Below are 1,153,433 nucleotides of genomic sequence, written 5' to 3'. Positions count from 1 at the left end.
AGCAAACTGAGCACTTGTCACTACTTCTTTCAAGTCATTATCAGTATATGGCCAATTTGCAGAACTCCAGGCAATAGTTCACCCTTCTTGTCACATAAGTTTTGGATCAAGCATCTGGCACCTGGTTGAGGAATGCCTTGATTTTAAAATCCTCACCCTCATTTTCACTTTCCTCCATGACCTTCTCTCTTTATCTCCTCCCAGCTTTAAAGGCCTCCAAAATATCTTTGCTCTCCCAATTCTGGTTTATTGACCATTTTTAAATTTAATTAATCCACATTAGGCCGCTGTGCCTTTAGTGGCTGAGGCCTGAAGCTCTGAATTCCCTCCTTAAATTTCTGTGTCTCTCTATCTCTCTTTCTTTAAAACAGCATTAAAATTTAACTCTTTAACCAAGCATTTAGTTACATGTGATATATATCCCCATGTGCTTCAATGTTCATTTTTTTTGATAATGTACCTGTGAAGCACTGAGGAATATCTTGCTGCCGCAACAGCTCCATGTAAAAGCAAGTTGTTGAATTATACTTGACGTTTTTGTTGTTGAGGCTGATCTCTGGTTCAAATATAGCACCAAAGCTGTAAATAATCTGAATTAGTTTCATGTAGTAGCCAGAGAATCAGAGGCAATATCCATTGAGTATTCTGAAGACCTCGATGATAATGGTATCCACATACTTAATTCTCATAGAGTAATAGAGTCATACAGCACAGGAACAGGTCCTTCATTCCACCAAATCCATACTGACTATTAAGCACCCATCTAACCACATTTACAATTACCTTCTATGCCTTGCCGATTCAAGTGCTCATCTAGATGCTTCTTAAATGTTTTGAGAGTACCTGCTTCCACCACCCTCTAAGGTAGTGTGTTCCAGATTCCAATCACCTTCACCTTCAGAACCTCCCCTCTAAACTTCTTACCCTTTATCATACATCTATGCCCTCTACTTTTAGACATCTCTGCCATGGGGAGAAGTTTCCTACTATATACACTATCTATGCCTCTCATAATTGTGTATGTCTCTATCTGGTTCCCAACTCAGCCTCCTCTGTTCCAAGGGAAAAAAACTCAGCCTATCCAGTCTCTTGTCATAACTGTAACTCTGCACCCCAGGCACATCCGATGAATTCCCCCTGCACCATTGTCATGTTTTTTTTATAGTATGGTAACCATAACTGTACACAATATTTGAGCTGTGTCTAACCAGTGTTTTATAATGTTGTACCTCACGGGCACATCAACACATCACAGGCACATCGCTCCCCACCATTGGTAGTATCTACAGGAGGCGCTGCCTCAAGAAGGCAACATCCATCATCAAAGATCCCCACCATCCAGGCCGTGCCATCTTCTCACAGCTACCATCGGGCATGAGGTACGGAAGCCTGAAGTCCCACACCACCAGTTCCAAGAACAGCCACTCCCCTTCAACCATTCGGATCTTGAATCAACTGACAAAATGCTAATCACTACAACTTGGCAACACTATGACCACTTTGACCATTTTGCACTAAAATGAACTTTGATTTTTTTTTGTTCTAATTGTGTTCTTTCTTGTAAAAAAATTGTGTATAATTTATGTTTTTTGTGTGAATGCTGCTTACATAATGCCATGTGCCTGTGATGCTGCTGCAAGTAAGTTTTTCATTTCACCCATGCATACTGTACATGTACTTGTGCATATGACAATAAACTCAATTTTGACTTTGACTTTGACCTCCTTGCTCTATATTCTATGGCCCAGCTAATGAAGTGGATGGCCTGTACGCCTTCTTCACCACCTATTCTACCTTCTTCTTATATGATTTCTCTCTTATTCCTCAGTCTGGTTTGACTTGTGAACTGCAGATAGTATAAACATACACTTCTTACTTTATCCTACCTTCTCATCACAATCGTTTTTCATTTCAGTGCCACAAATGCTGGAGCCTGGTTAGTCAGTGGAGAAGGCAATGAAGGTGAAATGATTGTCGCACATCTTGCACTCACAACAGCCAGCTCAGACATTAACATTAGGACAGAGGATAAGTCTACATACACAACTGTGGAGAAGTGCACATGCCAGCTTGCTGGACTGTGAGGTCACGCAGTAGTTGTGCTGCAGAGGATTTAGATGAGGGCTGGGCTACAGAAGGCTGGCTGATGAATGTGTACAATGAAATACGATGCATTGGGAAATCTGCTAGAAAGCTTTGAGGAATCTGACATTAACTTAGAATAAAACTTTGCACAGAGCTTAGCAATGCTCCTTTCGTTACTAACCTGATCACTTTCATTAGCACAACTATAGAACACAGCATGATACAGCATTTGACATGTGATGCCACAACTGCTATTGCAACATAGACAGCTTCCATCAAAATTCTGAATGCTGCTGTCGTCCTGGGTCTGGTTACTGCTGTTTAAAGGGGCTTCCATCAATCTGTTCTTCCAACAGATCTGCAGGATTGCTGAGGTGTCACTTTGAGAGACTGGCAAAGGCTCTATGGATCATAAAAATAATCAAATTCTGTTTACACACCACGGTTGCCTGTCAGCCACCCAGCCCAAAATACTGCAAGCCAGGCTGCTTGTAAAGTCTGAATCCACACCTTCTCAGTTTTGAGCTGCTCAAGATCACCCTCCTTGGATATCTGCAGTTTCTTCCACTAAAAGCAAAAAACTTTTTACCAACCATGATTTGCCATTCAGGAAGCACCTTGTAGGAGCATCAAGAAAGTTAGGCGCACAGAAGCCAGGCACTTAGGGATAGTTTATTTTTGTATGCATCATGACAAAATTGAATTTATAAATTTGGATTGGAACTTTAATTTGGTTTATATTTTTATGTTGTTAGTAAGAGTACAATGTGATGGTAAGAATGTGGTTAATGGAAATGTATGTTTGGGGATCTTGGTCTATCTTATCTCAATCCTAGACAGTAAGCTAGTGAGTAGTTTTTAACCTTCCCTTCTCAGTTTCTTTTACTTCTTCCTTGTATTCACAACCCTCATCTTCTTCTTGGAATGTAGCATTTGGAAAAAACATTGGTGGGGTGGCATCAAATCACTATTGCCCGCATTTTGATGACACAATCTGCCTCCCCCCTTCTCTGTTGCAAATATAGAACACTACAGCACACTACAGGCCCGAAATTTTATCCTGCTTAAAGATCTCTCTAACCCTTCCCTCCCACGTAGCTCCCCATTTCTCTCTCATTAATGTGTCTATCTAAGAGTCTCTTAAATGTCCGTAATGTATCTGCCCCCATAACCTCTGCAGGCAGTGCATTCCATGCACCCACCACTCTCTGTGTAAAAAACTTACCCCTGAATCCCCCTTATACCTTCCTGAAATCACCTTAAAATTCTGTCCCCTCGTGTTAGCCATTGTCGCCGTGGGAAAAAGTCTCTGACTGTCCACTTGATCTATGCCTCTTATCATCTTGTACACCTCTATCAAGTCACCTCTCATCCTCCTTCTTTCCAAAGAGAAAAGCCCTAGCTCACTCAACCTATCCTCATAAGGCATGCTCTCCAATCCAGGCAACATCCTGGTAAATCTCATCTGCACCCTCTCCAAAGCTCCCACATCCTTCCTATAATGAGGCAACCAGAACTGAACACAATACTCCAAGTGTGGTCTAACCAGAGTTCTATAAAGCTGCAACATCACCTCGTGGCTCTTGAGCTCAATACTGCGACTAATGAAGGCCAGCTCTCCATACGCCTTCTTAACAATCCTATTGACCTGCTCGGCAACCTTGAGGTGTATGGATAAACTCCCTTTCAAACTGTATACCTTCATCTTAGTTTCATATGTAAGATATGAATTAGGAGCATGTACAGGCCATTTGGACTATTCAATAAGATCCTGTTGAACTTATTGTAACCTCACCTCCACATTCCTGTCTTCTCACAGTAACTTTTCTTTATTTACCAAGTATCCATCTATCTCTACCTTTAAAATATTCAGAGATTCTTCGTCCACCAACCTTTGAGGAAAAGAGTTTCAAATAGTTACTATCCTTGGAGAGCCTTTGTCTTGAGTGGATAATGCCTTGCTTTTAAACAATTACCCTTTTTTTCTAGATTCTCTCACAAGAAGAAGCATCCTCTCCTTATCCACTCTGACAAGACCCTGCAGGATCTTATAACTTTCAATCAGTACCATCCCACTCTTCTAAACTCCAGCAGATACAAGCCTAGCCTGTACAACCTTTCCTCATAAAACAACCCACTTGTTCTGAGTATAAATCTAGCAAAACTTCTCTGAGCTGCTTTAAATACATTAACATCTTCCTTTAAATAAGGTCAATACTTTGCTCAATAATCCGGATGTGGTCTCACCAAAACTGATGCATAACTTCCCTTTATTTGTATTCAATTCTTATAGAAATAAACAATGACATTCTGTGAGCTTTCATATATATAACTGCATCCTGCTCTCTTGCAAATCATGCATGAGGACTACCTGATCTCTGTGCATCTTTGAACTCTGCAATCTCTTACCATTTTGATAACATGCTTTTTTTTCAACTTTTCCTGTCAAAATGGATAATTTTACTTTCTCCACTATTATAGCCCAATTACCAGATTGTTGCCTGCTCACAACCTATCCTTTGCCCATTGTGGCTTGCTTATGTCCATTTCACAACTAATTTTCCTACCTATCTTTATATCATCTACAAACTTAGCTACAATATCTTTGGCACCTTCATCCAAAGCATTTATGTAAATAGTAGAAGCTGAGGCCGCAGCACTATCCCCGTAGTACACCATGTGTTTTATCACGCATACCAGAAGAGATGTTTTTATGTCTACCATTTTCAGTTTGCCAGCCAACCATCTATCCAAGCCAGTACGATACTTCCTACACTGTGAATTTTATTTTGTGCAAAACTAGTGAGTATAGATTGACCTGAATTTTGTGCAGATAATAGGGTGGAACTTAGTACCAGTGAGTTGATGGATCCATATAGAACTGCCAATTTGTTTCTGTGCATCTGACCTCTCACTCAGCCTCAGACTCACCATTAAGTCTAGGGGTATCCTCAAGTTGCTGAGTCTCCTTTGTGATAGCATTTCTAAATACTGGAAGGATACCTGCCTCCACCACCACCTCAGGCAGTATGCATGTTCCTGATTTCAACCACTGTCTGGGTGAAAACATTCTTTCTCAAGTACCCTCTAAATATCTTGCCTTTATCTTAAACCTACTTCCTTTGTTGACCCCTCCATTAAGGAAAAATTATTAAATGTTTCTCACTACTGGGTCCCCCCCCCCCCACCTCGCCCCACCCCACCCCACCCAGCCTTCTCTGCTTCAAGGAAAACAAACACAGCATATCTATTCTCTCCTTATAGTTTAAATTGTCCCTTCTGGTTAATGTTGCAAGCATATCCTTTCTATACTGAGAAGACCAGAATGCACACAGTGTTCAAGTTGTGGCCGAATCAATCTTTCATATAGTTGTACCACGACCCCTTTGCTTTTTCCTTCTATGTCCCTTAATTGAATAAATGTTAGCATTCATTTCAAGAGGACTAGAACATAAAAGCAAGGATGTACTGCTGAGGCTTTATAGGGAATTGGTCAGGCTGCACTTGGAATATTGTGAGCAATTTTGGGCCCCATATCTAAGGAAGGATGTACCGGCCCTGGAGAGGGTCCAGAGGAGGTTCACAAGGATGATCCCAGGAATGAAAGGCGTTTGATATCCCTGAGCTTGTACTCAATGGAGTTCAGAAGGAGGATGAGGGGTGATCTCATTGAAACCTACTAGATACTGAAAGGTCTGGATAGAGTTGACGTAGAGAAGATTTTTCCATTAGTAGGAGAGTCTAGGATCCAAGGGCACAGCCTCAGAATAAAGGGATGCTCCTTTAAAACTGAGATGAGGAGGAATTTCTTCAGCTAGAGGGTGGTGAATCTGTGGAACTCATTGCCACAGAGGGCTGTGGAGGCCAAGTCATTGGGTACATTTAAGGCACAGATTGATAGGTTCTTGATTAGTAAGGGGGTTAAGGGTTACAGGGAGAAAGCGGGAGAATGGGGTTAAAAAAAATAAGACATGATTGAATGGCAGAGCAGACTCGATGGGACAAATGATCTAATTCTGCTCCCATATCTTATGGTCTTATGACCTTAATTAAAGTGGCTTAATGTGATTTTAAATAATTTTTTAATGTTAATTTTTAAAATTATTTAAATTCTTTAAACAATTTCAAAATGTCTCTGATGATCAGGGACATTTGTAAACAGTAAAATGCACATTGTTTAAAGGGTAATTGCCTTCAGAATGGTCCACGGCTTACATTCTGCCATTGCGACCTAGTAGACACTGTCTTTTGGAATGACCAAGGCAGTGATGTTGGCACACCTTAGGAGCTACATGGCTGCAAAAGGTTAGTGTAAGCACCACTTATGGGGGATGCTAAACACCATAGTTTTAGCCAAGCTAAACACCACTGTAAGGGGGAACTCTTTTATAATGGGGAAGGTTTGAAATCAACTTTGAAGTGATTCACGTGTGCAGTTTAACATGGAAATCCTGAAGTTTCCATGTACCTTGCTTTTCACAGAGTGATCTGTAACAGTCCTTGCAAATAGACTCAGCAACAAAATCATTGTTAATCATTAATATCTAATGTACATCTTTTATTTTGTACTTTCTGGTCTGGATACTACAGACCTTAGTGCCAATTTCTCAATATGAGTGACTGAAAACCTGTGGATATAGAATCATGCAACACAGAAGCAAGCCCTTCAGCCCACCATGTCTGCACTGAACGTCAACTAGCCATTTACACTAATCCCACATTAATCCATATTCCCATCAATACCCTCTAGATTCTGCCATTCACCACGATTCTACCACAAGGGGCAATTTACAGCAGCCAAGTAACCTACTAACCTGCACATCTTTGGAACATGGGAGGAAACTGGAACACCTAGAGGAAATCCAGGGAGAATATGAAAACTCCATACAGATAACACCTAAGGTCAGGATTGAACCCAGGCCACTGGAGCTATGAGGCAGCAGCTCTACCAGCTGCGCTATTATACTGCTTGTCTAGTTGACAGATTTCATAGATGGATCGGATGATAGATTAGAGCTTCTTCACTCAAAAGCCTGCAAAATCTTTGACAACAGCTGTGGTGACATAAGAAGCTAGTTGTTCCTTTGCCACTGTTATCAAAATGTAGACTTATAGCAGTGTTCAATGGATTGTGATGTCTGTATATTACTACAGTGTAGATTACTTCTGTCTACTGACAGCACAAAGATTCTTGGAAAATCCATGTTCATAATAGTCTTCAAATTGAGAGCTTCTTTTTAGCCTATTTCTTGGGGTCAAGAATGACTTGCTTCAATTCAATTTCTGTGGGTTTTGAGGTGAATGAAGAGCCTTATGTGAGATCCACAGATAGGCAGGTGGACTCTCATTGTAGTGACTCTCAGTGCCTTTCTGGATGCTCCATTTAAGTGGTGAGGGGTTAGGCTGAGATGTTACAGTTTTCCAAAGAGACTTTAAGAATGTCCTTAAAATATTTTTTCTGTCCTCATTGGACGTCTCTTCCTGTGAAGGTGATGTATCTTATCATTGGAGCTGGTTCAGTGGAAATGTTAGCCTGGGAGAGATTATTGACATTGGTTCACCTATCCTGCTAATGCAGAGAGAACATTGGTGGTATCCTTCCAGTGCTTTGAGGTACCTACTGTCCCTTATCTATGTCTTCAAAGCATTCAGGAAAGCAAGATCACTGCTTCTCAATAGATCATGATCTTGCTGGGTTTGAGACCTGGAACTTCAAACAGCCTTTTGAAGTTGGTTGAGGTAAATTGGTAAATTGGTTTATTATTGTCACATGTACCAAGGTACAGTGAAAAACTTAATTTTGCATGCCATCCAAACAGACCATTTCATTACAACAATGCATTGAGGAAGTACAAGGGAAAGCAATAACAAAATGCAGAATAAAGTGTTACAGTTACAGAGAACGTGCAGTGCAGGTTGACAATAAGGTGCAAGGCCATAACGAGGTAGATTGTGAGGTCAAGAGTCCATTTTATCGAACTAGGGGACCGTTTATTAGTCTTATAACAGCGGGATAGAAGCTATCTTTGAGCCTGGCTGTACGTGCTTTCAGGCTTTTGTATCTTTTGTCCGATGGGAGGGGGAAGGGGGGAAGAGAGAATGTCCAGGGTGGGTGGGGTCTTTGATTATGTTGGCTGATTTACCAAGCCAGTGAGAAATGTAGACAGAGTCTGTGGAGGGGAGGCTGGTTTCTGTGATGTGCTATGAGGTTGTGCACACTCGGAGGTTGAGCTCCAAGTCAATGTTGATTCCCTCAGTGAAGTGAATGAGAAGATAAGCCCTATCCTATACCAACATGCCCCTGCTGCACCATGCCAATCTCAGAAATGATGCTCCATGAATAGGCCCTGGATCCATAACTCAGGAAGCACCCTTCAGAGAAGGCAGCCATGAGTGACAAAATTTTCTTCAATAAATCAACTTTGACTTGAGAGTTTAACTTTTGGCTGTGCATGGACACACATTCTATGTGTTGCCTCTCATTGTTTGAGATTGGAGTGACCTTGGTTCTGGAGTGCAAGTGACATAAGTTAAATAGTTTCTCATTTGTCCTGTTGATAAGCTTCACTCCTGTTGGAGATGAGGTGAGAAACCACAATGAGGGAGACTCATAAAAGGGATGGTTAAATGACACAGTTTTGTTTGACCACATTTTGCACTGTGATTAGGTCTATAGTGGATCCATTGGTTAGGATAATGACTTGCATATCTTGAATAGCAGATGGAGAATGGTAATGAATTTTGAAGAAGGATTCTCCATTATCGCTCTAGGCTGGCAGTGTCAAAGGTTGAGAAAAACCATAATGTAATACAATGGACAGTGCTGGTCTCCATGATTATTTTTGGATTTGTTGAAGATAATGAAGATCATGTCCATTCCAGCTCTTTATTGGTAGAATTCTGGGAGGAGTTCTTCAGCCACTTGAACAAGGAGTTTGAGGAGAATCTATTGATGATTTTCCATGTGGCATACATCATGAAGATTCCTCAATAATCATAACTGAATGTCTCCTTTCTTGAAGATGGTCACGATTGCCTATCTCAGAGAACTCCTGGCAGGTTCTCTTTTTCCCAGATGGCAAAGATGAGGTTATGAATTTGTGCCAGAATTACTTCTTACCATGTTGTAGGACTTCAGCATGGAACTCAAGAAAAAGGGAGGGAACATATGCTTGGAGATGCAGGATAAGGTCCTAAATTAGTATTTTGCATTGCTATTTACCATGGAGAAGGATGTGGAGGATAGGGAAAGTAGTGTGGAGTGTGCTAATATGCTAGGGCATTTTGAGATAAAGAAAGAGGTAGTGTTTGGTCTCTTGAAGAATGTTAAGGTGGATATGTCCCCAGGACCAGATGCGATATACCCCAAGTTATTAAGAGAGGTGATAGATGAGATTGCTAGGGCCTTGACCATGATCTTTGTGTCCTTTCTAGCTATAGGCAAGGTCTCAGATGACTGGCAAAGAGCTAATGTTCCTCTGTTGTTCAAGAAGGGAAATAGGGTTAATTCTGGAAACTATAGACTGGTGAGTTTCACATCAGTGGTCCGGAAGCTATTGAAGAGGATCCTTAGGGATAGGATTTATGAGCATTTGGAAAACCATGGCCTAATTAGGAGCAGTCAGCCTGGCTATGTGCAGGGCAGGTTATGTCTTACTAACATGATTGAGTTTTTCATGGAGGTGACTAACGTGATTAATGAAGGTAGAGCTGTGGATGCTGTCTACATGGATTTTAGTAAGGCGTTTGACACAGTCCCTCATGGTAGTCTCATCCCAAAGATTAAGATGCACGGGATTCACAGTGACTTGGCTGTTTGGATTCAGTATTGGCTTGCCCTTGGAAGAGAAAGGGTAGTGGTTGATGGGACTTATTCTGGCTGGAGCTCCGTGACTAGCGGTGTTCTGCAGCGATTTGTATTGGGACCTCTGCTGTTTGTGATATATATAAATGACCTGGATGAAAACGTGGATGGGTGGGTTAGTAAGTTCACAGATAATACAAAGATTGATGGTGTTATGCATAGTGTAGAAGATTGCCAAAAGATACAGTGGGATATGGATCAATTGCAAATATGGGTGAGGAAGTGGCAGATGGAGTTTTATCCAGGCAAGTGTGAGATGCTGCACTTTGGGAAATCAAATGTAAAGGGACAGTACAGAGTTAATGGCAGGACCCATAACAGCATAGATATACTGAGGGATCTTGGGGTCCAAGTCCACAGCTGCCTGAAAGTGGCTGCACAAGTTGATAGGATGGCAAAGAAGGCGTATGGCATGCTTGTTCTTATGAGTCAAGGCATTGAGTTCAAATGTCAGGAAGTTGTGTTGCAGCTTTATAAAACTCTGGTTAGGCTGCATGTGGAGTATTGCATTCAATTCTGGTTGTTGCATTATAGGAAGGATGTAGAGAGGGTGCAGAAGAGGTTTACCAGGATGCTGCCTGGATTAGAGGGCATGTGCTATAAGAAGAGGTTGGACAAACTTGAGTTGTTTTCTCTGGAACGCCAGAGGCTGAGGGGAAACCTGATAGAGCTTTATAAGATGATGAGAGGCATAGATAGACAACCAGTATCTTTTTCCCAAGGTTAAAATGTCTAACACTAGAGGGCATGCATTTAAGGTGAGAGGGGGAAAGTTCAAAGGAGATGTAGGGGGCAAGTTTTTCACAAAGAGAGTGGTGGGTGCCTGGAATGCGCTCTCCGTGTTGGTAGTGGAAGCAAATATGTTAGAGGCATTTAAGAGGCTCTTAGATAGGCACATGAATGTGCAGAGAATGGAGGGATCTGGACATTGTGTAGGCAGAAGGGATTAGTTTAGTTATGCATTTAAATACTAGTTTAATTAGTTTGGCACATCATGGGTCAAAGGGCCTGTTCCTGTGCTGTACTGTTCTGTGTTAATCTACTACAGGAGTCTTGTTTAGCAATTTTTGGAGGGTCTTTTCAGCCTTATGTCAGACTGGGATAGCACCAAGATTGTGCTGTGGGATAGAGTCAAGGATACTCATGTCAAAGACTGAGTCTCTGTTGGGGACTTTTTTGAAGTGTTCCCTTTGCTGACTGCCTCTTGATCTTTGATAAGCTATCCCCAGTTCATGGCTCTCAGCAGTTTGGGCCCTTGGGTGATTGGGCCGTTTGTAGCCTTGACAGTGCTGAAGAATCCATGCATATTGTGGTTATTGGTTAGATGTTTCTCTCCATTCACCATCTCTCCTTTTAGATCATAAGCTTTTTGTGGGACTTTGGCCTATAGGTGCCTGTAGATCTCTTTTTTTTCCCTCATGGTGTGAAATGTTTCCAGTCAAAGAATGCTTTTCATTTCTAGCAAGTTAACATAATCTTCTGGTCAATCCCATCAAAACTGCCCTGGTGTGTTCTGATATAGATGCCAACAATTTCTTCACAGGTGCTGATTATGGCTAACTTCAGGACAATGCAGACATTGTGGACACTGCAGGTTGGTTTAAAATCAGCAGGTTGTCTGTGAGGATCTGTCTGAGAAGAGCTTTCTTTGTAAGGTCTATGACTTTCTTGCAACAGCTTTTCTGTTGTTGCCATTTAGGAGTCAGGCTGATGAAGATGCCTGTATTGAGGGTATTGCATGAGGTCTTGTACTTGTCTTCATGATGAAACAAGGTGTTGGTTATTATAAGACTGCATTGCAAGCATTTGGTAAGGAAGACAATTCTAATGGAGTTAGTTTTCTGTATTCTTTCTTGGCGCTTACACTTTTCTAGAGACTTATGTCACTTCTTATTCACAGTGAAGTTTGCCTTCTGCATGGGCTCAGGCCAGGGATAGATCAAGGTCAGAGTAGAATCATATCGGTCTATTCCATCAGTCTTCTTGCAGCTACCATCAGGCAAAAGGTACAGAAGCCTGAAGTCCCACACCACCAGGTTCAAGAACAGCTACTTCCCTTCAACCATTCAGTTCTTGGACCAACCGGCACAAACCTTAACTACTACCTCAGTATAGCAACACTATGACTACTTCGACTACTTTGCACTAAAATGAACTTTTTTTTGTTCTATTCATGTTCTGTCTTGTAAAATTTGTGTACAGTTTATGTTTATTTATGTTTTTCTTGTGAATGCTGCTTTACAATGCTATGTGCCTGTGATGCTACTGCAAGTAAGTCTTTCATTGCACCTGTACATATGTATATGTACTTGTGCATATGACAATAAACTGGACTTTGATTTTGACTTCGAATTCTCTTGGTCTCACTCATTGCTTCCAGGGAATGCAGTGGTGAATGCAGTTTGCTGCTTCCACGTTGGACAGTCATGAGACATTCACTTATCCCATACGGATAATCACTGACATGGCAAACTAGCCATCCTTGATGGGAAAACCAATCCCATGAAAACAGTGTTTCTCTTCTGGTTTGCCCTTCCATGAGAAGGTGCACCGGTAACTGTCAGAATGCCAAAGTTTCTAGTCTACAGTAGTGGAGTGATGTTCAGGATTATCTGTGAGGGTCCTAAAGTTCCAGACTCCAAACTTCATTTTGAGGAGTGGAAGATGCCTGTGCATGATTTCTTATAATGTGAGGTCGTCATTGCATCCCAATTACCACACAGGCTTGACAGAGTAAACTCTTATTCTGTGGAAGGGTCAACATGTTTGGAGTCCAGGCTCTGCTTCACGCACAAAAACCCATACCCAACCGATCTCTGATAAGTCCAAGCCCTGGTCTTCCAACACACTCCCATCTTCTTCAGGACCTCTGATCTCCTGAGGTGCTGAATCAGTGATCCCTTGAGGCCCTGAATGGAGGCCTCAATCTTTACCCCATTACAGCCTGACCTCTCCCAACCCAATCCCAGGCCTTGATCTTGGTCACTGATCACCACTTCCCTGGCCACTTATCTGATCATTGACCCAATTTGACAACCCCCTACCCTGCAACACTTACCTGATTCCTGAAGCAACCAGATCTTAGTCCACAATTGGACTAATATCTGCCCACCCCTCAATGCCTGTGCCACAAAATGACCATTAGAACATCAGTTCAATCCAGACCTAGTCCAAGTGAAGGGTCTTGACCCAAAATGTTGACTGTCCATTTCCCTCCAAAGTTGCTGCTGGACCCATTGTATGGCTGTTGTATCAGGCAAAGAGCCACTACTTCAGTTTTTGTTCTGGAAAACAGCACACTGTTATGGATGAGGACTCGCTCATCTTAGTGTTCCACCTCTTCCTTGCCTAGGTGCTTTACAGGTCAACTTCCCTGTTTGTAATATTTCCAGCACGAATTGGGGTAGGAACCCAGGCAGAGCAACAGACCTGAGAGAAATGTCCTTGGGGCCTTCTGGCAACCATTCTCCAATGAGTGGAATAAATAGTGGGGGAGAATGATCCCAACAAGCTTAGGAGAGGCAGTCCTTCTATATTAAACAGTTTGACATATTTGAATAATCTCTGAAGTCCAGCTGGATTGACTACCTATTTGGTGGGAGTGGACATAGGACAAGAGATAGTTGTGGCTTGCGATTTGCCTGATCTGTTTATCACACTCAGTGAGATAGGAGCTGTTGGACAGTATCTAGAGGGAAACCGAAGAGCTTGGGCAGGAATAGGTGGAGGATGAAAGCCCTGAGCAGGAACAAGAGAGAAAAGGTTTTAATCATGATTGGGTGAAGAGGATCATCTCCTGTTTTATAATCCTGCCCTCTGGGTTACTTCAGCTGTCCCCTTACTGGTTTTTATTGTGAAGGGTTATCAACCTAGAAATTAACTCTGAATTTCTCTTCAAAGTTGCTGCCTGGCCAGCTGAGTGTTTTGAATGATATCTATTTTTATTTTATCCTAAAATTGCATATCAGACTCTGATATTATGATTGGGTCGCTGTATATTTTTAAAGTTGGATTCCACTCTCTTCTTGCAGGCTCTTGCACATCCACTTAAAAGAGCAGGTTCAAATTATGGCATGGCAGGGGTGGCAGAGTGATGAGAGGAGTAAGTGATCTGCTTTATATTTGCTGCCCTCATGCCTTATTTTCCACAACTTTTAAGCTAGTTCAAACATGGGAAATGGGCGACAGTAAGCAAAAGCAAAGTTTGTAGTAAATTGAGGGCTGGGGTAACAAAATGAGAAATGAAATAGAGTCATAGAGTTATACAGCACAGGAACAGACCCATCAGCTCAACTCATCCATGCCGACCAAGATGCTTATCTAGGCTAGTCCCATTTGCATGCATTTGGCCCATATCCCTCTTAGCTTTTCTATCCATGTACCTGTCCAAATGCCTTTTAAATGCATTTATTGTACTTACCTCAGCCACTTCCTCTGTCAGCTCATTCCATATAAGCATCACCCTCTGTGTGAAGAAGTTGCCTCGGGGGTCCCTTTTAAATCTTACCTCTCAAACCTATGCCCTCTAGGTTTTGATTCCCTTTCCCTGGGATAAACATTGTGTACGTTCACCCTATCTATGTCTCTCATGGTTTTATACACCTCTATAAGGTCATCCCTCAGTTTCCCATGCTCCAAGGAATAAAGTCCTAACCTGCCCAACCTCTCCCTATAACTTAGGCCCTTGAGTCCTGGCAACATTCTTGTAAATCTTCTTTGTGGCACCATATGAAATAGGTGGTAATGGATAAGTATTTCAGACCCATAGCACTGTTGAACACTTTTATTAGGTGTGACACAACAGTCACTATCCTATTGTTCCAACACATGCATTGAAAGATGCTGTTCCTTTGAATTCTGCCCATATTCCCATCATTTGCAATGATTGATGCCATTTTGCCTTAAAATTCTATTCCTTGACCCTGAAATTGGCATTGCTTTGAATATCCTAATTGTTTGAAGAATTCTTTGTTTTTTGCAAGTTATGACTCATTATGTAGTCTGTATCTTTGAAGAGTGAAAGTAGGTGCCGAATTTGGCTGCCAGGTCAATAAAAATAATTATCTTATAATTTTATATTTAAATCAGATAACATGTTTGAATATTTATGCAGAACAATTTAGAAAGGTTAGCAGGCTTTGGAAAATGCTGACTGACTAAAACATTGATCATAATAATTATTGTGGAGAAAAACTGATTTAAAAAATTGATTTTGAAATTAGTCCTTTACAACTTAAATTGACAGAGGAATAACTGAAAAATAACAATATGGGCTGAGGATACTTTGAGAATAGGATTGATTGCTGATTCAAGCTGGTAATGAGCAGTGGCCTGTGGTGAGTCATTTCAGAGTCTTATGTCCCAGTTTTTTTTCCATTGCATCCTGATTCTTGGTGGGATAATGTTCCACTGATGTATCTTTATGTTATTATTTTTTATGTATAAATGTGACATCAACATCTGGGAAAGCAAATGATGATCCTTGTGTCCTTCTGATATTTGTACATTGTAACTAAGGGAACTGGAGGCAATCACAACCAGAGATCATGCCTGATTTTTCCATTCTGATCCAGTTAGCTGGACATAAGAAGTGGGAACTGAAATGAGCACCTTCCAATATATCCTGCTTATTACAGCATAAGTTAAAGTGTGCATCTACAAGGACACTGGTGGAGGTGGATCCGCATACATCACACATGTGTAATAGAATTCGAGAGATTTGGGCAGAGCCACAAAATGGCATTATCACAGCTGGTACCCACAATGCCTCTCACATGATGGAGGTTATTTGGTGATCAATTGAACTGAATATTGAGGTGTTGCATTGAGAGCAATAAATGTGAGTTCTTCTGGTTTGTATCTCCCCTGAGGTCTAACTTCATTTCCTAATTTCTTTTTTCAAAAGAAAAATAATAAAAGTGAAGTAAGCTCTCTGTTTATCATAAAATCTGTTGTTACAGAAGAGGAAGGCCACTCAGTTCAACCATCCAGAGATACCCTGTAGTTCCAGAACAAATGTTTCATAAAGACATCCATACTTTTCACCTCTAATACCTCTGTCTATTCTAGGGGATGCCATTCTCTGATATCAGTCCTCTGGTTACTGATACATTTTTCAGTATATGGATTTTATTCTACTCTGTACAAGCCTCCTCCCATCCCACTTTATCTAACCCCATCAATATATCATTCAATTATGTTTCCTCTCACGTACTTATCTAGCTTCCCCTTAAGTGTATGTATCCTCCATTCACACAACTTAATTTTACAGTGTTATTCAAGATTTAACTTTTTGATACCATTTAGTAATTTACGTACAGTACATCTCACAGATAATTGTTTTTTCAGATTGAGAAGAACTGGCTTTCTCCTACCATTTCTCATAGCTTGATCCCTGACATCAGAGATCAGCCAGTACTGCCTCAAGCCCAGATCTGTGGAACTTAACAGAGATGCATAATTTAGCGGTTGAACCTTCAAGACAATTTCCATGCATTGTTAATTGCTAACATATTACACTTGAAAGAGAGACTGGTGAGCCCAAAACCAAGCAAGGTTCTGGAGCATTGCATAAGGAATTTGCAATCAATTAAGATATTGAAGGTGACCCTTTCATAGAGGAAACGGTAAATAAGTCCCTGAGAAATGCTTATGCTTGTGCTCCACCTTCTCATCTACCTTGGACTGGCTGGAAGATAGGAGCTTCAGTTGGATTTGCACAAGACTTACAGCCTCCTCCGTGTTGCTCAGTAGGAGTGCAGAGCTGCAGTCCAGTACCAGAGGCCATTGTATAACTAAAGTATAATCTCTCACAATGACAACATGTCTGTATCTTTGCCACTGCACACCACCATCCCTCCCCACACCAAATCAATTACTTCCTGTTATGGTGATAGGAAGCAAGCTGGACCAGATTGCTTGGGAATTGTTTAGTTGAAACAATTTTCAGACAGCAGCTACCAAAGAGTGCTATTTGTAGGCAAGTGCTGGAGCTCTTCATTTGCCTCATCAACCCTCTCACCATCCCCTTGTCAGGGGGAATGAATCCATGTTGCAGAGGAAAGTTATGTAGCACCATATAGATGTCCTGCAATTGTGCTGAATTGCTGGAGGCCACTAGATCATAACGAGCAGTTCAATTATTATTTTGAAGACTTCAGTGGTGTCATCAGTGAAGGTTATGGTGGAACCATGAATCAGTTTAGGTGTGGGTTCAGGTGATGATTCAGAGTCATAGTCTTAGACAGAAAAACAGCATGGAAACATGTCCTTCAGCTTCAAGGTCCACGCCGACATTCATCAACCCATTTTACAATAATCTTACATTTATCCCATTTTATTCTCCTCATATTCTTATCGATTCACCTCAGATTCTACCACTCACCTTCACTCGGGGTAATTTTTAGTGGCTGATTAATCCACCAACACGCATGCCTTTTGGATGTGGATGGAAGCCAGAGTATCCAGAGAAAACCCACGCAACACAAGGAGAACATGCAAACTCTACACAGACAACCCAAGGTCAGGATTGAACCCGGATTTCTGGCTCTGTGAGGCAGTTGCTCTACTAGCTGCGCCACTGTGCTAAACTGCATATGGAGGGAACAATCTTCTCCCAAAGCAGGCTGCTTCTCAGCTGATGAGCAGGGTACAGTGAAGGGAATGCAGCATTGTTGTAACTTGAAATGTCATGGCAGCTGCCAGGAAAGTGGGCATAGACCTTCATGATGTCTGGATGCTGGTCACATGCTACTTTCTCAATAATTAAATGTAAATATAAGTTTTATCATAGAAAAAGCTCCTCATGAAAGACATTTTCAGGCTGATGTGTTTGCATTGGAAGACACTGGATTTAGTGAGCCCCAGAATGAGCATAGTGTCCTTGGCAGCAGCTTCTGGTTGTCCAATTGAGAAAATAATGAATAAGTTTGGTTATGAACAGAATTGAGCAATGCATTAGCCACATTTGGCTAATTAAGAATCCAAATGTGGGTGATTATATTTCTGGTAAGTAAAAACTGAATAATAATGTGTACCTTAATCTTCTTGTTCATTTGCTGCTTAAGAAATAAGAGAAAGTGAAGCAAGGCAAAAGCAAGCTACCATGGATCCTAAAAATCTGAAATAAAATGAGAAAATGATGGCAATGCTCAGCAAACTTGTTGACTGTATTTGTATAGCTTTCTGTTGCTGGAACTGACTAATTTCTTTAGCTTTCCCTCCAGTTTCCACCCATCCCTCATCTTCACATGGAGAACCAAGGGTCCAATGAGATTGTGTATATGAAGGATTAGTAACAGATTAGTAACGAGGCAGTACTAGAGATGTTGATGACACTGAAAGCTGACAAGTCCCAAAGATGATCTGCATCCCAGAGTTTTGAAAGAGATAGCTATAGGGATCATGGATGCATTGGTTATAATTGTTCAAAATTCCACAGATTCTGGAATCCTTCCTGAGGATTGGAGAGAACCAAATATGTCCACAATATTTAAGCAAGGACAAAAAAAATGTAACTACCATTCTGCTAGCTGAACATCAGTGGGAGAGAAAATACTAAAGTCTATATTGATGGATGTAATAACCAAACATCTAGTAAAGAAGCATAGGATTGAGCAGAGTCAAAGGCATGAAAGTGAAGTCACATTTAAATATTTAGATTTTCAGAAGGCTTTCGTTAAGGTCCCACATGGGAGGCTGATCAAAAAAGTCAGACTATGTGGAAATGGGAGTAATGTACTGGCATGAATTGAGTGGTTATAAAACAGAAAGCAAAGAATAGGAATAAACTGGCTTTTTTCAGGTTGGAAGCTGTTTCAAGGGAGATACTGCAGGGATCAGTGCTCAGGCCTAGCAATTCACAACCTATATCGACAATTTGGCCAAGGAGATCAAATGTCCATATTTCCAAGTTTGCTAATGGTTGGACATACAAGGAGAGAATGAGTAGAGTAGGCCTGCATTCTCTAGAGTTTGAGAGGTGATCTCATTGACACTTGCTGGATACAGGAAGGACATTTCCCTGTCTGAGAATCTGGGAATCAAGGGTCACATTCTCAGAATAAGTGGTAGACCATTTAGGGTTGAGAAAGAAAGAGGTTCCTTCACTCAGACAGTAGAGAGTCTTTGGAATTCGCCATCCCACTTGGCTGTGGAGGCTTGGTCATTGAGTTCATTCAAAACATAAACCAATAGATTTCTCGATATTAAAAGCATCCAAGGATATGGGGAAAGTGCAGATAAATGGCACTGAGTTACAAGATCAGTCATATCAAGATCCCGATGAACGATGGAGCAGGCTCAAAGGGGCAGATGACCCACTTCTGCTCCTAATTCTTATGGTCCATTTTCAATGCTTCCTTTACCTTTCCCCACTCCCTTTTCTCTCCTTTTTAAACATGGGAGAGAAACCAATCATCTGCCACCTCACTTGTGACCTTCATCAGGGTCCCAACAATCTCCTCCTTTGCTGTCCAGAGTAGCCTGGGATACATCTCAGTGGACCAGGGGAATTTATCCACTATTATGCTTGCTGAGACATCAAAGATAATTAGTACTGATTGAACCCTGTTAAAGGGTTCATCATCTCCATCTACTGCTAGAAGTCATTTTAAAGGTTTGGAAAAATTAGTGGAAGTCATATCAAGCAGGCCAGAGAGAAGACACCACCATTTTCAGACACAACTTTGAACACCTTAGTCGATCAAGTTGAAAAGAACAGAAGTATCCTCTCTATCCAAATTCTAAAAGCCATCTAGGTCCGTTATGAAATACAAGTGAGAGGATGTTGCTGATGGAGTCAACACAGGAGTGAAGGACCTAGAATATGATAGTATAAAATAAATCACAACCTCACGTGCATCTGAGATGACTGAAGATATCAATAGATCCAGTTTCTCAACATTTACATCATTCACTGCTCCATGCTGTACAGCCCTTTCACTCACCACAGTATCAATCTCTACTCCGCCACACTTGCACACTGGCACTAACAATCACACCCTTGGTTATTTAACTATGAGAAGCATGTCATTCAGAGCATTGCAACACTCTCTTTTCTCATTCTTCTTGTCAAAGAAAGTACAAATTGCTACCAGTAGTAGCAGTAAATTGGCAACAGTCAATACCATGTCTATTGTCTTAGTGGCCTAGGAAGAGTGATTGAGAGCCATAACTAGAGTTGTTGCTACGGAGCTTGTGGGTAGTGGCCATAGGCAGATTACTAAATATATAGACCATCAAACCTATAGCATGCTGCTCTTACTTGCAATTAAATACAAAATATTGGAAATGTTCTGCAGGTTAAGTAGCATCTGCAGAGAGGAAAACAGAGTTAAAGGTTCAGACCAATAGCATTCCAATTCTGACTTGCCCCCTCCACTCCCAGTCATCGTGCCCTTGTACTTCGTTTACCTTACAGCCCCCAGCTTGGACACTGCCACTCCATATGCCATAATGGATAATTTAGATGTGGAGACTGCACAATGTGGGTCGGTAGGCAGCAGTGGCCTGAAGCCAAGACAAGGGGTGAGGGTAGTTTAAATGTCAGTTCATTGGAAAGTGATCATCACAGATTCATTGGAGTGAGAAGAGGATACCAATGAGGCAGAGCTGGATGCCTGCAGTGTCTCTTGCTTTTGACCTAAGGGGTGTAAGATTAATTCCTTCCCTTTGAGAGCTTCTGATTCTACTTTTATGTAGCACAATGCTATGCTGTTTGGGAGGTGTAGCTGATATCTGCTGACACTGCTTAAAATGAGCCGGTTGCAAATAAATTTTTTTTCAGTTCATTTTTGTGATCTGGGCACTGCCAACAAGGTCAGCATTTATTGCCCATTCCTACCAGCAGTTGAGAAGGTGGTGATGAGCTGCTTTCTGTGAACTGCTGCCATCCTCCTGGTGGAGTACTCCCACAGTGCTGTTCAGCAAGGAGTCTCAAGATTTAAACCCAGTGATCATGACAGAGTGGCAATATATTTCCAAGTCAGAACAGTGCAATACTTGGAGGGAATTTGCAGATGGTGGTGTTCCCTTGTGCCTGCTGCCCTTGTCCATTTGGTGGTAGATGTCATTGGTCTGTGAGTGCTGTGGAAATAGCCTGGGTAAGTAACTGCAAAGCATTTTGTGCATTGTAAAGGGCACTGTAACCTGAACTGCTACAAATGGTGCAAACTGGGTACAGCCATGTGACTGCATCTCCCCCGAACCATCTTTCTCTCCCTCAGTCTCCTCTTCCAATTTGGTCTTGTCTTTGTGCGCTCTTCCTCCTGGTCATGCTGGAGGTCTAGTCTCCATTGCATTCCAGCACCAGACACAAATGCCTTACCTTCTATAAAATACTCACTCAGAACAGCACTCTCTAACCTTACGACATAATAAATTGCAAGCAAACTTACAAGCCTTTGAGTGCCCCTTTAAATAGTGCAAGTGCAATTTCTTCCTGTTACTAAATGGCATTTTCCTATACGAGATCAGCATAATGCATTAGCTGGATCATTGTAGCCCAGTCTGGAAGGGCCGGTGTCAATTCAGGATCGCATGAGGATTGATGTCACCTTCTCTGGATGCTTTTGATGTTGAGGGAAAATTCTGAGATCCCTCTGGCAATTGCAACTACCTTCACTTTCATTAGAAGGTGACTTTCATGTCTTGTCTGCTTTCAGATGCATGCAACAAATAAGTAAAGAATAGAGGTTATACAAAGACCACCATGTAGTGCTCCACCTTTCCAAAACAAAACGCAAAAATGCCAGAAACACTCAGCAGGCCAGGCAGAATTGGTGGCAAGAAAAACAGAGAAATGCTTCATGTCCAGACCCTTCTGCCCACTGAGTAGTTCTGGCATTTTTTGTCTTTACTACAATATGATGAAGTCTTGTGTAATCCCTTAATGATAATCTTGCAAATCGCTTCTCTGTCCCACCTAGTTCTGTAGAGTTCTCATGCAGCCATAGAGTTCTGTGGAGTACTCATGCAGCCAGACTTCCTCTCCTGTTCAGTTAGGTGGACTCCAGATGGCCATATTTGTTGAGCATGACACCTTGGGACCTGGAAGACCTACTAACTGATGAATGCAGCATCTTTTCTTTCTTTTTCAATCTTTTTATTAGTTTTCAAATTAATACAGATTAATATATCAATGTTTATACATGTAATACAAAGAGATCAGGAGAACAATCATGACATGGACAATCATAAAGAACAATAAAGTATAAAAAAAATCTGTAGATCCAACGACCTGTTAGTGAATGAATATAATATAAAAGAGAAAGATTTATTATAAGATATAAAAGAAAGAAAAAAATCCCCAAAACAATAAGAAAAATTATAAACAATATATCAAACCAAACTAAGCTAAAGAAAAAAAATAAAAAAAACAGAAAAAAAAAACTGGACTAAAATTTCTCAAAAGAAACAGAGTAATGTCATCAACTCCGTTCCTCTAAATTAAAAGGTTGTTATAAGGAGATCTATATTATGTGAAAATATTGAATAAATGGACTCCAAACTTCCTCAAATTTAAGCGAAGGATCAACAGTACCACTCCTAATTTTTTCCAAGTTTAAACATGATATAGTTTGAGAGAACCATTGAAAAGTAGTAGGGGGTATTGGATCCTTCCATTTAAGCAAAGTGGATTGTTTGGCCATTAATGTAACAAAGGCAATCATATGGTTAGTGGAGGCAGATAGATGGCCAGATTCTATCCTTGGTAAACCAAAAATTGCAGTGATAGGATGAGGTTGTAAATCAATCTTCAATACATTTGAAATACTGTTAAAAATATCTTTCCAATATTTTTCCAAAAGAGGACAGGACCAAAACATATGTGTCAAAGAAACCACATTCGATTTACGTCTGTCACGTATAGGATTTATATGTTGATAAAAACGAGCTAGCTTATCTTTTGACATATGGGTCCTGTGAACTACCTTAAACTGTGTCAAAGAATGTCTGGCACACATTGAAGATGTATTAACTAAATGAAGAATTTTCTTCCAAGTCTCTGTAGGTAAAGATGTCTGGAGTTCACTTTCCCATTCATTCTTAATTTTGTCCAGTGGTTCTGAAAGAATTTTCATAATTAAATCATAAATTATTACTATCAAGCCCTTCTGACAAGGATTAAAACCAAAAATTTTTTCCGTAATTTCAGTTTTGTAAGGTGTGGGAAAAGAGGGTATAGTAGCTTTTAAAAAATTTCTAATTTGCAAATATCGAAAAAAATGTGATCTAGACAAATTGTATTTGTTAGACAATTGTTCAAAAGATGAAAAACAGTTATCAATGAATAAATCACGAAAACATAGTATTCCCTTCCTTTTCCATATGGATAAAGCTGAGTCAACTCTGGATGGATGAAAGAAAAAATTAGACTGAATGGGACTTGATAGATTAAATTTATTCAATCCAAAGAATTTACAAAATTGAAACCATATTTGTATTGTATGTTTAACAATTGGGTTAATCATATGTTTACTTAATTTGGTAAATGCAAAAGGGAGTGGAGCTCCTAAAATAGAAACTAATGAAAATTCAAGTACTGATTGGGACTCAAGGTGTACCCATTTAGGGCGTTGAATTACATCTGAATCTTGTATCCAAAAAATTAAATATCTAATATTGATTGCCCAATAATATAATCTAAAGTTAGGCAAGGCCATACCACCATCCTTTTTTAGTTTTTGTAAATATTTCTTACTTAGCCTTGGGTTTTTATTCTGCCAAATACATGAAAGAATTTTAGAATCAATATTGTCAAAAAAAGATTTCGGAACAAAAGTTGGAATCGCTTGAAATAAATATAAAAATTTTGGTAAGATATTCATCTTAACTGCATTAATTCAGCCTACCAATGATAGAGACATTGGGGACCATTTAGTAAATAATTGTTTAACATGGTCAATTAAAGGCAGTAGATTAGCTTTAAATAAGTCTTTATGTCTCTTAGTAATTTTAACACCTAAATACATAAAATAGTCAGTTATCAATCTAAAAGGTAATTGGCTATAAATTGGGATTTGCATATTTAATAGTAAAAGTTCACTCTTATTAAAATTTAATCTATACTCAGAAAAAACACTAAACTGATCTAATAGTGATAGTACTGCGGGGATAGATTCTTCCGGATTAGAAATATAAAGTAACAGGTCATCTGTGTAAAGAGATATCTTATGAATCTTCTGTCCATGAATAATACCACATATACTTGAAGAATCCCAAAGTGCAATAGCTAAAGGTTCTAAAGCAATATCAAATAATAAAGGGCTTAACAGGCAGCCTTGTCTAGTACCTCAAAAAAGCCTAAACAAAGGAGATCTTTGATTATTAGTAAGTATTGAAGCCATAGGTGTATAATAAATCATTTTAATTGCAGATATAAATTTAGGACTAAAATTGAATTTTTGAAGTGTACTGAATAGATATTCCCATTCAACTCTGTCAAACGCCTTTTCAGCATCTAGTGAAACAACACATTCTGGAATTTGGGATGGAGGGGTATATATAATATTCATTAATCTCCTAATGTTAAAATGTAGATAATGATTCTGAATAAATCCTGTTTGGTCTTCAGAGATAATTTGTGGAAGAACCTTTTCCAATCTAAAGGCCAATATTTTGGAAAATATTTTGGAATCTACAATTAATAAAGAAATAGGTCTATAAGATGCACAATCAGTGGGATCTTTATCCTTTTTAAGAATTAAAGAAATAGTTGCTTCATAGAAAGATTGTGGTAGTTTACCCACTGATAGGGCATCTTTAACAATTTTGGCTAACCAGGGAACAAGAATATCAGAAAAGGATTTAAAAAATTCAGCTGTCTATCCATCAGGGCCGGGTGCTTTACCTAAATTCATTGAAAATATTACTTTCTTTATTTCTTCCTCCGAAATGGTAGCATCTAATGTAGAGCGTTCATTTAAAGATAATTGGGGAATCTTCAAATCTCTTAAAAATTCATGTATTAAAGTAGGATCTTCAGGGGATTCTGATTGGTATAAAGAAGAATAAAATTCTTGAAAGGATTTGTTAATTTGGACTTGATCTATCGTGTAGGTGCCATCTGGTTTATGAATTTTATTAATCTGACGTTTAGATATAGTAGCTTCCAATTGGTTGGCCAATAATTTACCAGATTTGTCACCATGTATATAAAATTGACTTTTGTTTTTAAGTAGTAGATTTTCAATTGAAGATGTTAATAATAAACTATGTTGTAGTTGGAGTTCTGTTCTCTTTTTAAAAAGATCCAGATTAGGAGTAACAGAATATATTTTGTCGATTTCTTTAATCTTGTCAGCTAATGTACGTATTTCATTACTAGTTCGTTTTCTCAATCCAGCGGAATATGAAATAATATGACCATGGATGTATGCTTTAAACATATCCCATATTATCCCACTGGAGATTTCTTCAGTAAAATTACTTAAAAAGAAAAATGAAATCTGTTCTTTAATAAATTGGACGAAATCTAAGTCTTGTAATAGCAAAGGGTTAAATCGCCATTGTCTGACATCAAAGGATAGATCTGGTAATCTAATTGATAATCTCAATGGTGCATGATCAGAAGTGGAAATTGCATCGTATTTGCAGTCCATAGTAAGTGGAGCTAGTCTAGCATCAATAAACAAAATAATCAATCCTCGAGTAATTATGGTAGACATGAGAAAAGAATGAAAATTCTTTATCAAATGGGTGTAGAAATCTCCAAACATCTAAGATTCCGGATTCAACTAAAAAGGAATTAATAAAGACAATGGATTTGTTTGGAAGTGTAGGATTTTACACAGATCTATCCATCGAAAGGTTTAGACAGCAGTTGAAATCTCCACCCATAATCACAGTGTATTCATTTAAATTAGGAAATAATGCAAACAAATGTTTAAAAAATTCAGGGTGATCGACATTGGGTGCATAAACATTAACCATAGCAACTTTTTTATTATGAAGTAGACCAGTAGTTAATAAAAATCTACCATTTGGATCTGATATTGTCTCATGATGGACAAACGAAATTGAGGAGTCTATAAAAATAGAAACTCCTTTCGCCTTTGCTTGTGAATTTGAATGGAACTGTTGACCCCTCCAAAATCTAAAAAAAACATTGATTATCTTTCTTCCTGATGTGAGTCTCCTGAACAAAAATGACCTGAGCACTTAATCTATGAAAAACGTTAAAGATCTTCTTGTGCTTATCCGGATTGTTTAAGCCGTTAACATTCCATGAAATAAAATTAATAGTCTTATCCATTTTAACAGATTAAAAAACATACGGTATGTAAAGGGTTAATCTTGGTATATGTGAGTCTTACAAGCAGGAAAAAGTAAAAAAAACAGTTCAAAGAGGAGGCGGATATGATGACAATTTAGAAAAATTTGTAGTTTAGCCCAGAAGAAAACAAAACTAAAAACAACCCCACCTCCCTCCCCCAACAGCCCGAAAACTGGCCAATAGACAGCCAGAAAGCTACCCTCTAATTGAACTAACCCCAGTTCTATTGGTGGCAGTAGTCCAAATTGAAAAATATATAAACCACCCATGTTTGGTCTAGAGGTGAACAACATAATCCAAACAAAGATATCGAACTAACAACATAGTTGTGGGATTGAAACAGAACCAAAGGGCATTAACAGTCGACATTTAAAAAATACCGTTTAATAATTATTTCAAAAAGAAAGCAAACGATCAGTCATTTTGTTAAATTCTTAATTATTATTAAAACAAAACATTAAAAATATTAAAAGAAGAAAAAAAAGGTTTAAATCTAAAAATTAATTGGATAATAAAGCAAGTAGGTAGTAAATCAAAGGAAAACACTGTGTCTCTTCTGTATTTCTTAGCTTCTAAAATTAAAAGCTAGTTCAAAAGAAATTCCTCGGCCTCTTGGACGGATTTAAACCATTTGCAAGATTTATCAGGTAGTGTAATTCTCAACCTTGCTGGGAATAATAATACAGGATGATAATTGCTTTGATAGAGACGAGCCATAATTGATTTGTAGGTCAGCCTTTCTTTCATAACTTCTGGGGTGTAATCTTCAACTATTCGAAACTTCCATTGTTTAAATATCCACGAGCGGTACGAATCAAGACTTCCTTGACGTTGACATAATGAAATCTCAATATTACTGGCCGAGGTTTTTGATCTGGAACAGGTTTGGATCTTAATGCTCTGTGAGCTCTATCCAGAATGGGCTGAACAGGGAACATTTTGGAACCAAACTCATCGACCAGAAGTTTAGAAAAGAATTACGTAGGGTTACCAGTCTCGGTGTTCTCTGGAAAATTGATGATTCTTAAATATTTCCTCCAGCTGCGTCCTCCAGGTCGATGATCCTCTGTTGTTGCTTTTCCAGGTTTTGCTTGGTCGTAATTAAGGCTTTTTCAAGTGAATGGAGCTTGGCATCTCTCTCTTTACCAGCTTGGTCAAGTTCAGCAATTAGTTGCATTTGTTTGGCATTTTCCTGAATAAGAGTATTTTGTTTGTCTTCAAAGTCCTTTAAAATGGACTTCAATTAGACAAAGCTCCGGTCAAACTTTCTATCCAGATTAGAAATAGCTTCCAAAGTAGGTTGGTCTCCATTACCTTTACCATTAACTGACGCTTTAGATCTGGTGTTCATTTTAACAGTTAAAAATCAAAATTAAACTTGTGCCAGTATTGTAAAAATCTTATTAAAGAGTGGTAAATAGTAGATTGAAAAGTGTTTGGACCAAAGCCAAGTTATGACTTAGTCCATTGAGCGCCACCAACAGACTCCCAGACCTGCAAACATTTTGATTTCATCTTAAGTAGAGCAAAGGCATCATGTAGTATGGGGAATTTGTTTACTATAACTTTAGTAAAAGGAATTTTCAATTATGTAATTCCTTGAACATCCCGAAGCTAATGAAGTACTGTTGTAGATAATTTGTTCTCATCAAGCTCCCATTAATAGCAATATGAAGATTACAGATGTTTTGTTTTAATTGACGTTGGTTGGGGGATAAGTAACTTCTAGGACAACAGGGGCATCTCTTCTTCTCTTGTTTGAAATTGGTATTGGTTTATTATTGTCACTTGTACCGAGGTACAGTGAAAAGCATGGAGAGCTTTATAATCACCAGAAGGGTAGAGAGAATCTTGGTTTTAAGTGTTACTCAAAGGACAACACCTCTGGTATTGCAGCACTCCCTTACCACTGTACTGGGAGTGACATCTTAGATTTTGAAACCACACCCTTCTAAATAGCAGGCAGAAGTCCTCCCATGATTGATACTTAGCTTTTCTGGGGATCAACTAACGTTTGTTTTAAATATCTTCAGAAAATAATACCTCCTGTCTTTTGTTGCCCATGGTTTATGATAGGAGTAAAAGAAACATTGCTTTGAAATTAGTTTGCACATATTTTTGGTACACTGAAAGATTGTTGCATTTGGCAGTAATAGTAAATCAGGCCCTCTGTAAAAAGTCCCCAAACTGCTAAAGTACAGTGCAGAACAGCATTAGGGTGTTTTTTTTAAACCAGAAACAAGCACTAAAATGGTGCTTGCATGATTTCCGACACAATTTAGTACATTTCCCAACCTCTTGCAGTACAGCAATCAAAGAAAGACATCAGCCCATAAAGGCACATTCCCCACAGCAGCAAGACACTTTATGACTACATTGGAGGAGACTGAGAGTGCAGGGGAGAAGGAGAGAGCTGCTACATTCATACAAAGGAGCATTCAAATCCTGGACAGTGAGATATATGCCAGCAGTGAGGTAATTGTGCCGGGGAACAGGAAAACTACCAGGCCTGCCAATGAAGAACCTGGCAGAAAGTGTCCACAGAGATCTGTTCCAGGAGAGAGAAACACCACACAATGGAGCAATGCTGAAAGGAACTTCATATCATCACAATATACAGGTGGAAATGGGCATAGTGCAGCAAGTAATGTCATTAGATCTACGTCTGAGGCTGGGAAAAGCTCAGGTGCACCAATGTGGATTGACCATGAATGGATTTCTGTAGTTCCATTTCACGATTGACATGATTTCATCTGAAAATCATCATAAGTAAGACTTGTTTCAGGTATAACCTTTGCAAGGTTAGTGCCTTAAAAATAGGCATCTATGGACTGAAATGGACAGTTGACGTTTTGGGTCGAGACCCTTCATCTGGACTGGATGACAGGATTTAGGATTCAGATGTGCGTGGTGAACCAATGGAATTCTCCATAGAGAAGAAGTCACTGAATATTTTTAAGAAGAGTTGGATAAATTTCTAGGCACAAAGGCATCACACAGTATGGCAAGAGAGTGGGAATATGGTAATGAGATAAATGACTGGCCATTAAATGGCAGAGCAGGCCGAAAAGGCCAAATGGTTTACTCCTGCTCCCACGGCTGAGGCTTCACTGTAGTATATATTTGAACAGCAGGGGGCAGATGTGAGTAATGTACCACACTGCTGAGTAAGTTCCCAGTATCTTGCCATTGCTTCGACTCAGCAATTACATTTTTCCTCTATATCTTTCACTGGTATGCCTACAACATAGATCAAAACCAGGAGCCAGACTTATAAATGACATGCCCACATTTCTAAAGCTGCAAAAGCAGGTTGGTCCTTATGAAGTCAGTATGCTGAATTTCTCTTTATCTGGAGTGGGTTTTACAAATTGAATGACAACTAGTACGTTTGCACCTTATAAATAATGAATTCAGTTTTACTGCTGTTTGTGGGACAATTGGCTGGTTGTATTTTAAAGCCTAGGTATATGTGCAAAATATGCTTTTGGCTGTCATTCAATTCAATTGCCATAAACCTTCCACTAAGTAAAGACTGAAAGAGTCCTAGACACTTGAGAAAACAGAATAGGAATGAACAAAATGAAAGTTACTAAAGTGTCTTGACAGTGTCTTTGAATATTGTTTTTGGTGAAAGGAAGCGTCTTCTGACACAGCTTCCTTTACATTAAGGCATGATGTAACAGTAAAGAGTGACACAGCCAAGGTATCAGATTGTTAACCATGCTGGTAATTGGTTTAGTTGAAATTGGCAGGACCAGTACAATTCCAAATATATATTTCAAGTTCATTGTGCCTTTGAATCACTACGTTCCTTCACTTAATTTTGTCTGACTTTTGAAAATACATAAATGAGCTGCATTTCAAGGCAACAAAATAGACAATGAACCTTTGAATAAATAATGGTAACATTTACAATATCCTGATTACAAATTTTAAAAATTGTGCCAGTGATGGTCAGATAATCCTGTGTATATCTCAGCAATGAAGTCTTGACTTCTCTCTTTAAATAAAGATAAATCAACATACTTCAGGATATGAATCAACATGACATCAATTCAAAAAAGGCAGTAGGGATAGTCCAAGGAATTACTGACCAGTGAGCCTTACGTCTGTGGTGGGCAAGCTGTTGGAAGGGATTCTTAGAGATAGGATCTATGAGCATTTAGAGAATCATGGACTGGTTAGGGACAGCCAGCATGGCTTTGTGAAGGGAAGATCATGTCTCACAAGCCTGATAGGGTTCTTTGAGGAGTTGACCAGGAAGATTGATGAGGGTAGTGCAGCAGATGTGGTCTACATGGATTTTAGTAAGGCATTTGACAAGGTTCCACATGGTAGGCTTCTTCAGAAGGTTAGAGAGCATGGGATCCAGGGTGGCTTGGCCGTGTGGATTCAAAATTGGCTTGCCTGTAGAAAGCAAAGGGTTGTGGTGGAGGGAGTGCATTCAGATTGGAGGGCTGTGACTAGTCGTGTCCCACAAGGATCGGTTCTGGGACTTCTTACTTCTCGTGATATTTATTAATGACTTGGATGAGGGGGTAGAAGGGTGGGTTAGCAAGTTTGCAGACGACACAAAGGTCGGTGGTGTTGTGGATAGTCTGGAGGGCTGTCGAAGCTTACAGAGGGATATTGATATGATGCAGAGCTGGGCTGAGAAGTGGCAGACGGAGTTCAATCTGGAGAAGTGTGAGGTGGTACACTTTGGAAGGACAAACTCCAAGGTGGAGTACAAGGTTAATGGCAGGATTCTGGGTAGTGTGGAGGAGCAAAGGGATCTGGGGGTTCATATCCACAGATCCCTGAAAGTTGCCTCACAGGTGGATAGGGTAGTTAAGAAAGCTTATGGGATGTCAGCTTTCATAAGTCGTGGGATCGACTTTAAGAGCCGCGAGGTAACGATGCAGCTCTACAAAACTCTGGTTAGACCACACTTGGAGTACTGTGTCCAGTTCTGGTTGCCTCATTATAGGAAGGATGTGGAAGCGTTGGAAAGGGTGCAGAGGAATTTACCAGGATGCTGCCTGGTTTGGAGAGTATGGATTATGAAGAAAGACTAAGGGAGCTAGGGCTTTACTCTTTGGAGAGAAAGAGGATGAGAGGAGACATGATAGAGGTATACAAAATATTAAGAGGAATAGATAGCGTAGACAGCCAACGCGTCTTTCCCAGGGCACCAATGCTCAATACAAGAGGGCATGGCTTTAAAGTAATGGGTGGGAGGTTCAAGGGAGATATCAGAGGGAGGTTTTTCACCCAGAGAGTGGTTTGTGCATGGAATGCGCTGCCTGGGGTAGTGGTGGAGGCAGGTACGTTGGTCGTTCAAGAGATTGTTAGATAAGCATATGGAGGAATTTAAAATAGGGGGATATGTGGGAGGAAGGGGTTAGATAGTATTAGGCGTGGTTTAAAGGTTGGCACAACATGGTGGAACGAAGGGCTTGTATTGTGCTGTATTGTTCTATGGTTCTATGGTACATTACTAATATTACCGACTCTCATAAATGACCTTCCACAAATGGCCGTGGTTCTGCCAGCCTATGGAATTCCATTCTGTAGTTTATCATTTTATGTATTGTGTTTCCATTTTAAAGAGATTTAACAATTTATTGAAAAGTAATTACAATTCATATAAACATTTTAGATTCTTTTCAAATCATATAATCTTAAGTAATCTTAAGTAGTTATTGTAATTGTGAGCAGTTTTCTCACAACTGATTTAAATATACCTGAACAACAAAACAGGATTGTAAAAATATAAAATTATGTGCCTGAAAGATATTCAGTAGAACAATGTGGTTAATAAGTGCAACAACTAGTTGTATATTTTATGTTTGGCAAGGGCAAAGAGAGAAATACTCAGAACAGAGATTTTTGCTTCATTGTTAGCCACTGGTGAAGATCCCAAAGACTGGAAGGTGGCTAATGTTGTTCCATTGTTTAAGAAGGGTAGTAAGGACAAGCCAGGGAACTACAGGCAGTCAGTCTGACATCAGTAGTGAGGAAGTTATTGGAGGGAATTCTGAGGGACAGGACCTACCAGCATTTGGATAAACAGAATCTGATTAGGAGGAGTCAGCATGGCTTTGTGCGTGGAACGTCATGCTTGATGAACCTTTTAGAATTTTTTGAAGAGGTAATCAAAGAGGTAGATGAAGGTAGGGCAGTGGATGTTGTCTATTTGGACTTTAGCAAGGCCTTCGACAAGGTCCCGCATGGTAGGTTGGTCTGGAAGCTTAGGTCCCATGGAGTCCAGGGAGAGCTGATTAGATGGATTCAAAATTGGCTCGCAGATAGGAAGCAGAGGGTGGTGGTTGAAGGTTATTTCTTGGAATGGACACCAGTTACTAGTGGTGTGCCGCAGGGGTCAGTGTTAGGACCTTTGTTATTCATTATTTCTATAAATGATTTGGATGTGAATGCACAAGGCTTGATCAGTAAGTTTGCGGATGACACAAAATTAGGAGGTGTTGTTGATAGTGAAGAAGGTTATCATAGATTACAGGGGATCTTGATCAGTTCGGGAAGTGGGCTGAGGAGTGGCAAATGGATTTCAATACAGATAAATGTGAGGTGATGCATTTTGAAAAGTCAAACCAACATAGGACTTATGGTAGGGCACTACGGAGTGTAATGGAACAGAGGGACCTAGGAGTACAAGTACATAGCAGCATCACAGGTAGACAGGGTGGTGAAAAAGGCCTTTAGCACACTGGCCTTCATCAGTCGGGCCATTGAGGATTGGAGCTGGGACAGTATAGGAGTTGGGACATTAAGTTATAGTTAATATAAGTTGTTGGTGAGGCTGCACTTGGAGTACTGTGTACAGTTTTGGTCACCCTGTTAAAGGAAAGACGTGGTTAAACTGGAAAGAGTGCAGAAAAGATTTACAAGGATGTTGCCAAGACTAGAAGGCCTAATTTATAGGGAGAGGTTGGCCAGGCTAGGTCTTTATTCCTTGGAATGTAGGAGAATGAGGGGCAAGCATATAGAAATATTTAAAATTATAAGAGGCATAGATAAGGTAGATGGTAACTGTCTTTTCCCAGGGTAGGAGAATCCAAAACTAGGGGGCATGGACTTAAGAGTGGGAGGGGAAAGATTTGGAAGGGACTTCAGGGGCAGCATTTTCACACAGCGGGTGGTAAGTATATGGAACGAGCTGCCAGAGGAAGTGGTTGAGGCAGGTACAATAGTATCATTTAAGAAGCACTTGGATAGGTACATGGGGGGTGGGGCTTAGAGGGATATGGGCTGAACGCAGGAAATTAGGACTAGCTGGGTGGGCACCGTGGTTGGAACGGACTTGTTGAGCCTGAGAGTCTATAGCTGTGCTGTATTGCTCTATGACTCTATAACCATAGTTACTATATGCAGTGCAGAGGATGGGGGTTCTTGCATTACGATGATCTGTTCTGCATGTTATCTCTGCCCAAGACAGTGAATTTATACTCCTTGTAAAAGAACTCATATTGGTAAGTTTTTAAGATGTTAAATGCTTATGAAAAAGATCACCAAAGCCACTTCATTCAATACTCCACATCAAAAATTTTGCCTAAGGCAATAGGTCAGGAGAAAATATATTGGAATGTCAAATCACTTTGTTTTTTATGAGTCAAAACCTGTGAATGAACTTTACAGGATAGCAACTTGTAAAATCATATTTCAAACTTCACATATTGCTCCCCATTGGTGAAAATGGAATTTTTAATGTAGCATTTGAGGATCAGAATTTACTTGTGCCTCAGAGCTGTAATGTTTAAAAACTGTTTCTAAGGCTAGTCGACACAACTGAACTTATGCTGAATCCACACACAATAAATCAGAAAGGAGGTTATATTCTCTGCGATTTAATACAGTTAAGGTTATTAATTAAAGAATACATTTTGAATCCTTACATTTCAAATTTTATGCTGGAATGTGCGATGAAACAGTTATGTAGTCACAGACCTTTTACCCCAGGGAGTTGGGTTTGAATCCAGCACAGGTGGTGCAGCATAGCTTTCCTCTGTTTCTGTCAGGATCTTATCTGAAAAGGCAGTCGGTCTGTCTCAATGCTTTTCCTAATGGACAAGATTTCACAGTCCAAAAAAACTGTTACTAACTTGCTCAAAGGTGTGAGAAATTGAAGATCTCACATCAGTAACATTCTGCTTCTCAGATTTGGCACAGGTTAATCATCTAACCATGCTCTACCTGATTTATGAGACACAAGAGATTGTAGATGCTGGAATCTGGAGCAACACACAATCTACTGGAGGAACTCAGCAGATCGAGCAGTATCTGTGGGGGGAAAGAAATTGCCGATATTTTGGGTCAAAACACTACATCAGGTCCTGATTTAAGCCAGATGTTGTGCACCTGAAATTGCACAACTTTTTAGGGGTAAATGAAATGTAAACCCAGTGTTTGGAGTTTTACATGCCATGGTTACTTTCTTTTGAAATATACAGTGTTATAGAAATGGCTACTGGTAGATGATGGATCACCCTTTAAAGCAATAAATATATGTAAGAACAGGACAATAAAGGCCAGCTTCAGCCAGAAATGCTGAATAGATGAGGCATCTGAACTTCATCCTGAGATGCCCTCTATCAAAGAAGACAGTCTTCATGATGACCATTACAGATGATGCATGCACTTCTCATGAACAAAAAGAAAAATGCTTCTTTCTGCTGCATCTTGGACACTGGAAAAGCCAGCAACCCCTTGAAGTGGATTGACCTATCTCGCTAATGTTTGCCTTGACTTCAAATTGGATGATATCCCTAATTCACTTGAAAATTGTGTTGGACATCTGATAAATACTTATTCATACTTTAGCCTGACTAATATTATAAAATCCTATGTAGCTGCCTGAAATGAAAAAGTCACAGTAAGGTGCAGTAAGAAGCAGGTCCTTTGACCCAACTCGTCCATGCCAACTGTGTTGCCCAGCAAGCTAGTCCCATCTACCCGCATTTGGCCCACAGCCCTCTAAATCTCTCCTATCCATGTAGTTATCTAGATGGCTTTTAAATGTTGCTAATGTGCCCATCTCAACCATTATTTCTGGAAGCTCATTTCAAATACCCACCACCCTTTGTGTGAAGAAGCTGCCACTGATGTCCCCTTTAAATTTCTCACCTTTGATCTAAAACCTATGCCTTCTTGTTTTTAGCATTTCCTCCCTGGGAAAAAGACTATGTGCTTTCACCCTTTCTATGCCCTTCGTGATCTAATATACTTCTATCAGGTTACAACTCAATCTCCTATGTTCCAGGGAATAAAGTCCTAGTTTACGCAATCTCTCCTTGAAACTCAGGTGCTCTAGTCCTGGCAACATCCTGGTAAATCTTTTCTGCACTTTTTCAAGTTTAATAATGTCTTTCCTATAACAGGGTGACCAAAACTGTACACAATACTCCAAGTCAAGCTTCACCAACGTCCTATATAACCGCAACATAACTTCCCAATTCCTATACTCAATGCACTGAATGATGAAGGCCAGAGTGCCAAACGTCTTCTTCACTACTCTGATGCCACTTTCAGCGAAGTATCACTGGCACTCTTAGGTCCCTCTGTTCCATAACATTACCCAGGGTCTTACCATTCACTGTATAAGTCCTACCTGGTTTGATCTCCCAAAATGTAATACTTCACATTTATCTGGATTGAAAGCCATTTGCCAATCCTCAGCCCACATACCTAGTTGATCACAATCCCCCTGTAATTTTTCATAACCTTCTACACAGTCTTCAGCACCAGCTATTTTAGTATCATCTGCAAACTTACTAACCATGCCTTGTACATTTACATCCAAATTGTTTATATAAATTACAAACAACAAAGGTCCCAGCACTGACCCCTGTAGCGCACCACTAGACACAGGCCTCCAGTCCGAGAAACAACCCTCGACCATCATCCTCTGCTTCCTACCACTGAGCCAATTATGAATATAATCAGCTATCTCCCCCTGGATCCTATGGAATCTAATCTTCAGACTAGCCTGCCGTAAACGGACATGTCGAAGGCCTTGCTTAAGTCCATATAGAGAGATAACTTGAGAATGTACCATGTCAGGCTCTGGGGATTTATCCACCTTAATGCCTCTGGTATTCTTCAGACATAGTTCTATTCAGAAAAATGCTCACAAGTTCAAAACCACAGGAAGCCCCTTGCAGTGCCCCATTGGAGAAGGGTACGTATATTCTCATCCATTTCTCACTCTTCATGGTCCGAGAATCAGCTAAATCACCTATTGCTAAATCCTTACAAATGCTATCTACTTCCATCCCCTCTGCATCACCGCGCTCTCCCTTGAAGAAAGTATCAAAAATGCTGCAGGGAAATGAAATTGAGGAGGTGTGGCTTACAAAAATTGGCTAGGACCTTAATTCAGAAACTCATGAATGGGAGTTGCAATTCTGAATATCCTTAAAGAAGTATATAGATTTGCTTCACTTTCGACAAAGAAAGGTATTTATCATTATCCTCATTTTTATCAACTAAAGGTTGACATGGAAGATGTTCCATTCATTCCTTTTTGTCTTTCTCATCATCCTTCTCCTCAGCCTCAGCTCCTGTTCTTGTTGCAGATCTACAGGAAAGAATGGGTGACCATTATAAGAGACACAAGTTTATTTCACACAAATGCACAGAGCTTGTGAATACTTCTAGTCATTATTTGGTGCCATTTCGAGGCCACCTATCATCCCATTTCCCACAGTTAGAACAGAATACCTTCCTGCCAGCTCTTTGTTCTGCTTTTCAAAAGGATACCTCTACTGTATGTATATCCCCTGCACAAAATTGAGTCAATTAAGTGAAGAACTGAAGTAAGGGCTGATATTGTATATTACCCTGCTAAAGTGGTTGAAATGGTTTTAAAATGCATGCAAGGGGAAATGTCTACACCTAATAAGATTCAAGCGACCGAGGAGTACACGGATGCCTAGGATCTCCGAGGAAGCAAATTGAAAAGTAATTTGGTATTCCCTATTTAAGTTTTTGCAACAGTGATCAGCAATTGTGGGAGTGAGGGAGTTGACAATAATTGTTATTACCATAATATCTAAGAGGTAGTTTTATTCTTGGTTTCCTTCCAGGAATGCAGCAATCTGCTCTGCAGTTTTTAGTTTCCTCAAGAAACTGAAATTGTTCTTGAAAGTCTGTAAACTCTCAATAGTTGTGAATTCTGCTTTAACTCAAGTGCCTTCGCCCCTTTTTATCTGATTCCTATGATAGATCTTCTGCGAAAATTGACAACAACAACTTGTATTTATATAGCCTTCATTAATGGAGCAAAGCTTTCAATGTACTTCCCTGAAGTATTGTTATAAACATTTTAGACTAAGCCATTTATTAGGTCAAGCGACCAAAATCGTGACAAATAGAGAAATGTTATGGAACATTTTAAAGGAGAAGGGAGACAACAGAGAAAAGCAGGGGGAATTCCAGAGCAGTAAAGAAGGGAATGCAGATAATGCAAGAATTGGAGGACACATTCTCAAGAGTTTGGTAAGTCTGGAGGATATGTTAGAGGTATAAAAGGATGAGGCTATGGTGAGATTTGAAAACAAGGATTAGTTTCTAAATTAAGGTATGGTTTGATCCATGCCCAGTGTAGGTCATCATTGGAATGAATTTGTGGGAGATGGTGTGAGTTAAGATAGTGACATAGGAATCTTCCTGTGCTGGTAGCTGAGAGAATAGTGAATAGCCCATACATCTCACTAGGCTGTAGTATCCAGCCTATTGTTACAGTCATGAGCCAGTCTGATATTTTTAAAGGCAGTTTCAACCACATTATGTGTATTTTAAACAGGAACCACTTTTTAATTTCACTGAAGTAATCATCTGCATTCATAGTGCAGATTGATATACTACAGCTCCTGACACAAAGCCACAACTTGGGCACAGCTTAGAGATGGTTGTTGATTAAGGATATCAAGGAATGTGGAGCAATGATGGGTAAGGGGAGCTGAGATATAGACCTGGTGGAATTGAATGGTGGGAAAGACTTGAGGGATTTAATTGCCTCCTGCATTCTACATAATTCACCTTGTGGAGCTCCCAAGACCAAACAATTTGAATTGATTTTTAACAGTTTGGACTCTCGCATTGTATGAATGGCAGAGAATCAGGAAAACGTGACAATCAGGCTTTCCCGATTTAAGTGTTAGAGATTCCATTTCATTAACTGCAAATGTCAACTACTGAAAACACTTAACTATATTTTAAAATTAAAACAACCTCAGCTGTTGTTAAAAAAATACTGATCTTTTTTCAAGAATGTTGTTCAAATTTTTTCCTGCTTGCCTTTTATCTCTTCTGAGTGTAGATTGTGTCTCTGTCTAAGTTATTCCCTCCTACTCTGAGTTTGTGTGTCATCAGATCACCTGAGAATGAGAAGGCATATGTTATGGAATTGTGATAGTGGTTACGGGTTATCTATCTTGAAGAGAGTGAATTTGGCCAGGAAGACAAATTGGTTTTCTGGCCTTAAATAGCTGTGCTAAGACTGCACTGTGTCAGTAAGCCCATGCCTGTTCCTGCTATTGCTACAGATACAAGGTTTTTAATCATGCTTCTTGGGTAAAGAGGTATTTATGTTTTCAGTGCACAGTGCATCTTTTTAGGCTGACTCTGCATCAGCTAGAGACTTTTACTATTCGAATAGCATGCAACTGCAGACAAGTCCTTCATTAATTGATATCTGGACTTCAATTCTTAAAGGGTACAACCACTGAATCACACACTTACTGTAAGTCAATCTGAAGCATACTGGAGAAGTGGCTATGGGGTATGCCTGTGAGCCAGGCACGGAGCAAGCCTCCAATATGTCCACACTGACTGCACCACCTTGGTGGAGCAGGTGGAGAGCTGGGTTGATATATTCTGAACCACTCTCAGCTCTCTCTCTCTCTCTCTCTCTCACACACACACACACACACACACACACACACACACACACACACACACACACACACACACACACACATACCATACTATTCATCTACACCAGCTACATCTATCGCTCTTCAGACCTTCAGCACTGTCTTGTCACTCACAAACCTCACACATAGAGAAACTCACACAAAAATATTCCCTTTCCCTGCAAAATAACGTTGTAAGAAACCATTGTGTCTTCTATCCCAAAGACTCTTTGGTGCTGTTCCCTGCTTCTGATGTGGACAGAAGCAGTCTGTAACAACAGGGAGGAGGAGGACTATAGCCTTGTGTCTGACATCTCCAGACATCAACTTAGATATTGATATTGTAGGATTATAGAAGCTAAATTTAGAAACACACACGTTCCAAATAGGCACTCAATAGACTGCTAATAAATCAGAGGATTAAGGAAGCTGATCTTTCAGCTGCCTGGAGAGTGAGGTCACACTCTAATTCTGCTTCTGAGAACAACCATAGGGATGCACATGTGGGAAGATTGTTACAGATACAGGTTGAAGTGCTTTGCACATTCCCTTGGCTGACTAACAGCCTGCAAGAAGTGACAAGGAGAGGGAGAGTTCTCCTCTACCCTTTCACCTTCAGTGGCTTCAGGGGTACATTCTGGCCATTTTAGATGTGGTAGATCCTTCAGTGCCAGTAAGTGGTGACACACTAATGGTGAAGCAACTGATGGAACACCTTCCATTGAGGCACAGGCAAAGTGGCTGTAGAATCTCGTTCATGGATTTACCAAGGGCAAATCATGCTTGACTAATCTACTGGAGTTTTTTGAGGATGTAACCAGGAAAATAGACGAGGGAGATTCAGTGGACGTTGTATACCTCGACTTTCAGAAGGCATTTGATAAAGTGCCGCACAGGAGATTGGTGGGTAAAATTAGGGCTCATGGAATTGGGGGGCGGGTATTAACATGGATAGAAAACTGGTTGGCGGATAGGAAACAAAGGGTAGGGGTGAATGGATGTTTCTCAGAATGGCAGGCCGTGACTAGTGGGGTGCCACAGGGCTCGGTGCTGGGACCGCAGCTGTTTACGATCTATGTTGATGATTTAGATGAAGGCATTGTGAATAACATTAGCAAGTTTGCTGATGATACAAAGTTGGGTGGCAGTGCGACATGTGTAGGGGAAGTTAGGAGAATTCAAGGTGATTTGGATAGGTTGGGTGAGTGGGCAGATACTTGGCAGATGAAGTTTAATGTGGATAAGTGTGAGGTTATCCACTTTGGGAGCAGGAACAGGAAGGCGGATTATTATCTGAATGGTGTGGAGTTAGGTAAGGGGGAAATACAAAGGGATCTAGGAGTCCTTGTTCATCAGTCACTGAAAGTGAATGAGCAAGTGCAGCAGGCAGTGATGAAGGCTAATGGAATGTTGGCCTGTATTACAAGGGGAATTGAGTACAAAAGCAAAGAGATTCTTTTGCATTTGTACAGGGCCCTGGTGAGACCACTCCTGGAGTATTGTGTACAGTTTTGGTCTCCAGGGTTAAGGAAGGATATCCTGGCTATAGAGGGCGTGCAGCGTAGGTTTACGAGGTTAATTCCGGGGATGTCGGGACTGTCTTATGCTGAGAGGTTGGAGAGACTGGGATTGTACACGCTGGAATTGAGAAGATTGAGAGGGGATCTGATTGAAACATACAGGATTATTAAGGGATTGGACAAGATAGAGACAGGAAATATGTTCCAGATGTTGGGGAGGTCCAGGACCGGGGGGTATGATTTAAGAATAAGGGCTAGGCCATTTAGGACAGAGGTGAGGAAAAACTTCTTCTCCCAGAGGGTTGTGAATTTGTGGAATGCACTACCTCAGAGGGCAGTGGAGTCCAATTCTCTGGGCACTTTCAAGAAGGAGCTAGATAGGTTTCTTATAGATAGGGGAATCAAGGGATATGGGGAAAAGGCAGGAACAGGATATTGATTGTTGAGGATCAGCCATGATCTCAAAATGGCGGTGCAGACTCGAAGGGCCGAATGGTCTACTTCTGCTCCTATTGTCTATTGTCTATCGTCTATTTGATGCTACAAGGTTGTTGCTTTGAGGAGAACTACAAACCAGGCACTGACAGGTGCTATTGGACAGCTCAGGAGGTTGATTTGGAACAGATCCTGAATGAATTACAACAGCAATGCCAGACTGCAACTACAGTGGTGCCCAAGTCTGAGGTAGTGCTAGGAGTTCAATGGAGCTAGAAAGTGCTGTCCTCTCTCAGGATAAAAACATCTTTGTTCCTATCACTGTCTCTCCATCTACCACTATCAATAATTCCAAACTGCTGTTATACAAATCAAGATGGTACACATGATAACTGCCCCATTCAAGACCAGAAATGCTCCTAATCTACCATCATGGCCATGTGTTGTTGCAACTAGTCAAAGAGAGTCATGTTCAATGAGTCAAAGGGAGAGGAGGACTGCGTAAAAGTAGTAAGCCCCACAAATCAAATTGGAAAGTTGCCACTAACAATAACCATGGGTGAGTAGTCCCTATGATTGCTTAGGGATCAAGTTCCCTTCCATGTGAATAAGCAAATCTTTATGTTTATTGCTATTTTTGCTTTCATGGATTCCAGGCTATCCACCCTTATGAATGTGCTAGAGGGGTGACAAAGAGAATCAAGGAACAATGAGACACTAAATGGCAATATGGTAGAATATGCAGAAATCCTTCCCTTCTGATCAACATATGCTCCTGTGATTGGACAAGTCATGGAAGTGTCCTCATTGTGTAATGTGTATAATTACAGTGCACTCCTGATAATTCCCCCTTCAACTGCTACACGCTTCTTTGGCAGGAGTAAAGTTTTCGTTTCATGTTTAAAGTTGCTCAAGGTGTAGAACTTTCTACAGGACCTAGACGTTCAATTGAAAAGTCAAATTTTCATTCTCTTGTCATGGAGGAATAGAGCGGAATCATAATGTGTTTAGTGATATTCTGTGCTTGAGGGATGGCACACTGAATGTGCATAAATGGTTAATGTAATGGAAGGGTAGATAGACAGACTAGTCAGTCAGATCGCCTCTATGTGACAGGGAGCAGTTGGTTATGTAATGCTTCCATGCTTACCTATCAAGGGAGGTCAGTTGAATACTTTTGCATCTGTGAAAGTTCAAGCATAGTAATTGCAAGCCTTGCAGATTAGGTTCCCACTAGGAATTGCTGGTTCATTGTGACACAGAGCTCTTGTCACATTATGGAGAACACACATTCTTCATACACAAGTCTGCCCTGCAAATGTTCCCAAGTTTTGTTTCAGCAAGCATTGCAAAATCACCATGATGTATACTTCAAGTGGGAAGTTCAATGGTTCTTAAGAATGGCCTAGATTCTAGGAAAGAAGCATCTTCAGGAATTCTGCTATGATGTGATTGCAGTCACGTCCTCAGGAATAACCTGGTATAGAAGACACCCATGGGAGTCATTTGGCTTCAGCCTCCATGAGCTTCATTCTTTGGTCTGTTGAGGGATGATGTTATGACCATCTGTTTTGGACACAAATGGCTGAGTGACTCATGTGCCATGATTGGTGACTTTTACTAAGTGCAGGATTAACAGACAGTCTTGTTTTCTACTGTGTGCTTTGAGAATTCCATGAGTGGGTTTCCTCTGGGTGCTGCGGTTTTCTCCCACATCCTGAAAATGGGTTGTTAGGTTAATTGGCCACTGTAAATTGCCCCTAGTCATAGGTGATAGGTTGAATCTGGGGACGGTTGATGAGAATGTGGGGAGAATAAAAATAGGATTGGATTCGTGTATATGGGTAGTTAATGGTTGGCGTGGTTTCAGTGGGCCAAAGGGCCTGTTTCTGTGCTCTGTTTCTCTGTGTCTCTCCATGACTCCATCATAATGCATCCATGGCAAAAGGTGGTAACTGGAGGACTCACTCAAAGTTGTAATTACTCAAAAGTTGCAATAACTCCTTGTCTCAAGTCAGCTTCCAAAGTCAGGACAGCACAATGCAGAAATAGTGAAACATGGTTTAGCAATCTACAAAATAGTTCAGCCGCTGTGAAAACCTGGCTCCCTGAGAATGCCCAAAGTGTTTCTAAAATGAAATAATGGACCCAATTTCAGCTCCAAACACTCCAAATGTGTGGTTGTATGTGTACCAGGATTCAGACATACAGAAAGGCTCAGTAAGACTTCATGGGCTTCACAAATCTCACAAAACTATCCATGTTTGCATGACACATCAACAAAAATAGCAAAACCTACCTGCACAAACATTGTGCTACATGAGTGACTTTTGTCTTACTGGGAAATATCACAGCTGTATGGATTACGGTGCTATATAATTCATATCAAAACATGCCACCAGACAGCAGTTAAACAATGTTCTTTTAAAACTGATTAAATAGTCATTAGGGATTCTGTTGCTGTCATTTTTTGTGCCATTAAGACACTAATGGAATTGTGTACTACATTATTTATAATGCTGTACCATACAGTAAAATGCCTGTTTACATCCCTTTAAATCAGCCTATTTTTTGTCTCTTTTAGTTACCTTTTTTTCTCAATGCTGAGTAGCTTTTACTTCCTTAGTTAGAAAGAAAGACTTAGAATATGAGGCAAAGCTGGAAAGTTTGCACATCCTAGCGACCCAGAATCTTCTCCTTGAATGTTATGGTGCTGCTGGCAAGGAGTTCCATAATATGGACATCATGATAATAAAAATGTAGTGATGATGTAGTCAGGAAGATATGTGCCTTGAGTAGGTACTTGGTTTACTGATTAAAGGTTAAAAGCCTTATATCGTTGAAATAATCTTGGTTAGTTGATGCATCACGGCTTGGTACGGCAACTGCTCTTCCTGCGACCACAAGAAACTCCAGAGTGTTATGGACACAGAGCACATCATGAAAACCAGCCTCCCCTCTATGGACTCTGCCTACACTTCTCGCTGCCATAGTAAAGCAGCCAACATAATCAAAGACCCCACCTACCCCGGACATTCTCTCTTCTCCCCCCTCCCATCAGGCAGAAGATACAAAAGCCTGAAAACATGTATCACCAGGCTCAAGGACAGCTTCTATTCCACCGGTATAAGACTATTGAACTGTCCCCTAGTATGATAAGATGGACTCTCTACCTCACAATCTACCTCGTCATGGCTTTGCACCTTATTGTCCGCCTGCACTGCACTTTCTCTGTAACTGTAACACTTTATTCTACGTTCTGTTATTGCTTTTACCTTGTACTACCTCAATGCACTGATGTGATGAAATGATCTGCATGGACAATGTGCAAAACTAAGTTTTTCTCTGTACCTTGGTACATGTGACAATAATAAACTGTTACTATCCATTCCATATGAGTTACCTGCAGCAGCCATAATGTGCTGATGATGGAAGGATGAATGTCAAGTCCAGTGGCACCGAGCATCCAACTTGTTTTATCTTGGATAGTGCTGGGATTCCTGAATGTTTCTGCGACCCAGCCCAAGAATTGTGAATTCAATTATTTTTGATGTGCTTCGTAGAAGCTTTGAGAGGCTGAGTACCACCTGAAGCCAACATAGCTGGTCCACTCAAGTGACCTTCAATGTGTTGATGATGGAAACCTCATTGGTAGTCAGATGATGGGGATTTCAGTGATGGTGGAGGATATAATGGAGGATAATGGAGGATAATGGAGGATGACCAGTAACTCAGCATGTGATAATGATGATGGGGCGCTGAATAAGAGAATGAGATCTGTGCTGGTGGCATATCTAACAGTGGTCAGAATCTCAGAGATGGAGGGGGCATGACAAAAGAGGACCTTAATGATGGTGGGATGTTGGTGTGATAATGGAATATTTCACGATGGTGGGGTTCTCAATGCTTTTGTGGTGATGGTGGGCCAAGTGGGGTAGTGATTGATGATGGGAGAATTGCAGGTGGATGGGGGATCTTAGGGGTTACAGGTAGGTTTCTGGTTTACTTATTTACTTGTCAGGCAGTTTTTTCTAACAAAATTTTCTATTCTTCTCTTAAAATTGTTGATTTTTCTGCTCTGATTGCTTGTGTGAGCCTTGAGAGTATGATCTTCCAGCCGGGAGCTTGAAAGGAATGGGTTACAGTCAAGCAGTTAGCGAGTACTAGGCTTTGGAGTTATAACTGAAAGCCTAAATTTTATTCCAAAAATGTTTAAATCTCCCCTATGTACTGTATCATTGACCAATTAGCTAGGAAGCTGGTGAGCTAACAGACATGTAAACCCTCCTCAAACACTGTAATAACACCAAAGGTCAGGAATTTTCAAGCATACATCTTCCTCATTTGTTCCTTCTTCACACATGCTGAAAAATTGTAGGTGAAACAAGCCAGTCTTTACTATATCTAGTTGTCTCTGCTATTCTTCAAGAATTTAATTTTGTCTCATCTAAGTACTGTTCATTGGGAATATAATCTGCAAACGTTATTAATGTTCTTGAACTGACCTGCACAGCCCTAATCCCACCTCAACAATGGAACATGACAGACCACCTCTTGCACTACCATGGACTTGTCTCTGATTTTTGTTTTGCACTGATGTCTTGTTTACATAGTCTTTTTTTTCTCTTCACTGTAGCGGTTAGCGTAACGCTTTACGGCGCCAGTGACCTGGGTTCAATTCCGGCCGCTGTATGTTCTCCCTGTGTCTGTGTGGGTTTCCTCTGGGTGCTCCGATTTCCTCCCACATTCCAAACGCATATGGGTTAGGAAGTTTTGGGCATGCTATGTTGGCGCTGGAAGCGTGGCGACACTTGCTGGCTGCCCCCAGAACACTCTACACAAAAAGATGCATTTCACTATGTGTTTCAATGTACATGTGACTAATAAAGATATCTTATCATCTTATCTTGTATAATTAATGTACAGTTTATATTCCATGTGTTGTCTGAACCTGTGGGAATCAGGGACCAGTGAGTTTAAAGGGAACGCATAACTGGAGCCCCGATGTTTTGCAAAGGAGTTTGCTCACTTATACCTAATGGGACGTGTAACCACAGACAATGACCATCAGGAGATTTGGAACAGAGGGCAATAGAAATTTCATTCCACAGAGAATTGTGAGGAAGAGGAAATTATTACCACAGTCAGTCATTGAAGAGGAAACTGTCAAAATTCAGGATTAGCAGTTGAGAGGGGAAGAAAGGTTGAAGGGCTGGAGGAAAGGGTGGATTCATACGTTTAGAACTAATATCTCATAGACAAGGTAGTCATTGACTGGTGGAGCCAAATCCTTTTTTTCTTATGACTTTATGGCAGAAACAAATTAAACCTGTGCACATTTTCGTGGTCTACTTTGGCAATTCTAGAAATGTTGATGAATTCACATATTAAAGATCTGTTTGGCTGGATTTAAAGCATCAAAACAATGAGGCAGCGAGGCCTTAGCTGGTCTTCCCTTTTTCAGGCACAGTGGTATTTTTGCCATAATTTCCCTGCGTGAGATCAACTCATTGAGTTAAAAACCAGAGAAGCAGCTGGAACCTCCTGCTCCTTATCGTAAGCCACAGATCCACTGAAGTTTCCAAAATTAGTTGGTCAGCAGTGACTTTTATTTCATGTTTTTTCAAATTTTCTCACAACATAAAAAGAGGCCATTTGGCTCAATGAATTTATGCTGGCTATCAGAGCAATCTCATTGCCCTACCTAACTATGCCATAACCCATTCTCTTATTAACTGCATCGTGCCCCACTGCCCCCCACCCCCCCACAACTGACCTGTGACCCACCTACACTAGGGATAATTTAAGTAGACATTTAACCCACCAATGCATTTTTGGGATGTGGGAGGAAACTGAAGGACATAGAGGAAATCATGTAATCCCTAGACAGTCAATACTCAAGGTCAGGATTGAACCCACATCACTGGAGTTGTGCAGCGGCACTAACTACTGCACCACTTTATCACCTAACTTAAATTGTCTAAATAATGTTAACATGAGATTAATCTATATCTTTTCTATATTTTATGTATAAATTTTGATTTAATCCTGTATTCAGGATGAGGTAAGTTCAACAACAATGAGGTATTCTGGGATGTTTCAGGATGCTGATTTTTGTTGTTTTCAAGCCATACTGATTCAAATTAAAAAGCAGCAGCTACTTTTGTTTACTTCTCCAATTCTGTTGCTTTTCTCTTGAAACATTGGGTTATAATATGATGGTTCCAGGAAATTCTTTGTGAAATTTTGAAATGAAAATAATGCAGTGTGTCATGAAAAGGGCTATTTTTATCAAAGCACACTGTTTTAGAACACAGTTCCCATGCACAAGCAATAATATGTAGTGTTGTACTTAATATTCTTCATAGTAATAGATGGAAGAAGTATTTTTACTTGAACATCCGTTCTCTAACCACTTTCTTATCAGTATTGATCGAAGATTTACAGTACGTGTGCTCTTACAGGACTGAATCGGTAGATAGTGTCTTCATAAAAAAAGAGGAAGTCCGGGCAACAGAGAAAACCCCAAGTGATCTTTCAACGGTGAGAGCATTTAGAGATATAGAAGGTTATGAGGTATACAGGAATATAGCAGGGCAAGATTAAAATTCTGAGTCCAAGATTTTAATGAGAAGCTGCCTGGATAACCTTTTGTGGAGAACACAAATTTAAAAGAAACTGTGGAAGCCAAATCACTATCTGTATATCTATATGATTTAATTAGCTATCAATTTAAAATCTTTTCTGTTGAAAATCTTTTCACAGTGATGAAAAAAAATCCTCTGTTTACTTACAGTGTTCCTGTCAACTCCTAACAACAGTTCCTACCATTGTTAAAATGTTCAGTTCATGGAGATCACTAGTTGACATTAGATTATTCATTGTTTTCACTTATAAATTTCTGAGTGAGCTGCCAACGTTCCAACCCTTTTATTCAACTTCTATTCTTCTCCCAATTTTACTCTTTAAAATTTTCCACTGGCATTGTCTTGGTATTTTTGTTCATCCTTTGGAGAAAGCAGAACAGAGCATCGATGCATTGATCACTTTCTGAGTTTGAGCTGAAGACTTTTGTGAAATGATGAAAGTTACGGAACTTTTTTTCCTGTTGAATTTAATCAATTTTTTCATTTGTAAAACATCTCGCCAAGGAAATAAATAAATTATTAGTTCCTAGATGTCTACTCATATTTGCCTACTCTATCAACACAAATTTATTCATTGGTTTAAAAATATACCTGATCCACTATTGGAGATTCTATCTCGCTTTTTACTGCATTTCCTTTGGCTTAAAAGGATCCGGAGACCACGGGTCATCTGAAACTTTCAAAACTGTGACTGATGCATTTTGTTAGGTCAGAGTACTAATATTTATGCCATGATGATAGACAAATGAAGTAAAAATACATGAAAATCAAAAAATTGCAGATGTTGGAAATCTGAAATAAAACCATAAAGTGCTGAAAACTCTCATCAGGTCAGGCAGCATCCTTGGAGAGAAACAGAATTAACATTTCAGATAGAAGACTCTTCATCAGAACTATTAAAATACATGTCAGCCATGATCTAAGTAAATCACAGAACAGCTTGAGGGGATAAATAGTCTTCTCATATGTTCAGTACAAATTCTGAATCCCTGTGATAGTTTGAACAAACTAAGCATATTGTAATTAAAAAGCATTTTGTCAATATTCTGAAACTCAAGTTGGAGTCACCTACCCTTTAAAAAAACAAACTGCAGTATGATAAAGGGGCCTTAATTGCTGTTCAAACTTGCCTTTCCTCAGTTTTTTTGGACCCAGTTCAGTTGCCTGCTGTGGCGCTCCTTGAATTTGTGAGAAACATTTTTGTTGAGAATTGCCTATACTTTTCTAAGTACGCCTGCCTCCAGTCAGCTCATTTAGGATTGACAATTAACAGCTGATATCAGGTTTGCCTGAAACTGGAAGTTGTGGCTACTTATGATTTTATTATTTGTTTGCAGTATAACTGAACAGTTTAGATGTATACATCTAATCAAATTATCAACTAATCTGTTTACAAGTTTAAAGTAAAAATCTTAGATATTGTCAATAGAGCAAACTAGTGCAATGAATAATTGAGATGTTATGCATGAATCATGTTTCAATCCTCAATGTGTTTCACAAATGATTATTATTAATATTATGCACCACTATGAATAATTTAAATGTGCCTGCATGATTTCCAGTTTACAGTAATGGTATGACTTCCTGAGAATTTAAAATCATAATTTAAAATTCTATAAGGATAAATGGACAACTTAGCAATGTTCTTGCTGCATGCTCACACATTGTTATGTTGTTATAACCATCTGTTACAGATTTGAATCTGCCATAGATTTCTCATGTATTCAGTTGCACGCACAGGCCAATCCCAGGTGAAGTTTGCACTCCTTTTATTCTTACGTTAACTTATCCTTCCCAAGAGATGTAATAGTGCACGCCTCTTGTTGTGTTAATGGATAACTTAAACTTACACATGTCCTCTGGGGCCTTCTCCAATTTTTTAAGAAGCAGACAGCTGAACACACTGTGAAGATGAAACCGAATGCAAACCAAGAAGGGTATCTTGCAATATATACAAGATTAACAGAAATAGTTCAAGATACCTTTCAACTACAGTGCTCCTTGTGACCATGGCAAGCTACAGAAGCAAGTTACATTTCTACTTCCTTTCAGTTCAGTCTCTAACAGGGAAGTTTGACCTGTCTTAAATCCTTCCTCCCCACAGGTGCCGTCTGACCTGCTGTGTTCTTCCAGAAGATTGTTTGTTGCTCCAATTTCCAGCATCCACAGTCTCTTTTGTCTTTGTCTTAAACTTAAGTTCTGGTGGCTTTTGTCAGATCTATGATTCCAGTTTTTCTGTCATGTTATTCATTCTGATCCTAGATAACAGATTATTGACAGTCTATTTTGGCCATTAGTTTTGTCAACTTCAAACAAATAATAGAATCCTATATGACAGAGAGACACCATTCAGTCCACCATGTCCATGGTGGCGAGTGAGTCATAGAGTTGTACAGCACAGAAATAGGTGCTTCAGCCCAACTCGTCCATGCCGACCAAGATGCCTGTCTAAGCCAGTTCCATTTGCCCACATTCGTTTCACATCTCTCTAAACCTTTCCTATCAATGTACTTGTCCAATGTCTTTAAAATGTTGTCATTGTACCTGCCTCAAACACTTCCTCTGGCAACTAGTTCCACCATCTGCATGAATAAGTTGCTCCTCAGTTCCCTATTAAATCTTACCCCTCTCACCTTAAACCTATGTGCTTTGCTCTTAATTACTACCCTGGGATAAAGACTGTGACAATTCAAAATTGAACCCATAGAGGAAATGGATTTCAATCTTTTGGTGCATTACATTGGTAAATAAATTGGTAAATTGGTTTATTACTATTACGTGTACAGAGGTACAGTGAAAAACTTTGTTTTGCATACAGATTTGTTTTGTTTTGATGACAGATCATGCCATCACATCAGTGCATTGAGGTAGTACAAGGAAAAACAATAACAGAATGCAGAATAAAGTGTTACAGTTACAGATAACATGCAGTGCAGGCAGACAATAAGGTGCAAGGCCATGACGAGGTAGATTGTGAGGTCAAGAGTCTATCTTATCATACTAGGGGATTGTTCAATAGTCTTATAACAATGGGATAGAAGCTGTTCTCGAGCCTAGTGGTACGTGCTTTCAGGCTTTTGTATCTTCTGCCCGATGGGAGAGGGGAGAAAAGAGAATGTCTGGGTGGGTAGGGTCTTTCATTATGTTGGCTGCTTTTCTGAGGCAGCGAGAAGTGTAGACAGGGTCCATGGAGGGGAGGCTGGTTTCCATGATGTGCTGAGCTGTGTCCACAACTTTCTGCAGTTTCTTGTAGTCTCGGGTAATGCAGTTGTCATACCAAACCATGATGCATCCAGATGGGATGCTTTCTATGGTGCCTCAATAAAAATTGGGGAGGGTCAAAGGGGACATGCCAAATTTCTTTAGCCTCCTGAGGAAGTAGAGGCGCTGTTGTGTTTTCTTGGCCATGGCATCTAAATAGTTGGACCAGGACAGGCTGTTGGTGATGTTCACTCCCAGGAACTTGAAGCTCTCAACCCTCTCATCCTCAGTGCTGTTGATGTAAACAGGAGTGTGTGTACTGCCTCCCTTCCTGAAGTCAATGATCAGCACTTTTGTTTTGCTGACATTGAAGGAAAGATTGTTGTCATGGCACTGTGCCACTAGACTCTCTATCTCCTCCCTGTGCCGTGACTCATCATTATTTGAGATTTGGCCCACTATGATGATATCATTTGCAAACTTGTAGATGGAATTAGAACAGAATCTGGCCTTGCAGTCGTGAGTACACAGGGAGTAGAGAAGGGGGCTGAGGGCACCAGTGTTGAGGATAGTCGTGGTGGAGGTGTTGCTGCCTATCCTGACTGATTGTGGTCTGTTGGTCAGGAAGTCAAGGATCCAGTTGCAAAGGGAGGTGTTGAGTCCCGGGTCTCGGAGTTTGGAGATGAGTTACTTGGAATTATAGTATTGGAGGAGGACCTGCAGTCAATAAGCAATAGTCTAACATTGGTGTCTTTACTGTCCAGATGCACCAAAGATGAGTGTAGGGGCAGGGAGATGGTGTCTGTGTAGACCTGTTTTGGTGGTAGGCAAATTGCAGTGGGTCTAGGTTTTCTAGGAGGCTGGAGTTAATGTGTGCCATGACCAACCTCTCAAAGCACTTCATGATGGTTGATGTCAAAGCCACCAGGTGGTAATCATTAAGGCACAATACCTTGTTTTTCTTAGGTACCAGGATGATAGTGGTCTTCTTAAGCTTCTTAAACATGTTCTGCACAGAATGCCAATGTCCAACTGCAAAAATTTGTGTAATTGGGCAAAAGTTTGTTAGAATTAGCACTGTGGTATTTTATACCAAAATCATGCATGAAGATGGAATCTCAGTGAATCAAAATGAAATCTTGCACAATTCAGCCTAGCCCCAGGGACTTTGCTGCACATACCTGTATACCTGGGAAGGGTATCTGCATGCTGCTCTTCCTCTGGCATTGGCTGCTGTCTTCCATTTGCCATGTCGTGCAGCAAACAGAACACCATGATGAAGTCTCCACACCTGCTGCGCTCCCTGGACTGATTCAGTACTGGAATCTTATTTTTAAAAGGCCATTGGCATTTTGCACAATGATCCCTGGTGTAGTCCCCCACACTGAAGTGGCAGGCAGCAGTTATGGTCGTTGAATTAGTTTGAGGAGCCAGGAAAGTGGAGAGTGGGCTCTTGTCTTTGAAGATCCATCCCTTCATTTAGCACTAACCACAGGAAGTATCTGGCTTTTCGTTTACCTGAAGATGAAAGTATCACGTCTGTGTCATTGGGAATATCTTCTGATAATCCACAAGCAGGGGAATTTACAGTAGGGAATAAGAAATGCAAAAGGGATTTAAACAACTGCTCCGCAGGAGACACAAAAACCCACCGGGAATACCAGAGAGCTAAGGGTTAAGTAGGAAAGAGGAATGGTAGGAAATAATTATCAGGAAAAGGTTGTATTTGAGAAGCTGTTGAGATGAAAAGTAAGTTCCAAAGACATTCCAGGGTTTTGGAAGAGCTGGCTATAGAAATAGTGTATGCATTGATTATCATTTAAAAGAGATGCTGTACACTCAAATTATCATCTTCCAAAATTCTATAGATTCTGGAATTGTTCCTGGGGATTGGAGAGTAGCAAAAGTGACCTCAATGTCTAAAAAAGGAAGGAGAGAGAAAACAAGGGAACAAACTATTCAGCCTAGCCTCAGTGGTTGGGTACATACTGGAATCTATAACGAAGGAGGTAATAACAGATCAACTGAAGAAGTAAAATAGGATTGAGCAGAGTCAGAGGCATTTATGAAAGGAAAATCATTTTTGATTTATCTAATGGGGTTCTTTGAGGATGTGATTAATAGAAAAGGTAAGGAGGAATCTGAGGATGTGATGTATTTTGATTACCTGAAGTCTTTCAACAAGGTCCCATATGGGAAGTTAGCCAATACAGTTAGAGAGAACAGAGTTGGATATAATATGTTATTAGACAGAAAGCAAAGAGAAGGAATGAACAGGTTTTTTCCAGGTTGGCAGGCTGTGACCAGTAGGGTACTGCAGGGATTGGCAGTTATTTACGATCCGTATCAGCAATTTGGCTGAAAGAACCAAATGTCACATTTACTAGTTTTCTGATGATACAAAGCAAACTGGGATTGCGAGGAGGAAGGAGGAATTAAACAGACTTCAAATAGCTATAGACAAGCTAAGTGAGAGAACATGGCAGATGCAACATAATGTGGAAAAATGTGATGTAATTCACTTTAGTGCCCAAATTGAGAAACAGTCTATTTTTTAAACAGTGACAGATTGGGAAAAGATTATGTTTAAAGGGAACTAGGTAAGTTAAGCACCAGATCTGTGAGAATTTCCTGAGGTAGACCCTCTGTAGGAATCACTGCTGGAGGCCGTCTCACCACTTAGAGCCTGATCTGCTTCTTGGGTGGAAAAGGTCAACATGCTCAGTTCTCAACAGTGAAGAGGTTAGGTCCAGGCAGGGGGGCATGATGGGCGGTGATGTTGTATAGCAGACTGGCCTTATAACAACAATGGGTCAGCTTTCATTTTCTAAAGCACACATTGGTCACTTCAAATTATACAGGGCCTTGGTGAGGTTCATTTGGATGGATTTATAAGCATAGAATGTACCAAGGGGTGTGGGGAGAGAGCAGGAATATGATATTGAGATAGATTATCACTCATGATTGTATTGAAGAACAGAGCAGGATGGAAGGGGTAAATGGCCTTCTCTTCTATTTTTATGCTTCTAGAGCTCCCAGACTGCTGCCTTTCTCAGAGAAACAGCAACATTCACTCTTAAAACTGCAAGGGTTGATTATAAATTGAACTAAAGCAAAGAAGGCAGTGTTAGTCTGCAAATTGTAGAACAAGCTGGGAGTAGAAGTGCAAGTGCACAGGAGGCTTGAAAACTGCAACACTGTTTTGGAAGAAAAAGGAAATAAAATGCTTGCTGAAACACCAGCAGTCTTTATAGTCAGCCTGGGGATGTATAACGAGAGTTTTGAATTGTTCACATCCCAGATGGAGAGGCTAGGTTTTTTTTATGGTCAATAATAAGGTGAAAGACAATGCTGAGAATGTACAGGTATTGAACACGTCACTGTGGGAATGGAAGAAAGCAACATTACTTCCCGAGATTGGCTCTGAAGTGCATCATGCACATACCAGCTCAGTCGCTTCATAGAAAGCTACAAATGCCTCATTTCCATAGCTTGATCAGAGGTTCAAAGAATATTTCAACCTACAGTTGTTTGAGGTTGCAGAGAGCTATGAATATGGGACATGCAGTGAAAAGCTGGGAAAAAGCATGAGCAATTATATTGTAGCATTCAAAGACCTACAGGATCTGGAGAGTTTTTAGATAATGCTCTCAGAGACAGGTTTGTGTGCGGACTTTGAGATTAAAGGATCCAGTTAAAGCTATTAAGCAAAACAACCTTACAATCACTTTGATATGTAAGATTACAACTTCCTTGGGTTTATTCTATCCTATGCCAGATATAAATATAAAGTTGGTCTATAGTCAAGGCATAATGCCCAAAGTTTTAGTGCAAAATCAAAACCAGCATCATTTGACCACAAGTGGCATGAGTCACTGTTATAGATGTACTTGTAGTCATTCCCAATGGAGCTGTTCTTTTCAAGAGTCTAAGTGCTGCTGTAGGCCTTCTCACCACTCGGAACTTGTTCTGCCTTGGTGGATGCTTCTCGTCAACAAAAGGGACACATAGCAGTAAAACGAAACTGAAGGCAATGGATGGGTGTGTAGCCTTGAATGCGAACATCTTTCCCAAAAGAAAGGACAGAGACAGAATCTACACAATATTAAAACTACTGCATGCACATAGAAGTTATGTTGTGCAGCATCTATACAATAGGCAAATGTAGTATAAGATAATGGGATTGTGAGATCACACACCTGATTGATGGAATCAGTGTAGATGTAGATTGACACAGCAATAGCCTATTCCAGAGTGAGGAATATGCTGGGCCCTGAGGTTACAGATTGTGATGGCATACATTTCTGATGCTGCTGATGGTCCATTTTTTGAGCTGCTTTTAGTTTAGCCAGTTTAGTCTGATGGTAGTGCCCAACCACATCCTTCTAGTTACAAGTGTCTGCAATATGAAGATGGTACGATGCCTTCAGAAGTATTGTGTGGTAGTCACTCCTCTTAATGCATCAAGGACAGTTGCATCAACCACAGTTAAATTGGTGAGGACAAGGTCAAGTGTGTTTATCCCACATTCGTTCTCTCACTATCTTAGAACATAGAACATAGAACAATTACAGCACAATTCAGGCCCTTCAGCCCACAAAGCTGTGCCGAACATGATTTCATGCAGCCTCCTCTCTTAAGTGCAACTTTGGCTCAGTATCTCCTCTTCCTATTATGGAGAGGACCCTTTCCTCCAGCTGACACCCACCCTGGAGGCCTCCCTTCTTCGTCTAATGAAAAGTTGAATCAGCAGTCAATGACAATTTCAGCATCCTAAATTTATAGGTATAATCTGCATCTGTGGGTGGGAACAGGATTGCTTGCTGGAGTCTGACTGTCTCAGTTAGCGTAAGTATTTAATTACCCTGAAGACACATGAGACTGCCAATGCTGGAATTTGGAACAACAAACAATCTGCCTGGAGGAACTCAGCAGGTTGAGCAGCATCTGTGGGGGAAGAATTGTTGACGTTTCGGGCCCGAAACCCTGTGTCAGGACCAAGAGTGGAGAGGGGGAGAGGTGAGACAGGAGTCCGAGGTGATTGGTGGACTGAGGTAAGGGAGGGTAACGGGGGTGGAGTTGGGAGACAGTGACAGGTGAATGATAGATGGAGGTAGACAGAGAGAGAGAGAGAGAGAGAGAAATTGAGAGGCAGATAGAGCAAGGTAGGGGGAGGGAGTGTGAGGTTTGGAGACAACCACTGGAGGGAGATAAGCAAGAACACAAAATAAGGGAGGTGATAATGGGAACCATTAGGGGAGAGGTGAATGGCAGATGGAACCAGAACCAGATGGGGGAAGCAGTGGGGGAGGGGGAGGGGGACCCTGTGGGTGAACTGTGTGTCTAGTGGGTGGATGGAACCAGGAAGGGAGGGGACAAAGATGGGCGAAGAGGGGACTGGTAGGAGGGGTGGGGTTTGAGGGAAAGGGGACAAAAATGGGAGGACTGGAGGAAGATTGGAGGGAGAGAGAGAATGGGGTGAAAAAGAGGGGAAAAGGGGAAACAGCCCACCAGAGGAGAGGGCTACCTAAAGTTGGAAAACTCCATGTTCATGCCATTGGGTTGTAGACTATGAGGAGGCTGCATGAAATCATGTTCAGCACAGCTTTGTGGGCTGAAGGGCCTGAATTGTGCTGTAATTGTTCTATGTTCTAAGATAGTGAGAGAACGAATGTGGGATAAACACACTTGACCTTGTCCTCACCAATTTAACTGTGGTTGATGCAACTGTCCTTGATGCATTAAGAGGAGTGACTACTGCACAAGTGGAATATGAGGTGTTGATCCTCCAGTTGGTGTTGGGCCTCACCCTGGCAGTGGAGAAGGCCAAGGATGGATAGGTCAGTGTGGGTTTGGGAAGGGGAATTGATATGGCATGCAACTGGAAGCTCAGGATGGCCATTGCGGACCGAGCGTTGGTGCTCTGCAAAACGGCCGCCCAGTCTGTGCTTGGTCTCGCTGAGGTAGAGGCGATCACATTGGAGCACTGAATGCAGTAGATGAGGTTGGAGGAGGTGCATGTGAATCTTTGCCTCAGCAGGAAGGGCTGTTTAGATCCTTGGATAGTGGTGAGGGAAGAGATGTAAGGACAAGTGTTACACCTCCTGTGGCTGCAGGAAAATGTGCCAGGGGATAGGGAGGGGTGAGTGAGAAGGGATAAGCAGATCAAGGAATCATGGAAGGAGTGGTCCCTGAGGAAGGTGGAAAGGGGTGAGGAGGGGAAGATGTGGCTGGTGGTGGAATCTCATTGCAGCTGGCGGAAATGATGAAGGATGAAATGCTGGATACGGAGGCTCATGGGGGAAAGGTGAGGACTATCTCTGTTCTGTCTGGAGAGAGGTGAGGTGAAAGCAGAAGTACGAGAAACAGAGGAGATTCGAGATCGAGCTCCATCAACCACAGCAGAATGGAGTTCACACTTCCTGAAAAAGGAGGACATTTCAGATGTCCTGGAATGGAAAGCCTTATCCTGAGAGCAAATGTGGCAGAGACTGAGAAACTGGGCGAAAGGAATGGCATCCTTACAAGAGACAGGGTGGGAAGAGGTGTAGTCTAAGTAGCTGTGGGAATTGGTGGGTTTATTGTAAATATCAGTGGATACCTTGTCTCCTAGATGAGGGAGACAAGTGTCAGAAGTGGTCCACATGAGTTTGAGAGCAGGGTGGAAGTTGGCGGTGAAGGTGACAAAATTGATTGCTCCAGATGCCAGCATCTGCAGTCTCTTGTGTCTCTTTCAAAAAGTGTAGCCCTGCTGTGACTGCTACATGGCAAATTTTTGGTGGGTAAAACAGGACCCGTGCTGGTTGCTCATAAGGAAGCATTTGGTGCCATCAAACAATACACCACTGCACATTTGGCGGGAGACAATACTATGATCTTTACAGAGGGACCTGATTATTTGCAGGCGCAGCATGCAACATTGTTTCAACACTGAAAGAACGGAGCAAACCAATTTCTGAGCTATCTTGTTGTATTCCTAATTCATTGAGTCTAGAATTACCAATATCCATGGAGAAATCAGCAATCTATTCCCCATCTTTCACAACCGTAGGGGAAGTATATTCAGTACTTACTATGATAATCTCAATGCTATGAGATAGGAAATTCATCACATTTTGCAGATTAGATCTTTGTCTCCATGTTATTTCAATACTATGCTTTCAAATCACTTTAATATTTTTACAACTCATTGCACACATTCAGTACAGTAGAGCAAACTGGGTTTAAAATTCACAGTTAGATTTTATTTCATTGTTAATCTATTGATGACTTGCTGTAAATTGGTCCCAAAATTGATGGCTTGTCAGTGGAGAATGATGGGTTGTATAAAAGCAGAAAAGATCTGCACTTTTTCATTAAAAAGCAACCCTTAATAGAACTTTTTAATGTTCTGATGACAATAGCGGGCAAAAGGTTATGGACTTTTGCTGTTAATACAATTTCAGGGATTTATTCTTGTCAAGCAACAGAAATTCATGTGAATAAGATCAATTTAGCAAGGAATCAGTTTTGTCTCAGGTTGATTAAATATGCATAAACACTCAAAGATTTTCATTGTTTCAGTATTTTGACACTAATAGCCTGAATATCCGAGTACCTTAAGGTTAAAGAAGCTTTTGTTTTAGGAATCTGAATTGTTTAGAACTGCACAAGCCTTATCCTAAATCTCTGTACAAAATATTTATATTCACCCCATTTTAGATCACTTGTCTGGAAAAAGCACTGCAGTTCCACTCTGCGCCTCTCTAGCTTCTAGTCATAACCTTCTAACGTTGCATCATCTAATAGTTCAGTAGATTTTGCCAGTAGCGTTTTCTGGAAACCTATTCTGTTTATTAATCACTCTTTACATGAAGTGCAATGACTGTTAATCAACTCTAAATCTATGTTCTTTAAGTCTGAATCTTAGCCAGATCTCTCACGGCTTTCTGGATTTAGTTTTCCCCTACTCTTTATTGTCTTACATACTTCATTTTGATTTCTCTAAAAGTTATCTCCTAAGTTTGAGAAACTTTCCTTGTAGTTAAATTGACTCAATACAGTTTGACCAGTTCACTCTTTAAAAATACTGAAATTGAATTATGGCCTAATAGTTTGGACATACTGTGAATCAATAGATACAACTAATATGATGGTATTAATAATTTTAATGACCAAATGCAATTATTCACAAATAAATAACAAGCAAAAATACAAAGATAGATGTTACCCTCGATCCTTTAGAGAATAAGCAATCATGTGCTAAACCTGCCTTATTGGAGTTTTTTTGCTCCAAGACATATTGGGAGCAGAGTGATCTGACATAGCATGGGAAACCTGGAAGTTATTTAGTGTGCACATACCAATGGCTTTTTCATGCCCCTATGCATTGTTCTGCTTCCAGATTTTGCATCTTTTGTCTGGCAGTGAGCATGATGTGATCTCATCTCCAGTATTTAAAGGATCAGTACAAAGATGGAATGTGGAGGAGTCTGAAGCAAATGTGTCAATGAATTCAGAAAGCTAATAAGCTATGGATCAAGTCAGCAATGCTTCACGATCTATAGCTAAGGGTGAGGAGCTAGTGAGAGAGAGATACCCCTTCCAAATAATAAGAGGGATAAAGAAACCTGTTATCATGATGAATGAAGGGCTTGGGGGATAGCCCAGGAGCTCAGCAGAAGGAGAACTTTGCCATGTTTCTGAATCCAATAATGAAAGGAAATTTGTAAGTGACAGCAAACCTGTTATAAATGAACTTCTAGCTTGCCTTCAACCATGCACTTTCTGGATGCCAACATAACTCTGTCTTAAATAGCGTGATGGATACCATAGCTTTTGCTTGATTGTGGTTGTTTACTGGACAGCTTTGTGCCTGGGGCATTGGTGGGAGGGACAAAGTGTGGCTGTTGGCATGTGGATCTGACATCCTGTGAATCTTGTCTCAGTAAAAGCGTCCTGAGTAACAGTGTGACCAGTTGGAGCTGTATTCTCCTCAGTACCATCTTACTCATTCTCTCTAGCAAATTTTGTAGATACTCTTGTGCAGAATGCAGCACATGACTATCTTAGACACAGTCTGGTGCACACAAAAGGATGTCTGCAGATCTGTTGAAGCACCTGTAGAAGTTTGGAAGATTGCATTTTCACAACAAAGAAACACACCATGTTAGCTCCTTGACATTCCTGTACACACTCCTATAAGTAACTTGCTGTGATTCTACACCATCTGTATTTTTAATTTTTTATAAATCTACCTGACAAATCCAGGGGTATTCACATGTTCAGCCCTACACCTGTGGGATGCCGCACCTGAATGCATGCTGATTGGCAATATCATAGACATAATTCACAAGCTCTCACTTAATTGCTTTATGTGCTTGTGAATTGCCAGTTAGGAGACTCCTGGAAATGTGTCTGGTTGAGGCCTGGAAAAATCTGAATGTCAAAGAGCTGAGGACAGAAGCTACTTTGAGATCCACTCATAACACAGCCGCCAGGTACAGAGAGAATGGGTTTTCTTCCAGGGAGCTGTAATTATCTGATATGGCAATCAGCCTCACTGCAGAAGCTGTGCTGAGCTCTAAGTTGTTAGGGAATCTCGCCTTCTATAAATATGTTGCAGGTAGTATCTCGTGTCAACTTCCCTTCTGCTGTTCATCTTTCTGATATTTTGCTGCTAATGTCAGCTATAGGTCTCTCAAGACATGGCACCGCTGATTATGTTCTAGTTATGTTCAGATTAGACTCTTCCAAAGTCTTATCTGAGGTTGTCAAGCAACCCAATATGATCAGAAAATCTCTGAATCTGGAATCTCTTTGAGAAAGTACTGTGCCACTGAAGTTCCACTCTGAGTCTAAAATCCCTCAGAGGTTCTCCCTGGCCTAGCCCAGAGCTTGTATCTTGCTCTAGTTTCTCACCTATCTTCCCTCTTGCTCACAATTAGCATGAGTTGCTCATTAGATTCACCAGAGAAACAAAGGACTGCAGATGCTGGAATCTAGATGAGAAATATTATGATGCTGGATGATCTCAGCAGGCCAGGCAGCATCTGTGGAGAAAAGCAGGTGGTCAACGTTTCGGGTCAGGACTCTTCCTCAGGACTGAAGATGGGAAAAGGGGAAGCTCAATATATAGGAGGGAGAAGCAGAGCAGTGATTGGTGGACAAAAGAGGGGAGGCGAGATGGGCACAAGGTGGTGATAGGTAGATGTGGGTAAGAGATAGTGATGGGCAGGTGCGGGGGAGGAGGGGAGAGCAGATCCACTGGGGGATGAATCAAAGGTAAGGAGGAAAAAAGGGGGTTAGAAAAAAGAGAAATAGGCTAAGAAAGGGAAGAAAAGAAGAGTCATGGTTGGGGGTGGTGTGGGGAGAGGTGTGGGGATTACTTAAAGTGGGAGAATTCAATGTTCATGCTGTTAGGATGCAAGGTTCCAAGAAAGAAAATGAGGTGCTGTTCCTCCAGTTTGCACTTGGACTTCTCCTGGCAATGGAGAAGGCTGAGGACTGCCATATCTGTGCTGGAGTGGGAGGGGTAGCTGAAGTGACTGGCAATGGGGAGATGCAGGTCACAGTTACGGATGGAGCACAGGTGTTCTGCGAAACGGTCACCTAGCTTGTGTTTGGTCTCACAAATGTAGAGGAGGCAAAACCAAACACAGACTAGGTGACCGTTTTGCAGAACACCTGTGCATAATCGCTATCTGCATCCCCCCATTGCCAGTCACTTCAACTCCCCCTCCCATTACATCACAGATATGTCAGTCTTTGGCCTCCTACACTGCCAGGAGAATTCCAAGCTCAAACTGGAGGATCAGCACCTCATTTTCCATCCTGGAACCTTGCAGCCTAACGGCATGAACATTGAATTCTCCCACTTTAAGTAATCCCCACATCCACCCCAACCATGTCTCTTCTTTTCTTCCCTTTCCTAACTTATCTCTCTTTTTTATAACCCCCATATTTCCTCCTTACCTTTGACCCATCCCGCAGTGGATCTGCTCTCCCCTGCTTCCCCCCGTCTGCCTATCACTATCTCTTACCTGCATCTACCTATCACCACCTTGTACCCACCCCACCTCCCCTCTTTTATCCACCTATCACTGTTCTGCTTTTCCCTCTTGTATATTGGGCTTCCCCTTTTCCTATCTTCAGTCCTGAAGAAGGGTCCTGACCCAAAACATTGAAGCCTGCTTTTCTCTATGAATGTTGCCTGGCCTGCTGAGTTCCTCCAGCATCACAGTGTTTTTCATTAGATTTACCACCTGGTGCGTTAAATTCAAAATTTTTGACCAGCTAGGTGCCTTTTCTGGCTTCAAGGTAGCTGATATTGTTAATAGTTTTCTCTCTTCAGGTACTAGTCTTCTCTCCTTCAAACCTGCCTAGTTTTCAAAAAACTAACCCTTGACCCCCATTAAATGCCACCCAGTTCCAGCCTCACTTTCCTCTTAAAAGCCTTTGAATGTGCTATAACCAAATTCCATTCATTTTTCCAGGACTCCATTTTTGACTCTTGCCAATCAACCTCCTGTCCCTGCTGCAGCATTGAATACTGAAACCTCCATTATAAAACAGGCAGTAATGACATCCTGTGTGACTGTGATATGATCTCACCCTTCTTGACCTGTCTGTGAGTTTTCACAATCCTTCTCCACTTCTTTCACCATCATCCACCTGAATTGGACAGCACCCAGGTGGCTTCATTCCACTTAGCAGTAACATAAGTTGCTTCTTTTCTTACTCCTGTATATTACCTGTGATGATCCCATAGAATTTATACCCCCCACCTCATCCTATTTCTTAATTAGATTATCCCTTGATGGTATTATTCAGAAGTGCTGCATCAGTTTCAGTATGAGTTTCTGCACATATGCTGATGACAGCTTGTTCTAACTCACTTAACCACTCCAGCTCACTCTAATCTCTGACTACCTCACTCTAATCTCTCTTAACCTTTCTACTGTCTATAATTTATCAGACTGTTCAATATTCAATACAGGGTGACCATACATTTCCTTCAACTAAACATTGGGAAGATAAAACTATTGGCTTCAGTCTCTGCCACAAACTATATTTCCTACTCATTCCTCTCTCTTGCAATTGTCTGAAACTGAATCAATATATCCACAGCCTTATCATGGTTGACAATGACATTAGCTTCCTACGTATATCAGCACTATCACCAAAGTTATGCTTTTTCACTTCTGTAACATTGCCAGACTCTACTCCTGACTCACTTCATCTGTTGAGACTCTTATCCATGCCTTGTTACCTCTAGTTTTGTCCATTTCATTTTACACCCTCCGTAAGGTTAGTCATCCAAAGCTGGTACCATCCTGACTAGTTACCAAATTTTGTACTTGTTGACCCACATTGGCTCCCAGCAGGTAACACTCTTTTTAAAATTTTCATTGTTTTCAAATCCCTCTATGGGCTCACCAACCCCTAGCTCTGTAATCTCCGATAGCTGACTGAGATATTGATGTTCCTCCAGTTCCGTCTCTTATACGTCCACAACTTTTAATCATTTTTTTCTATTGGCTGCTGCACCTTCAACTATTGAAGTTCTAAGCTTTTGAAATTTTCTTGTAAACGTTTCCATCCTTCCACTTTTCTATCTATAAAACTTATCACTTTGACCAGATTGGCCTCTTTATGTAACACTGCCAAACTTTGTTTGAAATACACCTATGCTCATGGTACATTTATTTTATTAAAAATGCTGTATAAATACAAATTGTTGCATTTCTAGGAGTAGGGTCTGTATATTTTTTGGTGTTTCTATTCACAAAGGTACTCCATATGGCACTCCCAGTTCTTAGAGGTATGCACTAAATATACCACAATGTAAGACAGCAGCTATAATTGCTGAATACTGCACTATTTTAAAACAGTTTAAAACAGCCCCTTAATTGCAGATGTGTTTTTTCTTACTTACATTGATGGGTTTTTAGGAACCCTGAAGCTGGGAAAACTATGGATACAATATTAAACTTAAAACTGTATTGAAGTATTATTTCAATTGAGTAATTATCATTTCTTATAATCTGGGGGCATGGACTAATCTCTGATTGGAAACTTCAAATTTTATTATCGTTTCCAAGGAACTTAAATTCATCAATTAAACAAATCTGGCTACTTTTAGTAATGGTGGCCATGAAGCTGCTGGATTGACTGAAAATTTTAGTTGCTAGTTCCCTTCAGAGAATGAAATCTGCCATCCTTACTGGTCTGGCTGTTTTTGGATCCACAGTGATTCGCTTGTCTCTTACCTGACCTTTGAAATAAACTAACAAGCTAACTTCAAGGAAATGAGAGATGGACAATAAATAGTGGACGTCACCAATGCCTGCTTCAAGTAAATGAATAAACACACCAACATTTCCCAATAGTGCTCAGTTAGCTTAACTCCTGTGTTAAACACAGAAATCAGTGGGTTTGAGCCACCTTACAATGAAGCCAATTTGTTTGATCTGACCTGCACCCAAACTTGTGCATTCTTTGAAATTTAAGTTCTTTGTTTCTCTCACTACAGCCACTGCCTGACTTGCAGAACATCTCAGTATTCTGTGCTTATTTCAATGTAACTTCAGTCTATTGAATTCATATATGGTATGTTTTTTGTCTTTCTCAATGACTCTTCAGTAATTTAACAACAGGCACAAATTAAAGCATGTCGCAATAGGATTTAGTATCAGAATACGGCAGTATTAAAGAAGGTTCTTCCAAAGAATATGTGTGCATTTGTTAATTTTATGTGATTTGTCCCCTGCAGCTTGAGGACATTGAATCATTGGGAGAAGCCCATTATGAAAGGTTAATGAGACATCTCAATGAACAGTTTTATCAGGAAGAAAGAAATTATGGAACCATCACTACAGACAGTAAGATGCTCACCGAACACCCACTGTTGGTCAGATACAGGAAGGAAGCAGTAAGAACTTACCGCTTTAATTTTTTTCTTAATATGCTTTGTTTTCTGTTCACCTCGGGGTGGTCTCTGCCGTTATATTCTTCTGAGCCTTTCCATGTAGGGTACTATCACCAACTGAGAATGTGGCTAAGGAACCAGACTTCTTTATGGAATTAAAGCCACCATGGGCTCTCACAGAGCAACTCAAGACCTAGAGTGACCCTTTGTTTAATTATCCCTAAAAGGAAATAGCAACCTGTCCAACACTCTCACAATGGGAATGCTAAAATTAGGATTTCAACTATATGGGAGAGCCACAGATGTTAAAACAAATCATTTCTTAACATGTTCTATACATCAGGTTTCAGATGTGGTGCACAAGTTGGAGCTTTCTAATAATGTGACAATCTACTTGATCTTTTCTATATGTTCTTATACAATCTTTACAAAAGTTGGAGTGTCTGCTTCAACACAGTGTGTACCATACATCCTCCTCTGAAAAATTAACTAAAGCTGATAACAAAGTCCAGAAAAAAAAGTTAACGATTCGATAATCGACAATGAATAACCAGAACCACTGCTCAGGCTGATTTGCAGACCCCCAGGTCTCTGCCTTTCAGTATTTTCTCAGGAATTTCTTGATCTGCAAATGCAAGTGTAAGTGGGATGAATATTGGTACTGAGTTTATCTGCAACATCAAGCCATCTCACCCATCCATGCTGATCAATATTTTCCAGGAAAAGTTGAAGAACCTTGTGCTTCATTAATGTTGCCTCCCCCTCATAAAAAAATGAAGCTGGTCTTTTGTTTTGTGGTGCTGATTGGTTAGGATATCTGTTTTTCCCTCTTTCCCCAATGAGGATGGGCAGATGTCTCCTTTAAATACTGGAGGCAAGATGTCAGCAAGAATGGGTAGCTGTGGTTTGGAAAGTCAGGAAATTCTGTTGATGAGCATTTGTCTGGAACTCTTAAAGGGAGGGTGGTCCCTTGGTTCTGATGGATAGAAGCCACTTTGTTGTAATGGTTTGCCCAGAAAAGATGGGCAGGTTGACATGAATTTCAGATACAACCACAGAACAAAGAAGCACATGAAAGTTCCTCTTTCCATCACATGCTCCAGTGAATTAGCAGGGCTGAAGAAAGGGTGAGACAGGTTGAGTGCAGAAATGTTGTTCTCTGATCCTATTTCTCAGTATAAGGTGAGCTTTGTTGATCTCATCAGGCATGGCAGGGTAAAACATACTTCTCTTAACTTTCTACAAGTTGTAACAGGAAGAACATTTTAGAATGTACTCAAACCAAGTTCTGGAAATATGGACAGATTAGTGTACATGGGTGCTTGATGGTCAATGTGGACTTGGTGGGCTGTTAGTGCTGTTTGATTTTATGACTCTTTCCATGACTCTATTTAATCCCCTAGAGCTGACAGGGTGAAATTCTACAATGAGTGAAGTGCTTTCCCAACCTGCCACAAATGCAGCTACTTCCAGGTTTAGATTGTGGGGCAGACAAACAAAGTACTCTCAAGAGGTAGCTTGAACATGTGAACATGCTAATATGGTTGCAGTCTTCAGATTTTAACACTTTTACATATGATGGTTTAGATCTGGGCTTCCCTGATGTCAAAAAACCTGGCCAGTGGAAGGGACCAGTAGAGAATCAGACAGATAAATTCTATACCACCATTGCTTGTGAGCCAGGAGCAGGAAGAGGAGCTGGAGTGCTTCCTCTGACCTCGTAAGTTATTGTGCTACAATCAGCCAACAATCCCAACACATCATCTTGTTGATATTGTTCCACCCTCATATTGACATCACTGATCTTCCCACTTCATGCAACATGAACACTTCTCTGACTTGCCATCTAAACCTTCCCTTATCTCAGTCCTGTAGTCATACAGCATGGAAATCCTTTTGTCTACTGAGTCTGTGCCAACTATCCTTTTACATGAATCCCATTTTATTTTCCCCACATTCCTATCAACTCCTCTCATATTCTACCATTCATCTACATATTAGATGCAATGTAAAATGGCTAATTAATCTACCAACCCACATGTCTTTGGGGTATGAGACGAAACTGTAGTATGTGGATGAAGCTCATGCTGTCATGGAGAGAATATGCAAACTCCAAACTGACAGCAGAGGTGGTCAGGAGTGAACCTGGATCATTTGAGTTGTGAGACAGCAGCACTATCTGCTACAGCACAGTGCTGCCGCTGCAGAAAAACTAGTTATTTTCAGATCACACTGCAGTCTGATCTCTCATTTGATCCAAAGCCTCACCTCACAACTTGCTCTCCAGAACACATCGTTGACAGAAGCCTCCCTCTTGACTGCTTGTGATCTGAGGACACCTCTAGCAAACCTGTGATCAAAACCTTCTCCGAACTACAATGCAAAATCCTTCCATATACCAAAGCTGCACCACAATGTCCAAGCTGATCTCTGGTTAACACTTTCCTCAACTTATCCCCACACTGATCTTAGGCTGACCTTGATCTGAAGAGCCCCGTTCCCCCCCTTGACTCTGGGATGACTTGCGGTCTGGAGCCTGTTAATGGTCTCAGCTCCAAACAACGATCTTGGTGTCAACCTGGATTCAGAGCCCACCCTCTGACTTCCAGGTTGAATCTTGGTGCAAATCACTCAGGTTTTCTCCCCGGACTAACAGTGTACAGTAACCCTGGTTATCCCCACTTCCATTTCCCCAAATCCCCCCTTCTTCAGTCTTGCATCCAATTAAATGCTCTCCCAACCCACACCCCTACATAGTCCTGGTCTTGGGTCAAACTATGAATTGAAGTCCCCACCCCCATCAGACCTTATCTCTAAACCAAAACTGAGGCCATTCTTGATTTGCTTCCTAGCTGCAAAACCAAGAGTGTTGCTCCCTAACTCTCAAACTGAAGTTTCACTGATGTCCAACTGCAATCTAGGTCCCACCCTGTCTCAATCTCACCCGTGGTTCTAAGGCAATCCAAGGTCCAAAGCACTTTTTTATATTCCCACCTCTAACTTTGCCTCCAATCTGCTTCCTCCAATCTACCCTGACTGACAATTCAAATTTCTCCGTCCCAAACTCTAGGTTGACCTATCCATCACTCTATCCCCAACTTGTGTCTCCACTATGTCCTCTAATCTGTGATTTGGAAGTGCTTTATCCCCTAACCTAAGACTCAAAAGCCTCCTGATCTCTACATGGCTTGCATTTCTAAGGGGCTCTACCTCCCACCATCTCTGTTGCAATCTGAAGCTAACCTGATTCCTTCCTCCCTGTGCCATGATTGCAATTTTCAATAATCTCTTGAGCTTTGGGCCACTCTGAAGCCACTCCCAAACTCTAAGCTGGTCCACTTTTCAAAGATCCCATTAAACGTCTTCCCACCCCACAATCTGCATGCTTGAGGTGTCTTCCATTCTTTTCCCTCCCTTGAATCTCACCTCCTCAAATCTATTCCCTGGCTGTAGTTTTTTTCTGAAAGTCAACCTACCTGACATCTGGCTAACTTCTCAAACTATTGTCTACTGGATGGGAAACTGAGGAACAAAAGGTTCTATTATTACATACAATGGACCATTCTGGTTACTTGCATTTGTATGTGTCACAGCCACCATGACCCCATCTCTCAGGTCCTTCTCTACCTCTCTTTAAATATTGGAGAATTATGTCTCAATGTTTCAGAATAATAAAGGAAGCAGGACTCACTAGATTAAGTGACAAGTACTGTAGCTCAATAATTAACAATATAATGGTGAGGAAACCTCTTGCAAATTTGATCTTGAAATTTACTTTAAGCTATTTTTATTTAGTTGGAGACTAAATGAAACTCTCGAAACTTGTTAATTCCATGTAATGATTTACTTAATAGTAAATCCGACTCACAGTAATACAACTTGTGTTTGAAACGAATACTACATATTGTTTATGCGATTCTGCAGAGTATCACAGTGTAATTTCACACAATATGATACTTGTACAGTAAAGTTCTGCATCTAGCAGAAAACCAAAGAGATCGATAGTTTCTAAGTCTGGGAGACACCATAAGATGTTCCACTTTGATTATAGTTGTTGGTTTTTTTATCCCAAGTGTGTGGCCTCTCCACAAAGCCGCTAACTGCTCCTCCACCAATCACATCGCTGAGCTAAATGATAGTTACAAGCCTACAACCATAAAATTAGTGAAATTAAAGAAGTAAAACTTGCTTTTTATGTAACTATTATTATTTCCTGATCATCCTAGCTTTAGAATTTCCAGTAATTTACTCTTCTGCCTTCCAAATGCCTACAATCAATGTGCATCTTCCCATTAAGTGTTGTAAGCTACTTTGCAAAATCTTCAGAGAGGGTTGAAATCTATTCATTATACAAGCTGCCAATCATCAACAGGACTGGAGTTGGCAAGCTACCCTTCTAAATCATAATGAGGGCCCTATCTTTTTTCTTGTGCCCAACTTTTTCATGTTGCCTTCTAGTTCTACTCACATGACAAGGTGGATTCCACCAGTGCACTGCTGATTCTTGGATCAGAAAGGATCATTAATTTCTACGCTCTTTGTCCTGCCTCAACCAATCACTAGCACACGTGAACTTTAGTGTTTGTCTTATATAGACTTCTGGGATTCCATGCAGATAGCATGCATAGAGACTCCTTCATCCATCATTTTAGATATTTATGCACATTTGTTGGATATGACTTACTCTTCACACATTAATCTGATTTGGTCATACTTGCTCAAGAGTTCTTTGACTCAGTCTGTGATAAGTTTCAACAGTATCCCCAGAACAGATGTTAAACTGAAAGGTCTGTAGTTTTTTTTGGGTATTGTTTTAAGAACCTCTTCCAACCTGAATCATCCATTGTTTTTGGTGAGTTGAGGAATTTACAATGATTGGAAGTGATCGACAGACAAATCATATTGCATTATTAATGGTGCCATGTGACCCCCATTGTTGTTTTAATTGGGCCCCAGCCTGACTCTGGTGAGAGTACTAGCCGCTTGTATCATTGTTATACCTGAAATTATAAGTAGATAGTCTTCCAAAGGCACCATAGCATTTCATCCCTAGAAATTTCCTTTCCCCTTCTGCCTTTTTTTAGGCATAAATGGGTCAACAGTGAAAGTTTGTCCTGTGAGCTTACAGTGATAAATCTGCAGTATGCCAAGTGTGGACCTTCTATGTCTTTGCTCTGTTGATTCTTCCCTGTAATCAATAGCTTTGGAAAGCTTTGAAAAGAGTAAATAGCACCTTTATTTGTATCAGAACTTACATCAAGAAAGGGAGGTAAAGAACTAAGAGATGCAATCTGAACAATGCTTTATCCTATAATGAAGTATAAGTACATCACTTGGCTGTTATGAATAGATTGTTTTCTTCACACTTGACTTATTGATCTTAGCCCTGAAATTCTTGGGGCTTCCCCAAAGCAGCAGAGTCTGTATCAGACTAGAGCCAAGAACACAGGACTAATCAAGGACAAGATCATTCAGTAAACTAGGATGTGAGAAATATACCTGTTAAGGTGCATGTCTCCTATCTGACTCTCTGACCAGCAGTGGTCCACCACGGGAGAATGTGTGAAGCCTAGACGACTGGAAAGGAACACAACAAGGACTAATGTCCATCCCACAAAATATAAAATCCTTGTTAAAGTTGTATTATATCCAGCACATGATTGGTTTAACCTTAAACTTAAGGGAAAGTGTAAACTCAGTAATAGTGTGTTGAAAGTCTGTTTAACACCTCTTACAATATTTATCTCCCATTGCTTCTGACAGGGATGTTCAATGGTTTGCTGATTCTCTAATGCATTTTACACTATTGCATAAAGTTAGTATCTATCCTCGTGAATTGAATGTCACCTTTTGACTTCAGTTTCCTTCTCATTAGCTCCTTCAGACATTGGTGCAGATGCTACCTGAATAGTTATAATGCATATAAAATATTTGATATACTTTATTCCATTCTTGTATTCTGAGCCACCATTTAGTGTGTCAGCCTATCGAGGAAATGTATCCAAATATATTGAGATTTTTGATACTAGTGTCACAGTTTAGCATATTTCCAACAACACACAACCAAGAGCACAAGAGTTGACTGGTTCTACAGGATTGCTAATGCAACTAATTAAATTTATCAATTCCTTGGTTATTTGACAAGTTCTTTTCAACACTGTTATTTTGCTGTCTTGATAATTGCTTTTTTGTCCACAGTATGTGGCTGAAAAGATGTAATACTGTGACACTGACATAAAAAAAAACAAATCTATTTCTTCCTATGCTTGCAACAGTGCTATACAACTGACAGCCTATCCACTGTGTTGACCAATTACCCTGCAGCTAGGACACTACACTATGGCAGTTCATCAAAGGAAGAACTCAAGTAACCCTATATAAGAAAACAGAACTGAACTTCTCTTGTTCTGTTGGAGCAATAGTTTACTCCAGAAAGACATACTGTATCTAAACTCACCCAAATATATTCTAATGTATCTATTCACCCTTAATACATGGATGTATTGATAAAACAAAACTCCATCTTGGCTCAAGCTTAAAGTGTCTTTAATCAATCACAGGCCAAATCAGTAGCCAAGGTTTTCAGATTAGATGTATGCTTAACTGCTGTGGAGAATATGACAATCCTGTTTTATTCATTCTCAGGAAAGGTGTCACTAACATACTGAACTTTATTACCCATACCTAGTTTATCTTGAAAAGGTGGTGGTTAACTGAGGTTTTGTACCTTTGCAGTCTGTGTAGTCAAGGTATTCACACAGCACTGTTAAAATTACAGAGCTTTGATCCAGTGATAAATAAGAAAAGGGAGAGAAATCCAAGACAGATTGTGGGCAATTTATCTTGGAATCTGGAGCTGTTGGTGTTCTTCTGGACATTGATATTGTGGGTTTGGGAACTACAGTCAATGAAGCCTCCTCAAATATTAAAAATATTGGAAATGACATGACTATATCGTCTGTGTATACCCCATCACCACACATGGTGATGCTGCATGTAATGGATGTTGGTGCATTCCTGACGTTCATGAATGGAAGGGGAAAGGTGGATTTAAAATGTAAATAACTGACTGTGGAATTGCTCGCTGATAATTGATTGTATTGGTCCAGATGGGATTTTTTAAAAAAGACTGGAAAGAGAATGACACAAGACACAACCTAGCCACATTGCCTGACTGGAAACTGGCAGTTTTCTACTGAATCAGATTCAGCTGGCATTATATCCCCTTTTGTTCTGCTCCACATACACAGGGGGTGGAGCACTGAGGAGAGTGACTGCTACCTAAGAGTTTACATGACTTAAGTGAAAGTCACAGAGAACCTGGATCTTCCAAGGGGAAAAGGAATAATTTGAAAGGAGTTTAATCAAATATTTTAATTGGAATATTAAGATGATTAAGAATATTAAGAATACAACACTTACAACCACAAACTGGTAATTGTGTAATTAAATGATTTACAGTTTCTAAATCAATATTGAGTCAATCAAATTCATCAAATCCAAGTCCTCTTTTATTTTTACAATGTCTTGTGTTATCTGTTTTCAAAAATGCTCTACTTAGGCATGCTCACCCTGAATTGATCAGGCTGGTTCACATGCAGTGCAACATTTCAAACCTTTATCATGCAAGATGCAACTGATCAATAATGTGTAATTATTATCTCGACATCGATGAAGATAATTCAATCCTTCAATTATTCACTGCAATCTGAAGTCCATCGGTGGTACTTGAATTGTGTTTAATCTTTTTGTTTGACATATTCCTTACTTCTTGGTCATCATTAAGTCAGATGGATAAATCCTAGATCAAGGAATGTGGAAAAGCATGCTAAGAGTGGTATCAAAATGAACCTGAAAATGAGGTGACAACCCACTGAAAATACAGCACAGTACCAGATGCAGCCAAAACAGTGGAAGCAATAAACTGCAGTCAGTGTTAAGCAATCCACAGCCAACATATTACACCAAAGCTGTGAAACTCTCCGTATCTGGCCATAATGCGCAAGGACATTCGCATAAGCATCTTCATCCTCCATGATGATGGAGCCCAACACCTATGTGAAGGCCAAGGTTGAGACATTCACAACTATTTTCAGAGAGAAGTTCCAAGTAAGTGATCCTTACCGTTGTCCAATGGAGCCACAGTCACAAACTCCAATCAATTTAGATCACTTGAACTAATGCCAAGGAATGACCAAGTTTGCTGCACAGAGCAAAGTCCAGGGGCTCTGGCGCTACCACTGCAGTAGAATTGAAGACTAGTGCTCCAGAACTAGCCATGCCGCTAACTAGATTCTTCTAGTGCAGCTGCAACACTGAAATCAATTAGATTCAAGTGAAAAATTGAATACAAACAATAAAGGTGCCAGCATTGATCCTTCATGGTACGTCACTGGTCACAGCTTCCAATCACAATAATAATCCTCATCCATCACTCTCTGCCTGTTGTTTCCAAGACACTTGGATCCAATTCACCAACTTGTCTTGGATCACACGGACTCTCAATTTTTAGACCAGCCTTCCATATGGGACCTTGTCAGAGGTCTTACTGAAATCCATGTAGATTACATCAACCACACTATCCTTATCAACACATTTTGTTACCTCTTCAATAATTCTGTTAAATTTGCCAGACAGGATCTATTCCAACTAATAAACATGATGATGCTGGAGGAACTCAGCAGGCCAGGCAGAAAAGCAGGTGGTCAACGTTTCAGGTCAGGATCCTTCCTCAGGACTGAAGATAGGAAAAGGGGAAGCCCAATATATAGGAGGGAAAAGCAGAGGAGTGATAGGTGGACCAAAGAGGGGAGGTGGGGTGGGTACAAGGTGGTGATAGGTAGATGCAGGTAAGATATAGCAATTGGCAGGTGCAGGGGAGGAGGGGAGAGTAGATCCACTGGGGGATGGGTCAAAGGTCAGGAGGAAAAAAGGGGGTTAGAAAAAAGAGAGATAGGCTAGGAAAGGGAAGAAAAGAAGAGTAATGGTTGGGGTGGGTTTGGGGAGGGGTGTGGCGATTACTTAAAGTGGGAGAATTTAATGTTCATCCCATTAGGCTGCAAGGTTCCAAGACGGAAAATGAGGTGCTGTTCCTCCAGTTTGTGCTTGGATTTCTCCTGGCAGTGGAGGAGGCCAAGGACTGACATATCAGTGATGGAGAGGGAGGAGGAGTTGAAGTGACTGGCAATGGAGGAGATGCAGATCCCTTTTCCTACCTTCAGTCCTAAAGAAGGGTCCTGACCTGAAATATTGACTGCCTGCTTTTCTCCACGGATGCTGCCTGGCCTGCCAAGTTCTTGCAGCATCATAATGTTTTTCATCTAGATTCCAGCATCTGCAGTCCTTTGTTTCTCTCCCAGCTAAACTATGCTGAGTATCTTTGATTAATCCCTGGCTTTCCAAGTACAGATTAATCCTGTGCCATAGAAATTCCCTAACTTCCCTACCAATATGTACCACTGTAATTGCCTGCCATATCCCTGCTACCCTTCTTGAATAAAGGGACCACATTGGCTGTCCTCCAGTCATCTGGCACCTCAATTGGGGCAGCAAAATTTTAAAAATCTCTGTCAGGACCCCAGAAGTCTCCTCCTTTGTCTCCAATAGTAGGCTGGGATACATCTCATCAGGCCCTAGGGATTGATCCACCTTCAAACCTGATAAGACATTTAATGCTTCCTCCTTATTGTTCTTGTTCTAGAACGTCACCATCGCCTTCCTGAATTCCTCCTCTTCATTGCCCTTGTCTTTAGTGAATACAGATGAGAAATATTCATTTAAGACCTCTGGCTGCATCCTCTGGCTCTGAACACAAATTGCCCTTTGGTCCCAAATAGACCTTATTCTTTCCCTGGTTACTCTCTTGCTCTTAACATATTTACAAAGTGCACTGGGATTTTTGTTAATCTGTCCTCCCATGATATCTTATGCCCCCTCTTTGCTCTCCTAATTTCTTTTGTAGGTACCCCCCTACTCTTTCTATACTCGTGACAGGCCTCCCCCAGTTCTCTATATCTGCCATATACTTTGTTTTGTTTTTCTTTTATCTATCCTTCGATATATCTCAACAACCTTACCTTGCACCCTTACAGAAATATGTTGGCCCTGGACTCTAAGTTTTTGACTTTTAAATGACACCCACTTGGTGGATGTAGACTTACCTGTAGGTCCTACCTTATGACATTGTAATCGGCCTTCCCCCAATTCAGGATCTTAATTTTTGGTCCATCATTATCCCTTTCCATAACTACCTTAAAATTTAGAGTTATGGTAACTATCTCCAAAATACTTTCCAACTGACACTTCAACCACTTGCCCAGCTACATTCATGAAGATTCCATCCAGTACTGTACCTTCTCTAGTAGGACAACAGAGGGACTGTCTCAAAAAGCTCTCCTGGACATCTTTCACACCAAGGCCTTCACAGTTAATATTGGGTAAATTGGAATACCCTACTACCTATTACTCTGTGGTTTGCCTACATACTAGCTCCATTATCTCCTGCTTACTGTTAGCAAGCCTGTAGTATACTCCGAGCAAAGTGCTCTTCCCCCTTTATAAGATATCATGGGAGGACAGATTAACAAAAATCCCAGTGCACTTTGTAAATATGTTAAGAGCAAGAGAGTAACCAGGGAAAGAATAAGGTCTATTTGGGACCAAAGGGCAATTTGTGTTCAGAGCCAGAGGATGCAGCCAGAGGTCTTAAATGAATATTTCTCATCCGTACCCATATGCCCTCATCTGAACAGCCTGCTATAAGGCTACTTCTCTTTTGCATCTCTCCAACCCCTGGTCATGCTTGAAGATCCTATACCCTTGAATGTTTAGATTCCAGCCCTGCCCTTCTTTCAATCTTCTATTTGTGGCGTTCCTACTTTCATGAAGTGCTTCACTGATAATTGCATCTCAATGGCATTGATTCAAATATCTATGGTGAATTCAGATAAAATTAAAACCATCAGTTTTAAGATTACTTTTCCTTGATGTATCCTTAATCCTAATACCCTAGGGTAGAAAATAAATTGCACTGGAAAATGCATTCTGGAACTGTGTCAGTTTGACCAGGTACTGAATGCACCTCAGCACTGGTATTGGTATTGGTTTATTGTTGTCACTCGTACCGAGGTACAGTGAAAAGCTTGTCTTTTCGTCCCGATCGTACAGGTCAATTCATTACACAGTGCAGTTACATTGAGTTAGTACAAAGTGCATTGATGTAGTACAGGTAAAAATAGTAACAGTACAGAGTAAAGTGTCACAGCTACAGAGAAAGTGCAAAGCAATAAGGTGCAAGGTCACAACAAGGTAGATCGTGAGGTCATAGTCCTTCTCATTTTATAAGGGAACCATTCAATAGTCCTATCACAGTGGGGTAGAAGCTGTCCTTAAGCCTGGTGGTACGTGCCCTCAGGCTCCTGTATCTTCTATCCGATGGAAGAGGAGAGAAGAGAGAATGTCCCGGGTGGGTGGGGTCTTTGATTATGCTGGCTGCTACACCAAGACAATGAGAGGTACAGACAGAGTCCAAGGAGGGGAGGCTGGTGTCCGTGATGCACTGGACTGTGTCCACAACTCTCTGCAGCTTCTTGTGGTCCTGGGCAGAGCAGTTGCCGTACCAAGCCGTGATACATCCAGATAAGATGCTTTCTATGATGCATCAGTATAAGTTGGTGAGAGTCAAAGGGGACAAACCAAATTTCTTTGGCCTCCTGAGGAAGTAGAGGCGCTGGTGAGCTTTCTTGGCTGTGGCATCTACGTGATGTGACCAGGACAAGCTGTTGGTTATGTTCACGCCCAGGAACTTGAAGCTCTCAACCCTCTCGACCTCAGCACCATTGATGTAGACAGGTGCATGTACACCGCCCCCTTTCCTGAAGTCAATGACCAGCTCTTTTGTTTTGTTGACATTGAGGGAAAGGTTGTTGTCATGACACCATTCCACTAAGTTCTCTATCTCCTTCCTTACTCCGACTCATCGCTGTTTGAGATACGGCCTACAACGATGGTATCATCTGCAAACTTGTAGATGGAGTTAGAGCAGAATCTGGCCACACAGTCATGAGTGTATAGGGAGTAGAGTAGACGGCTGAGGACCCAGCCTTGTGGGGCACCAGTGCTGAGAATAATCTTGCCGGAGGTATTGCTGCCTATCCTCACTGATTGCGGTCTGTTTGTTAGAAAGTCAAGGATCCAGTTACAGAGGGAGATGTTGAGTCCTAGGTCTCGGAGTTTGGTGACAAGTTTGCTTGGAATTATTGTATTGAAGGCAGAGCTGTAGTCAATAAACACTAGTCTAACTTAGGTGTCTTTACTGTCCAATTGCTCGAGCTGAGTGTAGGGCCAGGGAGATAGCATCCGCTGTGGACCTGTTTCGCCGATAGGCGAATTGCAATGGGTCCAGGTTGTCTGGGAGGCTGGAGTTGATGCGTGCCATGACCAACCTCTCAAAGCACTTTATGATGGTGGATGTCAGAGCCACTGGTCAGTAGTCATTAAGGCATGTTACCTTGCTTTTCTTCGGTACCGGGATGATAGTGGTCTTCTTAAAACAGGCGGGAACCTGAGATTGAAGCAGGGAGAGGTTAAATATGTCCACAAATACTTCTGCCAGCTGATCAGCACGAGATCTGAGCACATGGCCAGGAACACCATCTGGGCCAGGTACTTTCCTCGTGTTCACTCTCCGGAAGACTGATCTTACGTCCTCCACTGTGATCACAGGTTCAGCTGCGTTGGAGGCTGTCAGGGTGGATGGTGACAATCCACTTCCCTTCTGTTCAAAATGTACGTAGAATGCGTTAAGTTCATCAGGAAGGGATGCGCTGTTGTTAACTATGCAGCCCAACTTCGTCTTGTAGCCTGTTATGGCATGTAAGCCCTGCCATAACAGGCGGCTGGTCAGGGACTCTGAGTCGGTATTGCCTTTTGGCATCCCTGATAGCTTTCCGAAGGTCATACCTCGATTTCTTGTACAGATCAGGATCACCAGATTTGTGTGCAGCAGTCCTCTCCTTCAGTAGGGAGTGGATCTCCCGGTTCATCCATGGTTTCCTATTTGGGAACACCCATATTGTCTTCTTTGGTACACAATCCTCAACACACTTGCTGTTAAAGTCTGTGATGGTGGTGACATACTCATCAAGGCTGGCAGCTGAGTCTTTGAACATGGACCAGTCCACTGTCTCAAAGCAGTCACGTAGGAGCTCATCTGCTTCCTCAGACCAGCACTGCACGACTCTCCGTACCAGATCCTCCCGTTTCAGTTTCTGTTTGTATGCAGGGAGAAGGAGCACAGCCTGGTGGTCTGATTTCCCATAGTGAGGACGAGGGGTGGCTCGGAAGGCATCTTTGATGGTTGTATAGCAGTGGTCAAGGGTGTTGGCACCCCTGGTGGAGCAGGAGATGTGCTGATAGTATTTTGGTAACACACTCTTGAGGTTGGCCTGATTGAAGTCACCTGCGATGATGAAGAGGGCCTCAGAGTATCCTGTTTCAAGGTTGTTGACCATGGAGTATAGCTCATTGAGTGCAGGCTTCATGTCCGTCTGTGGTGGGATGTAGACTGCCATCAGGATAGCTGAAGTGAACTCCCTTGGCAGATAGAATGGTTGACACTTTACCGTTAGATATTCCAGGCTGGGTGAGCAGGAGCTCACCAGGACCGTCACGTCCAAGCACCACAAGTTATTGATTAAGAAGCAGACCCCTACGCCTTTAACTTTGCCTGAGGACTCTGTACGGTCCATTCGATGAATTGAGAAACTGTCAGGTTGAATAGCAGAGTCAGGTGAGGCAGGTGTGAGCCACATTTTAGTAAGACATAGTACTCAACAGTCCCTCAGTTCTCTTTGGTAGGTCAGTCTTGCCCTTAGTTGATCAACTTTGTTTTCAATGAACTGGACGTTAGCTAGTAGTATGCTGGGGAGGGGGGGTCTTGTAACTACGCTGTTTCAGCCTCGTCTGCAGCCCACCCTCTTGCCACATTTCCGAGATACACGACGGCGACTCTTTGTTCTTGAAGTGGAGCCACCAGGTAAGTTATTGTTTAGGGTCAGACCTGTATGACCTGAAGTGGATTCCCCTGGACTGGATGGTAAGTATCTTCTCCTTGCTAGACTTTGAAGTCTAGAAAGAAGTCTAGCATAATGATTCAGCGTCAAAGCCAGCACCAACTGCATTACTTAGTACATTGGCACATCCTTATATCATAAAAGTTTGAGAGTTGTTCTCATCAGCTGTATCTCCACTTTTAAACTGGGGCTTCTTATTGTTTCCACAGCTTTGCAACAGTTGTGGAAACTATGGCTGAGCAGGAATAGATGGAAGGATATACATGGAGGCGCCCTGATTTTTGGATCTCACAGTGGAAAGGAGAAGTGACATTCTTCATTCACAGGGCCCCAAGGAATTCCAGAAAGTTACCATTAGCAGACTTTTGTTACTGATATCAACTCCAGGATCTGGATACAAGATTAGAATAATGACTGCACGTGCATGGCTAAAATAAGTGAATATATCATTAAGTCTCATCTTTCAACAACTGCACCATCAGATTCAACCTAATATTTCATCTCCAGAGTTTAAACAATGGATGTTACCATATCCTTGGCTTCATCTCCAGTCTCACTTCGAATCTCACCCAAACTGTAGCCTCCAACTCCGCTCGAACCTTTCCTTCTCCCTCTCAAGATTTCCATCTCAGATCTACAATCTTTCCATCCCTGTTTCTTAATCTAGTCCCCATTGATTCTCCCTGTCATTTACTTACCTGTCTGCCACAGTGGGGTATGGCAGCACACTAACTGCTACCAGACAATTTACATCATCCAGAATTAGAAATAAATCTTAAGGTCCAATACCAAGCCACCTCTGACAGTATCATTCAGGAGAAGGAATCTTACCTGTTTCTCCTTCTTTATTCCAGCCCATTCTTTCATGTTAAATAAAAGATCCATTCTACTTTCTACCTTATAACTTTCGGGTAAGATACACTGTATATTTTTATAAGACTTTTTATTTCATTTGATGAAGTGTTGGCTGTTTTGTCCAATATTCACACACTAATCTGAAATTCAGCTACTTGATGGGATTTGTTGTAAATTTCAATACAAGCTTTAACATGGTCTTTAAAATATCATAAAGCACTCTGGCAATAATCTTCGTCTTAAATTAATGTGACATATTCCACAATTATATCCTGAGGTTGACATGATAGGTATCTGAAATTATTGCTGCATTTACGACAAATAGAGATTGATTGGAATGGAGAAGGAGGATAATTGCCACATTGAGACATGATAGATTACAAAGCACATACTACAGAACATAATACACAAGGACCATTATTGCAGAAGTATATGATGATGTTCAGCAGAAGAAAGTTTTATATATAAAATAGACCATTTCAGATTAATTTTTGAAATCTGACCATTTTGTATAAATCTTGGTTTGGAACAAAATAAAGAAAAACAACTACAGATGCTGGAACTTCAATACAAAAGCTGAAAATATTAAAGACACTCAGCAGGCCAGGTAGCCACCATGGAGAGATTAGCATTACATAACACCTTTTGCCAGATATGTCATTCAACTTTAAAGAAAAATAAAATGTAAATGATTATTGGGCACTTAAGTGAATTTTACAATGTGCTCTGGTGACCAGTGGCTGAAGAACCTACACCAGCTCCTAAAAGCTCTTGACTACCAAACTCCCACCATGTTCCCTAGCATGTAACCTCATCCCAACCTTAACAGCCTTCCGCCTTTAATGGGGAAGGGGTTTGCTCTGTGAGCCAGCATTGTCTTGAAGGCCGGAATGGCTTCCTTCAATGTTGTATGGAAAAATGAAATAAAAATATGGAAGATATGGTTCTCTCCACATACTGTATGCTGAACATTTCTTGCAATTTTGCAATTGAATTGTCGTCGTCTACACTCTGCACTAAGTAACTTTGTTTTCTAAAAGGTATTTGAGATCATCAAAGTGACAGGCAGTATCTTTAGCAGTAACAAAGGAAGGGAAAGTCAGGTTGGAACAGAAAAATTGCGATAAAGACAATAGGAGATCTTGAAAATGAGGGATATTCAGTAATCTGTGTTTAATTAATATTTTTCCAGATTCCAAATTTTTTCTAACCATAGGAACCTGATGAGTGATTTCACTGAGATTGATGGGATAGAGTTGATATTACGCCTAATGTCAAGTCAAATCCAAGGAAAATGTGTCTATTTCCATTGTGGCTTTAGGGGACATTCAGGATCAGATTGTTAAAATCTGCGAATTTACAATCTTAAGGCCTTCAAATTCCAAAAGTAACCTCTGACAAAACCTTGTGCATGCCAATCAGTACAATTATGGTATCAGTACAAAACTAGTATTTGGGTCGCTGGATGGCATGTACCACTGATTAGGTCTTAAACAAAGAAAGACAATGTTCTCTGCATAGTAGCAGGCATGATGGAAATGAGGCAAGTCTGGGGCTAGGTCTAGAGCTACCTGTGGGGGAGGGTGTGTGTGGGGGATGTGGGTGGGTTGGGTCAGATAAAATAAAGGCCCAAGGGTGGTGAATATTCTCATATTATCATAGAGTCATGCAGCACAGGAACAGGCCCTAAGGCCCACCATGTCCATACTAACCATCAAGTCTTATCCATGAGAATGCCATTTATCAGTACCTGGTCCATGGTCTATTATGCCATGGTGAATATTCTGATAGGTGCTGCTGATCATTGAGAGATCAGGAAAGGGTTAGTAGTCAGTATAGGGCCAGAATTGGTTGCAGGGGACCAGAGATGTGGGAGGAATTGTTCATAGTCAGAGGGTGCATTCAATATTCAAGGTGCTATTGTTAATCCAGGGGAAGTGGAGAGTCAATAACCTTAGGTATATTGTTAGCCAGGAGAAGGAATAGTCTGTGGTTGCTGATTGAATCAGCAGGTTGGTGGGTGGAGGTTGGGTTGGGCAAGGATTGTGAATTTGTTGGGATGGTGAGGATTGTTACTAAGGTGGAAGCGAGGTTGGCTTGAGGGAAAGCCAGGTAAATAAATTACTTGGAGAAAATCTGAAGTGAGTTCGCAGATAATGAAGCAGGCCTTGTAGTGGATGGGATGGTCCACTTCTCCATGGGTTATTTGTGGCAGGACACATGCATGTGAAAATGAAAGTTATAGAAATAAGATCCCAAACTGATATTCTTTATTGGATTAAGAACAGAAAATTCTGGAAACACTCAGCAGATCAGGAAGCATCCATTGAAAGAGGAACAGAATTAAAGTTTCAGGTCGAAGAACCTTCACCAAAACTAACCTTCTTTGACCTGAAATGTTAGCTACCTTTCTAATTCCACAGATGATGCCTGACCTGCTGAATGATACCAGCTTTTTCTGCTTTTCTTTAAGATTTCCGGCATTTACTGTTGTTTGATTTTCACACATTATTGGAAGTTACTGTATGGCTCTTCCTTCCATAGTGCAACAGAGTACTTTGCAGTCCATGCAGTGAGTCCTCAGTTTTCTATTAGCCTTTATTTGTCTTTGAAACCAACTTGCCCAGTAGTATAAAAAATTTAATTTTATTATTTTTTGCTGATTGGTTACAATCTAATAGATTCTTCCGATAATAGTAATACATTTACTGAAATCTGTGTAGGCATCAACATGAAGTATTATTAGATGTGGAAGGAATATCCCTTTCTTTCTGTTCCTTACACATAATGCCATGGACTAGAGTTAGTTTTAAGCATTTCAATTTTTGGGACTTCTGTTAATGAAACATCCTCTTTTTTTATAAACGTTTATTAACTAAAAGCTCTACAAAAAGGACAACCAAGCGGTTAGGGGCGACGCTATTACAGCGCTAGCGATCGGGGTTCGATTCCCGCCACTGTCTGTAAGGAGTTTGTATGTTCTCCCTTGTCTGCGTGGGTTTCCTCCGGGTGCTCTGGTTTCCTCCCACATTCCAAAGACGTATGGGTAGGTTAATTTGGGTTTAAGAAAAACGGGCGGCGTGGACTCATTGGACCGGAAGGGCCTGTTACCACGCTGTAAATAAAATAAAATGTCAGTACACTACATCTAAAACAGAAAAGAAGAAACAACTAAGCAACTACATAGCTACAGTAAAATAATGCGAGCTAATGCCGCAAAACACACACGCAACACTAGACCCGCTAACGCAACACACAACACTTCAAATAAGAATTGTATTCGTACCGTCCACGACGCACGTGATCCCCTGAGGGGCCCACCGAGCGTGGAACTCAACCAGGGTGCCCACGGAGGGCGTGCTCCCTCTCCTAGGACAACCGAGTGCGCACGTAAGCATGGAAGACGGGCAGGCAGGTGGACTGGCCAGAACCCTCGGCCACCCGTCGCCATGTCCTGTGAATGGCTAGCTTGGCCAGGCGCAGCAGAAGACCCACCAGGAGATCCTCCGCGCGACCCGCCCCACGCCGCACCAGGTGACCATAGATCAACAGCGTCGGGCTGAAGTGCAGCCAGAACTTGAGCAGCAGCCCCTTCAGATACGCAAAGAGGGGTGCAACCTCTCGCACTCCACATACACGTGGTACACCGTCTCCTCCCGGCCGCAAAAGTGACAGGCGGCTGAAACATTCTCCTCCCATTGCAAGCAAACTTGCACTCAGGAAGAATATCAATATTGTGAAAAGGTCCTCAATCTCTGTTGCATCGCCAAATTTGGAACTCCAGTATAACGTAGTCTTGTTGTGGTATCACATATAATTAATATAAAACTTACTTAATGTTGGAGATTACTTTGGGCACATTTCACACATAAAGCTCCATGAGATGGAAGTCAGAACAGATTGTCACTGCTGGAGGTGGCTAGCATGCAGAGAAACCTCTACACATGCTGTGCATCCATCAAGTAATCACATTTCAAATGCTGTATTCAATTGAATTTATAGTAGAAATGGAAAATTCCAATTAGTTAATAGACAAGAAGGAGTTCCTTTTCAGTGTTGGAAAACTAAACAAGTAACAATGTTGTCAATGAGAAAGGAATTGGAATGTGATAATTAATTTAACATGCAGAACAATAAGTAGAGTACATTGGTATAAAAATCACAAGCAGCCATTTACACAGCACCCTTCAAATAATATCTCGGAGCACTTTACAAAAGACTGGAGGACATTTAACAGAAAAGTGAGGGGGAGGTACCAAAAGTACAGTAACAATGGAAAATTTGAGGATACAGTTCTGTTGTTGGTAAATGGGGATCACTGAGGGTGAATAGATCCTGTGATATTGTAGATTGTATCCGTTAAATACAATTCAGAGCAAGAAATTGAGCTTCATTTGGGCATTTTAATTTTTATTGGAAAATAGAGGATTGACAAGGTATGTCTGGGATTGAAAATACTTATTCAGTTAACACAGTACCAGAATTAACCCTTCTCATTCTTGTCCATGTCCCAGTGGATCAAATCCCATCCTGGAAACTTGATCATCAAAATCTATGTTGCTACTCTCAATGCTGGGTGTTGGGGTTGTGGATTCAACTGTTTTAAGTAGTTTTTTTAACATGTATAGTGTTTAATACGCCTCAAGTGGCTGCATAAGGAATGGCCGCTTCCTAGCTTATTGGTTCATCCATCAGGTGAATACGTGTTTTCTCACTTTTGTTTTCTCACTATGGTTTTGCCATAGGTATCTAATAGGATTTTTGATTGGACTGTTGTTAGCTAAGGAGTACCTCTTGCCTCAGGTATAAAAGGTGTTGTTTTTTGTTAATCACTTCCTTGCTCTCTTCCTCGCTGGCCCTAGCTCATTTTTAGTTCCTTTTGTCTTGGCTCATCTCCCAGTAGTATAGCTAGTGCCATGTCATCTGTGACAGTTTCTTTGTTTTAAACTTTTCCAATAAAACTTTGTGAAGCACCAAGTTGTTTCCAACTCATTCTTGGACTCCTGAAAGAATCTGTGGATTCGAAAATAACCGGATCCGACAGGGTGTTGCAGATCCCTTCATCTAGATAAGGCTCTTTATGTGGATGTAAAAACTCCCATTTCAAAACTGGAGAGTTATTCCTGGTGCCCTGGCCAATAATTATTACTCAATCAACACCAAGATAAAACTTATTAATTGGTCATTATCACATCTGTCTTTGTAGGATCTTATTGTTTGCAAATTACCTGCTATATTTCCTACATTATGACAGTGAGTATAATTCAAAAGTACTTCATTATGTGTGAAGTGCTTTGTGATGTCCTTAGGTCACAAAAGGCACCATATAAGTGGCATATTTCTCTTAATAGAAGATTAAGAATGGTTAAGAACCTGAGACCTTAAAAATATGAAAATCATGGATATTATTGGTTTTGAGATGTAATAATCTATTCAATTTAAACAATGATTACAAGGACAGAACATTTTTAGATCATGGAAGATTGGCCGTAAATTATTTAACTAGGCATTTGGGAGAATTATTTCAGATTATATTGGATTATAATAAAATGATTAAAAAGCCTCTGAAAGATCCTTAGTCATGTTCTTCTAAGCTTCAGATCAGAAAAGGGTGACTCTAGTTGCAGTTACATAAAATGGGGTGGAAATGCCAAGGCAAAAAAAGAGACCAGAGGAGGATGCACTGAGCCCAACTCTGTTATTTCCCTTTTTTTTACTATTTTCTGTTGACACAGCCTTAGCTCCTTTCTCCACTGATTATGATTATTTTTATTGCTCCTAAGCTTCTCCTGCCCAAATTCCAACTACAAACATTTATTGAGCGAGACCATCATTTGCCAACTATTTTATATATACTTACAGCTGCATTGTGCATACTTCCATCAACTTGTGCTGTCCTTGAAGATCTCCCAATGGTTTAGAAGGCAAAAGAAACTGCAGATGCTAGAATCTAGAACAAAAACAGAACACTGGAAGAACTCAGCAGGTCAAGCATCATATGTGGGGGCAAAAGGAGTAAGTCAATGTAGTGGAGAAGGCTGAGGACAGACAGGTCAATGTGGGAATGGGAAGGAGAGTTAAAATGACATACAGCCGGAAGCTCAAGATATCTGTTGCAGACAGAGTGCTCTCCTTCCCACTCCTACACGGACCTATCTGTCCTTGACCATCTCAGTTGCTATGGAGAGGCTAACTGCAAATAGGAAGAATAACATTTCATATTCCGCTTGGGTAGCATACAACCCAATGGTGCGAACATTGAATTTTCCAGTTTCAGGTAACCCACACCCTTGGTACTCCTCTGACACACACTTCCCTGTCCACCTAGTTTCCTTCTGTCTTTGTTCATCTCGCTCACCCCCTCCTGCCACCTGGTTCCATCTGCCCATCGTCTCTCTATCTTGCTCCACCTATCACCCACTATCCTTTCACCTACCATCACCTACCCGTGCTGGTGCAGGGTCTCGAGTTTGACAAGTCCTGTGTGGTGAATACATTGTCATGACATAAATTTTGGTGGTCATGTTGGTGGAGAGACACAGCAACTGTGGAGAGCAGGATACCCTCCCAGATCATCTCAGATGTTGACAGGGTCTCACTTGTTGAGCATAGATATGAAGGGGAGGTTTACTATGAGCTTTCCAATGTTCCACTGTTTCTGTCCACAGGTGCTGTACTATTGCTTTACTAATGACTTTCAATTTGGACTTCCTGGTATGGGTCTTATAAATGTAAATTGTGCCACTCACAGAGATCAGGTGGAAGAATATCTCCAAAACTCAAATACATAAAGTTTTTTACCTTTCAGGTACAATGATAATACATGACGGGTTAAGAGCATCTCATCAACTGTGACCATGCCAATTTTTGGCTAGGCTTGATGGCTAGGTAGCTGCCTGGACCCTCCCATGGTACAGGTAGTTCTGCTACAAAACATATTTCCATAACCAATCGATGAATTAGGGGAACACCATATTACACAGGCCGACTTGGCTATAAAACTGATTTTGATTGTGAAGTAGAGAAACCACTTTAGAGTTACTTTGGAAATTGACAAGCAGAAAAAAAAAGCTGTCTTGGAAAAAAATCAGTCTTGGGGAAACAACTGTTTCCATGTAACCTCTCTGTAGTAATCAGACACCATTGTTTCTTAAAAACACAGGCTGCTGATTTTACCGCGGGAGGCCATTGAAAATTGACAAGCAATCGTTTCTCTTGATACTTCTGCAACAATACTCTATTATACGATGTAACATGCAGCCTTGAGTACTTTTAGCTTGCAGTAACAAAATATACTTATAGCTATTAAAAACACCTTTATTTTTCAAAATCCTGTAAGGAAAAAAACTTTGTTATTGTGCGTTTGAAACTCTCTAGCCCCTAACCTCCCTTTTCCCATTGACACAATTGTTTCTATAATACAAGGATTCTTACGGACGCAATTATCACATTACAGCAGAACTACCTGTATTTTGCATAAGTCTGAGAGAGAGCTCATTTGTGTTTTAATTGTGTCAAATACCTTAGCTCCAAAGTGTCCAGTAGTTCTAATGCCTGGAGTATTCGTCTCTTGTTTCCTCCATCGATGGTTGTTCTCAGCCACCTGGTAAATTTCACACTTCTCTGTAGTACATTGATTTCCCTTTCCTGCTCTCATTAGTGTGTCATGGTAGGGGTTTTGATGCATCTCTCAAAGAGATGGTTGGAATCCAATCAACATGGATCTTTGTTTCAGCTGTCCTGAGGTGGCCTCATTATGTTTCCAGGACCATTGGCCAACTATCTTCAATAGCCCCGTGATTATGTCATATTGTTGTCCTAATATTGAACAAATATATCCATATATATGTACTTGTTGAGGAACTAATCGTTTTATAAAAACCATGATCAGTTTCCACATTACTTATGTTGTAGCTGCTCTGCATCACAGTTACTGTTTTAATAGAAAACGATGTCTTAATAGAGTGTTTTTTGTGTACACAGTTGTGTCTTGTGATTTCAAAACTGATCACTACTTGTAAGTAACAGTACAGTTGAAAGTATGGTTTTTGCTTGCATCAATTATTCATACAACAGCTATATACCCTCTGACTATGTCTCCCTAGTCCCTAACACACACAATTTATGTAAAACAAATAGCAGAGCAGCATGATTCAGTGATTAAATTCTATACATTTGAGTTAATACTGCATTTGGCTCTCACCTGAAGTTAATGTGGCATTTGTACATTTACAACATGACTGCCTTTAGCCTCAGTTTTATTTTGACACCCGTTGATGAGAGAAAAAGGAAGCAGCTCATTAAAATTCATCTTCTATGAAGTTTAATTAGGTCATACAGTAATATGCAGATTGTCACAAAGAAGGGGTAACAAAAAGATATAAAAAGTAGATGCTGGAACAGATATTTAAGATTAAGTAGGCTGCAGCCTTTTTATTGAGCTTTGAAGCTCTGTTGCAACCATCCTTTGATTAAACCTGATAGCTTTTTATTGCACCCTGCTATTAGAAATCTGTTTAGTTAATTAACCTGTGACATCTGACAGTTAATCTTATGACTTTATTGATTTCAGGTGTAAATAATAAGTAAGAATATGTACCTTTACCCCTCTGCTAACAAAGCCAACACTAACCCTAATGATCCCACCTCCTTAATCAGCCGCTCAGAATGCAATCTCTGGGTCATCACAGCTCCTCAAGACTTCTTAATATTTTCTACACTGACACTTGTTCAGTTTGTGTCCAAGCACTGCCTCCCTTTATTTGCATTTCCAAATCTAAATTCTTTCTCAATGTGATGGAATTGTAGACCCAACTTGTTTTGAAGGTTGCATTATAGGGACCTCCTAATTAATGCAACAGTGTACATTCTGTAAAAATCTGTGGAGAGGCACCAGGTGCTTCCAGATCATTTTGACATGCATCCTGCCTGTAGGGAGCAGAATAGATCTCCACTCTAGGTAATGGGATACAGGGTTTCCTTATTTGCCTCCTATCATGTCACTAGTTGCAGCATTCACAACCTCAAGAGACACCAAAATGTTTTATAGCCAATGAAATAGATTTGATTACTGTTGCAATGTTGGAAGCATGGTAGCTAATTTGTGCACCATAGGTTCCATGATCACCAGTTAACTTGATTTAGTGATGCTGTTGGAGAATATGCCCTTGGTCTTGTTCAGAATAATAGAATGGGAGCTTTCATTACCAAAATTTGCAGAAAGGGTCTTAGTTTAATGTTTAATCTGAAAGATGGCAACTACAACTATGGATTACTATCTCACCCGCACACCCACCCATGTCGCCATTGACCAATGAATCGTCACTTGGATTCTCCTTAGCTGCTTTCTTTCAGTGGCTGAAGATCTCCCAGTATCACAGTATGGATTTTGTCCATCTAAAGACACAGTAGAAATGATTTTCATCTTGTGAGCATCAGCGACTATACACAGCCTTCTTCAACTTTGCCAAAATATTTAATTCCATCATTCTGGAGCTACGGTGGAGGAATGTCCTCAAATTTGGCTGCCCACAGAAATTTTTAACCTTTTTATGTTTACTGTACAATATCATGCAAGCCATGATCCAAATAATGGGTGCACAACAGAGCCAATCTCAGTGAAGACCAGAGTCAAACGAGGCTGAGTCATTGCTCCAACATTTCCTTCAATCTTTCTTGTTGGCATGCTGCTCTTTGGCTCCAACAAAGTTCTTGCAGGAGTGGAGCTAATTTTCAGAACTAATAGGAAGTTGTTCAACCTATGTCAACTGCACCTCAGAACCAAGGTTATCTGAACCTCAGTATTCAAGCTTCAGTATGGGAGTGACATTTGTGTTCGCTCATGCTTAGAGGCTGAGCTCCAAGCCACTGTCAACTTGTTCACTCAGCCCCTGCAGGAGTCTTGCCCCCAGCTGCACAATGCTGCTGTCCAATTATAATAGTTCATGGCGAGACCCCGGAAAACGTCTGTCTTTAATGCATCAGCACAGCCTTTGGTCAATTAAGGAAATGGGTATTTGAAGGTCAAAGCCTCAGCCCTGGTACAAAACTCATTGTCTACCGTGCAGAAATGATCTCTGCCCTCCCATATTCTTCTGAGATCTCGACTACCTACAGTAGATCTCAAGGCTCTGGAAAGACACCACCACTGACATTGTCTCTGCAAAATCCTCCAAACTCACTTCAAGGATAAGCAAACCAACATCTGTGGCCTCTCTTGGTCCAACATCCCCAGCAGTGATGCACTGGTTACACTCAGTTGCCTCCTCTAGGCAGGCTACATAGTTTACATGCCTGATACCAGAACTCCCAAGATAGACTCTCTAGTCTGAGCCTCTGTCATGGGAAGAGATTACCAGGTGGACAGAGTAAAGATTCAAGGATGTGTACAAAGGCACCTTAAAAAGATGCAGCCTTCCTACTGAGTCCTGGGAGCCTCTGATACAAGTCCACTTAAAGTGGAGAAGGAGCATTGGGAATGGTATTGAGGACCTTGAGGCCATGCATTGGGACCACACAAGGGCCTTGCATCAACAACAGAAGAAACACACCACCTCACAAACTACTGCACAATCTACCCCATCAGGCACTTCCTGCCCTATCTATGGAAGTATTAGTGGTCCCCACATTGGCCTCATCAGACACCTCAGAGTCCACAAAACTGCAGTGGAAGCAAGGCATCCTTAATTACAAGGGATGCCTTAAGAGGAAGATTAGCACAGCATTACATCAGAGTGTCAGACTAGTCTATGTGTTCAGATTTCAGGTGTGGGATTTGGAACCCACAATTTTTTCATTCTTGGAGAAGAGGTTGGTATACACTAAACCACAGATGACAAAGTGTACCTGAATGCACATTTATTACATCACTGGGCAGCAAGGTAGAGCTGCTGCCTCATAGCTCTCATGATCCAGGTTTGATCCTAGCATCTGGTGCTGCCTATGTGGAACTTGCACCTTCTCTCTGTGACTGCATAGGTTTTCTCTTGGAGCTCTGGTTTCTTCCCACATCCCAAAGACCTGCAGGTTGGTAAGTTAGTTGGTTCCTGTAAATTGCCCCAAGTGTGTAGGTGAGTGGTAGAATCTGGGGGATGTTGATGGGAATGTGGGGAGCACAATAGATTGTGAGGCGGTATGCTTCTTCTATCATTGATACAAGGCTCCTGTGTATTCCCACTGCATGGACTCAAGGTTCTCAATACTGTCCCCAGTGCTCCTTCCCCACTTTAAGTGGACTTCACTAGACACTCACAGGACTCAGTAGGAATGTCACATCTTTTCAAGGAGGCTTTGTACATATTCTTGAATCTTCCCATGGCAGGGGCTCGTTATATAGTGCCTATTTCAGGAGTCTGGTGTCAGACATGTGAACTATGTGTTCTTCTCAGAAGAGGCAAGTGAGTGTAAGTGGTCCAAGGCAGGATTAGTGTAAATAGGTGCTTGGTAGTCTGCATAGACTCATTGGGCCTATGAGCCTGTTTCCATTCTGTATCTCTCTATGCCTTCCATTGTATATGATTGAACAAGAAGTCTAATGGAAGTTCCAATGGCTTTTAATAAATCCCTTCCCTGAAAATAATAGAGACATGACTGTAATACTATGCTTTGTATTAGTGATCTTGAGTGACTTTATATTTTGAATGATGCACCCGTATCTGTGTACTTTGCCCTGTATCTTCCTGCCTTGGACAATGGTCTGGTAGGGGTGGAGATTTACCTCCTCTCCTGAGATTGTGAGTAGTCTCAGGGATTGTTATCAAATGTCATCATTTTCTGCACGGTCAGCAGTCAGCAGATGAAACACAGTGCTACAGCTGTAACACAGTAATTTATTTGAGTCAAAGGCTTCTTTTCTACTTAGTTAAAGCAATGAAATTGATCAGCTAACTTATTACCAGGAATAATTTATGGAAGCAACAAAGAATTACAGCGTTGGACTTACTGTGTGTTGCAAAATGGTTACCTTAAAGACATTAGTTCACACAGACAAATATTATTACCAGTTAGTAAATAAAGTATGACCTTTCTCATGGATCTTTATTTGCTTCAAACTTGCTTTTCACCAAGATATTATTCAACATGGATGAACTGTGACCTGAGTTGACTTCATTTCTGAGGGCACCTTTGACTCTTGCAGTATCCTTCATAGTGAAGTTGTGGTATCTATTTTAACTAGTTAGCATAATGGTGTTTCAAAGAATATACAAGGTGCATGGTTTGAACAGAGTGATACAATATTGCTCAGGGCAGAGTCTGAGAATCAGCTGCATTTTCACTTTCTGGTTTGCATTTCACACATGTTGTTTTTGCATTTTGTACACTCATAGTATCACATATTTGCAACAAGGACAAGTAATGCTGGAAAGCAAGCTCATATATCACAAATCAGAAAAAATTGTAAAGTGAATGACAATCTCTAGATTTGTTCAGAAAGGAACCATTAATCAATCCATTAATGGGATGACAGTGACTGTGGGTGACTTGTACTGATTCAGTGGGCTTTTTCTCACGTCACACAGTGATATCACATGTATTTGCAAATACTACCTTTAACATTTCCCCTTTAACAGAAAGGAAGGAATGAAACTAGCAACAACATTAATAAGTTTAATTAATTAACTGAGTTTTGAATTATGTGTGATCCTGAAGGCACATCAGGTGTTGTTGATATGGCATCCATCTCTGGAGTGGTTGACGATGCCTCTTCTTGGTTCCCTTCAATCACATTCTGTGTCAAAACATCTTCATATTTGGAATGGTACTTTTGGTGGTGAGTTCTTCCATATTTTTGTCAGTGCTAGGCCTCTAGACAAAGCCACAGACTACTGCTTTCACGTCAACAAAGCCCAAATACTTAGAGTTAAGTTTTTCCACTATTCTGCATCATAGCTAGTAGGGTATAACTACTCTGTGCCATGATTTGACGCAGTCTTGATTTGTGTGAACTTGTACTGTCAAACTTCTGTCAGTCCAGCTCAAATGTACTCATGTATTTGCTTTAATGCTGAATCTTCTCTGTCACTTCCACTGTCTCCATTGCTACAACAGTAAGATCCTTTGTTACCTTAGGTTGTGTATTGCATTCACAATGTCTCTATCAATGATTGATCATTCAATTTTGATAATTCATCTGCTGAAACATTCTATTTGGTTACTCAATATTCAATATCATTGTCATATTGGAACAGAAGGATGGCCCACCACTGTATTCTTGAGGTGCCATTGTGGGAATGGGAGACTTGGGTCCAAGACTGACCAACAACGGTTTGTGATTAGTGATCAGCGTAAATGGTGTGCCTAACAAGGAATGGTAGAACTTTTTTGATCCCAAATATGATTTCCTTTGCCTCCTTTTGTTTTTAATGTAATCCCTTTTTCTTACTCCTTGTTAGCCTATGCACTTTGGACAGGTAATGTGCCTTTCCTGGATGTTGTCCAAAGTATGGCCAATAACTGCACAAACCTTTGACTAGAGAGATCACAATCAAGCTTTAGTATGTGAATCTTGTAATGGTGTACTAGGAAATTCTAAAGACATCCCTTCTGGAGATAATATATCTTGTCTTGTTTCTTTCCCCACTGTCTGGTACTTCCTTCTTCAGCAATTAATGCATCAGTGTCAGTACCATTGAGAGGACTGGCAGAAACCTGGCATAATATTGAACCATGTCTAGGAATGATCGAAGGTCAGACAGCATCTATGGAAAGACAAAAGGAGTTAATGTTTCAGATCGATGACCTTCCATCAGAACTGATAACTGATCATTAACTTTCACTTTAATTTTAGTATTGCTGCATTTTTCATTGTTGCCACAAGAGAAATGAATTGTCTCTCTTCATGCTGTTCATCAGTTTCTATATCATACAACCTTCTCCTTTGTGGTGTTTTGTTATCAGTGTTGCCTTTACATCAAAAACATATGTACCTGTCATTATTCTGGTTTTCAAGGCTATGTGTAGCCTTACACACCAGAGCTATGTGCCCTTTCTTTTTGCCATTGATGCATTTCAGTGCTCTTAATTGGCATACCTCTAATGGATGATGTCCGCAATATCAGTAGCAGTTTTTCCTGCCAATCTGGTCTTCCACACAAAATTCACTCAGTTTTTGTTTAATCAGAGCTCCCACCTCTGCTAATGCCATTTACACATTTATAGCATTAACACTAACATTATGTACAGCTGAAACTCTTTAGAGTTTTCAGAAGCAACCTCCATCAATGTGGTAATTATACATGCATGCTCAAACATTAAATCTTGGGTATTTAAGAACTTAAATTGAATATATTTATCAGTTAAGTTGCACATGAACATGTCCTGCAATGCTTTATTCAGGAAGATGATAAAATTATGGTGTTGAGAAGATTCTTCAATCACGGCAGTGTAATCACTAATGGTCTGACCTTTGGTTTCTGGTTCTGCGTTTCTAGCTCTGAAGATTCAGGAATCTTCCTATCACATGAAACATCTTTTGTTTTATCTTATGCAAGTCCTCTGTCAAAGTGGCATTTGTATCCAGCCTATTGCTATCAGTAATGTTTCTTTCTTATGCGCTTGTCTGGCTTTATTTTGAGTAGGTGCTTTTCCATCCGTGCTCTTAACTTCAACAATATTGCGTGCCCTGAAGGAAGTCTCCCTCTATATAAGAACTGAATAGCTCACATACTTGTCATAACCTAGGCAGCTAACCCATGATGAACTTTAAGTTCTTGGAAGTAGATTTATATTAGGTTATATAGGAGTTATAAGAAAATGAAATGGAAATTAGGATGAAAGCACTTAAATATTTGTAAGATCATCAATGCCTTAAATCAGAGTTCTTTGTAGGAACAATCTAATTGATTCCATTCCTTGCTTTTTATGTGTTGTTCCACTGTCTTTGACTCTGTCGTGTAGCTCTCCAGTTCTTTTCTGAAAGTTATGGCTGAATGTCCTTCCACCACGCTTCTAGACGGTGATACCAAATTATGCCCACTCATTCTATTAGAAAATGTTTTTTGCTTATCAGGCACCCCAGGCTTCTTGCCAACACTTTAGATATTGCACAAACTATCCATGCTTACTGCTGACCACGGTACAAAAGTCCCTTTTGAGGAGCAGCTGGTGTCAACATTCTGACAAAGACAAAAGTAGAGTAGAACATAGAACAGTACAGCACAGGAACAGGCCCTTTGACCCACGATGTCTGTGCTGACCATGATGACAAATGAAACCAATCCCATCTGCCTGCATATGATCCATATCCCTCCATTCCCTTCATGTCCGTATGCCTATATAAGAGCCTCTCAAACATTACTATCATACCTGCTTCCACCACCACCCACAACAGTGTGCGCCTACCACTCTCTCTGTAAAAAACTTGCCCCACACATCTCTCTTAAACTTTCCCCAGTCTCATCTTAAAAAGGTATGTCCTTTTAGTATTTGACATTTCTACTTGGGAAAGAGACTCAGACTGTCTACCCTACCTATGCTTCTCATAATTTTATAAACCTCAGTAAGGTCTCCCCTCAGCCTCTGACGCTCTGGAGAAAACAATTCAAATCTGTCCAACCTCTCCTTATATCTAATACTCTCTAATCCAGGCAGCATCCTGGTAAACCTTTTCTGAACCCTTTTCAAAACCTCCACATCCTTCCTGTAATGGGGCAACTAAAACTGAACACAATACTCCAAATGCAGACCAATCAAAGTTTTATATAGCTGCAACATGACTTCCGTACTTTTATACTCTGTGCCCCAACTGATGAAGGTAAGGATGCTGTGTGCTTTCTTTACCACCCATCTACTTGTGTTGCCACATTCAGGGAGGTATGTACTTGGACCTCAAGATCCCTTTGTACATCAATGTTCTAGTAGGCTCTACCATTAACTGTGTGCATTCTCCTTACATTTGACCTCCCAAAGTGCAACACCTCACACTTGCCCAGATTAAATCCTCAATGGTGAGGCCCAGCATGACCCTGTGAAAGTAAATGTTGCCATTTGATAATGAAGCAGCTGGGCAGGCAGGGGCAGGCAGGGTTGGGGGGAAGGCAATGAGGTGGGTCAGAACAAACCTGCCTGTTAAACTACTAAGGAAATCTGAAAGCCTATGAAGCCTTATCCTCAGCTTAGGCAGTTGTCAAACCTATCAAAAACAGAGAATGTAATTGAATGTCCCTGACACACAATAACAATTCAAAACACTCAAAAACAATAGTTAAAATAGTTTGAAAATTAAACACTTAAAAGCATAGGAATATTTAATAAAAATTACATTTGGCGAGATTGATTTTAAAAATGGAACAGACCTGAAACTCACCTTTGGGCTTTTCTAATGGACCTCTTGAAGAGACCAATGTTAGAGCACAATTGTAAAAGCCTTGCTGAGGAGCAGCCAGAAAGTTTGTGACATCTGTGTTCACCTGCACATATGTGAGAATCCCTAGTTTGGTGGCACTGACACAGTGAAATGCTAACAGTGGCATGTGGAACCTCCATCTCCCTGCAAAGTTCAGACCTTAATCATCTGATTCTTGACCTTCGCGCCTATAGGAACAGTTTCTCTTTTCTTCACTCAACTTAAGCTCTTCTTATGTTCAGCAACTCTCCCAAGTCACCTCTCAACCTTCCCTATGATAAGGAGAACAATCTCAGCTTCATCAGCCTAATTGTTTTTGGGCAAGATGGATTGAAAGCCAGATTAATTGAATTTTAATATGTCGCATCATTAAATACAACTATTCCAGTATTTGCATATCTCTGATAACAAGCATATTTATTTCTTTTATGTTTGAGGTTCAGGAAACAAACCACACATCAGTAGACACTGGCAGAAAATTAACCATAGCCTTGTGTGTAAATCTTGACTTTATACTTCTTCCATCAGCTTTGAAGATTTTGCTTAGACTTGCTTTTCTTGGAACACTTCAATTGACACTTAAGCTGTTGCTGTTCAGTAACTCCATTCCTTGCATCCTTACAGAAATAGTCTTCTGTCTGTACAGAAGGAAATAAAAAAAAACCTTTGCAAACAGATTGTGCCTCTAAATGAGGTACCTCTGGATACTTCAGAACTGCTGTATGTTTATGAGCAAAGAAGCCTCTTTGAAAACTATCTTTTATCGTCCAGGTCACAGATTTTAAAGTTTCCCTGTCGAAATAATGGAGAGGTATGCCTCCAGAAATTGATATATGCTTGGCTTTCTGTTTACACCCTAATCCAAAAAATGCTATTTAAATCAATGATTATCATACTAATGACAGTACTAAAATGCATTATCAGGTCTAATGAACTCGGTAATATGGTAGCAAATAGGCCTATGTTGGAAAGAATTAAACAAGCTGTTTTAGTGTGTCCTTCCTGATATTCTGCTGGTTTATGCCTAATTAGTGTTTTTTCTGTCTATTCCCTAGACAGTGTTGCAGAGGAAGGCATATCAATGGCTGAAGACAATTCTAAAGGAATGCCATGAGCAGGTAAACATTATTGCTGTGAAATTTTGTTTTGGGTAGTGTTAGATTCGACTGTTTTAATTAGTTTTTTAACATGTATAGTGTTTAATACACCTCAAGTGGCTGCACATGGAATGGCCGCTTACTAGCTTATTGGTTCGTCCTTCAAGTGAATATGTGTTTTTTTTCATTGGTTGGTTTGGCCACAAGTATCTAATAGGTTTCCTGATTAGACTATTGTTAGCTAAAAGAGTATCTCTTATCTCGGGTATAAAAGGTGTCGCTTTTTGTTAGTCTCTCTCTTGCTCTTCCTGTCCCCTGGCCTGAGCTTTCTTTTGTTCCTTTGTCTCGGCTCATCAAAGCTAGTGCCATGTGCTCTGTGAATGTTCCTTTGTTTTAAACTTTCCAATAAAACTTTGTGAAGCACCAAGTTGCTTTCAACTCATTCCTGGACTCCTGAAAGAACCTGTGGATTCGAAAATAACCAGAACCGACAGTAGCAATATTTTTGTAAAAGCTGAAAATGCTGAAAATACACAGTCAATCTAACTCTATAAAAAGGCAAAATGATAGGTTGTGGTCATGTACACCTTTGATCAGATCATGAAATACAGTTTTTTCTATGTAGAAAGCTGTAACTCAGTTCATTCTGTAGTTGTACTTCTGCTATTTGTGCATGCAGATGTATGTTACACCAATATGTAATGGGCTGGATCATGCTTGATCCAGCTATCTACACCAGCTCACCCTCATGCTTTTCTGTGGCCACACTTAATACTTGCACTTTGCCAATCAATGCCAAGGTCCAGCTGCTGCATCATCCTGCAAAGGTACAAGCCATGAACAGCAATTAGGTCTCAGCAGCGAATCCAAAGACCCATCCTTTCCCCTCAAGTGTCCTTGTGGACTTTTGACACTTCACTGCTTTGTAGGAATTTTTGCTGGTTTTTAGGTGAATGCCTTTTAATTGTTACTGAAATACAAGAAGTTGATTAAAACATAAAGGTAAATGTAAAACAAAATAAACCACTTACCTTCAGTTACCTTATTAATCAAGGTCAGTGACACCATTCAAATGAATGCGACAATGGTACTTGGCTGACTGGCAGAAGGCAAAGAATGGTAGTGAAGGGGGCCTTTTCTGGTTGGCTGCTGGTGATTAGTGGTGTTCTTCAGGGGTCAGTGTTGGGTCTGCTACTTTTCACGTTATATGTTAATGATCTGGATGACAGAATTGATGGCTTTGTGGCCAGGTTTGTGGATGATACAAAGATAGGTGGAGGGGCAGGTAGTGTTGAGGAAGCAGGGAGTCTGCAAAAGGACTTGGAGAGGTTGGGAGAATGGGCAAAGAAGTGGCAGATGGACAGTATAGGCAAGTGTACGGTCATGCACTTTGGTAGTAGGAATAATGGCATAGACTAATTCGTAAACAGGGAGAGAATTCAGAAATCGGAGGTGCAAAGGGACTTGGAAGTCCTGCTGCAGGATTTCCTAAAGGTTAACTTGCAGGTTGAGTCAGTAGTAAGGAAGGCAAATGCAATGTTTGTATTCATTTCGAGAGGACTAGAATATAAAAGCAAGGATGTAATGCTGAGGCTTTATAAGGTATTGATCAAAACACATTTAGAGTATTGTGAGCAGTTTTGGGCCTCATATCCAAGGAAGGATGTGTTGGTGTTAGAGAGGGTCCAGAGGGGGTTTGCGAGCATGATTCTGGAGGTGAAACGGTTAATGTATGGGGAGTGTTTGATGACTCTGGGCCTGTACTTGCTGGAGTTTAGAAGGATGAGGGGGAATCTCATTGAAACCTGCCGAATATTGAAAGGCCGGGATAGAGAGGACATGGAGAGGATATTTCCAGTAGTGGGAGAACCAAGGACCAGAGGGCACAGCTTCAGAATAAAAGGACATCCCTTTAGACAGAGATGAGGAGGAATTTCTTTAGCCAGAGGGTAGTGAATCTGTGGAATTCTTTGCCACAGACGGCTGTGGAGGCCAAGTCATTGGGTGTATTTATATTTGATAGGTTCTTGATTAGTAAGGGTGTCAAAGGTTATTGGGAAAAGGCAGGAGAATGGGGTTGATGGGGAAAAATAAATCAGCCATGATTGAATGGCGGAGCAGACTCGATGGGCTGAATGGCCTAATTCTGCTCCTAAAGCTTATGGTCATATGGTCTACTTACACTAACCATTCTTGATGTAAATCTGAGGGGTTGGTTGCTCAATGCATCCAATCCCTCTGTGCTGTTTGTTACTGCTCCACGCCTGGACTCAGTGTTGATTGGGTGGTTGAGTGTGCTGGTGTTGGACTTTCAGCTCATCCTGGGGTTTCCACATTGCAATACTCAGGCAGAAGTCAGAAGCAAGACAGCCTGCAAACAGGAATTGCTGGCTGCAGATAAGCAGGATCTGGCCCAAGATGTCAAATCAGTGTGTCATTTATTTACTGGATGTGAGCCACTCTTGTCGATGTAAGTCATTCCTGTATGCTTTTGTGTCACTCCTGCAGTAGATGACATAAGTATGTAATTATAAAGGAGCTGCAAGTAACTAGAACTGAAAGAACAGGAGTAGTCCATTCAGCCCCTTGAGCCCGTTCCATCACTTACCTGGATCATTGATGATCTGTATCTGAGATTCTTTTACCCATCATAACTCTATAACTTTAGTTAACCTTGGAAGCTTCAAATCTCCAAGGACCAACAGCCTTTTAGGGGAGAGAGCTCTGGATTTCTAGCATGTGTGAAATGTGCTTCCTAATTTCCCTCATAAACGACTTTGGCTGTTATGATTGAGATGATACCCCCTCACTCTTAATTTCCTTTGTAGAGGAAATAGATTTTCTGTAATAATACAGAACGGTAATAATACGGTAGCGTAGCGGTTAGCGCGACGTTATTACAGCGCCAGCGATCGGAGTTCGATTCCCGTCGCTGTCTGTAAGGAGTTTGTATTTTCTCCTGTGTCTGCATGGGTTTCCTCCGGGTGCTTCGTTTTCCTCCCACATTGCAAAGATGTACGGGTAGGTTAATTTGGATTTAAGATGGGCAGCTCAGACTCGTTGGGCCAGAAGGGCCTGTTACCACGCTGTAAATAAAACTTCAAATAAATAAACAAACAAACAAACAAACAAATAAATAAATGGAAAATAAATAAATGGATAAATAGATCTAACCATTTTAACATTTTAAACACATTAATGAGATTACCCCTCAATTTTAAATGCTCATGAGAGCACAAGCCATGTTTATGCAAAGTTGTCATCATTCTAGTGAAAGTGCATAGCATTTCTGCAAGATCAATATATTCCTCTGAATGTATCCTTCGGACTGGACCTGCCACTTTCAGATCTGTGCAATTCTAAATGAATTTAGCACATATGTTAATGACCAGCTCCAGAAATTTGATGAGCACTTGCCTTCATATTCAGTGCTCATTTGCATCAAGTGTGCATCAAATGTCATCATTCCCCGTGCAACACTCCCTGTAGAGCACTACGGGAAAACTAGATCAAGTTGTTCAGGAAATGATTATCATTGAGCACTCTTTGGATAACTAGAGCTTCACACCTAGCACTGGACTGAGAGCTCACTAATGTGCCCCATACTTGTCTTCCATCCTTTGAAATCCTTCACTCCACAGTACTGACCTTTCCCACTCATTCTCTGATCTCCTATCCTATGATCTCCCAAGGCCCCTGACGGTAACCTGCCTAGAAAGGTGCTGTTTGACAATAGCAATCTTAGCTGACCACCAACCCCAACATCACCTCCTCATCATGATCCACCCATCCTACATGCTTTTACTTGATGGCCGAATCCAGGGTCTGCCCCACCTACCCATCCTGTCATTTATCATTTCATCGAGCTAGTCCCAGGCCCAGGCACAGCCTATGACTGCAAGCCTTCTCTCTCTCCACACTGATCTCTCAGACCCAATCTTGGTCCTGCACGGCATCAAATAGGTTCAGCTACAGCCTTGGTGCCCAACTGGTTTACAACAGCAGGTCGTTACTGGAGTGGTCAAAGATGTGCTGCAGCTACGACCATCTTGCACCATCATTGGGGTGCACTAGTATTTCTAGGTATCTAGCTATAACATTAACCCTTCTTGATACTTTCTTGAAATATTCAATCATTGGCCAAATACAAGCTTTCTTTAATAGCTCCATGCTCACTGTCCTTGATTAACAATACTTTCTAAATGATGATTCATAAGGTCCCCAGCATATTTTCCAATAACTGCCCATCACCAATGTCAGCCTTCCCTCCTTTTAAAATAATGGTATAATGTTGGCAGCCTTCCAATCCTACAGCATTTTTCTAGCAGTCAGACAGGATTGGAAGATAATAGTTGGATCCTCTGCAATGTGCTCTTTGCCTGAATGTTGGCCTGGACATTTACAGTATCTGTGCTCAAAATATGGAACATCTTAATATTTTCTTTCTTTCTATGTTTATCTCAACTATGGTATTGGTATTTGTTTTAATATTGTCACTTGTACCGAGGTACAGTGAAAAACTTGTCTTGCATACTGTTCATACAAGTCAATTCATTACACAGTACGTTGAGGTAATACAGGGTAAAACAATAACAGAATACAGAGTAAAGTGTCACAACCACAGGGAAGTGCATTGCAGGTAGACAATAAGATGCAAGGTTATAACAAGATAGATCGTGAGGTCAAGAGTCCATCTCATCGTATAAGGGAACCATTCAATAGGATTATCACAGTGGGATAAAAGCTGTCCTTGAGCCTGGTGGTAAGTGCCCTCAGGCTTGTGTATCTTCCGCCTGATAGGAGAAGGGAGAAGAGAGACTGACCTGGGTGGGTGGGGTCTTTGATTATGCTAGGTGCTTCACCAAGGCAGCAAGAGGTATGGACAGAGTCCATGGAGGGGAGGCTGGTTTCCATGATGTGCTGGGCTGTGTCCATAACTCTCTGCAGATTCTTGCAGTCCTGGGCAGAGCAGTTGCCATACCAAGCCATGATGCATTCAGATAGGATGCTTTCTATGGTTCATTGATAAAAGTTGGTGAGTGTCAAAGGGGACATGCCAAATTTCATTAGCCTCCTGAGGAAGCAGAGGCGCTGATGAGCTTTCTTGGCCATGGCGTCTGTGTGGTTGGACCAGGACAGGCTATTGGTGATGTTAGAACATAGAACATAGAACACTACAGCACAGTACAGGCCTTTCGGTCCACAATGTTGTGCCGACATTTTATCCTGCTCTAAGATCTACCTAACCCTTCCCTCCCACATAGCCCCCTATTTTTCTATCATTCATGTGTCTATCTAAGAGTCTCTTAAATGTCTCTAATGTACCTGCCCCCACAACCTCTGCCGACAGTGCATTCCATGCACCCACCACTCTCTGTAAAAAACTTATCCTTGACATCCTCCTTATACCTTCCTCCTATCATATGTCTCCTCATGTTAGCCATTGTCACCCTGGGAGAAAGTCTTTGACTCTCCACTATGCCTCTTATCATCTTGTACACCTCTATCAAGTCACCTCTCATCCTCCTTCTCTCCAAAGAGAAAAGCCCTAGCTCACTCAACCTATCCTCATAAGACATGCTCTCCAATCCAGGCAAAATCCTGGTAAATCTCCTCTGCACCCTCTCTAAAGCTTTCATATCCTTTTTATAATGAGGCGACCAGAACTGAACACAATACTCCAAGTGTGATCTGACCAGAGCTCTAGAGAGCTGCAACATCACCTTGCGGTTCTTGAACTCAATACCCTGACTAATGAAGGTGTCACGAACCAGCAACAAAAGAAACACACTGAGCATGATTCAGTGTTAAAAACTATTTTATTAATTACTACTTATGATAATACGTAAAATAAAAGTAAAAATGTTAGTATGTTAGAATTCAAAAATGTTAAACTTTGAACGTTAACCCCAAAACTAAACTCTTCGTGTGTGTGTGTGGCAAAGTCCAAAACTCCCAGTTCCGGAATGGTTCTTAAAGTTCAGTTCCGCAAGCCATAAGGTGAAACATGAGCAAGGGCTTCTTCAACAACCACCGTTGTCTGAAGATAAGACGTAGACGTAGAGAAACATAGAGAGAGTAAATACGAAATCCAAATGTTCCACGATGGAACCCCAGCGACACTTCAGTGTTTACTCGGTAGTGACTTCCTCACCCCGAAAAGCATCCGAATCGTGGTCGTCCACACACAAATACCTGTTTCCTTCTACAGATCAGCAACAAAGTGAACTCCACCGGATTACTTCCAACTTCCATGCATGGATTTCCGTGGCAGACACAGTTATAGTCTCTCATCCATCGATAGACAAAACTAGCAGGCTGGTGTCTCTCTCCCTTCTCTCTCTCTCTCTCCTTCTTCTTCTTCTTCTAACTTCTTCAACAACGTCATTACGTCCTTTATCTTCTATTGACGTAAGCACGCCCCACACACACATACACACACACTCTCTATCTTAAAGGGACTTTCACTGAGTCCGTAACAAAGGCCAACACTCCATACACCTTCTTAACAACCCTATCGACCTGCGTGGCAACCTTGAGGGATCTATGGATGTGGACCCCAATATCCCTCTGTTCCTCCACACCTTTAAGAGTCCTGCCATTAACCTTCAGGAGATCGAAGTGTATCACTTCACACTTATCCAAGTTGAACTCCATCTGCCACTTCTCAGCCCAGCTCTGCATTCTATAAATATCCTGTTGTAATCTACAGCAACCTTCTACACTATCCACAACACCACCAACCTTTGTATCATCAGCAAACTTACTAACCCACCCTTCCACATTTTCATCCAAGTCACTTATGAAAATCACAAAGAGCAAGGGTCCCAGAACAGATCCCTGCAGAACACCAGAGATCACCGACCTCCAGGCAGAATACGCTCCATCTACCACCATCCTCTGCCTTCTATGGGCGAGTCAATTCTGAATCCACACAGCCAAGTTTTCCTGGATCCCATGCTTCCTGACTTTCTGAATGAGCCTTCCATATCCACCACATCCACTGCTCTACCTTTATCAATGTGCTTTGTCACATCCTCAAAGAATTCAATCAGGCTCATGAGGCACTCCTAGGAAAAGTAGGAGTTTTAAAAGTAGGAGTTCCTAATGAAGCACTCCTTGGAACTTGAAGCTCTCAACCCTCTCGACCTCAGCACCATTGATGTAGACAGGTGCATGTACACCACCCCCTTTCCTGAAGTCAATGACCAGCTATTTTGTTTTGTTGACATTGAAGGGAAGGTTGCTGTCCTGATACCATACCAGTAGGCTCTCTATCTCCTTCCTGTACTTCAACTCGTTTTTTGAGATACGGCCTACTATGGTGGTATCATCTGCAAACTTGTAGATGGAGTTAGAACAGAATCTGGCCATGCAGTCTTGGGTATATAGGGAGTAGAGAAGAGGGCTGAGGACGTAGCCTTGTGGGGCAGCAGTGTTGAAAATAATCTTGCTGGAGGTGTTGCTGCCTATCCTCACTGATTGCGGTCTGTTGTTCAGAAAGTCAAGGATCCAGTTGCAGACGGCGATGTTGAGTCCCAGGTCTTGGAGTTTGGTGATGAGTTTGCTTGGAATTATAGTATTGAAGGCGGAGCTGTAATCAATAAACAATAGTCTAACGTAGGTGTCTTTACTGTTCAGATGCTCCAGAGATGAGTGTAGGGCCAGGGAGGTGGTGTCCATTGTAGACCTGTTTCAGCAGTAGGCGAATTATAGTGGGTCGAGGTCTTCCAGGAGGCTGGAGTTAATGTGTGCCATGACCAGCGTCTCAAAGCACTTCATGACGGTGGATGTCAGAGTCACCGGTCAGTAGTCATTAAGGCATGTTACCTTGTTTTTCTTAGGATGATAGTGATCTTCTTAAAACAGGTGGAAACCTCAGACTGAAGCAGGGAGATGTTAAATATATCTGCAAATACTCCCGCCAACTGATCAGCACAATATCTGAAGACATGGCCAGGGACACCATCCGGGCTGGATGTTTTCCTTGGGTTCACTCTCCGGAAGACTGATCTTATGTCCTCGATGGTGACCACGGGTTTAATTGCATTGGAGGCTGTCGGGGTGGGTGGTGACAAACCACTCCCCTTCTGTTCAAAACATACATAGAATGCGTTAAGCTCATCAGGAAGCGATGCGCTGTTGTTGACTGTGCACCCAACTTCGTTTTTTAGCCTGTTATAGCACGTAAGCTCTGCCACAGCTGATGGCTGGTCTGGCACTCTATTTTGAACCAATATTTTCTCTTGGCATTCCTGATAGCTTTACGGAGGTCGTATCTCGATTTCTTGTGAAGGTCACGGTCACCTGATTGGAATGCAGTCCTCGACTTTAGTAAGGAGTGGATCTCCCAGTCCATCCATGATTTCCAGTTTGGGAACACCCGTATTGTCCTCTTTGGTACACAGTCCTTAATACAATTGCTGATAAGGTCTGTGATGGTGGTGACATACTTATTGAGGTTGACAGCTGAGTCTTTGAACATGGACCAGTCCACTGACTCAAAGCAGTTGTGCAGAAGATCATCTGTTTCCTCAGACCAGCACTGCACAACTTTCTGTACTGGGTCCTCCCGTTTCAGTTTCTGTTTCTAACATTTCACACTGCTATGCTTGCATCATGAAGACATAATTTAATAAAACCATATCTATGTTGCATTCCTCCACAGATGGGTTATCTTTTCAGTCTGTAATAGAACCTACTCTTTCCAGAGTTATCCTTTTGCTCTCCAACCATAGATAAAACATCCTTGGATTTTGCTTGATTTACTTTCCAATATTTTTATGTCTTGTTCATGACTTAATTCCTTGTTAGTTTCTCCTGTAAACTTTATATATCCTTCTTAGTTTACTGCAGTGACGGTATCTGAATTTTTGCCTTTTTCATATCAACAGCTACTCCTCTTCAAGGTCATCTTTCCCTCACTGACTTATTAGATGGTTAGAAATTCTCTCATAAGATGTCATATTTTTAGAAGCTGCAAAATAGCATTACTTGAATCCAAAATGCTAATTGCAGCAGTTCCACACATGCACTATGGTTTATGGGGAATCTTATTGTGGTTCTCTGCAATTACATAAAGAGGCCACAACATATATTTCTAATGGTCATGGGTGTGCCCTGCATGGTTGTGGCCCTGTAGCAAGATTATAGTGCAAATATACACTCATGAAATGGAAGGGCTTCAAATGCAGGAGCAAGCCATCATCAAAAGATGAAGGTCTCTTCTAGTGTAAGTTAAAACTCATCCCTACAATAGCTGCTATTGGTGACTAGCCTTGACTTATATAAAATGGTACTGATGTCTTCCATCTAACAAGTGTCTTTCTCCTTTGTTAAGAGGTGTGGGGCAACCAATACAATCATTGCCCTGGGCAACCAGGTCTAAGAGCATGTGTCCAATCAACCATCAGAGACATATTGAGTCTACACCCCATTTGAGATGACTGTACAGTTTAAAATAGCAATTCCAGAAAGGAATTCCATGGCAGGAGATCCTACTGTTAAATTCATGCCTTAAAATTGACTTTTGAAGTAACACAGGGTTTCTGCATGATACTGCACTGCATGGGGAAAGTTTGGCCTCACGTGAATCTGGTAGGATTCCACGCTGTGCAATTTCAGGGTGCTTTTAAAGCATTAAGTTTTATTATCCAATGTTATTATTTAAACATTGGTGCTAATGGATTGCTAATCTCTTGTAACGGGCCACAGGGATTAGGTGAATTTCACACCAATAGGCAGTACTACTCTTATCTGTAATAGGCTATCTTTTTTCTATTCTCAAAGTTGCATTGTTTGTCATTCCTTAGTGGTTAGTGACATTGCCCTCCTATATTTAACACAATGATGAATGTAAGACACAAAATATCATTTATGATTAATAATTGATCAGGTGTCCTATTTTAAATTGCATTTAGTAAGGATTTGCATTATAAGTGACCTAATTAATTCTAAATCAAATCAACCTCTTGTCTGTCAGATTTTTTTTTAACTCCAGGTTCGTGGAGATGATTAGTACTTTATTGTGTGGAATTAATCGTTAAGTAAAAATTCTGAAGTCAAAAAACTAACCCTCCGTGGTGAAGTATTTTTAGACACAGGTGCCTTGGGCAATGATAGTAATAGATTCAAGCTTTGGAACCTGATGATCTGCATTCTTTAGTTCATGATCTACTCTTGACTGCAGGACAAAGTAGTTAATCACTGACAACTATCTACCATCCTGCACATTGTTTGTCCCCCTGAAGAAAATATTTCTTCTTCTTCTGTTTGGCAGCCATACTTGTACTCCAAAGTTTGTTGGAAAGCAGTGGTGTACAATTTCTTTGTGCAGAGGGGCAGATCTACAATCTAGCATTTCCAAGGGGCACGTTTGAGAAATGCACTTTATTTGAACTGCTCATAACCAGATAGTGATTCTGCTCACTTATCTCTGTAATGTTCCACTAATTGCCACTCCACCACGTCATTTCCGCCTCCCCACTGGTTCAGTCAGGACCCTCTCACTGCTTCATTCACTGCTGCTCCACTCACCACATCTACAGTGCTCCTCTCTACCCTAGTATCCATCTGTCTATCCTAACGGATATTTCTACACCAGTACTGTGTACCCCAGTATAAGACAGATACAGATCTGTCCATCATTAGTGCTGTATATCACTGTTATACAGTGACAGCCCTTTGTCCACCAGTACTATATCCCAGTGTTATACATCGACAGACCTGTTCCTACCAGTACTGTACCGTACTGTTAGACAGAACAAATATGTTCCCATCCGCAATAACAATCCAATGTTATATATAGGTATGGTCCTGTTCCCACCAGTACTGTACCCCACTGTTAGACGCTGCATACATGTCCACCCAGTGCCAGACCCCAGTGTTATACAGTGATAGACCTGTCCCCACTGGTACTGTACCCCAGTGTTATACAGTGACAGACCCATTCCCACTGGTACTGTACCCCAGTGTTATAAAGTGATAGACCTGCTCCCACCAGTATTATACCCCACTGTTAGACACAGCAGACATGTCCACATCAGTAGTCTACCCCAGTGTTATACAGTGACAGACCTGTCCCCACCAGTACTGTACGCAGTGTTATACAGTGACTGAACTGTTTCCACCAATACTGTCCCCTAATGTTATACCATGACAGACCTGACCCCAACAGTACTGTACCTCAGTGTTAGGCACAGCAGACCTGTCCCCACCAGTATGGTACCTCACTGTTAGACACAGCAGACATGTCTACACCAGTACTGTACTCCAAAGCTATACAATGACAGACCCATCCCCACTAGTACTGTCCTCAAGTGTTATACAGTGACAGACCTCTCCCCACTAGTACTGTACCCGTGTTATACAGTGACAGACCTGTCCCTAGCAGTACTGTACCCCAGTATTAAACAGTGACTGACCTGTCCACACCAGTACTGTACCCCACTGTTAGACACAATAGACATGTCCACACCAGTACTGTACCCCAGTGTTAAACTGTGACAGACTCATCTCCACCAGTACTGAACCCCGGTGTTACAGTGACAGACCTGTCCGCACCAGTACTGTACCCCAGTGTTGTCGAGTCCCACCTCAGGTCCTCAACTACAAACCTCACATCTCTCCTGGTCCTGATTTCTTCCAATAGTGTCATCATCGGCCATTCCTTTCAAGGAACTGGAGTGGTCCTTAGGATTCTCTAAGGCTATGGCAGGATTAAGGTGGGCTACGATGACGGTGTGTACAGGTGGGATATGCCTGTCATTTGGAACGCTATTTTATTTACCATACTTGTCTGTTGTGTCTAACAGTGAGGTACCATACTGGTGGGGACAGGTCTGCTGTGCCTAACACTGAGGTACAGTACTGTTGGGGTCAGGTCTGTCATAGAATAACATTAGGGGACAGTATTGGTGGAAACAGATCAGTCACTGTATAACACTTGTAAATCATACGATTCAGAAACAGCTTCTTCCCCTTCGCCATGAGATTTCTGAATGGTCCATGAACCCATGAACACTACCTTGTTATTCCGTTTTTCTGCACTATTTATTTATTTTGTAATTTATAGTAACTTTTATGTCTTTGCACTATACTGGTGCTGCAAAACAACAAAATTCATGTCAAATAAGTCAGTGATGATAAACCTCATTCTGATTCTGATTCTGATTCACATGGCATAAACTGCACAAATTCTGATCCCATCAAATAATTTCCTATTGGGAAGTAGTATATTTAAAAAATAAAGACTTGTTTATATATAAGAGTTTTCAAGGCTTGGGCAATTCCACAACATTTCTCAGTTAATGAAGTACTTGTTGGTGCAATCACTGTTGTACAGTGGGAAGTGTTGCAGCCAGTCTGAGGAAAGCAAATTTTCACAGACAACAATATGACCATGGCTGTGTTTGTATCTGTGTTTTGTAGTATGGATTAAGGGATAAATCTTGTCCAGGATACCAGGGATTACCTGATTTTAGGCTGTACAAGTAAACAAACATGTGTGCAGTGGGTAGAATTAGAAACATGTACAGCAAGTAAACAGGAAAGAGTGTAATGAGTTTAAAGGAATTAGTTTGTCACTCATGTTTGATTTTATTTGAAGATGAGATTGGAAGCTGCATTGAGATCCTACTAAGAAGCCATATTTTAATTATTATGGAAGGTCCTCAGCTGTTCAATAACTATATTAAAAGTATACACTGTATTTTTAGTGAATTGTTTTCTTCATTGGGACTGGGAACTTAAGCAAAGGAATAGGTTAGAAAGTCTCCAAAGCTCATTTTGTCATTCAAAATCAGATTACTAATCTGTACCATAACTCTACCTGTCTATGTTAAATTAAGTTTTGAGAGTTGTTCTTTCCCTATCATTGCCGCTCATCTTGCATTCACAGCCTAATTAGATGCATAGTCTACAAGATACTCAGTTTGCCCATTGTGCCTGTGCTTGACCTGTGTGCTTGGCTTGCACCAATGCAATCCAAAATCAATCCCATAATGGAACAGGATGCCAGGGTGGAAAGTTGTCTGTGGACAGGTGAGGAGCGGAAAAGTATCCAAACTCCCTATCTGATAGATGACATGCATCCTCTCTTCATGTGGATTATTGCTCTGTTTTCTCTCAGGGAGGTCTCCCCAAAGACAGTTTTTATGGCAGAAGATGCAGAATCATTGCTAGGAACAGATGCAGAATGGAGGAGAACATTAAAAAAAGATGTCAAAGTATAGCTTTACAATACAAGCTGAAAGCCCATGTATGCATGCTATAAAATTTTATGTTAACCTGGTCATTTCTAAGCCTCACACCAACCTTGTTTACATTGTGTGTGCTTATATTCCAACATGATACCATATCAAACTGTAACTTGCAATTGAAAGTCTTGGCGCTCTGATATATTCAAAGGATTTTAGAGGGCAAATCATTCTAATGCATCCTTGGCTGATGGCACATGAAGGGCCATGATGGTCACTGTATGAGGTCCTTCAACTTTTTGAACCACTTTTCTGCTTTCAGGACTGTTTGACACAATACCAGGCAACAGACTAGAACAAGAGGTGACCTGAGAACTTAAATGCCTTTGATTCTTCTTCAGATGACATTTGTGTGCATCCTTGTACAGAGTACACAGAGATTAGAAGAAGATGAAAGCAAATTAGAGGTAGAGACATCTTTAAATTCTCTATCCCAGAGATGTATGGCTGCTCATCTTTAAGTACATTCCAGGCTGAGAGAGATAGCTTTTTGTCAAATCTTCCAGCATTTTGTGTGTCGCTTAAGATTTCCAGCATCTGCAGTCTTTCCTGTGTCTCCATTTTGTCAAATCTTGCTTCTTTACTGATTTGCACACTGCTTTGGTCCATACTACAAAAAAGCACAACTAAAAGTATCTGACCTACCAATATCTTGTGTAAAGTCCATCTGTAGGTGAACATAACATATTTTTGATGTACAGTTTGTATACAGTGTTTTGACATCCTTTCATTTTCTTTCACTATGTGTCTATAAAGGTCCTTGGTCCTAAAAGGCAATGGAATCCCCTGTGTTACTCCCAGCACAGCTACACACACCAGGTCGTACAAAGATGGATGCATCACAGCATAAAGGTAGTGCTGCAGTAAAAAGATCAAGAACTGAAAGGCCAGAGCTCTATCTCAATGATTCCGTGAATTTTGGCAATGTAGAATTGTAGTAAAGAAAAGACCATGATAACTAGGAGCAGAAGTAGGCCATATGGCTCCTCAAGGCTGCTCTGCCATTAAATAAAATCATGGCTGATTTGTTCATTGGACTCTGCTCAAATTTCTCATCTCCACAACCCTTTGATTCACTGTGGTCCAAAAGACTCAGCAGTCATACATCTCATGGATAGAGAATTTAAAGATTTTCAATAACGTGAGAGAAGGAATCACTCCTCCTTTCACTCTCACTTGGATAAGCCTTTATCCTGAAGTTCTAAATTCATTCACATGGGAAACTGTCCTCTCAACATCCATCCTGTTAAGCCCCCTCAGAATCTTATATTTCAGTGAGATCACATCTTATTTTGTTAAACTTCAGAGAGTATCGGCTCAACACTCTATTGTTCTCATAATATATATTCGCTTCATCCCAGGAATAAGCTGATTGAAATTGTCCTGAACTGCCTGAAAGACAGTAATATCTCCTTAAACAAGCACACCAGAACTGCACAATATGTTGCAGGTATGTTTTCACCAATGCAGCAAGTATTCCATTCCTCCTGCAATGAAGGATAATATTCCATCTGCCATCCTAATTACTTGCCATGCCTGCATATTACTCTCTAGCTTTCTTGGACAGGGACAGCCAAATGTCTCTGAATACCAGCATTCATTGGCCTCACGTCAATTAAATAACATACTGCTTTTTTGACAGTCTTCTGCCTCAGTGCCAGCATTTATTCTGAAACATAGCTATACCCACAGAAGTCGCATTTTCCATCACTGGTATCTCCTAAAATGGCAACAACATCTTTGGTTCTGCCGTTAGCTGTAACTAGTTTGGTGGTGATCTGGAACACTCCTCATTAGGTCCCGTGGGGCAACATGAACTTCCACAAGATAGGGGACATGTCCTCTTCCATCAGGTTAATCATAGCAGTCCCCATTCAAATGTATAGGAGAGATTAATTGCTGGGAAAAAGTCAGTAGAATTATATTTTATGACTATAGTTCTGAAGATCTGTGCTCCAGAACTAGCTGCACCTCTAGCCAAGTAGTTCCATTCCAGTTGCAACACTGCCACTGCAGAAAATTGCTGAGGTATGTCCTGTTTATAAAAAGCAGGGCAAATCCAATCTGGCTAATTGATGTAATCTAATCTCAATCATCATCAAAGTGATGGTAGGTTGCACCAATGACACCATCAAGTTTATTCACCAGGGACTCACTGTGCCCTGTTTGGGTTTCGCCAGGACCACTCAGTTCCAAATCTCATCATGGCCTGGTCCAAACATGAACTAAAGAACAGAATTCCGGAAGTGAGCTGACTGCCCTTGGCATCAAGGCAACATTTTATTGAGTGTGGCATCAAGGTGTCATGTTTAAAACTGAAGTGAATGAGCATCAGAGGGAAAACACTCCAATGGGTGATGTCATACCTTGCACAAAGGAAGATTGTTGTAGTTGTTGGAGGTCAATCATCCCGGCCCCAGGACATCACTTGTAGTTCCTCATAACAGTGTCCCAAGCCCAACCATCATTAGCTTAGAACATGGAACACAGAACATAGAAAAGTACAGCACAGTACGGGCCCTATATAGGTAATATAAACCTTATCCCCATTCAATCCATCCCCCTGTCTACTTCACCTCCCATAACCCTCCATTATTCTATTGTCTATGTGCCTATCTAATAGTCTCTTAAATGACCCTATCATATTGGCCCCTACCACCACCCCCGGCAGTGCATTCTAGGAACCCACCACTCTCTGTGTAAAAAACCTACCTCTGACATGTCCTCCGAACATTCCTCCACACATCTTAAACAGGTGACCTCTAGTACTGGCCATTGCCACCCTGGAGAAAAAAGATGCTGGCTGTCCACTCTGTCTATGCCTCTCATAATCTTGTTTTCCTCTATCAAGTCTCCTTTCATCCTCCATCGCTTCAAAGAGAAAAGCCCTAACTCGCTCAACCTCTCCTCATAAGACATGCTTTCCAAACCAGGTAGCATCCTTGTAAATCTCCTCTGCACTCTCTCCAAAGCTTCCACATTCTTCCTATAACCAGAACTGAACACAATATTCCAAGTGTGGTCTTATAGAGCTGCAACATTACCTCTTGGCTCTTGAACTCAATCCCCCTGCTAATGAAGGCCAGCACACCATATGCCTGCTTAACCACCCCATCCACTTGTGCGGCATAATTGAGGGATCTATGTACTTGGACCCCAAGATCTCTCTGTTCCTCCACACTGCTAAGAATCCTGCCATTAGCCATGTACTCTGTCTTCAAGTTTTTTCTTCCGAAGTGTATCACTTCACACTTCTCCAGATTGAACTACATCTGCCACTTCTCCACCCAGCTCTGCATCCTGTCTAAATCCTGTTGCAACCTATGACAACCTTCTTCACTATTTACTACACCACCAACCTTCATGTCACCTGCAGACTTACCAACCCATCCTTCCACTTCCTCATCCAAATCATTTATAAAAATCACAAAGAGCAGGGGTCCCAGAACAGATCCCTGTGGAACGCCACTGGTCACCGACCTCTACGACCCACTCCCCTTCTGCAATCACCCTCTGCCTTCTGTGGGCAAGCCAATTTTGAATCACAAAGCCAATTTTCCATGGATCCCATACCTCATGACTTTCTGAATGAGCCGACCATGGGGAACCTTGTCAAATGGCTTGTTAAAATCCATATATACCACAGCCACTGCACTATCTCCATCAATTTGTCTTGTCACTTCTTCAAAAAACTCTATTAGGCTCGTGAGGCACGACCTGCCTTTCACAAAGCCATATTGACTATCCCTAATAAGACTATGCTTCTCCAAATGCTCATAAATTCTGTCCCTAAGAATCCTCTCCAATAGTTTGCCCACCACTGTAAGACTCACTGGTCTATAATTCCCAGGATTATCCCTATCACCTTTCTTAAACAATGGGACAATGTTTGCCATCCTCCAGTCCTCTAGTACCACTCCTGTGGCCAGGGAGGACTCAAAGATCATTGTTAACGTTCCAGCAATCTCTTCCTCGTTTCCCATAGTAACCTGGGATATGTCCTGTCCGACCCGGGGACTTATCTATCCTAATGCTTTTTCATAGCTTCAACGCTACTTCTTTCTTGACCTCAACATGCTTCAAGACATTTGCCTGTTCTACACTAACCTCACATTCGTCTAGGTCCCTCTCTCTGGTGAATACTGAAGCAAAATATTCATTTAGGACCTCCCCTACCTCCTTCCCTCCAGACACACTACCCTCACCCTAGTCATCCTCTTTTTCCTCACATTTGTGTAGAACACCTTAGGGTTTTCCTTAACCCTACTTGCCAAGGCCTTCTCATGTCCACTTCTAGCTCTCCTAAGTCCCTTCTTAAGCTCCTTCCTGGCTACCTTATAACTCAAGAGACCTATGTGATTTTTGTTTCCTTCTCCCTCTTGACTAAACCTTCCACCTCTCCTATTAACCATGGTTCCTTCAGCCTACCATCCTTGGGACAAACCTATCTAGAACACCATATAGGTGGTCCCTAAACAACCTCCACACTTCTGCGATGCATTTACCAGAGAAGATCTGTTCCTAGTTTACGCTCTCAAGTTCTTGCCTAGTACCATTGTAATTTGCCCTCCCCCAATTAAATGCTCTCCCATAATGTCTGCTCCTATCTTTGTCCATGTCTACGCTAAAGGTCAGTGAGCTGTGGTTGCTATCTCCGAAATGCTCGCACATCGAGAGGTCTGTCACCTGACCAGGTTCATTGCCTGATACCAGATCCAGAATGGCCTCTCCTCTAGTTGGCCTGTCCACATACTGTGTCAGGAATCCTTCCTGGACACACCTAACAAATTCTACCCAATCTAAACCTTTTGCACTGAGGAGGTGCCAATCAATATTAGGCAAGTTGAAGTCACCCATGACAACAACCCTGTTACTTTTGCACCTTTCCAAAATCTGCCTATTTATCTGCTCCTCAGTGTCCCAATGGCTATTTGAGGGCTGATAGAATACTCCCAATAGAGTTTCTGTTTCTATTCCTGTTTCTGACTTTCACCCACACTGACTCAATAGACAATGCTTCTATGATGTTCTCCCTTTCTACATCTGTTATATTATCCCTGATTAACAATGCCACCCCCCTCACCCCTTCTACCCTCTTCCCTATCCCTTTTGAAACATCTAAACCCTGGAACCTCAAGCAGCCACTCCTGTCCTTGCAACATTCTAATCCCATGTACTGATCCACACTCTAAGTTCATCACCTTATTCTTAACACTTCTTGCATTAAGATAAACACATTTCAACCCATCTAACTAATTGCATTTATGCCCCCTCCCCTGCCTATCCTTCCTCACCTCTGTACAAATCACATCTACTTCTACACCAACTAATCCATTTTCTAATCTAACACTCCGGTTCCTATCCCTTTGCCAATCCAGTTTAAACCCTCCCCAACAGCTCTTGCAAACCTGCCCGCAAGGACTTTGGTCCCTCTCCTGTTCAAGTGTAACCTGTCCCTTTTGTACAGGTCATACCTACCCCAGAAGAGATCCCAATGATGCACAAATCTCTGCCCCTGCCCCCTGCACCAACTCTTCAGAGAATCATTTGTCTGCCATATAATCCTATTCTTTCCTTCCTTGGCATGTGGCACAGGTAGCTTCTTCATGAAGTCAGAAGATGTTAGCTGATGAGTGCAAAATCTTCACTTCTATTTGTGATTCCTTAACAAATGAAGCATTCTATTACAAGTTTTAAGTGTGAGTGTTAAGGAGTCTGAAGCACTGATATATTTGACAGCCTTTTAGCCTGGGGTGGAGTCTCACCATCTGCCATGGCTCTATGGGTGCAGCTGGCTGCCTGTGCTGATGCTGGACTCATCTGCAGCAAAGGGATGGAAGGCGGGCTCTCAGTGGAGCATTGCACCAGAGTCCAATCAGGTATAAGCTGTATGGGCTAGGAGCAGGTGGCCAGTGATTCTGAAGTCTTGGAAAATCTGGTGTACCTCATTAGCCACCATTTTTCCCACTCACTTTAGTCTCTTGTGTCTTCACAACTTACTTTCTCTTTTCAACATCAGCAAACTTTGATGCAAAATGGTTGACCTCTTTATCAGATTAATTAATATAAACTGTAAGCTGAGGCTCTCAACATTGATCTCTGTAATGCCCCACCAGTTACAACTTGACAAGCTGAAGATAACACCTTTGTCCCTACACTCTGTTTTCTGTCAGTTATCCAATCCTCAATCCACAGCATTGTATTACCCTCCTTACTTTACGATATAATCCTTGACATGACATTTTGTCAAATGAGAAAGAGGAGCCTCTCCGCCTGCCTGGTCAGGTTTTGAGATGAGAGAGTCCCCCTACTCTCTACTGCTCCAGTAACTTCTGGCAACCTCTACCTGAAAGGCAACAAGAAATCGTGTGTGTGTGTGTGTGTGCGCGTGTGTGTGTGTGTGTGTGTGTGTGTGTGTGTGTGTGTGTGTGTGTGTGTGTGTGTGTGTGTGTTGATGGGAGTACAATTGAAGATGAGGAAAAACAAAGGTGTCACTTTGACATATCTTGTAAAATCACAATATTTCTTTCAATATTGTTCTGTTGTTCTGGGGACCATATATCTGGGAAATACTTTATCCGTTGCCTCTTGCCAACTTATTCTGCATGTTACCCATAGACCTCCTGGCCCAATGCTTAAGATTTCTCTCCAGGAGTAAATGGCATCCATTAAGATCTCTGGATCTAAGAGAACACTACCTGTCCTCTGTCACCTCTCTCTCTCCATTCTCCCTCCATATCACCGTTGACTGATTCTATAAAGACTGAACCCTGTATGTTAGATATATAGGAAGGTGCTGGCTGCTGTGTAAAGCTGAAATTGTCATGCTGGTCACAGCTGTTGTTTCCCCCATTTGGAAGCATGGGCTTATAAAGACGCAGCTATGCTCTTGTGCTGAAATCCAATGAAATCTGCAATCTTAATAATGCAGCCTGAAACTGCTTATGCTATGATGTTTCTTAATGCTCCTACTGTGGATCTCTAGTGAATATCTAGGGCACAGAATTATACAGGTGGGAGTAGGAAATAAAAAAGGAACATGGTGGGGTTAATTGATGGAATTGAAATGTGGATGTTATTGTCTTTGTATTCAAAATGACAAATCAGAATACCAAATAGTAATAAATAGGACAGAGGAGTAATGAGATAATAAATCTCAATGTCTAAGTATTCAAATTACCTAATGTGTAGGTGTAAAAAATAAATGTGAAGGGTAACATAATATTGGGCTCCGTCTCGTGGTGGTTATGCAAAGGGATGGAAGTTACGCTTCATTTGTTTAGCCATGGTCTGATCCCATCTGTAGTGTTTCATTTAATTCTGGCCACTGAACTTCAGGAACATGGCTTTGGTGAACATTCACCAAGATGGTACCTGGGCTAAAAAGTTTAAGCGTTAAACACACTTGAGTGTAGATGATTGAAAGATGATCAAATAAAAGGTTTTGATAGAATTAATGTAGAGAAACTGTTTCTTCTGGTGGTAGAATGCGGAACAGGAAGTACAATCCAGATATGATACCTTGATCATTTGGGAGTCAAATCCAAAAGTTTTTTTTTCCAAATAAGGTGCAGTGGAATGTGGAATTCCTTCCTTATAAAGAACCAACACTACTGGAATTAATCTTCAAGAATGAGATTAACAGATTAATATTATTAGGTAATGGCATTAAGGGATTAGTAGATGAAATACAGATCAAACTTGATTTGCTGAGATAGTGATACAGGTTTAAGGGACAGAATGGTGTATTCCCGTACCCATCTTCATAACAAATAGCAACCTTTATAATCCAGGAAATTCCTTATGGTACATATTGGGGGAAACCACTGGAACAGTCCATCAAGCAGAATTGTTGCTTAGGCTTCATAATTGCTCAGTAGTAGCCCTCATTGAAGTGTTGATCTGATTGCAGTGCACCTTGGTTGTTAAACTGGATTTCTGAGAAAAAGATATTATGGGCCAGGAAGTGTGCAGCAATTGTATCTGGCCCCAAGCAGCCAGTCTCTCATAAACTGCATATAGCAAAGAGTGGAAGATTAGCACAAGATAAAAAAACGACAGCAGGCAGAGACCTGCATGATTGGCTTCTGGTCACGAACATCAGGTGTACATTAATAGCAGTGTGTGTCATTCATAAACACAATGGGCATTCGTAGAAGCTACCTGAAAACGTCAGGAGCATAGTCATTGATGGCCTGGACTTCTGGGAACCTGCAAATTGAATAACACACAAATGCTGGAGGAACTCAGCGGGTCAGGTAGCATCTATGGAAAGAAGTGGATAGTTGACATTTCGAGTCAAGACCCTGCATCAGGATTGGAAAGAAAGGGGTAAGACAGCCAGTATAAAAAGGTGGGGGGAAGGGGTGGAACAAGAGCTGGCGGGTGATCGGTGGATCCAGATGAGGGGGGTGATAGGCAGGTGAGGGAGGGGGAGAGTGGGAATGATGTAAGAAGCTGGGAGGTGATAGTTGGAAGTGACAAAGGGCTGAAGAAGATGAAATCTGATAGGAGAGGACAGTGGACCTCGGAATAAAGGGGAAGAGGTGAGGAGGGGAACTGGAGGGAGGAACGTGTGGGTGATGGGCAGATGGAGAGGGCATGGGAGGGGAAAGAGAAGGGGTGGAAGGCTTGTAGGATAAGTGAAAACAAGGTGGGGGACAGAGGAAGGTAGTTACCAGAAGTTAGAGAAATCGATGTTGACAACGTCAGGTTAGACAACCAAGGCGGAATATGAGGTGCTGTACCTCTAATCTATGTCTAGCCTCAACTCGGCAGTAGAGGAGGCCATGGACAGACATGTCGATGTGGGAATGGGAAGTGGAATGAAAATGGGTGGCCACCGGGAGATTCTGGCTGTTACAGCGGATGGAGAGAGGGTACTTGACAAAGTGATCCCCCAATCTGTGTCGGGTCTCACCGGTGTAGAGGAGGCTGCACCAGATGTAATAAATGATATTGGTGGATTCACATGTGAAGTGCTGCCTCACCTGGAAGGACTATTTAGGGCCCTGAATGGTGGTGAGGGAGGAGGTGTAGGGGCAGGTGTAACACTTAGCATGGTTGCAGGGACAAAGTGCCTGGAGGGGGATCGGTGGGGAGGGACAAACAGACAAGGGAGTTACGGAGAGAATGATCCCTGCGGAAAGCCGAGGGGAGGGGAGGGGAGGGGAAGATATGCCTGGTGGTGGGATTCCGTTGGAAATGGCAGAAGTTGTGGAGAGTGATATGTTGGATGCGGAGGCTCATGGGGTGGTAGGTGAGGACAAGGGGCACTCTATCCCTGTTATTTCTAGGGGGGATGGTGTGAGGGCAGATATCCAGGAAATAGAAGAGATGCGGGTGAGGGCTGCATCGATAGCAGTGGGAGGGGTCCCCATTTTCTGAAAAATTTGTTTATTTCTTGTATCGGCAAACTGAATAATATTGTTCACTTTTAAGTATTCCATAAGAAATCATTACTGCAGAAAACATGTTATGAATCTCTTACTTAACGCAACCATGAACTGTAAATGAATGTGTCCTTGTTGTAACTGAACCCTGGGGTGACAACCTGGCACCTCTCTCTTGAGCAACACATCAACAGGTTCTCTCACTCCCACCCCAGCCAGGTGACCACACAATAGAAAAACAATAAACGAGCAACAGCGATAAAGGTGCATATATTTTCAAAAAAGAGGGTATGTGAGAATGGAAGAATGGCAGAAAAAAGAAAAAAATAAATATGGATGAAAGTGGTCTTTAGACTGCTACTTTCTGTCTCCTTTCTGAAATATTTTTGAAGAGAAAATAAAAATTCCACAGGAAGACTATAATCCATATGCATTAACTAATAAGTTAAACATATGTGTCTATTACATTCCTTAATAACTGTTGAATGAGGTAGGTACTTAAGTAAGGATTAACTCAATTAATATTCCACAGGATTAGTAGTCATGCACTTCAACTGATCCAGCAAAGGATTAATTAACACCTCATTCCTGTTTGTGAATTCTACCTGCTGGATATATCATTTATTAACTTCTTTTGGAGGGGAGGATGGGTTTTACCTACCTTCTATCCATATTTTTCAGCAAGAAGGTGATATCAGGATGAAATTTAAAGGTAAATCTGCACCGGAGTCCAGATTTATTACCCAGGTAATGTTTAGTTCCCAAATCCATCGCCTTCCCCAAGTGCCTCAACTTACTTAAAACCACGGAAAATCTAATCAGATGCTTAGTGGTCACCATGTTCAATGTGATTATATAGGAAGACTTAACCCTGGGTTTAAAATGCTGGAAAGTTTGACTATCTAGAACATCTCAAAGCACTTGGAGTCCCTCTGTGATGTTCTCGGCATTTTAATGACTTCCAGCTATGCAAAATTTCCAATGCGGGCAATTTCACTCTGGCCAGCAGAAATGTAGAGTTCAGCTGCTGGATGAACAGAATGAAAATGTAGCACTCACAATTAGCCTCAATATTCCACAATTTAAGGGTTCAGGACAACATAATTTTAATGCCTTATAAAGAGCAAAAAAGGGAACATGAAATATCCTTGGCAGATAAGGTAAAGGAGAATCCCAAAAGATTTTATAAGTAAATTAGGAGCAAGAGGGTAACTAGGGAGAGAATTGTTCTCCTGAAGGATCAGTGTGGTTGTTTATGTGAGGATCCACGGGAGATGGGTGATGTATGAAAATTAATACCTCTCATCTGTATTTACCATGGGAAACGTCATGGAAAAGAACAATGAAATCCTGAAACATATTGATGTTACAAAAGAGGGGATGATAGTGGAGCATAAAAGTCAATAAGTCCCAGAGCCTGACCAGGTGTATCCTAGGATATTGTGGGAAGCAAGAGAAGAAATTGCTGGGGCCCTGGCAGAGATTTTTGTATCTTCCTTACCCACAGGAAGACTGGAGGGTGGCTAATGTTGTGATTTTATTTAAGAAGAGCTGCAAGGAAAAGACAAGGAACTACAGGCCAGTGAGACTAACATCAGTAGTGGGCAAGTTACTGGAGGAAATTCTGAGAGACAGGAACTATCTGCATTTGGGCAGGCAAGGACTGATTACGGGTAGTCAGCATGGCTTTGTGCATGGAAATTTAATTGAGTTCTTTGAAGAGGTGACGAAGAGGATTGATGTGGACAGGGTAGTAGATGTTGTCTAGATGGACTTTAGCAAGGCCTTTGACAAGGTCCCACATGGTAAACTGGTCCATAGGTAAGATCACATGGGATCCAGGGTGAGCTAGCCAATTGGATACAAAACTGGGCTTGCTGGAAGAAGTCAGAGGGTGATTGTGGAAGGTTGTTTTTCAGATATGGGGCCTTTGACCAGTGGTGTGCTGCAGGGATTGGTTCTGTGTCCCCTGTTGTTTATCATCTATGTTAACTATTCGGATGAAAATGTAGGTGGCATAATTGGTAAGTTTGTGGATGACACCGAAATTGGTGGTCTAATGGATAGTGAAGGAGGTTGTTTACTGTTACAATAGGATCCAGATCAACTGGGAATGTGAGCTAAAGAATGGCAGATGGAACTTAACTTAGACAAGTGTGAAGTGATGCACTTTGGAAAGTTAAATCAGGGCAGAACTTACACAGTAAATGACAGGGCTCTGGGGAGTGTTGTAAAACAGAGAGACTTGGGGGGGTAGAAGTATATAGTTCCCTGAAAGTGGTGACACAGGTCGACGAGGTGGTGAAGAAGGTGTATGGCGTGCTGGCACTCATTGGACGGGACACCGAGTGAAAGAGTTGGGATGTTAGACATTGGTGAGACCGCATGTGGAACTATTGTGTGCAGTTCTGGTCGCCATACGATAGGAAGAATATGATTAAGCAAGAGAGGGTGCAGAAAAGATTCACAAGGATGTTGCTGGGACTGGAGGGTTTAAGTTATAAGAAGAGGCTAGATAGGCAGGGACTATTTTCTCCAGAAGATATCAATGTAGGTCTGCCATAATTTAAGCCAATTCACCACTGATCATCTCATGCATGGCTTTACCATTGTATTCAACCACAATGTACTGGAAAAAATTTCAAAGCCTTGTAATTTGTGGTTTGCAGTCTCTAAGATTTCATTTGGAATTTGGACTGCTACAAGATCCATTAGAGTTCCAGAGGCTTCTTTATTTACACATATGAAAGGAAACCTAGGTAATAAACAGCCATGGAAACGAAATAAACTGTTGCTTGCTTGCCTCTGCTCTGCACTGACTGCAGTTTAATTGGAGTTTTCTTTCACTGCAGCTGAAACAAAGGAAAGGAAGACACTTAACTCTGCCTTTACCACCTCTGACTGAATGTCAGAAGCTCACTAGAAGTTCTGAACTGACCCAGGTATGTCAGAAAAATGCATTACTATACGTTGCTTAAATCCTTTCGGTAATTTTATTTGTATAAATTATTGGATATATTCCCAATCCCACTGCATAAACCATATACTTCAGAGGCTGGCTAAAGAACATCCCTTGAGCCTCTCGTAGGACTACAGAAATCATAGAAAACGTATGATTCATAAGCAGCCCATTCTGCCCATTGTGACCATGCCAACTAAAAAGAGCTATCTAGCCAAATCTAACCTTCCAGCTCTGGGTTTACGGCTCTTCAACTGCACAGCCAAGTTCCTTTTACATGCTGAAACATAATCAGTAGCTCAACTCTGCTGCAGGTATTGTTTGTCATTGGCTCCAAAGATCATCACACTGATTATTAATTTTTGGGCTCATTTTAAACTGGCTCAGAGAACATGGTTGTCTTTAACAATGCCAGGTGAGTTAACAGACAGAGGATCTAACAAAGTTTGGGTGGGGAGATGAGATCTGTTTTCACAGGATTGCATTGCCTGAAAGGGTGATGAAAGCAGATTCAATATGACTAAACAAGGGATTGGAAAGGAAATATTTACAATGCTACATGGATAGTAGCAAGGAATAAAACTAATTGTACAACTCTTTCAGTATTACAATTGGCCGACTCAGGATGGTGAGATAGTCCTTGAGCCAGCCCCACCGTAGTATTGGGGCAGATCCTCTAACTTCTCTGCCCCATCTCCATATCTTCTAATTACCTGCTATTCATAACTCTAGTAACCTCAGCTTTGAATATACTTGGCTATTGAACTTCTATAGTTCTCTGTGGAAGAAGATTCCAAAGATTTGCAGTCTCCTGAGCAAAAGAATTTCTCCTTATACCTATGCAGAAAATATTTATTTTGTGACAATGTTTCCCAATAGAAACAGCCTCACAATCAGTGCCTATCTTTTCAATCTCTCTCAGAATTTTGTAGGTCTCATTTTTCTGAACTTTAATGTGTATTAAGTAAACCTTACTCAATATCTCCACATGGAACAACCTCCTCATCCCAGGGATCAATTTACTGAAGCTATGCTACACCATTTTGGATGTCTTAACCTTACACAGCTAAGTAGGTATTCAGAAGCAGGATGGAACCACAGCTGTCATTTTAAAAAGGGATTATCTGCCACTACTTCTAGTGGCTATTAGTATGTTTCTACAAATGTTTGATGCTTTTTGAAATTCTTAAAAGTTACTACAAATCCATAGACAATGATGCAGTAATTAATTGTATTGTCAAGACCACTCTTCGAATCATCTGTTCCCATAAAGGTTTTATTAAGTTATTCTCCATAGAGTTCAGCATCACTGAGAATATGAGCAGAGGGAACAAAGAGCAGGGAGGTTTTCATGAAGAAGGAAGGGGAGGTGATGGAAGGGATATTAAGGGAAAAATTTGCCGTCATGAGTTTCTGTAAAGAACAATGACTGTGCTTTAAAAGTAAGGCTCACTGAAATCTGACACCTGCTCCAACCATAAATGCAATCTCATATCAAGTCAGGGTTGTATTATTGGTGTCTGTCAACACGACCTTGGCTAAAATAAATTATACTTCAAGTTTTTCCAGCCTGGAAATAGTTTCAATGTGGCACAGTTTTCCATCCACTGTCCGTCGACTGTTGTTCTAGGGAGATCACAGAAGTTCAATATGCACCTCTGAGTTGCACCTCTGCTAACAGTCGTTGAGAATCGTTACAGCGCAGGAGAAAGTCAATTGGCCAATTGAATCCATGCTGGCTCTCTGTTGAGCAATCCAAACAGTGCCAATTCACCTGCTACATCCCCATAATCTTTCCTTTATTTTCATCAAGAGTCTATCCAGTTTCCTTTTAGAATTGATCATCTCTGCTCTGCCACCTTGTTGACAGGTCATGACCACTCACTGTGTGGAAAAGTGCCTTCTTACACCCCCCTGTAACTCTTGCCCAAAACCTTAAACCTGTGTCCCTTAGTCCTGGTATCATTTGCAAATGGGAGGAACTCTTCTTTGTCTGCCTGAACAAAACCTGTCACTATTTTCTACACCTCTATCAAATCTGCCCCCAACCTCCTTTGCTGTAAGAACAGCAACCCCTAGTTTCTCCAACCTAACCTAAATTTTTTCTTTCCTGGAATCATTCCTTTGAATTACCTCTGCACCCATTCAAGCACCTGCACATTGTTCATAACATATAAAAATAAATTGGTTGATGACTTTGATACTCTGCAAGTTGTGGTGCAGATGGATCCATTATGGCAGCATTCTGGCCTTGCATGTTAATAGAGTGAGCTTCCTTTTGTATATAGAGATTAGCCTCTGCCTGTGCTGCAATGGAAGCTGAAAGATCAACCACCAGACCCTGCATGATCATTGGACCCACAAGCAAGGTAATGGGGTTGATGATCCCTCTCCAGCTGTCGAGAACAAACTCTAAGATACAAGTAAAGCCCTATTAATCTTTGCTGCCAGATTCCTCTGTGCTCTCTGACATCGTTTGCAGTTTTTTTGGCAGGGCTGCCAATCTACTAAGTATATCATTGTGTATATTTTTTTCTGTAGGCTGCCCATCAAAGTTCTTTCCTTAGTTCTCTGCAACAGAACTCACAGAGTCCTCAGCCTTCAGAATCTCACCCTTTTGCTGCCCTTCTTTATGTCCTGTGGTACATATGCCTGGTGGTGTCTCTACTTTCTTCAAAGTTTAAGGAGATTTGGCATGTCATTGAAGACTCTAACAAACTGCTGCCGATGTACAGTGGAAAGCATTCTCACTGGCTCATCATGGCCTGGTACGGAAACTCCAATGCACAGGAATGCACAAGGCTACAGAGAGCGATGGACTCAGCCAGTTCCATCACAGGTACAGCTCTCCCCACCATCGAGGACATCTACAAGATGCGATGTCTCAGGAAGGCGACATCCATCATCAAGGACCTTCACCATCTGGGCCATGCCCTCTTCTCATTGCCTGTATCAGGCAGGAGATACAGAGGCCTGAAGACCCACACCTCAAGCTTCAACAGCAGCTTCTTCTCTACTGTCATCAGGTTCTTGAGTTGGCCTGAAAAACCTTAATTCTACCTCAGACTATGTTTCCCTCAACTTGCACTAATGTTGTTATGCTATTTTTTGTTTATTTTGTCATGTAAATTATGTATAATTTGTTAATTTAAGTTTATGTAATTTATGTTTGTCATGTTAGTAATGTACTGTGCTGCTGCTGCAAAAATCTCATGGCATTTATACCCTGGGTATGTATGCCTATGACAATAAACTTGAACTTGATCTTAGAAACATAGAAACATAGAAAACCTACAGCACAATTCATGCCCTTCGGCCCACAAAGCTCTGCTGAACATGTCCCTACCTTAGAAATTACTAGGCTTACCCATAGCCCTCTATTTTTCTCAGCTCCATGTACCTATCCAAAAGTCTCTTAAAAGACCCTACCATATCCGCCTCCAACACTGTTGCCAGCAGCCCATTCCACGCACTCACCACTCTCTAGGTAAAAAACTTACCCCTGACATCTCCTCTGTACCTACTCCCCAGCACCTTAAACCTATGTCCTCTTGTGGAAACCATTTCAGGCCTGGGAAAAAGTCTCTGACTATCCACATGATCAATGCCTCTCATCATCTTATACACCTCTGTCAGGTCCCCTGTCATCCTCCATCGCTCCAAGGAGGAAAGGCCGAGTTCTCTCAACCTGGTTTCATTAGGCATGCTCCCCAATCCTGGCAGCATCTTTGTAAATCTCCTCTGCACCCTTTCTATGGCTTCCACATCCTTCCTGTAATGAGGCAACCAGACTTGAGCACAGTACTCCAAGTGGGGTCTGACCAGGGTCCTATTTGGCTGCAACATTACCTCTCGGCTCCTATATTCAATTCCACGATTGATGAAGGACAATACACCATATGCCTTCTTAACCACAGAGTCAACCTGTGCAGCTGCTTTGAGCATCCTATGGACTCAGACCCCAAGATCCCTCTGATCCTCCACACTGCCAAGAGTCCTACCATTAATACTGTACTCTGCCATCATATTTGACCTACCAAAATGAACCACTTCACACTTATCTGGGTTGAACTCCATCTGCCACTTCTCAACCCAGTTTTGCATCCTATCTATGTCCCGCCGTAACCTCTGACAGCTCTCCATACTATACACAATACCTCCAACCTTTGTGTCATCTGCAAACTTACCAACCCATCCCTCCATTTCCTCATCCAGGTCGTTTATAAAAATCACAAAGAGTAAGGGTCCCAGTACAGATCCCTGAGGTACACCCCTGGTCACTGACCTCCATGCAGAATACGACCCGTCAACAACCACTCTTTGCCTTCTGTAGGCCAGCCAGTTCTGGATCCACAAAGCAATGTCCCCTTGGATCCCATGCCTCCTTACTTTCTCAATAAGCCTTGCATGGGGTACCTTATCAAATGTCTTGCTGAAATCCATATACACTACATCTAGTGTTCTCCCTTCATTGATGGGTTTAGTCACATCCTCAAAAAATTCAATCAGGCTCGTAAGGCAGGACCTGCCCTTGACAAAGCCATGCTGACTATTCCTAATCATATTATACCTCTCCAAATGTTCATAAATCCTGCCTCTCAGGATCTTCTCTATCAACTTACCAACCACTGAAGTAAGACTCACTGGTCTATAATTTCCTGGGCTATCTCTACTCCCTTTCTTGAATAAGGGAACAACATCCGCAACCCTCCAATCCTCCGGAACCTCTCCTGTCTCCATTGATGATGCAGAGATCATTGTCAGAGGATCTGCGATCTCCTCCCTTGCCTCTCACAGCAGCCTGGGGTACATCTCATCCGGTCCCGGTCACTTATCCAACTTGATGCTTTCCAGAAGTTCCAGCACCTCCTCTTTCTTAATATCTACATACTCAAGCTTTTCAGCCCGCTGCAAGTCCTCACTACAATCACCCAGATCTTTTTCCGTAGTGAATACTGATGTAGAGTATTCATTAAGTACCTCTGCTATTTCTTCCAGATCCATACACACTTTCCCATTGTTGCACTTGATAGGTCCTATTCTTTTGCATCTTATCCTCTTGTTCTTCACATACTTGTAGAATGCCTTGGGGTTTTTCCTTAATCCTGCCCACCAAGGCCTTCTCATGTCCCCTTCTGGCTCTCCTAATTTCCTTCTTAAGCTCCTTCCTGTTAGCCTTATACTCTTCCAGATCTCTAACATTACCTAGCTCTCTGAACCTTTGGTAAGCTTTTCTTTTCCTTTTGACTAGATTTATTACAGCCTTTGTACACCACAATTCCTGTATCCTATCGTAACTTCCCTGTCTCATTGGAACATGACTATGCAGAACTCCACACAGATATCCCCTGAACATTTGTCACATTTGTTCCATACTTTTCCCTGAGAACATCTGTTCTCAATTTAAGCTTCCAATTTCCTGCCTGAGAGCCTCATAATTCCCTTTACTCAAACTAAGTGCCTTTCTAGTCTGTCTTTTCCTATCTCTCTCCAATGCTGTTGTAAAGGAGATAGAATTATGATCACTATCTCCAAAATGCTCTCCCACTGAGAGATCTGACACCTGACCAGGTTCATTTCCCAATACCAAATCAAACGTAGCCTCTCCTCTTGTAGGCCTATCTACATATTGTGTCAAGAATCCATAGAACCATAGAACGATAGAACCATACAGCACAAAACAGGCCCTTCGGCCCACCACGTTGTGCCGTCCATCAAACCACCCTCACACTATCTAACCCTTTCCTCCCACATATCCCTCCATCTCACATTCCTCCATATGCCTATTCAACAAACTCTTGAACCTGTCCAATGTATCTGCCTCCACCACCACCCCAGGCAGTGCATTCCATGCACCAACCACTCTCTGGGTGAAAAACCTCCCCGTGACATCTCCCCTGAACCTCCCACCCATAACCTTCCTGAACACACTTAACAAACTCCACCGGTGTAAACCCCTTGCTGTATGGAGATGTCAATCGATAATTTGGGAAATTAAAATCTCCCATCACAACAACTCTTTTATTATCACACCTTTCTCGGATCTGCTTCCCTTTCTGCTCCTCGATATCCCTGTTACTATTGGGCGGCCTATAAAAAACACCCAGTAAAGTTTATTGACCCCTTCCTGTTCCTAACCTCCACCCGCAGAGACTCCGTAGACAATCCCTCCATGACGTCCACCTTTTCTGCAGCCGCGACACTATCTCTGATCAACAGTGCCACTCCCCTACCTCTTCTGCCTCCCTCCCTGTCCTTTCTGAAATATCTAAAACCCGGCACTTGAAGCAACCATTCCAGTCCCTGAGCCATCCAAGTCTCTGTAATGGCCACCACATCGTAGCTCCAAGTATTTATCCAAACTCTAAGCTCATCTGCCTTGTTCACAATATTCCTTGCATTAAAATAGACACATCTCAAACTGTCGGTCTGAGCATGTCCCTTCTCTATCACCTGCCAATCCTCCTTCTTGCACTGTCTGCAAGCTTTCTCTATTTGAGAGCCAAACACCTCATCCCCAGTCTCTCCAGTTCAGATCCCACACCCCAACTATTCTAGTTTAAACTCTCCCCAGTAGCCTTAGCAAACCTCCCCGCCAGGATATTGGTCCCCCTGGGGTTCAAGTGCAACCCGTCCTTTTTGTACAGGTCATACCTGCCCCAAAAGAGGCCCCAATGATCCAGAAATCTGAATCCCTGCCCTTTACTCCATTCCCTCAGCCACGCATTTAACCTCCACCCCATTCTATTCCTATACCCACTGTCGCGTGGCACAGGCAGTAATCCTGAAATTACTACCTGTGTGCTCCTGCTTCTCAACTTCCTTCCTAACTCCCTATAGTCTTTTTTCAGGACCTCATCCCTTTTCCTACCTGTCATTGGTACCAATATGTACTACGACCTCTGGCTGTTCTCCCTCCCTCTGCAGGATATCTTGGACGTGATCTGAAACATCCTGGACCCTGGCATCTGGGAGGCAAACTACCATTGAGTTTCCTTCCTGTGTCCACAGATTGACCTGTCCGCTCCCCTTAACTGTAGTGTCCCCTATCACTACTGCCCTTCCTCTCTCTTTCCCTACCCTTCTGAGCCACAGGGCCGGACCCTGTGCCAGAGGCACTGCCACTGTTGCTTCCCCCAGGTAGGCTGTCTTCCCCAACAGTACTCAAGCAGGACTACCTATTGTCAAGGGGTACAGCCACAGGGGTACTCTCTAGTACCTGTCTCTTCCCCTTCCCCCACTTGCCTGCCTCCCTTAGCCCCAGTGTGACCACCTGCCTATAACTCCTTTCTATCACCTCCTCACTCTCCCTGACCAGACGAGGGTCATCGAGCTGCCTCTCCAGTTCCCTAACACGGTCCCTTAGGTGTTGCAGCTCGACCCACCGGGTGCCGATGTAGCCGTCCTGGAGGCTGGGAGACTCCAGGAACTCCAAACCGTACTCATGCTCCTATCTTTCCTCAATTAGTACCTATCTTGGCTAATTACAAGCAGATCTTACCTCTATGATAATATCTAAATTACTGATAGTGTTAGTATCTGAACAGGTGAATACAAATAATGTGCTGACTATGCCTTGGTCTTCACATTACTTGCTATTCTATGACCAACTGATCAGGTTACACATCTTAGTTCTGAGGAGAAAATTGTAAGGGTGGAGTTCTGGTGAGGGCCATTTGGAGATGGGAGTGGTGGGAAGTATTGATGGATTGGAAAGTAATAAGTGCAGGTTGTAAATCAGATGAGTAGGTGGGGAAGTCGGATGTGAGAAAGTGGAGCCTAGAGTTCCATTGTTTCAGCCATGTCACTGACTACAGATTCAGGAATGGCCTTTATAATGCTGCCAAGCACTATTTCCACAAGATGACCATATTTATACATCCTTGCCTGTTGCCCCAATGGTTAGCTGCTGCTACCAATAATTATGCTCCACCTTACCCTGCATTATAGCAGTGTTATGAAATGTGTCTGGTTAAATGGGTCATGGTTGAATGGCCAAGCTTTGAGATGTGAGTGTGAGGCTTACAGCAGAGCAAAATGTGCAAGGCTGAAGTGGCCGTGAAAACTAGCTGTCAGTCCTGAATGATAGAGATTGTCGGCAGGTGAGTTGTTGGGCATGGTGCATTAAGTGGTACCTTATATTTGTGGTGCAGTTGATAGGATATGGCATGTGAATATGCATTAACTAGACCTACAACAAGATCCTTTAGGCTTGACTTTGGTACTGACTGGAACAGCTATCTGATCCCATTGTCTTTGCAGAGTTTGACTAGAATGTCTCTTGGTCCTTTGTGGACAGATTGATCATCTCCTTTATCCCCTGCACCCAACATTTAAAAGGCATTTTGTCAGGTACATGGACAGGAAATGTTGAGAGGAATATGGGCCAAACACGGGCAAATGTGACTAGCTCAGTTACTGTAGGTAACTTGGTTGGCATGGATGAGGTGGGCTGAAGGGTCTGTTTACATGCTGTATAGCTCTATGACTCCATGAGCTGTGCCCAACCCTGAACTAGCACCGCATCTACACTAATCTTTCGCAGCCTTGTAACCCTCAATGACTATGAGGCCTCAGTTCTGTGATTAGGATGGCCCTGTGAGTGGACTGGGCTGCAAGTGGTGACCAGGCTTCTAATCTCATACCCATAACATAGAAATGACCCCGGAGAACACAAATGAATGCCTTCCTCTGTTCAGAGGCAACCATTCACCACCAATTTCAGTTTCCCATCTCTTGAACAATTTTGAACCCATGTTCTCACGCTCTCTTTTACTTCATGGCTACTATTTTGCTGACATGCATACTTGGGGAAATTTAAAAATAGTTCAAATTGATTTAAATGATTTTAATAAATAAAATATATTGGAAAGAATTAAAATACTTCATTTCATGGTAGCGTAGCGGTTAGTGCAACGCTATTACAGCGCCAGCAATCAAGGTTCAATTCCCGTCACTGTCTGTAAGGAGTTTGTACGTTCTCCCGTGTCTGCGTGGGTTTCCTCTGGCTGCTCCGGTTTCCTCCCACATTCTAAAGACGTACGGGTAGGTTAATTTGGGGGTTTAAAATGGGCAGCGCTGACTCGTTGGGCCGGAAGGGCCTGTTACCACGCTGTAAATAAAATTTTTAAAAAAATTAAATTTATTTGGAAACATATGAAACTACTGTTAATTAAATAAAAGCATAAAGTGCAATGAAAAAAACCAAAATATTTAGTTAATCTTACCTTTTGGATGAAAGTCTGATCCATTCAGATGACTGGGGTAATGATATATTCATCATCTCTGCAGCTGGCATTAAACTGAGGCACCAGATATTAAGTGCATGTGGCCTCAGGGCTCAGTGAGTTACTGAATCACTCTGGACACGATAGTAAAACTCCAATAATCCAGCACCTCTGGGACTTTGGTGGTGCCTGACTAGCAGATTTTGTAATAGTCTTTTACTAAGCATTTTAATTCACTTTTTTTTGCTGTTACACAATGTTATAATATATTTTCCAATGGACTAAGTAAGGTCATGCAGGGCACGGGCCCCAGTGAGTTTAAAAGGAGTGTGGGTATGTGAATTTAAAACGGGCATGGGAAACCGGGCCGGGGTGAGTTTAAAGGGAATGGGATCCAAACGGATTTAACAGGAGCTTGGGAACGGGAGCCTGGTGAGACATTGAAAGGTGTTGACGTTCAGAGCGAATTTCTTGTCCCTGCACACAAATCACTGTAAATTAACATGGGTTCAATAAGCAGTTGGAAAAGCAAATTGTATGATTGCCTTAAATGCAAGAGGTTTTGAGTAAGGAGTAAAAACATATTGCTCCAAATATATAGATTGTTTGTGCAACTACATCTGGAGTATTATGTAGAGGTCTGACCTCCATACCAGAGAAAAGATACACTTGTAGCGGAAAGTATGCAGCAAATATTCACTGATTAAGGGATTAGTTGATTTGATTAGAGGAAAGGAGATTAAGTGATCTGATTAGAAGAGATTAAGAAGACTAGACCTATCCTCTAGAGTTTAGAAGAATGAGAGGTGATGTCATTGAAATGTATAAAATTATCAGGAGCCTTGACAGGGTAGATGCAGAGCTGAAGTTTCTCTGGCTGGGGTTTTTAGAATCAAGGCTCACAGTCTCAAAGTAAGGTGTCGGCCATTCAGGGCAGGGATGAGGAGAAATCTCTTCACCCAGAGGATGGTGAGTCTTTGGGATTCTCCAATCAAAATGACTGTGGAGGCTCAATCACTTTGTCAAAACAGAGATCAATAGACTTTTAAATATTAAGGGAAGCAAGGGATTTGGGATTAGTGCAGGAAAGTGTCACTGAATTTAAAGGTCAACCATGATCTTTATGGTGGAGCAGGCATGATGGCTTGATTCGACCACCACCAGTGTAATGTTCAAACCCATATCTTATGGTTTACAGACATGTGGCCAGCACATCACCTGGCCTTATTGTAAGGAACACACTGACCTAATTTCCCCTCTGCAGAAGCCAGTGGCACACTATCAACAGGAAACTGACAGGGATGCAGCAGTGAAGGAAAATCAAAAAACTGCAGATACTGAAAATCTGAAATGAAACCAGAAATTGCTGGAAACACTTGCAGGTCCGGCAGCATTTGTGGAAAGAAAAATAGAGGTAGTGTTTCAGGTTTGGAATGGTAGTGGAGGAAGTAGGGAAGGGTGGGTTGGCTGGAGTCCATCAGTTCAGCAGCCTAGAGGAGGAAGTGGTGGTGATTATTGGTGCAGCTATCACAGAGTCCGTGGCCAAAGGCAGAACAGAGATCGTTGAAGATAGGTTCTTATCCAATCAGTTCTTTCACATTCCACTTCACACTCATACCACAATTCCTTATCATTTGCAATGTGCTCTTCAGGTACCTCTTACTTGCCTCCTTTCTGCACCGTAGGCTTACCCTTGAACCTTCTTTAAGATATCCAACAATTTTCACCTGCCTCTGCCCAGTTCCTGAGTACCAAGAAAGTGAAGAAGCTCCCATTTACTCTATCTTTCCCTTACAATCACCAGCACAAATTTTCCCCGGGCCTATTGTAGGCCCATCCCCTAACAATCTACCGGGGCTACAGAGGTGCCACCTCAGAGGAGTGGCAGAGACTCTATGGAACGTTGATCAATTGACCTCACTCAGGACTGCATTGTCCTGATTCGTAAGGATGGGTATCAGGCCACTCTTCCAGGAGAACTGACATTACAGATTGCCCAGCCCATTCACATCTCTCTTGTTAGCTGAAGCACACATGCCATGCTATTCATGAGTAGCACAAGTCTTGCAAAAAATGCACTCTCACAATTTGTAATCAGAATTTGAAACAACTTGGCACTCTTAGTGCTGAAGAAAGGTGTATTGCATTTTTAATGCTCTTACAATTTGTCTCCTGGGTAGCTAAGCCTATTGTTCAGCACATTAATTGGGGAACAAATGCAATTAGTGTTTTTGTCAAGCCAACAGTTGTGAAAAAGCTACTATCACAATGAACTTTTGAGTAGAGAAAGTACATTGATATCATTTACACCTTATAGCATAAACAGAATGATTTCATACTAATAAAAAACAGGATAATTACTTCCATCTGAAGTATGATAGATACAGAGTTCCATTTTATTTCATTTGATATCATTTCAGTATTATATGCTAATTTTCAATGTGATAAAGAATAAGCTGGTTGTTCAAGATGAATATGTTAAAATGGCTGGCTCAAACAGTTGTAGCGGAGAAGAGTGCTCAGGATTCAGGCAAAGTCAGTGTGTTTAATTTGCAGATTAATGAGATGAAGGAAGGTCAGACTAATTTTGCCTCATTGAAGTATTTGTAGCTGTGAAAGATCTCAACAAGGTGTAAACATTTGCCATCGTGACTTTTTGTTCAAGGTGCTCTATTCTATCGTTGAACTTGATTGACATCTCATTGTTAAGAATCCCCCTGATCTGTGATGTAAACTGCAGGCTATTTTTGCCCTGTCTACAGTCCGCATTATCTTATGGCAAACATCTGTTTTCTGTGTCATGGTGCTGAGACTGAAATCCACAGGGAGAAAAATTGCCTGTAACAATTATCATGGAGTCAATGAAAAGATTTGGGAAGAGACCTTAAAAAATGTTCATAAATTGTCATTTTCAGAACAATTTATAATAGTATGTAATTGCATTACTAATTCTGCTACATTCTTTTTGCATCCCTCTAATTATAAATTTTGTAAATAGTTTCCACCACCACAACGTCTACATATAGAAGAAACATCTCAAACATTTCTCAGAGGTATAAGAACAATATAAATGCTGAGCTGAAGCAGGAGGCATTAAGAAAATGGACAAAAGGTTGGGACAAATCTTGCTGGCTGTAGTGGATGCTTTTCAGGGGAACTATTGAAGTAAGTTCTGGAATCACACTGTGAGTCCAGCCTTGTTGATGGATTTGGAGGGTTTGGCAGGGAACTGCCAGTTCACCTTGATGCTGGACTCCCTATGGAATCCAATAGCAGAGCACAATCTTGGAAAATTGCAACTCAGATCCTACCCCAGGCAGACCTGTCACTGCATCTAAAACCCCATTGGTTTCAGAGGGAATTCCAGACTTTCAGGTTAGGCTACTCTGTTCAATAATTTCTGTGGGCTTTATTGTGAAATATGTTTTTAATTTTTAATTAACTTCTTTTTGAAAAAACTTAGGTAATTTTAAAATTATTTCATTCAATTTTATTAGTTTTTAAATGACTCTGAATGTCAGACGCACTTAAAAGCTGTTTAAATTCATGACAGCTTTGACAGGAAATAAAGTTTTGCCACATGGTGAAAAGGAACAACCTTCCAGTAGCCTGGCTCCAGTCACGAGAAAGGTGCAATTTTTGTCATGGTACCAACCCAACTAAAACTATTGTGATATCATTATGTTTCATATTATATTAAATATATCATTTTAATCAGATATTGGCTCACCAAAAATCACCTTAACTAGGTTTTGAAGTTAATATGCAGAATACTGTGAAGGATGTAATTCCTGATACCTCGATACCTCCATTTATCTCTCACTCAGATGTTCAAAGCTAAAATGAGACAATATATCATCAATATATTTTCATGATATAAATCTTCCATACGTAGCAGTTGGTTGACTTAACATTTCCTCATAATAAAGAAGAGCTTTAGGGGGAATGCATTGCTACTAATCATTGCCTCATGATCACATCATGTTCTTGAATAGATGAATGGTTTGCAGAACTCATTGTGTGGAAGTGCAGTGAGGAGATATATAGTTTCTTCAGAAATCCCCTGTCATTGAATGGGTACTATTAATATATCCAGAAGAATATTGAGACAGAGCTTACTTGGCAACTGAAGGCAGAACAAGCTAATTTGATCAAAAATGGTGCAACCTCATTGTCTATGCCTGCAATAGCCATGTAAGCTGCATTTCAATATCCCTGCATCAACTGTAAATATCCCTGCATCAACTGTAATCAAATGTAATGACTGGGGATGTCTTACCTGCCTTGAGTCAATATCAGGCAGCATCCCTAACCAGAAGTATATCATGTTCACATCCTTACAATAATACCTGAGATCTGAGGTCAATAGATCCACAGCTCAGACTTCCACTTCATGGTGGTTTCATCCATCAGTACTCCTCACATAATAATGCTGGGACGTTCGAATCAAAGTGATGTCATTGCATGTGTAATGAGATGCTTTTGCTGCAACAGACTTGATGAGTATTTGTTTCCTCTTCTTCTTGGAGTGCCTGATATGGAACTCTGTGTCTCCCAGTGGTGCTTGTGGGTGGCAGATAACAGGAACGTCAGCGCACTGGGGGATCCATTTCCCAAAGTGTTCCACCTGATTGATTTGAAAGCTGTGTTCATTTTAGAGATTGGACATTGATCATTTGTTGGCCATTATATTTACAGGTAGCATTAGCTCAGATAATTACTTTAAAGAAATCTCATGATCCACTCTATTAGTGCTGAAACCTAAGCCATGAATTAATCATGACTATATGAGCTATGAGTTAAGCTGCTAGAATTTGGGGCATGAGTTCATTAATAATTAAACAGAAAGGATTCGCACAAATGTGACTTAGTAGTGGAGATCAACAAACTATCTCTGACAGGCGTAAATGTTTAAAGAATTAGCTAAAATATAGGAAAAATTAAGAAATCAATCCAGACATCCTGACTGACTGTAAATATAGAATAAACAAATCCCAATCAAATTGCCATACAACTGGTCCTAAGACAGTCGGCCTCGTAGGTCAATCCCATTCTTTCGAAAGAGACAAAAAATGGTAGACTCAAGAACATTCACAAGGCTTGCAGGCTGGACTACAAGGCTGAATCAAAGGAGGTGGTGTTATCCATCACAGAACTGCAAACGTCTTACTCCCAAATGCAGGACCCATGTTAAATCAATGCATCACAATGTCAATAAAGTTTGCTTGTAGTCTTCCATCTGCTGCCAAGAAGCAACATTACTGTGGAGGACTAAGAATCCTTGCTTAATACTGGTGGATGAAGATGCCACTTTGCCCATTCCACAAAGCTATCCAATACTATCTTGATGTCCAGTGGACCACAAAATCCATGCACAAGAACTGAGAGACAACTGGGTTAACATCTACTGCCAAGATGAGTCATGACTTGGGCAAGATTCACAAATACCACCTTGCTATTGAAGCTTTCCATGATGGTGTGTAGAGGTGGAATGTATGCAGCTCTCACACAGCCATTAAGATTGCAGTACCTGTATACTTCACATTGGTACATAAATTACTTTAAGGATTCTCCTGCATATGAAGTCTTTGAAGGAAGACAGCTGCATTTGACAATAATTGAGGTATGGTTGCAAAAAGATAAAGGGTTAGGCCCCAGCAACAAGCTGACAGATATGGATGGTCTAACTGAGCAATAAGGGGATGATAAGTCAAGACTTAGAGCCAAATGAAAAATCATGTCTTTCTATGGGCAGGAAGAGCAGAGCTGATGAGACTGCTGATAGCCATAAAATATTGTCATTTGGGCTGACCTGTGACAAAGATAAAGAAAGAAAATGAGTCAGAAGAACTTAGAGTAATCTGTTATACCAAGAGCACTCTCTATCTTGCTGGGCAGGAAAGATCTGGCAGCTCAAACTTGGTAACCATGAGGCACTCTGGACCATCAGCAGCAGTAAACACGTACGCCACCACAATCTGTAACTTCATGGCCTGTTATATCTCTCATTCTGCTATTACAATCAAGCATGGGTATGAACACAAGAGTTAGGGTTCAAGAAACTGGGAGCAATACCAAGCTTTACAAAAAAATGAAGTACCAACCTGGAGAAGTTGCACCAGAGGACTACCCACTACCTACCAGCCTCTGTTCCACCCTTCTTGTATTGCTACGTACTAACAAGCTTTCCTCCTTTCTCCCAATCAAGGTACAGGGTATTGATCTGCAACATCGACTTACACTTTTTGCCTCCACAGATATTGATTGACCCACTGAGTTCTTCCAGGGTTCTGTTTTCAATTCGGGATTCCAGCATATGCAGTCTCTTTTGTCTGCATTCACAACCATATTCAGCCTGAAATGCCCAATGGATGATCCACCTCTGCTCCCTCCAGAAATCTCCAACATCTTCATCCAATTCAGTTTGTTCCATGTCATGTCAGGAAATGGCTAGGAGCACTGGATACAGGAAAGGGAATGGGATCAGACAGTGCTGCAGCTCCAGAATCAGCTATCCCAGTACAGATACAACACTGGCTTCTCCTGACAATATCCTGGTTACATAAAGCAAGATAAATCCAATCCCACTAATTACTGCCCAATCAGTCAACTTTCAATCATCAGCAAATTGATGGAAGGGATTGTTGACAGTCATTGGACTCATACCTCCCTCAAAGGAATACAACTGAGGTTGTCGGAAGTCAATCATCCCAGTCCCAGGGCATTACTGCAGGAGTTATACTTGGCAATGTCATAGGCACAAACTTATTCAACTGCTTTGTCAGTGACCTTCCTTCCATGACAGGATCAGGACTGGGAATGTTTGCTGATGATTGCATAATGTTTAATTTCAATCACATATCCTCAGAAAATGAAATAGTCTAGACATGTTTGTATTTGCACCACAATAATGCTAGACAATAACCATCTCAAACAAGAGAGAGCTTAACCACCTGCCCTTGATATTCAATTGAACTACCATCATTGAGAACCCCCGACCATCAACACACTGGGAGTTGCAATCGACCAGAAACTCCACTGGACCAGCAGGTAATTGTAAGTACAAGAGCAGCTCAGAGACTGGGTATCCTGAGTGACTCACTTCCTGATACCCTAAAACATTTTACCATGTACAAGGCAAAAGTCAGGATGACACTGAATATTTTCCACTTGTCTTAATGAACACAGCTCCAACAACTCAAGAAGCTCAACACCATCCATGTCAAAGCAGTCAGACTGACTGGCACTTCATCCACTCCCCTAAACATTCTCTTCCTTCACCACGAGTACGTAATTGTGTACCACCTATAAAATGCACTGCAGTTGCTTGTCTCGGATACTCTGTAAACCCACAGCATCTACCACCAAGGAGGACAGAGGCAGCAACACTACCTTCAACAGGTTCTTTCCAAGCTGCACAACATCCTGGCTTGAACATATATTACCATTCCTTCATTGTTACTGGGTTCAACCTTCTCAGCACCAGTCAGAACCATCTTCTCAAGGATAGTTAGGGACAGCATTTATTCCCCCAAAAATGAATTTTAAAAATGAAGGGAATAGAGGTGTGGAAGTTTTTATTTGTTTATCCCTTATGCTTTGCAATTTGCTTTCATAACTGAAGTTTTACTGATTGCCTGTGCACCATTAATAAAGCCAAAATGTACCTGAAGGCATTGCAGATCAATCATTTTAAATCTTAATGTGAGGACTAACTAGTAATACCAAATTGCTACAAAACAGATGATTACCCAAGCTAATTAGTTAATATAATTGACAAATTTACTTAACGATCTTTCCTGGTGACAGTTTTTCCCTGTGAGGCAATGTTCCTTCCTTGATGAGTGGTGCCAATGACCAAAGGTGTTGTTAATAATTCTTTTAGAGGCATCCTCCCATCTAAGGCATTGATAGGACGAAGCACCTTTTAGGGTAAGACTTCTTGTTCCACCTTCTAAGAATTCTGTTGGTACTGGGAGCATAATAATGCAAATTCTACAATGGAAATCTCCTTGCCAGTCATGTGCAGTGTTGTGTAATCCTGAGTCATTTATCTTCTCACAGTAATGCAATATTTCTTTGGCTTAATAGCTGAACAGAAAATTGGCATTGCATGGTGTAATTTTGCCGCGGGGCCTAGTCCAATGGTAATATAGTATGTAGCCAATTACTTTCAGATTAATACATGTGCCATGATGTCTGAAGTGAGCTGCCCATGAGAATCTCCAGGCAGTTACTGTGCACCCAGAGAGGGCATCCTTGTGCACTGGCACTTCTTGTACTTAATACTAATCATTCACCTTGGACTCATCCTCTTCCTTTTCCAGCCCCCCCCCCCCCCCACTCTGCATCCTCTAGTCCACCAGGCAAGGACTCTCTCCTGTCGGCAATGATCTTCAGGATGCACATTTACAATGAAGTATGAAGACCTCTTTGGTATCTACTGTAGTGTGTCCCTGGACTGGTACCGATAGCAGAATCTCACTATGAGTTTGCTGAAGAAGTTCTGCACCAGGGTCTAGATGATACCTTTGTTTTCATTGTAGTGATGCTCAGTTGGAGTTGATGGAACACAGGCAGAAGTCAGAAGCCAGGGAAGGAGAGGATAGCTCTTACCCCCAAAATCTAGCCATTGATGTAGTGGTGGCCTCAAAAAACATCTGGAAAAGTCGTTTCCCTCAAAAGGAATCATGTGTGTTTCCTTAATACTTTCTAAACCTTTTTCATTCTCAAACATGATATGAATGCTGAAGGAGTAGAAGCCCTTGTGATTCAAAGAGAGCTCTTGGTTTGGAAGGAGAGCCAAAGTGCTATGTAGGTGTCGTCTTTCAGTGCCTGAATGTGGGGAGGTTCTCAGTTCCAGCAAATCTGTGCACTCACTCAGACTTGCCTTCTTCGTTAAGGAAAAAAAGGAATTCACTTTCTTTTGTATTCAAGAATCAAACAATAACATCCCTAAAGCTATAACAACCTGTGAGGTGTTGCATGGGTTGATGGATTGATCCTGAAGCTAGGAAGTTGAGTTTGAAAGTGACTTTGGCCTCAGAGAGCAAAGCAGCCAGGCACTTATCTTAAAGTCTTCTTCAAGAATGTCACATTTGTCTGTGATGATTGCCTTGGGAAACAAATGTCTGTGGAGGTCTTGATTCTTGAATAGGCATGGGTGCCTATATCTCTGTGGACTTTACTGGGCAGGGTTGGTAAATGCAAGCACTTCTGTGCCTCTTCTCTGTCCCTGATCTTGCCCGTGGCTCCAGCTTTGTATACCCCTGAGTCTCTTAAAGGATCACAGTGGAAGCAAACATTGCAAGGTTCCTGTGTGGTCAGTAAGAGCAGTTTTCTGACTGAGCGGACAGCCTCTAGAAAACTCGATATCAAATCACAAGTTTGAACTTTCATTGTGACTAGCTCTTTAAACAGTATTGCTGGAGTGCTTTAGACCAATGTCATCTCATTTCTGCCGGCAGTGTCCTTAAACAATCCTTCCACAAGGACTGGCATTATTAGGTGTGCATCCGGCACAGAAAATGTATCATTGGTGCAAATACAACCTATGGTGCCCCGTCCAATTTCCAGAGTGGCATGATGTGACCTGAAAGTGGTTGCATCATGTTTCACTCTGGGTAAAATCAATTCTCATCTCTCAGCAACAGAAAAAGAAACATTGCTGCACAAATGAACTTCTGGGCAAGGATATTTTTCCACTTTATTAAGAATCAGTTCATCTCAAAGCCTATTGGTTGAGATGTAGCATCGGAGTAATCTATTCTTTGTCCTTCTGGCAAGCAGTGTTGGCTAGAAATTTGTCCTCTGTTATCTGACCTAAACTCACAATATAATGAAGCCTGCATGTTGAACTATAATTTCATTAAATCCACAGGGATTTTCTCCCAAATATTATTACTCTGTCAAGTGCCCTATTCTACATGCCACTTCATTTATCTATGGGTGGCTTCCTGGCACTCCTGTTATAAGATGCCTCACTCTCACCTACTGGAACATCAGGGTCCTTACCACAGAATCTAGAAGCTCAGTACTTGCCGAGCAGCCAACAGAGCTGGAGCGTGGTATTTGTTAAATAACAAACACTCACTGCACAGCAATAGAAAATCAAGACATCATGTGTGGGAAATGCAGAGAAAAATGCCGCTCTAATGGGGCTGGAACAAACAACATGGGTTTCCTGTGGAGCCCCATTTAGGCACATTCATACAAGGTCTAAGGAATTTTGAGGCCACCATGTTCAAGATGGAAAAAATCAGTCATAGGAACACAAGTCATTCATCGCCTCAGCCAAGTTCCCATTCATTTAGATCTTGGCTGATCTGTTCTCCAGCTCCATTCCCTCCCTTCCTCCCTATCACTTAATGCCTTCTTCAATAAAATTCTACCACTCTCAATCTTGCAAATTTCATTTGAACCACAGCTCTCATTTTTTTAGGAAGAGAATTATAAACTTCTACTACCCTTTGTAAGAACAGATGCCTCCTGATTTTACTCCTGTGTAGATGAGTTCTGATTAATCTCAATTTTTCTGAGTACCCTCACTGGAGGAAATAGTTTCTCTTTATTCATATGAATAGAGCATCTCTCAGCTTTCTAAAATCAAGGGAATAAAAGCCAAGTTGATGCAGCCTGTCTTCAGAATTTCACCAGTTAATCTCTAGTATTATTCTGGTGAATCAGCACGAGCCTTCCGAAGCTGCAGTGCCAAAAGTGAACACACTGTGAGGTCTGCCAAGGCACTAGAACTGAAACAACTTCAGCGTGTCCGTGAACTTTTTGCAGTACATATGAATTATAGTCAGTGTTGTAATACAAGAAACATAATGACCAGCTATTGTACAGCAGCTCCCACAATGAGTGTGGTAATGATAAGTTAATCTCTTTTAGTAACATTGACTGAGGAATCGATATTGGCCTGGACACCAACTCTGCCTGCTTGATTAAATTTTGTGGATGTGTGGTCACTTTTAAGGATTTCTGTATATGGACACATAAATCAGTTTTATTTTTTGCAGCTGGTAGTCTCTCACCAAACCTAAAGACTGTGGTTTCACCTTCATGGATCCAAAATGGATGACCTTGCACTTTCCCATATTGATCTCCATCTGTCATAGATTTGCAGTCACTTAATCTTTCTGTGTTCCTTTCTAACATCCTGCTCCCATCTGCATTACTTACTGTGCTGTCTAACTTAGTGTCATCTGCAAGCTGGGATATACAGCTCGATATTTCTTCATCCAATTCATTAATAAATATGATGAAAAGCTGAGTTCCCTGGAGAATCCCACCAGTCAGCATCTTGTCTCTTCACTCTTAATCTTTGCCTCCTATCATTCAACCAATTATCAAGCTATGTAATGTTACCTCCCATTTCAATCTTGACAATTATCTCCTGTCCGTAATACATTCTTGGGATGCGTGCATCATTGGAATTTATTGTTCATCCAAAGTTGCCTTGAGAAAACAGTGGTGCAGTTTCTTCTCGAACAAATGAATAGCTTACTATGTGATTTTGGGGTGCAATTAAGAGTCAACCATGTCATTATGGGTCAGGAGTCACACAGATCCCACTTGGAGTACTGTGCTTAGTTCTGGTTGCCTCACTACAGGAAGGATGTGGAAGCCATAGAAAGGGTACAGAGGAGATTTACAAGAATGCTGCCTGGAATGCGGAGCGTGCCTTACGAAAGCAGGTTGAGAGAACTCAGCCTTTTCTCCTTGGAGCGAAGAAAGATGAGGGGGGACCTGATAGAGGTGTATAAGATGATGAGAGGTATTGATCGGGTGGATAGACAGAGGCTTTTCCCCAGGGCTGAAATGGTGGCCACAAGAGGACATAGGTTTAAGGTGCTGGGGAGTAGGTATAGAGGAGATGCCAGGGGTAAATTTTTTACTCAGAGAGTGGTGAGTGTGTGGAATGGGCTGCCGGCAACGGTGGTGGAGGCGAATACGATAGGGTCTTTTAAGAGACTGTTGGATAGGTACATGGAGCTGAGAAAAATAGAGGGCTATGGGTAAGCCTAGTAATTTCTAGGGTAGGGACATGTTCGGCATGGCTTTGTGGGCCGAAGGGCCTGAATTGTGCTGTAGGTTTTTCTATGTTTCTATAGGATAGACAATGACAGAGCTCCTTCTCTAAAGGACATTAACAAGTTGTATATCCCTAAGAATCAAACAGCTTCTACTGGTGGCAGAATTTTATTTCCAAATTAAACCAAATTCAAGTTCACAAACAGGTGTTCTAATCTCTCTCCACCCCTCCAACTGACTTGCAAATCCCCACTCTCCTGCCCAGGTCTTTGATCACTATATCCCATCTCCCCATTCTTATCACATCTTGGCCTGCTCTATGGTGTGCAGTCACTTGGGCCTTGCATAAGTTCAGCCGTGGTGAGCAAACCTACAGTGGCCTGATGGTATTGTTATTTGGTATCGGCATTGGTTTATTATTGTCGCTTGTACCAAGGTACAGTGAAAAACTTGTCCTGCATACTGATCGTACAGGTCAATTCATTACACAGTGCAGTTACATTGAGTTAGTACAGAGTGCATTGATGTAGTACAGGTAAAAACAATAACAGTACAGAGTCAAGTGTCACAGCTACAGGGAAAGTGCAGTGCAATAAGAAGCAAGGTCACAACAAGGTAGATCGTGAGGTCATAGTTCATCTCATCGTATAAGGGAACCGTTCAATAGTCTTATCACAGTGGGGTAGAAGCTGTCCTTAAGCCTGGTGGTACGTGCCCTCAGGCTCCTGTATCTTCTACCTGATGGAAGAGGAGAGAAGAGAGAATGACCCGGGTGGGTGGGGTCTTTGATTATGCTGGCTGCTTCACCAGGGCAGCGAGAGGTAAAGGCAGAGTCCAAGGAGGGGAGTCTGGTTTCCGTGATGTCCTGGGCTGTGTCCACAACTCTCTGCAGTTTCTTGCAGTCCTGGGCAGAGCAGTTGCCGTACCAAGCCATGATGCATCCAGATAGGATGCTTTCTATGGTGCATTAATAAAAGTTGCTGAGAGTCAAAAGGGGACATACTGAATTTCTTTAGCCTCCTGAGGAAGTAGAGGCTCTGGTGAGCTTTCTTGGCCATGGCATCTAAGTGATTTGACCAGGACAGGCTGTTGATGATGTTTACTCCCAGGAACTTGAAGCTCTCAATCCTCTCGACCTCAGCACCATTGTTGTAGACAGGTGCACATACACAGCTCCCTTTCCTGAAGTCAATGACCAGCTCTTTTGTTTTGTTGACATTGAGGGAAAGGTTGTTGTCATGACACCATGCCACTAAGCTCCCTGTCTCCTTCCAGTACCCCAACTCATCGTTGTTTGAGATATGGCCTACAACGATGGTATCATCTGCAAACTTGTAGATGGAGTTAGAGCAGAATCTGGCCACACAGTCATGAGTGTATAGGGAGTAGAGTAGAGGGCTGAGGATGCAGCCTTGTGGGGCACCAATCTTGAGAATAATCGTGCTGGAGGTCTTGCTGCCTATCCTTACTGATTGTGGTCTGTTGGTTAGAAAGTCAAGGATCCAGTTACAGAGGGAGGTGTTGAGTCCTAGGTCTTGGAGTTTGATGACGAGTTTGCTTGGGATTATTGTATTGAAGGCAGAGCTGTAGTCAATAAACAATAGTCTAACGTTGGTGTCTTTACTGTCCAGATGCTCCAGAGCTGAGTGTAGGGCCAGGGAGATGGCATGCACTGTAGACCTGTTTCGGTGATAGGCGAATTGCAGTGGGGTTCAGTTCTCGACTCTTTCGAAAACAATGGGGAAATTAAAGATGTATTTATAAAAGAATTCCCAAGATCTCAAGAAATTCTGATTTGGTTTTGAAGAGAGTGCATGTGACACTTTTACTTAAGAGAGAGACAGGAGAAACCTAGCAATTTGACCTCAGTGGAAGTAGTTATTAGAATCAGCACAGAAACAGGCACTTTGGCCCAACGAGTTCACGATGACCATTAATTTATACTAATTCTATCCTGATCACGTTTTATTCTACCAACCACCTGCGTATAGAGGCAATTTTTGACATGATTTACACTCCCATTCTCTAGGTTACTGGACCCAGTGCCTAGATCAGTAAAAGATTGCCATAACAATTATGCTATCATTACCTCAGAATATTTAACCAGATTATTCACCCATCAAAATGACTCTCTGATCAGTTCACATTTGTCTAAGTCTTCAGCCACTCTGTCCCTGATGATTCTAATAACTTCCCTACTATTGAAATCAAACTCTTAAATAATAGTGCCTGCTCTATTCCAATCCAAATCAGAATTTCTTGAGAGCTATGGAACTTCTTTATAAATACATCTTTAATTTCCCCATTGTTTTCAAAGGAGTCTAGGACTGAAACTATCAGGCCAATGCAGGTTTGCTTAATGGCATACCCTGGCTGAATTCATGCAAGGCCCAAGTGGTCGCACACTATAGAACAGGCCATGCACTTTTTGCACACTCAAAGATCTTTCCTTCATGTTCTCCTTTTTAGAGTGTGTGAAGGAAAGCATTGTGTAAAATCAGGTATCTGAATCCAGGTCCAGGATGTGATGGGGTAGGACATGGGCACTGGGGAGGTGAGTTATAGTGATCAGAGATCTGGGCAGGAGAGTGGGGAGTTTGGGGTCAGTTAGAGGGGTGGAGGCATCTCAAGAATCAAATGGGTCATCAAGCCAGGGGAAGACTGGTCATGATCACCTGCTGGGAAGTGGGCGGTAGGTCTGATCTGGACATTTTGATTGGAGGAGGGAGGGATTGGGTCAGGTTTGCAATTGGGCCTGGGGGTTGGTGAGTTTTGGTCTACTGATAGTTTGTCTCAAGGTTTGCAATTGGGTCATGACTAAAGATAGCCAAAGAAAACCTCTGGAGTCCAGTGAATTGGAACCCACCTCAGGTAGATTCTCTTTAAGTTAAGTGCTTTCTTTTATTACAGCTTTCTTGATCCATTTGCAACCCTGAACACCATGCCACCCCTCTGATCATATGTCCAAGTTGGCTAGTCTCCCTTTAACTAATGACAAAGCAGATGTATTGTGAAGGCCTGCTTCCACATGAACGGCCCACACCATTTATGGGCCACGCATGTGTAGATGCAAATCATGGAACTGGCATGCAGACACATCTGTGCATTGGCTGACGTGCATAGGAAATTCTCAGATTTTCTGTGTCCCACAATGTCTCTGATTTTCTTGTTCATTTTTATTGACATTATATCACATAGTGCCCATAACTGTTTCACTAAGCAATAACATTTCTAAACTGTTTTCACCTGAAATATTTCTAAAAGCATTTATTGGTAGCTTCAAAATCCTATGCAATCTTTTTCTCTCTATTTGTGCCTTCTTTGAATCCCTTTGATATTTTTTGGAACTTGTTCAGTGCCTCCGTTCCACAAAGTGCCCAGCAGTTGACAAAGATTCACATAAAACAGTGAACATGTTTCCTCTGCCACTGCCAAGATCTGGTTTTGTCACTGGGAGGAAGGGGCTAAGAAATCTGACCCAATACAACTTAAAACCTACTTCTTTTCATCATTATTTTGGGATTATTATGACCATGCACAATGCTCAAAATAATGCTCATTAATCTATGAGATTTAAGTCACCATGCACATTCAGATAAATGCTTGAGTAATGTTGACACGTCCACAACTCGTGTAGTCCAGTGAAAATACCTGAATATCAAGCTAACAGTTTGATCTATAAACATTGCTGACAACCTTAACTGAGCATTTGTAGTTTGTCCGAACCTCACATGTAAATGTTGCATGTGTGTTTAATGATTTGTTGTGATACACAAAGTTACTGGTGTGCTGTAGTACCCAGTTAGCAGTTATCAGGACTATGTGTGGATTTTTGCTCATCCTGATTAGTATTTCCCTTGTGCATCCTTCCAAGGGCATGATTGTATTCTTGTTCTTTATAGCTCCATTCATTTTGGTTTGCTTAATAGGTATTAAAAAATTCTTTTACAGCTACTCGGATAAAAATTAATATAACTTGGCTTTACACTGATAATGCTAGCGGAGAGAATTTAAATGACAAAAAAGATAATCGTTTTTCATTAATGAGAATAAAAAAAGCTGAAATTGAAATATGTTCCTGGCGTACAGCCAGTTTTCTGTGGTGCATTTGAGCAGCGGGATTTTAATCGAAAAATCATCCTTTTTGTCCTTTTCTTTCAGGGAAGTTCCTCTGCCAGCAAGTCAGGGGTCTGCAGTGCCAAAGACTGTATGTACAATAGCAGCACATGCTCAAATGAACAGTGAATTATAGAGATTAGTGTTACTATATTGTATGACAGCTTTTAAAATAGGAACAAACTTGACTGACATTTAAAGCTGTCTTCTGTGGGATCTTTTTTTAGTTTGACTTATACTGCTACTGACAGCAGGAGTTCGTATTTAGAGAAAGGTCTATATTAATTCTGTGTTTAGTTTCATTTGAAATCCCATTCTCACTGCTGCCACATCATGTTATTTTAGCTAGAGAATGGATTGAATGCCACCTTGTGGCTTCTATTCCCTTGGCTCAGACACTAGGGAGGGTCAGAGGTGGAATATTAATGCTGGCTTCCAGTGGAATAACCCATTTATTTTCATGCTATTGTCTATTAATCCAGAATAAGAAAAGGCTATCATATGCATACTCCATTCACAGAATGATTAAATATTCACTCACCAATGATTCTCTCCCAGCATTTCCAAGGAGAACCCAAGAAGTCAAACGACTTTGAACCATTTTAAGCATTTTTTTGGCAAAACTCATTTTCTTAATCTTTATTGGTAAATAAGTAAGCCCAGAACATCCAGTGTGCACTATTTATAATAAAGTGGGATTTGCTCATCTCTTTTCAAATATTATGATCATATTTTCCATAAACCACCAAACACTTTCTTGAAAGACTATAAGAAGTCAGTTGTCATTACTCTCTCGAAAGTGTCTTTACTCTCTCTGGGAAAGTAAACACTACAGGCATCCAACTCCCAATATCTCTAGCGTCCCCTCCAAGATCTGCACTGATCTAGCATGTCAAAGGTTGGAGGATACTCTGAATCTACATCCATTAATCCTTAGAAAATCAGATGGATTAAAGTGCACAAATTTTGTCTGATGATATCTGAAGTGCTCAGGATATCTTATGATGATATAAGCATTAGGCTGAATCATCCTTGATTCCTCCACTCCTCGTGCTCTCTATCTGTGCTCATCACATGGTCACACTTGTTGTTTCCTCCTGTGGATCCAGTTAAATTCTAGGGCTACCACAGCTACCTCGTGGACAGAGCAGGTTGCAAGAAGGTACTCGACCTTGAGTGGTAGAGCCTAAGGCCAAGTAGTGACCAGTCCTCTGGACCACACTGATGACCTTTTGACAAATCACTGTTCAACTGTTTTTAAATCTTTTGATAATCAGAGACATTTCAAATAGTTGAAATACATTTGAGTTCTTAACAAAGTAAGAAAAGAAAGAACAAAGTTATGAAATAATAAAGATTGAGAGATTTTTGGCTAATAAAGGATTGAAAGGACATGAGGTTTGTGCAGGATAGAAATGAGGTAAAAGATTAAAATAATCTTATTGAATGGCAGAGCACACAAGAGGGGTCAAATGACCTATTCCTGCTTTTATTTCTATTTATGCATTCTTAAATACACTGGAAATATGTTCGAGTCATAGAAATTAATGAAAAGCATTGATTAAACAAGGTAAAGAGAAACAAACTCCTCCGTGTACCCTCTCAGTCCAGGTCAGTAACTCCATTCAAGCGTATGGGGCCACACCACATAGAGTACAACAGCAATCTAAGCTTTTCCCCAGCACTTAGTGCTGAGTCCAGCAATAGAGTGGGAAGAAAGACATGCTGAAAGTTGATCTCCAGCTCATTCCTGAATTTTGTGTCACTCTGTGCAGGGACCAAAGTTGTGAATGAACTGACCCACATGTCATAGTCGGTTAATGGTTCTCTACTGAACCTCTGGCTAGTGAGCAGCATGATTTGGCCTATTATCTGAATGAAGTTGTTGTTTGTTCATGCCTGTAAAGGAACCCATCTGGCTTTCCAGTATTTTTCGTGGCCAGGTGATCCAGAGTGTTGATAGGCCCAACATATTGAATACTGCTGACCCAGCACAGCTGCATTCCAGATGGACAGTTTGATTCTCAAACAGATTTTCACAAAGTTTTAACACCTGTATCAGGTGTTTTCCAGATTTCCAGTTCAGAATGCTCGTTTCTGTACCGCCAATCAAACCAACTGTTTTGCTGTTGTATTTTGCTTACAAAAGAGACACAATGACAAAAAGTTTCCAGGCCTAAGATTTGGGCCTATTCAGTTGATAATTGAAATAATTTTTATTCAAAAAATAACTCACAGTAATAAAAATGCACATGTAGTCCAAGCTTGCTTGGAATGGCAATTTCTCTCCCGCTATTCCGGCACTGTGAGTGTTGTATAAACATCAGTCTCTCAGTTGTTCAACAAAGCAGGGTTATCACTGTGTTGACATTACTATTTGAATAATCTCTTTTGACTAATTCTTATTTCATTTACTTATTTTAATTCTAGCTTGCAAATAAAATATCCATGTGAACTCTGTCACTTCTTTCTTTAATCATTACACCTTTCCATAGTATGACTAGGAATTTGGACCAACATCTGTTAATAGTTTACAGTTAGTTTTGCATTCCAGTGAATTTTGTGAACTCTATCATCATTTACTTTTTGGAAGATAAATGTTCCTATTAGTATATCTTTAAAAGATTTAGAGAAATGCCCTATTCTTTATTTCATAATAGAGGGCAAGAGAACATTGTCAGTAGCATCAAATATCATCTACCAAAATTACAAAACTGCAGCTAATGGTCTAGAAATAAGTTGGAGCTACCACCCTACACTAGAGTAGATAGATTCAGAGAACGTACAATATTATTTTCAATTATATCCTCTTGCAAAGAACTTCAATGCTCTATTTTTAATGACCTTATTAACCTGTGTTACCAGACTTGTGCATTTGTACCTCCAGATTCTTTTGTTTTTTCATGCTACTTGGTTACCTTCTGTGAAATATATGACTTCTTTATTCTTCTTATCAAAATGCTTCACTTCAGACATTAAATTCATGCATGCTTGACAAGCTCATAATACAATAAAACTTTTTAAAATTTATAACAGATTGGGTCAAGATTAGATAGAAGTCAAATTATGAAAGAGTGTACTGGATCAAATGTAGAGAAAAGTGCCTGGATGAGCACTTGGTTACTGCCCAAGAATTGAGAAGCAGAAGTAACCTAAGTAGCTCCATTCTGGATCTGCATGGACACACTGGGCCAAATGAAATCTTTCTGATGTATATTTCTTGCTTGCAGGAAGAGTTTTCCACATGGGGAGTACATAACTAGGAATCATACATATAAGGTAGTTCTTAGTAGGGTTCAATAAGGATTAGGAAAACCATCTGTTCTTAGAGAGTGGTGAAAATACAGAATTTACCACAACATGGACTGGCTCAGGCAAAATATACTAAGGGGAAATTAGAGAAGTAGATGAAGGAGAAGCAAAAGTAAGGAAAGGTTCATGCAGAAAAAGGTTTACATAGAGCATAGATGCTGACCTACAGCTGCTGTTTCTATTCTGTAAGTTTTATGTAATCTTAAATAACTGTAGGAATTTAACTTTGCCCTTTGGTGCTAAATGGAGACGATAGCATTGGCTGTGTTTAGTGGAATTGAATGTCAAGAGGGAAATACAATACTACAATGCACATTTGGTACTAAGGACAAACTTATATCCCTGAAAGTCCAAAGTAGAGGCCATAATATGATGCCCACCATAACTCCAATAGGGAATTAGAACATAGAACATAGAACAATTACAGCACAATTCAGGCCCTTCAGCCCACAAAGCTATGCCGAACATGCCCCTACCCTAGAAATTACTAGGCTTACCCATAGCCCTCTATTTTACTCAGCTCCATGTACCTATCTAACAGTCTCTTGAAAGACCCTATCGTATCAGCCTCCACCACTGTTTCCGGCAGCCCATTCCATGCACTCACCACTCTCTGAGTAAAAAAATTACCCCTGACATCTCCTCTATATCTACTCCCCAGCACCTTAAACCTATGTCCTCTTGTGGCCACCAATTCAGCCTTGGGGAAAAGCCTCTGACTATCTACCCTATCAATACCTCTCATCATCTTATACACCTCAATAAGGTCCCCCCTCATCCTCCGTCTCTCCAAGGAGAAAAGGCTGAGTTCCCTCAACCTGCTTTCATAAGGCATGCTCCGCATTCCAGGCAGCATCCTTGTAAATCTCCTCTGCACCCTCTCTATGGCTTCCACATCTTTCCTGTAGTGAGGTGACCAGAAGTGAGCACAATACTCCAAGTGGGGTCTGACCAGGGACCTATATAGCTGCAACAATACCTTACAGCTCCTAAATTCAATTCCCCGATTGATGAAGGACAATACACCATATGCCTTCTTAACCACAGGGTCAACCTGCACAGCCGCTTTGAGCGTCCTATGGACTCAGACCCCAAGATCCCTCTGATCCTCCACACTGCCAAGAGTCCTACCATTAATACTATATTCCGCCAACCTACTTGACCTACCAAAATGAACCACTTCACACTTATCTGGGTTGAACTCCATCTGCCACTTCTCAGCCCAACTCTGCATCCTATCTATGTCCCTCTGTAACCTCTGACAGCCCTCCAAACTATCCACAACACCCCCAACCTTTGTGTCATCCGCAAACTTACTAACCCACCCCTCCACTTCCTCATCCAGGTCGTTTATAAAAATCACAAAGAGTAAGGGTCCCAGTACAGATCCCTGAGGTACACCACTGGTCACCGACCTCCACTCAGAATATGACCCTTCAATAACCACTCTTTGCCTTCTGTGGGCCAGCCAGTTCTGGATCCACACTGCAACGTCCCCTTGGATCCCATGTCTCCTCACCTTCTCCATAAGCCTCGCATGGGGTACTTTATCAAATGCCTTGCTGAAATCCATATACACTACATCTACTGCTCTCCCTTCATCGATGTGCTTAGTCACATCCTCAAAAAATTCAATCAGGCTCATAAGGCAGGACCTGCCCTTGACAAAGCCATGCTGACTATTCCTAATCATATTATACCTCTCCAAATGTTCATAAATCCTGCCTCTCAGGATCTTCTCCATCAGCTTACCAACCACTGAGGTAAGACTCACCAATCTATAATTTCCTGGGCTATCCCTACTCCCCTTCTTAAATAAGGGAACAACATCCACAACCCTCCAATCTTCCGGAACTTCTCCCGTCTCCATGGACGACACAAAGAGCATCGTCAGAGTGTCCGCAATCTCCTCCCTCGCCTCCCACAGCAACCTGGGGTACATCTCATCTGGATGTACGATAATTAAGGAGAAACTTATTTTAATTGTAGAATCATAGAAATAATGATTAATCATAGAATGATTAAAATGTGGAAATTGCTCCCACTTGAAGTAATTGAGGTGAATAACAGATGCATTTAAGGGAAAGGTAGATAACACACGGGGAAAGGAATAGAAGGATATGTTAACTGGGTGAGATGAAGAGAGCAGTGAAGAGGTTGGTCTGAAGTTCATACATAAACATGGAGCCATTGGCCTGAAAGGCACCTTTCCATGCAATTTTCTATGTGATTATATCAGAACTTCTTAGGCTTCACTTTTCTCTAAGAAATAACCCAGACTTGTTCAGGAGATTGGTTAGCAGTAGACATCTCTTTAATGACTGCTGTAGACCTGAATAAGATAGATAAGGTATTTATATATTAGTCACGTGTACTTCAAAACACACAGTGAAATGTGGCTTTTTGCGTTACTGAGAACGTGCTGGGGGCAGCCCACAAGTGCTATCACTCTTCCGGAGTCAACATAGCATGCCCACAGCTCCTAACCTGTATGTCTTTGGAATGTGTGGAGGAAACCGGAGCACCCGGAGGAAACCCACGCAGACATGGGGAGAACATACAAACTCCTTACAGATAGCGGCAGAATTGAACCCAGGTCGTTGGCGCTGTAATAGTGTTATGCTAACCACTACGCTACTGTGCTGCCTGCTTTGCTGCCAGGTTCATTCAGGTTGTGCAGTTTTACACAGTGGGTCTCCAATAAGCATTAGTCCCCCTACTTGCACGCACAAAGGTGCAAGTGTCTGTTTCAGGCCCTTGACTCCACTTTCTCTGCCTTCACCAGTAAGGGACGGTGGTGATTTTTTTTCACATCTGAGGGTGTGCACTGTGAGCATCATGTCATGTTACCCATTCCTTCTGCATTACCCTATTTCATGTAGCATGGGCAGGATGGAGTACCATGGTTATTAAGGGTCAAGTTAGCATCTTTCCACTCAGCAGAGCCCTGATGAAAGGTCATTGACCTGAAACATTAAATCTAATTATCTCACCACAGATACTGCCTAAACTTCTGAATGTTTCCAGCACTTTTCATATCATTTCAAAGTGCTGGAAATACTTCCAGCCTCAAAACCCCTTTCTGATCTCTGACCCCTCCCACCAATCTCAGGCCTCTAAGTCCCACAATCCTCCAGATCTGCCCCTGGCCTAAACATACCACGTCCTTCATGCACCCCATCATTGCAGGGCATGAGACAGTGCTGGCATGCAAGGGTTGCTGAGAAGTGTACAACATGTTGAACCTTGTGCACTCTTGAATTTTCCAGGGTGAACTCTCCAGCATTCTCTGGACTTCTGTGAATTGCCTGCTTAAAGTGTCTTTAAACCACCAATCAATATCAAGACAAAGTTCTTTTTTCATGCCTTAGATCATAATCAGTATTTTTATTGAAAACAATTTCAAGCTATTTTATGTTGACATTCCAACACCAGTGAAAATCTTTTTACTGCTACTGGTACTTTTCTACTTTAGCTTTCATTACTTTATATTTCTGACAGTTAGATTCAATTTTCTGTATGCCAGATCAGGGGCTATTTTCCAGAATGGTTACAAGAAGGGTTCCTGGATCAGCATGTTAATAGGTCACCAAGCAGCAATGCTTCATTGAGTTCTTGGGTCTGAATTCAAGCAAGTAACTGATAGAAGGGAACATGTAGGAAATGGCAACTACAGCAGTCAAGTTCTGTTTAAAAAGAAACAATGAAGTGTCCTGGTCTGTAAAGGTCCAAAAGAAAGAAAAAACAGCAAGTATAGCAATAAGTAAACATAGAAATCTTTAAATAAGTGATAAAGAAAATATGAAATGTATTGTTCAATAGATATAATGTTTTGAAGTGAAAACAATGTGCTTGAAATATTTTGGGGACTAAATTTGAATGCTCCAAAAAAAACAATGTGGGATTAACACATTGCTTTTACTTCTGATGCAGGCAGGCAGCATGGCAACTTTGTGCTATTGTCTATTTAGTGCTTGGTAATTGTAATTGGTTTATTGTCACATGTATTGAGGTACAGTGAAAAACTTTGTTTTGCATGCCCTCCATACAGGTCATTTCACAACATCAGTACATTGAGGTAGTACAAGGGAAAAGCAATAACAGAATGCAGAATATAGTGTTACAGTTACAGAGAACATGCAGCTCAGGCAGACAATAAGGTGCAAGGGCCATGATGAGGTGGATTGTGAGGTCAAGAGTCCATCTTATTGCACAAGAGGTCTGTTCAAGAGCCTTATAACAGTGGGATAGAAGCTGTCCTTGAGCCTGGTGGTACATGCTTCCAAGCTTTCGCACCTTCTGCCTGATTTTTTTTTGGGGGGGGGGGGCAAAGAAGAGAGAATGACCAGGGTGGGAGGGGTCTCTGACCATGTTGGCTGCTTTGCCAAGGCAGTGAGAAGTGTAGACACAGTCCAGGGATTTGCTTTGCAGTATGAAGCCAATGGGTACTCTGCACACACCAGCAGGAGCTGGTGACACCAGCACCATTTAAAGCTGACCTGAATGCCTTCAGCTGGTCTGCAGCTCTTGGAGCAGGTAGCAGAACTCACTGTGGGAATCATTATGGCATGGAAATCATAATAGTGGAACCACAAGGGAAACATTAGGCTCCAAGTAGAAAGAAGATAGACAGGACGAAGCTCAGACAGCAGTGGGACCAGCTAACCATGGCAGCCAGTGTCAGGAGACAAGTCCTGATAATCCAGATGCAATGCCGCAAGAACTTTGTGGGCTCATGCATGTGCTCAAGGTTAGTGAATGCTTCTTCAAATGCAGAATCCAATCACACATTACATTCCTAGGTTTATCTCAGTCATCTTTTCCAGCATGGATAAGGTGCACAACTCCATAGAAGCACATGGATTTGACTACACTGCATCATCAGGTGACCAGTGCCAGCTTCCATTACAGCACAAGCAGAAACCACATGATGTGTGAAGGTTGCCAGTGGAGCTCTGAGACTTGTCAGATAAGGCCAGCTGATGCCAGTCTTCAAAAGGGTCTGCAGGCTACCACAGTAGTCCTGATCTGTAGCAACAAAAAAAACCTGGAGGAACTCAGGCAGGTTGAGCAGTATCTGAGAGGAAAGGAGTTGTTGATGCTTTGGGTCAAAACCCTGCATCAGAATGTTCGTTGCCTCAGATTACAGCATCTGCAGTCTCTTGAGTGTCCAGCAGTCTGTCTTCCATCAGACTGCTAAATTACCAAGGCACCACTGTGGAGAGTTGTGGTGACTGTGGAGCACGAATCCACAATCATCTCTCAAAAAGACTGCAGTTGCCTTCCCATCACTGCCATTCCACCTATCAGCCTGCACAGCCTCCTTGCCCTGATGTTGCAATCTGAAAGCTGGAGCTGCTCAAGGCCAAGCTCTAAGGCTGTCTATGTTCTCATCTACCGAAAACTGTCAGCCCTCCACCAGCTATGCTGCAGCTACTGGGGTCACCGTGTGGGGTCACAGGCCATGCCTGTGACATGGTTTGAATTTTGTTGGCAATATTTAATGTGTTGGCTTTTAATTTTCCATTGAAACCAAGTAGAGGCTAATGATGATCAGAAACCAAGGGAAAGAAGGTATGAAATTGTGGATGACTGGGGAAATGGGGTTATGTTGACTGATAGATGAATTTTCATAGTCAGCCAGAAGTGGACTATCTAGATTACCTACCCCCCTCTTCTTTCAAGCCCTCATTGCATTGCCCAGCTGGTGACTATATGGTTTCTGCAGAACACAAACCAGTGTGACTCGAGACCACTCAGCTGAGTACAGGAGGGCTCCTCAAAGTGATTGAGGCAGCAGAAATATTGTTTCAGTTCTGCTCTCACTTATGTGACAGTACATGTACATGCAACAGTGTGCACTTGTGTGGGTTGCACACTGGAGCATCATCAAATAGCCCTTGGATTGTCATGGTGGCTCAGCTGCAGATTATACAGCAGACTGCTACAAATGAATTCATCCTGTCTTCTGCCAGGATTCTGGGCATTGACCTGTATGATTTGCTGCCTGTAGCCACATTGCAGCTGGGGCTGACTGAGTACAATAAGATCCTTAACATTGGAGATATTGGCCTGGGAGAGGACACTGACACTTATCCTTACAATGGGTAGTGCAGAGAATGTTGGCAGTAACTATCCAGGGCTTTAGTAAGCAGACCACTTCATTTGTATGCCTCCATGATACTCGCAAAACTGAGCTCCATCACAGTAAGTGGTCAGAGGAAGCAATTCTATGGCATTCTTAAAGCCTCCTTGAAAAAGTTAACATTCCACCAAGTTATGGGAATCCCTGTCTTATGATTACTCAGAATAGAGAAGGAGCATTCAAAATGATGTTGAGAACATTGATGTCCTTTGTTGGGAGCACACTGAAGTCCAACATAGATGCATGTGCCATTCCCTGAACTACCCACCTGCCTGCCATGTTAAGCACCTTCTTTCCCTCCTGCAGCCAAGTCTGTGGTTCCCAGACTGACCACATCACTTCCTCAGCGGCCACAGAAATAGAAGCAAATTATCCTGGACCCCAAGGGACTACCTAAGAAGAAAAGAAGTCCAACTGGACATTGAGGGAATGGAATCCTTTTCATCTGCAATACACTGCAGATGTGATATGTGGCACCTGCAACATGTGCATGCAGTCAAAGGCAACAATGCCATCCATAATTTCAACTGATAGTGGTCAATCTGTCCAATGTTACAAAAGTCTCCAGCTCCAGTCTGCAAGCCCAATGCATAAAACTTCATGAAAATGCAAAAAACTACAGATGCTGGAAATCTGAAATAAAAGCAGAAAATGCTAGAAACAGTCAGCAGGTCAGGCAGCATCTGTGGGAAGAGAAACAGTTAACATTTCACATCCAAGACCCTTCATCATAGAAGTTCCTTATCAGTGACACCTTGGCAGCCACTAGTTTTGCTCTGCTTCTGAGATTCCACTCATGGCAGCAGGAAGTGGCAGACTTCATTGGGGGATGTTCCTTCTGAAGCATAGTCAGATGAAAAAAATGTTTCCTAAACACACTTGAGGGGTATGGCCATCTGCTGAGCGTTCTTCTGGTCCCCTTCCTCCTCATTCTTCCAGCTGTCTGCTGTATACAGTGTTTCCCCTGTTCATTCTCATTCTTGGTCCAAAGGAATTGTCTCCTTGTGTATCCATGTCCAGGATCCCTGGCTTGTGCAGGAGCCTTGAAACAGTCATTAGCAAACCCCACACCAGCTATGACATTTACAAGGTTACCAAACACTTGACAATTGTAGGTTCAAGTGGAAGTCAATCAGCAACTAAAATGGAAGTTGTTGATAATTCCTTTAAAAAGCACAGATGCAGGAGTTCTTCCTGCTGCCAAGCATGTTTTTAACTGTGGCTGCTTAAGAGAAAGCATTGGTTGGAGACTGGAGCTCAAAAATAGCAGTGCTGACATCAAATCAACCTTGTACAGGCACAGTGCCATGATCTGCCATAATCTATGCACTCTCCACAGGCACTAGCTTCTTGTGCATTCACAGCCTCCCCATTACAGCATCCAATGCATTTCACCCCACAAAAGTCTGGGAGTGCTCCAAATAAGGTTTTGGAACTGAAATATTACTCAGTGCCCAAAAATGTGTGCTACAAATTCTAATTTTGTGACTATAGTTCCATGGATAAATAGAAGTATTAAAACTAAACTGAAACCAAAATGGGAATTGAAACTAGGCTAGGCAATACCAAAGTAATTCATGTGGGAAAATGTAGTAAAATGAGGGAATATCAGAGCTAAAATGGCAATGGGAAGAAAGGCAAGCAGGCAAGATAAATGGAAATCAAGAGATTATACAAGCAAAACAAAAAAAGAGTATCAGGCCATTCAGGACTTGGAGGGAATCTGACATGGTGGATGGCAGCATGGATGTAATATTAACCAAAATATTTTGCATTAGCTTTTCGATATGGCTCAGATCCACAAAGTTCTGGTCTTAGAACCATAGAACACTACAGCACAGAAAACAGGCCAGTCAGCCCTTCTAGTCTGTGCCAAAACATTCTGCTGGTCCCATTTACCTGCACCCTGTCCACAACCCTCCAGACCTCTCCCATCCATTTATCTATCCAATTTATTCTTAAAACTCAAGAGTGAGCCTGCATTTACTACATCAGATGGCAGCTCATTCCATACTCCCACCACTGAGTGAAGAAGTTCCCCCTAATGTTCCACCTAAACCTTTCCCTTTTCACCCTAAAGCCATGTCCTCTCATACTTCTCTCCTAATCTAGGTGGAATGAGCCTACTTGCATTAACTCTGTCTATACCCCCCAATTTTGTAAACCTATATTCTACTACACCTATATTCTAGAATATATTCTACATTCTTCTACACTCCAAGGAATAAAGTCCTAACCTGTTCAATCTTTCCCTGTAACAACTCCTGAAGACCCAGCAACATTCTAGTAAATCTCCACTGCACTTTCAATCTTACAAATATCCTTCCTATAGTTAGTGACCAGAACTGCACACTATACTCCAAATTTGGCCTCACCAATGTCTCATACAACCTCACCATAACATCCCAACTCCTATACTTAATACTTTGATTTATGAATGCCAGGATGCCAAAAGCCACCTTTACAACCCTGTCTACCTGTGACACCACTTTCAGGGAATTATGTATCTGAGCTCCCAGATCCCTTTGTTCCTCTGCACTCTGCAGTGCCCTACCATTTACTGTGTATGTCTTACCTTGATTTGTCCTTCCAAAATGCAACACCTCACACTTGTTTGCATTAAATTCCATCTGCCATTATCTGGCCCATTCTTCCAGGTCGTTCAGATCCCTCTGCAAGCTTTGAAAGCCTTCCTCGCTGTCCACTATGCCTCCAATCTTAGTATGATCAGCAAACTTGCTGATCCAATTTACCACATCATCTAGATCATTGATATAGATGACAAACAACAATGGCCCCAGCACAGATCCCTGAGGCACACCACTAGTCACAGGCCTCCAGTCTGAGAAACAATCATCCACTTCCACTGTCTTCTCCCACATAGAGAATTTCAAATCCAGTTTACAACCTTTCCATGGATACCTAGTGTCTGAACCTTCTGAACTAACCTCCCATGTGGGACCTTGTCAAAAGCCTTACTAAAGTCCATGTAGACAACATCCACAGCCTTTCCTTCATCTACTTTCTTGGTAACTGCCTCGAAAAAAACTCTACAGGATTCGTTAAACATGATATACCACGAACAAAGCTATACTGGCTATCTTAATCAGCCCTTGGCTGTCCAAATACTTGTATATCTGATCTCTCAGAACACTTTACAATAATTTACCCATTAGGTGATGTCAGGCTCACTGGCCTGTAATTACCCAATTTACTTTTAGATCTTTTTAAACAACTGAATGACACGAGCTACCCTCCAGTCCTCCAGCACTGCACCTGTGGCTAAGGACATTTTAAATATATCTGCCAGGGCCCCTGCAATTTCTACACTTGTCTCTCTCAATGTCCGAGGAAATATCTTATCAGGCCTGGGGGATTTATCTACCTTTATTTGCTGTAAGGCAGCAAGTACCTCCTCTTTAATCTCTATATGTTCCATGACACTATTGCTGGTTTCCCTTCCTTCCATATCCACTGTGCCAGTTTCCTGAGTAAATACCAATGCAAAGAAATTGTTTAAGATCTCCTGAGGCTTCACACATAGACGACCACTCTGACCTTCAAGGGGACCAATTTTGTCCCTTCCTATCCTTTTACTCTTAATATACTTATAGAAACCCTTCAGGTTTACCTTCACATTATCTGCCAAAGCAACCTCATGTCTTCTTGTTGCCTTCCTGATTTCTTTCAGTATTTTCTTACTTTTTCTATACTCTTCAAGTTCCTCATTTGTTCCTAGTTGCCTATACCTGCTATACACCTTTTTCTTAACCAGATCACCAATATCCCTTGAAATTCTGCACTCAAAATTTCACCTTTGAAGCCCTCCCACTTACTGAGCACATCCTTGCCAGAAAACAACTTATCCCAATCCACTCTTCCTAGATCCTCTCACTTCCACAAAATTGGCTTTTCACCAATTTAGAAAATCAACCCAAGGACCAGACCTATCCTTATCCATAATTAACTTGAAACTAATGACATTATGGTCACTGGACCCAAAATGCTCACCTACACATACTTGTCACCTGACCTGTCTAGTTCCCTAATAGGAGATCAAGTATTGCATTCTCTCTCATTGGTACCTCTATATATTGATTTAGAAAATTTTCCTGAACACATTTGACAAATTCCAAGCCATCCAGCCCTTTCACAGCGTGGGAGTCCAAGTCAATGTGGAAAGTTAAAATTCCCTATTACAACTTTGTTTCGTACATCATTCTGCTATCTCACTACAGATTTGTTCCTCCAATTCTGTCTATTGGGCGGTCTATAATACAACCCTATTAGTGTGGCCACACCTTTCCTGTTCCTCAGCTCCACCCATATGGAGTCTGTAGACAAACCCTCCAGGCTGTCCAGACTATGCACAGCTGTGATATTTTCCCTGACTAGTAATGCCACTCCTCCCCCATCACATCTGAAACAACAGAACCCCAGAACATTAAGCTGCCAGTCCTGCCCTTCCTGCATCCAAGTCTCACTAATAACAATAATGTCATAATCCCACATGCCAATCCACACCCCAAACTCGTCTGCCTTACCTACAATACTCCTTGCATTGAAATAGATGCATCTGAGAACATTTCTATCACATACAAACCTTTGATTTCTGTCTATACCAGCAGGCCTCACGTGACCTTTTTCCTCCTCCACCTCACTATCTGCTCTAACACTCTGGTTCCCCTCCCCCTGAAAATCTAGTTTAAACCCCCAGAGCAGCATTAGCAAACCTACCCGCAAGAATGTTAGTCCCCCTCCAGTTCAGGTGCAAACCATCCCGTCTGAACAGGTCCCACCTTCCCTGGAAGGAAGCCCAATTGTCTAGAAGCATGAAGCCCTCCCTCCTGCACCATTTCCTTAGCCACATGTTTAGCTGCATGATCCTCCTATTTCTAGCCTCACTAGCTTGTGGCACAGGTAGCAATCCTGAGACTGCAACCTTGGAGGTCCTGTCCTTCAACTTTGCACTTAATTCTCTAAACTCTTTGCAGGACCTCCTCCTCTTTCCTATCCACATCATTGGTCCCTATGTGGACCATGACATCTGGCTGCTCACCCTCCCTCCTGAGAACATCAAGAGCTCAATCCAAGATGTTACAGACCCTGGCACCAGGGAGGCAACAGACCATCCAGGATTCTCCATCTCTCCCCCTAACAATCAAATCCCCTATCACTACTGCTCTCTTCTTTTCCCGCCTTCCTTTCTGAGCTGAGGGTCCCATCTCAGTGGGAGAGACACAACCACTGCAACTTGTCCCTGGTAGGTCATCCCCACCGGTATACTTATTGTTGCTGGGAACAGCCACAGGGGTGCTCTGCTCAGTCTATACCCCATCCTTTTCCTAACAGTCACCCAGCTACCTACCTCCAGACTTTTAGGGGTGATCATCTCCCTAAAACTGCTATCTGTTTCACAAATGATCCAGAGTTCATCCAGCTCCAGTTCCCTAACTCTGTTTCTTTACAGGTGTAGTCATCAGGGAAGTGTGCTGGCCCTGACTTCCCACATACTGCATATGGAGCACACAACTGCCCTAACTGCTGCCATCGCTACCTACTCCTAAATTAGTTAAATTAAAGCAAGCCACTCACACACTGGCCACTCCTCTTCAGTTACCCCTCCTTATATTTGTCCCTGCCAATTACCTCAAGTACACACTCCCTCTAATCAAGCACTCAACACTGTTTAACCCTTCAGTTGCCCTCCACTTATTCAGCTTTTAAAATACACTCACTGTAACTGAAAGGGAACTGCTGCTCCAACGGCTGCTGGGCTGCTTCTGTAAAAAAAAGCCCGCAAAACACACAAGCTTTTTAAATACACTTTGCTTCCAAAGTGCAAACCTAGAATGAGAGTGTGTGTGTACCCAAAAAATTGTACAACAGTTGTAGAGCTGAGAGCAAAGAAGCACTAAAGAACATTTAGTCCATTGAGCCTGCTCTGCCATTCAATGAGATCTTACTTAATCTGTGATCTATTTCTTATCTCTCGCTTTTCCCTACGTTACTTAATAACTTTGGAAAAGCTGTATCAATCACTTTGAAACAGTTACTATTTGCATAAGCACTTTCAAACTACTTTTGTCCCACAAATGGCAATTCATGCCAAATCAATTGTTAAGGTTACTTTTGTTTTATGTTGTTGTTGTGGTAATGTTCAGCAACAGAAAAAACAGTAGATTCGAGATAGAGTTTATTTAAAGAGCATTCTGATCAATCATTCTCTGACTACCTGCCATGAAAAGGGCCCACTAGATTGCCTTCCTCCTCAACGTCCTCAACCTCATCTTTCTTTGTCCTCCCTTTTACACTTTCATCTTCCATCTTTTCCCTCCCTCCCTTTGCCTATAATCCCCCTGCTCTTCCTTCTTTTTTTCCACCTCCTGCTCTAAGTCTTCTGTCTCCTGCATGGTAGATAGTGGTAAGGCGTGAACCCATTTGATTTCAAGATCATGCAGCACACAACAGACCACGATGAATCGTGAGTAGAATCATAAGTCATGAACACCTGCCTAAGTCTTCATACTTCTGACATGCCAGAGCAGATTTCCAAATTTGTCTATGTCCATCAGACATTGTATTGGGGTCAATTCAGCATCTTTTGCTAGCATACATTTGTCCAGGCAGGTGGAGAGTATTCCTTCATACTTCTGCTTTGTATTGAAAATGATTGGGAAATTTTGGGAGATAATGAGGTGAATCAGCCATAATGACTGAAGCTGAATGCCCTAGCCAGAATCCATACTGAGCATAGGTGGACAATTAATTGCAAGCATCACGTGAACACCATTGATAATCCCCCCTATTGCTTTACTGATAATTAAATCTATGGGATGGAACAGTACCAGTTTGGGATAAATTTCCCTGATTTCTGAGGAGAAAGCATACTTAGGCTTTTTCCCACGTTGTCTTGAAACTACAAGGAAACATCACAGTCAAAGATATGGTTAGTTTTTTAGGCATGTTTTCAGGACCACATATGGGTGTAGTTGACCAATAACCTTTGCAGTGCCCAGTATATTCAGCCACTTCTTTCAACTATATAGAGTAAATGTAAATTGATGAAGGTTGGCATCTTTGAGACCTCAAGAGGATACAAAGATGCCTGCTGTTTCTTATTTATTTTTAAGATTGAATTAAACGAATAGCTTATAATTAACTTGCCTAAAGTCAGCATATGATCACTGTGAACCCATTCTTTCAAAAGATAGTGTGATTGAGTGGAGCATGTATTTCACAGGAGTTCTAGAAATGTGCTTTTTTTTTGTTTTGAAGCCTTCAAAATTATTAGTCACGGATTTCATCTGGATTTCTAAACATATCATCTAGATAAAGACATCCGAATCCCAGAAGTGCAATTCTATTCATACACAGTTGGACTGTACATCAGCAAGTTGAGAATAATTGTAGTGATTTTCAGTGCTCCTGAATTGGGACCTGTTAGGATTATGATTGGATAATCGGTCACTGACTCCCATGATGTCTTGATCTTCTATCTTTCAGTCCAGATGAAGGGTCTCGACCCGGAATGTCAACTGTCTATTTCCCTCCACAGATGCTGTGTTCCTCCTGACCTGCTGAGTTCCTCCAGTTTCTTGTTTGGTGCTCCAGATTCCAGCATCTGCTGTCTCTTGTGTCTCCCATGATCTGTTCTTCATTTTACCATGGTAACTCTGGGTGACTGATCTTGAGGCAATTTTTTTTGCACATACCAACAGAGAACATTTTTATACAATGATAATTAAGTCCATGTTCTGATACCACCTCAAGAAAGATAGATTATGGAAGGCAAATTTTGATTAAAAAAAAGAAAAAGGGATGATAAATTACATACTTTTTAAAGAACGATCGTTCCTAAATCTCAATTGTAACTGCACATTTTTTTATTAGTGTCAGCATACAGTTGGATAAAATGTATTTAAAGTAAAGGGAACAAAAGCTGGAAATAGCAAGTCAGCCAACATCTGTAGAAAAAGGGAGAGTTAATGATTCAGGTCAATGAGTTTTCACAAAAATATCAACTTGAAACATTGGCTCTATTTCTTTTTCTGCAGATGTAATTTAATCTGCCAAGTAATTCCAGCATTTTCAATTTTTACTGCAAAACGCCTGCAATGGTTTGCCCTTAAAAAAATTTCCAGCAGGTCTGCATTTCGAAACTTCGACATCCTCCTATCAGAGGCAACCTTTTCCCTGCCCTCCCTGCAGCTTAACAAGCTTTTATCTCTTTCCCAGTTCTGGCGAAAGGTCTTTGACCTGAAACGTTGAACTCTGCTTCTCTCCCCACAGATCCAATGTGACCTGATGAGTATTTCCAGCATTTTGTATTTTTATTTGATTTTCCGCATCTGCATTTTTTTATTTTGATATTATTCTTCACTGGCTTCAATGGTCAACAAAATTGGATAAGGTATAAATCTAGAGTAGTACTTCCTTCATCTGTTTTGTGATGGCAGTTTACTTAAAATGCGCCTCCATATAAGATCATATGGTCAGTCCTTGGGATGCAGCTCCAATATTGTCTTTGGTGAATAGCAAACATGTTTCTCCAAAAGTAGGGCAGTAATAATTAGCAGAATATTAATATTTATTAGTATATCAAATAATCATAACCTGGTCGATAAAGAATACTGCCAAACTAAACTGGGTGGCATGGTAGCGTGGAGGTTAGCATAACGCTATTACAGCGCCAGTGATTGGGATTCAATTCTCGGCACTGTCTGCAGAGTTTGTATGTTCTCCCCGTGATTGCGTGGGTTTCCTCCGGGTGCTCAGGTTTCCTCCCACATTCCAAAGATGCATGGGTTAGTAGGTTAGCATGGGTGTAATTGGGTGACACAGGCTCATTGGGCCAGAAGGGCCTGTTACCATACTGTATAAATAAAGTTTTATAAAGTTTTTTAAAAGTAAAATAAAAACAAATAATATAGACGTGGTAAATTTGAAATTAAAAAATTGCAGATCAATAAACTTTCCAAGTACTGACAGAAGGTTGCAAATGGAAGTTTTCTCTTTCAACTAATGCTGCCCAACCTGTTAAGTATTTCCAGTAGTTTCTGTTTTGTGCAAAATGGAAAGCTGCATCTAAAATGCTGTGGAACATTTAAATTACTTAATAGTCAGCATTTCCTACGCTGTAGTGCTCTGGGTCCATAGTGTTAAGATACTGAAGCTGTTTTCTTTTGTTTCTTACAGTGTCTGGAACATGGTGGCAACAGAAGGACATGGATGATTGGGTCTGGGTGGTCGCTGTTCCTCCTGTGAGTCATTCAGAGATGCTAAGAGTTTCAAACTATGCATGTACTATGCACCTGATGCTAACTAAGCTGTCTCAGTTTAATTGAATACTTTATGTACAATCATTTTATGAGCTGTTGTTACGCAACGGCAGCCCAAGTAAATGACTGAGGGAAGTAAACATTGTGGAATAGACATAACATCATGACCATTCCTGCTGATATACAGCATGACATTTATGCCTCCCGCAGGGAAGCCAAAGGAGTAAGTCTATGACAAATGGTTGTTTTTGCAACCCTCTTTTCTTCCGCTGAGAAAGATCCACTTAAAGTACGTTTAACGTCTGTTGTTTTTGGCTTAGAATTAATTTTGAAGTGACAATGTAGACAATCACACCAATAGATTTCCGTAGTCGATTCTGCTTACCTTTTCTGTTTGTATGTAAAATCTATTAGATGGGGAATGACTTGAGGAGTTTCTTCTTGCTTATTTCAAATTAAAGGAACTGGTAATATTCACATTCACCCACCTTTGGATCCTAGTGTGCATTGAAACACAGAGTTTATTTGACCATTAATGTGATTTCTCTCTCAGCAACCTTCAAGCACAAACATTTATCACAGTATATTCCCATGTGCAAAATATTTACACAGGTTCTCACCTGTTTATTTCAAATGAATAGCAGCTGTGTTAAAGTAATACCCCAAGGAGTGCCCGGCGAGTCCACTGAGGATTTGTAAGCAAAATTTGCCATTTGGAATTTTTACCCTGAATGTCAGCTCCTAGGCTTGTTTCATACATTGGAGTCCCTGTAGCAAAGTTGCACAATCTGTGTTCTGGTTGCTGACATTGAGCATTAAAGAGTCCTGTAGCACAAAGCAAACCAGGAGGCATTCTCAGGTTCAGGAACAAGAGTAGGGCATGTAGACCCTGAAGCCTGTTCTGACATTTAGTGAGATTGTAGTTAAAGTGTGACCAAAATCAATATACTCACCTCTGCCTCAACACTAATATTTTGATTTAACAAAAATGAGTCTCAGATTTAAATTTTCAAGGTCCTTGTCACTCAATCCTTAATTATGGAGTCTAATAATTTCATGGTAACAGATGTTAAGCTAACTGGACTGCAACTCCCTAGTTTCCCTCTCTTGCTTTTCCTAAATACTGGGGTGGCATGTGTAATTTTCCAGTATCAAGGAGTGTTTGTAAATTGAGAAACATGAGAAGGTTATAATTAGGTCAACTGCAGTGTGTGTTTTTGAAGCTTTTGTGTGCCATGGGCATTATGGTCTAGGCCAGAAATTAATACCCAGAAATTGTCTTCATAAAGGTGTAAGTTGGCTACCTCCTTGAACTATTTTAGTCCAAGCATTGAAGGTGCTCTGATTGTGTTATTAAGCAAGGAGTCCCAGAATCTTGACCCAACTAAATTAATGATATATTCTGAGTCAAGATAATGGGCGGCACGGTAGCGTAGTGGTTAGCGCTATGCTATTACAGTGCCAGCGATCGGGTTTCGATTCCAGTCGCTGTCTGCAAGGAGTTTGTACATTCTCCCGTGTCTGCGTGGGTTTCCTCTGGGTGCTCCGGTTTCCTCCCACATTCCAAAGACATATGGGTAGGTTAATTTGAGTTTAAAATGGGCAGCGCAGACTCGTTGGGCCGGAAGGGCCTGTTACCATGCTGTAAATAAAATTAAAAAAAGATTTGAAATGGAAACTGCAGGTGGTGACGTTCACTTGCACCTGCTGCCTTTTCCCTTTTGGTTAGAGTAAATAGCAGGTGTAAGTAGTATTAGAGTGATACAGCATGGAAACAGACCCTTCAGCCCAACTGGTCCATGCTGACCAAGATTCCCATTTAAGCTAGTCCCCTTTGCCTACGTTTGGCCCATATCCTTCCAAACTTTTCCTATCCATGTACCTGTCCAACCTGTTCTTCTAAGACTCTCAGGTGGTGGAAAGTCTGAGCCATTTTATAAATTAATCTGACTGAAGTACCTTTTAAATATTCACAAGATCACAAGACAAGGGAGCAGAAGCAGGCCATTCGGCCCATCGAGTCTGCTCCAAGGAAAAGGGAAAAAGAAATGGGGTGGGAAAAAAAGAAAAAAGAAAAAAAAAACTATTCTAATCCCATTTTCCAGCCTTATCCCCATATCCCTTGATACCCTGACTATTTAGATATCTGTCTATCTCCTCCTTGAACACCCCCACTGATCTGGCCTCCACTGCTGTGCGTGGCAAGGAGTTCCACAATTTCACCACCCTCTGGTTAAAGAAACTGTACCCTCTAATTCTAAGATTGTGCCCTCTGGTCCTGGACTCGCCCACCAAGGGAAACAGCCTAGCCACATCTACTCTATCCTTACCTGTCAACATTTTAAATGTCGCTACGAGGTCCCCTCTCATCCTTCTGTACTCCAGTGAGTACAGTCCAAGAGCCGACAAACGCTCATCATACTTAAGCCCTTTCATTCTCGGAATCATTCTCGTAAATCTCCTCTGAACCCTCTCCAACGTCAGCACATCCTTCCTAAGATGTGGGGCCCAAAACTGCGCACAGTATTCCAAATGAGGCCTCACTAGTGCCCCGTAGAGCCTCATCAACACTTCCTTACTTTTATACACTATACCTCTCGAGATGAATGCCAACATAGCATTCGCTTTCTTAACCACCGATCCAACCTGGTGGTTAACTTTTACGGTATCTTGTACGAGTACCCCCAAGTCCCTTTGTACTACCGTACTATCAATCTTCTCTCCTTCTAGATAATAATCTACCCGCTTATTTCTGCTTCCAAAGTGTACAACTGAACATTTCTCAACATTGAATCTCATCTGCCATTTCCTTGCCCATTCTCCTAAACTGTCTAGGTCCCTCTGCATCCTTTCTATTTCCTCTATGCTCCCTACTCCTCCACTTATCTTGGTGTCATCCGCAAACTTAGCCACACAACCATTTATTCCATCATCCAAATCATTGATGTACAAGGTAAAAAGGAGCGGCCCCAAAACCGACCCCTGCGGCACACCACTAGTAACCGGTAACCAACCAGAACGAGATCCTTTTATTTCCACCCTTTGCTTCCTGCCAACCAGCCAATGTTCCACCCATTTTGCTACCCTACCCATAATTCCATGACCTCTCATCTTATTAATCAGTCTTTTGTGAGGCACCTTATCGAAGGCCTTTTGAAAGTCTAAATACACAACGTCTACCGCCTCTCCCTTATCCACCCTACCTGTGATTTCTTCAAAAAACTCCAATAGGTTGGTCAGACAGGACCTCCCCTTCACAAAACCATGTTGACTAGGTCCAATCTTGCCTTGCGCCTCTAGGTAGTCGGTAACCTCCTCCTTGAGGATAGATTCCAATAATTTTCCCACCACTGACGTCAGACTAATAGGTCTGTAATTGCCTTTGTGCTGCCTCCCACCTTTCTTATACAACGGAACTACATTCGCTACCCTCCAGTCCTCCGGAACCATGCCAGAATCTATCGATTCCTGAAAAATAATCACCAATGCCTCCGCTATCTCTACAGCCACCTCCTTCAGAACCCGGGGATGCACCTCATCCGGTCCGGGAGACTTATCAGTCTTAAGCCCCTTTAGTTTTCCTAGCACCTTCTCCCTATTAATCTCAACTGAACTCAGTTCCAATTCGTGAGACTCCTGACTAACGGGCACATTGCTTATGTCCTCCACGGTGAAGACCGATGCAAAATATTCATTCAATTCCCTTGCCATCTCACTATTGTCCATTATAATACCTCCTGCACCGTTATCAATTGGTCCTATGTCAACCCGTGTCTCTCTTTTATTCCTTATGTATTTAAAAAAACTCTTAGAATCCTTCCGAATGTTGTCCGCCAGCTTCCTTTCGTAACTCATCTTTGCTTTCCTAATGACCTTCTTAGTTTCTCTCTGCAGATTTTTTTAAACTTTCCAATCTTCTGTTTTCCCACTAATTTTTGCTACTTTGTATGCCGCCCCTTTTGCTTTTATTTTATCCTTCACCTCCCTCGTTATCCACATCTGAGCCTTTTTTCCATTCAAAACCTTTTTTCTTGGAATATATCTGTCCTGCATTGTCCTTATTTCCTGTAGAAATTTCTTCCATTTCTCCTCTGCCGTCCCTCCAGCTAACTTACTCCTCCAATCAATTTGGGCCAACTCTTCTCTCATACCTTTGTAATTTCCCTTATTCCACTGAAATATCGATACACCAGTTATCAGCTTCTCCTTCTCAAACTTGAAACTAAACTCAATCATATTGTGATCACTTGTTCCCAGTGGTTCCTTTACCTTTAGTTCCCTAATCACCTCGGGTTCACTACACAGCACCCAATCCAAAACAGCCGATCCCCTGGTGGGCTCCTCAATAAGTTGCTCCAGAAAAACATCCCGTAGACATTCCACAAACTCACTCTCCTGAGTACTACCGCCTTGCTGGATTTCCCAGTCCACCTTCATGTTAAAATCCCCCATAATTATCTTCACATTGTCACTCTGGCACGCTTTTTCTATCTCAATCTGCAACTTATGGTCCACTTCCTGACTGCTGTTAGGGGGCCTATATATGACTGCTACTATTGTCCTTTTACCCTTGCTATTTCTTAGCTCCACCCATAAGGATTCCACCTCCTCTGACCCAATATCCTTCCTTTCTATTGATTTTATATCGCTACTAACCATCATGGCCACACCTTCCCCTCTGCCTACCCGCCTATCCTTCCTATACACTGTATACCCCTTGACATTCAGTTCCCAATCACATCCATCATGAAGCCATGACTCAGTGATTGCAACGATGTCATATTTATTAACCTGTAGTTGTGCCACTAGGTCATCTACTTTATTGTTAATGTACCTGCCTCAACAACTTCCTCTGGCAGCTCATTCCATATACTGACCAGTCTCTGGGTGTAAAAGTTGCCCCTGGGGTTCCTATTAAATCTTTTGCCTCTCTCACCTTAAACCTTTGCCCTCTAGTTCTTGATTCCCCAATCCTGGGAAAAAGACTATGCACATTGATCCTATCTATGCCCTTCATGATTTTATACACATCTATAATATCACCCCTTATTCTTATTCTCCTACGATCCAATGAAAAGAGCCCTAACCTGCTCAATCTCCCTCCATTGCTCAGTGAGCCCCAGCAACATCCTTGTAAATCTCCTCTGCACTCTTTCCAGCTTAATGGTATCTTTCCTATAGCAGGGTGACTAAAACTGAACACAATATTCTAAATGTGGCCTCACCAAGATCTTGTACAACTGCAGCAATAACATCCCAACTTCTAGACTCAATGACGTGACTGAAGGCCAGCAAGTCTTCTTCACCACCCTGTCTACCTGCAGCGCCACTTTCAGGGAACCATGTACTTGTACTCCTAGATCCCTCTGTTCTACAGCACTCCCCAGGGCCCTACCTCACTGTGAAAGTCCTATCCTCATTTGTTTTCCCAAAATGCAACACCTTGCCCTTATCTGAATTAAATTGCCAAATAAGACTCAATTAGTAGCCTCGTTGCATTTTGTAGATGATATGTTCTGCAGCCATCGTGATCAGGTGGATGGAGTGAACGTTTAAGATGTTAGGTGATGCGCTAATTGAGGCTATTGGTCCTGGATGACATTAAGCTTCTTGGAAGTTGTTGGAGCTGCATTCATCCAGGTATGTTAAGTCAAATCCATCATGTTCTCTTTGGAATGGACCATGGGTTGGTTCTTGGGAGATAATTATAACTGGTCACATATCAGCCCGTCTGGTTGTTGTCAGGGTTTTATTACATGCAGGCATGGAAAAGTTGAACCTGGAATTGAATGTATCAAACTATCAACAAACATCTCCACTTCTGACCTCATGGTGGTTGGAAAACCATTACTGAAGCACCTAAAAGTGACTGCTTTAAGGAATGCTTTGTTGTGAGAAAAGGTTCTTTAAGGTCTTAAAGACAGAGGGCTTCAGACACAAGTCCTTGTATTTTAAAAAGGGAAAACTTATTTACAAAGAGAAAAGTGGGGACGGAATGGATGGGAACAGATGTACACTCACACACACATGGGTGATCGTGAGACGTGGGGGAAAATTACAACAGGGGTGAGATGCGCACACACACAATGAACTGGTTACAAATGATCAAGGAGTAAACAATACAATGTCTGAACACCTTGAATCTGGACAAACATTGGCTCTAACGCTCCCTGGGATCTTTAACAATCTACCCTGAAGTAGTGCACAGCTTTCACACTACATGCCTTCAGTGATGCACTATGGTTGAAATGATCTTTGAGCTTCTGGGGCCTTCAACAATCAGAACCATCTTCATTTGTGCTAATTATAATTCCAGCCAATGAAGAGTTTTCCCCTGACTTTCACTGTCTTCAATAAGATTTGTAAAGCCACATTCAGTTAAATTCTGCAGAATACCAAGGCTAGTCCTTCAGGAATGAGCTAACAGTTGTGTCACTAAGCCAGTCTTGGTGAACATTGATATCTCCTACCTAGAACACATGCAGTGTCCTTCCTCCCACATTGGTTCCACTAAGTTATACTCAACACGGATGAGCATTGGTTGAACAGCTGAGGAACAATGCTTGGTTTTAATCAGCAGAAGGTTGCTTTCTCATGTGCAATCTGAATCCACAGGACTTCATAGTGTCTGGACTCAGTATTGGCAACACATGGCTGTATACCAGTTTGCTGCCTTCTCTATTGGATTTGTTCTGTTGATGGGACAGGAGAAGTCCATAGATGGCGATGGAGATCTCTAGGATACTAGATGATATACATGTTTACTAATATACCTAAAGAATATAGGCCTCCCAATAGCCACTGGGAGATAGAGGAACAGATACATAGGCAGATTATGGAAAGATCTAAAAGCAACAGGCTTGTAATGGAGACTTTAACTTCCCCAAAATTGACTGGGGCTTCCTTAGTACGAGAGGCTTAGATGGGGTAGAATTCATTAGGTGCATCTCAGGGTTTTTTTTTGAAACAGTATGTAAACAGTCCAACTAGAGGAGCAGCCATACTAGACTTTGTATTAGGAAATGAACCTGGCCAGGTGGCTGGGGTTTCAGTGGGAGAGCACTTTGGGAACAGTGATCATAACTCCCTAAGTTTTAAGATAGTTATGAATAAAGATAAGTCTGGCTCTCAGAGGGAAGTGCTAAATTGGAGGAAGGCAAGTACAACATGATGAGGCAGGAGTTCGCTAGAGTAGATTGGAAGCAGCTGGTATTCAGCAAGTCCACATCTGGCATATGGGAGTCATTTAAAGACCAAAGAATTCAGCATCGGCACGTTCCAATAAGAAGGAAAGATAATGATGGCAAGGTTCAGGATCCTTGGATGACAAGAGGTGTAATAAATTTAGTCAAAAAGAGGAAGGAAGCATATGTAAGGTTTAGGAAGCTGAAATCAGACAGGGCCCTTAAGGAATATAAGGAAAGCAGGAAAGAACTCAAGTGGGGAATTAGAAGGGCCAAATGGGGCCATGAGGTGTTCTTGGCAAATAGGATTAAGGAAAATCCAAAGGCATTTTATATTTACATCAAAAACAAGGTAAAGCTAGGGAGAGAGTAGGACCACTCAAGGATAAAGGAAGGAATTTATGTCCAGATCCAGAGGATGTGGATGGGGTAGTAAATGAGTACTACACATCAGTATTCACCGAGGAAAAGGACATGAAGGATAGTGAGATCAGTTTGGAATATGCTGATAATCTAGGGCATGTTGAGATGATTAAGAAGAATGTGGTGCTGGGTCTACTGAAGAACATTAAAGTAGATAAGTCCCTAGGGCTTGATGGGATTTATCCCAGGTTATTGAGGAGATTACTGGAGCCTTGACAGAGATCTTTGTGTCCTCTCTAGCCACAGGTGAGGTCCCCGAGGACTGGAAGGCAATAGGGATAATCCAGGAAATTATAGCCAGAAACTATTGGAGAAGATCCTTAGGGATAGGATTTGGAAGAGCATGGGTTTATTAGGGATAGCCAGTATGGCTCTGTGTGGGCAGGCCATGCCTTACAAATTTGACTGAGTTTTTGAGGAAGTGATAAAGATGATTGATGAAGATAGGGCAGTGGATGTTGTATACATGGACTTTAGTGAGGCATTTAGCAAGGTTCCTCATGGTAAGTTGATCCAGAAGATTAAGATGCATGGGATCCATGGTGACTTGGTAGATTGGATTCAAAATTGGTGTGACCTTTGAAGACACAGGGTAGTGGTGAAGAGGTATTGTTCTAACTGGAGGTCTGTGACCAGTATTGTTCCACAGGGATTAATGCTGGGATCTCTCTCTCTCTCTCTCCCTCTCTCTCAAAAATGTAGATAGGCTGATTAGTAAATTTGCGGATGACACAAAAATTGGTGGAGTTGTGGACAGTGAAGAGGGTTGCCAAAGGATGCAGCAGAATATAGATCAGCTGTAGATATGGGCAGAGAAATAGCAGATGGAGTTTAAATGTAAGGGGAAGGTATACAGTAAATGACGGGGCCTTTGGAGCATTGATGTACAGAGGGATCCTGGGGTACAAGTCCATAGATCCCTGAAAGTGGCAACACAAGTAGATAGGGTGGTAAGGAAGGCATATAGCATGCTTCCCTTCATTGGTTGCGGCATTGAGTATAAGAGTCAGAAACTGATGTTGCAGTTGTATAAAGAATTGGTTAGGCCAGATTTGGAATATTATGTGCAGTTCTGGTCATCCTTTTACAGGAAGAATGTGGAGGCTTTGGAGAGGGTGCAGAAGAGGTTCCCCCAGATGCTACCTGTATTAGAGATTATTAGCTATCAGGAGAGCTTGGACAGACTTGGATTGTTTTCTCTGGAGCACTCAAGGCTGAGGGGAGACCTGATAGAGGTTTATAAAATTATGAGAGGCATAGATAGGGTAGATAGTCAGAGTCTTTTTCTCAGGGTAGAAATGTCAAATACTAGAGGCCATAGCTGTAAGGTGAGAGGGGGAATGTTTAAAGAAGATATGTGGGGCAAGTTTTTTACACAGCGAGAGGTGGGTGCCTGGAATGGGCTTCCAGGGGAAGTGCTGGAAGCAGACGCAGTAGTGGTGTTTAAGAGGCACTTTGACAGGTACATGAATATGCTGGGAATGGAGGCATACAGAACATATGCAGGCAGATGGGATTAGTTTCAGTTGGCATCATGGTTGGCACAGACATGGTAGGCCGAAGGTCCTGTTCCTGTGCTGTACTGTTCTATGTTCTAACATTTGTGAACCTAATGGGGTTTAACAACAATTCAGTATTTTCATGGTTACATTTGCTGACACTCCCATTTCTGAATTGCTTAATTGATTAACTTTAGAATCATATTGCATTTCAAACTCATGCCTCATGTGTCCAGATCGATGAATTACTGATTCAATAATACCATCATTTAAATATACTGCAATCAGTAAGGATAGGCAGCAACACCTCCGCCATGATTATCCTCAACACTGGTACCCCACAAGACTGCGTACTCAGCCCCCTGCTCTAGTCCCCATACACTCATGACCATGTGGCCAGATTCTGCTTTAACTCCATCTTGCAGATGATACCACAGTAGTGGGCCATATCTCAAATGACAATGAGTACAGGAAGGAGATGTAGAGCTTAGTAACATGGTGTCATGACAACATCCTTTTCCTCAATGTCAGCAAAACAAAATTCCTCAATGTCAGCAAAACAAAAGAGCTGGTCATTGACTTCAGGAAGGGGGGTGTTGCATACACTCCTGTTTATTTCAGTGGTGCTGAAGTTAAGAGGGTTGAAAGCTACAAGTTCTAAGGAATGAACATCACTACTGTCCTGATCCAACCACATAGATGCCGCGGCCAAGAAAGCTCACCAGCACCTCTACTTCCTCAGGAGGCTGAAGAAATTTTTCATGTTCCCTTTGACCCTCACCAATTTTTTTGATGCACCACAGAAAGCATCCTATCTGGATGCATCACGGCTTGGTATGGCAACTGCTCTGCTCAGGACTGCAAGAAACTGCAGAGAGTTGTGGACACTGTTCAGCACATCACAGAAACCAGCCTCCCCTCCCTGGACTCTGTCTACATTTTTCACTGTCTTGGTAAAGCAGCCAACATAATCAAAGACTCTACTCACCCCGGACATTCTCCCTTCTCCCTCCGACTATTGGACAGAAGAAACAAAAGCCTGAAATCACACACCACCAGGCTCAAGGACAGCTTCTATCCTACTGTTGTAAGTATTGAATGGAGCTCTTGTACAATAAGGTGGACTCTTGATCTCATAACCTACTTCATTATAGCCTTACACCTTATTGTCTGCCTGCACTGCACTTTCTCTGTAACTTAAAACTTTATGCTGTATTCTGTTATTTTTTTCCCTTGTACTATCTCAATGCACTGATGTGATGAAATGATTTATATGGACGGCATGCAGAACAAAGTTTTTCACTGCACCTCAGTACACGACAATAATAAACCAATTTACCAATTTTACAAACCGACCCTTAAAGTCGTCACCAACTACCTTTAAAAACCTGAGCTGCAAACAATGTGGTTTGTCACTGGGTGCTATTATTTTCTTTATTACTTTTATTTTGCATACAGCATTTTGGTGAGTTCCATCCCTGATTCAAAAGAGAAAAATTTGCATTTATATTGCACTGTTGTGGCCTCACAGGATATCCCAAAACAATTTACAGCCAAGGAAAGATTGTGTTCATTGTTGTAATGTCAGAATTGTGACAGTCAATTTACACAAAGCTCCTGTATACAGCCAAGTGATAATTACAAGGTGGGCAGGCCACAAAATTCACTCTGTGGCAGTAGCCATAGCCATTCCAATGTACAGGTGCTTATTAGTGGCATGAGTTACACCATTGACAATAATGGTGATAGTAGTGCCTTCACAGCTATATTCCACCAGAAATAACCTCCCCTCATTATGAAGACAGAACATATCGGAAATACCTGAAACATTAGCTCTGTTTCTCTTAGTGCAAATGCGCCTGACCTGCCGAGTATTTGTTCCAGATTTCCAGCACCTGCAGGTTTTTCATGTTCATTTACTTCTGACCAATGGAAATTAGGTTGAGTGTTGTGGATGTGGTGCATTGAACAGTGACTGACATGGCTGGTGCTGTTGGCAGGATATGACATTTGCCGACATTGATCATTTGTATGGGGTCAATGAAATTTTAGCAGCACTGCATCTAGATCTCTGTGCCATGACTGCTGATATTGACTGCCACAGCTACCTGCATCCACTAGCTTTATAATATGTATCCCCGGGTCTCCTGCTCTCTGCAGTGCAGGAGCTCCCTCCTACTTTGCTTTCTCTCTACCAGCACAGCAATGCAGAGTTCAAAAACCATGGAGCCATGCTCTCCTGTGTCACGCTATTCTTCAGTGTATCCCAGGTTAAATGGAATTCCCAAGTACCTGCTAGCATCAGATGTGTGAGCAGTCCAGCTCCCCACTAAGAGGCCTTAAGCGGTGCAGGCTAACTTCAACTGGTCATTCATAACAATGAACCCCTGCTGTTCTTTGGCAAGTGGCTGCACGGGCAATCATAATAATTAACAGGGAGCATGAAACTTGCAAGCAGTATCCAGAAACATCTGCACGCTGCATCTATTTTCAGGGCTATCCAATATAGCTCTAAGATGTTAAAAATACATTTTGGCCTGAGACCTATTTATTCACAACTTACCAATGTCAGCTCTTAACTTTACTGTATGTTTCCATGTTTGAGATGAGTCTGATTGATCACCCCATACACCAGCAGATATCTGATTCTGTCCCCATGAAGACAGTGAGAAAACAAGTGGGCACATTGCACCCAATGAAGTAATCGTGTTCAAAATTGGAAACTCAGCAATAATCCATGGAACACTGCAGGTTGAAAACAAGATTAGTGGATAAGGTCCATCAAGAATTAGGGGTTAGATTTTAATATATTCCTCTGTGACAAACAAAGTTTTTTAGGCATGCGTGTTTGGAATTTGAGAGGACCATAAAATGAAAACAGGGCGATTATGGTCATATCAGTAAGAGAAGATTCAGGAAAAACATTGCTGCCAAGTGGAGAAAGAGAGAGAGAGAGATTAACTATTAACTATAAGATAAATAAGATAAAGGTAAGTTCTTGATTTTAGCTGTCGTCCAGGGGATTGTGGGTGTAGGGTAGGCAGACCATCTTTAAATTCGACCAAAACTATTGCAGTCATTGAGGGTCAGCAGCAGCAGAAACTGGACTAGGAGCTGGAGTCAGTGGGGTCTGGAGGCAGCAGGGGCTGAGTTAGGGTTAGACTTAGGCTCAGTTGGAGCTGGATGAAGAGACAGAAGGAGCTGGGGGCCCAAGGCAGAGGGAACTGGGGACTGGAGGTGAAGGGAGGTGGGGACGGAGATACTTGCTTCACTGTTTCTTTTGCCCAAGTTTCAGCACTAGAGGCCAATTTTTGCCAAGTTTCCTGGGTGAGATTTACTGGTTTTATAACCTTGTTGCCTGCCTTCTGATTCCCCTTGGTGGCCTGCTAGGTTATAGAGTAATACAGCACAGAAACAGGCCCTTTAGCCCATCTGGTCCATGCCAACCAAGATTCCCATTTAAGCTAGTCCCATTTGCCCGTGTTTGGCCCATATCCCTCTAAATCTCTCCTATCCATGTACTTGTCCAACCTGTTCTTCTGAAACTCTCAGAGTCTGAGCCATTTGATAAAATATCCACTGAGGTGGCAAATGAATCCCTCAAATTTTGAGGATTCCTATGAGTACCAGGATTTAAATTTAAATTTGACCTGCTGCAAGGCAGCAGGTCTCCACTCCTCTGCCTCCTATTATTCGTTATCCTAGTCTACTTAAATACAAGACCGCAATGAGATTTCTCTAAGCGTTGTTCGGTCACTCAAATAATGTGTTTACCAAATATTCTTTTCTTGGGTTTGATCTGCTCATGATCTCCACTCAGAAGTAGATTGGTTCTTTGCTGTTTTACTGGGACTTCCACTGGGTACCTCACCAGCGGAACCCCACAGAACATCAGCCCCAGGATTTGTGCCACCAGAAAGGTTTTAATTGCCCTTGACCCTCTGCTGTGGACTTCAATTTATCCCTTTTCTTTGAAGAAATTCTTTTGGTGATTGTCCTGCAATTTCAGCAAGTCTATAAGTAGCTAACTGTGATGTAGAATTACTTTGTAGAAGCACTTAATCATTATTGGACTGTTTAAAGTGCTGAAAGCTGCGGATAGGCATGAGGTAAGGAAATATGGCAACTCACACTGCCATCAGAGGATTGCAGATACTGATTTGCATTTGTAAGATACTGGCTTTTATAAGAAAGGCTTTTATTAGCAATCAGTTGATAACCCGAATAGAATTTTATCAAAAGAAATTAATTCCGTGTTGATTAACTCCCTTCAGAAGAAGCTGTAGAATGTTGTGTTATGAAAGAGACTGAAGGTTATAAGAGTAAGGGGAGAGGTGATCCGATCATTACAGACACACTCTCCAACTCTATTGGGGTAGGATGATTATCTGCAAGAAACAATACTTCCACTTTGTCTTTTTTGATCCTCTTAAAGACTAATTGTTTGAGCCCATAGCTTTCATGAATACACGTAATCACATTTGTTTACATATATGTGTGCAAGCATGCACATCATAGAAATATTTGTTTGTGTGGAGGATAAACTCCAACAGAAGCTGTTTGGATCAAGTGGGCAGCTTAATTTTGAAACTTAATATGTCTTGTGCTTCTGTGCACAGATGGTAGAAATTCAGTTTTGCTATGATATCCACAGAGGGTTTGGTGCACACCACATTTTCCTGCCCCATGCAAGATCATGCTTATTGCCATGAGTCAGACATGAATTAATGCTTGTGATGTTCTTTGGCTATGCCTATTTGGTGGGCCTGTGTGGTATCACTCAAAGACAGCGTGAAACTAATCTATGTCTCTTTCACCCTGAGAAGTTTGCGATTTGGATATAGTAATACAGGTAGCGTCAGTGGGTCCTGTTCATGGGAGTTCACCGCAAACTTGAGAGCAGGATGTTGTAGGAAACACTAATATTGAACTTTAAGCAAAGGTGAGTATCAGGAGCACAGGAAACAAAGCCCTCATGAGCGAAGAGAGTAGTAACGCACAAAACACTGGAGGAAATCAGCAGGTCAGGCAGCATCTATGGAGGGAAATGCTCAGTCAACATTTCGAGTTGAGGCACTTCATCTGGACTGAAAGATATAGGGGAGATAGCCAGTATAAAATGGTGGAGAGAAGGGGTGGAGCAAGAGCTGGCAGACAATAGGTGGATCCAGGTGAAGGGGGGGGGGGGTTGATAGTCAGAGGAGGGGGGTGGAAGAGTGGGAATGGTGTCAGAAGCTGGGAGGTGATAGCTGGAAGTGACAAAGGGCTGAAGGTGATGGAATCTGATGGGAGAGGAAGGTGAGTGCAGGAAACAATACCTAGTAAAGGACCTCAGGAAAAATAGCTGGTAAATAAAAGCAGCACTAGAAAAGAGCCCCTGTGAGTTCAAAAGAAGGATGTGAGACAACTCCAGTGAGAAGGAGGAACATGAGAAACACAGCCACAATGGATAAAAGGAGTGTGGGAGCAGCATGTCCAGGAGTTTAAAAGGAACATGAGAGGCAGAGCTCTGGTGAAGTTAGAGAAGCATTTGTTTTAAATAAAGTGCTGGAAATTTTATAAAATAATTGTTCTGGGTCAGTAAAACAGTAAGTGATTTAGCAGTAGTAGTAATTCTTTATTTATTAATTGAGTTGTTTTGATAAATAGAGGCATGGCAGGATACCTGAGGCTCATGGAATGTAATATCCTGTGCCATGTGGGAAGTACAAATCATATTCTGTGTCCTAGACAATTACAGGTGCAGGAAGAATCAGAGTCAGAATTATTACCAATGACTTATATTACATGAAATTTATTGTTTTGCGGCAGCAGTAGTGCAAAGACATGAAGTTACTATAAATTACAAAAATAAATAAATAGTGCAAAAAAAAAGGAATAAGGAGCTAATGTTCATGGGTTCATGGACCGTTCAGAAATCTGATGGTGGATGGGAAGAGACTGTTTCTGAAATGTTGAGTGTGGGTTTTCAGGCTCCTGTACCTCCTCCCCAATGGTAGTAATGAGAATAGGGCACGTCCCGGCTGTGAAGGTCCTTAGTGATGGATGTCACCTTCTTGAGGCACCACCTCTTAATGTCCCCGATGGTGGGGAGGGTTGTGACTGTAATGGAGCTGACTGAATCTACAATCCTCTGCAGCCTCTTGTGATCCTGCGCACTGGGGGCTCCATACCTGGCTGTGATGCAACCAATCAGAATACTCTCCATTGTTCATCTACAGAAATCTATGGAAGTGTTGTTAGCTGGAGGAGCTCAAGCTCTGAGAGTGAATAACAGCTGCCGTCACTGTGGTCCATCTGTAAAACTGAGTGTTTCGTTGATAACACTTTTCAGGAGATGGTCACCATGGAGCTCAAGTTTGTTCAGGAGCAGTAGGAATAGATGACTGTGAGAATGACAAGAAATAACTTGTGGGTAGTTCAGGAGACTCCTTGGTGGTCAAAACTAATTGAACATTGGGAGGCATTTAAGATGGAGATGTTTCAGCTACGCTCAAGGGCCCTTGTGAAACCACATCTAGAATATTGTGCACAGGTCTGGTCTCCCAAAGTAAAGAAGGATATGCATGCATTTGGAGGAATGCAGCTAAGGTTCATCAAATTGACTCCTGGGAAGGCAGTGCTGGACAGGTTTGTTTAATGGGCAAAGATAAAGCAGACTTGGTTGAAACTGTCCAGAGTTTAGTAGAATGAAAGGCTAATGAGAGAGCACGTGAAATATTGTGTATAGATTTGATCTCCCAACCTAAGGAAGGATATGCTTGCAAATGAGCAAATATAGCTTCACTGGATTGATCCCTGGAATGGAGGTGCTGGGCAGGTTTGTCCTTAAAGGGGAAGATTAAGCAGACTGGACTGATACTGTCTGGAACTTAGAAGAATGCAAGACAAGACTCTGTAGAGAATCTGCAATGTCGTGTACAGGTCTGGTCTCCCTACCAGAAGAAAGATAATGGTTATGCAGAAATGTTTACCCGATTGATATATGGAAAAGATTGAGCAGACTAGACCTATCCTGCAGAGTTTTTGAAAAATGTGAAAATTGAAACTTAGAAAATCCGTAAGGGGTTTGACAGGGTAGATGTGAAGCTGAAGTTTCCCCTGGGTGAGGTATCTGGAACCAGGGGTAGCAGTCTCAGAATAAGGGGTCTACTATTCACAACGGAGATAAGAAGTAATTTTTCATCTAGTGGGTGGTGAATTTGTGGATTACTGTATGCAAGCAGGCTTGGCACTCAGCTGCTGAGTGCATTCAAGACAGAAAGCAATAGATGTTGGATAATAAGGCAAGTAAAAGATATGGGGTTAATGCAGTGAAGTGGTGCTTGAGGTAAAAGATTAGCCATGAACTTACTGATTGGAAGAGCAGGAACAAGGGAGCAGTGAATGATATACTCCTGTTTCTATTTCTTTTGTCCTTATGATGATTGGCAAAACTACCAAAAGTTACCTGAGGAAAATTGTTTTTATACAGTGAATAGCTAGGGTCTGGAATGCACAAGCAGGGGTAATGGAGGAGGGAGATTCAATCATGGTAAACACTAGGGATATGGCAAAAAATCCAAAATGAAAGGATTTGCAGGGCCTTGGGGTAGTGGGACTAACTGGATTGCTCTTACATAGAGACAGTATAGAGGTGATGGACTGAAGAACCTCCTTCTGCGCGATAACCATTCTGTGATTCTTTGATTCTGGAAATAGAGAAAGAAAGGCCCAATTTCTGTTTCTCAAAACACAGGTGCAGTCATTGAGTATGAAGAATGGTTCTAATTTATGCCATACTCATAATGTTGTCCACGTCACCAGTTAGAAGGAGGAAGCCATTCAGCCTCTGGAATCATACTGTGAGATTAAAACTGATCTATACCTGAACTTTGTCCTCTTGCTTTGCTTCTAAGATCTCTGTCGAGCAAAGTTCATCAGTTACAAAATTAAAGCTGTGAATTGAGCTCTCATCTGCCACACTTTGTGTGAAGGTGACTTTCCTAATTTGTTTTATAAATAACTTTGCTCTAATAAGTCTTTCCCTTATCCAAGATTCCCACCAGTAGAAAAGATTTCTCTCCATCAACCCTTTCACTGAACCCAAATTATCTCTTAGAAATTAAATGAATATGTAGTATTCTTGTAATCTCCTCTTATAATTTTAACCCTTGCAGATTGTAAGTAACATTCTGGTGAATTTGTGCTGCATTCCCCCGAGGCCAATATATTGTTTCTCAATATTACAGATATGATCCAAATAGAGCTTTGGATTGCTAAAGCAAAACACCTTCCCTCTATGTTCTAGCTCTCTCAGTCCACTAGCCTTTTTGATTGCCAAGAATTTGCCATCAGCAGTGATCCACTTGATAACCCCCACACTAACTCAGTTCATATCTGGTGCAGTTACCCCAACAGAACTCCATAGAAGGAAATAAACTGTCGACGTTTTGGGCCGAGACCCTTCATCAGGACCGGAAAGGAAGGGGGCAGAAGCCAGAATAAGAGGTGGGGGGAAGGGGAGGAGCACACGCAGGCAAGTGATAGGTGAGTTTAGGCTTTAATGAGATCTCCCCCTCATCTTTCTGAACTCCATCGAGTACAAGCCCAGAGCAATCAAACGCTCCTCATACATTAAGCCTTTCAGTCCTGGGATCATTCTTGTGAACCTCCTCTGAACCCTCTCCAGGGCTAGCACATCTTTCCTTAAATATGGGGCTCAAAATATTCCAAATATGAAATATGCTGTACCTCCCACTGTACCTCCTGTCCATGGCCAAATAGGGCTTCTACACTCGTTTATTTTTTTCCCCCTCCAACTCTGGTCCTAACTTTGGTCCCAGGTGATGCATCTTTCTGTGAGTGCTCTGTAACATATATAAGAATAGTGCATTGTCATTTCAGAATTACCTGAGGTCTTTTTGGTGATAGTCATTTTTTCCTGGGGAAAGGAGAGAGCAGAAAGTTTTGTTCATTACATTCCTTGATGATCAAAGAATTAAATATAGACTTAATTTTAAGAGTATTGTTCAATATGCAACCTCAATGATTCATTTTCTTACCTTCAGAAAATTGATCAGTGTGTGAGTAGAACAATCAAAAGGGTTGCAATGGGCATCAGAAGGAATCTGTAAAAACTTAATTGAATATTTTCAGGAATGCCTGAATAATATAGATTTTTGGTTCAGTATCTTGATGTAGGACTTTTCTCTCCTATTGTTTGACCTCAAATGTTATTCTTTTTCATACAATATGATATACCTTCTCTATCTTTGATCCTAGCTGAAATTAGGCAGTGACACTGTCCGAAGCCTTCCTCCAATATTTTCTGCTGAGGACCTAGAGGAAGTACAGAAGAAGAAAGAGGATCTTGAGTATCAGATGAATACTGTGGTAAGGATACCTCATCCTTTAATCAAAAGAATGGATTTTTCTCTCATTCTACATCACTTTGAATGGTCTGAATAAAAGTCATGGCAGAGCCATTCTGCATGCTCCCATTTCCTTGCTATCTCTTGACTTAACTCACAGGAAGTGGAGTCAGATATACGTTAACCACCACACCATCCACCTCTCCCCAACACCCCATGTTGTACTGAGTGAACATCACCAATAGCCTGTCCTGGTCCAACCACGTAGACGCCATGACTAACAAAGTGCACCAGCGCCTCTACTTCCTCGGGAGGCTGAAGAAATTTGGCATGTCCCCTTTAACCCTCATCAATTATTATTGATGCACCACAGAAAGCATCCTATCCAGCTGCATCACGGCTTGGTATGGCAACTGCTCTGCCTGAGACCGCAAGAAACTGCAGAGAGTCGTGGGCACAGCTCAGCACATCACGGAAACCAACTCTCCTCCATGGACTCTGTCTACACTTCTCAATGCCACATGGTGAAGCAGCCAATAAAATCCAAGACCCCCACCCACCCCGGACATTCTCTCTTCTCCCCCCTCCCATTGGACAGAAGATACAAAAGTCTGAAAGCATGAACTACCAGGCTCAAGGACAGCTTCTATTCCACTGTTATAAGACTATTGAACGGACCTCTTGTATGATAAGATGGGCTCTTGACCTCACAATCTATCTCATCATGGCCCTTGCACCTTATTGTCTGGCTGCACTGAACTTTCTCTGTAACTGGAACACTTTGCTATTGTTTTTCCCTTGTATTACCTCAATGAATTGATGTGATGAAATGACCTGTAGAGATGGCATACAAAACAAAGTTTTTCACTGTACCTCAGTACATGTGACAATATAACCCAATTTACTAATTTAGATAGAAGGATGGTAGTTGGCAGTAGTCCCCTGAGATGTCAATATAGTGTAGAAGTGATGTGAAATGAAGTAAGTAATAGTAAGGAGAACATGATAGTGCAGCTGAAGGAGGTGGATTGAAGCACCCATCAGTAATTATAGAATGCTGGTAACCGATGGAGGGATGGGTTGCAAGCACAGGGGTCTGCAGGTAATATCTACACTGTCTATTTAGAGAGTGATGTCAGATGGAAGACATGAATCTTACCTGAGCAGACCTGGTGAAGACATTAGATAGTTTCCAACATAGCAGCCAAATCAATGGCATGGTCATTCAGGGGATGACCTCCCTGGAACCTATGCCTATCTGCTCCCTGGCAGTTTGACTGGTCACCTTCCTGTAGGAAAAGGATGACCTTCATCATGTCCAAGAACCAGGAGTGTGTCATTATTCATTGAATCATCCTTTAAATAAGGAGATCAATACTGTACAAAGTATTTCAGGTATAGTCTCATCAGTGCCTTATGTAACTGAAGCATAACCTCCCTACTTTTGTATTTAATTCTCCTTGCAATAAAAAATAACATTCAGTAGCTTTACAACTTACTTCCATACCAGCCTTTTGCAAGTCATGCATTAGGACTCCCAGATCCCTCTACATCTTTTACATGTACATTTACATCTCTAGAGCTTTTTAACATCTCACCATTTAGGTAATAAATGTTTTTATTTTCCCTGCCAAAATGGACAATTTATGTCCTCTTCACAACTCACTTTCCTCCCTATCTTTGTGTCATCGCTCCATACGGTGACTATTAATTAGTAACACTGATAGAACTGGCTTCCCCACCATTTAATAATGAGGACCCTTGACCTATTTAATTTCTTATTTGTGCCCATTTGGTCCATTTTTCAGTGGCAAGATGAACAGAGACAATAACTGTCCCAAGGTCTCAGTTTAATATCTCATTACAAAAATGCCTCTGTGAGCCACCCTCTCTGTCCTATACTGGAGAGTCAACCTGGAGGTATGCTGAAGATGTTGGAAGGAGCAGATTTATGGCAGGGTGAAAGAGTCTATCACTGACCCAGATGGCACTTTGCAACATGGAATAAATTAGCCTTAGTTCTGATGTTAAACAGAGAATACTGGGCCGGATCATGCTGACTATTGCCAACCGTTCTGAATGCAACTGCCACTGTTCAGCCATTAAAACCACAGTAAGCTCCATTGTTCTGTTCATGTACTGTCAAATTACTGGCAGATTCAGAAGACCTGATTTGTTGGTTCATTTTGCTGCTGGACTCCACATGAGATACGGTCCACAAATCCTTGCCAATTCAGAGCTGATGCAGGATCCAAGTCCCCATTGATTTCATTGGAATTGTTGGCCAAAGATTTAGGAGGCAATGTTACACCTTTTCTTCCTGAGTTGTAGTGTGCCTTTGGGGACTACTGATGTTAGATTGACGAGCTTAGTGTTAGCAGATTTATACCTCTCCTTTTTCGGAATGGCGTTTTAACACGTGTGCTAAGATTATTTTGCAGCTTACTTTTATATATATAGATGTTTCCTAACTAGGGTAGGAATTCATCCAATCCCTGTTTGTTTCAAACCTTCACGAAATTTGTCTTTGACTGGAAAAGCAAATTTTGAAATATAACGATGATTCATGTGAAAAAAATAGAACCAACCAGTTTATCAGCCGAAATCTGCAGAAAAGATGTTTCCATACCATAGAACCATAGAACCATACAGCACAAAACAGGCCCTTCAGCCCCCCATGTTGTGCCGTCCATCAAACCACCCTCACACTACCTAACCCCTTCCTCCCGCATATCCCTCCATCTCACATTCCTCCATATGCCTATCCAACAAACTCTTGTACCTGTCCAATGTATCTGCCTCCACCACCACCCCAGGCAGTGCATTCCATGCACCAACCACTCTCTGGGTGAAAAACCTCCCCCTGACATCTCCCCTGAACCTCCCACCCATAACCTTAAAGCCATGACCTCTCGTCTTGAGCATTGGTGCCCTGGGAAGGAGGTGCTGACTGTCTACTCTATCTATTCCTCTCAATATTTTATATACCTCTATCATGTCTCCTCTCATCCTCCTCCTTTCCAGTGAATAAAGTCCTAGCACCTTAAGCCTCTCCTCATATTCAATACTCTCCAATCCAGGCAGCATCCTGGTAAATCTCCTCTGCACCCTCTCCAACACCTCCACATCCTTCCTATAATGAGGCGACCAGAACTGAACACAGTACTCTAAGTGTGGCCTAACTAGAGTTTTGTAAAGCTGCATCATCACCTCGCGGCTCTTAAACTGAATCCCGCGACTTATGAAAGCCAACATCCCATTGGCCTTCTTAACTGCTCTTTCCACCTGTGAGGCAACTTTCAATGAACTGTGAATATGAACCCCCAGATCCCTCTGCTCCTCCATACTGCCAAGTACCTTGCCATTTACCCAGTACTCTGCCCTGGAGTTTGTCCTTCCAAAGTGTACCACCTCACACTTCTCTGGATTGAACTCCATCTGCCACTTGTCAGCCCAGCTCTGCATCCTATCAATATCCCTCTGTAAGCTCCGACAGCCCTCCACACTATCCACAACACCACCGATCTTAGTGTCATCCATAAACTTACTAACCCAGCCCTCCACCCCCTCATCTAAGTCATCTATAAATATCACAAAAAGTAGAGGTCCCAGAACCAATCCCTGCGGGACACCACTAGTCACTGCCTTCCAATCCGAGGGCACTCCTTCCACCACAACCCTCTGCTTTCTACATGCAAGCCAATTCCTAATCCACACAGCCAAGCTTCCCTGGATCCTTTGGCCTCTGACCTTCTGAAGAAGCCTACCATGAGGAACCTTATCAAACGCCTTACTAAAATCCATGTAAACCACATCCACCGCACTGCCCTCATCAATCTTGCTGGTCACCTCCTCAAAGAACTCTATCAGGCTTGTGAGGCAAGATCTTCCCTTAACAAAGCCATGCTGGCTGTCCCTAATCAGTCCATGATTCTCAAGGTGTTCATAAATCCTATCCCTTAGAATCCTTTCTAACAGCTTACCCACCACAGACGTGAGACTTACTGGTCTATAATCCCCTGGCCTATCCCTATTACCTTTTTTTGAACAAGGGGACAACATTCACAACCCTCCAATCCTCTGGCACCATCCCCGTGGACAACGAGGACTCAAAGATCCTTACCAGCGGTTCAACAATTTCCTCCTTAGCCTCTCGAAGCAGCCTGGGGAAAATCCCGTCAGGCCCCGGAGATTTATCTGTCTTAATATTATTTAACAACTTCAACACATCCTCTCTCTTGATATCTACAACCTCGAGAACATTACCCCGACCAGCACTCCCTTCCACGTCATCAAGACCCCTCTCCCTGGTGAATACTGAAGAGAAGTACTCATTGAGAACTTCTCCCACTTCTGCCACCTCCAGGCAAATTCTCCCACCTTTGTCCTTAATTGGACCTACCTTTACCCTAGCCATCCTCCTACCCTTCACATACTTGAAAAGGGCCTTGGGATTTTCCTTAACCCTACTAGCCAATGCCTTTTCATGTCCCCTTCTAGCTCTCCTCAGCTCTTTCTTAAGTTCCTTCCTCGCTACCCTATATTCCTCACGGGCCCCGTCTGAACCTTGCTGCTTATACCTCATGTACGCTACCTTCTTCTCCCTAACAAGTCATTCCACCTCTCTCGTCACCCACGGTTCCTTCACCCTGCCATTCCTTCTCTGCCTCACCGGGACATATTTATCCCTAACATCCTGCATAAGATCCCTGAACATCGACCACATCTCCATGGTACATTTCCCTTCAAAAAGGACATCCCAATTTACACTCCCAAGTTCTCTCCTTATAGCCTCATAGTTCGCCCTTCCCCAATTAAAAATCCTTTTGTCCTCTCTGCACCTGTCCCTGTCCATGACAATTTTAAAGGTTATGGAGCAATGGTCACTGTCCCCCAAATGCTCACCCACCAATAGATCCTTCACCTGTCCCGGTTCATTTCCTAAAACTAGATCTACCATGGCATTCCCTCTAGTCGGCCTGTCAACATACTGCGTCAGGAATCCCTCCTGGACACATTTAACAAATTCCGTCCCACCTAAACCTTTGGCACTAAGCAGGTTCCAGTCTATATTTGGGAAGTTGAAGTCTCCCATTATAACAACCCTGTTATTTTTGCTTCTCTCCAAACACTGCCTGCCAATCTGCTCCTCTATATCTCTACTGCTACCGGGGGGCCTATAGAATACTCCTAGTAGAGTAACTGCTCCTTTCTTGTTCCTTAATTCCACACATACGGACTCTAGAGATGATCCTTCTACAACATCCATCTTTTCCACAGCCGTAACAGTGTCCCTGACCAGTATCGCCACCCCTCCTCCTCTTCTCCCCCCTTCCCTATCCCTCTTAAAACACCGAAAACCAGGAATATTTAATATCCACTCCTCTCCTGACGTCAGCCACGTCTCAGTAATAGCCACGATATCATAGTCCCCCGTACTTATCCAAGCCTTCAGTTCATCCCCCTTATTCCTGACACTTCTTGCATTTAAGTAAACACACTTCAGTCCATCTACCTTACTACTTTTATAGCCTGTATTCTGCTTCTCCTTCCCCAAAGCCTCTCTACCTGTTTGATCTAACTTTTCCCCATTCCCTTCTTCCTCTGACCTACTCCTCCGGTTCCCTTCCCCCTCACAAACTAGTTTAAACCCTCCCGAACCACCCTAGCAAATCTCACTGCAAGGATATTGGCCCCCTTCTGGTTCGGGTGTAACCCGTCCTCTCTGTACAGGTCCCACCTTCCCGAGAAGAGATCCCAATGATCCAGAAATCTAAAATCTAAAACCCTCCCTCCTGCACCAGCTTCTCAGCCACATCATTTGCTGTGTTCATTAACATATTTAACATTAAAACTAATCACTACTAAAAAGATAAATCATGCAATTAAAAAAATTAATTGCGAGTTAATCATGGTTTTAATCACACTGTTAAACAATAATAGAATACCAATATTTTTGAGTGGTCCAAAGGAAAATGCTTTGCTTTCAATTTTAAGTGGTCAAATGGAAAATGTTTTGTCTTAATGGACACTATGAATATAATTTAAAATTGCCATTGTGTTCAAACCCCCTTGTTACCTCCTCCAGTGCTATAACCCTTTGGCCTCTGCATTCCTCCAACTCTGTCCTCTTACACACCCCTGCTTTTCATCGTTCCCTGACTGACAACTGACCATGTGGTCCATAATCACTTAATTTGGCCACACTCATTCCATGACAAGAATATTTTTGGATGAGATGCACAAGGGCATTGGAGTGCGGAGGGAAGAAGATAGGTTTTGAGAGGGGGAGAAGACAGACTGAGCGGGGTGATGAGTGGAGGATAGGAAAGAAAAGGGTGAAAGTATGAGGGTGGAGAGATGGGTGAAATGAAAAGAGGAGGAAGATGAAGAGGGTAGAGAGAGGGAGGAAAAGGATGGGAGAGAAAGGCTGTGCAAGAATGGGAGAGAGAGTGAGGGTAGAAGAGAGGCAGGGGTTTAAATTGGGCAGGAGGAGTGTGCAAGAAGATAGGAAAGGGGATGGAAGAGAGAAGGAAGGGGTTAGGAGAGGGAGAGTAGTGGGTAAAGAAGAAAAAGAGGTAGACAGAATGGAAGAGAGTTGAAGGGAGGGGGGTGGATGAGTGGGACAGACAGGTGGTAGAGAAAGGGAGGGCAGGGGTTTTGAGAGGGAAAAAAGGAAGGGAACGGGAATGGAAGAGAGAGCAGGATGGAGTGTGTTGGGGAGAGAGAGGGAGGGAGCTGGTAGAAGAGGGAGCAGGTTAGAAAGTGGTGGAGCAAAAGGGAGGGAGTGCGATGGAAGCAATTTAAGTGAGAGAGTGAAAAGAAGTAGAAGAGAGAGAGAGAAATAAAAGAGAGGAGATGAAAGGGATTAAAGGAAGGAGGGACAGAGTAGGTAGGGCAGAGACGCATCCACTAATTCCAATACTGGGGCTCACTCACTTACTCTCTCCACCTTCTGCTCCAACCCCTCCTGCACTCTTCTTCCCAGCTCCAGAACCTACCCTCTACCATGTCCTACTCCACCTACTGTCCACCCATTTCCCCCATTTATCCACTATGTCCACAATACTCCTGGCAAAGGTGTGAAGGGGTAATGTGGTGTCCTAACACTGAAATATGTAAAAGACTAGAAAAAGATGAAAATCTTAATATTCTATTGAAAGAATTCAGCAATTTATAACATTAAATTGCAAAGTGCAAAGTTTAAAGAATTCTTCCTCAGCTCAGAGAATGATAAAAGTAATATTTTTATATACTTAAGAGCAATGCAGTTGTAGGCTGATTAGCAGCAACATCCCCTTTGAAGATTTGGGACTTCATGTGATGGTGATTCATTCATTTAATTTACTTTTGCTGTGTGGCGCAGCTGGTGGAACTGCTGCCTTGCCGCTCCAGTGACTGGTGTTCAATCCTGATCTCCGGCGCTGTGTGTATGCATATTCTCCTGTGACTGCTTGGTTTCCTGTAAGTGTTCCAGTTTCCTCCCATATCCCCAGAAATATGTGGATTGGTAGGTTAACTGGCCACAGTAAATTGCCCCTGGTGTGTAGATGAATGGTAGAATCTGGGAACATGGGGAAAATAAAATGGATTAGGGTAAAACTAGTGTTAAAAAAAACAGGTACTTGATAGCACAGACTCAATGGGCCAAAAGGCCTGTATTTTTCAATGACTCCATGACTCTTTAATAATGACATCTTAATCTGTTTTTGTTGACATTGACTTTGGTTAAATATTTTGACAACACAGTGTGCTCCCCTGCTGTTCTATGAAATAATGCCAATGGATCTTTTCTGCCCCTGTGAGAGGGTAGATGGTTTAATACCTTGGTCAAAAGCCATCTCCTTGGAAAGTGCAATATTTGTTTCACACTGGAGTATCTGCCTAGACTGTATGTATAGACTTAAGATTTACTGGCAAGAGTGTTAACACTGACATTGTGATTTCAGGTGGAGCTGAAAATCTGACTAAAGTTTATTGATAACCCTAAAGGAATATATTTTCTTCTTTAGAGCATAAAACCTTGAGTAACTGATCCACATCCTTAGACGGTACTTAAAGATTTGTGGAAAAGAATCTGTTTGCTTATGTCATGTTGACGGACACTAAGAACACTGGTGAACTGAGTCAAACCCAAGGAGCTCAGATTCAGGTCCCAGATGGAATGTGCTCACAGATGTTCAAAATTCCAGTGGTGTGTTCAGGATCTGACAGGAAATGTGATTCAACAGTCTCTTTCCAGATTATAGAGAAAGTAAATCTGAAAGGAGTAAAATGCTTCTGTTGTGATCTGAATAACTGAAGTCACAAGATAAAGGAATCGAAAAATTTCTGTACTGAAGCAATCAAGGGCCCTTTTCTAAAATTGAGGCCAAGGCACGTTGAGGTAGAGTGAAGGAACATTCACTCTGATCCAACTCTGCTACAGCAGGCCTGGGATGATTGATACTAAAATTGGAGCCCTCTTTTTAGTGTACTACCTAACAGATTATCCTTAAAGCCTGCAAGCAGCAATGTACATTTTTGAACCAGAATATAAAGCTGAAGGGAGAGGAGAAGATACCCCAAATTCAGGGAATATATGCTGCTGCCAGACACAGTTTACTTACCCATAACAGCAGCTATAATACATTAGCCTTTCCTCATTTGTTTGAAGGCCACTGTAACACCAGCAACAATCTGCACTCCACCGGTGAAGTGCTTGTTGTTCACCGTAACTCATCATCTCGATGAGAGGGAAGGTGATTTGGGTGTAAACGGTCTTACCCAATTGAAGAAACACCTTTGGCTTCATCATTCAAGTACAGACAATGTGCGCACAAGCTTCCAGGGCATTATTCATAGCTAAACGAGCTCAGAATTCCACATTGACACATCAAAGGCCTGGAAGAAAGATGAAAAAATAATGACTTTTATTAAAATAAAATATGAGCCACAATTGTTAAATGATCTCTGTTTAAATGCCTGCTGTATGTCAATAATGTTATGATTCATTCAGTTTTTAGTAGTAATGAGCTTGTCTCATCATAGCTAGGATTAAATTTGTATCAAATAATTAATGGAAGGTTACCTTTATAACAAGCAACTGCTCTGTATATGGGTCACAAGTAGTCCTCTGGCAATTAATTCCCATAGTCAGAACAAGTGGGGTTCTTTTCTTTATAAACTAGCTAGAACTTACAAGCCTGAACATTCTCATTAGATCTAGCCCATCAGATGAGAGTAGTTACCATTGGAACAATGTGAAGGGTTTAATTGCTGTAATCAACTTTTACTTCTACTTCAGCCATTATGTTCATAATTTTCTCTTCAAGCTAAGCTATCCACAATGCAGGCAGCAGTTCACGGCAGTTGTCCTGCCTACTCAACAGTTAGCTGAGCTGGATTTCATTGGCCTTTTACATCATGGTCTGAATGGCAAGGAGACCTCAGATGGTGCAGTAAGGAGGACCATGAAATCCCTGAGACCGTGTGACAGCTGGTAAAGCTGGCTTAGTTGGCTGTAAAACGTGTTGCTGATTTTAGAAGTTTTGAATTGTCTCTGACATTTAGAGCCACTTAAAAACTATTAGAGTTGAAATTTTTTTTTGAAAACATTACAGGTTTTTAATAAACAAAAATTAAGTTAACTAAAATGACTAAAATACAAAAACTAATTAAAGATAGTGAGGTAAAGCAAAATAACTTTCACAAGTTGGCACACACCTGACCTGGTTGGCTGGTTGAGGATTGCATTGAGTGGGCATGGGTCCTGCAGACTTTTGGTCTCTGCAGATGAGTTGGGGGTCAGGGGAAGGGAATAGAGAGAAGAAGGTGGGCAGAGAAAGTGAAGGGGGAGAGAGGCAGAGGCAGGGAGGGAGTTATAGAGAGGGTTGGGTGATGGGGGGGAGAGAGAGGAAGGTGAAGATCTGGGGAAGAGAGACTTGGTGGAGAGGCAGAGTGTGGGATGGAGAGGGCAAAGAAAAGTGAAGAAGGTGAGAAAAGAGCGAGGAGGGTGAAAGTAAATGGAATGGAGAGGGGAAGAGAAAATAAGGGACGGGAGATGAGATGGGATGGGAAGGGGAAATTCCACCTTTCTCTCCATGTTCAAAGACTCAGCTGCCAGCCTTGATGAGTATGCCACCACCATCACAGACTTTATCAGCAAGCGTGTGGAGGACTGTGTACCAAAGAGGACAATACAGGTGTTCCCAAACAAGAAACCATGAATGAACCGGGAGATCCACTCCCTACTAAAGGAGAGGACTGCTGCACACAAATCTGGTGATCCTGATCTGTACAAGGAATCGAGGTATGACCTTCGGAAAGCTATCAGGGATGCCAAGAGGCAATACCGACTCAAAATAGAGTCCCTGACCAGCCGCCTGTTATGGCAGGGCTTACATGCCATAACAGGCTACAAGACGAAGTCGGGCTGCATAGTTAACAACAGCGCATCCCTTCCTGATGAACTTAACGCATCTGCGTGCATTTTGAACAGAAGGGAAGTGGATTGTCACCATCCACCCTGACAGCCTCTAACGCAGCTGCACCTGTGATCACAGTGGAGGACGTAAGATCAGTCTTCCAGAGAGTGAACACAAGGAAAGCACCTAGCCCAGATGGTGTCCCCAGCCATGTGCTCAGATCTTGTGCTGATCAGCTGGCAGAAGTATTTGTGGACATATTTAACCTCTCCCTGCTTCAATCTCAAGTTCCCACCTGTTTTAAAAGACCACTATCATCCCGGTGCCGAAGAAAAGCAAGGTAACATGCCTCAATGACTACTGACCAGTGGCTCTGACATCCACCATCATGAAGTGCTTTGAGAGGTTGGTCATGGCACGCATCAACTCCAGCCTCCCAGACAACCTGGACCCATTGCAATTCGCCTATCATCAGAACAGGTCTACAGCAGATGCCAGCTCCCTGGCCCTACACTCAGCTCTGGAGCATCTGGACAGTAAAGACACCTACATTAGACTATTGTTTATTGACTACAGCTCTGCCTTCAATACAACAATCCCAAGCGAGCTTGTCACCAAACTCCAAGACCTAGGACTCAACACCTCCTTCTGTAACTGGATCCTTGACTTTCTAACAAACAGACCGCAGTCAGTGAGGATAGGCAGCGATACCTCCTGCACAATTATTCTCAACACTGGTGCCCCACAAGGCTGCGTCCTCAGCCCTCTACTCTACTCCCTCTACACTCATGACTGTGTGGCGAGATTCCACTCTAACTCCATCTACAAGTTTGCAGGTGATACCACTGTTGTAGGCCTTATCTCAAACAGCGATGAGTCTGAGTACAGGAAGGAGATAGAGAGCTTAGTGGAATGGTGTCATGACAACAACCTTTCCCTCAATGTCAACAAAACAAAAGAGCTGGTCATTGACTTCAGGAGAGGGGGCAGTGTATATGCACCTGTCTACATCAATGGTGCTGAGGTCGAGAGGGTTGAGAGCTTCAAGTTCCTGGGAGTGAACATCGCCAACAGCCTGTCCTGGTCAAGTCACATAGATGCCACTGCCAAGGAAGCTCACCAGCACCTCTACTTCCTCAGGAGGCTAAAGAAATTTGGTTTGTTCCCTTTGACTCTCACCAACTTTTATTGATGCACCATAGAAAGCATCCTATCTGGATGTATCACGGCTTGGTACGGCAACTGCTCTGCCCAGGACCGCAAGAAACTGCAGAGAGTTGTGGACACAGCTCAGTGCATCATGGACACCAGCCTGCCCTCCTTGGACTCTGTCTTTACCTCTCATTGTCTTGGTGAAGCAGCCAGCATAATCAAAGACCCCACCCACCTGGGTCATTCTCTCTTCTCTCCTCTTCCATCGGGTAGAAGATACAGGAGCCTGAGGGACATACCACCAGACTTAAGGACAGCTTCTACCCCACTGTGATAAGACTATTGAACGGTTCCCTTATACAATGAAATGGACTATGACCTCACGATCTACCTTGTTGTGACCTTGCAACTTATTGCACTGCACCTTCTCTGTAGCTGTGACACTTTACTCTGTACTGTAATTGTTTTTACCCGTACTACATCAATGCACTCTGTACTAACCCAATGTAACTGCACTGTGTAATGAATTGACCTGTACGATCGGTATGCAAGACAAGTTTTTCACTGTACCTTAGTACAAGTGACAATAATAAACTAAGACCAATACCAACCCTCCCTCCCTCAATGTCCCACCCCCACCTATTCTCTCCCTCTCATTCCCTCTCTTCCTTTCTCCCAATACCTACCCCACTCTAATTTTTATTCCTCTGTCTTCCCCTACCTCTCTCTTTGCCTTCTCTTCACCTGTCTCTTCCTCCTTTTTCTCCATCCTCAAACTGTCTCCCACCCCATCACTTCTCTCCCTTTGCCTCTTTCCCTCCCTCTTTGTCATCCAACTCTCATCCTCTCTTCCTATTCCTCTCCCTCCTTACCTATTCATCTATTTCCTGCTCTGTCTCCTTTTCCCACATCTTTTCATTTCTCTCTATACTAATACTCTTGCTCTCTCTCCATATCTCTGAGGCCCCAACTTCCTCTGAACCATCATTTCCTCCCACCCAGCACACCATCTCCTCTCTCTCTCAATTTGCCTACTGCCAAAACAAGTCCATGGTGGACACCATCTCTCTGGCCTTACACTCATCTGTGGATAACAAAGACACCTATGTCGGACTCCCATTTATTGACCAAAGCTCCACCTTTGGTACCATAATTCTAAACAAACGGCACTGTAGTGTAGCGGTTAGCGCGACGCTATTACAGCGCCAGCGATCGGTGTTCGATTCCTGTCGCTGTCTGTAAGGAGTTTGTACGTTCTCCCATGCCTGCATGGGTTTCCTCTGGGTGCTCCGGTTTCCTCCCACATTGCAAAGATGTACAGGTAGGTTAATTGGGTTTAAAATGGGCGGCGCGAACTCGTTGGGCCGGAAGGGCCTGTTACCATGCTGTAAGTAAAATTAAAAATTTTTTTTTAAAAAATTAAAAAACTCTTCTCCAAACTCCTTGAACGAGGTCTCAGCATTTCCTTCTGCAACTGGATCCTTGACTTCCTGACCAACAGGCCGCAATCAGTAAGGATAGGCAGCAACACCGCCACCACGATTATCCTCAACGTTGGTCCTCCGTAATGCTGTGTTCTCAGCCCCCTACTTTCCTCCCTATACACTCATGACTGTGTGGCCAGATTCTGCTCTAACTCCACCTACAAGTTTGCAAGTGTCAACATCATAGTGGTCTGGATCGCAAACAACAATAAGATGGAGCACAACAATAAGAGAACCTGGTGGCATGGTGTCAAGACAACAACCTTTCCCTCAATGTCGGCAAAACAAATGAGCTGGTCACTGATTTCATGAAACAGGGTGGAGTACACATCCCTGTCTTTATCAATGGTGCTGAGGTGGAGATGGTTGAGAACTTCAAGTTCCCAGGTGTGAATAGCACCAACAATTTGTCCTGGTCCAGCCAAGTAGACACTATGGCTAAGAAAGCACACTAGCGCCTCTACTTCCTCAGAAGGCTAAGGAAATTCAGCATGTCCCTGATGCTACTCATTAATTTTTACAGATGCACTATAGAAAGCATCCTATCCAGCTGCACCATGGCTTGGTATGGCAACTGCTCTGCCCAAGACTGCAAGAAATTGCAGGGAGTTGTGAACACAGCCCAGTCTATCACAAAAACCAGTCTCCCTTCCACAGAGTCTGTCTACACTTCCCACTGCCTCAGGAAAGCAGCCAACATAATCAAGGACCCCTCTCCACCCCTGTCATTCTCTCTTCTCCCCCCTTCCATCAGGCAGAAGATACAAAAGCTTGAAAGCCACGAGGCTCAAGGACAGCTTTATAAGACTCTTAAATGGACCTCTTGTATGATAAAGGTGAACTCTTGATCTCACAGTCCGCTTCGTCATGGCCCTTTCACCTTATCTGCCTTTCTGCACTGCACTTTCTCTGTAACTGTAACACTATATTCTGCATTCTGTTATTGTTTTACCTTTTGTACTACCTCGATGTATTTATGTGTGGGATGATCCGTCTGGATGGCATGCAAAACAAGCTTTTCACTGGATCTCAGTACATGTAACAATAATAAACCAATTACTAATTACTATCTTCCTCCCTCCCTGCCCTTCTCATATCTCCCTTTTCTTTCCCTCCTTTCTCTCTTCTTCCCTTTCTCCATCCACATACCCTTGTCTCTTCCTCCTCTCTCCACTTTGCTCTCTTTCCCTCCCTCCCTCTTTTCCCCTTTCCCTCTGCTCTCCCTATACCTCCTCTTTGCTCCCTTTCTTGCTCCCTCACCACCTCTCTTCCTCTCTCCCAATTCACCCCATCACACTCTCTTTCTTTCCCTCTCAAACACAAGTCTGCTTCTTGTCACTCCATTCTCCTTGCAATATCCAAAATTATTCTTGTTGTGGAAACTTACCACAAGTGTAACCAGGCTAATTGACAACAAGCCACATGTTCAGTCACTGGTGGTGGGATAAAGGGGTGCATGACAGGAAAGAAAGGGAGGAATATAGATCTCTGAGGGTTACAGGACTGGTGGAATTTACAGAGATGGGGCAAGCCTCTAGAATTTGAGTACATTGAGATTAATAAATTCTATCCATAGAGACCATTAAGGCAAGGTTTTCCATTGGATCATTCAAAGATATGGGTTATTCTATTATTGCTTAATGGTGCAATTAAAATATTGACTAAGTTGCAATTTTTAAAACTGCATGATTAATCTTTTTGATTTTGTATTACTGTTGTACTTTTAAGTTGCTGTTCATATAAGGGTTGCAAGATTATGTACAATTTGGGCTTAAGGAAGGATAGGGCAGGAATGAGCACCTTATTGAAAAGTTAGGTTGGATGAGCTGGTACCCCTGTTAGAAACCATCTGCATATAAAACATTTGGCTGCAAAATAATGTTAGCAAAAATGTCAAACTTGCATTCAAAAAAGGGAATGCTGTATAATTCTGGTAAATCTAAACCAGCCAATCTTATGTCGTTGGTGGGAAAATCGTAAGGATCATTGTCAAGAACAAGATTGATTCTTATTTGTGGAAGGTTGGTCCATTCTTTACATTGACAATTTGTTATGTAATTGTGGGTTCTCATTCTAACTGCTTGCAATGGTGGGAATACTGTATAATTAATCACTCAGAAACATGGAGAGCTGCTAGCATTGCATGTGTCATAGATATGTTACATATTTACATACACTATGTAAACTGGTTTCTAGCCCTCAGCTTGAAATTTTACTTATGAATTGTGCCTGACTGATCCGATTGTTCCTTGAGAAAGTAACAGAAGGGTGTTATTAGAATAGTGGAGAAGATGTACCAAATTTATATGGAAACAAAAACAAAATGCTATGGATATTCCTCATGGCAGGCAGTATCTGTATAGTGAAAAAAAGTTAACAATTCAAGGTGATTTTATCAGAAATGGTTAAAGCTGGAGATGTAACAGGTTTTAAGAAAGTATCGAGGAATGGGAAGGATAGGGTGAAAAGCCAAGAGAAATCAAATGACAAATAAGAAGAAAGATACAGTGTAAAAGGGAATGGCAGCAAACCAAAGGAGAAAGCAAGAGATGGATCTAACAGATGTATACTTTCAAATAACAGTCATTACCATCAACTGCTACCAGGAAAAAATGGGAGCATTGGTAATGATCTGAAATCACGCTCCCACTTGTCCACAAGCTGTAGAGTCATAGAGTCATACAACATGGAAACAGGTCCTTGACCCAACTGGTCCATGCCAACCAAGATGCCCATCCAAGCTACTCCCATTTGCCAGCGTTTGGCCCATAACCTTCTAAACTCTTCCTAGCCATGTACCTGTCCAAATGTCTTTTAAAAGTTGTTATTGTACCTGCCTCAATCACTTCCTCTGGCAGCTCAATCCAAATTCATACTATCCTTTGTGTAAAGAAGTTGCTCCCTAAAGTTCCAGTTAAACATTTCCCCTCTCACCTTAAACCTATGCTCTCTAGTTCTTGATTTCCCCAACCCTGGAAAAAAGACTGTGTCCATTCACCCTGTCTATGCCCCTCATGATTTTATGTACCTCCAAAAGCCTTCTTCACCATCCTGCCTATCTGTGACTCCACTTTCAGGGAACCATGTACTTGAACCTTGTTCCTCTACAACACTCCCCAAGGCTCTACTATTCATTTGTGAGAGTCCTACTGTGATTTGATTTTCCAAAATGCAACACCTCACACTTATCTGAATTAAATTCCATTTGCCATTCCTCGACCCACTTACCCAGCTGATCAAGATCCCCCTGTAATTTTTGATAACCTTCACTGTCCACTATTTTAGTGTCATCTGCAAACTTACTTGTACATTCTTATCCAAATCATTGATATAGATAACAAACAGAATTGCAATATAGAATGCCATTTCTTGATCTTCCCTCAGTTGATCTTCATTACAACCACATAGGAGGCTAATTTTTGTGGAGACATAAGGTGATAAAGGACAGAAGTGCTTTACAAAGGAATGCATAAATTCTGCTTTTTCCCCAGTCTAGAGGAGGCAGAAAATAAAATATACTTACCGTGAAAGATACCTAACTTATTTTTTCACTTGAAGGGATTATTTCTGACTCAAGGCAGAAGCAATAGGTGTGACTTTCAGTAATAGATGTTGTGGTCTGGGAAGGTTGAGCAGAAAGTTAGGGAAGGTGGAAGGTTTGGGGAAGCCAGTCTGATCTGGGACTGCTCCAATTAGTGAGCCATCTAGTGTTCAGCTAACAATGTGCAAGGCTCAAACATCATTCTATATGGTTTGTTTATATCAATTTGTACTTGTTATCACTTTCCCTCAGGGACAGAAAACCTCTTCAGAATACTTTCCATGATATCACAAAGGCTGATGTGGCTTAATTCTGAGCACACTTGCCATCCTAAGAAAAACAAGGTAACATGTCTTAATGACTGCCACCCAGTGGCTCTGACATCCACCATCATGAAGTGCTTCGAGAGCCTGGTCATGGCACGCATTAATTTCAGCCTCCCATACAACCTTGACCACTGCACTTTGCCTACCATCGAAATTGGTCTACGGTGGCTGCCATCTCCCTGCCCTACCCTCATCTCTGGAGCATCTAGATAGTAAAGACACATACGTTAGACTATTGTTTTTTGACTACAGCTCCACCTTCAATCCTATAAATCCAAGCAAACTCATCTCCAAAATCCTAGACCTGGGACTCAACACCTCCCTTTGCAAGTGAATCCTTGATTTCCTGACCAACAGACCACAATTAGTGAGAATAGGCAGCAATACCTCCAGCATCATTGCTCTCAACACTAGTGCCCCACAAGGCTGCATCTTCTTCCTATACACTCATGAATGCGTGGCCAGATTCTGCTCCAACTCTAGTCCATCTAACAAGATGATCAGTCAGAGTACAGGAAGGAGATAGCCTTGTGACATGGTTTCATGACAACAACCTTTCCCTCAATGTCAGCAAAACAAAAGAGCTGGTCATTGACTTCAGGAAAGGGGGTGGTGCACATGGTACTGGTTACATTGACAGTGCTGAGGTTGAGAGGGTTGAGAGCGTCAAGTTCCTAGGAGTGAACATCAGCAATAGCCCAACCTGGTTCAACCACGTAGACGCCATGGGCAAGAAAGCTCACCTTCATTTTAAAATATAACTTTAAAAAACATTAAAACTTTATTTATAGAGCACTGTAACAGGCCCTTCCTGCCCAACAAGACCGCTCTACCCAATTACACCCATTACACTTCAACTTCCTCAGGAGACTAAAGAATTTTGGCATAACCCTTTGACTCTTAACAATTTTTTTTGATACACCACAGAAAGCATCCTATCTGGATGCATCATGTCTTGGTATGGCAGCTGGTCTGCCCAAGACCACAAGAAACTGCAGAGAGTTGTGGACACAGCTCAGCACATCATGGAAACCAGCCTCCCCTGCATGGACTCCATGGTCTACATTTCTTACTGCCTCGGTAAAGCAGCCAACTTACCTAGGACATTCTCTCTTCTTCCCCCTACCATCAGGCAGGAGATACAAAAGCCTGAAATCACGTACCACCAGGCTCAAGGACAGCTTCTATCCCGCTGTTATAAGACTATTGAGTGGTTTCCTAATACGATAAGATGGACTCTTGACCTCACAATCTACCTCATTCTGACCTTGCACCTTACTGTCTGCCTGCACTGCACTTTCTCTATAGCTGTAATACTTTATTCTGCATTCTGTTATTGTTTTATCTTGTACTACCTCAATGAACTGTTGTAATGTATTATCTGTCTAAACCAGTGGTTTTCAACCTTTTTCATGCTGCAGCCCCCCAGAACATATCCTTGTTAGATGGTGGACCCCCAAAGCCCACAAAATCAAACAATCAATAATTCATGCATACAACACTAAAATTACTGCACATAGGCCCTATTGAAATAGTGACTATTTCAATCACCGATAATTACCAGCGGTGTCTTTCAGGGTTCAGTTCAATGTGAAGGTTGTGCCTGTTTTGCACTGCAGAACTTGTCCAAACGTGGTGGTATGTGCGACAAACATACGCATATGTCATCCTCAATATTCAGTCTTGATCTGTATTTGGTTTTCATGGCAGTGACTGCGGAAAATGCTATTTCGCACAAGTAAGTGGTTGCAAATGGTAACAGGACATTGATGGCTTTGCTGGGCAGCAGTGGATACTCCCGGGAACATGCTATCCAGAACGACAACAGCGACATTCGGTTGAACTGCAAGCGCAAAGTCCTGTCAGATGACAGTTCAGCCAATTCTTCTTGTTCACGTCCAGCTAAATCAGTGAGCATGCATTCAAACGGATTACGAATCCAATCAAACATGCTCGTGTCATCGTCGCTGAAATACTCATGGAAATAATGTGACAGCTGTTGAATATGGTTCAAAACGGTGCTCGCAATGGCCTCTGTCTTAGTCTCGTTCACTGTCAGAAAGTCATCCAGCAACGGAAACATATCATAGACGCCTTGCTCGCATCTTCCCTTCCAGATACGGAGTTTTTTCTGGAAGGCATTGATTTTGTCATGCGTTTTTTAAGACATTTGAGCCAGGTCCTTGCAATGATAGATTTAAGCTGTTCAAAATGTTGAAAATATCTGCAAGATAAGCTAATCTGGCAACCCACATCTCATCTGTCAAGAACTGTGCCAATGATCCGTTATGCTCATTTAGAAAAATGAGCAGTTCATCTCGCAATTCATATACACGCTGCACAACACGGCCTCGACACAGCCATCTGACTTCTGTATGTAGCAACAAATGTTTATGCTCGGTTTCCGTTTCACTGCATATGTTTTCAAACAAATGATGATTGAGCGGCCTGGCTTTGATAAAGTTAACGATTTTAATGCACGTAGAGAACACATCCGCAAGATTTTCATCCATATTCTTTGCAGCCAAAGCCTCACAGTGAATCATACAGTGGGTTGCTGCTACATGTGGAGCTACTTCTTTCACTCATGCGACAAGACCCGACTTCCATCCCGTCATTGCGGCAGCACCATCCCTGCATACTCCAATACACTGTGTCCACGCCAATGCCGATTGTACAAAAAAGTGTCAAGCACACGGAAAAGTTCTTCACCGGATGTACGCCTTGGGAGCGCCTTGCAAAACAAAAAGTCTTCCAAAGCCTCTCCTTCCCAGCAATATCAAACATAAGCCAACAACTGCGCAGCACTGGCAACATCAGTACTTTCATCGAGCTGAATCACAAATCTGACTTGCTGAAGATGTGCTATCAGCTGGCTCTGTATATCCTCTGCCATATCACCAATTCTTCTGCTTACTGTGTTATCAGATAGTGGAATGGCTTTCAGTTTTTGACTGGATTCTTTTCCCAGTACAACTTCTCATATATCCACTGCTTCAGGCAGTATAAGCTCTTCTCCAATTGTGTGAGGCTTTCTGGAACGTGCTATTCATAATGCTACCAAATATGATGTGCGAAGAGCCTTCTCACTTACAGTGGCGCAGGCTGTCATTTGCCTTTCTGCTTGAGGTACAGCTCCTTTTGCCACTCAAATATTCCTTCGGCTTACTGGCAATATCTGGATGCGCTGTTGTTAAATGGCACTTCAATTTCGCTGGTTTCATTGCATCGTTGGGCAGTGTTTGCAAACACACAACACAGAGAGGTTGGTCCGCATTTGTCCCCACTGCGATGAAGCCATATGAAATGTATTCTGGATCGTACTTGTGTTGTTTTCTCTTTCGGTCACCCTTATCCCCTTCGTCATCAGAATCTTCCAGTTTCTGGTCAGTTTTTCTCTTCAGAAATTTCTCCATGCTCAGCAATACACGCTGAACAGTTTAATTACTATTACTGATAAACAAAATTATCAAACTAATCTAAAATTTACACACTTGCAGCACTTTTCGTTTAAACAGTGACTTCACTGTGGCATAAATGCACGGTAAGTAAAGCAATATTATTAAGGCACACCAACGACGTCATTCAGTCTCGCTAACACTACAGTGCACAACAGAATAGTACTGAGTAGTGAACACTACTGACTACTCTAACTACACAAATCGAATATTAAGCGGCAGCTTACCAGAAGGAAACACCGTCTAAGTCTCTAAGGTTGTCGCTTATAACAGATAGAATAGAAATGGCTGATTTTCTGAATAGTGGAAAACTGGAGCAAGCAAGTAAGCTATGTCTTTGTAATAGGTCGCTTTTCCATCTTTCTCTTGGCTTGCTCGCGGACCCCCTGGCAACCTGCCACAGACCCCGGGGCCCGTGGACCACAGGTTGAAAACCTCTGGTCTAAACGGTATGCAAGACAAGTTTTTCTCTGTACCTTGGTACATGTGACAATAATAAACCAATTTACTAATGTAATTTACCAATTTACCAGGTAGTAGGTTCAATTTCCCACTCCATGGAACCTGGTATAAAATGTAGACACTCTCCAGTGCAATGCTGAGGGAGTTCTGCATCACTGATGATAGTGTTGTTTGGATGACACGTTAAACCAAATCTCATCTGATGTCTGAAAATGATGTCTGAAGATCCCAAAGTACTCTCTGAGGAAGAAGAGTTTTACTTTCTCTGTTGCCCAGTCACTGCAATAAAAAAAAACATCTCCTTTCTAGTTCCTTTTGCCAGGGTGGTATAGTGGTGCATCTGGTAGAGCTGCTGTCTCACAGCTCCAGCGACTTGGGATCAATCCTGATCTCCAGTGCTGTCTGTGTGGCATTTCCACTTTCTCCCAGTGAGTGCATGGGATTGCCCCAGGTGTCCCAGTTTCCTCCCACATCCCAAGGACGTGTGGGTTGGTAGGTTAATTGGCCACTGTAAATTGCCCCTAGTGTGGTAGAATTGAGGGGAGTTATTGGGAATGCAGTGAGAATAAGTTACAGGGAAAAAAACTTACAGAGGAATGGGATTACCCGATGAGCTGGCGTAGACTTGATGAGCTGAAATGACCTCCTTCTATGTCATAAGGACATATCCAGATATAGTTACCTTCACTTCTAATACTGGAAAAACATTTTCCCTATTTACCATTTTCAAAACAGAAGTATTTTTTTTAAATGTAGCATACCTTTATTGTTTTTCTATTCTACGTGCAATGATCTGTCTCCATTACATGACTGAAATTGGGAAATCAACATGTAAGTGAATGCAGGGAAGAACTGATTCATTGATAACACTGTGTCAGGTCCAACAACGCACTAATCTACTGACTTAATGACTTGCTCAGACAACACTTGTTAAATTCAGGGAATGTTTCTATTCTGTAGCAGTCATAAAATGGCGTAGGTAAAAATGCTTAGTTTAATTTGACCAGAAAACCTAGGTTATAGAATCTTTACAAAAATAAGAATAATTACACGATTGTTTTGTACAGAAGGAGCGTGCAAAATTGGAACTAAACTGGAAGATAGATTATCACCTACCTGGTTACAGGGAGCTGTCAGCCTCCAGACAAGATGCAGGTGGGTTCTTCACTTCCTACCTATCATGTGGTATTAGTTGCTCAATGAATAGCCAATTTCCCTGCGGAAGCCTGTATTCTTCTCTCAAAAAACTCCCCAAAATTAATTAGACAATGTCACGCTTGATTTTATCTTATTTGAAAATAATTTATTACCCTTTCTGCTGGATCTATTAGTGCACAGATCAGTGTAATTATTCATTTGCAAAGAAGCTCAAGGGTAATTAGACGAAAGAAGCTTAACACCCAATTGTGTTAGCATCCTCATTCAGAAGCATTTTACATAAAAGAATAATTGTTGACTGATTTGGATACAAGGGCCATTTTGCCCGCGGAAAAATAATTGTTTTTTATGCAAAAGTATTGCTATGTTCCACAATGGTTCAGCTTAGCCCATGTATTTCAATTTGTGAATTTTTAAAATTCATTTGTTCCCTGGTTTAGTGTTTACTCTTTGGAAGAATTGAAGTTACGAATAATGTCTAAGTCCTTTGGTATTTCCCTTCAACATTTTACACTGTACTTGTATTGCAATTTTGTTTTCTTCATTCCCCACAGGAGACCCACTTCCTACAAAGCTCTCTTGTCTCAAAAAATGTGACAGTGCCATATTTCTGCATTTTACGAGATTTTCCAGCAGAGAGCATTGAGGAAAAATCACTTTTAAATATTGCCACTGGGAATTCCCTCAGTGGAGGTTGGGTTTGGAATCACTTCCACTCAGCCACTGAAAAATTATCAGAATCCTTGGTTATGCAGATAGCTGGAGGTTTATCTGATGTTACATTGGCCAATTCAGAAACCAACCCCCCCCCCCCCCCCCCCCAAAGGGTGGTACAAGTTATAAAAGACAGTGGCTCAGAGTTTGCTGCAGCAGGGCACCTAGTGGTGTGTCCTGCTTGTGCATGTTTGATTTTCACAGTTTCATGTCCAGAAAGGTGCTAATACTCTTGCTAATAACGGTGTAATGAGAGCAACAGGGCATCTGGGACTTTGGTGATTGACATGGCCAGCAACCTCTTTGCCAAGGGGATTAATGGACAGAGAAACAAACAAGTACTGAGGAGTGTGCAGTTGAATTCAATATCAATTAGTTACTAAAAAAGAAATAAGTAAAACTATAAAGGGAAATGAAAAGTAGCAAATAATAAATTTACATTGATATTTTTAGTCACCAGCAGTTCATTGCAAAAAAGAATGCTCAATTTCTTAGCACAAGAACTTGATTGGTAGTCATTACAATAAATACATTGTTAAAAAGGCTACCCTGTTAAGTACTGAACAATTTTCTGTGGCAGGTTTAATAGATTACTAATGTGCAACTTTGTGGAAATTAAGAAGAGTTATGAGGTTTTTGAAGCAACTCCGCTGACAACTTTGACAATTTGCAATTCAGGGTGACATCCTCTTTTCTCTGTTGCTGAGTGAGCTGTACACTAAATAAAAGCACACGGTATTCACATGATTTTATTTTTCAAGCAAAGTCAGGCCGATGGGTGTTTTCATAAGTTTGGACAAAAAGTGGGAGGCCGTTGTCAACAAAGACGGAAGAAAGGAGCTGCTCTCAGAAAATACAGACAATGCGATTGTTAGAACTTTGGAAAAACACCTCTCAGCACTGTGTTGGAAAATGCTTGGCTCTGGTTTGGGTGTACCACGGTCCTTATGTACCTTGGGCGTACCACAGATTAAGTTGCTGAGGTTTGAAGCAGCCTGATTCAGCTTAAAGCAGTGAAAAGAAAAGATGGTTTGCAGATAATGGTGATGGAACAGAATGCATTGGATGATATTTGGCTGAAGAGATAGCCTCTGTGCTGGCGACAAAGAAATCTATTAGCACTTTACACAATTAGAGGTAAACATGAGAGAAGAGTTTAAGAAAATGGTTTGTTATAGAGAGAAGAAACTGGTAGTTACATTTGCCCTTTATAATGATTCCTGAGCCATGATTATTTTGGTAGAATAGAGCAAGGCCCAGTAAACTCTGAAACAGTTCAAACATGTATAGTAAAACTTGGCTAAGCAATGTGCTAAGAACAAGGGAATAGGAGTAGATAAGCATTTGTTCCTGCTCTCCTGTTTTGTTAATTCATGGATGATCTGTACTTCCCATTCAGCTGCTTTCATCCCATGTCATTGATACCCTTGTCTAACAAAGTACATCAATCTGACTTCTGAAACTGGTTCAGCCATTTGAAAGGGAGAGCCCAGGTTTTGTCCTTTAAAAAGTGCTTCCTCATTTCTCTCTAAAGTGACTGAGTTCTAATTTATATCCCCTCATCACTGAACACGTCCATCAGGGGATACAGATTTTCTATTTTTACCAATTTTTAACATCTCAAATATATTGTTACTCAATCTTCTACACTGAAACTAAGTTCACAAAACCAATCTTCATAATTTGATCCTCTAACATTCTAAAAGTCCAAGTATCATCTAGGCATACAATTAAGAAAACTTAAGAAAATTAAGTTTGTGGCTATAATAAGGAGAATTAAGCAGGATAGGGTACAGTTTGGATAGCTACATGAAAAGTGGAAGTGATACAATTGGTCAGATCATTCCTTGAAGAGGGTTATGGCAAATCCAGAGACAAAAGCTAAGTAATTAGGAGTTTGGAAGTGCTTTTGTAAGTGACAAGAAAGATTTGGAATATTGGAGTCAAATATGTGGGGCTTAAAGAAGGTAGGGAGAAGTGTAAAATGAGGGGAATGATTAGAACTGAGGAAAGCTGTAGACTGATGACAACATTGCAGATGATGTGAGTGGGAGAGATTGTGTGGAGAGTGACTTTTAGAGGTCAGAATGGAGATAAGTCACAGGAGGGAGGATGAGGAAGGTTGAAATCACTAATCAATTGAGATAATTCCACTCTGCATTATTTTCTATGTAATGAGTTAATTCTTCTATAAAAATAGAATTTCAGACATAGTGATTAAGTGTTTGTCTGTGCTCTCCCCACCATTAAAACAGCGCCCACCCCTCCCCACTGCCCCCATCTTGGTAAACATCACAAGTGGTCCAAAGAAACACACACAGGAAAACAAGGAATATTGAAAATCCCTCTGCAGCAGGTAACCAGCATGAGTATGACACATTTCCAAGCTTGACTAAAGAACAATTACCAGGAGCTAGACTAGATGGGTGAGTGGGGGTGGGTGGGTTATGAAGCTTTGAAAGCAACAGAGGAGCTTCGCTGGGAACTGATAAAAACTCATCATCACCTATGCTAGCTAGGGGATTGAGCTGTCATCCTTCACTAGACTTCAACACTCCAGTTCTATGGGTGTGAACCTCAAGCAAGTACCTCAGCTGTTCCATTATGAGGCTAATCCTAATTACTGCGTTTAACAGAAATTAACACTCTCATATTAACAATCAAAGTGACTATTTAAAAGCTGTCACACATCATCAGTCACTGGAATCACATCTGAAACCAGTAATGCAACTATAATGCATGCACAACTTTTCCTGCATAATGCAGCTCTATACTGCAGTCATATTAAAGCACCAAAGCCAAGCTTTAAACCAAAGTTGAGTTTATTGTCATATGCACAAGTATATGTATGCACTGGTGGAATAAAAAATTTACTTGCAGCAGCATCACAGGCACATAGCATCATGTAAGCAGCATTCACAAGAAAAACATAAATTGAACATAAATTAAACACAACTTTTATAAGAAAGAACACAATTAGAACAAAAAACATCATACCAGGTCCATTTTAGTGCAAAGTGATCAAAGTGGCCATAGTGTGGCTGAACTGTAGTGATTCGTGTTGTGATGGTTGGTTCAAGAACCAAATGGTTGAAGGGAAGTAACTGTTCTTGAACCTGGTGATGTGGGACTTAAGGCTTCTTTACCTCCTGCCCGATAGTAGATCAGAGTAATTATATTAAAGAAAGACAGGCTTGGTTTCACTTTTTGCTGTTCTTCCCTTCAGTATACGTAAATTATAATTCTTTTTCTTCATAAAGGAAGGGTAGATCACTCTAATGTGATTACAATCACTATATACCATTATAGAGGCCTTTCATGTGAGACTGCTGCAAGAAGCTAACATGGAGATTGTAGGTTAGAAATTTAGCCATGCATTTAACACACACCATCCTTGGTTGACTCAGACAGTATACAATATTTGTGAATTAATCTTGTTATCATCATTAAAGCATGTGTGCCATTAGTTGCTGACCCACTTGCTTTGGGAGATCAAATATTGTGTCGGCAGTTAAAGGCAGTCAGCAGTTCTGAAAGGGGTGATGTACTCTAAACTGCATATTCTAGATGAATAATATATGATGTGAGGGCACTTTAAGATCAATAAAAGTGAAACCTCGTGTTGTAACCATATGGTTAGCAATACCTTCCAGAGGATGAGTGCACAAAAATAAAAATGCCATCTTACGTCAAGCAGCATGTGAGAAACTGCAAAGTAATAGGTGTTGTTTTTACATGATATTTGAATAAATTGATGATGTTGTTATGAAACCAGAGAAATAGCTAGAGAGAAAGAATTGGCTGCTAGACCTGCAGATTCTGCCTAGTATTTTCCACTACTGCATTGGAGTCCTGGGGAAGCCAGAACACAGGAAGATGGAGATTCTCTTCTCTCCCAAGGGGCAGACAACACCAGGTAGCAGTTTAATCATCAGTGGAAAGAGGTGACAGAGGAGGTAAATGGCCAGATCTTATCTCCAAGGATATGGTTGTATCCTACAAATACCTTTGTTTCATTCTCTGTTCACATCTGTATGACCTCAATGCCATAGTACAGCTCCAATTTCTGTGTGCAGAGGATGGAGACTTTATGTAACCCACAGTTTATGATCAGACAGCTTTACCAACCTTTCAGTGACACTGAAATCTCTCATGTTTCCATGAGAGCTCAGATGGCTGCCACATTGATGATGGGAACGGGAGTCACTGTTGAAGGAGCTTCAAACCGGGAGCATAGATCTTGCTCTTGAGAGGAGTCATATTGCTGAGGTGCAGGCTCAGGAGAGGGTAATGTGTTCATGAGAGGGGCACCTGCTGCTCAGTCTCAGGATTGTTGAATGCTTTCTCCCTGTTTGAACCATCACCTGTACCCTTGTTAGTGCCATGCAGACAGCTGACTCTGCTTCCCTTGCTGATATACTGCAGGTAACAGGCTCTCAAGGTCCAGAAAAGCTTGTCTCGTCCACATCAGACAGTGAAGTTTTTTCAATGGAAACTCAGCTGTTAAACTGTAGCTTATTTTCAATGCTGTACGTAGACGGATTTGAGTTGTTTGATAAATTAGTTTTTCTTCTGCACTTGGTAATTATATTTGTAATGGTGATGGCAAGTCCCATAAGACAGGATTAAAGGAATGCAATGGATGGTGGAATTAAGGATTGTGTGATTATTGGATTATTGATATTGAGCATGGGTTTAGGTAAAGTGCTCTTTAATAGGACTACTCCCTTAAGAGCCCTGATAGCCATGCACACTCGTCAACACCACCTCTCTCACTCTTCCCTTCCCCTCACCCTTGCCCGTTCTGTTCCTGCTCCTCTTGCTACTGCAGTTGTTGTTGTGATTCTTGTTAAGGTTACAGTAAATGCAGATCCCACGTGATGACAGAGTAATTCAGCTTGGAACTGACAACCATAAATCTGGCAATCCATTCAGTGTTATGCTACAAAATTCTCTCAAACAGTTCAGGAAACAGAGAGTGATTCATTTGTTTTGTTCGCTTTGGTTTATTGTGACAGAAAAGCTTTGGCTTTGGTCAGGTCTTCCGCTTTCCCCAGGCTCCTAACAGTAGTAGTAAGGGGATATTGGCAGGTGCCTAGTAGCCAGACTGTTAGATAAGAGCCTGGGGCAGGATGTAAGAATCATTGTTGCAGCCAAGAAACCATGTGTAGAACTGTATAATGTGCTGCCTCTGGCCCCAAATCAACTGTACATTTAGGAAGTACAATCCCTTGTGATTGATAAAGATGCCTGGCTGTTGATGGAGAACAGACTAGGTCATATTAGCATACTCTATGACACCTTGCCTCCTGGGGAAGCCTGCAATCCAGGAAAAGATTAATGCTCCCTTGTACTGCTTCATTAGCCCATGGAGATCGAGACCTCAGAGCTCCTTTTCAGTGTCCTCTGACATATAGATGTTGAGTGATAAGTATGATGTTTCAAATATCACAAATGAAGCCTGACACACAGAAGTTAAAAGCTGCTAGCTCTACCCGTGTCCTTTTACAAGGCTATGTTGGGGCTACAGTAAGTGCCATAGCTTATGGACAGTCTCTGTGTGTTGTCTGTACCTATGTGCCTGTCATGCTGCTGTAAGCAAGGTTTTCGTTGTACCTATACCTCACCATTGTTGTGTACATGACAATAAACTCAACTTGACTTGATCTGACTCTTTGGTGAAAGACTGGTGCCTCATCCATCAATGGAGTAAGGAGAATTACTTTCTATGCATCAGCTCCTGAACAAATCCTTTCTCCTCCCTCCTGACATGTGCAACTGTTGTCTGTCTTCTTCCTTGCTGCTTCTGCCCAATCTTCAGCTCAAAGGCAGTTCTACAATAAGACTGCAACCAAAAATGATGCAACACCAACACAGTCATCCTCCCAACAATCAAATTTAACTTCCCAGAGTTAGAAAACACATTAAGAGCATAGGAATTAGCCAGCAGCCTGAAACTTCAAAGCTCCAGCTACTTCTGAATCCCTTTGAATGGTTGTGTTGGTAAATGTTCCTTCCTGTCAGTTAATACCATGAGATACTGAGCAAGCTCAGCATATGGAGAATTAGGAATGTAGTGTGTTCATGTCCTGAAATTGTTCTATTTTGCCTTATCTCATATGGTTGGGAGTGGTCTGTTGGCAGTAAATGCAAGTGTGCTTTCCGCATGTAATATTCGTTTAGGTGAGCATGCACTGCTCAAAAAATAATCAAATAACTGTCAAAATTTTATGCACATGATTGTCGTTTTCAAGTATTCAAACTTATTTTAATGCATATGGGTAGGCTCATAGATACACTATTTCTGATGGAACTTGGAAAGAATGCAGTGCTGTGAAAAGCAGAATGGGGTAGGGGATAAAACCTGACCTCAGTCACTCAAATGTGCAGTCTGGTACTTGTTGTGTATTACACTTGGATTCCAATGATACACATTTACTCACATTGATGAGTCAATAGAATCAAGTTTTGAAAACTGATTGCAACATGCAGCCTTTATACATTTAACACAAACAAATGAGAACAACTTTCTAAGACAGACTTTTTGAACATCTCTCTGATGATCATCTTTCTCATGTTATGAGTATTTGGTATGTGAGCCTGATTATACATTTGATGTTCACTGTGTTAATTCCAAAATTGCTGTTTCATTATGTATCTCCATGGTTCACACTGCATAGGGTCCAAGATCACAGAATCTAGGTTCTTTTCATTGTATTTCCTTTTCTTAAAAATGTTTGAAATATTTGCCATAAGTTTGGAAACACTATTATTGACTCCAGCATGAAGACAGGGTAGTTAATACAAAGGAACACTGTGACAAATACACTAGCACAAACTTACAGATTGGGTGTGTAAATGGCAAATGACTTTCAATGTCGATAGTTTGAGCTCATGCATTTTGTAGGAGGAATAAGGGGGACACATAATTGGTATTGGTATTGGTATTGGTTTATTATTATCACTTGTACCGAGGTACAGTGAAAAGCTTGTCTTACAAACCCATTGTACGGGTCAATTCATTACACAGTGCAGTTACATTGAGTTAGTACAGAGTCCATTGAGGTAGTGCAGGTAAAAACAATAACAGTACAGAGTAAAGTGTCACAGCTACAGAGAAAGTGCAGTGCAGTAAGGTGCGAGGTCACAACAAGGTAGATCGTGAGGTCATAGTCCGTTTCATTGGATAAGGGAACTGTTCAATAGTCTTATCGCAGTGGGGTAGAGGCTGTCCTTAAGTCTGGTGGTACATGCCTTCAGGCTCCTGTAACTTCTACCCAATGGAATAGGAGAGAAGAGAGAATGTTCTGGGTGGGTGGAGTCTTTGATTATGCTGGCTGCTACACCAAGACAATGAGAGGTAAAGACAGAGTTCAAGGAGGGGAGGCTGGTGTCTGTAATGCGCTGGGCTGTGTCCACAACTCTCTGCAGTTTCTTGTGGTCCTGGGCAGAGCAGTTGCCGTACCAAGCTGTGATGCTTTCTATGGTTCATCCGTAAAAGTTGGTGAGAGTCAAAGGGGACAAACCAAATTTCTTTAGCCTCTTGAGGAAGTAGAGGTGCTGGTGAGCTTTCTTGGCCATGGCATCGATGTGATTTGACCAGGACAGGCTGTTGGTGATGTTCACTCCCAGGAACTTGAAGCTCTCAACCCTCTCGACCTCAGCACCATTGATGTAGACAGGTGCATGTACACCGCCCCCTTTCCTGAAGTCAATGACCAGCTCTTTTGTTTTGTTGACATTGAGGGAAAGGTTGTTGTCATGACACCATTCCACTAAGCTCTCTATCTCCTTCCTGTACTCTGACTCATTGCTGTTTGAGATACGGCCTACAACGGTGGTGTCATCTGCAAACTTGTAGATGGAGTTAGAGCAGAATCTGGCCACACAGTCATGAGTGTATAGGGAGTAGAGTAGCGGGCTGAGGATGTAGCCTTGTGGGGCACCAGTGTTGAGAATAATCGTGCCGGAGGTGTTGCTGCCTATCCTCACTGATTGCGGTCTGTTTGTTAGGAAGTCAAAGATCCAGTTACAGAGGGAGGTGTTGAGTCCTAGGTCTCAGAGTTTGGTGACAAGCCTACTTGGGATTATGGTATTGAAGGCAGAGCTATAGTCAATATATAGTCAAGCTATAGTCAATTCTTGAAAAATGCAAGTTGATTAATGTACATTGTCATTGTCTTCCTCCAGATTAACTGGACCTAACAACCTGGAGTCACTCACAAATCAGGAATTTCCTATTGACCCTTGACTCATTTCTGCTTTGTAGCCTTCCCCTGATTCAGCATACTCAGACCTTGGTCATGACTCTACTATAAAATAACTTATTAAAAGCCTTTTAAAAATACAAATATACCAGATCTACTGAATACCCTTTACCTACCCTTAAAACTCCCTCTTTAAATATTTAAATAAAGTTGGTCATGTATGATATTCCCTTTCAAAATCTGATTGCACTTTTAGTATTTTCCCTTTCTGTCCTTTTTTTATATATCTTTGCATAAGGATTTATCTTTTCTACTGCCAACATTATACTAACTGATCTATGGCACTTTGGATTTATAACACTATCTGACCACCAGTTCTTTCCCACAATTGATTTTTTCTACTTAACTTTATAATATATCTTCTGTTAACTTTTCTTTAACTTTTATTAGTGTGTACAATTACAGTTCATTGGAACATGAGCAGATAGGGGAAGACCTTTTAGGCCCTAGAGCTTATTTTGTCACTCAATGGGATTGTGGCTGAATTGTGACATAACACCAAATTTCCCCATATTTAAACATCTGTCTATCTTAGATTTAACATTATCAATTGAGCTAATATCAATTATTGTTTGCAAAATAAAAGGTCAATAAACAATTGTGTTATCTCCCCCTTTAAGTCTTAAACATCCCTGATCTCTAACTGAATCAGTGTTTCCAATGCAGACTGCATCAATTCATTCCATTGCCACTTTCTACAATAAAACTGTGCAGTAACTTGTTGGAAAGTCCTATATGTTATGTATTTCATGGTGCTGAATCGTTTGGTAACATTTATTTGATTGTACAACTTAATCCTTGGAAGTTAGAGCCAATGTTATCACAAAATTTCCAAGTTGTCTAAATCAGTATTTGCAATGGAGGTGGCATCACTTCATTCCATTGCAAACATTGATTTAGCCAATTTGGAAGTTTTGTGATAACATTGGCTCTAACTTCCAAGGGTTAAGTTGTGGCATCAAATAAATGTTACCAAACGATTCAGCACCATGGAATACATAAGATATAGGACTTTCCAACAAGTTGGTGAGTAATGAGGCAAAGTAATTATTCACCATTTATTTCTGTCATTTTGCTACTGTTATTAAGTCTTTACAGGCTGATAGATTCTTTTAGTGGAAACTCTCCACATGAGCCTCCTCCAACCTTTTCATCTAACATCATCAGTACATCATTCCATTGCTTTGTACTTTATGTGCTTATTTTAGCTCTAAATCCCTTACTGCTTCCAACCTCAATCACTCCTTGCAAGTTCCACATAGTAATCATACTCTAAGTTAAAAGATTTCTCCTGAATTTCACCAGAGATTTCTGTAATTCTATATAAACGACTGAGCTTCTGCTCTACTCCACAAGTACAAAACATTACCTATAGCAACTCTAACCAAACCTTTAAATTTGGAAATATAGGTCGCCATTAAGTCTCTTTTCTGGAGAGTCTCAATTCCAGCCATGTTGTGGAGTTCTACATGATCTGGACATGACCTTGATTATTGCACATCCACTCACCCCCAACCCACACCACCCCCAACCCACACCACCACCACCACCCCACCCACCTCCACGATGCCTTGAAAATCCTGCTCTTAGAAAGACCACATGTCCACAGAATAATGTATCATTCTATTGTATCATTCATGAAGCTCATAGTGTTGTGACGACTCACTGCACCAGCATCGAACCGGCTCCCGACATCGTGAACATTGTCGGAGGCCCCGATCCAAGATGGCGCGGGGCCCTCCTCCTTCTCCATCGTCGGGCTAGGAAAGCCCACGCGCGGGAAGGTCAGGTGACCCATGCGTGATGTCAGCGCGGGAACTGTTGCGCGGGAAGTTTTCGGGTACTAAAGGTGCACTGTGTCCCTGTCTTTCATTTGACTTCTGACTTCAAACCATCGACTCTGTGCCTTCATTTCGTAGTGTGTAGCTAGCTGCTACATTGGTGACCCCGACGGGCCCAAACGTTTTTGGACCCATGATGTCTGCACAACAAGAGGTACAGGCAGTAGCCCTTAAACTGCACACCTTCTGGACCCTCAGGCCTCTTGTCTGGTTCGACCAGGACAAGGCCCAGTTCCAGATTCGCCAGATCACCAGGGACGACACCAAGTACTACTACATGGTGAGCACCCTCGACCAAGACACCGCAGCCCAGGTCGAAGACTTCATCCAGGTGCCCCCGGAGAAGGAGAAGTACGATAAGTTCAAGACCCTCCTTCTTGAGACTTTCGGCCTTTCCCGACACGAACGGGCCTCCCACCTCCTCCACCTCAATGGGTTGGGTGACAGACCCCCCTCTGAGCTCATGAATGAGATGTTGGCCCTGGCAGATGACCACAAACCCTGCCTGATGTTTGAGCAGGTCTTTCTGGAGCAGTTACCCGACGACATCCACCTGCTCCTGGCGGATGCCGATTTCAGCGACCCCCAGAAGGTGGCTGCCTGGGTGGATGTCCTTTGGCAGGCAAAAAAGGAGAGCGGGGTGTCCGTTGAGTGCATTGCCATGCCACGTACCCAGCGGCCCAGCAGGCCAGACCTGACAATCGAATGCACCCCACCCGCCACCAGGTCTGAGAAACCGACTGACCAATGGTGTTTCTACCACCAGCGGTGGGGCGCAGACGCCTGCAGGTGCCAGCCACCATGCAGGTTTCCGGGAAACGCCAGAGCCAGCGCTGCTGATGGCTACGGCGGCTGGCCACCCGGATAGCCCCTTGCATGTGTGGGACAGGCGTTCCGGCCGTCGTTTCCTGGTGGATACCGGAGTCGGTCAGTGTCATGCCTCTCAACAGCCATGAGACTCACAACTGTGCACTAGGACCCGCCCTCAGAGCCGCCAATGGCAGCACCATCCGGACCTTTGGCACCCGTTTGGTGCACCTCCAGTTCGGCACCTGCAACTTTACTTGGAAATTCACCCTGGCCGCTGTTGCGCAACCACTCCTCGGGGCAGACTTCCTTCGTGCCAACAGTCTGCTGGTTGACCTGTGGGGTAAGTGTTTGGTACATGCCAGGACCTTCCAAACGCCCCACACCTCGACTCCATCACCATGTCAACCAATGAGTTCGCCAGGGTCCTGGCAGAGTTCCCATCTGTACTAACGCCCCAGTTCTCCACTACCTTGCCCAAGCACGGCATCCAGCATCACATCCCCACCCAGGGCCCTCCCCTCCACACCCGCGCCCGACGGCTACCCCCAGACAAGCTCTGCCTTGTGAAAGAGGAATTCAAAAAGATGGAGGAGTTGGGGATCATCTGCAGGTCGGACAGCCCATGGGCCTCTCTGCTACATATGGTCCCCAAGGCAGCCAGAGGCTGCCGACCCTGCGGCGATTACCGACGCCTGAATGACATAACTACCTCGGACCGGTACCCCGTGCCGCATATTCAGGACTTCACTGCCAACCTGCACGGGTGGTCCATTTTTTCCAAGGTCGACCTCGTCCGTGGTTATCACCAGATCCCAGTGCATCCGGATGACATTGCAAAGACGGCGCTGATCACACCTTTCGGCCTCTTTGAATTCGTCTGGACGCCCTTTGGCCTCAAGAACGCTGCTCAGTCCTTCCGACGACTGATGGACTCGGTCAGGCACAACCTTGACTTCTTCTTCATATACCTCAACGACATCTTGATCGCCAGCAGCAGCCACCAGAAACATTTCACGCACCTCCGCCAACTCTTTTCTTGCCTGAGGGATTTCGGCCTGACCATCAACCCAGCCAAATGCCAGTTCGGGCTTGAGACAATCAATTTCCTGGGCCATCGGATCAACAAACACAGCGCCTGCAAAGGTCAACACCATCCGCCATTTCGCCAGACCCACCTCCATCAAGGGCCTGCAGGAATTCCTTGGCATGGTAAACTTTTATCACTGGTTCATACCATCCGTGGCCCGCATCATGCACCCGTTGTTTGCTCTCCTGTCGGGCGTGAGCAAGGGCATTGTTTGATCGGAGGAGGCTCACACCGCATTCGTCAAAACCAAGCAGGCCTTGGCGGACGTGGTCATGTTGGTGCATCCTCGTACGGATATCCCGACTGCCCTCACGGTCGACGCCTCCAACACAGCGGTTGGAGGCGTTCTAGAGCAGCTTATCGAAGGGAGTTGGCAACCGCTGGCGTTCTTCAGCAGACACCTTCGACCCTCAGAGCTCAAATATAGCGCCTTCGACCACGAGCTGTTGGCATTGTACCTGGCCATCAGACACTTCCGATACTTCTTGGAGGGCAGGCCGTTTACAGCTTTCACCGACCACAAGCCGTTGACCTTTGCTTTCAACAAGGTCTCAGATCCCTGGTCAGCACGGCAGCAGTGGCACTTGTCGTACATCTCAAAGTACACCACTGACATCTGCCATCTGTCTGGGAAAGAGAACATGGTCGCGGATGCACTGTCATGGCCCACCATCCAAGTTTTGTCCCGGGGGTGGATTTTGGCACCTTGGCGGAGGCACAGTGAACGGACATGGAGGTGCCCAGCTATCGCACCGCAGTCTCGGGCCTGCAACTGCAAGACCCACTGGTAGGCACCGGTGAGCGCACCCTGCTCTGTGATATCTCCACAGGTAGACCCCCCCCCCCCCATCGTCCCAGCTGCCTGGCGTCGACGGGTGCTTGATTCCATCCACGGCCTCGCACACCCATCCATCCGGACTACTGTCCAGATGATATCCAACAAGTTCGTCTGGCATGGCCTGCGTAAACAGGTTTCTGAATGGGCTCGGTCCTGCACTCACTGCCAAACCTCGAAAGTACAGCAGCACATCAAGGCCCCCCTGCAGGACTTTCATCCTATCCGCCGGAGGTTCGACCATATCCATGTCGACCTGGTCAGCCCCCTCCCAGTCTCCCGAGGAGCGCGGTACCTCCTCACGATTGTCGACCGTTTTACCCGTTGGCCTGAAGCCATTCCCCTCACAGACACCTCCACCCAGTTCTGCGCACTGGCCCTTTTGTTAACTTGGGTGGCCCGTTTCGGTGTCCTGGCACAAATCACCTCAGACAGGGGAGCTCAATTCATCTCCGGCCTGTGGTCTGCCGTCGCTGACTTGTGGGGTTCCCGGGTCCACCTCACCACCACCTATCATCCACAATCCTATGGGCTGGTGGAGAGGTTCCATCGACACCTGAAGTCGGCACTTGTGGCCTGCCTTAAGGAGCCCAACTGGGTGGACGAACACCCCTGGGTCCTGCTGGGGATACGTACAGCGCCAAAAGAGGACCTGCATGCCTCGTCCGCGGAGATGGTCTACGGAACACCCTTAGTCGTCCCGGGCAAGTTCCTACCAGCCCCTTGGGGGCCAGAGGAAGAACCTGCTGCAACGCTTGACCGGCTGTGCGAGCGGCTTGGCAACCTTGCCCCGATACCCACCTTGCGACACGGACAGGCCCCGACACATATGCCGACTTCCCTTTGAGACTGTAAGTTTGTCTTTGTCAGGAGGGGCGTGAACTGAACACCGCTGCAGCGGCCGTACGAAAGGCCATTCCAGGTCGTCAAGAACAATGGGTCTACGTTCGTGCTGGATATTGGGGGGCGCGAGGAGGTTTTTACAATTGACTGGCTGAAGCCGGCTCATTTAGACTTGGACCAACCCGTGGTAGTCCAGCGAGCGTGACGCAGGGGCAGGCCACCCAAGTCATAGTTTATTTAATTCTGGTTTTCGCGACGGTATCGCTGGTTCTGGGGCGGTGGGGGGGGGGGTGGTGGTTATGTGGTGACTCATCGCACTGGCATCGAACCGGCTCCTGACATCGCAAACGGCGTCGGAGGCCCCGATCCAAGATGGCATGGGGCCCTCCTTCTTCTCCATCGTCGGGCTAGGAAAGCCCGTGCACAAGAAGGTCAGGTGACCTGCACGTGACGTCAGCGCAGGAACTGTAGCGCAGAAGCTTCCGGGTATTAAAGGCGCACTGCGCCCCTGCCTTTCATTTGACTTCTGACTTCAAACCATCGACTCTGTGTCTTAATTTCATAGTGTGTAGCTAGCTGCTATGGTGTAAACAATACACATGGTAATAATAAATACCAACAATAAATACAACAATGAACACAAAAAAAATAATAGTGCAAACATTGTGGTGCAATCCAAAGTTAGTGCAGAAGAAATGCTGAAGTGACAATCGTGGAATAACCGAGAGAGGTAGAATTAAGAATCTGAGAACGTGGCAGCACCACCGGGAAGGGGATGTGAAAGAGGTGATTGCTTCAGAAGTCTGTTAGCAGTGAGGAAGAAGCTACATAATATAACTTCATGGTTGCTCTTCAATCACTTAATTTCCTTTTTAGCTTTTCCAAAGTCTCTTTATATTCTCTCTCATCATCCTCTCCTTTATTGCTTATGTACCTAGTATGAGCCTTTTCTGAAACCTTATTTCACCTTCATATTTTTGTTTAATCCATTTTTAATGGAGTATGTTTCTCCTGAATTCTCTTGATCATCTTTCTAAATATTTTCCAGTACTATTCCCTCTCTTAGTTTGACAATATTTTATTCCATTTTACCTTTCCTGGTTTCTTTTCTCATTACATTAGATTAGTTTTTCCAGGTTGGTCTTTTTCTTTCTTCATCATTCTCAATTACACAGTACAATGAGATTTGAAGTAATATGCTGTTATTTAGTTTGAATGAAGTGTGTGTGTCTCGGATATATTTCTTTGATTTAAATTTTGCCTGATTTGGACAGAGCTATTGACATGGTTAAGAGCATCAAAACTCATTTCTTTCAATGTATTCCTTGTGGAAAATGAGCACATAATGAATGTTCAACCCATTTGAACTGTAGTTCCGACATTGTCTGTTACTCAGTTTCTCATCATGCTTGGTTGAGTTTCCAGTTCTAATTAAGCCACAAACTGAATCCAGCTCGGAAGCAAGCCAGCCATTCCATGGGGAAGGTGTGGGCTAAAGGAAAACAAGGAAAGAGAGTAAAGTTAGGCAACCAAACTCTCCATCTTGATGGCACCTTCCATTTAGCACATGACTGAAAAGAGCTGCACAAGGAACAAGTGCTTACTGGGAACTGACCTTCACACTGTTGGTTACATGTAGAATATGTGAAAGATACTGGGCCAGAAATTCTTTCCCATTGCATAATGTTTTTGTTTTTATGTGACGAAAGTTATTTTTATACACAGGGTGAGAACATAGAACAGTACAGCACAGGAACAGGCCCTTCAGCCCACAATGCTGTGCTGAACTAACTAACAGGCAGCACATCTCCTTTGAACTTCACCCCTCTTACCTTAAATGCATGCCCTCTGGTATTAGATATTTCAACTCTGGGGAAAAAGATACCAGCTATCTCTACCTATGCCTCTCATAATTTTATAAACCTCTATCAGGTCTCCCCTCAACCTTTGCTGCTCCAGAGTAAACAACCCAAGTTTGTCCAACTTCTCTTTATTGCACATGCCCTCTAATCCAGGCAGCATCCTGGTAAACCTCTCCTGCACCCTCTCCAAAGCCTCCACATCCTTTCTATAATGGGGCGACCAGAATTAAATGCAATACTCTAGATGCGACCTAACTAGAGTCTTATAAAGCTGCAACATAACTTCCTGACTCTTGAACTCAGTGCCTCGACTAATAAAGGCAAGCATGCCATACGCCTTCTTTACCACCTTATCAATCTGTGTGGCCATTTTCAGGGAGCTATGAACTTGGACCCCAAGATCCCTCTGCTCATCAACGCTGTTAAGGGTCTTGCCATTAACAGTGTACTGCCTCTTTACATTTGATCTCCCAAGGTGCAACACTTCACATTTGTCCACGCTAAAGTCTATCTGCCATTTCTCCGCCCATACCTGCAACTGATCTATATCCCACTGCGTCCTTTGCCAGTCTTCTACGCTAGCCACCACACCACCAATCTTCATATCATCTGCAAACGTACTAACCCACCCATCCACGTTTTCATCCAGGTCATTTATATATATCACAAACAGCAAAGATCCTAATACGTATCCCTGCGGAACACCGGTAGTCACAGACCTCCAGCTAGAATAAGTTCCATCGTCCACTATCCTCTCTCTTCTATGGGCAAGCCAATTCTGAATCCAAACGGCCAAGTCACTATGGATCCCATGCATCTTAATCTTCTGGATGAGCCTCCCATGAGGGACCTTGTCAAATGTCTTATTAAAATCATGTAGACAACATCCACAGCTCTACCTTCATCAATCACCTTTGTCACCTCCTCTATATTTGTGATTGAGTTCTTAGTGCCCTACCATTTACTCTATAGGGGTAGGACATATGCAGTAAATAATAGGGCACTAAGGAATGTTGATGAACAGAGGGACCTTAGAGTTCAAGTCCATAGTTCCCTGAAAGTGGCAGCGCAGGTTGATGGGATGGTGAAAAAGGTGTATGACGTGCTTGCCTACATAGGTCGGGGCATAGAATATAAAAGTTGGGACATTATGTTGCAACTTTAGAAGATGCTGGTTAGACCGCATGGAGTATTGTGTGTGGTTCTGGTCAGCGTACTATAGGAAGGATGTGGTTATGCTAGAGAGAGTACAGAGAAGATTCACCATTATGTTGCCTGGATTGGAGGACTTTAGTTATGGGGAGAGATTGAATAGGCTGGGCTTGTTTTCCCTAGAACAAAGGAGGCTGAGGGGTGACTTGATAGAAGTATATAGAATTATAAGAGGCATAGATAGTGTAGAAGGTTGGATATTTTTCCAGTGGTAGGGGTATCAAAAGTAAGACTATCTAGGTTTAAAGTAAGCGGAAATAGTTTTAAAGGGAATGCGTGGGGAAAGTTTTTCACGCAGATAGTGGTTGATATCTCGAGCTTGCTGTCAGAGGAGATGGCGAAATCATATATAATCACTACATTTAAGAGACATTTATACAGGCACTTTAATAGGCAAAGCATAGAAGGATATTAACCCTATGTGGGCAAATGGGGTTCTTGTAAATGGGCAAAAAGGTCAGTATGGACATGGTGGGCTGAAGAGCCTGTTTCTGTGCTGTACAACTCTATGAATCTATGAGCTATCACCCCATATTTGCTGATGTACAGTGCATCCCTGTTAAACAACACCACAGTTTTAAAATTCTCACCCCTGTTTTCAAATCCCTGCATGGTCTCTTCCTTTCTATGTAATCTAATCTCCTCCAGCTGTGTATCTCTCCTTTCTGTGTAATCTCTTCTAGCCTCATAACCCACTGAGATATTTGTGCTCTTCCAATTCTGCCTTCTTAATCATATCCAAATATTTTTGCTGCTCCAGTGATGCACATGTTTTCGCCTGCCAAGGTCCTCGCCTCTGGAATTCCTTCCATAAACCTTCTATCCCATCTTATCTCTCTTTCCACCTTAAAGACCTACCTTTTCTTCTGAGCTTTTAGTCAGCTGCCCTTCTATTGGTGGAGATCAAGTTTTTTTTATAATGTTCCCGTGAAGAAGTCTGAATGGGTGATCCACCCCATCCTCCTGTTTCAATTGTCATAGGTGCTATTTTTCAACCAATTTGATTCACTTCAAATGATAAGGACCCTGTATATATCAAAAGTTATAGATTCCGAACTCCAGAAATGGGACAGCTCTAGCCTTGTTGCTTCATTACAACTACAGCACTGATATCTACCAACAGAACAGGAGAAATCAATTCCATCACTTACCTCTCAGTCTTAACAAAGAGTTGAAAACCCTATAGACAAGTCTACCTAAAACCGTTTACGCACCAATAATCTGCTTACACATGTTCAGATTGAGCTTTGCCAGGAACATTACAACTTTAGTCTGAATTTGACAAGGACCTGCATTGCTAAAGTAAGATTAAGATATCTTTATTAGTCACATGTACATTGAAACACACAGTAAAATGCATCTTTTGCGTAGAGTGTTCTGGGGGCAGCCCGCAAGTGTCGCCATGTTTCCAGTGCCAACATAGCATGCCCACAACTTCCTAACCTGTACGTCTTTGGAATGTGGGATGAAATCAGAGCACCTGGAGGAAATCCACACAGTCACGGGGAGAACATAGAAACTCCTTACAGACAGTGGCCGGAACTGAACCCGGGTCACTGGTGCTGTAATAGCGTTACACTAACCGTTACACTACCATGCCTGCCCTGCATAAAGTGGGAGTAATTGTATTTGGCATCAAAGCAGCACTTGACCAAATGTGATGCCTAAGGAACCCAAGTAACTTTGAAGTCAATAGGAACTGAAGGAAAAACATTCCACTGGATGGACTCGTTCCCAGCACAAAGAAAAATAGTTGCGGTTCTTGAAGACTAATTATCTCAGCTCCAAGATATTACGGCAGGAGTTGCTCAGTTGTTTTTGGTCCAACCATTCTCAGCAATTTCTTCAATGATTGTAGACCCATGATCTCTGTCAACTGGAAGAACAAGGCCAGAAGGCACAAGCAAACACTGCACCCTCCACGTTCTCTTCTATCACAACCCATCCCGTCTCAAAATCAGGTCAAAATCCTGGAACTCAATACTCACCAGTACTGTGGGAACACCTTCATCCAATAGACTGCAGCGGTTCATGAAGGGTCTTTCACTAGCTTCTTAAGTGCAATTAGAAATGAACAATAAAGGCAGACCTTGCCAGTGACATCCACTTGCTGCGCATGAATATATTTTCATTCCTAAAACTGGCATTATGTCAGAATAAAATCTTCCAGGAGTCAGCAGTAGTAATATCTTCTTGTCACTCAGGACACTGAGGGTGGCAATTGCTGAAAATATTTCCGGACTGGAATATTACTCTCTCCCATACCTTGTCACTATCTTGAAAAATATTTATAGCCTTGGATCACGCATGGCTGATTTCATGACAACATCAACAAGCAGTGGAAAAGAATAAAGGCTACTCCAACCAGCAGTTAAGACCTGCTGAATATTTATATAATTAGGATTTTACTGAATTTAGAAGCTAATATGGAAAAACTGATTTAGAAAGCTGTTAGGAACTTTGCTGTAAAATTGCTTTTACTCTTCTTCTAAATGACGTACATTTGATAAATGAGTAATTAACTCTCGCAGGGTAGAAAAGTCCCAGTTTCAATGCTTGGTCGATGCTAAGTGAGTTGATCTTAGCTGGTGCAGCATTAATGCCATTAGGATAGACCAGAGCATAATTGGATTAGAAAAAAAAGAATTATTCTGAATTTTAGAGAGTCAAGGAGATGTACCAAGATTAATTGTTAAAGAGCAGGAACAGGGTATGGAGAAGATGAAGGAAAGTTCAGCAGCAGGACAGATCAGTAAAGGAAAACGCAAGACAAAGTTTACAATATATGTGTTTAAATGCTCAGAGGAATTTCTTGACTACTCTGTTCTCAGCCCAGTGAAGGAGGATTTAGTTTTAGGGAAACTTTAATCTTAGAAAATTTCAATGAGTTGGAAGGGAAGAGGCCCGGATGGACTGAAATAAAAGACTGGCAGATGAAAGGCCTTTAAAGAGAAAATTATTCAGGCTCAAACTGGACACATTCATGCAGGGGGAAGAGGAAGGATCTTCCACTTGACTATAGATGGAGAAGTTAAAATTAGCCACAGAAAGGGCAATGAGTGGTCCATAATTCAATTGAAAACCAAGCTGAACACAATACTGAAAAACGACAGTAGAGAGTATATGAAAATGAGTTAAGAGGCAGTGTAAATGTGAGAAGAATAATCAAAGGATGGCTGGAGTTGACTAGGAACCAAATAAACAGATTTGTGGGGGGAGCTCCTGAGTTTAGAGCCTTCACAGCCAAAGGTACAGCCAGCAGTAGTGTGGACATTGAGAAGCAAGGGTGATTTAGAGACCAGAGTTAGAGAATATAAATCTTTCTGAAGGATATAGATTGAGAGAAAGTTATAGGGTTAAGAGACCAATGCTTTGTAAACAAGAAGGAAACAAGTAAAATATGAACATAATTTGCAGAGCTGACAAAAAAGACTATTAATCATAATTCTTTTGAACTATAATCTTTCAAAAGGAGGTAGAGAAATTCTCCCCTGTGAAGAATCATCTGCCAGATTTTGCTTTTCTTATTCAGCAGTTGAGAATACTTCACCATCTGTCTTCACTAAGATTTGGACTGATTGAAGGAGACCAGAGCCTTCTAATGCAATCCACCATGTGGCAACTGGATTGGATCGGACAAAGTGAGAATTACCTGCAACATCTCAAAAGCTGCTGACAGCTCAGAAGCCGTCACATGCAGACACCTGGTGTGGCAGCAGTCAGTTTTCATGCCAGAAATGTGTGGTGAGTAGCAGATGTGTTATGGACACATGTTAGTTCAACTCTTCTTCACTGTATGGACCATCTGGCACTAGACAATGTTTCATTTAAAAACTTGGAGGAAGGACAGCTAAACAGCTCGACAACATGGTTTCAGCCCACTAGACTGCATGATTAGATTTCTTGCTTGATACCAGTAGTTTTTCAATGGAAGATACAGTTTTGCGCTGTACTGCTTGATTGAAAACTGTGAAATTGCACATTTTATATTTTTCAATAAACATTTTCTGTGCCTGCTAAAATAAGAAATATGGAAGATTTTTGGGGAGCTGTATTGAGGACTACAAGAAACTCACAAGGTGTATCAATCCCCACTGCTCTCTTTACTTCCTGGTCCCCACTTTAAGAATGTCATTGCTTGCCTCTACTGATAAGGGAAGGGCGCAACACTCACTCTCATGCACACTTACAGTCACAGATATTACTCTCACCTACAAGTACATCTCATGGGCACTGTCCTACTTAGTTTCACAGACATTCATTAAATTACTTTCACTTGTACTCAGTCAGTTCAGTTCCCCTGCTTTGTTGGAAGATATTAGTGCTGTAGATATAGTTGTACTTGAACAACAAGACTAGAAATGCGCCAAACAAATCTCCACTGCTGCAGTGAGAAACAATCTCATTTCAGGTTACAATTAATAAATGAATATAATCACAATGATATGAAGTAGTCCTTTTTCCAATGACCACTAGCCAACCTCTAAACACCCAGAAATACAGATCAATTGTATGCCTTGGACATAAGCTACTGAAATGAAAAGGATCTACTATTAGCAATGAATTATCAATGGTGCAGCTTTCTTCTGAACATACTGGTTCCTGGGGTAGTCTGCACCAGATATTCTGTCCTCTGTAGTCCAGAATACTGGGTAAAATATTCCGAGAAAATCAATATAATGTTCAACATAGTGAAAGGGGAATAGTTAAAATGGAGGATCATATGTACACTGAACCAGACAAAGAGGTATCAGGATAGATGACTAAAAGTTTGATCAAAGAGGTAGGTTTAAAGAAGGATCTTAAAAGAGAAGGGATGGGTAGACGATAGAGAGAGACCAAGGAGTTCAGGAAAGGAATTTCGGAGCACAGGGAAAAAGTATTGTTCCACCACAATAACTCAAGAAAATGGAGCAGGGCTAGGCCATCTGATCCCTTAAGCCTACCCCACCATTCAACATGATCTTGGCTGATCCCCCTCAGGCCTCAACTCCTTTTCTGTACCAGTTCCACATCACCCTCAATTCCCCAATCTTTCAAACAGTTATTACCTCCTCCTTAAATACCTCCTGTCATCCAGCCTTCATAACACTCTAGAGCAGAGAATTCCAGAGATTCACCACCCTCTGTAAAAAGAAATTCCTGTGCACATCAATTTTAAATGACTCCCCAATATCTTGTAATCACATCCCCTTGTTCGAGACTCTCCCACTAGTAGAAACATCTCAACATCTACCCTGTTATACACTCTTAGGTCCTTATATGTTTTAATAGGATCACCCCTCATTCTTCTAAACTCCAAAGAATACAGGTCTAACTTTCTTAACTGTTCATGATTTGATACCCCTGTCATCCAATGAATTAGCCCACTGAATCTCTTTTGGACTGCTTCCAAAGCCAGTCTATCCTTCCTGAAATAAGGGGATCAAAACTGTACACAATACTCCAGGTGCAGCCTCACCAACATGCTGTAGTTATAATAATACTTCTCTATTTTTAAACTCTATTCTCCTTGCAATAAAGGCCAATCTGCCATCTGCCATCTTAATTACTTACTACACTTGCAGATTAACTTCTTGTGATTCATGCACGAGTACACCTAGATCCCTCTTCAGTCCACTCATTTGCATTTTCTCTCCACTTAGATTCCTCCCACTGCCGTGCATGGCCTCACATTTTCCAATATTATGTTTCACTTACCAGGTTTTCGGCCACTCACTCAACCTGTAGTTATCCCATTGCAGCATCCAAATATGCGTGTTGCAACATGCCTTACCACCTATTTTCATGTCATCAGGTAACTTGAATACCTTATACTCTGCCCCCTTCTCTAGGTCATTAATAAAGATAGTATAGACAGGGGTCAGGTACTTAAAATTAGGCATGCATGAGAGACTAGAATTGGAAGAGTGTAGAGATGATAAAAAAATTTAGGTCAGAGAGATAAGGAGGGGAAAGATTACAGGGGGCTTTGAATACCGGAATGAGTATTAGTTCTTACCGTTAATGAATTAATAAAATTAGCCTCTGAAAAAGTGCTAAAATCCTTAATCTAAAAGTTACAGACATGCCTATGAGCTCTGGCAGCAGCAGATGAGCTGACATGTGTTCGTTGTCAGGTGATATAATGAAGGAGGAAGTAGACAGTCTTAGCAAGGGAGTAGATTTGTGTCAGGATCCAACACACCATTATGATTATGAACAGTCTGGCTTAGCTATAGGCAGCTGCCAGGGATGGAAATGATGGCATGGGAACAGATTTTTTGTGGTGATCGCCAATGGCAGTACCTAGTGTTTTCCCAATACTTAGTTAGAGTACATTTCTGCTCATCTAGAAGATGTCAGAAAATATTGCTGAGAAGTAGCACATTGATGAAAAATAGAAAAAGGGTCAAGAATAGACTTCTGGGCTCTGCAAAGTTAATGTGCGAGAGCAGCAGGAGGAGAAGTCACGATTCTCTGGCCGCAGTTAATAGGTGAATGGAACCAAAATGCTGGACTGTGGAGGAGGATGGTGTGGTCAACTGTGTCAAAAGCGAGACAAGAAGGACACTTTATTGGTCTAAGTCACAAAACAAAATGTCATTTGTGACTTTGACAAGGGCCATCTTAGGTGAATCAAGAAATTATGTTGGAGGATTCAAATAACTTGATGAAAAGATTGCAGAGATACGTGTTTGCAAGGTGATCTGCTGTTCAAGAACTTTGTGGGAAGAGCAGGGAGATTGGAATTGGTGGGTGGCAGGGTAGGGGAGGGGAGCATGAGAAGACAGAGGGATTAGGGTTGCTTTTTGAGGTGGGTGGCAATAAATGGATGACAAAGGATATTGAAGATTAGATCAGGAACAAAAAAAAATCAACGTCTATGCAGCTACAGGTAACTGGAATCAAAGAACAGTACGGTATGGTGGGTGGCACGGTAGCATAGTGGTTAGCGTGACACTATTACAGCACCAGCGATCGGGGTTTGATTCCCGTCGCTGTCTGTAAGGAGTTTATATGTTCTCCCGTGTCTGTGTGGGTTTCCTCCAGGTGCTCCAGTTTCCCCCACATTGCAAAGACGTACGGGTAGGTTAATTGGGTTTAAAATGGGTGGTGTGAACTCATTGGGCTGGAAGGGCCTGTTACTATGCTGTAAATAAAATTTAAAAGAAAAGTCTCTAGGAATGTTGAGCGTAAAGGAGAGAAATTAGGAGGTCAAAACAGGGTCATGAAATATCATTGGCAAGTAAGATTAAGGAGAATCCCAAGACATTCTATAAGTATATCAAAAGCAAGAGGGTAACCAAAGAACGAGTGGGTCTGCTTAGAGACCAAAGGGTTAATCTATGTGTAGAATCAGACAACATGGGCGAGGTCCTTATCGAATACTTCCCATCTGTGTTCGCAAAGGAGAAGAATGTCAAAGATAGTGAGTTCAGGGAGGGGTATAAAGATAAACTGGAGCCATTCAGCATTAAGGAGGAGGAGATATTAGATGTCATGGGACACATAAGGATGGATAAATCCCCAAGGCCACATGAGCTTACTCCCAGTATGCTATGGGAAGCAAGGGAGGAGATAGCTGGGACCCTGACAGAGATTTTCACATCTTTATTAGGCGCAGGTGAGGTTCCAAAAGACTGACGGATAGCAAATGTTCCTTTATTTAAGAGGAGCAGGAGGGATAAGCCAGGTAACTACAGGCTGGTGAGCCTTACATCAGTGATAGGGAAATTAGTGGAGAAAATCCTGAGGGATAGGGTTTATGTAAATTTGGAAAAGCAGTAGTGCTGATCAGGGATAATCAGCATAGCTTAGTGCAGGGGAAATCTTGTCTCTCTAATTTGATTGTTTTCGGAGAAGTTAACTAAGAAGACCGATGAAGGCAGGGTGTCAATATGGACTTCAGTAAGGCATTTGGCAAGGTCCCACTGGTGCAGACGATTAAGGCACATCAGATCCAAGGCAAGCTGGCTCATTGGATCCAAAATTGGTTTGGTGATAGAAGGCAGTGGGCAGTGGTGGAAGGATGCCTTTCTGATTGGAAGTCTATGACTAATGGTGTACCGCAAGGATCAATACTGGGACCCTTTTTGTTTGTAGACGCACAGAAGTTGGTGTTGTGAATAGTGAAGAAGGCTACAGCAGGATATGGATCAGGTGGAAAATTGGGTGGAGGGCACTAAGGAATGTTAATGAATGGAGAGAACTAGGGGTCCAAGTCCATGTTCCTTGAAAGTGGCAACACAAGTAGATTGGGTAGTGAAGAAGGCAAATAGCATGCTTGCCTTCATAGGTCAGGGTGTAGAATATAAAAGTTAGGACATTATGTTGCAACTTTAGAAACACTGGTTAGACTATACTTAAGAGTATTGTGTGCAGTTCTAGTCACCACAATATAGGAAGGACGGAGTGAGTGCAGAAAAGATTCGCCAGGATGTTGCCTGGATGGGAGGACTTTAGTTATGGGGAGAGATTGGATCAGCTGGGCTTGCTTTCCCTGGAGTGAAGGAGGCTGAGGAGTGAACTGATTGAGGTATATAAAATTATAAAGAGGCACAGAGAGTCAGTATCTTTTTCCCATGTTCGGGGCATCAAAAACAAGAGGTCACAGGTTTAAGGTGAGAGAAAGGGATTTTAAAAGGACTTTGATGGGAAAGTTTTTACAGAGACAGTGGTTGATATCTGGAACTTGCTGCCAGGGGATGTAGTAAAGTCATATACAATCATTATGTTTAAGAGATAGGGACAAGTAGACAAGGCATAGAATGATATAGACATAACATGGGCAAATGGGATTAGTGTAGCAAGGTGGACATGGACATGGTGGGCCAAAGGATGGAGCAGGCAGAGGAGGGTGCTTTCCAAAGATAGTGTGTATCAGGTGGGTGAAGCTGGTACTCACAGTGCCCATGCTCAGTTGTCACAGCTGCTTTTTACATGCTAGTGGGAAAGGCCGTGCACTGTAACTTTGTTGTGAGTGTCCTCTCTACATTTAGGAAGTTTCTTCTGTGCTTTAGAGCTTGAACAGGAGTGGTGCCTCGGGTTGGATCACAGATAAAGACCAATAAAGCACAGGGCTGCAGCAACACAGGAAAGGGGTGAACCAGAGAGGTAGCAGCAGAGCTGTGCAGATGGTGGGAGGTCATCAACCCAGAAACCACAGACAAAGGATGAGCTTCTTAGAATCCTGGACTCAGAGAGATTTAAGATCCATCATATCAATGACAGCCAAAAATGGAGCAATTTAGCTTACTGCCCCTTCCTGGCTCTTGGACCATATCCCTGTTGGTTACAGCTCTTCAGATGCTTATCCAGATACTTTTTAAATGTGATGAGAAATTCTTCTGCCTTAGCCAGTTTCTCAAGCAGTGAGTTCCAGATCATCCACTACTCTGGCAGGAAAGAATTCACCTCAGTTCCCGTCTGATCTTACCAATTAACTTACATTTCCCAGGGTAGGGAAGTCTAAAATTAGAGGGCATAGGTTTAAGGTGAGAGTGGAAAGATTTAAAGGGGACCCGAGGGGCAACTTTTTCACACAGAGGGTGGTGAGTATATGGTACAAACTGCCATGGCAAATGGTAGACACGGGTACAATTACAACAGCTAAAAGACACTTGGACAGGTACATGGATAGAAAAGGTTTCAAGAGATATGAGCCAAACGCAGACAAATGGGACTAGTTCAGGTAGGCACCTTGGTCAGTATGCACGTGTTGGGCCAAAGGGCTAACTCTATGATTCTCTGATAATTTTGTCCCAAGTGATCTATTACTCTTTCAGGGGAAATAGGCTCTTCTGTTCATCCCGCATCAGCCTCTAGGAATTTTGCACACCCTCAATTAAATTTCCTCTCTGCCTCCTTTATTCCAAAGAAAACAGCCCCAATCTGGATAGTCTCCCCCGCTACTTATAGCTCTCCAGCCCTGGTATCCTCCTCATGACCTTCCTCTGCATCCATCTTTTGTCCTATCACATCCTTCTGGTATGGGCACCGCTTAACTGCACCCTCCTGGCTTCTGCTGAAGGTTTCTTCCTCCCACACTAAGGATTAGTGTGCCTTCTGGCTCCACAGCCCCCAGCACTACATCCAGAGAGGCACTTACAGGTATTGAATGTGCCACTCCTCAATTTCCTCGCTTCCTTCCAAGCTTCAACATCTCCAAATTACATTCCTCATTTGTCCCTTTAAATACCAGAGTTAGGATCACGGCTCTGCTGTCATTGATTGGGTTGTAAAATGGTGGGATTAATGAGCCGCTGACAGACTTGGCCCCAACAAGCCTTTGGATTTTCCATTCAATATGAGACCCTTCTCCTCCCATTGTGGTTCCCAGATAAGTTCAGGGCCATACCTTTTCATGCTATTCAAAGTTGGAGAAGGTATCCAGTTCTATTGCCTTGTTTTGTTAATGACCCTGCTCTGTACAAAGCAGCTAATTTTAGGAACGAGCATCCTAAAACAAGTGTAAGCCCCCTTACTTATGCCAGAGTGCCTCAGGAATGGGCCCAACCAAGATCAGATTGATCGTCTTTCAGGCACTTTCGAGATCGGGTGAATTTGTTCTCCAAAATAGTGTTCATTTACACTCATAATGAAGTCTTATTTCTATGCTTGGCGATGTGGAAAATAGTTCCACTATTCTCAGATTGCCATAAAAATGTAGCGAGATTACCTGTTTATTAATACTGGAGAATCGAAATTCTTCAATTTCGCTCAACTTAATTACATTGTGCAATAGAAATATAATAGTTCTAAATGATATCTGAAATCTATGTACAATTTTGTCAAGATCATTAATCTAAGAACCTCTTACAATTGATAGCTGAAATAAAAACAGAAAATGCTGGAAATACTCAGCTCCAGGGTCCTGGGTTTGACCCTGACCTCGGGTGCAGTCAGCGTGGAGTTTACACGCTCTCCCTATGACTGTGTGGGTTTCTCCTGGGTGCTTCAATTTCCTCCCACATCCCACGTATGTGCAGGTAGAACATAGAACATAGAACATAGTACAACACAGGAACAGGCATTTCTGTCCACGATGTTTGTGCCAAGCATGATGCCAAATTATATGAATCCATTCTGCCTGCACATGATCCATAATCCCTCCATTCCCTGGATATTTATGTGACCATCTAAAAGCCTTTTGAACACCACTATCATATCTGCTTCCACTACCACCCTGGCAGTGCATTCCAGGCACCCACCACTCTGAGTAAAAAAACTTGCCCCACTCATCTCCTTTAAACTTTCCACCTCTCACCTTAAAGCTAAGCCCTCTAGTATTTGACATTTCTACCCCGGTAATAAGCTCGTGATTGTCTACCCTATCTACTTCTCTCATAATTTTATAAACCTCTATCAGGTCTCCCCTCAGCCTCCACTGCTCCAGAGAAAGCAATCCAAGTTTATCCAACCTACCATTCCAAGGTAGGTTAATTGGTCACTGTAAATTGCCCCTAATGTAAGTAAGTGGCAAAGAAATCAGAGTGATATGAGAGGAAATAAGGATAGTAGAAAGAGTACAGATGGGATGCTTCTACTGGGAGCTGGCATGGACTCACTGGACTATGTGGCCTCATTCTGTGTTGAAGTAAGTAGGTAAATAAGTAAAAAAGTCAGGCAGCATCTGTGGAGAAAGCAGCAGAGTTAATCTTTCAGGTCAATAACCTTCATCAGCTTGTGGTTGCACTCTTCTGACCTTCTAACAGAGGATGCTTAGCTCATGGTGATTCTCCTGATCATGAAGGTTCACCATACAGCACGGTTCATTGGTGAAAAGTAAACCACTGGAAGAACTCTATAGTCATGTGTTATGGACTCAGTGAAAGTCCCTTTAAGATAGAGAGAGCGTGTGTGTATGTGTGTGTGGGGCGTGCTTACGTCAATAGAAGATAAAGGACGTAAGGACGTTGTTGAAGACGTTAGAAGAAGAAGAAGAAGAAGAAGAAGGAGAAGAGAGAGAGAAGGGAGAGAGACACCAGCCTGCTAGTTTTCTCTATCGATGGATGAGAAACAATATCTGTGTCTGCCACTGAAATCCATGTATGGAAGTTGGAAGTAATCCGGTGGAGTTCACTTTGTTGCTGACCTGTAGAAGGAAACAGGTATTTGTGTGTGGACGACCACGATTCGGATGCTTTTCGGGGTGAGGAAGTCACTACCGAGTAAACACTAGAGTGTCGTTTGGGTTCCATCGTGGAACATTTGGATTTCGTATTTACTCTCTCTCTGTTTTTCTACATCTACGTCTTATCTTCTGACAACGGTGGTTGTTGAAGAAGCCCTTGCTCATGTTTCACCTTATGGCTTGCGGAACTGAACTTTAAGAACCATTCCTGAACTGGGAGTTTTGGACTTTGCCACACACACACACGACGAGTTTAGTTTTAGGGTTAACGTTCAAGGTTTAACATTTTTGAATTCTAAAATACTAACATTTTTACTTTTAATTTACGTATTATCATAAGTAGTGATTAATAAAATAGTTGTTAACACTGAATCATGCTCAGTGTGTTTCTTTTGTTGCTGGTTCGTGACAAAATTGGCTCGTCCGGGATCCAATCCAAAGATTAACGAGTGTCGTCTGGGATCGTTCCCCAGATTGACGAGATTTGTTCAGGATTCAATCCAAAGATTTTTGAGGGAGGTCTGATAAATTCTTTTTAATTGGCTTGTGTGTGTGGAAACCAGCAGCAATGGATATTAAGGCATTTTTGGAGTCACCAACCCAAAAGGGATTGGAGGTGGCGAAAAAGGATGATTTGATAAAGATTGCTACAAAGCTAAACCTTACAGAAGTAAAGCAGTCTATGAGAAAAGCAGTTATTCATAGAATGATAGTTGACTATTATTTGGAGAAGGAAGTGTTTGAGTTGAGTGAGGTAGTTGAGTTTCCTGAGAGTAAACCAATGATTTCTGATGTGACTTTTCAACCAGTGGAGTTGGAGGATCTGGAGGATCCTCTTTTGCTCCAACTCGACCTTCAGTCGTGTTTGTTCTAACTCCATCTTTGCTATCTGCACCTGTCTAACAGGTCTCTCTGACTCACCCCCAGAAAACTCCTGGGGGTGAGTCAGAGAGACCTGTTAGACAGGTGCAGATAGCAAAGATGGAGTTAGAACAAACACGACTGAAGGTCGAGTTGGAGCAAAAGAGATTAGAGGCTGAACGAGAGCAAACCCAGTTGAAGATAGAGGCCGAACGAGAACAAAAAAAATTAGAAGCTGAACGAGAACAAAAGAGATTAGAGGCCGAACAAAAGAAATTAGAGGCTGAACGAGAGATAACTCGGATGAAGATAGAGGTTGATCTAGCAATGAAGCAGATGGAATTGAAGAGGATGGAGCTGGATAGCGAGGAGAAAAAGAGGCAGCATGAGTTACAAATGAAGCGAAAGAGTTTGGAATCTGATCCTGATGATGGTTTTTCAGCCAGCAGGGAGGTTCGATTAGTCCCTCCTTTTGAGGAAGATCAGGTTGATCAGTATTTCCAACATTTTGAAAAGGTTGCTGTGAGTTCAAACTGGCCAAAGAAAGGATGGGCTCTTATGGTACAGAGTGTGATTAAAGGTAAAGCTCAAAAAGCTTATTCTGCTTTGTCTGCTGAGGATGCAGCTGATTATAACAAGGTAAAACAAGTTGTGTTGAAGGCCTATGAATTGGTACCTGAAGCTTATAGACAAAAATTTAGAGACTTGAGGAAATCTGCAGATCAGACTTATATGGAATTTGCCAATGGAAAGAGAATATGTTTTGAACGATGGTACATGGCTAAAAATGTAGATGGGGATTTTGATAAATTGAAAGAATTGATACCAGTGGAAGACTTTAAAAGATGTGTTCCAGCTGAATTAACAACATATTTAAATGAAAAGGCAGTGGAAACTTTACAAGAAACTGCTAGGTTGGCAAATGATTATGCTTTAACCCATAAATCCAAATGGGGACCACCTAAAACCTTTCAAAAGAGTTACAAGGACAATCCAGGTAAACCGGAGATTAAATTGGGAGGTAATCAAAAAGGGAAGGATGAAAAGAAGCCAGGGCTGGAGAAACCTGTTGAGCGTACTTGTTACTACTGTAAGAAACCTGGCCATGTGATATCTAATTGTGCCCTTTTGAAGAAAAGGAAGGAAGCTGTGCCTAATGCTTGCTTTCAGGCAATTAAAAATCAAAAAGGTTTAGGAGATTCTGTTAAAGGTCAGTCCTTGCAAGAGGTAAAAGCAGAAAAGTTGGAGGAGGTGAGAAAGGAATTCCGTTCTTATGTGTCAGAGGGTTTTGTTTCACTGAATGATGGGTCACCCCAGGTGCCAGTGAAAATTCTTAGAGATACTGGGGCTTGTCAATCTCTCTTGCTGGACAGTGTTTTAAATTTTGGTGAAGAAAGTGACACTGGTGAGGTAAATCTAGTGTGAGGCGTTACAGATGACACCATATCTGTCCTTTTACACAGGGTGATTTTAAAGTCAAAGTTCGTAGAAGGACCAGTCGAGATAGGGATAAGACCTAGGTTGCCAGTGGAAGGAGTTTCTTTGTTATTGGGAAATGACCTTGCAGATGGAGAAATTGTTCCTGTGGTACGGTTAACGACCAAACCAAGGATTGATGAGTCTGAGAATGATCCAGATGTTTACCCATCATGTGCAGTGACTCGAGCTAGAGCTAGAGAATTAGCCAAGACAGACAGTCCGGTGCAGTCTGAAGTGGTTCCTTGTGACAGTCCTAAACAGGAAGAAAATTATGATGCCTTATCTGAGACTTTTCTGTCTTCACTGGAGGATCAACATCCTTATAGTGAGCCTGAATTTAAAGATTTGTCTTTGTCGAGGAAGGATTTTATGGTGGAACAGACAAAGGACCCTGAGTTGACAGAATTGAAAGAAAAAGCACTCTCATGTGAGGAGATTGAGAAAGTGCAAAGTGGATATTATGTCAAAAATGGAGTGTTAATGAGGAAATGGAGACCTCTTCATGTTCCTGTTAATGAGGAATGGGAAGTTATTCATCAGGTTGTTGTTCCAAAAGTTTTAAACCTGGCCCATAGTATGCCTTTGGGTGGTCATTTTGGGGTGAATAAAACTGTAGGGAAGATCTTGAAACAATTCTATTGGCCTGGTTTGAGAAAAGATGTGGTGATGTTTTGTCGAACCTGTCACACATGTCAGATGGTAGGTAAACCAAATCAAAAACCCCCTGTGGCTCCTTTGAAACCAATTCCCGCTTTTGGTGAACCCTTTTCGAAGGTGATTGTGGACTGTGTTGGTCCATTACCAAAGTCTAAGACTGGAAATCAGTATTTGTTAACCATCATGTGTGCCACTTCTAGATTTCCAGAGGCAATAGCCCTTAGAAATATTAAGGCCAAGACAGTGTCAAAGGCTCTTTTAAAATTTTTTACCTTGTTTGGTTTGCCAAAAGAAATCCAATCTGATCAAGGTAGTAATTTTATGTCAAATTTTTTTCAACAACTAGTCTATGAGCTGGGAGCAAAGCAGATTATATCATCTGCATATCACCCAGAATCTCAAGGAGCTCTGGAGAGATTTCATTCTACTCTCAAAAATATGCTGAAGACTTATTGCTTTGAAAACACAAAGGATTGGGACGAAGGCGTTCATTTACTTTTGTTTGCCATTAGAGATTCAATCCAAGAGTCAATAGGATTTAGTCCGTTTGAGCTTGTATTTGGACATAGGGTGAGAGGACCTTTGGAGTTGTTAAGAGAGCAATGGGTTAATGAAGAAGTGCACTTGAGTCTGTTGGACCATGTCCAAAAATTTAAAACTCGGTTGGAGAGAGTCTGCCAGCTAGCGAGAGAGAATTTGAAAACCAGCCAGATAAGAATGAAGACATATTTTGATAGATGTGCTCGGCCTAGGACATTTGCAGTGGGGCAAAAGGTGTTGGTATTTTTCCCTAGCCAAAATAATCCCTTGCAATCTCGTTTTTCTGGACCCTATGTTATTGAATCTCGAGTGACTGATTTAACATATATAATCAAAACACCAGATAGACGCAAGAAAACACAACTCTGTCATGTAAACATGCTAAAACCTTATTATGAGAGGGATTCAGTTGTGGCCTTGGTGGATGATGTAAAGGTTGTCTCTAGAATGCCTGATGTTGATGTTGAGGAAGGCCAATTTAGACCAAATATTGTTCCATCGAAACTAAAAAACCAAAATATCCTGGAGAATCTTGAAATGAAGTTGGACCATTTACAAGTTTCACAAAAACAACAGATGAGAGAATTAATTTTAAAATTTAAAAATCTGTTCCCAGATGTTCCAAACAGAACATCGATAATTACCCATGATGTTGATGTTGGGGATGCAAAACCAATCAAACAACACCCATATCGAATGAATGTGGAAAAAAGTAAACTTGTTGATCAGAAACTAAAGTACATGTTGGAAAATGATATTATTAGACGTTCTACTTCAAATTGGAATTCGCCCTGTGTTATTGTACCTAAACCTGATGGAACTGTTAGATTTTGCACAGATTACAGGAAAGTGAATGCTGTAACAAAGTCAGATGCTTACCCTATTCCTTGGGTGGATGATTGCATAGATAGAGTGGGAAAGGCAAAATTTCTTACAAAGATTGACCTATTAAAAGGGTACTGGGGTGTTCCATTAACAGATAGAGGAAGGGAGATTTCAGCCTTTGTAACCCCTTCTGGATTGTATGAATACAATGTTTTACCATTTGGAATGAAAAATGCTCCGGCAACATTTCAAAGAATGATTAATTCAGTGATTCATGGGTTAAAACATACAGATGCCTACATTGACGACTTAGTGACTGGGAATGATACTTGGGAAGATCACATCTCTGCGTTAGAAAGGTTGTTTGAAAGACTTTCTAAGGCTAACCTTACAGTTAACTTGGCTAAAAGTGAATTTGGCCATGCCACTGTGACTTATCTTGGTTATGTTGTAGGTCAAGGCAAGCAAGCTCCTGTTCAGGCAAAAGTTCAAGCAATATCTGAGTTCCCTATTCCCACAGGTACGAGGACTGTTAGAAGATTTTTGGGAATGGTTGGACATTATCGAAAATTTTGTAAAAATTTTGCTGATATTGCTCTTCCCCTAACTAATCTTCTGAAGAAGGGAGTAAAGTTTGTTTGGACAGATTCTTGTCAAGAAGCATTTGAGAAGCTGAAAGCCATTTTATGCTACCATCCTGTGCTCAAAACACCTGACTTTGAAAAGCCATTTTCATTAGCAGTAGATGCCAGTGATGAAGCTGCAGGAGCTGTGTTGTTGCAGAAGGGTGACCTTGATGATATTGACCATCCTGTAGCTTACTTTTCAAAGAAATTTAATGAGCATCAAAAGAATTATTCCACCATAGAGAAAGAATTACTGTCGCTTGTTTTAGCCTTGCAACATGTCAGTGTATATGTTTGCACCGCTCAGAAACCATTGACTGTATATACAGATCATAACCCATTGGTGTTTCTGAGCCGAGTCAAAAACAAGAACAGAAGGCTGTTAAAGTGGAGTTTAATTTTGCAAGAGTTTGATCTCATGATAACTCACATTAAAGGCAAAGATAATGTGATTGCTGATTGTCTTTCCCGATGTTAAATGGGAAACATGTATCTGTACTAATCTGATAGTCTGTAGTTGTGTAGCATGATAATTATTAACATTACTAACTGTATGCACGGTTAAACTTTTCTTGGGAAAAATTTTTTTTTAGGTGGGAGGTGTTACGGACTCAGTGAAAGTCCCTTTAAGATAGAGAGTGTGTGTGTATGTGTGTGTGGGGCGTGCTTACGTCAATAGAAGATAAAGGACGTAAGGACATTGTTGAAGACATTAGAAGAAGAAGAAGGAGAGAGAGAGAGAGAAGGGAGAGAGACACCAGCCTGCTAGTTTTCTCTATCGATGGATGAGAAACAATAACTGTGTCTGCCACTGAAATCCATGTATGGAAGTTGGAAGTAATCCAGTGGAGTTCACTTTGTTGCTGACCTGTAGAAGGAAACAGGTATATGTGTGTGGACGACCATGATTCGGATGCTTTTCGGGGTGAGGAAGTCACTACCGAGTAAACACTAGAGTGTCGTTTGGGTTCCATCGTGGAACATTTGGATTTCATATTTACTCTCTCTCTGTTTTTCTACATCTACGTCTTATCTTCTGACAACGGTGGTTGTTGAAGAAGCCCTTGCTCATGTTTCACCTTATGGCTTGCGGAACTGAACTTTAAGAACCATTCCTGAACTGGGAGTTTTGGACTTTGCCACACACACACACGACGAGTTTAGTTTTGGGGTTAACGTTCAAGGTTTAACATTTTTGAATTCTAACATACTAACATTTTTACTTTTATTTTATGTATTATCATAAGTAGTGATTAATAAAATAGTTGTTAACACTGAATCATGCTCAGTGTGTTTCTTTTGTTGCTGGTTCGTGACACATGTAGCATCTGTGGAGGCAAAAGGGATGGTAAGTGTTTCAGGTCAGGACTCTGCATCAGAACGGGGGGAGGGGGCTGGGGAGGAAAGATGGCCAGTAGAGTAGTGGAAGGGAGGGGTGGGACAGAAGCTGGTAGGTGATAGATGGAACCAGATGAGGAGCGAGACAGAATGGATAAGGTGGACAAAGGGTGAGAGAATGTAAATTGATAAATTGGTTTATTGTTGTCGCGTGTACCGAGGTACAGTGAACTTATCTTGCAGATCAATTCATTCCACAGTGCATTGTAGTATTGGTGGGAGTGGGAAAGGAACGCAGTGGGTGTGGGTTACCTAAAATTGTAAAATTCAATGTTCATACTGTCGATTCGTGAGCTACTCAAGTGGAACATGAGGTGCTGTTCTAGTTTGCATTTGGCCTCACCATGGCAGTGGAGAAGGCTGAGGACAGGCAGGTCACTGTGGAAATGGGAAGGACAGTTGAAATGACATGCAACTGGAAGGTCAAGATGGCTGTTGTCGACAGAGCATAGATGCTCTTCAAATTGGTCGCTGATGTAGAGCAGGCCACATCAGGAGCACCGAATGCAGAAGACAGGGTTGGAGGACGTGCATGTAAACTCGTGCCTCACCTGGGAGGACTGTTTAGGGCCCTGAATGGTGGTGAGGGAGGAGGTGTTATACCTCCTATGGTTGCAAGGTAAGTGCCTGGGGACGGGAAGGAGTTGGTGGAAAGGGATGAGTGAACCAGGGAGTCATGGAGAGAGTGATCCATGCGGAAAGTGGAAAGGAAGAGGAGGGGAAGATGTGACTGGTGGTGTGACCCTGTTGGACCTGGCGGAAATAATCAAGAATGATGTGCTGGAGGTGAAGGCTGGTAGGGCAAAGGGCGAGGACCAAGGCAACTCGGAAGATGTTGGGAGGGGGGGCAAGAGCAGTCATGTGGGAAATGGAGGAAATGCAAGAGAGGGGAAGGCATGTTTAAGGAAGAAGGAGGACACTTCAGGTGCCTTAGAGCGGAAAACCTCATTTTGAGAGGGGATGCAGTGAAGACAGAGAAACTGTGTAAAGGGATGGCCTCCTTCCAGGAGGCAGGGTGGGAGGAAGTGTAGTCAAAGTAGCTATGGGAGTCAATGAGTTTGCAGTAGATATCAATAATTGTTTGTCTACTGAGATGGAGACGGCCAGGTCAAGAAAAGGAAATGTGGAGATAGTCCAGGTGAATTTTAGGGGAGGCCAGAGGTTGGTGGCAAAGGTGATAAAATTGATGAGTTCTGTGTGACTGCAGGAGGCAGCACCAATGCAGTCGTTGATGCAGTGGAGAAAGCATTGGGTGATGGTGTCAGTGTAGGTTTGGAACAAGGTCTGATCCACATATCCAACAAAACGACAGGTGTGGCTAAGGCCCATGCAGGTGCCCATGGCTACACCTTTGGTCTGTAAAAAGTGGGAGGAATCAAAAGAGAATTTGTTGAGGGTAAGAACAAGTTCTGCATGGAGGGTTGAGAGTGTTAGTGGAGGGGAAATGGGTGATGGAGCTGTAGAGAAACTGGATGTCCATGGTAAAGAGGAGGTGGTTTAAACCAGGAATTGGAAGTTATCAAAATGGTGGAGGGCATGAGAGGTGTCCCGGATGTAGGTGGGAAAGGACTGGACAAGGGGCGACAGGATGGAGTCAAGGTATGAAGACATAAGTTCAGTGGGGCAAGAGCAGGCAGAAACAATGGTCTACTAGGGCTGTCCCATTTATGGATCTTAGGTAAAGTAAGGGGCATGTACAGACTGGGGCACTATCAGGTTGGAGGCTGTGATGAGATTGTGACAGTGCAGGAAATAGTGGTCTGGTGTTTGTTTGTGAGGTCGTGGTCCAGGGGTAGGTATGAAGAGGTGTCCGAGAGCTGCCTCTGCAAGGTAGAGCTCAGTGTGCCAGACCATGAAGGCACTCCCCCTTGTCTGCAGGTTTGATGACAAGGTCAGGATTTGTCTGAAGTGAGCAGAATGCTGCACTTTCAGTGAGATGTGATTGCAGTGGCTGAGAGGAGTGGAAAAGTCAAAGGTAGCAATTTCAAATGCAAAGGTCAAAAGAGGGTAAAAGGCCAGAAGGAACATGGTTTATCATTTTGTGGCTAATGCCTACCAGGCTTGATCATATACCACTGGCTTTTAACCACTAATCTGGGCAGATATTTGGGGCTCCTAAGCTTGGCAGAGGTCTCAGTGTCCACTGCAGTTGCTTCAGGACACCTGCGTTAGACTCCCCCATGGTGGCAAATAGAAGGATAACTACACAGTTCTTTCCTTTCAATTTAATTTATTTAAACGCTTTTATTATTTTCAATTGTGTTCCAGTGTCTTAAGGGTTTTTTTAATAAATGTTTTAATCATTTTAAAATTTGCAGAAATATTTTTAAGTTTTGCTTGATTTTGAATATCTCACAACATCAGAAATCGAAGCAGAAATGCCTGTTCCACCATTCAGTCAGATCATGACTGATCTTTTCTAACACTATCACTTTCCTGCATTAACCCCATATCCCTTGATTCCCTTAATATCTACAGATCTATCAATGTCTTGAATATACTCAGTGACTGAACCTTCAAATTTCTCTTAGGGAGAGAATTCCAAAGGTTCACGACCCTCTGAATAAAAAAAATTCTTCTCATCTCTGTCCTGAATGGACATCCCCTTAACTGGAGACTGTGACCCTTTGGTTCTAGGCAGTCTATCTAGGGGAATTATCAAGTCCACATCTACCTTGCCAATCTTTGTAAGAACTCTGTACATTTCAATGAGATCATTTCTCAAGGCCGTTCACAAACACTCAATTTCAATGATGGCTTTGAGAGTCAATAACCTGGGAACAAGACTACTGTCAAAGCAATTCTGGGCAGATCCTGCTCTGCCAGTGGGTGTAGCCTCCAACTGGGAGCTGGATGTACCTGGAGACCTACTTCAAGTTAGTGTGGGCTGCATGGCCAGGTGACTGGTGAGCTCTGAAGTGCAGATGGATTATGTGTTTAGCTTTACCATTCCAAAGATTGTTGGTTCAAGTCCCAGTTAAGAGACTGAGCACAAGATCTGGCCTGGTACCCCAATGCAGTAAAGAGGATTGCTGAACCACTGTAGTTACCTTCTTCCAGATGATGTGATAACCTATGGTTCTTTCTGCCATCTGAGGAGGGTCAAGAAAATCTGGCAGCATAAAAAGCAACGATGGAGTTCTGCAGTGTATTCAGTCAATATTTACTTCTCAACTAATGCCGCCAATATCAGTTTATCCAATCTTAATCACATTTCTGTACATGGGAACATGCTCTTTTATTCATTACAGCAGTGACCACACTTCATATTTCACTGAGGGTTAGGCACTTTGGAACTTAAGTGGTCTTGAAAATTACTACATAAATGCTTTTCCAAATGTTTTGCTGCCTGATCTGCTGAGTATTCCGACATTTTCTGTTTTTCTTTGTTATCTTTTATTTTTGCTGCAGTTCATGTCAGAAAAACTTTAAGTGGGTTTCCCTTGTCACTTGGGGTTTTTCATTTAGGGTAAAAGTACCATTAACTACAAGAGAACTACTGACTGGTGACGTAATTTGATGGCTTTTAATTGAGGTTAACGCACCAGCAGCAAGTGCTGCATGAGCACCTCATCCAGTCTGGAAGGCATTTGGCAGCATACCCCTGGTGCATTTCTAGAACATGAAATGGGCCCAGCCGTTTTTTTGTCTCTTCTCCCCCTCCCCCACCCACCTACCATCCCCATCTCACCTGGACCCTGGACTCGCCTATCACCTGACTGCCTGTGTGTACTCCTCCCCCTCCCCCCACCTTCTTATTCTGGCTTCTACCCTCTTTCCTTTCCAGTCCTCATGAAGGGTCTCGGTCCGAAACATCGACTGTTTATTTCCCTCCATGGATGCTGCCTGACCTACTAAGTTCCTCCAGCACTTTTTGTGTATTTCTCCAGATACATCCAGCATCTGCAGAATTTTTTGTGTCTCCTTCCTTGGGAGATATACTCTTTTGGCCATGTCATCTATGTAGTTGGACCAGGACAGACTATTGGTGGTTATCCTCGGAACGTGAAGCTCTCAATTCTCTTGACCTCAGCACCATTGATATAAACAGGAGTGTGTGCACTGTCCCACTTCTTGAAGTCAACGACCTGCTCTTTTGTTTTGCTGACTTTGAGGGAAAGGTTGATGTCATGACACCATGTCACTAAGCTCTCTATCTCCTTCTTGTACTCCAACTCAACATTAATTGAGATTCGGCCCACTACAGTGATGTCATCTGCAAACTTGTAGATGGAGTTAGGGCAGAATCTGGCCACGAAGTTGTGAGTGTATAGGACGTAAAGTAGGGGACTGTGGACGCAGCCTTGTGGGGCACCAATGTTGAGGATAATCATGGCAGAAGTGTTGCTGCCTATCCTCACTGATTGTAGTCTATTGGTCAGAAAGTCAAGGATTCAGTTGCAAAGGGAGGTGCTGAGTCCCAGATTTAGGAGTTTGGAGATGAGTTTGCTTGAAATTATGGTATTGATGTTGGAGTTGTAGTCAATAAATAGTAGTCTGACGTAGGTGTCTTTATTATCCAGATGCTCCAGAGATAAGTGCAGGGCCAGGGAGATGGCGTCCGCCATAGACCTGTTTCAGCGGTAGGTGAATTACAGTGGGACGAGGTTGTCTGGGAGGCTGGGGATGATGTGTGCCACAACCAGCCTCTCAAAGCACTTCATGATGGTGGACGTCAGAGGCACTAGGCAGTAGTCATTAAAGCATTTTTTGTGTCTCCTTCCTTGGGAGATATACTCTTTTGGCCATGTCATCTATGTAGTTGGACCAGGACAGACTATTGGTGGTTATCCTCGGAAAGAACTTATCCTTCTTTCATACCAGATTGATAGATTGATAGTGGTCTTCTTAAAGCAGGTAGGAACCTCAGATTGAAGCAGGGAGAGGATAAAAATATCTGCAAATAGCCCCACCAGCTGATCTGTGCAGAATCTAAGGACACGGCCAGGGACTCCATCAGGGCCAGATGGAGTTCACTCCATCTCCACGTGCACTCCACGGGTTCACTCTCCAGAAGACTTATCTGACGTCTGCAATTGTGACTGTGGGTTCAGGTGCATTATAATAGGGCAGAGTGTTAAAGCACTATGAAATATTTTTACTAATTTCCTTTCCCAACTCCTGATGAAGTATAGCTCCCTAGGACCTCCAATATCATTCTTCACATGAATGAGCACATCCAAACATCTCCAAGGGGCAGTTGGATAGGGATTAGTACTGTCAGTACTGGAACATTTTCTTCTTCCAATCAATTAATACACCTGGGATGACTGCAGAACTAACTTGAAGCCAATTACCATCCTCTTACCTCTACCCATTCTAAATGTTGCTAAATTTAGTAAGAATAAGAAATTGGACGTGTGGCCTTCTGACCTGTGCAGTCACTTTGCACACCCTTTGATCAAACAGAGCGATTTGATGAGTTTTACACTGGTGTAAATATTATCGGGTCAATGAAATCTTTCCATTCTGCATATTTGCACAGAGTTGCCATCACCAGGGGTCAGCTGTGGCTCAGCAGTACCTCTGAACTAAGGTTCAACCTCACTCTAGGGACTCAAGCATAGTGGCCTGGAACTTGCAGCAAGAATAACAATAAGGCTAACAGTACAACGTCTGCTATAGCTGACCTGCTGAGTGTTTCCAGTGTCTCAGGTTTTACTTTAGCATCTTGTAGAATATTCATTTGCACAGTTAGAAGTTGTTGCCAGTGATTCCCACTCTTCAGGGTGCATTATTTTGGCAACTTTCTCTGTCATAAACTGCAGAAATTAATGAACTGATGAGAGTTTCAGATATTCATAAATTATTCCCACTGTAAATAAAAACCCTGAAAATGTTATTTTTTTGTTAGATGTACTTTTAATTACTGCTAAACAACCTCGCTGGCCATAAAATATATGGATTAACATTCGCACTGACAATTTCAAACCTCCATGAATTTTAAAATAATAAAACATTTTTGTGTTTTTAAAGGTTTATGATATTTCAGTTTCTACCTAGCTCTCATATGTATATTCTAAATTTCATTTAATGCTCAATAAAATGTTTAAAAATTTATTTAAAAATTGATGCTCTTTATTTTCTGGTTTGCCATGAGAATTCTTCAATGTAAGACAAATAAAACTGCAGATGCTGGAATCTGAAAAGAAAGCAGAAATGCTGGAAGAACCCAACCAGTCAAGCAGCATCTATGGAAAAAGAAACCAGTTAAAGTTTAGGGTCAGGGTCCCTATCTCAGAACTGGGAGAAGTGTGGAAGGCTACAGTTTTCAAAACACAGCTGGGGGGAGGAGTGAGGTGGAGGACAAAAGGGAATTAATTAAGATAGATCAAGTGAAAAGAGCATGAGTACTGACCATTATGGAGGCATACAGAGAAACAAGGTGAGGAAAGGATGTAAGTGTGATGATGGAAAACAAGAGAGCAGTTTACCGGAAGTTGCAATATTCATTTCAGGAGATTTATTTTTCATCCAGGCACTTTGTAATCACTGGACCTCACTATGGCAGTGGAGGAGGCTGCAGACACTCAGATCAGAATAGGAGTAGGATTGAGAATTGAAGTGGTTTGCAACAAGTAGCTCACAATCACCTCTGTAGACTGAATGCTCCACAAAACGATCACCCAATCTGAGTTGGTTTATCCATTGTGATCACCAAATACAGTAGACTAGATAGGAAGAAGTGCAAATGAACCTGGAGTGATAGTTTGGCCCCTGGATGGTGGGAAGAGAAGAGGTGAATGGACAAGTGTTGCGTCTGTACTGGTTGCATGGTAAAGTGCCATGGGATGGGGAATAGTAGGTGGGGACAGAAAGCAGACCAGGGACTCATGTAATAAGTAGTCTCTGCGAAATGCAGAAAGGGGAGGAGAGGGGAAGATGTGACTGGTGGTGGGATCAATGAGGCTGGTTGCGTAGGCTGCATCATGGTACTACCCTTGATGGACACTAGTCTTTCCATGGAGCTGAGGCCTCGCAGTAGCTGGGAGAGGTGTATTGGATGGGACAGAGATGTGGGCAGTTTTCTTTGAGATTGACAAATAGACTTCATTGTCTTCCCACTGACCATAAAATCGTGGTCAATGTTGCTGCTAACAATTGAAAGCTAAGTGTGATCTTTGTAAAACTATAGAGGATGCCAAGAGGGAATGCCAGAGCAAGCCAGAGGCTCAATTCAATCAGGCAGATGCCAGGTGACTGTGGCAGGGCCTGAAAACCATCTCGGGCTATAAGCTGAAATCAGGGGCGATCTCTGGTAACGGCACATCTCTACCAGATGAGCTCAATGCCTTCTACACCAGGTTTAATCAGGCAAACAAAGTTCCACCAAGGCGCCTTCTCCATCCCCCACTGGATCTTTCCTTACACCTCAGTGACAGAAGTCAGGTCTGTTTTCACAGAGGGAAACTCTCGGAAAGCGTACAGACCAGAATGGAGTCCCTGGACAGGTTCTGAGATCATTCGCCAATCAACTGGTCACTGTCTTTTCTGACATCTTCAACCTCTCACTTCAACAATCTACTGTCCCCATCTGCTTCAAGGAAACCTCCATCATTCCAGTGAAGTGTCCTGTCTCAATGACTACTGAGCAATAGCTCTTACATTGGCCATAATGAGGTGCTTTAAAAGATTGGTAACGGACCACATTGGCACCAGCCTCCCAGACAATCTAGGCCTCCTGCAATTTACATACAAGAAAAATAGGTCTACAGAAGATGCCATCTCCCTTGCATTACATTCAGCTCTGGATCACCTCGACAATAAGAATACCTACGTCAGGATGTGATTGATTGATTACAGCTCAGCTTTCAACACCGTAATACCTAACAAGCTCATCGCTAAACTCTTGGACCTTGGACTTGGGGCCCACATCTGCAACTGGCTTCTAGACTTTCTGACCAGCAGACCTCAGTCAGTTAGAATTGGTCATAACATTTCATCTGCCCTGACCTCAACACTGGTGCTCCCCAGGGTTCTGTGCTTAGTCCCCTGCTCTACTCCCTGTATACCCATGACTGTGTGGCCAGATACAGTGCCAACTTGATCTTTAAGTTCACCGATGACACCACTGGTATAGGCTGGATCAACAGCACTGCTGAGATGGAGTACAGGAAAGGGATTGTGAACATTATGTGTCATGGTGTCAGAACAATAACCTGGTCCTTAATGTCATCAAGATGAAAGAGTTGGTTGTTGACCTAAGGAAGTGGTGGGGTGGGGGGGGGGTTGCGAATGTTGAAAACAACCCTGTCCTCATCAATGGTTGACAGCTTCAAGTTCCTAGGCATCCATATCAACAGCAACCTACTGAATCCCTCCATAATGATGTGATGATCAAGAAAGCATATCAATGGATGCACTTTCTTAGGCATCTGTAGAAAGTAGTCTGACAGGTTGCATCTCAGCCTGGTGTGGCAACTGCTCCTGCAGAGAGCGGTAAACACTGCCCAGTCCATCACAGGCTCGTTACTTCCTTCCATCCAGTCCATCTGCACTATGTGTTTCTTCAGGAAGGCTAACAATATTGTCAAGGCTGCCTGTCACTCTGGCCGTTCCCTTTTCTCTCTTCTACCTTCTGGCAGAAGATACAGGAGCTTGAAAGCCCAGATGACCAGACTCAAGAACAGCTTCTTCCCCACTGTTATCAGACCTCTGAACCAGTCACCTTTTTCACATCCCCTTCCTGGTGGTGCTGCCACATTCTGAGACTCCTGATTGTATGTACCTTTTTCAAGTTAGTCTGTTATTGTCGCTTCAGCATTTCTTTTTGTACTGCTTCGGTTTGCTCTGCAATCTTTGCACCATTTTGTTTTGCACACTTCACTGTTTTAATTGCATTTATTATTGCATGTACACTGTTTACTCTGTGACCTTCATGTGAGCAAGGAATTTCATTGCACCCTGGTGTATATGACAATAAACTGATCTGATTTGATCTGATCTGATCTGAGTTTTGTTTTAAGAGAGTGGTGAATCTTTAATAACACTATCTTTTGGATCAGGTGATAAGGCAAGACCCCAGCTACAATCTGAGGTGAGTGTAACAGATTCCATGTTTTTATTTGAATTAATGTGGCCAATGATTTTCCCCAACACAATGCTCTTCCAGATCATTTCTTAATTGCTTTTTGTGGGACTTATGTGCAAATTAGCTGTGACACTTCCTTCATTGCAAAACAGATTCATTGGCTGTAACACATTTTGATATCCTATGCGCCATGCAGTGACAAATGTAAGTCCTTATTTCACAGGTAAAGGAAAATTTAAAAAAAACACAGATGCTGCAAATCTGTAACATAAACAGAAAATGCTGGGAAACTTCAGCAGATCAGGCAGCATCTGAAGGAAGTGAAATGTTTCAGATCTGTGAGCCTTTGTCATAACTCATTTATGACCTGCTGAATTTTTCCAGCATCTTTTGTGTTTGTTTCTTTATTTCACCAGTGCATTTTCCATACATCTAGGGGTCAGTGATTGCAGCATGTATTTAAGCCAAAACCCTTGGAAGAGGTGAGTATGGTGAGATTTACAGTGATGTGTTGTATTTTGACAATGTACCATATTGGTATGCATGAGGTGCAATGAGCAGTAACGTAGTATGAAGGCTTCCCATGGACAAGCAGTAAATATGGAACAGTTGAAAGACTTTCCATCATGTGCTATCCATCTTGTCAGTTGGCGTTACTTTGCTAAATCCCTAGTCACCCCGAGAAGGCGGTGATGGGCCTTCACCTTGAACCACAGTGGTCTGTCACAGCTATGTCACTCAGCTATGTCACTAGAGCATTTTTGGAGGCAGTTAAATGTAAACCACATTACCCTGAGACTGGGAATTACACAGTCTAAGCCAGAGAAGGACAGCAGGCTTCTTTCCCCAAAGGACAGGAAAAAATCTAGCTGGGTTTTCAGACTATTGCACAGCACCATGGTCATCTTACTGATGCCAGCAGTTTTATTTCCAGATATTTTGTTTTAAAAGTTACTTAAATGGTCAAACTGCATTGGGTGAGGGGGCAGAGATGTGGAGGGAAGTAAGATTTGAATTCTCACCCTCTGGAATAAATAGTTCAGGCTACTGGATTTCCAGTCCAATAAAATAGTTACCTCACTGACCATACCCTACTATACTAGAATAATAGCTGCTATCTTAGTGCTACATGACATGACGCTCCTCCCACTGGTTCCCCTCCCCTACTGTTCCCATCTGCCCTCCCCACCTCCCTGCCTTTATTTCATGCTCCGCCTTCCTCTCCTATGAGATTCCATCATCTTCAGCCCTTTCTCACTTCCACCTATCAACTTCCAGTTTCTGACACCATTCCCACTCTCCCCCCTTCCCTAGGTGCCTATCACCCCCTTCACCTGGATCCACCTATATCTTACCAGCTCTTGGTAAATTGGTTTATTTATTTATTGGTCATATGTACTGAGGTAGAGTGAAAAACTTTGTTTTGCATGCTATTGATACAGTGCGTTGAGGTAGTACAAGGGAAAAGCAGTAACAGAATGTAGAATAAAGTGTTACAGTTACAGAGAAAGTGCAGTGCAGGCAGACAATAAGGTGCAAGCCCCTGACAAGGTAGATTGTGAGGTCAAGAGTCCATCTTATTGGACAAGAGGACTCTTCAATTGTCTTATAAAAGCAAGATAGCAGCAGTCCTTGAGCCTGTTGGTATGTACTTTCAGGCTTTTATATCTTTACCCAATGAAAGAGGGGAGAAGAGAGAATGTCCGGAGTGGGAGGGGCCTTTGATTATTTTGGCTACTTTACTGAGGCAATGAGAAGTACAAGGAGGGGAGACTGGTTTTCGTGATCTGCTGAGATCCTATCCCACTCCTTCCCTCCACCTCTTTATACTACATACCGCCACTCTATCTTTCAGTCCACCCGAAACTTCGACTGGCCATTTCCCTTCATAGATGCTCCAGCACCTTGTGTGTTGCTTCAGATTCCAGCATCTGCAGTCTCTTGTGTCTATGTAACATCTTCATTTACCAAGAGAATCAGTTTTGCCCATTCAAATAGGATTTACACGGTACTTCTTCCTTGCTATCCTGTCATGTAGTGTTAATCTTTTATGTATGTTTTATAAAGCTGAAGAATTTATTGGCCTCTGCACTCCTATTTTCCCTCTCTCCCTAACACCAAAAGGACATATCTTTTAACGTAGAACAGCAGTCCTTTAAGAACTGCGGCCCTACTTCCTTAGATCTATCAGTTGAACCCTCCTCCTGCAAGGGTCAAGCTGCCTAATGAACATGTTATTTAGTTTGTCAGATTCTAGTAAATCAAATGGGACCAGTGGTTGCACAAAGAGATGGGCGTCTCTCTGAATTACCTCTAACTCTAGTTATTTTAATGGGATAGTCCATCAGTGAGTAGCTCTCACAGACTATATGAAATGCAAATGACCCTCTTTGTTTCCCTTTATCTTTGCAGATAGCCTATTGATGAAGACAACAGCTGGAGTGGGGCCTAAGGAATCTGAGCTGCCACTGAGCCCAGTAAAGAGGTAAGATTCATACTTCTACCTACACCAGTTTTTAACCCCTCATGCAGATTTGGAGTCCATTAGCAAAATATCTCTTGTACAAAGTTGCCATTATTATTGAATAAACTTTCCAATTCAGTTTAGCAGCTATTTGACCCCAGGGGACATCACAATCAAGCTTTAATCCTCACATGCCAACTATAGGTATGGAGTTCCAACAGCATTCACTGAAATTCTGACCAGGCATAGCATTCTTGGCCACCAGTGACTCATGCTATCCTGTCAAACCGGTATGTTCAAATCCTTCTATTGCCTCAGCCTTTCCTGCCTCTCTAATCTCCTTCAGGACTACTGTGTCACACTGTCTGCACTCCTCCAGTTATGATGCCTTCCAGTTTTAATTTCTCTGCTATTAGCAGTCAAGCATTCAGCTGCCTAGGCCAAAATGTCTGAAACTCCCCCTCTAAACCTCTCTGGCTCTTTACTCCTCTCTCTCTCTTCCTCCAACCAAGCTTTTAACTGTCTGCCCTAACATCTTCTTACATGACAAAGTCAACTTTTTTTCCCTATAGAGCATTTTGGGATACTTTAATTTTTTAATGGGAAGTTCTGTTGGTTTCTTGAGCTTGTTAAATAAGATTGACATGTATTGTGTTAATTTGGAAGACAGCAGCTCCAATTTGAAGTTTCTGTCCATGATCTAAGTATGTTTGAACACCCACTATCCCTCATCCCCTCTATAAGTAGGAATAATTTTCACTGATTGAGTGCCTGATTATGATTGCTTCTGTTTCAGTGTTATACTTTAACTCATTGGCCAAGTTTTTTTGTTGAGTGCAGTACTGCAAATTATTGGCCAAATATCTATGTTTGCTTGCCTTACGGTAACTCGTTGGTGAACTCTCCCTCATCTGTATTTTGCACATGACACAAAGGTCTGTGGTGTTGTGGATAGTATGGAGGGCTGTCGAAGCTTACAGAAGGATATTGATAGGATGCAGAGCTGGGCTGACAAGTGGCAGATGGAGTTCAATCCGGAGAAGTGTGAGGTGGTACACTTCGGAAGGAGAAACTCCAGGGCGGAGTACAAGGTTAATGGCAAGATTCTGGGTAGTGTGGAAGAACAGAGGGATCTGGGGCTTCATATCCACAGATCACTGAAAGTTGCCTCACTGGTGGATAGGGTAGTTCAGAAAGCTTATGGGATGTTAGCATTCATAAGTCGTGGGATCGAGTTTAAGAGCCGCGAGGTAATGATGCAGCTCTACAAAACTCTGGTTAGATCACACTTGGAGTACTGTGTCCAGTTCTGTTCGCCTCATTATAGGAAGGATGTGGAAGCATTGGAAAGGGTGCAGAGGAGATTTACCAGGATGCTGCCTGGTTTGGAGAGTATGGATTATGAGGAGAGACTAAGGGAGCTAGGGCTTTACTCTTTGGAGAGAAGGAGGATGAGGGGAGAAATGATAGAGGTATACAAAATATTAAGAGGAATAGATAGACAGCCAGCACCTCTTTCCCAGGGCACCAATGCTCAATACAAGAGGGCATGGCTTTAAAGTAATGGGTGGGAAGTTCAAGGGAGATATCAGAAGGAGGCTTTTTTACCCAGAGAGTGGTTGGGGCATGGAATGCGCTGCCTGGGGTGGTGGTGGAGGCAGATATGTTGGTCGAGTTCAAGAGATTGTTAGATAAGCATATGGAGGAATTTAAAATAGGGGGATATGTGGGAGGAAGGGGTTAGATAGTCTTAGGTGTGGTTTAAAGGTCGGCACAACATTGTGGGCCGAAGGGCCTGTATTGTGCTGTACTGTTCTATGGTTCTATGTATTTTGGTGTGCTCTCTGGTTTACTATACCTTTTTCACATGCAGCAGTTCACTGGTCAATTCCTTTTCTGAGTGCCTTACAGAAACTCACTGGAGAATCTCCTTGTCGAAGTTCCTTTCAGTAATGCAGTAGTTGGCAAGCTCCCTCTGTTACAATGCACTACAATAACTCACTGGCACATGCTCTCTGCTTGAATGCAATATGGTAACTCATTGGCCAACTCTCCTCTTTGAATGGTATTCAGCATTTAACTGCTCAGCTTTCCCAATATAGCATCAATATGTTATGAATATTGCAAACTAATTTGGTAAAATGACAAGCTTGACATTATCCACTTGAAAAATGGGTGAATCTCTTTATTTTATTTATAATTCATATATTTACAGGGTCTCTTTGTTCTAACTTAAGACGTTGAAACTACCAAACTGAAATATTAAGTCAGATGCCTCATAGCCTGCAGAGTATTTCCAGCATTTTCATTTTTTATTTAAACCCAAGCTCCTTAGCTAAGCATTTGTCATCTTCCCTCACACCTCCCTGCCTAATTTTGTTTGATATACCCGATGAAACACCTTGAGATGTTTTGCTACTTTAACCAATATAAAAATATAAATTCTTGTTGTATGAAGCAGTGATGCTGCCACACTGAGTTTTCTGCCAAATTTCAAGAATAGTTTAGAAGGATAACTCAAGGTTTAAAATGTATGCTCTTTGGAATCAGAATCAGATTTATTATTACTGACATATGGCATGAAATTTGTTGTTGATAGAGTCAGCATATTATGCAAATTGAACCTGTTGTGAAAATGTAAATTGAATTAATTTGAAAATAGTTCTTCTAGAGTATCTAAAAAATCATAAATCTAATCTTTCTTCATTGTGAAGATTTTATTCACTGAGCTAAATAGTTCAATATACTTCAAAAATGTTAATCAATTATAGTTTGCAGTTAAATAAAGATATTTTAGTGCAATTGTGCCAAAGGCTTCAATGAGCTCTAGCCAAACAGTCATTGTGTTTTGATAACTTTCAAAAGACTTTCCTCTCTGACTGAGATGCTCATTATATATCTAAGCAGCATGGTTTTGCATCATTTTATGTAGTAAAGAGCTCTACCTATGTTGTGTTGACTATACTAATGCTTGTTTGGTTTGATTTGCTCATTGCTCTCCTCTCTTGTGTTTCACAGCACTGATTCTAGAAGTGTTGTTGAACCTGCAGTTTTTCTCTTTCATTTGGCAATGTGGCACAAGCACTCTATGAGTCAGACAGCAGGGAAAGTTCTCTCAGTAATACGTATTTAGTCTGCACTTCCAGGGTCTTCCACAATTGCACAGGAGTTATTCATTTTACCCCTTGCAAACAATCGGCAATCCTGGAAACTCTCTTGGCAGAGGTAGGGAATTTTGCCTCAATGGAAACAAAAGGGATGTTGATCCACTGTGGCAACAAGTTAAAATGACTCCCATCAGCCTGAATGAAGACTTCCTCTGGAGATACATTATAAAGCTGGCCTTCACAAAAGGAAGGAAATCTTGTCCCAATACCCAGTTTACATAATGTCTATGTAAAGGCATTAAGGCAGGATATTTCCAAAGAGATAATTTAATTCCATGACAACACACTTAAACTATGCACTTGTTGAGACTTCGAGCTGACAGGCTGAGAGTTCTGGACTGTTTGTGAAAATGTTACCTGTTTTATGGGGAGAGATTTTGTTGACTAGGCCTGAAAAGCAGGTGCATGGTTTGACTCTGCTCTCCAATAGGATCACATTATAAATGTCCATTGATACAGAGAGAACAGTATGTTCATGCTGAAAGACACTGTTCCCCATTTTTCTCTAATGTATCAATGAGGAGCACGTAACTTATTAATGTATATTTATATTTAATGAACAACAAATAATAATCCAGTCCAGCTACTGATCCTTGGAGGCTTCCTCATTGCAGGTTGTGGGTGTTGAATCCTCTCGCACTGTTTGCTCCTTGATTTGAACTGCAAAAAGGTTTTTTTTTATGTCAGACTTGCTGAGATTTGGTTTTCACTTCCTGACGTCTCCAACTCAGATACAACTTCATGATTGAGTGGAACACCATCTAGACTCGGTCCATCTCTGGCAGAGATGATCCTTAGATTCTGTCCCCATTTCCAACCATATACATCCCTTGGTTCCACAGAGCCCCCTCCAGTCCTCCCTCCCATTGTGTGAGCTCCATTTTTTGGGTGGCCTAAGAACATAAACACATAAGATTTGCTTGAAACTGTGTTCTTTCTGATCAGTGTTGTTGTGACGTTTTCGACTCAACTGCTTCTATTCAACTATCGGAGGTAAGTCTGGTTGAAGAAGACAGTCTCTTCTTCATCAGGAGGTCTGCAGGTGTGTGCCTGTGGCAGTTTATGGAGTTGTTCAGTACTTCAGCAAGATATTGGTCAAAGGATGTTTTGTGTTGAGTTCTGAATGTCGCTAGAACACCTGGTTCTCAGGAGTTTTCCTGAATATTCCGGCTAGAAGCTAGATGGTATGAAGGAACAAAAGTATGTTTGATACTGTTCTGTTTCATAAAGTTTGGGAACAGAGTAAATATGAACTTGGGGCCATTGTCAGAAACAAATAAACCAGGGCATTCACATAGAGACCTCGACTCATCTGTGGTACATTCAGTAGTGGTACATGAACCTGTGTGTTCCACTTCAATCCACCCGAATGATTATTGATCAGTACCAGTACAAAGGTCTACGTGTTCTTTGTGGCTAGGTCCCGTAGGCAGTGACCATGCCAGCAAAGAAGTCTCTGGGGTCTTGTTTCTACAACTTTGGCAAATACTGCACTTTTTTACCAATGATTCCAGGTTACTGTCCACAAAAGGCCAGGGAATAAAGCTTCTTCCTATTGTTTTTTTGAGACTTCAAGATGATTTAGACAGATTGAGCAAGTGGGCCAATACGTGGCAGATACAATATAACATGGATAAATGTGGTATTATAGTTCAGTTTATTGTCATATGCACAAGTACATGTATGCACAGATGCAATGAAAAACTGACGCAGCAGCACCACAGGCACATAGCATCACTTAAGCAGCATTCACAAGAAAAACATAAATTATACACAATTTTTACAAAAAAGAATATATTTAGAACAAAAAAGTCCACTTTAATCTATTTTAATGCAAAGTGATTATAGTGCAAGGTGTTATCCACTTTGCCAGAATAAACAGAAAGATAGAGTGTCATTTAAACAGTGACAGATTGTGAATAATTCCATGCTGTATTACTCTATGACTTTAGACAGCTGAATGCAGACAGGATGTTACGCCAGGCTGAGTTGTCTACAAACAGGAGTCCACTCAGAGGATAAAGGAAAAGAGATTTAGGACTGAGATGAAGAAAAGTTTCCTCACTCAGAGGATGATGAACATGAGGATTTCTCTACCACAGCAGTTGGTGGGGGTCATCACTGAAAATATTTAAGAAGAAGATAGATTTCTGAACACAAAAGGCCTCAAGGGGTGTGGCAACAGCACAGGGATATGGTATTGGGATAGAGGATTACCATGACGAGCAGGCTCAGAGAGCCAAATGGCCTTCTCTGGCTCCTATTTTCCATGTTTCTTTGCTTACATTGCAACACTATTCCTATGTGTTCATTATGAGATGGGCCAAAGAATTTTTTTTTCTCCTAAAGTGAAGCGTTTTACTACCTAATGACCCTACTTGATGCAGCCCTCCTCATGTGACAACTCATTGTGATGACTGTCGAACAGGTTCAGTTCCTCATCTGTTCCCTGGTCATGTTCCCCCCATTCCCTCAATGTTCAACACTGGCTCTTCCTGGGTATTATCTGTGATTTCAGACATTGTCAGTAGGAAGTCCTCATTGATCGCATTTACTGTAATGACCACTTTTTCACTTCCAACATCAGAGTTCTCATGCTGTACACGATACAGTCATGGTACAGGAGCCTGAAGACCCAAACTCAACGATTCAGGAACAGCTTCTTCCCCTCTGCCATCAGATTTCTGAACGGTCCATGAACCCATGAAAACTACCTCATTATTCTTTTTTTTTGCACTATTTATTTACTTTTGTAATTTATAGATTTTTATGTCTTTGCACTGTGCTGCTGCCACAAAACAACAAATTTCACATCATATGTCAGTGATTCTGATTCTGATTCTGTAGCCACGATAGAGCATCTGCAGTGGGAATCCATTAGTGAACTGTCTATGCCATAGGCGAGGTCCCAAAGGACTGGAGAATAGTCAGTGTTGTTCCTCTGTTTAAAGAGGGCAACAGGGACAAACCAGGAAACTATGGGCCGGTGAGCCTTATATCAGTGGTAGGGAAATTATTGGAGAAGATTCTTAGGGATAGGATTTACTCGTATCTGGAAAAGCATGGACTTATAAGGGGTAATCAGCATGGCTTTGTGCAGGAGAGGTCATGCCTTACAAACCTGATGAGTTTTTTGAGGAGGGGATGAAGACGATTGATGAGGGTGGGGCAGTGGATGCGTGGATGTTAGTAAAGCTTTCGATAAGGTCCCTCATGGTAGGCTGATCCAGAAGATTAAGGCACATGGGATCTATGGTGCCCTGGTGGGATTGGATTTTAAATTGGCTTGGTCATAGAGGGTAGTGGTGGAGAGGTGTTACTCTGACTGGAGGTCTGTGACCAGTGGTGTTCCTCAAGGATCAATGCTGAGACCTCTGTTATTTGTGATATATATACATATATACTATATATAAATGATTTGGATGAAAATGTAGGTTGGCTGATTAGTAAGTTTGTAGATGATGCAAAAATTGGCAGAATTGTGGGTGGTAAGAAAGGTTGTCAAAGAATTTGCGCAAGATAGGAACCAGTTGGAAATATGGGCAGTGAAATGGCAGATAGAATTTAATCTTGATAATTGTGAGGTGTTGCACTTTGGGAGGGGAAAGGACACAGTAAATGGCCGGACCCTTAGGAGCATTGAAGTACAGAGGAATCTTGGGGTGCATGTCCATAGCTCCCTGAAAGTGGCAACACAAGTAGATAGAGTTGTAAAGAAGATGTACAGCATGTTTGCCTTCATCAGTCAGGGTGTTGAGTATAAAAGTTGGGAAGTCAATCTGCAGCTGTATAAAACCTTGGTTAGACCACATTTAGAGTATTATGTGCAGTTCTGGTCACCCCTTTACCAGAAGGATGTGGAGGCTTTGGAGCGGGTGCAGAAGATGTTAACTGGGATGTTGACTGGATTACAGAGTATTAGCTATAAGGAGAAATTGGACAAACTTGGATTGATTTCTCTGGAGTGTCGGAGGCTGAGGGGAGACCTGATAGAAGTATATAAATTTATGAGAGGTAAAGGGTGGATAATCAGAGTGTTTTTCCCAGGGTGGAAATGTTAAATCCTAGAGGGCATAATTGTAACTTGAGAGGGGGAAACTTAAAGGAGATTTCCAAGGCAAGGTTTTTACACAGAGAGTGGTAGGTGCCTGGAATGCACTGCCAGGGGAAGTGGCAGAAGCAGACACAACAGCAATGTTTAAGATGCATTTAAACAAGCACGTGAACAGGCAGGGATTGGAGGGATATAGACCATGTGCAGGTAGATGGGATTAGTTTTGATTGGTATCTTGGTTGGCACAGACATTGTGGGCTGAAGGGCCTTTTCCTGTGGTGTACTGTCCTATGTTCTATGTTCTATCAAGATTAAATTCCATCTGCCATTGCTCTGCCCATCTTACCAATTGATCAATACCATCCTATAGTATACAACTATCCTCAATATAAACAACTATTCTCAATATAAATAGCACCAGCAATCTTCATGTCATCTGCAAACCTACTTATTAATCACATTTTCTGCATTCACCTACAAATCGTTAATGTATATAACATACAGTAAGGGTTCTAGTGGAGACACAAGAGACTGCAGATGCTGGAATTTGGAGCAACAAACAATCTGCTGGAGAAACACAGCGGGTTGAGCAGTGAGAGGAAAGAAATTGTCGACATTTTGGGTCAAAAAGACCTTTTCTTTATTTTCCCTCTTCCCCCCTTTCCCCCCGTCTCCCTCTCCTTCTGATCCTCTGGTCCTCCCATTTTTGTCCCTCTTCCCATCCTTCCCCCAGCCCCCCTTCACCCATACTTGTACCCTTCCCCCTCCTGGCTCCACCTACCCACTTCACACACAGGGATTCCCCCCCACCCTCCATCTGATTCCAACAGTCATTCACCTCTCCTTTCTCCTCTAATAGCTCCCATTCTCACCACCTTTACTTACCTGAATCCAACTGTGGTGGTAGTTGGTATTCCTGCTTATCTCCCTCCAGCAGCTTCACACTCCCCTCCCCCCACCTTGCTCCACCTGTTGTTTTTTCTCTTTTTCCTCTCTCTCTATCTGCCTCCATCTATCATTTTGCCACAGTCTTCCAACTCCACCCCCCTACCTGGCACTCGCCTCCCCTACCTGGCACCATCTGCCTGTCACCTTACACCCCTCCTCTGTCTACTAATCCTTTAACATTCTTTCTTACTACTCCCCTTCTCTCGATGCTGGCCATCTCCCCTCTCCACTCTCAGTCCTGATGCAGGGTTTCGATCTAAAGCGTCAACAATTTCTTTCCTCCCACAGATGCTGCTTGACCCGCTGTGTTCCTCCAGCAGATTGCATGTTGCTCCACTAAGGGTTCCAACACTGGTCCTGTGGTACACCGCTGGTCACAGGCTTTTAATCACAAAATAACTCTTTATCATCACTGTCTGCTCCTGTTACCAAGCCAAATTTGGATCCAATTTGCCAACTTGCCTTGGATCCCATGGGCTGTAACCTTTTGGCCTACATGGGATCTTGTCAAAGGGCTCACTGAAGTCCATGTAGACTACATCAACTGCTCTGCCATCATCAATACACTTTGTTATTTGTTTTTATTTACAGCGTAGTAACATGCCTTTCCGGCCCAACAAGTCTGTGCCACCCATTTTAGACCCCTATTAACCTACCCGTACGTCTTTAGAATGTGGGACGAAACCGGAGCACCTGGAGGAAACCCACGCAGACACGGGAGAACGTACAAACTCCTTACAGACAGCGACGGGAATCGAACCCCGATTGCTGGCACTGTAATAACGTCGCGCTAACCGCTACACTACCGTGCTGCTACGTTACTGTGCCGTATCTCTTTGAAAAATTCCATCAGATTGTTCAGACAGGATCTCCCCCTAACTGAGCCTTCTGGACTATCTTTGATTAGTCCTTGCCTTGCCAAGCATAGATCAACCCTGTCCCACAGAACTTTTTTCAATAATTCCCCTACTAGACGTTAGACTCACTGGCCTGTAATTACCTGGCTTTTCCCTGCTACCCTTCTTGAATAAAGGGACCACATTTACAGTCCCCTGGTCACCTGGCTCCTCACCTGTGGCCAGGAAAGAATTAAAAATCTCTGTCTGGACCCCCGGAATCTCCTCTCATGTCTTTCATAGAAGCCTGAGATACATCTCATCAGGTCCTGGGCACTTATCCACCTTTAAGCTCGCTGAGATATCTAATACCTATTTTTTTAACATATTCAGAATTTCACCATTTCCTTTTCTGAATTCTTCAACAACAATGTTCTTGTCCTTGGTGAATTCAAATGAAAAGTATCGATTTAAGACCTCTTACATTCTTTGGTTCCTTGCACAGATTACCTCTTTGGTCCCTAATGGGCCCTACTCCCTCCCTGGTTACCTTCTTGTTCTTAATATACTAATTTAATTCTTTGGGATTTTCTATAATCATATTCATCAGTGATATTTTGTGCCCCCACTTTGCCCTCCTAATTTCTGTTTTAAGGACTGCCTACACTTTCCATACTCCTGAAGGGCCTCTCTTCTATTCAGTATTGGTACTGGTATTGGTTTATTATTGTCACTTGTACCAAGGTACGGTGAAAAACTTGTCTTGCATACCAATCGTACAGGTCAATTCATTACACAGTAGTACAGAGTGCATTGAGGTAGTACAGGTAAAAACAATAACTGAGTACAGAGTAAAGTGTCACAACTACAGAGAAAGTGCATTGCAGGTAGACAATAAGGTGCAAGGTTATAACAAGGTAGATTGTGAGGTCAAGAGTCCATCTCAATGTATAAGGCTGTTCAATAGTCTTATCACAGTGGGATAGTAGCTGTCCTTGAGCCTGGTGGTATGTGCCCTCAGGCTCCTGTATCTTCTGCCTGATGGGAGAGGAGAGGAGTGGAGGGGAGAGGACAGAAGAGAGAATGACCCAGGTGGGTGGGGTCTTTGATTATGTTTGCTGCTTTACCAAGGCAGTGAGAGATATAGACAGAGTCCATGGAGTCCGGTTTCTGTGATGCGCTGGGCTGTATCCACAACTCTCTGCAGTTTCTTGCGGTCCTGGGCAGAGCAGTTGCCGTAACCAAGCTGTGATGCATCCAGATAGGAGGCTTTCTATGGTGCATCAATAAAAATTCGGTACACCAAACCTGCCATATGCTTCCTTTATTTTCATTATCCAACCCTTGATATTCCTTGATATCCAAGGTTCCTTGGATTTGCTGCCCTTACCTTTCACCTTCACAGGAATTTGTTGGCCTGGACTCTCAGTGTTCAGTTTTTAAATGCTTGGCCCTTGTCAAATGTAGATTTATCTGCAAGTAATTGAAATCGTCCTTCCCCTGTTCAGGACTTAATTTCCAGCCTATCCTTATCCACGTCCATAACTACCTTGAACTTACAGATTGATTGTCACTATCTCCAAAATGCTCTCCCACTGACACTAGTGGCACAGTAATACAGCTAGTAGATCCTCTGCCTCACAGCACCAGAGACCCGGATTCAATCCCGACCTCAGGTGCTGTCTGTGTGGAGTTTTCACATTCTCCCTGTGCCCATGTGGGGTTTCTCTGGGTGCTCTGTTTTCCTCACACATCCCAAAGACGTGTAGGTTAATTGGCTGCTGTGAATTACCCCTAGAATGTAGGGGGAGTTGATAAGAATGTGGGGAGGATGAACAAAAATAGGATTAATGTAGGATTGGTGTAAATAGAGTCATAGAGTTACACAGCACAGAAGCAGGCCCTTCAGCCCTACTGGTCCATGCCAACCAAGATGCTCCATCAAGCTAGTCCCATTTGCCAGCATTTGGCCCATAACCTTCCAAACCTTTCCAATCCATGTACCTGTCCAACTGTCTTTTAAAAGTTGTTATGTACCTGCTTCAACCACTTCCTCTGGCGGCTCATTCCACATAGATACCACCCTTTGAGTAAAAAAGTTGCCCCTCAAGTTCCTATTAAATCTTTCCCCTCTCACCTTTAATCTCTCCCCTCTAGTTATTGATTCCCCAACCTCGGAAAAAAGATTGACTGCATCTATCCTATACTCTGCCCCTCATGATTGTACACACATCTATAAGATCACCTCATTCTCCTAAGCTCCAAAGAATAAAGTTCTAGCCTGTTCAACCTCTCCCTATAACTCAGTCCCTTAGGTCCTGAAACATTCTTGTAAGTCTTTTCTGTACTCTTTCCCATTTAATAATATCTTTCCTACAGCGGGATGACCAAAACTGAACACAATACTCCAAGTGTGGCCTCACCAGTGTCCTGTACAACCGCACCATGACCTCCCACCTTTTATACTCAATGCCCTGATTTGTAAAGGCCTGCGAGCCAAAAGCCTTTTTCACCACCCTGTCTACCTGTGGTTCCACCCTAACCATGTACTTGTACTCGAAGGTCCCTCTGTTCACTTTGAAAGTCTTATCTGGATTTAACTTTCCAAAACACTTCACACTCATCCAAATTAAAACCCATTTGCCATTCCTCAGCCCACTTACTCAGCTGATCAAGATCCCCCTGTAATTTTTGACAACCTGCTTCATTGTCCACTAAACTGCCGATTTTAGTGGTTGGGTGGTTGATGATCGGCACAGGCTCAGTGGGCAGAAGAGCCTGTTCCTGTGCTGTATCTCTCTATCACCCTTCAACAACTTGCCCAGTTACGTCCCCTGAGGTTAAGTCCAGTACTACCTCTTTACTACTGACTCAATAACTTTCCCGGAGACACTTTAAAATTTCCACCCCCGCTGAGCCTTTCTCACTCAAGTTAATATTGGGAAAGTTGAAATTCCCTACTTCTAAGAATAATATTCTTACATCTCTCTTTGACTACATATGTGCTCCTGCATCTCCTGCTGACTGTTTGGAGGTATGTGCAACAAAGTGAGATCAACAAACACTCTGTTGGAGGAACTCAGTAGGTCGAGCAGCATCTTTAGGTGGGTGGGTGGGGGGAGGAATTGTTGATGTTTTATGTTGAACCCCTGCATCAGGACTAAGATGGAGAGGGGAGATGGAGGTGGTCAGTATAAAGAAGAGAGGGGAGTGGTGAGGCAGAGGCCAGAGTTGATTGGTGGACTGAGAGGGGAGGGGGTATTGAAGGATGATGGACAGTTTGATCCAGGTAGGAGAGGGAGAGGGGTGGAGTTAGGAGACACAAGAGGTGGAGGCAGACAACCTGGCTCGATCTGCCCGTCATTCTTCAACATGACCATGTTATATATTCTACTATCACAGAGCAGCAGATTACTTGGTTATATATTCCTCTAGGACAGGGTAAAATGTACATTGGCTATATATTTCACCAAAACAAAGTAACACTCAAGTAGTTTATATATTTCACCAGCAGAGGCAAGTGGATCAGATCTTCCACTAGCACAGCATAAACTGCGAGTGAGTTATATTTTTCATTATCACAGGTTTATGGGTAATGGATTATATATTACAACGGATTTATTCAGGAGAGCCTGAAGGGGAGGGAACAAGGAAGGAAAGGGAATCATCAGGGAACATAGAAAAAGATTTGAAACAGAGAGCAAGTGTGAGTCAAGGGAGTATTAGTTATAAAACAAGGAGAATGCAGCAAGTACCACAGACAAATTAGAGAGGAATTTACGTTGATGGTTAAGAGAGAAAGTAAGAACTTACCACAGAGAGAGCAGGGCATATGATACAGGGAGAAAAAAGATGCGCTTGGAAAAGGGATGCAACAACGAGCACATGGAAGAAGTGAGCAGCGACATGATGATTGGATTAAACTGAGCAGGTGATGGAGAGACAGGAAAAAAAGGGACAAACAGAATAGGAAAGATGGAGTGAAGGAAAAAGCACTGGTGAATAGAAGAAACAACGAGAAGGAGAATAAAGTGGGCTGGAAGTAGATAAAGCACACCTGCACACTATCTTGCTTAATCATTAATAATCCATTGGAAATAAATCATGGGTGAAAAATTACAGGCAATAATGTGTATTATTTAAAGTATGCACTTTTCATTTCATGTTATTCCTACATCCCTGCTGTTCATGGTGTAATTAGCTTCACATTTCCCAGCAACAACTACAATAAAAGCCCCATTTACACTTACAAATTAAATCAGTATGAGGCCAGTACTGGAGCAATGTTGTGATTGGAAACCTTTTCATTGTTTGAGAGCTGTTATCAAAGCTAAGGAGCTCCGGGTTCATTCTCGTTTCTTGAACTATCTGTTACAAAAAGCTTAGAACATTTCACAGAGCGAGAGGTTTTAAAAGTCATCGATGTTTATGTTCCACTGCAAATATATTGAGCAGCAAGTCCTGTCTGTAATAGAATGGTGAGAGCATACATTCACTAACAAGCAGATAAACAGATAGGGATTCACAGCCAGGGAGATGTACGCAGGGAGAGAGACTGAAGGGTTGTAATTGGAGGAGGTCATCCAAAGGGAAGTGGCTTTAGGGGGATAATCCGCCCACAGCTGGTTCAGGGAAGGTCATCTTGAGCAATATTGATTTAGCTGCCCATTACACAACCCTCCCAATTTTCACATGCATTGAAGTTCATAGAAATGAAAATCAGGAAAGATCTATTTTTATTCATTAATGAGATGTGGATGATGCTGGCATGGGCAGCATTTATTGCCCATACAAGAGTGAAATCCCTTGCGTATGAAAACCTAGAATAAGAACAAAATATGCTGGAAATATTCAGCAGGTCAGACTACATCTGTGGTGAGAGAAACACTGTTAATGCTTCTGGTGAGTTAACCTTAATTAGATCATTCCCTTCTTCTTAGGCACCACTCAATCAGGGTCCTATCTCGCTCCTGTATGCTGACCCATCACTGCCCATGAGTCATTCAGTGACAGTGGTGTTGTCGGCGAATTTGTATACAGCATTGGAGCTGTTCTTAGTACACAGTAATGTGTGTATAGGGAGTAGAACAGGGAGCTGAGCACACAGCCTTGAGATGCATCTGTGTTGATGGTCAGCAAGGAGGAGATGTTACCAATCCTCACTGATTGAGGTCTGCCAATGAGGGAGTCAAAAATCCGGTTGCAGAGGGAGGTACAGAGGCCCAAGTCTTGAAGTTTGGTGATGTCTGGAGGAGATGATTGTGTTGAATGCCAAGCTATAGTCAATGAACAGCAGCCTAATATACGTGTTCATCTTGTCCAAATGATCCAGAGCAGAGTGAGGAACTAATGGAATCGCATCTGCTGTTGACCTGTTGTGGTGGTAGGCAAACTGAAGCAACTCCAGGTCATCTCTGAGACAGTTGATAACCAACCTCCCAAAGCACTTCATTGCAGTTGATGTAAGTGCTACCGGACAGTGGTCATTGAGGCAGGTCATCAGCTACTGAGATTTGGATAAACTTGATTCAGGATTGTAGTTATCATAGGTTGAACAGCTTTCCATAGGTTCTGAAGATTAGTTCCACTTCTGCAAGAAGTTTGTTGGGGGTAAGAAAGATTGAGGAAAGTGCTGGGACAATGACACAACCTTGTTTGATGCCAGTCTTCACCAAGAACGGATCTGATGTGAGCCCATTGGTTAATATCATGTCTTGCAAGCATAAGATGGAGACAGATTTCTGAAGGACCACCCAGTTTCAGAACCTCTGCTCAGCCTTGAGAAGACCCTCCACTAATGCTGCAATCCTTGTGAATTTTCCTCCATATTCCTGCTGAGTAGACAATTCTAGTATTTAGACCCAACAACAATGAAGGGCCAGGAATGCATTTACAAATCAGAATGGTGTGTCACTTGTTGGGAATTCCATATGGTTCCATTGCCCTGCACCTGCTTCAAGGTAGAAGTAGCCCTAGGTTTGGGAGGAGCTTTGAAGAAACCTTGGTGAGGTGCTGTAGTGCATTTTGGAGATAGTTAATGCTGCTGTCATGTTAAACAGATGGTGGAGAGAGAAAATGCTTAGAATGATGGATAGGGTGCCAATCAAATGGACTGCTTTTTCCTGGATTTTGTTGATCTTCTTTGAGAGCTGTTGAGGTAGGGCTTTTTCAGGCAAGTGGAAAGTATTTTTTGTACCTGGGACTTGTACTTTGTAGGAAAAGCTTTGTCAGGAGTTGATTTCCTCACCACAGGATACCCATCTCCTGACTTTTTCTGCTGATCCAGTTAAGCTTATGGTCAGTGGTGACTTCACTCACCATTACTGCTCCCCCTACCCTCCCCCCAAGATATTGATGCTAGGGGACTTGATGGTGATATTGCTATTGAACTTCTAGGAGAGGTAATTGGGCTGTCTCTTGTTCACAAATGTCATTGCCTGGCATTTGTGTGGCACAGTTGTTGCTTGTCACTTAACAACCCATGTCTGAATATTGACTCAGTCTTGTGTGGAATTGAATATTGTGCAATCATCAACAAGCATTCTCACTTCTCACCTCTTGATGGAAGGAAGGTTGGAAGTATAACTCTGGCCAGTGGAGACATTTCTTCTTGATTTTCTTCAACTTCAGTTTTACTAGTCATTGACCTGAAAGGTAGCCATTGTTTCTCTATCAATTAAAGTTGCTTAATCTGCTATTTCCGTAATTCTGTTCCTATTTCAGCTAAACTTTAATGCCTCACATAGTCACATGCTGTGTTGTTGCTAAGGACTGTTACTCTCCTTACCTCCAGTCTTCACTCATAGATCCATTTTTTGACCAAGGCTGTGATGTCTGTAGCCATGTAGTCACAGTGACCCCAAACTGGACATTGGTGACAAGGTCCAGCTTGGGGTCACTGTGACTACATGGCTACAGACATTGGTGAGTGAGTACAACAACAGCACTATTGATGTCACTCTCCGTCAATTTGCTGATAATTGAGAGTTGACTCATTGGGCAGTAATTACCTGGATTAGATTTATCCTGTTTTCTATATATGTGATATACCCCGTCATCTTTCCTAAAGATGCCATTGTTGTAACTGTGCTGAAACAGCATGGCAAGAGGCACAGTTAGTTCTGGAGTGCAGCTGTTCAGTGTACAACTGGGATGTTGTCTGGTCCCACTGCCTTTTCTGTATCCAAAGTTCTCACCTGTTTCTCAATATCATGTGAAGTGAATCAAATTTGCTGTTTTCTATGATGGTGGTATCTCAGGAAGAGGCCAAGATGGATCACCTACTTGACATTTCTGGCTGTAGATAGCTTCAAACACTCCAGCCTTGATTTTGGCCCTCTTACTGGGCTTCTCAGTCATTGACATTGGATATGTTCCTGGAGCACCCTCCTCTTGTTGGCTGTTCAGTTGTCCACCGCCATGCATGACCAGATGCGATACAACTGCCGTGTTGTGATTGGATCCATTGGTTGTGGGATTGCTTAGGTCTGTCTATTAGGTGCTACATATGATAATTGTTGCATCTTATTTCTAGGTGCGCCTGGATGGTCCTCTGCACTCTTTATTGAACCAGAGTGGGTCTTCTGGCTTGATAGTAATGGTTGAGTGAGGGTTATGTTGGACACAATCTTACAGGTTGTGTTGGTGAACGGTTCTGCTGCTGCTGGTAGTCCAGAGAGCCTTGAGGAAGCCCAGTTTTGAGCTGCCAGATCAGTTCTGATTCTACCCTGTGTAGCAGGATGACAATGCCACACCGCACTTGGAGTATTGTGTTCAATTTTGGTCACCCTGCTATGGGAAAGATGTTATTAAACTAGAAAGAGTGCAGAAAAGATTTACCAGGATGTTGCCAAGACTTGAGGGACTGAGTTGTAGGGAGAGGTTGGACAGGCTAGGACTTTATTCCTTGGAGCATAAGGAGACTTATAGAAGTGTATAAAATCATGAGGACATAGGATGAATGTACTCAGTTTTATCCCAGGGTTGGGGAATCAAAAACTAGAGGGCATAGGTTTAGGGTGAGAATGGAAAGTTTTAATAAGAACCTGAGGAGCACCTTTTTCACCCAGAGAGTGGTCAATATGTGGCATGAGCTGCCAGAGGAAGTGGTTGAGGCAGGTACAATAAAAACTTTTAAAAGACAGTTGGACAGGTACATGGATTGGAGAGGTTTTGTAAGTTATGAGCCAAACTCTGGCAAATGGGAGTAGCTTGGAGCTGCATCTTGGTTGACAAGGACGAGTTGGGCCGAAGGGCCTGTTTCCATATTGTATAACTCTGTGACTCTATAACACACGGGAAGAATGAATGTATATTGCGCACATAGCACTGCAACTGAAAGTTAAAATTTCCTCGTAAGAAGTCCCATCACTAAAGTATGTTTTGGAAATCAGGAGTGCTCCTCTGAACGCAGCGTCAAACCATCCTTCCCATTGGATAAATGGAAAATTATAAATTGTTGAGAGAAATTGATTTACCAGCCGTAACTAATCCTCTCTCAAATACTGATGGATCTTCTGTGTAGTTGCAGCAATTTCCCTGTTTCACAATTCTAACATTTACTTTTTTTTATGTGTGTGTATATGGACGTGGCTAATCTTGCTCTGATAGAATATATCCAATTGTTTACCGTTGTATTTATTGCAGAAGCCACTTTGTTTCCCAAGCTCCAAAGTGTCAACCTGGAAGCCAAGTCAAGGACTCCAAATGTCTCCCATTGAAAGCACAGGAGAAGAAACAGAGTAACGTTCAACAAATACTTCACTGGAAGAATGACAGAGGCCAGGACAAGACTGTTGAACCACAGGGGCTACTAGTACACAGCCATACACCAGAAACTGTTTCTTGTCCTGCACAAACCTCAAACCCTGTCAGTGTGATGCAGCCACCACCAGTAACGGCACTGTCAGAACTGGCTGAGTTCATTGTTGAGTAAAGCCAACACTCAGTCTGAATTCCCCTGACCACCGAACTATCAGTTTCCTGAGAAATAGACCCTGCAACACTAAAAGATGACTGTAGCATAATTGTCACAAACATGGTCACCTGGGAAACTGATAATTACATTTCAAAGTTGGTACATTAAAAGCATAAGCAAGGTCTTTCTTGTGGTATTCTTTTCTGTGTAAGTGTGGAGTGATAGTTATAGAGCAATACAGCATGGATAAAGGACCTTTGGCCCAACCAGTCCATGCCGACCATGTTGTCCACCCAACTAGTCCCAGTTTCCTGCATTTGGCCCATATCTCTCCAAGCCCCGCCCCTCCATGTATCTATCCAGGTGCTTCTTAAATGATACCGTTGTACCTGCCTCAACCACTTCCTCTGGCAGCTCGTTCCATATACTTGCCACCCTCTGCATGGAAAAAGTTGCCCCTGAGGTCCCTTTTAAATCTTTCCCCTCTCACCCTGAACCTATGCTTTGTAGTTTTGGACTCCACTACCCTGGGGAAAAAAGTTGTTACTGTCCACCTTATAATTTTAAACATTTTTATCAGGTCGCCACTCATTCCCCTACATTTCAAGGAATAAATACCTCGCCTGGCCAACCTCTCCCTGTAACTCAAGCCCTCTAGTTCTGGCCACATCCTCATAAATCTTGACTGCACTCTTTCCAGTTTAACCATTCATTCACACAAACCCAATGGAATTAGGAACAGAACAGAAGATGTAGAGGTAAATCTTTCCTAGCTCGCTGATGACTATCATGAGAAAGGTGAGAGATAAAAATTGTGTCCCCCATTCACTGTGCCGAGATTAACAGAAAGAATCACTGGACGGAGGTGAGGGAGGTGGTGTAGGAACAAGTATTGCACCTCCTTTAGTTGCAGGGGAAAGTACCAGGGGGGATGAGGAAGGGTGGGTGGGTGGAGAGGGATGAGCGGACAAGTGAGTCACAGAGAGAGTGGTGCCTGTGGAAAGCAGAAAGGTGGAGGGTGGGGGTAGGGAGGTAGGGAGAGGTGAAGATGTGACTGGTGGTGGGATCCCATTGGAGCTAGTGGAAATGGTGATGGATGATATGCTGGATGCAGAGGCTGGTGAGGTGAAAAGTGAGGACCAAGGGAACTCTCTCTGTTCTGCCGAGGGGAGGAGTGGTTGGGAGCAGAAGTCCAGAAAATAGGGGAATTGTGAGTGAGGGCTGCCTCAATTACGGAAGAGGGGAAGCCACATTTCCTGAAATAAGGAGGACATTTCAGATGTCCTAGAATGGAAGGCCTCATGTGGAGAGCCAATGTGGTGGAGATGGAAAAACTGAGAGAAAGGAATGGTGTCCTTACAGGAGATGGGGTGGAAGGAGGTGTAGTCTAGGTAGCTGTGGGAGTCAGTGGGTTTGTAGTAAATGTCAGTGGGTAGTTTGTCTCCTGAGATGGAGACAGAGAGATCCAGAAAAGTGAGTGAGGTGTCAGAAATGGTCTACCTGAATTTGAGGGTTGGGTGCACGATCACTGAGCCACCCTGCACTACCTGTCATACTTAACAATTCTTTGGAGCACTTTTCATCCACATTTAATAGCAGAACAATTTTCAGGGCAAAATTTATTGCTTTGAGCCACTGCTGCCCACACACTCAACGCTAACAGACCCTGACTTCCTCTTTTTAGTCTCCCAGAGATATCATATAAATGTTTTACAAACAAAACTGGGGCACAAAGTAAAAGTAATGCAGGAAAGTTTGAACATTTTGGGAGATTTCTTCTAATTAGAATCATTGACATTTTCTGTTTCCTGCACTCTTCTTTCACACAGATACAATGTTATACGCTACATGTTTAGGGTTGTCAATGTTCCGGGATAGTCTGAAAACATCCCAAGAACTAAAAATTAATCTACAGGACACTGTTGTGAACAGTGAGCAGGAAATCAGATGGCAATGACCGATCCTTTTGTTTGAAGACTTTAACTTGTCTGTTATAAAATCTTGGAGAAGGGGCAGACCATTTGAGTGGATCGAGACACAGGAGACTGCAGATGCTGGAATTTGGAGCAAAAAACATGAGCTGCTGGAGGAACTCAGCAGGTCAGGCAGTGGACCAGGTTGTCATGGAGAGAGTGGTCCCTGCGGCAAGCAGAAAGGGGTGGGGAGGGGAAGATGTGACTGGTGGTGGGATCACGTCATAGCCTGTGGAAACGTCAAAGGATGACGTGCTGGAACCAGAGGCTGGTGGGGTGAAAGATAAGCACAGAGGGAACTCTATCCCTGTTATATCTGTTGGGGGGACGGGGCAGTGCAGGGAGGACATCTCAGATGCCCTGGAGTAGAAGACCTCATCTCAAGAACAAATGTGGCGGAGATTGAGAAACTGAGAAAACTGGATGGTGTCCTTATAATAGGCAGGATGAGGGGAGATATAGTTGAGATAGCGGTGGGAGTCAGTGGGTTTGTAGTAAATGTCAGTGGATAATTTGCCTTCTGAGATGGAGACAGAGAGATTCAGAAAAAGGAGGGAAGTGTTGGAAATGGTCAAAGTGAATTTGAGATTGCAGGGTAAGTTGGTAGCGAAGATGATGAAATTAGCCAGTTCTGCACGGGTGCAGGAGACAGCACCAATGCAGTCGTCAGTGTAGCAGAGAAGGAGAAGGGGAGAAAAGGTGGACGGTCAGAGATGGAAGGTAATTTGATGGGCACATCCAGATAAAGTTGGCAGTCCTGTGCGAGTATCAGCTCCCTTCCTCTGAGAATTCCCATTTCCAAGTTATTTCCATTTTCATAATTGGACTGTCAATCAACCTAGCTTGCAACCTCAGAACTAAGAGAACCCAGGTTTAAGTTCAAAAGGCTTCTAACTTCCACTCCTGAACAGTGAATGTATGCATTCTGTTTTCTTTGTAGCCATACAGGAAGCCTTAATCATTCATTAATGATACTTGCCTAACCACATCCTGTTGAATGTGCTTTTCTGTCCAATAGTGTCCCAGTTTTAAAATTCATCCATGGCCTTGCCCTCTCGTTCTCCTTTTAACCCTCCAGGCCTGGTGGCCAGAAATTCTTTGATGTCTGGTAACATTGCTCCACAGGTCAGTGAGTGCTTTCTGAGGGTCAGTTGCTGCAATTTCTTGCTGCACATGCATTATCGACTGCATCCTACATAGAAAGTCTTCCCTTCATGTCCTCTGCCAAGATGGAGTGCAGAAAGGGTAACAGATCAGTCCCTGGCCCCAGATGCAGTTTGAACAGGGTGGACGGAATCAAAGGAGAGAAGTTCTATGTTCTATGTTCTAAGTGTCCACTGGCTCAGGACAATAACCAGGAATGGCGTGGAGGGCGGCAATCAGATTCTCAAGAGCTTCTCTGACCTGCAGCTCCTGCAAGATCTCCAGTACAGCCCACAAGGCCAATGTTGTACCTCTCTTTGATGTTTTCGAGGGCACTTTCACTTGGTGGGCTCCAAGAGCCTGTCACAGCTGCAATACACATCCTTTCTTGGAGGAGGGTGGGCTGGCTTTAAGTAGTGCAAGCTAGTGCCTCTCATATTGGTTGTCTGACCCGCTGAGATCCTCCAGCGTTTTGTGTGTTGCTGTCTTTTCACAACCGCAGGGTGCCCCAGTGAAATACTTTTGTACTGTGGTCTCACACAATTTGAGTGCACACACTATGGTTGCATCCTGTCAATAGACAGCATGGTTTTGTGTTCACAGAAATGAGCAGACTGCATAGAGTTCTGTTCCATTTAATGGGCACGAGTTTATCATGTGTTGTGATCCTACTGGTCATTCTGGAGGGCTGTGGGATTTAACCCCCAGTGATTTCACAATTCTAAACTGGAAAGTTGCTTTTCCAACTGCACAAAGGGATTTAGTTTGTGAAGTCTTGTGAAGTTCTAGATTCATTCTGTCTGAGCTGACATGGTGATGTAACAGAAACAGAACCAACACCACTTTGATTTTCATCTATTTAGAAGTGATGCAACACACGTGGCCACTGATGCCAACTGAAGACTATTACTGAAAGCAGAGAGTAAGCAGGTAACAATGTTAGTTAGCAGGTGTTCTGCAATTAAGATCCTTTTTATTAAGGACAAAGCCACCCTTATTATAGTACTCTTTAATGAAGTGTTATTACCCATAAAAAGGCTGATTTGTACGCCCACACAAATTGGATTCAGATGTCACTCAAAGAAAATTGGTGATAGGCACATACTGCATATTATTTCTTGGAAGGAATTTAAAGCAACAGAATAACAAAGGATCCTGCCTGAGATTTCTCAGCTGCGTTGTGGGTACAGGCACCATTTAGTGTTTCACTAAATATGTATGTACATTTCTATCATAAATATAGGGAACAACATCAGAATTGGGAAGATATGTTTATCAGGAAGGACTGTAAAGGCTGGGTTCTCATCTTCATAAAGTAATGGATTGATGATGAGTGGATTGTGAAGCAATTTGATGGGATGGCTATAAAGATGTTTTCAGTTATGGACAGAACAAAACTAGGGGTCACAAACTTCGGATCGTCAACAATAAATCTAATCAGGAATTCCAGAGAAACTTCATCTCAACCCATTAGAATGTAGAACTTACTGGCATATGATTTAATTGAGTAAAATAACATTGGAGGAAGCTATGTAAACTCATGAGTGATAAATTCTTGGAAAGACGTGTTAATAGGTTTAGATGAAATTATGTAGGAGGTTCATGTGGGGTACGTTGGATCTGCCATTGATTCCGTGTGAAGTCAGAATCACTGGGGTTTGATCCCAAGTTGCAACTTAGGCAATTTTCTGTGGGCACGTGTCCAATTGGAGTTTCTCCCTCAATTTGTGCACACCAGGTTTAAATGAGTAGTAACATGGCTTGTGGGGATTGTTCCCTTCATCTCCACAGAGTTTGCTTGTTAGGAACAGAAAGAGGCAGCAGGAGGAGAGGACTCCAGATCTCCATGCCCCTTATTTGAATAGAAGCTTCATGACATCGTCCAAGAACAGCCTATCTCAAAATTTAAGGATATACTTTTCATTCTGGAATCTCTCCCCATCACATCCTATATCATTCCACATGACTCCTTTAGACATTTTAAGCTTTTTTTATTCATGTCATATCTTTGCAACAATTTCTCTTACTTACTTCCATTTAGTTCTGGCATCAAGCTTCATTGATGCACTCCCTCCAACTGCCCATCAAGCACCCATTTACACTAATCCTATACAAACCCCATTTTATTCTCCCCACATTGCCATCAGCTCCCCCTGAATCTATCACTTACCTACACATGAGGGGCAATTTACCATGACCAATAAACCTACCAACCTGCATGTCTTTGGGATGTGGGAGGACCTGGGTCTCTGGAGCTGTAAGGTGGCAACTTTACCAGCAGGACCTCTGTGCCTTCTATTCAGCACCTTGCAAAATATTCTGTTCACTTCTACTGGCAGCTGCACATTCCTTGTGCACAAGCTCAGGTATTCCCTTCCTAACCCACTCTGCTTTTCACTGCCTCTCTTCTCCTATAAAATACTTCCAAACATTTAGCTCTTTAACCACATTTCTGATCATCTGTCCGGACAGATCCTGATGTGCCTCTGTCAGATTTTGTTTGGTAACTCTTCTGTCAAGCACTTCGGGTTGTTGTACTGTGAATGTGGTATATAAATCCAAGCTTAAGAAGGCTCTGAGCATGCTACAAATTAAAAGAACCGTTGGCAGTATTCAATCACTAATGTAATTGCAATTTTGAAGAAGACAGTTATTGTAACAAATCACTTTTTCGCTATTGATTTATGTTGAAAAGAGGGTGGTGGGAGGATTTAATTGTGCTTTGCTAATGCTCTATACAGTTACCAGTTACTTACAGTAGACCTGTATTCTGGTTCCTTCAGGAGAGTTTTACTTTAGTAGAAAACAGCCCATGCCTGCTGCAGCCAGGACTAGAAAACATTGAGGCACGTGTTGATAAGTGACAAATAACATTCGAGCCACAAGCTTTCTCGCAACGACCATCTTCAACAACAGAGAATCTTACCACCAGCCCTTGATATTACCATCAATATCCTGGGGATTACAATTGATCAGAAACTCAAATGGAGCAGCCACACAAAATGTCTGGCCAAAAGAACAGGTCAAGAGGTTGGGACACACCTTCTGACACCCCAAGGCCTTTCCACCATCTGCAAGGCACAAATCAAAAGCATTATTCTGACAGCATCTCCCAATCCCATATTGTCTATCACCAAGAAGGACCAGAGAGGCAGGTGCATGGATCACCACCACCTGCAGTTTCTCCTCCAAGTTGCACGCCATTCTTACTTGGAAATACCTTCATCATCACTGGGTCTAAATCCAGGAACTCCCTCCCCAACAGCGCTGTGGAAGCACCTTCACCAGAAGGACCGCAATTGTGCAAGAAGGCTCTCACTCCCATCTTCTCAAGGGCTATTAGGGATGGGAAATAAATGCTGGCCTTGTCCCAAAGACTTAGTAAACAAATGAGTGAAGGTACCAGCACCTGTCATGTGGCAGAAAATGTTCAGAATATTCTGCCTAACAGTTATGAAATATTTTGTGTCGGTTCTGAAAGCTCCACATAGTCAAAACTGATTTGTTAAATTATGTGTCTGCAATTAGACATAAATCATCTCCTTGTTGAAGTTTCATAATATTTCATTTTTATGTAAACTGCAAATCAGAGATTATTGTCCTTCCACTAATTTTCTCTGTCATTTTCCCGATACATTCAGGCTGGAGGTTAACGTTACGTTCTGTGGGTCCCCTATAGTTATGAACTGCAATTGAATAGTCAAGTTACCTGTTTACTTGCTTCAATGAGAATTAATTGTTGTAATTATATACATAGAGGCAGTTTTTTCAGGTCTCACAGTGAATCGAATACATCAAAGCCGAAGTGTGAGACTGAGTGTAATGGGTGAGTTGACTTGCAGTGCTCAGCAGCTCTCAAGGGAATCCCTGACTTTAGCTGCTCACAGGTACACAGCTGCCTCTGTGACCCCCTCCCAACCAGATGAATAGAGGGCCTCAATCCCCATAATACCAGTCCTGACCTGGAGACTATGAAAATGAAGGTTAGTTAAGTAATCTTTTTTTCTTATTTCAATTTGCTGCAATGTTTTTATTACTTATTAGCATTTTAATGTGTTTGTAATAAATGCTATATCTTTTACTTTTGAAAAATCTAATTTTTTTAATTATTTAAAGAAATGTCAATGGTTTTTAAATGTCTCAGAGTTTTTAAAAAACTTATAGAACATCATAGATCTTGACACGGCAGTATTGTTTGATGCAGGGCATTATATAGCAAAAAGGGGCATCTTACTGTGACGGAGGACCGTGCTGTGTAACAAGGGGCAGTGTAGTGTGAGGTTCTGCAGTGTAACGGAGCACAGTGCAGTGTAGCATAGGGCAGGGTGGTGTAACCAAGAGCTGTGCAGTTTAACGGGAGGAGTGTAACATGGGGTATTGCAGTATTACAAAGACAGTCCAGTGTAATGAAGGGCAATGCAGTGTAATACAAAAGTGTGCAGTGTAATACACAGCAAACTAGCACAGTGTGATAATGTACACTATAATGCAGGGCAGTACTTTATCATGCCTCTATGGCCAAAGCCTGCTGTGACAGCTGGTGCACTCCTTCCCTGTTTAACATGCACAAATATTCAAAAATAAACTGGAACTATTAAAATATAAGAATAATATTAATACGTTAAAGTTACTTATTAAAATGAAAACAATAGAAACATTATTTTGCACTTAAAACAATTGAACAGGTCAAACCAACTAAGTGGAATGTGGAGATCCCCTAAGTGTTCCATGACGGACAGCCGTTTCTTCCACTGGGGCTGCTGTCCTTGTATCAAGTTTAACCCAGTGCAGGGTGTGTAGGCAGACTTCCCAAGCTGAGAGCTGGGGAGATTGGGAAAGATTGTGCTGCCCAAGTGGGTGTCTACCGTATAGTGCAGGGATGGCTTGTCACACAGGCTGTGCAGAGGAAGATGCTGCTGCCAGCTTAAGTCTACACCAATGCAGGAACATCTGTGAAAAAAATGGTGACAAATCCAACAGAAACATTGGAGCTGAGGTGGAAGAGCTTCCCTGTTATGTTCCGGGTTCTGGGCAAAGAGTGAAGAAAGTCAGGATCTTGAAACGGGAGTAATGGGGAGGTTATCTTGTAGATTTACACTGGAGGGTTGAAGGTGGACCCAGGAAGAAGTTTCCCCTGGTTGAACGAGTGGGCGTGGTCTCTAAATAAAGGGCAGGTCATTGAGGACTGAAGTGAGGAAACATTTCTTCAGATAGTGGGTGATAAATATTTGTAATTCTTGACCCTGGGGGCTCTGGTCATTGAATTCATTCAGAACTGAGATCAATAGATTTCTGGATAGTAGAGGAATCAAGGAAAATGGAGAAAAGGCAGGAGAATGGTGGAGAGGTGGAATTTCAGCCATCTTCATGATGAACAGCAGAGCAGACTTGAGGGGCTGAATGGCCTATACCTTCTCCTACTTCTTCTATTTATTTTTAATGTTATGTTTATGTATATGAAAAGTGTGTTCAGCATAGTTCAAACCAATGAACCTATGTTTAGATGAATTGACAATTACTTCTGAAATTAAGGCCAAATGACCAGAAATGTCTTCACCCAAACAGTGCTCTGCTCATGCAGTAGACTTTCAGGAACAGTATTGGAGTAAAAACATACTGAGGTCACTCAACAGAAAATTGGAAGCATTAGATGGATAATAAATGGGCACAATGGTTTTCCTCATCTAGTGATCTTTGAACTGCAACCACTGTGTGAATGGATCGGTGCAAATAATGTCCAGGTTACAAGAACATGGAACACAGAACAGTACAGCACAGGAACAGGCCTTTGGCCCACCAAGTTTGCACCAAACACAATGTCAAATAAACTAATCACTTCTGCCTGCGCATGATCCATATCCTTCCATTCCCTGTACATTCATGTGCCTATCTAGAAGCCTCTTAAATGCCACCATCATATCTGCCTCCACCACCACACCCAGCAGCCGGTTCCAGGCACCCACCACTCTGTGTAAAAAAACTTGCCCCACACATCCCCTTTAAACTTTCCCCCTCTCATCTTAAAGCTATGCCCTCTAGTATTTGACATTTCTACCCTGGGAAAAAAGATTCTGACCTACCCTATCTATGTCTCTCATAATTTTATAAACTTCTATCAGGTCTCCCCTCGGTCACTGATGCTCCAGAGAAAACAATCCAAGTTTGTCCAACCTCTCCTTATAGCATATACCGTCTAATCCAAGCAGCATCCTGGCGAATTTCTTCTGCACCCTCTCTGCAGCTTCCACATCCTTCCTGCAATGGGGTGACCAGAACTGTACGCAATACTCCAAGTGCAGCCTAACCAAAGTTTTATACAACTGCATCATGGGAGCAGGAGCAGCAAATAGGAGGACGTGTCCTTCTGGCCTGCTCCACCATTCATCAAGATCATGACGTCTTCTACCTCAATGCCATTTTCCAGCAATATCCCATATCACTTTTTAAAAAAATGTTATTTACAGCATGGTAACAGGCCCTTCTGGCCCAACAAGTCCACGCTGCCCATTTTAAACCCAAATTAACCTACCCGTACATCTTTGCAATGTGGGAGGAAACCGGAGCACCCGGAGGAAACCCACGCAGACACAGGAGAACGTACAAGCTCCTTACAGAGAGCGACAGGAATCGAACCCCAATCTCTGGTGCTGTAATAGCGTCGCGCTAACCGCTACGCTATTTCCCTCTGCATCCAGAAATGATTGGATCTCTGTTTGTAATGATTTCTTTCCAGATTACAGTGTCAGTAAGGTGGAATTTGATTAAATGGTGTAAAAGGTTACGTGAGGGAGTTGTGTAGTGGCTACTGCCCATCCAGGAACCCATAATCATTTCCATTAGTTCAACAGTGTCTTCATCTGGACCAATCCCTGCCCAAAACATGGACACACCTCCTGGAGAGGTGATTCTCTGCTGAATATGCCCAACGATGGGGTTTGTAGGGTGGGGCTTGTTGATCACATTGCAACCAGGTTCTTGGCCACACAGGCTCCAGAGACTGTGACCTAAAGTCTGATAACCTGGCTGGTGTGGCCAACATTTAGTAAAGTCAGAAATTTAACCCAATACTGGTTTTTTTTAAGCTGAAAAAGAAGAGATCGCCACCCGCATTGAGAGGAGCATGCTTTCCCCTTACCTTTCATACTGCCTTGATCTTGCACACAACAGCCTATAGACCCTGCTCCAATCAGTTATAGATTGAACTTGTCAATGTCCTTGTTGGGTTTCATCCTGAGCAGCTGTGTAACAAAGAACTCTGATCTACGGGCTGTTCCCAGGGGCACTCTCTGAACCAAACATCAAGTACCACTGGAAGATCATCAATTTGGTGATGGGTGGACGTTGGTCAGCCCAAAACTTGTTGGTCTTCCAGTACAATAAGATGTCCATAAAGGAATGCTGCTGACTGGCACGGTAGCGTAGTGGTTAGCGTGATGCTATTACAGCGTCAGCGATCGGGGTTCAATTCTGGCTGCTATCTGTAAGGAGTTTGTACGTTTTCTCTGTGTCTGCATGGGTTTCCTCCGGGTTCTCCAGTTCCCTCCCACATTCCAAAGATGTACAGGTAGGTTAACATGGGTTTAAATGGGCGGCGTGGACTCGTTGGTCTGGAAGGGCCTGTTACCATGCTGTATAAATAAAGTTTTTTTAATGAAGCTTTTTTTAAATTCCAGGCTGCAGGAGTACGTGCTGAGGGATGCAATGAAACTTGGTGCAGTAAACACAATGGTTCATAGAGATTCATGGAGTTATACAGCATGGAAACAGGCCCTTTGGCCCAACTCATCCATGCTGACCAAGGTGCTGTATAACCTAACCCCATTTGCCTGCATTTGGCCCATATTCCTCTAAACCTTTCCTATCCATTTACCTGTCCAAATGTTTTTAGAACGTTGTAATTGTCCCTGCCTCTGCCACTTCCTCTGGCAGCTCATTCCATATACACTTCACCGTCTGTGTGGAAATTGTCCCTTTAAATCTTTCCCCTCTCACCTTAAACTGATACTCTTTACTTTTAAACTCCCCTACCCTGTGAAAAAGACAGTGATTATCTACCCTATCTATGCCCCTCATAATCTTATAAATCTCTATTAGGTCACCCCTCAGCCTCCTTCACTCCAAGGAAAACCTCCCAACCTACTGTATCCATCCTTCCCTTATAACTCAGGCCCTCCGGTTCCGATGACAGCCTGGTGAATCCTTTTTGCATCCTCTCGAGGTTAATCCCATCCTTCCCATAGTCCAGTCACCAGAACTGCAAGCACAGTCCAACCAACGCTTTGTATAAAATGTTTTGCTTTATGGGGAAGGATTGCGGTCGAAGGTCCTTCTGCCACTAGACATTGAGGACCTAAGCCCTGCATCGAAGCCTCTCAAACACTTGAAGTTGTATTGTTCCAGGAGGCCACATGAGTGGCAATGATGCTCTGTACACAGAATGTGCTGACTCCACAGATGTATAGAACCAGTCACACTATGAATGTATAGACTGAACGACACTATGAATGTAAAGGAAGCCATGCACTGTTTTTTGCTATTTCTTGTGTATAATTTTTATGAATGAAGTTTATTTTTGAAATTAAAAAAAAGGATTGCACTGATTTAATGAGTGATACTTAATCTGGGTTCATACTAACGTGTTTGCAGAGACATTCAGACAGAAGCTGTACTCCATAAACCTGTACAGTGCACAATACATTTGGGTGAAATTGACCAATTCCAATTACATTCGAAAATTCACGCCAGTAAATTCCATTGGGAGATATGCTCCCTGTTCTTTTCCTGGAAATCTTTGGCCTGAAACGTTAACTCTGTTTCACTTCCCACTTCTGTGGCCTGACCTGCTGAGTATTTCCAGCATTTTCTGTTTTTATTTTACCTTTCCTCCCTTCCTCTGTTTCCCCATTGTGTGATCTGTTTTATCCAGTGATTCAATTTATTAAAATGAAATTGGCACTTTATTGAGACTTCCAGTATGTTTTGGATGTTTATGGGTTTAATCTGCAGTGTGACCTTGTTATTCATTCTGGAGATGTTGCTATTTCCCAACACAATTTTGAATGCAACTTACTGACTCAGTAATACAGGCGACAATGATATAACTGTATGACACTCAGCTGTCTCAACAGACTTCCAACATTTGTCTCCAACAGTGATTGAAGAGAGTAACAGAAATGCCTTGGGCAGTTAGAAAACATTAATTCTACTCCTCCGTGTACTAGTGGATTGGCTTCATTCGTTTGTAGATTACCTTAAAAGTGTTTCGTGAAGACTGCTCTTCCTGCAAGTGTTGGGCTCACTTCCTGTCACACCTTTGTTATCACACTGCCGAAGTCCAACGAATAAATTTCACTTCAGGTGAACATTGCCAAGGAAGATGCACTGATTACTCAACAACAAAGCACTGGCTGAAGAAGCAGCACAAAGTAAATGCCAGTTGGCAGCTCAGAAGGAGATGATGAAGAAGATATGTGATACGTTGCCATTACCAGGAAGACTGACTGTGAAGGACGGGCCTGGAAAGTAAAGTTGTGGAAGATCAGCTAAAATGCACATCTGGCTTTCCTGTCTACTTGTACATGCCACTGGTTTTGCCCAATGCCAGCCTCTTTTCATCCCTCCAACCAACCCTAAGTTAAATCTGTCCTCCTGTTGTTTTCTCCTCACAGGCATCCAGCCCCCTGTTTGCCTCTGTGTTGTACCGTGCTCCACATTCTTCCCACTCCCTGCTTCACTTTCTCATGAATTTATTTATTAGTGGCCATCTTATATTCAATCATAATCAAAGACCCCTCCCACCCTGGAAATTCTCTCTTCTCCCCCCTCCCATCAGGCAGAAGATACAAAAGCTTGAAAACATGCACCACCGACAGCTTCTATCCCGCTGTTATAAGACTATTGAACGGGCCTCTTGTATGATAAGGTGGACTCTTGACCTCACAATCTACTTGTCATGGCCCTTGCGCCTTATTATCTGCCTGCACTGCACTTTCTCTGTAGCTGTGACACTTTATACTGCATTCTGTTGTTGCTTTTCCCTTGTACTCCCTCGGTGCACTGAAGTGATGAAATGATCTGTATGGATGCCACGCAAAACAAAGCTTTCCCACTGTACCACGGTACATGTGACAATAATAAACCAATTACAGATCATTAATTATTAATGACCTGGCTACCACCACAAGTGGGAACTCTTCTCTTGCGCCCTACTGTCTCCAGTCCATTGGTTGTTCTGTCAGCTTCCCATTTCTAACCACCCGCGTCCCAGGCCATCCCTTTCTAGCCGTCTCTGCCAAGTATACTGTACCTTTTCAATCCTGCTGCCTTTCTTGTGACTTTACCTATGATGATTGACAATAGTCCAAGTACGATCTAACCTCACAATCTGAAGCCTGCAGCCAGTTCCAGAAAAAGAGCAGTCCCAGAGCCTGAGGCAGGTGAGGAGTGGTGGGAACAAGAGCAACAGGACGATGACCCAGCAGAAGTCCATCAGCCTCATTGCCTAACAGAGCAGGGGAAGGCAGCTGATGGAAAGACACTGTTCACAAGGAGCTTGCTAAATCATGGTCCCCAATCCAGGCTAAGTGACCTCCACCAGTCTTTAGCATTGAAGCCGCTCACCAGTAATCAGCCAAGATGGCCCAGATTATACACACCTTCCTTTGGAGGTTCATCTGTACAGATGGTAACACATCAATGAATGAACCCCCAGCAATGGGTGCCTGTAGCAGCAAACCCTGACGTACCTTGTGAGCACAGGGGATTTATTTGTACTCTGCTCAAATAAGTGGGTGTTCGAACATCTGGAGGAGACAGTTGTAGCCACAGCTGTTCCTTTGGTTCCTACCACACCTGGCCTCTTGTCTGGCCTAGATATTGGTATTGGTATTGGTTTATTATTGTCACTTGTACTGAGGTACAGTGAAAAGCTTGTCTTACAAACCGATTGTACAGGTCAATTCATTACACAGTGCAGTTACATTGGGTTAGTACAAAGTGCATTGATGTTGTACAGGTAAAAACAATAACAGTACAGAGTAAAGTGTCACAGCTACAGAGAAAGTGCAGTGCAGTAAGGTATGAGGTCACAAGGTAGATCGTGAGGTCATAGTCCATCTCAATGTATAAGGGAACCGTTCAATAGTCTTATCACAGTGGGGTAGAAGCTGTGCTTAAGTCTGGTGGTCCGTGCCCTCAGGCTCCTGTATCTTCTCCCCGATGGAAGAGAAGAGAGAATGTTCCGGGTGGGTGGGGTCTTTGATTATGCTGTCTGCTTCACCAAGACAGTAAGAGGTAAAGACAGAGTCCAAGGAGGGGAGGCTGGTGTCTGTAATGCACTGGACTGTGTCCACAACTCTGCAGTTTCTTGCGGTCCTGGGCAGAGCAGTTGCCGTACCAAGCCGTGATACATCCAGGTAGGATGCTTTCTGTGGTGCATCTGTAAAAGTTGGTGAGAGTCAAAGGGGACAAACCAAATTTCTTTAGCCTCCTGAGGAAGTAGAGGTGCTGGTGAGCTTTCTTGGCCATGGCTTCTATGTGATTTGACCAGGACAGGCTGTTGGTGATGTTCACTCCCAGGAACTTGAAGCTCTCAACCCTCTCGACCTCAGCACCATTGATGTAGACAGGTGCATGTACACCGCCCCCTTTCCTGAAGTCAATGACCAGCTCTTTTGTTTTGTTGACATTGAGGGCAAGGTTGTTGTCATGACACCATTCCACTAAGCTCTCTATCTCCTTCCTGTACTCTGACTCCTCACTGTTTGAGATACGGCCTACAACGGTGGTATCATCTGCAAACTTGTAGATAGGGTTAGGGCAGAATCTGGCCACACAGTTATGAATGTCTTGGGAGTAGAGTAGAGGGCTGAGGACGCAGCCTGTGGGGCACCAGTGTTGAGAATAATTGTGCCAGAGGTATTGCTGCCTATCCTCACTGATTGAGGTCTGTTTGTTAGAAAGTCAAAGATCCAGTTACAGAGGGAGGTGTTGTCCTAGGTCTCGTACAGCATGTTAACAGGCCCTTCGACCCACCAAATCCACCAAGTGCAACCATCAACACTTCATTTACAGTCCATCACACAAACCAGCCTCCCAGACCATGCCTACATTTTCCACTGTTTCAGGAAAGCAGTCAATGTAATCAAGGACTCCCTCCCCACCCCGGTCATTCTCTCATCTCCCCCCTTCCCATTGGGCAGAAGATATAAAAACTTGAGAAACATACCACCAGCTGAAGGACAGCTTCTATCCCACTTAAACGGTCCTCTCATGTGATAAAGGTAAACTCCTGATCTCTCAATCTACCGTAGTGTGGCCCTTGCACCTTATTGTCTGCTTGCATTGCACCTTCTCTGTAACTGTAACAATACATTCTGCAGTCCATTATTGTTTTCCTTTTGTACTCCCTTGATGTACTGACATATGGAATAATCTATCTGAATGGCACGCAAACAAAAGCTTTTCACTGTATCTTGGTACACGTGACAATAACAAACCAATTAATCTTGTTTTATTCTCCCCACATTCCCATCAACTCCCCGAAGATCCTACGCCTCACCTGCACACACTCGGTACAATTTATGGTGGCCAATTAAGCTACCAGCCGGTACATCTTTGACAGAGCATCCAGGGAGAACGAGTTTACATATAAAACTCCACACAGGCAGCACCAGGGGTTGGGATCGAACCCGGGTTGCTGGAGCTGTGAGGCAGTGGCTCTACCCACTGCGCCACCATCCTGCCCCAAATCATCAATGAGAGTGCTACATCTCTTTCACAAGATGCAACGCCTGACTCACCCCCCCCCCCACCATCTCCTTCACCCTCCTGTAATTACTCAGCCGTGCTGAATTGCATGAGGTCTCATCAGGAACCTCACAGGTCCTGTCTCAACGCCATGCTTCCGGTATATTCCACTCTTCACCATGTTCACCACTTATTCCCAGGAGAGCTAATTTTGCACTCGGTGTGAAACACAGCATGATGATCAGAAAGGGAAATCCGATTTCTTGGTGAAAAGGTTCCTTCAAAAATAATCTCCTCTTTTAGAATCTGAGCTATGGCCCTATTCTATTTTAAGTGCCTAGATGATTTCCCATTACATATTTGAATAAAGATTCCATTACCCTCTCTAACACTAGGGTTAAACAAATTGATCTGTAGTTCCAGAGATTATTTAACCTTATACATTATAGGGATCTCATTTGCAATGCACAAGACCTTTGACATTATATCCTTTCCCTAACGAATTGTTGCATTTGTACAGAAGTCCCTCTGTTACCACTTTAGTAACTTGTACATCCACCAGTAAAATCCATCAGGAGCATTAAGTTCATACTCCCCGATTAATTAAAAATTATATCATTATTTTAATTATATATTCATGTCATGTTTATTAATTCTTCTATGTCATATCCAAATAGTTAATCCCATTGGAAAAGTAACCATTTAATATTTGTATCATTTCAGTGCCATTACTGGCAAGTATATCTTGTGGATGTGTTGGTGGCCATAATTTTTCCTTCTTAACGGCTGTCTGGAGAACATTATATTTTTTAAAATTCATTGAGAACTTCTTTTCTAATTTCATTTTGTTTCCCTGCTGCAATTTTTGCCTCCCTTCCTGTACTCCTTGCATGCCTTTGTCACCCTTTATTATCTGTATACTATTTGTATTCATTTTCGATTAAGGTCAATTTTACACATGCCCTTATCCGTGCAATGTTTTTTATTACTGTCTAGTTTATTCTTGTTTTTCAGAGATGTATCTTTCTTCAGAACTTTATCGATCAGCTTTTTGTATAATTTCTCCTGCCTCTTTACTTTGCTGTGCATCAATACTTTTTCTATTCCATCTTCTCCAGTTCCTCCTCATTATCAGAAAATTTACTTTATTTCCTAATCTATTATCAAGGTCTTTGTCTTACTTAATTACCAAACAGCGGGACGTGCAAGGTCTGGTTGCTGGGAGGGGTGATAAATCAGCTTTGATTGCTGGTTCAGGTTAGCAACTGTGGGCTTTGTTAGATGACTTACTTAGGTGATCTTAAAATCAATCCAGCCAGTGATTTCATGATGAGGGATCTTCATCTAGACTCCTCTCAACTGTCTCTTAAGTGAGGTAATACGTGTTTCCAGCTGTTTCCAACTATCAGTTATCCATGGATATCAGCCAACTGGGAAAGTGGAAGTCTGGGATTAATGAACTGGGAATACTGTACTGTACTTTACTATCACTCAAACATTGTTGCCTGGAAAAAATGTATGCATGTTCACCTGTGGTTTCAATGTTTTCTTCATGAGATAATTAATTTGATGGCTCTACCATTGACTTCAATGGGATCCGCAACACAGTGGTGCAGATAGTAGAGCTCCAGTGATACAGGTTCAATCCTGATCTCAGGTGCTGTCTATGAGGAATTTGCACATTCTCCTTGTGACCATGTGGGTTTCCCCCAGGTGCTCCGAATTCCTCCCACATCCCAAAGATACGTGGGTTGGTGGGTTAGTTGGTCACTGTTGGTAGGTTAATTGTCCAGGGGTTTGTTCTGCCAATGAAGTTAGGCCCAACTATAACCAAGCCCCCATTGATTCAGCTCTGTAGGGAGCTATTACCTCAATTGAAGAAAGGGATAATCTTAACTGCTGGACATTTTTTAACTAGGAGCAAAATTTTCTTGGACACTTGTGTTGTGATCTTAAAGCTCAGAGAGTATTATTTAGGTACAGCCTGAAATTGCTCATAAATTATCATCCTGACCTTATTTTTGTTTCAGATTCATGGTTGCAATTAACTGTTCCCCTTCCTATGTGATCAAGCAGAATACTGGGTGCTCACACAATCTCAACACTAGCTTTGATCTTTGACCTGTTATAACGGTTTCATTATTGTAAGAACATCACAGACAGCATGGTTCACAGTTTATTTAAGTCTGTTTATATTAAATTAAAAATATATTTTTGACAGATTCATGTAACAAAAACGAAGAAGTCTTCAAATTGTACAGCATAGATGATGGCTGATCTGTAGGTTGCTGCAATATAACCAGTTTTATAGCATCATTCTACTTAAACACTCAAATAAAAATTAGGAGGCAGGTTTGCACTGCTAATGAGCACAGAAAAGACAAAGGGCAGGAATGAACATTGCCATTTGAAAATAAAGAGCTTAAGAAGCTAAACTAGAGACTGAAGAGAATTATAGCTTCAAAGTTAGTTATTGGTTCTGTGAAGGTGAGTAATACAATTATTTGTTTTAAGCTGAGTTTCCAAAAGCTAATTAATCAGACACCAGACACAGAGCTAAGGCTTCCTATAGCTAAAGCCAAGCGCAAAAGTTAAAACACCACATTAACTAGTGCTGAACACATAATCATCAGCAGTTCTACAATCCTGTGAATTTAAAAAAAACGCCACAGTCCAAATACATATATATACAAAACAACCCTAAAGGGACAAGTATGCCTCAAATAAAACAATTCCACAAATTAAAAGCAAGAGTCTCCCTTATTTACAAATGCATCTAGCCATTTCTTAAACAATCTATAAAAAATACTATTCACATTTTCCATGTAATGCAGTGAATTCAGTATCAATATTTGCTCAGAGTTTCATTAGTCAACTCTTTATCCTGCAGCACAACAAAGGCCGAGGGAACAAATGGTGACTTCATCAAAAGAAAACACCACCTTTTTACGCAGGGTACCTATAGTGCTTTTTTTTACAATGCTGTGGCCATTCCAAAAATATATTTTGTCTTTGGAATTTTTCATTCAAACTACCTTGAGTTACTTGTATATACACCAGCGCCAATGCAGAAGGTGATCACCTCAAAGGACAAGTACTGCAGACCAGATTGGTGATTGTTAGTCACTTCATCCTGTTGGGAAATGCTTCATGGACTGAGAATTAATAGGTTAGGAGTTAGGGCAGGATTTACAGCAGACAGAATGGCTTTAAACCAAGTCTCTGTGCATTACAACAAACAGAACACACGATCAAAACTACAGCAAATTCTCTTGATTACAGCAGGATTATTTCTCCAGCAATTGCAGCGACCTAAGGTTAGTTATATAATGGATACATGTGCACAAAAGCAATCTGGTCACTTACAGTAATGTGGTCTCCATGTGGTTCATGGGGGACTTACCCAATCGTCTTCTTAGAAGGTTTGGACTGGATTGGAGCTTTGAGGAGAACATGAAAGTTGAGGTGGAGGGGGTGAGGGTGGTGGATGACAAAGAATTTTTGGATGGAAATGCTTGCCTTCAAAACTCCTTTGGCATGTTTACCACCCAACAGCCAGTCTCATTGATAAAGTGCCTCTATTATAACTCCAAGTGACCTTGATTGGAGACTGGTTTAAGGTTTTAATTATTATTTACCTGCAAGCCACACCGACCAATCCACCTTTGGGACTAAGCACCAGTCCCAACACCAAAGAGAGTTGTCATCCACAGACAATATTTAAACAGGAAGGCAAAGAGCCTGGAGACAGAAGAAACTGAATCAACAAGGGCCAACATGAGGCCATAGCTCCTGGTCTCCCCTTGTCCCAAAGGAAGAGGCAGGCCTGAACATCAATCAAGGGATAGTGAGAGTTTAAGCATTCAGAGTGTTAAAATATGGATGGGTATCTTAATAATAAATTTCCAGTGTATGCACTTTAAACAAAGAGATGTGTGCATTAAAATAAGAGAATTCACAAATTATTTAAACAGAACAGTTTTGTGGAATTGTCCATCCGGGACAGGCCCTCTTCTTGTTATTACCATTGGGGAGGAGGTACAGGAGCCTGAAGACCTACATTCAATGATTCAGAAACAGCTTCTTCCCCTCCACCATCAGATTTTTGAACTGTCCATAAACCTCTGAACACTACCTCATTATTCCTTTATTTTGCACTATTTATTTAATTTTGTAATTTATAGTAATTTTATGTCTTTGCACTGTACTGCTGCCTAAGTCATCTAACTCAGTGATAATAAATCTGATTATGAGCCATTGGTATTTAAAGTACATGTCACCCAATGCAACCATTAGACTACTGAGGAACCACCTAACAAAAAGTTAGGTAGTGGGACTCATCTATAGGAGTGAAAATCAAGCTCCAAGATAATCAAAATTCCATCGAGATTTAACGTGTTTGTAACAATTCTAAGCCTCTTAAAACAGTAACTGGATGCTGTAATGAAAGTCAGGATCTGGCAATCGCTCCGGGCTTAAAATTTATTTAGACAACTCCAATAATAAAACAACACTGTATTGAAAATCAAGTAACCTGTGGTAGAGAAATTTTGCACCTATTTCTGTGTGGCTTAGTTCCCACTGGGAAATGGTTTGGTGGGATTTTCATTCTCCGCAGGGCTTTCTTTTCTGGGATTAAAGTCCCCATCACTGATTCAGACAATTCTACAGAGAGACGTTGTTTGCACTGTCAGGCAGGGAAATGGACAGTCAACATTTTGGGTCAAGTCCCTTCATCTGGACCGAATGATAGAAGGGAGATGGACAGTATAAAAGGTGAGGGGAAGGGGTGGAGCTACAGCTGGCAGGCGACAGGTGGATCCAGGTGAGGAGGGGTGACAAGCAGCGCTGAAGACAAGTACTAAGGAAGGACACGTAGCTGTGGCAGCAAGTCTGGGTGAGGATGTCAACTTTTCTTGATGTTCATTTGGCTGGCTGAAGTCTCCATGATGTCAATAAACCAGTTGCTTCATTGAACAGGGAATAGGAAGGATTATTTTTGGTGCACTGGTCAACTTCCTGTCATTGCAATCACTCCTTCCATGGCCCTACAACTTCTGGACTATTCCAATGGTTGGTACTACTCTAACATCTCACCAGCAGTTCAAGAGGGGCACAGCAGAAGTTAATTATTTACTACAAAACATAAGGAGGCCATTCAGCCCATTAGATCCAGGGATCAATCCCATCAGTCCCATTCCCCCTCCTATTTCCCTGTGGCCCTGCAACTTATTCTGTAGTACATGCCCAGAAACTTCCCTTTGATTGTGGCTAATTTCTAGCAGCCAACTAACCTCCCTGCCCATCTTTGGGATGTGGGAGGAAACTGGAACACCCAGGGGAAACCCAGACAGTCAACAGAGAACGTGCAAACTCCACACTGACAGCACTGAAGGTCAGGATGGAACCCAGGTTTCTGGAGCTGTGAGAGGACAGAACTAACCCTGTCGCCACCAGGACTACAGACACATAACCTCCCTGCCACATCGTGGTGCAGTGGTTAATTGTGACCTCATAATCTACCTTGTCAAGGCCCTTGCACATTATTGTTTGCCTGCACTGCACTTTCTCTGTAACTGTAACACTTTATTCTGCATTCTGTTGTTGTTTTCCCTTGGACTACCTCAATGTACTGATGTGATGAAATAACCTGCATAGATGGCATGCAAAACGAAGTTTTTCACCGTACCTCAGTACATGTGACAATAATAAACCTATTTACCAACTTACCAGTTGGTGTTCTGGGCCAATGATCCAGAGACATAAGTTTGAAACCCACCATCACAGTTGGGGAATTTAAATTCCAGTACTTTAATCAATCTAGGATTAAAGTACTCTAGGTAAAACTACCCGCAAAACAACAGATTGTTGAAAACCCCCATCCAGTTCCCTCACGCAATCCAGAGCAGGGAATCTGCTGTCCCCAGCTTGTTTGATCTATATGTGACTCCAGACCCACCATTTAGTTAACCCTTAACTGCCTTCAGGATGGGCAATAAATGCTGTATTACTTGTGACATCCACAGCCTTGAATTAATATAAATGACTGGCTCATCCAGGCTGTGACAATAACCCCAAGACCATTGCCAACAGGGATGGTCTGAAGACATTTTACCCTTCCACAAATGGACAGAAGTCAGACAACTATCAAGATCCACACTTCACAAGTTTAACTTCCGGTTACAGCAGAGCAGCAGACTGACTGAGTGCCTGCAGCCAATCACACTGCTTGTCAACATTGCTATCATTTTGGATAGTATCCATTTTAAATATGAGCAGAAAGACCTTCTTTCTACAACAGTACAGGCTGCACCAGGCTTCCATGTAAAGACACGTCATCAGTTTCAATACACTGAATAAATTCTTGCAAAGGTTCTCTGTATTCCAGATGCACTCCATTAAAGTTGATGTGCAATCACCAGCAGTTGAAAGTAAACATATAGCTTCCTTTGCACAGATCATGATGAAAGGATATGCTTGGTACAATGCTTTCCTGGTGAAGTTGTCTGATGCTGGTTAATTACCTAAAGCCTTGTCCTAAGTTGTCTTATGAGAATCCGCCCCAGGTAAAATCCCCTGCCTACAGCATTCCAAGATATTGGGCTGCTTATTAATCTACGTACTGGTGCCATTCACAAACAAATGCTTCAGATTTTGAAGCCCCATTCTTGACTTCAGTACTTTTCAGGCTTCATGTCCCACTTGCTGAAGTCTTACAAGCTCTGAGATCTCTGCTTTCCTCCAATTCCGGCCTCTTTCATACCTCCACCATCAACCGCCCTTCCATTGGCAGCTGTGCCTTCAGAAGGCAAAGCTCTAAACTCTGGATCATGCCACATGAACCATCCCTCTCTCTCTTTCCTTGAGATGATTCTTTGACCCACCCCAACGAACATGCCTGTCCTCGTAATGAGTACATATCAACTGCTGTCTAAAAACCACTGCACACAACCACACAAATACTTTCAAAAGTCAATAACTTTAATGTTGCCCTGCTAACAGGAGTTTGAAATCTCCTGGGAGTTAGGGGCCACCTTAACCTCAAGTGGAGAACAAACAGCAGTTAGCTCTCATTATGAAAATATGACCCAAGGATCTTCACATAACCCCTTCCTCCTGTGAACCTGAATATTAACTGCAACCATTTACAGAAGAGGGACATACAAGAGACGACAGATGCTGGAATCAGGAACACAACCAATCTGCTGGAGAAATTCAGTGGGTTGAGTAGCATCTTTGGGGGTAAGGAATTGTCAACGTTTCGGTCTGAAAACTTCTTCAAAGTTGGCATCCTTTGATGCAGGGCCCTTTATCTTGATACAGGGTTTCGACATGAAGTTTCAACATTTCCTTTCTCCCTCAAAGATGCTGCTTGACCTGCTGTTCCTCCAGAGGATTGTTTGTTAACACAAGAGGAAGTTTTTAACCAGTTGTTTAATTCAGGCAGATGCAGACAGCTGACATGATTGGACTTGGACCTGCTTACATTGGGAAGGACACCGTCAGCTTTTCCAAGTCCTCCTGCCTGCCTGCTCGGGATCGATGTGTAGTGGATGGGTTGATCACCACCACATCTGTCACGCAAGTCACTTGTCCGTCCAGTTGTCTGGTTCTGATTGACAAGTACAATTAACGCCTATACAATATTGCTGACATTGAAAATGTAAGAAGGAAATTAATATTTTGCATTCTGATCACAGCTTATCACATCCCAAGGATCCTTCATGGTGACTCACAGTGGGATGAATCATATATGGTTATGGAGACCTCAATAGAATGATCTCTTGGCTAGACTTTCATCCAGGCATCAGAATGTTGAAAGCAGTGATTATCTGAAAGGCCAAGCTGCTCACATGAACAGTGCTCACAAACTCTTCTCTATACATCAATGACATTCCTCCCTGGAATTAAATGTGCCTCTCATAAACTGAATCTGAGTACCCAGAGTATAGTCAGGCTAAATGGTACATAAGCTAAGGTCAAGCTGTCAAAACATTTCCGAACTCCAGGCAGGATGACTGATTATTGATAGTTCCAGGAAATTTTCAATTCTTTGAGGTTGGAGCTCAAAGATCAGCGAAGTCAGATTGTACTTTGGTGAACAGACGCCGATGGAATTTTGATTGGGGTTGTTGGAGGGGAATGCCGTAGAGTCACACAGCACAGAAATGGGCCTTTCGGCCCAACTGGTCCATGCTGACCAAGATTCCCATCTAAACTAGTCCCATTCGCTGTGTTTGGCCCAGATCCCTCTAAATCTTTCCTATTCATGTACCTGTTCAAGTGTCCTTAAATGTTGTTAATGCATCTGCCTCAACCTCTGGCAGCTCATTCCATATACTGACCACCCACTGGGTGAAAAAGTGGCCCCTCAGGTTCCTATTAAATCTCTCCCCTCTCACCTTAAACCTGTGCCCTCTAGTTCTGGATTCCCCAACTCTGGGAAAAAAAACAATAGGCATTCACCCTATCTATGCCCCTCATAATTTTATACACCTCTATAAGATCACCCTTCATTCTCCTACGCTCCAATAAAGCCCCAACCTGCTCAGCCTCTCTCCATAACTCAGTCCCCCGAGATCCAGCTTCGGATACATTTAAAGATGCAGTGCACACCTCCTAGGCCCTGGCAGAAGCCCCAGCATGACCTCCTGTCAAGAGCTCTCAGGCTCTCTCTAACACCCAAGGATACCCCTCAGGTTCCTATTAAATCTCTCCCCTCTCAACTTGAACCTATGCTCTCTAGTTCTTGATTTCCCCAACCCTAGGAAATAGCACTCAAAATCGGAAGGTACACTGATCATGCTGCGCATCAGGTGCACATCAGGGTACTCACCACCCCCCCACCCCCCACCTCCACCAGGTTAATGCGGGAGGAATGCAAGGTTGCAGTAACATCTCTGTCTCTCCCATACAGAGGTTTCTCTGACCACTGAGATACCCAGGTGTGAAAGGCCTATCCCAAAGGACACCGCCAGGTTGAAACAGAAGATCGGTAGGACGGGTGACATGATTGTCCAAAGAGGGACTCTTTTTATTAGCTGTGATGGTAGAAAGACTTTGGTGCAAATAGGCAAGGCACAGAAGGTCAGCATGGACGTGGTGGGCCGAAGGACCTGTTTCTGTGACAAACCACTGTAGTGGGGTCCTGCAAAAGGAAGGCTGGACTGGAAGATGAAGCGGGGTCTGTGTCTCATACAAACACCCCAACAGGCTGGGTGCTGGGAAGACCGTCTCCCTGGTTGGGGTTGGGGGTGGGGGAGGGGGGGAGGGAGAAGGTTTACAGTCCCAGGACTGAGATGAGGAGAAATGACGAATTTGTGAAATTCTCTGCCACAGAGGGTTGTGGAGGCCAAGTCGCTGAGTATAAGTGAGAAAACTTGCAGCCACAAATGGGTAAAGGGGAGAGAAAAGGAATATGGTATTGGGATAGAGGATCATCGATGATCGTATTGAATGGCAGAGCAGGTATGAAGGGCTGAATGGCCTACTCCTACTGCTGTTTCCAATGTATCTGTGTTCCAACACACTGAGGGTGAGGAAAGGTGTTATTTGTGGTAAATGGGGCTTCTGAGGAAGCTGACAAGTGGCTTAAGAGGTGACATATTGGGTGGATGAGAATGGAGGTTACAGTAAGATCAGCTATCACTTTATGGAATGGGGTAGCAGGCTCAAGGGGCCAAGTGGTCTACTACTTTGTCTGTTTGTGTGTAAATAGAGAGCAAAGAAAGACTTGACACAATAGTTCCCTGTATTTTACTGGTGCACTTAATTAACGGTCACTTCTTTACACCACACAGGAGGCCATTTAACCCATTATGTCTGCACTAACTCTTTGAAAGTCCTATCCAATGAACCTCACTGCAATCAGCTCCCTTCCCATAAATCTGCAAAGTTTTCCAAACCTCAGAGACAGTCAGGGTTAGTATTCGACATCCCCAGGTCAGGTTATAATTGCAGAATCATCCAAAAATAATATTATTGCTGTCAGTTTCTCAATGACATGTTTCTATCACGTGCCTCTGTGCTTATGGTTGCATAAAAAAGATGCAACACATCCTTTTGTACTTATCCTCAATGCAGATTGCTGACAGTAATTTTATAGCTCATGATTTATACTGTGACAAGAAATGCCACTTAAAATGTGTGACAGAAAACTCATGGATTCATTTGCCCATGTTCGCATAATGTACAGCTTTCTCCAGGTCAGAACACGTTAGCGATCAATTCTGTGTCAATTAGTGCACATCGGGACATTAGCCTGGCTGTGGATTCATCCTAATGCAGGTGACATTTTCCCTGCTGCAGCCGTACACCTAATGATGTCACCGCGTGTGCAGTAGACGTTGTCACGGTTACCAAAATAAATTAATGCATAAAGGTGTAACTTTTTTTTATCAGACTCAAAAAGCAAGGACCAAACCCCACAGCAAATCAGCAAAGAGAAGTGAATTAAAGGGTTCCCAGTATGACATTGATGTTTAACTTCTAAATTTGGCCAGACTTATTTTTCATTACTATGAGTACCCTTCTTGACTACATCATTTCCATTTTATGTGCCTCAGTAGAAGATGCTACCATATCTGTTATCGTTCGAACCATACCTCACAGAAGCAAGGGCCATTCATAGTGTGGGATTTGACTGGGGCATTGGATTGAGATGGGGGCAGGTCACACACATGCTGGAGGTTGGTAGTCTCCTTGCTGTGGAATTTTCCACATCTCTATAACTGCCAATGGGAAAGATCTTTAAGGTTTGTCCACCTTCCCAACAGTCAGCACAACAGTGATGTGGCTACATATGGTTTGCCATGAGAATCCAACATTTAGCAATGCGTGAAATGCTGTGGCGCTAACTTTTAACTTCAGCCCAATTTTGTAAATTCATTCGGGAGGTCCTCACACTGTTAGAGGTCTTGTAGCTCATATTCAGAACGAGGTGTATACGCAAAGTCTTTCACCGTCAGAGGAGACACAGGAGGCTGCAGATGCTGGAATCTGGAGCAACACACAATCTGCTGGAGGAACTCAGCAGGTCGATCAGCATCTGTGAGTCCTGATGCAGGGTTTCGACTCAAAGTGTCGACAATTCCTTTCCTCCCACAGATGCTGTTCGAACCACTGAGTTACTTCAGCAGATTGTTTGTTGCTGTCTTTCACTGTCAGATGGGACTTACAGGATTGTTCAACACAGAGATGACTCCAGTTTTGAGTTTCTACCCTCACCATTTTGCTGTCTTTTTACCAGTTATACTTCATCAAATCTCACACAAGGTCACTGGCGTCCAAGGGCAAATCAGGCACAATACACTCAGCTGCCCTTATTGCTCACCATCCCTCGAAACAAACCCATCCAGTTACAGCAATCTCCTCAAGGAAGGGATTTTTCGAACTTTGAGTATCCCCGGCTTAACTCCTGGTGAAGGCTGCGATGCGTTTTAATGATTATGTTTCGATCAAAACATTCGACTTCAGGTTAAATAAGGCATCTAGGCCAAAGGACAAAAAATTGAATCTCAAAAGTTAGCATCAAAAAAAGGAAAAAGAGAATTCTTTGAAGTACTTAACTATGAATTGTTGATGGAATTGACTGACCTAGATTGTAAATAGACGTTGTGTTCCTTTCCATGTTCAACACTTCTGCAGCACAGCCTTTGGGAAAACTTGTAATGTAGTGTTTCCGGAGAGCAATGCTATACAGCCAAGCAGTAATCATTCATGTAATTTCCGATTAACCTTGTGGCTTTCCTAAAGAGCGAGCGGCTATCCTAACACTGCAGGGAAGGACACCTTGAGATACCAGCACTTTATCATTTCCAGATAGAGATATAAATGGGCTGATTAGCTGAGTTCGCTCACATTCCTTCACTGTCTTTCTGCAAAGATATATAGTGTAAGCCTGGGTGATGTTGAGGAACCTTGGAGGTGCAATTGCCTGAGTCAGCCAGTGTGTGTCAACTGTGCTCCAAACTGGCCTGGTTTGTCATCTGACTGAATGCAAGCACATTGCAGATTGGTCAGATTGGACCTCTGGCTAACACCTCTCTGACAGGATTCAGCCCGCCCCTAAACTCCAGTCCCACTGAGCAAAAAAAGACAATTAAATAGGTGTTGCTCTGGTGACCCCATTAATGCCTGAATGAACTCACGCCTTGTGTGCCAGTGAAAGTAAAGCAATGTTGGATGAGGCCTATTAAAAGCAGCATAATCATGACATTTACAATATCAACTTTAGTAACAAACACGATTGGCAGTGCTGATGTGTGCTTATCAAAGACAAAACGAACCCCTTCCATTAATTTTTCAATTACAAAACTGTTCTCTCAATCTATCATTAAGAATTAAGAACGGCTTACTTCCCAATGTTTCAAAAATTATCCGTTATTAACTATATTTAAGTACAAAAAAGAATTGAGAGGTCTGCTACATAATAAAGCCACCTTCAAAATGAAGCTTGCCATAGTGTTCAGTTAAATAGTTGGCATCTATAGGGGTGGTAAAGGGTCAATCAACAAGATGTGCTTGCTACAGGTCCACCAGCCCAGGTGAGGCCCATCCAGTTAATTCCTGCACCCAGACTTATTTTGGCAGGCTCATAGGATTTCACCTCATCTGCACCAAGGTCCACTGTTGGAAAAGTTCCCTATGCTGGGTGCCTGTTCCATAGACGTTTTATACCTGGATACCAGTTCAGAGGATCCAACATGTACCAGATATTGAGATGCTAGTGTGACCCAAAGAAAAAAGATTTGTACCTTAGTGTTACAGGACAGCTGGGTTTGTGGATCTTTGTTCTAATTAGAGGGCTACGTTTAATTGGACAAGCTTTCTTTGAGAATCAACCCTCAATGTTGCACCCCACACCCACCCTCTTCCCCATCCCCCATTGACAGCCTATTGCACTCTGTTCCTTAACCGTAACCTTGAAACTGTTTTGCCAAAGGTCCGTAGGAGAAGTCAATCCCAAAGATCTACATTTTTGGTACTTCCACAGCAATCCTTCATTTTTTTTCTGTTTGTAACCATATTGCTTTGTAACGGGTGCCAGTTAGAAAGATCGAATTGGATTAGGGCTGAATTCTAGCAATCCAACTCTCCTTCAGTTCAGACAAAGTTTGCCAGTACTTTGACCTCAGACATTGTCCTTCCAGTCATCATTGAGGATACCAGTTTGTGGTTTGATAAGGAGGTCCAGTGAAGCTGGAGTCTCAGGAGGTGTGAAGGTTACACCACCGTATTACGCTGTCCATACGAAGGCAGTACAGTCCCTGGCTTTAGTGAGAACTCTGAAAGATACTCGGGGTTCTCTGCTACGATGGGTTTGATGCGTCCATTCTGCTTGTAAAAAAACTTTGTGCCATACTCCTGCAGGTACTCGGGATTGTGCATGGTACCTTTGGACAGGTAACTGTGATTCCAGTAGTCAGGGTTATCAAAGGCCTTGTCAACATTTTCTGATATGGCAATCTTGTCCTGTAGGTACTCTGGGTTCTCAACCACATTGACAAATGTGTTGAGATAGAGGGGTTCATTCACGTACTCATCCTCCGTGGTCTGTGGTCCCTCTGGGACGTTGTGGTACTCTGGGTTATCCAGGGCATGGACGTCACCATTTTTCCGAAGAGTCACGAATGGGTTCTCCTCCACTTGGTTCAAGAACTCTGTGAAGTGATCAATGAAACCGTTACACCTTTGCAACAGAGGAAAAGAAAGACTCACAGTCCCTTAACACCTTTCAAATCCCAAAGGGCCAATGAGTTGTGTGGATGAGTGTAGCTCCAACAACTCTCTCAAGGCTCATCACCATCCAGGACAAAGCAGCTCGCTTGAGTGACACCCCATTCACCGCCCGAAGCAGCAAGAACCATCTACATGAGTTGCCAGAAATAGTGGTTAAGGTGGCCACGTTATCTATTTAGGTACATGGATAGGAGAGGTTTAGAGGCCAAATGCAGGGAGATGGGACTAGCTCGCTGGGCCACACAGTTGGCATGGATCAGTTGGGCCGAAGGGCCTGTTTTCCATGCTGTGTGACTCTATGACTCTACAGAATGCATTGCAGATACTCGCCCAGGCTACTCTGACAGCACATCCCAAACCTGTGACTTCTGCCATCAAGTAGAACAAGAGCAGCAGGCACAGGGGAGTGTCACCACCTGTAAGTTCCCCTCCAAGTCACACACCATCCTGGTGTGGAAATAAATCACCATTCCTTCGTCATCACTGGGTCTAATCCTGGAACTCCCTCCCCAACAGCATTACGGGAACATCTTCGCCAGAAGGACTGCAGTGATTCAAGAAGGGGGCTCACCTCCACCTTCTCAAGGGCAATCAGGGATGGGCACTAAACACTGGCAAAGCCATTGGTGCCGGCACGTCATTCACAAAATGAGATAACGCGGCCGACTGGCTTTTCCATCGGCTCTGAGTTCGGGAGCGCCCCAGGCTGTATTCAGCTGAGGCTTGGACACACACTTCACAACGGCTGTAAGTGGGACATCTAGAGAACCGAGTATAACAATTGCTATACAACAGCTGTAACTGGGACACCAGCATGGCCCCCTTCATCTGAATGGAGTCACTGACCTTCACTAGAATGGCAAGTAAAGGTGAGTGGTTCATTCTGTTCTAATTTTAATTTATGTTATTGTTTTTGATTTATTCAATTAGGTTGAATGTGAAAGAAACAAAGGACTGCAGATGCTGGAATCTAGATGAAAAACACGATGATGCTGGAGGAACTCAGCAGGCCAGGCAGCATCCGTGGAGAAAAGCAGGCGGTCAATGTTTCGGGTCAGGACCCTTCTTCTATCTTCAGTCCTGAAGAAGGGTCCTGACCTGAAATGTTGACTGCCTGCTTTTCTCCACGGATGCTACCTGGCCTGCTAAGTTCCTCCAGCGTCATAGTGTTTTTCATCCAGTTGAATGTGAATTTAAATTAACATCTTACTTTTTAATTGTTTTTTTAATTGATATATATATGGAAGATTAGGCCTTTGACAGGCACAGGAGGGTATCAGAGTGGTTGGGGGTGGATCCTCAGTCTCCACCGCCTGAGGCCTAGTTGCCAGACATGTCCCTGCAGAATGGTTGAGTCACGAAGGCCGGCAGGAACGTGGGAGCCGTGGGGCCACAGGTGGTCGCTGCAGCCTGGGGCATCAGTGGAGGCAGCAATTAAGTCTGGAGCTGCGCACGGTAGCAGGCATGAGAAATGCAGTGATTGGCAGGGAGTCACCACAATCTGAAGGGACTGGAAGATAGTACGGAGTGAGAGAGGGTCGGGCCTGCAAACAATGACACGGATTTTATGCATTGGTGACCAGTGACCCCCAGGAGTAATGGATGGGCAGACATGGTGTGAGTTGGGACAGAGGCAGCAGAGCTTTGGGCCACTGGTTCTGTTAAAGGTGAGAGTGGCAGAAGAGCACCGGAATTGGTAACCAGAGCAGGGATGGAGGTGCCAGCAGTTGACTAGTGGTGATGTACTGGGCAGTGCCGAGGCTGAATGTCACACTGGAGTCAAATACAACACCAAGACTGCTGACTGCCTGGCTCAGTCTCATCATGACACCAGGGAGAAGCAGGCGTGGAACTTGTGGTAGGAGAGGAAACCACATCTTTGAACTTTCTGGAGTTAAACCAGGAAGCTTCTGATCTTCTGGGACTAGACAGTGGGCTCATGAAGGGAATGACAACTCAGATCCAACAAGCCTCTGCTAGGGCCTCCACACACCTTCCACTGTCACCAAATCTTTCCCCACTCATAATAGTTTCTGCACTATTTGTCTCAACCACTCAACATGTTTTTCCCCTTTGACTCTCACCAACTTTTACAGATGCACCATAGAAAGCATCCTATCTGGATGTATCACAGCTTGATATGGCAACTGCTCTGCCCAAGACCGCAAGAAACTGCAGAGAGTTGTGGACACAGCCCAGTGCATTACGGACACCAACCTCCTCTCCTTGGACTCTGTCTTTACCTCTCGCTGTCTTGGTGAAGCAGCCAACATAATCAAAGACCCCACCCACCCGGGACATTCTCTCTTCTCTCCTCTTCCATCAGGTAAGAGATACAGGAGCCTGAAGGCACATACCACCAGACTTAAGGACAGCTTCTACCCCACTGTAATAAGACTATTGAATGGTTTCCTTATACAATGAGATGGACTATAACCTCACGATCTACCTTATTGTGACCTTGCACCTTATTGCACTGCACTTTCTCTGTAGCTGTGACACTTTACTCTGTACTGTTATTGTTTTTACCTGTACTACATCAATGCACTCTGTACTAACTCAATGTAACTGCACTGTGTAATGAATTGACCTGTACGATTGGTTTGTAAGACAAGCTTTTCACTGTACCTCAGTACAAGTGACAATAATAAACCAATACCAATACCACACTCTGAGCAGCATAGAGTCCCCTGAAACTCTTGTTCATTGGTGACAAGGCGCAGGGCTCCTCCAGTGGTGAAGATACCCTCTCCTTTTGAAGTGACATTGAGCTGGATTCAACCTCAGCACCCCTAGTATCCTCTGCCTGTGCCTGGGACAGAGAGCTGGACGGGTTGACCCATACCCGATCTGGAGGCCAGGTGCAATAAGTCCTATTAGAAACTATTAGAGAGACCCTGAAAGCTCTTGACAGGGGGCCAAGCTGGAGCTTAACTCCTGCCAGCACCTGGGAGGTGTGTACCGGATCTTTAAACATATCTGTAGCTCAGACATTCATAAACCATTGACATGTACTAAATAACTACAAAAGGAAAAATTATTTCAATGGATAATAACAAATAGGCAAAATTATTAAATGCATTAAAATAAGTAAAAAGGTCTCCTTCTCAACTTGAACTGATGTTATGTTTATTTTGTTGTCTATTTTGCACACATGTTAGTTATGTATAATTTATATTAAGTTTATGTTAACTTATGCTTGTCCTCGATTTGTAATGTACTGTGCTGTTGCTGCAGAAAGCTAATTTTCATGGCATTTATCCCGTGTATGTACGCCTACGACAATAAACTTGAACTTGAACTTCACAAAGGATTATGTCGGATGGGCAGCACAGAAACAGACCATTCGGACCAGCTGGGCATTTATGTCCCGATCGAGCTTCTTCCTGCTGGCTGCATCCAACTCCGTCAATCTGACCCCTTCTCCCTCGCGTGTTTGTCTTTCTCTTCGCTCTTTGGGTAAAGACTGTTCACTTGAATTCTTGGTTACTCCAGCTCTGTTCTCCAAATTGAAAAGATTCTCCCTATATCCACTCGATCAAAATTCTTATTCGTTTTAAAGACCCCACCCCTCAGCCCTCCTCCCTGTCCACTCACCTTTCCCTGATAGGTAGGTCTCACATTCTGAATTTCCCTTTCTCCTCTCTGTCTCTGGGATGGGGGGAAATCCCAATTCGAGTGAATGGGGGCTCTTGCTTCTTCGCCTGGTCAGCTCAGCACAGGGTCACAGAAGTGGATTTTGCAGTGCATTGCTGGGGAAAACCTGCAGACTTGGGCACTCTTCACCTATAGCCCACTGGTGAAGCAGAGTGACGGATGTGCCAGGAGCTGTCCCTCAGTTCTTTACAAATTTACAGTGGATTGGCGTAAGTTTGGGACATCCTTGCCGGGGGGGGGGTTGTGGTTGCGGGTGGTTCAGAGAGAGCGTGACTTTAAAGACCTCAGTTTTCTCCTGGTGAGAGGTTTCCCAGCCTGTTCCACCTCCTCTGCCAGGTAGATCCTCAGTTCCACCCTCACCACTGGAAATCCCTCTTGTAACTTCCTCTCATTCCCTATTCATAGATAACATAGAACACTGCTGCACAGTACAGGCCCTTCGGCCCACAATATTGTGCTGACATTTTATCCTGCTCTAAGATCTATCTGACCCTTCCCTCCCACATAGCCCCCTATTTTTCTATCATTCATGTGTCTATCTAAGAGTCTCTTAAATGTCCCTAATGTATCTGCCCCCACAACCTCTGCTGGCAGTGCGTTTCATGCACCCACCACATCCCCCTTATACCTTCCTCCAATCACCTTAAAATTATGTCCCTTCGTGTTAGCCATTGTCGCCCTGGGAAAAAATCTCTGACTGTCCACTCCTTAAAACCTGGTGTACTGTGTACAGTTTTGGTCACCCTGTTATAGGAAAGACGTCACTAACCTGGAAAGAGTGCAAAGGATTTATGAGAATATTGCCAGGACTCGAGGGCCTGACTTATAGAAAGAGTTGGGCAGGCTGGGACTTTATTCCTTGGAACATAGGAGACTGAGTAACCTTATAGAGGTGTTTAAAATCATGAAGGGCATAGACTGGGTGAATGCACACATTCTTTTTCCCAAGGAAAGGGAATCGAGGACCAGAGGGCAAAGGTTAAGGTGAAAGGGGAGAGATTTGAAAGGGACCCTGAGGGGCAACGTCTTCATGCAGAGAGTGGTGTGTACATGGAACGAGCTGACAAAAGAAGTGATTGAGGTGGGTACAGTACCAACATTTAAAAGGCATTTGGATAAGTACAGGGATGAGGGATAGGAAAGATTTAGAGGGATATGAGTCAAACATGGGCAAATGGGACCAGCATTGATGGGCATCTTGGTCGGCATGGACCAGTTCTGCCGAAGGGCCTGTTTCCATGCTGCATGACTCTATGACTATGTACAGTAATGAGGGTGTGGTTTCAACAGGTTTCTGCAAACATCCAACATCATTTCCTTTTGAATTCTAGCACGGAAGGCTAATGCTTTGTATTTTATGTGGCTTTCCTGGATCTGAACCCCTAGATCACTCTGGGCCATAGACATGACAATGAACAGACTGGAGTTACTTCAAAGTTACTTCACAAAGTTATGTATAACTTATTAATTATAGCGAGAGGTTGGGCAGGCTAGGATAGAATTGTGGAATAACAGAAAGAAGCTATTTGGCCAGTCAATGTTGGCTCCCAATACAAAAAGATGAACAGACATGGCAAGTTACAATGTCAAAGTTTTCAGAGAATCTTACTAACCTGCACGAGATAGCTTGGCCTTGGCATCTGCCTTGGATGGCCTTGCCAGTGTTCGGTCCTCCTGGGTAGATCCTGCTCGCTCACAAGCCGCTGGGAGAAGGATAAAAATGTTAAGGATGCAGTGTCCTTGCTGCTCACTGTGACTAACTCGCTAAATAAATAGACTGTTCCTTTTATTTGCACTATTTATTTACTTTGTAATTTATAGATTTTTATGTCTTTGCTGTTGCTGCAAAACAACAAATTTCCCATCATATTGGACAGTAATAATAAACCTGATTCTGATTCTGAGTTACTCTCCCTAAACCTCTTGCATAGAAATATTCAAATATTAATAGCAATCACCAAGGTGCTTCACGAGAGGTTTACAGACACAGTTTGACATTGAGCCAGAGAGGGGCTCATAAAACAGGCCACCAAGCAGATGAATTTTACTGAGCATTTTAGCAGAAGAGGAGTGGGAGAGGCAGTGAGGTTCAGGGAAGGAATTCCGGGGACCGGGATTGGGCTCCATCACCATCAGATGATCACAAAGACTGATCAGCAGACAGAGACTGGACTCTTTTCAAGGTAACGTCACCCCCTCTTCCACAGTGGAACCACTTAACAAACTATGATTGGCTTGTTGCCCCCTTATCATACCTGCACTGAACAAGGGAAAGGTAAAGTCACAGGCAAATAATTGAGAACCTGGCAGGTCAGGGAGAAAGAAACTAAGTGAGTTTGTTGACTTAAAGCTGCACAAAGTTCTAAATGTTCATTCTCCGGTTCCCAAATCCAGAACTTGGCAACAATTGCTGCAAGATGTGGTCATCTCATCAATTTAAGTAATAATTCCCAGACCTCAACTCAGGAGCAGCACAAAACTAATTTCATGGAAGGCAAGATTTCCCCACTGCCAGTACAGATATGGCATTAACATGAATAAAGTGGGTAGAAACTCCCACTCAGTGTGTGTGCTAGTGAGATTGTGGACACATGAGAGAAGGTGCCCCACTCAGTGCGTGCTGCTGAGAGTATATACAGAGGGAAAGTCCTCTCTCAGTTGGTGAGATGGTAAACAGTGTGAATGTGGAAGCGCGCTATATGTAAATTCAATGAAGGAACAGTGCTGGGTGTCCCATGACCCTCCCCATTCCCCCACCCCCAACACAAACCTATTGCCCAAATATCTCACACTTACAGCCTTTGCACTGGTAGTTCAACTTTTGAAACCCCTCCAGTGCATTTTACTGCCCTGACCAGTATAATACTCCTGTTGCTGTGTATTAAAGTTTTCTGCCAGTTCAGCTCTGTGTCCACCAGCTGAGGTCGTGTATCTCAGAACGATACCAGGCTACTACTTGAAGGGTTCAAAGGAGGTGCTGGGCTAGACTGCCACCAGCAGTTCTCCTTCAGTGAGAGGATTGTGATACATGGGAATAACCCAAAAACTGGAACAGAAGTCAGTCAGGGCACAGATAGCCAGTATCTTTCTCTCACGGGCAAAATGTCTAATACTAGAGGGCATGCATTTAAGGTGAAAGGGGGAAAGTTCAAAGGAAATGTGCAGGGCAAATTTTTCACACAGAGAGCAGTGGATGTCTAGAATGTGCAGCCAGGGGTGGTGGTGGAAGCAGATACGATAGAGGCATTCAAGAGGTTTTTAGATAGGCACATGAATGTGCAGAAATTAGAGAATATGAACCATGTGCAGGCAGAAGGGATTAGGTATCGTTAGCTTAATTAGTTCAACACAACATCATGGGCTGAAGGGCCTGTTCCTGTGCTGTGTTAGGTCAGATTCTAACTGAACCTCAGGAAGGACATGAGAGTCCAAATGGCCTTCCTGTTCTTGTGTCCACATCAAGCCTGGCCTGGGGAGTATTTTCAGGAACTCTGCAGCAAATCCAGCAGTAATGGCTGAGGGGATCAGGGACTTGGTGAGGAATACAAGGACAGTGCTGTGTGGGGGAACATGCCAGCAGGTGTTCAGAGGGGAACCTATCCAGAGAAATCGTCGTGTGTTTTGTGGCTACCAGCTTGATGGGGTAGGGCATGGATCTGTCACTGCCTTTCCAAGTGGTCGCAGGCTGAGCTAAGGAGGAGTTGTTCCACTTGGCAAGTTGCTGACAGAAGGGGCCATGGACACAGCCAGGCAGGAGGGAATCCCGCAGCGATTCACGGGGAGAAGGAGACCACAGGAACAGCTCTTTCTAAGAACTATGGGAACAATGGGCCAAATGGCTTACTGTGTGGGTGAACTCAGATTCCTTGTTCTGCTCACCACTCTGCAGAAACTCTGCAATAGTGTGTCATAGGAGAAGCAGGAGATAGGGTGATTTCCAGTTCAGGATGTGTTGATCAGATCTGCCACCTCCTACCTCAGTAATGTTACTTGTCTTGTGTGTTTGCACTGCCCAGTGTGAAGGGTAATGGTTACGCGGTAACTACAGCTGAAGATAGGGCAGACCAAGTCTAGGGGCAATCACAGACAGTCCAAGTGCACTTTATACCCAGTTAAGTATTTTCAAAGCGTAGTCAATCTAGGAAGTGCAGCCCCAACTCTATGCACTCCAAAGTCCGCAGGTAGCAATGGGAGAATGGCCAGGTAATGTGGCTGATTCATAAATGGTATCACTATTCCTGGCCAGAATGGAGAAGGGAAGAGCAGCAGAGAGTAGTGGACACAGCCCGGTCCATCACAGGCACAACCCTCCCCGCCAGTGACAGCATCTACAGGAGGTACTGCCTCAAGAAGGCGGCATCTGTCATCAAGGATCTGAACCGTCCGGGTCATCCCCTCTTCTCGCTGCTATCGTTGGGCAGGAGTTACAAAAGCCTGAAGTCCCACACCACCAGGTTCAGGAACAGCTACTTTCCTACAGCCATCAGGTTCTTGAACCGACCTGAGCAAATCTAATTCTGCCTCAGCAATAGAACACTACGGACAACCTCTTGCACTACCGTGGACTTGTCCCTAATTGTGCTTTTGCACTAATATCTTTTTCTTCATTGTCTTGTATAATTTATGTTCTGTGTGTTGTCTGAATCTACGTGCTTGTGATGCTGCTGCAAGCAACTTGTTCATTGTACCTGTACCTCACCGTACTTCTACACATGACAAAAAAACTCAACTTGATTTGATCCCCTGTCAATCAGCCCTGTGACTGTCAGTCATTGATTTTATGCATATACAGTAACTGCCAGGTAACTGTCCTTCACTCTCTGCAGTTTCCTGCAGAAATAACTGCTTTTACTGGGACAGGTAACCACAGTTTTGGGTGTAAGTCTTGTTTTCCATATCCATGAAGAACCTGTTTGCTAAGTTCTGGTGTGAGTCCTGCTCTCCCTCCATAATTTGCCTGTGAAGCCCTAACCTCCGCAGTACTTTCTGCCTGAGCAGCCCATGCTCTCTCCCACACTGCAGAACCTACCTGTGGTCTTTTTGTCCTGGATGGGGGTCATGTAGCCGTCCTCGTCCAGCTCACCCCTCTGTCCACGCTCTGACAGGAAGACGGTGGGGTCAGCGCTGTACCGCTGGGTGCTGCTGTCTTCCCGTTGACGGGAAGCCTGCTTCCTCAACGTGCCATTACAGCACATGTCATCGAACACCTCCAATGGCGAGGCTGCACCCTGTTCCTCCAGTGGGGCAGGCCCAGAGCAGCTGGGGGGCAGCCCTTCCTCTGGCCCGAAGATCCCATCACGGTACACAAACTGGCCCTGCTGTCACACAGAGAGAAATTGAATAAGCAACTTGCATTTAAATAGCGTCTGTGACACGGCAAAACACCACACACAAAGAGCAGCCAGTTCAGTCATTCAATGACCAACATACGGATAAGGAGCAACAGTTGGCCTCTCCACCCCTTGACCCTGCTCCACATTCAATGGATAATCTGACTGTAACCTCAATTCATTCCAGTCTGCCCAGTAAATCTTTCATCCCCTTGCTGATCAAGTACCGACCTCAGTCTTCAAAATATTCAAAGACCACCAGACCCTGCCCTTTGATGTTTCCTCCCTCTATCTCTCACACACACACACACACACACACACACACACACACACACACAGTCTCTCTCTCTCTCACACACACACAGTCTCTCACACACAGTCTCTCCCTCTCTCACACACACACACACTCACTAATTCATATATATACTCACACACATACACACATATGCATTCAATCATACACTTCAGATACAAATACATACACATGAATGCACACACACACGCGCGCGCACACACACACACACACACACACACAGACACACACACACACACACAAACACACACACACACACACACACACACACACACACACACACACACACACACACACACACAGATAACACACATAAACACCGTGCCCTCAGCGTCCCATTACAACACATATCCTCTGGGCTGTGCCCTCATTATCCAGGTTCTAAAGTGGCTGAGGAGGCCAGTGAGGGAACAGATGGGGCAGGAGGTGCCACACACCAATACACTTATACACACACACCCAACATATATAAACACTCACTCACACACTGAAACACATGCACATTCTCACAGACACCCCCCCACCCACCCACAGACATACTGTCTCACACACAAACATACCCACATTTGTCTTTCCTCCACTCTCTCCAGCCACTGCAGAGAGTAAAGGCTGCAGAGGTTTGTGTTACTTTCCTAATGTCTTCTCCCAGGCACACAGGACCTTACTTCCATGTTTCTGAAACACTGCACTCCAACAGTACAGTTTTGACCAGGATGCCAGATTAAATGTTGTGTACTGTATTGGTCTTGATGTATGACCATTAGATCAGCCATGATCTTATTGAATGGTGGAGCAGATTTGAGAGGCTGAATGGCCTGTTACAGTGGGAAGACACTCAGATTTAGACAGGTGAATCAGAATCAGGTTTATTATCACTGAAATATGTTGCGAAATCTGTTGTTTTGCAGCAGCAGTACAGTGCAAGACATAAAAATTACTATAAGTTGCAGAAATAAATAAATAGTGCAAAAGAGGAATAATGAGGTCGTGTTCATGGGTTCATGGACCATTCAGAAATCTGATGGCGGAAGGGAAGAAGCTGTTCCTGAAATGTTGAGTGTGGGTCTTCAGGCTCCTGTACCTCCTCCCCGATGGTAGTAACGAGAAAAGGGCATGTTCTGGATGGTGAGAATCCTTAATGATGGATGGCGCCTTCTTGAGGCATTGCCTGTTGAAGATGTCCTCGATGGCAGGGAGGGTTGTGCCCCTGATGGAGCTGGCTGAGTCAACCTTCTGCAGCCTCTTTCCATCCTGCACATTGGAGCCTCCATACCACCTAGCGTAATCAGGATGCTCTGCACTGTACATGTATAGAAATTTTCAAGAGTCTTTGGTGACATAACAAATCTCCTCAAACTCCTAATGAAGTAGAGCCGCTGGCATGCCTTCTTTGTGATTGCATCAATGTGTTGGGCCAAAGATCGATCCTCTGAGATGTTGACGCACAGGAACTTGAAGCTGCTCACCCTTTCCACTGCTGACTCCTCAATGAATACTGGTGTGTGTTCTCACTACCTCCCCTGCCTGAAGTCCATAATCAATTCCTTGGTCTTGCTGACGTTGAGTGTGAGGTTGTTGTTGTGACACCATTCAACCAGCTGATCTATTTCACTCCTGAACACCTCTTCATCACCATCTGAGATTCTGCCAACAACAGTGGTGTCATCGGTGAATTTATGGATGGCATTTGAGCTGTGCCTAACCACACATTCATGAGTGTAGAAAGAGTAGAGCAGTGGGCTAAGCAGGCATCCTTGACGTGCGCCTGTGTTGATTGCCAGAGAGGAGGAGATGTTACCACCAATCCGCACTGACTGGGGTCTCCCAATAAGGAAGTCGAGGATTCAGTTGCAGAGGGAGGTACAGAGGCCCAGCTTGTTGAAGCTTGTTGAAGCTTGTTGAATAGTACTGAGGGGATGATGGTGTTGAATGCCGAGCTGAAATCAATAAACAGCTGCCTGACATATCCTGTTGTCTAGGTGCTCCAAAACCAAGTGGAGATCCAGTGAGATTGTGTTCGCTGTAGACTTGCTGTGGCAGTAGGCAAATTGCTCAGGCAGGAGATAATTCTAGCCAACCTCTCAAAGCACTTCATCACAGTAGATAGTCGTTGTGGCAGCTCACCCTGCTCTTCTTGGGCACCAGTATGATTGATGCCCTTTTGAAGCAGGTGGGAACCTCAGACCGCAGCAGTGAGAGGTTGAAGATATCCTTGAACACTCCAGCCAGTTGGTCAGCACAAATTTTCAGTACCCTGCCAGGTACACCGTTGGGGCCTGATGCCTTGGGAGGGTTCACCCTCTTGAAGGGTGTTTTGGTGTCAGCCTCCAAGACAGAGATCACAGGGTCTCTGTCACAAGCCATGAAAGCACTTGCTAGGGAGGAGATAATAGCTTCAGTGGTGGTGTTTGAGGATTAAGGGGTGGAAGGAATAGAGAGAAAAATAGTTGACAGAAAACAGGAGGTGTTTCAGTGATTAGGAGTGTGACTGGGAAGTCCTTCAAAGAGAAAGGTACCATCCATTTATAGATACAAAAACAGAAAATGCTGGAAAAACTCAGGAGGTCAGGCCACGTCTGTGGAAAGAGAAACAGTTGATGTACATAAAAGTCTGACCTACTGAGGTTTTCCAGTGTCTTCTGTTTTCGTTTCAAATTTCCAACAACTGCAGCTTTTTGGTATGTATTTCATTGAGAGAGCACCTGTCATAATTTCAAAATCTCCCAAAGTACACCTCAAAGTACTTTTGAAGTCATTGCTGCTGTAAGAAAGAAATACTTTGTTTTATTTGTACATTGAACACTGGCTAATCTGATTAGGCTGTACTGTGTACTGGTAATGGCACAACCCTACACTGAGTGTGATGCTTGAAATATTTATTATAGATGGTGCTCAGTGCTTGTAAGGAAAAGCTCTTTAAGTAAAGAAAAACTATTTCACCAAGTGATCTGCTGAACACATTCGTAACTCTGTCTTGCCTCAGTGGGATTTCAGATACACTTCTATTAGCTGCTTCTAATGGGCTGGGAGACCCGTATACTTTTATCAATGTTCTATTCCTCATCCAACTGGATGGACAGTTGCTTAGTAACCTGCTCCAACAAGTTGTCACTCATGAAGGCTTCTGCTTAGATCATTAATCCACTGATCTGGATGTTGTAATCTGGTGGTCTGTCCAGTGAGGATAAAAACAACCCAGACATGTGTGCTGTGCTTCACACTAACAGACACACAGCATAGAAAGACAGCAAGACCAACAATTGTCAACATTAATCCTTTCCCTTCTGTTGTTGGATGGTCCAACCCTGTTACTTCTTAAAATTACGATTCCAGCTAATTTCCTGGGCTCAAACATATTACCCATCTGTAGCCAGGTGCTACTGGAATAGAATCTTAGGTACTAAGGGTTACCAGTGTGTCCTGCTTAGCCACTGGTCATTCCCCTCCATGCCCAGCTTGTTAGCTCAATACTCACGATGCAATTTTGCATCTATCTTGGTATAATTCACAAAAACACAGGCTGGAAAAGCCAGCTCCTTGGCAGCAGGTTTTTAAGTGCTTTGGAAATTCCAGTGGCAGTTGGTAGTTGGTTTATTATCGTCACATGTATGTGGAAGGAGTTAGAGGCAAGGAGAGTGCAACAGAGGGGATTGGGTGATTCTGGTGGAGGGTTTAATTCCGCTTTCATTCTGATACAGCAGGACTGCTATCTTGCACATTAACCTACGGAGCCATCTTCTTTGAATTAACAAGTCTCCAGCAGTTTTAAATGGCAATGTTCCATTTTCATTGGGAATCTCATCCCTCAGAATATATTTTGCATTATAATTATTTCCTGGCACCCTGAACTGACCTCACATTTGTTGCGCTCAGATCTGCAAACTTAGATGCAGAGTGCGAGAGTTGATTAGAAAGGTTTTGAGCTCAAACTGCATCATGGTGGAAATCTGATATGACCTTCGTCATCAGTTCAGGTGTTTTCTGTGCACCTATTGACATCACTTCTTGTTGCTGGGTAGATCAGTTCACATGGTTCCCCCATCACTGGGATGGTCTCTTGGCTGAGGCATTACCAGTGTAATTTAAATGCAGTTGCCCTGAGCAGATGCCTGGGACTGACATCTGAGTTCCCTTCAGCCTAGTTACTCACATGACCTCCTACACGCCTCCCCACTGTTCTGACCCTACCCCTCTCAATTCACAAACCACAACTGTGACCTTGCTGATTGATCTCCGATCCCCTTTCATCCATCAATCTCCTGATGCTCCCTCGACTCCTAGGATTCAAATCCATGACCCCTACGCTCCAATCTATATCCCCACCCCTCGGCAATGGTTCATGAGCCCTAGACTCCCACCCATGAACTCCAGGCTGTGTTTGATGACCTCCCTGGCTCTTCTTTATGATCCCCTGCCTGCAATTCATGATGCCTCAGGCCATGATCCAAGACCCTGGCCTCTGTTCTGTGATGCTCAGTCCATGATCCACGAACCATCTCAATCCCAGACTCCAGTTACCACCTCCCCCTCACTCTTAACGAGCCCGAAACCTGTGACCTGACTGCACTATCAGCCTCTTCCCTTTGGAATTACCTCTCATTTTCCATCTGGAGCTCCTGATTGTGAGTCATTTTAATTCCATTCCCATTCCCACACCAACCTGTCTGTCCTCGGCCTCCTCCACTGCCAGGGTGAGGCCAAATGCAAAGTAGAGGAACAACACCTCATTTTCTCCCTGGGTGGTCTACAACTGAAGGCATGAACATTGAATTCTCCAATTTCATGTAAACTGCTCCCCGTGTCCCTTTTTTCTCTCCTTCTCATCTAACCAGTTCCCCTTGCACCCACCCTAGCCCCCAACACCTTGTTTCTTCCTCCGCCTCCTCCACACATTCCATCTGCCCATCACCCACACACTCCTCCCACTGGGTCCCCTCCCCCCACTGTTCCCATCTGCCCATCACCCACATGCTCCTCCCACTGGGTCCCCTCCCCCCCACTGTTCCCATCTGCCCATCACCCACATGCTCCTCCCACTGGGTCCCCTCCCCCCACTGTTCCTATCTGCCCTCCTCATCTCTCTTATTTGATTCCATGCTCTACCTTCCTCTTCCATCAGATTCCATCATCTGTAGCCCTTTGATGCCACCACCTATCACCTCCCAGCCTTTGTCATCCTTTCCACCCTCCCCTCCTCCACCTGCCGATCACGCCTCCTCACCTGGATCCAGTTCTTGCTCCACCCCTTTGCCTCACCTCTTTATACTGGCCATCTCCCTTCAACTCCTTGTCCAGATCATCCAGGCCAGAAACGTCGACTGTCCATTTCCCCCCACAGATGCTGCTTGACGCGCTGAGTTCCTCCAGCACTTTGTTTTTTGCTCTATTTTCATTTGTGTGTTCAACAGAACATCAAGGAACATGCTTCAAGCCTGTTCAGTTACACCATGCACCTCTCCGGCACTGAATGCTTAGGTGGTACACCCACAAATGGAACGATCACTGGTCTGGTGGGCAAGGACCACTCTCCTCACCTCCTGTTGCTCCTCAATTTGTTCACACGTACTGACTGAGCTCCAGACTCAGCCTCACATCAATCTCATCTTTTCATTCAAATCCCTCCATAACCTCTTCAATTCCTACTTCTGTAACAATTTCTAACCACACAAACTTCCAAGGATCCTGCTTTCCTCCAGTTCTGGTCTGCTTTTGGATCCATGTTTCCCTTCACCTTAATAATGGTGCTCAGGCCTAAGCTATAAACTCTGCCATCTCTACAACATTATCACCTCAGGTAAGATGCTCTTAAAACCAATCTGTCTGACCCAACTAGTGGTCAGCTGGCCTACTTCCCTCTGGTCATGGTACCCAGAGGTTACTGGACACACAGCTGGATTTCTGGATCATTGATCCAGAGGCATGAGCAAGAATCCACCACAGAAATTGGGGCATTTAAATTCAAGTAATTAAATAAATCAAAATTAAATGAAAAAAATACAGTCCATGAAGCCACAAGATTGTGGTAAGCCCTCTTGTGATTTACTAATGGCTTTCAGAGGAAGAAATCTGCCTTCCTTCTTAGCCTGACACTCCTGACCTGTTGATGTGGTCAACTTCCAACTCTCTTCATTTTAATGATAAATGCTAGTATGGTCAGCAAACTCTATATCCCATGTATGAATAAATGGGTTAAAATTAGATGGTCTGATGCAGCGCCTTGAGATATCTGACATACTTTGCAGATACTTCTAATGATGTTATCATTTAATGCTGAGCAGTAAAAACTTCACACAGTCCCAGAGACACTATCTGATACCCATCACCAGATACTTAACTTTACAGAGTGAGATTACAGGATTTGAAATGATGGGGGAGAGGACCTCACTGAGATACTTGAGTTCCTTAAGCACGTGAACCCTGAGAATCTTTGGTTCTACACCTGGAAAAACAATGAAATGGTGTGGATGGAAATTTGAAGTGGGAGGGTGAGTGAAAAGATCAGGTGGAACAGAGTGAACTCTGAATGTATGACTTATATTGACATGCAACTTCGGCAGGGATTTACAAAGGCACCGGCTGACCGGTAACACCAAAGAACAACTCTTCCTCTATCATTGTTTCTATGGAGGGTTTTTTAAAGGGGTTCAGACAAATGTTTGCTGAGGAGATCAGTGAACTAGTCCCGGGCAGTTTTATATTACTGTCCCTCTGGTCGGTCTTATATTAGTCTTCGTCTGGTGAGTCTATCAATGGGTTAATACCAGACAGTATTATATTACTGCCAGGCTGGGTGAGTTTGTCATCGAAATAATACTAGACAGTATTGTATTACCAGTCCTGATGAAGGGTCTTGACCCAAAATGTCGACTGTCCATTTCCCTCCACAGATCTGCCTGACCCCCTGAGTTCCTCCAGCATTCTGTGTGTTGCTCCAGATTTCCAGCATCTGCAGTCTCTCTTGTACACAGTTGCAAATATCCTTTGAAGTCTCTAAACAAACAATTCCTCCTGATTTCTGACTTGAAAGCATTTCAATATGCTTACTTGAATGAGCAACATTTTTATTTTACCTTTGGTGATTCTGTGAGCACATCTTTGTGATGACCGGCACAAGTTGAATGGGAGCACTGGACAGTTGCAACATGGGGACACTGTTAATTCAAACAGAGGGTTCTTTCAATATCATCACCAAAGGTAAAAGTGATCAACCAATAAAACTGAAGGGCTGAACATTAATTTCGCAAGCACCTGTGAGGCACAAAGGCCAACTCTATATACTGTACCCCATTACGACAACAGGTCGACATTAACTAAGGTAACACTGCTTCTTCCATTTCCAGAAAACTGCTGAGAGAAGCACTTGGAATGGATAGGTTCAGTACAGGGACCGCAACAAAATAATGAATATTCTGCACTGACTTCTTCTGTTGTTAAACACCATTTAGTTCAAAAGTATTTTAATGCTTTAATATTTAATTTCTATCTACTGACTGAAAAAAGGTCAAATTAAAGGAAGAAGTGCCTGAATGCTGTTACTCTGCTTCCCATGACTTGGTGCCCACTTACTCCACTGTGCAGGCACCCCATTATCTAGTTGATCCATTGACATGTCACTCTGTTCTCTAATAACTTCACTGTCCAGTCACCCACCAATTACACGACCGTCTTTAACTCTGTTGTCTAGTTACTCCATTACCTCACAACCTGAGAGTCCTCTCCATCTAGTGTGCAATTACACCACTGCTCACACATTGCACACTGCTTAGGCACTGCACAGTCCAAGTTACACTATTGTCCAAGTACCCCACTGTACTCTCTACTGTCCAATCACTGCCAGCTCACTGCAGTGCCCAATTACATAATCCCATTGCAAGACTACTCCACTGTTCTGCTATCCCAATGTTGACTTCTTCCATTCTGCATTCAGGCCACTGTACAATCAACCCCAGTACAATCCGTCTTTAAGCAGTCACTGCACTGTCCTTACTTACTACAACACTGAAGGAGGCCATTTGGCTCATTGGATCCATGATGGCTCCCAGCAGAGCAATCCCAGCAATCCCATTTGCTTGCTCCTAGTTCCCCTGTAGTCTATTCTCCCTCACACGCCCACCAACTTATCTTCGATTCTTTTCCAATTCATACTATGGGATAATTTACAGCAGCCTGTTAATTTAGCAGCATGAACGACAGAGAATGTGCAAACTCCACACAGAAACCATCGGAGTCTGGGATCGAACCTGGAACCCTGGAGTTGCGAGGCAGCAGCACCAAATGTATGTCACCATGCCTCCCTAATGAGTGTCGTCCTATGAATTTTTCTATTCATTTGTTCTGCTGACTTGAGTCCTCACAAACTGTTGCCCACTTTACTATTACTTTATCCCCTTCCTGCAACAGTTGGAAGCTTTGCCTGTTACTGCCCTTTCATTCCAATCCGATATTGTCTTACTAACCTTCCACTGCCATCACTCTAATGAAGCATGGATCCTTACACAGTCTCTATCATTGATGTATTCAATGACGCCACTCCCCCATGGCCACCCACTAACATGGCAACACTATTACACCATTATCCCACAGTTCCGCTATCTTGAGATGTTATTGTTAACATTGAGGTATTAAATTAACTTCTTCAAAATCACATTACAGCACTTGGTGACTTCCTAAATTTAACTTCAAGCATGTTTCAGTGCAAAATAATACCCTGAAGGACTCTCAAACAATGTTAAGCCAAAATAACTTTGTCTTAATGAAAATTGTGTGGTATGTAGGCTAGAGTAAAGGCTTTAGGGGAGGATTTAATGGACAGCAAAATCATGGAAAGCTGGCATTGCTGAAAGCTGGCAGTATACTGAAAACTCATCTGTTGAGAATGAACTCAAGTAGATGCAGAACCATCCATCTCACTGTGAACGTTCTACTGTGTTTTACAGGAAGTCTCCTGCTTTAATCAGTTCTATTCTACCATAAAACATGTTTCAACATCCATTACGATGTGATGTAGTACTGGGTGGAAGTAATTGCATGAAGTGAAATGGCCAATCTATTCATTTGCTAACTTAAAACTACCCAATTAAATATATTGATGGTTTAAATATTTTATTTAAGAACTGTTAAGCCAGTGTGGCCCAAGAGTAACATAGATTTGATTTGCTGATCTATCCTTTACTGGATTATCAGCCTTTCCCTTAGCCCCCCTTTAGGTCACTAGGTTTCCCCCGACTTTGTTCCACGGCATAATCAAAGACCCCACCCACCCGGGTCATTCTCTCTTCTCTCCTCTTCCATCAGGTAGAAGATACAGGGGCCTGAGGGCACGTACCATCAGACTTAAGGACAGCTTCTACCCCACTGTGGTAAGACTATATACGATAAGATGGACTCTGACCTCGCGATCTGCCTTGTTGTGACCTTGCACCTTATTGCACTGCACTTTCTCTGTAGCTGTGACACTTTGTACTGTTATTATTTTTTCCTGTACTACATCAATGCACTCTGTACTAACCCAATGTAACTGCACTGTGTAATGAATTGATCTGTACAATCGGTATGCAAGACAAGTTTTTCACTGTACCTCGGTACAAGTGACAATAATAAACCAATACCAATACCATCACCGAGGCAGATTTGAGTGCTCATGGTGGAATGACTGGCTGTAGGCCAGAGCATTCTTGGGGCTGCTCTCATTTGCTGAAACTGCTCAGTACTCCACGATCAAACGGAGCACAGAATTAACCTTCAGCTTCTTTTCCATCTTCTTCCTGCCTTTCTCTTCCACTAACACCAAGTGCCTGGAGCTCATCGACCCCTTGTCATTACAATTGAGACAGTTTATGAAGCCGTGTGCATGTCCTTTCCCTCCTTCCCCAATCTACTGGACCAAACTTCCTCCCAGACTCCCCCTTGCCCTTGTCTGAGTCCACAACATTTGCCAGTTTCTCTCCTGTCTTGCCTCATGCTCTCCAAGATCATCCTGTCAATGAGTTCCTCCTCGTTCTCCCTTGACCCTATTCCAAATGTCTCTTCCTGATTCTCAGGACTGCCTACCTTTTAATGGTTTCCTCTCCCAAAGTGCTGCCCTCCACTTCTTCACATTCCGTCCCAGACTGCTGCCCATCGCCAACATCCTTTCTACTCTAAGGCCCTGAAGGTACTGCTTCCTCTCAAATACAGGCCCCACTTTCCCAGGGCTCCATTTTAGAATCCTTCATCAAGTTTTGCCCTCCCACAGTATTGAAATGGCCCAAGGTCATGAGAAACAACCATTGGGGATCTACGATTCCTCATCATCCTTGACTTGCTTTCCGCCTTTGATACAATTAATCCTCCTCCAATAACTCACCACTGCTATCCATCAAGCTGCAGCTGCATTTGTCTGGCACCAGGCTTAACCAGGGCATCACGGGCAATGACTTGTCTTCCCAGTTCCACACATTTACCTCTGCTGTCCCACAGGGATCTGTCCTCATCTCTGTCCTACTTCTCAGGTACCAACTAACTCTTGGTGATGTTTTCCTAAAGCCCACCATCCCTTTCTATCTGTACAGTGCCTACACCCAGCTCAACCTTTCTCAGGAGATAAGCAGAAATGTCCTTTGGCCAGACATTGTCATTAGATTTTGCCCCAGGTCTTTGCCTTACTGAGATTCAACCAGGCCCATAGTTAAATCAAGATATGCTTCTGATCACGCATCACCTCCATCACTAAACCTTCTCCTGTCATCACCATCATATTGGCTCTGTCCCAGCTCTCTTCACCTTTGGCTACAATAATGCTCTCCTGACCAGCCTCTTGTTTCCCACCCTCCATTAAATGCTGCTCAGCCAATATGTTTTCCCAATTTATATTTTGGGGAGCTGGGCACTATCAACAAGGTCAGCATTTAGAATACAGCACAGTAACAGGCCCTTCGGCCCACGATATTGTGCCAAACTAATTAAACTGGTAATTTACTGCCCATCCTTAATTATCCTTCAGATGGTGGTGGTGGTGAGCTGTCTTTTGAACCATTGCAGTCCTTCCTGTGGTGCTAGTGGATAGGTAGTTCCAGGATTTGGACCAAGGCTGCAATGAAGGACTGGCAACATACTTCTGAATCAGGAAGGATGTGACTGCGCTGGAGAAGGTGCAGAGGACGTTGCCTGGAATGGAGCGCTTCAGTTATGAGGAGAGACTGGAGAGGCTGGGTCTGTTCTCCCAGGAGTGGGGGAGGTTAAGTGGGGACATAACTAAGGTGTATAATATTGTGAGGGGTATAGATAGGGTAGACTGCAGGAAGATTTTCTCCTTATCAGAGGTGAATAAAAGTAGAGGACACAGATTTAGGGTAAGGAGTAAGAGATTTAGAGGGGATCTGAGGGAGATCTTCATCACCCAGAAAGTGGTGAGTACCTGGGATACACTGCCTGAGACAGCAGCTGATGCAGAGTCACTGACAGCATTTAAGAAGTGCCTAGATGAGCACCTAAATCATCGAGGCATGGACGGTTACAGGCCAAATGCTGGAAGGTGGGATTAATACAGATGGGTGCCCACTGGTCGGTGTGGACATGGTGTGCCGAATGGTCTGTTACCAAGCTGTATGACTCTATGGAGATGGTGTACCTACTTGGAAGGAAACCTGTGCTGCCCCTGTCCTCCTTGGTGATCGAGGTCGCAGGTGTGGGAGGAGTGGGCAGAATTGCCTGGGTGAGTAATAGCAGTGGATTTTGCAGATGGTACACATTGCAGCCAGTGTGCACTGGTACTGTAGGGAATAAGTGTTTAGGGAGGTCATTGGGGTGCCAATCAAGTGGGCTATCTTGACTTGTATGGTGTTGAGTTTCTTGAGAGTTGTTGGTGCTGCACTCATCTAGGCAGGTGGAGAGTGTTCCATCACACTCCTGACTTCAGCCCTGTAAGATTGTAGGGAGTATGGCATGTCAAGAAGTGAGTCACCTGCCACAGGATACCCAGTCTATGACAGGCTATTGGAGCCATGGTACTTATGTGGCTGGTCCAACTGAGTTTCTAGTCAATGCTGAACCCCAATATATTGATGGTGAGGGACTCAGAGATGGTAATGCCATTGAGTATCAAGGGTAGGTGGTTAGACTCTCGCTTGCTGGAGATATTCAATGCCTGGCACTTGCTTCAGCTTAATTACATTGTAACTTGCTCTGTCCCATGCACCCACCATGCTCTACTCACTGAACAGTGTTACAAGTGGCTGTGATTTCAGCTACTTGCAGCATAAGCTTTCAAGCTCCTATCCTTAGCTTCTCTCTCTCCTCTCTTTCCCTCCTTGATCTAACTCCTTAAAATCTTTCATCTGTCCTGATCTATGGCTGTGTCAAAGTTGGATGGAATATGCTCTTCTGAAGTGCCTTAGGTTGTTTCATAACATTATAGCCGTTAGATAAAGACAATTTATTATTGGAAGGAGATTGTTACATATTCTCTTCAACATCCTCCATATTACTGTATGTTGTCTTGCAACGTACTGTACCTGTTATACAGTCACTTTCTCTTGCAACACCCTCCCCTGTGTATGTAATCAATTGTTTAATTCAAACATTCCCTGTAAAGATTGAAGAATAGTGGAATCAAACAGCATAGGAGATGACTATTTGGCCCATTGTGGTTGTGGCAGGTTTTCAAGAAAGTTAAAATAAAAACAGAAAATGCTGTGGATAGTCAGCACTTTCTGTTTTTTTATTTCAGATCTCCAGAATCTGTATTTATTTTTCTTTGGACAAGCTGTCTAATTATTCCCATCCTCCTGCTTTTCCTCCATCACCCTGTCTGGAGTTACCTTTTATTTATAGACACTTCATTTTAGGATGTTATTACTGAATATGCCTCCGCCACGCTTTCAAGCAATATCATGGCAGATCATAACAATTAACCGAAAGAGAAGTCCTCATCTCTCACCTGGCATTTTCCCATTATCTTCAGTCTCTATCTGGGTATACACCACTGGCTAATCTGCAATGTCAAAGTCTCCCCAACTCCCCTTGTAATTTTGATGACCTCTGATCTCATCTTTTCTCTGATCTAAGTATAACAGCACAAATTCATTTAATGTCTCTTCAAATAATTGAATTCCTTCATCCTGGTAAATCTATTCTGAACCTTTTCCAAAGACTTTACAACTTTCCTATATGTGGTTCCCAGGACTGGAAACAATACTCCAGTTCAGATCCAACCAGTGATTTATAATGGTTTACCATCACCTTGTTGATTTTGTGCTCTTTGTCTCTATTCATTAAACCTGCATACTTACTTTAAACAGCCTTTTCAGTCTGACCTGTCACCATCTGTTTTGTGTCTGGGAACTCTTGTGGAACGTAGCCTTTGAATAGTTTCTCTATATTGTTACAAAGCTCTTTTATTAAGTCTCTCTTTTTCAGTGTCCTGAGAAGATTTTAGGGAGGTGTTACACAAAAAAAAAGTTTAAAAGCGATTTGCATGCCTTTTGCTTTTTAAGATTTTTCAATGTATCAACCCAAAGACTCTCTGCAAAGTTTAAAATGAGTCCAATCCAAACCAATTCAATTCAGTCCAATTAACTCTTCAAATCAAATTAATAGGAAAGTAAAGGCTGTTCTAAACAAGCCATCATACTCTCCAAGATTAGATGTTGGTGCCCCAGCATACAGTTCTGGGGCAAAACTGTATTGATTAAATACAGAGTAAAGACCCCTCAACATTGGCTCACCAAACACTCCGAGGCCAGAAACACCACCGATCACTTCATTCTGTTTTGTTTTAATGTACTGATGTGCAGTTTGTTGTACCGTCCTCTCTTGCATTACAGTTATTTGTTCTGCATTGCATTAGCTACATTGTAGAACTCTGCAGTATTGGAATTACTGCACTTATCTTCACTATACAGCGTTCCATGATACTGTATTCAACTTGTATTTCATTACACGGTGTTGTGTTGTACTCTGCTGTATTGTACAAGGCTTTCTGAACTGTAACTTTTTGGATTGCTTTCAATTACTATATTGTACAGCAGTGCATTACGCTGCTCTCTACTGCTACTACTCCACTGCTTTATTGGACTCTCCATACACTACTACTACTTGGTACACATTGTACTATATTGCACTATATTGGACTGTACTATACCGTTTGCATTGGGCCGTTTGTATCTGACCATACTCTGTTATAATGCATTGTATTTTACAGTACTAGACCTGACTGACCTATATAGTTCTGCATTGCATTCACCCCAATGCACAGTATTGTACTGCAGTGATTTGCAGAATTGCATGGTATTATACCCCACTGCATTGCATTGTACTGAATTTACTACAGTGTACCATACTGGACCATGGTGCATATTGTTTGTTCCTCAGCAATATACAGTACTCCACTGTACTATATAGCATTTCCTTATCTATCATTGAACTACACTTTACAACACAAATAGTACCACTCAGCACTCTGTGTTTCACTCCATCAAAGCCTTGTGCACATAAATAAGGAAGCGAAGTCTTAAGTGAACAATTATTAGATTCCAAATTATTTCAAATCCACTTATCATCAGGACTAGTTTAACTAAAAACATATAATCAGGAATGTGCATGACATACACCTCACCAATTTGAGAGAATTGCTGGACTCAGGTTTATTTTGGATATTTCTTCCCTGTTCTGTACCATTACTTTCTCTCAGTCCCATACCTCTCCTCCATCACCTTGTCCCTGTGCCGGGCAATATTCCAGAGTTGGAGGACTTTCTCAGAACCTTCCAGCAATCCCAACCTTCACTGGTTGCTGGAAAGTGTGCTAATTCATGAAGGATGAACTGACCCCTTTTTCCTCCTTGCCTTACTGTAAGTTGCTTTGCCTTCACACAGCACCTTACAAGGTAGACTGGGCAGGCACTGGTGGTTTCTGAGGTGAAGGAGAGGACACCTCCATGCATTGTAGGGGAACAGCTCCCCAGTGCAATGGGGCTCATGCACTGATTCCTACAAATAATAAAGAAAGTAACTCTTACTGATTCTGAATGGTGTCTTCACACATTTCTTAATGACTTGAGTTTATCTGGTAAAGGATGTTCAATACTTACTCCTGTCATGGGAGTGTACGCAGGTGGAGGGCTGTGTCCTGTTTGGCTCTGGTGGGAAGAATGGAATGACGATTACATGAGTGGCTGCAGGAATGGCACAATGGATGCATTGAACGAAAATGAACATCAAAGAAAGGAAAAATGTCATGACTCTGCAAAATGGAACAGAGGTTATGAAAGGCGAGACACCTACCCAGTTCGTGAAGTGAACAACAGGATCTCTTAGTTACATCAATTAAATGGCCCAGTATCTAACTGTGTTTGGAATCTGAGACACACTATATTTCACTTTCAACACGTGGACCTAGAAATCATTTCCTTCCCAAATTTTTCCCTGAATTTCATCATATTACTGTAGTTAACACTAATAACCATCAGATATGTGCGCATGCACGCACGCACGCGCACACACACGCACACACACACACACAGATATACAATATCCAAAAACTAAAAATTTCAGATGCAGGAAATCTGAAATAAAAACAGAAAATGCTGAAAATATTCAGCAGATCAGGCAGCATCTTTGGAGAAAGAGAAACAGGGTTAAGGTTTCAGGTCAGTGACCATTTATTATCTATTATAACTTATATCTACAGAAGTGCATTCTAAAGTGAAACATATGCACAGGCATACATGGGGAAATGCAGATCTAAAATGCATATCCATGATCATACATTCATGTTGATATATATATGTGTACACACATTAATAGACACATTCAAACATGCACTCATTTATATATACAAACCTTGGCGGCAGTACTGAAGACTTGCTTCAGAACTTGCCAAGCCTCTCGCCAAACTGCTTCAATATAGTTACAACATTGATAACTATTTGTCAATGTGGGAAGCAGGCAATTCAAAAAGCACAGGACAAATCCAATCTGGCTAATCACCACCCAGTCAGTGTACTTCAGTCATCAGCCAAATGATGGAAGTAGCTGTCTACAGCGTTCTCAAGAAGCAATAACCTACTACCAATGCTGAGTTAGGGTTTCACTGGGATCATTTGGTTCCCGATCTCCTCACAGACTTGATCCAAGCATGGACCAAAGAGCTGAACTCCAGAGGTGAGGTGAGAGTGACTGCATAAAAGATCAAGGCAGCATTTGACTGAATGTGGCTTCAAGGAGCCGTGGTAAAACTGAAGTTAATGGGCACCAAAGGGATAAAACTCCAACAGCTGGAGTCATACCTCACACAGAAGAAGGTGCATGTGATTATTGGAGGTTCATCATTCCGATCCCATTGGATAACTGCAGGAGTTCCTCAGGGCAGTGCCCTAGGCCCAACCATCTTCAGCTGCTGCATCAGTGACCTTCCTTTCATCATAAGGCCAGAAGTGGGAGGTTCACTGATGATGTTCAATTCCATTTGCAACTCCTTAGAATATGAAGTAGCCTGTATGCAGCAGGGCCTAAATTACATTCAAGCATGGGCTGACAAGTGACAAGTAACATTCACAGCCTGGGTAATGATCTTCTCCAACAAGAGAGAGTCTAGCCCTCTATCCCTGATATTCAACGGCAGTACCATCATTGAGTACTCCATAACAATATCATGGAGTCACCATTGACCAGAAACTCTAGTGAACAGGAGCAGGTCTGAGAGTGGGTATCCTGCAGCAAGTGACTCCTTCCTGACACTGCAGAGCTTTTCCACCATCTCCAAGTATATGCTAGGAGTGTAATGAAATACTTTCCATCTGCCTGAAATGAGTGCAGCGCCAACAACTCTCAAGATGCTTGACACGATCCAGGACAAAACAGCCCACTCGATTGGCACAATGAAGAAAAAGAATAGCAGGCACATGGGAGTATAACCATTGAATTTCCAGGTTGCACTTCATCTTGACTTGGAATATGCTGTCATTTCTTCATCATCATTGAGTCTAAATCTGATACTTCCTACTCAAATGTGTGGTGGGAGCACTTTCACCATAAGAATTGTAGCGCTTCTTTTTCCCAAGGTGGAGATGTCAAATACTAGAGGGCATAGGTTTAAGGTGAGAGGGGAAAAGTTCAAAGAAGATTTGCGAGGCAAGCTTTTTACACAGAGAGTGGTTGGTATCTGGAACATACCACCAGGGGAGGTGGTGGAAGCAGATATGATCGCAACGTCTAAGAGGCACTTAAACAGACACATGAGCAAGTAAGGAATAGAGGGATACAGACCATGTGCGGTAGTTGGGAATAACTAGGTTGGCACCATGGTCGGCATAGACACAGTGGGCCAAAGGGCCTGTTTCCATGCTGTATTATTCTATGTTCAAGAAGATGACTCTGCAACACCTTCTCAAGCGCAATTAGGGATGGGTAATAAATGTTGATCTGCTCGTGACACGCACATCCTGTAAATTCACTCAAAATGATTTGCCCACAGACATACACAGGTACAGTAGAAGTGCACTTGCAAACATACATGAATGCTAGCATGCATACTTCGAGAAGAAGCCACTCAATATTGAGTTGGATTTAGACCTCCTGTTGATAAGCCTTTCGAGGACAATGAGACCAATTGCAATTCTTTCAAAGGCACCCAGCTGAGATCAGTAGAAGTAGAAGATACACGGTATTAACCCTGGGTCACCCCTGGTCTGCTGAATGCATATGTGACTTTCAATGTCTTAGTTTTGGGATAGTTTGACATTTATAAATCTGTTTAGGCAATGATAATAGATTACGCCAATACATATATAAGTTAGTCCTCAGCTACATATAAATTTATTGCCACATGGCTTCTCTCACTTGGTAACGTTTTCCAATTCATGTAGATTTTTTTTTACCTCCTGTTACAAATTATCATTTTAAATACAATTGTCCTCTACTCCCTAAACACAACACTTCTTGGCTGAGGGATGATCAGATATGTGTCTACCACCTCCATTGCCTCCTCAGAACTTTCATTTTTCATAGCCATTCAGGAGGCTGTTCAACCAGAGCATGGACTTCCAGCAGGAATTACAGTCATGGAGTTATACATCAAGGAAACAGGTCCTTCGGCCCAACTCGTCCATGTTGACCAAGGTGCCTACCTGAGTAAGTCCCATTTGCCTGCATTTGGCTCATATCACTCTAAACCCTTCCTATCCATGTACCTGTCCAAATGTCTTTTAAATATTGTCATTGCACCTGCCTCTACCACTCCCTCTGGCAGCTTGTTCTATATACCCACCACCCTCTGTGTGGAAAAACTTGCTTCTCAGATGCACTTTAAACCTTTCCCCTCTCATCTTAAACCTATGCCCTCCAGTTTTAGTCTCCTCTACCTTGGGAAAAAGACTGTGACCATCCACCTTATCAATGCCCTTCATGATATTATAAATTGTTAGATGATAAGAAAGAAAAGAAAACTTGCTAATTTTTACCGTGTTGTAACCAATTATAAAACCTTACTGCTCTCTGGATCAGATCAGTTAACTGGACACAATTCAGGAATCAGATCTACCACTGTTAGCCTTTAATACACGGTCCATGTAAGATATTTTGGGTATTGAAGGACTAAAATGAGGACATTTAGTTGGCATCCGTAGCATTAAACACCGTTCATGATGCACAACCTTATATTACAGAGCTGTTGACCTCTTTTCCCCTCTCCTAATTTCCACATTTTGCCTTCAAATAAAGAGCGTTTCACTGGTGATCCGAAGGAGGTGTAATGAATGGATTACACATCATCACTGTGCTGTCGACTGTGTGAGAAACCAATGATCTGCTGCACGTTGCTCAACTATCCCATGGAAAGAAAGAAATTTCATGTGATTTAAGTCAGTGGTAATAAATCTGATTCTGATTAGTCAGGATATTCTGGTATGAAATGGTGCATCCAACCAGTGTTGGGCAAGTGTCGTGAGACAACACAAACCTGTAGACTGAGCCAACAACCAGCTTGAGTTTCCTCCCGTTAACATGGTGAAGATATTTACGAGGATATTGCCAGGACTCAAGAGACTGAGTTATGGAGAGAGGTTAGGCAGGGTAGGACTTTATTCATTGGAGTGTAGAAGAATGAGAGGTGATCATATAGAAGTGTATAAAATCATGAGGGGCATAGATAGGCTCATTGCACACAGCTTTTTCCCAGAATTGGGGAATCAAGAACTAGAGGACATAGGTTTAAAGTGAGAGGGGAGAGATTTAATAGGAACCCGAGGGGCAACTTTTTCACCCAGAGGGTGGTCCGTATATGGAATGAGCTGCCAGAGGAAGTTAACAACAGTTATAAGGTACGTGGACAGATACATGGATAGGAAAGGTTTAGAGGGATATGAGCTAAATGCAGGCAAATAGAACTAGCTTAGATGGGCATCTTGGTTGGTATGGATGAGTTGGGCCACAGGACCTGTTTCCGTGCTGTATGACTCCATGTGATTTGAGAGTGCTGCACAGCTTGGTCAGGTCATTTGCTCATTTTCCAAATAAGCAGAAACATGGATGCTTCAAACCCTTCCTCTTGACGTTATGTCAGGTGACAATTAATGATATGATCTGCAGAGTTACAATTATATTGGTTCATTTTTATGCATTTATCCTGGAATGAGTGTTGGGTGAAATAACTGCTTTCTTTGGCCACCATGACTGTTACTGGATAAAACAGGTTAGTACATGATGGATGGATATGGAACAGTATGGATGAACATATGGAATGCTATTGTGGCAGTCTTATTAGAGGCTGGTTTGGCCTGAATGATAGTGTGGATAGGCTAGGGTTGGACTGTATTATGGTGAGCAGATTATGGACTGATATAGTATGGGCTGGTATTGTACAGAAAGGTGAGGCATAAATGGATTAAGGACTGGTATGGACTGGTCAAGTCTGACCACATCTGACACTGACAATAGTATGAACTGATAGACTACAGCCAGTGCTTTGCTCAGTCACCTCTAAAGTTCTCCACTGCTTCCCTGGTTGGATTTCTATCTACAACCCTCCATAAACCACAACTTGTGCTCACTGTCCTCCTCTGAATCCACATTAGGTCCTTGTTCTCCAGTGCATCGAACTCAAGACATTCTATCTCTTGGAATCCTGGCCAACCTCATGTCTCTCCCATGAGGCAGTATCAGCAGTCACTCTGTTGTAGCAACCTCATCTCTCAGTTTGAAGGCTGTTGGTTAAGGTCCCACAGCCACTCCCACTCCCACCTGAGTCAACAATCCAAGCTTATATGGATGAGATATTAAACTTGTCTGCCTCTCAGGTGAATGTAAAGGATCTCCCAGACCTCATAGTGAAGAACAAGGCTGTTCTGGCCATTACTTATTTCTCAAACAACATCACTGCTAACCTGTATTGGGGTATTACTCTGTACAAGCTAGCTGCCGTGGTTTCTACATTACAACAGCAGTTACATTATAAAAGCACACTAAAGAAAGGGTCTCTGGGAGATCCTGAGGTAGGGAAGACCTCTCCGTCAATGCAAGTTTCCTCTCCTTCCTTTCTATGACTTGATGTCTTATTCTGTGATGCACTTTTGGTCTTTTCCTGCATTGCAGGTGGAACCCAAGAGTAAGTTGTTGACATTAAGGTGCAGTGAAGGAGCCCAGCAGGTTACACTGTATCTTGTTGATTCTTACTCTCTTAGGGTGGTACTTTGGTGTGAATGCCAAATAAACACAGCGCCCAAAGTTGATCTTGTTTTGTGTGCTGACATGCTCTCTGAACATGCTGAAGTGATGGGCTGGCGTTTTCAGGCACTGTACCATCCCACCTTATAAAAAAAGTGTTATACAACTGAGTATGCATTGCTGCCTTGATACTATACAGGTTACACTAAATACTCTGCCCAATATCATCTATCCAGAGTTGTTCTTTGGAGAGAGGCAAATTAGAGTGGGTCAGGCAGCTTTTAATTGCACACAAGGATTTGGACAAGCCTCAAAGAAATCTGGCAGGAAAGGCATCATTGATCCCTTATTAGTTAAATACAATTCCGCTCCCACAAATGTAGCTTTGATGACCATTGTGAATGAAGTGAGATATGGCAACACCTTTATCATACAATCTAATAGCAGAGTAGGAGGCTATTCTGCTCACACTGTCTGCATTGTCACTTTGAAAGAACCATCCACTTAGTTCCATTTCCCTGTCCTTCCTCCACAGCACTGAACAATTTCTTCTTAAGTATTCATTTAATCCACTTTTATTTACCTACTACAACCGAGAAATTCATCCCACCAGTTGCATGCTGGCTCCCATCAGAGCAAGCCTATCAGTCCCATTCCCCCTAGTTTTATTTCCTGGCAAATATTCTCTCACATATTCTCTTGGAGCTTCTACCCCGTCACCTACACTTGGTATAATTTACAGCAGCCAATTAACCTACAAACCCACACACCTTTGGGATGTGGGAGGAAACCGGAGCACCTGGAGGAAACCCATATGGTCACAAGGAGAATGTGCAAACTCCACACAGACAGTGTCGAGGGTCAGGATTGAACCCAGAATGCTGGAGTTGTGAGGCAGCCGCTCTGCTAACTGCGCTACTGTGTCACCCATTAGCACCTTGAAAGTTAGCATTGGATCTATCTCCATTATTGACTGGTATCCAATAGTAACAGGCTTTCCAATTACATTACCTGTCTCCTCCGTCCCCTAAAATCTGAAAGCTATATGGTGACCCTCTCAATTAGTGCTGTGTAAAATAATTGTTCTAGCTCACTGCTGGAGTTATTGGTAATTATCTTAGACTAAAGAGCAGAAAAACATTTAAGTGAAATGTAAACTAAATTTAAGGAGAAGATATGAAAAGAATAATTGAGCAACTTCTGTAAATGACAGAAAGGAGAACATGGTGGGAAGGGATAATGTTGCTAGAACGAAAGAGAAGGAAAATGGGAGAAGGGCACAGTGAAATGGAGAGGGGAGGGAATGGTGAAGGAGGACTGGAAAAGGACAACACATGGAGAAACATTGGAGAGGGAGGAAATAAGTGAGGGCTGGAAAGGGAGTGAGGGAAAAAGGAAGGATGATTCCTGTTTGAATGGAGTGCAGCAGGGTCAGAGATGTTGTCTTTTGGTTGAAACGTTAAACAAAGGCATTGCCTGCACCTTGAGAGGGACCTGAAAGATTCTATGGATCCTGTTCCAGGATCCCTGAAGGTGGTAATGAAGGCACAGGATTAGCTGGGGCAGTGAATGTAAGAGAAGGGAGGTTATAGAGTCATAGAGTCATAATAAGGGTGAATAATAAGAAACTTTTGCCCATAGTAGAGCTAACTATAACCAGGTATCCTCGGTTCAGCCATGGGGTCAGCAGCTTTAAGTTCCTGGACAAATACATATCGGATGACCTGTCCTGGGCCCAGCACATAGATGCAGTCACAAGGAAGGTGTGCCAGCGTCTTTACTTTCTTAGGAGCTTAAGGAGGTTCAGCTTGTCACTGAACACTCAAACAAACTTCGACAGACGTACCGTTGAAAGTATCCTGACTGGTTGCATACTGGTCTGGTACGGCAACTCGAATGGGCAGGAATGTAAGAAGCTGCAGAGAGTAGTAGACTCAGCCCAATACATCACAGGCCCATCCATCCCCACCACTGATAGTATCTACAGGAGGTGCTGCCTCAAGAAGGCAACATCCATCATCAAAGATCCCCACCACTCGGGCCATGCCATCTTCTCGCAGCTACCATTGGGCAGGAGGTACAGAAGCCTGAAATCCCACACCACCAGGTTCAAGAACAGTTACTTCCCTTCAGCCATTCGGTTCTTGAACCAACCGGTACAACCCTAATCACTACAGCTTAGCAACACTATTACCACTTTGATCACTTTGCACTAAAATGGACTTATTTTTGTTCTAGTTGTGTTCTTTCTTGTAAAAATTGTGCATAATTTATGTTTCCCTTGTGAATTCTGCTTAAATGATGCTGTGTGCCTGCGATGCTGCTGCAAGTAAGTTTTTCATTACACCTGTGCATACATGTACTTGTGCATATGACAATAAACCAGACTTTGACTTCAGGGTAGAATGTAAGGGGATTAGAGGGGATCTGAGAAGAACTTTTTTCCCTAGGGGGAACTAGAATCTGGAACACACTGCCTGAGGGGAGTGGTGGAGGCAACTATTTTCATAATGTTTAATTAGTATCAAGATGAGCATTTGAATCACCAAGTCTATGACCGAGTGCTAGAAAATGGGACTAGTGTAGATAGGTACTTATGGTTAGCAAGGACATGATGGGCTGAAGAGCCTGTTTCCTTTTTCTTTGACTCTATGACCATTTCCAAAAGAGCAAAAGGGACAATGGAACTGGGAGCAGTTCAGGGACTGCATTCCTACCACATCGCCTGTGTCAAGGAAACCAAGTGCTAACTCCTGTATGTTATTGGCACACAGTGGTCTGGAATCACCCACCTCAGTTAAACTGAGCCCCTAATCAATGCACATAATCTTCCAGAGAATTTTCCCTTTGCCATTCTCTGGGGTGAGCACAAAAAGGACAAGGAATATCCTTGGAAATGCCTCCATATTTGAATGGCTGCAAGTGCATCGGGAAGGCAGTTTAATCAAACAGCATCCAAAGGGGTCTAAGTAGTGAAACCAAAGAGAGAGAGCTGTTGGACAGGTACAAAAAATGATTAAAAGGCTAATGAAACACCAGCCTTCACTTCAAGAGAGCTGGACACAAAGAAGTGGAAGTTTTGTAACAAGACAGAGTGGGCCATTAATCTCTATTTACTGTATGTGGATGACACCATAAGATAATTGTTTGATATTCTTTGCCAAATTCTGTCAGAACATCCTAAAGCCACATTACAGCACCCCAACTGAGAAAGGGTGCACGAGAAGCTTGTGTGCAAATCAGAATGCACTGGCTTTCAAGAGATTGTACAATGTGAAGAAAAATGAGGTAAAGGGAGAGAATTCCTCAGGTTCAAGTTCCTGGGAAAGAATAAACCCCGGCAACTGTCCTGAAGGCTGCAGGTTCAATCCGCAAAAACAATGGCACAACATCAAGTCTGATAGTTTAGTGTAGCACTGAGGGGGTCCCACACAGTTGGAGATGTTAGAGACTGAATAGGTGAGGTTTGTTTTCCTTGGAGCAGAGGAGGCCGAGGGGGAACCTGATAGAGCTGTACAAGATTATGAGGGGTATAGATAGGGTGGACTGCAGAAAACCTTTGCTCGTAGTTGAGGTATCTACAACCAGAGGGCATTGGTTCAGGATAAGGGGGAAGAGGTTTTAGAGGGGATCTGAGGAAGTTCTTTTTCACCAAGAGGATGCTTGGAATCTGGAGCACACTCCCTGAGGGGTGGAGGATAGGTGAGTGAACGTAGGTACTCTCACAATATTTAGGAAGTATCTAGATGTGCACCTGAATTACCAAAGGATAGAATGCTATGGCCAAGTGGTGGTAAATGGCATTTACATAGATAGGTACTTGAAGGTCAGCATGGGCATGTGGGCTGAAGGGTCTGTTTCTGTGCTGTGTGCCTTTATGACCATATCTTGCCTTTCAGGTGCTATATTAAACCAGCAGCGCCTTCCCCTTCAGGTGGATGTCACAGAGTCACAGTGAGACTCGGCATTGAAACAGACCCTTCGGCCCATTGAGCCCATGTTGACCATCAAGCACCCATTTAAACTAATCCCACATTAATCCCATTTTTTTATTCTCCCCAACACTCACCTACACACTAGGGGCAATTTACAATGGCCAATTAACCTACCAGCCTGCACGTGTTTGGGATGTGGGAGGAAACTGAGGCACCCGGGGGAAATCCACGTGGTGTCAGGGAAAAGATGGAAACTCCACACAGACAGCACCCGAGGTGGGGATTGAACTCGGGTCACTGGCGCTGCGAAGCAATAGCTCTACTAGCTGCGCCACTGTGCACCCAAAGAGTTAGAAGATCCTGTGGGACCATTTCAAAGAAGGGCAAAGAGTTAACCTTGGTGTCCTTACAAAAACATCATTAAGGACAGACTGTTGGGTCATTGATAGGACATTGCAATGCGGAGATTAACTGCGGTTCCTACTTTGCAACAGTGACAATCGATGTGTTATTAACTCTCTCTCAGTCTCCACCCTTTCCCAGATGTTCCCTGCTCTCTACACTCCTTCCTCTTCTCTGGAACATAAAACATCTTTGATTTCTGACATTTTCGTCGTGATGATGGAAGGTCATCGACCTCAGGTGTTGCCTTTGTTTCTCTGTCCACAATGCTGCTTGACCTGCTGAGTCTTTCCAACATTTGCTGTTTCCATTTCAGGTTCCCAGCACCTGCAGTTTTTTTTATTTCGATTGACAGTGGTTAATTAGCTGTGAGCTGCCTTGGGAGGTCCTGAAATCGTGAAAAGCATTATAAAAATCCAAGTCTTTCTCTTCCTTTTTGACTGGGTAACAGTGGGATTAAGGGCGATACTAACACAGTCTGGATGTAAGGAAGAATAATGAGAAAGACAGGAAATTTAAATAAAATATTAACAAAATGTAAAATGAAATGAAATGAAACATAAAAGTAAAGGGATGTATGAGCTTTAAAAACAGGGACTGCTACATTACTCATTTTTGTCCTGACCTTTTTAAAACCCACATTAAAATACAGTTGGAAATTAGACAATGAACGACATCTGAATGAGCCATGTAGTTGGAATACTGTAATTATCATCCTGCCAATCTGCAGGCATAATTGACTTGTACCCTCCACGGTAAAGATGTGCCCCTTCAATATAAGAGGCTCAGCCTGACAATGATTACATTTGCAAAATGCTCAAGAGATAGAGGATTTCAGGCTGTGTGGGAACGGCTGCCAATAAGATAGTCCCACAACATTGCAATTGTGTGTATTGTAGGGAAGGGAAGCTTTGCTTTGAGCTGCTTTTTTTTCTCCCAAATACTTCAGTCATTTCCCATCAGCAGGCTCCAGTAGAACAGTAATTTAACCAAGGGGCAGCTGCAAGGGAATGAGGTTCAGGAGAGAGCACTGCCACTTTTCTCCTTTAAGCTTTCAAATGTGCAGAAGGTTAAGGATGGAGTTGGGAAACAGAACACTATTGTTCAGATCCTGGAGGGTACTTGGCATGGGATGACAGTTCACTCCTTGCTATTTAACATGTTGTAACCCGGTGCAAGAGTCCGATCAACACCATTCTTACAAGTGCTAGGGAAATTAACATAGACTAAGACCAGTGACTTACGTATTGACTGAATCTCTACTGACATTAATCCAGTTCCTTCAAATTATCACTGATAGTATATCTACTGTTGTTAATTCATCTGCCACTCAGCAATATTTCCCTCCTGTATTATTAACAAGAACTCGGTTGATATTAATCCAGTATCAAATAACTTATTGTAATTTATATAGTGCCTTTAATATGGTAAAACTGCTTCAATGAGCTTCATATGACTGCCATCAAATAAAATTTACAAGCATGATAGCAGATACCAGCATAGTTGACCAAAAGACATTAGATATAGGAGCAGAATTAGGCCATTCAGCCCATCGAGGCTGCTCCACCATTCAATCATGGCTGATTTGTTCAACCCTATTCTCCTGCCTTCTCACTATAACCCTTAAACCCCTTACCAATCTCTGCTTTAATCTTTAATCTCTGCCTTAAATAAACCCAATGACTTGGCCTCCACAGCCCTCTGTGGCAACAAATTCCACAGATTCACCACCCTCTGGCTGAAGATATTCCTCAGGACATCCCTTTATTCTGTGCCCTCAGATCCTAGACTTTCCTACTAATGGAAACATCCCCTCCACATCCACTCTATCCACTCAAAAGCACAGAGTAAGAGGTGTTTAAGAAGAGGGGAGTAGAACAGCGGAGACGGTTAGTGAGGGACTTGCAGAGTTTAAGGACTTTACAAATGAAGCCAGTAGTGGGCTGAGAAAATGGAATGCCTCTGACCCTGGTTTCATGACAGCTCTCAGACCAACAGCCAAAAATCACATTATGGCATAGTGCTGGGATTAGAATTTACATCCCTGCCCTTTCCTTAAGTTTCTATAAATGGTGACAGCTGATGAACAACTGGTGGGTGAGTGCAAGCAGTAAGATGTATAATGCAAAGGATTCAAGGGGTAGGTTGTGTGTGATCACTACCCTTCACCATGTGGCACCCCCTTTTAACTGATGAAAGGCTTTTGAAGTGTAGTCACAGTTGTGTTGTTGCAGAACGTATGCACATCATAAACTCACAAACAGCACCATAATAATGGGCAGGTAAGCTGTTTCAATGAAGTCACTACAGGGATAAAGATTGACCAAGATCATCTTCTTTTCCCCAGGTAATCTCCTAGGATTGTGGATGACTTGCTTCTTCTCTGTTTTCTTATGTTCTGAGGCTGATGAGAACAGTGTGGGAATCGCAAGCTCTCCCATGACTGGGGCAGGAGGTGGCTTATGGAGCAGGTGGGTTTGTGAGGTGGTATGCTCCTTCTGACACTTACACGGGGCTCCCAACACATGGACATGAGGTTCTCAATACCATCCTGAGTCCTCCTTCTCCATTTTGAGTGCTCATGGGCCGAATATTCCCAGGATGCTGCATTTTTTCAAGAGGCTTTGAACATATCCTTGAATCTTTTGAATCTTAAGACAGCAGGCTGAACTCTACTGCAAATTGTGAGATTTCCACATCTACATGAGGCAAGACAGGGCTTTGATTTGGTGTCTGATCCAAAAGGCAGCAATGCCCTGGTGTTGTGGCTAGTACTTACCAATCATTAATCACACCCCATGCTATGCACAGAGTGGTTGCCATGTTTCTTGGCTTACAACAAGGACTTATTCTTAAAAATGTGCACTGTAAATGTCTTTGGTACATCTTGAAGTAATAAAGGTACCTTAGAGATATGAGTTCCTCTTTCTTCTCTGTGGTGAAAAAGGAATGAGCAGGGGCTCCACGGTGCCATTCATGACCCTCTACGTTGCAGTACATTTGAAGGGTGGCTACTATTGTTATGTGTTGTAGCTAGGCTCCTTCAAACAGCAATGTAATAATGACCTGATAATATATTTCATTCCCCTCAGCTGAGAAATGAATATTGGACAGGACACCAAGGATAAAAATCTATCATGGGATCTTTATGTCGTATCTGAGGCAGGGTCTCAGAGGCAGCATAGTAGCACAGCTATTAGTGTTGCTGTCTCTCAGCTTCAGCAACCCAGTTCAGTGCTGTCTGTGTGGAGTTTGCACGTTCTCCCTATGACTACATGGGTTTCCTCTGGGTGCTCTGGTTTCCTTCTCAGATTAAATTGGCACTGTAAGTTGCCCCAGTATGTAGGTAAGCGGTAGAATCTGCAGTTGATGGGTATGTGGGGAGATTAGGTTACAGGAAAAGTGAGTGAGGGAATGGGATTGCTGTTTTTTTTAACCAGAATGGGTTTGATGGGCTGAATAGCCTCCTTCTGTTTTGCAAGAAAATATGGAAAAGGAGCTGCAATGCCACACTGGAGTGCAAGCTGAGGTTTTAATGTTGGGGGCTCTGGAGCCCACAACCTTCGAACACAGAGGCAAGAGCCACCAAATGAGGCAAGTTGATACTGTCGAAGGTACATTTGCTTTCTTTTAGTTAGTTGAAAGACATTGAGATTGGTTCAATTTGCCTTCACTAGTTGATTTCACTGAATGACCATCACTGTCTCCGGTGGCTACCCTCTTCCCCAGGTTATTTCCTCACACCTTTGGATACAGAAATCTTAATATCTTGATACACTGGAGAAAGTATTGACATCAGTTTGTGTTTCCCCCATGGGATCTTGTATGGACAGTTCCAATGGCTCCAACCAAGGTTTGCCCGAATAGATGAAGAGGACTTTAAGTCAGGTTAGCCATCTCGGCTCTGCATGTCCGACGTAACAAAAGTTTGGTTTGAAAAAAGTTATCTTGAAGATTTTGTTATTAGTGGTATGCACTACATGTGATGAATATGGCAAAGTAAGGGAGATGTGATGAATTAATAGATCATTTTTCATCATTTATTCCCTGCATACAATTGAAGTTATTGACATATGAGTTATTTTTTGTTCTGTAACTGCGATACTGGAGTTAAAGGCAATTTGGAAAAGGAAGGCTATTTGATAGCCAAGTAACAACTAAAGCCAAGGAGACAGTATCCAGTAAGTGGTGCATTTCAATTCTGGTTGAGCAAAAGGATTGTGCTTGATTTCTGCAAACAATTCTCCTTGACGACAGAGGCAACATTATTAGCACTTCGATTATTTGTATTAAAAGAGGAAATAAAAGGGATAATGATATAGCACTCAGTGCTGGAGCCACTGCAGTGTAGCAAATCACATTGAAGCTTTTGAGGCATTTTTTGCTTCTAAAAAATCTCGATCATAAAATGTCAATTACAGTCACTTCACAGGTCTTTTCACTGAGATTGTGAAGGTAACACTGTGAGGCTGATTATACCCAGTGATTACTGCCTGCTGTGTTTTAGCTTTGCATTATCATCCAAAACAAGTTGTTTTTCTAACCTTTTTTTACACTTCTCTGGCTCCAGCTTCCTCCCCTCATCTGCACTAGCTCCACATTGCAGCAACTGGTGGTAGAAAGTGTGGCTTCTTCTTCCTGAGGCAGGATGGAAAATGACTTGCCTCCACTCTATTTCAGTGGATTCCGAGGTGGCTGACGAGGTCAATGTGGGAATCGTAGATACTTTCATGGATGGGGCAGGAGGTGGCCAATGGTGGTTGGCTAGCATGCGAGGTGTCCCATTCCTTTCATTGCTTATACAGGACCTCAGGTGCTCCCAATACATGACGTCAAGGTTCTCAATGTCAGCCCGAATACTCCTAACTTAGTTGAGCACAGTGCTTCAGACAAGGGCTTCTCCCAGATGGATTGGTGGGCAGCACTCTTGCCTTTGAATGGCAAGGCTGTGGATTCAAACCCTCCACTAGAGCTCTGACCACATTGTCCAAGCTGATGTTCTGGGTACAGTATGCATGCATGATCCTTGGCTTTGTTTCAGAAAGAGCAGGGGAATTCTTATGGTTTCCTGTTAATATTTATATCACAATCAACATCCCTAGAGTAGACTTTTCCACAACTGCTCTGCCTGAGACTGCAAGAAACTGCAGAGAGTTGTGGACACAGCTCAGCACATCATGGAAACCAGCCTCCCCACCATGGACTTCACTTCTCATTGCCTCGAGAAAGCAGCCAACATAAGCAAAGACCACATCCCCCACCACCCCGAACATTCTCTCTTCTCTCCCCTCCCATTGGGCAGAAGATACAAAAGCCTGAAAGCACGTACCACCAGGCTCAAGGCCAGCTTCTATCCCTCTGTAATAAGACTATTGAATGGTCCCCTACTACGAAAAGATGGACTCTTGACCTTACAGTCTATCTCGTTATGGTCTTATTGTCTGCCTGCACTTTCTCTGTAACTGTAACACTATATTCTCCATTCTGTTATTGTTTTCCCTTGTACTATTTCAATGCACTGATGTGATGAAATGATCTGTATGGATGGGATGCAAAACAAAGTTTTTCACTGTACCTCGGTACATGTGACAATAATAAACCAATTTACCAATTAATTTACTTCTACTTATTGGAGCTTGCTGTCTATAAATTGGCAGTTCGCCACCACCTTCTGAAGGGTAGGTAGGGATGTGCAATAAATGCTGGGCTTGCACTGTGTAAATGAATAAGACAGTCAGAGAGATGTGGATCTTTGGAATTGTCTCTCTGAGAGGGTTGTGGATGCTCTATCATTCAACATGCAAGGTTGACTGTGAGCTTTGAAACAAAGGGAATCAAAGGATATGGGGATACAGCAGGAGAAATGCTGTAGAAGATCATCTCTAATATTGAATAGCAAAGCAAGATTGAGGGCAACCCTAGTGCTTCATCCTCTGTCCTTATGGTACAGGACCAAGGGCTGGTAAATAGGATTTGCATAGATAGGTACTTAATGGTTGGCATGAATCATGATGGGTTGAAGGGCCTAATTCCATGCATCATGATTCAATGATTATATGGTCCCTAAGACATCCTTGGCCTGTATGGCTCATGAACGAGTAACGTTGGATTAGCACGGTATTGGGCTGCAGGTTACTTCAGTCTACTGACTTAAGGATTGGTTTAGACCCTATTGAATGGAATCATGGCCCTCCTCCTCTGCAATCTGACACACACCTTATTAACTGACCTCAATTGATTTATATCACCCAGTTCACTTTGTCATGGAGTCAGAGAGATGGAAGCGGGGCCTTCAGCCCACCAAGACTGCAATGACCAATGGCTACCCATTTTACTAATCCTACATTAATACCATTCTTCATTCTCCTCACATTCTCGTTGATTCCTCCCAGATTCTACCACTCAGCTACACACCAGGAACAACTTACAGTGACCGATTAACCTACCAACTGGCACGTGTTTGGGACTAGGGAGGAAACCAAAGAAACTGGTAAGTAGCTGGTAAGTAAGCATAAGGTTTACTGTTGTTATTATAGATTTTTAAGTAGACTGCATCTAGGTAGGGAAAAAATACTATTTCAGATGGAGGGCATGGCGATGTGCTGCAGCTGAATGATGTGGGAGCTAGTGGACCCTGCTGGAGTGCACGGTGACCACATCTGCAGTAAGTGTTTGAGGCTGGAACAACTTTGGCTCAGAATTGATGAGCTGGAGTCGCAGCTTCAAACACTGCGGAGCATCAGGGAGGGAGAGAGATACGTAGATGCTGTGCATCATGAGGTAGTCACTCCCCCTTACAGCAGGTAATTCAAGGGTTCAGGAGGGAGATAGAAGGGTAAGACAGAGCAGAGGACCCCGGAGGCTGTTCCCCTCAGTAACAGGTTTTCCACTTTGGATGCTATTGAGGGGGATGACCTGCAGGGATCAAGCTGCAGAAGCCAGGTCTCTGGCACTGGGACTGGTCCTGCTGCTCAGAAGGGAAGAGAGGAGAAGAGGAGGGCAATAGTGATAGGGGACTTGATAGTCAGGGAAACAGACAGGAGGTTCTGTGGATGTGAGCGAGAATCCCGGATGGTATGTTGCCTCCCAGGTGCCAGGGTCCGGAATGTCTCTGATTGGGTCCACAGCATTCTTGAGCAGAAGGGAACGCAACCAGAAGTCGTGGTACATGTTGGTACCAACGACATAGGTAGGAAGGGGGATGAGGTCCTGAAAAGGGAGTTTAGGGAGCTAGGCAGAAGGCCGAAGAACAGGACCTCAAGGGTAGCAATCTCAGCATTGCTGCCAGTGCCACGTGATAGTGAAGTTAAGAATAGGAGGAGATGGCAGTTGAATGCGTGGCTGAGGAGTTGGTGCAGGGGGCAAAGATTTAGATTTTTGGATCATTGGGATCTCTTCTGGGGAAGGTGGGACCTGTACAGAGTGGATGGGTTACACCTGAACTTGAGGTGGACCAATATCCTTGCAGGCAGGTTTGCTAGTGTGGTTCGGGACGGTTTAAACTAATTTGCAAGGGGGATGGGAACCAGAGGGATAGATCAGTGGAAGAAGTGCATGGAGTAAAGTCAGATCCAGAGAGGCTTTGAGGAAGGAGAAGCAGAGTATAGGGTATAAAAATAGAAAGATGGATAGGCTAAAGTGCATTTACTTAAATGCAAGAAGTATCAGGAATAAGAGTGATGAACTAAGAGCCTGGATAAATTGCAGAGACTTGACTGTCACCAGGGCAGGAATGGATATTGAATATTCCTGGATTTCAGTGTTTTAAAAGGAGGAGTGGTGATGTTACTGGTCAGGGATACTATTACAGCTGCAGAAAGGGTGGATAATGTACAGGGATCCTCTCTGGAGTCACTATGGGTGGAAGTTAGGAACAAGAAAGGAGCAGTTACTCTACTGGGAGTATTCTATACGCCCTCAGGTAGCAGTAAAGATACTGAGGAGCAGATTGGGAGGCAGATTTTGGAAAGGTGCAAGAATAACAGGGTTGTTATCATGGGAGGCTTCAACTTCCCAAATATTGATTGGCACCTGAATAGTACCAAAGGTTTAGATGGGACGGAGTTTGTTAAGTGTGTTCAGGACAGATTCCTGTCACAGTATGTTGACAGGCCGACTAGAGGGAATGCCACATCAGATCTAGTATTAGGTAATGAACCGGGTCAGGTGACAGATCTCTCAGTGGGTGAGCATTTTGGGGACAGTGACCACTGCTCCATAACCTTTAGCATTGTCATGGACAAGGATAGGAGCAGAGAGGACAGGAAGATATTTAATTGGGGAAGGGCAAATTATGAGGCTATAAGGCTAGAACTTGCGAGTGTGAATTGGGATGACATTCTTGAAGGGAAATGTTCTATGGAGATGTGGTTGTTGTTCAGGGATCTCTTGCAGGAGGTTAGGGATAAATTTGTCCCGGTGAGGCAGAGAAGGAATGGCAGGGTGAAGGAACCATGGGTGACAAGAGAGGTGGAACAACTAGTTAGGAAGAAGAAGGCAGCATACATAAGGTTTAGGAAGCAAGGATCAGATAGATCTCCTGAGGAATATAGGGTAGCAAGGAAGGAACTTAAGAAGGGGCTGAGGAGAGCAAGAAAGGGACATGAAAAGGCCTTGGCGAGTAGGGTTAAGGAAAATCCCAAGGCTTTTTTCACTTAATTGAAGAGCAGAAGGATGACGAGAGTGAAGGTAGGACTGATTAAAGACAAAGGTGGGAAGATGTGCCTGGAAGCTGTGGAAGTGGGTGAGGTCCTCAATGAATACTTCTCTTCAGCATTCACCAAGGAGAGGGGCCTTGATGACGCTGAGGACAGTGTTGGTAAGGTTAATGTTCTAGAGCATGTAGATATCAAGAGGGAGGATGTGTTGGAGCTGTTAGAAAATATTAAGACAGGTAAGTCCCCGGGGCCTGATGGAATATTCCCCAGGCTGTTCCGTGAGGCAAGGGAGGAGATTGCTGAACTGTTGGTTAGGATTTTTGAGTCCTCGTTGTCCACGGGAATGGTACTGAAGGATTGGAGGGTGGCAAATGTTGTCCCCTTATTCAAAAAAGGAAGTAGGGATAGTCCAGGGAATTATAGACCAGTGAGCCTTACATCTGTAGTGGGCAAGCTGTTGGAAAAGATTCTTAGAGATAGGATCTATGGGCATTTAGAGAATCATGGTCTGATCAGGGACAGCCAGCATGGCTTTGTGAAGGGCAGATCATGTCTCAGAAGCCTGATAGGGTTCTTTGAGGAGGTGACCAGGAAGATTGATGAGGGTAGTGTAGTAGATGTAGTCTACATGGATTTTAGTAAGGCATTTGACAAAGTTCCACATGGTAGGCTTCTTCAGAAGGTCAGAGGGCATGGGATCCAGGGAAGCTTGGTCGTGTGGATTCAGAATTGGCTTGCCTGTAGAAAGTAGAGGGTTGTGGTGGAGGGAGTGCATTCAGATTGGAGGGTTGTGACTACCCATGTCCCACAAGGATCAGTTCTGGGACCTCTACTTTTCGTGATTTTTATTAATGACCTGGATGAGGGGGTAGAAGGGTGGGTTAGCAAGTTTGCAGATGACACAAAGGTTGGTGGTGTTGTGGATAGTGTGGAGGATTGTCGAAGATTGCAGAGGGATATTGATAGGATGCAGGGCTGGGCTGAGAGGTGGCAGATGGAGTTCAATCCGGAGAAGTGTGAGGTGGTACACTTTGGAAGGACAAACTCCAAGGCGGAGTACAAAGTTAATGGCAGGATTCTGGGTAGTGTGGAAGAGCAGAGGGATCTGGGGGTTAATATCCACAGATCACTGAAAGTTGCCTCACAGGTGGATAGGGTAGTTAAGAAAGCTTATGGGATGTTAGCATTCATAAGTCATGGGATCGAGTTTAAGAGCTGCGAGGTAATGATGCAACTCTACAAAACTCTGATTAGGCCACACTTAGAGTACTGTCCAGTTCTGGTCGCCTCATTATAGGAAGGATGTGGAAGCGTTGGAAAGGGTGCAGAGGAGATTTACCAGGATGCTGCCTGGTTTGGAGATTGTGGATTATGAGGAGAGACTAAGGGAGCTAGGGCTTTACTCTTTGGAGAGAAGGAGGATGAGATATGATAGAGGTATACAAAATATTAAGAGGAATAGATAGAGTAGACAGCCAGCGCCTCTTTCCCAGGACACCAATGCTCAATACAAGAGGCCATGGCTTTAAAGTAATGGGGGGGGATGTTCAAGGGAGATATCAGAGGAAGGTTTTTTACCCAGCGAGTGGTTGGGGCATGGAATGCGCTGCCTGGGGTGGTGGTGGAGGCAGGTACATTGGTCAAATTCAAGAGATTGCTAGATAAGCATATGGAGGTAGTTAAAATAGAGGGATATGTGGGGGGGGGAGGGTTTAGATAGTTTTTAGGCGAGGTTTAAAGGTCAGCACAACATTGTGGGCCAAAGGGCCTGTATTGTGATTTTATGATTCTATGAAAACCTGCACCATCACAGAGAGAGCGCACAAACTCCACACAGACAGCACCAGAGGTCAAGATTGAGCCTTAAACTGCAAGATGGCCATTAAGTCTTCTGCTTATCAGCAACCCTGAAGAGCTTTAATACTCATTGAAGCACTGCACTCTGAATGTAACTGATTGTAACCAATGTAACTGGATTTTGGAGGGGGTCATTTAAAGACGTCCTTTATGCATCGTAATGGCAAGAGGGTTTGAAGCACACAATCAAATCATTAGTACTGTCAGATTACACGTGGAAGTCTCATTATTCCAAGCTCAAGGGGTCAAGCAAGTCACAGCTGCCCATTTTGTCCAGGTTTCAACCACTCCACTGAAAGTGCAGTTCTGTGTGCATATGTGTTCAGAACATATCCAGTTCAAGCGTCCGACAGGATCTATCCCAGCTTTCTGAGGAAAATTCCCACATGGCCTACCAGAGTTAGAGAACCACTCAATGTGCGAGAGGAGATAAATTGGTATTCCTTCTTAGGAATGAAGTTCAAAGAGCATTTGTCTGGAGAGAAACACAGCCACTGTTTATCACGGAGCTGGAAGCTGTGGACTGTTGAACCTTTAGTCCGTATGTAATGAGAAGTTTGTAAAGAAATAATGTGGGAATAATTCATAATGCACAGAGCAGTGGAACATCATGTGGCCAAGAATGAGTAGTGAAAGGGGCAGAGGCTAGCCACGGCTGTGTAATATTGAGGGGGCAGTGAGCCAACACAGGCAGCTTCTCTCCACTTTTGCTCCGTGTCTCTTTAGAATGTGCCATTCCTCCATGTCTCCCTACCCAAAGGGATCAATCTCTACTCAGGGTTTTAATGCAGGTTGATGCTTCAGTGCATTACTGGAGGGAGTGCTGAATTGTGACATCTATTAGATACAATGAAAAACAAACACTCTATCTTCCCTCTCAGGTGGAGATATACACCTCATGGCATTATTTAAGGAAAAACAGGGGAGTTCTCTCTCTTTCCTGTACTACATTGGACCTTCAAACAATGTCACCAAGACCTGGTTATGAATCTAATTACTCTAAGTGCAGTTTTGTGTGTGCAAATGTCTGTCCTGCTTTCCACCTTACAAAAGCAGCTGGATTTAAAAGCACTTCATTGGAATGATAACCAGTATGGATGAGCAGAAATTTCTTCTGACTATTTTGCCTGGCACAGTGGTGCAGCAGTTAGTGATGCTGCCGCATGTCTCCAGCAACTCAGGTTCAAACCTGACTGCTGGTGTTACCTTTGGGTGAGAAACTGCAGAGAGTTGTGGACACAGCTCAGCACATCATGAAAAGCAGCCTCCCCTCCATGGACTCTGTCAACACTTCTTACTGCCTCGATAAAACAGCCAACATAATCAAAGACCCCACACACCCCAGACATTCTCTCTTCTCCCCCCTCCCATCAGGCAGAAGATACAAAAGCCTGAAAGCAGGTGCCATCAGGCTCAAGGACAGCTTCTATCTCACTGTTATAAGACTATTGAATGGATCTCTTGTACGATAAGGTGGACTCTTGACCTCACAATCTACCTCGTTATGGCCCTTGTACCTTATTGTCTACCTGCACTACACTTCCTCAGTAACTGTAACAGTATGTTCTGCATTCTGTTATTGTTTTCCCTTGTAGTACCTCGATGTACTCATGTTGTGAATTGATCTGTATGGACGGCATGCGAAACTAAGTTTTCCACTATATCTTGCTACATGTGACAATAATAAACCAATTACCAATTCCCTATTTTTGGAGTCTGCATGTACTCCTGCACTGGCTTCCACCACGTGCTCCAGTTGTCTCCCATGTCATAAAGACAAGCTGTTCAATTAATCAGCTCCTGTAAATTGCTCCTTGTGTAAGTAGTTGGCAGCAGAATTTGGGGGGAGGGTGGGGCGTGGGGGGAGCTGATGGGCATCTGAGAGAGACTAGGTTACAGAAAAACAGATGGGGGGGATGGGACTGATAGGGTTGCACTGAAGGACAGCATAAACTTGATGGGTGAATGAACTCCTGATGCATCACAAAAGAATTATAAAATATGAGAAGTAATGGGAAGATTGATGTCCTTGTTCCACTGGTTGGAGTATATCCAGACCACTCTCCGGTTTGATGTGTGGTTCCCTGTGAGCATTTGACCATGTTCCAGTTCATCTCTCAGATCACCTACTTCCACCTCTTCATCATCACCTGACTCTGCTCCTGCCTTCGCTCACCCTCTTCTGTACTATTACCAACTCTACACTGAATTATTCCAAATAGGAGTGAACCAAATGGTTCCTTGAGTCTGCTCCACCATTCAGTAGGATCCTGACTGGTCTGATCTCGGCCTCAGCTATTTTCCTGCCTCTTCCCCACAACCCCGTCTCTCTTAGCAACCAATAATCTATATATGTCAGCCTTAAATATAATGAATGACTCCACCTCTACAACTCTGGGGTAGAAAATTCAAGCGAATCACAGAGCCCAGAGAGAATAAATTCCTCCTCATGTTCATCTCAAATGAGAAGACCCTTTGCTTTCCCCCTCCCACCCCACCCCCCCAGTTCAAGATTCCGTCATCAGAGAAACATCCACACAGCTTCTACCTTAACCTCAGAACCTTAGCAGAACGTCAGCAACTTCTGCAGCCAACCATCAGTAGACAGTTGGCTGGGACTTGTCTGCAAAGTTGGTGATGACAGTACCATGCTGCACTGTTAACAGTACAGACTTGCAGATTACATAGTAAACCAAGGAAGCCAAGTATCCCACTGGGACCAAGGAAGCTCTCCCTGGGGATCCTGACTGTCCCTCAGTTCGACTCACTCAGTAAAAGGCTGTCCATTCTCACATCACTTTGTGGAGTGCAGAATGTACAAACTGTACGTTCTTCATTCCACAAAGTGATGTGAGAATAGAAGTTCCTCATAGTTTATAAGTTGTTCACAAGTTATAGAGATCACTGGAAATACCAGCCCCGGCTGTTGTCCATTCCTGATTACTCCTGAACTAAGGAGGCAGGTAAGAGAAAACCACATTGGTGGGCCTGAGTCACATTTAGGCCTGACCAGCAAATTTTCTCCCTCAAAGTGGGTTTTAAGAGTTCATGCTTAGCATGACATCATTATAATGAATTGCTGATATTTTATATTTCTTGATTTTTTAAAAATATTATTTGAATATTAAATTCCTTAGCTACCATGGTGGGCTTTGAACCCATGCCTCAGGATCAATGGTCTAGGTTTTCAGATACTGGCCCAGTAACATAACCATTCTACCACCATATAAGACCACAAGATATTGGAGCAGAATTGGATCATTCGGCCCATCGAGTCTGCTCTGCCATTCAATCATGGCTGATTTTCTTTCAACTCCATTCTCCCACCTTCTCCCCATAACCTTTAATCCCCTTACCAATCAAGAACCTATCAATCTCTGCCTTAAGTATACCCAGTGACTTGGCCTCCAACACCCACAGTGGCCACCAATACCACAGGTTCACCATCACCTGGCGGAAGAAATTGCTCCTTGTCTCAGTTCTAAAGGGACGTCCCTTTATTCTGAGGCTGTGCCCTCAGATCCTAGACTCTCCTAAATGGAAACATCCTCTCCACGTTCACTCTATCAAGGCCTTTCAGTATCCAGTATGTTTCAATGAGATCCCCCTCATCCTTCTGAACTCCATCAAGTACAGGCCCAGAGACATCAAACACTCCTCATACATTAAGCCCTTCATTCCCAGGATCATTCTTGTGAACTTCCTTTGGACTGCCTCCAGGGCCAGCACCTTTCCTTAGATACGGGGCCCAAAATTGCTCATAATATTCCAACTGTGGTATGTCCAAAGCCTTATAAAGCCTCAAACAATCTGCTGGGAGAATTCAGCAGGTCAAATAAGGCCTTATAAAGCCTTATATGTGTTGTATGGGTTTCCTCCCACACCCTTAAGTCATACTGATATGTTAATTGGCTGCTGTGAATTACCCCTAGTGTAGGTGGGTGGCAGGAGGTTAAGAGAAAGCTGATGAACATAATAAACTGAAAATTCTTGAAATACTCAGCAGGTCAGGTCGCAGATCTTCCCACTGAGGCTGCCTGACCTGCTAAGTATTTCTGGCATTTTCTGCTTTTTATTTTAGATCTACGGTATCTGCAATTTTAAAAAATTATTTTTGAAGTTCACAGGCATGTGAGAGAGAGTAGGGACTCATGGGATTGCTCTGAGAGCCAGCATTAATTCAATGGACCAAATGGCCTCCTTCTGCATTACAGGAAAATATGAAATGAGGCATTCTGGATACCTAGCTAGAGGTACACAGAACATGATGGGTCTTGTTCAGGTGAGAGGGCTGGGTTATGCATCAACGTCTTCCATTGGGCAGAAGATACAAAAGCTTGAAGACACGCACCACCAGTCTCAAGGACAGCTTCTATCCCACTGTTATAAGACACTTGAATGGACCTCTTGTACATTAAAGATGTACGTTTGTCCTCATAATCTACCTCGTCATGGCCCCGTACCTTAGTGTCTGCCTGCACTGCACTTTCTCCATAACTGTAACACCAAATTCTGCATTCTGTTATTGCTTATCCATTCTACTACCTCAAAGTACTTATGCTTTGAAATGATCTGTATGGATGGCTTGCAAAACTAAGTTTTTCACTGTATCTTGGTACATGTGACAATAATAAACCAATACCAATACATCTTGGAGACACATTGACACTCCAAGACAGGAAACACTGGAGAGATAAGGACAAGGGGAACAATACTGTAACCAGGTGTGAAACATACCAGATGACTGAGAACAGCCACCAAAAAGAAGTAGATAGGATATGAATGGACCAGGCATTTACAAGCACGACACATTTAAGAATTAAGGTATGTGGCACTATTGTTACATGGAAGTACCAAGGCCCTCTGTCTCAAACTTATGTACCATGGGACGTCCCAGATCTGAACAACAGCCTCGCGAATAATGGTCATGGTCATATCTTATGGGCTGTCGATCACCATTCACGCCTTATCTATGAATACAGAGTCATGGAGTCATACGTGGAAACAAGCCCTTCAGCCCAACAGGTTCATGCTGACCATTAATCACCCAATTACACCAATCTTATATTAATCCCGTATTTTTTTTTATTCGCCCCACATTCCCATCAATTCCCTGCAGATTCTACCACTCACCTACACACTGGGGGCAAGTTACAGTGGCCCTTTGACCTATCAGCCTGCACATTTTTAGCACATGGGAGGAAACCAGAGACCTAGAGGAAGCGCCATGGTCACAGTGAGAAAGTGCAAACTCCACACAGACAGCACCCGAGGTCAGAATTGAATCCGGATCTCTGGCACTGTGAGGGCAGTGGCTCTTCCAGCTGTGCCACTGTGCTGCCCAGGAGCCATCCAGCAAGTCACATATAAAGTGCATAAAACACAATGCATTTTGAGTGTCGGGGGACTGATCTCCCCTGCATGAGTGTTTGTTTGAACAAAGGTTCATTGCAGCTGCTGCTCCACTCTCTGTGTGGTCCTTTGTCCACAAAATGGAAATTAAAGATGAATGGCGTGTCTAACTAATGATGACTGCAAAACAAAATGTCATTAAAAACCCACCTCATATTGCGCCTTGGCAGTCTTCAACTGACGGCATGAATATCGATTTCTCTAACTTCTGGTAACCACTCCCCTCTGTCCCATCCTGTTTTACCCTTATCCCACTGGACCCATCACCATAACTCGTTCCCCTCCCTCGTCCTCTCCATCTGCCCATTACCCACATGGTCCTCCCTCCAGTTACCCTCCTCACCTTCCCTTTATTCCATGGCCCACTGTCTCTCCTATCAGATTCCATCTTCTTCAGCCCTGTGTCACTTCTACCTATCACCTCCCAGCTTCTTGCATCATTCCCACTCTCCCCCTCCCTCACCTGCCTATCACCCCCCTCACCTGGATCCGCCGATCACCTGCCAGCTCTTGCTCCACCCCTTCCCCCCACTTTTTTATCCTGGCTTTCTCACCTCTTTCTTTCAGTCCTGATGAAGGGTCACGACCCAAAAGATTGACTGTCCATTTCCCTCCATAGATGCCGCCTGACCCGCTGAGTTCCTCCAGCATTTTGTGTGTTGCTCATTAAAAACCCATTCGTTTCCTCCAGGGGAGCCAAGTGCCGCTCTTGTGTGACTCCGGACCCACACTTTTCAGGGCAACTTGGGATGCATATTAAATGTTGGACTTTGCAATGCCAAGATTCACCCCCAAAAAGTGAGTAATAATAATAAAAAAATTCTTATTATTTCTCCCTGCAAGCAAGGCCATCTTAGCTCGGTTCCAGAGTGGAATGAACTGTCCACTTTCTCCTGTGGTAGATCCTGTGGGGAACTTTTTACATTTCCGTATGTCATTGTTGCAGCCCCTGAGAATGAACACTGCGCCTAGCGACTGGTGAAACTTTGCTGACTCTCATTCCAGCGGGTCAGGTGAGCTGGGACCCCAGAAATATTCTATGAATAAGAAGCAGAAAGTGCCTCAGCCGTTGGAGAGAGAACAAACAGTGTAGCAAATTCCATCAAGCTTGTGCAAAAGTCAATCATGTTTAAAATAACACAGTGCAATCTCCAGGTGGTAAATGAGAAATTAAGAGTCAGACTGGAGTCAGCCAGGAGGGATATCCTGCCGTGTATCCCCAGCTCTTGACTCACCCTCACTGTCGCATGGCATCAACACTTTGCTTCTGTCAGCTTTTCACTGAGACTCTTTGCTGCAGCTAACTTAAAGCCCGTGCTCCAAACTACTTTCCAACCTGGAGTGACCTGTTGTGCCTTCTCCTTCATTGAAAAGATTCAGGAAATAAAACAAAAGAGGACTGACTGTTGGTTAAGGGTAAAAATCCCAATGAGCTGCATAAAATCTTGATAGGATGTTTAGAGCAAATCTGTTCCCACACAGGAAGTCCAGAATGAGGACACAGAATCTTCAAATTAGCTAGCATCCGTTCACGTGGGGCAGTAGTAAATCCTGCCCCCATCCTTAACCTGCGGAAGGTGAAGGTGTAGGAGGGTCAGTTGAAAATCAGTGGATTTGTGTTGGATGTATTGAGGAACAAGGATAATAATGTAATGTAATGTGTAATAATGGTGTTCTAATTCTGCATAATAATGATATGCTAATACTTTGAGACTTCACTGAACCTGTGCAATAATAGCTAGATATCTAAAGCTGAATACAGCCTGAGCAAGGATCTCTAGAACCAATGTATCAATCCTTCATTTCTGAATTCCAAATCCTTTGAGAAGAGAGCTGATATTCCATTAACCTATCTGGTTACCAGGTGTAACTGTGCAGCTGCCTGCAATGTTTGTGTATGCACAGAACTGAATCCCATTCATTTCTCCTTTGTTCCTTGTGTCTCACCAAATAGAAAATATTACATTTTGTCTTCCTCAGATCTCAGGTTAAATTCCCAGTATTTCTCCACAGTGAATTTCATTAACCATGGTTTTACCACTGGCTTAGTCTGCCCCCATCCCTTTGCAACATCCCCCTCTGGCCCATCTCAGGTTAAAATTTTAGTGTTTCTCCAGAATGAACTCAATCAGCTGCAGTTTTACCTCAGAATTACTTTGTCTCTGACGCTTTGTAACTCTCCCGCTCCAGCCCAGCATTATTTCCTGTCTCCTGAGTGAAAACTAACTTGCTTTCTCTCTTTCTCAATTCTGACGAAGGGTCTTTATCCTGATATGTTAACTGTGTTTCTCTCTCCACAGATGCAGCCTGACCTGCTGAGTTTTCAGTGTTTTATGTTTTTATTTCAGATTTTCAAGACCTACAGTTTTATTTTTGATTTTCAACTACGTTCTGTCTTCTCACTTGATGCCATCTGCAAATTTAGATATAAAAGTATTTACACCTTGAATATATATGTATCTATTCTGCTTTTTTAAACAAGATTTTCAAGCCTTTCCTTCTCTTGTTTTAGCATCCTTATAAAGCTGCAGTACTCTCTCTAAAGCATCAATTTCCTACCTAGTGAATGCCAATTCGATATTGCTCATGTACTCTACCTGAGGTCATTTCAAGGTTTCTGATCGGTTCATCTTGACTTTGGTATCAATTACCTCTTGTGTTTTTCTCTACAGTCTGATTATCTGAAATTTGGCCATTAATCTCCCTTGAATCCCTCGTCTCAAACCCATCGACTTTCCCATTCAGTATTAGATAATCCTGTTAACTTTTCTATTAAAATGGATGACCTCATATTTGCCAACATTGAAGCCCATGTTCAGCTCTTCCCTCATCTCCTGACAGATTGACATTGATCTGCCCATTTTGATATCATGGCGTTGTAGAGTCATAAAGAGATACAGCATGGAAACAGGTCCTTCAGCCCACTGAGTCCGTGCCAATCATAAATGACCCATTTACATTAATCTTACATTAATGGCATTTTATTTATTCTCCTCACATTCTTATCAACTCCCCCCAGATTCTACCACTCACCTACACACTAGTAGCAATCTACAGAGGCCAATTAACCTACCAACTTACATGTCTTTGGGATCTGGGAGGAAACTGGAGCACCTAGGGAAACCATGCAGGAAGAATGTGCGAACTCCACACAGACAGGATTGAACTCAGGTCTCTGGCACTGTGAGGGAGTGGCTCTAAAAGCTGTGCCACTGTGCTGCTCTATCACCTGCAGATTTTGAAACAAGGCCCTTTGGGTACATGAACACAAGTCCCACACAAGGATAAGATGGGCCTTTTATACTCACTCGTCAGTTCAACAAGGATTCTGCTGAAAGGGACTTCAGATCTGAATCCAGTAGGATATTACTATCCATTATCATACAAAATCTCTCTTCAATCCCACTTTCTGTTTTAAATTTTCTAATTACTTCTTTGCATTCGACTCCTAATTCCAACCACTTGGTCTTCTGAAGTAACTTTGCCTTGTCACTGCATCTGCTCTATTTTCCCCATACACTGGGACAGTTACATCCATGAAGAATTATTACTGGCTCTTCAATCGCAATTGCTGCCTTTGAAATTCCTGCTCACTGTGTGGCATTGCAATAAAAAGATGGAGATTAAGCAGTTCCATCAACTGAATCTGGCTGGTCATACAAAACAAAAGAGCTGGTCACTGACTTCAGGAAAGGGGGTGGTGTACATGCACCTGTCAGCATCAACAGTGCTGAGGTCGAGAGGGTTGTGAGCTTCAAGTTCCTGGGAGTGAACATTGCCAACAGCCTGTCCTAGTCAAATCACATAGATGCCACAGCCAAGAAAGCTCACCTTAGGAGGCTAAAGAAATTCGATTTGTCCCCTTTGACACTGACCAACTTTTATCGATGCACAATAGAAAGCACCCTATCTGGATGTAGCATGGCTTGGTACGGACCTCGAGAAACTGCAGAGAGTTCTGGACACAGCCCAGCGCGTCATGGACACCAACCTCCCCTCCTTGGACTCTGCTTTTACCTCTCACTGCCTTGGTGAAGCAGCCAGCATAATCAAAGACCCCACCCACCCGGGTCATTCTCTCTTTTCTCCTCTTCCATCGGGTAGAAGATACAGGAGCCTGAGGGCACGTACCTCCAGACTTAAGGACAGCTTCTATCCCACTGTGATAAGACTATTGAACAGTTCCCTTGTACGATGAGATGGATTCTGACCTCACGATCTACCTTGTTGTGACCTTGCACTTATTGCGCTGTACTTTCTCTGTAGCTGTGACACTTTACTCTGTACTGTTATTGTTCTTACCTGTACTACCTCAATGCACTCTGTACTAACTCAATGTAACTGCACTATGTAATGAATTGACCTGTACGATCGGTATGCAAGACAAGTTTTTCACTGTACCTCGGAACAAGTGACAATAATAAACCAATACCAATACTAATACCAAATAGATAATGGCGGATCTGTACAAGTAAATTTATTGGCTCTTGCTTCACATCTCCTGACCCCATAATTCAACAAAAATCTATCTGCTTCAATCATTACCCTTTCGGGAGAAAGTGTTCCCAACTTTGACCCTGTGTGGAAGTATGTGCTCGAATTTTAACATAATATCTTCTTGCTCTTGATTCTTCTACCAACAGAAGTAGTTTCCCTCCATTTAACAACAATTTCTTTTAAGTTTTTTTCAGCTCCGTAAGAAGCTGCAGAGAGTAGTGGACTCGTCCCAATACATCACGGGCACATCGCTCCCCACCATGGATAGTATCTACAAGAGGAACTGCCTCAAGAAGGCAACATCCATCATCAAAGATCCCCACCATCCAGGTCCTTGGTGCACAGGGTACAGTTTCCAAACTTGCACATGACACAAATGGGGGATGGTAACAAACTTTATGGAAATATAGGCAAGGCAGTGGAGTGGGTGGATAGGTGGCATATATAATTTAATGCTGGGAAGTGTGAGGCAGTGTATTTTGGTAGGAAGAATGAGAAAGTCAATATAAACTAGAGGCGCAACTTGGGAAGGGCTATGAGAACAGAGACATCTGGGGGCAAATGTGTGTAGCTTGTCGGAAGTGGCAGGGCGGCTGAGGAAATGGTTATAAGAGCACTTGAGATCTTGGACTCCATAAGACGAGACACAGAGTACAAGAGCAAAGAAGTCATATGAACCTTTATACACACTCATTCAGTCACAATTGTAGTTATGAAGGTCACAGATAGAAGAGGTTGAGGGAAGATGTTCCCATTGGATTCCGGAGGGAAGGCGGGGAGGGGGTTGAGAACTAAGGAATGCAGAATGAAGGTGATTGGCTAAATAACAAAAGTGAGATGAGGAAAAATATTTTTGCACTACAAGGGTCTGGGGTCTGGAAGGCATTGCCAGGGGTGGTGGAGGCAGATTCAAATGTAGCATTCAAAAGGAAGCTGGATAAGTATCTGAAAGGAAAGAGGGTGTTGGACCAGCTCTTACACAGAGCTAATAGTTGAGGCAGGTACATTGACAACATTTAAAAGCTACTTGGACAGGTACATGGATGGGAAAAGTTTGGAGGGATATGGGCCAAATGCAGGCAAATGAGACCAGCTTAGAAAGGAATCTTGGTCGGCATGGACCAGTTGGATCAAAGGCCCTTTTTAAGCTGTATTCAAGATGCTGGAGTGGAAGCAAATCATTTGGAAGACTGTCTAGGAAGACAGGTAATCCATAACTAGAACCCTAACTGAACCAGGCAGTGAATTCTGTGGCCACAAAACCAAATCAGAGGCTGGTTTATTTATAGCCTTCAGAGGAGGAAATCCTTGCCCAGTAGGTGACTACAGACCCACAAGTGTGCGTGACCCTGAAATGGCCTAGCAAGCCACTCACTTCCAGGACAATGAGGCATGGGCGACAAATGCTGGCTCTTCCGGTGGTGCCAGATCCAGAAACACAAAGAACAAAAAGTAAGGCAAGTGACTTCCTTCCCAACTCTCCAAAGACTTTCTGCCACTTGCACTTGGGCTATGCCAGGACTGTAACACAGTTTCTGAACAAGGGCAGCTCCGACAACTCTCAGATTGCCACCACCCACCATTCACACCCTCCACCACCGTCACACCATCACTGCAGTGTCTACTCTCTAATGGATGCATTGCAGAAACTCACCAAGGCTTCTTTGATGACAGCTCCCAGAGTGTTGATCTCTACCACTTTGATAGACAAGAGCAGCGCATATGGGAATACTGCTGATTGCAGTGTTCCTCTCGGACACATGTCACCCTGAAATCACTGTGGGATCACTGCCAATAGCCTGGCTACAGTGGTCAAGAAGGCACTCACCACCACCTTCATAAAAGCAAGGATGTACTGCTGAGACTTTACAAAGCATTGGTCAGATTGCATTTGGAAAATTGTGAGCAATATTTGGGTGCCATAACTAAGGAAGGACGTGCTGGCCCTGGAGACGGTCCAGAGGAGGCTCACAAGAATGATCCCAGGAATGAAAGGTTTAACGTATGAGGAGTGTTTGATGGTTCTGCGCCTGTTCAGAAGGATGAGGGGGGGATCTCATTGAAAACTACCAGATACTGAAAGGTCTGGATCGAGTGGACATGGAAAGGATGTTTTCATTAGCAGGAGAGTCTAGAATCTGAGGGCACAGCCTCAGAATAAAGGAACATCCCTTTAAAACTGAGATGAGGAGGAATTTCTTCAGCCAGAGGGTGGTGAACCTGTGGTATTGGTGGCCACAGAGGGCGGTGGAGGCCAAATCACTGGGTACATTTACGGCAGAGATTGATAGGCTCTTGATTGGTTAGGGGATTTAGCATTATGGGGAGAAGGCAGGAGAATGGGGTTGAAAAACAATTAGACATGATGGGCTGAATGGCCTAATTCTGCTCCTCCATCTTATGGTCTTCTCAAGTGCAATAAACACTGGATTTGCCAGTGAGTTGCGCATGGCATGAGTGACTAAAATAATCAGAGGGATATTGACCTTCGGAATTCTCTCTCCTATAGTGTGATGGGTGCTCAGTCATTTAACATCTGCAGAACTGAATATGAGTTTTGGAATAAAGGCAATCAAAGAATATAGGGATAGGGCAGGAAAATGTTGCAGAAGATCAGCTTTAATGTCGAAGAGCAAAGCAAACTTGAGGAGCACCCCAGTGCTTTACCCTTTGCCCTTATGGTACAGGATTACTATAATAAGGCACTGCTAGCGGAATGCATTGTGCAATCACTTTGTACTGCTGTGCTTTCCAAACAAAATAGTAATGTAACGAGATCCCACCAGCCTTTCTTCCTATTGCTGTGAGCTTACTCACGGGCAACGATCAGCAGTGGCAAAGGTCCTCCTTATACCATTGAACTAATGCCTGTCCAGGCTGCTGTCTGGTGGCAGCACCAGGCTGGGGCCGCCCCTCGTCTCTGCACATCCAGCCACCGGCAGGTCTGACTACGCAATGATTAAAGCTGTCCACTCACAGCGTGTGGCTGCTCCCCTCCCAAGTTGTTCTTCCTTTTGATTTCAGTGTTTTCTCGGAAGGTCTGTGTGGAAAATGCAGTGTGTGTATTTATATTGTCATTTGGCACATGGGTCTCCTGGGAAAGGCTTGAGTTTAAATTCCGCTTCTCACTGCTTCCACACTGGAGGAGGTTATAATTGTTAGGCTAATCGTGTCTTCTGTCTCTCTGTTTGAAACACATCTGCTTTCCCCAGCAGAGCTGTAATAATTAGTTCCTGATGCTGCTGTGACACTGCGTGCGATGTGTCCCTTGCCTGAGATCTTGCCCACCTTCTGCACAGCTCAGGCACTCACTGGGAATTGTCTGTGGAATTGTGGGCAGCAGGTTCCGCCCCATGCATGAGGGAGCAAATCAAATCTGCACCCAGTCAAAGGGAGTCACCAAGCTGCAGGAGTGCAGAAACTCAGGGCACCTAATTGAAAGAACCAGGCATCCATCCACAGCCCGGGAGGGATCAATAGCTGCTGAATTGGCACCTGTGACCACCCACAGGTTATGAATTGGCAGCTCCCAGCTCATTGGTTTAAAATTCTGAAAGGGATTAATAGGCTGGATGCTGGCTTTCCCCTGGCTGGGATTTCTAGAAGCAGGGATCGCAGTCTGAGGAGGTTGAGGGGACATTTCTTGACTCAGAGGGTAGTTGATCACAGAGGGCTGTGAAGGCCAAATCATTGAACATATTTAATAAGAGATTCAATCCCTAAGTGTATATATCACCAATAATTTGTCCTAGTCCCACTACGTAGACGCAGTAGTCAAGAAAGCACACCAGTGCCTCTATTTCCTCAGAAAACGAAAGAAATTTGGCATGAATCCAGTGACCATCACCAATTATTATAGATGCACCACAGAAAGCATCCTATCTGGATGCAGCACAGCTTGGCATGGCAACTGCTCTGCCCGGGACCACAAGAAATTGCAGAGGGTTGTGAACACAGCTCAATCACAAAAACCAACCTCCCCTCCATTGACAGTGTCTGCATTTCTTGCTGCCTCAGGAAAGCAGCCAACATAATCCAGAAGGAACTTGGTTGATGTGTGAAGCACAGTCTTTCGATCATACCTGCCCTTCTCTCTCATCAAATGATTAAAGAATTACACGCCAATCCACTGTGTGCATTGAACACTGCAGAACCCAAGCAAATTTCTGCTGCAGAAGTTGTACACAGGTAGTCAATTTGTACTGAAGATAAAAAACACTATGATGCTGGAGGAACTCAGCAGACCAGGAAGTATCCGTGGAGAAAAGCAGGTGGTCAACGTTACAGATCAGGACCCTTCTTCAGGACTGCAGAAAGGAAAAGGGGAATATATAAGAGGGAAAAGCAGAGCAGTGGTAGGAAAGCAGAGCATAGCAGTGCTCTGTTTTTCCCTCCTATATATTGGACTTCCCCTTTTCCTATCTTCAGTCCTGAAGAAGGGTCCTGACCCGAAACATTGACCGCCTGCTTTTCTCCACCGATGCTGCCTGGCCTGCTGAGTTCCTCCAGCATCATCGTGTTTTTCATCTAGATTCCAGCATCTGCAGTCCTTTATTTCTCTAGTGAATTTGTATTCATGACATGTCTCATATCTTACTCCTCTTTAAGAGATTATTCTTATCAGAGACTGGCCCTGTCAGTGGTACCTACTGATTGGATTTGTCGAGGTCAATATTTCTGCTTACAACTGTTTTGTAAGTTAGGAGAACCTCTGGGCAGTCACAACATGGTGCTTTTGTTTCACTCAATAACAAAATGTCCCAGACAAATGGCACTTAAATACCTTTTCAAACAATCAAAAACTTCCTAACTATCCAAATATTGACTGAATTCTCTTGCACTAATTAACTTGCACTAGGGAACTCAACGGGGAAATTAGAAATGATTTCCCAGTGGTGGGGCAGTTACAATGTGGAATTTACTGCCACGGGAACTGGTTGAGGCAGATAGAATAGTACATGGGAGTAAGTTGAACAGAAGGAAGGCTGGGAGGCTGAGATGAAGTGGAAAGAAAGGGAGGAGATGTGTGGACTGTTGGACACTGTTTTGGACCCGCCTTCTTTGCAAATAGGTTGGAGTTTAAAAGTAGGGAGGTTTTGTTGCATTTGTACAGTGAGGCACCTGGAATACTGCATACAGTTTTGGTCCCCTTGCCTAAAAGAAGATGTAGTAACATTGGAGACAGTACAAAGGAGATCCACCAGGCTAACTCCTGGGATGAGAAGGCATTGGTCAGGCTGCATCTGGAATATTGTGAGCATTTTTGGGCCCCATCTCTAAGGAAGGATGTGCTGGCCCTGGAGAGGGTCCAGAGCAGGTTCACAAGAACGATCCCAGGAATGAAAGGCTTAACCTATAAGGAGCATTTGATGTCTTTGGTCCTGTACTTGATGGAGTTTGGAATGATGAGGGGGATCTCATTGAAACCTACTGAATACTGAAAGGCCTGGATAGAGTGGATGTGCAGAGGATGTTTCCATTAGTAGGAGAGTCTAGAATCCGAGGGCACAGCCTCAGAATAAAGGGATGTCCCTTTAAAATTGAGATGAGGAGGAACTTCAGGCAGAGGGTGATGAATCTGTGGAATTCATTGCCACAGAGGGCTGTGGAGGCCAAGTCATTGGGTGCATTTACGGCAGAGATATCTAGGTTCTTGATTGGTGAGGAGGTTAAGGGTTATGGGGAGAAGATGTGAAAATGGGGTTGAAAAAAATTGGCCACAATTGAATGGTGAGCAGACTTGATGGGCCAAATGTCCTAATTCTGGTCCTACCAAGATATACAAAATAATTTGAGCCTGTACACCTTGAAATTTAGAAGAATGAGGAGTGACCTTATTAAAACATATAAGATCCTAGTGGGGCTGTACAGGGTAGATGTGGGGATGTTTTCCCTTGCGGGAGAGTCACATACAAGGGGACATAGTTATAAGGTAAGGGGTCAGTCATTTAAAACTGAGGTGTGTAGAAATTTCTTCTTGTAGAAGGTGGTAAATGAAGAATTTAAAGTGCAGGTGGATAAATATTTGACAGATCTGGGAAAAGTACAGATCAACCATAACCATATTAAATGTTGGGGCAGGCTTGGAAGAGCTTGATGGCCTACTTCTCGTAGAGTCACAGAGTCATAAATTTATACAGCACAAAAACAGGCTCTTTGGCCCAGCTCATCCATGCCAATTAAGATACCTACCTGAGCTAGTCCCACTTGCCTGTGTTTTGGCCCATATCCCTCTGAACCTTTCCTATGCATGTACTGTCCAAATGTCCACCTCTACCACCCTCTGTGAGAAAAACTTGCCCCTCGGGTTCCCTTTAAATCTTTCCCCTCTCGCCTTAAACCTATGCTCTCTAGTTTTAAACTTCCCTACCCTGGGAAGAAGCCTGCTCCTATATTCTTGTGTTCTTTTGAACTGGCAGAACCCTGCTTTGACAGATCATGTCACTGATGTTTTGGGTACATGACAGACCCTCGGTAGTATGGCTCACAGAGGCCAGGTTCAGCCACACAAGTAGTGGCTGGTCTGGACACAGGCCACTCTCTCTCTCCCCTGCCTCATCCACCTTTATTATGGGCTTGACTCCTGTCAAAATGACACCACATTATATTGAAAATAGTCCAAGCCTGTCAAGGTTAGCATTTCACTCTATGACTGTTGCAACATCTGAGACATATAAAGAATGTTAACATTAAAAAGTTCACCAAGATATTCTACTGATGCATGAGAAAGAGAAGTTGAATATGACACAGCAGTGGCTGGGATTTTGTGTGTGTGTGTGTGTGTGTGTGTGTGTGCACTTGCGTGTGTGTGTCTGTATCTGTGTTTGTGTGTGTGTGTATTGGTGTGTGTCTGTGTTTGTGACAGAGAGAGACTGCAAGAAACTGAGGCTGAGTATGTGTCTGTGTGTGCTTGTGTGTGAGGAGTGTTTCTGTACGTGTGTGTGTGTCTGCACATGTGAAAGTATGAGTGTGGTAGAACAAAGATTGTATATGTTTGAATATGTGTGTAAGAATGAGTGTTTGGGGAATATGTACCTTAGAATGAATGTGTGTATGCAAGAGTGAGTATATGAGAGTGTAAGTGAAAATGTTTGTGAGTGTGTGAAAGTGTATTTGTGTGTGAGTGCATGACAGTTTGTGTGTGTGAGCAAGAGTAAATATGCATGTGTGGTGCTTGGTGAGTGTGTACATGAGCATGTATGTGTGTGAGTGAGTGTGTATTTCTGAAAATAATTGTGTGTGTGAGAACAAGTGAGTGAATATGCAAGAATTAGTGTGTGAGAGTTTGTGAGTGTGGATGAAAGTGAGCATGTGCTGAGGAGAGAGTGTGAGAATGAGCAAGTGTGAGAGTGGAATGTGTGAGAATATGTATTTGTGGGTGAATGTGTGTGTGTGTGAAAGTATGAATGAGTCTGTGTACGTTTGTGTGTGTTTGTGTGGTGGAGGGGTGTATGTGCCTGTGAAAATGTGTGTGAGAGTGAGTCTATGTGCGGGAGATTGTGACAGTGTGTGTGTGTGTGTGTGTGTGTGTGTGTGTGTGTGTGTGTGTGCACGTGCGCGTTTGTGTGCGTGCATGCGTACGTGCTTGCATGCGCATGTGTGTGTGACTGCAGGTTTGTGTGCATGTGTAAGTGTGTGTATGTGGAAGCGTGACTGTTTCAGAGTATGAGTGTGATTGCATGTGTGTGCATCTGCATGTATGTGTGCGCATATGTGTATGCATATGTGCATGCATACGCGTGTCTGTGTGTGTGGTGTGAACGTGGGGAAGGCTCCCAATCTCACGCGGAATGAAACACCACTAAAAGTTCTCATCATACTCCTCTGGTTGCTCCTTGAAAGAACTCTGTAATTAGTCCCATTCACCTGTCCCTTCCCAATAGCAATACAAACATCCCTTTTTGACTATCACATATGTTCTTGAAAGCAGCTATAGAATCTGCTTTCGCCACCCTTTCAGACGGTGCTTTTCAGATCACAATAATTCACTGCATTGAAAGAATTCCCTGCATGTCACTTCTGGTTCTTTAACCAATCACCTTAAACTCACCCTCTTCCACCAGAAAGTTGTTCCAGATTTAGTCAGGATCCTTCAAGGCTTTGATTCAACTCTTCCCATTGGCTCTCTGCCAACATCTCCTTACCTTTTACATAATCAACATTCTGAACCCCTGCTACCCTTCCTTCTGCACCCATACCACTGGAAATACTCAGCAGGTCTGGCAGCATATGTGGTGAGAGAAACAGGGTCATTGTTCAAGTTGATGACCTTCTATGAGAACTGTGAAAATTCAGAGAACAGGCATGTTGCAGAGAAGCGGAAGGGATGGAGAGAACCTGGAAGCCAAGAGAAAATAGATGATGCAAAATGGACGTAAATAAAGTTATGATCCCTGTTAGAAGTATATAAAATTATGTGGAACATAGATATGGTAGATAGTCAGAGTCTGTTTCCCAGGGTAGAAATGTCAAATACAAAAGGGCAAAGGTTTAAGATAAGAGGGGAAAGTTTAAAGGAGATTTGCAAGGCAAGTTTTATACACAGAGAGTGGTGGGTGCCTAGACTGGGCTGCCGGGGTGGTGGTGGAAGCAGATACAATAGCGGTGTTTAAGAGGCTTTCAGACAGGCACATGAGTACGCTGGGAATGGAAGGACATGGACCAGATGCAGGCAGATGGGATTAGTTTAAATTGTAGGTGGCAGATGACACAAAGGTTGGTGGATATGGGGGAAGGTTATCTGAGGCTTCAGCAGGATATAGATCAGATTGAAAGTTGCAGAGTGCTGGCAGATGGAATTTAATCCCAACGAGTGTGAGGTGATGCATTTTGGGAAGTCAAATAGGAATGGGAATAAACAGTAAATGGTAGTGTGCAAGGAATGTTGATGAACAGAGGGACCCTGGGGTTCAAGTCCATGGTTCCCTGAAAGTGGAATCAAAGGTTGATAAGGTGGTGAAGAAGGCATATGATATGCTTGCCTTCATAGGTCAGGGGATAGAAAATAAAAGTTGAGATGTTATGTTGCTACTTTACAAAACACTGTTTAGATTGCACTTGGAGTATTGTGCGCAGTTCTGGTTGCAACATAATAGGAAGGATGTGGTTGTGCTGGAGAGAGTGCAGAGGAGATTCACCAGGATGTTGTCTGGATTGGACGACTTTAGCTATGGGGAGAGATTGGATAGGCTGGGCTTGTTTCCCCTGGAGCAAAAGAGACTGAGGGTATCCTGATAGAGGTACATAAAATTATTAGGGGCATAGATAGGGTAGATGGTCAAAATCTTTTTTCCATGAGAGGGGTTAAAAAAACAAGAAGACATATGTTTAAGTTGAGATGCAGGGGTTTTAAAGGGGATCTGAGGAGAAATTTTTTTTACACAGTGAGTAGTTGATATCTGGAACCTCTCGCAGAGGAGGTGGTGGAATCAGATACAGTTTGAGAGGCATTTAGACAGACATGGCATAGAAGGATATGGGCCTAATGTGGGCAAATGGGATTGGTCTGGATGGGCAAAAGCGTGGGCATGGACGTGGTGGGCCAAAGGACCCGTTTCTATGCTGTAAAGGTGAAGGGATCTGGCGGAGGTGTTTAAAATTAAGCAGGCCATAGATGGTGTGGATAAAGACACCCCATGTGCTTTAGCAGCTGCTTTGTTAAGATGTCCTGCCGTCCTTATCATATTTTCTTATAAACATCCCTGGATCTCCAGGAATTCCATCTGCAAAATTCAGACTGAGATTGTTGATCAGAGGCTTGGTTGACAGAATTTTGAAGCAAAATTCAGCAGATGCCATGGAGCCATCATGAATGGTTTGTGACAACAATGTTTGACTTCCTCATATTGTGCACTACTCTTTGATAGGCTTTTCTCTCAACTACTAAGCACCAGCATCAAAAACCCTGGTTGTAAAGCAAGAAAAGTCTGTTCAGTAAATGGTTCAAGAAAGAGGGAGTTTTACATAAGACTGAAATAGTGATATCACCTCATTTGAAGTCAATTATTTGGTCCGTCATCAAAGGGGTTAATTGGTATCTCATCTGAAATGGTTACCCTTTCCTTAGTGGTCTGACAATCAAGCCCATTGATCTGCACCCAAAAGCACCTGCTGGATGCTGTTGAACAGGAACTCCTGGCTATTGAGCTGCATTATTAGGGAAGGAGACTTGTACTAGATTGCCCATTGTAATGATGCATTCTCCTGCAACTGAGAAATAAGAGCCCTAGTGCTTTGAGACAGTGCCGTCTGAATAGAGAACTAATGATAATAGGACCTTCCCACCATTCTTGGCTGAAGCTCTCTGATAGTAATTTACAATAGGATTTTATTTTTATCTCCGTTTTTTTTTATTCCACCTGCTAATGCTCGCAGAGTGAAGACTAACCCTTTCAGTCCTGGATGTTATGACAGTATCCAGCCATGTCGGCCCTGGCTGGGGGAGCAGTAGCCTTGCCCTTGAGTCAGGCATAATCCCAAAGGGTTCAACAGACAACTAAGGGCAGTGGTACACAGCGTGTCAGAGGGAGCTCCTGAAGAAGTTCTCAGAGGCGTGGTCTTTCGCACTGTATCAGTGTCACACAAGATATCATTATTTTCCAAGTAAAAACAAACTGCTGTAGGTCGAGCAGCATCTGTAGGGGTAAAGCAATTGTGGACTTCTTGGATTGAGATGTCCACAATTTCCATGCCCCACCCCCCTCCCCGCTCCACAGATGCTGCTCAACCTGTTGAGTTCCTCCAGCAGTTTGTTTCTTGCTTCAGATTTCAGCATCTGCAGTCCCTTTGTATTGTCATTATTTTCCAAGTGCCCTGTTACCACTCCCTAAGTGACATGGTCCAGTAATTTCCCTGCTGGTCAAACTGGTGAAACATTAATTCTATTTCTCTTGCCACAGGTGCTGCCTGAACTGCTGAATGTTTCCAGCACTTTCTGTTTTCATTTCATACCTGGTCTCTATTTCCTCATTTTCTCTCCCCCCCTCCTGTCTTGCATCAACACATAAAGAGACCATTCGGCTCATCGGGTCCACACTGGCTTACAAAAGAGCAACGCCATCAGTTCCACTCCACTCTCCTTATTTCCCTGGAGCCCTGTGACTTATTTTCTCCCATACAGCCTCCCTTTGATTCGTTTGACATTAACCTACACTAAGGGTAATTTACAGTGACAATTAACCCACCCGCTTGCCTTTAGAATGTGAAAGGAAACCAAAGCACCTGGAGGAAACCCAAATGATCACAGGGAGAACGTGCAAATTCCACACAGGCAGTGCCAGAGATCAGGATTAAACTGGGTCCCTGGAGATGTGAGGCAGTAGCACCACCCAGTATCCCTCCAGTGGGGTTCCATTCCATTCTGCAGGAAGTGTTTGTGGAACCTATGGGATTTTGGACAATGACAATCAGTGTATTCACCAGCTCCACAGCCACCTCTTTAAACATACTGGCAGACACGTCATCAGGTGAGGAGCTGAAAAGTGTTGGTGCTCCGAGGGGCTTGGGTGTCCTTGTATACGAATCACTGGAAGCTATTTCCTCCCACTCCAGACATTCTCTCTTCTTCCACCTCCAGTGGACAGAAGATACAAGAGCCTGAAAGCACATACCACCAGGCTCAAGGACAGCTTCTATCCTGGTGTTATAGGTTGGAGGAACAACACCTCATATTCCGCCTTGCAAGTCTCCAACCTGATGGCCTCAACATCGACTTCTCCAGCTTCCAGTAACCCCACCCCTTCCTTTTCTTCCTCACCTCCCCCACTCCTTAGTCTTTCCTTATTCCTGTGATTCCCTCTGCCGCCTTGATGATCTGCCCATCTCCTCTCCTCCCCTCCTCATTCCTTTATTCCATGGTCCACTGCCCTCTCCTACCAGATTCCTCCTCCTTCAGCCCTTTGCCTCTTCTCAGCTTATTACATCTTCTCCCCCTCCCCCACCCACTTACCTTCCCCCTATCACCTGGATTTACCTATTACCTGAACTCATTTATTCCCTATGCTCCTCCCCCTCCCCCCACCTTCTTATTCTGGTTTCTGTCCTCTTCCCAGTCCTGTTGAAGGGTCTCGGCCTGAAACATCAACTCTTTATTTCACTCCATGGATGCTGCTTGACCCATTGAGTTCCTCCAGCACTTTTTGTGTATCACTCCAGATTCCAGCATCTGCAGAACTTTTTGTGTCTCCATTATAAGATTATCGAATAAGATAGACCCTTGACCTCACAATCTACGTCATCATGGCCTGTATTGCACTTTCTCTGTAAGACTTTATTCTGTATTCTGTTATTGCTTTTCCCTTGTACTACCTCGATGTACTTATGTTTGATATGATCTGTTGGATGGCATGCAAAACTAAGTTTTTCACTGTGCCTCAGTACATGTGACGATAATAAACCAATTATTGGTACAGCGAGTAAACAGTAAGGCAAACATTATGTTGGCCTTTATTGTAAGTGGATTTCAGTACAAGAGTGGACATTGAGACACAGGAGACTGCAGATGCTGGAATCTGGAGCAAAAAACAATGTGCTGGAGGATCTCAGCAGGTCAAGCAGCATCTGTGGAGGGAAATGAACAGTTGACGTTTCGGGTTGAGACCTTTCATCTGGACCAAGAGTGGACATGCCTTGTTTTAATTATATACAGGGGCCAGGTGAGATCTAAGAAAGGATATACTTACGATGGAAGGAGTGCAACAAAGGTTCATCTGATTGATTCCTGGAAGTTGAGGAGGGGGGGGGTTGTTGTTGTATGAGAACCAATTAAGTACATTAGGCATATATTCTCCTGAATTTAAAAGAAGAGAGGTGATTTCGTTGAAACATACAATATTTTTGCTGGTCTTGACAGGGTAGATGGAGGAATGATGATTCCCTGAGGTGGGCTGTCTAGAAACAAAGGTCACAGTCTCAAAATTAAGGGTTGGCCATTCAACACTTAAATGAGAAGAAATGTCTTTCCATCCAGAAGGTGTGAAGCTTTGGAATTCTCTCTGCTGTGCAAGTTCAGTCATTGAGTGTATTCAAGACAGAAAACACAAGATCCTTATATGTCAAGAGACTGAAGGGATATGAGACTACTGGAGGAAAGTGGCACTGAGGTAAAAGATTGGCTACAATCACACTGAATGGCAAGCAAGCACAAGGGGCCGAATGGCCAACTTGTGTTCCTTCCTCTTATGCAAAGAGATTAGGCAGATCTTTTAAATTTGACAGGGATGCAAAAGAAGTGCTTGTGAATGGATTGCCTGTTATACATCACTCCAAGGTATTGCTGGAAAATCAGGCAGTGTTAGCATGAGACAGCCCACTGCCAACGCATCCTTTATAGGTGAATGATGCTCCCCCTGCTCCTGATAAGGAGCAGGCAGAGGCAGCAATTAGTTTAAGTTAAGTGCTCAGCTAAAGCAGGCTTTGGATGCTCTGCACTGAGCCACTGCGAGAGATTTCTGTGAACAACAATGTCCAGTTGTTATTCCTCCCAGTCCGTGCTGTGTGAAGGAACACAAGGGGCATTTCTTCAGCCACACCAGAAGAGTCCTTTCAAATATTCCCTCATCTGAGCAAGCACTGGAAGGAAGATGCCAAGACATGATCCAGTTGTTCAAACAGTCTTGAATTGTGCCAGTGTAAAACACAATGTTAAAGTGAATTGCACCTTGATGTTGGGCTGTTATCTGTCCTTAACTTCATGGGTGTAAGAGAACTCAGGCAACTTTCATATTGAATATGATACCTCTAGCAAGGAATACAGCCAGGAGTTTGGAATAAAGTCAACTATATTAAACACTACCATCAGTTGGAGACAGCTCAAATCAGACAATAAGGCTTTGAACACCTGCCTATGAAGTGCTGCAACCAACATCGATGCCAGCTTAAAAACATGTCAAAGTGAGCTTCATTGGCGCACGAGTATTACCTTTTGTTATTTGGAAGGATTTGCTAGTGCATGGGAATTCATGGAAACTCATTGTCAACAAGAACAGGGAGCACAATGCAAACTCAATGGCAAAGGGAGCCCACAAGTCTGAAGGGAACAAAGCTTCCCCCACCAACCTCCCCCCCCCCCCCTCCACTGCCAGGGGAGATACCTGATCATACTGGACTACAGAAACTTTCCTTCCTGGTGCTCTAACAGGAACCAGAGGCACCAACAGAGATGGAAAGTGTGGCTCAGATATCACAGATTTGCATCTACCTTGTGGCATAGTGTAAGGGCCATTAAGGGCAATAGGTTACCTGTCCGTAATACCAGTCTCACTTAGATTTGTTTTCCATTGATATCGAGATTCATTTGACTCACCCGGTTAGAATCAATCCTCTGTCTTGAGCTGTAGATGGGAGGTGGGATGTTGAAGGCCTGTGGGACCAGGTACTCCTCGGCATCCATCATGTCTTCCAGCTCCTCTTCATCCAGCAAACTCTGGAAGAACTTGCTGTCGTTTGGGCTGGGCAGCTTCATACGATCATCTCCCTGGAATGACAAGGGGCACCCACTTACTCTCTAAAGCCAGACCTCATGAACAAAGGTGAGCCTCCAGATGTGCTGGGCAGGTTGGGACCATCCCTGATGAAAGTGAGTAGCCCCTATTTATGGCTGGGTTGCTGCTTCAGTGAAGGACTGGATACTGAAACCCAAGTACAAACCCGGCTCCTATAACTGTGTGGATGCTTGCAGTTACCAGGCTGCTGCCTAGGCAACTGTGCTCCACCGTCAGTCTCCTTGTGGACTCTATTGAGGGAGTGGAGATGTCCACGTCCCCCGGTATGGGAAATGCGTGTGCTGATCCCACACCAGGCTGACACTAGGCACAGGTCTAGTGGACCACTGAATCCAGCAGAGCAAAACAGCTGCTTTAAGAAGGCAGAATGTATGCTCAATTTCCCTCTTTACTTAATTAACGATAATTATTGTAATTGTTTCTTGCAGTTTTTAAAGCTTTTAATTTCCTTCTTTAAATAATTTTAACACCTCCATAGAGTACCCATAACTACTAAGATCTGGAGAGTTCTGAATGTGAGATTGGGGGCAGGGCTTGCCCTGGTTTCAAAACATTTCTGGCAGTCAGGGACTACAAGTTTCAATTGGAAAGACCCTGGAAAGTTGCCCCGAGGTGGTCTTCTTTCTATAGACCATCATTGTCTGTGAGTCTTCTCCATATCCAAGAAAGTGTTTTTATTTCCCCTTGGGTTACTTCACGGTGGTGGAGTGACACTTTCAGGATACACTGGTGAACTGAGTCAGTTTCTTTATGGCATTTGAGGAGCTTTCAGGGTGTGATTACTCAGGCTCAAGTTGTGGATGAGAATAACTTGCATTTAACTATTGCACCTCACCCATTCTGAACACACTTGGCATTCTTTGATTTTAGTCAGTGTAGTTATTGCTAGTAAATGCAGCAATCACTTGTGCACAGCAGGACCACACAGACAGTCATAAGATAGTTAACTTGTTGGTGGTGACGGACCAATGTTGGTCAAGGAATCAGGAGAACTCTTTAAGTGGATCTAAATAGCACTAATATCTCATAACATCCATTGGAGTAGATCATTTGGATGAACACATTCACTGGGACAATATCTCAAAGCTGAGTAAGAACTGCCTGGCAGTTGTATGACAGCAAAGTTTTGTACTGAGTTAAAGAAAACAATACACACGTTTCTACAAGTGTAGCTGGCAGAAACTCTCACTGGTGATCAGCTCAGTCAGGTGACTGGCCTGTTTTGTGTATGGGGTGGTGTAATGTGAAAGGTCATGGCTGTCATGTGTCACCATTGAGTACTGGTCGAAAGCAACACCACTGTCAATCAGGGTCTAGCTCCACCCAGCCATTAGCAGCACACTCCTGACCATTGGTCCCTGTGCATACCTCTCATACCCGGCCATGACTCACTGGACTTGTTGAATTACCTGACCTAGCTCCACCCAGCTCTCCAGCACTATTAAGGATGCCACGTGTGCGTGGCTCTTTCTCTTTTTTGATTGCTGCTGGGGTCGAAACCACATCGAGGGACCACTGGTAAGAGTGTGCGTGTCTACAGGGGTTTACGGGCGTTTTAAGTAGATTCCCAGTAGTGTAGAGCCGTTGCTTGTCCAGAGGCAGGGGGTTCAGACACTGTATTGCATTTTTCCCTAACCATTTGTAACTAGTTCACTGTGTGTGTGTGTTTGCATGTGTGTAATTCACCCCCGTTGCGACTCCCCTCACGTTCCACAATTACCCGAGTGCGTGTGTGTGAGTGTGCATCTGTTCCTGTTCATTCTGTTCCCGCATTTGTCTTTGTAAATAAATTCTTTTTAAAATCCAAAGACTGTGTCTGGAGTCCTCTGCCTTTGAGACCCGAAAGAACCTTCTCCCACAACAGGTGGGAGCACAACGCTTTCAAAGTCCCAATTGGCTGTTTCCAATCTTCACACTCCCCTTCCCCCACCTTGCTCCATCTGCCTCTCAATATTTTATTTTTTTCTCTCTCTGCCTTCATCTACCATTCATCTGCCACTTCATATGAACTCCACTCCTGCTCCCCTCTGCCTACCTGGCACCACCTGCCTGTCATCTTACACCCCTCCTTGTCCACCAATCACCTCAGACTCCTGTCTCACCACTCCCCCTCCTTATACTGGCCACCTCGCCTCTCCACTCTCAGTCCTGATGCAGGCTTTAGAACGGAAATGTCGACTATTCCTTTTCTCCCACAGATGCTGCTCGACCCGCTGAGTTCCTCCAGCAGGTTGTTTGTGGGGGTGGGTTGGTAGGGGATCTCCTGGTTGGTCTGCTCCTGGGCCTGGCCAAGGTGGCCACTCACAGGTCCAGGTGGCAGGCAGTTGAAGGTTCTGCCTGAGCTGATTGCCTGCTCCTCTTCTGGGGTTATACCCGTGCCCATGTGTCCCTGGAGAAGGAGGACACAGCATCCATGGACGGGTACATTGGGTGCTTTCCAAGACCAGTGGGCACCACAGGGGCTCGAATGCATTCTGGATAGAGATGATTGTGTTATAATTTGAAACTATTGACTGTAACTAGTGTGAACTGTAGAATACCGTAGCACTGTAATAATGTGATGCTGTAATTACTCATAAACTTCCTTTGGAAAAGGGAAACAAAAGGTTGTTTGTTGCTCCTTTCCAAGTCCCTTTGGGCCTAAAGGCCGCATGTTTTGGGAAACTTCTGCCAGAGTTGCTGCTTAGCCTGAAGTTGGTTCAAATTGGCAAACAATGGCAGAACTTTAAATGCAAGAACAGGAGTTTGTTACAACTGGTTTTAAAAGCTCTGTGCATGAGGCCACCAACCCCAGCCACAACCTTGCTCACACCCCCACCCACTGCTTCATCCAACACACAGCATTGGCCAGTTGCCCAGCTGGACTCATCATGAATGAGACTGCCTGCTAATTACACTCAAGAATCTTCAAAAAACTTCTTAATGCCATTTTCCCTAATTCACGACAGAAATCTACTGTCATATAAACACAAGACAGCTCTGTTTTTCTTTTAAAAGCTGGCTTCAAATTAAAGCCAGGTTAGGATTGACACTGTGATTAAAAATGCTGATTACATTTTGTGATAAACTCATCTTTGGCTCTATTAAATGAACTTTATCAAGTTTCTGCTCATGAATACTTAGGAATATTTTTTAAAGCAAAAGTAAAATTAAATGATGTATCTAAAACTCTGTGGTAGTCTGTGGAGATATGCTTCCAGTGATAAGTTTGAGAGGAAACTTGTTGTGGGGGTGGGGAGGGGTGTGGATGTGGCAGTGGATGGAGAAATGGTGTTAGATATACTTGAGTCACGATCTAACTTAAAGAGTGAAACAGGCTCGGTGGCCTATTCCCATGGACGCATCCGTTACCACAATAATGGTGGACAAAATTGGTGAAAATAACTCAGTCTGCTTTCAAGTTTGGGAAGGAGGTGGGACAATGTTAAGTAACAGGGAGAAAGAAACCTTTCCTCCCACTGTTTTATTTGGGATATGGAATCAGGGAAGGTGAGAGGTGATCTCATTGAAATGGACAAAGTTCTTACAGGGCTTGGCAGGATAAATCTAGGGAGGAGAGTCCAGGCTCATGAATCATAGTCTCAAAATAAAGGGTTTGGCTATTTTGGATTGAGATGAGGAAAGATTTATTCATTCAGGTAATGTTGAATATTTGGGATTCTCTATCCTGGAGGGGTGTGGTGGCTCAGTTGCTGAGTTCACCCAGAATGGAGCAACACACAATCTGCTGGAGGAATCATGCAGTTTCTATGGAGGGAATTGGACAGTCAACGGTTCTGGTCGAGACCCTTCATCTAGTCCAGATGAAGGGTGTCCACCTGAAACATCAACTGTCCATTTCTCTCCAAAGATGCTGCCTGACCCGCTGAGTTCCTCCAGCAGATTGTGTGTTGCTCCAGATTCCAGTGTCTGCAGTCTCTTGTGCCTCATTCAAAATGGCGATTGATAGGTTTCTGGATGGTAAGGGCAATAATGCTGGAAAATGATGCTCAGGTGGAAAGTTTGCTACGATCCAGATGCATGAGGTGTTAGAGATATAGAGTACAGAAGCAGGCCCTTCGGTCCACCTTGTCCATGCCAACCATCAAGCACCCATCTATGCTTCTATACCTTGGCAATTCAAGTGCTCACTTACCTGAATACTTCCTACATGTTGTGAAAGTCTATGTCTCCACCACCCACTCAGGCAACGAGGTCCAGGTCTCAATGCCCTCAGCGCAAAAGTTCTTCTTCAGATCTCCTAGGGTTTACTGTTACTTCTTACCCTAAACTTCTGCCCTCTGCTATACAGCAGGCATGAGGGGTTGAATGTCCTACTCCTGTTCCAATTTCTAAAGAAGGAGTTTGTATGTATGATAGCTATTGTCTCAGTGGCAGGGAGGAACAGAGGGGCTGAATGGCTTGGGCATACCTTAGAGGCATTTCATTGGAAAGGGAAGGCTGAGATGGCTGGCTCCTTCCTGTCTCCCAGAGATTTGCCCTGTACTTCCAACTGAAAGTATGCGTGGGATGGTGCAGTGTTGTAGAATGCTGCCTCTGTAAGCTGAAGAGCCTCAAAACACAATCAGTGCTGGCCACTAGTGAAGGAATTTTTGTTAATGGTATGATAATTCCAACTGAGAACATGAAATCAAACTGGACTGACCTGAATTACCAAGTACCTCTGTGGATCTCGAGCCATTCTAGAAAATTCCGCTGCCAACTCTTTGAACTTGGGCCTGCTGTCGGCATCAATCATCCAGCCTGGAGAAAAGAGGAAGCAAATCAGGGTCTCAGAAGACAGGGAGAATCTCAGATGGTAGTCCACAAAACCTCAGAAAACAGGGAGAATCCCACAGGGTAATGCACAGAGGCTCAGAAAACAGGCAGGTCAATGTGTGAATACAGGCTGTGGTGAGTGTGTGTGAGTACAGGCTGCTGTCAGTGTGTGTGTGTGTGTACAGACTGTGGTCAGTGTATCTGAGTACAAGCCGTGGTCAATGTGTGTGAGTACAGATTGTGGTCAATGTGTGTGAGTACAGGCTGTTATCAGTGTGTGTGGGTACAGTCTGTGGTCAGTATATGTGAGGATGGACTGTGGTCAGTGTGTGTGAGCATAGGCTCTGATGTACAGTATGTGTGATTTCAGGCTGTGGCCAGTGTGTGATGCTTGACTGTGGTCAGTGTGTCTGAGTACAGACTGTAGTCAGTGTGTGTGAGTACAGTCTGTGGTCAGTGTGTGTGATTACAGAATGTGGTCAGTGTGTGTGATTACAGACTGTAGTTAGTGTGTGTGAGTACAGACTGTGGTCAGTGTGTTGGCACAGATTGTGGTATGTACGCGTCAGTATTGTGTTATGGTGTGTCATCAATGTTTTTACAGACACCAGCATCTTTTATTCATCATCTTTTGAAAAAAAATTGCAGTATCTGGAGATCAGCTTGGTAAAAGCAGGACATTAGTCAAGTAGGCAGCTCCTTTACTGGATCGTGAAAATAAATAATTTTGCAGGGACTGCAGGGCAGAATAGAGCTTTCAATTATAAAAGAGATAATTTAAATTATAATATTTTGGCAGAGTGCTGACATGAATGTGAAGTGTGCAAGCACAGCCCGCTGAAGGAAAGGCATTCAAATGCATTCTTCATATCAGGAAATAAAGGCCAAGTAGCAAAATGAAATGGCAAAAGCTATGATAAACTCTAATAAAATTAGAGCTATACAAAATAAGGAGCAGTGTCTTTTGAGAATAATGTGTTGCACTGTGGCTCCACACTCAGATTGTTCCATAATGGACTTACTTTCTCAACATTTACAGCTTTTAAGTTCCTTCCACTTTATTTCCTCCTTCTGACCCTCTTTGGTTAAACTGTTGATTGTTAGTGTGCTTGGCTGGACTGACACTGCTTTTACTGTGCATACTCAGTCCTAATGCACGGTAATGCACAGTGGGCACGGTAGCATAGTGGTTAGCATAATGCTTTACAGCGCCAGAGACCCGGGTTCAAATCCGGCCACTGTCCGTAAGGAGTTTGTACGTTCTCCCCGTGTCTGTGTGGGTTTCCTCCGGGTGCTCCGGTTTCCTCCCACATTCTAAAGGTGTACAGGTCAGGAAGTTGTGGGCATGCTATGTTGGCGCCGAAAGCGTGGCGACACTTGCGGGCTGCCCCCCAAAAATCACTACGCAAAAAAGATGTATTTCACTGTGTGTTTCGATGTACATGTGACTAATAAAGATCTTATCTTAATGTGATAATTGGATTCAATATTCCTGTCAGGGTGGCATGGAGACTTCTAAATGCTTCAGTCGGGAGCCAGTTGCAGGAGTGATGGTAAATACGACTAAGAGTGCTAGGGCATTGGGTTAGCAGTCCTGGATGGCTGCAGGCTTACAGAAGGTGGTCCTGAAGAGGGTCCAGAGGAAGTTCACAAGAATGATCCCAGGAATGAAAGGTTTAACATATGAGGAGTGTTTGATGTCTCTGGGTCTGTATTCGATGGAGTTCAGAAGGATCAGGGGGGAGCTCATTGAAACCTACCAAATACTACAAGGCCTGGATAGAGTGGACATGGAGAGGATGTTTCCATTAGTAGGAGAGTCTAGGATTCGAGGGCACAGCCTCAGAATGAAGGGACGTCCCTTTAAAACTGAGATGAGGAGGAATTTCTTCAGCTAGTGAATCTGTGGAATTTGTTGCCACAGAGGACTGTGGAGGCCAAGTCATTGGGTGTATTTAAGGCAGAGATTGAAAGGTTCTTTGTCAGTAAGGGGGTTAAGGGTTACAGAGATAAGGCAGGAGAATGAGGTTGAGAAAAGAAAAATAAAATCAGCTATGATTGAATGGCGGAGCAAACTCGATGGGCTGAATGGCCTAATTCTGCTGCTATGTCTTATGGTCTTATGGTAGGAGGGAGCCTGGCCAGGAATGTGTTGGAATGGTCAACCTTTGAACTTTTGGAGTTAAAAGTCCAAGAACCATTCTCATTGGAAAAGTACTCTCTGAAGTTCTGGTGAATGATTCAGTAGTAGTCTTCAAAAGGGCATTGAACCCAGTATATTTCGCAGGATTTTGAGAAAGAGCAGGAGGGTAAGAGGTGAGAGGTTCAGAGGAGTCTGAGAGAGATCCTCTTCACTCAGAGGCTGGGTTGGAACCTGGAATGAACTGCCTGAGTGGGGAGTGGAGGCAGAGACATTCAGGAAACAACTAGCTCTTGAATCACCAAGGCATAGAAGGCTATGGATCAAATGCTGGTAAATAAGATGAGTATAGGTGGTAATTGATGGTCAGCATGGACATAGTGGGGCCAAAGGGCCTGTTTCTCTGCTAAATAACTCTGATAGATCTTATTGGATGGTTCCTTTAAAAAACAGGGACAAGCAATGAGCCGAATAACCTTCTTTCACCTTATAATATTTCACAATTCCACCTATTATTCTCTTGCCAATTTTCTCTCTCCTGCCATGTTAGGGAAGTGTTGGTATTGGTATTGATCAATATATGGAACTTGAGTCACATTTTTCTTCCTGATGGCTCCAAACTTCCACAATTAAAATTGGCCATGGTCAATGGTGTTGTTGCCCGTACAATTCTACTGTTCAATCTATTCACCAGGGAGACTTGACATCCAGGAAGATAAAGGGTGGGTGGGGAAGCAATAGTTAGAGATAAGAGAAGGGCTTTGTGGAAGGAATAAATGTCATTTTCCTTGGAAGATAAAAGGTAGGGAGAGGTTTGGGAAAAGAATATCATAGGTTAGGAGGTTGAGGGAAAAAATATGGTCCTTTAAAGCAATGAGCAACAACAGAATGAACTAACTTCAGAGGAATATACTAGGGATATCTGCACACCTCAACAGGGTGGAAGTGAGGGTTATCTTGTGAGGTTGTTGATGACAAGCTATCATCCCTGTGCCAGGATAGTGAGAGCGGGAAGAAAACCTGTTACAATGGTGCTTCTGTTGCTGTGCACGCAGTCCAAGGACCAAATTAGATCTGGATTTAAAGAGTGGAGGAATACTAAAGACTAAATCCTCCTGTGATCAACTACAGCTGTCACCTCCCATAAAACAAGAGACCCTTCAATCTCTGGCAGACGTTGCACTTCACATACAGTCTTTGTCTTCGACTCTATTCAGCCGCAGCCAGACTGGTTCAAGGAGCCAATGTTGCTGCGGTAATGAGGGTGCTTACATTTCACCATCACCATGTAGACATCAATGGTGCAGATTGGAGGTTGGGAAAGGCGTTCTCCTTTCTCCAGAATGTCCGGTATTTCACGGGCTGGGATTCCATCGTACGGCTTCCCACCAAAAGTCATCAGCTCCCAAATGGTGACACCTGTCGGAAGTAAAAGCAAAGTCCAGTCAGTACCCGCCCTTGCAGCTGAACTACTGAATGTCTGCAGGGAAGTCAGGGGAAGTCTAGGCATTTGTAAAAAGGTGCAGACTTTCATGCCAATTGCTGCTTCATGAATGCTGCAGAACCTACCATAGCTCCACACGTCGCTTTGATGAGTGAACTTGCGGTAGTGAATACATTCCAAAGCCATCCATTTAATTGGCATCTGCAAGGACACGGGGAAAGATATTAGCAGAATGCTCGTGTGTAATGGAGTGACAACTATCAGTTGCTGTAACTGAGCACCTTTGACCCACATTAATCAACAAAACTCATTTTCTCTTCCCTTGAGCAGTGGTTATCTTGTGTTACATTTGTCCAAACAACTACTTGCCACGTGATCAGACAAAAGAATCATATGATCTTTATGCTGCAGTTAGATGCCAATCCCCTCATTAAGCCCATGCTGGCTTGTTATTGGAGCAATCCAATTAGTCCCATTCCTCAGATATTTGTCTAACTTAATACTTATTGAAAGGCTTGGGGTGAATCAGATTCCTTCACCCTTTTCAGCAGTGTGTTCCAGTATCACCAAATATTCTAATAAACTTCTACAGATGCACTGTTGAATGTATTCTGACTGGTTGCACTAAGGCCTGGTATGGCAATCCCAATGCACAGGAACGCAAGAGGCTGCAGAGAGCAGCAGACACAGTCCAATCCTGCCCACCATTGACAGCATCGACAGGAGGCACTGCCTCAAGAAGGAAGCATCTATCATTAAAGATTCCTACCATCTGGATGATGCCACCTCCTCACTGCTACCATCGGTACAGAAGCCGGAAGTCCCACACCACCAGGTTCAGAAACAGCTACTTTCCTACAGCCATCAGGTTCTTAAACAGACCTGCACAACTCTAACTCTACCTCAGCAATGAAACACTATGGACCACCTGTTCCTGGTTGCATTTTTGCACTAACGTCTGGTTTTGCACCATCTTTTCTCTTCACTATCTTGTATAATTTGTGTACAATTTATGTTCTGTGTGCTGTCTGTACCAATGTGCCTGTAATGCTGCTGCAAGTTTTTCATTGTACCTGTACCTCACCATATTTGTGCACATGACAACAAATTCGACTTGACTTGACTAAACCACCTGCTGTGGGAAGGAGGCCTTCCTTGTGTCACCCCCAGTTATTTGGCCAATCACATTAAATCTGGTTCTCAACTCTTCCACCAATGGAAACAACTTCTGTCAGTTATGTTGACAGATGGTGCTGTTTGGAAAAACTGGGGCATGTGGCAAGATCTGGCTGGAGCAGATAGCCAAGGTAAGACAAATATTGGGAATATGGGAGCAGTGCTCCCTCTCGATGGTGGTCAAGAACCCGGCCATCAGGTGCAAGGTGCTCTCGGTGTTGCTATACGTGGCACAGGTGTGGCCCATTCCCCACTCCTCCACTGTGGCAGTCACACGATCCATCTTCCATTTCATCTGGGGAATGAAGATGGAGGGTATCTATCAGGTTGCAACGTACAAGTCTCCAGAGAAAGTGGATGAAACGTACCCAACATAGCCCTTATCCTGAGTTCTACCTTTGTGTGTGGCTCCATCAAGCTGTGAGTAGAACCTAAGTAAGCAAACACCAAGTGTCACAATGTGTTGAGGTTCTACCTGTCCCTAGTGATGTGAAGGATGGGCCTAGCCTGGTTGCCATGTAATGTTTCAGCTCATTGGACCTGTCTTTTGTAGAAAAGTAACAGCCTCTCAAACACTTCATGGATGTATTGTTTAAAAGGAAACATGAGTAGCATTTGTGCATTATAAATAGAATCCATTGGTTTGATAGCACAATGAATGTCAAGAAAGACGTGTACTAATTGAATTGTATTTCCTGTATATATTTTATAAGAATGAAGTATATTTTTGATTAAAAAACACCCCATCACCAGAATTCGCAAACAAGCACCAAGACCTCGTTTGGTTGGTGGTGAGAGAGACCCTCCCCGTCAGATCCTTCCTGCACAGCTGCTGTCTCAAGCCCAATGAGAACTGAGGTATCTGTGCATTTGCCAACAAGGTCTGGAAAGGGAAGCGGTAGTCCTTGCCAGGGTTCATCCTGAGTGGGCGCATAACATAGGAGTCTGGTCTATGGGCTATTCCCAGGGATGCATACTGAGGCAAACATCAAGTGCTGCTGTAAGGTCTTCAACTTGGTGAAAGATGGACCTCAGACAGCCTGAAACCAATATGAGGAGATGTCCGCTGATGAATGTGGCTGACTGGCACTTTGTGAGGTGCAGGAGTACATTGCTGAAGAACACACTAAAGCTTGGTGCATACACAGCAAGGTCTCTGTGTAAGTTATAGGGAAATAAGACCAGAGACTAGGGTCCTACCAGCACTGGACACCGAGAGCTGGGCCCTGACTAACATCCTCTCAAATGCTTTGCTCCTGGAATGCTTAAGGATTAAACAGTTGTGGCATTGACTTATTGTAAAGGAATGCATTGAATTGTTTGGTATAATTATTGTAGATGATGACAGGTTCCATTTTCATGATTCTGGGCATCTTTAAAAAGGACGGCACAAGGCACAGTAGTTAGTGCAGCTGTCTCACAGCTCTAGTGACTTGGGTACAATCCTGATCTCTGGTGAAGGTCAGTTTGCACGTTCTCCCTGTGACCACATGGGTTTCCTCCGGGTGCTCCAGTTTCCTTCCATGTCCCAAAGACGAGGGGGTTTCTAGGTGATTAGCCACTGCAAGTCCCCCCTTGTGTAGGAGGGTGTCAGGAAAATCAAGGGTGTTAATGGGTAAATTACAGGGAAATAAGAGGACAACAGGATTGATGGGATTGCCCTGAGGGCTGGCATAGACCTGGTGGGCCGAAGGTCCTCCTTCAATGTTGTTCTGAAATAAGAAATGAAATCAAATCTCCTCTCAAGCTTTTCTGCTCAGGAAGAACAACCCCAGTTTCTACAACCTCTTCCATGTAACTAAAGGCCCTCTTCTCCAGGACGGCCCTAGGCTCTCAGAGGGCAATGCCCAGAATTGAAAATATTCTAATTTTACCCAAAACTAGTGCTGTATCTTTTTTGCCTTTGAAGCCTCTGTTGATAAATCCTAGGATCTTGTATGCCTTTTCTCAGCCTCCTTACATTTGTAGCCCATTTACATTCAGGCCTCAGTTCCTGCAGACTCTTTTAGAATTAATTCCTTTCTCTTCTATTTCCTTTTCTCATTCTTCACACCATCAATTTGCACTTCAGTGGTGGGGAGGGGGTAGGGGTGGGGTGCAGGAGGGTGGGTAGATTTACGTGCAAGCTGAAACTGTAACTTTACAGGCGAGTTGTCACAGTTATTGCACTATCTCGTTTTGCACTAGCTTTACTAGTTTTTCACTCGTTGTCATATCTTTGCACTAAAATGAACTTTGCTTTTTTTGTTCTCATTGTGTTCTTTCTTGTAAAAATTATGTCTAATTTATGTTTGATTAACGTGTTTCTTGTGAATGCTGCTTATATGATGCTGTGTGCCTGTGATGCTGCTGCAAGTAAGTTTTTCATTGCACCTGTGCATACAGGTACTTTGCAGATGATGATAAACTCAACTTTGACTTTGATTTCCCTGGAGGGATTGTCCACACATCACTGCAGCCTTCATGCCATTGCCAGCAGCCTCAGTGGTATCCATGATGTTTTTGTTATCTGTGAGAAATCCATGCCCCTATCCCTCATGACTAAAGAGGACCTACTCTATCATATAGACAAGTGGGAGTGCAAGGCACATTGTGAGCAGCTGGATCCGACTACAACATTTAAGTTACCTATACGGCACAGTAACATCATTCAATCTAGCTGATCCATGCTGGAGTTTACCTTCTTCAGCATAGTTTACCCTATTTAATCTGCAAGAGTAAATCTTAAGGAGTTTATAACTGGTACATGCAGCTGAAGTGGTACTATACCTCCCCGATCCTATTTCAGCTCCCCCCATCTATTAACCCTCCATCACTTTCTCTCTCATAAGTTTACTTAATTTCCTTTCAGGCATCGATGAAGAGGTTTGCTCAACATTCCTGGGGAATTTTTAGATCTGCCTCAAGAGACCAGATCTGCTAAATCCCACAAGCTTCATTACATTAAGTTGGTAAAAGGCAGAAAATTACAATGGCATTGGCAGCAGTGATTTCAGTGGCACAAATGTTATTCTGTTCAGTAGCCTAGCAGGGTATTACAAAGCTGCTGCAAATACTGTATGTAAGCTTTATCTTTTCCCATACATTCTGAATCATTTCTCCAATCAGTTGTTGGATTTTTTGAAGAGAATGACCAAAGAAACTGCCGTAAAGATTTTGATTAATCTCTCCGCTGAAAGTGATTGATGCACACATAGGCACAGAGTTATATATTACATACACTTCAACACATAAGCTTTTTCCAGAAGTGACGGTAAATTTAAATATGATCTTTCCTTTAAAGAATAATAGATGCTAGGGAATGTATAGAAGCTGTCATCTCAGTTGAGGTAATCTGCAAGAGTAAATCTTAAGGAGTTTATAGCTGTTCGCTGTAGCTGAAGTGGTACTATAGCCTAGAAATACTGGAAGGTATGACTTATCTTTTATGAAATAGAAACCAATGTTAGTCATAAAATCATATAGCACGGAAACAGACCCTTCTACCCACCACGTCCATGCTGACCATCAATTACCCATCTACATGAATTCCATTAATCAGCACTTAGTCTTCTATGTCTTGACAATTCAAGTGCTCTTCCAGATACTTCTTATATGTTGTGAGAGTGCCCACCTCCGCCACCCCCTCAGACAGTGTGTTCCAGATTCCAACCACCAAGTGAAAAAAGTTCTTCCTCACATCCTTTCTCACATTGTCCCCTTCAGCTTACACCCATGCCCTCTGACAAAAGGTGTCCTTTTGACACCTCTGTTACTGTGAAAAGTTTCCCACCATCTACCCTGCTCATATGCCTCATAATTTTGCATACCTCATTTAGCTTTCCTTCAGCCACCTTCACTCCAAGGTAAACAAACCCAGCCATGGTTGAAAGAAAGGGACGAACTGGCAACTCAGTGTTCCAGGGTACGGAAGACGTAGGCATGATCAGGGAGGAAGTGAAAGAGGAGAGGGCTTTGCAATATTGATTGAGGGGACTATCACTGCAGTAATGAGGAAAGATGTCCCAGCAGGCTCTTCAAATATTCACGATGTAAGTGAGAAACACGTGTCTAATGATACACAATAAGGTATAACTTTCTGATTGTTTTTTGGAAGAATGCAGAACGAGAACTGAGGCACTGGCAAAGATTGCAGGGAAGGAGGGATGATCAACGATTGCTTCCTGGGATAACAAACAATCTGCTGGAGGAACTCTACGGGTCAAGCAGGATCTGTTGGGGGAAAGGGTCAGAATCCTGCATCAGGACTGAGAGTGGGGAAGGGAGGTGACCAGTATAAAGAGAGGGGGAGTGGTGACACAGGGGCTAGAGGTGATTGGTGGGCTGAGGAGAGGTGAAGGATGATAGGCAGATTGAACCAGGTAGGGAAGGGGGAGGGGTAGAGTTGGGAGACAAAGGCAAATGGATGATAGATGGGGCAGACAAAAAAACGGCAGCTGGATCCAGGAAGGGAAAGGGTAGGGTGAAGGTTGGACATCGCTGCTGGAGGGAGACAAGCAGGAACACAAAGACGACAGAGCTGGAATCTGGTAAGTAAGGAAGGTGATAATGGGAACCATTAGGGGAGAGGTGAAGGGCAGATGGAACCAGGACCAGATGGGGGAGGGGGGAGGGAGAGCCAGTGGGTAAAATGTGTGGGTGGTAGGGGGTGGAACTGGGACGGGGACAAAAATGGCTGATGGGGGAAGAGATTTCCCCTCCGCCGATCCACCTCACTCTCCCGCCTGGCCCCAAGCTCCCCTCTTGTGTCTTCATTGCCTCCTGGGATACTCTAATAGGACTGGCCTAAGTGTCTGGAAGAAGATGTACATATGCACTCTCTGCTTTAAGAGGGTAACCAGGATGAATGAGGAAAAACAACAATATACATTTAAATACTAACTTCATAAATGGTAACCGTTGCTTCTTTTCGTCATCCCTCCTGCCACAGACACATGCCCTGTCACAGCACTTAAAAGCACTCAGCAATCAGACACAAGCTGATAACAACCAGCAAGTGAGGCATTAAGACAAGGAAACAAATGCTTGATTGCAGAGGCAACTCCTTTAAAGAGGAGAGACAGGTACAGGGGTGGAGATTTTGGAAAAAGGAATTCCAGAGATTAGGTTCTAGATAGCTGGGCATGACTGTCCGAGGTGGGATGAAGTGGGGGATGTGTAAGAGGACAGATTCAGAGGGACACGGTTACCTCTAACATTTGAGAGAAGATAAAATGTGAAGAAAACCAAATGCCTTAGAGCCATAGGGTCATCCAGCATGGAATTAGGTCCTCCAGCCCACTGAATCTGTGCTGACTATCAAGCACCCATTACACTTGTCCTATAGGCTTCCTAAAGAAGGCTTTTGGCACTTCATTATTCAGGGCACTGAGGATAGACGTTGGGATGTTATGTTGCAGTTGAGATTGGCGAGGCCACATTTGGAATATTATGTCCAGCTTTGATTACGCTGCTATAGGAAAGATGTCATTAAGCTGGAAAGAGTGCAGACGAGACTTACGAGGATGTTGCCAGGCCTCGAGGGACTGAGTTATGGAGCGAGGCTGAGCAGGTTGGGACTGTTTTCATTGGTGCGTAGGAGAATGAGGGGTGATATAGAGGTGTATAAAATCATGAGGGGCTTAGATAGGGTGAATGCACACAGTCTTTTTCCCAGGGTTATGGAGTCAAAAACCAGAGGGCATAGGTTTAAAGTGAGAGGGGAGAGGAACCTGAGGGGCAGCTTTTTTACCCAGTGGGTGGTCAGTGTATGGAATGAGCTGCTGGAGGAAATGGTTGAGGCAGGTATGTTAACAACGCTTAAAAGGTACTTGGACAGGTACATGATTAGGAAAAGGTTAGAGGGATATGGGCCAAATGCAGGCAAATGGGACTAGCTTAGATGGGAATCGTGGTTGGCATGGACCAGTTGAGCCGAAGATCCTGTTTCTGCTCTGCATGACTCTGTGACTCAAAACTAACCCCATATTTTTCTCCCCACTTTCCCATGAACTCCCCCCAGATTCTATCATTCACCTACACCTGGTGCAACTTATTGAGGCCAAATAACCTACCAACCTGCACTTATTTGGGATGCAGGAGCTGAGGGGGACCTCTTTCACCCAGAGCAGGGCGAGTACCTGGAATACACGGCCTGAGGGAGTGGTGGAAGCAGAGTTGCTGACAGAATTTAAAAAGTGTCCAGACAAGCACTTGAATTGGCCACTATAAATTGCAGTAGGTGTGTAGGTGAATTAGCACTACAATAACAACATTCAGAAGACGTTCAGATAAGTACATAGATAGGAGGGTTTAGAGGGATGTGGGCCAAAGTTGGGCAAATGGGACTCACTTGGTGGGCATCATAGTCAGCATGGACGAGTTGAGCCAAAGGGCCTGTTTCCATGTTGTATTACTCCATGACTCCAATTGCCTAGGCATAGAAGGTTATGGACCAAATGCTGGAAGATGGGAATTAATTGTGGATGGGTCCCTACTGGTGGACTGGATGGCCTGTTTCCGTGTTGTATAACTGCATGGTTCTAAACCAGAGCGCCTGGGGAAACCTATGCGGTCATAGAGAGAATGTGCAAGTCAACACGGACAGCACCAGAAGTCAGGATTAAATCCAAGATACTGAGCTGTGAGGCAGCAGCTCTACCAGCTGCACCCCCCGTGTCACCCATATTGTTATAAAAGTAGAGGAGAGTCCTTCAAGTCTAGTGAAACAGTGAAGCAGTTGCTTTGTACATTTCCATTGGAAGTTGAGAAAAGCCTGGCATACTCTGAGCAAACGGTATCTCCCCACAGTGTCAAGTTTGGAGGTTTAGACTGGTTCTTAATCATGTCTCACACTGTGGGCTGTGGGAAGGATTCACTTTGAGATAACTAACTGAGGAAGAATGCTTAAATAAACCTGCACTTCAATGCAACAGAATAAGTGCAATGACTTACTACAATTCCACTGAGAGAAGACTTTGCAGATGATATAATATGTGCCTAATTAGAGATAAATCATGCCCAAGCATTGAAATATTTATATGAATAACATATATACATTATACCTTTTACATATACATATAAAATGGGATTGTTTTGAGAAATAGCATAGAGTCAATGAACTGAATGGCCTTCTTCTGTGGATATGAATGTGAAACATTAACACATTCCTTTGGGAGGGCTATTATCTCCTGCAATCAAAGGCCTTTCATCATTTGAGGGACACATTACCAGAACCAATGACAGGTGATGATCACTGTTCGATAGCAAACATGCAAAGGAGTTGCTCATGATCGATGAAGCTCCTGTTTAACAGTGTGGTACAGTGGCACATGCATGGATAGGGTATCGAGGCAGTGGCAAAGGTGCAAGTGACACTTAATGGATGATGTCAGAACTGAAAGGCTTTGGGTGTCAGGAAAGGTGGAACAGCCTGGAGCTCTTTTCTCTCGAAAAGCTAAGGCTGAGGGGTGAGCTGATCGGGTAGATGCAGAGAAAATATCTCCACCAATCGGGAATCCAAAATCAGGAGACGGAAGTATAATCCAATGCAGAATTCCTTACCTAAAGAGTGGTGGGAATGTGGAACTTGCTACCAAGGGCAGAAGCAATAGGTTTAACTTGAAATGACAGTGTTAGGGGAAAGTCAGTTAAATATATGCATCAAAATAAACTTATGGAAAGGGGGAGGTGAAATGCAAAGGGAGGATGATCATATGGAACCAAAACACTAACAAGTAGTGAATGGCTTGCCTCTGCCTGTACATATGACGTGACTAGTGAACAGGTTCACCAACCTTTCCGCCATCTGCGTTGTATTCTTTCTCATCCACATCCAGCAGTCTTGCCAAGCCAAAGTCAGTGATCTTTATGTGATTCGGTGACTTCACCAGCACATTTCTTGCCGCCAGGTCTCGATGAACCAGCCGTCTCTCCTCCAAGTACATCATCCCCTGTCAGACACAAGTGAGCCTCCCTGTTATTCTGATCACTTCGCATGGCTGCAGAAGGAGTTGCTTTTGAAGGTACAAAGTGCATTGAAACAAGTGATGTTTAAAAACATTGCAGCAAGGTTTTGCATTCAATCAGGTGCTTTCGTGATTGTTCTAGTAGTTTGCAGATTGGCCTGATTGGCATCCCTCCAGAAATATCCCCTCTTGAGCAGCCCACTGGTGCCAAGTTGGCTGCTGACAAAAGCTTCAACAACACGAGATGTGCAATTTTCAGCTTCCGTTGAGCTGAAGTGCAAATTAAAATAGCATTTGCATCTGTGCATGAGTTTCTTTCTCATCATCTGTGTACAAAAGATTGGCATCTGACACAGGAGGTTATGTAGACATTGCTCTTTTTAGACATTTAATAGCATGTGCAGCCTGTAACATGGAACAGAGAACAGTACAGCACAGGAACAGGCCCTTCGGCCCACAAGGTCTGTGCTGAGCATAATGCCGAATTAAACTAATCACTTCTGCCTGAACATGACCCATATCCCTCCATTCCCCGCATATTCATGTGCTTATCTAAAAGCCTCCGATGCCACCATCATATCTGCCTCCACCACCACCCATGGCAGCCTGTTCCAGGCACCTACCACTCTGTGTAAAAAGAAACTCAGCCCGCACATCCCCCTTAAATTTCCCCCTCTCATTTTAATGTGGTGTCCTCTAGTATTTGATATTTCTACCCCAGGAGAAGGATTCTGGCTGTCTATGGAGATGGAGTGGTAACCGCCACTCTCTTCTCCCCTCCCATACACAAGGCTCTTCAGTTCTTCAATGTTCTCACATTTACGATGGCAAATGCTCCAGGCTGGAGATAGAAGTGGAAGAAGCGACATATGGAAGATGAGAAGGTACTGAACATAATGTTCAGTCTCGAGCCTCACTTACTAAAGGCAAAGATAAATGATTGGAAAGAAGCTTGGGGTGGGGGCAGTGGACACCAACACTTCACTATATTGTGCACACCTTTTCCTTCAGGGACATTAAAGAACCTCTGAGTGTTTCTGCCAACTTGCTTCTGGGGTCTTTTCCCCTTCATAAATGAAAACCAAAAACCTTCAGATGCTGGATATCTGAATCATAAACAGTAATTGTTGGAAATACTCAAGGGGTCAGGCAGCATCTGTGCAGAGAGAAATAGAGTTAATGCTTCAGGTTGAAGATGAAAGGTCTGATGAAAGTTTTTGACCTGAAACATGAACTCTGTTTCTCTTTCTACAGATGCTGCAGCTTTCTTTTGCTCAGTTTGAGGCTATGTCCTTTTCTCTGGGCTCTACACCAAAGGAAATAGTTTCTCTTTTAATTCTCCTCTCAAATTCTATAGTCATCCTAAGCAGCTCATCCCTAAACCTGCCACATCCTAGTTATTACTAGATACACAAGAGACTGCAGATGCTGGAATCTGGAGCAACGCACAAACTGTTGGAAGAACTCAGCAGGTCAGGCAGCATCTGTGGAGGGAAATGGACTGTTGACATTTCGGGTTGAGACCCTTCATCTGGACTGAAAGATAGAGGGGAGATAGACAGTGTAAAAAGGTGCAGGGAAGGGTTGGAAAATGAGCTGGCAGGTGTTAGGTGGATCCAGGTGAGGGGGGTGATAGGCAGATGAGGTGGGGGGGAGTGAGAATGGTGTCATAAGCTGGGAGCTGAAAGGCTGAAGATGTTGGAATCTGAGAGGAGAGGAAGGTGGAGCAGGGAATACAGGAGGGAGGTGGGGAGGGGAACCAGTGGGAGTTGTGTGAGGGTGATGGCCAGATGGAGAGGGTGGGAGAGGGGAAAAGATATGGTGATGGGGGCCAGGTGGATCAAGAGAGAAAAGAGAAAAAGGACAGAGGGGAACAGTTGGTGAATTGGACAGCCCGTTGGTGTCATGTTCAAACCGCAAATGTTTCCAGAGCTTGGTTCAGAGACCAAATGAGTGCAGGTGTGCTTGGGAGTGAGGAAATGGGGTTCAAGTTCACTATAATTATCTGGGATATAATCTGGCAGGGTCATAGAGTCATAGAGTTATGCAACACAGAAACAGGCCCTTCAGCCCAACTGGCCCATGCTGACCAAAATGCTCCATCCAAGCTAGGTCCATTTGCCAGCTTTTGGCCTATATCCCTCTAAACTTTTCCAATCCGTCTTTTAAAAGTTGTTATTGTACCTGCCTCAACCACTTTCTCTGGCAGTTCATTTCACATGGATACCACCCAAATAAGTTGCCCTTCAAGTTCCTATTAAATTTTTCTCCTCTCACCTTAAACCCATGGCCTCTAGGTCTTGATTCCCCAACTCTGGGAAAAAGACTGAGTGCATTCACCCTATCTATGCCCCTCATAATCTTATACACTTCTATAAGATCATCTCTCAGTCTCCTATGCTCCAAGGAATAAAGTCCTAGCCTGTCCAATCTCTCCCTATAACTCAGGCCCTCAAGTCCTGGCAACATCCTTGTAAATATTTTCTGCACTCTTTAATAACATTTTTTTTTGCTTTTATAATTTTTATAATTCCATTTTATTCTCCCCACATCCCCAGATTCTACCACTCATCTACACACTAGGGGCAATTTAACACGACCAATTAACCTACCAATCCGCATGTCCTTCGGATGTGAGAGGAAACCAGAACACCCGGAGAAAACACAGACAGTCACAGGGAGAATGTGCGATCTCCACACAGACAGGTCAGGAATGAACCAGGGTCACTGGTGCCGTGAGGCAGCAGTTCCACTAGCTGCACCACTGTGCTGACTAAGTATGACAAAAAATGGACAATGGACATAGATTGTGATGATAAGATAAGATATAATATCTTTATTAGTCACATGTACATCGAAACACACAGTGAAATGCATCTTTTTTGCACAGAGTGTTCTGGGGGCAGCCCGCAAGTGTTGCCACACTTCCAGCACCAACATAACATGCCCACAACTTCCTAACCCATATACCTTTTGGAATGTGGGAGGAAACCGTAGCACCTGGAGGACCCATACAGACATGGCGAGAACGTACAAACTCCTTACAGGCAGAGGCCGGAATTGAACCTGGGTCACTAACCGCTACACTACCGTACCTGTCCTTGTATATCTTGGACTATAACTTCAGTGGAGTAAGGCTCAGGACATGGAATTAGAAGTTTAAACCTACAGTATGTCTGAGGATTATAATGCATCTTCTTTCAGGTTAGAAAGCTGCAGTCGATGGATTATCAAACTATAAAAAACTATGTGATGTATTCTTGAATGAACAACTTATGAGACAAAACACAGGGCTGATTCTGGAAGTCAGGTACTGCAACGTGTGAAATTCACACTCTTCTACTCATTTACACTGTCCACTGTGAAGATTGGAGGAACCTTGCATAATAAATTGTTGCACTCAAAAGCCGAGCTGTCAGATAAAGATGAAGGGAATCACGCCACATCTCGGCCTCCATCTGTGATTTCAGGTCCTCCCTGTTTCAAAGCTCAGCTCCAGTAGCCCAGAAAATGCAAATAGAAACATTCCCCTCCCAGGAGACTGACAGGCTGTTGAAGGCAGCTACCCAACTCTCTGGGCTCCTGAAGCAGAATCTTGACAGCCATTTGTTTGGGAGCTTTGCCATGAGAATCTGTAGATAGCAGAGCCAAAACCACATTGCAGCCACATACAGGAATGGGACTGAGGTTCTATGCTTATGTAAAATATCATTGTGTTGCTATTGTATCAATGTGACTGACCATCACCTTGAAGATCAAAAACTACCTTTTATAAGAGAACAGAATGGGGCAGATAATTATTTAAATAAAATTGTGATTCCATAATTGAAAAGCATGGGGATAAAACATACCAGGTTAGAAATTGTAAAACTTTTCTTACAAGAATGAAGTGTGCAAAACATTTCATTTCTGTAGGGTTGTGGAACTGACAAGTCGCTAATACTGGGACAGAAATCTATCGGACAGAAGTCCAAGCTGAAAGGTATTGAATCAGTTGCTCATACAGAAGGATGAGGGGGGATCTCATTGAAACCTACCGGAAATGGAAAGGCCTGGATAGAGTGGACGTGGAGCGGATGTTTCCATTAGTAGGAGAGTGTAGGATCTGAGGGCACAGCCTCAGAATAAAAGGGATGTCCCTTTAGAACTGGGATGGGGAGGAATTTCTTCAACTGGAGGGTGGTGAGTCTGTGGAACTTGTTGCCACAGAGGGCTGTGGAGGCAAAGTCATTGGGTGTATTTAAGGCAGAGATTGATAGATTCTTGATTGGTTAAAGGTCACGGGGAGAAGATGGGAGAATGGGGTTGAGAAAAAAACAGCCATTCAATCATGAAGCAGACTTGATGGGCCGAATGTCCTAATTCTGCTCCTATATCTTATGATCTTATGGTATGAGGCATCAAATATCAAGTGACATTAGCCTCAAAAATCATGAACACTGAGGGGAAGCCACCTTTCTGACTAAAGGTGGCCTCAGATATTTCAGCCTTGCCCTTCAGCCTAACGTGCCAGGCTCCAACATCATTGAGATTGGGGATGTTCTCGCAGTTGTTTAGCTAAACAGATTGCAAGTGGGACAAACAAAATAACTCAAGGATGCACTCAAAGCCTCCATGTCCAAATGCAATGCCCCCACTGACAACTGGGAATCCCTAGCTGATGACTGCTCAAAGTGGAGAAGGAGCATTTAGGATGGTATTGAGAACCATAGAACCATAGAAAACTACAGCACAGAAAACAGGTCATTTGGTCCTTCTGGTTTGTGCCGAAACATTATTCTGCTAGTTTCATTTACCTGCCCCCAGCCCATACCCCTTCAGACCTCTCCCGTCCATGTATCTATCCAATTTACTCTTAAAAGTTAAGAGCGAGCCCGCATTTACCACATCAGATGTCAGCCCATTCCACACTCCCACCACTCTTTGAGTGAAGAAGTTCCCTCTAATGTTCCCCCTAAACCTTTCCCCTTTCACCCTTGATGCTATGCTTTGGCACAGAAGCCCTGCATAAGCAGCAGACGGAGCAAACTTCCAACCCATCCACCTCATCACCCACGTCTTGCCTCATGGTAGAAGAGTCTGTGGTTCCCACATTGGCCTCATCAGCCAACTCAGAACCCACAAAACTGGAGTGAAGCAAGCTACCGTCAATCTCGAGGAACTGCCTGAGAAGAAAAAGAAGTTTATCTGTCAACTGACTATTGTGAGACTGCAGCTTTGATCTTATCTACTGGTTGCAGGATCTCACAGCCCAGATACTTCTGGTAGCCAGCATTCCTCTACCATAGCCTCAGCAGACTGGCCTATTGGTCTTTGGTACATCTGCTGTTGAGGTGCAGGTCCGTTGAGGGCTTTTGAATAATGTCCCTCTGTTAAACTGGAAGGGTCCAGCAATGGAAGGAGCTGTGAAAAGAGTGGAAAAACCTTGAACAACAATCCAGTTCATCTGTTGCAAGGAAGGATCAACTCAGACTGAAAGACCAGTTTTGTAGGAGAACTGAAGGAATATTTCTGCGTGAAGGAGGAGACCAAGAAAGGGGAACATTATGTGATTCCACCAAGACTTCACCGTATTCACAATTGTATCTTCGATTCAAAGCACAGGGAAGCGGCAGGTCAAGGAGCCCATGGCAGAGAGTCAGAGATGTACAGCAGAGAAACAAGCCCTCCACTCCACTAGGTCTGTGCCAACCACTAGCCCTACACTAATCCAATTTTACTATCCGCATGTTCCCATCAACTCCACAACAAATTCCACCAAAAAGTGCAATTTTCTGTGGCCAATTAACCTAACAACCTGCACATCTTCGCAATGTGAAGGAAACTGGAACACCTGGAGGAAACCCAAGCAGTTGCAAGGAGAGCATGCAAATTCCACACCAATAACACTAGGGGTCAGGATCGAACAAGCTCTACCAGCTGCGCCACTGTGCCACTCCCCTGACTGGGTATGCTGCTGGGTGATCCTGGAAGCTTGATCCGTTACACCGTAAGGTCCCCAGACCCTGCTCAGAGTGGTCCGACAGATGTTTGTTGGCACCAAATTCAGCTCCTGTAAACATCTGTTGACATTGATGACAGTCAAACAGACGTTGACAGCTAATGCAGTTGATTATGCAAAAACTTTGACCAAAACCATAATTATGAAGAATCCATAGCTCGCATGGAAAAGCAACAAAACCATAGTCATGAAATTTCTGAAAGAATTACACTAATTCTATATTGTCCACGAGAAACAGGGGCATGGACATCCCACTGATAACAAAAAACACAATACCATTAACACCGTCTCCTTTAGAGTGGTAGAGTTATACATCACAGAAACAGGCCCTTCAGCCCAGCTTGTTCATGCCAACCAAGTTGCCTACCTGAGCTAGTCCCACTTGCCTGCATTTGGCCCATAACCCTCTAAAGATTTTCTATCCATGAACCTGCCCAAATATCTTTTAAACATTGTAATTGTACACGCCTCTACCACTTGCTCTGGCAGCTCATTCCAGTTTACCCCCAAATTAAAGAGAATTATGTTTATGATGTTCCAATAGCTTAACATACATTAATAAACACATTAAAATATTTGTTGGGAAACAAACTACTTCTGTTGATACAAGCAGTGATGGATTTTGAAATCACAAGGTGCAGGCATGTAAAGATCTTTTGGAACAATGCTCTGCCAGGAGCTACTTTTAACAAATGGTCTGTAAACTGATCACCCTATCAGTAAATCAATGCTTGCTTCTTCAATGTACATAGAGATATTTGTTAGAAAATGTTCAAGTTGGGGCCTGGGTCAACCTGGCAAGTCCACAAGTAGCAAGTCAGTGGATGCCGAAGACTGTGTGTGCTAATGGATGAATTGAGCTACAATTTAGACAATTTCAAACTGCGATCTGTTGGTGATATCGAGGAGCTCAAGGAGTGAAAGAAGAGCATGGAAGGAAAAGCAAAACGAGGTGATTCCAGAGGAAGGCTAGAGTGGAGGCAAGAATCCCACATAACTGGCGTCGATCTTGTTGAGGGCCAGGTTTCCCTTGACTTTCCTTAATTCCCTTGGGTTGCTGACCTCCCCACTGGAAACAAATGTGGTCATTTTAGCCCCTTGAGTTCCTTGAGATATAAAGTCAGGCAGGACGACTTGCACAACTCTTCTTTCAGTGGCCTAGTTCCCGCTGAGCTAACAACCCTACCCAGATTCTGTATCCTAATAGAAATGAAAAATAAGAGAAAATAGAGAATAAAATCTGGCAACTGGTTGTCCTCCTAATGCCACTCTACTGTCCCCCTCATATGCAACTGTTTACAGGGAGTCTGTGACAGGCAGCAGGGGCAATTGTTTTATTAACATTCCCACAGGCCCACGTCTCGAGTCTGCTTGTGCTCATAATTCCCCCAGCACAAGCAGATTCTCCACATTGCACACTGATTGCCTGGTTACCAGGCTTTCTGAAGACAGTCATGGCAAACTGAAGTCCACCCTCCCCCCCTCATCTATTCCTTCATTACTCTCCTGCGTAATGGGGAATTTGTAAGAGTCTCTCGAGTGGACCTTGTAATTATTCAGCCGGTGGAATATTTAAGCTGTTGATACGCACTGTTGCTATGTGGCTTGTAAAGCAAATGCCACAGTCCAGCTGACTGGCGTTTTAAAAACAAAAATTTCAGCCTTGAAATGTTCTGTTCTCTTAACAACCTGAGCGATGCAATCCAAGGGCGGTGGGGCAGGCGTGGGATTGGGGTTGTTTGAAAAGGATGGGAATGGACAGGCACACACTGTGATGCTGAATGTAAGCACTCACTGCCAATGTCACTCCCCACAGGAGAGCAAACCAAGGTGTGGGAAAATTGGAGAAGCCATTCCAGGCTTGTGACCTTGGCATGCTCCAGAAACTCCCACAGGTGTGTTGCCTCTGTCCTAACCCGTTCACTCAGTGCTCATCAATCTATGTTGATGGCTGTTTCAGCAACACCTCGATTTTAAAATGCTTGAATCTCCCTCTATTTTCACTGCCCTGCACCCCTGTTTCCCCAGCCCAATGATCCTTCAGGTCCTATGTACTTCAACAACTCTTGTACATCACTAATTTTCATTGCTTAACCTCTGGAAAATGTGCCTAAGGTGAGGAATTCTCATTACTACTATTGGGGAAGAGGTACAGGAGCCGCAAGACCCACACTCAATGTTTTCGGAACAGCTTCTTCCCCTCCGCCATCAGATTTCTGAATGGTCCATGAACCCATAAACTCCACCTCGTTATTCCTCTTTTGCACTATTAATTTATTTATTTTTGGTAACATATAGTAATTTTTATGTCTTGCACTGTATTGCTGCCCCAAAACAATAAATTTCATGACATACAGTACGTCAGTGATAATAAACCTGATCCTGATTCTGATTCTTAAAACTGATCCTGATTCTGATTCTCCACCTGCACCGCTTTCACTTTCCTTGCCATTTGTTCAAACCCCCCCATTCTTGTTGGCATCTCTCTTGAAGTCACCATTGGTAGCTTGGCATCAGATTTTGTCCCATTCTGCCCCTTTGGAAAGCCATGGGACGTTTTATCATGTTATTGGGGCCAAGGGAGTGAATAGGATAAGGAGGTCTTCAGTTGATGTTGATCAGAGTTTTCAACAGCTGGTGATCTTTGGAGATAAATTAAATTGGTAAATCGGTTTATTATTGTCACATGTACCAAGATACAGTGAAAAACATTGTTTTGCATGCCACCTCTACAGATCATTTCATCACGTCAGTGCACTGAGGCAGTACAAGGGAAAACAATAACAATGCAAAATAAAGTGTTTAAGTTACAGAGAAAGTACAATGCAGGCAGACAATAAGGTGCAAGGCCACAACGAGGTACCTGACGTGCTTAAGTCTTTACTTAAGAGTCCTGTCCCTTGTAATTCAACCTCCAGTAATTAAAATCCAGACTTTGAAACAATCAGGTTACAACTTTTAACATGTAACGGTTATTTTTCTGTGAGATTAATGTGATTTCAATCCATTCCGGTCACACAAGCAGAGCTGGAATCTTTGCTACATATCAAATGAATGATGGCTGTTTTACAGAGTTAGGCACCAATCTCCCTAACTGTATAAATCCACGATTCCATGAAGTCAGTGTAAATAGAATTGTTATTAGTAATAGATTCTATTTTGAGTGGACTTACTATTCCTTACAATGAGGTCTGCCTCTGCCCATAAGAACACAGTTGTTTTTACCTTAATACCAACGTGGAGTTTTTTTCATATTCCTTTTTTGGGATGCAGGCATTGTCAACAAGACCAGCATTTCTTGCCCATCCCTTCTTACCCTTGAGAAGGTGGTGGTGAGCTGTTTTCTTGAATCTTCTTACATCACTCCCACTCTCCCCCTCCCTCACCTGGATCCACCTATCACCCACTAGCTCTTGCTCCACCCCCCCCCCCCACCTTTTTATACTTCCTGTCTCCCCTCTTTCTTTCCAGTCCTGATGAAGGGTCTTGACCCGAAACGTCGACTGTCCATTTCCCTGCCCAGACGCTGCCTGACCCACTGAGTTCCTCCAGTATCTTGTGTGTTGTTCTTGAACCTTCTAGTGTTCCAATAGTATGTCGGGTAGGGAGTTCCAGGATTTGGATCCAGCAACAGTGAAGGACTGATGAAATATTTCCAAGTCAGGAAAGGTGTGCATCATGGAAGGGAGCCAGCTGGTGGAGGTGCTCCCCCCATGATTCTTCTGCTGCCCTTGCCTTCTTGGTGATGGAGGTTGTGGGTTTGGGAGGTGCTGCTTGAGTAGCCTGGGCAAGTAATTACAGTGCAATCAGTAGTGAGGGATTGAATATTTAGGGGATGTTGATAGGGTACCAATCAAGCAGGTTGCTCTCACCTGGATGGTGTTGACTTTCTTTAAAGTTGTTGGAACTGCACTCATCCAGGCAAGCGGAGATTATTCTATCATGCTCCTGACTTGTGTCCTGCAGGTGGTGGAAAGGCTTTGGTGTGTCAGGAGGTGATTTACTCACTGTACACGTGAAACGATCTGAAATCAAAGTGGGGATACTCCAATGCAGACTGAGGAAGCAATGCATTGTCCATGGTCCAATATTTGCAATGAAATGTAAAACCAAACTCTTGCTTTCCCTCTCGGGTGGATGTTTAGGGCCCCGTGAAATTATTTTGAGGAAGAGCCAGGGAGTTCCATCTGGTGTCCTGGACAATACTTTTGCTTCTGCTTGTGTTTAAGGCAATGCCTTGGGATCAAGGATGACTTGCTTCTGCTCTGGTTTTGAAAGTTCTGAGGTGGCTGATGAAGCCAATATGGGAACCACAGATTCTTCCACTGATGGGGCAGGAGGTTGTGAGGTAGTGCGCTCCTTGCACCAGTTATGCAGGTCCACTCTCTGCTCAAACTGCATGGACTCGAGGTGCTCAATACCAACCCCAATGCTCCTTCTCCATTTTGAGTGTCATGGACCAGGGATTCTCAGGCGTTAGTGGGAATGTTTTTTTTCAAGGGAGCTTTGAGCACATCCTTGACTCTCTTTGCCTGACAGAGCTTGGAATACAGTATCTGATTCAGACAATATTTATCCCTTAATAAATATAAGTAAGGCAGAACATCTAGCCATTATCTCACAGCTGTTTGAGGGAGATTGCTCTGTGCATGTTCTCTGCCATATATCAGACTTGGAAGATACTGTATGACTCTCGGTAGTTATTGACTGGATAACACTTCCAGGTTTCCCAGGGATAGATGTTGAGTCTAAATTTCACCACAGTATGACAGGGTTTCCTGTACCATGGCTTCATGCATGCCTCCTGGGCTCCCCATAAATTTGCCAGTAAGGCTGCAGCAATGTGCCTCCCATTGGTAAGGTAACATGCTTTGTATCCATGGTACACTTTGCCATCAGTTACTACATTAACCTCAGCAAAACCAAGACACAGTTCCCAGCATTTTACTTGTCCTGGAAACATTATGATGCACACATCACAATGTTAAGTGTCTCTGGAAAAGATATTTGCTTTTAGCATTACCTGCTTCTACATTCAAGAATTCATGGAACTATTCACTGACATGGCCACGTTTCACAAGTCAGGGGGTATCAGCATGTGGTCAGTAGAAGTTTCGTTAAATGGATTTCCATGGTCAATAGAGATCTGGATTACAATGATCACTGGAATAATCTTTATCTACAAAATAACTGAAGATCAATAAAAGCAGGAGCCATTAACACATCAATATTTCCTTACACCATAGAAGGTGGCTATTTTGGACCATCAAGTCAATGTCAGCTCACAGAGCAATTCCCTTCCTACATTAATTTTCCATGCAACCCTTTCTCCCCCACATTCCCCTCAACTCCACCCCCCAGATTCTACCACCTACCCACACATATGGGCAAATTTACAGTGGCCATTTGACCTACCAATTCACATGTCCTTGGAAAGGGGAAGGAGACCCATGTGGTCACAGGGAGAACGTGCAAACTCCACACAGGCAGCACCGGAGGTTGGGATTGAACCCAGGTCACTGGAGCTGAGGTAGCACCTCTATTAGTTCTAGGACTGTGCTGCCCAATGTGAGTAATAGTCTTGACCAGTCAGCACTGAGAGAAATGATTTATGAGTTGATAGTTAAAAAAATCATTCTTATAACTAATGAACTGCCAGCAAAATATTTCTCCTCCAAACTGGACATGCTTGAGGAAGATCCGAGGTAATTAGCTGGTGTGAACAACTGTAATAAGATGGTGTGACGTCCTGACACTCAGAACTGGCTCTCCGTCTATCTAAACATTTGAGTAAACAAGAGCAAAGGCCAGTGAATAAAACTGAAGGCAAACCATAACTGAAATACTTTCTAATCTAAATTATTTCTAAAACAGTAAAATGATGAAGTCTCAATTCCTTCCAGATGATCATCAAAATCCACAAATATCTTCAGGTCTTTGTTTTGCTGCCTGTTATGCAAGAGAGAAATAACATCTGACAATCTGCTACAGTGGAGAGTTCAATGTCACACAGCCCAGTACAGTCTAGTCACTGAAATGGCCAACACCTTAGGGTTTTATTACAGCACACATACTGAGTGTGCGTGGATATGCGTGCTCGCTTGTTTTTGTGCATAATGGGAGGGGATTGCTTCTGGGTACAGTTGATAGTGAGAAATGTTGATTTAATTATAAAAGTGTTGCTGGAGTTTAAAATGCATCATCTTCTGACTGACAGCTGTCGACTGGAACTGAGCAATGAGACCAGATAAATCAAATTTAAATCCTGGTCTGAAGACAGTCAAGGCCAAGATAGCTGGATATAACATTAGCCATTTTTAGGCCTTCAGATCCAGTCCTTGCTTCGTGTGTCTCTTTTATAGCTTTTTCTCTTTTTTTGTTGTTTAAAATAACTTTATTTGCAGCATTGAAATTAAAATGTGATCCTCCTTGTCCAGGATGGACTCTAGCCCCTGCGGTGCCCACTGGCCCTGGTAGTCTTTCAGTGAGCTAGTGGACAGCATGTGATCGCTCTCTGGGGATGCACAGTCACTGATGCATCCTTGGAAGAGGGGCAGACAGTCAGATTGTCAGCACCCTCTTCAGCTCACTGCCAGACCTGTGGATGGCCACCTTGGCCAATCCCAGGAACAGATTGACAAGGACGTTCTCTGACTGATTCACCCCCTCCCCTCTCTTTCTGCACTGAAGATCAGGAGGGTGTGGCTGAAGTACAACCAGAACTTGAGGGGCAGCCCCTTCAGATATTCAAAGAGGGGCTGCAATCCCTTGCACAATTAGCTTTTGTGCTCACAGTCCACATCGGCCATAATCAGCTGTGGATCCTGCTCCTGGTCATAATCCAATGCCTGCAGACTGGATGATTGTGCCCAGCGGCAAGGGATTCCACAAGTTAATAGCTTACTCGATGGATGAGATACCAGAAGGTTGCCAATCTCCATGAAATTGGGCCCTAATCGATGAGGAAGGAGGTGGGAGTGGAACTGGAGGGGCGGGGAAAACAGGAGTGAAGACAAATGTGGAAGAGTCGTGTAGCAGGAAAGGTAAATTAGTAAATTGGTTTATTATTGACACATACACCGAGGTACAGTGAAAAACTCTGTTCTGCATGCCATCCATACAGATTATTTCATCACACCAGTGCATTGAGGTAGTACAAGGGAAAACAGTAACAGTATGCAGAATGAAGTGTTACAGTTACAGAGAAAGTGCAGTGGAGATAGACAATAAGGTGCAAGGCCATGACGAGGTAGATTGTGAGGTCAAGAGTCCGTCTTATTGTACTAGGGGACCATTCAGTAGTCTTATAACAACAGGATCGAAATAGTCCTTGAGCCTGGTGGTACGTGCTTTCATGCTTTTGTACCTTCTGCCTGATGGGAGGAGGGAGAAGAGAGAATGTGTGGGGTGGGTGGGGTCTTTGATTATGTTGGTTTGATTATGTTTACTAAGGCAGCGAGAAGTGTAGTCAAGAGTCCATGGAGGGGAGGCTGGTTTCCATGATGTGCTGAGCTGAGTCCACAACTCTCTACAGTTTATTGCTGTCACGGCATCCGCTCTTCAACCCACTGCTTCCCTGTTGACCATCAAGTAACCTTCCACATTAACCCCATTATCCTCCCACATCCCCATCACCTACCCACCCTTTCCCCCTACATCCCCCCGCCTCCAAATTCTCCTACCAACTACCTTCCCTAGAGGCATTTTACAGTGGCCAATTAACCTACTTTGGGTTGTGGGAGCAAACTGGAGCACCTGGGGATAACGTACAAACTCTACACAGACAGGATGAGGTCAGCATGGAAAAGAGGAAAAAAGTTGGAAAAGAAAAGAAAGGGAATCATGGATGTAATTACGTAGCAAGATCTAAGGCAGAAACCATGCTATTATTTGAAATTTGATAACATAGACAGAGAGGCACAGGATGAAGGGATATGGAGACAGTGTTAGGCAAAAATGTTGACAGTTGCAAAGAAGCTGACAAGTGTACCCAAACATATTCAGCATATGGTTCTGTAAATTCTTTTAGAAGTCAGTTACTAATAATCAGATTACTGTAATTAAGATTCCTCATTTTGTTGCAGGGGACCCACTCCCAGATGCATTAACTACACCAAGTTACCACTCTTTCCTACAATTAGGGAACATTTTTAATGCAAATAAGGTTGAAAGGAAGCACAAGGGATGAGGGGAACATGTCACTTTTGAAATGAGGCACAATTTGGACCCAGTTCACTGATTGTCTTCAGAGCCTAAATGTGACGCCGTCTCTGTTAGAGACTGAAAGGGTGAAGGGGTTAGTTTGGCTGAGGTGTGACAAACAAAATGAAAGTTGGCAGGCTCTCCAGCGACTTAATAGGACCGGTGATTACAGCAGTGTTGTCATTATGGTAGTGTAAGTAATAGTGCTCTCTAGGGGCACTCTATGCCTGCACCAAATTACTGGAGAAAAAAAGGAAAATGATATAATTAATACCACAGCTGACAGACACTGCTTTTTGCTCATCAATTGACTTCCGAAACTCTACTCAACTTATTTATTCCAGTTCTTTGATAACTTCAAAACTTCATTACAATTGCTGTGGTTCAGTTCCATAGTGAGTGCCCCCGGGATGTATCTGAATGCATTTGCTTTATTGTGTGTATTAACCATTTATTCTAATTAGCTCCATATGCAGACAATGGGGCACTTCTGGTCCATTGTGGAGTTCTGTTGTTATGTGAACTCCATCAGAAGAGCCCCAGGCTTCTTTGTGAAGCAGGCAACCCAATGGACTGGATGAAATACAGTTAGCAACCTCTCAGTAAGCAAAATTGTTCCTTTTTCCTAATTTTTTTGTAGTTAAGGCGAGAGGCGTTATTGATGGAAATTGGAACATTTTCTAATTCGGGATCCAATGTCACTCTCAAATATTAACATCAAATAAAGCACTGGTTAGATGCAGGGTAAAACTATCTCTGCACTGTTTAGCAAGCACTCACAGGACAGATACAGCACACACTAAATGCTCCCCATGCAGAAGTATATCAAACATTCACAGGAAAGATATACAGGGACAGTGGTACAATGGTTTTTACTAACCTCAAGATTAGAATGACTCACTCCTATTTTATAGGGATGTGGCCACCACAGTGGTACAGCTAGTGGAACCACTGCCTCCCAGCTCAGACCTGGATTTGATCCTGAGTTTGGCCCCTGTCTGCGTGGAGTATGCATGTTCTCCCTGTGATTGCGTGAGTTTCCTCTGCATGCTCCAGTTTCTTCATGTGTTTTACTGTTTACAATTCTAGCCAATTCCTTAAAGGAAAGATGTGATTGCAATGGAGAGGGTGCAGAGGAGATTTTTGAGGATGTCACTAAACTTGGAAAATTTTACCTATCAGCAAAGATTTCTGATACTACGAAAGATTGCTATGGTGCATCTTTTTATGTAGATGCACGCCAGAAAGCATCCTATCTGGATGCATTACAGCTTGGTATGGCAACTGCCCTGCCTAAAACTGCAAGAGTTGTGGACACAGCTCAGCACATCAGAGAAACCAGCTTCCCCTCCATGGACTTTGTCTACACTTCTCGCTGCTTCGGTAAAACAGCCAACATAATCAAATACCCCCACCCACCCCGGACATTCTCTCTTCTTCCCCCTTCCCATCAGGCAGGAGATACAAAAGCCTGAAAATACGTACCACCAGGCTCAAGGACAGCTTCTACCAGCTGTTATAAGACTATTGATAAGATGGACCCTAGTAGATAAGATGGACCCTTGACCTTACATCTATCTCATTATGGCCCTTGTACCTTATTGTCTGTCTGCACTGCACTTTCTCTGTACCTGTTACACTTCATTCTGCATTTTGTTATTGTTTTCTTGTTTTCCCTTGTACTACCTCAATGCATGATGTGATGAAATGGTCTGTCTGGATGGCAGGCAGTTTTTCACTGTACCTGGTACATATGACATTTATAAACCAATTATCAATTAGTGACCTTGCTTCCATCACAAGGTGAGGTGAGATGGTTGCACAATGTTCATTGCCACCCGCAACTCAGCAAATGAAGCAGTTCATGCCTGCATGCAACAAGACCTAGACAACATTCAGACACAGCCTGAAAATTGACAAGTAAGATTCATACCACAAAAGTGCCAGGGTGTGATCATCTCCTACAAGCGAGAGTCTAACCACCTACTCTTGATATTCAATTGTTAGGATCCCATATCCCAAAGCCTTTTCACCATCTACAAGGCACAAGTCTGGAGCATGATGGAATACTCTGCATTTGCTTGGATGAGTGAGATACCAATAAATTTCAAGAGGTTTGCCATCATGCAGGATAAAGCAACTCATCAACCTTCCTATATAGGGTGAATGCACACAGTTATTTTCCCAGCGAAAGGGAACCAAAAACTAGAAGACGTGTTTAAGGTGAGAGGGGAAAGATTTAAAAGGGACCTGAAGGGCACCTTCTTCACGCAGAGGGTGGTGCATATCTGGAACAAGCTCCCAGAGAAAGTAGTTGAGGCAGGTACAATAATGACATTTAAAAGACATTTGGATAAGTGTGTGGGTAGGAGAGGTTTAGAGGAATATGGGCCAAATGTGGGCAAATGGGACTAGCTTAGCTGGGCTCCTTGGTCGGCATGGACGAGTTGGGCTGCAGGGCCTGTTTCCATGCTGTATTACTCCATATGACTCCACCACCAGTACATGGTGGCTGCAATAGTTACTATCTGTGGAAACCACTCCAGTTACCAGCCCAGGCACCTTCTGAACCTGTGACCGCTTCCACCACGAGGGACAAGGACATTAAGTGTACAGTGGCATGCAAACGTTTGGGCATCCCTGGTCAAAATTTTTGTTACTGTGAATAACTAAGCGAGTAAAAGATGACCTGATTTCTAAAAGGCCTAAAGTTAAAGATGAAATATTTCTTTAATATTTTAAGCAAGATTACTTTTTTATTTCCATCTTTTACAGTTTCAAAATAACAAAAAAGGAAAAGGGCCTGAAGCAAAAGTTTGGGCACCCTGAATGGTCAGTACTTAGTAACACCCCCTTTGGCAAGTATCACAGCTTGTAAACGCTTTCTGTAGCCAGCTAAGGGTCTTTCAATTCTTGTTTGGGGGATTTTCACCCATTCTTCCTTGCAAAAGGTTTCTAGTTCTGTGAGATTATTCGGCCATCTTGCACGCACTGCTCCTCTCCTCTCCACACTGTATAGGAACACCACCAACTGCAGGCTCCCCTCCAATATGCACAGCATCCTGAACTGGAAATATATTGATTTTCCTTCATCATCACTGATCCTAAATCCTGGACTTCCTCCCCAACAGCACTGTTGGAGCACCTTCACCAGAAGGATGGCAGTGGTTCAAGGGGGCAGCTCACCACCATCTTCTCAAGGGCAACTGGGGATGGGCAATAAATGTTGTCCCCTAATTCAAAAAAGGTAGTAGGGATAGTCCAGGGAATTACAGACCAGTGAGCCTTATGTCTGTGGTGGGTAAGCTGCTAGAAAGGATTCTAAGAGATACGATCTATGATCATTTAGAGAATCATGGACTGATTAGGGACAGCCAGCATGGATTTCTTAAGGGAAAATCTTGCCTCACAAGCCTGATAGGGTTCTTTGAGGAGGTGACCAGGAAGATTGATGAGGGTAGTGCAGTAGATGTGGTCTACATGGATTTTAGTAAGGTGTTTGACAAGGTTCCACATGGTAGGCTTCTTCAGAAGGTCAGAGGGCATGGGATCCAGGGAGGCTTGGCCGTGTGGATTCAGAATTGGCTTGCCTGTCGAAAGCAGAGGGTTGTGGTGGAGGGAGTGCATTCAGATTGGAGGGTTGTGACTAGTGGTGTCCCACAAGGATCGGTTCTGGGACCTCTACTTTTTGTGATATTTATTAATGACTTAGGTGAGGGGGTGGAAGGGTGGGTTAGCAAGTTTGCAGATGACACAAAGATCGGTGGTGTTGTGGATAGTGTGGAGGGCTGTCGAAGCTTAAAGAAGGATAGCGATAGGATGCGGAGCTGGGCTGACAAGTGGCAGATGGAGTTCAATCTGGAGAAGTGTGAAGTGGTACACTTTGGAAGGACAAACTTCAAGGTGGAATACAAGGTAAATGGTAGGATTCTGGGCAGTGTGGAGGAGCAGAGGGATCTGGGGGTTCATATCCACAGGTCACTGAAAGTTGCCGCACAGATGGATAGGGTAGTTAAGAAAGCTTATGGGGTGTTAGCTTTCATAAGTTGTGGGATCGAGTTTAAGAGCCGCGAAGTAACAAAACTCTGGTTAGGCCACACTTAGAGTACTGTGTCCAGTTCTGGTCACCTCATTATAGGAAGGATGTAGAGGCATTGGAGAGGGTGCAGAGGAGATTTACCAGGATGCTGTCTGGATTAGAGAGTATGGATTATGAGGAGAGACTAAAGGAGCTAGGGCTTTACTCATTGGAGAGAAGGAGGATGAGGGGGTACACGATAGAGGTATACAAAATATTAAGAGGAATAGATAGACAGCCAGCACCTCTTTCCCAGGGCACCAATGCTCAATACAAGAGGGCATGACTTTAAGGTAATGGGGGGAAGTTCAAGGGAGACGTCAGAGGGAGGTTTTTCACCCAGAGGGTGGTTGGTGCATGGAATGTGCTGCCTGGGATGGTGGTGGAGGTTGATACGTTGGTCAAGCTCAAGAGATTGTTAGAGAAGCATATGGAGGAATTTAAGACAGAGGGATATGTGGGAGGAAGGAGTTAGATAGTCTTAGGAGTGGTTTGAAGGTTGGCACAACATGGTGGGCCAAAGGGCCTGTATTGTGCTGTATTGTTCTATGGTTCTATGGTTCCAGCAATGCCCAAATCCAGAAAGATGAAGAAGAAAATCTTGAATAATCATTGATACACAGTTGACTATTGATACATGAAATGTCTTTGTGAGAAATACTTGCATCCTTTGTCAACACTTAGTTGTGCAAAATGTTTAACAGTTAATTGCCCCATTGTAAGTATTTCTAACAGGAAAGGGTTCAGCTTCTGCAGCCCACGCCCTATGAAATAAAGAGTGCCACCTATATACTCATAGTGCACAGGTCTAGTGTAAAGCCTGGGTGATGAACTGGTTCAGTATACATAGCCTGTGTGGTGAATTCATCCAGTGTGCAGTCTTTGTGCTGAACTGGTCCAGTGTATGCAGCCTGTGTGACGTACTGATCCACTGTACACAAGCTGTAACTGAACTGATCCAGTGTACACAGTCTGTATCTGAACTGTGTAACCTGTAAGCTAAATGGGTCCAGTGTACTCCCCAGGGTACCAACAACCCCTGCATACATACAGTGTTCAGTGCAGATCCAGTGTGGTTACTTTCAGATGGAATATAAGCTAGTCTCCCAGGAAATCTTCAGGAAGGTGCTTGAGTTTGCTGAAAGCCTGTAGACTTAGATGGACGATCACAAAGGAACAGCCTGTAAAAACAGCTGCGGCTTGCTTCTTGGGAAACTTCAATCAATTCGAGAGAGTATGGGGCGCAACACTTCACTGATTGCAGCAACTTTGAGGCGTCTCGCACGTGGTCTGAACATGGCCTGTAGGGGTCAGCAGGTGGCCTGGTACACAGAAAACACAACCCCTTTCACTCAGGACAGTGGGAAGAGGGGAGACCCATTTCTATTGAGGTGAATGGTTGGACTTAAGCTGAGGGAGCAGATGAGTGCAGTGAGATAGCGTGGGGGGGGTGGGGGAAGGAGCGGGGAGGTGGGGGGTAATGTCTATAAAATGAACAGGGCTGCCTGAGCTGTCCTCAGTTTTTTTACCGCGCTCTCGGAGTGGCCTTGACTGTGTATCTTGAAGGGTCTCCTGAGAGTCCTGCCTTTGCCAGTGCTCACAGAGAGCAGCTCCTGCATATAATGTGGTAGGAGCTGGAAGGTAAACTCATATCTCATCTGGTACCTCACATGCCCGTCTGCCCGTCACACTCCAGTAGCTGCTTCAAGGGCCTGCTGCTTCGATTCTGCTGAAGCCAGCTGTGTGTGTGTGTGTGTGGTGTGGGGAGGGGGGGGTGGTGGTGGTGAAGGGGGGGAGGGGGTGGAGGAGAAAGCAAATTCCCCTGTACCTCATGCAGCAAGGAGGTTAGTTAAAGCAACTAGCCCCAGATATCGTTGAAGCCTGGCTGCTTAACTCTTTGGGTGCTTAATTTGGGTCCACAGACCATGCCTTAGGCACACTACAAAACCTGCTCAGGCAGTACACTGAGGCTTCATTAACCCCTTCATGGTGGCAATTCTGACACTGGAAAAGGTGGAATTTATTTTTCTAATGCATTCATTTTTTTTCCCTCGGATGTTGGCATTGCTGGAAAGGCCAGCATTTATTGCCCATCCCTGACTGCCTTTGTGAAGGTGGTGGTGAGCCGGCTTTGTGAACCGCTGCAGGCCTTCTGGTGGGGAGGGAGTTCAAAGATTTAGACCCAGTGACACTGAAGGACCAGTGAACTGGTTCCGTTTATGTGATGAACTGGTCCAGTGCACACAGCCTGGGTGATGAACTGGTCCAGTGCACAGCCTGTGTTGATGAGTTGATCCCGTGCACCGTCCGTTTGGTGAACTACTCCAATATGCACAGTCTGTGTGATTAACCGGTCCAGTGTACACTCCATGTGGTGAACTGATTCAGTGTACAGTCCGTGTGGTGAACTGATCTAGTGGTGATCTGGCTCAGTGTACACAGTCTGTGTGGTGATCTGGTCCAGTGTATACAGTCTGTATGGTGATCTGGTCTGGTGTACAGTCTGTGTTGTGAACTGATCCAGTGTACAGTCTGTGGGGTGATCCAGTGTACACTCAGTGGGGAAACTGGCCCCCTTCATAAATTCAAGATTCAGGCACGGTCATCTCCCTCCCAAGGTTCATGTGTAGTGAACTGGTCCGGTGTACACAGTCTGTGTGGTGAACTGGTCTGTTCTATACCTCATTAACTCACACACAACACAATCAACATTCTCTCATGATCCGAGACTATGAGAACTCGGTGTATGTGTGAACTTTAAGGATAATTCTGCAGAAGTCTCAGAGCTTCTACTTCACTCCGCCTTTACTTTGAAGGAGCAAGTTCCAAGTCAGAAAAGCCCAAGTTTTATTAACCAGAGCAATGTTGGCTGCATGAACCTGGGAGAGAGATGCCCATGTCTGAATCTTTCAGTTATGGAGGAGGCCAGTTGCCCCAATGAGTCCATGCCAACTCAGTGTGATCCCATCAATCTCATTTTACCACCTAGCTCCCTGTATTCTCACTCACATGCCCAGCAACACCACTCTGAATCTCCTGCTGCCCGTCTACACAAGGATTTATGGCAGCCCATTGACCTCCATTACTCATGACCCCTGGACCATTGCTGCAAACAACTGAGAGGGATTCACTTTCTTTTATTCCTTTGCATCAGGAGCTGAGAGCAGGAGAAATGTCACCGGCAGAATGATGAACAGGAAAGCTGCCTTGATCATTTGTCGGCAAGAGAACCAAGCCACCTTTGGGAAGCAACCAAATCCTCTAAAAGGGAATAGCCAGCCAGTCTTCCCTTGAATCTAAATCCAATTCTGAAGGACTTGTTGATGGGAAGGATGAGAGGTAGCAGGAATTAGTCATGAAGTAATACAGCACAGAAACAAGCCCTTCAGCCCAACTCGTCATTGCCGACCAAGGTGTCTTCCTGAGTTAGTCCCATTTGTCTGCATTTGGCTGATATCCCTTTAAACCTTTCCTATCCATGCACCTGTCCAAATGTCCTTTAAACTTTGTAATTGTACCTGCCTTTACCATTTCCTCTGGCAACTCATTCCATAGACCCACCACTCTCTGTGTGAAAAAAGTTGCCCCTTAGGTCCCTTTTAAATCTTTCCCCACTGATCTTAAACCTATGCCCTCTAGTTTTGGGCTCCCCTACCCTGTGACAATCCATCTCATCCATACCGCTCATGATTTTATAAACCCTTATAAGGTCATCCCTTAGCCTCCTCCGCTCCAGGGAAAACAGTCCATCCTGGTGCCGAACTAACAGATATTTTTGGGATCAACATAATTTAAGAAAAAAAGGAAAGTTGTGACCTGATACTAAGAGGTAACCTTGGAGAAAAACGTTTTCTCCCTTTGTCAACAAGCTCTGAAGCATTCTGCAGAATATTCCTCTGAGAGGTACAGGCTCATGTAAGCAGCTACAAAATGCTATGAAGGTATTGTGGGGAGAATAATTATCAGAATGTGGTCACAAGTTTCTCAGAGCTAGTGGAAAGACGTGTAAAGTATTGAAATATATCCAGTGGTAAAATGATCAGTGCAGCCCATTCCTTTCAGACATTTCCCAAAAGATTGCACTGGCTGTTAATCCATTTTAAGAACACTGTTTCTCTTTCCTGTCCACTTTGCATCTGATTATCAGGTAACAGTAAGTTCATCTCTCTGCTTAAATGATATTGCAGTTCTAACCAGAGGTGAACAGGAGCTCCTGAGTTAGGGAACTACACTTTGCCTTCCTAAACAAGTGACAGTCAGTAGTGCATTACTTGCACTTGTTACCAATCACCAGAGGTAGTTTGAACTCACCAGATGTGTGTCCCAAACTCAGTCTCATGTGATGAACCCCTTGCACATCATCAGGGCCTCTCATGGTGCTAACATGGTCACTAGGTGGTGCGAGGATAAAACCCCACCCATAAAAGTGCTGGAGAACTTTGACAGCTGGCTCAGCCACATTCCCCCCTCCACTGCTTAGCCAGCTGTCAAAGCTATCAATATCTTTGATATAAAGATTCAGTACAACTGAAAAGTAATACAAAACTTTTTGAAAGTAATATTTTTTTAATTGTTTAAAATTTAAAAAAAATCAAGGCAGTCCAATGACATGAACAAAAACTAATATTTAACGAAGTCCCTTGCAGCCAAAGCCCTCCTTTGAAATCACTGGTGAGCAGTTCCTCCTCCAAGTTTTAACTACTGTGGGCACCTTTAGCAGTGAGTAGCACTGAAACCTCACACTCCTTCACTGTCGATACACATTAGGGAGAACACCAGCGGACCACAGAAACAGCTTCGGAAATTTTGCCTTTGCATGGAATTTCTAAAATAGTTCCTAGTCACAAGGGGAATCGTCAGAACTTATGTGGGTAAATGCCGTGGGGTACACGTGGGATTAAGAACAAGGCCTAGGAAATGCTCCATGCTTTTCCTTAGAGTTAACAAGGGATTGTCGATCACCCAAAAGCTGCGTATGAAGTGAGAACCTCAGTTATAGAGTCACAGAGCAACATTGTCAGGTTTCCCTGTGTAACGTGTCTCTGGAACTAACATTACTGGGTTCTGCCTACACTTCTACTGACGTGTTGCAAGTTCTCCAGTTTTCACTATAATAAAACAATGAGACCTTACCCAGTACCTCTTCAAGGTCACTATCCAAGCAGCACTCGTCCAGCTACTGGGTGGTGTTGCTACTGAATGACTGTATGCTGCCATGATGGGAGGAGTAATGGTAGGGCTAATGTGAAGGGGAGCTGGACAGGCAGGTGAAGAACAGTACCTCCAGGAGACATGTACGTTATGCAAGGGAACCGTGGAGATTCTCCAGATGCTCCTGGCCTGGAAGGGAATGGGTGAAGTCTCTGAATGACCTTGGGGAAGCCCGCACGACAGGCTAATGCTGTTTTGCCCATTCCTCTCGGTAGAGGGAGAAGAAGGTGAAGCCTCCTGTCCTTGGGGTTGGGTGACCTCCCTAGCAGAGCAGTGTGGGACAGCAGGAATCAGAAGCAGCCTGGAATGGTCCTGAGGCTGGGAAGCCTTGAATGACTAAAACCCTCACTCTTCTCCACTGGCAAAGCAAGTGAGCCACATATGTAGGACTGTGTTTGAGGTTGCAAGATGTCATATGTCACAGTGAGGGCAAAGGATATACTTTGAATGCTGGCTCTGTAAATAGCACAGGTTCAGGCAAAATGCGGTTATTAAAAGCTTTCATTAAAACCCAGCTGCCAGTGGGGAAATAAGAACTGTCATTTTCCAGGCCAGTGACGAACTTTGTGCGTTGCAGTACTATCAACACCCTCAGTGGGAGTTTTACCACAGAAAACACGTGTCAGGGAGAACGAAAACCTGGACAATGAGAAGACAGACCTTTGGAAATACGTGCAGACTTGCTCCACCACAAGTCAACTGCACAGCACAGTTTTTATGGAACCTCTGAGAAAATTTCTTGCCTCACGCACTACTCTTATTTTCTACGGTTATGTGTTCTTGCAAGGCAGCCACTGGGGTGAGGAAAGTGTAACCTGATGCAACATTTTCCCCTGGGTTCACGCAGGACACAGAAACCTCCTCTCTCTCACATTGTCCAAGCCTCCCTTCCCTGTTATTCCAACCACACAATACCTCCTCCAGACCATCTTTTCTTTCTTTAATCTCCCTTTTGTCTCATCAACTTTTCACAGATTCTACCACTCACTTACACACCAGGGGCAATTTATAGTGGCCAATCCACATGTCTTTGGGATGTGGGAGGAAATAGGAGCAAATCCACACAGTCACAGGGAGAACATGCAAACTCCACGCAGACAGCACCCAAAGTCAGGACTGAATCCAGGTCGTTGGCGTTGTGAGGCAGCGGCTCTACCAGCTGTGCCACCGCATCACCCAATTTAACGCTGTTTTGTTTACTCTCAAAAGACCCTGGCTCACCAGGGTCTCTGACCTTGGCTCTTGGATGGGCCATCCTGGTCAACATGAGAACAAATGGGGTCACTCTCCACTGAGGTACCCCCCATGGTGATGGTTGTGCAGAGTGTTACAAGCCCTGCTACATCTTCAACAAACTCACCTTGGCCAATTCCACGCAATGTGCTCTAGCTTTGTATTTTCCTGATGCTTGCTAATTTGTCATTGCCAAAATAGCATCACCCTTTATAAAACCAGACAGCTACCTCACAGCTCCAGAGACCTGGGTTCGATTCTGACCTCGGGTACTACATGGAATTTGTACATTCTCCCTGTGACCGTGTGGGTTTTCTCCAGGTGCCACGGTTTCCTCCCACATTCCAAAGACGTGCAGATTGGCCTCCATAGATGCTGCCTGACCTGCTGAGTTCCTCCAGCAGTTTGTATGTGTTGCTCCAGATTCCAGCATCTGCAGAATCTCTTGTGTCTTAATTGTCCATTGACAATTGCCCTTAGGATGAATAGTCATGGGGCAGCTGATGGGCATGTGAGCAAATATAGATTACAGGGAAAGAGGTAAGAGAATGGGACTTGTGGGGTTACTCTGAGGGCTGAATGGGCAATGGGCTAAATGGCCTCCTTTGGCATTGTGGGAAATAATATGTCACCTCTGTTTCTTTTGAAAGGCACCATAAATCTGAGCTTCCTACATTAAATTAGTGTCTCGATCTTAATACTTTGTTGTCTGTAAAGTACAGCACAGTATCCTGAAATCAGAGAAGAAATCCTTATATCTGCAAGTCTTTCCTTCTTACATAAGAAATAGGAGTAGGTCACTCAGCCTCTCAAACCTGCTTCACCACTCAAACCTATCCTGGCTGATTCGATCTTGGCCTCAGCTCTACTTTCCTGCATCTTCCCCATGCCCTTAACTGTGGACTCCCCTGTAGTGCAGCAACAATCTTCATCTTAGCCATGAATATATTCAATAATGTGGACTCTACATCTTCCTGAGGTAGAGGATTCTTCCTCATGACCCCTAGTTCTACAATATCCACTCAGCATCTATGTTGACGAGCTCCCTCACAAGAGTGCACGTTTCATTGAGATCACCTCTCAATCTTCCAAACTCAAGAGGATAAGCTCAACCTGCTTAAGCTTTCTTCATAAGACAACTCCTTCATCCTCGGAAACAATCTGGTGAATATTTACTGCACTACTTTCAAGGCACCTCCCCTTAAATAAGGAGATCCAAACTCTATGCACTACTATCCCAGATGTGGTCTCATCAATGCCCTGTACAACTGGATGTAGACAAATAGATGCCATGATGACATGGCCAAGAAAGCACATCAGCCCCTCTACTTCCTCAGGAGGCAAAGGAAATTCAGAATGTCCCCGTTGGCCTTCACCAATTTTTATAGATGCACTATAGAAAGCATCGTATCTGCATGCATCACGGCTTTGTATGGCAACTGCAAGACTGAGACCGCAAGAAACTGTAGAGAGTTATGAACACAGCTCAGCACATCACAAAAAAATCAGCCTCCCCTCCATGGACTCTGTCTACACTTCTTGCTGCCTTGGTAAAGCTGTGAACATAATCAAAGACCCCACACACCCTGGACATTCTCTCTTCTCCCCCCTTCCTTTGGGCAGAAGATACAAAAGCTTGAAAGCATGTACCTCCAGGCTCAAGGACAGCTTCTATATCACTGTTATGAGACTATTGAATGGGCTTCTTGTACAATAAGAAGGACTTTCAACATCAGAATCTACTTCATTATGGTCTTGCACCTTATTGTCTGCCTGCACTGCACTTTCTTTGTAACTGTAACACTATACTCTGTATGGATGCAAGCAAAACAATTACCAATTACCAACTGTATCAAGACTAACCTACTTTTGTACTTACTGACCCTTTGACCACAGTTTCCCTTAGTTACTCTGTCAAAACTATTCAAGATTGGAGCAGCTCCAATTAATCTCCTCTTAACCTGTTGTATTTTTAAGAACAACTCCAGCCTCTCCAACCTCTTCCATAACAAGACCCTCATTCCTGGTACCATTCAAATAAATCTCCTTCACATCATTTCTGAGGTCTTAACATCCTTCTTAAATGTGGATGTACAATTCATTGAAACTCCAGAATGGAACCTAGTGCTCCAGTTAAGACCTGGGTATTGCTTTAGTGTGACTTCCTTGTTGTTGTACTTTGTGCCTCTGTAATTGAAGCCAAGTCATCCATACAATTTTTTGATCATCATTGCCAACTTCTCCTGGTGCTTTCAAAGATTTGAGCACATACTCGCCAGCTGCCTTTATTCTGAAAATTGATTTTAAACATCATTTACTTGATATTACCTCTCCCCATTTTTCCTTGGCAACCCAATAGCAAAATCAATGAGAAGTAAACATTGTGGTCACCTCTGATTCCCCCCATCAATTGTCACTCTGTCCGCTGGTCCCTGGAGGAGGACCAGTTCGATCCCAGAGAGGTACAATGAAGGAAGCTCTGATTGTCCCTTCATGAATTGCCTGATGTAAATTTAATCTGGAATCAAATTAATTCTGAAGTATTTATACATGTTCTGCATGCTGCTGTTAATTTCCTTGGCATCATCAAGGGGCTCATTTGAAAACTGCATTCATTACATGTGGATGGATTCATTTCTGAACAATTTATACCTATTTGTAATGCCTATTTATATTGTGCACACCTCTTTTCATGATTTACTTTCATAATAATCTTTAAGTGCTTCATAATAAACTGTGAGAAAACAAACTAAAATTGCTTGATTATTTCCCACTTGAAAACGCTGTAATTGTTACTAAGCGCACTCTAAGTGTGCTATTAATGTACAATATGAAGAGGTAGGAGCATTAATTATCAACATGTGGATCATGCAATGGTTTTCACATGTCTTATCTTTCACTGCAAATCCAGAGGAGGTTTGACTCACATTATTACTAAATGAGTCAGTGGGATGGATTTAAATTTTACAATCATTTGATTAAAGAGTATTCATAGGATCAAATGTAATTGGATTGAAATCCAAAAATATCCAGCTGAACCTTGCCTTTTACATTGAAGATGGGAGAAGGAAGCAAACTTTCTGATGTTAGTCATGCCTCAAGTTGACCCTCAAGTCTAAAGGTTGTGGTTCAAACCCATGCCAAAGATTTGAGCACAGTGATCCTGGTCAATGCTTCAAAAGCAGGTGTCCCAGGTAATAAGTATGCTGGAGATACTTAGCACGTCAGGCCGCAAATATGGAACTTTGTTTTATTTCCCTTTCTACAGATGCTGCTGAGTGTCTCCAGCATTTTATTTCATCTTGTTTGTTGAGCCGTGTTCCACAAGCTTTCAGGTGGAACATTAAACCAAGGCTCCATCTGCCCTTGCAGGTGGAAACGATTTGATCCCAGGGTACTAGCTTAAAGCACTACACAGGAGTATACTCAGTATCTCAATGGTATCCCGATCATCTTTGTTTCTCAGTCTACATCATCCAAAAAAAATGGATTATCTGACACATTATGGGCATATTGTATTTTCTGGGAGGTTGATATTTGTAAATAGGCTTCCTGAATTGAGAAAGTAATTGAACTTAATTCAAAAATCTCCAAATAATTTGACATCATCATCTCTGAAATGGTTAAATGAAATATTCAGCAATGACATAGCTGCACAGTTGACACATCATTCTCTGTAAATGCAAGGCCTCATCTTGCCAATTGCAGCGATTAGCGCACTGGTATTATAATTACATGGTAATTATATTTAAATATGCGGTAGCTTTAATTAGCTAAGTGAGCAAGCTGAGTGACGGCAAGAGATTTTGATCAATTGCTGACTGGTGGATTTTGCTTTGCCAGCTTTGCTATTGGGTTCGGAGAGGCTTCTCTACCACTTCCCTCAAAAGATGCTGAATGCCTACACTTGCAATCTACGAACTCTCAGGATAAGTCCTCCCACAGCAAGGAGGAAATGCCCATTGGTCAGATCAATGCAATGAATTGGCATGTTCTTACCCAGCATTTTGAGGAGGTATGAGAGATTCCCACTGAGGGCCCTTCTATTGAGGAGGTATGGGAGATTCCCACTGAGGCCCATTGAACCAGGGAAGGAAGGTCACTGGAAGGTATTTGTCGATTCACTATGAAATTGGTGGCGATCTTCAGATTAACATGGCCATTGTCATTAAGAACTGGGATCTTCCAGCCACAGTGAGGAGATCTCCAACCCATATATCTGGGCTGGATTCATATCAATAAAGATGATTAATCTTGCACACTTATAATACATTACCCTTGAAGGAAGGGTGGGAGGCACAGTGACGCAGCTGGTAGGGCCACTGCCTCACAGCTCCAGAGACCTGGTTCAATCCTGGCCTCCGGTGCTGTCTGTTTGGAGTTTGGTTTCCTCTAGGTGCTCCGGTTTCCTCTCACATTCCAAATAACTACGGGTTAGTAGGTTAATCGGCCTCTGCAAATTGCCCTTAGTGTGTGGGTAAGTGGTAGAATCTTGGGGGGAGTTAATGGGAGTGTGGGGAGAATGAATTATAGTGAAAATTAGCTGGGGGAAAAGGATTGTCTGTGAGCCAGGAGAAACTCAATGGACTAAATGTTGTAAGAAGATATGAATAGGCAAATATCTCTCACTCTTTAATTGACCTCAACATTTTGTGAGATGTGATGCATCCCCTCCAGTATAACATGGGTGGGAAGAGGTACAGAATGAAAAGACATGTTTGTGTTTAAGAAGAATCTTTCATGACCACTGCATCACAAAGCCCTTTACAACCAATGAGATACTTTGTAAACATAGTCACTGTGATAATGCAGGAAACAGCCTGTTCATTTGCACACAGCAAACAACATTGAAATAATCACCAGTGATAATTAATTAATGACTGTCACAGATAATTGTTTTCACTGATGGTCGGGGACCAAGGAGAAAACCCCTGCCCGAAGACAGCAAATGATTCATTCAATGGGCAGCACCTGCCACTGCACTTGTCCTTGATTGGCCCACGTACTCAATTCCCTTCAGTGGGACTTGACCTTTCTGATCAGAATCAACACTGACACCATTCCACAGTTACCCCTCTGCATGCTGAGAAGTGGGAGGTATCAGAGTGGATGCCAAGGACACTTATGTGAGTTTAAGCCATAATGTTGCAGAAGAGCAGCGAGTAAGTTTGTGCAAGTGATACAGTGCCACCCATAACGTGGACACAACGAGCAGCATGAATGTTTGCATTGTGGATCTGCAATAGAAGATGGGCTTTTGACTGATTCTGAGAGACTGCACAAGAGATCAGGGGTTTTAGCATTGAGCTCTCAGCCCTGGGAGGAGGGAGGGAGGGGAGTTCAGTCCTGAGGAGGTGTCATTCTCAGCGGCAAGGGGTAAATTTCAGGCCCAAGAAGGTGGGCCTCGGAGAGTTTTAGTTTCAGGGGTGTCATAGAATCACAGAGCTATACAGCAAGGAAACAGGCCCTTCGGCCCAACTTGTCCGTGTTGACCAAGTTGCCCTACTGAGCCAGTCCCATTTGCCTGGGTTTGGCCCATATCCCTCTGAACCTTTCCTTGGTGGTGGTGGGATTTCAGCCTCGAGGAGGTTTAACCTCAAGGAGGTTTAGCCTCAAGAGCCCTGGATCTCTCATGGAGTCAACAGTGATCACAGCTGAGAAGCTTTGGGTTTGTTCTGGGCAGCCCAGCTTCAGAAATGGCCCAGCTCCCCACTTGTACCATCATGTTCTCTTTGGTTAACACCTGTCAGGAAATATTTTATCCATCTGTGCACAGACTGGCTGAGCAAGATGACTGAGTTTCTGACAACGTGGCAGCAACATGAATGACAACAACATACACAGCATCTAACATGTGGATTTCACATCAGTATAATCATTCTAAAACAGCCTGCTTAATGTGTGACATCAGGCGTATAGTGTCAGCAAAGAAGGAGACATCAGGTCACAAACGTGGTCAAAGCAGTACTTTGTTAAAGGAAGAGGGAGGACTAAGGAGATGGTGAGGTATGATTGTACGATAAAGATGAACACTTGCTTTCTCAATCTACCTCGTCATGGCCCTTGCACCTTATTGTCTACCTGCACTGCACTGTCTCTGTAAATGTAACATTATATTCTGCATTCTGTCATTGTTTTTTCCTTTGTACTACCTTGATGTACTTATAGAGTCATGGAGTAATACAAAACAGAAACAAGTTCTTTGGTCCAATTTGCCCATGCCGACTGTGGTGCCTACCAAACTAGTCCCATCTGTCTACGTTTGGTCCATATCCCTCTAAACCCATCCTATCCATGTACTTGTCCAAATGTCTTTTAAAGGTTGTTATGTTTGGAGAGATCTGTCTGGATGGCATGGAAAACAAAGCTTTTCACTGTATCTCGGCACATGTGACAACAATAAACCAATTACCAATTAGGTTTCAGGAGGAAAGAGGAGGGCTAAGGGCCTGGACAGCAGAAGGATCAGCCACCAATGGTGAACAGAGTCATAAAGGGGAAGCCTGAGCTTTACAACGATAGGGAAGGCAACGCAATGGTGAAAGGCATGACCACAAGGATGAAATATATCAAAACAAATGCTGCCAGACCAGGAACAAACTAGGTGAAGAAGCATAGGGGTGATGGATAAAGTGGGTGGACAGTCTCCTTTGTAGGAGAGTATTAGATAATCTCAGTGAGCTGGGATGTTATGTTGCAGTTGTACAAGATCACAAGTGAGACCACACTTGGAGCACTGTGTACAGTTTTGCTTATCCCGTTATAGAAACTGGAAAGAGTGCAGAGAAAATTTACGAGGATGCTGCCAGGACTCGAAGGCCTGAGTTATAGGGAGAGGTTGGGCAGGCTAGGACTTTATTCCTTAGAGCATAGGTATTGGTATTGGTTTATTATTGTCACTTGTACCGAGGTACAGTGAAAAACTTGTCTTGCATACTGATCGTACAGATCAATTCATTACACAGTGCAGTCACATTGGGTTAGTACAGAGTGCACTGAGGTAGTACAGAGTGCATTGACGTAGTACAGGTAAAAACAATAACAGTACAGAGTAAGGTGTCACAGCTACAGAGAAAGTGCAGTGCAATAAGGTGCAAGGTCACAACAAGGTGGATCATGAGGTCAAAGTCCATCTTATCATATAAGGGAATCGTTCAATAGTCTTATCACAGTGGGGTAGAAGCTGTCCTTAAGTCTGGTGGTACGTGCCCTCAGGCTCCTGTATCTTCTACCCGATGGAAGAGGAGAGAAAAGAGAATAACCCCGGTGGGTGGGGTCTTCGATTATGCTGGCTGCTTCACCAAGACAGCGAGAGGTAAAGACCAAGGAGGGGAGGCTGGTGTCCATGATGCACTGGGCTGTATCCACAACTCTCTGCAGTTTCTTGCGGTCCTGGGCAGAGCAGTTGCCGTACCAAGCCTTGATACATCCACATAGGATGCTTTCTATTGTGCATTGCTAAAAGTTGGTGAGAGTCAAAGGGGACAAACCGAATTTCTTTAGCCTCCTGGGGAAGTAGAGGTGCTGGTGAGCTTTCTTGGCCGTGGCATCTACGTGCTTTGACCAGGACAGGTTGTTGGTGATGTTCACTCCTAGGAACTTGAAGCTCTCAACCCTCTCAACCTCAGCACCATTGATGTAGACAGGTGCATGTACACTGCCCCCTTTCCTGAAGTCAATGACCAGCTCTTTTGTTTTGTTGACATTGAGGGAAAGGTTGTTGTCATGACACCATTCCACTAAGCTCCCTATCTCCTTCCTGTACTCTGACTCTTTACCGTTTGAGATACGGCCTACAACGGTGGTATCATCTGCAAACTTGTAGATGGAGTTAGAGCAGAATCTGGCCACAGAGTCGTGAGTGTATAGGGAATAGAGTAGAGGGCTGAGGACGCAGCCTTGTGGGGCACCAGTGTTGAGAATAATTGTGCCGGAGGTGTTGCTGCCTATCCTCACTGATTGCGGTCTATTTGTTAGAAAGTCAAGGATCCAGTTACAGAGGGAGGTGTTGAGTCCCAGGTCTCGGAGTTTGGTGACGTTTGCTTGGGATTATTGTATTGAAAGCAGAGGTGTAGTCAATAAACAATAGTCTAATGTAAGTGTCTTTTCTGTCCAGATGCTCCAGAGCATTGAGGAGTGACCTTACAGAGGTGTATAAAATCATGAGGGTTATAGGTTGGATGAATGCACATAGTCTTTTTCCCAAGGGAAGGGAACTAAAGATTAGAGGGCATAGGTTTAAGGTGAGGAGAGAAAGACTTAAGAGGGACCTGAGTGACAACAACAAAAACAACATTTAAAAGACATTTGGATAAGTCCATGGATTGGAGGGGTTTAGAAGAATATGGGGCAAACGTGGGCAAATGGCACTAGCTTAGGTGGGCACTGTGGTCAGCATGGCCGAGTTGGGCTGAAGGGCCTGCTTCCGTGCTGTATTACTATGACTCTCTGATAGGAAGGTTAGACTGGGCGAGCAGTGGAAAGGGTTGAGAGATCTTTACAGGAGTAACTTCTACAGGGTCTCTCAAAGTTAACACCTCAAATTTAAAATTCTTACTCTTCTATTCAAATCCTGCCATGGTCATCTCCCTGACTTCATGGTTTTACAGTCCACTACTGCAATCTCTTCTGTGTGTCTAAATCCATCAATGCAACACTGAACACACAAGCAACAAATACTGCCTGGCTGCTCTAAAGGAGGTGGGAAAGTTATTCCAACAACTGGGTTACTTATGAATGCAGCAAAAACATGGCACAAGAATCTAAGCTCTTAGTCAAGTGGATTATTTATGCAAAAACACAATAGCAGGATCAACACGAGTGTGATTGAGACACAGATACATAATGGAAATTGATAAGCATGTTGTCAATCAATAAGCTGAAATACATTTCTCTTATAAATTGATTATAAGAGATAAGGAAGAGAGAAAGCAACTTCCAGAGGATAAACAAGATGCAAGCATACAATAAAAACAGAAAATGTCAGAAATAGCCAGCAGGTCAGCCAGGTTCTATGAAGAGAGAGAGAGAGAGAGAGAGAGACAGACAGACAGACAGACAGACAGACAGACAGACAGACAGACAGACAGACAGAGACAGAGTCAGCACTGCAACTCGATGACCTTTCTGTTTTTATTTCAGACTTCTGGCATCTCTATTTTTTTTGCCCTTCATGAGTGTACAAAGTTTTAATTAACTGAAGATAATTAATCCTCCTCATTGTTTTTGAATCTTGTTGTGGCTAAAACAGATATATAACCTGTTGATTAAAGGCCAAATATTAGCAGTGCATTGCATGGATGTTACTGCACTATTTCTAAACAGTGCCATGCAATCTGGTAAATTTTTAAATTGATTGGTTTTATTATTGACACATGTACCAAGGTCCAGTGAAAAACTTTGTTTTGCATGCCATCCATATAGATCATTTCATTACAACAGTGCATTGGGGTAGTACAAGGGAAAACAATAGCAAAATGCTGAATAAAATGTTGCAGTTACAGAGAAAGTACAGTACAGGTAAACAATAAGGTGCATGGCCATAACAAGGTAGATTGTGAGGTCAAGAGTGCATCTTATCGTACTGAGAATTGAAAACTATACAATAGTTTTATAACAGCGGGATAGGAATCTGTTCTACCTGAGAGGAGAGATCTCCATTTAAAGACCTTAAAGAATGCACTTCTGACAGTGCAGCACTCTGTTGGTGCTGCGCTCAAACATCAACTTTGGATATGATTCATTGCTCAAAACCTGAGTTTTGAAGACAATATGGGATATTAGTCTCAAGTACACATCTGCCCACCAGCCATGTACTTTCAGGTTCCCAAGTGCACAAAGCTCCCAGCAGTAATTTCAAAATAGTGCTCACACGGGCAGGATGCTCAACCATGTGCTTTGAGTGTAGCTGCCGAGTTGACTTCACACTGCTGCTAACCAGAAGCTAAAATATTGCTGTGCTTCTCAAAACCATGCTGGCAATCGTCAAAGATCATACCAAAAATTTCTGGGAGTTCAGCTCCCTGCTGCATCAATAAGTGATTACTGATGGATTGTTGTTAATTTTGCTTGGTGAAATGCAATTACATTGAATCCCCACATAACTGTAAAAAAAATTCAGCTGTGCTACAAATGAGCTGCTAGCCAGCAAGGAAAGTGCTAACTCTCCCATCCCTAAGGTAATTTCACTACCTGTGTGGCCACTGTATTTGAAAGCTTTAATGCAGCTTTGATTGTTCAGGAGAACCACAAGTAACATCTTCATGTGCAGACCTAGAATTAAAAGCAATGCTGTACACTTTAATTAGACAGCAGAGTTCAGGTCCAACAGATTATTCTGTTATAATTCCATGAATAATAACTGCGAGAGTACAGAATTTAATTTTGCTTGACAATTCACAATGAAAAGCTCAGATGTGAGAGATCAGCTGGACTGTAGATCAATTGCTGGGTTTATCATATGTAATATACCAAATAACTTGAGTTTTAATTCAAAAATTAAATACACTTACAGCAGTGAAGAGCCATTTCCCTGTTAGGTTTCCATCCTACTAATAGATTGTGTTAGGTGCTAATATTGCATTAGTAAAGATCTTGGTACAGAGCTGTTACAGAGTCAGTAAACAATATGGATGATAGACAGCTAGTAATAATTAGGCTACAGTCACTGTTGCTTAGTTGCTGTGTGTATTTTCTGTTGTAAATGATCCACAGAGTACATGTCTTTGCAGGTTTTGGACATCTCTGCATAATGCCCCATGGAATTGACCATATGGGTACCAAGATGCTTTACCTGTATAGCCCTTTCCTTGCAGGGAATATTGACACCAGTTAAACTGCCAGGGTAAAATTCAGCAGTTAACAAACACACACAGCCAACACACAAAGACCTGGGGTATTCCCTCACCCTGAGTCAGAATGAACATAGTGGTAGAACAACTGAATTCTGAAGAACTGGTCTCCTCTTCCTTCAGAGCTTTTCCCTAAGTATGCTGCAGAATAAACTCTTCTTTCAGGCTTGCTCTCTTGCTGGAAGAGGAAAGCAGATCGAGCAAGCATTCAATTACAGTCAGATTTGGTCATCATTTCACCACATATTAAGTGACTCAGTCGGGAGTCTCTCCTGTGAATTCAGCTGAGAGGTCCTTGTGCTTACAGAGCCACAAGTGTCGGGACAGGGATTGGAGAGGGTGGTGGAATCATTGTTGTCTTTGCCAAGGGCTATTGTTGCAACTTGTTTCAGGGATGGTCCTTCTGGCTTCCAGTTGCATGGCATTTTAATTCCCCTTCCCATTCCCATACTGACCTGTCTGTCCTCAGCATTCCCTACTGCCAGGCGATGGCCAATGTAAACTGGAGGAACAACACCTCATAATCCTCCTGTGTAGTTTACAACCCAATGGAATGAACATTGAGTTTTCCACTTTTAGGTAACCTTCCGCTCTGGTGGGTTGTTTCCCCCCCACCCCCTTTCCCCTCCTTTCTCCCCCCTCTCCTTCTGATCCTCTTCCAGTCCTCCCATTTTTGCTCCCTTTCCCTCAAACCCCCTGCCCCACATCACCCATCTTCATCCCCCTCCCCTTCCCAGTTCCACTCCACACATAGTTCACCCACGGGTTTACCATCCCCCCCTCCCCCTCCCACCTCTCTGGTTCTGCTTCCATCTGCCCTTTACTTTTCCCCAATGGTTCCCATTCTCACCACCTTAAAGTCCCGTGCTGGGAGCCCTTTGTGTTCTTACTTATCTCCGTCCAGCAGCTGTCTCCAACATCCATACTCCTCTCCCCCCACCTCGCTCCATCTGCCTCTCCATATTTCTCTCTCTCTCTCTCTCTCTCTCTTTGTCTACTTCCATCAGTCACTCACCCACCACTGTCTCCCAACTCCGCCTCTGCTCCCTGCCCCTCACAACCTGCCTGTCATCTTACACCCTTCCTCAGTCTACCGATCAGTCTCCATTCTCACCACTCCTCTTCTCCCCTTTATCCTGGCCATCTCCGCTCTCAGTCCTGATGCAGGGTTTCGACTTGAAATGTCGACAATTCCTTTCCTCCCACAGATGCTGCTCGACCCCATGAATTCCTCGAGCAGGCTGTTTGCTGGTCCTTCTTGCTGTCTGTAATATTTTGTTCTGATAATGCTGGGGACTCTGGAAACTTCATTACTGTTCAAGAAAGGTCAAGCAAAAGCCTGAGACTACTTGGGGAACAAGGCCAGATGGATCATGTGATGCTTTGGAAGATGCTGCTAGTTGAATCAACAGCAACTGAACAGAACTCAACAGAGCTCATTCATTAAATCATAATTAATTCAGCTCTCCTCTCTCCACAGGGGCTACCTCGTGTGCTGGGCATTTCCAGTATTCGGTCTTGTGTCAGATTTCTAGCATCTGATGTCCCAATGTGCTTTATTCGTTTCTGTCCTCTCTCTAACCGACTGGTAACAAAAGTATTTACCTGAACAACCTTGGGCTGTGCTGTACTATAGAGAATCCCTCACCATCCCCAGTCCCACCTTGCTCCGCCCCCCAAAGCCTAAAACACGCTGGTTGTCTCCCTTCCAGTTCTGATGAAAGGTCATCGACCTGAAACATTGATGCTGTTTTTCTCTCCACAGATGCTGCCTGAGCTGCTGAGTGTTTCCATTATCTTCTGCTTTCATAGCACAAATCTGGTCGATAGTTCAAAATCCATTTAAAAACGACCTGGATTTCTAGCATGCCTTGAAGTCTCCACTACATTCAATGCCTAAACTTACTGATGTCATACACAAATAAAAAGAAAACAAAATCAGGCTGATTCATGTGCTTACCTAGAAGTTGACAGACCCGCAACTGAACCTGTTTCCTCTCTTGGTCAAAAATAAAATGCTTATGTGTGTTCAAAAAGGCTATTCAAAAATTGAAATGTATGTAGGGTAGTTTGAAATTGCAGTGATCTATCTATGTTCAACCTGAAAAACATCTATGATGTATTGTCAAAAGGTTTGTACAAAGAAAACAAAACAGCATTATGTGAGGACCATCATCGAAAAAATTTCGGGAGCAAACAGAATTGATCCCCAAAACTAACAATTTCAAAGTTACTACGACCAGAGGAGGTTAATGAGAAGATTTTGGGGTTGAAGCTGAGGAGACATCTGTGGAAGAGTCTTTATATAATGTGGACACAAGAGACTGCAGATGCTGTACTCTGGAGCAATAAACAAATTGCTGGAGCAAGAGGGTCAGAGGGTCTCATCCTGAAACATTGAATATCCCTTTGCATCCCCAGATGCTGCCTGACCCGCTAAATTCCTCCAGTAGTTTGTTTTTGGCTCTTTATATAATATGACTGGATTGGCCTCTGGTGTAGCCACAGTCACTAACTTCTTGCTGTGTCTTGTAAATTGATCATTAACCAGCCTTTGTCAGAAGTAATTACTGAAACTTGTTGCTGTGAGTGTCTGGAAGCCATTGCTGACTGTAGCTCTGAGCACGCTGGAGATTTTAAGTGGTGTCACCCCTATGGGGTTCTGTCAATGACACATCCTGCAGCTGGCAGCACCAACTGGAATCCCTTGCCCTGCAGAGTGTGTTGGCGATAGGGCAGGCTCATAGATCCTCCAAGGCGTGCCTGTCTGTTTTAATTATTTTAGTTTTTAGGACTTTCTTCCATAGAAATAATACAGTAGGCACAATCTATTAGAAATCCTCTTAAATTATCGAAGGGTTATCAGAGAATGGCCAGAAGTGTTTCTTCTAGTGAAAGGTGAGGCTGCAATTAAGAAGAAACTGGAAAGAGCATGAGTGAGTGAGTGAGAGAGAGAGAGAGAAAGCTGGCTTCATTGACAGAATTCGATGATGGGGGCAGGGAGAAGCCTTGCATGGAGCACACACACCAGCATGGATCTGTTTTCATAGTGCTAATTCAATGTAATGCATACTATGACTATTATTGCCAAGTTATAACTTTCAGAGAATTTGCTTTGACTAAAGAGAACGGCAAGTTGTCAGAGAAATTCATTAGAGAGATGAGAGGATAGAAGGGATGAGTATACAAGGAGGGAAAGGTGAAGAGACTTAACAGTGTACACCCCCATTAACAAAGGCTCGGGGGGAAGCAGCCCCCGTCACACCCTGGTAAACCTTCCAAGCAGCAGTATAATGTCACTGAGTGTTTCCAGCATTTTCTGTTGCAGCCTTCTGAACTCATTACTGAATTCTCCAACTCTATGTAGCTCACTCTTTCTGTCTGCATTGGAATTGGCCATTTCTGCCTGTCATTATTTTTTTTACCAAAATAAACTTTATTCATCATTTTGGCTCAATTTTTCTTTATCATTTAATTTTCTATAGTCTGGTCTGCTGGGCATATCCTATGCCCTTACCATCAGCAACACGTTACACAGACAAAGAGGCTTAATCTGATTTTAACTGCTCCTTTACCTGCTGCATTTTAATCTTGTCTCGCCCTATCCGAGACATTCCTTCTTTTCCGGCTATTCCCTTCCCAGACCTTCTCTGTTAACTAAACCAAACTGGTTCTCTCTTTAACTAAAAACAGAAAATGGTGCAAACACTCAACAGGTCACTCTGCATCTGTGGGGAGAGAGCCAGAGCTAATGGTTGAGGCTGAAGACCATTTGTCAGAATTTATTTACACTAATCCTACATTACTGCCCCATTTTTTATACACGAATCCCTACATTCCCATCAATTTCCCCCAGATTCTACCACTCACACATAGAGTCATAGAGTTATACAGCATGGAAACAGACCCTTCAGGCCAACTTGTCCACACAGACAGCACCCGAGGTCAGGATTGAACTAGGCTCTCTGGCACTATGAGGCAGCAGCTTTACTAGCTGTGCTGCTGAAACAATTATAGTGTCCATAATAGAATGGAGGTTCATTACATAAACCAGACGTCAAAATGTGATGACACTAATTGCAGAAGGAGGAAAAGGAAAGAGTGGCACACTGCTTATCCATTATTCCATTTCCCAATAGTAAGTTTCCTCAGAAGGAACCTGCAGAATTCCAGAAGCATGGATAAAATACTCCCTGGATGCAGCCAGGGTTTGTAAATGCACAAGGCCATTGCAGCACTGGCCTCCAGTAAATGAAAGTGCCATCAGGTTCTGGGTTCAAATGTGCCGCATACAATTTTAGTGCATAATACGCGAGGTTCTTTTATGCACTTTATAAAAGCAATGCCGAAAGACCCTTGAAATAAACACTTAAGCCAGAAATGTTCGATTATAACTTTCATGCATTCAGATTGTCTCAAAAGACTTTTGAACTGTAGTTGAAATATAGAGACCGGATTTTGCACAGCAAGATCCCAGAAACAAACATACGACAAGGATCAGACAATCTGTTTGTTAGTGATATGAAATGAAGGATAACTATTGTTGAGGGACACAAAGAGAACTGTGTGGTCTTCTTTGACGAAGCATCATTCGATTTCTCATGTTCAGCTGAGAGGGTCAAGGGCTATGATGGCCACCTTCCATTTAAAGCCTCTGACAATGCAAAAATTCCTCAGTATGACCCAGAGAGACTCAACAAAGTTTGCTGAAAAAAATGTCCAAGGAAAACTGTTGGCAGATGAAATGCTTCTTGACCTCCGATGAGTCAGTAATCTTAAATTGGCAATTGGGGTTTTACAACTGGTTTCCTTGGTGACGGACTGGTGAGATGGAAATTCAGCTATCTGGTGACCTCTGCTGTAGAGCAAGGATCTTTAAATATTGTTGGATGGGCTTGCATGTGCACATTTGTGTGTCCATATATGAGTAGAAATGTTCTCATGGTTGGTTGTATTTATATGTGCATTCATATGTGTGCACCCGAATGCATGTTTGTGTGTTTAAGTGTGTGCATGGGAACACAGAACATATAACAGCCCAGCACAGGAGCAGTCCCTTTGGTCCACAACGTCTGTGCCGAACATGATACCAAATTAAACGAATCCCTTTTGCCTGCACATGATCCATATCCCTCCATTCCCTGCATATTCATGTGTCTATCTATGTTACTGAAGATGGAGATTAAGAGTTATGGGGAAGGATTGGGTAAGTTGTACACCTTTTCTTTGGTATAAAGAAGGCTGATTTAATTGAGATGTATGAAATTTTGAGAGATGTAGACAGGAAGAGCCCATTGGTCAGTAACCAGGGGGCACAATTGAGGTAATTGGTAAAAGAATTACTTATTATCATAGTACAGAGGGAGGCCATTTGGCCCATCAGTTTCATGATAGCTCCTGAGGTGCAATTCCACTAGTCCCATTCCTCCGGCTGCTGATTTCCCCACAGTCCTGTCACCTGATCTCCCTCACATGCCCATTAACACCCACTTAACCTTCCTGCCACACACCCATACCAGGGTTAATTTACAGTGGCCAATTAACCTACCATTCTGCACATCTTTTGAACTGGGGAGGAAACTGGAGCACAAGGGGGAAATCTAATCAGCTATAGGCAGAGCATGTAAACTCTGCACAGACAGCACCAGAGGTCAGGATTGAACCCAGGTTGCTGGAGTGGTGAAGCAGCAGCTCTGCCAGCCCTGCCACTGTGCCAGGGAATTGAGGGACTTAAGATAAGGTATCTTTATTAGTCACATGTACATCGAAACACACAGTGAAAGGCATCTTTTGTGTAGAGTGTTCTGGGGGCAGCCGCAAGCGTCGCCACGCTTCCAGTGCCCATATAGCATGCCCACAACTTCCTAACCCGTACGTCTTTGGAATGTGAGAGGAAACCGGAGCAGCTGGAGGAAACCCACACAGACACGGGGAGAACGTACAAACTCCTTACAGACAGCAGCTGGAATTGAACCTGGGTCGCTGGTGCTGTAATAGTGTTATGCTAACTGCTACACTACTGTGCCTGCCATTTATTTCATTCGAGACTGATGGATATCTGGCACTCACTGTCTTAAAGGGTGGAAGATGCATAAAATCATAATCACACTTAAAAGGTAGCTGGTTGTGCACTTAACATAAAACTGTAGAGGAGGTTCACCAGGATGGAGTGTTTCGGTTATGAGGAGAAACAGGAGAGGCCGGATTTGTTTCCCTTAGAGTGGAGGAGGCCGACGGGGTCCTGATTGAGGTATATAAAATGCATAGACAGGGTATAGAGTAAGAAGCTTCACCCCTTAGCAGGGGTGTCTATAACTGGAGGGCCTTGGTTTAAGGTAAGGAGTAGGAGATTTAGTGGGGAGCTGAAGAAGAATTGTCTAGAGGAAGAATTGTTTTGAGGAAAAATCCTTTTGAGGAAGAATTCTTTTGAGGAAGAATTCTTCCACCCAGAGGTTGGTTGAAATCTGGAACTGACTGCCTGAGGTGTTGGTGGAGGGAGAGACTCTCACAACATTTAAGAAGTACTAAGGTGTTCACAACAAATACCATCACGTGGAAGGCCATGGGTTGAGGGCTAGAAAAGGGGGATCAGTATAGATACACACTTGATGGCATGGACATGGTGGGCTGAAGGGCCTGTTTCCCTGCTGTATAACTCTATGACTCTGTAAAAGAGCAATCAATGGACGAGCAGGAGCTGGGGTTAGCCTAAGTAACCATTCTGGAGTATTATCTCCTTCTATGCTTCTGCGATTCAATGAAGGAATTGGATTGTACAAGGAAATGGCAATCAAAAGGCAAAATGCTGCTGAAGCTGGAAATCTGAAATAAAAACAAAGAATGTTGGGGATACTCAGCAGGTCAGACGGCATCTGTGGAGAGAGAAACAGATGACGTTTCAGGTTGATGATCCTTCATCAGAACTGGAATAGTGGGAAAACAAATGTGTTTTAAGTTGCAGACAGGAAGAGAGAGAAGGGAACGTTTGTGGTGGGGTGGAGACCAAGAAAGTGCAGGTGACAGATATGCCATTAGTGATGTACAAGAGAAGCTCTGAAATGGCCAAAGGGTTCACATTGCTTCCTGCTCATTCAAGCTGGTGGAGGTCACATGGGTAATTTTTGTTCAGCCCATTTTACCACAATTGTCACCAGAAGCCTACACCAGTGGTGTGACAGCTGGCCTTTTTGCTGATATACAGTCTTCTATGGAGCCAACCCACAATAATTCAATCCAGTCCTGTACCTCTTTAACCAAAGGCACCTCAAGCTGCAGGTGGCACTAAACATCATTCTACAGCTCGGAGAAGGCAGCAACAGGAGGTGATGGACCAGGGAGGTAAGTAAGTCCTCAGATGCCCCTCTCAAGGCACTGGTCAATGAGGTGGAGATAGGGAGATGTTCTACTCATAATGGAACAAGGCACACTATCAGGGCCAATGGGAACAGAGAGCACTGAAAGCCAATCACATGGGAATAGAGAGTGGTGGAGTCATACAGCACAGAAACAGGCCCTTTGGCCCAACATGTTCATGCTTACTATCAAGTACCCCTCTATACCAATCCCATTTGCTAACACTTGGCCCACAGCCTACTATGCCTTAGTGATTCAAGTGCTTGTCTGGATACTTTTTACATGTTGTGAGAATTCCTGCCTCCATCAGCCTCTTGTGCAGTGAGTTCAGAACAAGAAGAAGTTTAATGACCTCATGCACACAGTCAAGGTCAGTGAACCTGCAGATGTACCACTAGCCCCCTATACCGCTCTGTGCAAGATAATCCCAAACACACTCAACGACAATCTCTATCAAGCAGGATGGAGACTGCAGATGCTAGAACCTGCAGGCGAAGGGTTTCGATTTGAAGTGTCGACTGTCCCATTCCTTCTGTAAAGGCTGCCTGACCCACTGAGTTCCTCCAGCATCTTGTGTGTTTCTATCAAGCTGGACATGGGAAAAGCATCCTGATGTGTCACATGGACGGCAATAATCCGACACTGCCATTCACAGCACCCTCACTGTAGCTCTGCTGGAGAGGGTGCCACCCAATTGCAGGCAACAACAGAATGCTGGCAGGGAACAAACACACCCCTGTTGGTTCAGAACCCTGGAGGCAAGTGGCGGTGCTGTTGCAGAAGCCATATGCTAATGGCGTGCCTGTAACTGATCTATTTTCTCGCTTTGGGCTTCCCCTCACCTTGCAGCCTCTTTTGATTTATAAGATATCTTTATTAGTCACATGTACATCGAAACACACAGTGAAATGCATGTTTTTGCGTAGAGTGAATTGCATCTTTTTGTGTAGAGTGTTCTGGGGGCAGCCCGCAAGTGTCGCTACGCTTTCTGCCAAATGCAGAGTAACTGGGCAAAAATCAAGTGGCATCTCCAGTTGCTGGAGAAAATGCCGAGGTCTCAATGAAGCATCATCGAGACCATGGGGAGACTCACAATGTTTGTGAGGTCTTTTGTATCCAGTGCCTACTCCTCCCTTCAAAGGAAGAAATGTGCCAAACTCAGCTCTTCGGATGAACGCAGCCTCCACGACCTCAACTCATGGATCAGTAGACTACAAATTGTGACATATTACACATCTGCCGCAGCCTGGATGGATCCTATTTTGCAAGCACAGATTTGACATTTAAGCACAACAAATATTAATGCATTTACTTTCCGAGAGTTAGAATGTAAAATCACGTCTATTACTTCTGTACCAAATACCTGCACTAAACTCAGCAGATATGGAATTAACAGCACAGGTCAAGGTTTACATGAATATATTCAGCCTCAATTTTCCTGCTATCAGTATTAATGGGGGACCTTAGTTTATCCAAATTAAGAGCAGGGGTCGACCACTCAACCTACTCCACCATTCAATAAGGTCAAGTTGACCTGACTGTAACCCCAACTCTGCACTCCCACCTACCCCTGGTAAACTTTCATCTCCTCACTTATCAATAATCTATCTACCTCTGCCTTAAAACTATTCAAAGTGCCTTCTTCCACTGTCCTGTGAGGAAGAAGGTTCCAAAGACTTACCCTCCTCTGAAAAAAATCCTCTCAGTTTTAAAAAGGCAACTCCTTATTTTTAAGAGCAGGTATGGTAGTGTAGAGGTTAGCATAACGCTATTACAGCGCCAGCGACCCAGGTTCAATTCTGGCCCCTGTCTGTAAGGAGTTTGTATGTTCTCCCCGTGTCTGCGTGGGTTTCCTCCGGGTGCTCCAGTTTCCTCCCATATTCCAAAGATGTATGGGTTAGGAATTTGTGGGCATGCTATGTTGGTGCCGGGAGCGTGGCAACACTTGTGGGCTGCTCCCAGAACACTCTATGCAAATGATGCATTTCACTGTGTGTTTCGATGTACATGTGACTAATAAAGATATCTTATCTAAAAAACAGTGACCCCTAGATTCTCTCACAAGAGGAAATGTACTCTCCTGATCCACCCTGCCATGACCCTTCAGGATCTTTTATGTTTCAATTAAGTCCCCTTCATTCTTCTAAACTCCAGCGGACGCAAGATTAGCTTGTGTAATCTTTCCTGGTAAAACAAACAATCCATTCCAGGAGTCTGTTCAGTAAACCTTCCTTGAGCTGCTTCTAATGCATTTACATCCTTCCTTACACAGTGAACACCGTACACAGTGCTCCAGATGATGTTTCACTAATGCCCTGCATAACTGAAGCAAAACCTGCCTTCTTTGTATTCAATCCCCCTAAAAATAGACAATAACCTTCTGTTAGCTTTCTTGATTACTTGCCACATTCTAGCCTTTTTGTGAATCATGCACCAGGGCACACAGATCCTGCTGCATCTCAGAACTCTGCAATCTCTTAACATTTAGATAAAATGTTTCTTTTTATCTCTCTTATCAAGATGGATACTTTCACATTTTCCCACATTATACCGTTTGCCAGATCTTCGTCTATATCCCTTTGTAGCCCCTTTTATATTTTTACTTTCCACCTATTTTTGCATATTCAGCAAACTTAGCAACAGTATCTTCAGTGCCTCTATCCAAATCACATATCAATTGTCAGAAGTTGAGTCTCCAGCTCCAATCCCTGCGGCACACCACTGGTTACATCTTGCCAACCAGAGAGTGACCCATTTATGCCATAGACTCCACCCTCCCCTCCCTAGCACAGAGTCCTTTAGATCAACACGTACCCATATGTCCTCTCAGCTTAGGTCTTTTTAAAGTTACAAGTAACCAGCTCCACCACCCCACCCTAAGTTCAGAGCCACCTCTCTCCCTGCGCTGCTTAGTTCACTCAGTTGCTCTTCCACCTGAACGTTATGCCGCGTTCACCTTCCTCTTGCGTTCCCAGCATGTCTAGCCTCTCATCAGCATGATACAGTCCAATGCATTAGGACTGAACTAGGAGACTCACTGATTCAAGCTAGTCCCATCAGTGTTGAATCTCATCTCCCAGTAATGAATATTGTACCTCCTAGGGGGATACCTGTCCATCCTCCTGTTTCTAATCATCCTCCAGGGGGACTGGGTCCTTGCAGGCTCTCCATCCAACCTGGAGCTTCCTTTATATGGGATCTGACCACCCATTAGTCAAAAGTTGTCCTGCCACCTGGCAACATCTAACCAACTGTTTTAATATTTAATATTTGTTTACAAGGATGGAGAGGGAGATTTCAGTCATATATTCATTCACATTTAGGCCTGGTCGTTGGTTCATTCATATTTAAGCTATGTACACCCACAAAAAATTTAATATTTAATCCTCTTTAATATTTAATGATTTGTCAGAAGTTAGGTTCAACATGACTGGTGTTCATGTGGGAGATACAGCAGTGCTTGTGAGTGAGGCATCTGATGGCTTAGTGTACTCTCAACACTTACAACACACATGTCAAAACACACTTAATACTCACACATCTAAACAAGTACATCTGTACACCTAAACCACACACAATACCCACACATCTAAACACAAACACCTGCACACATAAACACGTACTAAATACACAAAGGCAAATGAACACGCACAATACCCACACCAATAAACACACAGCTACACTTATAAACACACACTTAATTTACATACACATATAAACACACACATATGGTACTCACATATACACTCAAGCATACATAAATGCACATGTGCATACACACACACACACACAAACGCACGCACCCACACACACAAACAACCTGAGGCATACTCATATAAATACACACACACACACACACACACACACACACACACACACACACACACACACACACACACACACACACACTTATAAATACATATACAGTATGTACAAGAGGCGATGTCTCAGGAAGGCAACATCCATCATCAGGGACCCCCACCGTCCGGGCCATGCTGTCTTCCCGATGCTGCCATCAGGCAGGAGGTGCAGGACCCTGAAGACCCACACCTCAAGGTTCAACAACAAAGATGTATGGGTAGGTTAACATGGGTTTAAATGGGCAGTGCAGACTCATTGGGCTGGAAGGCCCTGTTACTGTGCTGTATAAGTAAAGTTTTAACATTTTAACAGCTTCTTGCCCACTGCCATCAGGTTCTTGAATCAAGCTGAAAAACCCTAATTCTACCTCGGACTATATTTCCCTCAACTTGCACTAATGTTGTTAAGTTTATTTTTGTTTATTTTGTTGAGTAAATTATGTATAATTTATGTTAATTTAAGTTTATGTTAACATATGTTTATCATGTTTGTAATATACTGTACTGTTGCTGCAAAAAGCTAATTTTCATGGCATTTATACCCTGTGTCTGTATGCCTATGACAATAAACTTAAACTTGAACATAAACGCACATACGTACATAAATAGAGACAACACACACAGATATACACAGACACATACAGACAGACAGATAGATGAAAAGACACACACCCACATTCGGGGAGCTCCTGAATCTGTATTAATTTGACATGAATTTGTCAATCACACTCATAAGAACAGAAGGAACAGGAGCAGGAGTAGGCCATCTGGCCTGTCGAGCCTGCTCCGCCGTTCAATAAGATCATGGCTGATCTGTCTGTGGACTCAGATCCACCTACCTGCCTTTTTCCCCATAACCCTTAATTCCCCTACCCAGAGCCCATAGGACGGCCTTACCATCTAATGGTGTTAGATTGCTGAGGTAGAGCAGTAGGAACTTCAGTCCATGGGGATGAACTGTGCCTCAAGCCGTCCAGTAAAATGGGTGATAGCAGATGTGGGATCCTCACAGCTCTCCTCACAGCTTTTACTCTTCCACAATAACAACAAACGTCAAGCAGCGTGCAAGGGGCCTGAAGTGTCATTGGCTAATTTTGCTTTGTGCTCAGGGCAACTTTCACCCCTTGTTATGGATGGTACTGAAGGTAGATTGACTGGAGATTGGGGTGGGAGTTATGAAAGCTGCTTATATGTGTGCCAGATAAACCTGAGCCCTGATGCATTCTTCAAAGCGATGGCAATCCCAGAGATATCTGTTAGATACGCCAAGGGTAGCCACCAGGAGGAGAGAAGAAAAGCCTGGCCAGAGTCAGTCTCACAGCCTGAGCTGACAGCACCAACGCATCATTGCATCGACTGAAAGAACACGGTGACTGCACGAGGAATAGCTGGTAGCACCTAATGCTGACCTTGAGTGCCAGTGCAGCACTAACACCCTTCCCCTTGACAACATGATTTCCTCAGGAAGAAAAAAAAACTTTTTTCACTTAAATGCACTGAGGTACACATGGTTTTGAAGCAAGAGCCTGGATAATCAGGCCCAGTGACTTTCTGAAAGGTGCATGATTGCTCTGAATACAATTTTCTCCTCCCAGCCTACCACGACCGTGGGAGTTTGAGAGATTGCTGATTTTGAATGTTTCTATCTGCTGCAATCTGATATCAGTGACATTTTCCCCCAGAGTTGCCTTTATATAATCACAGCAGAGGTGGACTAGGCTCCACATACCCCATCACTCCCCCACCAAGTTGCACTTTGAGATTGAGATCAATACTTGGTCCATGTAGAAGTACAGCACAATGAACTGCCTTTGTGTGCCTTCAAAGACAGGAGAACAGAAAATTCTTTTTAAAAGCAGGGATTAACAGTTGGTGGAATGAATAGACATTAGCTAGCAGTGCAGCTATATCCAATTAATGAGGTCAATCACACAAAGCACAGTGTAGAATTCCATTCCAAGTGTTTACACTGTGCTCTGAATTAAGCATTTGTGTCTACACAACTAATTGTTCCTTTGATTTGCCAATTTATTGGATGAATTGGATAGTACTCAAGACAAATATTTGAAGGGAAGCAGTCTTTCGATGGATATGTTGTAACAGGGCCTGCCTAATCCAGGAGAATCTCTAGTAATTAACAGGAGACACTCTGAATACAAAAATAGCTATCAGAGGATCAATAAACAAGGACTCACTTGAACTTGTCTCATTAATTCACAAGCATGATCTCAGTGTGAAATTTCCCTTAAATCTGATCCCAATAGGACATCCCATAAGCATGTTAGCCTCTTCCCAGAATTCACTGCCCCGTGCAACTGCACAATAGTCTCAGAAGTGTTTAAAAGGTCCTCCTAATGAATGATGTCTCCTGTACAAAATTTGGCAGAATGCAATCATGAAACACATCCATTACCACATAAAGCCTGCAAATACGTCACATCACAATATAGGTGCAGAGCGGGGAGACCAGACTGGCTGATAGAAGATAATTTTTTAAATTTATTTATTCATGGGGTGCCAATTAAATGGATTGCTTTACCCTGGATGACGTCTGTCTTCTTGAACTATTGCTATTGAAGTAAATGAAACATTTCTGAGACTGGGAGCAAAAACCTTCCAAATCATTCAAAAGATTGGTGATGTGCCAAGAGGAATATTAATTTTCTAGATATTGATGTTACAACTGGAGTTCCTGATAGGGAGCAGGTTTAATGGATCAGCTGGTCATTTCTTACCTGTTCATTTTGAGTGTTCACATATTCCTGGCTTTTGCAACTTAATTTAAGTACTCAATGGCTCAAAGATGACAATCGCTGTAGGATGCTCACTTCCAGCAATGTGGAAATCACCTGGAAACATCCGCCGAGGAAGAGCTACCCTGCACTCAAAATCACTGAGTGATTGAACTCAGGCAACAGCTTTACCCACCGTGAAGCTGAGGAAAGCAAGAATCCAGGCTTCCACGAAGTGCTGCATTCACAACGTTAATCGTCCATTAAACTCATAGAAAGTCAAATCTAGTAATTAAAAACCTTGTTAAACAGTACGGCAATTATAAATGACTGCCAATCAAACTTCCTGCCCAGGAAGTGAACATTGAAAAATGTGGTTATGAATTCTTCCTGCATCTCTAAGACATGTGGGTTGGTAGGTTAATTGGCCGCTGTTAATTGCTCCTTGTGTGTATGTGAGTGGCAGAATCTGGGGGAAATTGTTGAGAATCTGAGGAGAATAAAATGGGATGGGTGTGGAATGGTGTAAATGGTCAACTTCAACTTCAGTTTATGAATTGCCAAAACCAGATCTTTAAAATGTCGGTGTTCTAATATTTTTTCATGCTGCCTTTCCATGCTATATCTTTCTCCAGTATTTCTCAATCCTATTTTTTCTCCTTCACTATTTCTCTTTCTGTACATGACGTAACACTGAATTCACATGTTCTGATTCATGGCCTTTCTTAGTCCCTCCTCGATTTATTTTTCAATCCTTTAGTTCTGTTGGTTAAGGAGTTGCTTGTCCAGTTCACTCAGATCAGCCCTTAGTTCCCTTCCTGATTCTTAACTTGCTCAGACTTCCAGAAACACCATGGGCCTGACATTTTTGAGCTCAAAGTCATACAGCACGGAAACAGGACCTTTGGCCTACATCATCCAGCAAGCACTCATTTCCACTAATCCTACACTAGTCCCAGATTCCCATCAACTTCCCCCAGACTCTACCACTCATTTACACACAATGGGCAATTTACAGCAGCCAATGAACCTACCAACTCAATGTCTTTGGGATGTGGGAGGAAACCTGAGTACCCAGGGGAAACCCATGCGGTCATAGCGAGAACGTGTAAACTCTACACAGGCAACACCAGAGGCCAGGATTGAACTCAGGCAACAGCTTTACCCACCGTGAAGCTGAGGAAAGCAAGAATACATTTAACTAATGGGGCAGGCAATGAAATTCTATGCTGCGGCAAACTTAACCTTTACTACTGCTACATTACTTGATTAATGTCAAGTGCCAAAACTATTATCACATCCAAATACATCTCTGCTTCATCCATATCTTTTTCTAAAGCATTCATATTAGATCTGTGAGACTGATTTTCTATTTCAAATCACAGCATCATATTCATTCTCACCAATAGTTCTACCTGACCTAGAAATATCATCAGTTGCACATACGAGTGGTAGGGTAGTTCCAAGAATAAAATACGAGACTTTTGAAGTACATAACTAATAACTGATGATGGGCCAAGACAGAGGGCAATGAGGAAGGTTTTCACTGAGTGTATGGGGAGAAACTGTTGCTGCTGGCAGGAGGGACAGTAATGGGAACAAAGTTGAAGACAGTTTAGCAAAAGAATCCAAGCAGCAATGTGGAGAGTGGTGATCTGGAATGTACTTACGGGAAAGTCAGTGAGACAGTCACAGAGAGATTCTGTAGGAAAACACATCCTTCAGAACTTGATATTTAGAAAACATAGAAAACATTGTATCACTGATAAAATATGCCGTATACAAAGTGATAATAGCAGTTTCAGCACTCAAACCTTGCAATATTTAGTATACAGATTAAGATAAGATATTTATTTATTAGTCATATGTACATCGAAACACACAGTGAAATGCGTCTTTGTGCGTTACTGAGAATGTGCTGGGGGCAGCCCACAAGTGCCGCCACGCGGCCAGTGCCAACACAGCATGCCCACAGCTCCTAACCCGTATGTCTTTGGAATGTGGGAAGAAACTGGAGCACCCGGAGGAAACCCATGCAGACACGGGGAGAATGTACAAACTCCTTACAGATAGCGGTGGAATTGAACCCAGGTTGCTGGCACTATAATAGTGTTAAGCTAACCACCACACTACCATTCAGTGGCAGCAATCAAAGTATAAAATATGTTTTCCATATTTTCTAATTATCAAGCTCCAGTTCACCTGTCTCCATTGACCCTCAAAAATTTTTATAGGTGCACCACAGAACCCATCCGATCTGGATGCATCATGCAATGTATGGCAACTGCTCTGCCCAAGACTGCAAGAAACTGCAGAGACTTGTGGACACAGCTCAGCACATCACGGAAACCAGCCTCCCCTTCATGAACTCTGTCTAAACTTCTTGCTGCCTCGGTAAAGCAGCCAGCATAATCAAAGACCCCACCCATCCCGGACATTCTCTCTTCTCCCCCCTTCCATCGGGTAGAAGATACAAAAGCCCAAAAGCACGTACCACCAGGCTCAAGGACAACTTCTATCTCGGTGTTATAAAATGATTGAATAGACCTCTTGTACAATAAGATGGCCTCTTGACCTCACAATCTACCTCGTCGTGGCCTTGCACCTTATTGTCTACCTGCACTGCATTTTCTCTGTAACTGTAACATTATATTCTGCATTCTGTTATTGTTTTTCTCTGTACTACCTCAATGTACTTATGTGATGAAATGATCTGTATGGATGGGATATAAAAACAAAGTTTTTCACTGTATCTCAGTGCATGTGACAATAATAAACCAATTACCAATTACCTAGGGATTGAGGTGTGAAGAAGATGGAATGTTATTAGCTTATATTGGAGAGGAGAAAATCCTGAGGGTTGTTGTGTTGGGCAAGGTTTACAGAGATAGGGAGGTGGGAGATTACAGAGGGATTGGGTCTCTCCACACCTGGAGCTTGTGGAACGTAAGCGTAGGGCTTGCTCCTGCCATTTTTCCTTCAGCAAAGCCATTGGAATACAGCACTGCGTGGAGGACTCGTTCTGCAAATGTCATATTTCTACTGCCTGTCCTGGCTTGGGGTGTTGGACACCCAATTAAAGGTCTGCTTGGAAGATCTCCCTTTGAGTAGAGGGTTCCCACTGGCTACCCACCTGCCAATCACCGGGTGATGCAGAGGGAGGCAGAAGCCTCGCCCATCTTTCCTCAGATCATCAAACTGTTTGTTGAATGACTGCAGATGTTTTCATACTTCGTACCTCTATATGACATAGAAGGAAACCATTCGGCCCATTGAACCTCTGCCAGCCCTCAGTGCAATCCCATCTATCCCATTCATTTCCCTGTAACCTATTCTTTCTCATATACCCATCAACTCTCCTCCACACCTCCAATTCTCCTGCCACCTACCTACACTGGAGGCAATCAACCTACCTGTACGTCTTTGGGATGTGGGAGGAAACCGGAGCACCCTGGGGAACTCACAGAGAGGCAATGCAAACTCCACACAGACAGCACCAGAGGTCTGAATCAAACCCCGGTCACTGAACTCCTCCAGCTGCACCACTCTGCCTTCTGTTCTCCAAAGAAGAATGCTTTTCAATGAATGGAATACAAGGAGCTCTGCACAATCAGACTTTTCCCACACGGAAAAGAAACATTGAGGTTTGGTGCAGCATTCGTCAGAGTGCAGGAGATGCTCAGAGCAGAGGGGTGTAAATCTCAGAAGCTTTTTGAGACCGTTGAGTATAATCATTGCTATAACATGATGCATTTCATACATTTAGCTATGCCAGCCCTGGGTGTCACAATGCAACCTGTTATTTTCCATCAGATAATGTATGTGCTCTGTATAAAGGAAAACCATCATAATAGGTTATAAATATGCCCAGGTTTTATAATAAAGTCAGAGAGGTAACAGCAATTTACTTTGTCTGGAACATATTGCCCATTCTTGCCAGCTTTCAGACTCTAAATGACTAAATTAATTTCTACATATCTCAGCATCTGTGCAAGCTATCGCGGAGTACAATGATGAATTAAGGAGATTGTTTGAAAATATTAAAAAAATCATGTGTTGTCAGGCAGCTTAATCTGAAGCGAGGTTGTCTTAATTTTTTTTCTGCTGTAGGTCAGAATACACTGTTTGCATCAGACAAACAGAAATCTCTCGGGATGCTCACTGACTGCATCTTGTCCCTGAGGAAATAGACTAAGAGTTGCAACAGCTGTTCACCCAATCAAGCCTGCTAGTAATCACACTTAATATCGATAAAATGTGGTAGCACACCAATCCAAAGGTCTGGTGTCCTTGTCAGAAGAGATTATACTAATATGAATGTTAAAAAATCTTCTATAAAATTCATGTGATAGACTTTCATATTGATTGATTAACTGGTTAAAACACATCAGATCTCTCCTAATGGAAAATGCCAGCTGGAGTACCAACCCCGTGTTTCCTTTTGATCATTTCCTTCCCTTGCGTGGTGAGTTTGCTTCTCGATCAGCAGCGAATGGAACAAAAGCATTGGGTAGCTTGCTGCTAGAAGGCTGGGAGCTCTCTTGCGTCTGGTGGCAACAGACGTCTGGTGATGATAATGCCGCACAAATCCAACAAGGACGGCTTGGCGCAGAACTTACCCGTCCTTTTATACAGGGACAAGGGGAATAATTAACATTCAGTCAGAGGTGTTGATGGACATTGGACAATGGTGGAGGTCATAATGCAGCGAACCGAAACATCTTCCCATTCCAAACTGAGAATATTTGTTGAATGTTGAGACCTCTTCCTCTCTTCCTGACTTGCTGATAGTCTCCAACCTCCTTCTCCATCCTTCCATCCACATTTCACTTAATTGATGCTTTTCTTTATATGCATTCAAATGGGAACTGGGTGTGCTGGCAAGGCAGCGTTTATTGCCCAGCCCAACTTGCCCTGGAGAAGGTGGCGGTGAGCCACCTTTTTAATCAGCTTCCATCCTTGTGGTGAAGGTCCTCCCGCAGTACTGTTGCAGAGGGAGTTCCAGGATTTGGGATGGTGAAGGAATGAATGAAGGAATGGTCATATATTTCTAAAGTTAGTATGGTGTGCTACCTGAAGGGGAACTTGTAGGTAGTGGTGTTCCCAGGTGTCCTGTACCCTTGGTGGGAGAGATGAAGGATTTTGTAGATGTTGTTGAAGTAGCCTGTACAATAACAGGCGCATTTTGTAGTTGGTGCTCATTGTGTGGATGGGTTTCCAATGAGGCAGGTTATTTTGTCATGGATGGTGTCGAGCTTCTTGAGAATTGTTGGTGCTGAACTCATGCAAACAAGAGGAGAGTATTCCTTCCCATTCCTGAATAGATGGCGGAAAGGCTTTGGAGCATCAGTCATAAGATACCCAGTCTCCAACCTGCTCTTGTTCCCCTGACTTTCACACTCTTGCTACTGGAAACTGTAGACCCACATGAGTTTAAGAAAGGTGAATCACAGTCCATCTTTCTGTGAATCATTCTTTCCCTGCACTTTGAAACTGTTGGGGAGAATGCCTCTCAGTCATCCCACTCCAGAGACACAAACGTACACTTCAGCAGATGCAGAGGTGGCTCAGCAAACTGGCCAACATGGTCAGATTTCAGAAGCAAGTGGTCAGCACCAGGCATAGAAGAGCTTCAAACCTGCACGCCCTGAGGAGTTTCGGTAGACACACTGCTACTGTCTCAGGTGGATGTAAAAGAGCCCAGGGCAACACTTTTGAACTTAAGGGCATTCTGGATATCCTGAGGTACATTAATTCTATAATAATCATTATAAAAAGAGATTATTTGGTCATTATTATGTTGGTGTTTATGGGATCCTGCTCAGTGAAAATTAACTGTCAAGTTTTATAAAGCATGGGACTATTGGGACACCCCTGAATCAGTGAAGGGCAGTGTATAAGTACAAATTCTTTCATTCTTTTCCATCTTGTTGCCCTGCAGTATTTTAACCAACTTCTTTGCAATTTATTTGTTTTTTAATGATCAAATCTCAGTCCCACCTTTTTATCAGATATTTCAATACCCTGACATGAACTGCACTGTGCTCCCCACCCTCTATTTTGTCATATATTCCCTAATGCATCTTGGGATATGGGAGGAAACTGGAGCTCCCAGGGAAAATCTACAGGGTCATAGGGAGAACATGCAAATTCTACACAAACAGCACCGGAAGTCAAGATTGAACCCGGGTAACTGGAGCTGTGAGGCAGCAGAACTAACTTTAAGATTTGGTCCATCATAAAGATGTAAGAATTATGGCATAAATGAAGGTGACTAAGTACATTTTCAACACTTGCTCAATTTAACATAAAGACTAAGCAACAAATAGTTTTGCTGAATAGAGTCTTAATAACATAAAGTCATAGAGTAATTCAGCATGGAAACAGGCACTTTGGCCCAACTCGACCAAGAAGCCCACCTAAGCTAGTCCCATTTGCCTGCACTTGGCCCATATCCCTCTAAACCTTTCCTATCCATGTGTCTGTCCAAATGTCTTTTAAATGTTGTTATTGTATCTGCCTTAACCACTTACTTTGGCAGCTCGTTCCATATACACACCACCCTCTAAGTGAAGAAGTTGCTTCTCAGGCTCCTTTTGAACATTTCCCCTCTCACCCTAAACCTATGTCTACTACTTTTAAGCTTCTCCACCCTGGGAAAAAGACTGTGAACATTCACCCTTTCTATGCCCCTCATGATTTTATACACCTCTAGAGGCTCCCCCCTCAGTCTCCTATATTTCAAGGAATAAAGTCCTATTGTGCCCAACCTCTCCCTATAACTCAAACCCTTGAGTCCTGGCAACACTCTTGTAAACCTTTGTTGCACTCTTTCCAGCTTAATGACATCTTTCCTTTAACAGTGTGACCAAAATTGTACACAAAACTCCAGGTGTAGCCTCACCAATGTCTTGCTCACCTGCAATATAATGTCCCATCTCCTATACTCAATGCCCTGACTGATGGAGGCCAGTGTGCAACAGGGAATGGCTGGTATCCCATGGAACTGGCAGCTATACAGCTACAAAGATGTGAAGAGAAAGGAGAAGTAGGGGCCAATGTACAACATCAGTGTTGAAATACAGTGGGATATAATTTCTCAGTATTGATATTCGATCACAGCTAATACTCTGCTCAGCTGGTACTTCCTGCACAATAACCAGGTGAACACAGGTAAATACATTCAGAAACACCTTATCCCACTCACAAGATCACCACAGATGTGGGAGGGCAGGCAGCACAGCCAAATGGGACACTTGGGTGAAGAGCCCCTTAGAACTGGTTAGTGGCACAATATTTCATTGTTCTTTGGAGTGGATTTAACTTGGACAGTACACAATCTTAATATTATATTTTAGCGCAATACTCATTGCTCTTCTGTTACCAGAGACATGAGGAATGGAGCTGGTAATGCAGAACACAATCTCCCCGATATGAAATCTGTCTCTTGGTTCAGACCTGCCTGTTGTGTCAGCTATCCAACAGCACCAATGAAACACTGGAGTAAAATGGAATAGAACCTTGGACAGTACAGCACAGGAACAGGCCCTTCAGCCCACGATGTTGTGCTGAACAAATTAAACTAGTAGTTAAATGCCTAACTAAACTAATCCCTTCTACCTACACAATGTCCATATCCCTCCATGCTCTGCACATTCATGTGCCTTTCTCAGAGCCTCTTAAACATCTCTATCATATTTGAATGCATCACCATCCCTGGCAGCATGTTCTAGGCACCCATCACTCTCTGTGTAAAAAACTTGCCCCGCACATCTCCTTTGAACATTCCCACTCTCACCTTAAACGCATGCCCTCTAGTATTTCTACCCTGGGAAAAAGATTCCGACTGCCTCCTCTATCCATGCCTTTCATAATTTTATAAACTTCTATCAGGTCACACCATAGCCTCCAATGTTCCAGAGAAAACAATCCAAGTTTGTCCAACCTCTCCTTATAGCAAATACCCCCAAATCCAGGCAGCTTTCTGGTAAACCTCTTCTGCGCCCTCTCCAAAGCCTCCACATCCTTCCTGTAATGGGACAACCAGAACTGCACACAATACTCCAAAGTTTTATACAAATGCAACATGACTTCTTGACTCTTGTACTCAATACCCCAACCGATGAAGGCAAGCATGCTACATGCCTTCTTTACCACTCTGTCTACTTGTGTTGCCACTTTCAGGGAGCTATGGATTCAGACCTCAATATCCCTCCATACATCAACGTTATATGTCAGTTGACATCTGTGGGATCTGAGTCATTCACCTTCTTCCACTGTATGGCCAGCGGAGACACCATAAGTCCTTGCTAAAGTCCTTTGTTGAGGTTTAGTAGCCAGTGTAAGGGCTGGGTCATCTGGACAGTTTAATTTCCTCCATGATGTAAGCAAATTTGGGGCAGTTTCAGCTAGTCCGAGGTACATAACTGATGCAATAAAGAGTCACCATTTTGTATCCTGTACAAATATGAACCAATACCATCCAAAGTTTGTGTTTCACTGGTAGTGAGATGCGGAGGAGCAGGAGGTAAGTGAGGGGAAGCAGCAAGCTGCTGGTCCCAGAATGTCTCAGACAGAAGTGCAATATGTTGGCCAAGACCTAAGACTGCCGTCACCAATAACCTACAAGGCCAGATATCTTTCAGTGAGTGAGTAATACAGTGAAAGAGCTGTCAGAGATAGTGTTGCTTCAGTGCAACCTCAGATGGAGGGGTGGTGATGGGGGGGGGGGGGGCAGGGTAGGAGGAAGGGGGTCAGTTGGCCACGAAGCATTTCCTGGGCCCAGCACATAGATACAACCATGAAGAAGGTGCGTGAGCGTCTCTACTTTCTTAGAAGTTTAAGGAGATTCGGCATGTTATCGAAGACTCTGATAAACTTCTACAGATGTACAGAGGAAAGATTTCTGACTGGTTGCACCATGGCCTCATATGGAAACTCCAATGTACAGGAAAGCAAGAGGCTACAGAGAGTGGTGGACTCAGCCAGTTCCATCACAGGTACAGCTCTCCCCACCACGCAGGTCTCCCCACCAAGAGGCGACGTCTCAGGAAGGCGACCTCCATCATCAGCGACCCCCACCATCTGGGCTATGCCCGCTTCTTGATGCTGCCATCAGGCAGGAGGTACAGGAGCCTGAAGACCCACATCTCAAGGTTCAACAACAGCTTCTTCCCCACTGCCTTCAGGTTCTTGAACCGACCTCAAAAACCCTAACACTACCTCAGACTATATTCCTTTCTTCTCTCAACTTGTACTAATGTTATTATGTTTATTTTAGTTTATTTTGTCATGTAAATTATTTTCAATTTATGTTAATTTAAGCCTATGTTAACTTATGTTTGTCATGTTTGTAATCTACTGCACTGTTGCTGCAAAAAGCTAACTCTCATGGCATTTATACCCTGGGTATGTATGCCCATGAAAATAAACCTAATCTTAAGAGGCACTGTCTCAATAAAATGACAAATTTAGCACAACTGAGCAGGGAACCATCAAGACATCCAGCTTTCAAAGTAATGGACTGGGGTCTCCTCAGGTATCAGCTTGAGGCTTCCCAAAGTCAAAGTCAAGTTTATTGTCATATGCACAAGTACGCGTATGCACAGGTGCAATGAAAAAATGCAGCAGCATCACAGGCACATAGCATCATATAAGCAGCATTCACAAGAAAAACATAAATTAAACATGAATCTTACACAATTTTTACAAGAAAGAACACAATTAGAACAAAAAATACAAAGTTCAATTTAGTGCAAAGTGATCAAAGTGGTCATAGTGTTGCTAAACTGTGGTGATTAGTGTTGTGTCAGTTGGTTTAAGAACCAAATGGTTGAAAGGAAGTAGCTGTTCTTGAACCTGGTGGTGTGGGACTTCAGGCTTCTGCACCTCCTGCCCGATGGTAGCTGTAAGATGGCATGGCCCGGATGGTGGGGATCTTTGATGATAGATGTTGCCTTCTTGAGGCAGCGCCTCCTGTAGGTACTTCTGATGATGGGGAGGGATGTGCCCGTGATGTATTGGGCTGATTTCACTACCCTCTGCACCTTCTTACATTCCTGCGCATTCAAATTGCCGTACCAATATTCTGATAGAGCCATCAGTGTTGCTGGCTCCTTAATGGAGAAAGTATTTACCCAGGGTAACAAGGTGACATTTTCATTGCTGCATTCTAGCCAGCCAAACAATATTCAGTCTTTGACCAATGCATGTTTTGATCTGCCAGTCAGAATGAGTGCATTTTCTGCAGACACAAGGTCCTTAACCTTCTCATTAAAACTCAGTAGGTTCTGGGATTGTATTGCCGAGATTCTGACGTGAATATGAAGGAGACTGTCCATTTTGGTGCACAGGCAATAAAGTCCCAGAGCTAGTAGAGGGTATCAGTGAGCTCCCTGATGTAGCTCTGAGCTGCATCCGGGGAAACATGGTGCCCCAAGCTGGAATGACCAAGGCGCCACAGGATGGCAGTGATGTTGACCCTTGCAGGCAGAACAGTTGACAGGCCCAAGGCTGGGACCCTGCCTTTGTTCGGGAGGTCACCGCTGACTTAGTCACTGGATACATTGTTCCTCAGAGAGCAGAAGACAGGCTCCTGGAGGGATACAACAAGAATCCCTTTCCAATGGAGAGCCAGGCATGTCCTTTCTGCCTCAATGCTTGTTAGTGGTTTCAGCTCCTGTGGAGTGCCTAACAGGAAAGTGTAGAATCGGTAATTTAATTATTATCGTCACATGCACCGAGATACAGTGAAAAGCTTTGTTTTGCGTGCCATCCAGACAGATCATTCCAAACATAAATATGTTGAGGTAGTAAAAAAGCAAAACCAAAAACAGAATGCAGAATATAGTGTTACAGTTGCAGAGAAAGTTTATTGCAGGTAGATAAATAAGGTGCAAGGGCCATTGAGGTAGATTGAGAGATCAGGAGTTCATCTTTATCGTAAAAGAGGTCTTCTCAAGCTTTTGATCATCTGCTCGATGGAAGGGGAGGATAAGAGAGAATGACCGGGGTGGGTGGGGTCTTTGATTATGTTGGCTGCTTTCCCGAGGCAGCAGGAAGTGTAGACAGACTCTGTGGAGGGGAGGCTGGTTTTTGTGATAGACTGAGCTGTGTTCACAACTTTGCAATTTCTTGTGGTCCCTGGTAGATTAGTTGCCACACCAAGCCGTGATGCATCTGGATTAGATGTTTTCTGTGGTGCATCTATATGTCTTGAGGGATATGTTGAATTTCCTTGGACTTCTGAGGAAGTGGTTTGCTTTGCTCAGATCACACATGGCCTCAGGGACCTCATCCACTAGTCCCCAAAGCTCAGCACATCTTGATGCTCAACTGTTCAAATAACTGTGTAGCACTTTAAATCGCTGGTTCTCTGTTCATGTCCAGTTACATGTCCAGTTCAGGAAATTGTGACCCAGTTTAAGCTGACAACACTTTAAATGAACTCTGCATGATGACTAACATCATTGGTAGGCATCCTCCATGTCAAACCTCCTGCCCAATTAAGAGACTGCCACACTTGAAAGGGCTGTACTTGTCACACACTCTTGCCAAGTTTGAGTGACTTATGCATAAAAAGCATTGAAATCTAACTGTTAAAAACAGTGCACTGCACAAACTACTCTGTAACCCAAGGATTTCAGGGAAGCTGGAAAATTGTTCAATTTCAATTTCATTTCACGTTTCCTTTCATTTTATTCCTGGGATGAGAGTGTCACTGAGAAGGTACAAATGAGACGAATGACCTGAAAGCCTTGAGTGTGTTGTTGAAAGTACGTGTGTGTGCTAAGTCTGTGGGCCTGATCTCCAGTTGGCTTTGGTTCCTTGCCATTGGACTGAGATCTTGCTCTGTCAAGCTGGTGGGCAACAGTCCATTTAAAAATACTTCACCCCTGTTTCTAACTCATATCTTCATATGTTCTATTCCTCAGAACTGGATTAGAAGCCAGTAATCCTCAACTCCGAGGGACTTCTGGAGTAGCAAAAAGCATCAATAAAATGGATTTAGGCTGAATGTTACAAATTTCCATTTAAAAAGAGTGCTGTTTAGAAAGAGCGAAAAAAAGATTTCCAAGGATGTTGCCAGGACTCAAGGGACTGAGTTATAGGGAGAGGTTGGACAGGCTGGGCCTTTACTCCTTGGAGTGTAGAAGACTGAGGAGTGATCTCATAGAGGTGTCTAAAATCATGAGGAGCATAGATGGGGTGACTGGTCTTTATTCCAGGGTTGGGGAATCAAAAACTAGAGGAAATAGTTTTAAGGTTAGAGGTGGAAAGTTTGATAAGAACCTGAGGGGCAACTTTTTCACACAGCGGGTGGTAGATATATGGAACCAGCTGCCAGAGGAAGTGGTTGAGGCAGGTACATTAGATACACTTAAGAAGTATGTGGACAGGTATATGGATGACAAGAGTTTAGAGGGATATGGGCCAAGTGCTGGGAAATAAGATTAGCTTGAATACACATCTTGGTTGGCATGGACATCTATGGTCTGAAGGGCCTTTTTCCATGCTGTACAACTCTATGACTCTATGATCTTCCAGAGTTTACAGGGGATATATTACATTTTCACAATTTCAACACAATGAAAGAAATGTGGGAACACACTTTTCAATATATTTGACTATATCAGGGGTGCAACCTAAAATATCTACAGAATCTTTCTCTGGCTTTATTATATAATTCATCGCTCTTGTTCTGAAAATGTTTTTTTAAGGTTCGGTATTTTTTTTTCAAAACTAGAACTGTTATAATTTATGCCACATCTCTTGTCAGTGTTAATCTCTTTCTGTGTTAATCTCTCTCTTCCTGATAATCAAATGCTGAGCATCTGTTATATCCTTCCTGATCAGGCTTCCCAAAACTAATTTCTCATTGCAATGGTGCAGTCAATAACTGGACAGAAAAGAATCCAGTATTAATAGCTACAGATACAAGATATCAGATAATCCAAAACATTACATTCCAATTGCATCAGTCTATAATGTCAAAGGATAAAAGGGATATTTTTTTCTCTCTAAACATCCCAATTGTTGCATATTTTCTGCAACTTTGCAAGAATTTCAATAACGGTATTTTGCTCTTAAAGCTTACAATTTTCAAGGAGCAAATTCTTTAGATGCACATTTACACAAGAGTCAAAGCACCTCAGATGGCAGAGAAAGGAAAAAAATCAATGAACATATAAACTGAGAAATTTCCTTTGAAATTAAGCTACAGTCAGGAGAAAATTGGTCCTTTTAAATGTCACATTGATGCTAGCACTTCCATTGTTACATTGAATGACAGTGACTTCAGTCAATATTCAACAGGTAACTGTGCTAGAGGCTTGGCATTGGCATTAACCATTTGTGAACTAGTTTCCTCCCACACCCTCAAGATGTGCTGGATGTTAATTGGCTGCTATAAATGTCCCCACATGTAGCTGGGTGACAAGTGAATTGGGGTGGAGGGCGGCGGAGCTGATGCAAGCAGAAAAATGGGAATAGCGTAGGATTGATGTAGATGAGTGGTTGATGGTCAGAACCAATGCGCTGTATGACTTTGGTTCTACGATTCTGCAACTGTAACTGACAGTCAACAGTGTCCCAGAGCACTGGCACCTGTATACACTTTGCTCCCATTAGCATTTTGAAACATTTTTAACCATGGCTGTCAAGTTTGGTCTGCATGTACAGGGAGAAGACAAAGCATAATAAGGACAGAATTCAGACAAAGTCACACCTGCAATGTCAGCAACCTTGTCAGGATTTTCCCAACATACTCAGTTGATGGGCATGTGAGAGACAGAGTAAGTTGCAAGACTCTTGGGAAACAAGAGGCGAGAGAATGGGACTGATGGGATTTGTTTGTTGGGAGTTGGCATGGACCCAGTGGGCCAAATGGCTTCCTTCTGTGTTGTAGTAAGTAAGGCAGGTAACTGGGAGGGGTTTTTCTCTATTTATCTTCTCTATCAAAACACCTCCATCTAATTTCCTCTTAAATGTAGCAACACACAAATGTTAGAGGAACTCAGAAGGTCAGGCAGCATCCATGCAAAGAAATGGACAGTTGCCATTTCGGGTCAAGACCCTTTATCTGGATTCAACCCATGAGATGAAGGGTCTAGACGAAGGGTCTTGACCCAAAACATTGACTGTCCATTTCCTGCCATTGATGTTACCTGACCTACTGAGTTCCTCCAGCATTTTGTGTGTTGCTCCAGAATCCAGCATCTACAGAATCTCTTGTGTCTCCTCTTAAAAGTCCTTGCTTCAAGGGAATGACCTCAGTGTCACCAGTTCAGCCTTGTGTATGTAATCCCTCACTGCTGGGACCAGGCCAACATCTTGTTATTTAGTTTATATTATCTTCCCCTGCTTTGTCTGCCAAAAAATTCCTTCCCCCTCTTGCCTGCCCAATCTGCAAGCTATATTACGTCCTCTTGTATCCTCCTCACTGCTGACCACAACTCTTAGGTTTTTTGTCAATGCAAACATTACCTTCACACCCATATCCACATCTTTGTAACATTGAATAAAACAAGATAAGGTACTGATCCCAGAGGAAACACCACTGCCTACCATTTTCTAGTCTGAAAAACTAACATTTACCACGACTCCCTGCTTTGTATTCTTAAGTCAATTTTCTATCCACATTGCCAATGATCCTTTAAGTCCATGGGCCCCAAGTTAGTTAACTAGCCTTTTGTGTGCGACTTTATTTAACACCTTTTGAAAATCCATGTAAATAACCATTGCATTGCTTTCAACTTCCTCTGTTTCCTCATCAAAAAATTCAATCAGGTTAGTCAAACACAATTTGCTTTAAACAAATCTGTGCTGCCTCTCCTTTACCAAGTCAAATTTCTCCAGGCGCTTATTAAATTTTCCCCTGATTATTGTTTCCCGAAGCTTCTTCCCCCAGATTGAACTGACTGACAGCTAGTTGCCTGTTTTGCCTGCATGCCTTTTGTTGGACAGTGATGTTAAATGTGCTGCTTTCCAAGCCTTGGGAAGCTCCCCTGTATCTAAGGAGGACTGGATGGTTACAGCAAATCCTTCTGCAACTTCCATCCCCACCTCTTGCAGAAACCAAGGATGCATGACATGTGGACCTGGCGACGTGCCTTCACTGAAGCACAGCCAGCCCTTCCGATATCTTCCCCTCATCAGTTTTCACCTTGTCCATTATTTCTACTACCCCAGCTCCTATTGAAATTTTGGCTGCTTCCTCTTTCCTTGGTCAAGAACTATACAAAGTACTAATTTTATATTATGATCAGATCTTCAAAGTCAAAATCGAAGTCAAAGCTGAGTTTATTGTCACATGCACAAGTACATGTCTGCACAGGTCCAATGAAAAACTTACTTGCTGCAGCATCACAGGCACATAACATCAGATACACAACATTCAGAAGAAAAAAAACATAAATTAAACATAAATTATACAAAATTATACAAAAAAGAACATAATTAGAACAAAACCAAACAAAGTCCATTGTCACGCAAAGTGGTCATAGTGTTGCTATGCAGAGGTAGTAATTAGGATCTCCCATCTCTGTGCATGTGCTTTGTCATTAATTTTGGGACCAGCATACCTCTCATTCCCCCGTTACTATGCACATGTTTATCGTGTTATTTCTATAATGTAGGAGAAGGCCATTTAGCCCACTGAGTCAATGTCAGCTCTCATAGAAATTCCACCAATCCCATTCCTCCCACTGTAACCTATTCTCTCTCATATGCTGTCAACTCCCCCTTGATTCCCCTACCACCTATCAACCATAGGGGCAATTTACAGTGGCCAGTTCACCTACCAGCAAAGCTTTGGAATGTGGGAGAAAACTGGAGCACCCGGAGGAAACCCATGCTGTCACAGGAAGAACGTGCAAACTCCACAAAAGGAGTGGGATGTCAAGATTGAACTTGGGTCCCTGAAGCTGTGAGTCTGTAGCACCACCTGCTGCACTGTCATTCCTTCTCCTTTAGCTGCCATTTCGTTTGTATGTTTTCTCTTTTCTCATCTTATTTTCACTTCCGCTCTCAGTTCACTACATTCTGCCTGATTCTCAGTCAGATTATTCATGACACATACAGTTCCGCACTCGCCACTGCTCCCCCACCTCCCTCCCTGCATCACAACCCCCAGCACTTTTGAGTCGTTGTATAATGTCTCCTCTTTTCGCCAGAGAGATCCATCTTTGATTCGTCTCCCTCTCCCTCTCTTGGGAATGCACCCAGCCTGTACCTAAAGCCTCTTCTCTTTAAAGGTCACTATTGTTCTGTTACTGTTTGATTCATTGGAACTTGGGGATGCTGGAATTTGGGGCCACCACATTGTGTTGCTCCAGATTCCAGCAACTGCAGTTTCCAGTGTGTCTCCATTTTGCTACTTCACTGCAAAGTCTCTTCAAGGTATGCCCACTTTGAAGAAGTTTTCCTCCTCTCTCTGACAGGAGTTCTGTGAGACCCCCTCTAGTGGCTCCCCCTTTGTGATTTCTGCTGCTCTTCAGCTCTTCGACCACAATCTCACCCAGATCAACTTATCACCTGCCAGCTCTTGCTCCACCCCTTCACTGCACCTCTTTACACTGGCCATCTCCCCTCTATCTTTCGATCCAGATGAAGAGTCTCCATCCGAAATGTTAACTGTCCATTTCCCTCCACAGATACTGCCTGACCCGCTGAGTTCCTCCAGCATTTTGTGTGTTGCTTTTGACCTCTACTTTATTAAAAGGTAGGCAGTAAACAAAACAAAGGCTAACATATAAAAAATTAATGCACTGCTTGAGGTAGTACATGTTGCTTAAGGCAAAAAAAACCAACAGCAAAAATTATATTAAATCAAAGGAAGAAGTCCGAAATTCCATAATAAAAAAACAACAGTGAGCCTGAAGATTGGAAAACTTGGGAATTAGCAAAGGGCGATTAAGGTATTAATAAAGAGAGGGAAAATATAATACAGGGATAGTCAAGTGAGAAACATAAAAATGGTCTGTAGGAATTCCAGAAAGGATTAGCTAAAGTTAACATGAGTCCCTTACAGACTGAGACAGGAAGAATTATATTAAGGAATAAGGAAATGGCAGACCAATAAAACAAATACTTGATGTCTGACCTCACTGAAGAAGACATAGAAGTACTCTCAGAAATAGTGCAGAGAAACAGGCCTAGAGTGAATCAGCTCAAAGAAATCAGCATTAGTGAAGTTAATGGAACTGAAATCTGATTCATCCCCAGGGCTTGTTGACCTGCATCCAAAGGAGGTAGCCACAGAGAAACTGAATGTACTGCTTGTCACCTTCCAAAATTCCATACATTCCATAATGGATCCCAAAGGTTGGAAGGGAGCAAATATCATTTAAGAAAAGAGGGAGAGAATAAACAGGCAACAACAGACCAGTTAGCCCAGTAGGGAGAATGTTGGGATCTATGATTAAGAAAGTATGGCACTTGGAAAATACTGACAGCATTACACAGAGTTAACATATATTTATGAAAGGGAAATCACGTTTGACAAATCTGTTAGAATTTGTAGCAGAATAGATGAAGACAAACTGGTTGATGTGGTGCATTTGGACTTTCAGGAAGCCTTTGACAATGTGTCACACAAGAGAGTATTGAACAAAATTAGAGAGTGCAGTGAGGAGATTATATACTGGTGTTGACTGAGGACTGATTCATGGACAGAGAACAGAGAGTACGAATAGATGGGTTATTTTTGGGTTGGGAGGTTGGGAGTAGTGGGTTGCTGCAAAGACTGGTGCTGGGGCTGCAGCTATTCACAATCTATATAATGTTTTGGAAGATGGGACTAAGTGTAATTTATTGAGGGAATAAAGCTTGATGGGCTCTGAGAAGGACTCAGAGAGATTTAAAGAGGATATAGGTAGGCTAAGTGAATGAGCAAGGACATGGCAGATAGAATATACTGTGGAAAAATCTGAGGTCACACTCTTTAGTGGCAGAAGAATAAAAACACGCAATGTTTTTCAAATGGAGGGATATTCTTGTAATAGAGGAAGTACCAAAAACAGCCTCCCTTCCATGGACTCTGTCTACATTTCTTGCTGCCTCAGTAAAGTAGCGAACATAACCACCCCAGACATCCTCTCTTCTCCCCCAACCCCCTGCTCCATCAGGCAGAAGATACAAAAACCTGAAAGCACGCATGACCAGGCTCAAGGACAGCTTCTATCTCACTGTTACAAGACTATTAAACAGTCCCTCAGTACGATAAGATGGAAACTTGACCTCACAAGTTACCTCGCCATGCCTTGCACCATATTGTCTGCCTGCACTGCACTTTCTCGGTAACTGTAACACTATATTCTGCATTCTGCTATTGCTTTTCCCTTGTACTACCTTGATGTACTGATGTGATGAAATGATCTGTATAGATGGCATGCAAAATAAAGTTTTTCACTGTAGCTCAGTACATGTAACAATAATAAACCAATTACCAATTTACCAATTTAAGTATAGCAAAGTTCATCAGATGGATTCTTGGTATGGCTGATTTATCCAATGAAGCGAGATTTAGTAGACAGGGTCTATAGAGTCCTGGAGAGACATAGGGCAGAAACAGACCCTTTTGACCCTGAGTCCGTGCTGACCACCAAATACCCATTTGTACACCAAATCTACCCTAACCCATTTTATTCTCCCCACATTCCCATCAACTCCCCCTAGATTCTAGCACTCACCTAATACTAGGGGCAATTTACAGTGGCCAATTAACCTACCAACCCACACGTGTTTGGGACGTGGGAGGAAACTGGAGCACATGGAGGAAACCCATGCAGTCACAGAGAGAACATGCAAACTCCACACAGAGAGCACTGGTAGCCAGGATTGAAATTTGGTTGCTGGAGCTGTGAGGCAGTAGTGCAAGTAGCTGCACCGCTGTGTCACTCAGTGTACTCCTTTGGGTTTAGAAGAGTAGGGTGTGATTTCATTGAAGCAGACAAAATTCCTTTTGAGCTTAACAGGACAGATCGAGCGATAATGTTTCCCCTTTCTGGGGTTGCTACAACCAGGGGCCACAAGTCTCAAATTAAGGGATCGGCCACGCAGGATGGAGTTGAGAAGAAATCTCTTCACTCTAAGGGCGGTGAATCTTTGAAATTCTCTACCTAAGGGGGCAAAAACCAACAGGAATTTCAAGACAGATGATAGATTTTTTTGGTTATTCAGGGAATCAAAGGGTACGAGCACAATGCCAAAAAATGGGGCTGAGGTAAAAGATCAGCCATGATCTTACTGAACAGCAGAGCAGGCACAAGGGGCCAAATGGCCTCCTCCTGCTCCTATCTCTTGTGTTCTTGTTGTTTATCCTGGTCAGATCCCATTGAAGTTTTCCCTCTTCCAAATCCAGGATTCCTCCACTTGCCCTTGGCCCATGATCATATCACTTGGCTCACTCCATTCCCCAGACCAGGAACATGCAATACCTACCTGCTCATTGGGCTGAAAACATTCCGATCAAGGAAGCTCTGAACACATTTCAGAAACTCCTCCTCTTTTGCCTTTAAAATTGTTCCAACCAAAACTGGGCAAGTTCCTGCAGATTAGCTCCTCCACCTTCCTCTCTATTAGTTAGTGGTCTATGGTATACTCTGGTAGCACGACAGGACCTGATTGCTTCTGAACACCAACCTGATTCTGTTCTTAACCAGCCTTTCTCTTCTTCAGTCAAAGTGCCTTTAACATAAGTGGCTTTTCTAATCAGCACTAAGCATCTTTCTTCTTTGTGCCTGTTCTTTTAGAATTGCATGAAATGTTGTTACGGTGTATCGATGATTAAGTAAATTTGCATGTCAGAATATATTATGCTCATCAAACACGTCGTGTGATAGCAGACTGGATATATCTCATCTCAGTGCAAGCATCCTGACTTCTAACGACAGCATTTAAAACTGCTATTTAAAAATGACTTGAAATCCAGAGGAGATAAAATTCTGCTTTGGCCACAGTAACGTGCAGCAGAAAGATGTCGAACAGAGTGGCAAACAAGTGGAAGTGATATAATAATGGAAATTCTGGAAAAGTGACTTGTCAAAATATGCCTCACACTTCCTTTGCTCTAATCCATTAAATTACTGTTGCCATGGTTGTGCTTGTATAAAAGGGAATGGGCTCAGGAATCTGTTGGGCAGAATAGCTTGCTTTACGGCGATGTCAACTGTATCTTCCTTTAGCGCAGTTTGTCCCAACCTTCCTCGTTTTAATACACTGGTGGAGAAGTTCATCGAGCCAGCAAATTCCAATTTCAGCAGGTAACTGGTCAACAAGAACTTGTATCTACATGGTGACAGTAACAGGTGGAACCAAGGCCCCTCATAGAAGATAGTTCAAGCAAAACTTGACGTTAAACCACCCTGGATCAGAGCTCGGTCTCAGAGCTTTGTGGAGTGATGTAAAGAAGAATGGAACTTGCTTAATGGGAATACTGAATCCTGACAAAGATATCATTGATATACTACAACAACATTTCCTACAATGCTAACAGAACAGGCACAGAGAGGAGAAAAACAAAACTCAGCTGGTCAAGCAGCATCTGGGGAGGCAAAAGGTGCAGGATGACATTGCGGGTTGAGACCATGCATCAGGACTGAGAGGGAACAGGAAGGTTTGCCAGTACATAGCAGTACGTGGGGGTGAGGTAGAGGCTGCTAGGTGATAGGTGGAGCCAGATGGGGAGGGGATGATGAGCAGGTGGAACCAGGTGAGGGGAGTGGATGGAGGGATGTACAGAGGGAGAAGTAAACTAGGTGGACAGGGAAGTGTGTGTGGGATGAGAGCACTGGGGGGTGGGTTACCTGAAATTGGAAAGGAGAGGCAAGCTACTCACTACAGATTGGAAATGTAATTTAACTTAAAAGACTGTGAATAAGAAATGGAAAGGATGGCTGAGGTTAGAATCCTTTGCCCTGTTGTCCCAGTGGAGTAGTTAGTCAGCATCTAAAGAAGGTGGAGAAAATCTTCAGGGACTTCCACAACCCTAACACTAAACCTTCATCTTTACCATTGTTAACTCCAGCTTTGAGTATTCCCATTCTTTCCCCTTTATAGGAAGGATGAGGAGGCTTTTGAGAGGGCGCAGAAGAGGTTTACCAGGATGCTACCTGGATTAGAGGGCATGTACTATAAGGAGAGGTTGGACAAACGTGTGTTGTTTTCTCTGGAGTGGCAGAGGCTGAGGGGAAACCCAATAGGAGTTTATAAGATTATCAGAGGCATAGATAGAGTAGACAACCGGTATCTTTTCCCCAGGGTTGAAATGTCTAATACTAGAGGGCATACATTTACAGTGAGAGGGGATACGTTTTTTGCACAGGGAGTGGTGGGTGCTTGGAATGCACTGCCAGGGGTGGTAGTTGAGGCAAATAGATGTGTTTAAGCATCTAATCTTAGACAGGCACATGAATATGCAGAGAATGAAGGGATATGGATTGTGTAGACAGAAGGAATTAATTTAGTTTGGCATTTAGTTACTAGTTTAATTAGTTTGGCACATCATCGTGGGCTGAAGGGTCTCCTTCTGTCCTGTACTGTTCAAGGTTCTATTCCATTCTACTCCAATCTTGACAGAGTTCTTGAGGGATCTGGAAGTGAGACCTTGACTTGCCCGCAAAAATAAGGCTTCTGTTCGAGAAGAATCTCAACAAGGTTGCTCAGATGGTAAAAGATGGAATAGTTTCAGACAGACCTTGCAGTTGTGTGGATTTTGAACTAACTTTCACTCGCAGCAGCACCATCACTGGATCAACATCTCGGAGCTCAACAGCAGTTTAGCTGGGCTGGGAATATCGACACTGTGATCACAGAAGCACCAGAGGGTCTGGATAATACACAGTGGATTTTTCACCAACAAACCATCTGCTGCAGGAACTCAGTGGGTCGAGCAGCATCTGAGGGGGGAGAGGAAATGTTGACGTTTCGGGTTGAAACCCTGCATCAGGACTGACACTGACAATTCATTTACCACCCCCCCCCCCCCCCACCCTGCAGATGCTGCTGAGTTCCTCCAGCAGATTGTTTGTTGCCCCAGGTCCTGGCATCTGGACTCTCTTGTGCCTCATGAATTTTTCATCCCCTGATCCCTCGAGAACTCTCCTGAAACTGTAGCAGGGTAGAATAGTAATCACTTGTCAGGATCGGTGAGGCTTCTACAATTGCCAAGAATCCGTTCATCATCCAGGACAGGGAGTTTGTTTGGCTCCCTTGTCACTGGAGTCAGCGTACACCACCTCTGCAAGTTATACCACGCAGAAATTAAACCTAGACTGTGCTTTACACACTTGCTCCCTCCACTGCAGAGGACAACATTATGGGGACACATCCATTGCCAAGTTCCACCACACTGTTCCAGTTCCTTTGTCACAACAGTGACACCCCTTCAAAGTTCCAGCTCTGGATAGGTTTACATCAGTTCCAGACCTGAAACTTTAACTGTTTCTCTTTCACAGATGCTGCTTGACCTGCTGAGTGTTTCCAGCATTTGCTGTTTTTACATCAGATTAAGGATATGGAATTAGCATGTGGAACAGCAATGATAATGTTGACGGCCATCCAGGTGTAAGTGAATTTCCCACTGCTGTTCCCAAAAATCTTTCATTGTCTAAAGTTTATTTTTCAAGTGTCTTTACATTCTCATATTTCCTTAAAGTATAGAAGGAATACCCGGTCTGTCAAGTGTCTGCCGGCTCTCAGACCCATTCCCCTTCTTATTTCCCTGTAACCTATCCTCTCTCACATTCCCATCAACTCCCCCCAGGTTTTAGGGGAAGTTTGCAGTGACCAATTGACCTTCCTATCTTTGGGATGTGCAAAGAAACTGGAGCACCCAGAGGAAACCCTCACCGCCACAGGAAGAACATGCAAACTCCATGCAGAGAGCACTGGAGGGCAGGATTGAACCCAGGTCACTGGAGCTGTGAAGCAGTGGCTCTATCTGCAGTGCACTGTATGCATCTTGTAGCTGGATTCATACCAGAGGCTTTGGCGTGAATCTGAACCCAGTCAGGCACAAGCAAAGTGTAAGCATGGAATCTCAGCCACTCATTACTGGGTTGGCAAAAGCAGTTGTAGTCAGCAGATATTCCCTCCCCTAACCCACAGTCCCAAACCACACTCTTCCCTTCCCCACTCCCCAAGTTCTTAGGCTCTTTCTTGATGTTCGAACGTCCTTTCCTCCTTCATCATCTACACAATGCAGCAAAACTCCAATAATCTGGCATTCAGAAATCCTGATGGTTCAGCATCTCACTCACTCATGAATCTGGAATATAATCCGGTAAGGCTGTGGCTGGAGTTGGGGTCCGAGTGTTTGAATATTTCCTGCTGCCTTTAAGCTCATAGGTCTTACTGTAAAATTTATAAAACTACTGTGTAACATGTGAAAAAAAGTGAATTCAAAGTGTGTTGGGTGAGTGTTAGGTGTAACATTCAATAGTTTGGAAAGTCTGCTCGTCTAGCACCACCAGACACCCAAGAATGACAGATTTTTAGAGTTTGATTGCATAGGCTGCAAAGTGTACAGCAGGCTCACTGACCCAAAATGTTTTGATCTTCCTGCAGGTGTGACCTGCTGAGTATTTCCAACATTTTCTGTTTTTATTTATGGTGTATAGCAAAGTTCAGCTCTCTGGCCTACTTCTGCTCCTATGTCTTATGATCTTTATTCAGGTGGACCCAAAGCCTGATCACCTGCACTGCCTTCAAGATATCCCCTTAAGCATAACTTATGGTGTTCACTAGACTTTCATCACGTGGCTCAGGTGATCTCCTGAAGAGAGTTCATAGACTGATAGAGTAATACAGCATGGAAACTTTGGGCCCAACTCGTCCACACATTTAAGCTAATCCCATTTGCCTGCATTTGGCTCATATCCCTCTAAACCTTTCCTATCCATGTACCTGTCCAAATGTCTTTATCCATTTCTTGCATCCATTTCTTGCATGGCACATACTTCAAAGGGATATGGGGCAGGGAGCTTTGCAAGGGCACTTATAGCAGAACAGCCACGTTATGTGGAATTGATAGTGATGTTCACCGTACAGTACTTAAACTGTCAGTAAGTAAATAGCAGTTTAAAGCTCCTGTCACTTAAATCTCTAGAAAAGTGGCAATTTGTAGATCAGTAAAGTTGAGTGAATACATTGGAAAATTTATTTCCATAAAATGAATTTAAATACACAGATCTAACTTGAATCCTAAAATGGCACTTAACAAAAATTTGCGACAAGGCTTGAAATGTCCAAGATGCATGCATAAATTACTCAGAAAAACGCATCAACACGTGATACTTATGCAACAGCTGCACTAAGTTACAGCAGACTCATTAATGCAAAGATCTTCAGAGGTTTTATGAGCAAGAAGTAATTGGCAATGACATACTGACACAAACCTTGCACCTTGAAATGCATCTGAGAAAGAAAGGTGCATCACACAGGACATTGGTGAGGCTGCTGGTGAGTATTGTGTCCAGTTTTGGTCATTGTGTTATAGGAAAGATGTCATTAAGATTCCAGAGAAGATTTACGAGAATGTCATCAGGACTTGAGGCCCTGAGTTATAGGGAGAGGTTGGGCAGGCGAGGACTTTATTTCTTGGAGCATAGGAGACTGAGAGGTGACCTTATAGAGGTATATAAAATCATGAGGGGCATAGATAGGGTGAATGCACAAAGCCTTTACCCCGGGAAAGGGAATGAAAAACATGAGTGCATAGGTTTAAGGTTTAAAAGGGAGCTGAGAGGCAACTTTTTCGCCCAGAGGGTGGTCTGTATATGGAATGAGCTGCCAGAGGAAGTGGTTGAGGCAGGAACAACAACAACATTTAAATGACACTTGGACAGGTTCATGGATAGAACAGCTTTAGAGGGTTATGGGGTCATCTTGGTTGGCATGGATGTGTTGGGCCGAAGGGGCTGAAGGGCCTGTTTCCATGCTGTATGACTCTATGACTGAAAACTTTGGTGGAAGGAGCCACCACTGCAAATTGTGCACTAGGAACAAGGCATCTTGTGCAATAGAGCAGGCTTTGTGTCATTAATGTAGTCAGATACCTTTCCTTCACTCATTCGGCCAGTGCAGAGCAGGTGTTGCAAAACCCATAGGTTGCACGTCTGCATTGCATGCTGTGCATCGCAGGTGGAGGGTTGCAGTGGAGAGAGGACTGGAGAAGTGCCGGGGGTGTGGGGAGTTGGGGTGGGTTGCAGAGTATAACTGGGGGGATTATCAAGGATTATCTGAGTGGTGGTTGCAATCAGCTGCGTAGTGCAGATTGAGGTCATGATTGGTGAGGGGTGGTTGAAGTTGAGGTGTGACGGACTGGAAGACCTGATGGAAAGCCAGAGTGACATTTAAATTTTTAACTTAAAGGCACCTCTCCTGCTGCCAATTTGTCAGTAGTAGATTCCCTAGACTGGGACCTGTTCAGGAAGATCCCCTTTAAGTATTAGCAAAACAAGGACACTGCCATGTCTGGGCATCTCCATGTGTTACCAGACCATTCACTGAGAGGACCCAGAAGTAAGGTGCACATCTTTGTGACAGAAACGTTAATTACTCGATCGAGTTTAGAGATGATGTTTTCTGATGAAATATTGCAATGGAAATTCCAGGCACATTTCTTCTATACTTCAGACTTCCTGTGCTGATATTTGTGCTCCCAGTGTTAGGTTTTCCTGAGCTATTCTGTAATCAAACACACAAGAGACAAACAGCTGCCAGGTGCCTTCCTTGTAAACAGCCTTGGGAATTGGAATGGTTTGATGTAGGGATGATCCTGTCCATTTATTTCTCCCTGAGCTTTGGGACAAGGTCAAAGCCATCAGTTGATTGATGCAGGTCAGGTTGGGACACTCACTGGCTTCTGATGGTCCTGTGGCCATTTCTGTCAAAGAACTTCAGTTGAAGAGTAAAGTGTTATGCAACTCTGCGACAAGTATCACCATAACTTTCATGTGTGAATGGCGATGGAGACAACTTTAGGAAGAAGCAGTCAGAGGCTTCTTTTGATCCAACCTCTGTTTACTCTGACAACAATTTGCATTTCTATTGGTTCTTTTATGCAATAGAATGCCCCAACTATTTTACAGGATCATTACCAAACAAGATGTGACATAAAGAGGTGTTATGACAGATTAGGACACCCTTTCCAAAGAACTATTTCTGTGGAAAATAAACAAAGGGGGGGGGGGGTGGAGGTTGAGAGGCTCAGAGGTTTAAGGGGGGAATTCCAGAGCTTTTATGTCACATCTGGAAGCACAACTGCTGAGATGAAGCACTGAAACTGTTGGGGATGTGTGAAAAACTGAGTTTGGTTCCTAGAGTCGCAGGGCTGGAGGGGGTTACAGCAATACGGAGGGTGAGGTTGTGTAAATGTATGGGTGATAGGTGAGACTCAGAGAACAGACGACAAACTTTAGGATAAGTCCATGGGGCTGAATGATATTAAGTGACCAACAGTAAAATCACTCACATTGTTGCATTGAAAGGAATTTCCCAGGGATAAGGTGGTACAAAACTCTCGACCCCACCTTTCAAAAGGAAGGATTTAAATAACACAGACTTTCCACTAGCATGAGGCAGTGTGACTGAGAAAAGTGGAATAATATGGAAATAATCCAACAGTAGAGGGTTCAAGGGTGAGCTCTGTGCAGGTATAAAACTGGCACCAAGCCCGTGCCCAACCTGACCTCCGCCAGTCCAAAGCCGAACTGACTATGGCCAATCTAAACACAACCACAACTCATGCGCATAACTTTTCACTGACTCAACATTATTTTTCCCCGTCTACTCCCTCTTTCTCACACACACACACGTGGACATACACACACACGCGCGCACACACACACACACACACACACACACACACACACACACACACACACAGACAGACACACACACACACACACACACACACGCGCACACACACACACACACATACACACACACACACACACACACAAGCACACACACACTGCCTGTCTCTCCCTGCCCCACTGCCCCCTCTGTCTCTCACACACATTGCCTACCTCTCTTTATATACTTGTACCCTCTCTCTCACTCTCAGTCTGTGTTGCTTATCCTTTGCCAGCACAGAAGAATGAGAGGTGAGCTCATTGAAATGTCCAAATTTCTTACAGGGACACACAATGAGCTGTGACCATGTATGGTTCCTCTGGGTGCTCTGCTTTCCTCCCACAAGTCTGCAGATTGGTAGATTAATTGGCCACTGTAAATGACCTCAGTGTGTAAGTGAGTGGTGGAATCTGCAGTTGATGATAATGTGGGTAGAATAAAATGGGATTAGTGTACAGGGATGTTTGATGGTGGGCACAGACGTGTGTCCATGCTGTAAAAGATGTGGAGCTGATGATTCCCCTGGCTGGGGTGTCTAGAACTAGAGGGACATTTGTCTCAAAATTAGGGCTCAGCCATTCAGGACTGAGAGGAGGAGAAATTTCTTCCCCCAGAGGGTGCTGAACCTTTGGAATTCTCCACCCAGGAGGGTGTTGGAGCCTCAGTCACTGAGTAATTGAAGATAGAGATTTTCGAATATTCAGGAACTATTGCAGAAAAAGGTAAAAGATCAGCCGTGATGAGCAGGTAGGAAGGGCCAAATGGTCTACTCCTGCTTCTACTTCACATCATGGAAACCAGCCTTCCCTCCACAGACTCTGTCTACATTTCTCGCTGCATCGGTAGAGCAGCCAACATAATCAAAGACCCCACCCACCCCACACATTCACTCTTCTCCCCCCACCCATTGGGCAGAAGATACAAAAGCCTGAAAGCATGTAGCACCAGGCTCAAGGACTACTTCTGTCCCACTGTTATAAAACTATTGAACGGTCCCCCAGTACAATAAGATGGACTCTTGACCTCACAATCTACCTCACCTTGGCCTTGCATCTTATTGTCTGCCTACGTTGCACTTTCTCTGTAACTGTAACACTTTATTCTGCATTCTGTTATTGCTTTTCCTTTGTACTACCTCAATGAACTGATGTGATCTAATGATCTGTATGGATGGCATGCAAAACAAAGTTTTTCACTGTACCTCAGTACATATGACAATAATAAACCAATAAATTTAATAAACCAATTTCTTGTGTTCTGACATAGGCTGGGTCCCATTGGGTTGCCAAGCTCTCGATCCTTGGTTACTCAGTTGAGGCAGGGTCATGCAGAGAACCACTTCACTTTCCCTGATTAATAAGCAGCAAACAGCGCAGTTCCCTTCCATTTCTCACTTTGCTTTGCAGAGGAAATTCAACTTGCCTTGTGATTTGCAATTACGCTGTTCACTAATTAATTTCTTTGCCAGATATATTATTTATAAGGGTGCCTGCAAAGTACATGACTCTATTTCCATGACAGAGTAACAGTAATTCTGGTTTCAATGCCTAGCAGCTGGGTCTCTCCTGCTCCAAACAGCAGAATGACAATCGAAGTTAGTTGGTAGTCATGGGGAGCAAGGTCCAGGACTCCGCAACCATCTGAGGGTCCTGAGACCAAGAACAGTGTTAGCTGGGACTCAGTATGCTGGTCAGAGGTTTCTGGGTTCAGGTGGGGACAAGGTGTGGCAGTTTAATTACCAGCAAAAGAAAATCTAAAACAACAGCAGATGCTTGAAATCTGAAATAGAAAGAGAAAATACTGGAAGAACTCAGCAGGTCAGGCAGCATCTGTGAAGAGAGAAACAGTTTGTGTTTCAGATACTTGAACTTGACAGAGGGTCCTGGACCTGAAACAGTATGGGTCCTCCCCAGGAATGCCCAACTTATATACAGCTCGTACATACAAGCGAGTGTCTGAGAGACTGGTGAGATGGATTTGCTGGCTGCTGTGGGGTTGCAGGCATCTTCTGCTGTGTGGGAACCTGGATGAAGCAATATCATTGCACCTTGCAGAGTAATCTGAATGCTTGAGTTAAACGCACTGGTTTAACTACAGGTTACCCTTGGTTGGCCTATGTTTTTATTAAATATATGGCTGGGTGGCCGCATTTCCGACTTGCAAACTGTTTGGGTTATGAACAGTTCTCAGGAATGAAACGCTGTCATAACCTGGGGAGGACCTGTAACTGTACAGCGTCTCTCTCCACAGATGCTGCCTGACCTGTTGAGTGTTTCAAGCATTTTCTGCTTTTGTTTCATGGTCAAACCTCTTGGACTAATTATCCAGAGGCCTAAACTAACACTCTGGTTCAAATCCCTCCATGGCAGTAGTGGAATTTAAGTTCAGATTTGTAATTAGACATTAATTGAGTTGCAATAACTACAGAACTGTCAGATTATTGCAAAAAATCAATTTCCCCCATGGGGGGAAGACCTGCCATGGTTACTCTGTCTGGCATGGGGGTAACCAACCCATGGATTGATTCTTAAAGTGTCCTCTAACATGCCAACAAGTCTCACAGTTCAAGGGCAATAAACACAGGCCAGTCTGCCAAAGCCTACATCCTGAAAAATGAATTAAGAGAGTTGTGGACGTAGCTCAGTCCATCACAAACACCAGCCTCCCCTTTATGGACTCTGTCTACATTTACTGCTGCCTCGGGAAAGCAGCCAGCATAATCAAAGACCCCTCCCACCCCGAACATTCTCTCTTCTCCCACATTCCATCGGGCAGGAGATACAAAAGCTTGAGAACATGTATCATCAGGCTCAACGACAGCTTCCGTCCCACTATTATAAGACTCTTGCACGGACCTCTTGTATGATAATGATGAACTCTTGATCCCTCAATCTACTTCGTCATGGCCCTTGCACCTTATTGTCTGCCTGCACTGCACTTTCTCTGTATCTGTAACACTATATTCTGCATTCTGTTGTTGTTTTTCCCTTTGTACTACCTCAATGTACTTATGTTTTAAAATGATCCATCTGGATGGCATGCAAAACAAGCTTTTCACTGTATCTCGGTACATGTGATAATACTAATAAACCAATTACGAGCAAACCAATTAAAAGTCCAGGAGACTAGAGGAAATTATCCAGACTTGACTCACACTGTTTTCCAGCTGAGATGAAGTATCAATTTAAGGCCTTATGCCCCTCTGAGGGATAGAAGACACGGGATACAGGGAAAATTAGTGGGGAATGGGATTGCCCTGTGAGTTGGGCCAAAGTGGCCTCCTTCTATGTTGTAAAGAATTAAGGAAATACTGAAAGATGGAAAACTCCATTCTATGGTTCTGAGAAAGAGCTGGGACATTTCCCAGGTGGTCTGACCACCATCTGTCCACCCATCAGCATCAATGAAGCACATTGCCTGGCCTTAAGCTTTTTGCTACATGTGGGATTTTGCTGTGCACATAGTGGCACAGTGCCTGCCCTTCAAAGGGCACATTTGGCTGCGCAGTGCTTAGCAATGACAACTTAAGCAAGTTCTTTCCTCCTCCTCCTCCACTGGTGCATGAGAGGTGTAAGGGGCCCTACACGTACATCCCTGAGTTGGAAAATTCTGGGTTTGTGCACAATCTAAAGCTGAATTTCCAATGCCTGACTGCAGGAATCCCTCGTCGTTGGTTTGGAAGTGATTGGGATTTGAACTTCTGCCCCTGTTCAGGAGAATGCAACAGATGCGGCCAGTGTTGTGTGAGTACTGTGGAGAATGATACCCTCTCAGCCAACACCACTAGAAGCAGATTAACCAGTCACTTATCTTGTGCAGGAACTTGCTGTGCATTTAACTGCAGAACGTCAGGACCGACCTATCACCCGTGATTCACCTGTTTTTAATTACTTTGGCATGTTCGCAAGTGAAGGTAGGTGCCATATAAAGCACATTCTTATAGAGTCATGGTCATACAGCACAGGAAGAGGGCCTTCGGCCCAACTGGTCCATTCTGACCAAGATTCCACCTAAGCTAGTCGCATTTGCCCACATTTGGCCCATAACCCCCTAAACCTTTCCTATCCATGTATCTGTCCAAGTACCTTTTAAATGTTGCTAATGTACCTGCTTCAACCACTCCATCTGGCAGCTCATTCCATATACTGACCACTCTCTGGGTGAAAAAGTTGTCCCTTAGGTCCCTATTAAATCTCTCCCCTCTCTCCTTAAACCCATGTCCTCTAGTCCTTGATTTCCCAACACTGGGAAAAAGACTATGAGCATTCATCCTATCTATGCTCTTCATGATTTTATTCCACAAAGCAAAGATGCCAACTGGACAAAATATAGAGGGACTTTGAACAAGCTGTCCCAAAAAGATGATTGCTTCATCAAAGATGACCAGAAGAGAAAATGGGCGAGAGAGAGCCTGTTGTGACGTGCATCCACTTGGTGTGGCTTACATCTGCTGGCCATCAGCTCTTCTCCCCCATCTTGTTATGTTCTGGCAAAATCCCAGAAAATGCCTCAGGCCATAAAGCACTGGAAGAGCTCTCTCTCCGGCATCTGTGCCTGACTGAGCAGTAGGGGATCATGGTACCTGAGAACAGAATAGCTCACACCTCACCCACATTCAGCTCCTTTCAAAAGTGCTGTTGTTTTGCCCACCTTTCACTGATCTGTCTATGCTCCTTGCTGCCTTGGGAAAGCAGCCAACATGTTCAAAGAACCTCCCAACCTAGTCATTCTCTCTTCTCCCTGCTTTCTTTGAGAAGAAGATAAAAAAAGCTTCAGAACATACATCACCAGGCTCAAGGACAGCTTCTATCCCACTGTTATAAGACTCTTGCACGGACCTCTTGTATGATAAGGATGAACTCTTGATCTCTTAATCCACCTTGTCATGGCCCTTGCACATTATTTGTCTACCTGCACTGCACTTTCTCTGTAACTGCAGCACTATATTCTGCATTCTGCTATTGTTTTCCTTTTGTACTACCTCAATGTGCTTATGTGTGGAATGACCTGTCTGGGTGGCACGCAAACAAACTTTTTCACAGTATCTCAGTATGTGTGACAATGATTTTTAAATTTTTTTAAAAAATGTTTAAATTTTATTTACAGCATGGTAACAGGCCCTTCTGGCCCAATGAGTCTGTGCCGCCCATTTTTGAAACCCAAATTAACCTACCCTTATGCCTTTGGAATGTGGGAGGAAACCGGAGCTCCCGGAGGAAACCCACGCAGACACGGGAGAATGTACAAACTCTTTACAGACAGCGATGGGAATCGAACCCTGATCGCTGGCGCTGTAATAGTGTCGTGCTAACCACTACACTACCGTGCCACCCATAAACCAATCACCAATCTATTCCAGATATTAATGACTTCCCTGTAAAAATAAATGGTTCCTGGGTCTAATATTAGATTTTGAATTTTATGCCCACCCCCACACCCCACATTCCCTATGACTCTCCAATCTCTATCTCCGATTGCTAATCAGGTGAACAAAATCTCTTGCCTCCATTATCTTATAAGCATATGTCATCCTCTTAGTTTTAGTTTATTGAATGAAGAAAGTTCCTGGTCTCTCTGCCTGTCTTAACATCTGAGAATGAGAAAGAACAAGAAACCATGCACTTTTCACCTTCTGAACCTTCCCTAATCCGCCAGGCACAAATTGGTCTTTGTATTTCAGGTGTACCCTTGTATTGTATTGCCAGTTTTATCCTGAACTTTTTAACATAAACGCTATAACCCCACTTAGTTTTCCTGTGTCCTTGCAACAGTACTGTGACATATGGGTATTTTGTTAGCAATGACCCTCAGGACATTTCCCTGCTCTGTGTCCTCAAACATGCGTGTTAGGCGGATTACCGAAGGAACATTATCACTTATCAAAAATAGGAAGATGAAGATACTGGTGGAGATATTTTGATAAACACTTCAGCATCAAGTTTTTACAAATGATAATGGAAATGGCATATACCTTCACCAGACTGATTCCAAATTGATGTCAGGTTTACTATACAAGGAGAGTTTGAATAAACTGGGACTGTATTCTTTAGAATTTTGAAGGATCAAAACTTACAAAATCCTTAAAGCACCTGACCAGCAATATGCAGAGAGGATATTTCTTCTGACTGAGAGGTCCAGAATCAGTGTGAGAATAACGGTTGGGCTGTTTAGAACTGAGATGAGAAGAACTTTCATTTCTCAGAGGGTGGTCAACCTTTGGAATTCTCTCCCCTGGAGGGTTGTGGAGGCACTGCTGTTGTGTTCATTCACAGAAGGTTTCCATTCTTACGAGCAAAAAGGGATGTGGAGATGGTGCTCCAAGAAGAGGTGGAAAATGAACCATAATCCTGATGAATGGTGGAGCAGGCTTGAAGAACCAGACAGCCCACTTCCTGTTCCTACTTCTAATATTCTTATGAGGAATATATACTGTAAAACTATTGATAGAGATAATTGTACAATAAGAACTGGCAATGACAAAATAAATGTAAATTCAAGGCAGATAAGTAATGGGCTCGTGAAAGCTTGTAACTAAGTCTATTGTTAGAAGGAAGAGAGGTTAACAAGCTACGATCATACAAATTATGTTATAAAGAACATAAGGAAAAGGAACAGAATTAGGCCACATGTCCCTCTGAGTCTTCCCCACCACCCAGTGCGCTGACTGAACTTTTACACTTCCCCACTTGAATTTCTTTGTGTCTGAAGATCCGTTAGTCTCAGCAAATTCACAATTGAATATCAGCTCCTCCGGAGCAGGGATTTTGAGATTCATGAGCCTTTGAAGGAAGACAGTTCTCCTCACCCCAATCCTCAATAACCATCCACTTACCCTAGTCTCTCCAGTCAATGATGGACTCTCATTGCCTACCCTGTCAATCCACCTGAAGATCAATGGTGCACCAATCTAGAGTTTGTACTCTTGCTGGCATGGACTAGTTGAATTCACAAGCTGCTTAAGATATATGACACTGATGAGGTGCTGTGTTCCTAAAATTTACACCAAATAAATCACATACACACAGACACACACACACACACGCTCATGGCGGTTGAGTGGTGTTGTGTAGTGGTTAAATTACAGGAGAAGTAGTCAGATTACTGGACCATTATTCCAGAGACATGAGTTTGAACCCTACCATGGCAGCTGGGAAATTTAAATTCAAGATGTAAAATGAGCCTAGAATTTAAAAAATACAGCTGGTTACATCAGTAACCAGGACACCACTGGATGGTTGGAGTGTCCTAAAAACCCATCAGGGAAAGGAAATCTGCTGGTCTGGTTTATGTGTGACTCCAGGCCCACTGATGTGGTTGGCTCTGAACTGTCTCCTCAGTTCAAGGGCAGTTAGATATGATGAATTAATGTTAGCATCACTGGTGATGTTCACTTTCTGTGAACAAATAAATAAAACCACACATGGATGGATGCAGACAAATACACACACACACACACACACACACACACGCACGCACGCACGCACACACACACACGTGCACATCCACTGATTTACACACAAACATACACAAACATAAAAACAGATAAACATGCATACACACAGACAAGATGCTGGAGGAACTCAACGGAACAGGCAGCATCTATGGGCTTTTAACCTCACTATCGACCACATCTTGTATCTTGCAATGTTTTGTCTGCCTGCACTTTCTCTGTAACTGTAACACTTTATTCTGCATTGCTATTGTTTTCCCTTGTACCTCCTCAATGTACTTATGTGATGAAATGATCTGTATGGATGGCATGCAAGACAAAGTTTTTCACTGGACCTTGGTACATGTGACAATAATAAACCAATTTAAAATGGACAGTCGATGTTTCGGGTCAAGACCCTTCATCAGGACAGGACACACATAAGCACACACATACAGACACATACACAATACACAAACGTGCACACACATACCTATAAACACACACATGCACAAACACACAAATATGAAAACACACACAAATTGACAAACGCACACATATGTACAATTACATATACACACAAACATACAAAAATGCACACACATAAATACAAACACATACACAAACACAAATTTATTTGTATGCTTCGTACTTGCACACAAACATGCTCACGAGCCAAGCAGCAGACTGACCAGTCAGGGAGGGAGATGAGTGGTCCTCACTGGTCTGAGAAATCAGTGACTGACTGGGCCAGACTGATGCATCTTTGAAAGGTGCAGCTTTGACTGTCTGCCCCAGAGTGGATGCTGTCAGTGCTTGTGCACACATGTCATGTAATTGGCTCCCGGTTGCTTCACAGATGTCACTGTTTTTCCTCTTGCCAGTCTGGATATTGTGCGAGTGAACAGCTGGTCTAATTGGTCAGCCTGGCAGGGGTTTCGGGGAAGCAGCTAACACGGGAGCCTTTGGTTTATCTCTTTACCCATGCACTTATTTGACCAGATTTTCTTTCCCTTCCTCAATCTGGACACTCTCCCATTCCCCCTGTGACCATTTGTAAGGGAAAGGCTGAAAGAGGTTTCTCCGGCATCTCACTGCTTCTCTGTCACCAGCAGGAGGAGCTGAAGATCAAGGCAGGACCTTGGCTGGGAATCGCAGGGCTTCCTGTGCACACCACACTCTCACCCATCCGTGAAAGTGCCTGGGCTCAAAGTTGCAATCAGCCAGAAGGAGCTAATAATGGCATCCTCGACAGTGCTGTCAAGATATTTGTAGCAATAACTTTGTAAGAGTCTGTCCTCAAGCCACTGATTTAATCCCCACTTCCTCACCAATGAGTCATACAACACGGAAACAGGTCCTTCACTACACCGAGTCCACACTGACCATCAAACGCCCATTTACACTAATCCCTCACTGATCTCAATTTACTCTCTCTGATTCCCTTCAACTGCCCCCCACCCCAGATTCTACCACCACCTAACACACCAGGAACAATTTACAGCGGCCAATTAACCTACCAACCAGCACAGCTTTGGGACGTGGGAGGAAACCGGAGCACCCAGGGGAAACCCAACAGTCATTATGGGATCTTCCCTTCCTGTCATCCAGCTGAGTTTTCCCCATATCCTTGGAACGTATCGGTCTTGAGGGAGAGGGTACAGAAGAGGCTCACCAGGATGTTGCCTGGATTAGAGGGTATGATCTATAAGGAGAGGTCAGGCAAACTTGGATTGTTTTCTCTGGGGCGTCAGAGGCTGAGGGGAGACCTGATAGAAGCTTATAAAATTATGAGAGGCGTAGTTAGGGTAGGCAGTTAGAGTCTTGTTCCCAGGGTGGAAATGTCAAACACTGGAGGGCATACTTAAGTGACAGAGGGAAAGTTCAACGGGGATGTGCAGGGCAAGATTTTTTTTCAGAGAGTTGTGGATGCCGGAAATGTGCTATAAGGGGTGATGGTGGAAGCAGATACAATAGCAACATTCAAGAGTCATCTAGACAGGCACATGAACAGACGGGGAATAAGATGCAGACCATGTGCAGGCAGATGGGATTAGTTTAAATTGGTATCTTGGTCAGCACAGACATCATGGGCCGAAAGGCCTCTTCCTGTGCTGCATTGAATGTTCTATGTTTTATTAGCTGCACTGTGCCCCTCATCTACTTTCTCTTATATAATGTTTTTATTTTAACATTTTTCAATGAAACCACTCAGCTCATCGAGTCTATGCTGGCTCTCAGCATCTTCCCAACTTATTACCTCCAACCTGTTCTCTCTCACATGACCATTAACACCCCACTGATTCTCCTGCCACCCACCCACACTAGGGACAAGTTATAGTGGCCAATTAACCCACCAACCTGCATGTCATTGAGATGTGGGATTAAACCAGAGTACCCGGAGGTAACCCACATGGTCATAGGGAGAACGTGCAAACTCCAAAACAGAGAGCATCTGAAGCCAGGATCGAACCTGGGTCATTGGAGCTCAGAGGCAGCAGCTTTACCTGCCTTACCACTGTGCCTCTCTCAGTTTGATAATCTAAACTGTCCTTTATATCAAGTTTTGATTCTGTGGCTCCTTACAATTCGGGTCCACTGTTGTCCACAGAGAAGAAAGGAAAGTTTGAAAGGGCAACTGGAGAGAGCCATGGGAATATATGGCTATACATTTTGAAAATCCTTTGCCACTCCCCAAAACTTTTTAATTGACATCTTTTTAATCACTGAGGTAGTTGAATTGAGTCCTCTCCCCATCAGAAGTGTACATTCATGTAGACCAGTGGTCCAAGAATCAGAAAGTGGCAGAGGTTTGTTTGAAGAATACAGTAAGTTGGGGTGGGGAATTTTGTACTTGCCTTTTTTAAAGTGGTCTACTCATTTGAGAACCCTGGATCAGTGCTGGCTTCCTACTCTCAGTTAAAGGTTGTTTCATGGTCCTAAGTCAGGGACTCAGTCATATCCTGATACTCTAATGCAGTATCGAGGGAGTGCGGCAGTGCCACAGGCACCACCTTTTAAAGAGACGTTAAAATGAGATTCTGTCTGCCCTCTTCAGTGTCGGTAAGGAGAGCAGGAGAGTTCTCTCTTGACCAATATTCATCCCTCAATTAATATCACTTTAACAAAACCAAAACATTTTAACACATGCTGCAATTTTAATGTATTAATTTTGTCAAATAAGATTACTTACTCATAATCAAAGTTTGCAAAGTTCCTTCTGGTTACTCAGTGCTCGTGATGTATGAACACACAAGAGGTTCCTAGGCTTGTCCAGTGGTGTCTAATACAGCTTGGATAATATTTGCAGGAAATTAATGGTTTGTGCACAGTGCACTCTTGCAGAGAAGGTCTTTGCCACAAAGTGGACACATCTTGGGTTATATTTAAACACAGTTTGCCTGCTCAGGTTCCAGCCCACGGCCTCTGGCAGTTCAACCAGGCTGCAGAAAGATACCTACCTCTCATTGTGGGACTCCCTTGGGTGACCTTAGCAACATATCCTGTCTTGATTGTGACATCAACATGACCACCCCTTCCATCCATCCCCACCAGATGCTCAGCTCAACCTCCTCAATCTCCCTAATTGATTGTTTCCAACCCGTACATCTTTACCTCCCAACATCTTGACCTCTAATAATCCATGACCCACAAGCCTTCTGAAATCCTCTACTTAGTCTGTCATGGAGGAGTGAGCAGAGAGAAGGTCTTTGCCTGCAGTAAACATTCATGGCTTAATCTACACAAGTGCCCAATACATTGGATCTTGCATGTAATGGACTTGCACAGAAAGAGCATTGTTTTACCCAAAGTTTATACTGGGCAGGATATCATAAACAGAAATCTCAAACGATCTCAGACCATAAGACCATAAGATATAGGAGCAGAATTAGGCCATTCGGCCCATTGAGTCTGCTCTGCCATTCAATTATGAGTGATTTTTTTCCAACCCCATTCTCCCACCTTCTCCATGTAACCCATAACCCTCTTACTAATCAAGAACCTATCAATCTCTCCTTTAAATACACTCAATAAATTCCACAGATTCGCCACCCTCTGGCTGAAGAAATTCATCCTCATCTCAGTTCTAAAGGGACGTCCCTTTATTCTGAGGTTGTGCCCTTGGATCATACACTGTCCTACTAATGGAAGCATCCTCTCCACATCCACTCTATCCAGGTCTTTCAGTATTTCTATTCATTTTAGTGGAATATTTAGTGCAGAATTGTGCAATGGTAATTGGGCCCTCTTGTGACTCTGAAAGACCTACCCAACGAATCGCACACCCTCAACCTTTCCCCACAGCCCCACAATCTTCTCTTCAAGAATTTATCCAATTCCCTTTTGAAGATTACTGCTGTATCTGTCTCCATAAATTTTTTGGGTACTCCATTTCAGATCACAACAACTTGCTGGGTAAAAACTAGCCCACAATTTGCAGTCAGCTGCTTGTCACTAAACATAGGTCAAACTCACCGAACACAATTCCCCCAGGAGTAACTTTAGCTGCGAGTCAACCTGTGGTTGTGTCCAGTGACAGGCCCTTCCATGACGTAATGACATCCAGGGTCAGGCTGGGTGAGAAGAACCAGCACTGCCCACTAAAACACTGGAAAATCTTTAATAGCCAGCTAATCCATGCCTCTACCTTGGCCAGCTGTCAAAGGTATCAAACACCCTGAATGTTTTTGACAGTCAAAAGCATTCAGAACATACATAAAAACATTTTAAAAACAAAGGGCTTTAATGACCTAAGATTCTCAATAGTACTTAAAACATGATGAACATTTGAAAAGTTTCAAATAATTAGCACAAATATTAACAGTGACTTGGTCCCTCACAGCTGTTCTCCTCTATTGAAATCAGTGGTGAGACCTTTCCTATATCAGGGCCATAAGTTTCATTGGGGAATTTGCAGAAACAAAGTGTATCAGTTTAGACCTGGTGTTTGTTAATTGACTATGTTCATTTCAATGGAGGGGAGTGGCTGCACAGAAAAGAGGTAAGTTTCAGGTGATGTACAATATTTTTGCATGCTTGCTCAGGTCAGGGCTTCACCCCCTGTTGAAACACTTGGTGGATTTAGGAACAGGAGGCCCCCATTCCAGTCCAGCACCTTGCTAACCATGTTGGAGAATTCATCCTTGATGAAGCTTTTGCCAGGGTTTCTCCAAAAGTGAAGAATGAGTTTAGAGTGGAGGGGAACAGTGACTGTGGGTGGCCAGTATATTAATTTGCCAGGCCCAAGCCAAGGAAACCTTTCCTGAGTTCAGGACACCGTCAAGTGGGAGAACCTGGTGTTTTGATCCCAGCAGCAGCCGGACCCTGTGAAGACACATTCTTCATCTGCTACTACTGCAAGGGAACGCTGGTTACCAGAAATACAGAGTGGAGTTCTGCTTATCCACTGATCATCACCCAATCCAAGCAGTGCTATCATTTTCATTCAATCGCACACTTCACCTTAAACCTATCCATATCCTTAGCCTGCAACTAATTGTTTAACATGCTTCTGCTACTGTGGAAGTTTCATGATGCCTAGAGCACATTGGGTTGATAAATTGCTACCATTAGACAAAACCACTGTCCAGTAAGTCTATGATGAAGTATTCTGCTCCTAACTAGACAAGGCCTGCAAGGAAAAGAAAGACCTTGAACTCTTTTACTGAAGCCAGGAACAGGGCTTCAAACAACTTAGTTTCACAACTATTATCAATCATTCGAAGTCCCAGGTTACTGCTGGGCTGGTTGTCCTCTAAGAGCTGTTTCACCAATCCAACCAGAAAGAATTATGGCATAAATGACTTCCATTCAACCACATACCACTGGGCAGAATAAACACTGAAAGAGATTGAGCAAGCAATCAGTTGGCAGAAAATTATTCACTGATGAATAAGTAATACTTCTTGTTTTAATGATCAGCATTCAGCTAACCAAAAATGTTAACATTACTGTCAGATTCAGTTTGGGTTGTTTTACGGAGTACTAAATGCTACCTCTACATAAAATGTGCTCAGACAAATCCACTTTATTAACCCAATCCACTGCTGCAGTTTGGTTCCAAATACTGCATCTATAATCCATTACTTATCATAACCTGTGGATACAGGTTCACGATAACAGAAACATCTTTTGATAGAACAATGAGCACAGCAATTCTGTGCTCAATCTACACTCTGAAAATCTACTACAACCATTAAGTCTGGTGAAAGGAGAGTAGTAACTCCACACCCTGTAGTAACACACTAACATCACCGACCCCTGCACTAACTCTTCAACATGACTGCATCTTGTGCTCTCTCTTTAATGTCACCAATTCCTGTAGTAACTCAACATCACCAGCCCCAGTATTAACTCTTTAACATCACCACTCCCCATAGTAACTCAACATCACCACACCCTCTACTAACTCTTTAACATCACTGCTCCCTGTACTAACTCATGAACATCATCACTTCCTGCATTAAATCATTGACATCAGCAGCCCCAGTACTAGCTCTTTAAATTCACCGCACCCTGCATCATCACTGACCCTTTGACATCAGCACACACTGTGCTAACTCTAATATCACCACCCCCCGTACTAACTCTTTAGTGTATAATGTATCCAGCTCTGTCTCTGTTCACAATGTACCCATACCTTGTGGTTTAAAACAATGTACAATGTACCCGCAACTTGCTCTCTGTCAGAGTGTGTTTAATATACCCACATTATTACCTCTCCCTCGGACACTGTATAATGTATGCAACTCCTGCCCTCTTTCAGACACTGTACAATGTACACACATCCTGCCTTCTCTCAGACACTACATAATATAACCACATTATTCCCTCTCTCAGAAACAGTATCATGTACAATACCCTGCCCTCGCTCTGACATTATATAATGTACTCACATTATGCTTTCTCTTAGATACTGTATCATGTACACCTGGTGTACAATGTATGAACATTGTGCTCTCTAACAGGCATTATAATAGTCCCACATCCTGCCCTCTGTCTCAACAATATGTGACCAGAGATATTGAATACAGTTTATCTCATTCACATCCACACATCAGTTGACATGTTAATATCCTTGAACTATTCGTTCCTCAACTCTGAAAAGCACAGGATCAGTTGGGGTCTTGAAGTCTGTGATAAAGTTACAGCGGTGTGATGTGAAAAGCAATCAGTTCAGGGAAAGTAAATCATGTCTTCGTTGATCTTTTATCATTTCAATATGTGTCGTGAGCCTTATTCAGATAACTGTTTAAAGCAGTTTACAGCTGCAAGAACAATACGTAAGAAGAGTGCCATCTCTCCCATCCTTCCCTTAACAGCTCATTTAGCCAGGCAGTTCCCATTAACACCTTACCTTTGCAATCTGGACGCACCAATTCAGAAGTAGCTGCGAGCCGATGTTGTCCTTGTGTTCACGGACGTAGTCCAGCAGGCAGCCATGGGGCATCAACTGAGTGACCAGCTGGATTGTCGGACTGAGACAAACACCCAAGAGGCGGACCAGGTGAGGGTGGTCCATGCTGGCCATAATTAGGGCTTCCTATGGGAAGAAAGAACAAAGCCAGGCTCATTAATCATTGAGCAGAAGGATACCACAACATCATCTTCCCTGGATAATATATGCACAAAACTCAGATAACCATTCACCGGCAACCTTTGCATCAATCTGACCAGAGGTGGAAGTATTGGTTTTCATCTGGGCTCTATGCCTGGGCTCCAGTCAGTTTGAGGTTACCAGTTTGAAGTTCAGAATATGGTCCCATAAATTGAGTGGATCAAGAAGGGGGAAGAGAGGAAGGATGAGAAGGAGGAAGGAATGGGAATGAGAGGGAGGAAATGAAGGGAAGGGAAAAGGAACAAAAAGGAACAGTGACGGAAAAGAGGAAGGATGGAGAGAAAAGGAGAAAAGGAAGGAAGGAAAGGTGGAAAGGGAGGGAAAGGGGGAAAGAAAAGGAAGGAATGGAAGGATGGAATGAAAAAGAAAAAGCTGGAAGGGAATACAGTAAGGTAGAGAGGGAAGGGGTTGGGAGACCAAAGTAGGGAGAGAGAAAGGAACGAGGAAGGGAAAGGGAAGAAGGAAATATGATTATTAAGCCCCTTTTACTGAGTTCCCCAGCATTTTAATGTGTAGCTCAAGCAGCAGCACATCCACAGTGTGACCCAAAGCACTTCATGGTGAATGAAACACTTTTGAACCTGGGGAGGACTCCTCTGCTCTGCCTCAAAATTGGGGCATGGGATGCTTTACACCCAGCTGAGTCCAACTGTAGCATTACGGCTAAAGGTTGTGCTTCTGACGGCACAGAGCTTCCTGTGTATTGCACTGGTGTGTCGGCCTGGATTCTGTTCAAGTGACTGGACTGGAACTGGAAACCACTCCATTCACTCAAAAGAAACAGGGCAACCAGCCGAGTGTCAGATCAAGACAGGAAGCAAGTCCTCCGCAGAGAGATTAGTAGAAATCTGGAGCTTCTCCACCAAAAGTTCATGCATGCTGTGTCCTTTGGAGAATGCAAGACATAAATAGCTATTTTTTAGTTGACAAAAGATGAGAAGATGGCAATTAAGGAGAAGATTGTAATTGAAAGGAGCAGGATCGAAGGGCTAAGCTGCCCATGTCATGTATCTGTAAGAATGGATCATGATTTCTGTATCAGCACGTCTTGATATTATGCTGTCAGATAGCAGAGTCTTTCATATGCCTGCTTCTCAAACAATGTTTCATAGACATTCAGTTTGCACCATGGGCTTAGAGACTCAACATATGAACAGTTAGCATGCTGCCTTGCAAATAAACAGTACCTCCCTGGAAAGGTATTTGCTGTGTCTCAATGCATTCTGAAGACACTGCAACCAGCTGCCTAAATATTGCTGATCCAGCATGCAAGCTCAGGTCTTTCTGGATGGGAGCACCGCCCACCTTTTCCAAGTCATGCTGAAAAACTGAGGTGGGGACTTGGTGAGTTTAAGATAGCTGGTGCATGGGAACATTCTTGGGAGGGCAGGAGGAGGGATAAATTTTTGATTGGCCACTGGTTGCTTTACGATTTCCCCTCTTACCTGGGTGAAATGAAAACTGCACCCAACTGAATGACAACGAAACACTTCTTTGTATTGGTGCCCACTTTAAGGGATTTTCCTGGGACCCTCACCCATCCTCCATTGGCCCAGTGAAGTGGTGTGTCCCCACGTTCCCTACCTCTGTCCTAGGCCACCCTCTCTGTTCCTGTTTGTGAGTCTATGAGTCGCTGCTAATCTCAATAACAGGGCGCAGTTTACTTAAACAGTATGTTCAGTCACAAAGCAAGAACAACCTCAGGGTGTCCCCAAACGCTGTGCGGCTCTCATGGAACAGTCACCTCTATGACATGGGAAGCATGACAGTCAGTCTGCGCACAGCAAGATCCCACAAACTTAAAGGGGAAATTTATACCTTTTTTTAGGTTGAGTGGTCAACGGGAGGTGGGAGGACGCTGGGGAATAGATCTAGTGTAGCGGTTAGTGTAACGCTTTACAGCGTCAGCGACTCGGGTTCAAATCCCGCTGCTGTCTGTAAGGAGTTTGTATGTTCTCCCCATGTCTGCGTGGGTTTCCTCTGGGTGCTCCGGTTTCCTCCCACATTCCAAAGATGTACGGGTTAGGAAGTTGTGGGCATGCTATGTTGGCGCCGGAAGCGTGGCGACACTTGCGGGCTGCCCCCAGAACACTCTACGCAAAAGATGCATTTCACTTTGTGTTTCGATGTACATGTGACTAATAAAGAAATCTTATCTTAGCTTATCTGTGGAACAGTGCTGTGGGAGTGCTTACTGAGGCCGGGTCTGTCCTCTGTTCACCTGAGATGGCAACCTAACCTGGCACTTCCATCAGCACTGTCAGCTACGGTGCACAGGTCTCAGGAAAGGGACAGACCTACAACCTGCTGAGTTGGGCCGAGAGTGTTAGCAGAGACCTGGGGCTGACGTGAACAGCTTTTACATGGGCTCCTGTTCACTATTTATAGCAAGCGATCGTCTGAAACTAATACAGTTAAAACAGCCCTCAGTGAAGAAGGTCCCTTGGGAACGTACCTGTTTCCCATCATTGACTCCCAGGGGTTCGGTCTATTTTTAGGCAAAGCTCTCTGATATACTGCTGAGTTTCACGAAATGCGAAAAATATGCAGGGGAAAATTCATTGATCCTGTAACCCTGGATTAGGTCCAGTGCTCAGTGACCTGAGCTCTCTTCAAGCATGGTTTAGAACATAGAAAGAACATGGAACAGTACAGCACAGGAACAGGCTCTTTGGCCCAAGGTGGGCAGACAAGTGATTCTGTGGACGCAGGAAAGAAACTCGGAAGGTAGTTTGCCTCTCAGGTGCAAGGGTCGGGGATGTTTCAGATCACGTCCATGATATCCTGAAGGGGGAAGGAGAACAGCCAGAGGTCGTGGTACATATTGGTACCAACAACATAGGTAGGGAGAGGAATGAGGTCCTGAAAAGAGACTATAGAGAATTAGGAAGGAAGTTGAGAAGCAGGACCTCAAAGGTAGTAATTTCCGGGTTACTGCCTGTGCTAAGCCACAGTGGGTATAGGAACAGATTGAGGAGGAGGTTAAATGCGTGATTGAGGGATTGGAGTAAGGAGCAGGGATTCAGTTTTCTGGATCATTGGGGCCTCTTCTGGGGCAGGTATGACCTGTTCAAAGAGGACGGGTTGCACTTGAATCCCAGGGGGACCAACATACTGGCGGGGAGGTTTGCTAAGGCTACTGGGGAGAGTTTAAACTAGAATTGTTGGGGGGTGGGATCCGTACTGGAGAGACTGGGAAAGAGGTGTTTGGCTCTCAAATAGAGGAAGCTAGGAGTAAGTACCATAGGCAGGTGATAGAGAAGGGAAGTGTTCAGACAGGCTTGAGATGTGTCTATTTTAATGCAAGGAGTATTGTGAACAAGGCGGATAAGCTTAGAGCTTGGATCGATACTTGGAGCTATGATGTGGTGGCCATTACGGAGACTTGGGTGGCTCCAGGGCTGGAATGGTTGATTCAAGTGCCGGGTTTTAGATGTTTCAGGAAGGACAGGGAGGGAGGCAAAAGAGGTGGGGGAGTGGCACTGTTGATCAGAGATAGTGTCACGGCTGCGGAAAAGGTGGACATTGTGGAGGGATTGCCTACGGAGTCGCTGTGGGTGGAGGTTAGGAACAGGAAGGGGTCGATAACTTTACTGGGTGTTTTTTATAGGCCGCCCGATAGTGACAGGGTTATTGAGGAGCAGATAGGGAAGCAGATCCTAGAAAGGTGTGAGAATAACAGAGTTGTTGTGATGGGGGATTTTAATTTCCCAAACATCGACTGGCATCTCCAGACAGTGAGGGGTTTAGATGGGGTGGAGTTTGTTAGGTCTGTTCAGGAAGGGTTCTTGACACAGTATGTAGATAGACCTACAAGAGGAGAGGCTGTGCTTGATTTGATATTGGGAAATGAACCTGGTCAGGTGTCAGATCTCTCAGTGGGTGAACATTTTGTTGATAGTGATCATAATTCTATCTCCTTTATGTTAGCACTGGAGAGAGGTAGGAACAGAAAGGCTAGAAAGGCGTTTACTTGGAGTAAAGGGAATTATGAGGCTCTCAGGCAGGAAACTGGAAGATTAAATTGGGAACAGATGTTCTCTGGGAAAAGTACGGAAGATATGTGGCAAATATTCAGGAGGTACTTGTGTGGAGTTCTGCATAGACATGTTCCGATGAGACAGGGGAGTCACGAGAGGATACAGGAACCGTGGTGTACAAAGGCTATAATAAATCTAGTCACAAGGAAAAGAAAAGCTTACAAAAGGTACAGAGAACTAGGTAATGTTAGAGATCTGGAAGAGTATAAGGCTAACAGGAAGGAGCTTAAGAAGGAAATTAGGAGAGCCAGAAGGGGACATGAGAAGGCCTTGGTGGGCAGGATTAAGGAAAACCCCAAGGCATTCTACAAGTATGTGAAGAGTAAGAAGATGAGATGTGAAAGGATAGGGTCTATCAAGTGCAGCAGTGGGAAAGTGTGTATTGATCCGGAAGAAATAGCGGAGGTATTTAATGAATACTTTACATCAGTACTCACTACGGAAAAGGATCTGGGGGACTGTACTGGGGACATGCAGTGGCCTGAAAAGCTTGAGCATGTAGATATTAGAAAAGAGGTGGTGCTGAAACTTTTGGAAAGCATCAAGTTAGATAAGTCGCCGGGACCGGATGAGATGTACCCCAGGTTGCTGTGGGAGGCGAGGGAGAAGATTGCAGAGCCTCTGATGATGATCTTTGCGTCGTCGATGGAGATGGGAGAGGTTCTGGAAGATTGGAGGGTTGCGGATGTTGTTCCCTTATTCAAGAAGGGGAGTAGGGATAGCCCAGGGAATTATAGACCAGTGAGTCTTACCTCAGTGGTTGGTAAGCTGATGGAGAAGATCCTGAGAGGCAGGATTTATGAACATTTGGAGAGGTATAATATGATTAGGAATAGTTAGCATGGCTTTGTCAAGGGCAGGTCCTGCCTCACGAGCCTGATTGAATTTTTTGAGGATGTGACTAAGCACATCGATGAAGGGAGAGCAGTAGATGTAGTGTATATGGATTTCAGCAAGGCGTTTAATAAGGTACCCCATGCAAGGTTTATGGAGAAGGTGAGGAGACATGGGATCCAAGGGGACATTGCAGTGTGGATCCAGAACTGGCTGGCCCACAGAAGGCAAAGAGTGGTTGTTGAAGTATCCTGAGCGGAGCTCGGTGACCAGTGGTGTACCTCAGGGGTCTGTACTGGGACCCTTGCTCTTTGTGATTTTTATAAATGACCTGGACGAGGAAGTGGAGGGGTGGGTTAGTAAGTTTGCGGATGACACAAAGGTTGGGGCTGTTGTGGATAGTTTGGAGGGCTGTCAGAGGTTACAGAGGGACATAGATAGGATGCAAAGTTGGGCTGAGAAGTGGTAGATGCAGCTCAACCCAGATAAGTGTGAAGTGGTTCATTTTGGTAGGTCAAATATGTTGGCGGAATATAGTATTAATGGTAGGACTCTAGGCAGTGTGGAGGATCAGAGGGATCTTGGGGTCCGAGTCCATAGGATGCTCAAACCGGCTACGCAGGTTGACTCTGTGGTTACGAAGGCATATGGTGTATTGTCCTTCATCAATCTGGGAATTGAATTTAGGAGCTGAGAGGTATTGTTGCAGCTATATAGGTCCCTAGTCAGACCCCACTTGGAGTATTGTGCTCAGTTCTGGTTGCCTCACTACAGGAAAGATGTGGAAGCCATAGGGAGGGTACAGAGGAGATTTACAAGGATGCTGCCTGGAATGCAGAGCATGCCTTATGAAAGCAGGCTGAGGGAACTCGGTCTTTTCTCCTTGGAGAAACGGAAGATGAGGGGGGACCCGACAGAGGTGTATAAGATGATGAGAGGTATTGATTGGGTAGATAGTCAGAGGCTTTTCCCCAGGGCTGAAATGGTGGCCACAAGAGGACATAGGTTTAGGTTGCTGGGGAGTAGATATAAAGGAGATGTCAGGGGTAAGTTTTTTACTCAGAGAGTGGTGAATGCGTGGAATGGGCTGCCAGAAATGGTGGTGGAGGTGGATATGATAGAGTCTTTCAACACACTGTTAGATAGGTACATGGACCTGAATAAAATAGAGGGTTATGGGTAAGCCTAGTAATTTCTAGGGTGGGGACATGTTCAGCACAGCTTTGTGGGCCGAAGGGCCCGAATTGTGCTGTAGTTTTTTTTCTGTTTCTTTTATTTCTTTCTAACTAATTGAGCTAATGACACCTAATCCCTTCTGTCTGCACAATGTCCATATCCCTTCATTCTCTACACATTCATGTACCTATCCAAGAGCCTCTTAAATGCCTCTCTCGTTTCTGCCTCCACGATCACCCCTGGCAGTGCATTCCAGGCACCCACCACTCTCCATGTGAAAAAACTTGCCCCGCACATCTTCTTTGAACTTACCCCCTCCCACTTTGAATGCATGCCCTCTGGTATTAGATATTTCGACGCTAGGGAAAAGATACCGGCTGTCTGCTCTATCTATGCCTCTCACAATTTTATTAGCCTCCATCAGGTCTCCTCTCAGCCTCTGCCATTCCAGAAAAAAACAACCCAAGTTTGTCCAACCTCTCCTTATAGCACATGCCCTCTAATCCAGGCAGTACCCTGGTAAACCTCTTCTGAACCCTCTCCAAAGCCTGCACACCCTTCCTACAATGGGGAGACAAGAAGTGAATGCAATACTCCAGATGCGGCTTAACCAGAGTTTTATAAAGCATGCCATATGCCTTCTTTATTACCCTATCGACTTATCTGGACACTTTCAGAGAGCTATGGACTTGGACCCCAAGGTCACTCTGTACATCAACGCTGTTCAGGGTCCTGCCACTAACTGTGTACTTTTCCTTTACGTTTGATCTCCCAATGTACAACACCTCACACTTGCCCAGATTAATCTCCATCTGCCAGTTCTCCCCCATATCTGCAACTGACCTATATCCCACTGTATCCTTTGGCAATCTTCTACACCATTCACGATGCCACCAATCTTTATGCCATCAGCAAAATTACTAACCCACCCATCCATATTTTCATTCAAGTCATTTATATATATCACAAACAGCAGAGTACGAATCCCTGCAGAACACCACCAGCCATGGACCTCCAGCCAGAATAAGTCCCATTGACCACTACCCCGTCTTCTATGGACAAGCCAATTCTGCATCCAAACAACCAAATCACCATGGATCCCATGCATCTCAAAAGGTTTGCTTGCTGTATCATTGCAGGTTGTTGTTGTCCAGAGGTACAAATCAAGACATTTAACCGCAATGCTCACTGATCAGCTCGGTATCTAATCCAAAATTAAAACAGAAGGAGCTTTTCTTTCTTATATTATGTTCCCATGTTTTAAAATTAAAACCCTTTAATCCAAAATTCAAATCCAGAAATTCAGTCAACTACTAAGCTTAAACCTCAATAATTTAATATTTTGCTTGACTCTTAAATGCACTCTTATCCCAGGTTTGAATGAAATGTGCAAATCACATTCTGAAGGACTATCAAATTGCATTTAAATACAATTTACTCCCAAGTTCACATGATTAAATAGCTTGTCCCGAGCCCACTCCTCAGCTGTGAAGGTTTGTTAGTCTCTGTATCATCAAGTTGTGATGTTCATGCCATTGTGGCAGTGAGCAGGGTGTTGCATTGGTTAACTATTTCACTGCCACTTTACAGTTGATACAGTTTCTCTCAAAATAAGAAGCTGTTTAGCATTTTCAAGAAATGTATGTTTGAATATATGGATATGCATGATTGCGGATCTGAGTGACAACATTCATGTATGTGATGGAGAGTGTTTCTGCGTCTCTTTGTATGAGTGCATAAATGACTATGGGTGCATATTTGTGTGAAAGTGTCTCCAGAGCTGTTTATCATGGTGTATGCGTGTACATGTGTGTTTATGTTTGTGCATGTGGGAGTGTTTGTACATATCAGCACATTTGTGTAAATGAGTGTGCTTGAATGCTTTTATGTGTGTGTGTTTAAGTGTGTAAGTGTATCTGTGCAGCATTTGTGTGGATTTATGTGTGTATGTGTAAGTTTGTGCAAGAGTGTTTGCATGTAAATAAGTGTGTGTGTGTGTGTGTGTGTGTGTGTGTGTGTCTGTGTGTGTGTGTGTGTGTGTGTAAGCATTCTTGTGTATCAATATAAGAACTTAGAATTGGAGCTTCTTTTAACTCAGGGGTTCATTGTCTGTTATATGTTCAGTGGCTCAGAAGTTCAGCAAACCTTACCTCCCAGCATAGTGCACCTTCCCTCCACGTTCCCTGCTGGCACCTACACACCGCCACAGAGAGCTATGGAGAGTGTTGTGTGCAGTGCAGAGGGCTCTCAGAAGTCAGGGAATACAGGAGGTGGTCTCCAATATCTGGCCAGTTGTGGGACGTTTGCGAGCAGGAAATGAAGACTGAAGAGTGAAGGATCATTGGATAGAGGGAGACCGGGAAATGGGGACCCAGGAAGTGGAGAATGTGTATGAGTATGTGTATGTGAGTATACTGTACATATGTGTTTTTGAGTACAAATGTGTGTGTATGACATTGGTAGGAATAGATGTGTGTACCCAGTGTATGTTTGTGTGTATCAACACATACATACATGAGCACATCTATAAGCCTCTAGTACATATTTATGTGGCAGTGTATGAATGCATGTGATTGTGTGTGAGAGTGTAGGAGTGTATAATTGTATGAGATTATGTGGGTATTACATAGATTCTTAATATCTCATCACTAATGGTATAAAGTACAGAGGAGCTGGCTCAGAGGAAGAGATGAGAGAAAGCAAAGAGGCCAAGGAGTGAGGCTGGTTGGGGAGGTGGTAACTGAGGGAGGGGATAATAGGGCAGGGGATGGAGGGGGCTGAGACAATGGTTATGGGCGAATTGCGTGAACTTATGCACATCTGCATATGTCTGGACAGAGTGCATCTGTTTGTGTTAACGTGTGCAAGGGTATCCATGTGTGTGTCAATGGAGGTGCAAGGGCTAAGTGTAGGGGGGAGGTAGCCAGTATAAAGAGGTGAGGCATGGGCTGACAGTGGGTAGGTGGAACCAGGGGAGTGGGGGGGTGGTGGTGATGATGGGTGGACGGAGCCAGGTGTGGGAGGGGGAAGATGTTGGGAGACAGTGGCTGGTGGGCGATAGGTAGAGACAGATAAGGAGAGAGGAATAAAGGGGGCAGATAGACAGAGGTGGTCCTTTCCTGTGTTCCTTTCTCTTTCCTTCTGATCCACCCAGGTCCTTCCTAACCCCACCTGCACCTCCACAGTCCCGTCACCCAGTTTTGTTCCTCTTGCACCTGGTTCCACCTGCCCTTCTCACGCACAATATACCTACTGGGTCTTCCATCCCCTCCCCTAACTGGTTCATTAAGAACCCTCACTATCTGGGACATGTCCTCTTCTCGTTACCACCATCAGGAGGAGATACAGGAGCCTGAAGACCCAAATTCAGGAACAGCTTCTTCCCCTCCATCACCAGGTTTCTGAATGGTCCATGAACCCTACCTCATTACTTCTTTTTTTTTGCACTGTTTATTTATTTTTGTAATTTATAGATTTTTATGTCTTTGTACTGTAGTGCTGCCACAAAACAACAGATTTCACATCGTATGTCAGCAATACTAAATCTGATTCCGATTATCTGCCCATCATCCCTCCCTTATCTGGTTCCATTTATCACTATCCTTCCTTATCAGATTCCAGCATCTGCAGCTCTTGCGTCTCCACTAATTACCCTCCAGCCTCTGTCCCTACCTCCACCCTCACCTTCTCCACCTGCCTCCATCTGCCCCTTTTCTCTTTCTCTCTTTATGCTGACTATCTCCCCTCTAAACTCTCTGTCCTGATGCAGGCTCCTGACACGAAATGTCAACCATCTCTCTGCCTCCACAGATGCTGCCTGACCCGCTGAGTTCCTCCAGCATTTTTGTTTTTTTGCTCCAGATTCCAGCGTCTGCAGTCTCTTGTGTCTCTGTTCAATCATTGGCTCCTGGGCACCAGTGATTCCAGCCTTCCTGTGTACTACTGAGACATGGACTACCAACAGCAGTCATCTCAAAGCACTGGGGAGGTATCTTTAAAGCTATCTCCACAAAATCTTCCAAATGCACCGGCAGGGTAAGTGAACCAACGTCAGCAGCCTGTCCCAGGGCAACAACCCCTCCTACCGAGACTCTGATCAAGCTTAGCCAGCTCCCGTGGATGGGGCTGACACCAGATCCCCAAAGCAGGCACCTGACCCTAAGCTGCTTCAAGCGATTTCCATGGGACAGAGGGAATTCTCCAAGGACAGTTTCAAAGGCTGCTTGAGAAAATGTAACATCCTTGCTGATGTGAGGGAATCCCAGGCCCATAACTGCTCCAATTGTAGGAGGTGTATCAAATTAGGACCTTAATACTTGGAGCCTCACTACTGGGAGTGTGTGGACACCAAGTGCAGACAGAGAAGTGAATGTACAGCATATCATTCAACCCCACTTCCACCCCATCGAGCACCATCCACCCATAAAGCCTCATCAGTCACCTCAGAACCCATAGACCTGGCAATGTAAGTAAGTCATCTTTGATAGCAAGGGTTTGGCTACAAGAGGATGAAACTGAATGTCGGTGTGCTGTCAGATGAAGAGAATGTGAGTGTCAGCATGTTTATGTGTGAGTGTCAGTATTTATGTTTTTTGGTCTATCAGTGAGCATATGTGTGTGTTTGAAGACACAAGAGACAGCAGATGTTGGAATCTAGATGCTGGAGGAACTCAATGGGTCAGGCAGCACCTGTGGAGGGAAATGGACAGTCGATGTTTCTTGCCATAGATGCTGCTTGACCCATATGTACGTGTTTATGCACCTAAACATTTGTGTGTGTGTGTGTGTGTGTGTGTGTGTGTATTTGTGTGTGTGAGTGCGCGTGCACGTGTCACATGTTTACTTCTGTAGACATGGGTAAGTCCAGGAAAAGGGTGAGTTGAAAATGTGTGAGTGCGTGCACGTGTGAGAGAGGTGAGGCTGAGATTAGCCTTTGCCATCAGAAGTTGTGTGATGACCAGTTCTGACACCGCACCGTTGAGTGGTTGTGTGGAATGCCAGTAGTGGGGGACTGTGCTGCCCTCTCTGAGCTCCAACCATGGACGAACAGCAGCACTGAAGCAGGAAACTCCCCCCACAGCAGAACCAGAGTGCTGGACTGTGGTCCCTGAATATAGAGAAGGTCACCTGCTTCTTTAATGAGAGGAATGGTCAGAACATTTGGAGGGATTTATGGAGTTGCAGACTGCACACACCCATTCTGGTTATCTCTTAAGCCTCTTTGGCATATGTTTCTGAATTTATTATTTCATATCAGATGATTGTTTCAGATTAAGGGTACTTGTAAGCAAATTTAATCACAAAAGGGCTCAACTTCAAACAGCAGAGGGCCAATATTTGGCCTAATATTTGAGACAAAGACCAGGGAAGAAACACATTTGGTTCAGATCAAACCTTTTGGACTCTTTGGAGCTATGGGGAATGATGGTCCAATATTACCAAACAATTAAAAAAATAATCTCGGTCTGGGGTGGCACGGTAGTGTAGTGGTTAGTGTGATGCTATTACAGCACCAGCGATTGGGGTTCGATTCCCGTCGCTGTCTGTAAGGAGTTTGTACGTTCCCCCGTGTCAGCGTGGGTTTCCTCCGGGTGCTCCGGTTTCCTCCCACATTGCAAAGACGTACGGGTAGGTTAATTTGGGTTTAAAATGGGCAGTGCGGACTTGTTGGGCCGGAAGGGCCTGTTGCCATGGTGTAAATAAAATAAAATAAAATTTGAAATTTCATTTCTTTTTGCACTACTTGAGACTGCGCTACCTTCTTTGCACTATTCTGTTGTTTCGTGTTCATTGCTGTATTTATCGTCATATTTATTATTACCATGTATACAGTTTACTCTGTGAACTTCACCCGAGCAAGGAATTTCATTCCACCCTGATGTATCTGGCAATAAGCTAATCTGAAGCTGAACCTGTGCTTATGTCCTGCCAAATTAACATGAAATTCTCTTGCCCCCTTTTTTAGCTCACCTCATGGCATAGATAGAAGCTGCACTGACAGGCAATAGACCAAGCCTACCCCACACTCAAGTTGGCTGAAAGATCGTGATCTGACTTTTCCTTCCACCCACTACCCCCGGCCCCCACCCCACCCCTCCCATTCTTCAGCCACACGAGTCTGGGGGAAGTTAACTGAACAGAGTGGAAACTAGAGCCGGTGAGAAGGAATCAGAATCAGAATCAGATTTATTATCACTGACTTAAATGACGTGAAATTTGTTATTTTGTGGCAGCCGTACAGTGCAAAGACATAGAATTACTATAAATTAACAAAAATAATAAACAGTGCGAAAAGAAGGAATAACGAGGTGGTGTTCATGAGTTTCTTGGACCATTCAGAAATCTAACGGCGGAAGGGAAGAAGCTGTTTCTGAATCATTGAGTGTGGTTTCCATTTATACAACATCTCTCTTGGCTTCAATCTACTTCAAAGCCCCTTTGTAGCCAATGAAGTAGGTTTGAAGTACAGCACTATCGCAATGGCAGACAAAAGTTCTTCCCTGACCCTCCCAGGAGATCACAGACCCAGGGTTAGTTGTAAAGGCAATCCCCCTCTAACAGTTATGCCGGAGGCAATCTCTGCCCTGAGGCAAGTGCGATGAGACCGTGATGGTGAAGTGGAGCTGTGTTTGTGCATTGACTTTCCGAGCTAAACTGAGTTGTTACAACAAACAATATTGTCAACTTTCACAGGGCAGAACCAACTGGGAGGCATTGTCAAAAAAAGATGTCAGTGCGGCAATAGCAGGATTTAATTCAGCGAAATAAAGCAACGAATCGTGATTTGAGTGCTCTGCCAGAGGAAGAGGACATGATTACCATATTACATAGAAGGAAGCCAGTTCGGCCAATTGAGTTTATGCCAGCTCTTGGAGCAAACACATGCCCTCACTAATTTCCCCTCAAACCTATTCTCCCACATTCCCATCAACTTCCCAGAGTCACTTCTGCAACATTGAGCAGCAACTTACACTGGCCAATTAACTCACCAACCCCCACATCTTTGGGATGTGGGAGGAAACTGAAGTGCTCAAGGGAAGTTCATGCAGCCATAGAAAGAACGTGTAAACTTCGCACAGACAGTATTGGAGGACAGAACTGAACCCATGTCGCTCAAGCTGTGCGGGAGCAACTCTATCAGCTGCTCCACTGTTTCAATGTGGGGCTACCAACTCTCCAGGCTACTCTGGAGTCTCCAAACGTTAGGCTCCCAGACATGGCTGAATGCAGGACAGAGGATAGATCACAGAGGCATATTTTATTCTTGAACCTGTTTGCTTATTCGTTATAAAGTGTTTGGAACTGGGTTGGTAAGGGGAGAGGAGCAAAGATTAGCTAATTGGATTCAGTGGTTAGAGGCAGGAGGTCATGTGTTAAAACCTCTTGGAACAATTCTGAGCAGACCCAAGTGGCTATCCATACCAACACAAAACACAGTCCAGGTAAAGGGGCTTGACCCGAAACATCGACTGTCCATTTCCCTCCATAGATGCTGCCTGACCTGCTGAGTTCCTCCAGTGTTTTTTATGTTGCTCCAGATTCCAGCATCTGCAGTCTCTTGTGTCTCCTGGCTCCCCATACCAGCAGAGATAACTGAAAACATGGAACTCTTACTTGCTCTGTGGACACCTTATTGAACCTTCATCAACACTGGGACCCAGGGTAGGGCAGGCATCCATGCTGTTAACTACCTCAAAGCACAAAGTGGGGGAGAGATGGGGGGGGTTGATTTACGTTAAGTATCTACCCATGGACCCTAATTATGGAAGCAAAATAGCACCAAGATAAAGCGGCCTGAGGGAGGCAAAAGCATAAAGTTTCATAGAAGGACAAGGAGACCACCAGCATCTTGACCAGAGCCACTTCTCTTCTTCAGAGATGTGCAAAGGGATTCTTGGAACTTTTGGAAGAACTCGAACCCAAAAGCAAAATATTGTGGATGCAAGAAATCTGAAATTGAAACTAAAATGCAGGTCGGGCAGGGTTAATGATTCCGGTCACTGAACATACATCAGAACTGGGGAAAGTTAGAGATGTGTGGACACTCGCCACCTAAATGAGTGACTATTCCCAGGAAAGCAAACTCACACCTTTTATAATATCAGATGCCCCTGGCATACACACACAGACCCTTTCTCCAGCACTGCCTGGGCACAGACGTGGGTGCGGCAGCAAATGTCCAGAATGTCTACATCGGGAAGGTGTGGGAGTGGGTGCAGAGAACTGAGCACTGAAGGTAGGGCTAACACTCCAGTGTTGTCAGAAGGACCACTGTTTTGGTAGGATATTAAACTGAAGCCCTTCCATTCAGGTAGACGAGAGCCCCCCTGGACATACATTGAATAAGAGCAGGGCATTTCTCCCTCAATGTCCTTATCCTCCAACCAACACTAGGTGTTAGAGTCATAGAGCAATACAGCACAGATACAGGTCCTTCGGCCCAGCTAGTCCATGCTGACCATGGTCCCCACCCAGCTAGTCCCAATTTCCTGCATTTGGCCCATATCCCTCTAAGCCCCAACCCTCCATGTACTGTACCTACCCAAGTGCTTCTGAAATGATACTATTGTACTTGCCTCAACCACCTCCTCTGGCAGCTCGTTCCATATACTCACCAACCTCTGAGTGAAAAGTTGCCCCTCAGGTCCCTTTTAAATCTTTCCCCTCTTTCTAAATCTATGCCCCATAGTTTTGGACTCCCCTGCCCCAGGGAAAAGACTGTCACCATCCACCTTATCTACGCCGCTCATAATTTTAAGCACTTCTATAAGGTCATCCCTCATTCTCCTACATTCCCAGGAATAAAGACCTAGCCTGGCCAACCTTTCCCTATAACTCAGGCTGTCTAGTCCTGGCAACATCCTCATAATTCTTCTCTGCACTCTTTCCAGTTTAACCACGTCTTTCCTAATAACAGGGTGACCAAAACTGTACACAGTACTCCAAGTGTGGCTTATAAAACTGCAATATAATGTCCCACCTCCTATACTCAATGTTGATGAGAACAGCACTGCGCCTGGGATCTTGCTGTGTGCAGATTGGATACTTGCATTCAAAAGGTGCCCCAGCAGTTTGTCAGCGGTTTGGGACACCCTGAGGTTGTGGAAGTGACAGGTGTAAACCCACTGCTTCCTTTATTGCATCCTCTGATTTCTGAGCTCCACACATTGTTGGCAAGAGAAAGCCTGAGTGGGCATTCCAGGTAATGACCCTGTCTGGATCCACCCTACCCACTATAACATTCTCACTGCTAAGCTTCGGGCTATGATTCTCCACACGTTAGCTCTCTCTCCTGTTCTCATAAAGTCCATCTTATCATATGTTTTGCTGCAAATGGTACTGTGGTGGGAGGCAATAGTGCGAGATGTTGGTGAGATTATACTTGGAGTACTGTGTGCAGTTCTGGTCGCCATACTACAGGAAGAATGTGATTAAGATACACAGGATGCAGAAAAGATTCACAAGGATGTTGCCAGGACTGGAGGGCTTGAGTTATAAGAAGAGATTGGATAATGGGACTGTTTTCCCAGAGTGTAGGAGCTGAAGGGTGACAAAAGTTGATTAAGCCTCAAGGAGAATAGATTAAGTGGATGGTCATTGTCTTTTCCCCAGGGTCGGGGAGTCTATAACTATAGGTTTAAAGTAACAGGGGAAAGATTTAAAGGGGATCTGAGGAGTAAGTGTTTCACACAGAGGGTGGTGGGCAAATGGAACGAGCTGCCCGAGGAAGTGGTTGAGGCAGGTGCAATTACAATGGTTACAAGACATTTGGACAGGTACTTGGATAGGAAAGGTTTGAAGGGACATGGGCCAAATGCAGGTAAATGGGACTAGCTCAGGAAGGCACCTTGCTCAGCATGGATAAGTTGGGCTGAAGGGCCTGCTTCCATGCTGTATGACTCTATGACTCGAAGGGGAAAATAAGCTATTTATTATCACTGAGAAGGAGGCCCATTGGATCCATACCAGCTTCCAAAAGAGCAATCCTATCAGTCCCATTCCCCCACTCCTTATTTCCCTGTACACTTGAAACTTATTCTCTCTCACATACTCATCACCTTCCCGTTGACTCCTTTGCCGCCTACCTACAATAAGGAGTAATATACTGTGGCCAACTAACCTGCCTGCACATCTTTGGGATGTGGGAGAAGACTGGAACACCTGGGGAGAAGGAGAACATGCAAACTCCACACAGACAGCACCCAAGGTCAGGACTGAACCCAGATCCCTGCAGCTGTGAGGCACAGCACTACCTGCTGCACCACAGTGCCAAATGTTCAATGGTAAGGGCTGATCCTTAATCATTAAGGGAATAAGGATAATTACAGAACCCTTCCAGACACAGACACAGGCAAAGCCTTGGTAAGATCATTGGAACAGAAAAAGGTCATTTTGAGGCTCTCGAGGCCATTACACTATTCAATTAGTTCAATTAAGATGCATCTTAATTCCACTTTGGTCCAGAGATCATTTAAGAATTCGGTCTAGTCTGCTGAATCTACTCTGAACCCACTGCACAGTCAGTCTGTTCTTCCTGAAGTTCGTGGCCAGATCTGAACACAGTGCTCCAGGCACACTGTTCCTCAGGTATGTGGTGCCTCAAGAAGGTGGCATCCACCACTAAGACCTTCACCAGCTGGGACATGTCCTCTTCTCGTTACTACCCTTGCGGAGGAGGTACAGGAGCCTGAAGACCCACACTCAATGATTCAAAAACAGCTTCTTCTCCTCTGCCACCAGATTTCTGAATGGCCCATGAACACTACTTTATTATTCCTTTTTTTTGCACTATTTATTCATTTTGTAATTTATAGAAATTCTATGTTTTTGCACTGTACTGCTGCTGCAAAACAACAAATTCCACATCATCGAAGTCAGTGATAATACATCTGATTCTGATTTCACCTGAAACCTTGGTGAAAGTTGTTCCCTCCCTGACAGAACAGAAATAGTGGTACAGTCAACTATTCAGCAGTCTCATGTATTTTAATTTCTCCCAAATTGGCACTTCTCAGCCGTTGACTATTACTAACTTGTTTGCTTTGATATTACAGTCGTCAGCTGACCACAATCCATCACCCTTGTGCTGAGCAATCAGCACATTTGGTAGTAGAAGGGGAGCAGAAACACCTTGACGAGGCTGCTTCTGAAAGCTGAGAGCTCCTTGTGACTGGCAAAGCACATTCAAGCACTTGCTGGTGCCTGGCAGCTCACTGCCAGTCTACATCCTGACACAGCACCTCCCTGCCAACACAAGATGAGGTGCAAGCAGGTGCTGACTGCTAGGTATCACACCAGCTCCAGATCTCTGCTGCCCATACCCCAACGTACATGGAGGTCCATTCACCCATCACCCCTGTGCTTGCTGTCTTACATTCATTCCTCATCCAGCAATGCATCACATTTTAAATTCTTAACTCCCTGATTGAACAGTACCATAGCCTTGCCCCTCTCTACCTCCACAATCCCCATCACCACCCACCACCCCCTCCCCCCACCACCCCCCACCCCCTGGCCTCTACCACACCCTCCAATCTACTTGAGCATGCTATGTTGGTAACGGAAGCGTGGCAACACTTGCGGGCTGTCCCCAGAACACTCTACGCAAAAAATGCATTTCACTGTGTGTTTCGATGTACATGTGACTAATAAAGAAATTTTATCTTATGCAAACCTGGCTTCTTGCAGTAAAATGTAGATGCCAGAAATCTGAGATAAAACTACAGAAAATGATGTAAACGCTCCACAGGTCAGGGAGTATATAAATATATATATATATATATATAATATATAGAGAGAGAGAGAGAGAGAGAGAGAGAGGAGAGAGAGAGAGAGAGAGAGAGAGAGAGAGAGAGCGAGAGAGAGAGAGAGAGAGAGAGAGAGAGAGAGAGAGAGAGAGAGAGAGAGAGAATTAATGCTTTATGACTGGTCCATTTGGTCCATGCTCCATTTGAGTTCTGGACCTGAAATGTTAACTCTGTTTCTGTCTCCACAGATGCTGCCTGACCTGCTGAGTGTTTCCAGAATTTTCTGTTTTAATCCCAGTTTCCTTCATTTGCCTAGGACTCAAACACAGGAGTTTCTCCCTTACCCTCTCTCCCTCTCCTTTCTCCTTAAACAGTACCAAATCACCTATTTTACGTGGACTGCTGTTGAATTTTGTCTTTAAAATGGCTATGATTCACCTTGAAACATTTTGCTGTGCATGTAATTATAGGCTGTACAACTTGTTACAAGCTTATTGCAGTGGGCTTCACATCCCACCCTTTCCCCTTTGCTTCAAGCATCTTTTATTTTTATTTGACAAGTGCTTGGTTCAACCATGAGTACTGCCAGCCTACATTTCTCAGGAGAAAAGGGACTGGCTGAGGAAGAAATGTTTGCCCTTATCACATTCCCACTCCCTGTGCAAGCAAGCACCCTTCCTTGTCCTGACATTGCGGATTCTGGAACCAGGAGGGGCAGAGGTTGTGTAGAGACTGAAGAATCTGAAGTTTAGTGTAATAATCCGGGCCATGCCATCTTGCAGCTACCATCAGGCAGGAGGTACAGAAGCCTGAAGTCCCACACCACCAGGTTCAAGAGCTGCTACTTCTTTTCAACCATTCAATTCTAGAACCAACCAGCACAACCCTAATCACTACCTCAGTATAGCAACACTATGACCACTTGGCACTATGATGGACTTTTAAAAAATTTAGATGTGTTCTTTCTCGTATCATTTATGTTGGTTGCGAATTTATGCTTTCCTTGTGAATGATGTGGATCTGATGTTATATGCCCATGATGCAGCTGCAAGCTAGCTTTTTATTGCACTTGTGCATACATGTACATGCATATGACAATAAACTCGACTTTGACTTTGACTTTAACATCAGTTACAAAAGCTTATTTTCCACAAAACTGAGAGGAAGCCCCCAGTTGCCTTAACGGCAAAGTGCGGTATGTGGTACAGCACTAAGTTGCAGAAACCAGGCTGGTTTACATTCCCTTTCCAAATCTTTTGAATGCTAAGATGATTATCATGTGGTCCTGGGAATACAATAGCAAAGGCTTTACCCAGCTGACTGACAATTCTGTTTTCCCTTGAGATATACATCAGCCCAGGTCTTGATAAGCCTAAGATTTAGTTTAGAGATCACCATCCTCTCCCTACTCAGCCCATACTCCCAACTCAGCTGCCCTATTCTGCATGACTCAAGTTTCCTTTTCACACATCTGATAGCTCCTTGTGCGAGACTTTAAACAAACGTCTCCTTCTAATATATTGTACAGCTTATCAGAAACCACCTGGGATGTCAATCTTAAAATTAATTAAGGAGGTTGGTGAATTGTTATTACAGACACTGGTAGTGAGATTGGGCTGCAATGTGACGTTTCTTGTTCCCACAGGTGTAATTTGGTTCCAGCATCGATCTCAAATCGTTAAAGCACATTCTCAGTCAACTCATGCCATGTAACATGTTGGATGGCACCTTGGCATGCGTAGCCCATGGGATTACTGGAATTATTGCAGCACTGGTGGCTCGTATTGTCATTCCTGACGCAACGTTGAATTGATGCCAGACTTGGAATACTGGCCTGATGCCACCTGTCAATCTTGCACAGGAAGTCTGGCCCTTAATGATGGGGAAGAGGTCACACCTTGCCCACTCTCCCCAAGCTGTGATGGACATGACATCAGTCGGTGAATGAGGTGAGGCCTAGCTGACTAGCTAGTCATGAGGGGCATAGATAGCGTCAGGGTTAGGAATCAAGAACTAGAGGGCACTGGTTTAGGGTGAGAGGGGAAAGATTTAATAGGAACCTGAGGGGCAATCTTTTCACCCAGAGGGTGGTCAGTATATGGACCGAGCTGCCAGAAAGAGTGGTTGAGGCAGCTACATTAACAACATTTCAAAGGTACTTGGACGGGTACACTTGTATGAAAGGTTTAGAGGGATATGGCCCAAACACAGGCAAATGGGACTAACTTAGATGGGTATCTTGATCAGCATGGACCAGTTGGACTGAAAGGCCTGTTTCCGTGCTGTGTGACTCTGTGACTGACAGAAATACACTGTGAGAATTGGCGTAGGCAGTAACACTCATCCCTCCTTCCTGTACTCTGCTGGTGCTGGTGACCCTTGTTACTGTCAGAAATGGGGGCTTTGGTGGATGCTGTACTGAACCTTCAACAGGAAAGAGAGGAGAAGAATGATGCTACATCAGAGAGCCTTTCCCATCAGAGAACCTGCAAGGTCCTCCAAAGATGACACGGCGGTGTAACTGGTAAAGTGTTGCCTCACAACTCCAGCGGCCCGGGTTTGATCCACAACATTTTAGTGCAATTTCAGAGTGAACCCTACGCCCTGGAGGTCTCTGTGTCTCTAAACCTCATCCACTACCAGGCTGGAAAGACGCTCTGTTCTGTGCTCCATCATGGCTTCCCGCAAGCCTCCCAGATCCGTGGGACATAGAGGCAGCAAGCATTTCCCCTTGAGCTCTTGTATGACATCAATTAGCACTGGCTAGCTTTGACTGATGCCCTCAGTCATACAAGAGGACTCCATGGAGATGTCTCAATGCACAGTGGGGTTAGCCTGACTGAATGTTACAGTCTCAACAGTGATGTGTGGGTCCTGCCCCACATCAGACAGGCATGGGTTAATCACACTTTGCAATCCAGGGTTCACCTCCCAATGCACTCCAATTTCTCTCCAGCTAATTGATTGTAAATGACTGAAGCACTTTTGAACATGGACACCATATCGGCCTGGCTCCAATTTATGGAACCTCTCCATGTCTGTGAGCCTTTCCCAATGATTCTCCATGCCTGCTGAATCTCTTCTATCAAATCTCCTGGATAACACCATCTAATCCCACAGATTTATTTGTTTTGAGCTCTCTTCGTCTATCTATCATCTTGGTTATAAGCAAACTCATTAATTATGCTGTGATGCTCAAGGTTTCCCTGGTGTCCACCTGCAGGAAGTCGACATCCAGTGTGTTTACTGTGCTCTGCTCACCCTCTGTTTCAAATCTATTTGCATCTTTATTGTTCTCACTTCTTCCCTCCTTGCCCTCTCACAGATGAACTGCTGAATGTAATTTCTTCTGAATTCCCTCAGCAAGCAATTAGGAAGGTGAATCGTATGTGATCTTTAATTGCAAAGGGTTTGGAGTGTATAAAGAAGCTTTGCTGCTATTGTTCTGGGCAATGGTGGGACTATGGATGGAACATTGTCTACTGCTGTAGTCTCCTCGCTAACAGAAGGATATACTTTCATTAGACGGTATACTGACAAGGCTCACTTAATTGATTGGAGACACAAGAGACTGCAGAGGCTGGAATATGGAGCAACACACAAAACGCTGGAGGAACTCACCAGTCAGGCAGCAGCTAAGGAGGGAAATGGACAGTCGACGTTTTGGGTCGAGACCCTTCATCTGGACGGAGTGATTGGAGGTATTTATTTGCTGAGTGGTGAGATTAGAAGGGCTTGAAACAGCCTGTGAGGATCATCAAGGACTGGAATTTGGTGACATTTTTGCAGATCTTGACCGTGCATCTGAGGGCAGTAATTTTTGTACCCCTGCATTCATGTTTTGGCGTTTTCACTTCTATCATTAGCCAGATGAAGGGTCTTGACCCGAAACATTGACTGTCCATTTCCTTCCAATAGATGCTGCCTGACCCACTGAGTTCCTCCAGCATTTTGTGTGTTGCTCACTAAATTGATTGTCAGGATATCCAAGGAGCAGGAATTGAGCAGGATGGCTCCTTACTCACTGAGCTTAGAATAATGAAAGGTGATCCTATGTAAGTGTACACTGTCCTTGGAGAGTGTGGAAGTTTCGGTGCTAAGAAACTCTTTCCCCTGGCTGGACAATCTAGACCCAGGGATCAGTTCTCCAGGGAATGGATCTGTATTGTTGGAGAGACATGAGGAAAGGTCTCTTCACTGAACAGCTTGTGAATATTTGGAGTTCTCTCCCTCAAAGAGGGCAGAAGCTCAGTCACTGAGTATGATCAAGACTGATAGACCTTGAGGCATCATGTGAATGAAGCACATTATTGGAAGGGTATCAAAGACGTGGAATGGGTACACTGAGCATTCACTGGAATTATTACAGAATTGAGAAGCTCCTGTTTAAACAAAAAGGGAGAGAAGAAAGTTATAGGGTTCTAAAAGAGGGCTTCTAAATAATTTTCGAGAGTGAAGAAGAAGGATTGTTCCTGTTGGCTAGGCTATCAGTGAGAGGAGAGAACAAACACAGGATTTGTAGTGAACAAGAAGTGCAGGAGGACAATAACTGGGAAGGTTCTAAGACAGGAGGAGATGACAGAGACCTGAAGGAGCTGGACCAAATAGGACCTGGCAAACCAGGATGGAGTTTTTAAAAGCAAGGCATTGCTAAGATGTGGGGTGGTGTAGCGGTTAGTGTAACACTATTACAGCGCCAGTGACCCAGGTTCAATTCCGGCTGCTGTCTGTAAGGAGTTTGTATGTTCTCCCCGCGACTGCATGGGTTTCCTCCGGGTGCTCTGGTTTCCTCCCACATTCCAGAGGTAAGGGTTAGGAAGTTGTTGGGCATGCTATGCTGGCGCCAGAAGAGTGGCGACACTTGCAGGCTGCCCCCAGCACATTCTACACAAAGATGCATTTCACTGTGTGTTTCGATGTACATGTGACTAATAAAGAAATCTTATCTTAACTGGGAGCCAATTCTGGTCAGCAGCTCAGGTGAGAGTCTTGGTGTGAGTTAGGACATGAGCAGTAGAGCTTTGGATGACCTGAGTTTAAAAGGCAGTAGAATGAGGGAAGCAGCTAACAGTGTGTTGCAATGGTGAAGTCTGGAGTTAACTGAGAGATGGATGAGGGTTTCAGCAGCAGCTGAGGTGGGGTTCATAGTTAGGTTGATACTGGGGTGGAATTAGGTGGAGTTAGTGATGGCATGAATTTGTGTACCGTAGTTCATCTTGAAGTCAAATATGCACCAAGGTGACCAGCCAGGTCAGGTTCAGCTGTTGCCATCAGAGTGAAATTGTGGCTTGGGAAGGAGTTGGAGACAATGGCTTTTGTCTTTCCAATAAAGGTCAGAGACAACAGAGAGGTGGTGGCAAGGGAGAGATGGGTGACACCAGACCACAAACACCACTATTTCGGGTGATGTTGCTGAGGGGGCAGCTGGTGCCTGAGGTGGCACAGATATAGTGAGAGTAGCCACTGGCTGGGAGCAGAGGACAAGAGTGGACAGCGAGCAACTGAACTACAGTGGGGAGACACAGGAGGAGAGTGGTGTTATCAACCAGGTCACAGGCAGCAGATGAGTTGAGACTGGCAAAGAGGGATCACTTACAGTTGTCACGTCATAAAGTCATACAACGGGGAAACAGGCCCTTCAGTCCATTGACTTTCAGCCACCCATTTACACGAAACCTGAACTAATCCCATTCTATTCTCCACACATTCCCTACAACTCCCCCCATATTCTACCACTCACCTACACATTAGAGGCAATTCACAGCTGCCAATTGACCTACCAACTATTCAGGATGTGAGAGGAAACCGGAGCACCTGGAGGAAATCCACATGGTCACAGGGAAAATGCCTAAACTCCACACAGAAAGCATCCGAGGTCAGGATCGAACCCAGGTCACTGGAGCTGTGAGGTATCCAGTGTGCTTCCTGTGTTACCTCAAATCACATGGGACTTTTATTGTATTAGTGACTTTTAAACTGCTTCAAAACTGTGACAGAAGCAGAACCAGCCAAAGGATTCAAACAAGAGTTGAGGTGGGCACGAACCTGAACTTCATGTGGAGAGGAAAGTTGAGGTTGCTAGGACAGAAGGGTCACAGGTTGTTTTTTTGAGGAGGGTGGCGAATGTAGCAGGGGCAGAGTAGCATCAGCTGACATGGGGAGGTTGGGCAGTCAGCAGCTTTATGGGAAGAGGGAGGTGGGGTTCATGAGCAAGAGGGCATGAAGGGAGTTAGGAGAGAACAGGGGACAGTGTGAGATTGGGACTGGGACTGGGGAACATGCTTGGCCAAGTGGACCAGTGAAAGGGAGGGGAGTGGCTGAAATGGCAGACCAGATGGTCCCTACACTAGCGATTGATGAAGAAGAGCAAGAGCTCCTCACACTTGTTTTCAAGAGATGAGCCTGGTGCTGACAGAAACAGCTTGCAGAAAACAAAGCCTGCAGGTTAACATCAATAAACGAGAACCAGTCGTGTAGTGGCGAGGAATATAAAGACATAAAGTGTGGGGACAGGGATTACAGCAGGGAATTCCGGACAGGGATCCTGGATTTGGCTTGAGCACCTGGGCACCTCCATCTGTGCTGTCATTGTTGACCACACTGAGCTACAGGCCCAAGGTTGTTCACCACTCCCCACCACTCGTGTAAACAGGTACTGTTCCCAACCAGGACATTCACCACCCCCTCATCCTTCAGAGGCATGGGTACACAGCATGGGCAGGAAGCACCCACCCTACAGAGTGTGGGCATCCACACCAAGGGCAATGGGTACCCACCTCAAAAGCACTGGAGGACTGGACAGTGGGCATCCAACTCAAAGGCACTGGGCGCCCATTCTAAAGGACACTGGTCAGCCACCTGACAGGTACTGGACACCCACTTCAAAGGGCATTGTATACCCTCCCCATAGGCACTGGCTACTTACCCCCATGGGCACTGTCACCTACTCCATTGGTGCTGGGTACCCGTACAGTCACTGTTACCATCAGGGGCAGTTCCTTTGTGCCAGATCCTGCTTTTACCAGTCGCCCAACCACACACTCGCGCAGGGACAGCACTGGGAACCTTCCTGACCTCCATCCCCAGAGGTTACACCTCCTGCAGGGGCCCTTAGCTGGCTTGGTACAGTCAGTGTCTCAGTATGGCTCTCCCATAAGGTCACAGAAGGATGACATTCAGCCCAGCATGTCTGTGCTGCCTCGTTGAAAGCCCTTTCCCCTTCTCTATCCTCAGCCCTGTAATTTCATTTCTCTTTCAGGCATATACCTAGTTTTGTACAGGAAGTTAAGATTGTCCCTTGTTCCATCACCTTCCCAATCATTGCATCCTTGGTCATGTCAATGTTCCACATGTCCCCCCAACTTCTCTGGCAAGTTAACTGAAGCTTCAGTGTTCGAGGTCCCTGTCATTCTAATCAAACCATGCATTTAGAGTCATAGAGTAATATCGCACAGAAACACGTTCTTCTGCCCAACTCATCTGAGATGCTTACTTGAGCTGGTCCCATTTCCCTGCATTTGATCTATATCCCTCTAAACCCTTCCCATCAGTGTACTTATCCAAATATATTTTAAATGTTGTTAGTGTACCTGCCTCAACCACTTCCTCTGGCAGCTCATTCCATATACGGACCACGAAGAAATTGCTCCTCAGGTCCCTTTTAAGTTTTTCCCCTCTCACCTTAAACTGATGCCCTCTAGTTTTTGATTCCCCAATTCTGGGAAAAAAATTACAAAACCTATGTGACTGATGTCTGCCTGGACAATTATGACAATTGCCTAAGTGTTCTCTGGGATTTACTGGCAGCACAGAAGATGGCACACAGCCATCCTTCATATTGTTCGGATCACAACCAACGTGGGAGCCACTGGGGAGCATCTGCAAAACTATATGATGCAGTGCAACAATCTGCCATGTATTATGATCTATAGAGTATATGGCATTTTAGGGCTCATCTGCATGACTGAAATGTTAATTCATTCAGAGGTATAACAGAGCTCCACTGAGTGGAACCACCTTCCCATCTCACTCAACAGATGTTGGCCAAACACAATGCAAGGCATTTACAGGTTAACTGTAGAGTAGTTGCAGTTGCTAAAATTGCAGCAAGATAGTTACAATTAATTGGACACTTTGCAAATGGTGCCTGATTACAATAAACATTTGTTGGCCAGATGTAATGCAGTCGAGACAAGGTGAAGCACAGTGGTGGCTTTTCTTTTCCTCTGCTGTCGAGCAAATTCAGCTGGCATCTTTGAATAGATTTCACATTAACGAGATGCTAGTTTAATTACACCTTTACGAAACTAACTGTGAAAGCCGTATCACCCGATTATATTCATTAGTAATATATTATCCTCATTCAGGAACTGCTGCTATGATGATGTGACTAGTGCCTTGCGTGTGGCTAGACTCCCTGTGCTAGCGCAACACTTTAATCATTTTCAAATAGGAGGTAAATGAACCTCCAGCTAAACTCCTTCCAACTTCATTTGGAACACCTTGTTCCGTTGTTTCATTGATACCCCATTGGTACAATCAATAACTGTCACTTCCCCCGTTTCCATTACTACGCTTAGAAAATTAATCAGGAATTAGATGCCATCGACTTACATCCATGAATTCCACATTCGCCTTGGGACCTGTTCTCTCACGGAGGATCTTAATGGCTACAGGAATCTTCACCGTCTCCCCCTCGGGGACCCAGATGCCCTGATGAAGACAAAAAGCATCACCTCAGAAAAATGCTTTGTACAAACAAAATATTTCCATTACAAATGGCTCTAGCTGGGGGAGCTTTACCTCAGCTGTCAACAGTTAACAGGAGCAACCAAGAAAATCTATGAACAGAATAGATTTAGATGGATCAGCCTGCGTTAAGATGAATAGACCATGCATGCAGTTTGAAGGCCTTAAATCATAATTTTAGAGGGCAGCTGATGAAACAAAGGAAATTGCAAAATCCTGAGAAGCTGCTAAAATGAATGAATAGGAGTTAACACCATGAGTCACTACGAAAGGGCAAGTCAGTGCTACTCACTTTGTAGACGGTCCCAAAGGCGCCAGAGCCAAGAATCTTGATGCGTTTCAGCTCGGTCTCCTTGAGGATCCTAAGCTGGGCCTGATTAGGTGCAGCACCACTGGGAGTTAAAGGTTCCACCAGCTGAAGGCAGGAAGAATTTCAAACAGAAATTTCTTGAGTCACTGGAACGATCAAGGAAGCTGCAATCTGGGAGCAGCTTTCATTCTTTTCGTATCAACTGAACTTTGAAGGCCACCACAAATTCGAGATGATACCATTTCAATTCAAGAGCACAGACTGTGGTGAAGGTGGCACGGCTGTCTACACTGACACTTGGTTTTGGACATACAGTAATTGGAGACGATACAGAGGAGATTCCCCAGGATGTTGCCTGGGATGGAGCATTTCATTTATGAAGAGAGACTGGATAGGCTGGGTTTGTTTTCCTTAGAGTGGAGCAGGCTGAGGGGGGAGCTGATCGAGGTGTGTAAAATAATGAGAGGCATAGATAGGGTAGAACATAAGAAACTTACCCCATGACAGAGGTAGCTAAAACTAGAGGGCACTAATTTATTATGAGTTATGATGAGGGGGAAGAGACTTGGAGGGGATCGAAGAAATAATTTTTTTCACCCAGAGGATGGTTGGAATCTGGAACACACTGTCTGAGTGGGTGGTGGAGCCAAATACTCTCACGACATTTAAGAAGTATCGAGATGAACATGCTCTTGCCCCACTGAGTTTGTATCCTCCTACCAGGACACTATCCTGTCCCCCTGGTCCAATCCCTTCCCACCTACGTCTGTGACACATCACACGCTCTCCAACTCTTCCATAGCTTTAAGTTCTCCGGCACGCACAACCTCATCTCCACCATGGACATCAATTCTCTCAATTCCCCATCATGATGGCCTCATTGCCCTCCGCTTCTTTCTTGACCAGAGACAGAACCAGTCCCCTTCCACTAACACTCTCCTCCACCTGGCTGAACTTGTCCTCACCCTAAACAACTTCATTTTCGATTCCTCTCACTTTCTACAGACCAAGGGCGTAGTCATGGGCACTCGCATGGGCCCCAGCTATGCCTGCCTCTTCGATGGCTACGTTGAACAGTCTCTGTTCCAAGCCTACTCCGGCCCCATTCCTCAACTCTTTCTCCATTATACTGATGACTGCATTGGTGCCACCTCTTGCACCCGTGCGGAACTTAATAGTTTCATAAATTTTGCCACAAATTTTCACCCTGCTCTCCAGTTCACTTGGACTATCTCTGACACCTCTCTCTCCTTCCTTGATCTTTCCATCTCCATCTCAGGGGATTCCTTATCTACCGCCATCTTCTACAAACCCACTGACGCTCGCAGCTACCTCGATTACAGCTCCTCCCACCCTGTCTCTTGGAAGGATGCGATCTCTTTTTCTCAATTTCTCCGCCTCCGCTGCATCTGCTCCCATGATGAGGCTTCCATTCCAGGACATCCGAGATGTCCAACTTCTTTACTAACCGTGGCTTCCCCCTACTGTGGTTGAGAGAGCTTGCACCTGCATCTCTGCCATTTCCTGCACCTCTGCTCTCACCCCCACCCCTCCCAGACCCAACAGGGATAGGGTACCTCTTGTCTTCACATTTGATCCTACTAGTCTATGTATCCAACACATCATTCTCTGCCACTTCTGCCATCTCCAATGGGACCCCACCATCAAGCATATCTTCCCCTCCCCACCCCTCTCTGCCCTTCATAGGGACCGCTCTCTCTGTGACTCCCTAGTTCACTCCTCCCCCCACCCATCCTACTCCCACCCCGGGGACTTTCCACTGCACCCGCCATAGGTGAAATACCTGTCCCTACACCACCTGCATCACCTCCATCCAGGGACCCAAACAGTCCTTTCAAGTGAGACAAAGATTCACCTGCACCTTCCTTAATATCATCTATTGCATTTGGTGCTCCAAGTGTGGTCTCCTCTACATTGGTGAGACCAAACGCAGACTGGGCAACCGCTTCGCAGAACAGCTGCACTCCATCCATAACCGCGATCTGCATCTCCCCGTTGCCAGTCACTTCAACTCCCCCTCCTATTCCATCACAGATATGTCAGTCCTCAGCCTCCTCCACTGCCAGGAGAACTCCAAGCGCAAACTGGAGGAACAGCACCTCATTTTCTGTCTTGGAATCTTGCAGCCTAATGGCATGAACATTGAATTCTCCCACTTTAAGTAATTCCCACAACCCCCCACGCCTCCCACCCCCCAACCATCCCTCTTCTTTTCTTCCCTTTCCTAGCCTATCTCTCTTTTTTCTATCCCTCTTTTTTCTTCCTTACCTTTGACCCATCCCCGGGTGGATCTGCTCTTCCCTCCTCCCCCACATCTGCCTATCACTATCTCTTACCTGCATCTACCTATCACCACCTTGTGCCCACCCCGCCTCTGCTCTTTTGTCCACCTATCTCTGCTCTGCTTTTCCCTCCTATGTATTGGGCTTCCCCTTTTCCTATCTTCAGTCCTCAAGAAGGGTCCTGACTTGAAATGTTGACCGCCTGCTTTCTCCACGAATGCTGCCTGGCCTGCTGAGTTCCTCCAGCATCATAGTGTTTTTCATCTAGATTCCAGCATCTGCAATCCTTTGATTCTCCAGATGAGCACTTGGATTGCTGAAGCATAGAAGGCTACAGAACAAGTGCTGGTAAATGGGATTACTATGGATGGGTAATTTATGGTTGGATTTGGTGGGTCAAAGTGCCTGTTTCTGTACTGTAAGATTCTAATTCTACTTTACAAAGACAACAACCCGCTTTTATATAGTGTAGAGCATCACAGACCTTGAAAGGGAAAAAAAGCTTGCAAAGGCACAGGAGAAACATTAAGAGGATGTTTGTCAATGAGGTTTATTTAAGGAGACTTGAAAGGAATAGATGGAGCGAAGGACATAAGCACCATGGGAATTTCAGTGTGAGCTCCAGGACAGCAGACGCAGTGGTGGGGTTAAGGTAGGGTAAAGGAAAAGGGTCCTGGAAGGAGGGGACTGCGGCATTAGGTGAGTTTGATTGGGAGATATAATTTGGGAAAGTCGTAAGACAGATTGGTTTGAGTTCAGGGCTCTACAACAACACTAAAATGAATACTACATAAGGGGATATAATTTGATTGGTTTGATTTCAGGCCTCATCAACCAACTATACTGAATAAGATGGGTCCCAGACTGAGCAGCATCAATGACTGTGTTGCCTTACTCCACACCAGAGTTACTCAGTCTGGTGCACACAACACGACCTTCCTCAGCACTGGGTAGATATTGTGCCATGGTGGGCTGATGGAAAAGAGAGAGGCAATGGGTTGCAATCAGTACCTTGTTGGCTTGTACTGAACTTCTAGCAGTCTGCACTAGAATGAGACTGAGTGGATCTGGTTCCTTGGTTACACGGTGCATGTTCTGAAGCTGGAATGGAGGTACACTTGTTTCCAATGCTACCTCTGTTCCTCACCCTATTGTTAGCTTACGGAAGCTTCGGGATGAGACACACTTATGGCCCAAGCAATCAGTCAAGGAGTAACATTACTGTTTGCTTATTGTTTGATAAAAGCTTTGTCAAAGTTGAATGGCTCATTTTGAATCCAAGGCTTGTAGTCGTAAGGATCTAACTGTTGCAAATCCATGTGGGATATGGGCCAAAATGAGACTGGCATGGAAAGACATCTTGGTCAGCATAAATGAGTCAGGCCAAAGGGCCTGTTTCTATGCTGTACAACTCTATGACTATGCTGTTCAGCTAACCCCTACCACTGCCTTGGAATGGCACTGGATATGACATCCCAAAGACTCAATGGTTGGCCGGCTAATTAGCTACTGGAAATGATCCCTTAACATACATGGTGATGGCAAAATCGGTGGGATTATAGGGTAGCAAGTGGGGAAATAGAATTTCTCTGAGAGCTGCCACAGACGATGGGCTGAATGGCCCCCTTCTATGCTGTGAGAAATCAAAGTGCATTTTCTGAGCGTTAAGCCCTGTTTCTATTTAGCAGAGAAAACAATAACTGAGCTCGGCAGGGTGGGTCCCGCCCACCTGCGTTACCTCAGTCTCCAGGAAGCGGCGCATTGCCCGTTTCTTCTTGATGCTCTTCCTCCTCAGGTACACAGCGACCACCAGCCCAAGGATCACCACGATGAAGAGCCCGCCTATCACTCCGGCAGCTATCAGCGGGGTCCTGCCGATCGAAGCGACAGAATGGGGGTGGGGGGGGTGAGAGCAAAGGGTCAGTGGGGAGCCAGTCACAGCAGAAAGAAAATGTGTCTAAAATGTTCACAGAAGGAAGAAAACTGCAAGCGCGTCCAATCACCCTCAAGCAATCACACCAGGCTGACTAAAGAGAACAAGCTCTGCTGCCCTGTGGGAAACAGGCAGGAATTCCCCAGGTATCCCGGGATCAATCCCAGGTGAAGAGTTGGGTGTCCATGGTATTTCCACATGGGATACGACAGTTATATTAAGATGCTTCACCCACTCTTAAGAATCCAGCAAAGGGATGCTGGTGTGTTCTGTTTACATTTATTGGTTATGAGAGGTTATGTGGTGGTTTAATTGTTAATCTATGATCACAATATTACTCCTGGGTCCCAATGCTTTTGCTTCTTCAAAGGGGAAACACACATGCATGGATATTAAGTGAAAGTTTGACTTCTGAGGCTGTGAGTTTGCATTTATACACTAGGGACAGAAAGAAGATGTTAGGTTTGAGATAACACTTAAAAGCCGTTCCTGAAATTATGACTGAACAGAGCTGTTAGGCAAGTAAAGGAGAAAGAAGTGCAGAGCTAATTCTGTCTTGACAACTGAATGGTAATTATAATGAATGCTTGAACTTTTTCTGAAGGGTCTCACTTGGATCTCAGAACCCCTTGAGGAAGCAGAGTGAGGTTGATGAGGTGGGGGGGGGGGGTGGGTGTGGTAAACTGGCTGTGAAGGAATGTGCAACCTCTAGTCATGCAAATCCCACTTGCTTACGAAGTCAAGCTCATCAGACTTGGTTTTTAATTAGAAATATTCATCATTGTAATCCATTTTTATTACCAGAAGGGTCTAAAAGGAAAGCATCCAAACTCAGCAAAGAGGCAAGGCAAGCAGCAAACAAAGGCACCTGCTACAAAGGACCTGTTGATCCATTTAAATGAGATGGGGAACAAGAGCTGAATTAATATTTTCCTTCACAATGTGAATTAGTTGGACAAAATAGCTTTCCGGTCGATATTTCCCAACACAACAGGAAGGGGATCAAAGAAGAACATAGTGTATTTCCTTTTGCTGCCGTGAGGAGCAGCAGGAAGATGGTGGAGGGTTGCTAGGGGTGTCGAGGGAATTGGGGGTGGATGGCCATGAGGTGCGGAGGGGACAAAGAGGATGCTATTCAGAGGGACCAGACCATTACCAATGAGGAAGCCTGAAAAATGTAGATCCCACATACACCAGTGAGAGGAAGAAAAGACCAGATTATTACAAAAACATATTCCACACAAGAACAGAAAATGATATTTTTCCAAAAATTTCTCTGCTCTGCAGCAACAGCCGGAGAGAAGCAGAGAAAACACAAGTAAATATGTCAAAGGGAAAAGGGGCAGAAACAATAGAACAGGAAAGGACTAATCTGTCTGGGGAGGGGGGATCATTAATGGGTGGGTCTGTCAAGAGGAGGATCATTAATGGATTGGTCCATCTGGGGGCTTGTGGAAATTATTAACGGATTGGTCAATGTGGAGGAGGTTAATTGATGGACTGGTCATTCTGGGGAAGGGTCAGGAATTGACTGACCTGACTGTGTAAGGTTAATAATGGATGGGCCAGTCTTGGGGCTGGGTGGTGGCCAGTAATGGACTGGTTAGTATGGGGGGCTGTTGGATCAGTAATGGACTGGTCATGGAGGAAATGTAATTTTAGGGAACGGTTAAAACTGATCTGACCTGATTGGCAGAGGATCAACGAAGGACTGGTCTACCTGGGGGAAGGATCGTTGATGGACCAGTCTGTCTGGGGGAAGGATCATTGATGGACCAGTCTGTCCGGGGGAAGAACACTGATGGACCAGTCTGTCCGGGGGAAGGATCACTGATGGACCAGTCTGTCCGGGGGAAGGATCATTGATGGACCAGTCTGTCTGGGGGCAGGGCCTCTGTTGGAAAATCTTGAGTTGTTTCACCTGCAATGAGATTTCTGGAGGTTGCTTTTCCTTGAGGGAATGGCTCAGTGGGAATAAACTTTTTTTTTGAGTTCCCTGGCAGCTTCTGGTCCTTGGTTGGGACACTCCAGCCGGGTGCCTTTTAACACAGGTTCTGCAGCAACAGTGACAGTGCACATTACCATGTCATATCTGCTGGCACAGAACTGCAATTACTGTGACAAATATTTGATGTTTTAATGAGGCTCCAGTCAGGAGGTTTTCAATGAATCCGGTAAGCTGTGTGTACTTGCTGCTTGTCTGAAAGGCACACTTGCGAGCGACGTTGTATTTGGATAATTATTGCTCTGTTTATGGTCCCCTCTGTTCTCTGGAGTAAGAGAAGGTGGGTTCGTCAGGCTCATTATCCCCTCCCACAACTAGTCCAGTTGGCCACTGCTTACAAGCCCTGTGACGAGTGTGAGGCAAGGTGGAATCAGGCGTCCGGGGTCTTGACACAAGCAGGGTAACCAGATAGCAATCGGGTGAAGGAATCTGGTGGTTGGTTCTTTGGAATGGACTTGGAAATTCCAGGAGTTAAAGATTATTTTCTGGGAAACATCTTTGATCAATGCAAGGGGAAAAACAACTATTGGGCAGTTTAAAACTATGGGTTTCATTTGCTTCTCCGTTAAAATAGTCTTGCACGTGGATAAAAAGAATGTTGCTTGTCAGTCTGTTCAGTATCATCCAATTGGGTAGCAAAGAACTGTTTGCTTTCCAGTTGGATATATTGAAAAGCTGGACATGCTGACTGGAGTGGCTGGAGTGTGGTGGTGGGATTATTCGAGATGGTGGGATAAGTGTGATGAAATCTTCTAGAATACACTGGACTCAGAGCCTGGCACTTTCTTGTATAGCCTTTGAGAAGGTGATAGTGAGCTGTCTTCTTGAACTGCTGCAGTCCTTCTGGTGAAGGTGCTCCCATAGTTGGGGAGGGAGTTCTAGGGTTTAGAACCAGTGACAATGATGGACCAGCAATATATTTCCAAATCAGGATGGTATGTGAGTTGGAGGGGAATCTGCAGCTGGTGGTGTTCCCATTGCATCTGTTGCCCTTGTCCTTCTTGTAGGTGTGGGAGGTGCTGTCAGAGTAGCCTGGTGGAGGAATTGCACTGCATTTTGTTGAGTGCACACATTGGATGGTGGATGAAGTGCCAGTCCAGTGGGCGGCTTTGTCCTGGATGGTGTCCAGCTTCCTGAGATGTTGGAGCTGAACTCTTCCAGGCAAGTGCTCAACGATAACACTAACCACCTGCCCCAGGATATTGGTGGTGGGGACTCGGTGATGGTAATGTTATTGAATGTCAAGGGCCAAGTGTTTGACTCTCTTTTATTGGAGATAGTCATTGCCTGGCACTTTCATGGCATGAATGTTACTTGCCACGTATCAGCCTGAATGTTGTTTTGGTCTTGCTGCATGCAGGCATGGGCTGCTTCATTTGCTCAGGAATTGCAATTGGAAGTTAACATTGCACAATGATCAACAAACATTTCCTTTTCTGATCTAGTGATGGAAGGAAGGCCAGTGATGAAGCAGCTGAAGATGGTTGGGTTTAGGATACTGCCCTGAGAAACTTCTGCAGTGATGTCCTGGGGCTGGGATGATTGACCTCCAACAACCACAACCATCTTTCTTTGTCTTAGATATTGACCCCAACCATTGGAGTGCTTTCTGTTTGGCTTCAGTTTTATTTGGACTTCTTGATGCCACATTCAGTCAAATGCCGCCATGATGTCGAAGACAGTCACTCTCACCTCACCTCTGGAGTTCAGTCCCTTTACCTAGTTGCAACTGTAATGGAACGTTTTGTGTTGGGCTGTGATTGGTTCTGGAGCCAGGAAGTTGTCTTTGCCGTATTCAGTGCCTTCGGACAATCTTGAAATCAGTCAGAATGAAGTAAAAGTCTACTGAGGGCTGGCTTCTGTGATGGTGGGGATCTCAGGAGGAAGCAGAGGTGGATCATCCACTCAGCACTTCTGGCTGAACGTGGTTGTAAATGCATCAGCCTCGTCTTTGAAACTGATGCGCCTGGCTCTGTTATCACCGAGGGTGGACCTTCCTGGAGCTTCCTCCTCCTGTTGGGTGTTTAATTGTTCACTAACTTGCACAGGAGACGGCAGCACTGCAGAGACTTGATCTGAACCAGTAGTTGTGAAATCCCTTGGGATCTGTCTATTACACACTGTGTTTGCTGTTGAACACATATGTAGTCCTGAACGACAGCTTCACTAAGTTGGCACCTCATGATGCCTGGTGCTGCTCTCAGCATACACTGAGGTTGATCCCCAACCTTCACAGTAACAGGACTGAGGAAAATGGTGGACCACGAGGTACCAGACTGTGGTGGTGGACATTTCTGCCTCATGGGTGCCCAGTTTTGATCTGTTCTGGATCTATGCATGACAGCTGTTCCACACAACATGATGGAGGGCGTCTGCTGTGTGACAAAGGGACTTTGTCACCACGAGGACTGTGTGGTGCTAATGGATAGATGTCATTGGCAAGGATGAGAACAAGTAGATTTATCGTCACAAACATCTGGAAGCCAGTGTCTATGTTGGCAGAGGGGCCCACACAGGCTTGCCAAATAACAACCTGACAAAATCCTCTCCACAGAAACACTTTTGAAGGAGTTGCAAAGTCCAGACAACATTCAGGCATGGGCTGATTGGTTCTGATGATAGTCATTGACCTGGAACGTTGACTCTGTTTCAATCTCCACAGATGCTGCCTGACTTGCTGAGTATCTTCAACATTTTCTGTTTTTATTTGAGATCTCCAGCCTCTGTTCTTTATTTTCTTTCAGTTCATCCCTCGTATTGATTCACTCACTACCTGCTATAGACCCAGTATGGGCTATGTGCATTGGGACTGGACCAGCTCAGTCAGTGCTGGTGCTACCAAGTTACCTTTGGTGATGGACATTGAATCTCCCATCCAGAGTTCCTCCTGTGTCCTTGCTATTTTCAGTGCTTCTTCCTGACTCATCAGCTGAGAAAGGACAATGCGCGGTGATCAGAAGTCCCTGCCCTTATTTGACCTGATGCTGGGAGACCTTATGGAGTTTGGAGTCAATGTTGAGGATCTCCAGGGCTACTCTCTCTGAGCACTCTGCTGCACCTCTGGTGGGTCTGACCTGCCGGTGAGATAGGTCTACCCGGTGTTGTGATGGAGGAATCTGGCACTTTGTCGATGAGCTACTATTTTGTCAGTCTGCACAAGGAAATGAAATTGGCAACTTAATAGCAACTACATGTTTGTTCAGAAATGTCTCAAGGCACCGTGAGGAGTTGCTTTGGGTGACAATGAGAGTTGTCGCATCGGCAGGTACAGTGGCCAGTTCACAGTAGTCAAGAAGGCCATTTGGTTCACTCTGCCCATGCTGGCTCTTTGATTCATGGATCTGAAAGATATATCCAAATAAAATTCCCCACCCCTTCCACCCCACAGTTTTTCTTTACATCACTGCAACATCTTGTTCTTCAAATCTATATGCAGTTTTCTTCGATAGTTATCACCATGTTTTCAGCCGTATATTCCGGAACCCAAAATGCAAACAAAATTTCTCCTCTCTCCTTGTGAGCTTTTACCGATTATCTTCAGTTTGCTTGGGTCCTCACTGCCAACAGAGAATTGCTCCTTATTCTCTCATAACCCTTCACCGTCAGTGGCACATAGATGGAGCTGTGGAGAAGTTCCCATCTGTGAATTGTCTCCTGTGTCAGCAAAAATGGACAGAAGGTATACACGAGGACAATGAACAAGACCCTTGCTGATGATTCCACTGCAGAGATTCTGGGTACATCTCTTACACAGTCAGCATAAAGAGAAAAGTTTACACTTAGAAATGCCTGGCCTTGAGTTTTGGAGGGGAAAAATAGGAATAAACCGGAGTGAGAAAAAAGCCCCAAAATTAATTATTTTCTTGTAGCTATTTGTCAAGATATTTGTTTCACAAGAATATCAGTACTGGAATGATTTTGCTTTAAGTGTTTCTGTTGTCTTGGCATGGTTGACACACTGTCACAGAGTTGCAAGATTAAGATGGTTGATCGTGATGTAGGGATTGATAGTGTGGGGGGGTCACAGGATGGCTCCAACTGCATCAAGAATGGGAGGGGCCTCAGCAGTGGGAAATAATTTATGCACTTGTTAAACAACACAGGCGAAGTATCAGTGAGGAAAATCTTGTGTTTAGCAAGATATGAATTAGGATTTTATTCTGCTCCAAATATGTTCAGAGCCAAGGAAGGCCGTTAAACTGAATTCGAATCAATTGTCTTTGTCAGGACTGCATCAGTGTCATAGAAATCCTATCTTCAGCAGAACGTAGAGTGTGCAAAGCAATCACTCATATCTGTTCTCTGTTTATCACCCTTGGAGTGTTGACCCAGCACATATTAAGACAGTCTTGAATCTGCCTCAGATGCTTTAATTCCCTTGCATTGGCAGAAGTGTTAATTCAATCGTGGAATTTGTATCGTGCAGCAAGGAGAAAGGTCAGTACGTTGGGTGAGTTACTAGAGAGCAGCATAGGTAATTAAAAAGCAAACTGCGATTGCCCAACACTCTCACAGTCTCCCCAGCTAAAATGTCACCTGGCAAACATCAGATCCTTGTTTTCACTTAATCCGCGCAAGTAATCCACTCTCAAAGTCGAGACCAAGAAGATAAACCCTAGCAGTTAACCTTGAGCAATTAGTGAAACAATTCAGATTCTATTAGTGTGGCATTCCAGCCTAAAAAAAGAAATGTTCACAGATAAAAATAGAGCAAGCAGAGACCAAGACCATCCCATTGATTGCACCTCATCATAATTGTACACTTGTGACAGGGTGATTAGTAGGTTAATTTGATGATTTGTTGCTGAAAGACTTTCAGTTCCAATATCTATCCATCATTTAGTCAACCTACAAGACACAAGATGGGGGCTGGAGAGGGTATGAGATGAAAATATGGTGGATGTTACCTAACATGTTGGGGGAAGGTGGAATGAATCAGCTGGTCGAAGGAAGGACCTGTACACCTGGTTTCAACTAGAGCACCGCACCATCCCTTTCTCAGCAACATTCGCACAGCACAGCATGCAGCGGACAGTGCACAATAATACCTATCCATCAGCTCGATGCAGTCCCGAATACGTGGGCCTGTGCACCTGCAGCACAGCAAGGTTGAAGTCCGTTATTCAGGAGTGGGGAGAGGAACAAAAAAACCATCATGTTAACAGAGTAATTACAACCTTCGCAATGTTACAGTAACACAGTCACAATGGTTAAATTACAGCCTTGGGGCCCCCCTACATGGTGTTTCACCTTCATAGGAACCTGCCAGTGCACTGGACCCTCCCCACCACTCCCCTTCAACCACTAATCCAACAAAAATGACATAAAAGCCTTTTCAACAGCATACCAAAGCAGGGACAATGACAATGCAATCTGGATGGAATGAACCGGTGATTAGGAGAATGAATGCCACATGAATTGAATGGTTATCAGCACTGTGTTATAAACCAGTCTGTGGAAACTATTCTTACTCAACGCAGATAGAGTGTGGCAGATAATAACATACACAGGCTGCCCTCTACCTCCCTGGGCTGTGTTGGAAACTGAAACCCAGCTGCCAAATAAAGCGAGCGGACCTGTAACAGCCTGACTTTAATTCTTCTCTGTCCTGACGGTCGAAAGAAAGGGAATAATCCTCGCTGGGAACACCAACTGCAGAGAGAAACGCGTTGAAGAAAGCAGCAAAGACCCTTCAGGACTGGGACCAGTCTTGCTCCTGATTACTTCTCCAGTTACGACGTTGATGTGTTACACATACATTGCAGACCAATGATTATAATAAACTGTAATAAGCTGCAGACCACTTTATTTCACCCACCATTGTCATGTGTCCAATTCCTGACCCTCAAGGAGGTCTTGAGCCCGAGACAATCACTTCCAGTCAGAGGGGAACTGTATTGCAATCTGCACAATCCACCGAGACTGAGATGTTTATGTTCTTTTGCTATTTTGTTTGTTCTTACCATCAGGATGTCATTAGCAAGACCAAAATTTAGTGTCCATCCCAAAATTCCCTTGGGACGCTGCTGGTCAGCCACCTTGTTAAACCGCAGCTGTGAAGGTAAGGACCTTCAATTCCAAGTGAAGAAAGTGTGCATGTGACTTGGAAGGCACCAGGTAGTGGTGTGCTTGTGCACCAGCTGCCCCATGCGGTTCAAGGACACGAGTTGGGAAGATGTCACAGGTGCCTTGACCTGTTGCTGCAGTCTGTGTTGCAGATGGTCCACACATTGGCAACAGTGTGCAAGTTGTGAAGGAAGTTGTGGGGAGGGTAGATGGTGTGAAGAGGGATGCTTTGTCCTGGAGAGCATTGAGCTTCTTGGGTGTTGTTGGAGCTGCATTCATCCAGGCAATTGGAAGGTATTCCATCACATTCCTGACACATGCCTCACGAGGGTGGAAAGACCATGGGATGTCAGGAGGTGAGTCACCCTTTACAGGATATTCAGCCTCTGACTAGGTCCAGTTGAGTTTCCAGTGACCCTAGAAAACCTATGGTTGGAGATCTGGTTATAGCAATTCCATTGAATATCAAGGGCAGGTGGTTAGACTGTGTCTGTTACAGATTGTCATTGCCTGACACTTTTATGGGGTGAATGTTACTTGCTACTTATTAGGCCATGCCTATATGTTGGCTTGCCTTACAGCAAGCAGGTATGGACTGCTCCACTTGCTGAGTTGTTGCAACTGGAATTGAACATTGTGCAATCATCAGTAAACATCCCCACTTCCGACGATAATGGGAAGAAGGACACTGATGAAGCAGCTGAAGATAGTTGGGTCTAGGACACTGCCCTGAGGAACTCCTGCAGTGATTCCTGGGATCAAGACACACGACCTCCAACAAGCACAAGTCTGACATGTCCAATATTTTTCCCTCGAATTCCGTTGTCTGCAGTTTTATGAGGACTGCTTGATGTTGCATTTGCTGAAATGTTGCCTTGATTTCAAGGGCATTTTGTGTGTGTGTGTGTGTGTGTGTGTGTGTGTGTGTGTGTGTGTGTGTGTGTGTATGTGTGTGTGTGTGAGTGTGTGCGCATATATTTTATATATATATATATATATATATATATATATATATATATACACACACAATACCAGAGAAGCACACTGGTAATGAGGATGGGTCACTGCTTCTTGAGAGTAACAGGAGGCAGAGATCTTGTATGGTGAACCAAGCATCTAAGTGGGAGAAATTAGGGGGTGGTGGGGGTGACAACTGGAAACGGACATGTCCAAGCAGCGCGAGTGGATCTGCCCAGTATGTGAATGGTATGGAGTTGATCTTTGAGTTGAATGGTCACATTGAGACCCAGGGAGAGGATGTGGAACAAAGGAACATGATGAAAAACAAAGAAAGGAAGGCTGGCAGTAGGCTGGGATACAGATGAGATGCTGGTGAGTCTACCAGCACCATAAACCATAGATAAGGTCTCTGACAGGGACATTTCCATCCTCGCCGTGGGAGGTTGTTGAGAGAACTCCATCGATGGTGTGCCTCAGACTCCAGGAGCAGTACAGCAGCCACCAGCAAAAAGTGGCTCATGACAACGCCAGGCATCTATGCCTGGGACAGGATCCTGAGGTGATGCTGGTGTCGTCTTCTTTATCAAGGCCAAGTCACGTGGATGTAAAACCAGCAGGTCATGGGGTGCTAAAGGCCGGAAGGGTACTGGTTGCATGGGTGGAAAAGGTGGGAGGCTGTGGGGAACAGCCAACCACAAAGTATCCAGTCAAGTCTTCCAAGAATCTAGCAGTGATAAAGAAGGGGCTTCCATATGCCTTGGAAGCCGAAGTCAGACTATGAAACAGACCTACTTGGGTACAGAACATGTGGTGGAGCAAGAGAACAAAGGAGTGGAAGAAGGAATACTTGGTGGTGTTTCTTCAACATCTGAAGATACCAATAAATCATGCATGTGAGCTCACCATATTAATGGAGAGAGCAACCCACACATGTACAAATACCATTCTGTGACAGGGCAGGACTTGTACTGGGAATATTACCATCTCTGTATTCCTGTATCTCCACAGGGACAATGCAAGAGTTTGGGTTCCAGTCTCTACAGTGAGACTGGGAATGAATGAGTTTCAGCTTCTTTATAGTGAGATAGAGAATGTTTGGATTCTGGCTACTCTGTTGTGAGATTGGCAGTGATTGCATTCTGGAGTCACTGCAGTGAGCTGCGAAACTGGGAGAGTTTGGGGTCTGGTCACTTCATTGCGTAAAATAATCTTTTGGTTCTGGTATTTATGTCATAAGCCAGGAAAATGTTCGGGCTCCAGTCTTTGTCAAATGAGACTGTGTGTGTGTGTGTGTGTGTGTGTGTGTGTGTGTGTGTGTGTGTGTGTGTGTGTGTGTGTGTGTGTGTGTGTATGTGTGTGTGTGTTTTCAGTGTGCGTTTGTGTGCATGTGCACATGTGTGTGCATAGGTGCATGTGTGCTTGTGTGCATTTGTGGGTGTTCATGTGCATATGTGTGTGTGTGTGTGTGTGTGTGTGTGTGCATCTGCTCTGGTCACCCTCTAGTGAAACTGACAGTGTTTGGGTTCTGGTCGCTCCAGCTCTCATAAGACTGGGAAAACTGGGATTTGGATTCCCAACACTGAGATGAGTGTTTGGGATTCAGTTGCTCTCTGTTCAGATTTCGGTCTGACCGTACATAATGAGACTGTGTGAGAGAGAGGCATCCGGATTTTAGTTTGTCTAGAGTGAGACTGGAGTGTCTACGTCTCAGTCTGTCTGGACTGAGACCGGAAGTGTCTGGGTCTCAGCCCGTCTGGAGTGACACCGGGAGTGTCTGGGTTTCAGCATTTCTATAGTAAGACGAGGTGTGTTTAGTTTCCAGTAATCGTTGGTATGGCTGGTGCCTCTGGGTTCTAACCATGCTGACATGAAACTGGTGGTGTTCAGGTTTTGGACTCAATGTTTTACAGTGAATACATATTTCAGGTATTCTAGAGTGAGACTGGAAATCAAGAATGTGTCTCTGTTCAAGGGCAGGAGTGTGGGGGATCTTGTCTTGGGTGAAACCAGGAGTGTGTGGATTCAGGACTCCATCTTATTTTTCCAGCTGCATTTTGGACCATTCTGTGACCCCACAGCCTTCCGATTGCCAAAGGCTTTTCAACATTCAGAGATATTTAAAAATTATTCTAATTCGAACATAAGAACATACAAAATTGGAGCATGAGTGGGCAATTTGACCCTTAGGATAAGTTCTATCCCAGTGCCAATTTCCCCACAGTCCTGCTCTCCCTTGATTTCCTTAATATCCAGAAATCTATTAATCTTTGTTTGGAATGAACACAACAACAGAGCCTCCACAGGCCCCTCAGGTTCCCAGTTCCCAGCGCTCACCACCCTCCAAGTGAAGATATTTCTCTGTACCTTAGTTCTAGATGGCCTGAACTTTACTTTGAGATTGTGACCCCTGGTTCTAGACTCTTTGGCCAGCGGCAACATTCTCTCTGCTTCTGGCCGGTCGAGCCCTGTAAGAATTTTATCTGCTTCAATGAGATCACCTCTCATTTTTCTGACAGGCTTGGTCCACTCAATCCCTCCTCATACAGCAAATCCACCATCCTGACTCAGGCAATGAGTCTGTAGTTCAGGCCAGGCACACAAATCCATTCCGCAGAATGAGATAGCTACACAAATGCATTCACTAACACTTCAGCTGAGATCCAACTCTGCTCGATATATGGCAGGATACTTTACACGAAATAGAATTACAGCAGTGTCCTTCTTTATCACCCATTCCATTGCTTATTAATGTTTGTAATTAAGTCAGGAAGTCATGTTTGTATTCAATCCACTGAGGGCCTCCCAGCTTCTGTGCATAAGTGTATCATCTCAGTTCAAAGAAACATCTTCTTTTGTGCATGCAAGACAGAATGCGAACTAAAGCAAGGAAATCCTTTAATTTGGTTTCAAGCCGATTCCGTTAATGGAATGTTGAAGCGTGTCAGCTTCTCCCATTCTTAACATACTGCCAATAAAATTATGTCTCTGGGAGATTTTGTAGTGTCTAAGAACAGAATTTATTAGGGAGGGTCTCTAATTATGGAGGAAGTCTCCCATACTGCTTGTTACAATTTTCACAACGCGTGCGTGCGCGCACACACACACACACACACACACACACACACACACACACACACACACACACACACACACACACACACACAGAGGAATACAAGGAGTACACAATGAAAAATATTATTTCAGTGAACATTTTCAGTTTGGGATCAATTAGGAGATAACTAGACCTCCATTCTGCTGTTTAATGGAAAGTCTCCCACATCAGTTCCTGTCTGAAAATGAACATTACTGTGTGTGTCTTTCTTCTCATGACAATTACCAAATCAATTTTCAGTTCCTATCAGAGCTCAATTAATTAATTGGCTGGATCTCAGGATAAAGGCACTGAATACTATATATATATAAAATGGACAGGATGGAGTGGTTTTACAAAGGCTCCTCCACATTATGAATGAGGCTAGTATATTTTATAAAGAATAGGTATATGTGTCCTGCAGAATACAATAGACTTTGGATGGAGTTGCACTGGTTTCTTTAGGCATTAAGTAGGTTGCACCGATCATGTCTGGGGGATGTCGGGAAATTGGGCTGAGCACTTCCCATTGTGATCCATGTTGGCAAATCCGCTTCTACTCCCACAGACGTAAACTGAGGCCGGGAGCTCCAGGCTACGACTTTAGTGGAGTAGTGTCAGGAGAATGGGAAGCAGCTCATTGAGCCAGTTTGTTGCCGTTTTCCCAGTTAAGGGACCACTGTATTGATACAGGAGACTGGAGAGTTCAGGACTGACTGGAAGGTGCCCAAATACCTTCTGAAGTCAACAGAGAATCAGAATCAGATTTATTATCACTGACTGATATGACGTGAAATTTGTTACTTTGTGGCAGCAGTACAGTGCAAAGGTATAAAATTACTATAAATTACAAAAATAAATAAATAGTACAAAAAAGAATAACGAGGTAGTTCATGGACCATTCAGAAATCTGAAGGCGGAGGGGAAGAAGCTGTTCCTGAATCACTGAGTGTTGGTCTTCAGGCTCCAGTACCTCCTCCCTGATGGTAGTAATGAGAAGAGGGCATGTCCCGGATGTTGATGGATGCCGCCTTCTTGAGGCACCGCCTCTTGAAGATGTCCTTGATGGAGGGGAGGGTTGTGCCTGTGATGGAGCTGGCTGAGTCTGCAAACCTCTGCAACCTCTTGCGATTCTGTGCATTGGAGATTCTATACTAGGCGGTGATGCAACCAGTCAGAATGTTCTCCACCGTACATCTATGTGCACTCAATCGAAAAGTCAGTGCTTTCTCCAGCATTTAACCTCTGATTTACTCATTCCGTTATGGCCACAGGTGGAGGATGCTCTCTGAGGGGTTCGAGGTCACATGGTCTGGCAACTTCCTGGTCATGGGATCTTTCCAAGTGGCCAGTTCTCTGCTAGTTGCTCTGATTTGCTGCTGACCATTCCAGCATGGAGACCACCAACACACTGTTCACAGAGAAATTATTTCACCTGCAGTCACCTCCCAGTTATCCAGCAGTGGTTCATGGGGTTTGTAGATCAACGAGCTGTCCAGTCCGACACACTGCACCCCAGGACTCGACCTTCAAACACCCCTGCTCCTCCTCCTGGTGGTCACTCTCCCATATGTTGGTTCCTCTCCTGCTGTTGTCCTTGGTCTGTCAGTCACTCTTCTAGCTGTTGGGTGACTCTCCCAGATCTCAGTCACTCTCCTGATGGGGCCTTAGGGCTGTTGGTCACCCTCCTACTGGGGCCCTAGGGGTGTTGGTCACTCTCTAGGCTGTCAGTCACTGTCCGAGGGCCCAGGACATGTTGTCACTCCCCTGGCAAGAGTACTTTTATTTACGGGTTCCTTTGCTGTTGAACTACTGTGCATTGAGAAACTTCCTTGTGTCATGTTGCAACAAGAATAAACAATAAACCAAGCTTCATGCAAGCTGTTTGAGGGCATCTCATTACTTTACAGCATTTGCATTAGCCATTACTTATCCCTGTTGTTGCATTATCCATGGAGATGTCTCCATCACCCTGATCATTGAGATTCGACTGCACTTTGATCTTAGTGAGGAGCAGGTGGCGTCTCACGCACGGGGATTTGCCAGGATTGTTGGCTTCCCACCAGTGCAGGCAGCCACTGACTGCACACATGTGCCCGTAAGATCTTCCGGTATTAACCCCGACCTTCTTCAGCCATAGGAAATCACTGCTTGTAGGGGATTGTGAGAAGAATTTCTTCATGTGGGCTGTGCACATGGCTCCTTAATCTGGAGGGAGTCGGCACTGCTGGACAGCGACACTGCCTGGAAGGATGGGTGCTGGGAGCAAGGCTACACCCTTGTTCCTCACACCAATTCACCCTGCACCCAGAGCACATGAGTTCTGTTGAACAAATACCAGAGACATTGTGGAGAATGCCATTGGTTTTGAAATGGTGTCGATCTTTTTGAGAGTTGGAATAGCAGAGCGGACTTCTCACGGGTAGCATCTGTTCCATTGGGAACAGCAATCTGCCTTTGGGAACAACGAGCAGCATCACTGATGTTCAATGAGGACATCAAGCTGCTACCAACTGTTCCTGAAGAACTTCAAGGTGTTTCCCTGTGGAGGAGACCAGAGCTCTTCCTGGATCCAGGGGAGATTACAATGGAAGCGGCTGTTAACTGAACCAGTAGCCACTGTGTGATGGAGTCATTGAGAATCCCTGACAAAGAAGTGTGCGTGGCTCCAGGTCCCTAGCACCATACACTGGCTTGTGGGAACATGGAGTTGGATTCTTCTGTGCTTGTTATGATCTCCCCTATTCAACCAGCAGGCCTGACAATTGCTCACCCTCTCAGTGTGCATCCACATTAGCCTTATCCTGAAAGCATTCCCAAACATAGACCCCATCTTCTGGGACAGGAGAGCTGCCTGGACCACCCCCAATCTCTGAGGAGGGCATCAAATTCCCTTCGGCTACGCCGGACTACCGTCCACAGGTGCCCAATATTTCTTCCTGTGATGCCCCCCCCCCCCCGGTGTCAGGCACAATGATGCAAGGTGTTCATCACCATCATCATCTCCCTCCTCCTCCTCTCCCCGCAGTCTTCCCTCCAGTTCCTCCCTGCTTTGATTGACAGCGTTCTCGGGACCTCTCCTCATATCTGCACAGACAAAATGGAAGATGGTTGCACTTGTCTGCTGTGCCCCAAACACCTTCATGGTGGTTACACAGATGGGAACGATGGTGTCCACAGTGGATCAAATCGAAGGGGATGGTGAAGCAGATAGTGAGCATGCCTGGCAGATTTCACATGGTAGTTGGGTCTCAGGGCCCTCTACCTACGGTGATGAGCATGGTCTCCTCCAGCCCGGTGAAGCACTCCACTCTCCTGTCCCCCTCATGTCCAGCTACCTCCCTCTGCTTGTCACTGCCTTAGACAATGGAGGAGATAAAAGACATCCCAATTTTCATTATTCTGCTTTCGAGGTGATGTGTGTGTGTGTGTGTGTGTGTGTGTGTGTGTGTGCATACACATATGAGTATTTGTGTGTATATTTGTGCATGCGCATGTGTGTATCAATGTTACATATGAAAGTGAACAGTATTCTCTTGCTGTGCATTTCATCTGCCAGGCTTCTGTTACTGGTGGCCACTGCATCCTCACCCACTGTGCAGTGGACCTCCTCCAGGCAAGTATTTCATTTACTATAATTCCCTCTGGGTGAATCTCAGAGTTCCCTCTCCCTCCCCCAACCCCATCTCCCTCTCCTTCTTTCCCTCTCTGCCTCCCTCTGTTCCTCTTCCTATCCCCCTCTCCTTTCCCCTTCCACCTCCCTGTCTCAACCACCCTCTCTCCCTCTCACTCTCTCCTTCTCATCCTCTATCCTTCTGCTCTACGGCAGCTGCAGTGTTTGCTGTGGCTGTGCCTTTAAGGACTAATGCCCTTCTCTGATGGGCATGCAATAAAGCATCCTTCCATTGGGCACACAGAGGCCCCGTTCGTGAATCTGGCTGTAAACCACCCCATTCACCCCAAGCGCAATAATGTTTTAGTGCACCACAAGTGGATGGACTCCAACTTCTTGGCAATATAGTTAATAAAACTGATGCTGTTGTTACATTCTCTTAGAAATGGCTGTAGGCTGTTGAGGAGTTAACTGAAAATTCCCTCATGTCTTCAAAAGCAATTAAGCAGCCTCGTTAACCCCAACCCACTCCCTTCCTCACTTTACCGTTTCCTGGGGCAGTGTTTAAGTGTCAGTTTTACCATCTGCACAGCAAGCATCCAGCAACCCAACAGAATTCATAACCTTAACTGTTGTCTGTGAACTACAACAATAAGTGTTAAACAACTGAAATTGTGCTGGGAACATTTGGACAATAGTTATTTTGAGCAATGTTCCTTCAGGATAAAGCATGACAGGCAGAGGTTCACTAGGCACTGCAGGCTCCACTGAAAGCGAGTCAGGGGCTAGAAGAAGAGACATACTGGGAACACAGTACCATCAATTTTACCATCTTTGCTACAAGTTTCCACCCAGCCCTCAGATTCACTTGGACCACTTTTGACACCCTTCTCCCTTTTCTGGATCTCTCTGTCTCCATCTCAGGAGACAAACTATCTGCTGACATTTACAATAAACCCACCGACTCCCATAGCTACCTCGACTACATCTCCTCCCACCCTGTCTCTTGAAAAGATCTCATCCATTTTCCTCAGTTTCTCTGCCTCCCCCACATCTGCTCTCAAGATGAGGCTTCCCACTCCAGGACACCTGAGATGTCCTCCTTTTTCAGGAAACGTGGCTTCCCTTCTACTTGGTTGATGGAGCCCTCTCTCACATTTCCTCCATTCCTGGACTTCTGGTCTTACCCCAGCCCCTCCACCCAGATAGAAGTAGAGTTCCCTCAGTCCTCACCTTCCACCCTACCAGCCTACGCATCCAACATATCATTCTTCGACATTTCCACCAGGTGCTATACGATCCCACCACCAGTCACATCTTCCCCTTTCCTTTCCTTTCTGCTTTCCGCAGGGACCACTCCCTCCATGACCCCCTGGTTTGTTCAACCCTCCCCAGCAATGTCTCCACATCCCTTGGCACTTTCCGTGCAATGGTAGGAGGTGTAATGCCTGTCCCTTCACTTCGTCCCTCACCTCCATCCAGGGAACTAAACAGCCCTTCCAAGTCAGACAAAGATTCACATGCACCTCCTCCAACCTTGTCTGCTGCTTTCGGTGTTCTCGATGTGGCTTCCTCTACCTCGGTGAGACTGAGTGTAAGACTGGACGTCCGATTTGCAGCGCACCCACGCTCTCTCCGCAATAGTCATCCTGACCTTGTGGTTGCATGACATTTCAATTCTCCTTCCCATTCCCACACTGACCTGTCAGTCCTCCGACTCCTTCACTGTCATGGTGAGGCCAAACACAAATCAGAAGAACAACATCTCATATTCCCCCTGCATAGTCTACAACCCAATGGTATGAATGTTGAATTTTCCAGGTTCAGGTAACCTACACCCCCTGTGTTGCTTTCTCTCTCCTTCTGATTCACCCAGGTTCTACCCCTTCCCCTGGTTCCATTCACCTATCACCAACACTTTACACCTAATGGGCCCCCTATCCCCTCCCCCAACTGGTTCCATCTGCCCCTCACACCTTCCTTACCTGGTTCCACTTATCACCTTCCTTACTTATCAGATACCCACATCTGCAGCTTCTTCTGTCTCTATTTATCACCTTCCAGCCTCTGTCTCTACCTCTACGCTCCTCTCCCTCCACCTGCTTCCATCTGTCCATCATCCCCTTCCTCACTTGGTTCCACCTATCACCTGCCAGTCACTACCTCACTGCTTTACACTGGCTATCTCCTCTTTGCTCTCTCGGTCTCGCTGATTTCCTTCAGTAGCTTGTTTTTTGCTCTAGATTCTCTCTTGCAGTCTCTCTTGTGTCTTCATTTCCCTGGGAACTTAGCCTGCTCCACCTCCCAGACGCACTTGTCTACGGGCAGGGGTAATGCATGCGATTAATCGCAGTGACCAGGACCTCCAGTAAACGACAAGATGATCAGAAAACATCAAAAATATCAAACATACCACCAAACTCTGCCAACATCCCAGTGCATTAGGGTTCCATGACACAAGTCAGTGAGCCATAATGTTAACCACCACATTGTTGGCTAAAGCTAAAAAATATAAATAGATTACAGAATCAGACGTTCTGAACTTCTGAGCAAGAGTAGATATAAAACTGGATAAGGCCCCATAATCATCCTTAAAGGCTCCTCCCACAGGAGGACTTGGAGCACCATGTTGTCTCTGATCTCTACATGAATTCAATGTCTTTTGAATATTATACCACATTGAATGGTAAATTAGTCCTTAGCAACTGTCAGCCAGAACAGGAGCAGAATGCTAAGTCCTTTTGATCTGGGTCTCCAAAAATGAATATTACAAGAGAGTATTCAGCACAGTGAAGCCAGACATTTGCTACAAGCTCATTGGCTCAGCATGAGTTTCTTGCCATGACTTAAAGACAGTCACATGGACGCAATTGCACACCGAGTCCAATGTATGCTGGAAGGAGCTTCCTTAAGGAGCCTTTTCTTCACTTCTGTTCATTGTCACTGGATGAACAGAAGGAAGGATTCCAAGCCTGCACTTTCTGCCACCCAGAGGTGCAGCGACTGAGGTCAGAGAGAGAGCACAGAAGGTCCCCAGGGTGACTGAATGAAGACAGACAGCTAGACATACTGTGGGATATGACCCTAAGACCAAGCAGAGAATGAAATAGATGCACTGGGCCTGATTTGACATTTACTTGTCATTAGTTAGACTGGGCTGTAGCCCAACACGTGCCGTGCAGATGTTGGTTTGAGTCAAACTGCTCCCTTCACAGATGCGGCCTGATCCGCTGAGTTCCTCCAGCAATTTTTTGCTCCAGATTGCAGCATCTGCAGTCTCTTGTGTCTCCAGATGTTGGTTTGAGATGGTTTCCTTTCCAGAGGAAGATTCCAACTCAAAAAGTTAAATATTTTTGACACTTGCAGCATCGAAGAATTGTTAGAGCTTTGAAGGAGGTCATTCAGCCCATCAAATCCATGCTGGCTCTGAGTGGAGTAATCCCATCAAGCCCCTATTCCGGTTCCATTACTCTGGAAATCACTCTTTCTGGTGCCTCCCAATTCCCTTTTGACCAACTCTATTTCCACCTCCCTTCAGACAGTGAACTTCAGCTTATGATGGCTTTGTGCACAGAAGTGTTTTTCTTCATATTCCCCTTGTACGTTTCATCCAAAAGAATTAGATCACTATCATCCACCAATGGGAACAGCTCCTCTCTTTTTCCTAATATGAACCAGCCATGACCTTGTACATGACAGGCTGGAGGAACTCAGCAAGTCAGGCAGCATCTGTTAAGGGAAATGGATAGTCAATGTTTCAGGTCTAGACCCTTCAGCTGGACTGAGTCTGACTTCAGTTCAGAGGAAGGGTTTCAACTCGAAACATTGACTGTCCATTTCCCTCCGCAGATGCTGCTTGACCCACTGAGTTCCTCCAGCATCTTGTTTTTTGTTCCAGATTTCCAGCATCTGCAGTATCTTGCATCTCCATTATCTTGTACACCTTTGTCTAATCTCCTCTGGTCATTGCAAGACGTTCTGATACCAGTATCTGATTTGATACATCTCTTTGCTGGCTGTGTGACAAGTTCCCTGCTGTCACACAGCTCTTTTCTTTTCCCGCTTCTGTCTTTGATCTTTTTCGCGAAGCCCAATGCGGGGGCAAAATTCAGAGCATGTAGCCAATTGCATTCACTGGAGGATTGGCCAGGCTGTAGAATAGGGAGTCTTCAATCCTTTCTCCAAGTTGAAACACACCCCTCCTCCTCTCTGCGTTCAAATACACCGCTCCCCCTCTCTGCAACAAAGTGCCCTTGTTTTCTCACTTTTCCAGAGCTGATGAAAGTTCACTGAACTGAAACATTACTTGTTTTTCTCTCTATGGATGCAACCTGACTGCTGAATATTCACAGCATTTTCTTGTAGTTTATTTCAGGTTTCCAACATCTGTGGTTATTTTGCTCTTCAAATGTTAAAGTCAGATGAATCTTCATTCAGTAATTCAGGTTTTAGTATTAATATTTGTGAAGTCAAAGTCAAAGTCAAAGTCGAGTTTGTTGTCATATGCACAAGTATGTGTCTGCACAGGTGCAATGAAAAACTTGCAGCTGCATCACAGGCACATAGCATTGGAGACACAACATTCACAAGAAAAACGTTAAACATAATTTAGACAAAATTATACAATAAAGAACACAATTAGAACAAAAAAACTCAAATTCCATTGTAGTGCAAAGTGGTCATAGTGTTGCTATATTGAGGCAGTGATTAGGGTTGTGCAGGTTGGTTCAGAAACCGAATGGTTGAAGGGAAGTAGCTGTTCTTGAATCTGGTGGTGGGGGATTCCAGGCTTCTGTACGTCCTGCCCAATGTTAGCTGTGAGAAGATGGCATGGCCTGGATGGTGGGGATCTTCAATGACAGATGTTGCCTTCTTCAGACAAGCCTCATCTAGATACTTCCAATGGTGGTGAGGGATGTGCCCATGATGATTAATTACTGCCCTTTGCAAACCACAGGTATAGGATGTGGCCTTCACCTCTGCAGAACTGCTTTTCTCTTCCATCTTTGTCTTAAGCTTGCAAAACAAATGCATACTGCCAGCTTGCTGAGCCAGATGTTGTCCTGAATGATTCTGCACTGGATGTCAAGAGGACAAAGGATGTTGAGGGAAGAAAAAGTGGTTCGGGGTTTATAGTCTGATGGCAAATTGTGTCTGGGAAAACCAAGCAAGTACATGGAATTATGTTGCTCTCTCATCTTGCTGCTGTTAGCTGGCCAAGAAAGTGAAATCAGTGCCTCTGCTGATATCTTTGAGGAAGCTGGGGACTACCCGTGCAGACTTTGCCAGTGCCATGACAACTGGTGGTTGGCAGTACAGATGTTGCCACTGCTGAGGTATCTGGCAGCAGGCAGTGTAGACATTGATAATGCTGAGACATCTGGAGGGTTGGCAGTGTAGATGCTACGAGTGTGTAAACAGATGTTGTCACTGCTGAGACAGCTGTGGCCTGGTTGTGTAACAGTGGCCAGTGCTGAGGCAACAGAGGGCTGGCTCTGCAGATGTGACCAGCTCTGAGAACAGCTGGGGGCTGGTTGTGCAGATATTGCTGATGAGCAGGCAGAAAGATGTATAAGAGGTTGATAATGGGGGCAGCCTCTGGTGGTTTGCCTGGATGCTGAGCTTTACCCTTGGATCTTCTTGAGGGAAACAGGAACACACCTTTGACCCACCCTCTGTGTCAAGCATCATCCTCTTTCAGCATCTTTACTAGACCACAACCTCAGGGATGGGAGGCAGAGGGGACAGAAACTCTCTTCACCTGTTGTGTGAATTGGGAAGCACGTCTCACCGTGTGTGATTTTCATTTGCAAGTGAAGATGGAGTTCACCCACTTTGTGCCAACACATGGGATACACTGGTATCAATACAACTGAAGCCTGCACCATTCATATATTCAGCAACTCCTCCGCCTGTAACAGCGGATAACGAGTCTGGAGCCCAATCAACAAATCTTGGAGACACACCATGTGTGTGGCAAATCGCCCTTGAGGCTTCCTACCTCTTTTACCAGCTGTACTACACACAGCTAATGAGAAAGTATCTGGGAGAAGATACAGGAGCTTGAAAGCCCAGATGTCCAGACTCAAGAACAGCATCTTCCCCACTGCTATCAGACTTCTGAACCAGTCACCTTTTTCACATCCCCTTCCCGGTGGTGCTGCCACATTCTCAGACTCTTAACTCTACCTCTCTTAGTTATTCTGTTATTGTCACTTCGGCATTTCTTTTTGCACTGCTTCAGTTTGCACTCTTATACTTTGCACCATTCTGCTGTTTTGGGCTCATCATTGTAATTATTGTTGTATTTATTATTACCATGTATACTGTTTACTCTGTGAGCTTCACGTGAACAAGGAATTTCATTGCACCCTGTGGTATGTGACAATAAAAAAATCCAGTCTGAATTTGATCTGGGTGTGAACAGCTTCATTCCATGAACAGTTGTTTTTTGTGTGTGGCATCCCAGCTTGGACAATAACCCCAGTCCCCACAGCTAAAACTGTCAATGCTCACCTGATGGACTTTCACTTTTATACTCCGGGCAGTACCTCCATCACCTGCACTGAAGGTGGGCTCCGTAGGAGCAGCTTCCTCGGCACCTCCAGCAGGATAAGTTGTGGTTGCCAGAGTTTGTCTTCAACAGGGCCGGAGTGAAATGGGTCAGGTTCTGAGGTAGGTGGAGTCTGTGCAAAGTGGGTGGGGCCAGAGTAAGGTGGATGGGGACAGATTGAGGACGGTGTGTCAGTGTGAGTTGTGTGTGGTAGGAGAGACCAGAGAGAGGAGGGTGGGGGCCAGTGTGATGGGAGGGGCCAGTGCGAGGTGGGTGTGGCCAGAGAGAGGTGGGTGGGGCCAGTACAAAGCGGGAGCAACTAGTGTGAGGTCTTTGGGGCCAGAGAGAGGTGGGTGGGGCCTGTGTGATGGGAGGGGCCGGGGTGAGGTGGGGGACTGCAGTGGGGTTGGGGTGAGCAGCATCACTGCTTGAGGATGGGGAGTGAACAGTCAGACAGATGCCACAGACTAAAAAGGTCACGGCATCTGGAAGTGGGGGTTGGTGAGGCAATGGAGGGGTACAGTCCGTAACGGAGGATGAGAACAGACGGAGTCCACAGTCTGTGGTGGGGAGGATGGGGGAACAGTCGGCCTAAGAAGGAGGTCACTGCCATTCCTTGCTGCGTGTGAGGTGGGCTGATTCTGCATGAGGGTATCATGGAGACTTCTACTGATCTTTTAAGCTTCAGATTCTGCCTGGGTTTGGGGTTTATCTGCCTGGCCTTTGAACAAGCAATCCAAATAGTCATGTTCCCTCCCTGCATTTTCCCCACAGTGCCACCAGCATCTCCTTTATCTGGACTTCAATGTATCCAATTCTGTTTTGAAAGCTACAACGGAACTGCTCCCAGAACCATTCTGGGAGTACATTCCGAATCATAATGTGCATTGAAGTCTCCCCCTTCCCCATTGTGAATCACACTGATCCAAGGTGCTGGAATGGTGTACCCTGAAGGACATGTTTTCCATGTCCTTTCTCATTGAACTGTAACACAGGCTGGCACAAATATCACAGCATCCTTCAACAGCAACCGCTTCAGTTAAATTGTAATCATAACCAAAGTTGGTATTTCACTTCAGTCATCACTTCATAAAATAAAAATAGTTTTCTGGTGTATTCCAGGTTATGAAACAAGGTAAAGCATAAATCTGCTTTGATCCCACTGGTAAAATGACATTCAATATCATTTCCCAAGCGACTCATTTGTAATTAGAATCACTGGGAGAATGGACTATTTCTCGATGCTTGACATTAACGCTTAAGATTAGCAACACGCTTAATTATTTATTGATTTAATTTTACAAATGCAAGATGAGCAGCTGCTCTGGCAACCCTGCCCACTGCTCAGCTTTTCACACTTTATTTCCGGTTTGAAAATGCAAACTTGTATTTCCTGATATCGCAAAGGTCATTTCCAAAATTCTGGAATTGCTTAACTAATTGGAAGTGTTGAAAGGGAGGAAAAATAACAGCCTTTTTGAGTGAGTTAAAAGTAGAATTATAATAAATTTACAAAGGGGAGATTTGACCCAATAGGTCAGTGTGAGTATTAACCCTTTTCCTCTAACTTTATTGTTAAACCAGTCCAATACTCTCTTCCTCATATTCCCATAAAGGAAACAAATGCATAAAACTCATTGGCTCATTTCTGGTACATTGCTCAATACTGTTGCAAAAGTCACCACGATTGTGACTGCTCAGCACCCCATTGGACTTACCCCTGGGTGCAGTTGGCATGGCATGGGTGGCATTCTCGGTTGGAGTCAGCATACTTAAAGATGAACCCACTAGCACCATGAAGACCATCGGGACACTTCTCCACACAGTTGGGACCGTCCTTGTAGTGCAAGCACTTGGTGCAGTGGTCGGGGCCCTGATGTGCAAACAAACATTGATTGAACTGTTGGAAAACTGACAGACACCATTCTGATTCATAAACTGAACAACTACACTATAGTAAAACATCAAAGCCCTAAGACCTTCAGCACAGGGAAAGAGTGTGGTCAAGGAGGGAGTGACAACCAACAAAAAAGATTCAGCACAAATTCATATTTCACAAACTAACAGTGATTGATGGGGTACTACAGTGATTGATGATTGGTCCCAAGAATTCCCAATCTATGAAAAAAGGAACAGAGTGAATTTTTCAGGTATAAGACCCTTTGTCAGAAAAGTCTTTGATTTGAAACATTAACTCTGTTTCTCTTCCCACAGGCGCTGCCTGACCTGTTGAGTATTTCCAGCATTGTCTCTTCTTATTTCAGATTTCTATCATCTGCATTTCTTTAGATTTTCATTGTCAACTTGTTTTGGTGATTTGGCTATCCTTGTATCTATCTAAATGCCTTTTAAATGTTGCTATTGTACCTTCCTCTACCATTTCCTCTGTCAGCTTATTGCATATACCCACCACCCTCTGCGTGGAAAACTTGCCCCTAAGGTCCCTTTTAAAATCTTCCCCTCTCACCTTAAATCCGTGTCCTTTTAGACTACACTACCCTGGGAAAAAGACTGTGACCGTACACCCTATCCATGCTCTTCATGGTTTTATAAACCTCTATAAGGTCACTCCTCAGCCTCTGACACTCCAGGGAAAACAGTCCCAGCCTATCCAGTCTCTTCTTAGAATTCAAGCCCTCCAATCCCGGTAACATCCTTTCCAGGTTCCAGAATTGTGGGATCTTCTTGTGCAAAAAAAAGTCTGCCATGAAAAATATTCTTCTAAACAAGCATGATGGAGGAATCCAGAGCTGACAAATCAATCCAAATTTTATTGACAAATCTTACTCCAATTTGCAAAATGTAATATATTTTACAAGGGGCCATATTTCCTCTGAATGGGCTCGATTCCAGTTCCAATCTCCCTTCCAGCAGCCAGGGGAAATCTTTTTCTCTATTAATGGTTTGGAAAGTTCACAGCTGCATGATCATCATCTGCTGCTGTGAGCTTCACCCAACCTCTTCTCCCAGCAGAACATGGTACAAGCACTTCCCTTAACCCATGAGCTTTGTCACACTGAAGTGGGGAGCTGTCCTCTTGTTTCTTGAATGCAGTCTGCAGGTGTGAAATAGCCAGGATTATGGTGCCCTCTCCCAAGTTTGATGATGTTGGTGAATGATGTCACAAAGCAATGCAACTTGCATTAATACAATGTGCTCTCAAAAAGCTGAAACATAGGGCAGGAGGTACAGAAGTCTGAAGTCCCAAACCACTAGGTTCAAGAACAGCTACTTCCTTCAACTATTAGGTTCTTGAACCAACCAGCACAACCCTAATTACCACAGTTTAGCAACATATGACCCCTTTGATCACTTTGCACTTAAATTGACTTTGTATTTTTTTGTTCTAAATATGTTCTTTCTTGTAAAAATTGTGTATAATTTATGTTTAATTTATATTTTCTTGTGAATGCTGCTTATCTGATGCTATGTGCCTGTGATGCTGCTGCAAGTTTTTCATTGCGCCTGTATGTATTTTTTACATGTAGTTGTGCATATGACAATAAACTCGACTTTGACTTTGAGCCTCTCACAAGAGGGTGATCAGACTCAATGCTTAATGACTTTTTTTTAAAAAAAGTGCCTCATAGTTTAGAAACACAAATAATTATTATAGTGGTTATGGGGACTATGAAGCACTGTAATTTCAGTATTGCTTTAATCAATTTATGTGCCTCCCTGACCCCTCTTGTCTGAAACGTTAACAAAGTTAATGTCTTCTCCACTTAAATTTTTAATGCATATGATGTCCATTTCCGTCCCCCGAACCCAAAGAACATAATGAAACATTATTTACCCCATCAAAATGTTATGGAGAAAATGAGTTTGCTATATCAGAAGCCATCCTTAATGATGATAATTGGATTTCAATGTCAAACATTTCATTATGAATGTTATTGCATTATAACAATACTGGCTGCACTGCAAAACTCATGGCATTTGGCCTGGGGAGCTGCTATTTTGAGTTGGTTGTGTAGATAGAAAAGGCCATCAAATTGCAAGGGGAAGTTGCAGGCCCAGTGACACTGTCCTCAGCTGGTCAACCCTCAGGGTAAATAAATGGCCCTGCTATAAGCTAAACAAATGGCCCTGCTGTAAATTGGGTAATCTTCCACAGTGATGCTTTTCCTAAACTTCTACAAACATTGCTAATCTCTCACGCCTCTCTTATGGTCCTGACAGTAACCTTATAGTGGCTCCAGCACCTGGGACAGCAAGACCCTGTTGGGTCCAGCTGTTACCCCAGCTGTTGGGCTGTGCCAGGGGATAGAGACAAGGAGGGTGGGGGTTTTCCTGATGATTATTAGGTATGTAAAGGATGTACATGCCCCTGAATTTGTACATTAGGGTTTAATGTGTTGCTCCAAAGGCAGTGCAGTTAAATTCTTGCACACACCCCTCCCGGTCTGTCGGTAAGGTCAACTAGTAACAGATCAGAGCAGACTGTTCCTTTTGCCTTGTGAAAATAAAATTATCACTAAACCTAGCTTTCAGTGGAAATGTAACTATTCCCACAGAACACAGGACTCTTGAAAATGGGTTCTCAATATAATAAATAGGAGTAGGCATAGACCACTCGGCCCTTTGAGCCTCCTCCACCACTTAATACTACCCCGGTTGATCTGATCTTGGCCTTGGCTCCATATTCCTGCCTGTTCCCCATAATCCTTGACTCCCCTTCAGTCCAAAGCTTTGAACATATTCAGTAATGTAAAACAAATAAAACTGCAGGTGTTGGAATCTGAAACAAAAAAAACAGGAAATGCTAGAAGAACTCAGCCAGTCAAGCAGTATGTGTGGACAGAAAAGCCAGCTAACATTTCGGGTCAGGAGCCCATCCTCAGTTGCTTGACTGGCTGAATTCTTTCAGTATTTCCTGTTTTTGAATATTTTCCACCCCTCAGCTCTCTGGGGTAGAGAGTTCCAACAATTCACTACTCTCCAAGAGAAGCCATTTACCCCCATCTGTATCGTAAACAGGCATCCCCATTTTGAGACTATGCCCATAGTTTGCAATTCCCTGCCAGAAGAAACATCCTCCCAGCTTCCATGCTAGAAAGTCCACTCAGAATCTTACATAGTTAAATCTGAGCACTTCTCATTCTTCAAGACTCCAGACTGGCCCACCTTGCTAAATTGTTCTCTCAGGACAACCCCTTCATTCCAGGAATCAACCAGTTGAACCACCTCTGAACTACCTCTATTGTCAGGATAACCTTCCTTAAATAAGGAATACAAACTGATATATAATCCGCCAGCTGTGTTCTCACAAGCACTGCACAGTTGTATCAAGACATCTGCAATTTTTATAGATACACTATAGAAAGCACCCTATCTGGATGCATCACGGCTTGGTATGGCAACTGCTCTGCTCAAGACTACAAGAAACTGCAGAGGGTTGTGGACACAGCTCAGCACATCACAGAAACCAAACTCCCCTCCATGCCCTCTGTCTACATTTCTCGCTCTCTTGGTAAAGCAGCCAACATAATCACAGACCCCACCCACCCCGGATATTCTCTCTTCTCCCACCTCCCATCGGGCAGGAGACACAAAAGCCTGAAAGCACGTACCACCAGGCTCAAGGACAGCTTCTATCCTGCTGTTATAAGACTACTGAACAGACCTATTGTATGATAAGATGGACTCTTGGACCCCACAATCTACCTCACCGTGGCCTTGCACCTTATTGTCTGCCTGCACTGCACTTTCTCTGTCACTGTAACACTATATTCTGCATTCTGTTATTGCTTTTCCCTTGTACAACTTCCATGTGCTGATGTGATGAAATGATCTGTATGAATGACATGCGAAACAAAGTTTTTCACTGTGCCTCGGTACATGTGACAGTGATAAACTCATTTACCAACTTAGCCCATTCCCTCGGTAATAAAGGCCAAGATTCCATTTGCCTTCCTAATTGCTTGCTGTTCCTGCATGCTAGATTTCTGTATTTCACATACTTAACCGATCTCTATCCCTTTGCAGGCACTTTACGTCCTCATCACTTTCCCACCCTGTGTCATCAGCAAATTTGGCAAGCCATTAACACAGTTTGTTGACAGTTGAGGCCACAGCATTGATGATCCATGTGACACTCTACTAGTTATAGCTTGCCAATCTGTAATGGGCCTTTGATCCCGACTGTTTTCTGTTGGTAAGCCCTTCCTCTACCTGTGTTAATGTATCACTTCTGATGCCGTGAACTCTTTCCTCATGTGGTATTCTTTTATGTGGTGCCTTTCAACGTGAAACTAGTCTGAATGAAACAAGCTACAAAGGCGAGAGTGGGCTATGGCAGATTGGGAAACATATGACGGTAAAGAAACAATAACTAACATTTCAGGAATTAGTATGTAGATTACAAGAATGTATATCTCTTGAAGGGAAAAACAACAAGCAAAGTAGTCCATCTGAGGCTATCAAATTAAATGAAAGTCAAAAAAGTGCAGATGCTGGAAATCTGAAATAAACAGAGAAAGTGCTGGAAGTATCCAGTACGTCAGGCAGCATCTATTGAAGGAGAAACAGATATAATGTTCTGTAGAAACATTTATGGAAGGAGAAACAGATTTCTAGTCCCAGAAACTTCTTCAGAACTGAGAAAGAGAGAAAAACAAGTTAGTTTTAAGTTACAGAGAAGGTGGCGGAGGGACAGATATTGGTGAGGCCAAGGCTACTGTGGGGATAAGTTCTAGATGGCTTCCTGTCAAGTTGCATTTAGAAGGGAATAATACAGACAAAAAAAAGTAAAGTGTTGCAGCATGATCAAACTAGAGACAGTATTAGATAAAGGAAAAATGCCAAAACAAGGATTAAGGCTGAGCACTGGGCAAATTACAGAATTCAGCAAAAGGGGTCAAGGTACTGATAAGGAACAGGAAAGTAGAACTCAAGAGTAAGCATGCAGGAAATAGGAAAACTAGACTGTTAGAGCTTCACCGATGTGTCAAAGGGAAAAGAAATTAAAGCTTTTGTGTATGCCCTCATAGAAGACACAGAAAGCCTCCCAGAAATAATGGAGGTTCTAAGTGAATGTGGGGTTCAAAGAAATCAGCATGAGCAAACAAAAAATGGATGTGGAGAAATTAATGGGAGAAAAAGGTGATAAATTGCCAGAACCTGCACTCTGGGGTTTTGAGAGGGTGGCCAATGGAGGGGCTGGTTGTCATCTGCAAAGTTCTGTAGATTCTGAAACAGGTTCTGCAGATTGGAAGGCACAAAATGTAATCCTACCATTTAAGAAAAGAGGGAGAGAAAAAATGGTGAACCAAACTAGAGGGCAAAGCTTTAAGGTGAGAGACGGAAAATTTAAATGGGATGTGCGAGGCAAGTTTTTTTAACCAGAGAGTGATGGGTGCCTAGAACACACTGCCAGTGACAGTGGTGGAAGCAGATACGAGAGTGGCATTTAAGAGGCTTTTAGACAGGCACATGAATATGCAGGGAATGGAGTGATATGGATCATGTGCAGGCAGAAGGGGTTAGTTTAATTTGGCATCATGCTCGGTACAGACATCATGGGCCAAAGGGCCTGTTCCTGTACTGCACTGTTCTATGTTCTATGCTCAAGGCCTGACATCAATAGTAGGAAAAATGCTGTATTCTATTATTAAGGAAATAGTACGGAGAAAATAATAACAGGATTGACCAGAATAATCAAATCATCAAAGACCCCTACCAGGCTATGCCATCTTCTCACAGCAGGAGGTACAGAAGCCTGAAGTCCCACACCACCAGGTTCAAGAACAGCTACTTCCCTTCAACCATTTGGCTGTTGAACTAACCTGCACAACCCTAATCACTCACTCAATATAGCAACACTATGACCACTTTGCACTGCAATGGACATTGTATTTTTTTATCCTAATTGTGCTTTCTTGTAAAAATTCTGTATAATTTACATTTAATTTATGCTTTTCATGTGAATGCTGCTTATATGATGCTATGTGCCTATGATGCTGCTGCAAGTAAGTTTTTTCATTGCACCTGTGCATACATGTACTTGTGCAATGACAATAAACTCAACTTTGACTTGGACTTGGACTTTGAATCAATGGATTTATAAAATGGAAATCATTTTGGAAAAACAGTTTTGTTTTGAAGTGGCGGGATAGCTAAGGGCGAACCAGTTGATATGGTATATTTTGCACTTTCAGTTGTCCTCTGATTAGGTGTCACACAAGAGATTATTAATCAAAATGTGTGCAGAACGTACTGGCAAGGATTGAGGATATCAAAGTTTGCTGATATAAACTAGTGTGGGTTGTGAGTAAGGTGCAGAAAGCTCCTGCACCTCATTCACAACCCACCCATACTAGTTTATATCAGCAAATATCCTCCCTTTCTATTTTTTTCTGTGAGCTCATCTGCTGTGGGAGAAAAAAATAGAAAGGGAGGATATTTTTAAATGGTGAAAGTTTGAAAGGTGTTGATGGACCAGGGTGCCTGTGAACACATCATTGAAAGGTAACATCAAGTACAGCAAGCAATTAGTGGCAGTGTGCATGGGAGTTTCAGTGCAAGATTAGAGATGCCTTGCTCCAATTGTATTGGCATGGGTGAGACCACACTGGAATATTGTGCACAGGTCTGGTCTGTCTGCCCAAGTAAGGATTTACTTATCATTGAAAGAATGCAGTGCAGCTTGGCAGATTGATTCCAAGGATGGTGAGTTGACTGTATGAGGAGAAAAATAAGCAGACTGGGCCTACATTCTCTGGAGTTTGGTAGAAGAAAATGTGATCTGATTGCAACAAATAACATTCTTTCTAGGCTTGGCAAGGTGGACATGAGGAATCTGCTTCCCTTGGCTGGGGTGTCCCAGTCTCAAAACAGGCCTGTCAGACATCTAGGAGAGAGATAGGAGATGGAGGGAACCTTAAAAATCTCCTCATAGGGGGGCTGTGGATGCTCAGTACATTCATGATGGAGCTCAATAGATGTTTGGGTTTAAGTGACCCGAGCAGTGTGGGGTTGGTGCAGGAAGGTGGTGTCGAGGCAAAAGACTTGCCATGACCGCACTGATTGGTGGAGCAGGCATGAGAGCTGATGGTCCCCTCCTGCACCTACTTCTTATACTTTTTGGCATCAAATCCTCTCATCAAACCCCCGATACTCATCTCAAACTGTGAATTATTCTATGGAAAATTCTGCCAGCCATTCAGACCAGTAGCCTTGGTCCTACAAGAGAACAGTGTTCCAGTCTTCTGGATGGGCCACCTCACCTGATCAAAACCACACACAGTGTCACAGCCAGCAAATACCCACCCCTGCCACACATTCAGAGCTATAACTACCCCCATCCAGGAATCCAACTCCTCCAAATGCCAACTCCCCTCACCCAGAGCCCCGACTAACCCTCCCTCCACCCAGAGCCCCCTTCCCTCATCCAGAACCACAACTTTCCCCACTCAGAACCCTGACTTCCACAACCAAACCTTGACTCTCCCCTACTCACTGTCCCCATTCCCCCACCAAGACCCTGATTCCCTCCACCATCCAAACCCTGACTCCCCACCATACAGAACCCCAGCTCTCCCCTCACTCAGATCCCCAACACTCCCCCCCCTACTCAGAGCCAAACTCTCTCCCACCCAGAGTCCCCACTCTTCCCCACCCAAACTCCTCTCCCCCCACCCAAATCCCCAATTACCCCCACTCACCCAGAACCCAACTCTCCCCGAGGCCTGACTCCCACCCCCACAAGCCCTGACTTCCCCCAACTGAGCCCCAACTCCCCCCACACCCAGAGCCCCGACTCCCTTCACCAAGGTCCCTGAGATCTACCAATCATGACCTGTCTCTCTGTCTACAGGGATTCTGACTGGCCCTCTCAATGACTCCCCACCCAGTACCCTGGGGCTCTCTCCTTTATATGCTGCTTTGGTACTTCCTTTCTGTGATGTTAGTGGAATATTTACCTCACACTGAAAGGAATTCTGTACATCCACTTGTAATTAATCATGTAAAATTACACATCATCCTCACTTTTTCCCCACTGTTTTCATTCTATAAATTAACAACCCAAGCATATTAAAGAAAAGAATCAAAGTGAAATACACCAACGTATATACACATATAATTAATGAAATGTATAATATGCTAGCATATCTGTGGGAGAGATCTAATCACTTATTAACTAGAATTGGGTTTAGACTGCATCCAATTAAATCAAGGCCACCGGCTTCTGAAGCATAAACTTGCTTCTACTCTTTCAGTGGTGTGTATGCCTCATTAACTCTTTAGGCTGTATTAGTGAGATCAGCAGGTTTGCTGATGTTTAATATCTGCAGAAGAGTCCAGAGCATCACAATAGGTAATATTCTTAAGGCACTGAAGCCTTCAGCACCAGGCACTATTCATGCTTTCCACTGTTTAAAGGAGACAAATTAGCAGCACTACTATCAGATTTAAAGCATTTCCTTCTTTAAAAAAGTCAAACATCGTAGATTGAGAGGATAATCACCAAGTAATTTCTAATTGATGTCAACTTGCTTTGCTTGCCAGTAATGGCACTTCTTCCACTAATTCATATGGGTTGTATTTAATCCTGTGATACATCTTACCGATGTATTTACTCAACCACTTACCCTTGCCTGACCTACTATCATTTGTCAGAGAATATGTTTTATTAACATCAATCATAGCATATAGTTAATGAGCAATTAATTATGTGTGAGTCAGGATCTTTGCTTAGTGGCTAAGCCATTGTTCATAGGCTCATAATATATTGCTTCTTAAAGTCTACAGGTCCATTAGCCAATTGCATTGCTTTTCATTGTAAAGATTTGAAAGTGGACAGTGTAGCTACATTAGCTGCATAACAGATTACAGGTGATTAAATGAAAGTCCTTTGGATGGTCTACCTGAAGCTCACTCAAAATAGAAGCAAATGAAATGATGTTCATTGGCGGGATCCCCTTTTGTAAACCTTGAACTTTCAAAGAAATGAATGACCTACATCTTCAGTGCTCGGAGTTTGTGGTAAGAACATAAGTGAGAGTAATTAGTTTATTATTGTCAAATGCACTGGAAAGCTTTGTTTTTGTGTGCCATCCAGACAGATCATGCCATACATACTCTAAGTACGTCAAGGTAGTAAAAAGAAAAACAGAATATAGTGTTATAGAACCATAGTACAATACCGCACAATACAGGCCCTTCGGCCCACCATGTTGTGCTGCCCTTCAAACCACACCTAAGACTATCTAACCCCCTTCCTCCCACATATTCCTCTATCTTAAATTCCTCCATATGCTTATCTAACAACCTCTTGAACTTGACCAACGTATCAGCCTCCACCACCACCCCAGGCAGCACATTCCATGCACCAACCACTCTCTAGGTGAAAAACCTCCCTCTGACATCTCCCTTGAACTTCCCACCCATTACTTTATGATTCTATATGGTTACAGAGAGAGTGCAGTACAGATAGACAATAAGGTGCAAGGGTCACGGTGAGGTAGATTGAGAGATCAAGAATTCATCTTTAGCTTACGTATGATAAGAACATAAGATTGAACAGCAGGAGTAGGCCTTCCAGCCTGCCCCACCCTTCGTCACGAGCATGCCTAACCTTCTGCCTCAATGCCACTTTCCTGCACTCTTCCCTTATCCTCAATTCCAAAAATCCTTCAACCTCTGCTTTGAGTCTGAGCCTCCCCAGCCCTCCAGAGTCGCAAATTCCAAAGGATTTCCTCCACATCCCTGTCCTGAATGGAATGCCCCTTCACCTGAGACTGTAACTCCTGCTTCTAGACTCCTCAGGCAGGGGAAACTTTCTCCCTGCATGCAGCCTGTCAGTCACAGTTGATAGCTGTAAGTCAGTGGAAATCACAAGATTCAAAGTCCTGCAGGAATTATGGTTAAGCTTTATTACCTTTGAAACTTCGGTGGAGTAAATGTATCAACTCTTGGTTACCTACAGACCAAGGAAGTATTTGGGCCACAGACTTGTTAGATTGCAGAGACACGACAAATCGTTTTTTGACTGTGGTTTATTAATGTAGTCCCAGTAAATCCCATGTAACACAACAAGACATCAAAAATTAAGGCTGATGAAAGGTCTGTTTTGAATGCTGTAAAGCACCCCTTCATCTGAAGGTTAATCAGCATTTGCAGTAGTTCACCAGCTAGAGTATGGGAGGAAAAGTCTGGAGTTGAAGAATTCATGATTAGAGGAGAAATCACATCAGCTTTCAAGAAGAAGATTAGAGTAGAAGAGGTTGTAGGAGAAAGAGGTACGGAATAGGAGAATAGGCTAATCAGTCCAAATAATGTAAATAAAATGCCTGGGTATTTGTAAAACATAGGCTGTGATTCTGTTATCGCAGCGGTACCCGTACATATAAAGGAGAGCCTCACATTTTGCAATGGCCAAAGCCCTGCTGCAGTGAGCACCTGCGGTAGGCTATCATTGGGATCACAAAGACTGAAAGGGGCTCCTTACCGTTCCGTGACACGTGACCACATCCTCCTCCATCTTTTCACACTGCTCATCGCATTCCATGCAGACTGTACCATTTGCAAATTCTCGAAAATCCCTGGACAAAATGGAAGATGATCATTAGAAGATGCATTTTAGGGGATTTTACAAGGCACATTTTTGTCTTTTAGTGGCCATTTCAGTTTTCACAGAAAAGCAACCAAAGAGGTAACATTTAGATCACGTGCATGAATATAAACTTCAGATTAAGGGAAGTACCAGAATGTGAACAAAAGCTTTTCATCTGGTTGTCTCAGGACCTCAACTACCTAAAGGAGCAACTGCTACTTCACAAATGTTTAACGAGCACACAAAAAAAAGCTACTCTCTGAGGGGATCTCAGTTGCTTAGCGTCCAGGTTATTTTCCTCAAATTAGAGGTTAAGGGGACATTTAATGGAGCTGCCAAAAAGGACAGAATAAATTGGCTGAATTGCTCCATGCAGAAACATAGAAACAAAGCAAAATAGGAGCAGGAGTAGGCCATTTGGCCCAACAAGTCTGTTCTACTGTTCATCAAGATCATGGCAGCTCCTCTAACTCAATACCACATTCCCGATCTCTCCTCATTACTTTTGATGAGTTGTTTGTCTAAAAAATCTATCATTTGTCTTCTTAAATATATTCAGTGTCAGCTGATGTTAAAATATTCCAGAGGTTCACCAACCCGAATTGAAGAAATTTCTCTACATCTCGGTCTTAAATATCTTACTCTGTATCCTCCTGGATCGAGACATCACAGTCAGGGGAAACATCCTCCACACATTCAGTTTATCAAGCCCTGTCATAACTTTGTATGTTTCAGTAAAATCTAGACAACACAATCTCTCCTCATACAATATACCTACCATCTCAGGAATCAGCCTGGTGATCCATAAGATATAGGAGCAAAATTGGGCCATTGAGTCTGCTGCACCATTCAATCATGGCTGATTTATTTTTCAACCCCATTCTCCCATCTTCTCCCTGCAATTCTTAACCCCTTTACCAATCAAAAACCTATCAATCTCTGCCTTAAATACACCCAATGACTTGGCCTCCACAGCCTTCTGTGGCAACGAATTCCACAGGTTCACCACCCTCTGGCTGAAGAAATTCCTCCTCATCTCAGTTTTAAAGGGCACGTCCCTCTATTCTGAGGCTTTGCCCTCAGATTCTAGACTCTCCTACCAATGGAAACATCCTCTCCATGTCCACTCTATCCAGGCCTTTCAGTATGCAGTAGGTTTCAATGAGATCCCCCTCATCCTTCTGAACTCCATCAAGAACAAGTCCAGACCCATCAAATGCTCCTCAAATGTTAAGCCTTTCATTCCTGGAATCATTCTTGTGAACCTTCTCTGGACCCTCTCCAGGGTCAACACATTCTTCCTCAGATACAGGGCCCGAAATTGCTCACAATATTCTAAATGTGGTCTGACTAATGCCTGAGAAAGCTTCAGCAGTACATCCTTGCTTTTATGTTCTAGTCCTCTCGAAATGAATGCAGACCACTGGAGGAGGATCAATAATCTCATGGGCAAACAACTAAAAGAGAAAATGAAAATCAAAACACTGCAGAGGCTGGAAATCTGAAATGAAATCAGAAAGTACTGGAAATACCCAGCTGTCAGGCAGCACCTGTGGAAAGTAGTGGACTCAGCCCAATACATCACTGGTACATCCCTCCCCACCATCGGTAGCATCTACAGAAGGCGCTGCCTCAAGAAGGCAACATCCATCATCGAAGACCCCTACCAACTGGGCCATGCCATCTCCTTGCACCTACCATCAGGCAGGAGGTAAAGAAGTCTGAAGTCCCACACCACCAGGTTCAAGAACCGCTACTTCCCTTCAACTATTAGGTTCTTAAACAAACTGGCACAACCCTAATAACGACAGTTTAGCAACACTATGACCACTTTGATCACTTTGCTCTAAAATGGACAGTGTTTTTTTTTGTTCTAATTGTGTTCTTTCCTGTAAAAAATGTGTATAATTTATAGTTAATTTATGTTTTTCTTGTGAATGCTGCTTATATGATGCTATGTGCCTGTGATGCTGCTGCAAGTATGTTTATCATTGCCCCTGTGCATACATGTACTTGTGCATTTAGCAATAAACTCGACTTTGATGAAAAACATGATGATGCTGGAGGAACTCAGCAGGCCAGGCAGCATCCGTGGAGAAAAGCAGGCGGACAATTTTTTGGGTCAGGACCCTTCTTCAGGACTGAAGATAAGAAAAGGGGAAGCCCAAAAGGAGAGCAGTGATCGGTGGGCAAAAGAGGGGAAGCAGGGTGGGCACAAGACAAAGAGCAAGGAAGGTCACATGGCTGTGGAACTGAGTCTGAGACATGGTCGAGGAGCTGGAGAGCAGAGGAGATCACAGGGGGGAGCAGTGAGAGAGGGACTTATGAAGCTCCCGTTGAAGAGAGGAAGAAAACTTCCTCAAAGTGGGCATCCTTGAAGAGACTTCATAGTGGAGCAGTAATACCAGAGAAACAAAGGACTGCAGATGCTGGAAACTTGATTTTGGCTTTGACTTGTTCACTATAAAGGAAAGGCCAAATGAGCTTTGTAACAAAAACCGAAAATGCTTAGCAACTTAGGCAACATCTGTGGAAAGAAAAAAATAATTAATATTTCTGCTCCAGGATCTTAATCAGAACTGTTTCTCTTTCCACTGATGCTGGCTCACCTGCTGAGTGTTCCTAGCATTTCTATTTTTGTTTTGGTTTTCCAGCATCTGCAGGTTTCTTTTTGATTCTCAAGAGAGCTTTGTGTTGCCTTCGTCTGTTTTTGTCTTTGATGTCAAACGATTTCACTGGGGCAGTGAATTTCAATGAATTGAGCAGGGATGTTAACCAGGTAGTTAGGAATCGAAAAATAGTGGACAAAGCAGTATAGTAAAAATCCCATAATCCAGCATGCTCAGGAATTTGGTGGTGCCGGATTGGCAGTTTTCCTAGACTATTGAATGCTATTGCTATTAATACCTCAACACTCCTTTAATTCATATATTTTTGTATATTACAGTATGATAATAAATTTTCCAGTGAACCAAGTAAGTTGAAAGAGACTGTGGAAACCGGGGTCCCAGAAAGTATGAAGGGAATTTGGGAACCAGAGCGGGAGCAAGTGGGGAAGGAGTGTGGCAAAGGATACAAAGTGAGCCAGATAGAGAGTCACAGGGTCAAACAGCATGGAGATGGGTCCTTCAGCCCAACTGGTCCATGCCGACCAAATGTCGAACCATCACAATTTGTGAATATCACATCAAGGATTATCTGAGTCTTACTTCATTTGAATAATGGGATGCCTTTACTGAAGTGGTGGCTCAGGTGAAAAGTACACAGATTGCCATGGAAAACTATGGCTCATGGATGTTAAAAGATGTGAAGATTACAAAGAGATGGAAAAAGGAGGTTGATGACAAAAGACAGGGTTCATGCAGCAGCAAGCAAACTGAATATGGAAAATGCATGGGCAATTTTGCAAAGCGAATAGAGAGGACAAAGAGTGTTGGAGAATAGATTTGCAGCTAACGAAAAAAGAAACTCAACTCCTTTCAAACTGTAAATAGTAACACAATTATCAAAGAAAGTGGGGAACTAATTAGGAGCCATAAAACAGGTCTTTTAAGGAGGCAAAAGCATTCAGTACAGTACAGAAAGCATTAAAGAAGCAGTGGCAAAATCAGAAATACCAGCTATTATCTTCCAATCCTCTTTAGCCACTGGGGTGATGACAGAGGGCTGGGGGATTGCAAATGCTCAGAAATGGATGCATAGATAAACTCAGCAACTGCAAGCTACCTCAGTTTAATCTCAGTGGGGGAGAGGCTGTTAGAAATGATAATCAGTGACAAAATTAATCGTCATTTGGACAAGTATGGATTTGTAGAGGAAAGTCAGCATGGAATCATCAAAGCCAAATTGGGCTTAACTAACTTGATTGTTTTTTTTGATGAGGTGGCTAAGAGGGGTTGATGAGGCCAATGTAGCTGATATGTATTTTGACTTTCAAAAGGCATTAAAGTAGTGCATAATGTTCATCAGCAAAGGAAAGACATGGTACAAAAGGAGCAATGGCAACTGGGATACAGGGAACAGGAAAAAAAGATTTGTGGTCAATGGTTGCTTCTTGAGTTGGAGGAAAGTACTCAGAGTCCTTCCCCCATGGGTCACTTCCAGACCATAGCTTTTCTTGATATAGTTCCATTTCAAAACTTGTTGGTGGTACATAACTTGCAAGTGTAGTAAATGGTGAGGATAGAGACAGGCTAGTGGAGATATCAGGTGAAGTTTAATGCAGGGAAGTGTGAAGAGATGTATTTTGATAAGGTCAGTGAGGAAGGACAATTTACAGGGTACAGTTCTAATGGAAGTGCTGAAAGAAGGAGCAATGGTATACAGGTGCGCAACATTTTGAAGGTGGCAAAACAGGTTGAGGAAGAGATTACTAAAGCATAGTGCTTTATAAATAAAGACAGAATATAAAAGCAAGGAGGTAATGTCGAACCTTTATAAGACGTTGGTTCAAGAACTGGTTAAAGGTAGTTGGGAATCAAAGACTGGCGGACAAAGCAGCAACAACAATGGGAGATACAAATTACACACGTTCCCATAGACGGGAATGGGGAGAACGTCTGAAACAACAGCTCAAGGATAATGTGCTGATTGATTAATTGGCTAATATAAATTACCCCTTAGCATAGGAAAGTGGCAAAGGAATCAAAGAGGAGTTGATGGGAATGAGAGGACATAGTGATAAGGAAGTGAATTGAGGATGACGAGGATTTTATTTTTCATGCAGCAAGCAGCCTTCTGCAGTGAACTGGATAGATAATATGCATGGCTCAGTGGCACAGCAGGTAGAGCTGCTGCCTCACAGCTCCGGTGACCCAGGGTCAATCCTGACCTCTGGCTTCTTCCCACATCCCACAGACGTGCTGGTTGGTAGATTAACTGACCATTGTAATTACCCCTGGTGTTAGGTGAGTGGCAGGAGAACCAGGGGCAAGTGGATGGGCAGATAAGAGAGAATAGGTTACCAGGAAATAAGTGGGGGAATGGGATCGATGGGATTGCTCTGAAGCTGCCATAGACTTGATGGGCTGAATGGCCTCTTTCTCTGGGGTGACACAGTGGAGCTGCTGCCTCATAGTACCAGTGATCCAGGTTCAATCCTGATCTCAACTTTCAAAAGGATATAAATAACTATGGGAACTTTTACATAGATGCATAGGAAAATATAGGGAATGGGAATTATTGGAGAGCTCTGCCAAAAGGTTGGAGAAAGGGCAATGGGCTTGGTGTCTCCTTGTGTGCCGGACTATTCAATGGTTCTATGTAACTTCACTTTCAGGGAGGTTGTAACAATGACTGAAGATGCCATCCACTCTGGTACTAAACAAGAGGACACCAGCACACATTGGACATGTACCCACACTAGATAAGGTCAAGCCAACATTTATGGCTCATATTCCAACTCTCAGCTTGTGGTCTGAAGTGGAAGGAGAGTACAACTTGTCTGAAGAGGCAGAAAGCTGACTCAATAAACTCGTGGTTACTCTAGCCTGAGTCATATTCCTCTATAAGATGCCAACCCAATATATAGGGACCATGCTCCAGTCAGCACATTTGGGACTGTCTGAGATGAGTATTGAAGGGGATTGGATCTTTCCCTCATAGTATCATAAGACTATAAGATATAGGAGCATAATCAGGCCATTTGGTCCATCGAGTCTGCTGCACCATTCAATCATGGCTGTTTTTTTTTCTCAACCCCATTCTCCCACCTTCTCCTGGCAACCCTTAACTCCCCTACCAATGAAGAACCTATCAATGGATTTCAATGTGATCCTCCCCCCCCCCCCCCCCACCCAGCCTTCTGAAGTCCGTCGAGCACAGGCCCAGAGCTCCTCATACATTAAGCCTTTCATTCCTGGGATCATTGTTGTGAACTTCATTTGGACTCTCTCCAAAACCAGCACATCTTTCCTTAGATATGGGGCCCAAAATTACTCACAGTATTCCAAATGTGGTCTGACCAACGCCTCATAAAACCTCAGCTGTATTACATTCTATTTTAACCCAGATGTAGACCTTCAGTAGAACCGATCAACACCATCTCTACTCAGGGTGGTGAATGAGCCGTACTGACAAGAATTTACAGATGGGCTGAATTTCTCCATTCATATCTGAGACTTGTCCCTCATGGACACACATTGATTATCAGCCACTTACAGCAAAAAAACTAAGGATGTACTAAAGCAATTTGGATTGGACAGAATTTCACTGGGAACTAGCAATTTAATGAAGAAATAATCGGATAAACAGCTGGAAATTTGTAGTCAGCTTTTGGGAGGCAGTGTCAAACACTCAGAATGTACCCAACATCATTTTTCTTCACAGAGATAAATGATATATAATAAGAAAATGTTATAATGTAATGAAGCTCCTTTAATTAAAGACAATGTGCTAATGTTCAAATTCAAAGCTGTATTCATCATAACAAAAACATAATTATCACATGGTTATTCCTACCAAGGAAAATACTTACTTCTGAATTCACCTTCATCTGTAAACTAAGTCTATTGTTTACCTTTAATAATAAAGGGATTGCGGTAAAACCACTTTTTAATTGGAAATAATTTAATTTATTTAATTTAATTTAATCCACAATTTAACCAGGAATTTTGTCGAAATATACAAGCCTCAGTTAGGAAAGACAAGAAGGGATAGGGTGGCACAGTGCACAGCTGGTGGAGCTGCTGCCTTACAGCTCCAGCGACCCGGGTTCAATTCAGTCCTCAGGTGCTGTCTGTGTGGAGTTTCCACATTCTTCCTGTGACTGTGTGGGCTTCCCCTGGGTGCTCTGGTTTCCTCCCACATCCCAAAAACCTGCAGGTTGGTAGGTTAATTGGCCACCGTAAATTGCCCCTAGTGTGGCATGTAGTCAGAATCTAGGGAGAATAAAACAGGATTGGTGTAAATGGGCAGCTGATGGTCAGTGCAGACTCTGTGAGCTAAAGGACTGGTTTCCTTGCTGTCTGACTTTATGACAAAATTGGGAAAGAGTTATTTTACTACCAGCTGGGCATAAATATTGGGAAACATGACAGAGTAAAATGCCTTTTCTGGACTGAGGTGGTAAGGCAGAAAGAACTGGGTTTTTCACACTTACCCTTCGTACAGGTTACAAGATTCAATACAGGTCCTTCCCCGGCGGAAGAATCGGCAAGACAGGCACTGGTTTGGTCCAGGACCCCAGCATCCGTCATCGGAACACAAGACGTCACACATCATCCTGTCGGAAGCTAGGCAAGGAATAAAAGTTTTTCTCAATAAACAAACCTAGCTATCAGCATCCATGACAGTCAACCTTATAAATAGTCCCCATCAGCCTGTGCTGTGACACATGCACAGCTTGTGATCTCTCCTTTAAGCCAGGACCATGGGCATAAAAGGATTCTTGTTGCATTGATAAATTGACCTTTTAACACGTCATAACCACAATAATAAAAAAATGAGGTTTGTGTTCCTGTCAGTGTCACTGAAAATTTATTTTAATCTCAGCCATAGAAATTTATGGCACAGTCATAATTTGCCATGCTACTGAAAAAGATATTTAAATGAATCCCACTTCCCAGCTCTCAATCTGCACCCCTCTAAGTCCTCTAAGTTACAACACTTCTGGTGCTTATTTAGGTACCTTTTGAATGTGACAAGGATGCCTGGCTCTGTTAGTCTCCAAGACCCCCAGCACTCTTTGAGGCAAAATAATTTTCCTTAACTCTTCTCCTATTCTTCCTGCCATTACCCGAAATGTACCATCCATTGTTAACAACCTCTCCCGGAAGGGAAATAGGTCCTTCCTGTTCACCCTGCCATATCCTCTGCCAAAAGTCTCAGGAAGGCGACATTCATCATTAAGGACGCCCACCATCGGGGCCATGCCCTCTTCTTGATGCTGCCATCAGGCAGGAGGTACAGAAGCCTGAAGGCCCACATCTCAAGGTTCAACAACAGCTTCTTCCCCACTGTCATCAGGTTCTTGAACTGACCTAAAAAACCTTAACACTACCTTGGACGATATTTCACTCAAATTGCACTAATGTTGTTATGTTTATTTTTATTTATTTTGTCATGTAAATTTTGTATACTTTAAGTTATGCTACTTTAAGTTTATGTAACTTATGTCTGTCATGTTTGTAATGTACTGTGCTGCTGCTGCAAAAAAGTTAATTTTCATGGCATTTCTACCATGGATGTGTATGCCCATGACAATAAACTTGAGCATGAACTTCCTTTTCTAAGCTGATCTGAAATTTCTTCATCTAGGCTTCAGCAGAATGGAAGAGCAGAAGAGGAAATCTGCTTCTGGTTATGGGGTAGGCGAGTGGGAGTTGGGGTGGTATATGCTGACACTGGGATAAAATGCACCATACCAGAAAATGCACATGTTGGGCAGCTTAGTGTCAAATAAACCTTGACATGGATAAATGCGAGATGATGCTTTGATAGGAAAAGCTGAAACATTATCTCCTCCTTGAAAACTGGGAAACAGAATCAGACAGAAGGGCAACAGGGCTACAAATGAATGCAAACAGCAAGTGTTAAAATCACTCGGCAGGTTAGGCACCATCCGTGGGAAGAGAAACAAGTTACTGTTTTGGGGGGTCTGGACCAGAACTGTTAACTTTGTTTCTTTCTCCACAGATGCTGCCTGACCTGCTGGGTGTTTCTAGTGATTTAGTTTTATTTAACATACAAAATGCTGGAGGAACTCAGTGGGTCAGGCAGCATCTGTGGAGGGAAATAGTCGACGTTTCGCGTCAAGACCCTTCATCTGGAATGATGAAGGGTTTTGACCCAAAATATTGACAGTCCATTTCCGTCCATAGATTCTCCCTGACCCGCTGAGTTTCTCCAGAGCTTTGTGTGTTGCTCCAGATTCCAGCATCTGCAGTCTCTTGTGTCTCCTTTTAGATTTTATTTCAGATCTTCAATATCTGCAGTTTTTTAAAACAGGTTAGCAAAGCAATTAAAAATGCCAACAAAGCACTGGGATTTAGTTCTTGGGATTATTGAATTTTTGTTTCTCTCTCCACAGATGACTGACCTGGTGAGTACTCTGGCATTCTTAGTTTGTATTTCAGAATTCCATCATCTGCAGTTTTTTGTTTTAATATTGAATATGGCGTTGGATTAAAAAAGGACAAAGATACATGTGAGGAAACTGCAGAAAAAAAGGATTTAAAAGGATGGTACAAGATCAGAGAGGAAGGTAGCACAGGCTGGGAATGTTTACTTTCAAAAGCAGAAGACCTAGCTATCTGGTAGGTATTAAAAAATATGAGTTGGTGGAGGGAGCTGTGCAGAGAATCCAAAATCAGAGAATCCATAAATACAAGGCGGTTAATAATGAATTTATCTTTATTCAGTTACCAGAATGCAGAATTCTTGATGATAGGACATAACTGAGGCAAGCAGATGGCTTCCAAAGGAATTCAGACAAGAGCATGAGATAAAAGGGAATAAAAGTGATCAGCTGAAACGTTGAGATGAGGTAGATTGAATGGGAGAAGATTTATGAGGGATTAATTGGATTGTTGGTTTATTTCATTGCTGTAGTTATTCCATGAAGGGGTATGTCATTACATTCTATGCAGCATAATGAAACATCTCAATGTATTCATGTCCTTCAAATTCCCAGTTCAACTACAACAGAGGACTGTTATCTGTTCCAGCTTAAATCCTGATCAATTTACAATGCCCATATCACTGACTACATCACAAGGTAGGTTGCACATCAGTTAAATGTATCAACAATTAATTACACTGGAGTTTTACAGACTATATATGTATACTTAGCATCAGTCATCACTGTAAGCACTTCCTATGTTTTCCTGGAACCAGAATGAACTTCTACTGCTGTGAGAGTGTGACATGGGAGTCCTCAAACTGATATAGAATGATCTCTCGTGTGATTATGTCAATTCTTCTGAAGTTTCAAACCATGGACAGAAACAAAAGTGAGGAAAAATTCTAAACCAATATACGGGTTAGTTTTATATATAGCTTAATTTTGACATGAATTTCTTCAATGTTCCAAGAAAATGGTTAAAATCCAGTGGTGGATCCTTCATGAATTTGTCCTCCACACAATTACTGTAAAATTGCTTTGCTTGGTCTGTACCTGTTAATCTCATGCTCAGAGTAACAATATCTGCATGGCCGAATGCGTTCATGACTGCCATGTCTCTGGATAGTTATTTAAAAACTGGGAATTGCCAGTGGTTTGGGCTCTTTTCCATCAAAACTACTGAACTGGGCATCATATAAGCAATTATAAATAGGCAGAATGTTCCTCACTATTAAAACTCTCATCCCCATACAGTATGTGTCAAATGCCCTAGAATCACAGAGTTAGAGAGCTGTAGAGCACAGAAACAGGCCATTTGCTCGACATGTCCAGCCAACATTTTTAACCATCTACTCTAATCTCACTGAATCTCCGCTGCATTCTCTCCAGCACGATCACATCCCTCCTATAGTATGCCGACCAGAACTGCACTCAATACTCAAGGGTGGCCGAAAAGTGTTTTGCTACATAACATCTCAACTTTTACCTTCTATGCCCTAACCTATGAAGGCAAGCATGCCATATGCCTTCTCCACCATCGTATCTACCTGTGTTCCCTCTTTCAGGGAACTATGGACTTGAACCCCATGGTCTCTCTGTTCATCAACATTCCTTAGTGCCCTACCACTTACTGTATATGTCCTACTCTTATCTCACTTCCTAAAATGTATTGCCTTGCACTTAGAACATAGAACATAACAGCACAGTACAGGCCCTTCGGCCTATGATGTTGTACCGACCTTTTAACCTTCTCCAAGATCAATCAAACCAATCCCTCCCACATACCCCTCCATTTCTCTATCATCCGCGTGCCTATCTAAGAGCCTCCTAAATGTCCCTAATGTACTTGCCTCTACCAGCACCCCTGGCAATGCATTCCACGCATCCACCACTCTCTGTGTAAAAAACCTATCTCTGATATTCCCCTTATACGTTCTTCTAATCACCTTAATATTATGCACCCTCATGTTAGCCATCTCCGCCCTGGGAAAAAGTCTCTGGCTGTCCACTTGATCGATGCCTCTTATCATCTTGAACACTTCTATCAGGTCACCTCTCATCCTCCTTCGCTCCAAAGAGAAAAGCCCTAGCTCGCTCAAACTATCCTCATAAGACATGCTCTCCAATCCAGGTTGCATCCTGATAAGTCTCCTCTGCACACATTATAAAGCTTCCACATCCTTCCCATTGTGAGGTGACCAGAATGGAACACAATGTTCTTAGTGTGGTCTAACCAGTATTTTATAGAGCGCTTGCATCTCTTGAACTCAGTCCCCAGACTAACGAAGGCCAACATGCCATACACCTTTTTAACAACCCTATCAACTTGTGTGGCAACTTTATGAGGGATCTATGGACTTGGACCCCAGATCCCGCTGTTCCTCGACACTGCTAAGAATCCTACCATTAACCCTGTATTCTGCCTTCAAATTCAACCTTTCAAAGTGAATCACTTCACCCTTTTCTAAGTTGAACTCCATCTGCCACTTCTCAGTCCATCTTTGCATCCTATCAATGTCTCGTTGTAACCCTCAACAACCTTCTACATTACCAACACCACTGCCAACCTTCATATCATCTGCAAACTTACTAACCCACCCTTCCACTTCCTTATCCAAGTCATTTCTAAAAATCACAAAGAGCAGAGGTCCCAGAACAGATCCCTGTGGAACACCACTAGTCATCAACCACCAGGCAGAATACGTTCCACCTCCAACCACCCTCTGCCTTCTATGGGCAAGCCAATTCTGAATCCACACAGCCAAGTTTCCCTGGATCCCATCCCTCCCGACCTTCTGAATGTGCCATTCATGGGGAACTTCATCAAATGCCTTACTAAAGTCCATATACACCAAATCCACTGCTCTGCCTTCATCAATGTGCTTTGTCATATTCCCAAAACAACCTCTACATCTCCATTGTGCATTTCCTCGAGTTCATCTGCTCCCAATTTACACTCCTAAATTCCTGCCTAATAGCATCATAATTCCCCCTCCCCCAATTAAAATCCTTGCCAGGATTAAGTTCTATCTGCCGTCACTCTGTCCAACTTTCCATCCAGTCCATATCCTGCCGTAGCCTTAGTCAACCTTCCTTGCCATCCAGAGCACCACCAATTTTCACGTCATCCACAAAAATACTAATCATACCTTCTGGGTTCCACCATGGGGATAAATAGTGATGGTGAGGTGAAGTGGTGGGGGTTGGACCAGGGCAAGAGTGCAAGGTAAGAAAGTGGGTAGTGCTAGGGCACAGCATTCAAACAATACAGTATGCCTCCAAATAGAGAGTGAACAATGAAAATGTACAAAGACAAAATTGAAAGCTCTTTAGTTGAATGCGCATAGCACTCATAATAAGATAGGGGAATTGATAGCACAATAGAAATCAATGTGTCTGACCTCATAGCCATTAAATGCATCTGGCAGCAAAGTGACCAATGTACTCATTTTCTGTTCCAATGCTCATTCCCTGTCCTAGTGCTCACTCCTTGTTCTACAGCTCATTTCATGTTCTGGTGCTCACTCTGTGTTCTATGCTCACTCCCTGTTCGAGTGCTAAGCTAATTCCATGCTCTAGAGTTCACTACTTGATCTAGTGCTCTCTCTTTATTCTAGAGCTCATTCCCTGTCCTTGAGCTCATTCCATGTTCTAGTGCTCACTCCCTGTTCCAGAGATCACTCCCTGTTCTCGAGCTCACTTCCCGTTCTAGTGCTAGCTCTGTGTTCTAGAGCTTCGTCCCTGTTCAAGAGTTCACTCCCTGTTCAAGTGCTCACTCCCTTTTTGATAAGCCTCTGCTCATATAGTACAGAAAACGATATTTAACAGAAAACAGGGAACAACACACAACAGGAAGGAATGAGATGAACAAGAGTGGAGGGGATAATGTCTAACCCGATCTGCTAGGTGGAAATCCCATGGGATTTAGCGAAACATCAGTGTTCCATCCCACCCGATATTACTCTCTGGGTGAGTAAAATTGGACAGAGTGTAAAATCAGCATTTCGCTTGACCCCAACCTATTTCTCCTGGACAGGTTGTGTAAACATTTCTCGGTCCCTGCCAGTGAGGATGCCAGTGCCCTGGCTGGTACAACTTACTGCAGTTCTGTGAGTTCCTGTTGTTCTTTATGACTGGTTTCTGCATGCTGGTTCTGAAGAGGACAGTCCAGTTGACTGTATGATAGTAGCACAGGTTGGGGTTGTCAGACACGTACACATTGCCCGCACTTATTTCCATCAGCGACTGGAAATGGAGGGACGTTATCCACTGCTGCTTCAGAATCAGCAGCGAGATCCCACTGCGGGAGGGAACAGAGATACGGTTAGTTGATCGGAGCACAGGCCCTCTGCCCTCCACCTCCTCTGAACTCTGGCAGGATGCCTCAGTTGGAGACCCTGCCTTCAGCAGTTGTACTGCCTGTCTCTGACCATCCCACGTCAACTATGTCTTGGCAATTGTTGGCCACAGGTGCAACGGTGCACTGATTCCATCTAACCATGTTACCTCCATTCATACTGTGATACTTCTGAATGCACTGGGGATTTAGGAAGTGGTTAGAACTTCAGCCCCTCAGCTCTACAACATAACAACCCCCAACCTATTCATTATCCACTTTGACCACTTTGCATTACAATGAACTTTTTTTGGTTCTAATTCTGTTCTTTCTCATAAAAATTGTGGATAATTATTTTAATTCATTCCTTTCCTGTGAATGCTGCTTATCTGATGCTATATTTCTGTGATGCTGCTGCAAGTAAGTCTTTTCATTGCACCCGTGCATACATGTACTTGTGCATATGACAATAAACTCCACTTTGACTTTGACCTCAATGGCTTCAGACTACCAAGGACCCATTGCACTATCCTCTTGCTGTTCATTCTTGGGATGGTCACATCACTGGCATGGCCATTACTAACTGCCCAAACCTAGTTACACTGAGAAGGTGATCACTGCAGACCATATGTTGAAGGTTCTCCCTCAGTTGGGTAGGGAGTTACAGTACTTTGACTCAGTTACAGTGAAGCAATTTATGTCCAATTTGGGAGGGTGTGTGAGTGGGGAGGAAGCTGAAAATGATGGTGTTCCCATGTGCCTACTCCTCTCGTGAGAGCAGTCTCGTTGCTATGTGGTTCTGGTGGTGGGTTTGTGTGAGATGCTGTCAGACGCATCTTGGCATCAAAAGCACACTCTTTTGTCTGTTTTGTTTTGTGTTGGAGGCCAGGTTCTGGAAGGAAGTCTCTGTCAAAAGAAAGCACTTCACTCCTTACAGTGCATGTGACATTGATTGTGTGAAGCTGCAGGATCTATAAACCCAGGGGGAATAATTGAGACTTAAAACTGGATGTACATGGTGTGATCTTGGCTCTAATCCTTTGAGAAATGCTGAAAAAACCCTGCAATTAAAGTAAGTACTGTAATTAACTGAATTGAGTAAGAAAATACATATTGTGTTGATGCTTCAGCCATACCTCCCCACCTCATCATTTGGTGTCTACATCATTACTTTAACAGTGTGCAACAGCTCAGGGCATTTCCAAAAGGCAGCATGTCATTTTGACATCAGACCCAGTTCTCCAGGGTGCATGTGTGTTGGGGCAATGAAATGATTTCATTGTGTTGGCCGGTTCATCAATGTGTAATTATCCATTCAATGATGGAAGGGGGACAATGTGGCTTTAGAAGGCAACTGTCAAGTGACCCTTTTGGAGATAAAGGCTTGATTCTTGTTTCAATTGATCCTGACTGATTATAGGTATCCTTCCACAGGGAAAGGCTGAATATGAAATGTTTGAAAGCTTGTCATTTTCCTCCTCTTCCTCTAATGATTAGCATTGCCTGGGAATTATTTATAATGCCAGGATCTTAACTCACAAGTGGTTGTTTGTGTCTCCTGTCTCCAACAATCTTAACAGGGTTACGATACATCACAAATGCTTGATGCAGGCATAATATTCCATGGAGTAATTTAAGGGTGGGGTGCATTAGAAAACTCTTCTTCCAATTAATGAGAAAGTTATCAGCAGTAACTTTCCTTTCCCACTGTCTTTCACATAAAAAAACAATTAAAAACTAATATTGTCCACAGGAAGCTAGTGAACCCTCTGTAGTGAAAGTATCATTGCAACATGACACATTTATCTGGACACTTCCTGTTGTAAATGCAGACACATATATTCCTGAGAGCCAGGACATAATGTTTTTAATGTTAACAGACACTTCAGAGTGCTAATAAGCTTGCCTCATTGTCCAGACAGAAAGGTTAGTGATACCTGAACTAAATGTTCTTGAGATAAGAATTGCTCCATGTGCACTGTGGGCAATAATGCTTCACATTATCCATCACTTTTAAAATTCAATTCCATTGTGGAACCAAATCTTAGAAGCAGAATAGTTTGCATACATGTGGCTATGCTGACACAGGAGACTGCAGATGCTGGAATCTGGAGCAACACACAAAGCGCTGGAGGAACTCAGTGGGTCAGGCAGCATCAAAGGAGGGAAATGGACAGTCAACGTTTCGGGTTGAGACCCTTCATCTGGACTCATGTGTCTGGATCTGGATCTGTGATTATGTTGCTTATAAAGGAACTGATGGCATCGTGGCCAAGTTTGCAGACGATACCTGATAGGTGGAGGGACAGGTAGTGTCGTGGAGGCATGGAGTCTGCAGAAGGATTTGGACAGATTCCGAGAGTGGGCAAAGAAGTGGCAGATGGAATATAGTGTAGGGAAGTGTGGGGTTATGCACTTTGGGAGGAAGGATAAAGGTGTAGACTATTTTCTAAATGGGGAGAGAATTTAGAAATCAGAGCTGCAAAGGAACTTGGGAGTCCTAGTTCAGGAATCCTTTAAGGTTAACTTGTAGTTTGAATCAGTAGTAAAGAAGGCAAATTCAATGTTAGCATTCATTTCAAGAGGACTAAAATATGAAAGCAAGGATGTACTGCTGAGGCTTTATAAGGCGGTGGTCAGATAGCATTTGGAATATTGTGAGCAATTTTGGGCCTCGTATCTAAGGAAAGATGTACTGACCCTGGAGAGGGTCCAGAGGAAGTTCACAAGAATGACCCTAGGAATGAAAGGCTTAACATATGAGGCACGTTTGGTGTCTCTGGGCTTGGGCTCGATGGGAGTTCAGAAGGATGACAAGGGATCTCATTGAAACCAACTGAACACTGAAAAGCCTGGATAGAGTGGATGCAGAGAGGATGTTTCCATTAGTAGGAGAGTCAAGGATCCGAGGGCACAGCCTCAGAATAAAGGGATGTCCCGTTAAAAATAAGATGAGGAAAAATTTCTTCAGCCAGAGGGTGGTGAATCTATGGAATTTGTTGCTACAGGGGGCTGTGGAACCCAAGTCACTGAATGTATTTAAAGCAGTGATTGATAGGTTTTTGATTGGTAAGGGGGTTAAGGGTTATGGGGAGAAGGTGGGAGAATGGGGCTTAAAAAAATCAGCCATGATTGAATGGCAGAGCAGACTTGATGGGCTGAATGGCCTAATTCTGCCCCTATATCTTATTGTCTTATGCTTGTTTAGTTCCTGTGACAAGGATAAATTACACCATGCAAGTGACCTATTCAATAAGCACTCCCTCACCCCATTTGTTCACTTTGATCAAAGGACCACCCCTTGCTCCGTCTCATTCATTTCTAGGCCATCAAAACTGTAGGACTCTTTATCCCACTCCATTCTGATACCCTCACCACCACCTCCTCCAAACACCTTCCTCTTCCCCCTGCAATTTAAAACTTACAGCATCACTGGATGAACCACACCCTGAGTTATATCCTTTCCTTTTGCATCATTCCATGACTGAGATATAGTCGTGTGCAACTGATAATGTACAGGGCAGCCCAGGGTAATAACTGCCCCAGGCACTGACCACAGGACATTGGTATAGCAAGAGTGATTCCTGAAATTAAAAAAAAATGCAGTTTCTGTTTACTTCTCCAGGGGAAGTGAAGGTGTCTTATTTTTGTATGCTGACTGGAAATAAGTCTACCACACCCAAAAGAACTGAATATGCCTCAACCCTTAAACTGCCTGTGGTTACTTTAACTTTATGGGCTGTTTGGTTTTGAAGCATTGTTAAGAAAGGTCTATGCTGCATCAAAACAGGAACTGCTGATACTGACAACAGAAATCATATGCTGGAAGTCTGAAAAAAAAATTAAATGGAAGCTTGCAGCAGGTTAGGCAGCATCCGGGGAGAAAGAAACAAAGTTATTGTTTCAGGTTGGGGACCATCATCAGTTCTGAGCAAGGGTTTTCGATGGAGAAATAATTGGTATTTGGTAGTTGGTTTGTTATTGTCACATGTACTGAGAAACAGTGAAAAACTTTGCGAGCCATCCAGACAGATCATTTCAAACATAAGTACATTGAGATAGTACCAAAGGTAAAGCAATAATAGGATACAGAATGTAGAGTTACAGTTACAGAGAATGTGCAGTGCGGGTAGATAAGTAAGGTGCAAGGGCCATAATGAGGTAGACTGAGTTCCCTTCAGGAGTCTTATAACAGTGGGATAGAAGCTGTCCTTGAGCCTGGTGGTATGTGTTCCGATGCTTCTGTATCTTCTGCCCAATGGAAAGGGGGAGAAGAGGGAATGACCAGGGTGGGAAGGGTCTTCGATTATGTTGGCTACTTTCCCGAGGCAGTGGAAAGTCTAGGTGGAGTCAGTGGAGGGGAGGCTGGTTTTTATGATGGACTGAGCTGTGTCCACTACTCTCTGCAATTTCTTGCCGTCTATTCATATTGCTAACCAGAATGTGCTACAGTTTAAAAAATTATCAGGGGTGGGTATTTAGTTTCTTGCTAAGATACATGCATCATCAGTGTCCACATTTATTACCCAACTGCTAAGTACTGGGATGGGGCTGGGATCCATGTAGAAAGGGATAACTTTGTTTATGTGGCAACAAATTTCATGATCATTTTAAACGGAATTATTGAATTTAATGATAGAATTTACCAAGGCGGGATTAAAGCACAAATTCGGATGGCTTAGCCCAGGAGTGTAACACCCAGAGTGGTTTATATAGTTAACAGATAAAGATTTAACTTACCTGTACAGACTCCGGCCACCTATTGTCACTAGGTTAGCAAACACGTTGAAATCTGTCATATTTCTTGGCCATGACTGAATATTCAAAAAACCTAGCAAAAAAAAAGCCCCAATAAAGGAAAATCATTACATTGTTTAGGTAACATGTTTGTTCAGTGTATGTGCGTATTCATAGACTAGGCAGCACCAATATCAATTGGTATTTGGCGCAGCTCTTCTACTTTCTCTGCAAGCAATGCTGCTTACAATTCACTATCTTGTCCCTAACAGTCACAGTGCTGAAGACAGCAGATGGATTAGAAGTCAGTGGATATTCAGTGGTACAAGATAGTACTCTTGAAAAGTGTCTAGAAATGTGAATGGGCGACAGAGCCATTGCAAGCTGCATGAATATATAAAATGTAGCAGCAGTTGGGGAAAAAAATTCCCCTTTGTTTGTGCTGTCACGTACAACTGAATAGTGGATTATGTTGCATTGTGTCTGCATCTCCTATCCACATGTCTCTGAGAAAATCAATGAAGTGAAGTGTGTTTTACTGTAGGTGCTGAATAGAATCACTGGCTACTGCAGTGTAGAGGGAGACCAGTCAGCCCATTGTGCTCCTTCAAAGATCCATCCAATCCTCCCCCGGCTCCCTCCCACTGACCTGCAGTTTATCATGTTTTAAGTGTCTGTCCAACTCTCGTTTGAAAATTATAACTGAATCTCATTTCATCACTTTTTCTGGGCACGAATCAGATCATAACAACTTGTGGAAATAAACTGGTTCTATGTTTGCTGACAGTTTGACTCTCTGTTCTCCTGTTACTGATCCATCAAGCACTGCCTGAATATGCAGAGGGAAGTACAACTGGCTGCAACATTCTCCCACACATTATGAATTTCTTCTCCAAAGCACACTCCTGACTTGGGAATGTTTGGTGTTATTGAACAATAGTTCCTAACCTTTTGAACAAGACCCCAGTTGTCCACATACAATAAAATATGCAGATTGCCCCACCATAAAGCATTTGACAAGGTTCCACGTGGTAGGCTTCTTCAGAAGGTCAGAGGGCATGGGATCCAGGGAGGCTTGGCCGTGTGGATTCAGAATTGGCTTGCCTGTAGAAAGCAGAGGGTTGTGGTGGAGGGAGTGCATTCAGATTGGAGGGCTGTGACTAGCGGTGTCCACAAGGATCAGTTCTGGGACCTTTACTTTTCATAATATTTATTAATGACTTGAATGAGGGGGTAGAAGGGTGGGGTAGCAAGTTTGCAGACTACATAAAGGTCAGTGGTGTTGTGAATAGTGTGGAGGACTGTTGAAGATTGCAGAGGGATATTGATAGGATGCAGAGCTGGGCTAACGAGTGGCAGATGGAGTTCAATCCGGAGAAGTATGAGGTGGTACACTTTGGAAGGACAAACTCCAAGGCGGAGTACAAGGTTAATGGCAGGATTCTGGGTAGTGTGGAGGAGCAGAGGGATCTGAGGGTTCATATCCACAGACCACTGAAAGTTGCCTCACAGGTGGATAGGGTAGTTAAGAAAGCTTATGGGATGTTAGCTTTCATAAGTCGTGGGATCGAGTTTAAGAGCCGCAAGGTAATGATGCAGCTCTACAAAACTCTGGTTAGATCACACTTAGAGTACTGTGTCCAGTTCTGGTCGCCTCATTCTAGGAAGGATGTGGAAGCTTTGGAAAGGATGCAGAGGAGATTTACCAGGATGCTGCCTGGTTTGGAGAGTATGGATTATGAGGAGAGACTAAGGGAGCTAGGGCTTTACTCTTTGGAGGGAAGGAGGATGAGGGGAGACATGATAGAGGTATACAAAATATTAAGAGGAATAGATAGACAGCCAGTGCCTCTTTCCCAGGGCACCAATGCTCATTACAAGAGGGCATGGCTTTAAAGTAACAGGTGGGAAGTTCAAGGGAGATATCAGAGGGATTTTTTTACCCAGAGAGCGGTATGTGCATGGAATGTGCTGCCTGGGGTAGTGGTGGGGGCAGGTACGTTGGTCAAGTTCAAGAGATTGTGAGATAAGCATATGGAGGAATTTAAAATAGGGGGATATGTGGGAGGAAGGGGTCTTAGGCATGGTTTAAAGGTCGGCACAACATGGTGGGCCAAAGGGCCTGTATTGTGCTGTACTGTTCTATGGTTCTATAAACACCTGACAATGCCTCTCTCCTTTTAAAGATTTGAGACTGTCTCAGGGATTCATGGATACAACTAGTAGCTCCACAGCCAGGCCAGTGAACCTACCTGGTACATTTTGATTTACTTTAATTTTTTTGAGAATTTTCTAACTAAACTATCACAATATTATTAAAACCCCACCTATAATGTTTGAAACCCTGCATTCCCCCTCAAGGGGGTCACACAATCCAGGTTGGGAACCACCTCTTGTCTGCACTTGTATCAAAGAGGTTGTTTCTGTGGCTGCAAGCTTCCTGGTATTACATTGGAAGGGCTCAAACAAAAACCTTGGTCAGAGTGCAATAGCACACACCATGTGCTTACAGTTAAAGGGACTTGTAAGAACAGTAGCATTGATCCAGGGCACAGGACTCAAATATGTGAACTTAGAGAAACCGTAAAGAATTCTGGAAGAAGCAAGATCATTGAGCAAATCACTTTGATCCTTGCAACAATACAGTTGTTGACCGGTTATTAAAGAAGGACACAGGAGTGGTTCTATCAATGGACAAAACAAACAATTAGATGCTTTCCCATGGAAAGAATAGATTGAGGGCCATGTTGAACTGGCAGGGTTCATCAACAAAAATATTACTTATTTTCTAATAAATGTAGTTTCACTGTGTCACAAATTGGTTTGAAAGTTTATAAACTGGAATATGTTTTCACTACCTGTTATCTCTCGGACTGTCCGAAAGACGTTCAGTTTTTCAGGATCCAAAGCCTCGATGTTATGATAGGGGTCCCTGGAAAGAAAAAAACATCTGGCTTAGTTCAACTCCAGCATCTTGTCAAGCCCAGGGCTGCTTTTCAATGGAGACACAAGTGACTGCAGATGCTGGAATCTGGAGCAAAACATGAAGTGCTGGAGGAACTCAGAAACAGTCAACTGTCTACTTCCCTCCATAGATGCTGTCAGACCTGCTGAGTTCCTCCAGGACTTTGTGTGCTGCTTTCCAATGGAGTTCTTGAGCGTGCAAGCACATCACAGCACGGCCTGACCCGTGGCATTCTGTCTTCTGGAGTGGTTACTGGACAGTGACCAGGAACAGTAATCTTGCCCCTCTCTGTGTTCAGACATTCCCAGATGACAAAGGTGGTGTCCATTCAACTCATCAAGTCTACAATGGCCCTGAAGTAATCGCATCAACCCCATTCCCCCACTTACTTCCCTACAACCTATTCTCATGCCGATTCACAACCCCCTGATTCTCTCACCACCCACCTACATCAGGAGTAATTTACAGGTTAAACTGGCCATCTCGTGAAATCAGGACTTGAAAAATTTGTCAAGTTAAACATGGTTTCCAAGATGTGGGCAAAACCTTTTTGAATGTGAGCTCAGGGGGCATTGAGACCAGGACTATGGTCATGTGTTGGCTGGCTCAGGTTAGGTGAGGCAGTTCTTTTTGTTCGGGGACATAGTGTTTTACTAAAAAGCTGCATCTTATTTCCTGGAGCAACACACAAGATGCTGAAAGAACTTAGTGAGTCAGGCAGCATCTACGGATGGCAATGGACAGTCGACATTTTGGGCCAAGAGCCTTCATGTGGACTGAAAGACAGAGGGGAGATAGCCAGTGTAAAGAGGTGTAGGGAAGGAGTGGAGCAAGAGATGGCAGGTGATAGGTGGATCTAGGTGAGGGAGGTGGGGGATGATGGGTGGATCTAGGTGAGGGAGGTGGGGGGTGATCGGCAGATGCAGGAGAGGGGAGAGTGGGAATGGTACCAGAAGCTGGGAGGTGATAGGTGGAAGTGACAAAGGGCCGAAGATGATTGAATCTGATAGGAGAGGACGGTGGGGCATGGAATGAAGGAAGGGAGATGGGGAGGGGAACTGGTGGGAGGAGCATGTGGGTGACGGGCAGATGGAGAGGGTGGGGGAGGGGAAAGACATGGGGTGATGGCAGCTGGTGGCTCAGGTGGAGATAGATAAAAGAAAAGTAGGGGTAAAGGGACAGGGGTGAGCAGTTATTGTAAGTTTGAAAATTCGATGTTCATCCTGCCAGCTTGTAGGCTGCCCAGACAGAATATAAGGTGTTGTACCTCTAGTTTGCATTTACTTTCTAGTGCTGACCAAAACATAAGCAGATTTAATGACTTTGCAAATGTTTGTGGAAGGATTTATACTCACAACTTCTCTTGTTCCTTTGCCATAACCACACCTATTGTGCCAAACTATTGCCACATACTACACAAGAGAAATATTGATTGACTGGGTATGAATTACTCCCAAATTACTATCTCTACAACATAATGTAAGTCTCTCAGCAGGCTGGGAATTGAGTATGGATCACGAATGACAGGAGATAATTGCCCCTTACATCACTTGCCTGGTGGCTGGAGACTGAAGTCTGTCAGAGTTAATTTAAAATCTGAGCTTTCAATTATTTAAAATGTGGCTGCATTAAATTATCCCTGATTTGTCGATCTAACACTTCTGCTTCAATTTCCTGGCCAAAAAGAAAAATGAAGCTCATGGAGTCCGATTTAATTTTTGTTTTCCAATTATTTGGGATGGAGCATGGGATTCAGAAAGCTTCAGTACAACAATGCACAGCCCTTGATTTGGAGGGTTGGCTTGGATTAGATGAGGTGGTGCCTAATCTGGAGCCACTGCACGAAATCTGTCTGCCTCACACTGGACATTTGGGGCAATTACAATGCCAAAATCTCACTCAGTCAAGACTTCCAATTTGGACTGAGCAGCTCTAGGGACAGCAGAGACTGAGTCATGGAATCATCCAGAATGGAAACAGATCCTTCGAGTCCATTGCCAACCATCAAGTACTCATTTATACTCATTCCATTTTGTTCTTCCCACAGTCCCATTAATTACCCCACCCCCAGATTCTACCACTCACCTACACTCTAGGAGTAATCCACAGTGACCACTGAACCTACCAGCCCACGCGTCTTTGGGAAATGGAAACCCACCGAGAATGTGCATCCTCACAAATAGCACCAGAGGTCAGGATTGAAACCAGGTCGCTGGAGCTGTGAAGCAGCAGCTCTGTCAGCTGAACCACCGTGCCTTCGATTGGGGCACAGATTTCAAAATATTATGTGACCAACTCCAGGGGCAATACCAGTGGAGGGCAAGACATTTTTGATGGATATACTGGCCTTCACTGCCTCACCCCCATCCATGCAGTCTCTTGATCAAGGTTACCTTCAGGAGTGAGTTAGCAAATGCACAGGATGATAGAAATTTCTAATGTTCTTACAAAATGGTGGTTGACGCTTAGTGAGTTGTTAATGTTAAAATCTGAGACTGACAGATTATTGTTAGTCCAAGTTATTAAATGAAGTGGGGATTTCACAATGAATGAAGATTTACCAGAATGTTGCCAGGAACTGAGGGACTGGGTTACAGTGAATGGTTGGGCAGGCTTGGACTTTATTCCTTGGAGCATAGGAGGCTGAGGGGTGACCTTATAGAGGTGTATAAAATCATGAAGGGCATAGATAGGGTGAATGTACAGTCTTTTTCCCAGGGAAAGGGAAGCAAAAACTGGAGGGCATAGGTTTAAGGTGAGAGGGAAAAGATTTGAAAGGGACCTGACCTGGAAGGGGGCAACTTCTTCACACAGACAGTGGTGCATGTATTGGAACAAGCTGCCAGAGGAAGAGGTTGAGGCAGGTACAATAACAACATTTAAAAGATACTCGACCAGGTACATGGATAGGAGAGATTTAGTGGGACATGGGCCTAACTCAGGCCAATGGGACTAGCTTAGATGGATATCATGGCCAGTATGGACCAGTTGGGTCTTAGGATCTGTTTTCATGCTATGTTACTTTATGACTCTGTGACCTGGAACTTCACTCCTAATCGGTAACACTGAACGTGTCATAAAGCAGCAGCATTGTGTTGAACTGCTTCTGAAATGCAGCTCCATTTAAATCAATAGAACTAAACCACTTGAGTAATTCCTGGGATGGGAATTAGATGAGGTGAGAATGGGACAACTTGGCCTCTTGAGTTTAGAAGAATAAGAGGAGATTTTATTGAAAAATAGAAAGTTCTGACAGGGCTCGACAGGACAAGGATGATGTGAGGTGGTTAGAATAAGGGGGTCATAGTCTCAGATTTTCGAGCAAAGAATTTGGGACTGAAGTGAGGAGAAATTTCTTCAAAGAGTGACGAACCCGTGGAATTCTCTACCACAGAGGAGTCCAAGTCACTGAATACGTGAAAGAAGGGAATTATCTATTTATTATCTGGAGTTTAATTTTAGGCACAAAAGGCATCAAAGGGCCTTGGCAGAGAGTGGGAATACGGTAGTGAGATACGGGATCAGCCATGATTGTATTAAATGGCAGAAGAGATTTGAAGGGCCGAAAGGCCTACTTATGCTCTTATTTTCTCTGGTTTTGCACTTCAGAAGTACAATGCAATGTGCCAATGCTTCTACTTAGACTGAATGAGTGGGGATTAATTTCCAGCCAAATAACTGTCTCTTCTAACATCAGCATATCAGCAATATCTCCACCTAGTGCAGTCACCTCCTGCAGTGGCACATCAAGTAACATCAGGAGTGACATTAGGGTCACACAGACAGGGTATGTCAGTTGACTCTTTGATCTGTTCCAACATTTAATGGGAATATGGTTAACCTGTGATCAAGATCTTAACATCCACCTTTCCCCATTTCATTTAATAACTTTGATGAACAAAAACCCATTAATCTCAGATCTTAAAATTAATTACTAAGTATTGACCAACATTTTGTAAGATGGTTACAAATTTCATTTTCTAATTTCACTTCTGAAAACTTCAACCTTGCAGGCGGTGCCCAACCAGTGGAAATTGTTCCCCTCTACCTATTGGCCAAGATTGTGTCAGGAGCTGGGCTCAGCATCACCCTGAAGGATTCATTCCTGGACCCTGGCACTCAGGTGGGTGTCAGCAAATCCACCAGAGCCTACTGTTACTGAAGCCCACCAAACCTTTGCATTTAATTGCAATTCATTGGTGCCAAAGGCAGATTGTTCTTACAGTCCCAACATTTAGAACAAGGGAAAGAAACCAAGCAAGGAAGTGAGGCAATAATCAGAATAAATGGGGTAACAATTGGTCTTGAGTGGTTGACAAGACACCTGGTGACACTGATCACCCACTTTATCCTGCCACATATTTAATTGTAGTGATTTCAAAAGAACTGAACAATATAACAGGTGGCAGATTCTGCACTTCTCAAGAGACATTGACCTGTGATGTTACTTCAGCCTCTCTCTCCACAGATGCTGCCTGATGCACTGAGAATCCCCAACATTTTCTGCTTTTATTTCAGATTTTCAGCACCTGCAGTTTTCTGCTTTTTGATTTCTGTACTTCCCATGTTTATCTACCACTCACTCTGACTTCAGCCTCAAAACCTACCTCACATTTTGCACCATTTAAAGTTGAAAGCTTTGCCACAAACTGTTGGGCTTTTTGTTAACAGTTTATAAGTCTCGCACTGAACATTTGTGCCCTCCAGAATGAGGACTGTGCCAGGACTCCTGTGGTACTTACCCCTCAATGCCAGTAATGAGGAAGATAAGGTTTCCGTTGATTTTGGTGCAGTTTGTAAACTTGCCAATGTTGCTCGAGTCCACAGTTTTCGCCATCTGCAAACTTCCAGTTCCAATGCCATCACAAGCTGTGAAAGGAGAGCAAGAAGGACATGGTCATGGATCAATGTGTTGGAATGTGAAGTACACAGGAGGGCTTTATTTTCTGAACGTAGTTTTCCTCACAACATAGAAGGAGGCCATTCACCTCATCGAGTCTATGCTGGCTCTCAGGGCAATTCTATACCCCCTTTTATTTCCCTATAAATATTCTTTTTTGCATCCCCACCAATTCCCTCTTGATTCTTCTGCTCCTGTTACACAAAGGGGCAATTTACAGCAGCCAATTAACCTCCCAACACATCTTTGGGATGTGAAAGGAAACTGGAGCACCCAGGGAAAACACACACGCAGTCACAGGGAGGATGTGCAAATTCCACACAGACAATAGTACAGGTCGGGATTGAACCCCGGTCTCTGTGGCTGCAACGTAGCAGCTCCACCAGCTGTGTGCTTAGAGATTAACTTCAATCTCCTAATATTTATCTTATGTTATAAGGCTCTTGAATGGACCTCTTGTACTTTGACCTCACAGCTACCTCATCAAGGCCTTGCAGCTTATTGTATACCTGCACTGTACTTTCTCGGTAACTCTAACACTTTATTTTGCATTCTGTTATTGCTTTTCCCTTTGTACTACCTCAATGTACTTATATTTTGAAATGATCAGTCTAGATGGCATGCAAAACTAAGTTTTTCACTGTATCTTGGTACATGTGACAATAATAAACCAATTCCAAATTCTAAGTTATGTTGAAACACTTTTTCCTCCAGATTCCCTGCCTTCTTTTCACTAAAAGGTTTTGGTTATGTACGGACAGATGTCCCAAACCATTGCTCACACTACCCGAGGTCTAAATTGAAGCATTTTAATCTATTGCTTCTTCTTTCTGTTGTCAACTTTGCATTTCCTTTTCCTTTGCTTTTTTCTCTCCTTTTTACTGTCAAAAGGTATCAATTCTTGCAGCAAAGCATCCATTTCCTTCATATCTAGACGAAGACATTTGTCATTCCACCCTCTGTGGATCTACACACTATGTGCTTTCTTTAGGCAGTTCCCTGGGTGCTCCCAGGAGCTGACCCATGGTCCAGCTTTTGTTTCCTTTGCCCGGAAGCACAGTCACCAATTACACCGCTCTGCTGCCTCAGCTAGGATGAACTGACTTAAACATGGGATTGCCAGTTCACTTTGACCCTCGGCACAACATTTACCTTCAGCTGTCGATCCACCGTTGGCTGTGCTTCAGCTTTTCTTATCACCATACCAGTAACCCATCTGTGTAAGTACCCGAAATGTCCACCAGCAATTAATGAGTGGCTCACTGCTTGGTCAGAAGCTACAGTTCAACCCCACTCTCCCACTTCAATCCCTCAAATCAATGTCACTTGAGAATATTTAGCATCACAACCATTGTCCTGGGCGAGAGTCCTGGATTGTGGGAGAGTGAGTGGTGATCTTATTGAAACATATAAGATCCTGAGGGGGCAAAAAAGGGTAGATGTTGTGATAATTCCACTAGTGGAAGAGCCTTGAATGAGGGGACATAGTTTCAGGATATGGGGTGTTCATTTAAAACTGAGGTGGGAGAGAATTTCTTCTTGCAGAGGGTGGTGAATCTCTGGAGGATAGATTACTTGGTAGTTAAAGTGGAGGCAGATTGAAAGATCAGGTAATTGAGGGCTATAAGGCACAGAAGAGGAGATGAGACATGGGGCAAATCAACCATATTGAATGTGGGTCAGGCTTGAGGGGCCGAGTGGCCTACTCTTGCTCCTATTTTCTTGTGTTCTTGTGGTTGTTCCTAGTTCTGACCTCTTGGGACCATTGAAGTTAGAGTTTGGCTCAACTTACTGAACTCTTGGTAGCTCAGGCACAAGGCTGGGGATCCTGAAGCTCATGTACCATGTAGGAAGTCAGTGGTTTCTGGGAAAAGGAGATCAGGGTCTTATAGGGATAATTTCAGCCTTCATTGTCATGTTTATAGAAACCTCACATCTGACACAGGGTGATATACGCTGGTACTTTCTGGTCGAGGGCGGGTGGAGCTACAACAAAGTGGACATTACCTTTTGGACAAATGTCCGTGCAGGGCTTGCATACTTTGATTCCATTTTCTTCCACTTCCATCTTGTTGCTGGGGCACGCCCGTACGCAGGAGCTGTGATCCACTACAAAGTTATCTGCAAGGAGAGAATGAATGTTTCTGGCTGTTTAATCTGTTGAAGCCCATCGTCCAGCAAATTCAGTGGAAGTACAAGACCGACCACCCCTCAACCACTCATCACTGCCATGCCATTCTGACTGAAAGCCTGAGGGACCACACCCAATATTATCACACTGTACCTCCACCCATCAACACCTTCCTCCATTTCCATGTCCACCATTACACACCAATGCCGAAGCTGTGCACTAGGCACGTCTCCACCTACCATATGCTCTGAACATCCTGTCCTGGGTTAACTGAATATCCAGTGCATTCAACACTGTGTTTTGGCCACCAGCTCCATCATCATTACATCAGTTCAGCAGCACCTATGTACCAGTGTAAGTAGGGAGAAGCACTCCATATCACATTTTCTATCCCTTTGCTGTCAATATGTACTGTATTTTGGGCTCAATTTCTGTTTCATTTTGGCAGAATATTTTCCAATTTAACTGGATTTTTTTAAGCTTTTTAATGTTGTTTACTGGTAACTATCATTGGTGGTGAATGTCAATAGTAGGGGCAATTCTCTGTATGCTGTATGGGAAGAGGATGTGAGTCAGCAGGCCCTATCCCTGAATCCCAATCCCATCAATCAATGGGGGATTCTACCCCTTAAATATTTTATATTCAAGTCTTTTGCATGCACAGGGGAAGCAAGCTGGACTTTTACTGGTTGTTGGAAGAGGGAATTATAGTCCTCTAAAGCTGGGACTTCATACTGTGCAATGGAAATTAACATGCTAATGCCCCTACGAGAGTCCTAATGACATTAAGATCTTCCAGTTCTGATGAAAGGTCACTGACCTGGACTGTTCTCCCTCCACAGATGCTGGCTGACCTGCTGAGTACCATAGAACCATAGAACCATACAGCACAAAACAGGCCCTTCGGCCCACCATGTTGTGCCGTCCATCAAATCACCCTCACACTATCTAACCCTTTCCTCCATGTGCCTATCCAACAAACTCTTGAACCTGTCCAATGTATCTGCCTCCACCACCACCCCAGGCAGTGACCATGACCTTAGTTATAGAGTCATCAAATCATACAGCACAGAAACAGCCCTTCAGTTCACTCAGTCCACACTGACCATCAAACACCCATTACATTAATCGCAATTCATTCCCCCCACATTCCCATCAAATCCCCCCAGATTCTACCACTCATCTACACACTAAGGGAAATTTGCAGTGGCCAATTAACCTAACAACTGGCACGTCTTTTGGGATGTGGGAGCAAACTGGAGCACCTGGAGGAAACCCACGTGGTCACGGGGAGAACATGTAAATTCTGCACAGACAACACTGGTCAGGCTGGAACTTGGGTTGCTGGAGCTGTGAGGAAGTGGCTTGACCAGCTGCGCGCTGCATTGCCTTGTGTTGAACCATCACACAGCAACCACGAGATTGCCTATTTCCACAAGTAATGGAGAGCCACAAACTCGTAATCAAAAGACATGAACTCTCAGAAATATGCCTTTAAGAAGTGTGTTGCTCCAGATTCCAGCATCTGCAGTCTCGTGTCTCCATTTTGAAGCCACACATGCATGACTGGCAGTTTTGCAATTCTCCCTATATCTGAAGAATAAAACTACTCTGTGACAAAAGAATGAATATCTGCACCTCTCCCCAGCACCCTTCCCATAATGGTGCAGTTAGTGAGGGGAGTGGACAGTCCAGTTGGCAGCAGCCAGCTCCTTCAGCAGGAACAGATGAGCTAAGACCTGAAGAAATCATGACTGAGAGGAAATCCATCGGTGGGAGTGCACTGTGACACACAGCAACCTCCACACAAGCCTGCAATTTGTTTTACTTGATGGATTTAGTCAAGAATCAATGTTTTTATCAGTTGCATAAAACAAAGATTGATCATAAATTGATAACAGGGAGACAGATTCTCAAGATGACACCGAGTTGATCCCAGTTCCTGTGAGACTGTATACTGTTTGATCTGGGAGGTTTCAAATGAAATACACAGCAGATAAATACACAGACAAATACACGGACATATACATAGGCACACGCAAATAATGATACACATGGTTACATAAAGGTACACTCAAACACACAGGACATGCATACACAAACACACAGGCACACACAAACACATGCACACACATACATAAAGACACACATATCAGATTGAAGGACACAGGTGAACATAAAGACACGAATGCACACACTTATATCTGAATATACATACACATGCACATGCACACACAGATATAAATGCAGACACAAACATGTTTACATACAGACACAGGCATAAAGGTAAACATATGTACAGAAACAAGCATAGGCATACAGATAGAAGCATAAATACACACACTTTCAGTTGAACACATACAAATACACACACATTCATATAGACGAGCGCAATCACACTGTTACCAAGTAAATCATTATTTTAATATTCTTGACTACCTAAAGATAGGCTTTCGAAAGATGGGATTTTGAGGGGTTGAGAAAAGAGAGAACAGGAGAGACAATATGGGAGGCAAAATTGAGAAATGGGTAAACCAGAAGGAATAGAGCTAGCTGGAAATAGAACAACATAAAATTGGATCAATGGAAGGGGACAAAAGGATAAAGACAGAAAGAGAAACAGAGTCAAAGACATTGGTATGGGTGGGGAAACACATGTTTACAGGTAGAACAAATAGACAATAGGGAGTTGGCCACCAGCTTTTTACCACAGTGAAGAGAGATGGATGGAGATTGGGGAGCAGATAGAAAAAGAGTGGAAAGTGACAGAGATAGAAGGAAATTAAAGAGACAAAACAAGAGGCTGAGGCAGGATGACAGACGGGTGGACAGAGTCAGGGAAAATACATGTGCATACAAAGAGAGAGAGAGAGAGAGAGAGAGGTTTTTATTCCAAAATAAACTTTATTCATAATAAAAGATAAACTATATACAATTATAAAACAGTGCAAGCCTTTACATTCTTGTACACATCATTCATTAGTGTTACCTCTTTATATAAAAAACAGCACCGATGCCACACGTGTGACTCCCCGGGGGCTACCCAGTCCCGTATTTACAATATTTAAGGGGTTTCTCGCCTGACCCCACCCCTCCCTCTCTAGTGGCAGAAGAACCCTAAACTGTAGTCCTTCCCCACCGAGTCTTTGCATTGTCTGCACCCAGCTTCAGCATGTCCCTCAGCATGTACTCCTGCAGCCTGGAATGTGCTAGTCGGCAGCATTGCCCTACGGACATCTCGCAGTGCTAGAAGACCAACAAGTTTTGGGCAGACCAAAGGGCGTCTTTCACCGAGTTGATGACCCTCCAACAGCAGTTGATGTCTGTCTCTGTGTGTGTCCCCGGGAACAGCCCGTAGATCAGAGAATCCTCTGTTACGCAGCTGCTGGGGATGAACCGTGACAAGGACCCTTGCAAGGGAGGAACTCCGAGAGGCAAAGAGCCGGCAAGCCCAGCTCCATGCCTCCGAATCCTCCAAGATTATCTTCCGATCCAGGGTTCGCTCCATGGAGCAGGATGAGACGTGCTCACGTTTCTTCTTCCAAAAGGTGCACAGGGGGAGCTCTGTGATCCTCAGCCTTAAGGAAGAGGACGGCTCAGTAGCATCCTCGCAGATGGACATATTAAGGATCTGCAGATCCTTCTATGCCAGTCTGTATGACAAAAAGGCCACAGACAACACCGCCTCCCAGAACTTCCTGTCCTCTATCACAGAGGTCTTAGATGACAGCAAGCGGGAGAGTCTGGACCAACCACAGCCCCTGGAGGAGCTGACTGGCTCCATCCATTCCTTTGATTCGAACAAAACTCCCGGAAGCGACGGCTTACCGGTAGAGTTGTACTCAGCTCTCTGGGACTGGATGGGCCTGAACCTGCTGGAAATGTACAACGCTATGTTTCAGGCTGGCAGCATGTCAGAATCCATGAGGAAGGGCATCATTACCCTCATCTACAAGCAGAAGGGGGAGAGGGAGGACATCAGAAATTGGAGACCCACCTTATTATTGAATGTGGAGCATAAGATCGCCAACAGGGTCAGGTCTGCTCTGGGACAGGTGATCCACCCAGACCAAACCTGTGCTGTACCTGGCAGGAAGATCTTTGACAGTCTTGTGCTGCTCAGGGACACCATCGCTACATGCAGGACAGAGGGGTGAACACCTGCCTGGTCAGCTTGGACCAGGAGAAGGCCTTTGACAGGATATCACACACGTACATGTTGGACGTGCTCTCCAAAATGGGCTTTGGGGAGGGAATCAGGAATTGGATCCAACTGCTCTATACAGGCATCCGTAGTGCAGTCCAAGTCAATGGGTGGGAAACAGACAGCTTCTCCATCAAGTCTGGAGTCAGGCAGGGCTGCCCTCTCTCCCCTGTCTTGTTTGTGTGCTGTATAGAATCCTTTGCCGAATCCATCAGGAAGGATGAGGGCATCAGAGGGGTAACGTTGCCAGGCAGTGAGGTCACCCAGGTGAAAACCTCCCTGTACATGGACGACGTCACCATCTTCTGCTCGGACCCAAGGTCAGTTCGCAGATTGACCAGCATCTGCGACCAGTTTGAGTTGGCATCAGGGGCCAGAGTTAACCACGCGAAGGGCGAGGCCATGCTCTTCGGCAACTGGCCTGACTGATCCAACGTCCCCTTCACCGTCAGGCTTGACTGAAGGTGCAGGGGATCTGATTCGGAGGAGCTGGGGCATGCAACAAAAATTAGTGGGAGTGGATTGGGAAGGTGAAGCAGAAACCGGACTGTGGGAACGGCGCTCCCTATCAATAACTGGGAAGAACTTGGTCATCAGGTGTGAGGTGCTCTCAGGGCTGCTGTACTTGGCGCAGGTGTGGCCTGTTCCTCGCTCCTCCGGCTTGGAAATCACCCGTGCTGTCTTCCGGTACATCTGGGGATCCAAGGTGGAGCGGGTCCGACGGGTCACCATGCACAAGTCCCTGGACAATGGGGGTAAAGGTGTCCCCAATGTCGCCCTCATCCTGATGACCACCTTCGTCTGTGGCTGCATCAGGCTGTGCGTGGAACCCAAGTACGTGGGCACCAAGTGTCACTACGTACCGAGGTTCTACCTGTCCCTGGTGTTGCAAAGGATGGGCCTGGCCCCATGGCCACACGGCGTCCCAGTTAGCTGGACGTTGCCGCACTACCTGTCCTTCGTGGAAAAGTTCTTCCAGATCAACACCTTTGACCACGTCCATCAGGCAGTGGTCAGCACGGAACATCCTGCAGACACTGCAGGAGAAGGACTCAATGGATACTGTGGGGTGGTTCCCTGAGCAGACTGTCCAGACCATCTGGCAGAATGCCTCATCGCCAGAACTCACCAACAAGCACCAACACCTCTCTTGGCTGGCGGTGAGAGGGGCCCTCCCAGTCAGATCCTTCCTGTATGGTTGGAACCTCACTCCCAGAGCATGCTGCCCCCGGGAGGACTGCACTGGGGATGAGACGGTCACCCACCTCTTTCCGGGCTGTGGGTTTGTGAGGAGAGAGGGAGAGAGATATGGACAGGCAGTAGAAGCAGAACAAGTTGATCATTCCCAACACTTGTACTGGTTCTTGTTTCTGTCCCCTGCATATCCCATTCATGCTGAGGTGACCAATATTGACAGACTTTTGTCTTCCTTCTTTGGCTATGGATGCCTTGCTGTTTCATCACTTACTTAAATTGCTTCCTTACATTCTCAGACTTTGGAAGTGCTCTTTCCAGGTCCCTCAGCACTGATTCTATTCCACTTTGTACTGTGCATAATTTATTTTCCTCATTGCATGGAGTGTGCTGGCAAGACTTCACTGACTGTCTGTCACTGGATGCCCTTGGGAGTGGGTGGCAGGTGTGACCCAGATCAGGGTCCACGTTGCACTAGAGATGCAGTCGAACAAGCTGCCAGAGGAAGTGGTTGAGGCAGGTACAACAGCATCATTTAAGAAGCACTTTGATAGGTACATGGAAGAGCAGGGCTCAGAAGGATATGGGCCAAATGCAGGATATTGGGTCTAGCTGTGTGGACACCATGGTCAGCATGGACAGGTTGGGCTGAAGGGCCTGTATCCGTGCTGTATTGCTCTATGACTCTTTGACCATCACGTGGCCAGCCTACAAATTCCTGTCTTTATTTGATGCAAGACCACAACTTGCTACAGTGGAATCCTATTGTGTGATGTGCAGCTGTTGGTCTAGGAGCACAACTTCTCAGATTAAGTTTATTTTCTGATCTACCCTTTGATCCAAATAAATGATCCAAGTGATCAGCACCATTGTTCACCTAGTGCAGAACGACTGAATGGAAATGCTTGTCCCCACTCTCTACCTCAGTGGCTTGCTCCCACCCTACAACCTTGGCATGCCTTGTGTTCTTGTACATCTCCGATTCCCATCATCCTGCCACTGGGCTATGGCTTCAGCTACCTGGGCCACCAGCTCTGGTTTTCCTTCCCTGAACCTGTTTGTTTCCAGCTTCCTGTAAGATTCCTCAAAACCTCCTCCTTTGACCAAGCACCTGCACTACTGTTTTCTTACATTGCTCGGCATGACCCGGTACAGGTAGCTCACCAAGACACTTTGAAAAGTTAACAGTGATCTATGAATGCAGCTTGCTTCTGTGCCATGTCTTCACTCCGCAAAGAAGCTCTTCTGCCTCACCCCCTTATTTGGTCTCCCTCAATATGTCAATGTAAACAGCGAGTATAACAGTATGGTATCTGGCTTACAACTGCGGCCCAGTCTCAGCCACCTCTGTGACACCGTGGCTTGGTGGGGAGTCCTCTTTCCTTTGAGACAAGCCCTTCTTCAGTCACATGGACACAATATTGAGGGTGAGACTGCAGTAATTGTGAGAGGGACTGTTCTCAAGTCGAGCTGTTTAGCCAAGGAGTCCACCTATTGGAGTGTGACTTATGAGGATGGTAGAGTGGGGAGAAGGTTCCTCGTACTTGAGGCACTTTATCTGCCCTAGTCAAAGGTTTTAATGATGAAGCCCATAGTCTATGCATGGGCAGAAGGTAACAGAGTCTGTGAAGCTCATAGAATGTCATCAAGAGGAGGGCAGAATCTTCCCCACCAGTGGGCTGGTGGGGTGATCTAGAGATCTCTGAGTGATCAGATGACAAATAGCAGTGACAGAGGACTGGGGAAAGGAGGTGACTTAGAAATAGACCATGTATCCCATCCACATTGTACCACTGCTTGTCCTCACACAAGACTCTTCCTGTTGCATAACTTCTAATAGTTGAGGCACTGAGTTCAAGAGTCGGAAAGTTATGTTGCAGCTTTATAAAACTATGGATAGGCCACATCTGGAGTATTGCATTCAATTCAGGTCGCCCCATTACAGGAAGGATGTGGAGGCTGCAGTGAGGGTGCAGAAGAGACTTACCAGGATGCTGCCTGGATTAGAGGGCATGTGCTTGGGTTGTTTTTTTTTCTCTGGAGCGGCAGAGGCTGAGGGGAGATCTGATAGAAGTTTATAAGATTATGAGAGGCATAGATGGAATAGACAGCCAGTATCTCTTTGTCTAATACTAGATGAGTTCAAAGGAGATGTGCAGGGCAATTTTTTTACACAGGGAGTGGTGGGTGCCTGGAATGCACTGCCAGGGGTGTTAGTGGAGGCAAATAATATGGAGGCATTTAGGAGGCTCTTAGGTAGGCACATCAATGTGTAGAGAATGGAGGGATATGGACCTTGTGTAGGCACAAGAAATTAGTTTATTAGGCTTTTAATTACAAATTTAATTAGTTTGAAACAACATCGTGGGCCAAAGGGCCTGCTCCTGTGCTGTGTCCTATGTCTGCACTTACCTCATTAGAATATTTTCTTACGACATAGGATTGAACCTGGGTTGCTGAAGCTGTCAGGCAGCAGCTCTACTAGCTGCACCACTGTGCCGCGTCTCTGTCTCTCTCTGTACCCTTCCACACCTCTTATTCTTAGCCGCACATCTAGTTCCCTTCAGAAACCATGGCCCAAGTCCACATCTGCACAGAGCCAACCCCACGATCAGAGCCATGCTCCAGTGCTGGTTCAACCATAATTCAGGCACTAGCGCTACATTCATGTACCGTACTTCTGTTGCAAAAAGCTAATTTTCATGGCATTTATACCCTGGGTATGTATGCCCATGACAATACAATTGAACTTGATCTACAGGGACAACAACAAGGCCCTTTATTCTGGCATACATACGCGGACATTTCTTGACGCAGAAGGCTCCGTATGTATACTTGGCACTGGGATTGGGTTCCACCTGGAATGTTACTGTGTTGTAGAAGAAAGGCAGAGGGCACTGAATGACACAAGCTCCACTGTCATTGAAGTTGGTGCAGGCCTGTGAGATGAAGAGAGAGACCCGTTGTTACAGGAAGTAAATGCAGTCATCGGAGTCACCGGTCTATTCAGAGAAACAACAGCATGCAGTTCTTATGGTTTGAGATACTGAACATTGTAATAAGTTCTGACAAAGGGGCTTCAACCCGAAACATTAATTCTGTTTCTCTTCTCAGAGATGCAGCCTGACCTGCTGAGTATTTCCAGCGTTCTCTGTTTATTGTTGTAATAAGTCACAACTATTCCAGTCCTGTCTCCTGCTGTGACATGGTCTAATTCCATTACTAGCTGTCCTTCATAAACTTTTCCATTTTTCTTTTCCAGTTCACTACTTTAAATCAGCACATGTCAGTGCATGAAGTGAGCCCTAAGAGGGAGAGAGTATGGGTGTCGCACAGCAGGATTTGCAAACTGCTGGCATGCAGCTACAATAAGTAATTGGGAAAGATACATAGTTTATTCCTGGAGCAAATGAATACAAAAGTTAGGGAGGCTATGCATCATTTAGAAAGGACATTGGTGAGACCACATCCAGAGTACTGTGTACTGCATTTGTCTCCTTATTTAAGGAGAGATGTGATTGTGTTGGATGCTGTTCAGGGAAGGGTTACGAAACTGATACCTAGAATGGGTGGCATCACACAAAGCGCCAGAGGAACTCAGCAGGTCGAGCAGCATCTATGGAGGGAAATGGACAGTCGACATTTTGGTTGGAGGTCCTTCATCTGGACTGAATGTCCTCTGTCCATTTCTCTCCATAGATGCTGCCTGACCCGCTGAGTTCCTCCAGTGCTTTGTGTGTTGCTTCAGATTCCAGCATCTGCAGTCTCTTGCGTCTCCCCAGAATGGGTGGGAAGTCTTCTGATGAATGGTTGGACAGATGAGGCTTGTATCCATTGCAATTTAGAAGAATGAGAGGGGACTTGACTGAAACTTGCAAGATCCTGAGGATCCTGGACTGGGTGGATGTGGAAAGGATGTTTCCATGTGTAGGAGAATCTAGAACTAAGAGTCATCATTTAAAACTAAGAGGTTGCCTATTTGAGACAGAGGAGGCAACACATTTTTCTCCAAAGACTGAGTCTCTGAACCAAAGGGCAGTGAAAGCAGAGTTTTTGAATTTTTTAAGGCAGAGGGAGAAAGATTGTTGATAAGGGAGGGGTTGAAAGATTACCAAGGGTGGTGGTTAGGCAAGAAAGTTAAGGTTGCAATCAGATCGGTCTTGATCTTATTACACAACAGAGCATAGACTAAAAACAAACATTTAAATGATATTCAAACCTGGTAAGACACCAATGCCAAATTCTGATGAAACGTTAATTTTGTTTTTTGCTCCACAGACACCACCTGACCTGCTGAGTATTTCTGGCATTTTCTGACTTTTATTTCAGATGTCCAGCACTTGGGACATTTTGTTTTTGATTAGGAATCGGATCACCTTCTTTCTTCAATGTGCTAGGCAGTCTGATTTCAATGAAGGATCAAACGCAGTTGCAAACTGAGGGGACCCCTGTAAGCTCTGAGTCCTACATGTGAGCATGCGCTACTGCATGTGGAGAGTGGAGAGTGGATGTGGAGAGTGCAGCCACTCCTGTGGACAATGTAGACCTGGGTTCCTTTGTCAGCAGAAGACCACATGAGCTAGGGCAGCAGTTACAGCAGTCAGATCTCCCCTCACCTTCCAATCCAGAGTGACCACCCATTCCATCCAAAATTTGAGGGCTCACCCAGCCCCCCCCCCCCCCCACTGCACATACAGATCTGACAACTTGAGTCCACATCTCTGATCCCCTTCCACTGCACCCGCCATCAATTACACCTCCGGACCACAGATTCTACCCCCACCACCACCAACACTCTTCACCACTGACCCCTCTCCCACCACCAGTTACAAATCCTGACCACAGATTATCCACTCCCCCCTACATCCTCCTGCATGCTCCATGACCAGTAGTCACCCCACCCCACCCCACCACATTTACTGAACTCACCCATTGGCTAACAATCCTACCCTGTGACCAGCAAATCCCACCCCATTATTACCAGCCATACATCTACCAGTTCTACCCCTTGACTGACTAATACTACCCCAGGACTACCAACTATACATCCCACCAAACCTATCCCATGACCTCTCAAATCTACCCCAGGACTACCAGCTATACATCCAACTATACATGTTTAATGTATGAGGAGCATTTGATGTCTCTGGGCCTGTACATGATGGAGTTCAGAAGAATGGGGGTGGGGGAGGGGAATCTCATTGAAACCTACCGAATACTGAAAGGCCTGGATAGAGTGGACATAGAGAGGATATTTCCTTTGGTAGGAGAGTCTGGGCCCAGAGGGTACAGCCTCAGAATAAAGGGATGTCCTTTAACTGAGATGAGGAGGAATTTCTTCAGCCAGAGGGTGGTGAATATGTGGAATTCATTGCCACAGAGGGCAGTGAAGGCCAAGTCATTGGGTGTATTTAAGGCAGAGATCGATAGGTTCTTGATTGGTCAGGGGGTTAAGGGTTACAGGGAGAAGGCAGGAGAATGGGACTGAGAAAAGAAAAAAGATTAGCCATGACTGAATGGCAGAGCAGACTTGATGGGCTGAATGGCCTATTTATCTCATCATTCCTCTCCATGATCCACCAATCCTACCCAGGATTACCAACCACATCGTCCACTAATCCTACCCCTCGACCTAGCAGTCCCACTGCAGGAGCACCAGCCCTGTACCCCACCAATCCTATCCCATTACTACCAGCCATACATCCACCAATCTTACCCCTGTCCTACCAATCCTACCCCAGGACTAACAACTGTACATCCCACCAATCCTCGGCAGGTGTTCCTCACCTCTATCCCTCTACTCATTGGTCATCCCTGGCCCCACCTCCAAACCTAACTCTCCCTCCTATTTCCTCCTCCTCTTGTCCTGCACTTACATGCTTACCTTTCTGATCTCTGTGGTGTGTAAACAAACAGCCTTGAATGTGCAAGCTCCATTCAGTAGTGTTTCCAGTGCTACTGAAAATCCCTAGGGTAGATCTTCCAACAAAATACTGAACCATTTTCTGGATGCACCTTCACAGCTGCTGACTAATTTCTCAAGGACTTTGAACATCTGCCCATTCCCCTGTCTTCATCATTGAAGGGTTAAGTAAGTGGATATTTCTCTGACCAGGCCTCCATTCCACTGAGTGTTAATAAGTGGGTGATTAGAATGACTGAAATCTGGTGAAACCAACCCCCAAAAAATCTGTTGAGGCCTGGGGTCAGTGGAAAATTGAAAAACTTTGATAATTTTTTGAAAATTAAAACCTGCCAATACTGGGAATCTGAAGTCAAATCCAAAAATGCTGGAAACACTCAGCAGGTCAGGCAGTGTCTGTGGAAAGAGAAATAATTAACGATTCAGGTCAAAGACCCTGTTGTCAGGGACTCAACTTCTCGCTCCACAGATGCTGCTGACCCGCTGAGTGTTTCCAGCATTTTCCTCCTCTACTACAAAATATTTGGTTGGCAATTGTATTCTTTCTTAAGTTTAGGTGGAGTTAAAGTAAACCAAAGGATGTAGCAGGTTTGATGGGCTGAATGGTCTATTCCTATCACTATGTAATTCTGCAGGGTATATCATCTTACAAGAAACCAGTGCCTGCCTCCATGTAAGGGTACATAGAGAGGGGGCAGGCACTGGTTACTCCAAGACAATATACCCTGCAGAATTACGGGGTAAAGAAAGCTGCCCTCACAAAAATCATGATTTGCTTTGAGATCAATTCATGAACTGCCACTCAACCAACATTAATTGTAAACATCTTCACATGGACCAAATTAGCATCAGCTTGTTTCAGAAGTAAACTCAGTTATATTATTCATTCATGGATACAGAAAACCTAATTATAATTTTAAATACTAGCCTTTTCCGAAGATCAAACACTTCTCATTTTACATTACCAAATGTACCCCAAGGTTGGATTAATATTTTCCTACAACCAAGATACATGTTATCCTTCATCACTAATATTGCTTTACTACTATCTTGTTCTAACAGTTCAAGGTATGAATTATCCTTTATCACTGTCCGGAGATAACTCACCAAGGAATGTTTTACTTTTTATCAAATAAGGCTTTGTGCCAGCAGAGTCAGCAAACGAAAACACTTCTTTAAACTGAAGTATTTCAAGCAGGGCAGAATCACAGGAGTATTCTAAAAAGGCCTAAAGCATAAACTCATAAAAGCACATTATCACACTTTATATTCTGGTCAGTCATTAATTAAAAGTTAGCTCAAAGACAACTGATTTTCTACTGGGGGAGGTCAGAAAGCCAGGTTGATGGTATGATGCGAGTATTATGGCTGTGGGCTTGGTGGCAGGTGATGGGGCAGGGGTGGTTTTGGGGTGAGATAGTGAGGGTGTAATGAGGGGAGGGTGGAATCAGTACTACAAAAGGCATTGCAGCTCGCCCTTCACTCATCTTTTAATGCAGCTCAGAAGATGGAGAAAGAATACAGATCATAGATTCACTACACTGGAAACATTCGGGGGAGAGGAAGAAAATGAAGCCTTCTTAAGGTTTAATTACTACTGTCACATAGAATGAGATGCTTTCGTAATGTGAAGCTGCAAAGCAGATTGTATTGTCTCAGGTGAGACACTGATCCCTTAGATGGGAAAGATAAGGCAGCAAACTGGTGACCAGAGTTAGGAGTTTCCATGCCTGCATTCCTGAATTTCCTTGGTGATTAGTCATCTACATTGATTGGGTATGGAATGGGCCATTGTTACTGTAATGAAGCCAAGAGAGCCAATGTTACTATGAATCATTTGAAATAAGTAAACAATTAGTGCAGTGAATTTGAAATGGCTTTGTGGTTTGTAATATGTTGAGAATGGGATCAACAATAGTGTAATGAACAGGAATAGGGCGTTTGGGTACTGTACTTTAGATGAATATGTCAATGATACTGCAACAAACGTGTAATGGGTTAACGTTACTTGCGGCCACATACAAAGCAATCCGTGTCCTTTGGGCCTGAGCAGCCGCCTGCACATTCCCGATGGCAGCAGTCACTAACAAATGGGCTGAAGCATCTCTCGTCACACTGCTGGGCACACACCGTTTTTGTGACTGCAAAGAAAAGAGTGCATGTAATTTCAAAGTGAGGGCATATCAATGTCACGCGTTCCTTTCAAAGGAAGAATTGTCCAACAATTTAGTGTCCACTTTATACTGTTAAATTACAGGACCATTTTGCACAAGCAAATTACCAAGGTAATGATTGCACTGTACACAGGAGGCTGTGAATGAAGAAGCTTATCTTGGTGACAACAAATCAAAAAGCTTCCCATTATTATTTCCCTCTTTTTACCTTGTAGAAATTCGCAGATTAACAAAATAGTTTCTCCTAGACTCTTCCTTGAGAATCAAAGTGTTTAAGTTAAAACCAATCTGTTTCAGAAAGTGACAATGGAAGGAGTGTGGTCCTTCACAAGATCACAAGATCACAAGACAAGGGAGCAGAAGCAGGCCATTCGGCCCATCGAGTCTGCCTCCAAGGAAAGGGAATAGAAAATGAGAAATGGGGAATGGGGGAAGAAGAGAAAAAAAAAACTATTCTAATCCCAATTACCGCCTTATCCCCATATCCCTTGATATCCTGACTATTTAGATATCTATCTATCTCATCCTTGAAACGCCCACACTGATCTGGCTTCCCACTGTGTACGTGGCAAGGAGTTCCACAAATTCACCACCCCTCTGGCTAAAGAAATTTTTCCTCATCTCTGTTTTGAAACTGTACTCTCTAATTCTAAGATTGTGCCCTCTGTCCTGGAACTACCACCACCAAGGGAAACAGCCTAGCCCACATTTACTCTGTCCTTTCCTATCATATTTTAAATGTCGCTATGAGGTCCCCTCTCATTCTTCTGTACTCCAGCGAGTACAGTCCAAGAGCGACAAACGCTTCTTCATACTTAAGCCCTTTCATTCCTGGAATCATCCTCGTAAATCTCCTCTGAACCCCTCTCCAACGTCAACACATCCTTCCTAAGATGTGGGGCCCAAAACGGCGTACATTATTCCAAATGAGGCCTCACTAGTGCCCCGTAGAGCCTCATCAACACTTCCTTACTTTTGTATATTATACCTCTCGAAACGAATGCCAACATAGCATTCGCTTCTCTTACCACCGATCCGACCTGGTGGGTTAACTTTAGGGTACCCTGCTCGACTTCCTCCAAGTCCCTTTGTACTTCTGTACTTTGAATTTCTCATCCTCCTAGATCAATAATCTGCCCGCTTATTCTGCTTCCTAAAGTGTACAACTGCACATTTCCTACATTGAATCTCATCTGCCATTTCCTTGCCCATTTCCTAAACTGTCTAGGTCCCTCTGCAACCTTCCTATCTCTTCAATACTCCTACTCCTCCCCCTGTCTTGGTGTCATCCGCAACTTAGCCACGAAACCATTTATTCCATCATCCAAATCGTTAATGTACAATGGTAAAAAGGAGCGGTCCCAACACCGACCCCTGCGGCACACCACTAGTAATCGGTAACCAACCAGAACGAGATCCTTTTATTTCCACTCTTTGTTTCCTGTCAACCAGCCAATGCTCCACCCATTCTGTTATCCTACCCGTAATTCCATGACCTCTCATCTTATTAATCAGTCTCTTGTGAGGCACCTTATCAAAGGCCTTTTGAAAGTCTAAATACACAACATCTACCGCCTCTCCCTTATCCACCTTGCCTGTGATTTCTTCAAAAAACTCCAATAGGTTGATCAGGCAGGATCTTCCCTTCACAAAACCATGTTGGCTAGGACCTATCCTGCCCTGCGCCTCTAGGTATTCCGTAACCCCGTCTTTGAGGATAGATTCCAATAACTTTCCCACCACTGACGTCAGACTAATAGGTCTGTAATTTCCTTTATGCTGCCTCCCTCCTTTCTTATACAATGGAACTACATTGTCCGACACGACGCTCTGATTTATTTATCATCAGCTATGTCCATCTTCTTTATGGAGAAATCTGAGCACAAACATTGAATTTTAAATCTCTGAGTGGAGCATTGTCTCAAAATTGGTTCACAGTACAGGCGTCACAACTGGGAGACAAGCACATCCTTTCTGTAGGGAAGCTTGTACATAGGGGTATGACAGAGAGAAAGTGGATGAATCCCTTTGCGGCCCTCAGATTGAGCTTTGTGATAACTAACTCACACTAAGTATTCGCTGGGAATACTTAACATTAGCATACCATATATAAATTATTATATATTAAATTGTCTGAGTCCTCTGTCGATACAAAATCTTATTGTATAAAAGAAATTAGCTGTGCAAGGCAGACCAGTGGTGTGAAGATTATATATATTTAATACAACGGTTCCTGGTATAATGAAATCTTGTTTGTCATATTAAAAACATCGCTACAGGAGAAAGCAATGAACTGACTGACAATCTGATATTATGGAAGAAACAGCTAGCTCAAGTTCATGCACAGCAAATGGTCTGCCGGCCTTGAAATTGCTGCATTCGATATCGATTCAGGCACTCTCTAATCCAGAGGAGATGTCCATCTCTCCACTTCCCCGAGTTGTGAGAGTCTGACCTGTGGCCTGAATTTACACTTTGCAAAAAGCACTGCAAACTCAGAGAGTGGCTGTTCACAGCATCTGAGATGGAGCCCAGGTTTCTAAAAGCATAATTAAGTGAATCTCAGTGAGGGGGCAGACAGAGATTAGGCACTTTAGATCTATCAGCTTCCAATGATCCACTCGGCCTATTCAACTTCGGTTTTGTGTCATCTGTAATGGAGGATTAATATACTCCAATTTCATTATAAGTGGACAGTAATTTCACTGTAACAGGAATTTACTTCCATTTGGTTCTTGCAGTCAGTGAAATGCCACATTGATTTTTTTATAACATGGGTTTCATTTCTTCAATGTGTGTGTGTATGTGTGTCTGTAATGTATGAACATGGTGTTGAGATGCAAATCTTATCCTCTTGATGTCAGACAGATTGTGTGCCAGGCGATTACATTAGTGGCTTCCTTCAGGTTTGAATATTAGCAATCTGACCTTCATGTTTGCAAATTGGTAGGTTAATTGGTCACCACCAATTGCCCCCAGCATGGAGGTGAGTGGTATAATCAGGAGGAGTTGATGGGAATGTGGGGAGAATAAAATGGTGGTAGTGTAAATGGGTTGATGGTCGGTACGGACTCGATGGGCCAAAAGGCTGACTTCCACGCAGTAGGACCCGATGGCTCTAATGTATAGAATTAAACTGAGCTTGTTGCAAGTCTTACATACAATTGTGAATATGTTAAATTATCCTTCGCAGTAAGGTTCTGAATGCAAACATGTTACTTGTGGATAACGTCTAAACATGTTACTGTGTGTGGATAAATTGTGCTTGTAGGTTCCTGAGAACCGCAAAAGAAATCATGAATTGATATTTCTGATGTAACTGAGTATACAAATTCACAATTAACCACTGTTGACTTATCATGGCAGATAAGGCCTCCAATGCAAATATCTTGTCTGTAAATTTCTTTGTTTGTAAAGGGGGAGAAGTGTGGTCCGTGGCTGTTAGCTATAAGGGAAAGTACTACCTTAAGATTGGTAGGTTGCCACCATCTTAAGAGACTGTGTCATAAGGCTCTCTCTTGTTACATTGCTTATACCCTGCTTGTAGTTTGTTTAATGACCAACTGACACAAATAAAGGCTGAGTTTCATATCAAAGTGAGTGGATGAGTGATGGTGATACTCAGGGTCCAAAGGCCAGTGTAGAACCCACAGTACACCATAGCTGTTAGCATCAGCTGCTAAGCAAAGATTTTTCAGGCTCTCTCTCGTTCTCTAATATCCCACTTTCCCTTTTGTTCAGTCTAGTTTTGGAGGGTGAAGAAATGGTTTCAGTCAGATCATTAAGGTGTCACTGATCTGACCAAGAGGTGAGCCACTTCTCGGGGCCCTGATGGAGAACAGGCTCAAGTGGTCAATCAATCAGTGACATTTTTTAAATGTGAATGTTCACATTTTTTTTTGCCTCATTATTATTTCTAAGGAAATTGATTTTATGAAATATCAGCATAAATATATTAACATTGGGGCAATTTACAACAGGATTATAAGAAAAAATTGAGATCCATGCTTCTCCCCCTAACTTGCGTGAACTTTCAAATGCCTGAAAATAAATATAAGAGGCCATGGTGAAAAGTAATCAAAATCAATATATCTGCTAAAGTATTCACATTGCCGCAGGGAACTGAAAGGTTTCAATCAATTCCTACCTTACAATGGAAGTGCAGGCAAACTCCAAGTTGATCTGACCATTGGTTTCAGTGGCTTGCCACCAATCAACTCCAAACACTGACATGTTTGATTAATATTCAGCCCCGTTTGTGTCGGATTCATAAGAAATGGATTTTCTTTAATAAAGCAGCCCCGGGCTACCAGTAACATTTGCCATCAAAACATTGGGTTTGTTACAAGAATCTACTTTAAACAAAGAAGTAGAATCTATACTGATGAGTCAAGAATTTAACTGGTTGAGCTGTTCTCTGGCACAGTTCTGCAATGGAATGGTTGGCGTCTACCCATCGAAGTGCCTGCAGGTTTCAAGGCTCCCATGTGAATAGGGAAATCCCAAAATCACTGGGAAAGCTTGATGGACTGCTGGGATGGGCGTGAAGAAAGAACAGGAGCTTGCTGGAATTCCCTTGTACCAGCACTGGGGAACTTGCCCTCAGCTCCTCTGCCAGGTTAGACCTGCAGCAGAGTCAAAGGGGGTTCATCTGAATGGCAATTGCCCAGCTACAATAAAGAAAGGCAAGTTGCATTTTTTAATTAGATCTGTTTACCTTGCCACACTTTAAATTATTCAGAAGTATTTATAAGTTGATGTTTATTTGTTTAAAGGTGTTATATTTTAATTATTTCAGTTTTATTTCATTTTGAAAGCTGTTGAAAGTTTCTGACTGTCAGAGATACTTAGATGTGCTGGAAAATAATGACAGCTGTCAAAGCTGATAGTGGCACCAAAGGTTTCCACAGGAGGTCTGTAGGTGTGCCTGATTCTGGGGGTACATGTTGATCAAATATCTTGGTTGAGACCTTGTGCTAGGTCAGGGCCTCAACACCTGGTTCCAGGATGGTCTCAGCTACAAAGATCAGCCCGAAGTGATCCAGATCTGGGATGCTCATGGCAATGGTGACACAAGAAATGAGTGCGGGGAGGGGGACTCACTCAGAAAGATTCAGCCCATTACATCGTTACATCCTTACCAGCTTCAATTTAATTGTAGAACAGAGCAGCATAGGTCATAGAACAGAGGGACCGAAGAGTTACAAGTACCTCGTTCCCTGAAAGTGGTGCCACAGGTAGCGAGGGTGGTGAAGAAGGCTTTTGGCATGCTGGCCTTCATCATTGAGGACACTGAGTATAGGAGTTGGGATGTTATGTTGCAGTTGTACAAGATGTTGGTGAGGCCGCACTTGGAGTTTGTGTTCAGTTTTGGTCACCCTACTACAGGAAAGATGCCATTAAGCTGGAAATAGTGCAGAAAAAATTTATGTTGCCATGACTTGAGGGACTAAGTTATAGAGAGAGGTTGAGAAGGCTAGGACTTTATTCATTGGAGTGTAGGAGAATGAGGGGTGATCTTATAGAGATGTAGAAAATAATGAGGGGCATAGATAGGGTGAACGCGCACAGTCTTTTTCCCAGGGTTGGGAAATCAAGAACTGGAGGGCAAAGGTTTAGGGTGAGAGGAGAAAAATTTAATAGGAACCCGAGGGGCAACTTTTTCACCCAGATGGTGGTCTGAATATGGAATGAGCTGCCAGAGGAAGTGGTTGAGGCAGGTACGTGAACAACATTTAAAAGACACTTGGACAGGTACATGGACGGGAAAGGTTGAGTGGGAAATGGACCAAATGCGGGCAAGTGGAACTAGATTAGATGGGCATCTTGGTCGGCATGACCTGCTTCTGTGTTGTGTGACTCCGTGACTCTAACACTAATGTAAACAAAGAAATGACTGGCAGCAGTGCAACCCATGGTGAGGTGGAGGGGTGTCCTCGTGGCTGCTCACATCCTACAAGGAGAACCATGCTCAAGAAAACAGGAGCAGGAGTAGGCCACCTGGCTCCTCGAGCCTGCCCTGCCATTCGACATGATCATGGTTCATCTGCCCCAGGCTTCATCTTCCCTTCTGGTTGAGTGGTGCTGCAACAACAACCTCTCGTTCAGCGTCAGCAAAACTTCAGGAAGGGAAAGGAGGGAGAACATGCACCAGTTTACGTTTGGGGATCAGCAGTGGAGACAGTCAGCAGCTTTAAACTCCTGGCAGTAACATATCAGATGACCTGTCCTGGGCCCAGCACATCGATGCAATCTTAAGGAAAGTGTGCCAGCGTCTTTACTTTCTTAGGAGGTTAAGGATGTTCTGCTTGTCACCGAACACTGTAACAAACTTCTATAGATGTGCTGCTGAAAGTATCCTGACTGGTTGTATCATGGTCTGGTACAGCAATTCGAATGCGCAGGAATGTAAGAAGCTGCAGAGAGTAGTGGACTCAGCCCAATACATCATGGGCACATTCCTTGCCACTATCGGTAGTATATACAGGAGGCGCTGCCTCAAGAAGGCAAAATCTATCATCAAAGATCCCCACCATTGGGGCCATGCCATCTTCTTGCAGCTACCATCGGGCGGAAGGAAGCCTGAAGTCCCACACCACCAGGTTCAAGAACAGCTACTTCCCTTCAACCATACGGTTCTTGAACCAACCTGCACAACCCTAATCATTACCTCAGCATAGCAACACAATGACCACTTTGTCTAACAATGGACTTCACTTTCTGCTCTAATTTTGTTCTTTCTTTTATAATTTTGTGTAATTTATGTTTTTCTTGTGAATGTTGTGTATCTGATGCTATGTGCCTCTGTGATGCTGCTGCAAGTAAGTTTTCCATTGCACCTGTGCATACATGTACTTGTGCATATGACAATAACCTCAACTTTGACTTCTGTGATGTATAAGCTGGGGATTGTGTGAGCAGGCACTGCAGAGTTTTCTTGTTCTACTTGTCCCACAACCTCTCCACTGTAGATCTTTCAGTTGAGTTGCCAAACAGTGTAACCTTGGCGGGCAATGAGTCATTGATGCTTTTCTTATTGCAACAGTGTCTACACTTCAACAGTGCTTCACTGGTTGGGGATATCCAATGGTTTATGCATATACAGGTTTGTTTTTTCTTAATTATGAACTGGAATCCCTAAATGCTTTAAATTAATGGGTTGGCAATGGGTAGGGCATGTGACTCTCTGATGTCTCACCCCAAGGTAGAGAGAAGTTGAGAAAATCCCTTGAGGGACTGGCCAATGAAATGACTTTTGGGAAGAGGAAGGGAGCAAACTGATTGGGCATTCAGGTCAGAGCCGAGATGGGAATGTGGTAAGATGGGGTTTATCCATCCAGCTGGGAGGTGACTGGAAATTGAGTTAATTAAAGATAATTAAGGAAAGAGCAAAAGGAGGGTGTGTAGTTAATGCAGGGTCATATTACTGAGCTGGGAAAATGGGATGAGAGCTAAACAGGATAGACCTGACAGACATTGAGATGGTCACCTTGCCAAGAAATCCATCCTTGATGAATCGCACCTAATCTGCTCTATGAGAGGGTGGGCAGGTTCCGCTCCTCCTTTCCGAAATCAGTCCTTTGATATTGACCAGTGATCACAATACGTTTAACACTATCAGTTGTGGCTGAGTCTCTGGACAACAGCGCACAACCATAACCCACCTGACCCAGCGAATGTCCCACGTAAAGTTCACCCTCCCACCTCATTACCCTGATTTCAGCAGGCAGTGAGTGCTAACCGGGTTGTTACTGTACCATTCCCTGTCTTCATCATTTGAAGTGTTAAATAAGTGTATGTTTCTCTGATCGGGCCTCCGTTCCACTGAGTGTTAATAAGTGGGTGTTTAGATTGATTAAAATCTGGTGAAACCATCCCTCCCAAAAAAATCTGTTGTGGTCCGGGGTCAGTGGAAATTTAAAAACTGTGAAGGTGTATTGTGGAGGGTCATGGCTGTCATGTGACAGCACTGCCCCCTACCTGGTCGGAAGACACACCACTGCCAATCAAGGTTTGGCCCTGCCTCACGCGTCAGCGCACACTTGACCATTGGCCTTTGTAATCGATTAGTCCTTGCTGGCACCGGGCCACTGGCCTTTGTAAATTACCTGGGCTGGACCCCCCAGCCCTCCAGCACTATAAAGAGCGCCACATGTGCTCGGCTCTTCCTCTTTGTCTGCTTTGAGGGATCACCCTGCTTCACTCCAGGCCGAGGACCGTGGACGGAGCTGGAGAAATCATTGGTGAGGTGTGCACTGTTAAAGGGTTGGGAGCATTTTAGTTAGAGTCCCTAGTAGCATAGAGCCGTGCCTGCACTGAGTCAAGGGGTGGTGGGAGAGTCCTTGCCTTCTGAGACCCCGAATCTGTTTCACAACAGAAAGCAAATTTTTGAAAACTGAAAAACTGCCGATGCTACATTATGAATCTGAAGTCAAATCAGGGAAGTGGGACTTGGAGAAATGGTGAGTGAGTGAAGGTGTGGTGGGACGTTTGAATGATAGGTAGAAGGAGGAGGATATTGACTGGCGAGTGATGGGGTGAGAACAGCAGAGCACTGAGTGAGCCTTGTGATGTTGATGTTAGGAGACAATGTTAGTTCTGACTTTGACCATGGTCATTAAACAATTTGCAGCACTTCACCCACGGGCCTTAACAGTTTCACCAAGGTTGTAGCATCAGCCAGAGCAGGCTGGCACAGATTGACACCATGCCTGCACCTCCTGATGGGGAAGAGCCTTGTGGCAGCAAAGGTTGCAACTCATTCCATTGATTTTGGGAGCTTGTGGGAAGCCTCGTCACATGAAGCTCATGGGTACCCTGATTTTCACAATGCTGCTCCGAAGGCCTTGGTTGTTGAGTGGAGAGAAGAATGTCTTCTTCCGATGGGACATTCGGGGAGGGGTGGGGGTGAGCTATCACCCCAGGTGAATAGTCAAGGTGTCACAGGCAGAGGTGACAGATGGGACCAGAGTGAAGGACATGGATGCACAGAGATAACATCACCTGCCAACAACAGTATCACTACCCTCATTCAGTGCACAAGGACTGATATCACCTTCGACTTCCATACCGGCGTGGGTGGCCATCAATGGTGCTATCGGCTGCAGTGCCTGTTGGACATCCCAGCTCACTCCAATCATGTGCAATTGCATCTTGTGCAAGGAACTGGAAGCCAATCAGCACCTAGAGTACCAAAAGAACTTTCTACCCAGCCCAGTTCGTACCTTGTGCATGTGGGATCTATGCAAAGTCTACTTGTCTGGACTTGAGAAACACCTGTGATAGCATCTATAAGAGGCACTGCCTCAAGACGGCAGCATTTATCATCAAAGATCCCCACCATCTGGGTCATGCCATCTTCTCACTACTACCGTTGGGCAGGAGGTACAGAAGCCTGAAGTCCCACACCACCAGGTTCAGGAACAGCTACTTCCCTACAACCATCAAGTTTTTGAATTGACCTCCACAACCCTAATCCTACCTCAGCAACGGAACACTACGGACCACCTCTAGCACTGCCGTGGACTTGTCTCTGATTATGTTTTGTTTTTGCATGAATGTCTTTTATTTCTTCACTGTCTTGTATAATTTATGTATAACTTACGTTCAGTGTGTTGTTGTCTGAAACTATGTGCCTGTGATGCTGCTGTTTATCATTGTACCTGCAGCTCACTATACCTGTGCACATGACAATAAACGCAACTTGACTTAAACTTGAAATTTATACACCAGTTGGTTGGTCAATTTTGTCAAGAGCCAAATAATGAGATGGGGTGGACTGGCAAAGAAGTTAGTTAGGTGAATGAGCTTGAGGGTAATGCTAATAATAGGCATCAACAACCACAGTATTGAATGGGTGGAAGAGGGAGGAAATTCTAATCTGTTCGTAAGATTTCCTTTATACGTATATTCTTCTTCCTGTTCAGTAAGGAGGAGGCAGAGCTGCATTCCATCCTGGGCAATTATTCTCTGACAGATTGCAAAACAATACCTGAAAATTAAAATCACTCTTGCTGGAAGAGGAACAATATTTCATTGATGTGCATGAAGGAGACTTGCACATTCCATTTTTATTGAGGTAACAAGATCTGCAGAGGGAGTTGAGCAAATCAGAGGCCAGGATCTGATATAAAAGAGGCATAAGATATCTCTCCAGAGATAGGTAGCCCAACCTCAAGGAGATGTTGAAGTCCCCTGGGCCACTGTTGGTGGTGAACAGGTGGTGTGAGTTGACTGTCCAATGTGGAAAGCACATTAGCATCAATCTATTCAAAATTACAGGGCTGTCTTTTCACCTCATGTCGGCAGTGATTGTCAACAAAGTAAACCCTCAAAGCAGATTATTATTGTCTGGTGAAGCTGCTTTCACTGGATGGTCCTGAGCACCACCCATTCCAAATGTTTGATATATAGTCTCTAGTCTTCCATCTGGGCCACTTTTGTGTTGCTTACTCCATGTTTAAAAAATGTAATTTGCAACTGGATTCATCAGATTCTGATCATGTAAGGATTTCAAACATAAGCAAGTGCTCTTGGAGGTCCAGAGTGAACATTTGTTGCATAAACGTGCTTTACGAAGGATACTCACGGGTCTGACATTGATTCTCAGATGGACCCCAACATCGGCCATTGCAAGATTTGTGGCATCTTCCACCTGTGGACAAGAACCAAAGTTACACCCAATCCATCACCAAGTATACACCAAACATGCCAATCAACTGTGTGGTGACTGCATTTCAAAAACACATTAATTAGAATTAAATTGGTAAATGGTAAATGGAAAATTGGTAAATTGCTAATTGGTAAATTGGTAATTGCTGGGATAGAGACATTCAGGTTATCTCCCAGTCTTCTCCTTCCAAGTAAAAAGATTGTTACCTTGTTTAGTTTTTGTTGTAATTTCGAAACACTGCACTAGAATCTTTATTGAATGTTGGACAACTCTGGCATTTATTGGTGGTGAATGTCTTTCTGCAACCTCTGTCATCTGTAGTATTATACAATAGTTTCCATATTATTACAATAATGCATGAAAATTGGTGAACGTTCAATAAAGATTCTAGTGCAGTGTTTGGAAATTACAACAAAAACTGAACAAGGTGACAATCTTTTCACTTGGAAGGAGAAGATTGGGAGATAACCTGATACATATAGAACTATACAGTCATGGAGTACAGAAGCATGGAGCCCTTCAGCCATCAATGTCGACCATCAAGTACCCGTGTACACTAATCCCATCTACCAGCACTTGGTTTGTAGTCTTCTATGCCTTGGAAATTTAAGTGCTCCTTCAGATACTTCTTAAATGTTGTGAGAGTACTTGTCTCCACCAGCTACTTAGGCAGTTTGTTCCAGATTTCAACCACTCTCTGGGTGAAAAAATACTTCTTCAGATCCCCTCTAAACATCCGATTCCTTACCTTAAACCTGTGCCCTCTAGTTTCAAACACTTCTGAGGAGAAAGGTTTTCACTATCTACTCCTTCTAGACCCCTCTAGACACCCTCCCCAGTGTCTATAAACCAAAGAGCATTTTGATAGGATGAATATAAGATGTTCCCACTTTTAGTCCAAAGCTGATAGATATAAATATGCAATAATCACTGAAAATTCGAATCAGGAATTCAGGGAAAATTTGTTTCAAGGAACAGTAAAAAGGGGGAGCTCACGGTCACTGGGAGAACCTGAAACAAAGAGTCATACAGCACGAAACAGGCCATATGGTCCATCATGTCCATGCCAACCAGTGGGCACCCTCCATACTAATTCCATCTTCCAATACGTGGCCTGTGGCCTTCTATGCCTAGGCGATTCAAATGCTCGTCCAGACACTTCTTAAATGCTGTCAGTGACTCTGCTTCCACACTCTCTCAGGCAGTGTATTCAAGGTACACACCAGTCTCTGGGTGATAAAGGTTCCCTCAGATCCCCTCTAAATCTGTTACCCCTTACCCTAAATCTATGTCCTCTAGTTTTATTCATTTCTGATAAGGGGCAAAGTTTCCTGCCCTCAACCTTATCTATATCTGTCATAATTTTCTATACCTCAATCATGTCCCCTCTTAATGTCCTTCACTCCAAAACAGACAGGATGCAAATTATAGGAATAGCCTGGGCAGTCTCCAGACTGGTGGCATGAACATTGAATTCACAAACTCTGTTCCTTTTCCCCCATTTTTTTCTCTCTCCTCCTGATCCAACTGGTCCCAATCTCCCTATCTCTTTCCCCTCCCCCACCCTCTCCATCTGCCCATCACCCACATACTCCTCCCATTGGTTCCCCTCTACCTTCCTCCCTTAGCCCATGCTCAACCTTCCTCTCCTATCAGATTCCACCATCTTCAGCCCTTTGTCACTTCCACCTCTCACAACTTCTGACATCATTCCTTTGCTCCCTCCCCCCTCACTTGTCTATCATCCCCCTCACCTGGATCTACCGATCACCTGCTCTTGCTCCATCCCTTCCCTCCATCTTTGTATATTAGCTATCTCCCCTCTTTCATTCAGTCCAGATGAAGGGTCTCGACCCGAAACTTTGTCTGTCCGTTTCCCTCCATAGATGCTGCCTGACCCATTGAGTTCTTCCAGTGCTTTGTGTGTTGCTCCAGATTCCAGAATCTGTAGTCTCTTGTGTCCTCAGGTTCTCCATAACTGAAATACTCCATCCCAGGCAACATCCTGGTGAATCTCCTCTGCACCCTTTCCAGACATGCAAGCAGTACTCCAGCTGAGGCCTGACCAATGTTTTAATAAGTTGGAGCAAAACCTCTCTGCTCTTGTATTCAACGTCCTGATGAATGAAGGCCAGTATCGCATGCACAAAGAGTGTAGATAAGCGAAAAAAAAGTCTTGCCTTTGCACTTTCCATAATCTAAGAATATTACAAAGCAATCTACTGCTAACAAATTCCTTTGACGGATTGTCACTGGGATAGCACAAGCTCCATCCATAAAATAACAATGTGAAAATGACTGTATCATCTCTTTTAAGTGAAATTGAGCAAGGGGAAAAAACTGGACAGAACATAAGGGAGATCACCTCTGTTGTTCTTCAAAAGGGGGGACATGGGATTCTTTGTGTCCATCGCAGACAGGCACTGTAGTGAGATATTCCTTTTGCCAATACCAGCATCCCTAATTACTCCTTCAGAAGGTGGTGGTGAGTCTTGAATCACTGGTGAAGGCATTCCTACAGTACTGTTGAGGAGGGAACTCCAGGATTTAGTCCCAACAACGATGAAGGAAAGGGAATACATCCCGAAGTCAGGGCCGTGTGTGACTTGTAGTGAACTTGCAGGCCATGGTTTTCCCACTAGCTGCCCTTGTTTTCCTTGGTGGTAGAGGTCATTGGTTTTGGGGATGGAGCCTGGGTAATTAACTACACTACATTCTGCAGATGAGAGTCACTGCAGCCATTGGTTTCTAGAGTTGGACGGAATGAACTGAGTACCAATCAAGTGGGCTGTTTTGCCTTTGATGGTGTCACATGCACTCATTCAGGCAAGCAAAACGAATTCCATCATTCTCCTGATTTGTGCCTTGTAGATGGTGGAAAGGCTTTCAGTTGTCCGAGATGAGTAACTCACTACTGGATCCTTAGCCTCTGATCGGTTCTGTGGCTGGTTCAACTGGGCTTCTGATTAATGGTGAGTCCCCAGTACATTGATGGTGGGGGACCTTGGTGATAATATTACTGCTGAATGTCAAGGGTAGGTGGTTAGACTCTCTCTTGTCCAATATTTTCATTGCCTGGCACTTGTGTGGCACAGATGTTACTTGCAACTTATCAGCCCCTCCATAAATGTTGTTTAGGTCAGAACTTCGAACGCAGGCATTAAACCCAAAATGGCGTGGCAACTCTTTGCAAGGTACTCCCAAGCAGATCTACTCAATACATCTATTATAATTGTTCTACTCTAAAAAAATCGAAATACTAATACTTTAAGAATTGCTAACAAAATTCTTTTAAATATGCTTACAGGTCTGATCTCTTGGAGCGACTGATCTACCATCCTGACTCCTGGACCAACATGGAACCGACCAGCGAGGCTGAGGACGGTCCCATCCACATGGAAGCCTGACCAGCCTGACCAAAACATGTACCACCATCACTGATCATTATCATGACTGATCTTCTCTCTCAATACTATATTCCTGCTCTCTCCTCAAGCCCCTTGATGGCTTGTATGTCTAGAAATCTATTCACCTACCAACTTGTTACACATATGTGTGGCAAGCTGGTCTGGAAGGTTAGATTGCATGGGATCCAGGGAGAGATAGCTAATTGGATTCATAATTGGCTCGATGGTAGTGATGGTCAAAGGTTGTTTCTCGGACTGGAGGCCTGTGTCTTGTGGCGCACCACAGGGGTCAGTGCTGGGACCTTTTTTGTTTGTTATTTATATAAACGATTTTGATGTCACCATACAAGGCATGGTTAGTAAGTTTGCGGATGATACTAAAATAGGTGGTATCGTAGACAGTGAAGTAGGTTATCAAAAATTACAGGAAGATCTTGATCAGTGAGGTAAGTGAGCTGAAGATTGGCAAATGGCTTTCAATTCAGATAAGTTGAATTTTGCATTTTGGGAAGTCAAACCAGGGTAGGACTTATACAGGGAATGGTTAGACCCTGGGGAGTGTAACGGAACAGAGGGACCTAGGAGTACAAGTACATAGTTTGCTGAAAGTTGCATCACAGGTAGAGAGGGTGGTGAAGAAGGTATTTGGCATATTGGCCTTCATCTGTCAGGGCATTGAGTATAGGAGTTGGGATGTTATGTTGCACTTGTACAAGACGCTGGTGACAAGACCACACTTGTACAGTTCTAGTCACCCTGTTATAGGAAAGACATCATTAAAGTGGAATGAGTGCAGAGAAGATTTACGAGGATGCTGCCAGGACTCAAGGGCCTGAGTTATAGGGATTCATTGGGCAGACTTAGACTTTATTCCTTGGAACATACATGACTGAGGGTTGACCTTGTAGTGGTGTATAAAATCATGTGGGGTATAGATAGGGTGAATGCACACAGTCTTTTTCCCAGTGAGAGGGAATCAAAAACTAGAGGGCATTGTTTTAAGGTGAGATGGGAAAGATTTAAAAGGCACCTGAGGGGCAACGTCTTCATGCAGAGGGTGATGCAAATATGGAATGAACCTCCAGAGAAAGTGGTTGAGGCAGGTACAATAACATTTAAAAGTCATTTTGGGTAAGTACATGGATAGGAGAGATCTAGAAGGATATGGGCCGATTGGGACAAGCTTGGTGGGCACCATGGTCGGCATGAACGAGTTGGGCCGAAGGGCCTGTTTCCGTGCTGATGACTCTATGACTCTATCTTCGGTGACTTGGCCACCACAGTCTTCTGTAGTTGAGAATTTCACAGGTTTATCACCTTCTGAAGGAAGAAATTTCAGCTCATCTGATTGCTTGCATTGACTCTCAGGTGATTTGCCTGATGTGACTAACTTTGCACAACTTGTACATTAATAGGTCCTATCTCATAAGGAGACACTGGAAGGTGGTTTAACGCTGTAAGCTGTGGGTGGGCCGTTCAGTGGGAAGAGGGAGGGGTGGGCAGGTATATCCATGAATGTCCTGGGTAATGTCTGTGTTCTCGATTTGATACCCGTTACAGGGTACCAGCTCCTATTTCCCTGCTTAGGGACAGATATCCGTTTCTGAAACACTGCTTTAGTGACACATCAATTGCCCACGTAAATGTCTATAAGTGTGTTCTGCCCTGACGCTGGTCACCAGCGTCTCTCCATTACCTCGCCTTAGCAACACACAATCAGTGAATGTTTCCGGGTTTGGGTGGGGGAGGTGGCCAATAAAGGTGAGGAATAGCAACTTAGCCGATCTCTCCTTCCCTAGCTGGACATACTATGGACAATCGCACCATCCCCCACTGACTCTCCATCCTGAGTATTACTAACTCCACTCACATTGGAGGACAAACTTGGACTTCCTTGTGTAACCCAACAGCACAATCATGGTTTATTAACCCACTAGTTTGGATCACAGAAGAGGAATAATTGGAAATGGTGACTTACATACCACGTCCAGTGTGACTATTCAACCATCCTAAGGTGGCCAAGTTGGACAGTCACTGTTTCTCTGACTATGGAGTGGCAAACCAAGGGTCTTCATCTCAGAATAAAGGCTTTGTCATTTAGGACTGAGGTGAGATAAAATTTCCCGACCAATGTGTCTGTAGAACTTTGGAACCTCTGCTCAAGAATGCTGTTGGTTACTTAGTCATGGAGTGTATTCTCGACTGATAGAATGAAATAGAATTTAGGATGCAGAAGGAATCACTGTGGAGATGGATTGGGAAAATTAAATTGAGGCCTGCAGTGTGTTATGTATGATATTAGAGAGGTTATATGGCTGTAGAACTTAATGGTGTCATCATGAGTACATGAGGTGTGTGCATCGCATGCTAGAGTGCTTTGCTGTTAGGGCAGAATAAAGTCAAAGTTGCATTTATTGTCATATGTACAAGTACATGTATGCACAGCTGCAATGAAAGACTTGCAGCAGCATCACAGGTACAGAGCATCATATAAGCAGCATTCACATACAACCTTGACCCCACTCTTGTTTTAAAGTTCCTGTGCCCTCCAGTTATTATGGTGCTTAGAGCTTGCCAAGGCTCCCAGCATTCTGAGGGCCACCTGAAAACGCATCGTAATTGGTGATGAGGATAGTCTTCAGCGTGGATTTGCAATGACAGGTAAAGCCATCGAGAGGAGACGCTCATTGATGCACCTTGATGAAACTCTGTGGTTGCAAGATAAAGCCAGCAGAAAGAGGAGAAAGCACTCCTGAGCATCAAATGCACTGAGAATGGGCTCAGTGAGTGTGCAGTTGGACAGCTTGAACAGCAGCACGGGCTCTTCAAGCACACCTATTAATTTGAAAAGAATTAAGACAAGGTGGGCAGTTTGTGTCTCCAACGTAGTCCAGTGTGCAAACAGGTAGGAGGCTTGACTGAAAACCACTCTGGAAGGAAAAGAGAAGAAATGCCACCTCAAGATCCAGCAGACTTCACGGACAGCCTGGGGGTGTAGAGCAAGGTGCGTGAATCCTTCAAATCCTGGATGAAGAGGATAAAAATGCTTTTTAGTGGCCAAGAATATTACCGAGGCAGAAAAGAGCACTGAGACTCCTCAGGCGTACACTGCTGCAGTGAGTGAATCAAAGAAAACATATTACCCACAGGGATCAGCTTCAGAGTGGAACACACACTCACTAAGTTAGTTGCTCTGATGAAAGCTAAAGTTATATCATTTATAGAGGGAGTCAGAAATCTGGAAGAGTACATCAATCCACAACCTTGTGAGAGAGCAGACATAAAAAAATCCACACGAACCATCAGAAGCAACGAGTGATTTGGCGGTTGCACTAAAAACTTTGGAGAGATTTTAGATTCTGCGTTGAGTAGCAGGTTCATCTTTCAGCAACTTAAAACTAACTTATTTACTCTCTAAGAGAGAGAGTTGAGAGGAACGCCATCAAAGTGAGTATGCAGTGTAAGTTATAGAGCCGTACAGACATACAGCATGGAAATAGGCCTTCGGCCCACCAAATCCGACCATTAAAGACCCATTTACACCAATCCTACTTGAATTCCAGCTTCAAGTTTCTAAAAGTGAACATCACCAATTGTCTGTCCTGGTTCAACCACATAGACACCACGGCCAAGAAAGCTCACCAGCACCTCTACTTCCTCAGGAAGCTGAAGAAATTTGGCATGGCCCCATTGACCCTCACTAATTTTTATCGATGTACTATGGAAAGCATCCTATCCACATGTATTATGGCTTGGTATGGCAACTGCTCTGCCCCTGACTGCAAGAAACTGCAGAGGGTTGTGGACACAACTCAGCACATCACAGAAACCAACCTACCCTCCATGGACTCTGCCTCGGAAAAGCAGCCAGCATAATCAAAGACCTCACCCACTCTACACAATCTCTCTTTTCCCCCCTCCTAACGGGCAGAAGATACAAAAGCCTGAAAGCATGTACTAGTAGGCTCAAGGACAGCTTCTATTGCACTGTTATAAGACTATTGAACAGTTCCCTAGTACGATAAGATGGACGCTTGACCTCACAATCTACCTCATTATGACATTGCAACTTATTGTCTACCTGCACTGTACTTTCTCTGCTACTGTAACATTTTATTCTGAATTCTGTTATTGTTTTACCTTGTACTACCTCAATGCACTGTGTAATGAATTGATCTGTATGAATGGTATGCAAGACAAATTTTCACTGTACCTCGGTATGTGTGACAATAATAAACCAATTTACCAATTAACTCACCCAGATTCTACACTGACCTACACACATGTGGCCATTCACAGTGCCCATTAACCCACCAACCTGCATGTCTTTGGGAGATGGGAGGAAACCAGAGCACCTGGAGTTAACCCATGAAGTCACAGGGAGAACAAGCAAATTCCACACAGAGAGTACCCGAGGTCAGGATTGAACTTTGGGTCACTGGAGCTGTTCCACCCCCAGCAAATATGTATGGTATACAAATAACTCATGGGGTACAGGGTGTAATGACATCCTTGGCACCACGCACAGGAGTGCCCTGCTATAGGGCCAGGACACATTAAGCACCCTGGTGCTTTGTAGATGTTATTGTGGTTGGAGCTTGCCAGCAGTAGTGTCCATGGCCCACACCCAAGTGCATTGCAGGGTGAAGGACTGTATATTATTTTATTGAATGTTGAGGCACGCTCAGGAATCTGTCGAGCCTGCTCTTGCTCCAGTTTCATTCTCACATCGGCCACATTGTTTTAGAAGATGGACTCACTGGCTACCTTTAAATCGGTAAATTGGTTTATTATTGTCACTTGTACCGAGGTACAGTGAAAAACTTGTCTTACAAACCGATCGTACAGGTCAATTCTTTACACAGTGCAGTTACACTGAGTTAGTACAGAGTGCATTGAAGTAGTATAGGTAAAAACAATAACAGTACAAAGTGTCAAAGCTACAGAGAAAGTGCAGTGCAATAAGCTGCAAGGTCACAACAAGGTAAATCATGAGGTCATAGTCCATCTCATTGTATAAGGGAACTGTTCAATAGTCTTATCACAGTACAAGGGAAAAGCAATAACAGAATGTAGAATATAGTATTACAGTTGCAGTTACAGAGGAAGTGCAGTGCAGGCAGACAATAAGGTGCGCACTAGGGGACTGTTCAATAGTCTTACAACAGTGAGATAGAAGCTGTCCTTAAGTCTGGTGGTATGTGCTTTCAGGCTTTTGTATCTTCTGCCCAATGGGATGGGGGAGAAGAGAGAATGCCAGGGGTGGGAGGGGTCTTTAATCATGTTTGCTGCTTTACTGAGGCAGCAAGAAGTGTAGACAGAGTCCATGGAGGGGAGGCTGGTTTCCATGATGTGCTGAGCTGTGTCCACAACTCTCTGCAGTTTCTTGTGGTCTCGGGCGGAGCAGTTGCCATACCAAGCCGTGATGTATCCAGTTCGGATACTTTCTAAGGTGCAGACAAGGTTCATACTTACAATAATTTCACAAAAGAACTGGGAAACAATTGCAATGGCAACCGAAAATTTAACAACCAAACTCCATTTCTAGAGTCATAGAGTCATACTATCTGCACTGCACTTTCTCTGTAACTGTAACTGTAACACTATATTCTGCACTCTGTTATTGCTTTCCCCTTTGTACTACCTTGATGTACTTATGTTTTGAAATGATCTGTCTAGATGGCATCTAAAACAAAGTTTTTCACTGTACCTCAGTACATGTGACAATAATAAACCAATTCCAATTCCAAGCAGGATGGGAACAGGCCCTTCAGCCCACCAAGTCTGCACCGGCCATCAAGCACCCATTTACACTAATTCCACTTTCCTTCAGCATCCCCCTCAACTCTCTCTCCCAACCTCCATTCTCCTGCCACCTACCTACACCAGGGGTGATTTACTGTGACCAATTAATTTATCTGCCAGCACGTCCTAAGGACGTGGGAGGAAACTAGAGCACCTGGGGAGGGAAATCGATGTGGTCAAATGGAGAATGTGCGAATTCCACACCGACAACACACAAAGTTAGAACCTAATTTGGGTCGCTGGAGATGTGAGGCAGCAGCTCTCTCTGCTCCTTATAGGCAAAGGTAAATAATGATCTTCTGCACTGTTTTGTGGGGTTTTCTCTGCAATAATGCACTCTTTTCTCTTGCTTCCTGGAGTTCACGTAAGACACAGCTTCTGGCTTCACATCAACCTTAAGACATTATGATGTTTATCGGACGCCAACGTGTATTGCTCCATCAGTCGACTTGGAAGGGAAAGCAGGGAAATGGGACTAATTGGATATCTCCTGCAAAGGATTGGCAGAGGCACCATGAGTTGCCTCCTCCTGTGCTGTGTGGTGCAGACATCTAGCGACACAAGATAAAAGCAGGCACAATCGTAAAAGGCCACAATCAAGCCCAGCCATTGTTCGCCTGTCAACCAGTGAACCTCCCTTTTGGGCTGTTTCTCGCTGCGGAGGTTACAACGATTTGCCCTTTTTTGGGTCAGTTTCTCCCTGGTTTCTCCAAAATGATATCTCATTTGTTCCTTTGATGGGTTCAAAAGTTTATTGCTGTAATTACACATCTTGTCACAGGCCTTGTTTAAGTGTCACTTTGTTGCCGCATTAGAGTTCATTTGAGGTAATTATCTCTGCAAACTGCGGCTGGCTGGCAACGCCTGTGTATAATTTGCTGTCATTCCACGCCATCTGTTTATTTGTACCATGCTTGTATAGGTTGCTTGTTCAAAATACATTCTAATGTTAATGCACTTCGCACAAAGCAAAGATGTCTTCATTTACTCTTGTTCTCTTTTCACATATTTTTCTGAGGCGTCTTTTTAACGTTTTCAAAAATAAATTTCCCAGTCTTTAGCGATCCCAGTCAAAGCTCACCAGCCTGCACAATGGGTCACTGGAAATCCACTTTGAGAGATTTACCACATACAGTAAAATCTTCCCATCTGCCACACCAATTTTTTTTCCCATTCTCAATTTGTAAATGAAACCTCGTGCTTAAATTCCATATCCAGTTCCAAAACTTACTGTTTATGTAGGTTTGTAAGTATCTTTTTTATTTTTATGTTGTGCTCTCGGAGTAATAAAAGTAAGGTTTATATAGATTGGTACAATATCATAGGCCGAAGGCCCCATACTGTGCTGTGCTGTCCTATGTTCTCCGTATAAGGGTCCACTTGGTTTCTGATTGTTTTAACTCATCTATGCTTCTAACCCCAATGATTTGCATATCTGCTTGCACCAAACTTCCCCTGAAATCTTACTATGTCCTCTAAACTTACTCCCAATTACTGCAGTTTGCCACACTCTCTTCTAGCTGCTAGTGCTTCCTGCATAGTTTCTACCAGGTTTTGAGTCACGTTTGGAGTGAACTCGACACAGACGCAGTGGGGCCGGAGGGCCTGTGCCTGTGCTGTACTGTTCTGTTTTATGTTCTGTGAACAGCAGTGAGCCTTGCACATTTCCTGGTGACATTCCTCGCTAAAATTCCACAGTCCAAGATCTTTGCTTTTATCATAACTATTTTGTGTGTGAAATATTACATAGACATCGAACAGAGAACAGGAACAGGCCCTTCAGCCCATTATGTTGTGCCGAACTAATTAAACAAGTAATTAAATGCCTAATTAAATTAATTCCTTCTGCCTACACAAGGCCCATATCCCTCCATTCTCTGCACTATCTAAGAGCCTCTTAAATGCCTCTGTCATATCTGCCTCCACCACCACCCCTGACAGTGCATTCCAGGCACCCACCACTATCTGTGTAAAAAACTTGCCCTGCACATCTCCTTTGAACTTACTCCCTCTCACTTTAAATGCATACCCCCTAGTATTAGACATTTCAACCCTGGGAAAAAGATACCAGTGGTCTACCTATGCCTCTCATAATTTTATAAACTTCTATCAGGTCTCCCCTCAGCCTCCGCCACTCCAGAGAAAACAAGCCTAGTTTGTCCAACCTCTCCTTATAGTACATGCCCTCTAATTCAGGCAGCATCCTGTTAAACCTCTTCTGCACCCTCTCCAAAGCCTCCATATCCTTCCTGTAATGGGGCAACCAGAATTGAATACAATACACCAGATGCAGCTCAACTAGAGTTTTATAAAGCTACAACACAACTTCTTGACTCTTGAACTCAATGCCACGACTAATTAAAGTAAACATGCCATATACCTTCTTAATCGTCCTATCATCGGGTAATGTTTAACATGTGTTTTCTTTGTTGTATCCTGCAAAGTCATAGTCATAGAGTCATTGAGTCATGCAGCACAGAATGAGGTCCTTCAGCCCACCATGTCCATGGCGACCATCAAGTACCCATCTATATTAATCCCAGAGTTTGACAAGGGCTCTGGGAACGAAGGTGGCGGCCTCAAAATGGATCAGATCCTCAACTGATCCATTAAACCAACACAGTGTAGCAGACCTGCTCATATCTTAAGCAAAAGCAAAATTCTGTTATACAAGGCACAAGGCTTCAAGCACAACGGCTTGGACCTCACATGCAAGTATATGCACAAAGGTCATTTCTCTGCCACTTCTGAGATGAGGGAAGACTGAATCTTTAGTTGTGGCGTTAGGATTAAGACTAAGAGGATCACATAAGGGGAGTGGTGTGGGGGCAGGTGGTAGGACGACCTGGTCATTGGGATTCAAAGATGGGACTGTCTGTGTGGTGGTCAGAGATGTGATTAGGCTGAAGTCAGGGATCTTAGGTTGCAGAGAACATTTGGAGGGAGGAGTGGTGTGACCTACCTGCAGGAAGATTATGGGCTGGTTCCCTCAAGTTGGGCAAAAGCAATCCCTACCTGTTCTGTCACTGTCAATCACAGGCCACAGGCCATACATACACACACACATGCTCTCACACACACATGCACATACATACACACACACACACACACACACACACACACACACACACACACACACACATGCACACGTACACACACATACACACACAAATGAATTTTCTGAAGTCATCCCAGGACGGTTATTGTATGATATTTAATGTAACGCCCTCTGTTTAAGCACATCAGACACATGAAGTCCCTGGAACATTTCAGTGAATTACAGGGTCTAACCACGAAGGATAAAGAAGAATTTCTAGGCCACTACCTACTGATGAGGATCATTTCCTCATCCTCGCCTACAGGTGAGTGGGATTAACAGAAGCACATATTTTCCAACGAAAGACTTGCATTTGTTCTGTGCCTTTTGTGGCCTCAGAATGTTTCACTTTGCTTTGCCAAGTGTTCCGATGTGTTCACAGGACATAGCCACCAGATGGGTTCTACAACTAATGCTCAGCTTTCTCCCACCCCACCTTGATCTAAAAACAAAACTTATTGTCATTGCCTGACAGTGGGTGATTCACTAGTGAGCAAAAACAAAGATTGTAAAATCCCCAAGAAAATTAAATGTTTGGAGAAATTGAAGGAAGTGTATATGGGGACAGTCAGCCTATGAAGGTCAATGAGAAGGTCAAGCAATGGGCCAAATGTTTGTTCAAGTTTTAAGCTATGGAATCTGCTGTGCAGTAACAACCTGATAGTGAGCTTGTGCAATGTTATTTTATTAGGTTGAGAACAATGAGTTGAATGTTCACATAATGTGAATAGTCTATCACTAGCACTGACTATTCCAAATCCATATGCTGAACCTTATGTGCCCCTCTTCACTACTAGGTGTGGATAAGAATAACAAGACTGAGGTTTGGAACAGAGAGTGCTGTGAAATTCAGCTCTATTTTCGTCGTTTTTGATTTTCCAAAACCAAACTGCTCTCGTGAGAATTAGAATGTATTTACTATTTACTCTTGCTAAATGTCAGCTGGTTTAGTAAACAGCATCCCCAATTTTTAATAATAGCTAGTTGGATTCTCAGAGGAATCTGTTGTTCATTATGGCTGCATGCTTCAGCAACCAACAGCACAAAAGCAAGGCAGCCAATGGCTTTGACCTTCCCATGATAAGACTGAATATGAAATATGCCTCTTGTGTTTCACTAATATGTCAGAGCTATTGTGAAATGATCTCACCCCAGCAGGGAATTCACAAGACTTATTCAGCAATAACAGCTGTAACCGTAGATCATGGAGTGTTAATTAATGATCTTTAATTACTTATCAGGAGCCGTAGAAGCAAACCCATGTGCATGGCACTGGATGGTTGGATTAGACAACCGACATGAAAGCAAGTCACCTCGCCCACACCATATTAGTTTAGGTGTATGGGAGTATTTTGCTTAGAGTTGGCATATAGCCTTAGAGAATCCTCTCACAAATGGTGCTTCTAACCACCGAATCAAGTCTGCACAAAAGTGGCTCACCTTGATGTCATACAGCACAGGAACAGGCCCTTCAGCCCACTGAGTCCATGCCAACCATCAAGCACATTTTCATTATTCCCATTTTATTCTCCCCATGTTCCAATCAACCGCCCTCCCAAAATAAAATTCTGCCACTCATCTACACACAGTAGGAGCAATTTACAGTGGCCAATTAACCTACCAACCTGCACGTCTTTGTGGGTGTGGGAGGAAACTGGAGCACCTGGGGGAAACCCATGCGACCACAGGAAGAACGGGCAAACTCCACACAGGCAGCACTGGCAGGTGGGATTGAACCCAGGTCACTGGAGCTGTGAGGCAGCAGCTCTACAAGCTGCGCCATTCTGCGTCCCATTTTTGCCCTCAGTTTAATGGACTTCAGAGCTGAGAGATCACCCTAACAGCTATGCCTATTGCCTTGGTTCTTGCTATTCAGGAATGACTGGGGTTTGAAATTTGATGAAGTGAATCATTTGGTCAAACAGAAAGGTAATTGAGGCTCCTTTGACCAGTCAGTGGGGGACATTTATTAACAGGCTTTATTAGCTGGTGACTTATCATTAACATTTCCTTTAGCACACTCACTATAGGTCCTCCCCAGTTTACAAATGCCCAACTTACATACAGCTCGTACGTACGAATGAGCACTTGGGAGACTGGCGGAATGGCTTTGCTGGTTGCTTCGGGGCTACAGGCATCTTCTGCCGTGTGGGAACTTGGTTTATGGCTGCATTTCTGCCTTGCGAATGGGTTACAAGCATGGGGAATGGCAGAGAATGGGAGAGGGGGAGAGAGACATAGGGAATGGGAGAGGCACAGGGAATGGGAGAGAGAGACAGAGAGAATAGTAGGGAATGGGAGGGAGGGAGATAGAGAGAGAGAGACACGGGGAATGGGAGCGAAACAGTAGCACAGGGAATGGGAAAGAGGGAGAGAGGCAGGGAGTGCGAGAATGGGAGAGAGACACAGGAATGGGAGGGAAGGGGAGATTCAGGCAGAGCATCAGAGATATGGAAAAGGAGAGCAGGTAGAAAGGGAGAGGTGGGGAAGGGAGATGTTTGTGATTGAGAGTGAGTGTCCTGTAAGGCAAGGTGTTTAGGTGCACTTATCTGTTGTTTCAACTGAAGCAGGTCAACACCATGTTGAGGTTATATTTACAGCAACAGTAAGATCTGGGTGGAAAATGTACAAAGTCATCGGGCAGAGGCTGGGTTCAGTCCTGACGTGTATTATATATATCCAAACAGCCCTCTGGTGCAACAGTGGGTTAATGCCAATATTTGCTCACAGGTATTTCCAGCCCACTCCAAGGCTCAACCATTTCAGGGCTTGAGTTGTCACCCTGAGTTGCTACCGAGCAGTGGTACGGCAAAAGTTCTCGAACTGCATTGCTGATAGTGAAGAAGATTATTGTAGATTACAGGGGGATCTTGATCAGTTGGGAAGTGGGCTGAGCAGTGTTAAATGGATTTTAACATAGATAAGTGTGAGCTGATGCATTTTGGAAAGTCAAACCAGTGCAGGATTTATACTATGAATGGTAGGGCACTATGGGGTGTAGTGGAACAGAGGGACCGAGGAGAACAAGTACATAGTTCATTCTAAGTAGAATCACAGGTAGACAAGGTGGTGAAAAAGGCATTTAGCATGCTGGCCTTCATCAGTCAGGGTATTGAGTACAGGAGTTGGGACTTTATGTTGCAGTTGTATAAGTTGTTGGTGAGGCCGCACTTGGAGTACTGTGTACAGTTTTGGTCACCCTGTTGTAGGAAAGACGTGGTTAAACTGGAAAGAGTGCAGAAAAGATTTACGCAGATGTTGCCAGGACTAGAGGGCCTGAGTTATAGGGAGAGGTTGGCCAGGCTTGGTCTTTATTCCTTGGAACATAGGAGAATGAGGGGCGACCTTATAGAAATGTTTAAAATTATGAGAGGCATAGATAAGGTGGACAGTAGCAGTCTTTTCCCCAGGGTAGGGGAGTCCAAAACAACGGGGCATAGATTTAGGGTGAGAAGGGAAAAATTTAAAAAGGACCTGAGAGCAACTTTTTCATGCAGAGGGTGGTGAGTATATGGAATGACCTGCCAGGGGAAGTGGTTGAGGCAGGAACAATCACATCATTTAAAAAGCACTTTGGTAGGTACATGGAGGGGTGGGGCTTAGAGGGATAGGGGTCGAAGGGTGGGCACTATGATCAGCATGGACTGGTTGGGCCGAAGGGTCTGTATCTGTGTTGTATTGCTCTATGACTCTAAGTTGTGGGCGCTGCCATCATGCAGAGATGTTGGAATTGCTTCCCAGATGCTGGGCACAAAGGTTATTAAAAACCTTACTGCTTGACAGAAGGCAAGAGGCTCGTAATGTGTTGGCCCTTACTCCTTCCTCAAACAACACCAAACTCCATTGGCAATTCATCCAATTGCTGCTCAAAGGATCTTGCTAATTATCCATCACATCTGCATACACAATTAAACCTTTCACTTCAAAGCAATTTGTTTTATATGAAGTGCCTCGGATTCTGCAGAGCGATAGGATATGGTTCCATTCATAATTGCAAGTCTTTCTTGTACAGTGGAGTTGTCCAGGAGAATTTGGAAAGTAGCCACAGATGTGACCATGGCAACAGCGATTTTCCCTCAGGCTCTAATTTTAGTAGAAATCATAGATGGCATTGCCATGAAAACCAGTCAGAGGCTGCTTGTGGTGAGTCAAGCACAGGTCAGGAGGTAAATGGTATTCCTTCCATGTGCCTAGATGTGTGTAGGTCCATCAACACTAAAGAAACTCAATGCCTTCCAAGACAAAGCAGACCACTTGATTGGCACCCAATCCACCTCTCTCTGCCACAGGCACATGGGAGCTGTGGTGTGTCTGTGTGCGCAATCAATGAGATACCCTGAAGCAACTTACAAAGGCTTGTTCAACAGTCCTCCCAGTTCTATCACCCCAGCAGGTGCAAGGAAACACAACTACCTCCAGTTTCCTTCCAAGCCACACTGCATACCACCCTATTTTAAAGGGGAACTTGCTATTGTTGGAGCTCCATATGTGCCAGAGATGTGGGAACAGTTTCCACTGATGGACTTCAGGGCACCAAGCGTTGCTCCATGCTGAGGTTCTACATGTCCCTAGTGTCAGAAAGGATGGGCTGGCCCTGTTGCTGTGCAAAATCCCAGTCAGCTGGACATACCTATCCTTCGTCAATATGTTCATTCAGAAAACACCTTGGACCACAAGTCCATCAGGCAGTGGTCTGCATGGAACCTCCTGCAAGCACTGAGGGACAAAGGCACGGTGGATCCTGTGGGATGGTTCCCTGGGCAGACTGCCCAGATCATCTGGCCGAATAGCTCATCGCCAGAGCTCACCAACAAGCACCAAGACCTTGCCTGGCTGGAGGTGATAGGGGACCCTCCCTGTCAGATCCTTCCTGTATGGTGGGAATCTCACTCCCGACAGATGCTGCCTTTGGGGTGGCTGCAATGAGGATGAGTCGGTTGCCCACCTCTTAGCAGACTATGTTTTTGCAAAGAGGGTCTGGAGGAGGATGCAAGGTGCCTTGTCTCAGTTCATCCCGAGCAGCTGCGTAACAGAGGACTCTTTGATCTACGGGCTATTCCCAGGGACACACACAGAGACGGGCATCAGGCGGTGCTGGAAGATCATCATCTCGGCGAAAGATGCTTTTCGGTCTGCCTGAAACTCGTTGGTCCGCCAGTACAATGTGATGTCCGTAAGGGAATGCTGCTGATTAGCACGTTCCAGGCTGGGCTGGAATACTTCAAAAGCAGGGGATAGGAGAGTGGGAGAGGGACGCAGGGAATGGGAGAGAGGGAGAGAGTCAGGCAGAGTGTCAGAAATGTGGAAAAAGAGAGCAAGTGGAAAGGGAGAACTGGGCTGCAATACAGGACTGCAGTCTAAGGCCCTTCTGCTGTTACACATTGAGGAGCTAAGCTCTGTGTTAAAGCCTCTCGTACACTTGAAGTTTGTATCATCCTGGAGGCTACATGAATTGTAAAGGTGCCCTGTACATAAAATGTACTCACAGTACTAATGAACAGACTGAATAACATCATAAATGTAAAGAAAGCCATGCACTGTTTCTGTATTTCCTGTATATACTTTACGATAATTTTGAAATTTTGAAAAATACAGAACACAATAAAATATTCTAGGGTGTAGCAGTATGTGTTGAGGGGCGCACTGAAGCTTTGCGCAGCCAGTGCAAAGGCTCGGCATGGACGGACCACAGTCTAAGGTCCTGCCACCACAGGACACTGGGGATGAGCCCTGCGTAACAGCTCCAGGATGCATTGTTTAAGGAGGAAACGTGAGTGGCATTGACGTATTGAGAGAGAGAGTATTGAATTAATGGTAAAATAAATGTAGAGAAAGATATGTCGAGATTATATTTAATGGATTTATTATAAACATAAATTATATTTTTGGAATTCAAGAAGGCACGGGAAATGGAACTTTTTCTCAAATATGCTTTTGCTAGGAAGGTCTGGGAAGAGATGCAAGGGTATTTGTCGAGCTTTGCCCCAAGCAGCTCTGTAACACGGGAGACATGAGAAACTGCAGATGCTGGAATCTGGAGCAACAAACAAACTGCTGGGGAGACTTAGCAGGTCAGGCAGCATCTGTGGGGGGGAAATGGAAAGTCGATGCTTTGGGTGGAGACCCTTCATCTAGACTGCTGAGTTCCTCCAGCATTTTGTTTGTTGCCCCATAACATGGGATTCTGTGCTATCTGGGCACTCACTGAGATAAATATCAACTGTTGCTGGGAAACCATCAACACAGTGAATCACACCCTCAGGTATATGTGAAACTCTACAACACACTGGGACACTCTAAGATCAGGACAACACACTGAGGAAATGTGCTGAAGCGAGGCACAAGAACTATAAGGGCTCTGTGGGGAAGGACCATTGCACTCAGTGACAAGAAAACATGTTAAGATAACATGAACCATGTGATCTACGGTTATACATAAATGATAGCTGATGATGTGCTAATAAAGTAATTGGAAGAACATGGCTAATAATGAAAATGTCTCAATTGTTTTATGTGTACATATCTTTGAATTTTTTTGAATAAATTATTTGTTTGAAATTAAAAAAATCGAGAAGAGTTTGGACCACCATCATCGGACATAGAGCAGTGCAGCACATGAACAGGCCCTTCCACCCACAATGTCTGTACCGGACACGATGCTGAATTTAACTAAATCTCTTCTGCCTGTACATAATCCATATCCCTCTATTACCTGCATATTCGTGTGTCTAACAGCCTCTTAAATGCCACCATCATATATGCTTCCACCACCACCCCTGGCAGCCGTTCCAGGCACCTACAAACCTCTGTGTAAAAATCACTTGCCCTGCATATTTCCTTTAAACTTTCCCCTGTCTCAGCTTTAGAACTTGACATTTCCACCCTGGGAAAAATATCACTTCAAGAGCACATAGAGATGGGGAATTCAAGACCAGTGTTGATAATGGCTAATGGCATCCTCATCCCAGGACTGTGATACAAATGCTGTATCTTCTCAGGCAGGGCTGCTAACTGTACTTCACATTCTCATACCTACATTATAAACACCTACCACTAACCTGCAACCAAAGAAGGACCCCCATTCATTGGTTCAAAAACACAACATTGGTCTATGAACACGAGCATGTGCCAATATCTCTAAGCATCTTCCCAAGACAGGTGCAAGACACTGTGCAAAGTTGAGTGTTAAGATCACAATTTCACTGATAACGTCAGTCACTCTATTTTTATTCACCAATCAGAAATGCAATGTCCGATACTGTTTCTGGATTTGCACATCACCACATTTGTTGAGTGGTGATGCTATCAAACCCCACTGTTTCACAGCAGCTGACAATAATGCCGAGTAGACTTATTAGATCAAAAAGCTGAGCTGTCTAAATAAACCAGCAACCTCATCAATCACTCACAAAATTGGAGACATATGTGCTGCTTCCCCCATCAGAGAAGCACTGGAGTGGAGTTCCTGGTGTGTACACCCTGTGGAGGATTAATTCCCGAAAAGGTAATCCAGAGAGTGTGGGACTCACAGGGAGCAAGTTGGGATATCATGGGCCCTGAACTTAAACTGTCATATACTTTGAAGCTGATAATATTATCTTATAGGCATAGGATATAAAATGGAACCAGGAAAGGGATAAAAGCATCCAGCGATATGATCCTGTCCAGGCAAAGGTAAAGAGGTGTGATACTTACATGTTGCAGTGGTGTTGGTGGGGACGATTATAATGTCCGCAGTGCGAGGGTCACGCACGATATCTTGCCAATGAATGGTGTTGACATAGCATAGAAACTTGTTCTGGTCAATGTAGATGCCTCCATTCAGGATTTCTGTAGAACAGGATGCAGGGTTGAAGTTAACCACAATTAATAAACACAGTGACTTCCACTGTAGCTATAGCAACCTACTTCAGACAACAAAGGTAGAAAGAGTATCTTACAATCCCCAAGATCAGTCTTAAGTTCTCTTCATTTCCCCGAGAGATGACCGCTACCCTACTGAACTTGGCAGTGACCTCTGGGCACTTAATCCAGTTTTAGTCATCAAGTTCAAGTTTATTGTCATAGGCATACATACCCAGGGTATAAATGCCATGAAAATTAGCTTTTTGCAGCAGCAGCACAGTACATCAAAAACCTGTCAAACATAAGTTAACATAAACCTAAATTAACATAAATTATGCATCATTTACACAACAAGATAAACATAATGACTCTAGTGCAAGTTGAGAGAGAGAGTTGTATCACTGTGATACAACTGCTCTTTTGATCTTCAGTGAAGGGTCTCACCTCACCTTGGTTTCTTTTGATAGAAGTGGAATCAAGGATTTAAACTGCACCTTTAACTTAATCTGAATGCTTCAAGGTAACCTGTACTTTTACAGGGTGGTTAAGCAACACAGTGAGGTCACAGATTTACAGACTAAGATATAAACCCATGGCCAGGAATCTCCCCACAGATAACCCTGCACCACCACTTTAATATTGCTGCAAGTGGAGCCCTTGGAGTAGTATAGGAACTAGAGTGATAAGGAAATTCTTGTCCCATAGCTACAGATTCTGTGTGGGACATGTGTAAGAAGCATACAAACTGTGCTGAATTGTTAAGCTCACTTACATTCAACAAACCTGACACTTATTTTCTTCTCAGTAATGTTTCAGAGCAAGGGACGTATTTTCCCTGAGCCTACATGATGCTTCACCCAGTGAGCACCTGTCAGGGGCAGCTGGGCTTCCTGTGAGCAGTGTGGCTGCAATCAGTCAGAAGACTGGTGGGTGAAACCCTGCTCATTTTAGAAACTTTATCTCGAGGTCCAATTTAAAAAAAATATTTGTTCCCCCCTTAATGTTGTCTCATTATTTCTTCTGAAGGTGGTGGCCATCTTTAACCAAGTGTGGATTCTTCTTGTATGAGGCAGGGCAGTGAAAGTGGCTGAGATTTTTTTTTATTTGCTTCTCAGGATCTGGGCATGGCTTGGAAGGCCAGCATTTATTGCCCATCCCTAAATGCTCTTGAACAGAGTGGTCGCTAGGCCAACGAGCAATCTACTGGAGGAACTCAGCAGGTTGAGCAGCATCTGTGGGGGAAAAGGAACTGTCAATGTTTCAGGTTGAAACCCTGCCTCAGGACTGATTCCAGCATCTACAGTTTCTTGTGTCTCCATGGTTACAAAGCCATTTCAGAAGGCAGTTGAGAGTCAACCACAGTCCTGGGTCTGGAATCACAGAGGGACCAGGACAAGTAAGGACAGTAGGTTTCCTCCCGTGGTGGGCATCAGTGAACAAGACAGGTTTTTATGATAATCCACTGGTTTTGTGGTTCATTATACCCCATCCGCTTACTCCAGTCATTCACAGATTTGCAACAACAAATCTGACCTCCACTCCTGAACTGCTAACCTCACATACTGTTTATACACCATTTTCTCATTCTTTTTGTGTGGCATGAAAGGCCGTTCAGCCTATCAGGTCTTTGCCAGCTCATGGTGAAATCCCATCAGTCCCACTCCCCCACTGGCAGCATGTTCCCCCTGTAACCTATTCTCTCCCACATGCTCTATGCTTAACAAGTGTGGGTCTTCAGTAGAGAATGAGATCATGGTGCGCCCTCAGGGATGGTCCAACTGGGTGCACCCTCAGCTCTGAGTCAGGAGGTCATGAGTCGCAGCCCCAGGTGAAATGCCAGTGTAATACTGATGATGTGCTGCACTATCTGCGGCACAGTATTTCAATGAAATATCAGAGTTAGGGATGTATTTCCCAACAGCAACTTGCATTTGTACAACACCTTCATCATAGTGAGACATTCAAAGGCACAGTAACAACTAAATCATGGAACAGAGAACAGTACAGCACAGGAACAGGCCTTTTGGCCCACGATATCTGTGTCGAACATGATGCAAATTTAAATTGCACATCTGCCTGCATATGGTCTATATCCCCCAATTCCCTGCTTGTTCGTGTGCCTGTTTAAATGCCTCTTAAATACCACTATCATGTCTGCTTCTACCACTTCCCCTGGTAGCATGTTCCAGGCACCTACCATTCTCTGCCTAAAAAAAATTGCCACATAAATCTCCTTGAAACTTTCCCCCTTTCACCTTAAACCTATGCCCTCTAGTATTTGACATTCACACCCTGGGAAAAAGACTCTGAATGTCTCTCTTGTCTATGCCTCTCATAATCAAGGTAAATAAAGAGAACGGAGAGTGGTGCAAGCACTCAACAGGTCAGGCAGTGGCTGTGGAGAAAGAAAGAGAAAGAGAGAGAGACAGACACAGAGTTAATGTTTCAGGTCAATGAAATAATTCACCCAGTTAAGCTTTCATCAGACATCAGGGGCTCCCCACATCTGCACTTGAGTTCTGATGAAGGGTCTTCAACCTGAAACAATAACTCTGTCTCTCACTCTCTCTCTCTCCTCAGATACTGCCTGACCTGCTGAGTACTTCCAACATTTTCTGTTCTTATTTCAGATTTTCAGAACCTGTAGGCTTTCTTTTTGGTTTTCAGCTTGTTCTGAATAGCTTGTTCTAAGTAAAGCCTTGTTCAGTGGAGAGAGGTTATGAGGAAAAGAGGATGAGGCAGGTGACTCTGGAGTTAAAGCCTGATTGTCAAAAGCTTCAACATCTAAGGTGGATAATAAAACTGAGGGAAATGCAGCATGGTTATCAGTGAACTCTCAGCAGCAGGAACTTAGTTTGAACTTTTCCCTTATGAAACACCTTTACTTGGGATAAGCTAACTCAACACATCTAAGGAGTTGACCTGCAGCACTTGCACTGCAGTTATTCACCCAGTCATTCATCCTGATTTGGAAGTATTTTGCCTACCGTATATTCTCATTGGGTCTAATTCCTGGACCTGCTCACCCAGCAGCTCTGTGGGAGCACCTTCACCTGAAGAACTGCAGCAGTTCTAGAAGTCAGCTCACCACCTCTACTCCAGTGCAACTAAGGAAAGGCAGTAAATGCTGGCCTGGCCAGCAGCTCCTACATCTCGAAAATAAATTAAATAGAAAGGTTTGTCTCAGTCACCCATTGTGCAGCAATAATTAAGGAGAGAGCTCAGAGATTCTTCCTTGGTCGGAAGCACTTTATGATAACAGAAGCTGTTAGAATCATTGAGTCACAGAGTAATACAACACAGAAACAGGTCCTTCAGCCCAACTCATCCATGCTGACCAAGGTGCCCACCCAGCTAGTCCCATTTGGCCTGTATCTCTTGACACCTTTCTGATGCATGTACTTACCCAAATTACTTTTGAATATCATTATTACACCTGTCTGAACCACTTTCTCCGTCGGCTTGTTCCGCATACTCACCACCCCCTGCATGAAGAAGTTGTCCTCAGGTCCCTTTTAAATCTTTCCTCTCTCACCTTAGACCTATGCCCTCATAGTTATTTGTTCCCCTTCCCTGGAAAAGACTGTGTGCATTCACATTATCTATGCCCCTCCCATGATTTTATACACTCCTGTAAAGTCACCCCTCAGTCTCCTACGTTCCAAGGAATAGAGTCTTAGACTGCCTAACCTCTCCATATAACTCAGGCCCTTGAGTCCTGGCAACATTCTCATATATCTTTTTTGCACTTTTTCGAGATTAATGATGTTGTTCCTATAACAGGGTGACCAAAACTGTGCACTATACTCCAGGTGCAGCCTCACTGACAACTTGTACAGCTGCAACATAATATCCCAATTTCTATACTCAATGCCCTCACTGATAGAAGGCCAGCATGCCAAATCTACCCGATCTACCTGTGATGCCACTTTCAGCGATCAATGCACCTGTACTCTTAGGTCTCTGTTCCACAACACACCCCAGGGCCTGACTACTCACTGGATAAGTCCTACCCTGGTTTAACTTCCCAAACTTGTGACCAGCCTCTGAAATTCAGTTCCATAAAAGTTAATAGAACTTAGGAAGAGATTACAGTGCATTGCTGCTTCTATGTAGAGTATTTAGCACCAGTGACCAGACATCAATTTCTGCTCAATAGTGTTCCTGAAATATTGAAAGGAATCATAAATCGTGTCAATGCACAGCTGGTTACCATAATAACCTGCGGTATCAAAACTGAGTTGTCTAGGCTCTAGTACAGTCTGGCTTCAGACAAAGGGTATGGAAGCTGGATGCCAGGGGTCAGGTGATTGTGACATTTTATGAAATAAAATGGAAAGTTATCCGAACCAAAATTATGCAAAGCAACACGAGGGGGCAAAGGTAAAGGCCTCAAGAGCCTGGAACCACAGAGAATTCAAAGGAAGATGGTTGTGGAGGACACTGGCTCTTCATCTCAGCCCCAAGATGGCAAGGTGGTGTCAATGGGCAACCCCTCTAGCTGATGACCTCTGCTCATCGTGTGAGGAGGAGTGAGGCACCACCACAAAACAGCCCCCATCATCATCCATCCTGGAGACTCAGGGGAAGTGGGGGCAGGCCAGAACCTGACTCTTATTGAATACCCCCACCGTGTGGCTCACACCCTGAGCCCACAGAGCTTCACCCCACCAGCTTCACCCCCCTGCCTCTCCCTGCCACCCATGTCCCTATTCCCCTCACTCTCACCTTCCCCTCTGGCCCTCCCCTGACTCTCACTGACCCTCACATCCCCCACCCCCTCACTCTCCACTCTCCTCACTCACCAATCTCCCTCCCCATCCACTCACCCACCTTTCTCTCTCTGCTGTTCAGACTGATTCCTGACTGACTGCACAAATGGTCAAATTATTCCACAAGTATCTGGAGACCTGGGCTAATAATCCAAAGATATGAGTTCAGCTCACACTATGGTCAGGGAATTGAAACTCAGTTAATTAAATAAACAATGAAATAAAAGGCTAATATTGCCTTGGTTAGCAAGGGATTTGGGATTAGTTCAGGAAAGTAGTGCTGAGGTAAAAGATCAGCAATTGAATGGGGGAATAGGCATGAGTGGCCAAATGGCCTCCTCCTGCTAACATTTCTTATTTTCTTATGTCAGTGATGGAAACAAAAGGATTGGTGGAGAAGCCTAACTGGCTCTAGTATCTGGAGAAACAAAGGACTGCAGATGCTGGAATCTGGATGAAAACACTATGATGCTGGCCAGGCAGCATCCGTGGAGAAAAGCAGGTGGTCAACGTTTCGGGTCAGGACCCTTCTTCAGGATTCAGAACCCTGGCTCTAATATCTTCTGAGGAAGGAAATCTGTCTTTCTTCTTCATTCTGGTCGATGTGTGACTGCAGACCCACAGCTGTGTGGATACCTTTTAACTGCACCCACCTCATTAAATGGTTACCTGGGTGGCAACACTCATACCCTGCACATTAACAAAGTGTACATTCCACGCTTCCCCACTTCCCTCAATGCCATAGCTAGTTTCAGTTCTGGAATTACTGGACTAGCTAGCATCAGCTGTCATCAGTGTGAAAGAGTCCACATTTCCAACAAGTTGTGCATGTGGATCAATTTCCCAAGTTCACTGCTGAGCCTGGGATTGGTGTAAAGAATCAGAGCTTCCCAGCTAGTGGGGACAGTTTCTGCACTCTGAAAATTCAGTCAGATCTCTCTTCTGATCCACAGAGATTACAGCCCCAGTTCCTGTAATCTCTCCTCCAAAATTAACTCTGGACGACCACACACCTTCCTGGTAAATCTGTGCTGCACTCCCACAAATGACTCTTCATTCTTTCCCAGGTGTGGAGTCTACAACAGTTCTCCAAACTACAGGTGAGGTCTAACTTCTATCTCCAGAAAAACCTGTACCCCCTGGGCTGCAGGACTCTAACTATGAAGGTTAATATTCCAACAATACTTGGGATTATTTACTGTAACTGCCATGACAACTTAATGATCTATGTACAATTACCACAAAGTCTCCTTGATCTCCTCTGCACTTGGCTTTGCAGCAGTTGGAAAGTATTCTATTTTATCCTTCTTTTATGTCCAAAGTGGACGGTATTACATTTGCCTTGTTGAATTCCCTTTGCCACAGTGTTGCTCATCCACTTAAAGTCATTCACTTTGGTAAGAGGAATCAAAAGATAAAGTATTATTTGAACAGAGGAAGACTGCAAATGAGTGGAGTGCAGAGGGGTTGAGGTGTTCTTGTGCATGAATCATGAAAGAAGTGAGCAGCTATAAAAGGAGAGGTTGGACAAACTTGGATTGTTTTTTTCTGGAGCATCGGAGGCTAACGGGTAATCTGATAAAGGTGTATAACATTATGAGAGACGTTAATTGGGTAGATAGAGTCTTTTCCCAAGGGTGGAATTGTCAAATACTAGAGGGCATATCTTTAAGGTGAGTTTAAAAGTTAAAGTTTAAACGTTCTTGAGGTAAGTTTTTTTTAAACAGAGAGTGGCACTGCCGAGGGAGGTGGTGGAAGTAGATATGGTAGCGATGTTTAAGAGGCATTTAGACAGGAACATGAACAGGCAGGGAATAAAGGGATATGGACCACGTGCAGGCAGATGACATTAGTTTAATTTGTCATTATGGTCAGCACAGACGTTGTGGGCCGAAAGGCCTGTTCCTGTGCTGTATGTGTTCTATGTTCTATTTTCTCAATGCAGCAAGAGGTTAGCAAGGTATAAGGCATATTACGTTTTATTGCAAGAGAATTGGAGTGTAAAAATAAAAATATTATTACAATTGACCAGGATGTTGGTACGACCACACCTGACATACTACGCATAGTTTTGGTCCCCTTATTTAAGAAAGGATATGCCAGCACTGGAGGCAGTCCAGAATAGATCATTAGTCCAACTCCTGGGGATCAGAGCGCTGTTCAGTCACAAGCTGCTAAAGAAAATGTATCGATATTCTTTGGAGTTTAGAAGAATGAGAGATTATCTTATTAAAAGACATAAGATCCAAAGTAGGCATGACAGGATAGATGTCGAAATGTCTCCTTTATTCTTGAATGAGGGGACACAGTTACAAGGGGCTGGTCACTTAAAACTGGGGTGTGTAGGAATTTCTTCTTGCAGAGGGTGGTGAGTCTCTGGAATTCTCAACCCCAGGGATTTGTGGGGGCTAGACCTTTGGAGGTATTTAAAGAGGAAGTAGATACACTTTTGGAAGATTGAGGGCTGTGTGGGGCTGACACAGGAGATGAGATGAGGCCTGGGGTAGATCAGCCAGGACCACATTGAATGATGGAGCAGTCTTGAGGAGTCAGGTGGTCAACTGCTGCTCCTATTCCCTTCTATTCTTGTGCTCACTCAGTCTATTAATATCTTCTTGTAATTCAATGCTTCTCTCTACACCTTACAATGCCAGTTATATTTGGTATTGGTATTGGTTTATTATTGTCACTTGTACCAAGGTACAGTGAAAAACTTGTCTTGAATACCGATTGTACAGGTCAATTCATTGCACAGTGCAGTTACATTGAATTAGTACAGAGTCCATTGAGGTAGTACAGGTAAAAACAATAATAGTACAATACAGAGTAAAGTGTCACAGCTACAGAGGAAGTGCAATGCAATAAGGTGCAAGGTCACAACAAGGTAGGTCGTGAGGTCATAGTCCATCTCATCACATAAGGGAACCATTCAATAGTCTTATCACAGTGGGGTAGAAGCTGTCCTTAAGTCTGGTGGTACGTGCCCTCAGGCTCTTGTATCTTCTACCCAATGGAAGAGGAGAGAAGAGAGAATGTCCCAGGTGGGTGGGGTCTTTGATTATGCTGGCTGCTTCACCAAGACAACGAGAGGTAAAGACAGAGTCCAAGGAGGAGAGGCTGGTGTCCGTGATGTGCTGGGCTGTGTCCACAACTGTCTGCGGTTTCTTGCGGTCCTGGGCAGAGCAGTTCCCGTACCAAGCCGTAATACATCCAGATAGGATGCTTTCTATGGTGCATCGGTAAAAGTTGGTGAGAGTCAAAGGGAACAAACCGAATTTCTTTAGCCTCCTGAGGATGTAGAGATGCTGGTGAGCTTTCTTGGCCGTGGCATCTACGTGATTTGACCAGGACGGGCTGTTGGTGATGTTTACTCCCAGGAACTTGAAGCTGTCAACCCTCTCGACCTCAGCACCATTGACATAGACAGGTGTATGTACACCGCCCCCTTTCCTGAAGTCAATGACCAGCTCTTTTGTTTTGTTGACATTGAGGGAAAGGTTGTTGTCATGACACCATTCCACTAAGCTCTCTATCTCCTTCCTGTACTCTGACTCATTGTTGTTTGAGATACGGCCTACAACGGTGGTATCATCTGCAAACTTGTAGATGGAGTTAGAGCAGAATCTGGCCACACAGTCATGAGTGTATAGGGAGTAGAGTAGAGGGCTGAGGACGCAGCCTTGTGGGGCACCAGTGTTGAGATTAATCATGCTGGAGGTATTGCTGCCCATCCTCACTGATTGCAGTCTGTTTGTTAGAAAGTCAAGGATCCAGTTACAGAAGGAGGTGTTGAGTCCTAGGTCTCAGAATGTGGTGACAAGCTTGCTTGGGATTATTGTATTGAAGGCAGAGCTGTACTTAATAAACAATAGTCTAACGTAGGTGTCTTTACTGTCCAGATGACCCAGAGCTGAGTGTAGGGCCAGGGAAATGGTGTCTGCTGTAGACCTGTTTCGACGATAGGTGAATTGCAGTGGGTCAAGATTGTCTGGTAGGCTATTCTGGTGTGCAAGTTCAAGTTTATTGTCGTAGGCATACATACACAGGGTAATAATACCATGAAAATTAGCTTTCTGCAGCAGCACAGTACACTCAACATTTCAGGACCAGCTTCTTCCCCTCCGCCATCAGATTTCTGAACGGTCCAGCGACACATGAACACTACCTTGTTCTTCCTCTTTTTATTTGTTTTTGTTGCTTGTGGTGGTTTTTATGTCTTTATGCCTTGCACTGTACTGCTGCCACAAAACAACAAATTTCACGACATACGTCAGTGATCATAAACCTGATTCTGATTCATAAGTTATAGATAACTACAAGATAAATGTAATGTCATTAGTGCAAGTTGAGCGAGAGGAAAAGAAATATAGTTGCCATCAGCAAACCTAGATAAGTGACTTTTTATTCCATTATTGAAGTCACACATTGAATAATTCGTGACTTGACACACACTACAGTGAAACTAGCCACACTCTGACTACTTGCGGACCTGCTCGCTGTCCCTGTTTTATGTTGCTCAGACAATCTCTAGCTAGGTTAAAATAAATTTCCTTCATTTCCCTGAGCTGCAACTTTAGCCAACAGTGAGGTGCTTTATTTTGTGCCTTCTGAAGTCCACATAAATAACATCCGTGGGTATTCCATTCTCCACTACTTTCATCATTTTTTAAAGGAAGTTGACTGGGTTTATCAGGTGTGACTTATCATTTATAAATCCATGCTGGCTCTCCCTGATCTATGGAAACATGTTCAAGGCATTCAGATACTCTGTCATTGAGTATTTACTGACAATAAATATTAGGATCAACATCTATAATTCCTTGGTTTTTCTCTCTCATTTTTTGTAAGTGGCAAGGTGCCTGTGCAATTTTCCAGACAGAAGGAATGGTTGTTGAATAAAGAGAACTTGGGAAAATTGTGCTCAGGGCATCTACAATGTTTTCACCCACCTTAAAGTCCCAGAAGACAAACTGTCTGGCTCTGAGGAATTGTTGTTCTTTGTGCTATGATTCTTTCCATCACTGTTATTTTGCTCATCTTCATTTTAGCGAGTCCTTATTCCTGATTCAGTATCATTCTTCTGAAGATATCTTGCATGGTATCCTCTTTCTCCAGTGCAAATACAAATCTAGTCTATGCCCCATTTTCTTCCCTATCCCTACATTACCATTATTTGCTCTTGAGGCATGAATGCCTCTGATCTCCCTCTTTTTCTTGATGGAACGCTAAGTGATTTTGAGTTGACTTTGATCTCTCTTTGTGAGCTGTTATTTCCTTCTGGTAGGTCTTGCTGTAGCAGCATGCAGGTATGGGCTGAGGATTCCTTCCTTAGTGTTCTCAAGCTGCTCTGATTGACTGGCACAATGCCAAATGGCAACACTAAGTGCTGAAGCTGGGCTCTGAGATGAAGGTTTAGAAGGTGGGCACAAGGAAACTGAAGCTCACCAGCTGCTGGACAGCCAGCCAATAGGATGCATTGTGTCAGTTTCATCTACAATTTCTTCTCCTCATCGTTATTTCATCCAGTGCTTCCTGTGGTAAATCATGAACTGACATCACCCACGCATTCTACCTCCAGGGGTGAGGAAATGCAAAGGAAGACAACTTGCAGAGCACCCTGGAGTATCTGTGGAGTGACCAGTCAGAAGGAGGAGGCATGCTACATTTGGCTCACTCCCTTCCCCCACCATCCTTCCCCATTACACCTTGCCTTCTTTTGTTAGCAGACAGAGCAGAGGCCATGTTTGGAAGCACAGCGGGAACAAAACATGAGTGAGCCAAACACTCAGACCAACGGTCTCACTGCTCCAGCAACTTGGGATCAGACTTGACCTCTGATGGAGTTTGCACACTCTTCCTGTAACTGCCTGGGTTTCTTCCTGGTGCTCCAGTTTCCTCCTAAACAAATGTTGGTTGGTAGATTAACTGGCTGATCTCAATTTCTCCTAGTGTGTGGGTGAGTGGTAGAATCTGGGGGAGTTATGGGAATGGTAAATTGGTTTATTATTGTCACATGCACCAAGGTACAGTGAAAAACTTTGTTCTGCATGCCATGCATACAGATCATTTCATCACATCAGTGCATTGAGGTAGTACAAGGGTAAAACAGTAACAGAATGCAGAATAAAGTGTTGCAGTTACAGATAAAGTGCAGTGCAGGGAGGATAAAAGAGAATTAGTATTAATGGGTGCTTGATGGTTGGCACTGACTCAATGGACCAAAGGGCTTGTCTCTGGCGTGTAAGGCACTATAACAGCCACTGACTGTGAATAGGCAGGTATGGAGAGTGGGCAGTGAAACTGGCCACTGAAAAAGCAGCAGTGTAGAACCATTACTCCACAACAACTCCTTGCAAAAACATGGGCATCTGAGTGTGCATATTGGATGTAGATAAACAGCTGCCAGACAGCTGGGTACTCAACCTTTCTCATCTGCAGTACAATTACATTCAAGTGCTATTCAGATATCTTGGAACACAGCACTATAAAATTATGCAAAGTATGAGCACACTTACCAAGGAGAATCTTCTCTTCATTGTTTAGTTAGCATTAGGCTGAGACACCAGAAGCTCTTGCGAAAATATTTTAACAGACGTTGCCCTGGCTCGATTTCTCAGTGATGGGTAGGGATATATTTCTCGTCTTTGAGTGGTCTGTGACTGAGCCCTTCAGCCCAGGTATATCACTGCCATCATTATACTGAATTGCAACAAAACAAACATCCCCAGACCCTGCTGGCAGACACCCAAACAGTCCATGGCTCACAAAGAATGCTCTTAACATTCTCTTTATGTTACCGGAAGGAAACTCTTTGCTGCTATTATAGCCCCGATTCTGGGTGTATCACATTCCGTATCACCACCATTGTTTTCACCACAGCCCTTGGCGTTATATCGTTCGAGCTCTTTAGCACACGATCTTTGCCTGCACTGACCCAGTTTCTGACTTATCTCCTTCTGGAGAAGATTCACACTTAGCTCACCATTTGACCCCCGCATTCCTCTTCAGAGTGGCCATCATCAAATTTCATCTGCAATGGCACTGCTGCAGCACTGTCTGTGAGTCCATCACTGTGCCTCCTTTTGTGAAGAGGGCTGCCCGTCTGCACTGTATCTTGGGTTATACCTACAATGACCCAGAGGTGGAATGGTACCTCTCACAAGCCCAGCTAGCCAGTGGTTTGTTTTGGTGGAGCCAGTGTATCCAAAAGCATGAGTGGTGAACCCACAGACAGCAATGCACCAGTGCCGTTGCAGATGGAATTTGATGATAGCCTCTCTGAAAAGGAATATGAGGGTCAAAAGGTGAGCTAAGTGTGAATCTTCTCCAGGAGGAGATAAATCAGTAGGTGAGCAGCTTCAAGTTCCTGGCCGTCAACATCTCAGAGGATCTATCCTGGGCCCAACACATTGATGCAATCACAAAGAAGGCATGTCAGTGGCTCTACTTCTTTAGCAGTTTGAGGAGATCCGGTATGACATCAATACTCACAAATTTCTATAGATGTACAGTGGAGAGCATTCTGACTGGTTGCATCACAGCCTGGTATGGTGGCCCCACTGCACAGGATTGCAAGAGGCTGCAGAGGATTACAGGCTCAGCTGACTCCATCACAGGCACAACCCTCCCCACCATCGAGGACATCTTCAAGAGGCGGTGCCTCAAGAAGGCGGCATCCATCACTAAGGACCCTCACCTTCTGGGACATGTCCGCTTCTCATCACTACCATTGGGAAGGAGGTACAAGAACCTGAAGACTCACATTCAAACATTCAGGAACAGCTTCTTCCCTTCCGCCATCAGATTCCTGAATGGTCCATAAACCCATGAACACTACCTCGTTATTCCTATTTTTGTGAACTATTTATTTATTTTTGCAATTTATAACAACTTTATGTCTTTGCATTCTATTGCTGCCACAAAACAATAAATTTCATTTCATATGTCAGTGATAATAAACTTGATTCTGATTCCTGGACATTCACTGCCCAATATCATAACCCTCTTAAACACATGTCTGAGTGACTCAATCCAATCCAATCCAATCTAATCATAATCGCAGGTGCATTCTCCTGGTCCACAGCTCGATGGACAACTGGACCAGCCATCCCCATTGGCAACCCAACACTTCACCTCCCCCCTATGTTGGAGCGTCTCTCTGCATTGATGTTTATTGCCATATGGTTCCACTTCTAGGGAAGGTTGTTGAGGTATTTCCACAACACCTGCTGACCCCAGATTGTGTTGCTGTAGTATCAAGACACTGCTTCCTCAATCAATGAAGTTGTAGAATAGAAGCCATTCAACATTTCTATCTACTCATCATCCAATCCTATCAAGCTTACAGACTCCTGGTGGGACAGTTACATTCTCTTGCCCCCTTGCATCCAAGGGGAAAGGGGATTACCAGCTTTGCCAAGGGTTCCTTTCTTCAGGTACTTCTACCCCCATGTCAAGTCCAGTGGCAATGAAAGCACCTTGTACAGGCATTCAGAGACCAAGTACCTCCTGTCGCATTCATTGCAAAGCTCTCTGCCTTTTGTACCCATTGGTTTCCTGCCGACCCCATTTGACTCTGCTGCAAAGATCATACAGTCATTCCCATTTCTGTGGGCCTTTTCCCTGTTTACACCTCGGAAATGTGCCGTGAGCAAAACTGCTTCATGTTGTTAAATACTATCACCACACCGATGGCTAATCCATGCTGGATTACCGCTCTGCTACTTCCTCATCCTTACCACCAGTGAGTGTAGTGTTGCTGCTTGCAAAGGCAAATAAAGCGGGAGAACTACCAGCTGCATGTTCATTATTGATTCACAACCAACAGCAGTGCCTGGTACAATAATGTATTGAAAATCATGCCCCACAGTGCATTCTATTCTTAAAGGTGCACTCAGCTTTTATATATACCACACCTGCAGGAAATTCTGCTTATTTTTATTATTTGCACACATGGACATGGTTCTGGGCACCGCAGGCAAGGCTAACATCGGCTGCCCATTCCTATTCCACCCTTGGGCAATTTGCCTGGCAAGTTTAGAGAGAATCAAACATGTTGGTGTGGGTCTGGAGCCACATATAGGCTGGGCAGGGCAAATATAGCAGATTTCCTTCACTTTAGTAAACAAGTTCATGGTGACCCTTAGTAATACTAACTTTAAAAAAAAAATTTGGATGTATTTAATGACTGAAATTTCCATGCCTTGTTGCAATGGTGGGATACAAACTCATGCCTTTGGAATATCTCAGGATGCTAGTCTAGTGACTGAAACTGTGCCCATGCCCACTCTGTGGAAACAAGTTTCTTCATTAATGTAACATGCATGGACATTGCCTTGCTTAGATAATTTGCTAATTCAATTTGATCTGCTCAATTTCAAGGCGAGCACTTTCATTACTTTGGTGACAAATAGCCGCTTATTCCATTCAGCTGAATGGCCTGCTTATAATCTACAGTGAGAAGCAAGAGCAGCAAATCCCTCCTGATTGCAAAGAGGTTGATAAAAGAAGCCAGAGCCACATCTTGGCTTTGTCGTGTCAATTAAATACTAGATGAACAGAAGCAGAAACAAATCAGCTATTAAATCTAATAGCTTTCCCCTGCTGTCAACGTACTTTTGACTTGCTTGATTATGTTTAGCTGGAAGGCGTAACTCAGTTGGGGAAAAGAGGGTGCTGCTGTAACAGGACAGCTAAGTGAGTGTGAGATCAGAGAAGCAGTCCCGTACAAGTGGGTGCAGTAGCATTTTGTGAATTCCGAAATCAAGGCAGCAGACTCTTGGCAACAGAGCAGGCAACTTAATCTATGCTGCCTCTGAATGGTTCCTCAATAGGAATGACTGTAACCTAAGATGTATCCTATTTGACATTTCAATAAGTTAAAGGAACTGAAATGTGCTAATAATTCTTGTATACATCAGTAGGTTTGATTAAATTTTTTCATTACTGAGGCTTATGCACTGTGTACTCTCTTACTTATCATTTTACAGCTCAGCTTTGAGTGAGGACTATTGAGCTACACAGCAAGGTGCTGGAATAGGAAGTATAATACACAAGCATATTCTTGCAATTAATAATTTTAACTATTTAGGTCTCTGAACGGCATCTCCGCAGAGAGCTCAGTCTGATTTATAGTGAGGTGATTAGCTAATAAATAAATATTACTCCTGTTTCTACAGGGCAGATAACTTTGCAGCACAAGATTAATTCTTGCATTTATTACAAGCACTGCAAAAGAATTTACCGACTATGTTAACTAGAGGGAAATGCACCTATTAAACAAACATCACATAACCATAAAAGTCTTCAGCTGCAAATTGCCCAGAATATTTTGTAGTTTATAAACCTGGAATTTTAATCCCAGCACAACCTACCAATTACACTTTACTTACTGTGACACAGAAGAAGGCCATTCAGACCACTGAGTCCATGCTGGCTGCCAGGAACAATCCCATCAGTCCCACGCCCCTGCTCCTTATTTCCTGTACCCCTGTAACTTATTCTCTCTCGCAACCCCCTTTGACTTCTTTTGTCACCTGTCTACATGAAGAGATAATTTATAGCAGCTAATTAATTAACCAGTCTGTCTTGGGGATGTGGGAGGAAACAGACAGAAACCCACACAGTCGCAGGGAGAACACGCAAACTCTGCGCAGACAGCACCTGAGGTCAGGATTGAACCAGGACCCCAGGAGCACTACCTGCTGCATCACTGTGGGCAGTTAGAAAAAACAATGGATGTTGACACTGACACACATGAAATTCTGCAGAAGCTGGATGTATCTGGAGCAGTACACAAAAAGTGCTGGAGGAACTCAGCAAGTCAGGCAGCATCTATGGACGGAAATAAACAGTCGACGTTTCGGGCTGAGACCCTTCATCAGGACTGGAGAGGAAGAGGGCAGGAGTCAGAATAAGGAGGTGGGGGGAGGGGGAGGAGCACACGCAGACAGGGGATAGGTGAGATCAGGTGATAGGTGAGTCCAGGTGAGGGGGGAAGGTAGTGGGTGCGGAAGGGGGAGAAGATGTAACAAGCTGAGAGGTGATCGGTAGGAGAGCGGAGCTGGAAGCCATGTGCCACAAGATGGCGGCGGAGGCAAGTGCGCAGGAAGGCCAGGTGGCTGTGGAAGCGAGTCTGGGTGAGCACGTGGTCGAAGAGCTGGAGAGCAGCAGAGAGCACAGAGGAGGAGCAGTGAAGGGGAGCACTGCCTGCGTGTGCTCCTCCCCTTCCCCCCACCTTCTTATTCTTGCTTCTGCCCTCTACCTTTCCAGTCCTGATGAAGGGTCTTGGCCCGAAATGTCGACTGTTTATTTCCCTCCATGGATGCTGCCTGACCTGCTGAGTTCCTCCAGCACTTTCTGTGTATTACTGGATGTTGACACTACTATGTCCCCAGTGATTTGGAGGAGGGCCAAGAGAGCAAACTCAGAGACTTCCGAGTACAGCAGAATTATTTCTCAAACAAAATTTAGTAACATGGATCGTCAGATGGCCAGGAATTTCCCTTGCCACTTTTCTAACCGCAATGCTGTAGTTAGTTGCAGCTGATATTCCAGCGGTAACTTTGGCTCTGAAGCCAGCACCAACCTGGTTGGTAAGACCTCTGTTTTAAGTCCCTCAGAAGTGCTTTGATTGGCAGCTAAGCTGGGCTTGAACCAACTACTCAAATGCCTCTGAATGCCAGAAATGTGAAACTATTATACAAAAATCTCATTATTAAAAGGAATTAATATTTTAAAAATTATGAAAGGAATTCAAGCGATAAAACAGTAGAGAATAGCTAAGATATTTCAGTTTAGTGGTTTAATTGACAGGACCAGGAGCCAACATTCTAGTCCATTGATCTAGCGATGTGAGTTTAAATCCCATGGCGGCACCTTGAGGAGTTTAAATTCAAGTAATTAAATTTACCTGGATTAAATTAAGCTAGTCTCAGTAACAGAGAAGAAACTATCGCATACTTGTTAGATTTCATCGAGAACACATGTGGCTTTCATAAAGTCAAAGAGTCACACAGCACAGAAACAGCCCCTTTGGCCCAACTGGTCCATGCCAACCAAGATTTCTATCCAAGCTAGTCCCATTTATCCACATTTAGCCCATACCCCTCTAAACCTTTCCTATACATGTATCTGTCCAAGTACCTTTTAAATGTTGTTAATGTACCTGCCTCAACCACTTCCTCTGGCAGCTCATTCCATATACTGACCACTCTCTGAGTAAAATAGTTGCCCCTTAGGTGAAAATCTCTCCTCTTTCACCTTAAACCTATGCCCTCTAGTTTGTGATTCTCCAACCCTGGGAAAAAAGACTGTGTGCAGTTACCCCATCTATGCCCCTCATAATTTTATACACTTCTATATGATCACCCCTCATTCTCCTACACTCCAATGAATAAAGTCTTAGCCTGTTCAATCTCTCCCTGTACCTCAGTCCCTCAGGTCCTGGCAACATCCTTGTAAATCTTTTCTGCACTTTTACCAACTTAATGGCATCTTTCCTACAGCAGGGTGAACACAATACTCCAAGTACAGCCTCACCAACGTCTTGTACAAACGTCTTTCAGGGGAGGAAATCAGCCTTCTCTGCCCTGTTTGACCCTTATGTAACTCCAAACCCACCAACCAAATGACCCTTAACTGCCAAATCAGTTACAGAGCAATTAGGGATGGACAATCAGTGCTGGCTTTACCTGTGACATCTACAATCCAAGAATAAATGAAAAAAAAAGATATATTTCAAGACTCAATCAATTATTAGGACATATTTTATAGCGCTATCATTTCTCCCACATCCCAAAGGTATGCGGACTGGTAGGTTAATGGTAAGTTGACCCTAGAGTGTAGATCAGTGGTAGAATCTGGGTGGAGTTGGTGGAAGTATGGGGTATATAAACTGGGATTAGTGTAAATGGGTGGTTGATAGTCAGCACCGACCTGGTGGGCCGAAGGACCTAATTCCATGCTGTGTGAACTCTGACTCAATGACACAGGAGGCCATTCAGTCCATCAGGTCTATACAGGGTTCCAGCGGAGCAATCTCATCAGGCCCATTCCCCTCTCCTTTTCTTTTTAATTTTTTCTCCCTTGCATTGCTATCAATTTACCTTTAATTCTTTTTGCCGCTCACCTACACACTGGAGACAACTTACAGCGGCCGGTTAACCTGCCAGCAATCCTTTGGGATCTGGCAGGAAACCGGAGCATCTGGGTGAGGCAGCAGCATTAACAGATGTGTCGTGCTTGTAAGTTCTTGAAAATGTACCTCTTAGCCTGGCAGTTCTTCCTCTCCATAGAGATGACCAGATCATTGACCTGTGCTGGCTCTAAGCTGTTGTAGGGTCAGTGGACAGTTTACGCAGGGCAGCAACTGGGATACTGCAGAGGGTTGTCATGGTCACATTGGACCACACAGGGTCTACACTGTAGTGTGGGCAGCCAACTGTTGGTAGAATCCTGTCAGGATATTCCAACTTTCCACGCATGTGTAGGACTCCTGAGTTTCCTTAGTTATGTGGGGAACTGCGATGGTTTTGCACACACTTCATAGAGTTATACAGCACCGAAACAGGCCCTTTGGCCCAACTGGTCCATGCCGACCAAGATGCCCCATCGAAACTAGTCCCATTTGCCAGCGTTTGGTCCATAACCTTCTAAACCTTTCCAAACCATGTACCTGTTCAACTGTCTTTTAAGTGCTGTGATTGTACCTCAACCACTTCCTCTGGCAGCTCATCCCACCCTCTGTGTCAAAAAGTTGCCCCCTCAAGTTCCTACTCCCAATATTTCTCAGGAAAATTGGATCGAATATGAGTGAAATCTATGTCTGTTTGGCGAGGCTGCTGGGGTGATTACACCTCATCCCCAATCTTCCTGGGACATTGACACCTGTGTTGTTATTATACGCATCCCCTAAGGTAATTACTTTGCCTACCATTTTCCTGCTAAGGAACATTCATAGGGTTTCTTGGCCCATGTCATGGGGGAGATGTCCAGCCAGAGAGAGAAAAAGATTCAAGGATGTACTCAAAGTCTCCTTGAAGAAGTGTAACATCCCCACTGACTCCTGGGAAAATATGGCCCTCGACCACTCAAAGAAGAAGCATTCAGGATGATATTAAGAATCTTGAGGCAATGCAATAGGAACACACAGAGGCCCTGTGTAAACATTGGAAGGAGCACACTGTATTCAAATGCCCACCCCATCCACCATCTCCTGCCCCATCTTTGGAAGATCCTCCCCTTCCCATATTGGCCTCATCAACAGTCTTGACCATCAGAATCCGAGTGGAAGCAAGTCATTGTCAATCCTGATAGCCTGACTTTGAAGAAGAGATTCGTTTGTATGTGGCTTTGTATCAGGTGTGAAATAGGCATGAGCAGCTGGACCAGGAAATTCCAATGCAGCTACTTCATGGTACTCAGACATTCCTCTTTCGGAGTAACACTAGGGACAGGTGACAACCTGCTACAGGGCTCTTCTCTTCCAAACTGGAAGAGAATACACTCTTCATCTCTTCTCGTAAGTTGGAGCAATTTAAAAGCACTTAAATGTTGTTCACCTTACTTTTCTCACCATCAAAATCCTTCTGTCACTTCGAAGAACAATCTCCATTTATAAAGTCCCTTGGCTAACCTCAGTAGTCACTGAAAATGCTTTGCATCATTACTGTTGCAACATCGAAAATGTAGCAGCCTAATTTGTACATGGCAAGCTCCCACAAAGGGCAACGTGGTAAAGGCCAGGTTTTCTGTGACAGTAGTGTTGGTTGAAGGATAACGATTAGCCAGGATGGGGATAACTCCCATGCTCTTCTTTGGTACAGAATCATTGGATTATTTATGTCCAGGAAAGGGCAGAAAGGATTTAATATCTCATCAGATGGATGTATAATGTGTTTGGGCTTGTCTGTAAATCAGGCCTATATTGCCTGTAAGTACAATCTGTGAAAATCTTTGGAGGACTCATTCCACACTGACTGCAAATGTTGACACTGCATCATCTGGATCTCTGTTGACACCTGCCCATTGTACGAAACTCTGAAAATAGTCTCATATTTACAATGCTGATATGTTCTTCCAAGTTACATCTCCTCACTGGGAATGAGAAGCCAAGGACCCCACTTCTGACACCCTTGATCAGAGGACATTTTGAATCATCCATTGGAAAAAGGTTGCAGATCCACACTTGGACACCACCTGACCTTGTGCAAAACGTGGCTCCCGTCAATTCTGCATAAAGATTTGTCAGCAAAGGGTACAGCTTGTCATCACTTCTCTGGCTGTGGGTCACTTCTTTGTCACCACACAGCTAATCTACCTCATCATGGCCTTGTACCTCAGTGCAAGTCACTTAAAACTGCAAAGAAATTTCTCCTGTCAGTGGACAGTAAATTTCTGGAATTCCTTGTCCCAAAGTAGTGGAGACCAGATCATTAGATATTTTAGGTGGAGATAGATAAATATTTGAAAAATCCAGGAAGAGGGTTATGAGGAGCTGGCACAGAAGAAGATTTGAGCCCAACATAGATCAGTCATGATCATATTAAATGGTGGGGCAGGCTTGTGGGGCCCAGTGGTCTACTCCTGCTCCTGTTTTCTTGCGAATTTCCTGTTGTAGGCACTTCTATCCATGACTGAACTATCCAATGTTTTATCTGTACTCAGCTCTGTAACTAGGTCATTTATTTGTACTTCTGCTTTGCTGACTTGCTACTTCCTATCATTTCTATTTGCAGAGTGGGTGCTGTATAAGACTGGCCCTACTTTATATGCATCAGCTCCAGTGCCATGCACACATCCTCTCTACATCTTTATGTTGTACAAGTTCTCTCTATGTGCTGGGGTCACCTTAGGAAGCACTGGTCTGGTTAGTGGTTCTGTGCTTGGATGCCATCACTTTTTCTGATGACACTTTGCCTCCTTAAAGGAATGGACCTGCAAAAATTTTATATCTGTCACAAGAATTTATGCCACGTGCTACTGACCTTGCTTCACGCATGGAAGTCTTCTTGCTGCCCTCGGACTATAAGCTGCTGTCATGTTTGTCCCAAGTGATTGATGAAATTCCTTGGCATTTTTCACTGCCATTTTCGTCGAGGTTACAATTTCGCAAGCCAGGTCAAATGTAGGATTCCGTGTTTTTATCAAGTTAGACTGAATCCTTTTGTCTTTTTAGCCATGCACAAATCTATCCTGCAGTACACAGTGAACGAATTCACCAAAGTTGCAATGCCAGAATAAATCCTTTAATGCAGCAATACAGTCGCTGACTGCTTCTCCTGTCCTTTCATTGTACGCGCCGAGCTTGTAACTCTCTGCTATGTCAAGTTGCTGTGGATTGAACTAATCTTTCAATTTCTGCACTGGTTCCGGGGATGAAACATCCAGGGCTTTCTGCAGGGCTACCAGACTGGTAAGCATGTGACAAGGTCCAGAACCAATCTCCCTCACTGGAATAGCCTTCTTATGCTCTTAAAGAAGTGTGTAGTGTTCATGCATCTTCAATATGATAGTCTATTTCTACAATATTGCTATCCACAAAGAACAGTTCCATTCCCTCCACGTGTGCTGTGCAGGAGTCACATGTCCTCCTCTCCACTCCTTGGCTTCCTATGTCCTGTATACCATTCAGCCTTCATTTTATCCTGTTTCCCACCTAAGTAGTGTCAGAGAGTCATGGGGTTCTACAGCACAAAAGGCCCTTTGGCCCACCGCATCTGTACCAACCATCAAGCATCCATTCGCACACATCCCATTTTATTCTCCCCATATCCCATCAACTCCTCCCAGATTCTACCACTCACCTACACACCGGGTATGTTTTAAACTGGCCAGTTAATCTACCAACCCGCACGTCTGTGGGAAGTTGGAGGACACCGGAGCTTCAGGAGGAAACTCTCATGGTCAGTGGGAGAACATACAAACTTCAGAGTCCCTCAGCAGTCAAATGCTAAGTCTGATTTCACACTATAGAAACAAACCACCAGGATCTTGGAGCTGCTGATCAGTGTCCAATAACCAATACAGAGAGAAGGTATTTATGTGTGTGTGTGTGTGTGTGTGTGTGTGTGTGTGTATATATATGTATGGTAGAGAGTGTTTGTGTGTATGTGTGAATGTATTTGCATGTGTGTGTCTCAAGTGTATGACAGAGAGTATGTGTGTATTATATATATCACATGTAGTCGTGTGTGGGAGTGGGAGTGTGTAGCTGTGGGAGAGCAAGACTGTGTGTGTGTGTTTTATATATATATCACGTGTGTGTGAGAGTGTGAGTGTGCGGGAGAGTGTCTGTGACTGTGTGTGTGTTTTATACATATCACGAGGTGTGAGAGAGTATGAGTGTGGCTGTGGGAGAGTGTCTGTGACTCTGTGTGTGTGTGTTTTATACATATCACATGTGGTGTGAGAGAGTGTGAGTGTGTGGCTGTGGGAGAGTGTCTGTGAGAGTGGGAGTGTGTGTGTACATGCACGCAGATGTCCAAATTCAGCTCAGTTTCTAAATCTCCCCAGGGTGAAACACCCACCCTTGGGTAAAATAGCAAGAAAGATAACTGCTGGGGATATGACAGCTAATGGAACTGCCCATCCATATCAGTCAGCCAGGGAAAGCCAGTTCCATTTTCTGAGAGTACTGTGGCAGAATGGTTAAGTTACTGGACTAGCAGCCAAAGTTCTGCACCATCGATCCAGATGCAAGAGTTCAAATCCCACCAAGAAATTTAAATCCAAGTAATTAAATCAAATAACGGTCAGCCTCGGTAATAATAATCATGGAACTACTAGATTATCAGTGAAAGAAAAATCACCTGGTTTACTGATGACATCCATGGGAGGTAATCTACCATTCCTGCACGGTTTGTCCTATATGTGACTCAAGACCCACAGTAATGTGGTTGACTCCTAACTGCCACAGTTCAGGGGCAATTAGAGATGGCCACTGGTATCCACATCCGATGAACAAATACAAAATGAACTTCAACAAAATTAACAAAGCAATGTATTGGCTGCATCACAGAAACACACGCAGCACAGGAGAACTTACACCAGGTGCACGTTGGATTGCTCCTGCGTAGAAACTGTGGATCGGTCTGGAGCACTCTCCCCTCTGAAAGATGTGGGCATGAAGTCCCACCGAGCTCCTAATTAAGTTGATAATCCGGTACAGAGCAGAGGGACCAGAGGTGCAATCTTTCGACCAGCCCTTGAACTGAGATCCCATCTGCTGTTCTGTTGGCTAAGGTGAAAAGCTAATGACCTGAAGGAACAGTTGAAAGGCATCTTGGCAACCTTCAACCAAACAACACCAGAATTGGTCATTTGCCTGATTACTTGTTTGTGAAGTACCAGATGACCATGTGTGCCCATGTTCAAGGTCATCCCCTGTGGGAGAGGTGCCAAGTAATGTTTACAAGAGATGTGTTTAAGTTCTACATGTACATAAGCTTACCATTCATTTTTATAATGTTGATAATCTCAAGCCACTCTTGAAAGTTACTCCAAATTCTTTCTAAATATTACCCTGAACTTTCCTACTCATTAGTAGAGACACTGACTGATTTTTTTTGAGACAGGACAGTGATGCAACAGGTAGTGCTGTTCCCTCACTGTTCCAGCTACCTGGGTTCAATCCTAACCTTGGGGGTTGCCTGTGGTGATGTTTGCACGTTCTCCATGTGGGTTTCCTCCTCGTACTCTAGATTCATCCCCAAAATGTCCGGGTAGGTTAATTGGCCACTGTACCCCAAGTGATTAGGTGGGTAACAGGAGAACTGGAGGGAGTTGATGGGCGTGTGGGATAGAGTATGCTACTGGGAAATAGGTAGGGGGACGCACTGATGGGGACACTTTGAGAGCTGACATGTCAGAATGACCTCCTTCTACGGCATAAGAAAAATATATGAGAAATGACGCAAACTCAAAATATTTACCGCCACGAACACTGCATAACTTTCTTGAAAAGTTTTAAACCAAAACACAGAGATATTTGCTTGTCCTCTGTGGGATTGCACTGTGCACAACAAGTAAGATTGGCTCATCCCCACTGGAGTTAGGAGGATTGAGAAGTGATTTCACCAAGGCGAGTAAGATTCTGAGAGAGATTGACTGCTAGACACTGCTTGCTCAGACTGGAGTGACCAGAACTGGTTTTGACGAAGGGTCTTTGATCAGAAATACTCTGTTTCTCTCTCCATAAACACTGCCTGACCCGCTGAGTACTGTCAGCATTCTCCCTTTTCCCCCTCCCATCGGGCAGAAGATATAAAAGCCTGAAAGCATGCACCACCGGGACAACTTCTATCCCACTGCTGTAAGACTATTGAACAGACCTCTTGTACAATAAGGTGGACTCTTGACCTCACAATCTACCTTGTTATGGTCCTTGCACCTTATTGTCTGCCTGCACTGCACTTTCTCTATAAATGTAACACTTTATTCTGCATTCTGTTATTGCTCTTCCCTTGTACTTCCTCAAAGTACTGATGTGATGAAATTATCTGTATGGATAGCTTGCAAAACAAAGTTTTTCACTGTACCTCAGTACATTTGACAATAATAAACCAACTTACCAATTTACCATTTTCTGTTTTCTGGATTCTGAGGGTGTGTCTCAGGATAAAGGATTTGTGATTAAGATGAGGAACAATTTCTTTGCATAGAGGGCTGGAGGTTTCTTCTTGGTTGAACTATGGATGTTCAGTCAAGGATGAGACCAAAAGATCACAGGATATTGGGACTGGGCAGCAAAGTGGATGAGACCCAGATTCAGCCACGACATTAAATAACAAAGTGGAACAAGGTGTCAAAGTGCCTACTCCCTCTCCTACTCTGTTCTTACTTTCTCAGAGAAGTTTACTTGGCTAAATTAAACAGGTTGATACCTGCATCAAAGAAGCAGAGAAATAGGTTCTAGTTCAGTGGGTTAAACCTTGCTTATACTCCACTGCCTAATTGACATGGCTTCAAATAGAGCCATAGGGTCATACAGCACAGAAATGGGCCCTTCAATCCAATTGCTTCATGCCAACCAAGATCCCCACCTAAGCTCGACCCATTTGCCTGCATTTGGCCCATATCCCACTAAACCTTTTCTATCCATCTACCTGTCCAAGTGCCTTTTTAAATATTGTTAATGTACCTGCCTCAACCACCTCCTCTGGCAGCTCATTCTGTATACTGACTACACTGTGGGTGAAAATTTTGCCCCTCAGGTTCATATTAAATCTTTCCCCTCTCACCCTAAATCTATGTCCTCCAGTTCTTGATTCCCCAACCCTGGGAAAAAGACTGTGCACATTGACCCTATCTATGCCCCTCATGATTCTATACACCTCTATAAGATCACCCCTCGTTCTCCTATGCTCCAGTGAAAACACTCCCAACCTGCTCAACCTCTCTTCATAACTCAGTCCCTTGAGTCCCGGCAACATCCTCGTAAATCTCCTCATAAATGTGGCAGATCAAGGACAATGTCAAGAACAAACCATATTGTGCCTTAGTATGTACTTTCACTCTGCTAAGCATGCTTTGAAGCTGATACCAATGGAGACATTTCAATGTAACTCACTAATGGATCGAGTGAAACACAGACTCAATGATGTTACCCAATAACTTTATCAGAGTGCAAAGCTATGCAGCATAAAAGACCAGTGTCACTGCTCCATTTTCTGTCAGCTTCCTGATGAATGCATTGAGTTAAATTTGAACCCCAAATATCTGAAAGCTGAATGGTTCCATCCTACAATGCCAGCACCCCTATCTTGAACCCCAGTAAAATCTCCATGAAAATAGAACACCAGAATCACTAATTGTAATATCATTTTTCATTATTTTTCAAAACGAAGCACTTATAATAAAAGATGTGCTCAGAAAGACCAGGTAATTCTGATCCTTCAACTCATTTGTCCCTTTCCCATTCTCACTTCACTAAGTTCAGCTGTAGACGATCAAACTGAAATGAGTGGCAACAGAAAGTTGACAGTGAAAAATGACAGGATTTCCAGAGAGCGCTGTGTCTAAACCCTCAGTAATTGTGGCTTCAAATTGTGTTTTATGGTGATATTTTTGATTGGATTCCCTAATGTATGTGTCTCACAATCTCTGAGAGGGAATTGTGGGTATTTCTTAAATCAGAGCAGCTTGGATGATATTTTTAATGTTTTCTTCAATTTAACTGAACACTTGAAGTAGAATTTTACTCCGACGGTGACAAGTTATACATCACTCTCTCTAGCACCTTATCCTTCACCAATCTTGATTGTGTTATAATCAGAGCACCTGAGATGACCCGACTCATTTTTTTTTTACATAAATTTAAATTAAAATGCTAACTTTTTTTCATTTCATCTAGCGTGGCAAGCCAAGCAACTGTGTATTTAATTCCGCTGTCATTTGTTTCTTGAAATTGGCTGCGGAAAAGGTTTAGTTGAAACAATGGAGACAAAAGAGACTGCAGATGCTGGAATCTGGAGCAACGCACAAAATGCTGGAGGAACTCAGCGGGTTGGGCAGAATCTGTGGAGCGAAATGGACAGTTGAAGTTCTGGATTGAGATTCTCCAACTGGTTACATTTTCAGGTAAAGGATCTCGACTCAAAATGTTGACTGTGCATTTCCCTCCATAGATGCTGCCCAACCCGCTGAGTTCCTCCAGCGCTTTGTGTGTTGGTTGAAACAATTGTTATTCACCCAGCATGTTGGAGAACGTTAATGGCATCACATTAAAGCATGCTATCAGACTCTCCCTGTAACTCTCTGCTGAAAATTGTGAGCACATTAGTAAAATTCCGACAATCCAGCAGTCTCAGTGGTCCAAGACCTATAGATTTTCTGGACTATTGGATTTTATCCTATTAATGCCCAAACGCTTTTATTTCACTTGTTTTACACATTACATAGTAGTATATTATTTTGTCTAGTAAACCCAGTAAGCTTTAAAGTAAATATACAAGCACTCTGATCAGGCAAACCTACCCATATTCCTGACCCCTGGTATTTCAGACTCCAATCCCAGCCCTGGCTGTTCACCCCGCTTGCACTCTGGAATTCCAATTCACATTCCCCACAAATGAGTGAGCCAGAAGCCGAGCCTTCAGGAAACAAACTCATCTCCAAACTCCTGGACCTAGGACTCACCACCTCCCTCTGCAACTGGATCCTTGACTTTCTGACCAACAGATCGCAATCAGTGAGGATAGGCAGCAACACCTCCGCCATAATTATCCTCAACGCTGCTGCCCAGCAACGCTGTGATCTCAGCCCCCTACTTTACTCCCTATACACTCATGACTGTGTGGCCAGATTCTGCTCTAACTCCATCTACAAGTTCTCTGATGACACCCTGTAGTGGGCTGGATCTCAAACAATGATGAGACGGAGTACAGGAAAGAGATAGGGAGCCTAGTGGCACGGTGTCAAACTGACAATCTTTTCTTCAATGTCAGCAAACCAAAAGAGCTGGTCGTTGACTTCAGGAAGAAGGGTGGAGTACACACCTGTCTGTATCAATGGTGCTGAGGTGGAGATGGTTAAGAGCTTCAAGTTCCTAGGTATAAATATCACCAACAGGTTGTCCTGGCCCAACCGTGTAGACACTATGGTCAAGAAAGCACACCAGTGCCTCTAGTTCCTCAGAAGGCTTAGGAAATTTGGCATGTGATGTACTTATGTATGGAATGATGTGTCTGGATGGCATGCAAACAAAAGCTTTTCACTGTACTGATAAATTGGTTTACTATTGTCACATATACTGAGGTACAGTGAAAAACTTTGTTTTGCATGCCATAGAGTCATAGAGTAATACAGCATGGAAACAGGCCCTTCAGTCCAACTGGTCCACGCCGACCACAGCATCCTCCCTGCTGGTCCCAGTTGCCTGCATTCAGCCCATAACCCTCCAAGCCCGTCCCCTCCATGTACCTTTCCAAATGCCTCGTAAATGTTGCAATTGTACCCGCCTCGTCCACTTCCTCTGGCAGCTCATTCCAAGTACTCATCACCCTCTGTGTAAATAAGTTACTTCTCAGGTCTCTTTTAAATCTCTCTGCTCTTATCTTGTATCTGTGCCCTCTAGTTGTGGACTCCCCAACCCTGGGGAAAAGACTATGACCACCCTCCTTACAGATGCCATCCATACAGATCATTTCATCACATCTGTACGTTGAGGTAGTACAAGGGAAAAGCAATAAAAGAACATGGAATAAAGTGTAGAATTTAGATTTAAAAGAGTAGAACGATTATAATGGAAGTAATGAGTAGATCTGCAGGAAGCAGCTTGCAATGGGTCGCCACACTCTGGTGGCATCTGGTACATGAAACAATAATAAACCAATTACCAATTTCTGAACAAACCAATACCAGATTATTGGAGTTTGACCATTGGGATTGTGACATTGAGTCAGCCATTTACCACTATTATTTCAGCTCATTTTCATTTCTCTTGCTCTCCTCTGTGGCCAAAAAGGTTAATTAAGTGAGGACTGGCCGCACAGACCTGGCTTGTAATCCTCAGCAAATGAAGTAGTCCACGACTGACATAGAAAGACCGAGGCGACGTCCAGACTGAGGCTGATACAGGGCAACATTCCTGCCACAGAAGTGCCAGGCCATGACTTTCTCCAACAGAAGGGTCTTATCACCTAACCTTGACATTCAACAGCAATACTATAACAGCAATACGCCCACCATCTACATCCTGGGCATCACCAGAATCTTAACTGGACCAGCCACACAAACACGGTGTCTACCACACCAAGTCAGAAGCTGAGTATCTCGCAGTGAGTGACTCACTTCCTGACACCCTAAAGCCTTTCCACCACCTTGAAGGGTACAGGTTAGAAGTATGATAACTCTCTACTTGCCTGGATGCATGCAGCTCCAATGAAGCCTGACACCATCCAGGAGAAAGCAGCCCACTGGACTGGCACCCTATCCACTACACTAAACATTTATTCCCTCCACCACTAGCACACAACAGCTGCACTGCAGTTACTCACCCAGGCTACTCCAACAGTACCTCCCAAACCCACAATCTCCACCACCAAGGACAAAGTGCATTGGGAACACATGAGACTGGAGATGCAGGAATCTGAAGCAACAAACACCCTGTTGGAAGAACTCAGTGGGTCGAGCACTATCTGTGGGAGGAACGAAATTGTCTACATTTTGGGTCAAAACCCTTTCCTCCCACACATGCTGCTCGACCCACTGAGTTCCTCCAGCACAAGTGTATTAGGTGCCATCGGGTCCTGATTTTCCTCACCATCTGCACACCAACCCTCAACTGGGCTGCACACCATCCAAATGTGGAAATATATCACCGGTCTTTCATCATCGCTGGTCTAAATCACAGAACCCCCTCCCCAACAGCACTGTGGGAGCACCTTCACCAGAAAGGTGGCAGCGATTCAAGAAGTCAGGTCAACAATACCATCTCAACAGCAATTAGAGATGGGTGATAAATCTGGCCTTACAAGTGACATCCAGATCCAAAAAATGCAAAAGAAAGCTAGAAGGTTTTGAAGATCAATTCATCTTATAAAGAGAGCAGAAAGTTGAGACCATAAAAACATAAATGACTTACAGAAAGGCTGCACCAACAATAACTTATAAGCAGCATCTTGAGTGGAATGTTTGCAGTTTGCATCAAATGATGGAGATTTTGATGAGACAACTAAAAGTGGGCAGAGCGGAGGTGTGAAGAGGTGCAGGGTGCCTGAGAGTTTCCATGAGGGATGGATGGAAAGGCCAGGCTCAGCTGAAGTCTCTGCTACAGTGGCATGAGGGGCAGTGCAGGGAAATGATAGCCAGATGATCTGAAGTAAATTTATTAATGGACTCTGATTACTAATTATTACATTGTTTCACCAAGCTGCAAGTCAGAGATGGAATTGATATTTATTAATGCTTATGAGTACTATTTGTACGACTTTGTCACTTAATGAAACCCACTTCAAAAACTGTTGGTGAAATGCCAAACAAGATGCTGGAGGAAATCAGAGGATTGGGCAGCATCTGCGGAGGGAAATGGACAGTCAATGTTTCAGGTCAAGACCCTTCATCTGGACTGGGTCACTACAGATGCTGAATTCCTGCAGCTTCTTATTTGTAGATTGTTGAGCTGGTTGGGAATGGAATGGAGATAATGCATAGTTAAGTCAATTATCTGAATGTAACTGGCAATGTCCCACAAATATCTGTACCAGGCTGGACTTAGATGATGGGTCAGGAAGGCAAGTTTGGTAATACCAGGGAGCAATGTTGATAGGAGCATTAAATTACACAGATTAAAACATAATAGATGGGCAAAATTGTGGCAGATAGATTTCAATGTAGGTAAGTGAGACAGCAACAACTTTCAGCCTAAAGATGATAGAACAGAGGACTTTAAAATTGTGCAAAGCTAGAAAGTGGAGGACGAAAGAGACTTAAAGATCATGGTTAGACCACACCTGGCATGCAGTGAGTAGTTCTGTGCACATACTAATGGACAGATATATTGGTATTGGTGAGAGTACAGCAATGATTGACCAGGATGATAGACTCCAGAGTGCTGAGATGACACATACTTGGGCTGTACTCACTGGAATTTAGAAGGTTAAGGGAAAATTTGATTTGAAGTTAAAGGGAATGATAGAGTGAATAGGAAGAACCTATCTGTGCTGATCAGGGAATCTGGGACTAGGGAACAGAATCTTAAAATATTCAGCCAGATCTTTCAGAAGTCAAATTAAGAAACACAGCAGGTGGTAGAAATTTGGAACAGTATTTTTGCTAATAGTGATTGATGTCAGGCCAATTATTAATTTTAAATCAGATACTGGGTTTGCAAACCAAGGTTAAGGGATCTGAGGAAAGGTGGGAGTATGGAGTTATTTCACAGATCAGATGTGATCTCAATGAATGATAGAATTGTCTCAAGGGGTGAAATGCAGATTCCTGTCCTTATGTTCCTGGTATAACGGGAAAATAAGATAAGATAAGAAAAGATTTCTTTATTAGTCACATGTACATTGAAACACACAGTGAAATGCATTTTTAGCGTAGAGTGTTCTGGGGGCAGCCTGCAAGTGTCGCCACTATTTAAAGGTGGAGAAATAATAGGACGGCAAGTCTGAGATGGCGTAGTCGGGTCTAAGAACTTCTGAATGGTAGAGTGAAATAAGGCTGTGTGACGACAAGGCTTTCAAAATCAATTGACAAAATGCTTGAGAAACTGAGAGACTCAGAAAGGGAATCCACTTTCTTCAAGGTGCCTGACCCATATCTCAAATTTCTCTGGCCATTCCACGCATGATAATTCCCTCTGAAGTGCAGGGACTGGATTAATTTGGGGAAATGGAGCAGGCCATCTGGAGAATAAACCTTGAAGCTTCAGTCAGTGCTCCTCTATAATCAGTACAGGGGATTGGCAGGATGATCCACCGGCAGAGGAGATGCCCATCCTTTCAGTGCAGTGTGTGGGAAATAATGCCACTGATCCCTGTCCTGCCAACACTCTGCTGCACTATTGTCCAATGCTTTGAGATGCCACTGTTAACATAAAGCTCCAAGTTCAATCCCAACCCAGGAAGAATGGCAGAGATTTACAACACTCTGAGAGCAAAGGGCCAGCACTTTAAGCAACTTCCGTGACATTGAGCTTGGTCTCTAGTGCACAATTAATTTGTTAGACCTCCGTTTTATTTGTCTCAAACTAGCTCAGCAACCTTGCCATCGGGTCCACGTCTCACAGTTTGAAATCTGTGGCAGAGTATCATTTACAGTCATGTCAACAGCTGTCTGCCAGCATCAAGCCTAAGGAATATATACCCCGGCCTCGCCCCAGAACTGTAAGCCAGAGCGGTGTGGGTTTTTGGGTGTTTAGTCATAACAAATCTATGATTTTAGTTCATGGGTCTGTTGAGTGCCTTAACTTCCAATGGGCATTTGCACACACATTTACTTAGTATTGCCATGTACAGCCATTCATTGGTCCATGAATCACAAACAATCTGTTGGAGGAACTCAGTGAGTCGAGCAGATCTGTGGGAGGAAAGGAATTGCCAAGAGTTTTGACCTGAAACATTGACAATTCCTTTCCCCCCACAGATGCTGCTCGACCTACTGAGTTCCTGCAGAAGATTGTTTATTGCTCCAGATTCCAGCATCTGTAGTCCCTTTTGATTTATGAATGCTCAATTTAAAAATTTTCGCTGAACTGCCACTGTCTCCTTAAGTTGTGTCTTTCACTTTTCACTACAATGCACCAAGGTTCCCGTGATGCAGTTCATCAACACTCTACTATTCACAGCATTTAACAGAGCAACACATTTCCAAATTTTTCATAAATTGAGGAAAGATTGTACATGGCAATCCTAAACACATTGGGGTGTGTGTGTGTGTGTGTGTGTGCATGTGTGTGTGTGTGTGTGTGAGAGAGAGAGAGAGAGAGAAGGATGGAGAGGGGGAGGGGGCAGACAGATTGAAAGAGATAAAGAGAGTGGGATGGAGAGAGGGAGAAAGAGGGACGAAGCAATAGAAAGAGATAGAGAGAGAAAGGAAGGGAGAGAAAGGGACAGAGAGGAGGGAGAGAGGAGGGAGAGAGGAGGGAGAGAAGGGCTGAGAGGTAGACAGAGAGAAAGAGGGAGAGAGGGAGAAGGAGGGAGGGAGAGAGAGGTAGACAGAGAGAGTAGGAAGAAAGGGAGAAAGAGGAGGGAGATAGGGAGAAAGAGAGAAAGAACAACATAGAGAAAGAGAGAGAGAGTGAGTGTCAGGACCTGTCAGCATATGTCTGGAATCTGACACCATATTTTCAAAGAATGATGCTGAGACAGCATTGGTATGTGGAATGGGAACTTCACTAGCAGATAGGTGTTGAAACCTTGGCTAATTTTTCTTTGTGATTAGTGAGGGATGTTGAGGAAAGTGAGAGGACTCTTGCTGCTTTTCTGCTGATATCAAGAACCCAGCATAAACAAAGCAGTGATAATGGGATCCTCTTTCTTTATTTCATATATCTGCCTTTCTCATTGTACTCTCTGCCTGTAGATCTTTGATAATGTTAGAATAGAAATAATTTAGAATGGACCCAATTTAATTTTCAACACATCATTGTTTATTACTTTTTATTTTAATTCCTTGACAAGGGCATCTAACAAGTAAGAATTGGAGCTGAAATTATTTCACCACAGTGCAGTAAATAGCTGCAGTAAAATAAGCTAAAAGCTGTGGAGAAGCCCTCCCGGTGATGAGGGACTTTTTGTGGGAAGACAGAAGAAGCTAGAGCAGGTCATATCATAGGAAGTGATTGTTCACCAGGGATGGTTCAATGATGGCATTCTTATTTCTAGAACAGAAGGTTCGGGATTCAGGTCTATTCTGGAGACTTCAGCACATAATCTTGACATATATCGAAGCCCAATGTAAACTTGGGGAACAATAGCTCATCTTCCATCTGGCCACATTGCAGCCTTCTGGACTTAATACTGGATTCAACAATTTCATGTTACTCACTTCCTCGGTTTGTGTGGAACCAGTTAGTTCTGCTGTAAGTCATTCATCTGTGATACTGACTCAGTTTTTCTCTCTATTAGCACAACCTGACCACTGGCCATTTCCTACGACTCTGTATTTCACACCTTTTACATGTTCCTTGGTCTGTGCTCTCTCTGACTACCCTCATTAACCTATCAACCAGCTGGAATTGGAATTGGAATGGAAATTAGAATTGCGTTTGGTTTATTATTGTCACATCTATCGAGATACAGTGAAAAATTTAGTTTTGCATGCCATCTATACAGATCATTTCAAAACACAAGTACAAAGGGAAAAGCAATAACAGAATATGGAATACAGGGTTAGTTAGAGAGAAAGTGTAGTGCAGGTAGACAACAAAGTACAAGGGCCATGATGAGGTAGATTGTGAGGTCAAGAGTTCATCTTTAACATACAATAGGTCTATTCAATAGTCTTATAACGGCAGGATAGATGCCTTCATCAACAGATGATCACCACCGCAATCTTGGTCTCGCCCTATCAGAGGTTTTCCTTGTGTCCTTCTTAAACACTCTCTTCAACTTAAAACTAATGTCCTCTCTCTCTCCCAGTTCTGACAAAGGGTCTTCGATCTGAAACATTAACTCCATAGATGCTGCTTGATCTGCTGAGTGCTTCCTGAATTTTCTGATGTTATTTCAGATTTCCAGCATCTGCAGGTTTTGCTTGATTTTCGTAATACTCCAATGCAGGAGTGCTGTACTGTTGGGGACACTTGCCTTTGGTTGACATGTAACAAAAGCCAAGGCCCTGTCTGTCCTCTCTGTGGATCCCAGGGCATGAGCTTAATGAAGAGCAGTAAAGTTACGTCTGGTCTCCCAACCAATCTGTGTGACCCTCAACTAACATCATTCTGTGTTTCTCATTTTAACATTGACCACATCTGGTTGAAATGTTAATGATGGCAGTTAGAGGGAGGGAGGGAGGGAGGGAGGGAGGGAGGGAGGGAGGGAGAGAGAGAGAGAGAGAGAGAGAGAGAGAGAGAGAGAGAGAGAGAGAGAGAGAGAGAGAGAGAGAGAGAGAGAGAGAGAGAGGGAGGGAGGGAGGGAGGGAGGGATGGGGAGGGAGAGAGAGAGAGGGACGGGGAGGGGGAGAGAGAGAGAGAGAGAGAGAGAGCGCATGCAAGGTAAAAAGGTGCAGTGGCTGCTGACAGGATGCAGCTTATTTTTCCAAGATAAAGCATCTTACAATGAAGATCAATGTGAGACTCATCTGCCACGTGCTGTGGATGACAGCTGCAGCAGGTTGGTGCAGACTTCTGGTTATAAAGTGAGCTTAGATCTGACTGGGTGGGTGAAATTGACAGTGTACATGAAATTGACACAGTGGGAAACTAACAGCAAACCATTAATTGCCAATGGCATAACCCATTCAGATGTATTGAGAAGTACTGGGACCTGATGTGATTTAAAAATGATTCCCGTCCCTGATAAGTGGGGATGGGAATGGCTAGTTAGAAACATTCCCTGCTGGAATTGCGCACAGAAGAGGGATGAGTTTCATTCCACTCTTGCTTGGTCAAATGCAACAACTTAATATCACAGTCCAAACACACCGAGCTTTAGAAGGACTCCAGTATCTTCCTTCAGCCTCTGGGGTGCCTACAAGATAGTCATATCCTGCCATATGCAAACTGCACCTTCTAAGCAGTGGGGAAATTTAGGAATTTGACAAAGTACAGAAGTAATAAAGCCATTCTGAGTGCTTGTAAACCACTGATCCAGTCTCAGATGGAGTGTTGTGTCCAGGTCTGGTTGCACACCTTGGGCAGAGTGCCAAGGCACAGGAGAAGGAAATTTACTGTGATGATACCAGGGACGAAGAACATGGACTACACGAGGAGACCAGAGATTGTGTCCAGCAGGGAGCAATAATGTACGTACAGTGAAGCATTAACTAAGAAAGACAAGGACTTGACTCAAAGTTTCAAACAGGTCCCTGGTCCTGACTGGTTAGGGTGAGACTGGTTAGATTGAAACATTCCCCACCAGCACTGTCCACCAAAGAGGGGTGTTACATTATATTGTAATAGGGAATGATAAAGGAAGGTGTCACATTGTTAATCACGAGTTTTGAAGGGGTTTGGTGGAATATGGAGAAGCTGTATCGAGTGGGTGGGAGTGGGCAGCAGAGGAGACAGGCTTGAAAGCAATGGCTAAAGAAGGAGAGGGGAGAGGAGGAGGGATCCCATAACCTCATCGAGCTGTGATGACTGAGAGGATGCTGGAAAGAGACACGTACCTTCCAAGGAGAACTGGATAAACCTTTGATAAGGAGAAGGTCTCATGGCTGTATGGGTCAAGGGACTAGCAGCACTGCCCTAGGCCAAACGACCTGCTCTCCCCATATCATTCTGTGGAGCTGGGCTTCTGGTGTGGTTTCACCTCAGTCACTGACGGAGAGTGCATCCCGAGCCCAGATCCTGGCTGTATCCTCCAGCAAGGCCCCTTAAATCCTACCCTGATGTCTCCCTGAGGTTTACTCAGTACCTTAGCAGATTAAAGGGAAATGGCACAGTCTGTGGGGCTTTGCAGTGGAGTGAGAGAAGAGCCCAATGCATGATCAGTAATGCCTTCCACCATGGCAACAGGTCCCTGTCTAATGGAGATCGGACTGTACCCTGTTTCCTCAACCCTTGCTATATTTCCATATTTCCTTATGGTGCATAAGGAGGCCATTCAGCCTATCGAGTGTAAGCTGGCTCATAGAGCAATCTCCTCCTCCCACTAATTTTTCCTGCCATTTATTCTCCCCACAGATTCTACTGCTCATCTACACACTAGGGGGAGCTTAGGGGGAAAACAAGGCCAGTGGTAGGGATGTGGGAGGAAACCGGAGCACCCAGAGGAGACTCACGTGGTCAGGGGGAGACGTGGAGACTCCATACAGACAGCACCGGAGGTCAGGATTGGAACCGGGTCACTGGAGCTTTGACGCAGCAGCTCTACCCACTGCACCACTGGGCCTTGGCTCAGGCTCTGCAGGAACCCTCCACAGTGACTGACCAGCCTTGAGCTAGTGGATAGTGTTGTCCGACTGCCAGCGGGGACACTGAATTTCTCCAGCCTTTGCATGGTCTTGTCATTGCGCTGGAATTTTGGTCTTCCTCTGCACTGTGGCCTGTTCCTGAGGGGGGTTGGAGAGTTTAACCTTCGACAAACAATCTCCTCGCCAGTGAAGCCTGTGAGTGCCACATGTGGTCTGCATAAACTGCAGGCCACTCTGCACAACAGAGGGTGAAGGTCTTCAGTCTCTTTCACAGCCAGGTACAGACATCCCCAAGAATGCACTCCCATACGACCCCACCAGGATAAACATCCTCTCAGCATCTACCTTGTCAAACTCCTTTCATGTTTCAATGGGAATATCTTTTATTCTTCTAAACTCCATAGTGTATAGACCATCCATCATCAAAGATCCCCCCCCCACCCCCCCAACTGGGCCATGCCATCTTTTCACAGCTACCATCAGGCAGGAGGTGCAGAAGCCTGAAGTCCCACATCACCAGGTTCAAGAACAGCTACTTCCCTTCAATCATTCATTCTTGAACTAACAGGTACAACCCTTATCACTACAGCATAGCAAGACTATGACCACTTAGATCACTTTGCACTAAAATGGACTTCATTTTTTTTGTTCTAATTGTGTTCTTGTAATTGTGTTCTTTTCCTGTAAAAATTGTGCATAATTTATGTTTAATTTATGTTTTTCTTGTTAATGCTGCTTATATGATGCTATGTGCCTGTGATGCTGCTGCAAGTAAGGTTTTCATTGCACCTGTGCATACATGTACTTGTGCATATGACAATAAACTCAACTTTGACTTTGACCCAACCTACTCATCCTTTCCTTATTTTCACTCATCACCTTAGTGAACTTTCTTGGAACTGCCTCCAGGGCAAGAATCTCCTTCCTTATATACAGAGGCTGGAATACTGTTCACAGTATTCCAGGTGTGGTCTTATCAGCATTCTGTAAAATGGCATCAAAAATTCCCTACTTTTACACTCCATAACCCTTGCAGTTGAGGCTAACATCAGCCTTCCTGATCACTTGCTGCACCTGCATGTTATTTTCTTGTGTTTATGGGAGCACCCAGATCCTTCTGAAGACACCATTCAAATAATAATATTGTCAGGGATGCTTGCCACCCTGGTCAATCCTTCTTCTCTTTTTTACCTTCTTGGAGAAGATACAGGAGCTTAAAAACCCAGATGACCAGACTCAAGAACAGCTTCTTCCCCACTGTTATCAGACTTCTGAACCAGTCACCTCTCACTTTCCCTTCCCAGTGGCGCTGCCACATTCTCAGACTCTTAATTCTACCTCTCTTGGTTATTCTGTTACTGTCACCTTAGCATTTCCTTTTGCACTACTTCAGACTGCACTACAGTCTTTACACCATTCTATTGTTTTGCACTTGTCACTGTACTTATTGTTGTATTTATTATTATCATGTATACTGTTTACTCTGTGAGCTTCACACGAGCAAGAATTTCATTGCACCCTGGTGTATATGACAATAAACTAAATTGAATTATGCTTTTATACTTTTCCCCTCACTATCTTCCAACTGACATCTTCTTGCTCATACATTACATCTATCTATATCCCCCAAAAGACTTTGTGTCCTCTCCACAACTTACTTTTCCAACTGTCTCTGCATTATCGGCAAACATGCTTATAGTAAACTCTGTCTAAGTCATTAATACAGATGTTAAAACAGCCAAAGCCCCACCATTGACTTCTGAGGTACCCCACCAGTTACAGTTTGAGGTCTGAAAATGACCAATTTATCCCTACTCTTTGATTTCTTCCTGCTATTCAATCTCCTTTCCACAATGTTACCCTCAACTCTGAGAGCTATTGTACACTAACCTTTTATGTGGCACCTTATCAAATGCCATTTGGAAATTTAAGTACACAACTCCCCGGCTCCCCTTTATTCAACTTGCTGGTTACATCCTCAAAGAACTCTAATAAATTTGTTAAGAACAATTTACTCCATGTTGATTTGCCTAATGATGTTATCCTTTACAAAGTGCTCTGTTAGCACTTCCTTAATGACCGACCTGTCGACTAATGTGAGGCTAACTGGCTTGTAGTGTTTGCTTTCTCCATCCTTTCATGAATAGTGATATTACATTTGCAGTTTGCCGAACTATTGGAAGATTTCCAGAATCTAGGGCATTTTCGAAGATCATAACCAATGCATCCACATTTTCTATAGCCTCGGGCTTTAGAATCCTAGGATTTTGACCATCAGATCCAGCGGATTTGTCACACTTTAGTCCCATTACTTTATCAGTATTTTTCCTGTAGTACTATTAATGATTTTAAGTTCTGTGATCTCTTTTATCTGTTAATTACCTACTATTTTGGTTATGCTTTTAGTTCTACTGTGAAGGCAGATGCACAATAACCAGTTTATGTTCCTATTGTGTCCTTATTCATAATTACTAACTCCCACTGTTTCGGTTCTAAGGGACCGCTGCTTACATTTGCTTTTGGAACAAAAAATTTGTCAATGAAGGAAATCCAAAACAAAAATGATGGAAGCAGTCAGCAGATCCAACATTATCTATAGAGTGAGAAATAGTCAATGACCTGAAAGAGAGGCACAAGAGAGCGTAGATGCTGAAATCTGGAGCAACAAACAATCAGCTGGAGAAACCCAGCGGGTCAGCAGCATCAGTGGGAGGAAAGAAACTGTCGATCAAAACCCTGCATCAGTGACGGGGAACTGCATTCATAGGACATAGAACATAGTACAGTACAGGAACAGACACTTCGGTCCATGATGTTGTGCCGAACTAATTAAACAAGTAATTAAATACCTAACTAAACTAATCCCTTCTGCCTGCTCAATGTCCATATCTCTCCATTCTCTGCACATTCACGTCACCATCTAAATGCCTCTATTGTATTTGCCTCCATCATCACCCCTGGCAGCTCATTCCAGGCACCCACCACTCTCTGGGTTAAAAACTTGCCCCGCACATCTCCTTTGAACTTTCCCCCTCTCACCTTAAATGCATGCCCTCTAGCATTAGACATTTCTACCCTGGAAAAAAGGTACCAGCATTGTACTCTATCTAAGCCTCTCATAATCTTATAAACTTCTATCAGAACTTCCCTCAGCCACCATCACTCTGTTTATCTCTGCACAGATGCCGCTTGCTCTGTTTCTCTTTTGCTCTCTTTCTTCTAACATACCTGTGAAAGCTTTTGAAATCTCTCATAATCTATTTTCTTCCTCCTTATCCAATTCAAATCGCCTTCAGATAGTTTCTGAAATTCTCCCAATCCCCATACCTACTTACTTCTATTGCAACTTCATAAGCTTTTTTTCAATCTAATACTTGAACTAACTTCTTTGGTTGGCCATCTTTTTCCATTGAGTCTTTTTTTACCTCAATGGAATGTCTTTGTTGAGAATTATGAAATATTTATTTAAATGTCTGCCATTGCTCATCTATCATTACATTTTTTAATCTAATTTCCCAATTTACTTCAGTCAACTATTCCATCATACTTATATAAATGCCTTTATTCAAGCTTAAGACTCCAGTTTCTCATTTCGGTTTATCACTCTCAAGCTGAATGTGAAATTCTATTGTATTCTGATTACGCTTCCCCAGAGGATCCTTTAATACAAGATTACTAATAAGATTCTCAATACCAGATCTCAAATTGCTTATCAAGTAAGTGAAAATCAAATAAACCTGCAGATGCTGCACATGTAAAACAAAAACAGAAAATGCTAGAAATACCCAACAGATCAGGCTGCGTCTGTGGGAAGAGAAACATAGATAACGTTTCAGGTCAGAGACCCTTCATCAGGTGAGGATTTCCAGCATTTTCTGTTTTTATATCAAATAACCCATTTTCTGGCTGGGTCTACAATGTGTTGTTCGAGGGAATAATATGAGGAACTCAAATCTACCTTTGCCAGTTTGATTTACCCTGTACTTATTAATATTATATTCTATCAGCCCAATGTTAATTGGTTTATAGCTATGAGTTCTAATTATTTCTCAATAGCTTGTATAACACTTTAGGCACCATTAGAAGCCCTATAGACTACTTCCACCAGTATTGTCTAGCCATTTTTATTCCTTATTTCATCTTAATTGATTTTGCTTCTTTGATCTTCTGAACCAAGATTCTTTTTTTTCATTACTGTTCCTCATCTCATTCTTTATTATCAGAGCAACTTGACCTTATCTTCCTTTCCCATACTGTTTTGGTGACCTTGCAACCATAACTCTATGATGGGCACTTGATCAAACTCATTTAATTCTATTACTCTCTTTAATTCATCGATCTTGTTATGAATGCTTCATGCCTTTAATGTTAATGTTAACATTTCTCTTACCTTGAGCTTTCTTGCTGCTGTACTATTGCACTCTGTCCTGGTATGACACACTCTGCTTATTGTGATCCATAATTTCACACAGCATTGTTATCTTGTCCTTTCTTTTTCAATTCCCTTGCCACACTTAAAGCCCCTAACCCCCTTCTATTTGGTTTAGTTTTATCGACAACCCTAATATCTGGACCCAGCATCACAAAACTTGTTACACCCTCCGAAGAGGATAGGTTGGGCCTCAGCTTGATGACTCATAAGAAAGGCAGCCTCTCAACAAGCACTGTATCATTAGTTCAGAATAGTGTCCTGGCATCATGCATGGAAACAGGCCCTTTGGCCCACTGAGTCAATGGAGACCAACAAGCAGCTATTTCTACACTCATCCTATCCAATCCATTTTATTCTTCTGAAATTCCTTCCTCACCTACACCCTAGGGACAACTTACACTGGCCAATTAACCTACTGATCCACACGTCTTTGGAGGTGGGAAGAAACCCACATGGTCACAGCGAGAACATGCAAACTCCATACAGACAGTTACTTCCCTTCAACCATTCAGTTCTTGAACTCACCGGAACAAGCCCAGTCACTAGACTTTGGCAACACTATGACCACTTTGATCATTTTGCACTGAAATGGACTTTGTTTTTTTTTGTTCTAATTGTGTTCTTTCTTGTAAAAATTGTGCATAATTTATGTTCAATTTATGTTTTTCTTGAGAATGCTGTTTATATGATGCTGCTGCAAGTAAGTTTTTCATTGCACCTGTGCATACACGTACTTGTGCATAAGACAATAAACTCAACTTTGACTTTGACCCAGGGCTAGGATTGAACCTGTATTGCTGGAACTGTAAGGCAGAAGCACTAATAGTTGTACCACTCTGCTGCCCTGACAGCATTAGGCTGTCAACTCAGTTTTTCTGCTCAGACCTGAGGAGTGTTACTTGAACTCACAACTTTCAGACTGAAAGGCAACAGGGCACCAACTAAGTGACAGCTCACTTCACATAAGAAGCATGGGAGCATCAAAGAGACACGAAACAGGTTAGCACTGGGTCAGGAGTATAGGGCAGAGTTTGGTTCAATGCAAAGGAAGTAATCGTTTCATTAGTCATATCACCCATTTGAACAACTCTTCATGTGGTCACTTAAAGCCATCGAGTCAAACAGTACGGAAACAGGCCCTTTGGCCTAACTCGTCCATGCCGACCAAGATGCCCACCTAAGCTAGTCCCATTTGCCCACATTTGGCCCATATCCCTCTAAACTACTCCTTACTATGTACTTATCCAAATGTTTTAAAATGTTATTATCGTACCTGCCTGAACCACTTCCTCTGGCAGCTTATTCCATATGGCATCCCCTTGGTGTGAAGAAATTGCCCCTCAGGTCCCTTTCAAATTTTTCACCTCTCACCTTAAACCTATGCCTTGTATTTTGTTCCTTTTCTCTGGGAAAAACTTCGTGCACTCACCCTATCTATACCCCTCATGATTTTATACACCTCCATAAGGTCACCTCTCAATCTCCTACCTTCCAAGCAATAAAGTCCTTCTCTGCCCAACCTCTCCCTATAACTCAGGCCCTCGAGTCCAGGCAGCTTCTTCATAAATCTCTGCACTCTTTCCAGTTTAATGATATCTTTCCTATACACAATACTCCAAGCAACACACAAAAGAGCTGGAGCAACTCAGCTGGTCAGGCAGATGCTGGCTGACCTGCTGAGTTCCTTCATCTCCTTTGTGTGATGCTCCAGATTTCCAGCATCTGCATTCTCTTGTGTCTAAAGAATTCTCCAAGTGTGGTCTCACCAATGTCTTGTACAACTGCAAAATAACATCCCAACTCCTATACTCAATGCCCTGACTGATGAAGGCCAGCATGCCAAATGCCTTCTTCACCACCCTGCCTACCTGCAATGTTGCTTTCCTCGAACTATGTACTTGTACTGCTTGGTCTCTCTGTTCCACTACACTCCCTAAGGCCCAACCATTCATTGTGAATGTGCCATCCTGCTTTGACTTCCCAAAATACAACACATCACACTTATCCAAATCAAAAGCCATTCACCAATTTTCAGCCAAGGGGTGACAATGACCTCGGTAAACCGTTGAACCCAGCAGACTACAATATAAGAGAGGGAAGTGAGAAAAGACCTCACACAGCACAAGGACAGACAGTATTCAAAGCGGCTCATCAGGTATTCCACAAGTATGGCCCCAATCCTTTACACATCCTCAACTAGCCACATACATAATTTGAAAGAAAAGTGATAAGCTTATCCCCAAGTGGCCGATCTTCTGGTGCTTTGTTCTCAGAAGTATTTATGGTTCACGGGATTGTGGCAATGAAGTTCATCAAATTTCACAGCATGTGGTGTTCACAGATAGCACATACCAATTCAAGTGGTTTTGTTATTTTAGGTCCTCTACAGCACGTCCCATTTCCATACCAGCATTAACTCCTGCCCAGACTCAGAAGATCCACTTTTTGCTTTGCTGTCCATTCAGATCTCAACCATTGCAACAATAAAGGTGACCCCTGGTAATTAGAATTCGTTAACCTGGTTTAATTCCTATCAGATCCTTAAAGGTTGCAGGACAGGTAGATAACAAAGCACGTGGCATGCTTTCCTTTATTAGCTGAGAATATATAAGAGCAGGGAGGCTATGCTAGAGACACAAGAGACTGCAGATGCTGGAATCTAGAGCAAAAAAACAAACTGCTGGAGGAACTCAGTGGGTCAGGCAGCATCTTTGGAGGCAGAGGGATGGTCAATGTTTCAGATCAGGACCCTGCACCAGGAGTTTTAATGAAAGATGTGCCCAATGTTGGGCTTGAACCCACAACCCTGAGATTAAGACTCTCGTGCTCTACTGACTGAGTGTTGATGGGGTAAGTTAGCTGTCCTGTTGACAGTGATTACACTTTGTTGGTTCCGTGAGACGTCCTGAAGTTGTGAAAAAGTGTGCTCTTGACATGTCTTCTTGCCACCGCAGCTTCAGCAAAGGAAAGGACTCAAGCAATCATAACTCTGATGAGTAGGGCGAAAATTACCCTCACCATTTCCCTCTCCAAGAGCATCCCGCCTGCCCCCAACACCAGATCTATCTCCACTCCTGAACAAGTCCCCTCCTGATCCTTGGCTGATACCTGGCCACTGCTCCTCCCCCCCACCCCCCTACCTCCACTCCCCCCCACTCCACTGGCAACCCATAGCTCCTCACTCCTCCATCCACTTCTCAGCTCAAGCCATCTTCCAACCCCCAATCCCCTGCTTCACTGACCCTTTCCTGGCACCATTCAGCGTCTAGGCACAACATTTTCTCTTTTTAAATGGGAGTAATTCCTGATGGCATTCCTTATGTCACTGATGGGAAAGCAGGGATTTATGAGCTGCTGCCAACCACCTGGGATGTGCTCCCACTGTTGATCTTGCAATGTCCTTACTTAGAACACTTAAGGGGGACAGGTTGGGGTACACATACCCCCCCATCACAAGACACACCAGCATCTCCCAAGAACAAGCTCAGCAACACATTAGTTTTAGAAACATCTTTCCACCGTGAATTCTAAATACCTGTGGCCCTCCTCTCCTCTGCTGACATAATTCAAACATTTTTCCTTTTCCTTATTCGGTGATTATAACATCACATTATTACAATACCACAGTACTACACGATTCACACTGTTTGGTTGCAAATTAAATTACAGTCATATTTATCCAGAACGCACTCAAGCCCCTGTGCTGCCCACTAGTCCTGGAAAGCCCCCAGTGTACCCGTGGATACCGCATGCTTTTTCTCCAGGGACACACAGGCATGGACGTAATCCCGGAAGAGGGGCAGACAATCGGCTTGGGCAGAACCCTCGGCTGTCCGCTGCCTAGACCACAGGAGCAATCTGACCAGGAGATCTTCCGACCGATCCAACCCCACCCCGCACTGGGTGACCGAAGATCAGGAGCGTGGGGCTGAAGTGCAGCCAAAACTTGAGGAGCAGCCCCTTCAGGCATGATTCAGTGATACTTCATAACATTCTGTAGGTCATCTTAATGTCCACATTATTTCTTGGAATGTAGGCTGTATGTTGGCTTCAGTCTACAAGGACCGGATATTTTAAAAATGCCCCACTCACTCTGAGCTAAACGTGCACAGTGAGAAATTCCCATGGGGAAAATTGAAAATATGGAAGTTACATTTTTGAGGGCCACCCCTCAGTTGTGTTGCAGCTGAAAATCTGCATACAATTCGTGTCGCTGTCAAGTAGTTTATGGCTTGAGATACACACCACTGCCTGCCATGGAGATTACACCATATATCAACTTTGGGACTTGATGTCAATTTCTTCATGTGCCATTAAATGGTGACCCAACTGCTGAGCAATTTATTGACCACTACTGCAAGCTCTTGGCCCTTGTGGAAGTTGCACTAACAAATCCCTAAACAAGGGCTTCCTCAGCCAAAGTGGAGACGCTGCAGTCACAACAGCTTCGTTGCATCTGTTAAACCCCGTTGGCTTGGTCTCTGCCACCCGGCAGGCTGGTTGCCTACAGCACACACTTGCCGCTGCTCACCAACACTTCTCACAAGGGTCGCCAATGGTATTTATAGCACTGTCGTTGATGTTGAAGTTGAAGTTGAGTTTATTGTCACATGCACATGTATGCACAGGTGCAAAGAAAAACTTACTTGCAGCAGCATCACAGGCACATAGCATCATATAAGCAGGTAAGCAGCATTCACAAGAAAGCATAAACTAAACATAAATTATATGCAACGTTTACAAGAAAGAACACAATTAGAACAAAACAAAACAAAGTCCATTTTAGTGCAAAGTGATCAAAGTGGTCATATTTGTTGCTAAACTGTAGTGATTAGGGTTGCACCAGCTGGTTCAAAAACTGAATGGTTGAAGGGAAATAGCTGTTCTTGAATCTGGTGCTGTGAGACTTCAGGCTTCTGTACCTCCTGCCTGATGGTAGCTGCAAGAAGATGGCATGGCCCGGATGGTGGGGATCTTTGATGATAGATTTTGCCTTCTTGAGGCAGTTCCCCCCGTATATACTATCGATGATGGGGAGGGATGTGCCTGTAATGTATTGGGCAGAGTCCACTATCCCCTGCAGCTTCTATGTTCCTGCACATTTGAATTATCATACCAGACCAGGAAGCAACCAGTCAGGATACTTTCAACAGTACATCTGTAGATGTTTGCAAGAGCGTTCAGTGACAAGCCGAACCTCCTTAGCCTCCTAAGAAAGTAAAGGTGTTGGTGTGCTTTCCTTGTGATTGCCTCTATGTGCTGGGCCCAGGACAGGTCATCTGATATGTTAACGCCCTGGCATTTAAAGCTGCTGACTGTCTCCACTGTTGATTCCCCATGTATTCTGGTACATGTTCGGCCTCCTTCCCCTTCCTGTTTTCCACTTGCTGAACTCACCCAGAAGAGGCCCAGAGGTTTGCAGTGGTGATGGTGGGCAGGTATTAGGGTGGACTACCCACAAAGGCTGCAGAGTCAGGGCCACACCCAACAATGACTGCTTTCCATTGGCCTGAGATGGAAAAGTACATCACACTTCATCAGAGCGGACACTGGACCCATTTATGTGGGCCTAACACAAGTTATATTGGCCTCCAAGGCATCTGCTTTTACATTGAGGTGATACCCACAATGAAGAGGCAGGTGGGCAACAAGATGTTGAACAAAGTGTTACCCCACCCAAGAAACAAGTAATTCTGGCAGTCTATTTCTTACTTTGTAGAGTCCTTCTGGCAGGGGTAATCGGGAGATACTAAAGACTGAAAACTCTGTGTATAAATCAGTAGAGAATTCAATCTACAAGTGGCATGGAACAGAGCCATATAGAGCATAGAACAGTACGACACAGGAACAAGCCCTTCAGCCCATGTTATGCCGAACTAATTAAACTACTGATGCCTAATTATATTCATCCCTTTTGCCTGCACATGGTCCATATCCCTCCATTCTCTGCATATTCATGTGCCAATCTAAGAGCCTCTTAAACCTCTATGGTATCTGCTTCCACCACCACCCCTGGCAGGGCATTCCAGACACCCACTACTCTCTATGTAAAAAAACATGCCCTGTACATCTCCTTTGAACTTTCCCCTACTCACTTTAAATGCCTGCTGAAAAATAACAGGCTCGGCAGAAAAACACCTGTCTGCTAGAGTGACAGGTTGCATTATGCAAATCAGCAAGGCAAGTGCTAATGGGGGAAGGGAGTGGGGCATTAATTTCCTTTCAGTTCTCCAAGCTCATTCACAATGTCACTTTTGACATTAAAAGCGGCTTCATACTGCCATTTTGTGGTGGGTGTGTGGGTGTCCACTGTGCCGCAGGAGACATCACTCCTGCCTCTAAGAAGGTCAGTAGTCCTAGTCCACCCTAGGGGAACAAGCACTAAATCTCCATTGACAGTCCTGTTCTGTCTGTGTGAGTGATGGGTGATGCAGTGTGGGCCATCGATTCTCCACCCAGGGCTCAGCAACAACCTGAGCTGTGACCATGTTGGAAAGCTATGTGTATGCACGAAGACCATTTTCAGAAGTGTTCCTCAGGAGCATAGAGTCATAGATTCATACAGCATGGAAACAGGCCCTTCGGCCCAACTAGTCCATGCTGACCAAGATGCCCATCCAAGCTAGTCCCATTTGCCCACGTTTAGCCAATAACCTTCTGAACCTTTCCTATCCATGTACCTGCCCAAGTACCTTTTAAAAGTTGTTACTGTACCTGCATCAACCACTTCCTCTGGCAGCTCATTCCACATACATATCACCCATTGAGTGAAAAAATTGTCTCTTGGACTCCTTCAAATTTTTCCCCTCTCACCTTAAACCTATGCCCTCTAGTTCTTGATTCCTCAACAGTGGGAAAAAGACTGTGTCCATTCACCCTATCTATGCCCCTCTTCATTTTACACATTGCTATAAGATCACAATTCAGTCCAAGGAATAAAGCCCTAGCTTGTCCAACCTCTCCTTATAACTTAGTCTGACAAATCCCAACAAAATCCTTATAAATCGTTTCTGCACTCTTTCCAGTTTAATAACATCTTTCCTATAGCAGGATGACCAGAACTGAACTGAACATTGCCCTGCCTTCACTGTCCCACTTATTGTCCCACTCCCTCGCTTGGATGCTGTTGCCACAGCTAATGTTGGGGCTACGTGGTTAGACTTTCTGTTTTCTTGGATGAGATGTTAAACTGAGGCTCCACCCACCCTCAGTAATTATAAACGAAACCAGGACACTTTAATTAATGGAGACAAACAATGGGTTCTGACAAAGGGTCTCAACCTGATACAGCCATCGAGAGAGTTAGGGGCAGAAGTGAATGTCGTTGCTATTACGAAGAAGGTGCTTGGGAAACTGAAAGGTCTGAAGGCAGGTAAGTCACCTGGACCAGATGGACTACACCCCAGGGCCCTGAAAGAGGTAGCTGAAGAGATTGTGGAGGCATTAGCAGTGAACTTTCAAGAATCACTAGAGTCAGCAATGGTTCCACAGGACTGGAAAATCATAAATGTCACTCCACTTTTTAAGAAGGGTGGGATGCAAAAGACAGGAGATTATAGGCCAGTTAGCCTGACTTCAGTGGTTGGTAAGATTTTAGAGCCCATTATTAAGGATGAGGTTTCGGGGTACTTGGAAGCACATGATAAAATAGGCTGAAATCAGCATGGTTTACTTAAGGGGAGATCTTGCCTGATGAATCTGTTGGAATTCTTTGAGGAAGGAACAGGCAGGAGAGTCAGTGGATGTTATTTACTTGGATTTTCAGAAGGCCTTTGACAAGGTGCTGCACATGACGCTGCTAAACAAGATAGGAGCCCATGGTATCACAGGAAAGGTACCAGCATGGACAGAAGATTAGCTGACTGGTGGAAGGCAAAACGTGGTAATAAAGGGGGCCTTTTCAAGTTGGCTGCTGGTGACTAGTGGTTTTCCGCAGGGTTCGGTGTTGGGTCCGCTACTTTTCACATTATATGTTAATGATCTGGATGACAGAATTGAGGGCTTTGCGGCCAAGTTTGTGGATGATGCAAAGATAGGTGGAGGGGCAGGTAGTGTTGAGGAAGGAGGGTGTCTGCAGAAGGACTTGGACAGGTTGGAAGAATGGGCAAAGAAGTGGCAGATGGAATACAGCGCAGGGAAGTGTACGGTCATGCACTTTGGTAGAAGGAATAAAGGTGTAGACTATTTTCTAAACAGGGAGAGAATTCAGAGATTGGAGGTACAAAGGGACTTGGGAGTCCCAGTGCAGGATTCTCTAAAGGTTAACTTGCAGGTTGAGTTGGTAGTAAGGAAGGCAAATGCAATGTTAGAATTTATTTTAAGAGGATTAAAAGCAAGAATATAATGCTGAGGCTTTATAAGGCATTGGTCAGACCACATGTGGAGTATTGTGAGCAGTTTTGGGCCCCATATCTAAAGAAGGATGTGCTGCCATTGGAGAGGGTCCAGAGGAGGTTTACAAGAATGATCCTGGGAATCAAAGGGTTAACGTGTGAGGTGCATTTGATGGCTCTGGGCTTGTACTCACTGGAGTTTAGAAGGATGAGGGAGGATCTCATTGAAACTTACTGAATATTGAAAGGCCTGGATAGAGTGGATGTGGAGAGGATGTTTCAAGTAGTGGGAGAGTCTAGGACCAGAGGGCACAGTCTCAGAATAATAGGACATCCCTTTAGAACTGAAATGATAAGGAATTTCTTTCGCCAGAGGGTGGTGAATCTGTGGAATTCATTGCCACAGACGGCTGTGGAGGCCAAGTCATTGGGTATATTTAAAGTGGAAGTTGATAGGTTCTTGATTAGTAAAGGTGTCAAAGGTTATGAGGAAAAGGCAGGAGAATGGTGTTGAAAGGGAAAGATAAATCAACCATGGTCAAATGCTGGAGCAGACTCGATGGGATTAATGGCTTAATTCTGCTCCTATGTCTCATGGTCTTATGGCCATGTACTTCCAAATAAGGTTGGTTTCCAACTTGGAGGGGAACCTGCAGGTGGTGGTATTCCCATGTGCTGCTGCCCATGTCCTTTTTGGTGGCGGAGACTGTGGGTTTGGGAGATTATAATTCCCTCACATTTATCCTGTTAAACAAACCACTGACGAATCCATGTTGGGTTAGTGAATAAAGTTCTCTCCACTCTGTTCCTACAACTCTCAGCATCAATGTTAGAAAAGCAGCAACATGTCACCCCAACTTCCACTGCATCCTAACTCCACATCACAGGACATCATATGTCCTTCCTGAGTATAATGGAAAAACTGTACCAAATTAGTTCCAGCTCTCCACATCGCCACCCAAAACTGGATTGAGAACAAGCAGTAGATTGGGACACTTTCATTCAGTCAGACAAAAATCTGTCTGAGTCCATGTAAGGACAGCCTCCAATCGTCACTCAGTTTGTGAGTCAGAGCAAAATAGAGTCATAGAGTCATAGAGTCATACGGCACAGAAACAGACCCTTTGGCCCACCAGATCCATGATGACTACCAACCACCCCATTCACCCATTTTATTCTCCCCACATTCCCATCAACATCTCCCAGATTCTACCACTGACTTATACATTAGCGGCAATTTAACCTACCAACCTGTACCTGGGAGGAAGCCAGAGCACTTGGGTGAAACCGACATGGCTGTTGGGAGAACACGCAAACTCAATACATACAGCACCAGAGGTCAGAATTGAACCCAGGTCATTGGAGCTGTGAAACAGCAGACCTAGTAGCTGTGTCACTGCCAACAGTGCACAGTGGTTATTGGGTGACAGTGGACTAGCAGCCTATCTGAAGCGAATGCAAATTAAAACTGTGATGTGAAACCGACTCTTATTTTGGACTGTTTCACAAAACCAAGAGCAACCTCAATGGCTTGTCACACAGTCAGCAAAATCTGCTTTCTGATTGGCTGAAAATAAGCTCCAAAGGCTGAATTGTAGTTGTTGGCAGCCAGGCTTCTTTTGCTCTCAAAATCAAGGGTACTCCAGTAAGCGGGGATTGACCTGTAGCATCACTGAAATCATCAAACTAATTTTTTCTCTCATCTTGTTCTGTACTGAAAGAGGTCAGTGAGATAACCTGCCGCTGGCCAGGGTGCCGAGTGCATTGAGTGGAGTTATCTTGTTGAAAATGGCCAGAAGAATTAAGGAAGAACCGAGACTTTCAAAGATCTCACAGTGGTAGAATTAAGATCCTCACTGAATTTTAAGGCATCAGTCCTTTCCCATGTCTGTACTTCCTACAGTTCTACAACCCTCACTGACTTCCCTGTCCCTTCAAGTCTATCCCTGACCTCACCACTCCACCACAGAAATACGGAATGATATCAGTAAAGGGGACAGTTTTGTTAGCTCTATATAAAAGCAGTCCAGAAATTCCCATTCAACTGCCCTCACCCCATAGCCTTTACATTCTTATCTGTCAGATAATCAGATTCAATGTCTTCTGGTTCTTAACCCGTTCACCAATGCAAATCTCTATCTCTGTCCTTCATGATTTTCATTTCCTCTATCAGATCTCTTTATTTCATTCCATATGCCAAAGAAAACACCCCTAGCTTCTCCAGTCTATCCACATAATTGGAGTCAACCATTTTGGTAAATCTCTTCGGCACCCTCTCCGATGCCTTCACATATTGCCAAAAGTGTGACACACAGAACTGGACACAATACTCCAGCTGTGGCCAAATCAATATTTTAGAAAGGTTCATCATGACCTCCTTGCTCTCGTTCTCTAGCCCAGAATCCCGTATGATTTTATAACCACTTTTCTCACCTACCCTTCCAGTTTCAACAAAATGATATACTCATACTCAATCTCTCCGTCCCTATAATCAACGTAGAAATTTTCCCTCTAGTTTATGTTGTCTCTTTTCATTCTTCCTGCCAAAATGCAACACCTAACTTTCACCTGCCAACTGTCTATCCATTCCACCAGCCTGTCTATACCTGCCTGAAATCTATTACTATCCTCCTCACAGTTCACTTGAGCTCCAAGTCCAGTGCCACCTTCAAGTACGGAAACTGTGACCTGAACATGAGTCCAATTCACTAACAAATATTTAGAAAAGCAGTGATTCTAGCACTGACGCCTGGAGAATTCCACTTCACATATCCAACCAGTCTGAACTTAGCCAATTTTCCATCTGTGCTGCTTTGGCCTACAGGGATCAGTGCTGGTGTTTGTGATATATATATGCAAATGACTTGGATGAAAACCTGGATGAGCTGTAAATTTTCAGATGACACAAAGACTGATGGAGTTGTGGACAGTGTAGAGGACTGTCAAGGGATACAGCAGAATATAGATCAGTTACAAATGTGGACGGAGAAATGGCAGATGGAGTTTGGCAGGTCACATGTAAAGGAAAAGTACACAGTTAATGGCAGGACCCTTAACAGCATTGATGTATCAGAGGGATCTTGGGATCTAAGTCTGCTCCCTGAAAGTGGTAACAAGTAGAAAGAGTGGTAAAGAAGGCACATGGCATGATTGCCTTCATCGCTAGGGGCAAAGGTTATAAGAGCTGGGAAGTCATGATATAATTGTATAAATCTTTGGTTAAGCCGCACTCGGAGTATTGCGTGCAGTTATGGTCGCCCCATTACAGGAAGGATGTGGAGGCGTTGGAGTAGGTTCAGAAGAGGTTTATCAGGATGCTGCCTGGATTAGAAGCCATCTATCTATCTATCTATCTATCTATCTATCTATCTATCTATCTATCTATCTATCTATCTATCTATCTATCTATCTATCTATCTATTTATTTATTTATTCATTCATTCATTCATTCATTCATTCATTCCTTCCTTCCTTCCTTCCTTCATTCATTCATTTATTTATTTATTTATTTCCCCCCCCCCCCCCACCCCCCCCCCCCCCCCTTTTTCTATATATACAGCATGGTAAGGAGAGGTTGGACAAACTTTGGTTGTTTTCTCCGGAGCATTGGAGGCTGAGGGGAGACCTGATAGAAGCTTATAAGATTATGAGAGGCATAGACTGGGGAGACAGTCAGAATCTTTTTCTCAATTTAGAAATGTCAAGCACTAGATGACATGCATTTAAGGTGAGTGGGGGAAAGACTAAGGAGATATGCGGTGCAAATTTTTTTACCCTGAGAGTGGGAGGTGCCTGCAATGGGCTGCCGGAGGGAGTGTTGGAAGCAGATACAATAGTGGAGTATAAGAGTCTGTTAGAGATACAGGAATAAGCAGGGAATGGAGGGATCATGTACAGACAGAAGATAATTAGTTTAATTTGGCATCATGTTCAGGGCAGACATTGTGGTCTTAAGGGCCTGTTCCTGTGCTGTACTGTTCTATGTTTTATGTTCAGTCCCTTTGTTATTCCATGGACTTTAATCTTAATGACAAACCTATTAAGTGGCATCTTTATCAAACACTTTTTGGAATCCCAAATAGACCACATCAACTGCATTTCCCTTATCATCTCTGTTATTTCATCATAAAATTGTGTTAGTTCATCATAAAAAATCATCTCATCATAAAACTTTGCTTTGTTATAAAACTTTGTTACTCCTTCAAAGAACTCTGTTGCTTCATCATAAAACTATTACTTTATCATAAAACCCTGTTATTTCATCATAAAGCACGGTTAATTCGTCATAAAAGTGTTAATTCATCATAAAACATTGCCCTTCATCATAAAGCTCTGTCAGTTCATCGCAGAACACTCTTCATCACAAAACTCTGTTAAATTAGTCAGTCAATATTTGCCTTTACTAAATCCACAATGTCTTTCCCTAATCAATCTATATTTGTCCATGTGTCTGCTAATTCTATGCCCCATTATTATTTCTAGAGGTTACCCTACCACTGAGATTAAACTGACTGGTCTGTAATTACTGGTTTTATCTCTGTACCCTATTTTGAGCAAAAATGTAACACTTGCAGTTTTCCAGTTCTCAGACATACCCCTGAATCAATTGATATTTGGGAGATTATGCAATTTGCTCCTCAACTTCCCTCAGTAACCTTAGATGCATCCCATCTGGCTCAGAGAATTTATCCACATTAACTGCTGGCCTTTCCATTGGCTCCTCTTGATTAATCTCTAGCCCATCCAGGTACTCAACTATATCTTCCTTCAGTGAGACTCCAGCAACATCTTCCCTGGTGAAGAATGATGTAAAGCACATGTATCTCAATCCTGCCCTTACCTGCATGAGTAGATTTCATTTTTAGTCTCTGATCGGCCTCACCTCTCTTCTTACACTCTCCCACTGTTCAAATATCTATGGAAGATTTTTGGCAGCTGTGTTTTTGTCTATTTCTATCAATCTTAGTTACTCTTTGAAACTTTCTATCTTTCTATGTCTGTTCTTTGTCTCTTTAAGCCTACCTCTTTGAGCTAGTCTTTAGTCTCATCCCAACATCTCTCTGTGTGGCTCGGAGTCAAACAGGGTTCTTGTTTAGAAGGTGTTGAAAGGAGTTGTTGCCAATGCAAGTTGCAGTTAGTATGGTGCATGGTCTAAAAATTCATCTGGAGGCACTAACATAAAGGCCAGCAGCACCTAATGTGGATAAATCACCTGGTCCAGATGGAATGCTGAGGCAACTAAAAGACAAAATTGCAGAAGCCGTAGTCAAACTCTCCTAAACATTAATAGACTCACACCAGTTGCCACTGGAGCTTTGTTATCTGCCTATTCTACGTGGCCTTTCAGGTATTAGGGAAGAAGTATTATTTTAGCGTGCCATCAGCTGCCTTTTAATGACTAACTTCACAGCAGAGAATGTGGAAGACCCTCCATTTCCACCATTCATCACAATGAATATCTTTTTCACATCTGATTACAGTGAGAGACTATGCATCACAAATCCTGTTTATTTTGGATATACAAGAGACTGCAGATGCTGGAATCTGGAGCAAAAAACCGAATGGCTGGAGGATCTCAGTGGGTCAGGGAGCATTTGTGGAGGGAAGTGCACCTGAAATGTTGACTGTCCATTTCCCTCCTGCTTGACCCACTGGGTCCCTCCAGCAGCTTTTATTTTGCTCGTGTATATTTCAATCCTTTGTCAAGGGTGGGATTTAATATTCCAGCTGTGTTGACTCACTGGCACTCTAAATTTTTTAAGAATATAAAATACATTTTAACCATGCCTGAACAGAGCCTTGGAGCTAAGCACCATGGAACTGGGTTGTGCTCTGCTGCAGTTACATAAGCTGTCTTGCATATACATGCAATATATAATACATAGCGTTTATTGATATTCTCTTATACGAACCTAGTCAGAGCAAGCTGAAGATGGAAGTTTTAAATCTCCCCCATAAGTTGTTAAAATATCCACCACTTTTAGAATGGTGGCCGAGATAGTTCTACAGGCATGCACAGAAAGTAAGGCCTGCACTGGAGATAAGCAAAAGCAATGTAATAGGCAATTTACAAGAAATTTTTTTTAGCAACAGTATGATCACTGTGTGTAGAAGAGGCTGGCAGTGCATGGAATAGGTAGCTTCAAGGCTCCTGACCTCTGAAGCAACTGGCTTACAATTATTATCACATTTTAAATGTGACGTGGGGAGGTGGTCACAGGGAGAGGAAAGGCGCTGATGGACGGATTATGGCACAGGGTCCCTCGTTTTAGCTGACTGAGGTAAGTTGTGCTGCAGGAGTAAGTGTGGTTGGGAAAATCATCTGAGCTATTTGTTCTACATGTAAATTAGGAGCAGGAGTAGGCAACTCAGGATCTCAACCCTGTTCTGTCGTTTAATAAGGTCATGGCTGATCCGATAGGAACTTAATTCCACATTCCCATCTACCTCTGGTAACCTTGAGCTCTCTTGCCTATCTAGTATCTATCTCCCCCGCCTTAAAAATATTCAAAGATTCTGCTTCCACTGCCCTTTGAGGAAGAGAATTCCAAAGAATCACAGCTCTCTGAGAGAAAAAAAAGTCGCATCATCCCTGTCTTAAATGGTCAACCCTCTATTTTTAGACAGTTCTAGTCTCCCCCACATCCTCTCCACATCCACCTTGTCAAGATCCTGAGGGATGCACTGTGCTTCAATCACTAACACATTTGTACAGAATATATTCGGTGCTTGGAGCAAATGTGACCAAAATAGTGGAACGTTCTCCAATCTCCTACTGGGGAAATACAATCGGTGAATACTACTGAAAAATCAACTGCTTGCGCATCCATCTGCCCCTACTTGGTCACATCTTTAACCCAACACCTTTAACCTTTTACCCTCAGTGTCTTCTGGTGACCAATGCAGTGAAATAAGATATCTTGCTTAGCTACATGTACGTATATCGAAACACAGTGAAATACATCTTTTTGTGTAGTGTTCTGGGGGCAGCCCGCAAGTGTCGCCATGTTTCCAGTGCCAACATAGCAATGGAAGACTGTACATAGCATAGAAATGGAAGACTGTGTTCCAGTTTTGGGAGCTAGAAGGAGAAAGCCTACCTGCTGCCCCAAGGCAGCCTCTCCTGGTAAATCCCAATTCTATCGAGAAAACGGAAACAGACATCAAAAATCTGCAGATGATGGAAATAAAGACAAAAAAATGCTGGAAGCACTCAGCAAGCCAGGCAGCATCTGAAGAGAGAGAAACAAAGTTGATGTTTCAGACTGATGACTCTGTCAGAACTGGAAAAGGCAGAAAACAAGTTACTTTTAGGTTTCAGAGAAGGTGGGGGACGGGTAGGTAGGACAAAGGAAACATCTGTGATCGGGTGAGGCCAGGGTTGTCAAGGGAATACATTACAGAGATCATCTGGTTGATGGGTTGGGGGTGGCAGGGGCAATTAGAGAGTGAGAATGCAAACAGAAGAGTGTAAAACATTGCAAAATGCAGGTCTATCGGGCATGCCCAGCAGGTCTGGTTGTCCAGATGAAAAAAGCAGAGTGCTTCCAGTCATTTCCATTGTGACAGAATTATAGAAATGACTGTCATTTCCCAGTCATTACTGCATTGAGAAACAGAGCACTTCACCCCAAGGCAGGTAGTGGTATCAACAGATTGTTAACCAAATGGCCTACTCCATAGTCAGCGGAAATGATGGTAAAAGCCCCATTGTTTCTCCCACTCTTCGATTTCAATTGAAAATAATGCTTTTACTACTACTTACAGAGGGCATCGTGGGTTTGTCCAAGATTACCCTCAGCCTGGAAGCACTGACCTCTATCGCACACCTTCAAAATCCCCACCCAGTATGGAAGTTTGCAGAGAACTTACTTTGGATTTACCCTCCCAGGAACTAATCAGATAAATCTCTGGAAAATTGAGATCTAAGGTCATTAGGAATGGGCCAGAGGTGAGATTGGGAGAAACCATTCTGTTCTCAGGTATTTATAAAGATCTGGATTGCAATGCCTGGAAAATTGATGTGAGCAGATTCAGCAGCATCTTGCGAAAAGGGAACACTGCTCACTAATTCCTCTTCCTCCCTGAACCACAAGATGTTCCACATCCCCTCACCTTCCATCAAGCCAGCGTCCATGTTCAATGCCATTTCCAGAAGCTGCAACACAGTGCTACCACCAAGCACAGAATCATAGTGCAGTTACAGCATAGAAGGAGGCCAAATCACTCCATGAAATATCCTATTATGGACATTTTTTCTTTTATTATCTACAGTATGTATATACTTGTCCTTTTACTGATAATTTTCCACATAGGTGTATGTAAAGCATTTTCTTAAGTTGCTCCAACTGACAGTTTCAGTCTGTGCTTTACATACACAGACTGAAACTGTCAGTTGGAGCAACTTAAGAAAATGCAACTTTATATTTAGCAGATTTACAACATTCGGAAAACACTAATCCTTTAATTACTGCGGCTCTCTCATGGATCTATTAAAAGTAAATACAAGATCAAAAAAAAATCAATCAGAAAGCTTTCAGTGCAATTACTTTCATCGGTGCAGTTACTTGAAAAGCACATTGGAGTGGCTTTATTTAATATCTGTGTCTTATTACAGAGCAATATTGTCACATCTTATCAGGACTTTGAAACTGCACTTGTGAAATCCAACACGTCCAATTTCAAACACTGACTACCGAAGGTGACCGGCTCTATCAGCAATGTAATGAAGAAGAATGCAAGAAGACCCTGGAATGAGATCCAGAATGGAGGAACAGACAGGGACTCAGTTTCAACTTCCATTGGACGAAGGGCACCCTCGAAGCTGCAGCTCAGAGCAGGGTAACTGGATTATTGTATTCAAGTCTCTGAAGAGGGACAAACCCAATTTTCTGATTCAGACGTTTGATTTGGGAGGAGGCTTAACTGCAACACAATATGGGTGAAAAACCTATGCCTGTGATGTCCATTCAATACAATTCCTTGCTTCAGTGATCTATTGTATTCTACTGCCCTGTTTAATCTTCATCGTTTATGAAATGCATGTTAATTTGTGCACAGAAAGCTCCTATAAACAACAACAAGATAATGACCAGTCAGCCTGTATTTTTTTACTCATGTCAGGAAAGTGATATACTTAATCTAGACACTGGATAGACCTAACCTACTTACTTAAAAGTAAGTGTCTTGGGATCTTTCATGCAGAGTTGACACCAGTTTAACACCACATCCGAAGGACCCTGCAGAAATGGCTCAGAACAGAAACCCAGATTTTATTTGTAGTTCTCCATGTTGGGGCACAACCCACTTGGCATATCCAACGAAACTAGTTGTTGAAAGCAACTACTGTGCATAATCACCAGGTTCACTACAAGCTCTGCATGAGGTACACATTTAAATCATAAACATACACTCATTTTCAACCCAATTTCAATGACGAAATCCACCAACATCCCACAAACTGAGGGAAAGCCACCTAGTTAACTTGATGGACCTGAGTTCACAGGATGGGGTGCAAAGATTGATTTATTTAACTCAACTTTCAGAGGGTTGTTGACTCAGCCAGCTCTGTAATGGGCACAACCCACCCCACCATCAATGACATCTTCAAGAAGTGGTGCCTCAAGAAGGCAGCATCCACCACGAAGGACCCTCACTATCAGGGACATGCCCTCTTCTCGTTACTACCATCAGGGAGGAGGTACAGGAGCCTGAAGCCCTACACTCAATGATTCAGAAACAGCTTCTTCCCTTCCACCATCAGATTTCTGAATGGTCCACGAACCCATGAACACTACCTCATTATTCCTTTATTTTTGCACTATTTATTTATTTTGTAACTTATAGTAATTTTACATCTTTGCACTGTACTGCTGCCACAAAACCACAAACTTCACAACATATAAGTCAGAGGTAATAAATCTAATTCTGAACCTGTTTCCCCACCATTTTTCCACACTGACAGAATAAACTCTCACTCTACAATTCAAGAAAACGCTCAACTTTCTGGTCCAGTCTGCACCTGAAAGTGAAGCAGCGATCCAGAACATGAAAAATTTGTGAGCAATTTTGGGCCCTGTATCCTAAGGAAAGATGTGCTGGTCCTGGAGAGGGTCCAGAGGAGGTTCACAAGAATGATCCTGGGAATGAAAGGCTTAACATATGAGAAGCATTTGAATGCTCTGGGACTGTACTTGATGGAGTTCAGAAGGATAAGAGGGGGGAATCTCATTGAAACCTACCAGATACTGAAAGGCCTGGACAGAGTGAGCGTGGAGAGGATGTTTCCATTAGTAAGAGAGTCTAGGATCCGAGGGCATAGCCTCAGAATAAAGGAATGTCTCTTTAAAACTGAGATGAGGAGGAATTTCTTCAGCTAGAGGGTGATTAATCTGTGGAATTTGTTGCCATGTCATTGGGCAAGTCATTGGGTGTATTTAAGGCAGAGACTGAAGGATTCTTTATTGGTAAGAGGGTTAGGGGTTATGGGGAGAAGGCGGGAAAATGGGGTTGAAAAAAATCAGCCATGATCAGCAGACTCAATGGGCTGAATGGCCTAATTCTGCTCCTACATCTTATGGTCTTAAGATTTAGACCAGCAAATCCTGAGTCATAATTGGTATCAGCCCATAGACCTCACAGCACTTGAGCCAATATGGTAGTAGGCACATGACCCACACTGGTGAGTTGAATGCATAATCTACTCTGGCACTGCAAGGCAGTAATGAAGGGGTAATCCATTGTCAGAGATACTCCATCACTTGGATGGACCCCACTGCTTGGCAGGAGAGTCGGGGATCTAGTAGCATTCTAGCCAATAATTCAAGCCAGCATCACTAGAAGCGGACTATTGGATCATTATTGCTGTTCAGACTGACAGTATGCACATTGATTGTCATATTCCTTACAGGTCCTCCCCAGGTTGTGAACGCCCAATTTATAGACAGCCAGTACATACAACTGAGTGTTTGGGAGACTGGCAGGACAGATGGGGATGGATTTGCCAGCTGCTGAGGGGCTGCTGGCACTTTCTCCGGGTGGGAATACCTTCTCTCCCCACCCCACCGAGCCAAACAGTCAGGGGCTGGGTCGAGCCGAGCAGGGTTGGGAGCGCTGAGCAGACTCACTCACTCGCTCACTGAGTCAGTCAGGTCAATTGGTGGCCGCCCTTCCCGCACCTGCTTGCTTTCCCATCACAGCTGTTTCTGTGATCCTCTCCCACGCACTTTTTGTTCACTTCTGACTTATGAACATTTCAGGTTATAAACAGTTCTCAGGAACAGAACCCTGTTATAACCTGGGGACTTCCTGCACATTGGAAAAGCGACTGTACTTCATAAGGTAAAAGGTGTTCTAAGATTTCCAGAGGTTGTGAAAGGTGCTATATAAATGCAAACTCTTCATGTGTGAAGGATGAATTTATACAAGACAAATTCAGCATGGCGAGGGATGATGTTTCTTTCTCCAGCAAGCTCATGTAATTTGCTGTCAGTTCTGCTAAACTGAGAGAAGGTGGGACATTCAAAGTATTTGTGTCCACACTGGACAACATGCTCTTTATAGTGGCCAGTGCTGGTTTAAAAGATTCTGCTGACGTCAGGAGAAAATGTACCATTGTTTATTGGGGTGTCCATAACTCATTTTAACATTTTTTTCTAAAATGAAGCAACAGAAATCTTTCTTGCAGTAATCTGTTTTCTGTCAGCTCCCCCAAGTAAATCAACTCCAAGGAGACAGACAACACAGGATAGTTTATTTTTAACTTATGAAGTCAACGTTAAACTGACAAAAAGGATTCTTTCAAAAATCATTTTGAGGCATATTTATGCAATTGTCAAGGTAAAAAAAAAGCTGGCATTATTCAGCACCTTTCCTGATCTCAGAGTGTCCCAACATACTTTACAGCCAAAGATAGGATAGGAAAGGTGGGAACAATTTGTGCACAGCATGTTCCCACAAATACAATAGTGACTGGTTAAAGTATTTTTACACGCTAGCTAATGGTAAAAGTTGGACAAGAACTTGTGTAGAACTCAATGCCCTTCAGAATAGTATTTGGTGTCCATAGCATGCTCCTAATCATTGGCCTAAGCTTAATCTTTCATCATTGCAGTGACAGCCAAGCTTTTGCACTCAAAGCCTTCTAAGGGGCTTGAACCTTACAGCCTTCACACCCAGAGGCATCAGTTACCATTGCTGACAGCTAAAGAAGAAACATAAGAAAGCACAAGAGGACAAGAAAGTAGGAGAAGTAGGCCACTCGGCCCCTCAAGCCTGCCCCACCATTCAACATGATCATGGCTGATCTGCCCCAGGCCTCGGCACCTCTTCTGTGCCAGTTCTCCATAGCCCTCAATTCTGCGATCTTTCAAAAATTTATCTTCCTCCTCTTTATATTCTGTTCATGATCCAGCCACAGCTTCTGGGGTAGAGAATTTCACAGATTCACTACCTCCTGCACAAAGAAATTTCCTTGTAACTCATAATTAAATGACACTCCACTTATCTTGAAGTTATTTCCCCTCATTCGAGACTCTCCCACAAGTGAAAGCATCTCAACATCTACTTTGCCATGTCCCCTTAGGATCTTCTATGTTTCAATAAGATCACCCCTCATTCTTCTAAACTTCAAAGAATACAGACCCAACCTGTTTAGCCTCTCTCTTCTGGTCTAATTTCACACCCTCAATAGTTAAGAGCTGTGCCCTATGTTTGTTCAACAGCCCTGCCTTGTCCAGGGCACCAGACAAGCATTAGGTCCATTGCTTCACATATCAGATAGCTGTTTCTTCCATTAAGACCAACACTATGGTTGGGATGTTGCAGAGGCTGGAAAATTAGAGCTACAAGATGGACTGGGGTTTTTTTGGAACAGATAAACTGTGATATAATTAATCTGTAAATAAAATTATGAGGGACCCAGAGTGCGTAAATAGAGAAGCATTTATCAGAGGTGTGAAAAATCAGGGGTATGGATTTAAAGTAATTGGTAAGTTGAAGTGGAAAGTGAAAGATCATCACCACCAAGAGGGTGATGGGGTCTGGAACTCACTGCCTGAAAGTGGTGGACAGGCAGATTCTGTCTCCAATTTAAAAAGTAGCTGGATGTGTACTTGAAGAGCCATGACCCACAGAACTATGGACCCAGTGCTGGGAGAGGGGACAAGGCTGGGGACCTCTACTCAAACCAGCATGGACAAGATGAGCCAAATGGCCTTCTTCTAAGTCATGAATGTTCTACATCATTTACGAATTCAGTCGCTGACTGACTGCATCATTCTCTACGTCTGTGAATCCTACAAAGTACCTGTGTGCAGCTAATTTATTTTGAGAATTCTAAGCAATGCCCTCCCACAATGCCCTGTGCCTTGTATGCCCAAGCCTAGGGTTTCTACAGCACACAGAACCATTTGCCAAATGGCATTAATGCAATTGAACAACAACCACTTTGGTCATCATCTCAGCCAATCAAAACTCAGGCTTTGACGGTAAGTCACTGAATTGTGGATTTCCTCAATTCAGAGGTGGGCTGCCTGGAGCTCCTTTCCCATGGCTGGGATTGTGAGGTGTAGGCTGCCACACGATCAGGCCTGGGACCAGATGGAAGCTGGATCAGCCTGTGTCAGGGAGACCAAGTTATTAAAGATGCTGGCATCTTGTGCTGGGGGCATAGCTGGGGAGCAGACTGCGTGGTCTTCAACGATTTGGGTAATGGTTCAAATGGGCAGGAATGTAAGAAGCTGCAGAGAGTAGTAGTCTCAGCCCAGTACATCACTGGCACATCCCTCCTATCTATAGGAGGTGTTGACTCAACAAGGCAACATCCATCATCAAAGATCCCCACCATCCGGGCCATGCCATATTCTCGCAGCTACCATCAGGCAGGAGGTACAGAAGCCTTAAGTCCCACACCACCAGGTTCAAGAATAATTACTTCCTTTCAACCATTCAGTTCTTGAACCAACTTGCACAACCCTAATCACTACCTCAGTACAGCAACACTATGACCACTTTGATCACTTTGCACTACAATGGACTTTGGTTTTTTTGTTCTAATTGTGTTCTTTCTTGTAAAAATTGTGTATAATTTATGTTAATTTATGTTTGTCTTGTGAATGCTACTTATCTGATGCTATGTGCCTGTGATGCTGCTGCAAGTAAGTTTTTCATTGCCCCTGTGTATACATGCACTCGTGCATATGGCAATAAACTCGACCTTCAACTTTGACTTTGTCACTTGCCTCCAGGTCTCGAGCTCTGATGCTTGGGGATTAGCACCATCCCCTATCACAGGGAGAGGCCTTCCTGCACTGCGCGTCCAAGCTCCTTTGCAGTGTTACAAAAGGAGAAACACAGAAGGAATGGCATCATCCTGTGCGTCCCTCACAGAGAAATCCCAACAGTCACAAGGATTCATCATGACTGGTGGGACTTGTCCTGGAATTTATTTTTCAATCACATGGTGCAAGAAAAAAAATGCTCTATGACCAATCCCTCGGTTTGAATGCTTCATTACAAGAGCTCTCCACCTCGAGACTGTCAGCGGGGCTATGTCTGCACAGCAGCAAGGTGAATTGAATAAATAACTTGCTGTTGCCATGGTACAGATAAATTGTTGCTTTGGGCCAAAGTGATTCTGTCAAGGTAAATGAAGTTGTTATAACATTGCTTTCTTATTTCTGTTCCAGTTTAAAATAATTAACGCTGGTATTTTTTAATGTACTTACATGCCCTGTTGAATTCTGGAATTTATGTTGTAGTATAATTGCTAAAGAAGCCTTGAAGGCAATGGACCCAAAACAGAGACTGTAATTGGCAAGAGAAGAACCAGCTACATCCAAGGGTTTCCAGCACTGATGATAACCGAGGTCAGATCCCTCACAGTCCACGCTGTGTGCTGCTCACCAAGTTCTGGCCCAGTGCTCATTGCTCATGTCTTCTCCTTTGGAGATACAAGAGACCGCAGATGCTGGATTCTAGAGCAAAAAAAACTGTTGGAGGAACTCAGTCAATGTTTCATGTCGACCATCCATTTCCCTCCACAGATGCTGCCTGACCCGCTGAGTTCCTCCAGCACTTTGTTTTCACTCTTTGCCTTTGGGATGGAGGATGACTTGTTTCCACTCTAGTTTTGTGGGAGCTGAGGTTGTCGATGTGGGATCTGCACACTCTGGGGAGCAGGGGGTGCTTAACATTTTACATGCAGCTAGTAGGGATGCTGCTTCAAAGCTTCAGTAAACCCGGGTTCAATTTTAATTCTGGTGTCTGTGTGTGTGGAGCTTGCAAGTTCTCCCTGTGACCCTGGGTGCTCCGGTTTCTTCCCACATCCCAAAGACATGCGGATTGGCTAGTGCTTTGCCCCAGTGTGTAGGGAGTGATAGAATCTGGGGCTGTTGAAGGGAATGTGGGGAGGATAATATAAGATTAGAGTAGGATTCATGTAAATAGATGCTTGATGGTCAACATGGCTCATGGGGCCAAAGGACCTGCATCCATGGTGTATGACTTTATGACTCTAAATTGGTTAGCAAACTCTCCAAAATTATCCTGGAATTTCCAGGAATTCAAGTCAAATCTCCCCAATTTCTCCACAAGCTTCCCTTGGGAGAAAGATCAGAAGGGAATTTAAACAACTGATTGGATTCCATTCTCTTTGTTTCACTGTTGTTTATTGGTTTTAAAATTACTGTAGAGGATAGGGAAGTAAAGGGCTGTTTGATTGACAAGCAGCAGTTATCCTATCTATTTTGGCAAGAAAAGCTAATGCATTGTTCGGATGGAAATATTGGTCAACCAATGATGGGAGTGTGGGGTTGGGCCAACTAAGAGAAGAGGTTATATGATGTAATCTCCTGGAATAAATTCAGGCAGAGTTGGTAAGCCTAAAGCCCCTTACATTGATGGATATCACAACTAATGCTGATTCTGGCTTGGTGCATCTCTCACACATTCCATGAGATATAATCGAGAGCATCGCTCTTCCTCACTTCTGCAACCCTCTTTAGAATCTAGCAACAATTGCTCACCACCAAAAGGCCAGAGGCTGAATCTGGGACTTCCCTGGTGCACTTATCCCAGTAAAGTTCTTGGCCTCACTTTCACCCACTGGACCTAAACAATGGGTCCAATTTCTTGACCAGTGGTTGTGGGAGACAAGCACAACTACAGTTTTCCATAATTCCACCTCTCCTCTCCCCATGTCTGGAGGGTTTCTTTTTAAGTGAATGGAAGTCAAAAAAAGGTAGCTCGTTAAACGTTACTCTTTGAGGTTTATTGAGGGAACCGCAAACGTATTTGAGAAGGAAAATGTTTTCCAAGCTAGGGTGACAGAGAAAGATCATAGAGTCAAAGAGTCATACAACATGAAACAGGCCCTTCAGCCCAACTCATCCATGCTGACTGTGTTGCCCAGTGAGCTAGTTCCATCTGCCCATGTTTGGCCCATATCCCTGTAAACCTTTCCTATCCATGTACTTATCTGAATGGCTTTTAAGTGTTGCTCATGTGCATGCCTCAACCACTATTTCTGGCAGCTCATTCCAAATACATACCACCCTTTGTGTGAAGAAACTGCCCCGATGTCCCTTTCAAATCTCTCGCCTCTGACCTGAAACCTATGCCCTCTTGTTTTTAAGTACCCCTCTCCCTGGGAAAAGGACTACATGCTTTCACCCTGTCTATGCTCCTCATGATCTTATACCTCTATCAGGTCACCCCTCAATCTCCTACGTTCCAGAGAATAAGGTCCAAGTCTGCACAACCTCTCCTTGCAACTCAGACCCCCAAGTCTAGGAAACATCCTGGTAGATCTTTTCTGCACTCTTTCTAGTTTAATAACATCCCTCCCACAAGGGTGACCAAAACTGTACACAATAAGTCAGCTGTACACAATAAGCTACCTGTACAGAGGTAGCTGGAGTAATCAGAGAGCTCTTTCAGAGAATCAATGTCCTTCATCACTGGTCTATGATTCAATAATTCCCTTTGAGAAAACCCAGAATTATCCACTCATAACTCAGCCTTCTCTGAACTAACCCAAGGACAAAGTTTCGGGTGTGCAGATTAAGCATTGGTCTGTACTTTACACAACATCCTATGCCTGTATTTTTCACCCACACTAGTTTCATTAAACAAGCAGTTGAAATTAGGCAGGGAATGATTCCTCGGGAACCAAGAAATGCCTCTGACTGACTATAACTGGTTGTCCTTAGAACTGAGATCCTTAGATGTGAAGATCTCGCAGCAGTTTGTGGTTAGGAAGAAAAGACCCGTAGGGCAGCACGGACATGCTGCAGATAGTCCTGCCCTCTCACAGCTCCAGGAACCCTTCTTTGATCCTGACCTCCGGTGCTGTCTGTACGGAGCTTGCATGTTCTCCCCATGACTACATGGGTTTCTTGTGGGTGCTCTGGCTTCTTCCCACACCTCATGAGGGTTGGTAGGTTAATTGGCCGCTGTAAATTGTCCCTTGTATGTAGGTAAGTGGTAGAATCTGGGTCAAATTGATGAGAATGTGGGGAGAATAAATTAGGATTAGAGTAAATAGATGCTGATGATTGGCTCAGACTTGATGGGCCAAAGGGCCTGTTTACATGCTGTATGTCTCTATGAAATAACTGGGAGAATGAGATTGCACAGAGCCAGAACAGATTCACTGGGCTGAATGGCACGTAGTCAGATTAGTTCCCATTCAATGCTCCTCTAATGCTTAACGAACTGCTTAACGAACTAAAGCATTAGTTCCTGTATTCACCATGAATACACACCGCCTTCAGCGTTTCTGGCTGGAAGCTAGTGAGTAAGCAAATACTCCAAACTTTGAAGAGTTGCCATGTTTTTGAAGATTTGTTAATAATTGATTTTTCTTCTACATTTGGCTACAAGTAAAACAGCAAAAAAAACTTCATTTGCATTCCTAAACATGTGCAGCAACATGCACAATGATACAATCATGCTGAACATTAATTTTCCAATTAATTAAAATTTAAATTAAAATTTTTTAAATTTTATTTACAGCGTGGTAACAGGCCCTTCTGGCCCAACGAGTCCGCGCTGCCCATTTTAAACCCAAATTAACCTACCCGTACACCTTTGGAATGTGGGAGGAGACTGGAGCACCCAGAGGAAACCCATGCAGACACGGGAGAACGTACAAACTCCTTACAGATAGCAACGGGAATCGAACCCCGATCGCTGGCGCTGTAATAGCGTCATGCTAACCGCTACGCTACCGCGCCACCCAATTCTGAAGCAATTAATAATTAATGTTTGATCATCTCAAAGAAGCAGGAATTTTAGCCATTTTGCCAAACAATGAAAAGAAATATATGTACTTTTCATTATACATATTCATGACGAGAATTTATAAGCACACCAATGAGTAATCCTTATTGCTCCTGTCCACTTGTTCAGTCAAAAGCTCACGCACAAGATTTCCAAGGCTGCCCCTGGGTAAAGATAGGGCTGAGATTCATATGACCATTTTGACCACTTTGCACTACAATGGACTTCGTTTTCCTGTGTTCTTTCTTGTATAATTTTGTATAATATATGCTGCTTATATGATGCTCTGTGCCTCTGATGCAGCTGTAAGTTTTTCATTGCACCTGTGCAAACATGTACTTGTACATTTGACAATAAACTCGACTTTGACATTGACTTTGACAACTTTAAGGCACCACAGCGCCGACAACCTGACTGTCCAGTCACAGTGTGCATGTGGGGAAGTAAAACCAACTGGAGCACAGCAGAAGCCCACAGACAACAGACACATGACCAGAGAACTGGTTTTACAGATCCTAGCTGACTGATAAATGACAGTAGAGCAGCAATGGCAGGAGTTTCTGGGAGTAATTCAGAAGATGCAGGATGAGGTCATCCCAAAGAAGAAGCAGCATTCTGAAGGGAGTGTGAGGCAACTGTGGCTGACAAAGGAAGTCAAAACAGCATAAAAGCAAAAGAGAGGGCATAGAATATTGCAAATATTGGTGAGGAGCTAGGGGATTGGGAAGCTTTTAAAAACCAACAGAAGGCAAATAAAGCAATAAGGGGAGAAAAGATGAAATATGAAGGTAAACTAGCCAATAATATAAAAAAGGATACTAAAAGTTTTTTCAGATATATAGAGTAGAAGAGAGGCGAGAGTGGACATCGGACTCTGGAAATGATGCTGGAGGGATAGTAAAGGGGAACAAAGAAATGGCAGATGAACTGAATAAGTGTGTTGCGTCAGTCTTCACTGTGGAAGACACCAGCAACATGCCAGAAATTCGAGAGAGTCAGGGGGCAGAAGTGGGTGTAGTCGCTTTTACTAAGGAGAAGGTGCTTGGGAAACTGAAAGGTGGATAAGTCATCTGGACTGGATGGAATACACCCCAGGGTTCTGAAAGTGGTAGCTGAAGAGATTATGGAGACATCAGTAGTGATCTTTCAAGAATCACTAGAGTCAGGAATGGTTCCAGAGGACTAGAAAATTGCAATTGTCACTCCACTCTTTAAGAAGGGAGGGAGGCAAAAGACAAGAAATTATAGGCCAGTTAGCCTGACTTCAGTGGTTGGTAAGATGTTAGAGTCCATTGATAAGGATGAGGTCTCGGGGTACTTGGAAGCTCATGATAAAATAGGCTGAAGTCAGCATGGTTTCCTTAAGAGGAAATCTTGCCTGACAGATCTGTTGGAATTCTTTGAGGAAGGAACAAGCAGGATAGACAAAGGAGAGTCAGTGGATGTTGTTTACTTGGATTTTCAGAAGGCCTTTGACAAGGTGCTGCACATGAGGCTGCTAAACAAGATAGGAGCCCATGGTATCACAGGAAAGGTACTAGTATGGATAGAAGATTGGCTGACTGGTGGAAGGCAAAGCGTGGGAATAAAGGGGGCCTTTTTTGATTGGCTGCCGGTGACTAGTAGTGTTCCGCATGGGTTGGTGTTGGGTCCGCTACTTTTCACATTGTATGTTAATGATCTGGATGACGGAATTGATTGCTTTGTGGCCAAGTTTACGGGTGATACAAAGATAGGTGGAGGGGCAGGTAGTGTTGAGGAAGCAGGAAGTTTCCAGAAGGACTTGTACAGGTTGGGAGAATGGGCAAATAAGTGGCAGATGGAATACGGTGTAGGGAAGTGTATGGTCATGCACTTTGGTAGAAGGAATAAAGAGAACAAGGAATAAAGGCACAGACTATTTTCTACACGGGGATCGAATTTAGAAATCGGAGGTGCAAAAGGAGTTGGGAGTCCTAGTGCAGGATTCACTGAAGGTTAACTTGCAGGTTGAATTAGTGGTAAGGAAAGCAAATGCAATGTTAGCATTTATTTCGAGAGGACGAAAATCAAGGATATAATGCTGAGGCTTTGTAAGGCATTGGTCAGACCACATTTGGAGTACTGTGAGCAATTTTGGGCACCATATATAAGGAAGGATATGCTGGCATTGGAGAGGGTCCAGAGGAGGTTTACAAGAATGATCCCAGGAATAAAAAGGTTAATATATGAGGATCATTTGATGGGCTCTGGCCCTATACTTGCTGGAGGTTAAAAGGATGAGGGGAGATCTCATTGAAACCTATTGAATATTGAAAGGCCTGGATAGACTGGACATGGAGAGGATGTTTCCAGTAGTGGGAGAGTCTAGAACCAGAGGGCACAGCCTCAGAATAGAGGTACGTCCCTTTAGAACAGAGATGAGGAAGAGTTTCTTTAGTTAGAGCATGGTGAATCTGTGGAATTCATTGCCACAGATGGCTGTGGAGGCCAAGTCATTGGGCATATTTAAAGCACAGGTTGATTAGTAAGGGTGTCAAAGGTTACAGGGAGAAGGCAGGAGAATGGGGTTGAGAGGGAAAAATAAATCAGCCATGATCAAATGGCAGAGCAGACTTGATGGGCCGAATGGCCTAATTCTGCTCCTATATCCTATGGTCTTATGATAAAGATTGCCCAGGACACTGTGAAGAAATTTCCCACTTTTTCTTCAAGTAAGCAACATGAGGGACATGGAGAAGTGCTAGAGTTGAGGCAGATCAAACATGGTCACATTGAATGGTGAGGTAGGCTTGTGGGGCCAAGTGGTCTACTCCTGTTCCTATTTATGTATGTTCTTTTAGAATCCTACCTGGGTGGAATCCTATCACTTTGCTTGCTCACAACAGTCCAATGGGAAACTCACTGTGCTCTGATTCAGTGTTACTTGCAATTTGAAGGGACACTGTTGACACAGGACACCTGGCACCTCTTCAGTGTAAAGGGGATAGATCAGGCAGAGTTTGTCAGGTGTGTACAGCAAGGACTCCTGACACAGTATGTGGACAGGCTGACTGGAGGAGAGGCCATTCTGGACCTGGTACTGGGCAATGAGCCTGATCAGGTTTCAGATCTCTCAGTGGGAGAGCATTTTGGAGACAGTGACCATAACTCCTTGACCTTTACCACAGCCTTAGAGAAGGACAGGAGCAGACAATATGGGAAAGTATTTAATTAGGGGAGGGGGAATTATGGTGCTATTAGGTAGGAACTTGCGAGTGTAAACTGGGAACTGATGTTCTTGGGGAAGTGCACAACGGAAATGTGGAGGTTGTTTAGGGAGTACTTGCACGGTGTTCTGGATAGGTGGTCCCATTGAGGCCGGGTAAGGATGGTAGAGTGAAGGAACTGTGGTTGACAAGGGATATCGAATATCTTGTCAAGAGGAAGAAAGAAGCTTATCTAAGGTTTAGAAAGCAAGGATCAGATAGGGCCCTGGAGAGTTACAAGGTAGCCAGGAGGGATGGATTTAGGAAAGCTAGAAGGGGGCATAAGAAGGCTTTGGCAAGTAGGATTAAGGAAAACCCCAAAGGCATTCTACATGTATGTGAAGAATAGGATCGATCAGGGATAAAAGAGGAAACATGTGCCTGGAGTCAAAAGAGATGGGGCAGGTCCTTAATGAATACTTTGTGTCAGTATTCACCAGTGAGAGAAGCCTTGACGTTTGTGAGGATGGTGTACAACAGACTGATATGCTAGGGCCTGTTGATGTGAGGAAAGAGGATGCACTGGAACTTTAGCAAAACAATAGGATATATAAGTCATCGGGGCTGGACAGGGTATGTCCAAGGTTTTTACAGGAAGCGATTGCTACACCTTTGGAGGTGATCTTTGCATCCTCACTGGCCACAGGAGTAGTACCAGATGATTGGAGGGTGGCAAATGTTATTCCTTTGTTCAAGAAAGGGAGTAAGGATAACCCTGGGAATTACAGGCCAGTGTGCCTTACTTCAGTGGTGGGCAAATTACTGGAGAAAATTCTTAGAGATAGGATTTATGAGCATTTGGAGAAGCATAAGCTGATTAAGGACAATCAGCATGGCTTTGTGAGGGGCAGGTTGTGCCCCATGAGCCTGATTGAATTCTTTGAGGATGTGACAAAGCACATTGATGAAGGTGTACATGGATCTTAGTAAGACTTTTGATAAGTTTCCTCATGGAAGGCTCATTCAGAAAGTCAGGATGCAAGGGATCCAGGGAAACTTGGCTGTGTGGATCCAGAATTGGATTGCCCATAGAAGACAGAGAGTGGTTGTAGATGGAGCATATTCTGCCTGGAGTTCGGTGACTCGTGGTGTTCCACAGGGATCTGCTCTGGGACCCCTGCTCTTTGTGATTTTTATAAATGACTTGGATGAAGATGTGGAATGGTGGGTTAGTAAGTTTGCTGATGAAGCAAAGGTTGGTGGTGTTGTGGATAGTGCAGAAGTTTGCTGCAGTTTACAACAGACATTGATAGGATGCAGAGCTGGGCTGAGAAGTGGCAGATGGAGTTCAACCTGGAAAAGTGTGAAGTGATACACTTTGGAAGATCGAATTTGAAGGCAGAGTACAAGATTAATGGTAGGGCTCTTCGCAGTGTGGAGGAACAGAGGGATCTTGGGGTCCATGTCCATAGATCCCTCAAGGTTGCCATGCAGGTTGATCGGGTTGTTAAGAAGGCGTATGGTGTGTTAGCCTTCATTAGTCGGGGTATTGAGTTCAAGAGCCACGAAGTAATGTTGCAGCTCTATGGAACTCTGATTAGACCACACTTGGAGTATTGTGTTCATTTCTGGTCGCCTCATTATAAGGAGGATGTGGAAGCTTTAGAGAGGGTGCAGAGGAGATTTACCAGGACGCTGCTTGGATTGGAGAGCATGTCTAATGAGGATAGATTAAGTGAGGTAGGGCTTTTCTCATTGGAGCGAAGGAGGATAAGAGGTGTCTTGATAGAGGTGTACAAGATGATAAGAGGCATAGATCGAGTGGACAGTCAGAGACTTTTTCCCAGGGGGAAAATGGCTTACACGAGGGGGCATCATTTTAAGGTGATTGGAGGAAGGTATAGGGGAACTGTCAGAGGTAAGTCTCTTACACAGAGAGTGGTGGGTGTGTGGAACGCACTGCCAGCAGAGGTGGCAGAGGCAGATACATTTGGGACATTTAAGAGACTCTTAGATAGGCACATGAATGATAGAAAAATGGAGGGCTATGTGGGAGGGAAGGGTTAGGTAGACCTTAGAGTAGGATAAAATGTTGGCACAATATCGTGGGCCAAAGGGCCTGTGCTGTGCTGTAATGTTCTCTGTTCTATGGCTGGTGCCATCAGAACTCGATGGAGGTTGCTCAGACGCTGGCTATCAGATGCAGTCTTTTATATCTCACAACAAGCACTTCCTGCTACATTAATGTATATTATGTGGCCCTTTCAATCTGTTATTAGAACACAGAACAGAACAGCACAGGAACATACCGTGCGGTCCATGATGTTGTGCTGAACTAATTTACTTAGTAATTAAATGCCTTACTAAACTAATCCCTTCTGCCTACACAATGTTCATATCCCTCCATTTTCTGCACATTCAAGTTCCTGTCTAAGAGCCTTTTAAACACCTCTATCACATATGCCTCCACTACAATCCTTGGCGGCACATTCCAGGCATCTAACTCTCTCTGTGTAAAAAACTTTCCCCGCACATCTTTTTTGCATTTATTCCCTCTCACCTTAAAAGCATGTCCTCTAGTGTTAGACATTTCAACCCTGGGAAAAAGATACCAGCTGTCTATCTATGCCTCTCATTATCTTATAAACTATCAGGTCTCCCCTCAGCCTCCATTGTTCCAGTGAAAACAACCCAAGTTTATCCAACCCCTCCTTATAGCACAAGTCCTCTAATCCAGGAAGCATCCTGGTAAACCTCTCTGCACCCTCACCATAGTCTCCACATCCTTCCTATAATGGGGCAACCAGAATTGAATGCAATACTCTAGATGTGACCTAACCACAGTTTTATAGAACTGCAATATAACTTCCTGATGCTCGAACTTAGTGCCTCGGCTAATAAAGGCAAGCATGCCATACACCTTCTTTACCATCCTACCAACCCGTGCAATCACTTTTGGGGAGCCATGGAATTAGACCCCACAATCCTTCTGTACATCAACACTGTTAAGGGTCCTGTCATTAATTGTATACTATTCCTTTACGTTTGATTATTATTATTCTTTGTGGGAGCTGGCTGTACAGATTGGCTTGCTTTTACTGACTTAATGTGACCATAAAATAATGAGAGGCTCATGGAATGCTATGGACCATGTTAAGGGTGTGGAAGGAGCAATGCAAATGCAAGCTCCTTGTTTCTTTTCAATTGTTAGGGTGACTGTGATGTAGAATCGTGCGTTAAAACAGGACCTGCTCAGATCCCAGAGGCACCTCACCCAATTCTGCTCCCTTGCAGACAATTTGCAGTGCACCATTCCCACAAGGGTCATCGTGGACTCTCCCCAGCACAGTCAGGCAACACTGCACACATCATAGCTGCCTGCGAAATGGAGGTTCCAAGACTCCGAATCTTAAATATAAGAGAGTCACCAATAAAACTGATATTGAACTGAGGAGAGAAATCTTCCACTAAAAGACGATGAAAATATGGGACTCAACCACCACTGTGTGTAAGAAACAGATGAAGGGTCAAGATGAGTCCAGATGAAGGGTCTTGAATCAAAACGTCAACTGTCCATTTCCCTCCAGAGATGCTGCCTGACTTGCTGAGTTCCTCCAGCAGTTTGTTTTTTGTTTCAAATTCCAGCATCTACAGTCTCTTATGTCTCCACCACTGCGTGTGGGTTGAGGCGAATAAGATAGGTGCATTTATGGATAAGCGATATAAGCAAATGGAATTGGGGAAGTCCAGCTCATAGGAAGAGTCCATTTGGCCCATTGTATCCATGCTAGCCAAAAATAGGAGCTCCTGAGGCTACTCCCACTTCTCAGCTCTCCTTGCAGTTGACAGCACATTGTGAGCTCCTCTATGTACTGTTGCACTCAGGTTTATGCCTCTTCCACTTTTTCAGGCAACGAATTACTGACATCTAACCTATCTACCTTAAATCCATGTCTCCACTTTGCTGATGGAAATGTCTTGCCTGTGCACTCTGCCTGGGCCTTCCATAAGATCATACCCATAAGAATACAATAAAATAAGCAGAAGCAAACATTGGCCACTCAGACCCTTAGACCTGTTCTAGCATTCAGTAAGATCGTGGCTGGCATGAACTTGGTTTCAGTTCCACTCTCCTGTCAGTTCTTTATAATCTTTGACTCCTAACAGACCAAAGTTATCTATCTCGGCTTGAATATATTCAATGATTCTGCCTCTGCAGCTCTCTGGGGTACAGAATTCCAAAGACTCATCATCATCTGAAAGAAGAAATTCTTCATCTCCATCTTAAATGGCTACCTCCTTATCCTGAAACTGTCCACCTGAGTTCTAGATATGTCCACTCTGAGAAACATCCTCCCAGAATTTTGTCAAGCTCTCCTAAAAACAGAAAATGCTGGAAATGCTCAGCAAGTCGGGCAGCATCTGTGGAGAAAGAAGCAGGTCAACGACTATTCTTCAGAAGTTGAAAGGCTTATTGAGGCCAGGTGGTGATAATCAGCAAAGAAAGAGAGAGCTTACATTCATATCTTGCCATGCATGACCTGGAGATGTCCGGGATGTCTGCAGGCAATGTGTGATCTGAAGTGTTGTTGTGGTCATAAAGGAGGAAGCAAAGTCACCAACCATTGCAGCCCTCCTTCTGTATTGGCACTGTACGTTAGCTTGCTCTGTGTCCTCTGGACATGGTACCTGACTCAGAAGCTAGAATGTTTCCAATGAACCAAACAGACATGGATGCCATGAACATTTTCCAGCAGATCTTTAGAAGCCAGCAGATTCCTGCTGGAAGTATCCTGGTAGTTATATTTTTTGAATCAAACATTTAGATGCTGGAACAGATATGAAACCATAACATTTGGTTCAAGAGTACCTCCTATTGCAAAGATCTGCTCAAGCTCTTTGACTGCACCATGAGCTTACTCTTTACGGAGAAGCAGATAAACATTAGAATGATGTAAGTGGCCTGGATCTACTGCACCAAGCGAGATCCTTTGTGCCCAATGTTTGAATAATGAGGGGAAAGAGAATGCTTTCAGCTTTTTCTGCTTGAGGGAGCTCCTGACAGCTGAATTGTGATGAATGTGATGCTGGCCATCTGGGAGGATGCGAGATCTTAAATCATTGTGCCAGTGAAGGTGATATCATATCCTCTGGGTAACCCTTGCCTAACAGCATGAAGAATCTGAATCTGACAAATTCTATTGGTGAAACCGCTCACAAAATGTGAAGTAATTACTCTACTTGATTTCAGTGGTTGGACAGCCTAGTTGTTGGGTGAGAAATTGCCTTCAGATGAAGCAAGCAAGCAACAACGTTCTGTCTGACTGTCATTGCTTGGGCTTCCAGTGGTACATGGGATGGATGAGGGCAGGAGAATTAGTGGGGAGTCAATGGGAATGTGGGAGATCCTCAAGGGACCAAAGTACCAGTGACCCTTGCTCCTAGTCTCCCCATTCACTGAGCTGGAGTGAACAATGTCTTGCTGCATGGCTGCAAATAACATTGCCCCACAATTGCAAACTGCAATTGTTTGAAGTGGATCCCCTGTCTGATCTGAAACCGCATGAGCCTTGTTCAAAAGTTAACTGTAATTACTAATGCCAGCTTTTCTAGGGGATCTTTCCATGCCAACGTGGAATAAATAAGTTTCCTGCTCAGGGGACTAGAGGAGGACATCTGAGGAAGATCAGACCATCTCAATGAGCATTTAGAATCAAGCTTGGCTGGGAACATAAGAAAATAGGAGAAAGAGTGGGCCATTCGGTCCTTCAAGCCTTTCCTACCCCTCAATATGTTGATCTGTTCCGGGCCTCAAATCTGAAGCCTTCAATTCAGAAATGTATTTAGTTCCTTTTAACTACCTCCAGTGATTCCGTCCCTACAATCCTCCGGGATAAAGATTCAGTATCCTGCAAGACAAAGTTTCTACACACTTCAGCTTTAAATGACCACCCATTATGATATAAATGACCACCCCTATAATATAAATGGACCCCATCTGATAACTATGTCCCCTCATCCAAGTTTGTGCAACCAATGGAAACAGGTCAACATCTAACCTGAGAAGGCAGTAACACAAGTAAAACAGGCTGAAATCAAACCTTAAATGGATGCAAAGTACTGGGTGCTGGGTGGAAGAACAAGCCCTGTATTACAAATTATTATTGACAGGTACAAGTTCTCGAGATATGGCCTTGGTTTGGAGCAATATGGAGGAAACTAAAAAGAAAATGTCTTGTGCAGAATTAAGTAGAACTTACAGCACAGAAACAATCCAATTGGGTTAGGCATGTAAGTGCCACATAACCCTCCCTGGTCAATGCAACCTATCAACAATGGAACACTGGTGCAGCAGTTGGTAATATGGCTTCACAGCTTCAAGGAACAAGGTTTGATCCTGACCTTGGGTGCTGCCTATGTGGAGTTTGCACACTCTCCCGGCGACTGTCTGGGTTTCCTCCGGGTGCTCCGGTTTCCCCCAACCTCCCAAAGACATGCGGGTTAGGATGTTATTTGGCCACTGTAAATTATCCCTAGTGTGGAGGTGGATGACAGCAGACATGGTGGGCAGTTGATGGGAATAGAGTCATAGAGTCACACAGCACAGAAACATGCCCTTTGGCCTAAATGGTCCATGCCGAACAAGATGCTAATCTAAACTAGTCCAATTTCCCCATGTTTAGCCCATATCCCTCTAAACCTTTCCCATCCATGTACCTGTTCAGGAGTCTTTTCAACGTTGTCAATTTGCCTGCCTCAGCCACTTCCTCTGGCAGCCGCTCCATATACGGACCACCTCTGCATGAAGAAATTGCCTCTCAGGTTCCTATTAAATCTTTTCCCTCTCATTTTAAACCTTTGCCTGGCAGTTCTCTATTCCCCAACTCTGAGAAAAAGACTGTGTGCATTCACCCTATCTATGTTCCTCATGATTTTTTACATGAATGAGACAATAAGTGAACAGACCACGTTATAGAGTACATAAGTGGGGAGAAGCAAATTGATGGGATTACTCTGGGACCCACACAGATTTGATGGGCTTCAATACAATAATCCCAAGCAAATTTGTCATCAAACTCTGAGACCTAGGACTCAACACCTCCCTCTGTAACTGGATCCCTGACTTTCTAACAAACAGACCGCAATCAGTGAGGATGGGCAGCAATACCTCCGGCATGATTATTCTCAACACTGGTGCCCCACAAGGCCACATCCTCAGCCCTCTACTCTACTCCCAAGACACTCATGACTGTGTGGCCAGATTCTGCTCTAACTCCATCTACAAGTTTGCAGATGATACCACCGTTGCAGGCCGTATCTCAAACAGTGATGAGTCGGAGTACAGAAAGGAGATAGCGAGTTTAATGGAATGGTGTCATGACAACAACCTTTCCCTCAATGTCAAAAAAACACAAGAGCTGGTCATTGACTTCAGGAAAGGGGGTGGTGTACATGCACCTGTCTACATCAATGGTGCTGAGGTCGAGAGGGTTGACAGCTTCAAGTTCCTGGGAGTGAACATCACCAACAGCCTGTCCTGGTCAAATCACGTAGATGCCACGGCCAAGAAAGCTCACCAGTACCTCTACTTCCTCAGGAGGCTAAAGAAATTTGGTTTGTCCCCTTTGACTCTCACCAACTTTTATCGATGCACCATAGAAAGCATCCTACCTGCATCACGGCTTGGTGCAGCAACTGCTCTGCCCAGGACTGCAAGAAACTGCAGAGAGTTGTGAACACAGCTCAGCGCATCACAGACACCAACCTCCCCTCCTTGGACTCTGTCTTTACCTCTTACTGTCTTGGTGAAGCAGCCAGAATAATCGAAGACCCCACCTACCTGGGTCATTCTCTCTTCTCTCCTCTTCCATCGGGTAGAAGATACAAGAACCTGAGGGCACGTATCACCAGACTTAAGGACAGCTTCTACCCCACTGTGATAAGACTATTGAATGGTTCCCTTATGTGATGAGATGGGCTATAACCTCACGATCTATATTGTTGTGACCTTGCACCTTATTGCACTGCACTTTCTCTGTAGCTGTGACACTTTACTCTGTACTGTTATTGTTTTTACCTGTACAACATCAATGCACTCTGTACTAACTCAATGTAACTGCACTGTGTAATGAATTGACCTGTACGATCGATATGCAAGACAAGTTTTTCACTATACCTCAGTACAAGTGACAATAATAAACCAATACCAATGACGTATGAATATCCTTCTGTTCCCTTTTCTCTGTTACCTAGCTTCTTAAATATGTTCACTTCCCTCAATTGGTCCATGTGTTAAATTCAATTCTCACCATCTGGGTAAGATCTACAATCCACCTAGACAAAAAAAATAAAAGATCTAAATAAATCACGTCTGTCTGTGTTGTTTTATCAGGGCGTAAACCAGTGTCTGGGTCTCATTCTGGTTCAACTTCATGCCTGAGTTATTAGCTCACCTGGTTGCCTGAGGTCAGATTGTGGCTGCGGAACTAACTGCACCTTTCACTAGAAAAATGTTTATTGTGTTTTAATCAGCCTGCTGTGTGTTGAGAAGTGAATCTGGGTAGTGTGGAGGAAAACATAATTAAGCCTTGGCTCTCATGGGAAGGTGTATGATAAAATGAGCTGGAGGTAGGGAAGATAAAAATTAACCAGTGTTTATATTATTTTCAGGTCTGTTTTAATGCAGCAATGCTCAATAACAGGGTGCATCCAATGGTGGAGTTTCTCCTACTCTGATACTGCCAAAGCCCTACCGAGCTGACAAATGTCACCTTGGAAACAAACCCATAATACCTCCTGCAGTTGAATAAGTCATCATTCTGTTTGTATTATGTTCAATCTTCAATGTGCAATCACTGGTGCTATTTAAATTGAGTGCTTGGTCCTACACACGTTGACAATGATATGTTGTGTAGTGTTGTTATGTGGTGTTAGATCACTGTAAATGATTATAACAATAGCAAAATGCATGTAAGTAGTACTATTAAAGTCTTCCAAGGCACCAAGAAGGACAAGGGCAGCAGGCACATGGGGGAACACCATTTCCTGCAGGTTCTCTTCCAAGTCATGCACCATCCTGACTTGGAAATATATCACCGTTCCTTTGTTTCCCGGAATTAATCCCGGAACTCCCTCCCCAACAGCACTGTGGAGGCACCTTCACCAGAAGGACTGCAGCAGTTCAAGAAGGCAGCTCATCATCATTTTCTCAAGTGCAATTAGGGATGGGCAATAAATGCTGGCCTTGCCAGTGACATGATGATCTCAAAAATGAATAAAAAATACTTAACTGCAGTAAAAACAGAAAATACTGAAGATACACAGCAGGACAGCTAGCAACCTGACCTGAAATATTGACTTTTGTTTCTATCTCAACAGATGCTGCCTGACCTGCTGAATGTTTCCAGTGTGCTCTGTTCCTCAATGCCAGGGATAGTTAGTGTGTAAATGGCCAGCCCTTTCATTAAATGGAGTTGATAAACCTGTGGAAAGAGGGTTTAATTTAATATTTTCAGTTATTTTTAAGCATTCTAAGGTGCTTTTCATTTTTTCCTAATATTTATTTAAATTACTTAGAGATATTTGAATAGTTTTTAGATTTCTAACCATCGAACAGAGACATTAAATAACAATTCAAGTGCCTTTGACAATGGTGAACTATTACTAGGCAGACAGGGTGCTGGGGACAGGGTTTGAGTGGTTCACCAGCTGAGGCCTAATTGTTGTCCCCTTGTTGGATCTGCCCGAAAGATGCCAGAATTGAAGGGGTTGCAGCTACTTCACAGGGGCTGTTCTAGAGTCATACAGTCACATAGCAAGGAAACAGGCCCTTCAGCCCAACTGGTCCATGCCAACTAAGATTCTCATCTCAGTTAGTCCCATTTGCCTGTGTTTGGCCCTGTCCCTCTAAACCTTTCCTATCCATGTATCTGTCCAAGTACCTTTTAAATTTTGTTAACGCACCTGCCTCAATCACTTCCTCTGGCAGCTTATTCCATATACTGATCACCGCCTGGGTGAAAAAGTTGCCCCTCAGGTTTCTATTAAATCTCTCCCCTCTCACCTTAAACCTATACCCTCTAGTTCTTGATTCCCCAACCCTGGGGAAAAGACTGCGCACATCCACCCTGTCTATGCCCCGCATAATTTTGTACACCTCTTTAAGATCACCCCTCATTCTCCTGTGCTCCAATGAATAAAGTCCCAACCTGCTCAACCAGTTCCTTGAGTCCCGGATGCAAGGAGGCAAGGAGGTTCTCGCAAGTTGGAGCGTGGGGTGGGGGGAAATAAGAAAACAATGATGGGGATTCCAACAGTGAAGCATAGCCAGGTATGGAGTCAGTGCAGGCCAGTGAGCAGAGATGTGATACATGGGTTGGTAGCTCAAATTGATACGGGGAGACATACAATTGCCGTTCCTCATACTGATAACTGGTGCTTTAGGTGCTACAATTTAATTTTCAAATATTCAGGCATGTAACCGTCAACAAGTTGTGGTTGTCACATGCAGCCCTTTGGTCACACAGGCTTCTGAGAGCTGCGTAAAATGTGGTCACTTTTTAAGATTAGGAAGATCAGAATCCTAAATCCAAGTGCACTCATTAATCTCGTCCCCTTCCTTTTGCACTTTATGAAGGTGTTTTTCTCATACCTCAGAGTCAGGAAGTTATGTTCTAGTTTTGTAAAACTTTGGTTAGGTTGCATCTAAAGGTTTGCATTCAGTTCTGGAGAGGGTCCAGAAGAGGTTTATCAGGAGGCTGCCTGGAGTAGAAGGTATGAGCTATAAGGAGAAATTGGACAAACTTGGATTGTTTTCCCTGGAACAGCGGAGGCTGAGGAGAGACTTGATGGAAAATTATAAAATGATGAAAGGCATAGATAGACAGCGGTATCTTTCTCCTAAGTCAAAATATCTAATACTAGAGGGCATGCATTTAAGGTGAGAGGGGGAAAGTTCAAAGGAGATGTGCGGGGCAAGTTTTTTTTTACACAGAGAGCGATGGGTGCCTGCAATGCGCTGTGAGGGGTGGTAGTGGAGGCAGATACGATAGAGGTGTTTAAGAGGCTGTTAGATAGGCACATGAATATGCAGAGAATGGAGGGATATGGACCATGTGCAGGCAGAAGGTATCCGGTGTAAATAACTTCATCAGTTTGGTACTGTTCAATGTTCCCATTGGATGATAATGCTCATCAAAGATCTGCAAAAGTCAAATCGAACTCGGCAAGAGAGGGGCAAAAATACAACTTGGGTTTGCACAGGGATTTTCCTGATTGCAAGTGGTGTTAACGAGCTACTGTTTAAATTATAGTCGTAATAGGCATTTGCACACAGCAAGATCCCACAAAGTGCAAGGAGATGTTAACTGGATAATTCTTTTGTTTTTTGTAGTGATGCTGGTTGAGGGAGAAAAAGAAATTAGCTGGGACATCAGTGGAAACCGGAAAATCGAGAAACTTCAGGTGTTGGAAATTTGAAATAAAGCAGAAAATGCCACAAAACACTTAGCAGGTCAGGCAGCATCTGTGGGAAGAGAAACCGGGTGAACATTTTGGCTCAAAGATCCCCTTCTGAACCAGGGAAGGGAGAAAATAAACTGCAGAGAGGGTGGGTAGTTTAGATCTACAGAGGCAGCTTGCCCTACTCTAACACGTGACTTGCACCAGGCAGCTGCAAGGAGGGAGTCTGATTTCTGAGAACTAGGTTGCTAGAACTGGGGGACAAGCAGAAGGACCACGACTGCTGGATAACAAGATTTGCAATGCTGAAGCAGAGCTGGTGATCAGTGGAATATGAGGGCGAGGCAGAATGCAAGTGAAATTCAGACCACCCCCGCCCCCCCCCCCCCCCCGCCCCCCATCTCGTCCTTGAGGAGCGGACAGAACGGGCTAAGGGTCTGAACTGGATGGATTTAGGGCAGTGAGATTTTGAATACTGCATTCTCCAGTGAAAAATGATGTAGGAATGAAGACAAACTCTGGTTTTTGAGTTAATCGATTGCTGGATTCCCATGCTGAAGCCCAGAGTTCAAGTTACACCACTGTCTGTCATGCAGACTTGACTGGCTTCAATGGATAGATTCCCTTGGCCAGGCCAATGTCACGACTGAAATACTGCCTGCTGCCCAACTATACAAGAGAGTCATTAGAAAGTCTACAGCTCAAGCTTTCCTCCTCTCCTATCAGTGGTAGGTCTACTATTAAGCCAGAAATTGTAAATAAAAGGAAAGTTGAAATAATTTAGCCAACGCTCTTGAAAAGCCTCAGGCCATTTGCTGGATGACTGTACTGAGGTGCATTCTGGAAGTTTCTGCCACACATCAGAGCCATCCCATTGGTCTATCCTTGGGGTGCACTTCCTTTACCACACCAACTAGGAAACAGACTTTTTGATCCCCTACCCGACATTATTGTGGAGTAGCCAAACAGCCTCTTCCCCATCTGCAGCAAGGGATAAATTCAGATGTTCAAGGAAAGTGCCGATCAGCACAAATTAATGCTCCTGCTATCTTTTCTCTGGTTGATGGCAGCAATATTCTACGGGTTGATATGATTGTTTGGGACCTTTCTGGAGCTGTCCATGCTACCATCAAGCAACACCACAGGATCAAGCAGCAGGGGTGCTGACACATACTTCTGAATCACACTCCAATAGTGTGGAGCACTTCAAGTGGATCGGTGTCCTTCTAGCTCTGAGTTATTGGTACATTTGAGGTCAGTGCCAGGAATGGGTCTGGCATTTGTCACTCAGGGGTCCTTGCCATTGCGATGCCCTAATCTTTCGCAGTTGTGAACCCTGTATCCATCCAGACTGTTAGATTGTGAACAGGACAGAAAACAATGGCCATTAGGCAAAAACTATCTCAAAAAGAATTATGAAGCAGCTGGGAAAATATGTCTCCACAGAGGTAGTTGGAAGATGAAACTCTTGTCCACAAATGGTGGATCTAATAGAGTCCACATACTGATGGAAAGAGTAATAAAGTGTATTGGGAGTGATCGGGAGAGGAGGAATAGACTGGATGGCATGCTGAAGGATATGGGGAATGGGCACGAAAGGGGGATTAGAGTGGGGGAGAAATTAAAATGTGTGGAGAGTGAGCAGGTGAGTGAAAACAGAGTGGTGGGATTGTAAAGGACTTGGGGAGTGAAGGGAGAGTGGGATAAGATAGGGCAGGCTATTAAAGGCATGTTGTAGCCAGAGCCTCCACTTGTGCAGTAGGGTAGATGTCCAGAGACTAGCAGTGCCTCAAGCTGACATTCTGATGAAAGGAAGGTCTTTGACTTGAAACATTACTTTTGTTTCTCTCTCCAAGGATGCTGCCTGACCTGCTGAGTGTTTCCAGCATTTTCTGTTTCCATTTCAGATCTCCAGCATGTGCAGTTTTCTGATTTTCATTGGGTTGGCTGGACAGGATTTGCCAAGGGTCTCTCTCTGCTCTCTCTTATGCCCCAAGGGGTTGGGAGTGGCTGTGGTTTGCAATACTGAGTGCACGTTTCTCTTTATCCCAGCGCCTGAATCCAATATCTGTGTGTTGCACCGGGCCGTACCGTGCAACCGATTCTTGAGCCGGTTCACCAACACCCCGGCCGCCTGTCACTTCTGCGGCCGGGAGGAGACGGTGTACCACGCGCACGTGGAGTGTGAGAGGTTGCAGCCCCTCTTCGAGTATCTGCAGGGGCTGCTGCTGAAGTTCTGGTTGCACTTCAGCCCGGCGCTGTTGGTCTACGGACACCCGGTGCGGCGCGGGGAGGGGCACGCGGCGGATCTCCTGCTGGGCCTGGCCAAGCTGGCCATCCACGGGACGCGTCGGCGGGCGGCCGAGGGTCCCGGCAGGTTGGCCTGCCTGCCCGTCTTCCGTGCTTACGTGCGCGCGCGGGTGCGTTTAGAGAGGGAGCACGCGGTTTCCGCGGGCACCCTAGCCGAGTTCCGCGCTTGGTGGGGCCCTCAGGGGATCGCGTGTGTCGTGGACGGTACGAACGCGATTCTTATTTGAAGTATCGCGTGTCGCGTTAACGGGTGTAGCGTCGCGTGTGTGTTTCGTTAGTATTAGTTGCATTCTCTATCGTAGTATGTCGTTGCGTAGTTTCTTCTTTTCTGTATTAGATGTCGTGTATTGACACTGGTTGTCTTTTGTAGTGCTTTTATCGAACAAACGTTTATTATTTTTAAAAAATCCAATATCTGCAGAACACACGATGCATGGGGTGTCTATTCTAATCCCTTACTGTACAGCAGAGATTACTAAATTAACTTGTTGGCTAGAGACTGTTGCAGAGTTTTGTCCAGCATATACATATTACAAAAGTGTATGCTGTTATATTCCTTTGGAAACCATCCATATAAGGTAGCATAGTGGTTAGCACAATGCTTTGCAGCGCCAGCGACCCGGGTTCAAATCTGGCCACTGTCTGTAAGGAGTTTGTACGTTCTCCCCGTGTCTGTGTGGGTTTCCTCCAGGTGCTCTGGTTTCCTCCCACATTCCAAAGACATACAGGTTAGGAAGTTATGGGCATGCTATGTTGGCACCGGAAGCGTGGCGACACTTGCAGGCTGCCCCCCAAAATCACTACACAAAAGACGTATTTCACTGTGTGTTTTGATGTACATGTGACTAATAAAGATCTTATCTTATCTTATCTTAATTGTGAGATGACTAGAGGGCACAGCTGCAGTTACTTCTCCTTAACCAACCTAACACCAGATAATGTCAAAAGACATATGGACATGTACATGGATAGGAGCGATTTAGAGGGATATGGGACAAACACAGGAAAATAGGGTCTGCACCATGGTCGACATGGACGAGTTGGGCTGAAGGGCCTGTTTCCATGCTGCATTAAAGTCAAAGTTGAAGTCAAGTTTATTGTCATAAGCATAAGTACATGTACCACAGGTGCAATGAAAAACTTACTTGCAGCAGCATCACAGACACATAGCATCAGACACACATTTACAAGAAAAACATAAATTAAACATAAATCATCCAAAATTATACAAGAAAGAACACAATTAGAACAAAAACAAAGCCTATTGTAGTGCAAAGTGGTCACGGTGTTGCTATTCTGAGGTAGTGATTAGGGTTGTGCAGGTTAGTTCAAGAACCAAATGATTGAAAGGAAGCAGTTATTCTTGAACCTGGTGGTGTGGGACTTCAGGCTTCTGTACCTCCAGCCCAATGGTAGCTGCAAGAAGATAACATGGCACAGATGGAGGGGATCTTTGATGATATATGTTGCCTTTTTGAGGCAGCACCTCATGTAGGTACTACCGATGGTAGGGAGGGATTTGCCTGTGATGTATTGGGCTGAGTTCACTACTCTCTGCAGCTTCTTATGTTCCTGCGCATTTGAATTGCCGTACCAGACCATGATGCACATATGTAGAAGTTTGTAAAAGTGTTTGGTGACAAGCCAAACCTCCTTAACCTTCTCTATTACTCTATGACTCTATAATGGGCTGTGACTTCCAAGCTTCTCCATTTTGCCTGTTTGGCTCTGCCAAGTAAATCCCTGATACTATTATGGCTGGGGTGATATCCACGAAAGCACAAATACTGTTTCCTTTAAAGAGCAAGGTTGAAATGGGATTCTGTCTATTGCAATGGGATGGTTATTAAAATAGCTCAAAACATTTTGACATCGTGAGCTGCTGATCTTATTGGAGTTAACCTTCAGGGGGCCCATATGCACAATAAATAGAAGAAACCAGGGGCTTGATTTCAGAACATGCTGAGTGTGCATTAAATGGGAGCTAATTCCTGCCTCCTGTTTTATAGCGTACTTACTGGGACCCATGAGGCATGGTTTTTGATTGATGTGGTTCCCTTATGAACACTTATTGTGTTTGCACAGAATATTTTCCTGCACTTTTCTTCAACATAAGCACAAACCAAAGGATTTTAAACAGGTAATAGAGATATTGCGAAAAGCCCAGAAAACAATTCTGTGCCAGTATGACAAATGTTTGCATCAACAGCACTGAGTTGAAATTATACTTGCACTACATTGGTGTGGAGAAAGAAGGCATAACTTGCATTGAAAGAACATCTATAATGACCTCAGGATGTCACAGAGTGCTTTACAGCCAACCTGTTATTCATTAAGTTAAAATAAATGGGGGAAGGGGGGTGAAAATGGAAATCCTCAGCAGGTCAGGAGCAAGAAAACAGCCAACATTTCTATGACCTTCTGTCGGAGTTCTAAAAGGTCATTGTCCCGAAACGTTACATCTGTCTCTCCGACCACAGACCTGCCCACTCTTTTTCCATTTCAGATCTCCAGTATCTGCAGTGTTTTCCTTTAGAGTTATGTAGACATTCTAAGGATGCGAGGACAGTGGCAGCCGATTTCTGCACTGCAAGGTTGTTCAAGTGTGAATGGAGAGTTGGCCTACTTATTCTGATGTTGACTGAGTAGACGAGGACTGTATTCTCTAGAGCTCAGAAGGATGAGAGGAGATCTCATCAAAACTTACAAAATTCTTTAAGAGTTTGAAATGCTTGACACAGGGAGAATGTTTCCTCTGACTGAGGAATCTACCAACAGGGTCCTCAGTTGAGAATAAGGGCTACGCTGTTTAGGACTGAGAGAAGGAGAAACTTCTTGATTCAGACAGCGCTGAATCTTTGGAGTTCTCTACTCCAAAGGGCTGTGTTGGTTCAGTCATGGGTACAGAAACTCAGTAGAGTTCTGAACCTTAAGGGAATCAAGGGATTTGGCCATAATGAAATAGAACATAATACATAGAACATAGAACAGTACAGCACAGGAACAGGCCCTTTGGCCCACAATGTTGTGCCAAACTAATTAAGCTAGTAATTAAACAGCTAATTAAACCAATCCCTTCTGCCTACACAATGTCCATATTCCTCCATTCTCAGCATATTCATGTGCCTATCTAAGAGCCTCTTAAACACCTCTATCGTATCTACCCCACCACCACCCCTGGCAGCACATTCCAGGCACCCACCACTCTCTGTGTAAAAAACTTGCTCTGCACATTTCTTTTGAACTTACCCCCTTTCACCTTAAATGCATGTCCTCTAGTATTTGACATTTTGACCCTGGGAAAAAGATACCGGCTACCTGCTTTATCTATGCCACTAGTAATCTTATAAACTTCTGTCAGGTCTCCCCTCAGCCTCCGCTGCTCTAGAGAAGACAACTCCTTATAGCACTATAGAGAAAACAATCTCCTTATAGCCCCTGTCTTCTAATCTAAGCAGCATTTGCAGAAGGAGAAACAATTAACTTTTCAGGTCGAAGACCTTTCACCAGAACTGGAAAAGGGAGAAAACAGATTAGTTTCCTCCTTTATACAGATGCTGCCTGACCTGCTGAGTGTTCCTGGCATTTTCTGTTTTTATTTCAGATTTCCAGCATCTGCAGTTTTTGATTTTCATTGTAAACAAACTTGTTTTTCTCTCTTTCTCAGTCCTGACGAAGGGTCTCAGACTTGAAACATTAACTGTTTCTCTCTCCACAGATGCGGTCTGACCTGCTGAGTGCTTTTGGCATTTTCTGTTTTTATTTCAGATTTTCAGCATCTGCAGTTTTTGATTTTCATTTTCTGAGGTTGGGGTAAGTACTGAGGTAAGTGATTGATGGTGAGCTCAGTCTGCTAATATGCTCTGATTCTGGACCTTCATATGACTGAGGGACACATGCCCATCTTTTCCAAAGGACAGCACCTCTAACAACACAACACTCCCCCAGCACTGCCAGGTTTGAAGATTATCTGCCTCAATTCTCTGGAGTGAGGCTTCAGCCCAAGCACCACCTTTAGGGTTCAAGAAACAAGAGCTCTGTCGTGGAGCCAAGTCTGACACTCATCCATTTTTAGTGGCTCAAGTCTTAGGTTCACCTCCCTGTCTCGGTTTCATGTCTTTGACAGAAAAATCTGTCAACCTCATTTTTGAATTTTTTCAGCTGACACTCCCTGTCCTCCTCATTGCCTAGTCCAGGCAGTTTTCTGCCTATTTTTGTTCCATTTTCTGCTCTAGATTTCTACTACCTTCTGTGTGAAGGTTTGTCTCCTGAGATTATCCTTGAACAGAGTAGTTCTAATTTTAATCACCTTGTTCTGGACTGCCCCACCAGAGAAAACAGTATCCCTCCATGCAGACTATCATTCCTCTAATCATCTTAAACACCTCACTTAGATGACAATTAATCTTCTATACCTGAGGGACCATAAGTTTAATCCATGCGACCTGTGCTTATAATTTAACACTTTCAGCTCTGATATATTAACACCGACACAACTGAGCAGCCAGCCAGAGAAGGACTGCATCACCAACACCGAAATGGATGTTAAACCACTTAACGGACATGTCAGTGATATATGTGATCAAATGGCCTCATTGACTGAGAAGACTGCAGCACTGATAGGAAGTGCTGGAAATCTCATATTATTGCAGAAGATGTGGTACCACATATAAAAATTAATGCCAGATTTATCAAAGATACCCAAGGGGAGAGTACAGAAGAGGTTTACCAGGACGCTGCCTGGATTGGAGGGGATATGCTATAAGGAGAGGTTGGACAAACTTGGGCTGTTTTCTCTGGTGTGGGGGAGACTGAGGGGAGACCTGATAGAAGTTTATATGGTTATGAGAGGTATTGATGGAGTAGACAGCTGGTATATTTTTTCTAGGGTCCAAATGTCTAATAGTAGATGGATTGGATAAGATGAGAGGGGGAAAGTTCAAAGAAGAAGTGCAGGGCAAGTTTTTTTATACAGAGAGTGGTGGGTGCCTGAAATGTGCTGCCAGGAGTGGTAGTGGAGGCAGATACAAAAGAGGTGTTTAAAAGGCTCTTAGATAGGCACATGAATGTGCTGAGAATGGAGGGCTATGGACAGAAGGGATTCGGCATCATTATCTTAATTAGTTCAGCACAACATTGTGGGCCAAAGGGCTTGTTCCTGTGCTGTACTGTTCCATGTTCTAAGACTACTGTTTAACATACAGTTGTTCTTTGCTGCTTCCATTCCCTGGAGTACAGACCATCCGGGAATAGATACAGAGTGGACTTGAGCTGTGTCTTAAATGGGGAATGATGGCTATACCCAGAGTTGTGCTTGGCATTGTTTGCCATTCTCCACAGTCATATACACATATATCCAGGGATTAGTATAGATAGGTATATGATGGTTGGCATATATAAAGTGGGCCGAAGGGCCTGTTCCCGAGCTGTATGACTCTATGACTCCAAGATTCATTCTCCATTGATCAATTAGTGTATAATTACCCCTCACAGATCAAGGAAGAACTTGCATTGAAGACACCTGTGTGTACCTCCCACAGCTTTGGGACACCCAAGTTGCTTTATAGTCTGTGAAGTACTTACTGAAGTGTCACTATTTTAGTAATGTAGGAAATGCAGCTGCCAATTTGTGCAAACCAAGCCCCTAAAATCAGCAATGCAATAATAACCAGATAACCCATCTCCTGCGGGGCTGATTCAGGGATAGGTTTGTAACTGGACACCAGAGAGAAGTCTCCTGTTCAAAAGGAGACAACTAATGTACCCAACCAGGAATGCAGCCAGTGTAACATTTCATCCAAAGGTTCGTGCTGATGATAGCGCTGCTCTCCCTCAGCTCTGCAACCAGAGTGGAAACTGATATTTCTGTGCTTAAATCTCTGGAGTGGGACTAGTTGAGGGGGCATATCGACAGGTTTTATGGTTTTAGAACCTATGGGAAGAGCCCACTGTTGAACCTCATCTCCATTCTCCTCACCCCCATTCCTCTTCCCACCCTCACCCTCCACACCTCTTCACCACACTCACCCACTCACGTGTCCCACCCACTCCCCACCTCCGCAGCCCATTGCTTCTAAACATTCATTCCCTCACTCGCTTACCCATTCACCACCCCAACACCTCGGCCACACCCCCATTGCCTTCTCCCCCTCCTCACTCCCTCCCCTTCTCTTTCCCCTCTCCTCTCCCTCCCCAACACCACATGCACCTTCACCCTCCCCATTTCTTCATCATTTCCCCCTTCACCATCCCCTACCGAACCCCACACACTCCTTACTGCCCTCACTCCTTCACTCCTCCCATCTCATCCAAACCCCAGCCACTCACTCCCTCACCTCACCAACACTTCCCCTCTCCTGCACACCTCCCATTCCGTCACCACCCCTCCCTACCATCCCCACCCCCCTTTACATCCTCCCACCAATGCCACCTGCAACGTACTGCCTGAGAAGGTGGTGGGGGCAAAAACAAGTGACCTCCCACGTCACAGCAGTTTGGCTAATGGAAATTTGCCCTTGTGGAATTCACAAGGCACTACCAAAAAATCTGAGGTATGGACTAAAGCTTTGCTCTCGTGGAATGTCATACATTTCCCCTTACACCACAGGTGGTATAACATCTACCCTTTCACTTCTTCCCTTCCCACAATCTAAGGACACAAACATTCTTTCCGAGTGAAGCAGCAACCACTTGTACTTTTCCCAATAAAGTGTACCGCATTTATTTATGAGGAGAGACTGGATAGGCTGGGACTGTTTTCCCTGGAGCGAAGGAGGCTGAGGGGTGACCTTACAGAGGTTTATAAAATCATGAGGGTTAAAGATAAAGTGGATGGTCACAGCCTTTTTCCCAGAGTAGAGGAGGCTAAAACCAGAGGGCACAGGTTTAAGGTGAGGGAGGAAAATTTTAAAGGGGACCTAAGAGGCAAGTTTTTCACATAGGAGATTGTAGAGGCAGGTAAAATTACAACATTTAAAAAACAATTGGACAGTTACATGGATAGGAAAGGCTTAGAGGGATAAGGATCAAATGCAGGTAAATGGGATTATCTCAGGAAGGCACCTGGGTCAGCATGGATAAATTAGGCTTGTTTCAATGCTGTATAACTCGACTTTGTGACTCGAATTCATGTGTAAAAATAAAGACATTTTTTTTTCCAAACTTGCATTTCTTAACACATGCACATGTTATGTGGTCTTGCATTATGGAAAATCATGACATGGATGGTTTTCTTGGAATGTGAGCCCCTTCCATAATGCAAGGGTTGCTTGTACTCTCACAACATTTAAGAAGCATCCTGACAAGCACTTGAATTGCCAGGGTATAGTAGGCTCTGAACCAAGTGCTGGTAAATGAGGTTAGCATACAGGGGCACTTGTTGGTCAGTCTTGACGTGGTGGGCCAAAAGGCCTGTTTCTGTGCTGTGTGACTCTATGACACTCAATCCCTCACACTTCTCAGCCCCCAACCCGTCATCGCTTCCAATCTCTCACCATCTCCACTCCCTCATAGTCCCCACCCCTAGCCAGATCCACCTCACACCTCTGCCACACTCTCACCACATCCCTACCTCTTCGCAGCCCTCCCATCCACGCATATTTCTTTGCAGTGCACTTTGAATCTTGAGGGACCAAATGTGAGAGAGTTCAGGGTCTATCCCACTAAGAGTTGTGTTATGTTCTTAAATGGAGAACACCTGATTAGGGACAGACAGCATAGCTTTGTGTGGGGCAGGTCATATCCAATTTGACTGAGTTTTTTGAGGAGGTGACAAAGGAGATTGATGAGGGTAGGGCAGTGGATGTTGTCTACATGGACTTTAGTAAGGCATTTGACAAGACCCTTCATGGTAGGCTGATAGAAGCTCATAAGGATACGAGAGGCATAGATAGGGTAGACAGTCAGAAACTTTTTCCCAAGCTGGAAGTGTCAAGTACTGGAGGACATGCATTTAAGGTGAGGGAGAAAAGTTTAAAGGGGTTGTGCGGGGCAAGTTTTTTTACACAGAGAGTGGTAGGTGCCTGGAATGGGCTGCCAGGGGTGGCGGTGGAAGCAGATATGACAGTGGCATTTAAAAGGCTTTTAGATAGACACATGAATATGCAAGAAATGGAGGGATATGGATCATGTGCAGGCAGGAGAGATTAGTTTAATTCGGCATCATGTTCAGCGCAGACATTGTGGACTGAAGGAGGGCCTGTTCCTGTGCTTCACTGTTCTATGAAATCTCTCTCAGTGCAACCGTAACCTGAAATCAAGACAATAAGGCTACACCACAAACATGCAGCCAGATGAACACTTCATCCATAAAAGCATACAGCACTGAGGGCTGGTGCGTGCAGAGGCTCTGCTGAAGCTCTGCAGGACCATTGCAATCATGTAAACAGGGTCAATACTGTAAGTACATGATGCCCTGGCTCATACCAGGAGTATTGATCTAGCAAAATAATTGGCTGAATTTGTAAATAATTACAGGCGATTTCATTCTAGAAAGGAAAACAGAATTCTTGGATACTGTTTTACGCAGGTTCTGGGATTGGTGGCCAGAAATTACTCAATACAATCCCACCATGGAATTAGGGAATTAGTGGCCATCCTTCCAGTGGGAACAGGGAGTGACTTAGAAAGGGCAAAGCAGTTGATGGGCTAGCAGCCATATTATGTAAATGAATTACACGCTGGGGGAAACTTGCCAAATAAAACACTTAGTAACTTTGCTTAGATAAAATTCGATCCCCTAACGCGTTAAAAATGTCATGCTATGCTAAATCTTTTGAGCTGATATCTTTTACTGAAAATACCTGTAGGCTAAGTGTACATAGATTTTAGCAATTCAGTGCTTAATATATCCTATGCATTCGAAGTTCAATCCTCTCTCAATTAAAATACCTCAGGACAAAGAAAGCACACTTGTTTTTTAAAGTTTGCCCAGTTCTAATGAAAGGACCTGGAACATTAACCCTGTTTCTCACCCCAAAGATTCCACCTGACTTGATGAATATTTCTAGCTTTCTCTGTTTTTTGACAGTGGCCACAATTTACAATTACTAACTTACAATTACAGACCAGGGTGTTCCAAAGCACTTTAAAATTAATGATACAGAACTTAGGTAAGATCATTATTGTAATGCAGCAGACAATTTGAGTGCAGCAAGCTCGCACAGATAGCAATGACTGCGTATTGTAGTGATCTGGGATGAGGGATAAAGGTAGGCTAGAACATTAGGGAGAACCTCACTGCCCTTCTTTCAAAGGGTGATGCTTTATCATAGTCTTTTAGGGCAGGTAGGTCCTAATAGGAGCTGCCAGAGGAACTGGTTGAGACAGGTACATTAAGAACATTTAAAATACGTTTGGACAGATACATGGATAGGAAAGGTTGAGATGGATAGGGGTCAAACATGTGTAAATGGGACTAGATTAGATGAGAATCTTGGTTGGCATGGACATGTTGGGCCAAAGGGCCTGTATGACTCTATGACTCTATCTACCTCTGGAAAACCAGCTGTCTATCCAGAAAGAAAGCTCTCATTTCAAAGGAAACATCTGATAGAAAAAACCCTCGAGATTCTGTCATCAGCTGGAACTCATCAAACATTAGATAAACAGTTTATCCAAAACCTACAATATTGATGGAAATATAGCATCTCAATAACTAAATATGGTTTCCCTATTTCCTATATATTAACTACTCAAATTCAGGCTCAATGGAATGTATTTCCTTTGACTGAAAGAGTGCAGAACCAAAGAACATGACCTAACATTGGAACTGGAGCATCAAGAAGCATTATTTCATCTGATAGAGTGGAAGTGTGGCACCTCCTCCCAAAAAGCTGCCGGGACTGGAGATCAACTAAAAATCACATCAGTGGATTTGTGGTTAGGTAAGAATATTAATATTCGCAGAACCAGTAGTGAGTAAATGAAATGGAGAATCACAACAGCCATGATCTATAAACTTCTGACCAGTCTTGGGGCTTACTCCCAACCCAATGTCCCTGGTTAAAACCAGTCGGAGAATAAGAACATCTTTACATAAGAAGCAAGAATTGGAGTGGGCCATTTGGCCCCTGGAGCCTTCTCTGCCATTCAGTAAGACCATGGCGGATCCAATCTTAACCTCAATCTTAGCACTCTCTAAACCCTTTCACTCTCTTGTAGTTTAAATATCTGTCAGTCTCCATACTGATTACACCCAATGTCTCTGCCTTCATAGCTCTAGGGATAGAGAATTCCAAAGATTCACAATCTTCTAGGAGAATAAATTCCCCCCAATTTCCATCTAAAATGGGTGTCCTCTTATTCTAAAATGAAGCCCTCTGGGTTCTCAACACCACCACTAGAGAAATGTCCTCTCAGCAACACTTTGTCAATTCCCTTCAGAATTGTCTGTGTTTCAGTGATGTCGCCTCCTATTCTTCTAAACTCTAAAGCGTACCTGCTCAGCTCCTCTTCATGTGTTAACTCCTTCATCCAAGGCGTCAACCTAGTGAACCTTGTCTCATGCAAATACATCCTTCCTTAAAGACAGAGACTAGATACACAGTATTCCAGGTCTCACCAGTGCCGTGTAATATTGCACTATTCCATACCCTTTGCAATAAAGGCCGACATTCCATTGACTTCCCTGTTGCCTGGAATGGAGGGCTGTAGTCAAAAGGGGAGATTGGATAGGCTGGGTTTATTCTCACAGGAACGTAGGGGGCTGAGGGGAGACCTTACAGACATTTACAAAATTATCAGGTGCATAGATGGGATAGTCAGAGTCTTTTTCCTCGGGCAGGGGTGTGTAGAGCTAGAGGGCACAAGTTAAAGGTGAGAGGGGAGAAATTTAAAGAAGATCTGAGTGGTAAGCTGTTCAAATAGAGGATGGCATACATTTGGAATGGGTGGCCAGAGTAGGTGGTAGAGACAGATACTATTACAATGTTTAAAATGAATATGGACAGGTATTTGGATAGGAATGGTGTAGAGGGTATAATGCAGGCAAATAGGATTAGCGTACATGGGCATCACAGTCAGCATGGACAGGGTGGGCCATAAGTGCCCGGTTCTGTCCTGTATGTTTCTATGATTCGATAGTTCTAATTACTTGCGGTACCTACACGCTAACTTTTTGTGTTTCATGTATGGGCTGAATGGCATCCTTCGATATCATAAGGACATTTGAAGATAATAAATAAGAACTAGGATCCTCAGATCTCTTTGTCCCTGAACATATTGTAATCTCACTCCATTCAAATAATTTGTTTTTTTATTCTTCCTTCCAAAGTAGATAACATCATACAGTATTTTCCCACATCATACCTCAACTGCCAACTTCTGCCCACTCACTCAATCAAACTGTATCTCTTGAAATAGCAATACAACAATTTCTGTGAAAGGAAATGTGGCAGGCAATTACCCCTCTCCAAAAAAAGGAACCTTAATAAAGAAAGAAATTTTCCAAAATAATGCCAAACTTCTCTCTGAAATGATTGGAGAATTCTATTCAACTCTATTCAATTATTTTTAACAGCACAGAACACTTCTGAAGGAGGAAAATAGACAAATCAGCATCCTTACTTTTGACTTATTCTCCTGACAGTGTGCTATCAGGTACCAAGATCAAAGGGGTGCCCCTTATTTGACACATATTTTGTCTTTCAACAGTTCATTGTTGGTCAATGGGAAGCTAATTGGATGCGCAGTTGCTTTATTGATGCTGTCTGGTCCATGATTATCCTTTGTATCTCCAAGTCACAAGCAGGGGCAGCTAGTTTAAACAAGTACTTGTATTGAAGGTGAACAAGTTCCCAAGATTCTCATGTGTCACCGCTGGATCGGCTGGAAGCCTGAGTATCTATTGTTGACTGGCCGCATACTTTTCGGCAACTGTCTTCCCCAATTCATGCTCAACAAACTGCCAATAGCCTCAATGTTCTCCCATCACAGTTAACTGCAAAATGTGGAAAAGGGGAGGGGTGATAATGAAGATTTTTAAAGTTACATAAGAACTTAATAGGTTAATCCAAGAGAATGTGGTTTCATTAGTGAAGGCTCTAAACTAAAGCTCATATACTGTATATAAGATAATCATTAATTAATGCCAATAAAGAATTGAGGAGAGATTTCTCTACTTCACAATTGATTCGGTCATGGGGCTCATGCAGTGATTGAAGTGAGAAGCCTGGGTGCATTAAGGGAAGCTGAGGAGAAAGGAATTGAAGGATAGGATCACAGGAGGATAGGTGGGAGAATGTTGTTGTAGTGTATAAATGGCCAAATGGGTGGAATGGCTTGCAGCTGATTGCAAATTCTATGTAGCTTCATACAACCAAAAGAACACAAGCTGCTGAACAAAGTTTTCTATGCAACATACACAAAGTGCTGGAGTCCATAGATGCTGCCTGACCTGCTGAGTTCCTCCAGCACTTTGTGTATGTTGCTCCGGATTCAGCATCTGCAGAATCTCTTGTGTCAAGGTTTTCTATGCGTCCACATCTATGTTACTTTATAAAAGTATTGGGAACAATTGTAATGATCTTAAGTTACCTATACTTAGATATGACATGCACCAAAGTTGACTGAAGGCTGCCAATTACCAAGTCACTTCCAAACGAGCAAAGTGGGGATTGCATAGTGCTCAGACCTTGGCTGTGTGCCGTCAGTGGGAGAATCATATGTTGGACTTTCAGATCCAGTGATGCCTAATTAATGCAGAACTGTCTGGGTATGACCGTAACAAGACAGGGACAGAGGTGGGCCATTTGGTTCCTCCAGTCTGTTTGGAGATTCAGTTTAACCATGGTTCATTTGCACCAGAATTGTATCTGCCCACCTTTGTTCCATTTCCTTGCGCAACCTTGCATAAAATTCTATCGTTTGGAAATGTACACTGACCCCCAGCTTCAATGGGCCATCAAGGGGAGAAGGTTCCAAGTTCCCTTCATGAGATGAAGTGCTTCTTCTGACTGGGTAGCTTTAATTTATACGTTATACCCACAGTTCTCGACTCACAGATTCATGGAGTCATAGGACACAGAAACAGGCCCTTCAGCCCACCAAGCCTATGTCAACCATCAAGCACCCATTTACACTAATCCCATACCAATCCTATTTTATTCTCCCCACATTCCCATCAACTCCCCCAGATTCTACCCATCATATAGCGGCCAATTAACCAACCAAGCAGCAGGTCTTTGGGTCCTGGGAAGAAACCGGAGTACCTGAGGAAACCCATGCAGTCACACAGAGGATGTGCAAAGTCTACAAAGACAGCACCCAAGGTCAGGATTGAACCCAGGTCTCTACAGCTGTGAGGCAGCAGCTCTACAAACTGCACCACTGGACCAGTGGACTGTCCCAACAGAGGGTGTCAGGAATGGACCAATCTTGGCAGTGGTCATAGGAATTAAAAATGAATCAAGGCTTGTGCTGGACTCCAGTGACAGCATAACTTAATGGACATTTATCACAACCAGTGAGGAAACGCGTTCCGGTCAAGGTTGTAGACAAACAGCAGAGCTTCATATCAACCATGCAATGTGCATATCAGATAAATCGTTTTAGCATTAAGCTGTAAACTCCAGCAACTGTGCTGCCAATTATAAGTTCATTTGCTTTACACATAGTTTATGTTATAGGCAGCTGGACTGCCAGAAAGGGTTTAGTGCTGTTCGACAATGATGAGGCAAGGCAATGAATTATTGCACACAGTACTGGTTCAAAATAAGGTCTAAATCTTAGTTAGATTTCACTGGGGTTGAGAACGGGGCAGGTGCACTCACAGTGAGAGGGCTGGTGAGACTCCCGATGTGAGTGGGCTCACAAGAGGTACTCACTCTGTACAAATTCACAGAGTACCCTCCACTCTACTGACGTGTCTGTGAAACTCCTTGCAAAGAGTTTCTGGGGAGCACAAACAAAATTCCTATCTTTAGGGATAGCCATCTCAGGCCATGATTCTACACCAATCAGTCACCCCAGTGAGCTAGAAGTTCTCACTGAAAGGCAGTAGGCAAATAGACATTCAGTTGTTCATATTATAGAGAGATCATCTGAAGAAACTGCAGCTTGTATTTAGACAGCGTCTCCAGCATAGCAAAACTCACAAGGTGCTTCAAAATAGTGTTGAATGGAACTTGCATCAGCTGCTCAGAACTGAACAACAGACTGGTTGAAGAGGGAAGCCTGAGACAGGTAGAGGAGTAGATGTTTACGGAAGAAATTCCAGAGCTCAGGGACTGGTAAGTGGAGGACCAAATGATGTGCAAAGGTTATAAAGAAATGATTACAGAGCTAGGGAGGGGTGTGGGTCTGGAGGAAATAATAGAGAGAAGAATGGGCGGAGAGACTGGAGGGAATTACAAAGATAAGAAGAGTTATAGTGGCAGGAGGGTTTAGGGAGGGATGTAGGAGCTGGAGGGGGTACAGAACTGGGGGGGGGTGTAGCGGCTGCGGGAGATTATCGAGAGGGATTGTGGGGTGTAGAGGCTGGATGGTGTTACGGGGATGGGGGGGATGTAGGGGCTGGAAGTAATTAGAAAGATGGGGAGAAGTGTAGCATCTGGAGGAAGCTGCAGAGATAGGGTAGATTGTGGGGCTGGAGGAAGTTAAAGAGATAAGGGAGGGGTATAGGTGATAGGGAAGCTTACAGAGAAAGGGAGAGGTGTAGAGCAGAAGTGCTAAGGACTGGGGTAGTTCTGGAGGGAGTCATAGAAATAAGGCAGGGTATAGTGGCCCGAGTGGGTTTTAGATGGAGGGCAGCCTGTGCTGAAGGACGAGGTTACAGAGATAGAGTGAATCTGGAGGGGGTTACAGATATAGGGAGGGGTGCAGGGGCTGGAGGGAATTACAAAGATTTGGAGAATTATAGTGACTGGAGGAAATTACAGGACAAAGGAGAGATGTAGGAGCTGGAGGAGGTTACCAGAGTTAGAGAGGGGTGTACATCCTATAGAGGGATGTAGAGCTGGAGGGAGTCACAGAAGGGACATGGGGTTTCAGAGATAAGAATGGGTGTAGCATTAGTGGGGGGGGGGGTTATAGAGTGAAGGAAGGATGCAAAGTTAAAGGAGGTTATAGAGAGAGGGGGTTGGTATTGGTTTACTATTGTCACTTGTACCGAGGTACAGTGAAAAACTTGTCTTGCATGGAGGAGATTACAGAGATAAGGAGAGGCGTAGGGGCTGGAGTGGGTTTCAGACATGGGAGGGGGTGTAGAGGCTAGAGGTGTTCACAGAGATAGGAAGAGGCGTAGGGGCTGGAGTGGGTTCCAGAGATAGGGAAAAGTGCAGGGATTGGAATGAGTTCCAAAGATAGGGAGGGCGTAGGGACTGGATTGGGTTCCAGAGATAGGGATGGGTGTGGGGGTTGAAGTGGATTGCAGAGGTAGGAAGGGTTGTAGGAGCTGGAGTGAGTTCCAGCGATAGGGAAAGGTGTAGTGGCTGGAGTGAGTTCCAAAGATAGGGAGGGTGTAGGGGCTGAAGTGGGTTGCAGAGATAGGGAGGGGTGTAGGGCCTGGAGTGGTTTATGCAGATACAAAGGGGAGAAGGGACTGGAGTGGTTTATGCAGATAGAGAGTGGTGTAGGGGTTGCAGAGATAGGGAAGGTATAGGAGCTGGAGTGGTTTATACAGGTAGAGAGGGGTGTAGGGGCTGGAGCTGGTTCCAGAGATAGGGAGGGTTGTAGGGGCTGGAGGGGGTTGCGGAGATAGAGATGGGCATAATGACTGGAGTAGTTTATGCAGATAGAGAGGGGTGCAGAGGCTGGAGGAGGTTGCAGATTGAAGCAGGGGTGCAGAGGCTGGAGGAGAGATACCAGGCAACAGGGACAATCTCATCATGACTTACACCCGAAAGTTTTAATTAATCAAACCCCACCAAACCTGAGGGAGCTAATCTCGGTCAGTGATACCTAAACACTAAGCACACCGGTCCCCTCTAATAGCAGGTTTGCATTAGATGATAAGGGGGTGTAGAATCTGCACGCTGTGCTCGACAGAATGGGCTCTATTACAGCAGCAGCAGGGGGCAAGATCTGTTCAATCATCGGCCCTGCTTCATCCATTTAAAACAGCCACATCTGCTGATATTGAAATACATCATTTTCCATGCTGCTTAAGAACTCTGCTTATATAGCAAACAGGCTTCTAAACAGTACAGTTCTCAATTCCTGCTCACTACAAGTAAAACTAAATTTGCAAAAAAAATCCCGACTTATCTTTTGATGCTTTTCACACTTCAAGGCATTAACATTTCAGAAATAATTACACTGTCCTACAAACCAACAGAGCTTCTATCATCATGTTGAGGGATTCATCAGTCCCCATTAGGAGACATTCCCTGTGACAGGATGTCTGTTTCTTGCCCATTCTGTGCCTACAGAGCTGTGTTGTCAGTGGTAACTAAGCAGGCAGCAGCTCAATCAAATGGATCCAGTGACACTCAAATTAAATGGCAGTGGGTCACTGCAAACAAGGAACAAGAACAAATTCCTACCATAAAAATTCTTTAAGATGTTTGTCAATTTTTTGTATCATTTTAGCATTTTATTTGAAAAGCTGTTGAAAAGTGTATGATGACCCTGTGGTACAGATAGCATGCTTGCTGTGGCATGCAAGCAAGAGGCATCCTGGAATTCACCACTGACCAGCAGCTTAATACTGTTGCTATAATGTGTTGTGGTTTTAAAGCTTCTCCACTGCCTAGTAATCCCAGTAACAGTATCTCACCACAGACCTGGATGAATGTACGCAAAACATACAAGAGGCTCGAAAGCACCCATCTTGGCCAACTGGCAGCTCATCACTGGACATAATGTTCACCCCCTCCACTGCCTCTCCCACCACTATGACCGGAGTGTAAATGGTCTGCCTGAGACTGCAGCACCTCAACAAATTATTCTAACAGCAACTGCTGAACATGAGCTGCATAAATCCTGGCAATAAGTGAGGCACAACAGGTGTTGCTACACCCCAAAATCAAATACAACATTCTACTATTAATCAATGTATTGTATACCCTGAGTCACTACAGTGATTGTACCATGGAATTACTGTGTACATGCTGTAAAATGACTGTACATATTTCAGAAATTAGTGGGAGAACTTTTAGGAGCCATAAAGCTGGAGCAAGTTAACAGCCGCTTGAACAAGCATGAAGTAATTAAAAAATAGTTGGCATTGTTTGTTAAACTGGATTGAAGCAACCATTGAGTTTTTCGGTGAGGTTTCAGTGAGGGTGGATGAGGATGGTTAATTGATGTTGTGTATGCAGTCTTTCAAAAGGGTTTTGATAAAGTAAAAGTGGTAGAATTAAAGGGGCTATAACTTGAATGTTAAACTGAAAAACTCAGTGGTTGCTTCAATCCAATTCAACAAACCATGCTAACTATTTTTTAATCACTTCATGTTTGTTCAAGAAGCTGTTAAGTTGTTTCAGCTTTATGGCACCTCCCACCTACTCCCCCGCCTGGTTCTATCTGACCATCATTCCCCTTCCCATCCGGTTCCACCTATCAACTACCAGCCTCTATCCTACCCCTCTATGTGCTGAGACATACTGACAATCTTTTCTCTTCCCTCACAGTCCTGGCGGAGGGTCTTGACCTGAAATGTCAACCTATACCTTTCGCCTTCACAGATGCTGCCTGACCTGCTGAGTTTTTCCAACATTCTGCTTTTGTACTAGATTCCAGCATTTGCACTCCCTTTTGTCATGAGAAAGCAGGTTGGCTTTCGTTGGCTCTGGGAAGACTATTACTGTCTTGTTTTCTCTCTTTCACCAGTGGTTTCCTCTTGCCACAGATGCTGCCTGACCTGCTGAGTATTTCCAGCATTTTCTGTTTTTATTACATGGCACAAGAAATGCAAGGCAGGAAAGTATGATGTTTACATGTTTCAGTAGAGAGGCTGAGAAAAGGCTAGAAAAAGAGGAAGAGAGAGTTGGAGAAGGATCTGCAAAATCAGAGTTTGTGCACAGTTTTTGAAGATGACTGAATAGGTTAACAAAGTTGTTAATAAAGCAAAAGGGATCTTATGTCTTATAAATAGAAACAGAGAGCACAAAGGCCAAAATTGCTAATTATATAAACTTACATAGAACAATCAGAGAACAAAGATTGTCAAATGAAGAAGAATTATCAGCAGGATTTTTTTATTGCCCATGAGGTTGGTGGCAAACACAGATTAAACAGTGGACTTGAAAGGGGAATTGCATTAATACTTGGAGGAAAAACTAGCAGGGACATGAGGAAGGTGAGGTGAAGTAGGCTTTTCCAAAAGTCAGACAGACTTCTCTGATGAAATATTCTATGCAGGTGACTAAAAATTAAATTATTGTTTATTTGAAAGTTAATATAAACACACTGCAGTTGATGTAAAGGAAAATGAGATGGCCAGATTATAGGCAGAGAGTGAAAGTGGGAGGAGGAACAGGAAGGGTACCCTGGTAAAGAGAAACAAAGACATAGGTGAGAGGGGGTATGTTCAAGTTGTCAGGCAAGTCTTTTCAATAGAGAGTGGTGGATGCCTGGAATGTGCTGCCAGAGGTGATAGTGAAGGCAAACACGATAGAGGTGCTTAAGAGACCCTTAGATAGGTATGTGAATGTGTAGGGAATGGAGAGATATGGACATTGTGCAGGTAGACGAGATTAGTTTAGTTCAGCATTTAATTATTAGTTTAATTAGTTCGGCACAACATCGTGAGCTTGAGGGTCTGTTCCTGTGCTGTACTGTTCTATGTTCTATGTTCTGACGGTGTAGTGGGGTGTGGAGGGGATTGAGCAAATTGCACAGTAAAGGGTGGATGGAAAAACCTTAAAGAGCTCTAAGTGTGTGGACACAGTGTGGTGAAGCCAGTTCAAAAAAGGACTGATGCAGAGTTTCGACCCGAAATATCGACAATTCCTTTCCTCCCACAGATGCTGCTCGACCCGCTGAGTTCCTCCAGCAAATTGTTTGTTGCTCCAGATTCCGACATCTGCAGCCTCTTGTGTCTTCAGTTCTGAACCTGGAATCTTTGGTGCTTGGTATAAACACACCCAAAGTTCTAAAAATACACTGTTTGGAGCAGCTTGGTCCTCCTCTCACTCTTGGTAAACAGTATCAAGTTGAGCAGGTTTTGCCTGCTGTGTTAATCAGAATAAGAAGCCAGAGAGAGGTGCCAGAGAGAAGATGTATAGCTACTAAAGAATTAGCAGACCCCGAGAGAGAAGGAAACTTAATTTCTAACTGTAAAAAAATCAATATGCATTTAGAGTTTTGATTGTGCCCATTTATTTTATTTATTATAATGTGCAGCAACAAGCTTCCTTTATTGACTACATTACAATGGTGACTAAAATTCAAAGAATAGCATAGTCTGTGTAGATCTTTGGGGTATCCTGAAGATGTGAAAGAAGCTATATACATCGCAATCTTTTTTAAAAATGCACCAAAAGTCTGAAGAAACATAGGTGGCTTGCAGCTGTACAGAAGATTTGCATGCTCACCTCTCAGGAAGCTGTAGGGTTCAAGTTGGCCCTCCGAGATAAGAGCACAATGTCTAGGCTGACACTCCAATCTGGTCTAGTTTGACATTCCCTTCTAAACTAGTCTAGCCTGATACTCCAGTCTAGTCCAGTCCAGTCTGACATTCCTGTCTCATCTCGGCTGACATTCCTGTCTTGTTTAGACCATAGGCTGGTTCCAGTCTAGTCTAGTCCAGGCTGATGTTCTCGTCTGGTCTAGTCTAGGCTGATTCCAGTCCAGTCCAGTCTAGTCTAGGCAGAAGCTCCAGTGCTGTCCAATGGGAGTGCTGATTTAATGGATGAGAGTTTAATGGAGACCAAGTCACACTCTCAAGAGGTTGCAAAAGATCCTGTGGCACTATTCTGAAGAAAGAGTTCAGTGTCCTGGCCAATATTTACCCTTCAAATGTCATCAGTGAAGAAATATTTGGGCACTAACATTGTAATGGCAGATAACCTTGATAAAATTCACAATTATATTCGGTGCATCAACACAGTGTTTGGTTGTTTGAGTACAAGGGGTCTGAGGGTCAGGATTGCAAAGCCAGCACAAAACTTATGGTCTACCTCAGAGATCAGAAGCATTGTATATGCTTCTGAGACCTACAGCAGGCATCTCATGAAAAAATACCACCAATGTTGTCTCCACAAATCTTCCAAATTCACTCGGAGGATCAGCAGACCAATATTAGTGTCCTCTCCCAAGCCAACAATCCCAGCAATAGTAATTGGTAATTGGTTTATTATTGTCACATGTACCAAGGTACAGTGAAAAATTTTGTTTTGCATGTCATCCATACAGATCATTTCATCATATCAGTATATCGAGGTAGTACAATGGAAAAGCAATAACCAAATGCAGAATAAAGTGTTACATTTACAGAGAAAATGCAGTGCAGGCGGACAATAAGGGGCAAGGGCCATGACGAGGTTGACTGTGAGGTCAAGAGTCCATCTTTCACGTACAAGAGGTCTGTTCAATAGTCTTATAACAGTGGGATAGAAGCTGTACTTGAGCCTGGTGGTATGTGCTCTCAGGCTTTTGTACCTTCTGCCCGATGGGAGGGGGGGGAGGGGGGGAGAAGAGAGAATGTCCAGGGCGGGAGGTGTCTTTGATTACCTAGGCAGCGAGAAGTGGAGACACTAATTGTACTCAGTCAAATCCATACGGCAGGCCACATTGTTTGCATGCCCAACCCCACTCCTGAAACAGACTCTCTGTTTCGAACTCTGTTGTGGGAAGACATTACCAGGCAGAGGAAAAGATTCAAGGATGCGCTCAAAGCTTCCTTGAGGAAGTGCGACATCCCCACTGAGACCTGGGAACCTCTGGCCCACAGCCGCTTAAAGTGGAGAAGGAGCATTCCGGATGGTATAAAGAGCCTTGAGGCCGTGCATCAGGAGCACACAGAAGACCTGTGCAAGCAGTAGAAGGAGTACACCACCTCAGAAACCACCCACCCACCTGCCCCATCTGCAGCTCCCACTTTCAGCAAACTCAGATCCCACAGAGCCAGAGTAAAAGAAATTGAACACTGATCCTGAAAGAATGCCTCAGAAGACAATGTCCCTGTGCACAAATTGGCTTCCATGTTTTCTATATTATAGCAAGGACTTAGAAAATTAAAAAAAATTACAGATGCTAGAAGTCTGAACAACAGAAAATGCTGGAAACAACTCAGCGGATCAAGGTAGCATTTGTGGAGAGAGAAAGAGTTAACGCTTCAGGTTGAAGACTTGAAATTCAAAAGTACTTCAGTTACTTGGCTTTGAGATGAACAAAGTAAACGTAAACGGGCTGACATGCCAATGGCCACTGTTGCATATTATCTATTATTTTACAGGAGATATAATTCATTTATTCAAAGCCATTTTAATTGTTTGGTCAAGATAACAGATAATGTGGTGTAGGTAATTAAAAATTGTAGTGAATCATCGAGACAATAATAGTTAACTGGTGTGATTATAAGGTAGCAATGCATTCAAGGGGATGAGATAATATCATAAGGAGCTGGAACAAAATGGTTTATACCTATTATCTGAATTGTTAAGATTAGATTATAGCCTTGAAACAGCTCTCTGGCATCTGTCATTATTTATAACAATTTGATGTGGGAGTTATATTTGTTCTAAGTCTTAAGCAGTCATTGCTAGTTTGCAAAATGTCCTTGGTAATATTCACATACAAGGATTAATGACTGTGGTGTAATTACAATGGTCTTATTGGGAAATAATCTGTGGGTGAAATCAGAAATCATTAGAGGAATGTATTTAATGCCATGGTCTGTGAGCAGTTCAGCAAGTTAGACTGGCAGTGGTGTGCCGTGTTATATGATCACTTTTAGAGCAATGATGAAAGTGTCTCAGTTGGCCTCAGTACCCTTGGGTAAGGTTGGGGGGGGGAGGGAATGGGGGAGGAATTCATCCCCAGTCAACATTCCACAAACCTAGTGGGAGTGCACATGACCGGATGTCGCACTGGGACATGGGGAGGTTCAGTGGCTAAACAAAAGCAAATGCTGGAAACATTCAACAGGTCAGGCAGCATCTGTGGAAAGAGAAACAGTTAACGTTTCAGGTTCTGAGACCCTTCATCAGGTCTGGGAAAAAGAGAAAAATAAGTTTATTTGTATCTTATCTAAAATCTGCAAATGCTGGAAATTTAAAACAAAAACAGAAAATGCCATAAACACTCAGCAGGTCAGGCAGCACCTGTGGAGAGAGAAACAGGTAACATTTCAGGTCAAAGACCCTTCACAATAACCTCATCAGAACCGAGGATGCCTCTCCACCACAGCTGACAGTTCTAATAAAGGGTCTTCAACCTGAAATGCTAACTGTTTCATGTTCCATAGGTGCTGCCTGACCTGCTGAGTATTTCCAGCATGTTCTGTTTTTATTGCGGATACCAGCTTTATAACAGCTTTGATTGTCAGTGGCTTAATCATCTGCTGTCTAAGGTCATGCATTAACAGATTGGTATGGGTGAGGTACAAGCAGGTGAATGGTAAACTGGAGCTCTGTCAAGCAGTGAGTAAAAGCATCATGAAGAGGAGATGGAAGTGGTGGAGGGTGGAACTGCTATTTTAACACATCCATAGCATTATTTTAATATTAATATAATGCAATATACCATTTGAATGCTATTGGAGTGGATTGATTTGTTACTTGAACACTTTAATGTTGTAATACAACTATAAAGTCTCTTCTTCAAATTGGATTGTGCTCCACTCCTCTCCTCATGCTTGCTGTCTCGGCTAGTTGTACAGGCACACTCACTTTTCGAGGTCCAGCAAATCCTGGACAAACCGGTTCTCCTGAATAGTGGTCAGATACTTGTGACAGCAACTAGGCCTCAGCTGGTGGATGCTGACAGCTTGCTCTCTCAAGCAAAATAAAAACAAAACTGCAGATATGAAATAAAGACAGAAAGTGGTAGAGACACTTAGCAGGTCATTCAGCATCTATGGAGAGAGACACAGTTACTGTTTCACGTCTGAGACCCTTTGTCAGGACTGGGAAAGAGAAAAACAAGTTTGTTTTCAACAAAAGTCAAAACACTGCGGATGCTGGAAATCTGAAATAAAAACAAGAATTGCTAGAAGCATTCAGCAGGTCAGGCAGCATCTATGGAAAGAATGTTACCTGACTTGCTGAGTATTTCCAGCATTTTCTGTCTTTATTTGCTCTTTTAAGGCTTCTTCAAGTATTTCTTAATAGCTTTGGTGAGCAGGGACAATTAAAAACAGTGCAAAAGGTGTTAATTATTTTTTTAAAAATTAAACATTGGAGTGTATGAACTCAGTAACACTAAATAAAGCTATAGTACCTGGGGACCCTAATTCCTGTGCTCCCTTCCTACTCATCAGGGTCCTGGTTCCCTATGCTCCCTTTAAACTTACCTGATTCACTGGAAAAACATTATTGTAACACTGTGTAACACCTAAAAAAAAGTGAATGAAAAGTGCATTGGGGTATGAATAGAAATGACATCAATAGTCCAGAAAATCTGCCAGTCTGGCACCAACCAAGTCCCAAATGCGCTGGATTATTGGAGTTTCGTAAAAGGTGACCTCTTCAATTTTCTTCACAATATCAAACTTCACACTTATCTGTGTTGAAATTCATTTGGCAATCATGTATTCATTCTATAAATTTATTGTTGACCTGTATTTTGCTGCTGGAATCAGTATAGATTGTTTTACCTAATTTGGTATCATCTGTAAATTTAGAATCATAATTTTCATTATAAAAGCTGATCCGTTAATATAAATTGGGAACAACACTTGACTCCACACTGACCCTCGGGGAACCTTGCACTCCAGCTCCTGCCACTCCACATAGTTCCCATTTCTCCTTATACTCTGCTTTCTGTCTTGTGGCCAGTTAGCTATCCATTCTGTTACTTAACCCCTGACTCTGCATGATCTGATCTTATTCACTAATCCACTGTGTGGAACCTTTATCAAAGGCCTTTTTGAAATGTAGATAAATTACACAAAGTGCATTACCCTTGTCTAATCTCTTTGTTATCTCTTCAAAGAATTTACTAAGACTGGTCAAGCATAACTGTAACACAATGTAGGTCAGTGTAATTACCACTGTAACACTCCTCAAGCACCACCTGAATAATATTACAACACAACTGTCACACTTCTTTACCACTGAAACACACATCCTTAATACTCTTGCACTGCAACTGCATTGAATCTCCTCAAACTGGGCTTCTAGTGCTCGCCAACACTCCTCACCAAGTAGAGCCACTGGGCTGCCTTCTTCATGATTGCATCCATGTGTTGGGCCCAGGATAGATCCTCCGAGATGTTGACGCCCAGGAACTTGAAGCTGCTCACCCTTTCCATGGTGGTCTTTCAGACTATGGTTGCATTGCTGTGATACTGCTGCAATTCAACTGTTGCACTATCTTAACACTACTGTAATATAGCAGTGTCAAGATGCTAGTACCATTGGAATGCAACTGTAACATTACTTTAATAAGACTTAATACTATTGCTGTTGTAATACCCTGAACCACAACATAGTGATGTACTTTGTAATATGACAAATATTAATATTGTACTGATGAATTAGTGTACAGAACAGTGCAAACTCATTTCTCTACATGCGTCAACAAATGCCATATAGGCAAAATTGTAAAATCCAAGGGGGGGGGAATATATTAAAGAATATAATTAATGCCAGAAGCTTCACTATGTATTAATTACCATGTGAGCCTCTGATTGTATTATAACCTACTCTGTTGGGCTGTAGGTTGAAAAAAGATGGATTCTAATGTGCAATTCCGTTCAGCAAAAATACTAATATTCCCCTCCCTCTACCCTCCCCCAAAACTATGGCTTTAAAGTGCATTGTGACAGCCTCATACTAAGAAACTGGGAAGCTCCTGAACTGAATATGATGGGATGTTAGCTGGAATAAATCTGATGCAGGCTCCTAAATATCAGAACAAAATGAAATTCAGTACTCTGAGGGCTAGTGTTAATAAAATCAGTGGTCTGCCTTCATTATTAACACTCCTGCTATTGATGCCTCCTCTGAAATGAGCTGGCAGCCACTCAGCAGGGTCTGCTGAACAATATGGGGATTCCAAATACAACAGGCTGCCTACTGAGCCGTAAACAATGCCACTCAGGGGAAGGAAGCAGCAGAAGTTAGACAGCTGAAGCAGTCAGGAGAAAAAACTCAACTCCAAACACAGGTTGACACCGGTTGCCTGTCTTCACCCTGGGCCCCGGGTGTTCCTGAGACAGGACGCTTCTGTCCTCACTACTGTCCTGACTGTCAGCCTGACTGATTTCTCCAGCGGAGAACTGTCCCCACTCTCTCCTCCATCCTCCCACCCCCTCCCCCGCTCCCCCCCACCCACAACCCTCTTCCTCTCTGTTGGGGAATGGTTGGGAGCCAGTTTAATTATCTGTCAGATTTATTCCAGTCAGCTGTAAAAAGGATGAAAACAATTCCAAAGGATTACTTAATGGGCAAAATGAAGCGACTGTGTCTTTTTTGGGGGAGGAGGTTTGAATGAAGTTTCGACAGCTGACAACCCAATGAACAATATATAGCAATGATATTCTTAGAATGGGATAATAACACAATTCTTTTAATAATTTAACAGCAAAGTGGGAGTAAATCTCACTGAAGAATGAGTTACCCCATTACAACAGTGCAAAATGCATCTCAACAACCGATTATTAAAATTCTTATCTTCAAATCTCTCCATTTCTTTCCCTTCTGTACCCATGTGACCTCCACCACTGTGCAACTCCCAAAGAGAACTGTTTCTCAAACTTTGTGCAACCCCAGTTGTTATAATTCCAACACTGATCCTTACACGCTCAGTTCTCTCTAAGTGCTGGTAAACCCTTCCTATCTTTCCCCACCTCTCCCTCCCACTGCAAGTTACTCCTCAGTGTCTATCTCATGGCAAAGCCTTTGGCAACTTGTTCTTTTACTCCTCTTTGTGGCCACTGGTTATTTTTTGTCCAATAATATTTCTTTGAAGTGCATTTGGATATTTAAGGTAAAAAAAACGTTGCTGGATGAACTCAGAGGGTCGAGCAGCATCTATGGGGGGAGACGAATGTCAATGTTTCAGGTCAAGACCCTACATTGGGATTGAGAGTGGAGAGGGGAGGTAGCCAGTATAAAGAGTAGAGGGGATGGGTGAGACAGGGGTTGGTCAGTGATAGGTGAACCAATGAGGGGTGAGGGATGATGGGCAAGAGGAGGCAGGGGGAGAGAGGATGGGATGGAGTTGGGAGATAGAGGCAGGTGGGTGATGGGTGGAAGCAGACAAGGAAAAAAAAGAAGTTGGTGGAGCCAGGTGGAGGGAGGAGAGAGTGAAAGTGAAGACAGAGGCTGGAGGGTGATAAGTGGGAACACAAAGGCTACAAGTGTTGGAATCTGATAAGGAAGGTGATAATGGGAACCACTAGGGGAAAGATGGGCAGATGGAACCAGATGGGGAGGAGATACGGTGGGTGAAGTGTGTGGGTCATAGATGGATGGACCAGGAGGGGGAGATTTAAGGTATCATCAAAATGGACTATATCCTTTCCTTCTCAATTTACTAACCCACATATCATTTTTCCTCTAAAATATGTTAATTACTTAGTCTTTAGTTTGCAATTAGCCAAATTACTGGGCAGCTCCATTAACTATTAAACAGGTAGCTGGCTCCCTGGGTAGCTAACCCTCCTGGATTGAGCTGAAGCTGCCAGGAATTAGTCATGCTGCCAGCAGCGAGGGGAGACGTCCCAGGGCATCAAAGCACAGTAGTTTTCATTCCCATGTATCAGTTCTGCAAATAATGGAAAAGGTCTTTGGATGGGGCAGGCAACCCTCAAGAGCAGATTGGAGAACCCTAACTTCTGTCCCTACTCCTGGTGCTGAGAATCCAAATCCAAAGGACACAGTCCTAGGATAGGGAGCATGCTATTTATAGCTGAGATCAGGGGAAATTTCTTCACCCAGAGCATGAAGAACCTGTGGAATTCTCCACCACAGAAGGAAGTGGAGGCCAAGTCATTAAATATATTCAAGAAGGAGGTAGATGTATTTCTTAATGCCAGTGGGATCAGGGATATGGGGAGAAATCGGGAATAAGTATCAGAGTCCTAATTGTCCTAGTTTCTATGTTTCGTCTCCATCCCACTCTGCTTTGTAAAGTTATATTAAGTAATGATTATTCCTGCTTCTTGGCCATACAGAAACTGCAGCTTGGAAACGTGAAAGGTGAAAGTGCTGAGAGACCCTGGTGCTGGATGCTTTATCGATCCTTCTGCTGTAGAATGTGACCTCACGAGCCTCAAACATCAGACAAGTGCTCTGCTTTTGTGTGCTATTCTTTGACATGCTGCAAAACCAAATGGTAGTTTTAAAAATAGTTCAGGGTCAACTGGTTCAAGAAGCCTCCTGTTCAGATAAACAGAAGAATCTCTTTACACTGTCCTTTATCTGGCTTGGTACTTTTATTCTTAACTAACCCAGTTGGTTTAATCTGACTTGATTTATCTAATAGTCATTATGGCATATTTTGAGTTCGTAAGCCAGCTTGCAAGGACACTGTAAAATGAGACATGACCTATTTAAATCCACAGCAAGGCTATCCCTTGGTAAGCCCATGAGCACATTGGTCTTTTCTCTGTCAATCTGAAAGCTGTGAAAACCAGACACAGAAGAAACTCCATTGTTTCCATTGCAGTTCTATAACCAGCTGATTCACAGCAGACTCTCCGGAAAATGAAAGGTTATAAAGAGCACCATTCTCTGGTTGAAGTATCAGCCATGGCTTACAGGGAGGCTCTCCCACCTCATGTTCCAAGTTGGGAGATCATGGATTCAGTTCCCACTCCAGTGACTTGAACATGGTATCACTGAGGGAGTGTTGTCCTCTCAAACGTGCTGTTCATCAGCTGAGACATCAACGTCAGGTGGGGATAAAAGCTACAGTAGAACAGAAAGCTTCTATTGGGGTGGCACAGTGGTGCTACTGGTAGAGTCACTGTCTGACAGTTCCATGATGTGGGTTCAGTCTTGACCTCCAATGTTGTCTGTGTGGAGTTTGCACGTTCTCTCTGTTACTGTGCCAATGGGATAGGGAGATATGGGGAGAATCTCACTTAACAGTGTCCTTACAAGCTGGCTTATGAGTTCAAAGTATGCCATAATGACTATCAGAATCAGGTTTATTATCACTGACATACTGCATGTCGTGAAATTTATTGTTTTGTGGCAGCAGTACAGTAAAAATTACTGTAAGTTACAAAAATAAATAAATAGTGCAAAAGAGGAATAACGAGGTAGTGTTCATGGGTTCATGGACCGTTCAGAAATCTGATGGCAGAGGGGAAGAAGCTGGACCTAAAACATTGAGTGTGGGTCTTCAGGCTCCTGTACCTCCTCCCCGATGGTTAAACTATGGATAAATCAAGTTAGATTAAACTAAACGGGTTAGTTGAGAATAAAAGTGCCAATCCAGATAAATAACAGGGTAAAGAGATTCTTCTGTTTATCTGAACAGGATGCTTCTTGAATCAGTGATCCTGGACTATTTTTAAAGCTACAGTTTGGTTTTCTAACATGTCAAGGAACATGGGTTTCCTCTGGGTTCTCCGGTTTCCTCTCACATCCCAAAGACATGCAGGTTGATAGAATTATTGGCCACTGTAAATTGTCCCTCATGTATAGGTGACTGGTAGAATTTGGTAAGAGTTTATGAGAATGTGGGGAGAATGAGATTAATGTAAGATTACTGCATATGGGTGCTTGATGATCACTGCAGACTTGGTGGGCTGAAAAGCCTGTTTCTGAGCTCTATGGTCCTATGAACAATCCTTTAAGATGAGCAGGGGACTTTCCCCTTTGATCTTGACCAATATTATCCTGAAACATCATTTCAAAGAAAACTAATTATTTGGATGTTTCCTTTCTCGCTTTCTAGATACTACCTTTCTAGATACTACCTTTCCTTTCTAGATACTACCTTTCTAGTACAGATATGGTGACAAAGCACATTGGATGCTTGTGAAAAAACTCTACATAAATGCAATTCCTCTCTACTTTTACTTTATGAAAGGCAAACCACCAGGTGCTCCTATCAATGTTGTGTTGTTTTTGTGGGATAGGATATTATTTCCAAGACCACCAGCTTGCAACAAAGACCTGCAGTTGGTCACCAGAAGGTTCTTGAGAGAATTCCCTTCTCCACTTCCTTCATTCTGTGGCTTACTAAGCATGGTTAGTGCCTTCCTGTTTGGCACAGAATGGGACAACTGTCTGCCCTGAACTTCGTTCCATTTCTAACTAATAGGAATGAGCATTTGGCACCAAGCGCTGTTGGCACTGCCAGATGTAACACTGAAGAATGCCAATCAATATGTATCCACCTGTGTTGTGTTTGCTGATGTCAGCAAACTTGTTCCCAATCATGTTCCAGGGGCATGCTCTTCAAATGCAGATGTGTGAACATCAGTAGTGAAACAAAAGGCCCAGGTAATCATGCATAGCCACATCTTCAATGTTAGAAAAGTACCTCAAACAGGATTGAGCCAGTGTGAGAGGGACAGAGGTGACAGAAAAATGAGGGAGATGAGAAAAAGAGAGAGAAAGCAAGGAAGGTGAGAAAAAAGGTAGAACGGGAGGGAAAGAAACAAAAATGAAAAGAAAGGATGGAAAATGTAAGCTAACTGTTAACTTTTTCTCTCCACATTTGTTGCCGAGATTTTCCAACATTTTCTATTTTAGTTTACAATAGAACTGTTTTGTACATGGTATGTGCGTGAAGCAGATCCACTTCAAACAGCCCAATGCCAATTCTGCTTTGTCATTTATTCCACCACTTTCACTCACAACAAAGAGAAATAATGCTGGAAATACTCAGCAAGTCAGACTGCACCTGTGGGAAGAGAAACAGAATTAATGTTTCAGGTTGGACGCCCTTCGTCAGAATTGAAAAGGAGGGTGTGTGGGGGGGAGACTCAAATACGGTAAAACCCGAGAGACAATGGGAATAAGCTGCAAACAAGGTTCTCTGGTTCTTAAGTGAATGGGAGCAGTTTGAGAGAGAGAACGTAGACAAAAGAACTTAGATAAGAGAATGAAGGAGTTGTGAAATGCAGAGCAGGAGGACAAACCCGGCAGGTCAGGTCTAAAAGCCTCTTAGATGCTACTATCATATCTGCTTTAGGTAAAACAATGTTCCTTCTGAGCAAGCCCATTGCATGTAAGGTGCAATGCATTCTGCACTTGTGCACATAGAACAATACAGCACAGGAACAGACCCTTCGGCCCACAAGGTCTGCATCAAACACAATGCCAAATTAAAATAATCTCTTCTGCCTGCACATGATCCATATCCCTCTATTCCCAGCATATTCATGTGTCTATCTATAAGTCTCTTAAACACTACTAGTGTATCTGCTTCCACCACCAACCCCGGCAGCCCGTTCTAGGCACCTCTGTCTGAGAAGAACTTGCCCAACATATCTCCCTTAAATTTATGCCCTCTCACCTTAAATGCATGTCCTCTAGTATTTGACATTTCGACCCTGGGAATAAGATTCTGAATGTCCACCCTATCTATATCTCTCATTATTTTATAATCTTCTATCAGGTCTCCCTTCTGCCTCTGACGCTCCAGAAAAAACAAACCAAGTTTGTCCAACCTCTCCTTATAGCTCATACCCTCAAATCCAGGCAGCATCCTGGTAAACCTCTTCTACACCCTCTCCAGAGCCTCCACATCCTTCCTGTAATGGGGCGACCAGAATTGCACACAGTACTCCAAGTGTGGTCTAACCAAAATGTTATAATAACTATAACATGACTTTCTCTGATGGTCTATTTTGAGAAAGTAACTTGCTTCATTCTGGCATGGCTAGGAGTCACCCACATTAGGACAACTTCCACTGCATGGTAGCACACATTAAGGCCTCTGCCTTTATTGTTGAGTGCAGTGAACCTTTGTGCTTCAATATTAGTTGAGCAGTTCATATTTCATAGTTCTGGCAGTTGACCCTACAAGACAATTTACTCCTCTGAATGATTACCTTAATTAAAATGTCATGCTGACATTTTTCCTCCAAACAGATTATGGCAGCGTTACTAACATTGCATGGTTTGTAATAATAAAAAACAATGTCCAGAAGTACAGCAGTTTCAAACACTCTCTACACACCTCCCAGATGTTTGCTTACATACACTTTGGCTTTCTCTAAACCTCCTACATAAGTCTAACTGCAAATCAAAGGACAGAAAAGCTTTATTTGTTCAGCCCCTTTCGACACCATAGGATACATTACAGTTTTACAGGCAATGAGGAACTTCTTTAAACTTTGTTGACTGTTGGAAATAGGGCAGTCAATTTGTGCACAGAAAGGTTTTTATAATATGGTACTGATGTGTTTTTTTGTGACAACACTGTGGGTTATATGTTGACCAGGACAACAAAGAGAATTTGCAGGCACAGATAGGGTAGGCAGTCAGAATCTTTTTCCCAGGATAGAAATGTCAAGTTCCTGAGGACATACATTTAAGGTGAGAGAGGGAAAGTTTAAAAGAGATGTGCAGGGCAAGGTTTTTACACAGACCTGCAATGGGCTGCCAGTGGTATTGGTAGAAGCAGATATGATTGTGGCATTTACTGTTAGATAGACACATGAATATGCAGGGAATGGAGGTTACGGATCATATACAGGCAGAAGAGATTTAGTTTAATTCAGCATTGTGTTTGGCACCTTGTGGGCCAAAGGGCCTGTTCCTACGCTGTACTGTTCCATGTTCTAATTTCTTCAGGAAGTTGTGCGTTATTCTGTGTCTTTTAGATCTGTCTGAGACAACAGATGTGATCTTAATTTAACCCCATCCAAAAGGCTGTACCTCCAACAGCATGCATTCTCTCAGTAAAGTGCAGGGACATTGGGCTAGACCTATTTTTGTGTTTGGAGGCTTGGATGCAGGTGCATTTGCAATGAGCCAGGAGAATTTCTTTTCAATAGTGATTACTGCACATATGGGCATTGCTTAGCCTCTGACAAAGACCACTTTATTAATCAGGATTTCTCTTGGATAGTAGCTATGCTATTGAAATGACTTATAGGTCAGGATTATTCTGTTCCTTTTTGCATTGCAACATCCATTATCTTTAAAGGTTACCATTTATGATTAATTGTTGAGCAAAATCCTATTGAATCTTAACAAGAAGTCATCATTGATAACACCTCTCCAACCCACGACCCATACCACCAAGAAGCACAAGCACAGCAGATGCATGGGAACACCGCCACCTGCAGGTTCCCCTCCAAGTCATACACCCTCCTGACTTGGAAATACATTGCTAGTCCTTCATTATTTTGGGTCTAAATCCTGGAACTCCTTCCCCAACAGCCCTGCGCAAGTACCTTCATTAGAAGGACTACAGTAGTTCAAGAAGGCAGCTCACTATCACCTTCTCAGGGGCAATTAGGGATGGGCAATAAATGCTGGCCTTGCCAGTGACACCCACATCTGAAAAATGTATCAGTAATAATAAAAAGAATGGAACATACAATAGTGTCCTTGAGAGTTCATGTCAGAATGCAGGATATCACTCAAGGACACATAATAATTATTATGGCATTTATTCATTTGGTACAGACTCTGTACTTGATTTCAAATGTTTCTGCTCCTGCTTGTCTCAATGAAGTCTCATCAACTGTGCAAACATGGTCAGACCTCTGATCATTGCTTCTCCTAAACGGCATTGTCCTCAGGGATAATTGCAGGGGCTGGGTTGAGTCCCACAGCCCCAGCCTTCAGCATGTTGAAGCCATGGTGTGGCTGCTGTCATTCTCTTCCCACACCTGATGTCTGCTGGGGAGAGTGACTGTGCGGGGGAACCTGTCTCTGGTGCCACATTACTGGGATTTTCATGGCAGAGAAGTGGGAGAAGTGCCCGCAACCCCAAATACAATGTCACACCAGACAGAAAACCATGGGTAATGAGAGGTTGCTGGGCTGGTGAAAACCAACCCTGCATTCTCTCGAAGGCTCTCTGACTTGAAATGTTAACTCTGTTTCTTCTCCCACAGCTGCGGCCTGACCTGCGGCCTATTTCCACGTTTCTGTTTTTGTTTTACATTTCCAGCAATGGCAGTTTTTGTTTTGATTTTCACCTGAAACTCTCCTGTTTTCTCAGCATAACCTGAGTTGGGTTTTCTTTCTAAAAGGGAGTTTGGCAGGTTATGCAGAAGATGATTCTCACTCTGAGTAAAGTTGATGAGCCAGTTCTATATTATCCACCAATTTCCTTTTTCTACTTTTGGCTTTCTGCGAAATAATGATAGCTTCAATTGAGGTTGACTGAATCACAAAACTAACAAACAAATGCTTGTAGTAACCCAACCCTACCACAGAATGATACGGATGAGTCAAGGCGCGTGCTTTCAACAATAGTGTCGCTGTGTACACAATGTGTCCTCCTCCACGCTCTGGGAGTCAATGACTGAACTTCCAGTAAACACTCAACAAATTGAAGCATTAGCAGGTGTTTTTTTTCAATGAGTTCCTCATTCTTTATGCATTGGGCAATGTCTGGATTGTTAACCATTTTGACACCCATCAGCTCTTTGATTCAGATCTCTTGTGCCTCTTCACTCATGTTGGGAGGAAATTACTTTCCTTCCTGTTCACTAGGAGATTGATGTGTTGAAGCTCATGCCCTTGCAGCCAATTCTCCCAGCAGAGAAGAGGAGGGGTAACAAGTCAGAGGTGACATAAGACGTTGAGAGTGCCTCCTTGTTTGAAGCAAAGGTTTTTCCAAACTCACTACCTCCCAGCTGCCTGTTCTATTAATTATTATTGAAGTACTGCACACAGTTCCAGTCACTGTGTTACAGGAAAGATGTAATTGCACTAGGGTGGGTATAGAGATTTATGAGGATGTTGCTCGCACTGGAAAATTGCAGCTATTGGGGAAAGATCAGATAGGTTGGGGTTGTTTTCTCTGGAAAAAGGAGACTGAGGGGAGACTTAATTGAGGTATATAAAATTATGGGGAGGCTGGATAAACAGCAAGAGTATATTTCCTTCAGCAGAGGGATCAGATGCCAGAGGGCAGAGATTTAAAATAATAGGTGGAAGGATTAGAGGGGAAATGAGGGAAGATGTTTTTAACTAGAAAGATGTGAGGGTCTGGAACTCACTGCCTGGAAGGTTAGTGGAGGTAGAGTCACCCATCAGATTTAAACAGTAGAGGTATAAGAGACTGCAGATGCTGGAATCTGGAGCAACACACAAAAAGCCGGAGGAACTCAGTGGGTCAATGCTGAGGGAAATGGACAGACACCATTTCGGATTGAGACCCTTCGTCTGGACTCAGCAGTACTTGAAGAGTGAGACTGGCAGGGCGATAGAGCCAGTGCTGGAAGGTGGGATTAAGCTAGTCAGCTCTTTCTTCACCAGCCAAGGCACCCTCATGTGTTATAAATTTTCTTGGAGCTCACAGATGGGCGAGGGATCTCCTGAACCAGCAGTTGCAGAAAAGCAAACGTGACCATCTTTTGTTTCCTTGTTGATTTCCGGCAGGGAGGAGTGAAGATGCTGTCAGGACTCCCTCTGAGTCTTACTGCTGTCGCTGAGACATCAGAGTCATCCCCATCTTCAAGGTGCTACACCTGCGTGTGTGCAGCGGTGCTTCCAAATTTCACCCCTCAGGAACCCAACTCAAATCTTGCCCTGGCCCCCTTGCTCCGGATTCCGACACCAAGAGTTAAATTTTATCTGCTTTTGTCCCAGGATTAGTTAATAACTTCAAGCATCCCTATCTGAGCAAATCTTATTAGCTCACGTGAGCACGCATCCAAGACTATCCAACCTGCCTTTAAATTTTAACCTTCCCCCCCCTCCCTCTGCAGAGAATGCTGCCTTTGGTCACCAGCGCTAAGTGTGTGCAGCTGCCACCGGCAGCCAGTGCTGCACACTTGGTTCCAGTGGAGTCAGTGGAACAGACATGCAGTGGTGAGTATAACTGGCAGCGAATACCCCCTTACCTATTCATGACCAATGAGCAAAGGCAAGTTTCTCTTCTGCAAGCTCACGGCTTGAACCTGTGTGCAAGTGTGTTATTACATTCTCATGTGGCAGCTATTTTTTTAAAGTAGAAACACAAACCCATTGGAATAAGGAGTAAAATTGCAGTATAGAGGAAACTCACTCCGAGACTGAGAGTATTTGGGATATGTTTCATCCCAGAATCTCAAGGTCTCTGTGCTTTGCCTTGGATGGGTGAGATTTGCAAATAGAGGAGCAGGAGGTAGCTCTCTGTTTTCAAACCATATTCAGTTGGGTCATAGCCTACCTGTGTCCTTATCCCACTCCCATATCATGGTTCTATATCTTATAGTTGTAGAGTTATGCAGCATGGAAGCAAGCCCTTCAGTTCATTGAGTTCATCGAGTACCCATTTACAATAATCCTAAATTAATCACATTTTATTCTCCCCACATTCCCATCAATTCCCCCCAGATTCTACCACTCAAACTACACAATGGGGGCAATTTACAGTGGCCAATTCACCCACTAATCCAAACCATTTTGGGATGTGGGAGGAAACCGGAGCACTCGAAGGAAACCTATATGGTCACAGGGAGAATGTGCAAACTCCACACAGACAGCACCCGAGGTCAGGATTGAACCAAGATCGCTGGAGCTGTGAAGCAACAGTTCTACTTGCTGTGCTGCTGTACTGCCTGCTGTAATCTCCTAATATCCCTGAGCAAGGGAAAACATTCATCAGTCTAAAGGAAAATTATTATAGGATCTATCCTGTACACAACACATTGATGCAATGACGAAGGAGGCACCCAACGGCTCTACTTGGTTAGGAGTTTGAGGCGATTTGGTATGTCACCAAAGACTTTTAAAAATTGCTGTAGACGTACAGTAGAGAGCACTCTGACTAGTTACATCACAGCCTGGTATGGAGGCTTCAATGCACAGGATCATAAGAGGCTTCAGAGGGTTGTAGACTCAGCCAGCTCCAACATGGGCACAACCCTCCCCACCATTGAGGACATTTTCATGAGGTGGTGCCTCAAAAAGGCAGCATCCATCACAAAGGACGCTCACCATCCGGGACATGCCCTCTTCTCATTACAACCATCGGGTAGAAGGTACAGGAGTCTGGAGAACTTTACTCAATGATTCAGGAACAGCTTCTTCCCCTCCGCCATCAGATTTCTGAATGATCCATGAACCCATGAACACTAACTCGTTATTCCTTCTTTTCGTATCTATTTATTTATTTATTCATTCATTCATTCATTCATTCATTCATTCATTCATTCATTTATTTATTCATTTATTTATTTATTTATTTGTGTGGCTTATAGTAATTTTATGTCTCTGCACTGTATGCTGCCACAAAACAACAAATTTCACGTCATACAAGTCAGTGATAATAAATCTGAAACTTCAATTACCTGTGCCAGCATCTACTGCAGGTCTTGTGTTTCTATCACCTTTCACCTGAGGAAGTGTCTCCTAATTTCACAACAAGTAGCCTGGCTGATCTTATGTCCTCTTGTCCCAGGCCTTTCCACCACCATGAAAAGGTTCTCCCCATCCCCTTCACCCTTCCCTTTCTAAAAGCCTTGATCCTTATGCCTTAATCTTCTGTATCCATGGAAAGTACACCTGGTCTATATACCTAGTCTACACCTGGTTAAGTTGCTAGATCCCAACTCCTGGAGACCTACTGTGTGATGAACCTGTGCAAAGGTCCTTCCAAGGGCTACATCCTTACTGAGCCACAATGCCCAGAACTACAGTCGAAATGCGATTGCTACCATTCCACAGTCACTTTTCGATTATATACAGTATATGTACTTGACCACTGCATGTTACAGGTTGGTGCATGTTAACATCTATATATTATTGAATACACATTGCTCCTCCTACTTTACCATCAAAATATTATCCAGTGCTATCTCTTTAGGTTCAAAATAAATGACTACTAACCCAAACTGCTACAGTTTTGCCCATGCATTTAATCTATCAATGCCTTGTACACTTTCACAGAACTTGCAATCCCACCAATCTTCATGCATTGACAGACTTGGATCAATTCTTGCAAAGTATATTTTCATTCATTACAAATGCACCGATATTGGTTTCTTTACCTTGCGGAGTCATCTGCGATTCGAGATTCAGTCAGCTTCTACCCTTAGTATAACTGGACCTCTGGCCTCAGGAAGCTCCCTCATCTACACATCCGACACATCGATAACCAGGACTACCCCCAACCCCAGCTGTTGTATTTGGTGTTACTGGTCCTGAGGTCACCACCTTTAGAGTGCTAAAATTTCCTGTAGGAAGAGTGGCTAAATGTATCTACATTTGTGGAGTCGAGCAGCTGTACAGGAGGCAATCTCAGAAATTGACCAAAAGTGTTGGATACCAGCACACCCTGGGAGAACCAAGGCTCCATGAATGTACAAGCTGTGAGAACAGTAGTGGGGGGGGGGGGGGGGGGGGGGGGGGGGGGGGGGGGGGGGGGGGGGGGGGAGATCTGCTGGTAAAACAATACCTTTTCTTCTCTGATCCCTCCCCCCCCCCATAGCTTTTGCCTAATCCCAGAGCAAAAATATTCAGAATCAGAATCAGATTTATTACCGACATATGTCGTGAAATTTGTTGTTTTGTGGCAGCAGTACAGTGCAAGATGTAAAGACATAAAAATTACAATAAGTTACAAAAATAAATAAATAGTGCAAAGCAGGAATAATGAGGTAGTGTTCCTGGGTTCATGGACCCAGAAATCTGATGATGGAGGGGAAGAAGCTGTTCCTGAAATGTTGAGTGTGTGTCTTCAGGCTCCTCCACGATGGTAGTAATGTGAAGAGGGCATGTCCCGGGTGGTGAGGGTCCTTAATGATGGATGCCGCCTTCTTGATGCACCGCCTCTTGAAGATGTCCTCAATGGCAGGGAGGGTTGTGTCCATGATAGAGCTGGCTGTATCTACAACACTGTGCAGCCTCTTTCAACCCTGTGCATTGGAGCCTCCATAGCAGGCTGTGATGCAACCAGTCAGAATGCAGTCCATTGTACATCTGTAGAAATTTGCAAGAGTCTTTGGTGACATAAAAGATCTCCTCAAACTCCTACTGAAGTTGAGCCACTGACATGCCTTCTTTGTGATTGCATCAATGTGTTGGACCCAAGATAGATCCTCTGAGATGTTGATGCCCAGGAGCTTGAAGCTGCTCACCCCTTCCACCGCTGACCCCTCAGTGAGGACTGGTGTGTGTTCTCCGGACTTCATAATGCCATTGTAAAATAGGTTCTTTAGATCTGTCTTCAGAGCCTTTAGAATTACTAATGAGTCAATAAAAACCCCTTAAAAAGATGGCTGGAGGACTTGTTTGTTTGCACATGGCATTTCATGTCAATTTGGGGCTTGTTTAGTTCGAACAGAGGGCAATTGCTGAGAAGTTCTGAAATTTGTATCGCCACCTAAAATGCACTGCATGCAAATGTCTAATGCTATTAAAATAGCTTTTCCCATTTGTAACCTGACTGAAATGAGAAGTACTGTCCCACTGAGGGTTGTGTTTGACCACCTGGAATGTAATTCAGAAATGATGACATTCTAGCATCAAGAATTATATCAAACAGTAGACACAGACACCAGACAGGAGAAGGGAAAGATTAACTCCTAATATGACATAGGGTTCTGGTCACAGGAGGGGGGTAGAGAGAAAGGGAAGGGTAACCCAGTGACAGCTGTTAGATACAGTTACTGTAATCTCTCAAGCTGGAGCAACGCTATTTCAGTACAGAACAAGGAATTCTAGTGTGTTTTGTCATTTACTGAAAATTCTGCAGTGATAATTCAATTACTGGCCCCCTATGAACAGGAGACGTCAGTCCAATGCTTGGGTAAGGTTTGGATATGGAGCAAGTTCTCTGTCAACAGGAGACACCGTGAAATACACAGCATTACGTGGAGCCTGCGTTATCATAGCTTTACCTTCCATCCTGGTGACTTTAGTGTTCACTTGTTACCAGCTCTCCCGCCAGTGTAAACAGTGAAATGTAAAAAAACACTTTAAGGGCTTGACGTGGTGAATGTGGAGCTGATGTTTCCCCTGCCTGGAGTGTCTAGAAACAGGGCTCACAGCCTCAAAATAAGGGTTTGGCCATTCAGGTCAGAGATGTGGAGAAATTTCTCCACCTAGAAGACATAAGTGTTTAGAATTGTTGATCCAAGGGGGCTGTGGAACCTCAGTCACTGAGTACTTTCAAGGCAGCAATCAATAGATATTTAGATGTCAAGGGAATTAGAAGCTAAGGGGTTAGTGCAGAAAAGTAGAACTGAGGTAAAATATCAGCCATGATCTTACTGAGGAGTGACGGGTCAAATAGCCTACTCCTGCTTCTATTTCTGAGAGTCATAGAGTCATAGAGCAATACAGCACAGATACAGGCCCTTCGACCCAATGAGTCCATGCAAACCATGGTGGTGCCCACCCTTCTAGTTCCAATTTCTTGCATTCAGCCTATATCCCTCGAAGATACGCCTCTGCATGTACCTATCCAAGTGCTTCTTAAATGATACTATTGTACCTGCTTCAACCACTTCCTCTGGCAGCTCGTTCCATATACTCAACACCCTCTGCGTGAAAAAGTTGCCCCTCAAGCCCCTTTTAAATCTTTCCCCTCTCACCTTAATTCTATGCCCCCTAGTTTTGGTCTCCCCTACCCTGGGGAAAAGACTGCTACCATCCACCTTATCTATGTCCCTCATGATTTTATAAACTTCCTTAAGATCATCCCTCATTCTCCTACACTGCAAGGAATAAAGACCAAGCCTGGCCAACCTCTCCCTATAACTCGGGCCCTTTAGTCCTAGCAACATCCTCGGAAATCTTTTCTGCACTTTTTCCAGTCTAATCATGTCTTTCCTTTAACAGGGTGACCAAAACTGTACACAGTACTCCAAGTACAGCCTCACCAATGAATTATACAACTGCAACATCATGTCTCTTCTCTCTTCAATGTCCTGACTGATGAAGACCAGCGTGCTAAATGCCTTTTTCACCACCCTATCTACTGTGACGCCGTTTTCAATGAACTATGCACTTGTACACCTAGGTCCCTCTGTTCCATTACACTCCATAGTGCCCTACCTTTCATAGTACAAGTTCTATTCTGTTTTGACTTTCCAAAACGCTGACTCTTCCTAATCAGACTCTGTCTATCCAAATGCTGGTAGATCCTGTCCCTCAGACTTCTCTCCAGTAACTTCCCCATTACTGATGTCAGGCTGACCAGCCTGTAGTTCCCTGGCTTGTCCTTGCTATCCTTCTTAAACAACGGAACAACATTAGCCACTTTCCAGTCCTCGGGAACCTCACCAGTGGCCAAGGATGAAGCAAAAATCTCCAGAATGGCCTCCATAATTTCTCTTCTAGCCTCCCACAAAGTCCTAGGATGCAATCGGTCAGGCAGGGGATTTATCCACCTTGATGTGCTGAAAGGCTGCAAGTACCTCCTCCTTGGTAATATGAATGTTCTCCAAAACATCTCCACTAGTTTCCCTTATCTTTTGAGCAATCATGATTTTCTCCTCAGTAAACACTGAAGAGAAATATTCATTAAAAATCCCACCCATCTCCTGTGGCTCAAGACATAGGCGGCCCTGCTGATCTCTAAGGGGACCTACTCTCTCCCTGGCCACCCCTTTACTCTTTATATAGCTATAGAACCTGTTGGGATTTTCCTTAACCTGACCTGCCAGATCCATCTCATACCCTCTCTTATGTCTTATGTATTTGTGTTTCTCTTTATTTACTCTACCATAACCCTTCATGGTCTTGAATGCCTTTATTGAATTTCCTCCGACCTTACTAATCCTCTCCATATAATCGAAGTCTCCTATCCCTAGCACCAACCCAGTAAATCACCTCTGTGCTCTCACCAAACCTTGATATACTTCTTAAAGTGTGGAGCCTAGAATGGACCCAGCATCAGCTGAATCCTAAGCATTGCTTCATATATGTGTTGTACTCTATTTCAGCTGATTGTTAGTTGATCTAAAGCTACTTAAAGTTGTCTAAAGTCATGTACATTTGGTACAGTTTGTTCTGAAAGTTGTATATGACAAGTGCACTGAATCAAAGCTGAGTTTCTCTCTTAAGGCAGGACATTATAAATCTCTGGCGTCTGTCAATAGATCCTACCTGTCATGTTTTGTAGGCCCAGCTGCCTCAATCCAAACGTTCCATCTTTCTTGTAGTTCAGCAGGATAGTTAGAGCGTATCTTTCCTCATACAACTTCGTCCCTCGAATAATTCTCAGATTTTCCAGAGGCAGATATTCAAACTGGTTCAGGGCAGCCAGGATATATCCAGTGACCTCGCGAATGGACTGAAGATTTGAGGAAAAACATAAATACACAGCATGGTTAGAAAATTAGCAAACAGCATTTGTAAATATTAGCAACAAACAATCTGCCAGAAGAACTGAGCGGGTCAAGAAGCAGATGGTGCTGATGACTCACAGCTCCAGCAACCCGGGGTCTATCCTGACCTCTGGTGCTGTCAGTGTGGAGTTTGCATGTTCTCCCTGTGACCGTGTGGGTTTCCCTTGAGTACCCCAGTTTCCTCCCGCATCCCCAAAGATGTATGGGTTGTTATAGAGTCATAGCTATACAAATGGAAAGAGGCCCTTTGGCACAACTGCGCCAGCCTGACCAAGGTGCCTTCCTAAGCCAGTCCCATTTCCCCGCATTTGATCCATACCCCTTTCCTATCCATGTACCTGGTTGATTCTGTGACCCATTTCAATAATATTCAGCGCAGAGCTGGAGTGCTGTGAATGGGGTAGACTGGAGGAAGTTGATAACGCTATGTTTGGAGTGTGTTAGTGAACTGATCTGATTTAACCCCAGCCTCAGGGTGCCTCTACCATCAAAGTGTGTGGTCACTGTTGATGGTCAGTTCCCTATTGATTCTTCCCCATTAAACTTTTCTTGTTTAAAAGAAAAATGAAAACAGTTCATTTTTTTGTTTTTTTCATTCAAAGGGCAAATCAAATGGGACTAGCTTGGATAGGCGTCTTGGTCGACATGGACCAGTTGGGCTGAAGGGCCTGTTTCCATGCTGTATGACTCTATTTTTATTTGCATTTATTTTTATCTCACATTACCACATGACCTAGGTGTAGACAAGGCCTTACCTATATTCTACACCTTAAAACCTGCCCAGACCTGCTGTGGTATATGAAGAATGGAATGGTGCCAATTATAATCCAGCTATAAAACTACTCAAGAAAGTCCACATTTACACAGTGAGCTAAAGGCCACCACAGGCATTTTACTACTGAAGGCTGGTCATTGTTACACCGCAGCAAAGGCGATACTTGATTCGTGTAGAGCAAGCTCCCACTCACAATGATCAGAAACTTAATACTTCACCGGGGTGCCAGCCCAGATTTTGTTCTTCAGTCCCAGAGTAGGATAAGCCCACAGCCTTCTTACCTAGAGTTTTGAGCCCTACCAACCAGAATCACACACTGGAACAGAAAAGCAAACGTCTGTTGTGATTCTAGGAAAATTCTATGTAAAACCAAATCTCTTTCTCCTTGTCATGCACAATTGAGTAATTATTGAAGAACAAATAAGGATCAGGGCTACAGCAGACTCACTGGTTTCTCAAATAACAACATAAGAAATAAAGACAAAAGTTGGCTCATGACTGAATTTTTCCATCTCCTCTGTTCCCCTGCCCTATCTCCAGATCTCTTGATTCAGTCCACAAACAGCTATTGATCGCAGACTTGAGTAAACTGATTGTTGAATGCTAAGAGGTATGTTTAGAGTCTTTAAAATGGTGAAGAGTTTAGTCAGAGTAAATAAAGGTAAACTGTTAGCTGTGGCTAAAGGGTCGACTGCTTGAGGGCAGAGCTTTAAGGCGATTAGCACAAGAACGGAAACCTCCAGCAGAAAACACTTCTTTTCTAACTGAAAGGGTTGCTAGGATCTGAAAGTCACTGACTATGAGGGAGGTGCATGCAGTTTCAATAACAGGCCTTGAAAAGGGGAGAATGAGAGACTTTTTATAAATGTGTCAAAGATGTTCAGTGGAAGGAACTGCAAATGCTGAATGTTAGCTCACACAGTAACATAGCTACTGAGCAAAGCGACGTACATACCAAGTGGTAAAGGCGGGTTCAAAACTTGTCAGCAGGACTAGTGCAAGGGAGGGAAGTGAAATGAACATCCAAAATGCATGAAGTAATGGACATGTCTGGCCAAAACCCCTCCAAAAGCTGGCAAATTTAAACCTGCTGCTGCTTTATCACAAAGCTCTTTAACGCAGAGTGCAACTAATACCAGGTCTAGGTAGCAGAGGCAGGACATTCTGAGGCATTCTGTTGTTGCTTTGCAGAGGTCTTGGTGGGATTTAGTTTTAATTCTAGGGCCAGCCCAGTGGACTTAATGATCACTTCTATTGCAGTGAATTCCAGCTGAAGTGTTGACAATTTGAGGGTGCAACTTTAAGGCTATTAGAAAAAAATCAGACTAAATGGAGTGGGCTTCCTTAAGAGCATGTTACCCAGAATGTGAAAGACACATTCAGAGGGATTAAATTCAAACGTGTTTGGCTTCCATTAACCATTCCCCCTACTCTCAGCGAGAATCGGAAAAGGTGCAGATGTTGGAAAGCTGAAATAAGAACAGAAAATGCTGGAAACACTCAGCAGGTCAGGCTGCATTTCTGGAGAGAGAGACAGGGTTAACATTTCAGGTTGAAGACCCTTGATCAGAACTGGGAATGGAAGATAGAATCCTCAAATCTATAATCTCCCAGTCTTTGCAGAAATGGACTTCAGCCCAAGCCCACATTAGTTACTTGCCTAGTATAAGGTGCTAGTTGAACCTGTTTAGATTCCTGGGGTGGCGATGGTGGTGAGTGCTGGAGGGAGGGGGGTGGGAGCCTCAGAAGCCTGAAGTTCCAAACCATTGGGTTCAAGAACAGCTTCTTCCCTTCAACCATTTGGTTCTTGAACCAACCTGCAGAAACCTAATCATTACCTCAGTATAGCAACACTATGACTGCATTACAATGGACTTTTTTTTTGTTCTAATTGTGTTCTTTTTTAAATTTTATTTACAGCGTGGTAACAGGCCCTTCCGGCCCAATGAGTCCGCGCCGCCCATTTTAAACCCAAATTAACCTACTTGTACGTCTTTGGAATGTGGGAGGAAACCAGAGCACCCGGAGGAAACCCACGCAAACACGGGAGAACGTACAAACTCCTTACAGTGACGGGAATTGAACCCCGATCACTGGCACTGTAATAGCGTTGCGCTAACCACTACGCTACAATTTTTTATAACTCATGTATAATTTATGTTTTTCTTGTGAATCCTGCTTATATGATGCTATGTGCCTGTGACGCTGCTGCAAGTAAGTTTTTCATTGCACCTGTGCATACATGTACTTGGCAATAAACTTGACTTTGACTTCGACTTCTTTGTCTTCTGGAACAAATGGAGCAGAATGACCTGTAAAATGCTGGAGTTACAAGTTACACAGGACCTCTGTCCTTTCCAGAAACCACCCAGCTGCTGAGTCAGAGATGAGAACTCACCACGCCTGCGTCAATATTAACAATACAAGGCCACATGAACCAAGAAATGAGATTCCGCCTGCTTTTGGTGGACTAATAGAGTGCTAATGTTATCCCAGTGACAAATCAAATTCAAAGTCGAAAGTCAAAGTCAAGTTTATTGTCACATGCACAAGTACATGTATGCACAGGTGCAATGAAAAACTTACTTACAGCAGCATCACAGGCACATAGCATCATATAAGCAGCATTCACAAGAAAAACGTAAATTAAACATTAATTATACACAATTTTTAAAAGAAAGAACACAATTAGAACAAAAAAAAAGTCCATTTTAGTGCAAAGTGATCTAGTGTTGCTAAACTGTAGTGATTAGGGCTGTGCCAGATGGTTCAAGAACTGAATGGTTGAAGGGAAGTAGCTGTTCTTAAACCTGGTAGTGTGGGACTTCAGGATTGTGTACCTACTGCCCAATGGTAGCTGCAAAAAGATGGCATGGCCTGGATGGTGGTGATCTTTGATTATAGATCTTGTCTTCTTCAAGCATTGGAATTGGAATTAGTTTATTATTGTCACATGTACCGAGGTACAGCGAAAAACTTATCTTGCATACCTTTCGTACAGACCAATTCATTACACAGTGCATTGAGGTAGTACAAAGTAAAACAATAATAGAATGCAGAATAAAGTTTAACAGCTACAGAGAAGGTGCAGTGCAGGCAGACAATAAGGTGCAAGGTCATAATGAGGTAGATTGTGAGGTCAAGAGTCCATCTTACTGTACTAGGGAACTGTTGAATAGTCTTATAACAGAGGGACAGAAGCTGTCCTTGAGCCTGGTGGTACGTGCTTTCAGGTTTTGGTACCTTCTGGTAGCCCCTGATGTTGATACTACCAATGGTGGGGAGGGACGTATTGGGCCAGTGATATATTGGGCTGAGTCCACTATTCTGCAGCTTCCTGCGCCATACCAGACCACGATGCAACCATTCAGGATACTTTTAACAGTACATCTGTAAAGTTTGTTGGAGTGTTCGGTGGCAAATCTAACATTACCTAAAGCTATCCTGGAATTGGGACATTCTTCAGGATGTACTCACTTTAACATGTGTTAAGGCCTGTCCTGGCCACTCCACATCTATGAGGCAGGCAGTGGCAATGGCATCAGCGCACTCAGCCATGTTGAAGGTTGCCATGTAGATGAGGGCAAACAAATGATGGGGTTACGACAAGTGTGTTCCAGGGAGGAACCCCACCACTCATCTGTCCTCATCTACATGGCAACCTTAAGTGGGCAACACATACCCCCATGGTTGTAGGTTGTCCAATCCTCTCCTATCTCCCTGTAAACAGTGGTAGGTCAAGGGATTACAGGTCAAAGGGTGCAACTGCAACTATCACTTTCACAGAAGCCCTGATTTATACCAAGGGCCACTGGCAATGAGGTTCAATGGAAATAAATATTCTGGGGGATAATTTTCAACTTATTAGCCAGGAGAGGATTTGGTAGGGTTGGCTCTTTAAATTGCATAGTCACTCACCATGGACATTCTCTCTTCCCCCACCCCAACCCACCCACCCACCTCTCCCCCCCACCCACCACCGCCCCCGGGCAGAAGATACAAATGCCTAAAAGCACGTACCACCAGGCTCAAGGACAGCTTCTATCCTGCTGCTATGAGACTATTGAACAGTTCCCTTGTACGATAAGATGGACTCTTGACCTCACAATCAACCTCATCATGGCCCTGCACCTCACTGTCTGCCTGCACTGCACTTTCTCTGTAACTGCAACACTATATTCTGTTATTGTTTTCTCTTGGACTACCTTGATGTACTGATGTAATGAAATGATCTGTATGGATGGCATGCACTACAAAGTTTTGCACTGTACCTCAATACATGTGACAATAATAAACTAATTTACCAATTTTTAATTGTACCTCTCACTACTTTCAGAGCAGGGCCCTCCTTATTAAGTTTTGTGTGGTTGTGTGCAGGCTTTTGATTAGAGTCCTGCTGTTCAGTATATAATAAGCACTGCACACACAAACAATGCCAGGATGGGTGCGAAATGCAACAGAAAATGGAATTCACGTTGGGCTGAAGTGCCTGCTCCAGTTTCCTGATGGATGGGAGTTCAGCAGGAGATGTGTGCCCAAGACTGAGTGCTATGCATGCTTTACATATAATAAATGTGTAAACATGAATCCACTTTCTATGCCACTGTTTCTGTGAACAGGTGTTTCCCACTCTGGGAACGACAAAAGACCCAGTGTTTCGTGGCGTCATAGATAGATACAGCACCGAACCAGTCCCTTCAGCCACCGAATCTGCACTGATCATTGACCACCCATCCTACATGAATCCTATTTTTTATTCTCCCCACATCCTCATCCCCCCTAGATCCTCATCACTTACCTACACAATATTTACAATGTACATGTAATTTACTGTGGCCAATTAATTTACCAACCTGCATGTCTTTGGGATGTGGGAGGAAACTGGAGCACCCAGAGGAAACCCATGCGGTCACAGGGAGAATGTGCAAACTCCACACAGACAGCACTGGAAGTCAGGATTGAACCTGGAATGCTGGTGCAGCGGCTTGATTTGCGTTTGCACCATTTGTTCTGTTAAATTGTGTACAGCACAGGATCTTGCATATAATGCATGCATGCATTTCCTGCTGCAAATCCCTAGAAACGAAGCTGGGACCAGCATGAACAAGACTGAGGGAACATGCATTACTAATGCCTGGACCATTGGAGACTGATGTAACTGCGAGTTGATGTGTTGGTCCTTTCAGGCTTATAACCTGTCGGTTTTGCAATGTCTTTCCAAGGATACCTGCTATCTAGAATCAGATTGGTTAGTATGTGTCTGTGGTGATGCTGTGGAGAAGCAGAATCCCTCATTATAGAACATAGAACAGTACAGCCCACAATGTCTGCACCAAACACGATGCTGAATTAAACTAAATCTCTTCTGCATGTACATGATCCATATCCTCTATTCCCTGCATATTCATGTGTCTAACAGCCTCTTAAACACCACTATCGTATCTGCTTCCACCACTACCCTGGCAACCCGTTCCAGGCACCCACCACTCTGTGTAAAAAAACTTGCCCCACACATCTCCTTTAAACTTTCCCCCTCTCACTTCAAATGCATGTCCTCTAATACTTGGCATTTCTCCCTGGGAAGAAGGTTCTAACTGTCTACTCTGTCTAGGCCTTTCATAATCTTAAAAACTTCTATCAAGTCTCGTCGCAGCCTCTGATGCTTCAGAGAAAACAACCCAAGTTTGTCCAACCTCTCCTTGTAGCTCAAACCCTCTAATCCAGGCAGCATTTTGGTTAACCTCTTCTGCACTCTTTCCAAAGCCTCCACATCCTTCCCGTAATGGGGCAAATTATACATTATAACCATATTTTCACAGTGAAGGATAATAATGTCAGGCCTATGCAAAACACGCATTTTCTGATCACCTCCTCTGGCAGTGAGTTCCAGATATCAGCTGCTCTCTGTATAAAAACCTTAGCCTTCAGATATCCTTTAAAACTGCTTCTCTCAGCTTAAACCTACGCCCTCTAGTTTTTGATACTCTTATCATGAGAAAAAAGATTTTGACTATCCACCCTATCTGAACGTCTTATAATCTTATATCCCCCACTCCGCTATCTATCAGTTACCAGCTCTTACTCCAACCCCTCCCTTCACCTCTTTATACTGGCTATCTCCTTTCTATCTTTCAGTGCAGATAAAGGGTTTTGACTGTCCATTTCCATCCATAGATGCTGCCTGACCCATTGAGTTCCTCCAGCAGTTTATTTGTTGCTCCAGATTCCAGCATCTGCAGTCTCCTGTGTCATTATCTGATGGTGCCCCTATGATCGGTATCCAAAAGTATTCAATGAATCAGAAGAACCAATTAAATATTCAGCCACACACCAGTCTGATGGCAAAGCAACTAAATAGGAACTACCCCAGCTCAGACATTGCTCAGTGCCCCTCACTGTAAATGACTGCACCACTTCTGCCTTCCCCTGACAGAGATGGAATGCAGGTCTGTTGCTTTTCCATAACAAAAGGATAAATGGTAATCTCCTCACTTTGCACACCTGGAAATGAAGCTGTCACTTACGGTGCTAATATAAGCAACCAGCGTTATTAAACTGAGGTGGCATTTTAAAGCTCATCTGTCATTCACCGCAAAATCTGCAAATTGCTGGTCTTCGGCTCAGGGGACGACTTCTGTGCATCGACTGTTATTGAAATGATTCAACTGGCTTATGCCAACAAATATGGTAAATAACCAGGGCATTATTTAATGAGAACCCCACTGTCACATATAAATGGAATGTGCAGCAGGTTTTGTGTATGGCAGGGGAATGGAAGGTGGAAGGTATCCCTTCTTGGCAGTAGTTGGATATTAGCTAATAAAGGCAGGTCAGACAGATTGAAGGGGGACTTGTAATATTGCAACTCTGGCATATTGGTGGGACGGTGGGGGGAGGGGGGAAGAAGTGGAGTGCTGCTGTTGGTAGGGGGAGTGTTGAGTCGTCAACTGTATTAATGGTCAAAGCATGATTCAGTCCTGTTCTATGCACATACTGTGTCAACCTTCAAGCAAATCTTTGGCTTTGAGACTCAATCCGGAAATTTTGGCATATCTTCTGTATGAGTTTTGAGGAACTGCTGCTGGAGGTGTTGTTTTAGGTGAGATGTTAAACCAAGGCCCAGTCTAGCTTCTTGGGAAGAGATCTTTGGTATCATTTTGAAGAAGGGCCAAGAGTTCTCCCCAGCAACTGGCCCAATAATTAAGCATCAACCAATGCTGCTAAAAGAGAGGATTATCCAGCCTTTGGTGTTTCTGGCAGCTTGCTGTGCAGAAATTAGCTGCCATCTTTCCAACAATGTAGTGCTTATAATGTACTTCACTGGCAGTCAAAAGTGTCAGGACACCCTGAGGGTTAATAGTTGAGTGGTGCTGCAACAATAACCTCTCGCTCAACGTCAGTAAAAGTGAAGAGCTGATTGTTAGCTTTAGGAAGGGGAAGGAGGGCGAACATGCACCAGTCTACATTGGGGGATCATTGGTGGAAAGAGTCAGCAGCTTTAAATTCCTGGGCATGTTCATATCGGATGACCTGTCCTAACACATTGATGCAGTCACAAGGAAGGTGCGCCAGCACCTTTACATTCTTAGATTGCTAGGGAGGTTCAGCTTGTCACTGAACACTCGAACAAACTTCTACCGATGTACTGTCGAATGTATCCTGACTGCTTGCATCATGGTCTGGTACGGCAATTCGAATGCGCAGGAATGTAAGAGGCGGCAGAGAGAAGTGGCCTCAGCCCAATACATCACAGGCACATCCCCCCCCCACCATTGGTAGTATCTACAGGAAGTGCTGCCTCAAGAAGGTAACTTCCATCATCAAAGATCCCCGCCATCCAGGCCGTGCCATCTTCTCGCAGCTACCATCGGACAGGAGGTACAGAAGCCTGAAGTCTCACACCACCAGGTTCAAGAACAGCTACTTCCCTTCAACCATGCAGTTCTTGAACCAATCTGTACAACCTTAATCACTACCTCAGTATAGCTACATCATGACCATTTTGTATTACAATTAACTTTTTTTGTTCTAATTGTGTTCATTCTTGTATAATTGTGTATAACTTATGTTGTTAGTTCATATTTTTCTTGTGAATGTTGTGTAGCTGATGCTCTGTGCCTGTGTTGCTGCTGCATGTAAGGTTTTCATTGCACCTGTGCAGACATGTACTTGTGCATATGACAATAAACTCGACTTCGACTTTTGAATGAATCAGGAGAGCTGCTTCCATTGGCAGTAGGATTGGACCCAGGGGACTGAGATTGAAGGGAATTGTCACAAAGGCAAGTGGCAAAGTTGGATTGCTTGTAACAAATGAATTATTCAGATCTGGACTGGTTCACCCTGAAACAATCCTCAGAAGGAAGCTTGTAAAGGGAAACATTTACAGGGCTTTGTGGAAAGAGAACAGGAGTTGATCTTGGTGTGGAGATAATGGCATCGAAGTAACAGAGGACTCACTGCTATGTCTTCACTGGCTTCTGTTGCTGGCTGATTAACCCATAGCACTTCCACATTTCCTCATATTTCATATTTCCTTTTGACATGGAAGGAGGCCATTCAGCACACTATGTCAATGCCGGCAATCCCATCAATCCCACCACTTACTTCCCTGCAACTTATTCACTCTCACATGTCCATTAACTGCTCCCAGTTCTCCTCCCCACCCACCTACGCTAGGGGCTATTTACCTTTGGGACATGGGAGGGAACCGGAGTACATGGGGGAAACCCACGCGGTGATGAGGAGAATGTGCAAACTCAACACCATCAGCACTGGAGGTCAGGATTGAATCCGATGGGCAGCAGCACTACCTGCTGGTGAATTCAGCACCTTTGCACCACCCCAAGTGAGATGTGTAAAATGGAAGGCAAGGGAATCACCAAAAAACCTGTGTCCTTCAGCTTTGAAGGAGACCAGTGCCCAGTCATCTCTGTCATAGATTCAAACAGCACAGAAACAGACCCTTTGACCCACCATGTTGACCACCAACCTATCTACAGTAATTTTTTCAGAGCCTTCAATGCACTGGTGATCATCTGGTGTCGTAAGAATCATAGTGCAATACAGTACGGATACAGGCCCTTCAGCCCCATGAGTCCATGCCGACCATGGTGCTCACCCATCTAGTTCTAATTTCCTGCATTCGGCCCATGTCCCTCTAAGCCCCACCGCTCCATGTACCTATCCAAGTGCTTTTTAAATGGCACCACTGTACCAGCCTCAAGCACTTCCTCCAGCAGCTCATTATATATACTCACCATTCTCTGTGTGAAAAAAGTTGCCCCTCAAGTCCTTTTTAAATCTTTCCCCTCTCACCATAAATCAATGTCCCCTAGTTTTGGACTCCCCCATCCTGGGGAAAAGACTGCTGCCATCCACCTTATCTATGCCTCTCATAATTTTATAAACCTCTATAAGATCATCCCACATTCTCCTATGCTCCAAGGAATAAAGACCTAGCCTGGCCAACCTCTCCCTATAACTCAGGCCCTCTAGTCCTGGCAACATCCTCATAAATCTTTTCTGCACTCTTTCCATTTCAACCATGTCTTTCCTGTAACAGGATGACCAAAACTGTACATAGTACTCCATGTGTGGCCTCACCAATGAATTATACAACTGCAACATAATGTCTCAACTCCTATACTCAATGCCCTGACTGATGAAGGCCAGCATGCTCTATGTCTTTTTCACCAAAAAGATACCATTAGGCACTCTAGGTACTTCGTTGAGTCTGAATCTGTCTTCTCAACTTTCCATGGCATCCAGGCGCTAAATTTCTTGTGGTTCATGAACAAATAAAGAGCACACTTGAGACAGCGGGAGTTAGGGAAAGATCAAAAGGCACTTGGCTTAAACTCAACTTTACCTGATCTCACTGCCACTGTTGCTGACATCAGTCAGCCACACCTGAGCTTGGTCACAAGTGCATCATTCAGGTGTGTTGCTGTTGGGATTGCCCATGCGATTCCTGACATTGGCTCCCACAGCAGCCTCATCAGCCACCTCAAAACCCACCAAATTGGAATGGAAGCATTCTCGATTCCAAGCAATTACCTAAGCCAAAGAAAGAAGGCACCTGCCCTGGTTTCCACAGAAACATGGATCCACTGAGGCTTGTGTTGGGATGAAATAATGTGCCCAGCTCACTTTGGAATGATTAGCAACCCCTTGCCAATGTTCACTTCCTGCCCACAATGTTCTAGCATACGCCTGGCAAGTGGCACTGTGAATCGAGGAGATCGTGCAGCAAACATTCCTTGATGGTTCCTGCACTCCACTACTCATATTTAAACAAACATTCCATGGATTTGGGATCACCATTAAAGACATGCAAAGTTGTGAAAGCATCACGTTACCATGGCAAACATGTGATTCATTCCTGTCAATTCAGCTGCAACATTCCACAGCTCTAAGCACCCCATGGCCCCTATGATCCTCACCAATTTTTACAGATGCACCATAGAAAACATACTATCCAGATGCATCACAGTTTGGTATGGCAGCTGCTCTGCCCGAGACCACAAGAAATTGCAGAGAGTTATGGACACAGCCCAGTCCATCACAAAAACCAGCCACCCCTCCATGGACTCTGTCTACACTTCTCACTGCCTCGGGAAAGCAGCCAATGTAATCAAAGGCCCCTCCCATCCCGACATTCTCTCTCCTCCCCCCTACTATCAGGCAGAAGATGCAAAACACGCACCAGCGGGCTCAAGGACAACTTCTATCCCATTCTTATAAGACTCTTGAATGGACCTCTGCTACGATAAAGATGGATTCTTGATCTCTCAATCTACCTCGTCATGGCCCTTGCACCTTATTTGTCTACCTGCAGTGCACTTTATCGGTAACTGTAACACTATATTCTGCATGGAGACACAAGAGACTGCAGATGCAGGAATCTGGAGCTCAACCCGCTGGGTTCTTCCAACAGATTGTTTGTTACACCGTATTCTACACTCTGTTTTGTTTTCCTTATTACTACCTTGATGTACTTATATAATGGAATGATCTGTATGGATGGCATGCAAAACAAAAGCTTTTCACTGTATCTGGGTACAAATGACAATAATAAACCAATTGCCAATTACCAATAGATTTGTAGATATTAAGAAAGTCGAGGGGTATGGAGTTAGTGCAGGAAAGTGGCACTGATTTTATTGAATGGGGAATCAATCATGACGGGCTGAATGGTTTCTGCCTGCTTCTATTTGTCAGGTCCTTTAAAGTACCTCTTAAAACTGTTCTCTTTGACTGAGCTCTTTGGTGACATCCCATATATTTCCCATTTGGCTCTGTGTCAAATTTTGTTTGTGATTGCTGCTGTATATTGCTTTGGGATGTGCCTTCCTAGGTTGAAGGTACTATATAAATGCAAGTTATTGTAACATTCAGCAAGACGGTGATCAAAGGAACGGCACTGATTCCGTGGTGGAACTCAAGGAAAGGGGCTTGGGAGAGTAAACAAGAGAACAGCCATTTTCTACTCTTTTTGCTTTAGCATTGAGCTACCTCCAGCTTGCTGGTCATTATAAGATTCTCATTATTCACGGCCCCTGCTCCGTTCAGGAAGTTGGTACCCAGAATTTAAAGCAGGCTGAAAGACTATTCAATTTTGCTCGAGCGCCAAATTATTTGTCCTATCTGTCCCAGCAGTCCTCTCTCGCAGAAAGGGTCAACCTGAAAGTGACACCAAGTCAAACGGTGTCTGACAAGGAAAGGAAAGGAAAATGACCTGTGGTCACAGAGAAAGAAAACCTACAGAGAATTAAAAGAAGTGGCTTATATAGCTGCCTGGTGCTTCCATCACCAGAACACAATCAGCTTCAATCGGAAAATTTGGGTTAGGAAACACAGCACTGAAGAGCTTTTCATTTTCTCTCATGTCCACCTCACTTCCCCCTCACACCCTGTTCGTTCCCTGAATCTCGGTATTTAAGTACAGTCACATCAAATAAAAACAAGTCACACTTTGTTAGAAATCCATTCACTCATTACATGTCCCCTAGAGTGAAGAGCCTGCAGCCAATAATTTGGAGCTTCTGTGAAATGAATTCTTGCCGGAAATAATTCTGTATTTACATTTTATAAACAATTTCATATTGTAAAAAAAGAAAATGCTGGAATTATTTTCAGTACCTTAAAATACATGAATTCCAGTGTGCTAAAACACACTTACTTCTGAATTTTGTACAGGATTAAACAATGCTCATAAGATTTCTTGATCTGGGCACACCCAAGATATATTATCACCCATGCATGTCTATATTCAAGCAACAACATTTTAAAGGGTTTTTATTGGGACAACCTCAATTATTCTAAACCTGAGTTTTAAGCCTTTTCAACTGTAAATTTACTCACAGTTATATTTAGCATTTGAGTTCAAGAAGTGCAATAAGGTTGCAGTTGAGTGAATTAAAACATACTCATTATTTCATGATTTACCATGAAAAGAATTTCAAAGATTTCTGTGTTTTAAGATTTTACCTCACTTAAAAAGCAAACTCCATTGTAAAGCTCCAAAAATGGCTTCTATAGCACTGCAGCGTAGCTTAATCCAGCCGGAAAAGTCAATGTGGACTAAAATATCATTAATCTAATATGATGCCATATGATCAATAACATCCTTTGTCACTGTATGAACTTACAACCCTAACGTCAACCCTAATCACTACCTCAATATGGTAACACTATGGTCACTTTGACCACTTTGCACTGCAATGAAATTTATTTATTTTTGATTTTAATTGTGCTCTGCTTTGTACAATTCTTGTAAAATTTGTGCATAATTTATGTTTTTCATCTGAATGTTGTGCCTTTAATGCTGCTGCAAGTAAATTTTTCATCACACCTGTGCATACATGTACTTGTGCACATGACAATAAACTCAAATTGACTTGAACATGACTTGATTTATTAATCTTAATCACAACTTTCGTTCTTGTGGCTTATGATACCATCTCTTTAGCAGGGTCTGCAAGTTCACCTTTATTATCTCACCTGATGCTGCATCAGTCTACTAATCTGCTAAAGCAAAGTAACTACACATTTTAATGCAGCTCAATGGGAACAAAACTTACCAAGAATGGTGTAGGACTTCTGAATTTACGTTAAAAGGTGCAGGGTGCACACCCTAGAATAGGCGGTCCTGTCGACAAGACATTGGAGGTCCAGTGCTGAGCTCTGGGCAAGTAATGAATGGGACATCTGGTGGGTGTGAGCCACTCACTCTGTCACTGCATAGGATGGGGTTTGCATAAACACCAACCCCTCAACCACCACCATGCAGAAAAGATTTATGAGGATGTTGTCAGGAGTCGAATTATAGGGAGAGGTTGAGCAGGCTAGGACTTTATTCATTGAAGATCTTACAGAGGTGTATAAAATCATGAAGGGCATAGATAGGGTGAATCCACACAGACTATTTCCCAAGACTGGGAAATCAAGAACTGGAGGGCATAGGTTTAAGGTGAGAGATTTAATAGGAACCTGAGGGGCAACTTTTTCACTTTGGGGGTGGTCTGTATATGGATAGAGCTGCAAGAGGAAGTGGTTGAGGCAGGTACATTAACAACATTTAAAAGACACTTGGGCAGGTACCCAGTTAGGAAAGGTTTAGAGGGAGATGGACCAAATGCGGGCAAATGGGACTGGCTTAGATGGGCATCTTGGTCAGCATGGACGAGTTTGGCCAAAGGGCCTGTTTCCGTGCTGTATGGCTCTATGACACATCTTACTACAAGTATATGACCCTGGTTGACTGCATTTGGAATGTTGTATACAGGTCTAGTCTCCGTTCAGGATATTCTTCTGACAGAGAACGTGCAGTGAATGCTCACCAGATTTCCTGGGATTATTTTACAAGAATAAACTCACTTCAGTTTAAATTAATGAGAGATGATCTCATTGGTATATACAAAATTCGTACGTGCCTTGATAGATAGGGAGTTGATGTTTCCATTAGCAAGGACACAGTCTCAAGGGGTCAGCCATCCAGGATGGAGATGAGAATTAAGTTCTCCACCCAGAGGACAGTGAGTATTTGGAGTTCTGTACCCAAGAGGGCCATGGTGGATCCATCACTGAATTTATCAATGGATTTCTAGCTGTTAAGGGAATTAGTGGATCTGGGGTTAATGTAGGAAACTGGTGTTCAGGTAAAAGATTGGCCACCATCCCATTGAACAGTGGAGCAGGCACGAAGGGCCATATGGTCTACTCCGGCTTTGATTTCTTAGGTCCTTATATTCAGACACCAAGACCACACCACCCCGCATCACCGCCTTCTTTCTAATTGAAGGAATGGAATCTTTCTAAAATTCTGTCTCTTACAAAAGTTTGACTTTGCAATTGGTATTTGGTAAATGGTTTATTATTGTCGCATGTACCAAGATACGTGAAAAGCCTTGTCTTGCATGCCACCCAGGCAGATCATTCAAAACATAAGTACATTGAGGCAGCACAAAAGGAAAAGCAGTAACAGAATGCAGAATATAGGGTTACAGTTACAGAGAAAGTGCAGTGCAGGGAGACCCATAAGATGCAAGGGCCATGACAAGCTAGATTGTGAGATCAAGAGTCCATATTTATCATACAAGAGGTCTGTTCAAAAGTCCGATAACAGCAGGGGAGAAGCTGTCATTGAGCCTGGTAGTGCGTGTTCTAAAGCTTTTGCATATTTTGCCTGATGGAAGGGGGGAGAAGAGAGACTGAGCGGGGTGGAAAGGGTCTTTGATTATGTTGGCTGCTTTCCTGAGCCAGTGGGAAGTGTAGACAGAGTCAATGGAGGGGAGGCTGTTTGCCGACAAGATTGATAACTAGGATCTTTTAACCGAATAACTTTACTGTGATGTGCGTTACATCCTGTACAAATGCTATCAGTACTCTAACCACCATTACAAGACACCTAAACCATTCTGCTTACAGAACCCGAACTTAGCCAACAGCTGCTGTATACAATTGTTCCTCAATTGTTAGCCTGGGGCAAATGTACATTCTTGACCTTGGCCAAGTCAATTCCTCTCCTGTTTCAGTACTGGTTTATCATCCCTCCTACTTCTTACTCCCCCTGTGTTCTGGCGAAGGTGCACGACAACATATTTCAACACAGTTTAAGTGGAATGAACCTTTGCATTAATGGCTGCAATCGTGTCTCCAAATCAAGAAGTGCAGGATGCAAATACTCTACCAGATGGACCTGGTGACAGGAGAATGCAGGTCTGGTGCCAAGCTCTGGGTTGATGTTGAGTGGGACACACTGACCTGGTGGGTGTGAGGGGTTCCTTCCATTGTTGTATGGGATGTAGGGGTTCATAAACACCTTTCACAACCCCCAATGTATTGGAGTAATCCCACAGGCACAGCAACATCCCCTTACCAAAACCTTTCTAATAGAGGGGTATGACAACTGAGGGAGCAACCAGTCAGCAAATCCTCCCCATGGTTCACGCTATTCTCTCCAATAAAAGGTCAAGGAGAGACGTAAACATCTCCCAAAGAAGGGAACTCTTAATTTTACCTGAACAAATGCGTGAAAGGGGTGGAAAAGATATAGAAAGGCCATGCAGAGGATAAAAGAAACCACAGTGCCTGGGCGTTCTCTTTAAGTATGCAAAACTCAAAAGCAAGGGATTTAATTTTCAATAATAAGATAATTTGTCATTAGACAAAGCACTGACATGACAGATCAGCGCAGCTTCAAGGAAAGCAGATTTATGGAGCTTGTAATTTTCTTATTGGAAGCAGAAGTTGAATGTAAGGGTGCTGACTCATGCTTATACCCCACACAGAAGGCAGCAAACAGAATGCTAAATCAATGAAATGCTCCACAGAAGAGAAATCGCCATCATCATTACAATAAATTGCCTGAAGTTTTATGACAGGAAGGAGGACAGAGTTCAGGCATGTTACTTCATAATACTGACATAAATAGAGATTAGAGAGTGGGCTGCATTGAATGAACAATGATGATCAGTATGAGGCAGGCCAGGGATGCTCTGCTGTGTATGTGGCTTTCTCTCTCTCTACTACAATGAACAGAGTACAAGAGTGATGAGTTGGTGTTTGAAACGATCTTTGATAAAGAATAAACGCAATGCCGTGCTTGTGACAGATTAGTGGGGACTTTGTGACTTCCGAAGGGTGTTGTGGGGGGAGGGGGGTGGTGGTGGTGGTGGTAGTGAAATCTGATATCAACAACAACTTGTATTTAAGGTGTATTTACACAGCATCTTAAACGTAATGAAATGTCCCAAAGTGCTTCTACAGGAACGGACTTGGATAAATTACTTCAAAGAAATATATGCTTAGAGATTTATCCTCAGTCAATAGTGTCAAACATGCCATGTTGTATCAATGGTATGTTGTCCTCTTCGTCTGCAATTCACTACAACATGTTTAGAACAACTGACAGGCGGTGTAGTTTATAGACTTGCTTTCCTCTGGTGCCTTTTATAACCTCAGCATGTCCATCAATGCTTAACAGCCAATGAAATTTGGCCTGCAGTGTGAACACTGATTTAACGTTTGAAGCTGCTGCCAATTGAGTAGGATTTGTGATTGGGTAACGGGGCAATGAATTGCTTTAGAAGTGCTGATGGGAAATAGAGAGCTAGGTGTGCTAATGGGGTGCACAGTAGTGACTGGGCGTGAGGGTGGTGCAGGTGCAGACTGGAGTGTGGTGGTAATGGGCGGAAGGTAGAGTGATAGGGAGCAGTCGAAGGCAATGAGCTCCAGATAGCTCTAGAGCTGGGGCTGAGAACCAGGTCTTTCAGGGTGTTGTCAGGGAACACTTCGAAACAGCTGTGGACATCTGAAACACTTTCACTCAGTCAGCTGGAATACTCACTCAGACAGCAATGGGCACCTGGGATACTCTAACACAGACAGCTGTGGACATCTGGGATACTCTAACTCAGACAACTGTAGGCATCTGGACTACTCTATAACAGACAGCTGTGGACACCTGGGATACTCTAACTCAGACAGCTGTAGACATCTGGAGTACTCTATAACAGACAGCTGTGGACACCTGGGATACTCTAACTCAGACAGCTGTAGACATCTGGAGTACTCTATAACAGACAGCTGTGGACACCTGGGATACTCTAACTCAGACAGCTGTAGACATCTGGAGTACTCTATAACAGACAGCTGTGGACACCTGGGATACTCTAACTCAGACAGCTGTAGACTTCTGGAGTACTCTATAACAGACAGCTGTGGACACCTGGGATACTCTAACTCAGACAGCTGTAGACATCTGGAGTACTCCATAACAGACAGCTGTGGACACCTGGGATACTCTAACTCAGACAGCTGTAGACATCCAAGATACTCTAACTCAGACAGCTGTGGACATCTGGAACACTCTTACTCAGGCAGCTGTTAAAACTGGTGATCAACTGCAATGTTCACAAGCAACGTTGCTTATGTGCTGAGGTTGTGCACTCCTAAGAGGTATGGAACTGAGGCTGGTAAATGGAGTGAGCTGCAAATCAGCTCTGATTGAGATGAATGGTAGATTAGGTTCAAGAGGCCAAATGTTCTCCACCTGTCTCAAACTCCCTTTGTGCCAAGAGATCTGAAAAGGGAGATAATAACTCTTTCAAAAAGGTTTGTTGTGATTTGCGATTCATTGGCCATTCTTCCAGACATATGTCAGATGTACGTACACACGATTTAGGAGTAGGCCATTGGCACCGCAGCTTTTCCACAACGTTCAATAAGATCACAGCTGATCTAACTGTAACCTCAACTCCACATACCCACCACCTTTCACCCACCTTGCTATCTACCTCTGCCTTAAAAATATCCAAACTGTAGCGGCTGCTACCGCGATGTGAAAGCAAGACACTAGTCGGTGGGCTGCAGAACAAAAACTGATTTATTTTCCCACCTTGCACGGGCCTTTTAAGAGGAATGGTTCCTGCCCACCGAAAACAGAAATGACGTATGCGCTACGTCATCAAACCTCTCCCGCGCACGGGTTCTCCCCATCGCTTGGGGAAGACAAAGGCCCAATGCCATCTTGGGCCTCACTGCTCCGACGACACATGACCTGACCGCCGAGCCGGTTCGCTTGCTGAGACGGTGAGTCGCTACACAAACCCCCCCCAGAACCGGCGATACGGTCCCCAAGGTTCACAGGCTGTGCTAGCCGTTGCTTAGGAGGTCGGACTCTGCGTCGCAGTGTTGGGACCTCGACCGGTTGTTGTAGACCTAAATGGGCCAGTTTGAGGCGGTCCATCGTGAAGACCTCTTCCTTGCCCCCAATGTCCAAAATAAAGGTGGACCCATTATTCATGATGACCCAGAACGGCCCCTCGCATGGTCGTTGCAACGGTGCCCGGGGTGTGCCCCTGCGAATGAAAATGAACTTACAGTTCCGTAGTTCCTTGGGCTCACAGGGTGGGGCTTGACCGTGCCGCGAAGTGGGAATCGGTGCGAAGCTGCCGAGCCTCTCATGCAGTCTTTCCAGGACTGCTGTGAGTTGTTCCTCTTGGCCCTGAAGGGCGGGTATGAAATCCCCTGGGACGACCAGGGGCGCACCGTACACGAGTTCAGCTGACAAAGTGTGGAGATCTCCCTTGGGGGCAGGACCCAAGGCAGTTCATCGACCCAGTTAGGACTTTTCAGGCAGGCCATCAGGGCTGATTTTAGATGGCGGTGGAAACGTTCCACCAACCCGTTTGATTGAGGGTGGTAGGCCGTGGTGGTGTGCAGCTGCGTCCCTAGCATGTTCACTAATGCAGACCAGAGGCTGGAGGTAAACTGGGTGCCCCTGTCTGAAGTGATGTGGGCCGGAACACCAAAACGTGAGATCCAAGTTGTGAGCAGCGCCCGGGCGCAGGAATCAGTCATGATGTCAGATAGAGGGGTTGCCTCTGGCCACCTCGTGAACCTGTCCATGATGGTAAGGAGGTACCGGGCTCCTCTTGAAACTGGCAGAGGATCAACAAGGTCGACGTGGATATGGTCGAACCTTCTACGGGTAGGCTCGAACTGCTGTGGCGGGACCTTGGTGCCTCGTTGTATTTTTGATGTCTGGCAGTGTGGACAAGTCCTGGCCCACTCACAGACCTGTTTGCGCAGGCCATGCCAGATGAACTTGCTGGCGACCAGTCAAACAGTTGATCTGATGGACGAGTGCGCCAACCCGTGTACCAAGTCGAAAATGTGTTTCCGCCAGGCTGCAGGAACTATAGGGCAGGGTTGACCTGTTGCGATGTCGTAAAGGAAGGTCTGATGACCTGGACCGACTAAGAAATCTTGGAGCTGCAGGCCCGAGACTGCTGTTCTGTAGCTGTGCAGCTCGTCGTCGGCTTGCTGTGCGTCAGCCAGGGCCACATAGTCGACACCAAGGAACAGGCTGTGGATGGTCGGTCTGGAAAGCACATCAGCAATGACATTGTCCTTTCTGGAGACATGTTGGATATCCATTGTGAATTCGGAAACGTAGGACAAATGTCGCTGCTGACGAGCTGACCAGGGATCGGAGACCTTGGAGAAGGCAAAGGACAAAGGCTTATGGTCAGTGAAAGTGATGAAAGGTCTGCCTTCTAAAAAGTACCGGAAATGTCGGACCGCCAGGTACAGTGCTAGAAGTTCCTGATCAAAAGCGCTGTATTTCAGTTCGGCTGGTCTAAGATGCCTGCTGAAAAATGCCAAGGGTTGCCAACGGCCTTTGATTACTTGTTCCAGTACTCCACCAACCGCGGTGTTGGATGCGTCCACTGTGAGGGTGGTTGGGACGTCTGTCCTAGGGTGTACCAGCATCTTGGCGTCTGCCAGGGCGTCCTTGGCCTTAACGAAGGCAGCCGCAGCCTTGTCATTCCAGGCGATGTCCTTGCCCTTGCCAGACATCAGCGAGAACAAAGGGCGCGTGATACGGGCTGCTGCAGGGATGAACCGATGGTAAAAGTTGACCATCCTCAGGAATTCCTGCAGGCCTTTGACCGTGTTGGGACGGGCAAAATGGTGGATAGCGTCTACCTTGGCGGGTAGGGGTGTTGCTCCTTCGCTGGTGATTCTGTGGCCGAGGAAATCGATAGAGTCAAGTCCCAATTGGCACTTGGCCAGGTTGATAGTGAGGCCAAAATCAAGGAGACGGGAGTACAGTTGGCGGAGGTGGGAAAGGTGTTCTTGGCGGTCGCGGCTGGCAATTAGTATGTCATCTAAGTAAATGAACACCAAGTCCAGGTCTCGGCCTACCGCGTCCATCAGCCGCTGGAAAGTCTGCGCGGCGTTCTTAAGGCCGAACGGCATTCGAAGAGGTCAAATGGAGTGATAAGAGCGGTTTTGGGGACGTCATCAGGGTCGACCGGGATTTGGTGGTATCCCCGGACGAGGTCCACCTTGGAGAAGATGTGGGCCCCGTGTAGGTTCGCCGCGAAGTCCTGGATGTGAGGGATGGGGTAGCGGTCCAGGGTGGTGGCATCATTCAGCCTGCGGTAGTCGCCGCAGGGCCTCCACCCGCCGGTGGCTTTGGGGACCATGTGCAGGGGGGAAGCCCAGGGGCTGTCTGACCTGCAAACGATCCCCAGCTCCTCCATGCGGCGGAGCTTGTCTGGAGGTAGTCGTCCTGCTTGGGCATGAAGAGGTGGCCCTGTGGTAATGATGTGGTGCTGCAGCCCGTGTTTGGGCATCGAATTTGTAAACTGAGGTGCCAAAACCGATGGGAACTCAGCTCGGAGCTTGGTGAACTCATTGCCAGACAGAGAAACAGAGTTCAGGAGCGGGGCTGGTAGTCTGTCTTCTCCCAGGGGGTAGGTTTGGAAAGTTCTGGAGTGCACTAGCCGCTTCCCTCGCAGGTCGACTAACAGGCTGTGGGCCCGAAGGAAATCGACTCCCTGGAGTGGCCGGGCGACAGTGGTAAGGGTAAAGTTCCAGGTAAAACGGCTGTCGCGGAATTGTAATTGAACTGTACGGGTACCGAAAGTCCGTATCGTTGTGCCATTTGCGGCATTGAGTACACGACCTTGTTGCCTGTTACAAGTGTCGCGGCCAGTCGGGGGCAAAATACTGACCTCTGCTCCAGTATCAACAAGGAAATGATGCCTGGACTGCTTGTCTCGAACGAATAGGAGGCTGTGTTGGCGGCCAGCCGCCGTAGCCATCAGTGGCGGCTGGCCCTGGCATTTCCCTGAAACTTGCAGGATGGGCGGCATCGACAGGCCTCCGTGCCCCACCTCTGATGGTAGAAACACAGCTGGTCACTAGTGTCGTCGTCTGTGTTTCTGGGGCGTGGTCACTCAGTTGCTGGGACTGGTTTAGGTAGGCGTTGGGCTGGCGATTTGGCCGATGGATGCCCCACTCTCGCGTTTGGCCTTCGATAGGACATCTGCCCGGGCAGCTACCTCACATGGGTTGCTGAAATTGGCGTTGGCCAACAGCAGGTGAACGTCATCGGGTAGTTGTTTGAGGAAGGCCTGTTCGAACATTAAGCAAGGCTTGTGTCCCTCAGCCAAGGCCAGCATCTCATTCATTAGGGCCCACGGGCATCTGTCCCCCAGGCCGTCGAGATGAAGCAGGCGGGCGGCGCACTCGCGACGGGAGAGGCCGAACGTCCGAATAAGAAGGTTTTTGAAAGCCGGGTACTTATCCTCTTCCAGAGCTGACCACATGGTAGTACTTTGTGGAGTCGGAGGTGATCTGCCGAAGTTGGAATTGTGCTTCAGCCTGGTCGAACCAGACGCTGGGCCAAAGCATCCAAAAGGTGGGCAGCTTGAGTGCCACTGCGTTGGCTGCTGCGTTGTCGTCCATTGTGCGGGTCCAAAATCTGTTTGGACCATCGGGGTCACCAATGTAGCAGCTGCTACTGCGATGTGAAAGCAAGACACTAGTCGGTGGGCTGCAGAACAAAAACTGATTTATTTTCCCACCTTGCGCAGGCCTTTTAAGAGGAACGGTTCCCACCCACCGAAAACGGAAATGATGTATGCGCTACGTCATCAAACTTTTCCCGCGCGTGGGTTCTCCCCGTCACTCAGGGAAGATGAAGGCCCAACGCCATCTTGGGCCTCGCTGCTCCGACAACGTGCGACCCGACCGCCGAGCCTGTTTGCTTGCTCGGACGGTGAGTCGCTACAAAACACTCTACCCTCGCTGACCTTTGAGGAAGAGAAAACAAAAAAAAATCACTTTATTTCACTTAAATGGGCAACCCCATATTTTTAAATAGTGACCCACAGTTCTAGGTTCTGTGACAAGAGGTAGCATCCTCTCCACATCCTGTCAAGACCTCTCAGGATTCAAAAGTTGTTTTAAGATGTTACCCCGAGCAAAAGTTGCCTTTAAGAAGGTAGCATTTTAAGTCTGCCTCGTGCTGAGTAATAGATGCTTATGCAGTTGACAGGCACTGATTCATGAGATGAGCAACTGCCTTGTGCAAAATCTCATATTATAAACCACAATAGCAGCATAATGTCTTCCTCAAACACATTTATAAAAGCTCCAGGGTCCTGAGCTCAATCTTGGCCTCGGATGCTGTCTGTGTGGAGTTTGCATGTTCTCCCTGTGACTGTGCGGGTTTCTGTCATCTGCTCCAGTTTCCTTCCAAGTACTGAAGGTGTGCTGGTAGGATAGTGACACAAGAGACTGCAGATGCTGGAACCTGGAGCAACAAACAATCTGCTGGAGGAACCCAGCAGGTTGAGCAGCATCTGTGGTTGCGGGAGGAGTTGTCGTCATATCAGGTCAAAGCACTGCAGCAGGACTGAGACCAGAGAGGGAGATATCCAGCATAAAGAGGAGAGGGGGAGTGGTGAGACAGGAGCTCAAAGGATTGGTGGACTGAGGAGGGCAAACTGCTGGTATGTTAATTGGCCACTGTAAATGACCCCTTTGTGTAGGTGAGTGGCAATGAATTAAGAAGGGAGCTGATGGGAAGATGGGAGAGAATGAGGTATAGGGGAATGTGGATCTGGGGTACAGGGAAATAAGAAGCGGGGGAATGGGACCGATCTGCTGGGAGATGACGTTGATCCAATGGGAAAATAAGTAACAAATTTTTACATCAAGGTGTGGGAGAATATTAAATAAGGTGGTCAAATACATTGTGTTCAAGAAACAGAATGGGAAGAGGGAAGTCTGGATCTTAGCAGCAGATGACACAGCAGCCATTGGAGGAGAGAGCTGGGGAGTCACGAGCAGCAATAACTGGAGATCTGAGGGGCTGCAAACAAGATGCCAGAGGAACTCAGCAGACAGGCAGCTTCTGTGGAGGGAATTGGACAGTCGACATTTTGGGTTGAGGCCCTTCATATGTAAGGGCTGTGGGGGCAGAGGTGACCATGGAGATAGGAGACTTTCTCGAGATGAGTGAAGAAGATTGCATGTACTTCCTGCACTTGCAATTCAAACTTTAAACCGGCATCCATGCATAACTGAAGAAAACCACTGGTGATATCAGATTCCTGAAAGCAACACTCAGCAGACCAGCCAGCGTCTGTAGAGAGGGGAGATCATCCCTACCCACCATCGATATTATCTATAGGAGATGCTGCCCTCAGGAAGGCAACGTCCATCATCAAAGATCCCTACCATCCAGGCCATGCCATCTTCTTGCAACTACCATGGGCAGAACGTACAGAAGCCTGAAGTTCCACACCACCAGCTTCAGAACAGCTACTTCCTTCTGCACAACCCTAATCACCACCTCAGTAGAGCAACAATGACCTCTTTGACCACTTTTCACTAAAATGGGCTTTTTTTGTTCTAATTGTGTTCTTTCTTGTAAATTTGTGTATAACATGTTTAATTTATGGTTTTCTTGTGAATGCTGCTTATCCAATGCTATGTGCCTGTGATGCTGCTGCAAATAAGTTTTCATTGCACCTGTGCATACATGTACTTGTGCATATGATAATAAACTCGACTTTGAGCAGAGTTGTTATTTCAGGTCCAGATGCAGGGTCTTGACCCGAAAGGTTGACTGTCCATTTCCCTCTGCAAACACTTGCCTGACCCATGGAGTTCCTCCAGCAGTTTGTCTTTTGCTCCATACTCCAGCATCTGCAGTCTCTTGTGTCTCCTGTTGTCTCAGATCGACGACTTTCCATCACAACACATTCCAGGGCATCGAGCTGAAACATTGACTCTGTTTTCCTCCCAAATGTGCAAAGTCATTTCTCACAAGCCATCCCCCACAAACACCTATCGTCAGTCGAGGCGTACACTGCCCACGGACCTCAAACCACTGAATGAATGGCTGGAAATGTGAGCAAGATGTCACGGCGCAGTCACGACAGGTGTGGTCTGCTGCTGGTAGCACAGGTCCCGAATCATCCCTTGCACACAGAAATGATTTGAGTACTTTTTCTCATGAAAGCATTCACATTTAATGTTGCCTGACCTGCGACAGGCCCATTTTTCAATGTTAAGGCAATCCGTGTTGTGTTTGAGGAATTACGGTAGCTGAAACCAGCCCATAGGACACTCATCTATCTCTGTTCCACGAGCTGGATACTCTCTTTAGTTACCGTCAACCTGGTAATCACATCTGATGAATCATTTGATGCAACAAACAACTGGCATAGAATCACACTCAGTTCAGGCCATTTGGCCCATCCTGTGTAAGCCAGCCTTTAGGTTCCACACAAGCCACTTCACCTCACCCTATTGCCCCATCTTGCTATTCCTTCCTTCCTCACCTCAGTTTAAATGCATCACTTCCTCAGGAGGCGAAGGAAATTCGGCATGTCCCCATTGACCCTCACCCACTTTTACAGATGCATCATTGAAAGAGTCCTATCTGGATGCATCATTGCTTGGTGTGGCAACTTCTCTGCCCAAGAGCGCAAGAAACTGCAGAGAGTTGTGGACACAGCTCAGCACATCACAAAAGCCAGCTTCCCCTCCATGGACTCTGTCTACACTTCTCACTGCCTCGCAAAAGCAACCAACATAATCAAAGACCTCGCCCACTCCAGATGTTCTCTCTTATCTCCCCTCCCATCGGGCAGAAGATACGAAAGCCTGAAAGCACGTACCACCAGCTTAAGGATAGCTTCTATCCTGCATTTATAAGTCTATTGAATGGTCCCCTAGAACAGTAAGGTGGACTCTTGACCTCACAATCTACCTCGTCATGGCCCTCGCACCTTATTGTCTACCTGCACTGCACTTTCTGCATTCCATTATTGCTTTTCCCTTGTATTACCTCAATGTACTGATGTGACGTATGGATGGCATGCAAAACAAACCTTTTCACTGTATCTCAGTACATGTGTTAACATTAAACCAATTACCAATTACCTCTCCACAAGCTTCACTTCCTGTGGACCCTCTTCACAATTCAGAGGCTAATGGTTCCTTCTTTGTAAACATCTGTTCCTGTGCGCTGTTTAATAAGGCAAGAACTCGAGCTCAGCTGGTGCCTGTGGAAATGGAGGTAAAGAGGACCCACAGCCTAGACAGCAGAGTGTGAAAGAGGGGGAGAAATACCCAAATGCAGCAGGAAGATAGGCAAAGGGAAAAGGAGGGCGGGAAGCTGAAGCGGTCTTCGTATGTGGGTGACAGAGGTGAGCAAGCTATAAGGAAAGGCATTGGCAGAGTGTGAAGGGAGCTTGAATTGTCTTGAGAAAATCTTATTTTATGAAGCTTTATCTTCACAAATCTGTTACAATATCTTTTGTGACAATGGTCACCAGTGCAGGTAACATTGTTCCCTGCAGAGACCTGGCTGGCAACTCAAGCCTGGAGTTAATCCCAGAAGGTCCATGTAGCCCCTCTTGCATATAGCATGTCCCTCCTGCAGATGTTGTGATCCAGCAGCCTCTCAAGGTTCCCATCACTACACTTAGGAGCAAGCCCCTCCTCAGGAGTTACAGGGGCAACCATGGAGGGGTAAGCAGCAGCTGCCAGTGGACTGAACATTTCCTTGCCCAACATCACCACAGTGCCATAGGAGTTGCTGTTACTTTAGCTCGATCGCTATCAATATGCCACAGAGCTCCTCTGGTTTCAACACAACAGGACTTGTTACAGCTGGCAGGGAGCCTCAGCCTCTGAGAGTGCACCCACGACTATTGTGGCCACGAACTGCCTATGAACATTTCCCTTCAAACTGCTGTGATAATTAAACAGGCTCAACAAGAATGATATTGTGAGGGAATCCCCTCAACATTATGTGTTGCTATTAAGACACTTCATGAAATTAATTGCAAGATGCGTTTACATTAAAGCACACAAATTAAGAGCAAGAGCAGGCCATTCAGCCCATCAAGACTGCTCCATCATTCAAAAAGATCATTGTTCTGATTAGAATCTCAACCCTGCTCTCCTGCCTGGTAATGTTTCACCCCCCCTTGTTTATCAAGTATCCATATACCTCTGTCTTAAAAATATTCAAAGACTCTGCTTCCACGACCCTTTGAGGAAGAGAGACTCAGACCCACTGAGAGAAAAAACAATGCCTTATCTCTGTTAAACAGTGAACCCTAATTTTAGATTCTCCCACAACAGGAAACATCCGCCCCACATCTACCCTGCCAAGGATATTTCAATCAAATCCCCTCTGAACTTGAGCAGTTACAAAGCTAGCTTGCCCATCTATACATACACTATACATAGTGAGGGTGATTTTAACTGTCAAGGATTTACACAAATTGTACAAAGAATGTACAGCACAGAAATAAGCATTTCAGCCCAATTAATCATGCTCATGATAGTACTCCACTCGAGCCTCCTCCCATCCCCTTTACCAAAGCTCTGTCAGAAAATTATAGTTCAAATGCTGTTCTAAAGGCTTACGAACCAAAGACCAGGCTCTCCACAGGAGGAAAGCTGTTCTGTCAGAGGTGCTGTCTTTCACCGTCCTAAAAGAAGAGGAAGGCCTTTTGGGATTGAGATGAGAAGAGATTTCTTCAGGCAGAGGATGGTGGATCTTTGGCGTTCTCTACCCCGGGACTGTGATGGCCCAGTCATTGGGTTCATTCAAAACTGAGCTCGAGAGATGTCCAGGTATTAAGGCAATCGAGGGGTATGGAGTTGCAGGAAAATAGTGCTGAGGTAGATTAGCCATGACCTTGATGAATGGCAGAGCAGGACCGAAGGGGCCGAATGGCCTACTCCTGCCGTTAATTCTGATGCTTCTCTCTCAGGAGGGCAAAAACAAAAATCCCATGGCAATAGTTCACAGAAGGGTGGGGGAAATGTTTCCATTGTCCTGGCCAATGTTTATTTCTCAACACCAAAATAAATTATCTGGACATTATCACTCTGCTGTTTGTGCTATGCACAAGTTGGCTGTTACATTTCACCAACTACATGATTGCTTAGCCCTGTGGTGGAACCATGAAAGGTGCGATATAAATGCAATTCTTTCTTTTTATCCCACTTCTCATCTTTCTGTTGATTATAATCGATGGCAGATAGAAAGAGTGTGGCAATGGTATGGTAATATTTAAAGGGAGAACTTTTGATCGTGGTTTTTTTGAGTAACTAAGAAGGTCGACAAGGAAAGAGTACAGAGGAGATTTATAAGGATGTTGCCGGGACTTGAGGGGACTGAGTTATGGGGAGAGGTTGACCAGGTTGGGACTTTATTCATTGGACCCAAGGAGAATGATGAATGATCTTACAGAGGTGTATAAAATCATGAGGGGCATGGATAAGGTGAAAGTGCACAGTCTTTTCCCAGGGTTGGGGAAATCAAGAACTAGAGGGCATAATAGGTTTAGGGTGAGAGGGGAGAGATTTAATAGGAACCTGAGAGGCAACTTTTCACCCAGAGGGTGGTCAGTATATGGAATGAGCTGCCAGAGGAAGTGGTTGAGACAGGTATATTAACAACACTTAAAAATAACTTGGACAAGTACACAGATAGGAAATGTTTAGAGTGATATGGAGCAAATATGGGCAAATAGGACTAGCTTAAATAAGAATCTTGGTCGGCATGGACCAGTTGGGTTGAAGGGCCTGTTTCCTTACTCTATGACTCTTATAACTAAATCATTTCAAAGGAGCGCAATAATAAATATGTGGCTCCTGGAAATTCCCAAACATCACTCGGGATTCAATGGTTTGCATGTGGGACCTGAAACACACCATTAATTCATCATCTGCAGAAGCATAGTTGCTGCAGCATTCTCCAGGTCTCACCCTTTAGTACAGAGACTTTCCACACTCTAATAATCACTTGGCACAGTTTTACAGAGATGACCAGCCCAGCTGCAACCGTCTCCGGCTACACTGCATTGCTGGAGCAAGTGCAGTGGTTAAATCATTTGCTTGTCAGAGACTTGAGTCAGATCCAGCAGGGCAGCTGTGGACTGTACTTACCTTCACTAACCAACCTCATCATCATGAAGAATGACCACAAAAGTTCCCAGACTGCCACACAAACCTAATCGTCCTCAGCCCCCATAAGACCATAAGACATAGGAGCAGAATTAGGCCATTCAGCCCATTGAGTCTGCTCTGCCATTCGATCATGGCTGCTTTATTTTTCCCTCTCAACCCCATTCTCCTGCCTTCTCCCCGTAACCTTTGACACCCTTACTAATCAAGAACCTATCAACCTCCGCTTTAAATATACCCAAATGACTTAGCCTCCACAGCTGTCTGTGGCAATGCATTCCACAGATTCACCACCCTCTGGCTGGATAAATTCCTCCTCATCTCTGTTTTAAAGGATGTCCTTCTATTCTGAGGCTGTGCCGTCTGCTCCTAGATCCTCCCACTACTGGAAACATCCTCTTCACATCCACTCTATCCAGGCCTTTCAATATTTGGCAGGTTTCAATGAGATCCCCATTCATTCTTCTAAACTCCAGCAAGTACAGGCTCAGAACTGTCAAATGCTCTTCACATGTTAACCCTTTCATTCCCAGGATCATTCTTGTAAACCTCCACTGGACCCTCTCCAATGCCAGCTCATTCTTCCTTAGATATGGGGCCCAAAACTGCTCACTATACTATTCAACTGCTCATTTCTTAATAGATGATCACTACTTCCTATGCATTGACGACTGTGTGGCCTGATTCTGCTCTAACTCCATGTACAAGTTTGCAGATGACACCGCCATAGTTGGCCGGATCTCAAGTAATGACAAGATGGAGTACAGGCAGGAGATAGAGAACCTAGTGACATGGTGTCAAGACAACAACCTTTCCCTCAATGTCGGCAAAACAAAAGAGCTGGCCATTGACTTCAGGAAGTGGGGCAGTGCACACGCTCCTGTTTACATCAATGGTGCTGAGGTGAAGATGATTCAGAGCTTCAAGTTCCTAGGTGTAAGTATCACCAATAGCTTGTCCTGGTCCAATTGTGTAGACTCTATGGCCAAGAAAGCTCACCAGTGCCTCTACTTCCTCAGGAGGCAAAGGAAATTTGGCATGTCCCCATTGACCCTCGCCAATTTTTATCGATGCACCATAGAAAGCATCTTATCCGGATGCATCATAGCTTGGTATGGCCACTGCTCTGCTCAAAAGCACAAGAAATTGCAGAGAGTTGTGGACACAGCTCAGTCCATCAGGAAAACCAACCTCCCCTCCGTGGACACTGTCTACACTTTCTGCTGCCTTGGGAAAGTAGCCAACATAATTAAAATCCCCTCCCATCCCAGACATTCTCTCTTCTCTCTCCTTCCATTGGGCAGAAGATACAAATCTTGAAAACACATGCAACCAGGCTCAAGCACAGTTTCAACCTTGCTGTAATAAGACTCTTGAATGGAATCTTATATGATAAAGGTGAACTCTTGATCTCATAATCTATTTCATCGTGGCCCTTGCACCTCATTGTCTACCTGCACTGCACTTTCTCTGTAGCTGTAACATTATATTCTGCATTCTGTTATTGTTTTTCCCTTTGCACTACCTCGATGTTTTGAAATGATCTGTATGGATGACATGCAAAACAAAGTTTTTCACTGTATCTTGGTACCTACGACACAAATAAACCAATGACCAATTACCATTGAACTTCAGGGAATAACTTCAGCCATCCTTACACAGTCTAGCCTATATGTGACTCCAGACCCACAAAGCTGGTAAACCTGAAATGAACTAGCAACCTACTCAATTCAAGGGCCATTAGGGATGGGCAATAAATGTTGGCCTTGCCTGTAAAATTAATACATTAAAAATGAAGCTCCTCATATATAATCTACTCAAATATTACAATATAGAAAGACTTGCATTTGGATGAAGCTTTTCACAACCTCAGGAAGTCCCAGGGCACTTTATAGTCGATGAAGGATACTAGAGCACAGATCTTGTGGTAATGTAGGAGTCATGGCAGCTGATTTGTGCACAGTAAGCTCCCATAAACAGCAACATTGTAACAATTTGATATTTACCTGGCTGTACAACAAGCAGATTTCTTTCAAATTATCACGTGGAATTTTTTCCTTAAGACTGAACCTCAGTTTAAGATCATATCTGAAAGGATCTTTTTCCCAATGTGGAATAATGTAAAGCCAGGAACATTGCAAAAAGTGCGCTGGTGAGCTTTCTTGGCCATAGAGTCTACATGGTTGGACCAGGACAAGCTATTGGTGATATTTACACCTGGGAACTTGAAGCTCTCAATCATCTCCACCTCAGCACCATTGATACATACAAGAGCATGTGATATTACTGGATGCATGTAGACCTTTTACAATCTCTAGCATCAGGGCAGCATTAATGAGATTTTGGCAGATATTTGATGAATCTTCTTGCAGATCTTGTCAGTAAAGTCAATGAATTCTCTGGTACAGTTTCACCTACAGTCCTCGCTCAACTTGCACAGTAGCACAGCAATTAATAGCAGGATCAAACACGTGTCAAATTAAAATTACTCACTGGTTTAAATTTTCAATGGGGAAAGGGAGACAGATCCACACAAGCTTGATTATCACCTTCATAGGCCAAATGCTGCAGTTTTTGATCCTTGCAAAGTCAGGATTTAGCAAGGTTAAACGCAGTTGACAGTCGCAAAACTGACAGTAGCTCATGTCCCCGAGATGATGATAGAAGATTTCAGGCCAGTTTGATGCCAGCTGCAAAAGCAGGCCACAGACCAATGTTTGGATAAATCTGGGTTACTCTAATGCGTGTCAGAAAGCAGACCACATCAGGGAGCTGAGGATACCTGAGCAGACCTCAGCAGCAATGCTTCACATGAAAAACTGCAGAATGAGGAACATAATAATTGATTGGGGCCACAGAAGGATGGCAACATGTTTCAGTATCAATCCAAATGCAATCCCTTAAGGCTCTGTAACATTAAGTGGTGCAATTATGGTGTCCGAAAATACAGGCAGATATTAAGAAGTGTGAGCTCAAATTCTCTCCTTTGGGAGGGTGAGCTACATACACAGCTTCACATATTTTCAAATACATTTAGAGATAAGCATTGACTTATGAGAGGGCTGAAAAAATGAACTTGTGGGAAAATAGACTGAAAATTCACAGAGGAAGAATTCATCATCTTAACAATGTTCCGTCTACCTGTGAGGGAATGGTGTGAGTAGGTTTCTGTAGCTTATTTGGTAGTAGATTAAACTGAAGCCAAATTAACTCCACAAAATCCTTGGATTGCGATGGCAGCCTTAACAGCTAAATATTCAAGTCACTGATATAATAGGTTGGCTAAAGGATTGCTTCTCCTGGGTGGCAGTGGGGGAACCACAGATTGGATCAGCTTCAAACCTGATTTATCAACATTGATCTTACAACAAGATAGGACAGTGTCTGCTCAATAGACTACACAGGGATCAAGTCTGGAGGTTTGTTGATATATTGTGCAATGCTATTTACTGGGCAATAATTCACAGTAAATCACTTGTGTATCAATCACCAAAATGGATACCGATGAGCTTTACATATATAGCAAGGCATAATGCAAGTAGGATAGTTCCTGTGTGTGTGGACAGAATCACATAATGAAGAGGAGTCATAGTCACAGAGTCATACAGCACAAAAACAGGCCCTTTAGCCCTCCACGTCTATGCTGACTATCAAGGACTTACCTATACTAATCCCATTTACCGCACTTGGCCTGTGACTTTCTATGTCTTAGTCACAGAGTCACACAGCATAGAAACAGGCCCTTCAGCCCAACTCGTCCATGCCGACTAAGGTGCCTATCTAAGCTGGTACCATTTGCCCATGTTTGGCCCGTATTCCTCTAAACCTTTCCAATCCATGTCCCTGTCCAAGTGTTTTTTAAATGTCATTATTGCACCTGCCTCAACCACTTCCTCTGGCAGCTTGTTCCAAATGCGCACCACTTCTGTGTGAAAATATTGCCCTTCAGGTCCCTTTTAAATTTTTCCCCTCTCACCTTAACCCTGTGCCCTCTGGTTTTTGATTCTCTTTCCTTGGTTAAAAGACTGTGTGTATTCACCTTATCTATGCCGCTTATGATTTTATATACCTCTATGAGGTCATCCCTCAATCTCCTATGCTCCAGGGTATAAAGTCCTAGCCTGCCCAACATCTCCATATAACTCAGACCCTCGAGTCCAGGAAACATTCTCATAAATCTTATTTGCACTCTTTCCAACTTAATGACGTCTTTGTTATAACGGGGTAACCAGAATTTACACAATACTCCAGGTGTGGTCTCACCAATGTCTTGTACAAATGCAACATAACATCCCAACTCCTATATCCAGTGCCCTGACTGATGAAGGCCAGCATTCCAAATACCTTCTTCACCACGATGTCTGCCTGTGACACCGTTTTCAGGGAGCTATGTACTTGTACACCTAGGTAATTGGTGACTTAAGTGATTGTCTAGGTACTCCAAGAGTACCTGACTCCACCACCCTCTCAGATAGTGTGTTGCAGATTCCAACTCACCCTCTGAATGAGAAAATTCTTCCTCAGATCCATTCTAAGTCTCTTCCCCCTTACCCTAAACCTATGCCCTCCTCTGCCTTTCCAGTATCTGAGGAGACAAAGCAACCAAATGGGTTGAGGTGAGACCAACAACATTTCAAGTGTCCCGAGGTACTTTAGCAAGGCTGTCGATGATGGATGTTGAGAAGCAGAGGTAACATGGTGGCTTAAAGCACAGGGATTTTTGTATTTTGTATATACCAATTTTTTGCACTATTTGTATCTGCACTGTTTTTTTTGTTTTTTTGTTTTTTGTTGTGTTTATTGTATGTCTTCTGTTCTATGTATGTCCTCTGTTGTGTGAGTTTGGGGGAAACAACATTTTGTTCCGCCATGTGTTTTTATAGCATGGATGAATGACAATAAAGTAACTTGAACTTGAACTTGGAAGAGGAGGGGTTTGGGAAAACTTTGAAAATAAACAGAGAGTAGCAATGTCTTTCTGCAGAGCGTTCAAGGGCACAGGACCTAAAGGGTATTTGAAGTAAGCTTGCATATTAAGCAGACGGAGATATTGGTGAGGCCACGTTTGGAATATTGTGTTCAGTTTTGGTCACCCTGCTATAGGAAAGATGCCATTAAGCTGGAAAGAGTGCAGAGGACATTTACAAGGATGTTGCCAGGATTTGAGAGATGGAATTATGCAGAGAAATTGAGCGGGATGGGACTTTTTGTATTCAAGCATAATAGAATGAGGGATGATCCTATAGAGCTGTATAAAATCATGAGGGGCATAGACAAGGTGAATGCGTACAGTCTTTCTCCCAGAGTTGGGGAATCAAGAACTAGAGGACATAAGTTTATGATGTGAGGAAAGAGATTTGATAGGAACCTGACAGGCAACACTTTCAGCCAGAGAGTGGTCATTATATGGAATGAGCTGACAGAGGAAGTGGTTGAGACACTTGGCCCAACAATTTGATAACTGCACTTATGCTAATCCAAGTTCTCCCCATCCCATCTCCAACCCCCAACTTGGCCCCCACAGGCCCAATAAATTGGTAGCCAACCTCTGGAGCAGAGCTCAGAGAACAGGATGGTGCCTTATCTGGTATGAAGGCAAATAATGCCTGGTAACTTACTGAGGCTTTGGACATTGGTTGCAGTTGAACCTTGATACAGTGGCACAACAACCGACAGGGTAATTCTTGCTCTGTAATGGTGCCTCTCCATCACTCCTCACATTGACTTCAGGGAGTGTAAATGAGTGTGTGTGTGTGTGTATGTGTGTGTGCGAGTGAATAAGTGTGTGTGAATGAGTGTGTGTGTGTGTGTGTGTGTGTGAGTGACAGTGTGTGTGTGTGTGTGTGTATGTGTGTGTGCGAGTGAATAAGTGTGTGTGAATGAGTGTGTGTGTGTGTGTGTGTGTGAGTGACAGTGTGTGTGTGTGTGTGTGTGTGAATGAATGTCTGTGTGTGTGTGTGTGTGTGTGTGTGTGTGTGTGTGTGTAAGTGGATGTGGGAGTTTGTTTTTGTATGTTTGTGCATTTTATTCTTTTAACCCTTCAGAATTTTTAAAATTGTTTCACATTACTTCAAGATCATGAATGATTTTGACTGCAAAAGACAATAACAGTGACAGCTTTGGCAGCCGGTGAACCTGCAGGCAGGGCCACACCTGCTGCCAAAGCCAGTCTTCCAGAACAGCTGGACAGCTGCACTGGGAGAGGCCCTTTGCTGAGTTGGGAGGTGGCCTTCCAGAAGAAGACAATGCCAAGGATCACTCTGAGAGAAAGTGTGGCCAAGGGTGCAGGCAATCAGTGACCTCAGGGCAGTGGGCAATCTGAACCTTCATATTTCTGGGAAATGCCAGTGTTGGTGGGATGGGGCAGGGCTTGTGGGGATTTGCATCCCCCTCAGGAACAGTGCAAAACCATCAGAATAGATGAGGAGTTAAAGGTTCCCAGATTGGTACTAAGGATTGAATGGCTAATAAGCTTATGTCCTAAATCTCTTGCACAACATATTTATTGATCAAAAATTAATGAATATATGCAAAAGTAATTATCTTCTATTGTTTTGTTTTAAACAATTAAACAGTAGGCACGAAATGCCATGGAAGTGATGATTTATCAGCTAATAACAAAACTTGTTTCATTGCCAGAATAAAATTAGAATTTATGTTGTATGGTAAATATTTCTTAAGTGATTTTTCTTGCTCTTATTGAGACTAATGACAATTAACATGCTACTTCGGAAATGAAGTGGAATGATTTAGACTTTGTTTCTCAATTCATTTGTCAAGGCAGTGCAATAGCTGATCCTATTTAAATCCTGACTAATTAATTGGAATTTATGTTATCACTGTCTTACTTTCTTTGAAAAATATGATTACTTCCCTAAGCATTACTTAAGCTTATGTATTGTCATTAAGCAAAACTGTCATAATTATAATGCTCAGCACTTTCAGAGTGTTTATGCATTGGTCAATGGTGCAAAATACAAACAAGTTTCTGAATTTGTATCAGTTCCTTCATTCTCATTCAAATCCACTTTCTAGTGAGCTTGCAGCACACTGTTCCTTCAGATCCAGCCCTGTTATCATCAAACCTGCTAACAAGGCTTGCACTCTTGATATTTTATGGTGCATTGGTCCTTACCTAAGGCTAGGAATCAGCTGACCTGTCTCTGGGCCATGAATAGCAAGCCATCATCTCCAAGACCACCAATGATCTCATTTCCTTTTGAGCATAGTAAAAGGAAATGAGATCATTGGGCCGAGGAATGGCAAATGGAGCTTAATTCAGATACGTAAATGTGAGCAGTTGCATTTTGGAAAGTCAAGTCAAAGTAGGACTTTAACAGTGAACATTAGGGGCATGGGGAGTGATGTTGAACAGAGGGACCTTGGTGTAGAAGTACATGGTTCCCTGAAAGTGGAGTCACATATAGAAAGGTTGATGAAGAAGGCTTTTGTATGCTGGGCTTCATCAGTCAGGGCATTCAGTGTAGAAGTTGGAAGATCATAGTGTGTTTTTACAGGATGCATTTGGAGTATTGTGTTCAGTTTTGGTCACCCTGCTATTGGAAAGATGTTATTAAACTGGAAAGTGTGCAGAAAATATTTACAAGGATGATGCCAGGACTTGAGGGACTGAGTTGTAGGGAGAGGTTGGATAGGCTAGGACTTTATTCTTTGGAGTGTAGGAGACTGAGAGGTGATCTTATAAAGGAGTATAAAATCATGAGGGGCATAGATAGAGTGAATGCACTCAGTCTTTCTCCCAGGGTTGGGGAAATCAAGAACTAGAGGGCATAGGTTTAAGGTGAGAGGGGAGAGTTTTAGTAGGAACTTGAGGGGCAACCTTTTTTACACAAAGGGTGGTACCTGTGTGGAATGAGCTGCCAGAGGAAGTGGTTGAGGCAGGTACAATAACAACTTTTAAAAGACAGTTGGACAGGTACACGGATTGGAAAGACTGAGAAGGTTATGGACCAAATGTTGGCAAATGGGACTAGCTTGGATGGGGCATCTTGGTTGGCATGGACCAGTTGGGCTGAAGGGCCTGTTTCCGTGTTGTATGTTTCTATGAATCTATAAAAGCAATAAAGGTTGGAATAGCATTAGGGACATTAAGGGAAAATGGAAGTATATTGCAGGGAGATGACAGATTTACCAAGGAAATCAAACAGGTAGACATGTCAATGGACAATGAGATGATTAATGAGGTAAGTGCATTCAAAATACAAGAAGGATACCATTAAGCAAGCTTATCAAACTCAAAGAGGATAAAACACCTGATTCAGATGGTTTGTATCTATGAATATTAAAAGATTCAAGAGCAGAGTTTGCAGAGACAATACCACACATATTTAGTTATTTGTTATGAAAAGATGCAGTACCAAAGGACTGGTGGATACCAGTATGCAAGAGACATGTCCGGGGAATTATTGACCAGCCAGCTTAACAGCAGTGAGAGGAAAAATAACAGAATCTTTACTAAAGGAGAGAATTAAGGGCAATCTAGAAACAGAAGATATAATAATGAATAATCAGTATGGATTTCAAAAGGAAGGATCTTGCTTGATCAACCCCATGTGTCTTTCTGAAAGGGTAGCAGGAAAAGTAGATAATAGCAATGTAGTAAATAAAATTTATCTCAATTTTGAAATGGCCTTCAGTAATATACCCCAATAAGGTCAGAGGATGCAAAGTAAGGGGATAAGCAGCAGAAAGGATTGTTAACTGGCTTCAGCGCAGAAAGCAGAGAGTGAGAGTAAAGGGTAGCTATTCACAGAGGAAGAAGCTGTGTCGTAGTGTTCTATAAGGATCAGTGCTGGGACCATGCTCTTCACAATTTATGTTAATGATTCAGGCCCTGGCATCAAGAATATAATTTCTAAATTTGTGGATGACACCAAATGCTGGGCAAGATGTCAACAAATTACAGGAGAGCATTAATAAACTTGCAGAGTGGCCAAATAGTTTGCAGATGAGAGGCAACACAGTTAAGTGTGAAGTAGTACACTTTGGAAGGAATGGTAGGAGTCATTCCCCCCACTCAGCTATAATGTCACTAACCCACTTCAATCTCTTGCAGGAGAAAGTGAGGAATAATTGGCATCAAAACCAGAAGTTGTGAGGTACATGCAGGGGTCTAAGTTTCACTGCCCTGGAGGACATTATTCAGGTTGGCACTACTAGAACTGACCAGTGACTATGCAAAGACCACTGAAGATGTTGATGTGTCATAACACTCCTCCTCTTGTATTTAAATCCACTCACCCACAATCTCTTTTGATCTATAATCAGTAAATACTGTAAACATGAATCCTTTAATTCCCCATCCCCACACTCCTGTCCTGAGGAGCTCCTGCAGTGCTGTTCCGTGCAGGGACGATTGCCTTCTAGCAACCACAATCATCTTCCTTTGTGTGTCAATGACTCTGACCGTTGGAGAGTTTTCCCTTAAAGCTGTTTTGTCCTCCTCCTTGACGGAATTCAGCAATTACGTCCACATTTGGACCTGGGCTGAGATAAGGTCTGGCACTGAGTGACAAATTAAAATGCCAAGGATGTCAATCAGATCATGAAATATAAACAAAAGGACAGAATAGTTTTATGATTGATTTCAACTTATTCCTACTACCATCACACCCAAATGATCAAGCTTGTTTCTTTTGGTCTCTTTGATTATCTCATGAGCTATAAGGAGAGGTTGGACAAGCTGCGGTTATTTTCTCCTGGGTGGCAAAGGCTGAGGGGAGAACTGATAGAAGTCTATAAGATTATGAGGGGCATAGATAGAGTAGACAGCCAGTATCTTTTTCCCAGGGTCAAAATGTCAAATACAAGAGGGCATACATTTAAGGTGAGAGGGGGAAAATTCAAAGGAGATGTGCGGGAGATGTGTTTTTTACACATAGAGTGGTGAGTGTCTGGAATGTGCTGTCAGGGATGGCGGTGCAGGCAGATATGATAGAGGATTAAGAGGCTCTTAATGAATATGCAGGGAATGGAGGCATATAGACCATGTGCAGGCAGAAGGGATTAGTTTAATTAGGCATCATTAGCTTAATTAGTTTGACATTACATCATGAGCCGAAGGGCCTGTTCCTGTGCTGTACTGTTCTATGTTCTGTTCTCTATGTTCTATGTTTTCTTGGATTAGTATCCATCTCATAGATGGATCAGAGAAAAGGATCCCATTATCCCATTATCGATCTGGGAGACGTGATCAATTTCCAAAACTAGCAGCAATCAGCAGACCAAAATCAGAAAACAACTTTGTCAGATCACAGAAATCAGATTTCAAAATACAGAAAGCCTCTACCCACTGGGGGCAACTGTACATGACCAAACTGGTTGCTACCATCAACCTTGTCATTCTGAATGGGGACTGCTCAAATGTTATAAGTTTGGTCAAGTCCTTCCTGTCACTCACTTTAAGGTAAGATCAGATAAGATATCTTCATTAGTTACATGTATATTGAAATACACATAGTGAAATGCATCTTTTGCGTAGGGTGTTCTGGGGGCAGCCTGTAGTGTCACCACGCTTCCAGCGACAACGTGGCATCAGCTCCCATGGACTTTATTAGTTGTAAGTGTTTCACTTCAGCATCATCTAAAGTGACAACAATATTCTGCAACAATGCATTCCCTTGAATATGCAGACTGGACCAGATGAAGGGTCTTGACCCAAAATGTCAACTGTCCATTTCACTCCATAGATGCTGCCTGACCTGCTGAGTTCCTCCAGTGTTTTGTGTTTTGTTTTTACGAAACACTCCAACGGTTGGAATCATACCTAGCAGAAAGGAAGATGGTTGTGGCTGTTGGATGTCATGCACCTTGATCCCAGCACATCACTGCAGGAGTTCCTCAGGGTGGTGTCCTAGACCCAAGCATCGTCAGCTGTTTCATCAATGACTTTCCTTCATCATAAGGTCAAGAGTGGGGGATATTTGCCGATGAATGCACAGTGTTGAATTCCATTCACAATTCCTCAGCAAATGAGGTAGTCCATGTCTACGTGTAGCAAGACCCAGACAATATTCAGACATGGGCTGAATAGAGGCAAGTAGCACTCATGGCACAGAAATGTCAAGCAAAGGCCATCTCCAACATGAGAAAATCTAACCACTTACCCCTTACTTTCAAAGCTTTACGATCACTGAACTCCCTCAGTATCAACACTCTTGGCTCGCTCTTAACCAGAAATGCAAATCGACCATATAACTAGATACAGAGAATAGATACCTTCTCACAAGTAACTCATCTCCTGTCATCCAAAGCCCTTCCACCATCGAGAGGGTAGAAGTCAGGAGTTCAATGGCATACTTTCCAGTGGCCTGGCTGAGTGCTGCTCCAACAACAAGAATCTCAATAACAACCAGGCCCACTCAGGCCTCTTGATTGCCATCCAATCTAGCACCTAAATGTTCACCACCTCCATCACCTGCCTAACCTTAACCATTCAATTCGTTCAATCTATGCATTCAATTCTGCTCACCCCATTATAGGAAGGATGTCGAGGCTTTGAATAGGGTGCAGAAGAGGCTTACCAGGATGTTTCCTGGATTGGAGGGCATGTGATATAAGGATAGGTTTGTACTATGAAAGGCCAGGGGTCAGATGACAGTGACAACACTACTGACCCCCATGGTCGGATGATAGCATTGCCTATCAGGTCGGAAGCTATACCACTGTCAATCAGGGGTCCGGCTCCGCCCCATTAGGTAAACACCTTTGTCTTGCTGGACCACTCGGATTGGTCTGTGTGAGCACCTTTGTTCCTGGGCACATCTACTATTGACCCGTTTAAAACACCTTTGTCCTTGCTGGGCTCCCCAGCCCCCCAGCAGCATAAAAGTGCTGCATGTTTGGTTTTTCTTCCTCTTTTTCTGTGTCCGAGGATGTTGAGGTAAGCTGTGCACTACTCCAGAGCAGTTAGTTAAGGACTCCCGAGACCAAAGAGCCAATGTTTGTCCAGAATCAGGGTGTCCAAACATTGTATAGTTTATTCCTTGATCATTTGTACCCAGTTATTGTGTGTGTGTGTGTGTGTGTGTGTGTGTGTGTGTGTGTGTGTGTGTGTGTGTGTGTGTGTGTGTGTGTGTGTGTGTGTGTGTGTGTGTGTGTGTGAACCTCACCCTCTGTCGCGATTTCCCTCCACATTCATGGTCTCATGCTTGAGAGTGTGCGAATGTGCATCTGTTCCCATTCATTCTGTCCTGCGTTTGTCTTTGTTAATAAACCATTTTTAAATTACAAAGACCGTGTGTCCAGACCTTTATCTTTAAGATACCAAAAGAACCTTTCTCACAACAAGGTTGGGTTGCTCTTTTCAGTGGCGAAGGCTGATGGTGGATTATAAGACTAAGAGAGGCATAGACAGAATAGACAGCTGGTATCTTTTTCCCAGGGTCGAAATGTCTTATACCAGAGAGCATGCATTTAAGGTGAGAGGGTTAATTTTAAAGGAGATGTGGCGGGGCAAGTTTTTTTACACAGAGAGTGGTCGGTGCCTGGAACTCGCTGCCAGGGTGGTGGTGGAGGCAAATTCGATAGAGGTGTTTAAGAGGCTCTTAGATAGGCACAGGAATATGCAGAGAATGGAAGGATATGGACATTTGTAGGCAGAAGGGATTAGTTTAGTTAGGCATTTAATTACTGTTTAATTAGTACGGCAAAACATCGTGGGTCAAAAGGCCAGTTCCTGTGCTGAACTGTGTTCTAGGTTCTAACCCTAATCCTAACCCAGCTGCAGTGTGCACCAAGGTGCACTACAGCATCTTCCCAACCTTTCCCAAGCTCACCATTGCAGGCACTATTGACCAGAGGGGCAAGTATAGCAGGTGCATGGGCCCATCGTCATCTCCAGACAAAACAGAGGCAGAGAAGAAGTGGGCTGGGCCTGCACAGTTACAAATTATACCTCCAGCAACCATATTTAGATTAATAAAAACCAACAGTGTCAACATAGATCATTGCAGAACTCTGACTGGTTATTGGTCTTCTGTCCATATCCATCCTTAATTACTTTCTCATACTGTACCAGCCCCTTCAATGTCCATCCCCATAAAATTCTTTAGCCCAGGCTTGCAGTATCATTTCCTACTGCACCAATCCCACACCTACCATTGGTTACTGGCCAAATGGAACTTCATTGTGTCTCAAGACCTGAGCAACTCTCCACTGTCACAGTGTGTTTGTTGAGAGTAAGGATCAGGTTGTCCAAGCTCACCTCATAAAGACCTTTATACTATCCAGTGGGAGAGCTCCCATTTTCAATCAGTCTGAAATGGATTACACTACTTTAATCCACTCCACAGCTAGTTCCCAATAGCATTTATCTCGAACCATATTCAAACTTCATTGACATAGCCCTGCAAACAGCGGGAACTCACAGTTTAACTTCCTATGTGCCATTGTCATCACCAGATCACTGGATTAGCAATATTTGTGATTGCTTCTTTTTGTTTTTTTTCCACTGATTGCAGGTACAGTTTCTGATTGATTGCACAATTAACAATCACAAAGACATTCGTGCAGTACTTAAAGAGTCTTTTTACATTCTTGTTCCATTTTAGACTTCTGCTCACTTCAGAAAGATTGTTTTAAATCATTCAGTTCAAATCGTGAATATCTTCCACCTTGTAGGCAAGCTCATTTTAAAAAAAATATTTGTTTGCAGGAGATCACTGACTAGGCAGGCATATCTTGAGAAGGTGATGGGGAACCATTTTTTTGAACTCCTCTGGGGGAAGGGACAGTTGCTGTTGGGTAGAGAAAACCATGATATAGAGCTAGCAACAAAGAAGGAACAGCAAAATACTTCTAGTTATAACTACGGTATGTGTGACTTAAGAGACTGCAGATGCTGGAATCCAGAGTAAAAAAACAAACTGCTGCAGGAACTCAGTGGGTCAAGGAGGCAACAGCCTAGTCCTGATGAACAGTTTTCCCTGGAAGAAGATTTACCTCCTGGCATCAGACTTGGGTATGACTTTACATAATTTCAAACTGTGACCATGCCCCCCCATCGGCCCTCCTTAACCAATTGGAGCAAACTATCACAAGCTGTCGGGTTTGCCTTGTGCACAAAAAGTCAACGAAATTTCATCTGATTCTTTAGTGCACCAACAATCTGAACAAAGTAACAGGAGGCTCCATGAACAGTGCTACCACACAGCAATTACCAATGATCTACTCATGGAGATATGGAGGCAAAGAAATGGTCTTGGAGGGGAATTTGCAGGAGGTGTCAGAGGTAAAAGGGCAGGGAAAGCTTTGTCAGGGAAGTTTTGGACCATTGAAGCAACATATGTCTGCATTTGGAACACACTGCAGCCTTGCTGGGGCAGTGACGGGGGCAGAGAATGGATCAAGTGGTGGGTGAAGTCTGATTAATGGACTGCTTGGTCCCAGGCGCTGTTCTGCGCTGTTGGAGCTGCAGGCAAGTAGAGATTGCATTCCTGACCTTGGTCTTTTTTAATTTCAAAAATAAACTTTATTCATAACAAATAAAATAACAAAAGAATAAACACAGTGCAAAACTTTTTACATTCTTAGTGTCATATGGTCAATACATTCAGAAGTGTTAACACTTTTTAAAAAAACCCATTGCCACTCACGTGGACCCCGGGGTAATACACCCTTTCAATGTTTGAGGGGCTTCCCCACTCGACTCTGCCACTCCATGTGCGGTAGCGGAAGGAGCCTAGACTGTGGTCCTTCTCCACAGAGCCTTAGCATTGGATGCACTGAGTTTCAGTGTGCCCCTCAGCACTTACTCCTGCAGCCTGGAATGTGCCACTCAGCAGCATTACCTTACAGACATCTCACTGTGCTGGGAGACCAACAAGTTTCAGGCAGACCAAAGGGGGTCTGTCACCGAGTTGATGGTCTTCAAGCAGCACTTTACGTCTGTCTTGGTGTGTGCCCCCGAGGACAACCCGTAGATTAGAGAGCCCTCTGTAACGTAGCTGCTTGGGATGAACCGAGATAAGGACCCTTGCATCCTTCTCCACAAACCCTTAGCAAATCCACAGTCTGCAAAAGGGTGGGTGACTGTCCCTTCCCCACCACAGCTGTCCTGAGGGCAGTGTGCGTTGGGGATGATATTTCATCTGTACAGGAAAGATCTGACTGGGAGGTCCACTCTCATCACCAGCCAATTGAGGTATTGGTGCTTGTTGGTGAGTTCTGGTGATGAGGCCTTCTGCCAGATGATTTCAACAGTTTTCTCAGGGAACCACCCCACTGTCTCCATAGAGTCCCTGTCCTGCAGTATCTGCTGGACAGCGACTCTTTGCTGACCACTGCCTGATGGACTTATGGTCAAAGGTGTTTACTTGGAAGTACTCTTCCACAAAGGATAGGTAGTGCGGCAATGTCCAGCTGACTGGGACACTGTGTGGCAACAGGGCCAGGCCCATCCTTCATAACACTGGGGACAGGTAGAACCTCAGTACGCAGTGACACTTAGTGCCCGCATACCTTGGTTCCACACACAGCCTGATGCAGCCACACATGAAGGTGGTCATCAGGATGAGGGCAACATCGGGTACACTTTTGCCGCCATTCTCTGGGGGCTTGTGTATCGTGACTGGTCAGACTCATTCCATCTTAGGACATGCCACAGCTGTGCCAAGTACATCAGTTCCGAGAGCACATCGCACCCTATGATTCAGTTCTTCCCAGTTATTAAGAGAGAGCACGGTTTTCACAGTGCCAATTTTTGTTTGACTATTCCAATCCACTCCAGACAATTCTTGTTACATGCCTCGGCCCCCATGAACCAGATCCGCATCACCTTCAGGTCATCAGACCTGATGGTGAAGGGGACGTTGGATTAGTCGATCGGACACTAAGCTTTTGAAGTCTGACAGGAGGTGAGTTACTTGCCACAGTATACCCAGTATCATTGCCTGACAAAAGTAAGCATTCACTATCTAAAATGGAAGTCTGCACTTAAGGGAAATAAGCAATGATTAGATGGATGGTCAAAAGTTTATGTCTAATTAGATATCACAAACTGTACACTAAGCTAACGTGTGTGCGAACTCTAAGGTATTGTATTACTTAAGGTGCTGCATCACCTTGCCCAACCAGTGTCTCATTTGCATAACATGAATTTCAATAATTAGTCTCGGTCGGCAGGGGATACCACTGAAACTCCAGAGACTAATTAAAACAGTGAAAGATGGTTACATACAAAAACAGGAACATGATTATTTTAATCTGCTAATATGCTAATATCAGCCATAATCATATTACAAAATCACATTCCATGTTTATATGCCGACGGGGGAGGAGCAACAGCCTCAAAGTGTTGAAGGACATTTAACCAGCTGTAGTCCAAAGTCCCTCCCAATTAAGCTTTTTTTTCCGTGCACTTCTGCTTACGATTGCAACTTCTCATACTCGAATCTTCACTATGCCAAAATACATTAATTGTCACCTCTAACACCAATTAGCTGAACTGCAGAACATTGCTACAAACCAAGAATACATTAAGACTGACAGAACGTCTAACAGGAGGATTGGCCATCCTTGAATCTACCAATGCATAAAAAGTGACGGCAAATTTGGAGCACTTTTTAATAACTGGCAATCTGTTTCCTCAAACAGAAATTCATTACAGTCGGCTAATTAAAAGACATGTGAAAGCGCTTCCATTCCAATTAAATTAGACTAGTTTTCCACCTTCTATACATCCCACTCAACAGTCATGTTTGTTTACAGAGAGCTTTGACGAGAACACTTGCAATTAATCAGGCAGGAGAGGCGGAGAATATTGCTTCCAACAAGGAAACAGATGATAGTAAATCACTTGCCGTTATCATCCTATTCATTGTGCACATGCACAGGTGGCAGAGAGAAAGGCATGGGTTTGCATGCAGAACATGCCTTAGTTTGGCCCAGGAGACAATGAGGATGATGCTCATTTTGTTGTTCATCCCTGAAAACAGATGCACTACAATTACTCGCCAAGGCTACTCCAACAGCACCTCCCGAACCGGCAAATTAGAAGGAAGTCACACTGGTTTCATGCTGCATGTCCAATTATACCAGATTTTCCATGGGCTTTGATCACACCTCCCTCACTTCCCTCCCCCCTGAGCACCAGTGACAGTCTCACCTCAAACCCTCTCATCCAGGGCTGGTTGTCCTACCTTCCCATGCATCGTAGGCGGTAACCGGTTGGGAGCTGGTCAACAGTGATGTAGCTAGTAGAGCCACTGCCTCACAGCTCCAGCAACCCAGATTTGATCCTGACCTTCGGTACTGTGTGTGGAGATTGCACATTCTCCCTGTGACCATGTGGGTTTCCTTCTGGTGCTCTGGTTTCCTCCCATATCCCTAATGTGTAGGTGAGTGAGAGAACTTGGGGGCGTTGATGGCAATGTGGAGAGTTTAAAATGGAATTAATGTACGATTAGCGTAAAAGGGTGTTAGATGTTCGGTGATGAATTGGTGGGCCAAAGGGTCTGTTTCCATGCTGTATGGCTCCATGACTTCTGACAACACTTTAAGAGTGCACAACCAGAGGGTAGATTGCTCATCTGAAAGCAGGCTTGGCAATTATCGTTTACCTTAAAAAAACGGCTTCAGAACAAATTTCAAATCTGTGTTGCTCATGAGCACAGTAAAAGCTTCTAAACTGCTGAAAGTTGCTGCTCATCTTTACTCCTAACATATTTAAAATCAGCCATAATATTTTGGGCTGCCTGAGAGGTTGGTAGAGGCAGGTACTCTCACAATATTTAAGAAGCATTGGGACTTGACTCACTAAGGCATAAAAAGGCAGAGACTAACTGTTGGTAAAAGAAATTAGTAAAGATGGGTCCTTGATAGTTGGCATAGATATGATGGGCCAAAGCTGTATGACTTCTCAGCTGAAAGAAAAGTAAGATACATTGGATATGCAGGTATGGAACATTAACAAAAGAGAAAGGAAGGAGATTAAGAAAACGGGAGAATGGAAAGGAATCTTTCAGGAAGCAGTGAGCCTTCAGCCAAGCTGAATGCGCAGAGTACAACCAGAACCCCCAAATGTGCTCACGTCCACAGAAAAATTTCTGCCATGTTGTTTTCGCCTGTACAGCGATCCCCATTGCAGAAATGGTTACATTGAGAAACTATTCAGAGGGCTTAGATACAGATTTCTCAGCAAGAACTGTCTTAAGTATCCGACAAATTCAGCTGTGCTGCTTAAAAGTGGTATGTGGAGTCTTTTGAATTTAGTTGGCTAAATTGGATTTGATTGGGAAAAAAAATCAAATATTTCCCTAAAATTCTCAATTTGTCCTTTTTGGAGAAGTACTTGGACAAACGTGTCTGTAAAACTGTTATAATAATTGTTTTACTTAAGTTTAAATTGCAATTAGTAATAATGTACTTATTTATTTGATACACTCTCCTAAATAGCATGGATTTGCAATGCTAAAAGTTCGGTCTTTTACACTCAGTTGTAATATGAGCATTGCTTGCCAGACCACCATTTATTGCCCATCCCTAATTGCCCTTGAGAAAGTGGCGGTGAGCTGCATTCTTGAACTTCTACAAGCCGTTCTGGTGAAGGTGCTGCCACAATTGTGCTTTTGGACAACAAATGACTTTTGATATATTTCCAAGTCAGGATAGCTTACAATTTGGAGGGAAACTTGCTGTTGCTGGTGTTCCCATGTGCTCACTGCCCTTGTCCTTCTTGGTAGTGGAGGTTGTTTATTTGGGAGGTGCTGTTGGAGTAGCAGGGTGAGTAACTGCAATGCACTTTGTAGATGGTACACTGTGTGTTGGAGGGAATGCACTCTCTTTACAAATGTGCAGAGAGTTACCACAACTGCACAAGACGTAGGTGAGGCCACACCTGGAGTATTGTGTTCAGTTTTGGTCACCCTGTTATAGGAAAGATGTCATTAAGCTGGAAAGAGTGCAAAGAAGATTTATGAGAGTGTTGCCAGGACTCAAGGACCTGAGTTATAGGGAGAGATTGGGCAAGCTAGGACTTTATTCCTTGGAGCATAGGAAACTGAGGGGTGATGTTACAGAGGTGTATAAAATCATGAGGAGCATAGATAGGGTGAATGCACACAGTCTTTTTCCCAAGGAAAGGGAATCAAAAACCAGAGGCCATAGGTGAGATGGGAAAGATTTAAAAGGGACCTGAGGGAAACTTCTTCATGCAGAGGGTGGTGGATATATGGAATGAGCGGTCAGAGAAAGTGGCAGGGGTGGGTATAATAACAGCATTTAAAAGACATTTGGACAGTTACATGGATAGAAAGGTTTATATGGATATGGGCCAAATGTGGGCAAAGGGGACTGGCTAAGATGGGCATCTTGGTCAGCATGGATGAGTTGGGCAGAAGGGCCTGTTTCCATGCTGTGTTACTCTATGACTCCATAACTCTGTGAGATGCATCTTCACACTGATGAACTGCATTCAGACACTGCTCACTAATAGTACAGTAATAATGCTCACTCTCACCTGAACCACCATCCTGTGTGAAGTTCCACTGAGCAATGTGAAGTTCATCTTCACCATGGATGCAACCAGCTGTCTGGAGGATTCTGCAAGGACAGGTTGGTTGCTTCTCTGCTCTCAATCCTCTCCAGTTACTTACCCTCTCCTATCCTTTGCTTTACCAGATTGTGATAATTGTCCTCTCCCCACAGCTTCACATTCTTGTCGTTCCAGATCTCCCAAAATCTGTACCACTGCTCCCTTCCTAACCCTCACCCACTGCCTCCTGCCTCTCTCCAACTCTCTCCACCCTCCAGTCCCTTGTCCCTCTCCCCACTTGGTCTAATCTCCCTTAACTTCCCCATGCCTTTCTCTTTGCTCCAATCTTCTCTCCTTGGCTCCTTTCATCCAGCAGCCCCCCCCCCCCCCAACCCTCCGTTCCCCTGAGTATAAACACCTGGAGGCATGAGGGGAAGGGACAGCAACATCAGCTGAAACATCTGGTGGCACTCCCAGCTGTGGTGAACCAAAATCCCCCTGGTATCCAGATCCCCCGTAATATTCATACATTGCATGAGACCCTGGGTCAACTCCAGAGAATTCCCAAAAAAATAAATGGGATGTTTCTGAAAATACAATTAACAACACTAGAAGATCAACGATCATGAGGATGATAGTTGCATCACTCAGCAGGTTAATGCCGGCATCTGTTTGAATAAGCCAATCGCAGCAGACAGCATGAACCAAAATGCAAGCCTTGCATTAATTAACAGAAATGGTTTAAAAAAACTAGTTGACACACTGCATGATTGTTAACTGTGAGTCAATATGATCCACTTGGTAAGGTTGCAGGCCTGCTAATACAAATGTAAATAGTGCATTAAAAATTAATGGCTGACAAATGGCATGATTAGTAAACAATGATGCTAAAAATGGCTCTGGCCCAAAGAAGGCAAACAAAATGATGAACTGCTGACAAGCGGGACGAACAGGAAGATAAATGGAGATCTTTGGTCATCTGCAGGAAGTATTGGGAGCGGGTGTTTGTATTAAACTGAGGGGCTCTAGCAGAGCAAAACACAAAATAACTCTCTGTTTCAGGAGGGGAGATCTGCTGGAAGTTTATAAGATTATGAGAGGCAAAGATAGAGTCAATGGCCAGTATCTTTTTCCCAGGGTTGAAATGTCTAATACTACAGAGCATGCATTTAAGGTGAGAGGGGGATTGTTCAAAGGAGATGTGCAGGGCAAGTTTTTTACACAGAGAGTGGTGGGTACGTGGAATATGCTGCCAGGGGTGGTGGTAGGGGCAGATACAATAGAGGCACTTAAGAGGCTCTTAGATAGGCACATGAATGTGCAGAGAATGGAGGGATATGGACATTGTGCAAGCAGAAGGGATTAGGTGTCATTAGCTTAGTTGGGCACAACATCGTGAGTCAAGGGGCCTGTCCCCGTGCTCTACTGTTCCATGTTCAATGTTTTATATTCTATTTCTGGTGCTGGATGGAACTCCTCCCCTCTCTGTCTCAGGCTCTCAAAGAACATAAGACATGAGGGAATAAGAGCAGGAGGAGGCCATTTGGCCCCTCAAGCCTGCTCTGCCATTCGACATGATCGTGGCTGATCTGTCCCAGGCCTCAGCTCCTCTTCTGTACCACTTCCCTGTAGACCTCACTTCCCTAATCTCTCAAACATGTATCAGCCTCCTCTTTAAATACCTCCAGTGTTCTAATCTCCGCAACCCTCTGGGGTAGCAAATTCCAGAGAATCACCACCCTGTACAAGAAGAACTGCTGTGAAAGTGCTGCTAAACCCACGGACAAAGACACGCCATATAAATCAAGCACACAACATCATTCCCACTCTCCCCCTGCTCTCACCTGCCTTTCACCCCCTCACTGGATTCACCTATCACCTGCCAGCTCTTGCTCCACCTCTTCCCCCCCCCATCTTTTTATACTGGCTATCTCCCTCTTTCTTTTCAGTCCAGATGAAGGGTCTCAACCCAAAACGTCAAAGGTCAAGACCTATTTCCCTCCTGCTGAATTCCTCTAGCTTTTTGTGTGTTTCACACGATATAAATCCTTCCCACTGCCTGGCAATGGAATGAACTGCCGGGCCACAAAGAGGCTGATTCCTCCCCTGCAAGAGAAACATTCTTCATTCATGGGAGTGGTACTGCTGACACACTCTGGACAAGTTAGGCTATCAAAGCAGGAAAAATGACAATGAAGATGCATGGCTTTAATGGGTTCCCACTCTGGAATACCCATTCATTGATGTACGTCAACTGTTCCTCGCCACAGCACAGAGCCCAGAATGAAGTGACAAGGACATCTGGAAAGCTACTCAACGCTTTTCAATTTTCAAAAGGGAGACAAATACATGAGAGTTATCGAGCTTTTACCTTGTGATTGGTGATCTGGGATGGGGGAACCACCACCTCTTACCTCTATCCCCTGTTGTACCCCCTCTGCTGGAATGAACTGGACATCAGCCAGGTACCCTAAGGTCGTACAGTGGAAGGTAAGGGGGGCAGGGGTGAAGACATTGCGCTCTCAAAGCAGCACACTGGAAAGAAGCTGGAGATAGAGCCCTTCTAGCATCTCCTGTTCTGGCCTTACATCACCTCTCCCACTGGGAAACTGAAAACAGAACCACAGGGAGCTTTGTCAAACCAAGCAGAGTCATTCCTATCCAAGTCTTCCAGCTGAAGGTCGATCCCTGGCCTGGTGGCAGTAACAATGTGGCCGGCGATAGCTACATGAGAAGCCCCAGCTAGGAGCACCTTGTCCCTCTGTATCTAAAGTCTTCAAGGAGAAAACTGTGAGTTTAGGTATGTAAAACTGCTAACTGGCAAATTGTAAATCACTCGAGAGCATTAGTTAGACAGTCCACATTCTTGAATGCATTCAAGTAGGTGCTGAGTATGGCTTGTGGGCTAACAGGGATACACCCACCAGTAAATAGCATCCATTTACATTTAGAATGTGTCTGTGAGCCAGCAGGGACAGAATCCCAGCAGGTTTTTTAATCTACCCCGGTATAGTCACACTCTCTCTACAATCATGCGATGTCACCTCTACCCAACAGATTCAAGTGTCCAGGGTGTGGTCTGCAGATCCTGATTCAGAGACTAGACAAGATGCTAGATTTCTAATCTAATTTGTGAGTGATGTGCTGGCCTCTCCTGCTGTAAAGCCTGTCACTGTGGGTCAGTGAATCCTGGTCAGTGGGTGGGAAGGTGGGTTCAAGCAACAGAATGTAGGCTGTGATCCCTCTATTGGGGTAGGAGCGCCCAGTGCCCCTGACCTACCCTAACCTTCACTCTTGGCCTTGGCCCTCTGTGGGAGTGATGCCAATCAGACTGCTTGCATAAAAAATGCCCCTTTCTTCCAGTTTCTCAGACTGAATTCATGGAGCATTGCTTCACTGCTTCAGCAGATACACTGAGCCCCAGGTACACCAGGTGAGGGGGGGGGGGGTCCCAGGTAGAACAGGAGAGAGGGGTTCCAGGTACATCAGGAGATAGGAGTTCCAGGTACACCAGGAGAGAGGAGTCTCAGGTACACCAGGAGAGAGGGGCCTCAGGTACACCAGGGGAGAGGGGTCCCAGGTACACCAGGTGAAAGGAGTTCCAGTTATACCAGGTGAGAGGGATCCCAGTTATACCAGGTGAGAAGAAGGGCCACAGGTACATCAGGAGAGAGGGGTCCCAGGTACACCAGGTGAGGGGGGGGGTCCCAGGTACACCAGGTGAGCGGGGGGTCCCAGGTACACCAGGTGAAGGGGGCCTCAGGTACACCAGGAGAGAGGGGTCCCAGGTACACCAGGAGAGAGGGGTCTCAGGTACACCAGGTGAGAGGGGTCCCAGTTATACCCGGTGAGAATACCAGGTGAGAAGGGCTGCGGATGGACCAGGTGAGAGGGGTCCACTGATGAGGGCAGCACCCACCCCTGATACTGCTCCTGGGCCAAATTCATCTTACGGGGCACATTCTAAAGTCTCACAAATAGCTCAGTTCCCAGTGAGTATCCTCAATGTGTGCCACGGTCAAAAGCGAACTTTACACCCAGCTCCAGTTCCCCATAATATGGTACCACTGGGCCTTCTCTTTCATCATTATTAGCACTCATTATTATTATCATTATTATTACCCCAGCAGCCAATAGGATGTGGATATGACCAGACCAGGCTAGTTTGGTGGCTCATCGGAGATGTACCCCAAGTGATCTGATGGTACTTTCTTCAGTCAGTGCAGACTACCCTGGAGCATTCTCCAGTGTAACATTACCCCTCTCAACCCCTTGACTTCTCAAACTTGGAGGAATAAGAACAGCACCCTTTAAGTTATGATTTGGAAATACATCGCCGTTCCTTCATTGTCACTGGGTCTGTATCCAGAGGTCCTATCCTTGTGTGAGAGTATGACTTACCACCACCTTACTCAGGGGCAATTAAGGATGGACAATAAATTCTGGCCTCAGCGATGGTGCCCGTGCTGTTGTTGAGACACAAGAGACTGCTGATGCTGTAATCTGGAGCAACACACAAAACGCTGGAGGAACTCAGTGAGTCAGGCAGCATCTGTGGAAGGAAATGGACAGTCGGTGTTTCGGGTGGAGACCCTTCAACCTGAAACGTCAACTGTCCATTTCCTTCCAACGATGCTGCTTGACCCGCTGAGTTCCTCCAGCGTTTTGTGAGTTGCTGTGCCAATGTTGGTGTATAAATGCACATTAAGGTTATGTTAGATAAATTTAGAAGCAAATCCCCACCCCTCCATTCAGCTAGTGGGGAGTAACTTTCAGAACAGTGTTCTTGACACAATGCCATTTTGCTTAACAACAATTTGTTTATCCACACTGCCAGGTCACTTAAATTGTACTAGTCTCCTGCAATCACTCACTCATTCTCACACATGCAAAAGCTAGTTCACAATCACCTGATTATATTTATAATATGCATTGTCAGCTCCTCTTCCCTCATAGTGAGTTTAATATTACCTACTGTGAAACTCAAACTAACAATCTTTCTACAAAACCAACGTCATGAATAAAAATACAATTGGAAATATAACCCTGATAGCATACCCAGAATTATTTTATTTCTGAGCAATATAATACTGTGCATTATTTCCTTGGATTTGCACACACTGTAATTACAGTCTTCTTTTCTTTGGAGCTCTTTTCCAATTAGTTTTCATCCCCACTATATTTGTTATTTCAAGAAGATCCCCTCCTCCTTAAAGTCATCCACCATGCTGAACCATTCTCTCGCTTGAGCTACCCAAGCTGTTGGTGCTTGTGATAGTATTGTTGGGCAATTCAGCCTCCTTTCTTCGAGAAGTGCCATAGTTGGTAGATGTAAATCCTGGAGCTTCCTACCCGACAACACTGTAGGAGAACATCCCACTTCCTGATTCCACTTGATGGTCAAGGTTAATAACTCGCTGATGAGGGTCCCACTGATTGATCTCTCTATCTACACTTACAAAGATGTTTTCTACCCTGCATCCCTAATGAAGGCACTTCCTTTGCTACACTTGGTGTGTGGTGTTATCCAGCCACAACATGCACTTGGGACTAATTGGATTGTCCTTTCCCAAAGGTGGCACAGCCTTGCCTGAAACCAACACTGCCCATGAAACAGGCCATACCACCTAGACAAGATAGGAAGGATGGGAGATTGGTCGGTTAATAGGCCACTGTGAATTGACCCTAGCTTGTAGGCAAGTGGTAGAATCTTGGGGGAGTTGATTGACATGTAGGTTGTAAGGAAATAACTGGGGAATGAGATTCCCGTGAGCTGGCATGGACTTGATGGGCCAAAATTGCCTCTTTCTATGCCATGAGAAAATCTGGAAAAACAAGGCAAAAATGTGGTGAGTTTGCACCAATTGTGCTTGTTTGAAGGCCCCTTGAGCTGTCTCTTCAAACTGAACACTTTCTCTGAGCTGCACGTTTTCAAAAGTTGTAAACCTATTAGAAAAATATTACATTCACCAAGAAACTGATTGGTGCACAATGCAGCCGGAAGCTGCTTCAGAACTGCTTGTTAAAGTCACGTTCTGTGATGTTAAGCCTGGTCCTTCACAGGCAGGGACTTGGATGCTTGACTAAAACACAAATTTTGCTGACGGACCCATTTTGGATTGTATTAATAAAGCACCACCAGGTTATCGTTTTTAAATACAACAAGGAATACTCCTTAATGAAAAAAAAAACAACCACGTTGCCTTAACTGCTTGATAGTGCTGGTCTATAGAAAATTTTGAGGTTTGCAATTATATATGAACTGTAACCAGCTCTATCTCAAAAGTGATTTTCTTCTCAATCTCCTGATTGGGCCCAAAACAGCAACTCGAACATCATATGCCATCTCTTCCCCCTCCTTTGAAAGGTTTTTTTTCTCTATTAACATTGCACATTAGATTCAACACATAGTGATATAAAGATTTATGAAAACTTTACTACCACAGAGAAGAGTCCATTCAGCCTGTCAGAATCACGTTAGCACATCGATCCCATCAGTACCATTCCCCTCTTCTTATTTCCTGTACCACGGCAACTAGTTCTCTAACACACACACCCAACAACTCACCCTTGTTTTTTTTTGCCATTAACCTTCATTAGGGACAATTAACAACAGCTAATTAACTTATCGGCACCCCTTTGGGATGTGGGAGGAAATCAGAGTACCCAAGGGAAACCCACATGGTCACAGGAAGAACATGCAAACTCCACACAGACAGCACCGGAGGTTGGGATTGAACCCAGGTCTCTGGAACTGAGAGGCTGCAGCACTACCTGCTACACCACTGTGCTTTTCTGCTTGATGGTGCATTTGAGATATTAAGAGAATTGGAGAACACACAGCTCTTTGTGAAACTAAGTATCCTCGAAATGCAGTTAAACAGAACGGTGTTTTTTAATGATCTACATGATTAAATTGCGCTGTAAAACTCAACAGAATCAGCACTTCCTGGCATACAAGGTGTACAATGCGACTTTAAATCACATGTTTCCATAGAGTCATAAAGTTATACAGGAGGGAAACATGCCCTTTGCCCCAACTCATCCATGCCGACCAAGTTGTCTACTTGAGCTGGTCCCATTTCCCTGCATTTGTTCCATAGGCCTCCAAACCTTTCCTATCTATGTATCTGTCCAAATGTCTTCTAAATATTGTCATTGTACCCACCTCTACCACTTCTTCTGGCAGCTCGTTCCATATATCCACCACCCTCTCTGTGAAGAAGTTGCCCCTTTAAATCGTTCCCCTCTCACCTTAACTCTATGCCTCTAGTTTTAGCCTCCCCTACCCGGTGACAATCCACCCTATCTATGCCCCTCATGATTTAATAAACCTCTATAAGGTCGCCCTTCAGCCTCCTGTGCTCCAGGGAAAAAAGCCCCAGCCTTTCAAGTCACTCCTTATAGCTCAAGCCCTCCAGTCCTGGTCACACGTGGAGGCAATGACATCAATCATCACACAACGTACATTTGACCTCACAGCTGCGACACTGAACGCTTCACAAACAACCAGGAAACAGTTTGGGCTGCCAACAGGACAGCAGGGCTTGACCCAGGAAGCACTCACGCACTCCTTAAAGAACCAGACCTGAAGCTGCCTCAGTGTTGGTGAGCCTGCTAAGGAAGGCCGATTAAACTCCAATGCAACAATGGACCAGATTTCTCAGAATTTTTCAGCAGAGGATTTTCATATGGAGGCAGGTCACAGCTCTCCTGCCCTCTCCCCAAGTAGTACGGAATCCAGTCCAGGCATACAGGGGTGCTCCCACTTAATACTACACTGGTGCCTTCATATCAGGTCACCACTTTATGTCGCAGTTGTACAAGACATTGGTGAGGCCGCACTTGGACTACTGTTACAGGAAAGACATCATTAAACTGTAAAGGGTGCAGAGAAGATTTACGAGGATGCTGCCGGGACTTGAGGGCCTGACTTATAGGGAGAGGTTGAGCAGGGTAGGACTTTATTCCTTGCAGTGTAGGAGAATGAGGGGTGACCTTATAGAGGTGTATAAAATCATGAGGGGACTAGATAGGGTGGATGCACACAGTCTTTTCCCCAGGGAAAGGGAATCAAAAACTAGAGGACATAGGTTTAAGGTGAGAGGGGAGAGATTTAAAAGGGACCTGAGGGGCAACTTCTTCACACAGAGGTTGGTGCATGTATAGAATGAGCTGCCAGAGGAAGTAGTTGAGGCAGGTACAATAAACAATATTTAACCGACACTTGGACAGACATATGGATAGTAAACGTTTAGAGGGATATGGGCCAAATGCGGGCAACTGGGACTAGCTTGGATGGAGCACCATGGTCAGCATGGACAAGTTGGGCCAAAGGGCCTGTTTCTGTGCTATGTGATTCAATGATGCTCATTCTTGCAACAGAAGATGTGCGGTGAAGGTTCACCACATTGATTACTGGGGTGGCGGGTTTGTTATAGGAGAAGAGCAGATTGGGCCCATGCTCTCTAGAGTTTTGAAGACTGAAAGGTTCACCAATTGAAACATACGCATTCCTTACGGGGGTTGACAGGGTCGATATTGGGATGATGTTTGCCCCAGATAGGGTATTTAGAAGCAGGAGTCAACCATTCAGAGATGAAAAGACATTTCTTCAGTGGTGAATACTTGGATCCTCCACCCAAAAGGGCTGTGTGGGGGGGTGGGGGGGGGGGGTCTCAGTCACTGAGCATATTTAATAAATTAATGGATTTTAAAATATTTAAGGAAAGGAATGGATGTAGAGTTAATGCAGGAAAATAGTGATGAGGGAAAAGAGCAGTCACGACCCGACTGGATGGTATAGCAGGCACAAGGGCTGAATGGCTTCCTTCTGCCCCTGTTTCTCATTGGGACCATTGTGTGGGCAGTCCAGGCACCTGGTACATTTAGGAGGGGACCTGCTTTCTTTATTATAATTGTTGTTCCTAAGCCAAGCTTACAACCCTAAGTAATTCTGAGCAAATAGATTGCAGGCCAGTAACATTATCAGTAGAGTAGGCACAAACCAAATTACCTTAATAACTATTACTTTTCAGGACTATTTGTTTTACAGCTGATCCCAGAAAGATTTTAAATGAAAAATGTAAGCTACAGGAAGACCAGCTACAAGCACTTTTATATCTTCTCCAGATTATTTATTTATCTAACAGATTTATAATATCATTTGAATTTTCTTAAATCACTCATGTAGAGACTACCTGTCCAATGCAATATACTTACATACTCATCATGAAACAGAAGGCAGTCATTGTGCCCGTAAGGTCAAAGCTGGTTCCCAGAGGAGCAATCCCATTCACCCCACTCTCCCTCTTACTTGTACCCCTGCAAATTATCCTCCTTTATTCACGTCCATCAACACTCTTTTAAATCTTTTTTCCCCATTAACCTGCACACTAGGAGTAATTTACAGAGGCTATTCAACCAACTAGCACATGTTATGGCTATGGGAGGAAACCAGAGCACCCGGGTGAAACCCCCCGCGATCATGGGAGAATGTGCAAACACCACACAGACAGCACCCGAGGTTGGAATCGAACCAGGGTCACTGGAGCTGTGTTAAAATCCTATATACAAGAGCAATTCCTCACTGCAACTTCATTCTACTTGTCAGCACATTTGTGGCAAACTTTGTGTCAACTTTCTCAATTCCTCTGTCAATATTTATAGCAGAAAAAAAGCCAGCTGTATAATCTGACCACAGTTCTCTTAAAGTGCAATTGAGAAAGAAAGTTAATTTCTACAATAACTAAAATAATGAAGGCACGGAATCATCAGAGGTTGACCATCTGTCTCCAGGAGCCATGCCCACTTCTCGATGCTGCCCTCAGGCAGGAGGTACAGGAGCCTGAAGACCCACACCTCAAGGTTCAACAACAGCTTCTTCCCCACTGCCATCAGGTTATTGCACTGACCTGAAGAACCCTAATTCTACCTCAGACTATATATTTTTTCTCTCTCACAACCTTGTACTAGTGTCATTATGTTTATTCTGTTGTTTATTTTGCACATGTGTAAGTTATGTATAACTTTTGTTAATTTGTTTATGTGAACTTACGTTTGTCCTCATCTTGAAATGTACAGTGCTGCTGCTGCAAAAAGCTAATTTTCATGCACTTATACCCTGTGTATGTATGCCCAGGACAATAAATTTGAACTTGAACATGAACTTGAAGTCTAATATAAGAGCAAACTTAAAAAAAAACTTTAAGAGTTCAAGAAAATATCACCACAACATGACACTGGCATTTGTGCATTTTAATTTTTTTGCAAAATATAAAAGAACTCAGCCTCTTCTTGGATTTGATACGTTCTGCCTGGGTGCACATTTGAACCCCATGAATGGAGCATTTTGTGGGCAGTTTCTCATTTTCAGAAGGCAGCAATAATGAACACTTGTATTGTGGACCTTTTTTTACAGTTCTAAGCAGTTTCTGTTCAAAATTAATTGAAGTGTCACCATAGGACACATTTTAAAAGCCTGCCAGAGTAAAATTCAAATTGCCTAAGCTTAAAAAAAAGGAGAATCATGTTCTCAGGAGGGAAATAAAAAGCAGGCAGTGCACTGCTCAGGCGTTTGGTGTAGCCTTTGTTCCATGTTTTCCCAATGCACAGATAGCAAAAGCAAAGAGGGCGCTGAAGTCAGGGAGAGAGATGGAAAGTGAGCCCTGATGTAGGACAGAAGGAGACGTGGGATGAGAAGGATTAATGCTGGAGAAAGAGAGTGAGCTAGAGCTAAGAGGAAATGGGAAAGAGATGGAGAGAGAGGCAGACTGAATCCTGTCAGAGAGGCAGAGACAATGACTATTACAGAAAAAGAGAAAGTGATTAAGAAAAAGAGAATATTCTTTTTCATGTTACATTAATTTTCAAAATGAAAAGAACACATTGTTCTGACAGAAAAGGCCAGTTCTAATATTTCTTAGTTAGAGATTCTAATTCTTAATATCATTGGTGCTACAACTGAAGGACAGGTGGCGAGATAAGGGAAAACACAAATCAGAAAAGACAGGCAGGCAGCTTGCCTCCGTATTCCAATCTGACTTCCATTTTATAAAGTTAAGGAAGCAAAGTGGAGAGAAGGGAACAGGAAGAAAGTGTGGGAATGCCTTGACAGAGGACAGGGAGCAGGACAGGTGAGAGGTCACTCTGATCCCTTTTATTATTCATTCACGGGTGTGTGTGTCACTGTCAAGGCCAACATTTACCATTTATTGCCCATCCGTAATTACCCTTGAGAAGGTGGGGGGGGGGGGGAATAAAATGTGATTAGCGTAGGACTGGTGGAAAAGGGTGCTTGATGTTAGTGTGCAAGGTCAGCTGAAGAACCCGCTTCTGTGTGTTGTGACTCTAAGACCGTTTGTCTCTGAAGGTGGTGAGAGCCACCTTTAAACTACTGCAGTCCCTCTGGAGAAGGTGCTCCCATGGTGCTTTAGAGCAGAGAGTTCCAGGATTTAGACAGTGTCAATGAAGCAACAGAAGTGTACTTCCAACAGGATGATATGTTTTGACATGTTGATGTTCTCCACTCACCCGTTGCCCTTGTCCCTCCAGACAACAGAGGATGTGTGTTTGTGAGGTCTTGCTGCAGAATTGGTCACAATGCATCTGGTTGAGGTTTTAGATTACAAAAGCAGGGAGGTCACTTTGAAACCGTGCAGGACACTGGTCAGGCCATGGCTTAAGTACTGTGTCCAATTTGAGTATCGTATGCTATTCTAGTCACACCTTTACGGGAAGGATGTGGAGGTTTTGGAGAGGGTGCAGAAGCAGTTTCCCAGGATGCTGCATGGATTAGAAGGTACTAGCTATAAGGAGAGGTTGGACAAACTTGAGTTGTTTTCTCTGGAGCATTGGAGGCTGAGGGGTGACCTGATAGAAGTTTATAAAGTTATGAGAGGCATATTTAGGGCAGACAGTCAAAATCTTTCTCCCAGGGTCAAAATATCAGAGGGCATAGCTTTAAGGTGAGAGGGGGAAACTTTAAAGGAGAAATGTGGGAGACTTTTTTACCCAGAGAGTGGTAACTGCCCCAAATGCGTTGCCAGGTGTGGTGGTGGAAGCAGATGCGATATTGATGTTTAATAGGCTTTTAGATAGGCAATGAATATGCATGGAACGGAGGGATATGGACCGTATGCAGGCAGAAGGGATTAGTTGAACTTGGTATCGTGTTCAGCACAGACATTGTGGGTCGAAAGGCCTGTTCCTGTGCTGTTTCATGTTCTGTGTAATTCTGGTCTGCTAACTTGCGGGAGGATGTGAAGGTCCTAGAAAGGGCGTAGAGTCTCTCAGGAGAGACTAACAGTGGAATGAATGACAGAGGAGCAGAGTAGGGAGGAAAATACATGATAGTGTTCTGGGAGAATACTTCAAAGGGGTAGATGCTGGGACAGAAAAGTGAAGTCTTTGAGAGGAAGGGAGTATTTTCATGACTGCATTAATGTGCCCATTGCCACCTATTTCAATGCATCAGATGGGGAATTGGGGTGAACTTACTTCCCCACTCCCACCACCCCTTCAGCCCCACAACCACAGCCTGGGGAAAGCAGAGCTGACCGTATTTAAAAGAGAAAGCTTTGAAAGAGAAATGACAACAATAATATTTCTGCATTGTTTCTGCACCTCTGAATAGCATAGGCATGGCTCTTCTGGCAAAGCTGCACTGGAGCAGAAATACTGGCCAATAAAGCTTATGAGCATAGTGACACGGTTACTAGAGGTGCTGCCTCCCAGCTCCAGCAATTCGGGTTCAGTGCTGACCTTGGGTGCTGTCTGTGTGGAGTTTGAACGTTGTCCCTGCAACTGTGTGGGTGCCCTCGGGTGCTCTGTTTCCCAAAGCCTTGCAGATCAACAGATTGACCGGCCTCTGTAAATAGGCACTGGTGTGGAAGTGAGTGGTAGAATCTGGAGGGGGGCAGCGGGGTGTGTTGATGGCAATATAGGGAGAAAAAGGATTAGCATAGGATTAGCGTAAATGGTTGTATGATGGTTGGCACAGTCTTGGTGGGCCAAAGGGCCTCTTTCCCTGCTGCTTGACTCAATGTCGTCTGTGAAAATGCAATGTTGCAAGGTGTGCTTTGCCTGCATTAGCGTTCACGTGACAACACAGGCAGGAACACAGTTCTGACAGCTGAAGCTTTGAATGCTTCCACAGTCTCAAATTTCTGTCCTTTTGTTTTTGGACTGATTCCTTTCACTTGAAGGGAGTGAGCAGAAGATGTGGATGGAGTTGTCCACCTTCAGCACTCCTGCAGTGAACAGCAACACCAGCATCCTGCTGAGCCACCCTAACCCGTAACTTTCACTCCTGAAGCTGAACTGAGTTGGAAATAAGGCATTCCTAAGTTGCACTTCATCTGCGACTTAATTTTGATTTTGAGTCCCAGCCAATGTTTCTTTGGAGAAAAATACTATGGAATGGCAGGGAAAATAACACCGTTAGTATCTTTCATGACACTCACAAAAGATTTTTTAAAAACTCATCAAATCCACATTCCTCAATATTCAACTACTTTGCTCTTTGTTCTTTTGTGAAGTTAGCTCGTCACTAATTACTGTGATCCTGCAGTACAATTAGAGGGCTGTTCAGCTCTTATAATTACTGGCTTGACACTTCTTTTTCCCCTGCTTCTGTCTGTAACCATTATGCTGTCATTATGAAAGGACATTATCATTAAAATACACAATAATCATTTTCTGTACAATGTAATTATCCCGGGTTTCACAGTTTTACGTGAAATACTCAGAGACAACATTTATTCCTTTAATGTAATTGGGGTTCACCAAGATCCTTGGATTGTCTGTTTGGTGAGGCTCTCTGACAATGAGACCATGACTGTCAAGATACATCAACATGCAGAGAAGAGCCTGATTGAATGCTAAGGACTTACTGAAGACAGGAGGGAAATAGAGAAGGGAGTGGGCTGATTGCTCCAATTGGCTCCTTTAACCGTGCTCCCAAATCCACATCTCCATCACCTAAAAAGACAAGGACAACAACTACACCTCTTTCTCTCCAAGTTGCAATGATATCTTTTCTTGGAAGTAGATTGCCAGTCCTTAATTGTCACTGGGTCGAAGTCCTGGAACTCCTACTCCAACAACACTGTGGGAGCATCTCCCCTGCCAAGACTGCAGCTGTTCTATAAGGCAACTCACCAACACTTTCTCCGGGGCAATTAAGTGTGGGTAATAAGTGCTGGCCTTACCGTATCTCATGAATGAAGAAAAAGGCACAAAATTGGAAGTACATACCAATGCCATAGATATATAATATATATAATTGTCAAGTGATCGCTAATTAAAATCTCATTGACTTCCGTGTAAATGGTGGGCAGCTACCAGGAGACTAACTACATGATCCGTTAGCTGATGAATTTCATCGCAGTAATATTGATCTAAATTAACTTCTTAACTCTCTGCATGTACAGGGCTAGAGTCCATTATGCTGAACTGTACATCACATATTTCAGGTTGGCATAAATTTTCAATTAATTCCACGAGAACTTCCCCACAAATGCATCTGGCGGTTAATTTGTTCTATTTATTTAACTTCTGGACGATGGCAGAAGCAACGCTCTTACAATCACAAACAGAAACCTGCATATCATTAAACGCCCGCTGGGAAGGCAAGGTCAGGCAGAGTAGAGAGGCCCACCAATCATAATCACACTCAGGCAGCAGAGAGACCAGAATGCTGCTCTCAAGGACCCAGCCTAATGGAGATATAAATGCACAACGTTTAACCTTAGCTAACACAGAAATAACAGCACCCCTAAAGTTACCTCTGCTTATTCTGACTTGCCGATAGAAACATGCAAAAATGTAAATTCTTGCAACAGAGAAATTAAGCCTTATTGGGCCCAGTAAACAAATAAGAATAAATTGTTAAATTGGTTGATTATTGTCACATGTACCAAGGTACAGTGAAAAGCTTTGTTTTGCAAGCCATCCTTACAGTGCATTGAGATAGTACAAGGGAAAAGCAATAACAGAATGCAGAATATAGTGTTACAGTTACAGAGAAAGTGCAGTGCAGGCAGATAATAAGGTGCAAGGTCATAACGAGATAGATTGTGAGGTCAAGAGTCCGTATTATTGTACTAGGGGACCGTTCAATTGTCTTATAACACTGGAATTGAGCTTGGTGGTATGTGCTTTCAGGCTTTTGTATCTTCTGCCCGATGGGAGTGGGGAGAAGAGAGAATGTCCAGGGTGGATGGTGTCTAAAGGTATGTTATTTTCAAGAGGTGCAAACACAAATATAAAGTCCTGACTTGTAAGTTGCAAAGTCATCAGTGGTGGGGCAGGGATTTCTAGGTAAAAGCTCTGTCACTGAGAGGCAGAATTGTGATTGGTCATTCCCTGCATCTCAGCGTGCCTCTGATGCCAATAAATGGACACCTTTTCTCAAGTCTAGTCATTTTCATGAAGTAACACCAGTGTTCAGGTGGCCAAGGCTCAGTGTTTTCTGTACTGGGGCATTGAGTACAAGAGTTGGAATGTCAAGTTACAACTGTACATGTTGTTGGCGAGATCACACTTGGAGTATTGTGTGCAGTTCTGGTCACCATGCTATAGGAAGGATGTGATAAAGCTAGAGAGGGTGCAGAAAAGATTTACAAGGATATTGCTGGGACTGGGGGTCTTGACTTATAAGGAGAGACTGGATAGGCTGGGACTGTTCTCCCTGGAGTGAAGGAGGTTAAGTGGTGACCTTATTGAGGTTTATGAAATCATGAGGGCCATAGGTATGGTGGATGGACACAGTCTTTTTCTCAAGGTAGCGGAGTCTAAAACTAGAGGGCATAAGTTTAAGGTGAATGGGGAGAGATTTAAAGGGGACCCAAGGGGTAGGTTTTTCACACAGAGCGTGGTGGGTATATGGAACAAACTGTCAGAGGAAGTGGTAGAGGCAGGAACAATTACAAAATTTAGGAAAGGTTTGGAGGGATATAGACCAAATTCAGGCATAAGTGACTAGCTCAGGAAGGTACTTCAGTCAACACGGACGAGTTGGGCCAAAGGGCCTGTTTCCTTGCTGCATAACTCTATGACTCTATTTCATTTAGAGTGCCAGTCTGAGAGGTAAGACCTCATTTTTGGTTTGGCCTGTGGGAGGATGTTAAAGGGTTAGACATCTGGCACCATGGGTTTTGAATGAGTAGGAAGAGGTACAAATGCCACTAGAAAAGGTTTGAGACACAGAAAGGTCCATTTTACCTGCTTCTCCATTAAAGGATGAATATTCGCCATACTTACCATTGGCATAGAGTACCTGTTGTTTAGACAGCCGACATGATGACCAAGGATATTGTTGATCAAGGGCCAGACAGCACAGTGGGAGCACTCTTATTAGGCAGTACACAAATGGAATTGGGAGAGAATTTGTTCCAGATTTACCCAACACACAATCCCCAATGACTGCAAGTCTGTGTGGATGGTAGCTTGTCACAGAGTCATAGGGAATAGAAACAGGCCCTTCCGCCCATCAGCTCCGCACTGATTATCAAGCATTCACGTACACTAATACTACGCTAATACCACTTTATCCTCTCCACTTTCCCATCAAGTCCCTCCTCATTCTCCTGGCACCCACCTACATTAGGGGCAATTAATTGCGGCCAGGTAACCTACCAATCCACACACCACTGGAATGTGGGAAGAAACCGGAGTATTTGAGGGAAAGCCGTATGTCCACACAGATAGTACCCGAGGTCAGGATTGAACCAGGATAAAGCTATGCCACCGTGCTTCACTGTGTTCCTCCACTTTTGACCTCCCGTGCTTCCCCTATTCTCTTCCATGGTTGACAGCGATGTTTCATCAGGCTAGCCTGTAAGTACTGGGATCTCTTCTCCGAGAGATCCTCAGCTCTCGCTTCTCACAGGGCAAGGAGGCTAAAATATGGATGTGAGCAGAAAATGCAAGTGGAGAAATACATGGGGATGAATTGGAGGGATACAGGGATCTCAAAGGGCTATGGAGCTACAGGACGTTACAGAAGTAGGGAAGTGAGAGGCCATTGTGGGGTTGAGTCAGATACTGGGTGGCAGGTTGGGGAATGTGGTAGTCACTTTTTATTTTATGGGGAATGGGGCAACAAAGGCAAATACCATCTAATCTCGATAACAGGAAGCAGCTGTGAGTAAACCCAGTAATGTCTCCCAGTGACTGCCAGGGAGAATCAAAGAGCGGAGACAGGGAGTTTGACCAAGGGAGAATTAGTTGTCTCAACAGACGTGCCTGTCTTTGTGTATTCAGCTGTCTGTGTGTCAAGAAATTAAGTGGCAAGCTGGAAACCTACCAAGACTCAAAAATCTCAGTGGAGCTCTGAAGGGGAGCCACTGCCCCGTGAAGCTGATGGAAGGTGTTTTGTGGATCAGAGTGGAGCACTAGCTTTCATTGTACTGAATGCAAAGAATGGGATCTGGTGCGTGGAGTTTGATGCGGAGAGTTCTTATTCAACCTGCCTCAACACTCCATTTTATCGATACCACTGAAGAATCTCAGTGAAGACTGGATGCTGCTCTGGAGATCTCATTGGGATAAAGACCATTGCTGATGATATTAATCACTGGAGAAGGGGAAGAGGTAAAGTTAGACCATGACTGGAAGATGAGAGCCCTGGGGAGAGATGCGGAGAGAAGCAATTGAAGTTCAACAGGTAACAGCTCAAGTATGGAATGAAGGTCACTTAATCACCAGGCATGGTCTGAAGTCAGATCTGGCAATAGTCGGGGATAAAAACCTCAAAATAAGGGGACAGACATTCGGGGCAGGGATGAGGAGAAATATCTTCACTCAAAGGGTGGTGAATCTTTCTTTCTTTCTTTTTCAATCTTTTTATTAATTTCAAATTAATACAGATCAATATATAACATCAATGTTTGTACATGTAATACAAAGAGATCAGGAGAACAATCATGGCATAGATAATTAGTAAAGAACAATAAAATATAAAAAAAATCTGTAGATCCAACAATCTCTTTGTAAATGAATATAATATAAAAGAAAGAAAAGAAAAAGATTTATTATATAAATAAAAAAAGAAAGAGGAAAAAAAAACCCAAATCAATAAGAAAAATTATGAACAATATATCAAACCAAACTAAGCTAAACAGAAAAATTTCAAAATAAAACAAACAAAAAAAACTGGACTAAAATTTCTCAGTGGAAACAGAGCAATATTATGTCATCAACTCTGTTCCTCTAAGTTGGAAAGTTGTTGAAAGGGGATCTATATCAAGTGAAAATATTGAATAAATGGACTCCAAATATCTTCAAATTTAAGCGACAGATCAACAGTACCACTCCCAATTTTTTCCAAGGTGAATTTTTGGGAGTCTGCACCCAAGAGGTTTGTGGAGGCTCAGTCACTCAGTGTACTCAACAGAGATTGATAGATTTAATAGGAGTTAAGGGAATCAAGGGATGCGGAGTTGGTGCAAGAAAGTAGTTGCTGAGGTAAAAGGTCTGCCATTGAATGGCACAGCAGGCACGAGAGGCTGAATGGCCCACTTCTGCTTCAATGTCGTATGTTTTTATGTAAACTACTTTTAGCTTCTGACATATCTGCACAATCCATGCCCCTGCTCCATCATAGCCTGCCAAAGCAACAGACTAATCGCAAAGCAGTTTTGGCCATGAAATGAACCAATTAGATCCTTTATTCTATACCAGCTGGAGACAAGGGTCTGCTTCAGCTTTGCTTAAGACCTTTGAGTGAGTTTCTGGAAACCTGCTGCACCACATTAAAACACACCATACAAATATACTTCGTTGCTATTTAAAGGATTGGTTTGTGGAGTCTTTCTGTACTTCCTAATCTTTATGAAGCATTACTTGATTGAGTTGATGGACTGTGATTATCACAGACAAGGAACCACAGGGAAGAATCACTCTGTTCATTACATTTACAGTTTCACTGCAGACAGCAGGCAGTAGTGGCCTTCTCATCACATGGTATTTATATTTTCTCTCCCCCTGCGTTAAGTCTGCCAAATCAGTGCCAATGAGCCCGAGGAGAAATTAATTGACAGGTGCATGTGTCAATCAATTTCATCATTAAATGGGCACAGTCTCAGAACCAACTCCAGTTTGCCAGCAGTAATCTGAGAAAAATCTATTCTGCAGCCAAAGGACACAACAAACAGCAGCAAGTGCAACCAGTGGGCCAGAGTTCATATGCAAAATCTTAAAGCATTTCAGTTTTGCATTCCTGACCGAGGCAAATCCCCACCTCATCTCCGCTCCCATTCATTGACATTACAGCAACTCTGATGTGATGCTTCCAGCCCATCCATTTTCTGGGATTTGTATGAATTGCACTGTAACTTATAAATTGTAACTGATAATTGCTCATTACTAATTATTCAGCAAGTAGATATACTCCTAATTATATTTATATACAATCTAATTAGATCCAATTAGTTTTTTTTAAACAATAGATCAATGTTCAAGGGCGGCAGTGAATCCTGGCTGTAAAAGGATTCTCCTTGGCCAAGTTATCAATTTATCTGATGGATTGGAATGGAGCAGAAAGCTGGTGTACAGTGGTCCAGCCTGCCACATGTTGGCATTCCGATTACGACAACAGCACCGTGATGTTAATGTGGCAAAACACATCCCAAGTTAATTCCCAGAGCATTCTTGAACAAAGTTGGGCAGCACAATGTGGCCCGTAGCTCTGCTGCGTCACAGCTCCCGTTCCATCCTGACCTCTTGTGTCATCTGTGTGAGTTTTACATGTTCTTCCTGTGACTGTGTGGGTTTCCTCTGGATGCTCTGGTTTCACCCCCATGTCCCAAAGGCGTACAGGTTGGTAGGTTGATTGCCCCCAGCGTATAGATGAGTGGTAGAATCTGGAGGGAAGTTGACGGGAATGTGGGGAGAATAAAAATAGTGACACAAGTGACTTCAGATGTTGGAATCTGGAGCAAAATACAAAATGCTGGAGGAACTCAGCTGGTCGGGCAGCATCTATGGAGAGAGATGGACAGTTGACATTTTGGGTCAAGACCCTTCATCTGGACTGAAAGATAGAGGGGAGATAGCCAGTATAAAAAGGTGGAGGGAAGGGGTGGAGCAAGAGCTGGCAGGTGATAACTGGATCCAGGCGAGGGGAGGTTATGATAGGCAAATGGTGGGGGGGGGGGGGGAGTGGGAATGGCGTCAGAAGCTGGGAGGTGATAGGTGGAAGTGACAAAGGTCTGAAGATGATGGAATCTGATATGAGAGGAAGGTGGAGCATGGAATCAATGGAGAGAGGTGGGGAGGGGAACTGGTGGGAGGATTGTGTGGGTGATGGGCAGATGGGGGGTGGGGGAGATAGGGGCGCAGATAGGGTGATGGGCAGATGGAGAAGGTAGGGGAGGGGAAGGAGATAGGATGATGGGTGCCTGGTGGATCAGGAGGAGAAAAAAGGGAAGGACTGATGGGGAAAAGAGGGGAGAACAAAAAGAGTATTAGTGTAAATGGATGTTTGACGTGGACTTGGTAGACTGAAGGGCCTGTTTCATATTGTATGATTCTATGACCTCTGTGATGTAATTCCCTAATATTAGGGTGGGAAACCAAATATTTAGTCAAACAGTAGATACTAGGGAGGGTTCTAAGGAAGATGAGGAATCCAGAGTGTCGAAGGGAGGAGGTTTATGGAGAGAAATTGTGAGCTTAGAGTTGTGCCAGCTGGAGAAATGTCAGGCAGTGGTGGTAGAATGAGAATCAGGTGTTGGCTGAGAAGCCCAAATAATAGGGGAGAGATTGGTGGGGTTGGAAAGATTGGGACAAGTGAGGCTATGGAGGTTTGGGCCATGAGGTGCAGTTGAGCTGGAAGCAACGTGGGCCAGCAAGTACACCAGCGGAGACCCCCAAGATTTGGTGCAGTTGGGATGCAAGCAGTTGAGTTTCTGTGGTCTGAGTTCTAAGGAGGTTAGAAGACAAGATGTTGGTAAGAAGAGCAATGGAATTTGTGGACTGAGGAGGGATGTAAGCTGATATGCAGGTTGTGTCAGGTAGGGGAGGGGGAGGGGTGCAGTTGAGAGACGGTGGCAGGTGGGTGATCAATGAAGGCAGACAGAGAGAGAAAAAAAGAGAGGCAGTTGGAGCAAGGTGGGGTGAGGGGAGTGTGAATGTTGGAGACATTCACACAGATTCACATTCAGATGGCAATGAGGAGGCATACAGGAGTGAGGTAGATCAGCTGGTTGAGTGGTGTTGCAACAACAACCTCGCACTCAGTGTCAGCAAGACCAAGGAATTGATTGTGGACTTCAAGAAGGGGAAGTCGGGAGAACACACACCAGTCCTCATTAAGGGGTCAGCAGTGGAAATGGTGAGCAGCTCCACATTCCTGGGCATCAACATCTCAGAGGATCTACCTTGGGCCCAACACATTGATGCAATCATGAAGAAGGCATGCCAGCGGCTCTACTTCATTTGGAGCTTGAGGAGATTTGGTATGTCACCAAGGACTGGTGCAAATTTCTATAGATGTACAGTGGAGAACATTCTGACTGGTTGCATCACTGCCTGGTATGGAGGCTCCAATGCGCAGGATCGAACAAGGTTGCAGAGGGTTGTAGACTCAGCCAGCTCCATCATGGGCACAACCCTCCCGCCATGGAGGACATCTTCAAGAGGCAGTGCCTCAAAAAGGCAGCATCCATCACTAAGGACCCTCACCACCCGGGACATGACCTCTTCACATTACTACCATCAGAGAGGAGATACAGGAGTCTGAAGACCCACACTCAGTGTTTCAGGAACAGCTTCTTCCCTTCCGCCATCAGATTTCTGAATGGTCCATGAACACTACCTCATTATTCCTCTTTTGCACTATTTATTTATTTCTGTAACCTATAGTAATTTTTATGTCTTGCACTGTACTGCTGCTGCAAAACAACACATTTCACAACATATGTCAGTGATAACCTCATTATGATTCTGATTCTGAGCTGCTTGAGGGAAATCAGCTGGAACACAAAGGGCTAGCAGGGTGCGAATCTGATAGGTGAGAACAGGAACCATGAGGGGAGAGGTGAATGGCAGATGGCACCAGAACCAGAGAGGGGAGGCAGTGGGGGAGAGGTGGGGGGAGCCTGTGGTGAACTGTGTGTGTAGTGGGTGGATGGAACAGGGAAGGAGGGGGAGTGAAGATGGATGATGGGGGGCTGGGGGGTGTGGGTGGGGGTTTGAGGGCAAGGGGACAAAGTGGGACGATCGGAAGGACAGTTGGGGGAAGGGGGAACAATCCAGCAGAGGGGAGGGCTACCTGAAATTGGAAAACTCAATGTTGATGCCATTGGATTGTAGACTATCCAGGCAGACATGTTTGTCCCTTGGAATTGAACCTACAGTCCTCTAACTGAGAGAAGGAGTTATGGCCTGTACCCACCTCAGCAGAAGAACAATCGTACAGAAGAGGAATCATAAAACTTTTCGGATCTCAGCTTGCTTTTAGCGTGAATGACAAAACAAGGACCGTTTTTGGGTCATTTCTCAAGAAACCGTGGGGTGCAACAGGTTCCATTCATTGATGGGAGCTGGGTGATAACCTGTGACGATCTGATTCACCAGCAAATCAGTCAGGTGGAACACAGAGATCTGAACTCAATCACTCACAGACACATGCTATTTGCAGACAAACTGACACAGCTTTCGACCCTCCTCAGAAAATATTTGGGGGATGCACTTAACATTCCCCCTGCACAAGGGTTACCTGGGCTTGTTAGATTGAATCAAAAGTGCCAACATTGTATATATTTCTACCTTATTATCATAGGTACTAACAGTCCAGAGATAGGACATTTGGTCCCCTTTTCTCTCCGCCAACAGCAATATCTTAGTTCTCAAGTGCATGTCGCTGTAGAGTCACTCACATGGAAAGTCTCTTCAGCCCAGTGAGTCTGCACTGACCTTCAAGCACCTGTTTACACCAACCCTGTGCCATTTTATTCTCCCCACTTTCCCCTCAACTTTCCTCAGATGCTACCATTGACCTACACAGAAGTAACAATTTACATAGTCACAGAGTCACTGAGCACAGAAGCGGGACCATTGGCCCAACATGTCCATGCTGACCATCAAATACCTATCTACACTCATCCCATTAACCAGCACAGCGGCCAGTCAACCTACCAACCCACACGACTTTGGGATGTGGGAGGAAACCCACGCGGTCATTGGGAGAATGTACAGATTCCACACAAACAGCACCTGAGGTCAGGATCGAACTGGGGTCTCTGGCACTGTGAGGCAGCAGCTCTACCAGCTGAGCCACAATTCTGCACCATCTCTTAATCATTGGCAATCAGGAATGATTTGGGGGAAGTCAATTGATTATGCTGAACTGAGTTGCAAAAATCCATTGCTGTGGCAGATGATATGAATCAAGACATCAAAACTAACGATGTGGAAGGAAGGTTTAGTGTTGTCTGAAATTGTTTGGATAATTGTTTGATTGCTGATGAACATGGAATCAGACAAGAGTGCTGCAGTGAATACAAATGGAGATGGGGAGTCAGGTTCTGGCAGACCTGGAAAGGAGAGAGGCAAGTGTTAAGCACAGCAGAGTGCAACGGCTTTTCCTAAGTGAACAAGTGTACTGAGTGCCACTGGACATGCTGGAGACACTCAGCTAGTCAGGCAGCAACTGTGGAGGGAGAAACAGTGCAAACATTTCAGCTTGATGCCAAATATTAAAACTAGGCAGACACAAGAGACTGAAGATGCTGGAATCTGAAGCAACACACGAAAAGCTGGAGGAACTCAGCAGGGCCTTCCAGTCCAGATGAAGGGTCTCAACACAAAATGTCAATTGTCCATTTCCCTCTACAGATGATGCCTGACCCACTGACTTCCATCAAAACTAGGAAAAGTGGTGAGGGGAGAAGAAAGGGAATGCCCAAGATGGTGTGGTGACGTAGAATTGTTGGCTATCGTGGACTAGTGGACAATACTTCTTCAGGTCACACAATGCTCACCCCACACACAACTGGATTATTATTGTTGTCTGCAACCACTGCAGCCTGATCGTGGTATTTATGTCAGTCCACCTCAATAAATTAACCTTTATTAAAGCAGCATAGGCACCAACATTCCATCTTAAACAAAGCACTGCCCATCAGCTCTCTTCTGCCTTTGCGTACATCCAGCTGAGACTGGATCTCTCTCTGACCTTCCCAATCAGCAGAAACCCATGGTAGTTGATGCCAGCAAAACCAATCCCTTCATTTGCCTTTGCTCATTATCAAAGTCCAATGAAGTCTCAGATTTTAAATGAAATACCTCTGATTTCAAATCATAGCATTGTTCTGGCTTAAGAGGCCGTTTGGCCCATTGGTCGAGCGATCCTATCTGCTGCACTTCCCTGCAGTGCTGCAAGTTATGCTCTGTCAAGTACTTATCCAATTTCTTTCTGAAAACCCTGATTGGTTCCAGTTCACAACCAGTTCCTGTGGGGAAAAAAACACTTTCCCATATCTCCTTTTTGGCCAAATTTCTAAATCTGTGCCTCAGGGTCCTTGAAATATTGGATCAAGGGAATAGCCTGACTAAACCAGCTGCCTGTTATCATATCTCCCCTTAACTTTCTTTGCTCCCAGGAGAACAACCCCTGCTCCTCCAGTCCAACCTCGGAGCTGAGATCCCACATTCCTAGACCCATTCTTGTCATTTATTTCCTGCACCCTCTCTGGGATCTTCACAAAGTGAGGACAGAACTGGATGCAATTCTCCAGTTGTGGGCTAACCAGTGTTTGAAACTGGTTTGACTTTCCTATTTTCATACTCTGCACCTGATCCTGCACCTGCATATGATTCCCAGGAATTTATATGCTGAAAAATACCACTAGAGGCTCATCTTTTTTCCTTTCCCTGTCAACTCCCCGAAGTTCTGAAACTCTCTAGGCTATCAGCACTCCTCCAACTGTGCCTCTACACACCCAGTATTTCCTTCACCCCAATGTTGCCAAACTTGCCTGGACCCTAAGCACTGGCTCTCCCCCCACTACCTCATCACCTCTGTTCCTCTGTCTCCTCTCCTTAAGGCTCAGCTCTCTGCAAAAGCTCCAAGTATCTCCATTCAAAGCTCAGTGTCAATTTCTGATGACATTCCCATGAAATGCCTTGGGCCATTTCTGCTTTGTCGAAGGAACTATATGTTAATGCAAGCTGTTATTGTCATTCAATTGCCTCTGTATGCTTCTGGGATGTGTTCTAAGTATATGTTTAGTAGGGGGAATGTTACAAACAGGTTTCCTGTTAGTGGGGGATGCTGTCAACAAAGCCCATCCCATTTTGCTCATTGGGAAAGTTGCTTAGAGAACATGTCTTAGTGTCTCAGCTGATGGGCGACAGCTACATGGGCAGTTCTTTGTTCAACCTGAAACATTACTGCCTGTATTGCTTAAATAAAGGTTATTTTATTGAGGCGGGCTGACAAAAATGCCACAAAAACAGGCTGTGCTGGTATTGCAGACATTGATAGCACATTTCATGGTTGAATTACATTTTCAGCTTTGCTGTTTTTTTCAGGGAGATTACCTGTCCTCTCTGTCTACACCTGAAATTGAAGCATCACTGGGTGAGAGATTAAATCCATTAATTTATTTTGGGATACTTTCCATGTGGTTTTTGAAGCAAATTGAAATATGATGCATGAATGGGTGTGCAGTATGCAAATTGTTTCTGGATTATGACTCACTGCCAGATGTCACAAGACAGCAATTTCTTCTGCAGCTGATTACATCCCCTTTTTCACTCTCAGCCCTGTGCACGATAGGCTTCTTATGATCAAGGTGCACTGTACGAGGCATCACACCCTTTCTTCAAAACACCACCCTTGGTGTGGTCTGTCACTGCAAACTGCCCTCTCTCTGCCCCACCTCCAACCTTCCTGCCCTCTCAATGTGTGCTATTGCCTCCTGAAATCTGTACCTATTATTCCCAAAACTCCTGTCCACACCGAACTCTAATCCACAGTTGAGGTACCATTGACCAGACTATCCTCCTCTAATAGCTCTCCTCTCTTGTCTAGCCTTCACTTTTTTCCAGGATGATGGCACGCTAACTTAGCCGTTAGCGTAACGCTATTACAGCGCCAGTGACCCAGGTTCAATTCCTGCCACTGTCTGTAAGGAGTTTGTACGTTCTCCCCATGTCTGTGTGGGTTTCCTCTGGGTGCTCCAGTTTCCTCCCACTTTCCAAAGACATACGGATTAGGAGCTGTGGGCATGCTCTGTTGGCGCCGGAAGCGTGGCAACGCTTGCGGCTGCCACCAGAACGTTCTACACAAAAGATGCATTTCACTGTGTGTTTCGATGTCCGTGTGACTAATAAAGATATCTTAAACAATGGCTTCTTTTTTAAACATTTCTTCATCATTTGAGATCTGGACATTGCTGGCAAAGCCAGCATTTATTACCCATCCTTTATTGCGCTTGAGGTGAGTGGCTTGCTGGAACATATCAGAAGGCATTTAAAAGTCAATAGCATGGGTTGGGTCTGGAGTCACATAGAGGTCAGAACAAGTCAGATCAACAGACGTCTCCACAAGTCCAGCAACCCAGGTTCAATCTTGGCCTCCAGTGTTCTCTGTGTGCAGAGTTTGCACATTCCCTCTGTGGCTCTGTGGGTCTCCCTACGGTGCTCCAGTTTCCTCGCACATCCTGCAGGTTGGTGGGTTGATTGGCCACTGTGGGTTGCCACGGGGAGGGGGTAGGTGGTGGAGTCTGAGGGGAATTGATGGGAGTAGGGGGCAGAATAAAATGGATAGGTATAGGATTATTGTAAATTGGCACTTGATGGCTGGCACAGACTTGGTGGGCTGAAGGGCCTGTTTCCATGCAGTATCACTCTATGACTCTACAATTTCTTCTTCCACCTCTGCAATGCCAACCGTTTCTGTTCCTGCCTCGCACACACCCATGCCTCTGTCAGCTTCTACTGCTTGGACTTGAAGTTCTCAATACTACTTTGAAAGCTCCTTCTCCACTTTGAACGGTCATGGGCTAGGGACTGCCAGGAGTCAGTAGGGATGTTGCATTTCTTCAAGAAGGCTTTGAGCACATCCTTGAGTTGAGCACATCCTTGAGTCAGTTCCTCTAACTGCCTGGTAATCCCTTCACTGATAAGAAAGTATAAAATGAATTCAGAATTGAGAATGGCTTGTAGCCTAGAAAATGGCGAATTGAAATCAGTACGGATACAGCTAAGAAACCAACAGAATAAATTGGCGGAGTAGATTATAAACTCTCCATCAGTAACCTTAGTGTTGGACAGAATACTCATCAGCAAGTTAAAGGAATATTTAGTGAGGAAAATTCAATAATTTAATCTTCATAAAGACGAGGCCAACCAAACTGGCAAAAGAAGAATGAAGGATGAGATGGTGTAATGTGTTTGGGGTAGTTTTATGGAACAATACGTTGAGAAATGAATCAGGAAATAGTGTACTTCTTATCTGTCCTTATATAATGAAACTGAGCTAGTTAGTAATCTTATAGAAAGGAATTCTCTATGAAGAGTGATCATAATGTGCTCGAATTTCACGTTAAGTTTGAAAGTGATACAGATGTCCAAAGCTGGTGTCCTAAAATTGAATAAAACCAATTACAGAGTATTAAAGGAGTCTTGCGAGGTGGATCGGTAAATGAGATTAAAGGACGTGATGGCACTGGCAAACACTTAAAGAAATAAATCATAATTCTTGACAAATATACATTCCCTTGAGGTATAGAAACTCAACTGTAAAAAATGGGTATTCTAGAGAAATTAATTATGGTATTGTAGCGGCTAGCTACACACTACGAAATGAAGACACAGAGTCGCTGGTTTCGAAATCAGAGGTCGAATGCCGACAGGGTCGTGGTGCGCCTTTAATATCCGAAAACTTCCCGCGCTACAGTTCCCGCGCTGACGTCACGCATGGGTCACCTGACATTCCTGCGCGCGGGCTTTCCCAGCCCAACGCTGGGGAAGAAGGAGGGCCCCGCCATCTTGGATCGGGGCCTCCGACGACGTCGCGATGTCGGGAGCCAGTTCGATGCCGGTGCAGTGAGTCACTACATAACCCACCCACCACCTCCCCCCAGAACCGGCAATACCGTCGCGAAAACCAGAATTAAATAAACTATGACTTGGGTGGCCTGCCCCTGCGCCGTGCTCGCTGTACCACCATGGGTTGGTCCGAGTCTAACTGAGCCGGCTTCAGCCGGTCAACTGTAAACACCTCCTCGCGCCCCCCAATGTCCAGCACGAACGTAGACCCATTGTTCCTGACAACCCGGAATGGCCCTTCGTACGGCCGTTGCAGCAGTGATCGGTGCGTGCCCCTCCTGACGAAGACAAACTTACAGTCTCGGAGGGAAGTCGGCATATGGGTCGGGACCTGTCCGTGTCGCGAGGTGGGAATCGGGGCCAGGCTTCCAAGCCACTCGCGCAGTTGGTCGAGCACCGCGGCAGGTCCTTCCTCTGGCCCCTGAGGGGCTGGTAGGAACTAGCGTGGGATGACTAAGGGTGTTCCGTAGACCATCTCCACAGACGAGGCATGCAGGTCCTCTTTAGGCACGGTGCGTATCCCCAGCAGGACCCAGGGAAGTTCGTCTACCCAGTTGGGCCCCTTAAGGCGGGCCATGAGTGCCGACTTCAGGTGGTGATGGAACCTCTCCACCAGCCCATTGGATTGCGGGTGATAGGCGGTGGTGAGGTGGATCCAGGAACCCCAAAAGTCGGCAACGGCAGACCACAGGCCGGAGGTGAATTGAGCTCCCCTGTCTGAAGCGATATGTGCCGGGACACCGAAACGGGCCACCCAAGTTGACAAAAGGGCCCATGCACAAGACTGGGCGGAGGTATCTGAGAGGGGAATGGCTTCAGGCCAGCGGGTAAAACGGTTGACAATCGTGAGGAGGTACCGCACTCCTTGGGAGACTGGAAGGGGTCCGACCAGGTCGACATGGATATGGTCAAACCTCCGGCGGGTAGGCTGAAAATCCTGCAAGGGGGCCTTGACGTGCTGCTGTACTTTCGAGGTCTGGCAGTGAGTGCAGGACCGGGCCCATTCGGAAACCTGTTTACGCAGGCCATGCCAGACGAACTTGTCTGACATCATCCGGACAGTAGTCCGAATGGATGGGTGTGCAAGGCCGTGGATGGCATCAAACATCCGTCTGCGCCAGGCAGCTGGGACGATGGGGCGGGATCTACCTGTGGAGATATCGCAGAGCAGGGTGTGCTCACCGGGGCCTACCAGAAGGTCTTGCAGTTGCAGGCCCGAGACTGCAGTGCAATAGCTGGGCATCTCCGTGTCCGTTTGCTGTGCCTCCGCTAAGGCACCGAAATCCACCCCCTGGGACAAAACCTGGATGGTGGGCCGTGACAGTACATCCACGACCATGTTCTCTTTCCCCGACAGGTGGCAGACGTCAGTGGTGAACTCTGAGATGTATGACAAGTGCCGCTGTTGCCGTGCTGACCAGGGATCTGAGACCTTGTTGAAGGCGAAGGTCAATGGCTTGTGGTTGGTGAAAGCTGTAAACGGCCTGCCCTCCAAGAAGTAACAGAAGTGTCTGATAGCCAAGTACAATGCCAACAGCTCGTGGTCGAAGGCACTATATTTGAGCTCTGGTGATCTGGCGAACCTGGAACAGGGCCTCGGCCTGGTCAAACCAGACACTGGGCCTGAGGGTCCAGAAGGTGGGCAGTTTAAGGGCTACTGCCTGTACCTCTTGCTGTGCAGACATCGTGGGTCCAAAAAACGTTTGGGCCTGTCGGGGTCACCAATGTAGCGGCTAGCTACACACTATAAAATGAAGACACAGAGTTGCTGGTTTCGAAATCAGCGGTCGAATGCTGACAGGGGCGCAGTGCGCCTTTAATATCTGAAAACTTCCCGCGCTACAGTTCCCGCGCTGATGTCATGCACGGGTCACCTGACCTTCCTGCGCGCGGGCTTTCCCAGCCCAATGCTGGGGAAGAAGGAGGGCCCTGCCATCTTGGATCGGGGCCTCCGACGACGTAGCGATGTCGGGAGCCGGTTCAATGCCAGTGTGGTGAGTCGCTACAGTATCAGATGTTAAAACGAAACAAATGTGGCCAAAAAGAATAGCAAATCTGGGATGGTTTTAAAAATCAGCAGAGGATAACCAAAAAAAGCAAATATAAGTGAGGAAAATTAAGGAAATACTAGAATGGAAACTAAACAGATTCCAAGAGGAAAGGTAAAAGATTAGTAAAAATTAACCTGGGTCCCTGAGAGGCTGAAACAAGAAAAATTTTAACTGGGATTAAGGAAGTGATAGAAACAATTATCTGAGTGATTCAGAGAGGTTTAATTTTAAACTGTTGCTTATACACCTGAGATAGGTTTAATAATGCCGGCAACAAGTAAACAGGGTTAACATGTTTACTTAGAAACAGTTTCATTAGCAGCAATGAAAATAATCTGACTTTTGTTGAATAGATTTTGGTTGTGAAAATTATTGTTGGATCTCAGAATCATAGAAATATACAGCACAGAAAGATGTTACTTGACACATCTTGCCCATCCCACCTTCCTTTCTCTGTGTGCAGGGTTATACATAATCAAACAGGAAGGCTTCTGTGCCTTGCTATATTTTCAACCTTATATACTTCAAGGGATAGGAAGAGTAGTGGGGTGGGAGGGGCCATAAAAAGATTTGTTGATTGGTTGAAAGAAAATCAGAAAGTGCTGGAAATACTTAGCAGGTCAGGCAGCATCTGTTGAGAGAGAAGCAAAGTTTCAGATTGCTGGCTTTTCATCAGATTTGGAAATAATTAGAAACAAATTTGGTCAATCTCCAGTATTCCCAGTTCTGATAAAAGACTGTTGACCAAAAGCATCCACTCGTTTTCTCTCTTCACAGATGCTGCCTGACCTGCTGAGTGCTTTCAGCATGCTCTGTTTTCATTTCAGATTTCCAGCATCTGCAGCATTTTGCCTTTGGGTGGTTAGCCATTGCTTCACTGGTTATAGTATTTCAGGTCATCATCCAGGTAATTTATAATGTGATAAGGGTTTCTACTCAAGATTGAGTTGCAGAATGACCTCAGTTCCTTATAATCCTTCCACCATTTACATTTCATCTTTGTCCCTTTGTAGTTATCTCTCTGCTTAGGGAGAACGGATCCTCTTAGTCAGGGCCCTTCATAATTTTATACACCTCAATTAAAATTCCCCCTGCCTTATCACCATTGCTCTCTAACCCTGGCAACATCCACGTAGATCCACTCCGCATTATTTCTAATGCTGTCAGGTACTTCCAAGTGATGAGTTATCCAGAAATAATCAGGGTACTCTGGGTGTATACCATCTAGAGTCAGATTCTGAGCAATCACAGATGCAGAGCCATGTTCTCTCACCCTGTGATGTAGCATTCTGAAAGCACCAATCTGTTTCACCAATACATTGACCTGCCTCAAATGAAATTAACCAGTTTAATTGAATTTCAGGCTTCCATTTATTAGGAAAGTCAGTGAGCACGTCGAATGGGATCCTACTCAAAGTTAAGTCACCTGCATGGAATCACACTGTTGCAGTGAAGGTCTGAGCAACAAGCAAAACATTGAGAGGACAGCATCTTGCCACTTGGGCCAACTTATGATTCACACAAGCCTCCCACTGTCCTTCCTTACCAAACCCTACCTCCATACTCTGCTGTTCTTTCTTCACTTACAGCTTTCATTGAATGTGTCTATACTATACACCTCAATTTACCCTGTAGGTGTAAGCTTCACATTTCAACTGCCCCTGGATTCACCTCCAGATTTATAACGAGTCCCTTATATTTACAACCTCTAGCTCTGCTGTCTTGCTCTTCCACCTCCACCCTGTTGAAGACCTTGACTGGACCACTCTTCAATCATCTCATTCGCCTGTTTAATGTTTCTACTGAGCACTTGCTGAGTTTTAAATTATCTTCCTGAACTATAACTTTCCTCAGATGTATCCCTGTGATTATAAGGCAACCTGTCAGCATGCAATTTAAACCGATTCTGATCCCCTTCAGTGATCTAATCATAATTTGCTACTTGAACTATTCGATCTGTGATCTGTATTAAAAAAATACAAAAAGGCACCTATGCACTTACAGTGAGTTTCCAGTTCTGATTCTTGTCAGCTAAAGTGGCAAGTAATTTGTAGTGGCTCTTCCAGAGAGATAAGGGGGAGGGAGGGGGACAAAGGGGGAGGGGATAGAACAAGGGTAACACTAACAACAACAACATTTATATGGTGCTTTGGCCCCATACGTCAATGCTGAACATGATGTGCTTATCTATAATAATCCTTATTTCCAGTACTTGGTCTGTCGCTTTCGATGCATTGGTGATTCATGTGCTTGTTTAGATACCCCACAAATGTTGTGAGAGTACCTGCTTTCACCATCCAATCACAGTCATACAGCATGGAATCAGGCCCTTCGGCCCAACTGGTCCATGCCAACTAAGATGCCCATCTAAGCTAGTCCCATTTGCCTTGTTAGGCCCATACACCTATAAATCGTTCCTATCCATGTATCTGTTCAAGTGCCTTTTAAATGTTAAAATACCTGCCTCAACCACTTCCTCTGGCAGCTCATTCCATATACAGACCACCCTCTGGATGAAAAAGTTGCCCCTCGGGTTCCTATTAAATCTCTCCCCTCTCACCTTAAAACTATGCCCTCTAGTTCTTGATTCCCCAACCCTGGGAAAAAGACGAAGTGCATTCATCCTACCTATGGCCCTCATGATTTTATGAACCTCTATAAGATCACCCCTCAGTCTCCTACACTCCAGTGAATAAAGTCCTAGCCCGCTCAACCTCTCTCCCTATAACAGTCCCTCAAGTCCTAGCAACATCCTTGTAAATCTTTCCTGCACTTTTTCCAGCTCAATGACATCTTTCATACAGCAAGGTGACCAAAACTGAACATAATATTCCAAATGCGGCCTCACCAACATCTTGTACAACTGCAACATAATGTCCCAAGTTCTATACTCAATGAAAAACACGATGATGCTGGAGCAACTCAGCAGGCCAGGCAGCATCCGTGGAGAAAAGCAGATGGTCAACATTTCGGGTCAGGACACTTCTTCAAGGCCAAACGCCTTCTTCACTCAGGCAGAATGCTCCAGATTCCAACCATCCTCTGTGTGTAAACGTTCTTCTTCAGATCTCTTCTCAACCTCTTAACCTTTACCCTAAACCTAGTGTTAGATATCTCTGCTACTATCTACCCTTTCAACATCTCTTTTATTGAGTAAGTCATAGCAGGACATTTCACAGGAGCATTATCACACCAGTTATTGCATAGGGGTGAAGGGGCAGATGAGAAAAAGTTGGTCAGGGAATTAATTTTAAGATGGGCCCTTGAGCAGACCAGAGAATCAGAGGGGGGAGGGGGGAGACCTAGAATGGAAGCTTTTCGTTTTCAGTGATGTTTCCAGGAAGACAGGCAGAGACCCAAGGTTCACATTTGCCTGTTTCTCCTGTCACCACCCACACAACAGAACCAAGAACCTGCTCGCAGTAAAGGTTGGTGTTAAGAAATATTTGAGGTCAATGAATTCCCTTTGTAATTCCTCTTGAGTTTAGGAATGTCATAACAATATGAATTACCACTCGTTCTTGCTCACAAAGTAAACTGCCAGAATGCTAATCTGTTATTCACCTTGGATAATTACTCTTGAAATTCCAACAGGAACAGCTGTGAGTAATTACCAGGCCAGCAATTACTCGCATTTCAAATGAAGGTCAGCGGACAGTTTCAGATTTGGTACGCAGAGCGGCAGAGAGGGCCAGGATCTCGGGTTACTGGTGCGATGGATGGGGAGATGTGTGATGGGCCAGCAGCCATTTCAGACCCACTGAAAAGACAAATTTACCTGCTGGAGTTGAAACCACAGGGAGAGTGATTTGCTGACGAAGATTCTGTGAAGCAGGAATTTCACCCCAGCTTGAGTTACTCACCAGGAAAGGTTCTCCACAGACAGCAATGGCTGATCTTAGATCAGTCACCCACTACTCTCTTTTCATGCTTTTCCCAGAGAGTAGTTAATCTGTGAGATTCTCTGCCCAGGGAATCAGTAGAGGCTACCTCATTAAATATATTTAAGACACAGTTAGATAGAGTTTTGCATAGTAAAGGAATTAAGGGTTATGGGGAAAAGGCAGGTAGGTGGAACTGAGTCCACAGACAGATCAGCCATGATCTTATTGAATGGCGGAGCAGGTTCGACAGGCCAGATGGCCTACTCCTGCTCCTATTTCTTATGTTCTTATGTTCATGTCGAATAGGCAAAGGATCTGGCCAAAGTTACAAGTACCCTACATGGCCAGTGACCTAAAGTCATCAAATATAGATCAGTTACAGTTATGGGCGGAGAAATGGCAGACTGAATTTAATCCGGGCAAGTGTGAGGTGTTGCACTTTGGGAGGTCAAAAGTACAGGGAAAGTATATTAAGGACCCTTAACGGTACTGATGTACAGAGGGATCTTGGGGCTCAAGTCCATAGCTCCCTGAAAGTGGCAACACAAGCAGATAGAGTGGTAAAGAAGGCGTATGGCATGCTTGCCTTCATTGCTAGGGGCATAGAGTATGAGTCAGGAAGTCATGTTGCATTTGTATAAAACTTTGGTTAGGCTGCATCTGAAGTATTGTGTGCAGTTCTGGTCGCCCCATTACAGGAAGGATGTGGAGGTTTTGAAGAGAGTGAAGAAGAGGTTTACTAGGATGTTGCCTGGATTAGAGGGCATGTGCTAGGAGGAGAGATTGGACAAACTTGGATTGCTTTCTCTGGAGTCTCAGAGACTGAGAAGAGACCTGAGAAGTTTATAAAATTCTGAAAGGCATAGATAGGGTAGACAGCCAGAATCTTTTTCCCAGGGTGGAAATGTCAAATACTAGATGGGTATCATTTTTATGTGAGGGGGGGGAAGTTTAAAAGGGAAGTGCAGAGCATGATTTTTACAGCACGTGGTGGGTGTCTGGAATGTGCTACTAGGGTTGGTGGTGGAAGCAGATATGATAGTGACATTCAAGAGGCTTTTAGACAATATGCAGGGAATGGAGGAATATGGACCATGTGCAGGCAGAAGTGATTAGTTTAATTTGGCATCATGTTCAGCACAGACATGGTAGGCTGAGGAGCCTGTTCCTGTGCTGTACTGTTCTATCTTCTTAACTCAGTTCGAGACTGTTCAGCCCTCTGCACAACTGCCACCAGCTTACCATCTGTCCAGTTAGTTCCACACTCCTGCAGTCTTCCCATAGCCCTGCAAGCACGTGTCTAATTCCCTTTTGCAGGTGGCAACAACATTTCATACAGACAACAACCAAGTGGGTAAAAAAAAGGGACCTGCCCATCTCCTCCTCAATTCTTTTGCCAATTATCTTGTGTTCCCTTTGACTAATGACACTGCTGCCAATTGAAACAGCTTCTCCCTATCTTTTGCTCTTGGTTCATGAGCTCCTGCTTGAGTTATGGAGGGGCAAGGATAGCAAGAGCAGCCATAACTTGAATCTAGCCTGCACCACAATCCTTCCCCACCCCAACTGCCAACATTAGCGTCACAAGAGCACAAGGAAATAGGAGCAGGAGGCCATTCTGCCCCTCAAACTTGCCCCACCATTCAATTAATCATGGTTGATCTGTTCTCAGGCTCAACTCTTCTTCTGTGCCAGTTCCCCATAGCCCTCATTCAGATCTACTATTTCCTCTTTAAATACCTCCAATGATCTAGCTTTCATACCCCTCCGGGCAAAAAAGTCCCAAAATTCACCAGAGAAGAAATTCCTATGGGCCTCAGCTTTAAATAACCAGCCTTTTATCATGTAACTATGACCCCTTGTTCGAAGCTCTCCAATGAGTAGAAACATTTCAACAGCTGGCCTGTCATGTCCTCTTAGGATCTCATATGTTTCGATAAGATCAACCCACAGTCTTCTGAACTCCAAAGAATACAAATCCAACTTCTTTAATCGCTCTTGATAGGACAACCTGTCACCCAGGAATTTGCCTGGTGAATATCTTTATGACTGCCTCCAATACCTGTATATCTTTTCTGAAATAAGGGGAACAAAACTGTGTGCGGTACTCCAGTTGTGGCCTCACCACTACCCTGTACAATTGTGACAATACTTCCATATTTCTAAACTCCAACCCTTATGCAATAAAAGCCAACAAAACATTTGCCTTCCTTGCCACTTGCTGCAGCTGCCTGCTAACCTTTTGTGACACATACCAAGAACAACACAGATCCCTCTGTACTTCACTCATTTGTAATTCCTCTTCATTTAGTTAACAGTCTGCCTCTTGATTCCTCCTACTGAAGTACATTGACCTGATTTTCCCGAGAAGCATGAGGCTGTACTAACTTCAAAATAAGTTCTGGTGCCTTTAATATCTGAATGGACACGATTGGTAAAGGTGGTTTATCATTGATTCCCCTCAAGATAAGCAGCTTCTAGATCTGAGCTCCTCTGACAGTCATGGCTGTAAAGGGACTCGTGTTAATGGTACCACAGAACACTATAAATGTTGCCAGCTTATTAGAGGGTGAGCGGTAGTCTCAGGGCAACAGGAGGTGGAGAGGGAAGCCTTGGCTTTATTGCACAGACCTTCCAACACCAAAAGCAAAAACACTGCAGATGTTGGAAAGCTGCTACCACAGCGGGAAAGGTTTAGAAAAGTGCAGGTAAGGGAGGGAAACAGATTTAACATTTCAGGTCGATGCAGAAAGTCATGGACACAGCCTGGTCCCTCATGGGCACAACCCTCCCCACCATTGACAACATCTACAGGAGGTGCTGCCTCAAGAAGATGGCATCTATCATCAAGGATTCCCACCATCTAGGTCATGCCCTCTTCTCACTACTACCATCGGCAGGAGGTACAGAAGCCTGAAGTCCCACACCACCAGGTTCAGGAACAGCTACTTTCCTACAACCGTCAGCTTCTTAAACTGACCTGCACAACCCTAACCCTACCTCAGTAATGAAACACTATGGACCACCTCTTACAGTACCATGGACCTGTCTTCGAATGTGTCTGGGTTTTTTTTGCACTAAGGTCTTGCAATTGCACAGTCATTTTTTTCTTTTCTCACTCTATGGTGTAATTTTATGTATAATTTATGTGTAATTTATATTCTGTGTGTTGTCTGTACCTACGTGCCTGTGACGCTGCTGCAAACACATTTTTCATTGTACCTGTACCTCATCATACTTGTGCACATGACAATAAACTCAACATGGAGCTCAACTTGACTTGACCTTCCAAGAAAAGACTCTGACCTAAAACACCAGTCGTACCCTCTTCCACAGATGCAAGCCATTTAAGTGCTCCAAGTATTTTGCACTTCCATTATGGATGGACAGGATTTAATACGAATAAACAGAGAGTGTGTTCCCTAAACAGACATATGGGCAATAAAAAGAAAGTGCCTGCACCTCATCAGAATGCACCCCTCCCACATGGCTTCAATGCTTCTTTTCAGAATGCAGTGTCTTAAATCTACTCCAAGATGCTTAATTAGTTTGTTAATGGTCTGGCGTGTGATAGATATGTTTTGCAGTAACAGTTTACCAAACAGATTTAAGTAATTAACTGTAAATCACATCATTAAATGGTTTTAGTGCAAACTGTTATAGTGGAGAAGATTAGCACCAACTGGCAGCAGGAGAGTTTGTCTCTGAATATCTAAGGATCATTTCTCCTGAAGCACACCTCCAGAAGAGGGTAGAAATAAACCATAGAAATATAGGACTGCAGATGCTGGAATCTAGATGGAAAACACTATAACACTGGAGGAACTCAGCAGGCCAGGCAGCATCCGTGGAGAAAAGCAGGCAGTCCTGACCCGAAACATTGACCGCCTGTTTTTCTCCACGGATGCCGCCTGGCTTGCTGAGTTCCTCCAGCATCATAGTAGAAATAAACCCGCTGCTTTCAGAAAGGGAAAACAAAATGGAAATAAAAGGTGAAAACAGGATGTTGGAAATATACATCTTGTCAAATGTGATGGAGGGAAAGGGAGGATTAACGTTTCAGTCAGAGACTACACCTGAAACTTTTAACCTGTGCTTGCCTTTTCCTATTTCACACCCACTGTCCGCATCCTTTACCTGCACTTGAAATGTTTCTGGATTCTGCTTGATTTTACAAGAGGTTGATACTTTGCATATTGGTTATGCACTCTCCTGTCAGGTGCATGTGTTAGTGGAAGCAGTGCAGAAGAAAGCAATGTCCCCAACGCCTCAGCAAGGCGCACCTTGGGCTCACAGAGTTGCCGTGCATTAAGTTGCTGCCACCTTACCCGCAAGAAGGAGAGGTCCCTGTTCCGGTCGATGTTAGTGATCTCCAGGTTGCCCATGACAACTTCACAATTCTCATAATTCTTCCGTAGTGCGCGGTACTGCTGCTCCAGGTCAGACAGGGTGCTGAGCTTGTTCTCAGTCCCGGCACACACTGTTATGATTTAAAGCACAAGAGAGGAAGAATTAGGGATCTATCGGCAAAACATTACATCGGTCAATCTTCCTGTCGATCAGTTGATTATCATTGTAAAATTAAGTTATTGATCGCTTTCTTCAGAACATGTAAAAGAAAATGAGTTGACGTTCTAACCCTACAAGAACAAGGTTCATTCTGTATTTATACTACAGTGCCAGCTATTAAACGATCTCCTAACCATAAAATAAACTGACAATCAAAGCATTCCTCCCTGAGGTGCCAATAATTGAGTGACTCTGCAGAAATGAAAATTACTGTGCATCTAAAAATTAGTTCAGCTAATGATAAAAATTGTGATTCAAGATTTGTTGACTACCTGTAGTTTAATGGCATTTCTAAAATGCCCAATGGAAATGAGAAAATTAAACCCTATTTACACAGAGAGCGAGTTAAAATATGAGCAGTTTCACTGAAATGAAGCAGGATTACAGGGCTCAGAATGAGCAGTAATGAGCGACACATCATCATCTTCACATTACAAATCAAACCAGCACTTCACACTGAAAACAATGAAACTCAGATAAATCACGGACATTCATTTTAGATTAGCGCAGGATCCAAAACAAGTTTATTCAGCTATCCTACAGCCAGTGAGATTTCTGTCAGAGGGATGTGTTTCAGAGAAGTTACTGAACCCACTCCTTGCACTTGTAACCCCCAGAGTTCTGTTCACCAAGTGGAGACATCCAACCACTCCTGAGAAAGGATCTCGACCTGAAACATCGACTGTCCATTTCCCTGCATAGATGCTGCCTGACCTGCTGAGTTCCTCCAGCGCTTTGAGTGTTGCTCCAACCATTCCTCGATTTGTTAAAGGGATGTGTTCCTGGAAAACTTCCATTCAGCGAAATTTTGTAAATCAAGAAGGCTAGAAAGGTGGATTGTGAGAATTTTGGTAGATACCAATGTGAAGAGAGTGGCACGATCTGGCAGAAAATAAGTTTCTAAATCAAAATGTCAATGGCATTATTGTGAAAGTTTGTAAATCAAACATTCACATATCGAGGAATATCCGTTCACAGACTGAAAATGCAGAAGACTGCAGCCACTGCCTACTGGTGGTAAAGGGAGTGGTAAATGAGATGTCAAGGTTACATTGACCTGGATGGTGTTGAGCACTTTGAGCACTGCTTTGGGTTAGATCAGAGTTGCAGCTATACTGGAACAATTATAGAACCATAACAATCATACAAGGACAGAAGCAGGCCCTTTGGCCCACCATGTCCATGCTGACCATCAAGTTGGCAAGATTGGTATAGGTTTATTATTGTCACTTGTACCGAGGTACAGTGAAAAGCTTGTCTTGCAAACCGATCGTACAGGTCAATTCATTACACAGCGCAGTTACATTGAGTTAGTACAAAGTGCATTGACGTAGTACAGGTAAAAACAATAACAGTACAGAGTAAAGTGTCACAGCTACAGAGAAAGTGCAGTACAATAAGGTGCAAGGTCACAACAAGGTAGATCGTGAGGTCATAGTCCATCTCACTGTATAAGGGAACCATTCAATAGTCTTATCACAGTGGGGTAGAAGCTGTCCTTAAATCTGGTGGTACGTGCCCTCAGGCACGTGTATCTTCTACCCCATGGAAGAGGAGAGAAAAGAGAATGTCCTGGGTGGGTGGGGTCTTTGATTAGGCTGGCTGCTTCACCAAGACAACGAGAGGTAAAGACAGAGTCCAAGGAGGGGAAGCTGGTGTACGTGATGCGCTGGGCTGTCCCCACAACTCTCTGCAGCTTCTTGCAGTCCTGGGCAGAGCAGTTGCCGTACCAAGCCGTGATATATTCAGATAGGATGCTTTCTATGGTGCATCAGTAAAAGTTAGTGAGAGTCAAAGGGGACAAACCAAATTTCTTTAGCCTCTTGAGGAAGTAGAGGTGCTGGTGAGCTTTCTTGGCTGTGGCATCTACGTGATTTGACCAGGACAGGCTGTTGGTGATGTTCACGCCCAGGAACTTGAAGCTCTCAACCCTCTCGACCTCAGCACCATTGATGTAGACAGGTGCATGTACACTGCCCCCTTTCCTGAAGTCAATGACCAGCTCTTTAGTTTTGTTGACTTTGAGGGAAAGGTTGTGGTCATGACACCATTCCACTAAGCTATCTATCTCCTTTCTGTACTCCGACTCATCACTGTTTGAGATACGGCCTACAACGATGGTATCATTTGCAAACTTGTAGATGGAGTTAGAGCAGAGTCTGGCCACACAGTCGTGAGTGCATAGGGAGTACAGTAGATGGCTGAGGACGCAGCCTTGTGGGGCAACAGTGTTGAGAATAATCGTGCCGGAGGTATTGCTGCCTATCCTCACTGATTGCGGTCTGTTTGTTAGAAAGTCAAGGATCCAGTTACAGAGGGAGGTGCTGAGTCCTAGGTCTCGGAGTTTGGTGACAAGCTTGCTTGGAATTATTGTATTGAAGGCAGAGCTGTAGTCAATAAACAATAGTCTAACGTATGTGTCTTGAGGCTCTCAGCCTTTCGTTACTCTGATGTGGGGTGAATTGAGTTGCCTGAAGACTGACTTCTGTTAAAAGAGTCAGAGACAGATCACCCACTCGGCATTTCTGGCTGAACTTGGTTGCAAATGCTTCAGCTTTGTCCTTTGCACTCATGTGTTGGACCCTGCCATGGTTCAGGGTGTGCATGTTCTTGGAGACTCCACCTCCATTAGATGTTTAGAACAGGGAACATAGAACAGTACAGCACAGGAACAGGCCCTTCAGCCCACAATGTCTGTACCGAGCACGATGCCAAATTAAATTAATTCCTTTTGCCTGCATATGATCAATATCCCTCTATTTCATGCATATTCATATATCTATCTAAAAGCCTCTGAAATGCTTCTATCATATCTGCTTCCACCACCACCCCTGGCAACATGTTTCAGGCGCCTACACTCTCTGTATAAAAAACTTCCCCCACACATCCCCTTTAAACTTTCCCCCCTGACCTTAAAGCCATGACCTCTAGTATTCAATACTTCTACTCCGAAAAAAAGATTCTGACCGTCTACCCTATCTATGCCTCTCATAATCTGATAAAATTCTATCAGGTCTCCCCTCAACCTAAATGCTACAGAGAAAACAACCCAGTTTGTCCAACCTTCTTATATCTCATACCCTCTAATCCAGGCAGTCTATATGATCTCCAACAAACCCCAGTGTTTGTGAGGAGGACTTTGTCAAGGTTGACTGGGCTAAGACCAGTTTTGTTGTTCTGAACCCAGTACCTTGGGGTGAATGCTGAGCATTCTCTCAGGCTTTTGGCACAACAGTTTGATATGACTGAACAGCTATCTAGGTAATTTCAGCGGGAAGTTAAGTAAACTGTATTCCTCTGGGTCTGAAGTCACGTATAGACCTCACTAGGTAAAAAAGGATTATTTATTTTTGTTCTGAATTAGTTATTTAAATTAATTTACTTCCCTAGGTATGGGGGGCGGGGTGTTGGTGGTGGGAGTCAAACATGCTTCAGATGATTAACCCAGGTCTCTGGGTTGCTGGCTCAGTACGATCATAGAATAACACAAGAAGAGGCAATTCTGCCCATCAGGGAGCTTATGCTCCCCTCTGCTAATACCCTAAACTCAACATCATGATGACCCTGATTAAACTCATGACGACCTCAGATGATAAATTCATACACACTGCATATGTTTTTATTTATTTCTGAGAGCATTTGCCACAAGCGCAAGACAGGACTTATTGCCCATTACTAAATGCCCCAGATAGTGTGAGAATGGGATCTCACAGAATCCACAAAGGTACAAGCTTGCAAAGGCCAGCTCACCAATAGGCAGCTTCAATGTTATGGTGAGATCTGCAGTTACAACTTCTGTGTTAGTAGTTCAGTCTTTAACTCGGGGTGACCATAGTCCATCACTTAGTATAGCTCTTCTTGTCAATCAGGTTTGGGGCTCACAGCTAAAATGGAAAGACGCATCAAGACAAACAATGAAATGTATTTTATAATGGTGCATCTCTTCTATGAAGAAGCAACTGATGCCAATTGTACGTTTTAGTTCTTAGGTTGAGAAAGTTTCGATCAGCAGAGGTACCAAGCGATCGGGGCAGGTGGGAACCGGGAGTCAGATCTTTGTTCAGCCGTGCTCAGATTACTGAACAGATTTGTGGTGCTTGGTAGCTTTCTGCTGTTCCCAATTCACAAAAGCATCTAATCCTTGCAGCAGGAGAGTGAAGAGACCATGTGCAGAACTTAAAACATGGATGCAACTCTTTAACCCTGCCTCCTCCCCTTCTACTTCATCAACCCTCTCCTTCTCTTCCTTCCTCCATCATGTGTGCTTGCACAAATACAAACATGTTGGATGTCTGAATCACACTGGGATAAAGAAGAGCTTATCAAATTTATTTGTGAGGTCACATGCCCCTGTATGTTTCAACGGTGCTGAGGTGGAGATGGTTTAAAGCTTCAAGTTCCTGGGTGTAAGTACTGTATCACCAGCAATTAGTCCTGGTCCAGCCATGTGGACGCCATGGTCAAGAAAGCACACCAGCATCTCTACTTCCTCAGAAGGTTAAGGAAATTCAGCATGTCCCCTTTGACCCTCACCAACATTTACCGATGTGCCATAGAAAGTATCCTATCCGGATGCATCGCAGCTTGGTACGGCAACTGCTCTGCCCAAGACTGCAGAAACTGCAGAGAGTTGTGGACACAGCTCAGCACATCACGAAAACCAGCCTCCTCTCCATTGATTCTGTCTCAGGAAAGCAGCCAACATAATCAAAGACCCCTCCCACCGCGGTCATTCTCTCTTCTCCCCCCTTCCATTTGGCAGAAGATGCAAGAGCTTGAGAATACGTAGCACCAGGCTCAAGGACAGCTTCTATCCTGTTGCTGTAAGACTTGCATGGATCTCTTTTACGACTAAGAATAACTCTTGACCTCATAATCTACCTCGTTGTGGCCCTTGCACCTTATTGCCTACCTGCACTGCATTTTCTCTGTAAATGTAACACTATATTCTGCATTCTGTTATTGCTTTGCCTTTTGTATGACTTCAATGCACTGATATGATGAAATGATCTGTATGGATGCCATGCAAAACGTTTTTTCACTGTATCTCGGTACATGTGATAATAATAAACTAATTACCAATTACTAATTACCAAGTAGGAGTCTTGGCTTTGAACTTCCCCAGAGCAGAACAATCTTTGTTGAATTTGCATTATTAAACTCCTTCATGATTTTTGTGATTTCTTTGAGGTTGCTCCTATCTCCAACAAAAGTGATACCAAGGCAGAGTGTAAAATCGTTGGTGTGTCTGACATTGCGTTCCCTGCTGACTGGGTTATGTTCAGATTACAGCTTCAATCTCGAAGTGATGAGAGGGATAACCTGCCCAAGAAAAGCAGTCTCCTCCAAAGGTGGAAGGTGTGAAACACTTCCACACAATTGTATTGGGCCTTATTCTGCAGTATTAACACCAAACAGCTTTGTTAGCCAGATCCAGCATGGTTTTAAAAATAACTAGCAAATGGAATGTGTTAGTTATAGACAATACCGGGTAATTTTAACCTTCATGATGGTAAACACCCCAGATAGAGGAGAATGTGAATACAGACTGGATATCGATCACCTCTTGGGGCAGAGACCTGGTTGCAATTAATTTTCACTTCCAAGATTTGCAGCTGTTGTTTTATTAGAATGTGCCAACACCGAGCCATCTTACAGTGCACGCTGGAGTAGGGTTCACACCTAATACACTCGGGGTAGCACCATCCACGCACCTTTATTACAGAGCTGGGTAAACAGGTGCTGTGTAACCAGCCATTCTCTGAAAACTGCCCACAGATTCGGGCAGGGGGGATTCTCAGTAGGGAGGGGGTGGACTCCATTCACAGTGCAAGAGCCGGAATTCAGAGGGGCAGATGTGGGAGGAGGGTGGGGAATGAGAATGGTGGCTGCTCTTAAAGGGGCCATGCTTATTCTTTTTTGCAGGTCGACACTTGTGCTTCATTGTCCTTCAGAAGATATCCGTTTGCCCAAAACCAGCTGCTTTCTTCACCCCGAATGCACTGCAAAAGAAGGTGGCAAATTTGGTGTAAACTGGGGTTGAGAAATTGTGGAGGGTGGTGAACAGTGACCATGTGTGGTGTTCAGGGAGAGCATGAGAGGAGAGTGCTCTTGACAAGGGAGGAGCGCCAACCAATACTGAGGAAAGTGGAGCTATTGAAGTGAAAGGGGTGGTGGGACCACACCCAGAACCCTCAATGTGAGCCGCATCAGCAATCCTGGACAGGGTTGGAATCTAAGGCACAGGAAGTAAATCCTCTTCAGTTCCTTCCTCTACTTCACCCTGTGTAATTTCTTTGGCTCCATTTCCATTACATGTGTACCAAGCTTCTGCTCAAGTGAATCGCTATCATTTGCCTCAGCTGCTCTCTATGATAACATCAATAGTGCTCACCCGAGCCTAGAAATATCTCTGGTGAGGTGTGGCTGCATTTACTTATTAGCAGAAATGCTTCATAATTACTCTATGTTTGTGAGTGTGTTATTTTATTTTCCCCACATTTCTATTGACCCCCCCCCCCTCAGATTCCACCACTCATCCAAACACTAGGGGTAATTTATTTACTCTACCGACTTGCACATCTTTGGGATGTGCGAGGAAATTGGAGCACCCCACAGACAGCACCCGAGGTCAGGAATGAACACGGGTTGTTGGAGGTCGTGGTGAGGGAGTGGCTCTACCAGCTGCTGCCACTGTCTCCCACATGCAACACATACAAGCACACACAATACACATACACATGTGCACATATCCTCATACACATACACACACACACACACTCGCTGATGTGTGCCTGCATCCATGTGTGCATGTGAGTATGTTTGCGTGCGTGTGTGTGTGTGTGTGTGTGTGTGTGTGTGTGTGTGTGTGTGTGTGTGTGTGTGTGTGTGTGATGCTCCTTGTGTGCACCATCGTTTGGCGTTAATCCGTCCCCTTTATTAATGATCCTGATTGGACAGATGAGGTCCACAATGACAATAGCAGGTTGTGGATTAAATTGTGTCTCTCTGATGTCCTTACTTGCATAGCTTGGCCTACACTTCAGCTACCGGTTTCATCTCAACCAGGCAGACCCGAGTTATACCGTCAGCTGTTCCCTCCTTCCCATGGGTTGAGTGATAATCAGTGCCTGGTGCATCCTCCAGGTAGCTGACAAATTTCACTCAGGAGCAGCAGCGTTTAACATTCAAACATAGGGTACAAGTCCCCGAATGTTCATTTTCCTTGATTATTGTGGTAGAGGAAATAGAAATCCACATCCCACCATCCCATAAGCACACTCCCGCCCCGCCCCTGCCCTCAGATGTGGCTGGTGCTGAAGGGGGTGAGGAGTGGCTCTGTCCCTTACTAGATGCATAGCAAATCTGAAGTGAGATCATGGTCCTGGTCCATTCCTTACATTCATCACCAGACTTCCACCATTGCCTAGGTGCAAGTGGGCTGGGCTGGGAGAGTTGGATTCTCTCTCGTCACCCTCTTTCTGTTGCAGGCCACTTGTTAGAGCTTTGCAGATGAAGATAATGATTAATGAAGATGAGATCGTTCATCCTCTGGCAAGACCAGAGTGTGCAGCCTCGCTCAAGTGACCTCAGCGGATGGAAGGAAAGGAATTAATCAAGGCATCACTCACACATGGATTGCTGTTTATTCCATAAATAATGCAAATGTTAACGGATTATTAATATGCAGCATCAGTGACATTTGAATTAGGGTTATGGAGTCATACAGTACAAAAGCAGGCCCTTGGGCCCATTGAGTCTGCACCAACCATCAAGCATCCACTTGCACCAATCCCATTTCATTCTTCTTGTATTTATATTAACTCCCCTCCCCACCCCCACCCCCACATTCTACCACCCACCTATGCACTGGGAGCATTCACAGCATCCAATTCACCTATGATTGAGATGTGGGAGGAAACCAGAACGCCCAGGGGAGAACGAGCAAACTCCACACAGGATTGAACCCGGGACACTGGAACCGAGAGGCAGTAGTTGCACCACTGTGCTGCCCCCAAATTAATTGACAGGAATAGTTCACAAAGAAGGCGAGACCCGTTTATGCGACACCCTCAAACACCATGGAAACACCTCACATGGTGCCCTATTGTCGGAGTACAGTGCTGTTGTTATGTAGACTTTATGCAGCTTCAATGCCCTGCATACAAAAGATGTCCTGTGAATCTGATATGCAACATACACGTCAGTCACTCCATTAAACTTTTAGGCTCAAGTTCTTTTATCAGATTGTTAATTTTCTCCCTTTCATAACTTTTCAGGGCACTCACCTTTGATGATGTCTGAGAAACCATTCATTCCCCTTTAATAGACCGATAATAATAGGTTGCTGGCAAACAGATAATGGGCAGACTATAAATCTCTGCTCAGGTTCCACTGTGTGTTGTGACCCTCGAACACCGAGGTTTCACTCAGCAGTTGAAAGCATTACCATAGTGAAAGGCAGCAGTGTCTGTGTCCCCCTCAATCACCACCACAGCTCGCAGGGTATGACAATTAGAAGGTCATCCCTAGCTGTGCGTGTTTCCTGCTTCCACACCAATGTCTGTCTACATTGGGGGGTCAGAGATCACAATAGCTCACAGTCCACTACCACAGGGCATTCCTAAATCCTGTGATGTCCTCAACTTTCTGGCATCCTTGAGGCACACAATATCCCTCAACTGCACAGCATCCCTCAACCCGATGATGTTCCTCCACCCCGTGATGTCTCTCAACTCAATGATGTCTACAACCCCACAATGTCCCTCAACCCAATGGTATCCCTCACCATAATGATCTCCGTCAACCCAATGATATCTCTCAATCCAGTGATTCAACTTAATTTTCTTTTCTTTTTTTTCCTTTTTCAAAGGAGGTTTATTCAGTGATTACAGCATCACATTATTGCAATACTGCAGTATTTGGTATTGATATTGGTTTATTATTGTCACTTGTACCGAGGTACAGTGAAAAGCTTGTCTTACAAATTGATCGTACAGGTCAGTTCATTACACAGTGCAGTTACATTGAGTTAGTACAGAGTGCATTGATGTAGTACAGGTAAAAACAATAACAGTACAGAGTAAAGTGTCACAGCTACAGAGAAAGTGCAGTACAATAAGGTGAAAGGTCACAACAAGGTAGATCATGAGGTCATAGTCCATCTTATTGTATAAGGGAACCGTTCAATAGTCTTATCACAGTGGGGTAGAAGCTGTCCTTAAGTCTGGTGGTACGTGCCCTCAGGCTCCTGTAACTTCTACCCAATGGAAGAGGAGAGAAGAGAGAATGTCCCAGGTGGGTGGGGTCTTTGATTAGGCTGGCTGCTGCACCAAGACAATGAGGGGTAAAGACAAAGTCTAAGGAGGGGAGGCTGGTGTCCGTGATGTGCTGGGCTGTGTCCACAACTCTCTGTGGCTTCTTGCGGTCCTGGGCAGAGCAGTTGCCGTACCAAGCCATGATACATCCAGATAGGATGCTTTCTATGGTGCATCAGTAAAAGTTGGTGAGAGTCAAAGGGGACAAACTGAATTTCTTTAGCCTCTTGAGGAAGTAGAGATGTTGGTGAGCTTTCTTGGCCGTAGCATCTACGTGATTTGACCAGGACAGGCTGTTGGTGATGTTCACTCCCAGGAACTTGAAGCTCTCAACCCTCTCGACCTCAGCACCATTGATGTAGACAGGTGCATGTACACTGCCCCCTTTCCTGAAGTCAATGACCAGCTCTTTAGTTTTGTTGACTTTGAGGGAAAGGTTGTTGTCATGACACCATTCCACTAAGCTCTCTATCTCCTTCCTGTACTCCGACTCATCGCTGTTTGAGATACGGCCTACAACAGTGGTATCATCTGCAAACTTGTAGATGGAGTTAGAGCAGAATCTGGCCACACAGTCGTGAGTGTATAGGGAGTAGAGTAGAGGGCTGAGGATGCAGCCTTGTGGGGCACCAGTGTTGAGAATAATCGTGCCGGAGGTGTTGCTGCCTATCCTCACTGATTGCGGTCTGTTTGTTAGAAAGTCAAGGATCCAGTTACAGAGGGAAGTGTTGAGTCCTAGGTCTCAGAGTTTGGTGACAAGCTTGCTTGGAATTATTGTATTGAAGGCAGAGCTGTAGTCAATAAACAATAGTCTAACATATGTATCTTTACTGTCCAGATGCTCCAGAGCTGAGTGTAGGGCCAGGGAGATGGCATCTGCTGTAGACCTGTTTCGCCAATAGGCGAATTGCAATGGGTCCAGGTTGTCTGGTAGGCTGGAGTTGATGTGTGCCATGACCAACCTCTCAAAGCACTTCATGACGGTGGATGTCAGAGCCACTGGTCGGTAGTCATCATTGAGGCATGTTACCTTGCTTTTCTTTGGTACCGGGATGATAGTAGTCCTCTTAAAACAGGTGGGAACCTGAGATTGAAGCATTCCACGATTCATACTATTTACAGTCAATAGCTTCAAATTATAACATAGTCATCTCTATCCAGAACGCATGAACCCCTGTAGCGCCCACTGGTCCCAGAAAGCCCCAACGTACCCGTGGATACCATGTGCTCCTTCTCCAGTAACACATGGGCACGGAAATAACCTCAGAAGACGTGCAGGCAATCAGCTCGGCAGAACCCTCGACTGCCGCCTGGACTCCTTCAACCTAATAATATCTCTCAACCTAATGTCATCCCTCAATACAATGATTTTCCTTGATCCAATGAAATCCCTCAGCCCTATGATGTCCTTGAGCTCACAATGTATCTCAGCCCTGTGCTCTCTCTGAAGCCTGTGCTGCCACTGAACACTGCGATCTCCCTTGAGCTCACGACATCCCTCAATCCCATGATGTGCCTCAATGTAATGATGCCCCTCAAGCTCGTGATATCTTTGTCTCCTCAGCAGACAGATTCCTTCAAGCCTGGCAAGTGCTTACTCAGACCCAGCCGCCCCTGGATGGATTGGAGGGCATGAGCAAGGACAAGCAGGATACACCAGAACTCACTGAGCAGCTCCAGTTCTTGCAATGCAGAGGCCAGAGGGCAACCTTACAGAGTTGGCCTGCAGAAACAGTCAGACATCTCGGCTCAACTGCTCGACTAGAAAGGCAGACAACTGGAAAGGAGGCTCCTACCATGCGCTCTTCCCAGTGGTGCACAGACACACAAAAAGACAGTGATTCCTGGTAACTAGTTTGGAGCAGCTATTTCTCCAGGACCGAAAGCTGTACGCGGCAATTCTTCCTTTCTTATCATTGGCAATTAGGCTGGTATTACCTTGGTTGGTCGTATCATGGCCTGGTTGGCAATTCCAACGCACAAGAACACAAGGCCCATCACGGGCACAGCCCTCCCCACCATTGACAGCATCTACAAGAGGCGCTGCCTCAAGAAAGCAGCATCTATCATCAAGGATCCCCACCATCTCGGTCATGCCATCTTCTCGCTGCTACTGTCAGGCTGGAAGTACAGAAGCCTGAAGTCCCACACCACCAGGTTCAGGAACAGTTAGTTTCCTACAGCCATCAGGCTCTTTAACTGAGCTGCACAACCCTAACCCGACCTCAGCAATGGTCCACCTCTTGCACCACAATGGACTTGTTTCTAATTGTGTTTTTGCACTAACGTCTTGCTTTACACAGTCTGTTTCTTCACTGTCTTGTATAATTTATGTATAATTTATATTCTGTGTGTTGCTTGTGCCTATGTGCCTGTGACACTGCTGCAAGCAAGTTTTTCATTGTACCTGTACCTCACCGTACCTGTGCACAAGACAATAAACTCGACTTGACTTATTTGCCCCCAGTGATGGGGTGGGGTGAGACAAGACCATTCTGTGAGAACAACTTCCTGAAGCATGTTATATTCTAATTGACTGGCACCACTGAAGGACCTACACCACACAAATGCCCTCAGCCAATCTGCACAACTGCCTGCTGATAGCATCTGACGACAGAATGGGCATTCTGTTCTGTCATACACAGCATTGCTACTCATTACATCCCTGAGCTACAGACTGCCATTTAACGTTTAAAGATTAATAGCTGATGTGCTGGATTCTGTTAAATTTGTGATTCAATAATCTTAAAAAGAAAGTGATTCACCACAGCTGGAAGGTAATCATAATTGGCACCAGGTCCTCCTTTGTTATAAATTAGCTACGGATGCATTATTAATCTCGGCAGATGAAGCTAATTTTTTTTGCCAGATAGCAACAGTACTTCAATAATTAGTTTTGATATCAGCTTTTGAAATCAGGCACGGTGCAGCTATCGCTATTCCTGAAGACCGGTTTAGAGCACTACGCATAAACCACCTCAAAGGAGAAGACAGGTCCTTTCATGATGATCTCAGGATGTCTCAGGGCACTTTACAGACATTGATATATTCTTGCAGTTCAGCCCTGGTGTGAACAGTTGAAATAAATCAGCCAGTGCACACATAGCAAGTTTCCCCAATCAGCATTGCGGTTTTGTTCAAACCATCTGTTTTTTTTAAATGATATTGTTTGATAGAATAATATTGAACAGGAACACCAAGGAGAAACTCTCCCATTAATGCCACAGGACCGAGAAACAGTAGCTTCAGTCCCATTGCAAGGACAGCACTTCCGACAGTGTAGTGCCAAACCTGGAACTCTGGAATAGGATTTTCTGGCAACTCTCCAAGGCCAGATAATTGCAGGGAGGAAACGCACCCCTTTGACAACATAATGACCTGATATTGTAACTTGTACACAGGTGCACACACGCAAGCTGAATAAAGTTTCTGAAAGGAAGCTATGGTTACCCAAGGCTTTGTTCATCCACGATTAGTTACAATTCAAGTAATCTATGTTCTGGGGGGGGCGGGGGGCGGGGGGTTACCTGGCCGGTGTTAAACTGAAAGCTGTAAGGACGGGCTAGATCAGAAACAATCTGGGAAAGGTTGGCAGGGGAAATTTTCACATCTTTATGACTATTCCCAACAACCGAGAACTCAGTGTGCCCCATTCTCGGCACAGCATGGGTGAAATAGTGTGTTAGGTCACTGTTTCTCTTTAATATCTGTCACCTTGGGTTCAGTCCAGGCAAAACAGATGGGCTGAAGATATCCTCTCTCCAACAGCTGCCATGGGTCAACAACAAAACGAGATTTGGCGCTGACCCAGTCTCAATCAAGCTCTAAATGAGCTACTTTTGTCTGATCAAGGCTGAAACACTGGGCCAGATCTTGCTGCACCAGTGTATCTTACAGTCAGGGTATCTTTCTCCTGCCCCTTCTTCTCCAAAGGGTTTTGCTGGGGTAACATTTGCTGGAAGTACAAAGCGCTAGTGACACAGTGAAGACAGCAGGTCCACAGTGAATGAAGGGACCAGCGAGGATTAAGCATCGAAGAAAAAAATCCCAGCTAAGGAGTGAAATAGGATCCATACACTCAAATCCAGCACAGACTAAAGAATGATTAACAGAGAGAACATAAAAAAAACTTCAAATAACAATGTTGATATTTTTTAACTTTCTGAGAATTGATTCCTTGCAGTCTCAACATACACATTAAAATGTTTCCTCTCTGTGTCAGATTAGTTATCCTCATTTTATTAACGACTGGCCTGCTTTAAATGAGCATTTACCATTTCTTAATTCTTTTTTATTGTGTCATCTAAATTATCTATAACTTATGCTAATTTAAGTTTATGTAATTTATGTTTGTCATGTTTGTAATGTACTGTACTGCTGCTGAAAAAGGTTAATTTTCGTGGCATTTATATCCTGGGTATGTATGCCCATGACAATAAACTTGAACTTGAATGACCACTGTGGTGAATGTAGTGGGGAATCACTGTGCAAATGCAGCACTTTCTCACAACCAACCACGCAAGATGCTGTCTCTGTGTGAAGCAACTGACCAGGGGATGTAAACTGAGGGGCCTATTCTCGAGGCTCACCGCCAATTTGTACATTAGTAGTGGAACCTTTTTTCAGAAGGACTGGCTCAGTCAGATTGGCGTAGGAGTGAGGTACAATGTCCAGGAAGGCCTAGGTTTGAGGTGGAGACACAAGAGACTGCAGATGTTGGAATATGGAGCAACAAACAATCTGCTGAAAGAACACAGTGGATCGAGCAGCATCTGTGGGGGGAAAGGAGTTGTCGGCATTTCGGGTCAAAACCCTGCATCAGGACTGATCCATAGCCCCTACATCACCTCTCCTTTCATCTGTCTTTGCTTGACCCTTGTTATACTTCAACTGACCTGCTCCCTTCTCCTCACTTCCCCTGGGTCTATCAGTTCCACTTTTGAGCTGCGTACACCAGTATGTTTAATAAATGGAAGAAAACAAAGAAAATGCTTTTTAATGTCCCTGTGAATTTGCCCCAGGCTACTAGAAGCAGTGTTGGGGAGATGAGTCTTCACTCTCGGAGGTGGGTTGGTAACCTCACAGACAGCTAACCCACACCACAGTGTTCTTCCTACCTCAATGGCCAAGAAGGAACAATGTGTCCCTTCGGCCTGCAAAAGAGAAAACTTCTTCAAAAATTGGTGCTTACTTTCTGAGATATGATTGTATGGATGCCTCTTTCCTTAAAAGAATTATTATTTACTTACTGGGTCACAGAGGAGACCCTTCAGCCCATCAGGTCTATGCCATCTCCCAAGAGAACAATCCCATCAGTCCCATTCTCCTTCTCGATATTCCCCAGAGCCCTGCGATTGATTCTCTCACATGCCCATCAACTCCCCTTTGTTTTATTTTGCCACTAACCAACACTAGGGGGTAATTTACAGTAATCAATTAACCCACCAGCAGGTCTTTGGGATGTGGGAGGAAACCGGAGCTCCCAGAGGAAACACAGTCACAGAGAGAATGTGCAAACTCCACACAGACTGCACTTGAGGTCAAGATCGAATCCAGGTCCCTGGAGCTGTGAGGCAGCTGCACTACCTGCTGCACCACCTCACATGACATTTTAATTAAACTACACAGCCAGATTAAACTAATGAAGGATTTGAAAGTGGGCAGCACCGCGTACATTTCTGACGGTATTGGAAATGACTTTGCAAAAGTTGGCTCTTCCTTCATTCTGGGATCTTGAGGATCTGTTATCTTGAGGATCTTCCTTACTTTCAATTCTTTTAAGGCCTTACTCGTAACTTATCACTTTGTTCAAACTTTTGGACCTCTGTCTGTGAGCCATCCAGGTGGCTGGCTGTTAAACTCCACCTTGATCATCTTTTGTCACTGAGAACAATCAAGGGCAAACACATTGGCTGTCATTTCCACAACTACCCCTCGTCCCCACCCTGCTGCCCACGTCATTCCAAGCTCACCTGCACCATTCGATCCATGGCTGTGGCATGTGCCTACTACAATATACTCTGCAGTGACTTGCCTAGTCTCTCTGACAGTAAGTCCCAAACCCACAACTTTCACCTCCCACTCAACATCGAGGACAAAGCAGCTTGATTGCCATCTATCAATCAATTTATATATTTATTCCCTCCGCCACTAAATAGGTGGCAGTTACTCATTCAATCTGCCTCTACAGCACCTCCCAAACCCACGGTCTCTACCACCAAGATGGGCCAAGGCAACAGGCACATGGGCACACCACCACCTGCAGGTTCCCCTCCAAGTCACTCACCATCCTGATCTGGAAATATCTCACCGTTCAACATCACTGGGTCTAAATCCTGGAGCTCCCTGCTCGACGGCACTGTGGGACCACCTTCACTAGAAGGACTACAGCTGTTCAAGAAGGCAGCTCACCACTACCTTCTCAAGGGCAATGGGTAATAAATGCTGGTCTTGCCAGCAACACACAGATCTGAAAATGGGTAAATAAAAATCTGCTGCTAAATTTTATTCTTTTAATATTTGTTAATCGAGTCAGGAAGAACGATAGGGTCCAACCCTGCAGCCTCTGATTTGTATCTGACTAAGATGATCCAGCCCCAGATTCACTGCAGCTTCCAGAGAACCTTAGTGTTAAACAGCCTCGATTTCCTAATTTACTCCAGCTTCTCAGTTATTGTTCCCAACCTTGGTGGTGTGCTGTTGAGTGGACTTTGGGCTTTTAGCTTGTTGCCTAATTGAAATAAAAGCTTGGTTGCATGTTATCCCTTCAACATAGTTCAGTGGTCTCTTGAGAGGGTGGTGTTTGGCTGTATGAACTTAGGGCCTGAACAGGGTGATTGGCTGATACATTTGGATCAAACAATGATCGCTTAAATCAGGATTAAGGAGGATGTTGTCTTGAACAAAGGATTAATACAAAATAAGATTTTATTTTACACAGAAAGTGGTGGGTGCCTGGAGCACGCTGCCAGGGGTTGTGATGGAAGGAGATATGATAGTGGTGTTTAAGAGACTTTTAGATAGACACATGAATATGTAGAGAATGGAGGGATATGGATCATATGCAGGCAGAAGGGATTAGTTTAATTTGGCATCTTGTTCAGCACTGACATCGTGGGCCAAAGAGGCTATTTTTGTGCTGTACCGTTCTGTGTTCCATGTTCCATGATGCTACATCAGTTGACTTTTGGAACAGCAAATAATCTGCTGGAGGAACTCAGTTGGTCAAGCAACATCTGTGGGGAGAAAAGGAAAATTGACCCAAAACGTCGACAATTCCTTTCCTCCCATAGATGCTGAGTTCCTCCTGCAGACTGCCTGTTGCTCCAGCTTCCTGCATCTGCAGTCTCTTGTCTCTTGACTTCTGGAACAGACTCAGCCTAGGTTCGCAAAACTGCCTCTGAACTGATTGTATCTTGGAGGACACAAGGTTTGATTAGTGAATGCTAGAGAGGTGGGACTTTGATGAGGTGTGCGTTGGAAGCAAACATCTGCAGGACATTTCTCAGGGAGATTTCATCACGTGGCCTCCTGCTCCAACTGCCCTATGGACAGTTCTCCCAAAAAGACTTCAACCTGAAATGTTAACACACTCTGTCTCTCTCTCTCTCTCTCCCTCCCTCCCTCCCTCCACAGATGCTGCTTGACTGGCCTAGTGTTTCCAGCACTTCCTGTTGTTATTTCAGATTTCTAGCATCTGTGTTTTTTCAGATTTTCACTGATATGCATCTGTCACTGGTTATCCAGCACTTCCAATACCTCACATGCCAATCAGAAATCCAGTAGACTTTCCATTGCTCAACAGGAGGACCCTTGACTCAAATCAAACAACCCTTGTTCCCCAGTTCCCGTAACTACTAAGCAGGGGCATTCAAAGCAAACAGAAGAGGTATCTTTCTCTTTCTTCAGGGATTGCTTGCAGTGGTAACTCTAAGAATCTGTACAGGGCAATTTCAGAGTCTTGGCAACCCAAGTATTGATACTGATGGCAGTGGTTGAATAATTAGAAGTTCTACTACATCACTTGATTGGCACTATTGTAATAAGTTTTCTCTTGGAATGAATTAAACGAGACTCAAATTCAGTCTGGGGAGATTGGCAATCTAAGCAACTGCCTTTAAAACAGATAACCCACAAATCAAAATATCCTTTTTTAGTGTCTTAATCTACCAACTTTTGACAGTTATTTAGCTGGGAAACAATGTTGGTTTTAAGATTTAAAAAGAGTCATCCCATCAATTAGCTTTTTAAACTGATCTGCCTCTTCAAATACAGGAAGCATTGTAGTCTGGGCACAGAGATTCATGTGAAAATTCACAGCACAATGATGTAGAAAAGTTGCAGCAGTTAAGGCTGATTGCATATCCAGTTATAATTCTGGATGGCTGTTACTCAGATGTTTGACAGCGATAACAGGAGTTCCTTCACATAAGGTGGATTGTGCGATATGGGCCAAAATACAGTAAAACAACCCAAGGCACTCAATATTGTGTTACTGGATATCACTTGACACTCAGCCTCATAATGACCTGCAGCCAGAAGATCTGGTTTGAGAGGTGGGTTTTGGTAGTAAAGAAGGAAGAAAGGAAGTGTCCTCCTGATGCAGCATTTCGACCTGAAACATTGACAATTTCTTTCCCTCCACAGATGCTGCTTGGCCCACAGAGTTGCTCCAGCAGATTGTTTGTTGCTCCAGATTCCAGCATCTGCAGTCTCTTGTGTCTCCAAGACAGAGAAATGGGTCAATTTAGCTCCGGAGCCCAAGGGTGTGCCCACCAGACAAGGAGAGCAGGGGTGCACGATTTCGATTGCATGGAGAAATTCCCATGTGCTTTTTGATTGAGAGCAGGGACTTAGGTGCTGTAAATAAAATATTAATGGGTTTTACATGGGTAGAGCAGAGTTCTGGCACTGGAGGCAAGCAGTTACTCAGATTATTTTTGCAAGTGTTGTGCTGTGTCTTGTCATTTCTCAGCCAGGCTGCTAAGTGGATGAGCACAGGAGATTGGTGCAAGCTGCCACAGTGGAGGAGAAGCAACAGGTCAAGGTCTAGCTGCTGGAAATACTCTGCCTTGCAAGCTATCACGAGGCAACACACAAACTCCAATGGCTTTTAGGAAAACTCCGATAATCCGGCATCTGACTGTTCGGACACCCTGGCGATTCGGCATCTGGCTCACTCATGAGTCGGGTGGTTTGCCGCTGGAGATAGGACCCACTGTGCTTGTATGTTTCCTGCTCCCTTTAAACTCATCAGGTTCACTGGAAAATGTAATATATTGTTGTGTAATGTATAAAACAAGTGAAATGAAAGTGTGTTTGGGTAGTAATAGGATTAACATCAAATAGCCTGGAAAATCTGCTGATCCGCCACTATCAAAGTCCCAAGGGTGCTGTATTACTGGAATTTTCAATCCCCACCATCGGGGCCATGCCAGCTTTTTGCAGCTACCATCAGGCAGGAGGTACAGAAGCCTGAAGTCCCACACCACCAGGTTCAAGAACAGCTACTTCCCCTCAACCACTCGGTTCTTAAACCAACCGGCAAAACGTTATGACCACTTTGATCTTTTGACTAAAATGGACTTGGTTGTTTTGTTCCAATTCTGTTCTTTCTTGTAAAAATTGTGTATAATTTATGTTTATGTTTTTCTTGTGAATGCTGCTTATATGATGCTCTGTGCCTGTGATGCTGCTGCAAGTAAGTTTTTCATTGCACCTGTGCAAACATGTACTTGTGCAGATGACAATAAACTTGACTTTGACTTTCAATATTGGCAGCAGACAAGGAAAATCCAGTCATTTCCCTTCCAACCCAAAGCAGGATTCAGGGTCCAGCTTGGTGTTTAGCAAAGGAAGGAGAAATTATATTATTTGAAATTAAACACAAATTGGTTAAAATCTCAGCAATTATGTTCGTATTCCCCAACATAAGCAAGATGCAGATTATCCATGATATCACTGAATGGTGGAACAAGCTCACAGGGCTGATGGTCTTTTGCTTTTCCGAAACTCCTAAAGATAAGGAATGGTCCAACACATTGATGCAATCACGAAGAAGGTATGCCAGCGGCTCTACTTCATTAGGAGTTTGAAGAGATTTGGTATGTCACCAAAGACTCTTACAAATTTCTATAGCTGTCCAGTGGAGAGCATTCTGACTGGTTGCATCACTGCCTGGTATGGAGGCTTCAATGCACAGGATCGCAAAAGGCTGCAGAGGGTTACTGACTCAGCCAGCTCCATCACAGACACAACCTTCCCCACCAATGAGGACATCTTCAAGAGGCAGTGCCTCAAGAAGGCGGCATCCATCACGAAGAGCCCTCACCATCCAGGACGTGCCCTCCTCTCATTACTACTATTGGGGAGGAGGTACAGGATCCTGAAGACCCACACTCAATAATTAAGGGACATCTTCTTCCCCTCTGCCATCAGATTTCTGAACAGTCCATGAAACCCATGAACATAACCTCGTACTTCCTTTTTTTGCACTATTTATTTATTTTTGTAATTCATAGTAATTTTGTCTTTGCACTGTACTGCTGCTACAAAACAACAAATTTCACGTCATATGTCGGTGATAATAAACTTGATTCTGATTCTGGTTTCAATCTCACATGTACATGGATGACACAATATAATACAGGAAAACCAGTATGCATAAAGGACTACATCACTTCACTCTGAAACGTCATTGCAATGTGCGTGAGTAGTCACATAAGGATACAATTCTCTGGTATGTTAACAGAGGAGGCCCTCCATGGATGATGCCATATCTGTGTCCTGTATGTGAAGAGCCCACAATGCAATTCTGATTCTCAAATTAGTGTCAATGTTCCCTGTGTCTGCTGGTTGGCATTTGGAGAAAGGAATCACTGACTCACCCAGAGGTGCCCAAATTGGTGGAGTGAAAGGGATATCACAGCCACCTCATTCACTGATAGTCTAGTGCCACCTTTAAGACCATAAGACATAGGAGCAGAATTAAGCCATTTGGCCCATCGAGTCTGCTCTGCTATTCAATTATGGCTGATTTTTTATTCCTCAACCTAATTTTCCCACCTCCTCTCAGTAACAACCCTCTTACTAATCAAGAACTTCTCAATCTCTTTCTTAAATACACCCAATGACTTGGCCTCCACAGTCCTCTGTGGCAGTGAATTCCACAGATTCATCACCCTCTGGCTGAAGACTCTCCTACTAATGGAAACATCCTCTCCACATCCACTCTATCCAGGCCTTCCAGTATCCAGGAGGTTTCAATGAGATCTCCCCCTCATCCTTCTGAACTCCATCGAGTACAGGCCCATCAAACTCTCCTCATGCATTAAGCCTTTTATTCTTGCGGTCATTCTTGTGAACCTCCTCTGGACCCTCTCCAGGGCCAGCGCCTGCCCCATTTAAGGGGTAGTCTCTACCTAATACTGCTACTTAAGGATGGCAAGTCCAAAATACTTGGTGCGGACATCGTCTTTGAGGACAAGGTTTTACCTTATGTGCCTTTGTTTCCATGACAACTTGATACCAAATAGTGGTGTGTTATTCTGTTGTACAAAATGTTTAAAGGGTTGGCAGGCCCGATGCAGGGAGGATGTTTCCCCAGGCTGAGGAGGCTTGGGCCGGGGGCACAGCTCGAGAACAGGGGTGGAAGGCTGTTTAGGACTAAGATGAGGAGAAATGTCAAACCTGTGGAATTCTCTGCCCTGGAAAGCTGTGAATGCTCAATCGTTGTGTTCATTCAGAACAGAGATCGATGGATTTCTGGACAGGAAGGAAATCAAGAGATTATAGGGTTCGTGCTTTAAAATGATGCAGAGCTGGGAAGTTCAGTCATCATCTTGATGAATGGTTGAATAGGCTCAAAGGACCAAATGACCTATTCCTGCCCTTGACTATTACATATTTTGAAGCAACTATCCCTGGTCATCCCATGTTCAATCCCTGCTTTACACAGATCTCACTGGAGCAATGGGTGGGATATATTGACCGTTGGTGATCTGTGTTAGAAGGGTTAAGCCAGTGACTCCCTCTTGGAAGTGTATCCATTGAAAAGAAAACAGCATGAGATGCTGCCGTGATACTTTGGCCTTCATTGAGGCACAGGAGGGATACTGATGTCTGTGGAAGTTGGTGATAGACATAAACTATTGTAATATTAGGATGCTTTCAACCTTGAGGTGTCGAAGACATTGCAATAAGTAATCTGCTGCTTCAGTGCCAGCCTCTACTCAATTATATTTATTCACTGATCATTCGTGTATCAGCTGCCCCCACTGAGTTACAGCACATGAAACTCCCACTTCAACTAAACATAAATCGCTTAAGATGACAATGAAGCTCCCAACACAGCACTCAATCATGGAGATGTAGTTCTTGAAAATGGGACATTGTGTGCACATCCATCACTTACAAAAAGTATCTCTGGAAATAGCTAAGAAATAGCAGGCTCAAGCTACTGAAATTAAACTCCATCATATTAGTTAATTAGCATGCCAGCTTCAAGAAAGGAATATGCCAAACCAAGGGAGCTTTGCTTTTATATTGTAATCTACAGGGCTTCTATCCAACTGTTTCATCATACTTGACTATGGGTTACTTTCATTTGAATGTGCGTGGACAGGCTTTCCATTATAAAGCCAAGAGATCCTGGGTTTTATTGACAGAGGCATCTTAAAAATTGAATTAACTATGATGAAACTTTCTAAGCCATTGCAATGGGTTTAGTTGGAGGACTAAATCTAAATCTGGGCCTCATTTTCAGCAAGAACACTAAGGTCTCAGAAAGTGTGCAGAGAATACTAGCAGGGAGACATATTCAAAACAGCACAGAAGGAGGCCATTTGGCCAATAAATCTATGCTGGATCTCAGAGCAATCCCATTAATCCCATTCTCCCACTTATTTCATGAAGACTCTTCCATCTCACATGCTCATTTACTCTCCGCTAATTCTTCTGCCCTAACCTACACGAAGGCTGACGTACAGTGCCTAATTAACCAATTAATCAGAAGGCCTTTGGGATGTGGGAAGAAACCAGAGTACCCACACTGTCACAGGGAGAATGTGCAAGATCCACACAGACCGCACTGGAAATCAGGATCGAGGTCAGGTCCCTGGAGCTGTGAGACAGCAGTGCTAACCATTGTGCCACAATCCCACCCTTGAAAGAAACCAGGAAAGACTCATAAAACTGTGGTGGGTCTTCACCAGTGTAGTTAAGGAAGGCTTCCAGTGACTGAAGGCTCAGAAGCCAGAAGGCCACAGACTTAAGGTGATCAGCAAAGGTCCCAGAGGTGACAGGAGAAAGCTTTTGTTTTAACCGCAGTAGGTTGTTGTGATCTGGAAAATGTTATCTGAAAGGACAGGGAAGCAGATTTATAAATAATTTTTGAAAGAAGAATGGACAAGGAATGAATGTGGGAACTTTTTGCGGGGTTGTGAGGAAGGAATGGGACAATGGGAGAAGCATGTAGAATATGTCTTTGTGGGCCAAATCCTTTCACACTTCTCCGTAAGGCTCCACAAACGATGATGCACTGTGACCATAGGAAAACCACAAATGCAAAAGAGAAGTGGTTGGAGGAGTTATCAATTACTGCACATAAAGTTCATCATTTTGTCCTCCTTGCCAGTACTTTTCTTTGCACCATCTCTTCCGTACACAAGTGGCAACCTTAACCCTAGATCATGTGGTAATTTACCTGAGAATTTCTTTTATTTGTGAGCTTGATTTTATCTCCCTGCCATAGCTCCTCACTATTCCAGCCAGCAGCTGAGATTGGGAAGTCCGTACATGGGATAGCATCCCAACCCCACATGCCAGTCATCTGAGGAGTTCATAATCATTAAGGCAGTGTATCTCGATGTACCCTAATGGAATCCTTGTCAACTTGAACACTTTGCCTCTGGCTGAGTCAATGACTCCTTGTTCCAGTTAGAAATCTTGGGGTTCCCAAGTCCATACCTCCCTGAAAGTGGCAATGCAGTTAGAAAGAGTGGTAAAGAAGGCATAGAATCGCTAGGGGCATAGAATATAAGAGTCAGGAAGTCAGGCTATAGTTGTATAAAATTTTGGTTAGGCTGCACTTGGAGCATTGCATGTCGTTCTGGTCACCACAGGAAGGATGTAGAGATTTTCATGGTGCTACCTGGATTAGAGGCTGATAGCTATGAGGAGAGGTTGGACAACTTCTCTGGAGCGTCAAAGGCTGAAGGAAGACCTGATAGAAGTTTATAAAATTATGAGAGGCATAGTTAGGGTAGACAGCCAGAATATTTTTCCCAGGGTAGAAATGTTGAATACTGGAGGGCATAGCTTTAAAATGAGGGGGGGGGGGTGGTTAAAAGGGATGTGCAGGGCAAGTTTTATTACACAGAGAGTAGCAGATGCCTGGAATGCACTGCCACAGGCAGTGGTGGAAGCAGATATGATAGATGCATTCAAGATGCTTTTAGATTGACACGTGAATATGCAGGATGGAGGAGTATGGAACATGTGCAGACAGAAGGGATTAGTTTAATTTGGCATCATGTCTGGCACAGACATTGTGGGCCGAAGGGCCTGTTCCTGGGCTGTCCTGTTTTCTATTCTACATGATATATATAGTGCAGGAAAGGACGAATGTTTTGTCAGTCACCCTAAGTATGTTATCTTTTTCAATTGAGCAGTCAATCCACAGCGACAAACTGTTAAAGGCCCCTGCAAACACACCTTAAGGATTCCAACGGGAGGAGTCAGTTCACATTTGCTCAACCACCAGCTCTTAACCCTTGCGCAGTCACCAGGCTGACAAGTAATTAAAAGGAACGATTTCCACTCATCAAATCTTTGGAAATTACTCAGCAGCCATCTGCTCCATCATATGGACCCGATGCAACTTTACTGCATGTACTACTATACTTGGTGTGTAAACTGCCAGCAAAAGGATTATTATTTTTGTAATTTTTAATTATGTAAACCACATGTTAGGGTCTCCAGAAGGGTGACATCCCCATCCGTCCTCAATATGCACCACACATTGTTTCATAACCATTGGAAGAACGAGCAGAATCCACATTCTCTCACAGAAAGCTTCTTGAATTTATATTGTAGGATTTAATTTTGTTCAGATTGCATTCTTTTATTTGAAAAAATCTGGTTTTATTTATTGCAATATATTAACCGAGGGTGGGGAGGAGCCAAAATCCAAACTTGGGGTGGCAGAGGCTGTGGCATCTTTCGTTGCTAGACGGTCTTAGTGAGGCAATGAGAAGGGCAGTATCAAGGAGGACCTTCCTCCCAGTAAGTCAATCTCTCCAATACACCCAGCTCAATGAGCAACAGGATCATCAACTTTGATTCCAGGTACTGAACACTTCAGGAAAGGGCATTAGTTTCTAGATTCCTATTTGAAGAGGAGGGAGACCCAAACTGGAGACCATTAATCTAAGAAAGTCTCCAAGAAATCCAACAGAGAGTCATTTCAATGAAGAACTCTCCACCATAGTTGGGAAGTTGAGACAAAAGCGTTTCAAGGGAAGCTATGATGGAGAAAGATGGGAGGAGGGTAATGTGGAGCCTAGTTGTGCTGAATGCCCTGTGCTGTGGGTCCAGCATAATTCTATGCAATGCTACCAGAGCTGGATACCCTCTTCAGCAACTGATAGGCTGCTAAGCATCATTTATCAGGCACGTTTAGCAGGCTCTCAGTTACTGAAGAGGATATCCAACTCTTGGAAGATACCAGAGAGAAAAAGAATCTGCTAAGCAGGTTGGAAGAAGGACAGTGTAGAGGACCAGTCTCATCAATCAGGACAAATGGTCTGTTTCTGACTTGTACATTTCTCAGTTAATACTGCAGCAGTTAACAAGGCGAGGCTTTTGGTTCTGGAGCACAGAGGCCTGAAATGTTGGATGTTTTAGATATTTCCTATTCAAACATCAGGACTTCTTGGTTCACATTGCATGAGCAGCAAGCTCATTTTAATCATTCATTGGACAAAAACAGGAAGGAAAGATATATATTTCTATAATACCTTTCATGACAGGCACAGGGTACCTTTCAGGGCACAGGTAAGCGCAGTTGTAATGAGGCTGATCCCAATGTTACAAACAGCACTGAGAGCATCAACTGCTTTTGTTGTGGCATTGAGGGCTTGACAGAGGCTGGGAGAATTTCCCCAATTTTTTTTTAGGTATTGGTACAACATTTTTTTACATCTGGACAATATTTCAGCTTAACATCTCACGTGGAATGAGGCACCTTTGTATGTGCAGCAGTCCCTCAAATGGCGCTAGGACAGATGACTTTGATTGTGTCTTCATATCTCTGGCTTCCAACCCACTATTTGTTTGACTAGAGTCAGAGAGTCATACAGCATGGAAACAGACCCTTTGGCCCAACTGGTCAATGCTGACCAAGATTCCCATCTAAGCTAGTCCCATTTGCCCATGTTTTGTCCATATCCCTCTAATCCTTTCATATCCTTGTACCTGTCCAAGTGTCTTTTAAATGTTGTTATTGTACCCGCCTCAACCACTTCCTCTGGTGGCCCATTCCATCTACACACCACCCTCTGTGTAAAAAAGTTGTCCCTCAGGTCCCTTTTAAATCTCTCCCCTCTCACCTTAAAGCTATGCCCTCTAAATTTCGATTCCCTTTCCCTGAGAAAAAGACTGTGTGCATTCACCCCATCTATGCCCCTCGTGATTTTATACAATTCTATAAAGTCACCCCTCAGTCTCCTGTGCTCCAAGGAATAAAGTCCGTATCTCTCCATTCTCTGCACATTCATGTGCCTATTTAAGTTCTTCTTAAATGCCTAATGATCTGACACTTTACACAGTAAAATTCTGATAATCTGGAAGTTTGGCAGAGCAGGACTAGCAGATTTTCCAGACTATTGGATGTTACTCCTATCACTAATTAAACAAACTTAAACTTCACTTTTTTTAACATGTTACATAGTGGTATAATAAATTTTCCAGCGAAGCCATTAAGCTTAAAGGGAATGGGAAATATACAAACACAAGACTGGGTCCAACCACAGACCTACCCATGTTCCTGACCTCTGGTGACCCAGACCCCAACTTTGGCACCAGCTGCACTTCCTACCATAGTCCAGACCCTCCCTCTGACCACACACCCTGCTTCACTCTGGTCCCGGGCACCCATTCCTGATGAATGAGATGGACCGTCAGGATTTCCAAACAATCAGATTCTAGATTATTGGAGTTTTACTGTGTTCTTCCAGTTTCAATTCTTCGAAATAACAAATTGGCCTTTCCTATTTACCCTTCTTCTGGACCCAGTTTTTGTCTCTTTACCTGGCACTTTGGTGCCCCATTTTCCCCAGAACTTCTGTCATTTATTTGCTCCTGCCTTCAACCATTACCTTTCCTCTCGCTCCCTGCTTTCTCTGCACCTTAAAACTTGTTTCATCTCTAATCATCTCTGGTCCTGGTGCACCTGAAACATTAACTTGGTTTCCCTCTCCACAGATGCTATTTGACCTACTGAGTGTTTCCAGCATTTGCTGCTCTAACTTCAAATTTCCAGTACCTGCAGTATTTTGGTGTTGTATTATCCCAGGGTCATTCTTCCCAGGATGATGAGACCTTATGGTCAATCACAACTCTACACCCAGACTGTGACAAGGAGGGGACTCCTTCTCCCACTGTCAAATTGTGTACATCATTAAAGGTTAATTTCTTTACAACAAAGCCAGCAGTTTCTCTACATTGAACGACGTGTTCAGTGACCACAGGAAACATCAAAGAACACTTCATAGAGAAAACGCACTGATAATACTTACTGAATTTAAACAGTGAACTCTGCTTTCATTCTGTCCTGGATTTTAAGATGGCCTCTGAAGCAATAGTGCACTAATTCATTTTTTGAAAAGCACCAATATGATGTGGGCCTGAGTAAAAACACAATTGTTATATGGTGCTTGTGCTTGCTTGCAATTCTTATCATGAATCCTCCTCCACCCACTTCAGATGAACCAGAGGAAGAAGCTGAAGATAATTAGACCAGGATATGAAAACATAATCCAGTCCCCATTTTAAAGTCATAACACGTGTTAAAATTTCCATTTGTAAGGGGGACTGGATATGTAAACTGGTTATATGTAACACACACAAACACACACACATGCACAATATTTCACACATAAATACAGGGATGTACAAACACAAGCACAGACAAACCATACAAAGGCACATTGACACACACATACACACACACACACACACACATATGCACATATAAACAAACACACACACATGCACATACAAACACACACACTCATACACAGGCACATTGACACACACACACACACACACACACACACAGAGGCACATTGACATACACAGACACACAGGAACATTGACACACACACAGAGGCGCATTGACACACACAAACACAAAGACATACAAACACAAACACACACACACATGCTATATGTGATGCAGACATAAACCCACGCATGCGCGCACACACACACACGTTACATTTGTATACAGACATAAGGACATACACAGACTCTCACACAAATGCACATAACAAACACACACGCATACACAAATGCGTATGAGGTCATTCAACTCATTGTGTCCATGCTGGTAAAACATTACTTTCGAGTGGACATAAACAGGGAGGATTGTGGTATCAAAATTATAATGGCATAGAGGAGGCATTCAGTCCATTGGGTTTGTGCCAACTCTTTGTAGAGCAATCCAATCAGTTCCAGTTTTCTGCTCTGTCCTCATAGCTCTGTAAATTACCATCCCTCAAGTGCCCATCAAACTCCCTGGTAGTTCATCTCTGTGACAATAACCATCCACATTCTCCTCTCAATGGCCAGCAGATTTTCTGTCAAAGTGAGGCTGACCTCTTTTACTTCTTCGGTGCTGTTTGCAACTTCAGAACAATCCAAAAGTTGTTTCAGCTCATGAAGTCCTTCTTGCTTGCTGCCATCGATGTAGGAACCTCATGGCTAATCGTTGCTTTGCACTGTTTATGATCTTGGTTGTAGAATGGACACTGGCCAGGTCATTGGTGTGAACATCCCCCTACACTGCTCTAAAGTAATGCATTGGGAATGCCAATCAGGTACTCCTGGCTGACGAATTAGACCTGGTGCCCTGAACAGCCTCTGTTCTAAACTCCTAACCTATGTTTATATTTCCATTCTAAATTCCATAATTTATAATGGGATCACATGCTCATTGTTGTTCAGAGTAACATGGTGGTAAAGCATCAACAGATTACTCACTTCAATAAAACCTGTCAAGCAACATTGTTACGCCACTATCATTTTATAACCGGCTGAGGCATCTGGAAATGTCAGTGGAGTGTGCTGAAGGAGCAGTGTGAGGGAAATGTTGCTCTGGGGCAGCAGGTGAATAATTCACTGATACTTTGACACCCTCTGACAAGGCTCAAAGGCTTCAAGTCAAATGTCAGCTGTGTTCAGGTAATGTCAGTGTTTGTTGAGGGAAGACAAACGGACCGCTGGCTGAGATTCATCAACAATAGCGCCGAACTCTTGTCACATGTTGACAGGGTTGAGCAGTCCTGTGACACCCTCTGTGCAAGTCACAAACCTTCAGTCACGATGGACATTTTGCAGCAAATCTGAAAGCAATCTAACAATTTACATAACATTCAATGCCTCTTGGCTACTATTTGCTGCACGCAATGATTCCATCTCCCATCATTATTCGGGACCTACTTCTTGCCGAATATCACGTCGTTTAATATGCTGACATCTCCAGAATAGACAAGGCTCTTCCCACAACCGGAAATACCAGGCCTCTGACAATTGACTGTATCCCCTCCTTTCCCTTTCTGCTTCACCCTCTCATAGAGTCATACAGCATGGAAACAGGCCCTTCAGCCGAACTGATTCATGCCAACCAAGATGCCCATCTAAGTGAGTCCCATTTGCCCAAGTTTGGCCCATATCCCTCTATACCTTTCCTATCCATGTAGCTGTCCAAGTACCTTTTAAATGTTGTTAATGTACCTGCCTCAACCACTTCCTCTGGCAGCTCATTCCATACACTGACCACCCTCTGGGTGAAAATGTTGCCCCAAAGGTTCCTATTAAATCTTTTTCCTCTCATCTTAAGCCTATGCCCCCCAGATCTTGATTCCCTAACCCTGGGAAAAAGACCCTATGTACACCCCTCATGATTTTATACACCTCTATAAGATCACCCCTCATTCTCCTACGCTCCAATGAAAACAGTCCCAACCTGCTCAACCTCTCTTCATAACTTAGTACCTTGATTCTTGGCAACATCCTTTTAAATCTCCTCTGCACTCTTTCCAGCTTAATGGTACCATTCCTATGGCAGGGTGACCATAACTGAACACAATATTCCAAATGTGGTCTTGTACAAAAGAAGTATTCTCATACTCCTTAGCCTCTCTCCTACTCTGCTTAGTGCTTCCTCCTATCACCCAGCGCCACCACCCCCTCCCCAACCATTCCCACTCTACACATTTCTGATCACCGTCTTTGGTCCCAGTTGAGTCCTACTGACAAAACAAAAATGTGAGCAGCAGAATATTGGATGCACTCAAAGATCGAAAACTCGGGACAGCATGTGAAGAGGAGCCAGCTGATCACTGTGGCCTCATTTTATTCTAGGTTAAACCAAATAAGAAAAAGCGCAGTTGGCTTAAACCTGCAGAGAGTGCCCTCCCCCTGCCCCGACCCCTGTCACATGATGGCAGCAACAGCAGAGTGGTTTGGCTTCTCTTGCTGAGCTCCCAATGTGTTCCCATCATTCCTCCTCCCCCGGCAGCATAATCAGATCCCTGCCACTGATCCCGTCCCAATATGGAAAGCTTGCTGGCTATTAATATTCATCGTAAAATTAGCTCCTCTCTTTATTCACACTGTTTCCCTTCTGTGTTTCAAGTTCCCATTAAATTCAGTAAGAACCAAGCTGCTATGAGCAGCATTTTCAATTAACGATTATCAGCAAAGATAGTCTGCATAGATTCATCTCCTTTTGGGTCGGTTTTAAATAAGCTCTGGTGGAGCCACAAGCCCTTTCCCCACTTTGCACACTCACATTGCCTGTATTAAGACTGTCCTACAATTGTATCTCCTTTGATTGATTGATACACTTGTATCTCCTTTCCTTTTCTGAAAAAGGTAGCCTGCTCCCTGAGACAATACAACAACCCGAAACTCTGAAGGTCATTCGAGGAGTTGGAATGAATTCACCAAAGCTCCCATTAACATCTGGTGCTGGGTTGGTTACAAACTGTTCTCTCCTCTTGTGAATGATGCCTTTCAGCTTAAAAATGCAGTGCCTCTGCCTTCTACTGATCTGAGGAGTAAGCGTGCTATGGTGCATTAACATGCAAGGAACAGCACCACGCTCTCAAGCCTTAAGTAATGGAATTCCATAGCAACTGAAAATAGAGCAGAATGTATTCTCTACATTTTGTCTCCAAACAGTGAGCTGATACTTTTTTCATTTGTACACAGTGGTCCCAGTCTATTATAAATCTTCAATGCAGAGAAAAAAAGAAATATAATTAATTTCATGCAAATAAATAAGGTGAGAGTTGATGTTACTTCTTATTCCCACTTCAGTTTGCAGTTTATGAAAAGTATCTTATTTTAATCTCAATCCCATCGTGAGATGCTACTGTAGAGAAACTTGTTAAGGAGCTGTGAAGTTATGAAAGATGCAAAGTATGTCTCTGGTGCCTTGATCAACTGCCTTGATTTATGGTTTTATTGTGTCAGATGTAAACGGGCCTTGTATCTGCTTTGATGAGGCTTTTCACACTGTAGGGTGCTTTGGCACAATCATACACAATACAAGTGCAATTATTTTTAGGCACTCTTTGTGAGATGGCAGGGGCATAGATTGCAAGTGTCCACAGGGCTTAGTTTGCAGAGAAGCTCCAACCTGTAATCTTTTACCTCAGGCGGGATGTGACCTCGAAGGGATTTCTACCTTGCTTTAACACACAGCCAAATTTGTCAAAGTACTGCCAGACCACCATCTGCCTTGTGAACTTCTAGCACCTTTAGATACTGATTCTGATTATTTCTGGAAACCTAAAAATAAGTATCTTGAAATGGAACTATGCTGAGAGAGGTCCTTCATTTTTTCATCACTCTTCTAGCAGGGTTGCCAACTCTGTCATCCTGGCCTCTCCACCTCAAATGCCCCATCCATACACAGAGCCTGTGCTCCCATCCCCAATATTTTTATATGATTAAACAAAAAAGCTGATGAAAAGAATAACTCCCCATCTTTATATGACTGAGTCTGGTGACGATATTATTCCCAGAGTAATTCCTCCAGCAATCAGCTCTGCATTTCACAGCTTTTACCTTACTTTGTTTCTGTTCTTTCCATTTAACTGTCCTCAATAACCCATCAACCAGATAACTTAACAACAGCTTATCACTCTATCAGGGATATTCCCTTTGTCCTATAACTTAAAATTAACATGTTTTCCCTCTTTCCCAGTTCTGATGAGGCACCTTCAACCTGAAACATTAACTGTGCTTCTCTTTCTACAGATGCTGCTCGACCCTCCAGCTTTTCTGTAGAAGATACCCAGCTTTTAGTGTGATAAGCTAATCCAATTTGTTTCCTCTACTCCTTAAGCAGACTGCTCACTGAGTAAGTTGACTTGACTGGCCACTACACTGTTTATTGTGAATCACATGACCTGCTCCACCTCCATTGCATCAAGATTAATCTTTAATCCCTGGAGACTCCAGTGTAACACTGAAATTTTGGTAATCCTATACGGTCAACTCAATGTAATGAACAGACAGCAACTTCAAAGGGACAAATGTCAGCTGATGTTGACTCTGGAAGGCTTCAGTGTGCTTAGACAGAAGATGAAGTCTGGGCCCTTAAGCTTGCATTGGGCGTTGTTGTAACAGTGAAGCAGGCCACTGACAGGATGGATCACTCATGCAGACTGAGCGCAGATGCTCTGCAGAGCGATTGCCCTGTATAAACAGATGTTAATAAAATCCACTTGTTGCCATCTGTCCTGCCTACAGCTGGTGATGCAATGCTATTGGTCAATATGGATTTCCCCACACCCAACATCCATGATAGAAATAAAAAACTGCAGATGACAGAGATCTGAAATGAAAACAGAAAATGCCAGAGGTACTCAGTAGGTAAGGCAGTCTCTGTGGAGAGAGAGAAACAAAGATAAGTTTCAGTGCCAATGACTTTTCATCAGAACTGGAAACGTGGGACAATAAGTGTGCTTTAATTTACAGAGAGGAACAGGGATGGAGAGAACAGATGGAATGCCTGTGAAAGAGTGGAGACCAAGGTTGTTCAGTTAACAATTACATTTAGTGCCAGAAGTTAGAGAGAGAAAAGAAACAAAAGAATTTGCTGGGACTAACAAATAAATTGGTAAATTGGTTTATTATTGTCACATATACCAAGGTAAAGTGAAACACTTTGTTTTGTATATCATCCATACAGATCATCGAGGTCGTACAAGGGAAAAGCAATTACAGAATGCAGAAAAATGTTACAATTGTAGAGGAAGTACAGTGCAGGCAGACAACAAGGTGCAAGGCCATGATGAGGTAGATGGTGAGGTTAAGAGTCCATCTTATCGTACTAGGGAACCGGTCAGTAGTCTTATAACAGTAGGATAGAAACTGTCCTTGAGCCTGGTGGTACGTGCTTTCAGGCCTTTGTATCTTCTGTCCAACTGGGGGGGTGGGGGGGGGGGGAGAAGAGAAAATGACTGGGGAGGGAGGGATCTTTGATTATGTTGGTTACTTTACCGAGGCAGTGAGAAGTATAGACAGAATCCATGGAGGGGAGGCTGGTTTTCGTGATGTGCTGAGCTGTATCCACAACCCTCTGCAGCACTAGATGCGTTCTCCCCTATACCTATATCCTTGTTTATTTCTCTGTAAATCCATAGATAGTGAGCAGACAGACCAAATTTAAAGCCTTCCATGTTATCTTCCCTTTATTGGCTTGCTGCCTCACCACCACAGAGTCAGGTCCAATCATTCATGTGGTGAAATGATGCAGTTTTATTTTATGGCCACTAGCCCACTGACTGGCATCAGTGGCCCTCGGAGCTGGAAGGCCACCAGGTACAGCAGAGAACCTACCCGCCAGTGGCCAGCTCTCAGTGCAGAACTCACGTCATCACCTCTCGTGGACCTGGATCCTGATTCCCAAAAGCTCCGAAGCAATTAAAAAAGGAACTGGGTCATCAGTGAGAAGCTGCTGAGTCCTGGCTGGGACTGAGGCCTTTAAATTGCTTTGTACGTTCGAACTCAGCATCCAGGCCTAGGAAGAGTGCCGGTTCTAATTCCTACAATGGGACCTGCTGGCTTTGACTGACAGCCACATTTGTCAACAGAGGCAGCTGAGAGTGCTGGAGTAGCAGGCAAATATTGAGTGACGGACATGTGAGAAGTAACACCTCATTCAAGCACGAGGCAAAAATAGCCCTTTTCACAATGCATCAGGCAGCCAGTATCCTCCCACTCGAGGATCCAAGGATTTATATAATACTTGCTCCTGTGGTGGTCATGTATGACTAGTCTGGAGTGTGGATCTGATGTCCACTTGCTAACAAAGCCTGTCCCTTAAATACCGCTGGCTGCTGCCCATCTGCCAGGCTTTGCTGTAAATAGGGACAGTTTATGGAGAAGTTGAGGTTAATTTTCTGGCTGCTGGCACTTTCTCCAGAGTGACAGCCACTTGACTCTCCTCCTTGAGGAGGTAATCGCAAGGTCAGCAAAAAAAATTGCAGGAAAAGGCTGCTTTTTTTTAAACTCATTTAAATGATATTTAAGGATGCTGATTTGCAATTTATTGGATTTATACACAAATCAGGATGGAGGTAACTCAAAGTCCACAGATAAGGTAGGTTGCTGTGATGAAGCACACAGGTTAATGCATTCTCCTATTAGGACTGGAAGATTACACTGCTTCATGCACAATGTATGATTCTGCTGCTTTAATAGATTAAAGTCCACCTAAGCCCACTTAGTGTACAACCATTTTGAAAGGCTGAGCAAGTGACCTAATGGAGTTCTTAACATTATAAAGGGGTTCAGTAGGACAGGTGTAGGGAAAGTATATTTGGCATGCCCCCAACGGCCCACATGAGTTTTTACAGATGCACCATAGAGAGAATCCTATCTAGATGCATCACAGCTTGATAAGGCAACTGCTCTGCCCAAGACAGTGAGAAATTGCAAAGAATTGTTTACACAGCCCAGTTTATCACTCAAACCAGCCTCCCCTCTATGGACTCTTGTCTATACTTCTCACTGCCTTGGGAAAGCAGCCAACATAATCAAAGACCCCTCCCACCCTGGTCATTATCTCTTCTCCCCCCTTCCATCAGGCAGAAGATACAAAAGCTTGAGAACACATACCACCAGGCTCAAAGACAGCTTCTGTCCCGCTGTTATAAGACTCTTGAATGGAGATCTTATACGATAAAGATGAACACTTGATCTCTCAATCTACCTCATCGTGGCCCTTGCACTTTATTTGTCTACCTGCACTGCACTTTCTCTGTAAGTGTAACATTTTATTCTGCATTCTGTTATTGTTTTCTCTTTGTACAACCTTGATGTACTTACGTGTGGAATGATCTGTCTGGGTGGCATGCAAACAAAAGTTTTTCACTGTATCTCGGTATACGTTACAATAATAAACCAATTGCCAATCACCATTAAACTAGTGGCCACTTGCAAATCCATTGAAGGACCCAAAGCAGTCTTGGTGGTACATATTTCACATAATTCATTAGGCAGGCCCAAATACTTTGGAGAAATGCAAACTGAAGGAAATCAGAATTTGAGAGTGAATTTTTTTTTAATTCATTTTTCAGGAAGTGGATATCACTGGCAAGGCCAGCATTTATTGTCCATCCCTAATTGACCGTGAATTAGGTTCCTGAGTAGGCCAATTCAGGGGAATTAAAGAGTCAACCACATTGATTGGTCTGGCGTCACATAGAGGAGATAAAGTAAGGAGAGCAATTTCCTCCCCTGAAGAACACTGGTGAAATCGATGCTTATTTTCACAATAATCCAGCATTTTTGTAGTTATGACTTTTCAAAAATATACATTTCCAGATTATTCCACATTTACCATGATGGGATTTGAACTCACATGTCTGGACTGTTCATCCAAACTCTCTGGATTACCAGCCCCAAGTAATTTACCCGTTGCACCACTACTAGGATTAATCTGATGAAAAGTCATCCACCTGAAATGTAAACTCTGCGTCTCTCTCTCCACAGATGCTGCCTGGTCTGTCAACTATTAGCAGCATTTCCTGATTTTTGCCTATACTTTAGGCAAATTTTATGCCTATCATAAAGTACAGACCAAATTCCTGTACACAGAGACAGCACACATTCCAAAGCAAGGCAACATTCTGGAATTACATGGGCAATAGGGACTCCCTTCACAGAAACCAGCCTCTCCTCCATGGAGTCTGTCTACATTTCCCACTGCCTTGGTAAAGCAGCCAACATAATCAAAGACCCCTCCCACTCTGGACATTCTCTCTTCTCCCCCCTCCCGTCGGGCAGAAGATACAAAAACCTGACAGCACGTACCACCAGGCTCAAGGACAGCTTCTATCCCGCTGTTATAAGACTATTATATGATAAGATGGACTCTTGACCTCACAATCTACCCCATCATGGCCCTTGAATTTTATTGTCTGCCTGCATTGCACTTTCTCTGCAATTGTAACACTATATTCTGCATTCTAATATTGTTTTTCCCTCGTACTACCTCCATGTACTGATGTGATGAAATTATCTGCATGGATGGTATGCAAGACAAAGTTTTTCATTGTACCTCAGTACATGTGACAATAATATACCAATTACCAGTGAAGCATGTGAAAATGGGCCAGGGTTCCCGCAAAGAGAGTTGAAGTTGTTGGTTTAGAGTGAGGGGACATGGCAACAATAAACTGCTTTTTCATAGTGCCTTTGAAGTAGAAAAATGGCCCAAGGTGTAGTATACTGAGTTAGGCCACACATTGCGTTTGTATCTTTGGGGTTGACTTAGCGCTTGCTTACCAGCAGTAACCGAACAGGTGAAGTCTGGCAGAGAATGAATGATGATGGCTGCTTCCAGCTGAACAGCACATGTCTCCCTCCCTATTGAAAGTTTATACAAGGTATTCACAGGAGACCCATCACACAAAGTCTGAGCTGCTGAAAGATTCACTAGGCAGGAGATAAATGGCTGAGTTTTAAAGAGTGTCAGTGAAGGAGGAGAGAGGCTGGGGTGGGACTTCCAGACTAGGGACTAGGCTGTTCAAGGTGTGACTAACAGGGCCGGTGTAAAGAAAACCTGAGACACTCAAGAGGCCAAACCTGAAGATCTTGGAGATTTAACAGAGGATAAAGTGATGGAAACGATTGATGGACTTGGTGATGGTAACACCATTGAACATCACGTTCCCTACCACAGTGGTAATTAGTTTATTATTGTCACATGTACCAAGATACAGTGAAAAGTTTTTGTTTCCATGCCATCCAGACAGATCATTCCATACATAAGTATATCGAGGCAGTACAAAAAGAAAAAAAACAGGTAGAATGTAAGAAAAAGAAATATATAAGAAAAAAAATAATGCAGAATATAGTGTTACAGTTGCAGAGAAAGTGCAGTGCAGGCAGACAAATAAGGTGCAAGGGCCACGGTGAGGTAGACTGAGAGATCAATAGTATACCTTTATAATCTAAGAGGTCTGTTAAAGAGTCTTATAACAGCGGGATAGAAGCTGTCCTTGACCCTGGTGGCATGTGTTCTCAAGCTTTAATACATTCTGCCCGACGAGAGAGGGGAGAAGAGGGAATGACTGGGATGGGAGGGGTCTTTGATTATGTTGGGTACCTTCCCGAGGCAGCAGGAGGTACAGATGGAGTCAGTGGAGGGGAAGCTGGTTCGCATGATAGGCTGGGCAGTGTTCACAACTCTCTGCAATTTCTTGAGGTCTTGTGGTCATTTATTGCTGGAAGTATTTTAGGATGTCCTGAGATTGTGAAACACACAATGCAAGTGCATGGGGAGTAACAACATTACAGAGAGATTTGCAAACAAGAATAATGGGACAAACATAAAGGAGATGTGGGGTGAAGAGGTGAATGCAGTGAGGCAGTGGATTTATTGACTGGGACTGTATTTAAATTGCAGGAATTCTTTTCTTCTTTAGTTGGGAGGATTTTACTTGCTTGAGTAAAGCAGCTCGAGTCTCCTGATATTTCACAAGCATGGGATCCAATGTGTAAAATGAAGAACCAAATAACCTGCGAGATAGCAAAAGGGATAAAATAATGTAATGCGGCAGACACGGTGCAGTGGTGTTTTTAATCAGAGCTGACACTTGAAATGGGATCTAAATGCATCACAAAACAGGTACCTTTATGCTCACTAAATCACAGAGAGGAACGCATGCTGTGAAGCCGATGCAGCACACACGCGCCCTTGAGTCAACCCTTCACTAATGGCGAAAGGCACTGAAGGTCAGGGAATCTAATTGGGGAATAATGAAACTGCTCTGCATTGTGTTCCGATACAGAGAGCATTTTTACATAATAGACAATGAATGAGTCAGCATAATGACGCTGGGGATCTCCCAAGAGGGGTTACCTGGGGCGTGAAACAGCACCAGTGTATTCAGCAATAAAATCTATGCTGGGTAGGCAACCTCCAATTAGTAACAGTTTCTTCGAGTGGGAGAGTTCCTCACTGTGATATTTTGCGGTGCGGAGAGGTTGGTCAATCCAAATGTTAATTATCAAGGGGAACTGTTACATCACCCTTTGCAAACTTAGTAAGCAACCGTGGATCTGACTAAATTCCTTGGCACAGTAACTGGGAAAGGGTACGGCTGCTTCATCTAATATGTGCTTCTCCAAAAATGCAGTGTAAAATCAGCATATCTGGTAACAGTGGAAGCATTTAACTTTCTGGCAAGGCTGAAGATCCCCCTTGCTTTTCTTTCAATGATGTGGTGGCAGAGTTGCTCTGCTAGGAAGGCTGCTGCCTCACAGCTCCAGAGACCCGGGTTCAATCCTGACCTCCAGTGCTGTCTGTGTGGAGTTTGCACATTCTCCCCATGACCGGGTGGGTTTCCTCCCACATCCCAAAGACGTGAGGGTTGGTAGGTTAACTGCCCATTGCAAATTGCTGCTGGTGTATAGGTGAGTTGGGGGAATCTGGGTGAAATTGGTGGGAATGTGGAGAGAATCAAATGGGATTAGTGTATGACTAATGTGAAAGGGTCAGCACAGACTCAGTGGGCAAATGACCTGTACCCCTGCTGTGTGGTGCACAGTCTGGGATGAGGCAATTTCACCACAGTACAAAATTGGTGAAGGCTACAGAATTGAGAACATGTACTTCCATGCAGATTCGATGTACTCAAACCCATAGGATAAATAGTCAGTCCCTCTTCATTGCCTGTCCCTTCATCATCCATTCATAGGTTGGGCTGTGGGCTGGGCAAGTACAGCTAAAACAGGTGAAGTACGGACCTAAGCCCACTCCCCAACGCTAGACCATCCAAAAGTTATTTTCTTTCTCCTTCTGTTGCCTTTTCCATAAAGGATGCTTAAGCAAGAGAAAGGGGAGCAGTGCGTCAGACCAGAGACAGAATGCTGAGGAGACTGAATTCACCAACTAACATCGGCAATTGTAAGGATAAAATAAATGACAGAGCTGGGCTACTATCAGGTGTTATACATGCTTCTAAATGGTGCCCATCTTACAAGGTGAGACCCTGGGTTGGAACTCTGCTTGCTTCCTATTCCTGAAGGTGTGAATATATTTAGAGTCTCCAACTCTTTGTTGGCCAATGAGTTGGTTGCAGAGTGGGATAAATGTTTGGGTTCTCTATAGCTAACAAGGCCAATCTACTCTGAAAACAGACCATGTAAGGAGTGGAGGAAACTGAAATAATGAAAGAAACCACAGCAACTCGAAATATTGTGTTCATTTTTGGTCACCCTGCTATAGGAAAGATGTCATTAAGCAGCACCTCAAGAAAGCGACATCCATCACTAAGGACCCTCACCATCCTGGACATGCCCTTTTCTCGATACTACCATCAGGGAGGAGGTACAGGAGCCTGAAGACCCACACTCAACGATTCAGAAACAGCTTCTTCCCCTCCACCATCAGAATTCTGAACGGTCCATGAACCCATGAACACTACCTCGTTATTCCTTTTTTTTGCATTGTTTATTTATTTTGTAACTTATAGTAATTCTATGTCTTTGCACTGTACTGCTGCTGTTGCACTATATTACTGCTGCAAAACAACAAATTTCACGTCACATAAGACAGATATAATAAACCTGATTCTCATTCTGATTCTGAAGCTGGAAAGAGTGCAAAGAAGATTTATGACAATGCTGCCAGGACTCAGGGGACTGAGTAATAGAGAGGGGTTGGGCAGGTAGGACGTTATTCATTGGAGTGTAAGAGACTGAGGGGAGACCTCATGGAGGTGTATAAAGTCATGAGGGGTATAGATGGGGTGAATGCACACAGTTGTTTTCCAAGGGAAAGGGGATCAAAAACTAAAGGGCATAGGTTTAAGGTGAGGGGGGGAAGATTTAAAAGGAACCCTTCATATCGAGGGTGGTGCGTATGTAGAACAAGCTGCCAGAGGAAGTGGCTGAGGCAGGTACAATAACAACATTTAAAAGACACTTGTACAGGTACTTGGATAGGAAAGGTTTAGAGGGATATGGGCCAAACATGTGCAATGGGACTAGCTTAGATGGACATCTTGATCGGTATGGATGAGTTGGGCTGAAGGGCCTGTTTCTGTGCTGTGTCAATCTATGACTCTCTAACTTCTGCCTTCAACAGAGATGCAGTCAGATAGTCATGCAATCTCAGTTACATGTAGCAAAGCCTCCTGGCCTTGAAAAGCCAATGACCATAGATGCTGGAAATCTGAAATGAAAACAGATTTTCATTTCAGTTTTTGATCCCCTTTCCCTTGGAAAACAACTGTGTGCATTCACCCCATCTATACCCCTCATGATTTTATACATGCTCAGCAGGTCAGGCAGCATCTATGGAGGGAGAAACAGAATTAACGTTTCAGATCCACGTCCTTTTAATGGAATTGGTATAAGTTAGAAGTCAAACATTTTTTATGTTACATGGAAGGGGTCAGGGGAAGAGAACAAAGGGTCTGCCTATGACACAAATGGTAGTGATTCTGGAGGCTGAAGACTTGCTATTCACAGCTGATCTGTCTGTAGGAGGTGTGAATAGAAGGTGGCAAATGAAAACAGAGAAAAGTAAAGTTGGCTTGACAGACAGCTGTATAACCCAATCACATTCATTCTGTTTTGGAATGGCATTGTGTCCATTTGCAGCCTATCACATGACCACTTCCCACAGGCTCCACCGACATGCCAAAAACCCAATGGTGCAAGTTATCAAATCAGATGATTCTACATTCAAGCCTAACTTCCCAACCTCAGCCCAATGGGGCTCAACTCTAAGTGTTGAGTTCAAGATGGCTCATGGATCATTCGGGCTGGGTCGAGTCCAGTTGTGCCAAGCAGGAGAAAGAGACACACACACACACACACAGACTGAGAGAGAGAAGCTGGGAGGCAAGCAGTGTGCCTGAGAGTGAGGGAGGGGGAGAGAGGGAGGCAGAGAGAGAGAGAGAGAGAGAGAGAGAGAGAGAGAGAGAGGGGTAGCAGTGTTTGAGAGGGAGGGAACGGCCAGGCAGTGAGTGAGAGAGAGAGAGAGAGAGGCAATGTGTATGAGAGAGAGAGAGAGAGAGGGGGAGCAGTGTGTGTGTGTGTGAGAGAGAGAGAGTGTGAGAGAAAGAGAGAGAGAGAGAAGGCAGCAGTGTGTGTGAGAGAGAAGGAAGGGGCAGTAGTGAGTGAGAGAGAGGACCAACAGTGCAAGAGAGAGAAGGGGAGAGGGAAGACTGAGCAAGAGAGAGGCAAGGTGTGTGAGAGAGGGAGGAGGCAGCTGTGTGTGTGTGTGTGTGTGTGTGTGTGTGTGTGTGTGTGTGTGTATGTGTGTGTGTGTGTGAGAGAGAGAGAGAGAGAGAGAGAGAGAAAGAGAGCAAGTGACGCAGGCATACAGAAAGGCAATGGTTGAGTTGGGAAAATATGATAAATACTTCTGTCGGTGTTATTCCAGACCCCAGTTTTATACCTGAGCAGAACCTTTAACCCATCTCTACTAGAAATAAACAAAAACATGAATTAAATTTTTATTCCCATGGTTTTTTTGACCAACTTGCTCACAACAGTGCCCAGGAGTTTCATCTTTCATTCCAAGAAATGCAAGGGGTAGTCTTGGTTGGTCAGAAACCTTAACACACCTTCTGTGCTAGGAGACTTGGCTTTACAGAGCCCTAAGCCTTATCTCTGTCATTGTCTTCATCACAGGAGTGGGGCCTTGTAAGAGTGTGCAGCGAGACAGACATCAAAAAATGGCTGGGAGATTACTACGATCTACCCAAACCCTGGTGGCCTTCCCATTGAAGGAGCTCTCCATGGCCAACTGTTGCCAGGGTGTAGAGGTAGGAGGGGTGGCATCCTCTCATGCAAGCTACAGCTCACGCATAGCATCTCTGAGGGAAGGTTACCAGAGAAAAACTCAAACCCTCTTGTGGTATATGGCAGGCTCTATTTTGTGTTATTTAAGTAGCTTGCACTGTGAACAAACGGTAATATATTAATCAGAGCTATGTGGCTACACAGTCCTTCTTTGCCTGACTATTGTCTTTACATGTGTACATTCTTTACGAAATAAAGAATTTAATTTTGTTAACAAAAGCTCTTGATACACTCTGTCGGGGTTTTGAGAGAGCACGTTAGAAATTCTGCATACCCAGCACATAATGCTGTCCAATAACAGACCATTCCATCAGGACAGAAGTTCCAATCCCAGAGGTTTATCTTCAATAAATCTTATGTAAAATATGCACTGAATTTAAAACCAGCTCACTCAATTTCATGTTTGTAGATGAGAGCGAAAAGCCAGGATTTGCAAAGTGCTTCATTATATTTCTCAGAAGTGTCCCAAAGTACTTCACATACAACCAATTACTCTTCCTCAAGCACAGTCACGGTTTCTAATGCAGGCAAACATCTTCACACATGTTTTGAAAGAGTGGCATGATTAATTTGTAATCTTTAAATCAAAGTATTTTACAGGCGGGGTGGCTCAACAATATCATTGCACAATTTTGATACATTTTCCTCAATTCAAATACTATCACTTCCACTTCCAAACTGCATCTGAGATAGGATTAGGCTCTGCATTACAGGGAAAGGGTAGGAGATGGGGCTGGCCAAGTTGGGGATGGCCAAGTTGGGGATGGCCAAGTTCATGTGTGAACTCCAGGCTCATTTAGGATGAGCTAGCCCATCAGTTTGGCTTCCCATGGGTTACCCCATCAACCCCACACCTCACCTTTTCTCCACACCACACAACGCAGTACAGAGCTTGGCAGTCATAGAATCATACAGCACGGAAACAGGCCCTTTGGCCCAACTGGTCCATGACGACCAAGATCCCAGTCTAAACTAGTCCTATTTGCCCGTGTTTGGCCCATATCCCTCTAAACCTTTCCTATCCATGTACCTGTCCAAATACCTTTAAAATGTTTTTAATGTACCTGCCTCAACCATTTCCTCTGGCAGCTCATTCCATATACTGACCACCCTCTGGGAAGTTAGTCACCAATTAAAAGATCCTTATTAATGTTCTGGGGTCAAGAACACCTACTCTAAATGAAAACATATGCTTTCCACTCAAGTGCTGGCCCAGCTTTTTATCTGTGGTGAAGCTGCCTAATCCGAATCCTTCATGACCAGGAGTTATTTACACCCCATGTGCAGTATGGAAGGTATGGCTGCAATGGCTGAAGAACCTACTCCAAGAATAGGTTACAGAGAGGTAAGTGTGGGAATGTGGCTGATGGCAAAGCTCTGTGAGCTAACTTAGACTCAATGGGCTGAACAGCCTCATCTGCCATGAGAAAATATGTGAGAACTTCACCAGGCAGGAAGCAGACACCATCCTTTTCCAGGGTTTAAATGCTTCATATGTAACTTGGCATCTGGCTTCTCTTATTCTATATGCAGTGCGCTATGTAACCAATGAAACACTTTGGAAATGTAGTCACACTTTGATGTATGAAATAGATACAGCTCAGTCCATCTGAGGAAAGCTCAGTCCATCTGAGGAAAGCTCAGCCTCCCCTCCATGGACTTTGTCTACACTTCTCACTGCCTCAGGAAAACAGCCAACATAATCAAAGACCCCTCTAATCCCGACATTCTCTTTCTTCAACCGTTCCTTTGGGCAGAAGATACAAAAGCCTGAAAGCACGTACCACCAGGCTTAAGGACAGCTTCTACCCCGCCGTTATAAGACTCTTGAACGGACCTCTTGTACGATAAAGATGAACTGTTGACCTCACAATCTACCTCGACATGGCCCTTGCACCTTATTGTCTGCCTGCACTGCACTGTCTCTGTAATTGTAACACTATATTCTGCATTCTGTTACTGCTTTTCCCTTGTACTACCTTGATGGACTGATGTGATGAAATTATCTGTCTGGATGGCATGCAAAACTAAGGTTTTCACTGTATCACAGTACATGTGACAATAATAAACCTGTACCCATATCAATACCAAATTTATGAACACTCAATTCTGCCACAGCAAGATATTGCCGTGAGGGCAGAGAAAATGCTTCAAGGATGTGCGCAAGGTCTCATTGAAATGGATGAATATCCCCACCAGCTCATGGGAATCCCTGGCCCATGATTGCTCAAAGTAGAGGAGGAGGATCTGGGGTGGTGCTGAACTCTTTGAACTTCTGAGACACAAGTAGACAAAGAGGCCACATACAAGCAATGGAAGGAAGGCTTAATGTCCCAAACAACCACCCATCTGCCCTGTCAGGAACCTCCTGTGGGAGAGCCTACAGGTCCCACATTGGCCTTATCAGGACTCACAGAACTTGAGGGGGGGACAAGTCAACCTCAATCCCAGGGAAGAAGATTCAGATGGACATTAACAATTGAACAGACCTTGTTACAGACAAAAAAATGCCATATTGAACTGGATAGAAACAACCACTGCGCATCAAAGGATTTAATTTTTATTTGAAATGTAGTGAGGAGGAGTTACACAGAGCTGTATCACCCTCGACCAGCAGTGGAAATCAGATTATCTGCTCATTGTCACATCGCTGTGTGGGTCCAGTGTGTGCAAAATTTGCCTGCAACTTTTCTGTCAACACAGATTCAGTCATACTCTGTTGTCTGTAAAATGCTTTGTGTTACATTGCAGAAGGTATATATAAATGCACACATTTCATTCACTGCACAATCAGGCTTTCACAGTCAGGAAAGGTTTCAGATTCTTACTACTGCATATTTTCCTTCTGTGTCATAAGAAAGTAAGGCAGAGCTGCATTCAGCAGAAAGGAAATCCCCATCATTGGCCACTGGTTAAATGCCTCACAGTACCTCAAACCCAATGAAGAAATGGAGTGGATGCAAATCATCCTCAACTCCAAGAAACTGCCTGAGAAGGAAGAGGAGGAGGAGGACACTGAAGAGTTTAGCAGGACCAAGCTCCCCATGGACAGGCTCTGTGTCCCTGACGACTTGCAGTGGTGTGCTGGTCTTGCATCATCAGCTGACTTCGATTTTCTCTGATTTGTGGATCTTCTAACTGCACCTGGGTCTTACAGACTCAGTGGGATTTGGTCATGGACCAGGCCAATAGAGACCTTTTCATTTTCCTTGCAGTTTGGATTGGAAACTCTTAAGTATGGTTTGGTTTGGTTTATTATTATTGTCACATATACCGAGATACAGTGAAAAACTTTTGTTTGCATGCCATCCAAGCAGATCATACCATACATAAGTACATCAAGGAATTTTAAAGAAAACAGAATGCAGAATATAGTGTTACAATTACAGAGCAAGTGCAGTGCAGGTAGGCAAATGAAGTGCAAGGTAGATTGGGAGATTAAGAATTCATTTTTAGTGTATAAGAGGTCCGTTCAAGAGTCTGATTTAATCCACACCACCACCTCAGCCTCTACTCAAACACCCACCCAAATGCAAACAAAACAGTAATACTCAGGGACGCTGATGTTTGTGTCGATGGTAGATAGCAATGTTACTTCCCCAGTTGTGAAGACTGCTCCCCATCAGTTTGATGCACCAGTAATAGGGCAAGCCCATGCTGAGGGTGATGCACGATTACAAGTTAATATGCTAATAATCTCAAAGTCCAAGTACTGGAGACATGCTTGTGTCAGTGAAGGTGCTGAGGTGGTGATTACTGATAACAACCTTCCTCTTTTAACTACTTCAAGTCATTTTTCAGCAGTACATTCAATAATTGAGGAACAACTCATCATGCAGCCTGATTTAGAGGGAGGTCAAGTGAGTACCTGTGCCATATTCCTAACCTTTAAAGGTGTACATTTTCCAGCACCTTGCATAAACTCTACAGCCCCCCTCGATGCTTTTCAGGCAATGAAGGGCATTTGATGCAGCCAATCTATGCATAGCATGAACCCACAAATTGCTTTGTGATAACAACCAAATTATTGGTTATTGTACCATTATTGGTTGAGGGATAAAACATAGATTAGGATGCCAAAGTGGACACTACTTTGAAATAGAGTCATTATATCCACCTCAGGGAATATATTTTCACAATCCATTTGAAAACCAGTATGGCACACCTTTAGTATGTACACTTGTTCTGGAACCTTTACTTAAGATAAGATATAGTAAAATTGGAATCAGTCCAAAAGTGAGTCACCAGGCTAATTCATGCGATGAAAGGATTGTCCTATCAAGAGAGGCTAAACAGGTTGGGTCCGTACTCTTTGGAATTTAACAGAATGAGGGGCGATCTTACTGAAGCATTGAAGATCCTAAGGGGGCTTGACAGGGTAGATGTCGAGATGCTTTCACAAGTGGGAGAGTCTTGTAAAGAGGCGGTCATTTAAAGCTGAGGTATGTTGGAATTTCTTCTCTGGAATTCTTTCCCCAGAGAGTTGTGGAGGTTGGGTCATCAGATATATTCAAAGTGGGAGTAGATAATTTTTTGAAAGATTGAGGGATTGAGGGGTATGAGGATCTGGCACAGAGGAAACCAGGGTCAGTTCAGCCACGCTCATATTGAACGGTGGGGCATGCTTGTGGAGCCTGGTGATAATAGGATCCTGCTCCTATTTTCTGGTCTTCTTGTGCTCACCTTGTGTACCACACCCAATGCATCAGGTCTACTCTTTGTGGTCTACTCTCTAACCCAGAGGAGAGAAAGCAGGGACACAAGAGATTCTGCAGGTGCTGGAATCAGGAGCAATACACCCAAAATGCTAGAGAAACTCAGCAGGTCAGGCAGCATCTTTGGAGGGAAATAAGCTGTCTATGTTTCGGGTCAAGGCTCTTGATCAGGATTCATGAAGGGTCTTGACCCAAAACATCGACTGTTTATTTCCCTCCATAGATGCTGCCTGACCTGCTGAGTTCCTCCAGCATTTTGTGTGTATTGGAGAGAAAGCAGGAACACCTTTGCTGAGTACTATGCAATGTACTTGCACTGTAGTGGAATGTCAACTTGGCTTCCATTAATTGGTACTGATCTTCAGCATTCTGGCAAATGTCCCACCAAACCTGTTCTCCACCAAAGGTCCAAACTTCTGTAATCCTAGAACAGATTATTTATTTTGGCAACTAACATATTTGTGGTAATATATGAACATATTAGATTAAGTCTTTTATGTTCATCATCTATTTAATTTTTAATGGCTGCTGCACTTAACATAACCACTTTCAGCTGGAACTAATTAAACTGAAATTTTCCAATGAGGCACATTCTTTTGGTATTAAAGATTTCTTTTCTGTGTTGGCTTTCAGCAGTTCCCAACACATTAGGAGCAATGAGTACATTCCACGTCTTATTAATTAATACTTTCAGAAAGGCACAGATTAAATCATCTTAAAAGAAGTCAGTCATTTCATCGATCATTGGGGTAATTTCAGGACTTCCAGAGTTTGGTTCCCCCTACAAAACCCATTGGATCTCACTGGGCAATTTCAGACCCACAATAGTCCCATAAAAATACTGATCATCCGTAGAGCAGCAGTAAAAAGGCATATTCTGGATTTTCATTAACTTTGTCACATCTGGATAAATACATGAAGGGAAATGAACTTAGGGTCGTAACCGCATGAAATTAGCTTCAGCTAGTATCTAATAATATTGATATTGTAAGATCAAGCCTGCTGTAAGATTACAGTCATCTCCTGTTACTGCGCAACACTGTGAAAGGTGTTGTGGCCTTGTGAAGTCAATGATGGCTAAATTGTGGTTAAATGAAGAAATGCAACATTTTTATTTTGGTGCATTGGTCTAGAAATTTGTTTGAGCTAGAAAATGGCGAAGGGTGAGTGATTCAAGTCATAGTAGTCAAGGAGTTGGTGTCCTGGAGGGAGTCCTGTTGTGGGAGGTATGCAGGTGAGGGTAGCAACATGTGGATCAGCGATTTCAGGTCTTGGGGAAAGTACCATTGGAAGATAGAGTCATTGAGTCATACAGCATGGAAACAGGCTCGTTGGCCCAACTGGTCCATGCCGACCAAGATTTCCATCTAAGCTAGTCTCAGTTGCCCACATTTAGCCCATATCCCTTTAACCCTTTCCTATCCATGTACTTGTCAAAGTGCCTTTTAAATATTGTTAATGTACCTGCCTCAACCACTTCCTCTGGCAGCTCGTTCCATATACTGATCCCCGCTGTGTGAAGAAGTTGCCTCTCAGGTTCCTATTAAATCCTTCCCCTCTCACCTTAAACCTACGTCAACTAGTTCTTGATTCCCACAACCCTGGGGAAAAGACTGTGTGCAAGATGTTGCCAAAGAGGTGATGTTAAAGACCTGTTTGTGTTGCTGGGAGCAGTTTAATGAACTCTAACGGTGCAGTCACATCTACAAAGCCCAATCATCTCCACAGCCACACTCACCTGCAACACACTCATGTTCACTGCTTCACCAACAGTCAGATGCGTATCTCACAGCTAACCCACATCTTGGACTATACAACCGTGGCAGGCACCCCACCCAGCACATTGCAACACATTTCCTTTCTGCCCTTTGCAAGTGAAGATGGCCTACAACCTCCACCAACAGAATCAGGACGGAGGTGGGCTCAATCTTGTACCCATGTACTGCCATCTCAGAGTGGGCTGCCTACACAACTGGTTAAGCCGAGATTCTGAAAAATAACCTGTTCATATCCACTTCTTCTCACATCCCAATTTCTCTGTCTCTACAGAATTATGTTTAGCTTTCAACAGACAGAAAGCATCATTATTGCCCTTCACCCCGCCACGACCATAGCTTTCTCTTTACTGATACTGAAGAACTCCCACCTGCACAGGTTGTACAGTCACTGTAAGTCGACAAAAGATGCCTCTCCCTCACTGTGTATACCAGCTCAAGTCCTGGCACAGGAGAGGGTGCTCTAGGGGGATCTAGATATAGTGCATCATCAAGGGGGAAGATTAGCTCTTGTAGGTCTAACCAGATGAAGGGTCTCGACCCAAAACGTCCTCTGTCCATTTCCCTCCACCTGACCTGCTGAGTTCCTGCAGCATCTTGTTTGTAGTTTATGTGTCAACTCCCTACAGGATGAGTCAGAATACCTTTGCTTCTCTGGTATATGTAACTCTCCTCCACTCACTGTATTTTTCTGGGATATTTACCCTGCCTTTAGTGGGAGAAGTTGTTGTAGATTTTTTTCCCTCTGCCACTTACATTGACTCTATTTTTTTGTGTAAATTGACTTTGCTATACAATGGACCGTGACAAACCAAGACACAAGACCCATCCCATCTCCAATACATTGGGTGATGCAACAGAGTAGCCTAAAGATGAAGACACATTGAAAATGGACACCTAATGAGTCAATGGACACTAATGGACACCTAACACCAACTATTTTATGGGTTTGCTAGTGATTGCATATACAAGTTTGTCTGCCCTGTTCCTTCTTGCATTCATGATCGTTGCCCAAGCAGACAAAGAGTGTTGGTAGCAATGGGGACTGTGGCACAGTGAGATTTGGGTTTTCTCATAGCAGAGAGTCTATCAATTGCATCATCCAATGGGATGGAGATGACTAGGTCTGTAGCAGACCATTAAACGGCAAAGTCAATTTACATAAAAGAAACATTCAACTCGAATAGCGGGGAAAGAGAACCTCCTGCAAGTTACCCAAATACAATCAGGGTAATTTCCCCAGAAAAGTATGCTGTGTGAAGAATAGCTACTTACACATTATTTCAATAAAATCGAACTTGGTCATTTATAGAAGTGTGGTCACCAGGCTTGGGTTGATTTAACGAGGAGTCTTCTCTTTATTCATTGTCATCTCTGGATGTTTCATTGGGTGTGGGAGGAAACTACAGCACCGAGAGGAAGCCCTAGCAGTCACAGGGAGAAGGTACTGACCCCACACAGCACCAGAAGTTAGGATTGAATATGGGTCACTGGAGCTGTGTGGTAGCAGCTCTACCAGCTGTGCCACTGTGCCACACCTATATACCTGCAGCATTGGCATCAAAATCTGCACTCTTCAAAAATGCAGATAAAGTATCCAAAATATTTGCTTTGGAATTGATGATCTGTGGGCAATGAGCACTTCACCCGATGCTTCGGACTGATTGCAATCACGCAGGCAGTTCACAGTATGGAATTAAAATTTCTGTGTGGCTCAGTTGACTTTAATTGATTCTTGTGCCTGTTTATCCTCCGATGGTTCACTTTTAAATCAAGTTATTACTTCATCCATAGGCTTAATATCTTACATTGCTTCAGCACCAGAATGTAAATATCTTGGGTGCATATTTATTCCCCATTATCCATGAGGAAGACGGCAAATTGGTTTATTATTGTCACATGTACTGAGATACAGTGAAAAACTTAGTTTTGCATGCCATCCATACAGATCATTTCAAAACATCACTACATCCAGGTAGTACAACAGAAAAGCAATAACAGAATGTAGAATATAGTGCTATAGTCACAGAGAAAGTGCAGTGCAGGCAGACAATAGTGTGCAAGGGCCATGACGAGGTAGATTGTGAGGTCAAGAGTCCATCTTATCACACAAGAAGTTCATTCAATAGTCTTTAAACATCAGAATAGAAGTTCTTCTTGAGCCTGGTGGTATGTGCTTTCAGGCTTTTGTATCTTCTGCCCAATGGGAGGGGGGAAAAGTGAGAATATCCGGGGTGGGTGGGGTTTCTTTGATTACATTGGCTGCTTTACTGAGGCAGTGAGTAAAGATGCGAAGGGAAGCTGGATGGAGCCCTGCCCTGCCCTACCTTTGCCCGACAGAGGAAAAAGCATGGGGATTGTCCATAAAATTTCAATTCGAAAATAAACTTCTTGACAGGTGCAAGAAAGAGATTGTCAATGGCATTGTTTACTTAGAGGGAGAGAAAGTACAAGTGTACTTGTGAGAAAAATGGAGCCTTAAAGTCAAAGAGAGATACTGCATGGAACAGGCCCTTCAGCCCACCGAGTCCATGCCAACCATCAACCAGCCATTTACACCAATGCCACATTAATCTCATTTTGAGGGAATAGTGGGACAGATATTGCACTGCCCCAGGTCGCTGAGCACCTGCTTTGGAGATCACTGTTACCCCCACTGTGGTCCCAGCTGCAACCTACTACTGTAAGCCTGGCTCCAACAATATGCCCTGACCCAGTGTAGTATAAGGGCTGTCTCAGCTGCTCTCAGAGAATGGCTTTGTCAGCCAGCGAGACCCTAGTGATAGTCATCAAGGAGGAAGATTAGTTTACGTATCAACTCCCCACAGGATGTGTTGGAATGCCATTGCTGATTTGGTACATCTAACTTTCCTCCAGTCACTCATTTTTCTGAGAAAAGGGAGGGGACAATTGGAGGGAAGCAGAAGGAACAAAAAATACAACAATTTCTCCCACTAAAGGCAGGCTAATAATAGTGGTAAAGTGAATGAACACAGAAACAAGAACTTTGGCCCATCGAGTCCATACTGACCATCAACGACCCATATACACTGATCCTACACCAATCCCATTTTATTCTCACCACATTCCCATCAACTCCCCCCAGATTATCCCACTCACCTGCACACCAGGAACAAGTTACAGCAGCCAATTAACCCACCGATCCACTCATCTTTGGAATGTGGGAGGAAACTGGAGCACCCAGAGGAAACCATGTGGTCACAGGGAGAACATGCAAAATCCACAAGACAGCATCAGTAGTCAGGATTGAACCGGGGTCATCGAATCAGAATCAGGTTTATTATCACTGTCTTATATGACATGAAATTTGTTGTTTTGCAGCAGCAGTACAGTGCAAAAACTTAAAACTACCTGTTAATTACAAAATAAATAAATAGTACAAAAAAAGGAGTAATGAGGTGGTGTTCATGGGTTCATGGACTGTTCAGAAATCTGATGGCAGAGGGGAAGAAGCTGTTCCTGAATCATTGAGCATGGGGTCTTCAGGCATCTGTATCTCTTCCCCAGTGGTAGTGATGAGAAGAGAGCATGTCCCGGATGGTGAGTGTCCTTAATGATGGATGCCACCTTCTTGAGGCACTGCCTCTTGAAGATGTCCTCGATGGTGGGGAGGGTTGTGCTCGTGATGGAGATGGCTGAGTCTACAGCCTCCTGCGATCCTGTGATTTGGAGCCTCCATACCAAGCTGTGATGCAACCAGTCAGAATGCTCTTCACCATACATCTGTAGAAATTTGCAGGAGTCCTTGGTGGCATACCAAACCTCCTCAAACTCCGAACAAAGTAGAGCTACTGGCATGCCTTCTTCATGATTGCATCAAAGTGTTGGGCCCAGGACAGATCCTTGGAGATGTTGACACCCAGGAACTTAAAGCTGCTCAACCTCTCCACTGCTGGCTCCTCAATGAGAACTGGTGTGTGTTCTCCCATCTTCCCTTTCCTGAAGTCCACAATCAATTCCTTGGTCTTGCTGACACTGAGTGTGATGTCGTTGTTGCGACACCACTCAACCAGCCTATCTATCTCATTCCTGTAAGCCTCCTCGCTGCCATCTGAGATTTTACCAACAGCAGTAGTGTCATCTGCAGATTTATAAATGGCATTTGAAGTGTGCTTAGCCACACAGTCATGAGTGTAGAGAGAGTAGAGTAGTGGACTTAGCACGCATCCTTGAGGTGCGCCTGTGTTGATTGCCAGAGAGGAGGAGATGTTATCACCGATCCGTACTGACTGTGATCTCCCAATGAGGAAGTCACACAGAATTGCCTTTTCTCTCTCACGATGGCATTCCATAGGTCATACCTGGACTTCTTGTTGGATCCTGAATCGCTGGTGGTTATGAACTGTCAGGCTGCAGCTCTACTAACTGCACACCTGTGCCATTGAAATACATGCTATAATTTAAGTAGTTTGAACTTACTTAATTAATTTAAAAGAAAACCTCTTTATCCCTCTTGCCTTTACCTCACTTATTTGTGTGGGCCATTGTATGTGTGTTGGAGTTTCCCTGGCACAGGTTAACCAGCCCGAGACTTGGGCGGTACACAGTACACTGGAATCCAGTGGGAGAGCAGATGCCACACTGTGGAAGAATCTGTCCCCACCAACCACCCCTGGCTTAATCCCACGCTAGTGACAACGGACTGGGACTCCACTGAGAGAGGTGGGTCATCCCTGTGTAACTGGGATAGAAGATCTGTCTTGATAACTAAAGTCCACAGAATTTTTAGAAGAATGGGAGACCACTGGAAGACTGACAGTGAAAGTGACTACATAAAATAAGATTTCTTTATTAGTCACATGTACATCGAAACACACAGTGAAATGCATCTTTTGCGTAGAGTGTTCTGGGGCAGCCCGCAAGTGTCGCCACGTTTCCGGCGCCAACATAGCATGCCCACAACTTCCTAACCCATACGTCTTTGGAATGTGAGAGGAAACCGGAACAACCGGAAGAAACCCTGATGTATTGATGAGAAGTGGTGACCTGAACTGAACCAACAGCAGTAAATAGAAACACCAAAGTAAGATTAAATGGAGGCACAAGAGACTGCAGATGCTGAAATCTGGAGCAACACAAAAAGCGCAGGAGGAACTCAGCAGATCACGCAGCATCCGTGGAAGGAAATGGGCAGTCGACGTTTTGGGTTGAGACCCTTCATCTGGACTCTCATGAGGGGTCTCGATCCGAAACGTTGACTGAGTCCGGATGAAGGGTCTCGACCTGAAACATCCATTTCCCTCCATAGCTGCTGCCTGACCTACTGAGTTCCTCCAGCATTTTAGGTGTTACAGTAGGAGTAACAGTGTCCGGGAATCACTTTGTTCATGCACTAATAATGTGCTTCAAGTGCAGAAAGAAACCTGCACCCACAATGGGCTGAGGGCCAGTTATGTTCAGGCTTCAGTGAGCTGAGAAACAAGCCTGTGAGAAGCATCAGTGCATTGAGCCTGTCCATTCCAGTGCAATATTGATTCTTTCTTTGTTGTTTCTCTGTCTTTGATACTTAGCAACCTGTTCCACTGGCTTGTTAAACCTCTAATTAATGAATTGTACGTACCAAAAAAAGGCTTCCAGCGGGGGAAAAGAAAATAATTCTAATCAGAGTTTGTATAAACAGCAAAAAAAACATATCTTCCAGAGCTAGGTTAAACTAGTGGCAAAGGTGATTAATTATGCTGCTGCTGTAATAGCACTGAGGTTGCCTGCTCAAGGTCTGCCAATGAAAGTGGCATCATGATTGATCTCTCGACATGTTCAACCATTCACTTGCTCCCCAACCCCCATCCTCTCTGAGCTTATATAGTCCCTTTCACAACCTCAATGCTCTGCACAGAGTCACTGAGTTACACAGCATGGTCCAACTGGTCCTTGCCGGCCAAGATGCCCATCTAAGCTAGAACAGAGACACAAGAGATGCTGGAATCTGGAGCAATGAACAATCTGCTGGAGGAACTCAGCAGGTCAAGCAGTATCTGTGGGGGGAAAAGGAATTGCCAAATTTTTGAGATAAAACTCTGCATCAACCCTGATGCAGGGTTTCAGCCCGAAACATTGACAATTCCCTTCCTCCCACAGATGCTGCTCAAGCCGCTGATTTCCTCCAGCAGATTGTTTGATGCCCATCTAAGCTAGTCCCATTTGCCTGTGTTTGGCCCATATCTCTCTAAAGCTTTCCTATGCATTTACGTGTTCAAATGTCTTTTAAAAGTTGTTATTGTACCTGCCTCAACTACTTTCTCTGGCAGCTCGTTCTATATATGCACCACCCTCTGTGTGAAGAAGTTGTCCCTCAGCTCCCTTTTAAATCTTTCCCCTCTCACTTTAAACCTTTGCCCTCTAATTTTTGATTGCCTTTCCCTAGGGAAAAGACTGTGTACATTCACCCTATCTGTGCCCCTCATGATTTTATACACCTCTGTAAGGTCACCCCTCAGTCTCCCACACTCCAAGGAATAAAATCTGAGCCTGCCCAACCTCTCCCTACAACTTAGGCGCTCTAGTCTTGGCAGCATTCTCATCAATAGACTACACTTTAAGGGTAGTTACTGTTACATTGCAAGACATCTGAATATTGCATAGCAAGATTTCACAAAACTGCAATGGGCTGATGACTAGCTAATGAGGAAGAAGTTTGTCAGAAATATTGGGGTGTCAGAGTATGGAACTGGATGAGCAGTGGAGGGGAGAGGAGTAAATCTGGCAGCTAATGTTCTTGATGGTGTTTAGCACTGATGCCCAGTGAGAAACTCCTCTCCCTATCTCTTCAGTGATGTTGTTGTTGAGGGCTCAAGGGAGAAATCCTTCCCTACTTCAGACAGGCCTGGAATATCGTGTGCAGGTCTGGTTTCCCTACCTAAGAAAGGATATACTTGCAGAAGAAGGAGGGCAGCCAAGATTCACCAGATTCTTGGTATGGGGTGTTTGTTCTGTAAGAGGACATTAAACAGACCAGGCTTATACCCTCTGGAACTTTTTAAAATGGCAGGTGATCTCAATGAAACATACAAAATTCTTGGCAGGCTGGATCCCTTGGTTGGGGTATCTGGAACCAGGCATTGCAGTCTCAAGATAAAGGGTTGGCCATTCAGGACCAAGATGAGAAATGTCTTCATCCATGGGGCAGTGAATCTTTGGAATTCTCAACTCAAGGGGGGCTTAGTTGCTAAGATCTATGACAGAGATCTATGGACTTCAGGGTATTAAAGAAATCAAGAGATGTGAAGTTAGTACAGGACAATGGCACTAAGATAGAAGATCTTACTGAAGAGCAAAGCAGGCACAAGGGCCAAATAGTCTTCTCCTGTTACTTGTTCTTAAGTTCTTACTTTACGTAGTGTTGTGGCATATTTAATGCCAACCTAAGCTGGCAGATGAGGCTTCGGTTTAATCTCTCATCAAACAGCATCTCCCCTGAGAGTGAGCCCCCCTATCAGTCTTCTGCTGGAGAACAGGCCTCTAATGAAGTTTTGGAGCAGGATCCAAACCCATAACCTTCCAAGCCACAAAAGGTAACCCAGGACCACTCTCCACACCTGTAGCTTCACTCCATTGTTGCTCAAGGACACTAAACCAACCAATTCAAAGTACTAGCCTTAACTTCTTGAGCCCTCTCCCACATAGCCTGGCTGCTCATTCAACTTCGAGTCACAAATAATACATGGCTTAATTGGAGATTCATTAAAGGCCCACCAAATTCAGACCATTTGAAAGGCCAATAACAGAGTCCAATGAAAAGAAAATTGAATATTTCTGGAGTTCTAAGGACAGCTTGCCAATAAAGGTTGCATGCAACAACAACTCACACTTAACAGTCTCTTCAACCCAGTAAAAGAGAAGCCAAGGTTAGCAACATCAATTTAATATTGATCCATGTAAGGAAATATTTCAATAAGTGGCTAAAAGGTTGGACAGCGATAGGTTTTAAGGAGCATCTCAAGAAGGAAAGAAGCAGAGGTACAGAGGGAGGGAATTCCTGAGCTCAGTTAGTCGGTTAGCGCAATGCTATTACAGCACCAGCGACCTGGGTTCAATTCCGGCTGCTGTCTGTAAGGAATTTGTATGTTCTCCCCGTGTCTGCATGGGTTTCCTCTGGGTGCTCCAGTTTCCTCCCACATTCCAAAGGACGTATGGGTTAGGAAGTTGTGGGCATGTTATGTTGGCACCAGAAGCCTGGCAGCACTTGTGGACTGCCCCTAGAACACTCCACGCAAAAGATGCATTCCACTCTGTGTTTTGATGTACATGTGACTAATAAAGATATCTTTGAACATAGAACATAGAACACTACAGCACAGTACAGGCCCTTCGGCCCACAATGTTGTGCCAACATTTTATCCTGCTCTAATATCTACCTAACCCTTCCCTCCCAAATGTTAACCCTTCCCTCCCATTTCTCTATCATTCATGTGGCTATCTAAAAGTCTCTTAAATGTCCCAAATGTATTTGCCCCCACAACCTCTGCCAGAAGGGCATTCCAAGCACCCACCACTCTCTGTGTAAAAAAATTTACCTCTGACATCCCCCTGATACCTTCCTCCATTCACCTTAAAATTATGCCCCCTTGTGTTAGCTATTTTCACCCTGGGAAAAAGTCTCTGACTGTCCACTCGATCTATGCCTCTTATCATCTTGTAGACCTCTATCAAGTCACCTCTATTCCTCCTTCTCTTCTAAGAGAAAAGCTCTGACTTACTCAACCTATCCTCATAAGACTCAACCTATCCTCATGTCTTATCTTAGAATGAACACTCAAAATATGCAAGCTCCTTATATGCGGATGTTCTTCTAGTCAATATAAAAGAACATATTACGTGTGATACATGGAAGAAAATACATTCCTCACAGGTTGGCTTTGGTTGTCTTATTTAAGAACTGATATACTTGCATTGGAGCGACTACAAAGCAGGTTCACTTGATTAATGCCTTGGATGAGGAGAATGCTGGTGAGAGAAGGTTGCACAAACTGCTCCCTTAGAATAATGAGGGCTACTCCCACTGAAGTATCTAAGATTCTGGAAGGGGGTGACTGGGTAGGTGCTGAGATGATACCTGTCCTCATGGAGGAATGTAGAATCAGGGGCATCATTTCAAAACAAGAGATCGCCTGTTTCAGACAAAGGTGTGGAGGAATTTCTTCTCCCAGAAGATTGTGAATCTTCCGAGTTCTTCATGCCTTGGAGCTGAGGCTGAGTCATTAAAAGATATACAAGGAAGAGGCAGGAAAGTGGAGGGTAGGCATAGATCAGATCAGGCAGGATCTCATTGAATGGCGGACCTGTCTTGAGGGACCAGAGGACTACTCCTGCTGCTGCTTCTTATGTTTGCTGCTGCAACTACTGTCCACTTTGTCTGATGAAAGGTCATTACTTCTCTCTCCACAGATGCTGCTGACATGTTGAATGCTCCCAGCATTCTCTTGGTCTTATTTGAGTCTGTTTCGTCTAATTTTGTTTATGTAATGGGAACAAGGAGGGAAACATATATCTGAGTTCTCCCCTTGTGTTAAGGAAAGCTCCTTAACTCCAAACATAATGACTGGAGTAAATTTAACCGACAAAAACAAGCCTGTTAAAGTCACTGATTGATGCCTTGGAATTGCAACCTTTTGTAATGACTTCCCTGGTGAGTGCATGCCTGCTTATGCTTCTCCGTTTAAGCCAGTTGGCTGGTTCAAGACCTGTGCAGGCATCCCTTTGACTCAGGCATATTCCCACATGTCCTGCCCTTTCGGCTCCTCTTCAGGCAGCATAATTACTGCCACATCTGGTTTAAAAGACAATCTGCTCCTTTCCCCAGCTTTACCTCTGCTTCATGATCTTTGCAAAATCCTAACCTCGCTGTGCTTCATGGTCCAGGACCTTTACATTACCTGAGATCGGTGGGGATGCTCAGAAGGTCAGGCAGCATCCACGGAGAGAAACAGAGTTCATGTTTCATGTCATAGAATCATAGAGTTATAGAACAAAGAACAGTGACACAAGAGATTCTGCAGATGCTGGAATCTGGAGCAACACACACAAAATGCTAGAGGAATTCAGCAGGTCAGGCAGCATGTATGGAGGGAAATAGACCTGCTGAGTTCCTCCAGCATTTTGTGTGTATTGAGCATAGAACAGTACAGCACAGGAACAGACCCTTTGGCCCACAATGTCTGTACCAAGCATGATACCAAATTACACTAATCCCTTCTGCCTGCACATGATCCACATCCCTCCATTTTCTGCATACTCATGTGCCTGTCTAAAATCCTCTTGAATGCCTCGTATCTGCTTCCATCCCTACCCCTTGCAGCGTAGTCCAGGTTCCTGCCACTCACTTTGTAAAAAAACTTGCCCTGCACATCCCCTTTAAATTCCCCCCTTCTGACCTTAAAGCTATGTTTTCTAATATTTGACATTTCTACCTTGGGAAAAGGATTCAGACTTGTCTACCCTCTCTATACCTCTCATAATATTATATGGAAGTTTACCCTCAACTTCCAATGCTCCAGACAAAACAGTCCAAGTTTGTCCAACCTCTCCTTACAGCTCATACCCTCCAATCCAGGCAGCATCCTGGTAAACCTCTCCTGCACTCTCTCCAAAGCCTTTACATCCTTCCTGTGACGGGGCGACCAGAACTGTGGCCTAACCAACGTCTTATACAACTGCAACATGTTTTCCTGATTCTTATACTCTATGCCCCTAGCGACGAAGATAGGCATCCCAATACACCTTCTTTACCACTCTATCTGCTTATGTTGCCACTTTCAGAGAGCTATGGACTTGGACCCCAAGATTTCCCCATACAGCATGGAACCCAGCCCTCAGCTCACGTCCACACTCACCATCAAAAACCTATTTACACCAATCCCATTTTATTCTCCCCACATTGCCATCAATTACACCCAGATTCTAACACTCATCTACAAACAAGGGGCAATTTACAGTGGCTGATTAACCTATCAACCAGCATGTCTTTGGGACATGGGAAGAAACTGGTGATCCCAGGGAAAACCCACACGGCCACAGGGAGAACGTGCAAACTCGACACAGACAGGAAGTCAGGACTGAATCCGGGTCACTGGAGCTGTGAGGCAGTAACTCTACCAGCAGTGCCCACTGTGCCACCCAACTTCGATGATCTTTCAATGGGAGAAAGTAGAAAATGAACATGTTTCATGTTGCAGAGAAGAAGGAGGGGAAAATAGAAAAAACGGAATGTGTACGGTGTGGTGGATACCGAGAAAGACTGGATGACACAAGTGGTGGTGCTACTGACTGGGACAGGGTGGTGAAGCAATTGATCTGTCTGGAGGAAGTAAAAAAAGACAGTGAATGAGAGCAGGAGAGGAAAAACCCATAGTGGGTAAGTGTCAGAAGACACCAGAGACACTGGCCATCAACGTACAGTCTTAACTGAAAATCAAAACAACTGCAGATGCTGGAAATCTGAAACAGAAACGGAAAATGCTGGAAACACTCAGCAGGTCAGGCAGCATTTTACTTTCCACAAATGCTAGTTGACATGCTGAGCCTCTTAAGCATTTTCTGTTTTTGTAAGATTAATTCTGTCTTTCCATCTTCACAGATGCTCCCTGGCCTGTGGGTACTTCCACTCTCTTCTATCTGTGTTTTGACCTCACAACTGCAGCAATATTTTCCCTTTCTCCTCTGTCCTTATTCCCCTCCTTCAATTTGCACCTTCTCCAGACGGGTCAGCTGCAAGTAGTGAGCATTCACCACCCTGTCCCAGCCAGCACCAACACCATTTGTGTTATTGAGTCCCCCCTTAGGCTCCACGTTCTGTTTGTTCTCTCCACCCCTCTTCCTTACCTCCAATTTTAAATACCTTTGATTTCTAACTTTTCCAAGTTCTAACAATAGGTCATGATCTGAAGCATTAACTCTGTTTCTCTCTCCACATTTGCTGCCTGACCCCTTGAGTATTACAAATATACTCTGGATTTGTTTTCAGATGTTACATTATCAATTCTGATGCTTGCAAATGAAGTTCATCTAAAATGCCCTTTCTCTCCTGCTTTGATTGATGGGCTAATCTGTTTAATGGAGTGATTATCAAAGTGTAAACAACTTTTAGTACACTTTTACTGCCAGTTAAGTCCCATATACAGTATCTTTCATTCCAACCTTTCCCTATCCTTCAGTCCATTCATTTCAAAATATAACTCTCACCTGCAAAGTGTCCTGTCACTGAACCATATCAGATCCCTAAACCTTCTGCTTATTTTTACCCATCCTTTCAGAAATATCCCATTTTCTGTTCCTCATCTCCCCTCTTCTTACTGTTCTGATGTGCTTTCTCAAAACCTACCTTTACAAACAAGCAGAGCTCCAACCAAATGAGTTAGTCAACTGCACCTACCAACATCCACTCTATGCTCTTTTCTACAAGTTAAGGAGCAAACATTTCTCCCAGCATCAGCATGTCAATCCACCTCACCATCACCCTTCTGTGTGTGTGTCACCTTCACCTTCACCTCTGCTGCCTGTGCTACTAGAAACTCCTGGACAATGCTGGTGGAGTCCCTGCAGATCATGAGAGGGTAGCACACCCTTCTACGCATCTCCTAACTCTGAGGCTGGGAAATCTGTCCATTGTGCCTGTCCCTGATTAGACTCGGCACAAGTACAATGGGCCCACTGTAACTATTGGTTGCCAGCAGAATGAAGAGTTGATCTCATTTAGAATTATAGAGTCATACAGCATGGAAACGGGCCCTTCGGCCCAACTGGTCCGTGCCAACCAAGATTCTCATTTAAGCTAGTCCCATTTGCTTGTGCTTGACTCATATCCCTCTGAATTTTTCCTATCCATGTACCTGTCCAAGTACCCTTTAAATGTTGTTAATGCATCTGCCTCAACCACTTCCTCTGGCAGCTCATTCCATATACTGACCACCCTCTGGGTGAAAAAGTTGCCACAAAGTTTCCTATTAAATCTCTTCCCTTTGATAAATTTATGCCCTCTGGATTCTCCAACCCTGGAAAAAAGACAGCGCACATTGACCCTATCTATACCCCTCGTGATTTTATGCACCTCTATAAGATCACCCCTCAGTCTCCTACGCTCCAGTGAAAACAGTCCCAACCTGCCCAACTTCTCTTCATAACTCAGTACCTTGAGTCTCAGCAACATCCTTGTAAATCTCTTTCCAGTGTAATGACAGCTTTCCTATAGCAGGGTGACCAAAACTGAACACAATATTCCAAATGTGACCCCATAAACATCTAGTACAACTGCAACATAACATCCCAACTTCTATACTCAGTGCCCTGACTGATGAAGGCCAGCGTGCCAAAAGCCTTTTTCACCATGCGAATGCCTGCGATGCCACTTTCAGGGAACCATATACTTGTCCTCCTGGGTCCCTCTTGTTCTACAACACTCCCCAGGGCCCTGATTTGTCTTCCCAAAATGTTACACCTCACACTTATCTTGACTTTAAATACAGTTGGTTTAAATGAATTTAATTACTTTTAAGTGCATCTGAATATTATTTTGCAGTTCAATTGTTTTTAAAAAATAATCATTTAAATGTTTTAAAAAATCTTTTAATAGTTCCCAGGTGATTTTGAATGTTAAATCTATTCAATTTCCGTGACAGCTTTGACAGGCACTGAGCCTGGGGCAAGGCTTCACCAGCTGTTAAAGACTCTTTGTGATAGCAACCAGTCACTACCTCTGGGAGAGATTGTGGGGCCCACTGCTCTGTGTTCAGCCTCTCTGATTGGCTGTGAGTAGACTCTTCTCAGAAAGCAGTGCTTGGGACTACACAGGAAGAAACAGCATGGTCCAAGGGCAGATCTCCCACTGATCCAGGCATCTCCAAATGCTGCAAACAAGTTTTTCATTGTACCTGTACCTCATTGTACTTGTGCATATTGGAATTGGAACTGGAATTGGTTTATTATTGTCCCATGTCCCGAGATACAGTGAAAAATGGCTTAGCTTTGCAAGCCATCCATATAGATCATTTCAAACATAAGTACATTGAGGTAGTACAAAGGGAAAAGCAGTGACAGAATGCAGAATATAGTGTTATAGTTACAGAGAAAGTACAGAGTAGGTAGACAATGAGGTGCATGGTTGAAGATGGCAGTATCAGTGGATGATCTGTCTTCTACGTTAAAGAAGCTATTAAGCAAGGAGGTTACTGCAGATTGACATAGCGTATCTGCTTATTCATTGAGATGCTACACCCTAATTAACCGCACTGCCATTTTTCTGTCACATCACAGGCTGCCACCTGTCACATAACGGTGGCCCTTGGCAAGAACGTTAATGAAAGACCATGCTACCAGCAGACAATGTTAATGGAGGTTCATATCACTGGAAGACAATATTAATGTGAGAATTTCAGTGGAAGACAATGTTAATGGAAGTCCAGAATGCATTTGTGAAACTCAAATCTGAAAATAGCAAGAAGAGTGAACGACTACTAAAGTCCTCATGATCAACAATATTTTCAATTTTGTACATGATCACTGGAACCTATAATTACTGCTCCTGAGAACCCAGCCAGTTGAAAACCATGATAAGCATTTACAGTTATAATTAAGACTCTTGAATGGACATCTTGTGTGTTGAAGATGAATTCTTGACCTCATAATCTACCTCAATGTGGCCCTTGCACCTTATTGTCTGCCTACACTGCACTTTCTCTGCAAATGTAACACTATATTCCACATTCTATTATTGCTTTTCACATTGTACAACCTCGATGTATTATGTTTTGAAATGATCTGTATGGCTTGGAAAACTAAGTTTTTCACAGTATCTTGGTACACGTGGACAATAATAAACCAATTCCAATTCTAATATACACAAGTACAGTGAGGTTACAGGTACAATGAAAAGCTTGCTTGCAGCAGCGTCACAGGCACTTAGGTTCAGACAACACACTGAACATAAATTATACCAGACAGTGAGAAGATGGTCTAATCCTATCAGCCCATAGTAAGTGAGGCTGGGACATACTGGGGTACTTCCTGCCAGGTGACCACATTGCTAGAAGTGACTGAGATTAAGTTGAAGCACAAAGTCTGTTAGTAACTATCCTTCCCTCCTTGCATTCCTGGTTACCATTTCCTACGTGAATTGTTTCAGCTTCTTTCATAAATTTGCCTTCCTCTGCTCTTTAACTGGACTGTTTCTCATCAATTGATGTTTGACATTGGTTGCATCACAGTCTGGTATGACAATTTGAATGCTCAGGAACATAAGAAACTGCAGAGAGTAGTGGACTCAGCCCAAAACATCATGGGTACAGCCCTCCCCACCATCAGTGGTATCTACAGGAGGCGCTGTCTCAAGAAGGCAACATTCATCATCAAATATCCCCACCACCTAGGCCAGAAGCCTGAAGTCCCACACCACCAGGTTGAAGAACAGCTACTCCTTTCAACCATTTGGTTCTGAACTAACTGGCATAACCCTAATCACTACCTCAGGACACAACACTATGACCACTTTGATCACTTTGCACTAAAATGGAATTTGTGTTTTTTTTTGTTCTAACATTTTTCTTGTAAAAATTGTGTTTAATCTGTTTTTCTTGTGAATGCTGCTTATATGATGCTATGTGCTTGTGATGCTGCTGCAAGTAAGTTTTTCATTGCAATTGTGCATAGGTGTACTTGTACATATGACAATAAACTCGACTTTGATACCTGTACAAGTGACTGTTTGCCCTCAGTGCAGTCCAGGCCCCAACCTGCTTTGCTTAACGTGGGTTTGCCAAGAAGTACGATTGAAAAATCTGCTGTTCTTTCCAAAAGAAAAGTAATGGACATCTAATGGGGCCATGATGCAAGTATCTTCAGAGTTTTATGGGTTGACAACATATTCATGCTTCACTTTTTTGGGATCGATTGAGTAGAGGACTCACAGCTGGAAAAGACTGGGAATACTGACCGAAGCATCAATTACATGATGTTGTATTATCCCTTTATCCATGTCGAGTCATTTCCATGTAATCAACGCCTCAATGAAGTATCAGTCCAAAATGTGGTTACTGCTATAACACAGGAACTGCGAGAGACACATTATATAGCCGGCTACCACAATCTGTAACATGTCAGTAACCTGAAAATCTGCTCTTTCTCAAGTTTTTGACTGAATGATAAATAACAACAATCACACCTGTTAGAACTCTCCTGCTCACCATGGGATCTTTACTATCCAGCTGCCAGGGCAGACAGCGTCTTCATATTCCCCTTTGACATAAAAGGAGGCCATTCACCCCATTGTTAATTACCAGCTCACAGGGCAAATCTCATTCCCCAATGATTTTTTCCTGCAACCTATCCACCCCACATTCCCATTAACTCCCCCCAGATTCTACCGCCTCAACTACACATTAGGTACAGTAGCTAGTTAATCTACCCAACCATGTGTCTTTAGGCTGTGAGAGGCAACCAGAGCACCCAGGGGAAACCTACACAGTCACAGGGAAAATGTACGGACTCCACACCCGACAGCACTGAAGGTCAGGATCGAACCTGGGTCTCTGGAGCTGTGAGACAGCGGCTCTACTAATTACACAACTGTGCCGGCCAGTTTAATGTACTCTCTGAAAGCCTGCACCTCTGGCAGCGTAGCAGATCAGGCAGTGCCTGGGGAAAGTGAAACAATATTAACATTTCATCAATCCTTCTCTTTACACAGATGCTGCCTGACCTATTGCGTGCTTCTAGCATTTTCAGATTTTATTTCAGATTTCCAGCATCTGCATTTTATTTTGATTTTTTTGTGTCACCCTATTACCACATTGTTTTGAACAAATGGTAATATTAATTTTAATAGACAAATGGGTGAAAGATGAGGGTAGTAAGATTTTATTTTCATAAACTAGCATCTGGCTCTTGTAGCTCATGTGATTAGTGAAACCTGTTGATCTACAATCCAGTGACTTGCTACAGTTCCATTATTTAACTTACGGTGAGCCCTCAAGTGTGTTAAAGCTTCGCAGTATGTGTTGCCGTGAGAATTGTAGTTAGCAAAGTGAAGACATATTACACAAACGCAGATGGCTATGTTTTTTATCTTGCTCATTTTGCTTCATCCTGGGAATTGTTTTGCTTCAATATATCTGAAGAATATGAAGCATGAACAGGTTGTGAATGTACACATCGTAGCCTGATCCTGCCCTTACCACCACCACTAGGTACTTTTGTGAGGTGATCATTCTATAGGAGTCTGAAAATCGCAGTTATTGCCATCACTTTATGCTTCTCACAAGCTAATAATTGCAATTATTATGATCAGCACATCCAACAGGAAAATGCGAGAATGGATCTGCCAATCAGTGGATTCACAGCACAATGTCCGATCATTAGTTGCCATTGAATATCTTGACAATATCATCATTCTGAGGTGGGAGAAACAAATCCTTATGCGTGAAAATCAAAGGGAAGCAGAACAAGAAGTAATAAAGCTCGCACGTATCAGCTTGGATTTCCTCAGAAAGTTTCACACAGTGGATGACCTTTTTGAAGCACAGTGATTTACATTCATAGTTTGGACCTCCCCTTTAAATCCATCATTTTGCTGTCTTAATGGAAAGGGTGTGACCCTACAGCAGAAATGAAGAGAGCCATAATTAGCTCCAAGGCACAACAATGGTAAATATCTGATATGGAGCAATAATATTTCACTCAGTGTCCCTTTACGTAAGCTTTTAAAAGAGGTGATATGCATTAACAGTGAATGTCCTATGTACATCTATCTTTGGAAGCAAAGTTCTAGAATAAGAGACGATTGGGTTATGAAATTAATCATTTTGAATTTTGTTCACTCTGAACTTGATTCAAAGGGCATGGATTCACAGCATGGAATGAGTTCCCAAATTACCAGCTATACATGTTAGACTGAGACTCCCACTATACCACAGCTAAGACAATGGTATTCACAAACAACATTAACCAGAAAAACCACATGATTACTTTGCGCCCTGCACACCATCCCACCAAACATACATGTACAATCATATTAAATATACAACTACAGATAGGGCCAAACCTAAACATTTCCCCCAAATAAAAATGCGTCATGGTCCTGCCGTGTTTGCTCTGTCCAGTATTAGACAAATATACACGTACACATTAAAGAACCAATCATTACCTATGTGAATAAGGTGATCAGCTTACAGACCACTTATATCAAGTGCACAGTTCCAAAAGATCAGTCTCTGTCTACACAACTGCACTTTACTGATTTCAAAGTTGATCGCTGCTTCCATTCTATGGAAGTACAGGGTATTCCCCCTGGTTATGAATGCCTGATTTACGGACACCCCTACATACGAGCGACCTCCCATAATGTTATTATAATTCAAATGTCCGACGTGCATACATGCATTCATTCCAACAAACGGCAGAACTAGTTTTTTCTCTCAATCTCGCTTTCAATAATTGTTCTTTCTTGCCAGTCTTATGTGCTTTTGATGCTATTCAGTACGATACTATGGAGGTATAATTACCATATTGAGAGATTTTTCTGCATTATGCAACTTAGAGACAAAATTGACTTCAGGATGTCTGTAGAAACGGAAACCTGTTAATTACACAGAGTGGCCTGTAGTTTGAAGTCTGGTTCTTGCTTATATCAATTGTTCCTATGTTACCCCCTACGTCTGTCTGCCACCCCAACAGTTTTTAATTGGTCTCCTAGTCTTGGCATTGTATAATGGGAAAAGTGACAATAGTAGAATAAAACTACATACACCCAACACAGAAATTGGAGTGCTTGAGGAGCTGCAAACTCACTTCAAGGGGCACATGCAACTTGAGAGCCCAGGTCTGAATATCACTGAGATAAGCTGGCTACACATGCACCTATTCTCCATATCCATAAATTATGTAGAATAAGTATCCCCAGTATTATAATTTAATAGTAAAAAAGATTAAATGATTGTGCCTTTAAAACAAATATAGCGTGTCTTACAAGTCAACTGCGTTGACAAGCTTTCAACTAACTTTCTGACTAATGACTCATTGCACACTGTTGCCTATATACCTCACATAACAAACATCCACTGCACTTTGAAAAGATTTATTTCTATCTGTGTGTTGTGCCCTGAAATCCCTGCTCAAAACCAACCACCAAAGGTGAGAAAGGTCATAAGGTACTCCTGCAGACTATACCGTGGATATTTTTGTCTTCTGCATTGTTTAAGCTAAGCCCCGTGGAGTATGCTGAAATATTTGGACAATCGAATGCAAGCAGTGAAGTACTAAAATACAACATTAATGTTACCAGCCATGTGCACAGAGTGGAAATGCAGGAAAAATTAGATGCCTCGGTCACCTCCATGGCTTTTTTTTGCCTTTTGGTCAGGAGGTGTGAGGTTCCACTCCAGCTCCAGATATTGTGCACAAAATTTAGGCTGAAACTTCCTATCCAATGGGGAAGTAATGAACTAGAACATAGAACATAGAACAATTACAGCACAATTCAGGCCCTTCGGCCCACAAAGCTGTGCCGAACATGTCCGTACCCTAGAAATTACTAGGCTTACCCATAACCCTCTATTTTACTCAGCTCTGTATACCTATCTAACAGTCTCTTGAAAGACCCTATCGTATCCGCCTCCACCACCGTTTCCGGCAGCCCATTCCACGCACTCACCACTCTCTGAGTAAAAAAACTTACCCCTGACATCTCCTCTATATCTACTCCCCAGCACCTTAAACCTATGTCCTCTCGTGGCCACCAATTCAGCCCTGGGGAAAAGCCTCTGACTATCTACCCTATCACTACCTCTCATCATCTTATACACCTCAATCAGGTCCCCCCTCATCCTCCGTCTCTCCAAGGAGAAAAGGCCGAGTTCCCTCAACGTGCTTTCATAAGGCATGCTCCGCATTCCAGGCAGCGTCCTTGTAAATCTCCTCTGCACCCTCTCTATGGCTTCCACATCTTTCCTGTAGTGAGACGACCAGAACTGAGCACAGTACTCCAAGTGGGGTCTGACCAGGGACCTATATAGCTGCAACAATACCTCATGACTCCTAAGTTCAATTACCCGATTAGTGAAGGACAATACACCATATATCTTTCAGATCAGATGTTAAACCCACCTTCCTGCTCTATTGAATATATGACATGTTTATATTGTGAATGCACACAGTCTTTTTTCCCAGGGTTGGGGAAATCAAGAACTAGAGGGCATAGGTTTAAGGTGAGAGGGAAGAGATTTAATAGGAACCTGAGGGGCAACTCTTTCATTCAAAGGCTGGTCCATATACGGAATAAGCTGCCAGAGGAAGTGGATGAGGCAGGTACCTTAACAACATTTAAAAGTATTTGGACAGGTTCATGAATAGGAAAGGTTTAGAGGGATACGGGCCAAACACAGGCAAATGGGACTTGCTTAGACAGGCATCTTAGTCGGCATGGACCAGTTGGACTGAAGGGCCTGTTTCCATGCTGTATAATTCTGTGTCTCCATGACTCTACTTTGGGAGTGCCGTACATTCAGTAGACACATTCTCTCTGATCTCCTGACCAATACTTATCACTAAAGCATATTATCCAAACCATATAAACATATTATGGGACCTTGCTGTACATACCAAGATTGCCACAGTTCCTACATAACAATAGTAACCATGATTAGAAAGTGTTTCACAGGTCATTAACTAATTTGTAGCAACCTTAAATTGTAAAAGACACAATTTAAAGTCCAAATTTCCTAATCTGTGCCATGTGTTGCAAGAGTAACTCTTGCTGACTCTCATTATCTGCCCAGTGTCAGAAAGAAATGCTGGCTAAGACTGACAAACAATTTCTCTGCGCAAGGGTTTGGATCATGGTCAGATGGCCTTGGGGTAAACAGTAGCCACCTGCTCACCCTGCTTGCTAGCAAAGGCTAAACAAATGGCCCACAATTTTTCTATACCTTACTGGCCTTAACCCATACAATATGTGAGGGGCTTAATATCAGTCAGGGAATACAAGGTGTTCATTTTTAACCAATTCATTTCTCTTTCTTATGAGCTCTCCTTTAACCAATCAATTGCACATCTTTCCTCAAGTTGACAGCACTTATTTTCAATGTGTGGGCAACCTATGCAGCTTTTTTAGTTTATTTTTGTTTTGCGATCTCAGTGTCGTTGGCAGGGCCAGCATTTATTGCCCATCCATATATATACCCCTGAGAAGGTAATGCTGGGCTGCCTTCTTGACAGTTGCAGTCCTTCCAGTAAAGGTGCTTCCACAGTGTTGTTGGAAAGGGGGAGTTCCAGGATTTCGTGCCAGTAGTGGTGAAAAATTGCGGACACTAGATGTTGCTGCCCATTTTCTACTTCTGTGCATCATTCTTGGGTTAACTATTGGCAGAGGCAGGATGAAACTTTATTTGTAATAAGGTTGTGAATTTTTCAGGTTTAACTGACAAAAACACACTCAAAAGACTACATGGGGAGGAAAAAATACCCATAAGCCTCTGAGCCAGCAATAAATTTCCATTGATTTTGTTTCTGGAATAGTGTGTGTCACTGTCAGATTCGCCAATAGACCACTGCCTGCTCTCATTTATTTGTGTGATGACTTGGTCTATGGCTGCTAAACTTTAACATAATATGACTGTGCTAATGTTGTTTTTATTACTGATTTCAATGTAGTTGCACTTCATTGTCCCTGAGTATTAGTCCATCTCTTGACTGAAGATTCTTCGATAACTCAAATGTACTCAATATTGCCCAAAAGCTCATAAAAATTGAGAGAACACACCCCCCAAACTGAGCCAAAAGTAAGAAGCAAAAAAGTTCAAGCACAGTACATGATAAAGCTAGAAAATCAGTGAGCATTACTATAATGGCTTCTTTCCTCATTAGTGCTGACATCACCAATAGCTTGTCCTGGTCCAGCCACATAGATGCCATGACTAAGAAAGCACACCAGCACCTCTACTTCCTCAGGAGGCTAAAATTTGGCATGTCCCTGTTGACTCTCACCAATTTTTACAGATCCACCATAGAAAGTATCCTATCCGGATGCATCACAGCTTGGTATAGCAACTGCTCTGCCCAAGACCGCAAGAAACTGCAGAGAGAATGCGGCATGGTAGCATAGCGGTTAGCGTAACACTATTACAACGGCAGCAATCAGGGTTCAATTCCAGCCACTGTCTGTAAGGAGTTTGTACATTCTCCCCGTGACTGCGTGGTTTCCTTCACATTCCAAAGGTGTATGGGTTAGTAGGTTAACATGGGTGTAATTGGGTGGCATGGGCTGGAAGGGCCTTTTACCGTGCTGTATAAATAAAGAGTTGTGGACACAGCTCAGTACATTATGAAAACCAGCCTCCCCTCCATGGACTCTTGTCTACACTTCTTGCTGCAATGGAAGAACAGCCAACAAAATCAAAGAGCCCTCCCACCCTAGACATTCTCTCTTCTCCCCCCTCCCATCGGACAGAAGATACAAAAGTCTGAAAGCATGTACCATCAGGCTCAAGGACAGGCTTCTATCCCACTGTTTTAAAACTATTAAATGGTCCCCTTGTCCAATAAGGTGGTCTCTTGACCTCACAATCTACCTTGTCATGGCTTTGCACCTTATTGTCTGCCTGCACTGTCTCAGTAACTGTAACATTTTATTCTGCATTCTGTTATTGCTTTTCCCTTGTACAACTTTCAATGCACTGATGTGATGAAATAATCTGTATGGATGGTGTGCAGAACAAAGTTTTTCATTGTACCTTGGTACATATGACAATAATAAACTAATAAACCCATTTACAATAAACCCCACCCCCACTTTCTCAGCTCCCAAAAATGTACTTGTATTCTCTCTTTCCCAGTTCTGATGATGTGTCTCAGACCTGAAATATTTTCTCTTTCCACAGGCATTGCCTGACCTGCTGAATATTTCCACCATTTTTCCCTGGTTTTAGTTCATATTTCCAGTATCTGCAGGTTTTTTTTTGATTTTCATTATCATACAAAGTTGAACACTGAACCATATTTCTAAGTATTAGGCTAGTTGAGAAAACCAGGTTATAAGGAGGAGAGAGAGGGATAAAGAGGGCAAGAGGTTTAGGCAGGGAATCCTAGAGTTTGGTGTCTTGTTGATTGAAGCCAAGGCAGTCAGTGTGGAAAGAAGGAAAACAAGAACATGCATGAAGCTGGAATGTTGGGAGCACACAGAAGCTGGTGGAGCTGCAGAGGTTACTGAAAAATAGTGGGGTGAGACCATGGGAGGATTGGAAAACAAGGTTGAGAATTTTGAACTCGACGTGTTGCTTATCTGGAAGTCAGCACGGGTCAATCAGCCAATGGACAGGGAGTAGGTGAGTGTGACTGGATGCAACATATGGTATCAGCAACTGAGATCTCTTGCAAGAGCAAGTCTGGTCAGGATCAGTCTAACAATGTAGTTTACAATTACTGACATACAGATAATTTCCTATTTACATCTGTACCCCAAGGTCTTCTAATCCCTACCAATCAAATGTCACCACTTCTCTCTCAGTTTTTCCATAGCATTAGAGGAAGGTTTATTTCTGCAAGGCAAAACAAGGCATATGATTGATACATACATTAAAAAAAACTGACTAGCATAATTTTGGGACTTTCGACCGCGAATGAAGTGATTCTGAAGTGCAATAACATTAGTAAGATGGCAAGTGTGAGAGCTAATTTACATGCTAGAGTGTTCCACAAACATGTGGAAATGGCCATCTCGTCCACCTTAGGGATGTGGTTTGAGATCAGTCAAGATACTTCAAGATGGCCCCTGCTCTTCTTCAGGCCAGTGCCTTGGTATCTTATATGTTTGGTTGAGTAGGCAAGGGGGTCAAGATTCAACATCTCTGCAAACACATCCTTTGTAAGGAGGCTGCTTACTTTCCTTATAAAGATGTTGGTATGCATTTTATCTTAGTCCTTTATGAACAGAGTACAGGATGGCACAGACAGATAGGTCAGAGTGGGAGTGGGATGGAAAATTAAAATGGCAGGCAAGGGGAAGCTCAAGAGACACACCTGTGGACTAAGCTCAGATGCTCTGCAAAGTGATCACCCAATCTACATTTAGTTTTTCCAATGTAGAGGAGACATGTATATTAACATTTAATGTTTCTGTGAATTACCTTGAACATGTTACCATGTTAAAGGTGCTGTAAGTTACAGATTTAGTTGTAAAAGATACCAACCTCGCAGATGCAAATGATTATGTAAAATGTTCAGTGAATGTCATAGATTCAGGTTCTGCTGTCAGCTTCAATCAATCTGTTTCATTTCAAACTAATCTTCTTCTTTTTAACAATCCCTTGGGATTGAGGATGGCTTGTTTCCTTTGCAGTTCTGTGGGATTCTGTGGTGACTAGTTAAGCCATGTGAGGACCTACAGACTCTTCCACAGAAGAGTTAGGAAGTGGCCAGTGGGGCAGATGGATGAGTAGTTTGTGAAGTGGTGGGTTCTTCTAAGGTTGGGCTTCTGTATGCTTCTAATACATGCCTCAGGGTTCTCGATGTTGTCCCATGGCAGAGCTCAGACCTGGCACAGAACTCATGGTCTATCTGGCAGCAGTGACCTATGCCCTCAGGACCTTCTGTATGCCCCTGAAATCTGAACTACCCACAGCAGGCATCTTAAGGCAGTGGAAAGACACCATCGACACTATATCTACAAAGTCCTCTAAATTCACAGGTAGGTTAAAGGAACTAATGTCAGCATCCTCTCCCAGGCTAACAGTCTCAGCACTGAGACTCTAGTTACATCAGTCAGCTATGTTGGGCAGACTATATCATTTATATATCCTACACTAGACTCCTGAAACAGATACTATTCCGAACTTGTTGAGGGAAGAGACTACCAGGCTAATTACCCAAGAAAAGATGTGCTCAGAGCCTTCTTGAGGAAGTATAACATTCCCACTGTCTCCTGCACTAATCCACCCTGTTTGCTTGCTGTACCTGATTTCTTATCCATTCTGTTTACTATCTATCAGGAAGTTCTTTCAAAATGGAAATATAACCACCTGTGGACTCTCTCTGCACAGAAACCTGCCAAACATAACTTTGCCATCTTCTTTAATCGGATATTGGCAATCCCTTTGGCAGATCAGATTCAATGCCAAGGCCAAAATGGAGAAAACTTAAAGGGCCTGGTTTTAGAAAACACTTTTTCAAAATGTTGAAATCCTTTCCAATTTGTCCAGAATAAAAGCTGCACAGAAGTAAATAGAGTGGATAGATAGAAAGATTGGCTAGATAGATAGGTAGATAGATGGAGAGAGAGAGAGAGAGAGAGAGAGAGGGAGAGAGAAAGAAAGAGTGGGGGGAGAGAGGAAAAGGGATAGAGGGGGAGAGAGAGAGAGAGAAAAAGAAAGAGAGAGAGAGAGAATGATTGAACAACACCATGTCAATGACAGTAATGAAATGCAAGAACAAATTTGCTTTTTGTAAATAAAGTGTTCATTTTTTTGGGCCAAGTGAAGTTTGGCAAGTAGATTCCAGACACGTTTATTTGTTGTTTATTTCCAATGGCTGCTGGTTACTGCAGTTTAAATGTGGATCCACAGGGAAGCTATGCTAATTGGCAAGTAAAACTATGCCACAGAATTCAACAACATGGGGAAAAAAAATGGAGCATAAATTAACAACACTGATAATGAAACTTCCAAAACAAACATAAGAAGATGAAGTGAGACACTAGGTGAGCCAGCAATGGCAGAAGAGCAGAAAATGAAAAGTTTTGGATGTATATACTGAGCTCACACCCAAATGCAACTCAGTCTTTACTCCCCCAGGTACCAGCTGATCTGTTGGCTTGTTTCTCTGCTTGTGTCCCACATTTCCATTCGCTGCGGTCTCCTTGGTTGATGCTCCTATCATTTCTATTTCATGGAAGCTGCATGTTGCCTTTCCGGTGTAGATGCAAATAAAGCAACCAGTTATTGCAGACAAATTAGCACCAAGCCCTGGTGACTGCACAGGGAAGCCATCAGTCCACGCAGTCAATGCAGGCAGAGTCTGGACTTTCTGCACCAGATTACACTGGAGACAGTACAGAGAAAATACACCAGGAGCACTTCACTTATGAGGAGAGTCTGGATAGGATAGGATTTGTTTTACTTGAAGCTGAGGAGGCTGAGGGGGCAACTGGTGGAGGTATATACAATTATGAGGGACAGAGATGTGAAAGATAATAAGAAACTTTTCCCCACTGCAGAGGAATTTAAAACTAGAGGGGCAGGCACGGTAGCGTAATGGTTAGCGTAATGCTATTACAGCACCAGTGACCCAGGTTCAATTCCTGCCGCTGTCTGAAAGGGGTTTGTAAGTTCTCCCCATGTCTGCGTGGGTTTCCTCCCACATTCCAAAGACATATGGGTTAGGAGCTGTGGGCATGCTATGTTGGCGCCGAAAGTGTGGTGACACTTGTGGGCTGCTCCCAGCACATTCTCAGTGAATGCATTCTCAAAAGATGCATTTCACTGTGTGTTTCGATGTACAATGTGACTAATAAATAAATATCTTATCTTATAGGTTTAAGGTAAATTTTAAAGGATATTTTCACCCAGAGAGTGGTTGGAAACTAGAATGTACTGCCTGAGGGAGTGATAGAGGCAGAGACTCTCACAACATTTTAAGAAGTACCTATATGAGCACCTGAATTGTCATAGGATGTAGACTATAGACCAAGTGCTAGAAGATGGGATTACTGTGGATAGATATTTGATGGGCAGTATGGGCACAATGGGCAGAAGTGGGAGTTTCCATGCTGTATGACTTAATGATCTCTATGCCGATTTTTCTAGCTTCTGTTGCTCTCCAGCTGACTTGGTATTGGTTTATTATTGTCACATGCTCCGAGATGCAGTGAAAAACTTTTGTTTGCATGCCATCCAGACAGATCGTCCCGTATGTAATTACATCGAGGTAGAAAAAGAAAACAGAATGCGGAATATAGTGTTGTAGTTACAGTAAAAGGGCAGTGCAGGTGGACAATAAGGTGCAAGGGTCATGACAAGGTAGACTGAGGGAATCAAGAGTTCACCTTTAGCGTATGAGAGGTCTGTTCAAGAGTCTGATAACAGCGGGATAGAAGCTGTCCTTGAGCCTGGTGGTATATGTTTTTTAATTTTAATTTTTTTTTAAATTTTATTTACAGCGTGGTAACAGGTCCTTCCAGCCCAACGAGTCCGCGCTGCCCATTTTAAACCCAAATTAACCTACCCGTATGTCTTCTGGAATGTGGGAGGAAACTGGAGCACCCGGAGGAAACCCACGCAGACACGGGAGAATGTACAAACTCCTTACAGACAGCGACAGGAATCGAACCCAAGTCGCTGGCGCTGTAATAGCGTCGCGCTAACCGCTACGCTACCGTGCCGCCCCTTTCTCAAGCTTTTGTATCTTCTGCCTGAAAGAAAGGGGGGACAAGAGATAATGACCGGGGTGGGAGGGGCCCTTGATTATGTTGGCTGCTTTCCTGAGGCAGCAGGTAGTGTAGACGGAGTAAATGGAGGGGAGGCTGGTTTTCGTGATGGACTGGGCTGTGTTCACAATTCTCCACAGTTTCTTGTGGTCTTGGCAGAGGCAGTTGCCAAACCAAGCTGTGATGCATCCGGATATGATGCTTTCTATGGTGTATCTGTAAAAATTGGTAAGAGTCATCAAGGACATGCCAAATTTCCTTAGCCTTCTGAGGAAGTAGACACATTGGTATGCTTTCATGGCAGTAGCATCTACATGGCTGGATCAGGACAAGTTATTGGTGATATTTACACCCAGGAATTTGAAGCTTCTAACCATCACTCCTATGAGAATTTTGGGAATGACCCTTGGCTGCTGAGTGTACAGGTTCAGCCTGCTCTGATCCTCCCTGATCTTACCTGTTGCAAGTCTTTACTTCCTCTTGACTGAACTATAATTACAGGAGTGTGCTGCAACCATAGGGGTGCATTGGTGGCACAGCTGTCAAATTACTGGACCAGTAATTCAGAGACCTGAGCTATCATTCCAGAAAACTGGGCTCAAATCCCACCAGGACTCCTGAGAAATTTAAATTCAGTTAATAATCTGGATTTTTTTAAAAAAAGTCATGACCAATGATGAATATTGAAAGCTTGTCGTTAGAGTGAAACTGGTTTACCAAAGTGCTGGGGAAGGAAATCGCCCAGTCTGATCTATATCCACATCCATCAGTGGACTCTTGAGTGACTCAGTAAGCTGCTCAGTTCCAGGGAAAGCAGGGATGGGCAATAAATGCTAGCGACAGCCAGACCTCAAACAAAATACAAACAACATTCCAGTGCCCTTCTGGCTGGTCTCCAACTATCTGCTGTGTGTAAACTTCAGCTTATCTGAAACTAAACTGCTTGTTTGCTGATCTTCACCATCACCCCGACCTACATTGGTTCCCAGAACAGCAGTCCTTACCTTGTGTTCAAACCCTGACCTTGTCATTTCTACAGCCCAGGAACTCTGCAAGATCTCTGTACTTCTCCAATTTGGAACTCAGGTCCATCTCAGATTTTACTCCCTCCATCACTGGCACGCTGAGCCCTTTGCAGCCAATACTCTATGTTCTTCTGCAGATCAATGACGTTTTTTCATTTCCTCTTGAGGCTTAGTGTAAAACCTTCTTCAAATTGATCTTCTTTTATATCATTAACATTGCTTGCCTCAGTGCCAGTTATTGTTGATGCCCAGCCATAGAACAATTAATGGGCGATTACACCTCCCCAACATACCCAAGCCACCATCCTTACAAAACCAGCATAAAGCCTGCCAACAAAACCAGGCCTCCCATAGTCCATACACTTCTCAGTACATGTAGTAAATTACTGAGTCATCGAGTCATATAACACAGAAACAGGCCATTCAGCCCACCATGTCCACACCGACCAGTGAGCACCCATCTTCTAGCACTTGGTCCGTGGTCTTCTATGCCTAGGCAATTCAAGTGCTCATCTAGAACACTTCTTAAGTGCTGTCCGAGACTCTGCTTCCACCACTCTCTCAGGCAGTGTATCCCAAATATTAACCACTCTCTGGGTGAAAAGCGTCCCCCTCAAATCCCTCATTCGCTAATTTTCTCTACCTCTGATAAAGGGAAGGGTTCTTGCAGTCTACCGAATCTATACTCGTTATAATTTTATATACCTCAATCGTGTCTCCTCTTAATCTCCTCCGCTCCATCTCAGGGAACTCCTGGTAAATCTCTATAGCAGTGCTTCTGCATTACTTCCCAGACATTTTACAATCAATAGTGATAGCATTCTATTCTCCAATGACACTGATAATATTACTGGCCAAACCCATTAGCTGATTAGCATTAACATTTAGACTGCTAATTTAGTGGTATTTATCTCCTTTTATCTTTGTATTCCTTTTATCCTTTGAGGTGCCTGTTTCTCATCCAGACCCTTCTCTTCCCTGTAAGCATGCTACTGTATAACTTTGAGCAGTTCTGAGAGGGCACAGGAACATTACAAGTCACCATGAAGTTATTGTTTAATTGTTCGAATGCATCAGCTGAGGTAGTGTTGGAGCTTCTGAAAAACATTAGGATAGATAATACTCGGGACTGGACAGAATATACCCCAGGTTACTACGGGAGGTGAGGGAAGAGATTGCTGGGCATTGACGATGATATTTGCATCCTCCCTGGCCACAGGAGTGGTACCAGAGGATTGGAGGATGTCAAAATGTTGTTTCCCTTCTTCAAGAAAGGTAAATAGGGATTAACCTGTGAATTATAGACCAGTGAGTCTTACCTCAGTGGTAGGCACTATTGGAGAGGATTCTTAGGGACAGGGATTTAAGCATCTGGAGAAGCATAGTCTTATTAGGAATAGTCAGAATGGCCTTGTGAGGGGGCAGGTCATGTCTTGTGAGCCTATTGAGTTTTTCAAGGAGGTGACAAAACAAGAGATGAAGGCAGAGCAGCAGATGTGTATATAGGACTTATATGGACATATGGTAGACTCATCCAGAAAGTCATGAGGCATGGGATCCATGGAGACTTGGCTACATGGATTCGGAATTGACTTGCCCACAGAAGGCAGAGGGTGGCAGTAGATGGAGAGTATTCTGTCTGGAGGTCAATGACTAGTGGTGTTCCACAGGGGTCTGTTCTGAGACCCCTGCTCTTTGTGACTTTTATAAATGACTTGGATGAGGAAGTGAGGGGATGGGTTAGTAAGTTTGTGGATGACACGAAGGTTGGAGGGGTTGTGGATAGTGGAGAAGGTTGTCATACGTTACAACAGGATATGGACAGGATGCAGAGTTGGGTGGAGAAGTGGCAGATGGAGTTCAATCTGGAAAAATGTGAAGTGATACACTTTGGATGAATGAGCATGAAGGCAGGATTCTTAGCAGTGTGGAGGAACAGAGGGATCTTGGGGTCCCAAGTCCATAGATCCCTCAAAGTTGCCATGCAAGTTGATAGGGTAGTTAAGAAGGTGTATGATGTGCTGGCCTTCATTAGTTGGGGGACTTGAATTCAAGAGCCATGAGGTAATGTTGCAGCTCTATAGAAATTTGGTTAGACCACACCTTAGAGTACTGTGTTCATTTCTGGTCACCACATTATAGGAAGGATATGGAAGCTTTAGAGAGGGTGCAGAGGAGATTTACCAGGATGCTGCCCTGGATTAGAGGACATGTCTTCAGAGGAAAGGTTGAACGAGCTAGGGCTTTTCTCTTTGGAGCAACGCAGGATGAGAGGTGACTTGATAGAGGTGTATAAGATTATGAGGGGGCATAGACAGAGTGAACAGCCAGCATCATTTCCCAGGGGTGGCAACAGCCAATACCAGAGGACATCAGTTTAAGGTCAGAAGAGGAATGTTCAGGGGAAATGTCAAGAGGTATGTTCTTTACACGGAGAATGGTGGGTGCCTGGAACTTATGACCGGGGGTGGTCGTAGATACAATAGGGACACTTATAAAGGCTCCTAAATAGGCACATGGAAGTAAGTAAAATGGAGGGTTTGGGGCTGTGTAGGAGGGAAGGGTTAGATTGATCATGGGGTTGGTGTTCATATAGGTCGGCACAACACTGTGGGCTGAAGGGCCCGTACCGTTCTGTACTGTTCTATGTTTTATGTTTTACGTAACATCAGATTATCACCAGATTATCAGGCAGGTAGACATGTATTTCAAGTTCTAGCTTTAAACTGTACTTTGCTGCCTTGCCTTGCAATTTGCAATTTAACCCATCACAAAGGAACTCACTGTAAATGGAGTTCTTTAAATCGTTTTCTGTGACATCCTTCCTGTTTATTAAATACATTAACAATTGGATGTGAATGGTTGTCGGTATGATTAGTAAGCTCGCACATACTGTATCACTAAGATTGGTGGAAATATTGATAGTGAAGAGGGCAAGTCTTTGGCTACAGAACAATATTGGTCAGCTGGAAGACAGACAGAGAAATGGCAGATGGAATTTAATTCTAATAAGTGCACGGGGATGCACTTTAGAACAAAGAACAGTACAGCACAGGAACAGGACCTTCGGTCCCACGATGTTGTGCCAAACTAATTAAACTAGTAATTAAATGCCTAACTGAACTAATCCTTTCTGCGTACACAATGTCATATCCCTCCATTCTCTGCATAATCATGTGCTATCTTAGAGCCTCTTGTATTTTATTTGCCTCCACTACCACCTCTGGAAGCGCATTCCAGGCACCCACCACTCTGTGTAAATAACTTGCCCTGCACATCGCCTTTGAACTTAGCCCCTCTCACCTTAAATGCATGCCCTCTAGTATTAGACATTTCGACCCTGGGAAAAAGATAGTGGCTGTCTACTCTAACTATACCTCTCATAATCTTATAAATCTTATACTTTAGTAGGATAAATAAGGTTAGGAACTAGAACTATGAATGGTAAGAAGTACTGATGATCAGAGGGACATTGACGTACAGGTCTAAGGATCCCTGAAGGAGCAGTGCAGGCAGATAAGCTGGTTAGAGAAGACGTATGGGATACATACATGGTGCATGGAAGATGAGAGCAGGGATATCATGGTACAACTATATAAAACATGGTTAGTCCACAGCTGGAGTACTAGGTGCTGCTCTGGCTGCCACAGCAGACGGAGGATATGACTGTCATAGGAAATGGTGCAGAGGAGGTTCACTGTGATGTTGCCAGGGATAGAGTGTTTCAGTTATGAGGAGAAACTGGGTAGGCTGGGTCTGTTTAGGTTATAGAAGAGGAGTTCTGATTGGGGGAACGTGAAAGAGGTGTACAAAATTATGAGGGGCATAGACAGCGTAGATAGTAAGAAACTTCTTCCTTTAGCAGAGGTGTTAACAACCAGAGAACTAATGGTAGGAGACTTAGAGAGGATTTGAGGGAAGATTTTTGTTTTATTCAGAGAGTGGTTGGAATCTGGAACTGGAGTCTGAGGGGATGGGTGGAGGCAGAGACTCTCACAACATTTAATACTTAGATGACCATTTGAAATGTCATGGTGCAGAAGATGGCTGGCATGGGCATGGTGGACTGAAGGGCCTATTTCCATCCTGTATGACTCTACAACTCAGTGTGAGTAGGCACAATATAAAAGCAAGTCTTCTCTCTTTCTCCTTCTCTGCATTCTCAACATGCTTCATACTCTATGGAGGATATCTTTAACCAATTGGTGGACTATCATCAGAACGATGTTGAGGTCTAGATACTGGCATCCAGTGCAAGGACAGTTGGAGACTGATCTCTCTCAGTGGAGGACTTTGGTCAAAGCAGGAGGTATGGAGCAAGTGAATGATGACAAATATTAAAGAGAAAAGATAAAGGAAGAGGCCAAGGGGAGAGGAAATGTTAGGATATTTAAGGATACTGATTTGCAATTTATTGGACTAATGCACAAATCAGGATGGAGGTGACTCAAAGTCCATAGATAAGGTAGGTTGCTGTGATGATGCACACAGGCTAATGCATTCTCCTATTAGAGCAGCGGAATCAAACATTGTGAATGAAGATTACACTGCTACGTTCACAATGTATGATTCCGCTGCTTTAATAGATTAAAGTCCACCTACACCCATTTAATGTACAAACCATTCTGAAAAAGCTGAGCAAGTGACCTAATGGAGTTCTTAACATTATAAAAGGGTTTCAGTAGAACAGGTGTTAGGTAAAGCATATTTGGCATGCCCCAATGGCCCACATCAATTTTTACAGTGCACCATAGAAAGCATCCTATCTAGATGCATCACTGCTTGCTCTGCCCCAGATAGTGAGAAAATGCAGAGTTGTGAATGCAGCCTAGTCTATCACTCAAACCAGCCTCCCCTCCATTAACTCCATCTACACTTCCCACTGCCTTGAGAAAGCAGTGAACATAATCAAAGACCCCTCCCGCCCTGGTTCTCCCCTCTCATTTCTCCCCTTTCCCATCAGACAGAAGATAAAAAAGCTTGAAAGCACGTGCCACCAGACTCAAAGACAGCTTCTATCCTGCTGTTATCAGACTCTTGAACACCAACCAGTCTCTCTTAAACACTAATGGTGAACTCTTAATTTCCCAATCTACCTCAATGTGGCCCTTGGACATTATTTGTCTACTTGCACTGCACTTTCTCTGTAGCTGCAACACTATATTCTGCATTGTTTTCTTTTCACTACCTCAATGTACTTAGGTATGGAATGACCCGTCTGGATGGAACGGAACAAAAATTTTACCGTATCTTTGTACACATGACAATAAAGCAGTACCAGTACCTTATACAGTGCTGCCTGGGTGCAGTCTGGAAACCCCAGCAAGCAATTGAAACAAGAAGAAACACTGAACCTTTCTCCATCAGCAGAAACAAACCATTCACTGTGTGAAGCACTGTCACAGCTGGGAGAATGAGAATATTGTACATTTTCCTGTGTCCTGGCTGAAAGACACAAGAACATCTTCAACTGCCCCCAAAAATATAAATTATTCAAATCTATGACTCAAAACCTAATAAGGCCTCGTGTCCTTTCCTTATGATCTCACAGCACACAAGATAACTTCTCATGTCTTTTTACATCCAGTACATTGCACTCTAGGTTGGCTCTGTAACAAAGGCCCTTTGTGGGGGCAGAGAGATTTGGAGTGAGAGTGGGAGAAGCAAGCTCTAGTGTGACAAGAGAGTGAAGCTAAAAGGAACCCCATTGAAAAATAGCTTTTCAGATCAACAGACAACTCACAGCAACACTTCCTCAAAAACAAACTTTTGGGATCTCAGCATCACCAGCATTTATTGCCTATCCCTAATTGCCCTTGAGAAGGTGGTGGTGAGCCACCATCTTAAACTGCTTCAGTCATAGAACATAGAACAGGCCCTTCAACCCATCAGGTCAGTGATGACCACAATGCCAATTTAAACTGCACATCTGCCTACATATGGTCTATATCCTCCATTCCCTGTCTGTTCATGTCCTTCCGGTGAAGGTGCTCCCACATACTATTGCGGAGGGAGTTCCAGGATTTAGTTACAGTGAAGATGAAGGAACGGCAATATATTTTCATGGAATTGGTGTTCCCATGCACCTGCTGCCCTTGTCCTTTGTGGTACAGATTGCAGGTTTGGGAGGTACAGTCAGAGTGGCTTGTGCAAGTAACTGAAGTGCATTCTGTTACTGGCAAGCACTGTAGCTAATGGTGGAGGGAATGAGTGTTCAAGGTGGCTGAGGTCTGGTTTGTCCTGAATGGTGACAAACTCCTTAAGAGTCGTTGTAGCTGCACTCATCCAAGCAAGTGGAGAGCACTTCACCACACTCCTGACTTGTGTTTTGCAGATGACGGGAAGGCTTTGGGGTGTTAGGAGGTGAGTCATTCACTGCAGGGTACCCAGACTAACCTAATCTTGTCGTCTTGATCCTGTGTTCTAATCAATGATGACCCCAGAGTGTTGATGCTGGGAGACTTGGCAAGACTCTTGGACGGACCTATTGTACGATAAAGAACTCCTGATCTCTCAGTCGACCTTGTCAAGGCCCTTGCACCTTATTTGTCTACCTGCACTGCACTTTCTCTGCAACTGTAACACTATTTTCTGCATCCTGTTACTGTTTTTCCTTTTGTACTATCTCGGTGGACTTATATATAGAATGACGTGTCTGGATGGCATGCAAACAAAGCTTTTCACTGTATCTCAGTACATGTGACAATAATAAACCAATTACCAATGGCAATGCTACAGAATGTCACAGGTGGTTAGATTCCCATGTTGGAGATGGTCACTGCCTAGCACTTTTGTGCAATATGACTCCAATCACTGATGTGTCTTCCCTCTTGAACCTCACTGACTTCAGTTTTTCCAGGGTACCTTGATTCCACACTTGGCCAAATGCTGCCTTGGTGCCAAGGGCAGTCACTCTCACCTCACCTCTGGAACTCAGTTCTTTGGCCCTTCTTTGCACCAAAGCCATAATGAGGCCTGAGCGTTCCTGGCATAAGGTAATTTCCAGAAGAGTTTAACCGACTAATTACCACAAGATGAATGCATATTGGAGTGAATGTTATCCAGTACAGAAAAGAGAATTCTTAATTTAATGTGACAGAATAGTTGTCCTCTATTTCTACACTTGCACTATCAATGATCATCTATTGATAACTCAATATCTGGGGCTCAAGACACAACCTTCTGAGGTGGAAGCCCTGTCAATGAAAACACGCTGACACAGATACAATTAGTTTGGACAAGACAGTGGTTGCACGGTTGTGGGATTTCATCTGCCTCAATTGCCTCCAGTAATCTGATCGTTCTTTCAAAGCATGTCAGGAATTCAGCCATAAGGATTGAATGCAAGACAATCTACCCTAATTTCAAACTGGATTTCTGATCGGATGTCTGACAGCAGTACGTCCACACATCCAGCTGTGATACAATTCCCACCACTGGATTCCAGATGCTAATTTTCAACTGCTTGCTTAAGCTCCTGCTGGCAGAAGAATTTGCTAGCACAGTGTTGTGTCACCTTGAGCCCCAAGTGAAGCAGAGACCTATGACAAAGCAAACAAGACATGCAAAGGGATCAGCATGTCTGTAATGGGGCAGTTTGCACTGATGTAGAATGTGAAAGACAAATGACTATAGTGCCAAGAGTTCAACAGGGTGAAGAGCTGCAGCAAAAATATTCACAATTTATGCACATGCTTTTTTGTAAAATCAATTCTGGGCACATGCATGTACAAATGATGTTCCATTCCAATTTAATTCAGCAACTTTAGGTAATTCAATCTTGTAAAAATTGTGTACATATGTTTAATTTATGTTTTTCTTGTGAATGCTGCTTATATGATGCTATGTGCCTGTGATGCTGCTGTAAGTTTTTCATTGCACCTGTGCATACATGTACTTGTGCCTATGACAATAAACTCGACTTTTGACTTTCTGTTCATATCAGAACTGGCCATTTCTGCCTGCCATCCATTTGTGATTTGGGCTCAGTTTTCAGATTCAGATTAGTTTATTGTCATACCCACCAGGGTGCAATGAAATTCCATGCTCACATGAAGCTCACAGAGTAAGCAGTATACATGGTAATAATAAATACAATAAATATAACAACAAGTGCAAAACAGCAAAATAGTGCTAAGTATAGTAATGCAAACTGAGGTAGTGCAAATAGACATGCTAGAGTGACAATAACGGAAGAGGTAAAATTAAGCTTGGAGAAGGTGGCAGCACCACCAGGAAGGGGATATGAAAGAGTTGAATAGTTCGGAAGTCTGATAGCAGTGGGGAAGAAGCTGTTCTTGAGTTTGGTTGTCCAGGATTTCAAGCTCTCCTCATTAGTATAGTCTGACCTATTGCACAATTCTGCTATTAATAACACACAACACAACATAATCTGCTTCTAACTTCCACATTAACCCATCTGGTCTCACTCTATCAGAGATAATCCCTTGGTTCTGCACCACATTCCCCCTACCCCACCTTCTCTGCAGCTGAAAATTAACGTGTTCTCTCTTTCCCAGTTCTGACGAAGGCTTTCAGATCTAAAACATTAACTTTGTTTCTCTCTCCGCAGATGCTGTTTGACCTGCTGAGTGTTTCCAGCATTCTCTGTTTTTATTTTAGAAGTCCAATCCAAGGTTAATTGAGCTAACGAAAGCAATATTTCAACCTGTGTGCATTGTGCTCATAAGAAGAGACTCTCACATGAAAATAAATAAAAAGAGAAAATGCTTGAAACATTCAGCAGGTCAGGCAGCATCCTTGGAGAATGAGAAAACAGAGCTGATATTTCAGGTTGAGACCCTACGCCAGAACTGGGAAAGGGAGATGGAGAAGGTAACGTTAAGTTGCAGAGAAGGTGGTGGATGGGTTGGATAGGAGAAAGGGAATATCTGTGATAGGGCAAGGCTGGATAAGATGGGTCCATGGAGCAGTTAGAGGACCATTATCCTTTGTTATCTATGTTACGTGTTGCTAATGGCAGTCTGTGGCAATTGCCCAGAAGGTCAGGATGTACTAACGGAGAGAGCAAAACTTGCAGCAGAAATAGACAGTTCTGATACAGACAGAGAGAGCGAGTTAGCTGAAGTTAGAGCATTTGATCTTGAGTCTGGAAGGCTTAGCAGATGGAAGAAGCAGTGTTGTTCCAGTGTTGCAGTGGGACTATCACATGTTCACATACTCATTTCAATGTGGTTTACTTATGATTAGATGTTCAGTTCCTGTCATAATGTGTTGATTAGATTATGCAATGTTTAGATACACTCACAAGTCCACATTGGGTCACAGGATTAGGTACTAGCACGCAATTAAAGACTATCAAATGTTATGATACTGGGGCATGTTTAGAAATTGTGACATGCTTGGATGCAAGTAATCATTTCAGTACTTTACATGTTTGTCCTGATCCCCATCAATGTACATCACAGATTGGCTGCATGTCAAGATTCAACATGAAGGAACCTGCAGTTGATTCCTTGGAAGTTTCTAAAACTATACTGTAATATCTTCCAGGCAAGTCTTCAGAAAGAGTATCAGGTTACTCTGGGGAATTTTCTATCTGCTAAAATAAATCCCTTGAGTATGACAGGTGCTCCCGGTATTTAAACAGAACAATGAATGCAAACCTCCCCACTCTTAAGAGCTGATCTACTGTATATATATCTGCAACAACTCATAATATTGTGTTTTCCAATAAATTGTACTGGGCTGGATATGAAACAATAATGATAACTGATGAAGCTGAAGCCTTTAGCTTCCCCGCTGGTTCAGTTGATCAGGATGGTGTGTATCTGAACTACTTACTTGGTGCTAGGAAAAGAGTGTTGGTGGAAAAGGGACGGGAAACACAGAAGCCTGACTGAATTTATCCACAGGATGTCTTTTATTTTGTTTTAAAAACTTACTCGCCTGACATCCAACCATATTTGTAAGCTGGAGAGCAGGCAAGGGGAGAGTGTCGGGTGAACTGAGGTCAGGGTAATAGAAGTAGTACAGCAGAAATGGTGGTCTGTCACATTGAGGCTGGGGATGGGGTGTGACTATTTAAAGTCTGTTGTCACAAAACAAACCTGGCCTCTAAGCAGGGCTGAGTGAGTCAGAGGTGCCTTCTTTCAAAACAAGACAGTGAATCGTGGCCCCATTTAGAGTCATAGAGCAATACAGCATGGAAACAGGCCCTTTGGCCCAACTCGTCCATGCCGATTATGGTGCCCACCAAGCTGGTCCTACTTGCCTGCGTTTGGCCCATATCACTCTAAATCCCTCCTATCCATGTTCTTATCTAAGTGTCTTTTAAATGTTGTCATTGTACCTGCTTCAACCACTTCCTCTGCCAGCTCTTTCCATATATACACCACCCTCAGTGTGAAGAAGTTGCCCCGCAGGTCCTTTTTAAATCTTTCACGTCTCAGCTTAAACCTCTGCCCTCTAGTTTTTTGTTCCCCTTCCCTGGGAAAAAGACTGTGTGTTCACCCTATCTATATCCCTCATGATTTTATACACCTCTAAAAACTCACCCCTCATTCTCTTACGTTCCAAGGAATAAAGTCCTAGTCTACCCAACCTCTCCCTATAACTCAGGCCTTCAAGCCCTGGCAGCATCCTCATACACATTCTCTGCACTTGTTCCAGGTAGTGAGGGCCGTGACTTGGAGCGAGAAGCGGGACTCTCAGTCTCTAGTGCCTAGCTAAAGTAGTGACAATGGATCCAGGGTCAGTGGTGTGTTCTTCCTGCCAGATGTGGGAGATCTGGGAGATCTCAAGTTTCCCTGAAAGCTACATCTGTGGGAGATGAATCCAGCTGCAGCTCCTTACAGTCCATGTTAGGGAACTGGAGCTGCAGCTGGATGACCTTCGGCTCATACGGGGGAATGAGGAGGTGATACGACCTACAGGGAGGTAGCCACACCTAAGTTGCAGGAGTCAGGTAGCCGGGTGACTGTCAGGAGAGGGGAAGGGAATAGGCAGGTAGTGCAGAGTACCCCTGTGGCCATTCCCCTCAATAATAGGTATCCTGCTTTGGATTCTATTCGGGGGGAAAACCTACCAGGGGAAAGCCGCAGCAGTCAGGTCACTGGCACTGTCTGGCTCTGTGGCTCAGAAGGAAAGGGGGGGAGAAGAGGATCGCAATAGTGATAGGGGACTCTATAGTTAGGAGAGCAAAGAGGGATTCTGTGGACATGAAAGACACTCCCGGATGGCATGTTACCTCCCAGGTTCCAGGGTAAGGGATGTCTCAGATCGAGTCCACAGCATTCTATGGGGGGAGGGTGAGCAGCCAGAAGATGTGGTGCACATTGGTACCAATGACGTAGGTAGGAAAAAAGATGAAGTCCTGAAAAGTGAATATGGGAAACTAGGTAGGAAGCTGAAAAGCAGGACCACAAGGGGAGTAATCTCTGGATTGCTGCCTGTGCCACGTGCCAGTGAGGCTAAGCATAGGTTGATTTGGTGGATGAATGTGTGGCTGAGAAATTGGTGCAGGGTGCAGGGTTTCAGATCTGTGGATCATTGGGATCTCTTCTGTGGAAGATATGACCTGTACAAAAGAGACGGGTTACACCGGAACTGGAGGGGGACCAATATCCTTGTGGGCAGATTTGCCAGAGCTGTTGAAAAAGGTTTAAAGTAGTTTGGCGAGGGGATGGGAACCTGAGTGATAGGTCAGAGGATGGGGCAGTTGGTGTACAGGTTGATGCAGCATGCAGAGAAACTGTGAGGAAGGATGGGAATTTGATTGGGTAAAATTGCAGTCAGTTGGATAGGTTGAAGTGTGTCTATTTCAATGCGAGAAGCATCAGGAACAAGGGTGATGAACATAGAGCATGGATCAGTACATGGAACTACGATGTTGTGGCCATTACAGAGACTTGGCTGTCACAAGGGCAGGAATGGCTGCTGTATGTTCCAGGGTTTAGATGTTTCAAAAGGGACAGGGAGGGAGGTAAAAGAGGTGGGGGGGGGGGGGGGGGGCATTGCTAATCAGGGACAGTATCACAGCTGCAGAGAGGGAAGATGTCCTGGAGGGATCGTCTACTGAGTCAGTGTGGGTGGAGGTCAGAAACAGAAAGGGAGCAATCACTCTGTTGGGAGTATTGCTTCCTTTCTGTTTCCCAATAGCAACAGGGACACTGAGGAACAGATTGGGAGGCAGATTTTGGAAAGGTGCAAAAATAACAGAGTTGTTGTCATAGGTAATTTCAACTTCCCTAATTGGCACCTCCTTAGTGCAAAAGGTTTAGATGGGGTGGAATTTGTTAGGTGTGTCCAGGAAGGATTCCTGACACAGTATGTAAGCAGGCCGACTAGAGGAGAGGCCATTCTGGATCTGGTACTGGGCAATGAACCTGGTCAGGTGTCAGATCTCTCGGTGGGTGAGCATTTTGGAGGTAGTGACCACAACTCCCTGACCTTTACCCTTGCCTTGGAGAGGGATAGGAGCAGATGGTATGGTAAATTATTTAATTGGGGGAGGGGGAATTATGATGCTATTAGGCAGGAACTTGGGAATGTAAATTGGTGTAAATGTACTCAGGAAACTGCACAATGGAAATGTGGAGGTTGTTTAGAGATCATTTGCATGGGGTTCTGGATTGGTTTGTCCCACTGAGGCAGGAAAAGGATGGTAGAGTGGTAGATGGTAGATGGAATATCTAGTGAAGAGGAAGAAAGATTACTTAAGGTTCAGGAATCAAGGATCAGACAGGGCTCCAGAGAATTACAAGATAGCCCAGAAGGAGCTTAAGAATGGACAGGAGAGCCAGAAGGGGGCATGAGAAGGCCTTCGTGAGCAGGGTTAAGGAAAACCCCAAGGCATTCTACACGTATGTGAAGAATAGGAGGATGACTAGAGTAATGGTAGGACTGATTAGGGATAGAGGAGGAAACGTGCCTGGAGTCAGAGGTCCTTAATGAATACTTTGGTTCAGTATTCACCAGAGAGAGAGACCTTGACGATTGTGAGGACAGTGTAAAACAGGCTGATAAGCTAGAACATGTCAATGTTAAGAAGGAGGATGTGCTGGAACTTTTGAAAAACATTAGGATAGATAAGTCACTGGGGCCGGACAGGATATATCCCAGGATACTACGGGAAGCAAGGGAAGAGATTTCTGAGCCCTTGGCAATGATCTTTGCATCCTCACTGGCCACAGGAGTAGTACCAGATGATTGGAGGGTGGCAAATTTTATTCCTTTGTTCAAGAAAGGGAGTAGGGATAACCCTGGGAATTATAGACCAGTGAGTCTTACTTGAATGGTGGGCAAATTATTGGAAAAGTTTCTTAGGGACAGGATTTATGAGCATTTGGAGAAGCACAGTCTGATTAGGGGTAGTCAGCATGGCTTTGTAAGGGGCAGGTCATGCCTCACGAGCCTGATTGAATTCTTTGAGTATGTGACAAAACACATTGATAAAGGTAGAGCAGTGGACATGGTGTATATGGACTTTAGTAAGGCATTTGATAAGGTTCCCCATGAATGGCTCATTCAGAAGGTCGGGAGGCATGGGATCCAGGGAAACTAGGCTGTATGGATTCGGAATTGGCTTGCCCATAGAAGGCAGAGGGTGGTTGTAGCTGAAGCGTATTCTGCCTAGAGTTTGGTAACCAGTGGTGTTCCATAGCGATCTGTTCTGGGACCCCTGCTCATTGTGATTTCTATGAATGACTTGGATGAGGAAGTAAAAGGGTGGGTTAGTAAGTTTGCAGATGACAGGAAGGTAAGTGGTGTTGTGGATAGTGTAGAAAGTTGTCGAGGGTTACAATGGGACAGTGATAGGATGCAAAGCTGGGCTGAGAAGTGACAGATGGAGTTTAACCCGGAAAAGTGTGAAGTGATTCACTTTGGAAAGTCGAATTTGAAGGCAGAATACAGGGTTAATGGCAGGATTCTTAGCAGTGTGGAGGAACAGTGGGATCTGGGGGTCCAAGTCCATTGATCCCTCAAAGTTGCCACGCAAGTTGATAAGGTTGTTAAGAAGACGTATAGCGTGTTGGCTTTCATTAGTTGGGGTATTGAGTTCAAGAGCCAAGAGGTAATGTTGCAGCTCTACAAAACCCTGGTTAGACCACACTTAGAATATTGTGTTCATTTCTGGTCGCCTCACTATATGAAGGATGTGGAAGCTTTAGAAAGGGTGCAGAGGAAATTTACCAGGATGCTACCTGGATTAGAGAACATGTCTTATGAGGATAGGTTGAGCAAGCTAGGGCTTTTCTCTTTGAAGCGAAGGAGGATGAGAGGTGACCTGATAGAGGTGTACAAGATGATAAGAGGCATCGATCGAATGGACAGCCAGAATCTTTTTCCCGGGGGGAAATGGCTAACGTGAGGGGGGATAATTTTTAAGTTGACTGGAGGAAAATACAGGGGCGATGTCAGAGGTAAATCTTTGACACAGACAGTGGTGGGTGCGTGGAACGCACTGCCAGGAGTGCTGGTAGAGGCAGATACATTAGGGACATTTAAGAGACTCTTAGATAGGCACATGGATGATAGAAAAATGGAGGGATATGTGGGAGGGAATGGTTAGGTTGATCTTAGAGTGGGCTAAAAGGTCAGCACAACATCATGGGCCAAAGGGCCTGTTCTGTGCTGTAATTCTATGTTCTATGTTCAATGTTTAACAATGTATTTCCTATAACAAGGTGACCAAAACTGCACACAATACTCCAAGTGCAGTCTCACCAGTGTCTTGTACAACTGCAACATAGTGTCCCACCTGTTGTACTCAGTGTCCTGACTGATGAAGGTCAGCGTGCCAAACGACTTCTTCACCACTTTATCCACCTATGACGCCGCTTTCAGCAAACAATGTACTTGTACTCCTAAGTCCCTCAGTTCTACAACACTCCCCAGGGGGCTACTGTTCACTGTGTAAGTCCTACCCTGTTTCCAGAACTATTCCTTGTATCCCAACTACATTTTTATATTATGACAGTGAGTGTGCTCAGATATACCTCATCTTCAAGGCTCTTTGGAATGCCATCAGGTGCATGTCTATCTTGTTCTTTAAACAGCCCTATCCAGTGAATCCAGAACTTCTTACCTTCTTATACCTTGCACCTGAACAGCCACCAGGAAGAACTGGCCTGCACGTGTTAAAAACAAAAGGTGTGTTTTAATGGACTGAACCATGGACCCTGTTCCTGAGAAATGACTAGTTAACCATCCTCTGGTCTGCCTCTATTACAACTCCTTTGAAGTTTAGGCTGAGAATACAATTCACCTCCCAACCAGGACTCAGGCTGTGACTCCTGCTCTGTTTAGAATGAGGGGATCCTAGAATCAGTGGCAAGAGCCACAGCTTTGTAGATTGTCCAGCAGGAATCAACATCAGGTGCGCAAATGAAGTTAAAAGTCTTCCTAAACAGTCCCTTGGAACTGAGGATGACTTGCTTCTGCTCTGGTTCTGTGGGTTCCAGGAGGTTGGTGGGGCTCGACTCTTCTACAGTTGGGACAGGATGAGGATGACATATGACTTCTGTGTGCTCCTGATACATGGCCTTAAACTCCTCAATACCTTCCCGAATGCTCCTTCTCCACTTTAAACATGGGCTAGAAGTTACCAGGAGTCAGTGGGGATGTTGCATCTTTTCAAGGAAACTTTGAGCACATCCTTGAATCTTTTTCCTCTTGCAATCTCTTTCCAAGGCAAAACTTGGAATATGGGGTCAGCCTCAGGAGTTTGGTTTAAGACATCTGAATAACACGGCCTGCCCAATGTACCCAACTGTGAGTACCTTGCACCTCGATACTGGGGATTTTGGCCTGGAGGAGGATACTGATGTTGGTTTACTTTTTCTTCTGGTGAATTTGGAGGCTTTTATTGGGAGACAGTATTGGTGATATCTCTCCAATGCCTAGAAGTACCTGCTATAGGTAGTCCATGTCTTAGTAGTTTAATCCTCAAAAGTTAAATGTTACAGCAGAAACTCAGGAAGCACTTTTCACAACCCTAGGATGTCCCAAACACACTGCAGCCAATGAAGGACATTTGAAATGCGATTGTTGCTACATTTTAAAGAAATTAGCAGTTAATATGCACACAGCCAGCTTCAATCAACAGCAATGGGATAATAACTGGATCATCTGATTCAGCGATGTTGACTGAAAGAATAACGTCGGCCAGGACACTGAGGAGAACGCACCTGTTCTCTTTCGATCATCTCCTGTGCGCTCTCTTACATAGACGTGAGAAAGCAGATGGGGACTCAACTTAATCGTTCAGCTCAAAGCTAGCACTTCTGACTGTGCGGCACTCCCTCAGCACTTTACTGGAGTATCAGTCTAAGCTGTGACTTCCTGTCCCTGAAGCAGGGTCCAGATCCACAATCTTCTGAGCAATGGTTGTCTCAGAGCCAGACTAGGGAGCTTGGGGGTAAATAAAAATGACCCATTCAGAAGTCCCCTTCTCATTCAACAGTGATCACTGCAGTTTACTGAGGCATGGGAGAGTGCAACAATACACAGTCATGGTTCAAAACCACAAATTCTGCTCATGCATTTCATAGCCAAATCCAGAAGTACTCTGTACCGTTATTGTTTTTACCTGTACTAACTCAATGTAACTGCACTGTGTAATGAATTGACCTGTATGATCAGTATGCAAGACAAGTTTTTCACTGGACCCCGGTACAAGCCACAATAATAAACCAATACCAATACCAATAATGTAGAGGCTAAATGCAAGATGCCTCTTATTCAAAGCAAAGACAGGTGCGGCATAAATCGATCAGCAGAGTCTGTGGATTCGTGACTCAGGCAGACCTTGTCGGCGAACTTGTGCTTTGATAATGGCGCATGTCGTTAGCACACCGCCACCTCTCCAGCAAGATCTGGCCCATTATCTTTCATTAAATTGCTCTGCAGGATACAGTCCCCGCTTTTAGTTAGGCTTGATCTGTGCATTCAATAACATTCCAGCAGTGAGCTGGCTAATGGCATGCAAAGGTATCTAACTTATTCTATCATTTATGAATCATTTTGCAGAGCGAACAGGGCATTGCATAAATTTGTCTATGCTAATGAATTCACTGTATAATTTAACCTTTGACAGCCGAATTAATTTTGCCTCTTGCAAAGTGGCAGACAGATGTCTTCCATCCTGTATCAATTCTAAGTACGCTGAATGAAATTACTAACAGGAGTACTGTGGTCGTAGGTTGCCCTCAGAGGACAAGCCGCAACATAAGGCACTTCCATTCCGGCATTTACCTTTCCATAAGCCTATCCTGTGTTTCTATGACAATGACTAAAGTCTGCCACACAGTGATAGTAGGTCTGTTGAATGGGCTGCAACTGTTTAGATGAATAATGATCACATAAAAAAAACATTGGATTTTGGATTTTTTTGGGGGTGGCACTGATTTTGCCATTCATCTAACCAGATCCCACACTGGGGTCTGGTTATTTCTCCCAATGATTCACATATATTCCATGGGAGGAGGAAAGTACCCCTCCCTTCGATATTATTGTATCTGGAAGATCACTGTTAAGGTACATCATTGATTGGGCTTCTCTAGTTGTCTTTGAGATGGTGGTCATGATCAGCCTTCTTGACCCTACACCCTTTCCTGTTCTTCAGGTAGTCCCACACTGCTGGATGAAGGGAGTAAAAGGCCTGTGGCCCAGTGAAAATGGACAAAGCACAATGTAGTTCTAAGACAGGATGGCGGTATTTCCCTGTGCCTGCTGCCCATGTCCTTCGAAGTGGTTTTGGAGATGCCGTGTAGAAGCATTCTTGCCCATCTTTCTTGCCTCAACCAAAGTGGCTAAAACTGGTCCTCACTGCTTGCAAGGTTCTACAATGTACAAAACTTGTCTCCACCACCGAACTTCAAACAGTAACTCATCCCACATGAAGCACTTGAAGGCTTTTTGAGAGATGTGATAGAGTGCTCTATAAATGTAAGTTCTTCTATCCAATGCTATTATCTTCTGCCTGAGGAAACTGGAGTTGCTAGATGTGCAAAACTGAATTACAGTATGTAATGCATGGGTATAAATAACACTGGAGGTTGTACAAGTACATTTTTTTTGATAGAAATGCTCACACAAAATGCCCGGGACTGCATTATTTTACTTTGCAATGACTGCTTTCCACTTTACGAGATCAATAACTTTCCTCATTCTGTATCACATGCGATAAATAAACAGGTCTCGTTTAACAAAGGCCTGAGCAGCTTTACCCAAAGTCAGCATAAGTACCAAGGGAAGTAGACTTCTACCACCACAGCTTGCTTATACGCAGCCCCTTTAATAGGAAGAGAAATGCCTCTGTGTCCTTCACTGGCGAGTGTTTGATGTAGAATCACATGAAGATATACGAAGAGATGAGCTTGGACAAAGATGTTGGCATCTCTAAGGGGGTAAGGAAGGGAGGGACATTCGGGGGGGGGGGGGGTGGAGGGAATTCAGAGCTTAGGGCCCAGACATCTACAGGCACGGCCACCTATGAGCAAGTGATGGCTTTCACCTTGCCACCATCTCCCTGTCTCAAAAATTGCGCAGGTGGGCGAATGATGGGGGCTGCAACTATCTACGATGCAACTGCAACATAGATTGGATGCAACAGAAGTGTGTTTCAGACTGCAGCTCCCAGCTGGCATTATTAGCAATCTAATTCCATGCACGAGCAGCAGGTAAACAGAAGCTGCTCTTCTTCCTTGCCAGGCCCGGCTCTCTCTGGGGAGCCTTCCATCATATCATTCCCTTCCCTGGACTTTTCCCTTTTTATTCTTCTGTGCTGGGGAATTAGAAAGCGATGCTTCGAGGGAGAACAGAGAGCCGGAGAGGTCCCAGTGGTTAAAAGCCCAATGGCTTCCTACAATTCCCTTTACGATGCCACAAATCGAAATATGAACACAAGCAGTGTACCAGTTAGCGGGTGATACATACGGTGATTCCCAGGAGGGCTGGACAGCCAGACACTAGTAAAGTAGCAGCAGCTATTTATACAATTCTTACATTTACTGTAAATGTCTTTTGTGTCTGTGGACTACTTGAAGAGACTCTACCTGCTGGCAGGCTGCGACTAGGGATTCATGAATTATAATCTGCACAACAACGTTTTCTTTCATCCTGTTTGGTTCTCAAAGGATCCACACATCACTTCTTTAAAAGGCATCTCAAATCAACCCGGAAAGCTTAACTCCACGTTTTTCAATGACGCCCTCGTTGTGAAAGGCCACTGTCACAGGCAACAAGGCAATTTGCAGGCAGAGTACGCTTCTTGAGTTTTGCTTTATCGGACAGTGATCTCCATTTGTGGGTGAATGTTGGGATGGGGGCTTCCACCATTCCTGGCCCCTAGCCAACTGTGGCCAAGAGTGAAGGGTTCATCATCCCATACACAAAGATGGTCAGAGACCTGAGCATCACCTTTCACTGCTCCTGTGTCACCATAGTTGTTGTCTTTCGGGTGAAACACCAAAGCTCCTTCTCGCCCCTCAAGTAGACACAAAAGATGTTGCAACTGCTTCAGGTGTCTGGTGTCGGGCATGCAAATGACGTGGCCTGTCTAACAAATCCAACTGACTGTAACTAGGGCCTAAGTGCTCAAGTGTGAGGTGTTGCACCTTTGGAATTCAAATGTCAGAGGAAGGTACACAGTCAAGGGCAGGATCCTTAGCAGCACTGATGTACAGAGGGATCTTGGGTCCAAGTCCATAGCTCCCTGAGAGTGGCAATGCAACTAGATAGAGTGGTAAAGAAGGCACATGGCATGCTTGCCTTCAACAGTAGGGGCATAGATTATAAGAGTTAGGAAGTCATGCTGCAGCTGTATAAAACTATGGTTAGGCTGCACTTGGAGTATTGTGTACAGTTCTAGTCGCCTCATTACAGGAAGGATGTGGAGGCTTTGGAGAGGGTGCAGAAGAGGCTAACCAGGATGCTGCCTGAATTAGAAGGTTCGAGCTATAAGGAAAGGTTGGACAAACTTAATTTGTTTTCACTGGAGTGTCGGAGGCTGAGGGGAGACCTGATACCCTTTTTCCCAGGGTAGAAATGTCAAGTACTAGAGGGCACAGCTTTCAGAGTGAGAGGGGGAAAATTTAAAGTGGATGTGCAGGGGAAGTTTTGTACACAGAGAGTGGTGGATGCCTGGAACACACTGCCAGGGGTAGTAGTGGAAGCAGATGAGATACTGGTGTTCAAGAGGCTTTTAGATAGGCACTTGAATATGCAGGGAACAGAGGAATATGGATCAAATACAGGCAGATGGGATTAGTTTAATTTTGCATCATGCTCGGCACAGACATCGTGGGTTGAAGGGCCTGTTCCTGTGCTGTACTGTTCTATGTTCTCTGTAAATGCTGGGGATGTAGGCCTGGAACAGTAGTAATGCAGCACAGTAGTGTAGCAGTTAGCATAACACTATTACAGCGCCAGCAACCCGAGTACAATTCTGCTGCTATCTGTAAGGAGTTTGTACGTTCTCCTCATATCTGCATGTGTTTCCTCCAGGTGCTCCAGTTTCCTCCCACATTCCAAAGACGTACGGGTTAGGAGTTGTGGGCACGCTATGTTGGCGCCGGGAGCGTGGCGACACTTATGGGCTGCCCCCAGAACATTCTCAGTAACACAAAAAGACGCATTTCACTGCGTGTTTCGATGTACTTGTGACTAATAAATATCTTAATAATAATATCTTATCTGGAAGAGGAGACTGATGTTGGTTCATTTATCCTTCCAGTGAATTTGGTGGATTTTGCAGAAAACGGTGTTAGAACATGTTTTCAGGTCCCTGCTGCAGCTTGCATCTCAAGTGACTTAAATAAAACTTAATTACTTCATTGTTCAATAATTGCTTCAACCTAATTAAATATGAGAGCCTTTTGTGCATCTAATTGTTACATGTCCACCTGAATTATCTAACAGACGACTGGGGCCTCTTTTGCAGAAAACACTACTGACAATGCAGCACTCAGTCAGTTCTCTGTTGGAGGATAGCAAAGAACATAGAACCTAGAACAGTACAGCACACGAACAGGCCCTTCGGCCCACTAATTAAACTAGTGATTACATGCCTAACTAAATTAATTCCTTCTGCCTGCACATGACTCATATCCCTCCATTCTCTGCACACTCATGTGCCTATCTAAGGCCCTCTTAAACATCTTTATCATATCTGCCTCCACCACCACCCCTGGCAGCACATTCCAGGCACCCACCACTCTCTGACATCTCCTTTGAACTTACCCCCTCTCATCTTAAATGAATGTCCTCTAGTATCAGACATTTCAACCCTGGGAAAAGATACTGACTGTCTGCCCTATCTTTGCCTCTCACAATCTTATAAACTTCTATCAGGTCTTCCCTCAGCCTCCGCTGCTCCAGAGAAAACAACCCTAGTTTGTCCAACTTCTCCTTATAGCACGTGCCCTTTAATCCGGGCAGCATCCTGGTAAACCTCTTCTACACCCTCTCCAGTGCCTCCACATCCTTTCCATAATGGGCAACCAGAACTGAATGCAATACTCCAGATGGGGTGTAACTAGAATTTTATAAAGTAAACTTCCATTTCTTATTTTTGTTCAAAAAATGCCCTATTGTGTCCTTTGACATTAAACAAGACATTTGGAGGGGTTTAGAGAGATCTGGGCCAAACGCAGGCAAATGGGACTAGCTTGGTAGGTATCATGGTCAGCATGGAGCAGTTGGGCTGAAGGGCCTGTTTGCATGCTGTATTACCCTATGATTCTGTGCAAATTCTCCCATCAGCAATTGTGTCAGAGGCACACAGAGGGCATGTCTGGTCCAATTGTTTAGATTTGTAGACAAATCATTAAAAAATCTGAACAAGTTAAAGTCAAAAGGAGAAAGGAAGTAAGGCAGGAAGCGAGGAAAGAAGGAAGATGAGAAGGAAGAAAAAGATGAAGGAAAAGTAAACACAGCTGGGTCTCCATAGATTCTTACTGGAAGGAAACATCTCAGAGAACTTTCTAAAAGGGCCTGATTCTGAGTTGCCCCGTGGCTAGGGTGAACACTGGTAGGATGGTGCAGGAGGCACACAGCCCTCGATTGTTCATCCGTCATCCTTCACTGAAGGGTGCCCTGGCAACGGGTACTCTGCAATGCGTCAGATTGGTGTAGGAAAAATGATAACCATCCCAGCATTGCCAATGGTCTCTGTCCCAGTGCATCTCACCAGTCTCCATCTCTCTATCCCAGCCCATCTAACGAGTCTCTGTGTCTCTGTCCCAGCCCATCCTACCAGTGTCTGTCTCTCTGTCCCACACCATCCCACTAATGTCCATCTCTTTGTCCCACACCGTCCCACTACTATCCGCCTCTCCATCCCACACCATCCCACCAGTGTCCGTCTCTCTGCCCTGCACCATCCCACCAGTGTCCATCTCTCCTTCCCGCACCATCCCACTAGTGTCCGTCTCTCCGTCCGTCTCTCCATCCCACACCATCCCACCAGTGTCCATCTCTCAGTCCCGCACCATCCCACCAGTGTCCGTCTCTCCGTCCCGCACCATCCCACCAGTGTCCGTCTCTCCGTCCCGCACCATCCCACCAGTGTCCGTCTCTCCGTCCCGCACCATCCCACCAGTGTCCGTCTCTCCGTCCCGCACCATCCCACCAGTGTCCGTCTCTCCGTCCCGCACCATCCCACCAGTGTCCGTCTCTCCGTCCCGCACCATCCCACCAGTGTCCGTCTCTCCGTCCCGCACCATCCCACCAGTGTCCGTCTCTCCGTCCCGCACCATCCCACCAGTGTCCGTCTCTCCGTCCCGCACCATCCCACCAGTGTCCGTCTCTCCGTCCCGCACCATCCCACCAGTGTCCGTCTCTCCGTCCCGCACCATCCCACCAGTGTCCGTCTCTCCGTCCCGCACCATCCCACCAGTGTCCGTCTCTCCGTCCCGCACCATCCCACCAGTGTCCGTCTCTCCGTCCCGCACCATCCCACCAGTGTCCGTCTCTCCGTCCCGCACCATCCCACCAGTGTCCGTCTCTCCGTCCCGCACCATCCCACCAGTGTCCGTCTCTCTGTCCCGCACCATCCCACCAGTGTCCACCACTCTGTCCCACACTATCCCACATGTCCAAGCTTCACGTTCCAGCCCATCCCAGCAATGTCCATATTCTCCATCCCAGCTGAGGAACACTGGGAGAAAGTTGATGCGCCTCCCACAAATTCCCCCCTCCCCTCATCTCACTGAGGTGAGAGAGCACCTCACTGCTAAATTTAACAGGCAAAACTCTCACCCAAATCCACCTACTGAACACCAGACTCAGCCTCCACCTCTGAGCAAGATGTCCACACTGTAAATGTGCCTTTAACCAGTCTCTCTGCCACATATCTGGCAACAGGCTACTTCATTGTATCAGGTATGGGAGGGGGAGGAGAATGAAAAATAACCTGGGCTTTAAGCAGGAATTTGTTTAGATTCACAGCCCATATTTCATGGTTAAGTGTCCCATCTCTTTTTGGAAAGAAATCGATGCATTTGCTGGAGAAAAGGAAGCATAAAGAATATCCTATGTGACTGGAAGTTAACTGTAATAAAAAAAAAACCTGACAAATGTTTTGTACCTTTTGCTGGTTGATAAAATGAAGAGTGAAAAGGATTATGTGAAAAACACCAGCATATTTCACTGTGCAATGGTCAGTAACTGCTCTCCTGGCAGAACTGAGTGTTACATGCAAGGACAATCCCAATATCTGACTGTCAGTAAACAGCTTTACAATCTATAATAACCATAATTAAGGGAATAAGTATTGAGTTTTACTCAATCAGAAAGGGAAAAGATTACCCAGATATGGCTGATGCTTTTAAGTCTAGAATCAAAGTCATAAACCTAAAGGTGTGTCATTATCAATTAAATCAGTCATGTTCAAAACAAAACTCATTCCTCAAAAATCAATGTTCAACACAGGTGCACTTACTTGCTTGTTAATGTTAATTTGTGTCTTGCTTAATATACAAATACAGCAACTCCTCAACAATAATTAATTCATTGTCAGCTCCAGTTGCAATCCAATGGGAGCTAATCACTGCAGATTTCAGAAAGCAGTATGGCTGGCCTTTGGGACTTTTTTAATCCATTTCAAGCCTTGTGACAGTTATTTCAGGACAAAAGAGGCTGACGTTCTCCTTCCGTGTACATTGACTGGATATCAAAACTGGTCCAAACCATCATGGATGCACAAAGGTCAAATAATGTAAATCAAAGTCCCAGTAAGTCTACCTCAGTGCAGGAACACTCCAGATATTTTGGACAAACGATAGCGAGATGATTTAAACCTTGACTAGATCCAGAGTTGGTTGTGTGAACCCTGACCTTCTCTATGTGAACCTTGACTTGATACTGGGTTAACAGAATGAACCCTGGCCTTCCATCAGTGAACCCTGATCTTCCATCAGTAATCCCTATCTGGTGCTGGATTACCTGTGAACCTTGACCCAATGCTGGATTGCATGTGACCCTTACCTGGTGTTGGGATAGCTCTGCACCTGGACTTGGTGTTGGGTTACCTGTGAACCCCGCCCTAGTGTTGGTTACCGGGTGAACCCACACCTGATGTCAGGTTGTGTGTTCAATCCTGACCTCTGGCATTGCCCGTGTAGAGTTTGCATGTTCTTGCTGTGACTGGGTGGGTTTCCTCCTGATTCTCCAGTTTCCTCCCACATTCTAGTGGGTTAATAGGTTAATTTGACTCTGTAAGTTGCGCCCAATGTGTAGAATCTGGGGGGAATTGATGGGAATGTGGTGAGAATAAAATGGGATTGGGGTAGGATTACTGTAAATGGGTACTTTATGGTTGGCATGGACTCAGTGGGTCAAATGGCCCATGTCTGTCCTACGACTCTATCGTACATGGTAGAAGATTGAGATGGATAGGAGTGCATGCCTATACATTCCTTAAGGGCAGGCTGGGGTAAGGATGCTTTCCTCTATTGACCAGAGCACAAACCGGAAGAGTGGCAAATCATGCTGGGATTGATTAGATCAAAGCTGGAAAACTGGTGATCAAGATGGAAGAAGGATGTGATGGCTTTAAAGGGAGGTCAGTAGGGATTTACAAGATTATTGCCAGGATTGTAGAGCTTTAGCTATGAGGAAAGCATTTTTCAGGCTGGGACTTAGTATCCTTGGAATGGAAGGCTTGAGGGGAGATTTAACTGAAGTTCACAAAACTTGGAAGGAACCTAGAAAGAGCAGAAAGGAAGGTTTGACTTCCCTTCACAGAGGTTGTTCTGAGTTACTGCAAATAATCCCAAAGTGACAGTAATCAGATTATAATTCATGACCTTTGCAAATAGATCTCTGATGTACAGTTGTTATCCTCAGAAAACATTGGTTATTGTTGTGCATCAATGCGCCAAACATGGGCAAATGGGACTAGCTCAGCTAGGCAACTTGGATGTGTTGGGCTGAAGGGCCTGCTTCTGTGCTGTATAGCTCTATTACTATGATTAATTCACGTAAAGGTGTTGTCCTCTTGAGTGTCTCAGGGTCAGACGGGTGGGTTATATGGAACAAAGGAGGCTCTTGAGCCTTGACAGAAGAGGGGAAATGGGCCACAGAGTGGCATGAAACTAGGGCCAGGTGGGCTATTGGGATGAGATAGTGCCACTGAGGCTCTGCTCCCAGAAAGCGATCAACAAATGAAATTGACCCCACATCGGACTGCGATTGGATGACTGGTGTCTTCGGAAATAATGATCTAACAGGGACTGAATGGTCTTTCTTTTGCAATCCAAACTTGTGAATGATCTATGCAATGTGCACTATAACTCTCTCACTCTCCTCTTGTCTTCAATAACGACGCACTAGTCTTTACTTTCTTAGGAGGGTAAGGTATGGCAAACTTCTACAGATGTACTGTTGAAAGTATCCTGACTGGTTGCATCATGGTCTGGTACGGCAATTCGAATGCACAGGATGTAAGAAGCTGCAGAGAGTAGTGGACTCAGCCCAAAACATCACGGGCACATCCCTCCCCACCACTGGTAGTATCTACAGGAGGTGCTGCCTCAAGAAGGCAACATTTATGATCAAAGATCCCCACCTTCCGGGCCATGCCATCTTCTCGCAGCTACCATCAGCAGGAGGTACAGAAGCCTGAAGTCCCACACCACCAGGTTCAAAAACAGCGACTTCCCTTCAACCATTCGGTTTTTAAACCAACCAGTACAACCCCAATCACTACAGTTTTACAAAACTATAACACTTTACACTAAAATGGATTTTGTTTCTTTTTGTTCTAATTGTGTTCAATCTTATAAACATTGTGTATAATTTATGTTTAATTTTTGGTTTTCTTGTGAATGCTGCTTATATGTAACTATGTGCCTGTGATGCTGCTGCAAGTAAGTTTTTCACTGCACCTGTGCACACATATACTTGTGCAATGACAATAAACTAGACTTTGACCAATGGATGCTGGTTCTAATTCACTTACTTCAAAGGTGATAATGAATAAGTCCTGCTCCCTGTCACCTCATCCCCACAGCCCTTTGCCAACCCACAATCCCAACTGCTGTGGGGAGAAAGGTAAAACCACTGACGACATAGTGGCAGACTTGGGGACAATCAAACAGGCATTGTGGTTAAAAGTCTGAGTGCTATAAAGCGAGAGAGGGATGATCGACCAGGCCAACAAGAGGCCTAGCTTTTGAGAATTAGTCAGCCATGAGGGACTGCAAGCTGTTGATTGCATTTCACAGTGTTTTCAAAACACTAAAATGTCAAGTGGCATCAATGCAAAACTCCAATGTAATGTCAATGCTCACAGTTTTCCACTTATGTAAACTACTCCATGTTAAGTGAACCCATAACACCCCACCAAAAAAAGGCATTGTTTTAAAGGTTTAAGTGACTTTGTGGGTCAGTGTGTTTCCATTCTGTTGTTGCATTAATTACAGCTCTTTTTGCAAACCCAATACAAACTCTTGCTAAGTGTCTTCAGTAAGCACTAAGCAGCTTTGCATTTCAATTCTGCTTCACCACTCAATGCTTTGTTCATTTAATATTCTTTCTTAATCTCAAAGAAAGAGTTTTGAAAAGTGGTGCTGCCTTGCATGTTACCTACTGTTGATAGACCAGACTCTACCTTTGAGCTGCATGCCCCATTTCTAAGACAAGCTAACCTTCCTGAAGATTAGCTGTAAGTACTGAACAAAGGAAGGCTTCTCAATCTTCGTATACAATAACTTTCATTAAACAGCAAACTCTATTATAAGCTCCCACTGCCCACTGGCATGCCGGCAACAAATGTGAACTGGGATGGTGCAAAGCAGTCACCATGGTAACAGATGCCATAGGAGCATGTGTGCTGGTTTTGCCCATCAAAGAAGCCTGCCTGCCATTAATGGCACTAATTAGTCCAAAACCACGACAGGGTAAAGGGAATGTTATCACAACAGCCGGACCAAAATATGAGCACCAAGATTTCCTCTGAGTGATCACTCTGGCCTGCACACCACTAGTGTTGATTAATTTAATGGTGTAAGTCATTTTCCAACAGACTAATATTCCAATTTAACACTCGGATGAAAATTGGACAAATTGGATTTCTGCCTCAGGCCAAACCAGCAGCAAGGAGAAAATCAAGGCTATTGTTGACAATTTTGTTTTTGGTGATACCAGCATTTAATGAAACATGGGAGAGCACTAGAAATGACCACCCAGACCTCACTGACTCATTGCTGTGGTCAGCAAATATTTCATTCACTCAAAGTCAAACTTGACTTTATTGTCATGTGCACAAGTACATGTATGCACAGGTGCAATGAAAGTAGCATCACAGGCACATAGCATCAGATAAGAAGCATTCACAAGAAAAACATAAATGATACACAATTTTTACAAGAAAGAGCACAATTACAAGAACACAATTAGAACAAAAAAAACACAAAGTCCATTTTAGTGCTAAGTGATCAAAGTGGTCACTGTTGTTAAACTGTAGTGATTAAGGTTGTGCCGGTTGGTTCAAGAACCAATTGGTTGAAGGGAAGTAGCTGTTCTTGAACCTGGTCATGTGGGACTTCAGGTTTCTGTACCTCCTGCCCAGAAGGTGGGGATCTTTGATGATGAATGTTGCCTTCTTGAGGCATCACCTCTTGTAGATACTACTGATGGTGGGGAGAGATGTGCCCGTGATGTATTGGGCTGAGGCCAATCAGTGCATGGGGATGTTATTGACAAGACCGGCATCTGTTGCCTATCTTTAACTGCCCCTTGAATTGAGTGGTTTGCTTTGCCATTTCGGAGGGGTGTCCTAAGTATCAACTGTATTAGTGGGCCTGTAGTCACATACGAGTCCAGATCACAAGGCAGATTTTTCATCCTTGAAGGATGTTTGATCTCAGAATTGCATCAACACTTTTAGCTCCTTCTGTAAACTCTGTTTCACAATGTTATGAACAAAAAACATTCTCGTACACCTTTAACCCTGACTTGCAGTTGCAATAAGAAGTGGTGATGCGTAGAATCCTAATTCGTAATTACAAATAGCTGAAGGTGAATGGAGGTACATGTTGCTGACGTCAGCGTGCTATTCAACAGCAAACCCCCCTCTCCTGTTTATGCATAGAAATCCTATCATACAATGAAGTCGGCTGTGCCCTACATTATTTTTCCTCACATTAGCACAGGGACTGAAACAATGATCAGCGAGTCATATCCCACTGGGCTATTGCAGGGCACATTCGTAATGTGCAACATAAGGGTCTTGTTACAACTGATGCACAGTCACTTTCTGAATTCCCAACTTACTGTTGAACTGGAGCCTCAGCTCAACAATCCTCCAGCTGGAGTAGAAGATAATCAAAGGAACCGGTCACAAAGTCTTTCGAATGTAAGTTAGGTAGTGTGATAACATCTTTAAATGTAATTACTGAGAAGTGTAGATCAGACACTTTCCGGAATAAAAAACTCAAGCTGCTCCAACAGGAGTCTGCTGCCGCTTGACACAAACACACCACTCACAAATGACAAAGCTACTCGGGAGTGGCATCTAAAAACATGATTAAGCCTCCTGAAAGACCAGTCTTAATACCCACCTAAGCTGGTTGAACAAGGAAGTGAAAGGTCATTGAACTGCCATGCAGTGAACTTTCTGTTCTTTGGGTCAGTGGTGCTTTCATGGGGAGAAAGAAACATCTCTTCAACGAGCAAGGACAACAGAGTGACCACAGGAAATAACTCAAAAGGAATATCTTTGAAAAGAATAAATTGCAATCAGTTTAGTTTAAAGTTGCCCTTTCTGAACCCCACCCCTTTTATTAAAAGAGATGTTGCAAATAGATTTTTTGTTTTGATTGGATAAGTTCCTGGCCAAGTATTGAATCGTGTACCCTCAGCTCTCCAATTTATACTCAGACTTTTTTTTTGGCAGGGTTAAGTGGCGTACATCAACAAGCCAAAATCCTTTCCAATGTGTTACTACTACAGCCTCATTGTACTGGCAACAGATTTGGCATCAGTGAAAGAAATGGTGATACACTGAGTCCTAATTCATAACACTGAGAGCCCAAGGATGATTGAGGCACATGCTATTTTGTCAGTACGCCATTCGATTGCAAACTCTCTCTACAGTTAATACGTAGAACTCCTATCATACACTGCACATACCTAAATGATATTTTCCTGTAAACCTTGCCTATATTTCACAGGTAGACAATGTTCTGAAATTTGCAAACTCTCTGAGACCTGTCGACTATCATCTTTCTATCAGAAGAGGGAGCTCTTTCATTGACAGAGTAATGGCAGCCACTGCAACATGGCTTATAGCAACTCAAGAAACAAGCATACAATAAAACATATATTAGCAACAGACATGGTACAATGGTTCGTGATAAATATTGAAAATACTTAGCAGGTCAGGCAGCACCTGTGGAGAGGGAAACATTATCAGAGCTAGGAAATGTTGGAAATTGAACGTGTTTTAGGTTTCAGAGATGGGGGAAGGATGGACAAAGCACAGGGAATGTCTGTGATAGGGCAGTGAACAGGAGAGGATGCACAACCCAAGTAGTGGTGGGTATTGGCTGAGAGGGGATGGTGAAGGTTTATTTATTGTAGCTGATCTTTCTGGAGAAGGCATAAGCAGAGGAAGGTAAATGGAAACAGAGAGGATAGATAGATAGATAGATAGATAGATAGATAGATAGATAGATAGATAGATAGATAGATAGATAGATAGATAGATAGATAGATAGATAGATAGATAGATAGATAGATAGATAGATAGATAGATAGATAGATAGATAGATAGATAGATAGATAGATAGATAGATAGATAGATAGATAGATAGATAGATAGACAGACAGACAGACAGACAGATGAAACTATAAGACCAAAACACCTCAGCCACTTGAAATCTGAAATTAAATGGGTCAGACAGCATCTGTGGCCTTTAATGATGCTTTGTCAGACCTGGCTAGTTCTGATACAAACTGGAAAGGCTGGTTATCTGAAATTGTGGAATTCATAGTTGAGTTCATTGTTTTGTGAAGTGCTAAAGTCAAGTCGAGTTTATTGTCATCTGCACAAGTACGGTGAGGAACAGGGACAATAAAAAACTTGCTTGCTACAATGTCGCAGTCATGTAGGTTCAGACAACAACAGACAGAACATAAATTATATAAGACAGTGAAGAAAAAGACTGTGCAAAAACAAGACATTAGTGCAAAACACACAATTAGAAAAAGTCTGTGGTAGTGTAAGAGATGGTCCTCAGTGTTCCATTACTGAGGAATGATTAGGAAGGAGCCAAATCTTTTGGTTATACCTGGTCCTGGATCCAGTGAGGCAAGAAACCTTCCACTTTATATATAATACTAAATCAAAGAACCAGCACAACCATAAAGTGGCTGTAAGCTTTGTAAGCCTTATATTCAAAACCACCTTAACCACGAATTAACCAATGAAAACAAAACAGGATTGCTCTGTTTTAATTTAACATTCTTTAGTTGATCATCATACTTAGTTCTGAAAGACTTAGATAAAATCAAGAACGGAACAGGAATCACACAGAAGCCATTGATGCTCACGCCTGCAGCTAAGCAGGATGGAGAAGCTTCTGGTCAACGTTGACCACTAAGTTTTTGATGCTGGACCTTTGACAGAGGTGTTGAGGATCTCTCTCTGATTAGGCTTGGAAATTGCCCATCAACTGTGTTACTTGCCACTTACCAGGTCAAGCCTGAATGTTGTCCATGTTTTGCTCTTTCATGACCTAAGGAGTCACAAGTGGAACAGAACATTGTGTAATCCCACTGACCATCCCCACTTCTGATGGATGGGGCTAAGACATAGCCCCAAGGAACTCCTGCTGGGGCTGGGATGATTGCCTCCCAAAACCCAAAAACATCCTCCTTTGATGACAGCCATTGGAGACTTCTCCCTCTCATTCGTAATGAACATAGAACAGTACAGCACAGGAACAGGCCCTTTGGCCCACAATGTCTGTGTCGAACATGATGTCAAATTAAACTAAATATCTTCTGCCTCTACTGATATACATCCCTCCATTTCCTGCATATTCATGTGACTATCTAACAGCCTCCTAAACACCACTATTATACCCACTTCCACCACTACCCCTGGCAGCCCATTCCAAGCATCCACCACTCTCTGTGTAAAAAACTTGCCCTGCACATCTGCTTTAAACTTTCCCCCTCCAACTTAAATGCATAGCATCTAATACTTGACATTTTCACCCTGGGAAAAAGATTCTGACTGGAGTTTGCACATTCTCCCTGTGACCAGTTGGGTTTCTCCTAGGTGCTCCAGTTTCCTCCCACATTCCAAAGGTGTGCAGGATGTAGGTTAACTGGCTGCTGTAAATTGTCCCTAGTGTATAAGTGAGAAGTAGGATCTGGGGAAAGTTGATGGGAACATGGGAAGAATAAAATGGGATTAGTGTAAATGTGTGGTTGATGGTCAGCACAGACTTGGTGGGCTAAAGGGCCTGCTTCTATGCTGTGTGTCTTCTTATGGCATAGGATGAGGCCATTCAGCCCGTGGATCCCAGCATAGCAATCTCATTAATCCTATCCTCCTCCCATTTTCTGTTACAGGATCATAAATAATAATATGAGTTGTTGGGATTCAAGCGCTAAGTGGACAACCTGCTTCCATAACAGGGGCTTAACAAGTTGGGGCTGTGGTAAGTTGGACAGAGAACTCTCCTACCACATTTTCACATGGGGGTGGAAAAGAGAGCTGAAGGTCATAATTGTGAGACAGTCACCAACAAATGCTAGGAATTTCTAGCAGGGAATTCTTTACATCTAAATGTGGAACTTGTCACAGTATATGTACAGAGTAGTCGTTGAGGCAAATAGCATGTAAGTGGAATTCAAGAGGGTCAAAGAATTTGGAATATGCTCTGCTGTGAATTCTACATAAAGATTCTACTTAAACCTACAAAATATTTTTTTATATAAATACACCGTGTTCATACCAAATACCTCATTCTACTTTATAACAGAGGTACCAATTAGCCTCTTGAAAGCAATTAAAAATAAACAGGTTAGGGCTCCCATTAAAACATTGAACCCACGGAACATTTATAGGTGAAGTATCACTGTATATTCCAGGCTATAAAGATCTGAATTTTAAATGGTTATGGTGCCAGCATAAAATTCCAGTTAATGACTGCATTTAAATCAAGCACTGAGGAATTTTATGTGAACCACATCAGTGCACAAGTGTCACCCCTGTATCATGGTCTTTTTGGTATAAACCCATATTTCTGTTCAAGTGCTGAGAAACCTCGGGTACTCTCTGTGTGGAGTTTGTGTGTTCTCTCAATGACCACATGGGTTTTCTCCAGGTGCTCCAGTTTCTTCCCAATTCCCAAAGGGATGCAGTTTGGTGGGTTAATTGGCAAGATTAACAAAAATGGGTGATTAATGGTTGGCACGGACTCAGTGGGCCAAAGGGCTTGTTTCCATGCTGCATGACTCAAAACCTACATGGAAGAGGTTTTGCAGTCCGTTTTCCATCCCTCACACAACTTTCAGACATTTTCGTAAGTGATTATTTGAAATTGTTGAGCTCAATGTTGAGTCTACAAGGCTGCAAACTTCTTACTCAGAAGGTGAGGTGTTGATTCTTAAGTTTATGTTGAACTTTGTTGGAACAATATCGGAGTTTGAGAGGGGAGAGGTCAGAGTGGGAAGGAGATATTGAGTTAAAGCTCAGGGGCATGCTTACAGATGTGTCCTGCAAAGCAGTCACCCAATCCACGATGGAAAGTGGAATTTGTGATGTAAGGAGTTGTTGAGGAGAACGGTTTGGATGTATTTAAGATAAATATGTGAGGGGCAAAAGAAGAGAAAGGGATGGAGGCAAGGATTGAAGAAAGCATGTAGAATGTAACTCCAGCATAGAAATTTAAGGCAACTGGCTGCTTCCGTGTCACACACTCTAAGTAATTTTCTGCTGGGACTTTATATTCTGGATCAGTGCCCAGCCACCTGGAGTAAATGGCACCTGACTGGCAAAAGGGGGGACAGGGATGCATGCAGCTCTTTCTCGCGGGACAGGAACAATTTGTCAAAGTAATGGACAACTGCCTTAACTCAATTCCATCGCTAATTCAATCTCTGGGTTCACCAGTCTCAAACCACTCAAACATCACTCTTACAGTTTACAGTGTCAACTGAACTTGATCGAATTACTCTCATGTAATTCACTTGCAGGCATTCATTACTCTCTCTGCCCTGCCTCCCTGCAAACACAGATGCTTTCATACAGAAACCCACAGGCTGAGGCATTTTGCTAATTTATTTATGGTTAAATCTGCTGCATACGATAACTATCCTTCACATCCAGGCAGCTCAACAGTTCAGTCTGTTAATTAAATGCCATTGGATTCTTGCAGTGGAGAAGTAATAATCACATATATACATTAGATTCATCCATACAAAGCAATACCAAGATAACAGACACCTTCTGCACCTTCCAAAGATTAAATAATACACACAGATAATTATTGAATATGAGGAGCTCTTCCCCTTTATTACAATCTTTCATTCATTTCTCTACTTGCAAAGGGAAGAGCATCAAAGGGCAAGGGAAGGAGGTTATTAATTTAATGGGCCAGAACTGTTGGTGGGGATGTTATCGCCAATGCATACACACACTCCACGGTGCAGGGAGGAATGTGTTGGAGTGTTGTCTCTAATACCTGTAACGCCTTCACTGTGGAAAATGCCAGAGAGTCAGATTTAACACAAACTGTTTTCCCGCCCATCTTATGGAAACATCCTCGAGGTTTATCAGTAAAATAAAAATAAAGGCCCACTCACAAGGATTTGCAAATATGTGCTTCTTAGTTTCAAGATCTTGATTTCACCAGCAAGACCAGCATTTATTGCCCATCCCTAGTTGACCTCGAGAAGGTGCTGGTGAGCTGCCTTCTTCAACTGCTGCAGTCCTTCTGATGAAGGTGCTGCTAAGGAAAGAGTTCCAGGATTTAGACCCAGAGATGATGAAGGAACAGTGATACATTTCCAAATCAGGAAGGTATCTAATTTAGGGGTGGACCTTCAGGCAGTTCCTATGCCAACGAATTTCTTGTTCTTCTTAGTGGCAGAGATGGTGGGTTTGGGAGGTGTTGTTGGAGTACCATGGATGAGCAAATACAGTGCACTTCATTAATGGTACACATTTCAGCCACTGGGTGCTGGAGGTGGAGGGAATGAATGCCTTTGTGTTCCAAGCCCACTCCAGATGACCAGGCTGTGTTCTCATTGTCACTTGTGGGATCTTGTTGAGTGCCAATTAACTAAAGGTAGGTTTATTATCCAATGTAAGCTGCCCCTAGTGTGTAGGTGAATAGTAGAATCTGGGTGGAATTAAAGGAACATGGAGAGAATAAAGTGTGATTACTGTGGGATTAGTGTAAATGAGTGCATTATAGTTGGCATGGACTCGATGGGCTGAAGGACCTGTTTCCATGCTCTATGACAGTATGACTCTGACACGTTTTAAAGTCTGGTAGTGACAAAGTCGTCGGTGTTGTTGATCGAGTATTGGAAACATCACTGGGAAAACTTGCCTGTTCTTTGAAACACCCCTAAGTTTCCAGAAGTGAACATCAACAATAGCCTGTCCTGGTCCAACTATCCCTCTATTAAAAGCTTATTGAATTGTCTGCTAGTACGATAAGATGGACTCTTGACCTCATAATCTACCTTGTTATGATCTTGCACCTTATTGTTTGCCTGCACTGCACTTTCTCTGTAACTGTAACACTTTATTCTGCATTCTGTTACTGTTCTCCCTTGTACTACCTCAATGCATTGAGGTAATGAATGATCTTTAAGGATGGCATGCAAACCAAAGTTTTTCACTGTAACTCGGCACATGACAATAATAAACCGATTTACCAGAGCCTTGGTTCTATCTCATTTACTTGAGAAGAAATTGTGTGTACAGTATAGTACATGTAATGTAACAATTCTAGCTGAGACTTACATATTACTTTCACATGATGGGATTGAGAGCAGTAAGCTAGTTTCACAATTCCACACAATATTCACAGGAAGTGTGTGCAAGACAGAAAGGCCACACAATTGTAACCTTGGTCCTGTATGCAATGGAGCATCAACTCATTGAAATTAGAGTTGAAGATAGAAGAAATACATCACAAGCTGGAGATGCAATCAGATCTCAGATAGACGGTGACCAAAATAACTGAAGTTGTTAGATGGGAATAATTAGAGGTGCTATTGCAATTTCACAGCAATCATTCTGAAAAGCCACTTGGGAATGAATCTGGCTGTTTAGATTTCTTCCGGAATGGGACTAAGATAACGTTAAAGGACTCAGCCTCCTACCCAGAACCTCAGCTCATTGCCACCATTCAAATATTTTCCTAATCTTTCTGGCTGCCCTCATCATGTGACCAAAACTTAAATCAGGGCTTTAGGTGCAAAGTTAATGGGTGGCACATTGGCGCAGCTAGTAAAGCTACCGTTTCACAGGTTCAATCCTGACCTCGGGTGCTGTCTATGTGGAGTTTGCACATGCTCCCTGTGACTGCCTCTGGTTCCTGTGGTTCCTTCCCACATCCAAAAGACTTGTGGGTCAGTAGGTACTGTAAATTACCCCTAGCATGCAGGTGAGTGGTAGAATCTGATGGTAGTTGGTGAGAATAATAAATAGGATTAGTGCAGGGTTAATGTGAATGGTGGTTGATGGTCGACACAGATTCAGCTGGCCAAAGGGCCTGTTTCTGTGCTGTATCTTTCTATCATTCTATGCTTGGTGTGTTCTTGCCATCCATATGTTGGTTCAGATGCGGAATCCTCACTGGCAGCCAAGCCTCTGCACTCCAAATTTCCAAGCAGATTTTGGTCATGTTAAAGTAGCCTCACTCTGTGGTGAGAGCACCATGTGTTTAACTATACCCCTCCACACCACACAGCACACACCGCACACCAGGCACGGGAGGGCAACACAGAGGGTATGCAGTTTCAGGAACATCTGGTCGGGGCTATACAATGGCCCAAGGTCGCAACCACTGACAAAAATACAAAAGGTACTGATGGGGACAGAGATGCAGCTAATCCAACAGAGAAGATGGCAGAATGAGGAACACTTGCATCGGCAGGGGAGCAGTGAAGGTGGTGGACAGGATAGGGTACTAGCATGACGTAGAAGCAGTTCAGATCGAACTTGAAGAATACCTGGGGAGATCAGGGGAGAAGGGAGGGGGAAAGAGGGAAGAGGGTGACATGAGAGGAATAGACTTGGAAGATACAGTGGCTGGAGTGAGACAGAATCAGTGACACTGATGCTGTTTGAAAAGGAAAAGAAGGAAGTATAAATTTCAAGTGTCATAATCGCTATGTATTTGAAAAGCAATCAGCTCCAGTGGAAACATTGTGGGTCTTTGAAATTCCTGACATTTATTCTCTTCTTGCATCCACTGGCATACCAAGCTTTTGCGATGTCGCTCACAGACATGATAAGGCACTTTACAAATTCAAAACCTTCTTTCCTTCTGAAAAGCCACATTTCAAGTCTTAATTATGAGCGTTAATGAGGCATGATTTGCCTTTTTTTCAAAATACAAGGTGACGAAGAAGCTTTTGATTACTTGCGTTGTGTGCTTCAAGGTCGACAGCACTTCTCACCCTATCGGTTCCACCAGATACTTCCAATTGAAAAGCATTTCAGCAATCTGAAGGGCCTTTAAACTGGTGCATGGAAGTCCCATTATACTGCTCATTGGAAAAATTGAATTAAAACCATTGATGAAATTAAACTATGCAATTAATCTAGCAGTAGTCGTAAGAAAAGAGGATTCTTCAGTTCTCTGACAGTGGATCATTGTTTGAAGATATCCTACATTGCAGGATACCCCATTACATCTCTGCAATGAGGTCCCCTACTGTGCAACTGGTCAAACATGTGCTGGATTTACTCCTTTCACAGCATAATGAGTTCATACAAACTTGCTTTCTGCTTTGAATTAATCAAGAATGAAAAGCAATCTGAGTTTAAATTTGCACCAAAATTCTGCTCGCAACATGATGTCCCCCCCTGTGATGGAGACTGAGGTCAGATTGGGTGGTGACTCAGCCCAGTGACTCCATTCAGTCCAACATCTCTGACCCCAAGCTCCCATTTTGAGTCCCACTGTGGCTTTCCCATCCTTAGTCTCTCACCCTGTCAAAAGCTTAAGGAATACCTTTCATTTAGGCCCTTTGCAAGCTTCCAGATTCAATACTCTTCACCCCACCATTTCTCCTAATTTATTCGGACTGCAGCTGTGGGTTCTGCTGCTGTTTTTTTTGCCAAAAATACACTTTATTCATAACATATATAGTACATACAATCAGGACTTGTCATTTCTTCATTAACAGCACAATTCAATGCATTCTCTTACAATGCCACTGATGTCCTTAAACATTCTATACGTAAAGCACTTGGGAGGCTATTACACAGGGTCCAGCCCCTCAGTGTCCTGTGGCAGCAGGACCCTAGACTTCCCCACTCAGTTTCTGCACTGAACTTCAGTGCGTCCCTCAGCATGTACTTCTGCACCCTGGAATGTGCCAGTCAGGAACATTCACTTGTGGACATCTTCTTACACTGGAAGTCCAAAAGGTTGGGAGCATCTTTCACAGAGTTAATGATCTTCCAGTAGTCGGTGTTTGTCACAGTGTGTGTCCCCTGGGAACAGCCCATTGATCACAGAGTCTTGCATTATGCAGCTGCTCGGAACGAACGTCAGCAAAGGCCACTGCATCCCTACCTAGGTCTTCCTGAAAAATGCATAGTCCATGAGGAGATGGATGAACATCTCATCTGCACCACAGCCACCTTGAAGGCAGTGTGTGCGGGGGGGATTGAGCCTCCAGCTGTTGACACCTCCTCTGGACCCATTTTTTTTTTCTTTACTTGTCCCGTGACCATTCTTTCCAATTGGTTCCATATTCCACTCAATCACGGTCCTTTTGTTGCTGCCTCCTCTCCTCCCCATCTTCACTTTTCCTGCCTCATTATTTGCTTGACCCCTGCCATGTCTTTCCGCCCTAACATGAGTTGCCTACTTATTGCACTGGAATGAACAAGTTGCTGGCAATTCCATGCCACACTGCCCGCATTTCTTGCAGTGAGTGCCACCAAGTTTGGGATTGATGCCAAGAAGGCAAGTCCCGAGTTTGCTGGTTATTCTTTGTTATCATTTCCCTCAGACACTCCACCTTTGGAGTCTGTGTGGAGTGCAATGCTGAACAGCAAACTTGCAGAGGTTCACCAGCACATATGCTGGGTAATCAACCTATCGAATCTCTGCCATATTCAACATAGTGCAGGTCTTCTGACTTTGGAAGACTGGTTGCAAGAGACAAGGGTTACTTGATTACATTTATATCCTTTAATTTATTTACAATATTTACTATCAAAGATTCCTTCCGAGCCACCCCTCGTCCTCACTTTGGGAAATCACTTTGCTCCTTCTCCCTGCATACAAACAGAAACTGAAACGGGAGGATCCGGTACAGAGAGTTGTGCAGTGCTGGTCTGAGGAAATAGATGAGCTCCTACGTGACTGCTTTGAGACAGTGGACTGGTCCATGTTCAAAGACTCAGCTGCCAGCCGAGATGAGTATGCCACCACCATCACAGACTTTACCAGCAAGTGTGTTGAGGACTGTGTACCAAAGAGGACAATATGGGTGTCCCCAAACAGGAAACCATGGATGAACCAGGAGATCCATTCCTTACTGAAGGCAAGGACTGCTGCACACAAATCTGGTGATCCTGATCTGTACAAGAAATCGAGATATGACCTTTGGAAAACTATCAAGGATGCCAAGAGGCAATACTGACTCAAAATAGAGTCCCAGTTATGGCAGGGCTTACATGCCATAACAGGCTACAAGACAAAGACGGGCTGCATAGTTAACAACAGCGCATCCCTTCCTGATGAGTTTAACACATTCTATGCACGTTTTGAACAGAAGGGAAGTGGATTGTCACCACCCACCCTGACAGCCTCCAATGCAACTGAACCCGTAGTTACCGTTGAGGATGTAAGATCAGCTTCCGGGACACCTTGTGTCCCACAAGGCTGCGTCCTCAGCCCTCTACTCTACTCCCTATACACTCATGACTGTGTGGCCAGATTCTGCTCTAACTCCATCTACAAGTTTGCAGATGATACCACCATTGTAGGCCATATCTCAAACAGCAATGAGTCAGGGTATAGGAAGGAGATAGAGAGCTTAGTGGAATGGTGTCATGACAACAACCTTTCCCTCAATGTCAGCAAAACAAAAGTGATGGCCACTGACTTCAGGAAAGGGGGCGGTGTAAATGCACCTGTCTACATCAACGATGCTGAGGTCGAGAGGGTTGAGAGCTTCAAGTTCCTAGGAGTGAACATCACCAACAGCCTGTCCTGGTCAAATCACGTAGATGCCACAGCCAAGGAAGCTCACCAGTGCCTCTACTTCCTCAGGAGGCTAAAGAAATTCGGTTTGTCCCCTTTGACACTCACCAACTTTTATCGATGCACCATAGAAAGCATCCTATCTGGATGTATCACGGCTTGGTACGGCAACTGATCTGCCCAGGACCGCAAGAAAAACTGCAGAGAGTTGTGGGCACAGCTCCTTGGACTGTCTTTACCTCTCGCAGCCAGCATAATCAGAGACCCCACCCACCCGGGACATTCTCTCTTCTCTCCTCTTCCATTGGGTAGTAGATACAGGAGCCTGAGGCACATACCACCAGACTTAAGGACACCTTCTACCCCACTGTGATAAGACTATTGAACGGTTCCCTTATACGATGAGATGGAATCTGACCTCACGATCTACCTTGTTGTGACCTTTCACCTTATTGCACTGCACTTTCTCTGCAGCTGTGACACTTTGTACTGTTATTGTTTTTACCTGTACTACATCAATGTACTCTGTACTAACCCAATGTAACTGCACTTTGTAATGAATTGACCTGTATGATCAGTATGCAAGACAAGTTTTTCACTGTACCTAGGTACAAGTGACAATAATAAACCAATACCAATTTTTAAAATGTTTAATTACTTCATTGGTTTTTGAAAGCTGGTTCTTATAAATCTCACAGACATTTAGTCATAACATGGTGGTGTAGATAATATAGGTGCTTCTATCAGCTACCTCACAGCTCCACTGACCTGTTCAATCCTGACCTCGGGTGCATTCTGTGTAGAGTTTGCACATTCTCCCTGTGCCCACGTGGGTTTCCTCCAGCTGCTCCGGTTTCTTCCCACATCCCAACGATGTGCGGGTCAGTATGTTAATTAACTGATGAAAATCGCCCCTAGTGTGTAGGTGATTGGTAGACTCTGGAGTAATTGATGGGAATGTGGGGAGAATAAAATGAGTTATGGTAGAATTAGTATAAATGGCTGCTTCATGGTAGTATGGATTCAGTGGTCTGAAGGACCTGTTCCTGTGCTGTATGACTCTCGGATCATGCCTGATATGGACCAAAGAATTTAGCAAGTGGATGTACTTCAAGTACAGATCAGCTGCAAACTAAGTTAATGGCAGAACAAGGTTCAAAGTGTGAATGAACTCCCTTGTTCCAGAGTCACTAATCCTAACGCCATGATGAGGTTTTATGTTGCAAAGTCTAAGATGAAGCCATGGTTTGCACACACGACAGATGAGTGACACCATTCACAGCTCAGGGAAAAAACAGCAAGAATTTCTTTGCTTGTTGGTGTCAAATTTCCCCTGAAGTAAAGGGAAAGGAGTATAATTTATAGGAAAAGTGCAGGAGAAATAATTTCAAGGAACGTTCAAGAGGAGCTCACCATGAATCGTGAGCGCAGGTGCACTGTCTTCATTTTGCAAGCTTTGTAATTATCAGTGAACATTAATAACACTCAATGAACACTCTAAGCATTGTTCTCTGAAAGACAAATTAAATTGTTGCAGGGTGGAACTCCAAAATTTCTCAGCTGCCTTTGAATGATGCAGAACAAGCTGTATTTCTCCACCAGAATGACCTAAAATCACAGACATTCTACACTTCCACATCACATTCAGAAGGAAACTGGTATATCCAGTTTGTGCTTCACTCAAACTTTAAAATGTATCAAGCGTAGCCAGACAAAACTTTAGTAAGATGGGGTTATCTGGTCTGATCTTCACCCTTACCTACTGCAGATGGAGGTTGGCTCTATCTGATTAATTTCCCACATACAAGAAGAAATAGTTAAGTTGTAAGTTACAACCATAGGTTAGGGGTTCTGCAACCTGAGGGAGGAAGGAGGGACAATGATACACACGCAAAAGTTCAAATAAGGTGACAAAGGTGGCAAAACCAAACCCGTGACCTCCATTGCCAAGAAGGACAAGGTGTATGAGAACACCACCAACTGCAAGTTGCCCTCCCCAAGTCACATATTACTGCTGGGTCTAAATCCTGGAACTCCCTGTCCAACAGCACTGTGGGAGCACCTTCACCAGAGGGACTGCAGCAGTTCAAGAAAGTGGTTCACCACCACCTTCTCAAGAGCAGCTAGGGATGTGTGATAAATGGTGGCCCTGCCAGCGTCTCTCAGATCTCAAAAAAAGAATATAATAAAACCATCTAGTTTGGCAGGAGGGGACAATCACTGAGGGGATTAATGGTGAGGACCAGAGGTTTGTGCAGGTGATGACTTTATTCTACGCAATAAATCTCAGCTTGTAACCACCACTGTGCAGAGCCTGGATCCATTTGTATCCAAGTGGATAACAGAGCAGATCCAGTTCTGCTATTTATTTAAGACCAGCTTATTAAATTTAAGTTTGTTACGTCAGTCGTTGTGGCCGCAGAGTTCAGCTCTAAAAGATAGGAACGGGAATATTTTATTGTTCCCTTGGGAACTGGCTGCAGCATGTCACCATTCTCTGGCGCCATCACATGACATCATGTTAAAGCAACAGGTTGACTTAAATACAGCAAAAAATCAGAATAGTCCGGCCCCCTGGGACTTTGGCAGTGCCGGACTAGCAGATTTTCCAGACTATTGGATGTTACTCCCATTAATACCAAAACACTTATATTCCACTTGCTTTTACATGTTACACCATAGTATAATAAATTTTCCAGTAAACCCGGTGAGTTTGAAGGGAGCAGGAAAATACAAGCATAAACTACCCATGTTCCTGACTCTAATGTTCCACACTCCCACCCCAGCTCCAACTGCACTCCTGCCCCTGGGCTCTGTCTGCACAACCCGCTTGCACACTGGACCCCCAACTCACATTCCATGGAGTCACAGACTTATACAGCATGGAAACAGGCCCTTTGGCCCAACATCCATGCCAACTAAGTTGTCTAATTGAGCTAGTCCCATTTCACCACGTTTGGCCCATGTCCCTCTAAACCTTTCCAATGCATGTACCTGTCTAAATGTCTTCTGAGTGTTGTAATTGCACCTGTTTCTATCACTTCCTCTGGCAGCTCATCCCATATACCCACCACCCTCTGTGTGAAATAGCTGCCCCTCAGATCCCCTTTAAATCTTTCCCCTCTCATCCTAAATCTATGCCCTCTAGTTTTAGACACCCCCTACCCTGGGAATAAGACTGTGACCACCCACCTTATCTAAACCCGTCATGATTTTATACACCTCTATAAGGTCACCCTTCCAGGGGAAACAGTCTATCCAGTCTCTCCTTATAGCTCAAGCCCTCCAGTCCCAGTAACATCCTCGTAAATCTTTTCTGCACCCTTTCCAGTTTAATTATGTCCTTCCTATACCCAGGCAATCAGAACTGCACACAATGTTCCAAGTGCAGTCTCACCAACGAATTGTACAGCTGTAACATGACATCCCGCTAATGAGTGAACAGATACCAGACCATCATGACTTCTGGATGATCAGAGGCCAGTTTATCAGATTTTTACTGTGATTCAATTTGTTAAAGATGAGCCAATGTGAAGACCCCTCAATACAGTGCGACATCAGTGATCACCAGGAGAATGCAACCTTCACCAATGCTCAATACACAGGCTGTTCCTTGGTCCAAATGACATCCTTTACATTAACTGCTGTCACCAATGACCCCTGATTCTGCCGCCAGCCCCTCTTCTATCTCCTCTGCGCACAGAGCCAGTGTCAGATGAACTGATGGGTAGCCCATCACAAAATCAGCGATCACTGAATCAGTGAAACGTAAAATAGAATCACTGCAGAATAAAATGTGGTTTGCAGTATTGCCTCGCCCTGATAATGAAACGTTAGGTAACAAGGTCAAATGATCAATTGAGCTGGACTTGGGATGGTGGTGAAAATGACACCAGAGTGATATATGCTTTACTGTTTAAAGCAACCTCAGCAAAAAGCAGGAGCGGTGAGCAGTTCCCGAAATTATAAATGCTATGTTAAATCACCAGCGTCAGTCTGGGGAGAGAGTCTCTCTGGGAATTATTAGGTGTGCAAGTACCAGGAGCAGTGACCATGGCCAAATGGTAGTAACTTTGACATCTAATGAGAGGCGGCGCTGATGGATGACTGATAATGGTGGAAGTCTTTAAATGAGATGCAAATGTAGACAACAGCAATATGGTGATCATGATTCATTGAAGGAGCTGAGTTTCCTCTTGTCACCTTAGCAGCTGAAGAAGCATAACCCAAAAGCCACAAGCAAAAATATTATCTATAAATCAATTGTGTATAAAAGTATAAAACCCCTCCCAATACAAATTTCCTATATATGTTAATGTCACAGATTCCTGAAACTGTTCCTTATAAATGCATCTACAATTTTTATCATGTGTTGCCAAGAGCAACGGTTCGAGCACAAAGAAATTGAAGGATAGCCTCTTGGCTCCTCCATGAAGAAAAGAGAAATGAAATAAATCTTAAATGGAGCAATAAACAACCTGCTGGAGGAACTTGGCAGGTCAAGCAGCATCTGTTGGGGTGGGGGGGGAAAGGAATTGTCAACGTTTCAGGTCGAAACCATGCATCAGGACTGAGAGTGGAGAAGGGAGATGGGGAGTCACCACAGATGCTGCTCGACCCACTGAGGTCCTCTAACAAATTATTTGTTGCTCCAGATTCCAGCATCTGGAGTCTGTTGTGTCCCTGAATTTTAAACGATGTGTTGGAATGGAAGGGAGGAGCTTTACAGGGTGGTGAATGGCCATAGAAACACATTGCAGATGGAGCTATGGAAACAGTCTAATGGAAGCCTTGACTTGGTTTATAATGACAAAGAATGCAAAACCAAGAAGATAATAATTGCTTGCTTAATTAGCAAACTTCAGTTTTACAACTTTTTACCTGGTTTTCAAATCTTTCCACAGCCTGGCTCCCTCCCTCCGAAACTTCCCCAGTCCTGCAAGTCTCCATGTGCTTTCTGACTCCCAATGCCAAATTCTTGTGCGTCCCCCACTTCTTACCCCACACACTTGGATATTCCCTCCATAAAGCTCCACCCCAATACCTGCATCTCTCTGCTTTACCTTAAACTTTCTACAATAACATATGTGTCTCCTTTTGGATGTCGGTGTAAATTTTCACCCCATTATTCTCTGGTTACTCACAATGTTAAAGGTTTTATATTAAAAAAAGCTGTTATTTAATTCTCAATTAAATCTGATATGTTTCTCCTTCTATGGGAGATACCTGTCTAAATAATTCCAAGGTTTTCAGTTTTTATTTCAGTTTGCTAGCAGCTGCAGTATTGTGCTTTTGCTTTGGTTGAACTATGGCAGTCAATTAGACCTCGTGCTGTGAAGTTGATAGGGTGGGTATAGAGACAATGAGCCAAATGGCCCCCTTCTGTGTTGCAAACTTTTGACAATTCTGCACTTCAGAAAGCCATTTTGCAGAGGAACTTGAATTCACCATCACACTAGTAACACTAGAGCATGTAAATTATTTTAAAGAAGGTGGTTTGCTTGAAAGTCAGAAATATTAATATGTGGGGAGAGCCTACAAGTGTAAAACTAAGCTCATTGACTTCTGAAGAAAATTCAAGATGTTGGTGGCTAAATAGCCATGATGCTCCAAGGGTTTAAGAGTTTACCACTGATATCAGCTCACGATTGAGGCTCCCGACATACATAGGCAGATTAAGGATTCTTTGAAAGTACCTTCTGCCCCTTGCCAATAACCATTAATTATTCAAACATTTGCCATTTATATAGGGACACTTCATTCTGTACCCGAAGCAGTGTTCACTTTCCACAGATGGGAGCCAAAAGCAAAGACAGTGCAACATGGAATGTAATCTTCCTTCCAATTTGCAAAACTTGTCACTTATTAAAAGAAATTTATTGTGAAGCCATAACAGAGCAACAGGGCTGCATGCTGTCCCGACAAGTCTTTTCCCCTTCATAAACTTTTCCCCTTCATTATAAGAGCGAACCTCTTTTAAAGGCATTTTGTTGGCTGTTGTGGGTATCCTGAAGTTGTTAAAAGCACTCCATTAAAACAAATATTTCATCCTCGGCTAAAGCTAATACGCTCACTTGCAAGGGATGCAAATTCAAAATATTTAGGCTTGCCTGGCTGTTGTTAGCAAGAGGGGAAGAAAAATAATTTGTATCATTAATAAAGCTTACCACAGACAGTAAAGAAAAACTATTTTCTGTTTCATTTACACTTCCCCAGGGCAAAGCACCTTAGCCTCTGTGAAGTGGTATTTAAAATGAAAACAGAAAATGCCATTTGGTCTCTCCTTATCAGAGATATTTCCTTTATTCAATCCATCCACCTACTCTGCAACTGAAAACTAACTTGTGTTCTCTCTTCAATCGCACACCTAAAACGCTGCTTCTCTTTCTACAGATGCTGTCTGACCCATTGAGTGTTTCCACTGTTTCCTGTTCTTATTTCAGATTGCCAGTGTCTGCAGTTTTATTTTCTGATGTTCATTTGGCATTTGCAATGACTCCCTGTAGCCTCTGTTCTGAAGCCAGTTTTCAGAAGTCCCCCATCTGCTTAAAATAGTGAGGTTTCATTTGGTGAGCAATGATGATAGTCCCTGAGGGATTAAACCTTGCAGGGAAAAAAAAGAGGAAGACCAACAGCAATCTGATTCCTGTCACGAAATTGTTACCATAAGCCACTGAATGTATCTGGTATAAAAGCCAGCTGCTTTGCAATGTATTAATTGGATAGATGGAGAAATTATTATAATTAGCCGAATAACTTAATCATAGATAACGTTTCCCCTTGTTTATATGCAAACAGTGACATCTTTTTATTTGCCTCCTCCTGGTTTGGTCAACATATTAATAATTGATAATGCTGAATTAGTGACAAGGTGTTCCTGACAGAGTTAAGCTCCCGTGATCATGTTTACTCTGATATGCCATGTGCTAATTAACAACTAAACCAGTGCATAATGAACAAAAAATGAACATCTCGATCCAAAGAGAAATAAACAGTAAAGGTTTTCAAATTGAAAAATTAAGGTAGTTTCTTTCATAATTTATTCAGAGTATAATCAGAGTAATACGTAGTATGTTTCCTTGGCATTTAAGAGCAGTAACTTCACTTGATTCTGAAACATTTTAGAACATGCTCATGAATGCTCCTTCCTTGTATCTTTCCACATGTTATTAAATCCCATTTTAGTGTAAATGGGTTAAAATCTCTTTCAAAGTGTCAAGCCATGTCGCATCTTTAACCACTACAGGAAGATCTACAAAATTGTATCTTTCTGGTGAAATTACAAAATCGCTCTTAAGCCACATCTTAAAATGTTATGGGACGCACACATCAGAGGCAGTGAAGAAAACTAGAAAGTCATCTCCCAGTGCGAGTCACAGAGGATGTCCTTACTCTGTGTGAAAAATAAGAGTACCGGTGTTGAAATTAAATGGTAATACCTTGTGGTGCTGAAACCAATAGGCTCTCACACTTCAAATATGATTTCATTCACTGAATATCTCTCTAGATATTTTTCCGTCAAGAAATATTATTCTCATAACAAAATGCAGGATCCAAGACGGAGGAAAACACTTCTGTTCATCCATTTTAATTTGTTGAAATACTCTAACCAGATGGGAAAACTTCTCCCTGACTCTGAATTCCATCACCTCCTCCATTCAGCTTTGCAAATTAGATATGTCAGTCCGTTCCTTAGAAATGGTCAGCAGTTAATTTTTGCTAAAGAAATAACTGAATCACTAGCTTTCAGAGTCCTTAATTAGCAGAGAATACATAAAATATCACACAATAAACTGTACAAGTTAAGGCAAATTTATTCAATGTTTTCATCAACCACAATGCTTGGGGTACATTTGAACAGTAATCAATCAAGATGTACAATGTCTTTGGTGTTTAATGTTGCTCGGGATTAAGTTGGAAAATCCTTGGTGTGGGGTTGGATACTTCCACATTTTTCAATACTGTTGATCACTGGAGCTCTGGTTATTGCTGGATCATGGTCCAGAGAGATGCAAGTACCCCAGGCAGGTAGGTATTTCTCCTGTATAAGGCAAGGCAGAGGGACTCTTTTGGCTAACGACTTATGGAGGGCATCACCACAAAGTCAGATCCTACCTCTACCCGCATGCTAGTCCAGCAGGAGTTTCTAGACGGTGCACTCTGCTAGCTCCATCAGCAGTGCCTGTGGGATTGAAGCTACCACAGTGACCTGATCAAGAGGGAGATCGAACCTGGGACCGTCTAATCTCTGTGGTGCAGCTAACCACTACAATGGCATCACAGGAAGTTCTGCCAAACGTCACCCTCAGCAATGTCAATGGCATTTTTGTTTCTCTATTAAGATAATTACCAATATGAAATTACACACATAATTACCACTGTTGTGAATTAATTATAAATGCAGAAGCAGTGGGAATGAGTTCTTTTCGTGTACTGGCTTCTGAAGGAAAACACATCCAACTGGAAATAGAAATGAACCCAGTATTAAACAGCAGCTCACGACCAATTTCTCAGTGTTTGCAAAACTTAAATAACAAACAGCTCCTTGATAAACTGCTGGTAATACCTTGCCCTGGTTAGCTAGTGTAAGCAATGTGTTGTAAGGTGGTATTGCAATGAATTTCAGCCTAGTGGATGTAGTGATCCACATTACATTATGACTTGGAGCAATTTTTATTAAATTCAGAGATGGAAACTTGGCTGACGAGAATGGAAGAGGCATCACACAGCTACAACTGGCACATGTGAGTTCTTAAGCCCATCAAATCCCTTTCTCAGATGAGAGCTTGTTGCTTTTCCATTGTCCTCTGTGCTTGTTAGAGAAATGTTTCATCTCATTCCTCTGAAACAAAAGCTGTCTTCTGATCTGAGACACGTGCAGTGGCAAAGTTTATATTTGGTGCTTTGTTAGACCACACACTGGCAGCCTACAGCTCTAGACTTGCATACAGTTGTAATCACTTCTGTTTTCCTGGGAAGAAATCAATCTCAAAGGGATTTTAATCTTGTGTAAAATGAAAATGCATTTGAAATGACATCAGCCCTTGGTAGTGAAATCAACCCAATGTTTAGAAGGGATATTTACTCCCAAGAACACAAGAAAATAGGAGCAGGAGTGGACCACCAGGTCCCTCAAGCCTGCCCTGCTGTTCAAAATGATCATGACTGATCCATGCTGGTCTCAATTCCTCTTCTGTGTCAGTACCCATAACCCTCAATTCCTCCATCTTTCATATAATTACCTGACTCCACCTTAAATACATCTAATGATCTGGTCTCCACCATCCTCTAAGGCAGAGAATTCCAGAGGTTCACCAACCTCTGAGAGAAGAAATTTCTATGCACTTCAGCTTTATATGACCAGCCCCTTATCTTGTAATGATGTCCTCTTGTTCATGCCCAAGGCAGCTATTTTCGTGATATTTATTAATGACTTAGATGAGGGGGTGGAAGGGTGGGTTAGCAAGTTTGCAGATGACACAAAGATCGGTGGTGTTGTGGATAGTATGGAGGGCTGTCGAAGCTTACAGAGGGATATTGATAGGATGCAGAGCTGGGCTGACAAGTGGCAGATGGAGTTCAATCCAGAGAAGTGTGAGGTAGTACACTTTGGAAGGACAAATTCCAAGGCAGAGTACAAGGTAAATGGCAGGATTCTGGGCAGTGTAGAGGAGCAGAGGGATTTGGATGTTCATATCCACAGATCACTGAAAGCCGCCTCACAGGTGGATAGGGTAGTTAAGAAAGCTTATGGGATATTAGCTTTCATAAGTCGTGGGATCGAGTTTAAGAGCCGCGAAGTAATGATGCAGCTTTACAAAAGTCTGGTTAGGCCACACTTAGAGTACTGTGTCCAGTTCTGATGGCTTCATTATAGGAAGGATGTGGAGGCGTTGGAAAGGGTGCAGAGGAGATTTACCAGGATGCTGCTTGGCTTAGAGAGTATGGATTATGAGGAGAGACTAAAGGAGCTAGGGCTTTACTCTTTGGAGAGAAGGAGGATGAGGGGATACCTGATAGAGGTATACAAGATATTAAGAGGAATAGATAGAGTGGACAGCCAGTGCCTCTTTCCCAGGGCACCAATGCTCAAAACAAGAGGACATGGCTTTAAGGTAATGGGTGGGAAGTTCAAGGGAGATGTCAGAGGGAGGTTTTTCACCCAGAGGGTGGTTGGTGCATGGAATGCGCTGCTGGGGGTGGTGGTGGAGGCTGATACGTTGGTCAAGTTCAAGAGATTGTTAGATAAGCATATGGAGGAATTTAAGATAGAGGGATATGTGGGAGGAAGGGGTTAGATAGTCTTAAGTGTGGTTTGAAGGATGGCACAACATGGTGGGCCTGTATTGTTCTACGGTTCTATGGTTCTAATGTACCTATGTTTGGAATGATCTGTCTGGATGGCATGCAAACAAAGTTTTTCTCTGTAGCTTGGTACGTGTGACAATAATAAACCAATTACCAATTACTTTCCCACTGGTGAAAACATCTCAACACTTACTCGTTAAGCCCCGTTAGGATCTTACATGTTTGAATAATGTCATCCCTCGTTCTTCTAAACTCTAAAATAACAACATAAATGTTCAGTCTTAACATGGAGATGTGGTTTCTGGAAACACAAACTAGAAAGTCTCTCCTTCGATCTCTCAAAGTTCTCCCCATGAAAATAAATGTGCAGAAAATTGTGTCACAGCTCTGAACTCTGAAATGATCAGAATTGTCTAACCTTGGCCATGACCTCTGGATGTGGACAGCAAAGTCTGACCTTGTATAGAAAAGTCCAACCCTCACCATGACCTTCAGATTTGGAAAGAAACATCTAATCTTGTACATAACCTCCAGATGTGGACAGAAAAGTCCGACACTGACCATGATCTCCAGACGTAGAGAGTCTAACCTTGTACATGACCTCCAGATGTGGATAGAAAAGTCTAACCCTGGCCATGATCTCCAGGAATGTATAGAAAAGTCTGACCTTCACCATGATCTCTAGATGTAGATAGAGATATCTGACCTTCACTGTGATCTCCAGATGTGGATAGAACAGAGAGATGGTCAAGATCTCGTGAGACCTCCTCACATCAGGAATTTGATAATGAAGAGCTCCCCACTGTCCAAGGGTCAGATGGACGAAATTCCCACAAAGTATTCCCCCTCCTTTGCGATTCATGAAATCCTGCCTTACAAAATTCTTTTCCAAGAAAATGTTTTGTAACTTGGCTGAATATAAATTCAGGTGTTATACATCCTCCCAGGTGACTTTGTCGACATTTCCCATTCAGTTTCCGGCTGCTTCAGACCTCCCTGTTAAAGTCCCTTCAATGCAAACCTTCAGCAGTTCTCTATAAAATTCACACAGGAAATCCAGCCAATGCAAACCTGTCAACAAACGCCATGTGATCCTGCCACTCCCTGTGGTGTAAATTGCACAAAATTCGGCACTTCACTTTTAATTTTCCCTGTAATCTTGTAACAGACTAGCGTAATTGTTGTGGAGGCAAAGGAACAACCCTGCCCTTTCGTGTCTGTTTACTTAAGCAAGCTGAACGTGAAGCCAAAGTGAAGGCACCTTTCCATGCTCTAATCTGATTTCATTAGAGAATCTGCTAGAGAGTGTGCCACAGAAACAATATTTAGACAGCAAAAGACAGCGATCTGCACATATCAACATGTCATTTGCAGTACCCGACACTGACAAATGCTCCCTCCTCTTGCAGCTTAGCCCTGCTGAGTTTCACCGTTAAATCAGAATTGCATGCTGCATGTCTCCTTCAGTTATTCCACTCAAATAATGTGGCTCCTTACCCCACTCTTCCGGAGGTAATCCATGTGCTTTCCCTCTCACTCATTCATCACTGTCAGCCGATTATTAAAATATCTGATCTTCTTTAGCAAATACTGTTTTGCGAAATAAATTAACTTTCTGCAATTCTTATGGCAGTTGACAGGGCTGGTGTTTTCATTCTAAAAAAGCTGCCATTGCTTGCCCAAGCAAATGACTTTTCAAGTTGCTGAGTATTCCTCATTTAGCGGAAGAGACAATACTTGATCCTAGACCATCGATAAAAAAAGCCTCAAAACTCAAACCAGATTGGTTACACCAAACCTGCTTTATATTGCACTCTGTGTCCAATGTTGGTCAATGGAACTGAATTTTGGAAGCCAATTGCTATCCTGTGGCACTGAAGTATGCTAAGTCCTCGTTATCTGCTGACTTACTATCTGTGTACTCGCCAGGTCGGCTGTGTATTACTTGGGAGTGTTGGTTAATGCACCATGTTCCTCCAAGGCCCTCCGCTGTTTGCTGTGAGGCAGATTGCCTTTGATGTAACAGAGGAGGAACTCAGCAGGTCAAGCAGCATCTGTGGGAGGGAAATGACTTACCGATGTTTCGGGTCAAATCTTGCATCAGGACTGAGGGTGGAGAGTGGAGATGGCCGGTATAAAGAGGAGACGGGAAACAATGAGACAGAGGTTGGAGATGATTGGGGGAGGGGGTGGGGTTGAATGATGAGTGGATCGAAGTAGGGGAGGGGGAGGGTTTGGAAGACAAAAAGAAGTGGATGATAGATGGAGGCTGACAAATAAAGGAAGATGGAGCTAGGAGGGGGGAGGGGAGGGTGAAGGTAGAGACAGAGGCTGGAGGGTGATATTTCTTTGATGTGTTGTGCTGGCAAGTAGTGAAGAATCAATGGTCGGTGTGTGGCTGAAGCCGAGGGTCAGAAACCTGGGACAGATGTGGGCCCACAGTGTGAATCAGGTTTGCGTCTGGAGTCAGGAGTGTGGGCCAGCTGTGCGAGGTCAGGGTCGGAATTTGGGGGAAATCAGGGAAGTGGTAGGTTTTCAACCAGAGTTGAGGTCTGGAAGTGGCCTCGGTGGTGTTGGCATGCAGCAAGTCTGTGCCCCCATCCCTCACATATAATGAGGGCATAGTATACTGCAGGTCTAGTGCGACAATTGGGGATGAATTTTTAAGCAACAACCTGGCAATGTGCAGTTTGGAATCCAGCAGCCTCCCATCATTTCAAGATCCAGACATTGCTTAATATTGCTTAATGGGTGCCAATGTAAGGTTGGGGTGATGGACAACTGGGATTAGGAGCATTAAGGGACATGGTTGCTATTTTTGGATGACCTGATGTTTATGGATAGGGTAACAAGGAAATGTATTGGAATGGGTGTTGAGGGCAAGCTCAAAATTTTCAACAAGGGAGAAGCTGAGGTAGGGTGCAGGCAGGCAGTGGAATGGAGGTGGAGCCTTGTTCTTTAGTGGTCTGATTATGGAGAAGGAAGAGAGATATAGTTTGAGATTGGGAACAAGACAATGGTACAATGGTTTCCTTCTTCCTGAGACGTAGGAAGACTTAGCTGGAGGACATTTCTGCCTATTCAGCACTGCTAGTCAGGCAAAGCCATGCGACAATTTGGATAGAGTGGAGAGGCCAAGAGAAGTAGTGGTGGGATTGAGCTGGGAGCTAGATGTCGGCAGAATAGATGTGGGGCATGATGCTGCATGTTTAGATAATGTTGTGAAGGGCAGCATGTTGATGGGGAATAGAAGTCATAGAGTAATCCAGCATGGGAACAGGCCCTTTGGCCCAACTTGTCCATGCTGACCATGCTGCTAGTCTCAATCTAGTCCCATTTTCCCGTGTTTGCCCATTTTCCTCTAAACCCCTCCTATCCATGTGTTTATCCAAATGTCTTTTAAATGTTGTTATTGTACCTTCCTCAACCACTTTTTCTAACACCTCTGCGTGAAGAAGTTGTCCCTCAGGTCCTTTTTAAGTCTTTCACCTCTCATCTTAAACCTATGCCCTCTAGTTTTTAGTTCACTTTCCCTGGGAAAAAGACTGTGTGTTCACCCCATCTATGCCCCTCATGATTTTATACACCTCCATAAGTTAAGGCCTGGGAAAAACCCTAGTGGGACGTGAGTGGGTACAGGATGAGAAGTTACTGTGGCAATTCACTGGTTACAAGTGCATGGATCAGATTTGCACCAAGTGAATGCATTGCAATCCCGTCAAGGGGAAGGCAAAGGAGTTGGGAGAGGAGGACATTGTGGGCAACACGTCAAAGACAGTGCAAGAGGAATGAGGAGTAGGGAGGGTTATATGGCATCTGTAAAAGATCTAGTTGTTTCCCTCGATCTTTCTCTCCAGCAGCACTAACTCCAGGAGCGAAGACCAGATTGGGTTTGATAGGAAAGGCTGACCCGCTTGCTTCTCCCTCAATGGAAATCACTGATAATCAATTTGCTGTTATACCACACCGTTGCAGTCCCCATTGCTCACTACATCCTCACAGTGCAGAAAATAACAGAGGAACCCCTGCCGAAACTGACAGGCACCACTGCGGCTCAAAACAACTGCCATCTGCTCGCAATGCCGTGGTGTAACAGACAGGCAGCCAGATGCCCGAAACACACTACAACTTCACTGCAATTCATCAAATCTCCAGCAAGCAGCTTTATTCTGTGGCAGCGCCTACAGGTGAATTAAACGTGGAGAAATTCTGAATTACCCCTGCGACGCAAGACACATCCAGCATATGCAGTGAGCCACAAACGCTTATGGCATTTATACATTGCTCATTTAAAACTGCAACTATTTCGTTTTGGTTGATCAATAAGTGACGGCAATGCTATTATTATTGCTAAATAATGGGAATGTTGGTGAATTTTTCAGGCTGCTGTGCAGATTCATGTTGGGTCAGGTCTATGGTGATAACTCATAAATCGTGGAACTTATCCATTTACCTGCACAGTAACACAAAACATCAGGGTTGAAATGAAAGCCCATTTTAATTAATGCTATAATCGCAACTGAGGTTTCATTGCAACCATCTGTGCCACAGTTGCAGTGTCCATAAAGATTTATTCACTAAACATTATTCCATCACCAAGACCTTTCAGCAGATAATAGGGAGACATTACATTCTATGACGCTTTTGTCTGCTTCATGTTAAATAGTTTTAATAATACCCACAGGGCGGTCGATTAATGGTTATTGTATTTACTAAACTGATTGTTCCAACTGCAGTAGGGCTAATCTCCTGCTGTTCCACTCGTAAAATAATAGGATCAATGCAGATTTGATTATAGAAACATAAAGCAAGGCTTCCAACCTAAAAAACAACTCAGTTTTTTTAAAAAAACTTGAGGTTTATAAGGGAAATGATTAATACCCCTTCTTGTTCCTCGTTTTCTCCAATGTGCTAAATCACATGCAGTGATCATTCTACATGTTTCAACAGTGCCTGTCTAGAACATTCTAGCTCTGGCCCTCACCTTGGATATGGATCAGATGTGGGCAAATGGGACAAGCTCAGATGGGCATCTTGGTCGGCATGGACCAGTTAGGTTGAAGGACCTGTTTCCATGCTGTATGACTCTAAGACTCTATGACTCACTCTCTGATAGCTTGTGTAAGCCTTTCCTGAGAAAGGATTTCACTATTTTGGTCAAATGCATTTTAAGTTTTAACTCTGAGAGCCTTAAAGGGAGAAAATGATTGGACAAATAAAGACCTTCCCAAAACTTTTTGTGGTATCTTTCTTTGAGAGAAGGAGGGTTGAGGTTTGAACCCCGGAGGGTATAGAAGTCAATACTGAGGATGCTACCGGGCCTGTGAGGTTATACCTGTCAAAGAAGGGAGAATGGCTGGTACTCTCTTCTCTTGAAAGGAAGGTCTTTAAAATTCACGGAAAGTTACAACAGGCACAGAGGGTGAATGTTTCTGTGCAAGAGGAGGTGCAAAACTAGATGCCATATGGTGGCCATCCAAAAAATCAAATAGGGAATTCAGAAGCAACTGCATTTGGTGGGGCAGGAATGTAGAAAAGGAAGCAGTTGAACTTGGCATGTTTAAGGGGAAGCTAGATATGCAGAGGAGGTTGGAGAGAATGATGCTGTGAGTGAGGAAAGAAGCATGTACTGGTTGGGCTGAATGACCTGCTTCTGTGTTGTAAGTTTGATATCATCCCATGTCATCATCCAACCCTCGTCCATCCACCTGTAAAGATTATTGTTTCTTCATTTATTCCAAGGTGTCCACACTTGTGTGCAGCAGCTTCCTGACAACAGTCTAACTTCAAAGTTCAACTTTGTGTTCTCTCATCCTACTATCAAAGTTTGACTGAAAGCAACATTCCAGGCTCATCTCTCCCAACGTTTCGTTGAATATATGAGGTGAGCGTAGCAGGTATGATCAGTAAGATTGCATGAAAATTAGTGGTGTTGTCGACAGTGAGGAGAGTAGTCTTAGGCTACAGGATAATATTGATCAGCTGGTACATTGGGCAGGGCAATGGCAGATGGAATTTAATGTTGATAAGTTCGTGGTAATATATTTTGGAGGGGGAGGGGTCAGATAAGGGTAGGACATATACCGTGAATGGTAGAGCCCCAGAGTGTATTGAGGAACAAAGGGACATTGATATATACTCCAAGGATCCCTGAAGATGATATCACAGGTAGATAGGGTGGTGAAGAAGGCATACAGGATGCCTGACTTCACTAGCCGGGACAAACAATACAAGGGCAGGAAGGTCTTGTTATAACTTTATAAAACACTGGTTAGGCCATAGCTGGAATATTGTGTACAGTTCTGGTCACCACAATATAGGAAGAATGAAATTGCACTGGAGAAGGTGCAAAGGAGATTCACCAGGATGTTGCCTGGGATGGAGCATTTCAGTTATGAGGAGAGACGAGGTATGCTGGGATTGTTTTCCATAGAGCAGAGGAGGCCAAAGATGGACCTGGTAGAGATGTACAAAATTATGAGAAATATAGAGTAGGTGGTAAGAAATTTTTCCCCATAGCAGAGACGTCTAAGACCAGAGGACAGAGGTTTCAAGTGAGTACATGGAGAGGAAAGGCTTAGAGGGATATGGGCCACAGGCAGGAAAATGGGACCAGCTCAGGTAGTCACCTTGGTCGGCGTAGACAAGTTGGGTTGAAGGGTCTGTTTCCATGCTGCATAACTCTATGACTCTCTGACATAGAGAGGATCCGAGGAAGAATCCTTTCACTCAGAGGTTGGTTGAAGTCTGGAACACACTGTCTGAGAAGGTGGTGGAGGCAGATCCTTTCAAAACATCAAGAAGCATCTGGATAAGCACTTGAATTGCCAAGGCGTAGTAGTCTACAGACTAAGTGCTGGTAATGGGATTGGTATAGAGAGGTACTTGATGGTCAGCATGAACATGGTGGGCCGAAGGGCCTGTTTCTATGCTGTATGACTAGGAAACCCAAGTTCCCCTCCATTCTTTCTTCATCAGGTGAGCTCTGGAGTTCAGGCTCAGCCTTGTGACTGTTCTCTGTGCAACCTCCCATGCTGGGAAACCAATCTGTTGTCTTAGTGAATAAAACTGTACTCAGGGTCTTCCTTCACTACAGGGCTTCACAACACCCTGCCAATGTGTGTTCTGTGCAATTTCACACTCTTTGTTGAAACTCTCCAGATCTGCACACCTCACATTCAGAGCAAGTGAATTTCAAACAGCATGAAGCGACAGTCACTGATGGTGGAAGGAAATGGAGGGGTGCTTATCAAAATAAAAGAGATGGGGGCAAGCCCAGTTTAATTACTTCTGTGCATTCTTCTGCACAGGCTGCTCCTGCCAATTCCCTCTTGATCTGTTGCCAAGAAATGGTAAGTGGAGATTGAGGAATGTGGAGTGTTTTCAGACCAGTCATAGAGAGATACAGCACAGAAACAGGTCCTTCAGCCCGTCAAGTCTGTACCCACCATCAACTACCCATTTACACTAATCCTTCACTAATTCCATTTTTTTATTCTCCCTACATTCTCATCAACTCTTCCACAGATTCCACTACTCATCTGCACACTGGGGGCAATTTACAGCAGCCAGTTAACCTATCAAACCACATACCTTTGGGATGTGGGAGGGAACCGAAGTATCTGGACATAGGCAGCACTCAAGGTCAGGACTGAACCTGTGTCTCCGGTGCTGTGAGGCAGCGGCTCCACTTACTGTGCCACTGGGCCTCCCTATGAGGCAAACTATTTGGATCATTTCTTGTTTTCCCAGCTGAGGAAAAGATAATGGACCATAGTTGTGCAGCATAGACTGGGAGTGGAATTACTCTGGCTGTTTTGTGTTTCCTTTGAGCTCATATGTAACATTACTTTGACCAGCAAACAAGAACAGTTGATCACTGCTGCTACATGAAACAACATAAGAATGTTCCCTGTTCTCCAACAATGTCAGTACATATGGAACACTGCAAGAAGTAGTTCAATGTCTAAATATTAAACACAGCCACTTTGTCTTTGAGCTGCAGTTTGTGCATCATTCAAAACTCCTACATTTATCCTGTTACTAACAACAGTTCTATTGTCATGCAACTAAATGTGATAATGGTTTCTCATGTATCAATGAGAACTGTGATTTTAAAATAGCAAAGATTACACCAACATTTGTAATCCCAGAAAATTTAATTTAACATAAAATGAAAATATCTGCTTTCTACATTTATTTGTGCTAATTATAACTCAACTTTCCTTGCACTCCTGAACTTCAAGCTTCATTCAACTTTACCTGAGTGGCCACTTTTCATGCATGAGCATGTGCACCAGATTTGGCACATCTTTCGCCAACCAGCTGAGCACAGGCGGAGGCCATTCAGCCCATTGTGCCCATGCTAGCCAAAAATTGAGCAATTTTTGCTTTGTCCCACCTCCAGCTCTGTCTCTGGAGTCTTGTGGTGTACTGCTCTTCAAGTGCTCATCCAGGTACTGTCTAGATGTGGTGACAGTCCTATCACAAAGAAACTCTCAGACCATTAACTTTATGTGAATGAAAAGACTTTTCCTCAACTCCCTTCTAATCTTTCCACCAATTACCATAAAATTATCTCACCCACGTTGTGAACCTCTCTGTAAAAGAAATATGTCCTTCCTGTTCGCATTTCCAGGGGACTCATAATGTTAGACACTGCAATTAAATGCTCCTCTATTTACTATGTTCCAAAAACAAATGACCCAGCTTAGTCAGCCAGAGCAACATCCTCGTAAATCTCCTCTGCTAACACATCTAACACATCCTTCTTGTGGTATGGTTTTCCAGAATATACACAACTGTGGTCTCATTACAGTTTAAAGTTTGAGCAAGACCTCCCTGCTCTTACATTCGATGTCAATAAGGGCAAGTATCCTGAATGCCCTCTTAACCATCCTATTGGCTTGTTCTTCCACCTTCAAGAATCTGAGGGCATGCACAGGATCCTTCGCACTTCAGTCCCATACCAGGTGTATTCCCTTGCCCTCTCTCCAACTCCATTAACTCACACTTCTCAGGGTTGAATTGCACTTGCTACTTTTATGGTGGCCCAACCAATCCCCTGATGACCTCATCCAGCCAAAATTGTTCTTCCTCACCATCAACCACACTGCCAATCCTGACAGCAGCTGTAAACCTCTTAATCATGATCCCTATACTTAATTCTAAATCATTAATATATACCATGATAGTCAAGAAGCCTTATATTAAGCCTCAGTATGTAAAACCTCCCGTCACTTAAGCTCCCACAGACCATTAAACTTTCCTTTCTTCCACTGAGCCAATTTTTAATCCACTTTGCCATTTTCCCTTGGATCGCATGTAGAAAATGTCACATGCACTAACAAAATTCAAACAAGTTCAAACACAAAAATTCAAAGGAAATCAAAAGCATAGGTTTAAAGTGAGAGGGGAAAGATTTAAAAGGAATCTGAGGAGCTACTTCTTCACGTAGAGGGTGGTGCATACATGGAGCAAACTGCCAGAGGAAATGGTTGAGGCAGGCACATTAACAACATTTAAAAGGCCCTTGAACAGGTATAGGGAAAGGAAAGGTTTGAAGGGACATGGGCCAAATGCAGGCAAATGGAACTAGCTTAGATGGGAATCTGGTCAGCATGGACAAGTTGGACTGAAGGGCCTGTTTCCATGCTGTATTACTCTATGGCTCTGTTCATCAAAAGCCCTCAACGTGTTCCACACTGACTGTCCTGGAAGTACTAACTATGCTGTCCCTCAGAACGTTTTCCAACAATTTTCCCACTGCTGATGGCTAACTGATGGGTAGCTACTCGATCTATCTCTTTCTCCTTTTTAACAAATGTTACCAAATCGCCAATGCTTCAGTTCCCCAACACCTCACCTGTAGCCATACAGCATTGGAAAATAATAGTCAAAGCCTGCTATTTGTACCAACATGATGTTCTAAAATCCTTGTGGATATTTAGATGTGCAATTAAGAAAGGAGTACAGTGATTTATGATCTTACCTTGCAGATTATAAATTCCAGATTTAGTATCCCAAGTGCTAGCCCAGTATTAACTAATCGAACCTTGGTTGTGTTATAGAATCAGAGTCACTGAGTTATACAGCATAGAAATGGGCCCCTCAGCCCATCACATCCATACCAACCTTTTTGCCCATCTACACTAATCCAATTTGCCTGCATTAGGACCATACCCTTCTATGCCTTGCCTATTTAAACATTGACCTAAATGTCTCTCTGGACGTGGTGGGCCAAAGGGCATTGGAATTGTATCTGATTCCACCACCTCTTCTGGCGGCGAGTTCCCGTTATCAACCACTTTGTGTTAAAAACGTACTCCTCAGATCCCCTTTAAAACTCCTACCTCTTGTTTTTGATACTCCTACAATGTTGGATGCACAGTGGAAATGGAGTGATGCAGCACTTATCTCCATGCACATCCTTTTTAATTTTTTTAAAAATTTAAATTATAAATTTAAAAAAATTTTTTTTTAATTTTTTTTAAATTTTATTTACAGCGTGGTAACAGGCCCTTCCAGCCCAACGAGTCCGCGCTGCCCATTTTAAACCCAAATTAACCTACCTGTACGTCTTTGCAATGTGGGAGGAAATTGGAGCACCCAGAGGAAACCCACTCAGACACAGGAGAACGTACAAACTCCTTACAGACAGCGATGGGAATCGAACCCCGATCACTGGCGCTGTAATAGCGTCGCGCTAACCGCTACGCTACTGTGCCGCCCTTGCAGAGAGTGGCAGGTTCTGCCCAAGATAAATTTGGTGTCTGCCTTGTTCCATGTGAAATAAACGTGAGGGTGTTGTGTAAAGCCAGATGAGAATGGGGGATAACAGGAGATTCACTTTTACTGTCTTCATAGGCTGCCTGATGCTATTTATTCCTGAGATGATTTTTTTGCCAGATTGTGCTTTGCCTATACTCTCTTGTTAGAATAGCTAAGAGCTCCTAAAGTCTTGTCAAAATGGTATTAAGCAATGCAGATACAGAGTTGACTCACATTTGGGGTTTGGTCAGCCTGGTGCCTGAGAGATTAAAAAGGTTGATGTGGGGACGATGTTTCCCCCAACTGGGATCTAGAACCAAGGGCCACAGTCTCCAAATAAGGGGTTGGTCACTAATGACTGACATAAGAAGAGATAAGTCTATTGTATTAGTTCTCACTCATAGGGATCATGCATATTCTGCATGATTAAATGCAATTTTAATCAAGGTTTATTTATCCTCTTTCACCAATTCGGACATCCCGATCTATTTGATTCCAGTGAAGCACTCCAAGTGCAAAACAAAAGAAATAGAAGCAGGATTACGCAGTTCTGCACCTCATGCCTGCTCTACCATTCAATAATATCATGGCTGAACTTTTACCTCAGTGCCACCTTCCTGCACTAACCCCATATTCCTTGATTACCCTGATATCTTTCGATCTCCATCTCAGAACGTCTGCGGCACTCTTGGGTACAGAGTTTCAAAGATTCATCACTCACAGGGTAAAGAAATCTCTTCTTATATCAGTCATTAATGATCAATCCCTTATTTGGAGACTGTGGCCCTTGGTTCTAGATCCCAGTTGGGGGAAACATCCTCCCCACATCAACCTTGTCAAGCCCTGTAGAGAGTTTATATACTTCATTGAGATCTCCTCCTATTCTCCCCAATTCTAGAGAGTATAAGCCCAGTCCACTTTACATATGATGGTCCTCGCATCCCACAAATCAAACTGGTGAACCTTTCCTGCGCTCTCTCTAAAGCATGTATATCCTTCCTTTTGATAGGGAGGTTGGACTGCACACAATATTCCAGATGTGGTCTCACTTGGAGCAAGTCACTTTTGTGGTGCAGGAAATGAGGTAGCCAATTTGTACAAAGGAAGCTCCCTCAAACAACAACGAGATAATAGGTTTTAACAATGCAGCTTGAGACTGACTCTTTGCCCATGACCTTGCAGTAACTTAAAATTTATTGCTCTCTATACCTCATGTAGATGTTGGTTTAATTGGCACAACTTGTCTTACCTGGTAAATAAAATATGTATTCTGTTGAGTAAAAAGCATCTTACCAATTATTTTTCAGAATGTCCTGAACTTGCAGAAATATGTATCAAATTATTCTTTATTTTAGCAGTAAAACAGGGGTATATACAAGAAGGGGACAAAAGAGCATGGACCCACTCTCTCCCCAATCATAATCATTAAGCTGAATCTGTATGTGTACACATGACTAACACACCCTGGAAAAGTGGTCTGACTCAAACTCCTTGTTGTGACATCAGTTCTGACTCTCAGTGACAGCCCAAGCATTGATGCAAACCGGTCTTATTACATCAATATTGTAATTGCCACACATGCATTATAATCTCACTTCCATTGAAGTATTGGCTATGGCAGTCCAGAAAATGAGCTGACTTTAGGAAATCGGACCTGAAGACCCAATTATTAAGCACATGTCCACTAACTATACTGACCACTGTATTTAACTCTCCAGGATGTCAGAAAGTCATACAGCAGAGAAACATGCCCGTCAACCCATTCCACCTGCACCAACTATCAGGCTTTCATCTACACCCATACAATTTTTCCTCTCATCCCCATCAACACCACCCCTCCCTCACACCCCAATCTCCAGCCTTCACCTACACACTAGGGACAATTTACAGCAGCCAATTAACCTCTGAAACCGCATGTCTTTGGGATGTGGGAGAAAACTGGAGCACCGAGGGGAAATCCACACATTACAGGGAGATTTTGCAAATTCCACACAGACAGCATTGGAGGTTGGGATCAAAGCCGGGCTTTTGGAACTGTGAGGCGGCAGCAGTAACCACTGCACCACTCTGCCATCTTTTCTTGCCCAAAGTTTAAGGAGGCTAAAAGCCCTGACCCTTCATTGATGACAACCTTAAATGAATAAACCTATCGTAAACAACTAGACCCACAATCCATGATCAGAATGACCCTACTGTATCCTTGAAAGCAGAGTTATGTACGCAATATATGTACGGGGAATGCTAGCAAGAACCTAGATCATTAGTCATCTGTCCCTTGGTTACTGAACCAAAGGTCTCGTATTCAGTGCTCCTTTGTTCCAACTATATGTGGTATTACAGTCACAGCCAAGCAGAAAGCAAAATGCCAAGAAGAAAGAGCTGATCAGGTAAAATACTGAGGCAGACAGAAGCAACAATGGAGTAATATGGGGGATACACTGTCTTACATCTATAATTGCTCCCCACAGCCCTGGCCAGGCACTTAAGCAGACTAGAAGTTTTGTGCTTTTAAAGCACACATGTCCTCTAAAAGCAGCTGCTAAAAATAATCATGCAATACCGTTCTTATTGTCTTACCCACCCAGCTAAGAATGTCAGCATCTGTGAAACGCCACAAGGGGAGTGCGATCATCACCAAACCTTCCAGAGGAAGAATTGTTGAGGCTCTGCCTGTCTTATAATAAGCACCAAGGTCGTGACAATATGTCAACTTATTGTGCCAGTCCCCAGCATGTTTGAAATTCCTTTTCTTATTTATTAGATGATACAGGTCATAAGACATCTGATGACTTTGTAAATGAGGCTGCCATTATGGTGGAATAGACAATATAATGACACAATGTTTAGTGTTCCCTAAAGCAAGAGACAGATGAAGAGAAACGTGAACCAGCAACCTTAGCATAATTAAGACAAGCCTCAGTGCTTGCTTCAACGCCATTACATTAATCTCATATCAGTGGCACATGGGTAAAATTTATGGGATATGCAAAAGGGCTTTTCTGACTGACCTTGATAAGACAGTAACATTTATCACAGAAAGGTGCTGGCCAAGATTTTGGAGATGAATCGGAAAGAGAATCTGAGACCACCAGATGGGGAGGTTCCTTTGCAGAGGGAGCTGGAGACAAAGCGAACGACATTCTTCACACTATTGTTAATGAACAAATCTTCTCTCGCCGGTTTGTATCAATTTGCCGAGATTGGGAAGAAGGGGAAGGACCAAGATGGAGAGTCGCGATTACTCAAATAGTATGCATTATTGCAGGAATCTTGTTGAAATATATTGTGAGCATATCTCAATGTATAGTGGAACAGAATCAGGATTTAAAGCAGAAAATTAACTGCTAAAGGCAGCGTAGGTTCTGACTTAAAACACAGAAAAGGGGCAAAAAGGGCTTGCTAAAAAGGTATTAAAAATAGGCTTTCTCAAATCAACTATCAATGCAATGCACAGCTCACACCTAACCTGGTAGACTGGCCCATTGGTATTTTTCAGATGAATGATTACTTTGGAGGAGCACTACATGAGAGAAGGAGTAAGTACTTGTAAGAACATTGAGATAATGTTGCATGTAATCGAGGCAGCCATACAGATTCACATGACAGTAATCCTGATGGGTTAGTGTAAACAGGAGTTATTAAAAATGTACAGCAGGCACAACCTGTCTAAACTTGTGTGAATATTTTTCAAATTCTGTAGGAGAATATTACCTCATGGATGTACGCTGAAGATCGGTTGTTAGTGCACTTTCTGTGGGGCAGAGAATCTTGGACCAGAACTCCAAGGGGATCCGCTGGGCAATTTGGTCTCCTGCCTTGAATTAAGTGTGACTGCTGGATAAGTGAGCGAAGAGAAGAAAGAGACAGTAGAGTCACCAGTCAACTGCATCTGTCCCCAAACTCCAGAAGTAGAAGGTGAGTCTCACAGGTACACATACAAGCAACTCTTGAGAAAAATTGTAGGGGAATGAGAACATGAGACACACTTGTATTGCCCCATTTTCTTTGAACATGGTTATTCATCGATTATTGAGTTTTAGAGATGGGGCAGGACCCACCAGGGTGGCCCAGCAAGCCACTGAGTTCAAGAGCAATTAGGAATGAACAGAAAACCTTCTCTTCAATCATATTACTTTACTCATTAAGCCTGTGGATGCATTCAACACAGAACATCCATGTTTGCTATTGTTGGTACAGCCTTTGTCACCCATTTACATTGCTTCTGCAGGCCATCAATTTTCCTTTACGTACATTTGTTGAGCAATAAGTCCAAGAAGATTCTATATAAATTCCAGTCTCTCAGTGTGCAGTGGTGGGAGGAACTTAAACTGCGGCCTTTCCCCGTGGAGCCTTTACACTGGCTGCACCAAAGCAGCACACAGCCCTGGACTTTAGCATGAGCCAATTAGATCCCAACTAGGGATGAGTGGTAAATGTCAACCTTGCCAGTGAGGTCCATATCCTATGAACAAATAAATAAAAGGAAAGCTTGTGGAGTAGCAAGAGCTTGTTCCTTTTCAACTGGTCATGGGAAAGTATGTGGCCTGGAGAAGTCAGGAATGTGTCCAACCACAGCCGGCAATCTACAAAGCAGGTCATGCCCCCGACACTTCCTGTCCCATGAATCTGCACCGTCCCTCCTCCTCTTCTTCCTTTACTTCTTTGATTCCTCAGGATGGAAGATGACTAGCTTCCACTCTGGTCCTGTGGATTGTGAGGTGACTTAGGCCAATGTGGAAACCACGGACTCTTCCACACAGGGCAGGAGGTGGCGGTGGGGTGGTCCTGAGACGTGAGTTGTTTCGTTCCTTCCGTCCCTTCCACAAGGCTTCTGTGTGCTTCTGTGCAGGGCTCGAGGTTCTCAACACCATCCCCAGTCCTCCTTTTCCACTATAAGCAGTCAAGAGCCAGAGGTTCCCAGGAATCAGTGGGGACGTTGCATTTTGTCAAGTAGCTTTTGACTGCATCCTTGAATCTTTTCCTCTGCCCATCTGGTAGCCTCCCCCCTCTCCCAGCTCCGCTAGCAGGTCCCCAACAGAAACTGCATGTGTAAAACAGCAACTTGGTCAAGAGCTGATTGCACTTGTGGAGCTAAACCATCATGACTATCCTGTGCAGGAGAAGATTAGCAAAGCAAAACAAAAGCTGGCTGGAGGTGAATGGGTTTCATCTTGGTGTACTGCATTTGATGTGCAGGTAAGTGAGGGAAGGATCAGTGGGGGACAATTTTGCAATAAGTCTCATTTACTTTGCTTCAAAGGAACCTCTTCCAAATAACAGCCACTTAATGTCACACAGAGTGTGTTGTCAGATCCTATCAGATTTAATTAAGTCATCTGGTTTATTAGTATACTGCTCAGATTTTAGTCTACAGTCACTTCCATCTTTACCACCACAAACCAAAGAAACTCTTGCCCTTTGCAATTCAGCACCTCATGTAAGCCATTCGCCTGCATTTAATTCTTAGCTGATGGCTGACAAGCGATTAATGCAAATATCAGGGCTGTGCACAGGGGAACACATCGCTGGGTCTGCAGTTCACCTAATTTCTTCAAAATGGACCAGATAACCATAATCAAAACAACAAACACGAGGCACTGCTCAGGAACATTCCACTTTAACTCATCCATTTTACTAACAGCTTGGAAGTTTTTTTTGTCGGATCAGTTTAGTTTATTGTCATGTACACCTGGCTGCAATGAAATTCCTTGCTTGCATGAAGCTCACAGAGTAGACAGTACACATGGTAATACTGTATACAACAAAGAATAGAGCGATGAGCACAGAACAGCAGAATAGTGCAAAGGGTCGTAGACTCAGCCAGCTCCATCACAACCCTCCCCACCATTGAGGACATCTTAAAGAGGCGGTGCTTCAAGAAGGCGGCATCTATCACTCAGGACCCTCACCACCCGGCACATGCCCTCTTTACGTTACTACCATTGGGGAGGAGGTACAGGAGCCTGAAGACCCAAACTCAATGTTTCAGGAACAGCTTCTTCCCCTCCGCCGTCAGATTTCTGAACGATCCATGAACCCATGAACGCTACCTTGTTATTCCTCTTTTGCACTATTTATTTATTTTGGTAACTTATAGTAATTTTTATGTCTTTATGTCTTGCACTGTACTGCTGCCGCAAAGCAATAAATTTCACAACATACGTGAGTGATAATAAACCTGATTCTGATTCTGAGACTGTAGTGCAGTCTGAAGTAGTGCAAAAAGTAATGCTAAAGTGACAATAACAGAATTACTTGAGAGAGGTACAATCAAGAGTCTGAGAACGTGGCAGCACCACTGGGAAGGGGATGTGAAAGAGGTGAATAGTTCAGAAGTCTGATAGCAGTGGGGAAGCAGCTGTTCTTAAGTCTGGATGTCTGGACTTTCAAGCTCCTGTGTCTTCTCCCAGAAGGTAGAAGAGAGAAAGGAGAATGACCAGGGTGGCAGGCAGCTTTGACAATGCTATAAGCCTTCCTGAAGCAACGCATCATGAAGATGGACTGGAAGGAAGGAAGTGATGAGCCTGTGATGGATTGGGCCTGGACTGGGACTGGGAATCTCCAGCTTGCTGCATTTTCTGATGCATTTGCAAGGAGCAATGTAAGAGAGGACTGTGTATTTCAGGGAGAGTGACAGTAGTAAAGGAGGAAAAGAAGAGACATTTCTTGTGGAGACACAAGAGACTGCAGATGCTGGAATCCGGAGCAACACACAAAATGCTGGAGGAACTCAATGGGTCAGGCAGCACCTATGGGGGAAAATGGATAGTCGACGTTTCGAGTCGAGATCCTTCATCTGGACCAATCCAGATGAAGGGTCTTGACCTGAAACATCGACTATCGATTTTCCTCCATAGATGCTACCTGACCCGCTGAAGTTCCTCCAGATGTTCCTTGTGGATTGCTATGAACAACCTGGTTTAAGCCGTGTAATCTCCTCACTGACTTGCACAAGTCTCTACAGAATATTTAATGATCGGGTACCAACACTTTTATAAACCTTTGCTGGAAAAACAAGGTTTTCTTGTTGAAGTATATAGTTGCAGCTCAATGCTCTTCCTGAAATCTATAAACAGACAATATATTTCGGAGGGCTGAGAAATATTGTTTTATTCCCACGAGTGAGGCAGACATAGCTCACAAATGAGAACGTTGCTGGGGTCAGGGGTGGGGGGGTGTTATGGTTTCTCTCAACAGAAGGGAAAAAAATAATATTCCTTACCATAACATATTTTGTCATGAGGTGCCAGCTTTATTCATCTTATTTAGGTTTATTTTTATTCCGGGATCTTGCCAAGTAGACACTATTGATCGGATTTTACAGTTTCACCTTTCCTTTGAGAGGTTACTGCCATCTTGAAAAGTTTTCTGAGCAGGAACTGATGAAAGGAACTTGAATTTATATAGCACTTTTCATGGCCATGTGATATGCACATTGCAGTTAGTGGGAGCTTTCTGTGCACAAATTGGCCATAATATTTGCTACATTGCACCTATACTCTGGTTGTAAAGTGAGTTGATTCATATCGAGGTTTGGTAAATTGATAAATTGGTTTATTATTGTCACATGTACCGAGGTACAGTGAAAAACTTTGTTTTGCATGCTGTACAAACAGATAATTTCATTACAACAGTGCATTGAGGTAGTACAAGGTAAAAGCGATGACAGAATGCAAAATAAAGTATTACAGTTACAGAAGAAGTGCAGTGCAGGCAGACAATAAGGTGCAAGGTCATGAACAGGTAGATTGTGAGGTCAAGAGTCCATCTTATCATACTAGGGGACAGTTCAATAGTCTTTCAACAGCAGGATAGAAGCTGCCCTTAATGCAACCTCTACTTCTCGTCAAACCCTGGTAGATGAAGGCACTACCTTCTCACATCTCATTGGAAATGTTAGAACGGTTCTCCTGCACAATGTTTGCCTGGATTCTCACAAGATGTACAGAAAACTAACCCATTATTCAGATTATTCTAGTCCTAACAATGAGCTTTGGAATTGCTACTGCAAATTCTACTACAAGTGGTTTTCCAGTTCAACAGAGAGGGTGAAGAATAGGTTTACAGGGAAGAGCTGTAAGCTGAGAATGGGACTCCAAAGATCTGAGTCCGATCCGAACCTTGCCAGCTATCTGTGCAGAGTTTGCACATTCTCCTTGTGACCACATGGGTTTCCCCCTACACTCCAAGATGTGCTGATTTGTTAATTGACAACAATAAATTACCCCTGATATAGGTGAGTGTCAAAAATGCCAAAAGTGAGTAGATGGACATAGAACATTACAGCACAGGAATGGCCCCACTACATCTGTGCCGAGCATGATGCCAAATTACACTAATCCCTTCTGCCTGCTGTCATGAACTGGGTTACTATTGGTGAATGTCCCTTTAAGATAGAGCATTGTGTGTGTGTGTGTGTGTGTGTGTGTGTGTGTGTGTGTGTGTGTGTGTGTGTGTGTGTGTGTGTGTGTGTGTGGCATGGTTACGACAACAGAAGATAAAGGACGTAATGACATTTTTGAAGCAGTCAGTTGGAATCAGAAGAGAGAGAGAGGTGGAGAGAGAGAGAAGAGAGAGAGAGAGACAGCAGTCTGCTAGTCTCTATCGATGGATGAAAAACAATAACTGTGTCTGTCACTACAATCCATGTATGGATTTTTGGAGTAATCCGATGGAGTTCACTTTGTTGTTGACCTGTAGAAGGAAACAGGTATTTGTGTGGACGGTCACAATTCGAGTGCCTTTCGGGGTGAGGAAGATGCGGTGGAATGGTCACTGCTGATTAGACGCTGAGGTGTCGTTTGGGTTCCAAAGTGGAACATTTGGATTTCGTAATTACTCTCTATTTTCTCTCTGCATCTACATTTTGTCTTCAGTCAATGGTGGTTGTTGAAGAAGCCTTTGCTCACGTTTCACCTTATGGCTTGCTGAACTGAACTTTGAAAACTATTCCTGGACTTGGAGTTTGGGAGTTTGCCACACACACACTACGAGTTTAGTTTTTGGGGTTAATGTTTAAGATTTAACATTTTTACTTCTAACATTCTAACATTTTTACGTTTATTTTTTAGTATTATCATAAGTAGTTATTAATAAAGTAGCTTTTAACGCTGATACATGACTCGGTGTGTTTCTTTTGTTGCTGGTACGTAACACTGCACATGATCCATATCCTTCCATTCCCTGCATATTCATGTGGCTATCTAACAGCCTCTTGAATGCCACTATCATATCTGCTTCCACTGGCACCCCTGGCAACCCATTCCAGGCACCCTCCACTCTCTGTGTACAAAACCTGCCCTGCAAACCCCCTTTAAACTTTCTCTCTCTCACCTGAAAGCTATGCCCTCTAATATTCGACATTTATACCTCAGGAAAAAGATTCTGTCTACCCAATCTATGCCTCTCATAATTTTATAAACTTCTATCAGGTCTCTCCTCAGAGGAAATAATCCAAATTTGTGCAAATTCTACTCATTGCTCATACCCTCTAATCCAGGCAGCATCCTGATGAACCTCTTCTACACCTTCTCCAAAGCCTCCACGTCCTTCATGAAATGGGCTAACCAGAACTGCATGCAATACTCCAAATGCGGTTTAACCGAAGCTTTATATAGCTGCAAGATGACTTCTCGACTCTTATGTGATAAGGAAAATGGTGCAGGATCACAGTGAAGTTAGGAAAGAGGGAATGGGACAGAATGGATTGCTCTGTGAGGAGCTGGCATGGACTCAAGGGGCCGAATAGCCTTCTGTGTTGTAATAAGTAAAAAATGACCAAAGAAGGAGTTTTCATGACAGTTTTAAAGAACCAATGAGTAAGACACAGTACAGTTATCAGAGTCATCAAAATTAATAGAAAATTGAAACACATTGAAAAAATGATTGGAGAGAATATTTTTTCCTGAATTTAGTTTTCAAAGAGTATGGATAAAATATTTATCTATATGTGATGGAGTAGCTCTGTTTCAGGATTAATGTGAGAGAGCACACCAAGTTAACCAATGAACTGGGTCAGGTATGACAATGTAAGCAGGACAAGTCTTGGATTCAGAAGCACAGTGTGAACCAGCTGTCCAAGGCTGATGCACCATCTGGGCATAAATAAACCTCAGGTTTGGCTGGCACAGTGTACAGAGCCGTGGCTGGAGATTGGCAATAAATCACCGGCAAGTACTTTCATTGCCAGTGGAAGTGAAGTTGACTTTGTACCCAGCATCAGTGCTTCAGACCAATATCAACCCACAGAAGAAAATGTTGACATCAGGATCATTCCATAAGTTTATAAAAGCATAGAACAGTGCAGCACAGGGACAGGCCCTTCGGTCCACAATGTCTGTGCCAAACATGATGCCGAATTAAACTAAATCTCTTCTGCCTGCACATGATCCATATCACTCCATTCCCTGTATATTCATGAGTCTATCTAACAGCCTCTTAAATGCCACTATCATATCGACTTCCTCCACCATCCCTGGCAGCCCTTTCCAGGCACCTGTGTAATAAATTTGCCCCGCACGTCTCCTATAAACTTTCTCCCTCTCACCTCTAGTACTTAAATTTCTACCCTAAGAAAAAGACTCGGACTGTCTCCCCAGTCTATGTCTTTCATTATCTTATAAACATCTATCAGGTCTCCCCTCAGCCTCCGACACTCCAGAGAAAACAACCCAAGTTTGTCCAAATTCCCCTTATAGCACATGCCCTCTAATTCAGGCAGCATCCTGGTGAACCTCTTCTGCACCCTCTCCACAGCCTTCACATCCTCTCCATAATGAGACGACCAGAAGTGCACACATACATTGCACATCATACATTCATACATTCCACTGTTTCCTATCATTGCGGGAAGATCTAGTTAAAGAGGCAAAACGTCCTCATGCAGAGCTATGATCCACACTACTTTTTATCTTCCACATTCAAAGCTTCAAGACAGCACAAGGTAAGACAATAAACACTTTTAAACAGTTCACAGCATCACTCTGATGAAGTGTGGGGGTGGGTGAGGTTGCTCACTTCAGAGGAACGAGAGGGATAAGGAGACACAAGAGACTGCAGATGCTGGAATCTGAAGCAACAAACAATCTGCTGGAAGAATTCAGTGGGTCGAGCAGCATCTGTGGGGAGAGAAGGAATAAAAAACAATTGGAGAATCAAGAGGAAATGTGTAGAGCTATCAGGAAAAGAAACTAGAGAGAAGGTTTAGTTAAATAGCCCTTTTGAAGGTGGTGCATGCAATTAGAATAGCTTGTTGGGAATCATGAGTTGAAATCTCAGTCTTCCCACCATTTTCAACTCTCTGGCTTTTCCATTTCTTTTCATTCTTTTAATATATGGGGACATCATTGCTGTTGGCAAGGCCAACATTTATCTCCCATCCCTAATTCCCCTTGAGAAGGCAGTGGTGAGCTGCCCTGTTGAGCCACTGCATGCCTTCTAGTGAGGAAAGTCCCACAGTGCTGTTGGGGAAGGAATTCCAGGACTTAGACCCAGTAGTGATGAAGGATCAGCGATATATTTCTAAATTGGGATGGTGCATGACTTGGGAGGGATGGGTCCCTGTTCAGCTGCTGCCCTTGTCCTTCTTGGTGGTAGAGAATGCAGATTTCGGAGGTGTTGTCAGATCACCATCACGAGAGATAGAGGGAGTGAACTGTTAAGGTAGTGGATGGGATGCCGATCACACAAACTGCCAAGAAGTGGGACGTTAATTCACGACCAAACACCAACTAGATATTCTTAATTAAAAAAAATATGCAACTCAGTATAAAATTCAGGCAAATTGCTGAGAAGTCCACTCACTCCTTAACTAGTCCTTTGCCGCATTGTTTGATCACCTATTTTTTTTTCCAGTAGCAAAGTTAAGATCATATACTGTGCACTCTTTTTTCCTGTTCCGAACTCAGGTCTTACAAAAAAGCACGGTTGATATATTTGGACTAAATGATTCTGAGGGGAACAACCCTCAAAGGATCCAATGGAGTGCCACTCAAAGCATCTATTTCCATCGTCCTAATTAACACTCGAGGGTATTAATTTGCAATGTGTGTGCAAAGTGTTGTCTTTTCTTATGCAGCTTACATTATTGGAGAGAATCTGTCTCTTAAAATGAGCAACACTTTTTTCCAGAAGGGGCCACTTTAATATCCCAACCACAGTATGTGATAAACCATGTAATGCATTTGGATTAAGCTACTCTAACAATACAACAGTTATATCACAGGAGAAGGCCATTCAGCCCAGCCATTCACTGTTATTGCTCACTCTCCAAGTGAGTAAGTTCTAATCACATTCAGCTCCATTGTTCCCTTTGCTTCTTATCCCCTTTATCTTCTCCACCTTCCCAGCCACCAATCCCAGGGATGAGCTCCACATCCCAACTCCCCACCTGAAGAACTTTTCTGCCTATACTTCCATATGAAAGAAAACTTAGTTTTTTCTTGGAAACTATAACCATGCACTCCTACTCCTCACTTAACCCAGCACCCCTGTGACAGCCCCTTTAGACTTGCTTATGTTACTGGCTCTTAACATTGTGAAAGGCAATATGTCACTACTACTGCTTCTTGCATGCTCCAATGCACAAACAAACCCATGACCACTAGGGCTACTAGATGTGGGCAATAAATGTAGTGTTAACACACTACTAACCACCAACAACTCTTCTTTCCTGCTACTTGATCTTCTATTAAAGGTCCCTGGTTGTTAACCTCCGCAGTTGACCATTAGCAGAAATTGCTTCTACCAATACAATCTCTGTCTTATTTTAACAATAAACGTGCAAATTTTATCAGCCTTCCTTTACATTTGCATTATCTTACATCGGGCATTCTAGTAAGTTTGTATCACACCTTCCCTAAAGCCTTATTTCTTTTGTATGGGGCCCAGTTATAATGTGAATGCCATGGTGATTGGTGCTAAAGGAGTAACCCAACTGCCTCACAGCACCAAAGACCTGGGTTCAGTCCTGACCTCCACTGCTGCCCATGTGAAGTTTGCGCATTCTCCCTGTGACCGCATGGGTTTCCTTGGAGTTCTCCAGTTTCCTCCCACATCCCAAAAATGTGCAGGTTACTAGGTTATTTGACTAGTGCAAATTGCCCTTAATGAGTAGGTGTGTGGTAGAATCCAGGGGTGAATGATGAGAATGTGGAACGAATAGAAAAAAGAATCAATGTAGGATCAGTGTAACTGGGTGGTTGATGGTTGGCATAGACTCAGTGGGCTGAAAGACCTGTTCCTGTACTGTATCTCTCTATAGATCTATGACAGTGAGCACTCAATACTCATTAATGCAAGGCCAGTGAACATCATTAATTTATGCAGGTCCAACTTCCATGTTGGTGTGATGCTTACGTATTTTCATTTCTTTTGTCACAGAGTCATAGAGAGATACAACACGGAAGCAGGCCCTTCGGCCCACTGAGTCTGTTATGACCTTCAAGCAACCATTTACACTAATCCTACAAGGATCCGATTGAACCCATACAGAGTCACTGTGGTTTAGGGCACACATGAAGGTCACTTGGATTATTATGTCAGACTGGAAAGGTGGGGCCAAGATGCAAATGCAAAGATTGATAAAACTTCAGCAGTCTGACATGCTGGGATTCACCTTTGTTATGGATGGGGATGTCCTTGAACCCTCTTCCTCCTGTTGGCTGTTTGTCCACCACTTTTTGCCAGTGAATGCAGTCAGACAACAGAGCTTTGGGTTGATCCACTGCTCGTGGGATGGTTTAGCCCACAAATAGTCCTGGATTGCAGCTTCATCAGATTGGCATTTCACACTTAAGAGTTGTGGACACAGCTCAGTCCATCATGAAAACCAGCCTCCCCTCCACTGACAGAGAGGAGGGGTAAAATAAGTGTAAAAATGGTGGCTTGATGCTCGGCACAAACTCAATGGGTTGAAGGGCCTGTTTCCATTCTGTGTCCCTCTATGAATCTACATAATTCTATGAGTAGGACTGTGACTCACTGTGAGACAGCTTTCACCAAATCTGTGTAAGCCCTGTGATGTTTGCGAGGAGAACTCTGCAAGGTCATCTGACTGAGCATCCTTTGCTTTTTCTAAATCCAATGCTTAGGTCGATGCTGGATGATCCATCTGATTTTATTCTTATTATGTTTTGATGCAGCAGTTTGATTCAACTGAGTGGCTTGCTAGGCCATTTCAGAGGATAGTTATGGCACTGCCTCTGCGGTCATGCACAGGCCAGAACAGGTAAGAATGACGGATTTCCTTCTCAAAAGGACATCAGATGGGCTTTTCCAACACTCCAGTAGTTTAATGGTCACCCTGAAAGATCCGAGCAATTTTGTTTTGAAGTTCCAGATTTATTTAATTAACTTAATTTAAATTCTTCATCTGCCACTGGGGGACCTCACACTTTTGTCTCTGGTTCATTAGTCTAACCCTCTGAATTACTAGTTTAACCACTGTTCTGCAATTCCCATCTACAAGGATGATGCTTCTGGCAATAGCTTAAGAAGTCTGTGTGCTCAAACCAACTTCACAGATCACTAACACTTGAACTGGAGGAAGTGGATGGTTTGTCCTTGTGGAATGAAGAATGCTCCTCTCTGATTCAGGAGCTACATCAACCTTTCATTCCTTTACATCAACCTTTTCATGGACTGGGCTCTGAGAATATTAGTTTCAGCAACAGAGCTTTTCAGGTACTGCTAACAGATGCATTTATAGATAATTTTAAACTAATATTTTATCCCAGTTCTGATCCAAACAACATCCTGCAGGCTGGAAGAAACTGAGATTAGAAAGAGATTTTAACCAGCTCAGGATTAAAATGGGTGTGTGTGACTGGAAGAACTGACGGGTCATATTTGTGTTAAGTGGTGTTTCACGGCATTTCCAGAATGCGGGATTACAGCAATAAATGTATTTGTCATGGGTATAACAGACCTTCCTGAGCCAGTCCTTTTGATCTGCACTTCAGACTGCTATGTACTATACCATTGATGGTGGGGAATGATGTGCAGTTATCAGTTGGGGCAGTCTACACCTGAAAGCCCCAGAGTCTGCCCATTTCTTTACGACACAGAAGGAGATGATTTGATCCATCAAGTCTATGCTGATTCACAGAGCAATCCCATTGAGAACTTCAAGTTCCTAAGTGTAAATATCACCAACAACTTGTCCTGCTCCAGCTATGTAGAAGCTACGGTCAAGAAAGTACACCAATGTTTCTACTTCGGCATGTCCCCGATGACACTTCCCAATTTTTACAGATGCACTATAGATAGCATCCTCTCCGGATGCATCACAGCTTGGTGTGGCAACTGCTCTGCCCAAGACTGCAAAAAATTGCAGAGAGTTGTGAACACAGCCCAGTCTATTATGCAAACCTCTTCCATCAGGCAGAAGATACAAAAGCTTGAAAGCTTAAGAATAGCTTCTAACCCACCGTTATCAGACTCTTCAACAGACCTCTCATACATTATAGATGAATTCTTGATCTCCCAATCTATCTCATTGTGGCCCTTGCCCTTTATTTGCTTACCTGCACTGCACTTTCTCTGTAGCTGCAGCACTACATTCTTGTTACTAACTTGATGTAATTATGTATGGCATGATCTGTCTGGATGGCATGCAAAGATTTTCACTGTATCTCGGTACATTGTGACAATAATCCAGTACCATATCAAATTCACTGTAACCTCTTCTCCCTAGTTTCCTATCAACTCCCCCAAGATTTTACCACTCACCTACACAATGGGGTAATTTACAGTGACCAATTAACCTACCAACCTGCACATCATTGGAATGTGGGATGAAACCGGAGCACCCAGGGGAACCTCATGCAGTCACAGGGAGAACATGGAAACTCAACACAGACAGCACCAGAGGTCGGAACAGAACCTGGGTTGCTGGAGCTGTGAGGCAGCAATACTACTAGCTGCACCACTGTGCTACCTGTTGAATATGCTCACCATCCTGCTTCCCAAAAGTGATGGAGTCTGAAAAATAATTTGCCCTGGTTCCGTATCCACCTCAACTAATTAGGTTGTCAACTAGTTAGCGAAATATCCTTTCTCTAACAATTTTAGTAATTAGGTGATTGCTAGTACATTTGAGCCTCGTAAGCTACCTCACTGCATTATATTGGCACAAAGAAGTCCCACACCAGCAGGTTCAGGAACAGCTACCTTCCTACAACCATCAGGTTCTTGAACCGACCTACACAACCCTAACCCTACCTCAGCAATAGAACAGTACGGACCACCTCTTGCACTACCATGCACTGTGATGGATTGTGATTCTTTTGCACTAATGTCTTGTTTTATGTCTTTTTTTCTCTTCACTGTCTTGTATAATTTATGCTTTTGTGAGTTGTCTGTGCCTACGTGCCTGTGATGCTGTTGCAAACAAGTCTTTCATTGTACCTGTACCTCACCGTTCTTGAGCACATGGCAATAAACTCAACTTGCCTTGACTTGAATACAACCACAATGGAACAGGTGAGTACCAGACTCAGACCTGGCAAAGGCAAACCCTGCCCAATTCACCTTCCAAAGTCCTCCTCACCAACATCTGCGCAGGTGCCTAAATTGGAAGAAATCTTCTACACACCAGTTCAGCATATTGTATTCAGGGAATAGTGCTTTTCAGCCAGTGAACTCCTCCATTCTTACCGGGTATGTTCCATTCCACTGGTAGGACCAAGCCACTGGAAGTGGCAGTGTTGTGTTACATTGTCAACAGTTCTGGGAGTCCTCAACATTAACCCTAAAGCACATGAATTCTTAGGGCATCAGGTCAAACATGAGCAAGGAGACCTCCTCCTGATTACCACTCACAGTCCTCCCTCAGCTGATGAATCAGTGCTCCTCCATGTTGAATACCATCTGGAGCCGGAAGGACATGGAGTGTAATCCAGATGGGAGGCTCCCATTCCTTCAATGACAGCAACACCACTGATCAGGCTGGCAGAGTCCTAAAGGACACAGTGGGCCTGCAGCAGTTGACAAGAAGCATAACACAAGGGATACCCCCTACTCATAAATCTACCAGACCCAGATGCATCCGTCAGTTTTGTCTACAACATCCACTGCAGCTGTTCCTCATAAACCCACAACCTCTACAGACAAGGTCAGCAGGCAGATGGGGACACCAACTCCTGCAGGTTCCCCTCCAAGTCGCACACCAGCCTGCTTTGGAAATCTGTCAGTGTTCCTCCATCACTGGGTCTAAGTCCCGGAACTCTCTCCCCAACAATAGTGTGGGGGCACCTTCATCAGAGGGACTGCAGCGGTTCGCAAATGTGGTGCACCACCAACTTTCCAAGGGCAGTTAGGGATAGGCGATGAATGCTAGTCTTGTCAGTAATTCTATCCTCTGTAGAATTGACCGACTGATATAGCCTTTGCCCTGAATAGAATCTATCAGCTATTTCATGTAGACACAAGAGACTACAGATGTTGGTATCTGGAGCAATAAACAAACTGCTGGAGGAACTCAGCGGGTCAGGCAGCACCTGCGGAGGGAAGTGGACAGTCGACATTTCAGGTCAAGACCCTTCATCTGTACTGAAACGTTGAGGGGAGATAGCCAGTATAAAGAGCTGGCAAGCGATAGGTGGATGCAGGTGAGGCGGGGTGATAGACAGATGGGGAGGGAAGAGTGGAAATAGTAACAGAAGCTGGGAAGTGATAGGTGGAGGTGTCAAAGGGCTGTGGATGGTGGAATCTGATAGGAAAGGAAGGTGGAGCATGGAATCAAATGAGGGAGGTGGGGAGGTCAGATGGGAACAGTAGGGGAAGGGGATCCAGTGGGAGGAGTGTGTAGATGATGGGCAGATGGAGTGAGTGGAAGAGGGGAAAGAAACGGGGTGATGGGGGGCTGAGGTGGGTGTAGGGGGAACTGGGTAGATCAGGAGGAGAGAGAAGGTACAGAAGGGGAGCCGGTTACCTGAAATTCAATGTCATGTATTCAATTTAATGTCCCGACAGTTGCCAGATGGGAGGCCTGTCCTTGCGTTTAAATAAGCAGACAAGCTCACTTAAGTAAAATTTGTGGCCCACCATTGTGCTATCAGTCCAAGGCCCCTGCCTTTGGCATTACAATGCCCAGGGTTTGGGGTGTGGATGAGACATTTCTGTTACTCACACTGAGCTCCTGGCACTGGAGAGGCACAGACTTTCGCTCCCTTGTCCAGGGCCCTCAGAAACAGGGTCTGCTGCACCCATTAGCACACCGGCCTTATCAGTGCACTACTGACTGGCATCCACGCACAGCCCACATTCTGCTAACCAGCCTGCACTTCAGGTACCCTGAGAGCTGGGTTATGTCAGGAAAGAAACAAGGAGGACACTTCTCTGCCAAGCAAGCACATTGGATTGCAAGTTAAATGTTCTGCTCAACAGTATCGCTTGATGGTGACTGTACGAGATGTATCATGTGACAGTCTTCAGGGATAAATGGAAAATGACAACAAGAGACTCCTTGAAAGGCCTCTTTCATAAAAGTCCCTGGTACAAAACTGGGATGAATGCTGCTTTTGCCAGCTCGTTTTCTTAGTAGCTGTCAATTAGGGGCACTGTCATTTCAAACCATGAATGGCTTTGGGGCTCAGTTGCACAGCTTCCTACATTACAACAGTAACAACACTCCCAAAATACATGATTGCCCATAAAGACCTTTGGCACAACCCAAGACTGAAAAAGACACGATAATAATGCAAGTCTTCCTTTCTTTGGCAGACTCGTTCTCATATAATCTCTCATTTTTGCTTTCTATCATTCAGTGGGTAAGAATAGGTCACCCACTTACGATCCCCCAACTGTCAGAAAGGCAGCTTGCAAATTGACTGAAAGGAATTGACATTCGTTTACATGATCCAGTGGTTGACAGTAATGTTGGAAAGTGGAACTGAGTTTATCAAAGATGCCAGCTGCCTTTTTTTAATTGGCCTAATGGAATGTACATAGTCCTGAATTTTAGGCAGTTTGTTTCATCATGACCCTTGGTAATTGAATATTGTCTCGGTCATTATCAAACAAGTATTATTAAAGAAAAAGATAAGCTGATCATCATCGCATTGTTATTTGTGGGCCCTGACTAAGCACAAAATCAACTGAATTGTCTCCTTCAATTGTTAACTACACTTCAGAAATGTACTTAGGTGGTTGTAAGGTGCTTTGGGACATTCTGAACTTGAGAATGGTACAATAAATAAATATAATCTTGTATTACTCAGGTCTGATCTATGTACCCAACTGCATCCTCATGACGTTCTCTTGACTGTTTTGAATGCAGTTCAATTCAGATAAGTGTGAGGTGTTACATTTTGGGAAGACAAATGAGGGTAGAATTTTCACAGTGAATGGTAGGGCCCTGGAGCATGTTGTAGAACAGAGGGACCTAGGAGTGTAAGTACATGGTTCCCTGAAAGTGATGTCGCAGGTAGACAGGGTGGTGAAGAAGGATTTTGTCAAGCTGGCCTTAATCAGTCAGGGCACTGAGTATAGAAGTTGAAATGTTACATTGCAGTTGTACAAGACATTGGTAATGCCACATTTGGAATATTGTGTTCAGTTTTGGTCACCCTGCAATAGGAAAGACGCCATTAAGCTGGAAAGAGTGCAGAGAAGATTTACGAGGATGCTGCTGGGACTCAAGTGACTAAGTTATGGGGAGACGTTTAGCAGGTCGGGACTTTTTCATTGAAGCATAGGAGAATGCGGAGTGATCTTATAGAGGTGTATAAAATCATGCATACAGTGATTGCGTACAGTCTTTTTCCCAAGGTTGGGGAACAAAGAACTAGAGGGCATAGGTTTAAGGTGAGAGGGGAGAGGCTCCCGATGAGCTTAACGCATTCTATGCACATTTTGAACAGAAGGGGATTGGAATGTCACCACCCACCCCAACAGCCTCCAATGCCCTTGAACCCACAGTCACCATTGCAGACATAAGATCAGTCTTCCGGAGAGTGAACCCCTGGAAAGCATCTGGCCCAGATGGTGTCCCTAGTCATGTCCTCAGATCCTGTGCAGATCAGCTGGCGGGGGTATTTGCAAACACTTTTAACCTCTCCCTGCTTGAATCTCAGGTTCCAACCTGCATTAAGAAAACCACTATCATCCCGGTACCTAAGAAAAACAAGGTAATGTGCCTTAATGACTACAACCCGGTGGCTCTGACATCCACCATTATGAAGTGCTTTGAGAGGCTGGTCATGGCACACATTAACTCCAGCCTCCCAGACAACCTCGGCCCACGGCAATTCACGTACTGCTGAAACAGCTCTATGGCGGACACCATCTCCCAGGCCCTACACTCATCTCTGGAACATCTGGACAGTAAAGACACCTATGTTAGACTATTGTTTATTGACTATAGCTCCGCCTTCAATACTATAATTCCAAGCAAACTCATTACCAAACTCTGAGACCTGGGACTCAACACCTGGGACTGCAACTGGATCCATGACTTCCTGACCAACAGACTGCAGTCAGTAGCAGCAACACCTTCGCCACTATTATTCTCAGCACTGGTGTCCCACAAGGCTGCGTCCTCAGCCCCCTGCTCTACTCCCTATACACTCATGACTGCATGGCCAGATTCTGCTCTAACTCCATCTACGAGTTTGCAGATGATACCACCGTAGTGGGCCATATCTCAAATAACGATGAGTCGAAGTACAGGAAGGAGATAGAGAGCTTAGTGACAAGGTGTCATGACATCAACCTTTCCCTCAATGTCAGCAAAACAAAAGAGTTGGTCATTGACTTCAGGAAGGGGGGCGGTGCACATGCTCCTATCTACATCAATGGTGCTGAGGTCGAGAGGTTGGGAGCTTCAAGTTCTTGGGAGTGAATATATCTAATAGTGTGTCCTGGTCCAACCACATAGACACCATGGCCTCTACTTCCTCAGAAGGCTACAAAGAAATTTGGCATTTTCCTGTTGACCCTCAACAATATTTATCGATGCACCATAGGAAGCATCCTATCAGATGCATCATGGCTTGGTACGGCAACTGCTGTTACCGTGACCGCAAGAAACTGCAGAGAATTGTGGACACAGTTTAGCACATCACGGAAACCAGCCTCGCCTCCATGGACTCTGTCAACACTTCTCGCTGCCTCGGTAAAGCAGCCAACATAATCAAAGACCCCACCCCCACCCTGGACATTCTCTCTTCTCCCGTCTCTCATTGGGCAGAAGATACACAAGTCTGAAAGCATGTACCACCAGGTTCAAGGACAGCTTCTATCCCGCTGTTATAAGACTATTGAACGGTTCCCTAGTAAGATAAGATGGACTCTTGACCTCATGATCTATCTCATTATGACCTTGCATCTTATTGCCTACCTGCAGTGCACTTTCTCTGTAGGTGTTACACTTTATTCTGCATTCTGTTACTGTTTTATCTTGTACTACCTCGATGCACCATGTAATGAATTGATCTGTATGAACAGTATGCAAGACAAGTTTATCACAGGAGCTCAGTACATGTGACAATAATAAACCATTTCCAATTCCAATAATAGGAACCTGAGGGGCAACTTTTTCACCCAGAGAGCGGTTAGTACATGGAATGAGCTGCAAGAGGAAGTGGTTGAGGCAGGTACATTAACAACATTTAAAAGGTACTTGGACGGATACATGGATAGGAAAGATTTAGAGGGATAGGGCCAAACGCAGGCAAATGGGACTAGCTTAGATGGGAATCTTGGTTGGCATGGACCAGTTGGGCCAAAGAGCCTGTTTCCATGCTGTATGACTCTATGACTGAGAGTATTCGAAACCCAGGGAGAGCTAACAAACCTGCAGGTAAGCAGTGATTTATTCATAGGGTTTGGGTTCTGATGCATTAACTGTTTTGCTTTCCGCAGATGCTGCCAGACCTGTTGAGTCTTCCCAGCATTTTCTGTTTTCATTTCAGATTTCCAGCATCTACAGTTTATTTCATTTTCAGTGGTTTTATTCTCTCATTTCCAAACAACTTGGAGTAAATTTTCAGCTCGTGTCAAAGGATTTAAGTAAAACACCATTTCATACCTCTAGGACACTCACTTTTACATGCATGCAAACCAATTCATCACTTTTTAAATACACTCCCAAGCATGTTAATACAAGAAATTAGGATTTTTAAAAGGCCTTTTAAAAGAGCACAGAGGATGTATCATTCAGTATGCTGCAAGAAGGAGACAGGAAGGGTAAAGTGCAGCTATTCAAATAGGGAAATAAATGGAGAGTTGCTCGGTGCATGGACCACTGATGTTCACAGTTTTTAATAATATTTTGGCACAGATTAATTAGGTCATAAAATTAAACCAAGTTCTGGGCTTCAAGTTCACCAACAGAACACTACAGACCACCTCTTGCACTACCATGGACTTGTCTTCGATTGTGTTTGTCTTTTGCACTAATGTTTTGTTTTGCACAGTCTTTTTTTCTTCACTTCTTGTATAATTTATGTATAGCTTATGTTCTGTGTATTGTTGTCTGAATCTATGTGCCTGTGATACTGCTGAAAGCAAGTTTATCATTGTACCTGTACCTCACTGTACTTGTGCACATAACAATGAACTCAACTTGACTTGACTCATTAATGGAGGGACAGAATTGAGAAGAGGGGAGGTCTTAGTGAACTTGTCTGGAATCTTAGGGGATTGTGCTGGATCAGTGAGTAATTCTGGTCTCCATGTTACCAAAAGGATACAGATATACTAGAGAAGGGGTAAATGATTCACAAGGCTAATTCCCAAACTGGGAAGAATGTTATAAACACTGGTGCTGTTTACTACAGGAAAGTAATGCTGAGGGGTGACGTAATAGAGCTGGTTAAAATAATCAAAGTTTTTGACAAGGTATCTTAATAACTTACTGCAACACAGAATGAGGCCATTTAGCCTGTCAGGTCTAAACTGGCTCCCAGCAGCACAATCCCATCAGTCCTATCTTTCCTCTCCTTATCTCCCTGTACGCTTGCAACTTCTTCCTTTCTCACACACGCCCTTCAACTCCCCTTTGTTTCTTTTGCCACTCACCTCCACTTAGGGACAATTTACAGCGGCCAATTAATTTACCAGCACGCCTTTGGGATGTGGGAGGGAACAGCAACACCCAGGGGAAAACCACGCGGTGGCAGGGAGAACATGCAAACTCCACACAGATAACACCCAAGGTCGGGATCAAACCTGGGTCCCTGGCCTTAACAGCTGTGCCACTGAACCGCTGGAGACGTTGCAAGAACGGATTGTGTTACCCCATGACAAATAACCAAGATGTGCTTATCAGGAAGCAAGACAAGAATGGAGAAATGAAGAGTGAGGAGAAGAGGTGGCTGGGCCAGTTGGCTCCTGGTCCATGCTGTGTGTCTGAACGTGGAGCTTTGCAGCTTTGATGTGCTGGTGGTAACCAAGCCTCAGATCTTTCTAAACTGAAGGATACAAGGCTTAGTTACTGGGTCTGTTCTGAGCTTGGCTGGCCTAATTCAGGGAGGTTATCCTTAACCACCCCTGCCCAGTGCTGCTGCATAACAACAGCCAGTGTCCCGTGCCGATCATGGAACAGACATGCACGAAGGAGAACTGGAGACACAGCATCACACAAATGCTGGGCTTGTCCATGTGTCAGCAGTGGGAAAATCGCACACCGAGTTACACACTGTAATTCCCTGGTTTTCTTCATATAATTCTAATTGCACAGTGCACATAAACATTTAAACCAGTTGGTAGATTTTCCAGCTGTCCTTGTTTGCAAGAACTTTGTTTTTTTTAAACTTTTTGTCCTTGTTTGCAAGAACTTTGCTCTTTTTAAACACAGCCATTAAAACATAATGATGCAAATTTCTCGATCTTGCTGTACCTAGCTCTTCACAGTGCAAGGTTTTGTTTCAAGAATGTATTTCCCATAAATCAGAAGTTTACATTTCAAAAATAAACCCCCCCATAATTGATTCATCTTGAATAAATTCACAGCTTGCTTCTGTTTTGCTACTGTTTTGCTAATGCTTTGACATTTGAATCCAACATCTAATTGACCATCCATGGCATTCAATGCTTGATCATTTTCCACACAGCTCTATAGAAAAGGCTCAACAGAATTCTGTCCAGGTACAAGGAGCCCTACACTTGGTGAAAGCCACTAGAAACTGGCAAGACGTGTTATGCATTCAAATCGCCTGCAACAATCAGAGCCCAATAAAACAGCCCAAAGGAGCTGGGAACCCTTTGGTGCAGACTGCCTGGAGAGCTTTGCTATGGATAACCAACAATGTTATCTTAAAGTCTCATTGACTCAGTAATTAAAAGCGGAGGATAAACAGTGATCTCTTGCTGTGCTTTGGAAGTAGTTTGGCCACATTGGTTTGAGTGCAACAAATCTGTCAATGATTACCTCAAAATGCACAAATAGCAGTGCACAGAGAAGCAGCCACACCTCCACATTATTACTCCCTGCTGCACACACAGCCCCACCCCTCAAGTTCAAGGTCCCTCCAAGTAAGCCCTAATTAGCAAGGGTGGAAAGATTTACGGTGCTGAAATCAAGGCATGTACATCACGTGCTTTGGGGTGTGCTGACCTACTACAGTAATTTTTTTATTGGCAGCTTTGGGGGGGGGTTACAGACATTGAAACACACACCTCATTGAAACACAAAAAATCCTCACAGGGCTTGACAGCGTAGAGGCTGCACCAGGGATCACAGTCTCAAACTAAAGGGTCAGCCATTCAGAACAGAAATGAGGAGATATTGAGGGTGGTGAACCTTTGAAGTTCTCTCCTCAATCAGAATGTGGAGACTCAGTGTCTGTGTACATTAAAAGCAGAGACCTAGTTCTGGATATTAAGGGAATCATGGGATTTGGGGTTAGTGCAGGAAAGTGGTACTGAGGTAAAAGGTCAGATGTCATCTTACTGAATGACAGAGCAGGCATGAAGGGCTGAATGGCCTTCTCCTGCATATATTTATGTTCTTATGAAGACTGGCAACCTATCTGGGCATTGCTTACAATGAGTAAAACCAGAAATACCTGCAACACCTACAGAGTAAAGCAGTCCATCAACAACAGCGACACTGATCTGAATGCAGGTACTATGCTAGACAATAGCAAGCTTTGCCAGGTCAAAAGGCACCTGCCTCAGCCACACTCAGCACAGCCCACAAACTCATTCTACCTTTGAGTGTTTAATATTCATTTACAAATTGTGTGAGTTAGCACCTAATTTTCACCAATTTAAAGCCTTGGAGAGAACATTTTTTGAGCTGCGCAGCCAATCTAATATCTGAATGCTATTATGTTCACAAATTTGTTGCTTCTGTCAGTTGATTGAAACATACTTTTACTGTGCGCAGTTCTTCATGACTTGAATCGTCAGTACTGATCTAATAAATAGGATGAAAGTGGTGCCAGAGCTTCTGCCTCTTATCTTTCAAGGTATTCACCTCTTGTATCTGTACTTGCACCATGAACCGGAGCAATAGATTACCTTGTGGAGCCTGGGTGCAGGTGACCACACATAAACAGCAACAAGAGCAGTATGATGTGAGCTTCAACAAAGGTTTATTGTGCTTTTCATCCCATTCAAGTCCCTCCTAACCTCCTCTTTCCCCACCTCCGCCACCTGCTCCATCTCTACCTCATGCCAAGACCTCTGTACTCCTCCAGTCTCTGCCTCCAACCCACCCCCAATTTTCTTTGCCCCACCAATGACAGCCAATTCTTTAACTGCCTGAGCCACATTCTCTTCAATGTTCTCCCCATTCCCACCTCTCTCTCTCGCTCTAACTCATTCTTCTCTATAATCACAGAAAAAGCTGGAAACACTTCAGCAGGTCAGGTAGTGTCAGTAGAAAGAGAAACAGAGTTATCATTCTGATAAAGGGCTTTTAATCTAAAATGTTAATCCTGTTTCTTTTTCTACAGATGCTGCCTGACCTGCTGAGTGTTTCCAGTATTTTATGTTTTTGTTTCAGACTTTTAGCATCTGCAGGTTTCTTCAGTTTTCACTACTTAAAACTGCTGGTTTACTTGATCAGTTTGTTGGGGAACCAATTGGAGAACAGTTTAATACTAACATTTTACATTGAGAAAAGGTTAATTATTAATATTGTCACTAAGGGGCCTTCAGGGAAGAGTGATCATAAATGGTAAGAGTTTTGCATAGAGAGAAAGGGATTTAGTTCAATCTTGTACCACCACCATCTGCATGAAGAAGTTGCCACTCAGGTCTCTTTTAACTCTTTCTCCTCTCACCTTAAACCTATGGCCTGGACCCCCAACCCTGAGAAAAGTCTGTGACCATTCACCTTATCGATGCCTGTCATGATCTTATAAACCTCTATAAGGTCATCTCTCAGCCTCCTATGTTCCACGGAAAAAAGTCCTTGCCTATCCTGCCCCTCTTTGTCTTCCTAAAATGCAACACCTCTCATTTGCCTGAATTAAACTCCCTCTGCTGTTCTTCGGCCTGCTGGCACAGTTGACCAAGATCCCTTTGTAATCTTAGATAACCTTCATCACTGTACACAATGCCAATGTCATCCACAAACTTAATAACCATGCCACCTACATTCTCATCCAAATCATTAATATAAAGAACAGAAAGTGGACTCAGCACTGATCCTTGTGGCACACTGCTGGTCGCAGGCCTTCAGTCTGAAAAACAACCCTCTACCACCATTCTCTGTCTCCTACCACTGACCCTATTTTGTATCTAATTGGTTAGCTTGCCCTGGTTTACCATGCAGTACTTTGTCAAAGGCCTTGCTAAGGTCCACGTAGACTACATCTACCACACTGTCCTCATCTATCTTCTTGGTTATGCCTTCAAAAAACTCAGTCAAATTCATGAAACCCAATTTCCCATGCACAAAGCCATGATGACTGTCCCTAATCAGCCCTGTCCTTTACAAATGCATATAGATCTTCTATCGATCAATGATACAAATATCTTCGCTGAGGCCCTGCAATTTCTTCCAATAGTTTCCCACAACATCCTAGAATACACTTGATCGGGTACCAGGGATTTATCTACCTTTATGTGTCTTAAGATCTCCAGCACCGCCTCTTCTGTAATGTGGCCACTCTTCAAGGCATCAGTATTGACTTCCTTGAGTTCCCTAGTATTCACGTCTTTCTCCACAGTAAAGACAGGCAAGAAATACTCATTTAGGACTTTGCCCATTTCTTGTTGCTCCACACATAGATAACCTTGTTGATCTCTAAGGGGCCCCATTCTCTCCCTAGTTACTCTTTTGCCTTTACTATACTTGTAGAATCTTCTTGGTTTCTCATTTACCTTATCTGCCAAAGCTATCTCATGACCTCTTTTTATCCTCCTGATTTCCCCCTTAAGTGTACTCCTAGATCCCTCATACTTCTCAAGGGATTCATTTGATCCTAGCTGCTTATACCTGATATATGCCTCCTTCTTTTTCTTGGCCAGACCCTCGATATCTCTTATCGTCCATGGTTCCCCAATCCTGCCAGCCTTGCCCATTCTAACAGGAACATACTGGCCTTGAACTTTCCCTTTCTCACTTTTAAAAGTGACACCTCCCACTTGCTAGGTGTCCCTTTACCTGCAAACAGCCTCTTCCAATCATGTTTGAAAGTTCCTGTGTAATAGCATCAAAATTGGTCTTGCCCCAATTTAGGACTTTAACTTGTGGACTAGTCCTATCCTTTTCCATAACTATTTTAAAACTAATAGAGTTATGGCCACTGGTCCCAAAGTGCTGCCCCACTAACACTTCAGTCACTTACCCTGCCTTATTTCCCAAGAGGAGGTCAAGTTTTGCCCCTTCTCTAGTAGGGTCATCTGCATGTTGAGTGAGAAATTTTTCCTGAACAAATTGCACCCTATCCAAGCTGTTAATACTATGGCATTCCCAGTCGATGTTTGGAAAGTTAAAATCCCCGACTATTACAACCCTACTTTTCTTACAGCATATTCACTCCTCTAATTCCCGCTGACTATTGGGGTGCCAAAAGTATAATCCCATCAAATTTTGGAATTTTTCACCCAAGAAGGCTGTGGAGGCTAAGTCACTGAATGTACTCAAGGACAGCTTCTATCCCGTTGTTATCGCACTCTTGAATGGACCTCTCATACACTAAAAGATGAACACTTGATCTACAAATTCTACCTCGTTGTGGCCCTTGCACACTATTTACCTGCACTACACTTTTTCTATAGCTGCATTCTGTTAGTTCTTTTTACTACCTTGATGTATTTATATATGGAATAATGTAGTCATGTTAAAACCAATCTCTATGATCAAACTTTGGTCATCTTTTATAATATGAACAATGTGGTTTGTGTCAAATTTGAACCATTAACACCCCTACAACACACCTTTTGGGATGTGTTATCGCATTATCGGTGATATAGAAATGCAAGTTGATATTGTGGTATTCTATCATATCTGCTGGTACCTTCCCAACCTCCCTCGCCCTGACCACAAAAGTAACAGAGGGACAATGTGCACTTAAATAGAGAATTTATGTACAATGGTATGCTCCAAACCACTTTACAATGAGGCTCTTCTGAGGCACAACAATTGAAAATGCAAGTGGCGTTTGCATGAAATTTCGCAAGAATTGTATCAGGGATGTTGGAGCAGTTGGAAAAGGAAGGTGCGTACAACACCATTTCAGCACTTCTAAATTAACAGCTTATATGGGTCAAATAGAGAAACACAATTATCTATTAATCCTCACTGTCACATTTCAGCACTCAAGCTGCGTGCAATCGCAGAGAGAATTTGCAGGTTAAAGGTTAATTGTGGAACACCTGAACAATGGGACACTCATGCCTGCATTACTTTAATCATGATTGTCCTTCAATTCAGGAGCAGCTCAGGCAAGGAATGTTGTACCCACAGCCACTGCGTTTCCACTGCAGTTCATCCACTCCTACTTAACTGACCTGCAGATACTCTGCATTGGGGGCAACACCTGGGACAGACTCGGTAGTGTAGCGGTTAGCGTAACGCTATTACAGCACCAGTAACCCGGGTTCAATTCCGGCCACTGCCTGTAAGGAGTTTTTAAGTTCTCTCCATGTCTGCGTGGGTTTCCTCCGGGTGCTCTGGTTTCCTCCCACATTCCAAAGCCTAACAGATTAGTAAGTTATGGGCATGCTATGTCGGCACCGGAAGCGTGGCGACACTTGCGGGCTGCCCCCAGAATACTCTATGCAAAAGATGCATTTCACTGTGTGTTTCAATGTACATGTGAGTAATAAAGAAATCTTATCTTATTGAAATGGAACTTTAGGATTTGTCAGTGATGTGACTGGTGAGGCAGGTATTGGAGGAATAACATAGAGATAGGAGTGGAGCTCCCTCATTCTCAGGGGTAGAGACCCAGCTCCCTCACTCCTGGGGATAAAAGCTGAGCTCCCTCACTCCCAGGGACAGGATCCAAGTTCCCTCACTCCGGGGGACAGGAGCTGAGCTCCCTCACTCCCTGGGAGATGAACAGAGTTCCCTCACTCTCAGGGACAGTGGCCAAGCTCCCTCACTCCTGGGGACAGGAACAGAGTTCCCTCATTTCTGAGTGCAGAAACAGGGCTCCCTCACTCTTGAGTGCAGAAACAGGGCTCCCTCACTCCCAGGGACAGGGGTCCAGCTCTGTTATTCCCAGGGACAGGAATAGAGCTCGGTCTCTCCCACAGGCTAAGCTCCCTCAGTCACACAGCAGGAACAGGGCTTCCTCCTGGATTTTCCTCAAAATCCAACCTTTTTGACAAGTTGCTGGTCATCTGCCCTGTACCTCCTAATGTGCATCAAATGTTAATTGACAAAATTCCTGTGAAACTCCTGTATTTCACTACAGTTAAGTTACTGTATTGTTACAGTGCTTGATATGCGATAAGTAATGCATTTGCTCACAATCCCAAACCTCCTTGATATGCAGCCTCTCTAGAGTGCACCCATTCCTCGAGTTAGGAAATACCTCATTTGGCTGGTGGTGAGAGGGGCCGTCCTTGTCAATCCTTCCTGCACGGTCAGAGTCTCACTCTCAGGATGGCTGTGATCAGGATGGCTGTGATGAGACAATCTTTGTGGACTGTGCATTTTTAAAATAAAGGTCTGGAAAAGGATGCAAGGGTCCTTGTTGAGTTTTATCCTGAGCAGCTGCATAACAGAGGACTTCCTTATCTACAGGTTGTTCCCAGGGACACGTACCGAGACAACATCAAGTGCTGCTGGAAGATCATCAACTCGGTGAAAAACACAACTTGTTGCTCTTCCAGTACAATGAGATGTCCAAAAGGGAATGCTACTGACTGGCACATTCCAGGCTGCAGGAGTATGTGAGGAGGGATGCACTGAAGCTCTGTGCAGCAAACGCAGAGGCTTTGTGGGGAAGGACTGCAGTCTAAGGTCCTTCTGCCACTGGACATTGAGGGGCTATACCCTGTCTAAATGCCTCTCAAACACTAGAAGTTTTTTTCACCCAAAGGGGGCCACATAGGTGACAATGGTGCTCCATATACAGAACATACCCACAATGTATATAGAACCAATAACACTATGAATGTAAAGGAAACATATACTTGTTGTATACATTTTTATGAATGAAGTTGATTTTGTAATTTAAAAATAATTGTCAATTTATGAAAGGGAAACGTTTTAGTGAGCTGAATTTCATAAATCAAAAAGGCTGGGGAAAACGCACTGTACTTCAGTACAGGGTATTCTATGCGTGAGAGTGGTGCACTATTCACTATAGCAAGCAGCAGCTTCATAAATCAAAGACGTACAACAAAGAGTCAATGGCATTACAGCAAAGATTCAATGTTCAAAAGCCATTGAGTGACTGTGCAGGGACACTCCCCCAAGTAATATACCCAATCACGCAAGACTGTACTCCTTTACATGCACTGGACCACTTTGCTTCTCTCTCCACAGAAGCTGCATGACCTGCTGAGCATTTGCAGCACTCTTCCGTTTTTATTTCACATAGTACCGTGATTCTTTGAGCCTCATTCCCTGTTGGCATCTTCAACACAGTAGTAGCCAATGTATGAGCCACTAAAGAATCTATCTTTATGGAGAAATGCATAAACTTTCGCTCTTCCTCTGGAGCTGGCACAGAGCTGAGCTATGATGAATGGCCTTCAAAACACAGTGTGCTCCAACAGTTAGCTGTTGCCACTCATTGCTTAATTAACAGAAAAGAAAGGAAAACCTTGCCATAGAACAGCATTTTCATCCCTAACCAATCCAATTTAGACTGTCAAATTAATGGCAAAATAAATTGCTATAATTGTAAGACTAACTTCGTCAAGTTTATATTCTTTCTCTTGCTTGATTTTGTGACCTGCACAGTGAATTGTAAACAAAAATAAAGAACTTAAGCTCTGAATCTTCAATAAAATAAATCAAAGATGCAGTTTAATAAATTTAAGACAAAAAGGAAATGCTTTTTGCTGAGAATTATTCAGTGATGATTTGATTAAGAAAGAATATGCAATCTTTTAATTCCATGTGGAGACTGCAATACAGTGGTTGTTATTTGCTCTTTGGTTTCCTTATCTCCCTGTCTTAGGGTGATGAGCCTTGTTAGAAGCATTACCCCAGGGCTCAGCCTTCATATAGGAACCCACCTGGTGCCCATCAAAATTCTCATTACATCCGCATCGTTTTCTTGTTCTTGGATGGTCCCACTCCAGTTCATTTGGTTATGAGGCATCTGATGAAGCCAATGCTGAAACTGCAGACCTTCCCACAGATGAGGCAGGTGGGTAGGCAGTTCCTGATGTGATAGGCTCCATCCGTCATATATACAGGGCTTCCATCTGCTCCCAATTCATGGACTTGAGGTTGTTAATATCATTTCAATTGTTCCTTCTCCATTCTGAGAGGTTATCGGCCAGAGATTCCCAGGAGTCAGCAAGGTGGTCGCATTTCTTCAAGGAAGATTGGGCACATTCTTGAACCTTTTCCTTCATCCACCTGATTTTTTCCTCCCAGTTACAAACATACACACACACACACACACACACACACACAAATACAGATACACAAACAGATGGACACACACAGGTACACACACACACACCACACACACACACACACACACACACACACACACACACCACACACACACACACACACACACACACTCTTTCTAAAACGAGCCTTAGCAAGCACCTCCCTGATAATTCTTCTCCAACACAATATGCATTTGCGGTGTTCCTAATCAAATCACTAGCACAGCCCAAGACTTGAAGCTGGGACGATTGTAACATCAAAACTCTGTAGATAGACGAAAAGGCAATGGATATCCAGAACTAAAAGACAGACTACCTAACCATAAAAACTAGAAATCAATGAAAAACTAAAACTCAAAAATCAAAATTAATTATTTATCCATGTTTATTTAGGTCAAACCTATTGTAGATTGCAGGAATTTTTTTCTTAATTTATTGACTTTTCGATACTTGGGCATCATTGGCAAGAACAGCATTTATTCCCCATAACTAATTGTTCATTTAAGAGTTAAACACATTAGTGGTAAAAACACTGGAATGCTGGAAATACTCAGCAGGTCAGGCAGCATTTATGGAAAGAGTTAATGTTTCAGGTCTGGGACCCTTCATTAGGTCTCAGAAAAGGCAACTTAGTTTTCAGTTACAGAGAAAATGGGAAGAGATAAGTAGGACATAGGGAATACCTGTGATCAGGTGAGACCCAATACTTTAATGTGGCAGTTAGAGGCAGTTGAGATCAAGTTAAGCTTCTTTGTCTGTCAGGGTCCTGGGCCTGAAACAATAACTCTATTCTTTTTCCACAGGTGCTGTTTGATCTGTTGAGTGTTTCCAGCATTTTCTGTTTTTATTTCAGATTTTCAACATCTACGGGATTTTATTTGCTTTTCATCCACATTAGTGGGTCTGGAGTTACATATAGGCCAGACCGAGTAAGGATGGCAGATTTCCTCTTCCCCTGCTAAAGGCATGAGTCAGTTAGATGGGTTTTAAAAGAATCAGTGGTCATCATTACTGAGACATATTGTTGCCTTCCTAGATTTCTAGCTGAACTTAAAATTTCACAACTGACATAGTGGGATTTGAACTCAGGTCTCTGGGTCATTAGTTCAGCCGACATTGCAGCCATTGCAAAGGCTCTGTATGGAAGGACCACAGTCTAGGGTCCTTACAGTACTACAGAGAGGGGCTAAGCGTGGCGGGAAAGACCTTCAAACAACATAAGGGTGTATCACCCCAGGGGGCCACGTGTGTGCCCATGTTGCGATGTACAAAACTAAAATGTGCTAACACTACTGAACGTACTAACCAAATGACACTAAGAATGTAAAGAACTTTTCACTGTGTTTATTCTTTTGTAGAAAGTTTTTAGTATGAATCAGTTTATTTTTGAAATATAAAAAAATTAGTCCAGTTGACTAGCACATTCCAAGGTACAGGGGTATGTATTGAGGAACACACTGAAGCTCAATGTAGCCATCACAATAGCTTTATGGAGAAGGACCACAGTCTAGGGTCCTACCAGCACTGCACACTGTCCTGTGGTAATAGCCTCTCAAACACTTCATGGGTGCATTGTTTAAGGAGGAACCTTGAGTGTAACTGATATGTTGCAAAGGAACATATTAAATTGATGGTACAGTGAACATAGAGAAAGATATTTCAGGTTGAGACACCTCATCTGGATGGGTCTCAACCCAAAACATCGACTGTCCATTTCCCTCCACAGATACTGCTCTGACCCACTGAGTTCCTCCAGTTTTTTGTGTGTTGCTCCAGATTCCAGCATCTGCAGTCTCTCTTGTGTCTCTATTGAAAAAGATGTGTCCTGATTGTATTTCCTGTATATATTATTATTAATAAAGTATACCTTTTTAAATAAAATGTTAGTCCAGGTTTCTGGATTAGTAGCCTGGTAACTTAATCCCCACAGTAGCACAATCCTTGCTGTGGGCATTGTAACTGCTATATTTTTTACATTGCACCATGACGACATTCCTTAAATACTTCATTAGCTGTTGAGCACTGGGGTGCCCTAATGCTGTGAAGAGTGCTGAATGTGAAATGTGAAAATCTTTCAAATGCAAGTAGAGAACAATCCCTCATTTTAACCTCATTCCCAGCACTCAGCACAGTAGTGGCTGACCAAACAAGCAGTCAGGAGCTCCAGGTAACCGTGCATATGAACTAGGCAGGGGATCAACACTTTGCTGGATGATAAGTTTCAACCAGCAACGGCAAGGCTGGATGACTAAACGGAGCTGTTTAATACTTCAGGTGAAAATCATCAATTCTCATGACAGCCTTCTCAGATCTCCATCGAGTCGAGAGCGACAGCCTATTCAGCAATTCACAAATGACGTGTTGGCATTAATCCAGTGGTGTTGATGGAAAGCTGAACTTCTTGAGGTTTTTCCAAAGCACTCTTCACACCAGTGACCTTAAAGATATAATTTTAATTTTCTCAAACCTGAAGTGGAGGGATAACAGAAGTATAACCTGCTGGGAATAATTTACCATAAATCAAAACTGTAGCTGAAAATGTTCCACATTTTGACGTATTACCGACACACTTGCAAGGTTGAAGTAGTCCTTAAAGTTTGATCCCCTTCATACTGGGTTTCTGCATTACACTTCACTGGACTGGATCATCACAGCAGTTCATCAAGAAGAATAGCAAATAATTAGCTAATGGGGCTACTAACAAGATGCCGGAGGAACACAGTGGTCAGGCAGCATCTACAGAGGGAAAAGGACAGTCAACATTTCGGGTCGAGACCCTTCACCTGGATTGAAAGGTAGAGGAGAGATACCCAGCAAAAAGAGGTGAGGGGAAGGGGTGAAGCCAGAGCTGGCAGGCGACAAGTGGATCCAGGTGAGAAGGGATGATCGGCAGATGGAGGAGGGCAGAGTAGAAATAGCGACAGAAGCTGGGAAGTGATATGCACAAAGGACTGCAAAGGATGGAATCCGATATGAAAGGAAGGTGGAGCATGGAATCAAATAAGAGAGGTGGGGAGGGCAGATGGGAACAGTTGGGGAAAGGGATCCAGTGGGAGGCATGTGTGGGTGATGGGCAGATGGAGTAGGTGGACGAGGTGAGAGAATAGAGTCATAGAGTCATACAGCACAGAAACAGGCCCTTTGGCCCAACAGGTCCATGCTGACCAAGATACCCATCCAAGTTAGTCCCATTTGCCTACGTTTGGCCCATATCCTTTTAAACGTTTCCTACCCTTGTACCTGTCCAACTAACTTTTAAAAGTTGTTATTGTACCTACCTCATCCACTTCCTCTGGTAGCTCATTCCATATACGTACCACCCTCTGTATGAAAAAGTTGCCCCTCAAGTTCCTATTAAGTCTTTCCCCTCTCATCCTAAACCTACATCCTCTAGTTCTTGATTCCCCAACCCTGGGAAAAAGACTGTGATATTCACTTATCTATACCCTTCATGATTTTATACACCTCTAAAAGACCACTCCTCAGTCTCCTACATTCCAAGGAAATAGTCCTAGCCTGTCCAACCTCTCCCTATAACTCAGTCCTCAAGTCCTGGAAACATCCTTGTAAATCTTTTCTGCACTCTTTCTAGTTTAATAACATCTTTCCAGTAACAGAATGACCAAAACTGAACACAATACTGCAATTGTGGCTTCACCAACATCTTGTACAACTGCAACATAACCTCCCAACTTCTATATTCAATGCCCTGACTGATGAAGGCCAGCGTGCCAATGAAGAGATATTGAGACTAATCCCATTTTGCTTTTCTCAATCCGGAACCTCGTGTCTGCCCCAACACTCTGCAGCTTTGCCCAAAACTGGGGCATCTCCCCCTTGCACCAGGGCTTCAACATACTGAAGAACTCTCAAGGTCTCAGCAAAAGCTGGGAGATGAATGACCAGTTAATCTGCTTGTCAAAGTACATTAATTAAAAAAGCAGTGATTTTACATCACTGATAATATTAAATCCTTGAGAATTCTTCATGTTGGGTATTTCTAGCCAAAAGGTATGACTGGCCTTATTGTCATTTCGCCTCCTGCCTTCAAATCATAACATCAATCCCATAAACTAACCAATACCGAGGCTGTCTCCACTGCCAATATCTTCTCTTTGCAAATTGGATATCGAATGGTGTAACAAGACTTCCATGATCACACAGGTTCTTATTTACCTCAATTTGTTGGCTAAATTATGCACTTGTTTGGATAAGTGGTGCCACTGATGAATGTGGAAAATATTCTAATTGAACAACATCATCAAGCATTCCCAGGAGTGGCCTCAGATACACAGGCCTCCAAATCTAAAAACATGTGATACTATTGACCATTCCTCTAACCTTTGCAGCAGCTTCCAAGTAGCACCGGACTCAGCACCAAACCTCAATTTGTGAGTCACTTTCCCACTAATGAATAAATTACATCCACTGAAAAACAGAGTGGATTTGATGTATTGCTCATAACTTCTAATTATAATTCCTCACTAAATCATCAAAGGGAAGACTTTGTCTTCTTCCACACGTCAACATGCATTATTATCAACACTAATAACTTTCAGACGTGCTTGCATATCCCCAGCATAAGCAGAAGCCCTGTCTTGAGATACAGACACAATTTCTAATCATGTAATGTAGAATGCTGCCCAGAGCAAAACCGGGAATACTAATGCACAAACTCATTAAGAATGTGGGAGCACTTTGCGCTCTGGGATTGCAAATCATACATGATACGTCCATCCTTGTGGGCCTGTACCTGATGCCCTTCAAAACATAACTCTGGTTTCATGAACAAGGCAACAGCAGAGGGTCCCAGCACTGGGAACAGCTCCCTTTGTACAGGAATAGTATGGCGAGACTTCAGCATGCTTCCTTCAGTTTAACACATTGGGCAAGTTTTGCATTTGTTCAGGAAAGTGAGCTTCTAATATATACTAAATGAGTTACACCATCAATACTACCATTAGTTATATGGATGGCATAAGCAACTATTATTTGCATTTAGTCAGAGAGAGATAGAGCAGGAAACAGGCTCTTCAGCCCACTGAGTCCGCACGAACCATCAATCATCCATTTACAATAATCCTGCATTAATCCCATTTTTTATTCTCCCCACAATCTCATCAATCCACACATCTTTGGGATGTAGGAAGAAACCGGAGCACCTGGAGAAAGCCCACAGAGTCACAGGGAGAACCGTGCAAACTCCACACAGACAGCATCCAAGGCCTCTGGCACTGTGAGACCAGCAGCTTTATCTACTGCACCACTGTGCTGCCTGAAAGAGTAAACATAGCATATACAGTGCCCCTTCAGATGGTAAAACATTTTCAAGGTCTTCCAGGAGCACTGTCCAACAAAACTGGACACAGAAACCACATGCATGTAATCTTCCAATCTCATCACCTCACTGCATTTTGAATGATAATAATCCCTTATCCTCTTCTACTCTGCCTGAGAGATTGTAGAATAATCACAACTCACAAGATGATCATTCAGCCCATCAAGTGCACACCAACACTCTGGTTCCACCCCACCCTCCCTTCACCAGTCTTGCAATATCTCTCCACCATATATTTACTCAGTCTCCTTTTGAAGGACCACATTGGAACCTGTCTTCACCACATCCACAGGTTGAGCATTCCAAATTCCAATCACCTGATGCCCTAAAAAAGATTTTCCTCTTTTCATTCTCAGCTCACTTTCCCTTTATTTTATACCTGTGACCTCTAGACCTTGGCCCCTTTGCGAAAGAAAATAGCTTGCCACTATCCACTCAGTCCAGACAAAGAGACTTCGGTCTGAGCCTTTAATTCACTCTCCACAGATGCTGAGTGTTTCCAGCATCTGCAAATTTTTGATTTCCATTTGGAATACAGACAACTAAACCAGGAAACAATGGCTGCTTTCTATGCTGAGGAGATAAGAGCAACTGGGGACAAAGTATTAGCTCAAGTTGTTGTCCCCAGTTGCTGAAGAGTAAAGTTTGCTAAAAAGTGTCCCATCAGGAAGGGTTTGAGATTGTGTACCTCAGACCGTCCAAGACAAAACATCTTGCTGATCCTGAAATCATGATTTTTATTTGGAACTGTATTATACTTACAGCTTAATTTTGATGGATTACGACACCTGTTAAAGTACCAATTGGAAAATGTGGGGAAGATGGTCTGAAGTTACCACTGTACCTGGAATTGTTGACTAAAGGTCACAGTCCAGCCAGACTTGAAGATGTCAGCTTTGATCCCCACCCTTGGCTATGTTAGTCTAACCCACGGCTTCTGATTGCCATTCAGAACAACAACTTGCATTTACGTAGCACCATTAACATTGTAGAAGGTCTCATGGAGGCTGCATTAGAACACCATCAAACCAAATTTGACGCTGGTCTACCAAGTAAGAGGTCAGGAAAAATGGCCAAAAACATTGATCAAAGAGCTAGTTGTCAGGTGGTGATGTGAAGAGCATCCTAAAGGCAGTAAACTAGAAGAGAGATTTGATTCAGAATTCTGGAGCTCTACACCCAGACAGCTGGAGGCATGGTCACCAATAATGAAGGAATTAGGATCCAGGATATGCATGAACTGGAGAAGCCTGATGGAAAGTGCTTGTGTCTTTCAACCAGGTGCAAAGCACAAGTCAGGAGCGTGATGAAAAACACTCCACTTGCTTGTGTGCCCACTTGATTGGTACTCCACATATCACTCTAAACATTCATTCCCTCTACCACAGTGGCTGCAGTGTGTACCATCTGCAAAACACTCTGCAGTCGCTAGCCTAGACAGAAGAAAAGTTATCAGCTGAAACTGCAATGCGCCCATAGTGCCGATATATTAATAAAGCCCAGTGTTTGGGCTAAACAGATGGCACAGACTTGGTGATCAATGGTTGGCATGGACTCAATGGGCCAAAGGGTGTGTTTCTGAGCTGTATGACCCAACAATGCATGAAGGTTGGTGGCTTCAGCATGGCACGAGAAGATGTAAGTACCCTGGGGCCATAACCCAATCAGATCTTTGGATAGAAAGGTTTACAATGGGAAAACATGCCAACATAAGGATCTAATCTTCACATTGCTGAGCCAGGGCAATGTTAAGTACTGCTTGAGTAAATTACACACTTTTAGAATTTAACACAATGTTTATTGGCTTCACTGGTGTGTTAACAACACCCCACCTTGCTGCATGAATGTGTCACTGGATAAATAGGATGTGTTACTGAGTCACATAGACCCATCGTTCATGGATCAAAAGCTGGCCCCAACCATGGTGACAGGGGAAACCAAAGTCAGCTGAGATTCCCCATCCTGATGGCTATTCAGTGACTGGGGAAAGCAGAAGAGTGAAAGCAGATTGGATGAAGACTGATGCAGGGTCTCAACCCAAAACATCCACAATTCCTTTCCTCCCACAGATGCTGCTCGATCTGCTCAGTTCTTCCAGCAGATCGCTTGTTGCTCCAGATTCCAGCATCTGCATTCTCTTGTCTCCTTGGGTGAAGCCTACCCTGTCAGAAAATGCTGCCATTCTGATGGACATTTGCATGCAATAGTCCCATGATACCATATGGAAGAAGAGCAAAGGTATCCAGAAGGTTACTTTGAGGGCCCCAATAAACACCCTTGACAACATAACAATAGGGAGTACTTGCCAGTCCAACATCTCAGGGAGATGAAGTTAACATAGAGAATGGTTACTTTCTAAAAGAAAGGAAGATCTTTTCTTAAGCCTTTTCCCTTCATTCTTCAAAACATCCTACACTACATGTGGTGTGAAGAGTTGGTAAAAGAGTCATTGATATGACACATGCACATTACCAACATTATCACTGAGCGAAACAATGACAGTTTGAATGAAAGTGATAGTTGGAAGAGCTCTGTAGGTGCAATTTTATTATCAGAAAGGTGGTGTGTGCCGCCAAATTAAATTCATACAGATGTTGGATTGCAATTTTCTTTAAGGAAAGTTCTTTCTATATTGGGGCGACTGGTGGTACAGAATATTTACAGTGCAATAGAATAGTGAGTTTGGTTTCTTTTCTTCTTCTTTTGAGTCCATTAATGCCCTCTTTAATGAACAAATCACAAGCAAATCATGGAAAGTCCTAGCAGACAGCGCAACAGGTCATGTCCTCAGGGAAACTGCAGCTACGGTGAAATGGGGCAAGGCACTTCAGTGCACAATTCACGTTTGCACACTTGACAGGTTTCCCCAGTGTAGGGTGCACTCCTGCTTATGTCACCACTCGTGCAATGCCCATTTCTACCCTTGTCGAAATTAATTGGAGTTCAAAGGTCACAGCAGAACCTGGAGACATCACACTACTTTGGTGTTTCCAAGAGACGCTCTGCTGACATTGGGAGACCTGACTGGGCAGGCTGTGGAAGGACTCAGACACCTTCCAAATTCGAGAATGTGCTGCAACTTACAGGGAGGTGCATAAAATCATGAGGGGCATAGATAGGGTGAATGTGTACAGTCTCTTTCCCAGGGTTGGGGGAATCGAGGGCATAAATGTAAGGTGAGGGGGAAATATTTAAAAGGTAATTTTTAAATATTTAAAAGGTACCCAAGGCCTTTTTCACGTACGTGAAGGGTAGGAGGATGGCTAGGGTAAAGGTAGGTCCGATTAAAGACAAAGGTGGGAGAATGTGCCTGGAGGCGGCGGAAGTGGGAGAAGTTCTCAATGAATACTTCTCTTCGGTATTCACCAGGGAGAGGGGTCTTGATGATGCGGAAGGGAGTGCTGGTAAGGGTAATGTTCTCGAGGTTGTAGATATCAAGAGAGAGGATGTGTTGAAGTTGTTAAATAATATCAAGACGGATAAATCTCCGGGGCCCAACAGGATTTTCCCCAGGCTGCTTCGAGAGGCGAGGGAGGAGATTGTTGAACCGCTGGTAAGGATCTTTGAGTCCTCGTTGTCCATGGGGATGGTGTCAGAGGATAGAAGGGTGGCGAATGTTGTCCCCTTGTTCAAAAAAGGTAGTAGGGATAGTCCAGGGAATGACAGACCGGTGAGCCTTACGTCTGTGGTGGGTAAGCTGTTAGAAAGGATTCTAAGGGATAGGATCTATGAACACCTGGAGAATTATGGACTGATTAGGGACAGCCAGCATGGCTTTGTGAAGGGAAGATCTTGCCTCACAAGCCTGATAGAGTTCTTTGAGGAGGTGACAAGGAAGGTTGATGAGGGTAGTGCAGTGGATGTGGTCTATATGGATTTTAGTAAGGCGTTTGATAAGGTTCCTCATGGTAGGCTTCTTCAGAAGGTCAGAGGCCAAGGGATCCAGGGAAGCTTGGCTGTGTGGATTAGGAATTGGCTTGCCTGTAGAAAGCAGAGGGTTGTGGTGGAAGGAGTGCCCTCGGATTGGAGGGCAGTGACTAGTGGTGTCCCGCAGGGATCGGTTCTGGGACCTCTACTTTTTGTGATATTTATAGATGAATTAGATGAGGGGGTGGAGGGCTGGGTTAGTAAGTTTGCGGACGACACTAAGATCGGCAGTGTTGTGGATAGTGTGGAGGGCTGTCGGAGCTTACAGAGGGATATTGATAGGATGCAGAGCTGGGCTGACAAGTGGCAGATGGAGTTCAATCCGGAGAAGTGTGAGGTGGTACACTTTGGAAGGACAAACTCCAGGGCAGAGTACAGGGTAAATGGCAAGGTACTTGGCAGTGTAGAGGAGCAGAGGGATCTGGGGGTTCATATTCACAGTTCACTGAAAGTTGCCTCACAGGTGGATAGAGCAGTTAAGAAGGCCTATGGGATGTTAGCTTTCATAAATCGTGGGATTGAGTTTAAGAGCCGCGAAGTGATGATGCAGCTTTACAAAACTCGAGTTAGACCACACTTAGAGTACTGTGTTCAGTTCTGCTCGCCGCATTATAGGAAGGATGTGGAGGCATTGGAGAGGGTGCAGAGGAGATTTATGATGATGCTGCCTGGATTAGAGCATATGGAATATGAGGAGAGGCTTAAGGTGCTAGGGCTTTATTCACTGGAAAGGAGGAGGATGAGAGGAGACATGATAGAGGTATATAAAATATTGAGAGGAATAGATAGAGTAGACAGCCAGCACCTCCTTCCCAGGGCACTAATGCTCAAGATGAGAGGACTGACTTTAAGGTTATGAGTGGGAGCTTCAGGGAGATGTCAGGGGGAGGTTTTTCACCCAGAGAGTGGTTGGTGCATGGAATGCACTGCCTGGGGTGGTGGTGGAGGCAGATACATTGGACAGGTTCAAGAGTTTGTTGGATAGGCATATGGAGGAATGTGAGATAGAGGGATATGCGGGAGGAAAGGGTTAGATAGTGTGAGGGTGGTTTTGATGGACGGCACAACATGTGGGTCGAAGGCCGGTTTTGTGGCTGTATGGTTCTATGGTTCTATGGTACCTGAGGGGCAGCTTTTTCACCCAGACGGTGGTCAGTATATGGAATGATCTACCAGAGGAAGTGTTGAGGCAGGTACATTAACAACATTTAAAACGTACTTACCACAAGTACATGGATAGGAGAGGTTTAGAGGGATATGGGCCAAATGTGGGCAAATAGGACTAGCTTAGATGGGAAACTTGGTTGGCACGGACCAGTTGGGCCAAAGTGCCCATTTCCATGCTCTATGACTCATGAGTGCTTTTACCCATACAAGGGATGCCTCAGGTGTGACAATACTGGGAGAACTCCATTACTGGGGGTACTATTTTGCCTTCCACCGGCCATTAATTGACCAGGGCAGGTCCAGGAATCTGGGTGCTGGAAGCAAACCCATTAACAATGGATCTGTTCCCACAGGGTCCTCGGGAAAGAGAACCCTACTTGGACCCCCCCTTCCCCCCACACCCCTGCCCCCCCCCCATGAACGATGTTTTCATAGGCTCATGTCTTCCAAGGTTCAGATTTATACTATTGTGCAGGAACATCTCAGCCACCATCTTGTGCCTAAACTGCTCTTTCTGTGGACTCATGGTCAATGTGACTGTCAACCTCCACCTGATAGGACCTTTCCAAGCAGCCACAGTAGATCTCTGCTCTGTCACCTAATATAAAGCTAACCATTGAATCATTGAGATCCCCAGGCACTCTGTTCATGGAGAGGTGATTCCCCCTGCTCTAACAGTGAGGAGCAGGTAGCATCTCAGACACTGGGATTTGCCAGTGTTCCAGCTTCCGACCAGTGCAGGCAGCCCTTGGCTGCACTCATGCATCCATAGGAGCTCCCAGTAATAACCAAGACCTTTTCATCAACAGGGAAGGTTTCCACACCTTGATGTGCAGGTTGTTTTGGATCATAAGCAGAATTTCCTCATGGTGATTTGCACATTCACTGATTCAACCCAACCTCTGGCACTGTAGAGTTTGCATGTTCTCCCTGTGACTGCGTGCATTTCCTCTGGGTGCTCCGGTTTCCTCCCACCATCCCAAAGACATACAGGTTGGTAAGTTATTTGGCCACTGTAATTGGCCCAAGTGTGTAGGTGAGTGGGAGAATCTGAGTGGAAGTAATGGGAGTGTGAAAAGAATAAAATGGGATCAATATAAACGGGAGGTTGATAGTTAGCACAGACTCGGTGGGCTGAAGGGCCTGTGTGTGTACGTATGACTTTAAGATAAACTAAAGCTAAAGGACAAACAAAATCTTAGGCAGATTAGCTGTCTCCTCCTCCCACTGTCTTCTTTATCAGATACTCCCCACCTCCACATTAGCTGGGTGAATGGTTCAGACCTTCGAAAGTTTACAATGGATGTAAGAAGAAGATTACAACTGAGACTAGTTTCTGAAAGGACAATTCTCCCACCAATTGGCTCAAAAGCAATCAAATATTGGCAATTTTCAAAATGAATTGCATTAGTTCCTTTCAGCACAGGGGAGCACTTTCATCTGTTTAGCTATTGAGTTCTTTGATATCAATCTTCAGAACATGTTACAGATTAAAATACTATGCAGGTATTCAAATACTTTGTAGTACATTAGGCAGCCACTTGTAAAACCCAGCCTAATTCCAGGGGGTAAGATTACCACAACTTGGCTTGGTAGCAACGCTCAATGTTTATTGAAGATAGTTCCCTCCATTAATCTCCTGCACAAACAGACTAATGTCAATGCACAGCCAATTCCAATAATAAGGTTCCTGGATATTCTGCCAACTGAGATGCAATGTTTTGTTAATGTTAACTTGTTCGTGCAGGCACTGTTCCACGCATGGAATGGCACAGTATACTAGTGACATGCATGCTTTATGCATAAGTCCTCCAATGCAAATTTGCACAACAGAATCAAAGTATCATTGACAGTAGAATAGGTCTTGCAGAATTAGAACAAAGACCCTTCCACTCATTTGATTATTGTGGGCTGAGAGGAGGTTATCTGGTGGGTCTCAGGGGAGGAACAGGAGGTGTGATGTACAGGGGTCTGGGCAGGAGGTGGATGGAGGCAAAGGCTGTGGCAGGGCATTTGGAGAGAGGCTTCATAGAGATGGCTGCTGGGCAGTGTTGGGATTGTGACCTAGTGGTTGTGGGGTGGGAACGTTGAGTTGGTGCTGCAAGCGTTGTGGCGGTGAGCAATCAGAAAGAAATGCACAGCAAAGGGATAAGCGCCGAACTTAGAGGGGACGTTCCCAACACTGGACCTCCGTGAGCCCCCAGGCCTGGTCAGGCCTTGCACTGACTGTGAAGGCTTGCGCCCACACGAGTCAGCTTCCAAAACAGCAAGATGTCCGGATGGGAATGTTGCCAACTGGCACATTCTGGGCTGCAGGAGTACATGCTGAGGGATGCACTGAAGCTCAGTGCAGCCAACGAAAAGACTTTGTGGAAAAGGACTGCACTCTCAGGTAATTTTAAGACTGCACTCTAAGAGGCGTTTAAGAGCCTCTAAGATAGGCACATGAATATACAGAGAATGAAGGAATATGGAGATTGTGCAGACAGAAGGGATTAGATGTCATGAGCTCAGTTAGTTCAGCACAACATCATGGGCCAAAAGGCCTGTTCCTGTACTGTACTGTTACATGTTCCATGTTCTATGTTCTATGTCCTGCTGCCTCGAGATATTGAGAGGCTAGGCCCAGTGTAAAAGCCTCTCAAACACTTGGAAGTTTGTATTGTCCAAGGATGCCACATGAGTGGCAATGGTGCCTTGAACATAAAATGTACTAACACTACCAGTGTATAGCCCTGATAACACTATGAATGTACAGAATGAGCAACATGATAAATGCAAAGAAAACCATGCACTGTTTCTATAGTCTTTCTTGTATATACTTTTTATAAATGAAGGTTATCTTGAGATATAACAAAAGAGTGAATCCATGGGTGACTCAAGTGAGAATTAATTTTCTAGAACATCTTTGGGTCATCCCAGCATGGCACTGTAGCACAGAATATGCAGTCTGAGTGATCGTATCTCTGATAGAATTCAGTTCAGATCCATGGCACTGTGCTGTAGAATTTCCTGGCCATTGCATTTTCACATTCAGGATCCGAAAGCACATTGAAAGGCTGCAGTTTTTCTGCTTCACGAGTCGGAAGACTTCAGCGTGCAATCGAGGCTGACACCTCAGTATCGTGCTGAGAAAGCTCTGCGCTGTGAGTGGTGCCATGTTCCAGATGAAAAGTGACAGCACCTGCAACACTATACTGAGCAAGAGCAAGGGAGTTCTCCCCTGTGTCCTGGCCAAAACCTATCCCTCAGGCGAAATCACTAAAACAGATTATTGGTCACCTACATCATCGCTCCTTGTGGGAGCTTGCCATGCACAAATTGACCGCCACATTTCCTGGATTTCCTGAACTCCAGAAGTGTTTAATTGACTGTAAAGTGCTTTGGGATATTGGGGAAAGCATAATGCAAATACAGGTCTTTCTTTTTGCTCATTTTTCAAGAAAGCAAAATCACAGCAGATTTATTATGCTTTGGTCAAAACATTTTAAGGTAGGCCCCCTAAAGAGGAAGCAATAAAATCAGGAGTACATTTTTTATTGAGACTGCACATCCAGAGGGGGAGGGGAAAACCCTTTGACATCCAAGCAAACGAGATTCTCTTCAACCAGTCGACTGGCACCTTAAATACATTTATTTCCAGCATGTTGTTCCATATCAGTGCATCATGCATTTGGTTAAATTGATTTATTATAATAGATTCAGGTGGTGTATGTCTATTGATCTTGCTAAATATCAGTAGTATGAACTTTACCATGTGTCAGTGCATGAACAGGTCCAACAATAGTGAATATTTTCATCTCTCCAGGCCCCTAGAACTGCAGAACTTGGACTGATAGCATATTCATGGTGTGTAGAATCTCCTTGGAGGGATTTTATTAGATGAAAATAAGTCTGGTGTAAAAGATTTCCATACAATTACAGTTGTGCCATTACTCTGGTCATACATGCTTGCAGTTTTCTTTTTTCAGCTAATACTCTTAGTTTTTCTGAGTGGCTGATCAGCACTGTGGGATCCTTTGAGGAACGCTATTAACAAGTAGGGTCACTCAGGCAGGCTTACAATGCAGACCACTTCTAATTACGAATGAAGAAACATTCTCATCAGCGAGAAGCGTGGTTTCTGAATTGGCCACATTAAGGAAGGCCTTTGAATGTACATAGACTGCAGGTTCTCATCCTGACCTTTCACAGATGGATACACCTTGCCCATTGAACATCCATCTTCCACTGCCTGTCCCAGAGGGGGAGGGACTGCCATTGGAGGACGAGCTAGTGTCTGAATTTTATAATGTTGATCGCCATGGCCCTTGCATCTTATTGTCTGCCCACACTGCACTTTCTCTGTGACTGTAACACTACATTCTGCATTCTGTTACTGCTTTTCCCTTTGTACTACTTCAATTTTGAAATAATCTATATGCAAAACAAAGTTTTTCACTGTATCTTGGTACATGTGACAATAATAAACCAATTACCAACTAACAGCTTGAAGAAACAACTGCAAATTTCTGAGTACCTTTTAAAAGTTGTCATTAAACTTGGCTCCACTGTTCTTTCAGGCATGCTCTATTGCAGATTAAAGCCTTGAACCATGTGAAGAAACTTCTAGGGCCGTAGCTCTCAAAGAGATGGTGCAAGCATAATGGGCTGACTGGCCTCCCTCTACTCCTGATCTTCTATAAATCAGCTGGTTCTTCGTGTCTTCTAGTTACCTGTCCCTTGAATGGCAGAGCAGGCACAAGTGGCTGAATGGTCTGCTCCTGCTTCTACTTCTTATGTTGTTATAGAAAGCAAGTGCAGGTGGGTTCCTGCTACTGTGATACAGCCCTGGTGATCTCCCAGCCACAAGTATCCTGAATCTGTAAGAATTTTGCATCTTTCAGTGAGATCAACTCTCATCCTTGCAAAATCAAGAGAGCTCTATATGTTCACTGGCATTACTGAAGCTTGGTTTCCACCAGCTCCAACAAGATCCCACCACCAGTTACATCTTCCCCTTTCTGTATTTCATAGGGACCACTCACTTTGTGACTTCCTGGCCCACTCTTTTGTCTGCCTGCACTGTACTTTCTCTATAATTATGACATGTTATTCTGCATTCTGTTATTGTTTTCCCTTGTACTACCTCAGTGCACTGATGTGTTGAAATAATCTGTATGAACAGTATGCAAGACAACATTTTTCACTGTACCTCAGTACATGTGACAATAATAAACAAATTTACCACCCACCACTCCCCACCTGCTGGCGCCTTTCCATGCAACCGGAATAGATGTAACACCTGTCCTTTCACCTCTTTCCTCCCCATCATCCAAACAATCATTCCAGGTGAAGCAGAGATTCACTTGCACTTCCTCCAGTCAAGTGGACTGCATTCAGTGTTCATAACAAGGCCTCCTTTATATTGAAGAAACCAAATGCAGATTGGATGATTGCTTTTAAAGGCACCTCGTTCAGTCAGCATGGGTGATCCTGAGCTTCCTGTTGTCTGTCACATTAACTTCCCATCCCACTCCCACTCTGACCTCTCTGTCCCTGTCTCCTGCACTGTTACATTGAAATCCAATGCAAGCTTGAGGAACACATTTTTGTGTGCATGCTGCAGGGCTCATTAGTGAATTATCCAACTTCAGATAACTTGCTCCTTCATTCTGTTGGCATCAGTTTTGGCCAATTTGTACTTACCATTCACTTATGCCTTTTTTTCCCTTCATCTGTATATTCCGGCCTGTTCAGCACATCCCAGTAGGTCAGACTATACAACATCACCCACTCTTCACAACATAAACGACACCTTACACTGACAAAGGAGCTTAACTGTCCATTCAATGGCTACATCATTTCACCCTATTCCCTTTTTTCCATCCACTTCCTGTACCCCCCTCCCACCTTCTCTGTTACTTAGACCAACCTGCTTTTTTCTCTTTGTCTGTTCTGATGGAGGGTCTTCGACCTGAAACATTAACTGGCTTCCCTTTCCACAGATGCTGCTTGGATGGCCGAGTTCTTCCAGCATTTCCTGTTTGTGGCTTGGTTTTGATTAATGCAGACTGTACAGAACAGGCGAAGATTGGGCCCACGACAGCCCATCACATCTGCTTATCCACCCCTCAGCAGGGTGCAGATGGAGGGGAGGTTGTTCTATTCCGGACCATGCAATTTCAGACTTCACTCTCCTCTAACCACAATCTTTGCAAATGAAAGGGTCATCCATGTCTCACTGAAGTCCATCAACTTTGGAAACAATTAACAAGCAAGAACATATTCCAGAAGTTTCCAGAATGCCAGTTTGCCTGTCCCAGCAGATAATTCAGGGTGATGTTCAGTGGAATGATTTCAGCAGTCAGTCTGTGGATCGAAGAACAGGAGCAGTCTAAAGATTCCCAGTTGCCTAATTAAATTGACGCAACCTATACCTGAAGGACATTCAGCTTCTGGTCATGAGCTGTGCTGAGCACAAGAGGCAGAGCTATCATATGTTATTACCACCGGCTAGGATGCCATTTATATAATGTTTTGGTGCCGTGTTTGTGAGAGGGCTACTATGAAGTTAATTGCCATTAATTTAACCACCTTACTCAAGGAGATCACACAATATGTAAGTTGAAGAATGATTAGGGCCCTGAGTAGATCTAACCATGTCCTTTCGGAACTGCAGCTGAGTTACATTCCTGAGACAATGGAACCTCCCTCCTGGTGCCTGATCACAGAGTGGCTGACACAGCAGAATAAATTCCATGTACAGTGCACAGATCATGGCCTCTAAAATGCTATCACACAACACATTGCTGGAATAACTGCAGTGGCTTGCGTTCAGTTAGATTTCCATCTCTTTTGCTATCAACTCCAGCTTTGGGAAAGATTGGGGCACTGGAAAGAATGCAGAGGCTCACACCTAGTCGGATCTCTCTACCTGGGCAAAGGGTTGAATTCCAGCCCGCTGAAATGTCAGACTTCACTGTCCTCCTCTGAGAACGAAGGGGTGAGTCACGTCTGATTGAAGCTTTTCCATTTGTATTATGAGTGGCCATTCTTGCCTGTCATTCCTCTCTTTATTTTCTTAATAGAGTCAGAGAGTCACAGAGTCATACAGCACAGAAACAGGCCCTTCAGCTAACTGGTACCTGCTGACCAAGATACCCATCTAAGCTAGTCCCATTTTCTTTCATTTGTATACTCTGACCTGCTGTGCATGTCACAGTAAGCTAGACCATACCACCACCTATACTTTGCACCATGAGCAACACATTACACAGACAAAGGAGTTTAACTGTTTCTCAATGGCTACATTACTTCATCCTATCACAGACATTCCCTTGGTTCCACCCTTTGCCTTCCCTTCTTTGCTACCTGCAGTAACTTGTTTCTCTCTTTCTCAGTTCTGACGAAGGCTCTTTGATCTGAATCATTAACTGCTCCTCTCTCCACAGATGCTGCCTGACCTGGTATTGGTATTGGTATTGGTTTATTATTGTCACTTGTATCGAGGTACAGTGAAAAACTTGTCTTGCATACTGATCGTACAGATCAATTCATTACACAGTGCCGTTACATTGGGTTAGTACAAAGTGCATTGATGTAGTACAGGTAAAAACAATAACAGTACAGAGTAAAGTGTCACAGCTACAGAGAAAGTGCAGTGTAATAAGAGTCCATCTCATCATATAAGGGAACCGTTCAATAGTCTCATCACAGTGGGGTAGAAGCTGTCCTTAAGCCTGGTGGTACATGCCCTCAGGCTCCTGTATCTTCTATCTGATGGAAGAGAAGAGAGAATGACCCAGATGGGTGGGGTTTTTGATTATGTTGGCTGCTTCACCAAGACAGCGAGAGGTAAAGACAGAGTCTGAGGGGAGGCTGGTGTCTGTGATGCATTGGGCTGTGTCCACAACTCTCTGCAGTTCTTTGCAATCCTGGGCAGATCAGTTGCTGTACCAAGCCATGATACATCCAGATAGGATGCTTTCTATGGTGCATCGATAAAAGTTGGTGAGTGTCAAAGGGGACAAACCGAATTTCTTTAGCCTCCTGAGGAAGTAGAGGTGCTGGTGAACTTTCTTGGCCATGACATCTACGTGCTGGAGTGTTTCCAGCATTTTCTGTTTTCATTTCAGATTTCTCCAGCACCTGCAGTTTTTTTTTACCTTCAAAGACTTAAAGGTGATTTGACTGTGGTTTCTAGAACAAGGTAGGAATTAGTGTTTACAAGGACCAGTGATGTTAACAAATAGATGATTGGGGATCAAAGACTGATAGGGGAGGAGGGGGAATTATTTTCCCAGAGAATAGTGGGTCTGTGGAACAGGCTGATGAACCAAGCAGTTAAAAAAAATTCATGAAAACGAGTATTCACTCACAAAATTCAGGTTTCTTCCTTGTCTCTTCAACGGGGTTTCTCTGAGTCCCTCTCTCACTGCTCCCCCTCTCTTGTGTCAACCAAATTTGATAGACTCCTTCTGGAGAGAGCCGGACACGGTTACCTGGACTACCATGCACAGTTTGGTTCCCTTTTTTAAGAAAGGATATAGTAGCATTGGAAGCAGGCTAATACCTGGGATGAGAGGGTTGTCCCATCAAGAGAGGCTAATGAAGGTGGGTCTGTATTCTTCGGGGTTTACAAGAGAAAACAACCCTAGTGTGTCCAACTCTCCTTGTAGCACATGCCCTCCAATCCAGGCAGCATCCTGGTAAACCTCTTCTGCACCCTCTCCAAAGTCTCCACATCCTTCCTATAATGGGGTGACCAGAATTGAATGCAAAACTCCAGATGCGTCCTAACCAGAGTTTTATAAAGCTGCAACATAACTTCCTGACTCTTTAACTCACTGCCTCAACGAATAAAGGCAAGCATGCCACACACCTTCTTTACTACCCTATCAAACTGTGCATCCACACTTTGGAAGTTTTACAAGTTAGATATGGAATGTTGATCATTTATCTTGCAAAACAAGCTTAAGCATTTAGAGGATGGCAATTTTAATCATGACAAGCAACATGGCAGGATGGAGAAGGAGTCTGAAACTTAGAGGGAGCTCACAGAGGTAGGAACAGAAGCCAATAGACAAGACACAAAATACAACTGATCTGTTCCATCTACCACCAGAATTAAAATTACCAAATGGTTAAAACAAAGCGAGAAATAAGAACTAAAAATAGTTTAAAACAAAAAAAAATGTGAAGGGAACTTATCCTGAAGGGAATTAATGGGAAAATTAAGAAGATGTAAGTGGTGAAATAAATTTAAGACAGAATAAATCAGGGACTGCTGCCAGGACCAGTGATTCCCAGTGCACATCCGATAGTGGCAGATGCACCAGGCACGTGTTGAACAAGCATCATCTGTGGCAGAGCTTTAAATGCCACTGCATCAGCTGGTGAGGGGAATTCTGCTGGAGTTTGTTAATGGGACAACTGGGGGATAAGTACAGCAGCATTGTCTGAAGATCATTAGTGGATGCTGCTCAATAACCAGCCCCACACCGTCTGCCCTGGAAATGGAAACACACTTAGGGGCGCACATTAGGGGCTCGGGTCATGCCAGGTTCTGAAGAAGGTCCCCAGATCCGGGTGATATATTGTGCAAGGGGCCCATCACATTGCAAGCAATATGTGGGGTCTTTAAAACGATCAAAAGCCTCTCCGCCCCATTCTCCTGCCATTGTCGATACTAGGGGCTGTGGAGGAAAAGGAGTGGGTGCTGGAGAAAGGACCATGGAATGGGGGAAGATCCCGCTGAGTTGATAATGAGGGGAGGACGGAAGGTAAAGGCGGTGGATTGGTGGGAGGCAGTAGTTCCAATCAAAGAGACTTCCACTGAGTTGTTCCCTTTGCAGAAAGACTGACAGCATTGCTGCTGTGGACCCATAGAAGGGGTCATGAGGGATCCTGCCCTCTGAAGAGAACATGGCCACATTCAGCACTGGGCTTACCTTGTGGCGATGGAAGCTGCTTTAGTACACATGGGCAGGAGGGATGACAGGCAAAGCACGCAGTTTAAAGGCAATAGGCAAAGGTCCCTGGGGTGGTAAGATTTCTTCCAGGCAAGAATGGTGAGAGGAGATGCAGTGGCGGATCAGTCACCTGGCTGAGCATTCAGATGTGTTCCCCAGAGGGCAGATGGAACGAGGAGGGGGAGGGGGATCTGGTGGGTGAAGTCTGTGAGTAGTAGGTGGATGGAACCGGGGAGGGGAAGGAAAAAAGGGGATGGGGACCAGGAGGAGGGGACAGGGTATGGGAAAGGGGGACAAAAATGGAGAAACCAGAGGTGAATTGGAAAGGGAGAGAGCAAAAGGGAAACACTACGTCCCAGGGCTGACCACAAACCCAACACGAACTCCTGCCTCCTTACTGCAGCTTCTGGAACCTGGTAAAGGGCCCAGGACTCTGCAGGCACCCCTGCAGCAATGAAATGGTTAAAGTGATCTCATGGCTCGGTCAGAGTGAGCCATTGAGGCAACATGGAGAGGCTGTCTGTGAGCACTGGTGTCAGGACGGCCAAGGTATACAGTGGGACCACTCGGCACAGAGATGTGCCGCTCAGGACCACAGGCAGGCCGACACGGTGGGTGGGGGGTGGGGGGGGGGGTTAGGCTATTAAGGAGGATGGGCAGCACCAGCTCCAGTGTTGACAAAGGCTACAGTCTCCCCCTCTATCTGTCGCACTTACCCTCCGACCCCAGCCCTCACCTTGGCACCTCACCTCGGTGGAAACGTTTGAGTGACAAGACCACTGTTTCGCTGCTCATGTGAGCATGGGGTCACTTCAGATTCTGATCACAGTACAGTCCAAGTGGATTTCTTTTTTAAAGAGAGGGCTCATGTGTTTTTGGTCTCCAGGACCAAGAGCGCGATATGAATCGGCTCTCTCTGGGGCAGTGTAAAGGTAAAATAAAAACAAGATAAATGGGGAAATAGTGAATGAGATTCTTTTGTCGGGATCTGGGTGTTGCTGGCATTTATTGCCCATCACTGATTGCCCCCGAGAAGGTGGGAGTGAGCTGCCTTCTCAAACAATTGGAGTCCTTCTGGTGCAGGTGCTCCGACGGTGCTGTTGGGGAGGAAATGAACCCAGTAACGATGAAGGACCAGTGATAGGTTTCCAAGGCAGGGGTTAATTTGATACTTGCAGTAGGATCAACTGAGGTTCCTCCAAATGCACAGTGAATTAAGGGGCTCCCCACTGCATTAACAAACCATTTCAGATGGCCTCAGGGTGGATTCCTGATCTGTGTCAACAGGATGAGTTGCATTGTGTCTTGTGTCTTGTCTTGTGCTGACGTGCCTGCTCTGGGACACTGGAAAAACCAACACCCCAGCACAGGCCACAGATGTGGTTCAGTAGTGAAGTAATGGACCAGCAATATAGAGTCACAGAGCCATACAGCACAGAAACAGGCCCTTCGGCCCAACTGGTCCATGCCAACCAAGATGCCCATCTAAGCTGGTCCCATTTGCCTGCGTTTGGCCCATTTCTCTCTAAAACTTTCCTATCCATGTACCTGTCCATATGTCTTTCAAATGTTGTTATTGTTCTGGATTAACATTGCAGAGGCCTGAGTTCAAATCCCACCACAGCTGCTGTGGAATTTAAATATTCTTAATGATCTGTAATTGTTTTATAAAACAAATTATTGGTAATAGATGACCATAAAAAATAAATCGACCAGATTGTTGTAAAAACCAATCTGGTTCAGGGAAGGAAATCTGCCATCCTTACTCAGTCTGGTATATATGTGACTCCAGACCCCACCTTTGTGGTTGAACACACAAAAACACAAGTAAACAGGAGCAGAAGTAGGCCACTCGGCCCCTCAAGCTTGCTCTGCCATGACTGATCTATGGTGGCCTCAATTCCTCAATCTTTCAAGCATTCATCTATCTTCACCTTAAATATATCTAATGATCTGGCCTCCAGTACCCTTGAGGGCAGAGGATTCCAGAGATTCATTGCCCTCTGTAAGAAAACTCTTAAATGACTCAGCAAGCTACTCTGTTCAGGGGAATTAGGGATGGGCAATAAATCCTGGCCTTGCCAGAGACACACAGGTCCTAAAATAGTGAACAAATCATTCAGCCCAGTGCCAACAGCTACTCTTTTGTGTCCCAACGTCTGTCCAGCTTCACTGCTGAGGCACTGCAGAAATGCCCACCCTAGCCAATGACATGAGGAAGAGCAAACGTAGCAGCCATGACAGCACACAGCAAGATCCCACAAACATCAGTGAGATGAATGTCACCATTTGACAATTTTTATGGTTTGGTGATTGGCGGACCAGTAAATCTGGTGATTTCACTCATTTCTGCCTTCTTTTATGACCTTTTCAACGACTGGATGTGACAAATGGCCTCAGTTTAACACCTCACACAGGCTCTGTGACTGGACGAACATGGTAGGTTGGTCCCTTGTGGCCTGATGAGAGGTTTGAACCTTAATACACTCAATGTACTGGAATCAAAACATGCTAAGTCTGATTGTGCAGTAGAAACAAGATTGGGTTTTGGTTCAGACCAACTTACACGTGTAGTTCCACTACAAGGAATAATTTACCCAGGACCTTGGACTGGCCTGCAGTTAGATTGCATTCAATCAAATGGATCTGTTTCCTATTCCATGCCACGTACCTTCCTGCTTACTATTCCATTGCTGGTTTTTAAAAGAGATCTTTGATAGTAATGCATTCTTTGGGTTAGTTCAATAGCAATGAAATGAAAAGGCAATTGATGTGACACCCCAGATTTACGCTGAGGTAGCTGCAACTCTCCCTGCAACCTGGGAGAGCTGACAGGTCATTCAGTCAGGTGAAGCATCACAGTTGGGTCAGACCAACCTGCATCAGTAATTAGCAAACATACTGCTGACCATGGACTCAAGTTGACCAGCAGAGCTTGTGAGCAAGCTCTTGGACAGATTCAGCCACTCACCATGCCTCTGACTTCCAAACCCCTTCACAACCTTGACCTACCTTATATCCGTAATCTTGTGCAATACATCAATCTCCAGAGACCTTTGCCATTTCAGGATTCTGGCATCTTGCAGCTGCCTGATTTCGTTCAGTGTGTCTTCAGCTATTGCACGCTAAGCCCTGGAATTCTTTTCCTACACTCTTCACCTTCTCTGTGCTTTAAAATCCAACTGTTCGGCAAAACTTTTAATCCTTTAATGCTCCCTGGGTGCCTGAAGGGCAAATTCTATCTGGCAATGAGCCCAGGATGCTTAAGTATGTTTCAATTTTTATGTTGGGCAGCCTGCTGCCTCATAGCACTAGAAAACCAGGTTCGATCCTGACTTCTGCCACTGTCAGTGTGGAGTTTGCATGTTCTCCCTGTAACTGCGTGGGTTTCCTCCCACATCTCAAAGACACCAGTGGTAGAATCTGTGGGGAATTGATGGGAATATGGGGAGAACAAAATAGGAGACACAAGAGACCCCAGATGCTGGAATGTGGAGCAACACACAAAATGCTGGAGGAACTCAGCGGGTCAGGCAGCATCTGTGGAGGGAAATGGGCTGTTGACACTTTGGGTCAAGACCATTGATCTGGACTCAAATGAAGATGAAGGGTTTCAACCTGAAACGTTGACTGTCCATTTCCCTCCATAGATGCTGCCTGACCTGCTGAGTTCCTCCAGCGTTTTGTGTGAGAATAAAATAAAATTAATGTAAATGGGTGTTTGATAGTCAGCACAGACCCAGTGGGCCAAAGGGCCTGTTTCCATGCCATGATATCTAAGTATGAATTGTTAGGCAAGGGTTCAGCAACTGTCCGAAGTAACTATAGGCTGGCTGAGTGTGAAGCATTTAAAAAGTGATTGTAAACAGGTAGGTTCAATGTGAACTGCAGCACCACAATTGTCAACTCTTAACAGCGAAAGCCATGGCAAAGAGAATACCTGCCATGTAGTAAAGGCAGCGATATTCATTCCATTTGTTCCAAATGTTTATAAGATACTTGGACCACAGATGCTGGCTTGCTCGAGGAGAGGGAAAGGGAGGGGGAGGGAGGGAGGGAGGGAGGAGGGGGAAACATGGAGCTTTTCCACATCCACAGATCACCCCTGAAGCATTTTTGCAGCCACTAAAGTACTTCTAGATTATAGTCAATACAGTAATGTAGGAAACACAGCAGCCAATTTACATGGAACAAGGTCTGATTTTAGACTTGGGAAATGGTAGCAGACCTATTTAGATCTGACATGACCTGACAATTCTGATTAACTTCTCCCTCAGCATGGAATGTTACAGAACAGGGAAGGGGTGCCACATTGAGCTGAAACAGAGCCATTGGAACCGCTGGAAAACTGAATCAGTAATTGAGTGCCATGCTATCTGATTAACCTCCTCAATTGTAAAAAAAACATGCAAATTTAAACAGCACGTTCCCTCAGCAACATTAGGTGAGACTTGGGCAGATGTTGGGAAGTGTTCATATAATTCATGACTTAGGCGCCCAACTACTGTACAACTGCTGCTGAGCTCACTGCCCCCTGCATATTCCCAGCTCATTACTCCAAGAATGCAAAGGAGTGCTCCTTGTTTCCGAAAGCCGCGTTAGACTTAGGAGCTATCACACTGTCTCACACACCAGCTTCATCCTTCTGCAGCTTCGCAACTGCTGAGCCCCTCGCCACTCTGCTTCTAGCAAGGTTTTAATCTGGTCTTTCCCATTAGCTGGTTTCTACTTTCTGATTTACTTTGGTGAGCCTGTGTCCTTTTTATGCAAATTTGAAAACAGGTGGCATGTGAGGATTGCAGCAGAGAAATGGCCCATTTAGCTCATCTGTGTTTGTGCCCCTCCTGCACAATGGCACCTCACTCCATCCACAATTCCTTCTGTTGTATTCCCACCCCCATCTCACCCATATACCCACCTCAGAGGCAACTGTACCTGAGAGAAGCAACTTCCACTCCCTTTCCAGTCTCTTCATAAATTAGAGATAAAAACAAAAAATGCTATGGATACTCAGCGGGTTAGGTAGCATCTGTGGAGAGAGAAGAACAATCCCAGATGCTGCCTGAGCCCAGCGTCTTCCATCTTCTATCTGCGTCCAGGCATCTGCAGGCTTTACTTTTCCATTTCTGAGTATATTAGCTTCTCCTGTACTCCCTGCTGGGTTTATTAGCAACCATCCTGTACATATGGCCCCCACTCTCTCTGACCAGTGGGCACCTTTTTATCAGGCCTGCTCGCTGTAATTGAAAAGACCTCCATTAGATTATCCCTCAAGCTTCTCATTTTGGATAAAAGGTGCCAGCCAGCTCCCAAAATTGGTGCCAGTTTGCTCCCTAACTGGGGCTCCCAAAAATGATGCCAGCCTGCCCAGGTTTTCCTAAACATTATAACTTCTCAGGTGCGGCATCATCCCTGTAAATCTTTCTTTTTCTGCATTTTCCATGTCTAAAAGGCTCAAGTAGCTAAAACACATGGGACCCATGGGTCCGCTGGTGTGTGCAATCCCTGTCAGCATGAAGCGCTCCTCATTTTGCAGTGACTCACCAATGATGCAAATTGGATTCAAACCTTCTGAACACACTCAAGCCTGAGATGAATGACTCTCTCCAGTGAACAGACAGACAGTGCTTGTGCTCCACCACTGATGCAGCAGAGCCGGGGTTATATGTTTTGCACTTTCTGCAAGGAGTTTGACAGCATTTCTAGGAGATTCCTTCAAAGGGCCTGAACCTTGAATGTTGCATAACCTATGATAATGCACAGCACCAACTGTACCCTACGCTACCTCTAGTAAACTGGTGGCTGCTACAGCCCTAGTCTGACTAATGTATTGCAATCCTATAACAACTGCAGATTATTACAACACTGGCACACCTAAAAAAAAGGCCCTAGTACAAATATAGGCAACTTATATTATATAACTTGGCTATTGTAGCACTGTACAAACACAGCTGGGCGGCTCTGTGGCACAGCTAGTAGAGCCATTGCCCCACAGCCCCAGGAGCCCAGGTTCAATCCTGACCTCGGGTGCTGTCTGTGTGGAGTTTGCACGTTCTCCCTGTGACCACGAGGGTGCTCCGGTTTCCCCTAAAAATTTGTGGGCTTGGAGGTTAATTGGCCACTATAAGGTGGCCCTGGTGTATAGGAGAATGGTAGAACCCGAGGGTTGATGGGAATGTGGGGAGAATAAAATGGGATTAGGAAAAGTACAGGATTAGTGTAAATGGGTATTTGATGGTTGTGTGGACTCAGTGGGCTGAAGGACCTCTTTCCGTGCTGTGTGTCTCCACAAATCCATTACAATCCAAATAGAATTGTAGATTAGCTGGAGTCCTGGTACAACTGTTGACTATTAGAGTCTTGGTAAAACTGTATAACTATAGATGATTACATTCCTAGTATCACTGATCTATTAGAGCTCAGTATATCTTTATGTGAATTAATTCCCAGTACAAGCGTGTGCTATTATAGTGTGACATAGGCTATTCCATTCCTGTAGTAAAGAGCACCTAGGGTGTAACTCTACAATTTATAGCCTTACTTCAAAATATTCCAGTTCCAGTAAAACTGCGAGCTATGGTAACCCCAGTAAAACCACAGGCTTTTACAATTCTGTATTGTACATAAGCTTCATGACAGCACATAAGCCATGATATTAACCAGTGCGTCCACAACAGGGGCAATCTCAGCGAAGCCTAACCTTAACACTGGCCCACACTTTTCTCAACCTTACTTCCTGCAATGCTCCAAACTCCTCAATGGAGTGAAGCTGATCTGTCCAATCTATGGCAACTACTCTCCGCTATCCAAGTTTCCCAAACCCCAATAAAGTTGCTGTACGTAGATGACACCTGTGTTTGTGCACATTCAGAGAAAGACATCCAAGCTCAAAAATATCACAGACTCCTTACAAGAGGATGGGCCTTACATTCAACATCTGCATGACCAACAGTCCTCTACCAACCTGTCCTGCTGCACCGCACTGCCTTCTGACAATAAACGTGATACAGCGAGGCTCTGGAAAATGTGGAACCCTTCTCATTACTCAGAAGCCACCTTTTGGTGAGGACAAACATTGATGGCATTTACCAGCACCTTCAGTGCGCCAGCACAGCCTTTGGTTGACTGAGGAAGATCAAGACCTAAGATCTGGCACAAAACTCATTGTCCACTGGGCAGCAGATTTTATGCTTCTAAGATCTGAACAACCTACAGCAGGCATCTCGAGGCACCGGGATAGTACCTCCACCTCAGATTAAAACTGGAGTGGAAGTAAGTCATCCTTGGTCCCAAGGAACCATTTCAGAAGAAGAATGGTACTGCATCCCTGGGACAACCATTGACTATAAAACCCCAAAGTATCTACAGGCTTTTCTGGAGCTGGTCCAACAGAAGGTTATTATGGCGCCGGCACAACTGGTAAGTACCACCAAGTAAAAATCAGAAAGAAAACTGCAGATGATGAAGATTTAAAATAAAAATATAAAATGCTGGAAATACTCAGCAAGTCAGGCCAAGTCTGTGGGAAGAGAAACACCAAGTCAAGGACCCTTTGTCAGAACCAGGAAGGAAACAAAAGATGCTCATTAAGCTGCAGGAGGGTCGGGGAGATATCCTATCCCTGATCAGAGACACACACACACCCTCCCTCAAGCTTCTTCTGTCTCCTCCCCACCTCTGATGAAGGGTCTTTGACCGGAATCATTCGCTCTGTTTCTCTTCCCACAGATGCTGCCTGATCTGCTGAGTGTTTTCATTACACCTGTGCATACATGTATTTGTGCATATGACAATAAACTCAACGTTGACTTTGAGATCTATGAGGGAGGTTTCTTTTTTAACAGAAGCACAACTACTCCTCATTGCAATAAGTGATTTGCTAACAAAGCCACCTTTCCAAAAATTACATGTCCTGTACAATCCTATGCATCCTTCAGTTTCACTATCAAGCTGTTAATTAGAAACAAAATATAGCATTATCTTCCTTTGCATAAACTGCCGAACTTCAGCCCATGCTTCTGGCTTAAGATAGGATGGGCTCCCATATAACACGGATGAGGCGGAGACCAACCCATAGTGACATTCCATACACAAGTGACCAAGAACTTACTTGGGTCTGTTGCCATATCTACTTTAGGCAGTTGGGTTGATTTATGGCTTTAATTATCTGACAAGTGCATTGGCATAATGCTGTGTGGCAACTTTAAAGAAAAATGGCTTGGTCATTTAATTTGTATGCACAAAAGTAACTGAACATCCCTGGCATGGATTTTCCCACATGTTTTCTTCAATCCATCACTGGTCCAAGGCTCAATGTTCTGGGATTTCCACATTAAATGCCTCTGCCTTTCTGTTCCCCACTTTTAAGGCCAAAGCTCTTTGGCCAAGCTTTTGGTTGCCAAACCCAACATCTTTTTATCTGGCTTGTTGTCACACTTTGTTCCCCCATGGTCTTGTGAACACAACAATGTCCCACGTGGCCCCTTGAGCCTACTCCATATATTTCCTTCCATGGTAGGCCATTCAACCCATCAAGTCTATGCCAGCTCACAGTGTGATCCCATTCCCCAGTTTTCCCCATAATCTATCCTCCCCACATTCCCACCAACTCCCCCCTCCCAGACTGTCCACTCACCTACACACTAGTGGGCAACATATAGGGGGCAACTGACCTTACATCCCGCACATCTTTGGAATTAGGAGGGAAAAGGAGCACCCAAAGGAAACCCACACAGTCACAGAGAGAATGTGCAAACTCCACACAGAGAGCACCGAGGTCAGGATTGAACCCGGGTCAGTGGCGCTGTGAGGCAATGGCTCTACTCAATGCGCCCAATCATTCAGTAAGATCATGACCGCTCCAGTATTCCAAGTCCACTCTTCTACACCCTCCTTTTATTCCTTGGCATCCAAAACTCCCACTCAATCCTGAATTTCCTCCACAGCTATGCATGCACAGTCTTCTGGGCAAAGGTATTTCTCCTGGTATTACCCCATATCCTAATCCCAGGTCCAGAGTCATTTTATATGTCATTTTATATACAGGAAGTCCCCGGGTTACAAACGCCCGACTTACGAACGCCCGTACTTACGAACCAACCTCCGTAAAGCCTATTATTTTAAAAAAATTGAGTTACACACAATGGTTCGCACTAACGAACGGGCGGACTACTTTGCGCAACGCTCAAAACACTGCGCGTTTTAAGCGGTTCGTCAGCCCAAGGGAGAACAATGCCATGCCGTAATCATGACTTCAAAGTGTTAATCTGATGCAAGTGATGGTGAGGACAAGGGGAGAGTAATGGAGTATGTAAAAGGCTCTGTCCCAATGAAAGCGACAATTATCACTAAGCGATGCAATGGTTTAATTATCGAAATGGAAAGGCTATTGGTAATTTGGCTAGAGGATCAAAATTAGCGTAATATTCCTATTAGCCTTGGCTTAGTGCAAGAAAAGGCTCAAAGCCTTTTCAGTGATTATTATATTTATGATGTTTTAGGTAAAATATATACTATATACTAAGACAAACATTTGACTAATTGACGCTAGATGTGAACTGTACGTAACTATTCCGACTTACATACAAATTCGATTTACAAACAGACTCAAAAATGGAAGTCATTCGTAATCCGGGGACTTCCTGTATTTTAAATGTAAATATTACAAAATATTACATATTTCAATACAAATTGTTGCTATTTTAATTGTGAGCAAAATGATCGTGTGAAATGCTTGGTGTGAAGGTAAATCTTCTAAGCGTTCTACTCAAGGAAGCAGTCTTTGTTTCAGACACCTCAGGAATCAGCCAGTGTGATGTTGCACCACACAGACCAGAAAGGTCTGGGCCCTGCTGAGGTGGCTTAGCAATGAAATGAATGTTCCACAGCCGTAGAATGGTGTAAAGCACCTAACCACTGCTGCTCTTATCACTTCTTAGTGAGTATGCATGCACAGTATACAATCAAGCTCAGTATGATGCCCTCCACAGTCAAACAGACAGGCACCAGTGGGATGTCCTCTTGCTTGGCAACCAACAGCATAGTTCAAACAGGAAGACAGTTTCTTCAGCAGGAGAGCAAGAGAAGGGGCGAAAAGGGCAACAAATCATTGGAAACAAAGAAGGAAGGCAAACAAAAGCAAACTTTTATTTACTGTTACAGGTATCTTATTGCAAACTTAAAAATAACCAAATGAAGTAACAGAAAGACAGAGTGGGTTGATGTTGGTACTGTAGTAGATGGTGTATATACTCTGTGTGTGTGTGAGTGAGTGAGTGAGTGAGTGAGTGAGTGAGTGAGTGAGTGTGTGTGTGTGTGTGTGTGTGTGTGTGTGTGTGTGTGTGTGTGTGTGTATGCCTGCATTTGAGTGTCTGCATTTGAGTGTCTGTGTTTGAGTGTGTCTGTGTTTGAGTGTGTCTGTGTGTATGTGCATGTGTGTGCCTGCTTTTGTGTGTGTCTGCATTTGTGTATGTGTGTATCTGTGTGTGCATTTTTGAAAGCCATTTAATAAAGCACGACAGATCAGACATGAATAAGATTGGACCAGGTGGTATCAAAAGAATGATAGCAACTGCAGTACGTACTGGGTTTCGAGAGAGTTTAGAGAGGTGCACATACTTCTTTTTGCTGGAGAAGGTTTCCAAGGGGTTGAAATCATTGTTCTTGTGTTTTTGGTTAAATGGCCTGCACACTCACAAGGTCTGTGGATGATACCACAAAGTGAAGAGTGAACTGGATAATAACAAATCAGAAAGGGGAAGTTGTCATTCTTGCTATTGAGTTTGAAGTGAAGCATTCGTGGAGAAATCAGATGCTGACACAATATAATCTGCCTAGTACCATTACAGGAGAGTGAGAGCAGGGAGAAAATGCCTGGTGGGTCAGAAACCACACATCCATACTACTTGTCAAGAAACAAACAACAGAGCAGAAACAAAGATTTTTTTCAGGCCGAAGATTTGAAACCCACAAGACGAAAGGGTGGTGGAGTTGGATTTTCTGGAAGCAACTGGCCACGTGGCTGAAGAGGAGCAATTTGTAGAATTACAGGGGCAAGGCTGGATATGGGACTAAAACCAGCTGCTTGTTCAAACAGCTGGCTCGGGTGTGACAAGGCCAACTGGCCCCCTTCTGAGCTATAAGATTCTAATGCTGTATTATTAGTTATTTAATTATAGGCACTGTGAAATAAAGCACTGTAATCTTGCTTTGTGCTTCTGTTGAACAGTACAGGTAATTTGCAAAGCTCTTATTCACATTGAGAGTGTATACAATTTTTGTGTTAGTCTCCTAAGGGCTACTTTAACTGGGCGGAGGAGGGGGTATTAACTATTATTTCCACAAGGCATACAAAGGCCACTCGGAGCTCCATTATAAATTTCATCTTCAACAAACAACCCTAAGGATTTAGTTTGAAAAGCTAAAAGCAACTGGCAGATACTAACCTCAAGCAGAGGAAGAACTAACGGGAAAGATGAATTAGATTGAGTGAATTCAACCTCAAATCAGGTGCAGAAACAGAAATAAAGTGAGTGAGAGATTAGATTAAGAGAGAAGGAAGGCAAATAAAGAAATTTGGAAAATTTTAAACTCTCTTAAGGCATTCACAACTAAATACCTAGTAATTCTGCTTAGATTTAACCTTCAGGAGGAATTAATACGGAAACACAGGCAGGTCTGGCTGCTTTGCAAAGTAATGGCAGTGTTGTGGCAGTTACCGGTCTCACTCTTAGTACAGCCAAGTATCAGTCATAAAACACTGCAGAAGCGGAATTAAGCGACTGAATTTGTGGGCCCATTATTACATTTCTGTTTGCAGGACACTGGAACATTGCACAGTACTGGTTGCCCTGATTACTACATCACAGCACTGGTTACATTTCATCAGTTGCAAAGTGCTTTGGGATATCCCGGGGTGATGAAGAGGCTATGGAAAAGCAACCATTTCCCTTCTCCTTTCTCTGGAAAATAGGAAACAGCTGCATCTACCTTGGCAGGACTGATATTGATCATAGGGACCTCCCTGCTTTAACAGGAAACCAGTTAGGCAACCAAAAATCTGCCGGGGTGGGATTGGTTCTGAATAACACAGGCCCTGAGGTGGCAAAGTAGCAAAGAGCGAGGAGCAAAGCTCGACTAGTTCATCAATGTCGCCAAGCTCCCAAGCGGGACACTGTCCTTGAGAGCTGCTCTGTGCTGTGGAGCTCCTTTTGAACCTCTGCAGGTGGAAAGCCTTTAACGGCATGACTCCCATTTCTCAGAGGTTTCCCTGAGCCTTGGCACTGGTGCAACAAACTGGGACCAGGACTGCTTCCTGACTGGTGGAGTCGACCCCACAGGGTAAGGTAGGGAGAGACCTGCAGGTGGTACCAGAGCTTACTGTGTGATTCTGACAACCCTCCCACGTTGCATGGTTTAGGGATTCGCTCACTAGAGTCATGGATCCAGTACCATAGAGAGGTACAGCATAGAAATAGGCCCTTCAGCCCATCAAGTTCATGCCGACCATCACCTTCCCATTTACACTAATCCTACACTGATCCTATTTTATTCTCCTCACACTCCCATCAATTCGAACCAGATTCTACCACTCACCCACACACCAGGGACAATTTACAGTGGCCAAATAACCTACCAACCTGCACATCTTGGGGATGGGATGTGGGAGGCAACCGGAGCACCCAGGAAAAATCCACGCAGTCACAGGGAGAACATGCAAACTCCGCACAGACAGGGCCCGAGATCAGGATTGAACCCGGGTCTCTTGCACTGTGAGGCAGTGGTCTACTAGCTGCACCACTTGTCATCCTTTTGTACATCACTGCACTGTAGCAGACCAAGTGAGTGTAAATTATCCTGCAATAAAATGACTTAACTTCCCCCTCTCTTCCCCAGCGCCACCAAGCATGTGTATAGCTTTAGCCCTGTACCATGCTCACACACATGTTCCCTTGCTTATCTCAGCAGTCACATTGTTCCCCAGACCACTGCAAGCTTCACTAAAATTCCGATTATCCAGCATGTTTGGGATTTGCTGGACTGGCAGATTTTCTGGACTGTTGTTTGTTATTTCTATTTATACCTCAACTTTTTTTTTTAAATTTGTTTTTTTTTAGATATTACACAGTATGATAATGTTCCGCATGGTAGGCTGCTGTGGAAAGTTAGATGGCATGGGATCCAGGGAGAGCTGGCTAATTGGCTTGATGGTAGGAAGCAGAGGGTGATGGTGAAAGGCTGTTTTTTGGACTGGAGGCCCGTGACTAGTGGTGTTCCCTATGGGTTGGTGCTGGGCCCATTGCTATTTGTCATCTATATCAATGATTTGGATGAGAATGTACAAGATATAGCAGTAAGTTTGCAGACGACACTGAAATAGGTGGTGTCGTTGACAGTGAAGATGGTTATCAGGATTCACAGAGGGATCTTGATCAGCTGGGTAAGTGGGCCGAGGAATGCCAAATGGAGTTCAATTCGGATAAGTGTGAGGTGTTGCATTTTGGGAAGACAAATCATGGTAGGACTTTCAGTCAACAGTAGGGCACTGGGGAGTGTTGGAGAACAAAGGGACCTAGGAGTACAAGTTTATGTACATGGTTCCCTGAAAGTGATGTTGCATATAGACAGGGTGATGAAGAAGGCTTTTGGCACGCTGGCCTTCATCAGTTAGGGCAATGAGTATAGAAGTTGGGATGTTGCAGTTGTCCAAGATGTTGGTGAGGTCACATTTGGAATATTGTGTTCGGTTTTGGTCACTCTGATATAGGATAGATGCCTTTAAGCTGGAAAGAGTGCAGAAGAGATTTACGAGGATGTTGCCAGGAACTGAGGGACTGAGTTATAGAGAGAGGTTTTACAGTTCGCGACATTTGTCACTGGAAAGTAGGAGAATGAGGAATGATTTTATGGAGGTGTATAAAATCAAGAGGGGCATAGATAGGGTGAATGCACACAGTCTTTTTCCCAGTGTTGGGAAATCAAGAACGAGAGGTCATAGGTTTAAGGTGAAAGGGGAAAGATTTAATAGGAAACTGAGGGGCAACTTTTTCATCCAGATGGTGGTCAGTACATGGAATGAGCTGCCAGACGAAGTGGTTGAGGCAGATATATTAACAATATTTAAAAGACACTTGGACAGATACATGGATGGGAAAGGTTCAGAGGGATATGGGCCAAATGCGGAGAAATGAGGGTGAGACACAAGAGATTGCAGACACAAGGACACTGTGGGAGGAAAGGAATTGTTGACATTTCAGGTCGAAACCCTGTATCAGGACTGACTGGCGGGGAAATGAGACGAGCTCAGGGGCACCTTGGGTGGTCTGGACCAATTCGGCTGAAAGGTCTGTTCCACACTCTATGTTTCTATGACTCTTATGATAACAAATTTTCCACGGAACCAGGTAAGATGAAAGGCAGTGCAGGAAATGGTGCCCTGATGATCGAAAAAGAGCTCAGAAACCGGGATCTGGGTGAGTTTAAACACAGCACAGGATTTCGAGCCTGAGTGATTGGAAAGAGAGGGCGGCAAACATTACCTGGTGAGCTAGATGCCAAATCATTGGGATTTCTGAATCATCAGATAGTGGACTATCAGCGTTGTCCTGTATACTGCAGCAAACCTTGAATAGCATCCACAGTCATGGCTCAGTGGGGAACACTCTTGAGTCTGGGAGCCCTGCTCCAGATACTACATCACAAAATACAGGCAATGTATCAGTGGCCCTGCGTCCTGTCTCTGTGGAGTTTGCACATTCTCCCTGTGACCGCATGGGTTTCCCCTGGGTGCTCCAGTTTCCTCCCACATCTCAAAGGCGTGTGGATTGGTAAGTTAATTGGCCAGTGTAAATTGTCCCTAGAGTGTAGGTGAATGATAGAATCTGCGGAAAATTGATGAGAATGTGAGGAGAATAAAATGGGATCAGTGTAGTATAAACGAGTGGTTGATGGTCAGTGCGGACTCGATGGGCTAAAGGGCTGTATGATTCTCTGAACGTGAAGGAAGTAATATAAGTGATGCAGGCTGTATTAGAACCTAAGAGTTCCTAGAAAGGCTGACAGAAGGCTGATGAGATTCAGCACAGAGAAGTGTAGTACATTTTGTAGGAAGAAGGAGAATTGAAGAGTGCAAACTTAAAGGTGTAAGAAAAGAGAGATCTGGAGGTGTGTCAGAACAAATCTTTGAAGGAGGCAGATTAGGCGAACAAAACAGTTAACAAAGCAAATGGAATATGGGGTTTTATAAATAGAGACATTGAGAACAAAAGCCAGGAAGCGATGCTAAACGTGTATAAAAACACAGCAGGTAGTCCCAGCTGGTCTAATTCTGGGCACCATATTATCGGGGAGAGAAGAAAGGCGCTGAAGAGATTTATATGAATAGATACAAGGTTGAGGGATTAGTAAAGCAGACAGACCGATGAAGCTCAAACTGTTCTCTCCACAGCAGAGACCACAAAAACAACAACTCATGTTTAAAATCATGATGGGTTCAGATTAAAGCAAAGGAATCAGCATTAACATTTCAGGCCAAAGATCCTTCAAAGGGTCTCAAACCTGAGATGTCAACTCTGTTTCTCTCTCCACAGATGCTGCTTGACCTGCTGAGTGTTTCTAGCATTCTGTTTTTACTGCCTGTTGTTTTTGCTGTGTGTTGATATTTTCCAGTTCCCTTCCTCTATATCAGGTGGGCCAAAAGCACAATGTGCTCTGTAACACATCCACAGCCTCACTGCTTGGGATGGGCAGCAGGAGGTGACCGAGAGTAAACAGTGGCTATGCCCAGTGCAAAGGTGAAAGCTGCAGGTCTGTGAAGTGCTCCATCTGGTGGAATGTCCAGGAACTGCCTAAGGCAGTCCAACAGCAATGGTCTTCAGGAATTGGACCTGAACTCCCATCATATGTGAGGGGACCCAACAATCCATCACCCGAATGTCCAGATGCTGTGCAGCTGGCATTCGAATTCACAAAAGAAACTACATTTATTCATTCTTTGTACAGCCCAACAAGAAGCTTCACTGCTGGTGGCATGGAGGAGCCAACTCCAGCAGTCAAGAGTCATTGCCAATTACAAAGCCAGACTTTAAAAACTTCTGAGACAGCAGGTTTGAACTGTTTGTGGACCGGTTCCAAGCATGTTGAAGAACAGGTTACTGGTTTACCATGAACAACAGAGTTATTGGAAGTTTTACCGTGAATTCCTCAAAGCAGGATTGAACTAGTATTCAACTTTCGGCTTCCCTGTTTTTAAATTCTTGCCCCAGCTTCATTTTGACCTCAGTCCTCTCATACCCAAGACCCTTTATCACCAAAGTCCCTCCCTGTCTTGTTCTCGGTTTCGTTTGCAAAAAGAATGAAGAAAAATGGTTGCATTTCTGTTGCTCTGTTCAGGATTACTCCAAAGGCCAATCAAGCACAGAGTTACACAGCACGGAAACCAGCCCCTTGGCCTAACTAGTCCATGCTGACCAGGTTACCTACCTGAGCTAGGCCTACTTACCTCCTTTTGGCCCATATCCTTCTAAAGCTTTCCAAACCATGTACCTATCCAAATGTCTTTTACACATTGTAATTGTACCTGCCTCTACCACTTCCTCTGGCAGCTCGTTCCATATGCCCACCACCCTCTGTGTGGCAAAACTTGTCCCTCAGGTCTGCTTTAAATCTTTCCCCTTCTCACCTCCAGCCTACCTCTGAGGTGCGGTCTCTGTTGGCTGCATTGATATCAAAAACGTGTAGGAGGAGGGCGAAGAGAAAGAGACCTGAAGTGCTTGCTCCCATTTGGATGAAAGGACACCGAGGCTGAGGATGGCAAGTTCAACTCACCTGCCAGATATTTGGTATGTGACTGATCCCTCAACCTAACCTGCTTAAAGAGCATTTCATTGCTTGGAAAAAAAATCAGCTCCAGATTTTTAAATGGGTTTGTCATCCATTCCAAAACCTCCCCTCCCACCACTGCCTCTGCACCAACCCCCACCTTGACAGCTGTACTGCCCAGCTGGGTGAGTTATGAAGCAAACTGCTCTTGGTGTAGAGAGAGAAATGCCTTTTCCCGAAGCATCACTCGTCTGGACTGAGGTGAATGTCATTCCACAATTGTGTTGTTCAAAGCTACATTTAACTTATGCCAGCAAAACCGTTTGGGCACTGGAGACCGTTTCTAGCTCTTTGCCCAGGGCAATAGATATGTGGAAGGAAAAATCAAATCTCTTAATAAAATTGCTGCATTAGATAGTTCCAGTGTCAGGAGTGGGCAGTGTGCCAGTACAAGGCTTCTAATAGAAAGATTCCCAAGAGGAAAAGTCAGTTTCTATGGCTTGTTTCAGCATTGCTGTTTATTCTGAGGGACAGCAGACAATTTTTTTCTTAAACAAATTAACAAATATTACGAGGCCTCAGAACTCTGGGTTTTGGTCATATGTTTCGTAGATTGTGAGGAAGTGGTGGAGGCAGGTATAATTAGAACATCTGAAAGGTACTTGGACAGTTACATGGATAGGAAAGGTTTAGAGGGATATGGGCCAAATGCAGGGCAAATGGGGCGGGCTCAGTTAGGCAGCTTGGTTGGCATTGATGAGTTGGGCTGAAGGGCCTATTTCCGTGCTGTATGACTCTATGACTCCTCCCACTTGTCAGTCCTCCCTAGGTCCCTGGGTGATCTCGGGGGGAAGGGGTGCACCTTCCACCCAGGCAAAGGACTCGATCTCCAAGGCTCAGGTGCATCATCATAAAGGGATACAGCATGGAAACAGGCCCTTCAGCCCACCAACTCTGTGCTGACTATCAACTGCCCATTCACACTAACCCTACATTAATAGCATTTTTTTTTATTATTGTGCTATGTTATGCTCCTTAAAGCTTCACAGTGGTTTACATGAGGAATAAGAGCAAAATTTCGGCCCCTGGAGCGTGCTCTGACATTCACAAAGATCCTGTCTGCTCTGTGCTTGGTCTCAGCTCCAGTTTCCTGCCTGTTCCACATAAACCTTCGAGCCTCCCCTTGCCCTCACTTGGTAAAAGGACCACCAGGCCGTGCTCCTCCTCCCTGCATACAAACAGAAACTGAAACGGGAGGACCCAGTACAGAAAGTGGTGCAGTGCTGGTCTGAGGAAATAGATGAGCTTCTACGCGACTGCTTTGAGTCAGTGGACTGGTCCATGTTCAAAGACTCAGCTGCCAGCCGAGATGAGTATGTCACCACCATCACAGACTTTATCAGCAAGTGTGTTGAGGCCTGTGTACCAAAGAGGACAATGCAGGTGTTCCCAAAGAGGAAAACATGGATGAACCGGGGGATCCACTCCATACTGAAGGCGAGGACTGCTGCACACAAATCTGGTGAACCTGACCTGTACAAGAAATCGAGATATGACCTCCAGAAAGCTATCAGGAATGCCAAGGGACAATACCGGCTCAAAATAGAGTCCCAGACCAGCCGTCAGTTGTGGCAGGGCTTACATGTATAACGGGCTACAAAGCGAAGTCGGGCTGCATAGTTAACAACAGCACATCCCTTCCTGATGAGCTTAACGCATCCTATGCGCCTTTTGAACAGAAGAGAAATGGATTGTCACCATCCACCTTGATAGCCTCCAATACAACTGAACCCGTGTCACCGCCCAGGACATAAGATCAGTCTTCCGGAGAGTGAATCCAAGGAAAGCATCTGGCCCAGATGGTGTCCCTGGCTGAGTGCTCAGATCTTGTGCTGATCAGCTGGCAAGGGTATTTGCAGACATAGTTAACGTCTCCCTGCTTCAATCTGAGGTTTCCACCATTTTTAAGAAGACCACTATCATGCTGGTACCTAAGAAAAACAATGTAACGTGCCTCAATGACTACCAACCAGTGGCTCTGACATCCACCATCATGAAGTGCTTTGAGAGGCTGGTCATGGCATGCATCAACTCCAGCCTCCCACACAACCTCGACCGACTGCAATTTGCCTACCGTCGTAACTGGTCTACAGCAAATGCCATCTTCCTGGCCCTACACACAGCTCTGGAGCATCTGGACAGTAAAGACACCTATTTTAGACTATTGTTTATTGACTACAGCTCTGCCTTCAATACTATAATTCCAAGCAAACTCATCACCGAACTACAAGACCTAGGACTCAACACCTCCCTCTGTAACTGAATCCTTGACTTTCTGACCAACAGACCACAATCAGTAAGGATATGCATCAGTACCTCCAGCACAATTATTCTCAACACTGGTGCCCCACAAGGCTGCGTCCTCAGCACTCTATTCTACTCCCTATACATTCATTACTGCGTGGTCAGATTCTGTTCTAACTCCATCTGCAAGTTTGCAGATGATACCACCATAGTAGGCCGTATAACTATGAGTCAGAGTACAGGAAGGAAATAGAGAGCTTAGTGACATGCTGTCATGACAACAACCTTTCCCTCAATGTCAGCAAAACAAAAGAGCTGGTCATTGACTTCAGGAAAGGGGGCAGTGTACATGCACCTGTCTACATCAATGGTGCTGAGGTCAATAGGGTTGAGAGCTTCAAGTTCCTTGGAGTGAACATCACCAATAGGCTGTCCTGCTCCAACAACATACAAGCCACGGCCAAGAAAGCTCACCAGTGCCTCTACTTCCTCAAGAGGCTAAAGAAATTTGGCATGTCCCCTTTGACACTCACCAACTTTTATCAATGCACCATAGAAAGTGTCCTATCTGGATGCATCATGGCTTGGTATGGCAACTGCTCTGCCCAGGACCGGGAGAAACTGCAGAGAGTTGTGGACACAGCCCAACGCGTCACAGAAACCAGCCTCCCCTCCATGGACTCTGTCTTGGTGAAGCAGCTAGCATAATCAAAGACCCCACCCACCCAGGTCATTCTCTCTTCTCTCCTCTCCCATCAGGCAAAAGAAAGAGGAGCCTGAGGGCACATACCACCAGGCTCAAGGACAGCTTCAATCCCACTGTGATAAGATTATTGAATGGCTCCATTATACAATGAGATGGACTCTTGACCTCACAATCTACCTTGTTATGACCTTGCACCTTATTGTCTACCTGCAATGAACTTCCCTGTAGCTGTGACACTTTACTCTGTATTCTGTTATTGTTTTTACCTGTACTACCTCAATGAACTCTGTACTTACTCAATGTATCTACACTGTGTAATGAATTGATCTGTACGAACGGTAAGCAAGACAAGTTTTTCACTGTACCTTGGTACAAGTGACAATAATAAACCAATACCAATACCAATAAACCCGACTCTCCTACAGCCCAAAGATCTGTCCATGTCCACTGCTCTCTGGAAAAGAACTCGAGAGACTCAATACCTTCTGCGAGAAGAAATTCATCTTCATCGTCAATGGTTGGCCTTTCACCTTGAGACTACACCCTCCAGGAGAAACATCCTCTCAGCATCCACCTAAGGGACTCTCCATCTCCTGGGCTCCACATTGAGTCCAATGATGGAGCTCCAGGAGGGATTCTCCAGCTCCTGGGCTCCATGTGGAGACCAATGATGGAGCTCCAGGAGGGATTCTCCAGCTCCTGGGCCCCACAGGGAGACCAGTGGTGGAGCATGAACCTGCTGGAATTCTTGAGCATTTACAGTGAGCTCAGACAAGATTTGTCAATCATCACTTTCACACTGATCACCAAGTAAGGGCAGTGAACTGCAGCCCAAGACCAGGTTGCTGTCTGTGCATGAATGTACATCAGCATGCGTCAACAGGAATGGAGGCTACAAAGATGTAAGAGGCTTCAGAAAGTGAAATGAATGAACATTGAAGACATCTTGTGCTGCTTTACCCTGAGTCCCACTCTCTACCCTGTACACCAAGTTGCATGCATAACCTGACGGGGCTATATTTCGAGAACTTACAGGAAACATTTTAAATATAAAGTGATTACATTTACATACCTATCCCTATTACTGTGATAGCTTTACATAAGTCCCAACAGTTCAAATCACACACACATGCACACGCGCAAACACACACACACACACACGCACACACACACGCACGGCTATTAATATAAAATGATTATATCCGGGTACATCCAATTTGAAAGTATACCACTGCACATTTACATACAGATAACATTTAGTACTACTTACAGTGTATCATTTAGGCATAATGTGTGTTAATTTGTCTTTTTTTATGTACACTTTGTCATCCATACCTAAAGCACACCATTTTTAATGACAAACTAACCCTCATTAATCCACTGAATAGTAAATTTCCTTTGTAGCTTCAAGCTCAGTAACACATTTTAAATTAAGTTGCAAATTTATAAACTGGCATGAATGTGATTACATAAAATATAATAAAAGTAAAGAGTGTGTATGTTATTGGAGTGAAGAATATGGTGTCAGACATTATTATGCACCCTTCAATCTGAAAATGTTTTGCCCGTTAAGTTCTGGCGATGTGAAGGCAGCAGGGTATCTGGGAACTCAGTGAACTACGTTAAAAATTATCACATGTACTTGGCTTAACTTTACGTGCTGAGTTTAATGAGCAATTAACATGGAAATATACCCAATATCATAAAAACCACAGGCAGGTTAAGCATGAGACATTATCTTCTGGAAGCTCTTAGCAGAGGGATATAAATTGTCCAGGTTTGCAGTCCCCTGACCAAATGCACTTACATTTTCAGCTAGTGAAAGGCTGGGGGGCATCTAAAAGACTGAAGAGAGCAAAGGCAAATCAAGAAGTCGGGGGGGGGGGGGGGGGTGGTGGTGGTGTCCAAGCTTGGTATTTAAGTGACTGAAACCTTTATAAGGAAGGAGAACTCAGGAGAAAAGTGCATGAGGAAAGGAGAATTGAGAGAGCATGGAGAAGGGGGGAGAAGGAAGGGGGGGGAGCAAATCCAGGGAGATGGAGAATGTGAGGAATTGATTGCCCAGTCTCTGGCTGGTTTGATCAATAGGAGATGGCCTAGTATCGCATTCCACCAATAAATCAATTGCCCCTGTAAATTCTGAAACTGTAAATCAACAGGGAAGTAAACAGTAACTGAAACTCTTTTATTCCATGGGAGTGGAGGACTTGCTGGGGATTTCTCACTAGCTTCCAGTGGTTGAAGGGTCCACCTTGAGGCCAGTGACCTTCACAGCATCTGAATCAGCAGCAAGGCAGTGTGGCGCATAAGTGCTTGGGAAATGCAGTGAAGCATTTGTGTGGGTCGCAGATGCTCCAGACCTGGCATTATACAGGGTCTGAACCTAGCCCAAAGACAATCTGCAGAGTTTCAACGTGACACATTGCAAGATTACACAGAGGTCTGGGCTGGAGGTGCAGTTGCTCCTGAGAAAGTATTGGCACATCATTTGTTCAAAACCAGCTTTGGACTAAGGATAGATTCCTTTCTGTGGGATCAGGTGGAGTTCAGGCTCAAATTAAATTTTACCACTATGCTTAAAACTCTCAGATAACACTGTATACCTGTTAACCCAACAACAGCTTCTTCCCCACTGCCATCGGGTTCTTGAACCGACCTGAAAAATCCTAATTCTACTCCGGACTATATTTCTTTTTCTCTCTCTCAACTCACGTCATTATGTTTATTTTGTTGTGCAAGTTATGTATAATTTATGTTAGTTTAAGTTTATGTTAACTTGCGTTTGTCGCGTTTGTAATGTACTGTGCTGCTGCTGCAAAAAGCTCATTTTCATGGCATTTATACCCTGGGTATCTTAGTGTGCCTGTGACTATGAACTTCAACTTGAACCCAGCACTTCAATTTGAATAAGCAAAGGTCTTTGAATCTATTTGACCTTGTTCTTCCAAAACACCACTGGTTCCATCTTTCCACATCTGATCTTCAACTGAATTCCATGCCCCAACGTCCACAATTCCCTACAGTGGTTAGTTGACTGTGACAGGACAATAATTTCCAACATGCCCATAAGACAAAGCAGCTAGTCACACCTCAAAACATAACTAATTCAATAGGGTTTATAGGGCTGCTGTGACAATGATAGTCTCATGACTTTAAAAAACACAACAGTTTTCTTCAACAAATAAAATCCTTTTGAAGAAAAAGACAATAAAGCACGCACATCAGGAGGACATCCCAGCTCTTAAGCTTCTTTTGTTGTTCAATTAGCACATTGGTTGCGATGAATCTTAACTCCATTTACCTGCCATGGTTCTGTATTCCTTAATGCCTGCTCCAATCAAAACTCCATCAATCTTAGTTTATTTTCCATTGACCATCAGTGTCAGCAGCTGTTTGAGTGAGAGAGCTCCCAACTTCCACTGCCCTTTGTGTGAAGAAGGGTGACCTGGCTCCAGTGTTAAGGTTACACCCCACTTAATCCCCTGTCATATTTTCTGTGAGTTGGCTTGTAAGTAGGGGACGGACAATATCAGAGATGGCCCCTTCTGCTAATTAACATGCAAATTCTTTTCCCCTAACACAGGGCTTTAATAAAAAGGGCACCTGTGGCAGTGCCAACCTGCCAAGGCAGCCAGATTGCAATCGCGTTACTTGTTCTCGGAGCAGCTTGCTCCTATCTTTGCCAGGTATGAGTCTTGGCAAAACCTCCCCCTGAGTCATTAGCTCAGCCGCATTTATTTGCTTGTAGTATCACTTGTATGTGATGTAATGGGTACAGAGACTGGATAGTGTCAGGATGCTTCCTACGGATGGAGCAATAAACCAAAGTCCTGTCTGCCCTCCAGTGTGGGCAGAGGAGACCCCATGCCATTACTTGGAAGAACAACATCTCCATATTTATCTCCTCGGCAACATTTCCCCAACTCCTACAGAAATATCACCAATTATTATCACATTACACTTTGTGGGATCTTGCTCTGTGCAGATACATTGCCACGTCCCCTGCAGTTCTGGAGCAATCACAGTTATCAGCTATGAAGCCCTTTGGCATGTTCCAAAAAACCTGAGGTGCAGTGCTCTACCAGTGAATAAAGCCATCAGCTAGTGTGGAACTGAGGCACACCAAACTAGGTTGAGTCTCACATCTGTGTGGGCAATGGAAAAAGTTCTCGGTCAGGTGAGAGTACACCCAGACTAGGGAAGTGGAAGCCATGGGATCAGACCATGGTCACCATCTGGAATGGAACCTATACTGGTAGGGACATTCCACACAGGGAGGCAACATCTGTGACTTTACCAGTTGATCTGAGCTGTAACGTTGAGAGATAAAGCACGGAAACAGGCCCCTTAGACAGCTGAGTCTGCGTGGAACATTAATCACCCATTTGCACTAATTCTACATTAATCCCATTTTTTTATTCTCCCCACCTTCTCATCAACTCCCCCTCTGATTCTACCACTCGCCTACATACTGGGGGTAATTTACAGCGGTCAATTAACCTACCAACCAACACATCTTTGGGATGTGAGAGAAAACCAGAGCACCCAGGAGAAACGTGCAAACTCCACACAGACACACAGTACCCGAGGTCAGGATTGAACCTGGGTCACTGACGCTGTGAGGCAGCAGCTCTACCAGGAGCACCACTGTGCCACCTGAACCTCTGGGTTTACACACCGACTTTGGTCCTTCTGATGCTCCCAGCTCCCCCAAGCTTGGCCCCTTTCAAGAAATCCCAGGACCTCACAAAGGAAATAAAAGGGAAGAATTCAAATACGTTTTGAGTCCGCACTTTGCAGGGGCTCCAGGTTCCTTGGGCGTGCTAGGGAACTATGACAGGGTGTATGGGAAGGGGTGACAGCAGACCATTAACCCAGGGCAACATGGAATTGGCACAGACATTACTTAGGTCCAACACTGAACGCACCAGCAGGGGCAGCTCAGGGAAAGAAAAATAATTGAAATGGCAGAAAGCAGCAGGAGTGTAAATAGCACTTGGGCTGATCATTAATCTGCTCACAAAGGAACCAGGGAGATCAAAGTATAAGCAAACACTGAGGTAATTGTGCAGGCCAACAATGCAACAGGCTTCAGCAACTTGTAAACTGAACTATTACACCCCAAAAAACAGAGGGGTCCTGAGGAAATGTTCACTTCGCAGTCACAATGACAATAGAAGGCACACATCTAAGAGTGCAGCAGGTCAGGGGAGGGACTGTGGGGAAGGGCCACAGTTCAGGCCCTCCTGCTATTACACACAAATTAGTCAAAAATTTCTCTGAAAACCCTGTGAGCTATTTACTTTATGTTTGCAAATGAATGTTAACTGATGTTGTATTAATGTTAAGTAACAAAATAACATAACTTGTTATGAAAATATTGACTTGTACGTTCTGTACATAGATGTTAGAATTTTTGCGAAGAAAGCATATTTTGAAGTAATTCAAAGTGAGTGACTACATGCACTAATCCCCTGTAGGATTCAAATCGGAATGACTGCACCCACAATGCTGGCTTGTCAATCAATGCAGAGGTAACAGTGATAACCTCTGAGCATAACTTTTCACTGCACAGCAAAGCAAACATGACAGGTGCAGTGAATTTCTCAACTGTTAAATCTGGCATGCTTTGGAGTCTTACAAGGTCATGTGCCCCAATTACTATCATTGTTTTCCAAGCACAAACACTGCCATTGCACAAAGTGTACTTTATCAGAACAGGGGATCAGAAGGGAGGGTGTGAAAGAGAGATTGCTGGTCAAAACACAGACTGCAATCTATGCAAATCCCGATAAAACAATTGTAAAATGCTTGCCCTGTGCTTTATGTGTCTTTGCTTTATGTTTGTTCCTTAAGGTGGAGACAAAACCTGGCCAATTCCCCTGCAGAGACCCCTCTGAATATATTGAAACAAAAGGTGTTGCAAATTTTGGAATGCAAACAGAACAAGATACTGTGCAGATTGAAGTTATACTTTAGGCAGAGTTTAAAAACATACCTGCACTAAGAACTATTGTAATGAGGTTGTCAAACCTGAAATTTTCTCAACCTTTTTGTTCGGCAGGGGCACAGAAAGGAAATCTGTTTCCGGGGGCAAGAGCGGCCAACAGATTTTAAATAAATGGAAAAAGACTAGAGATGAGATTTATGCAGCAAACTGAATCTGGAATCATATATGGGGAGTTGTTTCATAATGGAGAAAACTTCTTGTGGGAAAGTGCAGAATATTTCAAAGAGCTGGTACTGAGTCTCTGAGCCAAATGGCCTTCTGCAATGTACCATTCAACAATTTTGTGAAACAAGGGGAAAGCAAAATAGGTGCACGTGTGTTGTCAACATATATGTAAGGATCTCTGCCACCTGGCTGTGAGCTTGTGGTGTTACCACATAGAAGGATCATTCAGGATGGGACTGAGAACCTCAAGTCCATGCTTTGGGAGAACATAGAGGTCCTCTATGAGTAGCGAGAGGAGTACGTCACCTCAGAAACCTATCCACCCTGCACACCACCTCCTGCCCCGTCGGTGGAAGAGTCTGTGGTTCCCGCAATGGCCTCATCAGTCACCTCAAAACCCACAGAACCAGGGTGGAAGCAAGTCATCTTCCACCCTAAGGAACTGCCGAAGGGAAGCATCAAAGTTCAAAAAGTTGGTGTTGCACCTGCTGCAATCACAAAGGCGACACTTCGTGTAATCTCTCGCCCCGTGCTGAATCTCACACTGCTGCCAGCTCTGCTGGAACTGGTTCGCAACGACCCAGATGAGCAGTGAGATCACACTCCTAAAGCCCTGTTGACAGCTCTGGCATCCTCGGCTGCCTAAAGCAGTAATGGGTGCACAGAAGAGGTGCACCTAGCACCACGCTGACACTTGAAGGCATCATGTTTGAGAGCAGGTGTCATTGTTATACAGGTCTGACTCAAATATGATTCAGATAACCCCGCAACTAATACTTGCACAATCTCGAGTTCCCAATCAGAAGCAACTTTGTCAGCATGTGCTGGGTTTTATAAACAGCCACCCACAACCTAGACCCTCTACTAATGATAATGTCCCTGCATGGAACACTTTCCCATAAAGACTACACCATTTCTTGAAGGGGGGAAGCTGACTTTAAGTACAACTTTATTAGAGTAAAAACTTTCTCAAGGCAATGGATTTGTATCTATTAGGAAATAGCCAGCAATAAGTAAGACTCCCTTTATTTATAAGCAATGAATAGTCTGCTACATGATATAATCTCCAGGTATTGTAATATACCCAACATACTACAGAGAATGGGAAAGGAACTCAGGATTGCAAGCATTTAGTTGAAAAAACATTTATCAAAAATAAAAGATGTTTACTCAAAGAAAACAAAATCCAAATTTCCTCTGCTCCTCATCAACAGCTTTTATCCATTCCTGAATGCTTTAAATGTGTTTCAAAGGCACGTGGTTGCTGTACTTTCCCATTAAGTGTGCAGAAGAGCATTCCTGTTCTCATTTGCCTGGATATGGGAGTAGAGAGAACTGGGCAGGGAACAAAAGAAACCATGTCCCTTAATGGGATCTCTAGTTGTCTGGGCTGCTCTTATGGTAAATGACACCTCAATACAATGGCTCCATATGCACAATGAATGCGAATAGGCACAAGACAGTGGGTAATTCTGTTGATCATGGGTGCAGACAAGATGCTTAATCATTTCTCTGCTGTGGGAAACATTCAGTTGATAAGTGATAAGGGGTTCTCTGAAAGGGAGTTTTCTCTTGAGATCCTATAGAGCAAACTACCATAGCATGAAACCAGCAGAAGAGGAAAGGCATTGGAATAGCCAACTTAAGACAGACACAATGCAACCATCAGTAATACAACTGACTGAAATATACAACATAGTTGGGCACTTGTTCTGAAGCAACAGATGGAAAGAGAGGCCAGAGGTCAGTGACCAGTGTGCCAAAGATTAACTGCAACGCACATTATGGTTTTGTTCATAAAACGGTGCACACAGTGTTGCTGGCCAACCACCTAAAACCACTCAAATTCACTGACAGCAGTAGGGAGTAGTGCTCTGCAAAATTCTTGGTCAGCACCTTGTTTGTCCACTGTATCTTCAAGGTTTGCTCTATGAGCACTTGTGTATCAGCTGCAGGCCGTGAGCAGATTATAAATACACCCTTTGCTCAGTGCCTGAGCTGCATTTTGTGCATGCCTATCCATAAGAGTGGCAGGCAATCGCTGAGTTGCTTGAAGATGAAAACCAGCACTTTGCTGGGCTAAATGCTGACCCTAACTTCCAGCCTGGTTTGTGATTGAGAAGACTTCACTAACAGCTCCCACATGATAGACAGACAGCTTACAGCAAAAGTTAGAAAATGGGGAAAGAATTCCAGATTAGGCATAAAGCAAATTCACTGACCAACAGCAAGGGATAGGATGTAACTCATGGCTGCATAATATATTTTAATAGAGTCATAAAGTAATACAACGTGGAAACAGGCCCTTCAGCCCAACCCATCCATGCCGTCCATGGTGCCCACCAAGCTCGTCCCATTTTCATGCATTTGGTCCATATTATTCTAAACCCCTCCTATTCATGTACTTATCCAAATACCTTTTAAATGTTGTAATTGTACCTGTCTCAACGACTTTCTCTGGCAGCTCATTCCATATACTCACCACCCTCTACATGAAGAAGTTGCCCTTCAGGCTCCTTTTGAATCTTTCACCTCTCACCTTCAACTTCTGCTCTCTAGTTTTTAGTTCCCCTTCCCTGGGAACCCTACCTATACACTTCATGATTTTATGCACTTCTAGAAGATCACCTCTCAATCTTCTACATTCCAAGGAATAAAGTCCAAGCCTGCCCAACCTCTCCCTATAACTCAGGCCCTCGAGTCCTGGCAGTGTCCTCGTTAATTGTCTTTGCACTCTTTCCAGTTTAATGTCTTTCCTCTAACAGTGTGACCAAAACTGTACACAATGTTAACAAAAAGGAAGCCCTTTTCGCAGCAATAATTTATCCAAGTATCATGTTGATTATTTAAGAAGCCACCAAGCTTTCCTGAATAGTTACGGAAGTAGGGGCCGGTCATTTAAAAAAGATGCATAGAAATTTCTTTTTGCAAAGGATGGTGACTCTATGGAATTCTCTGGTGCCTAGAGTGGTGGAAGCTGGATCATTACAGTTACTTCAGCTGGAGGTAGATACATTTTTGAAAGATTGGAGAATTTAGGGCAATGGGGAATTGGCACAGTAGAGGAGATCCAGCCTGGGGCATATCAGCCATGATCATGTTGAATGGCAGGACAAGCTTGATGGGCCGAGTGGCCTACTCCTGCTCTTATTTTCATGCTTTTTTTCTTGATATTATCTGTGTATCACTGAGCCCAGCCATGAACAGTCATCAAAATCTTCTCTAGGCAACAGACAGAAACACAGCTATAGTAACAGCGTGAGATTCCAGAGTGATATTTTCAGTTCTTTAGTTGGGACACTTTTATCATCCTTTAGATAGCTCAAGCCTCAGTGCCAAGTACAGCAGCACTGGCTATGACAGGTGGTTGGATTGCAATTTGAGCGAGAGATCTACAATTCAGCTCCAAGTAACTGGATATTTGCTCTGAGTCCCTATCTTTATGACGCAGGTCAGGAAACTAAAGCTATGTTTACACTACAGCTGTACACTTCAATTTGCTCCAGATTTATGGCAACTGAATGAACATGTGCCAAGGAATATATTGGAGCATCTCACTAATGCATCGCAAGGAGGAATACCACAGGAGATCTGGGCACACCACCATGCCAATAATGGCCAAAGGCAATTGGCTGGTTAAAGCCAGACTACCAAGAAGGATGGTTGGAGGAATAATTAGAAGCTAAGTTAGATTATTACAGTACAGGAGAGGTAGAAATTAAATGAGACAGTATAGAGTAACTTCTCGTACACTATTCAAAATGTTCTGTAAATTTGGCACTCCATGTTATTGTTCCACTACTTCCCTGTGCTCCCTTTGGAAGAAAGACATTCAAACATATTAATGCACGAGCACCAAACAATCTGCTGGAGGAACTCAGCGGGTTGAGCAGCATCTGTGGGGGGAAAGAAATTGTGGACGTTTCAGGTCAAACACTGCAGGTTTCAATCCAAAATGTTGACAATTTCTTTTCTCCCACAGATGCTGCTTGACCCGCTGAGTTCCTCCAGCGGATTGTTTGTTGCTCCAGATTCCAGCATCTGCAGCCTCTTGTTTCTCCATATTAATGCACAATTTATATAGTGCAGTTCTGATGTGCAGTAGGTTATTGTCATCGAGTCATAGAGAGATACAGTGTGAAGCCAGGCCCTTCGGCCCACTGAGTCTGTGATGACCATCAACCACCCGCTTACACCAATCCTACATTAATCCCATTCTCCCCACATTCCCATCAACTCCCCACAGAAGTTTAATTGGTTTAATTTGTTTCCTTACAGAGCAGTTCAGGAATAAACTGAAGTTCTTGGATTGCTCTTTGATACCAGTTTTTTTTGCCATTAGGGAGTGGAGAGCATTTCAAATTACCCTCAGTTGTGTGCAACAATTTTTGGGAACTCTTTCAAATACAACGTTACCCTTTCAACTCTGCAACTCAGTTCTGAATACAGTCTAGAATAGATTAATGAGATGAAAGCCTCTTTTGAAGACTGTAATAATCCCAAATGAAATACATTTGGAAATTCAGCCCAGCTGTGAAGAACAGGGGAAGAGCCTTCCACAATGCTCACTAATTGGCGGACAGACTTCTGAGAGAGTGAGCAGAATGCGGTCGGTATCCGGCTGGTGAGGCAAGGGTGCTCATCAGAGGCTGCAAAGATAATTGAAAACTTGGCAACTGCGGCTGAATCTGTTGTGATGAAGTCAAGTTTCAGCGGAGACTCCGGAGAACGCTTTACTCTGTGTCCAGCCATGTATAACCTGATTCCAGAGGGCTTGCTCATAACAAATTGTTCCATTTCCAAAAGCTGACATCCCTCACCTTCATCCCCTCAAAAAGAAATATTTACCCAATAATAATATTATTAAATTTTATGTAAGCAAGATGGCATCACCAGAGCATAATAATGGAAAATTAAAGTTCCATCATGCTGTTTTTGATTTCATCTGCTCATTTTAAGAATGTGAAATTTAGTCACTCAGTTCAAGCCTGTTCAGCAGACAGCTTGTTTACTTGCATTTCACAATAACAAGAGTGAAACAAAGAGTGCATTGTTCCAATAGTTATTGCACTATGCGATACGTCATCCTTTAATCTATTCTCCAATTTCACATCAATTATAATTTTAGATCATCAGTTGTTACAACAATATCATATAACTCTCTCAATTACTCAAGAATGCAGAAGGTTAATTATCATGATGTTGGGGCTCCAGTGCATTTAACTTAGGGGGTGATTTGACATTGAAAGGATCAGACTGTGTTTTCTTCAATAGGTTTAAGAGTTACAATCTCAATTTACTGAGGTCATAGTCATACAGCACTGAAACAGGCCCTTCAGCCCACAGAGTATGTGCCAACCATCAAGCACCCATCGTACACTCAAGCCATTTTATTCTCCCTACATTCTTATCACTTTTCCCAAATTCTACCACTCACCTACATACTAGGGGCAATTTACAAACACCAATTTACTGACCAAACTACACGTCTTTGGGATGTAGGAGGAAACCGGAGCACCCGGATGTAACCCACATGAATGTGCAAACTCCGCAAAGGCAGAAGTCAGGATCGAAGCTGGGTCACTGGAGCTGCTCGGCCACCCTTCATCATCTAAAACTAGACCTAGCTTGGATTTTGGAAGGTGGTGGACCTGTGGAACAGCCAGAGAGATGATGAGGAGGACACCAGCCTACTGAATTGCCAGCAGCTGGAGCTGGACCAGTGGCTGGCTCGGATGGAGTTCAGCTCATAGGAAAGGTAGGTTCTGCACTGCATTTCCAATTATTTCTTGGGCTAGTTTTAATTACTGGAGCACATCAGAGGTGAGCTTCCCAGATTATTCTTCATAATTATCCTGGGTTTTTAATCTCCCTTTTCCAGGGGGCCACTTGTATGGGAAGTGCATATAAAATGCTGCACCAAGCAATGCAGATGCTTGGGGAAGGCTGGTTGGAAATAGAGCACTTAGCTGTTCATCATAGTTCACATGTCGGTAGCAGACTTCTAGCAGAAAGGCTGTAGAAAACATTGAGATAAGGCTATAACAAGAGTCTCGTATCTCTAAGCCAATGCCTCCTGTCAGCACTGCTTCCTTGCTGGGAGAGAAGGATTGTGTAATCACCTCAAGTCTGTAACTGGCAGATAATTCCACAGAATTCCCTCAGATCCCAGTGGGAGATGCTACAGTTGCACTTAGCACCCTCCCAGTTGAGGTGGGGAGAAGTTAGAGTAGAGAGACGTATAAGCCCTTCAGTCCACTGAGTCTGCACTGACCATCGACCGCCCATTTACACTAATCCAACACTAATACTACATTAGTGCCTTTTTTTAAATTCTCTCCACATTCTCATCAATTTGAATGGTTCCCAAGTACTATAAAATGGACTCTTGACCTCACAATCTATCTCATTATGACCTTGCACCTTATTGCCTACCTGTACTGCACTTTCTCTGCAACTGTAACACTTCATTCTGATTCTATTTTGTTTTACTTTGTACTGCTTCAATTCACTGTGTAATGAATTGATCTGCATGGATGCTATGCAAGACAAGTTTTTCACTGTAGCTCGGCACATGTGACAATCATAAGCCAATTTACCAATTTAGATTTCATCACTCACCTACAGACTAAGGGATATTTACAGAGACCAATTAACCCACCAACCCACACGCCTTTGGGATGTGGGAGGAAACTGGAGCACCCACTGGAAATGTTTCCGGTCAGAGGGAGAACTTGCGAACACCGCACAGACAGCACCAGAGGTCAGGATTGAACTCGGGTTTCTGGCACTCTGAGGCAGTGGCTCTGAGGCTGGGCCACTATGTTGTCCCAAAAGTTTAGATGATTATGCTGTTTTCTCAAAGCTAACTGCTTTTGAATTAAAGTTACTGGCATGTTCAGATACAGGTGATGGCACGGAAGTGCAATACTGTCTTGTGATCCTTTTCTCTTCCGTCTCTTATTGCTATCATTCCAAATAAAGGCCTCAATTACAACACTCCCTCAGTTCTGAGTAATGCACCTGAGGAAGAACACATTGGCTTTGGAAGTGGTATGGGTCTAATTTGCCAGAATTATACCAGGATTGGTTGGATAAATTATGCAAGCATGTAGCACAGACCAGGCCTGTATTCCTTAAAGTTTAGACGATTTAAGTATGCTCCAATTAAGATGTTTCACAGGTCCAATACCCTCCAACATCCAACCTAGCTCTGGTCTTGAACAGCTCAAGACTGACTCCTGATTCTCCATATAGAAGCAAGCACTCAAATTACCAAGGCAGAGAAGGCTTCAGACCAAATGTGGATAGATGGGATTAGTATAGAGAGGTACAATGGTTGGCATGGACATGATGGGCCACGGGGCCTATTTCTGTGCTGTATGGCTCTATGACACAGTCTGATCTTTTCAATGATTCCTAAGCATTGAACAAACCTCTGCCAAGTCAAATGCACTCTAAATGATTACAGGGTTGATTGGGAAAGAGGAGAGAAACTATTTCCTCAGTTGAGGGAGATAAGTAAAACAAAAGAGCAAAACAAAATGAGATGGTAGATGAAGGATTGATGTAAGGAAGTGTTTGCTGGAGCTCTCCCAAGTGTACCACTGAGCCGCCTATCATTAGCTGTTACTAACAGCATGTTGGCTGCTTTTAGCCCAGTGTACTTAGGCTTTGCTGATGGCGGGGATAGCTTTGGTTAGCTGTGGCCTGAGAGTGAAACAGAGGGATGAACCAAAGGGGAGGCAGGAGAAAGCCTGAGCAGGGAACCGGAGACTGCAGGCGCCCCCTGGCTGAGACTGACGCAGACCCATCGGCCAAACCCAGACGGAAGAAGGTAGCGAGATGGAGGTGGTCCTCCAAGCAGACGATTGATTGACCTCGCAACAACCTGGGGGTCACAACCTCTCTGGTGTCATAGCTAGGCTGTCGGGTTTTGCCAGCAGCTTTAGGGAATAACAGAAAGAAAAGGACAAAAGTGCAGCTCATGCGTCTGTCCTGTGGTGACCAGCTCTTGAAGAGCAGTTAGCAATCCAGAGGACATTTTAACTAATAACAGTGTTAAATAAAAGAAAACATAGGTCTAGATTGCTTTGATAGTTCAATGACTGCAATTTGATTGTCCATAGTGATGTACTGAGTTTTTTCTCAAATAGATCCATTGAGGACATTTAATATGGTGATAACAAAAGCGTAAGGCAGAGTGATTGAATACAAGCTCAACTTCCTATTATTTTCTGCCCGGACTGTCAAAGAGTTTTACTCTCCAGCTCTTCTGATGTAGGTTTAATACAAGCACTCATTATAGTTTGCTGACAGGTTTATTTTGGTGGATGTTTGTTTTGCTGCACATTCTTCCAAGGGCAGGTTTAGCAAAAGCCAAACTAGGGAACAAATAGAGGATGGTCTGGGTTGCCACAAAAGCATTGTCATCACCGGATGCTTAAGGGATTACTGAAGCAGAAGGGTATTGTGGGGGACTCATTGCTTAATATATGAGGAGCATTTGATGTCTCTGGGCCTGTACTCGATGGAGTTCAGAAGGATGAGGGGGGATCTCATTGAAACTCACCAGATACTTAAAGGCCTGAATAGAGAGGACATGGAGCAGTTTTTTCCATCAGTAGGAAAGTCAATAATCCAAGGGCACAGGTTCAGGATAAAGGGACGTCTCTTTTGAACTGAGGTGAGGAGGAATTACTTCAGCCAGAGGGTGGCGAATCTGTGGAATTTGTTGCCACGGAGGGCTGTGGAGGCCAGGTCACTGGGTGTATTTAAGACAGAGATTGATAGTTTCTTTATTGGTAAGGGGGTTAGGGGTTATGGGGAGAAGGCAGGAGAATAGGGTTGAAAAAAAAATCAGCCATGATTGAATGACAGAGCAGATTCGATAGGCCAAATGACCTAATCTTATGGTCTTATGGACTGTATAGCCTGTATTGAATAAATAAGGTAGATGGACAACAAACAAGGGGGTCCAGCGCACTGTAACACTAATCACGAACGAGTGAATGGTGTACTCCCGATGTCAACACCAGGAGGCTCAATCTGTTTCTGGGTTCTGGCTTCCTCAGCATTATGACAACCTTCCCTCCCGTAGAGCTTTCACCTCCTTGGGATTTTCCGACAATTCTGAAGTTAACAGGCAAACTTTGGCACTGGGTCAAATGAGAAAGGTTGGTCAAAGTGGTGGACTTGAAGGAAGAGGTTGAAGCAGGAGCAGAGGTCTGGGGAACAAACTTCAGACTATCGGATCCAGGCAGCTAGAAGATACAGTCATCAGCAGTGAGGCAATGAAAATCAAAAGGGCAAAATTGGAGGAGTTCAGGGTGCTCTGTGAGTGTGGACGCTAGGGCTATCATAACCAGCTTGGTGGAGAGGATGGGCTGGTGTGATTGGTATAAAAGATGAGAGCAAAAACTGATCTCTATTATATTCTGGCAGCATGATATGATCAAGATCCATAAACAAGGTTCTGATTTTTGCCCACTTGGGCAAACACAGCAGGAAACCCAATACTTTGCACATGGTGACTGTATTAAATATCCAGAGAGCAATATAATGACATCCTAAGCCATGCAAACATTGAAAGCCATCTCTCAGCAACTTGCCCATCCCAGGTAGGGTCATAGAGGTATACAGCACGGAAACAGGTCTTTCGGTCCAACTTGTCCATGCCATCCAAGTTGCCTTCCTTCCTAGTTCCATTTGCCTGCATTTGGCCCATATCCCTCTAAACTTTTCCTATCCATGAACCTGTCCCAGATAGAGGTTAAAGATACGAGTTCACTCATAGAAGAGGGAAGGAGTTTTCTCCTGTGTCCCATTGAAGCACACTGAATTCTTATGGGGATTGACAGAGTAGATGCAGGAGGATGTTTTTACCCAGGCAAGGATGTTGGAATTGGGGTCACAGTCTCAGTATAACGAGTTGGCCATCCAGGACTAGGATGAGAAAAAAACTTCTTCATCCAAAGGGTGGTGTATCTTTGGAACTCTCTCCCCAACAGGGCTGTGGAGGCTCAGTCACTGAGTATGTTCAAGATAGACACACTTTTGAATATTGAGGGAATCAAGGGATATGGGGTTGGAGCAGGAAAGTAGTGGTTAGGTAGAATATCAGCCATGATCTTATCGAATGATCTTATATGGTCTTGCGTCCCATGTAATAATTATCCTCCACTCGACAATACCAGGACAGATCGTGCTCATTGTCATATTGCATTTGGTGGGATCTTGCTGTGCAGAAACACGTTACAAATATACTTCACATGTCAATAACTGGGGTAAGTGAAAGGCAAACTCTGTTCTTAATGTTGGTGAGTATGAGATGTGTGCCCTTTGGAGTGTGGTCTGTGAAAGTTGTTTAACTTCCCCATGATTCTCTGGGGCAGTATAATGTTTGGAGATGTGATGGGTAGCCCTTTCAGAAAGCCAAAGCAACAGTTAACATGTAGGATAATAAATGTATCTCTCCCTGCCTGCACTTTGTCTGATAATCTCATATCCTAAATGGTTTAGTAGGTTGAGCTGGGATATTATGATACATTTTGGAAGGAGGCGGTAGCAATTTTAAAACGGCACAGAGCAAGACAGACCAACACCAACATGGCAATTAGCACAGAGGACAAATTAGGTCCAAGTTTAGCTCGGTCCACCTGACAGAAAGATGGTAAAATTAGAGTTAGAATCACTGTGCATCACTCAGCACCTCCCTCTGCATATCATTCAAACTACAAAGCCCCCAATAATATTGTAACATCCATTACTATCTGTTCTTATCCATATCTCCTGATTCCCTTAGCATCTTCCCTTAGTATCTTCCCTTAGATGCTGTCTGACTTGCTGAGTATTTCCAGCATTCCCTGTTTCGATTTCACTTCAGGCAAATAGCTGGTTGGACAAGGCACATTCTATCCATTTGAGGTGGGTTCTGAAGAGCTCAGACAGTGAATTGAATTATTCTTTTGGTGGGCCAAAGAGATGCATGAGAACTCATCCAAGCCCCATAAGAACAAGGAAACTGCTCCATCTCCTGGTTTTTCGTGATTTGGTACTTGTCAGAGGATCAAGAGTCTTTGGAACTCTCTTCCGCATAGGACAATGCAAGCAGAGTCTTTGAAAGTTTTTACAGCAGATGCAGAGAAATACTTGATTAGCAAAGCAATGAAATAAGCAGATAGACAGGGATGTGGAGTTGAGATTATAATCACATCAGCCATGATCTTATGGTGGAGCAGGTTGCAGAGGCTAAGTGGACTATTCCTTTTAATTCACATGTTTTATGTCCTATGTTCCTCACACTCCCCCACCCCTCCCCCCAGCTCTCAGCCCACCCCACATCACCAGCTCCCTATTCAGAACACATTTCCCACAGCTGTGGTATTGAGGTTTGATCTTCAACTGAGCCAGATGCCCAACGAGTAATTATGGGCAACATTTCAGGTTCCTTCCTGGATATCCCATGCCTAGATTTGAAATCTACCCCTAGCCCTTACCCCTCTGGCCCACCCCACTGCAGGAATATGTGGAGCAGGGTCACAAAAGGGAGAATCCAGGAATGAGTTGAGCCAGGTGCTTGCTGTGGATGTGAATGTGGTGCTATGATTACACCAAGCATCTCAGTCAAGAAGAACAGAGTGCACTGGCACAGGATTCATCGATTCATTTGTGAAAATGCATCGGCTTAAAATAAGTTTAGATGTTTGAATTCAATTAGTGGATCATTTGATCAGATGGGCCATCTAGCACATATAATAGAAATAGTGTTTATCCAGCTTTAGAATAATGTGTTTAATTCTTTCTATCATTCAAAGGCTCCATTAATTTTAGCCTGGGATAGGGGGAATGAAGAAAGAAATTCTTCATTCTGAAGTTTAAGAATCTCTGGAATTCACTGCCTGGACAGCTGTTGTTAAATGTGTGCAGGACAGGGATATGTATATTTTTGGGTACTAAGGGAATTAGGAATTATGGATAGAATGCAAGAAGCCAAACCTAACAGAGGTTACCCAAGATATTGAATGGCAGAACAAGCTCAAAGGTCATCAGGCTGGCCGAGCACCAATCGGATTTAACAAGCCTGAAGGCCCCTCTCTCAATTGTGACACCCTCCCACTGCTCAGCCCACCTATTCCCCCACACATCTCCATCCCAGATTTTCCCAAAATCCATCAGCTGATTGTGACCCATCTCCCCCGAACAATTGATGATTGACAAGGCTCATTCCCCTCTTGACTAATGTTCTGGTCCTCCTTTCCATCTTGTGGAACACACAAAGGAAAGCCCTTTAAGAGTGCAAGGCATTTTCATGGCAATGAGATGCACCCAAATTAACCCATTTTGTACCGTCTGTTCAACTTGCCTTTCATTGCTGAATTTCTAGACTGTAGAATTTTGAAATAATTATTCTCAGAAAATTAGACTCCACACATATCAAATTAGTTTTCCAGGGCCAGAAAGGTTGCTCAGGTACAAGTATGAATTAGTAAAGTTTATTTAACTGAATGTTGCTTTTTCAGTGCTTTGAAGCAGCACAGTGGCTCAGCTGGTGAAGACACTGTCTCACAGCTCCAGTGACCTGGGCTCAATCCTGACCTCCAGTCTTGTCTGTGTGGATTTTGCACATTCTCCCTGTGACCGTGTGGGTTTCCTCCAGGTGCTCTGGTTCCCTCCCACGGTCCAAAGGCTTGTGGGTTAGTAGGTCAATGGGCCACTGGAAATTGCTCCTGGTGAGTGGTAGAATCTGTGTCAAATTGACGGGAATGTGAGGACAATAAATGGGATTAGTGTGGGATTAATGTAAATGGCAGGATGACGGTCGGCATGAACATGAATGGGCCGAAGGGCCTGTATTTATGCTGTATCTCTCTATGAAACTGAGTTCGTGACTCTAGTGAGTGAATCCTTAAAGCATGCGGTTGGGCTGTCAGAGTCACATATTACACTCTGGTACCATATGTGGATTAGCCTGTCTTGGAGGTCTTCCCTACCTCATTGCACCTATCCCTGCAGGATTAACTCCACCAATCGGGAAGGAAGGAGGCCGTCTCCATCCCTACCTGCCCCACCAGTGCCAAGCCACAGGTAGATAAGTGGTAGAATCAGGGGGAAGTTGATGGGGATGTGGGGAGAATAAAATGGGATCAGTGTAAATGGGTGCTTGATGCCCGGCAAGGACTTAGTACGACTCCAAGGGCAAGAATCATGCCCAGATAAAAATCTGAAGTTCATGTCAATTCACTCGGGGAATCAGCAACAGCACACCTGTGGAGAACCGGCATCACTTCGAGATTCCTGCATTTGGTTCCACATGCACAGGCCCAGAAACTGCTGTCAATGTCATCCTGTAGTTATGGCCACAGCTGGCAGTTCAAGCATCCTAACCACCTCAGATATTAGACCAAAACAGTACCCACATGCATTTGGCAACCTGGAACATTACAGCCTGTAAGGCTCTTCTGTGATAGGTGTGTTGCTTACTGAGAGGTTTATGCACGGACATAAGAATTAGAAGCAGGATCAGGCCATTCGGCCCCTCTGCCTGATCCAGCATTCCATAAAATCATGGCTGATATTTCACCTCTGTGCCACTGCCCTGCACTAAACCCAACATCCAAAAGTTATTTGATCCCTGTCTTGAATATTCTCAGTGACTGAGATTTTGGAACTGGATCCCTTTGGCCCATCAAAGGTGTGACAAGTTAGGCTGAAACTAGTTCTGTCCAAACTGCAGACTGGTACTTCACCATAGCTCATACAATTGGTAAATTGTTTACTATTGTCACATCTACCAAGATACAGTAAAAAGCATTGTTTGCATGCCATCCAGACAGATCAATCCACACATAAGTACATCAAGGTAGTACAAAAGGAAAAGACATAACAGAATGCAGAATATAGGGTTACATTTATAGAGACAGTGCAGTGCAGGTAGACAATAAGGTGCAAGGGCCATGACGAGGTAGATTGTGAGGTCAGGAGTTCTTTATTGTACAAGGGGTCTGTTCAAGAGTCTGATAAGAGCGAGATAGAAGCCTGTTGGTATATGTTCTCAAGCTTCTGTATCTTCTGCCTGATGGAAGGGGGGAGAAGAGAGAATGACCAGGTTGCGAGGGGTCTTTGATTATGATATTGTTAAACCCAGCTTTAAAAATAACTTTAATTAGTTTGGGGCTGCAAGCCTGACATATGATGTGTGTGTTTACCGATTTGCTCTTTGCTCAAGTTGCTGTTCCTAATGGGTATTGATGACAATCATGAGACCATGGGGAAGGGCTCCAGGTTTGCAATGTCATGGGCCATCTGCTCCTAGTCCCAGCTATTTCTGTGATGGCACAGGCTCCAATCTGACGTCATGCCCAAGCAGGACGATGCAGCATCTTTGCTGCCCTCCAATACAAATGAGTCCCAACCTAAACACTGGATCATTGTCCAACAACATGTTACGTAGCGTTGGGTGCCCTTCATAACTGCTTCACTCGGGCTGAACATCTGCGCATGAAAGTCAAACCTTGTCTGACTGTCTTGACGTGGTATGTTTTACAAGTAGCCTGGTGATGCTTCTGCCCTGTTCTCATCATAAAATGGATTTTGTATAGGAAATAAAAAAGTAGACAAGCGTCGAAGTCGCTTGCTCACATGCATATTCCTTGTAACTTTCTCCATCATCAGAACCCCACATTTCCCAATATTAATTGTTCTACCATTGAACTCCACATTTCCCCTTCTAAACCTCTCTGTTCCCCCACCACCGCACCCCCCCCCCCCCCCGCCCCTTATTATCTTTGACTCTGATTTCTCTCAGTGACAAATTGTGGATGATTAATACAGTAAGGCACCATGCTTTCCTATATTAAAGACTTTGGAATGAAAACGGAAGAGTCACCCACACAGTCCCAGGATAAGAGATCAGAGATCTGTGGACAGACTGAGGTTGTTCTCCTTCGTACAGAGCAGGCTAAAAGAAGATCTAACAGCATTGTTTGAAATCATGAATGGGTACATTATGTGCCTCCAAACCTCCACCAAAGTCCAATGCACGACGGATACACTTAGAAACATCAAATAGAAGGAATTCAAGCAAAGTGTGCATAGTTTAGTCAAGGGCCCTTCACATTCTGAAATTCCCATAAAACACTGCTTAAATCCCAAGAGGAGTTAGCCACATGACGCAATCTTAAAGGGATGACAGCCTTAAAGGATAATCATTGTTCACAACCAACATTATATGCACTACAGAAAGCTTCAGATAGATAAAATAAGGGACACTGGTCCAGTGGCTGAAGAGTTGATAAGCAGATGGAACTAAGGAAAAGATTATTTTTATGTTTAAAAGTCACTAAGATTTGGACTGCTTTGTTATTCAAAGTAGCAGTTACACATTCAACTGCAGTCTTCAAAAGGGAACTGTATAAATATTTGAAGGAGAAGTAACTTGCAGGACAGGGAGCACGAACAGGGTGGTGGGATTAAATAGACTGCTTTTCCAAAGCAATGGCATAGATCCGAAGAGAGAGCTGACATCCAAGGAGTTTCCAGCAGGTAGGTGTTAAAGGCAGCTTGAGGGAAGAGGTGGAGAGTTTTGGTCAATGAATTCCAGACATTGGGGGTAAGGCACCTGAAGGCACAGCTGGCAATGGTGGTAGGATTAAATCTGTAAATATATGGGAGATGAAGAGCTGAGGAGGGCAGAGATCTTGGTCACCACTGAATATTACAGAGGCAGGGAGGTTTTAAACCACAGAGAGATGAACATGAGTATCTGAATTTTAAACTCAGGGGATTGCTGGTCCAGGAGGTACTTAGGTTAGGGAGCACAAGGCTATGAGTGGATGGGCATGTACAGGTAATCAAGGCATGCAACAGCATCATTGCCAAAACTCACTGCCCATCCTCATGCTCTCTCATCCTCAGCCATGAAATATGCATGTGATGATATTGTGGAAGAGCTGATGATTATATCTAAAAAGAGTAGGGAGGGAAATATACACAAACTTGCAAGAAGGTCAATATTGATTGTTTTCCAGCCTTTTTAAAAAATGTCAAGAAAGGTCATGATGATTTGTATTCATTTGTGAAGTCTCAAATTAATATTGCTTTTTGCAACTTCTGGTCACTACACCACAAAAAGGACATGATAGCACTGGAAAGGGTGCAGAGGAGATTCAGCAGGATGTTGCCTGGGATGGAATGTTTCAGTTATGAGGAGAGACTGGATAGGCTGGGTTTGTTTTCCTTGGAGTGGAGAAGACCTAATAAAGGTGTACAAATAATGAGGGGGATAGATAGGGTAGACAGTAAGAAACTTTTCTACATGGAAGAAGTGACTAAGAGCACAGGGCACCAATTTAAGGTGATGTAGATATATAGCAGAGATATAGATATATTAAGAGATCTAGAGCAGATCTGAAGAAGATTTTTTTCACCAGAGTGTGGTTGCAATCTGCAACACACTGCCTGAGAAGGTGGTGGAGGCAGGTACACTCACAATATTTAAGAAGCATCTGGACGAGCACTTGAGTCGCCAAGATTTAGGAGACTACAGGCTACTGTATATGCAGGTAAATGGGATTAGTAAAGATACGCAGTTGATGGTCAGCATGGGCATAGTGGGCCAAAGGGCAAGTTTCTATGCTGAATGACTTCATGACTCTATGATATCCCAAGGAGCTGTACAGCCAAGGAAGTGCCTCATAGCTCCAAATTCCATCCTGAACTCCAAAGTTTGTACATTCTCCCTGTGACTGCATGGGATTTGCCCCAAGTGTTCCGGTTTCCTCCCACATCCCTAAGATATGCTTGTAGGTTGACTGGCCATTGTAAATTGCCCCTTGAATCAGGGGAGAGCTGATGGACATGTGACAGTGAATAGGTTACTGGGAAACAAAGAGGGGGAATCGCATTGCTGATAGCCAGCACTGACATGATGGACCAAATGGCCTCCTTCTATGTCGTAAGGAAAGTTGAAATATAATGTTGAAAAATAACCAATGAAAAACTCCACTTGAGAATATGTTTTCTTGGAAGTCCCTCAGAAGAATACATTCTCAAGTGCTGCATTTAACCTAGCAGACATGGCTTGCTGAAGTTTAACTACTTTAGTTAAATTCCTGAGTATAACAAAAGGGACGGCTTGGAATGATAGTAAGAAACATTGCTCTCATTGGTAGAATGAGACACTTATGGGAGGAGGTTCCTTTAAAGTGTGTACTGAATGCTGCTTGATGCAATGGATAAAAATGATCCTTCGGGCCCTATAAATACACTATCCTCATATTCTGGATCAGGCTGAGCACAAGCCACTCACAACAACCCATGTTACAGTATTTTGACAGACACCAATGTGATGGGTAGTGAGACAGATTAACAGTAATGGGATGGATGATTATGCGTCTTTCCCCTGCACAATACACAGAGGTGTAAAGAGCTGAGGCATGAAAAGCAGCCGAGCCAAACTTTCTGTGTATTTGTACAGGGAGAGGCTGGCAGCTATTTGAAATATTGCAAAGATCTTAAGGCAGAAGCAAAGAAGTCCCCGTTTGTGTCCAGAGCCTGAACGGAATCTGCCTTTCCATGCCAGAATGTAAACTGCTGGTCACTGGAAAGCCCCCACTGACTGAAAAAACAGTGGTAGTCTACTTGCACCTGTTTCACTCGCTGTCGGTTCCATTGCTGTGTTTGCAGATGCTAGCTGTTCCTGTTACTGTAGGCTTTACCCCAGGTTCCATGGACACTATCTTTGAGCTCAACAGTTCTTTTGATTTTGCCTGCACTTGTTCAATTACTAGCTTTTTAAAATTCTGTCCTTCACACTCTGTGTAAATATTAATAAAACTGTTTTTGGCATTGTTTTATTTTTGGCAGCTGATCTTGAGACAGCAAATCACCTGGGACAGTATTTACAAGGGCTAACTGAGAATACTTGCAGGAGGTCCTTGCCCATGTAACAACAGTTCCCTGGAGCCCCCGGGAGTGTGCAAATATTTGTATGGGCTCCCCGTGTACAAAAACTGTTGAAGTGCAGTGACTGACTCAGTCTTCTTGCTGAGTCATCTGGTGTGTCTGAACTAAAAGAAAGGAATTTCCCACTCAGCAAGATATCAAGATGAAGAAAAATAACTACTGTGAAAGTGTCCAATTACAAAACTACTTGTAACTTGCTGTAAAATGCCAGGATTTTCTTCATTTTTGTAGTTGCAGTTTGACGGTCCGTCAAAATGTTATTTTTAAACTGCAGAACTATATAAAAAAAGGATTATCTGTGCATGACTATCTATTTACATCTCTGACACAACAGGTTAACAGCTGTGTTGCTTCTGTTCTAATCTAGTTTATGTTCAAATAACACATGGATTAGTATTACTCTAAATTAAGCAGTCAGCTGTGCCTCTTTGGCCATACACGTACGCCTGGGTCAGAAAGCTGTGGGTCAATCCCACTACAGGTTAACACTCCAGAGCAGGGCTGAGTGACTGTAACACTTTTGGCGGGGCCACCTTCCATATGAGACATTAAATCAATGAACATCTCCACCTTGGCAAGGGTGGAGAAGTCCTGCCTGGTAATTATCTTTTTGCCAATGTCATTGTTTTGCTGTGGAAATCTACAATCTCGACACCAGGCTCAAGGACAGCTTCTATCCCACTGTTATAAGACTCCTGAATGGACATCTTATACGATGAACTCTTGACTTCTCAGTCTACCTTGTCGTGGCCCTTGCACTTTATTTGTCTACCTGTACTGCATTTTCTCTGTAAGGCCTCTGTAACTGCAACACTATGTTCTGCATTTTTTTTCCCTTTTGTACTACCTTGATGATCTGTCTGGATAGCATGCAAACAAAAGCTTTTCACTGTATCTCAGTACATGTGACAATAATAAACCAATTACTTAATTGCACATAAAGTGCTTTGAGAATCATGATCTAAACTGCTCTATCTCCCTTTCCTTTTTTAGTGAACACCTGGACAATCAAAAAATGGCAAAAATATAACTGCTGGCTAAGTAGCTCATCCAATCACATCCAACAGTGAGAGTGAATGCACCCCCCTCCCTTCTGTTTCGATGTTTCCAAGGCATCAGAATCACAAATCCTTGCCATCCTACAGTCTTCCCTCTCACCGACAATCAACGGGCTCTCAAAACTCAATGAAGCTCTGTCTTCACTTTTAAACCTAGTAATTACCATTGACAATATTAGCAGATGTACTTCTGATGAGTTCACGTGACATTCCTCTGCCTGCTGTGTTAGCACAGGCATTAATCCATTTATCTTAATGTTTAAAACAGTAGCCAAAGAGAAGTCACATAAACCCATTCAGTGATCATTCAGCGACCATCCAACCATGTGTATTACTAATTAAGCTTTAGCCTTTCCAGTTTTTCTATCCATTCTGTACTCTCAATGTTGGTCCATCACATTCCCTTCTTAATATGCAAGAGCGTTGGCTGAAGATTCTAATTCACAACTCCAAGTGTACTCAAACCACACAAAGTAAGACAGAGACAGGTTCTGCAAGCTTTTGTGCTTCTCACAGCCAATCACTACTTTCTCAGCAGGCAATAAAGAACTCAGTTCACTGAAACCCTTGTGCACAAGTAGGAGTGGTCACTGCACTCTCTGTTACCTGGCAACCCGCCCATACTACAACAGCATGTGCAAAAATGCAACCAGCAGCAAATGATACAAGCTACTTGATGCTGATAAGATGCCTTCTCTGTTGCTGAGATTGGAGAAGGCATAATCTCAGTCAACAATGTTTCAGTCCTTATTGAATATGAGGTGGTGCCAAGGGTCTGGAAGATTGCAGATCTGCACACAAAATGAGAGGGAACTACCTGGTAACTACGTTCCAATCAGTCTAATAGAGTGACCAGAAATATATTCCAACAGGGATTTAATCTCACCTGCCAATCAGGAGAGTCAGCATGGATTTGTTAAAGGCAAATTGTCTGGCCAACCCATTTGGGCTCTAATGGCAAATCATGTCCAATTAACTTGACCAATGAAGTAGCAAAGATTAAGGAAACAGCGTAAATGTTGTACATTTGTACTCTCAGAAGACATTTGATGCAATACCACACAACAGAACTTTTACATAGAACAAAAACCCACACTGAGAACAAACAAACATAAGCAGCAGATCAAGAGTAGGCCATTCAGCCACTGGTAACTGCTCCACTATTCAATAAGATCATGGCTGATCTTTTACCTCAGTGCCACTCTCTTGCCTTAACACTGTATCCCCTGATTCTCTTGATGCGATGTAGTGAAAAACATCATGGTGGCAAACCTCAGGGGGTGATTGACTGGTAAAATGAGCAGAAGTATTGGTAAGTGCAACTTAATACAGAGAAATGTGAAGTGATGCACCTTAAGAGAGACTGTACATAGAGGCCTCAGAATCACCATGGCAATGTTTTGAGGGGAGAGCAAGAACAATGAGAGATGGAGATACACTTTCACAAATCTTTGAAGGCAGCGGGACAAGTGGATAAGACAGTTAAGAAAATTTATGGTGCACATGGCCCTTTCATAAGGAGTAGCAAGGACAAAAGCAAGGAAATCCTACCAAATACGTGCTACAAGCCAACGGGGTAGATTGATATTGGAATTAGTTTATTATTGTCACATGTACCAAGATACAGTGAAAAGCTTTTGTTTTGCATGCCATCCAGACACGTCATTCCATACATCAGTACACCAAGGTAATTAAAAAAAACAGAATGCAGAATATATTGCAGCAGTTACATAGAAAGTGCAGTGCAGATGGACAAATAAAGTACAAGTGCCATGACAAGGTAGATTGGGAGTTCAAGAGTTAATCTTTTAGCGTATGAGAGGTCCATTCAAGAGTCTGATAACAGTGGAATAGAACTTTGCAAAAACAACATTGCTAAACCATGCAACAAACACACAAATTAACCAACTCACTTTAACCAATAGCAGTGAGATGCAGCTTCACAGTCCCCTTGTGCAAATAGCAAATGACCCTCAACTGCTTTCCCCATTTACTTTAGACAACCCAGGTATGCAATGGCTAACATCAAGCTGGCCTGCGCATTTCCATTCCTAACATTTTAGGTCCTTTGGGTGGATTGTATCCAGCTAAATTTCTAAGACAAGTTGCTTTTTAATCCTCTGACTGAAACGTCTTGACTGTTGCAGTTCAAAGTCGTGCTTCAAGCACTGATGTAAGATCACTGAAGTTCTCTCTTTATCATCAACAAACCATTTTAAGATGACTTGGTGTCATCTCCCCAGATAGTCTGGGTGGGAGGAAGATAAGCCATTTTCACAGCATGATAAAACTTTAGAGGCAAGGAGTGGAAATTCATTTTGGTACATTTTCAAATTACTGAAGCATATGTTCTTTGTATTTCAAAGGCATGTCTTTTGGTTTGATGGGACCTTTTGCAGCAGACTTTCTTTCAAAAACCACCAGGAATTGGTTGGCCATTGGCTGAAGATCCATTATCTGCAGGGAATATAGCATACGTTCTACTGTAGAGCTGAAGAAGTGCTGGTCTGTCAGAGGAGTTGATAAACAAAGACTCCTCTTCTGATCTGTCACATGAATACAAAAGAGCACATGGCAGCATTTAAGGAAAAGCAAGGAAGCTCTCTGTGATATTCTGGTTGTTCTGATTTTTTGCTTGAACAAAGTCACCGAAGCAGGTTATCTGCTCATTCTCCAAATTGGAAACTTGCTATGTACTAATTGCCTGCCTTGGTTCATACACAACAGTGATGCCACTTCAAATGAAGTACCTCTCTTTCCATGCAGAGCTACTGAAGTCAGATGTCATGACCTGACTGCTATGGCAAGAGGTTGGATGCTCAGTTTTTTGGCCTATGAAACTCATCCTTTCATCATCATTCATCCAATCAGCAGGTTTCAAATTTCAATTTTATTTTCATGGGCATACATACCCAGGGTATAAATGGCATGAAAATTAGCTTTTTGCAGCAGCAGCACAGTACATTACAAACATGTAATGCAGTGACCACGACAGTACATCACATACCCTGCACTAGACAGTAAGCCTAATTAAAATAGTAGTGCCACACTGTCACCTTCCAGGGGCGAGACAATCCAAATTCTTGCTGATGTAGTCTGGTCCAATCCACAGTGGTGCAGCTGCTGGTACTAATGATTGATCTGAACATGAATGTAAAGGTTTGCACTGTTTTATTGTTGTATATAGTTTGTTTTTTTATGATGAATAAAATTTATTTTGGAATAAAAAAAAGCTGCTGGTAGTACTGCTGCCTCACAGCTCCAGTGACCCAGCCTCAATTTGGACCTCTGATGCTGTCTGTGTGGAGTTTGCATGTTCTCCCTGCGACCATGTGGGTTTCCTTCAGGTGCTCCGGTTTCCTCCCACATCCCAAAGATGTGAAGGTTGGTAGGTAAACTGGCAGCTGTAAAACTGTCCCTAGTATGCAGGTAAGTGGTAACATCTGAGGGGAGTTGATTGAGAGTGAAGCGAGGTGTGTAACAATAGTATAAATAAATGGGTGCTTGATGGTTAACATGGGTTTGTTGGCTGAAAGGCCTGTTCCATGCTGTATACTGTTTCCTGCTATATGAGTCTATGACAGGGTTCAAAAGCTGTTAGAAATCAGAAATGCTGGAAACAATCAGCATGATGGCAGCATCAGCGGAGAGAGAAACTAATGAAAGGTCATTGGTCCAGAACATTAACTCTGATTCTCTTTCCACAGGTACTGCCTGACCTGCTGAGTGTTTCCAGCACTTCCTGTTCTCAGAATGTATTGTGATTCTTATGGAGAGATTGCCCTTAAACAAGCACAGGTTCATTTTTAGTACCATGTGGGTTCAGAGTAATTCACACAGTAATGGTTGATTTGTTGTTTTGCAGAAAGTGAGTCTGCTTCATATTTCAAGCAATTACTACTCATCCCACGTGATTGTATTATAAAGTAAATTGCCTTCACAGTGCAATAAAACTTTAGATTGCAACATCAAAAACAAAACACAATTACCTGTCATTATACAACTGGTCTGAATCCAAAATTGTCAACACCAGCAAAAGACTGTACCTTTCATACGCTTCTCGTGTGTAACATTGATCATTTGCAAATGAGCATAATTATCTATGCAAATTACTTGCTATTTATGACAGGTGTAGTTAAACTAGATGACCGATGGATTAGAATCATTACTGTTCTGCTGGGAGGATGTAGTTAATGGACCATGTGATAAAACAGTCCACTTAAAAAATACTTAGGTATTAAAGGTTATTTTCCTTCTGCCAAATGCTTGCATTAACTCATTTTCAAGCTTTTGCATCAAATTGTCAGAAAAATCTTTATTTGTGATACCATACTAGTCTCTGCAGTTAGGAACAGACAACCCATATCAAAATAAAGTAAAATTCCAATCATCTGGCATCCTTGGGACTTTGGCAGTGCTGGACCAGAAGATTTTCTGGACTATTGGATGTTACTCCAATTGCACACTGTAATTTCACTTTTTTAAATGTGATACAGTGGTATAATAATTTTTCCAATGAACCAGTGAGTTTAAAGGGAGTGGGAGAAATACCGTGTACCCCTATGTTACAGTAGTTTGGGTAACGGAAAGTCACCCAATTGGAATTCACAAATCACTACCAAAAATTTGAGATACAGAATAATCGAAACAAAATAACTCTTCTGGAATTTGTATCTAAAAAAAATAAACACAAAAGGTATGCAGAGAACTGAACCCTGTAACTCTGACAAGGATCGCAGACTGCTGGTTCACAGTGGGAGGCCACTTCAGGGATTTGCTTTGGAAACTGACAAGGCAATCTTTTCTATTGATACTTGGATGTTACATTTTTTGATAAAGTCTCATTGTACATTTCTAATTAATTAAAACAACAATCCTTTCTCTTCTGCCTTACATACAATTACAATTCCATTGCCTACAGACCACGGGGGGGGGGGGGGGGGGGTGGCATTACTGTTGAGAGAAAATCTTCTCAGAGGAACTTGTAGGAACTTCCTGTGGAAACTAGGCTCTGTTTCCCACTCCCTTTGAACTCACCGGGGCCTTTTTTCATGTTCCCTTTAAACTCACCAAGGTCCTACTTCGCACTTTGCACTTCCTTTAAACTCACCAGGGTCCTGTTTCCCACTCCCTTTAAACTCATTGGGTTTACTGCTATATTTATGATACTACTGTTTAAAAGAAAGTGAAATAAAAGTGGGTATTAATCAGAGTAACATCCAATAGTCTGAAATATCTACTAGTCCAAGATGCTCCAGCACACAGGCGGTTTATGATCTACGTCAACATCTTAGATTGGGAGGACTGAGTAGTAGGGGTCCAAGTTTGCTGATGACACAAAAAGAGTTTGTTAAGCAACCATCAGGAAGACTGCTGGTGAGGAAGAGCTGGATTATGGCTCTGTCACTGGACCAGTAATCCTGATGTTCCAGTCCACAGCAATGTGATTAGCTCATAACTGCCCTCTGAATTAAGCTAGTGAGTCTTTTTGCTGTATCAAAACACAATAAGAATGAAACCAGATAGCCCACACATCACTAGGTTCAGATGCAATAAAAGTTGTCAACCTTGCAAGGTCCTCCTCACAAACATCTGGGAATTGACCTCAGGTGCTGTCAGTGTGGAGGTTGCATGTTCTCCCTGTGACCACATGGGTTTCCTCTGGGTGCTCCAGTTTCCTCCTACGTTGTAACAACATGCAGGTTGGTGGTTTAAGTGGTCGCTGTAATTGCCCCTTGTGTGTAGGTGAATGGTGGAGTCGGGGAGGGGGGGGTGGTGAAATTAATGGGAATGTCAAAGAGTCATACCAACACAGATACATCACACCCATGCCAACCATCAAGTAGCTATATTGATCTCACTGTGGGGAGAACGAAATGGGAATAGTGTAATTGGGTGCTTGATGGTCAGCAGAGACTCGGTGGACTGAGGGGAACATTTCCATCTGTATGACTCTGTGATACTAAGGTGCATCAACTTTGCCTCCAACTTCCACCCTAACCTCAAATTTACTTGGTCCGTCTCCAAAATTGTGTGTGTTGCATGCTAAGATTGCGGCACAGGTTAGATAAAAGGCAGACTTCCCTCTGCACTCCTACACCACCCCTATGATGTCCTGTTAAGCACATCTAATACAATATATGTGTACAGTGAGCTCCTTCAGCAGTGCCCTATCAAACACACCTAGGTCGCTCCAGGAGAGGTCCTCTATACTGCCTGAAAAACATGCCTCAGAAGTTCACCTGGAGGCTGATATTTCCCATAGGTAAATTTCTCAAATTTGTCATGACATAAAATTAAGTCATTCAGCCCATCGGGTCTATGCCAGCTCCCAGAGCAATCCCAGCAATCCCATTCCCCCACTTATTTCCCTGTAACCTATTCTCCCTCACATTCCCTCCAACTCCAATTCGCCTGCCACCCACCCATGCTAGGGGCAAGTTCCAGTGGCCAATTAGCCTACCAACCATATATCTTTGGGACATGGGAGCACCCAGAGGAAAACCCAGATCATCACACAGAGAACATGCGAACTCCACACAGGCAGGGCAGGACGTCAGGATCAAGCCTGGTTCACTGGTGTTATGTGGCTGCTTACACTGAGCCAACTTTGTTTCTTCTCCCCCTCTCCAGCTGTGTCTCTAAGCAAGAAGCCAATTTAAGAGCAATTGCTACTGAATTAGGAGCCTTATCACAACTAAATAGATTTAGGCTGTTCAAAACAAATTCCATTTATTTATCAACACTACCCACATTGCTAAATCAAATTAGGCAGCAAATTCCCTCGTTTTCCATGGGCAGCAAGTGATGAAATAATCTGCTTGTTCTACATTAGTTAGTCTATTATGCAAGCAAGTTTAAAGAATGTAAACTAGGCAAGGAGGCAGAGTATGTTCACAAGTCCTCGGTTAATGTTTCCATTGATTTCCAAGTTCAACACCACCTGGGGTGAATAGTGCTGGGAGGGAACAAACCTGCCCATTCTGGTATTGGGTTTATTAGTGTCACATGTACCGAGGATACAGTGAAAAGCTTTTGTTTTGCCTGTCATCCAGACAGATCATGCCATATGTAAATTATATCGAGGCAGCAAAAAGAAAACAGAATGCAGGATATAACATTGCAGTTAAAGAGAAATGCTGTGCAGGTAGACAATAAAGTGCAAGGGCCACAACAAGTTAGATTGAGAGATTAAGAGTTCAAAAGTTAATCTTTTAGCATATGAGAGGTCCGTTCAAGAGTCTGATAACAGCAGGGTAGAAGCTGTCCTTGAGTCTGGTGGTACGTGTTCTGAAGCTTTTGTATCTTCTGCCCAATGGGAGGGGGAAGAAGAGAGAATGACTGGGATGGGGGGGGAGGGGGGGGTCAATGATTATGTTGGCTACTTTCCCAAGGCAGCGGGATGCGTAGATGGAGTCAATGGAGGAGAGATTGGTTTGCATGATGGACTGGGCTGTGTCCATGACTCTCTGCAATTGCTTGTGGTCTTGGGCAGAGCAGCTGCCATACCATTCTGGAGCCGTGAATGCAGGATTGACCACACACCAGATATTGCACCTGTTGTGTCACAGGTTCAGCACAAACTCGGTATGATTTGGCGCCTCAGTTCCAGGCGAGACTCCATCCGAAACGCCGGGTATAGTGCAAGACAAGATATCAGGCCAAAGGTTCACTCAGTCTCTCCAGCTGAACTCAAAAACACTGCCTAATACAACCCACATGATATTATTCCACCTCTCACACCCACAACATCCTTGCAGTCTCTCTGAATGAGTGCACTGTGTTGCCCAACTTCATTTACAAAGGTTTCCTTAGGCAGAATAATAAAGGGACTCCATTTGGTCTTCCTTGAAACCAGCTTCCTCAAAGTCCAGCACACTAATACAAAATCACCATTCGCTGATGCAGATATGGGTACAAAATGCATTGATTGCAGCCTGAGAAAATGTGGTCTGATACAGGATAAAAGGACATTCATTGAATGGAGAATCCCGGTGTTTGTGAACTGATTGCACCTTGTTTGTACCTTATGACTGATAGAGTTGAGACCTGATAAATACAAGTCTCATTTCAACCACAATTTTGACTTTCCAATAACTCTACATTCCACTTCCTCCCACAGTGTTGGATGCCTAATCCAAGCACAACATTTAAGAATAAACACCAATCCAAAAATATGCAGTTGTAAATGTTTTCTGCCTGAAATGCTGCCAGATTTGACATCACCGCTGTTCTGCCTGCATTCTTTCTGCAATCTTAACAGCTCTGACAGTTGCCTCAGCTTCTTTCCACCAAATGTGTTGTGTGCACTTCATCTGACATATAGAGCTCTGGTTGATTAAATCCAGAGCTGCATGATGCTAAATGACTGGCTGACCAGTATTTCATTAATAGCCAATTCAGTGTATAAATTGATAATACATGTTTATGTTGGTGGAACAACTAATATATATGAAAGCAATGAGATGACATGTGTCATTCGGCATGCCCTCCTCTCAGTCCAGCACCTCCCAACAGTCTGTTAATTAAACGAGCCACGGCTGTCATCCCTGTTGATTGTTTTAACACTGCAATAGTTTGAAAATACAACGCAGCAACAACAGGGTACATTGCCTGTCCGTCAGGAGGAGGGTTACCACTTGCACATTCCCTACACAACTTCATAATGTTTAACTGTCTCAATCTGTCAGTGTGCACACTGAGAAGTGATGGAAACAAACAAAAACCTGTGCTCGATGTTTGTTTTGCTGATGACATTGTGACAAAATGGAAGAATAGCAGATGTGTGGGATTCAACAAAGGGATGTAAGTGTATCTTTATTATAATGTAAACAACTAACCTGTTGTTCCTTATCACACAGGCTGGTGTATGCATCATCCATGCTGGTAAGAATGATTGGAGTTTATATTAGAGCATTTACAATATCCATGGCTCAACATCTGATAATTAAATATTGACGAAGGTTTGTTTTAAACATTGATGCATATTTCCTGCATACTTCATGGTTTATTTGCTTCCCCAACAGATTGTGGGACAGAGCCCTCATATCCACACACTTTACTAGTGGTCTCAATGTAAATTTGACAGCTGACTCCTCATGCCCTTCCTTACATTGCTTGGTCTCACTGACAGCTTTTTCACCTCCATTCATTTATAACCATAGAAAACAGATTGATATAAAGGCAGTGGGAAATAGTCAGTGAATAAACAAGGAAACAGTTGCTCAAAATTCAAATCCAGCAGGCTGACAGGGTAGAGAACATCACTCGTGGTGAGGAAGGAGAGTACAAATCCCATCCAAGGGATCAGAGCACATATAGTCTGAACAGGCACCCCTACACAGGGTGATATCTTTCAAATAAGGTGATTAACCAAGGCTCGACCTACCTTGAGGATTGACAGAGAGGATACAAATTTCAGGATTGACATAGAGGGGATACAATTCAAATTAGAGCTGAGAACTGTTTATTAATGTCTCAGACAATATATACTTCAAGTGTTTCACTCCAATATATACCCAAATGGCTTGGTCAATATATACCTTTAAATGTCTCAGTCAATATATGCCTCAAATATTTCAGTCAATATATATACCTCAAAGGTCTCAGACAACATATATACCACAAAAGTTTCAGTCAATATGTACCTCAAATGTCTCAATGTACAGCTCAAATGTTTCTGCCAATATATAACAACAAATATTTCAGTCAATATGTACCACAAATCTTTCAGTTAATACATGCCTCAGATGTCTCTGTCAATATATGCCTCAGATGTCTCAGTCAATATATATCTCAAATACTTCAGCCAATAGATACCTTAAAATGTCCCCGTCAATATATACTTCAAATATTTTGGCCAATATATACCCAAATGTCCCAGCCAATATATATCTCAAAAGCATTATTGAAAAGCCAGATAATATGGGTTGTGTATCAAGATGTTAAGAGATGTTGCTAATGTGTGAATAGGCCGTCACAGTGACTGCAGTTCAAATATTCTCTCACGGTTAATGTCCAGAGGTCATGAAAGGTGGTAATTAAACACCAATTCTTTTTTGTTATTTCCCAAGAGGTTCTGGAGGATGGAAAGGAGGGAGATGGGACAGAATACCTAGACCAGACTGAGCAGGTTCCTAATCCCAGCACAGGGGTTGGATATATTCTCACACATATGGAGGGGTTGAGAGGCACAGTGAGGAGAGTGTAAATCAGAGAAGAAGGTTCATTGCCTGTTGTGGTGGGAAGGTACTGGTGTTAGTGCATGGCAGAGGGTCAACTCCTGCCTGTTAATGGGTCCTACATTCGAAACACAAAACAATTAATTTGAAATGCAATAGACCATTGCATCCTCCATGGCTCAGATTCAATTACAAGTTAAACAATACATGAAAAAAAGTTGGATCTACAAACCATTAGGTTAATTAATCATTCAGGGAACATTCCAAGTTGGATATCTAGATGTTTCCACCATCATTTCTATCACTGCCATTATTTCTTTTAGTCACCAAACAGTCAATTTGGTTGTGACCTTATTCTGGAAGTTGATATTTTACTTTCTGGCCTGAAAGTGACTGTTTCCTTCCAGCTGTCATGGGTGGGTCACCATCAATGATGCCATCAAGATACTGTTGATGATCATACTAAGAATACTATGAAACAATCTAAAATTATGGATGGAAAATGTATCCACTCCTGCACTCCCCATGTCATCTCCTTTCAGCCTAACAGCATGGGCTGCTATGAAGAGATTTCAAAATCTATAAAAACAGAGTACAACAGATTAGGAGAAAAAGCATTGGGCATTAGATCCTGGCATTGCTGCACCTGATTCAATGAGGCATATTGATAGTGCTGCCATTGAAAGGTGCTTATTAACTGGATTTCAATGCACATTAAAAAGGCACGTTGGAAGTTGAAGAATCTGTGGAGCAACTGAGTTGTTCCAATGTCACGAAATATGGCAGTGAACCTCTGAATGCTGGCAGAGCCCTGAGCTTGGTTTGTCACCGCCAATACACTTAAACCTCATCCTTATTCTGCATGCTGTCTGTGTTTCTCTCCAGTGAAAGACTGTTTAAAATAAATGCAGTGCAAGTAACATGACGCAGATGGATGAGTGGAAATGGAAGTGGGTGAGGAAATGCCCCGATTTATCATAATGTAATCCCTCCCACCTCAGTGAATAATAGAATTGGGTGAATAATTGAAAATCACCAAATTTTAGTCTTTTAAGTACTGATGTGCTCAGTGCTGGAATGGAGGAAACCACACTGCAATTCAAATACATTTGAATTGAATCTTTTTTACTTCTGCTGATTAATGCCAAGAAGGTGGGCACTGGTCTTAGCAGAGTGTGTGCATTGATGTTGTTCTACAAAATTATTAGGAAGTAGTAAGGAGAATGGATAATTGGAATATATATAGTAGAGGTTACTAACACTACAGCAAGAGCAATCTTTGTTTTCAAGATAAAAGTGGGGCAATGTATGCATATTAACAGTGTTATAATGATATCTTTATTAATTATGCAAAACTTCAATATAAAGCAGAACTAAGAGTGATGACAATCAAGAATACAATATAATTAGGGTTACCAGCCTCCCAGGATTGTCCTGGATGGTACAGGAATTCAAAATTAATCTCCTGGGCACTGCTTTCAGCAACTTTAGAGAAAAATTATAGGGATATAAAAATAAAATGTTTTGATTTAATTTTCTTTCTATTATTTTGTTTATTAACCTTCAAGGTATTTGAAAAAGGGTTATTTGGCTTACAGTCAAAATCATCCATTCAGGACCATGGGAAGGGTATCGCAAAACTGGACAAGTGAGTAACTAGTGGTGGATGTGTGGAGACAGTGTGGATGGGGACAGGCCATCATTAGAATTATGTCCAAACAGGCAACCCTAGGCACTGCTTAATTATGTGCTTCCATAATGATCTTCCTAGGCCTTCTTATTAAGGCTGCTCTCCACCACTGTAACAAGCTTAAACCTAACAGTGAGCTGTTTGTCCGCATGCACACTTGACAGGGGCTGTCCATCAAATGCTCTCTCACACTCAGAAGTTATCTGAAATGTTTAAGAGACCAACATCATACGCGTATGCACCATTAATCTTTCTGGTGTCTCTCCCCTGTTTAATGAACCGTGCCACAATTGTGGGCTGTACTCACAAAGAAACTAATGGATAAAAGTTTTAAAAAAAAGAAACACATTAAGTCCTCCTGGCTACTTCATTCTGGAGAATATAAAATGCAGAAGATCTGCTTTGTGCGTAAGCAGACATATGCATTCCTTTTTAGAGTCTGGGAGATTGCAGTGCTTTGTGAAAGTAATTCATACTGCAAGACCAAGAGAGCACACACAATGCGACTGCACAAATCAAGTCCGAGGCACAGTACTGGCCCTGTTAATATCTTTTATATTAGTGCCAAATTCCAAACCACATTCTTAAAATGCTGTCAAAACACGCCCTGTGTTTGACAACAGGCATTCTCTTGACTACTGCAATGAAACCTCAAAACAGAACAAGTGTAAATGGAGAAACTGGTGAATTTGAGGAGTTTTGCAATGGCATGGGTTTAAGCTGTGCCATGCTTGAAGACAAAATAAAAGCAGTAGATGCTTACATATGCCTTCACTGAGAAGGTTTGGTGCTTCTGTCAGGTGTACTGTGCCCAAGGATTCTGCAAGAACAGATGCAGAAACTTGGAAAGTCACTTGCAAGAATTTTTAAATATGCTCTTAAAAATTAGAAGCAAGATCCTGTAAATAATGGGAAACTGAGAGGAAATGCTTGAAGCCCTCAGCAGGTCAGAGAGAAACTGTGAAGAGTTACTGTTGCAGGTAGTTCATAATCTAAAATGTTAACCCCCTCCACAGATGCAACCTGACGTGTTGGGTACTCCCAGCGTTTCTGCTTCAATTTAAAATCCAGGCTCCCTGCTACAAGCAGTGCAGACACATTACAAGTGCCAGCAATCGATACCAATCTGTAAAGCTGAATAAACAAGGCATGGTAATTCTACCAATTAGGTGGAAGGATATAAAAGCTGTCCTCCAATACGACCTATGACCTTTGCTTTTATAACTTCACTGGAAGATAATCTAATTGGGGTAGTTTAAATGATAAAAAGGTTTGAACAGATAGGCACAATGTAACAGTTTCCATGTGACAGGGGAGTTCAAGATTGGGGTAACTACATCAAATAGGGAATGCAGATTAAACCCCTTTATTAAAAATATGGAACAGAGAATAGGGCACTGCAGCGACACACTGAGACTCCTGAGACAGCACCTTCCAAACCCCCAACCTCTACCAGCTAGAAGGACAAGGAAAGCAAAAGCATGGGAATACCACCACCCAGAAGTTGCCCTCCAAGCCACACACCATCCACTTGGAAATATATCACCGTTCTTTCACTGTCGCTGGGCCAAAATCCTGGAACTCCCTCCCTGATAGTATTTAGGGTATACCCACACCTCAAGGACTGCAGTAGTTCAAGAAGGCAGCTCACCACCACCTTCTCAAGGGCAACTAGGAATGGGCAACTAAATGCTGACTCAGCCTGTGAAGCCCAAATCTCTTGAATGAATGAAATAAAACACCACAAGAGAAAGTTAAGACAAAGGAGAGTTAAGAGGGGGATGGCGCAGTGAATGAGGGAGGAAAGAATATGATATATTGCTAACAGGATTAGATTCAGTCAGCATTAAAACATTCCACTTGGGCCCTTGGTTGATTTTTCCACAGTGAATTCATTGCAATCCTATATAAAACCTATGCATAGTAAGAAGGATAGATAAACACTTGCAAGTTAAAAAGATAGTGAGCTGTGAGTGGGGAATAATTGACACAGGAATGTGATTTCTGGTAGATTGGTGGAAAGGAAACTGCTGGAATCAGTGAGAAACTCCTGTGAGGACCGGAAAATAAACCTCTGTTCAGATGGACATGCGCATGGGATGGTTTTCCTCATATATGATCTTCTCGGGCAAAACCAAAAGTCTCATTGAAATAAGGATGCTGGAGTGGGACCTGAGCTTCTGGGCACTCAGCAACACAGGGCAGATTTCCCAGATGCACAAGAACATGATCAGCAGATCAAGGGCACTGTGTGTGCACATAATGTTTGTCATTGGGTCATTTCAATTGTGAGTTTTTAATTGCCCCCATTAAAGATGGAAGCCAAATAAAAAGGGCAGGGAAGATAAGGGTGAAGATAAAAAGGAGAGGGTACAGTGGGTAAACTACTGGATTTATAGTCCAAATTGTGATCCAGGGAGCTTGAGTACCACCACAGCAAAAGGGATTAAATAAAGCTGGATTTAGTCACAAAACTACCAAAATGCTGTAAAAACCCACTGGGCTCACTTCCATCCTTCAGAGGAAAAAATTTGCCATCCTTACACAGTCTGTCCAATGTGTGACTCCAGACCCAAAGCCTTCAGTTCAGGAATAATTATCAATGGGCAATAAATGTTTACCTCTGTCACCAACATCACATCCCATGGTAATTGGTAATTGGTTTACTATTGTCACATGTACCAAGGTACAGTGAAAACCCTTGTTTTGCATGCCATCCATGCAGATCATTTCATCACATCAGTATATTGAGGTAGTACAAGGGAAAAGCAATAACAGAATGCAGAATACAGGGTTACAGTTACAGAGACAGTGCAGTGTAGGCAGACAATAAGGTGCAAAGCCATGACAAGGTAGATTGTCTGGTCAAGAGTCCATCTTATCGTACAAGAGGTCCGTTCAATAGTCTTTTCACAGCAGGATAGAAGCTGTCCTTGAGCCTGGTGGTACGTGGTTTCAGGCTTTCGTATCTTCTTTTGACTATGTTGGCTGCTTTTCCAAGGCAGTGAGAAGTGTAGACAGAGTCATTAAAGTCAGAACCCCTGCAGTGTTGGAGAAATACACTGTCAGAAATGTGTATTCACAAACTGTTGTGCTGTACACCAATGCGAATACTTCACAACTATTTGCATATCCTCTTCCTCACATACAGGGACCACAGGAGAGCTGTGCACTGTTTTGGTCTCCTCACTTAATGCATTGGAAGCAGTTCAGAGATGGCTTACTAGACTGATACCTGGAATATCACACAAAATGCTGGAGGAACTCAGTGGATCAGGCAGCATCTATGGAGAGAACCGGTTGGTGATGTTTTGGGTCAAGAGGCTGCATCTGGACTGAAAGGTACAGGGATGTCCAGATGGAGGGTCTCGACCTGAAACGTCGACTATCCATTTCCCTGTATAGACACTGCCTGACCCACTGAGTTCCTCCAGCATCTTGTGTGTTGCTCCAGATTCCAGAATCTGCAGTCTCTTGTGTCTCCATTTTGATATTTGGGATGGGTTATCTTATGAGGGAAGGTTGGATCAGTTAGGCTTGTATTTGCTGGAGTTTAGAAGAGTGAAAGGGAATTTAACTGAAGCTTAACAGAGTGGATGTGAAGAGGATGTTTCCTCGTGGGAGAATCTACCACCGGGGTCACCCTTTTAAGATACAGATGAGGGAATGTTTTTTTTCCCCTCAGAGGGCTGTGACTCTTTGGATCTCTCTTCCTCAAAGGGTGGTGCCAGCAGAGACTTTGAACATCTTTAAGGCAGAGGTAGGTGGATACTTGATAAGCAAGGAGGTGGAAGACCACCAATGGGCAGGTGGGAATCTGGAGCTGAGGTAGCCAACATATTAAAAGGCAGGGCAGGCTTGAGGGGCTGAGTGGCCTACTGCTGCTACTAATCCATATCTTGTACATTCTCTCCACCAATTTTGAGAGTTAGTGCTGATAGTTACCTGACACTGTTGTTTGGAAGCACTCTTTGTCAACCTGCCTGGAAGCATTGTTTCATTGCTCCAGGGATTAGGAACCGGCTCTCTGACAATCTTGTGGCTGTGGCTGCTAACGTACCCATGTAAGGGGAGGCACCAACAGCAAAAGGCTGTCTCTATTCCAAGACAGTGCAGCACAGAGCTGCAGCCCGGCCAGCAAGCCCTGGCCAAGACCAGGACGAGGGCTGAGGACTCCAGCTGACCAAGCTGCTCTCGCCATGTTTAGCTCTGAGCAGCCAGTCCAGTAAAGGGGCGTTACCTGGCACAATCGAGGGCAGTGTAGACAGAGCAGTGGATGCAGAGGGCGATAATCTTTCTCTAGAAGAAATACTTCTATTTATAAAGACAGTGTATGCAAAAGCAGCTTGTTTATCTCCCAGCTGTGGCCTTCTGTTTGTTTTCGAGACCTTCTCCCAACTACTTCTGCATCTGCTCCAGCTGACAGCAGAGATTTAGCAAGTTTTTTTTACACCAATCAGTAATTTTGCAATTAAGCCGCACTAATTACCCTGCAAGAAATAGGCAAATATTTCTAACAAAGTGCAAATGAAAGCTCTACATCATTTCTGACAGCCCAATCTAGCGGGCTTGGGCAGTATGACTAAAACTGCTTACAAGAGCAACAGGGAAAAAAAACAAACTTGGTCAGTGCAGGTCTCCATAATGCGGAGCCTTGTCGCTGAAATGAATGGTGCTATTCAGCTGGAGGTAAGGGGGGAACTGACGGCAAGCTGAGAGCAAGTAGGCGCGGGCAATTTCAACACACAGGCGCTGTGAGGGTCCTTGTTCCTCACTGCACAGTGTGATCGCCCATTCAAAGCTCCGCACCCGAGCAGACAGGATCTCATCTGAAGGCAGTAGCACAAAGGGGCTGCTGTCGGTCTGTCGCTTCCTTCACGGGATGTGTGACGGAGTGGCAATCAATAGCCTTTTACAGAGGGGCTGTGACTGGAACACAATGGAAACCTGGGTCCACCACTGAAGAAAGCGATTGCAGCAGCCCCAGCGATTGAGAGACAGCACAAAAAAGTCCAACCTTCACTGGGGAAATGACAGAGAAAGAGAAAGCAAATGAAGGAAAATATAACACAGCTGGGAACAGAAATAAAATAAAAATGTGCGTTTCATGCAGTAGGTAAAAAAAATATATTGCTGGCTTGCATGCCAGAATCATGTCTTTAAATGAGCAAAACAAAATGTAAAAACCAAGCTGGTGGTAATGCATGGCTGTGATTTCTCTGCTGTGCAAGGTCTGTCCCAGTTCAGCTTCTTGCAGTGAGGCAGAATAAACTAGTATGAAAATATGCTGCACGTTAATAAATCACCAATTATCTCTTCCTTCCACACTGGTGAAAAAACACAAACACAAAGGGCAAGGGGGTCACTCCACTACCCTGTCAAGCCATGAGATAAATGCAAATGAGGGAAGCCTACTTTGGTCAATCATCCAGAAAGGTCCTATACTCACCCAATCATAGAACCTGCTAAATAACCTGGGGCTTTCTCACTGTACCCAGTCTTACTGTCCCATGTTATGCAAAGACAAATTTGCTTCCTGCTGCTTGGTAATTGGTAATTGGTTAATTTTTGTCACATGTACCAAGATACAGTGGAAAGCTTTGTACACATGGCACCCAGACAGATCATTCCATACATTAGTACGTCGACGTAGTACCAAAGGAAAACAATAACAGAATGTGGAATATAATGTTACAATTACAGAAAAAGTGCAATTCAGGTAGGCAGATAAAGTGCAAGGGTCATTACGAGGTAGATTCAGAGATCAAGAGTTCATCTTTATCGTGTAAGAGGTTCATTCAAGAGTCTTATAACAGTGGGATAGAAGCTGTCCTTGAGCCTGGTGGTACGTGTTCTCAAGCTTTTGTACCTTCTACCTGATGGAAGGGGGAAAGAGAGAATAACTGCGGTGGGAGGGGTCTTTATGTTGGCTGCTTTATCAAGGCAGCAGGAAGAGCAAACAGAGTCAATGGAGGGGAGGGTGGACTGCATCTTGCACATTGTTTGTGTTTATCTGCCTGGCTTGGATGGAATCAGATCCCATCACATCTTGTCACTGCTCTAAGGCGTGACAATTTGACATCTGCTCTTAAAGTCCGAATAATGAATGAAGCACAAATCTCTGAAAGGATTTCCATATGGATCACAGTTGTACTACAATGGCAAATATTTTTCTTTGAATCTGTAATGCCATCTGAATGAAAAATTCTAATTGATCCAATATTAGAGTGTTGGAGTTATACAGGCCCAATGCAACAGGCTGCTCAGCCCACTGAGTCCGTGCCAACCATCAAGCACCATTGGCATTAATCTGACAGTAATCCTGTTTCATTCTCCTCATGTTTGCAATCTCCCAACATTCACATCAATTCCACTCAGATTCTACCACTTACCTACACACTACAGACAATTTGCTGTGGCCAGTTAACCTACCATTGGGAAACCCACACATTCAGATTCAGATTAGTTTATTGTCATAATCATCAGGGTGCAATGAAATTCCTCGCTGGCATGAAGCTCACAGAGTACACAGTGTAGATGGTAATAATAAATACAGCAATGAATACAATGCAAAACAACAGAATGGTACAATGATAGTAGTGCAGTCTAAAGCAGTGCAAAAAGAAATGCTAAAGTGCCAGTAACGGAATAAACAAGAGAGGTAGAGTTAAGAGTCCGAGGATGTGGCAGCACCACTAGGAAGGGGGATGTGAAAGAAGTGAATCGTTCAGAAGTCTGTTAGCAGTGGGGAAGAAGCTCTTCTTGAGTCTGGTCATTCAGGCTTTCAAGTTCCTGTATCTTCTCCCAGAAGGTATAAGAAAGAAAAGGGAATGGCCAACCCTTCCAGCTGAAACTTCCTTTAGAAGCAGAGGAATGGAGTTGGCTTAAAAAAAGATTCCAATGCCATTTCTTATTCACACAGCTGCTTTAATAAAAATCTCCAGGAAAGTTTAAACAAAAACATTAAAGAGCTGGTACATAAAAAATCATTTTTCAATGTATATTTGAACTGTCTCTGACTCATGGGAACAAGCCCAATGTCTGGTTTGTGCTGATGTTGCTTCCAACTGGCAGTACATGTGACAGAACAAGGGTGTGGATCATCTACAGCCATATGGAGCCAGGCCTTGCTGGGGTGGAAATTTGGCATTGGGTCACACCTCTTGATTCTGATGCCTTAACCAGGTTCAGGTACAACCAAAAGTGGCCAGGTAAACAAAGCAGAGTTGAAGCCATTGAGTTTTGGCCCAGTGCAGACTGGGCTGATTTGGAAGGCCAATGTTAGTATGTGTGGTCAGGCCACTGATTTGGTTTTCCAGTGCCTGTAAGCAGCATGATTGCAGTTTGTTATGCTTCACTGATGGTGGGTTTCTGGAAGTTTGGTTTCATTTGACCATTCTGAACTCAAAGAGTGATATACTGTAGCTGGCACAAAACACACAGTCAGTCAACTCATTCAAATGACAAATCTATAATGGATGGCTTACCAGACATAGTGATGCAAAGCTTGGCAGTTAGAATGGGCTACCACAGTAAAGCAAAGGAAGGAGATGTGCAGGACAAGTTTTTTTTCAACACAGAGAGTGGTAGGTGCCTGGAATGTGCTGCTGGGGGGAGTGGTGGAAGCAGATACAATAATGGCATTTAAGGGGCTGTTAAACAGACACATGAATATGCAGGGAATGGAAGGATATGGATCATGTACATGCAGAAGAGATTTAGTTTAATTTGGCAACATGTTCAGTGCAGACATTGTGGGCCGAAGGGCCTGTTCCTATGCTGTACTATGAAGCTTGTCACTGGCATGATCTTTACGGCAATCTGAGTCATAACTGAAGACCAACTTCATATTACTTACAGCTAACGATTTCTGAGATCCTTGTCCCACTATAATGACTATTGAGAGGTGTGCCTGGGGTGTTGGGACGGGGGGGGGGGGGGGGGGGGGGGAGGGGGGGGGAAGGTCGCAGCATAAACGGTGCTGCCAATCAATACGTGCTGTATTGTCTATAATATAAGATGCACATAATGTATGTCTCTAAAACCTCTGATTCTCCCAAAACAGTCAAATTTTAATGCTCATGGATGCCTGTGTGATTATTCATAATAAACATAATGAGAGTATATTGATAATTTTTATATGTATATATATACTGATCTAATAGCACTTTATATCCTGGAACTGATCAAGGTGTGTCACCTGATTAACTAATCTTCACAATACAGCAACTGGTCACAGAGGGCAGGCCCACAGTTATCCTGCACCAACAACAGTGCAACTAAGAGGTGAGTGACCTGTTAATCTGGGCACCATGCTTTCTTTTTAAATGACATTTCCTCTCTCAGAGGGATTGCACCTTCATTGCATCCATGACATTAACATCTTTTTAAATAAAGAGAAAACAATAACATCTCCATTTGCACAATGATTTTCACTTTGAAATTTGGTCTGCTCCCAGATGAAGACATTTTGCAACTTCTGGAACAGCAATCTGATGCTTTAAATGTTGTAATATAACTTTGTTTGCACTTTTACAGACGTTTGCTTTCGAACCGCTCATCCGCTGTAGCAGCTCATTACAATGGACACAACAAATTACTCTTGTTATAAATTAGTTTTAAGCTAATTATAAAAAGCTCTTTGTTTTGATAGTCCACTTTCTAATGCTACTGGGGATTTGTTGAACTCGACAGAAAAGAATTAACAGAAGAGTCGGAGACAACAAGTTGACGTTATATTTGGAATTTTAGGCCAAGTACTAAATTTTAATTCACCAAGACTGCAGTAATAAATGTCAATGGTAACAATAACTTTAGAATGAGCAATGAACAAAGTTGATTGAAACCATCAAGCTCAAAAATAGTCTCCAAAAGTATGGAAAATAAAATAAATCTAGAAAGTCAAACTGGCCAAAAAGGTGCTTTAGTATTCCGAATTCATTCTTGAGTTTAGACCAGCATCAACAGTGTGTTGGTGTTAAAAAAGTTACGGTCCACAGACTGTGCAGTATGTTGGCAACGCTGTACTGCAGATTCTTTATTCAAACCCACGATTAGTCAGCCAAGATGTATTGCTATCTTTGATGAGCCAGACTTTTCCTTTGAATGTTGCAGTGTGACTTCATTTGCACTCCTACAGCCATTTGCTTTCAAACCACTCATCCATTGTACAGGCACACTAAATAGACCTCCGCAAAATGAAGTGGATATGTGGCTTCTATGAATTTTTTTTACAATTAACTGTACATCAATTCAACTGCTTATGTATACATGGCTATTATGTGCTGAGAGTGACAAAAAGCCAGTTCAGACACTGATTGGTTTGTTTCCTATTTATTCCCAGTGTTGGTGGTTTTTCTTTGTAAGGTCCTTCAGCTGAAGCTGGATCTCATTGTTTTAAACCAAAGGATAATCAGATAGAGATCTTTACAACCAGGGAAGGATTTAATGTGGAGACCTGGGGAAGATTGCGGAGAAACTCATGCCTGACATCGTGCTAGACATACTCCATAGTGGCATCAGCATGTTCTGCTCCTTCAGCTGTCTTCATTGGAAGATTTTCTGAGGCAGGGGATAACACACTGATACGACTAGATAGAGCATTCAATGCTACTGACCTGGGGGTGAATTTAGACGTTTCCATTAACGAAGGAATCCTAAACTGGAGATCATGATCGTAAGATAGTAATAAATCTAATAAGGAATTCAGGAGACAGCTCTCTTACTCAGAGAGAGGCAAGAATACTGCCACAAGCAGTAGTGGAAGAGAACAGCATTGAGTAAACTAAGGAGGAAGGGTTAGATGGTGAGAGGAGGTTTTGAGCATCAGAAGCCTCTTGGGCCAACTTAAAGGTTTCCATGTTCTAAATTCCATGAATGCAAAAGCAATTTCAACATTTGCCTTGTATTGCTTTTAATATTCACAAATTTGGACTAATTTCGACTACTTTGTCCAAAAAGGAACTTACTTTATAGGTACTTTATTGATCTCTTCCCTTGAGAAGGTCTTGATGACCCTCTCATGTCAAACCTAATGAATCTTTGCTCATTGACATTTGAGAGCAAAGAAGTTGTTCCACCGGAAAGGGGAGGTAATTACAGTGGAAGCTGATCAGAAAACTCCAATACAAACACACTTGCATACATCCCTCCCAGGTACTGGATGATATGCTGGACACATCGGTCCTTGGATTGCAACCAGGTTAGGCATATCCCATTCTTCACATAACTAGTTGGGAATGGGTCATTGGATAACAAGCTGGGATAGCATTTTGCTCAGTGAATAGGTAACAAGCTGAGGTGACTCCCACATTATTGGATAACAAACAGGACTGGGCATCCACGGATTATAACCAAGTCAGCCTCTGCATAACAACTGTGATGGGCATCAGAGTCATTGATGACAAGATGGGATGGGCTCCTGGGTCATGGATAACTAGCTGTATTGGACACCATGTCATTGGATACAGGTTGGCTTTAGGCACACAGTCACTGGCTAACAAGTACATAGAACACAGTACATAGAACATAGAACAGTGCAGCACAGGAATAGGTCCCTTGGCCCATGATGTTGTGCTGAACTAATTAAACTAATGATACCAAATCCCTTCTGGCTGCATATGGTCCATATCCCTCCATAATCTGCATATTCATATGCCTATCTAAGAGCATCTTAAATGCTTCTATCGTATCTGCCTCCACCACCACCCCTGGCAGCACATTCCAGGCACCCGCCACTCTCTGTGTAAAAAAACTTGCCAGAGTAGACATGGGCATTAAGGCAGGGATAGGCATCAAGTCATTGGCTTATGCACAGGGGTAAATAAGTGGTCATTGGCTGATAATGGGGGGTTGTAACAATGGTCATAACATTGATATCACAGAGTTGGAAACTGCTCAACTTCCTCCTTTTACTTCTGTCCTAGTTGAGAACAAACCTGGGAACTTGGGGTATGAATAGTTCAGGCATATTTCCATATGAGGTGTTTAAAGTCAGCTCCAGCTGCAGAAAAGGATTGAAAAATCCTAACATTCTAAACCCGACTGCAATCTAGAGTGAGAAGTTGGCCGGCTGTTTGTGGGAGTGTCTTATCTCTCTGAGGTGTTTGTACACAAACAGTTCAGGAAGTATGAGAGAGGCCTGAGTTTGACTGCAGTATTTGCAGTGCAATTATACCATTGCCACACAACCACTAGAATGTCATTTAGCAATTTCATAAACAATCTTCTCTGTCATCAGAAACATATTATAATATTTGTGTCCTACTCATTTCATTAAATTGAAAGCAGCGTGAAATATGTGGTAATTGTGTTGTGCTCGATTCCAGAATGAAATGACAGCAAGTCAAGGAAGCTCAAGACTTGCTTTTAATTTTTGAAATGGTGCAACAAATCGTATGATGGGATATTAGGAAGCACTTTTACATGCTCTAACAACGATCTCTCTCTGTTATTTCATGTGCACTGTTCATTTATTGAAAATAAAGCAAGTTAGTACCCATGTCCAAACAGAGATAAAAGAATTCCATATAAATGCTATAGACCTCAACCCTCTTCAATTTGTTGCTTAATTTAAATTATCTATCACCAATCTTTTTTGAGGGGGGAGACAAAGTATCATTATAAATTAACAGAAGCAAACTTTTTTTCAAATTTTTGGGCAGCACAGGAGCACAGCTAGTAGACTATCACGGCTCTAGCAACCTGGGTTCATTCCTGACCTCTGGTGCTGCCTATGTAGAGTTTGCATGTTCTTCCTGTGACCACGTGGATTTCCACCAGGCACTCCAGTTTCCTCCCATATCCCAAAGACGTGCGGGTTGGTAGATTAATTGGCCAGTGTAAATTGCCCCTGGTGTGTAGGTGAGTTCCAGTCTCCAACTTTCAACATCTCTTTTTATTTTTTAGAACTTCAAATTGCTCTCCTTATCAACTGAAATATTATTAACTTTAATATGTTCTGGCACCTTCTCTCTCTCTCTCTCACACACACACACACAAACACACACACACACAAATACATAAATAGATACACAGTTACACACACACACAAACATACACACATGCACGCAACTCACTCTGGCAGTGGCTCTCTGATTTTCCAAACACCAATGCTCAGAGCCCCTTTCCAATATCATTTGGAAACAAATTTGAGGATGCAAACAGTGTCCCTAGAGCCACACTATTTCCATGTTTCTGACAGGTGTTCTCAGATATTCCAAAGGAGCAGGATTTATGTATTAATCATTTTGCACCCCTACAGAAATAAATTGCTTAACATGGCGGAAGCAAAGAATTTGGACAAACCAGCACAGAGGCACCAGACAAATATACAGGTAAAAAGGGTCTTTGATTTTCATTATCTTGGTTACCTCTATTCATTTCCAACTACTGAACCGCAAGTCATATTCTTCTGAGAGAGATTTACTCTCTGTCATACTTCCATGATTCTTCAATAAGAAACCTTATTGAAAACTACCCAGCTAAATCATCAAGGTGCTATAAGTGATGCTGCCAGTCCAGACCAAAAGAAAGCCTAGGTGTGACTTAAGCTAATGTCCTCTCCCTCCCACAGCAAGTCTGTGGAGAAGAGGAACCATGGGTATAAATAACCCCTGAAGAACTCATTTCCTTCCCTCAGGGAAATTCAGACATAAAGCTGAACCACAAATTCATGATGGAAATAAATTAGTAAGAAAAGGACATGAGTAATTGAATAATTTCACAGCCTGGAACATAACTACTTTTAGACCATTCTTTGGCAAGAATGCAAGATGATGCAAAAAAAAATAATTTCTGAAATGCAGCCCAATTCAGAAGTTAGACACCCACACTAAATACTTGTCTATCAGCACACCACACTGTTGAGTTATTCAGAATAGCAAGGGCTCAGGGTAAACTCTATGGGAGGCAGCACATTTGGATTGGTTCCGCATGATGTGCTACAATCAGCTCCGGGAGTTGGCCAGGCTACCTTTGAATCCAGAGTTTAAAGTGGATACTGTTAATAGTTTTAGGTTTGATTATCAGTTATATTACACGATGCCTTGGCGTTCTGTCTTCACTTGTGTGGCTGCCCAGAGGTTGATAGGAATGTAATTCAGCCTTGGTCAAACTTCAGATAATATTCATTTGGGGTTTTTCTTGCCACCGCCCCAACCCCACTGTTTGGCTCCCATGGTCGGTCAGAAGTTCTCAGTGCATTGCATCAGTTCAGTGCTTGTGAAATGATTATTGCAACTCATTCTTCTGCATTTTCGGGAATGTTGTCTCTCTGGTTCCCCTGGCAATGCCTCATCCACTGCTGGTGCTTGCTGGATCCTGCCAGGGCTCCACCCGGCTCACCCCTGCGCCCTTTCATCATACCAGGGCCAAAATAGTATGAATTGGTTCAACCACATGGTGCATCACAACTATTCTGAATTCTGGCTACATTCAATGTCTGCATGCATGGATTATCCAACAATAAGGATAAGGGGAACCTCAAGCGGAAGGTGGTGAATCCTTGGAATTCTCTACCCAACAGGGTTGTGGTGGCTTAGTCGTTAAGTATATTCGAAACTGAGATTGCTTGGTTTCTGAATATCAAGGCAATCAATGATATGGGTTAGTGCAGGAAAATAGTCAAGGTGAAAGATCAGCTGCAATCTTACTGAATGGCAGAGCAGGCACAAGTGGGTGGGTAGCCCACTCATTCTTCTATTTCTTATGTTCTTCTATTGAGGAATACAAGTGTTTGTTGATTACTTTAGTCTTTCTCTTTCTTGACCCTAATGCTTTGGGCTGAAACCATTTGGAGAACCCCAGATTAAATCAACTAATGTTGAATTATACACTAAACCAGTGATACAGATGGCCAAACGACTTCCCAACTTTGGCTTCTGGGCAAAGCTAATTTGCTTCAAAGAAAAACTGCATTAATTCCTTTTCAATTGCAATTGTAAAAAGTTCTACAAATAAATGATACGAAATCTGCGGTGTTATCAGAAATCTCAGTTAAAAACCTCCATCACTTTTGGGTCAGCTTTGAAACATTTACATCGTTTATAACTGGAGTTCATTTTCCTGCAGTTTTCAAACATGAAATTTCATAAAATGGTATTCAAGAAACTGGATTGCCTGGGATTGAGGAATAAAGTCAGAATATGGGAACCTACTATACCATTGGTACTGATACCAACAACTTAATTAAAAAGGGATTTTTTTCTCTTTTTCAGTACATAAACCCCTGGGGATTATGTTTCTGAATATGAAAATCCACCTTTTTAATCGGAAAGTTGTTCCAATTGAGTATCATGATTTTTCTTCAATGACTAAAAGATTTATTACTGTCAATAATAATTTTAAACAATCCATATTGTCAGCATACCTCTGTGAATTAATGGTACCAAGGCCGATTTCACTCAATATAAAGTACAGAGAATAAAAGCCTGTATTATTGTAGAGATCAAACAAAACGTATATTAAAGTCACTGCAAGAGTTCACAACATTATACATAAAATACATTCAACCTTTTTCTCTCCATCGTAGAGTTATTTGTGGTAATTAGCTGACTTGAGTTTGCTTCAGATTTTATACTTCAGGGAAAGCCAAACTCAATTTACAATGTGATCTCTGGGATTCTTATAAAAGCACGTCATGCCAGAAGCCCATTATAGAACTGGTATTGTGCTGCGTGAGAATTAGTGATTAACATGTCAATATTGCCCAAGGAATTCCTGCATCAGCTGCGTGAATAAGAGCACTGAAACTTCATTAAATAGCTGAGAAAGGGACTTGGTTTGTTACCACAGAATATAGTGAGCAGCAGAGGCTCAAATTCCTCCATGGGTTCCATCTACAGGAAGGAGCTTGCATTTGTGGAAGGCTTTTAAAACCAGCAGGACTTAAGGAAGGACTTTACATGCAGCAGATTAACTCTGAAGCGAGGTCAATGCAGTGTTGAATGCTGCAGCCAATTTGCTCTGTACCAAATAAGGTCAGTGACCAGTTCACTTGGTTTCCTGGTGACATGGGCTGCGGGAGGAATGTATGTCTGGGAACCAGAAAGTTTTACCTCTCCTTTGGGTAGTGTTAGTTCGACCAAGTTAGGCAGGTGGTGTAACATTTCATCCAAAATATAGTAATTCTGACAATGCTGTACTCCCTCAATACATCAGTGAGGTTTGAAGCCATGAATTCAGAAATAAGAGTGTTCCACACATTTTATCCCCACCAAATCCTTGTGATTAAGACACTTCCGTAAAATAAATGTAATTCATGAGGGGTTTCCAGCCCATTGTGTTGTATTAGGAATGGAGCATATGTCAGAGGTTGTGATTCATATTATAGTGAGAACAATTCACCAGCTATGGCATGAGAGGACAATTCTTGCCCTTCTTGTGCTAGATAAGTATTTAGAACACACAGTTACCAACATCAGTACACAATGATACAGAGCAGCAATGGTCAATATTTTTCTTTGTGGGAGGACTAAATTGACAATCCCAATCACTTCCAAGAGCCACTCGCGTGAAACATGTTTTATTTTAGCCACGCATGGTCAGATTTTGATATTTTTAATCACGTACATGCAAACACAAATGCAAGAGTTTATTAACTGCTTAGTTTCTGTTTGAATTACTACCAAATAACAAGAAACCAATATTGGTTTCTTGAATTAAGTGCATTGAATTATGATTGTTTCACGTCTGATTGCATAATTTCCTTCCAGTCATTTTTAAAATCACGGAGTCATACCATGCAGAAACAGGCCTTTTGGCCCACCATGTCCATGCTGACCATCAAGTACCTATCTATACCAATCCTATTTAGCAGCACTTGACCCATACCCTTGTATGCATTTCAAGTGCTTGCCTAGATACTTCATAAATGTTACCTCCACCGTCTTCTCAGAAGTGGGTGATTCCAAACACCCTCTAGGTGAAGAAATTCCTCTTCAGGTCTCCTCTAAACTTCTCATGCCCTACTTTAAACCTATGCCCTATGGTTTTAGACACCTCTGCCACAGGGAAAGGTTTCTTTCTATCTACCCTATCGATGCCTCTCATAATTTTGTATACCTCTATCAGGTTCCCTCTCAGCTTCCTCTGTTGTAAGGAAAACAAACCCAGCCTCTCCATTCTCTCCTCATAACATTCCATCCTTGGCAACATCCTGATGAATCACCTCCTCACCCTTTCCAGTACAGTCATGTCTTTCCTATGGTCTTTACCAGTCCTGGAGACTCAACACAGATTCATTAATTTACAACTTAAAGGCTCCTTTGCAAAATATACTTATTAAGTTGGTGTTGTTTATGTCTAATTTTAAAAACCCTCCAATTATTTCACGTTATCTTCTCTACAAATATAGCTAAGTATCCATATTTATTCTTAACCAAGTATTCAGTCATTTAAAACAGGATTGACTCATTTTATGAAAATCTGTTCCAGATAATTGCAATTGAGATTAAATTCTGGTCTCCTCCTGTGTCTAAAGAACTTTAAATCTTTCAATAAATGGTTTGCTTTCCTTTTGTCTTTCTTGCTGTCAGAACCTGTATAGAATACATACACAATGGAACGTTGTATAATGTCTAGCTCCTGTGAAACAAGATGAGCTAGTAAGTTAATTTGAATTTTGTTTTGGATTTTGTGGTATTATTTCTGAAGTTAACTACACATTGTGATTCTGAAAGAAACTGGAAACGAAAGGGCACCTTATATCCACCTATGTAGTTCACATTAATCTACTTTGGGTTCTTCAACCAGTTGATTGTCAAATGAAAGCAATCATCAACTTTAACCAAATCAACCCACTGAAAAATTGGGTTGATTGGACTGACAATTTACAGGTAAACTATGAATGCAAAACAATGCAAATGCAGTGCATCTGGAATGAACTGAGAAGGCTGGATACTCTAAGCTGGTCAGGCAGCACCTGGGAGGAGAGAAACAGAGTTAATGTTTCAGATTGGTAACTTTGTAATAAAAGGTCATTGACCTGAAAATGAACTCTGGTTCTCTCTCCACAGATACTGCCTAACCTGCTGAGTATATTTCCATCATGCTTTTCTTTTAAAGAAAGTTTTCTGAAGCTAGTCCTCCACGTTTACTTATGGAGGATTCAGAGACCATCATGAGCACAGGGCTTCTACTGGAGCTCAACAAACAGATTACCCCAGTAGAGCAATGGTAAATTATCCACTTGTACATCAATAGGACCACATATCTAGCCATCCTTGGAGCCACGCTGGAGGCTCCAAGAAGACCAGAAGGAAATATCTTGCAGACAGAAATTGGCTTGCAGCCAAATGTTGTGCATCCCTCATTTAGAGAATTGTCACTTCTAACTTGAGCATAAAACTCCAATTATACCTTCAGTGTTATGATGTTACTTCTCTAACCTCGGAGTCACTTTAGAATTATAGTTGACAAATTAACCCGATTTTACTGCTGCACTGAAACTTGCTCAGCTCAAATTCTCCACAAGTGTTTTGAAGCATGCTCAGAATGGAGGTGAGACACTCAAGCCACCAGGGCTGGTGGGATAGGTCTACTTGGTAAGTTGTGCCAAAAGAGATTCATCCAAGCCCTTTTGTTTAACAGTCCCATGCCTGGGTTTGTTTACACCATTCTTCTACCCAAGAGTAGCTGAAAGTTTAACTTTCCATTCAGTTTGGCCTGGTTGGATAATCCGAACAACACTACTGCTGTTTTCAACAATCTAATCATTTAATTTGCCAAGGATCAGACTTGTTCCCCAAACATTATGTGCAATAGAGCCTAAAATAACTGGAGTGTAATCAAAGAGCTTCCCACTCCTACTGTGTAGCAGGCACATTTTACATTATGTGAAGCGTTCCGAGACTATTGGTAATGTTTATATAATAAACACACTCTTGGCTCAATTTAATGATTTTTTTTACATATTTTTTTTTGCCTTCATCCTTGGGTTAATAAACTGTTCCAGTTTTAAATAGTGAATATACTCAACAGGCCAGGGAATGCCATTAACTCAGTTTGTTTCATCTCATTTTATTTTGACGAAGAGTTCGGCATAGGACCCTTCAGTCTCAGAACTCACAAGATGCCATTAAATTGCTTTTATGGTCAACTTCAATAAAATCCAGGGAAGATGTAATGTTGATCTTAGTTCAAGTCAATTTTGAAAGGTCAAAACAATAGTCCTTTTTTTTATCCTCTATCAGAGGTTCTGCAATGAGTTTGAAGTTCCCAAAATTGTACAGCCATTAAATCCAAATACCTGCTTGGGTGTTATCCACAGCCATTCACTGTAGTGTAACATTAATGACTATGTTGTCCTTTCTGCTAGTTGGAGCCCCAAACTATGTCTTATAAATAAAAGGTGGCCACCACTAAATATCGAAGGGAATTAAGATATGGTGAGGGTGGATGTAGAGAGGGTGGATGTGGAGACTTAATTTCCCCATCCAGAACACTTAACTCCGCCATGGAGAGTGGTGCTTACGCTTACAGGGTTTTCGATCAGTAGGTTTCTCTCATACACACAGCAGCATTAATCTGGTTTTAATACAAACATGGAACGGGTTTTAGGATGGGAAATACTTCCTGCAGACCAAGGTGAGCTGCTTTATTACATTACACTTCTAAATAGTCAACAATTGACAGGTTAAACTTTTGTCAAAATAAATGATATTTACTCCTCAAATTACATACTTTATTCATAATACTTGCAGATATAAACAACACCACATTCACATGTTGTTATAAGACACATTATTTCACCCACTTGCAAGAATTCATCAGCATGGCATCAATGTAGGTTAACCACATACGCTCTATGAGCAATAATTTTGAAGATTTTTTCTTTTACACAGGTTCCAACCCCTCAGTGTGTAATGGATGGCGGGTCTTAAGCTGCAGTCTTTCTGCATGGAGCCTTTGCAGTGGCTGCACCAAGCTTTAGTGAGTCCCTTACCACTCAGTTTGTGCTAGTACACAACATTCAGCCAAAGCAAGCTTGGAATGTCCTCAAGACACTTCCAGCAAACGGAGACACTGGATCCTGTTGGATGGTCTCCTGAACAGTTTGTCAAAGTTTGAGCAATGGCCTCATCACCAGAGCTTTCAGACAGGTGCCAAGACTTTCTCTGGCTGGTGGTGATCTGGAGTCTCAGCATGTACCCTATGCTGCTCTCAAGGTGACTGAAGTGTGGTTGAAACTATCATCCACCTCCTTCTGCATTGTGCACTTGCCAAGGAAACGATGCAGTGGTCTTTGTCAAGGCACATCTGTCAAAGCTGTGCAGTAAGTTCTTAGTGCTGTGTGGGCTGTTCCCAGGAATGTGCACTGAGACAAACGTCAGCTGCTGCTGAAAAATACACAACTTGGTGAAAGACACACATTGGTCTGCCTGAAACTTATTGAATTAAAACAAAATCACTGTACGAAATGTTGCAAAATTAGATCACTCTGAAGGGGTAGAGCTCATCCATAACAAAGGAGCCCAAGTCTAGAAGACACTCTTTCATCTAAGGTTAGCCAATATATAGACCATGGTCCATCTGCTTCCCTTCGTCCTCTTTACTGTTACTATTTTTGTACACTTCACAGTAGACCATGTGCATCAAGAAATGGTTGATCTTGTCCTCATCAGCAGTTTCTCGCAACAATGACTTATCAAAAGTACTTAATTAGCTGTCAATCACTTTAGAATCTCACACAGCTGTTAAAAGTGCTTTAGCAATGCCAGTTCTTCCTTATTGGTGGATAAATCTTACAGGAATTGCTGGTGTTCAGCAAATTGAGGTGTAGAATCATAAACGGAAAGTCACAGCAACAGCACAGAAACAAGCCTCTCAGCCCATTCAGTTTGTGCCAACCAGAAAGCACCAATTTCCACAATACTCCTGTCGTAACCCATTTTATTCTCCCAGCAACCACTCTCCTTGATTCTACACTCATCTGAACACTCGGAGCACTTCACAACAGTCAACTAACCTACCAACCCACCTGTTTTTGGCATTGGAAGATTAATGGGGACACCGATTTAAATTTGATGCATGGTCTCCAAAACTTCATGCATGTTCCTTGGCCATATGTGAGGAGGGTGTGCTTTGTGCAGCCAAAAGTTACTGTAATCTTCTGTTTCAGTCGGGACAGGACTACCCTTGCAATGCACCTGCAGAGGAGCAGTCTGTGATCAGAGATCAACTCTACCAGCCTGGGTTTGGCAGCTGGTACTGCATCCACATGGCTGGCCCACACAATGAGAACTAGCAAGGTACGCATGTGTCCTGATCTCACCCACAGACCTTACAGGCACCTTGCAACTGGAGCTGGGTGTGCAGAGAGAGATGACAAAGATGATCAGTTAGAACAAAAATTCTGAAAATAAATGCCAAATTGTGCACAGGGGCCAGAGGGTGTTTTAAGTACCTGAACGGCATGCAATGAATTGTGACTGTGGAAGCCTCGCTCTTCTCCACTCTTTACCCCGAACGCTTAACATCATCAAGGGCTTCATGGGGATGTATGGAACAGGGGGAGGAGGGTGGAGGGAGTGGAGGAACACGTTCACGTGGAGTAGAGGTTAGTGTTGTAGCGACTCACCGTCCAAGCAAGCGAATCGGCTCGGCCGTCGGGTCGCGCGTCGTCGGAGCGGCGAGGCCCAAGATGGCGTTGGGCCTTCGTCTTCCCCGAGCGACAGGGAGAACCCGCGTGCGCGAAAAGTTTGATGACGTAGCACATACGTCATTTCCGTTTTCGGTAAGCGGGGACCGTTCCTCTTAAAAGGCCCGCGCAAGGTGGGAAAATAAATCAGTTTTTGTTCTGCAGCCCACCGACTAGTGTCTTGCTTTCACATCGTGGTAGCAGCCGCTACAGTGTGGATTTTCCCTGTTCAGCCTAGGAGCACCAGTAATATTATAATATTGGCTGTTTCTTCTCCACCCACAATACCAGTGACTATGACAAGCCAAGCAGAACCAACTATATTAATCCATGTGACCTTTTTTATCAAAGCTGCAAAGCAGATCTTGCAAAACATCAAGTGGAGATCAATAAACTGAGCTCTAGGTTCACAGTGAAGGTCATTCCTTTAATTCAACATCCGTAACGCAAATATATTCCAGGGTCTTAGAAATGTTCTGTGTATAGGAGGCCATTTATCCCATTACATTCATGCTGGCTCTTTGAAAGGACAGTGCAAGTTGTCCCACTTCCTCATACTTATTCCACAGCTTTGCAGTTTTTTTTCTCCCTTTTCAAGGACTTATTCAGTACTCTTTCAAGAGTTATGACTGAATCTGATTCCACCTATCTCTTGGGAAGTGGTTTTCAGGTCATAACATGTTGTTTCAAGGAAAATCCTCATTCCTACCTCTGAATTTGACTTAATTAGCACTCAGCACTTAGTTCTTGCCACAAAATAATCTGAAGAACACTCCTAGCCTGAGCATTGCAAGGTTAGGTTTGGAATAGTGGGAACATCTCAAAGATGAGCTGATAGGTTAAACGGTGACTGTAAATTATCCCTTAGTGTAGGTGTGTGGCAAAGGGGAGTTGATGGACACATGGGAGAGAAAATGAGTTATGGAGCTACAGGCGAATAGGAAGGGGAACAGGACTGATGGAATTGCTCTGATGGGAGTAGTGGTAAGTATGCAAGTGAAATCTTCAGCCCAGGACTAGAGAAACCAGGTAAGTATCCAGCCAAAGCCGTATTTAACAAAATTAAGTTTATAACAATGCAGTAATTTACTCAACGATCGTATCTATCCAATGTAAATTATAGGTTCAACACCAGCTTGGATAAATATTGTACTGCACATTTATTTTTGATTTCTTATCTAAAATTGTGCAGATAATACCTGCATGAATAAATATTTTTATCAGAAGACAGCACGGAATGAAAGAAGGCTATTTTTGTGTCACTATACAGTGATGTAAAGGCCCAGGCTTTGCTGGACCTTCCTGGCAGTTCTGCATGGACTTGTTGACGTTCACCCACAGCAGTGTAAGTAAACTCGGGCTGGGATGCGGAAGTCTCAAACACACTGGCTGGTTTCTCTGCTGTGCCGCGGTGCAGGAATCCAACAACAGAGCAGGAGCTTGTTAGAATTCCCCAGAATTACCCTGGGGAATCTGCTTGTGGATTCCTAAACCAGGTTAGTTGGCTCAGAGTTAGCAAGGCATTTGTTGGAATGCTGAGTGTCGAGCTGCCTGGAAGAAAATTCAACGTAAACTATATTACATATTTTTAAATTATTTGCGTTTACTTTAATACCTTCCAAGTATTTAAGTATTTTTACATGGTTTGACATTACTAAGGCCTCTTTTAAAGATTTTTTATGTCTTTTAGCTATTTATTTCATTATTTAGTAATTTTTAAAATATATTTCTACACATCAGGGACTTTCATCATTGCAAAACCTCGACAGCTTTGATTGACGGCACCAGAGGTTTGGCTTTCTGGAGGAAGTTCATGTGGGGCCAGCCATACCACCCAGTCATGTGATCCAAGGCCCCACCTCAGCTCAGGACCTCTATCAGTACTTCCTCATTCACCCTCACACATTCAGGTCTATCTCCAGGGCCACCTCAGCAAACAAGGTTGGTCTTATGGATGCAAACCAGGTAGGTAGGGAGAATGGGGAATATGACCAGTGAGTGACGGTGACCGGCTCTCTTTCAGGATAGACCTGCGACAGTCACTTTCACAGATCAGGGACAATGTACCTATCATCGATTTTACCTCCCCTATATACTGTTTATTGCTTTTCCCTGTACTACCTCAATGTACTGATGTGATTAAATGATCTGTGGGGATGGGATGCAAAACAAAGTTTTTCACTGTACCTCGTACATGTGACAATAATAAACCAATTACCAATTTAAAATTAAATTTACCAATGTACCTCATCACAGAGATAAGAAATAGAAGCAGGAGTAGGCCATCTAGCCCCTTGTACCTGCTGCACCATTCAGTAAGATGGTGGTTGATCTTTTAGCTCAGTGACCCTTTCCTCACTGACTGAATCCCTCGATTCCCTTAAACGTAAAAATCTATCAGGCTCTGTACTTAATGTACTCAGCGACCGAGTTTCCACAGCCCTCTTTGGGTGGAGAATTCCAAAGATTTGCCACCCTCTGGGTGAAGAAATTTATTTTCCTCAGTCTTGAATGGTCAACCCTTTATTTCGAGACTCACCCAGACCAGGGAAACATCAGCTCAGCATCTCCCCGTAAAGTCCCATTAGGATTTTGAGTGTTTGGACTCTAACCAGTTCATATAATATTCTAAAGCAAAGCTACAGCATAATTTATCACTAGATCTCCATAATTCAGTCCTGCTCTTCTAATCTTCCCCTGCTCTGATCCTTTGTATCCTGTGAAATATTTATACATCTCGGTCCAATTGCAACTTTTCATGCTTGGCTATACATATTCCAGGTTCTTTTGAGGGAACTAATCCACACAGCCTCAAAACGTGGGTATTTGCTCTGTATCTACCAAAAATAATCCCCTCGTCTCTCTGGAACCCCAATGACCATGTTCATTTTTGTGTCACATAATCCATCTCAAATCATCTTAGGCAGTCCTTTGTGATCAAGAATGACTTGCTTCCATTCAGGTCTTCTTGGTTCTGAGGTGAATGATGAAGCCAATGCTGGAACTGCAGACTCTTGCACAGATGGGCCAGTAGAAGCCTGATGGGTTGGGCAGGTGTGTAGTTTGTGAAATGGTATGCCTCCCAGGGCTTCTGTATGCTCCTAATGCATGGACACAATACCATCCTGAGTGTTCCTTCTCCACTTTGAGCAGTCACAGAGCGGAGATTCCCAGGAATAAGTTGGGTATGTTGCATTTTTCCAAAGAGAGCACATCCTTGAATCTTTTCCTCTGTCTGCCTGGTGATCTCTTCCCATGTCAGAATTATGACAGGAACTTGAGTGTTTGTTTCAAGAGCTTGGTATATGGCTTGTGAATGGCATGGTTTGCCCAATATAGCCAACTAAGAGTACCTGGGATCTCAGTGTTGGTCTGGGAGAGGACACAGTTCTAGGTCTGCTTGTCCTTCCAGTGAATTTAGTAAAGACTCCATTGGTCGTGATATTCCAGTGCCTTGAGATGCCTGCTGTTGTAGTCCAGGTCTCAGTGCCATATAGGAAAGCAAGGCTCACTTCCGCCCAGTAGATGATGAGTCTTCTGCCAGGTCTGAGATCTCAGACTTCAAACACCCTTCTCCTCAATTGACCAGAGGCTATGCTGGTGCATTGAAGTAGATGGTGAATTTCATCATCAATGTCTTCCTTAGCTGACAGGTAGCTCCTGAGACATGGGAAATGGTCCAGGTCAAACCTTTTGATTTCAGTCACGCCATTTAGTCCTTTCAGACTTCTGTGCAAGTGGATCACGTCCTTTTCAGTGACTTTTTCTTTCAATGAAAAGAAAACCAGCTCCTTTCATTTTTTTTTGAATCAAGCCCCCGCACTGCCTCTTCACTCTCCTCTCAACAGTCTCCAACATCAAAAGTCATTCCGAAAATTCTACAGGCAGTATTCATTTGCAATACAATGACCAGTGTGCCCACAGTGATTATGAATTTTCCTTGAATTGAACTTTTGTATAATAGCAATGTTGAACATTTTAAAATTGTGATTATCCCAGACTCTTTTCAGCATTTCCTAAATAAAAAATTGTGGGCATAGGGGATGGTGAAGAGGGACTGTGCACTGCTGGTGGGGCCCATCTTTCAGGTGAGGCATGAGACTAAGACTTTGTGTCCTCTCAAGTTTACAGTTAATTATGAGACCTTGGAAAACATGGACCAATTCCCACCTCCCACTGAAGGCAGACATCAATGATGAAATTCACCATCACCTTCTGTGCCCCAGCACGTTCTTTGGCCACTGAGGAAAAGAATATTTGAAGATCAAGAACCTCAAACCCAGTACAAAGCTCATGATCCACTGGGCTACAGAGCTCTTGTACATTTCTGAGTCTTTGACTACCTACAGCAGGCACCTCAAGGCACTGAAGAGATACCATCAACATTACCTCCTCCAAATCCATTGGAATGATAATCAAAGCAATGACAACATTCTTACCTCGGCCAACATCCCAGGCAAGGAGATAATTACACCTCGTCACCTCCATTGGGCAGGCCATATTCTTTGAATGTCTGACACCTGATTTCTGAAATAGACAGTTCCACCCCAGTTCCCAGTTCCACCCCAGCAAGGTGGACAAAGGATTCAAGGGTGTTCTCAGAATCTCCGTGGAAACGTTAACATCCTCACTCCTGAGAGAATCCCTAGCCCGTGGCCGATCAAAATGGAGAAGGCGTATTCGGGATGGCAGTGAGAACCTCTAATCCATCCACTGGAGCCCAGTGGCAGCAGCAGAAGGAGGATACACCCCCAGTACTAGGCAGCCAGCCACTCCCGCAAGTTTCCTTCCCCACCTGCGACAGAGACTGCTGTTCCCACATTGGCCTTACTACCACAGTGGAGTCAAGCCATCCTCAATCTTATGAAGAAAGAGAGACAAAAATAATCCCACAGCACCCTTCCAGAGGCAGAGAGTCATTCAATCCTGTTGTCCCGGACAATATACATTCCTCAGTTGACATCGTTTAAACAGATTATCTAGCCGTTACATCAATGGCTCTCATGCAATATGACTGTGAGACAAATCACCTGCCTTAGTTCCCTGCATCAGCACAGTACCAGACCTTTGCTGGCTGCAGAACACTTGAGAATGTCTTGATATTATGAGAGATGTTACATAAATGCCATGTTTTTTAAGTTCTTAGTACTCCTAATCCCAGTTTGCTAACTTCTGAAAGTCTCCACTCATTTTAATTCACATAAGGGAATAGCTATTCATATAATTAGTCATATCATTGTACATCGACTGGAATTTTTAAAATACTGTGTAGGCTGTTGATCAGATGAAAAATACAATGTTCTTCACATTATTAAATTTTGATCAGCGGGTCATGAAAAAGACTGGAAACCATTTAAACAGATTCCCTTTTTCAATCAGTCACCTCTGGAGAGCTTTCTTTAACCATGTTATTTGAATGTGCCTCTGCTCAAATGCTCAAGTAATATTGGCCAAGAGAAAATAATTTATAAGATGAAAGTGTAGGACCATCACAATTCAACATAGCCTTTCACTGACATCCTTGGGCCACAGGAGAGTAGAAGGGTGAGCGGCAGCTTTAAACCTACAATGCTGACAGCTGGTATAGTAGGGTTACAATTCACCTCGGCACCTTTGGTGTTCTGCAGGGCTGTGCACAGATGTCTGGAAGGTATGGGGTGAGGCTGCAGTGCAGAATCACAAAACCAAGAAAGAACTAAGCACCACAGACAGTGAAGTGTTCTGCATCCTGACCCTAACCCAACTACAAGTGCCAGGGCACCCACCGCCATCTTCTCCCCCCTCTCTGGTCCCCAAATTGGCCTCATCAGCCACCTCAGAACAGGAATGAAAGCAAGTTATCCTCAATCTCGAGGAACCACTTATAACAGAGAAGGGGGGAAGAAATAAAATTGAGGCCAACAGAAAAAAAAGTTAAGAAGGAAGATATCTGATTTAAGGTAAGTTTAAAGGAGATGTGCAGGTCAAGTTTTGTTGTTACACAGTTTTTTTTAACCATAGAGTGATAGGTACCTGGAACAGGCTGCCAGAGATGGTACTGGAAGCAGATAAGATAGTGGCGTTTAAGAGGCTGTTAGATAGACACATGAATATGCAGAGAATGGAGAGATATGGATCATGTGCAGGCAGCAGAGATTTAAGTTAATTCTGCATCATGCTCAGTGCAGACATTGTGGGCTGAAGGGCCTGTTCTTGTCCTGTACTGTTCTATGTTTGACATTCTATGAAGGGAATAAATGCAGTGTGTTCCTCTGTTGGACCGATTTTAAGACTCCAGCTTTCTGAAGAATATTACTAACACCGGTGACGAGTTTGTGTATGGTCACGGATATCAGCAGTGCATAATTACTTCCTTGCAAACATCAGCAAGGCCCTTCAAATACTCCCTGACAGCAACTAGTCCAATAAATTAATCAAGCTGCAAGCCCATAAAAATGGGTTTAAGTATGGGAGCGCTTTAACAGACAGTTTGCAGAACAATGTCGAAGCAAATTATACAAAAGCAGAACTGATATTTAATTCCCCATCAAGCATTTTTAAAAGTGTCAGGAAAGTTGTCTAGAAAGAAAATCCAATTGGCGTTTGATAATTTATCATTTCTCCTGTGATAAGTCACTGCTTACACTTCACAGACAGAACAAACTTGTTAAGAATCATGTCATGCCATATCTTTCATGTCTCTATTGCATTAGATCTAAACAGGCCCTAATTATGCTCACCGAGCTGCTTGTAACATGCAGTCTTCTCTGATTAATGAATTTGGCAGTATCTGGCTGTCCTCGAGAGCCTTGGCGGTTTGGACTCTGCTCCTAACCAGCTGTCTCTGGCCAAACACAATGACAAACCTCTCATCTTATCTGGGCTGTTGCCTTTGATGGCAGATAGACAACACCACATCATGCTTGTGGCCTCCCCTGACAAACTCACAGCATGGGTTTCCAAAACACACAAGGTCCCCTTTGGCTTCTAAATATTAGATATGCCTTGCTAATGTGATAGATAAAGGATCAGTGCATTCTTTTCCAATCAGGGGTGTCAACTGGTGGTCTGTTTTAAACAAAGCTGCTTCTCTAATTAATTAACATTCTCTCCACTGCTATTCAGTGGCACAGCTAGTAGAGCCACTGCCTTACAGCTCAGGGAGCCAGGTTCGATCCTGACCTTGGGTGCTGTCTGTGTGGAGTTTGCACGTTCTCCCTGCGACTAAGTGGGCTTCCCATGGGTGCTCCGGTTTCCTCCCACATTCCAAAGACATGCAGGTTGGTAGGTTAATTGGCCCTTGTGTGCAGGTAAGTGGTAGAATCTGTGGGAGGTTGACAAGAATGCGGTGAGAATAAAATTGGACTAGTGTAGGATTAGTGTAAATAAGTACTTGATGGTTGCGTGGACTCAATGGATCGAATGGCCTTTTTCTGCGTTGTACGTCCCTATGACTCTATGCAACCTCCAGTGACCCAGGTTCAATCCTGACCATGGGTGCTGTCTGTGTGGAGTTTACTCATTCTCCCTTGACCGAATGGGGTTCCTCCAGGTACTCTGGTTTCCTCCCACATCCCTAAAATCATGAGGGTTGGTAAGTTAATTGGCCACTGCAAATTGCCCCTAAGGTGTAGATAACTGATAGAATCCAGGGGGGGATGAGTTAATGGAAATGTTACGAGAATAAAATGGGTTAGGGTAAATTCAGTGCAAAAATTGGTGCTTAATAGTCAGTATGGACTGGGTGGGCCAAAGGGCCTGTTTCCATGCTGTATCTCTCCATGAATCTATGATTGGGATGTTACAGGATCATTCCAACCAGTCCTTCTTAGGCAATCCATCAGGATCCAGGATGACTTCAGGTATTATGTTCTTCAAGTTGGAAGCAAACCAGAAGTCTCTGTACGAGATCCAAACTTTGGATCATCAGGGGGGACTGCAGAGCCTGAGCAGCCACTTCTTCACTCATTCACACTGCACTGAGGGGCACTTTGCACTGCAGGGTGAAGCCACCCCACATTTGGAGCTCTTCTTCATGGGGTGTCTGTTTTCCAGATTGTGAAATTGAGTTGCCACCCAGTGTGTGCATTGCCCTGCAGGACTAAGTAAAGCTCACAATGGACTTGGAGGACAAACCCAGCACCTTTCCCACTTTGGAAAACAGGAACAGAAAAACCTGGGAATATTCAACTGTCCAGGCAGAATCAATGGGGGGAGAAACATAGTCATCAATTCAGGTTGAAATGCCTTCAAAAGAACAGCAGCCTCAATTACAAGAAACCACTGTATGACACCCTGCTTTGAAAAACATAAAATGATCATTTATCTCTCATGCTATAGGTTCTGATAAAGATTCATCAACCTGAAATGCTGACTCTGTTTCTCTCTCCACAGGTGCTGCCCAACCTGCTGAGTGTTTCCAACATTCTCCATTCTTATTGCAGATTTGGGGGATGCAGTGGCGCAGCTGGTAAAGCCACTGTCTCACAGCTCCAGTGATCTGGGTTCAATCCTGACCTTAGATGCTGTCTGTGTGGAGTTTGCATGTTCTCCTGTGACCATGTGGGTGCTCTGGTTGCCTCCCACATCCCAAAACATGTAGGTTATTGGTCACTGTAAATTGCCCCTAGTGTGTGAAGGTGAGTGGTAGAATCTGGGGGAAGTTGATGAGAACGTGGGGAGGATAAAAAATGGGATTATTGTCAGATTAGTGCAAATAGGTGATCAATGATTAGCTTGACTCAGTGGGCCAAAGGGTCTGTTTCTGTATCTCTGGTTCTTTTTCCAGTTGTTATTTGTCTTTGGCACCATCACACAACACCTTCCTTACATCTACCTGAGCAAAATCCTGAAAACAAGAATAAACTACTTTGCTTGCTCCACTCTTTCTCCACAGTGCTCCCTCTGTGATGGGTAGCTGCACCAATGCATGGAGGTCTACTTTCTCACTCGATGTTCTTCTCTCAAACTGTTCCACCAAAAAGAGATCACAAGGTATAACTTTTTGTGGGATGTCACTGCTTTATCTGTCCACCTCAAACCAAGAATTGCACATTTTTTCTCTCGTATTTCCATTGGATACATAAGCAGCCTTTTGTCCCATCACAGAGCATTCTCATCAGTCCTATTTCCCCACAGCTTACCCTCCTTCACCTGCCCATTAGCTCCCCTGATTCTCCTGCCTCTCCACCTACACCAGGGGTAATTTACAGTGGCCTATTAACCTCTCAGCCTGGTGTGTCTTTGGGAAGTGGGTGGAAACCGCAGAGGGAAAATGCAAACTCAACACAGGCGAGAGGTGAGGTCAGGATGGAACCTGGACTGTTGGAGCTATGAGGCAGCAGCACTACCCGATGTGTCTCTGTGCCATGTATCACATTACTTACAGCTCATCGTCCAACCAACCTGTGGCACCACAGAGGCCTCCTCTGAATTCACATTGTCCTGAAACCTTAAAATGGGGTAAATTGGTAAATTGCTTTATTATTGTGACATGTACCAAGGAACAGTGAAATGCCATCCATACAGATCATTTCATCACACCAATACATCAATGTAGTACAGGGGAAAAGCAATAACAGAATGCAGAATATAGTGTTACAGTTACAGAGAAAGTGCAATGAAGGCTGACAATAAGGTGCAAGGCCTTGATGAGGTAGATTGTGAGGTCAAGAGTCCTTCTTATCGTACAAGAGGTCCGTTCAATAGCCTTGTAGCAGCGGGACAGGTTTATGCTCGGGGAAGAGATTTGATGGAGAAGGACGTTCAGATAGGGTGAGAGAGTGAGGCAAATGGATTGAGAACCAAGGGAAATAGATTTAAAATTTCGGGCAAATAGATCTAAGGGGATGCAAGGAAAGCATTTTCTTATAATCAAGGAGGATTTATTTATAAACTGGAACCCACTGACTGTAAGGATGGTGGAAGACAGAATCAATCACTGCCTTCAGAAGGGAAATGGAAATGCACTTGAGCAGGGGAATGGAATGGATGCGATCACTCTACCAACAACCAACATTGACTCGATGGGCCAAATGATCTACTTCTGTGTAGCAACAGTTCTACGATTCTACATCTAAATCCATCTCTATATTTCTTCAATTCCCTTTTCACTCACATGCACATCTAACTTCTCCTTAAAAAATACTTCTCATAGCCCAAAGGCATCCTTTACATTTATACCAACCAGGATGTCTGTAAGAGATGTTGTATGGTGAGCATACGAATGCAAAATATTTCATGTAAAATGCAGGAACTCAAGTGAATTTGGGACTATTGGCACTTGACTGCCGATATTAGATATATTCTGCTGTGAACCTGCACCCCATTATGGATGGATTGAAGCTGCAAATTCCATTTGAGTTAAGCCGTGTACACTCAGTAGAGCGAAACCGCCACCTCTTCAGTCTGAGCTCAATTGAATTAACCTATGCTTCAATGTGGATGCAAGTATAAAGATACCAGTGTAAGCTGCCACATCTAAATGCTGCATGAATAAGATGCAAGGAAATACAAATGATAATTTTAATAAAATTGTAAACCATTAGAAGGGAAGAAGTCACAACTTGCAAGAGTTAGTTAAACAATAGCCCCAAGGGTGATAATGAAGACTATAATCAGGCAGTGAAGGGGTTAAAGACTTTATCTAAACAAGCTGAATATCTGGCACTAGGCTGCTTAATTAAAAAGTGCTTCAAATCATTAATATGAGGACAAATGGAAATGCTGGCAGGGAAAGCATTCCACATTTAACAATTTGTGTGCAAATGGTCAGTATACCCAAGTCACACTGAAGGTAAAATTCAAGTGCTCCTATTCTTAGTAAATTCTTAAGTCCATCTTACTTCAGATGATCTTGGGCAATTTATGCTTTGTTCTGTGTGTTAGAGCAGTCACTATTGTTGGCATCTGTTTGCTCATTAGCAATGTGAAGAACAGTCTAATTAGGGTACAAAAGCAATATGGTCCCATGCATCAGCCAGATTGTTTGTCACTCTGTCGCAGAATGCAACATGTCCTGCTGGGAGAGTGCTGTCCTGATCTCACTCCCTTTCATCAGTGTTGGAAAATAACCCCAAGCATACAGATGTTATAGAATTAAACCCGAGAGGATTTCTCATTACTTAACTTAATGTTGTGGTATATTTTAAATCTAGATGATGAAAGCAGTTACCGTTAAATGTATTTGTAAATAGATGATATGTTGTTGGAAACTAGCTGGCTGCACGTTTAAAAATCAAGGGACCTCCATCATAATTCAAAGTTCAGTGTTGAAGTATCTCAATCTAGGCTGTCGTCCATTTACATGCAATGGCAGTATTTACAGAGGAGGAACAGGTTGTTTGACCTACATGCATAAACCTCATGCCTCTCTTCAAAAACATATCCTTCTACATCTTTCTCCTTCATATATTTACCTAACTTCCCCTTCAATGTATCTGTGTTATTCACCTCACCCACTTGTTCCTTTGATCTGATTAAAGTGCTGCAAAGCAAATGTTGTGGTCATCCATTTTACTGGGAATTTTGCACTTGTCAGATTGGGAGGTCTAACTGCCATCGTCAAGGAGGTGAAATCTGTGTTCCCTCTTCCAAACTTCCTGACAATGAAGTGAATGGAATTACAAAACCACAGTGCAACCCGAATCCCGACAATATGGGCATGTTTTACATCCATGACTAAGCATGAATTTCTAACATAAGCACCCAGTATCACTGTTAAGCATGAATGCAACCCTCTCTGCAATGCTCCAGCATAATAGCTGCATGCTTTCAGCACAGCACCCACTGTTTTATCACACGCATAGTGACCTCAAAGTTTGCAGTGTATTAGAAGTGTTCAGAAAGTGACAATGACATGACAATTCAGTGTTTTTAAGGAAGCAATGAAGTTATTGGATGAGAGAAATCCAGTGGATATTATCTATAACTGGATTTCACAATAAGGTATTTTGCATTACTTCACAAGATAGAAACTTGTGATATTATTAGGAACCTGATACAGGATTAGACATTGGCTCCAATCCCAAAGCTGAGAAGTTGCAGTTAATGCCTGCAGATCTTTCTGTGGGGGTGTTATTAGTGGTGTCCCCCAGGGATCAGTCCAGGGTTTGTAATTCCTCCTGGTGCCTGTTAAAGACCTGGCAGTGTAGTATAGTACGCTGGCAGACAGCTTCAAAACCTGTTCAAGGTGAAGTCTGGCTTTCTAACCTGAACCAGACTGGGTCTGACAGTACATACTGGATTGGATCAGGTGTACATTCTGATAGAACATTTGGATTTGGGTCAGGACAGTCCCTCCTCTGCCAAGACAGCTCAGTACTTTATCCAGCTTAGTATTACCGCACACGTCCTCTGTTCTTGATCAATGGCAACATAAACACAGCACGTCTTTTTCTGCAGATACCCTAGGTCAGCTCGGGTGAAGTAAGCAGTTCCTCAGGCTGGGGTCAGGTTCCAATTGGCTATAGTTGAGTTGGGTTTTTATATCTCAGTAAACCTGCAGTGTAAGAGTTAAAATAGTAAAGGGGTTTATTCTGTGAAAGCACATCACTCTGTAATAGCAGCAAACCTGTGGGTCTGCTACAAGTTGTTGGCTCACACCTGTTCATAATATCATACAGCATGTAAAACAGGCCCTTCGGCCCACCATGTCTGTGCCAACTACCAAACACACATTTACACTAATCCTGCACCAGTCGACAATTGTTCTCCCCCGGATTCTAGAACCCATCTAAACTAGCTGCAATGTGCAATGGCCCTACCAACCTGCACATCTTTGGGATGTGGGAGGAATCTGGAGCACCCAGGGGAAACCCCAGTGGTCCTGGAGAGAACATGCAAACCCCACGCAAGCAGGTTCGAACCTTCGTCGCTGGAGCCGTGAGGCAGTAGTTCCATCTTCACCACTCATAGCACTCTAAGGTTCCCCGAGAGATATGCAGTGTCAATAATAAAATCAGGTTCAGCAACTGGATTAGTTAATGGACAAGAGGGAGCACCCACCCAGAAGTTGTAAATGCAATGGTAAACTATTAAAGTATCTGAAGCCTGTTGAACAGCCTTGAACTTTTGTTAACCAAGCACTTGAGTTTATGGAGTGACTTCTGTGACCTCTCCCTTTACAACCACGTTAATGCTTTTCAAGGTTTTTGTCGCTTCTCCAGTCACATTCACAAGGTAAGAACGGCAGCAGCCAATGTGCACACAGCATGATCCTGCAAACAGCACTGTAGGATCTTAACTCAATGGCCCAAGGACATGCTCCCCAGTTGAAGAATAATCATTGGCCCTTCTTCAAAGTAGAGCCACAGGATTCTCTAGCTGAGAGGGCAGTCAAGACATCAGCATAATGCCTCAGCCAAAAGACTGTACCTCTTACAGAGCCCTACCCACATCGTACTGGCCTAGGATGTCAGCTTATGGTCCAGAGTGAATGTTGAGTCACAATCTTTTGACTGCCACCACTGAGCCATTGCTGAAACAGAGAGGAAATATGCTTGTTATCTAATATCCAGTGTAATGGATGTAATATTTGCTGGTCTATACGAAACAAGGAAATTTACATACTGTGGCTGAAATGGAATACCGAATGCTGGGAGTGATCGCTTCCAACTGAGAGAACATTCAGACAACTACTCAGAGAAAGCAAGATTCAATTGAGATAGTACATGAAAGAGCAAATAAATCTATCCAAACTGCTGGATTTCCAGACAAATAACCTATTATAAAGAATGGAGACAGTGAAAGGAAGAGTTTACACTTTATATTGAGCTATATTGAGCTGGCAACAGCAGAAAGACTAGAGCATATAAAGGTAAAAATGTTGTTCTACCATAGCATAAAGTCTTGAAAGGAGACCCTGGAGAATGTATTAGATGCATTTCAAACCCATAGCAAGTCACCAAAAATGAAACAGCCAACCGTTACTGGTTTTTCACTTGCAATCGGGACAGGAAGAATCCTTTGGTGTCTTCTTAATAGACCTACAATCATCAGCATATGATTGTAATTTCACAGACTGAAGGACTCACTCAGTATTTGTGGAATCTGGGAGTCCAACCTGACAGAACAGCTACAACATGAGATAGTGAACTCTTGAAAAATGCATGCAGATACACAAAACTGCAGAGATATTCAAAGCTAGGCTGGAAATGTTGGATGGCTAACAGCAGGAAGTAAATGGGGAAAAGCACGAGACAACAGACAGGCAGGGAAAGTACAGCCAAGATGGCTTATTGTAGAAGTCAACATGAACAGCTGATAAAGAAATGCCCCATGTGTGGAAAAAGTATGTACAATGTGGATTAGAAACCCATTTCTACAAAGAGTGCACAATGAAGAGGACAGTAAAAATTCATGGAGTGGATGAGTTAAGCTAATCAGGGACACAGACAGGGTTGAATCAGAGGACCAGTTGAAAAGAACACCCACTAGGTGTATCTACACCAAGATGTCGGTGAAAGAATAACTAGTGACATTTCAACTTGCAACATGTATTGTCCTAAAGAAAGCCACCAATGTTGAGACAGTGGAGTTGAAGCCAACATATCATTTAGTATCAGTTTACAAGACTGCTGGGAGATGCTCACTGAATAATAATCAAGATGGATATGATATCGATGTCATTGTAGTAAACAAGAAAGATATCATACCTATACTTGGAAGTAATTACTGTACAGGTGATGGGGCTGATAAACATACATCATGACAGAATCAAGAAGATTTCTTCAATGCGAGGAATCATTTCATCCACACAACTCAAAAAGAAATTTGCAAATGTTGTAGGGGGAAACCAAAGGTGCTGAAAGATTTGGAGGACAAGGTGGCACAAAAGAAGGTGGGCAAACAACTACAACAAAGATACAACAGCTCTGTCAACTTAAGGGCTGGCAACATAGTGAGGGTGATGCCAATATCAAATCAATACCAGATGTGGCAGAACACAGTGATGACCTGACACATACTGCACCTCAGAACATATTCAGGGATGGAGGATGTCTCATACTGGAGAAACAGTTGCAGGGCCATTTGTCAGAACAGTTTCTTGACCCAAATATCTCAAGGAATTTGTTTTACAATAAAGCACATGGAGATTGGACAGTGATTTTGAATGTTTTTTGTTATCATTGCTTCTTTTTTATTATTAAAGGAGAGAGTAACATACGTAATATTGATTGGACAACTATATTAATTGTAAATTGTAACGAGCTGCTCTGTGTGCTGTCAAGACATTGTTTTAGAACTTGCTAGAAAGTCTGTCTCTGTAGAAGAGGCCACTGTTAAAAATATTATTTCATATAATGTAATTTTATACATACCTTTGTTAGTTTAAGTTACCAACTGTCCTGAAGTGTTGAAGTGAGTGATTGAGAGAGGATACTGAGCCATAAAGGTCCCACGTAGTCATTGGACTAACTTACTGGATGGAAATGGATCTTTGCAATGGCCACTCACATAGAACGAGGCAAGTTTACTCTGGGTGGCTCCCATTGTGAATGACTCACACACCATCAAGCACAATGCCTTATTAAAGGTAAGGACTGAAAACTATGACTCTTGTTATGATATGAGCTGCCTATTGTAACCATAAGAGGTACTTTATTTACTATCAAAGTTCATTCTAGGTTACTAAAGGATTGCTGTACTGAATTTCATAACTGATGTCTATCCCATTAAAGGTCCCATGACACTATTAAAAGGGCAACTAGGAACTGTGCCAGTGTTCTGAGAAAGATTATCTTCTCACCAACTCACCAAATGCACATTATCCCGTCAGTCCATTCTCAGTTATCTGAGTGAAATTGCCATTCAGGGAAGATACTACCAATAGGTACTGCCAAAAGGGGAAGATACTACCAATAGATACTGCAAATGGAAGATGTCACCAACAGGGAAGATACTATCAACAAGGGAAGATACTACCAACAGAGACCACCAACAGGATAAGATATTACCAATAAATATCACCAATAGGGTAAGATATTACAAACAAGGAAAAATTCTGACAGACACAACCAATAGGGTAGATACTATGAATAGATACCACCAATAAGTTAAGACACTACCAACAGACACCAACAATAGGGTGAGATACTACAAACAGGGAAGATGATACCAACAGGTACTACCAAAAGGGTAAGATACTACCGACAGATATTACTAACGGGGAAGATACTACCACATTAACACTTATCATTAAACGGGGAATTACTTTAACTGTTTGCCATAATGTCAGTCTCAGATTTGAAGTAAACAAAACATAATTTGCACAAGTCAGTCCTCTTAATATTTATTGAATTACAAGATTTTCAGTTAGCATCCTGCTTGAAAATAGGCTGCGGTAAACTGTGTGAAATGAGAGCAAGCAATAATGCTCATCAAGACATTAGATGATAAACAAAATTAGCAGGCAATGCAGCAATTCCCTATCCAGATGGTTCCGGCTGTTTTCAACATTGCAATGGTCTTCTGTGTCGAATGAGTGAAGCTTATAAATTTGACTAATGGCAGGAGACTTAAAATGCCGTAAGACAACCATAGTGTGTGCAAACTGAATACCTTTCTTCAGTTTAGATGAGCGAGCTTGTTTTATTTTACTGCAGCATAAAAAATTAAAGGTGGTGGAGGAGGGAAGAATGCAGAGGGTAAGGCAAAATAAACGAAACTATGGTCTAATATGTAAATTGAAGTTTTATACAAGGACTGGTTATTCACCAATGTACTGCAACTTGAAGAAAAAAGGAAATGGATTGACTAGAGCTGGTGAGATGTGAACAGGAATTAGGCAAAACTGTGGGCATTGAATGTTAGCCAGTAGTAACAGAGAAATGTGTCCAACAACTTCTCAGGCAATATAGATACATGCAGACACCACCTCCCCTCAACACACACACACACACACACACACACACACACACACACACACACACACACACACACACACACACACACACACACACACACACACACACACACACACACACACACACACACACACGGAGAAAAGTGTGGAGGGAGCAGAACCAAGCAGAACCAAAAGGAAAGTATGGTTGTTTCTAGTCAATTAGGTTTGAAGCTGTCAATGTACATGGGCATGGAAATCACAAACATGTGAAAATAGTGCTTTGGGATTGTTCTGATAGACAACATTTTTAAACCACCAACAATTTTAATTAAAAGTATCAATCATTGGAATAAACAATACAGTAAACTGGACACAAGAACAACAGCTGATTTGCGACAAGTCCTCAAACCTTCACTGCAGTTTTGAACATACTGGGACATTAAACCAACCATTAGCACAAAGGTAGCGAAGTAACAACTAATGATGTGAGTCAGCATCGTTTTAGCACTCTCAGCTTTAGCTTGCATTGACGCAAGTTCTCTCAGATAACAATGCACGTGAAACATCAATAAACCACTAATTCCCCGTACATCATCATTTATGATCTCACTATTTTAAAAAAACAGTTTTTCCATTCTTCTTATCAAAGTGAATAATGTCACATTTTCCCACATTGTTTGCACCTTTCTCCCCACTGCCTCCTTCACAGGATCTCTGCTCCTGCTTCGTATCTCACCTTCTCCACTTTCATGTGGTGAGCAACTTACAAAGTTTGAAGACAGTGTAGAACGTCCAACACTCTTCAGAGTGACCCTAGAAATTCAATCCTATTCAGGAGTGCCAAGCACACGATACAGTATAATAGTTAGTGCACATTCAAAATTCAATTCAAATATTCTGACCAGGATGACACAGTAGATATCCTTCCCTAAAGGACATTAGATTTTTTTAAGGATGAGGCTTTCTGACCATCCAATGGTCCTATGGTTACTCATACTGGTATCAGATTTTTAATCCAGACTGAGATTAATTGAATTAAAAATTTCTTGCTGCAGTCTTATTTTCAGATTCATTAATCCAGAAATTGTTATAGAGACATATATTCATACAGCACAGTAACAGGCCCTTCAGCCCATCAAGTCAGTACTGACCACAATGTAACCATTTACATTAATCCCATTTTATTCTCCCCACATTCCTATCAACTCTTCCCAGATTCTACAATTTACCTACATGACAGAGACAATTACAGTGGCCAGATAACCTTCCAACAAGCATGTCTTTGGGATATGGGAGGAAACCTCTGCAGTCAGAAGGAGAATGTTTAAACTCCACACAGACAACACCTGAGGTTAAGATAAACCCAAGCTACTGAGGCTGGGAGGCAGCAGCACGACTTGCCGCACCACTGTGCTGCCTCAATAACGAAATCACTCCCTATTTCAGGGAACACATAAATTCTCAAAACCAGTAGCTAAAACCCCACCTTTTCACTCATCTCTTTTTAGCAGTGGACCTCATTCAATTCTACAGGCCTGTGCCATGCCCTTACTGCTACCCAAAGAACACTCTGGGATTGGTGATAGTTGTACTTCTACTCCTGTGGGTCAATCATACTGACAAGGATGAATTTCTTTACATCAAGGCACTGAGTAGTGCTGGGCTGAGTGTCACACATGGCCCCATCTCCTCACCTTCACCCATTTCATTCATCACCTGACCAGCCAATTACTCACACATGCATACATGCACGCACACACAGGTACATGTATACAGACACATACATACATACCGACAGACTTACACACACACACACACACACACACACACACACACACACACACACACACACACACACACACACACACACACACACACACACACACACACAGTCCAGTGAGCAGCCTGCTACCCCAGCTTTCATTTTGACATGTTTAGCCGCCCCCTCGCTCCCTTCCTGGTCCAAATCCAAGGCGACCATCCATCAGCCACATGGATTCGACCCATTAGGACAGTAATGCTGCTAAAATTGCTGATGTCTCACAGCTCCAGTAACCCTGGTTCAATCCTGACCTCAGGTACATTCCCCCTGTGACTAAGCGGGTTTGCCGTGGGTGCTCTGGTTTCCTCCCACACCCCAGAGAGGTGCAGGTTGGTAAGTTAACTATAAATTGCCACTGGTGTGTAGGTGAGTGGTAGAATCTGTGGGGAATTGATGGGAATGTGGGGAGAATAAAATGGGATTAGCATTGGTATAGAGTAAATGGTGCTTGATGGTGAGCATAAACTCAGTTGGCTGAAGGGCCTGTGTCACCTCTGTAGGACTTTGACCGATCTCATTCGGCTTTCTGGTACACACAAGCCATTGTCGCACAACTAAGCGGCTTCATTCACTGAGTCATTTACAACTCTATGTAATTACGAAGGAAACATTGATTCTTTCAACAATAAGGAGGCTATTTGGCTCTATAAAGGGAACTTCCCCTTCCCTGTTCATTCCTCACACTCCTTTTTAATTATTTATCCAGCTCCTTTGAAAGCTACTACTGAATCAATTTCCACCCCCTCTTGAGCACTGAATTCCAGAATGCACAATGCACACAAGCAAGTTCCTCATCTCCAATTAGCTGAAGTCAACGTCCTTTGGTACTGACTCTCCCCCCAAAGGCAAGTTGCGCTACCAGCATTCTCTGCCATTCTGAACAGCTCAATTGAATCTCCCCTTAACCTTCACTGCTTTAAGGAGAAAAATCCAAGCTATTCCAATCTCCCCTTTATGTGCAACCCCTCATCACTGCTACAATTCCAGTGAATCGCCCCACAACTTTTCAGAAACTTTGTTATTAATGTTGCTGTTTAGCACACATATATGTACCTCACACTGAAAACCCATTCACCTTTGCAATTTTGCATGGTTAAATGCTTCAAGAAAGATTGTAGCCTCCCTTAAACTTAACAAATGGCTCTTAAAAATCCTTTTTTTTTCTGGAACATACAAAGAATGGATAATAGATTTTAAAAAAATGAAGTAATAGAAACTTCTGTTACAACTTTGAATTAAATTATAATTTTAAAAGCACTGAAACATCTTTCAAGGACAAATTAAACTACCCAGTTACCTGTGATATTACCCATTGCAGGTATATAGTGATCTTGATGAGACCACATCTGGAATACTGTGTATAGGTCTGGTCTCCCTACCTAGGGAAGAATATACTCGCAATTGATGGAGTGTAATGAAGGTTGACCAGATTGATTCCTGGGATGCAGAATTTGTCCTATGAGGAGAGATTAAGCAGACTGGATTGAAATTCCTTTGAGTTGAGGTGATCTCAGTGAACCACACAAAATTCTTACGAGCTTGATGATATCGGTGCAGGGTGGATGTTTCCCTGGCTGGGATGTGTAGAACCGGGCATCAGACTCTCAAAGTAAGGTGTTAATCATTCAGGATAGATATGAGAACTCAGAAGCTGCTGAATCTTTAGAATTTTCTACCCAAGATGGCTATGGATGTTCAGACATTGAGTTCATTCAAAACACAGGTCAATACTTTTCCGGATATTAAGGGAATTAAGGGAGATCGGGATGGGGCAGGAAAATGGTGTTGAGGTAGAAGATCAGCTGGGGAAGGCATGGGGGGGGGGGGGGTGGGCGGAGTGACCTACTGTTGTTTCCATCTCTCATGTTCTTGTAAAATAAGGAACATGAGGAGACTCTTGATCAGGAAACAGTAGCCTCAATCTACCTGCTTTGTTTGAAGTTACAAACTTTGCCTCCTGGACTATGACACTCCCACCTGTACCTTGTTTGCAGAATGTCAGAGTTAATTGACTACACAAACATGAAAAGGTGGTTATAAATATCGTGCCAGAGGCTGACGTTTTCTTAACAGCATTGTCCTCAAGTCTATGCCCAATAAACAATAGGCAGCAAGAACAGAAAAGGCACCAGTTGTCTTTCAAATTGTTTCTGAAATCAGTACAATCTGTAAAGATTTTAAAATCCACACACTTTGCTTTCAGAGGTCCTGTTTAAAATGCCCCAGCTGGGAGCACAACTTTAAGATGGGACCTCTTGTTCTCTCTGTACTAAAGCACTTCAGATCTAGTTTCACCGAATACTTCAGTTCTTAAACTGTACTCATCTGCTATAGTAACAAGCCTTTTCTTTTAACCCCAGTTAAAAAACTTCAGTAAATCACAGAAGCTTTAAGGAGGAGAATTCTTTCAGTGAGTACAGTTCCCAGAGGAGTCTGAACTACCTGCAGCTTCACAAGTCTGTGTCCTTTCTCTTTCTCCACAACCTTAAGTCCAGGTGTTTAGTACTGATTACACATTCTTAGCAGAAGCTAATATGATTAATTATGCAGCTTCATTCTCTGAACTACCAAAGTGGAGAGGGATCTCATACACTTCATGACAACGCATTAATATTTAGCTCCCTTTGGAGACTCAGTGCCATTGGTACCAAGTAAATTCAGTCGGGATGAGGAGCTTGACACTTATGATTCATAGTGTTGCTTTGACAGAAGATATATTAAAATAATATACAACGCATAAATTCACTGTTCCATATTTAGAAGCAATGCTGATAAAGGAAATTATCTTAATTATGAAAGAATTATTCCCATCCTTGAGTTTTGATGAAAGATGAGCAAAACTTCATAAATCTGGCTGACGCTCTGTGCTGAGTGGTCACAAAGCAGTAATGAAACCATCTGTCCATTTCCTGGATAAATGAGGAACTGACAAGCTGGAAATCCATCAACATGTAAATAAATTTAATATCACTTGATTTCAGGCCAATGGAATAGACTGTCTTTCACACCTCAGGTATTTCCACTGCGATGCAAAGACCCTTTCCAAAGCCCTGATACTTAAACCCCAAATCCATTCCTTTCTTATTGCCCAATTACAATTCACCAGACTCAGATTATTTGTACCCTGGTGTATATGAGTTTACTGTCATAAACACCAGGGTACAAAGAAGTTCCTTGCTCACGTAAAGCTGACAGAGTAAACAGTATAAATGGTAATAATAAACCTAACCCTAATGCATGGTGCAATGTATATTAGTGCAAACTGAAGTAGTGAAAACAAAACTGACAGTAATGGAAGAAGTAGAATTAAGGGTTTGAGAAAGTGGCAGCACGGTAAGAGGATGTGACAGAGGTGATTGGTTCAGAAGATGTGTGTTCACAAGTGTCCCCAACTAACTATGCCAAACTGGTAATGACAAACTAATGATGAAGATCCACTGTGCCCTGAACCTAGCTAATGTAATATTGATGCTATTAAGAGGACTTGGGGCAATCACCACGCTTTTTTCCAAATGATCTTGGATATGTGTTCCAGAACGTTACAGAGGAAAATAATGGAGATGTTCTGCTCAACAGAAGGAAAGGCAGTAACTATTGGGGTTTGTCCACTGGCCACGTACTGCGTTTTTTCAGATAAAATGCACTTCTCATGGAGATGAATGTTTTCAACTGTTCTGCTGAGCTTCCATGGCACAGTAAGTAGTGAGAAATGGTCATACCATCAGTAGGCACTAGTGAAGTATAACAATTTTCCAATTTATATGGCAATCTGTTCTATGAATATACCATGAGCTTACCTCAAGCAGTTGGCTGACACATTCATCTGAATTTCTGATCTATGTTTTTCTTTTCCCATTATGCAGTACATTATATTTGCATTTAGAAATTACTAGAAAGTCTGTTCTGATGCATTCTTGATCTTTGACTTACAATTTGAAGACATGCAGGATTAAAAAGGTTACTTCTCTCACTGCAACATGCAGCAGGTCGGCTTTTCCCTATAACATTTCTCTCAATAAATTTTCAATCACTAAAACTAATGCTGCTCTGATCCCTATGGAAATCGCTGTCCACATTCAAGTATGGAAGATCAGAAACTCATTTCATCAAAAGTTCATCACAAAACAAATGCAACCATCTCAACAGTAGAAATCAGAGCCTGGTTGAGAATGCAAATATCCGCACCACGTTCGCTTGTCAAGGAATCACAGCTCGGAAACAGGTCTTTCTGCCCATTGAGTCAATACTAGATTGTTGCAAGAGCTATTCAGGTCATCCCACTCTCACCATAGCCCTGCATATTCTTTCCTTTGCTTGATCTCATGTCAAATGAAATTATTGTTGGATTTTACAATTTAAAGAACTTACCTTACATAACCTGCTCTTTTAATATTTAGCAGAAACAGCAATACTTTGCAACTGAGCATCAAGGCTAATCTCTCCCATGGGGGAAGCTTTGTTCTTTAATGCAGCAGTGTGGAAGAGTAGCTTTCTACCTTCTGAGTTGCAACTGCAGGCAACTATTTTTCTTTTTTGTTGACAATTGCAATCTCCCAATCCTCACAACAATAAAACATGAGCTGAGACAAAGACAATGGCAAAATTTAAAAAAAGACAAAGTGACCCATTTTCTGCTCACCATTGACTTTGGTGCTCTCAAGTTTGTCTGTGGATGAAGGCAGGGAGATAATCTGGGGTGATGTCCTCCACTCTTGACCATTATGAGGATGGGGGAGTGGGGGGAGTGGAGGAGCTAAGCATCTCTTCACAGAGGGCATCAAGCACCTGTGGAACCTGTAGTCAAGTGAGAGCTCGCAATATCCAATTAGTTAAAAATGGGAAATTAAAACAAAAGCTCATCCAATTTTTGTGAGGTTAGGTGAAAAAGACTTGTGCAAGCTTTTGTATTAATTGATCAATTTTATGTAATGTTAAGAAAACCTTTCACAACAGATGGCTTATCAGTAACAATCGCACACGTGATAGCTGTCTGCTCTAGGCATTTCTAGTCTGGAGCCAAATGTAGATAATAGATGGAAATGTTTATCAGTTTCATAACTTTTTCCATCCTCTTCATTTTTCATTCCCAAGTGAGCAGAGGACATCGCCAAATCGACAGGTGGTGTCTCGGACCTTACTGACGAATAGGCAGGACCGTCCTAAAATTTTTAGAAATGATGGCTACTGTTTTACCAAAATGACCAGCGTTTGATTTACTAGTGTTCTCCCTCCTCACCCTTAAAAGATTCAGCCCTTTGTGGTTCCGTGCATCTTATACCACCACAAGAGGTTTTTCTTCTCTCTCTCTCTCTCTCTCTCTCGCATCAGTGTCATTATTTTTATTTTGTTGTTTATTTTTCACATGTGTAAGTTATGTATAATTTATGCTAATTTAAATTTAGGTTAACTTATGTTTGTCCTCAATTTGTAATGTACTGCGCGGTTGCTGCAGAAAGCTAATTTTCATGGCACTTATCCCCTGGGTATGATGTCTATGACAACAAAAAACTTGAATCTGAACTTGAGAAATCCTGCAATGCTTAACAAACATTTAACAAGACTATTCAAGTAAAGTAATCTCTTTCACACATGATTAGAGCAACATTTACTGGTGCAAAATGTTGGAAAAAAGAACTGCAAAGACAAAAGGAAAACCTGAAATCTGAAATTTGCGACTGTGATCTTAAGTAAGCTTTGTCCCTCATGTACATTTTCTCGCAACATAGGAGGATGCCTTTCACCCTGTCGAGTCTATGCCAGCTCCTTGAACAATCCATTCATCCCACTTGCCCTGTAATCTTATTTCCCTGTAACCTATTCTCTCTCACGTCTGTCAACTCCACCCTGGTTCTCTTGCACTCACCTACACACAAGGGACAATTTGCAGTAACCAATTAATCTTCCTTTGGGATGGGGGAGGACCTGGCAGAAATCTCTCAGACTGACCTTGAGTGACTGCAGGTAGTAGCAATTGTCTTTACATCCTTATTTAAAGTAGTTTTAAAATATCTGAGTCCAAACAGTCCAAAGGTCAAAAGGACCACATTAATATGAAAAATATTTGGCTTTTGGGTGTGTGAGAGCTCATAATCTAACCTCCCCCACCACTGCTGTTCCCCCACCGAGTCTCGTATATCTACCTCATCGCAGAGATGCTCATAACATGAAAACTTGTCATTTCAGTGAAGGTTGCAAAGGATTGTCCAAGTTCTTAAGGCTAACAAAAGTGCACTATGTGCGGTACTTTTTTATTCCTAGCCAACTCCAAGATCAAATGTCTGGCATTTCCTCTCAACTTTTAACTGATCACTTGTAAGGCTGAGGTGATAAAAGGTTTCTTTCCTCCCTCCTAATTTTCACTCTAAAAAAAAACCCACCTAAATTAAGGACTACACTTAACCTTCAAATGACAGAGACACAGAATGAACTTATCACTGCACACAGAGAACAATAACAGGACCCATTCCTATGAATGCAACAGTCTTTGTATCATTACCTCCTAGAAATCTGGAAGAATATTATGTCTAGAGTTGCAAATGCCTGCATTTCTGTAATTCACCTTACTATTGCCAGGGAGGAATATTATCCAACAAAATTTAAAACCCAAATCACATAAAGAGCTGTTAGGACAGGTGAGAGGCAGATTCCAAGGAGCTTCTAAAAGAAAGGTTGGAAGGAAATTCCAGAGCTCCAGATTGCCAAAGATGGAGTGCAAGAGAGCCAGAAGTGGAAGGACACAGAAATCTGGGAATAAAATAAACAAAAACTGCAGATGCTGGAAATCTAAAACAGAAACAGAAAATGTTGGAAACACTCGATAGGTCAGGCAGCATCTGTGAAAAAAGGAACAGCTGAAATCTCAGGTATAGGTAAGTTCTGACAAAGGGTCAAAAACCTGAAATGTCGGTTGTCTCTGACCTGCCGAGCATTCCAGGAGTCTGAGAGTTGTGGAGCTGGAGGGAGTCAAAAAGGAGGAGCAAAACCATGGGGAGATTTGAGCATAGTATCTGAGATTCTTATCTTCCCACTGCTCAGCACACACTTGTTTGCTATGTATGTTTTACTTGACGTTCTCTCTTACAACTGCATACTCCCATGGGATCAGTTTGGCGCTGAGCAATGGATTGTCACTTGGCACTACGTGCTTGAGTTGCCTACAGTACAGAAAAAAATAACCACTCCACAGAAGCAGGCTGTTATTTGCTTGCCCCACAAGCGAGCAGCTCACCTTGCCGCTGGGGATACTTCAGCAGGTAAAAATGAAGATAAAATCAGAGCTTGAAATTAGGCACAGCTACACACCTTAGTGAAGCTGTGCACTAGAATGAAAAAGCCTTCTTGAGCTAAAATCCAAATTTATACATGATGCATCAAATGCAAATTATTACAAGTCACTGCCAGTGGCTGTGGCTGGATTGTGGCTGGTGAACATCGTACCTTGTTCTTTAAGCAGATCCCAGTGAAATAATGTGAACCTTCCTTAAATAAACAATTACTCATGAGCTATAACGTAAAACTCCACTGTTCTAAACCAGTTGTTAAAAACAAACTTGTGATCCTCTCCAGTGAATAACGACTGAAGTAACAACTCCATGCAGAGGAATAAGTACTGAAAAACTAGTCTACTTCCACGCAAGGAAGTCAATGGAAAGCCCAGTAACTAAGCACCAGAAGAATGCAATGAACAAAACGGTATTCAATGTTGACTGCCTGCCTTTCATGGTTATTGCAAGGGCATAGTGGAAGAGTGATGGAGATTACACTTCAAAACATTTATTGGCTGGTCAAAAGATTTTCTTTTTAAACAAATTTGACTGTCACGCTGAATTCAGTGTTAAAGTGGGCAATATCACAACAGCTTCATTCACACCCCCCCGTCTGTGCAATTATACCAACAATTTCAGTGGCATAAAGTTACCTTTACAATGCTGAACCTGATAAAGCTAGCTTACAGATCTTCAGAAGCACAAACACGTTTTCCCATGTTCACACGGATTGAAATGTTCAGCACTGTTGAAGGTATTTTTATGCACCATGGCTGGTCAGTACCTGAGCTCTATTACACCACCAATTCAATAGGGTTTTACTAATCATTAATTCACCAAAAATTACACTGCAAAATGCAAGACTCACAGTGTTACAGAAGGGTTTAATTAAGTATAATTTTCTGCATGCGCAACAGAAGTGTTTTTTTAAAGGCTCAGTTCTTTAACGCTTATTTCAAATAATTTACAAGATGGCAATGTTCTCAGAAGGCTATTGTGTTGTCAGCCAGCTGTAGATACAAGGCCATTATACAACTTGGAACAGAGCAATTCTGTCTCATTCTGCACATTTGAAGTCTCCATCTCAGTCAAAATCACTGAATGCTGATAGGAATCAATCTGAATATGCACTTTGTTTCTCATCGGGCTAAACAACATGACTACTATGTGCTCTGTTTTCTTCCCCCCCCCCCCCCAGTGATAAATAGGTACATATCTTGTGTGTTTTAAGGTTTAGTGACATTTATTTAGATGCCAGTTAAAATTGATCAACTTGGGAAGGTGCTTTTTCTCAAAAGTAATCCATTTTGATATTTTTTGTGGAAATTGTAGTCCATCTCTGACACCAACATCTAAACTGCAGGACATTTTCTGAATCTGTTTTCTGTTTCATGTAATTTCCTGATTCTGGGACCGAAAGTAAAGTTTTTCCACATGCAAGGTCAAGTAAATACATATGAAAACATATCCCAAAGCTAATATACTTTACCATTCAAATGGCAGAGCAAAACACATGAATTCTTTGGATTCTTATGCAAGCTGAATTGTCCGTTTTCATCTTTAGATCTGTAGAATTCACAACCTAGTCAACTGCACACTTAAAACAAATAAAAACTAAGTAACTGTTCCACGTGGAATTTATTATTACAAGCTACAAGCAGTACCAATTGAATGCTGCTATTGGGAGTTATATATTTGCTAATATGGAGTGTTTAGAGTGAGTCACAAATAGTACATATTATATCATGGTCTGGTTCATCAGAATATTTTAAAAGGTCTGTTTGAATTTTCATTCATTGACTCTTGAATCCTGATGATTGTTGTTTAAATCTGTGATGAATTACAGAAGCTTAAAGAGGTTTTGATTGTTCTTATGCTAATCATTTCTGCTGGTTTACTATCAGTATTTTTCATTGAAACTGAACTGCCACTTGTTCCAGTCATTAGGAAGCTCTAAAGTGCCTGTAGTATTAATAGCAGCCTCTAAAACTGAGTGTTTAAACGCCGCTCTAATCGCAAAACTTTCAGGACAGCCTCTATTCTACTCCGACGCTTACATGTCATGGTGGGGTTGACGAACTAGTGGGGAAATTCAATTATATATTACCTGTGAAGAGAACTGTGTGGGCAAGGTATGTCAAACGTCAAAGAGGTGTATATTTTGTGAAGTCATTCAGAAGGATGAGCCTCAGTGATGAGTGAGGATGTTGCTTTGGTTCGATTTTTGCAAGCACTCCAAGTGCCTCAAGTTCATAAAACGAGCACTTTGACAGTGGTTGCCTTTTAACACCAATAGGTCACCGGGGACTTCAGAACTACATTAGGACAGATTAACACAGGCAGAAACTTGGTGAAGTCACCCTACCCATTCCCCAGCAAATAAATGAATGTTCTGATCTGATGTCCTCGGCGAAGGGCCCAGATTATAAAACCACTAATCCTTCAACCGATCAGACAAAAACAGTGCTAATCTCAAACAGTTGCGAATTACAGTTGAACATCAGATACACAGAATTAAATGTTTTCACAAACCTTACACTGCGCTGACAAAATAATTTAACCATGTTAGAACCAATTTGTTCTGTGCATCCTTCTTTCGTTTAAACGGAAGAAATTTTAATCAGATTTTCTTTTAAAAAACGATAGGATGAACCTGGTGTGTATTCTGTTTCAGGATGTGTGCAATTATGGTAAAGTTTTATATCAGAAGTGGCAGGATCGGTTTATAACTCTCCTCCTTCCCCGGCAGGTTACAAGATAGACGCCAATTGCTCTGATGATAACTAGTTCTCTCTGTGTGTGCGTGTGGGGAGGGGGATGTGTATGTCTGTCTGTGTGTGTTTTATGTATGTGTATGTGAATATGTCTGGATGTGTGTATGAGCCTATTTGCATGTGTGTGAATGTGTGTTCAAGTGTGTGTATAGGGTTGTGCGTGATGTGTGTGTGTTTGTGTCTTCGCGCGTAGATATCCGTATGTTGTATGTGTGTGTCCGTGTCTGTGTGAAAATGAAAATGAGTTATCCAAGGTCAGCTCTTTTTGGGCTGTGAAAAGGCGGCTCCGTTATTTCTGCATGAGTGCAAGGTGAATGAACCCCCCACAGCTGCCATTTCTCATTCGCGAGCCATTTATTACAGGTCACTGCTACAAGCAGCCATTTAAGAAACAATTCCACTCACTCATTACCGTATGCAGAACAACTTCCAGGCTGAGGTAATACGCTCACAACTGACTGGGGAAAATAAAAACTGAAGGCATCGCGGCTTCATTAATGCCCCTGGCACCGATGACCGGGATGAGAGGCAAACCATGGTTTGATGGAAACAATATGTTCATTTAATGGGACGTTGAAGCGTGTTTGCACACAGCCGGGGGTCTGAGTGTGGAGAACGGCTGCGATCGCGCTCTCCGGAGCAGAGTCAGGAAGAAATTTAGTGCAGGTGTTCAATGGTTTGGGCACTTTCTTGCAGACAGGCGGGTCTTAAATCATGTACTTAAGATAAGCAACACCAAAATAAAAACATTTGTTTTTGTTTACAGTGCAGGTTGTCGGAATCTGGCGCGCACTGCCTAGTGCAAGTAGCTGTCAAAAGGAAATTAGCCCTTCGTTTAAAAAGAGGGGTAAATAGCACGGGAAAAAGTGATCAACTGGATCATTCTTTTAGAAGGATAGTAGATTGGCGGTTGGCCGAATGGGTGTATCAGTCGATACATACATTTCCACCGATCAGTCACTCTTCAGGAAGTAAATGCAGTCAAACTTAAGTAAAAATATAGAATTACATTTGGCCTTTCTTGGAAACCAATATATCCACTAAGTGTTTATTGAAAAAGACCCAGTCTATGGTAAATGTAATAAGCGAGAAGATAAGCTAATGTTCGGCCGTGTTATCGTGCTGCTCTTTTCACTGGAGGCACTTCAATACTCTCCACTGGAAAGACTTCGGTTACAAATAATATCTTTAAAATGTGATTACAGGTCGTGGAAGTTATAGTTTTATTTGGTAGACGCTGCTGGGTTACAGTCCGGAGATTCTGTACCCATCTCTATAATTAGTTCCGAGAAGGATTCCAAAACACAAAACCCGGACTATTGAGTTTATAATGGACCGGTTCATCTCATTCAAATTAGCCCTTTGTAACATTCCCCCCCCCCCCCACCCTTCTCTCTCTCTCTCTCTCTCTCTCTCTTTCTCTTTCTCTTTCTCTCTGTGGCTGTCGGATTTCGCGGGAAAAAAAACTAACCAATTTATGTGGATCGTTATTCAAGGCTCGTCAATTTTACACCCAGTGCCTGGTCTGTTGTAAAAAAAACAATTAAACTTTTATCGGCATCAAAGGGAGAGCCGTGAAATATTATCACGGTCGCTGGCCTTTCCGGGATGATGGAAAATGTCCAAGGAACTTTCCGCGGGCAAGTTTGGCAAATGACATCTAGCTCCCACTCCGCGGTGTGGAGACCTCATTCCTAATCTGCGATTTATTGAGCACAGATAGTCACAGGGAACGGAATGGAAGTGTAGTGCTCACTCACGATATTCAGCAAGACGGGGCTCCAAGTGAAAAGCGGAGATTTTATTTTAAACCGTATGCGCTCACTCAGCACTCTCGGACAGCACACATTCTCTCTCACACACTCAATCTCTTATGCACTCATACACAGACACACACTCACACATTATTACAGAAACACACACAATCGCACATCCTCACACATACACACGCACAAATACACATACTCTTATACACCTACACATATCCTTACATACTCAAATACTCTCACAAAAGCGCTCACGCCATCACAAATACACACACGCACCATCTCTCACACGCACACAGAGTCCGAGTGTATAATGTAATGTAACAAAATACACAGTGTTCAGTGTGGTAGCCATTTGCACGCTTTCAGTCCTGTCCATCTGCCATCACCACCGCTAACTGTAACCTGCACAAAGTATTTGGGTCCATTTCATCTCCGCCCTTCACAAATGAGCAACGCGACTCGGCAGTTTGTGACAAGCAGTGTACTTGCCGGGGCGCTCGTTTCGCGCTCCAGGGGTTACTGCAGCAGTACGATCATTGTAACCTGATCCTAGTTGTTTGGCAGCGGGTCACTCGCCCCCGAACCTCAGGCAGTGAGAGTGAGAGGACATCAGCAGGTGTGTCTGTGTGTGTGCATGTGAGTGCGTGTGTGTGTGTGCATGTGTGCGCGCGTGTGTGTGTGTGTGTGTTGCGCTTGCGCGCGGGCAGCCCCCCTTCTCTCTCCCCAATGGGGCGTTCAGCTGAGGCTACTCCAGGTCCAAGCCCAAGTTTGGGTGGTCCAAACCCACCCCGTGCAACTGGGCAACAGCCTGTCCCGCAATGCCGGCAGGTGCCGGCTCCGGGAGCCCGCAGCAGCGCTGCGGCTCTGCGCAGGCGCCTCACACCTGGCGTCCCTGGTTACCAGGAGACCGGCGGCTGGTTCAGAGGCGCAACACCAGAGCCCAGATTCCAGCCACATCAAACTCTGCAGGCACAGGGATCAGGTGCAAGACTCAACGCGCTGCAGCGTCTGTTACCTATCAATGTGATGCTGGGGTTCCCGAACACTGAGTTATTCAGTATTGCACTTAGTTTGATATGTGTAGTACTTAAAGGACATACAGAGCATTGCAGTACAGAGGGTCCCGAGATAGCTTTGTCAGCTGTTGTTGTCCCGAGATACAGCGCTCTGGCACGGTTAAAGAGGCCGGTGCACTCCCTCAGTCAACGACCTGAACATTTTACTACATTTCTCTGCACCGCTTCTGCTGCCCGACCCGCTGTGCATTTCCACCCTTCTCTCCGGCTGTTTGTGTTTTGGTTACTAGTGGTGGACTGGCTTCGTTAATAAATGAACGTCAGCCAGGGCGATTCATTTCCCAACGTATCGAGCGAGGAACGCCCTTCGTTTAACCTGTCAATGGTGGCTTTGTATAAATAATCTCCAAAATGTGCCCGCGCCGAGGGATGGCGTCTCAAACCACCCAGCCCGAACGATCCCAAGCCACACATAGCGACAGTGTCTCTGGGTTTCCCGTACCGGACCGATGTGTCGTTTGGCTAAATTAATCCCCACTCTGGATAATAGAACAAAACATAGTTCGCCCCAAAGCATCATTCAACAAAGAGGCCATTTATTAGTGTGTTGTGTCTCCTGTATATATCTTAGAGGGCGGCCCGCTCTCTTTTTTAATAATTGTGCAGACTTATCATCCGTGACTGTTAGATGCCACGGCGTGCGGTGAAGCTGAGAAAAGCTAATTTCTCTGCTTAAACCCATCCATCAATTTCCCATGCGTGTAGAAGCACCGGGCCACTCCTCGGGCACTGGTTGTACACTAGGAGTTATTGACCAGCATCGATCTCCAGACAAAACAAAATGTTAAATAAATCGTTGCCGGTCTTGACTCGCTTGTTGGCTGAGCGGAGGGAGTGGCGGGAAAGGGGGGGGGGGAGGGGGAGGCAATGTTAAGACATATTGATCAGAGTTTAGTCCATGTTGAATAAATCCAGCTGAGCACCCGCAGATAGGAAGGAATTCATCAAGCCTGGATATCGGAAATATGAACTACCCCCACAGACTGCAGTTGGGAAGGAAAACAGCGGCAGAAGGAATATAATTCGTACGGGAAGGCATGGGAAGGAGTGGAGTGGGGAGGGGAGAGGGAGCTTGTCGAGGAGGGAAAAAAACGCAGGTATCAACATTCCACCAGGTTCGCGCTGGGAGAAATAAAGCAGGAGCAAGGATGCAAGGTTACCGATAAATGTTTAGCTTAGGGTTGCAAAGGGGTTGGTGGGGATCTGGCCACAGCGATTGCCAAGACACTGGCGGCGAGGAGACAGAGGAAGATCTCTGGGACTGTCAGGTGCTGGACAGCGCTGCGCAGTTCCTATGAATTCCTGCACACATCACACACAGGACCGCGCTGACACAGGTCGCCCGGCAGCTTCTCTGCTTTCCCGCGTTACGCTGTGCTAAGCCGGGGGCTGACCTGCCTCATCTGCTACCCTCCGATTCAGGGTGTGTGAGGGCCCGTCACTAGATGTAGTTGGGCACTGTGCGCCTGGGCTGTGGGCTGTCAGTGCACGCTCTTCCGGACGACGGAAGGACACCGCTGCCTTCTGTCCCAGCACAACTCAATGCCTTTTGACAAGAGAGGAAGGCAGTAAAACAGATCGCGTCGCCTATAGATTCATGACCTGTTCAAAGCTAGCAGCACTGATATGAGGACAAGCTCACAGTGTTTGGGTTTCGTACCCCGGATGGATTAAACATCCCATGCTCCTATTGAATTAACCTTCATTCTAACGGCCTTGGGTGGATTAATAAAGTACAGCAAACGACGGCCGCAACTGAATGCCGTTATACCGTCAGTTCCAGAGGTCTAGACACAGTTTGCTTATTTCCCAAAGTCAGGGGCACACCAGTGGCATGCAACTATATTTACAATACAGGATCATGAATTCCGTTCAGTTACAATACGTGTGTCTTTTTATTAAATGTTTTGGCGGTTAAGTGTCCCACTGGGAAATTTGATATTAAAGCAAAAACAATGCAATAAATGTTGACCTTTCCCAACACTCTGAATGACTGGTTTGTGTTCTTGCGCGCGAAAGCACGGGCGACCAATAACATCAATTCCAGAAAATAAGCATCCATAAAATACTCCACTCTCACATAACTTGAAGCATGCCTAACAATGTGAGGAGCACATTGTCTCCCCTCGTTTCCTTAATTTGCTTCATCTAAAAGTAATTCACCCAGCATCTTGTCGCTCTATGGGCACCGCAGTTCAAGTTGTCCCCGTTTCATATTTTAGACATTGATATCAAAATAAACTCTTGCAGGCTGCAAAACTCACAGCGGATTAAAACCAACACCATGTTTTAAATTTGTTAAAGTCCATATAATGACCACATGCATGGAGTGGGAGACGAATTCGTTCCATTTTGCTCGCATAAAACATTACATTACATTACTTTTCTCATGACGCACCTGTACCAAATGTGCATTTTGCAACTATGTTTACGCTCGCGTTGCATTTAACTAAAGTTGTTCAACCTAGGTCAAACACAAACCATGTTAAGGTCCCGCTGCCAGAAGAAAATAAATAGCAGACAGACAAAAATCGGTTCTCTGCCACATAAGAAATCCTCACAAGCTGAAAACTACATGTCAAGCTCAACTGCTTCTGAAAGGCGCAAACACGCATAATTAAGGCTTTCGCACAAAAGATTTTAAGAAGGAACAACAGCGGGGAGCTTTGGGGACAATTCAAATTGTTACAACACTCCAGTGGCTCTTAGTAACCGTGGCGTTTGTATGACAGAAATATTTCTACACTGCCTACCATTTAAATAAGGGAGTTTGAGCTCATTGAAAATCAAAAATAAATCATCCAGAACAAAACTTTCCTTAATCCAAGTTTACAAACAGGGTAAACGTTGTGCGCATATTAAAAAATATGCGCGCACACACACACGGCGCCAAAACACTGAGGAAAAACCTGTCACCTACCTGACTGCGAAATTATTTCCCGCACCTTCAGCGTCGCACAGAAAAAACTCGCAAAGAGTAGCGTCGCCAAATTCATTTTCTCTCAGATTTGTCTTTTTTTTTACAGTGGGAGATTATTTCAAATCAGTGCTGCATAAAATTACATGACTACCAAACGTATCCTCAGAAAGTGAGCAGCAACTTTTTTTCTCTCTGTTTGCTCTTTCTCTCTTGGTGTTTTGTTTGCAAGACTTTCGTAAGTTGCAGAGTGGTGTGTCTGCGCTGCGTATCTCTCTCTCTCTCTCTCTCCCTCCCTCCCTTCTCTGCTTACTCTCTCACATTCCCTCTATCCCCAGTGCAGCGCTCGCCCGAACTGCTGGATCGCCTGCTCCCGACATGCACAGCCATTAACAAATTCGGCTCCAGAACTCCCCCTTGCCCCGCCCCTCCATCGCGCTCATTGGCTTTTCTCCCTCCCTGGCACCTGCCGCACCTTCCCTGATTGGTTCTGCCACCAATTCAGCGCCCCCGGGACGCCGGCAGTGCATTCTGGAAGTTGTAGTTCCTTTTCTAAATGCTTTCCTCTGTCTGATACTTCAACGATGAACTTGCTTGTTGCGAATTATTGTTACAGTTTTGCAATGCTGTCTAAGGGCGTGCAAATGATACATAGTCCGAGATATGACAAGGCGGCATGTGCACGGTAGCTTTTGGATAAATATTCTGCTTACTATCCATGCAGTGTAACAAGTGTGTAGCACAGTGGCCGAAACCACCTCGGTGTACAAACTGACGAAACTGCAATTCTCTGTTTAACTTTATTTGCAAAGCGACTGATAATTTCCCACATAGCCAGTTTACAGTTTGATCCTTTTCCACTCAGTTCTAATTTGGGAGCATAGAATAAAACTAGAGAGATTTTGTATCTACGTAAACATCCTAAAATCTTTGCACACAATTATTATGCTAATTATTACAACATATGCATAGCTATAATCTAGCTTTTACACTTGGGTGCAGTTATATTGATAATAAAGCCTAGTATTGTTTAAATTGTACTATATTTCCCTTAGACGAAAAAGACTTTGTGATTTGCTTTTGTGGTTTAATTTGCTTTTGTGGTTCATAAAAATAATCCTAATGACACCTCTCTAAAGCTAGACGTGACACGTGTGACTCTGGCACAGCTAGAGCACTCACATTTTTGTACCTGCAAATTTACACACATTTATCTTGCAAATTACAGCGGGAACAGCCACTATTACACAGAGAAACGATAGTTTGTAAACAGATGAAAAGTGCGTTTGATTGAGACGGGGTCCACAGCTGACAAACTGTAACCTATCTAAATTCCAATTACCAGATTCATTTTTCATGTGCAGATGCTCTCTCTATCAGCGCCACATGAATTTATAACTCATACGCTGCATATGAGATTTTATACATTCCTTTCAGAATAAATAAATCACAATAACATATTCATGAAAAGCGAAGTCTACTTCCCCCTCCCTCCGTTGTAAGATAATCAGCAAAAACCAACGTACAAAATGAAATTTTAATCGTTATTAAAATTAAAATCTCAACTGGTTCAACAATATACCCAATCCTTGCGTACTCTAATTTCGTGTTTCACATGAACAATTTTATTGCAACCGGTTTCGAGAATTGTATGATTATTTTGGAATTAAGTGTGTGTGGATTCTGCTGGATCCCAAGTTGTCCTGTCGTTGGAGTTACGCTTGCAGAGGGAAAGAGTTTCGTTCTTGTTGATTCAAATCGTTGTCAGTTTTGTAAGTGGTTGCTGGTCGGTTTTCCCCTTTGGGTCTGTCCCCGCTGTTTAGTTAATCTGGCAGCGCTCTCTAGTGGTGTTGGTCCAACGTAAAACCAATCGTAAAACGCTGCTAACTCCTATACCAAAAATTACCCCGGTTGCTTTCATTTCCATGAATTTCCATTTTAATTTCTGACTTTTCTATTGGACTTGTAAATCATTTCGATTTTAATTTTCAAAGGTTTTTTTTGTGTTAATTTCTCACGATTCCCCACGAATCTCCCACATTTCCAGAAACATTTGCAATCTTTCACATTTTCCTCCGTGAACCTGCCTGCATTTTTTTGTGATCCTGACTTCAGCAAAATAAATTGTAAATTAGATTCCCATATTTTTGAATGAAAACAAAAACATCAGAATAAAAACATCCCAGGAAATAATTCAATTTTTAAGAAGGATGTTGCTGCTCCTTCATTGCCCTGTCTAAATAAAACGATCCGATAGTTCATTGAATATAGACCGTAGGGTGCTTCATTAAAATAACATTCTTATAAAATTAAAATATTCTGAGCTTTATTGTCAAATTTATATTTACCAGGTTTTTAATTCATCTCATTTAGTTTGTATTAACATGCAAAATTTAGTTTCTTCAGTTTGAATCCTAGATTATGTCATGCTTTGAATTCAGCCAAGTAAATCCGAGGGCATTCTCCTGATTGTTTTCCGTGCCATTATTCATGAGAACCCTCACCAAGGTAAAATAATAATTGGACAATCAGAAGCGGAATTGTTTATATGTCTTCTTCTGTTTAACATCTTCAGTTTTAACTACCGTGGCTCTCAGTTTCTTATCATGTGGATAGTTTTATGGGATTAGGTTTTTTAGCTAATTTCATTCAGTTCCATTGATTGATTTTGGCGGATTTTGTTTCAACTTCTATTATCGAAAACAAAACTGCAAGGAGTTTATTTAAACACTGCCCCAACAGGGAAGTAATCCGCACTCGGGAAGAGGTCAGAAAAATTCTGAAGTTTTGTTCACTTTTGAAATTAATATTACAAATAATCTACAAAAATAAATTGGGACCTGGCCGCGGCATTGACCGTAGGCAACGCGTCTTTATTCCTTGCTAGCGTTTACCTTGTGTAAGCCAAACTAATCATTCCCAGGAATTTCTTGAAGTCCCCTTCTTTTGCCTTTGCCCCCATCTATAACGTCACAAATCTGCAGGAATTGCTCTTTTACCGAGAGGCGAATTGCATACGATATTTCAATCATTCATTGTTTCATGGAATCCATTTATAATTTTGCAAGCCCTGTTTGAAGATTTAAAAAATAACTTCCCTGATTTCCAAAGTGTTGTGTTTTCTTGTTGGAGGAACAGCGCTGGGAGTGAGAGAGAACCCCTGTTCATTCATATTAAGATGCTGAGCGCGCAACGGGATGGAAACAATACCCCAAACTGTTCCAGAGGGACGTGTCCGCCCGAATGTCGACTATGAACAAACAACGATGGGTCTCTCAGACCTTCGTTATGGGTCCCAAACTGGTTATACTCAATGCAGACCTGAATTTTTTGAATGTGTTCGACACTTGTTTTTGCAACAATTCAGGGTCTACCTTTCTTCCAACTGGATCCAAGGCTGTGTTCTATGTTTCAGGACCCCATTTCTGCTTCTCCTCCCTTGACTATCAGTTCATCTCTTCGGACTGTTTGGCCGAAGGTTCTTGCATTATGGAGCAGAAGAGGGGCAGCGGGTGAGGTTGGGCGACTTTCAGCACAAGAGGTTCAAAGTGTCTGGCCACTTTGGCGGTGATTTGTCTCAACGCTGCTCCTTGTGCACTTCGAGAATTCCTTAACATTGCCATTTAATTGGTTATTGGTTTATTGTCACATAATTGTCACCGAAATACAGTGAAAAACTTTGTTTGCATGCCAAACATTCCATTCATCAGTACATCCAGGTAGTACAAAAGGAAAAACAATAACAGAAGGCAGGATATAGTGTTACAGTTACAGAGAAAGTGCAGTGCAGGCAGACAAATAAAGTGCAAGGACCACGAGAAGATAGATTGAGAGATCAAGAGTTCATCTTTATGATACAAGAGTTCAAAATTCTTATAACAGTGGGATAGAAGCTGTCCTTGAGCCTGGTGGTGCGTGGTTTCAAGCTTTTGTATCTTCTGCTTGATGGGAGGGGGAGAAGAGAGAATGACCGGGGTGGGAAGAGTCCTTGATTATGTTGGCTGCTTTCCCGAGGCTATGGGAAGTGTAGACAGAGTCACTGGAGGGGAGGCTGGTTTTGCGGTGGGCTGGGCTGTGTTCACAACTCTCTGTAATTTCTTGTGATCTTTGGTAGAGCAGTTGCCACACCAAGCTGCGATGCATATGGCTCAGATGCTTTCTGTGGTGCAGTTCATTTGTGATCACAATCTCTGAAATCATCATAAGATCACCACTGGCGATCGAAACCATTGGCCGATCAAACTGATGAACATCGTCACACCATGAACTGGGGCAGTTCAAGAAAAACATTACACTTTGAAGCTTAAAATAACAGTGAAGGCAATTGTGCTTTAACCCCTGCATCATTGCACAGTTGAGGACAGACATCTAGTAAAGTTCAACTCTGGTGTGGTAATGATGCTACGTCACTCATTAACAAATTACATTTAACCATCAACTAAAGGAAAAGAGTTCCAAGCTACCTCACAGATGCTTAATCAAACAAATAGTTACAACCACGTACTAAAAAAGATGGCTCAAGTTAATCTTTATAGGGCTTTAAAAGAGATGGAGAGATGGAAACAACTAGGAATGGAACTCCAGAGTTTAGGGCCAACCTGGGGAAGTCACAGCTAGCAATTGTTTGAAAATCCAGATCTTGATGGGGTATGGGTTTAGTGGTGATAGGTGGTCATGATAGTCAGGGTAGAGGAAGTGAGGTTTTGGATAAATTCAGGTTTATAGAAAATACATAATGGAAAAATGGACAGGAGAGCATGTGTGGTCAATTTTGGAGATAACAGAAGCATAAAGGAGGCATTACAGCGGTGGAATTGAATGGTCTTAGTGGAATAAAGTGGGACGAAACCCACCCTAGGTTCAAAACAAAAGGGTGAGCAGCTTCAAGTTCCTGGGCATTGACATCTTGGAGGTTCTATCCAGGGCCCAACACATTGATGCAATCACAAAGAAGGCATGACAGTGGCTTTAATTCGCTAGGAGTTTGAGGAGGTTTGGTATGTCACCAAAGACTCTTGAAATTTCTATAGATGTATGGTGGAGAGCACTCTGACTGTTGCATCACAGCCTGGTATGGACGTTCTCATGCACAGGATTGCAAGAGGCTGCAGAGGGTTATAAGGAGAGCTCAGTATTATATTCCTGCATTTTTGTTTTCACCACCATCTCTCCTTCCCAGTTCACTTACTTATCAGAGAGTTAATAGTCCAGAGACTAAACTTCTGGCGTGAAGTTTAATGGTCTGGAAACCTTTCAGGTCCTGTCGAATTTACCAATAGGACAGGATATTTTGTAAGCTCTTTCCCACCCATCCCAGGGCTGCTTGGGCTTCAGCACTTGGGTGCTGCAGGAGAAGAGGTGGAGGCAAATGGTGGAGAAAACTGTGGTGGAAAAGACTGGAGAGAGTGTGGAAAGAGGGTCGGGGCAGCAGGAAGCTGGAGGTCAGGAGAAAGGAGGAGAAGATGGGACATGGACAAGGGCAAGTGGCAGAGTCTGTGGCTAAGGAAGGTCACCAGATCACAGGAGGGGAGTCTATTTACTGAGGAGAAAGGCAAGCTGGCTGGAGGGGGCAGTTGGGTGGTGCAGCGGACAACACCCTGCTCTTCCTGGCCCCAGGAAGGTGTCTTGCCTGTTCCCTGCAGCAGTCCGCACTTCTCTTCACCTGCTGTGTGTCCCATGCCTGGGAACTTGGCTGGCCAAGGAATGGGACTTAAAATAGTAACATGATGAGACTGTTTATGGGCAGTGAGTTGGTAATCTCCCCCATCCTGTCGCTGCTAAAACCAGAAGAGGGCAGGTTCCTGGATGGATTAGGTTCACGGTTCAGATTTACTGCACGGTCACTTCACACCTTGCCCAAAGCCACCCAATTAAAATTAACATCAACTTTATGTGAGGATCCAGAGAGTCTATAGGCAGGAAAGTCTGCTATAATCCCACTGTGCTACAGCTACCTTGATTCACATCCTCCCCTTCCATTTCAGTCAAGCACTCAATTCGATTCAACGTTTCTTTGCCTCCAGCCTTAGTTGTACAAGACATTGTTGAGGTGGCATTTGGATTATTCTGTTCAGTTTTGGTCAGCCTGCTATAGGAAAGGTGGAAGGAATTCAGAAAAGATTTATGAGGACTTGAGGGACTGAGTTATAGAGGGAGGTTGAGGAGGCTAGGACTTTATTTATTGGAGCATAGGAGAATGAGGGGAGATCTTATAGAGGTGTATAAAATCATGAGGGGCATAGATAGGGTGAATGCACACAGTCTTTTTCCCAGGGTTGGGGATTCAAGGGCTAGATGGCATAGGTTTAAGGTGAGAGGGGAGAGATTTAATAGGAACCCAAGGGCAACTTTTTCACCCAGAGGGTGGTCCATGTATGGAAAGAGCTGCCAGAGGAAGTGGTTGAAGCAGGTACATTAACAACATTTAAAAGACACTTGGACAGGTACATGGATAGGAAAGGTTTGGAAGGATATAGGCCAAAAGCGGCCAAACGCGGGCAAATGGGACTAACTTAGATGGCCACCTTGGTTGGCACAGACCATTTGGTTGGGCTGAAGGGCCTGCTTCCATGCTGTATGACTCAATGACTCTGTGACTATGACTCCATGACTCCAGACTATTTGCTCTAATAATGCCATCCCAATGATGTGGTCGTGGCTTCCTGTCACCTAACCTGAGGATTGCCTTCCCCTGTGGTTCCAGGGCCTGTAATCATACCTATTGCATTTCCATATTTTTGGTCTCCCCATTATCTGTCCTTGCTGCTTCACAAGATGGTCCCTCTCATATCACCACCCACCACAACATTCAATAGACTACACTTCTCCATTTCCAACACCCACAAAGCATTACAAAGAAGTTGCTCACTTTGATTCTATCTTCATTTCCCCCTTCCCCACCCCCCCCCCCCCCCCACTACTTAACACCTCCTTCCTCCCTTCCCATTGCTGAGTTGCATGTGGTTACAGCAATTTAGTTCATGGTATTTGCTGCTCATGTTGTGGTCACCCTACAGAAGGGGCAAATGCTTCAATGAGATCTTCCATTCAATTCTCCAGTATGACACTGAGCTCCCGGTCACCCATCATTATGATTCTCCTCTTCACTCCAGCATCTCTCTGAGCTCTCAATCCTCAGTCTCCTTCAATGGTCTAACAGATTTTACTGGAAGCTTAAGAAACCACACCTCCTCTCTTGATTAAGCGTTCTGGAGTTCAATAATTTCAGGTTATAAACACTGCTCCCACTACTTTACAGAACAGGTAGAAGTAATCATACTGCTAAATCCACCCTCAACTCCTCCACCCACACTACCTCCTATTTACTTGTCCCATAACCTCTCCTTCCTGTCTTGCCCCATCATCTAATCACTCCTGCCCTTCCTCTATCACACACCTTCTCCTTTGTTTACCTGCCCATCAGTCACTTCTGTTTCCAGTTTTGCTTTAAACTTGAAATAATTTCTCTCTCCACCAAGAGAGAGAGAAGCTTGATACTCAGCCTGACCTGCTGAGTATTCCCTATTTTCTCTGCCTTTACGAGAGATTAAACTGTTTCCCTCTCCACAAATACTGCCTGACCTACAGAGTATTTCCAGCACTCTTTGCTTTTATTTCACATCAAACTCTGTTTCTCTCCCTCACAGAGACTGTCTGACATCTGAATCTTCCCAGAATTTTCTGTTTTTGTTTCAGATTTCCAGCACTAGCTGTTTTTTGCTATTGCCTTAGTGTAAGCAAGTTACTGCCAGCTGCAACTAACCGACAGACTGATAACCACAGCCTAACAGTATGAGCTTCAATACTCTGTGTAGAAGAATTACAGGTATTAATCACTCTTTATCTGAAGAAGAGCTTCCTGACATCCTTCCCAGCTTTGGTTATCATTAGTTTCTATCTACATCTCCACCTTCACAATTTAATTTTCTCAAATGCTTGTATTCACCCTTCAATCCTTCCTAGTTACAAGTACAATGCTGAATAATTCTTGTCCATCTCAAATATCAATTTGCCTCTTTTCAACTATTAATTTTGGAGCTTGCTTAAATTTAATTATTAGTGTTTCACTGAAGAATATTGTACACAATACTCCAAGTGCAGCCTAAGAGAAAAAAAATTGGGTACAGTTTTGGTCAGCATGTTATAGGTAAGTTGTTATTAAACTAGAAAGAGTGTAGAAAAGATTTACCAGGATGTTGCCTGGACTTGGGAGCTTGAGTTACAAGGAGAGGTTGAGTAGACTGGGACTTTACTCCCTGGAGCGTAGGAGATTGAGGGATGACCTGATGGAGGCATATAAGATCATGAAGGGCATAGACAGGGTGAAAGCACGTGGTCTTTTTCTCAGGGAGGAGTAATAAAAACAAGAGGGCATAGGTTTAAGATCAAAGGCGAGATGTTTAAAAGGGACATCAGGGGCAACTTCTTAATGCAAAAGGTGGTGCGTATTTGGAATGAGCCGCCAGAAATAGTGGTTGAGAAGGGCACATTAGCAAGTTTTAAAAACCATCCAGATAAGTACATGGATAGGAGAGGTTTAGAGGGCTGTGGGCCAAATGATGGCAGATGGGACTATCTCACTGGGGAACACAGTCGGCATGGACGAGTTGGGCCATGACTCTATGACTCTATAACTCTAAAGCAACGTTTTCGAAGTGTGGCATTTTCTCAAGCATTCCAAAGGGGAAGTTTCACTAATCCTCTGCTTGTCCCTGTCAGAGGAACAGAAAGACATTGAAATTAAATCAACAAACAATCCATTTCATCACGAATCCCAGCTTTGGTGACAATCATTATCCTGGGAGGAGATGATGTTTAAAATTACAATGGTTATAAGAAGACATTTTTGCTCAAACATTTGGATATTATCAAATGCCAAATCTTCCTTGAACTAATATATCAGGTAGTTTTTCAGAACATAAATTTAAAATGGCACCAAAACAATTCCTTAACTAATAAATAGAGCTGAAACTAGATTTGCGACAAAGGCATGTATTTTTTATTGTCTGGTCCCCCACCGATGAACAACCAGATATTATAAACTTGCAAATGATTTTAAAAAATTAAGTGGAACAATTTATATTGGTTTATAACAATTAGTTTCTTTTGTAAGTTAAATGGATAATTAAACATATAAACGAATCCTTCTGCCTTAAATGCAACTGCTCATGTTCAGGCCTGTGAACAGATGCAATTAGCTTAAACTCACTGTGATGACTAACTTGAAAGGAGTATGGCCAGTTTGTTTAGGCAGGGCCAACTTTACAAACTGGTTGAGGAAGATCACAGAATCTCAATATGTGCCAGTCATAACTTGTATTTGAAATCTCTGGATTCTTAGTGCTATTTCGCACTGATATAGGTTTTTTTAAAGTACTCCATGTAACTGTGAAGGAATTCCTGCCCTTTAAGTTCTGGATCATGAAAAGCATGAGAAAAGATGAGAGATGCAAATCAAACTCCTTATAAAAATCAGTGGAGAAATTGCAATCCATTGAAATAACATGCGAGTGTAAATCGTTCCTCTTTGGATGAAGGTTCTTTGAATTACTCCTGCAATTCTCTCCAAATTACAGACCAGCTGGACCAGGCTTTTTAATGATATGAGAATGAGTGAATGGGCATGAGGGAACTGACTGTAAAAAGGAAAGAAAAAGACTATTTATACAAGGCCTTTCAGAATGTTCCAAACCACTTTAGAGCCAATAAAGTTCCCTGCTGAAGTGTAGTCACTGCTATAATCATCTGCCAATTTGCACATACCAAGGTCCCTTAAATGGCAAAGAATTTAATAACAAAATACATGTTTTTTTTTCTTAGTGACATTGGCCTATATTGTCCAAGATGAGGTTCCTTGCTCTGTGCGGGTGTCATGGGATATTTTACCTGAACCTAAGATGGCAGATGAGACTTGGGATTAACATCTCATCCAAAGCAATGAGCTTTTCAGTCCAGCTGCTCCTAATTGCACAATGAGCTTCACTATGCAAACACAAAGGTTTTCTCCCTGGATGTGTATATCATAAGTTACCTATTTAACACAATTGCCTATTTAAGATAATTTTGTAATTTTCCAAACTACCTTCACCAATCTACTGTGTGTTACATAAACTTGAAATTCTATCTTAATGAAGCCACCTTTAACATATCTGCAATTCACTCAGTACTCAAGGCTATGCTAAATAATACAGTTTTTTAATATGAGTGAAACAACTCCAAATGATGAATTCAAGTAAATTGATTTGTGATTGGACATGGCATGAACATTTCGGATAAAAATTAGACACCTATCCCCACTAAAATGTGGCAATGCAGGAACTTTCAATTTCTGGTCATGTTTTCTCTTATTATTTTATTTTCATTTCTCAACTGGATATGATTTACAACAGGTAATCGTAGATATGACCTTGAAGATTTTTTCCTGTTAAGTTGCAGACTGTGTGAGTTGTAAATTCTTGCCATTCTTCATAAACCAGGGTCAAAATTTAAGTGCTTTGTCACAGAAGTTCAACTTTATGATAGTTTCCTCTGATTCAGAGGTCACTGGATTCCCAGGGCTGTGTTCCACTTAGACCTATCAGTGTTCTTGTTTGGTCTGATTTGTGACTGCTCTGTGCTGGGCTGCAGTTAGATCCAAGGTTTCAGCAAGGGGCCTCGACATCAGGCGACAAATCCAAAGTGATTTATTTCTCTTTTGAAGAGACCAGTCCTAAATACACCATGCCCCTTGGTAAATCTGCAAGAAAGGGTTTTAAAGTTATTCAATAATTGAGGGGAAAAGTACCATCATTATTGAAATGAAAACCAAAAATTCCCGCAAACACAGGCCAGTGAGCAACCATGGATAACAGATACAGTAAATGCTTCAGCTGCAGATTATTCATGACAAGGGATCTACATAACTGGCATTTGCTGACTTTCTGAGTGATTCCAGCATTTTCAAAATCTGTTAAGGTTTCCACGGTCTGTTACTACTTTACGATGTATGATATGCATTACGTCAGCATAGGGAAACTTGTTTATGGTTTACCACATCTGGAAGACAATGTCCAGTTAAAAAAGCAAGGAAAGATCTATACTTAATCTAATTATATATCAAAAGCGTATTCTTATGTTGTGTATTTGATGCAAGAAGAAAAAGATGCTAAAACTGAGAACGATTGCTTTTTCAAAACAGACTGGTGTCCTGTTGACCAAGTCTACATGAAGTGAAACATTACTTCTTGCCTGACTGAGATCCCACACAAAGGTTGCACAGTGATGCAGCTAGCAGAGCTGCTGCCTCAAGTTCCAGAGACTTGGGGACGATCCGGGTCTTGTCTGTGTGGTGTTTCTATGTTCCCCCTGTGACCGTGTGAGTTTCCTCTGGGTGCTCTGGTTTCCCTCTGGGTGGTAGATTAATTAGCCACTGTAAAGTGCCCCTAGCATATAGGTGAGTGATAGAATCTTGGGAGAGTTGATGAGAAGGTGGGGAAAATAAAATAACATCAATGTAGGATTAGTGTAAATAAGTGGTTGATGGTTGACACAGATTAGTTAGGCCAAAGGGCCTGTTTCTGTGCTCGATGATTCTGATACAATGTGACTGATCTGCATGCCCACGGGGAAATTACCCCTTATAATCTCTCAGGACGTAATTTACATTTTTATACTTGTTTATAGATTCAAATGGATCAAAACATTTTCTGGGAGCAATATCAAAGAAAATATTTTATAACAAGCCACATAAGGAGATATTAGGCTGTGGTGAAATTCTTGGTGAAAGGGATGAGTTTTATGCAATGTCTTAAAAGGGAGGGAGAGTTAGAGGGGCAGTGCACTTAGTGGGGATTCCAGAAATAAGATGCCAATACAGGAAGAAAATTGGGATTGCAGGAGTGAGATGAAAATAGGAGCAAAGTTCGGTAATAGAAAGTACACAGGACCTACCTATCAACAACACCAGTGAGAATTTATAGCAGAGTTACAGGGCAATGGATCAACCTGGTTTGTGTGGGTATATGTGCTTCACACAGGACTTCTTCCTTGCTACAACCCTACCAATTCACCCTGCTCTTCCTTCATCCTTTGTGCTTATTCAATTTCTCCTTAACTGCAGCTATGGTGCTCACCTCATCCACTTCCTGTGTGGTAAGATCCATATTCTAAGTGCTCTGCAGGTTTTATACCCTCTTACACAGAGAGTGCTGGGTGCTTGGGACGGGCTGCCAGGGCAGTGGAGGAAGCAGGTATGATAGTGGTGCTTAAGAGGCTGTTAGGTAGACACAGAAATATGCAGGGAATGGAGGGATATGGATCATGTGCAGGCAGAAGAGATTTAGTTTAATTTGGCATCATGTTCAACTCAGACATTGTGTACTCTAGGGCCTGTTCCTGTGCTACGCTCTTAGTGAGGTTTCTCTTGAATTGCTCGTTGGATTTATTTGTGAGCATATTACAATTATGGCACCATATCAGGTAGTGAATAATGCAAAGTCTTTCTTACTAACAGAAACTGTTCGGAGTTGTCATAAGGTCTTAGAGTCAGAGAGTAATACAGCATGGAAACAGGCCCTTTGGCCAAACTAGTCTATGCCAACCAAGATGCCCATCTAAGCTAGCCCCATTTGCCCACATTTGGCCCATATCCCTCTAAACCTTTCCTATCTGTGTACCTGTCCAAGTGTCTTTTAAATGTTGTTATTGTACCCGCCTCAACCACTTCCTCTGGCAGCTTGTTCCATATACACACCACCCTGTGCGTGAAGAAGTTGCCCCTCGGGTTCCTGTTAAGTCTTTTCTCTCTTACCTTAAACCAATGCCTTCGAGCTTTTAAGTCCCTTTCCCTGGGAAAAAGACTGTGCACATTCACTCTACTTATGCCCCTCATGATGTTATACATCTCTGTAAGGCCACCCCTCATTCTCCTATGCTTCAAGGAATAAAGTCCAAGCCCAAAGTCACAGACTGGTCTTGTAACAGGCTGACTACTAACAGAATCATAAACCCTCACCAACATGTGAATTCCTTCAATGCCATCCCTGGGTATGTCTTGCTCAGGTTGCCAAAATTGTATTCTAACAACGAGGCACAGGTTGTGGGTAGGGCTTGTTGGGTGTGGGGCTTGTTACGAATGGTTAGTTGAAGGGAGTGGACTTCTCTGCAGCAAAAGTCGAGCGCAGGAGAGAGGGCTGGTAGTTCCAAGAATCTTACAGTGGACCATGCCTGTTACAGCTTTTTAAATCAGCTCTTTGAATTTGTAGTTAATGCCAGTGAAACGCCTGTTCCCACCATGTCCATGCTGGCCTTTTTGCCCATATGCACTAATCCCATTTGCCCACATGAGGTCCATATCCTTCTATGCCTTGCCTATTTAAGTTCTTGTCTAAATGCTTCTTAAGTGTAGCATTTGTATTCGATTCTACCATCCTCAGGCAGGGTGTTCCATATATCAACCACTGGCTGCATGAAAAAAAACTTTCCCCTCAGATCCCTTAAAAACACCTATCTTTCAGCTTAAAAACTGTGGCCTCTTGTTTTTGATACCCTTACATGGAAAAAATATTTTGACTATTTACCTTATCTTTGCCACTCATAACGTTATATCAGGTTACCCCTTGGCCTCCTTCACTCCAGGGAAAACAAGCCCTGCCTATCCAGTCTCTCTCCATAACTAAAGTCCTCCAATCCAGGCAACATGCTGGTGAATCTCCTCTGCAGCCTCTCTAGTCAATCACATTCTTCCTAGAATGTGGTAACCAGAATTGCACACAATACTCCAAGTGCAGCTTAACCAGTATTTTGTAAAGTTGCAACATTACATCCCAGCTCTAATATTCTATTCCCATGACCTATGAAGGCAAGCGTGCCATATGCCTTCTTCACCACCCTATCCACTTCTGTTGCAATTTTTGGGGAATTATGGACTTGGACCCGAGACCTCTCTGTTCAGCAACATTCCTTAATGCCCTCTATTAATTGCATAGATCCTACCCTTATTTTCCCTCCAAAAATGCATCTTCTGTGCAGATAGATTGATGATGGTCCATCTGCTGTTTCAATTCGACTCTCTGTTCTTCAAGATGCACCTAGATTGATTAGTGGTAGCACTGCTGGGCCACTTTAAATCCCCCATATAGCCTTTGAAAATCCCCCATCCATAGCACATCCTGTGTTCTTGTTATATCTCAATACATCCTCCAACGGTTCTAGATACTAGCTTCATCAGATGAGGGTAAAGGCAGCAAGTGGAGATGACTTGGCCATATTAATTGAAGCTTCACAAGTTCATAAGGAAGGAAGAAAGAAAGGCTTGCATTTATATGGTGCTTCACAACTGAGGATGCTCTGGTGTATGAAGTACCTTTGAAGTATACAGTTGTAATGTCGCAGAATGGTAGCCAATTTATACTCTGTAAAGCCAGATCATTGATTTACTTGGCGAGTTTGTTTGAGGGATAATTACTGGGAGGGAGACTAAGATAAATTCCCTTACTCTTAAATAACGACTGTAGAATCTTTTCCTTCAGCTTGAGGCAGGTGTGGAGCATTGGTTCATCTGAACAGTAATATCTGCCTCAATAGTCCAAATGTGGTGGGTGTGGCTTGCTTCTCTGGTGCTGACCTCTTTGTGGTGCTGGTCACATCTCAGAACAGCCCACTAGCGGGTCACTTGGTTCTCATCTGACACTCAGTCTATAGCCTCACAAGTGATGTCCATGTCAATCTGAATGACCTCCAGTTTTTCTTTAGCTCTTCTACAACTTCCAGAGTGTGGAAGAAAACTCCAGTGCAAAAAACGTCATTGCTCAGAAGTACCAGATATCCTTTGACAGTAGCAGGAAAAGCCCAGAAATCAATTTTCTGGGATTGATTGTTATTGTGTTCTCATTTTGTTCCCACTGGTCAGCTTCTGGAAGATGGGGAAATCTGAGGATGATGGATTAATCTGAAACATCAAGCTTGCCCCTTCTGAGGTGGTTGCACACAGGAGTCAGACTTGGAAGACGACAGATTGGACTCAACTTCCTGAGAGATGGTAAATTTCATCAGCTTTAACCAGCCACCCCAACCACTCATAAACCAATGCCCACCTCCATGTTAAACTTCTTCTCATCCTCTCCATATCCACCCTATCCAAACCGATCATAGATTCAAAGGTCTCTATAGAAGGTCATAGAAGGTCACTTCTATGTTTGAAGAAAAAAAAGGCACCCACTCTTTACAGGTTACGGCTGTGGAAAGGATGGATGTTGTAGAAGGATCATCTCTAGAGTCCGTATGGGTGGAAGTAAGGAACAAGAAAGGAGCAGTTACTCTACTAGGAGTATTCTATAGGCCCCCCCAGTAGCAGTAGAGATATAGAGGAGCAGATTGGCAGGCAGTGTTTGGAGAGAAGCAGAAAATAACAGGGTTGTTATAATGGGAGACTTCAACGTCCTGAATAATAGACTGGAACCTGCTTAGTGCCAAAGGTTTAGGTGGGAGGAATTTGTTAAATGTGTCCAGGACGGATTCCTGACGCAGTATGTCGACAGGCCGACTAGAGGAATGCCATGCTAGATCTAGTTTTAGGAAATGAACTGGGACAGGTGAAGGATCTATTGGTGGGTGAGCATTTGGGAGACAGAGACCATTGCTTCCATAACCTTTAAAATTGTCATGGACAGGGACAAGGTGCAGAGAGGACAAGAAAATATTTAATTGAGGAAGGGCCAACTATGACGCTATAAGGAGAGAACTTGGGAGTGTAAAGTGGGGATGTCCTTTTTGAAGGGAAATTGTACCATGGAGATGTGGTCCGATGTTCAGGATCTCTTGCAGGATGTTAAGGATAAATATGTCCCGGTGAGGCAGAGAAGGAATGGCAGGGTGAAGGAACCGTGGGTGACGAGAGAGGTGGAACGACTTGTTAGGGAGAAGAAGGTAACATACGTGAGGTATAAGCAGCAAGGTTCGGACAGGGCCCATGAGGAATATAGAGTAGTGAGGAAGGAACTTAAGAAAGGGCTGAGGAGAGCTAGAAAGGGACATGAAAAGGCATTGACTAGTAGGGTTAAGGAAAATCCCAAGGCCTTTTTCACGTATGTGAAGGGTAGGAGGATGGCTAGGGTGAAGGTAGGTCCGATTAAAGACAAAGATGGGAGAATGTGCCTGGAGGCGGCAGAAGTAGGAGAAGTTCTCAATGAATACTTCTCTTCGGTATTCACCAAGGAGAGGGGTCTTGATGACGCGGAAGGGAGTGCTGGTAAGGGTAATGTTCTCGAGGTTGTAGATATCAAGAGAGAGGATGTGTTGAAGTTGTTAAATAATATCAAGACGGATAAATCTCCGGGGCCTGACGGGATTTTCCCCAGGCTGCTTCGAGAGGCGAGGGAGGAGATTGTTGAACCGCTGGTAAGGATCTTTGAGTCCTCGTTGTCCATGGGGATGGTGCCGGAGGATTGGAGGGTGGTGAATGTTGTCCCCTTGTTCAAAAAAGGTAGTAGGGATAGTCCAGGAATTACAGACCGGTGAGCCTTACGTCTGTGGTGGGTAAGCTGTTAGAAAGGATTCTAAGGGATAGGATCTATGAACACCTGGAGAATTATGGACTGATTAGGGACAGCCAGCATGGCTTTGTGAAGGGAAGATCTTGCCTCACAAGCCTGATAGAGTTCTTTGAGGAGGTGACAAGGAAGATTGATGAGGGTAGTGCGGTGGATGTGGTCTATATGGATTTTAGTAAGGTGTTTGATAAGGTTCCTCATGGTAGGCTTCTTTAGAAGGTCGGAGGCCAAGGGATCCAGGGAAGCTTAGCTGTGTGGATTAGGAATTGGCTTGCCTGTAGAAAGCAGAGGGGTGTAGTGGAAGGAGTGCCCTCGGATTGGAGGGCAGTGACTAGTGGTATCCCGCAGGGATCGGTTCTGGGACCTCTACTTTTTGTGATATTTATAGATAACTTAGATGAGGGGGTGGAAGGCTGGGTTAGTAAGTTTGCGGACGACACTAAGGTGTGGAGGGCTGTCGGAGCTTACAGAGGGACATTGATAGGATGCAGAGCTGGGCTGACAAGTGGCAGATGGAGTTCAATCCGGAGAAGTTTGAGGTGGTACACTTTGGAAAGACAAACTCCAGGGCAGAGTACAGGGTAAATGGCAAGGTACTTGGCAGTGTAGAGGAGCAGAAGGATCTGGGGGTTCATATTCACAGTTCACTGAAAGTTGCCTCACAGGTGGATAGAGCAGTTAAGAAGGCCTATGGGATGTTAGCTTTCATAAATCATGGGATTGAGTTTAAGAGCTACGAAGTGATGATGCAGCTTTACAAAACTCGAGTTAGACCACACTTGGAGTACTGTGTTCAGTTCTGGTCGCCGCATTATAGGAAGGATGTGGAGGCATTGGAGAGGGTGCAGAGGAGATTTACCAGGATGCTGCCTGGATTAGAGCGTATGGAATATGAGCAGAGGCTCAAGGTGCTAGGGCTTTATTCACTGGAAAGGAGGAGGATGAGAGGAGACATGATAGAGGTATATAAAATATTGAGAGGAATAGATAGAGTAGACAGCCAGCACCTCTTTCCCAGGGCACCAATGCTCAAGACGAGAGGGCATGGCTTTAAGGTTATGGGTGGGAGGTTCAGGGGAGATGTCAGGGGGAGGTTTTTCACCCAGAAAGTGGTTGGTGCATGGAATGCACTGCTTGGGGTGGTGGTGGAGGCAGATACATTGAACAGGTTCAAGAGTTTGTTAGAAAGGCATATGGAGGAATGTAAGATAGAGGGATATGCGGGAGGAAAGGGTTAGATAGTGTGAGGGTGGTTTGATGGACGGCACAACATGGTGGGTCGAAGGGCCTGTTTTGTGCTGTATGGTTCTATGGTTCTATGGTTCAATCTTTCCTATTATACTACCACCATTGTAATTTTTTACATTTCAATTATGCTAAGGACCTTTAAAGTCAGTAGCAGCACAGTGAGCTGGTACTGACTTTAATGGTCCTTAACATAACTATTAATTTACAGCTCTATACTCGAGAAATAAATTTCAGTGTTTTGTTAGCATGTTTATCACTTTGCTCACTTACTACATGCATTTCGTGACATCTGTGCATTTAATAATCCCCCTTGATCTTCCTCCTCATTCAGTTTCAGACTTCCTAAGGCACCAATGAAGTTTTTTTTTGTTTTCTTCTACCGAAGTCTGTTACCTCCAACTTGTCTATATTACAGTTCATTTGCTATTCAGTTGCATCGCCTGAAACATTTTCCTACTTGCCTTTTTGTATGATGTTGAGTTCTTCCTCAGGGGTAGATCTAACTCCCAGTTTGAAATACAGTCACAAATTATGAAAAGGATTACTTGTTCTCTAACTCAAAACATGACAGTAAATTATGAATAACAGTGGCACCAGCACTGATCCTTGTGGGATGACACTTCAGCTCAAACTCAGTAATAGTATTCTTTATTACAATACTGTATCCCTCTCCATAGATGCCACCTGACCTGCTGAGTTATTTTAGAGTTTTCTGTTGTTCTTTTTGCTTTTTCATTATATTTTCTTCTCTAGATATTCTTATATTACTATTGGTCCTGGTACCAGTCCTATCACTGACGTTCACAGTCTGTTCTGTAGTCTGAGCTTATGTTCGATCCCATTCGGATCAACACTTGATGTTGCCTTGTCCTCTGCTTCTCTATGGAAGTTATGTCATTGCTCCCTAATTTTCATGAGTCTGACTGAGTGCATATCGTCTGACGCTCAGGTTTTCTGCTTTTACTTTCACTGATGTGAAAATTGTTTTCTTTCCCATCCTAACAAGATCCTAAAACTAGTTTCGCCTTGCTGGACTTCTTCCACACAGGATAAAAAAAGAGCCCTGTGTACATGATTAAAAAAATGATTCCATCTCCTCCTTCCTCTCTGCCTTCCTTCTATTTATTTGGGGCCATCTGGAATCTTTTATTATTTCATGCCCCATTACTCATCATGTAAATTTGCCCACACAATGTAAGTCTACCTCCAATTCTCTTGCACTATTAGCAAGTCTATATTAAACATAGAAACATAGAAAACCTACAGCACAATTCAGGCCCTTCGGCCCACAAAGCTGTACCGAACATGACCCTACCTTAGAAATTACTAGGCTTACCCATAGCCCTCTATTCTTCTCAGCTCCATGTACCTATCCAAAAGTTTCTTAAAGGACCCTATCATTTCCGCTTCCACCACCGTTGCCGGCAGCCCATTCCACACACTCACCACTCTCTGAGTAAAAAACTTACCCCTGACATCTCCTCTATACCTACTCCCCAGCACCTTAAACCCGCGTCCTCTTGTGGCAACCATTTCAGCCCTGGGGAAAAGCTTCTGACTATCTACCCGATCAATGCCTCTCATCATCTTATACACCTCTATCAGGTCTCCCCTCCTCCTCCGTTGCTCCAAGCAGAAAAGGCCGAGTTCTCTCAACCTGCTTTCATACGGCATGCTCTGCAATCCAGGCAGCATCCTTGTAAATCTCCTCTGCACCCTTTCTATG

General features: G+C 43.5%; 2 protein-coding genes across 9 annotated transcripts; one reads left to right on the top strand and one right to left on the bottom strand.

The window, feature by feature from the left end:
- The first annotated feature begins 163,997 nt into the window (after positions 1-163,997).
- On the top strand, positions 163,998-272,903 carry LOC127573564 (uncharacterized). 2 transcript variants are annotated; one of them, XM_052021925.1, is made up of 6 exons: positions 163,998-164,147; positions 166,862-166,926; positions 185,315-185,425; positions 207,300-207,387; positions 254,806-254,878; positions 272,509-272,903. In XM_052021925.1, the coding sequence occupies exons 1-6, from the start codon at positions 164,141-164,143 to the stop codon at positions 272,795-272,797; spliced, it is 633 nt and encodes a 210-aa protein (XP_051877885.1). In that variant the 5' UTR covers positions 163,998-164,140; the 3' UTR covers positions 272,798-272,903. The 2 variants fall into 2 exon arrangements, with proteins under 2 accessions (XP_051877885.1, XP_051877877.1); XM_052021917.1 differs by lacking the exon at positions 163,998-164,147 and adding an exon at positions 165,251-165,333.
- Positions 272,904-290,822: 17,919 nt separating this feature from the next.
- On the bottom strand, positions 290,823-1,134,295 carry LOC127573531 (receptor tyrosine-protein kinase erbB-4-like). Of its 7 annotated transcripts, none has more exons than XM_052021850.1 (30): positions 1,133,937-1,134,295; positions 831,506-831,657; positions 744,367-744,553; positions 618,703-618,837; positions 598,615-598,680; positions 587,875-587,993; positions 582,727-582,868; positions 574,408-574,521; positions 572,243-572,369; positions 567,394-567,467; positions 564,539-564,629; positions 559,563-559,762; positions 553,501-553,633; positions 546,297-546,390; positions 535,564-535,718; positions 518,611-518,655; positions 511,363-511,495; positions 507,304-507,426; positions 506,877-506,975; positions 480,206-480,391; positions 388,873-389,028; positions 380,047-380,122; positions 379,750-379,896; positions 376,225-376,322; positions 371,381-371,551; positions 326,750-326,797; positions 318,753-318,833; positions 311,069-311,357; positions 307,653-307,742; positions 290,823-302,303 (listed from the first exon to the last, which is right to left on the bottom strand). In XM_052021850.1, exons 1-30 carry the CDS (start codon positions 1,134,010-1,134,012, stop codon positions 301,867-301,869), a joined length of 4,044 nt encoding a protein of 1,347 aa, XP_051877810.1. In that variant the 5' UTR covers positions 1,134,013-1,134,295; the 3' UTR covers positions 290,823-301,866. The 7 variants fall into 7 exon arrangements, with proteins under 7 accessions (XP_051877810.1, XP_051877819.1, XP_051877845.1 ...); XM_052021859.1 differs by having other exon boundaries at positions 311,069-311,354; XM_052021885.1 differs by lacking the exon at positions 318,753-318,833.
- Between the last annotated feature and the right edge of the window lie 19,138 nt (positions 1,134,296-1,153,433).

The sequence above is a fragment of the Pristis pectinata genome, chromosome 1 (assembly GCF_009764475.1).
Source record: "Pristis pectinata isolate sPriPec2 chromosome 1, sPriPec2.1.pri, whole genome shotgun sequence".
NCBI lineage: Eukaryota > Metazoa > Chordata > Chondrichthyes > Rhinopristiformes > Pristidae > Pristis > Pristis pectinata.
This window is presented reverse-complemented; position numbering and strand designations above follow the sequence as displayed.

Coding starts and splice junctions, on each gene's coding strand:
- LOC127573564 (XM_052021917.1), top strand. CDS start 165,309: ATGATCTGTTCTTCATTTTACCATG. Junction 185,426..207,299: donor AGTATCAGATGAATACTGTG/GTAAGGATACCT, acceptor TGTTTTGTACAG/AAGGAGCGTGCAAAATTGGA. Junction 207,388..254,805: donor AGCCTCCAGACAAGATGCAG/GTGGGTTCTTCA, acceptor TTATCTTTGCAG/ATAGCCTATTGATGAAGACA.
- LOC127573531 (XM_052021850.1), bottom strand. CDS start 1,134,012: ATGAATTTGGCGACGCTACTCTTTGCGAGTTTTTTCTGTGCGACGCTG. Junction 546,391..553,500: donor TCTTGTAACCTGTACGAAGG/GTAAGTGTGAAA, acceptor CATTTTGTCCAG/GGATTTTCGAGAATTTGCAA. Junction 389,029..480,205: donor GGTGCGTCCAGATTGCAAAG/GTAAGGTGTTAA, acceptor TGTGTCTGACAG/GGGATGATGTACTTGGAGGA.